At 44.4% G+C, this 1,153,433-nt stretch overlaps 1 protein-coding gene across 6 annotated transcripts; it reads right to left on the reverse strand.

The window, feature by feature from the left end:
- Positions 1 to 148,606: 148,606 nt before the first annotated feature.
- ELMO1 (engulfment and cell motility 1) lies at positions 148,607 to 673,821 on the reverse strand. 6 transcript variants are annotated; one of them, XM_073678245.1, is made up of 23 exons: positions 673,688 to 673,821; positions 601,726 to 601,863; positions 598,279 to 598,319; positions 589,415 to 589,490; positions 578,386 to 578,436; positions 571,509 to 571,678; positions 562,434 to 562,469; positions 545,224 to 545,323; positions 543,960 to 544,111; positions 543,254 to 543,332; positions 537,702 to 537,746; positions 531,572 to 531,622; positions 530,241 to 530,363; positions 522,000 to 522,131; positions 465,366 to 465,470; positions 458,551 to 458,659; positions 353,950 to 354,086; positions 225,696 to 225,859; positions 197,066 to 197,178; positions 173,445 to 173,552; positions 156,038 to 156,120; positions 152,018 to 152,095; positions 148,607 to 150,983 (listed from the first exon to the last, which is right to left on the reverse strand). In XM_073678245.1, exons 2-23 carry the CDS (start codon positions 601,801 to 601,803, stop codon positions 150,783 to 150,785), a joined length of 2,232 nt encoding a protein of 743 aa, XP_073534346.1. In that variant the 5' UTR covers positions 601,804 to 601,863; positions 673,688 to 673,821; the 3' UTR covers positions 148,607 to 150,782. The 6 variants fall into 6 exon arrangements, with proteins under 6 accessions (XP_073534346.1, XP_073534347.1, XP_073534348.1 ...); XM_073678246.1 differs by lacking the exon at positions 537,702 to 537,746; XM_073678247.1 differs by lacking the exons at positions 598,279 to 598,319; positions 673,688 to 673,821 and having other exon boundaries at positions 601,726 to 601,843.
- Positions 673,822 to 1,153,433: the final 479,612 nt, after the last annotated feature.

Raw genomic sequence — 1,153,433 nt, forward strand, 5'->3', positions numbered from 1 at the left:
AAAGTTGCATCATTTGATGTGAACTATTGATTTCTGAAATAAAATTTAATATGACGTTTACTCTTTAAAGGTATCGTTCTGCCTGCCCGCAGCTGCCACTAGAGGGAGCTAATTATAAGGGGATTGAAAAATCTAGAAGATTGGTGTTTGGAGAAGACCCCATGGTCCATCTATTCTGCCCTTATATTAATTTCTAGCTATTTTTGTCTTCTTTACATTCATTCACTTTTAATTTTTCAACCACATCTGCTGAAAGTTTGTTTCAAACATCTATTACCTTGAGTAGAATAATATTTTCTAACATTGCTTGTCATCTTCCCCCCAAATACTAAATATAAATGGGAGTTATAGAAGGTATAGAACGAAAACATGAAAACATAAAGGGTTAAAAGGTATTCCTATTTCTAGGATCTTCCATCACTTTATGATTGGTGGGGAGTGAACTCTGGGACCCTCGCCAATACTCAGAATGCAGAGTACAGACTGCAGATTGTGGGGTGCAGGTGAACAGCTCACAGCTCAATTCATCTCAATGGGATTTACCAGAAATAGCCAAGATGGGAAAACTGCTCCAAATGCCTTCACACAGAGTTATTCAGAAAAAAATGCCATTTTTGTAAATCAATAGTTTACATCAAAATAAGCAACTTTCTATAGTGTTCTATCAGAGAAATCTGCTTCTTTCTCCTCCTGGATGGATCTTTCTGTTCAGATTTCTCTGATAATAAATATTACAAAGTTTCTTGTTTTCATGTGCACTATTGATTCATGAGAAAAAAAAAACAAAACAACAGTTACTCCTTCCATTCTGTGATGTGTTACATGTTCTGTGATGTTGGCTTAGTATAAGATAGAAAGGAAGGCAGCAATGATCACCATAAAGCAGGTATGTCAACTCAAACGCACAGAGAGCCAAGATGAAAAACTTGGACAAAGTCGCGGGTCAACCAATATACAGGATAATGGGCCCCACAAAGTCCTCCATAAAGAAGAATGGGCACCACATAGTCCTCCATACAGAATAATGGGTCCCACATAGCCCTCCATACAGAATAATGGCCCCACATAGTGCTCTATACAGAATAATGGCCCCACATAGTGCTCCATACAGAATAATGGGCCCCACATAGTCCTCCATACAGAATAAGGGGCCCCGATAGTACTCCATACAGAATAATGGGCCCCACATAGTACTCCATACAAAATAATGACCCCAAATAGTGCTCCATACAGAATAATGGGTCCCACATAGTCCTCCATACATAATAATGGCCCCACATAGTCCTCTATACAGAATAATGGGCCCCACATAGTACTCCATACAGAATAATGACCCCACATAGTGCTCCATACAGAATAATGGCCCCACATAGTCCTCCATACAGAATAAGGGGCCCAACATAGTGCTCCATACAGAATAATGGCCCTGCATAGTCCTCCATACAGAATAATGGCCCCACATAGTCCTCCATACAGAATAATGGCCCCACATACTCCTCCATACAGAATAATGGCCCCACATAGTCCTCCATACCGACTAATGGCCCCACATAGTGCTCCATAAAGAATAATGGGCCCCACATAGTCCTCCATACAGAATAATGGCCCCACATAGTCCTCTATACAGAATAATGGGCCCCACATAGTGCTCCATACAGAATAATGGCCCCACATACTGCTCCATACAGAATAATGGCCCCACATAGTCCTCCATACAGAATAATGGCCCCACACAGTCCTCCATACAGAATAATGGGCCCCACATAGTCCTCCATATAGAATAATGGCCCCACATAGTGCTCCATAAAGAATAATTGGCCCCACATAGTCCTCCATACAAAATAATGGGCCCCACATAGTGCTCCATGCAGAATAATGGCTCCACATAGTGCTCCATACAGAATAATGGCCTCACATAGTCCTCCTTACAGAATAATGGCCCCACATAGTCCTCTATACTGAATAATGGCCCCACATAGTCCTCCACACAAAATAATGGGCCCCACATAGTCCTCCATATAGAATAATGGCCCCACATAGTGCTCCATACAGAATAATGGGCCCCACATAGTCATCCATACAGAATAATGGTCCCACATAGTCCTCGATACAGTATAATGGGGCCCCACATAGTACTCCATACAGAATTATGGGCCCCCATAGCACTCCATACAGAATAATGGGCCCAAATAGTGCTCCATACAGAATAATGGGTCCCACATAGTCCTCCATACAAAATAATGGTCCCACATAGTCCTCTATACAGAATAATGGGCCCCACATAGTGCTCCAAACAGAATAATGGCCCCACATAGTGCTCCATACAGAGTAATGGCACCACATAGTCCTCCATACAGAATAATGGCCCCACATAGTCCTTCATACAGTATAATGGCCCCACATGGTCCTCCATACAGAATAATGGCCCCACATAGTGCTGCATACAGAATAATGGCCCCACACAGTGCTCCATACAGAATAATGGCCCCACATAGTCCTCCATACAGTATAATGGGGCCCCACATAGTACTCCATACAGAATAATGGCCCCACATAGTCCTCCATACAGAAAAAGGGGCCCTACATAGTGCTCCATACAGAATAATGGCCCTGCATAGTCCTCCATACAGAATAATGGCCCCACATAGTCCTCCATACAGAATAATGGCCCCACACAGTCCTCCATACAGAATAATGGGCCCCACATAGTCCTCCATATAGAATAATGGCCCCACATAGTGCTCCATAAAGAATAATGGGCCCCACATAGTCCTCCATACAGACTAATGGCCCCACATAGTCCTCTATACAGAATAATGGGCCCCACATAGTGCTCCATACAGAATAATGGCCCCACATAGTCCTCCATATAGAATAATGGCCCCACATAATCCTCCATACAGAATAATGGCCCCACATAGTCCTCTATACAGAATAATGGGCCCCACATAGTCCTCCATACAGACTAATGGCCCCACATAGTCCTCTATACAGAATAATGGGCCCCACATAGTGCTCCATACAGAATAATGGCCCCACATAGTCCTCCATACAGAATAATGGGCCCCACATAGTCCTCCATACAGAATAATGGCCCCACATAGTGCTCCATACAGAATAAAGGGCCCCACATAGTCCTCCATACAGAATAATGGGCCCCACATAGTGCTCCATACAGAATAATGGGCCCCACATAGTGCTTCATACAGAATAATGGCCCCACATAGTGCTCCATACAGAATAATGGGCCCCACATAGTCCTTCATACAGAATAATGGGCCCCACATAGTGCTCCATACAGAATAATGGGCCCCACATAGTGCTCCATACAGAATAATGGCCCCACATAGTCCTCCATGCAGAATAATGGCCCCACATAGTCCTCCATACAGAATAATGACCCCACATAGTCCTCCACACAAAATAATGGGCCCCACATAGTCCTCCATGCAGAATAATAGCCCCACATAGTCCTCCATACAGAATAATGGCCCCACATAGTGCTCCATACAGAATAATGGGTCAGATTTGGCCCACGGGGCAGAGTTTGACATGTATGCCATAAATCCTACAACTACATTCACACATGTAGAATTCCTAGATTTTAGGCAAATAGGGAAATTAGTCGATATGTAAGTATTATTCTCCTTCAGACAATGCATCTTTTGCATGCATCTAGCGTAATAAATCTCAGCACTTACAATATCAGTTCTATTTTTTCAAGCACATTTTTCTTGTCTTGAATTTCTTCTTTCATGAAGTTCATGTACTTCTCCCTATGGTACATGGAAAATGTATCTCATATTAATATAACCAAATGCCAGTAATTATTAAGATGTTCAGCTGTATTAGTGACCATGACAAATTTGGCTAAATTCCCCCCTTCTCCCTCCATTCTAGGTACCTTCTTTGCCAACAGTTTTACATTTACTATAGTACACTGTTAAAGGGAATCTGTCAGCAGGTTGTTTGCTATTTAATATGGGAGCAGCATGATATAGGGTGAGAGACCATGATTCCAGCGATGCCACTTACTGGCTTGCTTACTGTAAACTCAATAAAATCAGTGTTTTATTAGCAAGAGATTATCATAAGAGGACTAGTAAATATGCTGCCATGTTGTCTGTGTAATTCTGCACCCACCCCTGTTTGCCAGTCCTTTACCTATGAACAGTGTGCACAGAAAGCTGTCAATCAGTGATGGGAGCGGGTAATACAGAGCTCAAAATTCTGAGAACTGCTAGATCTGCAGCAGAGAAAACAGGGATTTTATTAAAACTGCAGCAAGCAGCTGAGTAAGTGACACATTGCTGGAATCGTTGCTTTTAGATGGGGTAACAAAAACCTGGTGATAGATTCTCTGTAATGTCAGGGTCACACGACCGTAAATTCTCTCATCCTAGAGAATCAGGCTGATTATGCTAATGACACTCTGATTAAACTCTGATCTGAATGTCAGCATAGTGTGATCCTACGCTCTTGGATGAGAGAATAGGACCTCACTGAGAACAGAAGATGGAGAACAAAATTTCTCAATTTTTTCTATTGTGTGAGTCCACTGAAATTGGACTGCACTCAGCTGTCATTCGAGTGCAGACCGGTGTTTTCCACGCACACATAGACTTGAATGAGTGAGTGGTGTCTAATTTTACCGTGAAATGGCGGCATGCTGTGATTTTTATCGCTTACAGATTCTGCCAGTGAAAAAAAATCAGTCATCAGCACAGACCCTTTGAATAACATTGGTCCGAGTGCTATCCAATAAAAAATCATTTAGCTCTCATCCGATGTATACAGCGGTGCGAACAAGCTCCAAATGCTAAAGTTCTGTCTGTCAGCAGCTGCCAATAGAGGGCATTTCTGTATGGGGATATATAGAGATCTATAAGATTATTAACAGAAAAAGACCACGTGGTCCATCTTGTCTGCATTATTTCCCTTTTTTAAATTTACAACAGACACCATTCATTTAATTCAGTGGTGATTTTCTAACTATGTACCAGAAAGTGAATATTGTAAATATTGATAGCAAAAAACTAGCAATATTGCAGTTATTTGGGATTTTGTCTTCTGCAGCCTCCATACATTCTAATACACTGCAGGCTGCTCAGTCCTGTTCACTGGGAAAACTGTCAAATGAGCTCTGTATACAGATCCCTACAGAAAACATACTACAATAGTGGCTCATGTGTTTTCTCCTGGTAGCCATTTAGCAAGTAAAATGATAATTCCTGTACTGCTTAAATCCCATAAAATCTACTATGGCATCTTTGTACTGTAAAATAAGATACATAACTGGTACCCAATAAATGGCAGCTCACTCTGTAGACAGATACTGTATTTGTGTGCAGACAGGTTTACAGTGTATCATCTCTACCTGAATAAGATGAATCAGTTGTCAGAGATAAGGAAACGTCTATATCATTATGTAATCTGGAAGGTTTGCTTATATTAAATGATTACATTTTTTTCACTTACATAGTTGTGATTCTTCAATAGTTTTATACTTCTGAATTCAAAATCCAGTGTCTGTTCTATAGTACAAGGGAAACATCAAAGTGTATATTAGGTAAGGGTTAAACTAGGAATTTTGCTATCACCAATAATTGATTTGAACTATTAAAATAGATGTCCCAACTAAGTTCTCCCCTATCCACAGTACAGGGAATAAGCTGCTGATTGCTGGGGATCTGTCCGCCGGACCCTCCAGCTCTGAAATGCCCCTGTAGGATGGAGCCAAGGTGGCGCATGCGCACCACACCACTATACAATGAGAAGAAAGACTTTTACCTGTGATTTTTACACAAGCAGCTGAAAAACTAACAACAGTTTACAATTAGATTTACGGAAGTATTTAATAAAAGTCCCTCAGTGGCAGTGGACGACTTATTTTTAGGCCGTATTCACACGTCATTTTTTTTCTCATCTGCACAAAACCAAGCCAACTAATTTTCATTAGTGCGCTGCATCCGATTTTCATCTTTTTTTTTTTTTTTTTGGTCCGTGCTTCCATTTTTACGACCACTATGTCATCCATTTCACTTGTATGAAAAAAAAAAAAACAGCTGATGGAAATTAAGAGATCAGACAATCGCAGATTCAAGTCGAAGAAAAAGTGAAGAAAAAAGTTTTTAAATAAGTAAAAAAAAAATTCTAATCACGCCCCTCTTCTCCAGTTGACATTAAAAAAAAGAAAAAAATACACATATCTTGTATCAACGTGTTCTGAAAAGTCTGAGCTATGAAAATATAAAATTAATTGACCCAATCTGTAAAAACTGTAAAGCAAAGAAGAAATCAAAATGGCAAAATTGCAGGATTTTAATTGCTACAATTCTACAAAAAAAATGCATTAAGAAGCGATTGAAGCGTCTTAACTACCCCAAAATAATATCAATGAAAACATCAGGTCACCATGCAAAAAATAAAAATGTTAGAGGTATCCAGAAATGGCGACTCAAGCTACTTTTTTAATTTCTGCAAATTTTTTTTTTACCACATAGTTTAGTTTTCGCCACACGTGCATAAAGAACAGACAACAGAAATTCATTATTATATATGCATATAGAGGCAGCATTACAACCACTATTCTGAATTGCATGACTTTTCTTATTTCGGACATAAATTGTTCTTTGATTTTCGCTCGATATTTTTTAAATACAAATAACTGCCAAATCCTGAATTGGACAAATAAAGAGGTTTCCTTATAAATTGCCTGATCTTAAATACCAATTGTATCAATAGTAAATTTTGCCATAACGAGCTAATAAATAAATATAAAGTTTTCTCATTAAAAAATGTATGGGATACGTGAATTAGGAAGTAGAGAAAGCTTGTCATAAGAAATCAGAAAGTTATATAGATAGGAAATGGGAAATAATAAGGACAGACCAGGAGTACAAGACACGCATACTTACTCTGAACCTGCTACTATAACCCTCAAAGGAGTTCCGGGTGAGCTGTTGCTTATATATTCCCCATGATGTCATAATATCCAGGCAGAGGTCACCATGGTGCCGATCCTGTGATGTCAGAACATTCTAGAATGTGCTTAGCACAAGCCCTGCAGCCAATGATATCCAATATAATCATATATAATAAAGTCTATGGAGGGTTTATAATTGATTCTGCTAAATATTAACACATTAATTAAAATTAATATTAATATAAAATAATTAGAACACTTAATATTGAGCAGAATTAAGTATGCTTATATCCCCCATATACCATTTGAGCTCACACACAGCCCCTTCTATATTCCATATGAGCCCCCTATATACTGTAAGAGCTCACACACAGCCCCCTATATATTGTAAGAGCCCACACATAGCCTCTTATATATAAAATGAGCCCCACATAGCCTCCCTATATACAGAATGAGCCCCACATAGCCTTCCTATATACAGCAAGAGCCCAACATAGCCTCCCCATATACAGCATGAGCCCCAAATAGCCTCTCCATATACAGCATGAGCCCAACATAGCCTCCCCATATACAGCATGAGCCCTACATAGCCTCCCCATATACAGCATGAGCCCCACATAGCCTCTATATACAGCATGAGCCCTGCATAGCCTCCCCATATACAGCATGAGCCCCACATAGCCTCCTATTTACAGCATGATGGCCACATAGCCTCTCTATATACAGTATAAGCCCCCACATAGCCTCTCATATACAGCATGAGCCCCACATAGCCCCCCATGTCCAGCAAGAGACCCACATAGCCTCCCCATGTCCAGCATGAGACCCCCTTAGCCTCCCCATGTCTAGTATGAGACGCCCAAAGCCTCCCTATGTCTAGCATGAGACCCCCATATCCTCCCCATGTCCAGCATGGGACCACCATATCCTCCCCATGTTCAGCATGAGAGCCCCACAGCCTCTCCATGTCCAGCATGAGACCTACATAGTCTCCTCATGTCCAGCATGAGACCTCCATGTTCAGCATGAGACCCTCATAGCCTCCCCCAGTCCAGCATGAGGCCCCATAGCCTCCCCATGTCCAGCATGAGACCCCCATATCCTCCCCATGTCCAGCATGACACCCCCATTGCCTCACCATGTCCAGCATGAGACCTACATAGTCTCCTCATGTCCAGCATGAGACCTCCATGTTCAGCATGAGACCCTCATAGCCTCCCCCAGTCCAGCATGAGGCCCCATAGCCTCCCCATGTCCATCATGAGACCCCCATATCCTCCCCATGTCCAGCATGAGACCCCCAGAGCCTTACCCTGTCCAACATGAGAGCCCCATAGCCTCCCCATGTCCAGCATGAGAACCCTATAGCCTCCCCATGTCCAGCATGAGAGCCCCACAGCATCACCATGTCCAGCATGAGAGCCCCATTGCCTCCCCATGTCCAGCATGAGTACCCCATAGCCTCCCTATGTCCAGCCAAACATCCCATACACATGAGAAATAAAAGAACACCATATACTCACCTCGCTTCCGTTTTCCTGTCTTTCATGCACTGACTCTCCGCAGTGCACAGTTGATGCGATGAAATGATGTCATCGCGTTAGCTGTCTCACAAGCTGATTGGTGGAAGAAGGGGCTGGCGGCCCCTCCTTCACCAATATATATAGCACTGTCAGCATCACCTGTCCACTGTAAATCCATAATAAGGAGGATTTACGACGATCCCCAACTCTGCTACATCTGGATGCTGTGGTGAGCGGTGACATGAGTAATGCGACTGCTCACCATGCCAGCCGGAACACAATGAGAGTGCCGTAGAACCCAGCTGCAGTGACAAGCGGTGACGTCATCAAGGTTACCGCCGGTCACAGTCACCGGTTCCCACAGTAACCTCTGTGTGAGCCAGGCTATGAACTGCGGTAACCTTACTGACGTCACTGCTCGCAGTGAGACTGTTAGAACTCTCCTGTTAGGTTTTTTCTATTTTGCTGGTCACATGACCTTTTTGCCTATTTAATCCTGCTCCGCCCTTCTGGCCATGCTGGACTTCATTGTAATTTCTACTCTTAAGCTAGCCAGGTGCTTTGTAACCTTTCTCAGTCAGTTTAGCTAGGTCTTTTGACCTTTATGTTCTATGTTGTGTGTTTGTCTTTTCACTGCTACAATTTCTGCTAGGAGGTGACCATCTTTCTCCCAGTCCCTAGTTCTTGTAGGGATCCCTCCCTCACATCTATAGGTCTTCGTTCAGACTAGCTGAGGACTTTAGCGGGTCTGATCGCAGGATCAGGTTCCCCATTACATCGTAGGGATCTAGCTTAGTTCTATTGTAGGGACAGATCTCCTGTCTTTCCGTAGTGCTTGTAGCCTATCATAACAGTAAGTCCAGCCCAAAAATATCTCTAAGGAAAGACCTCCAGTTTCCATCATGGTGTCGGTTCAGGATTTGGCTCAACGCCTGCAGGGACTCTCTCTGGAGGTGGCCGAGCTCCAACAACACGTGAGTAGCTGTTCTGGAGCGCATTTTGTGGAGCCAAAGGTAAGATTGCCTGATTTATTTTTTGGTGAACAACAAGATTTTTTTTCCTTTAAAAATGCTTGTTTATTGTATTTTCGTTTGAGACCCAGATCCTCTGGTGATGAATCACAGCGCATAGGGTTCATAATGTCACTTCTGCGCAAAGAACCTCAGGGATGGGCCTTCCAACCTAGTGATCCGTGCTTTAGATGGATAGTTTTTTTTCTGCTTTGGGGTTGTTGTATGATGATCCTGATCGTGTCTCATCAGCTGAGACGGAATTGAGACTTTTGAGACAGGGATCAGGTAATGTGGAAAATTATTGTACTCACTTCTGTCGGTGGTCTGCTCAGGTGGGGTGGAACGATTCAGCTCTGAAAAGTTTGTTTCTTGCTGGGCTAGGTGAAAGGGTTAAGGATCTGCTTATTGCTTATCCTACACCTGGAAACTTGCAGGAGGCAATGCAATTAGCTATATGGGTGGACAGGAGACTGCGTGCAAGGGTTAATGAGAGTAAATCCTTTGCCATGTCAGCTCCTAGTCTTGAGAGGGTCTGTACTGACATTGGAAAGCCGATGGAGATTGGGGCGATGTCACCCCGCTCTCAGGAAAAAGACCGCAGGTTTTCTGAAGGTTTGTGCTTTTATTGCGGAAAATCTGACCATTTCATTAAGAACTGTGTGCTTCGTAAGAACAAAGAAAAAAAAAAGGTCAGTTACGCCCGTATAGCCTGTTTAAACACTAAGGGGGTATTTCTTTCTGCTACTACTGCAGCTCAGGAAGAATTAATTGAATTTCGGGTATTTGTGGATTGTGGTTCTACTCTGAATGTGATTGATGGGGGATTCTTGGAAAAAGTTAAATTAAAACCCAAACCTTTGTCATCCCCTATTGCCGTGGTTTCTGTCGATGGCTCTCCCTTGAAATGTGTTACTCACAACGTTTATGAATTTCCCCTCACTATTAATGGTATTCACCAAGAAAATTTGGATTTGGTAGTATTAAATAATTTGCCTTCTCCAGTAATTTTGCTGTTACCCTGGTTAAAATTGCACAATCCATGTCCTATGAGGAACGGTTGCAGGATTTGGGAATGTTTAGCTTGCAAAAAAGAAGACTGAGAGGAGACTTAATAGCTGTCTACAAATATGTCAAGGGCTGTCACATTGTAGAAGGATCATCTTTATTCTCATTTGCACAAGGAAAGACTAGAAGCAATGGGATGAAACTAAATGGGAGGAGACACAGATTAGATATTAGAAAAAACTTTTTGACAGTGAGGGTGATCAATGAGTGGAACAGGCTGCCACGAGAGGTGGTGAGTTCCCCTTCAATGGACGTCTTCAAACAGAGGCTGGACAGACATCTGTTTGAGATGATTTAGTGAATCCTGCTTTGAGCAGGGGGTTGGACCAGATGACCCAGGAGGTCCCTTCCAACTCTACATTCTATGATTCTATGATTCTATGAATCCTGTACTGGATTGGTCTACTAATGAAATTAAGTCCTGGAGCCCTAAGTGTTATGACAAGTGTTGTAACGGGCGCATTGCTGCTGTGGATAAAGGGGAATTACCTGTACCTATTCAGGATTTTTGGAAAGTTTTTTCTGAGGAGGAGTCGCAAATTTTGCCTCCCCATAGAGACTATGATTGTACCATTGAATTTGTCCCTGGAGCGACTCTTCCTAAAAGTCGTTTATTTAATCTTACTATTCCTGAGAGAAAGGCTTTGGAGGAATACATACAGACGAGCTTGGCTGCCGGTCATATCAGACCCTCTAAGTCACCTGTGGCTGTTGGAATTTTTTTTGTTAAAAAAAAAAACGGCGGTTTACGTCCTTGTCTGGACTTTTGCGAGATTAATAAAATGACTGTACGTAATCTCTACCCACTGCCATTGATTCCTGATTTGTTTAACCAGTTAGTGGGGGCCAAGTGGTTCTCTAAAATTGATCTCCGGGGGGCATACAATTTGTTGCGCATGAAGGAGGGTGATGAATGGAAGACTGCTTTTAACACTCCTGTGGGTCATTTTGAGAATCTGGTTATGCCTTTTGGTCTTACCAATGCACCAGTATTTTTTCAGAATCTTATTAATGACATCCTTAGACCTTTGATCGGCAAAAATGTGTATTTGGATGACATTTTGATTTATTCGCCTGATCTGGAGTCTCATTGGCGGAGCATACGTGAGGTATTACAGTTATTAATTGACAATTCGCTTTTTGCTAAGCTAGAGAAATGTGAGTTCGCTGTACAGAGAATTAGTTTTTTGGGCTACATTATCTCCAGCGAGGGCTTTGAGATGGACCCGGTGAAAGTTCAAGCTGTGCAGGAATGGCCTAGGCCTATTGGTTTGAAATTGATACAGAGGTTTTTGGGTTTCGCCAATTATTACAGAAAATTCATTAAAAAATTTTCTATTATTGTTAAACCACTGACCGATCTCACCAGGAAAGGTGCTAATACGGTTCAGTGGACTACTGAGGCCATTGAAGCGTTTGTGTTTCTAAAGGAGAGGTTCAGCTCTGCCCACATCCTTATGCAGCCTGATGTGACTAAGCTGTTTTTGGTTGAGGTTGATGCTTCTTCTGTGGGGGTCGGTGCGGTGTTGTCTCAGGAAAGCAAGGATGGAGTACATCCCTGTGCCTTTTTTTCAAAAAAATTTTCTGAGACTGAACTTAATTACGATATTGGTAATCGGGAATTGCTGGCTATTAAACTCGCATTTGAACACTGGCGTCATCTCTTGGAAGGTGCTGAATTTCCCATTCAGGTTTTCACTGATCATAAAAATCTGATCTATCTTGATGCTGCCAAGCGCTTGAATGTCCGTCAGGCTAGGTGGGCATTTTTTTTTTGCGGTTTAATTTTTCCGGTACTTACATCCCGGGTACCAAGAATGTTAAAGCTGATACGTTGTCTCGCAGCTTTTCTCCCATGGTCGGTGCTGAGGAGGAGGAGAGCATTTTACAAGAAGGTGTTGTGATTGCTGCATTGGACTCCGTTTTGGAAGATGAGATTCTTAAAGCACAGGAGAATGCCCCATCTAGCACTCTCCATGGGAGGTTGTTTGTGCCTAGAACCTTTAGGAGAGATTTGTTTGTTGAGTGTCATGAGTCTCGGTTGGCAGGTCATGCAGGAATTTCTGAGACCAAGAGACTTGTGGGTCGCAGTTTTTGGTGGCCTGGATGGCAGAAGGAAGTCATTAAGTGGGTGCGTCAATGTACTGTGTGTGCTAGATCTAAGTCTTCTCATACTCCTGCTGCGGGGTTGCTTTGCCCTCTGGAGGTTCCTTGTGCACCTTGGACACATCTGGCTATGGACTTTATTACTGACCTTCCCTCCTCCGAGGGTTTCACGGTCATCTGGGTGGTCGTGGACCGTTTTAGCAAGATGCGTCACTTGGTTCCCTTCATCAAACTGCCCTGCGCTAAGACACTCGCTAAGGCTTTGTCAAGGAAATTGTCAGACTCCATGGTGTTCCTACTGACATTGTTTCTGATAGGGGACCTCAGTTCGTGGCTCGTTTTTGGCGTGCCTTTTGTGACAGGTTGGGAGTTCATTTGTCGTTTTCATCTGGATATCATCCTGAGTCTAATGGCCAGACAGAAAGGAAGAATCAGGATGTTGAGCAGTTCTTGCGTTGTTTTGTGGCAGACAATCAAGAGGGGTGGTCTGAGTTTCTGCCGCTTGCTGAATTTGCTCTTAACAACCATACATCCTCTTCTGCTGGGTGTTCGCCTTTTTTTTGTTGTTCTGGGAGACATCCGTCTTTTGGGTCATTCTCCAAATTGGTATCGGCTGTGCCTGAGGAGGAGAGTTTTTACGGTGATTTGGATAGAGTTTGGACGGATGTGCGTGGTAATCTTCAGGAGGCTAATAAAAAATCTAAGAGGTACTTTGACAGGAAACGTCAAGAGGTTTTGATTACGGTTGGTGACATGGTTTGGTTGTCCTCTAAGAATCTGCGGTTGAGGATTCCTTCTAAAAAATTGGGTCCCAAGTTTGTAGGGCCCTTTAAGGTGTTTCAGGTAGTTAACCAATCTGCTGTTAGGTTGGAGGTTCCTACCTCCTGGAAGATTAATCCGGTGTTTCATGTTTCTCTATTGAAAAAAGCTGATGTATCTGATAGAGACGCCACTGCAACTGTTCCTCCGGTGGTGGAGGACGGGGAATATGAAATTTCCCGCATCCTTAATTCTAGACGGTATAGGGGGAGTTTGCAGTATCTCGTCGCTTGGAAGGGTTTCGGTCCCGAGGATAACTCATGGGTGAGGGCGGATGATGTTTCTGCTTCCAGACTTGTCAGAGCGTTTCACAAGAGGTTTCCTGATAAGCCTGGGCCTAGGGGATCCAGAGGATCCTCTTAGAAGAAGGGGTACTGTTAGAACTCTCCTATTAGGTTTTTTCTATTTTGCTGGTCACATGAGCTTTTTGCCTATTTAATCCTGCTCCGCCCTTCTGGCCATGCTGGACTTCATTGTAATTTCTACTCTTAAGCTAGCCAGGTGCTTTGTAACCTTTCTCAGTCAGTTTAGCTAGGTCTTTTGACCTTTATGTTCTATGTTGTGTGTTTGTCTTTTTACTGCTACAATTTCTGCTAGGAGGTGACCATCTTTCTCCCAGTCCCTAGTTCTTGTTGGGATCCCTCCCTCACATCTATAGGTCTTCGTTCAGACTAGCTGAGGACTTTAGCGGGTCTGATCGCAGGATCAGGTTCCCCGTTACATCGTAGGGATCTAGCTTAGTTCTATTGTAGGGACAGATCTCCTGTCTTTCCTTAGTGCTTGTAGCCTATCATAACAGAGACAGGTGAGTATAACTTTGGGACCTCTTTATTATGGAATTACAGTGGACTGGTGAGTATAACTTTCATTTCTATGGTAATAAATGGGAAAATGAGTGGTATTGCAGGGTATTGCAGGGGAGTTATTTTTTCAATTAAATACTTTCCTCTGTGTGTGTGTTTATTTATTTTGACTAAGGGTTTAGTAATGGGGATGTCTGATAGACTCCTCTCCTTGATGTCAGCAGACATTACACAGCTGACATCAACCCCAAAACTATTACCCCACTTGCCAACGCACCAGGTCAAGTGGGAAGAGCCGAGGCAAAGTGTCCGAATTGGCGCATCTAATGGATGTGCCATTTCTGGGGCGAATGAGGCTGATGTTATTAGTCTGGGAGGGAGCCAATATCTATGGCCACTTTCCAGCCTATTAATATCAGCCCACAGCTGTCTGTTGAGCCTTTGCAGGTTATTAAAATTAGGGGGACCCCCACATCATTTTTTTGGGGGGTACCCCCTTTTTAATAACCAGTAAAGGCTAAACAGACAGCTGTGAGCTGTTATTAATAGTCTGGGAACCTTTATTGCTATTGGCTCTTTCCCAGAATAATAACACCAGCCCCCATATGTCGGCTTTCCCTCAGCTAATTAGTAAAAATTAGGGAGATCCCACTCCATTTGTTTTTATTTATTTATTTAACACGTTGACTCCAACTCTCATCAGCGTCACCTGATGGCAGGGAGACCAGGCGAGGATGATGACAGTTGCAGTTAGTGCTGTTCCCAAGCGGCAGCCGCTGACAACAACTGTCATCAGCGTCGCCTGGTCTCACTGATTGCACGGAGACCAGGCGACAATGATAAGAGTAGGATTCATTCATGTGTTATCAGTGTGCAGGTGTGCGTACCGTGCTGCCGATAAAAAAAACAGACATGTCAACATGTTTTGCACACGGAAACATGGTTCGTGTGAACGCACTGACATGTGCACAGACGCATTGATTTGAATTGGTCTATTTGTGTAAATGAGTCCAGTATGTGTGAAAACTGTCACCACACGCAGTGGAGACACTGACTTGTGAAAGAGGCCTTACAAGCACAGGTAATATAATATACACCTGTTAATATGGGACATGTGTTCATTCCCATGTAATTTACATACTTTTCATGTTCATTCCCCATCTAACAAACACATGGAATATAATATACACCTGTTTATATGGAATTTGTGCTCATTCCCTTGTAATCTGTATATTCCATGTTCAATCCCCACCTAACAAGCTCATGGAATATAATATACAACTGTTTATATGGGATATGTGTTCATTCCCCTGTAATCTATATAGTCCAAGTTAATTACCCACCTAACAAGCACAGGGAATATAATATACACCTGTTTATATGAGATAAGTGTTCATTCCCCAGTAATCTACATATATTCCATATTCATTCCCCACCTAACAAGCACAGGGAATATAATATACACCTGTTTAGATGGGATTTGTGTTCATTCCCCTGTAATCTACATATATTTCATGTTCATTCCCCACTTAAGTAGCACAGGGAATATAATATGCACCTGTTTATATGGGATATGGTTTCATTCCCCTGTAATCTACATATATCTCATGTTCATTCCTCACCTAACAAGCACATGGAATATAATATACACCTATTTATATGGAATATGTGTTCATTCCTCTGTAATCTACATATATTTCATGTTCATTCCCTACCTAACAAGGACAGGGAATATAATATACAACTGTTTATATGGAAAATGTGTTCATTCCTCTGTAATCTACATATATTTCATGTTCATTCCCCACCTTACAAGGGCAGGGAATACAATATACAACTGTTTATATGGAATATGTGCTTATTCCCTTGTAATCTATATACTGTATTCCATGTTCATTCCCCATATAACAAGCACAGGAATATAATATGCACCTGTTTATATGGGAATGTGTTCATTCCCCTGTAATCTATATATATTTCATGTTCATTCCCTACCTAACAAGCACAGGGAATATAATATACGCTTGCTTAAATGGAATATTTGTATATTCCCCTGTAATCTACATATATTCCATATTCATTCCATATCTAAAATACTCAAGAAACCTATTATATCTCAGCATATTTTTGGACCAATAAGTTAATATGTTCATTCATTTTATTTTTTCCTTTTCTTCATTCTATTTAGTATGTCCCCTGAAGTTCAGCCCTGGCATTTGAAAACCCATAGGCCCATGCTGCTACTCCCCCTTCCTAGATGGGAGTCTTTATTACTAATAATACCCTGCCTGAAGGAAATCAAAATTAGCTACAAGTTCCACATTTCCAATAATACCATTATAGAAAATTAATAATAATGCAATAATAATATTGCAAAAAAAAGACAAATAACACCAGACCATAACTAAATCTTACCTGCATATACAGTGTTAGGGGGACGGTTGCAAACACTTTATTAAATCGGAACGCAACCGACCCCGGGGTCCGCGATGCAGCCTGGTGGACTGCTGCCGAACTCTTCCCGGGTGAGAAGGGAAGACAACCAACTAAAGATAACCCTTCCGTGTTAACTTCACACTGGACAGGGTATAGCGGTACGCTCTATCTCCATTGACTGCACGGAGGGAGAGCGACCGGCGACGCACCTAACAAAACCTTAGCCCTTCGTGTTAAAGCACACGGAAGGGTAAGACGGTTCGCACAATCTCCAAGAACCGCAGGGAGACGTGCGACCGTGGGAACAGCAGTAACCCTGTCTTTGATACAGGCGCTACGCTATGGGGATTGTCGCTAAAGCGGTTCACACTATTCTCCAAGAACCGCAAGGAGACGTGTGACCGGACTATGAGCAGTAGCCCTGTCTACGGTACAGGCGCTACGCTATAGGAGACGGCGCTAGTGACGCGCCCCCTGGGCCAGTGTTGTAAGGGGGATACCCGGAGCCGGATCAGATGGGGGGTGTAGTCTCCGAGTGGCTGTGACCCGGTCCGTGCCCAGGGTGTCAAGCTCAGTGTGTGGCAGTCCTACAGATGTTATTAGTTCTTAGTGTCGACTACGCCACCCGTTGATTTGCGGTCAATACGGCCGCCGCTGCAGCAGGGTCCGCTGAGGCTGGTGGTATGTGTGCAGCTTCGGGTAGTATAACCCCCAACGGGAGGGGTATAGCCTCAGGGGGTCAGGTGTAGAGGATGGTGGTAGTGGTGGTGCAGTGTGGATGGTAAGAAGACTCAGAGTCGGGCTGTGCAGTTCAGGGTTTTTACTTACTGCTGTTCTTGTGGTCACTCTGGCCTTAAGTGACCGCCCGAGCCGTGCTGCGTCCACCAGGTCTTGGACTCGGCCAACCCCCAGGTGATTCTGGAGCGTGGTCCTGAGCTCCCTTTCTGACTTGTCCTTCTCTCTGGCCTTCCCCACCAGGGATCCACCTAAGTCCGGCTCCCTCGGGCCTCTTGTTGGTAAACCCTTGTCTCTGGGTTCCCTGACCCTATTCTTGGTTTGCCTTCCGGGTGGATTTAGTGGGTGGTCGTGGCAGATCCTGCCCACGACCTCCGGTCTCTGGCTAAGGTGTGCTGTAGCCTCCACCAGCTTGGGATCCGGTACCCTGTTGCCAACTCTTCACCCTCTGATCTAATTTTGGGTTCTTGGAGTTCCCTCTTCTCCCCCTTCTGGGTCCTTCTTTCTCCTCTCTCTCTGCTTCTCAGGCTCTCTGAGACTGACCAAACCTCTACAAAAGACTGACGTCTCACAGACTGACCCTGATCTAAGATGGTTCCCACCTTATATACTCCCTCTATGTGTGAGCTCAGGTGACCAGCACCCAATGAGCTCCTAGCTTTACCCAGGCTGCTCCCCCTATCTGCCCCTACACTACTGGGATGTTCCACCCCCCTCCCACTCCAGCCAGGAACAGACACTGTCGTACCTGCACATTTCTCTAGTGGGAGTACCATCGGTCTGTCCCTCGGAAATGGGATGTGTGTAGTGCATGCAGCTAACTGAGCTCAGTTCCACACTCCATCCTTACCCGGGAGTGGAATATCACACCTCTGGCTTGAGGTGCAATACCCCTGTAGCAGCCGAATCCTCAGGGTGCTACACTAGCATGCGGGTGATTCCCGCCGGGTATCCGAGCACTCAGACGGCGTGCTACCGGACTGAGCAAACCCACTCTATTTAGCTCACAGGCGGCTTGGGGTGTAAGGCGAACCCCCTGGTTAGAGCCAGTCAGCGAGGCGAAGCTACCTGCCTAGCTAAAGCTATGGCTCTTTGAGCCCGGCCTCTACCTGCCTAGCTAAAGCTATGGCTCTTTGAGCCCGGAGTAAGCGTGCGCGCACCACAAACAGCTAGCTCAAATGATCTGAGCGCGCCGCCATGTTTGTGGGCGGGCCTTTTAAAGATTAAGCCCTGCCCCACTGTCACACCATTGGTGACGACACCCGTGACCAATCAGGCAGTGCTAGGTCACCGGGTCAGGTGGGTGCCAAACCACGAATCATGATCCGCCAGGTCACGGACATGCTCAGTGCGATGCATTTTAGACTTAGGCTGCAGTGGCCTAGTCTCTCTCCGCAACCTGTGCTTCATGTTGCTAGGCACAAATACACAAGATACCACTTGTACCTCTCGTGCATTGGCTAGGCGTTGGGACTGATGGTGATGCTGTGCAGCATGCTAGGCACAAATACACAAGATACCACTTGTACCTCTCGTGCATTGGCTAGGCGTTGGGACTGATGGTGATGCTGTGCAGCATCATCCCTGGCTGAACCAGAATGGGAGACCACAGAATCCACTGATGATTCAGAACCCATTTCTGATCCAGCAAGCGCCCAGCACCTAACATTATCCCCCTTTCTAACCTCCCCCTCCACTTGACGCTCATATTCCTCAATGAGCAGGGGGGCATGAATGTGGTCCATAGGCTCCCAGGAGCAATCCTCAGACCCATGACTTCTCCAGTGTACGAGGTAAATTTTTTTCCCCCGAACCATCTTAGACCCCACAATCGCCTGTACCTCAAAATCATCACCCCTGGTGTCTGGAGCAGATTGGGGTTCCAAAAATTTGGTCAGACGAACCAGCTTGAGAAGTGACACATGAAAGGTGTCGTGAATCCTCATGTGTCGAGGTAATTGTAACCGGTACACTACGGGGTTTATTTGGGCCAGGATTCTGAAAGGACCAATAAAACGGGGAGCAAACTTAGCGGATTCCCCGCGTACCCTGATGTTGCGAGCCTCGAGCCACACTCTGTCGCCCGGGGAGAATACGGGGGCTGGGCGACGATGAGCGTCAGCCGACTCTCTCATCCGATTCTTGGAAGCCAAAATAGCCTCCTGGGTATGATCCCAAACCTCCTGCGCCTCCTGAGCCCAATCTCTGACCCCAGGTTCCACAGAGGAAACCGGCATAGGAACCAGGACTCGCGGATGTTGGCCATTATTTAGGAGAAACGGAGTCTGACCCGTGGAATCCGCCACTGCGTTGTTTAAGGCAAACTCTGCCCAGGGAAGCAATATCGACCAGTCATTCTGGTTGGCAGAAACGAAATGGCGCAAGTATGTCACCAGCGTCTGGTTAGTGCGTTCCACCAGACCATTGGTCTCTGGGTGATAAGCAGTGGAAAGATTTAGTTCAATGTCAAGCAAATTACACAATTCTCTCCAAAACCGGGAGGAAAACTGTGGTCCCCGATCACAAACAATCCTATCAGGCATCCCGTGGAGACGGAAAACGTGACGAATGAACAACGATGCCAGAACCCGGGAGGAAGGAACCCTAGGCAGAGGGACCAGGTGAACCATCTAAGAGAAATGGTCAGACACCACCCATATAGTTGTGTTTCCCCGGGACTTAGGCAACTCCACAATAAAATCCATCCCAACCAGCTCCCAAGGTCTATCCGCCACGGGTAACGGATGAAGAAGACCAGCCGGCTTCTGACGGGATGGTTTATTTCTCGCACAGGAGACACATGCTTGGATATACTCCTTAACGTCCTGGGGTAACCGAGGCCACCAATATGAGCATTGGAGAAGCTCTGTTGTACGCTTGACCCCAAAATGACCTCCGATCTTAGAGGCATGTGCCCAGGACAGTACCTCATTCTGTAAATTTGGTGGAACAAACGTCCTCCCGGGAGGAACCTGATTTAGAGACACTGGAGCCAGTGTCTGCATACACTCAGGCGGAACAATGAGCCTTGGCTCGTCCTCCTCCTCAGCCATATCCATGGACCGGGACAAAGCGTCTGCCCGAGGGTTCTTCTCTCCTTTTAAGAAGTGAATGGAGAAATTGAACCGAGAAAAGAAAAGAGACCACCTGGCCTGCCTCGGGTTAAGACGCTGCGCCGTCTGTAGGTATAACAGATTTTTGTGATCGGAATATACCACGAATGGATGCTTAGCTCCCTCCAAGAGGTACCTCCATTCTGAAAAAGCCATTTTAATGGCCAGCAATTCTTTGTCACCAATAGTATAATTCCTCTCTGCTGGAGAGAAGGTCTTGGAGAAGAAAAAACATGGTCTTGTCCGACCCTGTTCATTCTTTTGGGAGAGAACCGCTCCTGCTCCGACAGAAGAGGCATCAACCTCCAGGAAGAACGCCTTGTCCACATCCGGGCGATGGAGAATGGGAGCTCTAGCAAAGTAGGATTTAATCTCCCGGAACGCCTCGGATGTCTCCTGAGACCAGTCCTTGGGATTGGCACCCTTTCGGGTTAAAGCGGCTAAGGGAGCCACCAGGGTGGAAAAATGTGGTATGAACTGCCGGTAGTAGTTAATAAAGCCCATGAAGCGTTGTACCGCTTTAAGAGAATGGGGCTCCTGCCAGTTCTGTACCGCCACCAACTTTTGTTGATCCATAGCCAATCCCTTACTGGAAATGATGTAGCCCAGGAACGGTAACGACTCTCGTTCAAATTGACACTTCTCCAGCTTACAGTACAAGGAATTTGCTCGCAATCGCTCGAAAACCCTGCGAACATCCTCTCGGTGTGTGGAGAGGTCCGGGGAAAAATGAGAATATCATCAAGATAGACTACCATGGAAGATAGCAGCAAATCCCGAAAGATATCGTTGACGAAATCTTGAAAAAATGCGGGGGCATTGCATAATCCGAAAGGCATGACGAGATACTCGTAATGGCCATCACGAGTGTTAAAGGCTGTTTTCCACTCGTCGCCCTCACGGATTCGCACCAGATTATATGCCCCTCGCAGGTCCAGTTTAGTGAAAATATGAGCCCCTCGCAGCCTGTCAAACAGCTCAGAAATATGGGGCAGAGGATATTTATTCTTGATGGTGATGGCATTTAATTCTCTGTAATCAATGCAGGGACGCAAATCACCCCCTTTTTTCTGAACGAAGAAAAACCCCGCTCCCGCAGGAGAGACCGATTTTCTGATAAACCCCCGAGCCAGATTCTCTTTGATATAGTCAGACATGGCCTGGGTCTCGGGTACAGACAGAGGGTAGACCCTACCGCGAGGAGGCTCAGTACTGGGGACCAGGTCAATAGGGCAGTCATACGGTCGGTGGGGAGGTAAAGTCTCAGCAGCCTTTTTAGAAAAGACATCCGCAAAGCTCCGGTATTGCACAGGCAGAGCGGACAAGTCAGAAGGAGGCTCAGAGACTGCTCCTCGGGCAGCTGTAACCATACACTGGAGCACACAGTCTTTACCCCAGGACGAAATTCTCCCTGTACACCAGTCAATGTGTGGAGAGTGATGGCGTAGCCAAGGAAGGCCCAATAACACCTCATCTAATCCCCCGGGGATAATAAGGAAGGAGATAACCTCCCGGTGACCCTGAGGAAACGACATGGTGAGAGGAACAGACTGGTGGGTAATTTGTGTATCCTGCAGGGACCCATTGACCACCCTGATGTTCATTGGCCTAGGCAGTAAGTCCATAGGAATGGCATGTCTCTGGGCAAATGCTGCAGACAAAAAGTTGCCATCAGCTCCAGAATCCACCCACGCCTTGGCTGTGACCACGGTTGTTCCGAAGGACAACGTCACCTCATAAAGTAATTTGGAGGACGAGACCCCTGAATCTAACACACCCCCTCCAACGGCGGTTAGACACTCTCGTTTCCCGACTGCTTAGAGACCTTATTAACGGGGTACTCCAGGGGACGTGTAAGTCGGGAATGAGGGGACTTAGACTTAGTCCGGGATATGTCCTTAACCTCAGGCTCCGGATTGGAAACCGCGGGTTTGGAGATAGGCCTAGAGAAAGAGGGTGCCAACCGAAACCGGGGTCTGGAAAGCTCCAGCTCTAACTTGCGTTCTGCATGACGCAGATCAATTCTGTTAGCAAGTGTAATTAACTCTTCCAGAGAGGTTGGAATCTCTCTGGTAGCTAGGGCATCTTTAACGTGCCCAGCCAGCCCCCTCCAAAACACCGGGATCAGCGACCGCTCCGGCCAATCCAGTTCAGCCACGAAGGTTCTGAACTGAATGGCATAATGGCTGGCGGTGACCGAACCCTGGGTCAATGCAAGCAGCTTAAGAGCCGTATCATGCGTGACCTGAGGCCCCAGAAAGACGCTTTTTAAGGTCCTAAGAAAAAGACCTGCATTAGCCACAACCGGGTCATTCCGCTCCCACAGTGGAGTAGCCCACTCCAGAGCCCTGTGGGAGAGCAACGAGATAACATAACCCACTTTGGCTCTCTCGGAAGGAAATCGTGCCTCCATCATCTCCAAATGAATGGAGCATAGATTTATAGAACCCCTGCAAAATTTACTGTCCCCAGAAAATTTCTCCGGGAGAGCAAAGCGGGGTAATGGAGCACTTGCAGCGGTGGCAGCCGAGTTTATCATGCTGGCTGCTAGAGAAGCCGCCTGGGTAGCTACTGCAGTGGTATCAGCAACCGGGACCGTTTGTTCCAGAGACCTGAGTCTGGTCTCCAGTTGCTGTATATGACGCTGCAGCAGCTAGTTGTCGGCCATGTTCGGCAAGACCCTGGCGCTCAGATACTGTTAGGGGGACTGTTGCAAACCCATTATTAAATAGGAACGCAACCGACCCCGGGGTCCGCGATGCAGCCTGGTGGACTGCTGCCGAACTCTTCCCGGGTGAGAAGGAAAGACAACCAACTAAAGATAACCCTTCCGTGTTAACTTCACACTGGACAGGGTATAGCGGTACGCTCTATCTCCGTTGACTGCACGGAGGGAGAGCGACCGGCGACGCACCTAACAAAACCTTAGCCCTTCGTGTTAAAGCACACGGAAGGGTAAGACGGTTCGCATAATCTCCAAGAACCGCAGGGAGACGTGCGACCGTGGGAACAGCAGAAGCCCTGTCTTTGATACAGGCGCTACGCTATGGGGATTGGCGCTAAAGCGGTTCACACTATTCTCCAAGAACCGCAAGGAGACGTGTGACCGGACTATGAGCAGTCTACGGTACAGGCGCTACGCTATAGGAGACAGCGCTAGCGTGCGGGTGATTCCCGCCGGGTATCCGAGCACTCAGCCGGCGTGCTACCGGACTGAGCAAACCCACTCTATTTAGCTCACAGGCGGCTCGGGGTGTAAGGCGAACCCCCTGGTTAGAGCCAGTCAGCGAGGCGAAGCTACCTGCCTAGCTAAAGCTATGGCTCTTTGAGCCCGGCCTCTACCTGCCTAGCTAAAGCTATGGCTCTTTGAGCCCGGAGTAAGTGTGCACACACCACAAACAGCTAGCTCAAATGATCTGAGCGCGCCGCCATGTTTGTGGGCGAGCCTTTTAAAGATTAACTGTCGCACCATTGGTGACGACACCCGTGACCAGTCAGGCGGTGCCAGGTCACCAGGTCAGGTGGGTGCCAAACCACGAATCATGATCCGCCAGGTCACGGACATGCTCAGTGCGATGCATTTTAGACTTAGGCTGCAGTGGCCTAGTCTCTCTCCGCAACCTGTGCTTCATGTTGCTAGGCACAAATACACAAGATACCACTTGTACCTCTCGTGCATTGGCTAGGCGTTGGGACTGATGGTGATGCTGTGCAGCATCAGCCCTGGCTGAACCAGAATGGGAGACCACAGAATCCACTGATGATTCAGAACCCATTTCTGATCCAGCAAGTGCCCAGTGCCTAACATACAGTAATGATAATGCTACCATACTGATCATTAGCCAAAACCACTATGCTGAGACTGATATTACCACCACAGTCAGTATATAATGGTGACATCAGTTCTACATTAGTGCTTTGTAGACCATACAGTGGGTATAAAAATATACACTCCTGTTAAAATGCCAAGTATTTGCGATGTGAAAAATCATACCTAGAAGAATAATTTCAGAACTTGTTCCACCTTTAATGTCACCCATAATCTGTACAAATCCTTTGAGAAACAAACTGCTATGAAAGGAGGAAAAAATTAAAATAACTTGATGAAATGGGGTCATTGTCCTGCTGGAAGACCCATGACCTAGGATGCAAATTCAGCTTTATGACACTGGGCACTACATTGTGACCCAAAATCCTTTGAGAATCTTCCAATTTCATGATGCCTTGCACACAGTTAAGACACCCAGTGCCAGAGGCAGCAAAACAACCCCTAAATATCTTTGAACCTCCACCTTATTTGACTGTAAGTACTGTGTTTTTTTATTTGTAGGTATCATTCCATTTACAGTAAACAGTTAAATTATGTGCTTTACCAAAAAGCTCTATCTTGGTCTCATCCTCCCCAAGACGTCTGCTGGTGCTCTGAAAATAGTAGAGGCCGCCTGCTGGCACTCTATAAATTGTGAGGGCCGCGTGCTGGACATCCATAAATTGTGAGGGCTGCCTGCTAGACATCCAAATTTCAAACTTTACAAAATATATACGAAAAAGAAAATTTGACCACCTCAGATGGATACGTTATATGGCAGTATCAGTATGCGGCTATGCAAAGCATAGCCGGCTGATGGCGCTCTAACAATAGTGAGGGTTGACTGCTGGCCCTTTAACAATAGTAAGGGCCGCCTCATGGCCCTGTAAAAATAGGCTTTGTGACTTTTAGAGTCCCTCCTTCAAAAATGAAACACTATTTGTCTGATCATGTCCAACACACCACATGGCAAGATAAGGTAGTAAAATGTTAAAATTACATTTACTGGTGAATGTATTTTTCACCGTTGAAAGCAATGAGAAAAAGTGGCATAATACTCTGACAACATTGTTCACAGCAGTGACCTGGGATTCAGATGTCTTCCTCATGCTGTTCCCATGTCATTTCAGCACTATTTCCATCGATTTGACCAATTTTTAGAGCCCCTCCAGACCTCCGGGGGAAAGGCGCCGGAAAAATGCTCGAGTTTCCCATTGACTTATATTGTACTCATTACTCGGATCGAGCACTCGAGCATAGTGTTGAGCCACCCCCGTAGTGTTCGAGTTCGGTTCGGTTCGTCGAACACCCGTGTGTTCGCCGAACTGTTCGTCGAACTGTTCGTCGAACACCTTCGAACACCGTTAAAACCAATGGCAGGCAAACAAAAACACATAGAAACACATAGAAAACACCTTCAAAGGTGTCCAAAAGCTGACAAACTGCTCAGAAGACATAACTAACACATGGAAAAGTGACAAGTACATATAGTCATGCGAAAATAAAAGAGGTGGAGGAGTAAAAGGAGGGGGAGACACAGATATAGGCATGTCATGCCCTTCTAAAATCCAAAAAGTGAGAAGCCGACACGGCCAGTCCGCTCCTGCCCGTGCCACCTCCGTGTCGCCGGGTTTGTGCCAGAGCCGTGGTGAACCCTGATGGCCAGCCCCCCTCTCCCAATACTGGTGCCTGTCCGCTGGTGGGTCGAGCGAGCCCCCCTGTGGTGGAGGCAGCTCTAAGCTTTTTAATTTAAATTGTCTCTCTAATTTGAATGAATACACTTTAAATCCATTTACAAGGATCTATTGGAGGGCAAGTCTCATGCCAGCAGCCGCGTAATTCCAGCTCCAGTAGCGTCCACTAAAGCTGCTGCAGTTAAAAAGCTTTTATAAGGATCGAGCTCGGCTGTCCACCGCAAGGCATCCTACTGCCAGTCCCAGCCCCTATGCCTTGGGGTGCCTCCTGATGCTCTTCACTGAGTATCCCATGGTCCCGAAGCATTTCCTTTGAAAAAATTAAGTGTCTAAACTACAGGTGGTGTAGCTTGCTTAACAGCGGGGATAATCCGCTGACTAGCAGACACTGCTACTAGGCACAAGGTATTTCCTGGGCTAGATGCAGTTAAAAATTTGTAATTAGATACTCTCGTTGGATGCTGAGAAAGCATTCCAAAGAGTCTCCTGGCACGCTATATATGATTCTCTTAAAAAGCTTGGGGTAGGGGTCTAGGGGACCCTTTTATAGCCAAAATCACGGCCCTGTATCACAATACGTCACCTAGGCTGAAGATAAATGGAACTGTAGCACCCTGAGGGCTCGGTTGCTACAGAGGTATTGCACCTCACCCAGAGGTGTGATATCTCACTCTCAGGTAAGGATGGAGTGTGGATCAGGACCCGACACCTGCATGCATTACACCACATTGCCGTGGGGCAGGGCGACCAATATGCCTCTGAGATGGGCACGACAGTCCCTGTCCCTGGCTGGAGTGGGGGGAGGGAACACTGAGGAAGGGGAACCCTGTAGTGCAGGAGCAGGGAGGAAGCAGTTCCTGAGTGCATTGAGAAGGGAGTATAAAAGGTGGGCACCATCTTAGTTCAGTGCAGAGAAGTCTGAGCAGAAGTGGCAGGGAGCAGGGGCTCTGCATGAGCTCTGCTCCGGAGGCGGGCTTAGTAACAGAGGCCCAGGCCTGGAAGAGGGAGAAGGAAGGAAGAGGAGCGGAGAAGGCTCCAGGAACGAGGAATGAAGGGATCCCAGGGGTGCGGACGGGCGAGTCGCCACCGCACGCCCGAATCCACCTGCGTGGAGGGGTCAGGCCAAAGGGGGAGACCGGTCCCCGAAACTAGTGGAGGCAGGAAACGACCCTCAGCTAGAAACCGGAGGCTGTGACATTTTATGTGGCGCAGCCCCTCGCTACACCCGCTAGGAAGGCACCACATAGGGTCAGGGAAACTGGCGCCAAGTTTACCAAGAGGAGGCCCGAGGCAGCCGGACAGAAGGGTTGGTAAGAAAGGCCAGACAAAGGACACACAAAGGGGGTCCTGTGAAGCGCTCCAAAGTTATCTGGGAGTTGTCTGAGCCCCTCACCTGGTGAGCACAGTACGACGTGGGCAGCCGTTACCTGCAGACGTGGTCTGGATAATAAGAACTGTGAGTAAAGGCCCTGGACTGCATCACTGACTCCGTGTCGTTACTGCTGCTGCCCTGCACCATCACCCCCATCCTCCGCATACACTGCCCTGAGGCTATACTCCTCCCGTGGGGAGTTATGCTACGCTCTGCTGCACCCACAACACCTGCCTCAGCGGTCTGCCCTGCAGCGGCGGTTCACTCTGACCGCAATCCACGGGTGGCGTAGTCGGACATTTAAACATCAAAACCACATAAATAGTTCCGCCACTGGTTTGACCACCCTGAGCCACGGAACCGGGTTGCCGCCACGAAGACTACAACCACCAGCATCCACCAAAAAGGGTCCGGCTCCGGGTGTCCCAAGGCCCAGGGGGTGCATCAGAACATTTTCATCACCTTTCACAATCACCAATGGGACAAGGCAGGGATGTCCTCTGTCCCCTCTCTTATACATCCTAGTGACGGAGCACCTGCTCTCATCAATTCGCCATAACCCCAATATTAGGTGGATTGAGGTGGGAGGCACCGAGTACAAGTGCTCTCTATTTGCTGATGATGTCCTAGTATATATCACTCAATCACATATATCCATCCATGCTGTTATGGCTGAAATAGATCACTTTGTTACATGGTCAAATTTTAAAATCAATGCAGCGAAGTCTGAGGCCCTCGATGTCTCCCTCCCCAAATCCATATAGGATTCCATCCAGTCCAACTTTCCCTTTGCCTGGCCCTCACAGGGTATCAAATACTTAGGAATTCCTATTCATAGAGACCTCTCCCATCTATGTTATCTTAATTTTGGGCCCTTTATTGAACAACTCCATACAGACCACGGTTGGCAAGTTAGAACTGTAAGATTCACTACGTGAACCACTGGTGTTTTGTGGAAAAGCACATGTACACTGCGTTCCAAATTATTATGCAAAAAGTGTTTAGGAGTGATAAGGGAAGAATTTGTTTGTTTGTCAGTTAAATTCATTGATGGTGATGTGTGTCAGGGCTCTTTATATCACTGTAAGCAATTGCAGACACCTGTGCTAATTAGTTTGGCAGGTGTGTCCAATGAAAGGCAAGACTACTTAAGAAGGCTGTCTCACATTATTAAGCAGCCTACATTTTCTGCCAAACTGGGAAAGAAAAAGGATGTGTCGGCTGCTGAGAAGCAACAAATTGTGGAGTGTTTAGGTCAAGGCATGACTACAATCAACATTGTGCGATGATCAGGATGAAGTGTCTTGGCAATCAAGAAGTATGTAGCTGATTCACAGTACACACGTGTGCGTGCTGATAAGGGCAAATTGAGGACTCTTTCCTACAGGCAATTACGTCAGGTTGAAAGAGCAGCGGCAAAAAAGCCTTGTCATAGCAGCAGACAAGTTTTTGAAGCTGCTTGTGCCTCCAACGTCCCCCGAACAACAAGATGCAGGGTCCTTCAGAGGTTTGCAGCTGTGCATACGCCATCCTGTCGACCTCCTCTATCCACTTCACACAAGCAGAAACGGCTCCAGTGGGCCAAACATTACATGAAGACTGATTTCAAAACTGTTTTGTTCACGGATGAGTGCCGTGCAGCGCTCGATGGTCCAGATGGATGGAGTGGAGGATGGCTGGTTGATGGACACCCCACGCAAACACGGCTACAGCACCAACAAGGAGGAGGTGGAGTAATGTTTTGGGCTGGAATCATGGGGAGAGAGATTGTCGGCCCCTTTAGGATCCCTGAAGGCGCTAAAGATGAACTCCATAATGTATGTGGATTTTCTCAAACAGCACTTCCTGCCATGGTTCAAGAAGAAGAACCGTGTATTTCACAGCAAGATCATTTTTCTGCATGATAATGCACCATCTCATGCTGCACATAAAACATCTGCATCTCTGGCTGATATGGGCATAAAAGGGGACAAACTTATGGTGTGACCCCCATGCTCCCCTGACCTCTACCCCATTCAGAACCTTTGGAGCATCATTAAAAGGAGTGTCTATGATGGCGGGAGGCAGTTCACATCTAAGCAACAGCTCTGGGAGGGTATTCTGTCCTCATGCAAAACAATTGAAGCAGAAACCATCCAAAACCTGACAAATTCAATGGACGAGAGAGTTCAGAAGCTCCTTTCGAACAAGGGGTCCTATGTGAAAATGTAACATCACCTAGAATAAAGTTTTGAGTTGAAAACTGTTTGATTTCAGTTTCTAACAACCTGCTAATGCTTATAATTTCAAAAATGACCATTTTTTTGGTCTTTATTAAAATGAAAAGGTTGATCGAAAAGTTTGGGGGATCTAAGAGTGTGGCAACCCAGTAGTCATGATTACTTCGAATTCTGACAATATGAGGGTCATGCTGCAGGTAGTGCAGCAAGAAGGCACTTATGTGTCCTGCGCATCTCGGAGCCCCAAAATTATTTTCCGGGCTAGATGCAGCTAAAAATTATTATTAATTTTAAATCTGGTGAAGCTTTAGTATAGATGGCCTAATAGGATCAGTGCTGCACACTGCTACAAAGCCCAAATTATTTTCCAGCCAAGATACAGATAAACATGATTAGTAATTTGAAAGCTTAAAACGGTTGGTAGGGTGATTTTAACCAATCATCAAGCTTTTACTCTCCCCAGGATGACACAGGGGTAGAAAAGTCGTTTCGGGTCCATGATTTGTTCATCTTTATGAACGTGAGTCTGTCTACATTATCAGTGGAGAGCCGCGTGCGCTTATCTGTCAGCACACCACCAGCAGCGCTGAACACACGTTCAGACAGAACGCTGGCTGCGGGGCATGACAAGATCTCCAAGGCGTAAGTGGCTAGCTCCGGCCATTTATCCAGATTGGAAGCCCAAAAAGAGCAAGGGTCCAGTGACACAGTCGTGGCTTCAATGTTTACTTGGAGATACTCCTGTACCATCGTCTCTAGGCGTTGACTATGTGTCAGACTTCTTGTCTCCTGTGGCCTTGCAAAGGATGGGCTAAAAAAGTGGTGAAATGATTCCGCAAAATTGATGTTACCAGCAGATACTGTGGTTCTGTTACGGTTTGAGTGCTGAACACTTGACGGTCCCACGGTTGGCAAGTTGGAACTGTGAGATTCACTACGTGCACCACTGGTATTTTGTGGAAAAGCACATGTAAGATTCTGCAACAGTCTCTGCTGATACTCCTGCATGCGTGCATCCCTTTCTATGGCAGGAATAATTTCTGCAAATTTACTTTTGTACCGGGGATCTAACAGTGTGGCAACCCAGTAGTCAGGATTATTTCTAATTCTCACAATTCGAGGGTCATGTTGCAGGTAGTGCAGCAAGAAGGCACTCATGTGTGTTGCGCATCCAGGAGCACCAAGTCCCTGTTGTGTTGGTGGCGAGGTAACAATCATGCTTCCTTCCTCTGTCCTCTCCCCCCAACCTCGCACAACAGAAATGTGATCAAGGTCTCCCTCATCTGATGAGTCTTCCATCAGTTCGTCCTCCACTTCTTCCTGGGCTCCTGCACCTTCCTCACTAGTTTGGCTGCTACCATGCGCCCTGGTAAAACCATCTCCCCCACCCTCACATGCCTGCCGCCTTGGTGCTGCCGACCGTCTGGACCTTGCAGATGTTAGCCCTTCCGCATACAACTCCTCCTCCTCTACTTCCTTCACCTCCCCTTGTGCCACACCTGACTCCGAATTCTGTTTAACATGTGCTCCAGCATGTAAATCACCGGAATAGTCATGCTGATAATGGCATCGTCAGCACTAAACATCTTCGTCGCCATTTCAAAACTGTGCAGAAGGGTGCATAGGTCCCTGATCTGAGACCACTCCTCCAGCGTGATTTGCCCCACCTCTGAATCTCGTTGGCCCAGGCTATACGTCAGAACGTATTGCACCAGGGCTTGTCGGTGCTGCCACAGTCGCTGCAACATGTGCAGAGTTGAATTCCACCGGGTAGGCACATCGCATTTTAGCCGGTGAAGTGGCAGGCCCAACGACTTCTGTAGAGATGTAAGTCGCTGAGCTGCGGGATGCGAACGGCGGAAGTGAGCACACAGCGACCGTGCCCTCTGCAGAAGGCCATCTAGTCTGGGATAGTGGGCTAAAAATTGCTGGACAACCAGGTTCAACACGTGAGCCATACAAGGCACGTGTGTGACATTGCCCCGGCGAAGGGCCGCACCCAGGTTTGCAGCATTGTCGCACACGGCCTTCCCTGGTTTCAGGTCCAGTGGAGACAACCATTCATGAAATTGGTTCTCCAGAGCTGACCACAACTCCTCAGCTGTGTGACTCACATTTCCCAGACATTTCAATGTAAAAACCGCCTGATGACGTTGAGCCCTACTGCCAGCATAGTAAGGAGGTGTGCAGGATCCCTTCTGCGCAGTTAGAAAGCTTGTGGCATGACCAGACAGGCTTTGGGTGCAGGTGGAAGACCGAGAAGAGGTTGAGGAAGCAGAAGCAGTGGAGGAACTTTGACATAAAGAGGATTGACGCACAACTCGTGGGGACGGCAAGACTTGGACAGCAGCCCCTTGTCCTGCTGTCACCATAGTTACCCAGTGCCCAGTCAGCGACATGTAATGCCCCTGTCCATGCCTACTCGTCCAAGTGTCTGTGGTGAAATGCACCCTGTCACACACAGAGTTTCTCAAAGAAGCGGTGATGTTGTGTGCGACATGCTGGTGGAGCGCAGGCACACCTTTCTTTGAGAAGTAGTGCCGACTGGGCATCTGGTACTGGGGCACTGCGACGGACATAAGGTCTCGAAAATCCTCTGTGTCCACCAGGCGGAAAGGCAGCATTTCTGTAGCCAAGAGCTTGCAGATGGTGAAATTCAACCTCTTAGCTTTCTCATGGCTAGGAGGAAATGGTCTTTTACTTGTCCACATCTGAGGGACCGAGGGCTGGCTATTGTGCTTAGACGGGGTTGATAAGGGTGTCCCCGGCAAACTGCCGGTCTGTGAGGAAGATGCAGGCGGACATGTTAGGTTGCCTTGATCCAAAGGTGGTGCTATCGATGTCGGACAGCGCTCAACACCAGCTGGTGTTACCACCTCCAAAGAAAATGATGACCTGCCAATCACGCTGGCTGTTGCGGGTAAAGAGGTGGCAGGTCTGCGCCCCAAAACAGGTGTGACTGCTGTCCCCCCAGTCACAGAGGATGAAGAGGCCGCGGATGCACAAGATATGGCAGACGGTGGTTGGCCCGGCCGGCTAGGCCGCATTGTAGCACACTGAGCTTCCCACTGCAACTTATGCTTCATGTCCATGTGCCGGTTCATGCATGAAGTACTCAAACTATGTATTTTTTGGCCTCTACTTAGCTTTTGCTGACAAATGTTACAGATAACACGAGTTGGGTCATCTTTATCGATCTGAAAAAATGCCCAGGCTATGCAAGGCTTAGCACCCATGCGACCTGAAGAGCCACCACGACTTGTGGTGAGAGGCAGAGTTGTGTTTGAGGATGCTGTTGTTGACGTGCTTCCAGTACTACGTCTCTGTCCAGGAAGGCGCAACCTGACCTCATCGTCACTAGCATCTTCCTCCACCTCCTCTGCTGACCTCATCTCTTGGCTGACTGTGGGTTGACAGTAAGTGGGATCTCCAACCTCATCATCATCACCCTGTGCGTTATCACACCCGTCGTCCTCAGAGCCAACCTGTTCCTGCCCTGACAAAAAACTAAAGTTGTCGCTCCAATCAGGTATTTGAGTCTTATCATCGTCTTCCTCATTGTCTCCACCAACAGGAGTTACAGTTTGGGAATGAGGGTCTACATTATGGTCAGAAGCTTCTGCGTCTGGTCCTGGATCCGACTCATAAAGATTCTGGGCATCAGTGCAGATCATTTCCTCGTCTGGATTCACAGAAGCGCTGGAGTCGACCTCTGATTCCCAGGCTATAGTATGAGTAAACAGCTCTGCAGACTCAACCATCTGTTCTACCTCATACTCAGACGGGCAGCTGGAGATTTGGGAGCTGTGAGGAAGCAAGTGCGATTGGGGTGACACCTTTGAGGACTGGAGTATTTGTGATGTTGAAGTTGATGTGGAGGAGAGCCCACTTAAAGGAGCACTTGATATCCGTTGAAGCACCTGCAGTTTTTGTGCCTCATCTGGAATTTGTAGCGATTGGCGTGGCCGTAAGAAAGGGATCTTATCACATTGTCCGCTAAAAGAAGTAGACATTTTAGTTTGGCTGGAAGATGGTCTTTCTTCTGCAGATGTTACTGTTGCTTTAACACCTACCCCACGGACACAACCTTTTTTCCCCTTCCCAACACGCCTATTCCCCTTTTCACCAGCAGCAGGCCTTTTTCCACTCATTTTGGTGGTTAACTAATTCACAACTCTGGAGTTGTTTGCACAAAAAAACAATGGATGGGAACCGAGCAGAGCTGAGTGGCCAAACTGTGGTATTAGGCCAAAACTATTGGCTGGGTTAGATGCAGAAAAAAATTATATTCAATTTGCAACCTGATGGAGGTCTGTATAGATGGATTAATAGAACAAGTCCCACACACAGCTAGAAGCCCAATATTTTTTCAGAGGTAGATGCAGAAAAAAATATATTCAGTTTGCAACCTGATGGAGGTCAGTATAGATGGACTAATACAACAAGTCCCACACACAGCTAGAAGCCCAATATTTTTTCAGAGGTAGATGCAGAAAAAAATATATTCAGTTTGCAACCTGATGGAGGTCTGTATAGATGGATTAATAGAACAAGTCCCACACACAGCTAGAAGCCCAATATTTTTTCAGAGCTAGATGCAGAAAAAAATATATTCAGTTTGCAACCTGATGGAGGTCTGTATAGATGGATTAATAGAACAAGTCCCACACACAGCTAGAAGCCCAATATTTTTTCAGAGGTAGATGCAGAAAAAAATATATTCAGTTTGCAACCTGATGGAGGTCAGTATAGATGGACTAATACAACAAGTCCCACACACAGCTAGAAGCCCAATATTTTTTCAGAGGTAGATGCAGAAAAAAATATATTCAGTTTGCAACCTGATGGAGGTCAGTATAGATGGACTAATACAACAAGTCCCACACACAGCTAGAAGCCCAATATTTTTTCAGAGGTAGATGCAGAAAAAAATATATTCAGTTTGCAACCTGATGGAGGTCTGTATAGATGGATTAATAGAACAAGTCCCACACACAGCTAGAAGCCCAATATTTTTTCAGAGGTAGATGCAGAAAAAAATATATTCAGTTTGCAACCTGATGGCGGTCTGTATAGATGGATTAATAGAACAAGTCCCACACACAGCTAGAAGCCCAATATTTTTTCAGAGGTAGATGCAGAAAAAAATATATTCAGTTTGCAACCTGATGGAGGTCAGTATAGATGGACTAATACAACAAGTCCCACACACAGCTAGAAGCCCAATATTTTTTCAGAGGTAGATGCAGAAAAAAATATATTCAGTTTGCAACCTGATGGAGGTCAGTATAGATGGACTAATACAACAAGTCCCACACACAGCTAGAAGCCCAATATTTTTTCAGAGGTAGATGCAGAAAAAAATATATTCAGTTTGCAACCTGATGGAGGTCTGTATAGATGGATTAATAGAACAAGTCCCACACACAGCTAGAAGCCCAATATTTTTTCAGAGGTAGATGCAGAAAAAAATATATTCAGTTTGCAACCTGATGGCGGTCTGTATAGATGGATTAATAGAACAAGTCCCACACACAGCTAGAAGCCCAATATTTTTTCAGAGGTAGATGCAGAAAAAAATATATTCAGTTTGCAACCTGATGGAGGTCAGTATAGATGGACTAATACAACAAGTCCCACACACAGCTAGAAGCCCAATATTTTTTCAGAGGTAGATGCAGAAAAAAATATATTCAGTTTGCAACCTGATGGAGGTCAGTATAGATGGACTAATACAACAAGTCCCACACACAGCTAGAAGCCAAATATTTTTTCAGAGGTAGATGCAGAAAAAAATATATTCAGTTTGCAACCTGATAGAGGTCTGTATAGATGGATTAATAGAACAAGTCCCACACACAGCTAGGAGCCCAATATTTTTTCAGAGGTAGATGCAGAAAAAAATATATTCAGTTTGCAACCTGATGGAGGTCTGTATAGATGTATTAATAGAACAAGTCCCACACACAGATAGAAGCCCAATATTTTTGTCAGAGGTAGATGCAGAAAAAAATATATTCAGTTTGCAACCTGATGGAGGTCTGTATAGATGGATTAATAGAACAAGTCCCACACACAGCTAGAAGCCCGATATTTTTTCAGAGCTAGATGCAGAAAAAAATTATATTCAATTTGCAACCTGATGGAGGTCAGTATAGATGGACTAATAGAATGATGCTATGCCCAAAAGATTTTACTTCACTAGGTGCAGTAAAAAAATTGGTATTCTATACACAGGTGGTATATCTTGCAACACAGATTGGCTACTCCACTGACTAACACACTCTGCAATAGGCCAAAAAGGATTAGCTTTGCTAGATTCAGCCAAATGCTGTGAAAAAAACTTGCACAGCACTGGCACAGACCTGCCTGGCAAAAACTGATAGGAACTGATGTAACCTAGTCCTGAAAAGGACTCCAATTACAATTAGTCTTTACTCCCACAATCTATCTATATAAGAGCACAGACCTGCCTGATAAAAGTCGTAGGAAATGCTGTAACCCAGTCCTTAAAAGGACTGCAATCACAACTATTCCCTACTCCCAAGCTATCTGTAGATTTGTGCGAAAATTGGCTTGAAATTAACAAGGTATAGCGCACACAGCAACAGCGGTGCCGTCTAACACGCAGCTGCAGCAGTGAGAAAAGGGTGGCGACGGGGAAAATGGCTTGGTCTTATAGGGCAAGAACATGTGACATACACTGCCAATGACACATGCCCTTGCTTGTGTGAAAAAAAGCACTTCGCTCCGTGTGTGCGCTGCTGATAGGGTGACAGATTGCACCTCCCCACTGCAAATGCGGGAAAGAGAAAAAAAAATGGAGATCTTCATTGTTCCTGCAGAGATCCATCCCCTGCCCCTCCCCCCACCCCGCTGTATACTCAAACTGCGTATTAACATTAATTTTCATCATTACTGAGAAAAAATCCAGTTATGATTTTGGTGCACGAACAGTTATCGAACATAACCTCGAACAGCCGAATTTTTCTCAAATTGTTCGTGTTCGCCGACCGGCTCGAACACCGCCCAAAACAGCTCGAATTTGAGATTGGCGAACAGTTCGAGTAGAACAATGCTCATCTCTACTCGAGCATTCCAATTTACCTGACCCGAGTAACGAGTACCCGAGCATTTTAATGCTCGCTCATCACTACTCAGAGGCATTATTAAAATAAAGAGGTACTAGGGTCATTATTATAAGCAAGCACAATGGGGGGGGGGGTTATTATAAAAAGGCACATGTTGAAATCATAATCATTTTGGTGGAAACACAGGAGGCAATATTAAACACAGGAGGCAATATTATAATAAAGTACAAGATTTTTATTGTAAAGAGATGTGGGGTCATTATTATTATAAGGGTTTGCAGGGGGATTGTACAGTGGGGAAAAAAAGTATTTAGTCAGCCACCAGTTGTGCAACTTCTCCCACTTAAAAAGATGAGAGAGGCCTGTAATTGACATCATAGGTAGACCTCAACTATGAAAGACAAAATGAGAAAATAAATCCTGAAAATCACATTGTCTGATTTGGAAAAAAAAAATGTCAAATTTTGGTAGAAAAAAATATTTGGTCAATTACAAACAAGCAAGATTTCTGGCTCTCACAGACCTGTAACTTCTTCTTTAAGAGGCTCCTCTGTCCTCCACTCAGTACCTGTAGTACTGGCACCTGTTTGAACTTGTTATCAGTATAAAAGACACCTGTCCGCAACCTCAAACAGTCACACTCCAAACTCCACTATGGTGAAGACCAGAGAGCTGTCGAAGGACACCAGAAACAAAATTGTAGCTCTGCACCAGGCTGGGAAGACTGAATCTGCAATAGGCAAGCAGCGTGGTGTGAAAAAATCAACTGTGGGAGCAATAATTAGAAAATGGAAGACATACAAGACCACTGATAATCTCCCTCAATCTGGGGCTCCACTCAAGATCTCACCCTGTGGGGTCAAAATGATCTCAAGAATGGTGAACAAATATCCCAGAACCACACAGGGGGACCTAGTGAATGACCTGCAGAGAGCTGGGACCAACGTTACACAGGCTACCATCAGTAACACACTACGCCGCCAGGGACTCAGATCCTGCAGTGCCAGACATGTCCCCCTGCTTAAGCCATTACATGTCTGGGCCCGTCTGAAGTTTGCTAGAGAGCATTTGGATGATCCAGAAGAGTATTGGGAGAATGTCATATGGTCAGATGAAACCAAAGTAGAACTGTTTGGTAGAAACACAACTTGTCGTGTTTGTAGGAGAAAGAATGCTGAGTTGCATCCAAAGAACACCATACCTACTGTGAAGCATGGGGGTGGCAACATCATGCTTTGGGGCTGTTTCTCTGCCAAGGGACCAGGACGACTGATCCGTGTACATGAAAGAATGAATGGGGCCATGTATCGTGAGATTTTGAGTGCAAACCTCCTTCAATCAGCAAGGGCATTGTAGATGAAACGGGCTGGGTCTTTCAGCATGACAATGATCCCAAGCTCACCACCAGGGCAACGAAGGAGTGGCTTCGTAAGAAGCATTTCAAGGTCATGGAGTGGCCTAACCAGTCTCCAGATCTAAACCCTACAGAAAACCTTTGTAGGGAGTTGAAAGTCCGTGTTGCCCAGCGACAGCCCCAAAACATCACTGCTCTACAGGAGATCTGCATCGAGGAATGGGCCAACATACCAGCAACAGTGTGTGCCAACCTTGTGAAGACTTACAGAAAACGTTTGACCTCTGTCATTGCCAACAAAGGATATATAATAAAGTATTAAGATGAACTTTTGTAATTGACCAAATACTTATTTTCCACCAAAATTTGAAAAAAAATTCTTTCCAAATCAGACAATGTGATTTTCAGGATTTGTTTTCTCATTTTGTCTCTCATAGTTGAGGTCTACCTATGATGTCAATTACAGGCCTCTCTCATCTTTTTAAGTGGAAGAACTTGCACAATTGGTGGCTGACTAAATACTTTTTTTCCCCACTGTAATTATAATGAGGTACGGGATACATTATTACTATATGGTGATGTATAATTGTAAAGAGGCACGGGAGCATTATTACTATGAGCAAGTACAGAGGGAACATTAGTACAGTGTAGGGTCACAGAGGGGCACTGTTATTGTGTGGGGGGATTAAAAGAGAATATTGTTACTGTATAAGGCACTGAGAGGGCATTATTTTCATCTAGGGCACTCATGGCACTTTTTGGTTTGTGTAGAGGTCGGGAATGTGAGGAAGGTGTGGGTAAAATCAGTAAGCCAAAGATGTCTCATAGTTACATTTTGCAGGGACGATTTATGGATGGAAGAAGTTGTCATGGTGGTCTAGCTAGATTGGAAAAGAAAAGGGAAAATGAATGACTATGATGAAAGAGAACATCGGAACACACACAGTCACATTGTGTGTGCTCACACTGACACTTGGAGCACACTTCTATGCTCCTCCAATGACTTTGTGCAAGTTCAGACTCACAAGCTTATTTTAATCAGCCACACTTCTGAGGGCATCGAGTAGCGGACGCAGACAGGCGGGAATCTGGTGCACTGACACTTGGAGTGTGCTGCTGTGCTCCTCCAGTGTCAATTCACATCAAAAGCGCAGAACGCTAACTGGTTTTAGACAAGGGACTAGCTTTAATATGCAAATAGGAAGGTGAAATAGTGCACAAAGACATAGTCCATGCCAAGGGTGCGCCTAAAAACCCTAATTTGCATATGTATTTATTTATTTATTTTACTCACTTATCTAGCACCATTAATTCCACAGCGCTTTACAGACATTATGGGTACTGTCCCCATTGGGGCTCACAATTTAAATTCCCTATCAGTATGTCTTTTGGAGTGTGGGAGGAAACCGGAGAACCCGGAGGAAACCTACGCAAACACGGGGAGAACATACAAACTCCTTGCAGATGTTGTCCTTGGTAGTGTTGAGCCACACCCGTAGTGTTCGAGTTCGGTTCGGTTCGTCGAACACCCTTGTGTTCGCCGAACTGTTCGTCGAACTGTTCGTCGAACACCTTCGAACACCGTTAAAACCAATGGCAGGCAAACAAAAACACATAGAAACACATAGAAAACACCTTCAAAGGTGTCCAAAAGCTGACAAACTGCTCAGAAGACATAACTAACACATGGAAAAGTGACAAGTACATATAGTCATGCGAAAAGAAAAGAGGTGGAGGAGTGAAAGGAGGGGGAGACACAGATATAGGCATGTCATGCCCTTCTAAAATCCAAAAAGTGAGAAGCCGACACGGCCAGTCCGCTCCTGCCCGTGCCACCTCCGTGTCGCCGGGTTTGTGCCAGAGCCGCGGTGGACCCTGACGGCCAGCCCCCCTCTCCCAATTCTGGTGCCTGTCCGCTGGTGGGTCGAGCCCCCCCACGGTGGGGGGGGGAGTAACATCTGCAGAAGAAAGACCATCTTCCAGCCAAACTAAAATGTCGACTTCTTTTCGTGGACAATGTGATACGATCCCTTTCTTACGGACACGCCCATCGCTACAAATTCCAGATGAGGCACAAAAACAGCAGGTGCTTCAACGGATATCAAGTGCTCCTTCAAGTGGGCTCTCCACCACCTCAATTTCAACATCACAAATACTCCAGTCCTCAGAGGTGTCACCCCAATCGCACTTGCTTCCTCACAGCTCCCAAGTCTCCAGCTGCCCGTCTGAGTATGGGGTAACACAGATGGTTGAGTCTGCACAGCTGTTTACTCATACTATAGCCTGGGAAACGGAGGTCTGCTCCAGAGCTTCTGTTAATCCAGATGAGGAAATGATCTGCACTGATGCCCAGAATCTTTATAAGTCGGATCCAGGACCAGATGAAGAAGGTTCTGAGCATAATGTAGACCCTCGTTCCCAAACTGTAACTCCTGTTGGTGGAGACAATGAGGAAAACGATGATGAAACTCAAATACCTGATTGGAGTGACAACTTGACTTTTCGGTCAGGGCAGGAAGAGGCTGGCTCTGAGGACGACGGGTGTGAGAACACACAGGGTGATGATGACGAGGTTGGAGATCCCACTTACTGTCAACCCACAGTCAGCCATTCGATGAGGTCAGCAGAGGAGGTGGAGGAGGATGTGACTAGCCCAGGGGATGGGGATGACTCGGTACCTGGGCCTTTGCCTGGCCTTGGGGATGTCGCGGTGGTCGACTCCCTGGCCCGTACCCTGGGGTCACTCTTTAAAAGGGTGGATAATTGTTAATTTTATAAGAGTTCGTGACGCCACCTGTGGCATCTGGTGAGAAGCAGTCCACTGAGGCCGGTGATAAGGCAGCTCGATTGTATAGCTCCCCACAGGTGGAGCTAGGTCTCAGGGCAGCGTATGCAGGGGGAATGCAGGACAGGCGAGACCCAGCTGGGTCAGAGCAAGAATGGGAACGGACACAGTAGTCACTTCAGTACCTTTCACTGGTGGAAATTCAGGCACATCCCGGAGCACTGTAGGGTGAAGGGTGCATATCAGGATCCTCCTCAATGAGCGGGTGTAGGGCCTCCTGTTTCTTGCCTCTGCGTAGTAAGTTTCTGACCTGCCTGGAGCTAGGCCTAACTTTGTCTCTGTCCTGCGCTGGCTGACCTTGTGGTAGGGCCTTCTCTTGGAATTCACGCTCCCAGTATGCGGGGCCTAAGCGTCTCCTGGCTCTGTTACGTATCAGCACCTTAGCGATCCTGGGACTTGTAGTTCTCCAGGGATTCCGGTTATGCCTTACAGGGTCATAGAGATCCCGGTAAGCTCGGATCCGGTGTCCGGTAAATGCTTCGGGGTGAGCTGGTTAAGTTCCTCTGCCCCTTATGTACTAACTCGCCACTCGCCTTCGGCCTACTCGGGCCCTCACTAGGCTATACACACTAACGGCAGCTTGCCGCGCTTCACCGATCTTATGGCGCCGGCACACCTTAAGCTCTATCTGGTCTCCCTGAATCTAGCTAGCAGGAGCCTCGTGCTCCACTGCTGAACTATTAACTGAGTTCTCTAGACTAGACTGAGCTCTACTGCAGACTGACCTCTCTTAGGCTTCTCTACTGCAGGAACTCTTCAGAGGAACTGAACTGCCTAGCTCCACCTTCCCTATTTATATCCCTAATGTGCTCCCTCTGCTGGTCTGAGGTGGAAGGTGGAGATGTGTGAATGTTTACGGGGGCCTCTTGTGGAGGATTCCATCAATGCACTCTTCTAGGATCTGTGATACCAAGCGCTGCGGGGCGTCACAGATGCTATTGACGACGAGGTTAGGTTGCGCCTTCCTGGACAGAGACGGAATACTGGAAGCGCATCAACAACTGCATCCTCAACCACAACTCTGCCTCTGACCACAAGTCGTAGTGGCTCTTCAGGTCGCATGGGCTCTAAGCCTTGCATAGCCTGGGCATTTATTCAGATCGATAAGGATGACCCAACTCGTGTTATCTGTAATATTTGTCACCAAAAGCTAAGTACAGGCCAAAAAATCCATAGTTTGAGTACTTCATGCATGTACCGTCACATGGATATGAAGCATAAGTTGCAGTGGGAAGCTCGCTGTGCTACAATGCGGCCTAGCGGGCTGGGCCAACCACTGTCTGCCCCATCTTGTGCATCCGCAGCCTCTTCATCCTCTGTGACTGGGGGTCAGCAGTCACACATGTTTTTGGACGCAGACCTGCCACCTCTTTACCCGCAACAGCCAGTGTGATTGGCAGGTCGTCAGTTCATTGGGAAGTGGAAACACCTGCTGGTGTTCAGCGCTCTCCGACATCGAGAGCACCACCTTTGGATCAAGGCAACCTAACAGGTCCGCCTGCATCTTCCTCACAGACCGGCAGTTTGCCGGGGACACCCTACTCAACCCCGTCTAAGCACAACAGCCAGCCCTCGGTCCCTCAGATGTGGAAAAGTAAAAGACCATTTCCTCCTAGCCATGAGAAAGCTAAGAGGTTGAATTTCACCATCTGCAAGCTGTTGGCTACAGAAATGCTGCCTTTCTGCCTGGAGGACACAGTGGATTTTCGAGACCTTATGTCCGTCGCAGTGCCCCAGTACCTGATGCCCAGTCAGCACTACTTCTCAAAGAAAGGTGTGCCTGCGCTCCACCAGCATGTCGCACACAACATCACCGCTTCTTTGAGAAACTCTGTGTGTGACAGGGTGCATTTCACCACAGACACTTGGACGAGTAGGCATGGACAGGGGCGTTACATGTCGCTGACTGGGCACTGGGTAACTATGGTGACAGCAGGACAAGGGGCTGCTGTCCAAGTCTTACCGTCCCCACGAGTTGTGCGTCAATCCTCTTTATCTCGAAGTTCCTCCACTGCTTCTGCCTCCTCAACCTCCTCTCGGTCCTCCACCTGCACCCAAAGCCTGTCTGGTAATGCACTTGCTTTCTAACTGCGCAGAAGGAATCCTGCACACCTCCTTACTATGCATTTGAAATGTCTGGGAAATGTGAGTCACACAGCTGAGGAGTTGTGGTCAGCTCTGGAGACCCAGTTTCATGAATGGTTGTCTCCACTGGACCTGCAACCAGGGAAGACCGTGTGTGACAATGCTGCAAACCTGGGTGCGGCCCTTCGCCGAGGCAATGTCACACACGTGCCTTGTATGGCTCACGTGTTGAACCTGGTTGTCCAGCAATTTTTAGCCCACTATCCCGAACTAGATGGCTTTCTGCAGAGGGCACGGTCGCTGTGTGCTCACTTCGCATCCTGCAGCTCAACGACTTACATCTCTACAGAAGTCGTTGGGCCTGCCAGTTTACCGGCTGAAATGCGATGAGCCGACACGGTGGAATTGAACTCTGCACATGTTGCAGCGACTGTGGCAGCACCGACAAGCCCTGGTGCAATACGTTCTGACGTATAGCCTGGGCCAACGAGATCCAGAGGTGGGGCAAATCACCCTGCAGGAGTGGTCTCAAATCAGGGACCTATGAAGTTGACGCGCCCCCTGGGCCGTGGGGTACCCTGAGCTGGGCCGGTAGACGCTGGGGGTTGTAGTCACTGTGGCGGTGACCCGGTCCGTGACTCAGGGCGGTCAATCCAAGGGTAATTTGTATATATGGATTTTATAATGTCCGACTACGCCACCTGTGGAGTGCGGCCAAAGGGGCCGCCGCTGCGGAACAGTCCTCTGAAGCTGGTGGTTTTGCAGCAATGGTATTATTACTCACCACAGGAAGAGTGTAGCTTCGGGGCAGTGTGGGTGGATGATGGTGGTTGTAGTGCAGGGAGTCAGTAATGAACACAGAGTCCGTGTGATGCAGTCCCAAGATCTTTACTCACAATTGTTGCAGTCCAGATTACAGGTACCAGAGCAATCTCCCCCATCGTGCTGTGCGTACTCAGTGAGGGGCTCAGTCCACCCCCAGATAGCTCCGGAGTACTTAGCAGGACCCCCTTCTGTGTGTCCTTTCTCTGGCCTTCTCCCTGCACCTCACACCCAGTGACACTTCTGTCCAGTATCCTCGGGCCTTGGGGGGCGACGTGTGTTCCGTCCCCTGGGTCCTATGTGGCTACCTTCTTAGTGAGACTGGTGTGGACTTTGGTCTGCAGTACATGAAATGCTGCAGCCTCGGTTTCTAGTTGAGCCTTGCTGTTTCGCCGCTAGTTGAGGGACCGGTTCCCCTGGCCTGACCCCTCTACCTCCTGGTAGCAGCGGGAGTACGGGTGGCCTTCTGCATGGCCCATAGCCCTAGGGTCCCTTCGGTTCCTGGAGCCTTCCTGCTCCACTCCTCTCTTCTCTCCTTCAGTCCTGGGCCTCCCAGGCTAGGCCCGCCTCATGAGCAGAGCTCATGCCGAGCCTCTGCTCCTGTCACTTTTCCTCCTCTGACTGGCTTGCTCTTTCTAAGATGGCTTCCTATTTATACTCTCCCTGTCATGTGCTCCAATAAGCTGCTCCCCTAAGCACCCACTACATAGGACCCTCCCACCAGCTAGGGACCTGGGACTGTGCTCTCCCTTAGGAGCAATCTCGCCCTAGCCCCACTGCGGGTATGTGTTGGATGCAGGTGTTAGGGTCCCGAGCCATACGCCTTCCTTACCTGAGGGTGAGATACCACACCTCTGGGTGAGATGCAGTAACTCTGTGGCGACTGAACCCTCAGGGGCGCCACACACCCTTCTGCACAGTTTTGAAATGGCGACGAAGATGTTTAGTGCTGACGACGATGCCATTATCAGCATGACTATTCTGGTGATTTACATGCTGGAGCACACATTAAACAGAATTCAGAGTCAGGTGGTGGGACAAGAGAAGGTGGAGGAAGTAGAGGAGGAGTCGTATGCGGAAGGGATAACATCTCCAAGGTCCAGACGGTTGGCAGCACCAAGGCGGCAGGCATGGGAGGGTGGGGGAGAGGGATTAACCAGGGCGCATGGTAGCAGCCAAACTGTTGAGGAAGGTGCAGGAGCCGAGGAAGAAGTGGAGGACAAACTGGCGATGGGCATGGAAGACTCATCAGATGAGGGAGACCTTGATCACATTTCTGTTGTGCGAGGTTGGGGGGAGAGGGCAGAGGAAGGAAGCATGATTCTTACCTCGCTACCAACACAACAAGGACTTGGTCCTCCTGGATGCGCAAGACACATGAGTGCCTTCTTGCTGCACTACCTGCAACATGACCCTCGGGTTGCCACACTCTTAGATCCCCGGTCCAAAAGTAAATTTGCCGAAATAATTCGTGCCATAAAAAGGGATTGACGCATGCAGGAGTATCTGCAGACGCTGTTGCAGAATCTTACATGTGCTTTTCCACAAAACACCAGTGGTGCACGTAGTGAATCTCACAGTTCTAACTTGCCAACCGTGGGACTGTCGAGTCTTCATCACTCAAACCGTAACAGTAACACAGTATCTGCTGGTAACAGCAATTTTGTGGAATCGTTTCACCACTTTTTTAGACCATCCTTTGCAAGGCCACAGGAGACAAGAAGTCTGACACATAGTCAATGCCTAGAGAGGATGGTACAGGAGTATCTCCAAGTGAACATCGAAGCCATGACTGTGTCACTGGACCCTTGCTCATTTTGGGATTCCAATCTGGAAAAATGGCCGGAGCTCGCCACTCACGCCTTGGAGATCTTGTCATGCCCTGCAGCCAGCGTTCTCTCTGAACGTGTGTTCAGCGCTGCTGGTGGTGTGCTGACAGATAAGCGCACGCGGCTGTCCACTGAGAATGTAGACAGACTCACATTCATAAAGATGAACAAATCATGGATTTGCAAGGACTTTTCTACCCCTGTGTCATCCTTGGATTTGGTAAAATCACCTCACCAACCGTTTTAAGCAACTGTGGGGCAATTGATGCCACTTAACCCTAGAACGCATGACCATAAAAATCTACACTTTCACATACCTGGGGCCTTTTAGGCCCGTGTGCAAATAACATGGAATAGCGCAAACTCAAATGACAAACAACTATATACATGAAGAATACCTAGAGTTTCAAAATTCTAACTAAAGTAATCTTGCAGAAAATAGAAAACAATTAACAGGGCGGGCCTGCGAGGCCCCAGGTATGCGTTCTAGAGTTAAGTGGTGTCTGTGCCACAATTTTGGGAAAAAATGGAGACTCTTTTTGGAGCCCCCTTGCTGTGTCTTATGTGACGTTGGCATCGTCAATTCCAGGTGGGTTGGGTCGCTCCCCCGCCCCCCTTTTAACTGTAAGAAATTACATACACTATGGCTTGGGGTAACACAGATGGTTGAGTCTGAAGAGCTGTTTACTCAGAGGTCTGCTCCAAATCTTCAGTGTCTCCTAGTCAACGTAGAATTTTTAACTGCATCTAGCCTAGGCAATACTTTGGGCATAGTAGCCCAGCTGCGAAGCAAGCTGCACCGCCTGTGTATCTAATAAGAATTTTAAATGCATCTAGCCTAGGCAGACTGTGGGGACCCCCAACCAAACCCAGACGCTCAGCCCCCCTACCGCCCCCCTTTCCTTGACAATACAATAATGTAACTCTTAGAACTGGATGGGTGAGGATCGGTCACAGTTTTATTAACTCTTTATACTCATTCCATTAGAAAGGCATTTTATTTCTAAAATAATTCAGCTTGTTGCAGCATGCCCTGGGTCTCCACTCCGGCAAGTTGGCCAACAAGTGTAACTCTCCAACATGTCCTTTCTATTTCCAGGCCACGGAGGATCCTGCGTACTCGTATGCAGGACTCTGACCCCCACCCATCACTCTTAACGCTTGTTCCACTCCGTCCTGGAGTCCTGACAGGAATATGTCCAGTCCAATATCCATTAAGTGAACACCGTCGGGCCGTATGAGGCCTGCTTTATCTCCTTCCAGTTGTCGGTGTCATATCACTACACCGCCTCTGTCTCTTCTAAATTTTGCCATCCGAATATTTATTACCCGCCTTGTCCGTTCGATGGCCGTGATGTCTCGCGCACCTTGCCATACAGCTATCGGCACAATCTCTGACCATACTATAGCTAGTTTTGTGAAAAATTCTCTGAAGCGCTCAGTGTCTAGTTTCATTATTGCCATTAGTTATGCACTCTTGTGATGACCTAGGTTGTTTCCCCTGGCCTGTATAACTAAGCTGACCGGACCTCTTGCCTCTCTCCCTACCTTGATTACCTCCATTAGTACCTGTGGCCATAGCAGGCCTCTAATACCTCTCCAGTTGAAATATGTGTTATGAAACTCTAATTTCCTCCCGCCTGGGCGGACTTTCGCCCTTTTTTCTTCCCAATATATATACGAGTGGCCTATCACCCACACTGTTGGCTTAGCGTCACCTGTAAAAGAAACAAACCACGTTAGGATAACAAGTCCGGTCTTATGTATCTCGCCAAACACGTGGATCGCCATCTCCCTATCCTCTGAACTTCCGTTTCTGACAGTCCTGCTCTTGCTGCTTCCGTGGCCGCGCCTATTCGGAATGAGTGTGTCCCGTAATCTTTGGGGTGGTTCCCTGCCGATGTTATGCATTTATTAAATATAGCTTGGAACTGGTATCTTGATAATGGCATTCCATCAATGTGTGATAGGAAGAAATTACTTTGTGATCTGATGGTTAGATATGTTTTTACTATTGTTACCCGACTCAGTGTACCGTTTGTGGGTTGTAGAAGTACCCAAGTGCCCCTGCCCGCTGGAACCGTTTTCGATTGGTGTATGCGTAGACGTATTGCATTATTGGCTATGACTACGTCCTGGTGTAATAAGCCTCCACTGGTGGTAATTTTGGATTGAGGGACTAATTCGCTTATGCATAGCGCCCCGAAGAAGGCGATCCAAATGCAGTATACAGTAGTGTTGCTTCAAATTGTGAGTGTCATGTTAATGGTGTTAGGGATATGATGTGAGAAATCAGTTTTAGTGACACGGGACGGGACGTCTACACTCCTGACTTGGCTGACCCCTTTTCCACCCTTTTATGGATTGTCTGATGATGAATCTTTGTCACATCTCCCCAATTCAGTAGTTGGAAGTGAAGTGCTACTCCGGTCAGACACCGGTGCGCTGACGCCCCTGATATGCCCCTCATCATTAGCTGGTGGAGAAATTCTATGGTGACTTGTGATCTAGCTTGTTCACATTGGTCAACCCGTCGGCCTGCTACTAGTCGTGTCCACTCTTCCCATGCCTTACCGTATGCTTGCCACGTCGACGGGGCAACTGATGCTCTGATTAATGGCATCAACTATTCGCCACTAGATCTCATAGGGAGGGTGGGCAACTGTTGCCCAATGGGTGGGCGTTGTGGAAGAGCTCTGTGAAAATCTGCCAATTGAATTGTTATAAAGCGTTAGCAGCAGCTTTAGACCCCTCAGCATAGTGGATAGCGCGGACCCATACATTGTGTTTTAGGCACAGAAATGCTAGCCTGCGTAGTAGGCCTAGCACTGGGAGAGACGATGATGCCATCTTATTAATGCAGTGCGCTAGGCTGGTGTTTTTTATTATGAAGCGTATATTTTTGTTAGCCAGGAGCACCCCATATTTCTATTGCTACCACTATTGGGAAGAAAAATTATTTTCAGGGCTAGATGCAGCTAAAAATTATTATTAATTTCAAAGCTGGAGGAGCTTGGTATAGATGGCCTAATACAATGAGTACCACACACTGCTAGAAGCCTAAATATTTTTTCAGACCTAGATGTAGAAAAATATTATATTGAATTTGCAACCTGGTGGAGGTTAGTACAGATGGACTAATAGAACAAGTCCCACACACTGCTAGAAGCCTAAATATTTTTTCAGAGCTAGATGCAGATAAAAATTATTTTTAATTTGCAACCAGGTGGAGGTTAGTATAGATGGACAAATAGACCAAGTCCCACACACTGCTAGAAGCCTAAATATTTTTTCAGAGCTATATGCAGATAAAAAATTAGATTGAATTTACAACCTGGTGGAGGTTAGTATAGATGGACTAATAGAACAAGTCCCACACACTGCTAGAAGCTGAAATATTTTTTCAGAGCTCGATGCAGAAAAATATTATATTGAATTTGCAACCTGGTGGAGGTTAGTATAGATGGACTAATAGAACAAGTCGCACACACTGCTAGAAGCCTAAATATTTTTTCAGAGCTAGATGCAGATAAAAATTATTTTTAATTTGCAACCTGGTGGAGGTTAGTATAGATGGACTAATAGAACAAGTCCCACACACTGCTAGAAGCCTAAATATTTTTTCAGAGCTAGATGCAGAAAAAAATTATATTCAATTTGCAACCTGATGGAGGTCAGTATAGATGGACTAATAGACCAAGTCCCACACATTGCTAGAAACCCAAATATTTTTTCAGAGCTAGATGCAGAAAAAAATTATTTTCAATTTTCAACCTGATGGAGGTCAGTATAGATGGACTAATAGACCAAGTCCCAAACACTGCTAGAAGCCCAAATATTTTTTCAGAGCTAGATGCAGAAAAAAATTATATTGAATTTGCAACCTGATGGAGGTCAGTATAGACGGACTAATAGAACAAGTCCCACACACTGCTAGAAGCCCAAATATTTTTTCAGAGCTAGATGCAGATAAAAATTATTTTTAATTTGCAACGTGATGGAGGTAAGTATAGATGGACTAATAGAACAAGTTCCACACACTGCTAGAAGACGAAATATTTTTTCAGAGCTAGATGCAGAAAAAAATTATATTCAATTTGCAACCTGGTGGAGGTTAGTATAGATGGACTAATAGAATGATGCTATGCCCAAAAGGTTTTACTTCACTAGGTGCAGAAAAAAATTGGTATTCTATACACAGGTGGTGTAGCTTGCAACACAGATAGGCTACTCCACTGACTAACACACTCTGCAATAGGCCAAAAAGGATTTGCTTTGCTAGATTTAGCCAAATGCTGTCAAAAAAACTTGCACAGCACTGGCACAGACCTGCCTGACAAAAACTGATAGGAACTGATGTAACTTAGTCCTGAAAAGGACTGCAATCACAACTCTTCCCTACTCCCAAGCTATCTGTAGATTTGTGCGAAAATTGGCTTGAAATTAACAAGGTATAGCGCACACAGCAACAGCGGTGCCGTCTAACACGCAGCTGCAGCAGTGAGAAAATGGTGGCTACAGGGAAAATGGCTGGGTCTTATAGGGCAAGGACATGTGACATACACTGCCAATGACACATGCCATGGCTTTTGTGAAAAAAAGCAGTTCGCTCCGTGTGTGCGCTGTTGATAGGCTGACAAATTGCACCTCCCCACTGTAAATGTGGGAAAGAGAAAAAAAAATGGAAATCTTCATAATTCCTGCAGAGATCCATCCCCTGCCCCTCCCCCCACCCCGCTGTACACTCAAACTGCGTATTAACATTAATTTTCAGCATTACTGAGAAAAAATCCAGTTATGATTTTGGTGCACGAACAGTTATCGAACATAACCTCAAACAGCCGAATTTTTTTCAAATCGTTCGTGTTCGCCGAACGCCTCGAACACCGCCCAAAACAGCTCGAATTTGAGATTGGCGAACAGTTCGAGTCGAACAACGCTCATCTCTAGTCCTTGGTGGGATTTTAAATAAAAGCAGATTTTTCTGCAAATATTAAATAACCATTCCAGATAACTTTTATTCACTAAATGTTAGTGTAGTGTCAGTGTGTTTATATACTCAATGATCGCCATCCTTTTCCTTATCCAGTGCCACTCTGGTCCTTTTATGAGTCACCTGATGGCTATTTAGACTATCTAGATCACACTGTATTCTATGTGTGACCCGGAATTAGCTTTTTTAATGTAAGTCTATGGAGCCTAGCACTGGGAGAGACGATGATGCCATCTTATTAATGCAGTGCGCTAGGCTGGTGTTTTTGTTATGAAGCATATATTTTTGTTAGCCAGGCGCGCGCCCCATATTTCTATTGCTACCACTATTGGGAAGAAAAATTATTTTCAGGGCTAGATGCAGCTAAAAATTATTATTAATTTCAAAGCTGGTGGAGCTTGGTATAGATGGCCTAATACAATGAGTACCACACACTGCTACAAGCCGAAATATTTTTTCAGAGCTAGATGCAGAAAAATATTATATTGAATTTGCAACCTGGTGGAGGTTAGTATAGATGGACTAATAGAACAAGTCCCACACACTGCTAGAAGCCTAAATATTTTTTCAGAGCTAGATGCAGATAAAAATTATTTTTAATTTGCAACCTGGTGGAGGTTAGTATAGATGGACTAATAGAACAAGTCCCACACAATGCTAGAAGCTGAAATATTTTTTCAGAGCTCGATGCAGAAAAATATTATTTTGAATTTGCAACCTGGTGGAGGTTAGTATAGATGGACTAATAGAACAAGTCCCACACACTGCTAGAAGCCTAAATATTTTTTCAGAGCTAGATGCAGATAAAAAATTAGATTGAATTTGCAAGCTGGTGGAGGTTAGTATAGATGGACTAATAGAACAAGTCCCACACACTGCTACAAGCTGAAATAATTTTTCAGAGCTAGATGTGTAGCACCCCGAGGGCTCGGCTGCTACAGGGGTATTGCACCTCAGACCAGAGGTGTGATATTCCACTCCCGGGTAAGGATGGAGTGTGGACCAGGGCTCGGTAGGCTGCATGCACCACACACACCCCATTTCCGAGGGACAGCTCAACGGTGCTCCCACTAGACAGAAGTGCAGGCACGACAGCATCTGTTCCTGGCTGGAGTGGGGAGGGGAAAGTACACCCATTGGTGTAGGAGCAGATAGGGGTGGGTTTCTGGGCATAGATAGGAGCCCATTGGTTGCTAGTCACCTGGGCTCACACATAGAGGGAGGTATATAAAGTGGGCACCATCTTAGATCAGTGTTCAGTTCAGAGAGGAGGAGAAGAAGAGAGAAGCTCAGCCAGAGAGGGCTGACAGGGAGCTGTGGCTCAGTCTGGGCCCAGCTCCAGAGGCAGGCCTGGAGTGGAGACCAGAAGCAGCAGAGAGAGAGAGGAGAAGGAACGGAAAGGAAAGTAAGAAAGGAACTGGAACAGAGGAGAAAGGAAGCAAGGAACACAGAGAAAGGCCCAGAGACACGAAGGCAGAAGGAACCCCATATGCCCAGAGGAGATACTGGGTGAAGGGTTGGCAGAGCAGGGTACCGGAACCCAAATTGGTGGAGGTGACTAATCCTCAGCCAAAACCGGAGGTTGTGACCACATCTTGGTGCGACCCCTCACTACATCCACCAGAAAGGCATACCGCATCGGGTCAGGGAAACCGGGAGAGGTTTCGCCAACAGAAGGCCCGAGGAAGCTGGACAAAGGTGGGTCACTGGTGCGGTCGGCCAGTAGAAAGGAAGAGAGGGGAGCTCTGAACCACATTCTGGCATTGCCTGGGAGTTGACCGAGTCCCTTGCCTGGTGAACGCAGCACGGCTCAGGCGGTCCCTCATGTGCACAAGTGACCAGAATAACAACCGTGAGTAAAGCTTTGAAAACTGCAACTGCACGTCTCTGTGATTCCTCGCCGCACCAGCACCATAAGTACTGGGACGCTCACACCATCACCACCATCATCCACACTAGCTGCCCTGAGGCAATACTTCTCCCGTGGGGAGTTATCCCATTCTTGGCTGCGCATACAACATCAGCCTCAGCGGTCTGCAGCGCAGCGGCGGTCCCCACTGACCGCAATCCACGGGTGGCGTAGTCGGACATTTGTTACAACATTAAGACTGCCACTGGTTTGACCACCCTGGGCACGGACCGGGTCACCGCCACGGAGAACTACAACCCCCAGCGATCCGGCTCCGGGTATTCCCCCTGCACAGTAGCTGCAGCACAGGCTCAGGGGGCGCGTCAACTTTGGCGTAGTCGGCAGGATCATTACCAACCCGCCACAAGCGGGTATTGCGTGCCTGAAGAAAACTGCACATGTACCTTAAAAAGAAGTTTTCCGCCGTCCGGAGTCGTTTTCCGCCATCCGGAGCCGATTCCCGCCATCAGACGCCATCTTGGACCGTTTCCCGCCATCTTCATCAGTTTTTCCCGCCCTGGCAGAGCGGACGCCATTATGTGCGCACCAAAGGACAGCAGGAAGCCACCTCCCATCGTGGGCCAGGTCCCAGAATGGCACTAAAGAAGGAGCCCGCCCCCACCAGCCATGAATGCAGCAGTGGAGATGTCCATCAACGTGGGGGGGCTGCCCCTGAAGGTGATTGTCAGCAGATGCCCCCAAGACCAACCCCCATGGGGGCGGATAGGAAAGAAAACTGAGGGGCTGGGTGCGGCCTGGATCAGTCTGGACAGACCGCACCCGGAAATGGAGGAAGCGCCCAGCAGTACCAACACCTTGGTCCGGAGCCTGCTGCAGGCTGCACCACCATACAGCCTGGTGGAGACCCTGACGCAGCTCCCCAGAGACCCGGAGCGTGCGCAGGCTGCGCTGGAGGACTTGGACCGGAGGATGGTCCGGGCGCAGCGAGATGTGTTTGCCAGGTGGAAGGAGGAGCTGGCCTGGCAGCACGTAACCGGCCAGCAGGAGACACCGCGAGGACCAAGCAGCGCGCCTGCCGCTGAGGGCAGAGAAGATGGACCGGCGGCTGCGGACGACGCCGCGGAGGAAGCCACGGAGGCCGAGGCAGGTAACGGGGACGTCATCACCCCAAGCCCTGAGATCACCAGCCTGCCCCCACCCTCCGTTGCAGGACCCGAAGCCCCGGGGACCGTACCTGACACCTCGCCTCCACCGCCGCCAGCTAGGCCTCAGGCTGCAAGCGTCGCTGACACGCCCCACCCAGCGCTGTGCCCTCTGAACCCGGGCGCCGTAAAGCAGGAGACGTCACAGGCCGGGATGCAAGGCCTAGTACACCCGGGCGCCGCTGCCTCACCAGCGCCCCCTGCCTTGGCGGTGCCACTCCAGGGCACGACCAGCAGACGACCACCGGCCTGGTCGCAAGGCCTGATCTCCCCAGGCGCCTCCCAACCGCGTGTGCCCCCGGTCTCGAAACCACCACCCCTGGGCACGGACCTGTATGCTCAACTGGCAGGTCCGGAGGAGGAGCAGGCACGGCGTCAGAAGAGGGAGCAGCTGCAGGCCCGAAGCGCGGAGGAGAAGACGCGCACCCGCCGGAACCCCCATGCAGCACGCGGTCCTAAAACACCTGGGACCATGGTGAAGTTCCACCTGAAGAAAGGGTGGGGGTTCATTTGGGACTCTGCCACCGCCACAGACATCCATGTTGACGGGAGGGATGTGGAGAGTCACCTGCCAGAGGGCCATCCGGAACGGGATCTGTTTCCAGGAGACTTGGTGTCCTACACCCGACACCGAGACCTAAAGGGATGGTATGCCCTTCATGTCCAGAGGATAAGAGGAGGAGCGGTACCACTCGGACCCCGAGTGCCAAGAAGGCCCGGACGGGTCTGAAGAGTACGAGGAAAGAGCATCAGGAGGACACCGTTACCAGTAAACGGTAAAATGGAACTGTTCCCGTTTGTGAAAGTGTGGTCCCCGTTGGGACAAATAGTGAACTGTTGACTGTTTAAAAATTGCCCCTAATCCCTAACCAGGCTGAGGACTGTGAGCAGCCGTTCCCCTATCCCCACTGGCCGAGGACTGAGAGCGGCCATCCCTTGTATATAGTTGCGCTTCTTAAAGCGCCCCCTACTGGTTTTATACAAACACTGCAATGCCTACCTCGGAATTAAATGGACTGTTGCACCTTTACCTGGTCGCAAGTTGCACAGTGGCCAGTGAAGAAGAGAATTTACTAAAATGTTTTACCAGAAAAAGTTTGATATGCTGAGTAGTTTTATATGCTGCTAGAAAATGTTATATGACAAAAGAGTTCCAGTAATATTAAAAGTGCAGTATAATGTTTAGTAAAGAGAAAGTGTTTCCCATAAAGGGAAGTTGAATAATGCCGGCCGGTTTCTAATGTGAAAAGTTTTGAAAAAGTATTGCATGTTTTTGAATTGTCTTTGCTCTTTTCCAGCCCGAGGACGTGCTGTGATTTACCAGGGGGGAATGTAGCACCCCGAGGGCTCGGCTGCTACAGGGGTATTGCACCTCAGACCAGAGGTGTGATATTCCACTCCCGGGTAAGGATGGAGTGTGGACCAGGGCTCGGTAGGCTGCATGCACCACACACACCCCATTTCCGAGGGACAGCTCAACGGTGCTCCCACTAGACAGAAGTGCAGGCACGACAGCATCTGTTCCTGGCTGGAGTGGGGAGGGGAAAGTACAACCAGTGGTGTAGGAGCAGATAGGGGTGGGTTTCTGGGCATAGATAGGAGCCCATTGGTTGCTAGTCACCTGGGCTCACACATAGAGGGAGGTATATAAAGTGGGCACCATCTTAGATCAGTGTTCAGTTCAGAGAGGAGGAGAAGAAGAGAGAAGCTCAGCCAGAGAGGGCTGACAGGGAGCTGTGGCTCAGTCTGGGCCCAGCTCCAGAGGCAGGCCTGGAGTGGAGGCCAGAAGCAGCAGAGAGAGAGAGGAGAAGGAACGGAAAGGAAAGTAAGAAAGGAACTGGAACAGAGGAGAAAGGAAGCAAGGAACACAGAGAAAGGCCCAGAGACACGAAGGCAGAAGGAACCCCATATGCCCAGAGGAGATACTGGGTGAAGGGTTGGCAGAGCAGGGTACCGGAACCCAAATTGGTGGAGGTGACTAATCCTCAGCCAAAACCGGAGGTTGTGACCACATCTTGGTGCGACCCCTCACTACATCCACCAGAAAGGCATACCGCATAGGGTCAGGGAAACCGGGAGAGGTTTCGCCAACAGAAGGCCCGAGGAAGCTGGACAAAGGTGGGTCACTGGTGGGGACGGCCAGTAGAAAGGAAGAGAGGGGAGCTCTGAACCACATTCTGGAATTGCCTGGGAGTTGACCGAGTCCCTTGCCTGGTGAACGCAGCACGGCTCAGGCGGTCCCTCATGTGCACAAGTGACCAGAATAACAACCGTGAGTAAAGCTTTGAAAACTGCAACTGCACGTCTCTGTGATTCCTCACCGCACCAGCACCATAAGTACTGGGACGCTCACACCATCACCACCATCATCCACACTAGCTGCCCTGAGGCAATACTTCTCCCGTGGGGAGTTATCCCATTCTTGGCTGCGCATACAACATTAGCCTCAGCGGTCTGCAGCGCAGCGGCGGTCCCCACTGACCGCAATCCACAGGTGGCGTAGTCGGACATTTGTTACAACATTAAGACTGCCACTGGTTTGACCACCCTGGGCACGGACCGGGTCACCGCCACGGAGAACTACAACCCCCAGCGATCCGGCTCCGGGTATTCCCCCTGCACAGTAGCTGCAGCACAGGCCCAGGGGGCGCGTCAGATGCAGTTAAAAATTATTTTTAATTTGCAACCTGGTGGAGGTTAGTATAGATGGACTAATAGACCAAGTCCCACACACTGCTAGAAGCCTAAATATTTGTTCAGAGCTAGATGCAGATAAAAAATTAGATTGAATTTGCAACCTGATGGAGGTCAGTATAGATGGACTAACAGAACAAGTCCCACACACTGCTAGAAGCCTAAATATTTTTTCAGAGCTAGATGCAGAAAAAAATTATTTTCAATTTGCAACCTGATGGAGGTCAGTATAGATGGACTAATAGACCAAGTCCCACACACTGCTAGAAGCCCAAATATTTTTTCAGAGATAGATGCAGAAAAAAATTATATTGAATTTGCAACCTGATGGAGGTCAGTATAGATGGACTAATAGAACAAGTCCCACACACTGCTACAAGCCAAAATATTTTTTCAGAGCTAGATGCAGATAAAAATTATTTTTAATTTGCAACCTGATGGAGGTCAGTATAGATGGACTAATAGACCAAGTCCCACAAACTGCTAGAAGCCCAAATACTTTTTCAGAGCTAGATGCAGAAAAAAATTATATTCAATTTGCAACCTGGTGGAGGTTAGTATAGATGGACTAATAGAACAAGTTCCACACACTGCTAGAAGCTGAAATATTTTTTCAGAGCTCGATGCAGAAAAATATTATATTGAATTTGCAGCCTGGTGGAGGTTAGTATAGATGGACTTATAGAACAAGTCCCACACACTGCTAGAAGCTGAAATATTTTTTCAGAGCTAGATGCAGAAAAAAATTATATTGAATTTGCAACCTGATGGAGGTGAGTATAGATGGACTAATAGAACAAGTCCCACACACTGCTAGAAGCCTAAATATTTTTTCAGAGCTAGATGCAGATAAAAATTCTTTTTAATTTGCAACCTGATGGAGGTCAGTATAGATGGACTAATAGACCAAGTCCCACACACTGCTAGAAGCCCAAATATTTTTTCAGAGCTAGATGCAGAAAAAAATTATATTGAATTTGCAACCTGATGGAGGTTAGTATAGATGGACTAATAGAACAAGTCCCACACACAGCTAGAAGCCCAAATATTTTTTCAGAGCTAGATGCAGAAAAAAATTATATTCAATTTGCAACCTGATGGAGGTCAGTATAGATGGACTAATAGACCAAGTCCCACACATTGTTAGAAGCCCAAATATTTTTTCAGAGCTAGATGCAGAAAAAAATTATATTCAATTTGCAACCTGATGGAGGTCAGTATAGATGGACTAATAGAACAAGTCCCACACACAGCTAGAAGCCCAAATATTTTTTCAGAGCTAGATGCAGAAAAAAATTATATTGAATTTGCAACCTGATGGAGGTCAGTATAGATGGACTAATAGAACAAGTCCCACACACAGCTAGAAGCCCAAATATTTTTTCAGAGCTAGATGCAGAAAAAAATTATATTCAATTTGCAACCTGATTGAGGTCAGTATAGATGGACTAATAGAACAAGTCCCACACACAGCTAGAAGCCCAAATATTTTTTCAGAGCTAGATGCAGAAAAAAATTATATTGAATTTGCAACCTGATGGAGGTCAGTATAGATGGACTAATAGAACAAGTCCCACACACTGCTACAAGCCGAAATATTTTTTCAGAGCTAGATGCAGATAAAAATTATTTTTAATTTGCAACCTGATGGAGGTCAGTATAGATGGACTAATAGACCAAGTCCCACACACTGCTAGAAGCCCAAATATTTTTTCAGAGCTAGATGCAGAAAAAAATTATATTCAATTTGCAACCTGGTGGAGGTTAGTATAGATGGACTAATAGAACAAGTTCCACACACTGCTAGAAGCTGAAATATTTTTTCAGAGCTCGATGCAGAAAAATATTATATTGAATTTGCAGCCGGGTGGAGGTTAGTATAGATGGACTTATAGAACAAGTCCCACACACTGCTAGAAGCTGAAATATTTTTTCAGAGCTAGATGCAGAAAAAAATTATATTGAATTTGCAACCTGATGGAGGTGAGTATAGATGGACTAATAGAACAAGTCCCACACACTGCTAGAAGCCTAAATATTTTTTCAGAGCTAGATGCAGATAAAAATTCTTTTTAATTTGCAACCTGATGGAGGTCAGTATAGATGGACTAATAGACCAAGTCCCACACACTGCTAGAAGCCCAAATATTTTTTCAGAGCTAGATGCAGAAAAAAATTATATTGAATTTGCAACCTGATGGAGGTCAGTATAGATGGACTAATAGAACAAGTCCCACACACAGCTAGAAGCCCAAATATTTTTTCAGACCTAGATGCAGAAAAAAATTATATTCAATTTGCAACCTGATGGAGGTCAGTATAGATGGACTAATAGACCAAGTCCCACACACTGCTAGAAGCCCAAATATTTTTTCAGAGCTAGATGCAGAAAAAAATTATATTCAATTTGCAACCTGATGGAGGTCAGTATAGATGGACTAATAGACCATGTCACACACACTGCTAGAAGCCCAAATATTTTTTCAGAGCTAGATGCAGAAAAAAATTATATTCAATTTGCAACTTGGTGGAGGTTAGTATAGATGGACTAATAGAATGATGCTATGCCCAAAAGGTTTTACTTCACTAGGTGCAGTGAAATAAATGGTATTCTATACACAGGTGGTGTAGCTTGCAACACAGATAGGCTACTCCACTGACTAACACACTCTGCAATAGGCCAAAAAGGATTTGCTTTGCTAGATTTAGCCAAATGCTGTGAAAAAAACTTGCACAGCACTGGCACAGACCTGCCTGGCAAAAACTGATAGGAACTGATGTAACTTAGTCCTGAAAAGGACTGCAATTACAATTAGTCTTTACTCCCAACCTATCTATTTAATAGCACAGACCTGCCTGATAAAAGTCGTAGGAAATGCTGTAACCTAGTCCTTAAAAGGACTGCAATCACAACTATTCCCTACTCCCAAGCTATCTGTAGATTTGTGCGAAAATTGGCTTGAAATTAACAAGGTATAGCGCACACAGCAACAGCGGTGCCGTCTAACACGCAGCTGCAGCAGTGAGAAAATGGTTGCTGCGGGGAAAATGGCTGGGTCTTATAGGGCAAGGACATGTGACATACACTGCCAATGACACATGCCATGGCTTGTGTGAAAAAAAGCAGTTCGCTCCGTGTGTGCGCTGCTGATAGGCTGACAGATTGCACCTCCCCACTGTAAATGCGGGAAAGAGAAAAAATGGAGATCTTCATTGTTCCTGCAGAGATCCATCCCCTGCCCCTCCCCCCGCCCCGCTGTACACTCAAACTGCGTATTAACATTAATTTTCAGCATTACTGAGAAAAAATCCAGTTATGATTTTGGTGCACGAACAGTTATCGAACATAACCTCGAACAGCCGAATTTTTTTCAAATCGTTCGTGTTCGCCGAACAGCTCGAACACCGCCCAAAACAGCTCGAATTTGAGATTGGCGAACAGTTCGAGTCGAACAACGCTCATCTCTAGTCCTTGGTGGGATTTTAAATAAAAGCAGATTTTTCTGCAAATATTAAATAACCACTCCCGATAACTTTTATTCACTAAATGTTAGTGTAGTGTCAGTGTGTTTATATACTCAATGATCGCCATTCTTTTCGTTATCCAGTGCCACTCTGGTCCTTTTATGAGTCACCTGATGGCTATTTAGACTATCTAGATCATACTGTGTTCTATGTGTGACCCGGAATTAGCTTTTTTAATGTAAGTCTATGGAGCGTGAGAACGTGACACCATAGGCTTACATTGTAAGAGAGATTTCTGGCTCAAACACAGAGTGTAGTATGATCTAGAGAGTCTGAATAGCCGTCATGTGACTCAGAAGAGTGGTGTAACAGCGATGGATACCATAGAAGACGGCGATCGGTGAGTACTGTGCATTAACACATTACACTAACATTTATACAGGTTTAAGGTTAAAAAATTAATGGAAGTGAGTTTTTAAGTTAAATTGTAAATGCCTGGTATGATTTTTATGGGGGCTGCGTCCCGTTATATAAATATGTATGCAGTTTAATTAACATTTTGGGAGTGAAAGACTCCCTTTAAATATTGTACTCAGCAGCACATTGTCCTGTGTACACATGTGCTGCTGAGAACAACACTATTCTATGTGCACAGGATAATCATGTTAACAATTATTCTGTGCACATGAAAGTGAGGTCACAGCCTGTCTAAACAGACATTAAAATGACTGCCAATCGGATTCGTATTGCAGCTCAGCGGTCACTTAAAGACTGCAACTGGCTAATGTAAATACACCCTTAGATCTATGTACCTTATAGGTACTGATTCCAAGATGACTTTTCACAGTGATATCTTGTATCGGCTGAGTTACATCTTCTCAGGTCTTCTGCAACTGACTCACCCCCTGGGCTGTGGGGTATTTGAAACCGGGTCTTCTGGTGTACGGTGCTGATGGGGGTAGTAGTGGCAACCCGGTCCGGTGGCTCAGGGTGGTTAGACCAATGTTGTGGCAGTCTATTTATAGATTTGTGAATGTCCGACTACGCCACCCGTGGATTGCGGTCAGGGATAACCGCCGCTGCTAGGCAGACCGCTGAGGCTGGTGTTGGTGTGCAGCTCAAGGGTAGGATAACTCCCCACGGGATGAGTGTGGCCTCAGAGCAGTGTAGGTGAATGCTGGGGGTGATAGTGCCGGCCGCAATAGTAAAAGTTCAGAGTCGATTTCAAAATATTTCTGGGTCTTTATTGTAGATGTTATTTATGACACAACAGTATTACCGGTTAGGAATTTGCCTGGGTGTCTGAGAGCATTCGGGGAAGCCCCACTGGTCAGGGTGAGTGTGTAGGCCTACCGTTCTCTCTATGCTCTTTCTGACTATCCCCCTCTTCATGGTGTAATAGCCCATGTCCCTGAGCTTGCCGTGTACTTCTCGCCTGTATGGCTTGCGACTCGGGCCTTGGGTACCTTTTGCTTTCTCCTCGCTGTACTGGTCCCTCTGTGTGGCGGAGCCTCCAGGCTTCTTAGGCCAAGGGACCTGAAATCCCTCGCGGGTTGGTTCTTTGCTGCTGGGAATGATAATCTGGACAGCCTCGGACCCCAATGTCTGGTTGGATTGATTCTCTGCCAGGACGGGCTCTCGTCGCCTCTGTCCCTGGCTTGCAGTCTCTCCTCTGCCTCACGGACTCCTCAGCTGCTGCTGACCTGTCCCTTCCTCTAAGAAACCCTTCTGGTCACTTCAGAAGTGGGTTCTGGTCTCTCTAACCCTGCCCCAGTTCCAGCTTTTATAGGGCAGCCAGCTCCCCCTACTGGCCTGGGACAGGAGGTGCTGCATGCTAATTGTCCCTAACCAGGGAACCTCCCTCCTGCTCTCAGACGCAGATTAATCACATTTGTGGCAACCAGGCCTTGGGTGCCACATTCCCCCCTAGTAAAAGTTAGTACTCTGGGACTAAGCCTTTTTGGCAAAAACAACCGGGTAACATATGCACAACCATAAACACAACATTAATAAATGGCAACAAACAAAACACAATTGAGTTCTTTAGGTCACAGTGTGGTCTGTGACCGGGTGTCCATGTCACTTAAACAGGTAAGGCTCAAACCGGGTGGGGATCTGTCCTAACCCCAAAGTCCTTGACAGTCTTTGCTTGGACAGTCTTTCTTCCGCGGTTGAGCTTCAAAAGGAGGCATCTTGTGCAATTATTTACAAGCAGTCCCGGTTACTCAAAGTTCATAACCTGTTAGTCCATTTGTCACTAGGAGAAACTAGAAAAACATAATTACTGGTCATGCAATTAACTTTTGTAAACTTTTTCAACATTAGGCATCATTTACAGGAAAATATATACAGGTCACACTATTAGCACATCCTATATTTTCCAGCGCAAATAGTGCTCTAGTGCTCCGGGTTGACCTACGTAACCCACTGTCTGGTGGTGGTCTAACCTGGCTCTCTTCACTCTTATTAGGGGTACAGATACTTGCAGGGCCTACAGGTAGGTTGGGCAGCCGTCTGCGCGTCCTTTGGCTTACCGCAGGCATGGCAGGCTCACTATCAGCAGAGGACTTACTCTCCTGGGCTGCTGGTATGGACTCTTCTGCCTCCGGGGCTGCTTGTTCTTCTGACTCTTCCTGCTCCCCTGTAGGTTCTTGCTGGTATGGTTGAAGGAAGCTAAGGACGGGTACCACTATGGCGTTGTTAATTTGACCGGGGGAACTCTCCGAGGACCGTGCTGACCATTTCTTCCTTGTCCACTGCGGGTTCAAGGCTATCTTGGTCTTCACCAGCACTCTGTAGCTGCTCGGGGCACCTTTTCAGGTGGTCTCTGGAAACAGTGGTGGTGGTTTCTCCTCCATCCTTGCTGATTACACACAACTTCGAATTGTCATGGTTGGAAGGCAGCACCGTGTACGGGTCCTTCTCCCACTGGTCGTCCAGCTTGTGGAGCGGCCTCTTCCTCTTTAGGACCTGTTCTCCAGGTGCCAGGGGACCAGCAGGTGCGTATTGGTTGAAGAGCCTTTCCTGCTTCTCTCTCGCCTGGGATAAGCTCCTCTCCACACTCTCCTGTATCTTCTTGTACTGCTGCCTCCTTTACGTGTCCCAGTCTGCTTCTGGGGAGGTGTCCTCGGGTGTCAGGACTCCCATCTCCAAGTCCATTGGCAGCTTACCAGGTCTTGCTCGCATTAGGTAAGCCGGGGTGCAGTTGGTAGATCCCACCGGGATATGATTATACAAGTCTATTAGATCTGGCAGCTTCTCAGGCCACAGGCAGCGTTCCTCCAGGGGCAACGTTTTGAGCAGGTCTATGACGACCTGGTTCATTTTCTCACACATCCCGTTGGTCTGGGGGTGGTAAGGCGTCGTCCGTATCTTCTTACAGCCGTAGAGGTTGCAGAACTCTTGGAAGACTTCAGCCTCGAACGCTGGACCTTGGTCTGTCAATACCTCCTCCGGGTACCCGTGTGGACGGCAGAAGTGTTGCTGGAAGGCGCGGGCTGCCGTTTGCGCTGTCAAGTCTTTAACAGGAACCACCACTAGGAACCGGGAGTAATGGTCCACAATCGTGAGGGCATAGATGTAGCCGGACCGGCTTGGAGCCAACTTCACGTGGTCTAGTGCTACCAGCTCGAGAGGCTGCCTGGTGATAATCGGCCTCAAAGGAGTCTTCTGGCTGGTACGATCCTTCCTTCTGAGGTTACAGGGGCCGCATTCTCTGCACCATCTCTCTATGGCCCCTCTCATACCTATCCAGAAGAACCGCTCACGTAACAGGAACTCCAGTTTCTTCCACCCGAAGTGTCCTGCTCTGTCGTGGTAGGCTTCCAGGACCATGGCCGCATCTCGCATTGGAACTACTACCTGCCAGGTTAACTCGTGTGTCCGGTGGTTGACAAGCCTTCTGCACAGCTTCCCCTCGTAGAGGAATAGCCTGCTCTTCTCCTTCCACAGCTGCTTAGCTTCCTCAGGGTCATCCGGATAGGGGTAGGCATCTGCCTGAGTCAGCATTTCCTTCAACAAGAGAACTGCAGGGTCACTATCCTGCGTTTCAGCCCAGCCGTGGTGAGGTAAGGGATTGAACATGACGGTGGTCGAGTCTTTGTCTCTTACATGGTGGGAGTACTGAGTATCCCCATACCGGTGGAATGCAGGGAGCTCTATTTCCTCCAGCTCTTCTGGATCTTCTCCCTCATCGGGTAAGTGGGGCATTCTCGATAGGGCATCTGCATTGGCATTGGCTCGGCCTGCCCAGTACTTGATTGTCAAGTCATAGTTTGATAGCCAGGCCATCCATCGCTGCTCTAAGGCACCAAGTCTTGCAGTGTCCAGGTGCGTCAATGGATTATTGTCCGTGTATACTGTGAACTTAGCAGAGGCCAGGTAATGTTTAAAACGTTCCGTTACTGCCCAAACCACGGCCAAGAACTCCAGTTTGAAGGAGCTGTAATTCTCCGGGTTTCTCTCGGTGGGCCTCAGTTTCCGGCTGGCGTACGCGATCACCCTTTCTCTGCCCTGTTGGTTCTGTGATAGTACGACTCCCAGCCCCACATTACTGGCGTCTGTGTGGAGGATAAAAGGCTGGCCATAATCGGGGTAGGCCAGGATTTCATCCCCCGTGAGGGCCATCTTCAGCTGGCGGAAGGACTCCTCTTCCAGCTTGTCCCACCTGAAGGGTGGCTTTTGGCTTCTGGTCTTAGATTGTCCTATCAGGAGGTCCTGCAAAGGGGCTGCCATCTTGGTGAACCCGGGGATGAACCTGCGGTAGTAGCCCACCAACCCGAGGAACTGCCTCACTTCTTTTATGTTAGAGGGGCTTGGCCAGTTCTTTATTGCTGTGATCTTGTCCGGGTCGGGGCTACTCCTTCTGCACTCACCACGTGTCCCAAGTACTGTACCTTCGGCTTTAACAGATGGCACTTGGATGGTTTCACTTTCATGCCAAAGCCTGCCAGGGCCTCGAACACCTCTGCCAGGTGTTTTAGATGGTCCTCGTAAGTCTTTGAATAGACAATAACATCGTCCAAGTAGAGTAGGACCGTTTCAAAATTTTTGTGTCCTAGGCAGCATTCCATCAACCTCTGGAAGGTCCTTGGTGCGTTGCAGAGCCCGAACGGCATACAGTTGAATTCACTGAGTCCCATCGGGGTGGTGAAAGCGGTCTTCTCCTTGTCAGCCTCTGCCACAGGAACCAGCCAGTACCCGCTAGTAAGATCCAAAGTAGAGAAGAAGTTAGCTGATTTTAGTGCGGCTAAAGACTCCTCTATCCTAGGCAACGGGTACGCGTCTTTATGGGTAATACGATTAACCTTTCTATAATCCACGCACATTCTCATGGTACCATCTTTCTTTTTTACCAGAACTAAGGGAGCTGCCCAGGGGCTACAACTGTCTCTAATGACCCCAGCTTCTTTCATTTCTCTCAGCATGCCCTTTGCATTCTGATAGTGTGCAGGGGGTACAGGTCTGTATCTCTCTTTTATTGGTGGGTGGCTCCCCGTGGGGATGTGGTGTTCTTCCCCTTTTACTCTGCCGAAGTCTAGCGGGTGCTTACTAAAGATTCTCTCGTACTCCTGAACCACCCGGTAGACTCCTTGTTTTTGGTGCAGGGGAGTGGAGTCAGCACCCACATGAAGTTTCTGGCACCAGTCCTCCTTGTGTTTCTGGGAGCCATTATCCTCCACCGGGGAAGATGGAGGCAAGAGTTCCACGACCCTGAGAGCATTGTGTTCGACAGCAAACAATTTGGCTAGTGTAGCGTACCGGGGCAAGTGTACTTCCCTTTCCCCATTGTTTAAGATGCGGACGGGCACCCTCCCATGGCGGACATCAACCACCCCCCGGGCTGTCAAAATGGTGGGCCTGCTGTCTGAGTACACGGGTTCTACCATGGCTTGGTAGTCTCTTCCTCTTAACCCGATTGCAGTCCGACACCAGATCATCATTTCACTTTTGGGAGGCATGGCAATGGGGAACGGGTCGCTCATCCTCACGCTACCGATCTCACCACCAGACAGTTCTACCTGTTGCCGTCTCATCAGGGCTCTTATCTCTTTCTGGAGGACCCTCTGTTGGCTGGAGCTAGCATTCATTACCACCTGCTGTAAAATTACAATTATCTCTGAAAGACAATTTTCAATCACGTTAGTACCCAAAGTTATTTTAGGGTGACTTTCACGACGGTCAATGTCCACAATAATCATCCCCTGTGTCGGCAGTTCAACTTTACCAATCTTGATGGTCACCTCTTTGAACCCCACCTGTGGCACGGGTTGGCCATTGCTGGCGATGATGCTCAAGTCATTGTCTGGATAACGGGTTATATCAGTGTCACTCCAATACTGCTTGAAAAGTACATAGGGGATGGTAGTCACTTGGGACCCGGTGTCCAGCAGTGCACTCATGGGGATACCGTCCAGCACTACGGATAAAACCGGGCATCCCTCCACGTACTTATCACGCCAATTAGGCGGGCCTGGTGACCTTATGCCTGGGGGTTGGACCTCTGCCCCAGGTCGGACCCATTTAAAGTACAGTACCTGGCTATGTGTCCTGGCTGGTTGCAACGGCGGCAAATCGGCTGTCCATCGTCAGCGTAGCGGTCTGTGGACCTCCCTCTGAACGACGGGATCCTCCTCTGTTGACGCCACGGGACATCCTCCGGACTGGACGCCAGCTCGATTGGTCCTGACGGGTCCATCTGTAACGACTGTACGGTCCTGGTCAATGCAGCAACACTCTTTGTTAGTTCTTGGACCTGATGGTGCAGGTTTGCAGGCGGGGATGGGTTTAGGGCCTGCGCATCAGCCCCCACAAGGTCTGCAGGGTAGGGCGCCGCCTCCTGGTGGTAAGTGATGGCAGGGCGCCGGGAAGCTACAGCGCCACCTGGTGCGGGTTCTCGGAGCACCCGGATGGCCCTATCTTTAAACTGTGCAAAAGTCAAATCGGGGTTCTGTAGGGCCATGAGGCGCAGCTGGGTTCTGTGGGCGCTGGACAGCAGACCTTCTATGAACTGTTCAGTCAATAGTTTATCTGTATCCTGCACGCTGCCAGGGTCAGCTTGTTTGATTGCTCTCAGGGTTTCTTGCAAGTTTAAGGCATAGTCTCTGATACTATCTTGGGCCCGCTGCTTACATCCATAGAACCGCATTTTGATTTCTGCTGAGGTACGGGTATCAAAGGTGTCCTGTAGACGGGTCAGAACCCCCTTTACAGTCCTTTTCTCCTCAGCTGTCCAAGACTTTACCTCCCGCTGGGCCGCACCAGTTAACTTCCCTATCAGTATGCTTACTTTCTGTTCTTCTGTCAGGGGATAAACTTTGAATAAGCTATACAGTCTTTCTTTAAAGTCGCTCAAGGTATGCGACTCGCCGGCATACTGTGGCAGCCAGGCCGCTTTGGGGATATAGGACATGGAAAACGGCATCACAGCTGCAGCAGCTACGCTGGTGGTAGAGGGTCCCTCCGCTTCCGACATCTTCCTCCCCCCTAGTTAACCGTGGCCTACCTTCCGACGATCCTCTTCTGTAGGCCGCGGCTCTGCTCGCGATGCTCTGGGTGAGGCCCTTGCGTCGCGGGGTGATGACGTCGGCGTCCGCTGGATCTCCTTCCAGGACCTTGCGCAGCGTCTGGACGTAGGGCGGGGCTTCCGGTCTCGTGCGGTTTTTGGTGTCCACGCCCCTCTTCTTCCCGCGTGGCATCCCGAAGATGGCGCCTTTTGGCGGGAAACGGCCCCGAATGGCGGGAAACTTCACTCAGGTAAATATAAAGTCTTTTCAGGCACGCAATACCCGTTTGTGGCGGGTTGGTCACAATCCTGCCGACTACGCCAAAGCTGACTCACCCCCTGGGCCGTGGGGTACTCGAAACCGGCTCTTCTGGTGTACGGTGCTGATGGGGGTAGTAGTGGCAACCCGGTCCCGTGGCTCAGGGTGGTCAGACCAATGTTGTGGCAGTCTATTTATAGATTTGTGAATGTCCGACTACGCCACCCGTGGATTGCGGTCAGGGATAACCGCCGCTGCTAGGCAGACCGCTGAGGCTGGTGTTGGTGTGCAGCTCAAGGGTAGGATAACTCCCCACGGGAGGAGTGTGGCCTCTGAGCAGTGTAGGTGGATGCTGGGGGTCATAGTGCCGGCCGCAATAGTAAAAGTTCAGAGTCCGTTTCAAAACATTTCTGGGTCTTTATTGTAGATGTTATTAATGACCCAACAGTAAAACCGGTTAGGAATGGGCCTGGGTGTCTGAGAGCATTCGAGGGAGCACCACTGGTCAGGGTGAGTGTGTAGGCCTACCGTTCTCTCTATGCTCTTTCTGACTATTCCCCTCTTCGTGGTGTAATAGCCCACGTCCCTGAGCTTGCCGTGTACTTCTCGCCTGTATGGCTTGCGACTCGGGCCTTGGGTACCTTTTGCTTTCTCCTCGCTGTACTGGTCCCTCTGTGTGGCGGAGCCTCCAGGATTCTTAGGCCAAGGGACCTGAAATCCCTCACAGGTTGGTTCTTTGCTGCTGGGAATGATAATCCGGACAGCCTCGGACCCCAATGTCCGGTTGGATTGATTCTCTGCCAGGACGGGCTCTCGTCTCCTCTGTCCCTGGCTTGCAGTCTCTCCTCTGCCTCACGGACTCCTCAGCTGCTGCTGACCTGTCCCTTCCTCTAAGAAACCCTTCTGGTCACTTCAGAAGTGGGTTCTGGTCTCTCTAACCCTGCCCCAGTTCCAGCTTTTATAGGGTAGCCAGCTCCCCCTACTGGCCTGGGACAGGAGGTGCTGCATGCTAATTGTCCCTAACCAGGGAACCTCCCTCCTGCTCTCAGACGCATATTAATCACATTTGTGGCAACCAGGCCTGGGGTGCCACACAACACATCCCGACGCCCTTAGAAATAACATAAGATGGATTGTGGTGAACATCATACTGTATGAGAGGTTGTTTTGAACATCATACTGTGTGGGGGGCTGTGAAAGCAGCCATACTGTTTTGGGCTGTGGTGAACATCATACTGCATGGGGGGTTCTATGGAAAACATACTGCTTCTCTTCATATTGAGCCTCCTATGCTACCCTCCATACAGAGCCCCCATGTAGCATCCTCTCCATACTGAGCTTCCAACGCTGCCCCTTCTCCATACTGGCTCCGCAACACTGTACCCTCTCAATACTGAGCCACTATGCTGCCCTTCTAAATACTGGTCCCCTTCATGCTGCCCTTTTCTCCATATTGAGCCCCCATGCTGCTCTTTTTTTAAACTCCGCCCCTCATGCTGACCCTCTTCATACTGAGCATCCCACGCTGTCCCTCTCCATACCATGCTGCCACACTCTCGATACTGAGCCCTCCACACTTCACCACTCTCCATATTGAGCCTCCAATGCTGTCCCACTCTCTATACTAACCATGCTTCCCCTTCTTCATACTGAGCCCTTCCATGCTGCCCATGCTAAGCCCTCCATGCTGCCTCACTCTCCATACTGAGACCCCCCCATGCTACTATGGCACCCCAGGGGTCTGGTTTCCACAGTAACAGCAATGTTATGTCTGAGAGCAGGTGGGAGGTCTCTTGGTCAGGGATCCTATGCATGCCACACCTCCTGCCCAGTCCTGGGAGGGGAAGAACTTCCCCTATATAAGCCTAGGGCTGAGGCAGGGTTAGTGAGTAGAGAAGAAGTAGAGACAGAGAAGAGAAGCAGATATAGGAAAAGAACATCAGGAGCTCTGTGGGAGCAGTGCTATAAAGAGTCAGGGGCTGGCAGCTGCAGAGCTCGCCCTGACTGAGAAGCTATCACCGGACCCGGAGTCCGAGGCTGTGGGGACTAATCTTTACCCAGCAGCAGACACCGCCCGGCAGGGGATTTCAGGTCCTCTGGCCAAGAAACCGAAGGCACGGTCACACGCGTGGGACCAGCACCACCGTCGTGGAGCGGACGCCACTAGAAGGCCCCGAGTCACCGGCCATACGGGTGAGCACCACACGGTACACTCAGGGACGTGGGCTACTTATACCCGCCTCTAGCAAGGTAGCCAGAAGAGTACAGTCAGTTTGGGAGGCCTACAACTCCGCCTGGCCAGGGGAGATCCCATCTGCTCAAGGACTGACCAGGCCCCGATCGCTAGCCAGTACTCCGGGAGGGTCTATCTTTATCACCAGTAAAGACCCTGAACTACACCGCATCGTCTCTGAGTGATTCCTGCTACCCCCATCATCCACGTCGGCTGCCCTGAGGCCATACCCCTCCCGTTGGGGGTGATACTACCACGCTGCACCATCCTACCACCGGCCTCAGCGGTCTGCCCTGCAGCGGCAGCTCCTTCGCTGCATTCAACGGGTGGCGTAGTCGTCCAACATCTACCGCTAATACAACGCCACTTAGTCTGACTCCCTGGGCACGGACCGGGTCACCGCCACGAGACTACAACCCTCAACAGATCCGGCTCCGGGTAAGCTCCTTCATGCGCAACGCTGTGCGACACAGGCCCAGGGGTGCGTCAACTTTTGGCGTAGTCGGCAGGATTTCGTGCCCGCAACCACCGGGTACTGCGTGCCTGAAAAAGACTGTTCAAACTTACCAGTGGTGAAGATTCCCGCCATCCGTGGAGGTTTCCCGCCATCCGGCGCCATCTTCTACCTTCTTCCCGCCATCCGCGAAGTTTTCCCGCCATCCGGCGCCATCTTCTGCCTTCTTCCCGCCATCCGTGGAGTTTTCCCGCCGTTGGACGCCATCTTGAAGACGCCGCGCGGGAAGAAGAGGGGCGTGGACTCCGAAAGCGCGCGAGAACTGAAGCCCCGCCTCATGTCTGGACGTTGCGTAAGGTCCTGGAAGGAGCCCAGCAGACGCCGACGTCACAGGAGCGCGACGGAAGGTCCTCAACCCTGACGATCCACTGCGGATCCGCGGCCTACGGAAGAGGATCATCGCAAGGTAGGCCACGGTCCACTAGGGGGGAGGAAGATGTCGGATACGGAGGAGAGCTTCACTGCCTCAACCCCCGCCAGCGCCACCGCTGCTGCAGTCATGCCTTTCACCATGCCCTATATCCCGGGAGCGGCCTGGCTACCCCAGTACTCAGGGGAGTCACATACCCTGCATGACTTTAGAGAAAAGCTGGATAGCCTCTTCCAGGTGTATCCCCTCACAGAAGAGCAAAAAGTGAGCATCCTGGTGGCCCAATTAACCGGGGCAGCCCAAAGGGAGGTAAAGTCCTGGCCACCTGGGGGGAGGACTGTTGCAGGGATACTAACCCGGCTGAGGGACACCTTTGATACCCGCACCTCAGCCGAGATCAAGCTTAGATTCTACGGGTGCAAGCAGCGAGCACACGAGAGTATAAGGGACTATGCTCTGAACCTACAAGAGGCCCTGAGAGCCATTAAGCAGACCGACCCTGATGGCATGGGAGACGAGGACAGGCTGTTGACTGAACAATTTATAGAGGGTTTATATTGCAATGCCCACCGAACCCAGTTGCGGGCAATGGCCTTACAGGACCCTCATCTGGGATTTGCACAGTTCAAGGACAGAGCCATCCGGGTGCTCCGAGAACCGGCACCAGGTGGCGTTGTGACCCACAGACGCCCCACTACCACTTACCACCAGGAGGCGGCGCCCTTGTCGGCAGGGCCTGTGGGAGCTGATGCGCAGGCTTTGAACAATGACCCGGCTCCAGACCTGCACCATCAGGTCCAAGAGCTAGCTAAAAGCGTTGCCGCGCTAACCCGAACTGTGCAGTCTTTACAGGTTTCCACTCCAGGGAAGATCCAGCTGGCATCCGGACCCGAGGACATCCCGTGGCGTCGACCAAGGAGGACCCCACCGGCCAGAGGAAGACTAAGTGACCGATACAACGAGGACGGACAACCCATCTGCCGCCGCTGCAATCAACCCGGACATATGGCAAGGTACTGTCCTTTAAACTGGCACAACCTGGGGTAGAGGGCCAAACCCCAGGAAAAAGATCATCAGGCCCATCGAACTGGCGCGACAAATATGTGGGAGGACGTCCAGTCTTGCCTGTGGTACTGGATGGCATCCCCATGAGTGCCCTACTGGACACCGGGTCACAGGTTACCACTATCCCGTACGTGCTCTTCAAGCAGTACTGGAATGACTCGGATATCACCCGCTACCCTGACGACGACTTGAGTATCATCGCCAGCAATGGTCAGCCCGTGCCACAGATTGGATTTAAAGAGGTGACCATTAAAATCGGTAGAGTCGAATTGGCGGCACAGGGACTGATCATTGTAGACATTGACAAGCACGAGAGTCACCCAAAGATAACTCTAGGAACTAATGTAATTGAAAATTGTCTTGCAGAAGTGATTTTCCTTTTACAGCAGGTTGCCAAAAATGCCAGTTCCGGCCAGCAGCGAGTGCTCCAGAAAGAGATCCGGGCACTGATGCGACGGCAACAGATAGAACTCTCCGGTGGTGAGATTGGTAGCGTAAGAATGTGTGACCCTTTCCCTATTGCCATGCCCCCAAAAAGTGAAATGATGATTTGGTGCCGGGCAGCTATTGGTCTGAGAGGTAGAGATTACCAGGCAATGGTAGAACCAGTTTACTCAGACAGTAGGCCCACCATTTTGACAGCACGGGGGGTGGTCAATGTACGCCATGGGAGGGTGCCCGTTCGCATAATAAATATCGGGAAGAGGGAAGTGTACCTGCCCCGGTATGCTACGCTAGCCAAATTGTATACCATCAATCAAAATTCCATACAGTCCGTAGAACCCTTGCCTCCATCTTCCCCGGAGGAAAGTAACGGCTCTAAGGAAACAATGGAGGACTGGTGTCAGCAACTACATTTGGGTACTGACTCCACTCCCTCACACCAGAGACAGGGAGTCTATCGGGTGGTTCGAGAGTACGAGAGAGTGTTTAGTAAACACCCGTTAGACTTCGGGCGAGTCAAGGGGGTAGAACACCACATCCCCACGGGAGACCATCTTCCCATAAAAGAGAGGTATCGACCCGTACCCCCTGCACACTACCAACACGCCAAGGGGATGCTTAGGGACATGAAGGAGGCTGGGGTGATCAGCGATAGCTGTAGCCCCTGGGCAGCTCCACTAGTCTTAGTCAAAAAGAAAGACAACACCATGAGGATGTGTGTAGATTACCGGAAAATCAACCGTATCACACACAAGGATGCGTACCCCTTACCAAGGATAGAGGAGTCTTTGGCTGCTTTAAGATCTGCTAACTTCTTCTCTACCTTGGATCTCACTAGCGGGTACTGGCAGGTTCCTGTAGCAGAGGCGGACCGGGAGAAGACCGCATTCACCACCCCGATGGGACTTAGCGAGTTTACCTGCATGCCGTTCGGACTCTGTAACGCACCAGGAACCTTTCAACGATTAATTGAGTGCTGTCTGGGCCACAGAAACTTCGAGACGGTCCTGTTGTACCTGGACGATGTCATCGTATATTCCAAGACTTATGAGGACCACCTGAAACACCTGGCGGAAGTGTTCGAAGCTCTGGCAAGCTACGGCCTAAAGGTGAAACCCTCCAAGTGTCACCTCCTAAAACCAAAGGTGCAGTACCTGGGACACGTGGTGAGCGCTGACGGAGTGGCTCCCGACCCTGATAAGATCACCGCAATTAAGGAATGGCCAAGTCCCTCCAGTGTAAAGGAAGTGCGGCAGTTCCTCGGGTTGGTAGGCTATTACCGCAGATTCATCCCCGGTTTCACCAAAAAGGCAGCTCCTATGCAGGACCTCCTGATAGGCCAGTCCCGGAAGGCCAAGAACCAGAAGCCGCCCTTCAAATGGGAGAAGTTAGAAGAAGAGTCCTTCCGCCAGCTGAAGATGGCCCTCACGGGGGATGAAATCCTGGCGTACCCTGATTACAGCCAGCCCTTTATCCTCTACACTGACGCAAGTAACATCGGGCTAGGAGCCGTATTGTCCCAGATCCAGCAGGGGAAAGAACGAGTAATCGCTTACGCTAGTCGGAAACTGCGACCCACCGAAAGAAACCCTGAGAATTACAGCTCATTTAAGCTAGAGTTCCTGGCAGTGGTGTGGGCAGTCACCGAACGCTTTAAGCACTACCTCGCTTCTTCCCGGTTCACCGTGTACACGGATAACAACCCGTTGACACACCTGGACACGGCAAGACTCGGTGCCCTAGAGCAGAGATGGATGGCCCGTCTGTCCAACTACGAGTTCACAATCAAATACCGGGCAGGACGCTCCAATACCAACGCGGACGCCCTGTCCAGGATGCCAAACCTACCGGACGTAGGAGAAGATCCAGAGGGACTGGAAGAAGTCGAACTCCCCGCGTTCCACCGTCATGGGACTATCCAGTATTCCCATCGGGTAAGGAGTAAGCAAGCCACTACGTTTAACCCCTTGCCTCACTACAACTGGGAGGAAACGCAAGACAGTGACCCTGCCGTCCGACTGGTGAAGGAGATGCTGACTCGGCCAGAGGCTCGCTTTGACCCAGACGCTCCGGAGGAAGCCAAACAACTGTGGGCTAAGAAGACTCGACTGTTCCTTTACAAGGGGAAGTTGTGCCGCAGAATGGTTAACTCCCGGACGCATGAACTAATCTGGCAAGTAGTGGTGCCATGAAGAGACGCAGCCATGGTGATGGAGGCATACCACGACGGGGCTGGACACTTCGGATGGAAGAAGCTGGAGTTCCTGCTGCGCGGGCGGTTCCACTGGGTAGGCATGAGGGGAACCATCGAGAGGTGGTGCAGAGACTGTGGCCCGTGCAACCTAAGAAGGAAGGACCGTGCCAGCCAGAAGACCCCCCTTCAGTCCATCGTCACCAAGCAGCCGTTGGAACTGGTAGCCTTGCATCATGTAAAACTGACCCCAAGCAGAAGTGGCTACGTCTACGCGTTAACCATTGTGGATCATTACTCCCGGTTCTTGGTTGTCGTCCCCGTTAAGGACTTAACAGCTCAAACAGCAGCTAGAGCCTTCCAGCAGCACTTCTGCTGTCCACACGGGTACCCGGACTAAGTGCTGACGGACCAGGGACCTGCCTTTGAAGCGGAGGTCTTCCAGGAATTCTGCAATCTGTATGGCTGCCAGAAGATAAGGACGACACCCTATCATCCGCAAACTAATGGACTTTGTGAGAAAATGAACCAGGTGGTAATGGATCTTCTGAAAACGTTGCCCCTGGAAGAACGCAGTCTGTGGCCTGAGAAGCTGCCCGACCTGGTGGACCTATACAACTACATCCCTGTAGGTTCCACCAACTGTACCCCGGCTTACCTAATGAGGGCAAGGCCTGGTAAGCTACCTGTTGACCTGGAGATGGGAGTCCTGACACCCGAGGACACTTCACCGGAAGCAGACTGGGACACAGAGAGGCAGCAGCAGTACCGGAAAGTACAGGAGAGCGTGGAGCGAAGTCTCTGTCTCGCTAGGGAAAGACAAGAGAAAACTTACAACCAGTATGCTCCCGCTGTTCCCCTGGTACCCGGAGAGCAGGTCTTGAAGAGGAAGAGACGGCTCCACAAGTTGGACGACCAGTGGGAGAAGGACCCGTACACCGTACTGCCCTCAAGCCACGACAACCCGAAGGTTTGTACCATCAGTAAAGACGGAGGGGAAACCACAGCCATTGTATCCCGGGATCACCTGAAGAAGTGTCCCGAACAGCTACGGAACCCAGAAGGAGAGCAAGAAGACCCTCGACCCGTAGAGGAAAGGGAAGATATGGTTAGTACTGTGCTCGGAGACTTCCCTCGGTCCTGGACTCAAGTCAATGGTGCAGTTGTGGTACCCGTCCTCACGTTCCTCCAACCAGCATCCCAAGTGCCTACGGAGCAACAGGTAGAGCTGGAAGAGCAGCCGGTCCAGGAGGCAGCAGACTCCACACAAGCAGAACAGGAGGATCAACCCTCTGCTCACAGTGAGCCTGCCGTACCCCTAGTGAGCCAAAGAGCCCGTAAACAGCTGCCCAGTTTACCCTTGACAGCTCCTACACCCTGTAGTTCAGGGCCAGACAGTCAGCTCCGTAGGTCCACTAGGGCCACTAGAGGCCAGTTACCCGCACGTTGGAGGATTTGAAGTGTTTAAATTGTTTTATTGTGGTCACCTGTCTGTTACTTGTAAATAATTATGTGTTTCTAGTTATTTTTAGGAGTCCTTGGTGGATTTACCGGGAATCCTTGTACAATTGGTTGGAGCGTAACCTAGGAATGGACTAAAGACTGTTAAGGACTCGGGGCAGGACAGACCCCTACCTGGTTACGTCTCCCTGTTTTGGTGAAATGGACACCTTGCTTTTCTTCAAAATTGCACCCGGTTGCGGACACGCCGTAACCATCTTTATGTGTTTTTCTTATTGTATTATAATTGGTTATATCTTGTTATGTTTTTCTAAAAAAAAAATATGTTTAGTCCCAGAGTACTAAATTTCACTAGGGGGGAATGTGGCACCCCAGGGGTCTGGTTTCCACAGTAACAGCAATGTTATGTCTGAGAGCAGGTGGGAGGTCTCTTGGTCAGGGATCCTATGCATGCCACACCTCCTGCCCAGTCCTGGGAGGGGAAGAACTTCCCCTATATAAACCTAGGGCTGAGGCAGGGTTAGTGAGTAGAGAAGAAGTAGAGACAGAGAAGAGAAGCAGATATAGGAAAAGAACATCAGGAGCTCTGTGGGAGCAGTGCTATAAAGAGTCAGGGGCTGGCAGCTGCAGAGCTCGCCCTGACTGAGAAGCTATCACCGGACCCGGAGTCCGAGGCTGTGGGGACTAATCTTTACCCAGCAGCAGACACCGCCCGGCAGGGGATTTCAGGTCCTCTGGCCAAGAAACCCGAAGGCACGGTCACACGCGTGGGACCAGCACCGCCGTCGTGGAGCGGACGCCACTAGAAGGCCCCGAGTCACCGGCCATACGGGTGAGCACCACACGGTACACTCAGGGACGTGGGCTACTTATACCCGCCTCTAGCAAGGTAGCCAGAAGAGTACAGTCAGTTTGGGAGGCCTGCAACTCCGCCTGGCCAGGGGAGATCCCATCTGCTCAAGGACTGACCAGGCCCCGATCGCTAGCCAGTACTCCGGGAGGGTCTATCTTTATCACCAGTAAAGACCCTGAACTACACCGCATCGTCTCTGAGTGATTCCTGCTACCCCCATCATCCACGTCGGCTGCCCTGAGGCCATACCCCTCCCGTTGGGGGTGATACTACCACGCTGCACCATCCTACCACCGGCCTCAGCGGTCTGCCCTGCAGCGGCAGCTCCTTCGCTGCATTCAACGGGTGGCGTAGTCGTCCAACATCTACCGCTAATACAATGCCACTTAGTCTGACTCCCTGGGCACGGACCGGGTCACCGCCACGAGACTACAACCCTCAACAGATCCGGCTCCGGGTAAGCTCCTGCATGCGCAACGCTGTGCGACACAGGCCCAGGGGTGCGTCACTACCCCTTCTCTGTACTGAGCCCCCCATGCTGCCCTCTATCCATATTGAGCCAACCATTCTTTCCCTCGCCATATTGAGCCCCCCATGTTGCTTTTTTTTAAAAAAAAAAAATCTTTGAAACAATATACACAGAGATGGAGTAGACATGCTATATGGGGAAAGTTCATTGCAACTTTGTTTCTGCAGCCAATCACTGCATTTGGAGGGTTGATAATGCACTATGAGACAGCCATACAGGGTTTGCCTGGCAAACTGAGGAGCAGGTGAAACATCCAGTGGTCCTCTGTGTAGGAGTGGATCACCACCCATATACGAGCAGTAGTTGGCACAATAGATTTGATTTAATATTTCCAGATAAAGACAGCATCTCATAATTAAATTAATAAACTAAACTATTATATAGAAGCAGAGGTAAATTTATGAATGAGTGTAATGTAATATTTGCATGTAGCTGAATAGTGGGCCCCCTGAGTCAATTTTACTGTTGGGCCCTTGGCAATTATACATAAAAAAGTTAAAGCACATGTGTCACTAGATTGCATAATACAAGCTGCATACATTATTAAACAGTTTTCTTAGACCTGTTGAGGCTGGTTTAATTACTGTGAAAATCCATGTCAGAATGGCTGTATAATCCTGATAGATATTAAATTTAACATTTTGAGTCCATCTGAAGAGTGCGAGAGCTCATGAATCCAAATGCATTCAGTCTACTCTCACCCGGCCTGACTGACAGCTGGAGCTTGTACTGAGCAGTGTGAGGTGTCTGGAGAAGCAAGAGAAAGGAGTAACATTGAGAAGCTTTTGATAAGACAAGATGGGCGAAGATTGAGTGCAATAGGATTACACAGCAATCCTATATTTTTAATAATTTATGTAGTTTGTACTGTGAAATCTGGTAGTAGATCCACTTTAAAATGTATGGAATATACTGTACAGTATTAAAAAGGATGCAGTACAAAGTTGAAATTAGCAAGGGAGAAAGTAGTCTCCTTTTCTATTTTTATTGGAAGGTATATAGCTATAATCCTGAAAGAGGAAAATAAACTAGCTGGCAAGTGACAGTGAGTAACGCATATGACTGGTCATGTGATGACTGCAAGGAGAGCGGAATCCTGACAGTGTGTATATTACAAACTGGTAAGACTACTAGTGTCTCAGTGCTGGAAAAAATTAATTCCGGCATTGAAAACCCCTTAAAAGGTATGCAACCTGCTGGAGGGGGTATCTTAGATCACTTAGCACTAGATACTTGAAACTACCTTATACATAGGAATAAAATGCAAGATAAGAGCAAGGAATCAAAATACCATCTGAAGGGAAGAAAACATTAGGCAGGACTGCATGAAAGTAAGTACACTACACACAAAATAAGTGCAGAATGTGATAGACAATCAGATGAGGGGTGCAGTTACAGAAAAAAATATAGTAGTGCTGTTTTACTGTTTAGCACTGTTTTTTACCTTGATGTTGTGGATCTGCTATGATGCTACAGATTTGACGGAAGGCTTAACCATGGGGAAAATCAAAGGAACTTCCAGATCTTTACTGTTATATCCCACATATAGTGTAAACTTTCCAATGTCAGAGTAATTTCATGACATGAGGATGTGCAGATGTCGCCACTGTAATTTGTCAAACAGGCAAAAGGTTCGAGCTGGCAGAGTGACAGTCAGAAGGTGAGGGCAAGCAGCAGACAGAAAAACATAATGAGATGAAGAAACTAACCAGGCTATGATTAAAGATAGCAAATCTAGAAAAACATGTTTGCATATCACAGGAATCTAAAAACCTTACTGCTCAGGCATAAAGAGTGAAGGGAGAAGGGTTCCCTAACAAAATCACTGCATGGCTGCAAATTGTGGATGGAGAAATTTGGTGAGCACTGGCACTTTAAAGCACCACTCCTGTCTTTTTTTTATTGTGCCGCTGTAGTGGTGCTTTAAATGTAATTTCTCTGCCCATACTCTCATACTCACCTGCTGCGCCTTCATCCTTTTCCAGCGTCCCTCACGTCGGTCTCTGGCAAAAAGTGTTACATCGAGCGTGCCGGAGGTCACTTTTCAATACATCTCTATGAGAGGCTCATTATGGCTTTCAAAGACTTGCATTCAGCTCTTGAGATGTAAATTCTGACTTCCAGTCAATTAGAAGTTACAGGCAATCCAAAAATTGAAAAAGTGGCTTATGTAATACTAAAGTCCCACACCTGTATTAGCTGCATAGCAGTTGCTTCCTCCAACTAGCTGTCATCCATACAAAACAGAAAATGGCACAACAGGTTGTTTTTTTTCATAATTTATCCAAAAATATTTCATCCAGTATATATATACAAATACTAGAAATAACTTTGCTGTATATTCACCACTGTGAACAAATTATTCAGACTGCAGTACGGGCTTGAGCAAGCTTGCTGACAGATTCTGGGTAATCTGGGGCCGTGGGGTACTCGGTAGCCGGGCCGGTCCTTTTCTGTGGTAGTCACGGTGGCAGTGACCCGATCCGTGGCCCTGGGCCGACAAATGAAGGAAAAGTGCAAAAGTCAATTTTGGGGAATGTATTCATGACGCCACCCGTGGTATGCGGCTATATGGGGCCGCCGCTGCGGTGCAGATCCACTGGAGATGATGGTGACGCAGCAGAGTTGGTTCACTCTTCACAGGCAGAGCTAAGCTCCAGGGCAGTATATGACGAATTGTGGAGGTAGATGTTGTTGGTGTGGCGTAATGCAGGGCTGAGGGTGCAGATAATGACCAGACAAGAAATTAATGGTGGTTTTCTCTATCTTTATTTGCGGTTTGTTAGAGCAGACCGGGGCACTGGTACTAGCTGGTGGTGGAGGTCCAGGCGGCCTAGAAGCAGTTTGGGAATCCACCTCGCCAGGTGGAGTTGTAGGCCTACCCTCTGCGCTATTCTCTTTGGCCCTGCTGCTTAAAGCTATGCTCTGGCCCTCGTTCCTGAGCAAAACGTCTATTCCTCACCCGTATAGCAGGCAGCTCGAGTCTTCTTCAAGTGTCGCTCCTTCGTGGCGGCGCTGGGCCCTAGAATGCTGCTGAGCCGCCGGGCGTCTGGTGGGGCCAGGAGACCTGCAGTCTCCTGCCCTTCGGATTTAGCTGCCAGGCCTTCAGTGCCCACACAACCACGGACTCCGGTGTCCGATTACCTTGCGCTTCTCTCTGGGGCGAGCTTGTTCACAGCTCCCTTCCTCGTTGCTCTCCTGTCTCCAACACTCCTTCAACTAACTCCTTCTAACCCCACCTCCAGATTCCAGTTTGAAGGGGAGGAGCTCCCCTTTCTGGTCTGGAGCCAGGAAAGTGTTGGATGCTGGTATACCTGATCAGGGGACCCCTCCTTGCTTCTAGGCATCGCATCAACCCCTGTGAGGGAGGCAATGCCACTGTGGCAACCGGACCCCTGGGGTGCCACATTCCCCCCCTACTTAAATTCAGTACTCCCGGACTGAGGACACTTTTAGAATTAAACAATTAACAACAATAGCGATTTATATTCTAAAAAATTTACAAAGTCTCAAAAAGGCAAAAACTGCAGAACAACAAAAACCAAACAAAAATTGGGAACAGTCATTGCGGCGCTTAGTCTTTACGCCACTACCCAGGAATTGTCTTTTTCCGGGTACTTGAAGGTTGGTTGCTGGGAACCGCCTCAACCCACTTCGTGTATCGTCCCTGGACATGGCTTCAGGGCACTCTGTCGGTAGGCCTGGTTTTCGGCCACGCCTGCAGTTTATTTTCAAGGTCAACAATTAACTTTATTCAACATTGTCCTGACCACACCTAGTCCTGTGGTCCATTTGTTCATAAATATAATAACTATATACACTCACAATTGCTTAAAAGTTCTTACAGGAAGTCTCTGTAGGCTCTCATACTTAACAGTTGCAACTATATACTATACACTATTATCTTATTACACTTTAGTCCCTATAACGGGCAGGAAGCTAACCTATGGTACTACGGGTTGATCTACGTACGCAGTACATTTATTGCCAATGACCTACTCGGGTCTGTAGTATCTACCGCTGGTGTGGTGGGCTCAGTGTGGACTACACTACGGCTAGTCTGAGGTAACACCGGTAGGCTTGGTAGTCTTCTACGACTTCTTTGACACCATGGGTACGACAGATTCACCGCTAGCAGGGGGTAGATTCTCCTGATCCGCTGCTGATGAAGCATCTGTTTCTGGGGCCGACTGGTCTCTCTGCTGTTCTAGAGTCTCTGCGGCTTCCGGTGAGGCTACTTGGAGAAAAGTCAGGACAGGTAGCACGATTGCTTTGTTCACCTGCATCCCAGACAGGGGAAATTCTCCAAGGATGATCTGAACCGTCTCTTCCACCTTTTCTGTGTGCTGGGGGCTGTTTTGGTTTTCCTCTTTGTGTCTCAATTGATCAGGGCATATCTTCAGGTGGTCTCTTGAGATTGCCGCTGAAGTCTCTCCTCCATCTTTACTGATGAGGCATACCTTGGTGTTGTCGAAATTTGAAAGTAAGACAGTGTATGGCTCAACCTCCCACTGATCATCTAATTTGTGAACTTGTCTCTTCCTTTTTAGTACCTATTCTCCAGGTGACAAGGGAACTGCAGGTGCGTGCTGATTATAAGTTCTCTCCTGCCTCTGTCTCGCCTGGGACAAACTTCTCTCTACACATTCTTGCACCTTGCGGTATTGTTGCTGTCGCTCCGTATCCCAATCTGCATCTGGTGATGTCATCTCAGGTGTTAAAACTCCCATGTCCAAGTCAATGAGTAACTTGCCAGGTCTTGCCCTCATCAGGTAGGCTTGTATACAGTTCGTGGAGTTCACCGGGATGTGGTTATATAGGTCCACCAAATCCGGTAACTTCTCTGGCCACAGGCTACGTTCTTCAAGGGGCAACATCTTCAACAGGTCTATTACCACCTGGTTCATTTTCTCGCACAACCCGTTGGTCTGGGGATGATACGGAGATGTCCTTATTTTCTTACAGCCGTACAAGTTACAGAATTCCTGAAACACTTCTGCTTCAAAGGCTGGGCCTTGGTCGGTAAGCACTCATTCAGGGTAACTGTGTGGGCGACAAAAGTGTTGTTGAAATGCTTTGGTTGCCGTCTTAGACGTCAGATCCTTCACTGGCACTACTACCGACAACCGGGAGTAGTGGTCTACTCTGGTGAGAGCGTAGACATAGCCTGACCGGCTTGGGGCTAGCTTCATGTGGTCCAAGGCTACCAATTCAAGCGGCTGTTTGGTGATTATGGGCTGCAGGGGAGCCCTCTGGCTATCATGGTCTTTCCGTCTCAGGTTGCATGGACCACATTCTCGACACCATCTCTCGATTGCTTTCCTCATGCCAACCCAGTAGAATCGCTCACGTAGCAGGACTTCCAACTTCTTCCACCCGAAGTGTCCTGCTCCATCATGGTACGCCTTTAGGACCATTGGCACATCCCGCTTTGGGACTACCACCTGCCAGACCAGTTTGTGTGTCCGGGAGTTGATGCTTCTCTGACATAGCTTTCCCTCATAGATGAACAGCTTGCCCTTCTCCTTCCACAACTGTTGGGTCTCCTGTGGAGCATCTGGACCAGGGTGCGAGTCAGCTTGTGTCAGCAACTCCTTAACTAGGCAGACAGCCGGGTCGCTATCCTGGGTCTCTGCCCACCCATGGTGGGGCAATGGGTTAAACATGGCCTCTCTGTTGGTGGAGCACTGGGTCACCGCGTGAAGATGGAAAGCCGGTACTCTCCCTCCTCCAGCTCTTCCGGGTCTTCTCCCCCATCTGGCAAGTTGGGCATCCTGGACAGCACATCAGCATTAGCGTTTTTATGCCCTCCCGATACTTGATGGTAAACTCGTAGTTGGACAGCCGGGCCATCCATCTCTGCTCCAGCGCACCTAGCTTCGCCGTTTCAAGGTGGGTCAGCGAATTATTGTGAAAATAGGTAGTGTTTGAAGCACTCTGTTACAGCCCAGATTATGGCTAAAAACTCCAACTAGAAGGAACTATAGTTGTCGGGGTTCCTTTCCGTGGGACGGAGCTTCCTGCTGGCGTAGGCAATCACTCTCTCTCTGCCCTGCTGTGCCTGAGACAGCACTGCTCCCAATCCCATGTTGCTGTCATCTGTATAGAGTATAATGGGTTGACCATAGTCGGGTAGGCCATGATTTCGTCTCCCGTAAGTGCCACTTTCAGTCGAGTGAAGCATTCATCTTCTTTTTTACCCCACTCAAACGGAGGATTCGGGTTCTTGGCCTTCTTGGACTGGCCCACTAAGAGGTCCTGCATCGGTGCCGCTATCTTGGTGAAACCCTTGATGAATCTCCTGTAGTAGCCTACCAGGCCGAGGAACTGCCGCACTTCTTTGATAGTGGAGGGTCTTGGCCAGTCCTTGATCACGGTGACTTTTTCAGGGTCGGGTGCCACACCTTCGGTGCTTACCACATGACCTAGGTACTGCACCTTGGGCTTCAACAGGTGGCACTTGGAAGGCTTTACTTTTAGTCCAAAACTAGATAGGACTTCAAACACCTCGGCCAGGTGCTCCAGGTGGTCTTCGTACGTCTTTGAGTAGACGATTACGTCGACCAGGTACAGCAGGACAGTTTCAAAGTTTTTGTGTCCTAGGCAACACTGCATTAACCGCTGGAATGTTGGCATGCGGTTGAACTCGCAGAGGCCCATTGGTGTCGTAAATGCAGTCTTCTCTCTGTCCGCCTCTGCCATGGGAACCTGCCAATACCCACTGGTGAGATCCAAAGTGGAGAAATAGTCAGCGGATCTTAGTGCAGCTAATAATTCCTCAATTCTGGGTAATGGGTAGGCGTCCTTATGTGTAATGCTGTCTCCAACTCTCCTTTAAATAACTCCTTCTAACCCCACCTCCAGATTCTAGTTTGAAGGGGAGGAGCTCCTGTGTCACCCTGGCCTGGATGCCACAAATGTATAATAAAGCTGTGTCTGAGAGCAAGGGGGAGGTTCTCTGGTCAGGGACCATTAGCATGCAGCACCTCCTGTCCCAGGCCAGTAGGGGGAGCAGGCTGCCCCTATAAAAGCTGGAACTGGGGGCAGGGTTAGAAAGTTCTGGACGACCTGTCTCTGGAGTGAGAGGTGTCCCAGAGAAGGGAGAGCCAGTTCAGCTGAGGCTGAGGAGGACGAGTGGCAGCAGAGGAGCCACGAGCCAGGGACGGAAGGCGAGGGAAGCCTGTCCTGGCTGAGAGAGAAACTGAACTACCGGACTTTGGTGTCCGAGGCTGTTAGGATTCCAAGTCCTACAGCAAATAACCAGTCCGCCAGGAGCGTCCGCCACAGCAGAAGGGACCAGCAGAGCTGCACCAAGCCAAGAGTAGAAAGGGACCCAAGTTGCAAGCCATACGGGCGAGAAGACACGGTGAGCTCAGGAACATGGGCTGTTACACCACAAGGAGGGAAATAGCCAGAAAGAGCACAGAGAGTACGGTAGGCCTTCACCCTCACCCTGACCAGGGCCAGCTTCCCACTTGTTCTCAGACATCCAGGCCCCCTCCTAGCCGGGGCTGTTTTTGGGTCGTCTCACCTGTTCTAATAAAGACCCTGAACTGTTTAAGAGGCCTCCGTTTCCAGGCTATTGCGGTCGGAATCATCCCCTCCATCATCCATCTATATACTGCCCTGGGGCCATACTCCTCCCGTGGGGAGTTGTACTATTCAGTGCTGCATATTTACATCTGCCCCAGCGGTCTGCACTGCAGCGGCGGTTAACCCTGACCGCAATCCACGGGTGGCGTAGTCGGACATTTAAAACCCTACAAATAGACTGCCACAACATTTGGTCTGACCACCACGGACCGGGTTGCCACTACTGAGCCACGGACCGGGTTGCCACTACTACCCCCATTATTGCCCTGTTGCCCGGCTCCGAGTGCCCCACTGCCCAGGGGGTGAGTCAGCTTTGACCTAGTCGGCAGGATTGTGACCAACCCGCCACAAACGGGTATTGCGTGCCTGAAAAAGACTGTACACTTACCTTAAAAAGAGGTTTCCCGCCATCCGGAGCCGTTTCCCGCCATTTTCAGCCATCTTCAGCAGTTTCCCGCCATCTTCAGCCGTTTTACCGCCATCGGACGCCATCTTCAGGACGCCGCACGGGAAGAAGAGGGGCATGGACATCCAAACCGCGTGAGACCTGAAGCTCCGCCCTACGCACCGACGCTGCGCAAGGTCCTGGAAGGGAGAGATAGCAACGCTGACGTCACCAGGACGCGACGCAAGGTCCGGAGCAGCACCAGCGGAGCCGCGGCCTACAGAAGAGAATCGTCGGAAGGTAGGCCACGCTTAACCAGGGGGGAGGAAGATGACGGACGCGGAGGGACTTTCTACCACCAGTGTGGCTGCAGCAGCAGTGATGCCCTTCTCCATGCCCTACATCCCCGGAGCAGCCTGGCTGCCCCAGTACTCGGGGGAATCCCATACATTAACTGACTTTAAAGAAAGACTGCACAGTTTATTTAAAGTTTATCCCCTGACAGAGGAACAGAAAGTGAGCATTCTGACGGGGCAGCTAACCGGTGCAGCCCAGCGGGAAGTGAAATCATGGTCAGATGAGGAGAAAAGGACTGTAAAGGACATTCTGACCCGGCTGCAGGGTAACTTTGATACCCGTACCTCAGCAGAAATTAAAATGCGGTTCTATGGCTGTAAGCAGCGATCCCAGGATAATATCAGAGACTATGCCTTGAACCTGCAAGAAGCCCTGAGAGCTATCAAACAAGTTGACCCAGGTGCGTGCAGGACACCGATAAGCTGTTAACTGACCAGTTCATAGAAGGTCTGCTGTCCTACAGAACCCCGATTTGACTTTTGTGCAGTTCAAGGATAGGGCCATCCGGGTGCTCCGAGAACCCCCACCAAGTGGCGCTGTAACTTCCCGGCGCCCTGCCATTACTTACCACCAAGGGGCGGCGCCCTACCCTGCAGACCTTGTGGGGGCTGATGCGCAGGTCTCAAGCCCATCCCCGCCTGCAGACCTGCACCATCAGGTCCAGGAACTAACCAGAAGTGTTTCTGCATTGACCAGGACCGTACAGTCGTTACAGGTGGACCCGTCAGGACCCATCAAGCTGGCTTACAGTCCGGAGGATGTCCCATGGCGTCGACAAAGGGTTTTCCGTTCAGAGGGAGGCCCGCCGACCGCTATACTGAGGATGGACAGCCGATTTGCCGCCGTTGCAGTCAGCCAGGACACATAGCAAGGTACTGTACTTTAAATGGGCCCGACCTGGGGCAGAGGGCCAACCCCCAGGCATAAGGTCACCAGGCCCGTCTAATTGGCGTGATAAGTACATGGGGGGACGCCCGGTCTTACCCATAGTGCTGGACGGTATCCCCATGAGTGCACTGCTGGACACCGGGTCTCAAGTGACTACCATCCCCTACGTACTTTTCAAGTGGTACTGGAATGACGCGGATATAACCCGTTATCCAGACGATAACTTAAGCATCATCGCCAGCAATGGCCAACCTGTGCCACAAGTGGGGTTCAGAGAGATGACCATCAAGATTGGTAAGGTCGAACTGCCGGCACAGGGAGTGATCATTGTGGACTTTGATCACCGTGAGAGTCACCCTAAAATAACTGTGGGTGCTAACGTGATTGAAAACTGTCTTTCAGAGGTAATTATGATTTTGCAGCAGGTGGCGATGAATGCTAGTTCCAGCCAACAGAGAGTCCTCAACAAAGAGATAAAGGCTCTGATGAGACGGCAGCAGGTAGAACTGTCTGGTGGTGAGATCGGTAGCGTAAGAATGAATGACCCATTCCCCATCTCCATGCCTCCCAAAAGTGAAATGATGATCTGGTGTCGGACTGCAATCGGGTTGAGAGGCAGAGACTACCAAGCCATGGTTGAACCCATGTACTCAGACAGCAGGCCCACCATTTTGACAACCTTTGCCTCCATCTCCACAGGCGGAGGGTAATGGCTCCAAGAAACAAAAGGAGGACTGGTGCCAGGAACTCCATGTGGGTGCTGACTCCAATCCCCTGCACCAAAAACAAGGAGTCTACCGGGTGGTACAGGAGTACGAGAGAATTAAGCACCCGCTAGACTTCGGCAGAGTAAGAGGGATAGAACACCACATCCCCACGGGGAGCCACCCACCAATAAAAGAGAGACACAGACCTGTACCCCCTGCACATTATCAGAATGCAAAGGGCATGCTGAGAGAAATGAAAGAAGCTGGGGTCATTAGATATAGCTGTAGCCCCTGGGCAGCTCCCTTAGTTTTGGTAAAAAAGAAAGACGGTACCATGAGAATGTGCGTGGACTATAGAAAGGTCAATCGTATCACCCATAAAGACGCGTATCCGCTACCTAGGATAGAGGAGTCTTAAGCAGCCCTAAAATCAGCTAACTTCTTCTCTACTTTGGATCTTACTAGCGGGTACTGGCAGGTTCCTGTGGCTGAGGCTGACAAGGAGAAGACCGCCTTCACCACCCCGATGGGACTGAGCGAGTTCAATTGTATGCCCTTCAGGCTCTGCAATGCACCAGGGACCTTCCAGAGGGTGATGGAATGCTGTCTAGGGCACCGAAACTTCGAGACGGTCCTCCTTTACCTGGATGACGTGATCGTTTATTCGAAGACTTACGAGGACCATCTAAAGCACCTGGCCGAGGTGTTCGAAGCCCTGGCAGGCTATGGCCTGAAGGTGAAACCCTCAAAGTGTCACCTGTTGAAACCGAAGGTCCAGTGCCTGGGACACGTGGTGAGTGCAGAGGGAGTAGCCCCTGACCCCGACAAAGTGACAGCCATCAAGAGCTGGCCAAGCCCCTCTAACATCAAAGAAGTGAGGCAATTCCTCGGGTTGGTAGGCTACTACCGACGGTTCTACCCCGGGTTCACTAAGATGGCAGCCCCTATGCAGGACCTCCTGATAGGACAGTCTAAGTCCAGAAGCCAAAAGCCACCCTTCAAGTGGGACAAGCCGGAAGAGGAGTCCTTCCGCCAGTTGAAGATGGCCCTCACAGGGGATGAGATCCTGGCCTACCCCGATTATAGCCAGCCTTTTATCCTCCACATGGACGCCAGTAATGTGGGGCTGGGAGCCGTACTATCACAAAACCAACAGGGCAGAGAAAGGGTGATCGCATACGCCAGCCGGAAGCTGAGACCCACCGAGAGAAACCAGGAGAATTACAGCTCTTTCAAGCTAGAATTCTTGGCAGTGGTGTGGGCCATAACAGAGCATTTCAAGCATTACCAGGCCTCTGCGAAGTTCTCTGTGTACACGGACAACGATCCGTTAACGCATCTGGACAATGCTAGACTTGGTGCCCTAGAGCAGCGGTGGATGGCCCGGCTAGCAAATTATGACTTCACCATCAAGTACCGGGCAGGCCGAGCCAATGCTAATGCAGATGCCCTATCGAGAATGCCCCACTTGCCCGATGAGGGAGAAGATCCGGACGAGCTGGAGGAAATGGAGCTCCTTGCATTCCACCGGTATGGGGCCACTCAATACTCCCACCGCGTGAAGGAGGAAGACTTAACAACCATCATGATCAATCCTCTACCTCACTACAGCTGGGCCGAGACCCAAGATAGTGACCCTGCAATCCGCATGGTGAAGGACCTGCTGACCCGAGAAGACACCCGTCTAGATCCGGATGCTCCAGAGGAAGCCAAGCAACTATGGAAAGAGAAGAGCAGGCTGTTCCTCTATGAAGGTAAGCTGTGTAGATGACTCGTCAACCACCGGACGCACGTGCTGACCTGGCAAGTCGTGGTCCCAAGGCGAGATGCAGCTATGGTCCTGGAGGCTTAACATGACAGAGCGGGGCACTTCGGCTGGAAGAAACTGGAGTTCCTGCTAAGAGGACGGTTCTTCTGGATCGGCATGAGAGGGGCTGTAGAGAAGTGGTGCTGAGACTGTGGCCCTTGTAATCTAAGGAGGAAGGACCGCACCAGCCAGAAGACACCCTTGAGGCCCATCGTCACCAAGCAGCCTCTTGAGCTGGTAGCTCTGGACCACGTCAAATTGGCTCCAAGCCGGTCAGGATACGTTTATGCCCTGACAATGGTGGACCACTATTCCCGATTTCTAATGGTGGTCCCTGTAAAAGACTTGACAGCTCAAACGGCGGCCAGAGCCTTCCAGCAACACTTCTGCCGCCCACACGGGTATCTGGAACAGGTCCTGACAGACCAGGGTCCAGCGTTAGAGGCTGAAATCTTCCAAGAGTTCTGCAACCTCTATGGCTGTAAGAAGATTCGGACAATGCCTTACCACCCACAAACCAACGGGATGTGTGAGAAAATGAACAATATAGTCATTGATCTCCTGAAGACGTTGCCCCTGGAGGAAAGCAGCCTGTGGCCAGAAAAACTGCCAGACCTGATAGACTTATACAACCATATCCCGGTGACTACTACAAACTGCACCCCGGCTTACCTGATGCGAGCCAGACCAGGTAAGCTGCCCATAGACCTGGAGATGGGAGTCCTAACACCCGAGGACACCTCCCCAGATGCGGACTGGGATACGGAAAGGCAACTGCAGTACAAGAAGGTACAGGAGAGTGTGGAGAAGAGCCTGGCCCAGGTGAGAGAAAGGCAAGAGAGACTCTTCAACCAACACGCCCCTGCTGGTCCCCTAGAACCTGGTGAGCAGGTCCTGAAGCGAAAGAGGAGGCTACAAAAGCTGGACGACCAGTGGAAAAGGGAACCCTACACCGTACTGCAGTCTGATCACGACAACCCGAAGGTGTGCGTGATCACCAAGGATGGAGGAGAAACCACTAGTACCATCTCCAGAGAGCACCTAAAAAGGTGCCCCGAGCAACTACAAGGTGCAGAAGAGGATCAAGGTGACCTTGAACCCGCAGAGGACAAGGAAGAGATGATCAGCACAGTTCTTGGGGAGTTCCCTCAGTCCTGGACTCGAATAAACGATGCCATAGTGGTATCCGTCCTGCATTTCCTGCAACCAACTCAGCAGCAACCTACACCAGAGCGGGAAAGTGAAGAAGAACAAGCAGCTCCAGAGGCAGAAGAGCCTGTACCAGCAGCCCAGGAGAATCAACCCTCTGCTGACAGTGAGCCTGCCATGCCTGCGTTAAGCCAGAGGACCCGCAGACAGCTGCCTGCTCTACCTGTGAACCCAGCTAGTAGCAGTACCCCGAGCGCTAGTGAGAAAAACCAGGTTAGACCACCACCAGACAGTGGGTTACGTAGGTCAACCCGGAGCACTAAGGGGCAAACACCAGCTCGCTGGAGAGTGTAGGGTGTGATAGCAAATGTCAATAGCCTGCAAAATGTTGAATTGTTTAAAATGTAATTGCATGACCAGTAACTACTCGTTTTCTCAGTTTCTTTCAGTTAATAACGGTTATGAACTGTGAGTAACCGAGACTTTCCTGTAAATATGTTTGGAGCTAACCAACGGAATGAACAAGGACTGTCAAGGACTTGGGGCTACGGCAGACCCCCACCTGGTTAAAGCTCCCCGTTGTTGTTGGTGAAATGGACACCTGGTCACAGACCACACTGTGACCTTAAGAACTCAACCTGTGCATCGTTTGCTTCTACCTGCCTTATAATGTTTTAATGGTCATGCATATTGCTCTTGTTTTAAGCTTAGTCCCGGAGTACTAAGTTTTACTAGGGGGGAATGTGTCACCCTGGCCTGGATGCCACAAATGTATAATAAAGCTGTGTCTGAGAGCAAGGAGGAGGTTCTCTGGTCAGGGACCATTAGCATGCAGCACCTCCTGTCCCAGGCCAGTAGGGGGAGCAGGCTGCCCCTATAAAAGCTGGAACTGGGGGCAGGGTTAGAAAGTTCTGGACGACCTGTCTCTGGAGTGAGAGGTGTCCCAGAGAAGGGAGAGCCAGTTCAGCTGAGGCTGAGGAGGACGAGTGGCAGCAGAGGAGCCACGAGCCAGGGACGGAAGGCGAGGGAAGCCTGTCCTGGCTGAGAGAGAAACTGAACTACCGGACTTTGGTGTCCGAGGCTGTTAGGATTCCAAGTCCTACAGCAAATAACCAGTCCGCAGGAGATTGTATGTTCCTTGGCCTAAAAAGCCCGGAGGTTCCGCCACAGCAGAAGGGACCAGCAGAGCTGCACCAAGCCAAGAGTAGAAAGGGACCCAAGTTGCAAGCCATACGGGCGAGAAGACACGGTGAGCTCAGGAACGTGGGCTGTTACACCACAAGGATGGAAATAGCCAGAAAGAGCGCAGAGAGTACGGTAGGCCTTCACCCTCACCCTGACCAGGGCCAGCTTCCCACTTGTTCTCAGACATCCAGGCCCCCTCCTAGCCGGGGCTGTTTTTGGGTCGTCTCACCTGTTCTAATAAAGACCCTGAACTGTTTAAGAGGCCTCCGTTTCCTGGCTATTGTGGTCGGAATCATCCCCTCCATCATCCATCTATATACTACCCTGGGGCCATACTCCTCCCGTGGGGAGTTGTACTATTCAGTGTTGCACATTTACATCTGCCCCAGCGGTCTGCACTGCAGCGGCGGTTAACCCTGACCGCAATCCACGGGTGGCGTAGTCGGACATTTAAAACCCTACAAATAGACTGCCACAACATTTGGTCTGACCACCCTGAGCCACGGACCGCGTTGCCACTACTACCCCCATTATTGCCCTGTTGCCCGGCTCCAAGTGCCCCACGGCCCAGGGGGCGAGTCACTCCCCTTTCTGGTCTGGAGCCAGGAAAGTGTTGCATGCTGGTATACCTGATCAGGGGACCCCTCCTTGCTTCTAGGCATGGCATCGCCCCCTGTGAGGGAGACAATGCCACTGTGGCAACCGGACCTCTGGGGTGCCACATAATCTCTGTACAAACTTGCACTTCCATTGATTGAGGGAAACACACCTGCAGCGACGTTTCAGGGGACCTCCCCTTGAAAAAGGGGAAGGTCCCCAGAAATATTGCCCCAGGTGTGTTTCCCTCATCGTCGGCCAGTGCCTCTGCTCTCCTGCTCAATCTATGCAAGTGCAAGTCTTCACAGGGATTAACCACACCCAGAATCTGTCTGCAAATCGGAAGCTTGCTCAAGCCCGTACCGATGATTTGTTCACAGTGGTGAATATATTGCAAAGTTATTTCTATTACTTGTATATATATACTGGATGAAATATTTTTGGATAAATTATGAAGAAAAATAATTTGTTGTGCTGTTTTCTGTTTCGTAAGAAGTTACAGGCACAAATGGCGCTGCGGGACGGGAGTGGCGTAGGTAAAAGGCGAAGCCGCTGAGAGGTGAGTATAAGAATGGGTGCACAGGGCTTACATTTAAAGCACCACTCCAGTGCTGAAAAAAACTAAAATGCTGGAGTGGTGCTTTAAATGACCAGGAGTCAGCAATACAGGGCCCAGGAAGAAGGCAGTGATGGCCGGCAGAAGAATAGCTGGAAGGGTGAGCATGTTGTTGGCCAGAAACGTACAAAGGCAGTATTTATGTTGATTTCTGTGACTATGGTTCTGCTACTTAGGCACTGTGCAGTGTATTATTTTTGCAGTGTATGGTGGTGGTAGCACTGTATATAATTGTTATAAAGGAACCGTAGTAGAAAGCACCGAGTATTAGACAGTGTTTGGTAGAGTTACTTGTACAGTGTATGACAGTACACCATATAGGGTGGACTAACTAAAAGTACTGCACAGAACACCATCCAATGTAAAGCAGCAATGTGCATGAGGGCTTTCTAGTCTTTAGGATATTTACATCTCAGAAAGTATTGTGTCCGCGTCTGCAGATGAGTCTCACACCGGTGTTTCTGCCTCAGTGTGATAAGATATGATTGCTGGGTAATACACTGGCTGTATTCTGCACCACTGTGATGAATGACAGATACAAAGACTATCATAGTTCTCTATGAAAAGAAAATGCGCACCTGTCCCACAGCAGCCACTCAGAGCCACAGTAGGGATTATGGTAGCAAGGCTCAATACATAAAGGACAGATATGAAGAGATAAATCGTTTATTGCAGCGTTACCAATATGCACATTTTTCCGCTGTCCATAAAAAAATTTATGTATCTTTGATTTTTTTAAGCTAGTGAATCTGGTACGGATTATTGATTGCAATTGGTATCATTTTACAGTGTCCAGTAGATGATGATAATGTGATCATATAGTATTATAGGCTGTTGTTGACGCGCCCCTGGGCCTGTGTCGCGCTGCGTTGCGCACGCGGGAGCTTACCCGGAGCCGGATCTGTTGAGGGTTGTAGTCTCGTGGCGGTGACCCGGTCCGTGCCCAGGGAGTCAAACTGAGCGGCGATGTATCAGCGGTAGATGTTGGACGACTACGCCACCCGTTGAGTACAGCTAAGGAGCTGCTGCTGCAGGGCAGACCGCTGAGGCCGGTGGTAGGATTGTGCAGCGTGATAGTATAACCCCCAACGGGAGGGGTATGGCCTCAGGGCAGCCGACGTGGATGATGGGGGTAGCAGGAACCACTCGGAGACGGTACGGTGTAGTTCAGGGTCTTTACTGGTGACAAAGATAGACCCTCCCGGAGTACTGGCTAGCGATTGGGGCCTGGTCAGTCCTTGAGCAGATGGGATCTCCCCTGGCCAGGCGGAGTTGTAGGCCTCCCAGACTAACTGTACTCTTCTGGCTACCTTGCTAGAGGCGGGTATAAGTAGCCCACGTCCCTGAGTGTACCGTGTGGTGCTCACCCGTATGGCCGGTGACTCGGGGCCTTCGGGTTTCTTGGCCAGAGGACCTGGAATCCCCTGCCTGACGGATTCTGCTGCTGGGTAGGAGTTAGTCCCCACAGCCTCGGACTCCGGGTCCGGTAAGAAATCTTCTCAGTCAGGGCGAGCTCTGCAGCTGCCAGCCCCTGACTCCTTGTAACACTGCTCCCACAGAGCTCCTGATGTTCTGTTCCTATATTTGCTTCTTTTCTCTGTCTCTACTTCTTCTCTACTCACTAACCCTGACTCAGCCCTAGGTTTTTATATAGGGGAAGTTCTTCCCCTCCCAGGACTGGGCAGGAGGTGTGGCATGCATAGGATTCCTGACCAAGAGACCTCCCACCTGCTCTCAGACATAACATTGCTGTTACTGTGGAAACCAGATCCCTGGGGTGCCACATTCCCCCCTAGTGAAATTTAGTACTCCGGGACTAAACATATTTTAGAAGAACATAACAAGATATAACAATAACAATACAATAAAGAAACACATAAAGGTGGTCACGGCATGTCCGTAACCGGGTGCAGTCTTTGAAGAAAGCAAGGTGTCCATTTCACCAAAACAGGGAGACGTAACCAGGTAGGGGTCTGTCCTGCCCCGAGTCCTTAACAGTCTTTAGTCCGTCCTGGGTTACGCTCCAACTATGTACACAGGATTCCCGGTAAATCCACCAAAGACTCCTATAAACAACTAGAAACACATAATTATACACAAGCAACAAGAAAAACAGGTAACCACAAATAAAACAATTTATACACTTCAAATCCTCCAACGTGCGGGTAACTGGCCTCTAGTGGCCCTAGTGGACCTACGGAGCTGACTGTCTGGCCCTGAACTACAGGGTGTAGGAGCTGTTAAGGGTAAACTGGGCAGCGGTCTACGGGCCCTTTGGCTCACTAGGGATATGGCAGGCTCACTGCAAGCAGAGGGTTGATCCTCCTGGTCTGCTGGTGTGGGGTCTTCTGCCTCCTGGACCGGCTGTTCTTCCAGCTCTACCTGTTGCTCCGTAGGTGCTTGGGATGCTGGTTGGAGGAAGGTGAGTACGGGTACCACAACTGCACCATTGACTTGAGTCCAAGACCGAGGGAAGTCTCCGAGCACAGTACTAACCATATCTTCCCTTTCCTCTACGGGTCGATGGTCTTCTTGTTCCTCTTCAGGGTTCCGTAGCTGTTCAGGACACTTCTTCAGGTGATCCCGGGATACAATGGCTGTGGTCTCCCCTCCGTCTTTACTGATGGTACAGACCTTCGGGTTCTCGTGGCTTGAGGGCAGTACGGTGTACGGGTCCTTCTCCCACTGGTCGTCCAACTTGTGGAGCCGTCTTTTCCTCTTCAAGACCTGCTCTCCGGGTACCAGGGGAACAGCGGGAGCATACTGGTTGTAAGTTTTCTCTTGTCTTTCCCTAGCCTGACAGAGACTTCGCTCCACGCTCTCCTGTACTTTCCGGTACTGCTGCTGCCTCTCTGTGTCCCAGTCTGCTTCTGGTGAGGTGTCCTCGGGTGTCAGGACTCCCATTTCCAGGTCAACAGGTAACTTACCAGGTCTCGCCCTCATTAGGTAAGCCGGGGTACAGTTGGTGGAACCTACCGGGATGTGGTTGTATAGGTCCACCAGATCGGGCAGCTTCTCAGGCCACAGACTGCGTTCTTCCAGGGGCAACGTTTTCAGAAGATCCATTACCACCTGGGTCATTTTCTCACAAAGTCCATTAGTTTGCGGATGATAGGGTGTCGTCCTTATCTTCCGGCAGCCATACAGATTGCAGAATTCCTGGAAGACCTCCGCTTCAAAGGCAGGTCCCTGGTCCGTCAGCACTTCGTCCGGGTACCCGTGTGGACGGCAGAAGTGCTGCTGGAAGGCTCTAGCTGCTGTTTGAGCCGTTAAGTCCTTGACGGGGACGACAACCAAGAACTGGGAGTAATGATCCACGATGGTTAACGCGTAGATGTAGCCACTTCTGCTTGGGGTCAGTTTTACATGATCCAAGGCTACCAGTTCCAACGGCTGCCGGGTGACGATGGACTGCAGGGGAGTCTTCTGGCTGGCACGGTCCTTCCTCCTCAGGTTGCACGGGCCACAGTCTCTGCACCACCTCTCGATGGTTCCCCTCATGCCTACCCAATGGAACCGCCCGCGCAGCAGGAACTCCAGCTTCTTCCATCAGAAAAGCCCAGCTCCATCGTGGTATGCCTCCATCACCATGGCTGCGTCTCGTCGTGGCACCACTACTTGCCAGATTAGTTCATGCGTCCGGGAGTTAACCATCCTGCGGCACAACTTCCCTTTGTAAAGGAACAGTCTACTCTTTTCTGCCCACAGTTGCTTGGCTTCCTCCGGAGCGTCTGGGTCAAGGCGAGCCTCTGGCTGAGTCAGCATCTCCTTCACCAGCCGGACAGCAGGGTCACTGTCTTGCGTTTCCGCCCAGTTGTAGTGAGGTAAGGGGTTAAGCGCAGCGCCTTGCTTACTCCTTACCCGATGGGAATACTGGATAGTCCCATGACGGTGAAACGCGGGGAGTTCGACTTCTTCCAGTCCCTCTGGATCTTCTCCTACGTCCGGTAGGTTTGGCATCCTGGACAGGGCGTCCGCGTTGGTATTGGAGCGTCCTGCCCGGTATTTGATGGTGAACTCGTAGTTGGACAGGCGGGCCATCCATCTCTGCTCTAGGGCACCGAGTCTTGCCGTGTCCAGGTGTGTCAACGGGTTGTTATCCGTGTACACGACGAACCGGGAAGAAGCGAGGTAGTGCTTAAAGCGTTCGGTGACTGCCCACACCACTGCCAGGAACTCTAGCTTAAATGAGCTGTAATTCTCAGGGTTTCTTTCGGTGGGTCGCAATTTTCGGCTGGCGTAAGCGATTACTCGCTCTTTCCCCTGCTGGATCTGGGACAGCACGGCTCCTAGCCCGATGTTACTTGCGTCGGTGTAGAGGATAAAGGGCTGGCTGTAATCCGGGTACGCCAGGATTTCATCCCCCGTGAGGGCCATCTTCAGCTGGCGGAAGGACTCTTCTTCCAACTTCTCCCATCTGAAGGGCGGCTTCTGGTTCTTGGCCTTCCGGGACTGGCCTATCAGGAGGTCCTGCATAGGAGCTGCCTTTTTGGTGAAACCGGGGATGAACCTGCGGTAGTAGCCTACCAACCCGAGGAACTGCCGCACTTCCTTTACACTGGAGGGACTTGGCCATTCCTTAATTGCGGTGATCTTATCAGGGTCGGGAGCCACTCCGTCAGCGCTCACCACGTGTCCCAGGTACTGCACCTTTGGTTTCAGGAGGTGACACTTGGAGGGTTTCACCTTTAGGCCGTAGCTTGCCAGAGCTTCGAACACTTCCGCCAGGTGTTTCAGGTGGTCCTCATAAGTCTTAGAATATACGATGACATCGTCCAGGTACAACAGGACCGTCTCGAAGTTTCTGTGGCCCAGACAGCACTCCATTAATCGTTGGAAGGTTCCTGGTGCGTTGCAGAGTCCGAACGGCATGCACGTAAACTCGCTAAGTCCCATCGGGGTGGTGAATGCGGTCTTCTCCCGGTCCGCCTCTGCTACAGGAACCTGCCAGTACCCACTAGTGAGATCCAAGGTAGAGAAGAAGTTAGCAGATCTTAAAGCAGCCAAAGACTCCTCTATCCTTGGTAAGGGGTACGCATCCTTGTGTGTGATACGGTTGATTTTCCGGTAATCTACACACATCCTCATGGTGTTGTCTTTCTTTATGACTAAGACTAGTGGAGCTGCCCAGGGGCTACAGCTATCCCTGATCACCCCAGCCTCCTTCATGTCTCTAAGCATCCCCTTGGCATGTTGGTAGTGTGCAGGGGGTACGGGTCGATACCTCTCTTTTATGGGAGGATGGTCTCCCGTGGGGATGTGGTGTTCTACCCCCTTGACTCGCCCGAAGTCTAACGGGTGTTTACTAAACACTCTCTCGTACTCTTGAACCACCCGATAGACTCCCTGTTTCTGGTGTGAGGGAGTGGAGTCAGTACCCAAATGTAGTTGCTGACACCAGTCCTCCATTGTTTTCTTAGAGCCGTTACCTTCCTCCGGGTGAGATGGAGGCAAGGGTTCCACAGATTGTATAGCATTTTGGTTAATGGTATATAATTTGGCTAGCGTGGCATACCGGGGCAGGTACACTTCCCTCTTCCCGATATTGATTATGCGAACGGGCACCCTCCCATGGCGTACATTAACCACCCCCCGTGCTGTCAAGATGGTGGGCCTACTGTCTGAGTAAACTGGTTCTACCATTGCCTGGTAATCTCTACCTCTCAGACCAATAGCTGCCCGGCACCAAATCATCATTTCACTTTTTGGGGGCATGGCAATAGGGAAAGGGTCACACATTCTCACGCTACCAATCTCACCGCCGGAGAGTTCCACCTGTTGCTGTCGCATCAGTGCCCGGATCTCTTTTTGGAGCACTCGCTGCTCGCCGGAGCTGGCGTTCTTGGCAACCTGCTGTAAAAGGAAAATCACCTCTGCAAGACAATTTTCAATTACATTAGTTCCTAGAGTTATCTTTGGGTGACTCTCGTGTTTGTCAATGTCTACAATGATCAGTCCCTGTGCTGCCAGTTCAACTCTACCAATTTTAATGGTCACCTCTTTAAATCCGATCTGTGGCACGGGCTGACCATTGCTGGCGATGATACTCAAGTCGTCGTCAGGGTAGCGGGTAATATCCGAGTCATTCCAGTACTGCTTGAAGAGCACGTACGGGATGGTGGTGACCTGTGACCCGGTGTCCAGTAGGGCACTCATAGGAATGACATCCAGTACCACAGGCAAGACTGGACGTCCTCCCACATATTTGTCGCGCCAGTTCGATGGGCCTGATGATCTTTTTCCTAGGGGTTGGCCCTCTACCCTAGGTTGTGCCAGTTTAAAGGACAGTACCTTGCCATATGTCCGGGTTGATTACAGCGGCGGCAGATGGGTCGTCCGTCCTCGTTGTATCGGTCGCTGGGTCTTCCTCTGGCCGGTGGGGTCCTCCTTGGTCGACGCCACGGGATGTCCTCCGGTCCGGATGCCAGCTGGATCTTCCCTGGAGTGGAAACCTGTAAAGACTGCACAGTTCGGGTTAGCGCAGCAACGCTTTTAGCTAGCTCTTGGACCTGATGGTGCAGGTCTGGAGCCGGGTCATTGTTCAAAGCCTGTGCATCAGCTCCCACAGGCCCTGCCGACAAGGGCGCCGCCTCCTGGTGGTAAGTGGTAGTGGGGCGTCTGGGGGTCACAACGCCACCTGGTGCCGGTTCTCGAAGCACCCGGATGGCTCTGTCCTTGAACTGTGCAAATCCCAAATGAGGGTCCTGTAAGGCCATTGCCCGCAACTGGGTTCGGTGGGCATTGCAATATAAACCCTCTATAAATTGTTCAGTCAACAGCCTGTCCTCGTCTCCCACGCCGTCAGGGTCGGTCTGCTTAATGGCTTTCAGGGCCTCTTGTAGGTTCAGGGCATAGTCCCTTATACTCTCATGTGCCCGTTGTTTGCACCCGTAGAATCTAAGCTTGATCTCGGCTGAGGTGCGGGTATCAAAGGTGTCCCTCAGCCGGGTTAGTATCCCTGCGACAGTCCTCCCCCCAGGTGGCCAGGACTTTACCTCCCTTTGGGCTGCCCCGGTTAATTGGGCCACCAGGATGCTCACTTTTTGCTCCTCTGTGAGGGGGTACACCTGGAAGAGGCTATCCAGCTTTTCTCTAAAGTCATGCAGGGTATGTGACTCCCCTGAGTACTGGGGTAGCCAGGCTGCCCCCGGGATATAGGGCATGGTGAAAGGCATGACCGCAACAGCGGTGGCGCTGGCGGGGGTTGAAGCGGTGAAGCTCTCCTCCGTATCCGGCATCCTGCTCCCCCCTAGTGGACCGTGGCCTACCTTGCGATGATCCTCTTCCGTAGGCCGCGGCTCCGCAGTAGATCGTCAGGGTTGAGGACCTTCCGTCGCGCTCCTGTGACGTCGGCGTCTGCTGGGCTCCTTCCAGGACCTTACGCGACATCCGGACGTGAGGCGGGGCTTCAGTTCTCGCGCGCTTTCGGAGTCCACGCCCCTCTTCTTCCCGCGCGACGTCTTCAAGATGGCGTCCAACGGCGGGAAAACTCCACGGAAGGCGGGAAGAAGGCTGAAAATGGCGCCGGATGGCGGGAATCTTCACCGATGGCGGGAAGAAGGCTGAAGATGGCGCCGGATGGCGGGAATCTTCACCACAGGTAAGTTTGAACAGTCCCTTTCAGGCACGCAGTACCCGGTGGTTGCGGGCACGAAATCCTGCCGACTACGCCAAAAGTTGACGCGCCCCTGGGCCTGTGTCGCGCTGCGTTGCGCACGCGGGAGCTTACCCGGAGCCGGATCTGTTGAGGGTTGTAGTCTCGTGGCGGTGACCCGGTCCGTGCCCAGGGAGTCAAACTGAGCGGCGATGTATCAGCGGTAGATGTTGGACGACTACGCCACCCGTTGAGTACAGCTAAGGAGCTGCTGCTGCAGGGCAGACCGCTGAGGTCAGTGGTAGGATTGTGCAGCGTGATAGTATAACCCCCAACGGGAGGGGTATAGCCTCAGGGCAGCCGACGTGGATGATGGGGGTAGCAGGAACCACTCGGAGACGGTACGGTGTAGTTCAGGGTCTTTACTGGTGACAAAGATAGACCCTCCCGGAGTACTGGCTAGCGATTGGGGCCTGGTCATTCCTTGAGCAGATGGGATCTCCCCTGGCCAGGCGGAGTTGTAGGCCTCCCAGACTAACTGTACTCTTCTGGCTACCTTGCTAGAGGCGGGTATAAGTAGCCCACGTCCCTGAGTGTACCGTGTGGTGCTCACCCGTATGGCCGGTGACTCGGGGCCTTCGGGTTTCTTGGCCAGAGGACCTGGAATCCCCTGCCTGACGGATTCTGCTGCTGGGTAGGAGTTAGTCCCCACAGCCTCGGACTCCGGGTCCGGTAAGAAATCTTCTCAGTCAGGACGAGCTCTGCAGCTGCCAGCCCCTGACTCCTTGTAACACTGCTCCCACAGAGCTCCTGATGTTCTGTTCCTATATTTGCTTCTTTTCTCTGTCTCTACTTCTTCTCTACTCACTAACCCTGACTCAGCCCTAGGTTTTTATATAGGGGAAGTTCTTCCCCTCCCAGGACTGGGCAGGAGGTGTGGCATGCATAGGATTCCTGACCAAGAGACCTCCCACCTGCTCTCAGACATAACATTGCTGTTACTGTGGAAACCAGATCCCTGGGGTGCCACATTGACATATATAAAATTAATGTAAAAATTAATGTCAATAAAATTTGAATTATTTATAATTAAACACATGTTATAATAAAAACATTAGCTGTCCATTATTTTTGGACAAGAAGTCAAGAAAAGATGAAAAATCAAGTTGGCAGCACTGTTTGTGAACATGAAAGATATAACTAAATGAAATAATTCCTTGTTAAAATACATAGGGCACAATAAAACATGCAAATGTGTTAAATAGCTACAAATATTGGAGTATCTTAGTGAATTTCACTACTAAATTCAGAGCAGAAAGAAGGAAGGAAATGCAGGTGTTCACCAATATAAATGACCGACATTAGAAGGTTATTGAGCCTCAGCTAGGAAAACGCTGCATTAGAATTCAGTTCATGCAGCGTCTTGAAAGAAAACCCCTGCGGTTAGTGTCAGATAAAGGTGCAGTCCTATAGAAAATAGAATCAAGTGAACAAAGATTAAATGTTTAATGGATCACATCTCACTGACAGGCACCTTTACAATGTAAGTATTTTCTAATTATATCTGAAATGCAACATGCTCATATCTAAATATACACAGAATATATTTAATATTCTTGTTTAAAACCTTAAACACTTTGCGAGATAATTTCTTTCATTTGTAATATAACCCCACCTACTTCAAAATATGTGACCACAATGAGATTGAATATGGCATATTCAGAGGATATATGCAGGTCCTCCTCTAGGATTTGCACAAATGTCAAGAAAAGGGGAAATCTTCAGGTGTAGCAGTGATCATGGAAACTCTATTTTGACTTAAATGTGGATCAAGACTGGAGTCTGATGAAGGTAAACTGGACCCTAGCCCAGGGCATCCATCCTCAAAGGGGACTCCTGCTTCTGGTACTCTTCCATGAAATGGAGAATGCACGGCATTACTTACTGACTGGTGCTGACATCAAAATACAAAGAGAAAAAAAAAGAATTCAGTACCCACCATAGAACAGTATGCATGTTCAGAACAATGATGTGGTTAACAACAGCAAGCAACAGCTATGGAACTTACCTGGTCATGGTCATAGTCTGGTCATGCAAAGGTTCAACTCTTGGAAACACTTTTGGTTTTAAATGGCTACATAGTTAGGTGATATAGTGCAAAAGTTGCTAGTTGCTACAATAACTTAAAATATTAAATTCTAAAGGTAAGGTCCCCACACATAAGATCATGTGAGAGGTATAGGTTAAATAATGGATTCATGGGTCTCGTTGAAACCAAAGGGAGTGATGGTGAAGAGATGATAAATCCAGAACATTCTCAATAACACAAATGGTTTAATCTTTTGTCAACCTGTGCAGAGATACACTTATAGGTATAATGGCAAACCTTCAAAGTTATGATTGTGTGATAAAGCAACATGACAAGCTCATTGTTACGCTCACGCCCGGACTGTTTGGCGTGAGCGTGGTTAGTGATCCCACTGGGCCACGAACCGAGGAGTGCCTGGAGGGGCGTGACTAGGGACCTCGCCAGATCCGATCACGGACGCACGGCGGCTTACTCGACTCCGTGGTCTGAGGAGGGACGTGGGAGGTGGCCCAGGTGCTATTCCAGGACAGACCCCGGTCACAGCTGTTGACCTACACCGGGAGATGCAGGAACGGGCAGGTTTGGCTGGTATGCAGACAGGCAGGTACTGGCAGGCATGGCTGGTATGCAGACAGGCGGGTACTGGCAGGCAGGTAAACAGGCTGGATAGGGACCAGTACAGACTGGGATACAGGGACAGAGCTGCAGGTGCGGAGGAGAAGCAGAGCAAGGCAGAGATGAGCAGAGCCACAGGTGCGGAGGGCAAACAGGAGCATGGCAGAGCAGAGCCACAGGTGCGGAGGGCAAGCGGAGAAGGGCAAAGCAGAGCCGCAGGTGCGGAGGGCAAGCGGAGCAGGGCAGATCAGAGCCACAGGTGCAGAGGGCAAGCGGAGCAGGGCAGAGCAGAACTGCAGGTGTGGAGGGCAAGCGGAGCAGGGCAGAGCAGAGCCGCAGGTGCGGAGGGCAAGCGGAGCAGAGCCGCAGGTGCAGACAGACAGGACAGGGCTCTGTTTACATGGAACAGACAGGGACAAGGAAACACAGGAAGATAGCTAGAACGCAGGAGGTAGATATGGAGGCAGGGAAACGGGACAAGCAGAACCAGATACACACAAGGTACTTGCTATGAAGTAGCGAGTGGACACAAAACTCACAAACAGAAGTACAGAGACAACGAGTAGGAGTTAGGTACTGGTTCAGACACTGCAGGAAAAGGGAAGGATTGGACATAGAGACAAACAGGTAACGGGCTAGGACACAGTTCAGACAGGAACTGACACAGGAACGAGATAAAGGAATGAGCCTGGGCATTCAGCCCCCAGGGTGGCTGAAATAGACTAGAAGTCACAGATACAGGTAATGGACCTGGGTACTCAGCCACCAGGGTGGCGAAAACAGACTAGAATCAGGACAGGACCTGGCAACTCACAGTTGCACAGAACACACTGTAAGAAAGTGTTGCTCAGCCACCTCCAACTGGGTGGAGGAGGTTTAAGTATCCAGTGACTCACAGCAATAGGCTTGGGATGCATTAGGACTGTGCACACTGTAACTTCAAGAATACTTTAAGAAGTACCAGTCCCGCCGCCCTAAGCCAGCAGACAAGAGACATGCACACAGCAAGTAGTGCACAGCCTGGACTAGAAGGTAAGTTGGCGGTCTTGCATGGTGGGAGATGGTAAGCCATGCCAGCACGCCGTCAGGGATGTTACAGTGCCCCCCCTTTAAGCCCCCTTTTCCTCAAGCCTGCAAGGATTTTCTGCAGAGAAGTTGGAGGCCGATCCTTTTCAATGGACTCCCAAGACTTCTCTTCAAGAAGACTACCTCTACTGTCCACTAGAGGGAACGAGACAGGTCTCACCATCTTGGTGACTAGGATGCTTCCTCCCCTCGAGCCATCCTCAGCATCAGACGAAGTGGACGAATTACCAGGAACAGGACATAGGAAAGTCTCTCTCCATTTTTTAACATCAGGTAGCACCCTGGAGGATTCAAGAGACAACTGGGGGGGGCCTCCGCCTGGTAGGAAGGGTGCAGAGACTTAGGGGTAGCCACCGCCTTGATGGACTTATTGCCAGGCTTATTAGAGATGGAAGATCCTTGCTTCGGGGCCATCTTCAGTCTGGTCTCTGAGATGACACGTCTACGAGACCTGAGCAGGCACTAGATCTCTCTGCTCTGGACGACCTGTGGGTAAACCAGACAGCACCTGGAATGTGATCTTCTTCATGTATAATGCTCCAATCTGAAGCTTAATTTGTACAGACATATTTTGACTGTTTCTGAGTAGGGTTCGTCCTACCCCTGACAATGCCCAAACCGGATTCTGGAGTTGTCGGACGGGGATCAGATATCGTCTCTTCATGGCTTTCAGCCCGATACTTCCAGTTAATCTGAGGCCTTCACTTGCCACAGAGACAGTCACAGTCATCTGTGGAGAGGAAACACTAATGCCAAGGGGAGCAGGGCAGAGCAGAGCCGCAGGTGAGGAGGGCAAGTGGAGCAGGGGAGAGCAGAGCAGAGCCGCAGGTGCAGAGAGCAAGCGGAGCAGGGCAGAGCAGAGCCACAGGTGTTAAGGGCAAGCGGAGCAGGGCAGAGCAGAGCCGCAGGTGTGGAGGGCAAGTGGAGCAGGGCAGAGCAGAGCCGCAGGTGGAAAGGGCAAGCGGAGTAGGGCAGAGCAGAGTCGCAGATGCGGAGGGCAAGCGAAGCAGGGCAGAGCAGAGCCACAAGTGTGGAGGGCAAGCAGAGCAGGGCAGAGCAGAGTCGCAGGTGCGGAGGTCAAGCGGATCAGGGCAGAGTAGAGCCACAGGTGCAGAGGGCAAGCGGAGCAGGGCAGAGCAGAGCAGCAGGTGCGGAAGGCAAGCAGGGCAGAGCAGAGCCACAGGTGCAGAGGGCAAGTGGAGCAGGGCAGAGCAGAGCCACAGGTGCGGAGGGCAAGCAGACAAGGGTAGAGCAGAGCCACAGGTGGGGAGAGCAAACAGAGCAGGGCAGAGCAGAGCAGAGCCGCAGGTGCAGACAGACAGGACAGGGCTCTGTTCACATGGAACAGACAGGGACAAGGAAACACAGGAAGATAGCTAGAACACAGGAGGTAGATACAGAGGCAGGGAAACGGGACAAGTAGCGAGTGGACACAAAACTCACAAACAGAAGTACAGAGACAACGAGTAGGAGTTAGGTACTGGTTCAGACACTGCAGGAAAAGGGAAGGATTGGACATAGAGACAAACAGGTAACGGGCTAGGACACAGTTCAGACAGGAACTGACACAGGAACGAGATAAAGGAGCGAGCTTGGGCATTCAGCCCCCAGGGTGGCGGAAATAGACTAGAAGTCACAGATACAGGTAACGGGCCTGGGTACTCAGCCCCCAGGGTGGCGGAAACAGACTAGAATCAGGACAGGACCTGGCAACTCACAGTTGCACAGAACACACTGTAAGAAAGTGTTGCTCAGCCACCACCCACTGGGTGGAGGAGATTTAAGTATCCAGTGACTCACAGCAATAGGCTGGGGATGCATTAGGACTGTGCACACTGTAACTTTAAGAATCAGGAAGTACCAGCGCCGCCACCCTAAGCCAGCAGACAAGAGACATGCACACAGCAAGTAGAGGAGTATAGTGCACAGCCTGAACTGGTAGGTAAGTTGGCGGTCTTGCATGGTGGAAGATGGTAAGCCATGCCAGCACGCCGCCAGGGATGTTACACTCATATGACCACTAGTGGATGTATCATACTGAATAAAAAAACACAACTCAATGTCAAAGAAGCTAGAGAGGCATCCTCTCTTTCTACGTCCCACCACTATTCCTATGATTAGCATTTGAGATCATAATCATACCTTGAAAACCATTAATTCTTGGAGACCCAAGCCTACCTCGGTCATGGATACCTATCCTCATGATTCAGATAAATCATTATCTACCATAAATGACTCATTGTATGTTGTTTGCAATACTCTTAGTGTAGTATTCCAATCCAAATGAAAACAATATACATTCTCATACACTTGACTTGTTCATGTCTGATTGATCCGATTCCCTGTGTCCTGGCCCATCTATATATAATAGGGAGGCAAAAAGTTGAGCACATGCAAGAGATATGCAAATTGCCAGTGGTGACAATGCTCCTGAAATGGGAGGATTATTCTTTGTACAGTGTCCATTTTAGGACATGATCAGATATCAAAATCAAACATCAGAATGATGTCAGTAAGAGGCTATATACCCTGTCTGACAAGTGATTCTGACAAGTGATCCTGCCAAGTGATTCTGACAAGTGATTCTGACAAGTGATTTTGATAAGTGATTCTGACAAGTGATCCTGAAAAGTGATTTTGACAAGTGATTTTGACAAGTGATTCTAACAAGTAACTTTGATAAGTGACTTTTACAACAGTACTAATAATTAAAAAAAAATCACTGTTTGCTGATGGGACTTGAACCCAAAATTCTGTGTCCAGAAAGCAGTGCACTAACCACTGAGCTATTAACTCAGTTAAAGAAACTTAGGAGTTCTATTTGGTTATATGATTTTCAGTGCAAACCTGATTGAAACTCATTGGGACTTATGCACAGACTGCAAGCAAGCCAAATTCAAATGATGTTTGATTTTGATGTGTGAGTCTGATGTGTGACTTTCTTCAAACATCAAAATCAGAATCACAATGACTTCTAGTCACCCTATTTTCATGGTTGATCTCATAAGACAAGAAAAGCTACCAGTTATTATCACTTGACTGGATAGCTTAATGGTAAGGCATCAGCCTCTGAAACTACAGTGTCACAGTTCATATCCCAATAGAAATATTCTTATTATTTGTTTATTTTTTTTAATTATGCCTGTTTAACAAACAAACTACAGGGGTGTTTTACTTTTAATATCTGACATTCTTATTGTCATCCTGATGTTATAAGAGTTTCAGACACGCTGTCTATTTGCATGGTAAATTACATAGCCAAAGTAAATTGGGAGGCACCAATTTACTACATATCTATTTCCAAGTGACTGTACATTTGCATAATTTCTTAGAGGGGTCTAATGATAAAATTTCTTTATTGTCAATTTTTCTTTTCATCCACCCAAGAACTGGCTGCAAACTCCCAATTTACTTTTGCTATGCAATTATTATTATATATCACTACCGAAATAATCAAATAATGAACCTATAGTTTAATGGTAAGGCATCTGTGTCACATTTCTAGATCTTTCTACCTTTCCTTTTATACTACCTGTCATGTGACCCACGTCACCAACTGTCACTCTACGTGGTCCCCTCTGCCTTCAGTGCTCCCCTAAACTACTTCCTCCACCCACGTCCTCTGCCTAGTTCCATCCTCCAGACAGGGACAGGGACTGTGCTCTCCCTCAGGAGAAATCTCACCCTTCCCTACTGGAGTGATGTGGTGTTGGATGTGGGTGTGTGGGTCCCGGGTAGTGCTCCCTCCTTACCCGAAAGTGGGGTACCACACCTATGGCTGAGATGCAGTACCTCTGTGGCGACTGGACCTGCAGGGGTGCCACATTAGTAACTGGCAGCTTTTCTTGTCTTATGATATCAACCATGAAAATACTCATGGTGACTAAAAGTCATTGTGATTCTGATTCTGATGTTTGAAGAAAGTCACACATCAGACTCACACATCAAAATCAAACATCATTTGAATTTGGCTTGCTTGCAGTCTATGCATAAGTCCCAATGAGTTTCAATCAGGTTTGCACTGAAAATCATATAACCAAATAGAACTCTAAGGTTTCATCAACTGAGTTAATAGGTCAGTGGTTAGTGCACTGGTATCTGGACACAGAATTTTGGGTTCAAGTCCCATCAGCGAACAGTGACGATTTTTTTTATTAGTATTATTACAGTTGTAAAAGTCACGTATTAAAGTCACTTATTAAAGTCACTTGTCAGGATCACTTGTCAGACAGGGTATTTAGCCTCAAACTGATGTATGACGCTCTCAAGCCCACCCTGAGCTGCGGGGGTTACTCGGAGCCGGCTCGGTGTAGGTGTTACGGGGGTTGCAGTCGTGGCCTGGACCCAGGGCCGTCACACACAAAAAATATATTGGGCTTTCCAGGAAGAGTGGTATTTTTGACTACGCCACCTGCAGTTTCCGGTGATGGACACCAGCGCTGCTACAGTCCACTGAGGCCGGTGTTACGGCAGTTAGGATGGGACGACTCCCCGCAGGCGGAGCAGGCCTCAGGGCAGCGTGAGAAGGGATGGTGGGTGCAGTGCCGCGCAGGAAATAATGAGCTGAGACGGTGTATGAAGTCATCCGGGGCTTTACTCACTTTCAGATGTACTTTCAGCCGCAAAGCTTCTCTCTGCTACACACGGCGTACTGCGGCCACCGGGAAGGGGGTTCAGCACTTTCCAGGTAGATCAAGAGCACCTGTCGAGACCCCGCTGGTGTGTGTTCCTCTCCTTTGTAAGATCTCCCTCTAAGTCTTCTCCTGACTGTGTGTGGTACGAACGTGTTGTAAGGCCGGGTCCCACTGGATAAACGCAGTGTAAGAGATACAGGTGGCGTAGGCCGCTCCGTCCGTATCCCTCTGGGATCCACTAAGCCTCCGGGCTTTTCTGACTGAGACGTGAAGTAACAAACTCAGATGTCGGGGGCCGGTCACCCCTTTAGCAGCAGGAATCCCTCTGACTAGGCCAGAGTAAAGAATACAGGTGGCGACTCCGCTCCATCCGTACCCCTGGGATCCTTTTGCCTGTGGAGCCTATCTCCTCCACTCCCCTCCAAGACCTTCTTAGGTCAGGACCTTGACCGGGTAGAGACAGTGGTTAACTCTGACCCGCTCCTTGTCTCAAGGCCAGAGTACGAGGACCGTGTATCTTCAGTCGGCTGCAGACTTCTGCTGGACTCTGGCAGTAGACCACAATCAAAGACGAAGACCACAATCAAAGACCTTGAACTTAAGATGGCCGTAGATTAAATATGAATCAATATGTGCTTCCTAAAAGTGTGTCCTCTACCCTCACCCACTACATGGTTCCCCCAATCTTTGGTTCCCCCCTGGTGCATTTTGGCCCCCTTCAGGACAGGAGTGGTGTAGTGTTAAATGGTGAAGTGGGGTCCTGAGAGATGCTCCATCCTTACCTGGAAGAGGAGATACCACACCTCGAACTGAGGTGCAGTACCCCTGTGGCGACTGAACCCTCAGGGGCGCCACACTGACATCATTCTGATGTTTGATTTTGATATCTGATCATGTCCTAAAATGGACTTTGGAAATGAACACGTCCATGACTAGACAACACCCACTAATTAGCATATCACAAGCACAAATTTAAAATTGGTAAAAAAAAGTAGATGTATGGTTCAATAAAGGTCAAATCACCCCTCCTGCCCCATTAAAAATAGAAAGTGACGAAAAAAATAATAAAAAAGTGTATATATTTGGTATTGCCGCATCCATAAAAGTCTGATCTATCAAAATATAAAATTAATCAACCAATTGGTAAATGATTTAACGAGAAATTATTGAAAAAACAAAAATGCAATAAGAAAAGATCAAAACTTTGTATTCTACCTCAAAATGGTATCAATACAAACATCAGCTCAGGACACCAAAATCAAGCTCCATCAGCCAAAAACGAAATGCTTCTGGTCTTAGAACATGATGACAGAAGCAAAATATTTTTTAAAAAATTTTTTGAAAAAATTCCAAATTGTTTTTTGCGATCTATAAATTAAAAAAATAAATAAATAAAAGCTTTGTATTACCGCAGTAGTACTGACCTGGAGAAACATACTGCCAAGTCATTTTTACCGTGCAATGAAAAAACAAACGCCTTAAAAAAACAATAGTGGAATTGTATGTTTTTCAGCAATTTCAATGCATCTGGAATTTTGTCCCGTTTTTCAGTATATTGAATAATAAAATGAATAGTGTTGTTTAAAACTACAACTTGTCCTGCAAAAAACAAAATCTCATATGAATTTGTGGACAGAAAACTAAAAAAGGTTGTGGCTCTTGGAAGAAGCAAAAATGGAAAATTGCTCAGTTGGAAAGGAGCTAATCAATAGTAAATTTATTAACAAAATTGTCACTAAAATCCATAAGGATCTTTGTAATCATCTTGGGAGGTGATCCCATTACAGCTGGGATCAACTCAATGACCAGCGCCTTATCCCATTATATTAATATTATGACTACATAACTACAAATGGGCAATGTTGGATTTAGCGTTATTATACTTGAACATATCCTACTATCTCTGCATTGAATCTATAAAAAAAATCTTGCTTGAAATTAAAATATGCAATAAAGCGTACCGCCAATGGGGGCAGACCACGCGACTGCTATGGGGCCCGTGAGCTGGGGGGGCCCATAGCAATCCAGGGGCGGACATACCGCTGCTGGTGCAGCTTCGCCGGAGGGCCAGCCGCTGCAGTGTCTCCCAGCTCCGCTGCAGACAGGACAGAATGGCAGCGGAGCTGCAGAGATCCGTCCTCTGCTTCCTGCCTGCCGCTTCCTCCCTCACACAGGCACACGCTGCTTGATGACGTCATCATGTACAGCGCCATGGAATCAATGGCGCTATATAAATTATTAATAATAATAATGCAGCGCGGACCTGTGTGAGGGAGGAAATTGCAGACAACAAGGATGCTGCGGCCTGCGGGGGAACGGACAGAGAGGTAAGTGTTTTTTATTTTTATTTTTACTGAAACGCTGGGGAAAGTAATAATGGGGCTGATGGGGCTGGAGAGAGCAATAATGGGGCTGATGAGGCTGGGGAGAGCAATGGTGGGGCTGGGAAGAGCAATCGTGGGGCTGATGGGGCTGGGGAGAGCAATGGTGGGGCTGATGGGGCTGGGGAGAGCGCTGATAGGTCTGGGGAGAGCAATGGTGGGGCTGGGAAGAGCAGTGATGCTGCAGCTTGCAGGGGAACGGGCAGAGAGGTAAGTGGCTTTTTTTTTATTTTTACTGAAACGCTGGGGAGAGTGATAATGGGGCTGATTGGGCTGGAGAGAGCAATAGTGGGGCTGATGGGGCTGGGGAGAGCAATGGTAGGGCTGATGGGGCTGGGGAGAGCAATGGTGGGGCTGATGGGGCTGGGGAGAGCGCTGATGGGTCTGGGGAGAGCAATGGTGGGACTGGGAGGAGCAGTGATGGGGTTGATGGGGCGGGGAGAGCAATGATGGGGATTAGCAGACCAATGACGGGGATGGGGAGAGCAATGACGGGTTGCTGGGTGAGAGAAATGATGGAGGTGCTGGGAGAGTAATGACGGGGGTTCCTGGGAGAGAACAATGATGGGGGTGCTCGGAGAGAGCAATGATGGGGGTGCAGGGAGAGAGCAATAATGAGGGTGCTGGGAGAGAGCAATGATGGGGGTGCTGGGAGAGAGCAACGATGGGGGTGCTGGGACAGAGCAATGATGGGGGTGCTCGGAGAGCGCAATGACGGGGGTGCTGGGAGACAACAATGACGGGGTGAAGGGAGAGAGCAATGACCGGGGTGCTGGGAGAGAGGAATGACAGGGGTGCTGGGAGAGAGCAATTACGAGGGTGCTGGGAGAGCAATGACAGGGGTGCTGGGACAGAGCAATGTTGGGGGTGCTGGTAGAGAGCAATGACGGGAGGTGCTGGGACATAGCAATGACGGGGGTGTTGGGAGAGAGCAATGATGGAGGTGCTGGGACAGAGCAATGATTATCTAGGTTGGAGATCATCATGACAAGATGAATCGTGACTGGGAGATGTCGACATGAAGGTCTGACCAGATGGAGAAGAAGCAGAAGAAACCTACTCTGATCAGACGAGCCGTCAGCGGTAAGTGCCTGGATGTAAATATTATTCTGTATCTGCGTTGTATGACTTGGAGTGATAATGTTACATTTAAAATCCCTTAGGCTGCATTCTCACATTTGTGTGAAATGTCAGATTTTTTATCGGATGGTCCACGGACTTGTAGAGTTTTATAGATCCATTCACACATCCATGAAAATCACGGATCTGAGAATGAGATCTGTGAGGGTCAGAGAATGTCCTATTCTGATCCGATTTTGAGGATTAGAATAGGACATGCTCAATGCGTCTGTAAAACAGGGCAGCACACTGACACTGCACATAGATGCAGGAATGTAGCCGTATTATGTATAGCACAGTCCCTTAGTACATAGTGTATTCACTTATTATGTATAGCATACGCCCTTAATATATAATGTACTCGCTTATTATGTATAGAGCCGTCCTTAGTTATATAGTTTCATCTTTTATTACGTATAACACCCTCCCTTATTACCTACCATCCTCTCTAGCTCTAGGGCTCACAATTGGGGGATCATACTGTGTTGGGGTCATCATACTTTGCCCTGGGAGTTGAGGTGGGGTACAGTAGGGTCATTATACTGCGCATGTGGAGGAATTCACCATGGGGTATCATACTGTGTTTGGGGGACACTTTTGTTGGTATCACACTTTATAAGACAATGAAAGAGGGGCCTAGGACATCAGCAGGAGGAAAATTACTATGTAAAGGCAGGAAGGTTGTGTGATCTGCTCTTCTGTGACCCTGACAATTATTTACATTTTTTTTTTTTGGGGGGGGGGGGGCAATTTGAACTTCTGTTATGGGGCCCCATGAATCCTATGTACGCCCCTGCAATAAAGCAAAAACAACTTGTCTTTTATGGGATTAGTTTCATAGAAAGCCATAATCTCTGAGAGTTCAAATTCTGACTGTATTTACAATAGGAGCAATATCACTGGGAGATATTCGAGGTCCAGCAATTTTTAAGCTGTGGGAGTGGTTTAATTATTTATTTGTTGGATTGTCAATGTGGACTCCAATATATAGGAAGGACTACATTAACTCAGAGGTAACCGTCAAAAAGGCATAGATATGATATTACACATAATATAAAAAAAATCATAGTGTCTTTAATCACTTCTTTTTGGTACATGAGAGTGATGCCAATAGCCTTAAAATAACCCCCCATAGAACAGGCCAATAATTCCTTTTCAAAATTCAGGGAACTATGTAGGATGTAAATAAATTGGATTTTTCGCTTACCCTGTTTAGCTCGAAAAGGGTTAAATGTATGAGTAGAGAAAATTTTTTAAATTTATCATTATTTATTTCCATTCCCCAAACCTCTTTCACTTATTAAAGATTTTGTATATCAGAAATCTTAATATAAAGGATTATAAAGGAGTATAATTTGGAGTGTATGGAGCATTTAATAAGAGTGATACCTCAGTTCCTATGAGTGATGTATCCAGGACAGGGGTGGATTAAGAGTAGCCAGGGCCCCGGGCAGTTTAGAAGGCGTGGGTCCCCCTACCCCCAGGTACCCAATGACATGTCACATGATCCCCTTGATACATCATGTGATAAGTCATAGAGTAATAATACACAGTTGCTCTGGTGCACATCTGTAGATGGAAATGGAAAAAGACAGAGATAGTGCGGCGCAAATGTTGCCCTTATGAACCGCACTATGCATAATATAGTGCTATATAAAATAGAGCAGGGTGGGAGATTAATTTTCCCAAAGGGCCACATGAGAGACTGTTACTGTTGTGGAGGCCGAACCAATAGGCTGAAATTAATTCTGCTCAATATTAATATTAGCATATTAATTATATATTTTTTTACATTAATTGTATGACTAAATATTGAGCACAATTAAGTATGCTGACATCCTCCTATATACAGTATGAGACCACGTAGCCCCCTACATACTGTATGAGCCCACACATAGACCCTACATACAGTATGAGCAACCACAGAGCCCCCTACATACAGTATGCGCCCCCACATAGCTCCCTATGTACAGTGTGAGCCCCCACATAGCTCCCTATATACAGTGTGAGCCCACACATACAGTATCTCCCTAGATACTGTATGAGCCCCCATATAGCCTTCTATATACAGTATAAGCCTGCATGTGGCTTCCTAGACACAGTATGGGGTCCCATATATCATCCTATATACAGTATGAGCCCGCACAAAGCGCCCTAGATAAAGTATGAACCCCCGCATAGCTCCCTAGATACAGTATGAGCCCCAACATAGCCTCCTATATACAGTATGAGCCCCCACATAGCTCCCTAGATACAGTATGAGTCCCTGCATAGCCTCCTAGATACTGTATGAGCCCGTGCATAGCCTCCTAGGTACAGTATGAGCCCCCGCATAGCTCTTTGGTTTTAATCTAAATTGAATACATTTTGAAATTTTAAGTGGATAAATTTGTTAGCTAGTTATTGATAATCCTCAGATATACATCTGTTTTATGTAAGTTGGTCCACACGCACACGTAGACACGCACTCATGCATGCAGTCATGCACACACACAGTCTTGTACACACACACACGCAGTCAGACACCAGCAAGCATGCACACACAGGGTCATACACACATGGTCATACACATGCAGTCACGTATACACATGCAGACTTGCACATATACGGGTCGCAGAAATCTGCACACATACATAAACACAATCATACACGCACACACGCACATGTCACTCACCTTCCCCCGGCTTGTCACCCATCCAGCTCCTCTCTGGTGGGAAGAAGCAGTGCAGGGCGCACTGCTTGACGTCACTTTAGCAGACACGGCCACGCACAGGACCGTGTATGCTAGCTTGTGACGCGACAGGGGCCAGCACAAGCAAGTTTAAAGGTTCAGCGCTGGCCTGGCCGAAGAAGAAGCAGGCGGCCTGCGGCCCCCCAGCTCAGCCTGCCCCTGCCTGCCGGGATATGTCCGCACAACACATTGTAATGAGGTCAATCTGGCTATGGGCCCCCCGGAGCCTCGAGCAGTAGCCCAGATTGCTCTCATTATAATCCAACTATGATCCAGGATGTTAATGGTGAGAGCATAAAAAGGGAATAATAAGATATGGATTCATCCTGCCGAAAGGGAAACCTGAAATGCGTAGATCTATCCACTTGTGTGTTTTTATCTGTGTGTTTTACTCAGTTTTATCTATCTGTGTCCATATGTATTCTTTTGAATAAATCCTGTTTCATATCATTGGACCGGCATAGCTTGCTTCACTCCTTTCCCCAGAAGTCCAATCCACTGTGGATGAAAGGTGAATTTGGAATAGGAAGAATAGAGGCACCGTTCCCACTACTAAGTGCTGCTGTTACCTTTTCACTGTGGTCCCCGGTCGGCTGGCGCTTTTGTTTTATTTTTTTATTTGGTCTACAGCAGAAATGGTACCCAACATTTTAGAATATCTGGCACTATAAGCAGCATGTGGATATGAGAGCATGAAGTGTTTGACAATTTGAAGGAGTGGTAGTATTTTCTCTCATAGAGTGTAAGCTTGCTCTTTTGCTACATTTAGTTATCTTTTTGCCATCTCACTTTGTAACAGAATCACTCCACTTCAGCCTCTTTTTGTTTTGTTTTTCATAACTACATTTACAGGAACACAGAACTGTGATGGGTACGAGATTTGTGTCCAGTTTCCCAAATCTATACGTTAATAGATTTTGAGAGCATTTTTATTCTATTACAGCATGCCTAGTCTGAGAAAATTATTATTATTATTTATTATTATTATAGCGCCATTAATTCCATGGGGCTTTACATGTGAAACGGGTATACAAAGCAAACAACAAGTACAATAATTTGAACAAAAACGAGTCACCGACTGGTACAGGAGGAGAGAGGACCCTGCCCGCGATGGCTCACAATCTACAAGGGATGGGTGAGGATACAGTAGAAGAGGGCAGAGCTGGTCATGCAGTGGTATGGTGGAACGAGGGTTACTGCAGGTTGTAGGCTTGTCGGAAGAGGTAGGTCTTCAGGTTCCTTTTAAAGGTTTCCACGGTAGGTGAGAGTCTAATATGTTGGGTTAGAGAGTTCCAGAGTAGGGGGGATGCACAGAAGAAATCTTGTATGCGATTGTGGGAAGAGGAGATAAGAGGGGAGTAGAGAAAGAGATCTTGTGAGGATCAGAGGTAAGTACTGGGAGACTAGGTCACAGATGTATGGAGGAGACAGGTTGTGGATGACTTTGTATGCCAAGGTTAAGGTTTTGAACTTGAGCCTCTGGGCAATGGGGAGCCAGTGCAGGGATTGACTGAGGGGAGAGGCCGGGGAATACCGGGGTGACAGGTGGATTAGTCAGGCAGCAGAGTTTAGGAAAGATTGGAGGGGTGCGAGAGTGTTGGAAGGGAGGCCACAGAGCAGGAGGTTGCAGTAGTCAAGGCGGGAGATGATGAGGGCATGCACTAGTGTTTTTGCAGATTCATGGTTAAGGAATGTGCGGATCCGGGAAATATTTTTGAGTTAGAGTCGGCAGGAAGTGGAAAGGGCATGGATATGAGGTTTGAAGGAGAGATCATAGTCAAGGGTTAGCCCGAGGCAGCGAGCTTGTGGGACTGGGGAGACTTTGATGGATAGGTCAGTTGGGGGGGTTGAGTGAGATGGCGAAAAGATGATAAATTCGGTTTTATCCATGTTAAGTTTTAGAAATCTAGCTGCTGGATGAAATAGTGGATAGACATTGTGGGATTCTGGTTAGTAAGGAGATGATATCAGGTCTAGATCTGTGTGTCATCAGCATAGAGGTGAAACTGAAAGCCATAAGACCCTATGAGCTGTCCGAAGCCGAAGGTGTAGATGGAGATGAGCAAGGGGCCTAAATCTGAGCCTTGGGGGACACCGACAGTTAGGGGGCGAAATGAGGAGGTGGTGTGTGAGTGGGAGACTCTGAATGTCCAGTCTGTTAGGTATGAGGAGATCCAAGATAGGGCCAAGTCTGTGATGCCAAGAGATGAGAGAGTCTGTAGTAAGAGGAAATGGTCCATTGTGCTGAAGGCAGATGACAGCTCCAGGAGAAGGAGGACAGAGTTGTGTTGCTTGGATTTGGCGGTTAGTAGGTCGGTGGTGACTTTAGCCAGGGCAGTTTCAGTGGAATGGTGGGGTCGGAAGCCATATTGTAAGCGGTCAAAGAGAGAGCAGGAGGAGACATGGAAGATCAGTTCAAGATGGACATGTTGTTCCAGTAGTTTTGAGGCATAGGGGAGACACCAGTTGTTAGTGACAGGTTGAAGAGGTGGGTTAGGGTTGGGATGAGGTGGGGCGAGATTGGGTCAAGTTCACAGGTGGTGAGATGTGACTTGGAGAGTAAAGAGGAAAGTTGATCTGTGATGGCGAAGAAGCTGGTTTTGGAGGAGGAGAGTTGAGTAGTTATGAGAAGGGGCTGTGGGAACTTAAGGCAAAAGCTTTGCCTTATGTGGTCAATTTTCTGCTTGAAGAATGAGGCAAAGTCTTCAGCTGAGATGAGAGGAGAGGGAGGGGGAGCTGGAGACGGAGGAGAGAATTGAAAATACTCAATAGCTGTTTAGGGTTGTGAGACAGGGATTATATAAGAAGTATGTCTGTTTTGCTGTAATGAGTATGGACTTGAAAGTAGTGAAGTAGTGAGGGACTGTTATTACATTTCAAAGATATACAACTTATTTTTTATATGGACAGGAATAGAAGATGAGTTCCAGGATTTTGATAACTATTTAAATCTCAATACATGGGAATTATCTTTTTCAGTGACCAATTAAAGCAATAAGATAGAGTATCTTGATTTATTAATAAGCGCCAGAAGCAATTATATCAATTATACACAGAACAATAAATTTTTTTGTCAGAAGATAGCAATAGTTTGATTTTATAAGAAATGGCTGACTAACATGCCATTTGGACACTTCAGAAGGTTGTGCAAAAACTGCACTACCAAGAAATACTTCTCATAACTATGAAACAAAGGTTCAAGAAAAGGAAGTAACATTTTGTTCCAAATAAAGCTGAAATTCAGAGTGAGAAAACTCTCCAAAACTGACTTGTTAAGCCAAGAGAATTGACTCAAAAGGAGTGACAAAACAGGTTAACCTAAAGCAAGGAACATGTTCACTTATAATCATTCTCATCAATTGATCAGCAATTATCCTGGTTAAACACTGGCACTTTTTAACTGGTGATCATCATCTTAAACATCACCTTCCGAAACATACAAATAATACTTACAGGAGAGTCAGCAATCTCAAAACTCTTTAGCTCTCAACAAACTGAGGGCTGCTAAATCATTTAACAAAAACAACCATCATACCAAGCTTACACAGGCTGATTAGAGTATGTCGTGGTCATACATCTCTGTGCAAATGTTGTTTTGAGCATTAAACACAAATGGATCTCCTTAATAAAGTAGGGTGAAACCTTATGTGTCTGACTTTGTTTCTTATTTATTGGAAGGCCCGTGTGGCTTACACTATGTAGTCAGGACCATACAACTCCTAAGTAGATAAACAATCTTGGCAGGCAGAGGCTCAGGAAGTGGACTGCCACGCCTAGAGCACGTAGTGTCTCATTTGCATGTGGTTCAAATACTGATTTCTTGAGAATGCAGCAACAGATAGAAGATATAAATGTGTCAATGTATTTAGCTGTCAAAGATCTACATGCCCATATATGCTTTTTTGAGGAGGAAGAGGGGCGATGGGGGAATTGATCTGACAGATTTAATTTAAACCAATCAAAAAAATGCAGAAGGTTTAAAAGTCTTAACCATTATATAGTCAGATGACCACCACATGGAAATCACATGCATAAAGCAAGCCCCTGTAACTGAGAGACCAGGTAACACCAAGAAATAAATATAAAAAAATACAAAACTCACAATGTAAAGTCATTAGTTAGGAAGGATGAGGCGAGAGTTATTGTCTATGGCCACCACCTGTAAAGCCAATCCCATTTTGGGGAAAGTATTGTTCTCAAATAAGTTGTCACTTACAGGTGCTTCTCACAAAATGATGAATATCATCAAAAAGTTGATTTATTTCAGTTCTTCAATACAAAAAGTGAAACTCATATATTATAGAGTCATTACAAACAGATTGATCTATTTCAAGTGTTTATTTCTGTTAATGTTGATGATTATGGCTTACAGCCAATGAAAACACAAGAGTCATTGTCTCAGTAAATTAGAATAATTAACAAAAAACATCTGTAAGGGCTTCCTACGCGTTTAAAAAGGTCCCCTAGTCTGTTTCAGTAGGCTCCACAATCACAGGGAAGACTGTTGACTTGACAGATGTCCAGAAGGCAGTCATTGATACACTCCACAAGGAGGGTAAGCCACAAAAGGTCATTGCTAAAGAAGCTGGCTGTTCACAGAGTGATGTATCCAAGCATATTAATGGAAAGTTGAGTGGAAGGAAAAAGTGTGGTAGAAAAAGGTGCACAAGCAACCGGGATAACCACAGCCTTGAAAGGATTGCTAAGAAAAGGCCATTCAAAAATTTGGGGGAGATTCACAAGGAGTGGACAGCTGCTGGAGTCATTGCTTCAAGAGCCACCACACACAGACGTATCCAGGACATGGGCTACAAGTGTGGCATTCCTTGTGTAAAGCCACTCATGACCAATAGACAATGCCAGAAGCGTCTTACCTGGGCCAAGGAGAAAAAGACCTGGACTGTTGCTCAGTGGTCCAAGGTGTTGTGAGATGAAAGTAAATTTTGCATTTCATTTGGAAATCAAGGTCCCAGAGTCTGGAGGAAGAGTGGAGAGGCCACAATCCAAGCTGCTTGAGGTCTAGCGTGAAGTTTCCACAATCAGTGATGGTTTGGGGAGCCATGTCATCTGCTGGTGTAGATCCACAGTGTTTTACCAAGACCAAAGTCAGCGCTGCCGTCTACCAGGAAATTTTAGAGCACTTCATGCTTCCCTCTGCTGACAAGCTTTTTGGAGATGGAAATGTCATTCTTCAGCAGGACTTGGCACCTGTCCACACTGCCAAAAGTACCAATACCTGGTTTACAAACAACAGTATCACTGTGCTTGATTGGCCAGCAAACTCGCCTGACCTTAACCCCATAGAGAATCTATGGTGTATTGTCAAGACAAAGATGAGAGACACCAGACCCAACAATGCAGACGAGCTGAAGGCTGCTATCAAAGCAACCTGGGCTTCCATAACACCTCAGCAGTGCCACAGGCTGATCGCCTCCATGCCACGCCGCATTGATGCAGTAATTGATGCAAAAGGAGCCCCGACCAAATATTGAGTGCATTTACTGAACATACATTTCAGTAGGCCAACATTTCGGATTTTAAAATCATTTTTCAGGCTGTTGTTATAAAGTATTCTAATTTACTGAGATATTGACTTTTGTGTTTTCATTGGCTGTAAGACATGATCATCAACATTAACAGAAATAAACACTTGAAATAGATCACTATGTTTGTAATGACTCTATATAATATATGAGTTTCACTTTTTGTATTGAAGAACTGAAATAAATTAACTTTTTGATGATATTCTAATTTTGTGAGAAGCACCTGTATGTTTGCAACAAAACAGGTGAAACTGATTCAAAATAGTTTGTGCTACCTAACTGGTCAGATTATTATTATCTCTGAATATTAACTGACTTGGAATTTTACGGTGATGCCTGTGTTCCCTTCATTTTTGTGAGTAGTGTATATTATTTGGCCAGTTGCTACATTTTAGCTTTCCTGCTCTTACCGTGCTCTACTATAGTACTCTTGACAAATTAGTGTAATTTAAACTGTACAGATTGTCCTACGCTTCTTGGCAGGTGAAATTATTGTGGATAATGGACTACTCACAAATACTATTTTGTGCGAGGACCTTATGTCAAAAAGCCCGAAAAATGAGCATTTAGGCTGTTTCTTTTCTACAGACTGAGAAAACAGGCAAATTTTCCTCTACTGTTGTATTTTTCTGTAACAAAGAATACAGGATGTTATTTTACCAGCACACAGCACAGTTTATCACAATGTCACAAATATGGAAGGCATCGCAATAGGCAGAAAAAATGGCATTTTCTATGTACTCGTGTATATCTGAGTAACTTAGCCTAGTTTCCATGTTATTATAAGTATGGATTTTTGATAGCAGTTCTTCCATATAAACTACTATTGGCCAGACTTCTATGAACGGTAGATGGGTGTTGTTGGGTCCCACTAGTTGCTGAGAGGTCTGAGCCGATGACACTGCTGGATATATTGAGATTTCAAAGGTAAGTAACCATGATGTGTCTTTCATCCGCTGCAATAAGTACCCTTGTCCGACCACTGCATCTGTGGTCCTCAATGTTGCACATTTCTTGGTGTCCTCAATGTTGAGAAATACAGGCAGATACTTAGTGTAACATCATCAGGGAACCTTCTTTTTGGCTCCAAATTTATTCTGCAGCAGGAAAATGACTCCAAACATGCAACTAATGTAATTAATGTTACTAAAAACTACCTTCAGAAGAAAGTACATGGAGTCCTGAAAGTGATGATATGGCACCAACAAAACCCTGATCTCAATAGCATCTAATCTCTCTGGAATTACATGAAAAGACAGGATTTGCACAGGCCTACATCCACAGAAAATATGTGGTTCTCAAAGATGTTTGGAACCAGAATTGGATACAGACTTTGCAGGAACAATATATGGACCCTTTAGCTCATCATAATGCACAATTGTACTTGCTTTGGAGCTGGAAGTGAGCCTCCTAGCCTCTTGGGCTGCTGTGTAGCTGCACAGGTTGCACCAATGGTATGTCAGCCCCTGCTTGGGACAACTTCCCAGCAGAGTTTCTTCAAAAACTGTGTAAAAGTGTACCTAGAAGAATTCATGCTGTTTTGACGGTAAAGGATACTCACACCAAATATTGATTTGATATTAATTTCTCTTTTGTTCATTCAGTTGGAATTTAGTTTATTGATAAAAAAAACTATTAACACTTCTATTTTTAAAGCATTCTTACTTTGTAGCACGCTTAAAACTTTTGTATTGTACTGTATATATACAGAACTGGTCAAATGTGTGGACACAACTATTCATGCAATTGTTTTCCTTGTTCTTATTGGAATGTGTAAATTTAAAATTCAGTTCGAAGGCAGCAAAGCCACAAAGGAACACATGTGAAAACAAGGAGTAAAGAAACATGTGAAACAAACCAAATTTATGTTAAAACTCATATACCTTTAAAGTACCATCCCTTTCACTCTGATGACAGCTTTACTCACCCTTAGCATTATACCTACCAGCTTTATCAGGTAGGCAACTTGTGAGGGGCACAGGCTGGTAGTAGTAGTGATGGGCTGATGTTCTCCCACACCCTGGCCTCTCACAAAGAGTAGATAATGTCCTGTCTGTCTTGTAGTTTGTGTGTACTGTATAACACTCACATTTGAGCTTTAAGATCCCTCTGGTTCCATGATCCCAAATCCTTCAGTTACCACACATTCATTGAGAGACTCTGTTTCCTTTTTAAACAGTTCAACTTTACTTATCTTTACATAATCATTAGCAGATACAGGACAGTACTGAACATGTTCATTTGTTCATCCTGAGCTCTCCCTTCACTTTCTGGCACCACTGGCCCCGGAGACACTCTTTCCACCCCTGCAGCTCCCATGCTCTCGGGCCCACTCTTCTGACCTGTTTCCCCATCCGGCTTTCCCCTATGGAAGGTGATTAAAGGGAACCTGTCACCCCTGACACTTATCTGACCTCTAATATTGGCATACAGGTGATAGAAATGTAAATCTATACTTACCTGTATGCCTCATATTAGAGGTCTAGTTGCTGTGAAATTTCTTTTTATTCAATCAATCTTCGATGCTTTGAGGGGAGTGTTGAGCATTCCGATACTGAAATATCGGGTATCGACCGATATTCGAGGTATCGGAGTTCCGATACTGAGCTCGGATACTTTTAGAATATCGAATACCGGTATCGGAAGTTCCCATAATGCCTGCGCTCTGCAGTGTCTCTGAAGGATGACAAGCTGGATGGCAGCGCTCAGCTTACTGCACTTGTCATTTAGTGTAAAGGATTTATTAAAAAAAATAATAGTGTTTTCATGCACCGTCTCTTTAAAAAAGCCGGCCGGCAATTCAGCAGCGGCATACACCGGTACCCGACAATTTACAACAGAAAGAATAGAGCTTCACACATAGATTAGATATATATGTGACTGACATGTTTCTATCTAAGAAGTACAGTGATAGTGTTGATTACTGTACTTGTCATTTAGTGTTAAAATAAAGGATTTATTAAAAAAAAAATAGGCGTGGAGTTTCCCGTAATTTTAGGCTCTAGCGGAGGTTAAGCAGACGGCTGGGGCAGATGTTTGAAGCCTGGGAAGGGGGTAATACCCACGGAGCTTCCCAGGCTACTAATATCAGCCCCCAGCTGAATACCTAGCCTTTACTAGCTATTAAAATGGGGGACCCCCCCAAAAAAAATGACGTGGGGTCCCCCCTATTTTAATAGCTAGCAAAGGCTAGGCAGACAGCTGGGGGCTGATATTAATAGCCCAGGAAGGGTGCCATGAATATTGGCCCCCTCCCAGGCTAGAAACACCAGCCGTCAGCCGCCCCAGAAATGGCGCATCCATAGGATGCGCCAATTCTGGCACTTAGCCTCGCTCTTCCCACTGCCCTGTAGCGGTGGCAGTGGGGTAATAGGGCTGGGGTTGATGTCAGCTTATAATGCCAGCTGACATCAATGAACTCAGCTCACCTCATGCACGTCACTGACAGCGTGGGAAAATTCTCCTGCGCTCAGCGCTTGAGCAGGAGAATTTTCCCACGCTGTCAGTGATGTGCATGAGGTGAGCTGAGTTGATTGGACATGAACTCGGCTCATCTGGATGCCGTCACAGCCAGACACTGAGGAGCGCAAGCATGCCTGTGCTTCTCAGTCTCTGCGGCATGGCAAGCTGGATGGCAGCTTTCGGCTGAGATCCAGCCTGTCATGTGAATATAGCAGAGCTGGAGCCGTCCTGGGAACCATGGAAAGGTAAGGATGAGGTTGCTTTATTATTTTACTTTTATTGCAGGAGATCGTTGGCTTCAGCTGGAATGGGCGTGATGGTAAGTATGGTTTAATTTAGAACAATAAAGAATTGTGTCTTTATTTCAATTAAAGGACTTTATTCTGGGTGTTTGTGTTTTTTTTTAACTTTGACTATGGGGTTAGTAATGGGGGTGTCTTATAGACGCCTCCCCATTACTAACCTGGGCTTGATGTCAGCTGGCATTATAAGTTGACATCAACCCCAGCCCTATTACCCCACTGCCACCACTACAGGGCAGTGGGAAGAGCGAGGCTAAGTGCCAGAATTGGCACATCCTATGGATGCGCCATTTCTGGGGCGGCTGACGGCTGGTGTTTCTAGCCTGGGAGGGGGCCAATATTCATGGGCTATTAATATCAGCCCCCAGTTGTCTGCCTAGCCTTTGCTAGCTATTAAAATAGCGGGGACCCCACATCATTTTTTTGGAGGTCCCCCATTTTAATAGCTAATAAAGGCTAGGTATTCAGCTGGGGGCTAATATCAGTAGCCTGGGAAGCTCCGTGGGTATTACCCCCTTCCCAGGCTTCAAACATCTGCCCCAGCTGTCTGCTTAACCTCCGCTAGAGCCTAAAATTAAGGGGAACCCCACGCCAATTTTTTTTTTTAATAAATCCTTTATTTTAATACTAAATGACAAGTACAGTAATCAACACGGTCACTGTACTTATTATATATGTGACTGACATGTTTCTATCTATCTAATCTATGTGTGATGCTCTATTCTTTCTGTTCTAAATTGTCGGGTACCGGTGTCTGCCGCTGCTGAATTGCCGGCTTTTCATGTCATTCTACATTATTCTTAGTTGTTTTCCTTCATGTAGAATTAACCTACAAGGAAAGAAAGGTTTTATTTTTATTCCGATATTTGAGTCCCATTGACTTGCATTGGTTTCCGGTATCGGAATCGGCGATATCAGATACTTTTTGGGTATAGGTCCGATCCAATCCGATCCAATATTTCCCGATATCGGAAGGTATCGCTCAACACTATTTGCGGGCCCTGGCCCCGCATGAAATCCTCGCCTACTGTGTTAATTACAATGTTTCCCCCCTCCCCTGCAAGTCAGAGTGCCCTGTGATGTGTAATTTCAGCAGCCAAATCCCACGCCTGTGCACTTCACCTTTTACGCAAGGCGCACTTTTTCCTCCCGTCCATGTTCATTCTACAGCAGGGATCTTATGCTTAGGCACCGACGAGTCACTGTGACTTCCACTTCAGTGACCTCCGGCGTGTGCAAGACTAAGGTGCTGTCCCCACTACCTTCCTGCATCGTCATCGCTAGGAACCATGTGTATATATATTCACACATACGTATATTGTAAGGTAGCTTATGGTCACATAGTCGATGGGAGGTATGTGTCACAGAGATGGCTGGTCTCTGTGATGAAACCCGGAGTGTTTCTCTAGTGCACGCATGCACTAAGAGGTTCATTTGGTGCACCTGCGAGCCAGGTTACGGGTAGTTTAGAGAGTTGCGTGGGTCTAGCTACCACATACCTCACCTCTGGGTGTGGTTAACAGCCTATATAATGGAGGCTGTTGTTTGGCACATGGTCTGTGTGCTTGGAGGGAGAACGCCTCCTGAGTATGTCTCCAGACCGAACCAGGATACTGGACGCTACCCCAGCCTGTGTGCCACACAGGCCTGGCTGAGCAGAGACCTGCTAAGGACATTTTACTTTGTTTGCCTGATCTAAAGGCTGTTTACTTTTCTGTTTGGCTTTTGGGTTTATGAAGCAATAAACGCACATGAACTTTTAAAGGAATAAGCCTCCTGTTTTCCTCCTGTCGCACCCAATTGAGTAAAACCCCTACAATTGGTGAAGAATGTGGGCAGAGGAACTGGCGCCATACTTGACGGGAGAGCCCCAGAAGGTGTACTATGATTTAGCTTTGCAGGACGCCAATATGGCAAGCTAAAACTGAGATTGTCGCGTGCTTGGGGGTGACAATGACTATCAGGGGGCAGCGGGTTCATCGCTGGGCGTATCACCGGGACAAACCATCTCACTCCCAAATGTTTTGCCTGTTGCACCTGGTCCAGAAGTGGCATTAGTTTTCATGTGGGGCACAGACCCGGGAAACTAGGTAGTAATGCAGATGCCCTGTCCAGACTTCCATTTAGTGAGTGAAGGTGCCAAAAACCCTGACTTTGTGCAGAGGGGGGCGGGGGATATGTGACAAAGTCACTGGCAAAGTGCTGGAAGGGAGGTATGTTTCACTGAGGCTATTAGCTTCAGTGATTTGAAACCCAGAAGTTTTGCTCCAGCACACCAAGTGTTAAGAGATGTTAATCAGCCATTTTAAAGGATGGGTTTTTGAGAAAAACAATAGAGCGGGTGGGAGGTTGTTCTTCATATCTCCATCCCAGGGTGTGGACTGGGGTTTAAATAGCCAGCCTGTTGAATCATGTCTTGTTCAATGTATCTGGAGAGGCTAACTCCAGAGAGAGGAGCTTGTGTTTTTGTACTAACCTGAACCGTGTGATTTGCTAACCCCGAGTGGCCGTATCCCGGCCAATGTAAGGACTGTGCTATACATTTTCTTTTGTTTTGCTGTTATACCAAAAGGGCAGTGTTTATTTCTATAAACTCTACATTGGTTTATTCACTTTTTGTAATAAACCAATAAGAAATTTAAAGAGACAGCGTTCTGTGTCTACCTCCATGTGCAGCTGAGTGAGCCGATCTACCACAATATACAGGCATATATACAGTACAGACCAAAAGTTTGGACACACCTTCTCATTTAAAGATTTTTCTGTATTTTCATGACTTTAAAAATTGTACATTCACACTGAAGGCATCAAAACTATGAATTAACACATGTGGAATTATATACTTAACAAAAAAGTGCGAAACAACTGAAAATATGTCTTATATTCTAGGTTCTTCAAAGTAGCCACCTTTTGCTTTGATGACTGCTTTGCACACTCTTGGCATTCTTTTGATGAACTTCAAGAGGTAGTCACCGGAAATGGTCTTCCAACAATCTTGAAGGAGTTCCCAGAGATGCTTAGCACTTGTTGGCCCTTTTGCCTTCACTCTGCGGTTCAGCTCACCCCAAACCATCTCGATTGGTTTCAGGTCTGGTGACTGTGGAGGCCAGGTCATCTGGCATAGCACCCCATCACTCTCCTTCTTGGTCAAATAGCCCTTATACAGCCTGGAGGTGTGTTTGGGGTCATTGTCCTGTGGAAAAATAAACGATGGTCCAACTAAACGCAAACCGGATGGAATAGCATGCCGCTGCAAGATGCTGTGGTAGCCATGCTGGTTCAGTATGCCTTCAATTTGGAATAAATCCCCAACAGTGTCACCAGCAAAGCACCCCCACACCATCACACCTCCTCCTCCATGCTTCACGGTGGGAACCAGGCATGTAGAGTCCATCCGTTCACCTTTTCTGCGTCGCACAAAGACACGGTGGTTGGAACCAAAGATCTCAAATTTGGACTCATCAGACCAAAGCACAGATTTCCACTGGTCTAATGTCCATTCCTTGTGTTCTTTAGCCAAAACAAGTCTCTTCTGCTTGTTGCCTGTCCTTAGCAGTGGTTCCCTAGCAGCTATTTTACCATGAAGGCCTGCTGCACAAAGTCTCTTCTTAACAGTTGTTGAAGAGATGTGTCTGCTGCTAGAACTCTGTGTGGCATTGACCTGGTCTCCAATCTGAGCTGCTGTTAACCTGCGATATCTGAGGCTGGTGACTCGGATAAACTTATCCTCAGAAGCAGAGGTGACTCTTGGTCTTCCTTTCCTGGGGCGGTCCTCATGTGAGCCAGTTTCTTTGTAGCGCTTGATGGTCTTTGCAACTGCACTTGGGGACACTTTCAAAGTTTTCCCAATTTTTCGCACTGACTGACGTTCATTTCTTAAAGTAATGATGGCCACTCGTTTTTCTTTACTTAGCTGCTTTTTTCTTGCCATAATACAAATTCTAACAGTCTATTCAGTAGGACTATCAGCTGTGCATCCACCAGACTTCTGCACAACACAACTGATGGTCCCAACCCCATTTATAAGGCAAGAAATCCCACTTGTTAAACCTGACAGGGCACACCTGTGAAGTGAAAACTATTTACGATGACTACCTCTTGAAGCCCATCATGAGAATGCCAAGAGTGTGCAAAGCAGTCATCAAAGCAAAAGGTGGCTACTTTGAAGAACCTAGAATATAAGACATATTTTCAGTTGTTTCACACTTTTTTGTTAAGTATATAATTCCACATGTGTTAATTCATAGTTTTGATGCCTTCAGTGTGAATGTTCAATTTTCATAGTAATGAAAATACAGAAAAATCTTTAAATGAGAAGGTGTGTCCAAACTTTTGGTCTGTACTGTATATATATATATATATGGGGCAGTGGAGCCATCATACTATATACAGTTATATGAAAAAGTTTGGGCACCCCTATTAATCTTAAGCTTAATGTTTTATAAAAATTGGTGTTTTTGCAACAGCTATTTCAGTTTGATATATGTAATAACTGTTGGACACAGTAATGTTTCTGCCTTGAAATTAGGTTTATTGTACTAACAGAAAATGTGCAATCTGCATTCAAACAAAATTTGACAGGTGCATAAGTATGGGCACCCTTATCATTTTCTTGTTTTAAATACTCCTACCTACTTTTTACTGACTTACTAAAGCACTTTTTTTGGTTTTGTAACCTCATTGAGCTTTGAACTTCATAGCCAGGTGTATGCAATCATGAGAAAAGCTACTTAAAGTGGCCACTTGCAAGTTGTTCTCCTGTTTGAATCTCCTCTGAAGAGTGGCATCATGGGCTCCTCAAAACAACTGTCAAATGATCTGAAAACAAAGATTATTCAACATAGTTGTTCAGGGGAAGGATACAAAAAGCTGTCTCAGAGATTTAACCTGTCAGTTTCCACTGTGAGGAACATAGTAAGGAAATGGAAGAACACAGGGACAGTTCTTGTTAAGGCCAGAAGTAGCAGGCCAAGAAAAACATCAGAAAGACAGAGAAGAAGAATGGTGAGATCAGTCAAGGACAATCCTCAGACCACCTCCAGAGAGCTGCAGCATCAACTTGCTGCAGATGGTGTCACTGTGCATCGGTCAACTATACAACGCACTTTGCACAAGGAGAAGCTGTATGGGAGAGTGATGCGAAAGAAGCCGTTTCTGCAAGCACGCTACAAACAGAGTTGGCTGAGGTATGCAAAAGCACATTTGGAGAAGCCAATTTCTTTTTGGAAGAAGGTCCTGTGGACTGATGAAACCAAGATTGAGTTGTTTGGTCATACAAAAAGGCGTTATGCATGGCGGCAAAAAAACACAGCATTCCAAGAAAAACACTTGCTACCCACAGTAAAATTTGGTGGAGGTTCCATCATGCTTTGGGGCTGTGTGGCCAATGCCGGCACCGGGAATCTTGTTAAAGTTGAGGGACGCATGGATTCCACTCAGTATCAGCAGATTCTTGACAATAATGTTCAAGAATCAGTGATAAAGATGAAGTTACGCAGGGGATGGATCTTTCAGCAAGACAATGATCCAAAACACCGCTCCAAATCTACTCAGGCATTCATGCAGAGGAACAATTACAATGTTCTGGAATGGCCATCCCAGTCCCCAGACTTGAATATCATTGAACATCTGTGGGATCATTTGAAGAGGGCTGTCCATGCTCGGCGACCATCAAACTTAACTGAACTGGAATTGTTTTGTAAAGAGGAATGGTCAAAAATACCTTCATCCAGGATCCAGGAACTCATTAAAAGCTACAGGAAGTGACTAGAGGCTGTTATTTTTGCAAAAGGAGGATCTACTAAATATTAATGTCACTATTCTGGTGAGGTGCCCATACTTATGCATCTGTCAAATTTTGTTTGAATGCAGATTGCACATTTTCTGTAAGTACAATAAACCTCATTTCAGGGCAGAAACATTACTGTGTCCAACAGTTATTACATATATCAAACTGAAATAGCTGTTGCAAAAACACCAATTTTTATAAAACATTAAGCTTAAGATTAATAGGGGTGCCCAAACTTTTTCATATAACTGTATATGGGGCCTCATACTATATAAGAACTGTGGGGACTATCATACTATTTATAAGGGGGCTGTGGGGCTATTATATTCCATATAGGGGGCTGTAGGGACATGATAATATATATATAGAGGGCCTGTGGAATCATCATACTATATATAGGGTGTGTGGAGACCATCATAGTATATATAGGGGGTTGTGAAAACATACTATATGTAGGGAGCTGTGGGCACCATCGTACAATATAGAGGAGGGGCTGGAGGGCCCACACCTGGAGGCATGGGTAATGCATCTATTGTTTAACATCAATGTTGCTGATAGAGCTATCTTTCTTGGATAGGTGATCTCTGACTAGTTTATTTGGACATGGCATGTGTATGACGTTTTGGTCAGGGATCACACTGTCACTGCGGAACACTGGTTAGGTTCTATGTACTGTATACTATTACTTTTTGACCTATATGAACTTATGAGTACCTATGGGGATGGCAGACTGCTGGCTGTTTCTCGTATATTATTTATGCACTTTATCCATTGTCTCTTTTATATGGTGATTTCTTCCCTTTTTTGAGCCTGTCACCTCATTGTATGCATATTTTTAATCTAATAAAGGATTGTTTTGTACATTCAAAGTCTCTGGTGACATTGACTCATACTATATATAGTCACTCAGAGGACATTATTTGTTGTAAATGGGGGCATTATTAGTTTCGATTGGGGCACTCAGGTGGCATTATTATTTTGTGGGGACATTGTTACTTTAAGGGGATACTCAAGGATATTTGCTGCTGTAAGGGAGCACTTGGGATATTATAACTTTCAAAGGAGTATATGGGGCCATTTTAACTTTCCAAGTAATACTTTCTAAGGGACACAATTAAATTTTTTGGAGGAGGGGGCAATCCTAGTAATGACAATTTTTTTTAAATATTGGGGCCACTGATCCATGCCACATGTGCACACAGATTAGGGTGTTTTTGTAGGTTGGGAATAGATGGGGACTATGCTGGAAATGTGAGAAGTCACATGTGTCTTTGTTGTAGACTCTGCAGATGAGTCCTGGATGGAAGAAGTTGTAATGGAGGTGTGGACCAGATGGAACAGACAGGAAAAGTGAATGATCCCAATCAGAAAGAATGTCAGCTGTAAGCCACTATCTACAACCGTACTGTAATCACCTGTATGTTCTGCAGGACTGGCATCTACCACTATATGGTCACTGTATGATGGTAATATTGTTCTTTTTAATATTGTTTTTCTTATTTTTTATTTAGTAGCATTAAAATATTTCAGTCATTACGTAGTAGAAGTGGTATGGTGGTGCCATTAGTCTTTGTACAGAGCGTTTTGTTATGCAGAGGTACTGGTCATATTATAATATGTACGCACAGTGTACTGGTAATGGTAGTGGACATTGTGTGGTGGTATTATAATTGCCTTTTATAGCAGTAATTTTGATATTATTGTTTGCATACTGTATTTTAGGTTAGCCACAGTGATATACTATTATTATATATGTATAGATCCTCTTTTAAATGGCGGGGGGGTCTGGATGGGGTCGTATGGGGAGATATGCACTTTAGGGCTTGAGCCTCTGTTAGTATCCTACCAACGCCCCCGCCTGGAGGTATGTTATTGGTCATTTTCCTGTTACGATACAAACACTGGTTCCATGTTTGGTAACTGTGCCTTGAATTTAGAATTAATCGCAAACAGTGTCACAGGCAAAGCATCCCCGCACCATCTCATCTCTCCATTCTCACAAAGAATTGGTGGTTGGTACCAAATATCTCAAATTTTGAATTATCAGACCACAGTAGATTTCCACTAATCTAATATCCAGCCCTTGTATTGCCTGGCCCAGACAATTTTTTCCAGTTTGAGGTCCTTAATAGTGGCTTATTTGCAGAAAATTGACCATGCAAGCCTGCTATTCACAGTCTACTCTAAGCAGTTTCTGTTGAGATGTGTGAGCTACTATACTTGTCTGTACATCATTTATGAGTGCTATTATCTTAGGTGCTATCAATTTGCAGTTTCTGAGGTTGGTAACTCTGATCAACTTATTCTTTGCAGAATAAGTTATTCTTGGTATTCCTTTCTTGGGGTGGTCCTCATGAGAGGCAGCTTCATCACAGGAATTGATGGTTTTCATGACTGCACTTGAAAATACCTTCAAGGTTCTATAATTTTTTGATTGACTGACCTTCATAACAAACTACTAATGGACTGTTGTTTCTCTTAGTTGATTGCTACTTGCCATATTCTGGACTAGAACAGTTGTGGAATAGGGCTCCACATCGTATGCAACCGTGCACCAATGCTGCTTCTGCAAAGCACACTTGAAAGTAACAAACACTTCCTGAAGCTGGTGACTCTACAAATGAACTTTGACAATTAATATGGTTTTGATAAAGAATATAAAGATTAGTGACTCGCCCCCTGGGCCGTGGGGCACTCGGATCCGGGAAATAGGGGAACGATGGGGGTAGTAGTGGCGACGCGGTCCATGGCTCAGGGTGGTCAGACCAGTGGTAGTCCCTTTATAAGTTTTAAGTGATGTCCGACTATGCCACCCGTGGATTGCGGTTATTAGGAACCGCCGCTGCAAGGCAGACTGCTGGGGCTGATGATGTATGCAGCTGGGATAGTGTGACTCCCCACGGGAAGAGTGCGGCCCAAGGGCAGTATAATGGAAGATGGGGGTGATGGTGTAGGGTGTCCCAGTACCGTTAGTGCTGGAGGAGCAAGGAGCACGCAGACAACAGGTTGCAGTCCAGGGTCTTTACTAGAACAGGTGAACTGACCCACAAACAGTCCCGGCTAGGAGGGGACCTGGATGTCTGAGAGCAATTGGGAAATTGGCCCTGGTCAGGGTGAAGGTGTAGGCCTACCGTGCTCTCTGCGCTCCTTCTGGCTATCTCCTCCTGATAGGGTAACAGCCCACGGTCCGGGCTCACCGTGTATTCTCGCCTGTATGGCCTGCAACGTGGGTCCCTTTCTACTCCCGGCCTGGTACGGCTTTGCTGGTCCCTTCTGTTGTGGCAGAGCCTCCGGGCTTCTCAGGCCAAGGAACATACAGTCCCCTGCGGACTGGTTATCTGCTGCAGGACGTGGAATCCTCACAGCCTCAGACACCAAAGTCTGGTAAAATGGAGTTCTTTGTCTGCCAAGACAGGCTCACTTCGCCTCTTGTCTCTGGCTTGTGGCTCTCCTACTGCCACACTTCCTCTTAGGGTGCAATACAACTGTCCCTCACTGCTCTGGGACAACTCTCAATCCTGAGACAGGTCGTCCAGTTCTCCCTCACCCTGCCCCCAGTTCCAGCTTTTATAGGGGCAGCCTGCTCCCCCTACTGGCCTGTGACAGGAGGTATTGCATGCTAATGTTCCCCTGACCAGAGAACCTCCCCCTTGCTCTCAGACACAGCTTTATTATATTTGTGGCATCCAGGCCAGGGTGACACATTCCCCCCTAGTAAAATGTAGTACTCCGGGACTAAACAGTAAACAAAGACAATATACATGACTATAAAACATTATCAGGAGAGTGACGCACAGATTGAGTTCTTAAGGTCACAGTGTGGTCTGTGACCGGGTGTCCATATCACCAATACAACGGGGAGCCTTAACCAGGTGGGGGTCTGTCCTACCCCAAGTCCTTCACAGTCTTAGTTCATTCCTTGGTTAAGCTCCGAACGCAGTCCATACAAAGTCCCGGTTATTAAAAGTCCATAACCTTTGAGTCCGTACGGTAACTGCAAGAAACTGAAACACAGAATTACCAATCATGCATGTAACTTTGCAAACATTTCAACACTTGGCAACAGGGTTATTTACAATTTTAGTGCACCCTATATTCTCCAGCGAGCGGGTATCTGCCCCTTTGTGCTCCTGGTTGACCTCCTTAACCCACTGCCTGGTGGTGGACCGACCTGGCTTTCCCCACTAGCATTAGGGGTACAGCTACCAGATGGGTGTACAGGTAGGGCAGGCAGCTGTCTGCGGGTCCTTTGGCTTACCGCAGGCATGGCAGGCTCACTGTCAGCAGAGGGTTGACTCTCCTTGGCTGCTGGTACAGGCTCTTCTGCCTCTGGAGCTGCTTGCTCCTCTTTGTCTTCCGGCTCCGGTGTAGGTTGTTGCGGAACCGGTTGCAGGAAATGCAGGTCGGGTACCACTATTGCATCGTTTATTCGAGTCCAGGACTGAGGGAACTCTCCGAGAACGGTGCTGATCATTTCTTCCTTGTCCTCTGCGGGTTCAAGGTCACTTTGATCCTCTTCTGCACTACGGAGTTGCTCGGGGCACCTTTTGAGGTGGTCTCTGGAGATGACACTAGTGGTTTCTCCTCCGTCCTTGGTGATCACGCACACCTTCGGGTTGTCGTGGTCAGACTGCAGTACGGTGTAGGGTTCCCTTTCCCACTGGTCGTCCAACTTATGTAGCCTTCTCTTGCGCTTCAGGACCTGCTCACCAGGTTCTAGGGGACCAGCAGGGGCGTGTTGGTTGAAGAGTCTTTCTTGCCTTTCTCTCACCTGGACCAGGCTCTTCTCCACACTCTCCTGTACCTTCTTGTACTGCAGTTGCCTTTCCGTATCCCAGTCCGCATCCGGGGAGGTGTCCTCAGGTGTTAGGACTCCCATCTCCAGGTCTACGGGCAGCTTACCTGGTCTAGCTCGCATCAGGTAAGCCGGGGTGCAGTTTGTAGCATTCACCGGGATATGGTTGTACAAGTCTATTAGGTCCGGCAGTTTTTTTGGCCACAGGTTGCGTTCCTCCAGGGGCAACGTCTTCAGGAGATCAATGACTATATTGTTCATTTTCTCACACATCCCGTTGGTTTGTGGGTGGTAAGGCGTTGTCCGAATTTTCTTACAGCCATAGAGGTTGCAGAACTCTTGGAAGACTTCAGCCTCGAACGCTGGACCCTGGTCTGTCAGGACCTGTTCCGGATACCCGTGTGGAGGCAGAAGTATTGCTGGAAGGCTCTGGCCGCCGTTTGGGCTGTCAAGTCTTTTACCGGGACCACCACTAGAAAACGGAAATAGTGGTCCACGATAGTCAGGGCATAGATGTATCCTGACCGGCTTAGAGACAATTTGACGTGGTCCAGAGCTACCAGCTCAAGAGGCTGCGTGGTGACTATGGGCCTCAAGGGTGTCTTCTGGCTGGTGCAGTCCTTCCTCCTTAGGTGACAAGGGCCACAGTCTCTGCACCACTTTTCTACAGCCCCTCTCATGCCGACCCAAAAGAACCGTCTTCTTAGCAGGAACTCCAGTTTCTTCCAACCGAAGTGCCCCGCTCTGTCATGGTAAGCCCTCAGGACCATAGCTGCTTCCCACCTTGGGACCACGACTTGCCAGGTCAGCTCATGTGTCCGGTGGTTGACAAGTCGTCTGCACAGCTTGCCTTCATAGAGGAACAGCTTGTTCTTCTCTTTCAATAGCTGCTTGGCTTCCTCTGGAGCATCCGGACCTAAGCGGGCGTCTTCCTGGGTCAGCAGATCTTTCACCAGGCAGACTGCAGGGTCTCGGCCCAGCTGTGGTGAGGTAGGGGATTGATCATAACGGTGGTTAAATCTTCCTCCTTCACACGGTGGGAGTATTGAGCGGCTCCGTACCGGTGAAACGCGGGGAGTTCTACCTCCTCCAGCTCTTCTGGGTCTTCGTCACCTTCAGGTAAGTGAGGCATTCTCAATAGGGCGTCAGCGTTGGCATTGGTTTTGCCTGCCCGGTACTTGATCACGAAGTCATAATTGGAGAGACGGGCCATCCACCGCTGTTCCAGGGCACCAAGTCTTGCACTATCTAGGTGTGTTAACGGGTTGTTGTCAGTGTACACAGTGAACTTTGCGGAGGTCAGGTAATGCTTGAAGCGTTCCGTTACGGCCCACACCACCGCCAAGAATTCTAGCTTGAAGGAGCTGTAATTCTCCGGGTTCCTCTCGGTGAGCCTCAGCTTCCGGCTGGCGTACGCGATCACCCTTTCTCTGCCCTGTTGGTTTTATGACAGTACGGCTCCCAGTCCCACATTACTGGCGTCTGTGTGGAGAATAAAAGGCTGGCCATAATCAGGGTAGGCCAGGATCTCATCCCCTGTGAGGGCCATCTTCAACTGGCGGAAGGACTCCTCTTCCGGTTTATCCCACTTGAAGGGTGGCTTTTGGCTTCTGGACTTAGACTGTCCTGTCAGGAGGTCCTGCATAGGAGCTGCCATCTTAGTGAACCCGGGGATGAACCTTCGGTAGTAGCCTACCAACCCGAGGAATTGCCTCACTTCCTTGATGTTTGAAGGGCTCGGCCAGCTCTTGATTGCCGTGACCTTGTCAGGGTCGGGGGCTACTCCTTCCGCACTTACCACGTGCCCTAGGTACTGGACCTTTGGTTTCAGCAGGTGACACTTCGATGGTTTCACCTTCAGGCCATAGCCTGCCAGGGCTTCGAACACCTCGGCCAGGTGCTTTAGATGATCCTCGTAAGTCTTTGAATAGACGATCACGTCGTCCAGGTAAAGGAGGACCGTCTCGAAGTTTCGGTGCCCTAGACAGCATTCCATCAGCCTCTGGAAGGTCCCTGGTGCGTTGCAGAGCCCGAAGGGCATACAGTTGAACTCGCTCAGTCCCATCGGGGTGGTGAAGGCGGTCTTCTCCTTGTCAGCCTCTGCCACAGGAACCTGCCAGTACCCGCTACTAAGGTCCAAAGTAGAAAATAAGTTAGCTGATTTTAGTGCGGCTAAAGACTCCTCTATTCTTGGCAGCGGATATGTGTCTTTGTGGGTGATACGGTTGATTTGTCAATAGTCCACGCACATTCTCATGGTGCCGTCTTTCTTTTTTACCAGAACCAAGGGGGCTGCAGCTATCTCTAATGACCCCAGCTTCTTTCATTTCCCTCAGCATACCTTTGGCGTTCTGATAATGTGCAGGGGGTACAGGTCTGTGTCTCTCTTTTATTGGTGGGTGGCTCCCTGTGGGGATGTGGTGTTCTATCCCTTTTACTCTGCCGAAGTCTAGCGGGTGCTTACTAAAGACTCTCTCGTACTCCTGTATCACCCGGTAGACTCCTTGTTTTTGGTGCAGGGGAGTGGAGTCAGCACCCACATGGAGTTTGTGGCACCAGTCCTCCTTTTGTTTCTAGGAGCCATTACCCTCCACCTGTGGAGATGGAGGCAAGGGTTCCACGGCCCTGATAGCTTTGTGCTCAACAACAAACAGTTCGGCAAGTGTAGCGTACCTGGGCAAATGTACCTCCCTCTCCCCAATGTTGAGGATGCGAACGGGCACCTTCCCATGACGGACATCAACCACCCCCCGAGCTGTCAAAATGGTGGGCCTGCTGTCCGAGTACACGGGTTCTACCATGGCTTGGTAGTCTCTACCTCTCAACCCGATTGCAGTCCGACACCAGATCATCATTTCACTTTTGGGAGGCATGGAAATGGGGAATGGGTCACTCAGTCTTACGCTACCGATCTCACCACCAGACAGTTTTACCTGCTGCCATCTCATCAGTGCTTTTATCTCCTTGTTGAGGACTCTCTGTTGGCTGGAACTAGCATTCACCGCCACCTGTTGTAGAATTACAATTACCTCTGAAAGACAATTTTCAATCACGTTAGTACCCACAGTTATTTTAGGGTGACTTTCACGACGGTCAATGTCCACAATAATCACTCCCTGTGCCGGTAGTTCAACTTTACCAATTTTAATGGTCATCTCCTTGAACCCCATCTGCGGCACAGGCAAGCCATTACTGGCGATGATGCTCAAGTTACTGTCTGGATACAGTTTGATATCAGCATCAGTCCAATACTGCTTAAAAAGTACATAAGGGATAGTGGTTACTTGCGACCCGGTATCCAGCAAGGCGCTCATGGGGATACCGTCCAGCACCACGGGTAAAACCGGGCACCCCCCAACGTACTTATCACGCCAATTATAAGGGCCTGGTGATCTTATGCCTGGGGGTCGGCCCTCTGCCCCAGGTTGGACCCGTTTAAATTACAGTACCTGGAAATGTGTCCGGGCTGGTTGCATCGACGGCAAATGGGCTGTCCATCCTCTGCGTAGTGGTCTGTGGGCCTCCCTCGGAACGACGGGATCCTCCTCTGTCGACGCCACGGGACATCCTCCGGATTTGAAGCCAGCTCGATGGGTCTTGACGGGTCCACTTGTAACGCCTGGACGGTCCTGGTCAACGCCGCGACGCTCCTGGTCAGCTCCTAGACTTGGTGATGCAGATCTTTCGACGGGGCTTGGTTCAGGGCCTGTGCATCGGCCCCCACAGAGTCCATAGAGGAGGGCGCCGCCTCCTGGTGGTAGGTGAGAGCAGGGCGCCGGGGGTTTATAGCGCCACTTGTTTCGGGTTCACAGAGCACCCTTATGGCCCTGTCCTTAAATTGGGTAAAGGTCAGATCAGGGTTCTGAAAGAACATGAGGGGCAGCTGGGTCCTGTGGGCGCTAGACAGCAGACCTTCTATAAACTGTTCTGTTAGTAGCTTATCCGTAGCCTGCACGCTGCCAGGGTCGGCTTGTTGGATGGCCCTCAAGGCTTCCTGCAAATTTAGGGCATAGTCTCTGATGCTGTCCTGTGCCCGCTGCTTACATCCAAAGAACCTCATTTTAATTTCAGCGGAGGTACGTGTGTCAAAGGTACCCCGCAGCCGGGCCAGAATACCCTTCACAGTTCTTTTCTCCTCAGCAGGCCATGACTTTACCTCCCTTTGGGCTGCGCCAGTTAACTGCCCTGTTAGTATGCTAACCTTCTGTTCCTCTGTCAGGGGGTAGACTTGGAACAAACTGTACAGCCTTTCCTTAAAGTCAGTTAGGGCATGGGGCTCCCCTGAATACTTAGGCAGCCAGGCCGCTCCAGGGATGTAGGGCAGGGAAAATGGCATCACCGCTGCTGCAGCTGCGCTGGTGGTAGTGGGCGCCTCCGTGTCCGACATCTTCCTCCCCCCTAGTTAAGCGTGGCCTACCTTCCGACGATCCTCTTCTGTAGGCCGCGGCTCCGCTGGTGCTGCTCCGGACGAGGACCTTGCGTCGCGTCCTGGTGACGTCAGCGTCGCTCTCTCTCCCTTCCAGGACCTTGCGCAGCATCGGTGAGTGGGGCGGAGCTTCGGGTCTCGCGCGGTTTGGACGTCCACGCCTCTCTTCTTCCCGCACGGCGTCCTGAAGATGGCGTCCGATGGCGGGAAAACGGCTGAAGATGGCGGGAACCGATGGAAGATGGCGGGAGGCGGCTGAAAATGGCGGGAAACGGCTCCGGATGGCGGGAAAACTCTTCTTCAGGTACGTGTACAGTCTTTTCAGGCACGCAATACCCGTTTGTGGCGGGTTGGTTACTATCCTGCTGACTACGCCAAAGCTGACTCGCCCCCTGGGCCGTGGGGCACTCGGATCCGGGCAATAGGGGAACGATGGGGGTAGTAGTAGCGACCCGGTCCGTGGCTCAGGGTGGTCAGACCAGTGGTAGTCCCTTTATAAGTTTTAAGTGATGTCCGGCTACGCCACCCGTGGATTGCGGTTATTAGGAACCGCCGCTGCAAGGCAGACTGCTGGGGCTGATGATGTATGCAGCTGGGATAGTGTGACTCCCCACGGGAAGAGTGCAGCCCCAAGGCAGTATAATGGAAGATGGGGGTGATGGTGTAGGGCATCCCAGTACCGTTAGTGCTGGAGGAGCAAAGAGCACGCAGACAACAGGTTGCAGTCCAGGGTCTTTACTAGAACAGGTGAACTGACCCACAAACAGTCCCGGCTAGGAGGGGACCTGGATGTCTGAGAGCAATTGGGAAATTGGCCCTGGTCAGGGTGAGGGTGTAGGCCTACCGTGCTCTCTGCGCTCCTTCTGGCTATCTCCTCCTGATAGGGTAACAGCCCACGGTCCGAGCTCACCATGTATTCTCGCCTGTATGGCCTGCAACGTGGGTCCCTTTCTACTCCCGGCCTAGTACGGCTTTGCTGGTCCCTTCTGTTGTGGCAGAGCCTCCGGGCTTCTAAGGCCAAGGAACATACAGTCCCCTGCGGACTGGTTATCTGCTGCAGGACGTGGAATCCTCACAGCCTCAGACACCAAAAGTCTGGTAAAATGGAGTTCTTTGTCTGCCAAGACAGGCTCACTTCGCCTCTTGTCTCTGGCTTGTGGCTCTCCTACTGCCACACTTCCTCTTAGGGTGCAATACAACTGTCCCTCACTGCTCTGGGACAACTCTCAATCCTGAGACAGGTCGTCCAGTTCTCCCTCACCCTGCCCCCAGTTAAAGCTTTTATAGGGGCAGCCTGCTCCCCCTACTGGCCTGTGACAGGAGGTATTGCATGCTAATGTTCCCCTGACCAGAGAACCTCCCCCTTGCTCTCAGACACAGCTTTATTATATTTGTGGCATCCAGGCCAGGGTGACACATTAGCACAGTCTGGTTTGTTTCACACCTGTTTCTTTATCCTTGTTTCTATGTGTTCCTTCATGGTTTTGTAGTCTTCAGTCTGAATCTACAATGCACACATTCCATACTTTCAAAAAGAAGAAATTGGAGTACAAATAGCTATATAAATAATAATTTTTATTTGAATGAAGTTAAAAAAATATATAAAAAGTAGTTTTCTAAGTTGATCACTGGTTTTATAGTGCCATCTAGTTTATTTTTTACAATAAGATGGCTACTACTATTGTGAGACAGTGAGGGGAATCTTATGTGAGGACCATTATGTATCCCCCAGAATGTGCTTAAAAGCATACTGAACCGCATTTTAATCACAGCCACGGCTGTAGTTATCATGCAAAATAAAAGTAAGTATGGACTGGGTCAAGTTGTTTGACCAGGCCACTTTAGGAAAACCTGTCTTGGGTTTTTATTTTTGGAGAGATCTGTAGGTTGGTAGTGGGATGGATCTTTCCCTCCAGTCTGGATCTTACGGTTTTCATTTAAACCTGCAGTTAAGGCTTGGGTGTGTCAGTCTGTGTTTGTAATTCACATGTAGCAGAGCTGAAAGTGTTATGGATGTGTGCCTGACTGTGTGAAGCTAACAGAGGTCAGAGCCAGCTAAGTGGGCAAACATGTTACCACCCGAGAACCTTACAGGGGTGCAAGTGTCAGCAGCACTGGACTTTATTTACTTGTTCCCGGCAGCGATCTGGAAATGAACAGTTTTCAGGTGCAGTATTTGGACAATAAAGAACGTTTGATTTCACTTGCCTGGATCACTGGCTCACTAAATTCACTGGCGGAAATGCCACTACCTTACACTATGTATCTGCAATGTAACTATAGTCTTTTCACTTAAAATGACTATAGTATATTCATGATTATTATTTGCATTGTATGCTATGTAGCCCAGACTTAGCTCAATTTCATTAATATCTATATACCGTTGTGTCAATTCTGGCTTTCTTTGAGCCTTTCCTGGACTTCTGATTGGATTTACTTGAGGAGCTGTCCTTAACCCCTTAAGCCCCCCGGGTGGTTTGCACGTTAATGACCGGGCCAATTTTTACAATTCTGACCACTGTCACTTTATGAGGTAATTACTCTGGAACGCTTCAACGGATCCCCCTGATTCTGAGATTGTTTTTTCGTGACATATTGTACTTCATGATTGTGGAAAAATTTCTTCGATATCACTTGCGTTTATTTGTGAAAAATACGGAAATTTGGCAAAAATTTTGAAAATTTTGCAATTTTCAAAATTTGAATTTTTAAGCCCTGAAATCAGAGCGATATGTCACACAAAAGAGTTAATAAATAACATTTCCCACATGTCTACTTTACATCAGAACAATTTTGGAACCAAATTTTTTTTTTGTTAGGAGCTATAAGGGTTAAAAGTTGACCAGCGATTTCTCATTTTTCCAACAAAATTTACAAAACCATTTTTTTAGGGACCACATCACATTTGAAGTCACTTTGAGAGGTCTTTATGACAGAAAATACCCAAAAGTGACACCATTCTAAAAACTGCACCCCTCAAGGTGCTCAAAACCACATTCAAGAACTTTATTAACCCTTCAGGTGCTTCATAGGAATTTTTTGAATGTGGAAGAAAAAAATGAACATTTAACTTTTTTCACAAAAATGTTACTTTAGACCCAATTTTTTTTATTTTCACAGGGGTAACAAGAAAAAATGGACCGCAAAATTTGTTGTGCAATTTCCCCTGGGCACGCAGATACCCAATATTTGGGGAAAAAACACTGTTTGGGCGCACTGTAGGGCTCGGAAGGGAAGGAGCGCCATTTGACTTTTTGATTGTAAAATTTGCTTGAATAATTAGCGGACACCATGTTGCGTTTAGAGAGCCCCTGTGTGCCCAAACATTGGAGCTCCCCCACAAGTGACCCCATTTTGGAAACTAGACCCCTCAAGGCACCTATCTAGATGCATAGTGAGCAGTTGCAACCCCCAGGTGCTTCACAAATTGATTCGTAAAAATGAAAAAGTGAAAAAAAAAACACTTTTTCATTGTTACGAATCAATTTGTGAAGCACCTGGGGGTTCCAACTGCTCACTATGCATCTAGATAGGTGCCTTGGGGGGTCTAGTTTCCAAAATGGGGTCACTTGTGGGGGAGCTCCACTGTTTGGGCACACAGGGACTCCCTAAATGCAACATGGTATCCGCTAACAAATTGAATGGAAAATCGGCTCAAATTGTTAGCGGACACCACATTGCGTTTGGAGAGCCCCTGTGTGCCCAAACTTTGGAGCTCCCCCACAAGTGACCCCATTTTGGAAACTAGACCCCCCAAGGCACCTTTCTAGATGCATAGTGAGCACTTGGAACCCCCAGGTGCTTCACAAATTGATTCGTAATAATGAAAAAGTGAAAAAAAAAACACTTTCATTTTTACGAATCAATTTGTGAAGCACCTAGGGGTTCCAAGTGCTCACTATGAATCTAGATAGGTGCCTTGGGGGGTCTAGTTTCCAAAATGGGGTCACTTGTGGGGGAGCTCCAATGTTTGGGCACACAGGGACTCTCTAAATGCAACATGGTATCCGCTAACAAATTGAATGGAAAATCGGCTCAAATTGTTAGCGGACACCACATTGCGTTTGGAGAGCCCCTCTGTGCCCAAACTTTGGAGCTCCCCCACAAGTGACCCCATTTGGGAAACTAGACCCCCCAAGGCACCTTTCTAGATGCATAGTGAGCACTTGGAATCCCCAGGTGCTTCACAAATTGATTCGTAATAATGAAAAAGTGAAAAAAAAAACACTTTCATTTTTATGAATCAATTTGTGAAGCACCTGGGGATTCCAAGTGCTCACTATGAATCTAGATAGGTGCCTTGGGGGGTCTAGTTTCCAAAATGGGGTCACTTGTGGGGGAGCTCCAATGTTTGGGCACACAGGGGCTCTCCAAACGCAACATGGCGTCCGCTAACAATTTGAGCCGATTTTCCATTCAATTTGTTAGCGGACACCATGTCGCGTTTGGAGAGCCCGTGATGTGCCTAAACAGTGGAGCTCCCCCACAAGTGTCCCCATTTTGGAAACAATACCCCTCAAGGATTTTATTAAGGTGTATAGTGAACATTTTGAACCCAGAGGTACGGCACAGAATTTGTTTACATTAGGTCATCATATTGAATAAGTTGTCATTATTCTTGAGCGCAAGTGCTCGCTACTTGAGTTTGCATCGGGTACTCAGGTATGCACCATGTACAGCGTGTGCTCGAGTGACATGCTCGAGTCCCTGCTCCGCATGTTTCACGGTTATTAGACACCCAAAAAAAAACATGCGGGGATCGCTCGTGCATGGCAGGCAATCCCCGTAAAGTTTTTTGGCCGCGAATCATATGGGGCAGAGACTCGAGCATGTCACTCAAATACCCACGATACTCAATGCATACCAGAGCACCCGATGCAAACTCAAGTAGCGAGCACTTGCTCTCAACACTAGTCGCCATATCGTCATCTTTTTTTCTTACTTTTGAAAAAAATCCCAACCCCAGCCCTAACCCTAGCACAACCCTAGCCCCAGCACAACCCTAGCCCCAAACCCAGCCCTAACCCTAGCCCAATCCTAACCCAAGAGTTTATTTTTGACGCCGTTCCTTGTGCGGTATAAGTGATTAGACGACTTTATTCTTCGGGTCGGTGTGATTACAGCAATGCCAGAATCATATGGGGTTTTTATGACTGACAGCTGTCACACACTAAAAGACGCATTTTTTGTAAAATCTAGTTTTTGCATCGCCATATTTTGAGAGCTATAATTTTTCCAGATTTTGGCAGACAGTCATGTGACGGCTCGTTTTTTGCGGGATGACTTGACGTTGTTATTGGTGCCATTTTCAGGCACGTGACATTTTTTGATCGCTTTCTATTCCGATTTTTGGGAGGCAGAATAAACAAAAACCAACAATTCAGGAATTGTTTTTTTTTTTTTTTTTATTCTGTTCCGTGTGTGGTAAAATTGATGAGGTAGCTTTATTCTTCGGGTCAGTACGTTTACAGCGGTACCACATTTGTATCATTTTTCTATGTTTTGGCGCTTATACACAATAAAAGCTATTTTATAGAAAAAAATATTTTTTAGTATCGCTTTATTCCGAGAGCTATAACTTTTTTATTTTTCAGCTGATGGAGCTGTATGGCAGCTTGTTTTTTGCGGGACGAGATGACGTTTTCAGCGGTATCATTTTTATTTATATGCGTCTTTTTGATCGCGTGTTATTCCACTTTTTGTTTGGCGGTATGGTGATAAAGCATTGTTTTTTGCTTTGTTTTTTTTTTTTTTTACCGTGTTCACTGAAGGGGTTAACTAGTGGGACAGTTTTATAGGTCAGGTTGTTCCGGACGCGGCGATACCAAATATGTGTACTTTTATTGTTTTTTTTTTATTTTTTTTATAATATTTATTGATGGGTACATTATATTTTTATTTTTGGTGTATTATTTATTTATTTTTTTTTATAATATTTTTGCACATTTTTTTTTTTTTTTTTTTTTTCCACTTTGACACAGTTTATACACTTTATTACTTTGTCCCACTCTGGGACTTTCACTTTTTTTTTTCTGATCGCATGCATGGCACAGGAATGGAGCACCATCCCTATGCCATGAAGGCTGTCAGAAGTGCACAGTGTGAAGATTGCTTGGAGATGCACTGCGCATGTCCAAGCAATCTTCCTGCTCTCTGGTGACCCGGATGTTGTCATGACGACATCGGGTCGTCATGGCAACACCCGGGAAGCCTTTGCAGACTGCGCTGGAAGCCGGAAGAGGAGGTGACTATCGCCGATCACCTCCCCTTGCCCCCGCAATGCCACGATCGACTTCGATCGCAGCATCGCGGGGGTTAATGTGCTGGGAGCGGTGCAGGACCGCTCCCTGCACATAGTACCGGGTGTCAGCTGTGACAATCAGCTGACACCCGGCGGCGATCGCGCCCGCACAGCCTGTGTGCGCGCGCGATCGCGATGACGTACTAATACGGGTCTGGCTCTTAAGTCCCAGGGCACAGACGCGTATTAGTACGTCAGATGTTATTAAGGGGTTAAAGGGAATCTGTCAGTTGGACCAACCCTCCTAAGCAGTCTATATGGCCATGCAGGTCATAGGAAGCTGAATAAAATGATACCTTGACATCTGCGATCTGATGTCTTATCCCAGAAATATCCATGTTAGCCTGGAACAGCTCATTTACATATAAGACAAACATGAATTTCTCTGGAATAAGACATCGGATCGCAGATATCAAGGTATCATTTTATTCAGCTTCCTATGGCCTGCATGCTCATATAAATAGAGTTGATCCAACTCACAGATTTCCTTTGAAAAGAATTGGTCAGCAAGATTTTGCTATATAATCTGAGAGTGGCATAACGAAGGGCACAAGACCCGATACTAGGTTATGTATCCCTTATTAGGCTTTGTGTTGTAGTTTCAATACAAACAGTGTTTGTGACTGCCAGAACTATAGCTCAAGCGACCAGCAGTAAGGATAACCTGGGTAACCTCACTTCCACCGATTAGCAGCTTGCTCACAATGCATAGTGTACACAGGGCGCTGCCAGTCACCGATGTGGTCAGGGTTAGACACAGAGCAAAAGACCGCTCTGCTACACCTACATCAGACAATACATGAATTCTATGAAAACTACAACAAGCAGTCCAGTAAATGACACATCCCTGGAATCAGGCTTTCTTGACCTACAGTATGTTATGCTACTCTGTTTATACAGCAAAAACCTGCTGACAGATTCCTTTTAATTATATCAAGTTTGACCACTTTGCAGTTTGTAAACTTCTTGGATTTATTTATGCAATTGCACTTTAGAGTGGTTTGTTTATAAACCAATTAGGTGAACAATAGTATCCTTCTTTCCCTTCCCTTTTTAATACTTTATCAATCATCCTTAATTAGGATACAATAAAGATTACAAAGCTTTATAATATCTTGGAATAGTCTCCCTTGAGGTTAGGTTTAGATTTGCTGTAGGAGTTACTACTCTTATGGAATTTGGCCTTTGTTTCTGTAAACTTATTCCATGGATAGGTAATAATTTGTCTATTTGTTGAGAATAACATTTTCAATTGGATACAGACAAAAGGCAAGTATTACATTTAAATTGTCCCTTATAATTGCTACTAGCAAGTGATGAATTAGAGGGACCAGGTAAGTGTGTCCTTAACACATTATATATGTCCATGGAGCCCTAGCTACTTTAATTGAATGGGATTGGTGTACTAAATGGACAGGTACAGTAGTAGTAATGCATACATATTTTTTATCCCCCCCCTAGTTTATACAGATTATGGTTCTCTTCACAAAACAGTATTTTGTAATCAGGAATTTTGTAAAATAAAACCAACTCATCGATGAAGTGAAAATATTTCCACTATAATCCCAGTTAATAAATACTGGTGCAAAATACAGACATGCAAAATTGGCCATTTCTCTGCCTTATTAAGGTTAGTGGTAAATCACAAAGCTTTAAATGATAAATTGTCCAATAACTTGGTTAAGCCCTTGAAGGTTTGTTTTTTCTTGCAAGTGGCTAACTTTGTCGTACTTAATAAATATAACAGTTCCCTAGCACTTAGCAACGCTGATTATACAGCTTTTTTTCTCTAAGCTCAGATCAGATTTATCTTCTTGGCAACAAAAAAAAAATGTCTTGGTTTGGCTGTTAAAATAAATCTCTTTCAAAAAATGTCCATTTTTTTAAATGACTGTTTGTGTCTTGATTCCTAGAAAATTATTATCGACCTTTCAAAAATGTCTAAAAAAAATCCTATTCACACCTTGCATTACAACACTGGTTGTTTTTTTAAAAGGATTCTATCAGCAGGTTTTTGCTATGTAATCTGTGGACAGCATGATGTAAAGGCTAAAACACAGATTTCAAGGATGTCTCACTTATTGGGCTGTGTGCTGTTGTTTCAATACAATTAATGTTTTATCACCAGGTTATCATCACTGCCTGGACTACAGCTCCCGTGAGCCCTGGTCTGTGTACTAGAATGTAGTTTGCTTTGATTTATCACTCTAGAAGCACTTTACATGGTGAAATGATCGACTGCTTTACATTTGTATACTGTATAATAGAAGAACTCACCAGACAAGAACAGAAACAGAGGAAAAGCCACATACAGTTTATTAAGAATTGAGATAAATATGTACATCCTTTCCATGTCACTGGCTGAAATTTCTTGTATATATTAAATAAATAAAAAAAATCAATGAAGATAGACATTGAAATGTATTCAACTTTGAACCTTGGTACTTTTCACACTAAACACAACTATTACATCTTCTGTGCATTATCCTGTCCTGCAGTGGAAAAATACATTAGTAAACTATTCCAAATTTCTCCTAACCCAATGACAATAAAAATGCATGGGATTTATATATGAAAAAGAGCTTGTTTGGATCAGGTGACCCTTGGAAACATAGGATAACATACATCCTGTGATATTTTCAAGCAACCAGTCATAACCTCTGCTGAATACTGAAGTGACTGTATAACGATCCGTCATAATGCTACGCTAAATGAGTTGTACGAGATAATAAAAAAAAGTCGGTCTATAAACAGCGCCACTTGCAAATGTAGTCTTTCTTAAAATTATAAAGATATCTATACAAACTATACTATATACCTAAATATACAAATTCAATGGCTTTTGTTGTGCATAGTGTTAAATGGAAGCTATCATCAGAAAATTACATTGTTTAAATCAGGTTTTTACTGTATGTGTATTTAAAAAGGCAATTGTTTTATTTTTCATATCATGATCTTTATAAAAAAAAATTAAAAATTGTGATTCTGCAGGATTACAATGACAGGTAACTACTAGTGTTGAGCGAGTATGTTCTGTCCGAGTACGCTCGGGCCGAGCTCCGAGTATTTACAGCTGCTCGGTATTATGGTTGAATCGCTCCCGTGTGCATGATTTGCGACTGTTTGACAGTTTTAATACATGTGAGGAATGTCTATTTCTTACACATTCCTCACATGTAATAAAGCTGTCAAACAGTTGCAAATCATGCACACGGGAGCGATTCAAGCATAACACCGAGCAGCTATAACTAGTCGGAGCTCGGCCCGAGCATACTCGGCGAAAGGGTTAATAGAACATACTCGCTCAACACTAGTAACTACTCTATACCCAACTGATAACACAAATTCCACCAATAACAATAGGTGATGTCACAGCTGACCCTGCTCCCCCTCCATTCACAATGACCTTTGTACAGGCTTATTAGACACTTCCATATAAAAGATGGGGGTGAGATCTGACCATTGTGGTTATGTACATGTGTTGTTTCCTGAAACAAAAGGAAGTAGAACTCTAAAAAAAAAAACAGTGGTCAGTGTGAAAAGTGCAAGATTTCAAATTTTTAAAAATTTTAATACAGATTTTGATATGTTAAAAAATGCCAAAAATGTTTAAAGTATACATTTAACACAAAAAACTGTATTAACCAAAAGGTCATTTTCTGTCTTCTGATAGCTTCCCACATTGTGATATTGTTCTTGTGTGTTAGTTTGAGAAAGGCTACATCTGTATATCCACACACTGTGCCTAGTATTGAATTGACTAGAATATCACATACAACACAAAAGTAGCGCTGTTTCTAGGGAAAACAAACCTTTTTTTTTTCTATTCGCACACAACCCCTTTAGGACTAAGTTTACACATGGCAGAACATTTTCTTTGCATATTTGTTGGCAAACACATGGCTCAATCTGCATTGTGAAATCTGCAGCACAAGAGTACCACCTAAAGAGCATGCTCTAGATTTAAAAATAGACAGCATGCCCTTAAAGGGGTTTTCAGGGTTTAGAATATTGATGGTTGATGGTTAGGATAAGCCATAGATATTAGATTTGTGGGAACTCCTGGAACTCTTACAAATACGGTGTTTGCAGCAGTCTCTCCACTGTCTACATCATGGCGTTTACCTACCTGCACACCGTCTAGGCAATAGCAGTGGTCCAGGGTATTGCAGCATTGTCTCATTGAAGTAAATGGAACAATGGTCCAATACCATGCATCATTATTACATTGTAGAGGATTTTCAATTCTGCACAGAAAACTAGCAATTCTTGTACTAAAATTGAAACTTAAATAATTTAAAGTTCGTGACTGACATGTGGTAAGTTTTAGAAAAAGTCACAGTGATCGTCAATATAATTTTTTACAGGTAGTTGATATTTGATCAAATTAGTATTTAAACAAATGACAAGATATGTTCCTGAAATGAAAACTAATTATATAACCCTACAAAAAGTTCAAATGCTGTGGATAACATATGCTGAACAGAATTCTTATTGATGGTAAGTGGTACTAGCTACTGTCAGAAAGTGGATATTGCCACCTGTGGACTACACAACTGTATTGACCTGTAGGTGACGTCTCCACTGCTGTATGTCTATTATCAGGATCTCTTACTAATTATGGCATGGTGTAAACATATAGGACCATTCAAGGGGGATTTGAAATTATAGTTTTCTTTTTTATACGTTGTGACAGTATGCTCTAAACACAAGGGCCCATTTCAGAGGACAAGCCTACAATTTATAATATACATACCAGACATCTTAGAATATTTTAGCCATCTATGACTTGAAGTCATAGCTTTCCAAAAGGAAGATAGGTTTTCTCTGTGACACAGTGACTGCACTCGTTAAGGTCAAGCTGGCCATTTGACTACTGCTAAAGTAATCCAACTAGATATCTACTTAACTAGCGAGAGAGTTAGCAAAGGAAAAAAACTGCAATGCTTCAAAGCGGTGTTCAGAACATCAGTAGCCTTCATTAGTGCCTCCAGAATGAGAAGCAGCATCAACAATAATGTCTGTTCATTCTAGAGCTCCAGAACATAAAGCTGAGGGCACCACACACTGGTGGTGGATTATAGTCCTTGTGTTATTTAAAGCATTAGAAATATGGACATGTGTCTCCAAGAGCTTTCATGACATGGCCTCTTATCATGTGAAAACTAAGTCAACTTGAATAATATGCCCAGTAGTAAAATGGCCTCATATTTTAGTGAAGATTGGGAATGTCTTAAGTGAAATTGGTAGACAAATAGTGAAATATATTGCATTTCAGTCCACATTTCCAGTAATTCCAGTTTCAATATGAGTTCCAGGCCAATATTCTCAGTTGCAGTCATAAACAAAATCATAGTTGCTAGGTTCCTTTGGAATAGGAGGTGGTACATCAGGAATCTGTATATTTTCCAGGTCTAGGAGGCGCAGCTTTATTTCCATGCTAAGCAATGTGTCCATATCGTTCCGTGTTTGGTCACTGATCATGTCTTTTCCAAGTAATGCATTAAGTCCATCTGTCCAAATACAATACTGTGAAGGAATGAAAGATTTCATGGATAAGTAATGGCAATAGGGAATGTTCAATTATCCATTCACCAATAGTTTCCAACCAGTGGCTCTGCAGCTGCCCTGACTGCCTATAGGAGGGAGTTGGGGCCACCACTGGAGGTCATTGCTCCAATGGATGTGATATTTTGTTTTTACCAGAACTATGGTCAGCTAAAGAGGTACACAGTACAACAAGTCTGTAAACTAAATTTATACTATATGAGAACATAACTCAAATTATGTAGAACAAAATTGCTGAACTCTATGTTGTCAATGTTTGCTAAAAAGAAAAATGTCAAAACTTATTTACTCTCATACGGATAATTTCATGTCTAGGTGGAAATTCTCTGACATTATCGCTACATGGCGTATTTCTCTACTTCAGAGCTCTAAGACAGGCATGTCACAGTATTCTGTTAGCACCATTAGGCCTCGGCTTTGACCTCTAGTAAATTGGGTTCTAATCTCTTGAGCTGGTGTAAATGTAATGTAGCATTTCACTCAATAATATGACAATCTCACTATTGCAAACGCAATATTTTAACCACTGAAATCAGCACTTTGTCTCACCTGCTCACATCAGCTCTAAGCTATGGCCTAAAATCTTAATATTGCATGATTTCCATTTGAAATCCTAACCATGGTACTGATGATCTTTGTACCACAGATAAGAAAGGCAGAATTTAAGAGCTGTATACCCCTGGGAGATGCATTATGGAAGAGCCATGAATGAGGGGTCATGCACTGAAGCAGTGTTGTCACAAGGGACTGTGATAAAACATTTTACTGACAGTGTAGTGAATAAATTATAGAACCTCCTGGCAGAGAAGCAGAAATAGAATTCTCTAATGTTGTAGCCAGAAATTTGAAACCTCCAAAATGAACAATATTTAATGTCTATTTATACAAAATCAATAAATGTTAAATGCACAGCCAATTCAGTGGCTGAAATGTTATTAAATAAATAGCATGTTTACTAGTTATTATGAGCTTATGCATTTTTGACATTCACTTACCTCATGTTTATCAGGGGCAATGAAATTTAATTGGCAGTTGGAATCATACATGATTGAAAAAGCCAACTCAAGCACCTCCTAAATGAAGAATAATGCAGAAATGAATGTGTGAGAAGAAACAAAAAAGCAGATACTTGAATCATAGCTGATGTTAGGATTCGTACAATATATCGCTTCCTAAAATTCCCATATCCTATTGTTCTATTTATCAGCAAAGCACCATTCTTTCCAGAGCTAATGTCACCCTTCAATCGTCCCATGTATCTTTTAAACCTTGTGAAGAGCTTTAACATGTAAGGCTGTGTGCCCACGATGCGTTTTTTAAGCGTTTCCACAGCGGCAAAAACGCTGCAGAAACGCTTAAAAAACGCATGGTAGAAGGCCTGCCATGTTCCCCAATGTGCTGCGCACATGCTGTGGAAATTTACGCTGCAGATTATCATTGCGGAAAAAAACGCAGCACTACCAATTATTTTGCGGAAGCGCTGCGTTTTCACCGCCATTGACTTGCATTGGAACGCATGGATTCCGCATCACTGTATCTGTAGATGCAGAATCCATGCATTTAAATGAGCTGATGGTACCCCGGTGTGGAGGACAGGAGACTCTCCTCCGGACCCGGGTACCATAAAACCTGTAAAAAAAAGAATAAAATACAAAAACGAATATTATATTTACCTTCTGATTGTCCGTGGTGCGCTCGTCTTCACTTGCAGGCAGATCGTGGTGGACTGAAGGACCTGCGCTGACATCATAATCATGTGATGGCAGGTCCTTCAGTGTTCCGCGAGCTGCCGGCAAGCCAGGACGGAGCGAAGCAAGACTCCGGGGGCCATCGGAAGGTGAGTATAGATTTATCTTTTTATTTTTTACCATTCTTTCGGTCACACTATATAAATCCATGCCTGTTGCATGGATTTATATAGTGTGACCAAGTTGTGAAGCACTTTCCAAGTGATGCTAAAATCGCTTGGAAAGCACTTGTCAACCCAAATGCGGAAATGCATGTGAAGAACGCTTCACATCTGCATGTCCCTGGCAGGAAAAACGCATGTACAATCCGCATGTGTTTTTTTCTGCCAGTGGAGATGCAGAAACACTCAGGAAAAATCCGGAGCATTTCTGCATCGTGGGCACATAGCCTAACTTTTATTTCAGATGAACTTGCAGCAGAAGTGTCTGCTTCTCGCTCCTGTCCATTGAATGTTACCTATCTTAGTAATGGAAAAATCTGTATTCACAGAAGACAGCTTTTACTCATGAATTTAGAATTTTGAGAACAAATGATCAGTCCAGGAGCAGAAAGAAGCGGATCTGTCTCATAAGATATATTACAAAGTCTCTTATTTTCACGTGCACTATTATTTATGAAGGACAATTAAAACGTAAAAACGCACATGCATTTCCCAAAAGAAGGATTTGCCGATCACATTTCTCAAACCGATCACAACGCTCTCCTCATGCCTGTGCCGTAGTTTTAGCAATGTTGGATCCGTTATCAAACAAACTGGAAAATCTTATGGGCTTCATTAAAGGGGTTGTCCAATGAACAAAAGTTCATTTTAATCAATAGATTTTGGAATGATAATAAGTTCCGCAATTGAATGTATTTAAAAAAAAGCTCCTGTGCTGAGATAATCTTATAAATGTGCCCCTGCTGTGTACTGTGTAAAGGCTGTGTCTGACTGTACAGGAACATGGTCTGATCATACCACAGCTCCTGGGGAGGGGAGGAAGCAAAAGAGTATACAGACATTACAGCAGGGGATCACAGCTGATTCTTTCTTTGAAGTCAAACATTGTTTAAAAACACAGTGAAATGTTTTACCTCACAAAAAGAATCAGCTGTGATCCCATACTGTAATGTCTATATACTCTCTTGCTTCCTCCCCTGGCCAGGAGCTGTGGTATGATCAGACCGTGTTCCTGTACGGTCAGACACATCCATTACACAGGGGAACATTTAGAAGATTATCTCAGCACAGGAACATTTTATTTAAACACATCCAATTGTGGAAGTTATTATTATTCCAAGATCTATTGATTACAATCAACTTTCGTTCATGGGAAAACCCCTTTAACTGAACCCTGATGCACAGTGGGAAAAAAAAGTATTTAGTCAACCACCAATTGTGCAAGTTGTCCCACTTAAAAAGATGAGAGAGACCTGTAATTGACATCATAGGTAGACCTCAACTATGAGAGACAAAATGAGAAAACAAATCCTGAAAATCACATTGTCTGATTTGGAAAGAAATTTTGTTCAAATTTTGGTAGAAAATAAGTATTTGGTCAATTACAAAAGTTTATCTCAATCTTTGTGGATCTGTAGACACGTGTTTGACTGAAGGTGACTCGATTTTAGATATCTATTGGCCAAACAGCTATTTCTCCCAATACACGCACACATAAGAATGCTTGGCCATAGTCTTTATGTGTTTTCAGACTCTATCAGGGAAGAAGTGGAGGCCCCCATATACAAGAGAAAGTAGGACAGTCCCACTGAAATCAGATTTGGCCAATCTTTCTCAAATGTGTATGGGGATCCTAAACTCCTAACTTTACACAGGCACACAGGCCTATTTAGTCTAGAAGTCCAAAATGGCGGGTCCTCTGTGTCTACAAGCACTCCAATAGAGATCCATTCTAACCAAAGCCAGGCAATCTACATCTACAGTGGTGGCCAAGTTCAAGCTGCCCTGCAGTCCGAGGGTACAACAGTGTCAACCCGTACTATCCATCGGCGTCTGAATGAAAAGGGACTGTATGGTAGGATACCCAGGAAGACCCCACTTCTTACCCCGAGACATAAAAAAGCCAGGCTGGAGTTTGCCAAAAATTACCTGAGAAAGCCTAAAACGTTTTGGAAGAATGTTCTCTGGTCAGATGAGACAAAAGTAGAGCTTTTTGGCAAAAAGCATCAACATAAGAGTGTACAGGAAAAAAAAGAGGCATTCAAAGAAAAGAACACGGTCTCTACAGTCAAACATGGCGGAGGTTCCCTGATGTTTTGGGGTTGTTTTGCTGCCTCTGGCACTGGACTGCTTGACCGTGTGCATGGCATTATGAAGTCTGAAGACTACCAACAAATTTTGCAGCATAATGTAGGGCCCAGTGTGAGAAAGCTGCGTCTCCCTCAGAGGTCATGGGTCTTCCAGCAGGACAATGACCCAAAACACACTTCCAAAAGCACTATAAAATGGTTTGAGAGAAAGCACTGGAGACTTCTAAGGTGGCCAGCAATGAGTCCAGACCTGAATCCCATAGAACACCTGTGGAGAGATCTCAAAATGGCAGTTTGGAGAAGGCACCCTTCAAATATCAGGGACCTGGAGCAGTTTGCCAAAGAAGAATGGTCTACAATTCCAGCAGAGCATTGTAAGAAACTCATTGATGGTTACCGGAAGCGGTTGTTCGCAGTTATTTTGGCTAAAGGTTGTGCAACCAAGTATTAGGCTGAGGGTGCCAATACTTTTGTCTGGCCCATTTTTGGAGCTTTGTGTGAAATGATCAATGATTTGATTTTTGCTTCATTCTCTTTTGTGTTTTTTCCTTGCAAGCAAATTAAATGAAGATAATAATACCAAAGAATTTGTGATTGCAATCATTTTCAGGAAGAAACTGAGTATTATCTGACAGAATTGCAGGAGTGCCAATACTTTTGGCCACCACTGTATAACTCATGCTAATAGAAATGATACTTGATTCTAAACAGAGTAAACCAATTTCATTCCTACCTAGATTTTTTAGTTTTGAAAACACATAGCAAGTGATTGGTTATACAAGAAAAGGCACTTTTTCCATTAGTAATATGGATCGTGACACTTCAAAGGCTCACTATATAATTATCTGACTATGAAGCTTCAAGGCAACTATACAGGTGATCTTTTAATTATAGACTTGCTTAACACAGAGACATAATTTATGCCACTGGAAAGACACAAGGAGCTATAATGAAAAACTATAGGAAGGCATGAGAATATTTGAATATAATATTGATATGCTTTTCAGATATCTCACCTTATTTTGCTTGAGGGCTCCTTTCTCCTTCATGTGAGGACAGTCCTTACCAGTCAATATTGCTTTAATGTCTGCTACAGGCACTGTAGGTAAAAAAACAGCATACCATTATCAAAAAAACCTATAAAGATTCAATCACGTGTAGTTTGGACACTGTCACTTATGGAATGATCACAAATATCAGTAGTGTCAGTTTATGCATGAGTTTGACACAACTGAAAGAAAGGTTGTCCACCAATCTGGAATCCACAACTGGCCAAAAAAACGATACACTCACTATTTTTAATACAGCTTCTGCTGGTCCTTTTTCTGTAACAAGCCAGAGGAAAGGTTGTATATATATGTAAAATTATATTTATTTGTGCATTTATAATTCAGTTGTGAAACTAATTTAATTCACCGACAGGAAATGGTTTGACATTTCAACTGCAGAATTGTGAATGCAACTATACATGCTGTAACTTATTAGTGCTAGCAAATAATATATTACAAAATGTTCATTATTATTATATGCCCATACTTTAGGCTGGACAGATGTTAGGAAGTTTGAATTTATCATAAATGTGCCGAGATTTAGTTTTAAAACTTCAGTCTAGTGTGGCCTACGGGATATGTTACTGTCGAAATACCATAGAGAACCATAGAGAATATTTTATGTTACCGTGGACCCACTGGTTAATGTAGTTAAAAATGAAACTCTGCCTCTCTGCATAATTACACAGTTTACATTAGCTTATACTGAGGTCGGGACTGATCTTAAAGAAGTTGTATTATATTTAAGACGATAAATGCTTGCAAAGTAGAATTCAGCTTAAAGGGATTGTCACTACTGGGATAACCCCTTCTCAATCCACATCTTTGACCCAAGTGCCTGCATTATTAGATATACACATGACATATCAGACAATATGCTGTTTTCTTAAAGGGAACCGGTCACATAATTTCAAGCATCTAAACTGTCCTCAGTGCGTTGTTAGTGATGCAGTATGCATCACTAACACGTTATTTTCAATAAAAACTGTGGCCTATTTATGTACAAAAAGCATTTTATATAATTATATTGTACCTGCTCCTTTAGTCATAGGGTTGTGCTTCATTTTATGTTCAGTCACGAGTGTCGCTGCCCACTCAATTTGATTGATTTCTCTGGTTGCGCCGACGGCACTAGAATCCCTCCCTTGTGCAGTGTGGCACTTGGAGCTAAGCTTGTGCAGTGTAGCCAGCCGCGCTTCGCATACGCAGTGTCGATTGGTGAGCCGCGCATGCGTCGTAACGCGCAACTCCCCACTACGCAAGTGCAGCCAGCCACACACTGCGCAACCGCGGCTCCAAGTGCCACACTGTGCAAGTAAGGGTGACTACATACTGCGCAAGTGCGGCTCCAAGCGCCACACTGCACAAGCGCGGCCGGCTACACTGCGCAAGCGCGGCTCCAATCGCCACAATGCGCAGGCACGCCCGTCTGCACACTGCGCATGCGCGGGATTCTAGTGACGTTGGCGCAACCAGAGAAATCAATCAAATTGAGTGGGTGGCGATGACCGTGATTAAACAAAAAATGAAGCACAGCCCTATGATTAAACGAGCAGGTACCATATAACTATATAAGGTGCTTTTTGCACATGATTAGGCTGCGTGTTAACGTGTTAAAATAACGTGTTAGTGATGCACATTGCATCACTAACAACGCACTGGGGACAGTTTAGACGCTCGAAATGAAGTGACAGGTTCCCTTTAGGTAGAAAAATATATCATTCTCAATGCATTGAAGCAGAAATGATTCTTGTTACTATTTTTTACCTGTGATTGTTATTGCTGGCAATGCTGTGTGACCTATACAGTTATGCTGGTGTAAGCAGGGGTCTGTTATGTGGTTCTGACACTTGAATAAATTCTCAAAAAGTTCTGAAAAAAGGAGCAACTAAGGAATTTGAGGGCGTAAAGACAGTCCCTGGGGACGTGTCCTGGCGGGCATGCAGTGAGGAGGTGACTCCAGAGAGCTCTATTTTTAGGCTGCAGTAGTGAAATGATGAGAAGCAGGAAAATCTGCAGAGAGGATGATGAGGCATCATAAGAAATCAAAAATGGCACCCGCGAGTCCTGTGGCCGGAGACAGCGTTATGGAAGAGTAGAAGCTGCTGCCAGACTGGAGCAATACACTCAAAGGCAACATTCCAGAGCCCACAGGTCCAGAGGTCACTGACAGACAAGCGGAGAAGCAGGGAGATGTCCCCAAAAGGGTACCAGTCTGCAGCAGTAGAACTGGAGGAGGAGGGAGGAGAGGACGTCTCTCAAGCCACAACATCAGCTGCTAAGGGGGCACAATCCTGCATCATTAACCCATAAGAACACAGTAAGTGTCCCTGGTAAAAATCCTCTGGGGGACTCCCCTTCTCTATTGGATGTTCTAAAAGCTTCTAATAAATGCAATACCACACTGGCTACACTAACAGGCCAGGTAGGCTACATCCAAGAGACTGTATCAATAGTCCGGCATGATGTACAAAAAGTGGCGGGATGTACAAAAAGTGGCGGAATGTACCACCGCAGCTGAGGGGGAAAGACAGTAAGTTGGAGGATGCCTTCCCTCCGGTCCACAGAGACATTCAGAGCCACAGTCAAGCAGTCGCCACCTTACTGGCCAAAGCTGATGATCTTGAAAATCGCCCAAGGTGTAATAATATCTGGGAGTGAGAGTCCCTGAGAAGGTGAAAGGGAGAGATCCAGATGATTTTCTTGAAAAATGGCTAGTTTTCTGTTGAAAGAGCCCACAGGGTCCCCACAAGACATGGCCCAGTGGGTAGACATCCTAGATCCATTTTGATAAAGATTTTACACTATGACGACTGGGACATCATCTTGAGGAAAGCCAGGGAAAAGCAGGACATTTCACTTGGAACACTGAAGATATCCTTTTTTATGGACTTTTCTGTGGAAGTTCAGTGCAAAAGATCCCTATTCTTGGACATAAAGAGAAGGTTGAGGGCACTTGGAGTGCATACTCTATGATCTACTCTTCAAAACTGAGAGTTATCACCCTCGTTCTACCTCTTTGTTTGAATCTCCAAAGAACGCTTTGAGATGGCTGGACACTCATAAATGCCAGATTCGACATGATGCCGTGTGAGCGAATAGACCTCAAGCCTCTGTGGGCAACACTAGATATGTAGTTCGAACATTGAGTGCTTTAAACATATATACAGTATGTCTATAACTTTTTCTCATGACAGGTTTAATGTGGAGTTTTTTGCTCAGTATGCTACTCAGTTTGTACGCAAGCTACAGTACAGACCAAAAGTTTGGACACACCTTCTCATTTAAAGGTTTTTCTGTATTTTCATGACTATGGAAATTGTACATTCACACTGAAGGCATCAAAACTATGAATTAACACATGTGGAATTATATACTTAACAAAAAAGTGTGAAACAACTGAAAATATGTCTTATATTCTAGTTTCTTCAAAGTAGCCACCTTTTGCTTTGATGACTGCTTTGCACACTCTTGGCATTCTCTTGATGAGCTTCAAGAGGTAGTCACCGGAAATGGTTTTCACTTCACAGGTGTGCCCTGTCAGGTTTAATAAGTGGGATTTCTTGCCTTATAAATGGGGTTGGGACCATCAGTTGTGTTGTGCAGAAGTCTGGTGCATACACAGCTGATAGTCCTACTGAATAGACTGTTAGAATTTGTATTATGGCAAGAAAAAAGCAGCTAAGTAAAGAAAAACGAGTGGCCATCATTACTTTAAGAAATGAAGGTCAGTCAGAGCGAAAAATTGGGAAAACTTTGAAAGTGTCCCCAAGTGCAGTTGCAAAAACCATCAAGCGCTACAAAGAAACTGGCTCACATGAGGACTGCCCCAGGAAAGGAAGACCAAGAGTCACCTCTGCTTCGAGGATAAGTTTATCCGAGTCACCAGCCTCAGAAATCGCAGGTTAACAGCAGCTCAGATTAGAGACCAGGTCAATTCCACACAGAGTTCTAGCAGCAGACATATCTCTACAACAACTGTTAAGAGGAGACTTTGTGCAGCAGGCTTCATGGTAAAATAGCTGCTAGGAAACCACTGCTAAGAACAGGCAACAAGCAGAAGAGACTCGTTTGGGCTAAAGAACACAAGGAATGGACATTAGACCAGTGGAAATCTGTGCTTTGGTCTGATGAGTCCAAATTTGAGATCTTCGGTTACAACCACCGTGTCTTTGAGTGACGCAGAAAAGGCGAACGGATGGACTCTACATGCTTGGTTCCCACCGTGAAGCATGGAGGAGGAGGTGTGATGGTGTGGGGGTGCTTTTCTGGTGACACTGTTGGGGATTTATTCAAAATTGAAGGCATACTGAACCAGCATGGCTACCACAGCATCTTGCAGCGGCATGCTATTCCATCCGGTTTGCGTTTAGTTGGACCATTATTTATTTTTCAACAGGACAATGACCCCAAACACACCTCCAGGCTGTGTAAGGGCTATCTGACCAAGAGAGAGAGAGATGGGGTGCTACACCAGATGACCTGGCCTCCACAGTCACCAGACCTGAACCCAATCGAGATGGTTTGGGGTGAGCTGGACCGCAGAGTGAAGGCAAAAGGGCCAACAAGTGCTAAGCATCTCTGGGAACTCCTTCAAGATTGTTGGAAGACCATTTCCGGTGACTACCTCTTGAAGCTCATCAAGAGAATGCCAAGAGTGTGCAAATCAGTCATCAAACAAAAGGTGGCTACTTTGAAGAACCTAGAATATAAGACATATTTTCAGTTGTTTCACACTTTTTTGTTAAGTATATAATTCCACATGTGTTAATTCATAGTTTTGAGGCCTTCAGTGTGAATGTACAATTTTCATAGTCATGAAAATACAGAAAAATCTTTAAATGAGAAGGTGTGTCCAAACTTTTGGTCTGTACTGTATGTGCACAGTTTGTGCGCATTATGGGGCTTTTAATGCAACAGGAGCTGGAATGGAGTCATCAAAATGTAGATATATGTTTATTTTGCTCATTGTTAGAATTATTCAAAACCATTCAGTGCATACTCTATGTCTCATCCCTTACTAGTAAGGGTAGGATTACACTGGTTGGGTGAAGGAAGGGAAGGGGGGTTTGGGTTGCTGGGGGGAATGGTCTATCTGACATGGATTTCTAATTATTTAAAAAATATTAATCTGAAAATTGCGACATGCATTTGTATTCGGCCCCCCTGAATCAATACTTTGTAGGACTACCTTTCGCTGCAATTACTGCTGAAAGTCTTTTGGGGTATGTCTCTACAAGCTTTTCACATCTGGAGGTGACATTTTTGCCCATTCTTTTTTGCAAACTAGCTCTAGCTCAGTGAGATTGGATGGAGTGGTTGTGAACAGCAATTTTCAAGCCTTGCCACAGATTCTCAATGGGATTTAGGTCTGGACTTTGACTGGACCATTCAACCACATGACTATGCTTTGATCTAAACCATTCCATTGTAGCTCTAGCAGTATGTTTATGCTTTCTTCTTGCCACTCCACTTTCATAAAAGCCAGATTTGTGGAGTTTATAACAAATAACTGTCCTGTGGACAGATTCTCCCACCTGAGCTGTGGATGTCTGCAACTCCTTCAGAGAGACCAAGGGCCTCTTGGCTGTTTTTCTAATTAGTGCTCTCCTTGCTTGGGATGTCAATTTAGGTGTAAGGCCATGTCTTGGTAAATTTGCAAATGTGCCATACTCCTTCCATTTTTGAAAGACTGATTGAACAGTGCACCCACCGTAAGATGTTCAAAGCTTGGGTTATTTTTTTATATATATAACCTAACCCTACTTTACGCTCTTCCACAACTTTATTCCTGACCTGCCTGGTGTTTTCCTTGGTTGTCATGATGTTGTTTGATCATTAATGTTCTCAAACAAACATCTGAAGCATTCACAGAGCAGCTGTAGTTATACTGAGAATAAATTACACACAGGTGGACTCAATTTACTAATTATGTGACTTCTGGAGGCAATTAATCACTCAGGATTTTATTTAGGGGTATGAGACTACAAGACTACAGGCGGCTGAATACAAATGCACGTCTCAATATTCAGATTTATATTTTTAAAATAATTAGAAAACCATGTAACATTTCATTTACACTTCACAAATACTTGCTACTTTATGTTGGTATATCACATAAAATCCAAATAAAATACATTTAAGCTTGTGGGTGTAATGTGAAAAAAATGTGGAAAAGTTCACGGGGTATGAATAGTTTTTCAAGGCACTGTAGATGTGGATTCCAGATATAGGACTTAAATCTTTTAAACATTTGTGGCAATTCCTTTAGATGCAGTGCTTACAAGTAGTATTCAACCCCCTGCAGATTTAGCTGGTTTGATAAGATGCAAATAAGTTAGAGCCTTCAAACTGCAAACGAGAGTAGGTTTTATGAACAGAAGCATAAATCTTACAAACCAAAAAGTTATGTTGCTCAGTTGAATTTTATTAAATTTTAAACATAAAAGTGTAGGTCAATTATTATACAACCCCTATGTTTAATATTTTGTGGAATAACCCTTGTTTGCAATTACAGCTAATAATCGTCTTTTATAAGACCTGATCAGGCCGGCACAGGTCTGTGGAGTTATCTTGGCCCACTCCTCCATGCAGATCTTCTCCAAGTTATCTAGGTTCTTTGGGTGTCTCATGTGGACTTTATTCTTGAGCTCCTTCCACAAGTTTTCAATTGGGTTAAGGTCAGGAGACTGACTAGGCCACTCCAACACCTTGACTTTTTCCCTCTTGAACCAGGCCTTGGTTTTCTTGGCTGTGTGCTTTGGGTCGTTGTCTTGTTGGAAGATGAAATTACGACCCATCTTAAGATCCTTGATGGAGGAGCGGAGGTTCTTGGCCAAAATCTCCAGGTAGGCCGTGCTATCCATCTTCCCATGGATGCGGATCAGATGGCCAGGCCCCTTGGCTGAGAAACAGCCCCACAGCATGATGCTGCCACCACCATGCTTGACTGTAGGGATGGTATTCTTGGGGTCGTATGCAGTGCCATCCAGTCTCCAAACGTCACGTGTGTGGTTGGCACCAAAGATCTCGATCTTGGTCTCATCAGACCATAGAACCTTGAACCAGTCTGTCTCAGAGTCCTCCAAGTGATCATGAGCAAACTGTAGACGAGCCTTGACATGACGCTTTGAAAGTAAAGGTACCATACAGGCTCGTCTGGAACGGAGACCATTGCGGTGGAGTACGTTACTTATGGTATTGACTGAAACCAATGTCCCCACTGCCATGAGATCTTCCCGGAGCTCCTTCCTTGTTGTCCTTGGGTTAGCCTTGACTCTTCGGACAAGCCTGGCCTCGGCACGGGAGGACACTTTCAAAGGCTGTCCAGGCCGTGGAAGGCTAACAGTAGTTCCATAAGCCTTCCACTTACGGATGATACTCCCAACAGTGGAGACAGGTAGGCCCAACTCCTTGGAAAGGGTTTTGTACCCCTTGCCAGCCTTGTGACCCTCCACGATCTTGTCTCTGATGGCCTTGGAATGCTCCTTTGTCTTTCCCATGTTGACCATGTCTGAGTGCTGTTCACAAGTTTGGGGAGGGTCTTAAATAGTCAGAAAAGGCTGGCAAAAGATATCTTTAATCCACACATGTGAAGCTCATTATTCTTGGTGCCTGAACTACTTCTTAATACTTTAGGGGGACCAAACAGAATTCTTGTGGTTTGAGGGGTTGAATAATAAATGACACTTTGAATTAACTTTTAACGTTTTAAAAACAAAAACCAAAAAAAAAAAAAAAATTTGCTGCAGTGCATTTCCCACTTCCAGGCTGATCTACAGTACAAATGTCACAATGCCAAGTTAATTCCGCATGTGTCAACCAGCTAAATCTGCAGGGGGTTGAATACTACTTGTAGGCACTGTATGTCAAATATGAAAGATGGAAATACCCCGTTAAAGATATTTTTATCACAACACTTTCAGATAAACTTCATAAACAAGGCAAATATTTAACAACGGACAGAAATTCATGACTTCCAGAGAGCACATCAACCAACTTTTACCATCTTATGACAATTGTCACCCCTGTGGCAGTGCTACTTCATACATTTTGTAGGAGTAAGACATAAATGAAGAATAACTTATGAAAGCATGTAGATGGCAGGAGATCTAGAAAGCCTTATATTATTTGTTATTGTGAACTAATTGCCGATAAGCCCCTTTCACAACCATTAATCCTAAAGAACAATGACACTGATTTGTATGGCCGTAGGGGGATATAATGTAATATTCTATATTCTTCCATTATTTATTTTAGAGATTTAAGATCCAATGCACTATAGTTTCAATCAGCAAAAGCAGTCAGATTAATTTTACATGCACAAGGACCTGCATTTATGTTTACAGCAGATGCCAAGTTCCCAGCAGTAATTACATTAGGCTGGAAATCCATTGAAAATCTTTTATTTTTATCCTCATAAGCCCTGACATGTTTTAACTGGAGAAAGATTACATGCCGATTAATAAAAATAGATTATACAGTACAGCAAGTATTTTACATGTTATTGTAACCCAAATGAATTATGCATCACGCATAAGACAAAGAACAGCTAAAACCAGCAACCTCTAGCTGCATCAACATTTTCATTTTATCAGGGTTTCTTAATACACTACAGAAGGTAATATTTGCTCACACGACTGAGTAAAATGAATTGTGAAAAAGAATATGTGCCAGTTACAAAGCTTAAAACTTGGGAGCTACAGAAAATATGACTTTTACTTCAGTTTAACTATTAAGGAGGATGGACCTATAATGAAACTAATGCTGCAACTATTGTATGTGACAAAACGTTAAAATGAGAGTTATAATATGACATTAAAATCTTCATGTATAGTATATCCCACCAACCAGGCTTAACATAATAAAGGGGTTATCTGGGACAAAAAAATTGATAACGCACCTTTGGGGTTGGCTATCTATATCCAACAAGCAGTGTCCCACCTCTCAGCACTCTCGGATCAACTGCAGTGTTCGGATGAGCATCACTTCGCCTACATCACTTACCAGGCATGGATCAGTACTTTTAGTAGAGGCTGCGCCTGGTAATGCAGCTTAGTCCCATCCACATGAATTAAATAAAGCTGTAGCTGTCACGGTTACACCCCTCAATGTGTCTGGGATGCAGTTACAGACAGCTCAGCCATCCAATCTGGTACAGGGGCGTGCTGAAGCCGTCAGTACTTTGGTTGACAGCTCGGCCATCCAATCTGGTACAGGGGCGTGCTGAAACTGTCAATGTATTGATTGACAGCTCGGCTGTCCAATCTGGGATTGGGAGGCACCGGCTATTTCCAGGTGTTCACTATTCCAGGTTACTACCAGGCTACTTAACTGGGCTGTTTCACCCAGACCTCTGCCCAACGTACATTCAGCTTGTGTGAGGTTTGTTTCTGTGTTCTGTGTATTGATCTTCTGTTGCCTGACCTTGGACCTTGTTCTGACCATCCGTCGGTTTAACCCCTTCTGCTCTGATCCACTGTCGTTCTGGTATTCTGACCTAAGGAACGTTATCTGACAAAGCCTTTGTCTCTTCCCTCTGTTTGTCGTACCCTCCTGGCTTTGACTTTGGACTCCTTGACTATCTCGTCTCACAGCTTGGCTGTGAAAAGTGACTCCGCGTCACATTAAGTCTGGCCCATATGTTTTTCTTTTTCGCCTGTATGGAAACTGTTCACACGCTCAGTGACCAGATGGCGAATCTGAAGCTGATGACTCAGGATCTGGCTAAGGAATGCCAGAGTCTGGAATCATCACAATGTCAGTTGCAGGGTCAGATAATTTATTGAAGACCTCCTACAGCCCTTCACTGCCAGCAGTGGCTGTGACGTCAGTACCCTCTGATGTACAGGTAGTCTCTCCCGAACATGTAATAGCCCTCCCTGATAAATTTTCTGGAAAGAAAGACCAGTTTAGGGTCTTCAGGGAGAGCTGTAGGTTATTTTTTACCCTGCGCCCCTGATCGTCAGGGGAGGAGTTCCAGTGGGTGGTAATAATCATGTCCCTACTGCGAGGGGGCCCTTGGACCTGGGCATTTTCCTTGTCCCCAGAACGGTATCTGTTGACGCCTTCTTTGACAGTTTAGGACTGATATATGACGAACCTGACAGGATCCAGGTCACTGAGGCTAAGATCATGAACCTGGCACAAGGGGGTCGAACAGCTCAGGACTACTGTACTGAGTTCCAGCAGTGGTCCACGGCAGTTCTGTGGAACAATGCAGCTCTCAGGTGCCAGTTCCACAAAGGCCTTTCCCAAACCCTTAATGACGCCCTGGTCTTTCAAAATGCTCCTTGTTCCCTGGTGGAGGCCATGACCCAGGCCATACAAATGGACCGTAGAATCCGTGAGAGAAGAGATGAACAGCAGGCTGCCCATCATATTTCCCCGGAGGAAGTCCATTTACCAGAGGTGGAGCCATTGGAGATTAGAGATGCCAGTCTTCTCGTCGTGGAGAAAAGATGTAGACAAGATCTCAGACTCGGTCTGTACTGTGGTCTCTCGTGACATTTTCTAAAGAATTGCCCAACTCGCCCTCAGGTCAGCAAACAGTCAGGAGAACGTCTGAGTCTGGGTGACGGCCAAGGAGGTCACCCAGACTCCCAGGTACCTTTTTCTTCCTCCATTAAAGTACTGATAAATACAGTGTTATCATTCGAGAACCAGGTGTTATCAACATTGGCATTCATTGACTGTGGGTCTGCTGCTAACTTTATTGATTTGGGACTGGTTCTGAAGTTAGGGTTAGGGACAGTTAGTTTAGAAAGACCCATTCACATCTTCGCCCTTGACAAGACACCATTATCCCGGAATTTGGTCAAGAAGGTAATGGTGGATTTCAAGCTCCAAGTAGGAGCTCTCCACTCTGAATCCATCTCATGTTTTGTGTTGAATAATTTACCTGCTGGGTTGGTACTGGGGTTTCCATGGTTGCAGATTCATAATCCTGCTATTGATTGGTGTCAGAGTGAGATTGTTAAATGGAGCTCCAATTGTGGTAACAAATGTCTTGAAGGGTTTGTCCACTACTATTAATAATTGGCCAATCTATTCTTATGTTAAAAAGAAGTGTCTTTGTAAATACCTTGCGTTGCTCTTAGCGCCGCTCACAGGCAGTATCGCTGGCCACTCACAGGCATCATGTGAATTGTCTCTAAATTCTGGAGAGCTTTTTGTAGTAAACTCGGGATTGACTTGTCATTTTCATCTGCTTACCACCCTTAGACAAACGGTCAGACTGAGAGGACAAATCAATCTTTGGAACAAATTTTAAGGTGCTTTGTGGCGGCTCAGCAGGAGGACTGGTCTTTGTTTTTACCTCTCGCTGAGTTTGCATTTAACAGTCGAGTGAATCAGTCTACTGGAACCTCACCGTTTCTGTAATTATGGTTTTCATCTCCATTTTGGTGAATTTTCTAGGATTAGTTCTGAATGTCCTGCGGTGGAAGTTTCCAGACAAAGACTTGGGGATGCCTGGAAGGAGGTTAAAAAGAATATTGGGACTGCTCAGATTCGCCAAAAACAGAAGGCCGATATAAGATGTGCAGTGGCTCCTGTTTTTAAGATCAGGGATAAGGTTTGGTTGTCGTCCAGGAACATTAAACTTAAGGTGCCATCGGCAAAGTTGGGTCCAAAGTTTATTGGTCCATACGAGATCTTAGAGGTGGTCAATCCTGTGGCATTCAGATTAAACCCAGTTCATAAGGACACAGGCACCCTTAAGGGACCTGGCAATACAGCCTTCCGCATCCTGATAATCGTGCGAGACCATTCTTTTTTCTATGATATGTGGCTGGAAAATCTTTGTGAATGAGCTTAATTACGCTCATACCGCCAGTCTATATATTAGTTGACTGATATTGATTAACAGCATTTGATGCCATGGACACAGGGTGACTGATATTTATTAACATCATCTGTTGCCATGGTCATAGGTTATACTTGAGCGATTTGCATATTGGATATCCATACGCTCCCTTTGTACTGATGAAGACAGTAGCCTCTGTTATAGCCATAATAAGCTAAACCATGATAGGGGCCTATTAGAGGGCATATGGCTTTTGGCTCTGTATCTGGTAGAGAGAGTGGTATCAAAATGACAAGTTCGATTTCTTTTTTAGTCAAATACATGATATGGTACAAACAGTGTTCATGTGGACATATTGAAATGTCCCCCTAGATGTCATTTGGCACTCTGTGATGCTCACAGTCTTTCTTGTTATATACATAGGGGCTACATTGCCCCATATGTGCTCATGTGGTGATTGATGCGTTTGTGTGTTTTTTTGTTGCACACGTTGTTTTGGCTACAGCACCATGTGTTAACAGTTCCACCTCGCCTGGAACCCAGTTCTTGTTTGTCTTGAGTGTTACAATAGTTTTAACTTCTTTTCTAATAAAGATATTAATAGTCCAATTTTTGCTTATTCACATTAGAGCTTCCCCCATCCCTTCGCATCTCTAAAATCTTCCATAAATCCCTATTAAAGGAGTTTGTCCCTTAGGTATTGTCTCCCTCATCCCCATCTCCTCCAGTTTCAGTCGACGCTGGCTTGGAGTATGCAGTTGAGGGTTGTGGATTCTCGTAGGGTTCGAAATTCCCTTTAATCCCTCATCCACTGGAGGGGATACGGACCGGAGGAGAGATCATGGGTCCCCGCTCGAGATGTGAAGGCTGATCGATTAGTTAGGGCCTTCCATCTAAAGTTTCCTGGCAAGCCTAGGGGTCCGGAGGCCCCCCCTTAGAAAAGGGGGTACTGTCACGGTTCCACCCCTCATTGTATATGGGGTCCAGTTACTGACCGCTCAGAAGTCCAATCTGGTACAGGGGCATGCTGAAGCTATTTCCGGGTGTTCATTATTCCAGGTTACTGCCAGGCTACTTAACTGGGCTGTTTCTCCCAGACCTCTACCAGACATACATTCAGCTTGTATGAGGTTTGTTTCTCTGTGCCTAGTGTTCTGTGTATTGATCTTCTGTTGCCTGACCTTGGACCTTGTTCTGACTATCTGTCTGTTTAACCCCTTTGGCTCTGATCCACTGTCCTCCTGGTATTCTGACCTACGGATAGTTATTTGACTACGCCTTTATCTCTTCCTTCTGTTTAAGTCATACCCTCCTGGCTTTGACTTTGGACTCCTTGATACCTGTGTCTGGTAAACAATGAAGAAGATTGAAGACAACATCTTCAGTAATAGCCATTTTTAAGTAATTTGGAAGGGCTCAATCTATGAAACGCTAAGAAACTATTTTGCATATAACATGCATTTAGTCTGACCAACCCGTTGTTGTTAAATGCATATAAGCCGATCAGTGGATGTTTAATAGCCGGTTTCAAAAGGATGACCGCATTTTCATGCGCACTGAACAATTATTAACACAATCGTTCTATGCATATAAAATGCCATTGTTCTCAACAGCACATTGTGCTGACGACAACAATGATTTTTAATCAAGTATAAAAATCACTTCACCCCATGGATGAGTGTCTTGCTTATTCGTCGGGTGATTGTTAGCCTGCTCATACAGGCTGCTTATTAGGAACAAGCATTCCTAGGAATGTTCTGTCCTGAAATCGGCCAGTATAAATGCAACCTAAGTCCTAATATACACAAACTTTCAATAAGAAAAGATTTGTCCTGCTTTTATTGGCCGCTGCTCCTTTATTGGACATTAGCGCAAAGAAAATGCTACAGTTACTGAATCTACTATTTAGTATGACTTTCTTAGCTTTATCTTAAGAGGTTGTCCTCTACTATTAACAATGTCCCCATTGATTTAAACTGTGGAAACAAGTGTTTTTGCAATTACCTTGAATTGTCATTCTTGCCTGTGAGCGGCGCTAATGCTGACCGCTCACTTGGTATCACATGAGATCCGCTAATGTCATGTCAAGTTCTGGCTGCAGCCGGGCATGACCCAGTGAAACGCACCCCCCCGATTGATGGGCTGTGGGCGGCGTTTCACCACACGTCACAGCCCAGCATCCACTGCGCGCTTTCCCTCTCCTCTGCTTTCGTTGGAAAAGGGCGCGCTGTATGCTGGGCTGTGATGTGTGGTGAAACGCCGCCCACAGCCCATCAATCGGGGGAGTGTGCGTCACTGGGCCACGCCCGGCTGCAGCTTGATGTGACATCCCGGATAGTGACTTCTGGTGCACATGTGCACTGGCTGGCCCCCCCCCGCAATATGGTTAATAGGATGTCATGACAGTACCGGTGCCTTATTTGTCCTCCTGTGAAGCTTAAAGGGTTAGTCTGATACCTAAAAATTTAACTTTACACCTTAACCACTTTTGTAATTACCTTTATTGTAAAATACCCTACACGTCTTCCTATCTAGTTAGCCCTTAAATGTGTTTTTTCTTTTACTTCACTTCATGTGTAGTTTCGTTTGAGAAGAGTCTCAAACAGAACACCACAGGAGGCTGGAGCGGCATCACTTCCCTGCAGCATCCATTGTCCCTCCTGGAAAAGGACATCATCAGGGGCGGCGCTGCAGTTGAATATTACAGTTTCTAGCATTGGCTCCCTCTGAAGATGTCCTAGATCTATGATCATGGTGATAGAGGCAGGGTGGCATCACTATGCTCACCTATCCCACAGATTCTATGTCCTACGCGGCTTCTAACTGTGAAAGAAAACATCATCAATGGCGGAGGTGGAGGCAGTGAGTGACACCAGTGTTGCCCAAAACTTCTATCACCGTCTTCAAATGAATCATCATCAGGAGCAGTGATAGAAGCAGTGAGTGACACCAGTGCTGTCCTTTGAGCTGATGATGATTCGTTTGTGGACGGTGCTAGAATCTGTGGGGTGGCACCCCCCTCTGATGCCCTGTTGCAAAAGGGACCATAGACACTGTAGAGAAGTGAGTGCAGCCCCAGCCTCCTGTGATGTCCTGCTTGAGACTCCTCTCAATTGAAACATAACAGGAAGTGAAGTAAAAAAAAACACATTAAGTGGTTAGCTAGGTAGGGAGAAATGCAGAGCATTTTATAATAAAGTTAATTACAAAAGTGGTAAGGGTGTAAATATAGATATTTAAAAAGTACATTTTAGGTACTGGACCAACCCTTTAAGGCAGGGCTTCATAGGAGAACGTCATTTTGTTTATATACCGCAATAATGTGGTATTTTAGTAAAAGTCCACTCTATCAAAATAGAAAATGAGCTAACCCGAATGGTAAATACCATGAGAAAAAAACTGAAAGAAAATTTCGTTTTTTGGTAGCCTACCCTAAAATGGTATCAATAAAAAAGTCAGCTTGCAATGTGAAAGACAATCTCTCACATCTCAGGAAAATGGTGACACGAACAATTTTTTATTTATTTTACATTTTTTGTCCACCTCTTAAATAGTAAAAGCCTATACATATTTGGCATCTCTGCAATTGTGCTGACCTAGAGAATGAACACCCTAAATCAAAACCCCCAAAACAATGGAAGAATCGATAAGCAGATTGTTGCGCCATTTCACATCACTTCAAATTTTTTACCTATTTTCCAGTACATTGTATGGAAAATAAATGGTGTCATTTAAAACTACAACTCATCCTGAAAAGAAACAAGTCCTCATATTTGGATTAAAAAATATAAAAGTTACGTCATTTGGAATTAAAGTGAGGAAAAACTTGAAGCAAAAAAAAAATTGCCCAGTCGGGACAGGGCTAATAAAGCCTACCTGCAACATCAGAAGAAAAGTAGAAAACGTTTTTATTGTCATGGATTACAGCTATGAGAATTTTGAGGTACACAGTGTGACTTTCTTTCAACTAAATCCAAACATACTGAAATTGTATTATACTGTCTGATGGTTAGAAAAAGTATACACAATACAAAAAAAAGTACATTTGTGCCTAATATTTGTGTGTAAAAAAAACAACAAACTTCTAACATATAAATTCATTTTTGTCCCACTAGAAGTACATTTTTTATCAATAGATCTTAGAATAATAATAATTTCAACAACTGCATGCATTAAAAAAAATGTTCCTCTGCAGAGATAATCTTCTAAATCTGGCCCAGCTATGTACTGTGTAATATCTGTCTTTTAACATGCAGAACTGCTCCAGTTCATGGTCAGAACATATCACAGCTCCTGGCAGGTGGGGAAGTATAAGTCACTTATGATGAGTGAGCATGCAGATGACACAGCAGCTGCTACTTTCTGACGCAATCCATTTCTCTTGCTGAGGTAACACAGGAGTGTTTCGGCTGCATCTTCAGCCCTCTGAGCTCATCATAAATCAAGTCAGTAACGTAGGAGCTCTAGCTGCCTCTGAGCGCATACATCTCTGACTTGATTTATGATGAGCTCCTGTGATAAAATAGATAAAAAAATGTGTTACCTCAGAAAGAAGCAGCTGTGAGCCCATGTTATGTTAAGCACCTGCTATTTTGTCTGTATGCTCACTTATCATAAGTGACTTATGCTTCCATCCTGGCCAAGAGCTGTGCTATGTGCCGGCCATGTACTGGAGCAGCTATTCACGGTGAGACACAGCCATTACATTGTACACAGCAGGGACACATTTATAAGATTACCTCAGCACAGGAACATTTTTTAACACATCCAATTGTGGAACTTACTATTATTCCAAGTTCTATTAATGAAAATGTACTTTGTTCAAGGAACAACCCCTTTAACATAAAGGAATTGCTCTGAAGCTCCAACCAGAAATAGCATAACATGAAAACTAAAGAAAAGGCAAAGCCTTTTGCTTTAAACTTAGCCACAGAAAATTGCAAATGCCACCTTTCATCAACATATTAAAGCTCTTTTCCTACATTTATTTATTTTGGTACGCACCAATGAGATTGCTCAGGAACAATTAAATGAAGGCACTGTTGCAGAAAATAGGAACAGCAATCCATTAAGTTAGGATATATTATGTCCACATTTATAGTCACTCCACTTCTTTCCCTTCTTTTTTCTAGAATGAACATAGTTGTGTTGGTTTAGTTAAAGTAACCCAATCTCCTGAGATTAAGCAGATTTACTGCTAGAACCCATGGGTCCTTCACAGCACATCTTCCAACATCTTGCTTTGTCTACTTCAACCACCAATTACCACTATTCCAGGTGGATTATTTCCTTCAGAAACAAGGCACCGCAGCTCATTAAGGCAACAAATGTAAACTAAATATTGACATTTAAAATACAGTCTGGTATATATTAAGTAGGGCTAAAAAAGAATTATCACTCATCAAGTTAAACCAAGAGGATTAGCACATCAGAGTAAAAAAAGAAAAAAATGATACTAATAACTACAATCCCGGCTCCGACATCTTAATCCAACATTAGGCAAAAACAAACAATTAGTCAATAACTCGTATGTATGATTTTGTAAGAATGAATATTAAGGTGACTTACATTTGTCCGGCAAATTGTCATGGGGGACCTCTCCTTGAGGACTTTCCTCTAAGTCTCCATAGTGTAATACTTTATGATTGGGTGACAGACGGCAATACCAAAACTTATCTGCAAAATGGACGATAATAGAATTCAATACACTAATCATATAATCATTGCATAACTAGAACATATTCTGAAAAACAAAAACAAATGCACAGTAAATATTATTTGCTACAAAGGTTAGCATTCATTTCCATTCAATGTAATGATCAATGTGGGTGGAAAGTAATGTGCACTCTTAATGCAAAATGCAATAGGTATGTTCTTCACACAATAAATTAGAACATAATCTACTGGTCATCTGTAGCTGATCAAATATCTGACTCATAGGTCTAATCACATTTCATGCAAGAAACAACCTCAACTCAGAGCTAAAATCTGGGGAAAATCATTCACATTGATTGATTAATTTAACAGTCACAAAAGCTTAAAAGCGCACCTGACAATCAACTCATGTTGCCCAAACCACTGCCCATGAATCGAAGCCTGGCTGCACAATTGCAGAGATTTGTTTTTAGAGAAAATATAGGGGCTGATACTTTAAAGAGTTTACACCAGATAACTTGTGTAAAATACTTTACATTTTTGCATAATGAGGAGTTGTGCAAACATTTTGTGACTTTTGACATTTTCACACCAAGTTTCAAACAACACTGTCAAAATAGGTGAAGATCATAGGATCATAAAATGTTAGAGTTGGAAGGGACCTCCAGGGTCATCGTGTCCAACGCCCTGCTTAAACGGCGCCCTACTCGTTTGCCATTAAGCAGTCACAAACTAATACCATGGATAAAAAACGTTTTGTTTTACCCACAACTGGTGAATATAAATATTTAACATGTTGCGTGAATCCAGAATATTGTGGAAATTGAATTCTTTCTAGCTATATAATATCCCCATGCTCTTCTGATTTTACATAGAGACACAAGAAGCTGCATCTCATGATGTATTATGGAGACTCTTCCGTAAAGCATGCTCACGCAGTTTTTTTATGTGGATTTTAAATTGGATGATATAGGTATATTGTAGAATTATTTTTGGCTATTTACCTTCACTGATCAGATATTTATAAATTCAGACTCCAATAATGAGCTTCCTATTAAATAGACTTGAAGTATCTATATGTCTGAGAAAGAACTTACAGTAGAAAAGAGGTGCTCAAACTTGGTCCTAAACACTCTCTAAGGACTATGCTTACATGCAGAGATTTCTCACACTTAGGGCTCATTCACACATCAGTTTTTTGCATAAAAGTGCTATCCGTGTTTTTCACGGAGAGCTCTTGAGCTGTAATAGTCTATAACGCTGTTCACACGTCTGTGATATTTTGTGGACTGAGCAGTCCAAGCAAAATTGTGGAGACATGTCAGATGTTGATATGGGCGTTAGATCAAACACTTGGCAATGAAAGTCTATGGGTCCCTTTTTCAAGTACTGATAGGAGAAGGCAGAGAAGCATTTTTTTCTGATCAGAGAAAAGGGATGAAACTGTCAGCCAAAACACTGATGAAACTCAGGCCGATTATCTCGTATGAGAAAATCACTAACGTGCATGAGCCGTAAGGGCGCACTCATTGGATGGTTTGGGTGTGGAGAATTTTGTTATGTGCCCTAGAAATAATCATACAAGTCAATTTTAACCTGGAAGCCAGTTCATATAAAAGCCTATTGATAAATCTATAGACTGTAAACCTGTGAGCAGGGCCCTCACTCCTCCTGTAACTGTTGAACTTTGTATTGCTTTTATTGACTATACATGTCCCTGCTCAATTGTAAAGTGCTGCAGAATATGTTGGCGCTATAGAAATAAATAAATTATTATTATTTATAATGAGCTGAATAAAAGTTGCAAATAGTCCCATGCATTTATAGTGCACTCTCTCCACATTAGAATAGGACAGAATAAATAGTCCCAACCAACATCGGCATTGTTAACGGTTTACCCAGCCTTTGACTATTGATGGCTTATATTAAAGACCCATTTACACTGCTGATCCCAGCAGTCACTTCCAGTTGGTTGATGATGTCATTTGTTCACACCATGTGTCATTGGAACGCACAGGCGCGTTTCTGGAACACAGACGTTACTTCTGGGGGGACGCTGAATTCATCTGTCAGCGTTCCATGTTTAATGGACCGCAAACAGGCGCTCCTGGAACATAAATATCATATAGATTGTGGTCAGAGCCAATATGGGGCATCTCATAACATGACATACGATGGCCTAAGCAGAGCAACAGAATTGGCGCTATTAAAGGGAAATAATGAATGAATAGCAAACTCATTTTTATGTGTAGGCATTATAGTCCCAATGCATACACACACAACAAATGAGAACATTTGTTCTCATGATTCTCAAATGAGTCGATTCATGCATCACGGTCTGTACTCGGACCATGACACATGGGTGTGTGAATGTAGCCTAAAGAATAAATGAACCCCTGCCCAATATGGTTAATATCCATATTTTTTTTTGATTATCAGCATTTTCTCAGATCTGCAATGTTTTCATTTTTCAGGTAATAGAGGTGTGTAAAAGCTTATTTTTTGGTGGGGCGAGAACTTTTTTTTTATCTATACCATTTTGAGACAGATATAACATTTCGATCGCTTATTACAGCATTTTTTCCTATATTACAAGGATCAAACGTACGCAATTTTGGCGCTCTGAATTTTTTTCTGTTTATGGTGTTCACCAATTGGGCTAATTATCTTATATTTTGATAGATCGGACTTTTCGGGACGCAGCGATATCACACGTGTATTTTTTTTATTAACTTTATTTTCAATTGAGGTGATGTGAACTTTTATGTTTTTTTTAAACTTTTTTTTTACTTTTTTCTGTACTTATTAGCCCCTTTAGGGGACTTGGGCCTGCAATCGTCTGATCGCTTGTACTATACACAGCAGTACCACAGTGCTGCTGCATATAGTGAACATTATGGTTTCCTTTGAAGCCTGGCCACAGACTTGGTTTCACAGGAGCTCCATGATGACAGGTACAGAGGTATTCAACAGACCCCTGGCTGTCATAGAAACCCATCGGCATCCCGGATTGCATCACGAGGGGCGCACAGAATGAGACGCTCCCATGCCGGCACGGCATGCTGTTAATGCCATGATCAGAGTTTGACAACAGCATTTAACAGTCACGGGCAGAGCTCTGCTCCACCAGCAACTGCTAGAAGCAGCTCCTGGCTTGGGTCACAGCCATTACCTGCCAGGTATGGGCCAGGCTTACCCAATGTGCCCACTCCATACACCTGCTACACACTTACGCAATACATGTAAACTGGATGTCGGTAAGGGGTTAAACCAAACACTGAAGAGGGTCAAGATTAGTGAAAAAGCACAAGGTTAACATCTGCTCAAGAAGACACCAAAATCTAGAGAACATTTGATGCCAATCTGAAGTGAAATAATGAGATCTAGACAGGAACACACCCAAGTCTATTCATCTGATTTATGGGAAGTGAATAAATGGATGCAGGCCAGATAGTGAGCAAGCCGGCACAGGATGATATAAGATAGGAATACAGCTCTTATCTCAAGACAACGTTGATTGTCCATTACATTTTCAATTATAGCTACAGGCACATTAAGGTAATAATTTCCATGAATGAATAATATTGATTAAATATGGAAATAAAAACAAATTGTCTGAAGGCTGAGGTGATATACAACAATACTCTGATCTCTTCTATCTGGATTACTCTGTTCCTGACAGCAAACATACTCCATTCACAGAATTAAGTGAATAAATTTGTGACAAGGGTAGAAATACATTATCATTTCCAATGCCAAACTCAAGATTTGTGGATGGTCAAACCTCTTGCTTATTCACTACTGCTGCGAGTGCCCTAGCATGGATTTAGGCCACCTCCCACGTATGACAGGAGAATGAGTGAGAATAAAGGATCTCCAGATTTATTACCGCCAATATCAAATGTTGATTACACTCTCTGAGGTATTTCTGACCACTTGGCGCTTGTAGTTAAGATTGCAATAAAACTACCAGAGGAACTTTCACATTTGTAATGGCCAGCCAGAAACGTAAACTCCGGGAAAGGGAAACATCCCTGAGGTTTGCGGTTCAAAAACCCGAGCAAACTTATAGAGCGGACCCCCCAACCTCCAATCAGCATCACTGAGCAGAGGCTTAGAGAGAATTGCTCCTTGTCAATGATCAACCTCATGCAAAGCTTCTTGCCAAAGAGGCAGCAATATTTGAAAAAGGGGATAAAACTGGGAAGCTATTAAAATATCAAGCTCAGGTTGAGAGAACTTTTACCTCCATTCCTTGTACAAAATACTTGTGTACTGATCCTCAAGTTATTAACTGCGTCTTTCAATATTTTTACAGGGATTTGAACAGCTCCCGATGCAATACTTGAGATCCCAGAGACTTCTATAAACTTCTTTCTATACAGACAGCGTCGATGGTGCTTATTGCACTACTAAGCGGGGGCACTGGGTGTCCCAATCACAGAGGACACTGAAAATGCAATTCAATCATTACCTTCATGGAAAACCCCTGGGATGGACGAACTAACAGGAGACTGGTAGAAAATTCAATTGTGACATGGTTAAACATCACTTGCTAGAACTCTATGAGGTGATATTTCAACAGGCTAAGTTATCTGATTCCATGGTGGTGTTGCTGATGCCTGGAAAGCAGGGCCGGCCCGAACGTATAGGCGAACTAGGCGGCTGCCTAGGGCGCCGACCCTAAGAGGGCGCCAGAGAAAAAATAGAAAAAATTATAAAAAATCTTTTCAAAAGGCAAAAAGTTTTAGGGATGGAAAGAAAAGTGTACATAAATTTTTTTTTACCATAAATTTAAAAGAAAAACCGTTGAACTTCAATTTACGCACGGAAAGGAGGCGCTAAACTACGGACGCGAGTCGTTTGCATCGTCTGCTGACAGGTGTTTGATCCCGCGCGTTTATTTTGCTCCTAAGTTTTCAAATGTTGGCAAAGCAAACAACCAAAAATGCACACACTACACTAAGGGGGCGCCCGAGAGAAAAAAATACGTATACTTTAAAGGTAGGTGTACCATATAGCCTATTTATACGTAGTTTGGACTTTAGGTACTAGGTACTAGTTGGCGATTATATTGATAGATGTCATCAGCAGTCGATGCGGCTAGTGGGAGGAGTCTGTTTTGACGCATTGGCGTAGACTGCCTGGACTGCCAGTCAGGCCAGCTAAGGCAAAGGAGATAGTATCTACGTTTTTTGCATATCGGCGCACGCGATTATAATATTTTCGAGGTATGTCTCTACTGTTTGCAAGCTTTATCATGTGAGCCATTGCTGTTATTTTGTATATTCATTAGATTCATTGTTTCATGAGGTTTCATGAATGCAAATAGAAAATAGGAGGTTTTTAGTAAATTTTTGGCCTAGGTTCTAAAGTGTTAGGCGCTGCGAGGTAGGTATATTGTTTTGATTTTCAAAAATATTGGAAACATTGGAAATTGTTAAAGAAATTTGTGGTTTTTGTCTTAAAAGTAAAATCGTATTATATAATGTTCAGATAACAATTTTAATCGGCGCGTTAACTTTTAAGTAAATGCTGTGTGTTGTAACGAGTCATGGCTGATAAGAAGAAAAAACTTTCGGGGCTTCAGAACCGTAAAAGAAAAGCTGAGGAGGAGAAATCACTTTCAAAAATCAAAGGGTCATTTTTAAAATATCTAAGCAATAGAAATGAAGACGCGGAATTCCAAACGTTGGAACAACAGGCTTCTGCTGCCTCGGAAATATCGAATGTGGAAATATAATTTGTTTCTCATGCTGAAAATAGTGAACTACAACCATCAATATCTGGTGGTAGATCTGATCAAAGTACCAGTACTGACATGGAGGCTGGTACATCTATAGAAATACTACGCAAAGACTATTCGGACGATCCCGCTACGTGGACCGTAATCAATGATGACTTACGCCTAGATGTAGTAAAACTCGGCCCCACACAAGTTAAAGATTTTGATTTTCCTTTGGACACTAATCGTAGAAAATTTTCTTGTGTTCACTATAAACGTCGTCTTGTCAATGGTGAAAGTCTTGAACGCAATTGGCTAACGTATTCTATTCAGAAAAATTCAGCTTTTTGTTTTTGCTGCACGTTGTTTCCAGACTCATCACTTCAACTAGGAATCATCAAACGCTCAGCCTTAGGTACTGATGGTGTAAATGACTGGAAAAACATATCTGCTATTTTAGCCAGCCACGAAAAAAGCAAAGATCACATGATTAGCTTTCAAAAATGGAAGGAACTCGAAAATAGACTTAAGATGAACAAGACCATTGACGAAGAACACTTACGCAAAATTGAAGAGCAAGAAAAACACTGGCATCAAATTTTAGAAAGGTTGATAGCTCTAGTGAGGGTACTAGGTACGCAAAACTTAGCGTTCCGTGGATCAAATGATGCATTGTTTGCATCTAATAATGGGAACTTTTTGAAATTTGTGGAGTATTTGGCTATGTTCGATCTCGTCATGTGTGAGCACATTCGGAAAATCCGGGACAAAGAGATTCATGCACATTATTTGGGAAAAACAATACAGAATGAGATGATTCAACTGCTAAGTAATGGTATTCAGGAAAAGATTCTTGACGATGTCAAAACTGCAAAATACTTTTCTGTAGTGCTGGATTGTACTTCTGACGTGTCCACATCAGAAGACAAAAAGTTTGAAATTAAAGAGCAGTTCTTGGGATTCATTCCTGTTTCTGATACAACTGGAGGTGGTTTGACAGCCGCTGTCTTGAACAAATTTGAAGAACTGTCGCTCTCTGTGGACAACTTACGAGGGCAAGGCTACGACAATGGGAGCAACATGAAGGGAAAAAACATTGGACTACACAGACGAATTTTGGACATAAACCCACGTGCATTCTTTGTGCCTTGCAGCTCCCATTCTCTAAACTTAGTCGTCAACGATGCCGCTAAACGCTGTTTTGGAGCGACAACTTTTTTCCTGTTAGTTCAAAATCTCTACGTATTTTTCTCTTCGTCAACTCAGCGTTGGGAAGTACTCGTGCGTCATTTGCCATCTCTGACCCTAAAACCTCTAAGCGAAACAAGGTGGGAAAGTAGAATTGATGCTCTGGCCCCCCTCCGTTACCAATTGAGCGAAGTCCATGATGCCCTAATGGACATAGCAGAAAATATTAGTCTCACAGGAAGCTCTGGAAATGTCTCCCGGCTAGAAGCTCAAGGTCTTGCTAAACAAGTTGGAACCTTTTCTTTTGTTACACCTGTTCTAGTATGGTTCAACATTTTGTACGAAATCAATTTGACAAGTAAGTTACTTCAGTCACAAGAATTCGATTTAGCTGCTGCTTCTCAACACCTTGACAAAACAAAGAAATATCTGCAATCATTAAGAAGCGATGAAGAGTTTGAGAAGTTGTTAGTTGATGCGAGGGAAATCGCAGAAGAGCTTGGCATACCAGCTAATTTTGAGTCAAGTTCTGCGCCAAAACGTTTAAAGAAAAAAACCAGACAGTTCTCTTATGAAGGGAAAGATGAGCCCATAAGAGATGAGAAACAGAGTTTCAAAATTAACTTTTACTTTGCGATCTTAGATACTGCTATAAATTCAGTTGATGAGCGGTTCACTCAGCTGAAAGAAATGGAATTGAAATTTGGATTTTTGTACCACATCCGTTCACTTGAGGGAAAACCAAGCAAATTTGTTCTGGATAAGTGTAAAGCTCTGGAAAAGTCTCTTACACACATCGAAGTAAAAGACATCGATGCCATAGAGCTATGTGGTGAACTGCAGGAAATGTCAAGACGTGTTCCAGAAGATTCATCACCAAAAGACGTTCTTGAACTTTTGCTTAAATCTGACTTGAAAGAAAGTGTCCCCAACCTGGTGGTGGCTCTAAGAATTCTTTTGACTCTGCCTGTGTCCGTGGCCTCAGGAGAGAGAAGCTTCTCAAAACTAAAGCTAATTAAACCATATTTAAGGGCAAATATGACGCAAGAGAGGTTGGTTGGGTTGGCAACAATTTCGATAGAATCTGAAGTTGCTAAACAAATTAATCTCGGTGACTTAGTGTCATCCTTTTAAAAAAAAAAGGCAAGGAAACAAAAATTTTAATTACCTATGGTCGTTTTTGTTTTGTGTTATTGATTACTTTGTATATATTTGTCCTACACAACTTCTCAGAGTTAGGAGAGAGTTAATTAATCATTGTTGTTGTGGTTTATTTTGCTCCTAAATTTATATCCCAAGTTTTCATCTACTGCCAAGAATAGTAGGGGTGCAACAAAATAGTTTCGCCTAGGGCGCCGTAATCTCTCGGGCCGGCCCTGCCGGAAAGAACTCTTTATCCCCAGACTCCTACTGTCCTATTTACCTACTCAATACAGAAAAGGTTTTAGTCAAGATCCAAGTTACTCGTTTAAAGCACCACTCCAGTGGTGGTGTTTTTTTATTTCAGTGCTGGAGTGGTGCCACTAATGTAAGTTCCCTGCTTCTAGTATTATACTTACTAGACGCTGTCTTCTGTTGTTCCCGATGCCGCCTGGTCTCGGTCAGTCATCTTGTGACCGCAACTTCTGACTGAAGTCAGAGGTAACAGTCACAAGCTCTCAATGCAAATCTATGAAAGCCTCGTTCTGGCTCTCATTGGCTAACATTGAGTAGTGACTTCAAGATCGCCCAGCAAATACCGGTCACAAACTGCAGAAGACCGACCAGAGCGGCACAGATAACCGATGAAGACGGCGAGTGCTAAGTATAATAATAAGGGCAGGGAACTTAGATTAGTGACACCACTCCAGGGGTAAAATAAACAAAAACGCTGGAGTGGTGTTTTAAACTGGGATATTCATCAATATTTCATCCGAATCAAATGCATTCATTCCGGGTAGGGCTAAAAACATAAATATCTAGAGCCTCCACTTAAATATAGATGTAGCCCTTGATGATCAGTGTTGGACACAGTATGTTAGATTTAAAAGTCTTAAAACTGAAAGGTCATTTTTGGAATGACAACAAAATATCAGGTAATTCAAGCTGATAAGCTTGTTCAAGTCTTTGACAAAGGGACTCAATCTAACGCCTGGATTTATGACTCACTACATGGACTCATATCACACCTCCACTAGACTGACTCCAAACCACTCCCACCACCTATCCATTTGTAACAAAAACCTTAAATTTTATAACCTTGACTTATCTTCAGGAGGCATCATCCCATCCACCGCAAAGCAAAAATGCATTGCTGTAACATCTTGTAAATGTTGTGCTCTCGTCCCAGTAATTCATTTGTAAACCAGCATTACTGTGCTCCATAAGCTTGAAAATATAATTTTTCTAGTTAATCAATAAAGGTATCTCTCTTAGAATACTTTTGTATTTTTTTGGGTATAAAAGAATTTACATATAAAGACTTATCAGAATGTTAGTGAAGAGAACCTCATGTTCAGCTTTGTAAATGTTTTAGATTTTTACTCTTTTGTGCCAGAAATGTAATTATTATGGCACAGAAAACTACAGATGTTCTGTCTCATTGAAAACAACTGGTGAATAAATATATTCCAATGTAAAAAATCATGTATATTATTAGGAGATATAACTATCAATCTGAAAATGTTCAGGCAGATGGTTGGAGTTGACAGACACGGTTAAATGTATTGGTAGGACATATTGCTACCAAGTCTGGTTATTTGGGTCACGGGTGGTTCTTTGATGCATAGTAAGATATGGCGGTTGTGAGGGATGGGGGTTGGTGTGTAGCTGTATGAGTGAGCGGTCGATAATACCAAACTTCTGTGCATACAAGCTTGTTGGCATCTATAGCTCAGCTCTAAAGCCCCCATACACATTAGATAGCTGTCGGCCTAATGGTGGTTCGGCTGATCATTTGGCCGGCAACTATGTCAACTGACTTTCCCGGGCACAGGAGCACTCACTCTGCAGTGGTCTCAATGAAAAAACTACTACCAGACATCACTGGGGGTGGTTTATTTCACTGACAACAAAAGGAACGGCAGTCTGAAATTGGACATGCCGGATCCTTATCTCCTCCGATAATCATCTGTCATCTGTGCATAAGACCCTTACAGCCTTGCTATTGCTCTTACCATTCACAGTTTAACAGTGGTTTACATAATAAGCTTGTGAATTAATCTCACAAATGTGAATAATTTAACAACGGTTGTTTCTATTGTTATGCATAAATTCCCAAAATAAAACCTTCTAAAAATAATATGGAGAAAATTCTTGGCATCTACTACGGAAATCAACACTATTAAAGGGCAAATCAATCTAACAATGATCTGCTGACATATCAGATACTTTAGGTGGATTCACTCTTTAATTGCTCGTTCACACGAGCGTATAACTCGGATGAGTGCAATCTGATATAAAAATATGGGATCAGACTTGGAGCAATGTTATTTAATGAGGCAGTGCAGATCTGTGTTTTTTTTTCTTAGATGTATTTGGCATGAGGAAAAAAGCATGCTGCGATTTGACGCCGAAATTAGATGGGTGCGAGAAAAAAAATTGGATACAATACGGACTATCCGTATGGTGTCCAATTTTTATGGATACATTACAATTCTGTAAGATCGGAAACTGTAAATGGTCCTGTAAAAGATTAATAGCTGAGTAAAAAAACTGATTGCACATGGATGACAAGTGAGAACATTTTCCCCACTTTTCTGATTAAAACATGAACGATTTTTTATACACTCAGGGTGTAAAAGGTTCAATATATGAATGTATTTAAATAATGTTTTGGTCTCTGAGAAACATTTAAATGATGTGACAAAGGTTGGACTACACCATATAAATTACAGGGGCCTAGTCAGGCTAGAGAGATTGACAATAAAATAATATTTTGCAATGTAAACCATAAATTAAGCTTTTTTAATTACAGAGCCCAAAACAAGCTGGTAAACACTGTGCTTACGATAATTGCACTTGATGCCAGCCTCTGGTAAGTATATGCAAAACTGAATTATTTACATAATGATTTGTTTGCGTTTGTTATATTTCTGATTCCTTGTGTGGAATAATATTTCAGAAATCAATGCTGACGAGAAAGTGAGAAGAGCCACAATAAACAAATATCTGAAATCAGATGTGTTATGTCTCAACAGACTGCCATTACCTTATCCTAGGTTAGCGTAAAACCACTAGATCTGTCCCTTTCCTTGCGCTTATGCCTATAAGCTCAATAATATTTCTTCAGAGGGTAACATTTACTGACACGAGCTGTCAAGGGAGAACTTCTGATTGACAAGTAAACAGTACTTCATATTCACAATGAGGTGTCACTATCAGGATATGGCAGCTCTGCATTTAGTTCTTGAATAGGAAATGTGGCATACATAAAATACATTCTCGAAGACTGGCAGACACTGACATTGGCAGATATGCATTGCTAAGTTACAACTATATCAAGCAATTTAAATGCCATCATTGTTCAGACCAATAAAAACAGTACTTTGCATGAAAATCAGATCGAATGTGTAGGCACTTCAATTATAATTAATGGCTTGGTGGGGCAGTTTAATAAATTTGTCAATGTGGTTACATCTCAGAGTCAGGTACGTAGAACGGATGTATGAATTATGTGCCATGAAGAACCACAGAAAAGAAGGAACTCAAAATATTAGCAGAAAATAATAATTGGACTATATTTATACACTTACAAGTCCAAGATTAATGAAAAAGGTCTCTAATATTTAAACTTTAGATTTCTTTTCCACTTATTTTGCCATTTTTGGCATAACACACATGCTGCAAAAAGTTATTGCCGTTTTTAAACATAATAGGTCAAGAAGCAGCTTATAGAGTACAGAACTAGATACACAGAACACAAATAATTTCAGCCTCAATTACCTTTTTGCAAAAGGTGGAACACGATGATGAATGATTGTGTAACAGATCATTGCCGATCATTAGCCCGACCCAGGGTTTCGTCTCAACCAATATGGCTTCTCCTGTTCATTAGTCCGACCCTGGGTCATGCTAATGATCGGCGTTTACCACAAGGTGGCTGATCATTTGGATTTTATCTATGAGCGTTTTTTTCAGCTTCTTTCTGAGTATAGCTAATAAACTATTTTCTTTATCCATCTGTTGGTTTTGCGCTGTCATCTTTTGATTGTTCAGATGTCCGTTGCCGTTCGATCGACCTGTGATCATTCTACGTTTTTCATCCATGCGAAAACCGACAGTCAATCATACAGACATTATACTGAACTGACAGGCATTTTGTGCTAAGGCTTTTTCATCCAATTCCCTCTTACAAACTGTCTGCGGTGGTCAGTTTATATCTCAAGCTTTGACGCACATTGTATTCTTTCTTTACAGGTTTGCTGTATCTTATGGGATTCTGGACTCGCCCTATTTACGCAAGCAGCTCCGTTTCGGTCTTTCCGCTTGACGTGGCTACACATACTAATTTCATTCCGACCAGCTAAACACAAATACGCACATACTGTCTATATGCTGGAAAGTACAGTTGAGCCCAAAGGTATTTGGACAGTGACAGAATCTTCATCCTGTTCGCCAAGACAATGGATTTAAGATAAAGCCGTCAAGATACGACTAAAGTGTAGACTTTTGGAAGTATCCAGCAAAGCCCTCACTGAGACTCCCAGGTATCAACACAGGCAATATCTGCTGCATCTCTTTTCAAAGATACTCTTAATACAGATATACCAAGAGTATTTGTGGTTATTCAGAAAAAAAGGAATTGAAAAAGAAACCTGAAAGCTATCTGCTGCAACCATGTCAAGGGTTGGTTAGAAAAATGGAATCTTACTACATATCAGAGAAAGTCAGCAAATACGTCTGATGAAAAACACTCGAGCATAGCAACTAGAAATCAGAAAAAATACATCTTGCAGTCTATATGACTAACTGAAAGTAATCACCTTGGGATACATTTCATGCTCCAGATAGCACCACACATGTATATTTAAGCAGAACTAAAAATATATTCATAAGCTCCTATTTTAAGTGAATATAAAATTATGTGTTTCAATCTAAACAGTGCTTTATGGATAAACTGAATAATGTTTCTGTTGGTCGAGAATGTTGTCAATGTTATATTGTGTCTTAAAGTCATAAAACACATGGAATTAATTAGGCAACATTAAACAGTTAAAGGGTTCTGCAATCATATGCTATTGATAGGATTGGTCATCAATATCAGATCAGTGGGGGACCACCATCTGGCACCCCCGCTGATCAGCTATTATCAGCTCCGGTGGTGGTCGGATGTAAGCAATAAATAGAGCTGCCTCTGCCCAGCACTGCATTACAACTACTATTTAGAGGTAATAATTGGTGATCAGTGTGGGTGTTGGGTGTCGGACAACCACCAAACCGATATTGATATTCTATCCCGAGATCATCAATATGCCCTTTAATAATTAATTAATTAGTGTTATTGATAGTTATCACCTAGCCATAGGAAAGGGCATAACTTCCTGATCACTAGTGGTCTGACCGCTGGAACCAACGATCCCAAGAACGAGGGACTCTAAATGGAGTGGGAGTTGATCATGCGCACCTCCAATCCATTTGCTCTTATTGGAACCGCCGAAGTATTCGGATGGTCTTTGGCACTCCCATTAAGAATGAATGGAGTGGAAGTGTGCATGATCGACCACCATTCCATTCACACAGGGCCTGGTTCTCGGGATCTATACGGATCCCTGTGGTCAGATCCCCGGTGATCACGAGGTTATTGCTCATTCCATGAATAGAAATAACTTCTAAACTTGGTAAACCCCTTTAATTAGTCAGAATTTATAAATAAAACAAAAACAAGACATCTCAGGGTTATTATAAAAAGCTTAAAATGCTTCTTATGCCATAGGTATACATTCAAGCCTCATGTCTACATCTGTTTATACAGAATAGAAGGGATTGCTTAAAAATAATATGAGGAACAAACGCCCTATTTTTTAAGTTGATTGTTCCGATTGCACTTTTGGATCAGACATGACGGTCTATGTTCTCATATATTTAATAAAATAAATATTATTCCAAATCATTCATAATTTGAAGGCTTTGTGGGACTCTAAATGTAAATGCACATGAATGACTTCATAATATATCCAATCAGTCCAGACATTGGAGTCTGTATCCTCTACTCTTCAACAATCTGCCGCACAAGGGAATACAAGCAGTTTACAAGAGTGACATATCAATTTAGAGCTACATAATGCCTCTTTTCAGGCGGATGCTAGCTTTATTATATGGAGTTTATCCGATATTCAGTTTTTTGGTCTTCTTTATCAGCTCACTGGCTGTATACCTGCCAGTCAGCCCCAGTGCCAGCAACCAATTTCTAATTAAAGAAAAACAGTGCTTGTTCTCGGGAGAAAGAGAAGACAAGAAAAAAGACATATGTCGCAGACTAAAACGTGTCTTTACTTTTATACAATTCTATTTTCTTTTTGTTCTGTGAATTCAATGAAAAGAAAAGAAGAGAAATTCTGATTCTGTGCCTCAGTCTTTGAAAACTGAAGTCTCCTATTCTCATCTAAAACACTTTCTGGGGATTATTTCAAGCACATTGTATTCATGAAAAAAAAGCTCTTATAAGCCTAATGTGAGCAGTAAAGAAAGGAAGCTGCATGACTGCTGCGGCTGTATAAGGGCATTTACTGTACCCTGCTGGCAAAAAAATAATAACACAACTGGGTTCATACACAAAAAAAATTACCTAAAAATGTATGGTCCTTCATTGTACCCGTTTATACTGTTGGAGCTGTGACAAAACCACTAACTCAATGTTTTCAGAATGTTTGTTACCACAATCAGGCCTACCCACAGGAATACTTGATTAAAACTACAATAACATTCAATTAATATTTAAAGCATTTTTTTTTGCACATATAGAGAGGAATTTTTTAAGTAAGTTTTGCTTGTGGCTGACTTACCTTTATTTGCACCAAACTGATGAAAGAGTTACATCTTTAGACATAAGTTTTTTGTCTAGAACTGATTTTTCACTTTTTATGCCACCTTTTTATAAAGTAGCAATTCATAACTCTGGCTTAAGCCTTATTTCATAACTACTGTATTTTTCGGACTATAAGATGCACCGGACCATAAGACGCACCCCAAATTTTGGGGTGGAAAATAGGAAAACATTTTTTTTGATAAGATGGGGGTCCGTCTTATAGTCTGAATAGGTATCTTACGTGGCTGGGCCGTGTGGTTGGGGCACAGGAGGCAAGGTCCTTCAGGAAGCTGGGTCTGGCGCTGGTGGCTTGCGCTGGGTGAGTGGTGGCTGGGGGCTTGGGGGGAGTAATGGCTGGCGCTGGGGTTTGGGGCCTGGGTGAGTGGTGGCTGGGGGCTGGGGGCTTGTGGCCTGGGTGAGAGGTGGCTGGGGTCCTGGGGCCTGTTACCGGGGTCGGTGTCTTGCTGTGAGTAGCGTGGCAGAGCGGTGTGAGCGGCTTCCATTGCTCGCGCCCATCTTTCTGGAGCTGAGATCTACAGGAAAATGGCCGCTGTCATAGCAGAGCGCATGCGCCAGGCTCCGGTGGCCATTTTCCTGAAGATCAGCTTCAGAAAGATGGCCACGCGCACCGGAAGCAGCTCACGAAGCTCACCGGAAGCAGCTCACGCAGCTCACATCAAGAAACCGGCCCCGGTACCGGGCAAGGCCCGGGTCCCAGGCAGATACCTCTTCTGCTGCCGCCGCCGCCATCTGCTGCCGCTGTCGCCGCTGCCGATCCCGCACCACCACTGGTAAGTTACTTTCAGACCATAAGAAGCACCCCCCATTTTCCTCCCAAATTTTGGGGAAAAAAAGTGCGTCTTATGGTCCGAAAAATACGGTAACCATGCCCAGATTACAGCCTCTTTTAGAAAGAGTAACGAGCACTGTACCAAGCAAAAATTTGCATGTTTTTGTACAGAAACAAATTGCAACAAAATCAGTAATTTAATTTTATGACAATGAAAAGTGACGTAAATGACTGGATAAATTCCTCCTGTACTGCTGACTTACCAGCAATTTGCTTCATCCCAGCTCAGTTGCATTCATACATTTTGTACCTTTTCTAGACTTCATGTGAACTACAGGATCACATCATCATCAGATTCTTCCCGGAAGCTCTCAGACATCCCCTCCTCATCAAGCTCCATTCTCAATATTCCTTTGTAAGTCCGCAATGCAGCTAAAGATATTATTTCTACTTTACATGCAAGAGTGCAGTGATATAGTAACTGACTCTAATTAGCTGCAATGTTATATAACTCTCCTGACTCAGATACTGTCCCTTCTACATCATGTGAATTGTTGTCTGCATTAACCCTGTCATGAGACTGCGATTTTCCATTTTTGCGCTTTGGCATTTTTTTCTCCTCTAATTCCAAGAGCCATAACTTTTTTACTTTTCTGTCCCCCTAGCCGTTAAGGGACAAGCTGTACTTTTGAATGACTCCATTCATTTTATCATGTGATGCACTGGAAAGCAGGGAAAAAAATCCAAGTGTGTTGAAATTGCCAAAGTGCAATTCCACAATTGTGATTCTCCAGGTCAGTACAAGTATGCAGATACGCAAACATGTGTGGGAAATTTGTAAGAAAAAATGTTGCCATTTTCCATGACCTGTAACGTTTTCATTTTTCGGTATATAGGGCTGTATGATTGTTTATTTATTTTTGAGCCTTGAGCTGATGTTTTTATTCATACCATTTTGGGGTAGATACAATGTTTTGATCGCCTCTTATTGCAATGCTTCAGAGGCCAAAAAAATTAATTCTGGAGTTTTGATCGTTACACTATTTACCGATCAGATTCATTTTACATTTTGATAGATCAGACTTTTACGAAAGCAGCGATACCAAATATATGTACTTCTTTTTTTAATTTTTTTTTTTTTAATGGGGCAAAAGGTGTGTGATTTGAACTTTTGCATTTTTTTGGAATTTTCAAAAACTTTTTTCTTACTCTTTACTGTAGTTAATTATCCTCTTAGGGGACTTCAAGCTGTGATAATCCGATCGCTTATATTATACATAGCAGAAATAACGATCTCCTATGAACGCCATCACGGGCTGGCATTCACAGAAGGATCGTAATGACAGGCACGGGGGTCATTAACAGACCCCTGGCTGTAATGACAACCGACTGGCGCCCCGTGATCACATGATGTGAGGGATGAATGACACGCTTCTGGCTGGCGAGTGTTAAATCCCGCTGTCAGTGACTTACAGCGTGGTTTAACTAGTAAACAGCCACAGCAGTGCACTGCTGCACCCGTGACTGTTAAAGGCACATGATGCCTGATTAAATCAGCCATCATGTGCGGGGAAAGATATGGGCTCAGTGTGTGAGCCTGCATCAGAGGCAGGAACACGACCTTTGACGTAAATGTAAGTCGAAGGTCGTGAAGGGGTTAAAAGGGTTTTCCCACAAACAAAGTTCACTTAAATCAATAGATCTTGGAATAATAACTTCCACAATCAGATGTGTTTAAAACAAATGTCCCGATGCTGAGATAATCTTATAAATGTGCCCCTGCTGTGTACTGTGTAATGGATGTGTCTGACAGTGCGGGAACATGGTCTGATCATACCACAGCTCCTGGGGAGGGGAGGAAACAAAACAGACTATACAAACATTACAGCAGGGGTATATTTTTTGTCGACCCTGGAAACTCTACGTTAAAGCGAGAATGATCTAGCAATGTAATATAAAGGAATGGCCATAATGACATTGTTGTACAGATGAAATCAATACCTTAAGTGAAAAAATCCACACGCTGATTGTTCTTTAATCTACATTTGAAGTTTTTAGGCAATTAATTTTAGGCGCATAGGGGTGGGACTGTGGGTAGGGTCTTTGGCTCCCGCCTTTCAAACACGAGACAACTGGAGCAGTTTGCTCATGAGGAGTCGGCCAAAATACCTGTTGAGAGGTGCAGAAGTCTCATTGACTGTTACAGGAATCGTTTGATTGCAGTGATTGCCTCAAAAGGTTGTTCAACAAAATATTAAGTTAAGAGTACCATCATTTCTGTCCAGGCCTATTTCATGAGTTTAATTTTTTTTCAAATTCTGTGGAAGCAGGGTTGAAAAGCAATGTCTGACTTTCATTTGTTCATTTTCATTGATTTTTAATTTATTATTACTTTTGTCAGATTCAAGTTATTTCTGTGACCATTGTGGGTTTTTCTGTCATTACATGAGGGGTACCAACAATTTTGACCACGTGTGTATGGGTCCCATTCTGTATGGAGTATTATGTGGGGTCCATTATTCTGTAAGCAGCATTATATGGGGTACATTATTCTCTATGGAGCATTATATGGGGTCCATTATTCTGTATGCAGCATTATATGAGGTCTATTATATTGAATGGAGCATTATATGTGTCACGCAAGGTGTGGGAAAGACTTAGTGCAACACAATGAGAAGAGGGAAAGGGAGCCCAGACTCTAGGGAAAGGGGAGAAGTGGAGACCTCCTAGATTGATCTAGCATCACCCTGTCTCGCCTAAAGTCCCTTTATTGGCTCTTCACCAATCGCGGCACGCGTGCCTCGCCCTGTCTTTCCCTGGTGTATGGCTAAGGCTAGGGAAGGGAGGAGATGAGCACTAGTTGATCTCCACTAAACACTATAGACAACAGGGGTGGACAAACAGGGGGAAATTACTTAGCTTTAGACAAATTCCAGACAAATGCGCACATGTCCTCAAGCTCCAGAGAGGACGAAGCACTGCTCTTGCTAAAGCTTTCACAGGTAGTAATTAATATCGCCAGCACCTCCCTCTGAAACACAGCAGGTAATTATACACCCAGGCAGGGTGTTAATTAGACACAGGGAGGTAGCCGTTGGGTCCTAGAGACAGCCTTTAAGAAGATGTCTGTAATGCCAAATGTAGAGATCTCCAGCAACCAACTGCAGAGCGACTGTCTGTCACCTCTGACACACCCGTGACAATATGGAGCCCATTATTCTGTATGCAGCATTATATGGGCCCATTATTCTGTATGGAGCATTATATGGGGCCAATTATTCTGTATGGAGCATTATATGGGGCCAATTATTCTGTATGGAGCATTATATGGGGCCCATTATTCTGTATGGAGCATTATATGGGGTCCATTATTCAATATTATTCAATATGGAGCATTATATGGGGTACATTATCCTGTATGCAGCATTATATGAGGTTCACTATATTGAATGGAGCATTATATGGGGTCCATTATTCTGTATGCAGCATTATATGTGGTCCATTATTCTGTATGGAGCATTATATGGGGCCCATTATTCTGTATGGAGCATTATATGGGGCCCATTATTCTGTATGGAGCATTATATGGGTCCATTATTCTATATGCATTATATTGTGCCCATTATTTTGTATGGAGCATTATGGGGTCCATTATTCTGTATGGTGCATTATATGGGACCCATTATTCTGTATGGAGCATTATGTCGGACCCATTATTCTGTATGGAGCATTATATGGGATCCATTATTCTGTATGAAGCAATATATGGGGTTCATTATTCTGTATGAAGCAATATATGGGGCCCATTATAGTGTATGGAGGACTATGCAGTGCCCATAAATACTATATGGAGGACTAGGAGGTGCCCATAATACTGTATGGAGGACTATACTGTTTGGTCTAAAATGAAAACGTTCGAATCCCTCCAGGACACGTATGGTGCGCTGCGAGGCTTCGCCGGTTTCTGAGCTATTGTAGAATTTACAATAGATATCACTCATGTAATGTAAGAAATAAGTGAAATCTTTGGCCTTGTACTATATATATATATATATTTCTTATCTGTGCATCATGCACCTAAAGTGAATTACCCAAAAACTTCAAATGCGGATTAAAGATCAACCACAATGAGGATTTATTCAATAATGGTATCAATTTAATCAGTATAACAGTGTCATTATGACCAGGTCTTTACATTTCTAAAAAATGCTGACAGGTTCTAGGATATGCTTTATAAACTTTTACATCTCCGAGATGATTTATATTTAGAATGTTTAAGTGTCCATAGCACTGACATCATGTCTAACATCTTCTCATAATCAGGTCACATAAACTGAAACATTTCAGGATGGCTTCTGATGTTTTTAATAAGTAAGCAAATGGCACAGAAAGCCTTAGAATTTTCAAGCTTATCATTGCATGAAAAAAAAAAGACCCTGGGGAAACAGTATGATACTTGCACAAGGAAACATCAAAACGTGCTGCCTGATTTGTATTTCATTTGAAAAGTGTACACTGCACCTTAGAAAGCCATCTAGACGGGGATAGGCGTACTGCGAGGAATTCATATCCAGTACTGTCTTCACATCACCCTTCTGCCATAGGAGACTCATTTCATGTCATTAAATATTAACTGTTACAGAGAGAAGTGCAACAAAGCTGTTCTATATCATTTAACAAACTTCAAATACATAAATGGAGATAAATGGCAAATGAACAGCAGTTCTATGTAATTAAAGTACAATCATTGTATAATGGAAAGTTGCACCCTTTTATAATATTTTTTGCTATGCATGATGGTAACATTCTTGTTTACATCCAAAGGCTAATTCTAATTTAGAACAATATGGGCACAACTATGTGCCTAAATAACAAATAAGAGTCCCAACCATGTGACCTATAAGGCTGTCAGTTCAAGTCATTAGACCATCGGTCGATTTAAGAATATATTACGGTCTGAAACTAGTGGAAATCTGATAACCTGTAGAGATAATATCAATTGGAAAGGTGGATTTTATACAAACTGGTCAATCAACCGTCTGACACATTACCTACACGGATATATTGCAGCAGTAGGTACAGCTGAGAGAATTTTGCGACTGGATATCTTGTACCAAGCTCTTAGCTATAGTAAAGTATTAGTAAGTACAGGCCACCTGCCTCTGGATGTAAATATTAATTCTAAGGCCTCGGCCCCACTATCAGTATTTGGTCAGTATTTGGTCAGTATTTTTTCTCAGAAGTGGGAGCCAAAACCAGGTGAGGAACAATCAGAGAAAAGGTATAATAGAAACAAGTCCCCAATTCTGCATTTATCACCCACTCCAGGTTATTGCTCCCACTCCTGAGAAAAAAATACTGACCAAATACTGATAGTGGGGCCGTGGCCTTACATTAACAAAACTCTCCATTATACATCTGCTATACTTACACATTGCTTCATATAACAGAGCCTTTAAGTAGATATTCACCTACTGGACGACTGGCAAATACATAGTACAATAACTAACAAATGAGTTTGGATGGCAACCTACCGGCAAGCCTGACTACCTATGGTTAGAACACATATCATCTGGCTGCTTAGCCATTAGCCAATTAGCACTAATTAAGCAACCTGGTGGGGATGGCCTCAGGTTTCATCCTTTTTCTTTTTTTTAAAAAAAAATTGAACACATGGTGGGCAGAGTTTAGACAAAAAAACTAGAGAGATTCAGTTTTCTAGAGGATTTCTTTAAAGGGAATCTGTTAGCAGGTTTTTGTTATGTAATCTGAGAGCAAAATGATGTAGGAGCAGAGATCCTGATTCCAGCGATGTATCATTTTCTGGATTGCTTGGTGCAATTTTGATAAAATCTCAGTTTTATAGAAGTGCTATGAATGCTGAGCTCTGTATAACCTCACCCACACTCATGATAGGCAGCTTCCCGTACTGTACTTCAACAGTAAGCTGCCAATTGGTGGGGGCGGGGTTACACAGATTAGCTTGACTCTCTGGCATGAGATACCTAGTCCGGCAGAGATAATCTCCGGTTGATAAAACAATGATTGTAATGAAACTACAGCAAGCTTTTGAGCAAGTGACACATCCATCGAATCAAGCTTTCTGCTTCTACATTACACTGCTTTCAGATTACATACAAAGACAAACCTGAGTGCCAGCTCAGTTCTAATAAGTGGAGTGAAACATTTCCAAATTAAAATACAATTATTATCAAATTATTAATACTTGAATCCATGTAAGACTTAATACAGAAAGGTACCCTCAACAACAATTAAACTGATGGGTATAAGGAAAATTGATACAAGAGCCAATACAAAAGTTACAAATGTCACTGGACAAAATCTCCCTACATACCATATATAATTAAACATTTCCAGGCTACATATCACAAGGAAATGGATATACCATGAAATACTAAAGACATTGGAGACATTCCACAAGAAAGGTGATAACAGGCTTCTAGTGCAAACTACTGGTACAGACTACCAGGCTCTACATATGGGGTATTCAGGAGTAACTGAACATACTTAGCTCTATGTAACCCATCAGAAAAAACGCCCCAAAGTAGAAAGTCTTCAGGAGACGATGTGAAGAAGAAGGCGAAAAGAACGTTGGGGCGTTTTTCTGATGGGTTACATAGTGCGAGGTATGTTATGTTACTTAGCCCCATTGCCAAGAGATCTGTGACATATTGATCAGCTTTTGTTGATGAAAAGAAAAGTGTAAAGATATTTTACAATTAACTGACTATGCATATTTTTGACTCATACATCCTATTTGATACAAATTTCAAAAGCCATCAGGAATTACCAAGACCCCTCTGTAGTTTACTATGTACAGTCATGGCCAAAAGTTTTGAAACTGACTCAAATTTTGGTTGTAGTTTGACGCTTCTAGATCTTATAGTCAGATGTTTCTATGGATACTGAAAAACAATTATCAGCATTTCATAAGTTTTTACACTTTTATTGACAAATACATCAAGTTTACACAAAGACTCAATAATTACAATGCGGACTCTTATTTTTCAACACTTCAGCAATGTATGTGTGAATGAAAGTTTAAAACTTATGAAATGCTTTTATAACTGTACTTCAGTAACCATAAAAACATCTGACTAAAGGTTCAAAAACCTCTTAAACAGCGAACTTTGTGTCAGTTTCACACCTTTTGACTGTTATTAAATTCCTATGCTCAGATCCATAAGGTTCTGGTTACTTTCTTTAAGCTTCTGCAAATTTTTTTTCAGTGTGAAGAAATGTTTCTATGGAATTCACAAAATCTAAAGATATCAGCCCAAGAGCACATTTATTGTGCATACATTTTACATCAAAAGTTTCATCTGACCTTTACACATGTACAATGTAATGAAGTACTAAAGTCACTTTTTAAAATTAATATAGTTTGAACAACAGTGCACAGCAGGGAAAAACAGATTATATTATTATTTTATTGAATGCATAGATCACTTTATTTAGGTACCCTTTAATATTTTAGGATTATGAGTATCAGGCTGGGGTTACTCTAACAAAGGTCAAATGTAGGCCATGCTCTTCAATACATTTTCTTACTATACAACCCCTGGCAAAAATTATGGATTCACCGGGCTCGGAGGATGTTCATTCAGTTGTTTAATGTTGTTGAAAAAAAGCAGATCACAGACAACTGAATGAACATCCTCCGAGCCCGGTGATTCCATAATTTTTGCCAGGGGTTGTACAAGGAAATGTGAAATATGTGCCCGAGTTCTTTTTCATACATTTTAACCATAGAAAGCTACAGGTACTGTAAAATATGGTGAGCTCTACACTTGACCAAAACGTACCTTGTCGTCTCCGACTGTTCAGTTTTCTGAAGCAGGTTCCTTCAACAAGCCGGTTAAGTCGCTGCTGTTTGATAAGTTCTAAGATTTCCGGCTGAATCTTCTCTTTCAGTTCCCTATGCAATGTAGAAAATGACAGACATGATGAGAACCATAATGGTTATTTGGGCAATGACTATTTGAATATTACACAAACTGATGGGCATTTCCGAATGGTCGGTCTGTATAAAATTTGTATCCCAGTGTCTTATATCAACATGACAATTACACAGAAATAATTTGCAATTAAATGTCCTGGCACAAAGAGCTGACAAAGTTCCATCTGTGTCAGCTATTCACTGAAATGTAGCGCACTATAGTCCTGTGTAAAGAAGAGAATGGTGGGTTTGGATTCTCTAAACACAGGCTGATAGTCAGTTGAAAGTTTCCAAAAGTTATGTAATTGAAAAATGCACCCTGTCCCCAAAATATAAATCCTCATACAACTTTCTCAGTAGGAAAATAAGATCAGTTCAATCTTTGGGAATCATGTGGCCCTTAGTGTCAAAATGTGCTATGTACTGTGTAATGGATGTGTCTGACTGTGCAGGAACATCATCTGATCATAGCACATCTCCTGGGCAGGGGAGGACGCAAAAGAGAAGACAGGACAGCAAGGGATCACAGAGGATTATATCTGTGAGGTAAAGCAGATAGTCTGGAGGCAGAGTTATCTTCCAGGCAGCGTCGTCCCCCCTATAGCCTGGAAGAGGTCATTTACATAAAGTGATAAAAGATAATTTATCAACAAAGCATCTGATATGAGACATACAGGGATCACTCTCCTCAGCAATCTATAACCTGAATGCCCATATTAATAGTGACAGATTCCCTTTAAGTTAATCATAGATACATAATAAAAAAACAAAATAAAAAAAAAAATTCTGTTATTTCAAATGTCTAAATCTATAGTGATCAGGAGAAAGAATTTCTCCATTTTCTCCTGCAGCCATTTATTTTCATTTCTAGCTACAGCAGATTTATACACGAGTTTAATATCAGTTCTACTTTCCACAGAGAAAAATAGATGAAATTTCAAATACGATTTTGAGATTATACAGATCTTTGTAAAGGTCACATCAGACAAAAAGACAGAATGTTCAGACCAAGAATATTTAATAAAGTAAATGTATTTTCAAAATCTAGACCGAATACAAATATTGATATAAGCCCTACAACTATTCATACATACATAATTCTACAAATCTAGTGCAGGTGTGCATGCTGTATGTGGCCCGGACATGGTTATAGGCATTCTATCAGGATAAATTACTGGAAGAATACTTTTCATTATAAGGCTATGTGCCCACGATGCAGAAATGAAGCAGAAAATTTCTGCAGCATTTCTGCATCTCCCTGGCAGAAAAAACGCATGCGGATTGTGCAAGCGGATTGTACATGCGTTTTTCCTGCAGAATACATGCGGGTCCACATGCGGATTCACATGCGTTTGCGCATGCAGATTGACAAGCGCTTTCCAGCCGATAGCATCACTTGGAAAGTGCTTGACAACTAGGTCACACTGTATAAATCCATGCAAACAGCATGGATTTATATAGTGTGACCGTAAAAATTAAAACAAATAAAGCTATACTCACCCCCGAGGCCCCGGTGTGTGCAGCAGCGCTGCTTCCTGGCTGGTTCCCGGCTGCCGGCATATCGCGAGACACAACGGTGAAGGGCCTGCGGTCACATGACTGTGACGTCACCGAAGGTCCTTCAGCGCTGCCGGCATTCAGAGAGAAGCCTTCGGAAATGGTGAATATAACTTTATTTGTTATTTTATTCTTTTTTTCACAGGTACAATGGTACCCAGGTCTGGATGAGAGTCTCCTCTCCTCCAGAACTGGGTACCATCCGCACATAGAGACGCATAGAAGCCGCTTGTACAAATGTACAGTCGCGGTTTCTATGCGTCTCAATGCAAGTCAATGGCGGCGCTTCCGCTGCGCTTCCGCAAAATTAATGAACATGCTGCGGATTTATGAGCGCTGCAGAAATGCTGCGGAAAAATCCGCAGCATGTGCATTGACATTGCGGAATGCCATTGGGGACCATCGTTATATATACAGCGCTCAGCGTAAGTAAGTACATGCTCCTGTATTCTCAATACGTTATACATACAGTACTCAGCGTAAGTGAGTACACCCCCTGTATTCGCAGTAAGTTACATCTACAGTGCTCAGCGTGAGTACACCCCCCTGTATTTTCAGTACGTTATATATACAGCGTTCAGTGTGAGTACACCCATCTGTATCCTCAGAACGTTATACACACAGTGCACCAGCGTGAGTACACTCCCCTGTATTCTCAGCACGTTATACAAACAGCACTCAGCGTAAGTGAGTAAACCCCCTGTATTCGCAGTACACTATACATACAGCACTCAGCGTAAGTGAGTACACCCCCTGTATTCTCAGCACGTTATACATACAGCACTCAGCGTAAGTGAGTACACCCCCTGTATTCTCAGTACACTATACATACAGCACTCAGCGTAAGTGAGTACACCCCCTGTATTCTCAGTACACTATACATACAGCACTCAGCGTAAGTGAGTACACCCCCTGTATTCGCAGTAAGTTACATCTACAGTGCTCAGCGTGAGTACACCCCCCTGTATTTTCAGTACGTTATATATACAGCGTTCAGTGAGAGTACACCCATCTGTATCCTCAGAACGTTATACACACAGTGCACCAGCGTGAGTACACTCCCCTGTATTCTCAGCACGTTATACATACAGCACTCAGCGTAAGTGAGTACACTCCCCTGTATTCTCAGTACACTATGCATACAGCATTCAGCGTAAGTGAGTACACCCCCTGTATTCTCAGTACACTATACATACAGCACTCAGCGTAAGTGAGTACACCCCCTGTATTCGCAGTAAGTTACATCTACAGTGCTCAGCGTGAGTACACCACCCTGTATTTTCAGTACGTTATATATACAGCGTTCAGCGTGAGTACACCCATCTGTATCCTCAGAACGTTATACATACAGCACTCAGCGTAAGTGAGTACACTCCCCTGTATTCTCAGCACGTTATACATACAGCACTCAGCGTAAGTGAGTACACTCCCCTGTATTCTCAGCACGTTATACATACAGCACTCAGCGTAAGCGAGTACACTCCCCTGTATTCTCAGCACGTTATACATACAGCACTCAGCGTAAGTGAGTACACTCCCCTGTATTCTCAGCACGTTATACATACAGCACTCAGCGTAAGTGAGTACACTCCCCTGTATTCTCAGTACACTACACATACAGCACTCAGCGTAAGTGAGTACACCCCCTGTATTCTCAGTACACTATACATACAGCACTCAGCGTGAGTACACCCCCTGTATTCTCAGTACATTATACAGTATATACAGTATTCAGCGTAAGTGAGTACACCCCGCTGTATTCTCAGTACATTATACAATGCTCAGAAGAATAAAGTGAACACTCAAATAACACATCCTAGATCTGAATGAATGAAATATTCTCATTAAATACTTTGTTCTGTACAAAGTTGAATGTGCTGACAACAAAATCACACAAAAATCATCAATGGAAATCAAATTTATTAACCAATGGAGGCCTGGATTTAGAGTCACCCCCAAAATTAAAGTGGAAAAACACACTACAGACTAATCTAACTTTGATGTAATGTCCTTAAAACAAGTCAAAATGAGGCTCAGTATTGTGTGTGGCCTCCACGTGCCTGTATGACCTCCCTACAACGCCTGGGCATGCTCCTGATGAGGTTGCGGATGGTCTCCTGTGGGATCTCCTCCCAGACCTGGACTAAAGCATCCGCCAACTCCTGGACAGTCTGTTGTGCAACGAGACGTTGGTGGATGGAGCGAGACATGATGTCCCTGATGTGCTCAATCGGATTCAGGTCTGGGGAACGGGCGGGCCAGTCCATAGCTTCAATGCCTTCATCTTGCAGGAACGACTGACACACTCCAGCCACATGAGGTCTGGCATTGTCCTGCATTAGGAGGAACCCAGGGCCAACCGAACCAGCATATGGTCTCACAAGGTGTCTGAGGATCTCATCTCGGTACCTAAAGGCAGTCAGGCTACCTCGGGCGAGCACATGGAGGGCTGTGCGGCCCTCCAAAGAAATGCCACCCCACACCATTACTGACCCACTGCCAAACCAGTCATGCTGAAGGATATTGCAGGCAGTAGATCGCTCTCTGTAACATACCTGGCGGCGTCCTTGCATAGTGGTCCATCTCCCACTGTGCAAGAGCGCGCACTTGATCTCCTGTCCAGAATGTCTCTCTGGCTTCCCTCCATGCTGTCTGTTTGTGTCTGTTTGTGTCTGTTTCTGCTGCTTAAGGGCGGAGCCCGATCACTTCCTGCTTTTTGTACCTGCTGTGGGTCACACCCCTTGTGCGTCCTCAGCCTATTGATGTCTGTCAACTGGTATATAACCCAGCTGCGGCAATCAACCCCTGCCTGAGCATAGTGTTTCATTCAGTGTGTGCTTGCACTCTGAAGGTGCCAGGTCCCGTTCTTTGTCTCCTGCCTTGCGGTATCAGTTCCCGTGTCTGAACTGAGTCCTGTCTATGTCTCCTGCCTTGCGGTATCAGTTCCCGTGTCTGAACTGAGTCCTGTCTTTGTCTCCTGCCTTGCGGTATCAGTTCCCGTGTCTGAACTGAGTCCTGTCTATGTCTCCTGCCTTGCGGTATCAGTTCCCGTGTCTGTACTGTGTCCTATCTGTGTACCTTAACCTGCAGTCTGTACTCGTTCCTTGCCTGTTCGTTCCGCCTTCCTGGAGGCTGTATTTCCAGGCCAGTCTGAACACGCTCCTTGCCTGTTCGTCCTGCCTCTCTGGGGGCCGTATTCCCAGACCCGCTCCTGTATCCCGCTGCAGTGTCGGTCTCCTCCGTACACTCAGTTCCAGTCTGAACTCTCTCCTATCTTTTACCTGTTTTTTCTCTATGTCCGTTCCATTCCTTTTTCTGCAGAGTCTGAACTCGTACCTAACTCCTGCTCGTTGTCACTGTACTTCCGTTTGTGAGTTTGTGGTCCACTCGCTACTTCTCTGCAAGTACCCTGTGGGTATCTGGTTCTGCCTTTCCCTTCTAGTCTGTTCCGTGTGAACAGAGCCCTGTTCCCACCGCGTCTGCGGTTTTCGCTTTGCTCAGCTCTGTCCGCCGCGTCTGCGGTTTTCGCTTTGCTTTGTCCGCCGCGTCTGCGGTTTTCGCTTTGCTTTGCTCTGTCCGCCGCGTCTGCGGTTTTCGCTTTGCTCAGCTCTGTCCGCCGCGTCTGCGGTTTTCGCTTTGCTCAGCTCTGTCTACCGCGTCTGCGGTTTCGAATTTGTCTCCCAGTCTGTACTGGACCCTACCCAGCCTGTGCTCTAGTCTGCCTGTTCCTGTATTCCCCGGTGTGGGTCAACAGCCGTGTCCGGAGTCTGACCTGGAGTAGACCCTGGTTCCTCTGCTCGGTTCCTCCCTGGTGCACTGGCGTCGTATGCCGTCGTGCGACCTTGGTCGGATCGGGCAGATACTTAGTTACGCCCCTCCAGGCACTCTCCGGTTCATGGCACAGTGGAATCACTACATAAACACGCACACGCCAGTCAGTCCGGCCGTGTGCATTACAGCATGCTCAGGCCATGGTTCCCGTTGAGCCCCACGGCCTTCGCTCTCTGAGAAGTTTTCCAGCGAATACATGCATTAAAATACATTTTTTTTTTTTTTTTTTTCCCCTTTAGCTGAGTTCCAGGCGAATTACGCACCCGTCCAGATGGATCTATCTGCTCTCGTTCCTGCGGATCCGCTACGTTATTATGGGGATCCAAGACAAAGTCGTGCATTTGTGGAGCAATGCATGCTACACTTCAAGTTCTACCCTCTATGTTTTCCCACCGATCGGGTTAAGGTGGCATTCATTATGTCTTACCTGGCGGGTGATGCCTTGGAATGGATCAACCCCCTATATGAAACACAGGATCCGATCCTCCTGGACCTAATGGCCTTCCTGGTGGCCTTTCTAATGGTCTTCGATGATCCTAACCCGGAGGCTCCTGCTGAAGCTTCACTTCCCAATATCCCGGAGCAGCCCCAATGGGTAATGTGTGTGGGTAGCGCAATAGTCCTCCAGCCCAATGAGACTACTGCCCACCCAGAATCCTCACAGGGTGACTACGCTTTCCGGAATACTTCTCCCAACCTCAAGAGGCAGTCCAGACGTGCTAGACGTAGAGGCAAGCAGTCACGCCAGGGTCTGTCCTCCCTGAGACCTCCTGACCCCAACCTTGAAGTCCCTACTGAAGCTTCATCTCCCTGTATCCCGGAGAAGCCCCAACGGGTAATGTGCGTGGGTAGTGCACCAGTTCTCCTGCCCGAAGAGACTTCTGCCCATCCAGACTCCACACAGGAGAACTTCCTGCACCCGGCATCAGATGCTTCACCCACTTTAACCGGTGTGCATGTCCAAGGATGCTCCAAAGCTGTGGTTACCTCAGAGTCTGTGCACCTCTACTACCTGGCGGAGGATCCCCTGTTGCCTCCTGAATCCTCCGGGATACCACTCAATGACAAATGGAGAGAGACTTCTCTACACCCGGTACTCGATACTTTGTCCGCTTCGTCCTGTGAGCCTGACAATGGGTACCCCAAAGTGGTAGTTACCTCCGAGTCTCTACACCCCTCTGACCAGGCGGAGGACCTCCAGTTGTCTCCAGGACCCTTCGGGGTGCTACCTGGTAGCGAAAGGACAGAGACTCTCCTATACTCTGTACCTGATACCTCGCTCTCTTCGTCCAGTGAGTCCAACCTAGTGTACTCCGAAGCAGAGGTTACTCCCGAGTCTCTACACCCCTCCGACCAGGCGGAGGACCTCCAGTTGTCTCCAGAACCCATCGGGGTGCCACCTGGTGGTGAATGGACAGAGATTTTCCTATATCCTGGATCTGATACCTCGCTTGCTTCATCCAGTGAGTCCGACCTAGTGTACTCCGAAGCAGAGGTTACCCATGAGTCTCTACACCCCTCTGATCAGGCGGAGGACCGCCAGTTGTCTCCAGAACCCTTCGGTGTGCCACCTGGTGGTAAACGGACAGAGACTTTCCTATACTCGGTACCAGATACCTCGCCTGCTTCGTCCAGCGAGTCCGACCTAGTGTACTCTGAAGCAGATGTTTTCTCTGAGCCTCTGCACTCTTCTGACCCGGCGGAGGACCTCCAGTTGTTTCCTGAATCCTCCGGGGTACCACCAGATAACAAAGAGACAGTGACTTTTCCTCATCCTGTACCTGATAACCCATCTATTTCTTCCTGTGAGCTTGACAAGATGTACCTCGAAGCAGAGATTACCCCCAAGTCTCTGTCCCCCTCCAACCCGGTGGAGGACTTCCAGTTGTCTCCTGTACCCTATGGGATGCCACCTGAAAGTATGTGGAGTGAGACTTCCTTGTGTGCTGTTCCTGGTACTCCACCCATTTCGTCTGTTGCTAAGGGTGGCTGGATGGGAGGTAGCATCCTAGCTACCCAGAGGAGACCAGTTTTTCCGGTGGACAGTGGAAGTGATCTCTTCGAAGTGAAGAATTGGCCCTCAAATTCCCTGCGGAAGATTCTGGCAGGCCTGAAGAAGAGGGGGCGTAAGGGGGGGGGGTACTGTAACATACCTGGCGGCGTCCTTGCATAGTGGTCCATCTCCCACTGTGCAAGAGCGCGCACTTGATCTCCTGTCCAGAATGTCTCTCTGGCTTCCCTCCATGCTGTCTGTTTGTGTCTGTTTCTGCTGCTTAAGGGCGGAGCCCGATCACTTCCTGCTTTTTGTACCTGCTGTGGGTCACACCCCTTGTGCGTCCTCAGCCTATTGATGTCTGTCAACTGGTATATAACCCAGCTGCGGCAATCAACCCCTGCCTGAGCATAGTGTTTCATTCAGTGTGTGCTTGCACTCTGAAGGTGCCAGGTCCCGTTCTTTGTCTCCTGCCTTGCGGTATCAGTTCCCGTGTCTGAACTGAGTCCTGTCTTTGTCTCCTGCCTTGCGGTATCAGTTCCCGTGTCTGAACTGAGTCCTGTCTATGTCTCCTGCCTTGCGGTATCAGTTCCCGTGTCTGTACTGTGTCCTATCTGTGTACCTTAACCTGCAGTCTGTACTCGTTCCTTGCCTGTTCGTTCCGCCTTCCTGGAGGCTGTATTTCCAGGCCAGTCTGAACACGCTCCTTGCCTGTTCATCCTGCCTCTCTGGGGGCCGTATTCCCAGACCCGCTCCTGTATCCCGCTGCAGTGTCGGTCTCCTCCGTACACTCAGTTCCAGTCTGAACTCTCTCCTATCTTTTACCTGTTTTTTCTCTATGTCCGTTCCATTCCTTTTTCTGCAGAGTCTGAACTCGTACCTAACTCCTGCTCGTTGTCACTGTACTTCCGTTTGTGAGTTTGTGGTCCACTCGCTACTTCTCTGCAAGTACCCTGTGGGTATCTGGTTCTGCCTTTCCCTTCTAGTCTGTTCCGTGTGAACAGAGCCCTGTTCTCACCGCGTCTGCGGTTTTCGCTTTGCTCAGCTCTGTCCGCCGCGTCTGCGGTTTTCGCTTTGCTTTGTCCGCCGCGTCTGCGGTTTTCGCTTTGCTTTGCTCTGTCCGCCGCGTCTGCGGTTTTCGCTTTGCTCAGCTCTGTCCGCCGCGTCTGCGGTTTTCGCTTTGCTCAGCTCTGTCCGCCGCGTCTGCGGTTTCGAATTTGTCTCCCAGTCTGTACTGGACCCTACCCAGCCTGTGCTCTAGTCTGCCTGTTCCTGTATTCCCCGGTGTGGGTCAACAGCCGTGTCCGGAGTCTGACCTGGAGTAGACCCTGGTTCCTCTGCTCGGTTCCTCCCTGGTGCACTGGCGTCGTATGCCGTCGTGCGACCTTGGTCGGATCGGGCAGATACTTAGTTACGCCCCTCCAGGCACTCTCCGGTTCATGGCACAGTGGAATCACTACATAAACACGCACACGCCAGTCAGTCCGGCCGTGTGCATTACAGCATGCTCAGGCCATGGTTCCCGTTGAGCCCCACGGCCTTCGCTCTCTGAGAAGTTTTCCAGCAAATACATGCATTAAAATACATTTTTTTTTTTTTTTTTTCCCCTTTAGCTGAGTTCCAGGCGAATTACGCACCCGTCCAGATGGATCTATCTGCTCTCGTTCCTGCGGATCCGCTACGTTATTATGGGGATCCAAGACAAAGTCGTGCATTTGTGGAGCAATGCATGCTACACTTCAAGTTCTACCCTCTATGTTTTCCCACCGATCGGGTTAAGGTGGCATTCATTATGTCTTACCTGGCGGGTGATGCCTTGGAATGGATCAACCCCCTATATGAAACACAGGATCCGATCCTCCTGGACCTAATGGCCTTCCTGGTGGCCTTTCTAATGGTCTTCGATGATCCTAACCCGGAGGCTCCTGCTGAAGCTTCACTTCCCAATATCCCGGAGCAGCCCCAATGGGTAATGTGTGTGGGTAGCGCAATAGTCCTCCAGCCCAATGAGACTACTGCCCACCCAGACTCCTCACAGGGTGACTACGCTTTCCGGAATACTTCTCCCAACCTCAAGAGGCAGTCCAGACGTGCTAGACGTAGAGGCAAGCAGTCACGCCAGGGTCTGTCCTCCCTGAGACCTCCTGACCCCAACCTTGAAGTCCCTACTGAAGCTTCATCTCCCTGTATCCCGGAGAAGCCCCAACGGGTAATGTGCGTGGGTAGTGCACCAGTTCTCCTGCCCGAAGAGACTTCTGCCCATCCAGACTCCACACAGGAGAACTTCCTGCACCCGGCATCAGATGCTTCACCCACTTTAACCGGTGTGCATGTCCAAGGATGCTCCAAAGCTGTGGTTACCTCAGAGTCTGTGCACCTCTACTACCTGGCGGAGGATCCCCTGTTGCCTCCTGAATCCTCCGGGATACCACTCAATGACAAATGGAGAGAGACTTCTCTACACCCGGTACTCGATACTTTGTCCGCTTCGTCCTGTGAGCCTGACAATGGGTACCCCAAAGTGGTAGTTACCTCCGAGTCTCTACACCCCTCTGACCAGGCGGAGGACCTCCAGTTGTCTCCAGGACCCTTCGGGGTGCTACCTGGTAGCGAAAGGACAGAGACTCTCCTATACTCTGTACCTGATACCTCGCTCTCTTCGTCCAGTGAGTCCAACCTAGTGTACTCCGAAGCAGAGGTTACTCCCGAGTCTCTACACCCCTCCGACCAGGCGGAGGACCTCCAGTTGTCTCCAGAACCCATCGGGGTGCCACCTGGTGGTGAATGGACAGAGATTTTCCTATATCCTGGATCTGATACCTCGCTTGCTTCATCCAGTGAGTCCGACCTAGTGTACTCCGAAGCAGAGGTTACCCATGAGTCTCTACACCCCTCTGATCAGGCGGAGGACCGCCAGTTGTCTCCAGAACCCTTCGGTGTGCCACCTGGTGGTAAACGGACAGAGACTTTCCTATACTCGGTACCAGATACCTCGCCTGCTTCGTCCAGCGAGTCCGACCTAGTGTACTCTGAAGCAGATGTTTTCTCTGAGCCTCTGCACTCTTCTGACCCGGCGGAGGACCTCCAGTTGTTTCCTGAATCCTCCGGGGTACCACCAGATAACAAAGAGACAGTGACTTTTCCTCATCCTGTACCTGATAACCCATCTATTTCTTCCTGTGAGCTTGACAAGATGTACCTCGAAGCAGAGATTACCCCCAAGTCTCTGTCCCCCTCCAACCCGGTGGAGGACTTCCAGTTGTCTCCTGTACCCTATGGGATGCCACCTGAAAGTATGTGGAGTGAGACTTCCTTGTGTGCTGTTCCTGGTACTCCACCCATTTCGTCTGTTGCTAAGGGTGGCTGGATGGGAGGTAGCATCCTAGCTACCCAGAGGAGACCAGTTTTTCCGGTGGACAGTGGAAGTGATCTCTTCGAAGTGAAGAATTGGCCCTCAAATTCCCTGCGGAAGATTCTGGCAGGCCTGAAGAAGAGGGGGCGTAAGGGGGGGGGTACTGTAACATACCTGGCGGCGTCCTTGCATAGTGGTCCATCTCCCACTGTGCAAGAGCGCGCACTTGATCTCCTGTCCAGAATGTCTCTCTGGCTTCCCTCCATGCTGTCTGTTTGTGTCTGTTTCTGCTGCTTAAGGGCGGAGCCCGATCACTTCCTGCTTTTTGTACCTGCTGTGGGTCACACCCCTTGTGCGTCCTCAGCCTATTGATGTCTGTCAACTGGTATATAACCCAGCTGCGGCAATCAACCCCTGCCTGAGCATAGTGTTTCATTCAGTGTGTGCTTGCACTCTGAAGGTGCCAGGTCCCGTTCTTTGTCTCCTGCCTTGCGGTATCAGTTCCCGTGTCTGAACTGAGTCCTGTCTTTGTCTCCTGCCTTGCGGTATCAGTTTCCGTGTCTGAACTGAGTCCTGTCTATGTCTCCTGCCTTGCGGTATCAGTTCCCGTGTCTGTACTGTGTCCTATCTGTGTACCTTAACCTGCAGTCTGTACTCGTTCCTTGCCTGTTCGTTCCGCCTTCCTGGAGGCTGTATTTCCAGGCCAGTCTGAACACGCTCCTTGCCTGTTCGTCCTGCCTCTCTGGGGGCCGTATTCCCAGACCCGCTCCTGTATCCCGCTGCAGTGTCGGTCTCCTCCGTACACTCAGTTCCAGTCTGAACTCTCTCCTATCTTTTACCTGTTTTTTCTCTATGTCCGTTCCATTCCTTTTTCTGCAGAGTCTGAACTCGTACCTAACTCCTGCTCGTTGTCACTGTACTTCCGTTTGTGAGTTTGTGGTCCACTCGCTACTTCTCTGCAAGTACCCTGTGGGTATCTGGTTCTGCCTTTCCCTTCTAGTCTGTTCCGTGTGAACAGAGCCCTGTTCCCACCGCGTCTGCGGTTTTCGCTTTGCTCAGCTCTGTCCGCCGCGTCTGCGGTTTTCGCTTTGCTTTGTCCGCCGCGTCTGCGGTTTTCGCTTTGCTTTGCTCTGTCCGCCGCGTCTGCGGTTTTCGCTTTGCTCAGCTCTGTCCGCCGCGTCTGCGGTTTTCGCTTTGCTCAGCTCTGTCTACCGCGTCTGCGGTTTCGAATTTGTCTCCCAGTCTGTACTGGACCCTACCCAGCCTGTGCTCTAGTCTGCCTGTTCCTGTATTCCCCGGTGTGGGTCAACAGCCGTGTCCGGAGTCTGACCTGGAGTAGACCCTGGTTCCTCTGCTCGGTTCCTCCCTGGTGCACTGGCGTCGTATGCCGTCGTGCGACCTTGGTCGGATCGGGCAGATACTTAGTTACGCCCCTCCAGGCACTCTCCGGTTCATGGCACAGTGGAATCACTACATAAACACGCACACGCCAGTCAGTCCGGCCGTGTGCATTACAGCATGCTCAGGCCATGGTTCCCGTTGAGCCCCACGGCCTTCGCTCTCTGAGAAGTTTTCCAGCGAATACATGCATTAAAATACATTTTTTTTTTTTTTTTTTCCCCTTTAGCTGAGTTCCAGGCGAATTACGCACCCGTCCAGATGGATCTATCTGCTCTCGTTCCTGCGGATCCGCTACGTTATTATGGGGATCCAAGACAAAGTCGTGCATTTGTGGAGCAATGCATGCTACACTTCAAGTTCTACCCTCTATGTTTTCCCACCGATCGGGTTAAGGTGGCATTCATTATGTCTTACCTGGCGGGTGATGCCTTGGAATGGATCAACCCCCTATATGAAACACAGGATCCGATCCTCCTGGACCTAATGGCCTTCCTGGTGGCCTTTCTAATGGTCTTCGATGATCCTAACCCGGAGGCTCCTGCTGAAGCTTCACTTCCCAATATCCCGGAGCAGCCCCAATGGGTAATGTGTGTGGGTAGCGCAATAGTCCTCCAGCCCAATGAGACTACTGCCCACCCAGAATCCTCACAGGGTGACTACGCTTTCCGGAATACTTCTCCCAACCTCAAGAGGCAGTCCAGACGTGCTAGACGTAGAGGCAAGCAGTCACGCCAGGGTCTGTCCTCCCTGAGACCTCCTGACCCCAACCTTGAAGTCCCTACTGAAGCTTCATCTCCCTGTATCCCGGAGAAGCCCCAACGGGTAATGTGCGTGGGTAGTGCACCAGTTCTCCTGCCCGAAGAGACTTCTGCCCATCCAGACTCCACACAGGAGAACTTCCTGCACCCGGCATCAGATGCTTCACCCACTTTAACCGGTGTGCATGTCCAAGGATGCTCCAAAGCTGTGGTTACCTCAGAGTCTGTGCACCTCTACTACCTGGCGGAGGATCCCCTGTTGCCTCCTGAATCCTCCGGGATACCACTCAATGACAAATGGAGAGAGACTTCTCTACACCCGGTACTCGATACTTTGTCCGCTTCGTCCTGTGAGCCTGACAATGGGTACCCCAAAGTGGTAGTTACCTCCGAGTCTCTACACCCCTCTGACCAGGCGGAGGACCTCCAGTTGTCTCCAGGACCCTTCGGGGTGCTACCTGGTAGCGAAAGGACAGAGACTCTCCTATACTCTGTACCTGATACCTCGCTCTCTTCGTCCAGTGAGTCCAACCTAGTGTACTCCGAAGCAGAGGTTACTCCCGAGTCTCTACACCCCTCCGACCAGGCGGAGGACCTCCAGTTGTCTCCAGAACCCATCGGGGTGCCACCTGGTGGTGAATGGACAGAGATTTTCCTATATCCTGGATCTGATACCTCGCTTGCTTCATCCAGTGAGTCCGACCTAGTGTACTCCGAAGCAGAGGTTACCCATGAGTCTCTACACCCCTCTGATCAGGCGGAGGACCGCCAGTTGTCTCCAGAACCCTTCGGTGTGCCACCTGGTGGTAAACGGACAGAGACTTTCCTATACTCGGTACCAGATACCTCGCCTGCTTCGTCCAGCGAGTCCGACCTAGTGTACTCTGAAGCAGATGTTTTCTCTGAGCCTCTGCACTCTTCTGACCCGGCGGAGGACCTCCAGTTGTTTCCTGAATCCTCCGGGGTACCACCAGATAACAAAGAGACAGTGACTTTTCCTCATCCTGTACCTGATAACCCATCTATTTCTTCCTGTGAGCTTGACAAGATGTACCTCGAAGCAGAGATTACCCCCAAGTCTCTGTCCCCCTCCAACCCGGTGGAGGACTTCCAGTTGTCTCCTGTACCCTATGGGATGCCACCTGAAAGTATGTGGAGTGAGACTTCCTTGTGTGCTGTTCCTGGTACTCCACCCATTTCGTCTGTTGCTAAGGGTGGCTGGATGGGAGGTAGCATCCTAGCTACCCAGAGGAGACCAGTTTTTCCGGTGGACAGTGGAAGTGATCTCTTCGAAGTGAAGAATTGGCCCTCAAATTCCCTGCGGAAGATTCTGGCAGGCCTGAAGAAGAGGGGGCGTAAGGGGGGGGGGTACTGTAACATACCTGGCGGCGTCCTTGCATAGTGGTCCATCTCCCACTGTGCAAGAGCGCGCACTTGATCTCCTGTCCAGAATGTCTCTCTGGCTTCCCTCCATGCTGTCTGTTTGTGTCTGTTTCTGCTGCTTAAGGGCGGAGCCCGATCACTTCCTGCTTTTTGTACCTGCTGTGGGTCACACCCCTTGTGCGTCCTCAGCCTATTGATGTCTGTCAACTGGTATATAACCCAGCTGCGGCAATCAACCCCTGCCTGAGCATAGTGTTTCATTCAGTGTGTGCTTGCACTCTGAAGGTGCCAGGTCCCGTTCTTTGTCTCCTGCCTTGCGGTATCAGTTCCCGTGTCTGAACTGAGTCCTGTCTTTGTCTCCTGCCTTGCGGTATCAGTTCCCGTGTCTGAACTGAGTCCTGTCTATGTCTCCTGCCTTGCGGTATCAGTTCCCGTGTCTGTACTGTGTCCTATCTGTGTACCTTAACCTGCAGTCTGTACTCGTTCCTTGCCTGTTCGTTCCGCCTTCCTGGAGGCTGTATTTCCAGGCCAGTCTGAACACGCTCCTTGCCTGTTCATCCTGCCTCTCTGGGGGCCGTATTCCCAGACCCGCTCCTGTATCCCGCTGCAGTGTCGGTCTCCTCCGTACACTCAGTTCCAGTCTGAACTCTCTCCTATCTTTTACCTGTTTTTTCTCTATGTCCGTTCCATTCCTTTTTCTGCAGAGTCTGAACTCGTACCTAACTCCTGCTCGTTGTCACTGTACTTCCGTTTGTGAGTTTGTGGTCCACTCGCTACTTCTCTGCAAGTACCCTGTGGGTATCTGGTTCTGCCTTTCCCTTCTAGTCTGTTCCGTGTGAACAGAGCCCTGTTCTCACCGCGTCTGCGGTTTTCGCTTTGCTCAGCTCTGTCCGCCGCGTCTGCGGTTTTCGCTTTGCTTTGTCCGCCGCGTCTGCGGTTTTCGCTTTGCTTTGCTCTGTCCGCCGCGTCTGCGGTTTTCGCTTTGCTCAGCTCTGTCCGCCGCGTCTGCGGTTTTCGCTTTGCTCAGCTCTGTCCGCCGCGTCTGCGGTTTCGAATTTGTCTCCCAGTCTGTACTGGACCCTACCCAGCCTGTGCTCTAGTCTGCCTGTTCCTGTATTCCCCGGTGTGGGTCAACAGCCGTGTCCGGAGTCTGACCTGGAGTAGACCCTGGTTCCTCTGCTCGGTTCCTCCCTGGTGCACTGGCGTCGTATGCCGTCGTGCGACCTTGGTCGGATCGGGCAGATACTTAGTTACGCCCCTCCAGGCACTCTCCGGTTCATGGCACAGTGGAATCACTACATAAACACGCACACGCCAGTCAGTCCGGCCGTGTGCATTACAGCATGCTCAGGCCATGGTTCCCGTTGAGCCCCACGGCCTTCGCTCTCTGAGAAGTTTTCCAGCAAATACATGCATTAAAATACATTTTTTTTTTTTTTTTTTCCCCTTTAGCTGAGTTCCAGGCGAATTACGCACCCGTCCAGATGGATCTATCTGCTCTCGTTCCTGCGGATCCGCTACGTTATTATGGGGATCCAAGACAAAGTCGTGCATTTGTGGAGCAATGCATGCTACACTTCAAGTTCTACCCTCTATGTTTTCCCACCGATCGGGTTAAGGTGGCATTCATTATGTCTTACCTGGCGGGTGATGCCTTGGAATGGATCAACCCCCTATATGAAACACAGGATCCGATCCTCCTGGACCTAATGGCCTTCCTGGTGGCCTTTCTAATGGTCTTCGATGATCCTAACCCGGAGGCTCCTGCTGAAGCTTCACTTCCCAATATCCCGGAGCAGCCCCAATGGGTAATGTGTGTGGGTAGCGCAATAGTCCTCCAGCCCAATGAGACTACTGCCCACCCAGACTCCTCACAGGGTGACTACGCTTTCCGGAATACTTCTCCCAACCTCAAGAGGCAGTCCAGACGTGCTAGACGTAGAGGCAAGCAGTCACGCCAGGGTCTGTCCTCCCTGAGACCTCCTGACCCCAACCTTGAAGTCCCTACTGAAGCTTCATCTCCCTGTATCCCGGAGAAGCCCCAACGGGTAATGTGCGTGGGTAGTGCACCAGTTCTCCTGCCCGAAGAGACTTCTGCCCATCCAGACTCCACACAGGAGAACTTCCTGCACCCGGCATCAGATGCTTCACCCACTTTAACCGGTGTGCATGTCCAAGGATGCTCCAAAGCTGTGGTTACCTCAGAGTCTGTGCACCTCTACTACCTGGCGGAGGATCCCCTGTTGCCTCCTGAATCCTCCGGGATACCACTCAATGACAAATGGAGAGAGACTTCTCTACACCCGGTACTCGATACTTTGTCCGCTTCGTCCTGTGAGCCTGACAATGGGTACCCCAAAGTGGTAGTTACCTCCGAGTCTCTACACCCCTCTGACCAGGCGGAGGACCTCCAGTTGTCTCCAGGACCCTTCGGGGTGCTACCTGGTAGCGAAAGGACAGAGACTCTCCTATACTCTGTACCTGATACCTCGCTCTCTTCGTCCAGTGAGTCCAACCTAGTGTACTCCGAAGCAGAGGTTACTCCCGAGTCTCTACACCCCTCCGACCAGGCGGAGGACCTCCAGTTGTCTCCAGAACCCATCGGGGTGCCACCTGGTGGTGAATGGACAGAGATTTTCCTATATCCTGGATCTGATACCTCGCTTGCTTCATCCAGTGAGTCCGACCTAGTGTACTCCGAAGCAGAGGTTACCCATGAGTCTCTACACCCCTCTGATCAGGCGGAGGACCGCCAGTTGTCTCCAGAACCCTTCGGTGTGCCACCTGGTGGTAAACGGACAGAGACTTTCCTATACTCGGTACCAGATACCTCGCCTGCTTCGTCCAGCGAGTCCGACCTAGTGTACTCTGAAGCAGATGTTTTCTCTGAGCCTCTGCACTCTTCTGACCCGGCGGAGGACCTCCAGTTGTTTCCTGAATCCTCCGGGGTACCACCAGATAACAAAGAGACAGTGACTTTTCCTCATCCTGTACCTGCTAACCCATCTATTTCTTCCTGTGAGCTTGACAAGATGTACCTCGAAGCAGAGATTACCCCCAAGTCTCTGTCCCCCTCCAACCCGGTGGAGGACTTCCAGTTGTCTCCTGTACCCTATGGGATGCCACCTGAAAGTATGTGGAGTGAGACTTCCTTGTGTGCTGTTCCTGGTACTCCACCCATTTCGTCTGTTGCTAAGGGTGGCTGGATGGGAGGTAGCATCCTAGCTACCCAGAGGAGACCAGTTTTTCCGGTGGACAGTGGAAGTGATCTCTTCGAAGTGAAGAATTGGCCCTCAAATTCCCTGCGGAAGATTCTGGCAGGCCTGAAGAAGAGGGGGCGTAAGGGGGGGGGTACTGTAACATACCTGGCGGCGTCCTTGCATAGTGGTCCATCTCCCACTGTGCAAGAGCGCGCACTTGATCTCCTGTCCAGAATGTCTCTCTGGCTTCCCTCCATGCTGTCTGTTTGTGTCTGTTTCTGCTGCTTAAGGGCGGAGCCCGATCACTTCCTGCTTTTTGTACCTGCTGTGGGTCACACCCCTTGTGCGTCCTCAGCCTATTGATGTCTGTCAACTGGTATATAACCCAGCTGCGGCAATCAACCCCTGCCTGAGCATAGTGTTTCATTCAGTGTGTGCTTGCACTCTGAAGGTGCCAGGTCCCGTTCTTTGTCTCCTGCCTTGCGGTATCAGTTCCCGTGTCTGAACTGAGTCCTGTCTTTGTCTCCTGCCTTGCGGTATCAGTTTCCGTGTCTGAACTGAGTCCTGTCTATGTCTCCTGCCTTGCGGTATCAGTTCCCGTGTCTGTACTGTGTCCTATCTGTGTACCTTAACCTGCAGTCTGTACTCGTTCCTTGCCTGTTCGTTCCGCCTTCCTGGAGGCTGTATTTCCAGGCCAGTCTGAACACGCTCCTTGCCTGTTCGTCCTGCCTCTCTGGGGGCCGTATTCCCAGACCCGCTCCTGTATCCCGCTGCAGTGTCGGTCTCCTCCGTACACTCAGTTCCAGTCTGAACTCTCTCCTATCTTTTACCTGTTTTTTCTCTATGTCCGTTCCATTCCTTTTTCTGCAGAGTCTGAACTCGTACCTAACTCCTGCTCGTTGTCACTGTACTTCCGTTTGTGAGTTTGTGGTCCACTCGCTACTTCTCTGCAAGTACCCTGTGGGTATCTGGTTCTGCCTTTCCCTTCTAGTCTGTTCCGTGTGAACAGAGCCCTGTTCCCACCGCGTCTGCGGTTTTCGCTTTGCTCAGCTCTGTCCGCCGCGTCTGCGGTTTTCGCTTTGCTTTGTCCGCCGCGTCTGCGGTTTTCGCTTTGCTTTGCTCTGTCCGCCGCGTCTGCGGTTTTCGCTTTGCTCAGCTCTGTCCGCCGCGTCTGCGGTTTTCGCTTTGCTCAGCTCTGTCTACCGCGTCTGCGGTTTCGAATTTGTCTCCCAGTCTGTACTGGACCCTACCCAGCCTGTGCTCTAGTCTGCCTGTTCCTGTATTCCCCGGTGTGGGTCAACAGCCGTGTCCGGAGTCTGACCTGGAGTAGACCCTGGTTCCTCTGCTCGGTTCCTCCCTGGTGCACTGGCGTCGTATGCCGTCGTGCGACCTTGGTCGGATCGGGCAGATACTTAGTTACGCCCCTCCAGGCACTCTCCGGTTCATGGCACAGTGGAATCACTACATAAACACGCACACGCCAGTCAGTCCGGCCGTGTGCATTACAGCATGCTCAGGCCATGGTTCCCGTTGAGCCCCACGGCCTTCGCTCTCTGAGAAGTTTTCCAGCGAATACATGCATTAAAATACATTTTTTTTTTTTTTTTTTTCCCCTTTAGCTGAGTTCCAGGCGAATTACGCACCCGTCCAGATGGATCTATCTGCTCTCGTTCCTGCGGATCCGCTACGTTATTATGGGGATCCAAGACAAAGTCGTGCATTTGTGGAGCAATGCATGCTACACTTCAAGTTCTACCCTCTATGTTTTCCCACCGATCGGGTTAAGGTGGCATTCATTATGTCTTACCTGGCGGGTGATGCCTTGGAATGGATCAACCCCCTATATGAAACACAGGATCCGATCCTCCTGGACCTAATGGCCTTCCTGGTGGCCTTTCTAATGGTCTTCGATGATCCTAACCCGGAGGCTCCTGCTGAAGCTTCACTTCCCAATATCCCGGAGCAGCCCCAATGGGTAATGTGTGTGGGTAGCGCAATAGTCCTCCAGCCCAATGAGACTACTGCCCACCCAGAATCCTCACAGGGTGACTACGCTTTCCGGAATACTTCTCCCAACCTCAAGAGGCAGTCCAGACGTGCTAGACGTAGAGGCAAGCAGTCACGCCAGGGTCTGTCCTCCCTGAGACCTCCTGACCCCAACCTTGAAGTCCCTACTGAAGCTTCATCTCCCTGTATCCCGGAGAAGCCCCAACGGGTAATGTGCGTGGGTAGTGCACCAGTTCTCCTGCCCGAAGAGACTTCTGCCCATCCAGACTCCACACAGGAGAACTTCCTGCACCCGGCATCAGATGCTTCACCCACTTTAACCGGTGTGCATGTCCAAGGATGCTCCAAAGCTGTGGTTACCTCAGAGTCTGTGCACCTCTACTACCTGGCGGAGGATCCCCTGTTGCCTCCTGAATCCTCCGGGATACCACTCAATGACAAATGGAGAGAGACTTCTCTACACCCGGTACTCGATACTTTGTCCGCTTCGTCCTGTGAGCCTGACAATGGGTACCCCAAAGTGGTAGTTACCTCCGAGTCTCTACACCCCTCTGACCAGGCGGAGGACCTCCAGTTGTCTCCAGGACCCTTCGGGGTGCTACCTGGTAGCGAAAGGACAGAGACTCTCCTATACTCTGTACCTGATACCTCGCTCTCTTCGTCCAGTGAGTCCAACCTAGTGTACTCCGAAGCAGAGGTTACTCCCGAGTCTCTACACCCCTCCGACCAGGCGGAGGACCTCCAGTTGTCTCCAGAACCCATCGGGGTGCCACCTGGTGGTGAATGGACAGAGATTTTCCTATATCCTGGATCTGATACCTCGCTTGCTTCATCCAGTGAGTCCGACCTAGTGTACTCCGAAGCAGAGGTTACCCATGAGTCTCTACACCCCTCTGATCAGGCGGAGGACCGCCAGTTGTCTCCAGAACCCTTCGGTGTGCCACCTGGTGGTAAACGGACAGAGACTTTCCTATACTCGGTACCAGATACCTCGCCTGCTTCGTCCAGCGAGTCCGACCTAGTGTACTCTGAAGCAGATGTTTTCTCTGAGCCTCTGCACTCTTCTGACCCGGCGGAGGACCTCCAGTTGTTTCCTGAATCCTCCGGGGTACCACCAGATAACAAAGAGACAGTGACTTTTCCTCATCCTGTACCTGATAACCCATCTATTTCTTCCTGTGAGCTTGACAAGATGTACCTCGAAGCAGAGATTACCCCCAAGTCTCTGTCCCCCTCCAACCCGGTGGAGGACTTCCAGTTGTCTCCTGTACCCTATGGGATGCCACCTGAAAGTATGTGGAGTGAGACTTCCTTGTGTGCTGTTCCTGGTACTCCACCCATTTCGTCTGTTGCTAAGGGTGGCTGGATGGGAGGTAGCATCCTAGCTACCCAGAGGAGACCAGTTTTTCCGGTGGACAGTGGAAGTGATCTCTTCGAAGTGAAGAATTGGCCCTCAAATTCCCTGCGGAAGATTCTGGCAGGCCTGAAGAAGAGGGGGCGTAAGGGGGGGGGTACTGTAACATACCTGGCGGCGTCCTTGCATAGTGGTCCATCTCCCACTGTGCAAGAGCGCGCACTTGATCTCCTGTCCAGAATGTCTCTCTGGCTTCCCTCCATGCTGTCTGTTTGTGTCTGTTTCTGCTGCTTAAGGGCGGAGCCCGATCACTTCCTGCTTTTTGTACCTGCTGTGGGTCACACCCCTTGTGCGTCCTCAGCCTATTGATGTCTGTCAACTGGTATATAACCCAGCTGCGGCAATCAACCCCTGCCTGAGCATAGTGTTTCATTCAGTGTGTGCTTGCACTCTGAAGGTGCCAGGTCCCGTTCTTTGTCTCCTGCCTTGCGGTATCAGTTCCCGTGTCTGAACTGAGTCCTGTCTTTGTCTCCTGCCTTGCGGTATCAGTTCCCGTGTCTGAACTGAGTCCTGTCTATGTCTCCTGCCTTGCGGTATCAGTTCCCGTGTCTGTACTGTGTCCTATCTGTGTACCTTAACCTGCAGTCTGTACTCGTTCCTTGCCTGTTCGTTCCGCCTTCCTGGAGGCTGTATTTCCAGGCCAGTCTGAACACGCTCCTTGCCTGTTCATCCTGCCTCTCTGGGGGCCGTATTCCCAGACCCGCTCCTGTATCCCGCTGCAGTGTCTGTCTCCTCCGTACACTCAGTTCCAGTCTGAACTCTCTCCTATCTTTTACCTGTTTTTTCTCTATGTCCGTTCCATTCCTTTTTCTGCAGAGTCTGAACTCGTACCTAACTCCTGCTCGTTGTCACTGTACTTCCGTTTGTGAGTTTGTGGTCCACTCGCTACTTCTCTGCAAGTACCCTGTGGGTATCTGGTTCTGCCTTTCCCTTCTAGTCTGTTCCGTGTGAACAGAGCCCTGTTCCCACCGCGTCTGCGGTTTTCGCTTTGCTCAGCTCTGTCCGCCGCGTCTGCGGTTTTCGCTTTGCTTTGTCCGCCGCGTCTGCGGTTTTCGCTTTGCTCAGCTCTGTCCGCCGCGTCTGCGGTTTTCGCTTTGCTCAGCTCTGTCCACCGCGTCTGCGGTTTTCGCTTTGCTCAGCTCTGTCAGCCGCGTCTGCGGTTTTCGCTTTGCTCTGCTCTGTCCGCCGCGTCTGCGGTTTTCGCTTTGCTCTGCTCTGTCCGCCCCGCGTCTGCGGTTTTCGCTTTGCTCAGCTCTGTCCGCCGCGTCTGCGGTTTTCGCTTTGCTCAGCTCTGTCCGCCGCGTCTGCGGTTTTCGCTTTGCTTTGCTCTGTCCGCCGCGTCTGCGGTTTTCGCTTTGCTCAGCTCTGTCTACCGCGTCTGCGGTTTCGAATTTGTCTCCCAGTCTGTACTGGACCCTACCCAGCCTGTGCTCTAGTCTGCCTGTTCCTGTATTCCCCGGTGTGGGTCAACAGCCGTGTCCGGAGTCTGACCTGGAGTAGACCCTGGTTCCTCTGCTCGGTTCCTCCCTGGTGCACTGGTGTCGTATGCCGTCGTGCGACCTTGGTCGGATCGGGCAGATACTTAGTTACGCCCCTCCAGGCACTCTCCGGTTCATGGCACAGTGGAATCACTACATAAACACGCACACGCCAGTCAGTCCGGGCGTGTGCATTACACTCTCCACGGCGTCTCCAGACTCTGTCATGTCTGTCACATGTGCTCAGTGTGCTTTCATCTGTGAAGAACACAGGGCCCCAGTGGCGACTTTGCCAATCCTGGTGTTCTGTGGCAAATGCCAAGCGTCCTGCACGGTGTTGGGCTATGAGCACAACCCCCATCTGTGGAAGTTTTGGCCCTCATACCACCCTCACGGAGTCGGTTTCTAACCGTTTGTGCAGATACATGCACATTTGTGGCCCGCTGGAGGTCATTTTACAGGGCTCTGGCAGTTCTTCTCCTGTTCCTCCTTGCACAAAGGCGGAGGTTGCGGTCCTGCTGCTGGGTTGTTGCCCTCCTACGTCCCCCTGCACGTCTCCTGGTGTACTGGCCTGTCTCCTGGTAGCGCCTCCAGCCTCTGGACACTACGCTGACAGACACAGCAAACCTTCTTGCCACAGCTCGCATTGATGTCCCATCCTGGATGAGCTGCACTACCTGAGCAACTGCCGTGGGTTGTAGTGTCCGTCTCATGCTACAACGAGTGTGAAAGCACAACCAACATTCAAAAGTGACCAAAACATCAGCCAGAAAGCATTGTTACTGAGATGTGGTCTCTGGTCCCCACCTGCAGAACCACTCCTTTATTGCCTTTATTGAGGGTGTCTTGATAATTGCCAATAATTTCCATCTATTGTTTATTCCATTTGCACAACAGCATGTGAAATTGATTGTCAATCAGTGTTGCTTCCTAAGTGGACAGTTTGATTTACTTGGAGTTATATTCTGTTGTTTAAGTGCCCCCTTTATTTTTTTGAGCAGTGCATATACAGCGCTCAGCATAAGTGAGTACACCCCCTGTATTCTCAGTACGTTACATCTACAGTGCTCAGCGTTAGTGAGTACACCCCCCTGTATTCTCAGTAAGTTATGCATACTGCACTCAGAGTGAGTACACCCTCCTGTATTCTCAGTACACTATACATACAGCGCTCAGCGTAAGTGAGTACACCCTCCTGTATTCTCAGTACGATATATATACAGCGTTCAGCATAAGTGAGTACACCCCTGTATTCTCAGTACATTATATATATACAGCGCTAAGAGTATGTGAGTACACCCACCTATATTCTCAGTACGTTATACGTACAGCATTCAGCGTAAGAAAGTACACCCCCCTGTATTCTCAGTACGTTATATATACAGCGCTCAGCGTAATTGAGTACACCCCCCTGTATGTTCATTTGGTTAAATCTACAGCTCTCAGCATAAGTGAGTACACCCCCTGTATTCTCAGTATGTTATACATACAGCGCTCAGCGTAAGTGAGTACACCCCTCTGTATTCTCAGTACGTTATATAAACACCGCTCAGTGTTAAGTAAGTACACCCCCCTGTATTCTCAGTACATTATATATACAGCACTCAGCATAAGTGAGTACATCCCCCTGTATTCTCAGTACGTTATACATACAGTGCTCAGCGTGAGTACACCCCCCTGTATTCTCGGTACGTTATATATGCAGCGCTCAGCATAAGTGGCTACACCCCCTGTATTCGCAGTCCATTACATCTACAGTGCTCAGCATAAGTGAGTACACCCCCTGTATTTTCAGTATGTTATACATTCAGCGCTCAGCGTGAGTACACCCCCTGCATTCTCAGTACGTTATACATACAGAATTCAGCGTAAGTGACTACACCCCCTGTATTCTCAGTACGTTATACATACAGCGCTCAGCGTGAGTACACCCCCTGTATTCTCAGTATGTTACATCTACAGCGATCAGCGTGAGTACACCCCCCTGTATTCTCAGTATGTTATACACACAGCGCTCAGCGTAATCGAGTACATCCCCTGTATTCTCAGTATATTATATATACAGCACTTAGCATAAGTGAGTACACCCCCCTGTATTCTCAGTACGTTATATATACAGCGCTCAGCGTAAGCGAGTACACCCCCTGTATTCTCAGTACATCTTATATATGCTGAACGCGTCCTTCTGTCCGAAGCCGGAATGGGTGGCGCTTGTGCAGTGAGGCGCCGGAGTCAGCACGTGTGCATACCACACTACGGCGCCATTTTATTGAAGACACTGTATATGCAAATTCGCAGAGAATGTCTTTAATGTCCTGGCGCAGGATAGCTCGGTATGCACATGTGCTGACTCCAGTGCCATTAATAAAATTAAAAAACGTACCAATAAAAATGCTCACAACCCGGGCGTAGAAAGGTTTCAATAGCTAGTGTATGTATGTATGTATGTACATATATATATATATATATATATATATATATATATATACATACATACATATATATATACACATACATATATATATATATACACATACATATATATATATACACATACATATATATATATATATATACTCCAGATTAACCTAAGAGCCATTTTTCAGCACGACAACAACAGGCCGTATGTTGTCTGAGCTACTATGAGCAGCTTGTGTGGCCTGAGACGTCAGTGGTCGGGAACTGCAAAGGAAGCTGCCAGCAGTGGATCCTGACGATTTGCGTGACAAAGGGCATTCAACATGATAGAACATTCCTCAGACAACCATTAGTGACCTCATTAATGGCAGCCAAGATGTGCAAGTATGTGAATTTCTGCATGTGGCACTCATATTCAATATGAAATTATCTGTATTTTTGAAAATGTTGTTTCCATTTTTTCATCATTTGCATATCATTAACATGTCTATTAATCCTTGGGGCTGCAAATTAAATTTTCAGGAGTGTATAGAATATATACATACTTTATATAAAATATATACACACACACACACACACACACACACACACACACACACATAGATAGATAGATACAGTTGAAACCAGAAGTTTCCATACACTATATAACAAGACACATATGCATGTTTTTCTCAATACCTGACATGAAATCAGAATAAACCTTTCCCGTTTTAGGTCAATTAGGATTACCATAATTTTTAACATTTTCCAAATGCCAGAATAATGAGAGAGAGAGAGAGAGAGAGAGAGAGAATATTTTAAGCCATTTTTATTACTTACTGCAAAGTCAAAAGTGTAGATACATTAAGATTACTATGCCTTTAAAGGGAACCTGTCATGTCCTGTCTACTATGTAAACTTCCCCCATTGCGTTGTTATTTGCATCACTAACACGCTTTTTTCATTAAAATTGGCACTAATATCATGAGTATATAGCACTTTATATAGTTATATCATACCTGCTCATTTAGTCATAGGGGTGTGATCCTCGCATTCAGTCAGGGCTGGCGCCGCCCACGCATTTGAATTCTGCTCCCTGCTTGGGCTGAAGTAAGTATGGGGTTCTTGCGCAGTATGACATGGCCAGCCAGCAAAGCTTTCAGCGCTGGGAGCCGCTCGTCATAGCGCATGCGCAATGAAGCTGTGTAGATCCCAGCTTCACTGTCTGCAGCCTGAGCCACTCATCATAGGGCAAGTGCATTGCATCACTAATAACGCAATGGGAGCAGTTTACATAGTAGACAGGACATGACAGGTTCCCTTTAAACAATTCTGGACTGCCCATATGATGATGTCATGTGTTTGGAAGGTTCTAATAGGTTTTTTGGCAACATCTGAGTTAATTAAAGACACATCTGTGGATGTATTTTAATGCACACCTGAAATACTGCTTCTTTGTGTAACATCATTGGAAAGTCTAAACAAATCAGCCAAGATATCAGGAAGAGAATTGTGGACTTGCAGAAATCTGGTTCATCCTTGGGTACAATTTCAAGTACCTGAAGGCGCCTCGTTCATCTGTAAAACAATTATACGCAAGTACAAACAAGATGTGAATGTCCAGCCATCATACCGCTCAGGAAGGTGACGGGTTCTGTGTCCCAGAGATGAACGTGGTCCGACATGTGCATATCAACCCAAGGACAAAAGCAAAAGACCTTGTGAAGATGATGGCGAAAGCTGGTGAGACTGTGTCAATATCCACAGTGAAACGAGTACTGTATCAACATGGGCTGAAAGGCTACTCTGCCAGGAAGAAGCCATTACTCCAAAAGAAACATAAAAAGCCAGATTAATGTTTGCAAATGCACACAGGAACAAAGACCTTAAATTTTGGAGAGATGTCCTGTGGTCTGATTAAACTGAAATTGAACTTTTTGGGCATAATGACCATCGTTACGTTTGAAGGAAAAAGGGAGAAGCTTGGAAGCCTAAGAACACCATCCCAACTTTGAAACACGGAGATGGCAGCATCATGCTGTGGGGTTATTTTGCTGCAGGAGGGACTGGTGCACTTCACAAAATAGATGGCATCATGAGAAAAGAAGATTATGTGGCAATAATGAAGCAACATCTCAAGACATCAGCCAGGAAATTAAAGCTTGGGCGGAAATTGGTCTTCCAAATGGACAATGACCAGAAGCATACTGCCAAAATCATAAAAAAGTGGCTTAAGAATAACAAAGTCCATGTTTTATAGTGGCCATCACAAAGCCCTGATCTCAAAATCCTATTGAAAATTTATGGGCAAAGCTGAAAAAGCAGGTGTGAGCAAGGCAATCTACAAACCTGGATCAGTTACACCAGTTTTGTCAGGAGAAATGGGCCCAAATTCCGACCAACTATTGTGAGAAGCTTGTGGAAGGATATCCCAAACTTTTGACCCAAGTCATTCAGTTTAAGGGCGATGGTACCAAATACTAATGAAATGTATGTAAACTTTTGACTTTGCAGTAAGTAATAAAAATGCCTTAAAACATTCTCTCTCTCTTATTATTCTGGCATTTAGCAAATATTAAACATTATGGTAATCCTAAGGCTGCGTGTCCACGATGCGTTTTTCATGCGTTTCCGCTGCGGAATTTCCGCAGCGTAAACGCATCAAAAATGCTTGGTAATCCGCACCCCATGGTCCCCAATGGCATTCCGCAATGTCAATGCACATGCTGCGGATTTTTCTGCAGCATTTCTGCAGCGCTCATAAATCCGCAGCATGTTATTATCCGCGTGTACAAATGTACAGACACGGATTCTATGCATCTCAATGCAAGTCAATGGCGGCGCTTCCACAAAATTAATGAACATGCTGCGGATTTTTCCGCAGCATTTCTGCAGCGCTCATAAATCCGCAGCATGTTCATTAATTTTACGGAAGCGCCGCCATTGACTTGCATTGAGATGCATAGAATCCGTGTCTGTACATTTGTACACGCGGATAATATGCGATTCAATGTGCGGATGGTACCCAGTTCTGGAGGAGAGAAGACTCTCATCCAGACCTGGGTACCATTGTACCTGTAAAAAAAAGAATAAAATAACAAATAAAGTTTATATTCACCTTTCCGACGGCTTCTCTCGGCATGGCGGCAGCGCTGAAGGACCTTCGGTGACGTCACAGTCATGTGACCGCAGGCCCTTCACCGCTGTGTCTCGCGATATGCCGGCAGCCGGGAACCAGCCAGGAACGAGCGCTGCAGTACACGCCGGGGCATCGGGGGTGAGTATAGATTTATTTTAAGCATTGTTTTACGGTCACACTATATAAATCCATGCTGTTTGCATGGATTTATATAGTGTGACCTAGTTGTCAAGCACTTTCCAAGTGATGCTAATCGCCTGGAAAGCGCTTGTCAATCTGCATGCGGAAACGCATGTGAATCCGCATGTATTCCGCAGGAAAAACGCATGCACAATCTGCATGCGTTTTTTCTGCCAGGGAGATGCAGAAATGCTGCAGAAATTTTCTGCTTCATTTCTGCATCGTGGGAACATAGCCTAATTGACCTAAAACGGGAAAGGTTTATTCTGATTTCATGTCAGATATTGAGAAAAACATGCATATGTGTCTTTTTTTGTATGTAAACTTCTGGTTTCAACTGTATACACATATAGTTACACTTTTCATGCTTTACAGATGATTAGCATTACAGAGATGGATTACTTACAGTATAGGACGGGACTGGAAATCTTCCTGGTTCATTCTTTCTGACTGACGTATTTTCAGGATTTCTGTGTAGCTGAGGTTCTGCAGTCTACTCTTGAATTGGTCCAGAGAACTCGGCTTGTTTGTGAGTGCTCTCATGATTTGTTCTTTTACAACTTGCATAACCTATTAGAGACAAATAATTGATATGTTATAGAAGTACTGTACTGGCTTCCCAGCATTGATATAAAAAACAATCTGAACCAGCAAAATACAATATGAAGAGGCAGTGGTTGTCCTCAGTCATAGATGTGTTATTTTACTGTATAAATTACTTTACATAGTACAAGTCAATCAAACTATTTTGTTTGCTAGTTTGTACATTTTAGTTTTGAAGACCAGGCACTTGCAGCTATTAAATGGTGGCTGTGCAGTAAGACTTCTGGAGAAAGTCTTTACATATGTCTCCAAAATTCTTATACCACAAGCTAGTTGGGAGATCTTTCCAATGACAAACCAAAAGTGCAATGCCGCCAAAAAATCTAAATCGTGCCTAGGTGCAGGGATTTTGTTAGAATAGCTCAGCACTTTCAAATAAGGAAAAAAAGAAAACCGATACCTGACAAGCCCAACACAAGTCAATTAAGAAAAATGGATCACAGCTACTGTCAAACAGATTACAAAAGATCATGAACCCCCTTAAAGAGAATCTAATGGCTGATACTTGCTGCCCACTCCATGTAAAGGGGAGGAGGGAAGAGAAGGGAAGAGATAAACAGAGATCCTCTCTCATCTACATGGAATCTTAACAGAAGAAACGGTCATCAGTAATGTAACACTGAATAATGAGTTTATCCATGAATTGAGAATTTTGAGAATGAATAATCAGTCCTGACTGAGAAAGAAGCAAATTTTTCTGATATGATATATCATAAAGTTTGTTATTTTCATGTGTACTATTGATTAATGAAATAAGAATTAAAACCACTGTTACTCTTCCATAAAAAAAATAGAAGCTTTTCTCAGTCGCTATGATTTTCGGCATATCCAGACACAGAAATCTTGTACAGACTCAACTTTAAACTTCCTTCTGCAGCCTTCCATTTTATCTGACCGACAGCTGAGAGAAGTGAATACCATTTATAGAGCAATGGGGAAAGGCTCCTGCTACATTCAGTTCCCTAACTGCTAGACTCGGATTGGAAGGAGGAGGAGGAGAGAAATGACGGATCTTCTGTGACATTTCTAAATTGCAACACAGGACAGAAACAAATAAACTGAAAGCAACATACTCCGTGACGAACTCTTGTCATTTGTTTGTGTATTTTCTTCATTTAATTTTTTTTTTTTTTAAAGAATACTGTATTATATCAAAAGATAGCATATTCTGTGCACATTATAGTGCATTTGACTTTAACAATCCAGGCTATCTGCAAATTGTATGAGTGCACTATTATAGTCACAAATTTGGAAATACTACGTGAAAAGTAAAACTATCAATAATTTTAGATGTACATTAAATATTTAAAATGTGATGGAATATCCTAATATTACATTTGTTACAGTTAGACATTTCACTGATGTCACTGATTCATGTTAGAACAAATAATGGATTCCTGGGGTATATTAGGTATAGCTGTAAATTTTAATAATGAAAACAAAATAAAAGATTGCCACTATGTCCAAAGAAACAAGCTGATCATTTTTTATCTTGCATAGTTTATTTTTTAGAATTCCTGAGAAATTCAGACAAAGAAACCTGTTTAGAATGTATTCTTCAGGTAGGCAACGATCAAATCTGAAAAATAATTTGATCATTTAAACCGAGTCGGAATAACGAGAGTCAAATGTATTCATATTTTTATTTAGTAGCACAGCATGCCCCTGGGGTAAGCTACGCCAGTATGACAGTGACCGTAGTAGACAAACCTCTCTCCCTGTACAGTGATTTTCTAGGACAACCTATATAAACTTGCTTATTAGTTGATTGAATCCATGGTCAGCTAGCATTAAATTATTTCTCCAATTTCTGACAAAGCCGTTGGCAAAATATAGCGTCCGCATAAATTCAATGGACTGTGTTAAGAAAAGCTAATTTACATTTGAGCTTGGGAATCTTGTTATTTGAGTCATCATAGGTATGTTGACAAAGAATAAGACTTGCATCAGATAATCTAAACCAATCAATTCTTTACCCAAGATACTAAAGATATTCCGCCAGTTTCCTCATGTCTTGGGACTATTATATGACATAGGTAGAATGACCCGGAGTCTAATGATACACGTTTGTTATGTCCTTCATACTACATATGACAGGGTTGAAGAAACGCCTGTGACCAAGTCAATTTTCTGAGAGTGCTGAATGCATCTACTCCGAAGACGGCTGTTGTCCAGTAGAACAGATACAGGGATATTAGCGCTCACGTACGCAGAGTCCCTACCTATCAGCATATTACACAGAAGTGTTATGTATGCTGTAGAAAGCACAACACTTATCTATACATGGATATTACACCCATTTTATGTTTATTTTGCTATATAAATTAGCATAAACAACGCTACGAAGTACCATGAGTTACACTCCTGTAGCCTGTTTTTAAGGATGCTAATTTGTCCATCTTGCTGCAGTAAGACTAAGCAATGAATACATTAAAAGATGACAATCTGTGCAATCTGTGACATAGAAACTCTCTTCTGCACAAACAGATGGTGTGAAACTCAATCTGATAATTAATAATGCATCTATGTTTCAATACCTACTTAAAATATATTCCCCAGATGTTCCTAGTTACATATTTTATGACATTTTTAGCATCTAGACTTTTTCTGGAAAGAGGATATTTATAGACCACTTATTAAAATAGTATAGGTAAAGATTGATGCATTGAGCGCTTTAACATGAATACAACAATATTAAACTATATGTGGCTCCAATCGATGCTTCCCGTATTTTATCAAGTTTGTGCTTAGGAAAAAGAAAGGTTTGCACATAGGGAAATCTGAGTAAATCTATCCCAAAGATTTGGTTTTTCATTTAAGATCGAGTAAAAAAAATAACCTCCTTATAAGCTGTAGATCATGAGTTCTGAGCAGTCAGTGATCCTCCTTTCTTTTGTAAGTTGAGATCCCCATACACATTAGATGACTCTCAGCTGAAGGAGCGAGCGTTTAACCAACATCTATCTTTCCCTACTTCCCTTTACAAGAGAACGCACAGCTGAGCCTCCTGTGTTTTGTATGAGAGAGTAGCTGGCAGACTCTTCTGGCAGCGACTTATCTCATCGCTGACCAAAAGTGACAAATTCCACGGCCCTTTACAGACATCACCACTGTCCCCATTGGGTCTCACAATCTAAATTTCCTACCAATATGTCTTTGTAGTGTGGAAAGAAATGAGCGGACCTGAAGGAAACCCATGCAAACACAGGGAGAACATACAAACTCTTTGCAGAAGATGTCCTTGGTGGGAGATCAACCCAGGACCCCAGCGCTGCAAGGTTGGAGTGCTAACCACTGAGCCACCAAGCTATCGAAATCTTTTGTATACCACCTGCCAACTGTTAGCATTGGGACTGAGGTGCTGTGATCCTATGATATTTTTAGAACTGCACACTATATAGAATGGGAATGTGTCAACATTAAATGACCTATTGTTTAATTAAAAAAATGTTGGCAGACATATTTTTTTAAGAATTTTTGATTACTCCTTTTTTTTCATATCACTATCTATATTAAAAAAAATGTAAATCTTGTAGATTTCTCTCTAGCCATATAAAAGGTTGACACCTCGTGTTCTACAGTAATCACTTTTCAGCAGTCATCTCGTTATAATCATAGGCAATAAAAGCTACCACCTCTTGATAGATCATGCAGGATCACATCATTATCAATGGCTTCCTCACACCTTTGCACAGAGAAGTCAATAAACATCCCTAGTAAATACTTTATTTTGATGGCTGATGTACCAGATTGACTGATGAGAAAAATGAAAAAAACTAAGTGTATACCAGTTTCAACATTTCCAAGAAGGATGCAGTGATATTATGAACAGATTTGTAGGAACCAGTAATTCTGGTGATAGAAATAATATAATTATGTAGAATATTAGAACAGGAAATGTATGAAACGCAGTGTAAAGTAAGAACTTTTTTTATTTGAGTCAGTGATTACACAAATAACCGATAATAATTCACATCCAAAGAAAATAGAGGGAGCAAGCCTTTACCAAGGAATAAGTAATTCTGCAGATAGTTGAGCACATCTCAGGTCAAGTAGACAGGATCTTTGAAATAATTGGACAGCTGATAGCGAATGCATAATATGGAATCTCATTTTTGTCAGTAATGTGAACACAAGGGAAGCTGAGGATATGCCTTGTAACAATGAGATAATGTCAGCATCAATTCTATACAAGACTGATTGAGCCTTCTTAATGGAAGCTCTGCCTACACAGGTTCCTACTGGGAAGGAGAAAAGATCTTTTTCCTTGCCTCCAAACCCTTCGAAGGACTACATTTTGCCTTGTCTAATATCTTGGAGAATTTACATTATACAGCATCCAGACAAACAAAGACTTATTTTAATCAGCTTTTTACGTGCTCTGGGCAATTACTTGCAGAAGTAATCGTTATACAGCTATGTTGGCAAACAGATTTTAACAATTGAGCAGTAACGGTTTGCAAACATTTTAAAGCAGAAGTTATTTGTAATCAACAAAATATGTTCATTCCTCTGAGTTCCTGCTTGTCACGTGTAAAACTATTGGAAATACAAAATGTTGTAAAGATTCATTATTTCTGTAAGTGCATGTCATAACAATGATAGTTTCAGTGCTTATAAACATACCTGTCAACATCACCAAACTATTCAGTATATTTCACTGTTCTTTCTATACTGCACTGTATGAAACCCCTGTGGCATCTCCACTAATTTATCAAACAGCTTCAAATAGATGTCACAACTACATCTCGACAGAATCTGCTGAAATTTCAGAGGAATACTTCTTTCACACGCAGTGGATAAAAATTTGCACTAAATAATGAAAAAGTTGCGATTTTTTTGCAATGTATGTCAAATGTTAAACTCACGGAATGGCCCCACTACGTTACAATTGGACATACATGCAAGCTTCAGGTGGATTGTGTAAAATAAAATAGAAAAGCTAATTCATAGGGGGCAAGAGTCTGAACAAATCTTCGATACTTATCATAGATATGGACTAGGTAGTAATCATTGTAAAAACTGGGCTATTTCAACTGAGGAGAGTGCAGTGAATCATCTACGCCAGTGGTCCCTAACGTTTCTTACCTCAAGAGAAAAATTCAGCTGAGAGAGGGTCAAGAACTATATCCAGAGTACCCCAGAATAAAAACATCCAACTCCTGCCTCCCCCACAGTAGTGACACTCAGATGCCCCCATTATCGAAATAAAGCTAAAGCTTCCCCACAAAAATCACACCAAGGCAGTATAGTTACATCTTTGAGTTCCCACAATACCCTCATATCGTATTCTTGCGTCAAGCCCTCTCACCACACTATCGCATCCAGCTTCAAACAACCCCTCTGTCCAGCATAGCACTTACTTAATTTATCTTCCCAACCCATAGACCAGTATATGCGCATCCAGATCTGCTCTTCTATGTGGAACTACTCACCAGGGCTGTGGAGTCGGAGTCGTGGTCGGTATAAAATGGACCGACTCCTAAAATATGTAATAAATTGGGTACAGTAGTTCAATGCAGGATGTGGGAATATTTTTTCATAAGAATTTTGGAAAGTTATGAAATGTCCTAAAAATGTCTGTCCTATTCCTGATCTAAGGGTCTAGACTTTTAGCTGAGATTAATCTGTGCTGCAGTAAATTTATCACTTAAACATGATCCATGTATGAGGGAGTCGTGGAGTTGGAGTCGGTGTCATGGAAATTGAGGAGTCGGAGGTTTGGCTTACTGACTCCACAGCCCTGCTACTCACAAAAGTCACCATCTGGAGACCAGCTCTTCATAGCAATTTGCTAGACCCGATGCTAATGCACAAAATTGGAAGGCAGCCATGAGCCACACATCATGGTCCTTCGAGCCACAAGTGGTTCCCAAGCCACAGGTTGGAGATCACTGATCTATGCAAAAGCCATTTAGTCACCTGATATGTAAAGAGAGGAGAGAACAAGGCGCAATGGGTGACTCAGTATTGCAATTGTTAGAGGGGTGTGGGAATGGCTACTAACCTTATGAAGTTGTGCACCTCTGCACAACCCCAGTGTAAAGCTCCACAAGCTCCGCTCTGTTGGTGGCTGTCATCTATTTCCAGCGGCGTTCACAGATCCTGATCTTTCGGTGGTGGATCACGTGGTCAGGTTAGTAGCATGTAACGCCGAGATAGACGCCCAGCTTCACCAACACCCCCGGCAGCGTTCCGGAGGGGTTAGGGCAGCGAAGCTTGGAAAACCAGGGTAGTAATTCTAATTAAATTGCTCCCACAGATGAAAGAACAATAGATTAAAGGCAGCTCTACCGCACCCCAACAGGGGGAAAAGGACAATCAGTAAATGTGAATAGCGGTACCAGAGCGCCAATAACAGGGCAAAAATATTAAAAGGACTGATTTATTAATACACACAACGCGTTTAGGTGGACACAGCCACCTTCATCAGGTGAAGGTGGCTGTGTCCACCGAAACGCGTTGTGTGTATTAATAAATCAGTCCTTTTAATATTTTTGCCCTGCTATTGGCGCTCTGGTACCGCTATTCACATTTACTGATTTAGTCACCTGATGGCTGTCTAGGTCAACACAACAAGATACAGTTTTAAATTCACACTATTTAATGTATGTGACATCCAGCTTCTTTGTATATATAATACATGTGGGATAGCCTGACTGATCTGGCAGAATATGAGGAACACTTCTGTGCCCCCAAGCACAAATTGTAAATCGATATGGAGCCAGTCCATCTGCCATCTAAGTGGCTTTGGGATCACGTAAACTTGTTTGTAATCTGTACTGCAGAAAAGCCACATGTATTGGAGTAAAACGATACCTAAAGTACCAAATAATTTCCCTACAGACGCGACTTGACCAGCCTGAAGACTGTCAACATTTTACTACATAGTCCTATTGAATTTGTCATAATAGCCTCGAAGAATGTGAAGATGCATAACATTAATGAGGAGAAAAATTTGAAACCCATTATCACCATATTCTTTGATGCGCTTGTACGGCATGTTCAGCTCGTATGCATAAATCCCCGGGACCCTATATCACCTTTTTGTCTTATCCTGTTAATTATGCTTTTTTTATATATAAATCCCATCACAACAAGAAAAATATTACATTCATAAAAGCCAACCTATTGATTTAGAAATGTATTTAACAGCACATAGTCAATGCTAGGGGCATGAGTAGACTGCAATCTGAAGTTTCTGTTCAGTTTGCCCATCAGTTGAGGGGAACACAAAGAACAATGATGTGCATATATGTTACATATTACTGTGACCACAGACTGCGGTGACTCTATGACGGACTTGTCCTTCCCTAGTCGCTTTGCTGTTATATAGAGAATAAGGTGCTTCATGAAGGAAAACTTGGAAAGCGACAAAGGGATACGTGCATGGACCCCTTAATAATTTAGATTATGAAACCATAATTTATACTGGCGCCAGGATCTATTTTGGAGCAACATCTATAAATTAGACCGATAAAAGCAAAACTAAAGCACACAAATTAGAAAAAAAATGCATTTACGGTTAAAAATTATAACCGAGAAAGAATCCACAAGTATATGATGCCAGTGAAAGAAAGGTCAGCTAGCATCTACTTTAAAAGTGCTTATAAGCATGGGACAGTTTGAGTGATGGACGCTCTTGCGAGGCAGATTAATGGCTACCATTTCGTTTAGCTGAAACTGCAGGTCAGCGTTTTAAGCTGTCGGCTTATTTCTTTGTGGGAAATAGATGTCTTCTAGTGGACTTTGTAGATCAGACTGCTCAGAAGAGTTTGGTAAGACTGTTGGAAAATGAATATGGGCAGTCTTTCATAACTGCAAATATATTCCTACCTAACCTGGGCTCATGTATTGAGTATTAGAGGCTTGTTTTGTGGCTTCAATTCTTTATAATAGTAGATGTTCGACTGAGGTTCCCGAACTAAGTGATCCTAGGAGACAGCGCATGGATTAGACTCTATGTTTTATGAACGGCATGTAGCACAGAAAACAGGAACCCAGCAAAGACTAAAAAAACTAACAGGGCAGATCTCACTGATCTTCAGTAGTGTTTTATATTGTATGTGGTACGTAGGACATGGTAAATAATAAAGGTCTAGTAAGGCACTGGATGTCCGTGATCTGGCCCACCTCTCTTGCTAGCAGCGCAGACAGGTGAACTTTGGTAAATGGTACTACCATCAACCTCTTTATGACTGCTCCATAGAGGAGAACATGGAAACATCTAATACTAGGTGACAAGCCAAAAACAATTATTTTGCAATTAGTAAAGTTACCCTATCACGCAACAATACAGAGTTCTAGAATAAGAGGTTTCAGAATTTGTATTCTATTGTGGATGCAAGTACCATATTTTACGAAATCGGACATGTCCGGGGAGTTTGCTCTATAGTGATAGGTGCATTTTACCAAAATAAGTTAGAGCTGATCAACCTGCTATGTGGCCCATGACTCCATCAAAATGCACATAACATTCTGCCAAGGCTGCCGTTAAAACTTGTGTAGTTTTTTTTTCTAAAATCAGATGTAAGCCAAGCAATTCCTTTCTAAAACATATGTTCTACATGTATACGGAAGGGAAACAGACCAGAAATGCAGAAGTACCGCCCACTGAGGCTGACCATGCAACTGCTACGGGGCAGTTTGGAGGCCTTAAAGGGAATCTGCCAACAGGTTTTTGCCACCAAATCTGAGCACAGCATATGGTAGAAACAGAGGCCCTGATTCCAGCAATGTATCATTTACTGGGCTGCTTGCTGTAGTTTTGATAAAATCACAGATTTATCAGCAGGAGATTAATATTACAGGACTAGTTAGTAAATCTGCTGCCAGGTAATCAAGCATATTCATGACCTCTGTATAACTCCGACCTCACCACTGATTGTCAGCTGTGTATACTGTACATGGGCAAAAAGCTGCCAATTAGTGGTGTGGGTGGAGATATACAGTGCTCAGCATTCAAATAACTGGTAGATCTACAGCAGATAAAACTGTGATTTTATCAAAATGAAATCAAGCAGTCCAGTAAGTGACATCACTGGAATCAGGGTCTCTGCCCCTATATTATGCTGCTCTCAGATTAGGTGAAAAAAATCCGGTGACAGATTCCCTTTAATGAAATTTCATTTTTGTATTTCGTATCATTAAGATATTTGATTTATTATTCTGTATGCAATGTAAAATTGTACAGCGCAGGGACCTTTGGTAAAGCAGAGTGGCAGTTGATCAATTCTGAAAAATTTAGCATGACAATAAGCACTAATCTAAAAATTCTTGCCTAAGCGGCTTTTCCAAACTGAACAAAAAAGAAAAACTTTTAAAGGACTTATCCACTTGGACAAACCCTCTTTAAATGCTTTAATTACCCATGTAAAATTAAAAAATTAATTATTCATCTCTCGTACCGTACCTGCTCTGTTCCAGAAATGTCGGTGTCGGGTCTCCCTGCACTTGTATGACACTGTTATGCCACGTGAGCACTGTAGCCCATCAGCGGCCTCTGATGGCCTGCAGTGCTCAAAACTTGGACATCTGAGGGATGTGTTAGCAAAGCAGGTTATCAGCAGCTGTTTATGTGGCATAACAGTGTCACATTAGCACATGGAGACCTGGGGCTGAAGTTGCAGGAATAGTGCCGATGTGGGAGGTGATCATACACATTTTTTTATTTTACTTGGGGGACAACAGCATTTAAGAAGGGGTTGTCCAAGTAGTGGACAACCTCTTTAATTGCGCTCAGTTGCAGTTTTCAATATCTCATTAATTTCACAGATACAGTGGTGTGAAAAAATGTTTGCCCCCTTCCTGATTTCTTATTCTTTTGCATGTTTGTCACACTTAAATGTTTCAGATCACAAAACAAATTTAAATATTAGACAAAGATAACACAAGTAAATACAAAATGCAGTTTTAAATGAAGTTGTTTATTATTAAAGGAAAAAGAAATCCAAACCTACAGGGCCCTGTGTGAAAAAGTCATTGCCACCACCCACCTCAAAACATTAATTTGTTCAATTTCCCTAGCCACACACAGGCCTGATTACTGCCACACATGTTTTCAATCAAGAAATCACTTAAATAGGATAAAACAATAGTTGGATGGGCCACCCTTAACAGCAACAACTGCAATCAATTGTTTGCGATAACTGGCAATGAGTCTTTTACAATGCTCTGGAGGAATTTTGGCCCACTTATCTTTGCAAAATTGTTGTAATTCAGCCACATTGGAGGGTTTCTGTGCATGAACTGCCTTTTTAAGGTCATTCCACAGCATCTCAATCAGATTAAGGTCAGGACTTTGACTAGGCCACTTCAAAGTCTTAATTTTGTTTTTCTTAAGTCATACAGAGGTGGATTTGCTGGTGTGTCTTGGATCATTGTCCTGCTGCATAACCCAAGTGTGCTTCAGCTTGAGGTCACGAACAGAGGATAGGACATTCTCCTTCAGGATTTTTTGGTAGACAGCAGAATGCCTGGTTCCATTTACCTCAGCAAGTCTTCCCGGTCCTGAAGCAGCAAAACAGCCCCAGAACATCACACTTTCACCACCATTTTTTACTGTTGATACGGTGTTCCTTTTCTGAAATGCTGTGTTACTTCTACGCCAGATGTAATAGGACATACTCCATCCAAAAAATTAAACTTTTGTCTCGTCAGTGTCTCGTCGATCAACAGAGTATTCTCCCAAAAGTCTTGGCAATAATCAAGATGTTTTCTGTCAAAACTAAGACAATCCTTTATGTTCTTTATGCTCAATAGTGGTTTTCATCATGGAACTCTGCCATGCATGCCATTTTTGCCCAGTCTCTTTTTTATGGTGGAGTCATGAACACTGACCTTAACTGAGGCAAGGGAGGCCTGCAGTTCTTTGGATGTTATTGTGGGGTCTTTTGTGACCTCTTGGATGAGTCGTTGCACTCTTGGGGTAATTTTGGTCGGCCGGACACTCCTGGGAAGGTTCAACACTGTTCAATGTTTTCGCCATTTGTGGATAATGGCACTCACTGTGGTTCGCTGGAGTCCCAAAGCTCTAGAAATTGCTTTATAACCTTTTCCAGACTGATAGATCTCAATTACTTTCTCATTTGTACCTGAATTTCTTTGGATAGCAGCATAATGTCTAGCTTGTGAGGATCTTTTGATCTACTTCACTTTGTCAGGCAGGTCCTATTTATGTGATATCTTGATTGAGAACAGGTGTGGCAGTAATCAGGCCCGTGTGTGGCTAGGGAAATTGAACTCCGCTTCCCAAAGATGTGATAAACCAAATTAATTTATGTTTTGAGGGGGGTGGCGGCAATCACTTTTTCACACATGGCCCTTTAGGTTTGGATTTCTTTTTCCCTTAATAATAAAGACCTTCATTTAAAAACTGCATTTTGTGTTTACTTGTGTTATCTTTGTCTAATATTTAAATTTGTTTTGTGATCTGAAACATTTAAGTGTGACAAACATGCAAAAGAATTAGAAATCAGGAAGGAGGTAAACACTTTTTGCACACCATTGTTCGTTAAGTGTGAACATTCACCTCTTTGGTGAAACTTGCTGAGGATTACCAGCTGCTGTATCCAATCTACTCTGACAGCTAATAGAAGTTGACCGTAAGAAAATATTTTCAAAATTATGCAATGCACACAATTTATTTCACATTAAATATGTAATTTCTATATAACCCTTAACATCTGGATTCCCAGAATCCCAGAGACTTATAATGAAAAAATGAAAAAAAATAGTAACACATTGAGTCAATTAACAGCGTAATCCCCTTTCACAGATAAAGTTTATGCCCATAGTTAACATGCAGGTAAATAGACTCATTTACTCTGTCTATCTTGATTTATTAACAGTTGTAAAATATATTCACTTCTGAACAGATCTACTGGGAAAACGTGCAATATGGGCCTGACCACAGCTAAACTCAAAGAAATTGCACATAAATATTCACTTTTTAAATATACATGGTGGCCTAATAAAATTAACAAAAATAGGTTTTCTAAGACAGACAAGCCCTTCCATAGGAATGTGCGATACGGCTGGATTTTCGCCATTTAAGGGCTGAGAACTGAAAAGTAAACATGATTTGCAGCCCTTGTGAAGTGCAAATCAATGATGGACACTGGTGGGAGGACCCGGGGATAGTGAGTAAACAATGGTCTGGTTTTCTATACTAAACTGTGTACGGAGAAAAAAGGTTGAGTAAAAAAACATTTTAATTTGTTTTCTTTTGCCATCTCTAACAACTATAAATACATCTATAGCATATTGCAAATATTCATGTCTGATAATATTACTTTATACAATTACGTAAGGAAATCTCTTAAAAAGTAATTTTTATTAAATATACAAAATATATACAGTGGGGAACATAAGTATTTGATACACTGCCTTTCAAGAACAACAGGAAACGTCTGACCTCTGTAATTGCAAACAAAGGTTTCTGTAAATATTAAGTTCCGTTTATCTGTTGTAACAAATACTTATTTCATGTAATAAAATGCAAATTAGTTATGTAAAAATCATACGATGTGATTTTCTGGATTTTTTTTTAAGATTCTGTCTCTCCGTTGAAGTGTACCTATGATAAAAATTACAGACCTCTCCATTCTCTGTAGGTGGGAAAACTTGCAAAATCTGCAGTGTACCAAATACTTATTTTTCCCACTGTATAATGCTGTGATATTTACTACACATGCTTTGATATATCACACATTTTGTACGTTTAAAACCCCTTTCCGACATGTGCCGTGCTACTACGACACGTCGGATCCCTCCCTTTGGTGCGGGTTCCGGCGCTGAGCCTGCACTATTCCGGGTACATGACAGCTGATCTGTACAGCTGGCATGTGACCCTAACAGCCGTGGGTGGAATCTGATTGACCCGCGGCTGGTAACGAGCTAAATGCCACTGTCAATTTCTGACCGCAGCATTTAACTCGCACTTACCGGAAACACGTCACTAACCCCGCCCATCAGCGACCACGTCTTATAATTGCGGGTCGCCGATGGGTTGGCATGACAACCCGGGGTCTGCATGAAACCCCTGCGGTTGTCACTGCCAGATTACTATGAGCGCCGCCCAGCGGTCAGCGCTCACAGCAAGTGAACAATTCTGCTACACACAGGCGATGTGATCATGTGTAAAGTAAAAAAAAATGTTTTTAAAAAGATTAAAAAAATAAAAAAGTTTAAATCACCCTCCTTTCGCCCCATACAAAATAAAACAATAAAAAAAACAAATATATACATATTTGGTATCGCCGCGTTCAGAATCGCCCGATCTATCAAGATATGAAAAGAATTAATCCGATCAGTAAACAGCGTAACGAGAAAGAAAATAAACTGCAGAATTAAGTATTTTTAGTTGCGGCTAAATTGCAATAAAATGCAATAATAGGCGATCAAAAGATCGTATGTACCCTAAATTGGTATCAATAAAAATGTCAGCTCGGTGAGTAAGAAATAGGCCCTCACCGGCCCCAGATCCCGAAAAATGGAGATGCTACGGGTATCGGAAAATGGCACCATTTTTTTTTTTTTTAACAAGCTTTGTATTTTCTTCCACCACTAAAATAAAAAAGAACCTATATATGTTTGGTATCTACGAACTCGTAATGACCTGAAAAAACATAATGGCAGGTCAGTTTAGCATTTAGTGAAACTTTAATTTTTTTTCCCGTTTTCCCGTACACGATATGGTAAAACCAATGGTGTCGTTCAAAAGAACAACTCGTCCAGCAAAAAGTAAGCCATATTGACCGAAAAATAAAAAATTTATGGCTTTGGGAAGACTGGGAGCAAAAAACGGAAAATGGCTTGGTCATGAAGAGGTTAATAAAAATTACTTTTTAAGGAACTCCTAATGCTCACTTCTTTCTGTTCTACAGTAGGTTATAGGTTTTTGACCTGGGCATTTGTTTTCAAGAGTATTGTTGAAGTGCAATTCAGTACAGGACACAGTATATTTATAAGGACATATTTTGTTGACTTAATACCTTTACGTAAGTTATGTAAATATGTAATATGGTGTTTCGTTAAAGTAGCAAGTGTAATTGGCAACTAAACTGAATTTCTATATTGAAAAGATGTATCACGCATTTGCCACTTCTCATGAATTCCTTAGTTCGGGGTGGATTTGCATATTCTTACTCATTTATATGCATAGCTTTTGTGTAAACCCCTCATTTTCCAAGCCCTATGTGAAATGGAAATGTATAAAGTATTTTAACAGTAAAAGAATAATTCCATTAATGTTTCTAAACCACTGAGTAATGGGATATCGATGTACCAAATTCAGTAAGGTTTGATGGCTAGTAATGAAAATATAGACAACATATATATATAGCTATATTTAATAATTCACACATGAGGAATATAGTACAGCGCCAAATCCTAAGCAGCCAGGGAGAGTGCTGTCACCCGTGGCAAGCACGGTCAGATTTTCAGCAACAAATTCTCCTTCGAGGGAAACATGTCATGAATTTTGAAACTACTTCTGTACTTCAAAACAAGGACTAGTATTCTGTGGCAGTACTGTGTCATGAATAATAAGTCTGAGACTGGGATATGTATCAAGTGTCAGAATTAGATTGCCAACGTAAGAGAGAAAAGGAAAATGTGGACCAAGTATAGAAGGCAATCTAAGAGCTAAATATGGAGCTTATGGTAGAGGTAAAGAAAAGACTGAGGGTGAAATGAGAGCAAAATAAAATAACTGACAAATTATGGAGGACAGTTAGGACAGGAAATATTGACATTTTTCTCCTGTCAAATATGCTCATGCTTTTCTCTTCTTAAGAAAAATTCTGATTTTCTTTCAGAACACACACTATCTTGAGAATTATTAGGAAATTGGCAATATTAAATCAGCTTCTGTAATGCAATGTGCTTACCACTCACTGCATAATAAATGCTAATAACTGGACAGTGGTTACTTTCCTGACAGGTGCTTGGAAAGTGACAGACAACCATTCATGTAATTAGAGAGTGGCAGACTACCATTCACGTAATTAGAGAGTGGCAGACTACCATTCACGTAATTAGAGAGTGGCAGACTACAATTCATGTAATTAGAGCGTGGCAGACTACCATTCATGTAATTGAAGAGTGGCAGACTACCATTCACGTAATTAGAGAGTGGCAGACTACCATTCACGTAATTAGAGAGTGGCAGACTACCATTCACGTAATTAGAGAGTGGCAGACTACAATTCATGTAATTAGAGCGTGGCAGACTACCATTCATGTAATTGAAGAGTGGCAGACTACCATTCATGTAATTAGAAGTGGCAGACTACCATTCATGTAATTGAAGAGTGGCAGACTACCATTCATGTGGTTAAAGACAGGGCTGTGGAGTCGGTAAGCCAAACCTCCGACTCCTCAATTTCCATGCCACCGACTCCCTCATACATGGCTCATGTTTAAGTGATGAATTTACCATAGCACAGATTCATCTCAGCTAAAAGTCTAGATCAGGAATAGGACAGACATTTATAGGACATTTCATAACTTTCCCAAATTCTTATGAAAAAATATTCCCCACAAACTGCATTGAACTACTGTACCCAATTTATTATATATTTTAGGAGTTGGAGTCGGTCCATTTTATATCAACTCCACCAAAATGGACCCAGACTCCACGACCTCGCAGCGCTGGTTAAAGAGTGGCAGACTACCATTCATGTAATTGGAGAGTGGCAGACTACCATTCAAGTAATTGGAGAGTGGCAGACTACCATTCATGCAATTAGAGAGTAGCAGGCTACCATTCATGTAATTAGAGAGTGGCAGACTACCATTCATGTAACTGAAAAGTGGCAGACTATCATTCATGTAATTGGAGAGTGTCAGACTATCCTTAATGTGGTTAAAAGTGGCAGACTACCATTCATGTGGTCAGAGAGTGTCAGACAACCATTCATGTAATTGAAGAGTGTCAGACTACCATTCATGTAATTAAAGAGTGGCAGACTACCATTTATGTAATTGGAGAGTGGCAGACTACCATTCATCTAATTAGAGAGTGGCAGAATACCATTCATGTGGTTAAAAAGTGGCAGACTACCATTCATGTGGTGGGAGAGTGGCAGACTACCATTCATGTGGTTGGAAAATGGCAGACTGCCAATCATGTGGTTAAATAGTGGCAGCCTACCCATCATGGTTGAACAGTGGTTACCTACCTGTTATATAGTTGAACAAAATGGCCTTCGAGGCATTAGCTTGAACTGTGGCTACCTACCAATCATTTGGTTGGGCTTTGCCTGCCTACTAGTCAGGTTGTTGAGCAGTGGCTTCCTAGCAGTTATGTCGTTGGGCAGTAGCTGTCCACCAGTCATGTCATTGGGCAGTGGGTGCCTATCATTTATGTCACTGGGCACGGACTCACCATCAGTCATGTTGTTGGGCACTGGCTGCCTATCGGTCATACTGAAGGGCAAAGTCAATTTACCAATCAAGTGGAAGGACAATATCTCTGCATAACAAGGAGGTGAATGACTTAAGAGGGACTGAAAACTCAAGAAATTTTTGTTTAGAAAGAATGTTACGTTACAGAGATGTTTTGAACCTACTGAATCTGGTGTAGGCAACATATGGCTGCTGCAGAATAATCAAACACCAGCAGTAAGCACCAGAGGTTGCAGAATATTTCACTGCCTAAGTTTGTTTTATTTTAAAGCATTTAATACCTGTGGACAAATCTTTTTTGGTACTGGAAAAGCCCTTTAACATAAAAACAGGTCTTCTTTAAATAACAACAGAATATACAGTACCATAAAAGTTTTCTGTTTCTGTCCAAGGTGCTGAAGTAATCAGTCTTGGCTTTGTTCAGACATCTATTACATCATTTCTGGCTCTCTCTGCCGGATCTAGTGCTGAGCTGGTTCCTTTTTAATATGTAATGTCAGCTTTTTTAAAATATACTTTGATAATTCTAACTGGGACAAATTGGGAAGAGAAGATGGAAACAGAGCAAGCAAATGCCTTGTATAAGTGAAGATCCATATAGTGTGGCCATACGCAAGGTAGAGTTTAAATATAATTCCTCAAATATTGTATGAATGGTTGCAACATTAGCTATTATTTTGCACCAAAAACTTGGATATTTACTCATTTTCAAGTAATTCATCATAATTTATGCCTCTGCTATGAATGTACAAGGTATTTAAAGAGGCAATCCGCTGTGTGCTGTGGCAATCATTAGCACACACTGTTAAATAGGTAAGCATATTGGTTTTTACTCATAGGCCCCAATTCACCATTTATGTTTTTTGGCACAAAGCTAAAAATGGTCTTTTTGCTGTCTTGAACGTTTTTTGTGGTTTTCTGGTGCCAAAAGTTGCACATTTTGCAAAATCGTGCAAAAATGTACTTAAAAAAGGGAAAAATAATAATGAACTGAGTCGAAACTAAAAAGTCACAAAACAAGACAAAAAAAGAGGCACAATGATGAATTGGGGCCATGGTTTCTAAAGGGTAAAATATTCACCAAGATTTTATACTTCATTATTAACTTAAAACTTACTTCCTTGTATAGTCGTTTATCGCAGTTTTTTTTATGTACCATTTTGTTTCCATATAAGGTTTCGCTATTTTGTTATATTAATTGCTACATATTTGTATTATATGATTTAAATGGTCTCTTGTATGAGCAAAGTCTATTGATTGGCTCAGGAGCGGACACAGACAGAACAGGGCTTTAACTGCAAGAACAGTATTTGGGCCTTTTGCAGTAGAATAGCTCATTGTAGTGCACAATTCTACCTGCTTTTTGAGGTATAAGTGACCCCTTACCTCTTGGGCTCTTGTGCGAATTAAAAACGAATTAACAATAAAGCTTGAAACTTTTATGGTACGTTAGATATGACGTCTTTTTTTTTTTAACAGCTACTTGTGCAGTATCTTTATTTTAAAGGTTGCTATGAAAATGGTGATACAATTTTTTTTTTTCATTTTAGTGCTTTTCCACTATAAAAGCCATCATTATATAAAATTTTGTATAACTTAAACAATACTATATATACATCTGGAAGGATGAGGGAAGGGGATAAAAAAGCAAACTACCATTGCTTTTTTTGGGCTGTTACAAATAAGTTGTTACAAATGAGTTGTTACAATATGAGATATGTGAGGACCTGGCCACTCACTAAATACTTTTCCAGCCCGCAACACCCATTTTCATTGATCTTATTTTTGTGTTTTGGCTTTGTGATGGCTTTGACCTGAGAAAATATCTCCACTAAGGCACAATTAGCTGTGGGGGGGGGGGTGTGGAGAGTGGTGGTGAGCTCTTCTGCCCATTCAGGGGGCTGATCCCAGTGCAGGATAAAGAGAAGACACATTTGTAGTCAGACAGAGAGCTGGGTGGTATCACGTGCAGCGGTCGTGATATCCATCATCCGGAGGAGCATATGCTGTGACTGCCAATACCAGCGGGAGATACCAAAGCTGTGGGCCAACCAAAAGTTGAGGGACAGTGGGTATCACCTGTTACGGGGCAATGGAACTACTGATCCCGAGTTGGAAACTTGAGGACTGAGAGAATTGAATGTTGGACATTTACCTGGATTTGCCTTTTTACCGTGGGTAGAAGGAATAAAACTAATTGCATTGTTAACCGGCCTAGGTGATTATTAAAATCCGCAACCGCACATCTTCACAAGCTATATCTTATGTACCATATTTTTCGAACTATAAGACACACCGGACCATAAGACACACCTAGGTTTTAGAGGAGGAAAATAGAAAAAAAAATTGTAAGCAAAAAAATGTGGTCATGATGCCCTGTTAAGAGGGAGGGGGTCTGCTGCTGACACTGTTAAAGAGGTAATATCCCTCAATTCTGTTAATATCCCCCATCCTGGTCTATATAGCCCCCATCCCCATCCTGATATGCATGGCACCCCAATCCACCATCCTGGTATGTATGGCCCCCTCATCCTTCAACCCTGTATGTATGGACCCCCTCATCCTGGTATGTATGGCCCCTTCATCCCTGTATGTATGGCCCCCTTCATCCCTCATCCCTGTATGTATGGCCCCCTTCATCCCTCATCCCTGTATGTATGGCCCCCCTCATGCCTCATCTCTGTATGTATGGCCCCCCTCATCCCAGTATGTATGGCCCCCTCATCCCGGTATGTATGGCCCCCCTCATCCCTGTATGTATGGCCCCCCTCATCCCTGTATGTATGGCCCCCTTCATCCCTGTATGTATGGTCCCCTCATGCCTCATCCCTGTATGTATGGCCCCCCTCATGCCTCATCTCTGTATGTATGGCCCCCCCTCATCCCGGTATGTATGGCCCCCTCATTCCGGTATGTATGGCCCCCCTCATCCCTGTATGTATGGCATCCCCTGATCCAAGTCACACTGCACAGAAAAATAAACTATCATACTCCCTTGGGTGTGGGGAGCAGTGATAATTCATTTTCTTTAGTAGCGGGCACAGTGTAGACTGCAGCAGGCGGCTGCTGCCTCCTGTGCACCGCTACTCCGCCACTGTTGCTTCCCCACATCCCCCACCGCCCACAGCATTTATGTATATCGGACGCAACCCCCCACTTTTCTCCAAAATTTTGGGAGGAAAAAAGTGAGTCTTATAGTCCGAGAAATAAGACATATATTTATTGTTTACTACAGTGTTGTCACAATTTTCTTTTATGAAAAAGAGGATTGATTTACACACACAAATATATATACACAGTATTTATATATTTAAGAGGCAGAGAGGGCTTTTCTCCATATTTAACTTTATTGAGCAGAATTTCATATTTCTTTTGTCCCACCAGGGGACTTGAGGCAGGAATCACTTTGCTTTCAAAGAACAAAAAAGGGGGCTTGTCGGCATCCATATAAGAAAATTGACCAAACCTTATTGTATACCCATCTTGGTGTCAAGTATCGGCCTACATAGATGCCTGTTTTTATTAGCACTCAAAAAAGGCATCTGAATAGGACGATGACTGGTGGCAAGATAGCAATCCAACAATGCTTGCTGCATTTTTCTACTTGATTATCAATTTTGTCTGGAAAGGGCCAATCATACCCACACTTCATTCTGTGCATTTTCTTCTTGGTGCTATCTAAAGAATGCTTTGTACTTCGACTTCATGATGCTTTGGAAAATTAAGTGTTAAACATCTTGCAAATGCAAGTGCCTATGGCAGAGTTAAGGATAGCACTGTTAGGCTCCTACCAGCCATGGTAAGTCACCATCTGATCACTTTGCAGTGTGCCATTGAACTGCCAGGGAGTTCTCTTCCCCTGTCAAATTCCTTGCAGTCAATAGGAGCTCTGGCATGCCAAGGTAAGGAGGCTTATTCGCCGTGCAATGCTCCTCTGGGAAATGTAATATGCAAATTGCCTCTTCAGAGTGGAAGAGGACTTGAACTATATAGTGCCACCTGTTGGAAGTAGCAATCCTACAAATCATTATCAACTCTTTTATGAGGCTTTCAACATGACTTGGGATAAAAGCCAAATCAGAATTTCAATTTGCAGGCACGGTGTTGCGGGGTATTACCCTTCGTCAGCGTAAAGTGTCAGAACTCCTTAGACCTCAGTCCAGAGTGTAACGGGTCTGGGAGGCGGAACCTCTGAGCAACTATACAAGGGGGCGGTCCTTGTAAGGAAGCGGGTGGCTCCCAGGGAAGACGGGCAGGTAGTCAAGGCAAGCGACAGGGACAGTCTCTGGGTAGAAGGGCAGGTAGTCACGGCAAGTGACAGGGACAGTCTCTGGGTAGAAGGGCAGGTAGTCACAGGGACAGTCTCTGGGTAGACTAGCAGGCAGGTAGCAGGTGAGCGCTCCCAGATGAGAGGGCAAGAGTTTCTGGACAGGCAGGTGATCACGGCAAGTGACGGCAGAGCCTCTAAGTAGGCTAGCAGGCAGGTAGCAGGTGAGCGCTCCCAGGTGAGCGGGCAAGAGTCTCTGGACTGGCAGGTGGTCACGGCAAGTGACGGCAGAGCCTCCAGGTAGGCTAGCAGGCAGGTAGCAGGTGAGCGCTCCCAGGTGAGCGGGCAAGAGTCTCTGGACTGGCAGGTGGTCACGGCAAGTGACGGCAGAGCCTCCAGGTAGACTAACCGGCAGGTAGCAGGTGAGCGCTCCCAGGTGAGCGGGCAGGCTGGTCCATAGACAGACTGACAGGTGTCGGAAGGCAGACCGTCGGACCGCAGGCTTGCAAGCAGGTAAGCGGATATCAGGCAGGTATCAAGCAGGAATCTGGCAGGTGACTGGCAGGTAACTGGTAACGGGACCTGAGGGCTGAAGCAGAGTGAAGGCTTTGCAACAACATTGCTCGGGCACCTCCATTTTGGAGGAGGTGCCTTATATATGGTGAGGTCCTCCGGCCATTGGCCGGGGACTCCTTAGGACTCCTTAGGACGGAGCGCGCGGCCCCTTTAAGAGAGGGGGAGCGCGCGCGCGCGCACCCTAAGCACAGTGGCCGGGAAGCAGCGCGCGCTGCCAGCAGAGCGGGAGGAGGACGCCGGGCACGGAGCGGAGAGGTGAGGGGAACAGCGTCCCTGCCTAGCAGGAGGCAGGGATGCTGACGCTACAGTACCCCCCCCCTTTAGGCCCCCCCTTTTTTAGGCCAGACAGAAATTTATCAAGGATGAGAGGGGCATGGATGTTCTCCAGGGGCTCCCACGTTCTCTCCTCAGGACCAAACCCCTTCCAATCTACCAGAAAAAAGTTTTTTCCTCTTACCCTTTTGCTGGCCAGAATGTTCTCTACCTCAAACTTGTTTTCAGCGGAAACCGGAGCAGGAGGCGTACCTGTAGACTTGGAAAAAGAGTTAAGTACCACGGGTTTGAGGAGAGATACACGGAAGAAGTTAGGGATCCGCAAGTTGGCCGGGAGTTTCAATTTATAGGCCACTGGGTTGATTTGTTTGATAACTTCTAGTGGGCCGATGAACCGAGGCCCTAACTTGTAGGAAGGAATCTTGAGCCGGACATACTTGGACGAGAGCCAGACTTTATCTCCAGGACGGAATTGTGGAGGATCCAGGCGTTTTTTGTCAGCGTGTTTTTTCATCCGCTCGGACGACTGAAGGAGTGCGGATCGGGTACTCTCCCAAATGGAGGAAAATTTCCTAACGAGAGAATCCGCAGCCGGATTGTCCACCGAGGTGGAGACGGGAAAAGGGATCCGAGGATGCTGACCGAAGACTACAAAAAACGGGGATTTGGAGGAAGATTCGCTCTCGTGATTATTGTAAGAGAATTCGGCAGGAGATCCACCCAATCTGAATGGTGGGCATTAACGAAGTGCTGGAGGTAACTGGTCATGATCTGAATGATCCGCTCCACTTGACCATTGGACTGTGGGTGGTATGCGGAGGAGAAGTCCAGGGTGACGTCTAGCAGCTTACATGTGGCTCTCCAGAAGCGTGAGGTGAACTGAACCCCACGATCCGACACGATGTGGAGGGGCAGGCCATGGAGATGGAAGATGTGGCGGATAAAGTCTTTAGCCAGTTCGGGTGCAGACGGGAGGCCTGGCAGGGGAATGAAATGAGCCATTTTGGAAAAGCGGTCAGCGACCACCCAAATGACCATACAACCGGCAGAGACAGGGAGATCTGTTATGAAGTCCATAGCTATATGCTGCCAGGGGGCAGCAGGTACTGGAAGAGGAAGGAGGCGACCGGCTGGCAGGTGTCTCGGAACCTTGTTGCGGGCGAAGGACACACAGGCAGAAACAAAGTCTATTACATCCTTGTGCAGGGTAGGCCACCAGTAGTGCCGGGTGATAAGCTGGAGGGTCTTTTTCTGACTGGCACGGTCAGCAAGCTTAGACGAGTGACCCCAGTGTAGGATCCTCTCCCGATCAGGTACCGTTACGAACGTCTTTCCGGGAGGGAGACGATTTAGACTCACGGGGGCCACCTGCATTACTCTGGCGGGATCGATGATGTGTTTAGGCTCCTCCTCTAGATCAGACACCAGGAAGGATCGGGACAAGGCGTCAGCTTTGATGTTTTTGTCAGCCGGGCGAAAATGAAGAACAAAATCAAAGCGAGCAAAAAACAAGGACCACCGGGCTTGGCGCGGGAAAAGTCTCTGGGCACTCTGGAGGTAAGCCAAGTTCTTGTGGTCCGTGAAAATTATTACCGGGTGAAGAGCCCCCTCGAGCTGGTAACGCCACTCCTCCAATGCCAGCTTGATGGCCAATAACTCTCGGTCTCCTATAGAATAGTTGCGCTCGGAAGAGGAGAAGAGTTTGGAGAAGAAGCCGCAAGTTACCATTCTCCCGGAAGACGATTTTTGGGTAAGTACCGCTCCAGCTCCAGAGGAGGACGCGTCAACTTCCAGGAAGAATTGTTTGTTGCCGTCCGGGCGATGCAGCACCGGGGCAGAAGAGAAAGCCTGTTTTAAGGAAAGAAAGGCTTCCTCAGCTTCGGGCGGCCATTCTCTGGGATTAGTGCCCTTACGGGTGAGCGCAGAGATTGGGGCAGTCCGGGAAGAGAAGTGCGGTATGAAGAGGCGGTAGTAGTTGGCGAAGCCCAGGAACCGCTGAATAGCCTTCAACCCCTCTGGTCGAGGCCACTTCTCGATGGCAGACAGTTTCTCAGGATCCATTCGTAGGCCGGTCTGAGAAATTATGTAGCCCAAAAACGGAAGCGAGGTCTGCTCAAAGAGGCACTTCTCATATTTAGCGTAGAGGTGGTTCTGCCAGAGCCTGAGCAGAACCTGACGAACATCCCTCCGGTGTGTGGGGAGATCCGGAGAGAAGACCAAGATGTCGTCCAGGTACACCACTACGCAGGAGTAGAGAAGGTCCCGGAAGATGTCATTGACCAACTCTTGAAAGACGGCGGGAGCGTTACAGAGACCGTAGGGCATTACCAGGTATTCATAGTGGCCATCCCGGGTGTTGAATGCCGTCTTCCATTCATCCCCCTGACGGATACGGACCAGGTTATACGCCCCACGGAGGTCCAGCTTGGTGAAGATTCTAGCCCCCCTCAGACGGTCAAATAATTCCAGAAAGAGCGGAAGGGGGTATTTATTCTTCACCGTGATCTGGTTAAGGCCTCTATAGTCTATACAGGGACGGAGTGAGCCGTCCTTCTTTTTGACGAAGAAGAAACCTGCTCCCGCCGGGGAAGTAGATTTCCGGATGAATCCCTGGGCCAGATTCTCCTCAATATATTCTGACATGGATCGGGTCTCAGCAGCGGACAAAGGGTAAATGCGCCCACGGGGAGGAGTAGCGCCGGGCATCAGGTCGATTGGGCAGTCGTATGGTCTATGAGGGGGTAATGTCTCTGCCTCCTTTTTATTAAAGACGTCCGCATACGACCAATAAGGAGCCGGAAGACCAGGTAGATTGGCTGGAGTAGGAGAAGGACGGACAGGATGGACGGGAACTAAACAAGTCTTATGGCAGTCCTGTCCCCAGGGAAGGACTTCTCCGGTCTGCCAATCAAGCACGGGTGCATGTCTCTGAAGCCAAGGTAGGCCTAGTAAGAGGGCGTGAGAGAGTCCAGGCAGAACATGAAAGAAGATGCTCTCAGAGTGCAGCATTCCCACCTGCAGGGTTATGGATTCGGTGATGAGTTGGATGGGATGTGGTAAGAGGCCCCCATCCACGGCAGCGACAGATAAGGGTACAGCTAGAGGTTTGGTGGGAATGCGGTATTTCTCTACCAGAGACTGAGAAATGAGATTTCCGGCAGCTCCAGAGTCAAGTTGGGCTAGTTCAAAATAACGGTTCTCCCTGCAGATGATAGAGACCGACAGCAACAGAGATGGAGAGGGTTTACTCTTGTCTAGGACGACCTCTCTGAGCGATCCTAGACACAGGCGTTTCCCGACCTCTCCGGGCAGGAACGGATCCGGTGCTCCTTACTGCCACAGTAGAAGCAGCTCCCCTCGGCACGGCGTAACTCTTGATGGGTTTTGACCATCTTGGTCTGGTCGACCTGCATAGGCTCGGGTGAGTGCGCCTGGGGAGTAGCGGGAGAAGTGACAGGTTTCTGAAAGGTAGAGGCTAGACGTGGAAACCTCCTCTCACGGGTGACCTCTTTGGCGCGTTCCTGGAACCGGATGTCAATCCGGGTGGCAAGAGTTATTAAGTCGTCGAGAGTGGTAGGTATGTCCCGACCGGCGAGTTCATCTTTAATACGGCCGGACAGACCCTCCCAAAAGACAGACACCAGGGCGTCGTTATCCCAGGCCAGCTCCGAAGCAAGGGTATGGAACCATATGGCATATTGGCCCACGGTGAGATTTCCTTGATGGAGGCGTAGCAGAGATGATGCGGATGAGGTCTTCCGTCCGGGTTCGTCGAAGACTTTCCGGAAAGCCGTGAGAAAGGCTGGCAGGTTGGACACCAGGGGGTCTCCTCTCTCCCATAGAGGATTTAGCCAAGCCAGTGCCTCCCCCGTGAGATGGGACATGATGAAGGCTACTTTGGCCCGGTCGGAGATAAACTGGTGGGACAGGAGTTCAAAGTGCAGGGTGCACTGGTTTATGAAGCCCCGAGCTTGAGCGGGGTCGCCTCCGAAGCGTGGAGGTGCAGAAAGCCGGGGTCCGGGGCAGGATGCCATGGTATTGGTGGACAGCGGCGCTGCCGGGCTGCGAGTCATGACACTAGCGGTGGTTGCTGATGGAGCAGTCAGAGTGTCCAGGCGAGAGTTGACATTCCGCAGATGACTCAGGATGGACTCCTGTTGGGACCTCTGACGGGACAGTTCATGACATAGGTCAGAGAGCGAGGGAGCTTGGGTGCCACCGGGTTCCATGGCCCGAGCAAACTGTAATGGGTCTGGGAGGCGGAGCCTCTGAGCAACTATACAAGGGGGCGGTCCTTGTAAGGAAGCGGGTGGCTCCCAGGGAAGACGGGCAGGTAGTCATGGCAAGCGACAGGGACAGTCTCTGGGTAGAAGGGCAGGTAGTCACGGCAAGTGACAGGGACAGTCTCTGGGTAGAAGGGCAGGTAGTCACAGGGACAGTCTCTGGGTAGACTAGCAGACAGGTAGCAGGTGGACGCTCCCAGGTGAGCGGGCAAGAGTCTGTGGACGAGAAGGTGGTCACAGCAAGTGACGGCAGAGCCTCCAGGTAGGCTAGCAGGCAGGTAGCAGGTGAGCGCTCCCAGGTGAGCGGGCAAGAGTCTCTGGACAGGCAGGTGGTCACGGCAAGTGACGGCAGAGCCTCCAGGTAGGATAGCAGGCAGGTAGCAGGTGAGCGGGCAAGAGTCTCTGGACTGGCAGGTGGTCACAGCAAGTGACGGCAGAGCCTCCAGGTAGGCTAGCAGGCAGGTAGCAGGTGAGCGCTCCCAGGTGAGCGGGCAAGAGTCTCTGGACTGGCAGGTGGTCACGGCAAGTGACGGCAGAGACTCCAGGTAGGCTAGCAGGCAGGTAGCAGGTGAGCGCTCCCAGGTGAGCGGACAAGAGTCTCTGGACTGGCAGGTGGTCACGTCAAGTGACGGCAGAGCCTCCAGGTAGACTAGCCGGCAGGTAGCAGGTGAGCGCTCCCAGGTGAGCGGGCAGGCTGGTCCATAGACAGACTGACAGGTGTCGGAAGGCAGACCGTCGGACCGCAGGCTTGCAAGCAGGTAAGCAGATATCAGGCAGGTATCAAGCAGGAATCTGGCAGGTGACTGGCAGGTAACTGGTAACGGGACCTGAGGGCTGAAGCAGAGTGAAGGCTTTGCAACAACATTGCTCGGGCACCTCCATTTTGGAGGAGGTGCCTTATATATGGTGAGGTCCTCCGGCCATTGGCCGGGGACTCCTTTGGACGGCGCGCGCGGCCCCTTTAAGAGAGGGGGAGCGCGCGCGCCCTAAGCACAGTGGCCGGGAAGCAGCGCGCGCTGCCAGCAGAGCGGGAGGAGGACGCCGGGCACGAAGCGGAGAGGTGAGGGGAACAGCGTCCCTGCCTAGCAGGAGGCAGGGACGCCGACGCTACACAGAGCCCCTCACCTAGTCAAATCAGTTCTTATACTTTGCAATGGTGAGGGATAATACCTCGAAACACCGTGTTTGCAAATTGAAATTCTGATTTGGCTTTTATCCTAAGTTATATTGCAAGACTCGTTAAAGGGTCAATTGTGATTTGTAGGATTGCTGCTTCCAACAGATGGCGCTATAGAGTTAAAGTCCTCTTACTCTCTGAAGAGGCAATTTGCATATTGCAGTCAATAGTGACTCTGATATCTAACATTTAAAACCTCTTGCCAGAATACACAGAAGTGCTTAGCAATTCCAAAACACAACAAAAACCTATGAAGTTTGAAGTTGACAATTTAAAAATTAATAATATGCACCAATGACACCAATGCACGGAAAATTACATCACATCATATGTCAATAAATCTCACATAAGAAGTAATAGTAGGGAATAAAAATTACAATAGTAATTAATACATCATAATAAGTCGCATGAACCAATAATATTGCATAACCTTTCCTGTCCTCCACTGACCATGTGAAATAACTGAATAATGCAGGCCCTTAAATAACAGATAAAAAATATAAAATCCAAGTGGATTATAAGTAAAACCAAAAGAATCACACAATACGAGATAATGTATAAAGAGCCTCATAATCCTCATTATAATCAACAGGTAATTCAATTACAGTAAAGACAACTCACATATTAGAGGAGCAGGACCATACCTGGATAGCTGACATACCTTGCAAGTTATATAAAAAGTACCCATTGTTTTCATTAACCTGCAGACATGAGGTTAATCTGCAGGTTAATAGTGTTACTAACCTGCCTGGCGCCTGTTCTTAGCCCCCGACCCTGACTGACACTGGCTCTGCGTTGGGGTCAGCTGTCAGTCAAGGCCAGGGGCGTGGGTGACTGAACCCCCGCAACGCTGCTGGGGAGAATAGTATTTTGGTAAGTGCGGGCGCCGGGCAGGCTAGTAGGGTTACTAACCTTCAGATCTGCAGGTTAATGGTGTTTTTTTCTGGTGGCCAGTTCCATTTAAATGTGCCTGCATTGTTCTCAAAATACCAGTAAAGCGTTTCTGTTCCATGGTAAAGTCATAAAACACAAGTGTAACCCTATCAAATATAAATACATGTTTTCAAGTGTAGCACAAAGAGCATAGTAAATGGACAGAGAATGTTGTTTTCACCATTTCTGCTGAACATTACTAGGGACTTGTACACTGGGTGGTAGTTCTCAGCATTTTAGGTTGACCACATCTTTCCATGTGACACAAGCTGCAATTATTGCTAGTCTATAGACCTTGCTGATTCCAGGAGGTTCCTTACTGTTTCATTTCCATTATGCTCAGGCTGTCTGCTGCTCCACCAGTAGAGATCATGTGTGACTGCATGAGCCCAGAGAATCATCTGGCTCTTTCCATTAACTACACAAATCAGCAAATTCATTGTCTCATAGTCATTTTTGATTCATTTGTTCTGCGAGAGCTGGCAATGGCACATTCCAATTTCTTTGTCAGCCTAGCTCACTGTCATAGATGTTACTTTATGGTGTATTCGTGTGAGTCACAGTAAAGGGTGACTTGCTCAATTTCACTTCTAGGATCATTTATGTCATCACTATTATCCAGATTTGCTGTATTCCTCTTATGGCTGCCCAGTATTCATTGACTGCAGGAGAAATTAAATGTTGCTATAGTCTATTCTTTGCAAACAAACCCCTTCCCCTAGGAATATATTCAGTATATTATACATATGCAAATCGCACCATATCTACGTTGACTGGAAGATACTTATATTATAATTTGTCAGTACAGAATACAAATATCTTTTTATAGAAAATACAATAAATCCACATTTATGATACTTGGATGATATGTAAGGAAAAAAACGGTCTAAAAATATCAGTAATTTATTCTGAGATCAGATAAACTATTCTAAAGTAAATGGTATTAATAAAAAGTTTTCCCAATAAGGACACTCCCTATTCATAGGAACGGTGATCATAAGAACAAGGGTTCCAAATCCTACAATCCTCCTCAATTCAGTCCTAATTAAATGGAGCACCATGGTAAAGGATGACCACTCGTGGTCCACGAGCTCCTACATACTTGGCTATTTCCTAGCACAGCGACTGGCTGCATATATCAGTCACATATACATTTACAGAATGACAGATGTCATGTGCAACCATGCTGCTTCATTCAATCCTGACCAAAGTGAAGAAGAACGGGTAACGGCTGTTCTCCTAATTGGTATGTGCCCTAGCTATCAGACATTTACTTTTTTATATACTGTGGACAGATAAATGTTTCTTGCAGGGATCCCCTAAAATCCCCACCAAATATTAGTACAAGGGTCACACATTCCTCCTTGCTAGCATAACTGTGATGGAGAAAAGCTTTTATGCAGTAACGGATTAGGAGTGAGAGCACTTTGGAGTTTCTGTAACGTGGAGTGGGGCGGTAGCCAATGGGTGAGACACTCGTCTTCCACGCCCCGTCACGTTACATGAAAGTGGGTGTCCTGGCTGGGCGTGAGCTGTGAGGTTGCTACGCCAGTGCTGGCCGCATGTAACCAATGTTGCTAGTTTGCCAGGACCAGATGTTTCAACGTTCAATGAGGAAGACCACCATTTTAAAATAAACTTTTTACTGAACGGGAACTTGATAGGGAATATATACAAGAGATAGCGGGTACACAGTCTTATGAACGTTTCCTTTACAACTCAAAGCTTTTTCCACACAGTTTCCGTCTTTCTTTTCTCTATAATTACCTTTCCTCTTTACTCTCACTGTTTGCCCTCAGTATCCACTGTTTTTCCCTACTTCACCACAGCCAAGATCAGTGCTACAGTCCTGTTTAGCAAGAGTCTTTCACTGGACCCACGGTTCGGCGTCTTCTCTCCCCTTAGAGAAGCTATGGTGCCATTATGGCCGGTATGTTTCTTCTCTAGTGCTGACGCCCTGGAGATCCCACCCAGGAGAATCTGGGTGGGATATCTCATGCACTACGTCCAGTACAGGCCCGCTACCTTTGAGAGCTGTAAGCTACTCAGGGCCTTTCTGCTAAGCATCCTCTCCCAAGGACCCTTCTCCAGTAATACACTCTGTCTCTTAGTTACTTCTGCTACAGATCACGCCGTTTCCTTCGGCCTCCTCTCACTTTAGCAATGCTCAGAATGTGGCATTGCTCACAATTGACCTTAGGTCTTTTTTCTATGCACTCCAGACCCTATCTCACTTCCTAACAGGAAATTGTCACTTTCCCTTCAACTTAGTACTTCCCACTCTGGGCTAGTCCAAAACATTAACTCTCATCTCTATCGTCAAACTACACACATTATCAATATTACGAAACACCTTTAATGCACATCATAATTTACATTATACATCACATTTCACATTACACCAAATAACATTAAACTTGTTTCTCCGAGAGGAAATGTGGGCAGTATGTCCATCTCCTTACATTTTTGTAACAGGGCATGGGTGTTTTGTGTTAGTAGGAACATGACATTTGGAACCCTTATACTGATGATCATTGAGATTATTTGCAATTTCACAGATATTATCTATCCAGTGCAAAAGTCATACATGTTTTTTGCGAGAAAAACCTGTTAGTTTCCATTTTCTTTTCATAATAGCCAAAAATAGAGATAGCAGTATATTATTAAAGCACAAATAAGATGGAATTGCGGTGTAAAATAATTCATACTACTACTACTATTAATAATAAAAAGCTGCATATAAAAACTGACTGATTTTTAATTGCTTTTCCGTCTTTGAGGCGAATCTGCAATTTGCATAGATTAAATAACAGTAAGTCCTTTCTTGTGGACAATTACTCTACTTCTAAAGCAGTGGACTGACAGAAGAAGAATGAACCAAACAAGAAAAAATAAATCCATCCAACTGCTTTAAGAGTACTCTGTCACCAACAGATGACCTATCAATATTAATATGGGCATACAGGTTATAGACTGCTGAGGAGAGTGATCCCTGTATGTCTCATATCAGATGTCTTGTTGTTGATAAATCCTCTTTTATCACTATGTAAATTACCTCTTCCAGGCTATGGGGCGTGCACTGCCTGGAAGATAACTCTGCCTCCAGAGATTATTTTACATGGAGGGGGAGTTACCAGTGTGAGACATGTAACTAACAGGAGAAATAAAATTTGTCTTCTTGCAAAAACATTTTTTGCAGATTTCTGAACTCTGTCTGTGAGATGAAGGTAAAGCTGAGAGGAACCTGCAGATGTGTCAGGTATAATCACACACAGCTCTGCAGTGAGATCAGGAGAGCAGAGAGCGGCCATCACACATCACACTGGTAACTCCCCGTTCATGTAAAATAATCTCTGGAGGCAGTCATCTTCCAGCCAGTGTACGCCCCATAGCGCGGAAGAGGTCATTTACATAGTGATAAAAGAGGATTTATCAACAACAAGACATCTGATATGAGACATACAGATAGGACTTTTTTCAGTAGTCTATAACCTCTATGCCCATATTAATTGACATGATAGGTCAAATGTGGTGACAGATTCCCTTTAAACTGTAATAACATAGATTACAGAATAAGTACTCAACCCAAGTGGATGCCTGGCAGTCCTATATGTCATGAATGCCACCTTTAAAAGGAATCGGTCATCTCCTGGGACATAACTAACTTATTTATATGGACATACAGGTGATAGAAATGTAAATCCATTCATACATGTATGACTCATTAATAATTTTGATATTTTCAAATGTTATATTATGTGTTTATGGTAATGATAGCTCCAGTTCCTAGGCCCGTAAGAAATCCCCACCTCCTCTCTTTATTACCATAGTACCCCCCCCCGACTGCATGTCACAGTGTCCTGTTGCAGCGCTGTATTCTTGCACCTGCGTGTTGAAATCCCTCCAAGATCCTCTACCTCCTATGAGTCTCCGTGACTCACTGGTACTTGCGCAGAAGATCACAGACTAGTGTATTCCGTGATCTTCTGTGCAGGTGCCGGCAGTGACGCGCCTGCGCAGAAGATCACGAAATACACTAGTCTGTGATCTTCTGCGCAGGTACCGGTGAGGCATGGAGACTTGTGGAAGAGAGAGTGGGAGGGAGGATCGTGGAGGGATTTCAACACGCAAGTGGGAAATTACAGCGCCATAATAGGACACTGTGATGTGCAGGGGATGGGGGTACTATGATAATAAGGATAGGAGGTGGGGATTCCTTAAGAGCCCGGGACCTGGAGCAATCATTACCATAAAGTCATAATATAAGATTTCAAAACTATTAATATGAGGCATACAGGTATGAATAGATTTACATTTCTATCACCTGTATGCCTATATTAATAGGTTAGTTACGTCCCAGGTGGTGACAGATTCCCTTTAAGAAAAGCACTCCCATTCTTATACAAAGAAGACCGAACTAGAGAGTAAAATTCCCCAACGCTCCTCCTTACTAGAAATAAAGCTCATGAAAGTGTTCCTCCATCCACGAATGGCTGTAATCAGATTACTTTTACAGCTCTACCAACGTTCTGAAAATAAGGATATTTCGGGATTTAAGGTGGAATTGATGACACGCAAACACCATCCATTATCAGGTAATCATTGCTATTTTTCATAGTATTTCAGTGGAGTTTTTTTGGTGCCTTTCATCCTGTACATTGTTCTTGTTGACTATACTGTCTCTTTGCCCCTTTCAATACAACTATGGCTTCCACAGCTTGCACTGATGAGGCTTACACAGGCTCAGAGTTGTATGCAATTAGGCTGCATCTCTGCTATCCACCAGCTGCTGTGGCTGAAAAGGTATTCACAGATTCAGAATGAAACGCTTTACATGCCTCTGTGCACCATCATATATTCATTTTGCATTTGTAATGTAAAAAAGCAAATATTGTGCTATACTGAATGCTGAAATCAGTTCTACAAAACAAGTTTTACACTCAGTCACTACTGCCATGCTTTAATATAAAAGACTATTGACACTACCTGCTTAAAGGGAATGTGTCATCAGAAAAGTATGGTTTTTATGTTCAATGTTTTTTTAAATGCTCGTTTTATTCAATTTTTAATTTCTATCCATATTGCAAATTTCAAACTGGGCACTAAGCCCAATACTCGATTGATATTTTCTTTTTTGTAAAGATGACTTTTCAGATTTATCTCATTATCACAAATAGGATTACAATGAAATGAAACAAATCTCTATACAGTAGATAACACAGCATCTGACGCGCCCCCAGGGCCGTGGGGTACTCGGCAGCCGGCCCCCTGTGTATGCCGGTAGGGGAGTATCACGGTGGCTGGCCCGGTCCGTGACCCAGGGTGGTCAGTGCAAAAGGGGGGTACTTTTATATGGGGTTTTTGGAATTGTTCGTGACGCCACCTGTGGATTGCGGCCAAGAGGAGCCGCCGCTGCGGAGCAGTCCTCTGGAGCTGGTGTTGCGGCAGCAGTGGTGGTGTGGCTCTCCACAGGTAGAGCAAGCTCCAGGGCAGTGTAGGTAAATGATGGTTGCGCTGGGAGTTGTGGTGCAGAGAGGGAACGATGGCGTAGATTAAAGAATGGACGGAGGCAGTGCGGTGCAGTAAACCGAGTTTTTACTCACAGTTCTTATGACAGTTCCACTGGTGCACTGTACAGGTGCTAGCCTCCCACATCGCGCTGAGTTCACCAGGCAGGGGTTCAGCACTTCCTCAGGCAGATCAGGAGTACCTGGCAGAACCCCACTTTCTTGTGTTCCTAGCTAGACCGTCTTCACGCTGGGTCTTTCTCCCTCCTGTCCTGCGCTTCCCACTCTCAATCCTGCTCGGGTGCTCTGAAGTCCCTCCTCTCCGTCGGAGTTCACAGACCTGCTTGACCCTCACGGGGATTAGAATGAGGCTTCGGCAACTGACTATATAAGCCAGGAGCCTCCGGTTTTTCCAGCTGGGACTTGAAGTACATGACTGGGCCAGGGGCCGGTCCCCTTCTTGCGGCCTACGGTCCCTCTGTCTTCTGACAGATGTGGGGCATACGGGTGCCTTCCTGCACTTGCCGTACCCCCTAGGATCCCTTCTTAGAACGGAGCCTACTCCCTGCCCCCCTCCTGGGCCTCTGACACTAGGCCCTAGTTGTGGAGCAGAGCTCCTACTGAGACTCTGCTCCCAGACTGCTCTTCTGAACTGTCCTGATCTGATCTAACTGCCACCCTAAGATGGCTTCCCTTTTTATACTCCTACCAAAGTGCTCCCCCTAACTACTTCCTCCACCAACACCCACTACTGGTTCCCCCACTCTTTGGTTCCCCCCACTCCAGCCAGGGACAGGGCTCAGCAGGGACATACATTGCGTCTTGCCCTTCCAGCTGACCTGGAGCAGTGTAGTGTTGAATGCAGGTGTTGGGGTTCCGGGCAGCACTCCCTCCTTACCTGAGAGAAGGAGACACCACACCTCTGGGTGAGGTGCAGTACCTCTGTGGCGACTGAACCCTCAGGGGCGCCACACATCCACCACTCACAATAGATGATGATTTCAGCTCAATTCTCCCCCTTCCATTCATAATGATCTTTGTTCAGATAAAAGCAGGCCCAGAAAATACATTTATACAAGTCAATGAGACGCAGTCAATTTATTGCTGCCTGTATCTATTTGTGTACTGAAATGAATAGGAAGTATCAGTCTAGTTTTAGGGTTTACTGGCCAGTGTGAAAACTGCAAGATTTCAGATTTCTTTTTTTATATAGTGTGAAAAAAAAAGTCCACAAATGTAAAAAAAAAAAATCCACTGCACATGAAAACCTAATATAGTCAATAAGTCATTTTCTGAGGACGACGTTTACATATTCAGTAATTTTACAGTATACAAGTTATTTTTGGTGAAGGACATGGTACAACAAATTGTGAATACATAGACGTGCAGATGAATTGGATTGATTTGCTGCATATGTATATTTGATAAACGTTCAAGACTTGTCTGTTAAAGCCATAAACAGGAACAAGCTGTTCCTTAATTTTGATGAATGTGGGTGGTTGTCACAACAGAACGGAATAATTTTTTTTTTTTTATTAAAGTTATAAGAAACTTATGACAAGGGTAAAAAGTTAATGTTTACGATCAATGAAATTAATGATCAAAATGAGTTGCCTGTTCTATGACATTACAAATCAGAACTATTGAAAGAAAGAAGAAAACAATAGCAGGAACAATCGAAATCTGCCAACTCTGACAGTTACGGTATGTACATGATTATGTCGTTTTAGACAGCTTACACTTACAATCGGAACATCTACTGAATTAAAGAATAAAATAACAATACATAAAATGAAATAAAATTGAGATGTCTGACAGCTACTCTTATTACATTAATTAGCCTTTATGAAAAGCCTGACAATAGAGCACGACAGTTGGATCAGTGAGAAGTTGTTGTAGGAATGAAAATGTGACTTGAGAATCTGTGGCCTGTATATGTAACTAATGTTGTGCTTAATTTCCAATATTTGACACAGCTAGCTAAAGTGAATTGTGATCTGTATGTATACAGATCCACACAAAACTTGGATCAATATTTGTGTGGATCTGTATAATGTCCTCCAGATAAAAAGAAGAGTAACCCAATGGAGGTCCACATAAGCAATGTATAGTAAAAGTTGTAAGTTAAATGGTATGCTTCCCAGTGCCTATAGTATATGTCCCTGTGAACAATACAAAATGAGATGCATTATTTACTATTAAAAAGCATTAAATCCTGTGATGAAGAGAAGAGCTAGTTGCTGTGTGGCCCAGGAGCCCCAAAGCTCATTTCACCGTAGCTTTTGCACAAAAGGAGAAAAGAGGTGAGTATACAGTATATAGGCAAGTATGGTAAATCAGTAGCCGATGGGTAACTAATAAAACCTCATGTCTACATTGGATTAGCCAATCATAGGTGCATATGTCATATTGGATTGAGGCAGCCTATCATATAATGCATATTATATGTATGTAGAAGAGAAACATATAAGAAAGCTTGTGCCAAATATAAGTGTCCGTCCTGGAAATCTAACCAGTGAGAGAGTCAGGCGTCCTAAGTGTGTTGCACACTCAAGGTGTTCTACAACCGGAGATCATGTTGGCTACGCATGCGCAGATGGAAACCTCACCCGTCAGGAACTTCCGCCCACCTGGGCTCTAGATCAGAGCATGCAGAGTCACCAAGAGAACCGTTTCCCTGGAGAAGCAAGAACTCACTGATCAGGACGCCTAGCTGGGGTAAAGATCCAAGGAGGCCAGACATGCGCTCATGGACTCGATGTGCTAATATGTCAATGAACACGGACTCCTAATAATGCACTATGAGATGTAATTATATAACTCAAGGACAAAGATACTTCTATCTTATAGCCGAGACCGAATTGTATGTGTATGAGTAAAGGAAATAAAGAGTGATATATATATGGAATAAAGTGTAAAATAAATAAAATACCAGTCAAAAAAAACTGAAAACTTATGTAATCATGTGCATGAAAAATTGCAAATATAGGAAAATTATAGTGCTAAAGTAAAAAAATTGTTTATTTTTTTCTGAAAGTACCATAAGTCCCAGTCTGACTGAAAATTATAAAGTATCATGTTAATTAATTCTTTCACTTCATTCTCTCTCATGTAAGTTGCTTGGTACACTTCAGGTCCTCAAAGGGGTGGGTCGAAGGTCAAAGAAATTTTAATCTAAATTAATATCCATTTAATGACCTGAGCTGGCAACACAGAGTGTGCATTGTCACTATGCACATTGCATAAGGACACGCAGGGACTCAGCAGGGACTAGCCCCTCAAATGAAGCATCATCACAAAGAAAGTAGAGGTAAAAATACAGTAACCTAGTGTAGTTAGGGAACAGTAGGACATTTTTAATGCAAGCATATTAGTTTAGATTATGGCATTAAACAGATAGGGATTTAGATAAAAATGTCTTTGACCTTCAGACCACCCCTTTAAAGTCACAGGCAATATCAAAACAGCTGCATGTTATTGGGGTGTAGAGAAGTCACTAAATGAATACCCCTCTCTATGACATCACTCAATCCGGTGCAGTTAATGGCTGAATCTGCACCACACAGTCTTCCTGCTCCTCCCGACCCTGAATGTAACTATGCATAAAACTGTATTAAATTGCCTGTTCTCGTTCATCTTCACATGATTTCATAAAATGTAACACTTATTTAGTGTTTCTTCTAGTGTTCTCATCTGTTAATCTACTGTAAATGTGAAACTGATAACATTTAAAATGTATATACATATACAGTATATATATATAAAATCCACTTCTTTATAACAGATCTAAATTGAAACCCGGGTGAAATTATCAATAATATTGAATAAGTACCGGGTTTCCATGTTAAAGTGTGCTTATCAGTTCAGGTAACTTTTCAGTATAAGCTGTCATTTGTATATACATGAGAAATATCAGAATTTCTGGCTGTTATATATCTTGTATAATGCATATTTCACCAGTTATCCTCTCAGCGGGTTTGCGCTCTAATTTTCAGGTGTCTCAGAACTAGTGGGTTGAGACAATCTGCTATGATGTCTCCTATTCAAACTACACAGAAACAGAGGGATTACTGCTACTTTCTCTGTTTAGCACATATTCAAAAATAGCAGCCGCAACATGTATGACATTATGCATCAATACTGAGCTGTATGTCTGTGAATCCAGTTATGGGATAGGCAAAAGAGAACCTATCAGCAAGATTTAGTCCTTTAAACTAAAGGCATGGCCATAATGGCGCTGAGATGCTGATTAACCCCTTCCAGACATGCGCCATATATACTGCTTTGCGGGAGCTGCGTTCCCGCAAAGAGCAGTATATAAACGAACCCAAGATCGCGCGGGCTCACACTGAGCGCCGCCGCGATCAAGTGCGGGTGTCAGCTCTATGCGAAAGCTGACACCCCGCAGCAATGCCCACGATCGGTCCTAGCACCGATCGCGGGCGTTTAACCCCTGTGATGCTGCTGTCAATAGTCAAAGCGACATCGTGGGGCATCACAGAGGGAGAGGGATCCCTCTATCAGCATAACACGAGTGATCGCATTTCGCTGATGGTCTCTGTGGTGATCCCCAAACCCAAGATGGCCGCAGGGTCCTTCAGGGAAGGTGGCCTCTCAGCACCTGCTCAGGGAATAGGATCTGAGATGCCTCCTCCGTGCCTGTCAGACGCTGCTCTGATGCTACGCAGTGCAGAAGTATTGCTGAGTATCAGATCAGCGACCAGGGCAGGTAAAGACAATGTAAAAAGGTTAAAAAAAAGTTAATTATAAAAGATTAAAAAAAAAAATCACAAAATAAAGAATAAACAAATACAGTGCTGGCCAAAAGTATTGGCACTCCTGCAATTCTGTCAGATAATACTCAGTTTCTTCCTGAAAATGATTGCAATCACAAATTCTTTGGTATTATTCTCTTCATTTGTCTTCAATGAAAAAAACACAAAAAGAATTGTCCTAAAGCCAAATTGGATATAATTCCACACCAAACCTAAAAAAGGGGGTGGACAAAAGTATTGGCACCCTTTGAAAAATCATGTGATGCTTCTCTAATTCGTGTAATTAACAGCACCTGTAACTTACCTGTGGCACCTCACAGGTGTTGGCAATAACTAAATCACACTTGCAGCCAGTTAACATGGATTAAAGTTGACTCAACCTCTGTCCTGTGTCCTTGTGTGTACCACATTGAGCATGGAGAAAAGAAAGAAGACCAAAGAACTGTCTGAGGACTTGAGAAACCAAATTGTGAGGAAGCATGAGCAATCTCAAGGCTACAAGTCCATCTCCAAAGACCTGAATGTTCCTGTGTCTTCCGTGCGCAGTGTCATCAAGAAGTTTAAAGCACATGGCACTGTGGCTAACCTCCCTAGATGTGGACGGAAAAGAAAAATTGACGAGAGATTTCAACGCAAGATTGTGCGGATGGTGGATAAAGAACCTCGACTAACATCCAAACAAATTCAAGCTGCCCTGCAGTCCGATCCGAGGGTACAACAGTGTCAACCCGTACTATCCGTCGACGTCTGAATGAAAAGGGACTGTATGGTAGGATACCCAGCAAGACCCCACTTCTTACCCCAAGACATAAAAAAGCCAGGCTGGAGTTTGCCAAAACTTACCTGAGAAAGCCTAAAACGTTTTGGAAGAATGTTCTCTGGTCAGATGAGACAAAAGTAGAGCTTTTTGGGAAAAAGCATCAACATAGAGTGTACAGGAAAAAAAAAAAGGCATTCAAAGAAAAGAACACGGTCCCTACAGTCAAACATGGCAGAGGTTCCCTGATGTTTTGGGGTTGCTTTGCTGCCTCTGGCACTGGACTGCTTGACCATGTGCATGGCATTATGAAGTCTGAAGACTACCAACAAATTTTGCAGCATAATGTAGGGCCCAGTGTGAGAAAGCTGGGTCTCCCTCAGAGGTCATGGGTCTTCCAGCAGGACAATGACCCAAAACACACTTCCAAAAGCACTATAAAATGGTTTTAGAGAAAGCACTGGAGACTTCTAAGGTGGCCAGCAATGAGTCCAGACCTGAATCCCATAGAACCCCTGTGGAGAGATCTCAAATATCAGGGACCTGGAGCAGTTTGCCAAAGAAGAATGGTCTACAATTCCAGCAGAGCATTGTAAGAATTCATTGATGGTTACCGGAAGCGGTTGTTCGCAGTTATTTTGGCTAAAGGTTGTGCAACCAAGTATTAGGCTGAGGGTGCCAATACTTTTGTCCGGCCCTTTTTTGGAGTTCTGTGTGAAATGATCAATGATTTGATTTTTGCTTCATTCTCTTTTGTGTTTTTTCCTTGCAAGCAAATCAAATGAAGAGAATAATACCAAAGAATTTGTGATTGCAATCATTTTCAGGAAGAAACGGAGTATTATCTGACAGAATTGCAGGCGTGCCAATACTTTTGGCCAGCACTGTATATATATTAATCCAATAAATACATTTACGTATGTAAAAAAATAAATAAACCAAAAAAGTACACATTTTTGGTATTGCCGCATCCGGAACGACCTGACCTATAAAACTGTCACACTAGTTAACCCCTTCAGTGAACACTGTAAAAAAATATAAATGAAAAACAAGGCAAAAAACGATGCTTTATCATGATACAAAAAGTGCAATAAAACGCGATCAAAAAGACGAATGTAAATAAAAAATGGTATTGCGGAAATATCAACTTGTCCCGCAAAAAAACAAGCCACCATACAGCTCCATCAGTGGAAAAATAAAAAACATACAGCTCTCAGAATAAAGCAATCCAAAAATTTGTTTTTTTCTATAAAATAGTTTTTATTGTGAAAAAGCACCAAAACATATTTTTATTTTTATTTTATCACATGTGGAATGGTATAAAAAAATCCCCAAAAAACAATTCCCGAATTGCTGGTTATTGTTCATTCTGCCTCACAAAAATCGGAATGGAAAGCGATCAAAAGATGTCATTTGCCCGAAAATAGCACAAATACAAATATCAACTCATCCCGTAAAAAAAAAAGTCATTATATGACTGTCAGCAGAAATATGGAAAAATTATTGCTATCAAAATATGACGATGCAAAATTTTTTTCACAATAAAAGCGTCTTTTAGTGTGTGATAGCAGCCAAACATAAAAGCCCAATGTAAATCTGGTATCGCTGTAATCGCACCGACCCGAATAATAAAGTCATCTAATCACTTATATCACATGAGGAACAGCGTAAAAAATAAATAAAACCAATTTTTCACCTGCTGTTGATTTGTTCATTCTGCTTCCCAAAGATCACAGTAAGGCTCGGCTCACATTTATCTTGCGTTCTGCTCTGGCTGAAAGCTTACACCGAGGTTTCCATGTAAATCTCTGAAATAAGTGATTCAGATGGAAGATTCCCTGCAATGAGGCAGATGGAGGCACTGTGAACGCTGTAGGACCTGTGCCGTGGGCCACAGTTTTGTGCACCTCTGCAAAAAGAACAGAGCCCAGACGGAGTCCAGAGCAACTCTGCTGCCTCATTATAGTGAATGGATTCCTCGGGGGTTTCATCTGAATCACGTCACTCAGAGATTTAGATGGAAATCCCGATGTAAGTGCTCAGAGTAGAATGCCGAATAAATGTGATCCAAAATGTTATGTGAAATGTTCCCAATAAAAGTCCAACTCCATTCACAAAAAAAGCAAGTCCTCACTCAGGTCCGTCATCTATTAATGGATATATAGGGGCTTCCACGTTACTGGTAGCACAAAGGCTCTGGAAAAGTGAAGTAGCTATTCGCCAGCGAACTCTGCGCTCCAAATCCAAATGCGCCCCTCACTTCTGAGCTCCACAGTGTGCCTAAACCACATTTAGCATCCACATGTTTGGCATTTCCGAAGTGATGAGAGTCCGCCTAATTTACAGTTGCATGTCTCCAGAAGCACAAGCTGGGTACAACGTACTGGTCACTACAGCAGCAGTTTGCAATTTTGACTCGGCAACATCCACTGCTGCTTGTTTCTGGAAAACACCTATGGCGTCAAAATCGTCACTACATCAGTAAATAAATTCACAAAGGAGTATCATTTACAAAATTGTATCACTTGAGGGGGATTCTGCTCTTCTGGCACTTAGGGGCTCTGTATATGGAGTCAGCAAACTATTCTAGGAAAATCTGCACTCCAGGAGGCAAAAAGCGCTTCGTCCCTCCCGAGTCTCGCTGCAAGGGTAAGCAGTACTGCACACCGATATATATGGGGTATTTCTACATTCAGTAAAATTTGTGGGACAAATTTTGGTGCCATTTTAACTCATTTCCCAGTGTGAAAATGTAAAATCTGGGTCTAAAACAAAATTTTGGTGGTAAAAATGTAATTATTTTTTCTTCACTGCCCAATGGTATAATATGCAGTGACTCACCTGTGGTGTCAATATGATTACTGCACCCCTAGATGAATTCATTGAGAGATGTAGTTTGTAAAATGGGGTCCTCAGGGACTCTACCAATGTGAAATGGCACCGTCAAACCAGTCCAGCAAAATCTGAACTCCAATATGCCACTTCTTCCCTTCTGAGCTTTGCACTATGCCTCAAAAGAATTTTTAATCTACATATGGGGTATCTGTGTAGGAAGAATTGCACAACACATTTTGGGGTCCATTTTCTCCTGTTACCCTTGTAAAAATGCAAAATTTGGGGCTAAAAAACATTTTTGTGGGAAAAATTTGTTTTTTTTTTTATTTTCACGGCTCAATGTTCTAAACGTCTTTAAAGCATTTAGGGGTTCAAGGTGCTTACCACACATCTAAATAAGTTCCCTGAGGGGTCTAGTTTCCAAAATGGGGTCACTTTTGGGAAGTTTTTACTGTTCAAGCACATCAGGGGCTCTCCAAACGCGACATGGTGTAAGCTAATTATTCCAGCAAATTTAACATTCAAAAAGTTAAATGGCGCTCCTTCCCTTCCAATCCCTGCCGTGCGCCCAAACAGTAGTTTCCTCCCACATATGGGGTGTCAGTATACTCAGGAGAACTTGAACAACGAATTGCATGGTGCAATTTCTCCTGTTACCCTTGTGAAAATGCAAAATTTGGGGCTAAAAAAAACATTTGTGTGGGAAAAATAAGATTTTTTTTATTTTCATGGCTCAACATTATAAACTTCTGTGAAGCAACTGGGGGTTCAAGGTGCTTACTACACATTTATACAAGTTCTCCAAGGGGTCTAGCTTCCATAAGGGTGTTACATGTGGGGGGTTTTGTGGGGGCTCTCCAAATGTGACATGGCATCCGCTAATTATGCCAGCAAATTTTACATTCAAAAAGTCAAATGGTGCTAGTTCCCTTCCGAGCCCTGAGTGCGCCCAAAGAGTGTTTTTTCCCACATATTGTTGTGCTCATGAGAATTTGCGCAACAAATTTTGGGGTCCATTTTCTCCTCTTACCCTTGTGAAAGTAAGAGAAAATTGGGTCTAAAGTAACATTTTTGTGAAAAAAATGTTCATTTTTTTCCTTACACATTACATTAATTCCTGTGAAGCACCTGAAGGGTTAATAAACTTCTTGAATGTCGTTTTCAGCTCCTTGAGGAGTGCAGTTTTTAGAAAGGTGTCACTTTTGGGTATTTTCTATCATACAGACCCCTCAAAGTCACTTCAAATGTGATGTGGTCCCTAAAAAAATGTTTTTTGTAAATTTTGTTGCAAACAATGAGAAATTACTGATCAACTTTTAACCCTTATAACTTCCTAACAAAAAAAAATTATGTTTCCAAAATTGTGTTGATGTAAAGTAGATATGTGGGAAATGTTATTAACTATTTTAGGTGACATAACTATCTAATTTAAGGGCATAAAAATTAAACGTTTGAAAATTGCAAAATTTTCACAATTTTTGCCAAATTTCCAATTTTTTCACAATTAAACGTTAGTCAGGCTTCAGAGTGAAAGGGCTAATCTGATACCTGGTGTGAAGGGATCCGATTAGTGGCTGGTTAATACTCCCCTTATGAAGTTTTCACAAAATGACATCTTCTGTGCTCCAGGGTCTGCCTCTGGTTCTCCGCCCTCCCACCAGCTTCTTCTGCTTCTTGTACAGGTCACTGATTATTGTCTCCTTTTCAAAATTCCGCACCACCGCCATCATTGTATGGATGGCACGTGGGCAGTGATAGAGTTTTTCACTTTCACTTTGAGTCTGCGTCCTGTGTGCAGGACTTCAATACAATGGCGCCGGATGCGGTGCATGCTCAGATCGAGGTTTAAGCTCAGTGAAAAATTCTCGCACTGCGCACAAGCCACCCACACAATGATGGTGGTGGTGCTGAATTTTAAAAAGGAGGCAGGTCACTGAATAATTAGTGACCTGTACCAGAAGCAGAGGAGGCTGGTGGGTGGGGGTGGAAAACTAGAAGACGACCCTGGCCCCATGTCACACCCCAAAGCACACAGGATGTCATTTTATGAAAACTTCATAAGGTGAGTATTCAACAACTAGTGATCAGATCTTTTCATATCAGGTATCATATTAATCAGCATCACAGCTCCATTATGGCCATGCCTTTAGTTTATAGGGCTAAATCCTGCTGCCAGGTTCACTTTAAATCACTCACTAACTTCAGCACAATCTGCTGTCTGATTTGCCTCCGCTTGTTTTCTCACTCCTCTTAACCTCAGCCCTCTCTGTAAGTGGTTCAGGAAGCAGAGGGGAAGAGAAGGAGTGGCTCATTAGTGGAAATAGAAGCAGATTTCTCAGATAAAAAATTACAAATGTTCTTATATTTGTTTATTAGGAGGAAGATGTTTGTGGAGTTTTATCGGCGCTGCTGAGAATTGAAGAGATCCAGTACCAGGAGATATTGACATTGCGGTTTTATTCGACAAGTTTCAAAGTATATCACACTTTGTCTTCAGGAATAACCACATACATACAACCACATAGAAGTGTGATATACTCTGAAACGAGTCAACTAAAACCACATTGTCAATATCGCCTGCAACTGGATCTCTTCAATTCTCAGCAGCGCGGATAAAACTCCACAAACATCATCCTCCTAATTTTGCAGTACGGTCTGGCGACCCTTGGATTTGCAGCAAGCTGATTAACCTTTCCATGCACAAACCTCAACTATGTCAGGTTAGCATATCCTGTTTCAATACCAAATAAGTACTTTGGATAAGACCCTATTTGCGCTTTCTACCTCTCCAGCTCCTTTATTATATATATTTGTTTATGACATTGATTTATCCAAAGTTTGTTGAAAAAAACGTTGACCATTTAAGAAACATAAAAGGTCATTTTGGATAGAAATATGTTCGAAAATTAAATTAACCAGCAGGTCAGGAGCTCAGGAAAGTTAGCACCGACAGTTGATGCTTAGCATTTTTTTTCCCTAGATCATGCTCCTTGGCTACTTTTAAGCTGATCTCCATTAGGACAGAGCTACGAGCCCAGACTATAGCTAAGCTACAGTGCATAAAGGAAGTCAGGTAGACAGACACACCCTCGATATCATTATTAGTTCAGGCTGCAGCACTTCTCCTCCTCTCTGCAGCACTGTCTTCTCAGTTTTACTGCTATGTATACCCAGCACAGTCTATCACAGGCTCACCAGAAAGTACGAGAATGCCTTTTTGCTGTGAAGCTCATAGAGTAAAAGCTATTAAACATTAGAAAATGGCTACAGGGCTACATTTGTCATGTAATGTGTATTTCCAGCAACTCCAATGTTAAAGGAAAGTTGCTAGCTTAATTGTAAAATAAGAGCTTTAATCTTGAGGCGCCATATATTCTAATTAGTATGACTAATCGGAAAGGTGAGCGCTAAGTACTTTAGATTACCCCCCCCAATGTATCCCTCCGGGGCACCTAAGGGTTTTTGTAATTAGCTTACGTTGCAGATACTGGCTGTGAGCGGCGCTATCACTGGCCGCTCACAGGCATCACGTGACCCCCGGCTGCAGCCGGCTCTGACATCTGCTGATGTCACGTCAAGTGCTGGCAGCAGCCAGGGTCTTCGTCTTCCACGTTCCACGGTGGATGCCAGGTTGTGGGACGGGGTTACCCCCCGCGTCACACCCGGCATCCACCGCGCGCTCTGCCTCTCTCCATTCATTGGGAAAGCGAGCGGTGGATGCTGGGTGTGACGCAGGGGGGTAACCCAGCCTACAACCCAGCAGCCACCGCGGGGACCCCAGCGCTGAGTCACGCCTCACTTGTCGTGACGTCAGCGCGGGGTCACGTGATGCCTGCGAGCGGCCAAGGATTGCGCCGATCACAGGCAATATCTGCAAAGTAATCTAATTACAAAAATCTTTAGGGGCCCCAGGGGGATAATATAAAGTACTGGACAACTTCTTTAATAGGTCGCTATGTCGGGGTAAAAGAGAATATATATATTTGTAACTTTTATATTTTTTGTAATTTTTATACGCTTTTTTGCTAATGTACTAACCACCATTTTGTGTCATATAACAATAAGCTTTCCTTGCTACGTAATACTCAAATCGAAACTTAAACTAAGACAGTTCCAGTGTTGCCAAGACTTATTTCAGAGAAACGAAACAAGATTATAAGCTGACGGCTGCAATATCTGCCCAGAGACTGAGATAAGGAGATGTGGACCAATCAGGAGTGGCCAGACATTGGACTTTCATGGCTTACCCCGCTCCGGACAACCTCTTTCCCCTCCCATTATGTAGTGTATTTAGATTTGTGCATGTAAAAAATAAATTCAGAACATTGCTGAGGACGTTGTCTGTAGTAGCCTTCTGAGCGTGCTCTGAGTTTGAACCAGCTTGTTGTCTGACTCATTCTTTGAATGGTTGACCCATGCTCATAGTTTGAATTTGGAGTGACTGGAGGACGAGTGGAATGTCATCACGACCCCCACAAATGGCGCTCAACGTGCGGCGTGGCTAGCGGTACGCCGCCCTCCCGGACCCATATTGCTGACTTCCCTGGTGGTGACCGCGGTGGCTGAATTTGAGGCCTGATCAACCTCCATCGAACACGGTAAGTTGAGATGTATTTTATATGTCTCACTTGCCTGTGTGTCAGCCGCAGCGGTTCCTGTGGGATTGTCAGGTTGGATCTGGGTGGGTGACCGGTCGAGTGGTGAGACCTTGGGCGTCCCGCACCACGTCCTGAACCAGCAAGTGTTAAAACGAGTGACGTCGCATGCCTGCGCGTGCTCGTGTGCACACCAGCTCCTCCTCCCCCGGTCACTGTACTTTTCTTAGATAGCTGCCTCCCGTAACTGATAGTCGAAGTTTCAAAGCATTTCTGAATTGTAGTGTAAAGGAGGTGTTGTGCTGTCAGAATCTGTGACGAATTGAGGAGTACTCTTCGTCTAACACAGAGACTGCTGTAAAGTCAAGGTTAGGAAACAGTGTATTGAGGAGTACTCTACACTGACGGGTGGTGCCGTAGTAGGAAGGAAGACGAATTGAGGTGTACTCTTCGTCTTATACAGAGAAACCTCATAAGGAGGGGTTCTGCTGTAAGGGTCTGTGACGAATTGAGGTGTACTCTTCGTCTTATACAGAGAAACCTCATAAGGAGGGGTTCTGCTGTCAGTCAGGGTGCCGTGGTGAGTCGTACTGTAAAGTCGCCATTCAAGGTTAGGGAAGGGACGGATCGAGGTGTACTCTCTGTCTTATCAGTGTATTGAGGAGTACTCTACGCTGAGGAGTGGCGACCTGTAGACTGCACCAGTGATCTGAGTCGCGACAGATCATTGCATTCTATAAGAAAATGTTGTGTATATTTAAATTTGAAAGATCTCGTAAGTTGTGGAATGCTGCTGTGGGAGTTAAGCCAATTAGTGGAGTTACGGGAAGGCAAGAAGGCAAGAAGAATGTTAGGAATTTGTATAACATGATAAGCTTATCCAGTACAGGCAGGCTTTAGTTTTCAGTGTAGAAAGAATGTGTGATACAGAAGTTGGGAAAGTTGGGTGAGGATTTTTGCACCAGACTCAAGCACATCTTAGAGTAGATGGTGCAGGGGGGAACAGAGAATGCCGAGCCTTTGTTCGGATACATGAAAGCTGCAGAATGTGATTTGTTATGTGCCCCCAAAATGGCCGTTGCACCTTTGATGCCTGTCACTACACTGAGCCCTCAGTCACCACCCTATAATGGCGCCGACGCCAAATTACCGGAGGGGTGGACGTGTCGGGTGTGTGGAGAGCAAAACCCACTCTGGGCGGGCCGCCCATGGCACGATGCCCAGCCTGCCCCCAAGAATAATCCCACCCCCACTCCCACCTCCTCCCTCCAACGGCCATCTTGCTACACCTCTTACTTGTTGTGGGAGGCCCGGAAAGCCCCAATCCGGCCTATATCCACTACTAGATCCGTCCGGTGCATATTACCAGCCACCAGCACAGGTGGAAAAGCCCGCAGTCCCAGAGCACCCATCTGAAACTAATGTGACACCCTCTGCTCCAGTCCACGATGCTGAGACGCTTCCCCTGTTTCCTATGGGAGTCACCCACAACCCTGGGGATATCCTCCTCAACTCCCCAGAATTTCAGGCCAGACTGCTCTCCCTCCGCCAACATACTGTTACTCAAGACGATACGGAGCCAGATGAGGGATGGGCTCAAGATACTCCAGCCCCCCCCCTCCTTTACCCCATACGTCTCCTATGGCATCCTCCACCCCATATCCATTACCCGTACTCCGGCCCTTGCTCCAAGCAACTGCTGAAAGAGCACCACCCCTCAGCCCCTCAGAAGTCTGGGACCCCTGCCGCTCCCGTAATCTAGTAGACCCATCAGGACGCCCTGTCACTCTGTCAATAGGCTATGGTGACATCCTTACACATCGGGTGGGGGCCATAGTCAACCCTGCAAACACCTGTATGAGCCATGTTGGAGGATTGGCTCGCAAAATTTCCCTTACTGTTGGTTCTACTCTGGCTGCAGAATGCCAGGCTCACTTAGCCGAAAACGGAGAGCTTTCAAAAGGCCATGGTTTCCACAAAAGCAGGACCCCTTAGTACGTATGAATCCGTCCTAGAATACATGAAACAGTTAAAAGCCTGGGCTCAGGATCGCTTGTCAGATCAAGCTGGGTCTGTACAAGATGTTCAACAAAACCCTGATGAATCTGTGGAAAAATATGCTGCAAGACTCAGCATGCATTTTGAGGATCTCGGATACAGTCTTCACGTCAGGACGCAGGCCGCCCTGTTGGTTCAGGCCCTAGTAGATGGCCTACAAGATGCTCTCAGAGATGAAGTCCTGAGAGTACGGCCCGAGATTCGTTCTTCTTCTTTCAACGACGCGGTGGACATCGTTAAAGCTTTCCAAAAATCAATGCTAAAAATGGAAAAAGATACTAAGCCAAAGAAGAAAGCCGCACCTGCCATGCTATATCAAGCTCAAGAAAGCTACCCACCCCCTGGCAACCAACATGGAATCAAGTGGGTAATGGTTAAAGGCACAGGTGATGATACTCCTCCCACATATAGAAAACAAGACAGAAGAGATGACAAGGGACCATCTAGAAACAGAAGACAATCTCGTGATTCTGAAGGACGAATGTTGTGTTGGGAGTGTGGTAGCCTTGACCACATCCTCAGAGACTGTCCAACCCGCAGACAGTACCATGACCGGTCGTTCCGTGACGGTCCACACAACCATGGACCTTCCCGTGAACCATCTCATCCACGCCAATGACGGCTCGGTCAACCAGTGTCCACTTTCCCGGCTACGCATCTCACGGCCGCCTGTGGGACTGTCACTTTACAGGTGGACCATCAACCACTGGAGTTACAGGTGGACACTGGGGCGGCCACATCTGTCATTTCCTCTGCACAGCTCCCTCCTTCTGTATCCCTATCACCGGATACCCTCACCTGTGTTGGGGTAGAAGGCCAACATATTTCTTCTCCACTCACAGTCCCTGTGTCTGCAGGACCGTTCACCGGAGTACTCACAAGATTCTTGGTCTCTGAAACTTGCCCTGTCAACCTGTTGGGAGCCGATCTCTTAGAGCGGATGAAGGCAACAATTACCTTCGGAAACCATGGTATGGAGCTTCTTTTGCGGGACCCTCATTCCAAACAAGGGACTGAAGACCGCGGTGTTCTTAAAGCCTTCCCTCTCATGAGGATGACCATACAACCTCACAGTTCCCTCACTCTCTGTGGTCCAGCGGGCCAGAGGACGTTGGCCTCCTGCAGGTTCCCCCGGTCCAGGTACACCTCAAGCCTGGACACAGGTAACCACGGTTGCCACAATACCCCCTCAAGGCTGCACAAGAACAAAGCTTGAGTACCCAAGTCGCTTCCCTCCTGGAATCAGGAGTCCTTGTCAGATGTGTATCTCCATGCAATACACCCCTCTTTCCTGTAAAAAGGAAAACCGCTCCGGGAGAGCCTCCAAGATACCGGTTGGTTCAGGATCTCAGAGCCGTCAATGCAGCTACCATTTTAGAAACTCCAGTGGTACCCAACCCAAACACCCTCTTGTCTCAGCTGCCTCCAACGGCCACTTTGTTTACGGTGTTAGATCTGGCCAACGCCTTTTTCAGTATACCCTTACATGAAGATTCGTGGTTTCTTTCTGCCTTCACCTTTCAAGGAGCACAGCTTACATGGACCAGGACTCCGCAAAGAGCCCAGAACTCTCCTAACCAATTCACTCATTCTATGAAGTCTATTCTGGAGCCATGGGTTCAAGAGAACCCTCAGGTCACCCTTCTACAGTATGTGGATGATCTTTTACTCTGTGGCACTGAAGAAAATTTGCCAGAGATGTCAGTATCCCTTCTCTGGTTTCTTCACTCACCTAACTGTAAAGTCTCGAAAGGCGAAGTCCAATGGTGTCTGCCCAAGGTCATTTTTCTCGGACATTGTATATCACAAGGTGCTAGACATCTGACTGAAGAAAGAAAACAAGCCATCATGGATATCACCTTCCCAACCACCTACTCCGCTATGCAGACTTTCCTTGGCCTCATCACTTACTGCAGGCAATGGATCCCTGATGCCTCAAAGCTCATGCAACCTCTGTACGACTGTCTCAAGAATGAAGGCTCAGTTTGGTTTCATGCTGAAGATCCACGTGTTTCTCATCAACACAGACTATGTTTTGACCGTCTTAAACAGGCTGTTGTCTCTGCCCCGGCCTTGGGCTTACCAGACTATACTCAGCCATTTCACTTTTTTGTCTCGAAATCGGAAGGTCATGCCTCTGGAGTTCTAGCACAACGCTATGATCATAAGTATCGGCCTTTGGGCTACTACTCAGCCCGCCTGGACCCTGTCGCCCGAACTGCCCCCATGTGCCTTAAGGCGGTCCACGCTGCTCACATTCTCCTTGACAAGTCAGCTGATATCGTCCTTGGCCATGATCTCTCAGCTGTTCTGCAACAAACATCTCACCAACCAAAGACACCTGCGGCTGCAGTGTTCCCTATTGTTGCCCTCCAATATAACATTTACCAGATGTCTGACTATCAATCCTGCCACTTTGCTTCCACCTTCTAGGGGGGAAGGTGAAGAGGGTGAAGATCCATTGGTGGAACCTCATGATTGTATAAAAATTTTGCAGGAAGAGACTTCTGCTCCAGAGAATATGGTGGCACATCCGCTCGCAGACCCTGCCTTGCACCTATGGACTGATGGATCCCGTTTCGCAGACCCTCAAGGGAAGTTCCACACGGGATATGCTGTCACAACGGACCTAACAGTCCTCAAGGCTGAAGCTCTACCACCATACATGTCTGCACAAGAAGCTGAACTTGTGGCTCTCACAGAGGCCTGCCACCTGGCAGCAGGAACAAAGGCGAATATGTATATACCGATTCCAGGTATGGACATGGAATTTGTAATGATTCTGGACTCTTGTGGAAGTCTAGAGGATTCATCACAGCTGCAGGTACACCAGTGAAACATGTCTCATGGATTAAGGCCCTAATGAAGGCCCTGGAACTACCCATTCAGGTTGCTGTTATCAAGGTCAAGGCTCATGGAAGACTAGAATCCAGAGAAGCCAGGGGCAACCACCTAGCTGACCAAGCAGCCAAGACTGCAGCAGTGGAGAATGTGTCATCAAAGTGGCAGGAAAAGGAAGAAGAGATGGGAGAGACTCTGCAAACCGTAGCTGTGGCGCTCACTAGAGCAAGAGCCAAGGAACAGCCGGCGGAAGACCATACAAGTCCAGCGGAGACACGAGTGGAATCCAGGGGGGTCAGGATGCCTAAAGAAAAATTGTGTGAGGAACAAAGTAAGACCCCCCACTGAAGAAGTCAAGCAATGGAAAGCGGCAGAAGCTGTGCTGGCAGGTTGCAAAGATTCAAAGGTCAACTCGATTTTTTACCAAGTGGATGGGAAGCCTTGCTTGCCTAGATGCATGTACTCAGCTGTGGCAGCATGGGCTCACGGGCCTACACACAGAGGAAAGAATCAAGCCTTGGCATGTATCAAGAAACTGTACTTTGCACCTGGAATCTCTTCCACTGTGACTGCGTACTCAAAATCCTGCTCTGTCTGCGCTACCTGCAACCCAACGTGTATGGCACGGGTCCCTCTTCAACATCTGGCTAAACCAGACTACCCTTGGCAGAGAATACAAGTCGACCATATCCAAATGCCTAAAGCAGGAAAATAGGAGTACGTTTTGGTAGCCGTGGATATGTTCTCAGCCTGGCCCGAGGCCTACCCGGTTGTCAACATGACTGCTAAAGTCACAGCCAAGAAACTGATCACCGAAATTGCCTGCAGATTTGGAGTTTCCCCAAGTCATAGAATCGGATCAAGGACCAGCTTTCACAGCAAATATCTACGAAGAACTCTGGAACATGTTGGGAACAGATTTGGGCCTCCACACTCCATACCATCCTGCCAGTTCAGGCAAAGTGGAGAGAATGAATTCCACACTCAAGACCCAGCTCTTGAAAATGACCTAAGATCATCCCCTCCCCTGGCCCGACCTACTCCCTATAGTATTGTATCATATCACACACACTCCTCAGGCCAAACATGGGCTGACTCCCTATAAAATTTTGTTTGGGACCCCACCCAAGATAGGAGAGATTAGGCCCCAAGAGTTGTCTGAAACACATGATAGAGTGGTAAAATTTGTGATTGCCTTGTTTAGAGAATTGACTAACACCCGCTTTCCAGTATCTGCTTCTCTCCCAGAATCTACAGGTGATGCAGTACATGATTTCATCCCAGGCGATCTAGTGTATGTGAAGAAGTTTGTCCGGAAAGACTGCCTCCAGCCGCGGTTCGAGGGACCGTACACTGTGCTTCTCACCACCCCGACGGCTCTGAAGCTTGAGGGCAAGAGCACCTGGATTCACGCCTCCCACTGCAAGAGAGACAGAACGAGTCTATAAAAGATGACTACCTTCTTCTATATCCTTTCCATATGCTTACTGTCTGTCCCAGGGTGGACAGCTACCACACAGGGGTAGATACCTCCTTTTTCTCAAGTTGGTTGGGAGGGCTCAAGGGATTCCTCCAACAAGTTTGTCTAGTAATGGGAGGCCTACTAGTATTGGGCCTGGTGGTCCTGTGCTGCATAGTCCCCTTATATAGAGAAATATACTCCTTTGAACAAGCCTGACCAGACCCCCCCCATGATAAAGTCCAATTGAAAGATTCAGTTTAGGATCAGTTGGGAGAACTCCATGTGTCATTCAGGATAGGGCTCGATTGTCTGGGGGCGTCCCATAAGGGGGCAGCTTCTAAGATGATTGGGTGAAGAAATCCACCTCCCCTCTCCCCACACATGGACAGTCTCAAAGGCCCCGAAGCAAAGGAAAGCTTAGTGTTTAGGGGGGAATGTCGGGGTAAAAGAGAATATATATATTTGTAACTTTTATATTTTTTGTAATTTTTATACGCTTTTTTGCTAATGTACTAACCACCATTTTGTGTCATATAACAATAAGCTTTCCTTGCTACGTAATACTCAAATCGAAACTTAAACTAAGACAGTTCCAGTGTTGCCAAGACTTATTTCAGAGAAACGAAACAAGATTATAAGCTGACGGCTGCAATATCTGCCCAGAGACTGAGATAAGGAGATGTGGACCAATCAGGAGTGGCCAGACATTGGACTTTCATGGCTTACCCCGCTCCGGACAACCTCTTTCCCCTCCCATTATGTAGTGTATTTAGATTTGTGCATGTAAAAAATAAATTCAGAACATTGCTGAGGACGTTGTCTGTAGTAGCCTTCTGAGCGTGCTCCGAGTTTGAACCAGCTTGTTGTCTGACTCATTCTTTGAATGGTTGACCCATGCTCATAGTTTGAATTTGGAGTGACTGGAGGACGAGTGGAATGTCATCACGACCCCCACAGCTATAAGCAAATCCAAATATACTGTTTGACACTGTATTAATATCCAATTGTGGCACATTTAGATATCGATCCATGTGCCCGATGATACTAAGGATTTTTACACCCACAATGTATACTCACAAGTTGATAATTTGATTATCCTCACAGTCTCACCATATATTTTTCCTTGTCTTTCTTGTCCCATTCTTCCGATATGGTTAGGTGGAATCAGATAGTTGGCAGATAGTATATTATACCCTATAATTGATAGGGCTTATGTATTTTTTATTACACTTGTTTCCCCATTATAATATACGATTACAGTGAAACACATTACCCAACATTTAAGGTGCTTATGAACAGCCTGGTCCAAAACTTTAGTATAACCTTTTTTAATTACCTTGAGAAGTAGTTTGTCTCAAAAGGTAAAACTGAAGTATGTCAGGATTAACGAATAGCAATAATCGACTCAATTATCTGCTTAGTAAGTTATTCTATCAAGAGCATCTGTACGCTGGTGCTCACTGTGGAACGCAATGCACTCCATTGTGAACAAAGTTAAAAGCTCACAAAGGTCAAAATTAGTGACCGATTCCCTTTAATACTTTCTAACGAATGTCAATAATATTGCAGAGATACATTTCACCAGAAATTATCAACTGAAACGGATAATTAGAAATGTCTGGATCCCCATGTCGCGTACTACAATTACTGAATGGAAATTACCACGTGACTTTATCACAAATTGCAATAGATTTACAATGCAATTTACCACCATACAGCAAAAACTAGTGAATCAGATTATTATTTATTTATATAGCATTTATTCCATGGTTCTGTACATAAAATAAACCATTTGCTTTACATGTATTTGACAAGTGGCCAAAATCTGCATAGCAAACTATTGCAATATATACTGAACTGCATGCTGTTTTAGCCTCATGGTTTATAGCTGTATCGCAAAAAACTTGTGTAACTCGTTACACATGTGCTGCAACAAAGATGTTTTTACAAGTTGTGGTCCAAGACAGAGAGCGAGGTGGAACAGGCAAGGGAAGTATGACACCTCTCAGTTCTGCCTTTGGTGTAACCCAGTATAATATACAGTTGCAGTGTCGGACTGGGGTGTCTGGGGCCCACAGGAGGAATTGATCCTCTGGGCCCACCCTACAGCTAGCTATATGCAAACACCTGTTAGCCATTATTCTTGTTATAGTGGAGCGTCGACTGTAAATCACAGGCGGCTCCTGCACATATACTGTGCGCCACCATAACTGGGATGTACAATTACGTTAGTTTGCATTAAAGGGGTTCTTTGGTTAAAACAAGTTATCACCGATCCATGGGCTTCACAAAATAGGTGATAACTTATTGATCGTTTGGGTTCGAACATTGGAAAACGCACTGATTGGAAGAATAGGGAAGTTTTATCCCTGTCAGGACACTTATCCCCATTTTAAAATGCAGCAGCAGGTGGGACAACTGACCGCAGCTCCATTCATTCTCTTTGTGGCTTCCAGAAAAAAACAAGAATAGCCACTGAGGGAATGAATGGATCAGTGGTCAAGTCGCACATGAGCTCCAGTCTAATGGGGATAAAAGCTACACATTCTACCAATCGGTGCAGGTCCCAGCATTCACACCCCCACTAATCAATAATTTATCACACCTGTGGAGAGGTGAATTCTTGTTTTCCCCAGAGAACCCCTGTAAGTGCATCTTATTCCAAGTACTTAATCACTAATGGAAATAAAGAATCTTCTAATTAATATCAGAGAGAACAAATGACCGCCATACACAACACAATCCACTATACCAACACCAATAGTACCACATACAAGGGAGAAATACTGCCACACCATGACCAGACCACATATTACCACCACATAGTGACCGAATAATACCACATACAAGGGAGAAATACCACCACACCGTGACCAGACCAGATATTAATAGCATATAGTGACCAAATAATTCCCCATCATTGCTCTCCCCAACTCCTCCATCATTGCTCTTTCCCACCTCCTCCATCATTGTTCTCCCCCACCTCCGCCATCATTTTCATATCTCCTTCACCTCCTCCATCATCATTGCCATATCTCCCCCATCATCGCCATATTTTCCCCACCTCCTCCATCATCATTGCCATATCTCCCCCACCTCCTCCATCATTGCCATATCTTCCCCACACCTCCTCCATCATTGCCATATCCCCCCACCTCCTCCATCATCATTGCCATATCTCTCCCACCTCCTCCATCATCATTGCCATATCTCTCCCACCTCCTCCATCACTGCCATATCCCCAACCTCCTCCATCATAATTGCCATATCTTCCTTCCACCTCCTTCATCATTGCCATATCCCCCCACCTCCTCCATAGTCATTGCCATATCTCCCCCCACCTCCTCCATCATCATTGCCATATCTTCCCCACCTCCTCCATCATTGCCATATCTCCCCCACCTCCTCCATCATTGCCATATCTCCCCCACCTCCTCCATCATTGCCATATCTCCCCCACACCTCCTCCATCAATGCCATATCTCCCCCACACCTCCTCCATCATTGCCATATCTCCCCCACACCTCCTTCATCATTGCCATATCTCCCCCCACCTCCTCCATCATTGCCATATCTCTCCCACCTCCTTCATCATCGCCATATCTCTCCCACCTCCTCCATAACTGCCATATCCCCTACCTCCTCCATAACTGCCATATCCCCTACCTCCTCCATCATTGCCATATCCCCCACCTCCTCCATCACTGCCATATCTCCCCCCACCTCCTCCATCACTGCCATATCTCCACCCACCTCCTCCATCATTGCCATATTTCCCCCCACCTCCTTCATCATCACTGCCATGCCATGTCTCCCCCACCTCCTCCATCATCATTGCCATGTCTCCCCACCTCCTCCATCATGATTGCTATATCTTCCCGCCACCTCCTCCATCATTGCCATATTCTCCCCCACCTCCTCCATCATTGCCATATCTCCCCCACCTCCTCCATCATCATTGCCATATCTCCCCCATACCTCCTCCATCATTGCCATATTCACCCCCACCTCCTCCATCATTGCCATATCCCCCCCACCTCTTCCATCATCATTGCCATATCTCTCCCACCTCCTCCATCATTACTATATCCCCCACCTCCTCCATCATTGCCATATTCTCCCCCACCTCCTCCATCATTGCCATATCTCCCCCACCTCCTCCATCATTGCCATATCTCCCCCATACCTCCTCCATCATTGCCATATTCACCCCCACCTCCTCCATCATTGCCATATCTCCCCCCACCTCCTCCATCATTGCCATATCTCTCCCACCTCCTCCATCATTGCCATATTCTCCCCCACCTCCTCCATCATTTCATTGCCATATCTCCCCCACCTCCTCCATCATCATTGCCATATCTCCCCCATACCTCCTCCATCATTGCCATATACACCCCCACCTCCTCCATCATTGCCATATCTCTCCCACCTCCTCCATCATTGCTATATCCCCTACCTCCTCCATCATTGCTATATCTCCCACACCTCCTCCATCATTGCCATATCTCCACCTACCTCCTCCATCATCATTGTCATATTTCCCTCTACCTCCTCCATCATTGCCATGCCATATCTCCCCCCACTTCCTCCATCACCATTGCCATGCCATATCTCCCCCCACTTCCTCCATCACCATTGCCATATCTCCCTCCCACCTTCTCCATCATTGCAATATCTCCCCCCACATCCTCCATCATTGCCATATCTCCCCCACCTCCTCCATCATCATTGCCATATCTTCCCCACCTCCTCCATCATCATTGCCATATTTCCCCCACCTCCTCCATCATTGCCATGCCATATCTCCCCCCACTTCCTCCATCCCATTGCCATATCTCCCCCCACCTCCTCCATCACCATTGCCATATCTCCCCCACCTCCTCCATCATTGTCATATTTCCCCCCACCTTCTCCATCATTGCCATATCTCCCCCACCTCCTCCATCATTGCCATATTCTCCCCCACCTCCTTCATCATTGCCATATTCTCCTCCACCTCCTCCATCATTGCCATATTCTCCCCCACCTCCTCCATCATTGCCATATTTCCCCCATCTCCTCCATCATCATTGCCATATTTCCCCCACCTCCTCCATCATCATTGCCATATTTCCCCCACCTCCTCCATCATTGCCATGCCATATCTCCCCCCACTTCCTCCATCCCATTGCCATATCTCCCCCCACCTCCTCCATCACCATTGCCATATCTCCCCCACCTCCTCCATCATAGCCATATTTCCCCCCCACCTTCTCCATCATTGCCATCTCACCCCCACCTCCTCCATCACCATGCCATGCATATCTCCCCCCACATCCTCCATCACCATTGCCATGCCATATGTCCCACCTCCTCCATCACCATTGCCATGCCATATCCCCCCACATCCTCCATCACCATGCCATACATATCTCCCCCCACCTCCTCCATCACCATTCCCATATCTCCCCCACCTCCTCCATCATTGCCATATTCTCCCCCACCTCCTTCATCATTGCCATATTCTCCTCCACCTCCTCCATCATTGCCATATTCTCCCCCACCTCCTCCATCATCATTGCCATATTTCCCCCACCTCCTCCATCATCATTGCCATATTTCCCCCACCTCCTCCATCATTGCCATGCCATATCTCCCCCCACTTCCTCCATCCCATTGCCATATCTCCCCCCACCTCCTCCATCACCATTCCCATATCTCCCCCACCTCCTCCATCATTGCCATATTCTCCCCCACCTCCTTCATCATTGCCATATTCTCCTCCATCATTGCCATATTCTCCCCCACCTCCTCCATCATCATTGCCATATTTCCCCCACCTCCTCCATCATCATTGCCATATTTCCCCCACCTCCTCCATCATTGCCATGCCATATCTCCCCCCACTTCCTCCATCCCATTGCCATATCTCCCCCCACCTCCTCCATCACCATTCCCATATCTCCCCCACCTCCTCCATCATTGCCATATTCTCCCCCACCTCCTTCATCATTGCCATATTCTCCTCCACCTCCTCCATCATTGCCATATTCTCCCCCACCTCCTCCATCATCATTGCCATATTTCCCCCACCTCCTCCATCATCATTGCCATATTTCCCCCACCTCCTCCATCATTGCCATGCCATATCTCCCCCCACTTCCTCCATCATAGCCATATTTCCCCCCCACCTTCTCCATCATTGCCATCTCACCCCCACCTCCTCCATCACCATGCCATGCATATCTCCCCCCACATCCTCCATCACCATTGCAATGCCATATGTCCCACCTCCTCCATCACCATTGCCATGCCATATCCCCCCACATCCTCCATCACCATGCCATACATATCTCCCCCCACCTCCTCCATCACCATTCCCATATCTCCCCCACCTCCTCCATCACCATTCCCATATCTCCCCCACCTCCTCCATCACCATTGCTCTACCTCATCTCCCTCCACCTGCTCCATCACTTCTGATCTCCCTCACCCCCCCACCTCCTTCATCACCACTGTATTAGTTAAAAAAAACACAAAAAAAAAAACAACACTTACCCTCCCTCTCTGCTCGTTCCCCCACAGCATCGTCCTCAGCTTCCTGCCCGGCATCTTTCTCCCTGACACAGGCCCGCGCTGCATGGTGACGTCATCAAGCAGCGCGAGCCTTTGTCAGGGAGAAAGCGGCGGGCATGAAGCACAGGACGGATCCCTCCGCTCCGCTGCCATTTTCCTCCCGTCAGCAGCGGAGCGGGAGGGATCGCATCACTCCCTGCCCGCCGCACACTATGAGGGCAATCTGGCCATGGGAGCGTGGGAGTCCACGAAGCAGGCCAGATTGCCCTCATCAGCCGCACTGCAAGGCCCCCCCCCCCCCCCTTCACCTTCAGGTCCCGGCGTCCATGTTAACCAGCAGGCTCCGTGAGTCCTGCTCAGGGGCCCGCCGAGGACCCGGGTCCACCGGAGAATTCTCCGGTGTTCCGGTGCCCCAGCCCGACCCTGTACAGTTGTCTATATGGGCATGGGCACAGGGATGCAAGGAAGCCTTAATATTGACCGGTATAATAGTTCAAAAGAGTCTTGTGCTGAAAAAGGATCTAGTGGAAGATAAAGGGGTCCTATCCGTAACATATCAGAATGGTACAGAATGGTTGAGGTCCAACGCCATTCAGTTGTTTTCAGCTCTGGTTGGCGGACAGTTGTAAACAGTGAATGGAGCAGAAAAGGCTCTGTTCACTGTGTAGTGCCTGTCGCTGAGAACTGCAGCTCTTCTACTGAACTGGTCATCAATATCATAAGTCTGGACAACCCCTTGAAGATGTGGGAAATTCAGACTGTGCCATGGTTCAACTATACCGCACCCTAAGAGAAGCGCTGGAGAAAGTACTGTAAAGATACAGTAGAGTCCGAAGAACGAATGGGTGCAAATAGACCAACGAGATAAGGTGTACACTATGTTACACATATACCAAGTGGAGCTGCTGTATACAGTTGTGCAAAACCAATATATTGCTTCTACCCAATCCCTGTGCATGAGCACTGTACAAACTACATCTATTAATAATAAGATGGGCCACCATAGTCATATCCCCCTTTACTACCACGATAAGATGATGCAATTTATGATTGCTATGGGGGACAAGGCCACATCAGACAGTTTGCTTAACATTGATGTAACAATGGAACATAACCACAGTTCAACAATCGTGTCAGGAATTGTGACATGATGTATAACATTCATTAAAATGTTAGTGCGATATAGGACCAAAAAGCTTTATTTTTGGCATACAATATATTTTGATGTATTACCCCTGCAAAAATAACAGGTCTGTTGAAGTCTGAAAGCAGTGCTAAAACTAAATAAAAAGGACAATGCAATGAGTCCTGTATGTTATTGGACACTACAGAGCTTTGCTATTGGCGAAAAAAGTATCTTGAACTTTTAGCAAAAAAAGAAGAGGAATAAGTAGAAGAAACATGCGCATAAGATCTACTTGCAGATTTACATATGGTGACTCACACTAAGGTAAGCTCATACATTGGACCTTTTTACATATTGTACACGTTACATTTCGTGATATCTCACAAATATACATGGTGTTCATGCAATACTTTCATCTATTAATGAAGAAACAAGAGAATACAGATGTAACCGTTGTTAAACCTGCGAGGTGCGCTACAGCGATATTGAACTGTGTTTTCACAGCATGGTCCCTTATTACTATGTACTGGGGAGGCATGCTCCGCAACAAGCACATGTTGGGCTATTTATATATCTGTATCATTGTATAGAAAAACAGGTATTTATTAGTCGACTTTAGGTAGGAAGAGTATGGGGCAGATTTATTAGCGTTTGATCATAACAATATATTTATACACATAGTGTTTAGGCTTGCACCATATTTATGAATTTATTCGGCCGCCTTTGACAACAGATGCGCTTTCTCAAGATATTCAGTTTAGAAATCATGCAATTTGTTAAATGATAAATTTACAACAGACTGCATTAGGGGAGAGACCACCACCCCATTTGAATGGCGTGCCAGTATTGAAAATTCTCCCTCAATAACTCTTACTCGCTCACCTCGTCATCTATCGAATGGTAGAGTTACTATAGGATATATATTTGTATTTCTACCTTTCTATGCCAGTGCTGAAGACAGGCACCAGCGTCCACTGCTAAATGTGTGTGGGAGCATGGAGAGTCAGCGTAGTGACCTCAGGGGCTAGACTTGGAAGCAGTACGTATGGAAAACTCCAAAAATAGCGGTAAAAGCTGGATATGCAAGAATTTGTTTTTACCTTTTTGTTCTATATTGACATGATGAACCATGTAAGAGAATTTTACATTGGAGGGCCATAAATAAATGTTTGCAAAGCAACGTCTAAAGATATATGCCATTACATAAGACAGTAGAGTATCCTACAACAAGAAAATGGACTAAAAGTGCTGCCATTATACATTATGTCTTACCACAGATGACTATATTCCTACAGGTAAAACCACCAGAGGACCTACTCAATAACAATTAAATTGATTTATTAATCACAAAGCTCTCCATGAAGATGTGAAACTTCAAAGCGTCTTAAGAAAATGTATCAAGAAGCTAGCAGAAACAACACACACATATACATGCGATTCCCTGAAGAAACGAAAGAGCTCTTGACACAAAGTGAAGGATACTTCAAAAGAAACACACAAAACCACAAGGTAATAATCTACTTACTCCACTGAACGAACTCCCGTCATGTAAATCTTTCCACCTGCTATGTTTGGATAACTATCATTATAGCCTCATTAGCCACTGTAAACCCACAGTAATATTCTCCTCCATTATTGTCCATTTCGGCTTCCTAGGAAATGTATTTGTAAGGATACATTGTGCGTATTCCGGAAACAAACACGATTCAAAGGAACTAAACGTAACAGAAAGACATTAAATGGGACTAGACATCTTGACGTACTGGCAAGGGTTAACAGAATGACAGAAGCAAGGAAGGGGGGCATAAGAGGAACATCAGCATTAGGTGATCTGGTAACAATGCCCTGCTTTACTGACAAGACAAAGAGCCTGCTCGGCATAGCTATTCACTCATCCTAGAGTATTACATTAGCGGTGGGATCAATTCAAAATACAGTTATTACAAGATATATATTACAACAATCAAAGTAATTGGATTTGATTACTCTCCACTTTATTTCTTACTTGTCTATGTCCTAATTTTCACTAGCGTGAAAAAACAAATTGAAGTCCTACAGGAGCTGCCACATGTTCTCCGCACTACAGACCCTGTTCTAGCTGCGATCGTGACTGACTGGCGTGGTATATCTATAATCAATCGTTTCTGACAAATCAGCACATTTAGGGTTACGTGTACAGTTTGTGCCCTGACATAGCACAATATACCGTATATAATAATAATAATATAGATACACAAATCACTTTATCATAACATTAATGTATATAAAATACTAGGGCACATGGAGCTTTAACTGTAGCATGAAATTTCTGCCTCCATCTCCATCAAATGATTTGCTGACATTCTGGCAGCTGAACTAGCAGACATGTGCTGTACTCACACATATCCCGCTGATCCATAGTGCAGGGAAAGGGTAATGGTCCTTCTAGCACTGCTGCACACACATCCGCTGTGTAATATCCTTGATGATGTCTGGCTCCAGTAAGTGCATGTGATGAGGAGTCCCCTGTATGTGCACCTACAACTGGCGCCCAGTGCTAGAAGAGCTGAGCGTGCAGCCCTGCTTATGTTTATGGTGCTGCTGGAGCAGCTGGGCTGTGATAGGCAGGGGCACGCTTACACCGCCCAATCACAGGCCATTTCCATTCCAGGGAAATTCCTGCCTATTTATTTAGGATCCTAAGAGACCTTTTCCTCTCCATAATATTAGAGAAAAAAAAAATGTTCTTTCCCCTGATCAGAGCACACTAAATTAAATCTGGCCCTTGCCATTCTGCACTTCCCCCTCACCGTGTGACATACAGCAGCTTACAGGGAGACAGTTCAAATTCATTTCCAGTTTTCACCTTGTTGGGGGAGAGGAGAAAAAGAGGGAGCGTCTGGGCTCAATAATTACTTATTCTGTCACCATGGAAACAGACGGGATGTAGGGAGCTAGATTTGTATAGAACATCTGCTGCCAGATTCATAATCAACTACAATCTCATCTTTCCCCTCCCCTCATTACTTGAATTTGACGTGGCAGCTCAGTTTTTCCTTTTACGTCCTGTAAACCCTGCATAGCACTTCCGATACAACCTGGGGGTCCTCACAGTGAAGCTGAAGACAGAAACATAGCAAATGCCACGCCATGTACCAATGTAGATACAGATGACTTTATGATATTATCTACTATCTTTAATGTATGCAAAGAAGATGAAGACATGACGGGAAATTCTTCTTCTTTATACCGTCTCCCCCATCACAGCACCATGATGGGGATTCTCCACCATTTCTGCTTCTCAAAGTTTGTGGGACCTCTGTCGCACTAGAGGTGAACACAATGGAGCAGGTTTACTATTGCCAGTGTGCTTCTAATTTGGTGGAAAAGTTGCCAAACTATGGTGCAAACTGGTGCATCTCATTTTAGATCTATTATAAGTGAAAAACAGTATTTAAAAATGGGCAGGATTTCACATTGAAGGGTGAGGCTTAGACACCAAAGAGGGTGGCTTAACTGCAGAAAAAGGGCACCAAAAAGTGACTACATTTATGCAAAAATAAGAGGGGGTGGAAAGTTAGACAAGTGTATCACAATAATGATCCAGTGTCAATTTTGGCACAAGACTGGTTAGTCTAAGTTTAGAATGTCCTTCACATGCACACCATGTCAACTACAGCCCAGAATCATGAAATACTCTATGCTTAGCTTGAAAATATGTCAGCATCGGAGGACTACAGCGTGAAATATGCACCCGAAGCGGATATCCAAAATGCGAGGGTGAATTACAGAAGTCTTGAAAAATAAGGGTCAACATTTCAGAGTCTTTGTATAAACTTGATGCATATGTCAATAAAAGTTTGAAACTTGTGAAATGCTTACAGTTGTACTTCAGTAACCATAGAAGTATCTGACTAGAAGATCTACACTGAAGCAGCAAGCTGTGAAAAACAAAATTTGTGTGTCTAAAACTTTTGGACATGACTGTATTATGCTTCAGTTTCATGAACATTCATACCTTAATTAGAAAAGCTACAGCTCCTTGTACTGATCTTCAATAGACCAGTAACAATGCAATGTTTCTATAAGTGCTTCTAGGACAGAGGTGCACATCTTACAGCCTAGAGCTATACACTGTGTGCAGAAGTAATGCGTGCAAGTAATATTTTAGAGGATTATTTTTATTATTGATCAACAACTATGTTCTCAATCAACCCAAAAGACTCATAAATATCCAAGCTTAATATTTTTGGAAGTTGGAGTGTTTTTTTTTTAGATTTGGCTATCTTAGGAGGATATCTGTTTGTGCAGGTAACAATTACTGTGCGGAATTATTAGGCAACTTAATAAAAACCAAATATAATCCCATCTCACTTGTTTATTTTCACCAGGTAAACCAATATCAGTGCGCAAAATTTAGAAACATTTCTGACATGCAAAAACAAAAACCTCAAAAAATAGTGATCAATATAGCCACCTTTCTTTATGATGACACTCAACAGCCTTCCATCCATAGATTCTGTCAGTTGCTTGATCTGTTTTCGATCAACATTGCGTGCAGCAGCCACCACAGCCTCCCAGACACTGTTCCGAGAGGTGTACTGTTTTCCCTCCCTGTAGATCTCACATTTTATGATGGACCACAGGTTCTCTACGGGATACAGATCAGGTGAACAAGGGGACCATGTCATTATTTTTTCTTCTTTTAGACCTTTACTGGCCAGCCACGCTGTGGAGTAGTTGGATGCATGTGATGGAGCATTGTCCTATATGAAAATCATGTTTTTCTTGAACGATACTGACTTCTTCCTGTACCACTGCTTGAAGAAGTTGTCTTCCAGAAACTGGCAGTAGGTCTGGGAGTTGAGCTTCACTCCATCCTCAACCCGAAAAGGTTCCACAAGTTCATCTTTGATGATACCAGCCCATACCAGTACCCCACCTCCACCTTGCTGGCCTCTGAGTCGGAGTGGAGCTCCCTGCCCTTTACTGATCCAGCCTCTGGCCCATCCATCTGGCCCATCCAGAGCCACTCTCATTTCATCAGTCCATAAAACCTTTGAAAAATCAGTCTAAAGATATTTCTTGGCCCATTCTTGATGTTTTATCTTATGTTTCTTGTTCAAAGGTGGTCGTTTTTCAGCCTTCCTTACCTTGACCATGTCCCCGAGTATCGCACACCTTGTGCTTTTTGATTCTCCAGTAACGTTGCAGCTCTGAAATATGGCAAAACTGGTGGCGAATGGCATCTTGGCAGTTTCACGCTTGATTTTCCTCAATTCATGGGCAGTTATTTTGCGCCTTTTTTGGCCAACACGTTCTTGCGACCCTGTTGGCTATTTGCCATGAAATGCTTGATTGTTCGGTGATCAAGCTTAAAAAGTTTGGAAATTTCAAGACTGCTGCATCCCTCTGCAAGACATCTCACGATTTTGGACTTTTCAGAGCCCGTCAAATCTCTCTTCTGACCCATTTTGCCATATGAAAGGAAGTTGCCTAATAATGAAGCACACTTTTATATAGGGTGTTGATGTCATTAGTCAACACCCCTCCTCATTACAGAGATGCACATCACCAGATTTACTTAATTGGTAGTTGTCTCTCAAGCCTATGCAGCTTGGAGTAGGACAACGTGTATAAAAAATATCATGTGATCAAAATACTCATTTGCCTAATAATTCTGAACACAGTGTAGAGCTAGGTGTAGCCCACATTGCCAATCTGTGCAGCTCCAGTCATCAGGACACAGACATGCTTAAACAAAGCTGTGGAACGAAAGCTGCATCTCTCAGATGTAGACAACATAGTGCCGTAATTAGATAGCAGCTCCATCCTCTCTTTCCTGAGCCAAACAGAGATCAGTTCAGAAATTGAAAGATACATGTGAGGCTCTTCTAGTGGCTGCTTAAATATATCTTTCCCTGTCAGAGGTAAGAAAAGCAGTGCTGGATCCTGGACAAGTAAGTATTATTGCAGTGGTGTAGGTGATATTATGTGCCTAGCACTGTTATGAGGGGAACTGTGTGGCTGGCACTGTTATACAATAAAAACATAATTGGGACTGTGAGGCTATGTGAGTTTTACTTTGAGGCTAGTATAAGGAGATAGACATGCAGCCCACGTTTCCCTCTTGAAGAAACAAATTTACTGTTTTTAAATGTTATGCAATGCAATGCGAACTGTAATGTGCGCTAAAGGTATTGGCAATATTGATAATGTGTGTAGTTTGACTGTAGGGACAGTCAGAATTAATGTTTGGGACTAACCCAGAGCAGGAGGGATGAGTTGCAGGGAAAGTGACAATTTCCTGTCAGAGAGTCACATAGGGCTTGGAGCGCATAGCAAGTGGACCTAAAGGTGCAAGATGAGCATTGCCACATTCCGGGGTGACTAAGTGAGAGGAGACCAAAGAAAATGAATAGCGAGATCCGGAGCAGCACTTCCTAAGAGACAGAGTGACTTTCTGCAGACAGGTCCTGGGAGAGGACCCCAAGCCACAAGACCCAGAGTTTAAAACGTTTGAAGGTAACGGGCCTAAACAGGACTGAGTATGTGAGACGATTAAAGTGTCCTAGGTAGGTGTTCCAGAGAGTCAGCATTACCAGTCATACTGGCACTCTAATGGGGAGAGAGGATGTGGAACTGCGGGACAGGTAAACTACTCTTGTTAAGCAAGACTGTAGTGTTAAAGCTGGAATGTGGTGAAGCAGTGAGAAAAAGTGTACATAGAGAACAATAGAGAAACGAAGGAAGGAAGCTGTGGGGAAAATACTTTGAATTCTAAAGGAAACGTTCGTAAGGCTGTGTGCCCACTATGCGTTTTCCAAGCGTTTATGCTGCGGAATTTCTGCAGCATAAACGCTTGGGAAGCGCTTGGTAATCCGTCCCCCATGGTCCCCAATGACAAGCCGCAATGTCAATGCCCATGCTGCGCTCAAAAATCCGCAGCATGTCCATTAATTTTGCAGACACGCAGCGTAATCGCCGCCATTGACTTGCATTGAAACGCATAATATCCGTGTCAGTACATTTGTACACATGGATATTATGCGTTTCTATGTGCGGATGGTACCCAAGTCTGGAGGAGAGGAGACTCTCATCAAGACCTGGGTACCACAGAAACTGTAAAAAAAAAGAATTTAAAATAAAAAATAAAGTTTATACTTACCTTCCGATGTCCTCCCGGCGTTTTGTCTGCTCCGTCCGGTCTCTTGCAATGCTCGCGCTGTTGTGAAGGACCTGCCATGACGTCACTGAGTCATGTGACCCATCACATGGCTCAATGACGTCACCACAGGTCCTTCACAACAGCGCGAGCCACCCAACACACCGGACGCAGAGGAGATAACACCGGGAGGACAACGGAAGGAGAGTATAAACTTTATTTTTTATTTTTTACCATTCTTATTCTTTTTTTTTTAACTAACTTGGTCACACTACTATAAATCCATGCCAGTTGCATGGATTTATATAGTGTGACCAAGTTGTCAAGCACTTTTTCAAGTTATGCTAAATCGCTTAGAAAAGGGCTTGATAACCCGCATGCAGAAATGCATGCAAAGACGCTTGACAAACGCTTCTACCTGGCGGGAAAAACGCATGTAAAAACCGAAGCGAAGCGGAAAAAATATGCAGCATTTCTGCATCGTGGGCACATAGCCTTAGACTGTGTACCCGCTATCTCTTGTATATATTCCCTACCAAGCTCCCAGTCAGTAAAAAGTTTATTTTTGAATGGTGGTCTCCCCCATTGAACTGTGAAACATCTGGTCCAGGTAAACCAGCAACATCGGTTGCATGCAGCCTGCATGGGCGTAATGCCCCCACAGCACAAATCCACACACCCAGCCAGGACCACCACTTTCATGTAACATGCCGGGGTGTAGGAGATGAGTACCTTGCGCACGGCTACACCCCATGCCACGTTACACTAGTGTAAGGAGAAATGGTAGCCAATATACCACAAAGGGCTTATGTTATATTGTAGCTGTTGGGAGTGGCATACTTTGATAAGCTGGTCATAAATGATAAAAACAAAACAGAGACGTCGTACTTTGCTCCAATCTGCGGACCAAACTCATCCATTTCAATGGATGGGTTCACAAAACAAACAGGCAGCATATAGATGGCATTCATGTACTGTCCATTTTTCACAGACAAATGGCTAAAAGACAATTCAGAAACATCCATCCGATTCTTTCTGCTATACCAGACATATGAATGGCATACAGATGGTAAAAACAGACAGAAAGCAAATGGATAAAAAAACAAACAAACACACAGATGAAAAAAATTTAAACTAGGTAAGGACTTGTGAATAAGATTTAATGTAAATATTATTTGCTTTTAGATGTTAAAATTTCCTAATAAATTGCACATTGGTACAAAACTTTTTGGACACTTCCAGGAACCTTTCAGGTGTTACTAAATTGAAAGTGAGCATCTCATCAATCATGGTTGTACCAGTAGGATCTGCATTATTCTTCCAATTTACACAGTGTCTGATTCACTAGAAGCAAAAACTATACCTGACAGTCTGTGATGGAAACTAAAAGAGGTCTGTAATTGAGAAAAAAATAGGACCCATACAGAAAACTACTTTGAATGACACATTCACTTTCCGTTTTTAAGCAACATAAGGCCCGATTTGCCTTGCATGTGTCTACTTCAACTAAAACGTGGACATGAAAACAAGGCATTTCTTTTCTGCAATCTCTTCATTTGGGATCTATTCATGGCTTAGGGTGACAAATAAAAAAAAACAAATATATAAGGCTGTGTGCCCACGTAGCGTTTTTCAAGCGTATATGCTGCGGAATTTCCGCAGCGTAAACGCTTGAAAAACGCATGTATATCCGCACCCCATGGTCCCCAATGGCATTCCGCAATGTCAATGCCCATGCTGCGGATTTTTCCGCAGCGTATATGCTGCGGTCAAAAATCCGCAGCATGTTCATTAATTTTGCGGAAAGCCGCGGAATCAATGTGCGGATGGTACCCAAGTCTGGATGAGAGGAGACTCTCATCCAGACCTGGGTACCAAAGAACCTGTAAAAAAAAGAATAAAATAAAGTTTATACTTATCTTCTGATGTTTTCCCTCCGTCGCGCTGTTGTCTGAAGGACCTGCCACGTCATTGAGTCATGTGACCCACCACATGACACAATGACGTCACCGCAGGTCCTGCACACTACAGCGTGAGCCGCTCAAGCCTCCGGACGGGGCAGAGAATGCATCAGAAGGTGAGTATAAAGTTTATTTTTTTATTTTTTACCATTCTGAACAAGTTGTCAAGCAATTTTCCAAGTGATGCTTGGAGAAGTGCTTGATAACCCGCATGCGGAAATGCATGCAAAGACGCCTCACAAACGCTTCTACCTGGCGGGAAAACCGCATGTAATATCCGCATGCGATTTTCCCGCCAGGGAGAAGCGTAAAAAATATGCTTCAGGTCCGCAACGTGGGCACATAGCCTAAAACAGTATATAAAATTACATGAATGTATACTTCCTCTCGGTAACCTAAAAGTAATGTAAGGAAAGAAAGTGAACAAATAGGCAAAATATGTAACATTCTCTATTGATTAAAAGGAATCTGTTACCAAGCAGTTGCTCTTTAAGCGGAGAACAGCATGATGTATGGGCTGAGACTCTGATTCTAGCGATGTGTCACTTACTTGGCTGCTTTGCTGTAGTTTTGATAAAATCACGGTTTTATCAGCTGCAGATCTATCAGTTCTCTGAATGCTGAGCACTGCATAACCACGCCCACACCACTGATTGGCAGCTGTGTACACTGTGCATAGGCAGCAAGCCGCCAATCACTGGAGGGGGTGGGTGGAGTTACACAGAGCTCATCAATATCGAGGGCTACATGGCAGAAAATGTATTAGTATTTTAGTGATAATCTCCAGCTGGTAAAACAGTGATTTTTTTTCAAACCTACACTAAGCAGCTCAGTAAGTGATACATCGCTGGAATCAGGGTCTCTGCCTCTACATTATGCTGCTCTCAATTTAGGTGCCCAAAACCTGGTGACAGATTTCCTTTACACACACTGCTGAGAAAAAAAATCAGTATTATAACCCTCTTACTGGAATGTATGGCGCTGCGGGTACAGTGCCATGCATTTCAGGATGGGGATGAGGGGTGCCATGCATACCAGGAAGGGGATGAGAGGTGCCATGCATATCAGGATGGGGATGAGGGGTGCCATGCATATCAGGATAGGGATGAGGCCCACGTATAACAGGAAGGAGGGGGCCATATATACAAGGATGGAGGATATTAACAGAATTGGGGGACATTATCCCTATAACAGTGTCAGCAGCAGACCCCCTCCCCCTTAACAGGGAATCATGACCACATTTTTTGCTTACATTTTTTTTCTATTTTCCTCCTCTAAAACCTAGGTGTGTCTTATGGTCCAGTGCGTCTTTTTAGTCTGAAAACACCAAGGTTACTTACTGGTAGCCGGTTCTTCCAGAACCCATGACAGCACACCTGAGAGAGGATCCGCCCTTCAAGGACAGGAAACCATCTGAAATAAAAGGGCGGCACCTCTCCCCGCTTCAGTTGGTTACAGAGCATTGAGAGGACCTTCATAAAAAAGAGTTAAACACAAATCCAACACCACATCAAATAGCACCCAACACACGTGCACACCCATATGGTGAGAAAGAAGGGGAGGAATATACGGGTGCTGTCATGGGTTCTGGAAAAACCTGCTACCAGTAAGTAACCTTGGTGTTTTCCCTTCACCCATGACAGCACACCTGAGAGAATTTTGGAGAAGAAATACCTTAGGGAGGGACCACCGCTTGTAGCACCCTTCTACCAAAAGGTTAAGTCAGATAGGCAGGATAGATCCAAATGGTAGTGTTTGAAAAAGGTAGATGGTGATGACCATGTAGCGGCCTTACAGATTTGATCTATCGATACCTCTGCCTTCTCAGCCCAGGAGGTAGCCACGGCCCTGGTGGAGTGAGCTTTGATGCCGTCCGGGATCGGGGTGTTACTTGTAGAGTAGACTAAGCAAATGGTCTCCCTAATCCATCTGGCTATAGTTGCTTTCGTCACCCCATACCCCTTCCTACTCCCCTGGAAGGCTACGAACAGGGATTGGCTATGCCTCCACTGGCTAGTTACCTTTAGGTATTGTAATAGAGCCCTTCTAACATCAAGGTTATGAAACTTTTGCTCCCCTGGGTTCTTTGGGCTGTTACAAAAGGAGGGCAGAACAATTTCCTGAGATCTATGAAACTTGAGCGCAACCTTAGAAAGGTAGGCTGGATCAGGCCTCAATACTATTCTATCCTCAAATACTTGCGTATATATGGAGGATTTATGGATAGGGCCTGTATATCACTTACTCTACGGGCCGATGTTAAGGCTACCAAAATAATTGTTTTGAGAGTTATGTATTTTGCGGACAACTCCTGAACTGGTTCAAAGGGTTCCATAGTTAGTGCGTCAAGTACTAAATTTAGGTTCCATGGAGGAACTTTGGGTATTGAGATTGGCCTAGATCTACCGCAGGATTTAATGAACCTTGTAATCCATTTATTGGCTGCAAGGTTATGGTTATATAGCGCACCCAAGGCAGAAACCTGGACCTTAAGTGTACTGGTAGCTAGACCTAACTCAAACCCCTTCTGTAAGAACTCCAGGATGGATTTAATTGGAGGTTTTTGGCTTAAAGGCTTTCCTAGAAAATGTAAAAATTTTCTCCATGTTCTACGATAGATTTTGGTGGTTATGGGCTTTCTACTTTTTAATAGAGTAGACACTAAACCTGATGAAAACCCTTTGCCCGTCAATATTGCCCTCTCAAATTCCATGCTGCTAGGTGGAAACCCTTCACTTGAGAATGGAATATTGGTTCCTGAGCTAGAAGGTCCGGGGTCTCTGGTAGGAGCCATGGGTCTGATTGTGACATCATCCTCAAAAGGGAGAACCATGGTCTCTTTGGCCAGAAGGGGGCTATGAGAATCACTCTCGCTTGATCCTTTCTGATCTTCCTCACCACCAGAGGTATCATAGCTATCGGCGGGAATGCATAGGCCAACTTGAAGCTCCAAGGAATCTGGAGAGCATCTATTGCCAAAGGGTTTCCCCTTGGGTCTAGTGAGCAGAATTTCTCCACTTTCCTTTTGTTTTTGTCGGCGAACAAATCTATCTCTGGTAGACCCCACAGCTGTACTATCTGATGGAATACTCTGGGATTCAGGGCCCATTCCCCTTGTCTCAACTTGTTACGGCTTAGGAAGTCTGCTTTCGCGTTGTCTATGCCTCGTATGTGTAGCGCTGTGAGAGGTAGAAGATTTTTCTCCGCTATTTGAAAAAGCCTGCCTACTGCTTCCATAAGAGAATAAGATCTAGTTCCCCCCTGGTGGTTTATGTAGGCCACAGTGGTTCTGTTGTCCGACATAACCCGAACATGGCGACCCTGGAGTAAAGGGAGGAAGCCTTCTAAAGCGTTTCTCACCGCCCATAGCTCTTTTAGATTTGATGACCCCTTTTTCTCTAGGAATGACCAAGGGCCTTGAATCATGTGATTTTCTAGGTGTGCGCCCCACCCTGAGTTTCTTGCATCGGTCGTGATGACGTCTTGTACTGGTGTGTCCCACTGGACCCCCCGAGATAAATTTGACCTGTCTGTCCACCACAAGAGGGCGTCCCTGGTTCGCAAGCAGAGATGTACCTTTCCTTCTAAATACCCTTTTAACAATCTTTGTGCTGACAAGATTTCACACTGAAGGCTTCTTGTGTGAAATTGTGCCCACTTGACCACCGGAATGCAAGATGTTAGAGTACCTAGCAGGGACATAGCCTTCCTTAAGGACATGTCTGGGGTGTGTATGGCTGCTGCACACCAAATTTGTGACTTTTTCTAATTTTGTTGTCTGGTAGAAGACAAGTCTGACTCTCTGAGTTTAGGGTAAACCCCAGAAAGGCCTGGATCCTTGCGGGCTGTAGCCTTGATTTTTTGGGCATTGATCATCCAGCCTAAGTTCTGCAAGACAGCCATGACTTGATTCAGTTGTGAAATACAGTGGCTTTCTGAATTCGCCACTATAAGGAAGTCATCCAGATATGGTATTATAACTGTATTCTGAACGCGGAGAAAGGCTGTTACCTCGGCTATCAGCTTGGTGAATACCCTTGGAGCAATAGACAACCTGAAGGGAAGAGCTTGGAACTGGAAGTGTCTGAGACTTCCTTGAATGTAAAGAGCAACCCTTAGATACTTTTGATGACCTGGGTGAATTGGGATGTGATAGTACGCGTCTTTGAGATCTATCACTGCCATAAAGCAATTGTGAAAAAGAAGCTTTATTGTTGAGTTTATTGACTCCATTTTGAACGTATCGTTGTTTACAAACCGGTTGAGGCCCTTTAGATTTATAATAATTCTGAATGAACCATCCGTTTTTTTTATTAAAAAGAGAGGGGAATAAAATCCCCTTCCTTTTTGACTGACTGGAACCTCGCATAGCACTTGCTTGTTCAACAGGTTCAAGATCTCTGATTCTAGGGCCAGTTGTTCGTCTGGGGATTTTCTTACCGGAGTTATCACAAACGAGCGGTATGGCTGCTAAGGTAATTTAATCCGTAGTCCATCTCTCACTATGTTGAGGACCCAGGGACTGGAGGAAATGCTTCCCCAGGCATGAAAAAAATTAGAAAGTCTCCCTCCAACTTGTGGCCTGGCGTCATTGTGGAGGCTTTTTGAAGGCAGCGGAGGGACCCCCGAACATATATCCGGACTCTTTTTTGTTCTTAAAATCCCACTTTCTTTTTTCTCCCGGGGGGCGACCTCTACTAAATTTCCCCCTCCGAAAATAGGTCTTTCTGGCATCCGCCAAAAACCCAGGGAACCTTCCTTTTCTGTCACTTGCTTTCTCAAGGACATCGTCCATTTTTTTGCCAAAGAGAAATTGGCCGTCACAGGGGATAGAACACAGTCTAGACTTTGATTGTAAGTCCCCAGGACATCCCTTGAGCCACAGAGCTCGTCTAGCCGCGTTTGATAACCCAGCCGACCTAGCTGCCAGTTTTACTGAGTCAGCAGAGGTATCTGCTAGGAAGGCAACTGCACCATGCAACATAGGGAGGCTGGCTAGAATTTTTTCCCTTGACGTCTTTTTATTTTTCAGCTGATCTTCTAACTGCTGTAACCATATCATAAGGGAACGAGCGGTACATGTTCCTGCAATGGCCGGCTTTCGACCTCCTGCTGCGGATTCCCAGGCATGTTTTAAAAAGGTATCCGCCTTCTTGTCTAAGGGGTCTCTAAGTACCCCTGAGTCTTCAAGAGGGAGTGCCGATCTTTTTGATGATCTAGACACTGCAGCGTCAATTTTTGGCACCTTGTCCCAGTTCTCAGAGTCCTTTAGGTCAAAGGGATACTTCCTCTTTGAGGATGAAGGCAAGGCTCCTACTTTCTCAGGTTTCCTCCATTCTCTATTGATAAGTGCCTGGACCTTAGCGTTCACCGGGAAGGTGCGTTTTTTCTTTTCTTCTAACTTTGCAAACATTATATCTTCTAGGGACTTAACGGAATTATCTTCCTTTAACCTCATAGTGGTTCTGACGCCCTTTACCAATTTGTCTGTGTCTTCTATAGGGAAGCATGGTGTCCTCCCTCTATTGCTGTCTGAAGAGGAAGATGATGTGGCCCCACTATGATACTGTCCATCCGATAATACAGAGGAGTCAGAGTCAGAAGAAGGATCAGATATGACTTTCCTTCTTTTTTTCAAAATAGTTTTAAGGGAGCCCTCTACCTCCGATCTGATAACCGATCTGAGGCTGGCTGAAAAATCCGGGGTACCCTCACAAATAGTTTTCTGAATGCAGCCGGAGCAGAGCTCCTTCTGCCAGTCTATTGCTAGCGGGCATTTGCATATGGCACAATCTCTGTTCCGCTTCTTGGCGGTTACTTTCCTGGGTTCTTCCTGGTGATTTAAACACACAGTAGGAGCCCATTAGCAAATATATCTAGTGACATTCACGAAGATCACTCACCCCGCCACTGCAGATACCGGAATTGAAGGCTTTTTCAGGATACGCACCGCATCCCTCCTGGAGACCGTGGAGTCCTGAGAAGCTTTACCCCTCTGACTCGGACGACCGCTGCTCCTTCCGCTGGACCCTCTAGACCGGCGAGCAGACAGAGGTGGCGATGAAGGTGGTAGCGACTGTGGCGACAGCTGCTGTTGCTCCATGTCAGACATTATGACGAGCAGCGTTCTGACCCCAGGTGCTCCTCTTTATAGGGAGACGGGTGAAATCAGCCACCTCCTGGTCCCTGTGGTCTCCTTCCGGTAATTAGGCCCCTCCCCCTGGCACCGTTCTCTTCTCGCAAACGCCGCCAGCGTTTTTGTTATGCTGGGCGCCGCATGTTTTCCTTCGGCGCCGCCGCCGACGTCATCGGGCACGCCCTACCCAGCGTGCCCCGCACCATGTCAGAGGCACATGACCGCGGTCACATGGACGGCCGGGGGAGGGCGGCGCGGCGGTGTACGGAAGCCCAGGACCTCTGCACCGCCTGCGCCAGCACGTGCGCCAGGTCCCCGGGGAACCTGCGGACGGCTCTACCAGCACCTGAAGGCCGGCACCACGGACAAAACAGCCGGCTCTTCCAGCGCCGGGACAGGCCTGGGTAAGTTTTCTTCAGCATAACAGCCGCCTGATTATTTCGTGAGGATTCTCATCAAGGACAGGAAACCAACTGAAGCGGGGGAGAGGTGCCGCCCTTTTATTTCAGATGGTTTCCTGTCCTTGAAGGGCGGATCCTCTCTCAGGTGTGCTGTCATGGGTGAAGGGAAAAATACGGTATGTTTAGCACTGTTATCATTTCCCTTCCTACACTGAGATCATAGAATGATTATTACATGGAATAAACACAATTTAAATCCATGTGTACCCTGTAGAACTTGGAAATAAATAAAAAAGAAAAGAATTTCCCATTTTAATCTAAGCCACATTTACAGCATTATTGATATAAATACCTATTGTGTATGAAATTGCTCCTGTTTCCAAGGAATCTGCAAGTCATTACAGTTGTATATGATTTCTCCAAGCCACAAAGCAATACCCAATATGCAAAAGTGCAAATCAATTTGCTTCTCCTGTGCTAACATTTCCAGCACTTAGCACAATTATCAATTACTATATTTCATTTACTAAAAGTACGAGATGCTAATAGAAGATAATGTATGAATCAGCACCTCTTGCAAGGATGAGTACAAAATTAAGATTTTGATTCATACATTATCTTCTTTTAGCGTTGGGTGGTAAATGGGTAGCAAGCACTTTTTGCTAGTAAGCTAGCAAGAAGCATATACCACCCATTTATCATTCAATCTAACAGCTCGTATCACAGACTCACAGTCACACTTAACGGAGAAACCATATTATTATAGATTGGTAACAATGAGAAAAGTTTACACAGGATTATATTTCTATTAAAATACTAGATAGTAAAAAAATGTAAAAGCACAGTTATATTCAGCTCATATCTATTTGTTTTACTTGCTTATATAGCGCCATTAATTTATACAGCACTTTACAGACACCATCATCACTGTACTGTCCCCATTGGGGCTCACAATCTAGATTCCCTATAAGTATGTCTTTGGACAGTGGGAAAAAAACAGAGAACCCGGCGGAAACCCATGCAAACCCGGGGAGAACATACAAACTGTAACGGGTCTGGGAGGCGGAACCTCTGAGCTACTATACAAGGGGGCGGCCCTTGTAAGGGAGCGGGTGGCAGTCTCTGGATGAACGGACAGGGAGATACGGCAAGTGATCAGGGCAGTCTCTGGGTAAAGGGTAGGTACGACCTGTGATGGCAGAGCCTCCGGGTAGGCTAGCAGGCAGATGGTAGATGTGTGCTCCCAGGTGAGCAAGCGAGAGTCTCTGGAATAGCAGGTGGTCACGGCATGTGACGGCGGAACCTCCGGGCTGGCAAGCAGGCAGGTAACGGAGAAGCGCTCCCAGGTGAGCGGACAAGAGTCTGAAGTAGCTGATGGTCACAGCACGTGACAACGGAGCCTCCGGGCTGGCAAGCAGGCAGGTAACAGAGAAGCGCTCCCAGGTGAGCGGGCAAGAGTCTGGAATAGCTGGTGGTCACAGCACGTGACGGCGGAGCCTCCAGGTAGGCAAGCAGGCAGGTAACGGAGAAGCGCTCCCAGGTGAGCGGGCAAGAGTCTGGAATAGCTGGTGGTCACAGCACGTGACAACGGAGCCTCCGGGCTGGCAAGCAGGCAGGTAACGGAGAAGCGCTCCCAGGTGAGCGGGCAAGCTGGTCCATAGACAGACTGACCGGAGTTGTAAGGCAGACCGTCGGACCTCAGGAAAGCAGGCAGGTAGCTGATGTGCGCTCCCAGGTGAGCGGGCAGGCTGGTCCTTTAGACAGACTGACAGGAGTAGTAAGGCAGACCGTCGGACCTCAGACTGGCAGACAGGTAACAAGTATTCAGGCAGGAATCAGGCAGGTAACTGGCAGGAAACTGGCAGGTAACTGGCAGCGGGACCTGAGGGCTGAAGCACAGGTGAGACACAGGTGCAAACAACATTGCTCGGGCACCTCCATTTTGGAGGAGGTGCCTTATATATGATGAAGTCCTCCGGCCATTGGCCGGGGACTCCTTAGGACGGCGCGCGCGGCCCCTTTAAGAGGAGGGGAGCGCGCGCGCGCGCGCGCGCCCTAAGCACAGGGGCCGGGAAGGAGCGCGCGCTGAGAGCAGAGCGGGAGGAGGACGCCGGGAAGGAGCGCGCGCTGACAGCAGAGCGGGGAGAGGACGCCGGGCACGGAGCAGAGCGGTGAGGGGAGCAGCGTCCCTGCCTAGCAGAGGGCAGGGACGCCAGCGCTACACAAACCTTGGTGGGATTTTCACCCAGGACCCCAGTACTGTAAAATAACAGTTCTAATCACTGAACTGCTCTATCTTCTCTCTCACATTTACATATCCATGCACATCTATCTCACATATCTGAATATTAGTAATTCTATCACATATCTATGCATCCATACATTTATCCATCTATCTAGAGTATTTGTCATATCTGAAGCAAAACCGTGATAACCTGTTCATCTGTCACTACAAATACCTCTAAATCTTATTAAAAAAAAAGACTAAATTATAGTTTAAAGGAGATCGGTCAGCCCTTCCAAAACCGCCAACATAACTTTATATAAGCCTATTCCTGGATTAGGAGACGGGCTTGTATGTGCCATTCAATTATTTCTGTTTGAAAAATCAAGTTATAAATCTGATTACGGCATGCAAATTAGACATGACTAGTCCTAGATCTTCTAATCACGTCCACTGGGCATGATTGACATTTATGACACAAACAACATCACCCTCAGGACTCTCCAACATGAATGTGATGATCAGCCTTCCTGGTCATATACAATGAAGTCGCGTGAATTACTGACACCAATCGCCCTTTTCAGACAGTTGATGAGAAGTTAGATCTGTGTTAATATCACCCGCTTGGACTTGTGCATACTCAAGGAAGCAGAAGGAATATTATAAGAGCAAAAACTGCCTACTATTGACCCCGTGACAGGTCCTCTCTCAACTGACAGGTGTCCACTACAGCCAATCACTGACTGCAGTGGAAATAATTGAGGTTGCCCTTGAAGCCAGTAATTCATCAAGTACTTAAAAGTAAAAACATTCATCAGCGCTGAATATTGCTTCTAAAACTAATAAACTTATAACCTGTAACATCCTTAGACTATAAGGCTCCCATAAAGTGCGGTCAATATTCTGCCTCATAAAGCAGCAATAAACTAGAAAGAAATGGGTTTTGTAAATTCTACTATAGTAAAAACCATTAGGAGCCATTTACTCAATATCCTGGCAGTTAAATATTTTATTATGATGTAACTTAACATCAAAGCAACATGTATTCACAACTACAATAGTATAGGTAGGATGTATTACATTGTTGTGAGACAGTGGCATACAGATATGGCAGCCACCAACCTGAAGATGGATTAATACAAAAGGGAATCTGTCAGTAAAATCAACCTCCCCAACCACTTACATGGCCATGCAGGTTTTTGAAATGTGAATCCATCAATACCTTTATATCGTTTATCTGTTGCTGCATTCCTGAGTAATTAGCATTTAATTCATAGGCAAATAATATATTAAGTGCCAGTCTCTTTAGATTGATTAACAGCTCACTCCTGTGCGATATCAGGTGCAGGCATTAAAAGAGAAGAAAATGACAGGATACTCCATATTGCAAAAATACTTGATCAAAAGGAATTGGTGAGGGCTGACAGAAAGGGCATATGGTAGTATACTCACCTTGAAGGGATGTGCAAATACCAGGCACAACTCTGTTTCAAAGCCAGAGAAGTAATGAATCAGCTGCAGCTTGCCCCAAGTGATGGTTCCTGCACCATACCACCATGTATCAGATGAATAATTTAACAATTAAAATAAAAAAAGCGGGATGAAATAAGCACTGCTGAGTATGACAGTCTGGCAAGTAATACTTCATAAGAATTTATTAAAAATACACAGCTACGCGTTTCATCATCAGACAGATGTTTTCCTCAGGCCAGAAATGTAACTTATATTACTCTATATTATATTTTAACTCTTAGGCAAAGAAATCTGAAAGTGAGCCGTCAATCAAGCTAAAAAGACTGGTGCTGGGCGGGAAAAGAACCAGTGGAGGAAATGTCTCATTTGATTATGAATTAAATACTAATTACTAGGGAATGCAGCAACAGATAAAATACATAAAGGTGTTGATGGATTTATGTTTTGAAGACCTGCATGCCCCAATACATATATTGAGGGGATTGATTTTAGTAACAGATTCCCTTAATAAAGCAGCGTGCCTTGGCGTTCTGATCTATTTGCATAGCACAGCTGGTCTCAGTTGCTGTAAATTACTGTAAAATGTGGCACTATGCAAATAATGTACGTGTGTCACACTGTCAGGGCAGCAAAATGCATGCAAGTTAGCAGCTACAGGTGCATCTCACTAAATTAGAATATCATCAAAAAGTTAATTTATTTCAGTTCTTCAATACAAAAAGTGAAACTCATATTATATAGAGTTATTACAAACAAAGTGATCTATTTCAAGTGTTTATTTCTGTTAATGTTGATGATTATGGCTTACAGCCAATGAAAACACAAAAGTCATTATCTCAGTAAATTAGAATACTTTATAACACCAGCTTGAAAAATGAATTTAAAATCCGAATATGTTGGCCTACTGAAATGTATGTTCAGTAAATGCACTCAATACTTGGTTGGGGCTCCTTTTGCATCAATTACTGCATCAATGCAGCGTGGCATGGAGGTGACCAGCCTGTGGCACTGCTGAGGTGTTATGGAAGCCCAGGTTACTTTGATAGCAGCCTTCAGCTCGTCTACATTGTTGGGTCTGGTGTTTCATCTTCCTCTTCACAATACACCATAGATTCTCTATGGGGTTAAGGTCAGGAGAGTTTGCTGGCCAATCAAGCACAGTGATACTGTTGTTTGTAAACCAGGTATTGGTACTTTTGGCAGTGTGGACTGGTGCCAAGTCCTGCAGGAGAATGAAATCTCCATCTCCAAAAAGCTGGTCGGCAGAGGGAAGCATGAAGTGCTTTAACATTTCCTGGTAGATGGCTGCGCTGACTTTGGTCTTGATAAAACACAGTGGACCTACACCAGCAGATGACATGGCTCCCCAAACCATCACTGATTGTGGAAACTTCACACTAGACCTCAACCAGCTTGGATTGTGGCCTCTCCACTCTTCCTCCAGACTCTGGGAGCTTGTGGAGTGTGTCAATGACTGCCTTCTGGACATCTGTCAAGTCAGCAGTCTTCCCCATGATTGTGGAGCCTACTGAAATAGACTAAGGGACCTTTTTAAATGCTTAGGAAGCCTTTGCATGTGTTTTTTGTTAATTATTGTAATATACTGAGATAATGACTTTTGTGTTTTCATTGGCTGTAACCCATAATCATCAACATTAAACAGAAATAAACACTTGAAATAGATCACTCTGTTTGTAATGACTCTATATAATATATGAGTTTCACTTTTTGTATTGAAGAACTGAAATAAATTAACTTTTTGATGATATTCTAATTTAGTGAGATGCACCTGTACTACTTCTATACCTTCCACAGAGATAGATCAGGTAACTGCTATGGGACTCGAAGTTAGAGCAGACCCTGCACTGAACTGTTTTTGGACACAGAATATATGAAACTTTTCACATGTTCTATAAAAAGGTCCATAGATTATATGGTTTTGTGATCTTCAAAACCTCCAAAAAAACACCAAGGATTAAAACATTATGACTCCGATTCTTGGAGACAAGCAATGTTCAGACCAGTCTTGATGGCGGTGTGATGAAGTCAGAAGCTGCTGAGTCACTAAAAGGGCCTCTTAATGAGGCAGATGAGGCAGGAGAAATTAAGACAGTGGTTCTCAACTCCAGTCCTCAAGATCCACCAACAGATCATGTTTTCAGCATTTCATTAGTATTACACAGGTAATAATTCCATCACCTGTGCAATACTAAAGAAATCCTGAAAACATGATCTGTTGGTGGGTCTTGAGGACTGGAGTTGAGAACCACTGGTCTAAGAAATGGTGTGCACCTCTTAATGAATCAAGGGTGTCTGAGAAGTGGCATGCACCTTTCTACAAATTTTACTCCAGCGATTGAGACTACACTATTTAAATTGAAACAATGTCCTGATGTTCAGAACCATAAACAGGTCTGTAATAAGGCGTGTCTGGCAAATCAGGACTGGAGTAAAGGTCATCACGGATGGTCATGAATTAGACGGGCTGGATATCATGCACTCATCCTGCTTTATCTCTGCCCACTTGGTGGAGCTGGGTGAAACTGGCATGAAAACAGAGGACAGTTGCAAAAATTTTTCGCAACTCCGAGTTGCACAAAAATGTTGCATCTTTTCAAAGCTTTTTACCCCGGTTTTCTGACATATAAGAATTGATGAATTGAGGCCTATAAGTCTAGACCACAGTAAGTATAATTTTAAAGTTTAATGGAAATAATGACAGGAAAATGTACAGACATCTAAAAATACTATGCCCCTTATTACACTAAAATGAAAACACCAATAAAGACAAAGACACAAGTGAATTTTACTTAAATAATTGCATTGCAAAGAGTCAAGAGCTTTATAATTGTTAAACTACATTGAAATGAGCTGTTTTACACCATTGTGGTCTGTAAATGCAAACAGACATCAGATTAACCCCTATAGTGCCACATGAGCCTTGACAGAGTTGGATGGAAATGAACGTTTGCAGGCTCATTTAGCTTTAGGAGGGTAACAGAAAAGTGATGCAGCTGCTGCTGGAGGAATCTGACTTTTTTAACATCTGATAAATACATAAGAATTGAAATGGGTTGCACATTATTAATTTTTGCAATTTTAACAGGCTATTTAGGACAGCTTCAAACAAAAAGGTAAATTGAGTTGAAAATATGCTTATTGTGGGTTGTGGTATTAACTGCTGAATTGACAGAACAATTCCCATGGAGGCTCTTTTAAAAAAGTCCCTAATCCAGCTGATTCGTTAACCCTACAGTTTCTCACCTACACCTTGATGTCATAAATAGGTCTGGGACACAATCAAGGGAAGCAGAACACTCATATTGGCATTAAAGTTTCAAGTGCAGCCTAGTCAGCGCTGTGAGGCTGCAGTACTAGACTTTTAGCCAGCACTCTGTTCTAGCAAAACACTCAGTTCCAGCTTGTAAATTTAGGTCAGGTGAGATTTGTAGTTGGTTGTTAAGGTCGGAACAAGGTGCTTTGTAAATGTGGTGCACTGTGCAAGGGGTCATCAAGGTTCTTCTCTGCTCCTCACACTAGATGTGTAAAAAGGCAATGGGGTCTACTGAGGATATCTGGGGAGGATCTTAACATTTGGCTTTAAAAACTGCATAAAATCAGATTTATTAACTCCTTACTTGAATTTTGTCTGCTAGAATCCTTTCATCAGGATTTCTTTCATATGCCATCCCTATCATCAATGGGATGCAAAATGTTTGACTACTTTTGAAAACTGTGCTGACCATGCCATCCTGAATAAATACACTAAAACAATGTTTTGGTGCATTCTGTATATACAAGTTGTTTTGGTTTCTTTAGGCGTATTATTTTCTTAGTTAATGCACATGCTAAACACGGATTAATGTGTGTATAATTTTTCCCTTCAGCAATAGAACCTCTCGTTCTCTCCTTGCATAGCCACTAAAGGCCAATTAACACTCCTCAATAATTGTTATGTGACAGATTTTGAGGAATCACAATGATTGCTGCCAAAGATTAAATTATATTATGTTAATAAAAGTTGTAAAGTAATATTTTGCTGTACAGGGAATGTAGGTGTCACAATATTTCCAATACAAATGTCAACAAGATTCACCTTGCTTTACAAAGTACAATCATTGCGGAGTGTGTCAATCAGATACTGGTTAGGATTTTCCCTGATCATTCGTCGATCAGTTAGCTCTGTGTACATTGAGCTTTATTGTTTGAACATGATCTGCTTTATCCTTGCTTTTTAATTGATGGATTCAATGTATTGATTGGGATATTTAATGACTTGTTACAGTTTACCCTATGAGACGCTCTCCAGAATCAACAGAATATGCAAAAGAAATCTTATTAATATGAACAGTGTGAAATGATGTTTTTTAACCCTTGTATTTCGTAATTTTGATGATTTATTATTCCGCAATATTTAGGTATTGTTGCTGTTTGGAAAGTCTAGCACTGAAGAAAGAAGTTCCTTCCATACATTTTACAACCTTACAGACAGTAAATTGATTTTTGCTTTCCTATTTCCACTTTACAGGGATGACATTACATGCAATAATCAAAAAAAAGAAAAGCTACAGCCCATTTCTAGAAGCGCACGCAATGAAATTAAAGCTGTATTATTTTACAAGAGATGACCAAAACATTTAAAAACAACAAGACAGCAATTGCTATAGAGTTCGGATAAAAAAAGTATTACGGTACTGCTTGAAAAACAATACTACTATAATTAGATGCAGGCTAAACATCCACCAAGCCAATGCTTGCATCAGGGAGAAGACATCTGGTCAATCATCAAAAAGCTGGATAAAAGCAAACAAAAATGTGTCATCGAATGATGCCCAGATGGTATATTGTCCCTGCAATACACAGAGATATTATGTGCTTTGCTACAGATGTGGAAAAGACATTAGGGGAAAAATCATACAAAACTGGTGATGTCATTGTGGGTTTAAGATGCAAACGCAGGAGAAAACATGATCAAATCTCATTATTGTTCCTTTCTTGCATTGTAAAACACAGCACTCAGATTTTTCTACATTGTCTTTAATTTTTCATGCTGTTATATTGCATTTTACAAAAAGCAAACATGAGTGCCGCCAGCCTTGATTACAACATTAATAAAATACCAAGAAATGAACAGTTTTCTTTAGTCATGAGATGTAATGACAATGATCCTCAGTAAGCTGGGCTAGAAGTGTCTGCTAGTACTTTCATCTCTCTCCTGGGCATAACTATAGTTCAGGGTCCATAGGTCAGGGAACCTAGGAGTCTTCTGCTACCTGCCATAACTAATTTATATGTCTAGCTATGTGTGCCTCGTCTAGAGGTCCGACAATGCATAATATTGCTTCTGGTCTGCCAACATTGCCCACACTTGATTATTTATTCCATACTTTGCATTCCCTTTTTTTGTTGTTCAGTGGCGGCACAGGAGAAATCCCAGTAATGTCAAAGGACAGCAAGAAGTCTATGGGGTGGAGACTGTGTGCGTATTCTGTGTGAGTCTTCTAGCAGCGCCATTGTAGGGGTCCTGGAGAGGGAGCAGAGCCCAAGCAGCCAGCACATCACTAAGGCTATGATGAGACTGTGCATCATGCTGGCAGTACACTGGAAAGTGATGGATGTGACAGAGGGCTGGAAGAACTGGTGAGAAAGGGGCACAGGGTGGGATATGAAGGCGAGTGAGGCTGACAACAAGGAAGCGTCTGAGGAGCATGATCTTAATTAGCAACACTCACATTTATATGACTAAATTAGCAGAGTTACCTCATCTTTGTCTGCACTGGTTTAGGTTTAGTACACGGAAGGGATAAGTGCTGTGAGGGAGGAAGTCAGGTTTGGGGCACAGCAGGTTCAAGTTGTGCCCCAGTCTCTCTGTAAAGCCAGTGCATTACATTCAAGGCAGAAAGTGTATCTTTAAAAGGGAAGGAGAAGTTAAATTCTACTATAGTCTTTTTTATATCAGAAATACACTTTATTCAGGACATCTTACAAAGTACAGTACATGTGAGAATAGCAGATATGTAGTAACTGATGCTCAAACCTTCTTTCAGCCACCAAGTCTTGGCAATGACTCTCTTATAAACATGCACTTTCTGGAAGCACTATCCTCACAGCACTGTAAGCAACAGTCCTTGATACCTGCAGTGTGGCAGTGAATAAGCAGTCCAGCCCCAGGGTCACTAATGCAAGGTGATGGCTAAAACCGAGGCAATAATTTCCCACAGAGTAAAGTTGCATTTACACTACACGATTATCATGAACGAGAGTTCCTAGGAACATTTGTTTCATGATAGTCGTGCAGTCTAGAAGAGGCTTCCCATTACCCAACAAATGAGCACAATGCTCGTTCGTCAGTTGATCTGATCTTTTGGTTTGCACAAAAGATCATCTCTCTCTGCAGCGCATCATCCTAGGTAAACAAGACTAACACTGACGAGAACAATGGCCGCCTATGTGCACTGAATGATCTATTACTGATGGTTCAGTGCTCATCTGAAGAGCAGTCAGACTATCTAAACAGACTACTAAACAACCACCAACCTATCTAATCCACTCCTAACATGCGCAGTAGATCAGTGGATGCCTGGGTCCAAACAACACCCCACTGATCGCTCAAAACAAACACTGCAGTGCGCTGCTCATCAGGCAAAATCACTGAACTCCTGCATGAGCACACACACAGCGCGGTGCAGGGGCTCAATAAAAAAATCTATGAGTATGTACACAGGTTGTTTTATATCAATGCAACAGTCTAAAGCAGAGCGCAAAACCCCATGGTTGCTGAAGCAGTAGCTACATTTTGCTGTCACAAAGCATCTTTCCCATGTATGGAAGACTAAACAAGGAAAGCATAAACACTATGGACCATATATTTGCATAATAAAAAAAATTATAATACCCATCATTAATGCTATAATACAACAAACAGTAAAACAATGATTAGCATAACATATAGGTCTACTTAGGTTAACATTGGAAAAGCCACTTCCGGCTCACACATAGACCTCAGTGTGAGCGGGCAAATTGGAAGAGCCGTGATATGACTCCGAAGAGGACAGGAACGGCATTGGACAATGGAGAAGACTGATAGGTGAGTATACTACCACACTGACACTACAGTAATATTTACACAGGCTTAGAACACTGCATGACGTCACGCTAGCAGACACTGCCGCGCACAGGGCCGTGTCTTCTAGCTGTGATGCGGCCGGACCAGCATACGTGCGCACGCACGATACGCAGATATGCGCACACATGCACACGGTACGCAGATATGCGCACAGACACATGCATACGTACATATCTTATAAACACATAAAACTGTCCTGTCCAGCAGCTCCTCAGGCATGTCTCAGTGCAGGGCCGCCTGCATGTCACAGACATGGCCCTGGACCATCAGAGGGGCCCACTCACCGTTGGGGCCTAGGCTGCTTCTACAGCATCTGTGTAGGACCTCTGGCGCTGCTTGATCACCGACACTTCACCTGACATGGCCGTGCGCTGTGCGGTTGTGTCTGGTAGTAATGGCGCGGCAGGGGCAATACACAAGCACAATTATAGGCGCAGTGTCGTCCCTGCCGTGTCATTAATACCAGACACAGCTGCACAGCTCACGGCCATGTCAGGTGAAGTGCCAGCGTTCCTGCACAGATGCCAGGGAAGCGGCCCGGGCCACGACAGCGAGTGAGCCACCCTGATGGTCCACAAATACACGGACATAGATACATACACACACACACACAATATATATATATATATATATATATATATATATATATATATATATACATACATACATACACACACACACACACTGCACATGGACTTACCCTTTCTGTACATGATGCAGGTTCTTCCATCTTCTTTGTGGGGCAGCCTCCCCTCCTCTTGAGGCCCGACTGCAGAGCTCTGGTGTAATTGAAGGGCAGGAGGGGGAGAGCGGAGAGGTAACATTCAGAGCAGGGGAGGGGGCAGGGAGAGCAGTGGCCATGCTGTAAGCTGGCTCTGTGCTCTGCTGGAGGCCGGAGCAGGTGGGCGGAGCCTCCTCTCCTGCACTTACAGTCAGCAGCTGGTGAGTCATCCTCGCAGCGCCGCCCCGGGACACAGCAGTTTTACAGTCAAGATTCCATCTTCCGACTCCCGGTAGCCCGGATTGACCTCATTATAATCCGCCTATGAGTAGAACCGCAAGAATATCTATTTCCAAATTCAGGAAAACTGAGACAGGTTGGAGGTCTGGTTCTACTGGATATTAAAAAACATAGTTTACCCTGCCTACCTTCGTATATTTAACACTGGTTGTGCGATAAGAATAATTTTGCGCTTGAGAAAAAAATGTTTATGCCTCACTCCTTGAAGGAGGTTTACATGCCTGGGGAAGTGAGATAACTGGGTTGAAGGGAATGATTTTTTTTAGGAGACCAGTTAAAGTTTATGGGATTATAGTACAGCACTATCAGTTATCACTGGTTTTCTTTATGCATGTATCTATTGATAAGCAGCCTAGCTTAAAATCTATTACTGACCATTGGGTTTTAAAAGTTTGGAAAGAACTACCGGTAGTCTATTGATTTGTTTTAAAGGGAACCTGTCACTAGTTTTATGCCTTATAAACCATGCCCATCACCTTTCAACCTCTTTATATCCTCATAGGTGCCCCTGTATACCTCTGAAAAAGTGTTTTATACATGTCCAAGGCTGTATACAAATTGTGTGGTGCGGTCCGATGGGCAAATCCAGATTGTGATCGGCATCGCCCCACTCCATTCAAACGCCACCTTTTCTACCTGGATGGTAGTGGTTGACGTCTCCTACATCATCCAGACAGTGCTCGAAGTCTCGCACCTGCTCAGTGGAACTAGAGATCCGCGCAGGTGCGCCTCACTCTGCTCTATTAAATAGCCAGGGAGCTAGTGATGCACAAGTAAAGCCGGCACATTACATGACTTTGCACGGCCGGTGTCTGATTCCACTGCACTGAGGTGTGAGATTCGAGCACTGTGTGAATGATGTTAAGACATCATCCGCTTCCGTCCAGATAGAAGAGGCGGCGTTTGAAGAACTAGAGTGATGCTGATCACAATCTGGATTCGCCCATTGGACCAGACCACACATTTTGTAGCTGCAGAGAAGCATGTCACTTAAAGGGGTTCTCCAAGAATAAGATAAAAGGGAGTCCCAGATAGAATATATAATTTAAACTGCAGCCCTTTCTAATCATGTGTCGGGACGGGCTGCAAACTGAACACACAGTTTACAAGACCCAACTGTCAACTGACAAAAGTTGTATCACCCATACCCCATTGGCGGCTGGGAGCATGGCTGCAGTATGTAAAGAAATAGGTTTCAACCCTTGTTGTGCTCAGTGAGGTGATCTCCAGCTTCACCCACCTCCTCCTCTGTCAGTCTGACAGCTTTACAGCAATGCAAGGACACAGACTACGCCCAACTGGAAAACAAATGAACATTGAGGAGGATGGTGCTGAAGATAACCCTTTTCGTGTTTAGCGAGAAATAGATGTATTTCTTCACATATAACAGCTTTGCTCCCATCTGACTGATATATGTGTGATACAGCTCATCAGCTGAGACCAGGACCTGCTAGCTGTCTGCCTTCAGTCTGCAGCCCGTCCGGATACGTGAATAGGATGGGCTGCAGTTTAAATTATATCAGGGACGCCATTTTACCTCTTTCTCTGAGAAGCCCTTTAGGCCTGCCATACAGGTTAGATGGCTGTCAGTGGAACGATGGTTTGGCCAATCGTTCGTCTGACTCTCCTATACAAAGGAATGCTCATACGGCCAAACATAACTGTGATATCTATGAGAGAGCCGGCGTCAGATGTGTCTTGCGACGGCTTATCTCCAGTAGCCAATATGATTGGCAGCCCAAAATTGGACATGCCAAATCAATATTACATGTTAAACTGAAGGCCGAACCTATTGGCGGGGCGTTACTGTACATATGAACACCTTTTTCCAATAAAAGTCAAACCCTTACTATAGTGACACCATGGAAAACAAAAATCTTAACTAAAATATTGTAAGTTTCATGCCAATACTATGTCTAACTAAACATATCATACCATAAAAGCTACACCACAGCATCCTTAAAGTACCATTCCAGTGTTTGTTTTTAATTTCAGCAATTGATAGCAATCAGTAAAATATGGTCATCATGTGCATTACTGTTTACCGTCTTTTACCCACTTCAGCCCTGCTCGGGTCCTCTCCTGGATCATTTGACTGCAGGTGTAACTAGCCAGGTCACTCCAGTGTTTCTGTGTGGACTGGAAGTCACTTTTTCTCCATGTAAGTCTATGAGACTCAGGACGAGGCTCTCAGAGCTAATGGCCTGCGGTGTGAGCCGGCCGATCAGAAAGGCGGACACATGATGCAGGAGAAGGCCGAAGCAACCCTGGAAATAGCAGAAGCCGGAAGTACCAGTATTTTAAATGCACACATTGAATATACTTTACTGATAGCTATCAAATGCTGAAATAGTAATAAAAAAAAACACGATGGAAGGGAATTTTAATTTTTCGGCCGAGGCCCTGTTGCTATTTGAATGTCAGAATAGCAAAATGTGGCACACAAAAAAAAATCAGAAGCTTGACAGATCTAATATAAAATGTGGAATAGAAAAACAAATCCATCAAATAAATCACAACAGTTTACGAGATGTTAGGTAAAAAAATCATTTTATATAGAAGGATCTTTATGGTTTATTTCTTAATAAAGATCTGTATATTTCACTTACGTGTGCGTTTAAGACATTTCTATAATTTTATTAACATTCTAAAATGAAATGACTTTATAATACGGTCCTGGCGTAGATCATTTACATTCTCATTGCCTGGATGCAGATTTTCTGCAGCTAGCGTTTAGGAGGCGTGCTCAGAATAACCACAGCAGTTATCACACAGCATTCTAACTTTCCAGCATGGAGCTTCTAATCTTGCCGGCTGCATACAAGAGATAATGCATTACATGATAATAAGGGCTGCCAGATCTGCGCTTCTTCTTTCGTCTTTTTTCGTAGCTCATCATATCTCAGCACGTCAAGAAAAAAGATGAAAGCTTTATTCTCTGCATGATTGGGGTTTGCTGTCGACACCCTTTAGATCACATATAAGTAATAAGAAGAAAACCTTTTTGACATTATTAGACTATTCAGGCACAATTATGTAGTTGTCAAGTAGCCAGAGGAAATCCTATTAGGTTTATAAACTGGGTGGTAGCATCTAACTAGCTAATTAGCTGAGTACCTGTAAGAGCAAGAAGACACCCAGTCTTAAAATCATTTATAAGGGGTTTCATCAAAATGACAGATAATATTTCAGATACCTCTGGCTTATCTCCAGTGGGAACAAAACTGGGCTTGTTGAAATAACCATATATACACAAACGACTGTCTGCCAATCATGCCAATATAGACGGGTTCATAACCTCTCATGGTCAGCTTCAAAACGGCAAAGTGGGTTCCTATCGCTGTTATCTAAAATACTTTAGAGAAGCCATGAGAATTTCTCATTACTTATATATTATCGCACAGCAGGTTGAAAAAATCTATAATTTGAATCCCATTTCATGTAATAGGCATCTGTAACCAGAAGGTTATACCTGCACATAATTTAAAGGGGATATCCAGTACTTTATGATAAACATAAAATGTAGCTAAGCACTAACAGGCGGCTACTTGCTACCTACCTGCCTGTTGTGCCCAGCACCGTTCTTCCCTGACACAGAGCGATCACAGACTGCCATTGCTGACGTCACGTCGACAGAGCAGCAGCTTCTTTTACACCCTTCTCGGTCGAGGAGGCGTGACTTCTGACGTCATTCTGAGTGATAGCTGGCTGTCCCTGTTAGGCAGGGGGAATCCAGCTGTCAATCAGAATGACATCAGAAGTCCCGCCCTGTTAATGGATGGGAGCAAAAAAGAATTTGCTGCTCTGTTGAGGCATCTGAATCGCCGGCAGGAGCGGTCTGTGACCGCTCTGTGCCGGCAATGAAAGGCACCGTGCACAACAGGCAGGTAGGTAGCAAATACCTGACTGTTAGTGCTTAGGCACATTTTTGCTTTTTATAAAGTCCTGGATATCCATTTTAACCATTTCGCATTTCTAGTAGCCACGAAAAAAATAAATGTAAAAATAAAATAAACATTAAATTGAAATTATCCCCTAATAGCGATATATTTTCTGAAAGTAGACATCTGGCACAATAAGAAATTGGAGAAAACATGGAATCCTAGCAGCTGATGAAATTTAGCAATCTTTATTTCATGTCTTTAAAAAGATGGATATCCATACAATAAAAAATAGTAACTGGCTTGCCGGCAGCTCGCGGTACACTACACTGAAGTCCACCGCGAGCTGCCGGCAAGCGAAGACAAGGAGACCGGGGGCCATCAGAAGGTAAATCTAATATTTATTTTTTTTACAGTTCTATAAGACCTGGGTCCGGAAGAGAGTCTCCTGTCCTCCAAACCCGGGTACCATCCGCACACTGAAATGCATGGATTCCGCATGTACAGATGCAGTGATGTGGAATCCATGCGATCTAATGCAAGTCAATGGCGGCGAAAACGCAGCGCTTATGCAAAATAATTGGTAGTGCTGCGTTTTTTTCCGCAATGATAACCCGTAGCGGAAATTTCCACAGCATGTGCACAGCACATGCGGATTATCATTGGGGAACATGGCAGGCCTTCTACCATGCGTTTTTTAAGCGTTTCTGCAGCGTTTTTGCCGCTGCGGAAAAGCTTAAAAAACGCATCGTGGGTACACAGCCTTAATGCGTCTGCCCTTAAAAGAGATAGCCATACCACACAAAATAGTTAATTGATATTTCCCAGATGTTACTTTACATTGGCATGATTTCTTATTTACCTTCAAAAGAAATTGTGTGACGGATGGCGGCAAAAAGTGAAAATTCGATTTTTTTCCCAATTAGGGTATATTTTATTATGCTGACTGTGTGCTTCAAGTGATGTAATAACTTTGATAATCTGTCAGTCAATATGATTAACGAGATACCAAATGTATAGGATTTTATGTTTTTCTATGCTTGCACATAAAAATACTTTGTACATAAAAATAATTTGTAAAAATATATATATGTATTTTTGTGTTGCCACATTGTGAGAGACATACCCTTATTATTTTTCTGTTGACAGAGCTGTATTACGGCTTATTTTTTGCAGGATTATTTAAGGTTTTTCCGGGTACCATTTTGAGGTATGTGTGACTTTTTATCCATCTTTTATGAGATAAAGGCCCGTCATCAAAGCTTTCACACCAGAATTCTAATAGGGTCTCTTATGTGCTTCTACTGTAAAGGCTACACCTTTGACATGTAAAACATGATATTTACATATATTAGTGGTTACCCATAGTTAATAAATTTGCACTAAGTTTAAATCTGCATTTCCGATCTTCATTCCTTCGTCCATTTTCATACCACATAATATGCAGTTTGAAACCTGATCTAAGTTTCAATTTCATTTTTGTGGGAAGGTCCAATCCAGTAATATAGACTGGATGTGAGCCGTGTGTATCCAGGGTGCTGCGGTCTTCACATGCTTTCATGTATTAATACACTGTCTATCATGCAATTATTTACTCTCCGCTCTTTCTATAGCCAGTTTTCTGTACCCTCCCAGAGTTACTTTCTCTCTCCTCCACTGCATATCTATGGACAACTGCTCTCCCTTCCCGTTACCTCTAAGGACTCGTGTAGATGACCGTAGTTTCAGCCCGAGTGCGACCCGTCAAAACATTGGATCGCACTCAGACCAATGTTATTCAATAAGGCAGTGCACATGTCCGATTTTTTCCTTGGCCTGAGGAGTGAGAGGAAAGAAATCGCATTGTGCACGAACTGCCCCAGATAATCGAATAACACTCGCCTATTCAAGAAGGGGGCTGGAAGCAAGTGTAACTAGAAGGAAGCCCCACATGACCGGGATGTGCCAGGAGGGTGTAATTTTAATCCCAATATCCGGATTGGTTATAAGCCTGGAGGGGCGGGCATTGGAAGGGGCTGGGGAGATATAATAAGGAAAAGTGCGGGAAAAAGGTCAGTCCAGGAAGGAAGTCAGCGGGGAAAGTTGCAGAACTCAAAAAAAAAAAAAAAAACTACAACTTTCCCATTGTTGGAATACACTTACCAATCTTATGAAAACCGTTGATTCCCTGATCGCCAGGCTGAGGGAGGCTCCCAGATCTAGGCGTGGAGGGTGGCTTGAGTCCCAGCTGTCTGGATTGCTGGGGAATCCCGGGGCAGAAGATTCTCCGTCGGGATCCGGAAGAAGCGGCAGGAGGACGCGGCCCCCGAGAGGCTTTCCCCGGATATGGCTAGTACGGGCAGCAGGCGCAGGCTGCGGAGCCCCTCAGGGGACCCTGCGTCCGGTGAGCATGCCGGCGGAACTCCCCGCCAGCGTGCCCGCCGCGGCAGGAATCTGCCCAGCCGGCATGCGGGCTCCTCCAGCATCGGGTCGCGGTCCGCGACTGAAGTGCCCCGCTCAGCTGTAGTGCGGCCTGCTCCAGCGGCGCGCCGCAATACCAGAGCCCGGGCCGCGCCGGAAGCAAGGCCCGCGCTGCAGCCGCGTCATCATCCGGGGGGCGCGGCTTCACCGGAAGTGCGGCCTACGTCACTTCCGGCCCCGGCATCATGTGACAGGGGCGTTCAGGAAGTGAGCGGTGGGTGCATGAACACACCCCCCGCAGCAGGAGTCGGCGATTCACGACGCCGCTTGCCCATAAGAAAACGGAGTGCCAGAGCGGATGAGGGGACCAGAGGGACCACCAGCACGGCAGGCGCACCTGGCGATGTACCAGTCGGGATGCCTGCCAAAAACATCAGCGAAGGGAAACAGCAGCGCAGGTGCACGGGCAGGCAGCAGTAATTCGAGGACCTGCTGCCAGGCTCGAGTCAGCACATCCAGGGCGGTGGAGCAGCGGGAAGCAGCATGGGGCTGCCTGGCAGTCACCCACGGACCACCATGGATCGGGCTAGGGAGTCCGGGTCTGGAAGTCGCGGAGTGCCACGGATGGCAGGGAGGACCGGAGCCGGGACTGACGGGGGACGATCGGCGGGGACATCGGCACGTGCTCAGGACCCCCTGGTGACGAGGAGGCCAGGGGCGCGGGCCTTGAGCAGCAGCAGGAGTCTGGCAAATCGGAGTGTGGCGAGGATCAAAGCAAATCCAGGATTCATCAGGACTCGGGAATTCGGCTGGCAGGGACACAGCACCTGCGCAGCTTGATGAGCATGCGTCCATGTATTGTTTGTCGCCCGCTGGGTCATTAGTGGATGGGGGAGGTGATAGGCAGTTGGCTGGGCCCAACGGGGAAAATACTAGGGGAGGTCGTGGGTCAGATGTAGTGGGTCTTAGGGACATTTTGTTTAGCATGTCGTAAATTTTGGCTAGAATAGACGGTGGTGGAGTTAATCAAGGAGGTTTGTTACCTGCGGCGGCGTGGGTACCTAGTCAACCGGTGTTGTCGCAGGTGGGGAGTGAGTCGGCCAGGTCGGCGGTGAATGCAGCCGGGACACCTTCTGGGGCATCGGTTTGCGTACAGAGAAGGACAAAGCGGATACTGTAAAGCTGGATGATAGGGCAAAAGGGGAGGTATATGTGTGCTTTGAGGGGCCGTTGGGGGCACACTTAAAAAAAAAAAAAAAAGAGGTAAAGGAAAAGTTTGGCGGGATAACTATGTTGAAATTTTTCCCTTCTTCCGCTGGAAAAGTTTAATCTGGATAAGGGTAAAAAGGACGATAGTAAAAAAGAGGAAGAAGAGAAACGTAGGTGGAGGTTGATTCCTCAGACGTTTGTTAATTGGTTACAGGCTTTTGCAATATTGGCTAGCGTTATTGGGGAAAATGCTCCGGATAATTGCTCAGGTTTATTTTGCTACCTTGATTCTATTGGGGAGGCTCATCGTACTTATGGGGGTCAGGCGTGGTTACCATATGACGAGCAATTTAGGCAGAGGAAAGCTGTCCGCCCGGAGATCAGATGGAATCAAAAGGACATTGGGTTGTGGTTGAAGGTTATGGCCCCACTGAGGTATGGGCAGTCCTTTCACGGGAGCAACAGTAGCGGGAATCAGTCAGCAGGACACGGGCGAAGTAGTCAAGGGGCACACAGCACAAAAAAGGAAGCGGGAACTTGCTGGCAATTTAATGACGGCCAATGCAAGTTCGGGACCTCCTGTAAATTTAAACATGTGTGCTCCCATTGTAACGGAAGTTCGCACGGAGCATCAAAATGCTTTAAGAAGGGTAAGGGAAAGCCGACAGTGGGTACAGGTCAAAGGGGTGACTCCGGTGAGGGTTCACGCGATGGCCCCCTTTCTAAGTAGGTATCCGGATCAGTTGAAGGCTAAGGTCATTGCGGATGTTTTTTTGGAAGGGTTTAGAATCCCTCCTCCTGATCATGAGGTCCCCTTTTTTTCAGTTAAAAATTTGAAGTCGGCTTCCCTTCATCCGGAAGTGGTTAGTGTGAAGTTGGCTAAGGAGGTGGAATTGGGCAGGATGGCTGGACCGTTTCAGGAATTGCCTATTAGCAAGGTGATTATCTTGCCGTTGGGGGTTGTGCCCAAGAAAGAGCTGAATAAGTCTAGTTTAATTCAGCATTTGTCGTACCCGAAGGGGCTTTCGGTTAATGATGGTATTGCGCAGGAGTTGTGTTCGGTTGAATATACATCATTCGACGCGGCGGTGCATTGGGTATGGAGATACGGGCCAGGCTCGTTGCTAGCTAAGACGGATATCGAGTCAGCCTTTAGGTTGTTGCCAGTTCACCCGGATAGCATCCCGTGGTTAGGTTCTTTTTGGGAAGGGGAGTACTATGTGGATAGGTGTTTGCCAATGGGTTGTGCGATTTCGTGTTCTTTGTTTGAAACGTTTAGCTCCTTTTTGGAATGGGTAGTGAAGGACCTGGCTTCTGTTAAGTCGGTCATTCATTATTTGGATGACTTCTTGTTTATAGGCCCCCAGCAATCGTTGTTGTGTAGGAATTTGTTAGGTACTATGGTGTGGGTAGCGGAGCATTTTGGCGTGCCGTTAGCAGAAGAAAAAACTGAAGGACCTGGCACCATTTTAAGTTTTTGGGGCATTGTAATTGATACCGAAAGAATGGAGTGTCGGTTACTGGATGATAAATTGAGTTTGCTTAAGCAGGAGGTCGATAGGATCAGGAAGTTGCGCAAGGTGACCCTGAGGGAGCTACAGTCGCTGTTAGGGCGTTTGAATTTTGCTTGCAGGATTATGCCAATGGGCAGAATATTTTGTCGCAGGTTGTCAGGAGCGACAGCAGGAGTGTGCGCGCCGCATCATTTCATTTGCCTTAATAAGGACCACAAGGAGGATCTAAAAGTTTGGAAATTGTTTTGGAAAGTTATAACGGCAGGTCAGTAATCCAGCAGGAGTTTTTGAACAGTTTTGATTGTGAGATATTTACGGATGCGGCAGGGGGTGCTGGTTACGGGGCCTACTGGAAAGGGCGGTGGAGCGTTGGCGAGTGGCCGAAGGTGTGGAAAGAGAGGGGTCTTACGAGGAACTTGGCATTTTTGGAATTGTTTCCCATTGTTGTTGCGGTTACTAATTGGGGAGAGTGTTTCGCCAACAGGAGAATTCGGTTTACTGCGATAACAAGGGAGTGGTGTCGGTCATCAACAGTTTGTCAGCCTCGTCTCCGCCTGTGATTAGGTTGCTGAGGGAACTAGTACATTGTTGTCTTAAGCTGAATGCTTGGATTACAGCGGTACATGTTCCAGGTGTACAAAATTCCATAGCAGATGCCTTGTCTCGTTTTCAGTGGGATCGTTTTCGGACGCTAGCTCCAGAGGCAGAGGACGTGGGACAGGAATGCCCTTCGCGTTTGTGGCAGCTGGTTATGGAAGAGCGGGACGGTTAATACGGGAGTCCATTACAAAGCAGACCTGGGCATCATACGAGGCATCGTGGCGAGTATGGCAAAGTTGGATTATGTAGTGGGGTGTGTTGGAGAGTGATAGAGATAGAGAGATGGCGGTGTTGTTTCTCGTGGGAAGAGCAGTGGAGAGCGGATGGTCGGTTTCAAAAGTTGGCAAGTTTGTTGCAGGTTTAGCGTTAGGTTTTAAATTGCAGGGGATAAAGGATGTTACGAAGTCCTTTTTTAGTGAAGCAAGCTCTCAATGGCTTTAGGACAAGAGGTAAAGAGTTGGATAAATGGAGGCCGGTAACCTTTAGTATTTTGGAACGTTTGGGTTTTGTATTGGATAAGATTTGTTGTTCAGTTTTTGAAGCCACACTATTTAGGTTGGCTTTTTCATTGCCGTTTTTTGGCGCGCTAAGAGTAGGTGAATTGGTGGCACCAAGCAGGAATAAGGTTGGGGGTTTGTTTGGATATGAGTGGTCGAGATGGGGGTATTGAATTTTGGATTAGGTGGGGAAAAGACGGATCAATTGGGCAAAGGTAAACGAGTAATATTGGGTGAGGTTATGGGATCTTTTCTTTGTCCTAGGAGATGTTTATTGGCAGGTTTGTTCAGGGCGGAAGGGCCCATTATTGTGTCATGAAAATGGAGACTTTTTCTCACGTTTTCAATTCATATCGGTGTTTAAAAAGGGGATTGCTGAGCTGGGCCTTAGCCCTGAGGTATACGGGTCACATTCATTCAGAATTGGTGCGGCATCAGAAGCGGATGGCTTGGGGTTAGGCAAGGATGTGATAAAACGTATTGGGAGGTGGAGTTCTGATCGTTACCTGTCTTATGTAAGGCATTAGGTATGCGGTCTTAGGTAATTTGCCTTTTGAGACCTTTTGGTTGTCTTGTTGCTGGTGGCGTCCCGTTGTTAGTTTGGATGCTAGGACACTCTTTCGTCCATTGGGAGCGGTGAGGGCGGACGTGAGGCCGGACGGTAGGCAATTGGGTTTTAGCAGGGAGCAAGCGGTGGTTCGGTGGTCGGGTTTTCGAGGGATGGTTTGGAGAAGGGTGCTACCAGAATTCCATAAAGCAGCTCGTTTGGATCGGGCGCCGGATATTTTGGTGGTGCATATGGGGGGAAATGATTTGGAGGGCTCGGCCGGTCAGGGAATTGATGAGGGACATTCGAATCGATCGGTTAAGGTTATGGACATCTTTTCCTGAGGTGTTGACAGTGTGGTCTGACATTGTGCCCAGAGAAAAATGGAGGGAGGCCAGATCATTGAAGGGAATTACTAGGGCACGTATAAAGTTGGACAGAGCTATATCAGCTTTTGTTACCAGGAACGGGGGAGTAAGCGTGCGGCATCTTGATCTGGAAGCGGGAGTTGAAAATTTTTGGGAAAAGGACGGCGTATATTTGAATGATATTGGCATTGATTTATGGGCATTGGCCATACAGGAGGGGATCGAAAGGGCTTTTGCGGTGTTGGGGCGCTCACGAGCCTGAGGTGGTCAGGGCTGTTCGTTGGTGGCGGGGGGTGGGGATCTTGGAGTTGGCACAGAAGTGTCGGTGGAAAGAATATTGGATAATCACAGGCAGTGCCTTGATTAACCGGGGTGATCTGGCATTTGGTTTTGGGCTCTGGACGGGGTTTTACCCTGGGAGCTTTTGGTGCCCTTGAGCTGGTGATGGACGGCTGAGGGTAATATGGTGGTTCGAGTTCGGTTTAATTTATGCCAGATCTAATTTTAACTCCAAGAACCCTCCCTTCTTATTTATTTTATAACACTATTAATACGTTAATGTTGTTTGTTAATAAAATGGCCGCTGTGGCCAAATTTATCCAAAGAAATACAGGTGCAGTGTTTTTATTTGGTGGGGGAAGGTGAGTGCTGGAAGGTGGGGGCATGTTGATCCATGGAACCCGTGTTGGCAGTACACGGTCATGTCTATGGGCCTGTGAAAGACATCTGACCGCACTCATGATCGAATGTTAGTGCGGTCCGATTTATACGAAGAGACTGAATGGAAAAGATAGAGAAACTTTTTTTTTTAAAATTTTTAATTCTCCACGTCCAAGAAAAACGTATCCTGCTCTGATCAAACTTCGATCAGAGTGTGATTAGATTAATTGGACAGTTTTTCTCAGATGGAGAACGTAAGGTTGTCCGCACCTGCCCTAACATTGAGAGATGAAAGATGGAGAGCAGTCAAAACAAAGATCAGAAACTCTGGCGAATTTGGAACATTTTTGCAGAGCACTTGGATATGATATGATAATGAAGATAATTTAGAATGTTGATTATCATTGCATTTAGGAAGAAAGTAATAAAAAAATTCCTTGCACAGGTATACATTTGTAAACAGACACATCAATACAAATCATATGCACACAGAAGCTTTTATATCAAAAGGCTTTATTCTGGAGAAAATGACTGTACATAAATACTTATCACAAATATTGATTTGCATCATCCCACGCTATCTTAATAAAACAAGCAGACTTATGTACTTAGAATATCTGTTAGGGCTCGTGCACACGACGGCAAAAATCAGATGAGTGCTATGGATAGCACTCGTCCCCATGTTATTCTACGGGGCTGTGCAAATGTCTGATTAAGTCAGAGGAAAAATAATAAAATAAATTGCAGCATGTACTATTTACCACCAAGAATCGGATGGCAGTTGCCAATTCAACTCTGTGTTCGTGGGGAAAAAGAAAAATCAGACCACACGCATGTTATCTGAGTGTGGTTCAATTTTCATGGTCTGACAATATGGAAAAGGTGGAGAAGTTTTATTTTTTTTTTGCAAGTGTGGCACCCATGAGGGTTCAACCGCCACAGGGATGCTGCACTTCTTTAATGGAGTGTAGTGTTCCTCCTCTGAGGTAAGAACAGTGTGATAGTCGTGACCCAACCATTGCATCCAACACCACATTTCTCCACCAGAGGGAGCTATTATGCACTAGGTGCTGCTCCCCTGGTTACAGGGAGACTGGGGAACCAAGAGTTAGGGGAACCAGTTAGTGGGTGAGGGTGGAGGACTTACAAGTTAGCTACACTTTAAATTTCATATTTAATAAAAAGCCATCTTTGGTCAAGGTCTTTTGTCTGTCAAGCTGTCTTTGACTGTTGTTAGGTCGTGATCTCTCACCCTGATAGTGGACCCTGTGTGGGCCTGCAGAGGTCGGAGACACAGCCCTCGTACCCCGGCCTTGGGACGAGGGGCAGGTTGTAGACAAGGAATGTCTCAACCCGGCCAAGGACCAGGACCAAGAAGGCCCGGAGCTTAAGAGTGTGGCTCCACAGCAAATGGATCCCAGGCAGGATGCAGACGGAGCGGTGTACGCCACCTGTCCTCGCCATGCTGATATATTCAGAGGGACTCCGGCTGCAAGAGGGGTACCGGCCCCCGACACCCGACCTTGCTACTCCATGTCCTGGTCGGGAAAGCCCGGTAGGCCCAGAGGATCCCACCGGGTATCGGACGGAGCGGAGCTGCCACCCGTGCCTTGTTCTGAGAGGAGCTCAGAGGGAGACCCGGCCTATTCGCACACACACGGACAGGAAAGGATTCGGTCTGTAGTTCAGGAACACTCTGGTGTAGGGTCCCGATTGAACGCTGGACTTACTCGGAGGTTGTCGGACCCCCATCCCTGGTGACCGCAGGACTCCGCGGGGAGCAGAGTCCTTCTGCCATCTCTAAAGTGAGTAAAGCCTTGGAAGTTCACCCCTACGGCCTCCGGACTGTTTATTCTGCGCCACACCGCACGACACGGAGCCCGTTCTCCTCTACTACTACTACCCCCCTCCATCCTGTCCCTCTGCCCTGAGGCTTTGCTCCGCCTATGGGGAGTAGTAATAACTATGGCCGCCATAACACCATGCCTCAGCGGACTACAGCGGCGCTGGTGGCCCTTCACCAGGCACCACAGGTGGCGTAGTCGTTAATCAGCCACTCAACCCGGATGAGCCCACACCATCTCTTTTTAATGTGACGGCCCTGAGCACGGGTCGGGTCCGGGCCACGGCTGCACCCCATCTCTCTATCACAGGACCCGATTTCGAGTCCCCCATCACCCAGGGTAAATTAAAGGGCTTTTTCGAGCATGAGGCGTCACACAAGTCCGAGAAAATCAGATCAACTCTGATTAAACTCTGATCAGAGTCTGATCAAAATGCGATTAGCATAATCGGACCGATTTTCTAGGATGAGAGAAAAACATGTGAGCCTAACCTTACAAGCAGCAGACGCTGAATTGTAAGTTATTAAAAAAGATTAAAATGTTTTGCTCTCCCCCACTATTTGTAATAAAGCAAAGGGCATTTTCCAACTTTCTAGAACAATTGCCTTTTGAAGAACTGGGCTTAAGATAAAAAACTTGCCTTATCCTGAAAATAAATGAGCTCTTAGAAGGTTTAATATATGAATTGTAAAAGTGGCACCTTTCATAGCAGACAGTAGGGAAATTAAATACTGGCACATATTTAAGGAGAGCAAAGTCAACTATTCATTTTTAATGAAACTAAAATCTAAAGTGAAGATTAGTCATGCTGGACTTAGTTTGCCCTTTGTAATTGCTATATAAGATCCATACTTTGCTCTATAGGTCTCAGACGATACATGGCTTACAATAAGGTAGGGGTGGGCAATTAATTTTCCCAAAGGGCCACATGAGAGACTGTGACGGTTGTGAAGAGCAGAGCCAATAGGCTGAAATTAATTCTCAATTAATTAATTCTGCTCAAAATGAATATTAACATACTAATTATATTTTATATTAATATTAATTGTATCACTTAATATTGAGCAGAATTAAGTATGCTGACAACCCCACTATATATCATATGAGCCCATATACAGCCCCCTATATAATGTATAAGCCTACACGCAGCCCCTAAATACTGCAAGAACCCTCTTATAGCCCCCTAGAGTATGAAACCCAACATAGCCTCCCATATACAACATGAGCCCCACATAGCCTTTCAAATACAATATGAGCCCCACATAGCTTTCCATATAGAGTATAAGCCCCACATAGCCTCCTATATACAGCATGAGTCCCACATAGCCTCCCATATACAACATAAGCCCCACATAGCTTCTCATATACCGTATGAGACCCACATAGCCTCCAATATACAGCATGAGCCCCACATAGCCTCCCATATACAGCCTGAGCCCCACATAGCCTCCCATACACAACATAAGCCCCATATAGCCTCTCATATACAGTATGAGCCCCACATAGCCTCAAATATAAAGCATGAGCACCACATAGCCTCCCATATACAGCATGAGCCCCACACAGCCTCCTATGTACATACAAACATCCAATACACATGAAAAAAAAACTAAACACCACATACTTACCTCGCTCCCTTTCCCCTGATGCTCTGCCTCTGCTCCTGTCTCCAATGCACTGACTCTCCACAGTGCATAGCTGATGCAATGAAATGACATCATCACGTCAGCTGTCTCATATGCTGATTGGTGTAAGAAGGGGCCGGGGGCCCCTCATCCACCAATGTATTCACCACTGTCTGTATTTCGAGGATGCGGATAGCGATGACACTAGTGGCATATGGATGGCCGGCGGGGGAGGGCATGATGTGACCCGTGGGCCACTGTTATAAACCTTCCACTGTCTCAGTCCGTGGGCAGGACTGGATCATTCAGAGGGCCGGATGTTGTCCATGAGCCGCACTATGCCCAGGTCTGCAATAAGGGACTCATAAGCATGGTAATCTTAGGTGTGGATTTTGTCCATATATTTGCAACACCAAAAAAACTTACCTCTTTCTATTCACAACAAAACCACTCTATTGGATCCATTATCAATTGTTGTTCAATATTTCATTCATTGTAGATTTTGTAAAATGCAAATCTGAGCCTGCACCACCTGGACTCTGTCAACAGCAACAGCGATACACATGGGGGACATTTTCTTCCCCTTCCCTCTGCCAACTTTCTCATTTATTGTATATATTGCTTAAAGGGAATCAGTTACCAGATTTTTACTGCCTCATCATACAGTAACAATGTAGGAAAAGAGACCCTTAAGCCAACGATGTGTCCCTTACTTTACTGGGTGCAGCAGTTGTGACATAATCAAAGTTCTTAGATGCAGCATGAAGCAAAGCTGAGAAAGCTATCCCCTCCCCCACCAGGCTCTGTATGTGCATTGTGTGTTGACAGTGAGCTGCTTAACACAGGAGGAGGCGTGGTCGGTTTGGACATGTAGGGGCAGTTCTAATCACCAGGTGATAAAACCTTCATTGTAAGTAAACAACAGCACACAGCCCAATAAGTGACACATCGCTGAAATAAGTGTCTGAGCCCCTACTTCATGCTGCTGCTAGAACATTCTTTGCACTTTGTAGGCACCTTGGTTTTTGCCTGCTTGGGTTTTCTGACACACTGATTGTTTGCTGCATTGTACTGCTATTATGGATGTCTGATGTTCTATACATTTGTTACATTTAGTCAACATATGGTCTGTGATTTACTGAATATGGGACAGGGGCCGTTGAGTCCGTTTTATAGAATTTTATAAATATGGTAGGGGATCACAGCTGATTCTTTCTGTGAGGTAAAACAATTCACTGCCTGTTATTAAGCAAAGAAAGAATAATTTGCGCTCCCCTGCTGTAATGTCTGTATACTCATTTGCGTCCTCCCCTGGCCAGGAGCTGTGGTATGATCAGACCATGTTCCTGTATGGTCAGACACAGCCATTACACAGTACACAGAAGGGGAACATTTATAAGATTATCTTAGCACAGCAACATTTTGTTTAACACATTCAATTGTGGAGCTTATTATTCCAAAGATTACTGTAGTTTATAAAACTCAGGATGTACAAAGTGCATAGACAGAACACAAAAATTCCACTGCTGAAAAATCTGCGATACAAGTTGTTAGTGCTAAATTGCATAAAAATCCACAGCAGACGATGCCTGTAATATCACATTCTAGAGTGCAGGGAGAGGACGGATATATAGCATATGATAATTAATTAAAGATTTTCCAAAAAAGCTGAAAATATGTATAGTTTATTCATACTTTATTTACTTTATTACGTTCTCACAATAAAATCTCACACTTTTTTTGGCGCTGCCATAGTCTAGGAGCCATACCCGATGGGGTTGTATGAAGTCCTGTTTTTTGCATGACAAACTGTTATTTCAGTCGGTATAATTTCTGGCCTTGTGACTTTTTATATACAGCGGATATAAAAAGTCTACACATCCCTGTTTAAATACCAGGTTTTAATCATGCAAAAAAAAACACATACTAGGAAGAATAATTTCAGAACCTTTTCCACCTGCCCAGAACGGAATCCAATTGAAAATCTGTGGGTTGACATAAAAACACATGAGATGCCCTCATGATCTGACAGATTTAGAGCACCACTGCAAGGGAGAGTGGGTAAAGATTGCCAATTTTACATGTGCCATGCTGATATAGTTCTACCCCAAAAGACTGAATGATGCCACAAATTCAAATGGTACTTCAACAAAGTACATTATTTTAGTTCTTTATTTTTCTTTTTCCAGGCGTGGTTGTGACGTGATTGTGGGTTGACGATCAGTTGCTATGACAACAGGGGGGTCTGTTGAAGACCTCCGTGGTTGTCATTAAGGAGCTCCCTTGAAACCAAGCCTGTGGCCGGGCTTCAAAGGAGACCGTGAATTTCACTATATGCAGCCATACTGTAGAAATGCTGTATATAGCACAATCATATTGACATATTTACTTTAATCTGCAGTTCATTCATAATACTGTGATACTAAACTTATATAGCTTTATTTATGCTACAGAAAGATAGTGCATGTCTTTTCAGAGTCATAGACATACTACATTAACAGTGTGAATAGGGTGTTACTGGAAAAAAAATGTTTGTATTGACTGATTCTTGGTACCATATTTTTTTTTCAATTTGTCTATTGATCGAACAGTATGGGGGCTTAATTTTGGGGGGATGAGTTATAGTTTTTATTGGTACCATTTTGGGGTACATACAGTATTTTAACCCCTTTACCCCCGAGGGTGGCTTGCACGTTAATGACCAGGCCAATTTTTACAATTCTGACCACTGTCACTTTATGAGGCAATTACTCTGGAACGCTTCAACAGATCCCACTGATTTTGAGACTGTTTTTTTGTGACACATTGTACTTCATGATAGTGGTAACACTTCTTCGATAAGACTTCAGTTTCTTTGTGAAAAAATTGGAAATTTGGTGAAAATTTTGCAATTTTCAAACTTTAAATTTTTATGCCCTTAAATCAGAGAGATAAGTCACATAAAATAGTTAATATATAACATTTCCCACATGTCTACTTTACATCAGCACAATTTTGGAACTAAAAAGTTATAAGGGTTAAAAGTTGTCCAGCGATTTCTAATTTTTCCAACAAAATTTACAAAACCATTTTTTTTAGGGACCACATCACATTTGAAGTGACTTTGAGGGGCCTTTAGGACGGAAAATACCCAAAAGTGACATCATTCTAAAAACTGCACCCCTCAAGGTGCTCAAAACCACATTCAAGAAGTTTAGTAACTCTACAGGTGCTTCACGGGAATTTTTGGAATAAGGAAGAAAAAAATTAACATTTGACTTTTTTCACAAAAATGTTACTTTAGATCCCAATATTTTTATTTTTGCAAGGATAACAGGAAAAAATGAACCACAAAATTTGTTGTGCAATTTCTCCTGAGCTTGCCGATACCCCATATGTGGGAGAAAACTACTGTTTGGGAGCTCAGCAGGGTACCGAAGGGAAGGAGCGCCATTTGACTTTTTGAATTTAAAATTTGCTTAAATAATTAGCGGACGCCATGTTGCGTTTGGGGAGCCCCTGATGTTCCTAAACAGTGGAAACCCCCCACAAGTGACACCATTTTGGAAACTAGACCCCTCAGGGAACTTATCTAGATATGTGGTGAGCACCTTGCACCCCCAGGTGCTTCACAGAAGTTTATAACATGGAGACATGAAAATAAAAAAATCTAACTTTTTCCACAAAAATGATATTTTAGCCCCAATGTTTTTTATTTTCACAACGGTAAGAGGAGAAAATAGACCCCAAAAACTTTTGTGCAATTTCTCCTGAGTATGCCGATACCCCATATGTGGGAAAAATACACTGTTTGGGCGCACGGCAGAGTTCAGAAGGGAAGGAGCACTGTGTGACTTTTGAATGCAAAATTGGCTGGAATTGGGAGCAGACGCCATGTCACGTTTGGAGAGCCCCTGATGTGCCTAAATAGTGGAAACCCCCCACAATTGACTCCATTTTGGAAACTGCACCCCTCAAGGGTTTTATCAAGGGGTATATTGAACATTTTGAACCTAGAGGTACGACACAGAAATTGATAACATTAGGTCATCATATTGAATAACTTGTCATTAGTATTGAGCGCAAGTGCTCGCTACTTGAGTTTGCATCGGGTGCTCCGGTATGCACCATGTATTGCGAGTGCAAGAGAGACATGCTCGAGTCCCCGCCCCGCATGTTTCACACCCAAAAAAAACATGCGGGGATCGCTGGTGCATGGCAGGCAATCCCCGCAAGTTTTTTTTGGCCGCGAAGCACATGGGGCAGAGATTTGAACATGTCACTCGGGCACCCGCAATACTTGGTGCATACCCGAGCACCTGATGCAAACTCAAGTAGCGAGCACTTGCGCTCAACACTAGTCGCCATATCGTCATCATTTTTTTTCTTTACTTTTGAAAAAATCCCAACCCCAACCCTAATACAACCCCAACCCTAGCACAACCCTAACCCTAGAACAACCCTAAGCCTAGAGTTTATTTTTTAAGCCTTTCCTCGTATGGTATAAGTGATAAGACAACTTTATTCTTCGGGTCGGTGCGATTACAGTAATGCCAGATCCATATTGGGTTTTTATGATTGACAGCTGTCACACACTAAAATACGCTTTTGTTTTGCAAAGACTAGTTTTTTCATCGCCATATTTTGAGAGCTATAATTTTTCCGTATTTCGTCCGACAGAGTCATGTGATGGCTATTTCTTTGCGGGACGAGTTGACGTTTTTATTGGTATTAGCACGTGACATTTTTTGATGGCTTTCTATTCTGATTTTTGGGAGGCCGAATAAACATAACCAACAATTCAGGAACTGTTTTTTTTTTTTTTAAGCCGTTTCGCGTGTGGTAAAATTGATAAGGTAGCTTTATTCTTCGGGTCAGTACATTTGCAGCGGTACCACATTTATATTTTTTTTATGTTTTGGCGCTTCTACAAAATAAAAACTATTTTATAGAAAAAATAATTTTTTTTTGCATCGCTTTATTCTGAGAGCTATAACTTTTTTTTTGGCTAATGGAGCTGTATGGCGGCTTGTTTTTTGCGGGACAAGAGGACGTTTTCAGCGGTACCATTTTTATTTACATTCGTCTTTTTGATCGCGTTTTTTTTCATTCTGTGTTTGGCGGTATGATGATAAAGCATCGTGTTTTGCTTCGTTTTTTATTTTTTTTACAGTGTTCACTAAAGGGGTTAACTAGTGGGACAGTTTTATAGGTCAGGTCGTTGAGGACGCGGTGATACCAAATATGTTTACTTTTATTGCTTTTTTTTCAGAATAATCTTTATTCATGGGTACAGTATATTTTTATTTTTTTTGATTATTTTTTTTAAATATTTTTACAATTTTTATTTTTTTTTTTCACTTTCTGACACTTTTACACTTTGTCCCACTATGGGACTTTCATTTTTTTGCAGTCTGATTGCCTGTATAGCACAGAGATGCAGCAGCATCTCTATGCTATACAGCCTGTCAGCGCTGCACAGGCACAAGTTACTTTGATTGTGCACTGAGCATGATCAAAATAACTTCCTGCTGTCTAGTGACCCGGATGTCGCTATAACAAAATCAGGTCACCATGACAACGACCGGGACCCGGCAGAGACAGTGCAGGATGCCGGAGAGGAGGTAAGTAACGGCGCTTACCTCCCCTTGCTCCCAACTTCAATCGCAGCATTTCGGGGGTTAATGTGCAGGGAGCGATGCAGGACTGCTCCCAGCACCAAGTGTCAGCTGTGACAATCAGCTGACACCAGGTGGCGATCGCGCCCACACAGCCTGTGTGCGGGCGCAATCGCCGATGTGTACTAATATGTATCTGGTCCAATAGGCCCAGGGTGCAGATACGTATTAGTACATAAGTCAGAAAGGGGTTAATCACGCTTTGTTATATTTTTGGGTGGCTAGCTTAACAAAATTCATCCACTTTATCATGTATATATATATATATATATAATATATCTATAATTCACTAGCATACCGATAACTAACAAAGTTATACTTTGGGTTGTTATGGAAGCAGTGATATCAATAAATTAATATCTTTTATTACTATTTATGCAATAAAATTCTTTAAAAAATTGTGTTGGTATATTGAGGTTCAACTTTTTTTTGTAATGCGGTTGTTTGAGAGCTTGCTTTTTGCAGGATAAGCTGTAGTTTTTATGGGTACCATTTTGGGGGGACATACGACTATCAGTTTTTATTCCATTGTTCATGAGGCAAGGTTACTAAAAAAAACACCTATCATATGGCTTCTTCCTTTTTTTCTATTTACCTGGCGGGATAAAAGGCATTCTAATTTTATACTTTCAGATGTTAAAGAAATAAAAGTTGGTGGATGTAGCTGCTGGACAGGAGCCATTAGAACAGCATCTTACGTTACAGCATCTGTGGCTTGTCTTTTGATTACCTGGCCTGGCAAGATGTCACATGAGCATCATGTCGCAACGATGACATCGCAGCAGGCCAGCTAACCAAAAGAAGAGCTGTGGATGCTGTCATGTATGAGGTGGTTCTCAGGGCTCCAGTCCAGCGGCCACACATCAATTACATGGCCAATGGCCCAGCCTTGCGAATCGATATGCACAAACTCTATTAAAGACATCAAACATGTAAAGTTTTTGTTATATTTTATTACCATTTTTCACAAGAAAGTCCTATTTATTTTTTTGAAATACATTTTTATTGTGTTCCATATTATAAGAACCATTAATGTTTTATTTTCACTTGATGGAGCTGTCAAAGGTTTGCATTTGTTTGTAGTTTTTTTTTGGCTTAACAAACTGTAGATTTTATTAGCATAATTATGAGATTTAATTTTTTTTTGCCAGCTTCTTCATACCCGACTTAAATGACAGATCTCTTTCTATTTGTGTATTGGAAGAGACCTGGCAATCAGTTCTGAAACTTTGTGACATTTAGAATTCACACACTCAATCTTTCAAGCCCTAGAAGAAGTCTAGATATAGATCTAATTTCAAAATACCGTACAATAAGACATACTTTATATAATAAGGTATTGTATTTGCACTAAGCATGTTGAGGCTACAAACTATTTATAAACTTTAATACATCCCAAAAGTATAGCAGTACAAAGTTGGGTGAGATAACACCTATTTACGGCTTTCTAGTTTTATATCCTTCGCTTATAAAGCCTTGTGCTGTCACTGTGGAAACATCAGAAACATGGCAAGACCATATTCTAGAATATTTGCATTTCTTTGTGTTAAGAATAGGCCAGTGTTGCGTTCATATAAAATGTAAGCTAAAGGATAGTGATAAAATATTTATTTTGCACCGCAATGTATTTTTTATAAGAATCTTTCAAAACAGGAATTTGTCAAGAATGGACATTGAAATACTGTAAGACTGGATTTGGTGGCTTAAAAAAGAATACTTGGGGTGAACTGGAATTCCCTTTAAAAACCTATATTATATACAGATGTTTTAAAAGTCATGTAGATAAAGATGATTTTGTCCAAAATAGTTTAAGCAGACTAAGTGGCAGGGCTGTGGAGTTGGTAAGCCAAACCTTCGACTCAGACTACTCAATTTCCATGACACTGACTCCAACTCAGACTCCCTCATACTTGACTCATGTTTAAGTGATAAATTTACGGTAGGACACATTTTTCTCAGCTAAAAGTCTAGATCCTTAGATCAGGACTATGACAGACCTTTATAGGACATTTCAAAACTTTCCCAAATTCTTATGAAAAAATATTCCTCACAAACCACATTGAACTACTGTACCCAATTTATTATATATTTTAGGAGTTCGAGTCGGTCCATTTTATACAGACTCCAACTCCGACTCGACGACTCCGACTCCACAGCCCTGCTAAGTGGCATTAAAAGGAAAACAAATGGTGTGCAATCTCCACTTTTGTGCTACATTGGCCGTGACTGAAGCCTCCATAGAGCTCTGCAAAGCTAACTGTGCTTTACAAAAATTTAAAGCACCCTAAATTTGGACTTCTGCTGGTCCCTTGACATACTGTTGTGCCCTTGATTTTTTACCCATTTTTTATATATCAATCTCCACCATAATATATTGCCTGCAGATCAAACAACACGAGTAACGTGGCTGGCTCCCTTTTCAGACGTTTTCCACTTTGGAAATACTTTTTTTTGTCTGATGGGTCTCTAGACATTGAGTTGGTGACAGGTTGTCATGCTGCTGCTGATCAGCTGTAATCTATATTGGAATCCGGCTGAAGTGTTTAAATTCCTTTTAAGTGGAATTTAAGGACTGGACTGTCTATTTAAAAATAATAAAATCAAACTTACTTCCTGCTTCTCCAACGTTGGTTCCGGTCTTTGATGACACAGCTGCAGTAGGGACGCCAAGACTACAGCAAATGATGGCGGCTGCAGACAATCACTGGGCTCAGCCTGGGAATGACCACTGAGCTCAGTGATTGCTTTAAGTGGTCATGTACTGTAGTCATGACTTTCTAGCTACAACCTTTAATGAAAAGAAAATGGAAATGAGCAATAGACATCAAAATTCTCAGAATTTAACTGTGTACATAAGAAAATCATTAAATTAGATATTGTAGAAATGGTTATCACTTCTCAGGCATGTTTTTTAAAAATTTGAAATCTGGGTGCACGTTCCTAGCTTCATTTCATGTGCACAGGCTCCCTGCGCACATATGAAATGAAGCAGGGAACGTTCACCCAGATTCAGTGCACATGCCTGGGGAGCTGATGGGCAGTGCGCAAGTGTGGGATTTGCTAGGTGGTTGTTGTGGCGTAGGTCAGTCATGGCAATCAGACTGCGATGGACGTGCATAATTTGAAGAGGACCCTGATTGACCGTGACAAACGCTACAAAGCGCCCCCCCCTTCCTGATGACTGAACCAGGTCTGTGACGCAATTTTCTAATTATAAAAAGTGTTTTTTTTTTTTTAAGATATATACTCTGATCTCTTCTTTGAGAAAACCATGTTAGTGATGCACATTGCTTGCATCACTAACAAGACATTGGGGGCAGTTTAATACACAAAAATTACATGACAGGTTCCCTTTAAAAAACCCTAGTCTCAATACCATCTAACAATTACCAACTATCAAAGCACAAAATACTCACTTTATGGCCACGGCCCCACTATCAATATTTGGTCAGTATTTTTTCTCAGGAGTGGGAGATAAAACCAGGAGTGGGTGATAAATGCAGAATTGGTGACTTGTTTCTATTATACCTTTTCCTGATTGTTTCTCACTTGGTTTTGGCTCCCACTCCTGAGAAATAATACTGACCGAATACTGACCAAAAATTGATAGTGGTGCCGTGGCCTATTACTAACTTCAGCTAATAATTCATCCTCTCACAATTGTTGCAATTTACTTCGACCAATCTCTCTGAATGGATAAATAAGATTCAGCAATTCTCCCGACTATAAGAAATTTCAAGCTGGGAAAACCATACAAACACTCTCCACCAGAAATGATCAATGGTCTGCAGTCCCCTGGCTGTATGCTAGCTCATCATCCCTCATCCATTTTCCTACAATTTTTGTAATGTTCTATCAAATATTTGGTCCTTTCAAGACAATCACATGCATAACAAAACTTCAGGATTAATTTTCTTCTTCTCGTAGTCAATTCCTTGTCTGCATATCTATATTACCATCGCTTTATTCTTTATTTTGTAGTTTACAGTTTATTTATTTTTTTTTTTTTTGTCAGTGCTGTATGTACCTCTTTCTGTGATGCTCACTAGTGTTGAGCGAGCACTAAAATGCTCGGGTGCTCGGGCCGAGCTCGCCGTGATACTCGGGTGCTCGATCCGAGCAACGAGCCCAATGTTAGTCTATGGGAGACTCGAGCATTTTTGCGGTGGCACCCCCGGCAGTCTTTTAAAAGCCTAACAAGTGCCCAAAACGATAGTGACAGTGCTCAAATGACATGGAGACAGCATGGGGATCGCCCCAGGAAGCATTTCTGACCCCCAGGTCACTGCTGTCAACAACATGGTCAGAGGTATTAAGCCACTTTTACGGGCTCACAATAAAACGTTCAAAAACGAAAGTGAAACTTTTTTCCTGTGAAATATGTTAAGGAACATCCTTTCCAGGGAAAAGACTTGTGTATAAGTTAAAATAAATGACCAAAAACAAAAATACTCCTCCACACCTTCGGCTATGTTCACAAGTAGCATTTTTTATGCGTTTTTGCACTTTTGTATTGCTTTCAACCGTGACAAATGCATTCACCGGGAAATGTCATTTTAACATTTTACAACCTTATCTGGCCATGTGCTGTGTGACACATGCATAAAGTGCTGAAAAGACATGGGAACAGCATGGGGAAGACCCCTGGAAGCATCTCTGACTCCCAGGTCACTGTCTAAAAGTGTGCCCATCATAAGTGATCCTTGCCGCATCAGAAGATGCAGACTTGCAACTATCCCCATGCAAGTTCTAGTCCCAGGGCAGTGTTCAATTGTACCTCCCCCATTCCTTGCAATTCAAGCGCAAGTATGCAGCCTGCCACCCACCCACCCCCAGGCTGCAATACCATACTGCTTGCTTGCTTGAACTTGAAATTGGGCCTTTTAGGCATGTGGAGGCGGAATCTGACCACCACGTCATGGCTGTGTTGGCGGCCTGAAATCCATACTCAGTCCCCAGCCGCCCGGCGGCCGGGTGTCCATACTCGGTCCCCAGCCGCCCCGCGGCCGGGTGTCCACACACAGTCCCCAGCCGCCTGGGGGCAGCCGGGTGTCCATAAACGGTCCCCAGCCGCCCCTATTTCTCCTTGGAACATCCCCCCACACACTTTTCTTAGCCCGGCATGCTTTAGGCGGCATTGGACGAGCCCACCAGAGAACCAGACTCCTCCGGTGGGCCCTGACTTCTCCATCGGTGGAGTTGAGAGTGCCAAGGTGAGGAGCATGATGATGATGACAGAAGTTAGCATCTGCTATGTTTTCTTTTAATGCAAGTGTAAGTGTGCAGCCTGCCACCCACCCACTCCCAGACTGCAATTCCATACTGCTAGCTTGCACTTGAAATGGGGCCTTTTAGTTTGGAGAAGGCCGAAGCTGGCCACTACCTCATGGCTGCCACGGCAGCGAGGTATCCATACTCAGTCCCCAGCCGCCCCTATTTGTCCTGGTGTGCCTTATACATAAGATTAAGCGCGTATACCAAAACATTACCTGTGCCCTCCCCAGTGCATTTAGAGGGAAGGAGAGCCTATTCCGCTGTAGTGTGTGCATGCCAAACCCCTGTTCATGGTACATGCGAAGATGCCTCCCACCTTGCACCTGTCGTTGCAGACTTGCAACTATCCCCATTCAAGTCCTTGTCCCAGGGCAGTGTTCAATTGTACCTCTCCCATTCCTTGCAATGCAAGCGCAAGTATGCAGCCTGCCACCCACCCACCCCCAGGCTGCAATACCATACTGCTTGCTTGCTTGCACTTTAAATTGGGCCTTTTAGGCATGTGGAGGCGGAATCTGGCCACCACGCCATGGCTGTGTCGGCGTCCTGGTATCCATACTCAGTCCCCAGCCGCCTGGTGGCCGGGTGTCCCCGCTTGCTCCCTTGCCTCCAGGGGGTGGCCGGGTGTCCATACTTGGTCCCCAGCCACCCCTAATTGTCCCGGTAACCTTTCCCACACTTTTCTTAGCCTGGCCTGCTTTAGGGCAGCATTGGCCGAGCCCACCGGACTATCAGACTCCTCCGGTGGGCCCTGGCTTCTCCACCAGGGGAGTTGAGAGTGCCAAGGTGAGGAGCATGATGAGGATGATAGAAGTTAGCATCTGCTTTGTTTTGTTGTAATGCAAGCGCATGTATGTAGTAGCGGCTAGGCCTGAGGTGGTCAGCGTTTTGGCGCATATCCTACCTCCTCCGAGGATTGCTGGATGTTTTCCTGCTACTATCCAAGTTCTATGACTCCCGTTAAAACAAAGCTTCAGGTGATAAATGATGGATGAGGTAGTGGCAAAGGAGAAAGAGCAGGAGGAACAGGGACCATTCACATCAATATCAGGCCAGTCAACCAGATATGTCTTGTAGGATATGTTTCTGTAACAAAAGGAGCGGTTCGGCTACACAGTTATAGGGCATACAGTAAGTGCAATGGCTACCAAAAATTTCGAGGCACTCCAATGCCCCTTGGAAATGACATGGAGGTCAGAGGGTGTTAATTAAACCTTTTTTTCCATTTATAGCAACTGGGTCTCCTGAGCACTGTTGGCCTAAGCAGTGAATGGAAGGCTTTCCAAAAATTATGAGGAACTGCAATGCCCCTTACAAGAGCCATGTATGGCACCCCAGGGGTCTGGTCACCACAGTAATAGAGATATTACGTCGGAGAGCAAGTGGGAAGTTTCCTGGTCAGGATCCCTTAAACATGCAACATCCTCCTGCCCCAGTCCTGGGAGGGGAGAATTCTGCCCTTATAAACTGGATCTGGGGCGGGGTTGAGCGAGTCAGACAACAGTCAGAGTCAGAGTGAGAGCAAGGGAAAGTAACAGCAAAGAGCTCTGTAGGAGCTAGGAGCTAAAGACCAGGGGCTGGAAGCTGAGCAGAGCTCGCCCTGGCAGAAGACAATAGGAACCGGACAAAGGAGTCCGAGGCTGTGAGGACTTATATATCCAGCAGCAGAAACCAGCCGGCAGGGGATTTCAGGCCCTCTGGCCATAGAAGCCCGGAGGCTCAGTCACAAGCAAGCGACCAGCACCGCCGTCGTGGAGCGAAGGCTAACAGAAGGCCCCAAGTCACCAGCCATACGGTGAGCACTACACGGTACACTCAGGGACGTGGGCTACTTCTACCCGCTTACAGCAAGGTAGCCAGGAAGAGTGCAGACAGACGGGGAGGCCTACAACTCCACCTGGCCAGGGGAACTCCTGCTTGCTCACAGACTGACCAGGCCTCTTATGCTAGCCAGTACTCCCGGGAGGGTCTACCTTATAATCATCAGTAAAGACCCTGAACTGCACTGCAAAGACTCTGAGTCGTTCCTGCTGGGCTCATGCACCATCACCTCCATCATCCACACTCAATGCCCTGAGGCTATACTCCTCCCGTGGGGAGTTATCCCATTCTCTGCTGCACACACAACACCAGTCTCAGCGGTCTGCCTTGCAGCGGTGGTACTCCCTGACCGCAATCCACGGGTGGCGCAGTCGGACAATTAACCTCAAAACCTAAGAAAGACTGCCACTGGTTTGACCAGCCTGAGCCACGGGACCGGGTCACCGCCACGGAAACTACAGACCCCAGAGACCCGGCACCGGGTATCCCACACACGTGTACACACGGCCCAGGGGGCGCGTCACATGCAGTACAGCATATTACAAACATAAGTCCCATTATTGGGGAGTGGGTGTCCCATAGTATTTGCTTATGCCTTGCAAGCAAAAGCTGCCAAAAATTAGGACGGAGCAACTTGCAATGCCCCTTACAAGAGCCATGCAGTACAGCATATCACAAACATAAGTCCCATTATTGGGGAGTGGGTCTCCCATAGTATTTGCTTATGCTTTCCAAGTAAAAGTTGCCAAAAATTAGGATGGAGCAACTTGCAATGCCCCTTACAAGAGCCATGAAGTACAGCATATTACAAACATAAGTCCCATTATTGGGGAGTGGGTGTCCCATAGTATTTGCTTATGCCTTGCAACCAAAAGCTGTCAAAAATTAGGACGGAGCAACTTGCAATGCCCCTTACAAGAGCCATGCAGTACAGCACCTTACAAACATAAGTCCCATTATTGGGGAGTGGGTGTCCCATAGTATTTGCTTATGCTTTGCAAGCAAAATCTGCCAAAAATAAGGACGGATGAAATTGCAATGCTGGCACCCTGGTGGTATAGTGGTGGTGGAGGCTGAGGATAAGGAGAAGAAGATAAAACAGCCGAAACGAGGAAGCGTATACCCATGTGTGGGTGTGAAGCGGTGCATGTGAATACACCTCCCGAAATAACACAGTGGATTTGACTTTATGTTACTCTGCTGTCATTTGGTGGTGATGAGAAGTCTGGCCCAATCCAGCCCTTGTTCATTTTGATAAGGGTCAGCTTGTCAGCATTGTCAGTTGACAGGTGAGTGCGCTTATCAGTTATAATTCCCCCAGCGGCACTAAAAACACGCTCCGATAACACGCTACCGGCAGGGCAGGCCAGGACCTCCAAGGCGTACAGAGCGAGTTCATTCCAAGTGTCCAGCATGGATACCCCATAATTAAAAGGCAAAGAGGAATCACGGAGGACGCTGGTACGGTCGGCAAGGTACTCCCCCTCACCATCTTTTGAAACTTTCCACTCCTTGTGAGAGTACCCAGCGCCTCAGGGCCTGTAAGCTGGGCGGGTGTCAGAAAACTGTCCCAGAACATTGACAGTTTTCCCCTGACTCTGCTGGATTGGAGTTGCATCCCTCTCGCCTGTACGCCTTGGTTGGGAAACGAACTGTGACCTCTGCCGCTAGCGTGTTCAGATGGGAATTTTTTTAAGAGTTCTGCAGCAAGGGCCTTCTGGTACTGCCCCATTTTTGTAGACCTCTCCACCTCAGGAATAAGAGAGTGAAAGTTCTCTTTGTAGCGGGGGTCTACAAGTGTCACCAACCAGTAATGACTGTCACCCAACATTTTGACAACGCGAGGGTCACGGTTAAGGCAGCGTAACATAAAGTCAGCCATGCGTGACAGACTGGTAACGGGCAAGATTTCCGTGTCCTCACCAAGATGACGACTGACCATGCTCTCCTCCTCCTCTTCCTCCTCCCCCCTGTCCTCAGGCCACCCACGCTGAGCCGACGGTATGACACTTGTACAGGTGCTACGGTCTACAACGCATGATAGCAGCTCCTGTTCTTCCTCCTCCTCCTCTCCCTCATTGTCCCCCAATGCACGTTGGGATGAGATGAGGCTGGGCTGTGTGTAATCGCCCGCTACGGCCTCTTGATCCATCTCACCATACTCTGGCTGCAATGCCTCCTCTTTAATTCTCTGCAGAGAGCGCTGCAAAAGACAGACAAGTGGGATGCTGACACTAATGATGGCGTCATCGCCACTCACCATCTTGGTGGCCTCCTCCAAGTTTGTCAGGATGGTACATATGTCAGACATCCAGGTCCACTCCTGAGGTCTTATGTGTGGAGTCTGACCTGAATATCGATGGCCTTGTTGCAGCTGGTACTCCACAACTGCTCTCTTTTGCTCACAAATCCTTTGCAACATGTGGAGGGTAGAGTTCCAACGTGTGGGGACATCACACACCAGTCGGTGTGCCGGAAGCTGCAAACACTGCTACAACACAGCAAGGGTGCGGGAGCTGTAGCCGACTTGAGAAAATGAGCTGACAGGCGGCGTACTTTCACGAGCAGATCTGGCAACTCGGGGTACGATTTAAGAAACCGCTGAACCACGAGGTTAAGCACATGAGCCAGGCATGGTACGTGTGTGATCTCACCTCGCCTCAGAGCTGCCATCAGGTTACGGCCATTGTCACACACGACCATGCTGGGATGTAGGTTCAGCGGTCTCAGCCACAGATCTGCCTGCTCTTTCACAGCTGTCCACAATTCACAAGCAGTGTGAGGTTTATCACCTAAGCTTATGAGTTTCAGCACAGCCTGTTGCCGCTTGGCAGAGGCAGTACTGCAATGCTTCCAGCTTGTAACTGATGTGGTGATATCTGAGATGGAGGCTGAACATGAGGAGGAGGAGGAGGATGCGCAGGAGCTGTACACTGTGGGGGCAACTCTGACTGACATAGGGCCCGCAATCCTCGGTGTGGGGAGGATGTGTTCCGTACCAAGATCCGACTGAGTCCTGGCTTCCACTATGTTTACCCAGTGTGCCGTCAGAGAGATGTACCGTCCCTGGCCACAAGCACTTGTCCACGTGTCAGTTGTCAGGTGGACTCTCCCAGTAACTGCGTTGTTGAGGGCACGGCAGATGCTTTGGGACACGTGCTTGTGTAGTGCGGGGATGGCACACCGGGCAAAATAGTGTCGGCTGGGGACCGAGTAGGGACAAAATATTGTCGGCTGGGGACCGAGTAGGGACGGCCACCGCCATAAGATTGCGGAAGGATTCCGTCTCCACCAGCCTAAAAGGCAGCATTTCCAACGCAAGCAGTCGTGAAATGTGCGAATTTAGGACTGTGGCCTGTGGGGCGTTAGCTGCGAATTTCCGCTTTCGTTCAAAGGTCTGGGATATGGACAATTGAACGCTGCGGTGGGACGTGGACGTTGATGCTGTTTCTTGAGAAACTGCCATAACAAGTGAAGACTGAGAGGAGGGGGCATCTTTCAATGCAGTATGGACAGGGGATTGCCTTGCACACACAACAGGGGGTTCTATTGCATGCACAACAGTGGAAGAAGCAGTGGTGACACCCGCTGACACTGGTCGTGGACCCAGGGTTTCACCCCACAAAGTCGGGTGCTTTGCTGCCATGTGCCTGATCATGCTGGTGGTGGACAGGCTGGTAGTTTTGTCACCCCTGCTGATGCTGGCATGGCAGGTGGAACATATGGCCTTTTTGGGGTTATCAGCAGAGTCTTTAAAAAAAATTCCAGACTCTGGAAGACCTACCGCTTGTACTGGCAACGTCCCTCGTGTTGGTGTTACGGGGAACGGTTGCCTGCCTTCTGTCAGCGGCCACCACACTGCTTCTTCCTGCCTGTTGGGGTACTCTGCCTCCCTCCCCCTGTGTGCTGCTGGCATCACTCTGCATGTCCTCCTTCCACGTTGGGTCAGTTACTAGATCATCCACCACCTCCTCCTCTTCCACTTGCGCACCACGATCCTCCTCCTCACTTCCTGGCAATTGTGTCTCGTCATCGTCCACCTCTTGTGACAGATTGCCAATGTCGACTTCCTGTGGCCGTGGCTGTTCAAATATTTGGGCATCGCAACATGGGATCTCCTCTTCCACCACTTCAAGCGTATCAGGCGAGGGGCCCAAATATGGAAATGGACCAGTGAACAGCTCTTCAGAGTGTCCAAGGGTGGGATCACTTGCTGTCTGACGACACTCGGCATGGTGGGAGGAAGGAGCATCAGGGTGAGGGGGAGTATGCGGTCGACACTCACGGCTACTAAGAGTTGACCGTGTGGAAGACACACCGGAGGTGGTGGTGCCCAGGTTACTGGAAGTATTATCTGCTATCCAATTAATAACCTGTTCACACTGATCAGTTCTCAATACTGGTGTTGTTCTGTGCTTCCCTAGTAATTCGGTCAAGAAGTGGGAGCGAGAAGATGTGGCTGTTGGTTGTGGCATATTTTCTCCTTGGCCACGGCCCCGTCCTCTGCACGAACCATCACCAGAACGTCCACTTCCACGTCCCTTGCCACGCGCCTTGCCCATTGTAAATGAAGTAAAATAGCTTACACTTGCACTATCAATGGAAAAAGGGTAATAAAGAGTAGATTAGAACCGTGGAAGAGGAAAACCACAGTTATTGTTTACTGGGGTATACCACACTTTTTTAAATAGAGATATTTGCGGCTGAACAGTGAGCGACACACTCAAACTGCTTTTTTTTATGATACCAAAGGCCCAAAACTGGATAGTACAGCGATTTGACCTGTGGAACTGCGAAACCACACTGGGATGTCGGGCCTACACAAGACTATTTTCAACAGATATATTTTTGTGTCACAACAGTCAGGAGACACTACTATTTTTCTTACAGAAAAAATTACCAAAAGCTGAATAATAGAGATTTTTTTACTGTGGGATGGCAAAACCACAGTTATTGTTTACTGGGGTATACCAGACTTTTTTAAATATATAGATTTGCGGCTGAACAGTGAGCGACACACTCAAACTGCTTTTTTTTTTAGATACAAATGGCCCAAAATGGATAATACAGAGGTTTGAACCGTGGAAGTGCAAAACAACACTTCTCTTTCTCTAGCCTACACCATACTATTTTCAACAGTTATATTTGTGTCTGAAAAATCAGAGACACGCTTTTTTTTTTTTGGGGGGGGGGGGACACACCAAAAGGTTAATAAGACGGGTATTTGTACAGTGTGAAGGAGGAAAAAAAAGGAGGATTTAGATGAAAAAAAGGATTTTTCCTGGCCCCCGACACCTGGTGCTAAGTCCAGCAATTTCAGCAACAGGAGCACACAGGACTGTAATGCAGCGTTTGCTGGTATAACCACTGTGTCTCCTATACAGCCTGCCTGCCTGGTATCTGGGATGGATATTAGTCCTGAAAAGGACTGTTTGTTTGTTCTGGCAACGTTTACAGACCCTACACTAACTATTTCGCAGTTTATATCTCTCCCTAAATCAGCAGCGCTGTCCCTACACTGTCTAATCCGGAGCGACTGTGTCCATGATGGCAGCGCCCGGTTTTAAATACTCGAGGTGACGCTGTGCGGCCAGCCAATCACTGTAATGCCCACAACCAACATGGCTGCAGCATTACAGTGACTGGCTGGCAATCCCTGCATGTTCATTGGCTCTGTAAAGAGCGCCAAACATGCAGGGTGGAGACCCGAGCTCCCGCCCGAGTAACCCGGAAATGCTCGGTGCTCGCCGAACATCCCGAGTAGCGTGATGCTCGGGCGAGTACCGAGCAGTGTCGAGCATGTTCGCTCAACACTAATGCTCACCCTATTAACATTCTATACTAACCTAAATGTGCATTCATTTGGGCCAATCTTGACCCATGAATCTGTAACCAGGTTTTTGCTACATCTAATAGCAGCATATTATAGGCAAAGAGACCCTGAATCCAATGATGTATCACTTAGTTTACTAGGTGCAGTATTTGTGACACAATTAGAGTTCTTAGCTTTAGCATGCAGCAGAGCTGAAAAGCTGCCCCTGCCCACATCACAGCTCTCTCTATATATAGTCGATTGACAGTGAGCTGCTTATCACAGGAGGGGGCGGAGCCGCACAAGTGCTCACATGCCCAGCTAGTCACTGCAATGATAATGTACTAGTGATAAAACCTTCACTGTAAGTAAACACACCCCTTGAGAAGTGACACATAGTTGAAATATATGTTTTAACCCCTACCTCATGCTGTCCTCACTTTGTATAGCAAAAACCTGCTAACAGATTCCCTTTAATCCCGAAGCCTGTTTTCACCTTCCTGACCCGGCCAATTTTTACAATTCTGACCAGTGTCGCTTTATGAGGTAATAACTCTGGAACGCTTCAACGAATCTCACTTATTCTGAGACTGTTTTTTTCGTGACATATTGTACTTCACGATAGTGGTAAAATTTGTTCGATAAGACTTGCGTTTATTTGCGAAAACAGCGGCAATTTGGAGAAAATTCTGTACTTTTCAAAAATTTTTTTTTTATGCCCTTAAACCAGAGTTATGACACACAGAATAGTTAATAAATAACATTTCCCACATGTCTACTTTATATCAACACAATTTTTGAAACTTAATTGTTTTTAGGAGGTTAGAGGGGTTAAAAATTGATCAGCAATTTCTCATTTTCCAATAAAAATTTACTAAACCATTTTTGTTTTTAGGGACAATATCACATTTGAAGGGATTTTGAGGGGTCTATATGACAGAAAATACCCAAAAGTGACACCATTCTAAAAACTCTACCCCTCAAAGTCCCCAAAACTATATTCAAGAAGTTTACAGGAACTAATGCAATGTGGAAGGAAAAAATGAACATTTTACTTTTTTGCACAAAAGTTTTACTTTAGTCCCAATTTTTTTATTTTCACAAGGGTAACAAGAGAAAAGGAGTTCTGGAGCACAATTTTGGCTGGAACAGATTGCGAGTGCCCCTGACATATCAAAACAGCAGAAACCCCCACAAGTGACCCCATTTTAGAAAATACACGTTTTGAGAAATTAATCTAGAGGTGTAGTGAGCATTTTTAACCCTCAAGCGATTCACAGACTTGTATAACATTGGGCCGAGTCAATGGAAAATTACCATTTTTTTCCACTAAAATGTTACTTTGGTCTCAAGTTTTAATTTTCAAAAAGAGGTAATAGCAGAAAATGGACCACAAAATATGTTACGCATTTTCTCCTGAGTGCGCCAATAGCTCATATATGGTTGAAAACTACTTTAGAGGCACATTGCAAAGCTCTGAAGGGAAGGAGCGCCATATTGTAGTGCACATTTTGCTTGAATGTTTTGAGGGTGCCATGTCACATTGGCAGAGACCATGAGGTGCCTGGACAGCAGAATCCCCCATAAGTGACCTCATCTAACAAACTACACCTCTCAATTAATTCATCTACATGTGCAGTGATCACATTGACACTAAGAGTGTGTCACAGAACCTTACACCATTGGGCGGTGAAGAAAAAATAATTACATTTTTACCACAAAAAAATTGTTACAGCCCCAGATTTTACATTGTCACACGGGGAAATGGATATAAATGGCACAAAAAATTGTCACACAATTTCTGCTGAACTTGGAAATACTCAATATGTGGCTGTACTGTACTGCTTAGCCACACGGCGAGGCTCGGGAGGGACGAACTGCTATTTGACTCTTGGAGAAGAAATTATCATACTAGTTTGCGAGCTCCATATACAGAGCCTCCAAGTGCTAGAAAAGCAGAATCCCCCCTCAAGTAACCCCATTTTGAAAATGACATCCCTCTGGGAATTTATCTACAGGTGTAGTGATGATTTTAACTCCATGGGTGTTTGCCAGAAACAATCAGCAGTGAATGTTGCTGAGTGAAAATTGCAAATCTGCCATTGTAGCGTCCAGTACCTTGTAGTGCCTAGTACATTGTAGTGTCCAGTACTTTGTAGTGTCCAGTACTTTGTAGTGTCCAGTACTTTGTAGTGTCCAGTACTTTGTAGTGTCCAGTACTTTGTAGTGTCCAGTACTTTGTAGTGTCCAGTACTTTGTAGTGTCCAGCTTCTGCTTCTGGAGACATTCACCCAAAAATTAGGTGGCTCTAATCACTACAGATATGCCAAACATGCGGACGTTAACTGCTGTTTAGGTACACTGTGGGACTCAGAAGAGATGGGGGGGCATTTGGATTTGGGAGTGCAGAATTTGCTGGAATTCTTTTGGGGGCGAGGAGCCATAGAGCTTTTCCAGAGCCTTTGTACTACCAGTAATGTGGAAACCCCCTATATTTCCATTGACAGGTGACAGACCTAAGTGGGGACTTGCTTTTTTGTGGATTGAGTTGACGCTTTTGTTGGGAACATTTTACATAACATTTTGGATCACATTTATTTAGCGCTCTACACTGAGCACTTTGGGGTTTCCATCTAAATCTCCGAGTGACATAATTCAGATGAAACCCCCAAGGAATCCATTCACTATCATGAGGCAGCAGAGCTACTTTGGACTCCGCCTGGCCTATGTTCAGTGGTGCCCTGCTTTTCAAAGGTGCACAAAACTGTGGCGGACAGTGCTTTTATGCCCGCCTAAAAAGAAGGACACTGCTGGATCATATGGATCATAGGCCAGATGACGTCCACAGTGTCTCCATCTGCCTCAATATAGGGGACATTCTGCAGCGGGTTCCATCTGAATCACATATTTCAGAGATTTAGACGGAAACCCGGTGTAAGCGGGTTTCCGCTTACACCGGGTGTGAGCTGAGCCTTACTGTGATCTTTGGGTGACAGTATGAACAAATCAACAGCAGGTGAAGATTTGGTTTTATTTATTTTTTACACCGTTTCTTGTGCGGCATATTTGATTCGATGACTTTATTCTTTGGGTCGGTGCGATTAAAGCGATACCAGATTTATATAGTTTTTTTCTGTTTGGCTGCTGTTTTTTTCAAAACAAAGTTTTTGCATCGCCATATTTTGAGAGGGCTTGTTTTTGACTTTCTTGGGCAGAATGAACAAAAACCAGCAATTCAGGATTTTTTTTTTTTTATCTGCTGTTCGCCATGTGGTAAAATTGATAAGGCAGCTTTATTCTTCGGGTCAGTACGATCACAGCAATACTACATTTATATCATTTTTTATGTTTTGGCGCTTTTACACAATAAAAACAATTTTTTAGAAAAAAATAATTATTTTTGCATCGCTTTATTGTGAGAGCTGTAACTTTTATTTTTCTGTTGATGGAGCTGTATGGTGGCTTATTTTTTGTGGGAAAAGATGACGTTTTCATCTATACTTTTTTTTATTTCCATTCGACTTTTTGACCACTTTTTGTTCAGCGGTATGATGAAAAAGAATGTTTTTTGCCACTTTTTTGTTATGGGTGTTCACTGCTGGGGTTAACTAGCGGGACAGTTTTATAGGTTGGGTCATTTCGGACGCAGCGGTACCAAACATGTGTACTTAATTTGTTTATTTTTCCTTTTACATAAATTAATGTATTTATTGGATTAATATTTTTTCATTTTTGCTTGTTCTTTATTTTGTATTTTTTTTTATTTTATTTTTACTTTTCCCAGGAAGGGAAATCAACTTTCCCTGCCCTGATCTATTACTTTGCAATGCAGGGCATCAGATCAGCATCTCGCAGGCAGGGAGGAGGCGTACCAGCTCCTCCTCTGAGCAGGAACTTACAGGCCACCGTTCCTGGGTGACCCTGCTGCCATCTTTCAGGCCAGGGTCACCATGGAGACAATCGGCACAATGCGATCGCAATCACGTTGTGCAGATCGGAGCAGAGAGGGAGCTTCCTCCCTCTGCGATGCCCATCGATGTTGCTGTCACTAATGACAACGGCATCAGAGGGGTTAAATGCCCGCTAGCACCGATTGTGGGCATTGCTGTAGGGTGTCAGCTCTCATATAGAGCAGACACCCGCATTTGATCGCGGCAGCGCTCAGCGTGAGCCCGCACGATCATCACGCAGTATCTGTACGGAGGTTTGCGGGAACGCAGTCAGGAAGGGGTTAAAGAGAGAACATTTTATTGCCATTATTAATTAAAATTCGTGTGTGACCTTGAAATACTATCCTATTTCAAGGTTACGGAGTTGACAATAAATGCAAGAAAATACTGATTATCCACAAATGATTTTATTAAAAAAAAAACAAAAAAAACTCCAAATTGTGAATGGACAGAGTCTATATAATTGGTTACCAGTTTAGCGCTCATTTATGTTGTAGGGGTACCTCCAGGGAAACGGGTGTGAAACAGGATGAAGCTGGCAATCATTTTGTAGTACCTTTCATCTCATATTAAGTGTATTTTACATTTCATTGCCATTTGAATGATTTACTGAGAGATGCAGATTCTCGCTACAAAGCACCTAGAGATTTATGAACGTGAATAGAAATTCAGCAGCACTGCTTTGTGCTCAATTTCCATCTGATCAAAAGAAATGAAAAGCTCCAGACCTAATGAATATTTTGGCTGTTAAAGCACCTCAGTGAAGCCAATAATATTTTACTACAGGCAGAAGACTTTTCAAGTATGAAAGTTACTGCACTTGAAACTCTTGTCAAGGTCTTAAAAAATGTGGACTAGTGTGTTTCAGGACACAGTTCCTCAATCTCTTTCTATTGGGGGCTTACCAGAACACAGTTATTCTTGTGCCCAATTATACCGGTATGAAAAATTTGGATTTATGACATTTTTTTCAAATCGAATGATTGATTCTTATGTTTTCTTATACCCTGATTTTAAATCACTACTATCTTAAACCATCACGTATGTATTTTGCACAAAACGCGCGTGAAATTACATACAAGCGAGATGAACAAGAAAAATCTTTATTGTAGCCAAAAATGTACACAATATTATATATTAAAATGTGTATATAAAAATATTATATATATAAATGTAAGTTCATTCTGCAACTTTATTGGTAATTAATTCTTGTGTCTTTTCCTTTTCTCTTCAAAGCTTCTCCTGACACCTTTTCTATGATAGAAGACCTGTGGATTTTCTCTGTGAAGCATCCAGCAGTAGTCCCCATCATGTTCACGTTCCATCTATCTTGGTATCATAAATCCATTCATCCTTGATATCCTGATGAAATCTTTCTCATTGCTCTTTGCTATCATGAAAGTAGTCCAAATGGGAATGTAGAAATGTAACTTCAAATTCATCAGACAACCCAAGGCTTTGAAACGTTTCAGCATGTTCTCCATGATGGACTTAAATTTTAGATTTTTATTGTTACCTAGAAAATTCTTCATAACTTCTTTAAAAGAATCCAGAACCCTTTTCTCAACAGCTTTCATTTTTGTTTCAAACATGTCGTCCTTCATGAGTTTCCAAATATCTGTACTCACAAAAATTACTTCCTTCAGTTTTGCTTTGGACAGTCCCTGAAACTTGGTACACAGGTACTTAAAAAGTCTCTCCTTCTTTCACTAGAGCTTTCATAAACTGCTTCATCAGTCCAAGCTTAATGTGGAGTAGTGGCACGAGAGCTTTAGTGGGATCAACAAAACTTTCTGCAACTATATTCTTGAGTCTAGGTTGTAAAGATGTTTTTGTTGGCCAACTTTTTAGTCTCCAATGATGAGTCATATCCCGGTTGTCCCATTCACACAAAAAGCATGGATACTTCATGCATCCTCCTTGGTGCCCAAGGAGGAAAGAGAGAACTTTCAGATCACCACATCCTTGATCCTCGAAATTATGTTTCTTGAGAATACAGTCTAAATTCTCATAGCTTTCCTTCAAGTACACAGAATTCCCTACAGGCATAATACACTTTTCTAACGAAGTTCGTAATGTTCACCTCATTGATGGAATTTTTTCGATATTTTTACAGAGTACAGCAATCGCTAAAAATCACCTCTTACTTTTCAAACAATTTTACCCTTGCAGAACTGTGTTTAGCAAAGTAGTACATTTAGCAGACGAGCCATAATAGCATGCTGAAGTTTTTAGTAGATGTTATACAAAATCTAAAATAAGAATGTAATACTAGCTACATTACCCTAATGTTGTTATCCATATAAATAAATATGTCCCTAAAACTGAATGTATACGCCAGGGTAGTTTATACATAAAAATAACAAAAAGAATCATACATACTACAAAGGCCAGATGATAATTCTTCTGCACACTTTTGGGATTTAGATGGAGTATAAAAGGTGCTTAGATCCTAATAGAAGTCTCTTTTTGTTCTTACCTTGTTGAAGTCTTCAAAAGTTGCCCTCATTTCCTTCCACGTCTTGTTCAACAGCTGGATGCAGATACAAAAGAATTCCTCAAAAGATCGATCATGTGTGAAGAACATAGGGTGAAAATCATTGCAGGTTTCACTGGCTGAAATACAGAACACAAAAGAATAAAATGATTTTCTTCCTTCCTTCTACATATCCTTAATTCTGAAATCTTAGCCACAATATATCAACTATATGATATTGATAAACTGCGCTTAGTGCTCATTGTTTTATGGTTCTGTCTCCCACAAAGAGACATTTATGGCATGTGTACAAACATGGCATAAGTTTTTGTGAGATGTGGTTCTCCCCTCTGGAGCCATACCTAGTTCCATAACAGGGGCACCTTCTCTCTTGTTCCGGCTGGCGTCTGGCAGAAAGTCTCTCGAGATAAAATCCTCTTAAATCCTTACACCCCATAACTATGTATACCATAAAAATCCATTCCAGTAATGAAACTAACATCGAAATATATACCGTACATAATATAGTTTTCTACCATTACCAGTTTGTAAGACATGCATGCAGAATATACGGTAGTATTGCCATTATTTCTACATATACCAAATGCTTTTTTTTAAATCAACTAAGACTATTTTTTTGGGTTTTAACAAAGATATATATTCTACTGGCCCTAACATCTAAATTGGAATATGGGGCTTAGTCGTGCATTACTGACACAGCATTTGGGATTTAAAGTCATCATTTTTCCCCATTTGAATACAGAAATGGTCTTCAGCTTTAAATAGTAATCTCTCCAAAACAGAAATCCAGCCCGCAACAGCATGTCAAAAGCGAATAAACACGAGGCAATGCAAAGGCCTGCAGGCAGTAAGGTGCAATCTGTTAGCCCTCCGTGTGACTCCAAAGCGATTTATTAGTGGAAACATTCTGTGCACGCATCAGTCACAAACCTGGGGCTTTCATATTCACGGCTATAAATAGAAGACCTCATACTACCTTCGGCCATCAGATTAGGAGCATGCATATTCTGCTTTCAAAACATCAGCACGTTAATCACCTGCTCTCCACTACACAGAACCATTGCCCACTGATAGCAACCAAACAGTTTGTCGCCCCTTTAAATATTTTATGTGCAGCATAGATTGACAGGCAGAAAAGTATATTGGTGTAAATCTGCATATTACTAAGCTTTAAACATTCAACCATAGGAAAATGCAAAACCTGAAATCTACTCTCCTGCTCGTGGACTTCAAATTTTTCAGCAGACAACAGAATAGCAAAAATGTACTAAACCAAGAGACAATGAGTACAATTCATCCATCTTTGAAACCAGGAAATGCACTATGTTTGACTAACTTGGATGAACTGCAAAGCGAAAATCTGCAGAATAAATTGACATGCAGCGGAATTGAAATCCTCACCGCATTCCAGTTTTACTGCAGTTTTTACACAGCCCGCTGATGAGATTAGGTACTTAACCCCTTCACGACATCCGCCGTACATGTACGGCGCTGCGAGAGAGGAGTTCTCACAAACAACCGCACATATACAGTGACACCATCGTGCAGGTTCACGCTAAGCGCCGGTACAATCAAAAGCGGGTGTCATTGCTATATGAGAGCTGATACCCTACAGCAAACGCCCACGATCGGTACTAGCGCCGATCACGGGTGTTTAACCCCTTTGATTCCACAGTCAATAGTGACAGAGACATTGATTGGCATAGCAGAGGGAGGGAGCTCCCTCTCTGCTCCGATCGGCATAACACGATTGCAATCGCGTTGGGCCAAAGGTCTCCATGGTGATCATGGGCCGAAAGATGGCATCGGGGTCACTCCGGTATGGTGGCCTGTAATCTCTTGCTCACAGCAAAAGCTGACATGCCTGCTCCCTGTGTGAGAGACACTGATTTATTAGATCAACGATTAGGGCAGGAAAAGTTGATGTCCCATTCTGGGACAAGGCAAAAAAGTAAAAATAAAAGGTTTTTAAAAATTGTAAAAATATAAAACAAAAAAATAAAAATCACAAAATAAAGAACAAAACAAAAAAAATGTATCTATTAAATACATATATTTATGTAAAGATAAACAAATCAAGTACACATATTTGGTATCGCCGCTTCTGGAACGACCTGACCTATAAAACTGTCCCACTAGTTAACTCAAGCAGGCAGTGAACACCGTAAGGGAAGTGGGAGGAGGCCTGACAGGAAGTGGTGGAGGCAGAGCCTGCCGTGTGCTGCAAGAGTTGTGCTGTGTGTGGAGAGAGCTCCTGGGAAGGGAGGAGAGCCAGGCGGAGGTGACCGAGCGGACCGGGAGGACCAGTAGGAGGCGACCGGAGGGACGAGCGCAAGAGAGCGCTGTGGCAGCGTGCAGTGCCGGCCAGCGGAGGGTGCCAGGTGGTGGTGACCAGGAGGTGATCAGGAGGACCGGTAAGAGGCGACCGGAGGGACAAGCGCGCTGTGATAGCGTGCAGCGTCCCTAGAGGAGGTGAGTGAGGGGCAGGAGGCCGCGATAAGCGGCCCTACTGAACCCAAGTGTGTACTGTACTGTATTGTATTTGTATCTGTATTGTAATTGTATTGTATTCCCTAGTCCATATTTAATTGATTACCCCCCCGTCCATATTTAATTGATCACCCCCGTCCATATTTAAATTGATTCCCCTGAACACCCCCGTCCATATTTAACTGATCCCTCTGACCACATTAAATTGACCCCCCCGTCCTCATTTAATTGATCCCCGACCACCCCCCGTCCATATTAAAGTGATCCCCCTGACCACATTTAAATGATTGACCCCCCAGCCCATAATTGATTGATCCCCCTTGTCCTATTTAATAGATTCCCCTTGTCCACTTTTACTCATCCCCAGTCCCTATCTATTTGCCTTATCCCCCACCATATTTAATTAACCCCTGTCCATAATTAATTGATTGATTCCCCAGACCACAATTTCCCCAGTCCATATTTATTGATATTATTGATACTTATTGATCCCCAGTCCTTAGTTAATTGACCCACCGTCCATACCTATTTATTTGCTTTACCCCCCATCCTATTTAATTAAACCCCCTGTCCATAATTAATTGATTGATTCCCTAGTCCACAATTAATTATTTCCCCAGTCCATACTTATTGATCCCAGTCCATAGTTAATTGACACACCGTCCATACTTAATTAATCCACCTGACCCACTCAGCTGATCCCCCGTCCATACTTAATTGATACTTAATAGATCCCCCGTCCATACTTAACTGATCCCGCGCCGATATCTAATCGATACACTTGCACATCCCTAATTGATCCCCGTCCATACACCTATATATAAATAATTGTGTTTTGTACTTGTACATATATACTGACTGTATCCCCATATTTAGAATGACGTCCATGTTGGCCGGAGCCGTGCAGTGTACATCTTGCGCAATGTATGCATTCCCTGAGCTACCGCTCAGGGATCCATACTGCTGCGAGAGATGTGAGCATATCGTGCACTTGGAAGCCCAAATCCTGGATCTAAGTGCTCAGATAGCGGTACTGAGGAGCATCGACAATATGGAACGGAGTTTGCTGCTCACCGAGCAGACACTCAATGGGTCAACACTGGGGGTGGAGCTTAGTGGGGAAGCGCAGGCTGAACAGGCAGGGAGCTGGGTAACAGTTAGAAGGGATAGAGGGAAGAAGTATAGGAAGTCTGGTTCAGAACCGGCATTATTGGAGCACGACAGATCCTCTGACCGCCGGGGGAGTGTATGCTCCAGTAATGAGGGGGAGGGGGGAAGTGTAGGGCAGGCTAGACAGGTCCTGGTAGTGGGTGACTCTATTATTAGGGGGACAGACAGGGCAATCTGTCACAAAGACCAGGATCGCCGAACGGTGTGCTGCCTCCCTGGCGCTCGAGTCCGGCACATCGCGGATCGGGTTGACAGGTTACTGGGTGGGGCTGGCGAGGACCAAGCGGTCATGGTCCACATTGGCACCAATGACAAAGTGAGTGGTAGATGGAGGGTCCTTAAAAATGATTTCAGGGATCTAGGTAGGAAGCTTAGGGCAAGGACCTCCAAGGTAGTTTTCTCAGAAATACTACCAATCCCGCGAGCCACACAGGAGCGCCAACGGGAGGTTAGGGAGGTGAATAAGTGGCTAAAGAGTTGGTGCAAGGCAGAAGGGTTTGGGTTCATGGAGAACTGGGTCGACTTCGCTGTCGGCTACAGGCTCTACCGTAGGGACGGGCTGCACCTCAATGGGGAGGGTGCAGCGGTGCTGGGGAAGAAGATGGCTAATAGGTTGGAGGAGTTTTTAAACTAGAGACGGGGGGGGAAACCAAGGAAATAGGTGGGATGTGAGGCAAGCAAGGGGAGAAGTGAATATAATGAGGGTGGAGAGGGGGGTGGGGATAGTACAGTTAGATCGTTAGAGAAGAATAGGATGCTAAATAACCCCAAAGTTTTATCTTGCATGCTGACCAACGCAAGAAGCCTGACCAATAAGGCGGATGAGCTGCGGGCGCTTATATCGGAGGAGAGGTATGACATCGTAGGTATAACAGAGACTTGGCTAGACGATAGCTACGACTGGGCGGTAAATTTAACAGATTATAGTTTATTTAGAAGGGACCGGAAACAGGGGAAGGGCGGAGGAGTCTGCTTATATGTAAGGTCACGTCTAAAGCCCAGACTAAGGGAAGATATAGGAGAGGGAGAAGAGGGGGTCGAGTCCATGTGGGTAGAGATAGAGGGGGCAAAAAATAATAATAAAATATTACTGGGGGTCTGCTATAAGCCACCTAATATAACAGAGGAGAATGAGAAACTGCTATTAGGACAAATAGACAAAGTAGCAAAACATAATGAGGTGATTGTAATGGGGGACTTCAACTACCCGGATATTGACTGGGAAACAGAAACCTGTAGATCGCAGAAAGGAAAAAGGTTCTTGACAAATATTAAGGATAATTATCTCTCCCAACTAGTGCAGGAACCAACGAGAGGGAAGGCAGTGTTGGACTTAATATTGACTAATAGGCCTGATAGAATAACTGAGGTACAGATAGGGGGGCACCTAGGTAATAGCGACCATAATATTATCGACTTCAAAATGCCCTTCAGTAGGGTTATCAATAAGGGAACAACAAAAACATTAAACTTTAGGAGGGCGAAGTTTGATCAGCTGAAAGAAAACCTTCAACTTATAGACTGGGACAAAGTTCTTAATCAAGGAAATACGAATAGTAAATGGGAAACCTTCAAAAGAATTCTGAATACTCAGTGCGAGAGGTATATACCGTATGGGAATAAAAGGGCCCGAAATAAGAGGAAACCAATATGGTTGAATAAGAACGTAAAAGGGGCGTTAAATAGCAAAAAAGAGGCATTCAAGAGATTAAAACAGGAAAACAGCAAGGAGGCACTAATGTGTTACAAGGAAAAAACGAGAACCTGCAAAAAACAAATAAAAATAGCAAAGGAGGAAAGAGAGAGACGTATTGCTAGGGAAAGTAGATCAAATCCCAAACTGTTCTTTACGTATATAAATAGTAAAAGGATTAAATCGAATAATATTGGACTGATAAAAAGTGATGAAGGCAAAATCATAGAGAAAGATGAGGATAAAGCTAATCTATTAAATAAATTTTTTTCGTCAACTTTCACAAAGGAAAAAGAACTAACAGGCGAAATGAGAAGTGACAAGCTTAATCCTCCACTAAGTATGACAAATCTAACCCAAGCTGGGGTACAGAAACGCCTCAGTAACATTAAAATAAACAAATCACCAGGACCTGATGGCATACACCCACGGGTACTAAGGGAACTAAGTAATGTGATAGACAGACCGTTATATCTTATATTTAAGGACTCTGTTGAGACTGGGTCTGTGCCACTTGATTGGCGACAGGCGAATGTAGTGCCAATATTCAAAAAGGGAGCAAAAAGTAACACCGGAAACTATCGGCCGGTGAGTCTGACGTCCGTTGTGGGCAAAATTTTTGAAGGCTTTATTAATGAGGCAATCATGGAGCATCTTGATGCTAATAATCTATTAACCCCGAACCAACATGGATTCATGAGGAATCGCTCCTGCCAAACAAACCTGATTGACTTCTACGAGGAGGTTAGCTCTCGAGTAGATCAGGGGGAACCAGTGGATGTCGTGTATCTCGACTTCTCAAAAGCGTTCGATAGCGTGCCACATAATAGGTTGGTATACAAAATGAGAATGATGGGGCTGGGGGAAAATGTCTGCAAGTGGGTAGCTAACTGGCTAAAGGATAGAAGGCAGAGGGTGGTTATAAATGGAATATACTCAGATTGGGTAAGCGTCACTAGTGGGGTACCACAGGGGTCTGTACTAGGCCCAATGTTATTTAATATCTTTATTAACGACATAGTCAACGGGATAAATAGTAAAATATCAATATTTGCATATGACACAAAGTTATGTAAAACAATTAATACAAAAGAGGATAGTGAAGACCTACAGAGGGATTTGGATAAGCTGGGTAGGTGGAGCATTAAATGGCAAATGAGGTTTAACGAGGAGAAATGTAAGGTCATACATATGGGAAGGAAAAATGGAAGTCACCAGTACTCACTGAATGGGAAACCATTGGGGAATTCAGAGATGGAGAAGGACTTGGGCATCTTGATTGATAGCAAACTAAATTGGAGTGCCCAAAGTCAGGCCGCTGCTGTAAGGGCAAACAGGGTAATGGGATGTATCAGAAGAGGTATAGCTGCAAAGGATGAGAACATTGTTCTTCCACTGTACAAAGCACTGGTCAGACCACACTTGGAATACTGTGCTCAGTTATGGGCCCCAATATATAGAAAGGATATAAATGAGCTTGAAAAGGTACAAAGGAGGGCAACAAAATTAATAAGGGGAATGGAGGGACTGCAATACCCAGAGAGGTTGGCAAAACTAGGACTATTCAGCCTGGAAAAGAGAAGGTTGAGGGGGGACATAATAAATGTGTACAAATATGTTAGGGGACAGTATAGAGACCTTGCCCGGGATTTGTTCAAAAGGAGGGATATTACGGTAACAAGAGGGCACTCACTAAGACTGGAAGAGAAAAGGTTTCAGCACCAGCATAGGAAGGGGTTCTTTACGGTAAGAGCAGTGAGAATATGGAATTCACTGAGTGAGGAGACGGTAATGTCGGATTCACTAAACCAGTTCAAGCGGGGACTGGATGCATTTCTAGATACCAGGCAGATTTCTGCATATACTTAAAAATAGAATAAAATAGTAGGTTGATACAGGGATTTATTCTGACTGCTGGTTTCAGAGTCGGGAGGGAATTTTTCCTCAGGTGAAGATTGGCCAAACCATTTGGGGTTTTTGCCCTCCTCTGGATCAACTTTAGAAATTACAGAACTAACAGGTCGAACTTGATGGACGCAAGTCTTTATTCGGCTTTACTAACTATGTAACTATGTAAAAAAAATGTGGCAAAAAACGATGCTTTTTCATCATACCGCTGAAAAAAAAGTGGAATAAAATGCGATAAAAAATCCTGTCCTGTAAAACCAAGCCGCTATACAGCAGAAAAATTCAAAAAAACTATAGCAATGCAAAAACAATTCTTTTTTCTCAAAAATAGTTTTAATTGTGCAAAAGTGCCAAAACATAAAAAAAATTATATAAATGTGTTATCGCTGTAATCGTACTGACCTGAAGAATAAAGTGGTCTTATTGCTTTTACCTCATGGTGAACATCATGAAAAAAAATACAATTCCTGAATTGCTGGTTTTTGTTCATTCTGCCTCCCAAAAATCAGAACAGAAAGCGATCAAAAACATTATGTGACTGAAAATGGTATCAATAAAAATGTCAAAAAACAAGCCCTCATATGACTCTGTTGGCAGAAATATAGAAAATTTATAGCTTTCAAAATATAGTGTTTGATAGCAGCCAAACATAAAAAAAAAACAATGCAACTCTGGCATCGCTGTAATCGCAACGACCCGGAGAATAAAGTTGTTTAATCACTTATGTAGCAAAATAAACAGCTTTAAAAAATAAATAAAACCAATTCTTGACCTGTATGTTCATTCAGTCTCCCAAAGATCACAGTAAGGCTCGGCTCTACGCTGAGCGCTTACCCTGGGTTTCTCTGAAATATGTGATTCAGATGGAACCCCCGATGGAAGATTCCCTATAAAGAGGTAGATGGAGAGACTGTGGTGTAGCCTATGATCTGACGGTGTCCATCTTTTTAAGCGTGCATAAAAAGCGTGGTCGACCACATTTTTGTGCACATCTGAAAAGAAGGACACCACTGAACATAGGCCAGACGAAGTACAAAGTAACGCTGCTGCGTCATTATAGTGAATGGATCCCTCAGGGCCTTCATCTGAATCACGTCATTCAGAGATTTACATTAAAACTTCGATGTCAGCTTAGCGTAGAGTGCAGGATAAATGTGATCCAAAATCTTATGTATAATGTTCACAAATAAAAGCTTCAACTCAATCCACAAAAAAAAGCAAGTCCCCATTCAGTTCCTACATCCATCAATGGAAATATAAGGAGCTTCCACATTACTAGTAGCACAAAGGCTTTGGCTCCTCGCCCCCAAAAGAAATCCCATTAATTATGTGCTCCCAAATCCAAATGGCCCCCTCCTTTCTGAGCCTCTTAGTGTGCCCAAACCACAGTTGGAATCCATGTTTGGCATTTCTGTAGCGATGAGAGCCCGCTTAATTTATGGGGTCCATGTCTACAGTAGCATGAGCTAGGCACAATATATGGGTACTTCAATGAATGGGCACTACAATGGCAGATTTGCAATTTTCACTAAGCAACATTTACTGCTGCTTCTTTCTGGCAAACAACCATGGAGTGAAAACCGTCACTGCACCTGTAGAAACATTTCCAGAGGGGTGTAATTTCAAAAATGTGGTCACTTGAGGGGAAATTCTGCTTTTCTGGCACTTAGGGGCTCTGTAAACAAAGTCCGTGAACTATTTTACAATAATTTGTTCTCCACCAGTCAAACAGTGCTCCTTCCATTACAAGTCACGCTGTATGGCTTAAGCAGTACTGTACAGCCATATATGACACGTTCAGCAGAGATTGTGAGACAAATTTTAGTGCCATTTTTACCCATTTCCTCATGTGACTATGTAAAATCTGAGGCTAAAAGAAAATTTTTGTGGTAAAAATGTAATTATTTTTTCATCACTGCCCAATGGTATAAAATTCTGTGAAACACATATGGTGTCAATATGATCACTGCACTCCTAGATGAATTCAGTGAAAGGTGTAGTTTGTGAAATGAGGTCAGTTATGGGGGGGGGTTTCTGCTGTTCTGGCACCTCGGGGGCTCTGCCAATGTGACATGTCACCCTCAAACCATTCCAGCAAAATCTGCACTACAATATGGCGCTCCTTCACTTCTGAGCTTTGCACTATGCCTCAACAGTAGTTTTCGACCCCATGAGCTATTGGCATGCTCCAGAAAAAATGCGTAACATTTTGTGGTCTATTTTCTCTTATTATCCCTTTTGAAAATGTAAAACTAGGTGTCAAAGTGGGAGTTTGTGCTGTTTTGGTATGTCAGGGACTTTTCAAATGTGACATGAAAACCACAATCTGTTCCAGCCAAAATTGGGCTCCAGAATTCAATTGGCGCTCCTTCCCTTCCAAGCTCTGCCATGTGCCCAAACAGTAGTTTTCTCCCATATATGGGATATCAGCAGGGGCGGAACTACCGCCCGTGCAGCCGGTTCATTGAACGGGGGCCCCGAGGGAGAGGGGGCCCCTCCAGCAGGGCCGCCATCAGGGCATGACTGTCCTGACTCCAGTATGGGGCCCGGCCGGTAGGGGCCCCCTCGGAGCCCCGTTGGGGCCCCCCCTCTTGTGCGTCTCTCTCCTCATGGGGCCCCCGGCCCCATGCTAAGCGCCGGGTCCGGGACGTCTCAGCGCTGCGCTGCGATGCTGCGGCAGCGCCTTCATGATTCCCCTGACTTCCGGTCATGTGACGGCGCCGTCACATGGCCGGAAGTCAGGAGAACCTGGTGTCAGCGATTTGGACGAGCGCCAGGATTCTGCAGGGATCGCATGGGGGTAAGTATAACAAGTTTTATTTTTTTTAAATACAATTAACTAGGAGTGGGGGGGATGAGAGATGCACTATGGGGGGGGGATGAGAGATGCACTATGGGGGGGGATGAGAGATGCACTATGGGGGGGGGGATGAGAGATGCACTATGGGGGGGGGATGAGAGATGCACTATGGGGGGGGGATGAGAGATGCACTATGGGGGGGGGATGAGAGATGCACTATGGGGGGGGGATGAGAGATGCACTATGGGGGGGGGATGAGAGATGCACTATGGGGGGGGGATGAGAGATGCACTATGGGGGGGGGGGTGAGAGATGCACTATGGGGGGGGGATGAGAGATGCACTATGGGGGGGGGATGAGAGATGCACTATGGGGGGGGATGAGAGATGCACTATGGGGGGAGATGAGAGATGCACTATGGGGGGAGATGAGAGATGCACTATGGGGGGAGATGAGAGATGCACTATGGGGGGAGATGAGAGATGCACTATGGGGGGAGATGAGAGATGCACTATGGGGGGGGATGAGAGATGCACTATGGTGGGGGGGGTGAGAGATGCACTATGGGGGGGGATGAGAGATGCACTATGGGGGGAGATGAGAGATGCACTATGGTGGGGGGGTGAGAGATGCACTATGGTGGGGGGGGTGAGAGATGCACTATGGGGGGGGGATGAGAGATGCACTATGGGGGGAGATGAGAGATGCACTATGGGGGGAGATGAGAGATGCACTATGGGGGGGGGATGAGAGATGCACTATGGTGGGGGGGATGAGAGATGCACTATGGTGGGGGGGATGAGAGATGCACTATGGTGGGAGGGGATGAGAGATGCACTATGGTGGGAGGGGATGAGAGATGCACTATGGTGGGGGGGGGGATGAGAGATGCACTATGGGGGGGGTGAGAGATGGACTACGGTGGGGGGATGAGAGATGCACTATGGTGGGGGGATGAGAGATGCACTATGGGGGGAGATGAGAGATGCACATGTGGGGGGGGAGATGAGGGATGCACTATGGTGGGGGGGTGAGAGATGCACTATGGTGGGGGGGATGAGAGATGCACTATGGTGGGGGGGGTGAGAGATGCACTATGGGGGGATGAGAGATGCACTATGGTGGGGGGGATGAGAGATGCACTATGGTGGGGGGGATGAGAGATGCACTATGGTGGGGGGGGATGAGAGATGCACTATGGGGGGGATGAGAGATGCACTATGGGGGGGGATGAGAGATGCACTATGGGGGGGGGTGAGAGATGCACATGGGGGGATGAGAGATGCACATGGGGGGGGTGAGAGATGCACATGGGGGGGATGAGAGATGCACATGGGGGGGATGAGAGATGCACATGGGGGGATGAGAGATGCACATGGGGGGATGAGAGATGCACATGGGGGGATGAAAGATGCACGGGGGGGTGAGAGATGCACGGGGGGGGTGAGAGATGCACGGTGGGGTGAGATGCACGGTGGGGTGAGCTGCACATGGGGGGGTTATGTTTACATAACTTTGTTGCCTTATGAAGAGCAGGGGGGGGCCCCCAAAAATTTCTTGCACAGGGGCCCACTACAGTCTGTGTCCGCCCCTGGATATCAGTGTAGTCAAGACAAATTGCACAACAAATTGTATAATCCAATTTCTCCTGTTACCCTTGTTAAAATGAAATATTTGGGGCTAAAGCCACAATTTTGTGGTAAATTTTTTTTTTTCATTTTCACAGCTCAATATTATAAAATTCTGTGAAGCACCTGTGGGTTCAAGGTGCTCACCACACACCTAGATAAATTCCTTGAGCGGTGTAGTTTCTAAAATGGGTCACTTGTGGAGGGTTTCCATTGTTTAGGAACATCAGGGGCTCTACAAACGCAACATGGCGTTCGCTATCTATTCCAGCCAAGTTCGTGCTCCAAAAGTCAAATGGTGCTCCTTCCTTTCAAAGCCCTGCCTAGCACCCAAACAGTAGTTTCCCACCACATATCAGTGTACTCAGGAGAAATTGCACAACAAACTGTAAGGTTCATTTTCTCCTGTTACCCTTGTAAAAATGCAAAATTTGGGGCAAAATTAACATTTTGTGGGAAAAATTAAAATTTTTTCTTTTCACATTGCTTTAATTCCTGTGAAGCGCCTAAAGAGTAAATGAACTTCTTGAATGTGTTTTTGAGCACTTTGAGGGGTGCAGTTTTTAAAATGTTGTCACTTCTGGGTATTTTCTATCATATAGGCCCCTCAAAAGTCACTTCAAATGTAATGTGGCCCCCCACAAAAAAAATGGTTTTGTAAATTTTGTTGGAAAAATGAGAAATTGCTGATAAACTTTTAACCCTTCTAACTTCCTAACAAAAAAAAAATATGTTTAAAAAATTATGCTGATCTAAAGTAGACATATGGGAAATGTTAAAAATTATTTTGTACAGCATGACTAACTGGTTTAAGAATTTAAAAATGCAAAAAATCTTAACTTAAATTTACCACTAACATTAAGTAAAATGTATCACGAAAAAAAAATCTCAAAATCACTGCCATTTGTTGACGCGTTGCAGAGTTATTACCACATAAAAAACACTTAGCAGAATTTTAAAATTTGGTCTGGTCAGGGAGGTAAAAACAGGCTTTGAAGGGGTTAACCCTTTAAGCATCGTGCAATTTTTTTTTCGCTTTTGAGCTTTCGTTTTTTCATGTGATATAACTTTTTAATTTTTCCATGCTACTATTCATGTTCCCACATAATGTACCGAAAAGTTAGAAAAAATTCCAAGTGGAGTGAAATGGTGACCAAAAATGCAATTCCCACATTTTTTTGCAGGTGGGTGGAAGGGAGATTTATCTTTAATGCCATTCATTACCCATATTTACGGTAAGTGGTTATAAAAAAAAAATCAGGACTTTATAACGAAATGGATAAGTAAAAATAATTTAAAAAAAATATTTGGTTTAAGCTACCTTTTTTGATTTTATCCTCCTTTATCCTATGATGGCTTGAATTTATATTCAAGCTGTAGCTTTTCATTTTAGGGTATGTTCACACTATGTTTTTTAAGCAGAAATTGAGCGTAGCTCAGTGCTGATAACCTTTTCTTTTTCACTGACAGAATCTGTGGAATAAAATCGCAGTATACTTTGATTTCACACTGAAATTGGAAGACACTCACCCATTCAAGTGTATGAGTGCATGGAAAACATCAGACTGCACTTGGATGCCATCGGACTGCAGACTGATTTCTGCAGACTCACACAATGGAGAAATTTTGTTCTCCATCTTCTCACAATGTGCTCCGATTCTCTCATGCAAGAGAATCGCATCACACTATACTGACACATAGATCAAACTCTGATCAGGGTATGATTGGAGTGTCCTTAGCATAATCAGCCCAAATCCGATGCATGAGAGAATCTTTGGTCGTGTGTAGTGTTGAGCGAATTTGTTCGGCATTTCAAATTCGGGTTCGTGTTCGGGGGTTCCGGCTTGTTCACATGACTGTCACATCTGCGTGACAGCATGGCAAATAAGGGATGTTCATGGGCGGAGACGATTTTTTGGCGCAAACAAGCCGGAACCCCAAACACGAACCCGAATTTGAAATGCCGAACAAATTCGCTCAACACTAGTCGTGTGACCCTGGCCACATAGCGATAGCGTACAGCGGCTGTTGCTAAGGGTTTAAATTTGCCAGGTGGAAAATCTGCTGCATATCCATCCATTGTGAACCTCCCCTAAGATGGCAGATGATGCATAGATATATAACATTAATGGAGCAATTGCACTGCATTTTTTGTCACAACGATTCTGTGATGATCCAGCTTTTAATCTTAATTAAGCAGAAGTCTAAATTCAGTAGCCCAGGAGAAATACACTATTATTTTTATGTTGACTTTTGAATTTATGTGTTTCTTTCTTCGGGTGGGACAAGAAACATGGACTTTTGTCATAAGTCTGAATGTTGACTTCTCTTGTAGGTTGAGTTGATATTTGTTAATTGATGAATAGCTGTTATTTACATCTTATATCAGCTCTTACAGTTTATTGTACTATTATCTCTGCACAGGGTCATTGAACAAAGCTGTTTGCTAATATGCTAATTACATATTGAAGCAGGCCAGCTAGGTTGTTGATCTGCAGAGTAATGGAAGCCAAACTATGCAAATTGATTAAATGATCAAACAATGAGACATGAGCCCCTGCCACCCACCACCACCCTGCCCTATGAATGATGAGAAACACCTTTACAAAATGACAGCCAAGAGAGACTCTTGAGAGGCATAGTAACTTTTCAGAAAAGCAGAATGGCTCCATCAGAGGGACACAGATTTGGATTCTACAGGATGCCAGCCTATAGGAAAATGGCCCTGGCTGGAAGGATACAGATCTGCTCCACTGACTATCACAGAATCCATGGATACATTTGGGAAAGCCAGGATTGTGACCCTCCGATTACCTGGTCCCAGAGATATGTTCGGAGAAGCCAGGTTGGGACCATCCGGTCACCTGGCCCCATGGAGATGTTTGGGGAAGCCAGGATTGTGACTTTACTGTCACCTGGCCCCATGGATATGTTTGGGGTAGGCAGGTTGGGACTATCTGGTCACCTGGTTCCATGGATATGTTCGGAGAAGCCAGGATGGGAAACTTGGGTCTCCTGGCCTTGTACCTCAATGGACTGTCCACTTCCTATGCTTGCTGCTACCTCCGCTCTGTGGGTGTCCACCCAGAGCAGGGTGCCACTGTTTAAGCTAGTTGGCCCTGGAAGTCCCAAAGTCGGAGCTGCTCTATTCCTGGCAGGCCAGCGGAAGGGTAAGACTGTGTAATTTTGAACCATCTTGGGTGTTTGCTGGGACTGTTTTATATGTTTATTGTCTGTTTGGTGGTTCAATAAAGTATTGCAACACTGTTTTACCCTCACCCTGTGTTATCTAAGTAGTATTATGCCCACGGAAGACCCCATACCTTCACAAATCATAAATCGCATTTTGACCTCAATGTTAATAAAATCAGAGCAAAAGAATGCAGCGCAATCACATCTTGTAAATATCAAGGAGGAAGCTACTTCAAGTAAAAAGCGAGGATACAGGGAGATAAAATTCAATACATGTGCAGGCGATGGTCGTTTTGTAATCATTAATTCCATGGGCCCTATATGAATGAATCACCCTCGATATGAATGTTTGGAATACTTTCTTAAAAGCTGAGCACGTCCATATGGAATAAGGTAGTGCAACCTGATCACACAGAACAAAATCTTCATTGGATAATAGAAGTCAAAGGGATCCAAATTAGTGTCAAGTCTTTTTCTTTTTCTTATTATTTTGTCACATGTTGTGAATATACCCAGGATGTTGGCGCTCAGCTGCTGAGTATCCGAAATGGTTTTTGTGCAGCTCAAAGAAATAAGAGAGGCAAACCACAAATGAGCTGGTCGAAACTAATGGTAAGCAATCCATTAATGTCCATTAAAAAGAGCAAGTCATCCATAATAATAATCGAAAAGGTTCATGCTTTTTATGCCGTAGTAATACCGTTTTATATTGCAGCAAAATCAAGCAATTACCAAAATCTTTGGCTCAATGATACTACTACTGACACTGTGCAATTGTACCTTAAATAATTGATGCTGTTTTGAAAGCAAAGGGTGGTCGCACCAAATATTGATTTGATTTAGATTTCTCTTTTCTTCATTTGCTTTCTATTTTGATGAAAACAAACTATTAACACTATAATTCTATCATAATATAAATATATCTACATATATATATATATATATATATATATATATATATATATATATATACAGTACAGACCAAAAGTTTGGACACACCTTCTCATTTAAAGATTTTTCTGTATTTTCATGACTATGAAAATTGTACATTCACACTGAAGGCATCAAAACTATGAATTAACACATGTGGAATTATATACTTAACAAAAAAGTGTGAAACAACTGAAAATATGTCTTATATTCTAGGTTCTTCAAAGTAGCCACCTTTTGCTTTGATGACTGCTTTGCACACTCTTGGCATTCTCTTGATGAGCTTAAAGAGGTAGTCACCGGAAATGGTTTTCACTTCACAGGTGTGCCCTGTCAGGTTTAATAAGTGGGATTTCTTGCCTTATAAATGGAGTTGGAACCATCAGTTGTGTTGTGCAGAAGTCTGGTGGATACACAGCTGATAGTCCTACTGAATAGACTGTTAGAATTTGTATTATGGCAAGAAAAAAGCAGCTAAGTAAAGAAAAACAAGTGACTATCATTACTTCAAGAAATGAAGGTCATTCAGTCCGAAAAATAGGGAAAACTTTGAAAGTGCCCCCAAGTGCAGTTGCAAAAACCATCAAGCGCTACAAAGAAACTGGCTCACATAAGGACCGCCCCAGGAAAGGAAGACCAAGAGTCACCTCTGCTTCTGAGGATAAGTTTATCTGAGTCACCAGCCTCAGAAATCGCAGGTTAACAGCAGCTCAGATTAGAGACCAGGTCAATGCCACACAGAGTTCTAGCAGCAGACACATCTCTACAACAACTGTTAAGAGGAGACTTTGTGCAGCAGGCCTTCATGGTAAAATAGCTGCTAGGAAACCACTGCTAGGGACAGGCAACAAGCAGAAGAGACTTGTTTGGGCTAAAGAACACAAGGAATGGACCAGTGGAAATCTGTGCTTTGGTCTGATGAGTCCAAATTTGAGATCTTTGGTTCCAACCATCGTGTCTTTGTGCGACGCAGAAAAGGTGAACGGATGGACTCCACATGCCTGGTTCCCACCGTGAAGCATGGAGGAGGAGGTGTGATGGTGTGGGGGTGCTTTGCTGGTGACACTGTTGGGGATTTATTAAAAATTGAAGGCATACTGAACCAGCATGGCTACCACAGCATCTTGCAGCGGCATGCTATTCCATCCGGTTTGCATTTAGTTGGACCATAATTTATTTTTCAACAGGACAATGACCCCAAACACACCTCCAGGCTGTGTAAGGGCTATTTGACCAAGAAAGAGAGTGATGGGGTGCTATGCCATATGACCTGGCCTCCACAGTCACCAGACCTGAACCTAATCGAGATGGTTTGGGGTGAGCTTGACCGCAGAGTGAAGCGAAAAGGGCCAATAAGTGCTAAGCATCTCTGGGAACTCCTTCAAGATTGTTGGAAGACCATTTCCGGTGACTACCTCTTGAAGCTCATCAAGAGAATGCCAAGAGTGTGCAAAGCAGTCATCAAAGCAAAAGGTGGCTACTTTGAAGAACCTTGAATATAAGACATATTTTCAGTTGTTTCACACTTTTTTGTTAAGTATATAATTCCACATGTGTTAATTCATAGCTTTTATGCCTTCAGTGTGAATGTACAATTTTCATAGTCAAGAAAATACAGAAAAATCTTTAAATGAGATGGTGTGTCCAAACTTTTGGTCTGTACTGTATATATATATATATATATATATATATATATATATGTATTATTCTTATAAGCATAGCCATGCCTACAACAAAAAAAAAAAAAACAACCTTGTAAGCACTCATATTCCCCTTGGATAGAGAAAGAAAAATGTTGTGAAGAAGAAACAGAGAGTGGTGGTCATGGGGGATTCCCTATTGAGAAGAATAGAGCCCGCTATCTACACTGCAGACCGGATATAACCTCAAGAGAAATGTGCTGTTTTCTAAGTGCAAAAATCAAAGATGTGTCTGACAGGATATAAGACTGTTCAGACCTACAGAGGAGTACCCATTCCTGCTAGAACATGTGGGGACAAATGACACCGCAAGAAAGGACCTGGAAACCATCTACAGTAACTTTGAAGACTTAGGCAAAAAAGTGAAAGAACTAGGAGCGCAGGTTGTCTTCTCATCCATCTTCCAGTGGATGGTCATGGAACAAGGAGGTGGAACAAGATTCTACAGGTAAACACCTGGCTACGTCGATTGTGCCGTCAGCAAAGATTTGGATTCCTGGATCACGGAGTGAATTACTTATACGATGGACTACTTGCTAGAGATGGGCTGCACCTTACCAAGACTGGAAAACACATATTTGGAAGTCGCCTTGCTTTACTCATCAGGAGAGCTTTAAATTAGAACATTGTGAGTAGGAAAGGCTAGGGAATGCCACATAGCGAACAAATACTATTGAGAGCTCTGCTATTAGGCCACGGCCCCACTATCAGTATTTGGCCAGTATTCGGTCAGTATTTTTTCTCAGGAGTGGGAGCCAAAACCAGGAGTGCGTTATAAAAGCAAAATTGGTGCACTTGTTTCTATTATACCTTTTCTTTGATTGTTCCTCATCTGGTTTTGGCTCCCACTCCTGAGAAAAAATACTGACCAAATACTGATAGTCGGGCCGTGGCCTTAGAAGTGGAAAGGAAGAACAAAGGCAAAAAAATCAGAATAAAAATATATGAGAAACCGATCACAAACTAAGATGTTTCTATAGAAATGCACAAATCAAGGGCAACAAACAAGCAGAATTGGAGCTACTAACGCAGGAAAAGAAATATCATTGGCATCACTGAAACTTGGTAGGACGATACACATGATTCGATACACATGATTCGATACACATGATTGGAATACAAGGCTAGAAGGATACAACTTATTTGTAAGAAACAGACTTAATAAATGGGGAGGAGGTGTCGCATTGTATGTTAGAAAAGCGTATATCTGCACAGAGATTGAAGTTTCAGAGACTGGGAGCTCTGTGGAAACTGTTTGGCTAAGAATACAAGGAGAGAACAACGGAAAGGACACCATTGTAGGTGTGTCCTATAGGCCACCTGGACAAGCTGAAGATATGGATGAACTCTTTATGCATCAGATGGCAAAATTATCAAAAAATATGACGTAGTGATCATGGGAGATTTCAACTATCCAGACATTTGTTGGGAATAACAGGTCCAGCAAATTCTTATCCTCTCTTGATAACAACTTTATCTTCCAAAAGGTAGAAAAGAGAACAAGGGGGATCTGCTACCTTGGATCTAATCCTCATAAACAGGGAGAAAATGGTTGCGGAAGTAAAGGTGGCTGGGAAATTAGGAGGTAGCGATCATGCTATCATGGAATTTGGGATGACTAGAGGAGAAAGACCTGTGAAGAGTCAAACTTCAAGGTTGGATTTCAGAAAGACATATTTTAAAGGGACTCAGAAAGAGGATAGGAGGGATCCAATGGCTGGATGTTCTTAAGGACAGAAATGTCCAGGAAGGATGGGAAATTTAGAAAAATGAGATTCTCAAAGCACAATCATTAACAATCACTAAAAGAGGGTAGGAATAGGAAGCATTTAAGGAAACCAGGATGGATGAACACATATCTAAAGAAGAATATAATGCTGTCTGCAGAACCTGCGAAGTTTGCATCAGATTAGCTAAAGCTGATAATGAATTAAGGCTCGCAAAAGATGTCAAAAGCAATAAGAAAGGATTTTGGGAGTATACCAAAAGCAAAAGAAAAGTAAAAAAAAAGCTATAGACTTTTTTTTACAGAACAAAAAGGGTAAAGTGGTAAAAAATGATCCTGAGAAGACCGAAGTTTTAAATTCCTATTTTGCGTCTGTTTTCTCTCAGAAAGTAAATGTAACATCAACTGATCTTCACTGTACTATCGAAGAAATAGAAGAATCCACACTATCTATAAACAGAGAGGTAGTGAGGGAATACTTAGTCAATATAAATAAATTCAAGTGTCCAGGTCCAGATGAATTACATCCTAGGGTACTGAAGACAATAGCAGAGGAAATTATTGAACCACTCTCCATAATCTTTGAAAATTCTTGAAGAACAGGAGAAGTCCCAAAAGACTGGAGAAGAGCTAATGTTGTCCCTTTCTTCAAAAAGGGGAAGAAGGTGGACCCAGGGAACTATAGGCCTGTGAGCCTTACTTCTATACTAGGAAAGATCTTTGAACAAATTATTAAACAACATGTATGCAAGTACCTATATGAGAATGAAGTGATTTACCAGAGCCAGCATGGGTTTGCAACTAATAAGTCATATCAGACTAACTTAATTTCCTTCTATGACAGAATCACTGACTGGATGGATCAGGGAAACGCGGTAGATATACACTTCAGCAAAGCATTTGACAAAGCATCACATACTATCCTTATTGAAAAAATTACCAACTATGTAATGGACAAGGCAACTGTTAGGTGGATTCATAACTGCCTTAGTGATTGGACCCAAAAGAGTGGTCATAAACGGTTGCACATCCAGTTGGAAAAAGGTCTCAAGTGGGGTACCATAAGGCTCTGTCCTGTGCCCTGTGTTGTTCAACATCTTTATCAATGATTTAGATGAAGGAATTTAGAGTAAACTGATTAAATTTGCTGATGACACAAAGCTAGGAGGGATAGCTAATACTAGAGAAGAAAGAGAGAGGATTCAAAAAAGTTCTAAACAAATTGGAACTGTGGGCTGCAATTAACAGAATGGTTTTTCACAGGGAGAAATGCAAAGTCCTACATGTGGGCAAGAAAAATGAAAATAGCATATACAGAATAGGAGGAATAGGGCTAAGCAACAGCACATGTGAAAAAGACCTAGGTATACTAATAGATCACAGACTGAACATGAGTCAACAGTGTAAAGCAGCAACATAAAAGGCAAACACAATTCTGGTTTCGCATTAACAGAAGCATACAGTCTAGATCACGTGAAGTAATTATTCCCCTCTACTCCTCTTTGGTCAGACCTCATCTGGAATACTGTGTCCAGTTCTGGGCGCCACATTTTAAAAAAGACATCGACAAACTAAAGCAAGTTCAGAGAAGCGCTACCAGGATGGTGACAGGTCTACAAACAATGTCCTATGAGGAACAGTTAGATGATTTGGGAATGTTCAGCTTGCAAAAGAGAAGACTGAGAGGAGACTTAATAGCTGTCTACAAATATCTGAACAGATGTCACACTGTAGAGGAATCAGCTTTATTCTCATTTTCACAAAGGAAGACTAAAAGCAATGGAATGAAACAAAGGGAGAAGATACAGATTAGATATTAGACAAAAAATTTTGACATTGAGGGTGATCAATGAGTAGAACAGGCTGCCACGAGAGGTGGTGAGTTCTCCTACAATGGAAGTCTTCAAACAGAGGCTGGACAGACCATCTGTCTGAGATGTTTTAGCCAATCTGGCATTGAGAAGGGGGTTGAACATGATGACCCTGGAGGTCCCTTCCAACTCTAACATTCTATCATCCGGACGAACACATTTAGAAATGTTAAAATGTATTGTTCTGCGTGGTAATATCACACAAGGGAGTGCTTAGGTTGTCCAGGCAATGTTTCAAAATGACCACTGCAGTGTGGTCACCAGTGATGGTGCTGACCCATCCTACACAAAAGGCAGGGTTCGGTTGGTTCTGCCAGTCCACCACGCTTTCCATGCCTCTGCAGTGACCACTTTAGACCCAAATCCCAGAGCGACAAGCTATAGCAAAGCAGATCATTAGGTAAAGAGAATACACTTTAGAAAAGTATAATCACATTTAATAAGAGATATTTATTTTTAATAAAGTAGAAAAAAGGAAGCGTAAACCTATAGTATAAAACTACAGAACTGAGGAATAAACTGTAGACATTAATATACACTGGACTGTATACGTTTAGGGTTGCACTCCTTGTAATTAAAGACATTGTTTCAACTTATAGCAATTAATGGATAAGCAATGTATGAAAAAGTTAAATGATTTGACAAAGCATAATATTTAAAGGCTTTTCTGAACCATGTAAAAAACAAGGGAGGAATTGTAACATATTGAATCCTAACATTCTGTAACATGCACACTGTTAGGATTCTGCTCTTTTTCACACTCGAAGCGGTCATCTGACTTCTCAGATGCGATTTGCATACATTCACTTCCATTTCTCTCAATGTTCTCAATTCAGATTGAAAATCCTTTCTATTGTTTTAATTGCCAACTTTCTTGTTGGGGGCCATTTTATTATTTTTAATTAGTTGGGTCTGGTAGCTCAGTAAGGTCGCTAAACACTCCCCTTTATTTACAGACCACTTTGGATTTTTAGCTTCGGACTGGTATTTGTTTAGAATTTCAAATTGCAAGGTGAATTCATAACTTTTTTCCTATTGGAATATTGGAGTAATATTTGGCACTAATGAAATCATTTAAATTTCATTTGTTTGAAGGATGTTTTAGAAAGTCATAAAGTTCATTTTCTAGACCAGCATTGCTGTGTGGGAGATTTGTATATTTCCTATGAATAAAAATGTTAGTAAAGATCATCTAAGTGTTGCGATCCCCTAATTTTTCAGAGGGGTAGATATACACTTCAGCAAAGCATTTGACAAAGCATCACATACCATCCTTATTGAAAAAATTACCAACTATGTAATGGACAAGGCAACTGTTAGGTGGATTCATAACTGCCTTAGTGATTGGACCCAAAAGAGTGGTCAAACGGTTGCACATCCAGTTGGAAAAAGGTCTCAAGTGGGGTATTTTTACATGTTGTATGCTGTTGTATTTCCAGTTGCAGATGCCCCAAGGTTGCCAGGTTTTGTCATTTGGAAAAGAATGTAGTTGATGTAGTTTTATTTCAGAAAGGCATCTGTAGGGACCGGAAATGTGTAATACAGACTAACCGAAGCACATCTATGCATGGAACCACTGTGTCTATTCACCAGCGAGGTCATTCAGAAGTCAACCCCTCTACTAGGCTTCAGGTTTAGCTTTTTGGCAAATAAGGCATCATTTGTATGGTAGCCAATCACTGGCTTCATCGATGATATTTGCATATAAGACATTTTTTTTTAACTTGAAAATCCTATAGATTTGGACAAAACTTACTGGATATTAAAATATATATATATAAATGAAATTACAACATTGGACACCAATATGAAATGGAAACCAAGGTGCCTGGAAAAAAAAAAAGTTGTTAAACTGGTTGGACTGAAAATTCATAACTCCAGATTGTAGCAGTGAAGTTTATCAATCACATAAGTCTCTGCCCCCGGTAGAACTTACATCCATTTATTACTACAGATGAATGGTAAACGCTTCGGCTACATTCACACATTTGCTGCACATGTCCGTGTGCTGTTCGTTTCTGAAATAAGAGTTTCCCTGATCTGTGGCACCCCAGGGGTCTGGTTTCCACAGTAACGGCAATGTTATGTCTGAGAGCAGGTGGGAGGTCTCTTGGTCAGGAATCCTATGCATGCCACACCTCCTGCCCAGTCCTGGGAGGGGAAGAACTTCCCCTGTATAAACCTGGGGCTGAGGCAGGGTTAGACAGTTCAGAGGGAGAGTTGAGCCAGGAGGGCTGACAGGGAGCTGTGGCTCCGGCTGGGCCCAGCTCCTGGGCCATGCCAGAAGTAGAGAAGAGAAGCAGCATAGGAAGAAACATCAGGAGCTCTGTGGGAGCAGTGTTACAAGGAGTCAGGGGCTGGCAGCTGCAGAGCTCGCCCTGACTGAGAAGATTTCTTACCGGACCCGGAGTCCGAGGCTGCGGGGACTAACTCCTACCCAGCAGCAGAATCCGTCAGGCAGGGGATTTCAGGTCCTCTGGCCAAGAAACCCGAAGGCACGGTCACACGCATGGGACCAGCACCGCCGTCGTGGAGCGGAAGCTACTAGAAGGCCCCGAGTCACCAGCCATACGGGTGAGCACCACACGGTACACTCAGGGACGTGGGCTACTTATACCCGCCTCTAGCAAGGTAGCCAGAAGAGTACAGTCAGTTTGGGAGGCCTACAACTCCGCCTGGCCAGGGGAGATCCCATCTGCTCAAGGACTGACCAGGCCCCGATCGCTAGCCAGTACTCCGGGAGGGTCTATCTTTATCACCAGTAAAGACCCTGAATCACACCGCATCGTCTCTGAGTGATTCCTGCTACCCCCATCATCCACGTCGGCTGCCCTGAGGCCATACCCCTCCCGTTGGGGGTTATACTATCACGCTGCACAATCCTACCACCGGCCTCAGCGGTCTGCCCTGCAGCAGCAGCTCCTTAGCTGTACTCAACGGGTGGCGTAGTAATCCAACATCTACCGCTGATACAGCGCCACTTAGTCTGACTCCCTGGGCACGGACCGGGTCACCACCACGAGACTACAACCCTCAACAGATCCGGCTCCGGGTAAGCTCCCGCGTGCGCAACGCTGCGCGACACAGGCCCAGGGGTGCGTCAGATCCATACACGCATCTTTAAAAATGGATCCCCATAATTAGTGACACTCAGAGCTTGTCCTGATCAGATTCTCCTTTGCAAATTAAATTAAAACCAGATGAAAAACAGAGGACATCATGTTCACTTCAGTTTTCCATCTTTCATCCGTTTTTAACTTTTCTATTGCTAAGCGAAAGGATAAAAAAGTTTAGACAGTCTACTGCCTCAATATTTTAAAAAAGGATAAGAAAGAAGGGGATGCAAGACAGATGTAAAACGGTTTTCAATGCGGAAGACCCATGAGCGGAAAAAGTAAATTTTTTTAATTTATAACCAGAAATGGATGTGTGAATATAGCCTTGTCAGACATCAGACTTATAGGCTGATCATGCACCCTTTGAGGCTACTTACAAAGGTCAATTATTATTTTTTGTGCTAACTGATGGAGCAGTGGAAGCAAAAAACAAAGATAAGAATAATGTAATGATACGAAAAGTAGTTATAACATACAGTAAGAGCACCTTTCATTAGCAATTTGTACAAATACAAGAGCTGGAAGTGGACAAAATGTTCTTATGTGAAATGAATATAATGACATTGTTGCAGGAGCTGTAATAAGGTCTATAATGAGATGGTAATGTAATCAAGGATTTTTTTTATAAACACACACTATAGAAAGAAAATTGTGCCAGTTAATGACATATCCCCTTCCTATACAAGGGCTGTTGAACGACTTGGATGACAAAAATACTGGAATTTTTGTCATTCAAATGAAAACTTGCCCCTGTATATTTCTTGATGTGGTAATTAGGATGTAAAGAAACAAAACAAATAAAGAATCAGAATGGTAAAAATGGCAGAAATGGAAAAAAATACGCTCCTTTCTAAACTTTGTTGTTTGCACTAGTAACTTCCTGTGTTGCTTATATTCTTATTAGCGGAGTTGTAGCAATTGTAAAAAAGCCATGAAGGCTCTTGTTTTGGAAAGTTAAATGGGTTATTCCCATCTTACCATATCCATAAGGCAGGGGTGGGAAACCTCAGGAGATGACCTTTTCTCCGGCCCCCAGGCAGATTCCCGGAGAACGGAGTAGTTGGGCCATTAGCTGTGTTTTGATGGCCGCCGGCCCTTTAATTTCTTCTTGTTCTGCGGTGCGTGCAATGAAAAAATAGGTCCTGACATTGGCCAGTGCCAGGACGTACTCTGTGGGTGGAGTCAGCACGAGATGCTCTCCTGTCCCACAGAAGTCCACTTGGCAGCCCCTGCGTCTTCTCCTGTGTTGTATATCCCAGTCTCATGTCTCCTCCTGTACTGTATATACCACAACCTCATGTCTTCTCTTATGATGTATATACCGCAGCCTCATGTCTACTCATGTGCTGTATATACTGCAGCCTCATGTCTCCTCCTGTGATGTATATGCTGCAGAACGCAGCCCCATGTCTAATGTGATGTATATACCGCAGTCCCATGTCTCCTGTGATGTATATACTGCAGCCCCATGTTACCTGTGATGTATATACCTCAGCCCCAAGTTTCCTGTGATGTATATGCCGGGCCCCATGTCTCCTTTCATGTATATACTTTAACCCAGTGTAAGTGATGTAATGTACAGTGGTGTGAAAAAGTGTGTGCCCTCTTCCTGATTTCTTATTCTTTTGCATGTTTGTCACACTTAAAGCGCACCTGTCAGCAGGATTGTGCTCAGTAAACCACATACACTGTCAGGTGGGCGACATTACACTGATTAATATGATATCTGTGTTAATTAAATCCGTCCTGTGGTTCTTCTGTAATCTTTACTTTCAGTTTGGAGATAATGATATGCTTGTGCTTCGGGGTGGCCTTTGGGGGGGCGCTCTATTTGGTGCTCTGCTTACATATTCATCTGTATGCTCTTATGACAGCTCAGTGTTCCTTCACTGACCTGCCTCCTATTTTACCTAGTCCCGCACTACTAGATGCATTATGTAAAATAGGAGGCTGGTCAGTGAACAATCAGTGATCTGTCATAAGAGCATACAGATGAATATGTAAGCAGAGCACCAGATAGAGAGCCCACCCCACAGTCCCGCCCCGAAGCACGAGCATATCATTATCTCCAAACTGAGGCTATGTGCCCACGATGTAGAATTGAAGCAGAAAATTTCCGCAGCATTTCTGCATGTTCTTGGCAGTAAAAATGCTTGCGGATTTTACATGCGTCTTCAAGCGTTTTTGCAGCGTTTTTACATGCGGATTTGACTTGCATTTTTCAAGTGCATTCAAGGGGTCTGACGAAGCCACCGTGCGTGGTGATACGCGTTGGGTAACCAGTACCCCTCTACACCTTTTGACAAAACAGGCTCTCTCTTATCTGGGATATACTTTTTGGACTTATTGCTGGCTGGGTTCATATTGTGTAGGTGCAGCACCTTCCACTCAAACAGCTTGTATTCAATAGAAGTATTTTTTCCTAGGCTGGGTTGATATACTCAGGTGGGGATTAGATTTAGCTCGAGCTGACCCACCATTTTGCATTTGGGTTACCAGTTTTAGTGGATTTGCTCAAATGTATGTTTTTTCATTAAGGACCATCGAAATGTACTAAGTTGTTATCTGCTGCACCTTATATGCATTAATAATAATAATAATCTTTATTTATATAGCGCCAACATATTCCGCAGCGCTTAACAATTCACAGGTTCATGTACAACAGTCATAAGTAACATAGCTAAAGATAATACAATAATTACAGCAAAAATAATGACGACCCTGCTCCTAAGAGCTTACAATCTACAATGAGGTGGGGGTGACACAAAGTACAATGGCTTATTTACAAGGATGGTCCAGCCATCTTGAGGGGATGAGGGATAGATAGAGGCTGCATGAGCTTGTCACCAGCCAGTATCTAGTGCTTTTTGGTTGGGTGGAGACTTATGTTTGGAGAAATAAGGAATGGGCTATGAGAATATAAAAGGACTTTGATTAGGGAACGTGATAGGCCACCCTAAACAGATGTGTTTTTAGGGAGCGCCTAAAACTGCATTGTTCTACCTCTACTTACACTCCGAGCCAGTGCAATATTGACCACCACAGAAGTTTTATATAGCCTGTATACATTTATTGACATGTACAATCATGCATCTATAATTAGGTTGAATCATGAAAGGACTCTGAAGTAGTGGGTTCTATAAGGAGTGGATGGTTCCACTTCCTTCTTTTTAATGGTGTTTTAATGATTTTTGTTGGTATGTCCATTGTGTATATGTGTCGAGTCTATTTGAAATAAAAATGTTCGTAATTTGCATTTAAACGTTGATTATTAGCGGTGATCACTGCTGAATTGCATGTCTTCTTTTCTCTCTTCATTGCATGGTTTTAACAGCAGCGACCAGAGTTAGCTCTGATCATAGCTGTTTAAAGCCACTGTCAGAGATTTACAGCAACATTTAAAAGATTAAATGTCCTGCTGGTTTGGGGGGGTGACCATAGGCCCCCCCCCCCCCCTGTAATGCAACTTTGGGGTATAGATGGGTTGCCATGGCAACCGGTCGCCTGCTCAAAGGCCTCATGGCTGCCATCTTGGTAATCTCTATGAAGTCTAGCCACATTTATTACAATATACATAAGTAGTGCTCAAGATGTCATTTTTTTCTTCCTCAAAATGATACCAATAAAAACATCAGTCCGCCCCTCATATAGCTTCACTGAATGAAAAATGAAAATATTATGGGTCTCAGGACAATTGCGATACAAATCATTTTTTTCTTAAATTTACAAAATTCTGAATTTTTTTTTTTTTAGTTATATTTAAAAAAAAAAAAAAAAAGAACTTATAGACTTTGCTATGCTTGTAATTGTATTGACCTGCAGAATCATGTCAGGAAATTTTCCCTAAACATCCAAAAAATTTTAACAATTCACTGCACTTGGAATTTTTTTTTTTCCAGTACATTGTATGCCAAGCTGAATAGTGTCAATCAAAACTACAACTTGTTCAGTAAAAAAGCATAATAGCAAACAGTAAAATATTGTCCTGCTAAAGGAAAAATAAAAAAGTTATGGCTCTTGGAAGAGAGGGTGGAAAAAACAAACTTGCAAAATTGTACCGGCGGTGATTAAATAAAAATTCAAGGTAAGACAACAAAATGTAACTGTGTTTTACTCCTTAAAAATCCTGTTTAAGAAATATACTAAAGGTACGCTCCCACGATCAGGACCCGCTGCGGCCCAGATGCTGCAGAACATCTGCACCACTTCCACCCTCATTATACAAATGCGCTGACCCGCTCTGAAAGACGCGCCGCATGTCAGTTCCCGCGGGTGATCCGCAGGTGAACAGAGACGCATAGTGGACATGGGATTTCTAGAAATCTATCCACTATGCTGTAACATCTGGCAGCTGCGGGTTTGATGCTGCATAAATATGCAGCATCAAAATCGCAGCAAATCCTGGGAACGCACCCTCAATGTACATAACATTATAAAATCAAGCAGTCTTGTGAATTTGCAGGTGAGTAATTACAGTTACAGTTAATTGAACTTTAATAAATATTTATGAAAGTTGTAATAAAAAAAACATGGAGATAAACATTGAAATTAATTGGAAGCTTATTGTCTGAGATTAGAAAAAAAAAATATCCAGTTTTCCCACAGCCTTCCTTTGTCTACAGTCTTTTGCATCTAATTGGATGGTTTGGAGCTGCATTGAGCTACAATGGCACAGACAAGTTTTTTTCTCATCTTAGTCTACAAATTTAGGAAGAGAATACACACTTACTTTAAAATAAAACAAAATGTGACAAGCGTCAAATACTTATAAAATTAGTGAGGTGTCCAATACTTATTTCACCTGCTGTATAAAGTTAAGTGTACAGAATTATATACCTGCTAAAACAAGGGCTGTGGAGTTGGTAAGCCAAACCTCCGACTCCGAATCCTCAATTTCCCTGACTCTGACTCCCCAGCGCTGCCTCACTACTCAGCATGTACATAAAGTGCAGCACAGATTCATCTCAACTAAAAGCTGAGATCCTTAGATCAGGAGCAGAACAGACATTTATAGGACATTTTATATTTTTCCCAAATTCTTATGAAAACTTTTTCAGCACATTCTGCATTGTACCCGATTTATTATATATTTTAGAAGTCGGAGTTGGTTTATTTTATACCAATTCCAAGACTCCAACTCTACAGCCCTGGTTAAAACAGTAAAATAAGCAAAGAAATAAGGTGGAAGGGCATTTGAAGGTATAGTACATAGATATCCAGAGAATAGGTGATAAATTGCTGCTTGTTGGGGGTGCCAACACAAGGCCTACCATAGTTGCGGAGAATGGGGCTCTGGAATACCCGCCTACATGGATTGGTGGTTGAGCATGCACACCACTACTCGAGTTATTGTCGTTGAGACGTGTTGTACTCATGAAGAGATGATAACTTTCTAATTTGGTATAAACTCTAAGTTTCACTTTGATTCATTCCATAATAGTGTCTTACCATTTAATTCTTACTTACAATTAGAAATAAAAGGTATGTAAAATCGCAAAGGCAAAAATAGCTCATGTAGAGCAAGGTAACTGGAAGACTGACATAGTTAACAACTTTTGTCATTTTTTCCAATTTTGACAAAGCATTTGGTAGGCGAGCATATGTAAATTACAATTCTAGTTAACATTTTTTTCTTTTAAATTACTGGCAGGTATAATATCAGTACTTATAGTGACAATCATACCATAGAGAAATGGAAATATTGAAAAGTAAAATGCATCGCATATACTCTATTGTTAAGGACCAAAATAGACTTGGCGTAACTTAATTGTCTCTTATACAAAATGGAAGCTGCATGAAATATTTTACAATATCAGCGATGGCGGCATATTCTTAACATAATAATTGAGGGCTATGGTTTAATAAATGCTGCTTGCAGCACTGAGGACTTTAGGATGGCATCAGGCTTCTAGAGAACATAAAACTGTTTTGAAAAGTGGAGTACAGGTATTATTATGCTTCTTTTACAGCTAATTATATAGTTTTAAATCTTTTAAGAAATTACACAGCATATGAAGAAATGAGGTTTTAGAAAGCCTTTTCTTTCTGTTTCTATGAATATAGCACAAAATATCATACATTAGTGCTAGTTTTTGTTGTTTTGAATGCTACACCAACTGAAGCTTCTTCCCTGTTGGATGGTTTTAGTGCTACCATAAGATATAATTCCTACATTGTAAGTGTGACGCCCTGTGGCTGCAGGCAGTCACAGAACTCCTGGGTGTTGCACAGATGGATTCTCCCCAGTGGCCTCAATACATGCAGACACCTCCACCCAAGTCCACTAGATGGAGCCCTGTCAGGTATATATATACTGGGGGGTGGAGTTCAGGAAGTCAGTCAGTGGGAAGCAGTGAGTGTGACACGATGCTGCAGCTCCAGACAAGCTGACGTCTGTGTGGCTGAAAGCCAGGCTAGGCCCAAGCTGCGGGCTAGTCTGGCCAGTGAGGGTCTAGAGTGGGCCAGAAGTCAAGGAGAATAGAAGAGCCATGAGGGACAGAGGAGCCACAGAGGGTTCGTCCCCTGATGCAAGCCGGGCACCGGGCCCGAGCCTATTGGGATCTCTATGCCCAGTAGGGAATCCGGCATACTGAGGAGGATTTCATATCCCTCAGTCCACCGGTGAATAGCGCACACTCAGAGGACTAGGTACCACGAAGGCCCCAGCGTCCAGGGATCGTGGTAACCAGTGGGAAAGCCCTCGCCGCCAAGCACACGGGTGAGAGAAACATCAAGGAAGCTAGACCCAGTTCCAGGCAGGTCAGAGGCTCCAGGGAGAGGGACAGGAGGATACAGAAAGGAGGCCTTGCACCCGCTCACTGGGGAGCAAGACCAGAAGTGCACACCACCTACAAGTACCCCGGACCGTTCCCGACTACCATCTGCAGTAAAGGTACTGAAACTAGCCCCGGTGTGTGTGTCTGTTCTTCCTCTGACCCGGCTGGGTCCCCTCTCTCCTGCATCTCTTCACACCATCCCTGCCCGGGGGCCTGCTCCACCTGTGGGGAGCAGAGACACCTCAGCTGCCATCCCAACACCCCCGGAGGTCTGAAGCAGCGCTGGTAATCCTTACTGGGTACCACAGGTGGCGTCACAAACTATTTACTTTATTTTTATTTCTATCCAAGTTCCAATCCCCTTTTTCAGGAGTGGCTCCAGGGTACGGGCCCGGGAGCCGACCACCGCGACATCCCTAAAACCAGGTGAAGGCCCAGGTACCGAGTCGTCCCCATCCCCTGGGCGCATCATAAGCACTACTGCTCCCAGTTTGTTCATTCTGAAAGAAATATATGGCTTAGAAAAAAGATGGCCTTTGGTCTAACTTGTTGTCTACTAAAGAAATGGAAAATGTCAACAAATACAGTGGGTACGGAAAGTATTCAGACCCCTTTAAATTTTTCACTCTTTGTTTCATTGCAGCCATTTGGTAAATTCTAAAAAGTTCATTTTTTTCTCATTAAAGTCCACTCTGCACCCCATCTTGACTGAAAAAAAAACAGAAATGTAGAAATTTTAGCAAATTTATTAAAAAAGAAAAACTGAAATATCACATGGTCATAAGTATTCAGACCCTTTGCTCAGTATTGAGTAGAAGCACCCTTTTGAGCTAGTAGAGCCATGAGTCAACAAGTTTTTCACACCTGGTTTTGGGGATCCTCTGCCATTCTTCCTTGCAGGTCCTCTCCAGTCCCGTCAGGTTGGATGGTGAACGTTGGTGGACAGCCATTTTCAAGTCTCTCCAGAGATGCTCAATTGGGTTTAGGTCAGGGCTCTGGCTGGGCCAGTCAAGCATGGTCACAGAATTGTTCTGAAGCCACTCCTTTGTTATTTCAGCTGTGTTCTTAGGGTCATTGTCTTGTTGGAAGGTGAACCTTCGGCCAAGTCTGAGGTCCAGCGCACTCTAGAAGAGGTTTTCAGCCAGGATATTCCTGTACTTGGCTGCATTCATGTTTCCTTAAATTGCAACCAGTCGTCCTGCCCTTGCAGCTGAAAAACACGCCCATAGCATGATGCTGCCACCACCATGTTTTACTGTTGGCATTGCATTGGGCAGGTGATGAGCAGTGTCTGGTTTTCGCCACACATAGCGCTTAGAATTATCATCAAAACTTCTATCTTCGTCTCATCAGACCAGAGAATCTTATTTCTCATAGTCTGGGAGTCCTGGGAGTGTGTTTTTTAGCAAACTCTATGCGGGCTTTCATATGTCTTGCACTGAGGAGAGGCTTCCGTCGGGCCACTCTGCCATAAAGACCTGACTTTTGGAGGGCTGCAGTTATAGTTGACTTTGTGGAACTTTCTCCCATCTCCCTACTGCATCTCTGGAGCTCAGCCACAGTGATCTTAGGGTTCTTCTTTACGTCTCTCACCAAGGCTCTTCTCCCACGATTGCTCAGTTTGGCTGGACGGCCAGGTCTAGGAAGACTTCTGGTGGTCCCAAACTTCTTCCATTTAAGGATTATGGAGGCCACTCTGCTCTAAGGAACCTTGAGTAATGCAGAAATTCTTTTGTAACCTTGGCCAGATCTGTGCCTTGCCACAATTCTGTCTCTGAGCTCTTTGGGCAGTTCCTTTGATCTCATGATTCTCATTTGGTCGGACATGCACTGTAAGCTGTGAGGTCTTATATAGACAGGTGTGTGCCTTTCCAAATCAAGTCCTATCAGTTTAAGCTGGACTCCAATGAAGGAGTAAAACTATCTCAAAGAGGATCACAAGGAAATGGGCAGCATGTGACTTAAATATGAGTGTCTGAGCAAAGGGTCTGAATACTGAGCAAAGGGTCTGAATACTTATGACCATGTGATATTTCAGTTTTTCTTATTTAATAAATTTGCAAAAATTTCTACATTTCTGTTTTTTTTCAGTCAAGATGGGGTGCAGAATGTACTTTAATGAGAAAAAAAATAACTTTTTAGAATTTACCAAATGGCTGCAATGAAACAAAGAGTGAAAAATTAAAAAGGGTCTGAATACTTTCCGTACCCACTGTAGATAAAACTAAAAGTATATGCAGGGGTGGACATATAGCCCTTGCAGCCTCTGAGAGAAGAGGGGCGCACTAGCTAGTACTACAGTTGGCAGATAAAAGTCAATTTTACACATCCGTGTCTCAAAATCCTGAAAATTCAGAGGAAAGCAATAGGTGAGGCACACACCACTGGCAATTTCAGTAAAATTCACTTCATTTCGGTTGCAATAAATGAGCAATAGCTGTTTCGCATTAGCATATGCTTCTTCTGGCTCATGTGATGTTTTAATGCCCCATCGTTAAATGGAAAATGTCAGCAGTTTTTTTTATATAATTTGAAATCAGCATAATGTAGGAGCAGAGACCCTGATTCCAGTGATGTGTCATTTACTAGTCTGTGTTTTGCTGTTTCAATACAGTGTTTTATCAGCAGGAGATTATCATGAGAGAACAACTAGTCCAACCACTCCCCCAGCACTGATTAGCAGCTCTCTGTCACTACACAATGTACACAGAGCTGTGGTGCGGGCGGGTTATACACAGCTCAACATCTCAGCTCTGCTAGATCTGCAGCAGAGAAAACTGTGACTATGATAACTTCTCCCAATAAACTAAGTGACACATCTCTGGAATCAGGTTCTCTGCCCCTACATCATGGTGCTGTCAGATTACATAGAAAACACCAGGTGACAGTTTCCCTTTAAGATCAGCTGCAAGAGGCCAGAAATACAGAAGTACAAAATTTATATATAGGCAGAAAACAACAGCTCTATGCGGTTTATTATTTTAATTTTCCATGTTCCTATCTATAGTTGTGCTTTTAAGTTTGAGAACCCATCAGAATTTTCTACATTTCTGCATAAAACTGACCTAAAACTATATCAGATTCAGTTCCAAAAGTAGATAAAGCAAACCAATCAAATTAATGAGTCAAAAATATTAGAATACCATTTTTTACATGAGGAAAATGATCCATCTGAGGGATAAAAGTATCTAAACCTAAAATCCAGAAATCTCCTTTGTTCATGTCAAGATACAATTCGACAAACATATTGTGAAGTTCAGACTTTGACAGATCCCTGTTCTTTAACCTTCGTCAGGCTGCATTATTTTACAACGTTAACAGGCTGCAGAGGTACAATTGTACCTTCATATATACTTCCACTGTGGGAAGACTTTCTCCTTTACTTGGTTTCAGAAACTAAAGTTCATTCAGCTACAAATGTTATGCTGATATCTATTGGCCAGTGTTGTTACTGCTCACTTATGTAGCTGTCAATTAAGTTGATTCAAACTGGGAGTGGCTTCTACTTCTCTTCCTGCCTCCCTCCTCTCAGTAGCCATTTTGCTGTTCATCTCATTGCTGTGAGCACACACATTTCTAGGCTTGTGAAGTCTTCAATTTCTTGGATACGAAGGTAGGAAAGTCTCACAGCATCTAACAGCCAGTAATACCTTCATTCGCCTTATGTGGGGACAGAACAGTCAGAAATTGTCTTTGAGCCTGGACTTGGCTTACATATATTTCGTATGAAACTTATCACTATAGGTATGATTTTTATACGAAAAATGGATAATAATTAGTATCTACATATTGTTTTACGATGTTTTACTTATATTCAGCACAAAATAAAGATGGTGGCTCTGTTACAATTTTCCTATTGGTCGAAAAAACAGTCGAAGATGGAATGAAAATTCTGAAACCGTATACGGTTTACATAATATATAAATGACATTTATAAATAATTATCACTAGAAATAATTTACTTTTTTATCTGCACTTTAGAATCGAGTTTCATTCTACTTGCCACATGTTACTGAACTAAATTCCGAAGCCAAAATTCATCTACCAAGTCATGAGTAATAGTGATGCTGGATCTAGTTTCCGCCATAATCCAAGAAAACGTGTTTGCAGGTTAGTATCATTTTGTGAAAAGCCAATAATGTAGTATTGTGTAGTATTTCGGAAAATTCTTTATTTTTCATTTTTTCATATTTACAGATTTACGTCTGACGAAATAATGCGAATGCTAGAAGAATCTGATTCTGAGCATGAGGAAGAACCATATGTTGCATCTGATGATGAAAACTATGTACCACAAGTGGATGTTACTTAAGAAGATTCAGACATTGAACAAGAAATGGTTATAGAGCAGGAAAAAGAATACGACTCAGACGAAAGTGTTGAGGATGAGTCGGTGCCTCAAAGTGCAGGCGACATTTGGACTGCTAAGGATAAAGCTCAATGGTGTAGTGATCCACTGCCAAATGCACAAACAAAATCTCGTTATGTCCTACGACAAAGAGGTGGCCCTGCAGCAATCAGCAACCTGTATACAGCAAAAGAGCTATTCAAGTCAATCATGACTCCCGAGATGTGTGACATCATATTACGAGAAATGAATCGAAAGGCCAAGAGAGTTTGTGATGCTTACAACAACGAACTGGTACAACGTTTTCCTGATTCTTCTGAACGGCCACCACAAAAAACATTCAAGCAATTTACTGAAACTGAACTCCATGCATTTTTGGGCATACTGATTGCTGCTGGTGTGCACAGAGACAACAAAGAGAATCTGGAGGAAATGTGGAATGTTGCTGCTCTGCCTCTTATACGTGCAGCCATGTCTCGTGACCGCTTCAAGATGATACTCAGATTTATCAGATTTGACAACGAAAATACACGTGCAGAACGTGTGCAAACAGATAAAGCTGCACCAATACGGGACATCTGGACAATGCTGAACAGAAATCTGGAGAGAGTCTACAAGCCATATAATTGTATCACCGTCGACGAGCAATTATTTCCATTTAGAGGCCATACTAAATTTACCCAGTATATACCTTCAAAACCAGCTAAATATGGCATAAAGATTTTCTGGGCTTGTGACTCGTCAAACGCCTACCCATTACAAGGTCAGCTCTACACTGGGAAACCAACTGATGGTCCTCGACAAGTAAACATTGGTGAACGAACAGTATTGGACCTAGTGAGCTCGTATAAAGGCTCTGGAAGAAATGTCATCACCGATAACTTCTTTACAACCATGGAACTAGCTAAGGTATTGAACTCCTGGAACATGACACTAGTTGGTACAGTGAGAAAAAAACAAAAGGTTCCTACCTAGCAACATGCAGCCTGCCAAAGAAAGGCCTGTAAACTCGACAAATTTTGCCTACAATCATGATGCAACAGTCTGTTCATATGTACCAAAGAAGAACAAATCAGTCGTGCTTCTATCATCTATGCACATGACGGGAGAAGTTGAAGAGATACTAGCAGCCAAGCCAGAGATAATAAAATACTACAACAAAACAAAAGGCGGAGTTGATGTTATGGATAAAATGTTGGGAGAGTACACTGTGAAACGACGAACATTACGTTGGCCTCTGGCATTTTTCTACAATATGATTGACGTCACTGGGTTAGCATCCTACATCATCTACAGAGAACACAATCCAAGCTTCAGGACAAAGGATCAACGAAGAAAGTTCCTGAAAGATCTCGCAAATCAGCTGTGTATGCCTGCAATTGAAGATCGTAGTACAAACCGAATGATGATGAGAAACCATTTTCTTCGAGGTGCAGTAGAAATGGTGCTTAGACGATGCATTCTGGTAGCATCGTAAGCAGCAGCTGGCCCTCAAATACCTCATGGTAGTCGTGGACCCTCCCCTGTTGTTGGTAGTTGCTATGTCTGCCGAGACCTGAGGCGAAAACAACGTAAGACTAGAAAGTCTTGTGTGGTTTGTGTGAAACCCATTTGCGATGAACACTCGGTAGCAAAGACAACATGCAATGCTTGCGAAGAAAATCAATAAAAAAAGTTTCTTACATTTTCTTTTATAATGTAAATGAACAGTTTTTTTACTTGTTTATAATAATAAAATAGCATTATCTTTAAAAAAAATATTATTTTTTCCTTGCATTATCTTCATTCAAAATATATGAGGGTACATTTGTACCTATGCAGCTTGTTATGGATGCAAAAATATCTCGACCCCTTATCTCAGAAGGGGGTGGAGATATTTTATTGAAATTTGGCCAATATATTCTGGACCAAAACTGCAGAGATGTCACGAAATTTCAGCCCTCTACGACTTTTCGAAAAAAAGTTATTGCAATTTTAAAACGGAATAGTTACAATTGTACCTACTCAGCCGGACGAAGGTTAAATAAAACAGGTCCCCCTCTCACCTGATTATCAGCCCATTGATTGAAAACACCCAATTTCACCTTCAATTGTCTGCTAATCTTAAACATATACAGTCATGGCCAAAAGTTTTGAGAATGACAGCAAAATTATATTTTCACATGATCTGTTGGCCTCTTGTTTTTATTAGTGTTTGTCTGATGTTTATATCACATACAGAAATATAATTGCAATCATATTATGAGTACCAATAGGTTATATTGACAGTTAGAATGAGTTAATGCAGCAAGTCAATATTTGCAGTGTTGCCCCTTCTTCTTCAAGACCTCTGTAATTCTCCCTGGCATGCTCTCAATCAACTTTTGGACCAAATCCTGACTGATAGCAGTCCATTCTTGCATAATCAATGCTTGCATTTTGCCAGAATTTGTTGGTTTTTGTTTGTCCACCCGTCTCTTGATGATTGACCACAAGTTCTCAATGGGATTAAGATCTGGGGAGTTTCCAGGCCATGGACCCAAAATCTCTATATTTTGTTCCATGAGCCATTTAGTTATCTTTGCTTTATGGCAAGGTGCTCCATCATGCTGGAAAAGGCATTGTTGGGAGCCAAACTGCTCTTGGACGGTTGGGAGAAGTTGCTCTTGGAGGACATTCTGGTACCATTCTTTATTCATAGCTGTGTTTTTAGGCAAGACTGTGAGTGAGCCGATTCCCTTGGCTGAGAAGCAACCCCACAAATGAATGGTTTCAGGATGCTTTACAGTTGGCATGAGACAAGACTGGTGGTAGCGCTCACCTCTTCTTCTCCGAATAAGCTGTTTTCCAGATGTCCCAAACAATCGAAAAGGGGATTCATCAGAGAAAATGACTTTGCCCCAGTCTTCAGCAGTCCACTCCCTGTACCTTTTGCAGAATATCAGTCGGTCCCTGATGTTTTTTCTGGAGAGAAGTGGCTTTTTTGCTGCCCTCTTTGAAACCAGCCCTTGCTCAAAGAGTCTCCGCCTCACAGTGCGTGCAGAAGCACTCACACCAGCCTGCTGCCATTCCTGAGCAAGCTCGGCACTGCTGGTAGTCCGATCCCGCAGCTGAAACAGTTTTAAGATACGGTCCTGGCACTTGCTGGTCTTTCTTGGGCGCCCTGGAGCCTTTTTGACAACAATGGAAGCTCTCTCCTTGAAGTTCTTGATGATGCGATAGATTGTTGACTGAGGTGCAATCTTTGTAGCTGCGATACTCTTCCTTGTTAGGCCATTTTTGTGCAGTGCAATGATGGCTGCACGTGTTTCTTTAGAGATAACCATGGTTAACTGAAGAGAAACAATGATACCAAGAACCAGCCTCCTTTTAAAGTGTCCAGTGATGTCATTCTTACTTAATCATGACTGATTGATCGCCAGCCCAGTCCTCATCAACATCCACACCTGTGTTAATGGATCAATCACTAAAACGATGTTAGCTGCTTCTTTTAAGGCAGGACTGCAATGATGTTGAAATGTGTTTTGGGGGTTAAAGTTCATTTTCTTGGCAAATATTGACTTTGCAAGTACAGTAATTGCTGTTAAGCTGATCACTCTTTGACATTCAGGAGTATATGCAAATTGCCATTACAAAAAATGAAGCAGTAAACTTTGGAAAAATTACTATTTGTCTCATTCTCAATACTTTTGGCCATGACTGTACTTTTGCTACTCAGAGAAATGCGAGATTGGATTATTTTCCTATTTGAGAAAATGGCAGCCTAACATTTTTCACTCATTTGTGTTATTTATTCTCTTTATCTACTTATAGAATTCTAAACTTAAGGGCAAAACACAGCCGAGTAATATATCTAGAGGCATATGTAACTACATAGAACAGAAGAGAGAATAGATACCAGACAAAAAATAAGAATTAAAACATACCCTTTATTAACGGTAACAATAAAACCCAGCACAATATTTAAATGCAAGGGAAATGTTAGCCAAAGCTGACAAGGAACAAATATACTTAAATAAGTACAGTAAACCTGGCTGTAAATTGGCTGTAACAATGTTCGTGCAAAATGTAATGTTTAAAGATACTGAGTTAGGCCGCCATCACATTTCCGCTTTGTATATTCATATGCGGTCCATTTTTTAAGGACGGCAAATATGGACATACGCACACCCATTGTATTCAATGGGTGTGCACACGTCAGGTTTTTAACACGGACCATGTGTCCCTGAGAAAAACCCACAGACATGTTTGCTTTGCGCAGCACAGACAAAATGTGTGCTGCACCCTGATGACACACGGATGACAACAGTGTATCATCAGCATGATGGGAAAAAACAATACAGTTCGCGTTGATCTCAGGCTGCTGAAGGCAACTCTCATCGTTGTCGAGATCAGCGCGAGCAGGAGCGTGATGGGAGATGTATTAAGTGTAAATGCTGTGTAAAATGAAGAATTAAATAAAATAAATGGTGTGTTTATTTCCAAACTTTTACTTTTGGGGTTAGTAATGGGGGCGGCTTTCCCTCTGTTGGTAATGAATAAATCGTCAGGAGCCCACACCATTTATTTTATTTAATTCTTCACTTTACACGGCATGTACACAGCCAGTGCTGACAACAACTCCCATCGTCTCCTGGTCAAGCTGATCTCAGCGCGAGCAGGGGACAATGATGACCGCTTCCTTCAGCAGCTGGCGCCTTGGATCAGCGCGAACTGTACTGCTTTCCCAGGCGCCAGCACATGTCACACGAACGGCACACGGATGTGTCACACGGATGTCACACGTATGTCACATAGGTACATACGGATGGCACACAGATACGGACCATGGATTTCACCAGTACTGGTTTTTCCTGTACAGGAATCAGCAAGGCATGTGAATGAAGCCTTAGGTAATATAGAGGAAAAAAAACATCACACTACATATCGTGCTGAAAAAGGATACAAAGTGGATGTAAGGCAGAAGTACAAGGGTGGCAGACAATATGCCAATCAATGTATAGGGCAAAAATAAAATAGTGAGCCACTTATGTGAGTGGAAGTAAAAATACTGGTGAAATGAACAAGAGTACAAAGCCCCAAAAAATAAAATATAGCTTGTGGAATAATAGGGGCCAAGGATGAAACCTCAGCGAAAAGCGCGTCGGGTGTGTTTCTCAAGGATGGGTATACAGTGGTGGCCAAAAGTATTGGCACCCCTGCAATTCTGTCAGATAAAACTCAGTTTCTTCCTGAAAATGATTGCAATCACAAATTCTTTGGTATTATTATCTTCATTTAATTTGTCTTCAATGAAAAAAACACAAAAAGAATTGTCCTAAAGCCAAATTGGATATAATTCCACAGCAAACCTAAAAAAGGGGGTAGACAAAAGTATTGGCACTGTTTGAAAAATCATGTGATGCTTCTCTAATTCGTGTAATTAACAGCACCTGTAACTTACCTGTGGCACCTAACAGGCGTTGGCAATAACTAAATCATACTTGCAGCCAGTTAACATGGATTAAAGTTGACTCAACCTCTGTCCTGTGTCCTTCTGTGTACCACATTGAGCATGGAGAAAAGAAAGAAGACCAAAGAACTGTCTGAGGACTTGAGAAACCAAATTGTGAGGAAGCATGAGCAATCTCAACTCTACAAGTCCATCTCCAAAGACCTGAATGTTCCTGTGTCTTCCGTGCGCAGTGTCATCAAGAAGTTTAAAGCCCATGGCACTGTGGCTAACCTCCCTAGATGTGGACGGAAAAGAAAAATTGACGAGAGATTTCAACCCAATATTGTGCGGATGGTGGTTAAAGAACCTCGACTAACATCCAAACAAGTTCAAGCTGCCCTGCAGTCCAAGGGTACAACAGTGTCAACCCGTACTATCCGTCGGCGTCTGAATGAAAAGGGACAGTATGGTAGACCCCACTTCTTACCCCGAGACATAAAAAAGCCAGGCTGGAGTTTGTCAAAACTTACCTGAGAAAGCCTAAAATGTTTTGGAAGAATGTTCTCTGGTCAGATGAGACAAAAGTAGAGCTTTTTGGGAAAAAGCATCAACATAGAGTGTATAGGAAAAAAAAGAGGCATTCAAAGAAAAGAACACGGTCCCTACTGTCAAACATGGCGGACTTTCCCGGATGTTTTGGGGTTGCTTTGCTGCCTCTGGCACTGGACTGCTTGACCGTGTGCATGGCATTATGAAGTCTGAAGACTACCAACAAATTTTGCAGCATAATGTAGGACCCAGTGTGAGAAAGCTGGGTCTCCCTCAGAGGTCATGGGTCTTCCAGCAGGACAATGACCCAAAACACACTTCCAAAAGCACTATAAAATGGTTTGAGAGAAAGCACTGGAGACTTCTAAGGTGGCCAGCAATGAGTCCAGACCTGAATCCCATAGAACACCTGTGGAGAGATCTCAAAATGGCAGTTTTGAGAAGGCACCCTTCAAATATCAGGGACCTGGAGCAGTTTGCCATAGAAGAATGGTCTACAATTCCAGCAGAGTATTGTAAGAAACTCACTGATGGTTACCGGAAGCAGTTGTTCGCAGTTATTTTGGCTAAAGGTTGTGCAACCAAGTATTAGGCTGAGGGTGCCAATACTTTTGTCGGGCCCATTTTTGGAGTTTTGTGTGAAATGATCAATGATTTGATTTTTGCTTCATTCTCTTTTATGTTTTTTCCTTGCAAGTAAATTAAATGAAGATAATAATACCAAAGAATTTGTGATTGCAATCATTTTCAGGAAGAAACTGAGTATTATCTGACAGAATTGAAGGGGTGCCAATACTTTTGGCCACCACTGTATGTATTACTTCTTGGATGGCTGTATTTCGGTGATATCGACTATGACTGTACTCTTACCCTTTAGCTACTGAGTTATTACTCCACAGGCTATATTTTAAGTTTTGGGGCTTTGTACTATTGTTCATTTCACCATTATTTTTACTTCCACTCACATAGGTGACTCACTATTGTATTTTTGCCCTATACATTGGCATATTGTCTGCCACCCTTGAAGTTATGCCTTACATACATTTTTTCCCTTTATAAAGGTATAATCTAATTCAGTGTCTTTACACTTTGCACTAACATGTTACACCCAGTGTTACTGTACTTAAGTACAAGTGCTTCTCACTAAATTAGAATATCATCAAAAAGTTAATTTATTTCAGTTCTTCAATACAAAAAGTGAAACTCGTAGATTATATAGTCATTACACACAGAGATATCTATTTCAAGTATTTATTTCTGTTAATGTTGTTTTCAGATGAAAGTAAATTTTGCATTTCATTTGGAAATCAAGGTCCCAGAGTCTGGAGGAAGAGTGGAGAGGCCACAATCCAAGCTGCTTGAGGTCTAGTGTGAAGTTCCCACAATCAGTGATGGTTTGGGGAGCCATGTCATCTGCTGGTGTAGGTCCACTGTGTTTTATCAAGACCAAAGTCAGCACAGCTGTCTACCAGGAAATTTTAGAGCACTTCATGCTTCCCTCTGCCGACAAGCTTTTTGGAGATGGAAATTTCATTCTCCAGCAGGACTTGGCACCTGTCCACACTGCCAAAAGTACCAATACCTGGTTTAAAAACAACAGTATCACTGTGCTTGATTGGCCAGCAAACTCGCCTGACCTTAACCCCATAGGGAATCTATGGGGTATTGTCAAGACGAAGATGAGAGACACCAGACCCAACAATGCAGACGAGCTGAAGGCTGCTATCAAAGTAACCTGGGCTACCATAACACCTCAGCAGTGCCACAGGCTGATCGCCTCCATGCCACGCTGCATTGATGCAGTAATTGATGCAAAAGGAGGCCCGAACAAGTACTGAGTGCATTTACTGAACATACATTTCAGTAGGCCAACATTTCAGATTTTAAAATCATTTTTCAAGCTGTTGTTATAAAGTATTCTAATTTACTGAGATAATGACTTTGTGTTTTCATTGGCTGTAAGCCATAATCATCAACATTAACAGAAATAAACACTTGAAATAGATCACTATGTTTGTAAGGACTTTATATAATTTTTGAGTTTCACTTTTTGCATTGAAGAACTGAAATAAATTAACTTTTTGATGATATTTTAATTTAGTGAGAAGCACTTGTAGCTTCCCATGAGCTGCTCTCGGAACACTCGAGTTCCCGTCCTTCCATGCCCTTATCTATATTGAGGTCGGCTGACACAAGGTAAAGTTTTAATACTGGAGATAGGACTGTCCTGATCGGGTACACCTTGTCGCGGTGGGATGGCTTTTACACTTTTTTCATCAAAATAGTGTTAACTAAATACCCTATGTTATTTACATGTTCTATTACTATTTACTTACAACAGGGTATATGCCCACACACACACTGCATACGCTGTACGCAACACACACACTGTATACGCCATACGCACCACACACACACACACTGTATACGCTGTACGCACCACACACACACACACTGTATACGCTGTACGCACCACATACACACACTGTATACGCCATGCGCACCACACACACACTGTATACGCCGTACGCACCACCACACATACTGTATACACCGTACGCACCACCACACACACACTCTGTATACCACACACACACTCTGTATACGCCTACGCACCACACACACACTGTATACGCCGTACACACCACATACAGACTGTATACACTGTACGCACCACACACACTGTATACGCCGTACGCACCACACACACACACACTGTATATGTAGCACCCCGAGGGCTCGGCTGCTACAGGGGTATTGCACCTCGAACCAGAGGTGTGGTATTCCACTTCCGGGTAAGGATGGAGTGTGGACTAGAACTCAGTTAGCTGCATGCACCACACACACCCCATTTCCGAGGAACAGACCGACGGTACTCCCACTAGAAAGATGTGCAGGTACGACAGCTTCTGTTCCTGGCTGGAGTGGGGAGGGGGAGGAAAACCCAGTGGTGTAGGAGCAGATAGGGGCGGGTTTCTGGGCATAGGAAGGAGCCCATAGGTTGCTAATCACCTGGGCTCGGGTGTCAGAGGGAGTATAAAAGGTGGGCACCATCTTAGGAGTTCAGTTCAGTCAGACAGAAGAAGAGTGAGAAGAGGAGTGACAGGGAGCAGCAGCCCTGTCTGGGTGCTGCCCCTGGAGGGAGCAAGAGTGAAGAAGAAAGGAACAAGAAGCAAGGAAAGAATGAAACATAAGAAAAGGCCCAGAGACATGAAGCAAGAAGGAACCCGAACACGCTAGGAGTCAGCGGGTGAAGGGTTGGCAGATCAGGGTACCGGATCCCAAACTGGTGGAGGCCACTTATCCTCAGCCAGGAACCGGAGGACGTGGCCACGTCTTGGCGCGACCACTCACTACACTCACCACGAAGGCATGCCACATAGGGTCAGGGAGACCGGAGAAAGGTTTCGCCACCAGAAGGCCCGAGGAAGCTGGACATGGGTGGGTCCCTAGTGGGGACGGCCAGAGAAAGGAACGGGGAAAGGAGTTCAAGGTCACACTCTGGAATTGCCTGGGGGTTGGTCGAGCCCCGTACCTGGTGGACGCAGCATGGCTCGGGTCGTCATCACCTGCAGGACTGACGTTAATAACAACTGTGAGTAAAGCATTGAAAACTGCAATCAGTCTCTGTGTTCCATCGCACCACCAGCACCATAGGTACCGGGACGCTCTTACTATCACTCCCTTCACCCGCACCAGCTGCCCTGAGGCTATACCTCTCCCGTTGGGGGTTATACCACCATAGCTGCACATATATACCATCGGCCTCAGCGGACTGTTTTGCAGTGGCGGCCTTGCGACCGCAAATCAACGGGTGGCGTAGTCGGACACTAATACCATCATACCAATAACTGCCACTTAGTTTGACCACCCTGGGCACGGACCGGGTCACCGCCACACGAAGACTACTACCCCCTTCGGATCCGGCTCCGGGTATCCCCCCCGCGCGCCGCACTACAGCACTGGCCCAGGGGGCGAGTCAACTTTGGCGTAGTCGGCAGGATTACGTGCCCGCAACCACCGGGTACTGCGTGCCTGAAAAAAGAGACTTTTATACTTACCTATGGTGAAGTTTTCCGCCGTCCGGAGTCGTTTCCCGCCATCTGGAGCCGATTCCCGCCATCCGACGCCATCTTCTGCCTTCTTCCCGCCATCCGTGGAGTTTTCCCGCCATTGGACGCCATCTTGAGGACGCCGCGCGGGAAGAAGAGGGGCGTGGACTCCGAAAGCCCGCGAGAATTGAAGCCCCGCCTCACGTCCGGACGTTGCGTCAGGTCCTGGAGGGAGCCCAGCGACGCCGACGTCACAGGAACGCGACGGAAGGTCCTCAACCCTGACGATCCACTGCGGAGCCGCGGCCTACGGAAGAGGATCATCGCAAGGTAGGCCGCGGTCCACTAGGGGGGAGGAGGATGTCGGATACGGAAGAGAGCTTCACTACCGCAGCCACCATCCAGCACCGCGTCCATCCCGAGAGGCAGCAGAAGCGGATCGGAGGCCGAGGACGACGCCGCGGGGGAGGCCGCAACGACAAGTAAGGGGAACGCCGTTACTCCGGGCCCTGAGGCCGCGGACCTGCCCCTACCTCCCGCCGCGGAACCCGAAGCTCTGGGTGCCGCACCGCCCGCCGTGCCTCCATCACCAGCAGTTAGCCCTCCAGCAGCAAGCTCTGCAGCGGAGCCTCGCCCAGGACCGTGCTGCCCAACATCGGGCACGATCAGAAAGTCACCGGCCTGGGTGAAAGGCCGAGTGCCCGCGGGCGCTGCACCCCAGCCGGGGCCCCCAGTTGTGCCACCATTGGGGAAAGACCTGTATGAGCAGCACACCTGCCCGGATGGGACACCATTCGTCTGGCCGCCTGAATACACAAACCCCCGCTCCAGGAAGAGTCACCCCGAGGGAGCAAGGGCCCCAGATGAACCGCTAATCCCAGCTCCGGAGCCCGTGGACCTCTCTTCACCCCCGCTGGAAGACGCTCAATTCGAGGGGGGACCCCACTGGAGAAGACCTGATGGGGTTCACTCAGGAGACCCGGGCGGGCGCCGCCCGGCGCTATGGGACCTGCCGCCAACAACGGGCAACGGTTGAGCGGGAGCGGAGAGAGAGGAAAGTGAAGGAGGAGTGGCTCCACATTAAAAACGTGGAGCAGAAGACAAGGGCCCGCCAGGACCCCCCGTACAGCTCACGGTCCCCGAGTCACCGGGACTGTTGTTAAGTTTCACATGGCATGTGGCTGGGGCATCATCTAAGACCCGAAGACCATGAGCCAGGTGTTTGTAAACAGGAGCGACGTAGAGTCCCACCTACCGGAGGGGCACAGTGGACGGGACCTGGTGCCTGGAGATACCGTCACCTATACCAGGCATAAGGGAGTGAAGGGGTGGTACGCCCTTCATGTCCACCGGGTCAAGGAGGAGGAGGAGTTATCGTACCAGGAGGAGAAGAAAGAGGGCCCGGACGGGTCTGAACCTGAGGAAGAGGAAGGAGTGTGTGGAGGACACCGTAAATCGTAAACGGTAAAAGAGGAGATGTAAATAGTTACCCGATCGGGTATACGGACTGTTGTGAGACTGTTTCCACAAAGAGTGTGGTCCCCGTTGGGACAGAAAGAGAACTGTTGCCTGCTTTGCCCTAATCCCTAACCTGACCGAGGACTGAGAGCGGCCGACCCTGTACTTAGTTGCGCTTCCTAAAGCGCCCCCTATTGGTTTTGTAAGAACCCTTCCCAACCTCAAGATACAGTGACTGTTGCACTTTATCAGGTCGTGAGTTGCACAGCGGCCAGATCCCAAGAAGTCAAGAATGTTGAAAATGTTTTATATGAAAAATGTCTAAATGTGAAAGTTTCATAATGCTGCTAAAAGTAACGATGCTGAAGTTTTATATATCGTGTTTTCTACAAAAGAGTTCCCGTGGCATTAGCAAAAGTGTTGATATCAGTAACGTTAAAGTGAAAAGAGTACCTCCCATAAAGGGATGATTTGAAAGTTAATGTCTTATTTATGAGTGTACACTTTAAAATTTTTGTAAGTTTGTAATTGTTTTGCTCTGTTTCAGCCAGAGGACGTGCTGTGATTTACCAGGGGGGGAATGTAGCACCCCGAGGGCTCGGCTGCTACAGGGGTATTGCACCTCGAACCAGAGGTATGGTATTCCACTTCCGGGTAAGGATGGAGTGTGGACTAGAACTCAGTTAGCTGCATGCACCACACACACCCCATTTCCGAGGAACAGACCGACGGTACTCCCACTAGAAAGATGTGCAGGTACGACAGCTTCTGTTCCTGGCTGGAGTGGGGAGGGGGAGGAAAACCCAGTGGTGTAGGAGCAGATAGGGGCGGGTTTCTGGGCATAGGAAGGAGCCCATAGGTTGCTAATCACCTGGGCTCGGGTGTCAGAGGGAGTATAAAAGGTGAGCACCATCTTAGGAGTTCAGTTCAGTCAGACAGAAGAAGAGTGAGAAGAGGAGTGACAGGGAGCAGCAGCCCTGTCTGGGTGCTGCCCCTGGAGGGAGCAAGAGTGAAGAAGAAAGGAACAAGAAGCAAGGAAAGAATGAAACATAAGAAAAGGCCCAGAGACATGAAGCAAGAAGGAACCCGAACACGCTAGGAGTCAGCGGGTGAAGGGTTGGCAGATCAGGGTACCGGATCCCAAACTGGTGGAGGCCACTTATCCTCAGCCAGGAACCGGAGGACGTGGCCACGTCTTGGCGCGACCACTCACTACACTCACCACGAAGGCATGCCACATAGGGTCAGGGAGACCGGAGAAAGGTTTCGCCACCAGAAAGCCCGAGGAAGCTGGACATGGGTGGGTCCCTAGTGGGGACGGCCAAAGAAAGGAACGGGGAAAGGAGTTCAAGGTCACACTCTGGAATTGCCTGGGGGTTGGTCGAGCCCCGTACCTGGTGGACGCAGCATGGCTCGGGTCGTCATCACCTGCAGGACTGACGTTAATAACAACTGTGAGTAAAGCATTGAAAACTGCAATCAGTCTCTGTGTTCCATCGCACCACCAGCACCATAGGTACCGGGACGCTCTTACTATCACTCCCTTCACCCGCACCAGCTGCCCTGAGGCTATACCTCTCCCGTTGGGGGTTATACCACCATAGCTGCACATATATACCATCGGCCTCAGCGGACTGTTTTGCAGTGGCGGCCTTGCGACCGCAAATCAACGGGTGGTGTAGTCGGACACTAATACCATCATACCAATAACTGCCACTTAGTTTGACCACCCTGGGCACGGACCGGGTCACCGCCACACGAAGACTACTACCCCCTTCGGATCCGGCTCTGGGTATCCCCCCCGCGCGCCGCACTACAGCACTGGCCCAGGGGGCGAGTCATATACACCGTATGCACCACACACACTCACTCTGTATACGCCGTACGCACCACACACACACGAAATTAAGTGGAACCAAGTTGTGCTAAAAGAGTTGAAGGGGGAGCAAATTCAGATGCCGGACCTGATCACGTGACCTCCAGGAAAGATTTTATAAAAGTCCAGCGCGCCAAGACAAAGGCAGATTTGGCGCCAGGCTGCAGAGTGGAGCAGACGTGCTCCAGAGGGACCGCAGAGCCCAGCCAAAGGCCTGTGCCGTACCAGAGCCAGACACCACATGATAAGCTCCGGACTCCTCACAGAAGAGCCCCGAGTCCTGCGCATGTTGGTCAGAGTCAGGACCTGCGCTCCACAGTTCCTGGAACCCGACACCACCTGCCAGAAGCCAAGGTCTGGACCTCCTTACCTCAAGCGTGAGAGACTACTGTCGATGGTCAAGCTGAGAAGAGCTGAGAGAGGACTGTGACAGGAGAGATGCGCCAACAACAGCGGAGGTATCGCGCACGTGAACAGGGTCATCACTCCCAACTTTCACCTACAGTACCGGGGACAGTTAGGATTGCCGGTTGGTGTGTGGGAGGCTAAACAAGATCTGATAGACTTTATCCGGAAGAGACTTGCGGCTTAGTGGGAAGAACAAGTGACCCCCCGCTAGGGCCATACAAAGAGAACTCACGTGGTGACTTCCACGACTGGGTGCATCACACTTCTGCAAACAACTTTACTGTTATTCACTGAAAATATTTCTTATTGTTATTCCAAGTTGCTGTTTATTACCCTTGTTACTAACCCCCTTGCAGAATAGTTGTTATACATATAAAGTGGTTTTATGAATCCCTGACTGTTCCCGCCTTGCGTCTCTGTGCGTTGCATTCCGGCACCTGTGTTTCACAAGTGTGGAAAGAATGCTGCAAAATAGAAATGCTTTAAAAAATAGAAAGTTTTATAGATTTTTATCAATTAACAAAATGCAAATGCAATGGATCTGTATCTGTCTGTATTTCTCAGCACTTAAGCCACCAAGAAATGGGCAATTTTGAGGACCAAAGACTCAATGGTCAGCCAAGGAAACTTAAAGTACTGTAGCAGATGAAAGACACACCATGCTTACTTCCCTTCGAACATGTCCAGCAATGCCATCATCTTAGAACTGCAAACAACCTGTGGGACTTCGCTACACTCACTACTGTTTGGAGGCTACTGTCCAGGAGTGGTCTTATAGAAATTGCAGCCAAAAAACATACCTTCAACATAGAAACAAGGCCAAGTGACTTATCTATGCTGGAAAAAAATAGAAACGGTGCAGAAAGATGCATGTGGTCTGGACTGTTGAGTCAAAAGTTGAAATATTGGTTGTAGCTGAAAGCAGTTTGTACCCTGAAGGGCTGGAGAGCGATACAATAATGAGTGTCTGCAGACAACAGTGAAGCATGATAGCGGTTCTATGCAAATGTGAAGTTGCATTTCAGCAAATGGTGTTGGTATTCTGGTCAATTTTGTTCTCAGAGAAATACAGGGAGATAATTATCCATCATGAAATACCATCAGGGACGCATCTGATTGTCTCCAAATTCTAAAGACAAAACCCAAGACAAAAAAAAAAAAATAAGCCTATACCCCAGAAAGTAAATAAGTAAATACTAATAGTACATGTAAATAAAATAGGGTACTTGGTTACCAGTATTTTGAGCAAAAAAGCGTAAAAACCATCCCACCGCGACAAGATGTACATTGCATGTATACCAGCTTATGGTCCGGCTAATTTCATTGGTTTTGCTGCAGTTTTTTGTACATTGTACAAACAGGGGTGCCTCTCCCCCTATTGAACTAGGCATTTCATCTATATAGCTTCCCAAGCTTACCATGGGCAAATGTCTGAACAGTCGGGCCCCTGTACTGATCTGCCCCTATTTATATTGAGGTCGGCTGACAGGTAGGGTTTCAATACTAGAGAGAGGATAAGACTGTCCTGATTGATTACATCTTGTCGTGGTAGAATGGTTTTTACGCTTTTTTGATCAAAATAGTGTTAAATATGTACTCTATGTTATTTACATGTACTATTACTGTTTACTAACTACAGGGTATATGCTCATTTTGTTTCTTTTCTTGGGTTTTGTCTATGAAATGGCCACAGTGTGAACATGTTCTTACACTTTACAAGTATATCAACTTATGCTCCAGCTCATTTGTTTGGTTTTCCAAATTTATTCTGTTGCCACAACACAACCCAAACATACAAAGTCATTAGGGACTATTTTCAGTGTAAAGAAGAACAAGGAATCTTGAAAGTGATTAAATGGCCCTTACTGAGCCCTTATCTCAACATATCTGACATTACATGAAGAGACAGAAGGATTTTTGCACTCCAGCATCCATAGATGATCCGTGGTTAGTTCTTCAAGATGTTTGGAACAACCTCCTTGCAGAGTTCCTCCAAAAACTGTGTGCACGTGTACCTAGAAGAATTGATTCTTTGATGCTCTTTGAAGAAAAAGCATGCTCACACCTAATATTGATTTGATTTAGATTTCTCCTTTGTTCATTCACTCTTGTTAATTGATGAAAAAATAAACAAATGAACACTTCTATTTTTGAAAACATTCTTACATTAACACATTTTTCCCCATGCCTGCCTAAAAGTTTTTAACAATGCTGGATATGTAACATGTGTATGGATCCTGTGATTTCCAGAACACCAAGACTTTTCCCTGTTGAGATATTTATGCGCTCAGACTAGAGGTTTTGAAAATTGTATTTAATTTTTCATTTTTGCATGTCATTTCATGCCTATTCTGCATGTCGATTCTGCACTTTCCTTCTTAATACACTACTTAACATTGAAATTGCAACACCAAGAACACAAAAAAGGAAATCACAGGATCGATAAACATGTTAATGATATGCAAATGCTGAAAAAAAATAAATAAACATTTTCAAAACATCTTGATTTATTCAATACCGAGTATGAGCACCGCATACAGAAATAAATATGATATTCCCTTGTGAAAGCCTCTTCGGGGAGTTGCCCACGTTGTCTCCAGACCAATCTCTGGCCATCATTGCATCCAAGACAAAAACAGGCCTCAACACATAAGAGGATATACCTTCATTGCAGCCTTCACTGCCAGCTTGCTCAGCACCATAACAGCCTTTTACGGAGATGGCATACGGTCAGTGGATCATTAGGAGTTGTAGGTCTTGTTTCTAGCCCAATGTTGTACAGATGTTCAATTTAACATACCGAACAAAATGGATCAATCATGGAAACAGGGGTACGGCCATTTCTCCAGAATGTCTTAGGAGCCATTTTTTTTATATAATGCCAGCCCATATGTTGCTCGTGCTACCAAGGCCTGCATCATCTCCAGATTTGTTTCCCATCGAGCACATCTGGTACGTAATTTCTTGGCAATTGCAAAGGGAGCTGCCAGGAGCATATTTGATGTTTTGTATGCACACAGAAAGCTGCCATTCAGTGTTGTTGGCAGAGTTACATGGGGCTCAATATTCCGAGCACTGCTAGATCTGCAGCAGAAAAAACTGTGATTCTATAACAACTGCGGCACAAAGTAAACTAAGTGATACATCACTGGAATCAGGGTCTCACTCCCTACATCATGCTGCTGTCAGATAACATAGCCAAAACCTGCTGACAGATTCCCTTTAAACTGCATGAAAATAAGGAAGCTTGCAATTATTGACTTGCCTTTTCTATCTTCTGTCATTCTCTTGGAATGAGAGCTTTTATCTTACTTAGTGTATTACTTGTTTCCAAGGAGATCAACAACTATAGCCTGGCATTGTATGTGCAGAAGTTACATTACAGGCTGAATTAACTTGTGAGATCCTAGCCACCTGTTTTCAGCCCACTGATTTCTATATAGCAGTTAGCTGCTTACCTTCCTCCCCCTCCCTCTCAGCTAAAGACTTGATATCACTTCTGCATAATTACCAGCCCCAGGCTCCCACCACAATATTCAGAGCAGTTTTCCTAATCACTGCTCTCACTTTACCTACACTTTCCCTAAATATGTGCTTGTTCAGAAGCCCTGTTATATCTATAGGCAAGTATAGTGACAACTGTGTACACTTCAGAACAAGCACCCACATTGTTAGAGTATCTCAAGGTAGCAGGAAAAGCTAAGCAGAAAGACGGAGAACGGTCACTCAAGAAGGAATGCCTGCCCCCTACTGACGAGGAGGTGAAAGGCTTTGTAGCAGTGTGCTGCTGAATACACAAGTTGAGAATAAAATATACCAATATTTTATCCAATGCTTCGAGAATAACAAAGAAACAACAACTTTGCAATCAGTTGCGGGTAAAATATATATTACTGTTTTGTGCCTATGAACTGTCAAGGTAACTAAAATTATAAAAACCTTCTTCAGTCTTAACTTGCATTTATGTATGTATTACTCCCATGTTCCGCTTCTACCATCTGTATGCCATAAAGAAGAGAGGCAGTGGGAGAGTGGTTTCTTAATTTACAGTAAAAAGAAGCTTATTCATTTAATTTGCAAGTACAGATACTGGAGCGATTCCAAAATGTATATATATCATTAATTGCAGTTTTTTAAAGATATTTATTTTTCCATTAAAACTAGAAAATAAAGATCATGCCACAGTTGCTCATGGTGCTGCACTCTATGGGAAAAAAAAAGTTGAAAGACATGCGAGAGCATTTTCTACATGACCTTGATCACGCCGTCTGGCAAGTGGAGTGTGTAAGGCAAATGGAGATATTAATGTTGGCAATTTGTCACAATACATTTATCAAGCCTTGGCATTCCAAGGAAGGACTGAAGATATTTCTTAGGGGCAGAAGTATAAGATGGCACTGCACCACACTATAAACATATATGTATTTACTATATTATACTGTACTATTTTGTTAATTTATCTAAACTACTACACAACACCGAAGAGTTATACACAAATGCTCAATTACTTTCTTTTCTGTGTATAATACTGCTAAACTATTTCCTAAAAGTAAAGATGCAATGCAACAGAACTGAATTTGTGCTGGATAATTCAGCAACTGACCATTTACCCTTCTAAAATGTTATTACAAGTAATTATGATAGACTGCTTTTATTTTGATAAAACTGGTTACAATGATTAAAATCAAAGGGTCACGATTTTAATAATTACAAGCCGCTAATATTACCTGTGCAGCTGATGCTTGGTCAAGCATTTTATAGAAATACTGTACTGGGGTGAGGCTAAAATCGTTTTAACTTAGAAGCAGCTATATACACCATAAGAAGTGGATTTATGATTGGTTATTGCTCTGTTTTATGGGCCATAATGACATTTTCTGCAAACTAGGTTTTACTTTCATTTTTTTTTATATACAACCTACCAACTAAGTGAATCAACCTCACAATGATGTTCCACATGCCTATTATATGGAACAAACCTTGAAGGTTCCATGGGTGACACCTGTGCAAAACTAATGAAAAACATTTTCACTAACTTAAAGGAGTGAAAAGATGAAAAATCTGACGAAAAACATATTTGCCCTTTTGATTCAGATTCAACAATGTTTTTTAAAAAATGGACATGACCAACCGCAACACAACTAATTTTCTACAATACTCGCCTGAAAACTGGTGCATGTTATGTCAGAAAGTCATATTGATTCAGAGCTGGCATAGATTACATTTCTGGAGCAACTCACGCCACTAACTTTTCAAGCGTAACTTTTCATGAATTTGAAGGGAGGGCGTAGCATAGCCCCATCTTATACATATGTAAACACCAAATGATGCAATATTTTCATGCAACTTTCGACTTGCACAAAATATTGCAACATATTATGGTGCTTTATGCCAAAATTCAACTGCAAACACCCTAATGAATTTGCCCCAAAGTGTTTATTTATTGAGAACTTCACACAGGCTACAATCAATGGTTCTATAATTTTGCAGTATGCCAAACTACCTAGCCTTAACTGGGGCTATAAAGGCCAATGAGTACTATACACAGCTTATGTTCATTTATGTAATGGATGGTGCACCTTTGTGCATTTATGTGTATATATTTTGTGTGCAGTGTACATGTCGGCAAGTGAGTCATCAGTTCTTGTAGTTGAGAATTCAGAAACAAGAAAAATTATTACGGGGAAGGATTTTCAGCAATATTGACAATGGCTATGATAGTGTCAGAGCATCTAAAAAATGTCAGCTCTTGTGTGTTGGAATGCAGTGGTTAGCACCTACTTGAATCAAAAGAAGGATAATCAATAAACCGGTGACCATGTCATGGGCAGTGATGGTTCATTGATGCATATGGAGGGGCAAAGGCTAGACTATAACATCCAGTTTTACAAAAGAGCTGAAAAAGTTACTACTGGCTATGTCAGAAAGGTGTCACAGCCGGCAGTAATACATAGCATTGCAGGCGGACACCAGTCCACCACTGAGAGTGTGCAATACAGTAGGTACAGTTGTGCTCAAAAGTTTACATACCCCGGCAGAATTTTTCCTTTCTTGGCCTTGTTTCAGAGAATATGAATGATAACAAAAAAACTTTTTCTCCACTCATGATTATTGGTTGGGTGAAGTCATTTATTGTCAAACTACTGTGTTTTCTCTTTTTAAATCTTAATGACAACCAAAAACATCCAAATGACCCTGATCAAAAGTTCACATACCCTGGTGATGTTGGCCTGATAACATGCACAGAATTTGACACAGATGGGTTTGAATGGCTACTAAAGGTAACATCCTCACCTGTGACCTGTTTACTTGTAATCCGTGTGTGTGCATAAAAGCTGAGTCAGTTTCTGGGATCCAGACAGACTCTTGCATCTTTCATCCAGCCACTGACCTTTTTGGATTGTGAGTCATGGGGAAAGCAAAAGAACTGTCATCGGATCTACGGGAAAAGGTAGTTGAACTGTATAACACAGGAAAGGGATACAAAAAAAATATCCAAGGAATTGATAATGCCAGTCAGCAGCAATCAAACTGTGATTAACAAATGGAAAATCAGGGGCTCTGTAAAAACCAAACAATGGTCAGGTAGACCAACAAAACTTTCGGCCACAACTGCCAGAAAAATTGTTCGAGATGCAAAGAAAAACGCACAAATAACATCAGCTGAAATTCAGGACTCTCTGAAAACTAGCAGTGTGGCTGTTTCAAGAAGCACAATAAGGAGGCACTTGAAGAAAAATGGGCTGCATGGTCGAGTCACCAGAAGAAAGACGTTACTGCGCAAATGCCACAAAGTATCTCGCCTACAATATGCCAAATAGCACAGAGACAAGCCTGAAAACTTCTGGAACAAGGTAATTTGGAGTGATGAGACAAAAATGTAACTTTTTAGCCACAACAATAAACGTTACATTTGGAGAGAGGTCAACAAGGTCTATGATGAAAGGAACACCATTCCTACAGTAAAGCACAGAGGTGGATCGCTGATGTTTTTGGGATGTGCGAGCTACAAAGGATCAGGAAACTTGGTAAAAGTTGAAGGAAAGATGAATGCAGCACGTTATCTGCAAATATTAGAGGCTAATTTTCACTCATCAGCCCGGAAGCTGTGCATGGGATATACTTGGACGTTCCAACATGACAACGATCCAAAACACAAGGCCAGGTCGACCTGTCATTGGCTACAGCAGAACAAAGTGAAGGTTCTGGAGTGACCATCTCAGTCTCCTGACCTCAATATCATTGAGCCACTCTGGGGAGATCTCAAGCGCACAGTTCATGCTAGACAGCCCAGGAATTTACAGGAACTGGAGGCTTTTTTCCAAGAAGAATGGGCAGCTTTACCATCTGAGAAACTAAAGAATCTCATCTACAACTACCACAAAAGACTTCAAGTTGTTATTGATGTTAGAGGGGGCAATACACGGTATTAAGAACTGGGGTATGTGAAGTTTTTATTAGGGTCATTTGGATGTTTTTGGTTGTCATTAAGATTTAAAAGGAGAAAACACAGTAGTTTGACAATAAATGCCTTCACCCAACCAATAACCATGAGTGGAGAAAATGTTTTTATGTTATCATTCATATTCTCTGAAACAAGGCCAAGAAAGGAAAAATTCTGCCGGGGTATGTAAACGTTTGAGCACAACTGAATTTACGCATCACAGCTGGACCATAGAGCATGAAGAGGTTGGCCTCATCTTATGATTTGCAGGGTTCTATCACAGCTGAACTTGACTCTGGGATGTAACAGTATATAAAGACATGGTTGATTTAGTCTTCACTGAGAATCAAGTTCACATCCTGTATGTAGTATCTACCGGTACATATAGACAATCTGCATCAAGAACATGGGATGTGCAGTATATTGGCTACGTTAGACATATTGACATAGAAAAAATAACATTAAGAAAAAGCACACATGCAATATTAAGAGTTCTATAATGAAACAGCATGCTTAGCTCAAAGAACTACAATATTTTCACCTCCATGACTAGTAACAAAATAATTTGACCATTCTGAACAAAATATTCCTTTTAGCAAATTTTAGTGGACTAAAAAAAACACTTGTTTGAAATGGTCATAAGAGAATGTAATTTCAAACTGCCAACTATATTTTTCTGCTCCTAACCCATATCATCTATTTCTTTGTTCCTATATTTGATCATTATCTCCGTTTCACACCAGATCTTGTTAGCCTTTATTCAATATATGTGCACACACTGAAGACAAATATGTACAAGTCTTTTTTGATCTTTGAAATCCGGTATAACTGACCCCTTTAGGCTTTTTCTAGACAGTTTTACAAGTCATAAGTATTTTGGTATTGGCAGCAAAGTCTGTTTTTATTAAAAAGCCTCCAGATAAAATAACGCCTACATGGTTATGAGTTCTTGAAGAATTACCAAGGTGACAGGCATAACCTTTGTTTTATTATTTTTTATTTAACTTTTCTCTGCATTTATCAAGTTATACTGGAAAATCTTTGTAACACAGATGTAACACCTACGGTTAGCAGCCTGAAAGCATTGTTATTGAACCCGCTGGGAAATATGGAATCAAAGCAATAGCCAAGCAAGACATACCGTAGATTAAATAAGGATGAGCGGAGATGTGGGGGGCTTAGGGAACTAATCAATATCATTAGAAATGGGGCCAATAAATTCATCCAAAATGTTATAAGCAACAGTTAATTATAGGACACATAAAAGTAAAGGTTCAAGAAACTTGTCCAGACATGACATTATACTGTATGTTTAAGCATTGGCACTTAGTCTAGTATAGTTTAGCACAAAGTGCATTTTCTTCCCCCATTTATAACAAAGTATTTTTTATGTACCGTATTTTTCGGACTATAAGACGCACTTTTTCCCTCCAAAATTTTGAGGAAAGTGGGGGTGCGTCTTATAGTCCGAACTGTGCCCCGTACTATATACCTATGGCTGTGGGTGGTGGGAGTGTGGGGGGAGCGGTGGCGGAGGAGCCGGGCACAGGAGGCAGCAGTCGCCTGCTGCAGCCTACACTGTGCCCGCTGCTAAAGAAAATGAATATTCACTGCTCCCCACGCCTATGGGCGTGGAGAGCAATGAATATTCATTTTCCTTACTAGCGCGCACACTGTACCCGCAGCGCCGCTCCTGCTGCCGCTCTGCGGTCTGTGTGCCCGCTATTGAAGACTATGAATATTCACTACGATTCACTCCCATGGTTTGTAGTGAATATTCATCGTCTTTAATAGCGGCACACAGACAGCCGGCTGCAGCAGGAGCCGCGCTGTACAGTATGCGCGCTATTAAGGTGAGTAAATGATCACTGCTCCCGACGCACACAGTTCTGGTGCAGGGAGCAGTGACTATTCCAGCATAGCATCTCACACTGTGTGAGGGCGCATGGCAGTAACGCCATGCTCAGCTCACACAGTGAGAGTGTCAGCAGCGCTGGAGGAGAGAGGAGGTGAGTATAATTGTTTATATTTGTGTGTGCAGCATGATGGGGATCAGGGGGTGCCAAGCATACCAGGATAGAGGGGTGCCAACCATACCAGGATGGGGATCAGGGGGTGCCTTGCATACCAGGATGGGGATCAGGGGATGCCAAGCATACCAGGATGGAAGGGTGCCATTCATACCAGGATGGGGATCAGGGGGAGCCAAGCATACCAGGATGGGGATCAGGGGTGCCATGCATACCAGGATGGGGATCAGGGGTGCCACGCATACCAGGATGGGGATCAGGGGTGCCACGCATATCAGGATCGGGATCAGGGGTGCCATGCATACCAGGATCGGGATCTGGGGTGCCATGCATACTAGGATTAAGGATCAGGGGTGCCATGCATACCAGGAAGAGGGATGAGGGGTGCCATGCATACCAGGAAGAGGGATGAGGGGTGCCATGCATACCAGGAACAGGGATGAGGGGTGCCATGCATACCAGGATGGGGGGTTGGGGTGCCATGCATCCCAGGATGAGGAGTGCCATGCTGCCATGCATACCAGGATGAGGAATGAGGGGTGCCATGCATACCAGGAAGAGGGATGAGGGGTGCCATGCATACCAGGAAAAGGGATGAGGGGTGCCATGCATACCAGGAAAAGGGATGAGGGGTGTCATGCATACCAGGAAAAGGGATGAGGGGTGCCATGCATGTCAAGATGAGGGGTGCCATGCATACCAGGATGAGGGGTGCCTAGCCTACCAGGATGGGGATCAAGGGGTGCCATGCATACCAGGATGAGGGGTGCCTAGCATACCAGGATGGGGATCAAGGGGTGCCATGCATACCAGGATGGGGGATTGGGGTGCCATGCATACCTAGATGGGAGATTGGGGTGCCATGCACACCAGGATGGGGATGAGGGGTGCCATGCATATAAGGATGGGGATGAAGGGTACCATGCATATCAGGATGGGGATGGGGGCCACATATAACCGGAAGGAGGGGGCCATATATACCAGGAGGGGGGATATTAACAGAATTGGGGGACATTACCCCTATAACAGTGTCAGCAGCAGACCCCCTCCCCCTTAACAGTGCGTCATGACCACATTTTTTGCTTAGATTTTTTTTTTCTATTTTCCTCCTCTAAAACCTAGGTGTGTCTTATGGTCCGAAAAATACGGAAATGAATTGGTAAAAATTACTGAACCTTATGTATAAACAAAAAGGTTATATTTCTATGTCTTTTTAATCCATATAAGCATCAGTTTGGTCACCCAGAAATCTATAACAAACCCAAGAAGCCAAAACATATCCACCATAACTTTGCAACCAAATAAACAGTGGCATGTTACGGTTTGGGCACCTCTGGCCAAAATTACTGTAATCATGAACAGTAAAGCAAGTTGAAGATGAAATGCTCTCTAAAAGACCTAAAGTTAAAGATAACACATTTCCTTAGTATTTTAGGCAAAAAAAAAAATATTTTCATCTTTTACAATTTAAAAATTACAAAAAGGAAAATGGTCCGATGCAAATGTTTTGGCACCCTGCATGGTTAGTGCCTAGTAGCACCCCCTTTTGGAAGTATAACAGCTTGAAAATGCTTTCTGTAGCCAGACAAGAGTCTTTCAACTCGTTTAAGGGATATTCATTCATTCTTCCTTGTAAAATTCAGTTCTGTGAGATTCCTGGTTCGTCTTGCATGCACTGCTAATTTGAGGTCTAGCCACAGATTTTCAATGATGTTCAGATCAGGGGACTGTGAAGGCCATTGTAAAACCTTCAGCTTGCGCATTTTGAGGTAGTTTATTGTGGATTTTCATGTGTGCTTAGGATTCATATCCATTTGTAGAAGCCATCCTCTTTTCAACTTAAGCTTTTTTAAGGATGGTGTTATGTTTGCATCAAGAATTTGTTGAAAATTCATTGAATCCATACTTTCCGGGAAATGTTCCCCGCGCCATTGGCTGTAACACAACCCAAATCATGATTGATCTACCCCCATGCTTAATGTTTGGTGGGATGTTCTTTTCCTGAAATTCCATGCCCTTTTTTCTCCACACATACCTTTGATCATTGTGTCCAGAGAGTTCTATTTAAACCTCATCGGTCCACAGGACTTGTTTCCAAAATGCATCAGGCTTGTTTAGATGATCTTTTGCATACTTCTGATGCTGAATTTTATGGTGAGGACGCAGGAGAGGTTTTCTCCTGATGACTCTTCCACGAAGGCCATATTTGTGAAGGTGTCTCTGAACAGTAGAACAATGTACCACAACTCCAGAGTCTGCTAAATCATTCTGAAGATGTTTCACAGTCAAGTGGGGGTTCTGATTTCACTCTCTAGCAATCCGAACAGCTCTCACTGATATTTTGGTTGGTCGTCCAGACCTTATCTTGACCTCCACTGTTCCTGTTAACTGCCATTTCTTAATTACATTTCAAACTGAGGAAAGGACAATTTGAAAACGCTTTTCTATCTTCTTATAGTCTTCTCCTGCTTCCTGGGCCTCTACCATTTTCAGAGTGTTAGACAGCTGCTTAGAAGAACCCATGGCTGCTTTTTTTTGGCACAAGGATAGAGAAAGCTGGGTTTTTATAAAGCTGGGAAATCTGTATCACCTGGCCTTTCCCAATAATGTTAGTGAACAAGCCATAATGCTAACAGGCTAATTAAATGGGTTTTCCCACAAACAAAAGTTAATTTTAATCAATAGATCTTGGAATAATAATAACTTCCAGGGCTGTGGAGTTGGGAGTAGTGGAGTCGGTGTCCATTTTGGTGGAGTCGGAATCGGTATAAAATGGACCGATTCCAACTCCTAGAATATATAAATTGGGTACAGTAGTTCAATGCAGTTTGTGGGGAATATTTTTTTCATAAGAATTTGGAAAATATATGAAATGTCCTATTCCTGATCTAAGGGTCTAGACTTTTAGCTGAGATGAATCTGAGCTACAGTAAATTTAGCACTTGAGCCATGTATGAGGGAGTCGGAGTTTGTGTCATGGAAATTGAGGAGTCGGAGTTGGAGGTTTGGCTTACCGACTCCACAGCCCTGATAACTTCCCCAATTGGATGTGTTTAAATAAAATGTTCCTGTGCTGAGATAATCTTATAAATGTTAACCTGTGTAATGGCTGTGTCTGACCATGTACGGAATATGGTCTGATCATACCACAGCTCCTGGGCAGGGGAAGAAGCAAAAGAGTATACAGACATTACATGCAGGGGGTCACAGCTGATTCTTTCTGAGAGGTAAAACATTTCCCTGCCTGTTTTTAAACAATGTTTTACTTCAAAGAAAGAATCTGATGCGATCCCCTGCTGAAATGTCTGTATACTCTTTTGCTTCTCCCCTTTGCCCAGGAGCTGTGTTATGATCAGACCGTGTTCCTGCACAATCAGAAAGAGCCATTACACAGTACATAGCAGGGGCACATTTATACGATTATCTCAGAACAGGAACTTATTATCATTCCAAGATCTATTGATTAAAATGTATTTTTGTTCGTGGGAAAATCCCTTTAATGTCTGAACCCTCAGTCAAAGTTATCGGAGCACACAAATGTCCAAGGGTGCCTAAACTTTTGCATTTGCCCATTTTCCTTTTTGTAATTTTTAAAATGTAAAAAATGAAAAAATATATTTTTTTGCTTAAAATACAAAAAGAAATGTGTCATTTTTAACTATAGGCCTTTTAGATATAATTTCATTTTCAACTTGCTTAACTGTTCACAATAACAGTAATTTTGACCAGGGGTACCCAAACATTTACATGCCACTGTATATCTATGGTACAATAATATAGTGTTTCTCTGCCTGAAGGAGTGTGATAAATTTTAAGAACTCCCTTGGTCAGTAATATTCCTCAGTATTTGTACGCCAAAAACAGGTGAGGAACAATCAGAGAAAAGGTATAATGGAAACAAGTTCACCAATTCAGCATTTTTGACCCACTCCTGGTTTTGGCTTACAAATACTGAGGAAAAATACTGAACAAATACTAATAGTGGGGCTGTAGCCTAATAGTAGGAAAAGGACGCCCCAGCTTGTGTTTTAGAGTAGAGTCACACAACTGCTTTCTCCACACCCGAGAAAACGGTTCGATTATTCTGATCAGGGTTTGATCAGAGAGGCATCACTTTTTCTGTGACCACTCCGTGCCGGGGAAGAACGGCGCCGTGCACAACAAGCAGGTAAGTTGCAATTACTGGCCTGTTACTGCTTAGGTACGTTTTTTGTGTTTTCATAAAGTCCTGGATATCCCCGTTAAACCGCTCTCCACTCATTTGGTTATAAGTGCCCAGCTCCTTCTCATATCTAAGAATATACCTTTTATAATCCTCCAAAACAGCATGCTAATCAGTGTGATCTGTTCCAAATTGCGTCTCTGGTATGTGCTTGGAGCCTCCTCTGTCCCTGCAATTGCAGTCCTACTGCCTTGATTAACGTAGCTGATGTCTCCTACATTATCCACATTCTGTTCAAATCTAGCACCTGTACGTCAGGAACGGCGCAGGAGCAACAGATTCTGTGTATGACGTAGGAGACATCAGCTACGTTAATCAAGGCAGGAGGGACAGTGACTGCAGGGACAGAGAAGACACCGAGTACAGACCAGCTGCACCCATCAGTCCACACTGCTCCAATTAGCATACGGCGAGGGATGTTCTTAAATATGCAAAAGGAGATGGGCTCTTGTAAAAAGGTTGGTGGAGTGCTGTTTAAGATGTCTTAAAGTTGGTGAATTTAGTTTATATATAGGGAAAACCTGGTGACTGCTTCCCTTTAAATCTACATTACCAGCAGAGAGATGGGAAAAGCAACAAGAAAAATAAAATGAAGGTCAGATACATTTACATGTGCACTACAACTACTTCACATCTCATGCTGTAATTGCCATGTTAAGATTGGCATTGAAAATTTTACATGCTTGACCAAAAAAATGTATGGTATATACTGTGGATATGTTATAAATGTATCAGAATCAAATATCCTGAAAAATAGAAAACTGTGACAACACAGCGTTTATTCTTAATTATGCCAGATGTATTGTTCAGTAATGGGACATGAGCCATTGTTCATATGAGCCAATAAGTTGACTCTTGCTAATTAGTGGAATGCCTGCTAAATATGTATTTTATCAGTCCCCTGTAGTTTACTAGAGAATGCGCAGGTTAATTGAACAATAGAACAATGAGGTATTACCTCCTCCCAATTATGTGGGAGAATGTCCTGAATGAGAGCTGTGGGTATAAAAGGGGCCTCTCTCCCTTCTCCAGAGAGACTCTACAGGAGATCAACCCAAGGTGGACGGCTCCACTGTCCATTACTGAACCCATGAAGACGTTGGGAGAACTCAGGTTGGGACTGTACAATATCCTGTTGCCGGCTGGAGCTGGATATACATGCTACGGTTGTGGTATCCATCGTCTGGAGGATCATGGGCTGTGACTGCAGATTATACTGGCGGGAGATAGAAAAGTTGTGGTCCAGCCAAAAGTTGGAAGACAGTGGGTATCTCCTGGTACGGGGGCAGTGGACCTACTGGCCACGGGTTAAGATCTTTTGGACTGGGAGCATTGCATTGTGGCCATCTACCTGGAGTTGCTGTAAGACTATGGACTTAAAGAATCAAAATGGTTACATTCTTAACCTAGCTAGGTGATTATTACAACCCACAATCTCAGATCCTCACAAAAACATACAACAAAACAAAGGAAAAACAAAAAGGGTCGAAACCTGGGTCAAAGTTTGTGACAGAACTATGAAACATTGGCTACATTAAATCTGATTTTGGTAACGAAAATACAAACAAAATCAGCACAGATGCCTAAACAGAAGAACAGAAGGTTACAGTGTACTAAAGAGAAGCAATCATGGAGTGAGTTGACCAGACAATAGTGATGTTCAATGATAGATCACAAGTCTGCATTAACAAAAGAGATGATGCTGGGACTGACACCACTTTAATAAAAAACAAAGATCAAGGTTTGAAAAAAGGTATAAAACTCCCTTACTCACTTGTGACATTGAGTTACAAAGTCAGGTAAAGGACCAGGTGGAGTGGAAACATTGGAAACAGCTTGATATCCTTCCTCTTGTGTTAGGGTCGTGACCGACCCGTTTTAGGTTTTAAATGCATACAAATTCTACATACATTTGTTTATTGCATCAAGACTTTTTGACTTTTTCAGGAATTTATTTTTAAACAAAATACAATAAATAAAACTATTTTACTAAATTGTAAAAATGCTCTTATTAAAATTATAACATTTGTGTTGTTGGGGTCAATTTCGACCCAGGTCTAATATAAGAGTAAAAAAACAATAGTAAGTCCCAAAACTGAACTCAAACACAATATAAACCAACAGCCCACAGCCAGCTCTACCTCCAACAACTTGAGTTAGGGACATGTCCAGGCATGTATGGCCAAATCAGCTTAGAGTTGGTACTTTGCAGAGTATACATCTCCAGTTTACACATGCAACAATGAGGAGAAGATTTGATGTAAGCCAAATTCTGGATTATATCTTAGATGATAATGAATCAGAGGACACACAGCAGCAAACTGATACAGATGAACAGGTTTCTGAGGAGGAAGATGATGTGGAGTATCAACCGGAAGACACAGACGGTTCTGATCAGTCTGATGAGGAGGTCACTGGTGCTGAAGCTGCTCCCGCTGAAAGATTCAAATCCAAAAGTGGCAAGATCAGTTGGAGCTCAGTACCTCCAGATGTACATGGCAGGGCAGATGCTGCAAATGTCATAAAAATGACCCCTGGGATCACAAGGTTTGCTGTGACAAGAGTAAGTGACATCAAGTAATGTTTTGATCTGTTTATGCCATTGTCAATAAAAAAAAGTCATTATTGCTATGACAAACCTTGAAGGAAAAAAAGTCCACGGCAACATGTGGAATGACCTTCATGATGATGTCCTGGATGTCTACATTGGTGTTCTTCTCCTTGCTGGAGTGTACAAATCCTGCAATGAGGCCACTGATAGTCTCTGGGACGCATCACAGGCAGGAATATTTTCCGGGCAACAATGTCACTTCAAAATTTTCAAATGATATCAAGAGTCCTCAGATTTGACAACAGAGACACAAGAACAAAATCTGACAAACTTGCTCCCATCAGGGATGTTTGGGAGAAATGGGTGCAGCTCCTTCCACTGATGTTCAACCCAGGGCCAGAGGTGACAGTAGACGAACGTTTTCTCCCTTTCCGCGGAAAATGCCCCTTCCGGCAATACATGCCAAGTAAGCCAGGCAAATACGGCATAAAAATTTGGGCAGCCTGTGATGCAAAAACTAGCTATGCATGGAATCTACAGATTTACACAGGCAAGTCTGCAAGCGGCATCCCTGAAAAAAAACAAGGAAAACGTGTAGTCCTCGATATGACTACTGGACTGCAGGGTCACAACATTACTTGTGCCAATTTTTTTTACCAGCTATGACCTTGGACAAGAACTTCTCAGGAGGAAAATCACCATGGTGGGCACAGTGAAAAAAAACAAACCTGAGCAGCTCGCTGAATTGTTGCAGATGAAGGACAGGGCTCCACTTTCCTCAAAGTTTGTTTTTACAGACACCATCACTACTGTTTCATACTGCCCCAAAAACGACGGAATGTGGTACTGATGTCCACACTTCACAAAGATGCAGCGGTGTCATCAGGAAGTGACAAAAAGCCCAGAATCATCCTGGACTATAACAAAAACAAAGGAGGAGTGGACAACCTGGACAAGCTGACTGCCACCTACACTTGCCAGCGAATGACTAGGAGATGGCCAATGGTTGTATTTTACAACATCTTTGATGTGTCAGCATGCAATTCATTTGTGTTGTGGACCCACATTCACCAAGGATGGAATTCAAAGAAAAAACACAAGCGGAGGATGTTTCTTGAGGAACTAGGAAGATCCCTTGTCAAGGCGCACATTGACCAAAGGGAACGAGTGCCCCGAGACCCAGCCGCTGCAGCCTTGGTCCGACAACTCCAGAACTCAACAAGTGCTTTGTCCACACCCACAGCAACACAAAGAGCATCATCACCAGCATCCTCCTCAACCAGGCCTGCCTCAACATCAACCACAACCCCAGTGAGACCACCTGATTCTAAAAGAAAGACGTGTCAGGTCTGCCCTAGCAATAAGGACAGAAAGACAAACACATTGTGCTTCGGCTGCAAAAAATACCTCTGCAAAGAACGCACAAAAAGTGTCACTTTTTGCCACACATGCATCTAAATACTAATGCATCTAAAAACTAGTACTTGATTTCTGTTGATTTGCTTGATTGATTGTTGTTTGTTTGTTTGACCTAGAAAAGCTACTTTTTATTATTATTGCTATTAATGTTAATATAATTTTCATCTTTTATTTGTATTAAAGTTCTATAAAAAAAAAAAATCTGTTTTTTTGCCTTTTTCATAAAGTAGTTAGATATGGGTCAAAATTGACTCATAACACCATAGATGTTACTAGAGTTAATAATATAAAATATATATGTATACTTTTTTTTTACATTTAAGAAATGTGTTCTAAAACCCTTCAGTAATAGTCAGGTAATATAACAAACTTTTTTAAGTTTATATTATTCTCTTGAGGTTCATTTGACAATATTTTTATACTGAAAATGAAGGGTATGCTCTCAAATGAAAGGCCCAGGGGGCCACAACAAAAATATTAAAATCAATCCTTCCATGGATGAGAAACCCTAACAAGGTAACTAAGAGGTAAGAAACAAATTGGATCATAAATAACTGTTTTTAGGGTATCCTAGGGGTGATTTAAGACACGGGTCAAAACCGATCCGTTAACATAAGAAAGAGTAACAGAAAGCTAACACAAGAGGAAGGATGTACAATGTGGTTTATTACTAGTGAACTCAATGACTTAAGGTAACATTAGAAATGAATGTTTAAATTAAAGGGAGCCTATCACGTCCAAAATGCATTTTAAACTAGCTGCACAGACAAATTGCGGACATAGCCCCTATAAAAATCACACGAGGTGGGCTTCTGTGCACCCTTGACTTGGAGCCAAGAGCTCAAGCACCATTATGCCCCATCAATTTGCGTTTGGGAGACTTTTTCTATTTTTGAATGAAAGCGCTTGTTTGCTGACCATAAGCCCCACCTGAACCCAGTCTGGCCAAGGCCAGGGTAAGTGTGGGCGCATTCTCCTCCGGGGCTCCTCTCTGAAGCTGCTCTCTTGCTACACTTTCAGGTGTATCAGTGTAGCAGGTGGCAGATGCAGAGTGGAAATAGATGCATGTATTGTCTACATATAAGCCAGAAAAGAAGCCAGAAAAGGAGTAACAAAGTACCAATTGAAACTGACATTAACTAAAATATATTTTTTTCATGTGTTAGAGATAAGCTTCACAGAAGGTTACTAAACAGACTATGTTTTCTGTCACCTCTGTAATTTGTGTATTCGCTGCTAAGGAAAATGCATGACTGCACTTCTGATGTGAGGGAGGTTGGGTTTCTTTTAGTGCTATGACATGCCAGCAGCTCACTATTCATTACACTGCAATCAGTATTTAAAAACATGTCACATAGTGTGGTTTGCCTTACAATAAAACTCCTGTTTACCACTTGCAACTTTGTATGTAGTGTTCCACTTAAGTATTTTGCATCTTGGGTTCCTACTCCAGGTACTCCCATTAAAAATCCCTGGTCTTATTTAAATTCAAGTTCACTCTGGGCTTAACACCCCAGCTGAATGCCCTGTTAGTGATTGATAGTCTTTTTTATGAGTGTATAAAGAGATAGTGGTCAATCAGTGAGAAGGACCACCCACTGGACTCTTAATCCTAGAATGAGCACAAATCAGAACTAAAAAATTCCAAGTTATACTGTCAAGCCGTAAACTACGAAACCGGGAAATGGCTGAGCATTGGGACCCGCACCTGTCCCTGGCACACTAGGGGAACCCTGACTTTCCCTCATCTCAGGGGTACCTCTGATGGTGAGGAGGCCTGAGCTGCCAGCATCTCCTTAAGTCCTCCGCAAGCCCTGACAGTGACTCCCTCTCCCCCCACGCAGGAAGACAGTACAAAATAATGATACTGTGACAAGACAGGGAAATACAGACAGGGTAAACAGAAATAGAAGTCACACTAAATGCTCACTCAGCCACGGAGGAAACACAAGGGAGTTAAGGAGGGGAAATCAAACAGGAGAGAAAGCAGGTAAACACGCAGCAAAACAGCAACCACGATAGCTAAGTAAACCTCCAAGCTCCTATACACAACGCTCCTCCTTCACTCTCCAAGTCAGGCAGAAGAACTGATCACTGACGCTCCAGGAAGTCATAGCTGAGTCTATATAGAAGGGAAGAGTAGTTAACACAAATCAGCTGAGAGACCAGAGTCTCAGGAAAACCCAGCAACCCAGATTAACTCCCGCACTGCTGGAAAAAAGCAGCTAAACTGGAGAGGAGCTTCGGCCCAGTGTGTCTGAACTATGCCCAGAACGCTGCAGTTCTCTGGAACCTCTCTGTCGAGGTAACCCCCGTTACATATACAGAGTCTTTCCCCAAAAAACTATATATGAATCTGCTCAGCTCCTCCCACTCTGACATACTGACTATTTATAGATAAGACTGCATATTCAATATAATAAGTATAACATTGCTGAGATGAGTCCTTGATTCATTGAAGTTATCAGGAGTTGGGATTATTGTCATTCTTTGGATCAGCGCTGTAAAAAAATAGGTTGGGTTGATGGACTTATGTTGTTTTTGAACTTATTTTATGATATTTTAATCAATATCTTTTTTATCTGCATTTCACACCAACAACTAAGGGTTGTAAATCTGATTAGCTTGAAAAAATGTATAAAGCAATATTGTTATTTAAAGAAAAGTTTATGTGCAGCTCCAAGGTAAAATCTATAAATATGGAAAATTTGCCTACTAAGAAATCATGACAAACAGTTATTGCAGAATGCAATGTTACTGTAGAGAACGATAAAATATTCCTTAGACAGGTTTTATGGAAGCCAACTGCATTATAATTAATAATGACAGGACAAGATATGAAAATCCCCCACAAAGTAATTCACCATGTTATTAGTAATGCCATTTACTTATGATACACAGAAATGATTTACTGCTTAGCTAGGAGGCAGCAAAAGGCAATATGAATATAAATGCAACAAACACATTATAAATATATTACCACTAATGTGAGAGTGGGAACGGGAAATATACGCTGCAAGGAGCATCCATTGTACAGCAACTTTATATAATGAGATAATATAATCTATAGGTCTGACCGATATCAATCGTCAAACGTGACACAGCGCACCAGGATTAAACTATGCATCTAAAATCTGGAAAATTATTACATTTTTGCAATGATATTGGCAATATTTAATAAAAATTAAGGCATTAGGATAACACTACAAATAATGTGAATGCCACTAACCGGCAGTATTATAAATACTCTGCTTTAGGGTCGTCTCCTAACAATATTTCCAGAAGATTAATTGGATGGTTTGTGTCTGATGTACCCAGTGCTTCAAAGAAAATAGGCATGCAATGCAATATAATGCTGTTTGCAGATAAGAGGCCAATAGTGCTTTGTGAAGCCGCACTGTAATTGTCTGCTATCTGCTACGCTATCAGCATGGGAATGGCATGACCTCCACAAGACTCCTTCAATTAGACCTTTTCTGGGCTTTAGGAAAATTCTGACTAAAGGGCTGAACATGCTTCAATTGAGAATAATCCGGCAGCCAGCTCCAAAGGCCATATATTAGAGTTACCACCCACATGTGGCAGCGCTTCAGATGAGAACAATTGATGGTGTTTGTTTGGATGGAGATAAGGTAATCATGAGTATATAACTTGTCACTTCTCTCTCATGGATATTTACTCTATCTATCCATCCATTGTCATTAAGAATGAGTAATACTAAATCTTTTATGTTTGGAAACAATATAGACAAAAATTCAGCAAAAATCTCTGCTTGTATGCGTCATAGCTACATCTAAGTAGATCTGGTTAGTGAAGTCAGAGACCTTGGACCACCATGATTTCCACAATGAAAGTCTCTATGGAAAATTCTTCTAGCACTTTAGGTTTCTGTTATTTGACATATGACACAATATACAAATCAATGCAGTTTACTTACATTTTCACTAAAAGAAATCTCTAAGAGCTCCCTGAAGGAATTCAAACTTTCTGCAAAGCTTAATATGGAAATCTAAAATGGATTTAAATAAGCAGTCCAATGATTAAATATTACATTTCTCTCTGTTAAATCACGCAAAAAAAACCACAACATTTTAAAATCAGAAATATTATTTAAAGTTCCTTAGTGCGTGATGACACATACTTGCTATGGTACCTCTTTCTGCTCCTTTATTATTTGCAGAAAGATCCCCTTAATTTGTTCTTGGCCAGTCAGACTACGTAGATCTTCTTGTGCATTTAGTAAAATAATTCTTGCTATTGTGCAGGCCAGCCAATAACAGAGTCTGGACATATTCGGTGAAGAATCTGAGAGGGATTAAAACAAATACTACAGGGCGGATTACTACAGTATGTATTGTAGGATCTACCTCTACTTATGCATGGCTTGGGAGAAGGTGCCGCCAAAACTTAGAACATTATTACAGCAAACATTCTATATGTAGATTATGCCTATTTGTGCATTAAAGGGAATCTATCACCCCCTGGAACTTATCTGACCTCTAATATGGGCATACAGGAGATAGAAATGTAAATCTATACCTACCTGCATGCCTCATATTAGAGGTCATGTTGCTGTAAAATGTCTTTTTATTCCTACAAGTTTCTGATGTGTTCCAGTCCTGGGGCCCTGAAGAAATTCCTGCCTCCTGTGGTAATTACAATGTTTCCCCCCCTCCCCTGCATGTCACAGTGCCTGGATTTGGCTGCTGCAACTGCACATCACAGGGAACTGTGCCATACAGGGGAGGGGAGAAACATTGTAATTACCACAGGAGGAGGGGATTTCTTCACATCAGAAACTTGTAGGAATAAAAAGACATTTTTCTACAACAAGACCTCTAATATGGGTGCATACACGTAAGTATAGATTTACATTTCTATCACCTGTATGCCCATATTAGAGGTCAGATAAGTGCCAGGGGGTGACAGATTCCCTTTAACTAAGCTCTTAATCAGCTGTCACCTGGCATGGTAAAAAGCAAACAAACAAACAAAAAACCCTTTACTTACAGGGCTTGTCCCATTTCTAAAAACAGAAAATTGAAAGCTTAAGATGTGATGAAAACACTACCCACCTCTTGATTCTGATGGCTATTCAGGGCTGGCGCTCTAGTGCTGCTCCCCTTTTAGAGCAATTGCATGATGTCAGTGGTGCAGAGTGTGACTCCAGCCACCAATTTGCTACAGGGGTCACATGTGGCTGCTGGTAAACTAAGACTATTAACAAATAACAGTCATTATATCAGTGGTCGTAACCATGGATATCTAATCTACAGCACTGCCATATACATGGGGTAAACGACATAGCCAATCAGAAGAACTATACTACATTTATAATTGGATGTATTTGCTGATATTATTATTACACCTAATACATATTGGGGTAGGATCCTGGAGATGGGAATACCCCTCTAAGGTTCAAAAAACTGACTTCATTCTTAGCTAGCATATATTTATTTGGTTGTTAAGAGATTTGTGTTTACAAAAGCAAAAGGAGGATCCAGACCGAGCGTTCAGATGACACACATATGACACATTTCACACTAAACAGGACTGGGGAGCCTGCAATATATAAGAATGCATAAAGGCTACTGTAGACAAAAAGGAAAACAAAATTGCAAAGTTGACATGCTAAAAATAGATGAATTTTAGTAAAAATAATGCCTACAACTACATCCACAGCCTTCAAGCAGTTGTGTACTTGCAAAATGTTATTTTAAGATGTGTTCTTATGGTTATATTGTATAGCTGATATATCTAGGTCATGCCATCAGTTAAGAGTTTATAGAGTTTAACCTTTGAGACCCTGTAAAATCCTCAGAATGAAGGGCTGCAGCGCTAATACACTGCTCAAAAAAATAAAGGGAGCACTCAAATAACACATCCTAGATCTGAATGAATGAAATATTCTCATTGAATACTTTGTTCTGTACGAAGTTGAATGTGCTGACAACAAAATCACACAAAAATCATCAATGGAAATCACATTGATTAACCAATGGAGGCCTGGATTTGGAGTCACCCCGAAAATTAAAGTGGAAAAACACACTACAGGCTGATCCAACTTTGCTGTAATGTCCTTAAAACAAGTCAAAATGAGGCTCAGTATTGTGTGTGGCCTCCACGTGCCTGTATGACCTCCCTACAACGCCTGGGCATGCTCCTGATGAGGTTGCGGATGGTCTCCTGTGGGATCTCCTCCCAGACCTGGACTAAAGCATCCGCCAACTCCTGGACAGTCTGTGGTGCAACGTGACGTTGGTGGATGGAGTGAAACACGATGTCCCAGATGTGCTCAATCTGATTCAGGTCTGGGGAACGGGCGGGCCAGTCCATAGCTTCAATGCCTTCATCTTGCAGGAACTGCTGACACACTCCAGCCACATGAGGTCTGGCATTGTCCTGCATTAGGAGGAGCCCAGGGCCAACCGCACCAGCATATGGTCTCACAAGGGGTCTGAGGATCTCATCTCGGTACCTAATGGCAGTCAGGCTACCTCTGGCAATCACATGGAGGGCAGTGCGGCGCTCCAAAGAAATGCCACCCCACACCATTACTGACCCACTGCCAAACCAGTCATGCTGAAGAATGTTGCAGGCAGCAGATCGCTCTCCACAGCTTCTCCAGACTCCGTCACGTTTGTCACATGTGCTCAGTGTGAACTTGCTTTCATCTGTTTAGAGCACAGGGCGCCAGTGGCGACTTTGCCAATCCTGGTGTTCTGTGGCAAATGCCAAGCGTCCTGCACGGTGTTGGGCTGTGAGCACAACCCCCATCTGTGGACGTCAAACCCTCATACCACCCTCATGGAGTCAGTTTCTAACAGTTTGTGCAGACACATGCACATTTGTGGCCTACTGGAGGTCATTTTGCAGGGCTCTGGCAGTGCTCCTCCTGTTCCTCCTTGCACAAAGGCGGAGGTAGCAGTTCTGCTGCTGGGTTGTTGCCCTCCTACGGCACCCTCCACGTCTCCTGGTGTACTGGCCTGTCTCCTGGTAGCGCCTCCAGCCTCTGGACACTACGCTGACAGACACAGCAAACCTTCTTGCCACAGCTCGCATTGATGTGCCATCCTGGATGAGCTGCACTACCTGAGCAACTTCTGTGGGTTGTAGAGTCCGTCTCATGCTACCATGAGTGTGAAAGCACAATCAACATTCAAAAGTGACCAAAACATCAGCCAGAAAGCATTGGTACTGAGATGTGGTCTGTTGTCCCCACCTGCAGAACCACTCCTTTATTGAGTTTTTAATTTCCGTCTATTGTCTATTCCATTTGCACAACAGCATGTGAAATTGATTGTCAATCAGTGTTGCTTCCTAAGTGGACAGTTTGATTTCACAGAAGTTTGATTTACTTGGAGTTATATTCTGTTGTTTAAGTGTTCCCTTTATTTTCTTGAGCAGTGTACATGTAGAAAAAAACTGTTGGCAGCTTCAACCTACATAATTATGGCATCAATATATGAGGTTGATTTAGGAGCTTAAAAGCAGTCTGACATTTTGTGAGATTCTACACGGCTAAGGACCCGGATAGCACCAGTACCATTGACTCCTGATCTGAAAATATAGCACAGAGACTGTATGATGACTCAGTGGTCAGAACCTTGCCGCACTGATGAAGGGGAAGTCATGTTTACATCTGACCAAGCACAATATTTGCAAGAATTTTTCATGTTTTTCCAGTGCTATAATGCGATACGCCTTACATCCGACAACATAATGATGGTGCTACACAAGACTGCATGTTGCCAATCTAAAAGTAAATAAATGAATGCACAGTTTTTAATTAGCCAAAAACTATACAGAAAAAATGCAACAAGTGTTTTTTACAGACATGTGACACTTTCATAGATGTGAGGGCAACAACAATAATGTATGATATACAAATAGTGTTCTGGCATTCGTTTTACAGAAAGGGAAATGAGACGTTTTGTTTGGAAGACAAAACTTTAGTCTTGTCTGTCATATAACTGCTCAAATCCAAAATACAAAAAATACTGCTGCTCATCAGAGTGAACACAATGTTCAATGAGTAGGCTTTTGTTATCATTAACTATTGCATTACAGAAACATGATACAAAGCCCTCATAATGAGACATAATGAAATACCATGAGAATAATGAAAACCATGAAATTAGACATTTTACAGAATTTCTAAATATAAATCTAACAATCTGCTTACATTTGATTAGAAGAACAAAGAAATACTGGAGGACTAATCATACTAAATACTTCTTATACTGATGGACTACTTTGGAAGAAAATATGATGAAAGATGCAATGACAACCTGTGATGCACATGTGAACATAGGCTAACCCAATGATCAGAACATATGCCGCTCATCATACAGCAGCGCAAACTGTCCATCAGCTAGTGGGGTGCTGCATTAGGTGGAGAATGGAGCTAGAGCTCCATATATATACAGGGTGGTCCAAAAGTAGGTGGACCGAAAGTGTAATAAGGTTACAAATATATATATATATATATATATATATATATATATATATATATATACACACACACACACACACACATACACATACAGTACAGACCAAAAGTTTGGACACACCTTCTCATTTAAAGATTTTTCTGTATTTTCATGACTATGAAAATTGTACATTCACACTGAAGGCATCAAAACTATGAATTAACACATGTGGAATTATATACTTAACAAAAAAGTGTGAAACAACTGAAAATATGTCTTATATTCTGTAACGGGTCTGGGAGGTGGAACCTGTGAGCAACTATGCAAGGGGGCAGTCCTTGTAAGGAAGCGGGTGGCTCCCAGGGAAGGTGGGAAGGTAGTCACGGCTAGTGACGGGGACAGTCTCTGGGTAGAAGGGCAGGAGGACACGGCAGGTGACGGGGACAGTCTCTGGGTAGAAGGGCAGGAGGTCACGGCAAGTGACGGGGACAGTCTCTTGACAGGTGGGTGGTCACGGCAAGTGACGGCAGAGCATCCAGGTAGGCTAGCAGGCAGGTAGCAGGTGGACGCTCCCAGGTGAGCGGGCAAGAGTCTCTGGACAGGCCGGTGGTCACAGCAAGTGACGGCTCCAGGTAGGCTAGCAGGCAGGTAGCAGAGGAGCGCTCCCAGGTGAGCGGGCAAGAGTCTCTGGACAGGCAGGTGGTCACGGCACGTGATGGCAGAGCCTCCAGGTAGGCTAACAGGCAGGTAGCAGGTGAGCGCTCCCAGGTGAGCGGGCAGACTGATCCATAGACAGACTGGCCGGGCTGGTAGGCAGACTGTCGGACCGCAGATAGATAAGTAACAGGCAGGAATCTGGCAGGTGACTGGCAGGTGACTGGCAGGTAACTGGTAACGGGACCTGAGGGCTGAAGCAGAGTTGAAAGGCTTTGCAACAACATTGCTCGGGCACCTCCATTTTGCAGGAGGTGCCTTATATATGGGGAGGTCATCCGGCCATTGGCCGGGGACTCCTTAGGACGGCGCGCGCGGCCCCTTTAAGAGAGGGGGAGCGCGCGTCCTAAGCACAGTGGCCGGGAAGCAGCGTGCGCTGCCAGCAGAGCGGGAGGAGGACGCCGGGCACGGAGCGGAGAGTTGAGGGGAACAGCGTCCCTGCCTAGCAGGAGGCAGGGATGCCGACGCTACAGTACCCCCCCCTTTAGGCCCCCCCTTTTTTAGGCCAGACAGAAATTTATCAAGGATGAGAGGGGCATGGATGTTCTCCTGGGGCTCCCAAGTTCTCTCCTCAGGACCAAACCCCTTCCAATCCACTAGAAAAAAGGTCTTTCCTCTTACCCTTTTGGTGGCCAGAATGTTCTCTACCTCAAACTCGTTTTCAGCGGAAACCGGAGCAGGAGGCGTACCTGTAGACTTGGAAAAAGAGTTAAGTACCACGGGTTTGAGGAGAGATACATGGAAGGAATTAGGGATCCGCAAGTTGGCCGGGAGTTTCAATTTATAGGCCACTGGGTTGATTTGTTTGATAACTTCCAGTGGGCCGATGAACCGAGGCCCTAACTTGTAGGAAGGAATCTTGAGCCGGACATACTTGGACGAGAGCCAGACTTTATCTCCAGGACGGAATTGTGGAGGATCCAGGCGGTTTTTGTCAGCGTGTTTTTTCATCCGCTCGGACGACTGAAGGAGTGCGGATCGGGTACTCTCCCAAATGGAGGAGAATTCGCTAACGAGAGATTCCGTAGCCAGATTGTCCACCGAGGTGGAGACGGGAAATGGGATCCGAGGATGCTGACCGAAGACTACAAAAAACAGGGATTTGGAGGAAGATTCGCTCTCGTGATTATTGTAAGAGAACTCGGCCCATGGTAGGAGATCCACCCAGTCCGAATGGTGGGCATTAACGAAGTGCCGGAGGTAACTGGTCAGGATCTGATTGATCCGCTCCACTTGACCATTGGACTGTGGGTGGTAAGCGGAGGAGAAGTCCAGGGTGACGTCCAGCAGCTTGCATGTGGCTCTCCAGAAGCGTGAGGTGAACTGAACCCCACGATCAGACACGATGTGGAGGGGCAGGCCATGGAGACGGAAGATGTGGCGGATAAAGTCTTTAGCCAGCTCGGTTGCAGACGGGAGGCCTGGCAGGGGAATGAAGTGAGCCATCTTGGAAAAGCGGTCAGCGACCATCCAAATGACCGTACAACCGGCAGAGACAGGGAGATCCGTTATAAAGTCCATAGCTATATGCTGCCACGGGGCAGCAGGTACTAGAAGAGGAAGGAGGCGACCGGCTGGCAGATGTCTCGGAACCTTGTTGCAGGCGCAGGACACACAGGCTGAAACAAAGTCTGTTACGTCCTTGTGCAGGGTAGGCCACCAGTAATGCCGGGTAATAAGCTGGAGGGTCTTTTTCTGACCGGCGTGGCCAGCTAGCTTAGACGAGTGACCCCAGTGTAGGATCTTCTTCCAATCAGGTACTGTTACGAACGTCTTACCGGGAGGGAGATTCACGGGGGCCACCTGCATTACTCTGGCGGGATCAATGATGTGCTTAGGCTCCTCCTCTAGATCAGACACCAGGAAGGATCGGGACAAGGCGTCAGCTTTGATGTTTTTGTCTGCCGGGCGAAAATGAAGAACGAAATCAAAGCGGGCAAAAAACAAGGACCACCGGGCTTGGCGCGGGTTAAGTCTCTGGGCGCTCTGGAGGTAAGCCAAGTTCTTGTGGTCCGTGTAAATAATTACCGGGTGAAGTGCCCCCTCGAGCAGGTAACGCCACTCCTCCAATGCCAGCTTAATGGCCAATAACTCTCGGTCTCTATAGAATAATTGCGCTCAGAAGGGGAGAAGAGTTTGGAGAAGAAGCCGCAAGTTACCATTCTTCCGGAAGACGACTTTTGGGTAAGTACCGCTCCGGCTCCAGAGGAGGAGGCGTCCACTTCCAGGAAAAATTGTTTGTTGCCGTCCGGACGATGCAGCACCGGGGTGGAAGAGAAAGCCTGCTTTAAGGAAAGAAAGGCTTCCTCGGCTTCGGGCGGCCATTCTCTGGGATTAGTGCCCTTACGGGTGAGCGCAGAGATTGGGGCAGTCCGGGAAGAAAAGTGTGGTATGAAGAGGCGGTAGTAGTTAGCGAAGCCCAGGAACCGCTGAATAGCCTTCAACCCCTCTGGTCGGGGCCACTTCTGGATGGCAGACAGTTTCTCAGGATCCATTCGTAGGCCGGACTGAGAGATTATGTAGCCCAAGAACGGAAGCGAGGTCTGCTCAAAGAGGCACTTCTCATATTTAGCGTAGAGGTGGTTCTGCCTGAGCCTGAGCAGGACCTGACGAACATCCTGTAGTGCCGGCGTCCCTGCCCTCTGCTAGGCAGGGACGCTGTTCCCCTCACCGCTCTGCTCCGTGCCCGGCGTCCCTCTCCCGCTCTGCTGGCAGCGCGCGCTCCTTCCCGGCCACTGTGCTTAGGGCGCGCGCGCCCTCCCTCCCTCTTAAAGGGGCCGCGCGCGCCATCCTAAGGAGTCCCCGGCCAATGGCCGGAGGACTTTACCATATATAAGGCACCTCTTCCTCTTCCAAAATGGAGGTGCCCGAGCAATGTTGTTGCACCGTTCTACTCTGCTTCAGCCCTCAGGTCCCGTTGCCAGTTACCTGCCAGTTACCTGCCAGATTCCTGCCAGCTTGCTGTCCTAATCCTGCCTGATTTCCTGTTACCTGCCTGCCTGCCTGAGGTCCGACGGTCTGCCTTACAACTCCGGTCAGTCTGTCTAAGGACCAACTTGCCCGCTCACCTGGGAGAGCACATCAGCTACCTGCCTGCTTGCCTGAGGTCCGACGGTCTGCCTTACAACTCCGGTCAGTCTGTCTATGGACCAGCTTGCCCGCTCACCTGGGAGCGCTTCTCCGCTACCTGCCTGCTTGCCTGCCCGGAGGCTCCGCTGTCACGTGCTGTGACCACCAGCTATTCCAGACTCTTGCCCGCTCACCTGGGAGCTCTTCTCCGCTACCTGCCTGCTTGCCTGCCCGGGGGTTCCGCTGTCACGTGCTGGGACCACCAGCTATTCCAGAGACTCTTGCCCGCTCACCTGGGAGCGCTTCTCCGCTACCTGCCTGCTTGCCTACCTGGAGGCTCCGCCGTCACGTGCTGTGACCACCTGCTATTCCAGAGACTCTCGCTTGCTCACCTGGGAGCACACATCCTCCATCTGCCTTGCTAGCCTACCTGGAGGTTCAGCCATCACAGGTCGTACCTACCCTTTACCTAGAGACTGCCCCGGTCACTTGCCGTGACCTCCAGCCCGTTCTTCCAGAGACTGCCCTGATCACTTGCCGTGACCTCCTGCCCGTACACCCAGAGACTGTCCCGGTCACCTGCTGTGACTGCCTGCCTGGTCGCCACCCGCTCCCTTAAAAGGACCGCTCCCTTGTATAGTAGCCCAGAGGTTCCGCCTCCCAGACCCGTTACAGTTTGCTCGGGCCATGGAACCCGGTGGCACCCAAGCTCTCTCGCTTTCGGACCTACGTCATGAACTGTCCCGTCAGAGGTCCCAACAGGAGTCCATCCTGAGTCATCTGCGGAATGTCAACTCTTTCCTGGACACTCTGACTGCTCCACCAGCAACCACCGCTAGTGTCATGACTCGCAGCCCGGCAGCGCCGCTGCCCACCAATACCATGGCATCCTGCCCCGGACCCCGGCTTTCTACACCTCCACGCTTCGGAGGCGACCCCGCTCAAGCTAGGGGCTTCATAAACCAGTGCACCCTGCACTTTGAACTATTGTCCCACCAGTTTAACTCCGACCGAGCCAAAATTGCATTCATCATGTCCCATCTCACCGGGGAGGCCCTGGCCTGGCTAAATCCTCTATGGGAGAGAGGAGACCCCCTGGTGTCCAACTTGCCTGCTTTTCTCACGGCTTTCCGGAAAGTCTTCGACGAACCCGGACGGAAGACCTCATCCGCATCATCGTTGCTACGCCTCCGTCAGGAAAGTCTCACCGTGGGCCAATATGCCATACGGTTCCGTACCCTTGCCTCGGAGCTGGCCTGGGATAACGACGCTCTGGTTTCCGTCTTCTGGGAGGGTCTGTCCGGCCGTATTAAAGATGAACTTGCCGGTCGGGACATTCCTACCACTCTCGATGACTTAATAACTCTTGCCACCCGGATTGACCTACGGTTCCAGGAGCGTGCCAGAGAGGTCACCCGTGAGAGGAGGTTACCACGTCTAGCTCCTACTTTTCAGAAACCCGTCACTCCTTCTGTCTCTAACCAGGTACACCCTCCTGAGCCTATGCAGGTCGACCAGACCAAGATGGTCAAGACCCGTCAGGACTTACGCCGTGCCGAGGGGACCTGCTTCTACTGTGGCAGTAAGGAGCACCGGATCCGTGCCTGCCCGGAGAGGTCGGGAAACGCCTGTGTCTAGGTTCGCTCAGAGAGGTCCACCTAGACAAGAATAAATCCTCTCCATCCCTGCTGTTGTCAGTTTCAATCGTCTACGGGGAGAACCGTTATTTCGAACTAGCCCAACTGGACTCTGGAGCAGCCGGGAATCTTATTTCACAGTCCCTGGTAGAGAAATACCGCATCCCCACCAAACCTCTGGCTGTACCCTTGTCTGTTGCTGCCGTGGATGGGGGGCTCTTACCACGCCCCATCCAACTCATCACCGAATCCATTACTCTGCAGGTGGGAATGCTGCATTCTGAAAGTATCTCCTTCCATGTTCTGCCTGGACTCTCTCACGCCCTCTTGCTAGGCCTACCTTGGCTCCAGAAACATGCACCCTTTCTTGACTGGCAGACCGGAGAAGTCCTTCGCTGGGGACAGGGCTGCCATAAGACCTGTCTGGTTCCCGTTCATCCCGTCCGTCCTTCTCCTACCCCAGCTAATCTACCTGGACTTCCGATTCCTTATTGGTCTTATGCTGATGTCTTTAATAAAAAGGAGGCAGAGACACTACCCCCTCATAGACCATACGACTGCCCTATCGACCTGTTACCTGGTACTTCTCCTCCCCGTGGGCGTATTTATCCATTATCCGCTGCTGAGACCCGGTCGATGTCCGAATATATTGAGGAGAATCTGGCCAGGGGATTCATCCGGAAATCTACCTCCCCGGCGGGAGCAGGCTTCTTTTTCGTCAAAAAGAAGGACGGCTCTCTCCGTCCCTGTATAGACTATAGAGGCCTTAACCAGATCACGGTGAAGAATAAGTACCCCCTTCCGCTCATTCCGGAGTTATTTGATCGTCTGAGGGGGGCTAGAATCAACCTGGTTCGTATCCGTCAGGGGGATGAATGGAAGACGGCATTCAACACCCGGGACGGCCACTATGAATATCTGGTAATGCCCTTTGGCCTCTGTAACGCTCCTGCCGTCTTTCAAGAGTTGGTCAATGACATCTTCCGGGACCTTCTCTACTCCTGCGTAGTGGTGTACCTGGACGACATCTTGGTCTTCTCTCCGGATCTCCAGACTCACCGGAGGGATGTTCGTCAGGTCCTGCTCAGGCTCAGGCAGAACCATCTCTACGCTAAATATGAAAAGTGCCTCTTTGAGCAGACCTCGCTTCCGTTTCTGGGCTACATTATCTCTCAGACCGGCCTACAAATGGATCCTGAGAAACTGTCTGCCATCGAGAAATGGCCCCGACCAGAGGGGTTGAAGGCTATTCAACGGTTCCTGGGCTTCGCCAACTATTACCGCCTCTTCATCCCGCACTTCTCTTCCCGGACTGCCCCAATTTCCGCGCTCACCCGTAAGGGTACTAATCCCAAAGAGTGGCCGCCCGAAGCAGAGGAGGCCTTTCTTTCCCTAAAACAGGCCTTCTCTTCCGCCCCGGTGCTGCATCGCCCGGACGGCAACAAGCAGTTCTTCCTGGAAGTTGACGCCTCCTCCTCTGGAGCCGGAGCGGTACTTACTCAAAAATCATCTTCCGGGAGAATGGTAACTTGTGGCTTCTTCTCCAAACTCTTCTCCTCTTCTGAGCGCAACTATTCCATAGGAGACCGAGAGTTATTGGCCATCAAGCTGGCGTTGGAGGAGTGGCGTTACCTACTCGAGGGGGCTCTTCATCCGGTAATAATTTACACTGACCACAAGAACTTGGCTTACCTCCAGCATGCCCAGAGACTTAACCCGCGCCAAGCCCGGTGGTCCTTGTTTTTTGCTCGCTTTGATTTTGTTCTTCATTTTCGCCCGGCTGACAAAAACGTCAAAGCAGACGTCTTGTCCCGATCCTTTCTGGTGTCCGATCTCGAGGAAGAACCTAAACATATCATCGATCCCGCCAGAGTAATGCAGGTGGCTCCCGTGAGTCTAAATCGTCTCCCTCCCGGTAAGACGTTTGTTTCAGTACCTGATCGGGAGAAGATCCTACACTGGGGCCATTCGTCTAAACTAGCTGGCCACGCCGGTCAGAAAAAGACCCTCCAGCTTATTGCCCGGCACTATTGGTGGCCTACCCTGCACAAGGACATAATAGACTTTGTTTCTGCCTGTGTGTCCTGCGCCCGCAACAAAGTCCCGAGACATCTGCCAGCCGGACGCCTCCTTCCGCTTCCTGTACCTGCTGCCCCCTGGCAGCATATAGCAATGGACTTTATAACTGATCTCCCCGTCTCTGCCGGTTGTACGGTCATTTGGGTGGTCGCTGACCACTTTTCCAAGATGGCTCACTTTATTCCCCTGCCAGGCCTTCCGTCTGCACCCAAGCTGGCTAAAGACTTTATCCGCCACATCTTCCGTCTTCATGGCCTGCCCCTCCACATCGTGTCGGATCGTGGGGTACAGTTCACCTCACGTTTCTGGAGAGCCACTTGTAAACTACTAGACGTCACCCTGGACTTCTCTTCCGCTTACCACCCACAGTCCAATGGTCAAGTGGAGCGGATCAATCAGAACCTGACCAGTTACCTCCGGCACTTCGTTAATGCCCACCATTCTGACTGGGTGGATCTCCTACCATGGGCCGAGTTCTCTTATAATAATCACGAGAGCGAATCCTCCTCCAAATCCCCGTTTTTTGTAGTCTTTGGTCAGCATCCTCGGATTCCTTTTCCTGTCTCCACCTCTGTGGACAACCCGGCTGCGGAATCTCTCGTTAGCAAATTTTCCTCCATATGGGAGAGTACCCGGTCCGCACTCCTTCTGTCATCCGAGCGTATGAAAAGACACGCTGACAAAAAACGCCTGGATCCTCCACAATTTCGTCCAGGAGATAAAGTCTGGCTCTCATCTAAATATGTTCGACTCAAGATACCTTCTTACAAGTTAGGGCCTCGGTTCATCGGTCCTCTGGAGGTCATCAGTCAGATCAACCCGGTGGTCTATAAATTGAAACTCCCGGCCAACTTACGGATCCCTAACTCCTTCCATGTATCTCTCCTCAAACCCGTGGTGCTTAACTCTTTTTCCAAGTCTACAGGTACGCCTCCTGCTCCGGTTTCTGCTGAGGACGAGTTTGAGGTAGAGAACATTCTTGCCACCAAAAGGGTAAGAGGAAAGACCTTTTTTCTGGTAGATTGGAAGGGGTTTGGTCCTGAGGAGAGAACGTGGGAGCCCCGGGAGAACATCCATGCCCCTCTCATCCTAGCTAAATTTCTATCTGGCCTAAAAAAGGGGGGGCCTAAAGGGGGGGGTACTGTAGTGCCGGCGTCCCTGCCCTCTGCTAGGCAGGGACGCTGTTCCCCTCACCGCTCTGCTCCGTGCCCGGCGTCCCTCTCCCGCTCTGCTGGCAGCGCGCGCTCCTTCCCGGCCACCGTGCTTAGGGCGCGCGCGCGCGCGCCCTCCCTCCCTCTTAAAGGGGCCGCGCGCGCCGTCCTAAGGAGTCCCCGGCCAATGGCCGGAGGACTTTACCATATATAAGGCACCTCCTCCAAAATGGAGGTGCCCGAGCAATGTTGTTGCACCGTTCTACTCTGCTTCAGCCCTCAGGTCCCGTTGCCAGTTACCTGCCAGTTACCTGCCAGATTCCTGCCAGCTTGCTGTCCTAATCCTGCCTGATTTCCTGTTACCTGCCTGCCTGCCTGAGGTCCGACGGTCTGCCTTACAACTCCGGTCAGTCTGTCTAAGGACCAACTTGCCCGCTCACCTGGGAGAGCACATCAGCTACCTGCCTGCTTGCCTGAGGTCCGACGGTCTGCCTTACAACTCCGGTCAGTCTGTCTATGGACCAGCTTGCCCGCTCACCTGGGAGCGCTTCTCCGCTACCTGCCTGCTTGCCTGCCCGGAGGCTCCGCTGTCACGTGCTGTGACCACCAGCTATTCCAGACTCTTGCCCGCTCACCTGGGAGCTCTTCTCCGCTACCTGCCTGCTTGCCTGCCCGGGGGTTCCGCTGTCACGTGCTGGGACCACCAGCTATTCCAGAGACTCTTGCCCGCTCACCTGGGAGCGCTTCTCCGCTACCTGCCTGCTTGCCTACCTGGAGGCTCCGCCGTCACGTGCTGTAACCACCTGCTATTCCAGAGACTCTCGCTTGCTCACCTGGGAGCACACATCCTCCATCTGCCTTGCTAGCCTACCTGGAGGTTCAGCCATCACAGGTCGTACCTACCCTTTACCTAGAGACTGCCCCGGTCACTTGCCGTGACCTCCAGCCCGTTCTTCCAGAGACTGCCCTGATCACTTGCCGTGACCTCCTGCCCGTACACCCAGAGACTGTCCCGGTCACCTGCTGTGACTGCCTGCCTGGTCGCCACCCGCTCCCTTAAAAGGACCGCTCCCTTGTATAGTAGCCCAGAGGTTCCGCCTCCCAGACCCGTTACAGTTTGCTCGGGCCATGGAACCCGGTGGCACCCAAGCTCTCTCGCTTTCGGACCTACGTCATGAACTGTCCCGTCAGAGGTCCCAACAGGAGTCCATCCTGAGTCATCTGCGGAATGTCAACTCTTTCCTGGACACTCTGACTGCTCCACCAGCAACCACCGCTAGTGTCATGACTCGCAGCCCGGCAGCGCCGCTGCCCACCAATACCATGGCATCCTGCCCCGGACCCCGGCTTTCTACACCTCCACGCTTCGGAGGCGACCCCGCTCAAGCTAGGGGCTTCATAAACCAGTGCACCCTGCACTTTGAACTATTGTCCCACCAGTTTAACTCCGACCGAGCCAAAATTGCATTCATCATGTCCCATCTCACCGGGGAGGCCCTGGCCTGGCTAAATCCTCTATGGGAGAGAGGAGACCCCCTGGTGTCCAACTTGCCTGCTTTTCTCACGGCTTTCCGGAAAGTCTTCGACGAACCCGGACGGAAGACCTCATCCGCATCATCGTTGCTACGCCTCCGTCAGGAAAGTCTCACCGTGGGCCAATATGCCATACGGTTCCGTACCCTTGCCTCGGAGCTGGCCTGGGATAACGACGCTCTGGTTTCCGTCTTCTGGGAGGGTCTGTCCGGCCGTATTAAAGATGAACTTGCCGGTCGGGACATTCCTACCACTCTCGATGACTTAATAACTCTTGCCACCCGGATTGACCTACGGTTCCAGGAGCGTGCCAGAGAGGTCACCCGTGAGAGGAGGTTACCACGTCTAGCTCCTACTTTTCAGAAACCCGTCACTCCTTCTGTCTCTAACCAGGTACACCCTCCTGAGCCTATGCAGGTCGACCAGACCAAGATGGTCAAGACCCGTCAGGACTTACGCCGTGCCGAGGGGACCTGCTTCTACTGTGGCAGTAAGGAGCACCGGATCCGTGCCTGCCCGGAGAGGTCGGGAAACGCCTGTGTCTAGGTTCGCTCAGAGAGGTCCACCTAGACAAGAATAAATCCTCTCCATCCCTGCTGTTGTCAGTTTCAATCGTCTACGGGGAGAACCGTTATTTCGAACTAGCCCAACTGGACTCTGGAGCAGCCGGGAATCTTATTTCACAGTCCCTGGTAGAGAAATACCGCATCCCCACCAAACCTCTGGCTGTACCCTTGTCTGTTGCTGCCGTGGATGGGGGGCTCTTACCACGCCCCATCCAACTCATCACCGAATCCATTACTCTGCAGGTGGGAATGCTGCATTCTGAAAGTATCTCCTTCCATGTTCTGCCTGGACTCTCTCACGCCCTCTTGCTAGGCTTACCTTGGCTCCAGAAACATGCACCCGTTCTTGACTGGCAGACCGGAGAAGTCCTTCGCTGGGGACAGGGCTGCCATAAGACCTGTCTGGTTCCCGTTCATCCCGTCCGTCCTTCTCCTACCCCAGCTAATCTACCTGGACTTCCGATTCCTTATTGGTCTTATGCTGATGTCTTTAATAAAAAGGAGGCAGAGACACTACCCCCTCATAGACCATACGACTGCCCTATCGACCTGTTACCTGGTACTTCTCCTCCCCGTGGGCGTATTTATCCATTATCCGCTGCTGAGACCCGGTCGATGTCCGAATATATTGAGGAGAATCTGGCCAGGGGATTCATCCGGAAATCTACCTCCCCGGCGGGAGCAGGCTTCTTTTTCGTCAAAAAGAAGGACGGCTCTCTCCGTCCCTGTATAGACTATAGAGGCCTTAACCAGATCACGGTGAAGAATAAGTACCCCCTTCCGCTCATTCCGGAGTTATTTGATCGTCTGAGGGGGGCTAGAATCAACCTGGTTCGTATCCGTCAGGGGGATGAATGGAAGACGGCATTCAACACCCGGGACGGCCACTATGAATATCTGGTAATGCCCTTTGGCCTCTGTAACGCTCCTGCCGTCTTTCAAGAGTTGGTCAATGACATCTTCCGGGACCTTCTCTACTCCTGCGTAGTGGTGTACCTGGACGACATCTTGGTCTTCTCTCCGGATCTCCAGACTCACCGGAGGGATGTTCGTCAGGTCCTGCTCAGGCTCAGGCAGAACCATCTCTACGCTAAATATGAGAAGTGCCTCTTTGAGCAGACCTCGCTTCCGTTTCTGGGCTACATTATCTCTCAGACCGGCCTACAAATGGATCCTGAGAAACTGTCTGCCATCGAGAAATGGCCCCGACCAGAGGGGTTGAAGGCTATTCAACGGTTCCTGGGCTTCGCCAACTATTACCGCCTCTTCATCCCGCACTTCTCTTCCCGGACTGCCCCAATTTCCGCGCTCACCCGTAAGGGTACTAATCCCAAAGAGTGGCCGCCCGAAGCAGAGGAGGCCTTTCTTTCCCTAAAACAGGCCTTCTCTTCCGCCCCGGTGCTGCATCGCCCGGACGGCAACAAGCAGTTCTTCCTGGAAGTTGACGCCTCCTCCTCTGGAGCCGGAGCGGTACTTACTCAAAAATCATCTTCCGGGAGAATGGTAACTTGTGGCTTCTTCTCCAAACTCTTCTCCTCTTCTGAGCGCAACTATTCCATAGGAGACCGAGAGTTATTGGCCATCAAGCTGGCGTTGGAGGAGTGGCGTTACCTACTCGAGGGGGCTCTTCATCCGGTAATAATTTACACTGACCACAAGAACTTGGCTTACCTCCAGCATGCCCAGAGACTTAACCCGCGCCAAGCCCGGTGGTCCTTGTTTTTTGCTCGCTTTGATTTTGTTCTTCATTTTCGCCCGGCTGACAAAAACGTCAAAGCAGACGCCTTGTCCCGATCCTTTCTGGTGTCCGATCTCGAGGAAGAACCTAAACATATCATCGATCCCGCCAGAGTAATGCAGGTGGCTCCCGTGAGTCTAAATCGTCTCCCTCCCGGTAAGACGTTTGTTTCAGTACCTGATCGGGAGAAGATCCTACACTGGGGCCATTCGTCTAAACTAGCTGGCCACGCCGGTCAGAAAAAGACCCTCCAGCTTATTGCCCGGCACTATTGGTGGCCTACCCTGCACAAGGACATAATAGACTTTGTTTCTGCCTGTGTGTCCTGCGCCCGCAACAAAGTCCCGAGACATCTGCCAGCCGGACGCCTCCTTCCGCTTCCTGTACCTGCTGCCCCCTGGCAGCATATAGCAATGGACTTTATAACTGATCTCCCCGTCTCTGCCGGTTGTACGGTCATTTGGGTGGTCGCTGACCACTTTTCCAAGATGGCTCACTTTATTCCCCTGCCAGGCCTTCCGTCTGCACCCAAGCTGGCTAAAGACTTTATCCGCCACATCTTCCGTCTTCATGGCCTGCCCCTCCACATCGTGTCGGATCGTGGGGTACAGTTCACCTCACGTTTCTGGAGAGCCACTTGTAAACTACTAGACGTCACCCTGGACTTCTCTTCCGCTTACCACCCACAGTCCAATGGTCAAGTGGAGCGGATCAATCAGAACCTGACCAGTTACCTCCGGCACTTCGTTAATGCCCACCATTCTGACTGGGTGGATCTCCTACCATGGGCCGAGTTCTCTTATAATAATCACGAGAGCGAATCCTCCTCCAAATCCCCGTTTTTTGTAGTCTTTGGTCAGCATCCTCGGATTCCTTTTCCTGTCTCCACCTCTGTGGACAACCCGGCTGCGGAATCTCTCGTTAGCAAATTTTCCTCCATATGGGAGAGTACCCGGTCCGCACTCCTTCTGTCATCCGAGCGTATGAAAAGACACGCTGACAAAAAACGCCTGGATCCTCCACAATTTCGTCCAGGAGATAAAGTCTGGCTCTCATCTAAATATGTTCGACTCAAGATACCTTCTTACAAGTTAGGGCCTCGGTTCATCGGTCCTCTGGAGGTCATCAGTCAGATCAACCCGGTGGTCTATAAATTGAAACTCCCGGCCAACTTACGGATCCCTAACTCCTTCCATGTATCTCTCCTCAAACCCGTGGTGCTTAACTCTTTTTCCAAGTCTACAGGTACGCCTCCTGCTCCGGTTTCTGCTGAGGACGAGTTTGAGGTAGAGAACATTCTTGCCACCAAAAGGGTAAGAGGAAAGACCTTTTTTCTGGTAGATTGGAAGGGGTTTGGTCCTGAGGAGAGAACGTGGGAGCCCCGGGAGAACATCCATGCCCCTCTCATCCTAGCTAAATTTCTATCTGGCCTAAAAAAGGGGGGGCCTAAAGGGGGGGGTACTGTAGTGCCGGCGTCCCTGCCCTCTGCTAGGCAGGGACGCTGTTCCCCTCACCGCTCTGCTCCGTGCCCGGCGTCCCTCTCCCGCTCTGCTGGCAGCGCGCGCTCCTTCCCGGCCACCGTGCTTAGGGCGCGCGCGCGCGCGCCCTCCCTCCCTCTTAAAGGGGCCGCGCGCGCCGTCCTAAGGAGTCCCCGGCCAATGGCCGGAGGACTTTACCATATATAAGGCACCTCCTCCAAAATGGAGGTGCCCGAGCAATGTTGTTGCACCGTTCTACTCTGCTTCAGCCCTCAGGTCCCGTTGCCAGTTACCTGCCAGTTACCTGCCAGATTCCTGCCAGCTTGCTGTCCTAATCCTGCCTGATTTCCTGTTACCTGCCTGCCTGCCTGAGGTCCGACGGTCTGCCTTACAACTCCGGTCAGTCTGTCTAAGGACCAACTTGCCCGCTCACCTGGGAGCGCACATCAGCTACCTGCCTGCTTGCCTGAGGTCCGACGGTCTGCCTTACAACTCCGGTCAGTCTGTCTATGGACCAGCTTGCCCGCTCACCTGGGAGCGCTTCTCCGCTACCTGCCTGCTTGCCTGCCCGGAGGCTCCGCTGTCACGTGCTGTGACCACCAGCTATTCCAGACTCTTGCCCGCTCACCTGGGAGCGCTTCTCCGCTACCTGCCTGCTTGCCTGCCCGGGGGTTCCGCTGTCACGTGCTGGGACCACCAGCTATTCCAGAGACTCTTGCCCGCTCACCTGGGAGCGCTTCTCCGCTACCTGCCTGCTTGCCTACCTGGAGGCTCCGCCGTCACGTGCTGTGACCACCTGCTATTCCAGAGACTCTCGCTTGCTCACCTGGGAGCACACATCCTCCATCTGCCTTGCTAGCCTACCTGGAGGTTCAGCCATCACAGGTCGTACCTACCCTTTACCTAGAGACTGCCCCGGTCACTTGCCGTGACCTCCAGCCCGTTCTTCCAGAGACTGCCCTGATCACTTGCCGTGACCTCCTGCCCGTACACCCAGAGACTGTCCCGGTCACCTGCTGTGACTGCCTGCCTGGTCGCCACCCGTTCCCTTACAAGGACCGCTCCCTTGTATAGTAGCCCAGAGGTTCCGCCTCCCAGACCCGTTACACATCCCTCCGGTGAGTGAGAAGATCCGGAGAGAAGACCAAGATGTCGTCCAGGTACACCACTACGCAGGAGTAGAGAAGGTCCCGGAAGATGTCATTGACCAACTCTTGAAAGACGGCAGGAGCGTTACAGAGACTGAAGGGCATTACCAGATATTCATAGTGGCCGTCCCGGGTGTTGAATACCGTCTTCCATTCATCCCCCTGACGGATACGGACCAGGTTATACGCCCCACGGAGGTCCAGCTTGGTGAAGATTCTAGCCCCCCTCAGACGGTCAAATAATTCCGGAATGAGCGGAAGGGGGTATTTATTCTTCACCGTGATCTGGTTAAGGCCTCTATAGTCTATACAGGGACGGAGTGAGCCGTCCTTCTTTTTGACGAAGAAGAAGCCTGCTCCCGCCGGGGAGGTCGATTTCCGGATAAATCCCCGGGCCAGATTCTCCTCAATATATTCAGACATGGACCGGGTCTCAGCAGCGGACAAAGGGTAAATACGCCCATGGGGAGGAGTAGCGCCGGGCATCAGGTCGATTGGGCAGTCGTATGGTCTATGAGGGGGTAATGTCTCGGCCTCCTTTTTATTAAAGACGTCCGCATAAGACCAATAGGGAACCGGAAGACCAGGTAGATTGGCTGGGGTAGGAGAAGGACAGACAGGGTGGACGGGAACTAATCAAGTCTTATGGCAGTCCTGTCCCCAGCGAAGGACTTCTCCGGTCTGCCAATCAAGCACGGGTGCATGTTTCTGAAGCCAAGGTAGGCCTAGCAAGAGGGCGTGAGAGAGTCCAGGCAGAACATGAAAGAAGATGCTCTCTGAGTGCAGCATTCCCACCTGCAGGGTTATGGATTAAGTGATGAGTTGGATGGGATGTGGTAAGAGGCCCCCATCCACGGCAGCGACAGATAAGGGTACAGCCAGAGGTTTGGTGGGAATGCGGTATTTCTCTACCAGGGACTGAGAAATGAGATTTCCGGCAGCTCCAGAGTCAAGTTGGGCTAGTTCAAAATAACGGTTCTCCCCGCAGATGATAGAGACCGACAGCAACAGAGATGGAGAGGGTTTACTCTTGTCTAGGACGACCTCTCTGAGCAATCCTAGACACAGGCGTTTCCCGACCTCTCCGGGCAGGAAGGGATCCGGTGCTCCTTACTGCCACAGTAGAAGCAGCTCCCCTCGACTCAGCGTAACTCTTGACGGGTCTGGTCGACCTGCATAGGCTCGAGTGAGTGCGCCTGGGGAGTAGCGGGAGAAGTGACAGGTTTCTGAAAGGTTGGGGCTAGACGTGGAAACCTCCTCTCACGGGTGACCTCTTTGGCGCGTTCCTGGAACCGGATGTCAATCCGGGTGGCAAGAGTTATTAAGTCGTCGAGAGTGGTAGGTATGCCCCGACCGGCGAGTTCATCTTTAATACGGCCGGACAGACCCTCCCAAATGACAGACACCAGGGCGTCGTCATCCCAGGCCAGCTCCGAAGCAAGGGTACGGAACCGTATGGCATATTGGCCCACGGTGAGATTTCCTTGATGGAGGCGTAGCAGAGATGATGCGGATGAGGTCTTCCGTCCGGGTTCGTCGAAGACTTTCCGGAAAGCCGTGAGAAAGGCTGGCAGGTTGGACACCAGGGGGTCTCCTCTCTCCCATAGAGGATTTAGCAAAGCCAGTGCCTCCCCCGTGAGATGGGACATGATGAAGGCTACTTTGGCCCGGTCGGAGATAAACTGGTGGGACAGGAGTTCAAAGTCCAGGGTGCACTGGTTTATGAAGCCCCGAGCTTGAGTGGGGTCGTCTCCGAAGCGAGGAGGTGCAGAAAGCCGGGGTCCGGGGCAGGATGCCATGGTATTGGTGGGCAGCGGCGCTGCCGGGCTGCGAGTCATGACACTAGCGGTGGTTGCTGGTGGAGCAGTCAGAGTGTCCAGGCGAGAGTTGACATTCCGCAGATGACTCAGGATGGACTCCTGTTGGGACCTTTGACGGGACAGTTCATGACATAGGTCCGAGAGCGAGGGAGCTTGGGTGCCACCGGGTTCCATGGCCCAAGCAAACTGTAACGGGTCTGGGAGATGGAACCTCTGAGCAACTATACAAGGGGGCAGTCCTTGTAAGGAAGCGGGTGGCTCCCAGGGAAGGCGGGCAGGTAGTCACGGCTAGTGACGGGGACAGTCTCTTTGTAGAAGGGCACGAGGACACGGCAGGTGACGGGGACAGTCTCTGGGTAGAAGGGCAGGAGGTCACGGCAAGTGACGGGGACAGTCTCTTGACAGGCGGGTGGTCACGGCAAGTGACGGCAGAGCCTCCAGGTAGGTTAGCAGGCAGGTAGCAGGTGGACGCTCCCAGGTGAGCGGGCAAGAGTCTCTGGACAGGCAGGTGGTCACGGCACGTGACGGCAGAGCCTCCAGGTAGGCTAACAGGCAGGTAGCAGGTGAGCGGGCAAGAGTCTCTGGATGGGCAAGTGACGGCAGAGCCTCCAGGTAGGCTAGCAGGCAGGTAGCAGGTGGACGCTCCCAGGTGAGCGGGCAAGAGTCTCTGGACAGGCCGGTGGTCACAGCAAGTGACGGCTCCAGGTAGGCTAGCAGGCAGGTAGCAGAGGAGCGCTCCCAGGTGAGCGGGCAAGAGTCTCTGGACAGGCAGGTGGTCACGGCACGTGACGGCAGAGCCTCCAGGTAGGCTAGCAGGCAGGTAGCAGGTGAGCGCTCCCAGGTGAGCGGGCAAGAGTCTCTGGACAGGCAGGTGGTCACGGCACGTGACGGCAGAGCCTCCAGGTAGGCTAACAGGCAGGTAGCAGGTGAGCGGGCAAGAGTCTCTGGATGGGCAGGTGGTCACGGCACGTGACGGCAGAGCCTCCAGGTAGGCTAACAGGCAGGTAGCAGGTGAGCGCTCACAGGTGAGCGGGCAAGAGTCTCTGGATGGGCAGGTGGTCACAGCACGTGACGGCGGAGCCTCCAGGTAGGCTAGCAGACAGGTAGTAGGTGAGCGCTCCCAGGTGAGTGGGCAGACTGATCCATAGACAGACTGGCCGGGCTGGTAGACAGACTGTCGGACCGCAGATAGATAAGTAACAGGCAGGAATCTGGCATGTGACTGGCAGGTAACTGGTAACGGGACCTGAGGGTTGAAGCAGAGTTGAAAGGCTTTGCAACAACATTGCTCGGGCACCTCCATTTTGGAGGAGGTGCCTTATATATGGTGAGGTCCTCCGGCCATTGGCCGGGGACTCCTTAGGACGGCGCGCGCGGCCCCTTTAAGAGAGGGGGAGCGCGCGCGCGCCCTAAGCACAGTGGCCGGGAAGCAGCGCGCGCTGCCAGCAGAGCGGGAGGAGGACGCCTGGCACGGAGCGGAGAGGTGAGGGGAACAGCGTCCCTGCCTAGCAAGAGGCAGGGACGCCGACGCTACATATTCTAGGTTCTTCAAAGTAGCCACCTTTTGCTTTGATGACTGCTTTGCCCACTCTTGGCATTCTCTTGATGAGCTTCAAGAGGTAGTCACCGGAAATGGTTTTCACTTCACAGGTGTGCCCTGTCAGGTTTAATAAGTGGGATTTCTTGCCTTATAAATGGGGTTTGGACCATCAGTTGTGTTGTGCAGAAGTCTGGTGGATACACAGCTGATAGTCCTACTGAATAGACTGTTAGAATTTGTATAATGGCAAGAAAAAAGCAGCTAAGTAAAGAAAAACGAGTGGCCATCATTACTTTAAGAAATGAAGGTCAGTCAGTCTGAAAAATTGGGCAAACTTTGAATGTGTCCCCAAGTGCAGTTGCAAAAACCATCAAGCGCTACAAAGAAACTGGCTCACATGAGGACCGCCCCAGGAAAGGAAGACCAAGAGTCACCTCTGCTTCTGAGGATAAGTTTATCCGAGTCACCAGCCTCAGAAATCGCAGGTTAACAGCAGCTCAGATTAGAGACCAGGTCAATGCCACACAGAGTTCTAGCAGCAGACACATCTCTACAACAACTGTTAAGAGGAGACTTTGTGCAGCAGGCCTTCATGGTAAAATAGCTGCTAGGAAACCACTGCCAAGGACAGGCAACAAGCAGAAGAGACTTGTTTGGGCTAAAGAACACAAGGAATGGACATTAGACCAGTGGAAATCTGTGCTTTGGTCTGATGAGTCCAAATTTGAGATCTTTGGTTCCAACCACCGTGTCTTTGTGCGACGCAGAAAAGGTGAACGGATGGTCTCTACATGCCTGGTTTCCACCATGAAGCATGGAGGAGGAGGTGTGGTGGTGCTTTGCTGGTGACACTGTTGGGGATTTATTCAAAATTGAAGGCATACTGAACCAGCATGGCTAGCACAGCATCTTGCAGCGGCATGCTATTCCATCCGGTTTGCGTTTAGTTGGACAATCATTTATTTTTCAACAGGACAATGACCCCAAACACACCTCCAGGCTGTGTAAGGGCTATTTGACCAAGAAGGAGAGTGATGGGGTGCTACGCCAGATGACCTGGCCTCCACAGTCACCAGACCTGAACCCAATCGAGATGGTTTGGGGTGAGCTGGACCGCAGAGTGAAGGCAAAAGGGCCAACAAGTGCTAAGCACCTCTGGAAACTCCTTCAAGATTGTTGGAAGACCATTTCCGGTGACTGCCTCTTGAAGCTCATCAAGAGAATGCCAAGAGTGTGCAAAGCAGTCATCAAAGCAAAAGGTGGCTACTTTGAAGAACCTAGAATATAAGACATATTTTCAGTTGTTTCACACTTTTTTGTTAAGTATATAATTCCACATGTGATTATTCATAGTTTTGATGCCTTCAGTGTGAATGTACAATTTTCATAGTCATGAAAATACAGAAAAATCTTTACATGAGAAGGTGTCCAAACTTTTGGTCTGTACTGTATATATTATATTTACGGGAAAAAAAAAAAGTTATGGCTCTTCAAAGAAAATGGAGGAAAGGGGAGGAAAAAACGAAAACGTAAAATGGCCATGTCATGAAGGGGTTAACAGAAAACTTCATATGTGATTAAAGAAGAACAAAGCGTATTTCTTCACCAAAGGTGTAATCAGTATTACAGCACCATTACACTAGTGTTTCACTTTACATTACAAAATTGTGCTCATAGGTTCTCTAAGTATTCAAAAATTTTATATTTACATACATCTTAGCATCCACAGAGCGCTGCCGTAATTTTCACTTGTTTGGGTTAACTCAAAAGTATGTTGAACTAGCTTATAACAAAGGCTGTCTTCATACCGTTTTTTTTTCAGATTCCATTTCTACAAGATCTATGATAGATATGTTACGATCCATAATTTATTATCTGTCATGATCCATTAGTATCAGGTAAATGAGCAAAGCTGGTTCACTGGTTTGATATACAGTATGACAGAAAAATTAACATAAGAGGGGATCCATGAACTGGGAATGCTATCTTATTACATGCTCAATTGCTGTTAGACATGGAGTTCCCCTTTAAAAGAGTTGCTGGGGACTTTAAGATTGATGGCCTAGACTTAGGATAGGTCATCAATGACTGATCAGTGGGGGTTCGACACCCAGCACTGTCCAAGGGATAGGTCATCAATATCTGATCGGTGAGGGTGCGACACCCAGCACCTCCACCGATCAGCTGTTCTCGGTGTTTGCTGCACAGCTCAGTCGACTATATAGTGACCATAGCCGGGTGCTGCACATCTGTCCTCTATTCATCAATAGGGGGCGGATGTGCATTACTCGGCCACGGAATCTATTCAGCCGATGGAGCTGTGCTGCTTCATAATTGGGCAGTTCCGGCCACCACAGACACCGGGAGCAGATGATAAGCGGGCGGTGCCGGGTGTCGTACCCTCACCAATCAGACATTGATGACCTATCTCAAAGACCGTGCAAACAACCGTATTTTCGGTCCGAGTACAATCCGACAAAACATCGGATCACACCCAGACCACTGTTATGCTATGAGGCCATGCACATGTTTGTTTTTTTATCCTTGGACAGTGTCTGTTGGAGGAAAAAAAAATTGCTGCATGCCCGAGTTTGACCCGATATTCGGATTGCACTCGGCCATGCCAGTCAATGAGTGCATGGGAAACATCAGACGGCACTCGGATGACATCTGAGTGCATTCCGATATCCGCAGCCTCACAGAATGAAGAATATGGAGAATTTTTTTTCTCCATCTCTTCCTCATCTGAGAGAATTGAAGCACACTTTGCTCACACTCTGTTTAGATTGATTTGCAGAATCAGCCCGATTCTCGCACATGAGAGAATCTATGGCCGTGTGCACCTGCCCTAAGGATAGGTCATCAATGTTAAAGTCACGGACAACCCCTGCTTCGTCATTTTATTTTTCCCCATAAAGAAAAGTTAAATATTGTTAGTGGTCTGACAGCTCGAAGCCCCATTCCTCTGAGTTTATAGAAAAGAAATGTTAACATTGTTTTGCATAGAAATATTTTCATATGCGATTATCTCTCCATGTAAATCAGTAACAGCATTTGCTCAGCAGAACGATTCTTGACAACAATCATAAAATGCTATCATAAAATCTCTCAGCACGGCAGGACATAAGATTGCGTATTAAACTCACATGCATGGGTTACAAGTAAATCAAGAATAATCGAAGATCAAAGAAAAGTTTTCCTGGGTTTCTTGAATGAATTCCGTTTTGTCTAAGCTATGGAGCTAAAAGGTACATTTCTCAAAAAAAGAGACTTCTCATGAATCATTTAAGAGCCAAATAGTTATTAAGGGGAGTATGGTTAGCCAGGACCATTGGGTGTATTTTCCAATGCCAGATATTATGTTATATTTAAAAATGGCATTGTATGGAGTCGGTGGATGGGAATAGGACTTGAGGCAGAAATGGCACACCTCTGTTGAAGAAGTTTACCTTTAAATATTATTTGAGAAATAGTAAACACTTTATTTAGTAAATTGTGCCACTTTCATCACATTGAAGTTTGAATGTAAAGAATCCGAGAGTGCTGGCGGCTAGCATCCAGAATCCTGCCGCTTCAGCATCTCTCTAGGCACACAATTAGAAGCACTTATACCGCCTGCTATTAATAGTGTATGGATAGGATGGGAGAACAATTGTTTACCACTTTCACTCTCAGCTACAACTTACTACAGGCTTATGCCATGACCCAAGAGACTTCATTATAAAATCCCCTACTTACTCAGCAACTGAGCGCAAACATGTCACGTAAGTGGAAATGATGATCCTTTAAATCATCAGCTGAAACTCACACCTTCCAAGTTTACATAGCAGCTTCCTGTAATTATGCTTGGAGGCTGTTTGCGTTAATACTGCATTCAGCAGTAGATGAAATTTGCATAATACTTTCTCAACTTTCTGATTAACATGCAAATTTTGGAGTAAGATGATTACAAGTGAAAGCTCGCTACGAGGCAACATTTTACTTGCATGCACATTTCCACTGCGATGTTGTATTCATATTTTGGCTAGTAATACATACAGTTACAGTCCATGTCAGAAATGATACTGCCTTTAACAACATGCCCAAAGTGCAGAATAAAAAAATGCCAAGTCGAACACTAGCTGAACTATAGAAATAAGCCAGTGCTTGAAAGAGAAAGGAGTATAAAGGCAGTGGTTATGCTATGGCCATCATTTATAGCTAATTTATCATGCCAAAAAACATATTTTACAAAAAAAATGCAACTTGAGATGATGTTCCAAATTGTCAGAGTGAAAAATGGCTGACATTTCTGTGGGTGACAATGCCAGATCTGTATAAGATATCCCTCAATGAAAGTGCAAAATGGCCAGTGAAGATATCAGAATCGAGTCTACATATTTCTGATTAGTCACTGGTCAGTGTTTCCTTCTCCGAATCAGGAGATACTCAGAAACACTGAGTGACGTTAACGGTCCTGAATTATCAGTCTGCAGATCCTGAGCAGCACCAGCTGGGAGGCACCGGGTCACCCACCCTAATGGTGCACTGTCCCTGTGGTGGTCTGCTTTTAGCCCATTACATCTTGGGCAGCTAGTCTACCTCTAGCAGTTTTTAAAAGATAAGAAAAGGAAGCCACAAGAGGCCAATGCGTGGTGCAACCACTTAGCACATCAAACTTTAATCTGTGGTACACTTTGTACACTGAAAGTTTTCCAAAGATTTTCAAAAGGTTTTCACATAAATAATTTTAATAATTAGGATCAGTGGGCCATCTACTATAGAGTGGTCAATTTAAAGTGGGTGACAGACTCACTATAAATGCATCATTTACTTCTGTGTCACATCCTGTAATAAGAAGTTCAGACACCGTGGGACCAATTCATCAAAGCTTTTAAGATACAAAAGTGGCATAAAAGCTTTGAAAAGTTATACATTTTTTGTGAAAAAAAATTGTGACTTTAGATCAGCTCTGCCGAAACGGGCGTGGGGACGTGGCTACTCCCTCCCATCTATTTAATAAAATCTGCCGGTGTTTTCTATGCCAGAAATGGCACTCCAGTCTCTCAGGCACACGCCACTTACTAGAGGCTCTCAATGAATTTGGCACCAGGTACACTTTCAAGACTGGCATAGCACGAGCTTGGGCTACACCAGTCTGGATGAATCAGCCACCTAGACCTCTCAAATGATACCAGCATAGAGTACACAATTTGATCCATCAAATGCACAGAGGATGGTACTTAGCCACTTTATGATTTTATTATATTATTACGTAGACAAAACTGTAGAAAATCAGTATGAATTAATAATATTAAACCACAATTATAGCAAACAAAAACCGCACAGCAAATGTTATTCCATAACATAACACTGAAGTCCCAGGCAGCTACCACTGAAAAGAGCATAAGAAAATACACAAAAGCAGCTGTTATTTTTCCAAGCATGTATGAATATTAATTATCTAATTATACAGGGATACGAATGGCACTGATGCCAAAGATGGAGACACTGAATATTTATTCAAATACACATTCAATAAAAACAAACAAGCACAGTGTTATTAACAATCGGTGCTACTATCAATCTAGTACATAAATTCACCATTTTCCTGGGGCAATAGCAACCTACACAAAAGGGATTTTGTAATCTATCCAGCAATAAAATGTTTTACTTAACCCATAGTATGAATCGCAACTAATCATATTATAAGGATTCTCAACACAACTTTTTCAAAGTCTTTTCATGTCTAAACCTTGTGAATGCTTTTGAGGATTGTTTCTAAGAATATGCACACAATGTCTTTTTCAGGTGGATTTTGCCTGGAACATGCCTGATAGAGTGCGAAAAAAATACCCCAAAAATGAACTTATGCACTTCAAGGTCAAAACGACATGCTATGCACATGTTCTCACTTTTAACCACTTCAGGTTTTGAAAGCCATTAAGCAGCTAAAAGAAGTGTTCTGACTATTCTTTAGGCCCTCTTCACAAGTCTGTATTTTATGTCCGTATGCGGTTCGTTTTTTAAGGACCGCGAATACGGACACACACACACACCCATTGTATACAATGGTGGGGCGCACATGTCAGGTTTTTCACATGGACCGTGTGTCCGTGTGAAAGGCCCACAGACATGTCTTTTTTTTCCGGCACCATGGAGGAAATGCATGACACACACGTGCATACTGATGTACCAGAGTGAAATTCTTCGGAGGCGGGGGAAAGCGGTACAGTTAGTGCTTTTCCCAGCCGCCAGTTGCTGACTACAACTATCATCATCCTCGCCTGGTCTCCCTGTGGATGACAGTTGTAGTCAGCACCGCCATCTGGAAATAGCAAGCATTAAATCAATCAATAAATAAAAAAATGGCGTTGGGAGTCCCCCTTATGTTTATTAACAAGCTGAAGGGTGTTGTTGATCTGGGAAGGGGACATTATTCATAAAGGTTCCCAGCCTATTAATATCAGCTCACAGCTGTCTGCGTAGCCTTTACTGGCTATTAAATGGGGGGACCCCAAAAACATGGTGCGTGGTACCCCCCATTTTTTAATAACCAGCAAAGGCTAAACAGACAGCTGCGGGCTGATCTTAATAGGTTGGAAAGGGGCCATGGATATGGGCCCCCTCCCGGGCTAACAACACCAGCCCTCAGCTGCCCCAGAAATGGAGCATCAATTAGATGTGCCAATTCGGGCGCTTATTCTCAGCTCTTCTGCTTACCCTTGTGTGTTGGAACGTGGGGTAATAGTTTTAGGTTTGATGTCGTGTAATGTCTGCTGACATCAAGCCCAGGGGTTAGTAATGGAGAGGCATCTGTCATACACCTCCATTACTAACCCATAGTCAAAAGTAATAAACACACACACAGAGAAAAGTCCATTAATAGTAAAAAGCACTCCTCGACCCTCTTTTACCCATTACCATAAAAAAAAATATATAATAATCCAAAGTGCTCAGCAGTAAATCCATCCCATGTCGATCCTCGACACTGCTACATCCGGAGGCTGTGCTGAGCGGTGACATCAGTAATGTGGCCGATCAGCACGGCCGCCGGAACACACTGACAGAAAGTTCTCACCCTAAAAGAGGGTCAGGGAGTGCTTTTTACACTTAAAGGACTTTTCTGTGTGTGTTTATTACTTCTGACAATGGGGTTAGTAATGTGGGTGTCTGACGGATGCTTCTCCATTACTAACCCCATGGCTTGATGTCAGCAAACATTACACAGCTGATATCAACTTCAAAACCATTACCCCGCTTGCCAACGCACCAGGGCAAGCGAGAAGAGCCTAGGCTAAGTGCCAGAATTGGCGCACATTTATGGGGTGTCTGAGGGCTGGTGTTATTAGACTGGGAGGGGGCCAATATACATGGCCCCTTCCCAGCCTATTCAGATCAGCCCTCAGCTGTCTGTTTAGCCTTTGCCGGTTATTAAAAATAGGGGTGACCCCACGTCATTTTTTTTTGGGTCCCCCCTTTTTAATAACCAGTAAAGGCTACTCAGAGAGCTGAGAGCTGTTATTAATAGGCTGGGAACCTTTATGGATATTGACCCTTTCCCAGAATAATAACACCAGCCCCCAGCAGTCTGCTTTCCCTCAGCTGGTTAATAAAAATAAGGGGGACAACATGCCATTTTTTTTATTTATGTATTTTTTTTTAGTCAATAAATACAATTACAGAAAACTACACACGCAAAGCACTCATTTTATATCACACTGACATATTTCTATCTATCCATGGCCCTCATCGCTATCTAACTTGGAACATCTTTAATACATAATATTCTAATTTCTATGCTGCATTTCATTCCATACATGTCACACTAACAGCACACGGACACACATATAAGGACAGCACACGGACACACTGATGTCCCACATGTACACACGGATGGCACACAGACACTGACCACGGTTCTCACCAGTAGCGGTGTTTACAGTACCAGAAACACCAGAATGTGTGAAGGGGGCCTTAGGCAGCTTCCAATTGAAAGCTGCCATTATTAGGGTATGCGCACACAATCAGTGTTTGTTCAGGCTTTGATACAGGTGAATTTCTGAATTAATTCTGCAACTGCTTTAAATTGTGACTTTAAAGCGTTTTTGTAAAGGATAGATAGATAAATAAGAGAAAGATAAATATGGGATAGATAGATATTATTACATAAAAGACCCTGCAGCGCTGATATAATCCATTGGGGTTCCCACGATGTTCAGCGATTCAGTACAGCAACCTATGGAGTGTCGTTCTGAGAACGACACTTCATAAGTTACTCCCGGTCATATCGCACGAATCAGTAACATCATCGCGCGTGAGACATGACCGCAAGTAACCTATGAAGCGCTGTTCGCAGAATGACGCTCCATAGGTTGCTGTACTGAATCTCTGGACATCGTGGGAACCCCAATGGATTACGTCGGAGCGGCGGGGATTTTTATTTAATAATAAATTGGTGAATGAGGGCGTGTCTCTTGTTTTTATTTATTTAACTTTCTTTTTATGTATTTTAGGTTCCCATTTTTGACTTCTTCTGATTCGCTGGATTACGTTACATCTTCATGTTTTTTTCTTTTGCTCTTTAATAAATTGGTCAACGAGGTGTGGGGGAGTGTATTTTAAAATAAACTATTTTTTCCAGTTGGTGTGGTTTTTTGTTTTCTTTTATCACTGGGTTAGTAATGGGGGTGTCTGATTACTGGGTTAGCAATCTGCAGCAGATTTTTCTGCAACAAACACCAGAGAGTAGGCAGGAAAAATGCAGCGTAAACTAAGAACAATTTTTTATACGTTTTTACTTACATTTCTTTTCCCCATTCATTTGAATGGTTGAAAAATGTAGCAAAACCCTGAAAGAAAAGACATACTGCAGATTTGGTAAACACTTTGATGGTCAAATCTGCAAGGACACGGCCATCAATCATTAAGTGTTGTAGAACCAGTTTGAGTATGTTCTCCTCTCTGCAGCAATGCCATACGTATTGACTTTAACTTTGGTTTGCTCATGCTGCAAGCCTCAAAAGGGAAGCCATTTGGCATTGGGAGCGTGGATTTTATTGGATTGGTGTTTAGGAGCCATGGGAGCCTTGGCTTTTTCCTAGCGCCTTTGAGCCACTAATAATGTGGAAAGCCTTTATTTTTCTGTTGAGAGAACAGATACGAGTAGGGAATTGTGTTTTTGCAGGATAAGGGTATGAGCACATACGTTGTGTTTTGCTGCGTATTTGCTGCAGATTTTTATGTAAATTTTCAGCTGCGTCTGGCAGTACCAGCAAAGTCTGGTAAAGTCTGGTAAAAGTTATTCCATTTTTTGTTTGGCGGTATGATGGTAAAGCATCGTTTTTTGCTTCATTTTTTTTTTTTTTTTTTACCGTGTTCACTAAAGGGGGACAGTTTTATAGGTCAGTTCATTCTGGACGCGGTGATACCAAATATGTGTACTTTTATTCTTTTTTTTCATAATAATATTTATTTATGGGTACGGCATATTTTTATGGATTATTTTTTCTTTTTTTTTTTCATATTTTTACAATTTTTTTTTTCACTTTCTGACACTGTTTTTCACTTTTACACTTTGTCCCACTATAGGACTTTCATTTTTTGCAGGCTAATCGCTTGCATAGCATAGGGATGGAGCAGAAGCATCCCTGTGCTATGCAGCCTGTCAGCCTTGTAGGCACTTACATGCCTTGGCTGTTATCAGTGAGGTTATTAATGGTTGTCTAAGGAATGCTAAATGTACTTCGACAACATTAGTTTCACAACCAAATCAATGTAGTGCCGAGCTGTTAGTGTACCTGGAATGAAGACTAGTGTGGTCCAGCTACCTTATATTATGCTACACAACTCCATAACCTCTGGCTATAATTGTGTCCAAGACAAAATCTGGACTCATTGCTGAAAAGAAAAGACCAATATTCGAGCCTCCATTACCGTCTTTCTCTGCACCACAATAGTCCCACTGTGGGACTTTAACTTTCACTCGTCTGATCATCTGGTCTTATAGCCTGCAATGTTTGTAGGGTATTAGACCAGTCAGTCTTACACTGACAGGAGGCCTGTTAGATCCTGCTTATTGCAGGGCCTAACAGGCCACCATAGCTGGCAGACAATAAGAAAATTAATTAGCCCCAAGTTGCCGTAGCAACCACTGGCACCCCGCAATAGCGAGGTTCTGATGCTGTCAAAGAAAGAAAAAGTCCCCTCCTTCAAAAAACCACCGAGATGATGCGATCGTTATAGACAATGACATCTAGTAGTAATCAGTGCTAGCACAAAAAGCAGCAATTGCAACAGAGTATCACTGATAGTATTTAGCTGACACCCGCTGCTGTTGGTGTGGGCTCTACTTGTGAGCCAGTCTATTACTGCGCCATATATGTGTGGTGGATGTCGGGAAGGGGTTAGACAGCATGCAAGTGAGAATTTTGCCATTTAAATCCATGGTTGAAGGAAGGGAAGAAGTCAGTTTGCAGCCAATAAACAAATGTTGCTCCATAAATAACATTTTGAACTTCACTGATGAGGTTCTGCTCAAACATTAACAACTAAATTTATGAAGAAATCAAGACATATTGTATATAGGCAGAGGCTTGGTCCGTAGAGTCCATTTTTTCTGGTGGGTCTAAGAAACCCCTGTCTGACACTGTCTTGTATATGTGAAACAGTAAACTCACTTAATTGAGAACGCACAAAACCCATGGAGATAATACCTTTGTTGGCCCCAATGATGGTCCCTAAATGAATGGCTCTATTCACACCGCCATCTTGGCTTCTATTGATAATGCTAGCCAAAATGCAGTGTCGGTGCCCAACAGACTACACTGGCTGATAAATGGAGTCTCAAATGCAATTTGAACATAGCCTTAAAGACTGAATGAAGAGATCAATGTCACTTATAACCAGGACAAAAGAAGGGGTACTCACGTAGCTCCCCGACTTTGAGGATTTCACAAAGCATCTTTGTAAGTTCAATGCTGCTACGACCAAAGGGACATTCATGCTTGTCTTCTCGACTGCTATTTTCCAAGACAATCTGTAATGAAAGCAACTATCATAAGGATCATAGTATTTGTGGAACTTCTAAAGTACTTTAATAATTCTCATGGCATTTATTCACAGCACTAAAGCTCACATCTAAAGCTCTGCAAATACCGGCTAGAGATGATCCCCACCAGAGAGCCTGCCACACTTCTGTGTAACGGAGAGCGTGTAGAACATCCAGTTTAAATTAACTGTAACTCCACTGTCAATCTTTGGCGGCTGAATGCTACTCAGCCCTTTTATTAAGCAGAGCCCTTTGATGCAATAACCTCACATATCAGATATGAAGTATAGGCCTGTGTGTGTAATTGGCAAAACACTTTCAGCTACATGACTTAAGCTCGTACAATTTTACATCGCTGATGCAATTCATTTTCAGCAATAACTGCAACAATATGGAAAGAGAGATTAGCGGAAAAACACAAAAGATAAATAAAATAAATGAAACACGTTGGGCTGGTGCACATGCGATTCTGGTAACGGTAAATGAACCAGACTAGAGCCTTATTACTTATGCAGAATACACCGCATACTCCCTACTTTAAATGAAAACGCACACGCTCTGATGCAGTTCATAGACTTGCTATTATTAGATTATAAAAAGACCTTTTGTATGTGACATTCTTCAGTCATCCTCAGAAAGCAGAACGGAGCCTATTTTTATTGATGCTATTCAGCTATAAATGCACCCTCTAGCTTTTCTGTAGCTCAAAAAGCTTCACTTAGATTGAAAGGTAACTGCGGGAGTTCAATGCTAGTTACAGAAGGAAGGAAATATTATAGCATATTGCCATTCCTATATCCTGCTCACACCAGGCATTTTAGGATCAATGCTGTGCATTTCAATCCCACTGATAAAATGCTTAACTGAGACCTCAGGGAAAAACTTCAATATGTTATGAGGATGACTTTCACACACCTACAAGTCAAGGTGGATTAGTCAAATTTACACTACACAGATGTTATGCAAACCAGATTAAACTGAAACCAGAGTGCTCCCTTGGATAGTACTTATACACTCAGAGGGTGCGCTCCGTAAGACCCCTAAATTAGGGAGCAGGGGACCTCAGGCTATTGTGTGAATACACAACAGCTTTTATAGCCAGAATAGCATCTAAGGTGTGTCGCAGTCATTGGAAAACTGCTTGTGGTTTCAACTAAATGCAATGGACAGATGGATGTCACCAGGAAAAGACCAGAACTGGGAAAACAATAGAGGCTGACGGCTGAGTACAGCACATGCGTCAGAGTGACGATAGCACTGTGCTGTGCTATACAACATGACAGCGCAACATAGCCACTGCAGCCTGGCTGGACCAGCATTCTCTGCAGGGTAGGAGACTCGTAGCTCCGTAAGGATTATCTGATAGATTTAGGCTAAAAGCTTCCGTATATTGGCATTAAAAGAATGTTTACAAATTGCAGTCACAATAACCATCCTTTTATTCACTACGATGTTGACCATTGCCTCCTTTTATCTTGCTGGAAGTGTGAAAAGATCAAGATGGGCTTGATGAAAACACATGATTTAGTACTTCGCAAATGACCAGTGATGTCACTTTTTAATTGGTCAATTTAAAGGGGTTGTTCAGCCTTTGGGAATCCTCACAAAATGCGCCTGCAAACTGTAAAAATTATCCGGTGCCAGCGGCGGGTGTGTGACCGCAAGTAAGTGATTTGAATACTTCTGGCCACATTCCAACTAGACTATGTCCGGCCACGCTCAATACACTTGCATCGAGCAAGGCTGCGCCTATATAGTAGACATGTGACTGTATATATGCAAATCACATACTTGCGGTCACGTGCCTGTCGCTCCCGGCACCGGAGAATACTCACAGCACGCGCAATGTGAGGCTTCACAAGCATGCAGTCACATAGAGGGACTGCGGACTTGTAGCCTAAGGCACTACCTGGACAATGCCATTCTTGAACTAAATAGTACATCCAAGAAAATTGAAGAAAAGCAGCACTCACCGGGTATGCGATTCAAACAGTCATTTATTTCCAATTCATTGGAGCAGGATATAACTGAGTGGAAGGCAGGGAGTGTGCAGAGGAAGGAAAATAAACAACGGCAGTTTTGCACAGCTGCACTTCAACAGGTGCAATTTTCTTGGATGCACTATTTGGAACTCTAATGTGAGCACCACCTTTATATGTGATATACAACATATTGCTCAGCAAGTGAGGGGTCTTAAAGTTAAACAAACCACTGAAAGTTGGGACTGGTGCCTGAATTAGCTTCCCTGGATGTTCTTCTTGAACTAAATGTATGGACCCGATAAAATAAAAAAGCTTATACTCCCCTCCCGTGCTAGTGCCGTACCATTGGTATCAGCACTCGTGGTCCCGGGGCTGCCGTGCGGTTGTTGTGACACGTGACCCCGATACCCAATCAGCGCTGGTGTCAGTGTCCCCGACTTTGAACAAATTGAACATGAAGCTGAAGTCCAGGCTGCAGCTAATCTCTGAATTCCTGTTCAATTCGACAGGAGGCAGGGACAGTGACTCTAGCGCTGATTGGGCGCCAGCATCACAACAACAGCACTGGAGCCAAGTGGAGAGCGAGCACCGACATCGCGCAAACCTGCCCGGCACGGGAGGAAAGTATAAGCTTTTTTATTTTCTTGGGGCCAAGCGTGGGAAATGACAAGGAGTTGTCCAAGTAGTGGACAACTTCTTTAAAGGGGTTTTCCCACGAATGAAAGTTCATTTTAAAAATTGTCTGTGTCTGACCGTGTACGGAACATACCACATCTCCTGGGCAGGGAGGAAGCAAAAGACACTACAGACATTACAGCAGGGGATCGCAGAGGATTCATTTTGTGAGGTAAAATATTGTTTATACACAGGCAGTGAAATATTCTACCTCACAAAATGAATCCTCTGCGATCCCCTGCTGTAATGTCTGCATTGTCTTTTGCTCCCCCCCCCCCCCTGCCCAGGAGATGTGGTATGTTCTGTACACGGTCAGACACAGACAATTATTAAAATGAACTTTCATTCGTGGGAAAACCCCTTTAAGTCATGTAACCTCACGAAGGTGGATGTAATAATACAACTGGGATTGGTTAGACAAATTTCTCATTAAAATGAGTTGAATAAGAAATAGATTATGAAATTATAGGAGGACTATTGGCATGAAGATTTACAATGAAAAAAATTTTAGGAATTACTGAGAAGGGTGAAATGAAAATACACTGCTTAACACTATACATTGATGTGTGGGTTGGAGGCGCTCTGTAAGCAGGATATTTGCAACAAAAGTTTATATATTTTCTTTTTTTTTTAATCGGTATAGAATAGCATGCTAATAACATGCTGGACATACAATATCCCAAGAAAAACAAGTGAGAGGCAAAATGCAGGGTTGGGTTGAGGTCCAGCATGACACTTTTTTTTTTAAATCAGATAATTTTTATTAAAAAAAAACATACTGGATTACATTTTCCATTTTCCAAAAGGTAACAAAATACAAAAACTAAAAAGAAATATAATAATACTTAAAGCACTATCCATGTAACATAATTTGAAAGTTTCATATTTCTTATGTGAACACTGTGAAGCCTACTGTCAAACTCGAAATACAGTGCTAAACAACAGTATTTTCTATTTTTAGGCAAAGTAAAATTGACACTTTCCTTCCCCTTCACCTCCCATTAGTATAGGTTTCTGTTCAAAAGCCAAATACAACCTCTCAGTTTTCATTTAGATACAGTGCTGGTCAAAAGTATTGGCACTCCTGCAATTCTGTCAGATAATACTCAGTTTCTTCCTGAAAATTCTTTGGTCTTATTATCTTCATTTAATTTGCTTGCAAGGAAAAAACACAAGAGAATGAAGCAAAAATCAAATCATTGATCATTTCACACAAAACTCCAAAGGAGGGCCGGACAAAAGTATTGGCACCCTCAGCCTAATACTTGGTTGCACAACCTTTAGCCAAAATAACTGCGAACAACCGCTTCCGGTAACCATCAATGAGTTTCTTACAATGCTCTGCTGGAATTGTAGACCATTCTTCTTTGGCAAACTGCTCCAGGTCCCTGATATTTGAGATCTCTCCACATGGGGTTCTATGGGATTCAGGTCTGGACTCATTGCTGGCCACCTTAGAAGTCTCCAGTGCTTTCTCTAAAACCATTTTATAGTGCTTTTGGAAGTGTGTTTTGGGTCATTGTCCTGCTGGAAGACCCATGACCTCTGAGGGAGACCCAGCTTTCTCACACTGGGCCCTACATTATGCTGCAAAATTTGTTGGTAGTCTTCAGACTTCATAATGCCATGCACATGGTCAAGCAGTCCAGTGCCAGAGGCAGCAAAGCAACCCCAAAACATCAGGGAACCTCCGCCATGTTTGACTGTAGGGACCGTGTTCTTTTCTTTGAATGCCTCTTTTTTTTTCCTGTACACTCTATGTTGATGCTTTTTCCCAAAAAGCTCTACTTTTGTCTCATCTGACCAGAGAACATTCTTCCAAAACGTTTTAGGCTTTCTCAGGTAAGTTTTGGCAAACTCCAGCCTGGCTTTTTTATGTCTTGGGGTAAGAAGTGGGGTCTTGCTGGGTATCCTACCATACAGTCCCTTTTCATTCAGACGTCGACGGATAGTACGGGTTGACACTGTTGTACCCTCGGATCGGACTGCAGGGCAGCTTGAATTTGTTTGGATGTTAGTCGAGGTTCTTTATCCACCATCCGCACAATCTTGCGTTGAAATCTCTCGTCAATTTTTCTTTTCCGTCCACATCTAGGGAGGTTAGCCACAGTGCCATGTGCTTTAAACTTCTTGATGACACTGCGCACGGAAGACACAGGAACATTCAGGTCTTTGGAGATGGACTTGTAGCCTTGAGATTGCTCATGCTTCCTCACAATTTGGTTTCTCAAGTCCTCAGACAGTTCTTTGGTCTTCTTTCTTTTCTCCATGCTCAATGTGGTACACACAAGGACACAGGACAGAGGTTGAGTCAACTTTAATCCATGTTAACTGGCTGCAAGTGTGATTTAGTTATTGCCAACACCTGTGAGGTGCCACAGGTAAGTTACAGGTGCTGTTAATTACACGAATTAGAGAAGCATCACATGATTTTTCAAACGGTGCCAATACTTTTGTCCACCCCCTTTTTTAGGTTTGGTGTGGAATTGTATCCAATTTGGCTTTCGGACAATTCTTTTTGTGTTTTTTTCATTGAAGACAAATTAAATGAAGATAATAATACCAAAGAATTTGTGATTGCAATCATTTTCAGGAAGAAACTGAGTATTATCTGACAGAATTGCAGGGGTGCCAATACTTTTGGCCAGCACTGTACATCATAAAAGTGCTGAAAACATTTGTATCATCCGTTGTCTTAGGCTGCGAGCCCACTATGCGTTTTTCAAACGTTTTTTGCCGCGGAATTTCCGCAGCGAAAACGCTTAAAAAACGCTTGGTAATACGTGCCCCATGGTCACCAATGATAATCCGCATGTGCTGTGCACATGCTGCAGAAATTTCCACTGCGGATTATCACTGAGGAAAAATACGCAGCATATCCATTAATTTTGCGGACACGTAGCATAATTGCCGCCATTGACACGCATAATATCCGTGTCAGTACATTTGCACACGTGGATATTATGCGATTCTATGTGCGGATGGTACCCGGGTCTGGAGAAGAGGAGACTCTCCTCCAGACCCAGGTACCATAGAACCTGTTAAAAAAAAGAACTTAAAATAAAAAATAAAGATTATACTTACCTTCCGATGTCCTCCCGGTATTTTCTCCGCTCCGTCCGGTCTGTTGTATGGGTAGCGGTGGTGTGAAAGGACCTGCGATGACGTCATTGAGTCATGTGACAGCTCACGCGACTGCTGACTTCGGCGGTCGCGTGACCTGTCACATGACTCAATGATGTCATCGCAGGTCCTTTCACACCACCGCGACCCATACAACAGACTGGACGGAGCAGAGAAAACACTGGGGGCCATAGGAAGGTAAGTATAATCTTTATTTTTCACCATTCTTATTCTTTTTTTTAACTATTACTTGGTCACACTATATAAATCTCTGCCGTTTGCATGGATTTATATAGTGTGACCAAGTTGTCAAGCACTTTCCAAGTGATGCTAAAATCGCTTGGAAAAGTGCTTGATAACCCGCATGCGGAAATGCATGCAAAAACGCTTGACAAACGCTTCTACCTGGCGGGAAAAAAGCATGTAAAATCTGCATGCGTTTTTCCTGCCAGGGAGATGCAGAAAAAATATGCAGCATTTCTGCATCGTGGGCACATAGTCTTACTAACATACTAGAAGGCAACCCTGCGGTAGACAAACATTTTTCTTACATTTTTTGCATGTCACATTTTAATACAAAAAAAAAAAATCTGATCAGAAAAAAACATTTGACTTGAAGGGGGAAAACTGTTATCACGACACAGTCCATAGACAATGGCAGTGGAAACAATTGAAAATGTCAAATCCCAATCTTTTAGTTTGGCTATGATGTAAGCAGCTGCCAAATGAGTCTAGCAGCAGCTCTCTCGTAGGAAACATGAGCGCTAGGCTGAGCGTACTTTGTACGGGGAAGTCTGGAAAGATCATTTAGCCGACAGCTATCAAACGTTTTGAGGGGCCTATAGACACAGTGAAAACTATGCGAACGTACAGGCATTCTGTATAATAAATAGAAAAGCTACTAAGACCCTTACCCGTATATAAGCGTCCTGATGATGCTTCGCAAAGTACAGCATGTTGTCAAGGGCCAGCATCCCCGGAGGAGTGTGGGTAAAATCCAGCGCAGGATTTACATTGTTCTGCAAAAGATATTACACGTGTTAAACATTGAGAGAAACATATTTAGGATCATATTTAGATATTGGTTTTTAAATCAGAATTTCTGCATATATTATTACACACATAATAAATGTTAGTTGACATCTTCAGTTCTTTCTGAATAAATATCATATTTATATGTTATTTAGCATTATCTTCCTTTGGCCTTTATGGCAAACCATTTTTTTTCACTTTTATAAAACTTTGCATTTTTAGGAGCCATAAACTTTTCATTTTTTTTTAATGAACTAGTTGTATAAAGGCCTTTTTTTTATTTCAGATGAGTTGTACTTGTCAATGGCATAATTTGGGGTACATATTTATTTACAAACTTTTATTAACTCTAATTACGAGTTTTCAGAGCTGTTTAAGGGCTTGTTTTTTTGCACAACAAGCTGCAGGTTTTTTTTAAAAACTATTTTAAGATGCATACAAATTTTTAATCTTTTTGAACATTTTTTTCCATTTTTATTTTAAGTGAGATTAGCAAAAACAGCAATTCAGGCATAGTTTTTCATATTTTTTTTTTAATGGCGCTCAACATGCGGAATAAATAATATACTTCATTAATATGGGTGGTTACAAATGTGGTAATACCAAATATGTGTGACGTGATTGCGGGGATTTTTTTCTCATAAATAAACCACTGTTTTATTACACTGTGTGCACAATTATTAGGCAAGTGAATATTTTGACCATATCATCATTTCTATGCATATTTTCCAACTCCAAGCTGTATGAACTTGAATGCTTAATGGATGAAGCAGATCAGATGTGAATTTGTGTAATAAGGAAAGATGTGGCCTAAGGATACAACATCCTTTATCAGGGTGTGCAGAATTATTAGGCAGCTTGTTCATCAGGCAAAATGGACCAAAAAAGAGATTTAACTGTCTCTGAAAAGTCAAAAATGGTTAAAAGTCTTACAGAGATGCAGCACTCATGAAATTGCTAAGATTTTGGGGTGCGATCGCAGAACCATCAAAAGTTTTGTTGCAAACAGATATCAGGGATGCAAAAAACGTGTTGAGAAAAACAGATTCACATTAACTGCCAACGATTTGAGAAGACTCAAATGTGAAGCAACCAGGACCCCATTATCCTCCAAATCTGTCATATTCAGATCAGTAATGGGTACAGGCCTCCACTTCAACTCAGATTCCAGCAAGGTGGAAGTGGGGTACTGCTATGGGATGGTGTTATTAAAGATGAGCTAGTAGGAACTTTTCAGGTTTAATATGTGCTCAAAATCAACTCCCAAATAGAGATGAGCGAACCCATGGAAGTTCGAGTGCTCTTACCTGATCCGAACTTTAGTCCAAAGTTCTGTTCAGGTACTAGAACTTGATCCAGAACCTGAACCCCATTGAAAACAATGACCCGAACTTTAGATCTGGAAAAATTCTCTCTCTCTCAACATTGCAACAAACTTGCCTGTTTGCATTTAGCACCAGACACTAACTGTCCAGTACAAACCCCTAATTTTTCACTTAGGGTTCGCTCATCTCTACTCCCAAAACTTCTATCAGTTTTTAGAAGGCACTTTCTTCAAACAGTAGTACAGGAAAAAGTGTGGATTTTTTTAAAAAAAAAAACATGATTTTTATGAAGTTTCCACTGCTTGGCTGCCAGTAAAGGCTTTAAAGATAAAATAATAATGACATGGCCCCATCCTCACCTAACCCTATCGAGAACTTGTGGGCCTATTTTAAACGAGGGATTTATAGTAAAGAAAAACCATATGCCTCCAGGAGGCTGTGGTTGTTTTTTTTCCCAAAAAGTGGATTCTCAACAGATTAAGAAACTGACAGACTACATGGATGGAAGACATATGACTGTTAAGAAAAAAAGGGTGGCTATATTGGTCACTGATCAGATATATATATTATATACTGTATATGCTGTGAAGGAAATAATTATTTGATCCCTTGCTGTTTTTGTAAGTTTGCCCACTGACAAAGACATGAACAGTCTATAATTTTAAGGGTAGGTTAATTTTAACATTGAGAGATAGAATATACAAAAAAAAATCAAGAAAATCACATTGTATAAATTAGATAATTTTTTTTTTGCATTTTGAAGTGAGAAATAAGTATTTGATCCCCTACAAACCATTATGAGTTCTGGCTCCTAACCACCGGTTAGACGCTCCTAATCAACTCGTTACCTGCATTAAAGACAGCTGTCTTACATAGTCACCTATATAAAAGACTCCTGTCCACAGACTCAATTAAACAGTCAGACTCTAACCTCTACAACATGGGCAAGACCAAAGAGCTTTCTAAGGATGTCAGGGACAAGATCATAGACCTGCACAAAGCTGGAATGGGCTAAAAAACCATAAGTAAGATGCTGGGTGAGAAGGAGACAGCTGTTGGTGCAATAGTAAGAAAATGGAAGAAATACAAAATGACTGTCATTCGACATCGATCTGGGACACCATGCAAAATCTCATCCTTAATCATGAGGAAGGTGAGAGGTCAGCCTAAAACTACATGGGGGGAACTTGTTAATGATCTCAGGGCAGCTGGGACCACAGTCACCAAGAAAACCATTGGTAACACATTACGCCTTAAATGTTTAAAATCCTGCAGTGCCTGCAAGGTTCCCCTGCTCAAGAAGGCACATGTGCAGGCCCATCTTAAGTTTGCCAATGAACACCTGGATGATTCTGTGAGTTATTGGGAGAAGGTGCTGTGGTCAGATGAGACAAAAATTGAGCTCTTTGGCATTAACTCAACTCGCCGTGTTTAGAGGAAGAATTAGTATGAGTACAACCCTAATGTAATGCACACGCCCGGACTGACTGGCGTGTGCGTGTATATGTAGTGATTCCACTGGACCGTACCGGAGAGTGAATGCCTGGAGGGGCGTAACTAAGTATCCACCTGATCCGACCAAGGTCGCACGACGGCATACGACGCCAGTGCACCAAGGAGGAACCGAGCAGAGGGACCAGGTGCTACTCCAGGTCAGACCCCGGACATGGCTGTTGACCCACACCGGGGAATACAGGAACAGGCAGGTTAGGCTGGCACACAGACTGGTGGGTACAGGCAGACACGGCTGGTATGCAGACAGGGAGGTACTGGCAGGTATGGCCGGTATGCAGGCAGGTGGATGTTGGTAAGCACGACTGGTATGCAGGCAGGGAGGTACTGGCAGGTACGACAGGTTGGAGCACAGAGTGGATAGGACCCAGTACAGACTGGGACTCAGGAACAGAACCACAGAAGCGGTGGACAAACACAGCAGAGTGAGGCCGCCCGGAGCGGCGAGCAAGAGTGGAGCAGGACAAGACTGCCGGAGCAGCGAGCAAAGTGTCAGAGCAGAGCGAGACTGCCGGAGCAGCGAGCAAAGGGTCAGAGCAGAGCGAGACTGCCGGAGCAGTGAGCAAAGGGTCAGAGCAGAGCGAGACTGCGGAAGCAGCGAGCAAAGGGTCAGAGCAGAGCGAGACTGCCGGAGCAGCGAGCAAAGGGTCAGAGCAGAGCGAGACTGCCGGAGCAGCGAGCAAAGGGTCAGAGCAGAGCGAGACTGCTGAAGCAGCGAGCAAAGGGCCAGAGCAGAGCGAGACCGCCTGGAGCAGTGAGCAAAGGCAGAGCAGGCAAGAACCGCCGGAGCGGTGAGCAAGGCAGAGCAGGCAAGAACCGCCGGAGCGGCGAGCAAGGCAGAGCAGGCAGAAACCGTCGGAGCGGCGAGCAAGGCAGGGCAGAGGGGACAGGGCTCTGTTCACACAGAACAGACAGGAAGGGAAAGACAGAACGAGATACCCACAGGGTACTTGCAGTGAAGTAGCGAGTGGACCACAAACTCACAAACGGAAGTACAGAGACAACGAGCAGGAGTAGGTATGAGTTCAGACTCTGCAGAAAAAGGGGAGATATGGGCGTAGAGAGAAACGGGAAACAGGCTGGAAGATAGTTAGGGCAGGAACAGACACTGGGAAAAGACACAGACAACAGATCTAGGTATGCGGCCCCTAGAGGGCAGAAGGAACAGGCTAAGAGCGTGTTCACACGGGCCTGGAATTACAGCCTCCAGGAAAGGCAGCTGGCTAGAGTACACAGACAGGACACAGTTCAGACAAGGCAGGAAACAGACAGGACCTGGCACATCAGTGACAAGAAGCCAACTGACAGAACAAGATGCTCAGGCAAGGATTCCAGGCAGGAGCTGGGTTAAATACCAGGTGACAGACAGCAATAGGCTGAGGAAGCATCAGGGGTGTGTCTGCAGCAGCTACAAGAAACAGGAAGTTCAGAGGGCGTCGCCCTAAGCAGACAGAGCAGAGCAAAGCAGACAATATGGAAAGAAGCCAAAGTGATAGTCTGGACTGGAAATCAAGTGCGCGCTCTTGCACAGTGGGAGATGGACCACTATGCAAGGACGCCGCCAGGTATGTTACACCTAAGAACATCGCCCCAACCGTGAAGCATGGTGGGGGAAAATTATACTTTGGGAGTGCTTTACTGCAAAGGGGACATGACGACTGCACCGTACTGAAGGGAAGATGGATGGGGTCATGTATCGCGAGATTTTGGCCAACAACCTCCTTCCCTCAGTAAAAGCATTGAAGATTGGTCGTGACTGGGTCTTCCAGCAAGACAATGACCCAAAACATACAGCCAAGGAAACAAAGGAGTGGCTTAAAAAGAAGCACAGTAAGGTTATGGAGTGGCCTAGCCAGTCTCGAGACCTTAATCCCATAGAAAACGTATGGAGGGAGTTGAAGCTCCGAGTTGCCAAACGACAGCCTCAAAATCTGAATGAATTAGAGATGATCTGCAAAGAGGAGTGGACCAAAATTCCTCCTGACATGTGCGCAAACCTCATTATCAACTACAAAAAACGTCTGACTGCTCTGCTTGACAACAAGGGTTTTGTCACCAAGTATTAAGTGTTGTTTGCCAGAGGGATCAAATACTTATTTCTCACTGCAAAATGCCAAAAAATGTATCTAATCTATACAATGTGATTTTCTTGATTTTTTTTGGATATTCTATCTCTCAATGTTAAAATTAACCTACCCTTAAATTATAGACTGTTCATGTCTTTGTCAGTGGGCAAACTTACAAAAACAGCAAGGGATCAAATACTTATTTCCCCCACTGTATATATTTTTTTATTAAAACTTTTGGATTGAATGACAGCACTGTAGTTGTTCAAAAATAAAAATAGCCAATAATATAAATTGCCTAATTGTGCACACTGTATTACAACTGGGATTTTTTAGTTCATATTTATTTTCACACTTAAAAATATTTGTATTTTTTCCCAATACTTTCTAGTATTAGAAGGAGACTTGAACATGCAATCTTTTGATCACATTGATAATACGCTGCACTACTACTCACATAGTGCAGTGCATTATCCAGCCTGTCAGTTTTTTATTGAGAGATAGGCTGCGTGCCCACTATGCATTTTTCAAGCGTTTTTGCTGCGGCAATTTCGCTGCAGAAACGCTTGGTAGAAGGTCTGCCATATTCCCCAATGATAATCCGCATATGCTGTGCACATGCTGTGGAAATTTCCGCTGAGGATTATCATTGCGTAAAAATCCGCATCAATACCAATTAATTGGCGGAAGCACGGCGTTTTCGCCGCCATTGACTTGCATTGGACCGCATGCAATCCGCATCACTGCATCTGAAGATACGGATTCCATGCGTTTCAATGTGCGGATGGTACCCGGGTTTGGAGAAGAGGAGACTCTCCTCCAGACCCGGGTACCATAGTACCTGTAAAAAAAAGAATAAAATAAAAAATATACATTATACTTACCTTCTGATGGCCCGCGGTGTCCTTAGCGATGCGTCTTGGCTAGCCGGCAGCTCGCGATGTTCTGAAAAGGATCTGCCATGACGTCATTTAGTCATGTGACGGGTCACGCGACCGCTGACGTCAGCAGGTGACATCGGCAGGTAAAAAATGTATATTTTTTATTTAATTCTTTTTTTTACAGGTACTATGGTACCCGGGTCAGGAGGAGAGTCTCCTCTTCTCCAAACCTGGGTACCATTCTTTTACGGTCACACTATATAAATCCATGCCGGTTGCATGGATTTATATAGTGTGACCAAGTTGTCAAGCACTTGGTCACTATATAAAATCGCTTGGAAAGAGCTTGACAACCCGCATGCAGAAATGCATGCAAAAACGCTTCACTTCCGCTTGTCCCTGGCAGGAAAAACGCATGTAAAATCCGCATGCATTTTTTCTGCCAGGGAGATGCAGAAACGCTCAGGAAAAATCCGGAGCATTTCGGCATCGAGGGCACATAGCCTAAAAAATGCTTGGTAATAAGTGCCCCATGGTCCCCAATGATAATCCGCATGAGCTGTGCACATGCTGTGTAAATTTCCGCTGTGGATTATCCGCATGACTATATGTGCACATGCGGATATTAAGCAATTCAATGTGCGGATGGTACCCGGGTCTGGAGAAGAGGAGACTCCCCTACAGACCCAGGTACCATAGTACCTGTTAAAAAAAGAATTTAAAATAAAAAATAAAGATTATACTTACCTTCCGATGGCCCCCGGTCTCCTCAGTGATGCGTCCAGTCTCTTGTACGGCTCGTGATGGTCTAAAAGGACCTGCGGTGACGTCATTTTCTTCATATGCTTCATTTTTCCATCTGTGAACATAGAGCTGAGGTGCCTTGCCAAAAACTTCCATTTTTGTCTCATCTGTCCATATGACATTCTCCCAGAAGCTTTGTGGCTTGTCAACATGTAGTTTGGCAAATTCCAGTCTGGGTTTTTTATGATTTTTTCTCAACAATGGTGTTCTCCTTGGTCGTCTCCCATGAAGTCCACTTTGGATCAAACAACGACGATCTGACACTGATGTTCCTTGAGCTTGAAGTTCACCTTTAATCTCTTTAGAATTTATCCTGGGCTCTTTTGTTACCATTCGTATTATCCGTCTCTTTGATTTGTCATAAATTTTCCTCCTGTGGCCACGTCCAGGGAGGTTGGCTACAGTCCAATGGATCTTAAATTTCTGAATAATATGTGCAACTGTAGTCACAGGAACATCAAGCTGCTTGGAGATGGTCTTATAACCTTTACCTTTAACATGCTTGTCTATAATTTTCCTTCTAATCTCCTGAGACAACTCTTTCCTTTGCTTCCTCTGGTCCATGTTGAGTGTGGTACACACCATGTCACCAAACAGCACAGTGAGTATCTGTAGCCCTATATACAGGCCCATTGATTGATTTCAAGATTGTAGATACCTGTGATGCTAATTAGTGGACCCAACTTGATTTAACATGTCCCTTTTGTCACATTATTTTCAGGGGTACCATCATTTTTGTCCAGGCCTATTTCATGAGTTTAATTTTTTCAAAAATTCTGAGGAAGCAGGGTTGAAAAGCAATGTCTGACTTTCATTTGTTCATTTTCATAGATTTTTAATTTATTATTACTTTTGTCAGATTCAAGTTATTTCTGTGACCATTGTGGGTTTTTCTTTCATTAAACGAGGGGTACCAACAATTTTGACCACGTGTGTATGTCTAAAATGAAGCACAATCTGGACGTACAGTTATGTCGTTTTGCTGGGAGAGGCAAGTTAGCTTCCTACAGATACGACAAATACACAGACAAGCAAAAATCCTTTAGAAATCTAAGTTTTCCATATCATTATGTAAAAGATTAACTAATCACAGGTACCCGGTCAGACAAAAAAATATATATATAATTAAGAAAAAAGTTCCCCTCCCCATCTCACCCCCCAAAAACACAAAAAGTTTGTTTTCATTAACAATAATAAATCTGTTTTGAATATAGACAGAACTATGCAAAGGTCAACATGTTAGACATTATCATTGTCACAGTTCCACCCCTCACTGTGTCTGAGATGCAGTTACTGACAGCTCAGGCGTCCAATCTTGTACAGGGGCGTGCTGGAGCTGTCAGTACTGTGATTGACAGTTCGACCATCCAATCTGGTACAGTGGCGTGCAATAGCTGTCAGTGTGGTGATTGACAGCTTGGCTGTCCAATCTGAGACTGGGAGGCACTGGCTACCTTCAGGTGTTCATTATCCCAGTTTAATGCCTGGCTACTTAACTGAGCTGTTTGTCCCAGATCTCTGCCAGAGGTACATTCAGCTCCTGTGTGGTTTGTTCTCTGTGCCTTGAGTTCTGTTTATTGATCTTCTGTTGCATGACCTTGGAACTTATACTGACCATCCATCTGTTTAACCTCTTCTGCTCTGATCTGCTGTCCTCCAGGAATTCTGACCAACGGTACATTACCTGACTACGCTTATGCCTCTTCCCTCTGTTTATGACGTTCCCTCCTGGCTTTGACTTCGGACTCCTTGATTATCCCGTCTCACGGCCCGGCCGTGAAAAGTTACTCAGCGTCACAATCATATACCATACTCTTTTTCAAACTTGATCAGTTTTATTTTCCATAGCCTTTAAAAGGTTTAACAGGCCTTAGGCTACAAGTCTGCTGACTTGTGAATCCAAACATCTCGCACACTGAGGATTCCCTGATCCCGGTCTGTCATGTGACTGCAAGTATGTGATTTGCATACATGCAGTCAAGTGCCGTCTAAATGGAAGGAGCCTCGCTCAATGCAAGTGTATTCTGCGAGACTGGACAGTCCAGTCGGAATGTGGCTGGAAGTATGCAGATAACATACTTGAGGTCACATGACTACCCGCTACCAGTGCTATCACCAGAGAATCCTTGTAGAGCGCAATCTGCGCGATGTGAGGATTCACAAGTCTGCAGTCACATAGAGTGACTGCAGACTTGTAGCCTAAAGCCAGACAACCCCCTTGAAGAAGGTCTATTACATCTTGGAAAATGTCATTAACCCCTTAAGCCCCGAGGTTGGTTTGCACATTAATGACCAGGCCAATTTTTACAATTCTGACCACTGTCACTTTATGAGGTAATTACTCTGGAACGCTTCAACGGATCCCCCTGATTCTGAGACTGTTTTTTCATGACATATTGTACTTCATGATTGTGGTAAAATTTATTCGATATCACTTGCGTTTATTTGTGAAAAAAACGGAAATTTGGCGAAAGTTTTGAAAATTTTGCAATTTTCAAAATTTGAATTTTTATGCCCTTAAATCAGAAAGATATATCACACAAATGAGTTAATAAGTAACATTTCCCACATGTCTACTTTACATCAGCACAATTTTGGAACCAAAATTTTTTTTTGTTAGGGAGCTATAAGGGTTAAAAGTTGACAAGCGATTTCTCATTTTTCCAACAAAATTTACAAAACCATTTTTTTAGGGACCACATCACATTTGAAGTCACTTGGAGAGGTCTTTTTGACAGAAAATACCCAAAAGTGACACCATTCTAAAAACTACACTCCTCAAGGTGCTCAAAACCACATTCAAGAACTTTATTAACCCTTCAGGTGCTTCACAGGAATTTTTTGAATGTGGAAGAAAAAAATGAACATTTAACTTTTTTCACAAAAATGTTACTTTAGACCCAATTTTTTTTATTTTCACAGGGGTAACAAGAAAAAATGGACCACAAAATTTGTTGTGCAATTTCCCCTGGGCACGCAGATACCCAATATTTGGGGAAAAAACACTGTTTGGGCGCACGGCAGGGCTCGGAAGGGAAGGAGCGCCATTTGACTTTTTGATTGTAAAATTTGCTTGAATAATTAGCGGACACCATGTTGTGTTTGGAGAGCCCCTGTGTGCCCAAACATTGGAGCTCCCCCACAAGTGACCCCATTTTGGAAACTAGACCCCCCAATGCACCTATCTAGGTGCATAGTGAGCACTTGGAACCCCCAGGTGCTTCACAAATTGATTCGTAAAAATGAAAAAGTTTTTTTTTTTCACTTTTTCATTTTTACGAATCAATTTGTGAAGCACCTAGGGGTTCCAAGTGCTCACTATGCATCTAGATAGGTGCCTTGGGGGGTCTAGTTTCCAAAATGGGGTCACTTGTGGGGGAGCTCCAATGTTTGGGCACACAGGGACTCTCCAAATGCAACACTGTATCCGCTAACAAATTGAATGGAAAATCGGCTCAAATTGTTAGCGGACACCATGTTGCGTTTGGAGAGCCCCTGTGTGCCCAAACATTGGAGCTCCCCCCACAAGTGACCCCATTTTGGAAACTAGACCCCCCAAGGCACCTATCTAGATGCATAGTGAGCACTTGGAACCCCCAGGTGCTTCACAAATTGATTCATAAAACTGAAAAAGTGAAAAAAAAACCACTTTGACGTGGTTATTGGTGGCATTTTCAGGCACGTGACATTTTTTGATCGCTTTCTATTCCGATGTTTGATAGGCAGAATAAACAAAAACCAACAATTCAGGAATTTTTTATTTTTTTTTTATTCTGTTCCGCGTGTGGTAAAATTGATAAGGTAGCTTTATCCTTTGGGTCAGTACGTTTACAGCGGTACCACATTTATATCGTTTTTCTAGGTTTTGCACTTTTACATAATAAAAGCAATTTGATAGAAAAAAATATTTTTTAGCATCGCTTTATTCTGAGAGCTATAACTTTTTTATTTTTCGGATGATGGAGCTGTATCGCGGCTTGTTTTTTGTGGTACGAGATGACGTTTTCAGCGGTACCATTTTTATTTATATTTGTCTTTTTGATCGCGCGTTATTCCATCTTTTGTTTGGCGGTATGGTGATAAAGCATTGTTTTTTGCTTCGTTTTTTTTTTTTTTTTTTTTTTTACCGTGTTCACTGAAGGGGTTAACTAGTGGGAAAGTTTTATAGGTCAGGTTGTTCCGGACGTGGCGATACCAAATATGTGTACTTTTATTTATTTATTTATTTTTTTATAATAATATTTATTGATGGGTACATTATATTTTTATTTTTGGTGGATTCTTTTTTTATTTTTTTTTAATATTTTTGCAATTTTTTTTTTTTTTTTTTTTCACTTTCTGACCGTTTATATACTTTATTACTTTGTCCCACTATGGGACTTTCACTTTTTTTTCTCTGATCGCCTGCATGGCACAGGAATGCAGCACCATCCCTGTATCATGCAGGCTGTCAGCGCTGGACTGGGAGAAGATTGTTTGGAGATGCACTGCGCATGTCCAAACAATCTTCCTGCTGTCTGGTGACCCGGATGTTGTCATGACGACATCGGGTCGTCATGGCAACACCCGGGAAGCCTTTGCAGACAGCGCTGGAAGCTGGAACAGGAGGTGAGTATCTGCGATCACCTCCCCTTGCCCCCGCAATGCTGCGATCGACTTCGATAGACTTCGATCGCAGCATCGCGGGGGTTAATGTGCTGGGAGCGGTGCAGGACCGCTCACTGCACATAGTATCGGGTGTCAGCTGTGACAATCAGCTGACACCCGGCGGCGATCGCGCCCGCACAGCCATGACGTACTAATACGGGTCTGGCTCTTAAGTCCCAGGGCACAGACGCATATTAGTACGTCAGATGTTGTTAAGGGGTTAAAGGGGTTTTCCCACAAACAAAACTTCATTTTAATCAATAGATCTTGGAATAATAATAATTTCCACAATTGGATGTGTTTAAATAAAATGTTCCTGTGCTGAGATAATCTTATAAATGTGCCCCTGCTGTGTACTGTGTAATGGCTGTGTTTGACAGTGCAGGAACATGGTCTGATCATACCACAGCTCCTGGGCAGGGAGAAATAATTTTTTTTTTTTTTTTTTATTTCTCCCTGCCCAGGAGCTGTGGTATGATCAGACCATGTTCCTGCACTGTCAAACACAGCCATTACACAGTACACAGCAGGGGCACATTTATAAGATTATCTCCGCACAGGAACATTTTATTTAAACACATCCAATTGTGGAAGTTATTATTATTCCAAGATCTATTAATTAAAGGGGTTTTCCCACAAACAAAAGTTCATTTTAAGTAAAAGGAGAGTAAAATATAAAACATTTATCAAATATAGGTATAATTAAGGAAAGTAAAACATTTACTAATATTATAATTTGTGCCCCATGAAACTGAAATAGTCTGAAGTCAGGACATCCACTGACGTCCTGTTTTAGTAGGGGGATGGGGGTGGAAAACTGCAGGAAAGTGACTGGAGTGCCATCCTCCAACTTTATGCTCATATAGAGGCACACAATTGTGGCTTACCAGACATCAGAGGTATTTGTCAGAGAATATTGCCTACATAGTCAATAAACTAGATGGGAACAGAGCCTCACTATAATTTGTGGTACAGCTGCATTTCATGCTTTTCATAGTTTTTTTTCCATAATTCATGACAATCTGATACTGATTTTATTGAAATCTGTAGAACTAATGGAGAAACACAAGGATGATCAAACACAACCTACAGTACTTTAATTAGATTGGACTGCAAATATATTCCATAGACACTTATCACTATGTTACACATCAAATTGGTTAATTTAATTTCAAAATTAATAAATACAATTGAAGATGAACGTCCATATATAAATCCATTTAATCAATTTGTATTTCATGCTTTTATGACACTGGAAATTAAAAACAAACTTGAAACATTTAATACAAACCTGTTTGAAATGGTTACTAAAAGCATACTTAAAGGGGTGGTCTGAAACGAAGATTTATTTTAATCCTAAATCTCTATTTAATGTAATAATCTAATCTCTTTTCTAATATGCTTTAATTAAAAAGTCCCCGCACGACACCAACGGCTTTATTTTCTTTACTACTACCTCCAGTGAGGTTTTGTTTGAGCGTTTGAGAATCCCAGTGCATGCTGGGATACTCAAACGAGTCGTCATCAGGGGACAGAGGCTGCGGTCATTGCCGTTGCCTGTGCCCCCACCCTGAAATGAAGCATCATCAGTGACATCCATTTCAGGGGTGGGGCTAGTCCCTGCTCAGCTGAGCATGTGTCGGTTGTCAATTCCAAGGTCTGCTCAGCAGGATCCTGTCACTGTGCACTGCTCTTCTCAGTGCACAGTGACAATGCGCACTGCTCTTCTCAGTGCACAGTGACAATGCGCTCCCTTGCTGAACATGAGGTGCTATTGGGTTGCTTTGGCAGCTGAAGCCCTAGCAATGGCCCCAGATCTGCCATGTATGGAAGCTTAATAGGCCCTACAGATGTCAGTGTCTGATAGGCTGTTTGTCAGTATTACACTGGCATGAAGACATAAGAAGTGCAATGTATTTTGTAAGAGATCAAAGGGCTGCATGCTAAAGTTTCCTTGTGGGGCTAAAATACTGTACAAAGATACCAAGATTACATAAATGGCATACATACAGTAAAATGATGGGGATATGGTATGGGTTGTTACAACTCATAATAGAAAAACAATCTATGTTTTTTTTTTTCCTTGGAGTTTTCTGACAAATCCTCATTCAGACGTCACTGATTTTTCTTGTGAGCAAGTAACGGATCAATTTTCTTCAGTGTTTTGATCTTATTTTCATTAGTGTTTGGTCAGTGTTTCAGTTTTGATTATCAAAGTTTCAAATTGCAAAGCTTCCTCCATCCACTACAATGACAATGGATAACGATATGTCAGGTCAGTGATTCTTCAAAAACCTATTGATTTGTATGGATATTTTTGGTTCGCAACTTTGACAGGTCTCAGTCTTTTTTTAAGCACTGCTTGGTCCGCAAAAAATGTAATGTGAACAGCCACATAGACATTGACGTATGTGATTCCAGGATGCCTGAATGAGACCTTAGTGTGAGAAAACTCAAAGGGAAAAAAAAAATAGTTTTCTTAACAATAAAACATGCGTTATTATGTGCTTGTAACAATCTGTACTATAACCCCATCATTTAACTGTATTTATACCATATGGTAAATGGGATTAACAAATGAAAATGTAATAAAAATGCAAGAATCAATATCTTTCTTATTGGTTGCAATAAAAAATACAACTTGTCATTCAAGAAAACCCTCACTGAGCTTCACTGATGAAAGACTGAAAAAATTAACGCTTTTAGAATACAGCAACATGAAAAAGATACCGTATTTTTCGGACTATAAGACGCACTTTTTTTCTCCAAAATTTTTGAGGAAAGTTGGGGGTGTGTCTTATAGTCTGATTATATATATATATATATATATATATATATATATATATATATATATATATATATATACATATATATACTGTGGCTGTTGGTGGTGAGGTGTGTGGGGGAGCTGCAGGGGCGGAGGAGCGGGGCACAGGAGGCAGAACCCCGCAATTTGTTAATGGCTTTCTCGTTAAGGCGGTGATAAACTGTATGTTGTCAGAAACTACTGCTTTGACTTTTGTAGAGCAAATTTAGCTGGAATAGATTGGTGCTTAACAAATGTTTATAACATTGCTATGTGAAAATTAAAAAAAAGATTTTTCAATAAAATATATATATTTTTTTAACCTTTACAAGAGGTAATAGGTCTAACAATTTGTTATGCAATTTTTCCTCAATGCGGTAATACTCCATGTGTGTTCAAAAGCTGCTGTTTGGGTAAATGGTAGAGCTTGGAAGTTAAAGAGTGCCATTTGATTTCTGGATGGAGTTGATTTTGGACGCTGCCATTTACTGAGCCCTTGAGGAGTTAAAACAGTAGAAAACCCACAAAAGTGAACCCATTTTGCAAACTTTGGTCTTTAACGGGGTTTTCCCCACGAACAAAAGTTCATTTTAAAAACTGTCTGTGTCTGACCGTGTACAGAACATACCACATCTCCTGGGCAGGGGAGGAAGAAAGACAATACAGACATTACAGCAGGGGATCACATGACCATGTGATTTGTATGGATGGGTTTTAGGCCAAATCTAAGATATTTCGTTAACTAGCATTAAATTGATTGGAGGCAGCGGTTTCCCTGATTTTCTTCTTTACCATAAAGCACCTATATGTAGTTGTGTTCAGGACCTACTTCTCCATCCTATGAGTGGCGATGGAGTGTGTAACAAATTTTAAACAAGCCCATTCTGGATATTTCCAGAGACAATTAAAAATTATCTAAATTTAACCTCATCTCTTCAGAACTTCTCTACAATTTGAAAGACAGGTTTACAATACACCTGGGTCTGGTTTACTCTCCTGGTCTGTCAACTCTATTCTAAAAATCCTAGGATAGGCACCACCAGGAACTCCACCTTATTATTATCGTTATCTCCTTTCACGATACCCAGGGATCGAGAAGTAATGCTGCCCTCTGGTATAGAAGCATTGGCGGATAGTAATAGGAGGTTAATGCCCTCCTGTGGTTGCTTAGCTGCAGTACTTTCAATTACACAGTTTTTGGAAGTTTTTCAATTCTCACAGTTTCACTGTATTCACTGAATTCAAAAAGACATGCATTGCCACTGAGCCACAAAAGCATACAGTATGTTTGGTGTGTGATATGCTGGTCTCTGTGGGTCCAGGGGACTCTAAACTCATCTATGTTCAGAAGTGGGAAAAAGAAATGGGTCAGGCGCTCCCCAAAGAAATGTAGAAAAAGTGCATAGTATTCGCACATACAGTACAGACCAAAAGTTTGGACACACCTTCTCATTTAAAGATTTTTCTGTATTTTCTTTACTATGAAAATTGAACATTCACACTGAAGGCATCAAAACTATGAGTTAACACATGTGGAATTCGATACTTAACAAAAAAGTGTGAAACAACTGAAAATATGTCTTATATTCCAAGTTCTTCAAAGTAGCCACCTTTTGCTTTGATGACTGCTTTGCACACTCTTGGCATTCTCTTGATGAGCTTCAAGAGGTAGTCACCAGAAATGGTCTTCCAACAATCTTGAAGGAGTTCGCAGAGATACTTAGCACTTGTTGGCCCTTTTGCCTTCACTCTGCGATCCAGCTCACCCCAAACCATCTTAATTGGGTTCAGGTCTGGTGACTGTGGAGGCCAGGTCATCTGGCATAGCACCCCATCACTCTCCTTCTTGGTCAAAAGCCCTTACACAGCCTGGAGGTGTGTTTGGGGTCATTGTCCTGTTGAAAAATAAATGATGGTCCAACTAAACGCAAACCGGATGGAATAGCATGCCGCTGCAAGATGCTGTGGTAGCCATGCTGGTTCAGTATGCCTTCAATTTTGAATAAATCCCAACAGTGTCACCAGCAAAGCACCCCCACACCATCACACCTCCTCCTCCATGCTTCATGGTGGGAACCAGGCATGTAGAGTCCATCCGTTCACCTTTTCTGCGTCGCACAAAGACACGGTGGTTGGAACCAAAGATCTCAAATTTGGACTCTCAGAACAAAGCACAGATTTCCACTGGTCTAATGTCCATTCCTTGTGTTCTTTAGCCCAAACAAGTCTCTTCTGCTTGTTGCCTGTCCCTAGCAGTGGTTCCCTAGCAGCTATTTTACCATGAAGGCCTGCTGCACAAAGTCTCCTCTTAACAGTTGTTGAAGAGATGTGTCTGCTGCTAGAACTCTGTGTGGCATTGACCTGGTCTCTAATCTGAGCTGCTGTTAACCTGAGATTTCTGAGGCTGGTGACTCGGATAAACTTATCCTCAGAAGCAGAGGTGACTCTTGGTCTTCCTTTCCTGGGGCGGTCCTCATGTGAGCCAGTTTCTTTGTAGTGCTTGATGGTTTTTGCAACTGCACTTGGGGACACTTTCAAAGTTTTCCTTTACTTAGCTGCTTTTTTCTTGCCATAATACAAATTCTAACAGTCTATTCAGTAGGACTATCAGCTGTGTATCCACCAGACTTCTGCACAACACAACTGATGGTCCCAACCCCATTTATAAGGCAAGAAATCCCACTTATTAAACCTGACAGGGCACACCTGTGAAGTGAAAACCATTTCCGGTGACTACCTCTTGAAGCTCATCAAGAGAATGCAATAGTGTGCAAAGCAGTCATCAAAGTAAAAGGTGGCTACTTTGAAGAACCCAGAATATAAGACATATTTTCAGTTGTTTCACACTTTTTTCCTAAGTATATAATTCCACATGTGTTAATTCATAGTTTTGATGCCTTCAGTGTGAATGTACAATTTTCAAAGTCATGAAAATACAGAAAAATCTTTAAATGAGAAGGTGTGTCCAAACTTTTGGTCTGTACTGTACATTATCAGTTTCCTTTAGGATACAGGGACTCAATGTAAGATCCTTTCAGAATTGTACACAACTCTTGTAAAATCACTTGTGAAAAAACAAGAAAAAGAGGGAGCGCTCCCTGTGTAATACCGAAGAGTGATCGACAGGAAGGCGGGATGTAGGTCGCTCACCTGGATGAGTTGTGTGCAGTACAACTCCAATGCAGCTGTAGAACCAAAGGCTGCTGCTCTGGCCGTTGTACTCACACCCAGCGGGTGAAGAGAATCAAGGTGTGGGAGAAAAATTGTGGCGGTGATGTCCAGGTGCTGCCAAGGAGGAAAGGTGGACCAGGTGTAGAGGATCGGATATATTTAAAAAAAAAACAATTACATATAAAAATGCGTTTTGGAACTGAATCCACTCCTTTTTCAGGTATAATACACAACGTGATCACCCATCCCTTATTTAGGGGTAGGGTGTGGCATTTGTAACCAATTAAAACACAACTTGATTTGTTTTTTTATATGCAAACACATAAACCAATAAAAATACATAAAATCACATGGAACTAATTGTATAAATTGGAATTAGTTATATAAAAAAACTAATTACTTGAATCTATATCTACATTGGAATATGATTTCATAGGGAAGTATTTTTATTCCTTTATTCCTTACATTTAACCCCTCACCGTGTGCTCTCAATAGTCCCATTTAACCCTTCGGGCACTAGGGTAGATGCTTTAAAACCCAATAGGATTCACGATTGATTAGTTTTTGAAATCTATTAGGGACGTGGTCAGGTATCTGCTCGAGTATAGTCAAACGTAAATTCATTGAAATATTTTTATTGTAATTGTTGTTTTGTTTGTTGATATGTTCTAATAAAAAATGGTTGGATAAACTGTGATTAAGAACACCATTATTATATTATATCTGTGCTTTTTAATTCGGCAATGGATGGGTTGTATTTTTCTCCCAACATATTGGAGATTGCAGTCACACTGAAGCAGGTAAATAACAAAAGAAATGTTGCTTTTAAAAAATTGTTGATATGAAACATTTCTTTGGTAAGTATTGACTGAAAGGTCGAAGAAAAGTGCTTAAAGATCAGACAGCATTTGCATTTTGGATTCCCAGGATAGCATCCCTAGAGATCTGGAAAAAAAGGATAATATACCAACCGTACTAATTTTGGCTTGTTTATAACACAACTGAATGCAGCTAGGAGCTACAAGGTTCTTCAGATTCATGTAGTGTCTGAATAAGATATTCGATACAGCAGGAAGATGACCCGATAGAATGGGGTCACTTTTTATGCTTGGCCAGTAATTAAATAAGATTCTCCTAATGATCTTATGGGATCTGTTGAAAGTTGTGACGAAGTCACATTTATATTTTATATCATCTTTATCAAGTTTTGGATTCACTTATGAAATCAGTATTTGTTGTGCAACTTTTCGAATCTGCCAATACTGCTATATGATATATTTTCAATCCATCTTGGATAGTGGCCGCTCTAAAAAATCAAGATAACTGTTGACATCAACATTCTTTAAATGGGTAGCTGTAATAAAGTAAGTAATATTTTTTGAAAGAACCAAATCCAGAAATTCGATTCTGTTTTAAAAATAGGAAAAACTAAGGCCCAATTGATTTTTCTTGAGATAATCTACAAATAATTGACCTTAAATTTCCATACCTGTCCAAATGAAGAAAAGGTAAGCTGTAAACCTCTTATAAAATAATATGAGGCCCATTGGTAGGAGGGACTCAAAATGTCTCATAAATAAATTAGCATAGCTTCGGGCAAAACACATCCTAATTACACAGCCCCTCAACTGCGGATAGGTCACACCCTTAAATGAAAAAATATTGTGTGTCAGTATAAAATTAATGCTTTGTAGCAAAAATGTTACCTGTTCGTTGGGAATTTTTTTTCCTTAGAAAGAAAAAAGTCAATGGCTTTCAGGCCCAAATCATGCTTAATATTGGAATATAATGAATTTACGTCTAATGTCAAAAATGATATATTTAAAGGGAGTGACATTTTTTGGATCTTGGTAATCAGATGAGATGAATCTCGAATATAGTAGGGTAATTGGCTTACAATCAGCTGAAGGAATAAATCAATATAATGAGATAAAAGTACTGTTATGAATTGAGTATCAGAAATAATAGGCTGACAAGGAGGGTTATTTAAACTTTTATGGATTTTAGGTAAAAAATAAAAATATGGTACCTCAATGTTTGATGCATAGAAAACCACTTTCTTAATTTAAAAATTGTGAGATATTGCAATCCTAATTAAAGCATTATATTCTGAAAAACATTGTAAAGAGGTATCAGGAGATAATTTCTCGTAATATTGTACATCTCTAAAAATGCATTTGGCTTCATGAGGATCACTGCATAATAACGATACTTCCACCTTTGTCTGCCGCCTGTATTACAATCTGACTGATATTTTTCAAAGATATACAGTACAGACCAAAAGTTTGGATACACATTCTCATTTAAAGATTTTTCTGTATTTTCTTGACTATGGAAATTGTACATTCACACTGAAGGCATCAAAACTATGAATTAACACATGTGGAATTATACACTTAACAAAAAAGTGTGAAACAACTGAAAATATGTCTTATATTCTAGGTTTTTTAAAGCAGCCACCTTTTGCTTTGATGACTGCTTTGCACACTCATGGCATTCTCTTGAGGAGCTTCAAGAGGTAGTCACCGGAAATCGTCTTCCAAGAATCTTGAAGGAGTTCCCAGAGATGCTTAGCACTTGTTGGTCCTTTTGCCTTCACTCTGTGGTCCAGCTCACCCTAAACCATCTCGATTGGGTTCAGGTCATCTGGCGTAGCACCCTATCACTCTCCTTGGTCAAATAGTCCTTACACAGCCTGGAGGTGTGTTTGGGGTCATTGTCCTGTTGAAAAATAAATGATGGTCCAACTAACGCAAACCGGATGGAATAGCATGCCGCTGCAAGATGCTGTGGTAGCCATGCTGGTTCAGTATGCCTTCAATTTTGAATAAATCCCCAACAGTGTCACCAGAAAAGCACCCCCACACAATCACACCTCCTCCAAGCTTCACAGTGGGAACCAGGCATGTAGAGTCCATCTGTTCACCTTTTCTGCGTCACACAAAGACACGGTGGTTGGAACCAAAGATCTCAAATTTGGACTCATCAGACCAAAACACAGATTTCCACTGGTCTAATGTCCATTCCTTGTGTTCTTTAGCCCAAACAAGTCTCTTCTGCTTGTTGCCGGTCCTTAGCAGTGGTTTCCTAGCAGCCATTTTACCATAAAGGCCTGCTGCACAAAGTCTCCTCTTAACAGTTGTTGTAGAGATGTGTCTGCTGCTAGAACTCTGTGTGGCATTGACCTGGTCTCTAATCTGAGCTGCTGTTAACCTGCGATTTCTGAGGCTGGTGACTCGGATAAACTTATCCTCAGAAGCAGAGGTGACTCTTGGTCTTCCTTTCCTGGGGCAGTCCCTATGTGAGCCAGTTTCTTTGTAGCGTTTGATGGTTTTTGCAACTGCACTTGGGGACACTTTCAAAGTTTTCCATATTTTTCAGACTGACTGACCATCATTTCTTAAAGTAATGATGGCCACTCGTTTTTCTTTACTTAGCTGCTTTTTTCTTGCTATAATACAAATTCTAACAGTCTATTCAGTAGGACTATCAGCTGTGTCTCCACCAGACTTCTGCACAACACAACTGATGGTCCCAACCCCATTTATAAGGCAAGAAATCCCACTTATTAAACCTGACAGGGCACACCTGTGAAGTGAAAACCATTTCCGGTGACTACCTCTTGAAGCTCATCAACAGAATGCCAAGAGTGTGCACAGCAGTCATCAAAGCAAAAGGTGGCTTCTTTGAAGAACCTAGAATATAAGACATATTTTCAGTTGTTTCACACTTTTTTGTTAGGTATATAATTCCACATGTGTTAATTCATAGTTTTGATGCCTTCAGTGTGAATGTACAATTTTCATAGTCATGAAAATACAGAAAAATCTTTAAATGAGAAGGTGTGTCCAAACTTTTGGTCTGTACTGTATTTTCATTTAATTCAGCATGAGTAAGATTGTCTCTAATAAGATCTTTCTCAAATGTATCAATCTTTCTGAATTCTTTGAGGATAAGATGATGAAATGTTTCTAAATGACTGCCCTGATGGTGAAGGGAGTAATTACATCTACATGATGAGGTATGAGATCTGATGCATTGTCAGATAAAACAGTCATAGGTTCAGTGGATTGATTGTTCTTCTTGTCAATAAATATAAAATGTCTATGAAGGGTTCATTTTCTTTTGAAATCATTGAGATCTAAAAAATAACCCAAAAGTATCTAATTTCGCCTGTGGGCAAAATGAGAAGACCTTACTAAGTAATTTATTTTCTTGCTCTGTGAGTGTGTATTTGTATAGGTTGAAAATCCTCAAAATCTGTTCTTTTTGGTGTGAGATCAATCTAGAATCTTGTCTCCCTCTTTTTCTGCCTCCCGTTTTCCCTGGGGCTTGCTTTTCTTTTTATATTCTTGTTCGTATTTGTCTTGCCATTTGATTGACATACTGGTGGAAAAAATGTTGTAATTTTCATGTTTCAATGGAGAAGTGATTTAGGAAGTCAATTGATTTGGTTTCTCGTTGCTGAAAACAATGTCTAAAAAGAAAGGGTGAGGTAGGTGTAATAAAATAATTTGGAGTTGTGGACTGTGAGTATTCACCCTCTAATGGTTGAGATTCAGAATCCCAGAATTCTTCAATCCTGGTGTTGTTCACACTAAGTCATCTACAGAATCAACTTGGTCTTGCTCTACTGATTTGGTTGCATCACATTGTTCGGGAGCTTTTTCTTGAACTGGCAGTTGGATTAAGTCAGTGGGTTCTGAGGTAGAAGGTGCGGCTGACATGAAATCTTCCCTAGTATCGTGTTTGAATGTAGTGGACAAACATTTGGCAACCAAATGGTTATACTTACTAAAGAAGATTGTACATTATTGAAATATTGGTGTTGTGGTAACAAATCCTTGATCTCATGTGAAATCCTTGTGATTAGAAAAGGATGCTCAATTCCTGTGTTTTGAGGTGTTTTGTAAATACGATTGTGATTCAATTGTTTTATTGATCCGTTTGGATTTATATTGCCAGTTGTGGAGTCAACAAATTTGAAAATTTTCATGGTCTTTGAATCACTTTTTTGATTTTTTTTTTATTATTTCTGATTCAACTTTAATGAACCTAGTGGTGATAAAGTTATCCAGACGGTTGTACTGTTGAAATTTATTAAATTCAGATAATTTATCCCTGACTTCAATTAAAGCACAAGTAGCGACATTTTCCCTTTTCTGAGTAAGTCTAATCATTCCCATTGAACAGGTATCATATACTGATTCCATTCCTTGGTGAAAGCAGGGTCATCTTTAAAGGTGGATGAGAATGGAATCCTCAACCCACTTGATAAAATGTTTTCATTCACATACGTTTTCAAAAATAAAACCTCAATATTGTTATGCGCTACGCAGAGAAACCCAGCAAGACTGGCACCAAACCAGCAAAGGCGCAGCCACAGACACACTTGGTGCAGGCTGCTCAGCTAGGCGAGCACTTGAGGGCCAGGAATACTCTTCACCCAGCTCCCAGTAAATAGAAGGAAACTTTGGCAAAGCCCTTCCCAGGCGCACTGTCGCCGGACAGCTGGCATCTGGTGACACGGTTGGTGCCTAGTCAAGGACCAGGTGAGTACCTCTGCAAGAACCCCAGAAAGTATAACCAGAAGAGAAAATGAGAAAACCCCTGAAAAGATAGTAACACACTGCTGGTACCACTCACCTCCAAAGCACATAGGACCTGCAATGAACAGCACATGACTGAGCAGGGAACAGGGTTAAATAGCCCATCTAAAGATCAGGTACTGAATACCTCCCAATCATCCCCAGACAGCCACTCCCTGCTAGCTAGCACAGCAGAAGGGACATAATCCCATTATCGCCTAGTTGCAAACACAGCAGCGTCCTGCGTTACCTGGTAACTGGGGAAATCAATGAGAGACACGGCGTCCCGCGTCCTCACACATCCTACAATACCAGAACACGATGCTCCATAAGATTGGGGCGGTTTCCCTGAACGCATAGTAGCTCCACCTCGGTGCAATGGCAGCACGTGTGGCCGTAATAGCGTAACACTGGACCGAATCCATTCCCAGGTGGGAGCACAGAACCACACTTCCTAACAGTATCCCCCTCACTAGGAGAGACCCCACCTTATCCAGAAACCTCTTATGGAACTCAGCGATGAGACAACTGGCATGTATATTACCTCTCGAAGACCCAGGACCGTACTCCTTTCAATGAATCAAATACTGAATGGAGTTCCGAACTCTACGAGAGTCCACAATACTTTCTATCTCATATTCTTCAGTATTATCAACCAGAATAGGATGAGGAGGATCCTGGGTCACAAGCAGAGTAACCACCTTCTTTTAATTGGGTTCTCCCTCAGCCTCAGGACCAGCGGAGGGTATGGATGACCTCCGCCCAAGGTACAATTTCTCCCGACATCTTTCCCGCCTTCTCTGATCCAGTAGCCCAGCTAATGTCATGGCAGCCTCCAACGACCAGGAAGGAGAGTGGTGCACTAGCATATCTTTTATATGGTAATTAAGCCCAGACAGGAAGGTAGGATGAAGAGCTGTATCGTTCCACTCAGTCTCTATGGCCCATCTACGAAACTGGGAGTAGTCCTCCGCAGTGAGGTCCCGCTGATGCAATGACTTAAGATTTGATTCAGCTAAGGTCACCCGATCTGGTTCGTCATAAATCTGCCCCATAGCCTTAAAAAAATCATCCACTGACGAGAGTATGGGTGAACCTGAGGATAATGAAAATGCCCAAGACCGAGGGTTCCCTCAAAGAAGGGAAATAACAAGACCCACCCGAGTACCTTCAGTCCCGGAGGAAACAGGGCAAAGATGGAAATAGAATGTGTACCCCTTGTAAGGCAGCACTAGTCATCATAATGGGGGATACTCGCTGCACAGGGTAAATTAGGCACACGTGCAATGTCCTTCCGGTATTTTCTCAATACAGCAGTTTATTATCTTATCTTATAAACCGCATATCACACAGTCCTTCTTAGTATATCACCGGCATGTTTACACACTTCACATCCGGGAGTCTCTCAAGTAGCAGATAGGCCCAATTGGCCCAAGTTACAGCCTTCAGCAAGGTAACACTATAGCAATGTCTATATAAGTGTCCATATAACAAAGTGTATTACCTTTGCCGGGCTTAGTTGCTGCAGTCCATTTAATCCGCCACCACTGTGGCTTTAAGGCTTTCCCAGGTGGGGGGTCTCTAGCCGTCGTCCCGTCTAAGGCTACTGGAATGTTTCACTCACACCCATCCAGTCTGCGCCTTTCCGGATTCTTCACCAAGCCGCTGCACCTCCAAGGCCACTGGCATCTACACAAGATCCAGGCTCGACCTTTCAGGCTGCCAGGCTTCACGGTATCACGGTGTCCCACACACACCGAACACACCTGTCTCCCATCAAGCAGGGTTTATATATGCATCCCGTGCACACACACACATACTGACAGGACCTTGCTGATGTCACAGTCATGTGATCAGACAGACATTCTGTGCGCGCAGGACCTGTGCTATGTCACAGTCATGTGACCAGTCATCTGAGGGGGAAGGTACATGGTCAGGTAAAACACATCCTGGACCATTACCGTAATGCCAGCAAGTCACTGCATTACACCCTCCTTAAAATTATTAAATTGTTTCCGATGTCCCCCCAAAAAATCAGGAAGGGGCACCTTAGGTTCTATGGGAATGACCCCCGCTGCAAAACTGGGGTTAGAACTTGCTTGTGTGGGGGGAAACTCCTGAGCCAAGGTCTGGCTGTATTGGTTCACGGTGAATGCCAAATCCTGGAACATTCCCAAAAGACTTTGCATCGGGTCAGTAAGCTGCTTCACCGATTCCATTTTTCTCTAATATATGGCTGTTTATTCTGTTATGCGCTATGCAGAGAGACCCAGGAATACTCTTCACCCAGCTCCCAGTAAATAGAAGGGAAACTTTGGCAAAGCCCATCCCAGGCACACTGCCGCCGGACAGCTGGCGTCTGGTGACGCAGTCGGTGCCTAATCAAGGACCAGGTGAGTACCTCTGCAAGAACCACAGGAAGTCTAACCAGAACAGAAAGTGAGAAAACCTCTGAAAAGATAGCAACACACTGCTGGCACAACTCGCCTTCACAGCATATAGGAACTACAATGAACAGCACATGACTGAGCAGTGAACAGGGTTAAATAACCCGCCTAAAGATCAGGTATTGAAAACCTCCCAATAATCCCCAGACAGCCACTCCTTGCTAGCTTGCACAGCAGAATGGACATAATTCCACCATTGCCTAGTGCCAGACACAGCAGCATCCTGCATTGCCTGGCAACAGGGGAAATTAGTGAGAGACATGGCATCCTCACACATCCTACAACACCAGAACACGATTCTCCATAAGATTTGGACGGTTTCCTTGCACAATTAGTAGATTCGCCTCCAGGTACAGGACAATGGTGACCGGAATAGCGTAACACAGGACCAGATCCATTCCCAGGTGGGAGAACAGAACCACTTCCTAAAAAATATTATGTTGGATCTCAATCTTATATAAATCCTCTAGTTTTAGAAAAAGATCAGTCATTACTTTCAGTTTATTAGATGGCATATGTAATGATGAAGATTGTCCCATAAGAGTGGGTGAAATTGCAGTTTTACCAACAGCTTGTTCTATGACCTTTCAGTCAATGGTTACCAAATAAATGTTTCATATCAACCATTTTTTTAATTGCAAAACTTGTTTTGTTATTTATCTGTCTGAGTGTGACTTCAATCTCCAATATGTCTGGAGAATGATACAACCCATCCATTGGCGAATTAATAAGCACAGATATAATATAAAAAATGGTGTTCTCAATCACAATTTATCCAAACATTTTTATTAGAACATACCAACAAACAAAACAATAATTACAATAAAAATATTTCAATGAATTTTCATTTGACTATACTCGAGCAGATACCCGACAACGTCCCTAATAGATTTCAAAAACTAATCAATCGTGAATTCTATTGGATTTTAAAGCATCTATCCTAGTGCCTGAAGGGTTAAACGAGGCTCTTGAGAACAAACGGTGAGAGGTTAATGTAAGGACTAAAAATACTTCCCTATGAAATCATAATTCAATGTAGATATAGATTCAAGTAATGAATGAAGTAATGATTCAAGTTTATTTTATAGAACTATTTCCAATTTATACATTAATTCCATGTGGTTTTATGTAGTTCTTATTGGTTTATATGCTTGTATATAAAAAAAAAAAAATCAAGTTGTGTTTTAATAGGTTACAAATGCCACACCCTACCCCTAATAAAAGGGATGGGTGATCACGTTGTGTAATATACCTAAAGGAGTTGATCCAACTCCGAAATGTGTTGCTTAGGGCGATGATCACGCATAGCATTTTTTCAGCGTTTTTTATGCCAATTTTCAGCTGCATTTTACAGTACCAGCAAAGTCTATGAGATTCCAGAAATCTCATGCACACAGCTTGGTTTTTATTTGATCAGCATTTTGTGTCGTGCATGTTTTTTTGAAAAATAGAGCATGTCACTTCTTTCAGCGTTTTTTCTGCGTTTTTTCACCCATTGGAAGTAATGGGTGGTGAAAAGAAAACACTAAAAAAATGCACCAAAAATGCAGGTGTCTGGTTTTTCAGTATTTTTTGTGCCAAAACCAGAATGAGATTTTTTTTCACTGAACTTTATGTACATGCATAAAGAGACAAAAAGGACAGTGAAAAAAATGCACAAAAAGGCACCAAAAAAAACAACAAAAAAGCAAGAAAACTCCTGAACAAACCTCCTACCAAGAGATCAGGTTTTGCTGCAGAAAAAATGCAACGTGTGAACATAGCCTTATACAGTTTGTTTTTTTGTTTAAAAAAATATAGGATCCTCTACACCTGATTAAGTATTCCTCCTTGGCAGCACCCGGACATCATCGCTGCAATTTTCCTCCCATACCTTGTAAAATTATATAGAATGTTCTTGAGCCTCACATGTATATTGCTGATGTGCCTCAGCCCCTAGCTCAATGCTACATGTTTGGTTTAGCTGTCCCCCTATATTTCTATTATGGAATGAGATCACTTCACTGTATAACACAATGTCACACAAATCTTCACATGACCCCTGAAGTTGGCCTGCTTTGCATGTTCCTCGGATCCTTTCATACGATTAAAAAGAGACTGCTGGGACACTTTGTATTTGAAATGTATCAACTTATTCCCAGACTATGGAAATCTTCATCACCCACCAGACTATTATGGGTTGAGGTGTTAATTGTAATAATGCGCATGGAGGAGATTAAAGTGGACAATGACAATACAGCAAAAAGTTTCTTTGAGACTTGAAATCTGTGGTCAGAGTTCAGGTCTTCTCCAGCCTTCGCTTCCTGGTTGACAATGAGAGTAGTTCTTTCATAAATCTCCACTATCATCAGTTTGATCACCTCACTTTCTTGTTCTATTTCTCACTTTCTTTTTTTGCTGTGTTTGTCTCTTTACTTCTCTGTTCAGTGTTGGACCGTGTCAGGGATTCCAACACACAATGACACCGGGGAGATCACGCGATATCTCACCGTGCCGTCACGCTGTCAGAATTTCGTCCAAAGTCGCGAGCACGCGATCCAGACTACTCGCTAAGTAGGTATTGGTAAACGACCAGTGAGCGTATGGCGTCACACCTCTGAGTCTCCAAAGCCTGGAATCCGTGTTTAACGCCCTCCGTACGGTCACTGTCAGCTTCATGATAGCCCAATTATTATTATTCTCTGCCACCACTGGCAGAATTTGAAATATAATACAGGCCTGGCCGGACGCCTGCATTTTGGTAGCATATATCGCTTCCGGAAAGAGAACGATTACAGAACAAAAGAAACAGAACTATTAAATTTTAAATTCAATCCAAAAGGGAGGCAGTGTTTAAGAAAAATATATACAAGGATGTTACAAAGGAGACATTAAAATTACATAAGCAGTTACATAAAATAAAAAGGATAAAAGAAGAATAACTTACACTATAAAAACCGCTGCGACGATTCAATATAGGTGGAGGGGAGACGCTCCATTTACTCTTATCAAACAGGGTCCTCCGCTATGATAGACATATACTCCCTGGCAAAGAACCCGGCTTCAGCCTCAACAAACTATTTTATGCTGAAGGGAGAGACCTTCCTGTGATGACATCACAGGGGCTGGGCTCCACCCTTTCGATTTGTATTAAAAACCTGTTTTTTGGGATAACTCATCGCGCTTTGATCCCAGAAGCCCAAAAGTGATATCATATTTTTCTATTATGATTTTATCTTCAATTAGAGCCATGCATCACATAGTTGCAGTCTGCTATTCTGGTGTTTTTGCGCTAAAGTTCTCTGATTTTGCTTACAGCCCCGGAAAACTACATATACATTCCTGGGCCGATTTGGTCACTAAAAATATGGGTCCCGTTACTGTCGGACTTATGGAACTCACAATATTTCATATTTCATTTTGGAAAATATTGGTGGCCGGGAATTGTTTGTGAGTGCCTTTGAACTTAACGAACCATTTCCTCTTTCCTCCAAACTCTGGCCTGGGAGAAGGTGTCAACCTATCTCAGGTCTGTGTTAAGAGGAGATACATTTGCATTTTAGTTAGTTTATATAGTTCTTGGCTGGCATTGTTTGTGTAAGGCCTCCCTCATGACTGTGCTAATTGAGGCTTTTGTGCTGAGCAGAAGGGGAATAAGGGAGGGAGGTGAAACATCTATGTCAGACAAATATGGATGAACATTTTCCTGACAATAATATTTCCCTGACAGACTGTTACGATACTGGTGTAGTACTTCTGGAAACCAGTTGCTGAAGGAGCACAAGCAGAAAAAGCAAGCAGTAGTAGAAGTTCTTGGCAGTAGCATGGAGTTGTAGGAAACAATCCATACATAAATAAGAACAGACTGGGTAAGAATGTTCAAGAGTTGGAGACTGAAGATAAGCTAACAGCTAGACACAATACTCAAGCAATGAGTGAGAGATCCAAGATCCAAGTAGGCCCAAACAGGAAACCAGATGGATTCCATAGATTCAGAATCCGCCATCTAGGAAAAGGGCAATTGTAGAACAACAGCAGCCTCCAGTGGTAAGGAGTGAAACTGAAGCACAATTATTAAAAGTGAACAATAGCGGCCACTAGTAGTCAAACTGTAGAAGGCAACAGAATTCCTGACATGGACTGGGATGTAGACAGCTCTCCAGTGACATTGATTCTGAGAGCCCACGGTTCAGCTACGTGCAATATTGCCTGACCCATATTCACAAATTTGCCTATGCTTCTTCATAATAGTAAACTAGGAAGTTTGTTAAATGAAGGATGAGGTTGCTTCCCATATCTGTATATATTGAATTAAGTGTACGATGCCAAACACAGCTTATGTAGGGTGGTGGTGGGCCCAACCAGGGGAATTCGCCTATTTCTCTGTAGGCCTTTGTACAATCTGGAGAGGCTCTCCATAAATTGAATTTAGTTCTTAAAATTGGATTATATAGGACAATTATTTGCAGGATGTAATTGTACATATGCACTTACAAACTTTCTGAATTCCTGATGTCTTGATGGACAACGGATCTTGTTATACATTAGTCTTTATTGGTGCAGATTTTTTTTAATTGATATCCACAATTTCAATATCATTTTTCAAATCATAACCCTAATATCAAATCAATCAAGATTGAGGGTAAGTGCACACGTTGAGTATTTTGTGTGCAGAAATTTCTGCACCTTTTCTGCATCTCTTGGCAGGAAAACGCAGCCTCAAAACGTTGCATTTTTGCCTGCGCTTTTTCAGTGCATTCAATGGGTGAAAAAAGCAGGCAAAAACGCACAGAGAATTGACATGCTGCAGATTATTTTCTGCACCAAATCTGCAAGTCAAAAATACTCAATGTGTGCATGACACTTCAGCTCGCTCATTCCCTTTTAGTACAAAAATTAGGATATACAGGCCCATTTTGATTCCAAACAATATTTATAAGTTATGGAGGTACCCAATAATGTATCATGTCCAGACTATTACCACCATTAAAGAAGTAAGGCAATTATATACAACATTTCAAAATATCTCAAAGTTTAATAACACTAAATTACAGCACACAAACAGAAAACACCCTATAAAAAGCCCCTAAAAAACAATTTAAAAATTAGATGGGCAGTGTGGTTTATATGATGAATATAATTGCATGACACCTATATGTTACAAAGTAGTACAAATGGCAAGTATACAGAGGCATATATAGCTTATTGATATAAAACATTAAGTATAGAGTTACATACAGATGAATATAAAATAAAAGTTGTCTCATACAGTAGAAATACTTCCATGCCACAGAAAAAGGTATATAAACTGTTACCAATGTAATCAGGCTTACGCTATACACAACAATACCCCTTAATCACAGTAGGTAGCCCATTATCGAGCAACACAAAAGTAGACCTTATTAGTCAATACAGACCATGTGCCATGATGTTTGTATTGAACCACACTGCCTTGTACCCCTAACTCATTCACTTTGCTGGCATTAGGTTTGGCTAACAATCTGCATGGCAAAAATGCACCAAATCTACGTGTGCACACAGCCTAATAGTAGTAGAATGCTTTGCTCATAAATACGACAGTAGATAATGGAAACTTTAAACATTTAGTAGAATAACACATTTTTAGACAGCATACACTACTTACCATTGAAATTGCAACATCAACAAGGAAAAGTTATAGAATTATTGATATCACTGGATCAATGGACATGTCAGTGATGTGCAATTAAGGTGCGCAGAAATGCACTCACGTACACACCTTGGCATGCTATCAATGAGGTTATTAATGGTTATCTGAAAAATGTTCTGCCATGCTGAAAGCACTTGGGTACGCAAATCATGAAGATCTGCTGCTGGCAGCTCCTTTTCCATTGCTGACCAATAACATCCCAGATGTGTTTGATGGGAGACAAGTCCATAGATATTGCCAGCCATGGTAGCATAATTAAGCCACACAGGCCTCTCATAGTGGCATGAACAACATGCAGCCTGGTACTGTAGTGTTGAAAAAAGGCTCAAAGAACACTTTGGAGAAATGGCCATACCACATGTTCCACATCCAACTGTTAGTGTATCTGAAATGAAGATTGAAGGGGTCAGGCTACTATACAATATGCCGACCAACACCATAAGAGAGTAGGACCAATGTAACGGTCCCTCATGAAGGGGTCTTCATGACATTGCCCACGTGATCTTCAGACCAATCTCCATCTATCATTGTGTCAAAAGCGGGACTCATCACTGAAGAGGATAGCGCTCCATTCCAGCCTCCATTGCTGTCTTGCTCTGCAATAGGATAGCCTATGAGAGTGGAGGCATGAGGTCAATGAAGAGAACTTCAAGCAGGACCATCACACCGGTCCTACTCCCAGGATTACAGTGTGGGAGGCATAAGTTACAGTAGTTGGACCCCTCTACTCTTCATACCAGGTACACCAACAGCTCGTTATTACATTGATTTGGTTTTGGAACCCAGTACGGCCAATTTTCCAAAGTGTCCTAGGAGTAGTTTTTCAACTCAATAACACCAGGCTGCATATTGAGCGAGCTTAATGTGCGCAGCCTGTGTGGCCTAAACAGGTTACCATTGCCTCATCAGCATCTCAGGACTTATCTCCCATCAAGCACATCTGAGAGGTCATTGGTTGGCAATACTGTTTTTTCATTAGTAAATGACTTGAGTGTGGAGTTGCATCGGGAGTGTGGCGTTGCATGTCACCAGGCTTTTGCTACCTCATAAGAGAGGAGCATAATGTAGGGGCAGATACCCTGATTCCAGCAATGTGTCATTTACTGGGCTGCATGATGTAGATTTGAAAATCACTGTTTTATCAGCCGATTATCACTGAGAAGACTGTCAAACCTGCAGCAATGTTGTGCTCGATATTCATAAGCTCTGTATAACCCATCATTAGCAGCTTTCTGCCAATGTACAGTGTACAAAGAAAGCTGTAAATAGTGTCTGCGGGGTATACCAAGCTCTGCATTGGGGGACTGGTAGAGATGCAGCAGATAAAACAGAACATTTATCAACACCATAGCAGGTATCATAGTAAGTGACACATTGCTGGAATCCGTGTCTCTGCCCCCTACATTATGCTGCTCTTAGATGGAACATCAAAAACGTAGTGACAGATTCCATTTAAAGAGTTTGACTTATTGGTAAAATTGCAAAGTAAGCAAGAAACTTTGCAATTTTTCTCTTAGTCAAAATCCTCTCCATTCTCAGGAACTGTGGGAATTTTAATTCTGTAGTATACCGCTTGTTGCAAAGGTTATAGTGTCCTAGGCCAGAAGCACATGCTGCTCTGAAGCTGGCCAGATCACTGGATCTAGTAAGATTGATTGTCCCTATGCTACTCCCATGATGCAGAGGCTAACCTGCCTTAGCTCGCAGTATGGGAGAGTGCATAGTTTAGGACAGCAACTCATCCATACTGCCAGCCAGAACTGTCAATCACCAAGAGCACACTGACTCCAGGCAAGCACGGTTTGGGTACAGTCAATGATGTATGCAAAATGACAGAAGAAAAGGACGCTAGATAAAATGCTCTTGATCCACCATTGTTTTCTTTCAGAAATTCCAATACATTCATAGTTCATAAAGAACTGCTTCTACATCCCATCTTAAAACTTGCTAAACTCACATCATTGGCAACAGCCTATGCAAAAAATGGAATTCAATACGGTTTGTAGAAGAGTCAACAGCAGTTCATACTCATAAGCGTGACAAATGATTATTTCCAGAATAGCGGACAAGTGCTAGGTAGAATACTTCAATTTATGGTCAAAGCACTTGCCCTCACGCCTGCCCACAGCCATGATTACTACGGGCCTTTACAAATGCCCTTGCATTTAATAAGGAAATGTTCTCTCTATAAAACAGCTGTTCATAACAGCAGAAAGAAATTACACTTCACAATAACAGAAATTCTTTAAATGAATTCACCGGCAGTCTAAAACAATAAAAAGAACTGCATAACCACAAGAAATAATAGAAGCTGCATTACAATAAACTTCGCTGAAAAATTACAGCACATTACTTTCTCCAGTAAAAAGGGAGGAACACAAGCTGCCTATACATTATTCACACCATTGAATATGCTTTCCTCTGGGTCAAAATATAAGGCGAGTATTTTGACTATATCATTAATCATCATTATCATCATATTTTCAACTCCAAGCTGTATAAACTTGAACACTTATTGAATGAAACATATCAGGTGACGTGAGTATAATAAAAATGTATTAAAAAAAGATAATATGATTTCATGAAAACTCATGCCCGCAGTGCGTTTGATAAATTTGACCTATGTCTTGGAAAACTGCATTCTAAAAAAATGCAGAGGGAAAAACACTGTATGGTTGATTCATCAAAGATTTTAGGCCAGAAAAGTGACATCAATCCTTTGAAAAATCTAACTTTTGTGACTTTTGGCGGTTTCACATTAGGTTGAACCATGTCACCTTGTACTTCAGCAAGACTCCTTCCCCCCCTTCCACCTACATAGAATCTTATCAGTAGTAACTCCTATCTCAGTAAGAGGTGTCCAAGGGGTAATGTTTCTTCTTGCGGAGAATGAAATGTTACCCTTTGGCCGCCTCTCACCCAGCCAAACCAGATCTCAAACTTTGCACTGATGAAGGACAGTACCCTGAATCACAGTGTCTGCAAACTGAGCATCTGGTTTGGCGTTTATCCCAAGGCTGTGTGCCCACTATGCGTTTTTGTGCATTTTTTGGTGCGTATTTTCAGCGCGTAAACGCTCCAGAAACACATTGCATACCTTATCCCATGACATCCTATGACTTTCTGCAAGTTCTGTGCACATGGTCAGGATTTTTTCTGCGCAGATTTTACTCGCAGAAAAAATACGGACATGACCAATTCTTGTACGTTTCTGCATGCATATTTGCCTATACAATGCACTGGAAAAGCTCATGGCAAATACGCAAGCAAAAATGCGTCAAATACGCATGGAAAAACCGCATGCGTTTTTCTGCCAAGGAGATGCAGAAATGCTCAGGAAAATTTCTGCTTCATTTCTGCATCGTGGGCACTAAGACTATGTGCCCACGTAGCAGATTTGATGCAGAGCGTTTTTGCCTCTCTCTGGCAGAAAAAAACGCATGCAGATTTACATGCGTTTTTTTCAGCCAGAGAGAAGCGTTTTTTCAGCGTTTTTACATGCGTGTAAGCATGCGTTTTTTCAAGCAGTTTTCCAAGCGATTTTGAGCATCACTTGGAAAAGTGCTTGACAAGTTGGTCACACAATATAAATCCATACAACCGGCATGGATTTATAATGTGTGACCAACTTAGATGCTTTAAATGCAGCATCTATAGTAAAAGAAAGAGAATTAAAACGTTAAAAAAACCTGTATACTCACCTCTCTGGTCTCCTCCAGTCTGCTCCCGGCCGCGTCCTCTCTCCTCGGCGTCCCACAGTGTACTGTCAGGACCTGCGGTGACGTAATTTAGTCAGCTGATGGTCACGCAACGCCAAAGAGAGAGGACGTGGCCGGGAGCAGACCGGAGGCCAACGGAGAGGTGAATATACAGGTTTTGTTTATTTTTAACTTTTTTATTTCTTTTTTTCACAGCGTGGTAGCTGGGATGAAGAGGAGTTGTAGTCTCCTCTTCATCCCGGGTACCACACGCACCGCGATTAAGCTGCAAATTCGCGGCCAGTGAATTTAATTGAAACGCAGCAAATCCACATATACCTGCGGGTTTGCTGCGTTTCAATGTTCCTCAATGGCCGCGAATCTGCAGCGTAGAAATGGTCATGCTGCGTTTTGCAACGCAATGTGAATTCGGCGCGCAAATTAGCGCATGATGTGCACAGCACATCCGAATTCACATTGCTTTGCATGGCAGACTGTTTTACAAGCGTTTTCGCAGCCGTAAAAATGCTGCAAAAACGCTACAAAAACACTACGTGGCCACTTAACCTAAGCCTCTATCTTGTGGCAAGGCTCGCTAAAATGTTGATATTGACTTTTAGGTTTGCTACTTCCAATATGTGGCACTAGAGTTCTAGTTCTGTTCCTCTCTGAATAGGCAATTTGCACACAGGAATTGAGAATTTTGAGAATGAATGATCAGTCCGGACAGAGAAAGAAGCAGATTTATCTGATAAGATATATTACAAAGTTTCTTATTTTCATGTGTACTATAGATTTATGAAATGAAAATGATGGTTACACTTTAACTTTCATAAATATGCACCAATATGTCAGTATACTATCCATTTAAAAAATGGATAGCACACAAACGATAGCGGATGTGTGAAAGACCCTTAAAGAATACAGTAATAGCAAGTGGCCTCATAAAGTGTAATGCACATTATTCTATGAAATTAAGAAATATGTTCTTGTTTCTGTAAGAACAGATTATTCTGTCCCTACATTATGTCATGCATGCATCTGATTACATCTGTCCTAAGAGCTCCTGGATGTATAATCAGCATGGATCTGTGACTGCTTCAAATGAGAATTTATCATCCGTCTGGATTAATCATCTGGTCTGAGCCACACAAGCCACAGCTGTCCATAGTCTGCACTAAAGAACAAATGAATGTCATCATTTATTTGACAAAACTAGAGCGAATGTCTCTAAGATCCAAACAATATATCGATGTTTCCACCACTAAAGGATAAATAATATCCATCTTTTCTGAAGGTGAATAGTTTAAAAAAATGTTTTAAACAAAATGATCCAAACAAATAGTCTTTTAAACTTCCCTTTTTTTACATACATTGGTGTAACAAAGCTTTATATAATACTACCAAAGCACCGACACTAGTAAGATTAAAGGGAACCTGTCATGTCCTCAAATGTTATAAACCTGCAGATATAGGGTTTAATCTGCAGGTAAATAGCGTTATAACGCTGTCCGGCCATCTTAATAAAAGCCCGGCTACTGGGAGAAAATGAACTTTATTCCTCCAGGAAGCTTCCGGATTTCAGTCATTAAGACGTGCATAGAGCGTCATCCATCACCGCTCACAGCGGCGGCTGTATACACGTCCCAACACTGATTGACTGCTCACTCTGCACAGATGCTCTGCAGAGACAGCTGTCAAAGTGCTGGGGCGTTCTTACTGTGTGCTGAGCGGTGAATGGAGCCGCCTTCGACATGCCTCTATGACTGAAAGCCGGCAGCTCCTGTGAGATATAAAGTTTATTTTCTTCTAGTAGCCGCACTTTCAGGAAAGTAGTTGGGCAGCATTGTAATGTTATTTACCTGCAGATTAACCCTGTATCTCCAGGTTAATAGAGTTTAGGGACATAACAGGCTCTCTTTAAACTTATTCAAATAACGTTTTACTATAATTGCGGTTATCTCAATGTCTATTCATATATTTTTTGGGAAGCATTCAATTAAATTATACTTTACTTCTAGTGTCTTGTTTTAGTTAAAAATACATCAAAGGGAATGTTTTGGTCTCTTAAGGAGATTGTAAATGTGTTTATTGAGGGCTTTGACCAATCATATTCACTAGTACTCCGAAAACTTGATTATATTTAGAGATGTGGTTTTGTTTTTAATTCATCAGCCAGTTTGACATTGTAACGCTATGTTCACACCTGCGTTGGTTTGTTGTTTTTTGTTTTCTTTTCTTTCTTTGTTTTGTTCCAGAACCCAAAGTACTGGCAAGGAACCCAGCTTTTGTCATGGTACCCTAATATTCACAGAAGATAATCTCTTACAAATTTTCAGCCAAAACAGGACTAGACAGGGTTAGCGGACACAGATATATCTCCTGTTAAATTCGTATTCCCAAAAACATTTTTAGCAAAGCACATTATCTGCATGACTATTATTAATATACATTACTAACCTAACAGAAAGTTTCATTCTTGTACCTTTGTGTCTTTTTTTTAAATCTTTTTTCTTTCAGCCCCTCTGTGCATCCAGCTTCACAGAGCTGAAGGCAAGCCTATTATTATTTGCCAAAACTAAAATTCCCAGCAGCACCCTGCTTCTTCACAGTGCTGCAGGCTTCTGTTAGGCCTTCTCAACATGGGAAATGCGAGGTGACCATTTATAGCTTTAAATGGATTGACTGTGACCCACTACTTGACCAATATTCATTCCTATTTACCAACTTTATGTTTACATAGTGAGAGAATTCCCAGTTATGGGTATTTGCGCAGGAGTATCCGGCCAAGGACTGGAGGGACTAGTCAGGTTTTTCCCTATAGTCCCTGGCTGACTTTTCAAAGTATGTTTACACTGAGACACAGTAGCGTTCAGAGTAAAACTTATCTGGCTGCAATTGCGTAGCAAGTTTCTGATTCATGCTTCAAATAGTTTGGACAGCATGAATCGAATGACAGGTTCCCTTTAAGACTGCCACTGCAATGAGAGCAGCACTCAGCTATTTGTGTCCACAACTTTGTTTTAGCCATTAGTAGGAATGTCAGCATCCAGACCCCATTAATCAAAATTTCTGGCATATTACAATTTTTGTGAAAGAACACTTACTCTTAACCCCTTCAAGACCTTGTACAGAAAACATCATCTATGAATGCAGGCCACGAGCCGTCATTCATTGGAGATCTGCAATGACAAGCTTGGGGGTCTTCTGCAGACCACCGGCTGTCATGACAGTCCATCGGTGCTCCGTGATTACGTGATAGAGGCGCCGATGGGCAAGTCTTATGACGTGTATCCGGTTTGCTAGAGTTCAATGCCTCTGTCACAGATTTTAAATTATTCAATTTCCACTAATATAAAAGGAAATCATGTTAGCATAATCCTATGATCTATTTGAAAATCTGAAGCTTCATAGGGTTCATAGGATTCTCCACAGGACATAATTCTTCTCTCTTAAATGATATGAATAATGCTTAAAGGGACTCTGTCAGCACAGAATGACTGTTCAAACCAAGTACAGGCGCTCGGTGCATCACAGCCAAACATTTAAGCGCACGTTCCCACCTACTTGGTTTCCATAGATCTCTGTCTCTATGAAACCCGAACTGTCAATCAAAGAAGGGGATGGTGGCGATAGAGGCAAAAGAAGAAGGTGTGAAGGTGCACTTAAATGTTTTGCCCCATCATGATGCACCAAGCGCCTGTACTTGGTTTGAACAGTTATTCTGTGCTGACAGTCCCTTTAAAAAAGGGGGACTGGTGCTTAAAATCATTGTCTTCTTCTCTCCCTTTAACATTACATCTTGTGTACAGTTAGGGGCTTTATGAATTCCAACTTTACACCGCCATTCAGCTAAATCTACAAACATGGAAAGATGCAAAAAGGTTTATGTAAGCCAAAATTACTTAAAAGTTTTTATCATACAAAGGCAGAGGCAGAAACTGCATATCCATAACCAAAAGGTACACTAAGCTACTCACGCACAACATGGTCTCTCCTAATGCTTTAGATCACATGATCGTGGCTATTAAAAGTTCGCCAACCGGTTGGCATATAGATATTTTAATGGTCTGTTTAGACAAGCCAACCACAATACCATGGACCCAGAACAATCAGCAATTTGATTATTCTATGCCCATAAAACATCATGCTCTCGGCAGCACATATTTTGTTTACACAATGTACTACAGATAATCATGACATTTAAATGATATTAAGAAGCATCGCACTTGAAGAACGAGTGTTTTGCTAATTTGTCCAGTGTTTGCAGCCTTTTCAGACAGGCTGCTCCCTTAAATTATGGGCCTATCTAAATAAGCCTCAACTTCACCTTCATCAAAAGGTTGAACCGAATGGGTTATCATATTTTTTGGACTATAAAATGCACTTTTTTTCCTCCAAAATTTTGGAGGAAAGTGGGGGTGGGGTTGCGCGTCTTATAGTCTGGATATACCTGCTGTGGCTGTGGCGCGGGGGAGCGGCAGCAGCGGTGGACCGGGTCACAGAGGCAGTAACCGGCTGCTGCGGCTAAAACTGTGCCCGTTGTTAAAGAAAATGAATATTCACTGCTCCCTATACCCATGGGAGTGGAGAGTAGTGAATATTCATTTTCCTTAATAGCGGACACATTGTTAGCTGCAGCTGCAGTGCGATCACGTGTGCTCGCTATTAAAGAGAACGAATATTCACTGCTCCCCACTCCCATGGGTGTGGGGAGCAGTGAATATTCATTTTCTTTAACAGCGGGCAAACGTGATCGCCCAGCCACTGCAGGAGCCGGTGGCTGCAGCTAACACTGTGCCCGCTATTAAAGGAAATGAATATTCACTGCTCTCCACGCCCATAGTCCCGGCATGGAGAACAGGTAATATTTCGGCAGCTGACCTCAACGTATTAGAGCGCATGGCAGTGACGTCATGTGCGGCTCACACGGTGAGATCAGCTGCTGGCAGCAGAATAGGACGCAGCGCTGGAGCAGAGGGAAGGAAGGTGAGCAGAATTGTTTATTCTTTGTGTGTGCAGTGTGTTGGGGGCCATGCATACCAGGATGGGGATGAGGGGGCCATGCATACCAGCATGGGGCTGAGAAGGCCATGTATACCAGGATGGGGATGGTGGCCATGTACATCAGGATGGGGATGGGGGCCATGTACATCAGGATAGGGATGAGGGGGCCATGCATACCAGGATGGGGATGAGGGGTCCATGTGTATCAGGATGGGGATGAGGTGGGCCATGCATACCAGGAAAGTGATGAAGGGGACATGCATACGAGGAAAGAGATGAGGGGGCCATGCATACCAGGATGGGGATGAGGGGGCCATGCATACCAGAATGGGGATGAGGGGGCCATGCATACCAGGATGGGGATGAGAAGGCCATGTAAACCAGGATGGGGGATAAGAGGGCCATGTATACCAGGGATGGGGATGAGGGGGCCATGCACACCAGGATTAAGATGGGGACCATGTATACCTGGATTGGGGGCCATATATAGCAGGATGGGGACATATACAGTACAGAACAAAAGTTTTGACACACCATCTCATTTAAAGATTTTTCTGTATTTTCATGACTTTGAAAATTGTACATTCACACTGAAGGCATCAAAACTATGAATTAACACGTGTGGAATTATATACTTAACAAAAAAGTGTGAAACAACTGAAAATATGTCTTATATTCTAGGTTCTTCAAAGTAGCCACCCTTTGCTTTGATGACTGCTTTGTACACTCTGGGCATTCTCTTGATGAGCTTCAAGAGGTAGTCAATGGAAATGGTCTTCCAACAATCTTGAAGGAGTTCCCAGAGATGCTTAGCACTTGTTGGCCCTTTTGCCTTCACTCTGTGGTCCAGCTCACCCCAAACTATCTCGATTGGGTTCAGGTCTGGTGACTGTGGAGGCCAGGTCATCTGGCTTAGCACCCCATCACTCTCATTCTTGGTCAAATAGCCCTTATACAGCCTGGAGGTGTGTTTGGGGTCATTGTCCTGTTGAAAAATAAATGATTGTCCACCTAAACCCAAACCGGATGGAATAGCATGCCGCTGCAAGATGCTGTGGTAGCCATGCTGGTTCAGTATGCCTTCAATTTTGAATAAATCCCCAACAGTGTCACCAGCAAAGCACCCCCAAACCATCACACGTCCTCCTCCATGCTTCACGATGGGAACCAGGCATGTAGAGTCCATCCATTCACCTTTTCTGCGTCACACAAAGGCATGGTGGTTGGAACCAAAGATCTCAAATTTGGACTCATCAGACCAAAGCACAGATTTCCACTGGTCTAATGTCCATTCCTTGTGTTCTTTAGCCCAAACAAGTCTCTTCTGCTTGTTGCCTGTCCTTAGTAGTGGTTTCCTAGCAGCTATTTTACCATGAAGGCCTGCTGCAAAGTCTCCTCTTAACAGTTGTTAAAGAGATGTGTCTGCTGCTAGAACTCTGTGTGGCATTGACCTGGTCTCTAATCTGAGCTGCTGTTAACCTGCGATTTCTGAGGCTGGTGACTCGGATAAACTTATCCTCAGAAGCAGAGGTGACTCTTGGTCTTCCTTTCCTGGGGCGGTCCTCATGTGAGCCAGTTTCTTTGTAGCGCTTGATTGTTTTTGCAACAGCACTTGGGGACACTTTCAAAGTTTCCCAATTTTTCAGACTGACTGACCTTCATTTCTTAAAGTAATGATGGACACTCGTTTTTCTTTACTTAGAATTTGTATTATGGCAAGAAAAAAGCAGCTAACAGTCTATTCAGTAGGACTATCAGCTTTGCATCCACCTGATTTCTGCACAACACAACTGATGGTCCCAACCCCATTTATAAGGCAAGAAATCCCACTTATTAAACCTGACAGGGCACACCTGTGAAGTGAAAACCATTTCCGGTGACTACCTCTTGAAGCTCATCAAGAGAATGCCAAGAGTGTGCAAAGCAGTCATCAAAGCAAAAGGTGGCTACTTTGAAGAACCTAGAATATAAGACATATTTTCAGTTGTTTCACACTTCTTTGTTAAGTATATAATTCCACATGTGTTAATTCATAGTTTTGATGCCTTCAGTGTGAATGTACAATTTTCAAAGTCATGAAAATACAGAAAAATCTTTAAATGAGAAGGTGTGTCCAAACTTTTGGTCTGCACTGTATACCAGGATGGGGGATATTACCCATATACAGTTATATGAAAAAGTTTGGGCACCCCTATTAATCTTAAGCTTAATGTTTAATAAAAATTGGTGTTTTTGCAACAGCTATTTCAGTTAGATATATGTAATAACTGTTGGACACAGTAATGTTTCTGCCTTGAAATGAGGTTTATTGTACTAACAGAAAATGTGCAATCTGCATTCAAACAAAATTTGACAGGTGCATAAGTATGGGCACCTCACCAGAAAAGTGACATTAATATTTAGTAGATCCTCCTTTTGCAAAAATAACAGCCTCTAGTCACTTCCTGTAGCTTTTAATGATTTCCTGGATCTTGGATGAAGGTATTTTTGACCATTCCTCTTTACAAAACAATTCCAGTTCAGTTAAGTTTGATGGTCGCCGAGAATGGACAGCCCTCTTCAAATGATCCCACAGATGTTCAATGATATTCAGGTCTGGGGACTGGGATGGCCATTCCAGAACATTGTAATTGTTCCTCTGCATGAATGCCTGAGTAGATTTGGAGCGGTGTTTTGGATCATTGTCTTGCTGAAAGATCCATCCCCTGCGTAACTTCAACTTTATCACTGATTCTTGAACATTATTGTCAAGAATCTGCTGATACTGAGTGGAATCCATGCGTCCCTCAACTCTAACAAGATTCCCGGTGCCGGCATTGGCCACACAGCCCCAAAGAATGATGTTACCTCCACCAAATTTTGCTGTGGGTAGCAAGTGTTTTTCTTGGAATGCTGTGTTTTTTTTCCGCCATGCATAACGCCTTTTTGTATGACCAAACAACTCAATCTTGGTTTCATCAGTCCACAGGACCTTCTTCCAAAAAGAAATTGGCTTCTCCAAATGTGCTTTTGCATACCTCAGCCGACTCTGTTTGTGGCGTGCTTGCAGAAACAGCTTCTTTCGCATCATTCTCCCATACAGCTTCTCCTTGTGCAATGTGCGTTGTATAGTTGACCGATGCACAGTGACACCATCTGCAGCAAGTTGATGCTGCAGCTCTCTGGAGGTGGTCTGAGGATTGTCCTTGACTGATCTCACCATTCTTTTTCTCTGCCTTTCTGATGTTTTTCTTGGCCTGCCACTTCTGGCCTTAACAAGAACTGTCCCTGTGTTCTTCCATTTCCTTACTATGTTCCTCACAGTGGAAACTGACATGTTAAATCTCTGAGACAGCTTTTTGTATCCTTCCCCTGAACAACTATGTTGAATAATCTTTGTTTTCTGATCATTTGATAGTTGTTTTGAGAATCCCATGATGCCACTCTTCAGAGGAGATTCAAACAGGAGAACAACTTGCAAGTGGCCACTTTAAGTAGCTTTTCTCATGATTGCATACACCTGGCTATGAAGTTCAAAGCTCAATGAGGTTACAAAACCAAAAAAAGTGCTTTAGTACGTCAGTAAAAAGTAGGTAGGAGTATTTAAAACAAGAAAATGATAAGGGTGCCCATACTTATGCACCTGTCAAATTTTGTTTGAATGCAGATTGCATATTTTCTGTTAGTACAATAAACCTCATTTCAAGGCAGAAATATTACTGTGTCCAACAGTTATTACATATATCAAACTGAAATAGCAGTTGCAAAAACACCAATTTTTATAAAACATTAAGCTTAAGATTAATAGGGGTGCCCAAACTTTTTCATATAACTGTAACAGTGTCAGCAGCAGACCCACCCCCATAACAGTGCATCATGACCACATTTTTTGCTTCAATTTTTTTTTCTATTTTCCTCCTCTAATATCTATGTGTGTCTTATGGTCCGGAGCGTCTTATAGTCCAAAAGATAAGGTAATTCCTGCGCCGACTCGACTGTTGACAGATGGAGTCAGATACCAGTGAAGATTAAATGCAGTTTTTGTGAATGCATTTCGAAGTAACAATTGTTTACTCGGATAAGACCCTATTGCGCTATTGTCTTTCCAGTTTACTCCTTTTCTACTCTTCAACACTAGCTTCCACAGGGGCTCCATCCTTACCTCTCAAAATGTGATTCATTATAGCAATACACCTTATTATTGTACAAGGAATTGAAGTGATCATAAAAGCATCCCCGATGAGCATGCCACTGGACCTGTCACCCATTAAACAACCAATACAAGTAGTAATAATGCAAGGGAAAATGTAGGATTACATGACAATGACATCCGTTGACAAATTCTCTTCTAACTGAAATGTAATTTTTTATCAAGTACTTGTCAGTGTCATATATTGATATGCAATATAAAATAATAATACCTGGAACTTGCAGGATGGGTGGGGGTTAAAGTCATACAACTAAAACTTACAGAAACATGAACGTCTAATGTGAAAGAGGAGTGATCAATAACTAACGCCCAATTTTAATAGTTAATGTGAGTAACCTAAAATTGCAACGTTCAAAATAGTGGTCCACTTCTGACATATGACAGATTCGCTTCATACAGGACATACATATTGTAGCCATTAATTGTTGGCTCTAACCTAGAAGCAGTGGGTCTATTTTATGCTGATCTTTTAGTTGGTATGAGTATTTTATTGGGGGCGGGGGAGAGGCTGACCAAGCAGGCCATTTCTGTTCTATTAAAGGAAATGTTTGACAGTAAAATAATTATTTTTAATCTATCCATACCTAAAAAAGTAACTGTGGCATGCTCACCTTCCATTGCTGCCGCAGATGCAGCGCACGCTGCTCCGGAGGTCACTGTCTGCAGCATTCGTTATTCCAAGCACCGCTGCAGACTGTATTTGGCATTATGTAATCTTTCTTCAACGCTAACTATTTTTTTTATTCTGGAAAGAGCACTTAGGCTTTTCCATCACATCTGTCCGTGGCCTGCTCCATTCCAGCCATAAGAATGACTTGTCTTGCAACTTTCTTACATATTATACTGTGTATTATTTTAAGAGCTGAATGTCTAATAAAAATATTTCAAGGCTGCGAGTACTAACTTTTTTTTTTATGTGTATAGCATGCAGTACAGATGTACATAACTAAAGTGGGAAGTTTACAACGATCACATGATATTGGTTTATGATAAAGCGGTTATTGTTTTGTCATCAATGAAATATGAAGGTCCTTAGTATTCATTAGGATGTCACCCAGAAATCAATATTTCTTGAACCAGCCCATGTTCTGCCAAGACTCACTAGAGCAGTTATAAGCTCATCTATACAGCTTGACATAACTACTTAAGTTACTGGCCTCTAAGACCACATGAAGAATGCTAAGCAGCTAGGCAGGACCCCAGAGACATACCGTACAGAGTCTGACCAGCGCAGGTTCCCAATGGCAAAATCAATAGCACAGTGAATAATTAAGGTGAGAAAGTGAAATTTGCGTTTAAGGTATTTCAGATTTTCAATTGATCATGATTAGAAAAACAGCCTTAAATCACACTAATTTTCTGAACGACGTGAAATCAAAGAGGAGAAAAACAAAGCCCGGACAAGGCGCACTAATTATGTTATAAGCCCAGAAGCAAATCATTCCTATACCATTATTTTGGCATGAACAGGTAACAGCCAGGATCAGAGGTAACTCATACCTTAGCCACAATGAAACCTAACAAACAGGATCACACAATCAGTGGCCCACCCACAGTCACAGTCACATGGTGTCAATGGTTTTCAATACCTATTATAGCAGATTTTACACTAACAGACTAGAAGACTTCTAAACTAAAAGGCATTTAACGGGACAAAAAAACATTAGGGAAAATAGTAACCCAAAAAATAAAATATACCCCCTTTCGTGCAAACTATTTTTTATTGAATAAAATAATTTACCAAAAGGTATAGCTACAGCACATACAATGATTCATGTTAGTGATTAAATTACAAGAAAATATAACTATGGGAAAGCAATCTACGTTTTAGGAGCATATAGAACGACAACCATCAAATACAACAGTGAAATCTTTATTAAACTGCATATGGTATAAAAACAAGTTATTAACTAAACATATATTTTTGCAAATGCAAATGTAAGTAAAAAGTGTGTGTTTGCTGCCCCCTGGTGTTCTACATTCCTAACTCCTTTTAAATCACTTTGTGAAGAGAAAACATTTCATTCCTTTTTCCCTGTATTTAATAACTTAGTTAAGGTTATATATGTTACACGGAAGCTACAGTCTAAAATCATTTTAATGTGGATGGCTCATTGTTATGAATGAATAAAATTGGAAGTGCTTGTAAAAGCAAGAAACTTTGCAACTTGCCTCCAAAAATCCTATTCGTTCTCAAGAATGGAGAGATTGTTAATTATATTGTTTACAGCTTGTTGCCTAGGTTACCAGCTACCTCAGCAGTGTTTCAGAGGTGGCTAGTTTTTTGGGCAAGGCACAGATAAGCTATTTGCTATATAACTTGCAAGCGCTGCTCCTAAGCTGGGTAGACATCTGGATCTGGCCATCTTCAGTGTCACTGGACTCTTCTAATGCTGCAGAAGAAAATCTACCTCTGTTAGCAGCATCGGAGAGCACACAGCCCAGACCAGTAGCATGACGCTAGTCTAAACAGTCAATCATGAGGACCGCCTTTCAACCCCTATTTTCACCTTGGAATAGGGGAGATAAGTGAAATGTTAGCACTAAGCAGCTACTTTCCTGCACTACGATTAGTATGGATTAAGTTAAAGGTATTCACCGTCAAGGGGGCGTGTCCTGACAGCCATGTAGAGCAGACGCATGGAGCTACTCCCCCGCTCAGTATCCTGGTATAGTACCTTCATCCGACCCATGTCTTACCCACTAAATCGGTTTCGGCTCTTTGGGAAGCGGCATGAAGCCGAGGGAGCAGTTGCCTATGAAATTTGGAACCAGAGATGACCCATAGCAAGACTCAGAAGGAGAGAGATCGCGACAGTGAGGCATCCAAAATGCTGCTTCCTCACAGCACGCTGGCCAGAGAACGGGTGACAGAGACAGATGCAGCTAAGCTGGAGCAATTTCCTAGGGTGATGGAGGATTCCTTCGCACCCTCAGAAGGACATTCACTCTACAAGGAACCAGAGTGAAGGGTGGCTGGGGAAAGTATTGAGTGGACCTCACACAGCTTAATGGTGTCCCTCCCCAAGTGGCAGTTGAGACAAGCCGTGACAGAGCCCCAGACAGGACAAACAACAATGGGCCCAAACAAAGTACTCATAGAGGAGAAAGGACCAACCCTTAGAGATGTACAGTATACTCAGCAAATCATGGCTGCAGCTCTGTTCTGGATATCCTTAGCATGCAAGTTGGAGGACTTAAGGAAGATATTAGCCGCATTAGGCATGATATGCAAAAATCTAATAAAGAATGAGGGAAGTGGAGAGGAAAGTGGGCGCTGTGGAGGACCAAGTACCATGCACGCAAAATGATCTTAAAATAAATAAGCAAAATATAAATATGCTTCCTAACAAAGCGGACGATCTGGAAAACAAGCTAAGATTAAATAACCTACGCATAGTAGGGGTACTGGAGAAGGTGGAAGATCAGGACCTGGGTGTATATATTGAAGCCTAGCTGCTGAAAAAATTGGGCAAAGACACTCTATCCCCCTTCTTTGCTATACAACATGCCCACTCGTCCAGGACCACTGGTTGCTCAGCCACATCCTATTATCATGAAGCTGCTACACTTAAGGGACAGGGACACGATTCTGTGAAAAAAGCAAGGGACCATCAAGCTTTGTCCATAAACAGTTCTAATGTATCCATATACCCAGATTTCTTAGCAGAACTACAAAGGAGGAGAGCTTAAAAAGGACACTGCGAACAAAACAAGTACCATACTCCATGATGTATCCGGCACGCCTCATGAGTGGCAGCACTGGGAAAAGTACAGATGTTTGATACTCCAAAAGGGAGGCCATGACCTGGCTGGACACGAAAGGTCTATATAACTCCTCAAACAGAGACGGAGAGCGTTCCTGAGCAAAAGGACACCGGTGACAATATTCCTTTCTCTTTTTGACAAGGGGCCTACACAACATGTGCGGGACTGATGATTACACTTCTCCTTTGAAGGAGGAGAAGGTTTATCGGTAAGACTTTTAATGTTTCATTTAGCATTATTTACTTTAAAATGGAAAAGGTACTGTAGTTTGTTCACTTGTCTATAACAGGCTAACAGCCCTACCCTTCACTGGTTGGGGGGGTTCCAGTTTAGCTAGTTGTTGCATCATGCTCGTTAGGTATTTGAAATTGGGGTCAATAACCGGAAAAACTGCATATCGTGAGGAAATTGCTGGGAGGGTTGGAGGAGAAAAAGGGCAAACTCGTTTAAATTATAAGATACATGTGCATCTCGCTAAATTAGAATAGCATCAAAAAGTTCATTTATTTCAGTTCTTCAATACAAAAAGTGAAACTCATATTATATAGAGTCACTACAAACAAAGTGATCTTTTTCAAGTGTTTATTTCTGTTCATGTTGATGATTATGGCTTACAGCTAATGAAAATACAAAACTCATTATCTCAGTAAATTAGAATACTTTATAACAACAGCTTGAAAAATGATTTTAAAATCCGAAATGTTGGCCTACTGAAATGTATGTTCAGTAAATGCACTCAATACTTGGTTGGGGCTCCTTCTGCATCAATTACTACATCAATATGGTGTGGCATGGAGGTGATCATCATACTCCCACGACTGCTCAGTTTGGCTGGACGGCCAGGTCTAGGAAGACTTCTGGTGGACCCAAACTTCTTCCATTTAAGGATTATGGAGGCCACTGTGCTCTTAGGAAACTTGAGTAATTCAGAAATTCTTTTGTAACCTTGGCCAGATCTGTGCCTTGCCACAATTCTGTCTCTGAGCTCCTTGGGCAGTTCCTTTGAGCTCATGATTCTCATTTGGTCTGACATGCACTGTGAGCTGTGAGGTCTTATATAGACAGGTGTGTGCCTTTCCATATCAAGTTCTATCAGTTTAATTAAACACAGCTGGACTCCAATGAAGGAGTAGAACCATCTCAAGAAAATGGACAGCATGTGACTTAAATGTGAGTGTCTGAGCAAAGGGTCTGAATACTTATGACCATGTGATATTTCAGTTTTTCTTTTTTAATAAATTTGCAAAAATTTCTACATTTCTGGGTTTTTTTCAGTCAAGATGGAGTGCAGAGTGTACATTAATGAGAAAAAAATGAACTTTTTAGAATTTACCCAATGGCTGCAATGAAACAAAGAGTGAAAAATTTAAAGGGGTCTGAATACTTTCCGTACTCACTGTATAGGAGCTTCACTTTTTGTATTAAAGAACTGAAATAAATTAACTTTTTGATGATATTATAATTTAGTGAGAAGCGCCTGAATATACTGTATTACATTCATATTTGCTTATGTATGGCATACATGATTCAATTCTAGCCTGGAATGTCAGAGGTCTGGGAGAGTCTGCAAAAAGGTGTGTGGTATTTCCTGTATATATCAAAATAAGCCTGGAATAGTATACCAATCAGAAACGCACATGACCAATAACAGGTTGCATTTGATGAATAGAGCATTGGTGGGCAAAGAATTTCACTCTGTATACTCCACTCATGCTAGAGGAGTTAGTGTATTAATAGATAAATGTACCCCTTTTATCAGCCAGGTGACCAAAATCGCTGCAGAAGGAAAATTTATTTGCATTCGCTGTAAAATATATAACACCAACATTATAATAGTCGCTATATATATATTCCCCCACATACTTCTTAAAAGTTTTAAAAATGGTACTTTCCTTTGTCACTGATTTCCCGGTAATCATGGTGGGAGACTTCAATGCCTATCCACACCCCCTACTGGGATGAATATAATCCAGGCTCTATTCTCCAGCATACTAGTCCAACATCTCTACATCACCTTTTGTCAGAGACTGGAATGCTTAACCCTTTTACCCCCCAAGGTGGTTTGCACGTTAATGACCATGCCAATTTTTACAATTCTGACCACTGTCACTTTATGAGGTAATTACTCTGGAACGCTTCAACGGATCTCCCTGATTCTGAGATTGTTTTTTCGTGACATATTGTACTTCATGATAGTGGTAACATTTCTTCGATATCACTTGCGTTTATTTGTGAAAAAAAAAGGAAATTTGCCCAAAATTTTGAAAATTTCGCAATTTTCAAACTTTAAATTTTCATGCCCTTAAATCAGAGCAGTGTGTCACACAAAATAGACTGCTCAAAAAATAAAGGGAACATTCAAATAACAAATCCTAGATCTGAATGAATGAAATATTCTCATTGAATACTTTGTTCTGTACAAAGTTGAATGTGCTGACAACAAAATCACACAAAAATCATCAATGGAAATCAAATTTATTAACCAATGGAGACCTGGATTTGGAGTCACCCCCAAAATTAAAGTGGAAAAACACACTACAGACTGATCCAACTTTGATGTAATGTCCTTAAGACAAGTCAAAATGAGGCTCAGTATTGTGTGGCCTCCACATGCCTGTATGACCTCCCTACAATGCCTGGGCATGCTCCTGATGAGGCTGCGGATGGTGTCCTGTGCGATCTCCTCCCAGACCTGGACTAAAGCATCCGCCAACTCCTGGACAGTCTGTGGTGCAACGTGATGTTGGTGGATGGAGCAAGACATGATTTCCCAGATGAGCTCAATCGGATTCAGGTCTGGGGAACAGGCGGGCCAGTCCATAGCTTCAATGCCTTCATCTTGCAGGAACTGCTGACACACTCCAGCCACATGAGGTCTGGCATTGTCCTGCATTAGGAGGAACCCAGGGCCAAAAGCACCAGCATATGGACTCACAAGGGGTCTGAGGATCTCATCTCGGTACCTAATGGCAGTCAGGCTACCTCTGACGAGCACATGGAGGGCTGTGTGGCCCTTCAAAGAAATGTCACCCCACACCACTACTGACCCACTGCCAAACCAGTCATGCTGAAGGATGTTGCAGGCAGCAGATCGCTCTCCACGGCGTCTCCAGACTCTGTCACGTCTGTCACGTGCTCAGTGTGAACATGCTTTCATCTGTGAAGAGCACAGGGCGCCAGTGGCGACTTAGCCAATCCTGGTGTTCTGTGGCAAATGCCAAGCGTCCTGCATGGTGTTGGGCTGTGAGCACAACCCCCATCTGTGAACATCCGGCCCGCATACCACCCTCATGGAGTCGGTTTCTAACCGTTTGTGCAGACACATGCACATTTGTGGCCTGCTGGAGGTCATTTTGCAGGGCTCTGGCAATGCTCCTCCTGTTCCTCCTTGCACAAAGGCGGAGGTAGCGGTCCTGCTGCTGGGTTTTTGCCCTCCTACATCCCCCTCCACGTCTCCTGTTGTACTGGCCTGTCTCCTGGTAGCGCCTCCAGCTTCTGGACACTACGCTGACAGACACAGCAAACCTTCTGGCCACAGCTCGCACTGATGTGCCATCCTGGATGATCTGCACTACTTGAGCAACTTCTGTGGGTTGTAGAGTCCGTCTCATGCTACCACGAGTGTGAAAGCACAACCAACATTCAAAAAGTGACCAAAACATCAGCCAGAAAGCATTGGTACTGAGATGTGGTCTGTGGTCCCCACCTGCAGAACCACTCCTTTATTGAGGGTGTCTTGATAATTGCCAATAAGTTCCATCTATTGTCTATTCCATTTGCACAACAGCATGTGAAATTGATTGTCAATCAGTGTTGCTTCCTAAGTGGACAGTTTGATTTCACAGAAGTTTGATTTACTTGGAGTTATATTCTGTTGTTTAAGTGTTCCCTTTATTTTTTTGAGCAGTGTATATAAACAGTATGCAGAAGACTTCTACGCATCTCTGGTTACTTTTAGCAAGTTTTATGTTTTCACAGAGCATCTGTGAAGTGGATTTGGCATTTTGTGTAACATAAATTAAAATAATGTTAACAAAGATATATCAACAAATTAACCAGCACAATATTCTCTATTAAGTTAAAAAAAAAATGGGGTTCAATTTTAAAGGAGTTTTCCCACGAACAAAAGTTATTTTTATTCCAAGATCTAGTGAATAAAATTAAGTTCCACAATTGGAGGTCATTAAAACAAATGTCCCTGTGCTGAGATAATCTTCTAAATGTGCCCCTGCTGTGTAATGGCAGTGTCTGACCGTACAGGAACATGGTCTGATCATACCACAGCTCCTGGCCAGGGGAAGAAGCAAAAGAGAAGACAGACAGGAGAGCACAGGATTCTGTGCTGATTCTTTCTTTGAAATAAAACATTGCTTAAACCTCCCAAAAAGAATCAGCTGTGATCCCGTGTTGTAATGTCTGTATACTCTCTTTCCCTTCCTCCCCTGCCCAGGAGATGTGGTATGATCAGACCATGTTCCTGAACGGTCAGACACAGCCATTACACAGTACACAGCATGGGAACATTTATAAGATTATCTCAGCACAGGAACATTTGTTTTAATGACATCCAATTGTGGAACTTCTTTTATTCTAGAATCTAGTGAATAAAATTAACTTTTGTTTGTGGGAAAACTCCTATAAGGGTAGGCATTCACTGCAATGATTGGTGTGAAAACCACTTTGTTCAGAAATGGGAGAAGAGTGAGACGGAAGAAAGGATACGCTGTGTCCATTTCTGATGTGTCATCTTTCATGACACAATGGAATGGTTCAAATATTCTGAAGATTTTGGAAAATGGTGATGATGTTGTGAACAAATTCTTTATCTGTTAAAACCAGACAAATAACAAATCACCTCGACTTCAGCCAAAATGACTGGTGCCACTTTCTACCAGTTGGCAGTTAATCGTTTCCTTGCTTTGATTTTCTTATAATGGCATTTTTCTGTGACAAGTCAAATGGAGTGGAGCCTGGAAGAATGCACAACTGGAATCTCAGGGACAAGTGAAAAGTCGAACAAAAGCACAAAAAAGCCTCTCAGTCCTATAAAACACGGCTAGTGCTGTTATTCCATGGACGTCTCACAGTGCTTCACATGAGGAGAGCCTTCCAGACTGTGACTGCATGTAGAAATTACTGGACTTACAGACCCTGGCAGCCACATAAATCACACTGCTTGTTACTGTTTTTCCTGTGACCGCAATACCCTACATTTCCATCCTTTTCTATTTCTATTTTTTACTTTTTTTAAATCTACACCTAAAAATATTTTTTTACAGCATTTAAAATATACTAAATTACAAAGTTCTACATAGAAACTATAGGCCGTAATGCAATTCTACACTCCTCAACATTGAAATTGCAAAATCAAGAAGGAAACTTTTTGAAATTCTGGAAATCACAGAATGGTTAGACACGTTAATGATATGCAAATAGTGAAAAAATGGAAATAATATTTTCAGCGTCAAGACTGAGTGCTATGTGCAGAAATACACACACTTGCAACCCTTGGCATGCTATCAATCAGTGTTGACTTTACTCTGTGGGTCAGCCCGATTATGGAGATACCAGATTTATATAGTTTTATTTCTTTTTTTACTATTTTTGTAAAATACCCTGAAAAAGAAAAAAAAAATGTTCTTTTGTTGCAATATTCTGAGAGCTATATGTGTTACAATTTTCTGTCAATAGAGCTATAAAATGGCTTATATTTTGCAGGACAAAATGTACCATATTTTTCGGACTAGAAGACGCACCTAGGTTTTAGAGGAGGAAAATAGAAAAAAAAAATGTAAGCAAAAAACGTGGTCATGATGCCCTGTTAAGGGGGCGGGGGTCTGCTGCTGACACTATTATACGAGTAATGCCCCCAATTCTGTTAATATCCCCCATCCTGGTATATATGGCCCCCAACTTCCTGTTATACGTGGCCCTCATCCCCATCCTGATATGCATGGCACCCCTCATCCCCATCCTGGTATGTATGGCCCCCCTCATCCCTTTTCCTGGTATGTATAGCACACCTCATACCTCTTCCTGGTATGTATGTCCCCCTTCATTTCTCATCCTGGTATGTATGGCACCCCTCATCCCTCTTCCTGGTATATATTGCACCCTTCATCCCTCTTCCTAGTATGCTTTGCACCCCTCGATCCTGGTATGCTTGGCCCCACTGATCCCCATCACGCTGCACAAAAAAAATAAAGAATTATACTCAACTCCTCTCTGCACCACCGCTGTGCCCTGCTCTGCTGCCAACAGGGATCTCACTGTGTGAGCCGCGCATGGCACTGTGAGATGCTGTGCCGGAATAGTCACTGCTCCCCACGTCGGGACTGTGGAGATGGGGAGCAGTGACCATTCACTCTCAACAGCGCGCACACTATACCCGCAGCGCGGCTCCTGCTGCAGTGGGCGGTCACGTGTGCCCGCTATTAAAGACCATGAATATTCACTACAATCCACTCCCATGGGAGTGGGTTGTAGCGAATATACCTGGTCTCTAATAGCGGGCACATAGACCGCAGAGCCACTGCAGGAGCCGTGCTGCGGGTACAGTGTGTGCATGGGGAGCAGTGACTATTCCGGCACAGCATCTCACAGTGTGAGGGCGCATGGCAGTTAAGCCATGCGCGGCTCACACAGTGAGATCCCTATCGGCAGCAGAGCAGGATGCAGCGGTGGTGCAGAGAGGAGGTGCGTATAATTGTTTATTTTTTTGTGTGCAGCGTGAACGGGATCAGGGGGTGCCAAGCATACCAGAAAGAGGGATGAGGGGGGGCCATACATACCAGGATGAGGGATGAAGGGTGGCATACATACCAGGATGAGGGATGTAGGGTGCCATACATACCAGAATGAGGGATGCAGGGTGCCATACATACCAGGAGCCGCGCTGCAAGTACAGTGTGCGTGGGGAGCAGTGAACATTCATTTTGTTTAGCAGCGGGCACAGTGTAGGATGCAGCAGCGGGCTACAGCCTCCTGTGCCCTGCTCTTCCGCCGCTACAGCTCCCCCCACAGCCACAGTGAGTATACAGTATAATATATATATATATATATATACACACACACACATATATATATATATATATATATATATATATATATATATATATATATATATATATATGTGTGTGTGTGTGTGTGTGTGTGTGTGTGTGTGTGTGTGTGTGTGTGTGTGTGTGTGTGTGTGTGTGTGTGTGTGTGTGTGTGTGTATGTGTATGTATATATATATATATATATATATATATATATATATACACATACATACATACATACATACACACACACACATACAGGTGCATCTCACTAAATTAGAATATCATCAAAAAGTTTATTTATTTCAGTTCTTCAATACAAAAAGTGAAACTCTTATATTATACAGAGTCATTACAAACAGAGTGATCTATTTCAAGTGTTTATTTCTGTTAATGTTGAGGATTATGGCTTACAGCCAATAAAAACACAGAAGTCATTATCTAAGTAAATTGGAATAATTAACAAAAAACACCTGCAAATGCTTTCTAAGCATTTAAAAAGGTCCCTTAGTCTGTTTCAGTAGGCTCCACAATCATGGAGAAAACTGCTGACTTGACAGATGTCCAGAAGGCAGTCATTGACGCTAAGTAAATGTAAAGTAAATTTTGCATTTCATTTGGAAATCAAGGTCCCAGAGTCTGGAGGAAGAGTGGAGGACACACAATCCAAGCTGCTTGAGGTCTAGTGTGAAGTTTCCACAATCAGTGATGGTTTGGGGAGCCATGTCATCTGCTGGTGTACATCCACTGTGTTTTATCAAGACCAAAGTCAGCGCAGCCGTCTACCAGGAAATTTTAGAGCACTTCATGCTTCCCTCTGCCGACAAGCTTTTTGGAGATGGAAATTTCATTCTCCAGCAGGACTTGGCACCTGTCCACACTGCCAAAAGTACCAATGCCTGGTTTAAAAACAACAGTATCACTGTGCTTGATTGGCCAGCAAATTCGCCTGACCTTAACCCCATAGAGAATCTATGGGGTATTGTCAAGAGGAAGATGGGAGACACCAGACACAACAATGTAGACGAGCTGAAGGCTGCTATCAAAGCAACCTGGGCTTCCATAACACCTCAGCAGTGCCACAGGCTGATCACCTCCATGCCACACTGCATTGATGCAAGAGGAGCCTCGACCAAGTATTGAGTGCATTAACAGAACATACATTTCAGTAGGCCAACATTTCGGATTTTAAAAACATTTTTCAAGCTGTTGTTATAAAGTATTCTAATTTACTGAGATAATGACTTTTGTGTTTTCATTGGCTGTAAGCCATAATCATCAACATTAACAGGAATAAACACTTGAAATAGATCACTCTGTTTGTAATGACTCTATATAATATACGAGCTTCACTTTTTGTATTGAAGAACTGAAATAAATTAACTTTTTGATGATATTCTAATGTAGTGAGAAGCACCTGTATATACATACACACACACACACACGCGCGTGCTATAAAGCTATGTGTGTATAATAAACATGCTACAGAGAAACAGTAACAATTGATTTATTTTCGCCCTAATCTACCCTACTGCATGAAAATTAGTGCTAATGACCCCTCACTTGTTTACACCGCCAATGAAGTTTTAATTACTATAAAATACGTTTTTCCTATTTTTGCTGTCTAAACCTTTGGTGCTTCTTTTAGAAATGTACGTTTTATAGTCTGAAAACTCAGCGAAATCCCACAGGCTTTATAATTTGGGCCATCATTTGCTTTTCAGGAAAAAATTATCCCCAAAAATGTAAAAATATACAACTAAACTATAATCCATACTCAATACTTCAGGAAATAATATCAATTGAATACATTTTCAATGTAAATTCTAAGACAAAGTTAAACGAAATGGAATAATAAAAATTATTGAAAAAGAAAATTGCTCGTTTGAAATACTCACTGTGAATCCAAGCTTTTTATAGTCCCTGGTGTACATAGATTTCCGTTTTTCAATACTGCCACCAAGAGTATTTTGATCTGGTTCTACGTCAAATGCAATCCTACGCAGCTCAAATATAATATCCCTCTGGGCCTGGATCATGAACACAGAAAATGACAGCAATGTCATAAAAGTACATTACACTACAGGCCATAAAATGTCAAAAAATATCTTTTGTAATCAATAGCATGTCTACCTAAAGCCATAACAGTGTCAATTCATACTGTAAAACTCAAAACACAGTTCAGCTGCCTCGGTGATGTCAATTGTAACATTTACTACACGATGAAAATAATCAAATTGTGTGAATGCATTCATCAAATCATAACAATTATGAAAGCTTAGAAACTAAGAGTATAAAAAATCCCACAGGAAATGGCACGTCATGCATGCCTTTTTAAGAATTCGACTTTACTCTCCAAAACTCACTAAATAGATATTTTAGACCAGATAATGATACTGTATTTACTTTAAAAATCAATGTCAAAATGGTTGTATAATCCTTTAGGAAAAATTAGTTCAATCTTTGCCCACTAATCTAGATTGATAGCTCCTCAAGTGTCCGTCCTCCCTTGCCGCCGCTGAGATCTCACATTGCTCAGTACAAGCTACAGCTGTCTGTTAGGTTGGGTGGGCAGAGACCGCATACATTTGGACTCATGAGCTTTCTTGCACTTTCATGTAAAATGCTCTTTGTATAGATATATTTCTATACTATCTTGATAACGGTTGCACAGTCATTGTGACATCTATTTTCAAAGTGTATGTACACCAGTCTCATCAGGTCTGAGTAATACAGTTATATGGAAAAGTTTGGGCACCCCTATTAATCTTAAGCTTAATGTTTTATAAAAATTGGTGTTTTTGCAACAGCTATTTCAGTTTGATATATGTAATAACTGTTGGACACAGTAATATTTCTGCCTCACCAGAAAAGTGACATTAATATTTAGTAGATCCTCCTTTTGCAAAAATAACAGCCTCTAGTCGCTTCTTGTAGCTTTTAATGATTTCTCCCATACAGCTTCTCCTTGTGCAAAGTGCGTTGTATATTTGACCGATGCACAGTGACACCATCTGCAGCAAGTTGATGCTGCAGCTCTCTGGAGGTGGTCTGAGGATTGTCCTTGACTGATCTCACCATTCTTCTTCTCTGCCTTTCTGATGTTTTTCTTGGCCTGCCACTTCTGGCCTTAACAAGAACTGTCCCTGTGTTCTTCCATTTCCTTACTATGTTCCTCACAGTGGAAACTGACAGGTTAAATTATGTTGAATAATCTTTGTTTTCAGATAATTTGACAGTTGTTTTGAGGAGCCCATGATGCCACTCTTCAGAGGAGATTCAAACAGGAGAACAACTTACAAGTGGCCACTTTAAGTAGCTTTTCTCAAGATTGCATACACCTGGCTATGAAATTCAAAGCTCAATGAGGTTACAAAACCAAAAAAAGTGGTTTAGTAAGTCAGTAAAAAGTAGGTAGGAGTATTTAAAACAAGAAAATGATAAGGGTGCCCATACTTATGCACCTGTCAAATTTTGTTAGAATGCAGATTGCATATTTTCTGTTAGTACAATAAACCTCATTTCAAGGCAGAAACATTACTGTGTCCAACAGTTATTACATATATCAAACTGAAATAGCTGTTGCAAAAACACCAATTTTTATAAAACATTAAGCTTAAGATTAATAGGAGTGCCCAAACTTTTTCATATAACTGTATATACAGTTTACATTGTGAAAGCAGGTGACAAATCCACTTTAAGCACTGAAAACTTCTGACATGTACATCCCTCACGTTGAAATCAATTGTTTGACACTACAAAAAAATAGGGGCAGAAATTTGTTGTGGCAGAAATTGCCAACTAATCTACCTCCAAATAATCAAGAAACATGCATGTGTTACATGTGCTAATCACTATTGACAGTTGTAAGAAGCATCAATTTAAGGCAAAAAATAGAGGAAATTAATGAAAGCAAGTCTTTTTGTTGCCCATTCTTTTGGTTGACGTACATTTGAACCATGTACAGTTACGATTAAAATTATTCAACAACCCATACTGCAAATTAGGTTTATTATGAAAATCTACAAACTTTCTGCTATAAACGCAACACAATTAATATACGAAGCGTTTACTCCAAATTAAACAAAAAATGTGACTTGAGCCGAGATCTCAATCTGCGCATGCACACCACTTTCCTGAGGACTGCCAGAAGATCAATCTGTGCATGTGCCATTACCGGCTCCATACATTTTATCGAAGCCCATCAAGAGATCAATCTGCACAAGCGCCGCCCACAGCTACGACGGAGCCGGCACGGAATTTATATAAGGAAGAAGATAGACATCAGAGGCAGCAGAGAGGGGCCATGGCAGAGACGAAGACCCTACCCACAGTCTCACCCCGATGCACGGACACGAAAACTTCTAACGATGGTTTTACAAAAATCAGGCTACAGATTTCTTCACTGAAAGTGAAATCAGTATACCAGCGCCATTATGGCAATCCCTTTAGTTTAATATCTATAATCCTGATGACAGGTTCTCTTTAAGGCCCTTCATTGTTATTGTGCAAGAATGCACTACACACTTTTTTAACAATTAACCCCTTCACGACATGCGCCGTACATGTACGTTTCATGTCGTATCTCTCCCTTTCATGCAGACTCCAGCACTGAGCCTGCATCTTTCCCGGCACATGACAGCTAAGCTGATCAGCTGTCGTGTGCCCCTAACAACCGCTGGTGGACGACGTCGTCGTCCATCTCTCTCCCGCACACCCACTGTACACCGCAAGGGTGTCCTGTTATTTTGGATTAAAGGACTTTTAAATTCCAGGATGTGGTGAGTGCAGCTTTTCTCTTTCTACACATTGCTACATTGACTCTCTCTAGAGGAGCACCACTGGAATTCCTATGCCACTGTTTAAGCTCCGAATAGAGGGAGGTTCATGAATCTTACAGGTGAGCTGGTGCCTGTTTAGCTTCATCTACAATTCTGTTGAGTCTCAAATAGCCCCAGTGGCAAAAGTAACAATTGCAAGAATTTGTATTTTTAAAATTGTGATATGGAAAAAACAATACAGTGGCATGCAAAAGTTTGGTCACCCCTGGTCAAAATTACTGTTATTGTGAACTGTTAAGCAAGTTGAAGATGAAATGATCTCTAAAAGGTCTAAAGTTAAAGATGACACATTTCCTTTGTATTTTTAGGGGAAAAAAAAAAATTGTTTATATGTATATGTATTGTGGCGACCAAAAGTTTTTGCACAAAATGAACGAAGAATATTGGCTCAAAGTGAGTCGCCAAACTGCGCTGCGACGGCTAAGAGCAGTAGGGTTGAATGCACGAGTTCCAGTCAAGAAGCATTTCATCTCTGCAAAGAACCAGAAGGTATGACCTGAGTTTGCTAAAGAACACAGCCAATGGAAAGAGACAGATTGGTCTAAGGTGTTGTGGTCAGATCAATTCAAGTTCAATCTGTTTGGTAGTGATGGCAAGCACTATATACATCGCTCAATTGGAAAACGTAATGATGTAAGGTACCAAACACCTACAGTGAAACATGGAGGCGGCAATGCCATGGTTTGGGGCTGCTTTTCTGCATCTGACATTGGCTCTCTGCCTAGAATTGATGGAAATATGAATGCTACCATGTACAAGGATATACTGGTGAATGTAATGCTGCCACATGGTAAAACCAAAGTAAGCAGGGGATGGAAATTCCAGCAAAACAATAATCCTAAGCACACATCCAATTTAGTCAAAAACTGGTGAGCAAAGAAAAATATTCGCCTGTTGCAATGGCTAAGTCAATCACCTAAACCCTATAAAGCACCTTTGGGATGAGTTAGGGCAACGACTTGGGGTCCGTACCCATAGCAATAAAGATGAATTGTTAGCAGTTTTGCAAATGGAATGGAGCAAGATTCCTTAGGATGTCTTGAATACTCAAGTGGCTTCAATACCCCGTCGGTGTGGTGCAGGAATTAAAGCAAGAGGTTACGCTACAAAATATTAAGTTATGGCATTGTAAACAATGAATTACTCTCTATGTTGTGATCAATAAATAGTCAATGCAAAACTTTTGACAGTCAGTTTTCTTTAATTAAATGACTGTACCTATATTCAAAAGCATTTTGGTTAAAATTAAGGTCTTACATGATGACAACTTCATGCACTTTTAATTCATCACCAGGGAAATAGCCACTGTATGTGTATTATACTGTATATATAATTATATTCATCATTTACATTTTAAAATTTCAAAAAGGAAAATAGGCTGATGCAAAAGTTTGGGCACCCTGTATATTTAGTACCTAGTAGCACACCCTTTTGAAAGTATCACAGCTTGTAAACGCTTTTTGTAGCCAGACAAGAGTCTTAATTTTTTTTTCGAGGGCTTTTCATCCTTCCTTGGAAAATTCTTCTAGTTCTGTGAGATTCATGAGTCGGCTTGCATGCTCTGCTCTTTTGAGGTCTAGACACAAATTTTCAATGATAATGAGATCAGGGGACTGTGAGGGCCATGGTAAAACCTTCAGCTTGCGCCTTTTGAGGTAGTATATTGTGGATTTTGACGTATGTTTAGGATCACTATCCATTTGTAGAAGCCATCCTCTTTTCAACTTCATATTTTTACAGATGGTGTTATGCTTGCATTAACAATTTGTTGAAATTTCATTGAATCCATTCTTCCTTCTACCCGTGAAATTTTCTTTGTGCCATTTTGCTGCAACATAACCGCAAAGCATGATTGATCCACCCCCATGCTTAATGGTTGGCGAGATTTTCTTTTCCTGAAATTGAGCCCTTTTTTTTGTCCACACAAACTTTGATCATTGTGGCCAAATAGTTCTATTTTAACCTCATCGGTCCACAGGACTTGTTTCTAAAATGCATCAGTCTTGTTTAGATGTTCTTTTGCATACTTCTGATGCTGAATTTTATGGTGAGGATGCAGGAGAGGTTTTCTTCTGATGACTCTTCCATTAAGGCCATATTTGTGCAGGTGTCTCTGAACAGTAGAACAATGTACCACAACTCCAGATTCTGATAAATTTTTCTGAAGGTCTTTAGAAGTCAAGCAGGGGCTCTGATTTGCCTCTCTAGCAATCATAGGAGCAGTTCTTACTGAAATTTTCCTTGGTCTTCCAAAGCTTATTTTGACCTCCACTGTTCCTGCTAACTGCCATTTCTTAATTACACTTCAAACTGAAGAAATGGCAACTTGAAAATGCTTTGCTATCTTTTTATAGCCTCTGCTGCTTTGTAGGCCTCAACCATTTTCATTTTCAGAGTGCTAGGCAGCTGCTTAGAAGAACCCCTGGCTGCTGTTTTTTTGGCACAAGGTTAGAGGAGGATGGGAAATTTGCATCACCTGCCATTTCCTAACGATGATAGTGAATAAGCCACAACCCCAACAGGTTAATTAAGGACTTAAACCTTGGTCAAAGTTATCTGAGCACACAAATCTCCAAGGGTGCCAAACTTTTGCATCGGCCCATTTTCCTTTTTGTAATTTTTAAAATGTAAAATATGACAATATGCATTTTTTTGCCTAAAATACAAAAGGAAATGTATTATCTTTAACTTTAGGCCTTTTAGTGATCATTTCATCTTCAACTTGCTTAACTTGATCACAATAACAGTAATTTTTACCAAGGATGTACAAACCTTTACATGTCACTGTACATGCCCAAAATGTTTAAAATAATACATTTATCATAAAACATGATAGTAGTTCGGTTTTTGACAACAATTCCCGTTAATGCCCTCTGCAGTATTTTTTCTTTCTAAATATAACAAGTTTAACACACGCTATGTGCTACACAATTTGTTCAAAACTCCACCCCCGATGTCCTAATAAAATGTGTTAGCCTCGATTCTTTAAGACTGCCATTTCGTACATCAGTCTTACTGATGAGTGTGCAGGAATAATATGTACCTAATTCATTAAGAGAGTAAGGTCTTTAATGAATTTGACAATGGAGCAGCGCAGAGGACTATGGCCATTTCGCACCTTCCTGTACTTCTACAGGTCCTTGAAGGTGCGAAATGGCCGTAGTCCTCTGCGCTGCTCCCTTGTCTGCTCCTCCCGATACCTGCCGCACGCTATGAAGTCCCTTGCACAGGAATAAAGGACTTTTTATTTATGATTCGGTGAGTGCTGCCTTTCATTTTTCTTATTGAGTGATTGCCTATAAGTACTTGGCTATATGCACCACCAAATGGATCAAGGAGCATACACACTGATATACTGACCTAATGACTGCAAATAGTGTTTGAAGGAGTGGTGTCTGGATATAACTCTGCTTGAGGAGAGAGACACTGCTATTAGAGACTAAAATTCTTCTGGCAGCTGTTTATGTGGACCCGAGTCATCGTATATTGCTGCATGATCAACCGCTTACTAAATGAAAAGAAGCTCTGATTGAGGTAGCAGTTGGAATGAGTGGGTTACAGGACGGCCAAGAGCAAGATGACTTGGGTCCTGCCAGTGCTGCTGCTGCCGTTAATTCAGCCTCATCAGATGAGGAGTTTAATTTTGAAAAGTATCTGGACGATATTGAGTATGCAAAGCGTTGCCGCAGGGAAAAAGATTCCACTCCCATAGAAAACAGATTGACCATATTTCAGCAAAATTTTTCACTTGCTCTCAAAGAAGTAGAAGAGTTCAATCGCTCATCAAAACTGACTGTGCACGAGGCAATTCCTTTATACCCTGAAATTGTTGGAGATGTTGCCCATGTGGTTACTGCTTTGCCACCAACCCAAGTTAGTGTAGAGAGGTTGTTCTCTAGCGTTAAAATAATTATGTCAGATTTGAGGTCATCTATGAAAGAGGATCTGATGGAGGCGATACTATTTCTCTGAACAAATTCATACACTGCACAAATGTTATTCAGTACGATTTGTTAAAAACTATTTTTTTTCACTTACTGCATAGTGTATAATAAATTGTAAATATGCAAAAGTTTTTGCGTTCTAAAGTTGCATTCCAATAAATATATTTTATGTTCTATCTAAATAGCTTGATTTTTGTATCATAATAATGATTAAAAGCCTTATGTTACCATTTTACTACAGTAAATTTATCACTTAAACATGAGCCATGTATGAGGGAGTCGGAGTCATGGAAATTGAGGAGTTGGAGTCGGAGGTTTGGCTTGCCGACTCCACAGCCCTGGTGAAAATGGCAAAAGTCGCTAAATTTTTGTGTAACTTCGTGTTGGGCAAAAATTTTTGCTAGTATTTGTGTAAACAACTTGATCAATCAGGGCCTTAGTGTTCAGATCACTACAGACACATTGCATGAATTCTTTGCTTAGCAATGAGCAGCAGACATCAAGTACTATAAAAACTAATTGAAAACAAACAAACAAATATTTAGTGTTAAAGTGGTTTCCCCAAGAACAAAGAACATTTTAATTAACCGATCTTGGAATAATAATAAGTTACACAACTGGATGTGTTAAAAAAACTGTTTGTTCTTTTTCTGCGATAATCTTAAAAAACGTGCCCCTGCTGTATACTGTGTAATGGCTGTGTCTCACCCTGCAGAACTGCTTCAGTTCATGGTCTGCACATATCACAACTCCTGGCCAGGGAAAGATGCAGAAGTCACCTATAGGGTAAGTGAGTATGCACAAGAAAAAGGACAGCTGCTACTTTCAGAGGTAACATTTTCCTGCCTGAGGTAACATTTCCTTGTTTCATGCCATGACTAACCACGTCACCAGCCCCCTGAGCATATCATGAATCAAGTCAGTAACATATAAGCTCAGAGGCCATAGCGCTCCTAAGTCACTGACTTGATTTATGATAAGTCCATGGAACTGGTGACAAGGCAGGAACTCACTCCTGTGTTGCATCAAGCAGGGAAATGTGTCATTACTGAAAGTAGCAGCTGTGAGCCCCTGCTATTCTGACCTATGTTCCCCGCCCCCTGCAAGGAGCTGTGGTAAGTGCTGACCATCGACCATGAACTGGAGCAGCTTTGCATGGTCGAACACAACCATTATACAGTACTTAGCAGGGGCACATATATATGATTGTCTCATCAAAGGAATATTTTTTAACACATTTAATTGTGAAACTTATTATTATTCCAAGATCACTTAAAAGGTACTTTGTTCATGGGACAGCCCCTTTAAGTATGGTGCTGTATACAACAATACAATTCAGCTCACAAACACTCACTTGGTCTTGAGGATCCATTTTTGTCATCATTCTATCTTCTAATAAATTGAAGGTCAACACTTGAAGTACATATAACTGGTGAGCCATCTCATTATTAATAGCACTCTGTGCTCTGATTACATGCTATAAAAAAGAAGAAAAACACAATAAAAGACACTGCAGAAATAATAAAAAAATAGCTATAAACTAATGCTTCAAAATATTCACTGCTCTCTCTCCCCTACATTTTGCTACTGTATAATAACCGGCAAGTAGAAAGCCACAGTTTTTTCAAACCATCTTACCTCGCTGGTCTATTCATTACAAAGATAAGAAAAAATACTCTATTAGACGTTATGACCATTGAATGGTGTTTTCTTATATTGCAACTTTGGGATTTTCATTTTGAATACATTCCCAGACAAGACAGATTGATTAAAATGTGTTGAAATTTAATTTTTAGGGAGGGTTTTCAGCAAGTCCATAATAGTCCAAAAGTCCACAATGTTGATGTTACTCTGTCTTCCTTCGGTAGACAACAATTGAACAGTTTGGACAATTATTATAAATGTCAAAAGTCCACTGCTAGTGGACAGATTGCAGGGAGTCCTGCTGCTAATATCCCTGTCATCATTAGCCAAGCATTAAAGGCCTTGTCCAGTCTTAAGCTACAAGTCTGAAGTCACTCTATGTGATTGCAGACTTGTGAATCCTCACATCGTGCGCACTGTGCGCTGTGAGGATTCTCTGATAACGCAGTCATGTGACTGCAAGTATGCGATTAGACTGTTTCCGACCTTGCTCAATATACATGATTTGAGCGAGACCGCGCCCATCTAGTCGGATTGTGACCAGGAGTATGGATGTCACATACTTGCGGTCACATGACCGCCCGATCCCGGCACTGGCAACGGGGGAACCAAAAGTCTGCAGTCACACAGAGTGACTTGTAGCTTCAGACTGGAAAACTCCTTTAAAGTGTTCACTCCCTGCAGGATGGACCTGTACGTCTAGAGAAAAAGTAACTCACAACAGGCCCTCACCAATCTGAGTAAAAGCTGGACCACAAACAAGGGACCTCCCTCTATCACATCCCTATGATATAATATGATATATAAAGGAGATGTCTAAGAGTACATTCACATTTAACAGATATTGTTATAGAAATTTTTGCAACTGTTCAATTCATCTAAATGGAACTTGCAGAAATCAATGTGCTCGTCATCAAAACAGCTGCATCCAGAAGGATGAAACCAACTTTCAATCATACAAATTTCTGCCACAAATTCAACCGCTTGTGAATCTGGTAGAGCAGATGACCACTTTAAAGTCTAATAAATGACAATACTTACTGTGAGAATTATAGAACGTAACTGCTTCTGTGTTAGTATGTTTGCCATCTCCTGTTTTGAAGAAAAAACATATACATTTTATATTAACTTTAGAAGGTCACCTTTAATATGGTTTCCATTAATGTGTGAATGGCAGAAACAATTTACCAACATGCAAAAAATGACAAATGTGAATCAGTTGTTCCCTTCCTTGAAACAACGCCCAGATAATCAGCCATCAATGACATTCAGCATAACATTGTGCCATGGAGAAACTTTATGCATAATATTATCCTTTTGAAACAAAACAGTTTTATGTGTATGTCTACATTAAGTGTTTTAGGTCTTGATTTTTGATGAATGGATTAGAGGGTTTTTTTCAGACATCATTCTTGTGTATTTAGAATAAAAGGGTTTGTCTGGTCGCATTCAAAATTAGGGACAACATTAGTTAGGTTTTAAAATACTAACATAAGCATTATTTACCATCTGAAACCCCTGTTGCTCCAGATCCACGGCTTTGCTGCTCCTCCTTTGCTGCTTGTTTATGGGGCTGCACCAGTGACGTTACTTCTACAACATATGACCTCTGCAACCAATCAATAGGCTCAAAGGTGTCACTGGTGAACGCACTGATTGGCTGCACCTGTCACGTGTTGAGGACATGACGCCACCACGGCAGCTTTGGAAACAAAGACTGACGGGGAGCAGCAGTAAGGTAGCGATGGAGAGGCGGGGACCTCAGTAGGTTAGAGCTGATTATTTTGCTAAGGCAGAGTTGTCAAAATTATTTAAACCAGACATCCCCTTTAATATTTAAATGATATGACACTTCTTAAATTTGCGAAATGCATGAAAAAAAAAGCAATTCTGTCATTGATTTTATGAATTCTACAATTCACTCAATTGACATAACTTTATTGGGTTTGGAGTCTGAGTATGTAAATAACAAATGTGAATATGTGATTTGTTTTTGGCTTAATTTTTTTCGCACTTTTCATTTTGCAGTATTACTTTTGTCTTCATTATACAATACACAGCTAGGTGGAGCTTACTGTTCTCTATATGACTTTACCATTAAAGAGTTTGTCTGGTATTTTGGCTTTACTGTTAAAAATGTGTTCAATTCCCCACTGTAGAAGAAAATAACACGGCACCTCTGGTAAACAAGTGGTGCACAAGTAGGATCCAGATAATCCACTGTTAAGTAGAAAACTACCGCACTTCCTGTTAGGGTGGTGCACAAGTAGCGTCCCAAGCCTTTATAATATGGAAAAGAAACTTGGCACTCATAGGTTTTTGAAAATCTTGAGTATTTTAATGATGATAGAAAGTACGTTCTATCATCGTTAAATTATTCAAGCCGGGGTGATTATTGAATGGGGTGATTACTGCCATGAGAACTGTTTAGATATTTCCCTTGCTACAGTCTCTACGGAAATATTACCTGCTTTTCTGTCTGGATATGAGGATGCTTTTTCTGAGAGGGGGTGTCAGGATTTACCTCCATATCGTGCATATGACTGCTCTATTAACCTGACCCCCGGAGCTAAACTACAGAAGTCCAGACTGTATAATCTTTCTAGTCCTGAGAGACAAGTTATGAAGGATTTCATTACGGAAAGTCTGGAGAACAGACACATTAGGCCTTCATCTTCACCTGTGGAGGCAGAGTTCTTCATTGTGAAGAAAAAATATGGCGGTCTATGTCCCTGTTGAAATTTTCGGGAATTAAATCAAATTACCATCTGAGATCCATACCCTCTTCCCCTGATTCCTGATTTGTTCAGCCAGGTTGTAGGAGCTAAGGTATTCTCCAAGTTGGATTTAAGGGGAGCCCACAATCTGGTTAGAATCAGAGAGGTGGCCGAATAGAAAACAGCGTTCAATACCCCTGAAGGGCATTTCAAGAGTCTGATTATGCCTTTCAGTTTCACCAATGCACCTGCGGTGTTCCAGCATTTCATAAATGATCATTTGGTGGGGAGGTTTGTGGTGGTCTATCTGAATGATATTTTGGTTTACTTACCTGATTTTGAGACACATCGGGGGCATGTTAAACAGGTGCTCCAGATATTAAGGGATTAGAAACTTTATGCCACACTGTGTCTTCGCCGTTCAGGAGGTGCAGTTTTTGGGGTACTTGTTGTCATCTTCGGGGTTTTTGGATGGATCCAGAGAAGATACGTGCAGTCCTTGATTGGGACTGTCCCGAGAACCTGAAGGCTCTACAACGTTTTCTGGGTTTTACTAATTTTTACTGGAAATTCATCCAAAATTACTCAGTAACTGTGAAATCCCTTACTGACATGACATGAATAAGAGGGGGTCTGATTTTTCCAAATGGTTGGATGCCTCCCTCCAGGCTCTTTCTTCCTTAAAGAATAATTTTGCACTGCACATATACTCAGTCACCCCGATGTTTCCCAACCCTTTGTTGTGGAAGTTGATGCGTCGGATGTGGGGTTGGGGCTGTGTTGTCTCAAGGACCGTCCCCTGGTAAATGGTGCCTATGCGCCTTTTTTTCTAAAAAATTGTCTTTGGCTGAGAGAAATTATGACGTGGGTAATAGGGAACTTATGGTGATCAAATTGGCATTCGAAGAATGGTGACATTGGTTGGAGGGGTCTGGCCATCCTATTACTGTTATTACTGACAAGAAGGACCTGTCATATCTCTCATATCTCCAGTCAGCTAAACGTCTCAACCCTAGGCAAGCCAGATGGTCCCTGTTTTAACTAGGTTCAATTTTGTTGTTACTTTTTGTCCAGGAGTCAAAAATGTCAAGGCTGATGCTTTGTCCCGGAGCTTCCCTGGTGACGGTGACGATGAGAACCCTGCCCCGATATTACAGAAGAGGGTAGTCATTTTGGCATTATATCCTGAACTGGAGGGTGAGGTGTTGGCGGCTCAGGGGGATGCCCCTGCCTCCTGCCCTTCAGGAAGGTTATTTGTACCATGTAATCTGCGCCACAAAGTAATTAAGGATCATAACTCTGTTCTTGCTGGTCATCCAGGTGGTAAGGCAACCGCGGACCTCCTCTCTCGTCGTTTTTGGTGGCTGGGGTTGCATCGGAATGTGATTGAACACGTATCTGCTTGTAGTATTTGCGTGTGTTCTAAGGTTTCGCATACCCGTCCGTCTGGTACTCTTCTTCCGCTACCTATCCCTAGTAGGCCATGGACACACTTGTCCATGGATTTTATTACTGAACTACCGGTTTCTGCAGGTAAAAAGGTGGTTTTGGTGGTTGTAGATAGGTTCAGTAAAATGGTTCACTTCGTCGAATTACTGGCACTTCCAAATGCCAAGACACTTACTCGGGTGTTCATAAATGAGATTGTCAAGCTTCACGGGGTTCCCTCCGATGTGGTGTCAGATCAGGGGATCCAGTTTGTTTCCAAGATCTGGAGGGCATTCTGTTCTCAACTGGGGGAGCTTTCCTTTTCCTCTGCCTTTCACCCTCAGTCGAATGGACAGACCAAATGAGTCAATCAGAATTTGGAGACCTACCTCAGGTGTTTCGTTTTCAAAAATCAGGAGGATTGGGCATCCTACTTACCGCGGGCAGAATTTGCCATTAATAATCATCAGGAGTCCACTGGTAGGTCATCGTTCTTTGGTGCATACGGTTACCATCCACAGTATGGTACCTTTAGTGGGGGAGGAGCTTCAGGAGTTCCCGAGGAGGAACGTTTTGCTTTGTCGTTCTCCTCGGTGTGGCGCGGGGTTCTGAGTAATGATCATAGAAGACAGGTATAAACGTATGGCTGACAGAAAACGCTTGCTAGGTCCGGACCTGGATATGAATGACTTTGTGTGGTTGTCTACCAGGAATATAACATTGAAAGTTCCTTCTTGGAAGCTGGGACCTAGGTTTATTGGTCCCTGTAAAATAACCGCCGTCATTAACCCAGCAGAGTTTCGTCTTGAGCTTCCTCACGCTCTTAAGGGCCACGATTTTTTCCACAGGTCCTTACTCAAGGAGTATGTGGAACATCTTGAGCCCTCACCTCTGCCGCCACCCCCAGTAATGGTTAATGGTAATCTGAAGTTCCAGATTTCGAGGATTCTCGTCTCAAACGCCATTCTCTACAATACTTGGTGCACTGGAAGGGTTATGGTCCAGAGGAGAGGATGTGGGTTTCAGCATCAGAGGTGAACGCTCCTAGGTTGGTTCGTTCATTCCACACCTCTTATCCTTAGAAACCTGGTCCTGAGTGTCAGGAGGCCACTCATAGAGAGGGGGGTACTGTCACGGGTGTGTCAGATATGACAGACAGTCGCCCTGCAGTTGGCTGAAGAAGATCTCTTCGTTTGGCATTACAGACACCTTCTTAGCTGTTTCACTCAAGGACCCAGTGGCTACCTCCTTCCTGCTCTAATGGACACCCTGGCCTGGGTGTTTAAATAGTTTCACTTTGCAGCAGGAAGATACCAGTGATACTCACATGTTTCCTTGTGTATGCTTGGAGCACTCAGACTGCTTACTTTCCCCCGTGTCTGTCTTCCTTGTTGTCTTTAGTTGTTAGTGGGCATCGACTAATGATCATCCCCCCTTCCCTATTCAGGGCAAAGCGGGAAATACAGGGTCTAGGTTATTGTGCGGCGATTGGTGAGGAAACAATATAGGGACTGTCAGGGGAGACAGGATGATATCAGATCAGCCTAGGAGGTCTCCACTCTTCCTTTTCTCTAGAGTCTGAGCTCCCTCCCCCCTTGTGTTTCACTTAGTCTTTCCTACACCTTGCGTGACAGTTATACAGCAGGAAACAAACAGAAGGCCAGACATTCTCCTTTAGGATTTTTTGGTAGACAGCAGAATTCCTGGTTCCATTTACCTCAGCAAGTCTTCCCGGTCCTGAAGCAGCAAAACAACCACAGATCATCACACTACTACCACCATATTTCACTGTTGGTATGATATTCCTTTTCTGAAATGCTGTGTTACTTCTACGCCAGTTGTAATGGGAGATACACCTTCCAAAAAGTTCAACTTTTTGTCTTGTCAGTCCACAAAGTATTTTCCCCAAAATCTTGGCGATCATCAAGATGTTTTCTAGCAAAACTGAGACGAGCCTTTATATTTTTTGCTCAGCAGTGGTTTTTGTCTTGGAACTCTGCCATGCATGTCATTTTTGCCCAGTCTCTTTCTTATGGTGGAGTCATGAACACTGACCTTAACTGAGGCAAGTGAGGCCTGCAGTTCTTTGGATGTTGTTGTGGAGTCTTTGTGACCTCTTGGATGAGTAGTCGCTGCGCTCTTGGGGTATTTGAGGTCTGCCGGCCACTCCTGGGAAGGTTCCCCACTGTTCCATGTTTTCGCCATTTGTGGATAATGGCTCTCATTGTGGTTCAATGGAGTCCCAAAGCTTTAGAAATGGCCTTTTACAGACTGATAGATCTCAAGTACTTTGTGTCTCATTTGTTCCTGATTTTTTTGGAATCACAGCATGATGTCTAGCTTTTGAGGATCTTTTGGTCTACTTCACTTTGTCAGGCAGGTCCTATGTAAGTGATTTATTGATTGGGAACAGGTGTGACAGTAATCAGGCCTGTGTGTGGCTAGAGAAATTGAACTGAGCTTCACAGAGATGTGATAAACAACAGTTAATTTATGTTTTAAGAGGGGGGGCACTCACTTTTTCACACAGGGCCCTGTAGGTTTGGATTTCTTTTTCCCTTAATAATAAAGACCTTTTTTTAAAAACTGCATTTTGTGTTCACTTGCGTTATCTTTGTATAATATTTAAATTTGTTTTGTGATCTGAAACATTTAAGTGTGGCAAACATGCAAAATAATAAGAAATCAGGAAGGGTGCAAACACTTTTTCACACCACTGTATATCAGGGGAACAGAGGATAGGTGATTATTATAAAAATAATAATAATAATAAAAATTATTATTATATTATTATATGTTGCCCCATATTTGGGGGCGTAATGGGAATAGAAAGCAGGGGATTTGGAGCGCTTTGTCAGAAAAAAAAAATGGCGCTCCAATCCCATAAGAATATAATTATCACAGATCTTGTCAAGCAAGAAAAGATAAAAAATTCTAAAATAAAATATTGTACAAACACAAAAACACACGTAGCAAGGACAAGCATGCATATAAAACATTCATTATTAAATGTTTAGGAAACTCACACTCAGAGGAAAATCAAGAATGTCAATGCTGTCTTCTATGTAATACTGAGAGGGTTACGGCCAAGTGCAGCAATAAGGGAAGACATGGCAGTATTTATCATTTCAAGCCTTATCCATGGAATGACACAAAAATAATCCATTTAAAGGTAATTTATCAGCAGGTTTATGCTACCTCATCTAAGTGCAGCCTGATATAGGCAAAGAGAAGCTGATTCCAATGATGTATCACTTAGATTGCTGGGTGCAGGGTTCTGACACAATTAGAGCTTTTAGATTCAGAATGAAGCAGAGCTGAGAAAGCTAACCCCGAACACACCAGGCTCTACATGTACAAAGTCCATAGACAGTGAGCTTCTTAATTGCTGGACTAGTCCAATGTTAATCTTTTAGTGATAAATCCTTCACAGTTAGTAAACTACAGCATGCACTTTGACAAGTGACACATCCCTGAATTCTGTGTCTCAGCCTCTATCTCCTGCTGTCTTCAAATTACATAGCAAAAGCCTGCTGACTTATTCCCTTTAAAGGGTTACTCACTAAAAAAATGTCTTTAGATGCATTTAAAATTTAAATATTTACAACTTACTGCTATACTTGTATTAAATGGGTTGTTCGGTTTAAAATGAATAGTATGCAGAAGCCATCTAGTGGCCTCGCTCTATACAAGTGTATAGAGCAAGGCCATACCCACTATACGACAGCAGCCTCGCTCCATACAGACTTATCAATTTAGATCGGACAACCAACCCCTTTAAGAAAGGTAACCCAATCTCAAGATATCAGCACCCTTAGGTTCTATATATTTATATTTCAACACATCTAAAGATAATTATTTTGCATACCAATCAAAGTCTTTAGTATTTTACAGTTACAATTTTCCCTTTAAATTATGTAAACCGTGTAAACTAGGAAATAAAGCTCTTATTTCTTTGTCCATTCAGCACTTAAAAGGAAGATATATTCAGAAAATGACCTATTCTTTAAATCAAGTTTTTGCATAATAAAAAATAAAAACTGGCAATGTTTTTTTCACATCACGATCGTTATCCAAAAACAAAATTAATAATCTTGCTATTTTCATTCTGGCCACTGGGGCTTTTTTAGACTCCTACGTCTATACACAGTTGATAACACAGGATCTACCAATCAGAATAGATGCTGTCACAGCTGACCCTGCTCCCCTCCCTTCACAATGACCTTAGATAAAAAAAAATATAGGTAATGCACATGTATTGTTTCCTGAAACAACAGGAAGTAAGGCCCAGATACATCAAAGCGATTATCCCAGAATTCTAGTGTAATGCTCTTTGAAAAGTCTCAATTTTTTTTTTGCAATCGAAGTTGGCATAAATGTTGTGACTTTTGACGTTTTCATGGCACTTTTGCCTATCTCTGCTAAAATGGGCGGAGCTGCGGTTTGATGCCACAGATTATCTAATTCATGAAGACCTATGTCGTGTCTTAAAGGGGTTTTCCCACAAACAAAAGTTCATTTTCATCAATGGTTGTGTCTGACCGTGTACGGAACATAGTCTGATCATACCACAGCTCCTGGGGAGGGGGGAAGCAAAAGACAATACAGACATTACAGCAGGGGATCGCGGCCGATTCCTTCTTTGAAGTAAAACATTGCTTAAAAACAGGCAGGGAAATGTTTTACCTCACAGATAGAATCAGCTGTGCTCCCATTCTGTAATGTCTGTATAGTCTCTTTTGCTTCTTCCCCTGCCCAGGAGCTGTGGTATGATCAGACCATGTTCCATACACAGACACAGACATTATACAGGTGAACATTTATAAGATTATCTCCGCACAGGAACATTTTATTTAAACACATCAAATTGTGGAACTTATTATTATTCCAAGATCTATTGATTAAAATCAACTGGGAAAACCCCTTCAAGCCAAAAATCTTACTCCAACGCTTGACTGGAGGAAACGCTGCACACCACTTTTCAAATGTTGCTGATTCATTAAGAGGTGCGCACCTTCAGCAAGCCCCATCATCAAGACAGACGTTAACATTGCCAGTTGTGATGAATCGCGGCCATAAAATTATATATACTGTAAATCGGTGCCATAGAAATTGGAGTATAAGGAAAAGAAAAACATTTAACATAAAAATCTGACTAAACTAAACAATTGGTAATTTTCTGATGATGGCTTCCTTATAAAATTCTCCATATCAAACCTTGTAGCCCCTAAAGCGAACTTGTCAGCAGGATTTTGCTAAGTAAACTACAGGCATTGTCATGTTGGGGCTGCTGCACTGATTAATATGATACCTGATGTCAAGAAATGCGTCTTGTGGTTCTCGTGTAGTCAGTGTTTGCAGTTTTGAATTAATGATATGCCCATGTTCCGGGGCGGTACTGTAGGCAGGGTCTTTCCATGGTGCTCTAGACCAGATCAGCAAGAAAAGACCTGCCCACAGGCCCGCCCCAAAGCACAAGTCTGTTCCTCATCATAGAGGCAGCCAGAGAAAGGGACAGATAGGGGCCGGCACATGTGATAAGAGATCTACCTATAGTCCATGTTATTTATTTTTTTGCACTTGGCACTTTAGAATATTTGTAACCAAGGTCTGTATAGCTCATTAATTGTGCTGTTACTTTGGGTCAAGTGGGTTTACATCTAATATTTTATTGCTTAAAGATCATTAATAGATGCATTTGCGCCATTAGAGAGGTCAATGGAATAAACTTATTTTAGAAGCATATCTACAGTGTGATTTATTTTTCACCACTAAGTGGCAATAGAGTGTTGGTATTGCTACATATATTGTGGCTAGAAATGCTTTACTGTATTCAGAAGATATTTGGGACCATTTTTTCTATCATCTAATGCTATCTCTATACTCTTGCTTTGCACTTGACAGTTTGTTTTGGCACTTTAATCAATTAGCTTGGCCACCTTTATATTTAAACTTCATCTTTCTATACCATTTGGCTGATATTTTCAGATCCAAATTTAGGATTGTATATAAGTAGATGGAAAAGTGGAGTAACTTTACCCAGAAAAATCATGTTGTACACCACGGTCATTTAGTACAAACCATGTATGGTTCAGCCATGGGATGTGTATCTCTGCACCACCTCACAAGCCTTTGATGTTTTTATAAAACAAAGTCTCCATTTTTAATAGGATATTGTTGGAAGTAAATGGACAGGTCTGGTGACATGTTCCTCCACCAGCAGCCATTGTATGGCCCGGAGAGCTGTGCAGTCTGGGAGGAAAGCTGCACTAATAAAGAGGAGGAGGAGAACCGGTCACACCTATATAATAGGAAGTGCCACAAAATCACCTCCCCAACACATCTGTTCAAATAAAGATAATGTGGCCGACCCCGGTAACTCATTCTGCAGGCGGCAATAGACCGTGTAATACAGCGGCTGTAGGAGGCAAATTGTGCTAAAATTTTAATGAAAGCCAATTGCTAAAATTATTTTTAGCCCCAGCGGTATCACGTAACAGCTGCAACCAATAAGCAGCCGCTGACTGGGTGCAGCCTTTACTATTTAATTTCTATTTCTATTAATTGGCTGTAGCAGTTTGCAGCCATACAACACAATGTTATATCACCTGCCAGAACAGCAGAGTCAACATTGCTGGAATGGTGTCCGCTGGGGAGGGGAGTAAACATTGATTTTATTTTATAAAGGGAACTGAAATGATTAAGCAGAGGATGACCAGTAGTAGATAACCCCTTTAGCCACTTAGTTAAAACAAAGTCAGCCATTGAAAGGGTATTCTGTTGCTCTATTCTTCTCATTTGTTGGATCAGTATTGGAACTATTAATCTTTTCTTTTTTTTCTATTATTTACCGTATTTTTCGGACTATAAGACACCCTTTTTTCCTCCAAAATTTTGGAGGAAAATGGGGGGTGCCTCTTATAGTCCGAATGTTGGGGGGGGTGTATATATATGTGGGGTGTGGGGGGAGAGGTAGCGGTGGAGGAGCGGGGCACAGGAGGCAGCAGCCGCCCGCTGCAGCCTACACTGTCCCCGTTGCTAAAGAAAATGAATATTCACTGCTCCCCACGTCCATGGGGCGTGGGGAGCACCGAATGTTCATGCTCCTTAATAGCGGCACACAGTGTAGCAGCGCTGCGGCTCCTGCTGCTGCCGGAATCGCCTGTGCCCGCTGTTAAAGGGCATGAATATTCATCCTCTCTCCACGCCCCTGGGCCGCGATAACCCAGCAGCAGCAGGAGCCGCAGCGCGGCTACACTGTGTGCCGGCTATGAAGGAGAGTGAAGTCACTGCTCCCCGCGCACACAGTCCCGGCGTGGGGAGCAGTGACTTCCGGCAGCTGATCTCTCCTTGTGAGCTGCGCATGATAGTGACGTCATGCGCGGCTCACATGGAAAGATAAGTGCGGGCGGACCGGACGCAGCGCTGGAGGAGAGAGAAGAAAGGTGAGTATGAGTGTTTATTTTTTTTTTATGTGCAGCCTGATGACCATGCATACTAGGATAAGGATGAGGGGACCATACATACCAGGGTAACGCTGAGGGGGCCATACATAACAGGATAAAGATGAGGGGTGCCATGCATACCAGGACAGGGATTAGGGGTGCCATGCATACCAGGATAGGGATTAGAGGTGCCATGCATACCAGGATAGGGATTAGGGGTGCCATGCATACCAGGATGGGGATTAGGGGTGCCATGCATACCAGGATGGGGATTAGGGGTGCCATGCATACCAGGATGGGGATTATGGGTGCCATGCATACAAGGACGGAGATGAGGGGTGCCATGCATACAAGGAAGGGGATGAGGGGTGCCATGCATACCAGGATGGAGGGGTGCCATGCATACCAGGATGGGGATTGCTGTGTCATGCATACCAGGATGGGGATTGCTGTGCCATGCATACCAGGATAGGGATTAGGGGTGCCATGCATACCAGGATAGGGATTAGGGGTGCCATGCATACCAGGATAGGGATTAGGGGTGCCATGCATACCAGGACAGGGATGAGGGGTGCCATGCATACCAGGATAGGGATGAGGGGTGCCATGCATACCAGGACAGGGATGAGGGGTGCCATGCATACCAGGACAGGGATAAGGGGTGCCATTTATACCAGGATAGGGATGAGGGGTGCCATGCATACCAGGATGGAGGGGTTCCATGCATACCAGGATGGAGGGATGCCAGGCATACCAGGATGGGGATGGAGACCACGTATAAAAGGAAGGGGGGGCACATATACCAGGATAGGGGACATTGTCAGAATTGGGGGATATTATCCCTATACCAGTGTCAGCAGAAGATCCCCTTCCCCTTAAAAGTGCATCATGAATACATTTTTTGCTTAAATTTATTTATTTTTTTTCCTCCTCTAAAACTTAGGTGCGTCTTATGGTCCGGTGCGTCTTATAGTCGGAAAAATACAGTAATCTGATCTTCTCAATAAACTGTGTTGCATCTAATTACCGTAAGTGCTGTGGTTGTTTAAGGACAAACAAAAATACGATTCATCTTCTTCACCCCCTGCCCCACTAAAATAGTCAATTCTCTGTGTGTCCCTGTAAATACATACCTGTCTTGTTGCATCTGGGGCTTTGAGAAACAGTGCATTGATCACTGCAATAGCGTATGTCTGAATCTCTTGATCTGTCCTTAAGGCAAAAGAAGTATAAAATGTAAAAATACAATAAGTGGTAGCTTACAATAGATGTGTTCACAGATGTAACAGAGACATATTTGTCTGCTTAAAACATACCTCAAGATAGAGAAAAGAGGGAAAAAAAGATTTTGGCTCAGGGGAAATTGAGGACAGCAATATGAGTAAAGGAGCTAGCTAGGGCTAGGGTCTACGGGGTCCTTCCAGCTAAAGTAAGTATATACTGTAGAAAAGTATTTTTTTTTAAATAACTCCTCTCTCCAGATCAATCCCAATGATTAGAACCCCACCAATTAAAATTTTAAGGCAAATCCAATGGAACTAATTGTTGAAAAACCCATTTAAAGGGAATCTGTCAGCAAGATTTCACATCCCAAACTATATATATGCACATGTAGCTCTTTCAAAGACAACTCATATCAATTTGAACGCTGATTTCTCAGTAATGCGAGAACAGACTGGCCATGTAAAGATATTGCTGCGCTTGTCTTTGAAAGAGCTATGTGCGCACATAGTTTTGGGTGTGAGACGCTCCTGACAAATTCCCTATAAAGATAGAAATAGATGGACTGGGTTGTGACATTTATGCCTTTAAAATGAGTATTTAATGTAGTTCGTTTACCCTTGAAGATGTGGAATTAACTGTCCAATGGAGATTTCCTGTGCCACTTTCTGATACAGATCATGACTGTTGAGGACCATGGATTCAAGAATCGCTAGAGATCGCTGTAAAATAGAGACATCCATGCCCGACTTGTTCACAAAGCTGGCAATCTGTGGACGAGAAAGATTTATTTAAAGATAGTTTCATAAGTATAGGTTTTGGATCAAGGTAAAAGGCAACTCCATCTTTGTATGCAAGACTGTTGTATATTAAAATTTAGTTCAAGAGGGACTACAGTGATTTGAACTGTATTAAAGGCATTATTAGTGTCACCAGGTTATTGCTACCCCATCTGAGAGCAGCATGATGTAGGGGCAGAGACCCTGATTCTAGTGTTATACCACTTACTGAGGTGCCTGTTGCAATTTTAATAAAATCTTTATTCTCTGAATGATGAGCTTGGCAAATCACCTCCCACACCACTGATTGGTAGCTTTCTGTGTGCACTGTGAATAGGCAGAAAGCTGGCAAACAGTGGTGGGGCGGGGTTATACAGATCTCATGAATATGGAGGACTACCTAGCAGCATATTTACTAGTCCCCTTGTGATAATCTCCTCCTGATAAAATGTGATTGTATCAAAATTACAGAAAGCAGCCCAGTAAGTGACACATCACTGAAATCAAGGTCCCCGTCTCTACATTATGGTACTCTCAGATTAGATGGAAAAAAACATGGTGACAGGTTCCCTTTATATTCCAATTTGTAAAAATCCATTTCAGCCAAGTTACACTGAGTGAGGGAGACTAGGGGAATTTCTTGGTACATTTTAATCTTCTCTTTATGATATACTTTATAATTGAGATTAATATCAAGAATAGAAACTTATTATCCAAACCTTACTGTAATTATAAGAAGAACAACACGCATTGTACATGACATGTGAGAAACAAAGATTTATATAGCATTGAGTTTCTGAGATTAATAGCGGCTGCAAACCACCCTACTGCTACATAGAGGTCTTCACGGCTCCAACATTACTCTCCCCTGGAGCTACAACTCTGAAAGCACCCCAGAATCTGGAAGGAACGACATGTGTGCTATATCTTCCTCATGTCCAAAGGAGGTAGCGGTGGTGGAGAAGCTCCTCTAGTATTACATTTCTACTATAATCCAAATAAATGCCCCAATATTACAGAAGCCACCCCAGAAATCTCTAATGGGCTCATGTACCAAGGACATAAATCAATGTGACTGTATCAAACTATAGATATATACTCACTTTTTTAATAAATGCCATGGAGAATGTATCCCAGGACACAATACCATGATCCATTAACTCAACGAATGCTGTTAATGTGTAGGAAAGCATTTCTCCAAAACTGCGAAAAAAATAAATAAAAAAGGAGCATTTTTCAAATCCCTGAGTTGGACTTGGTGGTGTCTGACATTATACTAGGAGTCGTATGGCTGGTAAGCTGTAGGTTTTTATAAGCTGCAGACATGAATAGTAACCATGAAGGGCCGGGAAATGTGCCACAGAGAAAGTATCAGAAGTCCTTGAAAGGAGTAAAGGCCACTAGGATGCTATTGTTCTCAGTGTCCATGGATCTGATGATACAATATTCAAGAAAATATAGCCTTTATTACAAAAAAATGTACTGTATCACCCTCCCCACAACAAAATAACAATGTATTAAACTGATTTATGACTGGAGCAGACTTGGGCAGCACTTGACATTTTTTTTAAATACATTATGACATCTGAATTATAAAGAAATGCAAAATCCACAATAAGATTAAATCAATTAAAATTGTATGTATTTAAATATATTCTACTTATTACTAGAAAACTAGATACTAAGATAGCTCAAAAAAATCTTTAATTGTAAATATGAAAAAAACACCTCACAGAGGAAGGGGTGGGAGCTATTTTAGCGAGAGAAAACTAAAATGAGTAAATGTCAGATTCCCATGCTACTGTACCTACTGACCGTACAGTGTCATCCACTACACACATTATATTGTTTGGCTATGACCAGTTATTTAAGCGTTAAGGGGCAATTACACTGCACGATTATTGGGAATAAGCATTCTTAGGAACACACGTTTCCAGATAATCAAGAACCAAGAACAAAGGCTGCCTATGTGCACAGAACCAACTTGAAATGTGGTGGGCCCCTCTAAAAAGGCTATTAAACCACAGCTCATCAGCAGTCCTTTAGGGCTGCTAGTCAAGAGGTTTAAACCCTCCTTGGTCACTGAAAAATACTCCTCGAGGAAGTGTTTGGAGCCTCAGTGGGTAGTTTCATTAAATTCAATGTTGGTGTAAAAGAAAATGCTTGAGAACCCAACAGATGCAAAGGTAGATATAGAAAGTTATTCAGATCAACTCTTTGTCCATAATGTCTTGGCACGTTACGTGCTTCAGGGATAAGTGACTTGGTATGAAGAATGGGAATCTATCTCTGAAACACGTAACCTTCCAAGACACCTTGTAAACTGCAAGTGAATAGTAGAAACGGCAGAACTCTGCACTAATCCATGTATGGGGCTGTGGCATTCTGCTTGGTACATGCCTTACATACCGCCTCTGCTGAAGCACATAATCAGCTGAGACTGGTGGGAGTGCTGAGTATCAGACGACCCCGATCCTGTGCTGAAGACCTACATAGGGATAGATCAATAATGTACGAGTACTAGACAACACCTTTAAAGGGCCTCTGTCAGCACAGGAAGACTGCTCAAACGAAGTCCCACTGGTCGGTGCTTCATGGTGGTCAATCATTTATATACACCTTCCCACCTGCTTGGTTTCCCTCAATCTACACCCCCCTCCTCTTCTTTGATTGACAGCTCTGACTTCATAGGGCCAGAGAAGGGTGGAGATTGATGGAAACCAAGCAGGGGGAAAGGGGTATATAAATGACTGGCCCCGCCATGGAGCACCAAGCGCCTCTGCTAGGTTTGAACAGTCTGCTGACAGAGGCCCTTTAAAGGAGATTAGACTCATTTTTGTTAAAAATAATCTGTCAGCAGGAAACAATTTACATGTGCATGTAGCCCTTTCAAGGGCAAGTTCAGTAATACCATGAGAAATGAGAGATTTAATTGCTATGCAAATGAGGCTAAATTGATATTTGTAGATCTGAAGCCTCTGTCACTCCAGCTCTGTTCTCAACCCAGCCCGCCTCCTCCTGCTTGACTGCCAGCCTGTATGCTGTGTGTATATTGTGTGACTTCATGCAAAGGAGTCATCAGTCAAGCAGGAGGAGGCGGCGCTGGGTGGGGAATAGAGCTGGAGTGTCAGAGGCTTCAGATCTACCATAGTCCTTCAGACTCATTAGCATATCAATTCAATCGCCAATTTCACAGGTATGGACACATCAACTGACACCCGAGTCAGCATGTCCCAAGAGGACGACACTTTCCTGTTGGTTCGCATTTTGAGCACCCTGGCAACTAGCAATGAAACATTGTCTGACACTAAAGAAAGCAGTGTTACAATTATTTTTCAGCTGCAGTGTGAACCCCCTCTCCCCACACTCCCGAGGCTGTAGGGTGTACCCAGAGATACCAGCAGGGCACATACAGAACCTCGGCCTTACTATACAACGTTACATTACATGTACATTATTAGTGTAACCTTCCCCACAGAAGAACACTCATTATGCCATTATCAGACACCACTGTGCAATACTATACAAGGTTACTGGATTGAGCTTATAGCTATAAATAAATATCCTATTGTGCATGTGATATTTTGCAGATTGCTTTTTGGGAGCTATTTATTGGTTTGATTGATTAATTCTGCAATTCTCACAATTATATCCTCTCCTGCTGTATATGTCACTTCCTCCATTGGGTGATGCATTTTGAAAGTTGTTTTTTTTTCTTTTTTAAGATTTACTAATTAAGATTAAGAAATTTTCTGGGACTTTCCACTTTTAGTGCACAGAATGAGTGTGTGGTGTGTGGGGCTATGTGAGTTACACTGTATTCAATGATGACTCAATATACTGTACACAGTGCAGTATAAAAGGATGGCTTCAGATTGTCAAGCTGTGAATAGTTATTATTGGGAACCTATAGGGCATGTTTTGAAAATTACATTTTCAATATGATGAGGTTCCTCCAGCCAAGAACGGCTTCTACTAGCACTCGCAGACAATGGCCACCAAAGCCCCTCTCACTCACTCTGGAGGATCTGTGTTTGTACCCTTAACCAACTCCCATTTATGCCAAATGGTGCCATAAAATGCTTCCCTTTTATAGTGCCATTATTGTGCCATACCTCACAAACCGCTAAATGCTCACTGAATAGATAACAGATAAGTAATATTTTTTTTCATTATTTAATGTAGCTTTAAACGAAAATATTTTAACAGTTCTTGCCCATTCACATGCAAAACTAAATGTTTGCTAAACTCAGTTTTTTTTATACTGTGAAATAATTTTTAAATTCTGACACTAGGTGTCGCTAGAAAGCCAAGAATAAGTCATTAAAGTAACTGGACTAGGACACAAACTACATAATAAGAAAATCTTAAAGGGGTTTTCCAGTTTGGTGGTGGTCTTGCTGCTATGACATATGCTAAACAATATCTTTAATCTACCATCATGCCTTGATGATTTCAATAGGATTAAACATGTTTGGATAAGGAAATTTAAAGGTTCAAGTACTGCCATAAAATCTGGACCAGGGCACAAGGCTTCAGGAGCTTGTATAAGGTGAGTTTAAAAAAACGTCCTATTTAGGTCTCTAATCCAAACGGCTCTTTTTGGGACGCCTCAGCTAATCGTCCTTTGTAGGATGTTCAACAAAGAGTGAACGTACTTCTGAAGGGGCCATCTCCAACCATCGTTTTTCGGACGACACTCAATATATCTGTGGTATAATTCAATCAATTTATGGTCCTAACCGGGACCATATTGTTGATATACTCGAACTGGGCAAGGTGACTGTACATCAATGGCACAATCCCCAACTGTCCCCCTAAGGACGCTAATCCATTTATCATGTCGATTGGGGTAAAATTCAATTGATCCATGGTCTTAATTACTATTAGTACATCAGGTTAACATCCTCAAATAGGGCACGGTTATCGTACATCCTTTTTAGGCACTTCTCCCAACAGCCCTTATAGTACGCATATTGGGTGTCACCAAATAGATCCATAGTCCCCATTCAGTCCAGACATGAGAATGTCCTCAAGGGGCAGGGTGTCCAAACATCCTTTTCAGGATATTAACCTAAACCATCCTCTTTATGATAATAACCCCCTTCCAGGGTTCCATATATCCCACCAATTTGGGGAGTGAATTGGATTAATCTAAGGTCCTTATTGGGACATAGGGTGCTGACTCCAAATGTCCTTAAAGGGACATTAACCACTTCGTTTAGTTCTGTGGTCGTTCCATGTGTTACACTGATTGGGGTAGAACTAAATGGTAATAATAGAGATATAGGATTGATAGTTCCCCTATAGGACACGGTAACTAAACGACCGCCACGGGCGCCTTACTCAACCATCCCCATCATCCTGTAGAATGTATACCAGTCTATCATTGTTAGTCATTTACGGTAAGTGATATCTGGATTTTGTATGTAACCCCTTCTTATGTACAGCACCATAGAATCAATGGCGCTATATAAATATATAATAATAATAATAATAATAATAATAATAATAATAATAAGTGTCAGGACATGCAATATTGAACACACTTTGTTCTATGTTTCTCGCAGATAGTGCTGGAACTAACAAAGGTCTATGATGGTAAATGGTGTAGACAGCACTTGCATAATAAGTTGTAACCAAGGCGCTAGCCTCAACTGTCCTCTTTAAGACAATAACCATTATCAATGCTCTATGTACTCCACCGAATGTGGTGCAATTGAATATATATATTTATTAGTGTTGAGCGAGCACTAAAATGCTCGGGTGCTCGAAGCTCGGGCCGAGCTCGCCGTGATACTCGGGTGCTCGACCGAAGCAACGAGCCCAATGTTAGTCTATGGGAGACTCGAGCATTTTTTGCGGTGGCACCCCCGGCAGTCTTTTAAAAGCCTAACAAGTGCCCAAAACGATAGTGACAGTGCTCAAATGACATGGGGACAGCATGGGGATCGCCCCAGGAAGCATTTCTGACCCCCAGGTCACTGCTGTCAACAACGTGGTCAGAGGTATTAAGCCACTTTTACAGGCTCATAATAAAACGTAAGTGAAACTTTTTTCCTGTGAAATATGTTAAGGAACATCCTTTCCAGGGAAAAGACTTGTGTATAAGTTAAAATAAATGACCAAAAACAAAAATACTCCTCCACACCTTCGGCTATGTTCACAAGTAGCATTTTTTATGCGTTTTTGCACTTTTGTATTGCTTTCAACTATGACAAATGCATTCACCGGGAAATGTCATTTTAACATTTTACAACCTTATCTGGCCATGTGCTGTGTGACACATGCATAAAGTGCTGAAAAGACATGGGAACAGCATGGGGAAGACCCCTGGAAGCATCTCTGACTCCCAGGTCACTGTCTAAAAGTGTGCCCATCATAAGTGATCCTTGCCGCATCAGAAGATGCAGACTTGCAACTATCCCCATGCAAGTTCTAGTCCCAGGGCAGTGTTCAATTGTACCTCCCCCATTCCTTGCAATACAAGCGCAAGTATGCAGCCTGCCACCCACCCACCCACCCCCAGGCTGCAATACCATACTGCTTGCTTGCTTGAACTTGAAATTGGGCCTTTTAGGCATGTGAAGGCGGAATCTGGCCACCACGTCATGGCTGTGTTGGCGGCCTGGAATTCATACTCAGTCCCCAGCCGCCCGGCGGCCGGGTGTCCATACTCAGTCCCCAGCCGCCCCGCGGCCGAATGTCCACACGGTCCCCAGCCGCCTGGGGGCAGTCGGGTGTCCATAAACGGTCCCCAGCCGCCCCCATTTCTCCTTGGAACATCCCCCCACACACTTTTCTTAGCCCGGCCTGCTTTAGGCAGCATTGGACGAGCCCACCAGAGAACCAGACTCCTCCGGTGGGCCCTGACTTCTCCATCGGTGGAGTTGAGAGTGCCAAGGTGAGGAGCATGATGATGATGACAGAAGTTAGCATCTGCTATGTTTTCTTTTAATGCAAGTGTAAGTGTGCAGCCTGCCACCCATCCACCCCCAGACTGCAATTCATACTGCTAGCTTGCACTTGAAATGGGGCCTTTTAGTTTAGAGGAGGCCGAAGCTGGCCACTACCTCATGGCTGCTTCGGCAGCGAGGCATCCATACTCAGTCCCCAGCCGCCCCTATTTGTCCTGGTGTGCCTTATACATAAGATTAAACGCGTATACCAAAACATTACCTGTGCCCTCCCCAGTGCATTTAGTGGGAAGGAGAGCCTATTCCGCTGTAGTGTGTGCATGGCAAATCCCTGTTCATGGTACATGCGAAGATGCCTCCCACCTTGCACCTGTCGTTGCAGACTTGCAACTATCCCCATTCAAGTCCTTGTCCCAGGGCAGTGTTCAATTGTACCTCTCCCATTCCTTGCAATGCAAGCGCAAGTATGCAGCCTGCCACCCACCCACCCCCAGGCTGCAATACCATACTGCTTGCTTGCTTGCACTTTAAATTGGGCCTTTTAGGCATGTGGAGGTGGAATCTGGCCACCACGCCATGGCTGTGTCGGCGGCCTGGTATCCATATTCAGTCCCCAGCCGCCTGGTGGCCGGGTGTCCCCGCTTGCTCCCCAGCCTCCAGGGGGTGGCCGGGTGGCCATACTCGGTCCCCAGCCACCCCTATTTGTACCGGTAACCTTTCCCACACTTTTCTTAGCCTGGCCTGCTTTAGGGCAGCATTGGCCGAGCCCACCGGACTATCAGACTCCTCCGGTGGGCCCTGGCTTCTCCATCAGGGGAGTTGAGAGTGCCAAGGTGAGGAGCATGATGAGGATGATAGAAGTTAGCATCTGCTTAGTTTTGTTGTAATGCAAGCGCATGTATGTAGTAGCGGCTAGGCCTGAGGAGGTCAGCGTTTTGGCGCATATCCTACCTCCTCCGAGGATTGCTGGATGTTTTCCTGCTACTATCCAAGTTCTATGACTCCCGTTAAAACAAAGCTTCAGGTGATAAATGATGGATGAGGTAGTGGCAAAGGAGAAAGAGCAGGAGGAACAGGGACCATTCACATCAATATCAGGCCAGTCAACCAGATATGTCTTGTAGGATATGTTTCTGTAACAAAAGGAGCGGTTCGGCTACACAGTTATAGGGCATACAGTGAGTGCAATGCCTACCAAAAATTTCGAGCCACTCCAATGCCCCTTGGAAATGACATGGAGGTCAGAGGGCGTTAACTAAACCTTTTTTTCCATTTATAGCAACTGGGTCTCCTGTGCACTGTTGGCCTAAGCAGTGAATGGAAGGCTTTCCAAAAATTATGAGGTACTGCAATGCCCCTTACAAGAGCCATGTGTGGCACCCCAGGGGTCTGGTCACCACAGTAATAGAGATTACGTCGGAGAGCAAGTGGGAGGTTTCCTGGTCAGGATCCCTTAAACATGCAACATCCTCCTGCCCCAGTCCTTGGAGGGGAGAATTCTGCCCTTATAAACTGGATCTGGGGTGGGGTTGAGTGAGTCAGAGAACAGTCAGAGTCAGAGTGAGAGCAAGGAAAAGTAACAGCAGGAGCGGGGAGCTAAAGACGAGGGGCTGGAAGCTGAGCAGAGCTCGCCCTGGCAGAAGACAATAGGAACCGGACACAGGAATCCGAAGCTGTGAGGACTTATATATCCAGCAGCAGAAACCAGCCGGCAGGGGATTTCAGGTCCTCTGGCCATAGAAGCCCGGAGGCTCAGTCACAAGCAAGGGACCAGCACCGCCGTCATGGAGCGGAGACTAACAGAAGGCCCCAAGTCACCAGCCATACGGGTGAGCACTACACGGTACACTCATGGACGTGGGCTACTTCTACCCGCTTACAGCAAGGTAGCCAGGAAGAGTGCAGACAGACGGGGAGGCCTACAACTCCACCTGGCCAGGGGAACTCCTGCTTGCTCACAGACTGACAAGGCCTCTTATGCTAGCCAGTACTCCCGGGAGGGTCTACCTTATAATCATCAGTAAAGACCCTGAACTGCACTGCAAAGACTCTGAGTCGTTCCTGCTGCGCTCGTGCACCATCACCCCCATCATCCACACTCACTGCCCTGAGGCTATACTCCTCCCGAGGGGAGTTATCCCATTTTATGCTGCGCACACAACACCAGCCTCAGCGGTCTGCCTCGCAGGGGTGGTACTCCCTGACCGCAATCCACGGGTGGCGCAGTCGGACATTTAACCTCAAAACCTAAGAAAGATTGCCACTGGTTTGACCAGCCTGAGCCACGGGATCGGGTCACCGCCACGGAGACTACAGACCCCAGAGACCCGGCACCGGGTATCCCACACACGTGTACACACGGCCCAGGGGGCGCGTCACATGCAGTACAGCATATTACAAACATAAGTCCCATTATTGGGGAGTGGGTCTCCCATAGTATTTGCTTATGCTTTCCCAGCAAAAGCTGCCAAAAATTAGGACGGAGCAACTTGCAATGCCCTTTACAAGAGCCATGCAGTACAGCATATTACAAACATAAGTCCCATTATTGGGGAGTGGGTCTCCCATTGTATTTGCTTATGCTTTCCCAGCAAAAGCTGCCAAAAATTAGGACGGAGCAACTTGCAATGCCCCTTACAAGAGCCATGCAGTACAGCATATTACAAACATAAGTCCCATTATTGGGGAGTGGGTCTCCCATAGTATTTGCTTATGCTTTCCCAGCAAAAGCTGCCAAAAATTAGGACGGAGCAACTTGCAATGCCCCTTACAAGAGCCATGCAGTACAGCATATTACAAACATAAGTCCCAATATTGGGGAGTGGGTGTCCCATGGTATTTGCTTATGCTTTCCCAGCAAAAGCTGCCAAAAATTAGGACGGAGGAACTTGCAATGCTGGCACCCTGGTGGTATAGTGGTGGTGGAGGCTGAGGATAAGGAGAAGTAGATAAAACAGCCGAAATGAGGAAGCGTATACCCATGTGTGGGTGTGAAGCGGTGCATGTGAATACACCTCCCGAAATAAGACAATGGATTTGACTTTATGTTACTCTGCTGTCATTTGGTGGTGATGAGAAGTCTGGCCCAATCCAGCCCTTGTTCATTTTGATAAGGGTCAGCTCGTCAGCATTGTCAGTTGACAGGCGAGTGCGCTTATCAGTTATAATTCCTCCAGCGGCACTAAAAACACGCTCCGATAACACGCTAGCGGCAGGGCAGGCCAGGACCTCCAAGGCGTACAGAGCAAGTTCATTCCAAGTGTCCAGCTTGGATACCCAATAATTAAAAGGCACAGAGGAATCACGGAGGACGCTGGTACGATCGGCAAGGTACTCCCTCACCATCTTTTGAAACTTTCCACTCCTTGTGAGAGTACCCCACGCCTCAGGGCCAGTAAGCTGGGCGGGTGTCAGAAAACTGTCCCAGGACGTTGACAGTGTTCCCCTGCCTCTGCTGGATTGGAGTTGCATCTCTCTCGCCTGTACGCCTTGGTTGGGCAACGAACTGTGACCTCTGCCGCTAGCGTGTTCAGATGGGAATTTTTTTAAGAGTTCTGCAGCAAGGGCCTTCTGGTACTGCCCCATTTTTGTAGACCTCTCCACCTCAGGAATAAGAGAGTGAAAGTTCTCCTTGTAGCGGGGGTCTACAAGTGTCACCAACCAGTAATGACTGTCACCCAACATTTTGACAATGCGAGGGTCACGGTTAAGGCAGCGTAACATAAAGTCAGCCATGCGTGCCAGACTGGTAACGGGCAAGATTTCCGTGTCCTCACCAAGATGACGACTGACCATGCTCTCCTCCTCCTCCTCTTCCTCCTCCCCCCTGTCCTCAGGCCACCCACGCTGAACCGACGGTATGACACTTGTACAGGTACTACCGTCTACAACGCATGATAGCAGCTCCTGTTCTTCCTCCTCCTCTCCCTCATTGTCCCCCAATGCACGTTGGGATGAGATGAGGCTGGGCTGTGTGTAATCGCCCGCTACGGCTTCTTGATCCATCTCATCATACTCTGGCTGCAATGCCTCCTCTTTAATTCTCTGCAGAGAGCGTTGCAAAAGACAGACAAGTGGGATGCTGACACTAATGATGGCGTCATCGCCACTCACCATCTTGGTGGCCTCCTCAAAGTTTGTCAGGATGGTACATATGTCAGACATCCAGGTCCACTCCTGAGGTCTTATGTGTGGAGTCTGACCTGAATATCGAAGGCCTTGTTGCAGCTGGTACTCCACAACTGCTCTCTTCTGCTCACAAATCCTTTGCAACATGTGGAGGGTAGAGTTCCAACATGTGGGGACATCACACACCAGTCGGTGTGCCGGAAGCTGCAAACGCTGCTGCAACACAGCAAGGGCGGCGGAAGCTGTAGCCGACTTGCGAAAATGAGCTGACAGGCGGCGTACTTTCACGAGCAGATCTGGTAACTCGGGGTACGATTTAAGAAACCGCTGAACCACGAGGTTAAGCACATGAGCCAGGCATGGTACGTGTGTGATCTCACCTCGCCTCAGAGCCGCCACCAGGTTACGGCCATTGTCACACACAACCATGCCGGGATGTAGGTTCAGTGGTCTCAGCCACAGATCTGCCTGCTCTTTCACAGCTGTCCACAACTCACAAACAGTGTGAGGTTTATCACCTAAGCTTATGAGTTTCAGCACAGCCTGGGAGGAGGAGGAGGAGGATGCGCAGAAGCTGTACACTGTGGGGGCAACTCTGACTGACATAGGGCCCGCAATCCTCGGTGTGGGGAGGATGTGTTCCGTCCCAAGGTCCGACTGGGTCCCGGCTTCCACTATGTTTACCCAGTGTGCTGTCAGAGAGATGTACCGTCCCTGGCCACAAGCACTTGTCCACGTGTCCGTTGTCAGGTGGACTCTCCCAGTAACTGCGTTGTTGAGGGCACGGCAGATGATTTGGGACACGTGCTTGTGTAGTGCGGGGATGGCACACCGGGCAAAATAGTGTCGGCTGGGGACAGAGTACCGAGGGACAGCCACCGCCATAAGATTGCGGAAGGATTCCGTCTCCACCAGCCTAAAAGGCAGCATTTCCAATGCAAGCAGTCGTGAAATGTGCGAATTTAGGACTGTGGCCTGTGGGGCGTTAGCTGCGAATTTCCGCTTTCGTTCAAAGGTCTGGGATATGGACAACTGAACGCTGCGGTGGGACGTGGACATGGACGTTGATGCTGTTTCTTGAGAAACTGCCATAACAAGTGAAGACTGAGAGGAGGGGGCATCTTTACATGCAGTATGGACAGGGGATTGCCTTGCACACACAACAGGGGGTTCTATTGCACGCACAACAGTGGAAGAAGCAGTGGTGACACCCGCTGACACTGGTCGTGGACCCAGGGTTTCGCCCCACAAAGTCGGGTGCTTTGCTGCCATGTGCCTGATCATGCTGGTGGTGGTCAGGCTGGTAGTTTTGTCACCCCTGCTGATGCTGGCATGGCAGGTGGAACATATGGCCTTTTTGGGGTTATCAGCAGAGTCTTTAAAAAAATTCCACTCTGGAAGACCTACCGCTTGTACTGGCAACGTCCCTCGTGTTGGTGTTACGGGGAACGGTTGCCTGCCTTCTGTCTGCGGCCACCACACTGCTTCTTCCTGCCTGTTGGGGTACTCTGCCTCCCTCCCCCTGTGTGCTGCTGGCCTCACTCTGCATGTCCTCCTTCCACGTTGGGTCAGTTACTAGATCATCCACCACCTCCTCCTCTTCCACTTGCGCACCACGATCCTCCTCCTCACTTCCTGGCAATTGTGTCTCGTCATCGTCCACCTCTTGTGACAGATTGCCAACGTCGACTTCCTGTGGCCGTGGCTGTTCAAATATTTGGGCATCGCAACATGGGATCTCCTCTTCCACCACTTCAAGCATATCAGGCGAGGGGCCCAAATGTGGAAATGGACCAGTGAACAGCTCTTCAGAGTGTCCAAGTGTGGGATCACTTGCTGTCTGACGACACTCGGCATGGTGGGAGGAAAGAGCATCAGGGTGAGGAGGAGTATGCGGTCGAGACTCACGGCTACTAAGAGTTGACCATGTGGAAGACAGACCGGAGGTGGTGGTGCCCAGGTAACTGAAAGTATTGTCTGCTATCCAATTAATAACCTGTTCACACTGATCAGTTCTCAATACTGGTGTTGTTCTGTGCTTCCCTAGTAATTCGGTCAAGAAGTGGGAGCGAGAAGATGTGGCTGTTGGTTGTGGCACATTTTCACCTTGACCACGGCCCCGTCCTCTGCATGAACTATCACCAGAACGTCCACTTCCACGTCCCTTGCCACGCGCCTTGCCCATTGTAAATGAAGTAAAATAGCTTACACTTGCACTATCAATGGAAAAAGGGTAATAAAGAGTAGATTAGAACCGTGGAAGAGGAAAACCACAGTTATTGTTTACTGGGGTATACCACACTTTTTTAAATAGAGATATTTGCGGCTGAACAGTGAGCGACACACTCAAACTGCTTTTTTTTAGATACCAAAGGCCCAAAACTGGATAGTACAGCGATTTGACCCGTGGAACTGCGAAACCACACTGGGATGTCGGGCCTACACAAGACTATTTTCAACAGATATATTTTTGTGTCACAACAGTCAGGAGACACTACTGTTTTTCTTTACGGAAAAAACTACCAAAACCTGAATAATAGAGATTTTTTACTGTGGAACAGCAAAACCACAGTTATAATTTACTGGTGTATACCAGGCTTTTTAAAATATATATATATTTGCGGCTGAACAGTGAGCGACACACTCAAACTGTTTTTTTAAGATACAAATGGCCCAAAAGTGGATAATACAGAGGTTTGTACTGTGGAACTGCAAAACCACACTTGTATTTCTCGGGCCTACACCAGACTATTTTCAACAGATATATTTGTGTCTGAAAAATCAGGGAGACACTTATTATTTTTATACAGCAAAAAATGCCAAAAACAGGATAATAGAGATGTTTTACCATGGAACATCAAAACCACAGTAATAATTTACTGGTGTATACCAGGCTTTTTAAAATATATATATATTTGCGGCTGAACAGTGAGCGACACACTCAAACTGTTTTTTTTAGATACAAATGGCCCATAGAACTGCAAAACCACACTTCTATTTCTCTGGCCTACACCAGACTATTTTCAACAGATATATTTGTGTCTGAAAAATCAGAGGCACACTTTTTTTTTGGGGGGGGGGGGGGCACCAAAAGGTTAATAAGATGGGTATTTGTACATTGTGAAGGAGGAAAAAAAAAAAGAGGATTTAGATAAAAAAAAAAAAAGGATTTTTCCTGGCCCCCGAGACCTGGAGCTAAGTCCAGCTATTTCAGTAACAGGAGCACACAGGACTGTAATGCAGCGTTTGCTGGTATAACCACTGCGTCTCCTATACAGCCTGCCTGCCTGATATACCTGGGATGGATATTAGTCCTGAGAAGGACTGTTTGTTTGATCTGGCAGCCTTTACAGACCCTACACTAACTATTTTGCAGGATATATCTCTCCCTAAATCAGCAGCGCTGTCCCTACACTGTCTGATCCGGAGCGACTGTGTCCAAGATGGCGGCGCCCGGTTTTAAATACTCGAGGTGACGCTGTGCGGCCAGCCAATCACTGTAATGCCCACAAACAACATGGCTGCGGCATTACAGTGACTGGCTGGCAATCCCTGCATGTTCATTGGCTCTGTAAAGAGCACCAAACATGCAGGGCGGAGACCCGAGCTCCCACCCGAGTAACCCGGAAATGCTCGGTGCTCGCCGAACATCCCGAGTAGCGTGATGCTCGGGCGAGTACCGAGCAGTGTCGAGCATGTTCGCTCAACACTAATATTTATCCATAACAATTCAAGTAGAATTTTATGCGTTATTGTGTCCTCGAACAGTAAGATTAGTATTCTAATAATTCTCCCAATATTTATTGCTCCTTGCTCTCAGCTGACATAACTAAAGATAGGTAAAATCTTACAGGGTAAGGTTTATGTATTGCATTGCTTGGCACACAAATTTACCAATGATTTTAATGGCTTAATAAATGTATGATGTACTCTACAATCTGTGATCTGTAGCCTAAAAGGTGGTGTGGGCTGTTTGGAGAACATCATTTTCTCCTGCCATTCCCCGTGCAGAATGTTCTGCACAAAACACTTCACATTATACAAGTGTTTGTCCTTTAAAAACTCACTAGAAGAGAAAACACTTAAGCTGTATTCTATTATGTCGGAGTATAATATTGCTGTAGATTCAATGAGCTCACACTGCAGATGTCATTTATTACTGAGTATTCAAGATTATTCAGCTCTCCCTCAGAGAATGAGATCAGCTATTCCAAGGTTACAGCTATAAGAGATAACGCACTAGTAAAGGCAGAACATCGTTATTATGGGTCAGAAAGATTCTCCTGCCAGTCTACAGGAATAGTGTAATTACTTTTATGTTTTTGGAAGCGCTGGGTTCTTAAGGACAACGAGACACTGGTGACATTGGTATACAATTTAAAGGGTTATTCCCATATTTATGGATGGGTAATGTCTCATAGTGCTTGTTAATACATGCACGTTTCTCAATTACTTTATGTTCAAATTTCCCTGCAATTCACTGATATTATCAGTTTTCTCCTGCAGTCTAGCAGCAGTGAAAGAACATGCTCAGTACTTACCAGCCCTTTTCTATTAAAAAGCACAGTGTTAGATCTGATCATGGCTAGCTTCAATGCTACTGTACTGCAGCAGCAAGGCTGACCCATATAGCAGCATCGCAGAGCACACTTCAGGTCAGTTATGCATTGAACTGTCAATCAAGCAGTTGCATCCCCCAGCAATCAGGAAGTCAGCTGGCTGAACTAACAAGATGAGACCCACACTTCCCCTTTTAGTTTTACTTCATCCCTGACCGCAGTTTTGTATATAAGAAAAAAACACACACGCTGCACTCACCTTCCCCAGGTCCACTGATGTGTGTGCTGTTCCTGGTGTCTGGCATTGTGATCTGACCTCACATTCGCAGTCAATGAATGAGCTCAGCGGCTCTGCAAGTGTAGATGGAACGCTCCACTCAGAGCCGCAGAGGTCGCAGATTGGCTGCAATGCTGTCGACATGACATCAACACTGAAGTCAATGCCAGACACCGGGAGCAATGGCAGAAACTAATCAGTGTACTCGGGAGTATAGAGCATTTTGGTTTTTTTTATGCCAAACTGCACTATGGGACGAAATGTCATTAAACGCGGACAACCCCTTTAAGGCAGCTGTAAGCAACGTTGTCTGGTCTAAGAAGCACAGACCATCAGACTCTTGTAATGCGCCCATACACCTTCAATAGCATTAAGCTAAACACCATTTGGGCCACACCTATTCTTTCTGACTTACCACATACACATGCACTGTGGGAAACCTGTGAAAGCAGCTCCACCATAAAGAAAATTATGTCCATTCAAATCAGTATAATGCAGAATATGAAGTGTCATCTAAAGCAGGCAAAGTTTGATTTTTGTTATGTTTTACTACTTTTGCACAATAAATACATGTGTTACCATTATCCAAGAGCCATAACTGTTCCTATTTTTCAGCGCCAAAACTATGGAAAGTCTTTCAATTGCTTTTTATTCAATTTTTTTTTTATTTATGGGAGTAGGTGGGTTGGGGACAAAGATTAACAAAATACAGTAAGTCTGGAATTTTTTAATAGCTTTTTCATTGCTTTCATTGCACAGTAATAATCGACATATTACCTGTATTCTGTGGGTCAACATTACATTAATACCGAATATGTCTTTCTCTTAAATTAAAGAGAACTTGACAGACGATTCCTGCTGCCCACACTGTTATTGCAGTCGTGTATAGCCTACTCTAAAATGCTGAATACTTTGAAAAGTCGGCTGGGAATTACGAGTCTTCCTGCAAGCCTTCCCTAGACTGACAGGTTTCTTTCTGTACAAACGCATAGGGAGAGACCTGTCAGTCAAGGGAAGCAGGGCGGGGAGAAGCCGCCAGGGTCCTGTCCCGGACTAGTCAGCCAAGCCGCATAGTCCTCAGACGACTTTTCAAAGTGTCTTCTTTGAAACATAGTAGTGTTTCTAAGTACAATGTAAAAGGTCTGCAACAATACAACCAGTGTTTGATTCATGCTGTAGTTTTATGGCCATACGATAGGCTATCAATATCAGAAAGGTTGGACATCTTCACCAATCAACTGACTGAAGAGGTTCTAATCATGGCTTTCAAGAAACCTTTTCACTTACCATTATAGGTATTTTTGTGGATATCTTAAGACTTTTATTTAAACCAAAAATTGTATTCCCTAATCCCTTATCGATATGTGTGTAGTGTAGGGTGAATATTTTTTAAATTTACCAATCGCCATCTTCTCTGGGTGGCAGTGACCTATCGATCGTTCTCTAACCCACTTGATGACTATTCATGCTAGCTGGCTCACACAGGCTTTTATCTGGAGCGGGAGTCGTTTTCTCATTGTAAGTGTATGAGAAGCCATGATGTGAGTCTTATATTGGGAAAGCAATTACCGGTCCACACAGAAGATGCCGTGAGAGCTGGCTATGATGAATAGTGATCACATGGTAGTCCAGGAGAGGATCGGAACGTCGCAGGGACCCAAAAAAGACGGCAATTGGCAAGTATTTAAAACACATTCACATTGAGAAGAGAATAACATTTTTGTAGGAGTGCTTCTTTAAAGCTCACCAGCATGTGAGGCGGTAGGAACGCCAAGATGTCACATCTGCCGACCAGCTGTAAGCAAGTGCTGTGTAGTTTGTTCTCTCCACACAAAAAATACTAAAAACAACTAAGCTCACATTCAATATCTATGATTAGGAGATAAAGTAAGTGATTAAAAGGGGTTAAAAATGGAAAAATAATGGGCTATGCTTAAGGTAAGCGATAAACATCTAATCAGCTGGTGGTCTGTGTAGAGAGACAGAGTGCCACTTCCCCTGTACAATTAACTAGTTACAGCACAGCACATGGTAGCGGCTGTGCCAGATATTGCACATCGGTATCAGGGATACCGTAAGACTATATTCAGACTGCAGTAGTCAAATCCTGAAAAACTCAGCAGGAAAACCTTATCCAAATGGTAAGTTTAGGAAACATTTCTTTCCTGATGACCCTATTTTTGAAAGAAAAGTTCATCTGATTGCTACTGGTTCAACTTCTCTTATCCTGAAATATCAAGGTATTAATGGGAAATAGGCATCTCATAAAACATACCCCTGCAGCGGACACCGCAGCGGGCTTTCTATTCTGGCACAAGGTGGGGTATATGGCATATAGTAAGAGGTTCATGTTTGGGAGGATGCAGCAATAGAGAGGGAGGGTAAATGGCATCTGGCAATGGAGTAAATGAAGATCCAGAAAAAACTCTTACCAGGGCTTCATAATCTTCTGCAATTTTTGATATTTCCTGCAAATACACAAATATAAAGAAATGTAAGTAAAAAAGAAACTCAAGTCAATTCACGGTAAAGATGTCCATATACAGTTTGCTCATCAGTCACATGAGATTTCCATCACACAAGCACAACGAGGCATTTACAGAAATGCAAACATGTGGATGAACTGTGACGATGTTAAAGGTGAATGTCCACCTCAATTAAAATGTACCAATGAATGCACAGTGCAAGGTTTAAAATATCTAGTCCTTCCTTTTATTCTTTCAGGTGTGGTTCCCCCGGCTCCCAGCCCTTTCTCCATCTACATAATAGCGACTCCCATCCTCCATAGAGAAGGAGCTTTGGAGGTCTGAGACACACCCTGCTCTGGGCTTATGCATCTTACAGGAGTGTCTCATAGGACTATTGCAATAGTTTAGAAGTCTAGGACACTCCTGTACTCCCAGAAGGAATGGCTGAGGGCAGCGAAAGTGTATCAGACGTCCAAGCACATGGTGCATAGAGAATGCTGGTAGCCATCAGAGGAATCAAAACAGAATAAGTAAAGGAAGACAATGGATATAGTAACTAAACGTCATGTGTTTATTGTGAAGTCTTTCTCGTGAGGTGGAGAGTCACTTTAGGCCTCATTCCGATGTCCAATTTTCTCACATACAAGAAAAACAGACCAATTATTTTAATCAGAGTATGGTCCGAGTGTGAGCAGTTTAGGTCGTAAGTGGAGAGAAAAAAAAGTTTCTCCACCTTTACCTTTCTGACAGTCCGTGAAAATCGGATCGCACTCAGTTGTCATCAGAGTGCAGTCCAAATTTTTCACAGATCTTAGACTTGCATTGTCGATTTTGATCCAACCCTAGGATCAAAATTGGACATGTCTCTGTTTTTTTTTTTTTTTTAAATGGACCACTAAGTCTGAGGAAAAATTGGACATGTAAACAAACCCATAGACTATCATTGGTACGAGTACTTATCCATGAAAAACATGGATAGCTCTCGTAGAAGAAAACTGATGAATGAAAGAGCCCTATGTCACATGAAAGTTTGTCCACATAGGTAGATGTTTCGTACAGATTATCCTACAATCCTAGCCAAAAACAGGTCTCCAAAGTCTGTTACAGAAGTTAAAAAAAATAAATATATAAAAATAACTCTAAACGAAGGGATCATTGGGGTTGTGGTAGAAATTCTAAAGAAAAAAGCGCAATGAAAAACAGCATTGTATGTGAAAAACAGCATTGTATGTCATCCACCAGTATTTGTTGCAAATGTGCCATGATCAATTGATGATTAACATAAATGAGATAACAACCAATTCCTTTCTAAATTGTTACAAAGCAGCCATAAGGGAAATTCTAAATACTAAACTTTATGAATCCAGATGTCAGATTCTGCCAAGGACATCAAGTGTGCTGGCCTAAGTAATGTACCAATGTAAGCTCTGGTTATTGGCGAGTATTGGTATTTATGCGGCTTCTTGGCAACCTGTGGATTCAGTACACTGGAATAGCTGCATATTTTCTACTTTCTTCCGATTGTGGGTTTTTTCAGTAGGCTACAGCAGAAATAAGCAGCCACTGCTGAGGTAAGCAAATATCCTAATATTTTACACTCTTCAGTCTCTGCATGGCATCAGGGCTCAAGATCAGATCTATTTCTAAAAAAGGAGTTCTCTTTCTTTATCACAAATGAAGTAGGAACAAGTTTCTGCAAGACATCAGATGTATCCTAGCAAAGCAACACCTAGACATCATGAAAAGGTATCAGTCAACCAGACAGATACTATACTTTTGGGGCCCAATTTATCAAACTGGCAAAAAACTGTTGAAAATGTTACTGAATTTTTGCGCAACACAAAGTTGGGCAAAAATGTTGCAACGTTTGGCATTTTTACTTCAGCTCCAACGTTTTGGAAAGTGGAACAAGTCAAGCGGAAGGAGGCATGGACTACTACTGCCAGGCAAATTCATCACAATTTATGCCATTAAGGCAGCAGAACTGTACTCCAATCCAGGGGGCTATTGCATCAAAAATGGCATTTTGGATGCCAGACTTGAAGCGTCAGCTAGAAAAAATTCAGCACCAAAATTCATTCAGATGCTTGCTCTTCATTACCAGTTTGGCTTCAGCTGTGCCAGGGGCAGAAATGTATTACAGTCACAGACTGGAGTCATGGACGAAGTACATTTCTGCTTCACTTTCTGCTGTTGTGGTGGCATATATTATGAATTTTCCATGTGGCACTATGTCACACCCCGTCCACTCAACAATTCTGAGATATTTTCAAGAGCTTTACACTAGTTTAATGAATCGGGGCCATTTCTGTCTCCAGTATATGGCAGCTGAAAGATGTGCACGCATTTAAATGAATTTGGAGCATCTTAATCCAGCACATTTTTCGCCAGACCGGGTGTACAAAATGCCAGTCTCCATGAATCGGTCTGTGTCATCTACTGTTTTTTTTGCATTTGAGAAAAAAACTGCAGTATCCAGATATTCCACAAATGTGAATCAAAAGATATTACTTTTGGAAAAAAAAAAAACACATTTGTAGGGATTGTTCAGATTCTTTTAAACATTTTTTCACAATTTCAAAATAATTATAACCTCTCCCAAAAAAACCTCACATTTTTAACAAAAAATGGTTTATGCTGGAAATAAAAAATAATATAGGGTAATTTTTCGGGTATGACCCATTCTATAAAACATTTTTCAATTTTCAACCAACACAATGAACGGTGCAACAAAATGTGAGCCATTATGAAAGTAATCTGAAAACAACTAGCTCCCCATCCTTAAAGGAGTGGTCTGATACCTAAAATGTATCTTCTAAATACCCATTTTTACACCCCAAGCAATTTTATAAATAGCTTCACTCTAAAATACCCTACACGACTCCTTATCTTGGTAATCTCTACACGTATATTTTTTTACTGGACTTCCTGTGAGGTTTCATTTGAAAGGAGTCTCAAAGGAAGGGTCATCAGGAGGCTGAGGTTACACTCACTTTCCAGCAGCATCTATCATCCCACCTGGAACAGCACGTCATCAGGAAGCAACACTGCAGCCACTTACTACAGTTTCTTTCATCACCGCCCTCTATTGATGTTCTGGATCCATGGTGCTGATAGAAGCTGTAGGAGAGGTGAGTGCAGCGCCGGCACTCTGCTTCTGTCCCTGCTACCACAGCTTTTTACTAAGAAAGGAAACATCAGTGGGTGTAGATAGAAGCCGCGCGAGTGACACCAGTGCCGCCCAACAGCTTCCATCACCGCCCTAAAATGAATAGTCATCAGGGGCGGTGATAGAAGAAGGGTGAGTGACACCAGTGCTGCCCTCTAAGCTGATGACGATTCGTTTGAAGGTGGTAATAGAAGCTGTGGGGCAGCGCTGGTGTCACTTGCCCTGCTTATATCACCGCCCCCTGATGACATCTTGTTTCACAGTAAGAAGCTTCTGCAGGAGGCAACAGAAGAAAAGTACCAAAACTTCATAGAAAAAAAAACACATTTACGGATTAGCTGTATAAAGAGAAGTGTAGGGTATTTTATAGTAAAGCCAATTACAAAAGTGCTTAGGGTGTAAAAATAGATATTTAGAAAGGACATCTTAAGTAACAGACTACCCCTTTAATACAGCACTAATCAGTTCTAATTTGTACAGTGTATCATGCTACAATTTTCACCTGCTTAAAACTTCTATGTATTCCCTGTTGAGAGTTAATAAACAAAAAAGAGATGACCTATTTTACAGCAAGCGGAGATTAAATTCAGTAATTATCACAAGAGTACATAACGAAATCTAGATTCAAAATGAAGGACAAGTTAAAAGAACATGTTTTAGCTGTAAACTCATACAGTCAAAAACTCCTTTGTAAAACCACTGTAATTAGCAGTAAAAATGCTTGCAGTTTTGCCACAAATACTCTTTGCATGTGAAGGTATCTTAAGGATATGTTCACAGGCAGCAGTCATGCTGGGGCTTTAAACCACGGAAGGCTTATTTAGCTGCTGTTTTTTGACCATTTCCCTGCACAATCTTTTAATCATGCAGAAAAAAAGCTGTTTCACCTGCAAAACTCTGAGACTATTACTAGTTCTCAGAATGCTGAGCTCCGTCGACACCACTGATTGGCAGCTTTTTGTGTATAGGCAGAAAGTTGCCAATCAGTGGTGGAGGGGGGGTTATGCAGAGCAGTATGATAACTATTCCTATAGTAATAATCTCCTGCTGATAAAACAGTGATTTTATTGAAACTTCAAAAAGCAGCACAGTAAGTGATACATTGCTGGAATCAGGGCCTCTGTCTCTACATTATGATTCTATCAAATTAAATAGCAAAAACCTGCTGACAGATTCCCTTTAAGTAACTGTTCAGGGAAACAATGGAAAGACTGCGACAGAACAGGTCTAAAAGGCGCATCATAACTGCTGCGCCTGAACATACCCTTAATATAAATCACCCTAGAAAATATTGGTATAGAATAACCATGAATTTTATTAAAGAATATGCGCAGTCACAAAGACACATAGCAATGTCAAATATTATAAAGCAGTGTACCGGAGAAGATGGCAAAGTGCTCCGGAAAGTACTGTATTCAGAGCCTGTAAGAATGGGATTAGGTTTGTAGGAAAATGATAGCCCTGAAATTAACATTTGCGGCACTTGCTAATTTAAAAGTAAAGCATGACAGGTTCTCCTCCTTTGTGAAGCACTGTGTACTTGTAAGTGCAGCCTTCTACAGACTGCACAGAGATCTTATTCTGAGAATGGCCTTTGATAGAGAAGCCTATGACTAGAGCTGCCATCAGCCTCCTCCAACAGCTTTCCCATGAGCAGTGTTTTTCAATTGCAGGAGGCTGATCGATAGATCTGGTCACCCGCTCCTCCACATCAGTCATTTTTTGAGAGAGTTGTCTGTTTGTGAAGAAGGCTTTATTAACAAGTATGGGGTTCTCGCTTCAAGTGACATGTCTGGCTTGATTTAGAACAAAATTCATTTGTTTGTTCTTCTGGTCATCCATGGTATTGATGACATCCTTCTCCAGCACAAATTTAAAGGCGTTGATTCTTCTTCTCGTCTTCGTCTTGTTTCTTTATCGTCCAGGTTTCACATCTGTAGGTTATTACAGAAAAGACCAAACTATGTAAGAGCCTCTGTCTTCATTACCAGTGAAATGTTTCTCAATTGGAAGACCTCAAATGACTTCATAGTTCATTCTCCTCTTGACTTCCGGTGTTGTCGTTGCATCTTGAGTGATCATTGATCCAAGTAGGTTAAAGAAAGGGTCACCAAGCTTCGACTTGCTGACTTTGGACACATCATACGATGAGAGAAGAGAGAAAGCACATGGTCGGAAAAATAGAAGGAACAAGGCAAAGAGGCAACACCAGCAACCCGATGGCTTGATACAATTAATATAACGGCGGAGAAGACCCTTGTAGACCTATCTAGGCTCGCACAAGATCGATCTTCCTACAGATCGTTCATACATCAAGCCGCCATGACTCGATATGTTTAAAAAAAATGGCGTGCTTCAGAAAAAAAGGAAGTGCCATAAAATTATATTCTATATTCTCGACAAATTTGTTAAAATTAGCAAAAAGTAGACAACTCCTTTAAAGAATTATCAGGCCTTTACTCTTGCGCTGTGCATAAGATTTTATTAATTTGAAATAAGATTCCCTTCTTCAAAGCATAAAATGTAATACTAGATCTAATGTTTTAATCTAAAATGAGAATAATGCAAATAAGTAAAGAATGAACCCAAAGCTTTCTTAAAAGTTTAGCAGGTTTGTTCTAGACAAGTAGTGTGTTTCTGTACTACAAATCATTTAATCTTAACTATACCCCACAGTCTCATAACTTACAGGGCAAAGGAGCAAGAAGTAATTGAAGGCACAGACTCCTGTGTATTCCCTTTATACTGTTGCTGTAAATGGGATTTGGCTGTGGTTCACATTTTCTTTTAATTACATTTTCTCAAAGGTATAATTTTGTAGAAGAGGAAAAGGGATAATGTCAGACACAACCCTCTTCTTGCTCCAGCACTAGAAAGCAATTTCTTTAATCTCTTTAATGCAGTATGGTACAACATACACACAGCAAACATTGTACTTGTCATTTTAGCAGGTAATCAGCTTTCTATCCTCCCGTGCTTCCTGATCTTTGCTGCCTATTACGACAAATCCTTGGTGCTCAGAGTGTATGGAAATGCTGGTTTGACATTAGCTAGGATCATGGAAATGATTAATTTGATTTGAAAGAAGCTTTAAACTATAAAAGGATTTAAGTCACATTTTATGTCAACACAAGAGCTGGCCGAAAGGGAATTTATTCTTCAAAGTAGCAGACAAATGAATAACGCGAAAACTGCCATGGAGAACTGGTCGCATCTGGAGAGGCGCAAACCTTAGATGAGTTGATAAAAGAATAGAAAATTTGCTAACTCTGCTATAAATACAGTTATGATGAACATTATTGACACCCTTTGTAGTTTATTCATAAAATACATTATCAGACATAAGTGGATATGTACTGTGTGTCATTAAAATCTTTTAATAGCATGGCCAAATACATTCAACAAAAAGGTGACCTATCAAGATACATTTAATCATTTGAAAAATGAAATAAAGAAGAAAAATATTATATAAAAAATGGACAGGATTTCCCTAATACTTGGATATACAACCTTTAGCAAATTTGACATCCCTCGCTAAATGTCTTTTTTTTGTGGTCATCTGTGGGTCTATCTGTTGGTTTATTCTTCCACGCTACCAGTGCTATTCTCTCAGACTCGTTAACATTTTCAAGGTTCCTTTTCCCAACAGCAGATTTTAGCCCTATCCAAAGATTTTGAGTTGGATTGAGATTAAGATTTATTGCTGACTAATTGAAAAGAGTTAATGTTTTATTCTTAACCAATCTTGTGTATTCCCTAGTAATGAGTTTTTAGATTTCGCTGTAAAATGCACTGATAATCCTCAGATCTCATTGCTCCTGTAACACGTTCAAGGCCTCCAATCACAGAGGCAGCAAAGCAGCTGCACAAACTTATGGATCCTCCTCTATGGCTCACTGTAGTTAGAGTTCACTTTCTTTAAAGGCTGTATTTAATTGTGTATATACATAACACTGGTATGTACCGTTACAAACAGGACTGTAGAGTCGGAGTCGTGGAGTCGGAGTCCATTTTAAAGGAGTCGGAGTCTGTATGAAATGGACCGACTCCTAAAGTATCTAATAAATTGGTACAGTAGTTCAATGCAGGATGTGCTGCAAGTGTTTTCAGAAGAATTTGGGAAAGTTATGAAATGTCCTATAAATGTCTGTTCTGTTCCTGATCTAAGGATCTTAGTTTTTGAGATAAATCTGTGCTGCACTTTATGTACATGCTCAGAAGTGAGACAGTGCTGTGGAGTCGGAGTCATGGAGTCAGAATCGAAGTTGGAGTCGGAATCGGAAGTCAAGGAAATTGAGAAGTCGGAGTTGGTGGTTTGGCTCATCGACTCAACAGCCCTGGTTAAAAGCTCTAGTGTGACAATATCCGCCCATAGAACATTTTCCCAGAAGGATTGTGATTTGTCTATATAACTTCTGACATGGTGCAGTTGTTCTTTTTCAAGCCTTTCTTTAATCAGTGGGGTCCTACTTCGTCTTTGTCCAAAGAGCCTTATTTTGTTCAGTATGCAGTTTAAGGTATGGCTTGCAGCATGAAGTTCTTTGAATGTTGTGCATTAAATTTGAAACCAACTGTTGTAGAATTCTCTTGTCAATTTGCACAGAATTTCAGGAAAATAATATCTTGCCAACCATTGAGCATGGGGTGAATCAATCATGCTTTGGGGTTGTGTTGCAGCCAATGGCACGGGGAACATTTCACGGGTAGAGCGAAGAATGGATTCAATGAAATTTTAACAAATTCTTGATGCAAGCGATAGATGCCACTGCATACAAGCGGGCGCCATTTTGCTGGAGGAAAAAGAAATTTGCCTACAGCAATATGGCTCCACCGGCCACGTTTACACCGTAGCATCTATCGGCAAAAGAGAGATGCTACTGCGCATGCGCAGGCAGCGGGGCCATCTTGCTGCATGTAAATTTCAGGATTTGTACCACAATTACACATGCAGTATTTAAAATAGTAGGAAAGTCACTAAAGGCACAGTGACCTGCCAGAAGCCATACAGTGGAATACAAAAGCAGAGCACCACATAAAGGTCCTCCCCAAAGGCCCGACCCGAAGCACGAGCAAATCATTATTATTATCTCAAAACTGAAAATAAAGATTATAAAAGAACCACAGGACAGATTTCATGAAGCAAGGTATCATTTTAATCAGTGTAACAGCGCCAACCTGATAGTGTATGTAGTTTACTGGGCACAATCCTGCTGACAGGTGTGCTTTAACTGTTCACAATAACAGTAATTTTGACCAGAGGTGCTCAAACTTTTACATGCCACTGTATAAATATATATGTGTATATAAGCCATTTCACTAAACACTTCAGCATTTCAGAAGATATTTAACATTGTTTGCTTAACATTTAGGAGTGTCAATTATTGCATAACTGCACGGTCCAAATGGACGAAGAGAACACGGGAAGATCATCTACTGGGCAACAGGCTCGAACTTGATGTTGCCTTATCAAATAGGGTCCTAAAGTTACAGGTTTCATGAGCTATGGACAACTTTATCTATGCCTGACAGGGGAGGGAATTACTTGTTTCTAGTGTTTATTTTGCATATATTATATATAATTGTTTCCCTATTTATGATATGGCCTGTGGGTGAAGTAAAGCAGTAGGACATTTAAAGAGAGGAGCGTATTTTCTAAAATAGAAAAAAAAAATGGGCCTCGCGAACATAAACAAAACAGGCTTCGAAATAAGGCTTTAATAACGCAATGTGTAATGTAGAATTTAAAACCATACTACAGAACAAACAAAAATCCCAAGAAGACCAGTGCATCACTTTGCTCTAGTTTTAATGCATTTAGCCTATAGGAACTACAGTAGAGATTTCATGTATGAAAAGCAGGAGAAACTTACTCGTTACCACTTTCCACCATTTGTGTGAGGAGGTAAATGCCATCCAGGTTTATGAACTCTTGAGCAAAAGTAATATCTCGTGAAAATCTGGCCAAATCCTTTAGTGCTTCTAGCTTGACGTCCATACTTGAAGACTGGACCCTCTCATGGAGCTGCTGAGCAGTGTGAGTCTAAGGATGGACACAAAGAACACAAATTACGTTAATTTAAATGTGCTAATATAAAAGCTTGCATATCAAAAAGTAAAGAACTCTTTTTATGTTTCACTTCATGTTTATTCAAACAAATGTATTTGCTGGAGACTGTAGTGAAGTGTGGGACAAATCACACGGCCAGGTTGCTAATTGCCTATATTTATTTTTCAGTAAATTTTGATGCAGAAGAGGTGAGCAGTGACGCTTTAAGCTCTGATCAAAACCAAAGAATTAAATTGGTCACACAAATGCAGGTGTAAACTAAAAAAATCCAGTCAGACACTTCCAAAAGTATTATTCACAAAATCAATTTATTCAGCTGTATGCAATTTTTAAATAAATTGGTGCAACTCTAATTCTTCTGTTCAACTGCATATACAGTACAGACCAAAAGTTTGGACACACCTTCTCATTTAAAGATTTTTCTGTATTTTCATGACTATGAAAATTGTACATTCACACTGAAGGCATCAAAACTATGAATTAACACATGTGGAATTATATACTTAACAAAAAAGTGTGAAACAACTGAAAATATGTCTTATATTCTAGGTTCTTCAAAGTAGCCACCTTTTGCTTTGATGACTGCTTTGCACACTCTTGGCATTACTCTATTCAATGTTTGCATACATCTTAGCGCTTACAGAGTGCTGCTGTATTGTCTTGCTTGTATTTGATGCAGTCAATTATACCTGTTCACACTTGGTTTATTCTGTTTGGAGGTGCTGGTCAGTTTTTTGGTTTTGATCTACAGTAGTGTAGCGCCGCCGTCTCTGCACTTCGCCTCTCTCCACCGGCAGAGACTCTGACTCACTCATCGCCGCGGTCCCGCAGTTCCTCCCTTCTCTCCTGCTGCCCAGGGTCTGCGCACGGCTTGCAGATCCCCGGACACTGTGCTTAGGGTGCACACGAGGTCCCGCCTTCTTAAAGGGACAGATCGCGCTGTCCTAAAGTGTCACCAGCCTTCATTATGTCCCATCTCAATGGCGAGGCTTTGGCATGGCTCAACCCTCTCATGGGAGAGAGGGGATCAGCTACTTTCTAACCTTCAGTCCTTTTTAGAGGCCTTCAATAATGTCTACAATAAGCCCGGCTGAGCTTCCTCAGCAGCATCTTCTCTCCTTAGTCTCCGCCAGGGAAACCTCACAGTGGGCCAGTACGCTGTACGTTTCCACACCCTGTTGACTGAACTCACCTGGAATAGTGATATACCCACCTCACTGGATGACCTGGTGTCTCTGGCAACACGGATAGACATCAGGTTTCAGGAGCGTTCCAAGGAGTTGAACCATGACAGAAGACCTGTATGCCTGTCTCTTACATTTCAGAAAACGGTCATGCAACAAGCCTCTCCCGAGTCCATGCAGGCAGACTAGTTGGGGATGACCAAGCATCGTCAGGAGGTCTGTCGGGCTGAGGGAAAGTGCTTCTATTGTGGCAGTCCTAAGCATGTAATCTGCTCCTGCCCATAGACCAACAAACTCTAGGCTCTAGCGTTTCCCGGAGAGGTCACCCTGGGGAAGAATCACTCCTCTCCATTGCTAACTCTGTCAGTGTTCGTGTCCTGTGGCAGAATCCGTTTTGTCAATCAGCCTACATGGACTCTGATTCAGCAGGTAATCTCATTCAACATGTCATTGTGGAATGGTATCAGATCCTGCTCCAATCTCTTCCGGATCCGTTGACGGTTTCTTCTGAGGATGGTAAGCCTCTTTCCGAGACCATCCTATTTGTTACCGAGCCTGTCGAACTTCGAGTAGGAATGCTATATTTGGAGAAGATCTCTCTCTATGTGCTGTTGGATTTGTTTCACTCTCTGCTTCTAGGTGTGCAATGACTGCAGAAACCTGAACCAGTCTTGTATGGGTAGTCCGGAGAAGTACTGCGTTGGGGTCAGGAGTGCCACAAGAGATGTTTAGTTCCATTTCATCCTGCTCGAACTCCGGCTTCTCCATCTAATATGCCTGGCTTGCATGCTGCAAATTGGACATACGCTAAGACTTTACCATCAAATAGGCCGTATGACTGTCCGATTGACCTTCTGCCAGGAGCATCCGCTCCATGAGGCCGAATCAATCCCTTGTCACAGGCTGAGACCCGTGCCATTTCTGAGTACATTGAAGAGAATCTTGCCAGGGGATTTATCCAGAAGTCCTCCTACCCAGCTGGAGCGGGCTTCTTCTTTGTAAAGAAAAAGGATGGCTCTCTGTGACCCTGCAATGATTATAGGAGTATGAGCCAAATTCCAATCAAGAATAAATATCCTCTGCTTCTTATTTCCGAGTTGTTTGATCATCTTAAGGGTTCCAGAGTTTTCACGAAGCTCGACCTTCAGGAGGCATACAACCTCATCCAAATACGCCAAGGAGATGAATGGAAGACGGCATTCAATACCAGAGATGGTCATTACGAGTATCGGGTAATGCCGTTTGGACTCTGCAATGCCCATGCAGTCTTTCAAGAACTGGTGAAAGACATCTTCCGGGATCTTCTCTACACATAGTAGAGAAGTAGTATACCTAGATAATATCTTGGTGTTCTCTTCCGATCTGCCTTCACACTGAAGGGATGTTCGCCAGGTCCTGCAGAGATTAGTGAAGAACCGTCTGTACACCAAATATTAAAAGTGCGTCTTTGAGAAGACCTCTCTTTCCTTCCTTAGGTACATCATCTCCGAGACTGGCCTGAAAATAGATTCAGAGAAGGTGTCCACCGTCTTGAAGTGGCCCCGTCCAGAAGGCCTGAAAGCTATCCAGCAGCTTCTCGAATTTGCAAACTATTACTGCCAGTTCATTCCACATTTCGGACTGCTCCTATTTCTGCCCAGCCCCGCAAGGGAGCCAATCCTAAGATTTGGACTCCAGAGGCTAAGAAAGCTTTTGTGTCTTTACAACTGGCCTTCTCCTCGGCTCCTGTGCTGCACCGTCCAGACAATAACAAGCAGTTCTTTGTGGAGGTGGATGCTTCTTCCTCAGGGGCCAGAGCCATTCTTACTCTGAAGTCTTCTTTCGGTCGTACTGTGACCTTTTTTTCCAATATCTTCTCTGCTCCAGAACGTAATTACTCTATAGGCGATCAAGAACTGTTAGCAATTAAACTGGCTCTGGAGGAGTGGAAGTTCTTGCTTGAAGGAATGATGCATCTGGTGGTTATCTACACTGACCACAAGAATCTATCCTATCTGCAATACACACACTGGCTTAACCCGCAATAATCCAGGTGGTCTCTGTTCTTCGCCCGCTTCAACTTCACTCTCCATTTTTGGTTGGTAGATAAGAACATCAAGGTGGACGCGCTCTCTAGATCCTTCCAGTCTTCCAACCAGGAGGAGGAGCCTCAACACATCAATGAGCCCTCCAAAATTCTTACGGTCGCTTCGTTGAATTTGTCTCGGCTCCCTTCCGGAAAGACTCACGCTACTGAACCAGATAGAAGACGGTTCTTCTGTGGGGTCATTAGTCTAAGTTGGCTGGCCATGCTGGACAGAAGAAAACGGCTCTCTTCATTTCCCGACATTATTGGTGGCCGACCATGCGCAAGGATATTGCGGATTTTATCTTGGTTTGTCCCTCTTGTGCCCAGAACAAAACCCCTTAACAGCTTCCGACCGATCGGGTACTTACTCTGCCCGTACCATCTGCTCCCTGGCAGCATAATGCAATGGACTTCATCACTGATCTTCCAGTATATGTCGTGTGTACCGTCATCTGTGTGGTGGTGGATCACTTCTCCAAGATGGCTCATTTCACTCCACTGTCCAGTCTCTCATCTGCTCCTGTGCTTGCAGAGAACTTCATTCTACATATTTTCCGCCTCCATGGTTTACCGCTCCATATTGTCTCGCTTCTGGAGGGCCACCTGCAAATTACTTAATGTCACTCTGGATTTCTCTTCAGCCTACCATCCTCAAGCCAATGGCTAGGAAGAGCGGCAGAATCAGATCCTGACTAACATCCTGTGGTACTTCATCAATGACAACCACAGTGACTGGTCCAAACCCCTGCCTTGGGCCGAATTCTCGTACAACAACCATGTGAGTGAATTCTCTGCCAAATCTCCATTTTTTGTTGTCTACGGTCAACATCCCAATATTTTGTTCCCTGTTTCTACTCTCTCCAAGTCTACCATTCCTGGCCGTTCCTACCTCCTGCCCCTTGGGCGTCAGCTGCCATCCACCCGATGTCAGTCCTGGAGTAGTACCTGGTTTTGCCCCCCTTGTCCCTTCTCAGATCGTGGTATTTTCAGACACCATGCATCAGAGGTTGGACTTGGTGACACCTAGTCACGCCCCTCCAGGCTCTCCTTGGATCACAGCACAGTGGTTCCACCATCCAGTCCGTTACAAGTAGCTTCACTTGTTACTTACATGTACTCACTGTAAATACTAGCTACATAACAAGTCATTTCAAATAACTCATCTGTTACCTTATGCCATATATGTTAAACTCCGGCCCATGGGTCAAATCTGGCCCACGACACCAGAACCACCATCCCTATGTGGGGCCATTATTCTGTATGGAGGACTATGTGAGACCCATTATACTGTATGGAGGACTATGTGAGGCCTATTATTCTGTATGGAGGACTATGTGAGGCCCATTATTCTGTATGGAGGAGTAAGTGGGGCTTATTATACTGTATACTGGTTAGCCGCAACTTTGTCCAAGTTTTTCATTTTGGCCATCTGTGTGTTTAAGTTTGACATCCCTGCCTAATGCACATAAAGACTAGTCTTTTAAATTACTAGTCTACTCTTTATATTGATCTATTTATTAATAGTTATCTATCTTGTCCGGGGTTAACTAAGAAGGTTAAAAAAAAAATCAATTAATGTAATCAAGCAAACTTAGGGTCCGTTTACACGGACTGACTGGCGGCATGCAGGTCATAGGAAGTTGAATAAAATGATGCCTTGATATCTGCTATACGAGGTCTTATTCCAGAGAAATCCACATTTTTGTTAATATGTAAATGAGCTGTTAAGATCTATGGGCCAGACACTGACCTCGTCAAGAATCTGCCTCCAGAGCTTATTTTAAATGAAAGGGGGCGTTACCAGAGTGAGGCATGTAATGACTGAAACTTTGCTCTCCATTACACAGCTCTTCAGTGAGATCAGAACTAATACAGAACAGCAGAAATGAACTTTAGCTCATTACAAACATTTGCCGCAGCAGTTGTCTTCTCATAGGGCTAGCAGCACTGCTGCAAAGCTGTGCCTGATTATAACTTGAACAGTACAGTAGAACTGAACTTTGTCTCATTACAAACATATTTGCATTTGTCCTCTCACAGTTTTGTCAGCTCTGCTGTACTGTCCCTCATTCCCCAATGGTTGCCTGTGAGATGGAAGCTGAACCACTATGAGAGGACAACTGCAGCTGCAAATCTGTTTTTAATTAGTCAAAGATCTGTTGTACTGTGTTAGTTCTCATCTCACTGCAGAGTTGTGTATGGCTATGAAAGCAAAGTGTCACTTATTACATGTCTCACATTGGTAATTCCTACTTTCACATAAAATAAATTCTCGAGATATAATCTCAGGGAGATCTGTGTCCGGCCCATAAATCTTAACAGCTCATTTACATATTAAAAAAGTGGATTTCTCTGAAATAACACATTGGATTGCAGATATCAAGTTATCAGTTTATTCAACTTTCTATGACCCACATGCCCAAATAGATGGAAGTCTGATCCTACTGACATATTACACTTAACACAGAGCAATGTAAAAATGACATTGCTGTGCACATATTCAGTCTTTCATTCCTTCCTAAAAGCCGCAGAGTTACTGTTCAGAGGTTAGAAGAAGTCGCATGTTCACTTATCATGTGACTTATGCCAGGAAATGGCTCACTAGCTATAGTTTAAATGACAGAAAAGAGCATCTGATAGTGAAAATGACGGCAAAACAGTCAGCGTATCTGCTTTAGAAAAAAAACACCCACTTTTTTGTGGAGCAGTGTCACCTAAGAACATTTTGGTGGTTCCGCCAGTGTCTTAAAGATGACATATGCACATACTTTTACATTTTTTAGAGAAAGCAGCCGAGTATCGCTGTTTATCTCTCATTCAGAAGATGAGTGAAAGCTGTTGTACATTATAACACAAGATTCAGGACCAATGGAAGGGACGAAAAGCACTGTGTTTATGAACATATTACAGGAACTCATATTTTGATAAAAATAGGTTCCACAGATATACCTTACAGCACAAAAAAAACAAATTCATTAAAAAAGCACTCCCATTAAGCTTTTTTCATTAATATACTCACCTAACCTCTCCTTCTCAGGGATTCAGTGCCTTTCTTCTCCTCTTTTCAGTGACGTCAACGTACTTCAGAATAGCCGGCTCACATCTATGTTCTAGAGTCGGAAGTCTCTTTTACAAAGTAAGCCTATAGAGCCTCGTTCCAAGCCTTGTTCTGATTCTACATAGACTTACATTGTAAAAGCCACTTCCGAGTCACACAGAGCAGCGTGACATGGACAGTCTGAATAGCGGTGACGTCACTGAGAAGAGAAGAACAGCGCTGGTCACTGGAGAGCGCAGTGGTAGGTGAGTATATTAATACACTCACACTACATTTCATGCACATGTACACACATTTAAACATAACTTAATGGGAGTGTTTCTTTAAATGACGACAGATGTTTGAGAACTTAGGGCAAATCAGTACTTACTGGTGATGTTGTCAACCGTAGAATGGCTCCATTTTTAATTTCATTGCGATTCTAAAACAAAAAAGTTATACTTATGTAATACTTCTATATATAGACAATCAGACCATCATACTAATTTATACATTGTTCATTTGTTTCCTAAAATCAACATAAAGGGTTATTCCGATCATGGCACGTTATCACTTACCCACAGAGGTTTCATACTGTTGAGGTAACAGTACCCCACAAGTCAATCAAATTCTTCTATCACAAACACAGTATTTATTTATTTTACTCACTTATATAGCACCATTAATTCCACAGCACTTTACAGACATTATCGGCACTGTCCCCATTGGGGCTCACAATTTAAATTCCTTATCAGTATGTCTTTGAAGCGTGGGAGTAAAATTGACCATATCCGACAGGAAATTTTCTCCCAATCCCCAAACGTTTCGCATGCTCTCCCCCGCCACATTGTATCTTGTTCACTTTCTGATATCGAACCAGTCACGGAAGATGAAGTGATCAGATTCCTTGCATCTTCTCGCCCTACCACCTGCACCAGTGACCCTATTCCCTCACATCTCCTTCAGTCCCTTGCTCCAGCTGTCACCACTCACCTAACTAAAATTCTCAACCTCTCCCTCTCATCTGGTATCTTTCCCTCTTCTTTTAAACACGCCAGCATACATCCATTACTTAAAAAAACATCCCTTGACCAGAACTGCACGGCCAACTACAGACCTGTTTCTAATCTTCCCTTTATCTCTAAACTCTTGGAACGCCTGGTCCATTCCCGTCTAATCCGCTATCTCTCAGACAACTCTCTTCTTGACCCTTTACAATCTGGTTTCCGCTCTTTACATTCTACTGAAACTGCCCTCACTAAAGTCTCTAGTGATCTACTAACAGCTAAATCTAATGGTTTCTACTCCCTGCTGATTCTCCTGGATCTCTCTGCAGCATTTGACACTGTGGATCACCAGCTCCTCCTCACTATGCTCCGCACTATTGGCCTCAAGGACACCGCTCTCTCCTGGTTCTCCTCCTACCTCTCTGACCGCTCCTTCTCTGTGTCTTTCACCGGCTCCTCCTCTCTCTTTCCCCTTACTGTAGGGGTTACTCAAGGATCAGTCCTAGGCCCCCTTCTTTTCTCCTTATACACCGCTCCCATTGGACAAACAATCAGCAGATTCGGTTTTCAGTACCATCTCTATGCTGATGACACCCAATTATACACCTCTGCTGCGGACATCACCCCTGCATTACTACAAAAGACCAGTGATTGTCTTTCTGCTGTGTCTAACATTATGTCCTCCCTCTATCTAAAACTGAATCTGTCAAAAACTGAACTACTCATATTTCCTCCCTCCACTAACCTACCTGTGCCCGATATTGCCATTTCCGTTTGTGGCTCAACCATTACTCCCCATGAACAAGCCCGCTGTCTTGGGGTAATTTTTGACTCAGATCTTTCCTTCACTCCTCACATCAAATCACTTGCTCGTTCATGTCATCTACACCTCAAAAACATCTCAAGAATCAGGACTTTTCTCACCTTTGACTCGGCAAAAACTCTTACAGTAGCTCTTATTCATTCTCGTCTCGACTACTGCAACTTTCTACTTATCGGGCTCCCTCTTACTAAACTCTCCCATCTCCAATCCGTTCTTAACGCAGCAGCCAGGATCATCAGGATCATATTCCTCACCAACCGCTACACTGATGCCTCTTCCCTGTGCCAGTCATTGCATTGGTTACCCATCCAATATAGAGTTCAATTTAAACTTATCACGCTTACCCACAAAGCGCTCCATGCTTCAGTATCCCCCTACATTTCCTCCCTTGTCTCAGTCTACCACCCTACACGTGCCCTCCGTTCTGCCAGTGACTTAAAACTAAAATACTCCATAATCCGAACTTCCCACTCCTGTCTCCAAGATTTCTTGCGTGCTGCGCCAATTCTTTGGAATGCATTACCCAGGACAGTTCGATTAATTCCCAATACCCACAGTTTCAAGCGGACCCTAAAAACCCATTTCTTTAGACTGGCGTATCGCCTCCACACACTATCTGTCCATCCCAATTTTCCCCCATATTAAAATCTTCTTCAATTTCAGGTTCATACCAACCATGCACATAATAGCCTCGGTCAGGACTGTACACATACTGGCAGGCGACCAGTCCATGTATTATTTATCCTATATAGCATATCAAGGCTGCATTATACAATATATGTACATTCTACCTTTTGGGTCTCCCCCATTTCCTCATAGACTGTAAGCTTGCGAGCAGGACCCTCACTCCTTTCGATATGAGATATGTTTATTCTGTATAGTTTGTATAAGTTCCCCCTAAAATTTGTAAAGTGCTGCGGAATATGTTGGTGCTATAAAAATAAAAATTATTATTATTATTAGAACCTGGAGGAAATCCACACAAAGACAGGGAGAACATACAAACTCCTTGCAGATGTTGTCCTTGGTGGGAAGTAGAACAATTTTATGCATTAAACCTTGAAGCAAATTGAGCTTACCGATTTACTACGTGTTTAAAACTATGTCTGTTCATAGGTCACTGAAACAGAGGTTTGGCTTCATGAGCAGGGAGATTGACTTGGCTAGAAATGGGGAATGACAGAAAATGCAACAGCATGTACCAATTTGCAACAAAATGTAGGCACAAAAAAGGTAAGCCAACTAAGAAGTGGTTTAAAGGCAGACAAAAGTGTCTAGGTCTATAAGGTCTATACATGCACCAAATTTATCATCCATCATGAGTCACTGTGATAAATTTGGCACATTTTCAGACTGTCTAGCAAAACGTTACACTGTCTAAGGATTGATGACTACCAACACAAGCAGCACAAATGATCTGAAACATTATCACTGTTGACAACACCCCAAAATATGAATACCACCAAGAATAAACAGTAGGTGCTTATTGCCTCTAAAATAAATCTTTATTAAGTAGAACAAAAAATGTAAAAAACAATGACTACAGAGTACATACAATGGAGGACCAACTATCCCCTGTGCATGAATATCACATTTGTAAAGACATAATAATCAATATATGTATACATGTACAAATTACAATGTAGTTGACACTAAACAAGAAGATTCTAACAATTCAACTCATATTGCATAAAGCAATATTAGAGGAAAATTTAACCTATGTGGTAAGTATTAATATAGGATTGTGGAAAATGTAAGTATCCGTGTAAGTTACACACAAAATAGCCCTATAAGATTAAAGCCCAACTGGGTACATACTGTATGTAGTATAATGTGTAATATTAGGCTCTACCAGGAATCACCTACAAAGTAATACATCTAGAAGAGAAGAAACTGTGGAGTAACTTACATGTCAGGATAGGTTGATAAGGGATGGGGTACTAAGTGACCCAGATTGTCTAGCAAAACTCTACACTGTCTAAGGATTGCACAGGATCTATAAATCTATATAATTGCTCCAAAATATTTTAAATTAAAAAAAAATGAAGAAAATTTAAAAAAATCGTGAAACATCTACGACTTTATTTCTATTGTTGTTATGCACACTTTTGTCTGATCTGTTACTTCATTTTCGCTCCTGCCTCTTGTTAACCCTACAGACAGCAAATAAAACTGGACACTAATATATAGTATATGCATTCAATGTATCATTTTTACTTCCTTAACACCTTCTTGACAAGTACATTGTTCTCACAACGTATTTGCCTATATTTTTAACTTGATTTTCTGAAATCACTGTAAAAGTGAATAGTTTCTGCTGTAATTTTTTCCCAGAGTATTCAATAGGATAAGTAATACAGTTTTGTAGTATGGGTCATTATAAAGGCAGTGATACCAAATAGTGTCGATTTCTTAGAAAGAAAGTTTAATAACACTGCAGCTTTGGTCCTATAGATAGGGCAGAAGTAATATGTTCAGCACTATTCTATGGAAGGGAGGTGTCTGAGAGCTGCCAGGATTTTTCCACCATCTTGTAGGTAATGATGCTGCAGATCAAATGTCAGCTACAAAGTGGAGTCTGACTTTCTGTCTACACAGGCTCAACCATACTTAAAAGGGGTATTCTCAAGTTGTCTCTTGAGCAGCTGAGATGAATGAATTCTCCTTACTTCTTGGTTTCTAGCATGGCGGCTCTCCTCCTTAAGTGACAGCTCTGGTGAATAGTAAAACTGTAGTATTAGTACAATTATAAAGCTCAGCACAAGTTCTGCTGTAACACATTCAGCTATCAGTGGTTTATTCTGGAGTCTACACTTATCACTATATTTATACATAGAGATAATAGGGACTTTGCTCTTACTGACTGGAGCTGTGTGCTTATTCAGAGAGCCAGCAGTAATTAGCAGCTGTGAAAGCTGCCAGGGCTGGTGATTGATAACTGAATCTCTTCTGAAGATGAGAGGGAAAGGAGGAAGGAGAAAGGAGATGAGCAGCTAACTGCTGTATGGAAATCAGTGGTCTGAAGAGAGCTGACTGGAATGTTAACGGTTAACCGCTTTCCTAGAATTTAACTACTGTGCACTCTTTGCCAGGGTTTGGAGGCCAAGCACCTTGGAAACCAGCTGTACACAATAAAAGATTAAAGCTGTTATTGCCGGACAATGACAGAAGATAGAAACAGCGAGTCAGTTACACACTTGCTTATTTTCATGCTGTCTAACTGATCTAAGCAATTTAAGAATACCCCTTTAAGATCACAGCGGCTAATGCTGTAATGAAGTAATAACACAGTTAGAATACTGCTGGTGACTTTGGATTACATGTCCCAAAAACTTAGTGAAGTGCAACTATAAAAATTTACATGGATTATACTGAATGTTTTTCCTGCATTACAAATCGTATATCTGATATCACACGTGAACCAACTGAGACATACAGTTATGACAATTGACTTACAGATATACAACAAATGCTTTCAAGATAACGCAACATAACTGCAATCACAAGTGTTGCTCGCATGTAATTTCTTGTACCATGCAGATAACTTGAGAGATAAAACACTACATTACTGCAGACTAGACCTTGAATAGGAATCTTGTAGCCAGTGAAAATAATATCTTGTATTTTCATTAATGGATCACTCTGGCGTTTTTTTTTTTAATTTTATTTAACCCCTGCAGTGGTACCACTAGTTCGTTCCCTGCACCTAGCATCACACCTACCAGCCACCGCCTTGATCTGTTTTCAACAGGTTGTGACCTGCCAGATCGCTCCAGAACGAGTCTCTCATAGACTTACAATGAGAGCTTGTGACCATTACCTCTACTTCTGGCCAGTCAAAAGTTGCAGTCACAAGATGGTAAATCGGGGCCGGAAAAGTGCTGGGAAGAGCTGAAGACAGCAACAGGTAAGTAAAATACTAAGGATTGAAAACTTACATTAGTAGCACCGCTCCAGCACTGAAATAAAAAAAAATGCTGGAGTGGTGCTTTAATATTAGACAAGTAGACATCAAAGCGCAAAGTTTGAGCTACTGCCATATACTATGGTGAAGAAGGGGAAAAATATCTTAAGAAAAACATAATTTCTACAACTTTTTAAATGTTGGAAATGCATCACTGAGCACAGGTACAGCATGTGTTGAATGGAATATTTACAGACACATAAGGAAGACAACCGATTACCAAATGTAAAGGGGTTTTTCCCTGTTTTAAAAGTTTTTCTGAATTCCTATGGTGGGACAATAAAAAAGGGCTATACTCACCTCTCGGACCAAACTCGGACCATACTCTTCTGCTATGTAACCCGCTGGTCTTCTGGCTGACACAGCAGTGAGTGTATAGGAGCAGCACTGGTCCAGGAGGCAAGTGTAGGACTTTTTTGTGCATTTATGGCCCGTACTTCACATAAATATTTAACATTTTTAAATTGCACTGCAGGAAATCTACAGTGATCACAATGACGAATTTAAAAAAAGGATCTATTCCATAATAAGAGGATAAAAAATTGGCAGCAGTAGCCAACACGTGACAAAACAAGTCACATCTCACTGTGGGAACTGCAGCATCAACATCGCTGGAACAGTGTGCTGCAGGAGGCAAGTATATTCCTGGGGGGGTCTTGAATTGATTAAGTAGAAGTAGTTCAGTAGTTGACAACTCCTTTAAGGCTCCTTTCACATTGCGTTCTTACCCACGTTCAGTGGTCCCATCAGGGCTTGTGTTCGAACCTCTCACAAAACAGGATTCAGGCGTATGCACCAATGGGGACCATTGACTATAATCGTGCTGACAGAATCCTTAAATCTAATCAATGGCTGTCAAAGTTGACATGCATTTATTTAAAAAAAAAACTGGAACAGCTGTTGGAAGATGTCCATTAAACCCTTTACAACGTACGATGTATAGGTACGTCAAAGGACGCCTCTCTCTCTTTGATACGGGCTCCAGCGAGGAGCCTGCATGTTTTCAGGCACATGACAGCCAATCTGATCAGCTGTCATGTGCCTCTAACAGCCAAGAGTGGAATCGCGATCTACCCACGGCTGTTAACATGTTAAATGCCGCTGTCAACTCTGACAGCGGCATTTAACATGCCCGCACTGGAAGTGTGTCACTAACTCCACCCATTAGCGCCCATTACATGATCTCGGGGCACCGGTGGGTTGACATGACAATTGGGGACCTACAGAAGACCCCGTGCTCGTCATTGCCGATCTGCTATGAGTGTCGCTCTGAAGCTCTGCTATGTGTAGTACAAGTAATCAAACGATCACAGCTTCAAGTCGCCTAAGGAGACTATTGAAGCAAGTGAAAAGTAAAAAAATATATATATGTTTTTAAAATCTAAAAAAAAATGTAAAATATAAAAGTTCAAATCACCCCACTTTTGCAACATTCAAAAGAAAATTAAAAATAAAATAAAAAATACACATACTTGGCATTGCCGCGTTCAGAAATGCCTGATCTATCAAAACATAAAAAGAATTAATCCGATCGGTTAACAACGTAACGAGGAAAAAAATCAAAAAGGGAGACTTACGTTTTTTTTGGTCACCACCACATTGCAAAAAAATGCAGTAACGGGAGAGCAAAACATCATATTTACCTCAAAATGGTATCAATAAAAATGTGCGCCTTCACCAGGCCCCAGATCCTGAAAAATGCAGACGCTACAGGTTTCGGAAAAAGACGCCATTTTTTTTTAATCATTCATTTTTTTTTTAATTACAAACTTTGGATTTCTTTTCATCTCTTAAATAAAAAAGAACCTATACATGTTTGGTATCTGCAAACTCATAATGACCTGGAGAATCATCATGGCAGGTCAGTTTTAGCATTTAGTGAACATAGCTAAAAAAAAAAAAGTTTTTTTGCAATTTCACTGCACTTGGATTTTTTTCCCCGCTTTCCAGAATACTATATGGTAAAATCAATGGTGTCGTTCAAAAGTACAACTCGTCCCGCAAAAAACAAGCCCTCACATGGCCATATTGATGGAAAAATAAAAATGTTATGGCTCTGGGAAGAAAGAGAGGAAAAAATGAAAACACAAAATTGGAAAAAGCCAAGGTGGTGAAGGGGTTAAAGATTCAGCTTTTTGCTGACAGGGTGCCTACCTCCAATAGGTAGCACTAGACAGGTAGTGCAGAAATACACATGGTCAGCTTTATTCCATTCTTTGTCTAAGGGACTGCTGGAGAACGCCAAGTACAGAGTTCGGCAATTTCCCACAGTCACATTGACAATGAATGTTTTTGTGCTTTCGCCATTTCCTTCCTTTGTTTCAACAGCCAAATCCTTATTTTTTCTGTCATCATAGCAGCATGTCGGCTTGTTTTCTGCTGGACGAGTTGTAGTTATGAATGTGCTGAAAAGTAGGAAACAAAATTCCAAATGGGGAAAATGATGAAAAAACAAACCAAAAAAAAAAGCAATGTCGTCATTGTTTTTTCGGGTCTTGTTTTTACCAAGTGGTAAAAATGACTTGGTAATATAAGGCTATGTTCACACACTGCATTTTTTCAGCATTTTTTTTCTGCAGCAAAACCTGATCTCTTGCCAAGAGGTTTGTTCAGGATTTTTCTTGCTATGTTTTTTTCACTGTCCTTTTGTCTCTTTATGCATGTACACAGAGTTCAGTGAACAAAAAAAATTTCATTCTGGTTTTGACACAAAAAAACGCTGAAAAACCTGACTGGTGCATTTTTTCAGCATTTTTTTCATCACTTATTACTTCCAATGAGTGAAAAACACAGAAAAAACGCTGAAAGAAGTGACATTCTCTATTCTGCAAAAAAACCACGTAGAGCACAAAATACTGATGAAACAAAAACCAAGCTGTGTGCATGAGATTTCTGGAATCTCATAGACTTTGCTGGTACTGTAAAATGCACAATGTGTAAACATAGCCTAATTCTCCAGGTTACTATAGTTCTGGAAATAAAAAACATATAGTACTTTTTATACACTAACAGTTAAAAAAAACAACTCAGATCCTTGTAAAGAAAAACAAAAAAAACTGTTTGTATTGCCATTTTCTAAGACCTTCCACTTTTTTATTTCTCCATTATAAGAGCTGTGCAAGGACTTATTATTTACATGCTGAACTGATGTATTTATTGATATTATTTTGAAGCATATATGAGGTTTTGATCACTTTTTATTGTATTTTTTAGGGAAGTGTGGCAACTAAAAATGGCAATTTTGTTTGAATTCTTTTTCTTTTTCAGAGTTTAATGTATTGTTAAAATATTTTTAGATTTTGCTAGATTGGTATAGCCATGTCTGAAACTGTCCAAACGTTTATTGTTATCATTTTTTGAAGAGGTAAAAAGGTGGAGAATTTAACTTTTCTATTTTTTACAAGTTTTTTTGTAATTATTTTTTATTTTTAGTGCCCTTAGTGGAAGTGAACCTGCTAATACTACATATTGTGGTTCTCCTCTGAGACCCAACCTGTGGCTTCATAGCTGTTATTTACCTAGTATGAAGCATGTTTCGCTCCTGAACCAGCTTCATACAGACTTTAGCAACCTATGACAAAAATGTATAGGTCGTAAAGGGGTTAAATAAACATGGTGTGAACTTGGATTGGAAGAAATTTTCTAAGGTACAATTATTTACCAAAGAGTTTTGTTTCACAAGCTGGAGAGATTTTGGTAATAACAGGAAAAGATTTTTGAACTCATGTTGCCATTTGCAGAATACAATATTATGTCAAAAATGAAAGTCAAGTAGTTCTCCCAATAGCCCTCGGCTCCTTGGAAGCAGCACCACTGACCCTTGAACTTGCCAGGAGATTGGATTTTGTCAACAGCTTTTTATAGGTGTCATCACAGTCATTCTAAAAACATTAGTAAGATAGATCTAAGCAAAAAAACAACAACAAAACCTGGAAAGAGCTGAAAAAGTAAAGAGCAGCGCAGGCCAAGGGAATTATAAATTCCAGAACATGATGACGTTACTACTGTCATTATCTGTGGAAAAACAGAATTTCCTAACCAGATCAGACCACAAATTCCTTTTTCCTATGTTTACCTTCAACACATTTATGAAGTTGGCTGGAAAAATGTATTTCACAGTTTAATCAGAGCAAACACTGCAGATAAAAACAGATAAAAAGTAAAACTAATTAAAGAAGGATTTGCTGCACCAATTACCCTTCTTACATTAACTAGTAATAGAATGGTTAGATATACTGTGTAAATGCCATCAGCAATGTATACTTAACCATGTACAGAGAATGTACGGACCTGATGAATATATTACACTTTGCTATTTAAAGGGAACTTGTTAGGCGTTTTAGTCACCAATCTAATTACCATACATTGCTGGGTAGGGTAGTAAGAGACACGCTCTAATATACCTCCATTCCTGAGAAAAACAAGCTTGAATTTTTATATAAATGAGGCTGCAAGTGTATCACGGGTGGGCCGATTTTCAGCTAGCTCATCAATCCTCCTAGCTATTCTCTGTGTACTGCCACCTCTATGGGTTTGACCGACGTCTGCTCAGCTGATTACAGTGCTGTAGCGCCAATGAACAAAGGTGAATCAAGTCCATGGGCTGGCCCTAAAAGGGCAATACTGCGAAGAGTCAATGTACTAACTGACATTCGGCCCAACCTTGCAGTTTCGGCGCTTGCAGCTTCATTTACATATAAATTCAAGGTTAAGACTCTGTTGCATTTTTGCTGAATTCTTTTTCAGTGCAGATTTGTCACAACACCTCAAGGGTTTCCTGATGCCAGCAAAGTGAATGAGAATGCTGAAGTCTCATGCACATGGTACTTATTTGTGACTTATAGATTTGGTGCAAATTTCACCTATACTAAGGAGTGGAGAAAATCTGCACCAAAAACGTCACTAAAAAAACGCAAGTTTTTGCTGCTGCGCTTTTCTTGCCAAGAGATGCAGAAATGGTGCAGAAATTTCAGCACCAAATACATAACGTGTGCACAGTCATATTTGCTCAACAAAGGAAAGTTCATTTTGGGTCAATGCACATCACAATTACACATATACAGCTCTACAATTTTCTATTGTATTGTGGGTTTAAATGCGATACCCAAAGGGATAAAGTGAATTATCTTATATTAATCTCCTGTACTTGTGTATTTACAGCTTGTTGTATGGATGAGGAACATCCACTCCTCTCTACACATTCCACCGAGCATAAAACCCCTTAAGAAGTTGCAATATTTTTGTACAACTCGGAAGTTGATCAAAAATATTGCGACATTTGGAACTTACACGCCAGTCTTGGCCAGCTACGCCAATATGGGCATAGCATGGTCTGGATGAATCGTGGCTACACCAGTCTTAATGAATCTGCCCCAATGTTTTGTTTGTTTGTTTTTTGTTTTTTTTCTTATTTAAAATTACCTTTTGAATTGGATAAAGTGGGTTAAGAAAAAAAGACAAAAATAAACAAATTTGGCATTGCAGCGTCCATAAAAGTATAAGGTCAAAAGCTAGTAAAAATAATTAAGGCACAATTAAGAAATCTTTTCTGAGCACAAAGCGGTTCTGAAATGATGACTTCAATTATTACACAAATCGCTTGTAAAAAGAGAAAAAGGTTACTTACTTTTTCTGTGATATAAAATCCAGAGCCTTCAGCATATTGCAGTGCCAAGTCTTCATGATTCTGAATAATTGACCATCTAAAATGTCAGATTGACATAATTTATTGTTAATGTTAAACGAACGATGAGCTTCAATAGTTTAAATAATGGTAGGTCCAAACCTTCAGCATCTATTTAATTTGGTAAAATCCATAATAGTAGAAACAGTTTTTCAATAAATCGGGCATTTACGAAAATCTATCAAAAGCTTATCACTAATTTTTACAAAATAATCCAATATACTGACATTCCTTTTTTTCTAATGTGTTTCAATTTTCCAACTGTAAAAACCTGAAATGAGGGATGAAAAGACCAGATCTGTTGAAGATGACAATCTATTGGATTTTTTTTTTTGTTTAAATTAATTACCTCCTCCAATTGGTGCTGGTCCACTTTTTCTTCTCTGCCCCTCTGTTCTAAAGTTAGCCCACCCTCTCCCCTCACCCATAAAGATGCAAATTTCCCTCTACCAAATTGGGCATATAGCACAGAACTTCTTTGTGGATTTTTGTCTCCTTTGACGCTGGCCAATTAAAACACGACTTTGCCAATAGTGAATAATAGCAGAAAAACTTGGCACTCAGATTTTGGTAAAGTGAAGATAGCGTGGCATGGCGCCATGCCACAGTGACAGTGATCGCGTTTCCACACAGCGCTGTCATTCAATCTTTCAAACTTTTTCCAGGCCGCAATCAGTTCTGATGAAGTTCAGAAAAGACCGAAACTTTTTACCATATAGATTGCCAATGAATCTGTTTTCACTTATACCAAAATCTCAGTGTCAAGTTTCTCTGCTATTATTGGATTAAGGGTTGGAAACCCAACTTGGGCACCAAATTCATTTGCCAGGAGGGCTGTATATTCCTTTTCAATATACTGCTTGCCAACGGTGAAGTTTCGTGGTGTATGCCCTGTTGGGTGAAGGGAGAATTTGCACCATTATTACAGGGGGTCATAACTTTAAAATGGAGAGACACAGAAGAAAAAGAAAACCTGTTCCATTATCAATGTACGGTAACGGTGTCAATTGTAGGACGTAGGCAATTTAAGGTAAAAAAAAAAAAAAATTCACTGAAAGGTCCACTTTAACTAATAGGTGGCAGATATGTCTGTACAGGGCAGTATATTCTATTCCTCATTAGCAACCTGAGCATTGCACTATTATGAAACAAATGTAACTTTTTCATCTGAACTTAGAAAATATTTGGGCCTCTGCTTTGCAACAGATGAACTGCTAGCCAAGGAGCAGTCAGTCCTGCAATGTGGATGTTTTATCTTCTTTTTATTAGGATTTGGAGACAGAATGGGGATACTTCATGATGTGACTGATGTTATGATCTTACACACCAATGTAGTACTCTGTACCAGTTTTTAAGTATCATCTTTTATCTCTTATGACAGTATTCTAGTGTACAAAATACAAGGGTGTAACATAAAAACACCCACATTGGCTTGACCTGAAGTGGAAGCATTGCCAAACAAGACCCTGCACTTTTACACTCTGACCGTACAAACAAATGTCATTTTCACAAATTAGAATATTAGGTTATAAACTACTGTTCCAAAAAATGAAATTTGGATTTGACATCATTAAAACAACAATTAATAAACAAACCCTCTTTGTGTGTATGAGGTCAGTGTATAAGACATGAATGTAGGAAATGTGCAGATGAAAGTTCTTTTTGGTGATGTGTCAAATTCTGAAAATAAAAATGTTGTTCAGCAAGGGAAATTCGGACAGCACATCTACACATGTATAGAAGCCTTGTGGCTTTTGTACAGCGTTCAGATTGTCACTTGAAACGATTAATTTGTTGGGTACAGGTACATATACTGTTGCAATCAAAATAATTCAACCCACATTGCAAATTAGGTTTATTAACAAAATTTATAAACTGCTGTTCGCAATAAACCAAACAAGAACAATTTAAAATACCTCAACAGAAATAATATAACAAGTGGTTCCTCAAAATTCGACACAAGAAACCATGTTTACCGACTACTGCAGTCTAAGAATTAGTCAACCTCTTCATGACAAGTGTCTAGAGCGCCATTGGCTTGGCTACAATGACCTGGTGCAAATGTGATGCATAGTCAGATACCAGCTTCTGGAAGCGTTCATGAGTAATCTTACACTATTCCGCATGGGCAATGACTCTAAGTCACTAATATTCTTGGTTTATAAATAGAGTGGTCCAAAAAGTTAAAGGGAACCTGACATTAAGGTTTTCCAATACAAGAGGTTATTAAGAGAGATTTATTAGCCTCGAAAGACCTATATTTATCATGCCTGTATTATCTCTAAATGCTAAATGTATGCATTGACAAATGTCTTGAACTAGTCTACTGACCGCAGGCAGGGAGAGTGGTGATGATTAAACATCATCTTTAAATGTTTACATTTAGCATGTATAGATAATATAGGCATAATAAACATAGGTCTTAGGAGGCTGATAAAAAGCTCCTAATTCTTCGGGAAAATCCTGATGCGGTTCCCTGTAAGTGCCCTGCCTTTCACAAAAAAAAGGAAAAAGGATACAAAAAGAAAACAAAAAGGCATTGAATGTTCCTAGAGATACAATAGAAAGCATAGATTGCACGTTCAAAGTCAAAGGAACACTGACTACCTGGATGTAGCAGAAAGAGAAAGCTACCATTGGCTGCCACCAGATTCCTGAGGAGGCTGATGGGCAAAAAGTCTCGAGTGGCTGCAAAAGATCTGTACTAAGATTTTGTGACAGCAGGTAATAATATTTCAGTTTGCACACAAAATCACAAACTAAACCCTGAAGTTTTTTGTGCCAGAACTCCAAAATGTACACCTCTACTGACCAAAAAAAAAAAAAAATCACAAGAAAAGTCAGCTTTAATACGCTTAAAATCAGATAAATAAGCCACAAAAGTTCTGCCATTCTGTTCTGTGGAGTAGTGAATCAAACTGGAACTTTTTGGTCCTATGTATCAGCAGTTTGTCTAGAGGAGGAAGAATGAAGGCTATTCTGAAAAGAACACCATGTCTACAGTGAAGCATGGCGGTGATTCGGTGATGCTCTGGGGCTGATTTGCATGTTCAACTAGAAACCTGCAGCATGTGAAGGGCAGGAAGGATTCAATCAAGAATCAGGAAATCCTATGAAAAATCATGCCTTCTGCAAGGAAGTTGAAGATTGGGCATCAAGGACCTTCAACAATACAAAGAGTTACGCATACCTTAAAGTCCACCAAGGCTTGTTTTTAGAAGTCCTGGAATATTCTGGAGTGCTAGTCGCTTGACTTGAACCACATAAAAATTTTAGGGTGAGATTTGAAGAAGGCGGTTGAAACACTAATTTTATAAGAATATTACTGAACTGGAGTCCATAGCCCATGAGCAGAAGGTCCTACTAAATACGCTAGCCATAAACAGAACAATTCTGAGACTGCAGCAGTCATTAGTGTTTTGTGTTCAAATTTGGATAAACCACTTGTTACATTAGTTAGGTTTATATTGTTCTTGTGAGATTAGGTAATTGCAAACAGCAGAAAGTTTGTAAACGTTGCTAATTATGGTAATTTGCAATTGAGATTGAATAATTCTGATTGCAACTATACTTGTTAAATATTTAATCAGAAGATCAATTTAATCCCTTAACGACATTTGACGTAAGCTATAGCCACGCTCTGGCTGTCACGGCCAGGAGTGGTGCACTGCCCAGGGCCATTTAGTGATCGCTACATTTAAAAGCCTAGGCGCGGGAGGGGCTCCCTCTCCCATGAAATCGGCACCGAGTGATGTCATCGCAAGGGTCCGGTAGGTCATCATGAAAAAATCTGGGTAAGCCAGCTACGTAGCATATTTAGACCATAACAACAGCATGGTCTAAGAGGCTTCTGTCAGTGCAGCACTGACAGGTATAATGCATTGAAGTTCTGGTGCATTGCAATGCATTATACCTGTAGCATCGGCGTCTCTGCCCCCTGCCAGGCAGAGACGCCGCCCCCCCCTACCACCGCGGTCCTGCTCCGGCGTCTTCCGGCCTCCCTGCTGCTTCTGCTGGTGCAAGCTGCTTCCCTGGCACTGTGCTTAGGGCGCGCGCTCCCTCCCTCTTAAAGGGGCCAGGCGTGCCGTCCTAAAAAATACTTTCTCTATAAAAGGCACCTCCTCCAATATGGAGGTGCTCGTGCAAGGTTGTTGCTCTGTTATACTTACTTTGCTTCAGCCCTCAGGTCCTCTGCAAGTCAGTCCTGTCCGCCAGTCTGTTCTTCAGTCCAGTCTGCCAGTCTGACTACTTTCCAGCCCGACAGTCTGCCTACAGTCCAGTCCGCCACTCTGTCTATGGGCTCTGCCCGCCTGCTTACCTGGAAGCACCTGCCTGTTACCTGCCGTGCCCGCCCGCCTGCTTACCTGGAAGTACCTGCTTGTTACCTGTTGTGCCTGCCAGCTTGCCTACCCGGATTACCTGTCTGGCTATCAGCCGAATCAGCCTGCTTGTCTACTCGGACCACCCGTCAGCCTGCCTGCCGTGCTCTTCCGCTGTACCGGTCAGTTCCTGCCTTCTGACCCGTGGGAGTCACCTGCTCTCATACAAGGTCGGTCCCAGAGTGGCACCTGGTCCCTCTGCTCGGTCCCTCCCTGGTTCACGGAGTCAACTGAGCCGCCGTGCGACCTTGGTCAGGCCGAGTACATACTTAGTCACGCCCCTCTGGTCCCTCCTTGCACCGCAGCACAGAGGTTCCACCACCCGGATCCGTAACAATACCAGTGATCAGAGTAATAAAAGTTAAAGTTCCATAGAGGGACCAAGTAAAAAATAAAAAGAATAGTTGCTAGAATATTTTTAAAAAAATCATAAACAAAATAAAATAAAAAAATATAAAACCAATAAAAAGCTATATTTATGTAAAAATAAAAAAACACAATAGGTATCGCCGCATTTGGAACAACCTGATTTATAAGACTGTCACATTATTTAACCCCTTCAGTGAACTCAGTAAAAAAAAAAAAAAAAAAGTGGCAAAAAAAACTATGCTTTTTTCATCATGCTGCCAAAAAAGTGGAATAAAATGCGATCAAAAAGTCGAATGTAAATAAAAAGGATATAGCTGGAAATTACATCTTGTCACACAAAACTATACTCCATACAGCTCAGTCAGGATTGAAATAAAAGTTATAGCTCTCAGAATATAGCGATGCAAAAACAATTGTGTAAAAGCCTCAAAACATAATTTTTTTTTAAAAAAATATAGAAATGTGTCATCGTTGTATATGTACTAACCCATAAAATAATGTTGCCTTATCAATTTTAACATAACATGAACGGCATTTAAAAAAGGAAAAACACAATTCCTGAATTGCTGGTTTTTGTTCATTCTGTCTCCCAAAAATCGAAATGGAAAGCGATCAAAAAGGTTATGTGCCCGATGTACCAATAAAAACGCCAACTCGGCCCACAAAAAACCCTTACATGACTCTGTTGGCAGAAATCTAGAAAAACTATAGCTCTCAAAATATGGTGATGCAAAAACTTTTCTTGCAAAAAAAAAAGTGTTTTTTAGTGCATGATAGCAGCCAAACATAAAAAATATAAATAAATCTGGTATCGCTGTAATCGCACCGACCCAAAGAATAAAGTCACCTAATCTCACTACATGGTGAACGCTGTAAAAAATAAATAAAACCAATAATACAACTGTTTAAAGGGTATAAAATATAAAAGTTTGAAAATTGTAAAAAAAAAAAAATTTGCTGAAATTCCGATATTTTCACAAATAAATGCAAAAAAACATCGGGCTAAATTTACCACTAACATGAAGTAAAATGTGTCACAAAACAACAAACTCAGAATCACTGGGATACATTGAAGTGTTCCAGAGTTGTTACCATATAAAGTGACAGTGGCAGTGACAGAATTGTAAAATTTGTACTTGTCAGGAAGGTGAAAACAAGGTTGGGGGTGAAGGGGTTAACGGTTCAATCATTTCTACAAGGAGCGTGTGACCATAATGCTTCACCTAACGCCATGGTTCCAAAAACAGAGTTCAAGGTCCTAATATTGAATAGCAAGTGTTCTCGACAATATACAGTTAGGTCCTGAAATATTTGGACAGTGACAGAACCTTCATGATTTGGGCTCTGCATGCCACTATTTTGGATTTAAAATGAAGCAGCTGAGATACAATTGCAGTGTAGACTTTCAGGTTTAATTAATGAGGTTCAATAAAAATATCCTGTGAAACGTTTAGGAATTGCAAGCATTTTTCTACAAAGCCTCCTCATTTCAGGGGCTCAAAAGTAATTGGACGAATTAAAGGGAACCTGTCAGCTGATACATGCGGCCCAAACCATGGTCAGCATGCATCAGCCACTGGCTGTGTGATCACAGCCATGTATGCTTTACTCTGAAACACTGCGGTGTTTCAGAGAAAAACATACTTTTAGTCACCGCCGGGGCCAAGCTGTGCTACTGACTAGTCGTACAGGCGGGTCCACGGTGGCTTCCCCCAGTCAGCTGACAGTGATTGACAAGCCTCAGCCTGCGTGCGCATAAAGGCAGAGGCTTGCCAGTCACAGTTAGCAGGTGGGGAGAAGCCACCAGGGACCCGCCTGTACGACTAGTCAATAGCACAGCTGGGTCCCTGGCGGTGATCAAAAGTATGTTTTTCTCTGAAACGCCGCAGCGTTTCAGAGTAAAACTTACATGGCTGTGACCACACATCCAATGGCTGATACATGCTTATCATGGTTTGGGCCGCATGTATCAGCTGCCAGGTTCCCTTTAACTTTATCATAAATAAAATGTTTTTTGTTTAATACTTTATAGCGAATTCTTTGCAGGCAATAAAGGCCTGAAGTCTGGAAGCCATGGACATGACAAAATACTGGGTTTCCTCTTTTGTGATGATTTGCTGGCCTTTATTGCAGATGACTTCAGTTGTTACTTGTTTGTGGGTCTTTCTGCGTTAAATTTTGTCTAAAGCATGTGAAATGCTGCCCGATTGGCTTGAGATCTGGAGATTGACTCGGCCATTGCAGAACATTCCACTTCTTTTGCCTTAAACTCCTGCGTTGCTTTCGCAGTATGATTTGGGTCATTGCCCATCTGGACAACGAAGAGCCATCCAATCAACCTTGCTGCATTTGATTAAATCTGGGCAGAAAATATCACCCTGTACACTTCAGAATTCATCCGGCAGCTTCTGACTTCAGTCACATCATCAATAAACACTAGTGATCCAGTGCCATTAGAAGCCATGCATGCCCATGCCATCACTCTGTATCCACAATGTTTTACATAGGATGTCGTGTGCTTTGGATCATGAGCTATTTAAAGCCTTCTTTATACTTCCTTCTTCCCATCATTCTGGTACAGATTGATTTTAGTTTCATCTGTCCACAGCATGCCCTTACAGAACTGGGCAGGTTTACTTAGATGTATTTTTTTGGCAAAGTCTAATCTGACCTTTCTAGTGCGCTTTTTTTTTTTTTTTTTTTTTTTTTTTTTTTTTTGCAGAATGTACCAAACTGTTGATTTGGCAACTCATAACATTTCTGCTCTTTCTGATGGATTTCTTCTTTTTATTCAGCCTAATGGTGGTTTCACGTCCACTGAGAGCTCCTTTGATCGCATGTTGTGGGGTCACAGCAACCGCTTCCAAATGCAAATGCCACACTTGGAATCAGCTCCAGACTTTTTACCTGCTTAATTGATGATGGATTAAAGAAGGAAAAGCCCATGCAGCCAATTAGAGAGCATTTGAAATAATTGTTCAATTACTGTTGTGGTTTTCCTTGAAAAAGAGGTAGTTACATATTAAAGAGCTGTAATTCCTAAACCTTTACTCCAATTAGGACATGAATTAAATTAAAGCTGAGAGTCTGCACTTTAAGCCCATGTTGATTATATATCGTATTTTTCGGACTAGAAGACGCACCGGACCATAAGACGCACGGCAAATTTTGGGATGGAAAATAGGAAAAAATATTATTTAGATTCTGAATCGGTATCTTACCTGGGGGGCGGTGGAGTGGGGGTCACAGGAGGCAGGGTCCCTCAGGTGTGAGAATGTGGTGCTCCATCAGCGGGGAGTTGCGGTGGTGGTGGAGGAGGATCGCAGGAAGCAGGGCCCTCCGTTCCCTCCCTCAGGAACCCGGCGGAGGAAGATGAGGTGAGAAGCAGTGGGGACGATGTCTGGCTGTCGACGGTGAGGCAGAGCGACGTGTGCTGCTTTTCCGGTGGCCGCAGCCATCTTCTGAAGCAGTGGGCCTCAGGGAAATGGCTGCCGATATCCCAGTTTGTGCATGCGCCGGCTTGGGTGGCCATTTTCCTGTAGCTCATGGCTTCAGGAAGATTGCCGCGGCCACCGAAAAAGTAGCGCACGCCGCTCTGCCTCACCGCCGACAGCCAGACACCATCCCCGCAGCATCTCACCTCTTCTGCTGCCACCGCCGGGTTCCTGATGGAGGGAACTGGGGGTTCTGCTTCCTGCGATCCCGCTGCACCACAATTGCAATTCCCTTGTAAGCTATGTTCGGACCAGAAGACGCACCCCTTATTTTCCTCTCAAATTTGGGGGGGGGGGGAGTGCATCTTATGGTCCGAAAAATACGGTAACTATCTTGAATACGTTTTGGTAAACAGCTAAAATGCCATAACTTGTGTAACTGTTCAAATATTTTTGGAGCTATCTGTGTCTAATACAGCCATTTCTAAAGTAAAATTAAAAACAGAATTATTAGTCAAAATTAAACTGAGGCAACAGATAGCTCAACAGAAGCATCTACCATACCAGGGAAGTCATTTTTTTTAGTGCAGTAAATAACCGGCATTTTGTAGCCGTTTACACTTACCCATCACTCACTTCCTTTATTATTGCAGATAAGGGCTTTTTCTAGAAGGAAAAAAATAAAGGCAATTGAAATGTTTTTTCATGGTTCAATACTTTATAGCATACTTTGTGCTATGAATGTTGGAATGCATCCATTATCGCCTGTCTCCAGCATCTCTGGAGCGTGACAGCTTGCTAGTGTCATGTGATGTAAAAAAAGAAAAAAAGAAATAATAGTAGAATTGTTTTTTATTTTCCGTTCAGCAATTGAAAATTTACAAGATGTCAAATAAATTATATCCTAAAATTAAACAAAAAAAAAAACTAAAAATAATCTAAATAAACCACTAAAAACTATACTTTTTTTTTCTCATAAAACTCAGCAAAAGTATTAAAACATTAAAAAAACATAAATAAATATATAAAAAATAAGTTTATTATCACTGCAATTGTGCTGACCCACAAGAACAAGTCATCATGCAACTTTGTCACAAGGAAGTAAAAAAAAAAAAAAAAAAAAAAGGCATGGCTCTTTGATGGGTTAAGTATTGACGCAGATAAACAAATGAGGAAAAGTTCTATGAGGAACATGGAAGGTTGATTTCAGGGTGGAGAAAACACAGGTGCAAGTGTATTGTATACGGGATCTCTTATTAAAGTGGAAAGGCATTTTTTTCCCAGTGTGTAAGTAAATTATATTACAAAAGAAAGAGCAGAAAGCAGAGAGGTAAATGGTTTAAGTCTACACACTTAGGTAGCAATTTTTTGCACAAAAGAAATATAAATGCGAGTACAGTTAGCCATCTGTTCTCTTTTGTGCTTGTCTCAAATTTGTAGTCATTTTGAAAGCAGCTCTGTAATAAGCAGTACTGAAAAACAAGGGGTCGTCTGCATTAGGCTTGATAGATCTACTACGGTGCCAGAGTAAAATATATATTTGCTTACACACAATGCCATAGAGTTTAAACCCTTATGTTGCCATAAAATGGCAGAGCATCAGAAGAAGCCATTAAGGGGTTATTCAACTTCCAGACATGCTTATGCTCTCCTATTGCATATAACAGTGGAAGTATAGCCTACGACTGTCAATAAGGGGACAGATTTTCCTTTTCTTAAAGGTCCACTGCGAAATGCCTTTAGATTTTGATTGGCTGGTACTCATGTGCTTCCTTAACTTTAGTAAAGGGTCATGAATGAAATAAGCTTATTCTTGGGATCATAAGCTCAACTTATTTGACGAATGTGATCCGCACAAACCTTCTCCCTAATTTAAACCAGACACTGATATCTTTTCAATTTCTTCTGTTTGTCTCTTTTTTATTATTAGATTTTTTTCATTCTATTTTCTGCACCACTATTGGGGACAGACATCTTGCCTGTAGTGTTGAACACAGGTGCTCGGATAACGGGGTATTTAAGCATGCTCGGTCTTATCAGAGTATCTTCGGTGTGCTCCTCTAATATGTTTGCCGACGCTAGACAGATGCAACACATGGGATTGCCTAACAAACGTGAAAGTGTCAGTGTAAAAACTGCAAGATTTCAGGATTTTATAATTTAGTGATATGAGGTACTAAAAAAAATGGCCAAAAATTATTTAAATGGAACCTGTCACTACATTTATGTAGCCCTATCTGAAGGCAGCATAAGGTAGTGACAGACTAATTCCAGGATGCCTGGTGCTGGAATATTCATATTTAGGGGTTCAATGCATTCTAAGTAATCCTTATCTTACAGGAATATTATTTCTACCCCAACCAAGGAGCACTTGGACATTATGCCATTTAATGTTTGAATGTTGTAGTATTTGTAAATTCAAGCAGCAGCTGCTGTGCCGTAGTGTTCAAAATAATAGCAGTGTTTTCAAAAACATGAGTTAAGCACAAAATCGTTATAAATAGTTTATATTTTCATGTATTGGGAACATTGCACACTGTTTTCTAATTCAAAACATGAAGAGAAATGTATATAATTTTAACTACTTTACAGAAAATAAAAAATGAACATTAGGCTGTTCTAAAAAATAGCAGTTTGTCTTTACAAACTCTTTTTTTGAGGATTTAGCATTCCTGTGAATGACTAACCTAATATTTAGTTGAATAACCACAGTGTTTAAGAACTGCTTCACATCTATGTTGCATAGAGTCAACCAACTTCTGGCACCTGTCAACTGTTATTCCAGCCCAGGATGCTTTGACTACATGCCACAATTGTTTGCCATTTGTTGGCTTTGCCTCAGAAACTGCATTTTTGAGGTCACCCCACAAGTGTTCCATCGGATTAAGGTCCGGGGATTGGGCTGGCCACTCCATAACCTCAATTTTGTTGAACTAGAACCAAGATTTTGCTCATTTACTGGTGTGTTTGGGGTTGTTGTTTTGTTGAAACACCCATTTCAAGGGCATATCCTCTTCACCGTAAGGCAATATGACCTCTTCAAGTATTTTAATATACGCAAACTGGTCCATAATCCCTGGTATGCGGTAAATAGGTCCGGCACCATAGTAAGAGAAACATGCCCAAATCATTATGCTTACACCGCCATGCTTCACTGTCCTCATAGTGTACTGTGGCTTGAATGCAGAGTTTGGGGGTCGTCTGATGAACTGTCTGCGGTCCTTGGACCGAAAAAGAACAATTTTACTTTCATCAGTCCACAAAATGTTTTTCCATTTCCTTTTAGGCCAGTTGATGTGTTCTTTTGCAAATTGTATCCACTCAGTACATGTTTTTTTTTTTTGTTTTGTTTTTTTAACAGTGAGACTTTGCGTGGACTTTTTGCTAAGAGATTAGCTTCACACAAGCATCTAACTGTCACAGTACTCACAGGTAACTTGAGACGGTCTTTGATCATCCTGGGGCTGATCATTGGCTGAGCCTTTGCCATTCTGGCTTTTCTCCGATCCAATCGAATGGTAGTCTTCCGTTTTCTTCCACGTCTCTCTGGTTTTGCTTTCCATTTTAATGCATTGGAGATCATGATAGCTGAACAGCCTATCATTGTGTGCACTTCTTTATAAGTTTTACCCTCTCCAATCAAATTTTTAATCAAAAGTACGCTGTTCTTCTGAAAAATGTCTCAAATGACCCATATTTCTCAGGCTTTCAAGGAGAAATGCATGTGCAACATGTGCTGGCTTCACGCTTAAATAAGGGCCACCTGATTCACACCTGTTTATTCACAGAATGATTGACCTCATTAATTGAACTCCACACTGCTATTTTGAACACACCCTCTTTCAATTAATTATTCAAATACACAGACTCAAAAACATGCAGACCATGAATGCGGAGTCTGTTGGTTTTCTTAGAATCTTAGAATCTACTGCACCAACTGGTAAATTGTTTGACATTTGGTAATATAATTTATACCAAAAACAGTGATTAATTTGGTTAGTCATATTGGACTGCTATTACTTTGAACACCACTGTACATCATAATTATCATATAAGGTAATTTAAGACCTACCTGGTCTATTTCCATTAACTTTGGGAATGCCCCAGGCCATTGAATGGCCACCTTCACTGTATCTGATGGAGGCGGCATCCTGAAGGAGTATGTAAGACTTGAACGCTACTCCGAAAACACACTGGGGATCATCCACACCTAGAAATAGAGACAACAGGAAGAATAAGTAAAAAAAAAGATGGAACATGGAAAATGATGCAAAAGATTAAATGTGCTTCTGTGTCACACTTATCATAAAACCTCTAGCATTAAATGTCCCAAAACAGGATAAGTATGATAAAATGATAAAGATTTGCTTTACAGCTCACTTATATAACCAGAACCAGATTCCCTCTTAAAATATGTCAGAAGAACAACACAAACTGCGATCCACCACAACATCCATAACAGTTCTAGAAGTCGAAAAGGGTTACTGCTGGGATTCAATAGCTTTAACCACAATATGGTACATATACACAGTACTCCCAACCCACCCCTGTACACCAGTAGCCTGGTTGGGTGTAAACAATATGTGCAGCCAGATTGAAAAGTAATTAATACTTCGTACAAAAGCCTTTCGGTGATGACGCCTTCAAAGGGCCTCCTGTATGGAGAAACTAGTCACATGCATTGCTCAGGAGTGATTTTGTCCCATTTTTCCACACAAACTCTCTTCAAATCATGAAGATCTGTGGGCTCCTTTTATGAACTCTGAGCTTGGTTCCGTTAATAATTTTTCTATTGGATTCAGGTCAGGTGATTGGCTGGGTTACAGCTCATATTTTGGCTGGTCACTCATCAGCAGCACACTCGACTATGCTCCATCCAGCAGAGACACACCTAGTGAACACGGGCCCTGGTTAGTGTAAAATGTTAGGTAGGTGCATCTAATAAAGATGTGAAATGCTAGGGCTTAAACTAGTACTACCTGGCTTACATATACATATACACACACACACACACACACACACACACACAAATAAATATATATACATACATACAGTACAGACCAAAAGTTTGGACACACCTTCTCATTTAAAGATTTTTCTGTATTTTCATGACTTTGAAAATTGTACATTCATACTGAAGGCATGAAAACTATGAATTAACACATGTGGAATTATATACTTAACAAAAAAGTGTGAAACAACTGAAAATATGTCTTATATTCTAGGTTCTTCAAAGCAGCCACCTTTTGCTTTGATGACTGTTTTGCACACTCTTGGCATTCTCTTGAAGAGCTTATAGAGGTAGTCACCGGAAATGGTTTTCACTTCACAGGTGTGCCCTGTCAGGTTTAATAAGTGGGATTTCTTGCCTTATAAATGGGGTTGGGACCATCAGTTGTGTTGTGCAGAAGTCAGGTGGATACACAGCTGATAGTCCTACTGAATAGACTGTTAGAATTTGTATTATGGCAAGAAAAAAGCAGCTAAGTAAAGAAAAACTAGTGGCCATCATTACTTTAAGAAATGAAGGTCAGTCAGTCCAAAAAATTGGGCAAACTTTGAAAGTGTCCTCAAGTGCAGTTGCAAAAAGCATCAAGCGCTACAAAGAAACTGGCTCACATGAGGACCGCCCCAAGAAAGGAAGACCAAGAGTCACCTCTACTTCTGAGGATAAGTTTATTCGAGTCACCAGCCTCAGAAATCGCAGGTTAACAGCAGCTCAGATAAGAGACCAGGTCAATGCCACACAGAGTTCTAGCAGCATACACATCACTACAACAACTGTTAAGAGGAGATTTTGTGCAGCAGGCCTTCATGGTAAAATAGCTGCTTGGAAACCACTGCTAAGGACAGGCAACAAGCAGAAGAGACTTGTTTGGGCTAAAGAACACAAGGAATGGACATTAGACCAGTGGAAATCTGTGCTTTGGTCTGATGAGTCCAAATTTGAGATCTTTGGTTCCAACCACCGTGTCTTTGTGCGACGCAGAAAAGGTGAACGGATGGACTCTACATGCCTGGTTCCCACCGTGAAGCATGGAGGAGGAGGTGTGATGGTGTGGGGGTGCTTTGCTGGTGACACTGATGGGGATTTATTCAAAATTGAAGGCATACTGAACCAGCATGGCTACCACAGCATCTTGCAGCAGCATGCTATTCCATCCGGTTTGCATTTAGTTGGACCATCATTTATTTTTCAACAGGACAATGACCCCAAACACACCTCCAGGCTGTGTAAGGGCTATTTGACCAAGACGGAGAGTGATGGGGTGCTACGCCAGATGACCTGGCCTCCGCAGTCACCAGACCTGAACCCAATCGAGATGGTTTTGGGTGAGCTGGACCGCAGAGTGAAGGCAAAAGGGCCAACAAGTGCTAAGCATCTCTGGGAACTCCTTCAAGATTGTTGGAAGACCATTTCCGGTGACTACCTCTTGAAGCTCATCAAGAGAATGCCAAGAGTGTGCAAAGCAGTCATTAAAGCAAAAGGTGGCTACTTTGAAGAACCTAGAATTTAAGACATATTTTCAGTTGTTTCACACTTTTTTGTTAAGTATATAATTCTACATGTGTTAATTCATAGTTCTGATGCCTGCAGTGTGAATGTACAATTTTTAAAGTCATGAAAATACAGAAAAATCTTTAAATGAGAAGGTGTGTCCAAACTTTTGGTCTGCACTGTATATATATATATATATATATATATATATATATACACACACACACACACACACACACACACATACATATACATATATACGCTGCTCAAAAAAATAAAGGGAACACTCAAATAACACATCCTAGATCTGCATGAAGGAAATATTCTCATTGAATACTTTGTTCTGTACAAAGTTGAATATGCTGACAACAAAATCACACAAAATCATCAATGGAAATCAAATTTATTAACCAATGGAGGCCTGGATTTGGAGTCACCCCCAAAATTAAAGTGGAAAAACACACTACAGGCTGATCCAACTTTGATGTAATGTCCTTAAAACAAGTCAAAATGAGGCTCAGTATTGTGTGTGGCCTCCACGTGCCTGTATGACCTCCCTACAACGCCTGGGCATGCTCCTGATGAGGTTGCGGATGGTCTCCTGTGGGATCTCCTCCCAGACCTGGACTAAAGCATCCGCCAACTCCTGGACAGTCTGTGGTGCAACGTGATGTTGGTGGATGGAGCGAGACATGATGTCCCAGATGAGCTCAATCGGATTCAGGTCTGGGGAACGGGCGGGCCAGTCCATAGCTTCAATGCCTTCATCTTGCAGGAACTGCTGACACACTCCAGCCACATGAGGTCTGGCTTGGTTCTGCATTAGGAGGAACCCAGGGCCAACCGCACCAGCATATGGTCTCACAAGGGGTCTGAGGATCTCATCTCGGTACCTAATGGCAGTCAGGCTACCTCTGGCGAGCACATGGAGGGCTGTGCGGCCCTCCAAAGAAATGCCACCCCACACCATAACTGACCCACTGCCAAACCGGTCATGGTGAAGGATGTTGCAGGCCGCAGATCGCTCTCCACAGCGTCTCCAGACTCTGTTGCGTCAGTCACATGGGCTCAGTGTGAACCTGCTTTCATCTGTGAAGAGCACAGGGCGCCAGTGGCGACTTTGCCAATTCTGGTGTTCTGTGGCAAATGCCAAGCGTCCTGCACGGTGTTGGGCTGTGAGCACAACCCCCATCTGTGGACGTCGGGTCCTCATACCACCCACATGGAGTCGGTTTCTAACCATTTGTGCAGACACATGCACATTTGTGGCCTGCTGAAAGTCATTTTGCAGGGCTCTGGCAGTGCTCTTCCTGTTCCTCCTTGCACAAAGGCGGAGGTAGCGGTCCTGCGGCTGGGTTGTTTCCCTCCTACGGCCCCCTCCACATCTCCTGGTGTACTGGCCTGTCTCCTGGTAGTGCCTCCAGCCTCTGGACACTACGCTGACAGACACAGCAAACCTTCTTGCCACAGCTCGCATTGATGTGCCATCCTGAATGAGCAGCACTACCTGAGCAACTTCTGTGAGTTGTAGAGTCCATCTCATGCTACCACGAGTGTGAAAGCACAACCAACATTCAAAAGTGACCAAAACATCAGCCAGAAAGTGTGGAACCCCTGAGGGTTCGGTCTCAACAGAGGTACTGCATCTCACTCAGAGGTGTGGTATCTCACTCTCAGTTAAGGAAGGAGTACAGCCCGGGACCCTAACACCTGCATCCAACACACTCCACTTCAGTGGGGGGGGGGCAGGGCAAGATTGCTCCTAAGGGAGAGCACAGTCCCTGGTCCCTAGCTGAAGGGTGGAACTATGTAGTAGGTGTGGGTGGAGGAAGTAGCTTAGCGGAGTACTTGTGAAGGAGAGATATAAAAAGAGGGTGGAGCATTCTAGTACAGGACAGTCTACAGTGAGAGGAGTTGGGAGCAGGGGCTCTGCAGGAGCTCTGCTCAGGAGGAGGGCCTGAGGAGAGGCCCAGGACTGAAGGAGAGGAGCAGGAGAAAGGCTCCAGGAGTGAAGGGACCCCAGGGGTACAGGCAGTGCTGGAGGCCACCCGTACGCCCGAATCTACCAGGAGGGGTCAGGCCACACAAAGGGGACCGGTCCCTCAACTAGCAGAGGCTGCAGTATTTTAAGTCCTGCAGCCAACAGTCCATATCAGTCTCACCAAGAAGGTAGCCATAGAGGACCCAGGGGACGGAACAGTCGTCGCCCGACAAGACCAGCGGGTACCGGATTGGGACACTAGGTATGAGGTGCAGGGAGACGGCCAGAGAGAGAGAACACACAGAAGGGGTCCCGCTAAGTACTCCGGAGATATCTTAGGGTTGACTGAACCCCTCCCTGAGTAAGCGCAGCACGACGAGGGAAGTTACACTGGTACCTGTAACTTGGACTGCAACAACCGTGAGTAAAGACCCTGGAGACTGCACCCCACTGCCTCTGTGATTATTATTTGCGCCATTACCCCTGCACTACAACGCCCAGCACCACCTATAACATTTACAACATCTATGCACTGCCCTGGAGCAGAGCTCTACCTGTCGAGAGCCGGACCAACTCTGCTGCATTAAACACCAGCTTCAGAGGACCTGCGCTGCAGCGGCGGCTACCTATAGCCGCATTAAACAGGTGGCGTCACGAACTTCATATAAAAAATATAAATCGCCTGTAAATATTCCCCTTTTGAGTGACCGCCCTGGGTCATGGTCCGGGTCACCGCCACTGTGACATCTCCCATAGCAACGACCGGCCCGGCACCGAGTACCCCACGACCCAGGGGGCGCGTCATCTTTGGCGTCACGAACAGGATTTGAACCCACCCGTTATCACGGGGTATTGTGCGCCTAGAGACTGTGTTATATACTAAATGTGGCGCCCGCCCCAGACCAACGGGTGACATTATGTGCGAGCCAAAAGACAACAAGAAACCGCCTCCCATCGTGGGCCGGGTTCCAGAATGGCGCCTAAAGCGAGACCCGCCCCGAGCAACAGTGACCATGTATGTGGATGTGTCCATCAAGCTGGGGGGGCCGCCCCAAGGTGTGGCTGACAGCAAGTTGCCATGGAACTGCCCCTGAAAGGGGAGAGGAGAGAAGAAACCTGGGAGACAGGGCGGAGTCTCCAGGAGTCTAGACGGACAGCACCCGGCAGGCAAGATGGAGAGTCAGGAGCCAGCTCCCGTCCAAGGCCTGCAGCAGTCAGCAACGCCTCACACCCTTGAGGAGGCAATGGCAGAGCTATCCCTGGAGGATACCGAATTCCTCCAGGCTGAAATCCAGGAGCTAGGCCGGAGAATGGAGAAGGCCCAGCAGGACGCCATTGCCGGCTGGAAAAAGGAGCTGCTGGAGAAGCTGATGAGTCGGCAGCAGCCAGCGCTGCACTCCACCTGCAGCGTCCCAGCCCCGGAGGAGCCTGAACGGAGCCAGGAGGCAGAGGACGGCACAAGCGCGGCCACGGGAGCAGGTAAGAAGAGACTCCCCTGTCCCAGGCGCTGACCTGCTCCAGGGCTCCCTGGCGGAACCTCCGATCCCGGGCGCCTGCTCCACCGACCTACTCCTGGGCCCCCTGGCGGAACCTCCAATCCCGGGCGCCTGCTCTGCTGATCTGCTCCCCGGTCTCCTGGCGGAATCTCCTGTCCCGGGCGCCTGCCACGCCGACCTGCTCATGGGCTCCCTACCGGAGCCACCCGTCCCCGCACCCGAGTGGGTGTACGGAGGCCCCACCTACGACAGGTCCGCCATATATGAAGACCAGCAAGGACCCCCCCTGACGCCCACACCTGCACCCCCGGTTACCTGCCAAGGAGGAGAGGAGTTCCGGTGGGACAACCGGGAGGGAGACCTCATGAGGTTACCGTGGGAGACCAAGGCCCAGGCCCACAGGAGGGAAGAGCACTGCAGGATGGAGCTCCTGCAGCTGGAGAAGGAGCGTCACGACCGGCAGGTGCGGTGGGAAAAATTGGAGGCCCGGAACATGGCGGCCAAAACCCGGGCCCGCAAGGCAAGAGCTGCCACCCCTATTCCCCGTTTGGAGGGGATAGTTATCAAATTTGATCTAGACGCCGGGTGGGGCTTAGTGAGAGAGCCGCACACCGATCGGGACGTTTTCGTCAACAGGCGGGATGTAGAACCCCACCTTCAACAGGGGCATCCTGGCCGAGACCTTTACCCCGGTGACCATGTCACCTTTACCCGCCACAAGGGCGAGCGCGGGTGGTATGCCCTCCAGGTATAAATAGTGGCTTAAAGGAGAGACATGCCCCTGCAGTACGAGGCTGAAGACCCGGCATGGTCAGACTGTAGAAACCAGGAGTTCCCCCGGAGGGAGCCCCGCTGTTAAACTGTCGGTTTTACAGAAACTCTCTATAGTTACCTGGAAGGGTACAACCCTGCCAGTTTAAAAAGTTAATTTGTGTGCCTTTAAAGTTTTATAGTTACCCGTTTAAAAAGACTGTAGGTTATGGACGGTGAATAGCCAAAGAGCTTTCATCTGTACATAGTTGCACTTATTAAAGTGCCCCTTATTGGTTTTATATTAAAAGACCACTGAACAAAAACCCGTTTGGCGTGGCCGAAGACATGGATCACCTATGCCCTGCAGCCACGCCCAGGGCCCATGTTGAGGGTTTTCGGACGGGTCCCTCATGTTACACTTTGCACCTTTGTCAGTGAGATGGACACCCGGTTACAGATCGTGGTGTAGCCTACTAAAAATGTTTTATGAGAAAAATGCTTTACATGTGTGAAGAAGAAAAATGTGTTCCCTAAAAAGTTTTATAATGTTTTAATAAAGTAAATGAAACGTATAAGGAAATGTGCCTCCCATAAAGGGAAGAAATGTTATGTTTATGATCTTATATGCGAATGCATTCTTAAAAATATATATATATATATATATATATGATCTCTAATTGTCCTATCTCAGAAAATTGATAACCTATTGTCCCTGATGAGAGATTTTACATGTGAATTGAGATTGAGTGATCAGTTCAGAAGGAGGAAAAAAAAAAAAGGAAATCTGATTCGAGTTTTACCTGTGCATTTACAAATTGCAAACAAAGCTTAGGCTGTGTGCCCACTATGCGTTTTTTAAGCAATTCCGCCGCAGAAACGCTTAAAAAACGCTTGTTAGTAGGTCTGCTATGTTCCCCAATGATAATCCGATGTGCTGTGCACATGCTGCGGAAACTTCCGCTGCGGATTGTCATTGCAGAAAAATCTGCAGCACTACCAATTATTTTGCGGACACGCAGCGTAATTGCTGCCATTGACTTGCATTGAATCGCTTAATATCCGCATGACTACATGTGCACATGCGGATATTAAGCGATTAATGTGCGGATGGTACCCGGGTCTGGAGAAGGGGAGACTCTCCTCCAGACCCGGGTACCATAGTACCTGTAAAAAAAAAAAGAATTTAAAATAAAAAAACACATTATACTCACCTTCTGATGGCCCGCGGTCTTCTATCCGGTGCGTCTTGGCTCCCCGGTGGCTTGCGATGGAGTAAAAGGACCTTCTATGACGTCATTCAGTCATGTGACAGGTCACGTGACCGCTGACGTCGGCGGTCGCGTGACCTGTCACATGACTAAATGACGTCATGGAAGGTCCTTTTACACCACTGCGAGACACCGGGGAGACCGGACGCATCGGAGGAGACCGGGGGCCATCGGAAGGTAAGTATATGTTTTTTGTTTTTACCATTTTTATTCTTTTTTTTTTAACTATTACTTCGTCATACTATATAAATCCATGCTGGTTGCATGGATTTATATAGTGTGACCAAGTTGTCAAGCACTTTTCCAAGTGATCCTAAAATCGCTTGGAAAGCGCTTGACAACCCGCATGCGAAATCGCATGTGCAAAACGCATGAAAGACGCTTGTCCCTGGCTGAAAAAAACGCATGTAAAATCCAAAAGCATTTTTTCTGCCAGGGAGATGCAGAAACGCTCAGGAAAAATCCGGAGTATTTCTGCATCGTGGGCACATAGCCTTACCCTAACTAATATACTTTAATTCTGATCATGGCAGCTCCCCATCTGCGCCTCTCCTGACACAGTTTAAGACAACTCCCTCTGTGTCAGCACTTGGCAAAGGGGGCTGGCTACCAGGTCCAGTTCATTAGTTAAGCCAGGCCCCTTCTTTATAACAGTTGAAGCGGAGACATGTCATTTCTTCACAGTGTATGATTTCATTTACTGGAATCCATTCAAGGGTGTTCTAAGTAGCACAAAATGTATCTTTTACCCATAGCTGTTCTACAGGAGAGACTTCCCACACCATCTCTACACCTCTTTTTCCAGTAAAGCTGTACTTTTAACATTATGAAATTGAAACTCTGAAGTAGTGAAATATATAAAACTACAATCACAGCAGTATCCAGGCTTATGTGCTTTTAACAGACACCTGTTATTTCCAAAGGGTACATTTTGTACAGAAATTTCCATGTAGTAACACACAAAGTTGTGAGATTTAACCGGCACATTACAATAGATGAATTTTGTGATTGTTATTATATTTTTGCTAGATGGGACCACAGAAAAATCAGTACCTAGACAGGGTTATTTATAATTCTGGTGGTATAAAAAACACACAGAAATAGAAGCCCTTTGCTCTGTGCCTTCTCACAGTCATGGCATGCTGGTAACAGAATCGAGCTTTATGTAAAGCTGAATAACAAATAACAATTCCATGTGATTCATTGTTTCACAATGCAGGACACTGCCTCCCCATACACAATGTGTATAATGGTCCGGCTGTATTCCGGGGCATAATGGTGCCGTGAGCACATCTCTGGGCAATCATGGAAACCAGTGAAAGGATTTATTACACAAGGAGTGGCAGTAATGCAATATACAGACTATTCAGAGGTTTCACTTCTAGCTTGAGTTGTACCAATTAATTCACCCCTAAAAAGGATGGAAGCTGATCATAGTAAGTAGTAGATTACAAAGATTCAGGGGCTACATCAAAAAGAGGGGATAAATAAAAATGTATTATTCCTGCTAAAAATAATAATGTGAATGGTGTGCCCCACAACACCCCAAATTAGTTTGATAAGTATCTATCACCAATCTGGGGCTAACATTTTTATTTAATAAAGAGTTTTCAGCCCCAAACTGGTAATTTTACCAATACAAGTTATTGTCAAAATTGCTAATAAGCGCTGCTAATGTCCCCCGAAAGGGCTCAAATTTCTAGCAGAAGTTGAGCCCGAACTTCTGTTTTGTGGGATGCTAGCAAGCAGATCGGGATACCCAAGTCTCCACGACTCCTCTCGCAGTGAAAGCGTGAGATCTTCCTCTTTAATCCAGCACTGCTGCATATCCGGGGATGACTTCTAAATTAGATTCCTTTAATATTAAATACAATAAATGAAGGTTAACAGATTTTGTGTCCATGGTGGGCTGTAATGCCAGACACAGCACATGGACAAGAGTCTCTTGGAGAATTGAAAAAAATAGTTTTGTGGATTATTAAAAACATTATCTGTTACTTTTTTGTATCAGGGCGGTGGTGTCAGTAAGCCAAACCTCGGACTCCGGCTCCTCAATTTCCCTGACTCTGACTCCCCAGCGCTGCCTCACTACTCAGCATGTACATAAAGTGCAGCACAGATTCATCTCAACTAAAAGCCGAGATCCTTAGATCAGGAATAGAACAGACATTTATAGGACATTTCATAACTTTCCAAAATTCTTAGGAAAAAATTTACAGCACATCCTGCATTGTACTACTGTACCCAATTTATTATATATTGTTAGAGTCGGTCCATTGTATACCGTCTCAGACTCCACAGCCCTGGTTTTTATACAATTAAATAAATGGAATTTGGTGTACACATACTTGCAGAAGCTACATACATATAGTGCAAAAGAGCCTGTTGCAGTTTTACACATTTGCTCCACCTCCCACATTAAAAGGGTTGTTCAGTGAAAATAATTTATCACCTATCTATAGGATAAATTGTGACTTGCTAATTAGTAGGTTTCCCAGCGCTGGGACGCGTACTGATAGGGGAATGTTAATCCACAAAAGAAAATGGTGCAGCAGGTCAGACGGCTAACTGCAGCTCCATTTATTCTTTATGGGGCTGCCGGAAAAAGGGAGTGAATGGAGGGCCGGATGCACTTGCGCACTGCCGCTCTAGTCTAATGGGGTATAAAGTACCACATTCTACTGATTGGTGAGGGTCCCAGCAGCCAAACCCCACCAACCAACAAGTTATCAACCATCATGTAGATAGGAGATAATGTTTTCAGTGCGCAACCTTTCACTTACCAAAACTCCTACCAAAACACTGGGACTGGGCCACCAGACTGCATGTGTGGCTCAATCACTCCTTACACGTCTGTATATAAATGTAACCATGTTTGCTTTACACTTGTTCATTCAGTTGGTTGCAGGTCACATTTATTGTGCACAAAGGTTTACCTAAACATTATTTAAAATTGGTTTCAGAAAGATTTCCCTTTAAAGTAATATATTGTTCTATAATGATATGGATTCTCCCAAAATACATTTGGTCCAAACAGGACAGAGCACCCTTTGTATGTCTGATGTTACTCAGCTACAGCTCTACTCACAAAGTGACTCATACTACAAAATGCTGAAATATCGTCTGTCCGGTGATGAAAATGGGAAAATATGCTGCTTTTTCCAGCAACATTAGCTGTGCGCATAAAACTATACTTGCACCCACTGCTCAAGAATAAAAGGGAACATGCACCTGCACAATGGAAGACTTCTTGGTTATAGCGACGTTCACCAAAGCAGCTACAGAACCGAACTACAACATCCCTATAATTACCATTATTAATTAAGTACAGTCATATGGTGCTGCCTCTATATAAGGTTTTAGCATGAATGATGGCGGCATAACGATGAAGAAGCGAATTGCAAATAACTTTGTGTAATGGTTGTTCTGGGTTTATGTTATATCTAAGCCTCACTGAGACTTCACTAAGCAGTGTGTTTACATCGGCAACCCAAAAAAAAATGAGGAGATAGCGGCTAAATATATTTTTTTCTCTCCAGACTGGACCCCACTGATTGTCAGAATTCTGTCCCGGCCACAAGACTATGACAGTAGGGGTTGTATGGTGGCAGGTGGTGCTTTATCCGCTGCACTTCCTTATCTTCGACAATGTCGTAAGACGTGAATGGAGCAGTCCATAGGAGAATATTATATATTCTCATCATAGAATGCATTTTGAGCTTGGAAGGTATTTTTTCACTACTCTGTTTTACTCTCAGGCTGTTTCAAACCCATTCACTTGAATTGTAACAAGAACTGCATCAGCGGCTACAGACGAGTAAAAATTATTGGATTGTGATGCAGGCATAGGGCTCTATTCACACGTGCAGTTTAAGCACTTTCTTTTTTAGTTAAACACAGGATTGGAAAGAAAAGAAAGGTGAAACAAATTCCATTTTACCTTTTTTTTATTTTTTTTTTAAAGTATGACTTAAAATATTCTATTGAAAACTGCACCAAAAACATAACCCAAAACTTCATGACGCAAGGCTTTCTGGTAGTTTACAAACTCTGGGAGCCAGCAAATGAACAGAAGAATGAAATATTACAAAACAAACTTTCCTAAATGATCGATGCTGGAATTGTATGTTAGCCCGCTGCTGATATCAATGCATGTGGTGTAATGACAAGACCAACCTGACATTTCACATGCAAGCTCATCTCCAATGCATGGCATAGGAGGTGATGAATGAACAGAACAGCACAGGGATTTATGGTACTTGTGGTCCACACGGTGGTCACGTTTGATTACTCCGCTGCTCCGTGCAGAATTTTTCTTTAGCAATTAACACCATAAATGCTGCAACACATTTCACTTGAAACATGTATTCACACAATGTAGGAACGAGCGGTTTGTAACAAAACTAAATGCCAAGGTTAAATACTCTGTACAGATGTGGACGTCGGGTCTATTCACCGGTGTTTCTTAGCAACGTTACCAGTTACAGATCTTTAAACACAAGGCTACAAATCTTCACATTTGTATTCTGCTTGTTGGTAGGAAGGGGAGATAAGCAAAGCGGTAATCACCGAGTGATGGCAGAGCGCACTGCAGCTCACACTAAATGTCACTCAGCGGTCAGAAAGGAAGTTGACATTTTTGCACTCTGCTTATTACAACCAGCTCACATATGGTATTCACTGACATTATAGAACTACAAGGGATTGTCCATTTTCAAGAAATACTTTTAGATGCGTTCATAATAGGTTTATGTAGAACCTAGTAATCTACTTTAAAGAAGCTCTCCCATGAACTTTGTTTTTTGCCTAAACATGTGTATATGTGTAAGTAGTGTAGTGTTTTAATATACTCACCTACCGCCACCTTCTCCAGTATCCAGCTTCGCTCTTCTCCTCTTCTCAGTGACGTCACCGTTCTACCGACTCTCCGGGTCATACAGCATGACCCAGAAGTGGCTTTTACAGTGTAAGCTCCTGGATGAGGCTTCATAGACCTACATTGTAAAAAGAGACTTCTAGCTCAAGCGTAACACATAGAATGAGCCCAATAGTCTGTGACGTCACTCAGAAGAGGAGCAGAACGCCACTGGATACCCTAGAGGACTGTGGTAGATGAGTATATTAACACACTGACACTACAGAATATACACACATACACATGTTTAGGCAAAGAAAACGTTAATGGGAGCACATCTTTAATGATCAAAGGTGCCCCAATCTTTCAGTCTTGATGCTAAAAGCAGCAGATCTACTCGTGACACAGATCTGGATAAAAGAAAGAATTTCCAGATTTGGCATGTCATTAGTCATCGGTGAAGGGGCTGGCTGATTGCTCATTTTAATAGTTAAGCCAATACCGCTTCTTGCCAATTCTTTCTAATTCTATTATGAACAAATCTAAGTAACTTTTTGCAAGTGGACAAATTATTTAAAAAGGGACCTTGTCAATGGATTCATGCTTCCCAAATTACGGACAGCTTGAATCAAAGTCTGGATGCACTACTGCAACCATGTCTGTTTTACTCTGAAATGCTCATCATAAAATGGTTAAAAAAATTATGAAATTTATTCACTTTTGGCATTTTTATGCTGGTTTGAAGGAGCTCTGCCAAAATGGGTTGGAGCTGGTGCGCGACTGGGTGTGACTACGCAAATCCGTTAAATTAAGCAAATGTGGTAGCATTTCTTGTGGAAGAAATACTACTCCAGTCTGACTGGAGTAGCATTTAAAGCAAGGTGCACAGAGGCACATGCCACTGAGAAGATGCACCAAATTCATTAGCTGGCATGCACTTCTGAAGACTGTATAAAACACCAGCCTTAATGATTCAGACCCATAGTCCCTTGTCGGTTTTCCAAAGTATTTTTTCTCTTAAATCACATCAGCACTTGAAAATAAAACATATCTGGCTGAAAAAGTGCAGCCAGGCTAAGATTCAGGCTGTCCGTAAATCAGGCAGCAAAAATCACATAACCCTTTAAGAGCAAGGAGCACTGACATCTTTTTATTATTCTTTATTCTAAAAAGTATTTCTCATATGTGGCCTGTACAGTTTCTACTCATGCAACATACCAGCACAAATTCTAGTAAAGATTCAGCAAAGCAAGGGCAAAGAAAAATTGGAGCATATCAAAAAAGGCTGCTCTACGAAGAGTATCAAACTAAGTATAACCTGCATGAAAAGGCACCATCAACACCTGCCTATCCCATACACTCACATCCTAAGATTGGGAAAGGGAAATAGTCACAATCCTTTGGGAACTGCTCTGAATCAATAAGCTGTGACGTGGCGTCCCCAGAAAGCACTAGAGGGTATAGAGAAGTGTGACTAGAGACTCTTTGTAGAGGTTTTAGTTCATGTTTCATCTCTCTTTAAACAGAAAATAAAACAGGAAACGTAATCGAGTCATTTTTCTCAGCTTTCAATTTCCAATATATAGTTATTTTGTGCAAAGATGCACATGGTGTGGCACAGGTTAAGATCTGGCCGTCTGGGCTGTAATTGCTGGTGAATATCTCTGGTTAGCCTTAGAGACCTGGTTACATAATCATGGAAATAAAAATTGTACATGTGTCTACTTTCACTTCCAGAAAATGCTGTCTATTCTTAGTACAGAACAAACATTGCTTTAATTCACTGTCAGGACTTTCCAAAAAGACATTTACCCATATTCTCTATAAATGATTTACTAAGGAGCAGGATTTTCCTTTGCACACAACACAAACTAATGGAACAAATAAATTCAATATTATGTACAGGATCATGATGAGACAATTCTTAACAATAATTGAAAAGTTTTCTGGGACTTTTAGTTTGATGACCTATCCTTCATATAGATCATCAATACCTGATCGATGGGGTAGCGACACTCAGCTCAGAGATGGCTGATGCTTCATCAACTGTGTACTGGCCACCTCTGGGTACTGCCCATGTGCCCCCTATTCAAATCAATAGGGGGCAGATGTGCAGTATCCGGCCATGGCCAATATACAGTTAACGGAGCGGTGCTCTGTATGTCCGCACCTGAGCACATCATGACTCCGCAGGCACTGGGCACAGTTGATTGTCAGGGGTGCTGGGTGTCGCCTCTCCACTGATCAGATATTGATGACCTAAGAATAAGCCATGAATATAAAAGTCCTGGATAACCCCTTCAAGTCTATAGTTGGCTATAAATTTGAGTCCAACGTTGGCTGTTTTCAAATAATGGCCTTCCACTGATGGTCTGCATGACAACTGATCGGGCACATTCCATTTTAAAACAGAGGTGTCCATCCTCCCCTTTCCTTGACTTTAGTTAGGGACCCCAAATTCTACACATAATACCAGAAGCTGGAGAGCAAAAAAATTGTTATGCTAACCTGATGAAGTTGTGTTAACAGAACAATAAAAAGGTATGAGATTAGGTGCACAGGTCATCCACGGGAATAATAAAAAAAGGAAAAAAATGGATGGTCGACGCTGTAGATGTTGAGACCCAGGATATACAGATATGTAATTGCGGTTTTATTTATTGATGCGTTTTGAAGCTTACTTCTTCCACAGGATATAACCACATAAAAAACCTTTGACGTGCAGCAATTCTCATCAGAACCACTTGGTGACCACACAAAATCTATATTAACCCTTCAAGAACGTAGTCAATTTTCGATTTGAGTTTTCTTTTTTCAAATAGCCGTAACTTTTTTTTTTTTCATTTTTGCACTGACAAACGTTTCAGGGCTCGTTTTTTTGCGAGACAGGTTGAAGTTTGGAATGACACCATTCATTTTACCATATAGAGTAAGTGAAAATGACAAAAAAATCTAAGTGAGGTGCAATGGTTAAAAAATACACAATTCTGCCATTGTTTTTTGCGCTTTATTTCTACCTAGAACCTGATTCTCTAAGTCAGTGTGATTGTGGAGGTACCAACCATATCTAGTTTTTTAATATTTTATTGGCTTAAAAACTATTTGATTTTTGGCAAAAAATAAATATACTGGTTTGTGTGTTCGTTTTCCGAGGCCTGTAACTTTTTCATGGATCTGTTTGCGGCTCGTTTTGTTTGCAAGGCAAGATGACATTTTTATTTATGTCATTTTGAGAAATATACAATGTTTTCATTGCTTTTTATGTGTTATTGCAACAACCCCCCAAAAAACTCCATTTCTGGTGTTTTGATTTTTCCCTTTTTACAGCAATAACCAATCAGCCTAATTATAATATATTTTGATAGATCAGACTTTTCTGGATGCAAGGATACCAAATATGCATATATTTTTTACATTTCTTTATTGTTAACTGGTGAAAAGGAGGAAAAGTTATGCATTTTTATTAAAGTTGTGATTACTTCTGTCTGGTTGATGTGATGCCATTTTCCTGGTAATGAATTGAAAGTGCATGAAGTTGTCATCAAGCAAGACCTTAAAGAAGTTGTTCACAACTTTTTATTACACCCCCCTCACCCCCAATTTATTCCCCCGGGGCCCCTGAGGGATTTTGTAATTACCTTGTGTTACAGATACTGCCTGTGAGCTGCGCTGCCGCGGGCCGCTCACATTCATCACGTGACCCGCCACTGATGTCACGTCAAGTGAGGTGTGATATCAGTGACGCGGTCCTCACGGTGGATGCTGGGTTGTGGGCGGGGTTACCCCGTGCGTCACACCCTGCATCCACCGCGCGATTTCCCAATGAATGGGGAGAGGGAGAGCGCGCAGTGGATGCCGGGTGTGATGTGCGGGGTAACCCCACCCACAACCCAGTATCCACCGGTGGAACGCAGAAGAGAGACTCCCGGCTGCATCCGGAATCATGATGTGACATCATCGGATGTCAGAGCCGGCTGCAGCCGGGGGTGTCGTGATGCCTGTGAGCGGCTAGCGACATCGCCGCTCACAGGCAGTAACTGCAACAGAAGGCAATTACAAAACTGCTTAGGGGACCCGGGGGAATACATTGGGGGAGTAATAAAATGTAGTGAACAACCCCTTTAATTTTAACCCAAATGCTTTTGAATATAGGTATGGTCATTTAATTAGAAGAAAACTGAGTGCCAAAAGTTTTGCATATACTATTTATTGATCACAACATAGAGAGTAATTCATTGTTTACAATGCCATAACTTAGCATTTTGAAGCAAAACCTCTTGCTTTAATTACTGCACCACACCGACGGGGCATTGAAGCCACTAGTTGAGGGATTTTGCTCCATTCCATTTGCAAATCTGCAAACAATTCATCTTTATTGCTATGGACACCAGCCCCAACTCGTCGCCCTAACTCATCGCAAACGTGCTCTATAGGGTGTAAATCAGGTGCTAGGCTTGGCCATTGCAACAGGTGAACATTTTTCTTTGCTAAACAATTTTTGTCTAAATTGCTTAGGATCATTGTCTTGCTGGAATTTCCTACTTTGGTTTTACGATGTGGCAGCATTACATTCTCCAGTATGTCCTTGTACATGGTAGCATTCATATTTCCATCAATTATATGCAGTGGGCCAATGGCAGATGCACAAAAGCAGCCCCAAACCATGACATTGCCCCCACCATGCTTTACTGTAGGTATTTGGTACCTTACATCATTAGGTTTTCCAATTGGGCAAGATATATATTGCTTGCCATCACTACCAAACAGATTGAACTTGGATTCATCCGACCACAACATCTTAGACCAGTGTTTCCCAAACCCCATCCTCACGGCCCCCCACAGGTCATGTTTTCAGGATCTCCTTAGTATTGCACAGGTGAGAGAATTCCTGATGCCTTGATGATACTTCAATCACCTGTGTAATACTAAGGAGATCCTGAAAACATGACCTGTGGGGGCCGTGAGGATGGGGCTTGGGAAGCACTGTCTTAGACCAATCTGTCTCTTTCCATTGGCTGTGTTCTTTGGCAAACTCAAGTCGGACCTTCCGGTTCTTTGCAGAGATGAAATGCTTCTTGACTGGAACTCGTGCATTCAATCCTACTGCTCTTAGCCGTCGCACCACAGTTTGGCGACTCACTTTGACCCCATATTCTTCATTCGTTTCGTGTGAAATCTGTACAGCAATTTTATGGGCATCAGACACTGACTTTTTCTTAATAATGTGATCAACTCTGTAGGAAGTTTTCCGTGGTTGTCCACTTCTAGGTTTGTCAGCTGTTCCATAACCTTCTTTTTTTTTCTTTAATATACGTGACACTTGACTCTGAGAACAGGTGATTTCCATAACTACCTCTTTTTGGCTTTTGCCTGACTTCACTCTCAGAATAATAAGCTTCCTGACATCTGGTGATAAAACATGGCGAAGACAAAGCCAAATTTATCCTAAAAACATACACACAAAAAAATTCAGGCAAAATTTGACTACCCATGCCAAAATATGCAAAACATTTGGCCCAGCAAATGTAGAAAACTAACACATAAAGGGATAAAACAATGTCAAACACAATTTTCGTCCTTATGAATGACAACCATTTGCTTCTGGTTTACTAAAATCACCACGAAAATGGCATCACTACAACTAGACAGAAGTAATCACACTTTTAAAAAAAAAAATGCAAAACTTTTGGTCGCCACTGTATATATTATTTCTACTTTTTACTTTATTTGTTACTCCCCTGCAAGGCCAAAAAAATAAATAAATCTAACAAAAAAAAAGTTATATCTAATGTGTGCCAGCTTAAGTTATCTTAAAAGGAATCTGTCAGTAGGATCAACCCTTCAAAGCTGTCTATATATCATAGGAAGCTCTAGAGTCAGGTTCTCATGCAGATCAGTGTCCGGCCCATAGTCCTGAAAAGCTCATTTACATACGAGAAAAACATGGATTTCCCTGGAATAAGACATTGGATTGCTGATTTCAAGGTATAATTTTATTCAGCTTCCTATGACCCACATGTGTATGTAGATGGCTTGGGAGGGTTGTTACTGCTGACAGATTTCCTTTAAGCCCATGTTTGGCTTAAAGGAAAACTGTCAGCAGGTTTTTGCTATTTAATCTGAGAGCAGCATAATATAGTGCGCAAGAGCCTCATTACAAGCAGAGTTTTATCAGCAGGAGATTATCATTGTCCGACTACATGTCCCCTGCAGGCAAATCAGGCAAACACGCAAAACGCGCGTAGGGGTGCTGGGCAGTGTGGGGCCACTACCATGGCTAATGGTTTGTACTTGGATGCTTAACTAAACACTATTTAAATGTAGACAGGCTTGGCCTGGGATACTTGATTATTGTATGCACTCATGAAATGTCTTATTGATACTGATTTATAGAGACCTGTATTTATTATATGTATCTTTGAAAAGGTATATGGTTATTTATTCTGCATACAATGATATGTATATATATATAATGGCATCTATAACTATCCATGTGTCATAAGGTTATATGTAAACCACACTGCCCAGAATTTTTTAATTGGTGTTTTTAGGGGCAGAATGATGAAATTTTAAAACAGCTTTTTGTTTGCTGTGTTGAATAAAGTATCTAATTAATTATTACATGACTACTTTATGTGATTTCTATAAATATAACGAAGGGAGGATTAGTAGATGTTTCTGACTTGATTGGGTAACTCCTTGTGTATAATTAATGGATCTATATATCCAATTTTTTCTAATTAATTGCAGGAGTCAGGCTGGAATGTACCATATGCGTATATATACCTATATAATATATTTAAAAAAATAACATGGGGTCCCCCTATTAACAGCTAGCAAAGGCTAGGCAGACAGCTGGTGACCCATATAGTGACAAAGTCACTGGCAAAGTACTAGAGGGGAGATATGTAGCACTGAGATTAATAGCTGCAGTAATTATACATAGGAAAAAAGGTTCCAGCACACGAGTGGGTTAAGCAGCCATCTTAGTGCTAGGGTGATTAAACACCTATAGAATGGGAGGAACTCAGAGAATAAAATCCCAGCCTTTCAGAGCATTTTGTGTGGGGAGGGCCTGGTGGAGAGAGCTCTGAGCTGTTTTGGTCATATAAAGGAAAGACAAACCTGGAATTGTTTGTTCCTGAAGCGGGCGGTTACCCGTAGCAACAAGGACTGTGCCATACGTTATGGTTATGTTTTTCCTGTTAGGCCAGGAAGGCCATGTTTGTTTTTGCTAACATTGCTGTAGTTTATGCAGTGCTCTAAATAAACTCAGCAGAAGATTTAAAGAGACAGTGTTCCTGTGTACCTCTATGTGTAACCAAGTGAGTCGATCTACCACACTATATACAGAGGTGGGATTTTCATTTTGCTTACACCCACAATTTTGGAAAGGTGTCAACAATTTTGTTCGCCTAATTTTGGGGTTTTGTGTGAAATTATGTCCAATTAGCCAACATGTGTATAACAAAACATACATACATACATATACACACATATATATATATATATATATATATATATATATATATATATATATATATATATATATATATATATATATATATATATATATATACACACACACACTCACAAACACACAAAAATGAGTAGAAATGCATACATACACACATGCAGTAAATGTTAGTACACTTGTAGAATAGCAAGTGTAAGCAGATTTATTAACATTTGTAATCCATTTTTGGAAAGCTATTTTGCTTTGCTGGTCCAAAGACATAGAATTCATTTCCCAAAGTTACTATTTATCATCCTCCACAATGCTATGGTTATTTACAACTTGAAAGGCTCTAAACAATAAAGCATTAACATTCCTTTGAAGCTGTGTTTGGGTAATGTTAATTTGCCTGGTTATTAATGAAGCCGTAACAGGCAAATTAAATGTATATCACTGGATATGGTTTTCTGCCAACAAAGCACAAAGTATTATTATATCCAAATGTGACATCATAAAACATACTGCTGACTGCTCAAACCCACAAGGCACATTTCTTTGACATGTTCCTGCTCTGTTAACCACTTAAAAAACCCACAGCTCTTGGCATAAAACTTCCAATCTTCTTACAGTATGTTCTTAACCCCTTCGCCCAGGAGCCTGTTTTCACCTTCCTAACCAGGCCAAATTTTACAATTCTGACCAGTGTCACTTTATGCGCTTCACAGTATCCCAATGGTTCTGAGATTAATCTTTCGTGCCACATTGTGGTCTATGCTCAAAGTACATTTAGTCCAATTTTTTTTTGTTTATTTCTGACAATATCAGCATTTTGGAAACAATTTCACAGTTTTCAAATGTTCAATATTTAGATCCTTAAACCAGTTAGTCATGTTGTACAAAATAATTTATAAATAACACTTTCCATATGGCTACTTTACATCTGCATCATTTTTCAAACATTGTTTTTGTCAGGAAGTCAGAAGGGTTAAAACTTTATCAGCAATTTCTAATTTTTCCAACAAAATTTACAGTTATAGATTTGGTTTTTTTTTGGGACCACATAACATTTGAAGTGACTTTGAGAGGCCTATATGACAGAAAATACCCAAGAGAGACACCATTATATAACTGCACCCCTCAAAACCACATTCAAGAAGTTTAATAACCCACCAAGTGTGTCAGAGGAATTAGAGCAACGTCGATGGAAAAAATGAACATTTTAATTTTTCCCACAAAAATGTTCATTTTGCAATTTTACAGCGTGGGGAAATGCTACTCACTCGGCTGCTCACAGAGGTAGACACAGGAATGTTTCTTCTGCTGGTTTGTTTAAAACACGGTATAAACCACTGCAGGTTCAACGAAATAAGCGTGACCCTTTCCGGCAGAAATGGGAAATCAAATGGTGTGTAGTCATCCTGCTCATCTTTTACAGATACTCACAAAAAAAAACAACCCTGTCATGGCATATTAATCCCTCAGTATATAACATGCTGGAGAGAAACTTCTGGGTTTCACATCACGGAAGATAGCAATCTTCGTGATACATATCTCCCCTCACATACATTGCCAGTGACTCTGTTACAATGAGTAACAGAGAAATTGAACCAAATAATTTGTTGTGCAATTTCTCCTGAGTATGCAGATACCCTATATGTGGTGGAAAACTACTGTTTGGGCGCATGGCAGAGCTAGGAAGGGAAATTGCGTCAATTGACTTTTGGAGCGCAAAATGGGCTGGAATAGATAGCGGACGCCATCTAGCGTTTGCAGAGCCCCTAATGTGCCTAAACAGTGGAAACCAGGGCTGTAGAGTCGGTAAGCCAAACCTCCGACTCAAACTCTGACTCCTCAATTTCCATGACACGGACTCCAACTCCGACTCCCTCATACATGGCTCATGTTTAAGTGATAAATTTACTGTAGCACAGATTCATCTCAGCTAAAAGTTTAGGCCTTTAGATCTGTAATAGTAACATAGTTTTTTAAGGTTGAAGAAAGACTAAGTCCATCTAGTTCAACCCGTAGCCTAACATGCTGATCCAGAGGAAGGCTAAAAAATAGGACAGACATTATAGGACATTTCATAACTTTCCCAAATTCTTATGAAAAAAATATTCCCCACAAACTGCATTGAACTACTGTACCCAATTTATTATATATTTTAGGAGTTGGAGTCGGTCCATTTTATACGGACTCAGACTCCACCAAAATGGACACTGACTCCACAGTCCTGGTGGAAACCCCCATAATTGACCCCATTTTGAAAATTATACCCCCAAAGGAATTTATCTAGAGGTGTGGTGAAGTGTGCACCTTGAACCCACAGGTACTTCACAGAATTTTATAACGTTGAGCCGTGAAAATGAAAAAATAAATTTTTTCCCAAAAAATGTTGCTTCGGCCACAAATTTTTTTATTTTCACAAGGGTAACAGGAGAAAATGGACCATACAATTTGTTGTGCAATTTGTCCTGAGTACACCAATACCCCCATATGTCGTGGAAAACTACAGTTTGGGCACACGGCAGGGCTCAGAATGGAAGCAGCGCCCACTGAATTCTGGAGCTCAATTTTGGCTGGAATACATTGCAGATGCCATGTCACATTTGAAGAGCTCCTGACATGCCAAAACAGCAGAAACCCCCACAAGTGACCCAATTTTGGAAAGTACATTTCTTGAGGAATTCAGCTAGCGGTGTAGGGACATTTTTAACCCTTAGGAGATTCAAAGAATTGTATAACATTGGGCTGAGTCAATGGAAACGTGCTATTTTTTTCCACTGAAATGTTACTGTGGTCAAAAGTTTTCAATTTTCAAAAGTGATAATACGAGAAAATGGACCATAAAATAAGTTACACAATTTCCCCTGAGTATGCCAATACCTCATATGTGGTAGAAAACTACTTTTGAAGTATAGTGCAAAGCTCAGAAGGGAAACAGTTATATTATAGCGCACATTTTGCCAGAATGATTTGAGGGTGCCATGTCTCATAACCCAGGTGCCAGAACAGCAGAACCCCCATAAGTGACCCCATTTTACAAACTACACCACTCAATGAATTCATCTAGGGGTGCCGTGATCATATTGACACATGTGTGTTACAGAATTTTATACCTTTAGGCAGTGAAGAAAAAATAATTACATTTTTACCACAAAATTTTGTTTTACTTTTACTTTTTATTGCTACTGAACGTGGCAATAGACCATATGAGGCTGTATAGTACTGCGAGACTCTGTAGGGAAGGAGTGCTATTTGACTCTTGGAGAACAAATTATAGGAAAATACTGTATTTTGCTGACTCCATGTAACGGGTCTGGGAGGCGGAACCTCTGGGCTACTATACAAGGGAGCGGTCCTTGTAAGGGAGCGGGTGGCGACCAGGCAGGCAGTCACAGCAGGTGACCGGGACAGTCTCTGGGTGTACGGGCAGGAGGTCACGGCAAGTGATCAGGGCAGTCTCTGGAAGAACGGGCTGGAGGTCACGGCAAGTGACCGGGGCAGTCTCTGGAAGAACGGGCTGGAGGTCACGGCAAGTGACCGGGGCAGTCTCTAGGTAAGGGGTAGGTACGACCTGTGATGGCTGAACCTCCAGGTAGGCTAGCAAGGCAGATGGAGGATGTGTGCTCCCAGGTGAGCAAGCGAGAGTCTCTGGAATAGCAGGTGGTCACAGCACGTGACGGCGGAGCCTCCAGGTAGGCAAGCAGGCAGGTAGCGGAGAAGCGCTCCCAGGTGAGCGGGCAAGAGTCTGGAATAGCTGGTGGTCACAGCACGTGACAGCGGAGCCTCCGGGCAGGCAAGCAGGCAGGTAGCGGAGAAGCGCTCCCAGGTGAGCGGGCAAGCTGGTCCATAGACGGACTGACCGGAGTTGTAAGGCAGACCGTCGGACCTCAGGCAAGCAGGCAGGTAGCTGATGTGCGCTCCCAGGTGAGCGAGCAAGTTGGTCCTTAGACAGACTGACCGGAGTTGTAAGGCAGACCGTCGGACCTCAGGCAGGCAGGCAGGTAACAGGAAATCAGGCAGGATTAGGACAGCAAGCTGGCAGGAATCTGGCAGGTAACTGGCAGGTAACTGGCAACGGGACCTGAGGGCTGAAGCAGAGTAGAACGGTGCAACAACATTGCTCGGGCACCTCCATTTTGGAGGAGGTGCCTTATATATGGTAAAGTCCTCCGGCCATTGGCCGGGGACTCCTTAGGACGGCGCGCGCGGCCCCTTTAAGAGGGAGGGAGGGCGCGCGCGCCCTAAGCACAGTGGCCGGGAAGGAGCGCGCGCTGCCAGCAGAGCGGGAGAGGGACGCCGGGCACGGAGCAGAGCGGTGAGGGGAACAGCGTCCCTGCCTAGCAGAGGGCAGGAACGCCGGCACTACACTCCATATACAGAGGCCTTAAATGCCAGATGAGCAGAATCCCCTTCAAGTGACCACACTTTGGAAATTACACCCCTTTGGGAATTTATCTACAGGGCTATTGACGATTTTGACTCCATGGGTGTTTGGTAATTTTCACTTCTTTCTGGCAATCTGCCAGTGTAGTGCCCAGTACATTATGTCCAGCTTGTGCTTCAGGAGACATGGACTCGTAAATTATGTGAGCTCTCATCAACAGAAATGACCAACATGGATGCTAACTGCAGTTTAGGCACACTGTGGGGCTCAGGAGAGAGAACGACATTTGGATTTGGGAGAGCAGAATTCGTTGGATTTGTTTTGGGGGTCAAGTAGCCATAGCGCTTTTTCAGAGCCTTTTCTAGTAACGTGGAAGCCCACTATATTTCCATTGATGGATGACGGACCTGAGTGGGGACTTGTTTTTTCGTGAATTGAGTTGAAGCTTTTTCGTGAATTGAGTTGAAGCTTTTATTGGGAACATTTTGGATCACAGTTATCCTGTGCTCTATGCTGTGCTCTAAATCTCTGAATGAAATGCTTCCGATGAATTCCCTGAGTGATCCGTTCCCTGTAATGAAGCAGAAGAGTTACTCTGGATGCCGTCTGGCCTCTTTTTAGCAGTGTCTTTCATTTCAGAGGTGCAGAAAAACTGTGGTCGACCACTCTTTTATGCACGCTTAAAAAGACAGACATAGCCAGATCATACACCAGAAGGCGTCCATAGTGCCTCCATCTGCCTCATTATAGGGAATCTTCCGACAGGGCTTCTGTCTGAAACACATATTTCAGAGATTTACACTGAAATACCGGTGCAAGTACTCAGCGTAGAGTGCAGGATAAACGTGAGCCGAGTCATACTGCGATCATAGGGAGGCAGAATTAACAAATGAACAGCAGGTGAAAAATTTGTTTTATTTATTTTTTTACACCGTTCCTCGTGCGGTTTAAGTGATTAGACAACCTTATTCTTCAGCAGTTATGAGAAGAAAAAACGGCGACCAAAAAGTCCTCATGAACATATATCATATGAAAATAGGATCTTTATTATGTAAAAAATATCACATAAAAAAATATAGGGAACTGGTGGCAACAAAGAATATGTACAAATGAAACCAGGACCTGCGGTCCACCCAGAGAGCACAAACAAATAATGTAGGTAGTTGAGATCAATTAATCAACTAACCTACAGTCTATATCCATGTATTACTATACAGACTCTAAATAACAATCTTATAAATACTACTGCCACAGTGTGCAATTAGTGTCTAGCGTCAATAGATACCTTAATAGGGAGACCGCGGAGTAACAGAGCTCACTGGGTGGGCGCACATATGCACGTATGTGATATTTTTAACATTATAATAGAGATCCTATTTTTATATGATATATGTTCATGAGGACTTTTTGATTGCCATTTTTTCTTCTCATAACGGTCATGATTGTTAGTAATTTGCTCCCTCTCCATATACAGTCCACATTGAATCCTATCAGGGAATTTCTATCTTTGTATAAACACTAGTATGCATGTGCACTGGTTGAATAGTTTACTGACCTTATTCTTCGGGTTGGTGCAATTACAGCGAAACCAGATTTATATAATTTTTTTTATGTTTTGGCGCTTACGCAATAAAAAACATTTTCTAGAAAATAAATTGCTTTTCATTGCTCTATTCTTAAAGCTATAGCTTTTTTATTTTTGCATTAATGGAGCTGTATTGCTTGTTTTTTTGTGGGACAAGATGATGTTTTCAACTATACCATTTTATTTACATTCGATTTTTTAATTGCATTTTATTCCACTTTTTGTTCAGTGGTACGATGAAAAATTGTTCACTGAAGGGATTAACCAGTGGGATAGTTTTATAGGTCTCCAGACGTGGCGATACCAAATATGTAAACTTCATTTGTTTATTTTTTTCTTTACATAAATATATGTATTTATTGGATTAATATTTTTACTTTTTTTGTGCTACAATTTGTTATTTTTTTTTTTATATACACTGCTCAAAAAAATAAAGGGAACACTTAAACAACAGAATATAACTCCAATTAAATCAAACTTCTGTGAAATCAAACTGTCCACTTAAGAAGCAACACTGATTGACAATCAATTTCACATGCTGTTGTGCAAATGGAATAGATACTAGATGGAAATTAATGCCAATTATCAAGACACACTCAATAAAAGGAGTGGTTCTGTAGGTGGGGACCACAGACCACATCTCAGTACCAATGCTTTCTGGCTGATGTTAAGGTCAATTTTGAATGTTGGCTGTGCTTTCACACTCGTGGGTCACTCTACAACCCACAGAAGTTGCTCAGGTAGTGCAGCTCATCCAGGATGGCACATCAATGCGAGCTGTGGCAAGAAGGTTTGCCGTGTCTGTCAGCGTTGTGTCCAGAGGCTGGAGGCGCTACAAGGAGACAGGCCAGTACACCAGGAAAAGTGGAGGGGGCCATAGGAGGGCAACAACCCAGCAGCAGGACCGCTACCTCCGCATTTGTGCAAGGAGGAACAGGAGGAGCACTGCCAGAGCCCTGCAAAATGACCTCCAGCAAGCCACAAATGTGCATGTGTCTGCACAAACGGTTAAAAATCGACTCCATGAGGGTGGTATGAGGGCCCGACGTCCACAGATGGGGGTTGTGCTCACAGCCCAACACCGTGCAGGACACTTGGCATTTGCCACAGAACACCAGGATTGGCAAAGTCGCCACTGGGGCCCTGTGCTCTTCACAGATGAAAGCAGGTTCACACTGAGCACATGTGACAGACGTGACGGAGTCTGGAGATGCCGTGGAGAGCGATCTGCTGCCTGCAACATCCTTCAGCATGACCGGTTTGGCAGTGGGTCAGTAATGGTGTGGGGTGGCATTTCTTTGGAGGGCCGCACAGCCCTCCATGTGCTCGCCAGAGGTAGCCTGACTGCAATTAGGTACCGAGAGGAGATCCTCAGACCCCTTGTGAGACCATATGCTGGTGCGGTTGGCCCTGGGTTCCTCCTAATGCAGGACAATGCCAGACCTCATGTGGCTGGAATGTGTCAGCAGTTCATGCAAGATGAAGGAATTGAAGCTATGGACTGGCCCGCCCGTTCCCCAGACTTGAATTCGATTGAGCACATCAAATTGAGAAATTTGATTTCTATTGATGATTTTTGTGTGATTTTGTTGTCAGCACATTCAACTTTGTACAGAACAAAGTATTCAATGAGAATATTTCATTCATTCAGATATAGGATGTGTTATTTGAGTGTTCCCTTTATTTTTTTGAGCAGTGTATATATTTTTACAATTAAATTTTTTTTTCCACTTTTTTTTTTTTTTAACTTTCCCTGCCCTGATCGCTGATCTAATACTCTGGAGTGCTTTTGCATTGCAGGCCATAGGCAATCGCACACAGGGAGGAGGCATGTTAGCTCCTGCTCTGAGCGGGAGCTTACAGGCCACCATACCAGGGTGACCTCGCGTCCATCTTTCAGCCTTGTGTCGCCCACGCTCGGCGCTAGCACTGATAGTGAGCGTTGCTGCAGGGTGTCAGCTCTCATATAGTGCAGACACCCACTTTTGATGGCGCCAGCGTGATTGTCACACTTGCGTGTATGGTGGTTTATGGGAACGCATCTCCCGCAGCGCTGTACATGTACGGCGGATGTCGTGAACGGGTTAAATATTATATACTACAGAAGGAATCCCTGAAAGTTTGCAAAAATTGCAACCTGATGTACTGATATTCACAATTATAATGCAGGCAAAATAGAACTGATAAATAAATCTGGATATCTGTTAAAGGAGTGTAGCCTGTTATTATGATGATGATTCATGAAGGTCAGCAAAACAATATAAGGTAGATCATTTATCTCTGATGAAATGGTAGCATTTACCATGCTTAGCAATATATTTCATAAATGCAACTCATTGTCGAGTAGTGTAGAGCATTCGCAGGAGCTGTCAATGGGTAACAATGACGTGCCTAGCTCGGTGGGGAATGTCCTTGTAGAAATGACCAACAAATCCTCATTCTACCACACAACTTTTTACAATGGATTGAAAATTGTAGCGGCATCTTGACAACTCTATCACCAAGTATCCTGCCCACAGCTTGTGCCTGCTCAGAGCAGCAAAACTATTAGTGCATTTCTAGCCACAGTTATTGCTGTTCTGCTTATGATAAAACATCCAAAATAATTAGTATGACTTTATGCTTATAATGTTTCAAATAAATCATCATATTGTTATCTAACCAAAGTATTGAAGAATAAAAAAAAAAACATATGCCATAAAATAGCAGGTTTATTTCCTCCACATAGTATTACTTTCATTGTCACCATTGCCAGTTACAACATAGAATAAATAAGTCTATTCTGGAAAACATTTCATATTTAATTCCTAGCAGCTCCTGTAGGGTCACAGCCACTTGGGATCAGGGAATATACTCATTAGATATGACCTCAATACATAAAATTCAAGCAACTTTGCAATTCACCTCTTTGATCTGGTTAACCTAGAGGATTTTAAGGAGTAAGGATAAGAGGGATTTTTAATTTTATTGTGCAGTGCTTGTTCCTCAAGTTACTGGTCATCTCTGCAGTCTATGATTGGTGGCTGGTTTCTTAGGCAAGGAGCACGTGCTTACAAGCTCATGTAATAGAGCATGTAGGTGCTGAGGTGCTGTTATGAAGCTGTCCGGAGCTCTGCATCCGGCCAGATTCAGCACCAATGGGCTCCTCCAAAATGACCTATTTTTCAGCATGGGACAGCGCACAGTTTGGGCCAGCGAGGCAACAATACCAACGCTCCCTACGGTCAGTGAGAAGCGAATCGCCCACCTGCAAGCAGGAAGCTGGGAAACAGGGGAGCTGTGCCCTGCTGAAGATCAATCATGAGACCAACACTTTAAAGAGCAACTAAACTTTCACAGCGGTTTTCATATTTGGCACGCACTTTAGTTGCCTGCTGATCGGTGGAGATCCTGCCAAATATGACAAATGCAGAAAAAGTTTAATCTTTAAGTAGCATCTAGTTACAAAGGAAACTGATAACACTCTGGGGTAAGGAACAAGAGAAGACCGACAGCTTAATGGTCCATTTAGATGTACCTATTTTAGTCAGTCAATGCACCTTAATGAGCACAATTAACTATGTAGCAATTTGTTCAGGGGATCAATTAGCAAACAATTAAGAGGACAGAACGATAGCTAATATGATTGTTCTGTTCCCATACAGTATCATGTTTTTGGCAGCATATCTCCTATTTACACGGGACGATGTGCTGGCAATCACAATGATTTTTTTTTGCTGGAGTAGACACAAACTAGTCACCCAGATGAATGAGCATTTTGCTCGCTCAGCGGGTGAGCGCTTGCATGTTTATGTAGCGCCCCGAGGGTTCGGTTGCTACAGGGATATTGCACCTCAACCAGAGGTGTGATATTCCACTCCCAGGTAAGGATGGAGTGTGGACCAGGGCTCAGTTAGCTGCATACAGCACACACACACCCCATTTCCGGGGGACAGCTCTACGGTGCTCCCATATTGCAGGCACAACTGACCATGTCCCTGGCTGGAGTGGGGAAGGGGGAGAGAACCCAGTGGTGTAGGAGCAGAAAGGTGACGGTTTCTGGAGCACAGGAAGGAGCTCATTGGGTGCAGGTCACCTGTGCTCAGACACAGAAAAGCAGATAAAAGGTGGGAGCCATCTTAAGTCAGGGGAGAAGCAGAGCAGAGTAAAGGAGTAGAGAGCTGACAGGGAGCCGAGGCTCAGCCTGAGCTCAGCTCCACGAGGCAGGCCTAGAGAAAAGGCAGGGGCCAGAGAGGAGAAGGAGAAGGAAGGAAGGAGAAGAGACAGAGGAGTGGAAGGGCTCCAGAAACAAGAAGGCAGAAGGGACCCTAAGAGAGCAGAACGGACAGCAACCGTTGCAAACCCCCATTATACCGGGTGGAAGGGTCAGGCTGTGGAAAGGTACCAGATCCCTAAATTGGTGAAGACGAATCTACCCTCAGCCAAGAACCGGAGGTCGTGATCATTTATTGGTGCGACCCCCCGCTAAACCTGCTAGGAAGGCGCCATATAGGATAGCGGGAAGCGGAGGCCAACGCTTACCCGACACGGTCCGCGGTAGCTGGACAGAAGTTTGGTCACTGGTGGGGCACGAGAGGCCAGAGAAAGGACAGAAGGGGGTCCTGTGCCATACTCCTGAATTGCCTGGGGGTTAACAGAGCCCCTCACCTGGTGGACGCAGCACGCCTTGGGCAGTCATTGCTGACAGAAGTGACTTGGATAACAACTGTGAGTAAAAGACCCTGGACTGCATCATTGGACTCTGTGTGATTTCTGCTGCGCTGGCACCATCACCCCCAGCATCCACCTACACTGCCCTGAGGCTACACTCTTCCCGTGGGGAGTTATCCTACCCCTGTGCTGCACACCAACACCAGCCTCAGCGGTCTGCCTCACAGCGGCGGTTATCTCTGACCGCAATCCACGGGTGGCGTAGTCGGACATTCAAAACACTGATAAATAGACTTCCACAATTTGGTCTGACCACCCTGAGCCACGGGATCGGGTTCCACTACTACCCCCATCAGCACCGTACACCAGAAGGCCCGGTTCCGGGTACCCCACGGGCCAGGGGGCGAGTCATTTACAAGGTGGGATAATTGCTACAATACACAATACTGTAGTTCTCCCTTTTCTGAGAAAAGGCTTTAGTGATAACCATTGAAATGAATGGGACTGAGCTGCAAAACCATGCACATCCAGTTCCTCACATACAGTGCTGCGCTTGGCTACAAAGCACTCAGGGAGGTGCCTATCCTTACCAAACATCCTTACAAATATATTCACTGTAGGAGTACAGATAGTGCTGAAAAAGTTTGTGACAACAGCTTACAATTTCTTGAAGTAAACTCCACTCCATTGTTGTGTACTATTTACATTTCCTATCTATCTCATTAATTGCATAATTACTGTCTCATGTAGCAATTTCTTTTCTTAGAACGTCTTGCAAAATGTAACCCTGCAACCAAGCATAATAGCTGAATTAATTGTGCTTTGCTTTCGTTATTTCTAAAATGTTGCTGTTTAGATAAGTAGACTGGAAACAATTACACCTAATAAATGAGGCACCATTCCTCAGTTTACATTGAAAAATCTACTATTAAGCCGGGAACTACATGAAATTTGTTTTGGTAGCTCTTTTGTAGCTTTTTTTTGCGCTCTACAATACTGTCATTGCAGGTAACACATGGTGCAATTTAAAGACACAACTCATGAAGTCAATGGGAGATATTTATTCTGACCTTCATTCCTAAGACCTGTCTTAACAGAAAGCATGCTGGAGTACGACAAACCTAATTTATTAAGAAAAGACAGATAATCATATGATTAAAGTCAGCTCACCCACTCCTGTGGGTCCGTTGCACGGAGAGAGCTGCAGCGCAGCAGAAGTATTCAGGACGGAAAAGAGCATCCAGCATACGGATAAAAATAATTTTATTTCAAAAATATTAAAATCTCGAGTAGTCCAAGTCACACAAGTACCAGTGGTATAATAACCGCAAACGCATTTCAGACAATATGTCTTTATTCATCCTTAAATTATTTTTATCTGGATGGTGGATGCGCTTTTCCGTCCTGAATAATTTATTAAGAGGAGCACGTCCATTAGTAAATTAAAATGATAGTGCAAATATGGAATTTTTGTGTAACCCAAGCCTAAATGCTAGACTAAAGATAGCTGTAAACAGATCACTAAAACGCTTAGACCCCACGAACTTGGGCATAAATCCATTAGAAATATGATGCTGAACAATTTAATGCATATGAAGGGCTGGTCAACTATTATAGACACTGTGGTCTATACTAACAAGGCACTTGCGTTAAACCATTATATTCTAAGTCCCAAACAACAAGCGTTAAAGCGCACCTGTCAGCAGGGTTGTGTTCAGTAAACTACATACACTGCCAGGTGGGCACCATGGGCACACTGATTAATATGATACCTTGGTTGATGAAATCCGTCCTGTGGTTCTTCTGTAATCTTTACTTTCAGTTTGGAGATAATGATATGCTCGTGCTCTGGGGCGGCCTGTGGGGGGGGGGCGCGCTATCTGGTGCTCTGCTTACATATTCATCTGTATGCTCTTATGACAGCTCACTGATCGTTCACTGCCCTGCCTCCTATCTTACATAATGCATCTAGTAGTGTGGGGCTAGGTAAAATAGGAGGCAGGTCAGTGAAGGCACAGTGAGCTGTCATAAGAGCATACAGATGAATATGTAAGCAGAGTACCAAATAGAGCGCCCCCCAAAGGCCACCCCGAAGCACAAGCATATCATTATCTCCAAACTGAAAGTAAAGATTACACAAGAACCACAGGACGGATTTCATCAACAAAGGTATCGTATTAATCAGTGTAATGTCGCCCACCTGACAGTGTATGTAGTTTACTGAGCCCAATCCTGCTGACAGGTGCGCTTTAAACTAGTGGTCCCAAGTGGTTCCAATATAACCCTGAGAATGGAGTTTGACAGCCAGTTTCAATACTTCTGTGTTTAATACCAAGTATAGGGGGACTAAACCATTAGCCAACAGGGATTGGAGGATTAAATTATTAGAGAGAAAAGGCATTAAACCATTAGACAGCCATGATCGAATAGCTAAGTCTGTGAACTTCATGGACTATTCAATAAACCAGTCAACATACACCAAGAACATCAGTATACAAGGAGGAGTGGGATGACACATTGCCAGTGGGCAGGAGCCACTAATGTTGATCTTTATGTTGGTCTCCATTCTTGTGATATTCAAGGTTTAGGTTTGTAGTTAGAGGGAGCCGGTAATGTAAAAAAATGCCATTAACCAGCAGATATGGGGTTAATCTGCAGGATAATAGCATTCTTGAGCCGTATTGGTGCCACACTGAAGGCCCAGCTACTGGGAGGATACCAACTTTATGACTTGTAAGGTGGGGGTGTTCACACCGTGCAGTAACTGAAGCAGTGACCCAAGCAAGTCCAACATAAACAGCTTTTATTTCAGCAACTCACGGGTTAACAGAAAGTCCTCCGGTTCGCAGCCGGGTTAACAGAAGTCCATACACAATGGTTGCCGAGGGCAACGGCCGCGCCCGGCCGCTCAGAGCCTTCCCAGGTGTGGGTTAAGCTATACACAGTCCTGCCGAGTTTTCCTGCTATCCTCTTAGCAGGTCCCAACACTTAACAACACTACTCCTTAATGCAGGGTTTTTAAAGGACCTGTGGCAAGAGCCACTGGAAAACCCGGGTTGGAGGGAGGAGGCAGCCCCATTGCCTTCCTGTAGCCTCCTCCAAGAAATGAAGGCCCTGCCGGGTTTTACTTAATCTGCCTTAGACAGTCTGACCAGGTCCATGCTCTCCAGCATTGCAGCCGCAGGTGAATTTGACTGCAATGCACTCCAATGGATTTAATAGGTCTCTGTACACATTCAGGGGATATATAACGTCCCTCGTATACGATCCCGGTCACTGCCTCACAGACTGAATGCCAGATTCTGTCAGAAGGGATTAAGTTCACTTCCTCCTGGTACAAGGGCTTGCAGTGCGGTTTCAGAAGCTATTAACCTGAAGATTAACCCCATGTCTGCAGCTTAATAACATTTTTTGACAGGACAAGTTTCCTTTAATATTTTATTGAAAGAAGCACAGGAGAATCTAACTGGCTTGTGATTGCAACTAAAAAAAAATCACAAACTTGTGGCCTCGTGGATGCCCACTAGTGCTCAGAAACTTGAAGGTGTGCGCAATGCGGTTCACAAAGTCAAGAAATTTTTCTAGAGCCCTGTAAAACACTATAGTTGTTAAGTCAGTAGAGTATGGATCACGTAATTATTAACTTAAAAGGGAACAGGTCATAAGATTCATGCTGCCCAACCCACATGCAGCATGATTCAGGGCCCGGCTGCACAATTACAACCAGGAATGTTTTAGAAAATACAGTTTGAAAAGACACTTGGAGACTACAGAGACCTTACTAGCTAAATGACATCCCCAGCTGGCTTCTCCCTGCCCCACTCGAGTTGATGGACAGATCTCTACCTGGGTACAAAATGGTCTCCGTAAAAACATTGGATCAGGATGAAAAAAAAAAACAAGCCTTCACTCAGCCTCATCAATCAAAAATTAAAAATGTTATGGATCTCAGAAAACGGTAAAAGAAACAAACATTTATTTTTTTACTATGACAAACATTTTTTCACCCCTTCAACACTTTCCCTCCAACTTGTTTTCACTTTCCTGACCAGGTCAATTTTTATAATTCTGAACAGTGTCATTTTATGAGGTAACAATTCTGGAACACTTCAACGGATCCCAGTGATTCTGAGCCTGTTTTTTTCGTAACGTGTTGTATTTCATGTTAGTGGTACATTTTGGTCAATATAATGTTTGCTTATGAAAATTTGACAAAAAAAGTGAAAACTTTGAAATTTTCAAACTATGAATTTTTATGCCCTTAAATAAGATATGAGGAAACTAATTTATATTTTACTTTTTCCCCACAAAAAAAATTGCTTTAGGCCAAAATTTTGCATTTTTAAAAGGGAAACAGGAGAAAATGGATCCTACAATTTGTTGTGCATTACACAGATATCCCATTTGTGGTGGAAAACTACTGTTTGGGCGCAGGGCAGAAGGGAAGGACCGTAAAATTGGGTGTAATAGATAGCGGAAGCCATGTTGTGTTTGCAGAGCCACTGATATGCCCCCACAAGTGATGCCATTTTGGAAACTACATCCCTCAAGGAATTTATCTAGAGGTGCAGCGAGCACATTTAATTTTAGAACGTTAAGCCATGGAAAAAACAAACAAAAAAAACACATTTTTCCCACTAAAACGTTGCTTTAGCCCCAATCTTTTCATTTTCATAAGGGTAACAGGAGAAGATGGACCATACAATTTCTACTGAATATGCAGATACCCAATGTGGGGGTGGAAAACTAATGTTTGAGCGCACAGCAGCGCTTGGAATGAATGCCAACTGAATTCTAGAGAGTATATGATTTTTTATAAATTAAAACTTGTAGTGTGCTGTGGGGGCAACATGAACAATGGGTGACCCCTATACATAGGGTGGAGGACTCTGAAAGAGTGTGGACTAATGCAGGGACCATTATACAGCTTCTAGACTAATGTAGGGGCCATTATCCAGCTTGGGGACTAATGCAGGGGCCATTATACAGTTTGGGAGCTAATGTAGGGGCCATTATACAGTTTGGGAGCTAATGTAGGGGCCATTATACAGTTTGGGAGCTAATGTGGGGGCCATTATACAGTCTGAGGGCTACTGTGGGATTCATTATACTGTATTTTGGGGGAGCAGTGGGTTCATCATGCTATGTGTAGGGAAGCTGTCATCACACTGTGTATAGCGGAGCTGTGGGTCCAATATATTGTGTATAGCGGAGATGCGAGCCCATCACACTGTGTATAGGGGAGCTGTTGGACCACCATACTGTGTATAGTGGCACTGTGGGACCACCATACTGTGTATAGCGGAGCTGTGGGACCACCATACTATGTATAGCAGAGCTGTGAGACCACCATACTGCGTATAGCGGAGCTGTGGGACAACCATACTGCGTATAGCGGAACTGTGGGACAAACATAATGTGTATAGCGGAGCTTTTGGACCACCATATTATGTATAGGGGAGCTGTTGGACCCACTTATTGTGTATAGCGGATCTGTGGGACCACCATACTGTGTATAGCTGTGCTGTGGGTGCATCATAATGTGTGTAGAGGAGCTGTGGGACCACCATACAGTGTATCGGGGAGCTGTGGGCCCACCATACAGTGTATAGGGGAGCTGTGGGCCCACCATACTGTGTATAGGGGAGCTGTGGGCCCACCATACTGTGTATAGGGGAGCTGTGGGACCATCATACTGTGTATGGAGGAGCGGCGGGTGCATTCAACTGTGTATAGGGTAACTGTGGGACCATCATACTGTGTATAGAGGAGCTGTACATTTGAGGACTCAAGGGACATTATTAGATGCTAAGTGGGCACTTCAGAAGCATAATTGTTATAGGGGCACTTAGTACTGTGGCAGTCACATGTGCACAGGTAGCATTATTATTTTATAGGGATAAAATGTGGACACCGTTTTCTAGGGCACTTGCACAGGCATTAATATTTTCTAGGGGGCAATTTTACCATCTAGAGAGCACAAAGGAGACATTATTACTATGTAAGTGGCACAGAGGTGGCGATACTATGAGGAGCAGTTAGAGCAAACATTAAAGCACACAGCAGGTGCAGTAATAGAGATCGGCCGCAGCGGCTCAACATTCGGGTATCATTAGGATAAGGAGTTTGTGCAGCTTGGGAATAGATGAGTACGGTGCTAGAAATGTGAGAAGTTGTGATGACCGAGGGTGTTCTATTATCCCATTCAGCGACATGATGTTATATCATGTCAATATTATTGGCCTTTGAATTGTTACCTCTGAGATATATTCAGTTCACATCCGTTCCCCTCCTCATTTTTATCTTTTCCCCCTTTTTTATCATTTATATTGTGTTCTATGTCTTTTATGTGATTCAATAAAGAATTAATAGTTTTACAATATCATATTTTGCCTAATTTTTGGATATAGTTTTTTAGGTTTATTACTCTGGACTCCGTCTGGCCTCTGGTCAGATGTGTCTTTTTCAGAGGTGCAGAAAATTGTGGTCAACCGCTCATTTATGCACACCTAAAAAGACGGACACCACAGGATCATAGGCCAGACGTCATGCAGAGTCTCCATCTGCCTCACTATAGGGAATCTTCCGCCGAGGGTTCTGTCTGCATCACGTATTTCAGATTTACATGGAAACCCCGGTGTAAGCACTCAGCGCAGAGCGGAGGATAGGTGTGAGCCGAGCCATACTGCGATCTTTGGGAGGCAGAATGAACAAATCATCAGCAGGTGAAGAATTGGTTTTATTTATTTTTTTACACTGTTCTTTGTGTGGTATAAGTGATTAGATGGCTTTATTCTGTGCAATTTACAGCGATCCCAGATTTATATCGTTTTTTTTTATGTTTGGCTGCTGTCACACACTAAGGCCGGTTTCACACTTCCATATATTTCCGGTACTTGGAAAAGCGGTACCAGAGATATCAGTGTCCCGTGTGTGTCACACGTGTGGCAACAGTGTGCCGCCCGTGTGCTGCATCAGGAGCACACGACAATGATTAGGGTAGTAGTGTCTGCTTCCGTAGTGTCCCTGTGTAAAATAAGAATAAAATAATAAAATCCATATACTCACCTGTCCTAAGTGTCCCCCGCTGTAATCCTATGACCGCTGATGCAGAGGAGCCAGGGAGAATGACTCCTGAAGCAAGCGGGCACCGGAGCTGTGCTCAGGTGCGGTATCCAATCACTCACTGAGCGCTGCTCCGGAGCCGCTCATTTTCCCCGGCGTCAGCGGTCAGAGGATTACAGCAGGGGACATCTCGGCAATTCAGGAATTTGTTTTTTTTTATGCCGTTCAATGTGTGATAAAAATGATAAGAAAACTTTATTCTTCGGGTCAGTATGTTTACAGCGATATTACATTTATATAATATTTTGTGTTCTGGCGCTTTTACAGAATAAAAACTTTTATAGAAAAAAAGAATTGTTTTTGCATCACTTTATTCGGAGAGCTATAACTTTTTTATTTCTCTGCTGATGGAGCTGTGTTGCGGCTTGTTTTTTGCGAGACAAGATGACGTTTCCACGGATAACATTTTTATGTCCATTCGACTTTTTGATCACGTTTTGTTCGGCAGCTTGATGACAAAGCATAGTTTTTTGCCACGTCTTATTTATTTATTTATTTTTTTTACAGTGTTCACTGACGGGGTTAACTAGTGTGACTTTTATAGGTTGGGTTGTTCCAGACATGACTATACCATATGTGCTTTTTTTTGGTTTTTTTTATAAATATACCTATTTATTGGTATAATATATTTTTTCATTTTTTTATTAAATATTAAAAAAAAAAAAAAATTAAGGTTTTTACTTAGTCCCCCTATGGGACTTTAACTTTCATTACTCAGATCCCTGCCACAATGCATTTCAATGCATCAGCACCGCAATGCATTACACCAGTCAGTGTTACACTGACAGATCGCCTTTTTGACCATGCTCCTGGCATGGTCTAAACAGGGTACTGTAACTGGCAGACCTGGAGGTAGTCATAACAAACTCAGGTTTCCATAGCAACGATCAGGCCCTCACAATTAGATCACTATTAATGATGATCGAGCATGCTCGTTGCTCGAGATTTACGAGCATGCTCGCGAGAGTACCTATTATCTTCAGTGTGCTCGGGGGTTACATTTTTGTCGCTCCCTGAACATGATTTGCGACTGTTTGACAGCTTTAATACATGTGAGGAATGCCTGTTTTTCCAGCATTCCTCATATGTATTAAAGCTGTCAAACAGTCGCAAATCATGTTCACGGAGCGATGAAAACTTAACCCCCGAGCACGCTGAAGATAATAGGTACTCGCCCGAGCATGCTCGTAAATCTCGAGCAACAAGCATGCTCGATCATCACTAGTCAATATCGATCTCATCATTTACGGGATTAAATGGCCTAGGGCGGTGCGGACACTGCTCCTGGCAGTGACAGCTGGAACTCTGCTATCACTTACGCCGAGCTCCTGGCGGCGATCATGCGGGTACAGCTCTTGTGCCTACATGATCGCCATGACGTACATGTGCATTGTGAAAGTATTTGACCCCCTTGAACTTTTCTACCTTTTGCCACATTTCTGACTTCAAACAAAGATATAAAATTCTAATTTTTTGGGAAAGAATCAACAAGTGGGACACAATCGTGAAGTGGAACGAAATTTATTGGATATTTTAAACTTTTTAACAAATTAAAAACTGAAAAGTGGGGCGTGCAATATTATTCGGCCCCCTTGAGTTAATACTTTGCAGCGCCACCTTTTGCTGCGATTACAGCTGCAAGTTGCTTGGGTTATGTCTCTATCAGTTTTGCACATCGAGAGGCGGAAATTCTTGCCCATTCTTCCTTGCAAAACAGATCGAGCTCATTGAGGTTGGATGGAGGGCATTTGTGAACAGCAGTTTTCAGCTCTTTCCACAGATTCTCGATTGGATTCACGTCTGGACTTTGACTTGGCCATTCTAACACTTGGATACGTTTATTTTTGAACCATTCCATTGTAGATTTTGCTTTATGTTTGGGATCATTGTGGTGGTGGAAGATAAATCTCCGTCCCAGTCTCAGGTCTTTTGCAGACTCCAACAGGTTTTCTTCCAGAATGGTCCTATATACAAGTGTCAATCACCAGAACAGGAGACCCCAGCCACCCATACTTGCACCATGGCTCAAAAGTCTGAATGGAGAAGCAGCCACACACATGGTCTCTGCTTCAATTGAAAGCTATGACAATAACAAGGAGTGGGGTTCCCATAAATTGGACCCCCTCTTATCTACAATATATATCCTTGCTAAGGGAAAGGTGAAAAATGCTTTAGGCTGGAATTAACTGTGGAGTTTCCCAGCCATGTAAGGTAAAGCTCTCCCGCAGCAGGTAGCTGCAGTTGCAAATTCCAGTCCCAACGCTCTTGATCCATAAGTTTGCAGTTTCCGAACCATCAAAAAAAAATTTTCATGTAGCATTTTATAAAATTGACTGCTGTTAGCTATAAGAATTTTTGTTTTTGTTTTAATATGCCTTTAGACACAGTGGAGGGAATGAATCAAGATTGGCATTTCATACACCAGTCTTGATCAGAAAGCCTGTTGGATTAAGCTGCACCAAATTTACTCACATGAAGCCAAACTTATTACCAGCACATAATGGTCAGCTATCTTGTGATACAATGTAAATACAATATACCTACCGGCAGTGCGAGCTCACTAAGGATTACATAAATGTCATAAGTATGAGGTATGTATGAAGCACGCCGCTCTAGTTATAGATGAGTATATCTACCAGTAGCAAGCAGGAGTCTTCTAGATAATGACGAAATTATAGTCCTTTCTGCACATAGTAAGAAATAATCAGTGGTGAGATCACGGCACGTTAATGCTTTTGCAGAAATCATAATTTCATTACAGATTTTACCCCTTGAAACCCATCCAGTGAAATTGCCAATGCAGAAAGATCTTGTGGATTTTATTGTAATTTTTTATCATTTTATTTATTATGGGGCATAAAGAAAAAAAGTAAATTTACCTAAAAGACAAAATCGAAAACATGGGCCAGCACAGCCGCCGGTACAAGTGCAATGGGCAACTGCTTGCTCACACTGTGGCCACCAACACACAAGCACAACCAATACAATGAATAGCGACCCTGCAGTAAGTCATTAATTAGTAGTAATACATGTAAAAAACATAGGGTACTTAAGTGACACTCAATCAAAAAAGCGTAAAGGCTATCCCAGTACCCTGTTTTTTTTTTTACATATTTTACTACTGATTATTCACTTACTGCAGGGTATCTATTCTAAGTTTTGTTACCCTAAAAGACCCATAAGAGAGGTGTAGGGTTCTTCATTGCATAATACTGTCTAAATATTACAACACACAGATACATTCCTATTTATAGTAGATTAGAGAAGACATAACATGCAGCTGTGCCCTGTTATCTGAAGTCTGCAGTCTTTCATCTATGCTTCGATATGTAACCCATAATTCTTTATATTTCACCAGTCTTTTGCTCACAGTAGCAATTATCCTCTGTCGCTTGGCGCACAATGTGACAATCTGATGTTAAAAATACAAGCCGCACCCTATATTTTCTATTTGAGCTAAGCCAAATGTGATTCCATTGTGCACATAACTTTAAAAATGAGCCGTAGAAAAAACAAGACGAGTAATGGTCAGGAAATCCTGCTGCATGTTGGGTAGAAGCTATGCTCTGCTAGTAGGTAGGAACTTGCAGAGCTACAACAATGTATAGGAAATGGTACAAAACCTCTTCAGGAAGCCTGATGTCTAAATTCTATTTCCTTTCTCCCTAGAATGGATTCAGTAGCCATTCTGGATGCAGAACATGGGCATGCGAGTTGCTTATAGGCCAGCTTCACACAGGATTTTTGTTCTGCATTTTAAAATACATAACAAACCCTAACAAACAAATAGTTTTATGCGTTTTTTTACATATCTATGAAGAAAAACACCAGAAAGATGCCCATATCAAAGCTATGCTGGATTTTGATAAATGCTACTATATACTATTATACAATGCACAAACCAAAACACGACGGCCCAAATGTATTAAGGTTGCTGGACCAGTTTTCTACAATATTGTCTGAAAAAATATGGCTGCTAAAAGAACCACAGAAAGAAATGTAAGGGATACTGATCAAGGACTATAACTATAGAAGTGAAAGGGCAAGTATCCAGGCTGTTCATTGCACCCTTGGCATGCCGAGAGGGTCAGTGCACCACTCTACCCACTGGCATGCACTCCCTTCCCTTACTCGTGACTTACAGTGCTGGCTTTCCTGAAGGAAGACCTGTTTGCAAAGAAAGCTCAGGCAAGCCACCACTGTCATTAGTGAGCAAGGTGGGGTAATGCAACACTAGTGGGTAGATCGCTGTACTGAGCCTGTTGGCCACATGGGAGGGTGCACCAAGCACCCTAATTAACATATTTAATTAAACTTCAGTCTGTGCAGAATAAAGACAGAGTTGTAACACTAAGCGGCCAATACATTAAAGTGTTCACACCAGTTGCGTAAAACACTGAATAGTCGCAAATTCTGGTGCAACGCATATCCAAAGCTTTAGCGACTTTTGGAGTTTTCATAAAAGTTTGAAGCAGCTCTGCCAAAACGTGTGGTGCTTAGGAGTCAGGGGATGGGGTATGGCTACACCAGCCTATCAAATTCAGCAAAAGTTCTGGTGTTTCTTACACCAGAAATGTTATGCCAGTAACTAAGTGGAGTAGCATTTCTGGCGACCTGCGCGCCACTGATCAGATGCGCCAAATTCAATAAGTTGTGCGCACCTCTTAGGGTGCTTTCACATTGCACTTTTCTGCATGTTCATGGTCCCATTGGAGCTTGCTTCTGAACCCCCCCCACTCACCCCTGCAAGGTGGAATTCGGACATATGCGCTGACGGGGCCATAGACTATAATGGTGCTGGCAGAGCGAACGTGCACTCTGATGTGCATCATTTTCGGCCGTATATGCCTACTTAAGGTGGACACCCAGACGCAGTCTACTACGTCACGCAGCCTGACGAAGCGAGGGTGAAACTCGCGTTGGGGAACCTACTAGGCTGCACAGTCATTACATTATGTACACTGACGAGCAAAAGGGCAACAATGTTTTGATCTTTTGACTTTCAGGCTCCATATCTCACCATCCACTACTGCTTCGAATGTGAGACTGCCATCATTTTATAGACAATCTATGCAACTATTTAATATATTAGTTATGCAGATTGTCATATCACTGCATTCTTACTGTTTTGCTCCTGGTGGTGGAAAAATCTCTTTCTTCTCGTATACTACAAATTACAACCTGTTCTCACATTCCCTAATAGCTCAGTGTGTTATTAGGTTGATTTCCAAGTGAAAGGTCACTGGTTCGAAAGAAGGAGCAGCCATGAAGATTTCCCAAGAAAAGAGAAACAGATCATCCAGCTCATCAATAGATGTCTCTCAGCCAAGAAAATTGCCAAACTGCATCATGTGAGTGCCATGACAGTTGGAAGAATACAAAATGAAGTCCATCCATCTGCTCAAAAGCCAAGAGGTGGACATCTAGGCAATATATTGGAGTTCAACAAGTCAACTCATCACAAGGTCTATCAGTTCTGGCGCGACACACACGACAGTGGAGGTGACTAATAGGCTTTGTAATAATGAGATAAGCACTCTGCAACGCGTGTTACACAAGTCTGGAATGGTGGCCCAAAAAAAGGTGAAGAAGCCTCGACTTCAAAATAGTCATAAGAAGCAAAGGTATGAGTTTGCAAATAAGTACCAAAAGTGCACAGTAGAAGATTGGTGAGCTATATGTGAGTATCCTAGAAGACGAGTTACTTCGTACACTCAAGTACTATGGGTATGAAAAGGACAACATAGTGTTCCAGCAAGACAACGACCCGAAGCACATGTTGAGATTGGCGAAATAAGGTTCAATGACAAAGTATTTGTGCTAGATTGGTCAACACAGTCCCCAGACCTCAACCCAATTGAACACTTATTGGTAGAGTTGAAGAAAAAGCTGTATACATACCCAAACGAAGCAACCAGTATGCACCAACTTTGGAAACGTGTAGAAGAGACCTGGGATCAGATTTTGGTCAAGACATGATTGAATCTGATCGAAAGCATGAGCAGAATGAGGATTCAGGCAGTCTTGAAAACCAAAAGGTGGATTTACAAAGTACTAACAAAATAATAAATTTAAATTTAGATTTTTAGGAGCAAAACAGTAACAATGCAGTTAAATTACAAGAATCTGTATAACTAATCATATGCTAAATAGTCACAAGTCAAATTTATGTATGAGATAGCCAAGATTATCTATAAAATGATGGTAATCTCGCATTCGAAGCAGTAGTGCAGGGGTCTCAATCACACGGCCCCTCCGGCTGCTTCTTGCGACCCGCAGGCACAGACCCCGTAACGATCATGGCTCTCTCCAGCAGCCGCCGACATCAGCGCTGTAGTGCAGTAAATTTCCGCGCAGAGACCGGCTCTCTGCACAGCAATACCAGTGTCAGCCGCCGGCCTATCAGAGGCCAGCAGCTGACATCTGCGTCCCAGCGCAGCGGCGTATGACGTCACTGCCATGCGCCGATGTCAGCTGCTGGCCTCTGATAGGCCGGCGGCTGACACTGGTATTGCTGTGCAGAGAGCCAGTCTCTGCGGGGCAATACACTGCACTACAGCGCTGATGTCGGCGGCTGCTGGAAAGAGCCGCGACCGTTACGGAGTCTGTGTCTGCGGTCCACAGGTGCATAAAGGACGCCGAGGGAACGGAGGACAGGTGAGAATCTTTTTTTTTTCTTTCTCTGTCATGTGAAATACAACACAGGGGGGCACTGTGCGCAATATGGGGCGAGGGGACCCTGACCGCAGTATGGGGCGATGGGGACCCTGACCGCAGTATGGGGTGACGGGGACCCTGACCGCAGTATGGGGGGAACATGTCTGCAAGATAAGGACCAGGATGGGGGACCATGTCTGTAATATGGGGGACCAGGATGGGGGACCTGGATGAGGGACCATGTCTCTAATACAGGGGACCTGGATGGGAGACCATGTCTGCAATATGAGGGACCATGTCTGCAATATGGGGCACCATGTCTGCAATATGGGGGACCTGGATGGGGGACCATGTCTGCAATATGGGGACCATGTCTGCAATATGGGGGACCTGGATGGGGGACCATGTCTGCAATATGGGGGACCTGGATGGGAGACCATGTCTGCAATATGAGGGACCATGTCTGCAATATTGGGATCATGTCTGCAATATAGGGGACCTGGATGGGGGACCATGTCTGCAATATGGGGGACCATGTCTGCAATATGGGGGATCATGTTTGTAATATGGGGGACCTGGATGGGGGACCATGTCTGCAATATGGGGGGACGTGGATGGGAGACCATGTCTGCATTATGGGGAACCTGGATGGGAGACCATGTCTGCATTATGGGGAACCTGGATGGGAGACCATGTCTGCATTATGGGGAACCTGGATGGGAGACCATGTCTGCATTATGGGGAACCTGGATGGGAGACCATGTCTACAGTATGGGGGACCTGGATGGGAGACCATGTCTACAGTATGGGGGACCTGGATGGGAGACCATGTCTGCAGTATGGGGGACCTGGATGGGAGACCATGTCTGCAGTATGGGGGACCTGGATGGGAGACCATGTCTGCAGGATGGGAGACCATGTCTGAAGTATGGGGGACCTGGAGGGGAGACCATGTCTGCAAGATGAGGACCAGTTCAAAAGGTGTATAGAAAATAAAATGGTATCACTAAAAATGTCACTTTGTCATGCAAATAATGCGACCTCCAAATTAAATGTTTTTCCGTGTGCGGCCCATATGCCCAGCTGAGTTTGAGACCCCTGCAGTAGTGGATGGTGAGATATGGAGCCTGAAAGTCAAAAGTTCAAAACATTGTTACTATTATGCTCGTCAGTGTAAGTTAACCTAGATATGCTGAGATACTTTATCTATTGTGATTAATTATATAAGCACATTTGAACTTTACAGCTATAGGATGCGATCTGCATATGCATTTGCTTTATTTACAAGGTTACTATGAATTCTGAGTTTTGGTCCTATAAGCTTTATCATCTATTGTCACTGGCCACTATACATATTAATAGAGTCCAGAGATATAGCAATTTACCTGGTTTTGTCTTTGCAAGTCCTCCATTGAGTCATTCTGCCTTTTTAAATTTTGTTTGTTATTTGGATATTTATACTAATAAAGTTATCTTTGATGTGAGATTTTCTATAGCACCAATTTCTTTGTTTGCATCATATCTTATGGTAGATGCGTCTCCAGCATTGTATTCATACTACTTGGCATAGGTCGGTCTAATGTCAGTTCAAGTTGACAGACTCCTTTTAAATGTATGTGTATACAAAAAATGTGGTGCTCTGGAACAGAAATACACCTGCAAATATTACTACAAAAAGTATTACGACTCCTAATGTTACACCTCTAACTTTCTTATGACATCCCATCCCAGGAGGAGTTAGTCCTCCTCTCTTCTGGGACAACCTCATGGCATTGTCCCTCTTTCACCATACTTTACAGCTGGCACAATCTAGTTAGTCAGGTAAAGTTCTCCTGGTGTTCACCAAGCTCAGAGGAGTCTATCCGACTGCTAGATAGTGACACGTGGCTCATCAATCCACAGAACACGTTTCCACTCCTCCAGAGTCCAGTGCAGCTTCACAACACTTCAAACAACGCTTGGCACCGTGCTTGGCAGCGTTTGGGCTGATGTTAATGCCAGGGGATGTTTGGAGTTCTGCAGTTATTGAGACGGCAGAGAATTGGTGAGTTCTATGTACTACTTGCCTCAACACCTGCTCTGTAGCTCTCCGTGGTCTGCCATTTCATGGATGAATTGCTGCTGTTCAAAAGAGCTTCTACTTTTCACTAATATCACTCACAGCTGATCACAGAATATTTAGGAGAGAATAAATTTCATGAATGGACTTGTTACACCACTGACATCCCATTATAGGACCACGCTCAAATTTAATGAGCTTAGAATGACCTATTCTTCCTCAAATGTCTAAAAGCAGACTGAATGGTGCGGGGTTACATACATGTGGTGTAATGGGACTTAATGACCTGAATTCAACGAGGAAGAAGTGTATACAATAATGTATATGAAGGTGGAGATTCACTTTGAACATTAATAAATATTTTCCATTTATTTTTATAGTTACAGAACTTTAGTCCTAGAAGACAGTAGTTCCAAAATAAAATGTAACCTAATTAAAACTTTGAGAGCGAGAACTTTTTAGTATATTGAAAAGGCCATATATAGTGAATACTGCAAGTCATTAAAGCCAGAGCACCAAATGGTGGTATGCTAAGTAAGCTTCGTTAGCACTTCCCTGTAAGAAGTCACATCCTGTTTCTTGTGTGGCAACACAGATTTTTCAGTGGGTCTACAAAAACAAGACTTCAAACAAAGCTTCCGCATTCATCCTGCTCTAGTAAGCTGGAAATGTGCAATATTTAACAGGTATACCGAAAGAATTTAGCCAACAAAACATAAAAGGTGCAGCTGCACTCTGCAAGCACTGAGCGATACCAATATAATGTATATACAGGTTATGTAAACTGCACTGTTGCTCAGTGTGCTATACTTATGAATGTGAGATTCTTACTGCACATTTTGATAAATTGGTGTAAGTGTTACAAAAGTCTTCGGGTAGGACCCTAATAATAAGCAAACTTGCCACTCCTGGCCTCTAGCATGAGCTCAGAAAGGGTAAAATCCAAAAATGTTCTGCCCAAAATAACAAAGTATTGGGAAGATTAGGAGGAGTAAACGTTACCCGAGGCAGCCTAAACTCTCAAATGTACAGTGCAGTGACACTAAATGTTGCATGGCATTACGGCTATATTTACTATATCTATATGCGGATTCATTTATTGGAGCCCATCTGCTAACAAAGATGATCTTTTTATTTAGGCAACACAAGCAAAGTGAAATAAAGGTGCAGGTGCTCGCTGCTGTGACTGTAATACACCAATCACAGAGGGTGCAGCAGCTCTCTGCAAGCATTAGGATGCATGGGAACATTGTATATACTGTTTCTTTTAAAATGCAATGTATTTGTTTTAATCTAATTGTGTAAGCCCTACCACCATCACGGCAATGCAACCCCATACACGTATGATCCTTCACTAAATAGACTTTCTTCTTTTCTGGACCTACAAAATGAACTATATGATATATAGAAACCTGCTATATATTGCTCTAATTATATGCAGCCTCTTGAACAAGCAAAATGGGAAAATAATGTAAAAGTAAGATTCAAGAAATATAAATTTCACAAAAAAAATTGGAACACAGCGGTTTTACTGTCAAGAGAGCAGATTTTGGCTCCTGAAAAAAAAAAAAAAAAAAAAAACAATGCTGCCAAGACATGTGTGAACATAGCCTAAGGCTGTGTGCTCACTATGCGTTTTTCAAGCGTTTTTGATGCAGAATTTCCGCAGCATGTCCATTAGTTGTGCGTTTCCGCATGCGGATTTGAGGTCCCAATGCACTTGAAAAACCCAAGTCAAATCCGCATGTAAAAACGCTGCAAAAACGCGTGTAAAATCCACAAGCGTTTTTGACTGCCAGGAACATGCAGAAACGCTGCAGAAATTTTCTGCATTGTGGGCACATACCCTAAGAAGTTGATGAGAGTGCACAAACAGTACATGAGGGCTTGTGCTACTTACAGCTATTTTTCATTAAACAGGCAATCAGTCAACAAACATGTTTCCAAAGGCAATGATTGGGGGCATGTGTTCTTATGAGCTTTCATTCTGTCAATTACAGTCACATGTAAAAGTTCTTAGACAGAAGTTAACTTACAATACAGAGAGAATACCATATGACTATGCCAAACTGCATTAACTTGCATGCTAAGGGCACTACAGCAAGGCTAAAACCTTTATAGCTCAAACGTAGACAATTATTTGTCAAAACTGCAACAATATACCTTTTTTTAAGTTACACAAACACAGTGGTCATAAAAATATATACACAAAAGATATATACAGACAATATCAGGTGCAAAACCCATCAAAATAGCAAAAGTATTAGTATATATCAAAACCAACTATTTCAAACAATGTAGGAGTGCATGCTGAAATCTACACCACTAGGACGTTCCATGCACAAAAGAGCCCCTGAGACACCGCAGAGATGCAAAACTACCTAACCCAGACAAGCATATAAACGCAAATAACGAAGAACGTCAGTGTCAGCCGAAAGAAACTAGCAAAGTATAGCAAATACAACACAAATTCACGTTTGGAAATACAATGCTGCATATATATTAGTGCTTGTATATTGATGTCTGGAGTATATTTTACCCTATAAAAACTGTTGCCAAAAATGCAAAGAAAAACCTAGAGATTCACGGTATAAAATCATGTGTATATATCAAGCCTCTAACGTATTAAACAGTACACAAAAACCCACCCTGAAGGTGGTCACACAAATTAGACTTATTTCAGCCAACCCCACCAATTTCGGTGGGACTAGTCGGGCATCTAATGTGTACAAACGTTCATCCGCTAAGTATTAGAGAAGCAAGCCCATAACTGTCTTAAGCTGGTGGCTGGCAAACGGTAGCCGGTGGTGTCCTTATTGTGAAACAGGATATTGGAAAACAGCCTACAAGGAAGCTGCGAAGGAACCAGACTTCCCTTTTCTATTACCAGATCACAGAAACTCATGAATATAGAGAACGTGAGAATAGAAATGCTTTGTACTATGCCTCATTCACACAACCGTGTTTAAACACGTACGCGAAAAAATGTTACCGGAGTCAGTGTTTTGGATCAGTGTTTCATCAGTGTTTGGTCCATGTGTCAGCTTTTACCATCAGTGTTTTTCACGAATGGATAAATTACAAAGCTTCCCCTATACCTTGCAATGTTAAATATGGACAGCACACGGATGTCATCCATGTGCTGTACGGCTTTTTAACAGACTCAGGCTTGTTTTGGCACTTTTCATCCATGATACCACCAGAGAAAAAGAACACGTCTCAGTGAGTTCTGCATGGAAACACAGACCTGCATACTCCTGGGCAGAAGCCGTCTAATGGGCGCAGCCTCGCTCAATACACTTGTTTCTGCGCCCACTAGACGGCTTCTGTCCAGGAGTATGTATATCGCATACATCACCGCCAGTCCCGGATCAGAAACCTGTGAATCCTCGCAGAGAATAGTGCTATGAGAATACATTTCCCTATCTCTAATGATTATGCACTAGTGTTGAGCGAGTGTGTTCTGTTAACCCTTTCACCGAGTATGCTCGGGCGAGCACCGAGTATTTACAGATGCTCAGTATTATGTTTAAATCACTCCCGTGTGCATGATTTGCAACTGTTTGACAGCTTTAATACATGTGAGGAATGCAAAAGAAACAATCATTCCTCACATGTAATAAAGCTGTCAAACAGTCGCAAATCATGCACACGTGAGTGATTCAAACAGATCACCGAGCAGCTGTAAATACTCGGAGCTCGGCCCGAGAATACTCGGCGAAAGGGTTAACAGAACACACTCGCTCAACACTATTATGCACCCTTCTTCAAATCAGACAAGACCACGTGGGCAATGCTAAAGACAGACTTAAATGGAATCTGTCACCCCCTGGGCGATATCAGATCTCTACTATGGGCATACAGGTTATAGAAAAATAAATCTATACTTACCTGTATGGCCCATAGTAGAGGTCTGAATGCAGAGAAAAGTGTTTTTATAAACTGTTTTCCACAGGCTTGGCATCCGGGGGAGCCAAAAACAGGAGTGGTTGATAAATGCAGAATTGGTGACTTGTTTCTATTATACCTTTTCTCTGATTGTTCCTCACCTGGTTTTGGCTCCCACTCCTGGGAAAAAATACTGACCGAATGCGGATAGTGGGGCCGTGGCCTTAAAGCGAGTCTATCAGCACAGAATAAATTGTGAAACCAAGTACAGGAGCTCGGTGCATCATGGTAGGGATAAACATTTAGGTGCACCTTCCCACCTGCTTGTTTTCCACCTGTTAATCAAAGAAGAGGGTGGTGGAATGGTGTACTTAATGTTTGGCAACACCAAGGGAGCACTGAGTGCTTGTAATTGGTTTGGACAGTCATTCTGTGCTGATAAGACTCTTAGGTCTCCTGGTCCTCCTCTATAAATGACTGTAATAAGGTAGAGTTTGAATAGAGCTGCAGTTAAGCATGTGCGGTGGTGCGCTGTTCAAAGTCTTTAGGATTAACAAAGACAGTCAAGTACAGTATCTGGCTGTGTCTGTCCGCCACATAGACATTAAATTGGGAGGCATGCATGCTTGCTCGATTGCGGCTCCATTCAAAACCCATCTCGTTGTGTTCATTGGTGGAGCACTCATTGATCAGGCATTTCTCACCTATTCTGTGGACAAGTGGCAGATGTCGATGCTGGGAAACCCCTCTAAGCATATGCTCACACGAGGTGTATTTGTGGTGGATGTGGCCGCAAATCTGCAGAATATGTGCACATTCTGTCTCCATTTTTGTAGCAGATTGCAGTGATTTCATAGAGTTGATTGTAAAGCATAAATTTCCACTAAAAAAATACACAATTCCACTAAAATTCATGCAATGAGTGAACTTGGAATATATGAGCCTCACGTATTTCAGCATTTCTGATCTTGGCTGCCCCCAGTACACATTATTACAGTAAAAATAAACTCTCTTCATCAAATAGCAAACAGGAGATTTTATTCTAAACAGAACAGAGTAAAAACAAACTGAACAACAGCAAAAAGTAATGAAGACAAATTACCATGATGTTAGATTGCGTCTGCACATGCAGAAAATGATTAGTGAAAGGTGATTCTCCACCAAACTCCGGTCACTTATTTCTTCTTTTGGACTTACTCAGTGATCCTCCTCAGGCACCCACACAGACGGACATACATTGGACCTTGTCTTCACCCATCTCTGCTCCCTAACTTCACAACCTCCCCGCTCTCCCTAACCCGACAATCATCTACTCACTTTCTCATCTCTGTCCTCCTCACCTGTCACCCATGTCAAGAAACTTGCACACCCAATCAGAAACCTTGCACATCTAGACAGTCACACACTCTCTGACTCTATTCTACCACTGACACCAATATCTTCACTCCACGACACAAACAGCACCACTGCTTCCTACAATGCCACTCTCACATCAGCTACTGATGTGGTCGCCCCTCTCGTGCATGGCAGTGTGACGAAGCAATAGACAACCCTGGCACAACCACCACACTAAAAAGCTTTGTCAAGTGTCCAGGGTCGCAGAGCAGCATTGGAAGAAAACACATTCGCAACATAACCTCACTGTATTCAAACAAGCAACACTCGCTTTCAAATCAGCCCTCACCTCTGCTAAACAGGCCTACTTCACAACCCTCGTATCTTCCTTATCCTACAACCCCAAACAGTTATTCAACATTTAACTCCCTCCTCCGCCCTCCCTTATCTCTGCTGAGGACTTCACTGCACACTTAAAAAATAAATCGACCAAACAAGGCAAGTCTATATTGTTCAACCACCACAACCCCTTTGTATATCAGACCAATGACCTTACCCCAAAACCGCCTTCTCCAACATCACTGAAGGAGGGTTTACTCGTCTCCTCTCCAAATCACACCTCACCACTTGTGTACTTGACCCCATCCTACCTCCTCCCCAACCTCACCCCCACACTCATCCCATCCCTAATACATCTCTTCAACCTATCACTAACTTCTGGTACCTTCCCTTCTGCTTTCAAAGATGCCACAATCACACCTATCTTCAAAAAGCCATCCCTTGAGACAACCGCTAAGTCAAGCCATCGCCCCATATCGCTGCTCCCGTTTGCTTCCAAACTCCTCGAGCAGCATGTTTACACTGATCTTTCCTCTCACCTCTCATCTAACTCACTCTTTGTCAACCTACAATCTTATTTCCGTCCCCATCATTCCACTGAAACTGCCCTGACCAAAATTAGCAACGACCTACTTACAGCCAAAGCTAACTGACAATTCTCTGTACTCCTTCTTGACCTCTCCTCTGCTTTCGACACAGTTGACCACTGCCTCCTACTACAGATCCTCTCTTCCTTTGGCGTCAAAGACCTTGCCCTATCCTGGATCTCCTCATACCTTTCCAACCGCACATTTAGCGTCTCCCACTCCCACACTACCTCCTCATCCCGCCCTCTCTCTGTTGGTGTCCCTCAAGGCTCTGTCCTAGGACCCCTACTCTTCTCCCTCTTCTCCATCCATACCCTTAGCCTGGGACAACTCATAAAGTCCCATGGTTTTACCTATACGCTGATGACACTCAAATCTACCTCTCTGCTGTCCAGAATCCCAGAGTGTCTATCAGCCATATCCTCTTTCTCCTCTCGCTTCCTCAAGCTCAATGTAGACAAATTTGAACTCATCATCTTTCCTCCATCTCATGTATCTTCCCTACCAGATCTATCTATTACAATAAATGGCAACATGCTTTTCCTGGTACCTGACGTCCGCTGCCTCGGAGTAACCCTCAACTCTGCCCTGTTCTTCAAACCGCACATCCAAACTCTTGCCACCTCCTGTCGCCTTTAACTCAAAAATATTTCCAAAATCGGTCCTTTCCTCAACCCTCAATCTACTAAAATGATTATGCATGCCCCCATCATCTCCCACCTCAACTACTGTAACATCCTCCTCTGTGGCCTCCCTGCAAACACTCTAGCACCTCTAGTCCGTTAACTCTGCTGCCTGACGAATTCATCTCTCTCTTCGCTACTCCTACGCTTCTCCCCTATGCAAATCTCTTCACTGGCTCCCAATTCCCCAGCGTATGCAGTTCAAGCTACTAATACTGACCTACAAAGCCATTCATAACCTGTCTCCTCTGCACATCTCTAAACTAATTTCACGATATTTTCCCTCACGTAATCTCCGGTCCTCCCAAGGCCTCCTTCTCTCCTCCACAATTATTTGTTCCTCACCCAATCAACTTCAAGACTTCTCCCAAATATCCCCTATCCTCTGGAATTCTGTGCCCCAACACATCCGATTATCTGCCACATTTGGATACTTCAGACGGAACTTGAAAACCCATCTCTTCAAGAAAGCTTACAGCCTGCCATGACCACGCTGCCTCACCACCACCGGATCTGCTACAACCCCCCAACCTTCTGTCTCCTTCCCCATCATCCTGTAGATTTAAGCCCGCAAGGGCAGGGTCCTCTTCCCTCTGTACCGGTCTATCATTGTTAGTTTGTTAGTTTGTTTACTGTAAGCGATATCTGTATTTTGTATGTAACCCCTTCTCATGTACAGCACAATGGAATCAATGGCGCTATATAAATAAATAATAATCTAAAGTAGAGTACAAGTATGAACAGATCAAGTCCTCGGAAGAGTCTCTACAAGGACTCGCTCACACCAGCGTACACATTGGATAAGTGCTATACAATTTGTTATCAGTTAGCACTCAGATCAATGTTATTCAATAGGGCAGTGCTGAGGGCAGATTTTTTTTTCACTTACAGAATCAGTCAGCGGGAAAAAATAAATAAATATCACAGCATACTGCAATTTCACTTTGAAATTGGAAGACACTCGCCCATTCAAGTCTATGGGTGCATGGAAAACATCCGAGTGCAGTCCGATTTCGGCAGACTCACGGAATGGAGAAATTTTATTGTCTACCTGCTCCGATTAGCTCATCAAAGTGAAATCGGATCACACTCTGATCAGAGTATCATTAGTATAATCAGCCCGATTCTCTCAGATGACCGTAGCCTAAAGGTTAAATACTGACAAGACATACACTTAATAAAATATCTTCAGATTTACACAGTCAGCCTCAGGAGCCTGAAGCATTAGTTCCCCTGTCACATACAAAATAGTCATCTTGATTTATGCAGGACACGCAGAGGATTTGTCCTTGGATCCTTTTTCCTTTGGACAGTAAAGCAACAATGCAATAATGAATACATATTCTTTGTTTAGGTAAAAAAAAAAAAAAAAAAAATCTTGGAAAATGGATTTAACCCTTTCTGACACGGCAATGTTCAGTTTTTACACTTTCGTTTTTCCTTCCCCTTCTGACAAATCCATAGCTTTTTTTTAACTTTTCAACCACAGCCGTATGACAGCTTGCTTTTTAGTGGGACCAGTTGCAGTTTTAAATGACACCATTCAGTTTACCATTTAATGAAGACGAAAACAAAACATTCATTTCCAAGTGCAGTGAAATGGTAAAAAAAATAAATACAATTTTAACCTTGTTTTTTGGGTTTCGTTTTTACAGTCTTCAGTGTACTGTAAAAGTTACCTGGCAACATGATTCTTCAGATCAATACAATTACAGCAATATGAAACATGTATAGTCTTTATTTAAGTTGCAGAAGAAAAAAAAAAAGAAAAAAAGAAAAAAAAAATCAGAAATTTACAAAATTCGCCATTTTCCGAGACCTGTTTTCACTTTTCCATCAGTGAAGCTGTGTCAGGGTTTGAGACTTGTGTGGTGAGTTGACATTTATTTATACTGTTTTAGGTTAGATACAAAGTTTTGATCTCATTTTTTTGGCTGTTTTGTAGCAACCAAAAAAAACAACATTTCTGGTGTTCCAATTTTTTTTTTCTCTATGTTGCTAAACGATCAGGTTAATTTATAGATTTTTTGTTTGTATCAAATTAGTGGGTTTTTGTTTTATTTTATTTGAGGAAAAGAGAAGAGAGAATTCAAATTTTTTTTTTTTTTTTTTTCAATATTTTTTTTTACTGACTTATTTTGCAGTCTCCATAGGGGACTCTAACTCACAATCGTCTGGTCGCTTATACTATATAGTGTACTGCAATACAACAGTACTAGTAAAAATCATGGGCCGATGAATGCCTGGAATGGCGAGCCCCTAGTTCACATGCGTTTAATGACATTGTCAGAGATTAACAGTGGCCTTTAAGGGGTTAACCGCAGCTCTACCCGCTGCTGTTAGAGGCAGATGATGGCTAAATAACAGTCACTATTGGCCTGCATTGATAGCATGCGCAGTTACTAGGCATGCAACAAAGTACGTCATGTCTGGAAGGGGTTAAAGTGTACCTCCACTAATAATCTTCAGTCAGATTTAAAACGAGTATCCCCATCTCCAAGCTCCCACCCCAATATGCAGTGGGTTCAGTAAGAAGATTAGCAATTACCTCCAATTAGAAATGTAGTATGGTTCTTCTGATTCGCTATGTTGCTCAACCCACTAACCACTGTCACTATATGAGATATACCTAAGCTACAGCAACGCCTGCACATGGGGTAAGCGACAGAAATGTAGTATAGTTTTTCAGATTCACTAATTGGAGGTAAATAATAATATTACATCTACTACATATTGGGATAGGAGCTTGGAGATTGGGATAGGAGCTTGGAATACCCCTTTTACATTAATTAGAACAGTACTTGTGCATGATACTCTATATTGAAGGCAAGATTTTAAGTCAGTTTTTTGTTACATGTGAAAACTGTTTTTTAGTGTACTGGACCCATTTTGGTCTGTGAATTAATATTTTTTCTTCGTGCAATAAGGATTGTAAAAACTTAGCTGCTTCTATCCATTAAACAGTAAAATACGAAGAGCACACGGACGACATCAGTTTTTTATTCATGGGCCAGTGACTTGCACTGGTGTGATCTGCAACAAAGTAAGGGTATGTGCCCACGATGCGTATTTCATGCGGAAATTTCTGCAGCGTAAACGCATGATATATGCATGTTAAGCCCTCTGCCATGGTCCCCTATGTAATTCCGCAACTGTAATGCCCATGCTGCGGAATTTTCCGCAGCGTTTTTGATGTGAGGAAAATTCCGCAGCATGTCAATTCTTTGTGCGTTTACGCACGCAGAATTGCCATCTACAATGCAGTAGAAAACGCAAGGCAATTCCACACGTGCAAAACGCGTGAATTACGCGCGAAAAACGCACATACCCTCAATTGTGTTTCCAGTTTAGGGCGTTTTTTTGCAGACAAGCCGTTGTGTAGAAAAAAAAAAAAAAAAAAGGACATGAAAGGTGGGTCTGTGATCTATCCGTAAAAAAAAAAAAAAAAAATGGTAGCACATGTACCAAAAATAATCTGACTTGTGAAAGAGCCCTAATGGGGGAAGGTGGAAAGTGGCTGTCTCCACTAGTGTTTCTACATGTTCAATGTCAGACCAGGAAGGAGCTTGATATTGAAAAGACCTCTTTAAAAATCGAAGAGCCATAATGTCACATGTTCTTTATGAAAATTTACAAGAATAAATATTATTGTACAAGAAGGATTTCGGCATCTCTTTCTTGAACAATATAATCAAATACTCTGTCGTAATATTAAACCACTGAGAATTGAAGGGAATAATGACATGTGTAAAGAGATAGGAGATATTAGTTAACAAGAGAACAGTCAAACGTTGAATTTGATGCGCTGGAAGCTAAAAAAAATGGACACGCGAATGGATGTGAGAAACTATGACACAGCCAAATTCAAATGGCTGGGTCAGATTAGATACATAACTGCAGGACTTGTGAGCCCACCAAAAATGATGCAAAGAAAGACTAGCGAATAACCAGCATGAGGGTCATGGACCAAAGGCTCATTGATGCATGTTAGATGCACAGCCTAGATTTGATGGTCCCATAAGTAGTTACTTTAGCACAAATTGCAAAAAGTTCATACTGGCTATGATAGAAAGGAGTTAAAACATACAGTGCAACACAGCTTGCCGGTTTTGCCTTTCTTTTACATCATGAGGATTCCTGGGCCTGTGTAAGTGGCTTACCTCTGGCTGAGATGGAAAGAAGGCAAGCCAGCGGAGGTGATATTCTAAGCAATGCTTTTCTGGGAAACTTTAGATCCTAGCACTCATATGGATCTTACTTTAACATGCACCACCAGCCTACCCATTGTGAGAGATCAAGTACACCCCTTCATGCAATAGAATTTCCTAATAGTAGTGGCCCATTACTGGACTCCAAATTCTTCACAACTCAGTCCGATCAAGTATCTGTGGGATGTACTAGGAAAACACTTTTGTGGAAGGGCTTTTAGGAATCAGACATGTTCAGAGGTCTTGTGAATGTATAAGCAATTCAAGTTTTTGTCTATTGTGGAAATTCACTATTCAATATTGTCGTCAATAAAGAGATGAGGAGGATGACAGATAATAAAATACCTAGTGTGATGTAGCGAAAAACTTTGTTTAGTAGTGTTATTCCGCTATAAATCACACAAAACAGTTTTCAGAAGAGTTTTGCTGTAAAGCTAAAAAGAAAAAAAAAAAAAAAATCACCCACTTTCTTCCAATTCTCCAGTAGGAAGCAGCCCAACTTCCCCTAGGTTCCAGCTTCTGGCATATGGGTGCTTCCTCAAACAGACTGACAGTCTATCTTATTGTTTCTTAACTGGCTTACTAGGTCAGCTTCCTGCAAACTGAGAAGGGCATCTGCACACATTTTCAACTTGTAAGTAAAGCTGGCTACAAATATGGGATTATTGTTCTAATTCTGAATGCAGTTTTTATTATTAATCCAGCATCTGATAATGTAGAAAGTGGGATATCTTGATATTTGTTTGTAACAAATTGTAATACAATGTGTAAAGTCACAAGACCAGAAGCAGAACAGTAAAAGAGGTAACCAGTTAAAATTAATATTTAAGAAAATAAAAGTAAGTCCTCGGGCATCATTTTTTCACTGGTGACTACCATCTGTGTTTTTCACAGATAGCACACATACCCATTATAATCTATGTACATGTCCATGTTTTTTTTCTCTGAACCGTGTGTTTGCATAAAAAATGTGGACATGTGAACAGTTCTATAAATTATATACTCTGGAGCTCCCCTTTAAAATTAAATAATGAAATATATAAAGCTCTACATTTTCAAACTAGGGTGTTTTTCTTCCTAGGTTTCGCAAATCAAACATTAAAGAGGACATATCAGTAGTTTGAGCATGTTAAAACTGCTGAAATGTCATGGAATAGAGGCTGCAGAGCTGAGTAAAATGTAGATTTTTTGTTTTACTTCTTTCTGTTGCAGAGATTTTAGCTTGTAAAGTTTAGGTTATAGTTCAAGCAGAAATTTGTCTTTGGGGGTGTGTACTCTTCTGATGTACCTAAATCCTATTAGTCCTTTCCTTTTTTCTGGAGATGATATTTTCTATGTCTTAGATGACAATACTACTGCTAGAGCAGCACCTGCACGACCTTCTGCATTTTTCATCAGGGACACTGTTTGCTCATCCCAACTTTATATAAATTGTTTAACACAGAGCTTGTCCTTTCAGAAATAAACACTCCGAGCATTTTCCTGTTTTCACTCAAAGCATCTTTTCTACTATATACGAAGGCACAATATTTTGCTCTGCATTACATAATCTGAAATATACTGTATACATATAGGCACACAATTTATGTTTTAAATGCAATGTTTATGTGTTTCATTTATGCATCACATATACAAGCACTAAAATTGTCTCCACCATCCCCAAACAGAGCGACAGTAAGGAACGTGGCAGCACCATTTTACAATAAATGAAATCCATGAAATTGCTGTTTGCAGATGTAGTACAGTTGTTTACTTCTAGGACTTTGAAGAAGCCCATGAGCTAAACATTTAATGACAAACATTCAGAGAAGCATTTATAAAAGATTGGGGCAGATGAGTCAGTCTGAAGTCCAGTGATGCAGGAAAGTGCAGCATGTTTACAGTGCGTCGCGACAGCAAGGTTTTTTTTATGGTCACTGACAGTTTACTTGCGCTGTGGGTTATATTATACGTAAGCCAGTTATAAAACACAGGCAACATTTTCTTCTCCAAAAAAGTATTAACCAGCCAATTGCAGATCTACCTCAGATACAACCATTGTTTTCTGCAATTTGTTTTTAGATACGTGTCATTTAAACCTTGATTCTTTGTTCTTGCAGTCATCAGTCCTAAAAGCTCAATAAATAGCTTTTGAAATTATTAAAGAGGTTGTCCACTACTGGGACAACCCCTTCTAACTCTGTTCACCCCTGTTAAAATAAAAACACTTATACTGACTGTGGAGACACAGGGGTCTCCCGTGGGCATAATACTACTACGACAACACAGGGTGAGGGTAAGCAATAATGTATTGAACCACCAAACAGAAAACAACATATAGAACAGTCCAAGCAAAATGCCCAAGATGGTGCAAAATTACAGAGTCTCACCCTTCCGCTGACTCACCGAGATTAAACCCGCTGCGACTTCGGGGCTTCCAGGGCTGACTACCCCCACCAGTGGCACCCCGCTTTTGGAGGGCACCCACAGAGAGGAAGTAACAACAAGTTTAGGAAGCTGACAGTCCATTGAGGTACATGACCAGGTGACTAGAGGGTCCCAACCTGGCTTCTCCAAACGTCGCCATGGGATCACTAATATTCAATGGAGCAGATCTGAGTTCTTCCAGCTGGGGTCATGTCCCCTAAGCTGACATCCTGTAGTCACATCTACATCCCTCTTGATGGAGCCATATTGCCCTAGCTGTTACAAGCAATTCACGCTGATTCTTCTTGCAGAAGGATAGAAATTCCTTTTTATATCCACATCTGTGGCTCAGGTCATCATCCACAGGTCAGAGGGGAGGTGGGATGAGTTTAACTCTCAACGTTTGAGCATTTAATCAAATGGCATAGTTCATCCTTCTCTGTTTTGCGGGTGAACAAGCCACAGGGCCCACACAATAGTCAATTAACATATTTAGCAAATATCCATTGTTCAATGATCCCGGAGTCCCTGTCTTACATAGTTAGCAGACAATAAGTTGCAGTCAATCAACTCAAGTGTCAACATTCAGGCTTACACAAGTAATAGTCTGTGTTTCTTGACCAAACAAAGAAAAACACAAATTCAAAATTCAGTATAAAGATAATAGCATATGTCTCCTGGCCTGCTGAATTTACATCTGTATAATTAAGATTAAATGCGGTGTCGTCACACTCACCTCCCACGCCTTTCCAGCGTTGTCGGCATTCTCGTTTTTGGCGCTCGTGTGAAGTTAGGGCAGGTGAGCCCTGGCACCAATCAGCGCTGGCATCACTGTCCCCATCTTCGGACGTATACATAATGAAAATGAAATGAGTTAACAGCCGCAGCCCTGACTTCCTCTTGATTACTCGTAGCGCTGATTGGTCCCAGGGCTCACGTGACGTTAAAGCCTCACGGGAGTCCCAACACTACTGGAACGGCGCAGGAGAAGAGTATAAGTGTTCTTTATTTTAACAGGGAAAAACATTCAGATTGAAGAGGGGTTTTCCTAATAGTGGACAACCAGTTTGATCACGTGTCAATATTCTGCATCAGTAATTGAAAGCCAGAATCAGGAGTGGAACCTACAGAGAGCAGAAGTCGCTCCTGCTTTTGATTTACAAATAGGAATCATACTTCAGAAACAAAAATTATGTAGCTAAAAAGAAGGAAGAAATCACATGGATACTTTAATGGTAAGAAAAATTTAAAATAGAGGAGTTAAGAAAAACCCATCTAAAATGTTATATTAGGACAATATGTGGTAATAATTAGGTTGGGGGTGTCATCTCACAATCGCAACAAAGGACACGTGTGGACTGAATTCATTGAACGCTGTCTATGAGATACTGTAATACTGTGCAGGTCACAGGCTAGTCCAAAGCATGGCACACACACAGTAAGGGCTCGTTCATGAGTGGTGTTTCTTGTATGCAAGACAACCTCTTCTGAATCTATACGTTTCCCACCAGTAAAATAACATCCATACTTACCTACGATGCCCTTCCAAGTGATGTCAGCACTGGCTCACCTGGGGTGCCACTTCGTTCTGTTAAGAGTTTAATCAGTTTGTCTTGTAGGCAAAAAAAAAAAAACACTGATGGAGGTCCTCTAGCTTCCCCTATCAGTCTGTGAAAAACTGACAGCACACAGATGGCATCCAAGTGCTACCTGCTTTTTTTTTTCCAAAGACTTGTATTGGCGAGTTGGATTCTTTGCTTGGATCAAAATTGGACATGTCAGCATGTTTCTGTATAGTCCACAAATATACTTGGGCATGTGAACAGCCCCATAGACTTTTATTAGTACAAGTTCTGTGAAAAACATGGATAGACTCTTACTTAAAAAACGGACATCTGAATGAGCCATAACGGACTACTTCTAAATACAGCCTCAGAGTGAAAAGATATCAATCAGTGCACAGTCTTAGGCCCCCTTCAAACATCCTGAATTTACAGATACTGGAAAAAGAATTACTGGTGTTATCCGTGTCTACGTCATTCTTGTGCCATCTGTGTGACACGTACCGGAACAGAAATGACACATGTTAAGGTGTTAAAGATGTGCAGAGAGATAGAAAAGTGACTTGCTTGTCTAGTTTTAGTCTAAATGTATTAACCTAATAAATCAAAAAAGTGACATAGGATCCCCCCTATTTTTGGTAACCAGCAAAGGTAAAGTAGACAGCCGAGAGCTGGTCATTGGACCTTCCTAGCCTAAAAATACCAGCCCACAGCTGCCCCAGAAGTGGAGCATTACATTAGGTGCTTGGCGCTTCACCTTCGCTCTTCCCGATTGCCCTGGTGTGTTAGCAAATGGGGTAAATGGGTTTTGGGGTTGAGGTTAGCTGTGAATTGTCAAAATACACAGCTGGCATCAAGCTCTGGTGTTAGTAATGGAAAGGTGTCTATCAGACACCCCCCATTGCTAACCCAGTAATCAATATTATTTCAAGAAACACTACCCCACACTTTTCCCGGTTCATCATTTATTACAAAAAAATAAAATAAAATCCCACGCAGGTCCAACATATCCCAGGGAATCCGACAGTCCACAAACGGAAACCTGAAAAACATAAAAAGAGAGAAATAAAAACAACACACTGTCCCTCGTTCACCAATCTATTATAAAAAAAAAATGTTCCCATGCAGGTCTGATGTAGTCCAGTGCTTCCCATGCAGTTACCCGAATGCAGCAACGGATTAGCAGTAACGTTACTGACGTCACCGCCCATCACAGTCGCCGGCTCACGCTGCGTTAAGCGAGTCTCGGCAACTGTAATGAGTGCTTGCTACTGCGCATCACAGTCGCCAGGTCTTGCTGAGTGTAACGTGACCTGGCCACTGATGAGCGGTGACGTCAGTACCGGGCGACTCTGAATAGTGGTGAAGTAAGTAACACAAACCGGATTTGAGGAACGTCGGGGGAAGCACTAGACTACGTCGAACCTGCATGGGAACTTTTTGTTCTAATTAATTGATGAACGAGGGAATATGTCTTGCTTTTCTTTCTTAGTTCATAAATGGAAACCTGAAAAACCTATGTCAGATTGCTTGAACAGCGTACAAGTTTTTCTAAATTTTTTTTGAGTGTTTAGTCAAAAAGTATTTTTTGGTGGTGTTTTTTTTTTTTTTTTTTTTTTTTATTACTGGGTTGGTAATGGAGGTGTCTGATAGATTTGCAGAAAAATAATGTCAGATTTATTAGCAAAGTAATCCAAAAATAGTGATATTTCAGTCGGGAGGACCTTTTTCAGACAGATTGCATATGATACACTGCACGTAACAGCGCTAGGGGAATAGGGATTCAATGCCCATAGGATATGAACATATCCTATTGGCATTGAATCCCTATTTCCCTAGCGCTGGGGACCGAAACGTCACTGTTTTTGGATTGCTTTGCTAATAAATCTTACACTACTTTTCTGCAACTCAATGAGTGACGGATTCTTTCTTCAAAACCAGGGCTTGATGCAAGCTGTGCTTTTCGACAATTCACAGCCAACATCAACCCCACGCCCCATTACCACAATTACCAATACACCAGGGCAATCGGGAAGAGGGAAGCACCAGAATTCGCTCATCTAATGTGATGCTCCACTTCTGTGGTGGCTGCAGTCTGGTAATTTTAGGCTGGGAATGCCCCAATAACCAGTAACCTTCCCAGCCTGATAATATCAGCTCACACCAGTCTGCTCTACCTTTGCTGGTTATCAAAAATGGAAGGGGGACCCCACATCATTTTTTCAATTATTTATTAGATTAATACATTTACAGTAATCTACACACGCAAGGCACTAATTATATATCTCGCGGATATCTATCATCTATTTAACCCATACCTATCTATAGCTTTGCACATCTTTAACATCTAAAATACCTGTAATTTCTATTCCTATATGTGGCACATGGACAGCACACATGTCATCCGTGTTTTCCGTGCGGCTGGAAAAAAAATCCAGACATTTCTACGTGTGGGTCACACAGTCTGTGTGAAAACAAGGACATGTGCGCAGTCTCAGATTATAATGGGTGTGTAAGTGTCTCCGATACGTGTGAAAAATGACACCACATGTACTGGAAACAGGACATGTTAAGGAGGCCTTATATGGAGAATACAGTGATAATACCTACGTATAGTATGGGCCTGACCCTACACTATATAGGGATGGTACAAAATCAGAAAGATCAAATCTTTTTACTAAAATTAGTAAACTATGATATTTACATCATGATTTCTTATACCACATTTCATATTCAATTAATGGCAAAAAAATACTATAAAAATTGATTTGTTAATTACCACATAATAAATCCTACAATTGACATCTACCATGGTTCCTATAACAACCAAATCGATAAAATAGCACTGGGTTGCATGACTTTCACATTACTACATTTAGACAGTATATGTGTAATACACAGAATATTTCTATTTTTTCCCCTACGTTTTAGCCTTGCTTATGTGTATTTGTACATTTACCCACCAGTAACAAATCTGCAATGATCATGGCCAGTTATGCAGTATCGCAGTTTGGCTCAATGCCACCAATAACCCATAGTTATATTACTGAGAGCATAACCTTACTTCTTCCCCATTACAATAGATACGGTACTTTCTGAATTCCAGAAACCTTATACATTATCTGTATAAATTTTACCAGCACAAATATCTGCTTCATTCTAATGAGCATTAATGATTTGTAGCTTTTTATTTCCAAAATGGAAATTATATCACTGATAATATCAAAAATCGTGGTCCACCAATGAAGCAGTATTGGTTTATATAGACATACAAGTGCATCTCACTAAATTAGAATATCATCAAAAAGTTAATTTCAGTTCAATACAAAAAGTGAAACTCATTATATAGAGTCATTACAAACAGAGTGATCTATTTCAAGTGTTTATTTCTGTTAATGTTGATGATTATGGCTTACAGCTAATGAAAACACAAAAGCCATTATCTCAGTAAATTAGAATATTTTTTTAAAAAAAAGGCTTCCAAAGCATTTAAAAAGGTCCCTTAGTCTGTTGCAGTAGGTTCCACAATCATAGGGAAGACTGTTGACTTGACAGATGTCCAGAAGGCAGTCATTAACACTAAGTAAATACAAAAGTCTACAGATGGGGGTTGTGCTCATAACCCAACACCGTGCAGGACACTTGGAATTTGCCACAGAACACTAGAACTGGCAAAGTCACCAATGGCGCCCTGTGCTCTTCACAGATGAAAGCAGGTTCACACTGAGCACATGTCACAGACGTGACAGAGTCTGGAGATGCCGTGGAGAGCAATCTGCGGCCTGCAACATCCTTTAGCATGACCGGTTTGGCAGTGGGTCAGTAATGGTGGGGGGTGGCATTTCTTTGGAGGGCTGCACAGCCCTCCATGTGCTCGCCAGAGGTAGCCTGACTGCCATTAGGTACCGAGATGAGATCCTCAAACCCCTTGTGATACCGGTTGGTGCGGTTGGCCCTAGGTTCCTCCTAATGCAGGACAATGCCAGTCCTCATGTGGCTGGAGTGTGTCAGCAGCTCCTGCAAGATGAAGGCATTGAAGCTATGGACTGGCCCGCCCGTTCCCCAGACCTGAATCCGATTGAGCACATCTGGGACATCATGTCTCGCTCCATCCACCAACGTCACCTTGCACCACAGACTGTCCAGGAGTTGGCGGATGCTTTAGTCCAGGTCTGGGAGGAGATCCCACAGGACACCATCTGCAACCTCATCATGAGCATGCCCAGGCGTTGTAGGGAGGTCAATCAGGCACGTGGAGGCCACACACAATACTGAGCCTCATTTTGACTTGTTTTAAGGACATTACATCAAAGTTGGATCAGCCTGTAGTGTATTTTTCCACTTTAATTTTGGGGGTTACTCCAAATCCAGACCTCCATTGGTTAATAAATTTGATTTCCATTGATGAATTTTGCGTGATTTTCTTGTCAGCACATTCAACTTTGTACAGAACAAAGTATTCAACGAGAGTATTTCATTTATTCAGATCTAGGATGTGTTATTTGAGTGTTCACTTTATTTTTTTGAGCAGTGTATGATTGGCCGGAAGTCCTTACCTGCAGAGCTTGGCTGTCTATCTGTAGTGGCCGCAGCGGGGTACTACACATCCGCCTCTCAATCAATTGAATAGGAGGCGGATGTGCGGTAACAAGCGCTGGCCACTACAATTTGACGGCCAAGCACCGCAGGTAAGGACTTCCGGCCAATCATACATTGATGCCCTATCCGTAGTAGCACTTCCAGCCGGCACAGATAACAGCTTATCGGCGGGGGTCCTATGGATAGGGCATCATTGTGAAAGTAGTGGACAACTCTTAACCCCATAGAGAATCTATGGGGTATTGTTGAGAGGAAGATGAGAGACACCAGACCCAACAATGCAGACGAGCTGAAGGCTGCTATCAAAGCAACCTGGGCTTCCATAACACCTCAGCAGTGCCACAGGCTGATCGCCTCCATGCCACGCCGCATTGATGCAGGAATTGATGCAAAAGGAGCCCCGACCAAGTATTGAGTGCATTTACTGAACATACATTTCAGTAGGCCAACATTTCAGATTTTAAAAACATTTTTCAAGCTGTTATAAAGTATTCTAATTTACAGAGAAAATGACTTGTTTTCATTAGCTGTAAGCCATAATCATCAACATTAACAGAAATAAAACACTTGAAATAGATCGCTTTGTTTGTAATGACTCTATATAATATAGGAGTTTCACTTTTTGTATTGAAGAACTGAAATAAATTAACTTTTTGATATTCCAATGATATTCTAATATTTGATGATATTCTAAGTTAGTGAGATGCACCTGTAAGTGGTGGCCAGATAAAGACAACTACTGTATTTGAGCTTCATCACTCTTGACAGTGAATAAGGCAAATAACCCAAATTTTGAAAAACGGCTACGTATCATTATTCCTCAAATACCAAAGGTTATACTAGGCACTATGCATTTCAGAAGTGTATCTGCCAAGCCCAAATTACTTCTTTGGACTGTCAGATAGTAAAAGTATCGATCCAAAGGTCATGATCCCATTGCTCCAGAACCCAGTAGAGTTGCGCCTTACAACAATCCAAGTGAGGCTTGCCTTTACCCATTCTGATCTTAGGATTGTGTGCAGTCGATCAGTAAAATAAATGAGCTTCCGTAATTGATGTCACTTACCAAAGCAGTTTGGGACTCTGGTGCGTGATTCAACAGACGAAAAACAATTTTTACAAGTCATGCATTTCAGTACTTGGTGGCCTGCTCAGCAAGTTTGTAGTCCACGCCTTCATGGCCGAGCTGTTGATAGATGCTCCTCCAATGAACAATAATATTAGAACTTAGTTGACCGGGACAAATCTAGGTCAGGAATTTGATAAACTGACATGAAGCAAGGTTGATATCCTTTGACACCATGTCACAAGTTGCTACCAGTATATGTTTATAGATATTTTATAGTTTAATGTGGAGCAGCTACAGAACCTCAATGAATAGAAGAGCTGTCTACGTACTTTGGCCATGGAGAGCATAAAGTGTATAAGGATTTACAAAGCATCAGGGCCCCGATTCATTAAGACTGCAGTGAAGAATGCCTGGAGTAAGATTTTCTGGCATAAGGTACCCCACAGCTAGTCACGAATTAGACGAGCTAAGGCATCATGCCCTTGTCCCACCCAATGCAGCAGAATTGGGCAAAACAGGTGTGAAAAAAAAACAAGTCGCAAACATCAAAATGCACCAAAATTTTGCAACTTACATCAGACTTCTGGTGTAATCACCTTGATAAGTCAGAGCCTAGGTGTCTACAGTACATATAAACCTGTGGCCAGACATATGCAACTGTACGCCTCCACTTTCTACTCAGCTGGTGCTCAGTTTTGAAGAGTGAAGGATGAAAGCACACCTTCCCGATTGTAATGGAGAGTGCCACATACAAGACGTGTCCATGTTAACAATGAGAAACCCTTGTTTCTCTGAGAGTTGATGACTCCAGGGGAGAGTAACTCATTAGGTAATCATAAGTGCTTTTGAGCAATTTGTTTTGTACACTACAAAAGTTCAACATTTATATCGGCTTTCAGGCTGGTTCCTATTTCTGATGGTCCATATTTCAATGCATGTCTATGGGTCAAAAAAAAAAAAACAGGCGGCACACAGATAACATCCATGTGATATTCACATACTGTTTGTGTATGATAAAAACTGTTCAACACTGATAGTATAAAACGACACTGACAAACCGCTGAAAAAAATCTGATCAGAAACACTGATTAAAATTGATCCTCTTTTTGCATAGGAGAATAATCAATGATGTCTGAATGAGCCCTAAGACTGATGGCGTTTTCCAAAGATAGACCACTAAAGCGCCAATCTTGCAGATTTTTTTGTATTTAACCCTCAGATTGGTATCACTAACCTAAGCCATGTATTTTACTCACCAGCCAGTCTTCTGTTCTCAGTGGCATATGGCTACTTCATGTCATTTATACAAGTCGTTTGTTCATGGCTTTGCTGTATAGATATGACAATAAGCTTGTGGGAACTACTGTACGTTTGAACCAACCATTTTATAGGCTTTCTAATGAGAAAACTGTTCAATAAGACCAACTACATGCCTAATAATACACCAAGCTTATCAGTTCATGTAATAAAAGTAAACGAAGTAGTAAAGCCTTGTTCACACACTTTTGATTATTTTCTCAGTTAAATCTGAACAAAGGACTTCTTTTTTATGCAAGGTATAAAGTGAAAGGTGAAGCCTCCTAATTGTTTAATTCATCCATCTTATAAAAGAAGAGTCTTGAATTACAACTCTTTGTCCTTACCGCAGCTCCACCCTACACAAGCACCTGTTCCTGGCCCTGACTAGTAAAGCCTGCACCATCACCATACATTCTCTTTATGAAAACTTGTCATCTATAGAGCGGATTTACATTTCTTGCAGCGTCTTATGTGGGATCACGAGAATGAACATCACTGACAACCTAAATACTGAAACCACATGTGTAGCTGGCTGCACATCCTGCTTATACAGCGCACAAGCGGAAATCTCTAATCGCAGCAGAAGGAAAGTCACTTGTGACAAAGTGCAATCATGGTAAAGTTTGTATGTCCAACTCCAGAGAGTTACTGATGTATGGCTAGTAGCACCAGTATAATGGGCACAGCTGCTGGAGTAGCTACATCTCCATAGTAGTCTAATACTGTTACGTAATGATAAACACACTGAAGAAAATATTGTCTGTTTTATTCTAACCTAAATCTAGTCAGAAATACTTAGCCTGGCACTATATCAACAGAATGGACACCATTCAGATTCACTGCTGGTGATTATTCATCTTCTGTAGTCTCCAGAACGAGTTACATCCCAGGTGTGTATCTAGCTTCAGTGACTTCTGACGATGCATCCGCTTACAGATTAACGAGCACTTTTCTGGTTGCTTACACCAAATAAAAAGGGCATTCTCAACTTACTAATTTATAGCATATGTATGGGATACATCTGAAATATATAGGTCCCTCTACTGTAGAGAACAGATGTCCCCCAGAGCCGCCACCTCACCAGCTAGCCACAGGCGTCCCCCAGAGCCGCCACCTCACCAGCTAGCCACAGGCGTCCCCCAGAGCCGCCACCTCACCAGCTAGCCACAGGCGTCCCCCAGAGCCGCCACCTCACCAGCTAGCCACAGGCGTCCCCCAGAGCCGCCACCTCACCAGCTAGCCACAGGCGTCCCCCAGAGCCGCCACCTCACCAGCTAGCCTCAGGCGTCCCCCAGAGCCGCCACCTCACCAGCTAGCCTCAGGCGTCCCCCAGAGCCGCCACCTCACCAGCTAGCCACAGGCATCCCCCAGAGCCGCCACCTCACCAGCTAGCCACAGGCGTCCCCCAGAGCCGCCACCTCACCAGCTACCCACAGGCGTCCCCCCAGAGCCGCCACCTTACCAGCTAGCCACTATCCATACTGGGAATTTAATGTGTTTATATACCATAATTGGACACCTATAGAGAAACATCAAGCATCAATGCTAAGAGCCGCACCACCAGGTTGCACCCACAGTCCCAGTAAAACAAGCTTTGATAACATTGGGGAGGAAGGGGGGGGGGGGGTTATCATGCAAGTTCAGTAAAGTCAGGGGGTCCTGCTGTACACCCTACAATGTGTGTGTCTCAGCTACGATGGAAGGCTGAATACAGCTGTGGCATCATTGACTATAGCTATATGTTATCACATGAGCCAGATCTTCTGGGATCAGTTATGAATTAGTTCCACACATGAAGTCCACATCCACAGGCTTAATCACCATGCTTTGGGTTTAAAAGCCTCATCACAGGTCAATTTACAGATTTTTTCCAAGGAGTGCTCAGTAGCTCTTCACCATCTTCTACACATTGCCAAAGTCAGCTCTCGCCTATGGTGATCCATCCTCTAACAGCAATATAGAAGGGTCTCACCTGCAGCCCTCGGCTATGCAGAATACAGGACGGCAATGTACCTACATCAGTGCAGGCAGGAGCAGCACCACAGACAATATAACGGATAAACCCTGTGGGAGGATTTCTAGAAGATCCTTTCTATGTATATGTATTCCACCCCATTAATAACAGACAGAGTGGTGATGGAAGGGAATGATTGACATACTTCAGCAGCTTTCTGACATCCCATTACCCCAAGAAACACACCTGGTTGTATAGGAACTGAAGTGCTGTACCACTGAGTGTCCAATGAGGACAGAAACTATAACCCCAAGCATGTACTGATGCCATGAAGATATATTCACACCTGCACCATCAAAAGACAGAAACTACAACTCCCAACACGCACTGACAGCATAAGACTAGGTTCACACCTGCACCATCATAAGCCATGCCAGCTCCCATCAGCGGGATGCAAAGCAATTCCTGCACCAAAGCAACAGAGACCCCAATATTGGTTATAATGCGGAAGTGACTACAACTCCCAGCATTACCAGGGTCTGCAACCAGCAGCTCTCCAGCTGTGCAGCACTTACTATAGCCAAACAAGAAGATAGTGACCTGCAATCTGTAGTTAAAGGAGAAAACGACCACCCCAGGGGGCTCAGCCAGCTCTGGTGTGGACAGGACCCGGCAGCCCTAGGCAACACTACAACTCCCAGGATGCCCGGACCACCTGACAGTGATCCGCAACCTGGAGATCTCCAAGTGCCCTATCAAGAGGACGGTCAACTATGGCAACGGAGACACTACAACTCCCAGCATGCCCTGACAACACAAGGATGAAGGAGCAATGACTATGGGGAAGCAGCCAGGCATCTCGGATGGACAGAGAGGATTAGTAGGAAAGTTGGATGGATCCTGAGGTCTGTGGGGAAATCGGAGAGCAGAGATGTGTATGGGGAGAGAACAGCCCACGGTATGCCAGCGGGGGAACTACACCTCCCAGCATGCCTTGTAACACGTGTGGTGCACTACAGCTCCCAGCATGTTCTCTGAGCGGAGGCACGGGCACAGGAGCGGGGGCAGAGCACAGCTGTGCGCAGGAACTTCTGCCTCCGCCGAGAGCCGCACACAGCAGGAAAGTTGCTTTTCGGTCAGTCTGCAGCTGCACCCGGTGTGTCCCCCAGTGTGCGCCCCCCGAGCGCCCGTGCCGCACATCACACTGCAGCGGAGCCGCATACACTCCGCACTCCCGGACACCGGCACACTGGGCTCCTTCCTCTCAGGCATTACTAACACGCCCGAGCTCTCTCCTCAGCACTACGGACACAGTAGCGGGTCAGTCCTACCTGAGCGCAGGGCAGGCTCCTTCCCGGGCAGTTATAGCCTCAGCCTCCTGCCTGGTTCAGCAGCTGCAGAGTCTTAATGGGGAGGGGGAGGAGCCAGAGCGGGGGTGGAGCCACCAGAGCGGGGGGCGGAGCCAGGCATTGCATCCTGCTTCTTGCCCGCCTAATGCTGAGGAGGTCGCTGAGCTGCTGCTGTCACATCGTGTGATGTCCTGTGCGACACCCGGCATGTCCGCCCTAGTCACCGAGTCTCATCCTGTGCTGCTGCCTCCTGCTACAGGCTGCACCTCTGCTCCTCAGTGCCCGGCTCCTCCATTGTGAAGTAGTCACTCACTCCAGGGCAAGTTGTATCTGTCCTGAGAAAGATGGGTGATGAGCAGCATGGCCGCCCAGCGCCCCTCTGTGCCCAGTCTCCAGTTACCGCAGCGTCTCTTCTGCCTCAGCTGGTCACAACCGATGACAGCGCTGATACAGACATGTCGTGCGGCTTTTCCTCTGGTTTCTACTGCAAACACGGAGCCGGAGCAGAAAACGCACCTGCAGCATGTCTCCGGCGCCTGAAAGGTGCAAGCAGTCACTGTAGTGATGTCCGGCCTCACTGCACAGGACATTGCTTTGGGGTGATCCCAGGACATTGCTTTGGGGTGATCCCAGGATATTGCTTTGGGGTGATCCCAGGACATTGCTTTGGGGTGATCCCAGGACATTGCTTTGGGGAGATCCCAGGACATTGCTTTGGGGAGATCCCAGGACATTGCTTTGGGTTGATCCCAGGACATTGCTTTGGGTTGATCCCAGGACATTGCTTTGGGGAGATCCCAGGACATTGCTTTGCGGTGATCCCAGGACATTGCTTTGGGGTGATCCCAGGACATTGCTTTGGGGAGATCCCAGGATATTGCTTTGGGGTGATCCCAGGACATTGCTTTGGGGTGATCCCAGGATATTGCTTTGGGGTGATCCCAGGACATTGCTTTGGGGTGATCCCAGGACATTGCTTTGGGGAGATCCCAGGACATTGCTTTGGGGTGATCCCAGGACATTGCTTTGGGGAGATCCCAGGATATTGCTTTGGGGTGATCCCAGGACATTGCTTTGGGGTGATCCCAGGATATTGCTTTGGGGTGATCCCAGGACATTGCTTTGGGGTGATCCCAGGATATTGCTTTGGGGTGATCCCAGGACATTGCTTTGGGGTGATCCCAGGACATTGCTTTGGGGTGATCCCAGGATATTGCTTTGGGGTGATCCCAGGACATTGCTTTGGGGTGATCCCAGGATATTGCTTTGGGGTGATCCCAGGATATTGCTTTGGGGAGATCCCAGGACATTGCTTTGGGGTGATCCCAGGATATTGCTTTGGGGTGATCCCAGGATATTGCTTTGGGGTGATCCCAGGATATTGCTTTGGGGTGATCTCAGGATATTGCTTTGGGGAGATCCCAGGACATTGCTTTGGGGAGATCCCAGGACATTGCTTTGGGGAGATCCCAGGATATTGCTTTGGGGTGATCCCAGGATATTGCTTTGGGGTGATCTCAGGATATTGCTTTGGGGTGATCTCAGGATATTGCTTTGGGGTGATCTCAGGATATTGCTTTGGGGAGATCCCAGGATATTGCTTTGGGGAGATCCCAGGACATTGCTTTGGGGTGATCCCAGGACATTGCTTTGGGGTGATCCCAGGACATTGCTTTGGGGTGATCCCAGGATATTGCTTTGGGGTGATCCCAGGATATTGCTTTGGGGAGATCCCAGGATATTGCTTTGGGGTGATCCCAGGATATTGCTTTGGGGAGATCCCAGGACATTGCTTTGGGGAGATCCCAGGACATTGCTTTGGGGTGATCCCAGGATATTGCTTTGGGGTGATCCCAGGATATTGCTTTGAGGAGATCCCAGGATATTGCTTTGGGGTGATCCCAGGATATTGCTTTGGGGTGATCCCAGGATATTGCTTTGGGGTGATCCCAGGATATTGCTTTGGGGTGATCCCACGATATTGCTTTGGGGTGATCCTTCATTCGCATTTGTTCACACCAAGTTTTTTTGTAGAGTTTTTTAAGCAGAAACTAATGGCGAATTCTCCAAATCCTCCTTAAAAATGCAAAACGCCTCAAAAACTCAAACGTGAGAAATTAAAAAAACAGCGTATTTGGTATCACCGTGTCCATAAAAATCCAACATCAGATTGTTCATCCAGTAAGAGAAATGTAAAGGAAAAATACCAGAATTGAGGTTTCCTTGCTCACTGCACCACCCAGAAAAAATGCAATCAAAATATAGTATATACTCAAAATGGTACCAACGATAGTACCGCTTGGTATAGCGCCATTGACTGAAAAAATAAAGTTATGTGTCTTGGAAAATGGCGACATAAACCAACTGTTTATTTTATTTTTTACAAATTTCTGACTTTTTAAGCCTCTGAAACTAAGCATGTTCGGCTTTGCTGTAATGGTGCTGACCAGAAGAATCATATTATTACCTGGTCATTTTTACTGCACAATTAAAACGAAACCTAAAAAACAATGACAGAATTGTGGGGGGTTTATAATTTGACCTCCCTTTGAACTTTTTTCCTGGTTTTCAATACATTTATATGTTAAAATGAATGGAGTTAATCAAAGCTACAACTCAACCAACAAAAAACAAGCCCCATACAGATCATTTATGTGTTCGAAAAATACGCAAATTGCTTCTTCAGAGAGAAGGGGGACTAGAACTCTAGCGCCACCTATAGGAAGTAGCAATCCTAAAAGTCAACAATCAACCCTTTAATATGTCATATGACTTAGGATAAAAGCCAAAACAAAATCTCAATTTGCAGACACGGTATTTCATGTTCCTGCACCTGATCAGTGCTGGGTGAGAAGCGTCTGACCGGGACCCAAGGGGTAACGTTTCTCGTGGAGAGAAACCATGCAATGCTCCTCTGGGAAATTAAATATGCAAATTGCCTAGAGTTCTAGTCTTCTTCTTCTCTTAAAAGGAAGTTTGCATATTTAATTTCCCAGAGGAGCATTGCAAGGCTTACTATTTTCTCCACATTGGCATGCCAGGCTTGGTATGTCACTTTTCACAAGGAGAAATGTTATCCATTGGATCCCGGCCAGATGCCTCTCACCTAGCCAAACCAGATCTCACACTTTGCACTGATGAGGGTCAGCTCCACCATGGCCAAGACCGAATAGCTGTCTAAGGACACCAGGGACAAAATTGTAGATCTGCACAAGGCTGGGATGGGCTATAGGACAATAGACAAGCAGCTTGGTGAGAAGGCAACAACTGTTGGAGCAATTATTAGAAAATGGAAGAAACACAAGATGACTGTCAATCTTCCTCGGTCTGTGGCTCCATGCAAAATCTTGCCTCGTGGGGTAAATATGATTCTGAGAAAGGTCAGGAACCAGCCCAGAACTATACAGGAGGACTTGGTCAATGACCCTAAGAGAGCTGGGACCACAATCTCAAACAATACGGTTAGTATCACACTACGCCGTCATGGATTAATAGGTCAACCTGCTCACGTCAGCACATGTTCAGGCATGTTTGAAGTTCACCAATGACCATCTGGATGATCCAGAGGAGGCATGGGAGGAGGTCATCTGGTCAAATGAGACCAAAATAGAACTTTTTGGTATCAAGTCCACTCGCCGTGTTTGGAGGAAGAAGGATGAGAACAACCCCAAGAACACTGTCTCAACCGTGAAGCATGGTGGGGGAAGCATCATACTTTGGGGGTGCTTTTCTGTAAAGGGGACAGGACAACTGCACCGTATTGAAGGGAGGATGGATGGGGTTATGTATTGTGAGATTTTGTCCAACAATCTCCTTCCCTCAGTAAGAGCATTGAAGATGGGTCGTGGCTGGGTCTTCCAGCATGACAATGACCTGAAACACACAGCCAGGGCAACTAAGGAGTGGCTCCGTAAGAAGCATTTCTAGATCCTGGAGTCTCCAAACCTGAACCCAATAGAAAATTTTTAGAGGGAGCTGAAACTCAATGTTGCCCATCCACAGCCCCTGCTGCACTGCAGCATATGTCTGACCTCTATAATTGCAAAGAAAGGTTTCTGTACCAAATATTAAGTTCCGTTTATCTGTTGTATTAAATACTTATTTCATGCAATAAAATGCAAATTAATTATGTAAAAATCATACAATGTGATTTTCTGGATTTTTTTTAAGATTCTGACTTTCAGTTGAATTGTACCAATGATAAAAATTACAGACTTCTCCATTCTTTGTAGGTGGGAATACTTGCAAAATCTGCAGTGTATCAAATAATAATTTTCCCTGCTGTATATACATGACAATAAAGCGCTCTATAAGAAATACCAGAAAGAACCTAATCAAAAATGTATCTTAGAATATCCATACAAGCCACCAATGTTGCAGCCCCCTATGAAGGGAGAGAGTGGAGGACCGCACGCGTTACTCCACTGCCATGTGGCTTCCTTAGGGGTAAAGTGCTAATGCATTATGCACAGTTGGTATATAAAAGGTAATAGCAGAGCTGTGTATAATCAAATCAAAAATTACCCATAGCAGCGTGACATGAGGCCAGGGTGAGAGAGTTCTCAAAATGCTGTAATATAACAGCGGTGTGTTTGTCACGATGGACCGCATAGCTGGAAGATGCCCGTGACATAGCTGTCCAGGGTGACAGGAACATCCAAGTGCCATAATAGAGAGCACAATATAGAAAACACACACAATCATGTCATACAGGAGTCAGATCAAAACATGGGGAAATTATTAGAAAGATATATATGCATACAACACTACACATTTGAAAGAATATACAACACAGTGTACAACTCAATTTGCATAGTATTTGGATAGAAATATAATGTAACCTTTACTTAATCCATTCTAATCCTCAAATAAGTAAAGGTTACATTATATTTCTATCCAAATCCTGGTTGTTTACATATTCTGCATTCCTTTTTATTATAGTGGATAATTGGTGCCCAATATACACCATATTTCTTTTTTGTCTCTATTGCATTTCTTTGGGTGTATGGCACACTATCCTAAATTATTATTGTTGTGGTGCCAGTTCATCTCCTCCATCCATATATTATTTGCTATAAGAAGACACTTCGGGAATATGCCAGCGGTGTTTTACCTGAAGTGTCTTTTCTGACATCTTCATGGACGTCTTTTGCGGTGGCTTTGCCTCCAGCATCTTTATTCAATATTGTATACAGTGGTGGCCAAAAGTATTGGCACCCCTGCAATTTTGTCAGATAATACTCAGTTTCTTCCTGAAAATGATTGCAATCACAAATTCTTTGGTATTATTATCTTCCTTTAATTTGTCTTCAATGAAAAAACACAAAAAGAATTGTCCTAAAGCCAAATTGGATATAATTCCACACCAAACCTAAAAAAAGGGGGTGGACAAAAGTATTGGCACTGTTTGAAAAATCATGTGATGCTTCTCTAATTCGTGTAATTAACAGCACCTGTAACTTACCTGTGGCACCTAACAGGTGTTGGCAATAACTAAATCACACTTGCAGCCACTTAACATGGATTAAAGTTGACTCAACCTCTGTCCTGTGTCCTTGTGTGTACCACATTGAGCATGGAGAAAAGTAAGAAGAGCAAAGAACTGTCTGAGGACTTGAGAAACCAAATTGTGAGGAAGCATGAGCAATCTTAAGGCTATAAGTCCATCTCCAAAGACCTGAATGTTCCTGTGTCTTCCGTGCACAGTGTCATCAAGAAGTTTAAAGCCCATGGCACTGTGGCTAACCTCCCTAGATGTGGATGGAAAAGAAAAATTGATGAGAGATTTCAATGCAAGATTGTGCGGATGGTGGATAAAGAACCTCGACTAACATCCAAACAAGTTCAAGCTGCCCTGCAGTCCGAGGGTACAACAGTGTCAACCTGTACTATCCGTTGGCGTCTAAATGAAAAGGGACTGTATGGTAGGATACCCAGGAAGACCCCACTTCTTACCCCGAGACATAAAAAAGCCAGGCTGGAGTTTGCCAAAACTTACCTGAGAAAGCCTAAAACGTTTTGGAAGAATGTTCTCTGGTCAGATGAGACTAAAGTAGAGCTTTTTGGGAAAAAGCATCAACATAGAGTGTACAGGAAAAAAAAGAGGCATTCAAAGAAAAGAACACGGTCCCTACAGTCAAACATGGCGGAGGTTCCCTGATGTTTTGGGGTTGCTTTGCTGCCTCTGGCACTGGACTGCTTGACCGTGTGCATGGCATTATGAAGTCTGAAGACTACCAACAAATTTTGCAGCATAATGTAGGGCCCAGTGTGAGAAAGCTGGGTCTACCTCAGAGGTCATGGGTCTTCCAGCAGGACAATGACCCAAAACACACTTCCAAAAGCACTATAAAATGGTTTGAGAGAAAGTACTGGAGACTTCTAAGGTGGCCAGCAATGAGTCCAGGCCTGAATCCCATAGAACACCTGTGGAGAGATCTCAAAATGGCAGTTTGGAGAAGGCACCCTTCAAATATCAGGGACCTGGAGCAGTTTGCCAAAGAAGAATGGTCTACAATTCCAGCAGAGCATTGTAAGAAACTCATTGATGGTTACCGGAAGCGGTTGTTCGCAGTTATTTTGGCTAAAGGTTGTGCAACCAAGTATTAGGCTGAGGGTGCCAATACTTTTGTCGGGCCCGTTTTTGGAGTTTTGTGTGAAATGATCAATGATTTGATTTTTGCTTCATTCTCTTTTGTGTTTTTTCCTTGCAAGCAAATTAAATGAAGATAATAATACCAAAGAATTTGTGATTGCAATCATTTTCAGGAAGAAACTGAGTATTATCTGACAGAATTGCAGGGGTGCCAATATTTTTGGCCACCACTGTATATATATAACAGTGTCGTCTTCCAAGCTACCAGAAGGTCAGGTCACTTTTTTCAAAGCATGAAGCAATTAAAAGAGGTGACAAACAACAGAATATATGCAATATTGTCTTTACTTTGCTGTGCATATGTTCATTTTTTTAACATCTGTTTAGTGCTTTTTCACGTGGAATCCGCCTGAAAAAGACATTGTGTGCACATACCCTCTTTAGGTTATATAGGGAAAGCTGAGTGCAAAGAGATGTATGTGGGGAAAGAGAACAGTTAGCTATATGGCCGTGGAGCAATTATACCTCCCAGAATGCCCTGAAACATGACTTCTCCGCATCCTTTATGGCAGGGGTGAGGAGTAGGGTTGAGCGAGTATGTTCTGTCCGAGTATGCTCAGGCCGAGCTCCGAGTATTTACAGCTGCTCGGTGATATGGTTTAATCGCTCCCGTGTGCATGATTTGCAACTGTTTGACAGCTTTATTACATGTGAGGAATGTGTAAGAAAAGACATTCCTCACATGTAATAAAGCTGTCAAACAGTCACAAATCATGCACATGGGAGTGATTCAAGCATATCACCGAGCAGCTATAAATACTCGGAGCTCGGCCCGAGCATACTCGGCGAAAGGGTTAATAGAACATACGCTCTCAACACTAGTGAGGAACCTTCTTTCTGCCAAGGGCCATTTGGATATTAAAGCCATCCTTCGGGGGCCGAACAAATTACACTTTATTTACGCCCACACAGTAAGTGTGGACGCTGGTGTCAGGACGTAATCTTTCATTGCACGCGCCTCAGGGTCCAGTAGTGAATGCTGCATGTGCGTGCTCACAGAGCAAGAAGAAATTAAAAGGCCAATGGCCATCAAAACACAGCTGCCAGCCCAAGCACTGTGGTCCCCAGGAATGTGCCCAGGTCATCGTGGGCCGCAAGTGGCCCTCAGGCCTGAGGTTCCCCACCATTGCTCTGTGGTGTAGCTACAACTTCCAGCACTTTGTCTGTGAGAAGAGATACATAGCCATGGCCACATGAGCGGTTGGCAGAGTGGCACTGGCACTGTGATGTGCTCAGGAACTTCTGCCTCCTGTATGAACTGTAACTTTGATTTTATGTCAGTCTGTGTTTGCAGACAGTGAGCTGCCAGTCATACCCTGTGTGCTCTCCATGCCTCCCCAGCATCTCAGTCCCTCTGAGCATTGTGCAGTAGCAAAGTGGTTAACAAAGTGTATGGAGATAAAGCGTAAAGTTGTAATATGAGGGAAGATATAGATATAAATGGTGTAAAATGGGAGACTGCGTGGACTTAAAGGGGTTGTCCCACGAATAAAGTAAATTTTAATTAATAGATTAATATTTTCAGTTGTTTCACACTTTTTTGTTAAGTATATAATTCCACATGTGTTAATTCATAGTTTTGATGCCTTCAGTGTGAATGTACAATTTTCATAGTCATGAAAATACAGAAAAATCTTTAAATGGGAAGGTGTGTCCAAACTTTTGGTCTGTACTGTACATACTTTGTACTTACAAATGATTTCCCTCCTTCTTTTTTGGGATTTGTATTTAGTCTATATATTATCCACTGGCAGGTACAATATGGTCAGGTCTAGGTCCTCCTCTGTCCCCATCTATATTAAGATCTGTTGACACCTAGCGAGGTGAACTAGAGTTAGGGACCTACTAAATGTGTGCACCCTGTCGCAGTGGGGTGGCTTTTACGATCTTTTGAACAAAATAATGTTAACTAAGTACCTTATGTGTTTTATATGTACTAATAGTATTTATTTATTTACTTACTACAGGTTATTTGCTCATTTTGTTTTTATCGTAGTTTTTTTTTTAAATAAGCAAATAGCCTGTAACAAAAATATTTAACTTTTTTTTATATGTATCACAACTGCAAAAACCTATAAGACTGCGTGCCCACGATGAGAAATAGTAACATTTTGGACGCAGTGTCTTTTCGCTGTGTCCAACACGCAGCGTTGTACGGTACAAGCACTGTGAATGGGATTAATAGAAATCCCATGCCCACTATGCTTTTTTACCTGCGGTGCGGGTTTCTGAGCCGCAGGTTGTAAATTTTCCTTGCGGGAACGCTCAGTCTTCTGTGCGCAGTCTCCCCATAGACTTGCATTAGATGCAGTAAATCCGCAGTTAAAAAAAGGACGTGTTGTAAAGTGCGTTTACGCAGTGCAAACGCACCCAAAAAATGCTTCTATATAAGAATAAATAATTTTAAAAAATGACATGGGGTCCCCCCTATTTTTGATAACCAGCCCAGGTAAAGCAGACTGCTGCGGGCTTATATTGTCAGGCTGGGAAGATCCAAGGTTATAAGGCCCTTCCCAGCCTAAAAATACAAGCCTGCTGACACCTACGAATTGGCACATCCATAATGATGCGCCAATTCGGGCACTTTGCCTGGCTCTTCCCAATTGCCCTGGTGCGGTGGCAATCGGGGTAATAGTTTATGGGGTTGATGTCAACTCTATAACGTCAGCTGGCATCAAGCCCAGGGGTTAGTAATGGAGAGGTGTCTATAAGACACCCCCATTAATAAACCTTTAATAAAAAAAATAAAAGCACACACAAGAAAAAATTGTTTCTTTTAAAAACACTCCCCCACACCTCGTTCACCAATTTATTAAAAAGAAAAAAAAAAAACATGAAGATCCAACTTAATCCAGCAAATCAGAAGTAGTCCAAAATAAATAAATAGTCCATTTAAATAAAAACAAGAAACACTCACTCGTTCACCAATTTATTAAAATCCCTGCTGCTCCAACGTAATACATCACGATCCCACGACTTCCAGCGATTCTGTACAGCAACCTATGGAGCGTCAACGCTTCATAGGTCACTCCCGGTCATGTCTCATGAGTAGTGTTGAGCGATACCTTCCGATATCAGGAAATATCGTATCGGATTGGATCGGGCCAATACCCAAAAAGTATCGGATATCGCCGATTCCGATACCGGAAACCAATGCAAGTCAATGGGACACAAATATCGGAATGAAAATAAACCCTTTCTTTCCTTGTAGGTTAATTCTACATGAAGTAAAACAACTAAGAATAATGTAGAATGACATGAAAAGCCGGCAATTCATCAGCGGCATTCACCGGTACCCGACAATTTACAACAGAAAGAATAGAGCGTCACACATAGATTAGATAGATAGAACCATGTCAGTCACATATATAAGAAGTACAGTGACAGTGTTGCTTACTGTACTTGTCATATAGTGTAAAGGATTTATTTAAAAAAATAATAGTGTTTTCATGCACCGTCTCTTTAAAAAAGCCGGCCGGCAATTCAGCATCTGTACCCGACAATTTATAACAGACAGAATAGAGCTTCACACATAGATTAGATAGATAGAAACATGTCAGTCACATATCTATGAAGTACAGTGACAGTGTTGCTTACTGTACTTGTCATTTAGTGTAAAGGATTTATTTAAAAAAATAATAGTGTTTCCATGCACCGTCTCTTTAAGAAAGCCGGCCGGCAATTCAGCATCTGTACCCGACAATTTAGAATAGAAAGAATAGAGAATCACACATAGATTAGATACATAGAAACATGTCAGTCACATATATATGAAGTACAGTGACAGTGTTGATTACTGTACTTGTCATTTAGTGTTAAAATAAAGGATTTATTTAAAAAAAAATTGGCGTGGGGTTCCCCTTAATTTTAGGCTCTAGCGGAGGTTAAGCAGACAGCTGGGGCAGATGTTTGAAGCCTGGGAAGGGGGTAATACCCACGGAGCTTCCTAGGCTACTAATATCAGCCCCCAGCTGAATACCTAGCCTTTACTAGCTATTAAAATGGGGGAACCCCCCCAAAAAAACAACGTGGGGTCCCCCCTAATTTAATAGCTAGCAAAGGCTAGGCAGACAGCTGGGGGCTGATTTTAATAGCCCAGGAAGGGTGCCATGAATATTGGCCCCCTCCCAGGCTAGAAACACCAGCCGTCAGCCGCCCCAGAAATGGCGCATCCATAGGATGCGCCAATTCTGGCACTTAGCCTCGCTCTTCCCACTGCCCTGTAGCGGGGGCAGTGGGGTAATAGGGCTGGGGTTCATGTCAGCTTATAATGCCAGCTGACATCAAGCTCAGGTTAGTAATGGAGAGGCGTCTATAAGACACCCCCATTACTAACCCCATAGTCAAAGTTAAAGAAAAACACAAACACCCAGAATAAAGTCCTTTAATTGAAATAAACACACAATTCTTTATTGTTCTAAATTAAACCATACTTACAGTCACGCCCATTCCAGCTGAAGCCAACGATCTCCTGCAATAAAAGAAAAATAATAAAGCAACCTCATCCTTACCTTTCCATGGTTCCCACGACAGCTTAAGCTCTGCTACATCGAGATGACAGGCTGGACCGCAGCAGAACGCTGCCATCCAGCCTGTCATCCCGCAGACACTGAGAAGCGCAGGCATGCTTGCGCTCCTCAGTGTCTGGCTGTGACGGCATAAAGATGAGACGAATTCATGTCCAATGAACTCAGCTCACCTCATGCACGTCACTGACAGCGTGGGAAAATTCTCCTGCACTCAGCGCTTCAGCGTGAGAATTTTCCCACGCTGTCAGTGACGTGCATGAGCTGAGCCGAGTTCATTGTCGTCTCATCTTTATGCCGTCACAGCCAGACACTGAGGAGCGCAAGCATGCCTGCGCTTCTCAGTGTCTGCGGGATGACAGGCTGGATGGCAGCGTTCTGCTGCAGTCCAGCCTGTCATCTCGATGTAGCAGAGCTGAAGCTGTCGTGGGAGCCATGGAAAGGTAAGGATGAGGTTGCTTTATTATTTTACTTTTATTGCAGGAGATCGTTGGCTTCAGCTGGAATGGGCGTGACGGTAAGTATGGTTTAATTTAGAACAATAAAGAATTGTGTGTTTATTTCAATTAAAGGACTTTATTCTGGGTGTTGTGTTTTTTTAAATACTTTACTAGAAATTCATGGTGGTCATGTCTAATATTGGCGTGACCCCATGAATTTCGGGCTTAGGGCCAGCTGATAATGCCAAGCTGGCCTTAACCCCTTTATTACCCAGTGAGCCACCGCACCAGGGCCCTGGATGAGTTGGGTACAGCGCCAGAAGATGGCGCTTCTATGAACGCGCCATTTTCTGGGGCGGCTGCGGACTGCAATTTGCAGCGGGGGTGGCCCAGAAAGCTTGGGTCTCCCTGCGCTGCGGATTCCATCCCCCAGCTGCCTAGTTGTACCTGGCTGGGCACAAAAATAGGGCGAAGCCCCACGCATTTTTTTTTTTTAATTATTTCATGAAATTCATGGAATAATTAAGAAAAAAAGGGCTTCCCTATATTGTTGTGTCCAACCAGGTACAAATAGGCAGCTGGTGGTTGTGGGCAGCCCGTTCCTGCCTGCTGTACCTGGCTGGACACAAATATAGTGCAAAGCCCCACGTCAATTTTTTTTTAATTATTTCATGAAATAATTTTTTTAAAAAAGGGCTTCCCTATATTGTTGTGCCCGGCCAGGTACAAATAGGCAGCTGGTGGTTGGGGGCAGCCTGTTCCTGCCTGCTGTACCTGGCTGGACACAAATATAGGGCGAAGCCCCACATCAATTTTTTTTAAAATAAATCCTTTATTTTAACACTAAATGACATTTGAGGAGTTAATAAAGATGCAGTCCCTAAATTATTATTTATTTTTTAATTAAATTTTTCCCAAAACTTTTGACGTGGGCTTCGCCATATTTTTGTATGCCAGCCAGGTACAGCATCCAGCTTCTATGAACGCGTCATTTTCCGGGGTGGCTGCGGACTGCAATTTTCAGCGGGGGGGGGCAGAAAGCTTGGGCCTCCCTGCGCTGCAGATTCCATCCTCCAGCTGCCTAATTGTACCTGGCTGGACACAAAAATAGGGAGAAGCTTCACGTATTTTTTTTTTTTAATTATTTCATGAAATTCATGAAATAATTAAGAAAAAAAGGGCTTCCCTATATTGTTGTGTCCAACCAGGTACAAATAGGCAGCTGGTGGTTGGGGGCAGCCCGTTCCTGCCTGCTGTACCTGGCTGGACACAAATATAGTGCGAAGCCCCACGTCAATTTTTTTTAAATTATTTCAGGAAATTCATGAAATAATTAAAAAAAATTGATGTGGGGCTTCGCCCTATATTTGTGTCCAGCCAGGTACAGCAGGCAGGAACGGGCTGCCCCCAACCACCAGCTGCCTATTTGTACCTAGCCGGACACAACAATATAGGGAAGCCCTTTTTTTCTTAATTATTCCATGAATTTCATGAATTTAAAAAAAAAATACGTGGAGCTTCGCCCTATTTTTGTGTCCAGCCAGGTACAACTAGGCAGCTGGGGGCTGGAATCTGCAGCGCAGGGAGACCCAAGCTTTCTGGGCCCCACCCGCTGCAAATTGCAGTCCGCAGCCGCCCCGGAAAATGGCGCGTTCATAGAAGCGCCATCTTCTGGCGCTGTACCCAACTCATCCAGGGCCCTGGTGCGGTGGCTCACTGGGTAATAAAGGGGTTAAGGCCAGCTTGGCATTATCAGCTGGCCCTAAGCCCGAAATTCATGAGGTCACGCCAATATTAGACATGACCACCATGAATTTCTAGTAAAGTATTTTAAAAAAACACAAACACCCAGAATAAAGTCCTTTAATTGAAATAAACACACAATTCTTTATTGTTCTAAATTAAACCATACTTACAGTCACGCCCATTCCAGCTGAAGCCAACGATCTCCTGCAATAAAAGTAAAATAATAAAGCAACATCATCCTTACCTTTCCATGGCTCCCACGACAGCTTCAGCTCTGCTACATCGAGATGACAGGCTGGACCGCAGCAGAACGCTGCCATCCAGCCTGTCATCCCGCAGACACTGAGAAGCGCAGGCTTGCTTGCGCTCCTCAGTGTCAGGCTGTGACGGCATCCAGATGAGCCGAGGTCATGTCCAATGAACTCGGCGCACCTCATGCACGTCACTGACAGCGTGGGAAAATTCTCACGCTGAAGCGCTGAGTGCAGGAGAATTTTCCCACGCTGTCAGTGACGTGCATGAGGTGAGCTGAGTTCATTGGACATGACCTCACCTCATGTATGTCACTGACAGCGTGGGAGAATTCTCACGCTGAAGCGCTGAGTGCAGGAGAATTTTCCCACGCTGTCAGTGACGTGCATGAGGTGAGCCGAGTTCATTGGACATGACCTCGGCTCATCTGGATGCCGTCACAGCCTGACACTGAGGAGCGCAAGCATGCCTGCGCTTCTCAGTGTCTGCGGGATGACAGGCTGGATGGCAGCTTTCTGCTGCGGTCCAGCCTGTCATCTCGATGTAGCAGAGCTGAAGCTGTCGTGGGATCCATGGGAAGGTAAGGATGAGGTTGCTTTATTATTTTTCTTTTATTGAAGGAGATCGTTGGCTTCAGCTGGAATGGGCGTGACTGTAAGTATGGTTTAATTTAGAACAATAAAGAATTGTGTCTTTATTTCAATTAAAGGACTTTTTTCTGGGTGTTGTGTTTTTTTTAAATACTTTACTAGAAATTCATGGCGGTCATGTCTAATATTGGCGTGACCCCATGAATTTCGGGCTTAGGGCCAGCTGATAATGCCAAGCTGGCCTTAACCCCTTTATTACCCAGTGAGCCACCGCACCAGGGCCCTGGATGAGTTGGGTACAGCGCCAGAAGATGGCGCTTCTATGAACGCGCCATTTTCCGGGGCGGCTGCGGACTGCAATTTGCAGCGGGTGGGGCCCAGAAAGCTTGGGCCTCCCTGCGCTGCGGATTCCAGCCCCCAGCTGCCTAGTTGTACCTGGCTGGACACAAAAATAGGGCGAAGCCCCACGTATTTTTTTTTTTAATTATTTCATGAAATTCATGGAATAATTAAGAAAAAAAGGGCTTCCCTATATTGTTGTGTCCGGCTAGGTACAAATAGGCAGCTGGTGGTTGGGGGCAGCCCGTTCCTGCCTGCTGTACCTGACTGGACACAAATATAGGGCGAAGCCCCACATAAATTTTTTTTAATTATTTCATGAATTTCCTGAAATAATTAAAAAAAAATTGCCGTGGGGCTTCGCACTATATTTGTGTCCAGCCAGGTACAGCAGGCAGGAACGGGCTGCCCCCAACCACCAGCTGCCTATTTGTACCTGGTTGGACACAACAATATAGGGAAGCCCTTTTTTTCTTAATTATTCCATGAATTTCATGAAATAATTAAAAAAAACAAAAACGTGGAGCTTCTCCCTATTTTTGTGTCCAGCCACGTAGAACTAGGCAGCTGGGGGATGGAATCTGCAGCGCAGGGAGGCCCAAGCTTTCTGCCCCCCCCCCCCGCTGAAAATTGCAGTCCGCAGCCGCCCCGGAAAATGGCGCGTTCATAGAAGCTGGATGCTGTACCTGGCTGGCATACAAAAATATGGCGAAGCCCACGTCAAAAGTTTTGGGAAAAATTAATTAAAAAATAAATAATAATTTAGGGACTGCATCTTTATTAACTCCTCAAATGTCATTTAGTGTTAAAATAAAGGATTTATTTAAAAAAAAAATGGCGTGGGATCCCCCATAATTTTAGTCTCTAGCGGAGGTTAAGCAGACGGCTGGGGCAGATGTTTGAAGCCTGGGAAGGGGGTAAAACCCACGGAGCTTCCCAGGCTACTAATATCAGCCCCCAGCTGAATACCTAGCCTTTACTAGCTATTAAAATGGGGGACCCCACCAAAAAAAATGATGTGGGGTCCCCCCTATTTTAATAGCTAGCAAAGGCTAGGCAGACAGCTGGGGGCTGATATTAATAGCCCAGGAAGGGTGCCATGAATATTGGCCCCCTCCCAGGCTAGAAACACCATCCATCAGCCGCCCCAGAAATGGCGCATCCATAGGATGCGCCAATTCTGGCACTTAGCCTCGCTCTTCCACGCTGCCCTGGTGCGGTGGCAGGGGGTAATAGTGGTGGGGTTCATGTCAGCGCCAGCTGCCATGAAGCCCAGGTTAGTAATGATGGGCGTCTATAAGACACCCCCATTACTAACCTACAAAGTGTTAAAAAGAAAAAACACACACTACACCCAGAAAAAAATAATTTATTTGAAATAAAACACACCATTTTATTTAATTCTTAGTTTACTAAAAATAATAGTTACCTGTCCACGTTCCTGCGCTGATCTCCCATGCACAGCTGTCACATCTGGAGATGGTGACAGCTGTGCATGGCTGCTGTAAGCTCACTCTGCCGGGAACACGTCCGCTCCCGGCAGTGGGAGCCCCTGACTGAGGTCACCGGAGTGCATTCAGGCAGCGCAGCTCCGGAGACCTCCTTTACGGCACTGCTGTACCGTGGGAATTTCTCACGATACAGCAGGGCCGTAAAGGAGCTAACCGGAGCAGCGCTGCCTTAACTCCGGCGAACCCGCTTATGCAATGACGGGGCTGCTTTACGGCCCCGTCATTCTAGCGGCGGCAGCGGTTCAGAGCGGTCACATTCTATGTGACTGCTCTGAACTGGAGATCTTCGTGGGACACTCGTGGACTACTACGGAGGGGTAAGGATAAGGTTGTGGTTTATTATTTTATATTTTATTACAGGAGATCGATGGCTTCGGGGAATTAGGTGTCTAGGTGAGTATAGGTGTAGTTTTTATTTTTTACTTTATTTTAGGTGGCGATCGGCGGGGACAGGTAATGTATGAACTAATTTATTGTAGGTAACCACTGGCCACCAATGACATGTATTTAAAATTTATTGGGGCACAGTAGGGCAATTTAAATAGCAGGATCAGGCTGATGGGATCTACTGCTCCCATCGAGCTGATCCTGCTGGCACGAGTGGGCGGGGGACAGACATAGGCCGATGGGAGTAGTAGTGTCACATCGGCCTATGTCTGCCTGCACGCACAGACACCGCGTACACCCGCACAAACATCGCACAGACACCGGCACACACACTAATCATGACCGGGCTGATGGTCTGGGAGGTGAGGCCGTGGGAAAGTTCATGTGAGTTCATGCAATGCAGTCAAGCATGAACTCACATGAACCCTCTGAGGGCACCGCGGCTACTTCAAATGAACAGCTGATCGGCATCAGCTGATACCTCAGCTGTTCATTTGAAATAACCGGCGGGAAAGCGCAGCACAGAACGGGAAAGCCGGCGGTGAAGTCTTTTCACTGCCGGCTTCCCCGCCCGGGTCCTTCGCTCCTTGGTGCTGCGCTCCCCGCCCGGTCCTAATTTACGATCGGGATGGGAGGTGGCGAGGGTAGTGGAGGATCGGGGTGGGAGGCTGCGGGGAAGCAGTATGGGGCTGTGTGATTGTTTAAAAGCCGGCGGCTTTTTATCGCGCGCCGGCTTTTAAACAATCAGGAGAATTCTCCCCCGCTGGGATGGCATTCTGATGACAGGCTGGATCGCGCTGCCATCCAACTTGTCATCCTTCACAGACACGGCAGAGCGCAGGCATTATGGGAACTTCCGATTCCGGTATTCGATATTGTAAAAGTATCGGAATTAAGTATCGGAATTCCAATACCGCGAATATCGGCCGATACCCGATATTTCAGTATCGGAATGCTCAACACTACTCATGAGCAATTAAGTCAGTAACTCAGTAACGCCATCACTCATGAGTAGTGTTGAGCATTCCGATACTGAAATATCGGGTATCGGCCGATATTCGCGGTATCGGAATTCCGATACTTAATTCCGATACTTTTACAATATCGAATACCGGAATCGGAAGTTCCCATAATGCCTGCGCTCTGCCGTGTCTGTGAAGGATGACAAGTTGGATGGCAGTGCGATCCAGCCTGTCATCAGAATGCCATCCCAGCGGGGGAGAATTCTCCTGATTGTTTAAAAGCCGGCGCGCGGTAAAAAGCCGCCGGCTTTTAAACAATCACACAGCCCCATACTGCTTCCCCGCAGCCTCCCACCCCGATCCTCCACTACCCTCGCCACCTCCCATCCCGATCGTAAATTAGGACCGGGCGGGGAGCGCAGCACCAAGGAGCGAAGGACCCGGGCGGGGAAGCCGGCAGTGAAAAGACTTCACCGCCGGCTTTCCCGTTCTGTGCTGCGCTTTCCCGCCGGTTATTTCAAATGAACAGCTGAGGTATCAGCTGATGCCGATCAGCTGTTCATTTGAAGTAGCCGCGGTGCCCTCAGAGGGTTCATGTGAGTTCATGCTTGACTGCATTGCATGAACTCACATGAACTTTCCCACGGCCTCACCTCCCAGACCATCAGCCCGGTCATGATTAGTGTGTGTGTGCGGGTGTCTGTGCGGGGTGTGTGTGCGATGTCTGCGTGTGTGTGCGGGGTGTCTGTGCGATGTTTGTGCGGGTGTGCGCGGTGTCTGTGCGTGCAGGCAGACATAGGCCGATGTGACACTACTACTCCCATCGGCCTATGTCTGTCCCCCGTCCACTCGTGCCAGCAGGATCAGCTCGATGGGAGCAGTAGATCCCATCAGCCTGATCCTGCTATTTAAATTGCCCTACTGTGCCCCAATAAATTTTAAATACATGTCATTGGTGGCCAGTGGTTACCTACAATAAATTAGTTCATACATTACCTGTCCCCGCCGATCGCCACCTAAAATAAAGTAAAAAATAAAAAACTACACCTATACTCACCTAGACACCTAATTCCCCGAAGCCATCGATCTCCTGTAATAAAATATAAAATAATAAACCACAACCTTATCCTTACCCCTCCGTAGTAGTCCACGAGTGTCCCACGAAGATCTCCAGTTCAGAGCAGCCACATAGAATGTGACCGCTCTGAACCGCTGCCGCCGCTAGAATGACGGGGCCGTAAAGCAGCCCCGTCATTGCATAAGCGGGTTCGCCGGAGTTAAGGCAGCGCTGCTCCGGTTAGCTCCTTTACGGCCCTGCTGTATCGTGAGAAATTCCCACGGTACAGCAGTGCCGTAAAGGAGGTCTCCGGAGCTGCGCTGCCTGAATGCACTCCGGTGACCTCAGTCAGGGGCTCCCGCTGCCGGGAGCGGACGTGTTCCCGGCAGTGTGAGCTTACAGCAGCCATGCACAGCTGTCACCATCTCCAGATGTGACAGCTGTGCATGGGAGATCAGCGCAGGAACGTGGACAGGTACTATTATTTTTAGTAAACTAAGAATTAAATAAAATGGTGTGTTTTATTTCAAATAAATTATTTTTTTCTGGGTGTAGTGTGTGTTTTTTCTTTTTAACACTTTGTAGGTTAGTAATGGGGGTGTCTTATAGACGCCCATCATTACTAACCTGGGCTTCATGGCAGCTGGCGCTGACATGAACCCCACCACTATTACCCCCTGCCACCGCACCAGGGCAGCGTGGAAGAGCGAGGCTAAGTGCCAGAATTGGCGCATCCTATTGATGCGCCATTTCTGGGGCGGCTGACGGCTGGTGTTTCTAGCCTGGGAGGGGGCCAATATTCATGGCACCCTTCCTGGGCTATTAATATCAGCCCCCAGCTGTCTGCCTAGCCTTTGCTAGCTATTAAAATAGGGGGGACCCCACATCATATTTTTGGGGGGGTTCCCCCATTTTAATAGCTAGTAAAGGCTAGGTATTCAGCTGGGGGCTGATATTAGTAGCCTAGGAAGCTCCGTGGGTATTACCCCCTTCCCAGGCTTCAAACATCTGCCCCAGCCGTCTGCTTAACCTCCGCTAGAGACTAAAATTATGGGGGATCCCACGCCATTTTTTTTTAAATAAATCCTTTATTTTAACACTAAATGACATTTGAGGAGTTAATAAAGATGCAGTCCCTAAATTATTATTTATTTTTTAATTAATTTTTCCCAAAACTTTTGACGTGGGCTTCGCCATATTTTTGTATGCCAGCCAGGTACAGCATCCAGCTTCTATGAACGCGCCATTTTCCGGGGCGGCTGCGGACTGCAATTTTCAGCGGGGGGGGGGCAGAAAGCTTGGGCCTCCCTGCGCTGCAGATTCCATCCCCCAGCTGCCTAGTTGTACCTGGCTGGACACAAAAATAGGGAGAAGCTCCACGTTTTTGTTTTTTTTAATTATTTCATGAAATTCATGGAATAATTAAGAAAAAAAGGGCTTCCCTATATTGTTGTGTCCAACCAGGTACAAATAGGCAGCTGGTGGTTGGGGGCAGCCCGTTCCTGCCTGCTGTACCTGGCTGGACACAAATATAGTGCGAAGCCCCACGGCAATTTTTTTTTAATTATTTCAGGAAATTCATGAAATAATTAAAAAAAATTTATGTGGGGCTTCGCCCTATATTTGTGTCCAGTCAGGTACAGCAGGCAGGAACGGGCTGCCCCCAACCACCAGCTGCCTATTTGTACCTAGCCGGACACAACAATATAGGGAAGCCCTTTTTTTCTTAATTATTCCATGAATTTCATGAAATAATTAAAAAAAAAAATACGTGGGGCTTCGCCCTATTTTTGTGTCCAGCCAGGTACAACTAGGCAGCTGGGGGCTGGAATCCGCAGCGCAGGGAGGCCCAAGCTTTCTGGGCCCCACCCGCTGCAAATTGCAGTCCGCAGCTGCCCCGGAAAATGGCACGTTCATAGAAGCGCCATCTTCTGGCGCTGTACCCAACTCATCCAGGGCCCTGGTGCGGTGGCTCACTGGGTAATAAAGGGGTTAAGGCCAGCTTGGCATTATCAGCTGGCCCTAAGCCCGAAATTCATGGGGTCACGCCAATATTAGACATGACCGCCATGAATTTCTAGTAAAGTATTTAAAAAAAACACAACACCCAGAAAAAAGTCCTTTAATTGAAATAAAGACACAATTCTTTATTGTTCTAAATTAAACCATACTTACAGTCACGCCCATTCCAGCTGAAGCCAACGATCTCCTGCAATAAAAGTAAAATAATAAACCAACCTCATCCTTACCTTCCCATGGATCCCACGACAGCTTCAGCTCTACTACATCGAGATGACAGGCTGGACCGCAGCAGAACGCTGCCATCCAGCCTGTCATCCCGCAGACACTGAGAAGCGCAGGCATGCTTGCGCTCCTCAGTGTCAGGCTGTGACGGCATCCAGATGAGCCGAGGTCATGTCCAATGAACTCGGCTCACCTCATGCACGTCACTGACAGCGTGGGAAAATTCTCCTGCACTCAGCGCTTCAGCGTGAGAATTCTCCCACGCTGTCAGTGACATACATGAGGTGAGGTCATGTCCAATGAACTCAGCTCACCTCATGCACGTCACTGACAGCGTGGGAAAATTCTCCTGCACTCAGCGCTTCAGCGTGAGAATTTTCCCACGCTGTCAGTGACGTGCATGAGGTGCGCCGAGTTCATTGGACATGACCTCGGCTCATCTGGATGTCGTCACAGCCTGACACTGAGGAGCGCAAGCATGCCTGCGCTTCTCAGTGTCTGCGGGATGACAGGCTGGATGGCAGCGTTCTGCTGCGGTCCAGCCTGTCATCTCGATGTAGCAGAGCTGAAGCTGTCGTGGGAGCCATGGAAAGGTAAGGATGATGTTGCTTTATTATTTTACTTTTATTGCAGGAGATCGTTGGCTTCAGCTGGAATGGGCGTGACTGTAAGTATGGTTTAATTTAGAACAATAAAGAATTGTGTGTTTATTTCAATTAAAGGACTTTATTCTGGGTGTTTGTGTTTTTTTAAAAATACTTTACTAGAAATTCATGGTGGTCATGTCTAATATTGGCGTGACCCCATGAATTTCGGGCTTAGGGCCAGCTGATAATGCCAAGCTGGCCTTAACCCCTTTATTACCCAGTGAGCCACCGCACCAGGGCCCTGGATGAGTTGGGTACAGCGCCAGAAGATGGCGCTTCTATGAACGTGCCATTTTCCGGGGCGGCTGCGGACTGCAATTTGCAGCGGGTGGGGCCCAGAAAGCTTGGGCCTTACCTGCGCTGCAGATTCCATCCCCCAGCTGCCTAGTTGTACCTGGCTGGACACAAAAATAGGGCGAAGCTCCACGTATTTTTTTTTAAAATTCATGAAATTCATGGAATAATTAAGAAAAAAAGGGCTTCCCTATATTGTTGTGTCCGGCTAGGTACAAATAGGCAGCTGGTGGTTGGGGGCAGCCCGTTCCTGCCTGCTGTACCTGACTGGACACAAATATAGGGCGAAGCCCCACATCAATTTTTTTTAATTATTTCATGAATTTCCTGAAATGATTTAAAAAAAATTGACGTGGGGCTTCGCACTATATTTGTGTCCAGCCAGGTACAGCAGGCAGGAACGGGCTGCCCCCAACCACCAGCTGCCTATTTGTACCTGGTTGGACACAACAATATAGGGAAGCCCTTTTTTTCTTAATTATTCCATGAATTTCATGAAATAATTAAAAAAAAAAAATGCGTGGGGCTTCGCCCTATTTTTGTGCCCAGCCAGGTACAACTAGGCAGCTGGGGGATGGAATCCGCAGCGCAGGGAGACCCAAGCTTTCTGGGCCACCCCCGCTGCAAATTACAGTCCGCAGCCGCCCCAGACAATGGCGCGCTCATAGAAGCGCCATCTTCTGGCGCTGTACCCAACTCATCCAGGGCCCTGGTGCGGTGGCTCACTGGGTAATAAAGGGGTTAAGGCCAGCTTGGCATTATCAACTGGCCCTAAGCCCGAAATTCATGGGGTCACGCCAATATTAGACATGACCACCATGAATTTCTAGTAAAGTATTTAAAAAAACACAACACCCAGAATAAAGTCCTTTAATTGAAATAAACACACAATTCTTTATTGTTCTAAATTAAACCATACTTACCGTCACGCCCATTCCAGCTGAAGCCAACGATCTCCTGCAATAAAAGTAAAATAATAAAGCAACCTCATCCTTACCTTTCCATGGCTCCCACGACAGCTTCAGCTCTGCTACATCGAGATGACAGGCTGGACCGCAGCAGAACGCTGCCATCCAGCCTGTCATCCCGCAGGCACTGAGAAGCGCAGGCATGCTTGCGCTCCTCAGTGTCTGGCTGTGACGGCATAAAGATGAGACGACAATGAACTTGGCTCACCTCATGCACGTCACTGACAGCGTGGGAAAATTCTCACGCTGAAGCGCTGAGTGCAGGAGAATTTTCCCACGCTGTCAGTGACGTGCATGAGGTGAGCTGAGTTCATTGGACATGAACTCGTCTCATCTTTATGCCGTCACAGCCAGACACTGAGGAGCGCAAGCATGCCTGCGCTTCTCAGTGTCTGCGGGATGACAGGCTGGATGGCAGCGTTCTGCTGCGGTCCAGCCTGTCATCTCGATGTAGCAGAGCTGAAGCTGTCGTGGGAACCATAGAAAGGTAAGGATGAGGTTGCTTTATTATTTTTCTTTTATTGCAGGAGATCGTTGGCTTCAGCTGGAATGGGCGTGACTGTAAGTATGGTTTAATTTAGAACAATAAAGAATTGTGTGTTTATTTCAATTAAAGGACTTTATTCTGGGTGTTTGTGTTTTCTTTAACTTTGACTATGGGGTTCGTAATGGGGGTGTCTTATAGACGCCTCTCCATTACTAACCTGGGCTTGATGTCAGCTGGCATTATAAGCTGACATGAACCCCAGCCCTATTACCCCACTGCCACCGCTACAGGGCAGTGGGAAGAGCGAGGCTAAGTGCCAGAATTGGCGCATCCTATGGATGCGCCATTTCTGGGGCGGCTGACAGCTGGTGTTTCTAGCCTGGGAGGGGGCCAATATTCATGGCACCCTTCCTGGGCTATTAATATCAGCCCCCAGCTGTCTGCCTAGCCTTTGCTAGCTATTAAAATAGGGGGGACCCCACATCATATTTTTGGGGGGGTTCCCCCATTTTAATAGCTAGTAAAGGCTAGGTATTCAGCTGGGGGCTGATATTAGTAGCCTAGGAAGCTCCGTGGGTATTACCCCCTTCCCAGGCTTCAAACATCTGCCCCAGCCGTCTGCTTAACCTCCGCTAGAGCCTAAAATTAAGGGGAACCCCACGCCAATTTTTTTTTAAATAAATCCTTTATTTTAACACTAAATGACAAGTACAGTAATCAACACTGTCACTGTACTTCATATATATGTGACTGACATGTTTCTATCTATCTAATCTATGTGTGATTCTCTATTCTTTCTATTCTAAATTGTCGGGTACAGATGCTGAATTGCCGGCCGGCTTTCTTAAAGAGACGGTGCATGGAAACACTATTATTTTTTTAAATAAATCCTTTACACTAAATGACAAGTACAGTAAGCAACACTGTCACTGTACTTCATAGATATGTGACTGACATGTTTCTATCTATCTAATCTATGTGTGAAGCTCTATTCTGTCTGTTATAAATTGTCGGGTACAGATGCTGAATTGCCGGCCGGCTTTTTTAAAGAGACTGTGCATGAAAACACTATTATTTTTTTAAATAAATCCTTTACACTAAATGACAAGTTCTGTAAGCAACACTGTCACTGTACTTCATATATATGTGACTGACATGGTTCTATCTATCTAATCTATGCGTGACGCTCTATTCTTTCTGTTGTAAATTGTCGGGTACCGGTGAATGCCGCTGATGAATTGCCGGCTTTTCATGTCATTCTACATTATTCTTAGTTGTTTTACTTCATGTAGAATTAACCTACAAGGAAAGAAAGGGTTTATTTTCATTCCGATATTTGTGTCCCATTGACTTGCATTGGTTTCCGGTATCGGAATCGGCGATATCCGATACTTTTTGGGTATCGGCCCGATCCAATCCGATACGATATTTCCTGATATCGGAAGGTATCGCTCAACACTACTCATGAGACATGACCTATGAAGAATCGTTCTCAGAACAGCGGTCCATAGATTGCTGAACAGAATCGCTGGACCTCGTGGGATCGCGATGGATTACATTGGAGCAGCGGGGATTTTAATAAATTGGTGAACGAGGGAGTGTCTCTTGTTTTTATTTATTTAACTCTCTTTTTATGTCTTTCAGGTTCAGGATTTTTGGACTACTTCGCTGGATTACGTTGGATCTTTATGGTATTTTTTTTTGCATTTTAATAAATTGGTAAACAAGGCATGGGGGAGTGTTTTTTAAAATTACAGTAACTATTTTTTTCTGTGTGTGTGTTTTTTTTGTTTGATCACTGGATTAGTAATGTGGTTGTCTGACAGACTCCTCTCCATTACTAACCCCTGGGCTTGATGCCAGTTGAAATTACAAAGCTGACATCAACCCCATAAACCATTACCTCAATTGCCACCACACCAGGGCAATTAGGAAGAGCTGGCAAAGTGCCACATACAAAAACGCATTAAAAGTGAGTGCAGGAGCGGAATTCATGCAGAAATTCACCTGCGTCAAAGCCTGAACAAACACTGATCGTGTGAACATACCTAAGTCTACGTGGTCACAGTTAGACTACAAGCAAAGTCCATGTAGTCTGATCTTGCAGTTTATCTGTCCCCTACTCCTAGAGAAGTTGTCCGGTCTAAGTGTATGGAGTGAGGCCGTGCCCACTGGACGGGCTGTGGCCGGGAGTATGTGTGACATGCAAAAGTAGTGCTGTTGCTTCAGAAACATCCAGCAACTAGAGGGGTTAACACAGTCACAGGAGGCAGGGAGTGTTTTAGCAGAGCCCCAGGGGGATTGTGGGGAACTTGTTATTGTAGTCTGGCTGAAGCCAAAGAGAAAGGTAGTGTGTTATCTGTATCTGACAGAAGGCAACTGAACTGGATTCAGATCAGGAGAGAAACTAAACACAGGTCAGATTAACTCCCTGAACAGTGCAGAGTATTATCGGGCAGGTAGATAAGGACTGGAAGGAATTGTGTCACAGGGATCATCTCCTTCATCAAACCCTCCCCCCCTCCATCCCCATGCAGGATAAAGAATGCTGTGTACTATTGTATCCTTGTGAAGGAAAAGCCTGCTGTTTATGCATAGAAGTGTGCTGCCAAGAGATCTAATCTGTGCTGAATTATGCTACTGAAGAGACTGATGTTACTGTGCCTGCTTTATGAGACTGTACTGTAATGAAGATTGTTGCTCTAATATCCCTGAATTGCACTGGCCGTGCTTCAGATTAAATTCCACTGTTAAACTGTTGAAAAAGACTCTTGTCAGATGTGTCTGGTCAGCAACTGAATCTATCGTGTGCCTGAGAGAAGCTGCAGCCTATGATCGCCCTGAGTAACGGTTCCCCCAGGATTCCAACGAGTTCATGAAACCTTTATCACCCTATCTGACCCCCTGACGAAGGCGCTTGCCGAAACGCGCGTCGGGGTGGACGCGGTCCGGTCTGTGGGAGCAATTTAGCATACTATTTGTAAGTAATTTTTACTTTTGATACATGCCAATTATGTCTATATACCTGTATATCTTATATGCACATTGACTTGCTTTGGCTCCAGTGCAGATGAATTTTTTGCAGTTATTGATTATTGCAGGTTTTTTCTCCCCCCCTCTTTAACATATTCATGTGCAGTACATATTGTGCCATCGCATATATGCGAAGATACTGACATTGATTTACTTTATATTATATATTTTACACATAATTTGGGGAACCTTTAAAGCACTAGCACTTACATGTACTATTTATTATATTTATATATACTGCAATACTGTGCACTTTATGTATATTAATATTTTCCCACATGAATTTTGCACACCATCCAGATACGCGCCCCTGTCTTTTAGATGTTTTTAATTATTGTATTTGATCTGCTATACATTATTGTCACCTGTTACCAATAAATATATTATTCACTACATCTGGTATTTTGGACTTTATGGTCGGTTCCTCTTTTTCCCCTTGTTTCTCGTTATGCCTTTCCTACTGTCCTTTTCGCTTATACTGGTCCTTTATTCTGGTTGGTACAATAATTTATATATATATATATATATATATATATATATATATATATATATATTTCTATCTAACACCTCCAGAAGCACATCTCTTTAGGCATCTTTGTATTGTGTTATTATCCTATCTGAACCTAGCGGCGTGCGTGTAACATATGTATAACTCATACATACTCTCCAGTCCTGGCTCAGAAACCGGTGAATCCCCGCAGCTCACAGTGCGAGCGCTGGGAGGAATCATAAGTCTGCAGTCACACAGAGTGGCTGCAGACTTACCGATTTGGACCGGACAACCCTTTTAAGCCAGACTAAATACCCCAGCTGAAGATACATCATACATACATGATAAAGCACAGCAAAGGGAATGTAGACTCCCTGGTCTTTCCTGAGAATCTGATAAAATACTACAATTTAGGGCTGTCTATATTTGTAAGAGGGATCCCTGCTCCAAGTAGTATTTCATCCACTGTAAAATGGCACAAGTCATAACTGTGGAGCTGGGGCTGCCTGAATCTTGATGTGACACTGGATAAAGCCATGTTTAGTCTCTCTCTACATTGCTCAGTTATGTTTTCAACACAACTAAAAATAGAATGAGGTGAAAAAAGGTAAATGTCATAAATGGACAGGGGTAATCGACTGTACTGATCTGTGCTTGAGACTGGTAGATCAGAAGAAAATGATGCATATTTTTGTTTGACAGGTAAATGTTTGGCATTGTACTTCTGTTTCTTGGGTTTGGCGTTTATTTTTTGCTTCTTAAAGGGAACATGAGAGCAGGGTATAGCCATATTAACTAATTACATGTTTTTTTTTCATTAAACACTGAATTCCAGTGTTTCCAGTATAATTGTAAAAAACAGCTTTTTAATATTGTGGCACCACATTTTATAATTCGTTAGTCTAGTCCAAAAGTTGTGTGCTTAATGCTGAGCAGTGCCGCTCCACAAGCCAATATCATGCCCACAAGGGTGTAATTAATGTCTCTGTAGTGCCCTTCCACCTCCTTCTGCTTCCTAAATCACACAATTGCGTAGTTACAGCCATGACTTAGGGAATGCACAATGACCTTCTGCCTATGTGCCAGTGTCTTGGCATCACACTGTGTATGCCCTGTGCTAGCTCACAGCAGATACACTGTGTTAGGCCACATTCACACATTCAGTATTTGGTCAGTATTTTACATCAGTATTTGTAAGCCAAAACCAGGAGTGGAACAATCAGAGGAAAAGTATAATAGAAACACGTCACCACTTCTGCATTTATCACCCACTCCTGGTTTTGGCTTACAAATACTGATGTAAAATACTGACCAAATACTGAACATGTGAACGTGGCCTTATAGCGCTGAGTCAGTAAGATAGCGGTACGTACTTCAGGCATGTACAGTGAACTTCTGCCTATGTGCCACTGCTTGCGTCTGCTGTGAGCTCACACACGGAAGCGATCGGTCTGTCAGATTTCACACTGTGACACCAATGCAGTGGCACATAGACAGAAGATCACTGTGTATGTCCGAAGTCATGGCTGCAATTGCTTACTTGTGTGATTTAGTAAGCAGGGAAGAGGCAGAGGACCACTACGGAGACATTAATCACACCTCTGTGAGCAAGATATTGGCTCATCGATCAGACTGGTCCGCACTAATCGCACACCTTTTGGACTAGACTAACTAATTACAATATGTGGCTTCACAATATTAAAATGCTGATTTTATGATTTAGCTTGGAACTTTTCCTAAACATTAGGTTTGGTAGAAATCAGTGTTAAATGACAAATGCAGTGCTTTAATTAGTTATTAGGGTTAACTCCTGCTGTCAGGTTCCTTTTAAGTGAGAATCTATTTCATAACAATGGATTGATCATTGTAAATGCAGTAATTAGAATCTTTATTGTCAAATTCCTAAACCTTTTCATAAAATAAAAACTACACATCACCTTATTTTAAAGGTTACCTAAACTCTTAGGGTACTTTACAGAATTAAAGGCTCAGATAATAAAAAAAAATGTTTAGATATGTAGATACTCCGATACATAGTTATGAGCTTCAATCCCACTTGCTTGGCCGGTTAGTGTTCGACATCCAAAAAAGCAATTGCTGTAACAAGAATTCCTGGATATAATACACTGCTCACAAAAATAAAGGGAACACTTAAACAACAGAATATAACTCCAAGTGAATCAAACTTCTGTGAAATCAAACTGTCCACTTACGAAGCAACACTGATTGACAATCAATTTCACATGCTGTTGTGCAAATGGAATAGACAATAGATGGAAATTATTGGCAATTATCAAGACACACTCAATAAAGGAGTGGTTCTGCAGGTGGGGACCACAGACCACATCTCAGTACCAATACTTTCTGGCTGATGTTTTGGTCACTTTTGAATGTCAGTTGTGCTTTCACACTCGTGGTAGCATGAGACGGACTCTACAACCCACAGAAGTTGCTCTGGTAGTGCAGCTCATCCAGGATGGCACATCAATGCGAGCTGTTGCAAGAAGGTTTGCTGTGTCTGTCAGTGTAGTGTCCAGAGGCTGCAGGTGCTACTAGGAGACAGGCCAGTACACCAGGAGAAGTGGAGGGGGCCATAGGAGGGCAACAACCCAGCAGAAGGACCGCTACCCCGCCTTTGTGCAAGGATGAAAAGGAGGTGCCCTGCAAAATGACCTCCAGCAGGCCACAAATGTGCATGTGCCTGCACAAACGGTTAGAAACCGACTCCATGAGGGTGGTATGAGGACTCGACGTCCACAGATAGATGTTGTGCTCACAGCCCAACACCGTGCAGGACGCTTGGCATTTGCCACAGAACACCAGGATTGGCAAAGTCGCCACTGGATCCCTGTGCTCTTCACAGATGAAAGCAGGTTCACACTAAGCACATGGGACAGACGTGACAGAGTCTGGAGACGCCATGGAGAGCAATCTGCTGCCTGCAACATCCTTCAGCATGACCAGTTTGGCAGTGGGTCAGTAATGGTGTGGGGTGGCATTTATTTGGAGGGCCGCACAGCCCTCCATGTGCTCGCCAGAGGTAGCCTTACTGCCATTAGGTACTAAGATGAGATCCTCAGACTCCTTGTGAGACCATATGCTGGTGCTGTTGGCCCTGGATTCCTCCTAATGCAGGACAATGCAAGACCTCATGTGGCTGAAGTGTGTCAGCAGTTCCTGCAAGATGAAGGCATTGAAGCTATAGACTGGCCCACCCGTTCCCCAGACCTGAATCCGATTGAGCACATCTGGGACATCATGTCTCGCTCCATCCACCAACGTCACATTGCACCACAGACTGTCCAGGAGTTGGTGGTTGCTTTAGTCCAGGTCTGGGAGGAGATCCCACAGGAGCATGCCCAGGCATTGTAGGGAGGTCATACAGGCACGTGGAGGCCACACACAATACTGAGCCTCATTTTGACTTGTTTTAAGGACATTACATCAAAGTTGGATAATCCTGTAGTGTGTTTTTTCACTTTAATTTTGGGGGTGACTCCAAATCCAGGCGTCCATTGGTTAATAAATGTGATTTCCATTGATGATTTTTGTGTGATTTTGTTGTCAGCACATTCAACTTTGTACAGAACAAAGTATTCAATGAGAATATTTCATTCATTTAGATCTAGGATGTGTTATCTGAGTGTTCCCTTTATTTTTTTGAGCAGTGTATTATTAAAAGAATTGCTCTCCATGTTTTTATAAAATCAGTTAGACTGTTTAACAGATCATTGATTATAAAATCAATTAGGGCAGTGTAAAGAATTACAATTGGTTCAAAAGGTCTATAATTTGTATCTAACAGTACAGAGGGATAACAAAAAACGGGGGAACAAATAACTGACACTTTAAGAAAAAAAAAATTTACACATACATACAGTACAGACCAAAAGTTTGGACACACCTTCTCGTTTAAAGATTTTTCTGTATTTTCTTGACTATGAAAATTGTACATTCACACTGAAGGCATCAAAACTATGAATTAACACATGTGGAATTATATACTTAACAAAAAAGTGTGAAACAACTGAAAATATGTCTTATATTCTAGGTTCTTCAAAGTAGCCACCTTTTGCTTTGATGACTGCTTTGCACACTCTTGGCATTCTCATGATGAGCTTCAAGAGGCAGTCACCGGAAATGGTTTTCACTTCACAGGTGTGCCCTGTCAGGTTTAATAAGTGGGATTTCTTGCCTTATAAATGGGGTTGGGACCATCTGTTGTGTTGTGCAGAAGTCTGGTGAATACACAACCGATAGTCCTACAGAATAGACTGTTAGCTGCTTTTTTCTTGACATAATACAAATTCTAAATAAAGAAAAACAAGTGGCCATCATTACTTTAAGAAATTAAGGTCAGTCAGTGCGAAAAATTGGAAGAACTTTGAAAGTGTCCCCAAGTGCAGTTGCAAAAACCATGAAGCGCTACAAAGAAACTGGCTCACATGAGGACCGCCCCAGGAAAGGAAGACCAAGAGTCACCTCTGCTTCTGAGGATAAGTTTATCCGAGTCAAAGCCTCAGAAATCGCAGGTTAACAGCAGCTCAGATTAGAGACCAGGTCAATGCCACACAGAGTTCTAGCAGCAGACACATCTCTACAACAACTGTTAAGAGGAGACTTTGTGCAGCAGGCCTTCATGGTAAAATAGCTGCTAGGAAACCACTGCTAAGGACAGGCAACAAGCAGAAGAGACTTGTTTGGTCTAAAGAACACAAGGAATGGACATTAGACCAGTGGAAATCTGTGCTTTGGTCTGATGAGTCCAAATTTGAGATCTTTGGTTCCAACCACCGTGTCTTTGTGTGACGGAGAAAAGGTGAACGGATGGACTCTACATGCCTGGTGCCCACCGTGAAGCATGGAGGAGGAGGTGTGATGGTGTGGGGGTGCTTTGCTGGTGACACTGTTGGGGATTTATTCAAAATTGAAGGCATACTGAACCAGCATGGCTACCACAGCATCTTGCAGCGGCATGCTATTCCATCCGGTTTGCGTTTAGTTGAACGATCATTTATTTTTCAACAGCACAATGACCCCAAACACACCTCCAGGCTATGTAAGGGCTATTTGACCAAGAAGGAGAGTGATGGGGTGCTAAGTCAGATGACCTGGCCTCCACAGTCTCCAGACCTGAACCCAATCGAGATGGTGTGGGGTGAGCTGGACCGCAGAGTGAAGGCAAAAGGGCCAACAAGTGCTAAGCATCTCTGGGAACTCCTTCAAGATTGTTGGAAGACCATTTCTGGTGATTACCTCTTGAAGCTCATCAAGAGAATGCCAAGAGTGTGCAAAGCAGTTGTAACATACCTGGCGGCGTCCTTGCATAGTGGTCCATCTCCCACTGTGCAAGAGCGCGCACTTGATCTCCAGTCCAGGGTGTCTCTCTGGCTTCCCTCCATGCTGTCTGTTTGCTTCTGTGTCTGCTGTTTATGGGCGGCGCCCGATCACTTCCTGCTTTTTGTACCTGCTGCAGGCACACCCTTTGTGCGTCCTCAGCCTATTGCTGTCTGTCACCTGGTATTTAAACCAGCTGCCCCATTAACCCATGCCTGAGCATCTTGCCCTGTCAGTTGGCTTTTGTCTCTGACATGCCAGGTCCTGTCTATGTTACCTGTCTTGCAGTATCTGTTCCCATGTCTGTACTGTGTCCTATCTGTGTACCTTAACCTGCAGTCTGTACTCGTTCCTTGCCTGTTCGTTCCGCCTTCCTGGAGGCTGTATTTCCAGGCCAGTCTGAACACGCTCCTTGCCTGTTCGTCCCGCCTCTCTGGGGGCCGTATTCCCAGACCCGCTCCTGTATCCCGCTGCAGTGTCTGTCTCCTCCGTACACTCAGTTCCAGTCTGAACTCTCTCCTATCTTTTACCTGTTTTTTCTCTATGTCCGTTCCTTTCCTTTTTCTGCAGAGTCTGAACTCGTACCTACTCCTGCTCGTTGTCACTGGACTTCCGTTTGTGAGTTTGTGGTCCACTCTCTACTTCTCTGCAAGTACCCTGTGGGTATCTGGTTCTGCCTTTCCCTTCTAGTCTGTTCCGTGTGAACAGAGCCCTGTTCCTTCCGCGTCTGCGGTTTTCGCTTTGCTCTGCTCTGTCCACCGCGTCTGCGGTTTTCGCTTTGCTCAGCTCTGTCCGCCGCGTCTGCGGTTTTCGCTTTGCTCAGCTCTGTCCGCCGCGTCTGCGGTTTTGGCCTTGCTCAGCTCTATCCGCCGCGTCTGCGGTTTTCGCTTTGCTCAGCTCTGTCCGCCGCGTCTGCGGTTTTCGCTTTGCTCAGCTCTGTCCACCGCGTCTGCGGTTTTCGCTTTGCTCAGCTCTGTCCGCCGCGTTTGCGGTTTTCGCTTTGCTCAGCTCTGTCCACCGCGTCTGCGGTTTTCGCTTTGCTCAGCTCTGTCCGCCGCGTCTGCGGTTTTCGCTTTGCTCAGCTCTGTCCACCGCGTCTGCGGTTTTCGCTTTGCTCAGCTCTGTCCGCCGCGTTTGCGGTTTTCGCTTTGCTCAGCTCTGTCCACCGCGTCTGCGGTTTTCGCTTTGCTCAGCTCTGTCCACCGCGTCTGCGGTTTTCGCTTTGCTCAGCTCTGTCCACCGCGTCTGCGGTTTTCGCTTTGCTCAGCTCTGTCCACCGCGTCTGCGGTTTTCGCTTTGCTCAGCTCTGTCCACCGCGTCTGCGGTTTTCGCTTTGCTCAGCTCTGTCCACCGCGTCTGCGGTTTTCGCTTTGCTCAGCTCTGTCCACCGCGTCTGCGGTTTTCGCTTTGCTCAGCTCTGTCCACCGCCTCTGCGGTTTTCGCTTTGCTCAGCTCTGTCCACCACCTCTGCGGTTTTCGCTTTGCTCAGCTCTGTCCACCGCGTCTGCGGTTTTCGCTTTGCTCAGCTCTGTCCACCGCGTCTGCGGTTTTCGCTTTGCTCAGCTCTGTCCACCGCGTCTGCGGTTTTCGCTTTGCTCAGCTCTGTCCACCACGTCTGCGGTTTTCGCTTTGCTCAGCTCTGTCCACCGTGTCTGCGGTTTTCGCTTTGCTCAGCTCTGTCCACCGCGTCTGCGGTTTTCGCTTTGCTCAGCTCTGTCTACCGCGTCTGCGGTTTCGAATTTGTCTCCCAGTCTGTACTGGACCCTACCCAGCTTGTGCTCTAGTCTGCCTGTTCCTGTATTCCCCGGTGTGGGTCAACAGCCGTGTCCGGAGTCTGACCTGGAGTAGACCCTGGTTCCTCTGCTCGGTTCCTCCCTGGTGCACTGGCGTCGTATGCCGTCGTGCGACCTTGGTCGGATCGGGCAGATACTTAGTTACGCCCCTCCAGGCACTCTCCGGTTCATGGCACAGTGGAATCACTACATAAACACGCACACGCCAGTCAGTCCGGGCGTGTGCATTACAGCATGCTCAGGCCATGGTTCCCGTTGAGCCCCACGGCCTTCGCTCTCTGAGAAGTTTTCCAGCGAATACATGCATTAAAATAAATAAATAAAAAATTTTTTTTCCCTTTAGCTGAGTTCCAGGCGAATTACGCACCCGTCCAGATGGATCTATCTGCTCTCGTTCCTGCGGATCCGCTACGTTATTATGGGGATCCAAGACAAAGTCGTGCATTTGTGGAGCAATGCATGCTACACTTCAAGTTCTACCCTCTATGTTTTCCCACCGATCGGGTTAAGGTGGCATTCATTATGTCTTACCTGGCGGGTGATGCCTTGGAATGTGTGTGGGTAGCGCAATAGTCCTCCAGCCCAATGAGACTACTGCCCACCCAGAATCCTCGCAGGGTGACTACGCTTTCCGGAATACTTCTCCCAACCTCAAGAGGCAGTCCAGACGCGCTAGGCGTAGAGGCAAGCCGTCACGCCAGGGTCTGTCCTCCCTGAGACCTCCTGACCCCAACCTTGAAGTCCCTACTGAAGCTTCATCTCCCTGTATCCCGGAGAAGCCCCAACGGGTAATGTGCGTGGGTAGTGCACCAGTTCTCCTGCCCGAAGAGACTTCTGCCCATCCAGACTCCACACAGGAGAACTTCCTGCACCCGGCATCAGATGCTTCACCCACTTTAACCGGTGTGCATGTCCAAGGATGCTCCAAAGCTGTGGTTACCTCAGAGTCTGTGCACCTCTACTACCTGGCGGAGGACCCCCTGTTGCCTCCTGAATCCTCCGGGATACCACTTGATGACAAATGGAGAGAGACTTCTCTACACCCAGTACTCGATACTTTGTCCGCTTCGTCCTGTGAGCCTGACAATGGGTACCCCAAAGTGGTAGTTACCTCCGAGTCTCTACACCCCTCCGACCAGGCAGAGGACCTCCAGTTGTCTCCAGAACCCTTCGGGGTGCTACCTGGTAGCGAAAGGACAGAGACTCTCCTATACTCTGTACCTGATACCTCGCTCGCTTCGTCCAGTGAGTCCAACCTAGTGTACTCCGAAGCAGAGGTTACTCCCGAGTCTCTACACCCCTCCGACCAGGCGGAGGACCTCCAGTTGTCTCCAGAACCCTTCGGGGTGCCACCTGGTGGTGAATGGGTAGAGACTCTCCTATATCCTGGATCTGATACATCGCTTGCTTCGTCCAGTGAGTCCGACCTAGTGTACTCTGAAGCAGAGGTTACCCATGAGTCTCTACACCCCTCTGACCAGGCGGAGGACCTCCAGTTGTCTGCGGTTTTCGCTTTGCTCAGCTCTGTCCACCGCCTCTGCGGTTTTCGCTTTGCTCAGCTCTGTCCACCGCCTCTGCGGTTTTCGCTTTGCTCAGCTCTGTCCACCGCGTCTGCGGTTTTCGCTTTGCTCAGCTCTGTCCACCGCGTCTGCGGTTTTCGCTTTGCTCAGCTCTGTCCACCGCGTCTGCGGTTTTCGCTTTGCTCAGCTCTGTCCACCGCGTCTGCGGTTTTCGCTTTGCTCAGCTCTGTCTACCGCGTCTGCGGTTTCGAATTTGTCTCCCAGTCTGTACTGGACCCTACCCAGCTTGTGCTCTAGTCTGCCTGTTCCTGTATTCCCCGGTGTGGGTCAACAGCCGTGTCCGGAGTCTGACCTGGAGTAGACCCTGGTTCCTCTGCTCGGTTCCTCCCTGGTGCACTGGTGTCGTATGCCGTCGTGCGACCTTGGTCGGATCGGGCAGATACTTAGTTACGCCCCTCCAGGCACTCTCCGGTTCATGGCACAGTGGAATCACTACATAAACACGCACACGCCAGTCAGTCCGGGCGTGTGCATTACAGCAGTCATCAAAGCAAAAGGTGGCTACTTTGAAGAACCTAGAATATAAGACATATTTTCAGTTGTTTCACACTTTTTTGTTAAGTATATAATTCCACATGTGTTAATTCATAGTTTTGATGCCTTCAGTGTGAATGTACAATTTTCATAGTCATGAAGATACATAAAAATCTTTAAATAAGAAGGTGTGTCCAAACTTTTGGTCTGTACTGTACATGAAAAAAAACCTGAGCTAGAGTAGGTGCTTTTACATTTTGTTTATCCATATGCTTCATGCCCAACAATGTGATAGTGACACCTTCTAGTGCCTTTCTGACTTGCGTGTTATGTAAAATTGACTTTTCATTATTCTGCCTTGGTTAAAATCCAGTAGTTAGGTGCAGGGCAGTGCAGGTTAGTTAGGGAAATTAATTGTCTCTGTTCTGACTGTAGAGTTGTAAGGGGGTCATAAAGACAGCTCCTGTGCATATTCACGATTACATCATATAAAATAGTGGCCTGACAGCATAGATGGTCATTCATCTGAGCTGAACACAATCCTGTAGTGGTTTCAGGCTGTAACTTCTTCTATCATAGTCAGCTGTTTGTCATGTGTGTCAAGATTTTCTTCATTGTATGTCCAATTTAACAGTAGTTGTATCTGATGGGACTTGAGCTAATTAGCGTGCTTAACAATCAACTTCTAAATCTAACACCATAGGTCTGAGAGCAGTAATTTCAGTGCAAAATCAGTACTTAACACTGTTGCTGTGTGGGACAGAGGGGAGCCATATGCAGAAACAATAGCAGCTGATCAAAGAGTTTACAATAGCAGTGAACATATCAGGGTCTTCCACCAGTTCATTGGATGCATTCTGGAGCTGAGCTCATGAAAAACGTACAATTAGATAAGAATCCTGCAGAGAGAGAAACTGTTAAAAACTTAAAAATACAAGTGAGTTTCGGTCAGAAATACTATTATTACTCGAGTGTTGCTTGTCCATATGCCCTGTGGGTCTTTGTCATTAGTCTGTAGTCACAGTTGGGACTTCCTTTCCACTGCATCAGATAATACAGTCAGGATTACCGCTTTCTGGGCAGCATGGAGTTTTGGATCCCTACCAATGCTAGCCTCACCTTCTAGAAGACAAAAAAGTTGACATGGCCCTTTGATTGTAATCTGTAGACTTTCTGGGAGGAACTTGGTCTGCCCTTCAACAGCTATTGACTATACTGAGAGTCCTCCTTGCTGTACAATCATTTTGTAACATCTGTTGCCGTGATAGAAGCTGCTACGACCTCCATAACTGCATCCACAGTTATTTGTAGCTGAAATCAATTGCTGGGTTGCCCATTACCAGGAAAGTCAAGTGAGACGCCTTCAATAATCCTCTTGGCCAACAGATAATTTCATTCAAGGAAGATGTCCATCCTAGTACTTGCATTGCCATTTATCAGATTATTCTGCACTTTCCAGTGGTCAACCATCAGCTTATAGTCATCTACATAATCTTCACTAATGCTACCTGGAAGCTCTAAGGTAATTATCTGCTTATACCCCCAACCCCATCATTATCATTCCTTCTCTGTTCCGTTACCTGACTTGACAGGCAACTCTGTACCGTTCCGCAAGACTTCCTGCCTCAACCGATATGTCTTCCTTTTCTCTCTGTCTCACTCTGGACCGACTCCGGACACTAACCACTTCCTTGTTGTTGCTTCCTTCGTAGAGCTTACTAACTACCCTGGTTACATCACTTTTGCCACAAAAGCACCCTCTACATTTGGTTTTCCTACTCAGCCAGACCGAAGGGCAGCTACTGCTGCAGACTTGTCTCTATCTGCTGTTCTGACAGGAAACTCTCTGCTGTCTCTTTACTTTAGCCCCTCCCACTCAGGGCTAGTCACAAGCATTAACTCTTAACTTCCCTGTCAACTACCTGTGCTTGGGCAAAACACAACTTTCTTATTAACCCTACAACGCATGACCATAAAAATCTACACTTTCACATACCTGGGGCCTTTTAGGCCCGTGTGCAAATAACATGGAATAACTCAAACTCAAATGACAAACAGCTATATACCTGAGGAATACCTAGAGTTTCAAAATTCTAGCTAAAGTAATCTTGCAGAAAATAGAAAACAATTAACAGGGCGGGCCTGCGAGGCCCCAGGTATGCGTTCTAGGGTTAACAATACAAGTTATTAGACATACAACACATCATAATGGTTTACATCACTTTACAGATCTTCAAGGGGGACTCTACTGCCTTACACGTAATCCCTGCAGAGCAACTCTAAGGTGGAGGGGTAAAATGTCATAGTATAAGTTACTGTATGTACAGTATGTGTACTTATTTTTATTAGACTGTATGTATGCTTTTGTATTCTGCCATATACTGCTATGTACCCTGAGATCTGTGAGCCAGTGGATTATCAGCCTGCTTTAAGTGAGGGGATTGTCAGCCGGCTTCAAGTGAGGGGATTGTCAGCCGGCTTTAAGTGGATTGTAAAATGCCTGAAGAAATCTCTTGGAGTTGTTGAGGAAACGAAGTAAAAAGAGCAATTCTTTGTGGCATGGCCAGAGTGTTGTAACTGGAGGACAAATGGTTAGTTTGTAAGAGTTTTGGTGGATGATGAATGTGTCACTGTAAATTGTATGGAAATACTTTCCCTCCTTGTACAAAGGTTTGCAAAAGTATTGCAAATGGATACCAGTAACAGTTCCAGTTTATTTTACTCAATGGAAGGCAAAGAACATGATGGTTCTAAATAGAGATGAGCATATCACTTATCATGATCCAAGGTCAATGTCAATAGTCTATGGTCATGGTCAATAGCTTGTCATATTTCCTTACCCTTTAGGATCCGAAACTTGGCTTATGATAATCCAGGCTGGCAAAAGCGAAGTAATCCACTCATCTCTAATTACAAAGATTTTGTTAATGGCAATCCTTGCCCTCTCTCTCTCTGTAATGGCAGGTCTTTCATCCAGGAAAACTAATCTCTTCCTCCCGGGAGCAGACTACAACAACTGCAGTGCAGAATGGAACCTTTTACATTCTCCTTTTTGGCCCTTACCAGCTCCCTGAGTCAACATACCAGTCAGCAAATATTATTCACCCCAACTTACTAGCTTTCTTTCTTTGCATTTTTCTTGGATCTGTCTGCATTGTCTGCAAATCCCTTCAAAGCTCATGCTACACAGTACACATCTCGATATGGAAACATTCTTGAAAGGTAACTGTATATATTTAAGATATCTGTATTTACTTCTTTATGAGTGTCAAAAATAGTTTTGCATTCTCCTGTGGAGATGGGAACACCTTGTTAATTGCTAACTAACAACATCATCCAAATGCAGTCCGACATCGGACTCATATAACAGAGAAGATGGAGAAATTAAGTTCTCTAACTTCTCACCTGTGCTGCTATTCTTTCATCTGTGAAAATCGAATCACAGTATAAGCAGACACTTGGATCAGTTTGATCGGAGTTTCATTAGCATAATCGAGCCAATTCTCTCGCATGAGAGGATCAATACTCGTGTGCCCCCGGCCTAAGGATGACGATTCTGCATGGTACAGCTATGGATTAGTTCTATTAACTTATAATGAGGCTAATTCATGTACAGATTTACTTGCTGATCTGCATCAGAAACCTGAGTTTCAGCACTTGATTTCTGCCAAGGATTTCCTTTCTATCATCTTCTTCCAAATAAAAAACTGCTTCCCCATTTGTAGCTTCCATCAATTAGAGGAGGCTGATGGACAGGACAGATCATATGCCCCACCATTAACTGCCAATTGCTGTTTTTAACTTTTGAAGAGATTTATCATCATTAGAAGATGCCTTATTGTTTATATACCGATTTTTATTTTGAATATATTTTTTCTAAGTAGATAGCTATTACAATATTCTAATACACCTGTCACTTTTCAGCTTATGCTGCAGTGTATACTCAGTGAGAAAACTAGACTATCTCAATCACCAGATATAAAATAACATTGAAAAACAACTCTTTTTTTACACATTAAATAATTGTTGGCCAAACATTAGGTTAGGTGGGGCAGAAAAAAGAGGGTTTGAGGACACAGTTTGCGGTGTGGGTGGAGAAGAAATAGGATTTGAGTACACAGTTAGGGGTGGGTGCAGATGAAATAGGATTTGAGGACACAGTTTGGGGGGAGAAGAAATAAGATTTGAGGACAGTTTGGGGAGCGAGGGTGATGGGATGGGTGCAGACACAGTATGGTGAGTCGATGTGATGTGAGAGGAGGCAGTATGGAGAGTGAGGGTGTAAATATTTGAGACAGTATGGTTAGCAGGGGGGATGTGAGAGGGTATGAGGATGGAGGGGGAAACGTGTGAGGAGACAAGGCCCGGTGCCAGCACCCAACACACCCGGGCAAGTGCCGGGGCCCTGAGCAGGCGGGGGGGCCCACTCGCCGTCAGCTATCCCTCTGGGCTATGGGACCCGTGAGCGGAGGAGAGCGGTGTCAGCGCCCGCTCCCCCCTCTTGCTCAGGGCCCCAAAAGCCGGCACAATACTTACCCCTCCCCGTGCCTCCGCAGCAGCTCCGGTCTCTTCCGCGTCCTCTGACTGTGACGTCTCAGGTTAGAGGGTGCGGTGACATCTTTCCACCGCGCCCTCTCCTGAGCCGTCACAGCGCAAAGCGGGAAGACGCTGGCGACGCTGGAGTCCGGAGCTGAGCAGCGGCACCTAGTGAGAAGTGAGGTGAGTATTTGATTTTTTATTAATGTATGGAGGCTTGGGGCATTATAAGGGGGGGGTGACATCCTGCATGGGGCATTAAAAGGGGGGGGGAGTGACATCCTGCATGGGGCATTAAAAGGCTGGGGGGAAGTGACATCCTGCATGGGGCATTAAAAGGGGGGAAGTGACATCCTGCATGGGGCATTATAAGGGGGGGGGGTGACATCCTGCATGGGGCATTATAAGGGGGGATTGCATCCTGCATGGGGCATTATAAGGGGGAAACAACCTGCGTGGGGCATTATGTGGGGGGAACAGCCTGTATGAGGCATTATGTGGGGGGAATGGCCTGCATGGAGCATTATGTGGAGGCACAACCTGCATGGAGTGTTATATGGCGTCAGTATTCTGTATACAGTGTTATATGGCGGCCAGTATCCTGTATGGAGCATTATAAGGGGGCCAGTATCCTGTATGGAGCGTTATATGGGGGGCAGTATCCTGTATGGAGCATTTTATGGGGGCCAGTATTCTGTATGGAGCGATTCGCCTATTTCTGAGCTATTGTGGAATTTACAATAGATATCAGTCATGTAATGTAAGAAGTGAAATCTCTGGCTTTGTACTATATATATATATATATATATATATATATATATATATATATATATATATTTCTCTGCCGCATCTGTGCATCATGAATCGTGGTATGTGTTAAAGGGGCACACTGAGACTCTTTCGCCCAGGGCCCACAAAAACCTGGAGCCGGCCCTGGAGGAGATAGTATGGAGGGGAGAAAAGTGTGAGTGCCACAGAATAGAGACTGAGTACTGTGGGGTGAGGCAACAGTGTAAGGACACAGCCAGGAGGAGACAGTATGCCAAGGAGGTGGAGTGTGATGAGTGGGCACGGTATAGACACTGGGGGGACACAGTGTAAGAGGACAATGTGAAGAGGGGGCCCAGTAAGGTAAGGAGAGGGCAGTATGGAGGGCATGTACCATAAGAGGGACAGTGTGTGGGTCATATTTTGTGCAGGAAATATAGTGAGGGGCAATTATTTATTCAGGGGCTCAGTGTAAGGCAGATATTTTTATTCAGGAGCATTATAATGACACTGCTATCTTTAAGGGCATCGTGTGGAGATGTGCTGCACAAAACCGGAGAAGATGTGGATGAGAAAAGTCATCATGGAGTCTGGACAAGATGAAGAAAATAAAGAGAACAACTTCAGAGACAACGTCATCTATCCGGTGCCTGGATGTAAATATTTTTTTGTGATACTAATTCTCATGTTTTTATTCATGTTAGGAGAATTAAAGGGGTTTTCCAAGTTTGTGATGAGTCTGCAGTCATTCTATGTGACTGCAGACTTCGGAATTCTCACAGTGTCTGCACGCTGTCAGGATTCTCTGGTGCCAGCAATATGCATACATGCAGTCACATGCTGACTAGACATACGTGGCCTCACTCAATGAAAATAAATTGAGCGATGCTGGACACATCTAGTCAGAAAGTGACCTAAAGTATACAAATCGCATACTTGTGCTCACATGATCGTCTACTCTTTCCACCGGCAAGGAAGAAACCTAAAAGTGTGCAGTGCATACACTGTGAAAATTCAGAAGCCTGCAGTTATCTAGAGTAACTGCAGACTTTCATCTCAAACTGGACAAGCCCCTTAATTATAAAATGAAGTCCTGTAGACCATCTTAATAGCGTGTAATATACTCACTGTCAGGATTCAGCTCTGATTGCTGTTTCCAGCAGTCATCACATGGCCAGTTCACTCATATGCGATTTTTATACTTATGGTCAACTAGCTGTACTCCTTGCTTCTCTAAGTTTTTCACTGAATATTGAGAGAAATAGGAAGAGCAGCTCATCGGCCTGTGACTAAGTGTGCAGATCACATATGTGCTTGGGATGGGGGAGGGGGGCGCCAAACGGAATTCTTGCCCCAGGTGCCGAAAAACCTAGATCCACCTCTAACCAAAAGGTATTGTGCAATGTTCAGGCACAAAATTGAGAATACACAACTCTGAGAGCAAAAAAATGGTGGCTTGGTCTCAGGGCTGCAGCTCCACCTGTAGACTCAAAAGAGTCTAATTTGTTAATATGGAAAAGACAGTGCAAATGGAATAGCAGGATAAAAGAAAGCACTGCACACACATTGGTGTGAGGGTAAAAACGGAGGGTGGATTTATTTAAAGAGCTGGATAAGCTCCTTCAGGCATAGAGCAATATAGAGTAATAAGCAATATAGACAAACTAATTACGTCACTAATTGGTTACATGAGTTGGAGTAACGTTGAATGATATAAAACAATTCATTAAAATATAACAAACTACATTCTGTTCTCAATAAGTACACTTCTCAAAAAAATAAAGGGTACACTCAAATAACACATCCTAGATCTCAATGAATGAAATATTCACATTGAATACTTTGTTCTGTACAAAGTTGAATGTGCTGACAGCAAAATCACACAAAAATCATCAATGGAAATCAAATTTATTAACCAATGGAGGCCTGGATTTGGAGTCACCCCCAAAATTAAAGTGGAAAAACACACTACAGGCTGATCCAACTTTGATGTAATGTCCTTAAAACAAGTCAAAATGAGGCTCAGTATTGTGTGTGGCCTCCACGTGCCTGTATGACCTCCCTACAACGCCTGGGCATGCTCCTGATGAGGTTGCGGATGGTCTCCTGTGGGATCTCCTCCCAGACCTGGACTAAAGCATCCACCAACTCCTGTACAGTTTGTGGTGCAACGTGACGTTGGTGGATGGAGCGAGACATGATGTCCCAGATGTGCTCAGTCGGATTCAGGTCTGGGGAACGGGCGGGCCAGTCCATAGCTTCAATGCTTTCATCTTGCAGGAGCTGCTGGCATACTCCAGCCACATGAGGTCTGGCATTGTCCTGCATTAGGAGGAACCCAGGGCCAACCGCACCAGCATATGGTAGTCAGGCTACCTCTGGTGAGCACATGGAGGGCTGTGCGGCCCTCCAAAGAAATGCCACCCCACACCATTACTGACCCACTGCCAAACCAGTCATACTGAAGGATGTTGCAGGCAGCAGATCCCTCTCCACGGCATCTCCAGACTCTGTCACGTCTGTCACATGTGCTTAGTGTGAATCTGCTTTCATCTGTGAAGAGCACAGGGCGCCAATGGCAACTTTGCCAATCCTGGTGTTCTGTGGCAAATGCCAAGCGTCCTGCACGGTGTTGGGCTGTGAGCACAACCCCCATCTGTGGACATCGGGCCCTCATACCACCCTCATGGAGTCGTTTTCTAATCGTTTGTGCAGACACATGCACATTTGTGGCCTGCTGGAGGTCATTTTGCAGGGCTCTGGCAGTGCTCCTCCTGTTCCTCCTTCCACAAAGGAGGAGGTAACGGTCCTGCTGCTGGGTTGTTGCCCTCCTATGGCTCCCCCACATCTCCTGGCATCTGCTCCATGCTCTGGACACTGTGCTGACAGACAAAGCTACCCTCCTTGTCACAGCTCGCACTGATGTGCCATCGTGGATGAGCTACACTACCTGAGCAACTTCTGTGGGTTGTACTGTAGACACCGCCTCATGCTACTGTACCTCTAGGGGTGGGAGCAATGGCAAAATGAAAAAGTGACCAAAACAACAGCCAAAAAGGATGAGAACAGAGAATGGTCTGTGGTCACCACCTGCAGAACCGCTCCTTTATAGGGGATATCTTGCTAATTGCCTATGATTTCTACCAGTTGTCTGTTCCATTTGCACAACAGCAGGAGAAATTGATTCACAATCAGTGTTGCTTCATAACTGGACAGGTAGATTTCACAGAAGTGTTATTGAGTTACATTGTGTTGTTTAAGTGTTCCCTTTATTTTTTTGAGCAGTGTATTTTCAATACATTCATTTAAACCCTGAGGTGTCAGGAAACATATTTTGCATACCAGAACGATTCACGATTTGGTGATATACTCCAAGATGGTTAAGTGCAATGGCTTATAATCCCTTTCTGTTCCAGTAAAATATGTTGAGAAACACAGTGATTTGCCACGCCGTGTCTGATATTGTATCTATGTTGTGATATACAATCATTCACCATTTGAGTTGTCATTCCTATGTACTCCAATAAATAAATCATGTAAAAGGTAGCATCATTTAGGAATTGTTTGATCTGAAAAGTCTCCAGTTTAAAGCTGGAGACATGTAACAAAGGATTAAAAAATAGGTAATGGGGACAGCTCACTTTGTTCCACACTTTGCACAGGTCACTAAAAAAATGTATTCCTTGTATACGTTTCTTTGCAGCGTCCCTCTATATAGGAAGGTCTAATCCGCTGCGTTTTTCTATACAGTAAGACCAGCGGTATGCAGATGCATACCTACCAGACAGAGGCCGAAAGAACACACTTTTGGCATCTGAATGATAAATGGAGGCCTTGAATGAAGATTATACTATATGTCTTGAAATTTCCCCCCACTTATTCTTTAGACTAAGTTCACAAATTCAGTTTTCCCCAAAAAGAGATTTACTTTGAAAATTAGGCAATAAATAGAAGTCCCTTCTATCACTGAGGGTTGCCCTCATCTAGTATACTCTACTAACATGGATTAAATTACTATTTGTAATATTGAAATAAAGGATCGCTCTGGTGATTTTTCATATTTCCCACTTTGCTAGCAACAGTATGTGATTGTAATGAGCACAATAACATACTCACTGGTCGCCATCCTCTGCCTTTGTCAGCGGCGCTCTGGTCCTCTCCAGCATCATGGGCTGCATGTGTGACCTGTCAAATCACATGTTGTGTGAAGCGGAGGTCTTTCAGTGTAAATTTAAAAACGCTTAAAATGTCAGAAGACAGTGGGGTGTATGTTACTGTGCTTATTGCAAATATACACATAATTACTCACAATGGGGGAAATAAAATCACTGGAGTGGTCCTTTAAATTCCGTTTGATAGTGTGGTTAAACAAAGCAGTATTAAAGAAGTTGTCCACTACTTTGACATTGATGCATCAATATATGATCGGCCGGGGTCCTGCACGCAGCACCCGCACCGATCAGCTGTTATCGGTCGGAGGTCCTTACCTTCGTGCTTGGCCGTCAAGTTGTAGTGGCTGCCGCTTGTAACTGCACATCCGCCTCCCATTCAGTTGAATCCTACGGATAGGGCATCAATGTCAAAGTAGTGGACAACCCCTTTAAAAAACGTTTTAAAGACTGGAACTACTACTCAAGTGATTGCTCACTCACCTTATTAGGATGAGCTTACATCAGGCACTAAAGAAAAACACAGTGGTGCTCTCCTGCTAAAAGTTGTAGATCAATTAAAGAAGCAAAAAAGTGGCAACACTCACCAATAGTCTTCTCTTCTCTTTATTTCAAAGAGTCCATATAAATGTATGTAATAGAAGCAGGGTGAAAAAACTTGTAGCGCTCCTGCCTGTGATATTCTACCCTTCTTCTGCTTTGCAAATTTGGATGGACACTTTGAAATATAGACAAAGTCACTATTGGTGAGCGTTACCAATATTTTGCATTCAAAACCCATTACGAATAAGGTTTAATAGCTACATTTACAAACTTTTAGCTGTTTGCAATAAACCAAATAAGATCAATTTATATACCTTATTACAACTAATATAACAAATGGCGGCTATGAATTCAACACAGCATACCACTGAGGCTATGTGCCCACGATGCAGAAATGCTGCATATTTTTTCCACTTCTCCCTGGCAGGAAAAATGCACGCAGATTTTACATACGTTTTTCCTGCCAGGTAGAAGCGTTTGTCAAGCGTTTTTGCATGCATTTCTGCATGTGGGTTATCAAGCGATTTTCCAAGCAATTTTAGCATCACTTGGTGATGACAACTTAGTCACACTATATAAATCCATGCAACCGGCATGGATTTATATAGTATGACGAAGTAATAGTTAAAAAAAAAGAATAAGAATGGTGAAAAATAAAAAGTAAAGATTATACTTACCTTCCGATGGCCCCTGGTATGACGTCATTGAGTCATGTGACAGGTCAGAGGACCGCCAACGTCAGTGGTCGCGTGACCTGTCACATGACTAAATGACGTCGTGGCAGGTCCTTTCACACCAACGCGACCCATACAACAGACCAGACGGAGGGGAGAAAATACCGGGGGACATCGGAAGGTAAGTATAATATTTATTTTTTATTTGAAATTCTTTTTTTTACAGGTTCTATGGTATCTGGGTCTGGAGGAGAGTCTGCTTTTCTCCAGACCTGGGTACCATCCGCACATTGAAACACATATCATCCGTGTGTGCAAATGTACTGACACAGATAATATGCGTTTCAATGCAAGTCAATGACGGCAATTACGCTGCGTGTCCACAAAATTAATGGAAATGCTGCATATTTTTCCGCAATGAAAATCCGCTGCGGAAAATTCCGCAGCATGTGCACAGAACATGTGGATTATCATTGGGGACCATGGGGCACGTATTACCAAGCATTTTTTAAGCGTTTTCGCTGCTGAAATTCCGTGGCAAAAACGCTTGTAAAACACATAGTGGGCACGCAGCCTTATACTGACTACTGCAGTCTCAGAATTATTCAACCGCTTCATGACAAGAGTCCATAGTACTCAGTAGAGAACCCCCTGGCTGTTTTGACCTGCTGCAAACATGATGCATAGCCAAGTACCAGCTTCTGGCAGCTTTCTTAGGGAATTTTAACCCTTTTTTATTAAAAAAAAGCTTTATTTTCCATTTTTTTAACACAATAAAAATATTAACAACAGCATCCATTACAATTATTACAATTACAGTAATACAAATAAAGAAGAGGCTGTACTGGGCCCCAGGCCTGAGGGCAGGCCGACATGACAGGGTTAGGGCGGGAAGTTAGGACGGGGTACGGTTATGGTTTATGAGGGGGTTAAGTGATGTGAGAGGTTGGCTGTAGGTCAAGCAGGGGGAGGAAGGAGCCATAGGGGGTGTCAACCTTTTAAATAGTGGGGTCATGTGATAGCTGACCACCATTAGAGAGGGCCACTGACCCAGAGCAAATCTCCCACCCAGCCCCTTTGTGTGTTTGCATTTGTCAGCTATAAAGATCATAATGTAAGGGATTTTTGGTTGGTTTCGTTAATACCGAGGATTACTGTGTTAAGTTTACTTGTCATAGCTGCGCGGCATGGGGGGAGGGGTCCTCGAAGTTGGTGTTCATGGATAATGGCAGTTCACTGGGGGGAGCGAATCTCACGAGGTTCTGGACTCCCCCTAATGCAGTTGAGTGGAAAGGGGCCTGAATATCCCAAGGGAGGGATTGCACAGGCCTGCGGCTTATGGTTGGACACAATGGACTGGTTATTCTATGTGCCTCTGAGCTGGTGCTTAGCGGGAGGTGACAAAAATTGGGAATATGTGGAATGGTTTTTGTTCATCAAGTTTTTTGGGGCTTCGAGGACCAACCCCCCTCTTTTGTTACTGTATTTGTTTACTGTTTGTTTAATTGTTAATAAACGGCTGCTGTGGCCATTTAAAATCCAAATGGTGTTTTGGATTTTGTTTTAGTTATCGGGATTCGGGGGTATGAGTAGGAATGGCCAAGGTTAATTTTGGGCAATCAAATGACTCGCAATTACTCTTGTCATGTAATCAGTATCAATGTCATTTCAGTAAGCAGTAACAAGATGAGAGATCATTTAAACCAGGGGTCTCAAACACGCGGCCCGCGGGCCGCATGCGGCCCCTGAGGCTGCTTTATGCGGCCCGCAGGCACAGACCCCTTGACGATCCCGACCTGGTCCAGGAGGAGCCGCCGACAGCAGCTCTGAATTGCCGCACAGAGACTGTTTCCCAGCACTGTATTTCCAATGCCAGCCGCTGACCAATCAGAGGCCAGCAGCTGATATCTGCGTGTCGGCGCAGCGAGTATGACGTCATTGCCATATGCAGATGTCAGCTGCTGGCCTCTGATTGGCCGGCGGCTGACATTGAAAATGCAGTGCTGGGAGACAGTCTCTGTGCGGCAATTCAGCGCTGCTGTCGGCGGTTCCTCCTGGACCAGGTCGGGATCGTCAAGGGGTCGGACTCTGTGGTGCCTGCGGGCCACATCTGCAGGAAGGCCGCCGAGGGAACGGAGGACAGGTGAGAATCATCTTTTTTTTTTTTTCTATTTTATGTGTGTGAAGAACAGCACAGGGGGCACAGAGCCACAACATGGGGACCAGGATGGGGCACATAGCCACAAGAGGGGACCTGGATGGGGCACATAGCCACAGGATGGGGACCTGGATGGGGCACATAGCCACAGGATGGGAACCTGGATGGGGCACATAGCCACAAGAGGGGACCTGGATGGGGCACATAGCCACAAGAGGGGACCTGGATGGGGCACATAGCCACAAGATGGGGACCTGGATGAGGCACATTAGTACAAGATGGGCGCCAGGATGGGGCACATAGCCACAAGAGGGGACCTGGATGGGGCACATAGCCACAAGAGGGGACCTGGATGGGGCACATAGCCACAAGAGGGGACCTGGATGGGGCACAAAGCCACAGGATGGGGACCTGGATGGGGCACAGAGCCTCAAGATGTGGACCTGGATGGGGCACATAGCCTCAAGATGTGGACCTGGATGGGGCACATAATGGGGACCTGGATGGGGCACAGAGCCACAAGATGGGGACCAGAGCCACAAGATGGGGACCAGAGCCACAAGATGGGGACCTGGATGGGGCACATAGCCACAGGATGTGGACCTGGATGGGGCACAGAGCCTCAAGATGTGGACCTGGATGGGGCACATAGCCTCAAGATGTGGACCTGGATGGGGCACATAATGGGGACCTGGATGGGGCACAGAGCCACAAGATGGGGACCAGAGCCACAAGATGGGGACCAGAGCCACAAGATGGGGACCTGGATGGGGAACATTGCCACAGGATGGGGACCTGGATGGGGCACATAGCCCCAAGATGGGGACCTGGATGAGGCACATTAGTACAAGATGGGCGCCAGGATGGGGAACGTTGCCACAGGATGGGGACCTGGATGGGGCACATAGCCACAGGATGGGGACCTGGATGGGGCACATTAGTACAAGATGGGGACTTGGATGGGGAACATTACTACAAGATGTTTTCCATTATTACTATATGATGCTAATTGTAAGACAATATTACTGTATGTGGCCAATTGGGGGCAATAAAATTGTAAAAAAAATAAAAAATAAAATAAAGCATGAAAAAATATTGGGCACTAAAAATGCTGTTTTATATGTAAACTAAAGTAAACACAAAAAAGTGCACGTTTATTATCGCCACATCCATAACGACCCAAGCCATAAAAAAATAAACACTGCAAAAATGTTCAAAAGGTGTACACAAAAAAAAATGGTATCACTAAAAATGTCACATTGAACAAAGAATGCGGCCCCCCAAATTAAAATTTTTTCCATGTGCGGCCCATATACCCAGCCGAGTTTGAGACCCCTGATTTAAACACTTCAAGACCTAAGTATAATAATAATGTCCATAACAGACTTCTGATTGTAGATCAATATTGTAAAGTAGCAAAGAAAAAGTTTAAGATCAACTAAAGAATCATATATCCATCAATACATACAGTGGGGGAATAAGTATTTGATCCCTTGCTTTTTTGTAAGTTTGCCCACTGACAAAGACCTGAACAGTCTATAATTTTAAGGGTAGGTTAATTTTAACATTGAGAGAATATCCCCCCCAAAAATCAAGAAAATCACATTGTATAAATTAGATAAATTTGTTTGCATTTTGCAGTGAGAAATAAGTATTTGATCCCTCTGGCAAACAACACTTAATACTTGGTGGCAAAACCCTTGTTGGCAAGCAGAGCAGTCAGACGTTTTTTGTAGTTGATGATGTGGGTTGGGCACATGTCGGGAGGAATTTTGGTCCGCTCCTTTTTGCAGATCATCTCTAAATCATTAAGATTTTGAGGCTGTCACTTGGCAACTCAGAGCCTCAACTCCCTCCATAAGTTTTCTATGGGATTAAGGTCTGGAGACTAGCTAGGCCACTCCATGACCTTACTGAGCTTCTTTTTGAGCCACTCCTTTGTTGCCTTGGCTGTATGTTTTGGGTCATTGTCTTGCTGGAAGACCCAGCCACGACCCATCTTCAATGCTTAGGGAATGAGGTTGTTGGCCAAAATTTCACGATACATGACCCCATCCATCTTCCATTCAGTACAGTGCAGTCATCATGTCCCCTTTACAGAAAAGCACCCCCAAACTATAATGTTTCCCCCACCATGCATCACGGTTGGGACGATGTTCTTAGGGTTGTACTCATCCTTCTACTTCCCCCAAACATGGCGAGTTGAGTTAATGCCAAAGAGCTCAATTTTTGTCTCATCTGACCACAGCACCTTCTCTCAATAACTCACAGAATCATCCAGGTGTTCATTGGCAAACTTCAGACAGGTCTGCACATGTGCCTTCTTGAGCAGGGGGACCTTGCGGGCACTGCAGGATTTTAAACCTTTAAGGCGTAATGTGTTGCCAATGGTTTTCTTGGTGACTGTGCTCCCAGCTGCCTGGAGATCATTAACAAGTTCCCCCCGTGTAGTTTTAGGCTGATCTCTCACCTTCCTCATGATCAAGGATACCCCACGAGGTGAGATTTTGCATGGTGCCCCAGATCGATGTCGATTGACAGTCATTTTGCATTTCTTCCATTTTCTTACTATTGCACCAACAGTTGTCTCCTTCTCACCCAGCATCTTACTTATGGTTTTATAGCCCATTCCAGCTTTGTGCACATCTATAATCTTGTCCCTGATATCCTTAGACAGCTCTTTGGTCTTGCCCATGTTGTAGAGGTTAGTCTGACTGATTAATTGAGTCTGTGGACAGGGGTCTTTTATACAGGTGACTATGTAAGACCGCTGTCTTTAATGCAGGTAACTATTTGATTAGGAGCATCTAACTGGTCTGTAGGAGCCAGAACTCATAATGGTTTGTAAGGGATCAAATACTTATTTCTCATTGCAAAATGCAAAAAATGTATCTAATTTATGCAATGTGATTTTCTTGATTTTTTGGGGGGATATTCTATCTTTCAATGTTAAAATTAACCTACCCTTCAAATTATAGACTGTTCATGTCTTTGTCAGTGGGCAAACTTACAAAAACAGCAAGGGATCAAATACTTATTTCCCCCTCTCTATAAGATCAATAGATATAGGTCCATACACAAAGTGCAGTGTCACAAGCTAAGTTCACAATCAACATTGATACCCTCTTGATATAGCTTTAAGACCACATAGCGAAACGTGCGTTGAGGCTATTTTTACCACCATCCTTTTCACCATTTCTATCTGCAGTGCTCCAGGACCCTCTCTTTCTTTGGCCTGACTTGGGTAAGATTTCAGGGGCATATGGTTTGACTTCCTATTCCACTTGGATGCATTCTTATTCTTTGTTGTCTAGCATGTGACTCCTGTGTTTATATTCCTTTTGCACTGATTGCCATCATGGCGTACAAAATTTCGGGCCCATGTGTCCTGTTGCCCTGCAGACCCTGGTCTTTTCACTTCCTTTGTCTGTATTTATGATGTGATTTAAAGATTTGTGAATGTTATTCCAATTATTAAAAAAATTGTTGTCATACGCCAGTTATACTCTTGTTCTCCCTTTTTCTCAAATAATGTAATCAGTATCAATGTCATTTCAGTAAGAAGATGGGAGATCATTTAAACACTTCAAGACCTAAGTATAATAATAATGTCCATAACAGACTTCTGATTGTAGATCAATATTGCCAAGTAGCATAGAAAAAGTTTAAGATCTACTATCATCAATAAATATAATATCAATAGATAGGTCCATACACAAAGTGTAGTGTCACAAGCTAAGTTCACAATCAACATTGATACCCATAGCAACCACAAGCAATAGTAAGGTAACCAATAATGAACACTTCAATAATTATGTAAAAGTAACAAATTTTATTTTAGCACACTAAAAAAACACAAAGTTGAAATCAGGGGCCTCTGGTGTGAGGGACTGGTTGAAAGAATGGCCTTACAAAAAGCCAGCCAATGCTTATACATTCAATATCAAGTCAGGATACTAGATATAATTTATAACTGTCAAAAACAGCGCACAGCAACACTATAAGGGATTTCTATATAGGTCTATTTCACAATGTCACATGAGACCTCAGTCTCCCTATCCAATAACTATATAGAAATTAATCCTAAAAGTAATGGTGCATGAGAAATTAGCTTATAACCAACCTAATTGCATGCCAGTGGCTGACTAAAGTGTCTGTGCTCAGAGAGGAAAAGCAAGGCTGATCAACCAGTAAAAGTATACCTACGACAAGGCTGGAATGTAGATGCTGGACCAGGCTATCAGGCGCCTCTCAAACCCAATCCCCATGCTTATCCTACTCTCTCCCAGTATGTTATTAAAGGGGTTTTCCCACTAACAAAATTTAATTTTAATCAATAGATCTTGGAAAATTAATAAGTTCCACAATTGGATGTGTTTAAATAAAATGTTCCTGTGCTGAGATAATCTTATAAATGTGCCCCTGCTGTGTACTGTGTAATGGATGTGTCTGACTGTGCAGGAACATGGTCTGATCATACTATCATCAAAAAGTTAATTTATTTCAGTTCTTCAATACAAAAAGTGAAACTCGTATATTATATAGAGTCATTACTTACAGCGTGATCTATTTCAAGTGTTTATTTCTGTTAATGTTGATGATTATGGCTTACAGCCAATGAAAACACAAATGTCATTATCTCAGTAAATTAGAATACTTTATAACAACAGCTTGAAAAATGTTTTTAAAATTCGAAATGTTGACCCACTGAAATGTATGTTCAGTAAATGCACTCAATACTTGGTCGGGGCTCCTTTTGCATCTATTACTGCATCAATGCGGCGTGGCATGGAGGCGATCAACCAGTGGCACTGCTGAGGTGTTATGGAAGCCCAGGTTGCTTTGATAGCAGCCTTCAACTCGTCTGCATTGTTGGGTCTGGTGTCTCTCATCTTCCTCTTGACAATTCCCCATAGATTCTCTATGGTGTTAAGGTCAGGCGAGTTTGCTGGCCAATCAAGCACAGTGATACTGTTGTTTTTAAACCAGGTATTGGTACTTTTGGCAGTGTGGACAGGTGCCAAGTCCTGCTGGACAATGAAATTTCCATCTCCAAAACACTTGTCTGCAGAGGGAAGCATGAAGTGCTCTAAAATTTCCTGGTAGACGGCTGCACTGACATTGGTCTTGATAAAACACAGTGGACCTACACCAGCAGATGACATGGCTCCCCAAACCATCACTGATGTGGAAACTTCACACTACACCTCAAGCAGCTTGGATTGTGGCCTCTCCACTCTTCCTCCAGACTCTGGGACCTTGATTTCCAAATGAAAATTGGAACTCTGGGACCTTGTGGAGTGTGTCAATGACTGCCTTCTGGACATCTGTCAAGTCAGCAGTCTTCCTCATGATTGTGGAGCCTACTGAAACAGACTAGGGGACCTTTTTAAATGCTTAGGAAGTCTTTGCAGGTGTTTTTTGTTAATTATTTTAATTTACTGAGATAATCACTTTTGTGTTTTCATTGGCTGTAGGCCATAATCATCAACATTAACAGAAATAAACACTTGAAATAGATCACTCTTTTTGTAATGACTCTATAGAATATATGAGTTTCACTTTTTGTATTGAAGAACTGAAATAAATTAACTTTTTATGATATTCTAATTTAGTGAGATGCACCTGTATGATAGAACTAAGTATGCAGAGAATTTTGCTGGTAGTCCTGTTGGACAGTGTCTGCTATTGCTAACCTCTTTTCCCTTACCTTATCATATTTGTAAACACATCTCCTATTCGTATAGAAGACTTTATATAGGAGAATATATTTATTGACTAAATGCAGCCAATGGAGCATACAGAGGACTTCCATGCATTTCTATACCATTATAAATAATTGCGGTGGCTCGGTGATGCTCTGGGGCTGCGTTTGTTTTTTATCACTGAAAACCTGCACGATGTGGAGGGCAAGATACGATTTCTTGATACTTGATTGAATTTAAGAGAAAACATCAAAAGCTGGTGTCTGGTTATGCTTCCCACTTGCAGCAGGTCATAGATGTCAAAGCATGGTCTACTGAGTATTAAAGACTATTTGTCATGAAGAGGTTGAAGACTTCTGAGACTACAGTAGTCAATAAAAGTGGCAATTTGTGTTGAATTTGAAGAAACCACTTGTTAAAATAGTTGTGTTGAGCAATTGAAATTATTCATGTTTGGTTTATTGCAAACAGCAGAACATTTGAAAATGTTTATAATAATTCTAATTTGCAATGGGAGTGGAATATTTTTTATTGAAACTGTATACTTGAAAAACAGACATTACTTGAGAATGTAGCAACCTTTGTTACTGTATGTTTCTTCCGAAAAATATGACTTCAGTTCCTCTTTCTGTTCTGATGTTGTTTGCTTGTTAAAACATTTAATTCATTTCATATATTATACAATGCTGCCCTCTTAACATGGTCCAAGTGATGTGATCCTTGCACTCCATGGAAAGGTGCTCCAGACAATGAAATTTATGCTTAATACTCAGACCAAGTACAAAAAAATTGTGATATTATACTCACCTTCAATGATTCCCTGCAAGTCCTGTTCCGATGCCTACCCACAGGGCTGCCACTAGGAATTTCAGGGCCCCATACTGTCAAAATTTCCAGGCCCCTTTGAGACTCCGGCCAGGCTCCACCCAGCTCCGCCTCTACCTCAGCTCCTCCTCCGCCCCTCGAACTTTCCACAGTCCCACCGCCCACTATTGGTAAAACTCCACTTCTGCACCACATCCTCACCAATCACACATTAACAGTTCCCATTGAACTCCAGATCACATACATAGCCAGCAGCTTTTATTTTGGCCAAAAGATTTTTTAAGCCGCCACCACGACAAGGAGACTCTTCTTGCCGGACCCTACTCTACTCTAACCTATTAAACATTTCTTAAAAATATCCAATACTCTTTTTTTACGTATATTTTATTTATTTTTCTTTAAGGGAATGTGTCACATACATTTTTTTTAAATAATTGTAACCAGATTGTGATAATTTTTTTTATAATCTGTATTTCTGATTGCAGATTCCATCAATCATTCCCTCCTCAACCAAAATATATTAGCTCTTGGAGAATCCTGAGCGCTGCCGCCTGATGTTGTAATCAATTCGGCATTTAGTTTTGCTGCATCGCTCAGGATCATCCAGTAGCTTATAAATTTTGGTTGGGGATTGGAAAGGGGGAGGGCAGGGAATGATTGCATCATACAATCACATACTGAAATGGTGGACAAATTAATACATGGACTTAAGTTAGCTACCCTCATAGCCAGTGGCACCGCCGTGCCCGCCGCCCAGTCAAGAAGAATCTAATGGTTGCCTCAGCTTGCCCACTGCTGACACCGGTGTGCGGTGCAGAAATAAAGAGACCGGAGGCCATAGGGGTAGACTTCCAGGGTTTTTACTCACGGTAGAGCATGCAGCTGCAAGGCTTCTCCCTGCTCCTCACGGGGCTCTGCGGCCACCAGGACCGGGGGTTCGACAACCTCCGAGTAATTCAGGTGCTTTAGTCAGGACCCCGCACCAGAGTGTTCCTAGACTTCAAACTAAGTCCTCTCCTATCCGTGTGTGTAGAAAGGCCGGGTCTCCCTCTGGACTATGCTCAGAACAAGGATACGGGTGGCGACTCCACTCCGTTACCTGGTGGGATCCACTGAGCCTCCGGGCTTCTCCGACTGAGACATAGAGTAACAAAGTCAGATATCGGGGGCCGGTACCCCTCTTGCAGCAGGAATCCCTCTGACTAGGCCAGAATAGCGAGGACAGGTGGCGTATACCGCTCTGTCTGCATCCCCCTGGGATCCTTTTGCGGTGGAGCTAGACTCCTCTGCTCCAGGCCTTCTTGGGTAGGGACCTTGACCGGGTAGAGACAACCGTTAACTTTTGCCCGCTCCTCGACTCAAGGCCAGAGTACGAGGACCGTGTCCCCATCAACTGCAGGTTCACACAGAAAGCCACATTCAGTGATGAAGGTCACAATCAAAAGACCATAAGCCCAAGATGGCTGTTTATTAAATATGAATTATTAAGTGTAACTTAAATGTGCGTCCTCCACCCTCACCCACTACTAGGTTCCCCCTTACTTTGGTTCCCCCATCTCCACTTATCCCGGCTGGGGCAGCACCCTGGTGCATATTAGCCCCCCTCAGGTGGGAGAGGTGTAGTGTTGGATGTAGAGGTGAGGTCCTGACAGCTGCATCATCCTTACCTCGAAGGAGAGATACCACACCTCATTAAAGAGATGCAGTACCCCTGTGGCGGTCGAACCCTCAGGGGCGACACATAAATGCAGCTCAAAACATGATAACAAAGTGATAATATAAAAAACGTATCAAGTAGTCAAGAGTAAAGGGGGAAGGGGGGCGCCCCATTTAGCACCTACTCGTCCCTATCTGTCTGCGGAGGTTGGCACCCCCTTGAAACAAAATTGGCACCCTCGCTCCACAACCACTCAACAGCCTCCACTCACCAGCCTCCCCTCCCTCACTAGCATCCCCTCCCTCACCAGCATCCCCTTTGCAGCCTCCCCTCCCTAAGCAGCCTCCCCTCCCTCAGCAGCGTCATCTCAGCAGCCTCCCCTCCCTCATCAGCATCCCCTTAGCAGCCACCCATCCCTCATCTGCGTCCCCTCCCTCATCAGCGTCCCCTCAGCAGCCTCTCCTCCCTCATCAGCGCCTGCTCAGCAGCCTCCCCTCCCTCATCAGCATCTCCTCCCTCAGCTGCCTCCCCTTCCTCATCAGCATCACTTCAGCAGCCTCCCCTCTCTCATCAGCATCCCCTCAGCTGCCTCCCCTCCCTCATCAGCATCCCCTCCCTCAGCAGCCTCCCCTCCCTCATTAGCGTCCCCTCCCTCAGCAGCCTCCCTTTCCTCACCAGCAACACCTCAGCAGCCTCCCCGCTCTCATCAGCATCCCCTCAACAGCATCCCCGCAGAAGCCTCCCCTCCCTCAGCAGCATTCCCTCAGCAGCCTCACCTCCCTCACCAGCATCCCCTCAGCAGCCTCCCCTCCCTCACCAGCATCCCCTCCCTCAGCAGCCTCCCCTCCCTCATCAGCGTCCCCTCCCTCAGCAGCCTCCCCTTCCTCATCAGCATCACCTCAGCAGCCTCCCCTCTCTCATCAGCATCCCCTCAGCAGCCTCCCCTCCCTCAGCAGCATCCCCGCAGAAGCCTCCCCTCCCTCAGCAGCATCCCCTCAGCTGCCTCCCCTCCCTCACCAGCATCCCCTCAGCAGCCTCCCCTCCCTCACCAGAATCCCCTCAGCAGCCTCCCCTCCCTCACCAGCATCCCCTCAGTAGCCTCCTCTCCCTCATCAGCATCCCCTCAGCAGCCTCCCCTCCCTCATCAGCTTGTCCCCTCATCAGCATCCCCTCAGCAGCCTCCACTCAGCAGCCTTTCCTCCCTCATCAGCATCCCCTCAGTAGCCTCCTCTCCCTCATCTGCATCCCCTCAGCAGCCTCCCCTCCCTCATCAGCTTGTCCCCTCATCAGCATCCCCTCAGCAGCCTCCACTTAGCAGCCTTTCCTCCCTCATCAGCGTCCCCTCAGCAGCCTCCCCTCCCTTATCAGCGTCCGCTCAGCATCCTCCCCTCCCTCATCAGCCTCCCCTCAGCATCTTCCCCTCCCTCATCAGCCTCCCCTCAGCAGCGCAACACACACACACACTTCCTTACCTGACCGCCTGCCGCCGACGTCCCCGCAACACATGTGGCATGCTGCTGCTCTGCTCCAGATTGAGGATGAGCGCCCAGCTTGTCAAATGACCGGCGCCAGGACCATGATGCACCCAGCCGCGGATTAAAGGTACAGCGCTCATTTCCTTCCGCCGGATGCATCATGCGCCGAACTGTTGTCCCTAAGAGGCCTGGTAAGCAGAAGCAAAGAGAGGGGGGGGCCCAGGCCGTGGGCTTTTTGCTTCTGGCCACCAGGCCCCATACAGTAATAAGGGCAGTAATGCCCTGATGGCGGCCCTGCCTGCCCAGTCCACACTGACCTTTTCCTTCTGATTGTCTTGACACAATTGAAATGACAGAACATTTTAAGTGTTTGGCTGAGTTAAGCAGGCACTACTAGTGTAAGTGTCATCAGTTGGAAGACCCTTTAACTGCTAATAAGTATAACTTTTTTTAAATTGTTAATTAGAATTCACAATATTCATCAAAATCATCTTTGGAAACGTTCTGGGTAGAAATCAATGCACTGTGTGCACAATTATTAGGCACGTGAGTATTTTGACCATATAATAATAATAATTTTTATTTATATAGCGCCAACATATTTTGCAGCGCTTTACAATTCAGAGGTTCATATACAACAGTCATAAGTAACATAGCTAAAGATAATACAATAATTAAAGCAAAAATAATGACGACCCTGCTGGTAAAAGCTTACAATCTACAATGAGATGGGGGTGACACGAAGCACAGGTGCTTATTTACATTGGTGGTCCAGTCATCTTAAGGTAATGAAGATAGATAAAGGCTGCATGAGAAGTCACCAGCCAATATTTGTAGTGTTTTTGGGTGCGGTGAAGTTTGATTGAGAATTGTGTTCAGAGAAATAGTGAATGAGGTATATATAAAAGGGACCTCGATTAGGGAAAGTGATAGGCCACCCTAAACAGATGTGTTTTTAGGGAGCATCTAAAACTGTGTAAGTTGTGGTTCGTCCTAATTTCTTGGGATAGAGCATTCCAAAGAATAGGTGCAACTTGGGAGAAGTCTTGGAGCCGAGAGTGGGAGGTACGGATTAGTGCGGACGTTAGTCGAAAGTAGCTTGCGGAGCGTAGAGAACGGGTATGCCGATAAAAATAAATGAGGCAGGAGATGTAGGGGGGTGCCGCACTATGGAGAGCTTTGTGGGTGAGAACAAGTAACTTAAATTGGATCCTATAATGTATGGGCAACCAGTGCAATGACTGGCACAGAGCGGAAGCGTCTGAGTAACGATTAGCCCGATAGACTGGAGAGGGGAAAGTCAAGTGAGTGGAAGGCCAATTAACAGAGAATTACAGTAGTCACTGCGGGAGTGGAGCAGGACAACAGTGAGGGTTTTTGTTGTTTCCATGGTGAGAAAGGAGAGGATTGTAGAGATGTTCTTCAGGTGAAATCAAAAAGAGCGGGCAAGAAATTGTATATTTGAGGTGAAGGAAAGATTGGTGTCAAACACAACACCCAGACAGCGTGCCTGCTATCTCAGCGTTATTGTGGTGCCACACACGGAAGGAGATGTCGGATTTAGGGAGGTAAGTAGAGGGTGGGAGCAGAAGTTCAGTTTTTGAAAGGCTGAGTTTCAGATAGAGAGCTGACATGATGTTGGAAACTGCGGACAGACAGTCACTGGTGTTCTGTAATACAGCTGGGGTAAGGTCAGGGGATGAAGTGTATAATTGTGTGTCAGCAGTATAAAGATGGTACTGAAAGCCAAATTTGCTGATGGTCTGTCCAATTAGGGCCTTGTGGAGAGAGAAGAGAAGAGGGCCAAGGACTGAAGGACTATCATTGTTTTTCTTCAGATTTTTCAACTTCAAGCTGTATAGACTTGAATGCTTATTGGATGAAGCAGATCAGGTGATGTGTATTTGTGTCATGAGGTAGGGTGAGGTCTAAAGATATCAATACTAGTGATCAGCGAGCATACTCGCAAGTACTCGGTACTCGCCCCAGCATCTCAGTACTCGAGATGCTCAGAGCTCGCAGAGTACTTGCGAGATGCTCGGGCGGATGTTCGGGTCCCCTCGCTGCATGTTTGGCGCTCTTTAGAGCGCCAATCAACATGCAGGGATTGCCTGCCACTCATTGTAATACCGCAGACATGGTGGTTGTGGCATTACAGTGATTGGCTGGCCGCACAGCGTCATCAGGTCTATATCGGACCTGGCGCCGCTGTGCTCGTCACAGTCACTCCAGAATCAGGCAGTGTAGGAAGAGGTGCAGCTGAGCTAGGGAGAGATTTGGTTGTGTATTAGGTAGTGTAGGGAGAAAACACTTTCATTACATATATACATCTCAACATACAGTCCTACTGAGGACTAATCCATCTGCAGAGATATCAGGCAGGCAGTGTATATAGGCAGGCAGGCAGTGTATATATTTAGCCGACTGCAGTGCACATAGGACAAGAGGCTCCATTCCAGTTCTGCCTTCTGCTGCTGTTAGATATTTCTAGACAAAGGCCCAGGTCTCAGGGGCCAGGAATAATTTTTTTTGGATCTTAATCCTCATTATTTGCTTAAAAAGCAATCCAGAGAACACCGTTTTTCTGCGCCATTTGCTTGTTGGCACTGCAGAATACAGCCAGGTCCTTTCCATATTACAGCGCTAAAAATCCAGCTATTTAAAACTGTGTTTTCTCCGTCACACGGATCAAGTATACGTTTTCAGAAAATACTGCCATTTTGGCCTCCATTCAAATTTTTTTTCACTGTGTCAGCAAAGTTTTTGACTCCGGTTTACTGTTCAAAATAGTTACTTACAGACCAGGTATTTAAAACTGTGTTTTCTCTGTCACACGGATCACATATACAGTACAGACCAAAAGTTTGGACACACCTTCTCATTTAAAGGTTTTTCTGTATTTTCATGACTTTGAAAATTGTACATTCACACTGAAGGCATCAAAACTATGAATTAACACATGTGGAATTATATACTTAACAAAAAAGTGTGAAACAACTGAAAATATGTCTTATATTCTAAGTTCTTCAAAGTAGCCACCTTTTGCTTTGATGACTGCCTTGCACACTCTTGGCATTCTCTTGATGAGCTTCAAGAGGTAGTCACCGGAAATGGTTTTCACTTCACAGGTGTGCCCTGTCAGGTTTAATAAGTGGGATTTCCTGCCTTATAAATGGGGTTGGGACCATCAGTTGTGTTGTGCAGAAGTCTGGTGGATACACAGCTGATAGTCCGAATGAATAGACTGTTAGAATTTGTATTATGGCAAGAAAAAAGCAGCTAAGTAAAGAAAAACGAGTGGCCATCATTACTTTAAGAAATGAAGGTCAGTCAGTCCGAAAAATTGGGCAAACTTTGAAAGTGTCCCCAAGTGCAGTTGCAAAAACCATCAAGCACTACAAAGAAACTGGCTCACATGAGGACCGCCCCAGGAAAGGAAGACCTAGAGTCACCTCTGCTTCTGAGGATAAGTTTATCTGAGTCACCAGTCTCAGAAATTGCAGGTTAACAGCAGCTCAGATTAGAGACCAGGTCAATGCCACACAGAGTTCTAGCAGCAGACACATCTCTACAACAACTGTTAAGAGGAGACTTTGTGCAGCAGGCCTTCATGGTAAAATAGCTGCTAGGAAACCACTACTAAGGACAGGCAACAAGCAGTAGAGACTTGTTGGGCTAAAGAACACAAGGAATGGACATTAGACCAGTGGAAATCTGTGCTTTGGTCTGATGAGTCCAAATTTGAGATCTTTGGTTCCAACCACCATGTGTTTGTGCGACGCAGAAAAGGTGAACGGATGGACTCTACATGCCTGGTTCCCGCCGTGAAGCATGGAGGAGGAGGTGTGATGGTGTGGGGGTGCTTTGCTGGTGACACTGTTGGGGATTTATTCTAAATTGAAGGCATACTGAACCAGCATGGCTACCACAGCATCTTGCAGCAGCATGCTATTCCATCCGGTTTGCGTTTAGTTGGACCATCATTTATTTTTCAACAGGACAATGACCCCAAATACACCTCCAGGCTGTGTAAGGGCTATTAGACCAAGAAGGAGAGTGATGGGGTGCTACGCCAGATGACCTGGCCTCCACAGTCACCAGACCTGAACCCAATCTAGATGGTTTGGGGTAAGCTGGACCGCAGATTGAAAGCAAAAGGGCCAACAAGTGCTAAGCATCTCTGGGAACTCCTTCAAGATTGTTGGAAGACCATTTCCGGTGACTACCTCTAGAAGCTCATCAAGAGAATGCCAAGAGTGTGCGAAGCAGTCATCAAAGCAAAAGGTGGATACTTTGAAGAATCTAGAATATATGACATATTTTCAGTAGTTTCACACTTTTTTGTTAAGTATATAATTCCACATGTGATAATTCATAGTTTTGATGCCTTCAGTGTGAGTGTACAATTTTCATAGTCATGAAAATACAGAAAAATCTTTAAATGAGAAGGTGTGTCTAAACTTTTGGTCTGTACTGTACGTTTTCAGAAAATACTGCCATTTCTGACCTCCATTAAAAATTTGTTGCAGTGTGTCAGTGAAGTAATTGACACCAGATTGCTGTTCAAAATAGTTACCTACAGGCCAGGTATTTAAACTGTGTTTTCTCCGTCACACAGATCACATATACGTTTTCAGAAAATACTGCCATTTCTGGCCTCCATTAAAAATTTGTTTCAGTGTGTCAGTGAAGTAATTGACACCAGTTTGCTGTTCAAAATAGTTACCTACAGGCCAAGTATTTAAAACTCTGTTTTCTCTATCACACGGATCACATATAAGTTCTCTCCAAATTCAGTCATGTGTAGTGAGCGTGGAAGAAATTGTCCTCCATTTAAAATGGGAAAGGCACGTGGCAAGAGACAGGGAACTGGACGTGATGGTGATGGTGCATGCAGAGGCTGAGGCCAAGGCCGTGGGCAAGCTGAAATTGTACCTCAACAAACACCCACATCTTCTCGCCCGACCTTCCTGTCCCAAGGTGGTGGATGATACAGTAACTGACCCAACCTGGCAGGAGAACATGCTGAGCGAGGACAGCAGAACACAGGGGGAGGGAGGCAGAGCACCCCAACAGGCAGCAAGAAGCAGTGTGGTGGCCTCAGACAAAAGGTAGGCAACCGTTCCCCGTAACACAAACATGAAGGAAGTTGCCAGTACAACTGTTAGGTCTTCCCGAGTCTGGTTGTTTTATAAAGACTCTGCCGATAACCCCAAAAAGGCCATTTGCACCACCTGCCGGGCCAGCATCAGCAAGGGTGGCAAAACTACCAGCCTGACCACCACCAGCATGATCAGGCACATGGCAGCAAAGCAGGAAAGTGTCTGCGGGTGGCACCATTGCTTCTTCCGCTGTTGTGCATGCAAGCCAATCCCTTGTCCATGGTGCATGCAAAGATGCCTCTTGCCCTGCACCTGTCGTTGCACACTCTCAAGTAGCAGCATCAGGAAGCACGTCCATGTCCTTGTCCCAGCGCAGCGTTCAGTTGTCCATACTTCAGTCCTTGGAACGCAAGTGCAAATACGCAGCCAACGCCCCACAGGCCACACTACTAAATTCTCACATTTCACAACTGCTTGTGCTCAAAATGTTGCCTTTTAGGCTCGTGGAGATGGAAGCATTCCGCAACCTGATGGCGGTGGCCGTCCATCTGTACTCGGTCCCCAGCTGCCACTATTTCTCCCGGTGTGCCGTCCCTGCATTACACAAGCATGTATCCCAAAACATTAGCCATGCCCTCAACAACGCAGTTACCGGGAAAGTCCACCTAACCACGGACACGTGGACAAGTGCTTGTGGGAAGGGACGGTACATCTCGCTAACGGCACACTGGGTTAACATAGTGGAAGCCGTCCTCCCGATGCCAAGGATTGCGGGCCCTAGGTCAATCAGGGTTGCCCCAACGGTCTACAGCTCCTGCACCTCATCCTCCTCCGCCTCTTCCTCCTCTTCAGCCTCCATCTCCGAAATGACCACATCAGTCACAAGCTGGAAGCACTGCAGCACTGCCTCGGCCAAGCGGCAACAGGCTGTGCTGAAGCTAATATGCTTAGGTGACAAACCACACAATGCTGAAGAGTTGTGGACAGCTCTGAAAGAGCAGGCAGATCTGTGGCTCACACCGCTGAACCTACAGCCAGGCATGGTCGTGTGTGACAATGGCCGGAACCTGGTGGCGGCTCTGAGGTGAGGCGAGCTCACACACGTACCATGCCTGGCCCATGTGCTTAACCTCGTGGTTCAGCGGTTTCTCAAATTCTACCCGGAGCTGCCGGATCTGCTTGTTAGAGTACGCCGCCTGTGTGCCCATTCTAGAAAGTCACCTACAGCTTCCGCCACCCTTGCCGTGTTTCAGCAGAGTTTGCAGTTTCCGGCTCACAGATTGTTGTGTGATGTCTCCACGCGTTGGAACTCTACACTGCAGATGTTGGGAAGGATTTGTGAGCAGAAGAGGGCAGTTGTTGAGTACCAGCATCAACAAGGCCGTCGGTATTCAGTTCAGACTCCACACATAAGACCTCAGGAGTGGACATGGATGTCAGACATATGTACCATCCTCCAAAACTTTGAGGACTCCACCAAGATGGTGAGCTTCGATGACGCCATAATTAGCGTCCCCATCCCGCTTCTCTATCTTCTGAAATGCTCTCTGCTCACAATCAAAGAGGATGTATTGCAGGCGGAGCACGATGAGATGGCGCAAGGAACCATACAGGGTGATTACACACAGCTCAGCATCATCTCATCCCAACGTGGATCGGGGGACAATGAGGAAGAGGAGGAGGGGGAAGAACAGGAGCTAGTTTCATGCGCTATAGACCGTACTACCTGCACAGCTGTCATACCGTCTGTTCAGCGTGGATGGCCAGAGGACAGAGAGGAGGAGGAGAGCATGGTCAGTCATCCTCTTGGTGAGGACATAGAAGTCTTGCCTGTTAGCAGTCTGGCACGCATGGCTGAGTTTATGTTATGCTGCCTTTCCCATGACCCTCGCGTTCTCAAAATTTTGGGTGACAGTCATTACTGGTTGGTGACACTTCTAGACCCACGCTACAAGGAGAATTTTATATCTCTTATTCCTGAGGCGGACAGGTCTTTAAAAATGGTTCTGTACCAGAAGGCCCTTGTTGCGGAACTGTTAGAAAAATTCCCATCGTTGGACAACCAAGGAGTACAGGCGAGAGAGACACAACTTCAATCCTGCAGAGACAGGGGAACACTGTCAAAGTTCTGGGAGAATTTCCTCAGCCCCTCCCATCGCACAAGCCCTGAAGTGCGGGGTACCCTCACAAGAAGTGCAAAGTTTGGGAAGATGCTGAGGGAGTACCTTGCCGACCATACCAACGTCCTCCGTGATTCCTCTGTGCCTTATAATTATTGGGTATCCAAGCTGAATACATGGAATGAACTGGCTCTCTATGCCTTGGAGGTCCTGGCCTGCCCTGCCCCCAGCGTTTTATCAGAGCGGGTTCTTAGTGCCGCTGGTGGAATTATAACTGATAAGCGCATCCGCCTGTCAACTGAAAATGCTGACAGGCTGACACTTATGAAAATGAACAAGGGCTGGATTGGGCCAGACTTCTCAACACCACCGAATGATAGCAGCGTAACATAAACTCAAATCCGGTGTGTTTTCTTTGGAGGTTTATTCCCATGCACCTTTTCACACCCACACATGGGTATACGCTTCCTGATTTTGGCTATTTGCTCTTGTCATCCTCCTTCTCCTCATCCTCCACCACCATATCACCAGGGTGACCATGGTCCGTGATGCAACACCCACATAATTTTTTTAAAGGGCTTTTATGATGCCCGTAAAAAAAAATTTATATAGTATGTTCATGTATACCCCCCAGGGGTAAATGTTTGTCAGCCCATACACTTAGTGCATGGGCATTACAAGTATAGGAGGCCCCTCCTTTCTAATGGGAACATTTTTTAATGAGGCCCTCCTCCACGTCCCTTCCAGGGGGCATTGGAGTCCCTCCCAATTTTTGGCAACCCTTGCATTCACTGCATAGGCAAACACAATGGGAGACCCACTTCCTAATAATGGGAACATTTTTTATGAGGCCCTCCTCCACTTCTCTTCCAAGGGGCATTGGAGTGTCTCCCAATTTTTGGCAGCCCTTGCATTCACTGCATAGGCAAACACAATGGGAGACCCACTTCCTAATAATGGGAACAATGTTTTCAGGAGGCCCTCTGACCTCCACGTCTCTTCCAAAAGGCATTGGAGTGCCTCCAAATTTTTTGCAACCCTTGCATTCACTACATAGGCCAGCACTATGGGAGACCCACTTCCTAATAATGGGAACATTGTTTTGAAGAGGCCTTCTGACCTCCATGTCTCTTCCAAGGGGCATTGGAGTGCCTCCAAATTTTTGGCAACCCTTGCATTCACTGCATAGGCAAACACAATGGGATACCTTGTTTGATCTGCAACATGTACTAAGGAAAGATAGGGGAAAGCTGTCCCTACAGTAAGACTAAGCTGAATCCCTACGATGTAGCGGGCTGCCTGTTCCTAGTGAACAGACCCGCCTTAGTCCTCGGCTAGTCTCAACGAAGACCTATAGATGTAAGGGAGGGATCCCTAAAAGAACTAAGGACTGGGACAAAAATGGGACACCTCCTAAACAGAAGTTGTTGCAGAACACAAAAAGACAAACGGACAAAAAGTACTAGAGGTCCCAGAGGACCAAGCGAACTAGACAGAGAAAGGCACAGAAGCACCAGGCTAGAGAAACAGTAAAACACTGAAGTCCGGATCCTCCAGGCCCAGGCCTATTAGGAAACCTCCTGTAGAAAGCTTTAACAAGCCTAGGAGCAGAGACATCATCCGTCCTTACCCAGGAGTTGTCTTCGGGACCGAAACCCTTCCAGGAGACAAGATACTGTAATTTCCCTCTATGCCATCTAGAATTCAAGATACGAGAAATTTCATATTCGCCGTCTTCCACCACAGGAGGAACTGTGACAGTGGCGTCCCTATCAGAAACGTCAGCCTTTTTCAACAAGGAAACTTGAAACACAGGATTAATCTTCCAGGAAGTAGGGACATCCAACCTAACAGCAGACGGGTTAACAACCTAAAGCACCTTAAATGGACCCACAAACTTAGGGTCCAGTTTTTTAGAGGGAATCCTCAACTGCAGGTTCTTCGAGGACAACCAAACCATGTCACCCACAGTAAAAAAAACTTCTTTACGTTTCCTGTCAAAATACTTCTTGGACTTCTTGTTAACCTCTTGAAGGTTACAACGTACATTAGTCCAAACTCTCTCCAAATCACTGGAAAAATTCTCCTCCTCCGGCATCGCCGACCCCAATTTGGAGAACGAACCAAAAGACGGATGTCTCCCAGTACAACAAAAAAAGGAAAACACCCATCAGAGGAGGATGTATGATTGTTTAGAGCAAATTCTGTGAGAGGCAGAAACTCAGACCACACCTCTTGATTGTCCGCCACAAAACAATGCTAAAACTGCTGTACATCCTGGTTCTTTCTTTCAGTCTGTCCATTAGACTCAGGATGATACCCAGACGAAAATGACAAATAGACTCCCAACCTGACACAAAAAGCACGCCAAAAGCGAGCCACAAACTGAGGTCCTCTATCAGAAACAATATCCGTGGGAACGCCATTGTATTGACAATCTCCTTAACAAACGCCTTAGCGAGTGTCTTGGCGCAGGGCAACTTAATGAATGGAACCAAATGACACATCTTACTAAAACGGTCCACGACCACCCAGATGACAGTAAAACCCTCAGACACAGGAAGATCAGTAATAAAATCCATAGTGAGATGCGTCCAAGGCGCACTAGGAACCTCCAGAGGACAAAGCAACCTCGCAGCAGGAGTATGTGAAGCCTTTGACCTAGCACACACAGTACACTGACGCACCCACTTGATGACTTCCTTCTGCCATCCAGGCCACCAAAAACTGCGACTGATAAGTCTCTTAGTCTCCGAAATTCCTGGATGACCTGCCAACTGAGACTCATGACACTCCACAAACAAATCTCTCCTAAAGGCTCTAGGCACGAACAACCTCCCATGGGGAGTGTTAGATGGAGCATAATCTTGAGCTTTCAGAATTCCATTCTCCAAAACGGAGTCCAAAGCCGCCACCACAACTCCTTTCTGTAAAATGGTCTCCTCCTCCTCGGCACCGACCGTAGGAGTGAAGCTGTGAGATAAAGCATCGGCTTTAACATTCTTAGTACAAGGGATATAGGTAACAGAAAAATGAAACCGAGAAAAAAAAAGTGCCCACCTAGCTTGACGTTCATTCAAGAGCTTGGCAGCATCCAGATAGATCAAATTCTTATGATCTGTGAAAACCTGAATAGGAAATATAGCACTTTCCAAAAAATGACGCCAATGTTCAAATGCAAGTTTAATAGCCAGCAACTCCCGATTTCCAACATCATAATTCAGTTCGGTTTCCGAAATTTATTTCGAAAAGAAGGCACAAGGATGTACGTCACCCTTGTTCTCCTGAGACAAAACTGCTCCGACCCGCACCGATGAAGCATCGACCTCGACCAAAAAAGGCTTGGTCTCATCAGGCTGCATAAGGATAGGGGCAGGACTGAACCTCTCTTTGAGATACTCACGCTTCAATGGCCTCAGTAGTCCACTGGGCCGTATTCGCACCTTTCCTGGTGAGATCGGTTAGAGGTTTAACAATTGCAGAAAAATTCTTAATGAATTTCCTGTAATAATTGGCAAAACCCAAAAACCTCTGTATAGATTTCAAACCAATAGGCCTAGGCCATTCCTGCACAGCCTGAACCTTCACAGGGTCCATCTCAAAGCCTTCGCTGGAGACAATGTAGCCCAAAAACCTAATTTTCTGCACAGCGAACTCACATTTCTCCAGCTTAGCATAGAGTGAATTATCAGTCAATAACTGCAAAACTTCACATACACTCTGCCAATGGGACTCTAGATCTGGTGAATAAATCAAAATGTCATCCAAATACACAACCACATTTTTACCAATCAAAGGTCTCAGGATGTCATTAATAAGGTTCTGAAAAAAAGCAGGTGCATTGGTAAGACCAAAAGGCATCACCAGATTCTCAAAATGACCTACCGGAGTGTTAAAAGCAGTTTTCCATTCATCACCCTCCTTCACACGTAACAAATTGTATGCCCCCCAGAGATCAATTTTGGAGAACCACTTGGCTCCCACTAACTGGTTAAACAAGTCAGGAATTAACGGCAATAGGTAGGAATTGCGTACGGTAATCTTATTAATTTCACGAAAATCCAGACATGGACGTAAACCGCCGTCCTTTTTTTTAACGAAGAAGTATCCAACTGCCACAGGCAACTTAGAAGGTCTAATGTGACCAGCAGCCAGGCTAGTCTCTATGTACTCCTCCAAGGCCTTTCTTTCAGGGATAGTCAGATTAAACAAGCGATTTTTGGAAAGAGTAGCACCCGGAACAAACTGAATGGCGCAATCATAATCCCTATGAGGAGGTAAAACTTGCGACTCCTCCTCCGAAAAAACCCTCCAAAAATCTTGATTCGGTACCGGTAATTCCCCTTTTTCCACAGCCGCAATGCGAGCATTACAACATTTATCATAGCACTTCGGACTCCAAGACTTAATCACATTAGTAGACCAGTCCAATAAAGGATTGTGCAATCTTAACCAAGGCAATCCTAGAACGACTGGAGAGGGCAAATTATCCAAACAACCAAGTCAAAAATTTCTTGGTGAACTCCATTGATAGTGAGGGGAAATGCAGCAGTCTTGTGAGTAATACATTTCAAAGGAGTGTTATTAATTGCAACCACAGAAATAGGTGATGACAAAGGTTTGGATTTAAATTTAAGGTTTTCCAAAAACCCTTTATCAATCACATTAAGTGTTGAACCACAATCCACAAATACCTGAAATTCAATCAAATCTCCCTGCAGAGTAGTACTCCCATAAAGAAACACTCCTGCAGAGCGTAAACAAGCTATACGGGCGTAACTGACCTTTTTTTTTTCTTTACTTAAACAACGTTCACAATACTTAATCAAATTGTCAGCTTTACCACAATAAAGACACAATCCCTCGGCGAATCTCCGGTCTCTTTCCTGAGAGCGGAGTGACATCGCCCCAACCTTCATCGGTTCTCCGCCGTCAGAGCAGATTTTCTGGGGACTAGGACCTGACATTACAGGAGTCTTTACCTCATTGAGCCTGCACCTCACTCTTCTGTCTATACGAACAGCTAACTGCATAGCTTCCTGCAGAGTCTCAGGTGCAGGGAATGCAATTAGCAAATCCTTAACCCTTTCACTCAGACCAGCAAGAAATAAACATCTCAGCGCCATATCATTCCATTTAACTTCTGAAGCCCATCTCCTGAAGTGTGTGCAATAATTTTCAACATCATCTGACCCCTGATTCAAACGTCTGAGTTCTGATTCAGCAGATGAGATTCGATCAGGATCGTCATATAATAGACCCATAGCAGAATAAAATTCTTCAACAGACCTTAAACACGGATCATTAGGCTGGAGAGAAAAGGCCCACCCCTGTGGTTCATTTCGCAAAGGTGACAAAATAAAACCAAAGCACTGTGATTCATTCCCAGAGGATCTTGGTCTCAAACGAAAATATAACAAACAAGTATTTTGAAAGGAAAAAAAATCTTGCTGTTTACCATAAAAAGCATCAGGCAGTCCTACCTTGGGTTCGACAAAATGCGCTCCAGAACAGCTACTCACGTGTTGCTGAAGCTCGGCCACCTCCAGAGACAATCCCTGCAGGTGTTGAGCCAAATCCTGGACGGAAACCATACTGATCCCCGAATTTCTTTCCTTTTAGTTTTTTGGGCTGGACTTACTGTTATGGTCTGCAGCATGTACTAAGGAAAGATAGGGGAAAGCTGTCCCTACAGTAGGACTAAGCTGAATCCCTACGATGTAGCGGGGTGCCTGTTCCTAGTGAACAGACCCGCCTTAGTCCTCGGCTAGTCTGAACGAAGACCCATAGATGTAAGGGAGGGATCCCTAAAAGAACTAAGGACTGGGACAAAAATTGGACACCTCCTAAACAGAAGTTGTTTCAGAACACAAAAAGACAAACTGACAAAAAATACTAGAGGTCCCAGAGGACCAAGCGAACTAGACAGAGAAAGGCACAGAAGCACCAGGCTAGAGAAACAGTAAAACACTGAAGTCCAGCACAGCCAGAAGGGCGGAGCTCTAATATAAAGGCAGATGGTCACGTGACCGCAAACCACAAGATAGAAAAAACAAACAGGAGGGTTCTAACAATACCCACTTCCTAATAATGGGAACATTTTTTTATGAGGCCCTCCTCCACATCTCTTCCAAGCGGCATTGGATTGCCTCCCAATTTTTGGCAGCCCTTTCATTCACTGCATAGGCAAACACAATGGGAGACCCACTTACTAATAATGGGAACATTGTTTTCAGGAGGCCCTCCTCTGAGTCTCTTCAAAGGGGTATTGGGGTGCGTCCAAATTTTGGGAAGCCCTGCCACTCACTGCATACGCAATAACAGTATAGGAGACCCACTTTTTAGTAATGGGAACAATAAAACATAGCCGGCTGATGGCTCTCTAAGAATAGTGAGGGCCGACTGCTGGCCCTTTAAGAATAGTAAAGGCCGCCTGATGGCCCTATAAAAATAGGCTTTTTGACTTTCAGAGTCCCTCCTTCATAAATGAAACACAATGTGTCTGATGATATCTCACACACCACTTGGCCAGATAAGGTTATAAAATGTTAAAATGACATTTCCTGGTGAATGCATTTGTCACGGTTGAAAGTAATGCAAAAGTGAAAAAACACATCAAAAACGCTACGTGTGAACATAGCCCAAGGTGTGGAGGAGCATTTTTGTTTTTGGTTATTTATTTTGCTTTATATGCAAGTCATTACACTGGAAAGGATGTTCCTTAACATATTTCCCAGGAAAATCCATTTTGGTTTAGTTTTTGTATGTTTTATTGTGAGTCCTTAAAAGTGGCGTAATACATCTGACAACGTTGTTGACAGAAGTGACCTGTGTGTCAGAAATGCTTCCAGGGGTCTTCCCCATGCTGTCCCTATGTCATTTGAGCATTGTTCCCATCGATTTGGGCAATTTTTAAGCCCTCTTCAGACCGCCGGGGGGAGCAGCCTGAAAAATGTTCGAGTTTCCCATAGACTTACATTGGGCTCGTTGCTCGGGTCGAGCACCCGAGTATTCCAATGTGCTCGACCCGAGCATCGAGCACCCGAGCATTTTAGTGCTCGCTCATCACTAATCAATACCCTTTATCAAGATGTGCAGAATTATTAGGCAGCTTGTTTTCCTCAGGCAAAAAGGGCCAAAAGAAAGATTTAACTGACTCTGAAAAATCAAATATTGTTAAAAGTCTGCAATTACGCCATTGTTTTTTTTTTTTTTTATCATGTTCAATAACTGCTAAAACTGACCTGCCATTACAGTTCTCCAGGTCATTACGAGTTCGGAGATACCAAACATGCATTGGTTCTTTTTTATTTAAGTAGTGAAAAAAAAATCCAAAGTTTGCAAAAAAAAAAAAAAAATGGCGCCATTTTCCGAGACCCGTAGCATCTCGATTTTTTTGGGATCTGGGGCTGGATGAGGGCTTATTTTTTGCATGCTTTTTTGCTGACATTTTTATTGATACCATTTTAGGATAGATATGATATTTTGATCGCCCGTTATTGCATTTTATTGCAATATTGCGGCGACCAAAAAAACTTAATTCTGGCGCTTTGATTTTTTTGTTGTTACGCAGTTTAACGATCAGATTAATTCTTTTTATATATTTATAGATCAGGCGATTTTGAATGTGCCAATACCAAATATGTATATTTTTGATTTATTTTTTTATTGTTTTATTTTGAATGGGGCGGAAGGCAGGTGATTTGAACTTTTATATTTCTTAAAATTTTTTTATATTTTTAAAAACTTTTTTTTTTTACTTTCCCTTTTTTTACCTTTTCATCTGATTGCCTGTGCTACTGACGCGCCCCCTGGGCCATATTCTTTAGGGGAATACCCGGAGCCGGATCAGATGGGGGTTGTAGTCTCCGAGTGGCTGTGACCCGGTCCATGCCCAGGGTGTCAAGCTCAGAGTATGTGGCAGTCCTACAGATGTTACAAAGTTCGTTATGTCGACTACGCCACCCGTTGGATTGCGGTCACTACGGCCGCCGTTGCAGCAGGGTCCGCTGAGGCTGATGGTGTTGGTGCAGCTTTAGATAGTATAACCCCCAACGGGAGGGGTATGGCCTCAGGGGGTCAGGTGCAGAGGATGGGGGTTGTGGTGGTGCAGCGTAGATGATAATTAAAGACAGAGTCGGGTTGTGCAGTTCAGGGTGTTTACTTACTGCAGATATTCCGGTCACTCCGGCCTTGAGTGACCACCCGAGCCGTGCTGCGTCCACCAGGTCCTGGATTCAGCCAACCCCCAAGCAAGTCCGGAGCGTGTCCCTGAGCCCTCCTTCTTGTCCTTTCTTCTGGCCGTCCCCACCAGGGATCCACCTAGGTCCAGCTCCCTCGGGCCTTCTGTTGGGAGACCCTTGGCCTTGGGTTCCCTGACCCTACACGTGGTTTGCCTTCAGGGTGGATGTGGTGGGTGGCCGTGGCAGATCCTGCCCACGGCCTCCGGTCTCTGGCTGAGGTATGCTTTAGCCCCCACCAGTTTGGGATCCGGTACCCTGTTGCCAACTCTTCACCCTAGGGTTGTACTTGGGTTCTCAGAGTTCCTTCTGTCTCCCCCTCTGGGTCTTTCTTGCTCTCCTCTCTCACTCTCTCTGGGCCTGGGGCTACTCTTCTCCTCTGCTCTGCTCTTCAGGTTATACTCTGACAGACTGACTGACCTCTCACAGACTGACCCTGATCTTAGATGGTGCCCACCTTAAATACTCCCTCTATGTGTGAGCTCAGGTGACCAGCACCCAATGAGCTCCTAACTTTACCCAGGCTGCTCCCCCTATCTGCCCCTACACTACTGGGATGTACCACCCCCCTCCCACTCCAGCCAGGAACAGACTCGGTCGTACCTGCACATTTCTAAGTGGGAGTACCGTTGGTCTGTTCCTCGGAAATGGGATGTGTGTAGTGCATGCAGCTTTCTGAGCTCAGTTCCACACTCCATCCTTACCCGGGAGTGGAATACCACACCTCTGGGTTGAGGTGCAATACCCCTGTAGCAGCCGAATCCTCAGGGTGCTACATTCCCCCCTGGTAAATCACAGCACGTCCTCGGGCTGTAAGATATAAAAACACCAAAACATACAATTTTTGCATAAACAACATAATAAAAACATATAAAACATATATATCAGCAATAAAACTTTTTTCATAAATAACATTCTCGTAGACTTCTCTTGCTTCTAGCTCCTCCTCCGGACACTGTGCAACGTGTGCTCGGGAAAAGTGCAACAGTTTCTCTAGAAAAATGGTTTTCCTATAAAACCGGTAGGGGGCGCTTTAGGAAGCGCAACTATATACAAGGGAATATGGCCGCTCTCAGTCCTCGGCCAGGTATTTAGGAAAGGGATGACCGCTCTCAGTCCTCGGTCAGAGGGATTAAGGGAAATACGGGTAACAGTTCATTTCTCTGGTCCCAACGGGGACTATAATAGCAGCAACGGTTCACTGTGCCCCGACGGGCAACTATATACAGCTTCTACTCCGCTGTACTCAACGACGACGTCCTCCTGCTCTTTCTTTGTGATTAACTTTAGCTTCAGACCCGTCCGGGTCCTCTTGCTCCTCCTCACACCGCAGCTCCTCCTCCGTCAGGCGATGCACATGGAGGGCGTAGGGTCCTTTGGCACACTTGTGCCGGGTGAAGGTGACCTCGTCCCCTATATAAAGGTCACGACCTCTGTGTCCCTCCGGTAGGTGGGACTCAACATCTCTTCTTGTCACGAAGACGTCGCCTGGGGTGCGGTGATCTCGGATGAAGCCCCACCCGTGCTGCATATTGAACTTGATCACAGTCCCGGTGGAAGGGGGACCATGAGCTGCACGGGGACTCCTCCTGGCCCGGCTCTTCTGCTCCGCGCTCTTTATTTGGGCTTGTTGTTCCCGGACCCGCCTCTCTCTCCGCTCCCTCTCAAAGACCTCGAGCTGCTGCCGGCAGCACTCTGCACGCTCCGCTGCAGCTGCCCGGGTCTCCTGAGTGAACCCCATGAGGTCTTCTCTGGTGGGGTCCCACTCAAACTGGGTCTCTTCTAGCGGGGGCGAGATCCTCTTTATGGGCTTTGGAGCCGGGATCAGGGGTTCGTCTAGGGGTCTCTCTTTCCGGAGTCGGGGATGGTGAAACTCCGGTGGCCATATAAAGGGCTGCCCATCCGGGCACGTATGTTGGGCGAACAGATCTTCTCCCAGATGCGGCACTCTTGGTTTTATGGGCGCGGTGGTGGTGGCGCCTGGGTCGCCCAGGCCTTGCGGCCAGGCCTGGGGCACCTGGAAAGTGAAGGGCACCATAAGGACGGCGGCGCCCTGGGCTACTTGGCCCTGCGACCAGGCCGGTGGCTCCGCGGAGGTAGGGGGCGCTGTTGGTATTGCGGCGCCCGGGGGTACTAGGCCTTGCGACCAGGCCGATGGTACTTCCTGCTTGGTCACGCTCGGGGTCGAGGCGTATGACGTCACAGGGGTCGCGGCTCCCGTTTGAGGCCTAGTCTGCGGCGGTGACGTTGCAGCGACGGGCACGGCAGGGGATACTTCGGGCTCTGCGACGTGGAGCTGGGGCAGGTACGCGGTTTCCCGGCTTGGGGTAGAGACGTCCCCTTTACCTGCCTCCTTTCGTTCGGCTCCCTTCTCGGCGCCGTCTCCGGCCTTCAGTCCTCCTGCGCCATCCTCAGAGGCGGTCTGTCTCCTCGTCTCGGGTGGCGTGCTCCGCTGACGAGTTCTTGTCTGCTGGACCATCTCACGGCTCCATTCTGCTAACGTCTCTCGCTGCACCCGGGCCATCCTCCGTGCGAGGCCCTCCAGCGCGGTCTGTGCACACTCCCGATCTCGGGGGAGCTGTGCCAGGACCTCCACTAAGCCTAGTGGGGTCGTTGCTTCTAGCAGGCTCCTGACCAATGGGTCGGTGCTGCTCTGCTCTCCTTCCGTTGTCTCCAGCAGGCTCCTGGCCAGCGGGCCGGTGCTGCTCTGCTCTTCTTCCATCTCCGGGTAAGCTTCTTCTGGACTCAGCTCTAGGCTTCTTGTCTCCGGGTGCGCTCTCTCCAGACTGCTCCAGGCGACACCCATCTTTGCTCTCTTCTTCTCAGTCCTCTCACTTCGAGGGCGGTCCCGGGGCCACTTGGGGATTGTCAGCTCCAGGGGCAGTTCTTTCACGCTGACAGACACCTCTAGCATCACAGTCTCTGTTGGTGGGGGCGGTTTCCACTTTTGGCGCCATTCTTCGACCTGGCCCACGATGGGAGGTGGCCTCTTGCCACCCTCTGGCACGCCCATAATGGCGTCCGCTCTTCCAAGGCGGGAAATCTTCGGAAATGGCGGGAATCGTCTCCCAGTGGCGGGAAACTCTGCAGATGGCGGGAAAAAGCTGTTAATGGCGGACAACCGGCGGGAAACGACCTGCGATGGAGTCCGATGGCGGGGACCCTCCGGAACCGGCGGGAGACTTCTTTTTGAGGTAAACTTGTTCTTTTCTTCAGGCACGCAGTACCCGGGTGTTGCGGGCACGTGATCCTGCCGACTACGCCAAAGTTGACGCGCCCCCTGGGCCATATTCTTTAGGGGAATACCCGGAGCCGGATCAGATGGGGGTTGTAGTCTCCGAGTGGCTGTGACCCGGTCCGTGCCCAGGGTGTCAAGCTCAGAGTATGTGGCAGTCCTACAGATGTTACAAAGTTCGTTATGTCGACTACGCCACCCGTTGGATTGCGGTCACTACGGCCGCCGCTGCAGCAGGGTCCGCTGAGGCTGATGGTGTTGGTGCAGCTTTAGATAGTATAACCCCCAACGGGAGGGGTATGGCCTCAGGGGGTCAGGTGCAGAGGATGGGGGTTGTGGTGGTGCAGCGTAGATGATAATTAAAGACAGAGTCGGGTTGTGCAGTTCAGGGTGTTTACTTACTGCAGATATTCCGGTCACTCCGGCCTTGAGTGACCACCCGAGCCGTGCTGCGTCCACCAGGTCCTGGATTCAGCCAACCCCCAAGCAAGTCCGGAGCGTGTCCCTGAGCCCTCCTTCTTGTCCTTTCTTCTGGCCGTCCCCACCAGGGATCCACCTAGGTCCAGCTCCCTCGGGCCTTCTGTTGGGAGACCCTTGGCCTTGGGTTCCCTGACCCTACACGTGGTTTGCCTTCAGGGTGGATGTGGTGGGTGGCCGTGGCAGATCCTGCCCACGGCCTCCGGTCTCTGGCTGAGGTATGCTTTAGCCCCCACCAGTTTGGGATCCGGTACCCTGTTGCCAACTCTTCACCCTAGGGTTGTACTTGGGTTCTCAGAGTTCCTTCTGTCTCCCCCTCTGGGTCTTTCTTGCTCTCCTCTCTCACTCTCTCTGGGCCTGGGGCTGCTCTTCTCCTCTGCTCTGCTCTTCAGGTTATACTCTGACAGACTGACTGACCTCTCACAGACTGACCCTGATCTTAGATGGTGCCCACCTTAAATACTCCCTCTATGTGTGAGCTCAGGTGACCAGCACCCAATGAGCTCCTAACTTTACCCAGGCTGCTCCCCCTATCTGCCCCTACACTACTGGGATGTACCACCCCCCTCCCACTCCAGCCAGGAACAGACTTGGTCGTACCTGCACATTTCTAAGTGGGAGTACCGTTGGTCTGTTCCTCGGAAATGGGATGTGTGTAGTGCATGCAGCTTTCTGAGCTCAGTTCCACACTCCATCCTTACCCGGGAGTGGAATACCACACCTCTGGGTTGAGGTGCAATACCCCTGTAGCAGCCGAATCCTCAGGGTGCTACACTACACCGCCCTGCTCTGCGTATCAAAAATGCTCATCTGCTATGAGCACTGACCATGGGGCGGCGCTCATAGCAGTTCTGCAATGACAGCCAGAGGGTTCTGCTGGAGAACCCAGGATGTCATGGTTGATCATGTGACAGGGGTGCCGATGGGCGTAGCTAGTGACTTGCTTCCGGCGCAGTGATTTAAATGCCGCTGTCAGAGATTGACAGCGGCATTTAACATGTTAACAGCCATGGGTGGATCGCGATTCCACCCACGGCTGTTAGGGGCACACGTCAGCTAATGAAATCAGAGCCTGCACCAAAAAGGTGGAGGCTACCTATGACATACAGTACCTATATGTCATAGGTCGTAAAGGGGTTAAAGATGAGCTAGTTGGACCTTTTCGATTGGAGATGGACTCAAAATCAACTCCCAAACTTCCTGGCAGTTTTCATAAGACACTTTCTTCAAACAGTCTCATCTGACCTACACTCTATTGAGAACTTGAGTGCCCTTTTAAATTGGAGATTTATGGTGAAGGAAAACAGTACATCTCTCTAAACAGTGTCTGGGATGCTGTGGTTGGTGCTGCACAAATAGTTGATCGTTAATACTGTACATTTTTGTACCCTTTGAGATGTTTGGTGATTACTCTCAATTTAACAAAGAAAAATAAGCAACAGAGGTGGAAAAATTTATGTTTTTCATTCAGTTGCATAATAATTCTGCACAAAATAGTTGCCCAATAATTATACGCATAGATATTCTACTAAGAAAGACAAAACCTCACTTTTACTTTCTTAAGTATTTAGGTTTGAGATTTATTAACCTTTTTCACTCACCAACTGCACTGTAGTTGTTCAATTATAAAATTAATCATCAGAAATACAAATTGCCTAATAATGTCTGACAACATTCATTTTGAAACTTTGCATGTTCATCCATTTATGTTGTACTTATGTAGTCGGGAATTCTGTCATAAACTCCAGTAAGTATCACAGATCTATCAATACAATACCCCTTTAGAATTATTTTTGTTTTTGTAGATATAACATACAGTACGTACAAATATAATTAAAAATAACCTGTCAATGCAGTGCAAACTATAGGTACTATGTACAATAGCACACATTCAATAGATTGATATCTACATTGATGGCCGAAAGTGTTGGCACCCTTGAAATTGTTCCAGAAAATGAAGTATTTCTCCCAGAAAATTATTGTAATTGCATATGTTTTGTTGTACACATGTTTATTTCCTTTGTGTGTATTGGAACAACACAAAGAAAAACTGAAAAAAAGGCAAATTGGACATAATTTCACACAAAACCCCAAAAATTGGCCCAGACACAATTGTTGTCACCCTTAACTTAATACTTGGTTGCACACCTTTTGGAATAAATAACTGCAATCAATCGCTTCCTATAACCATCACAAGCTTCTTACACCTCTCAGGTGGAATTTTGAACTCTTCTTCTGTAACTGCTCCAGGTCTCTCATATTTGAAGGCTGCCTTCTCCCAACAGAAATTTTAAGATCTCCACAGGTGTTCAATGGGATTTAGATACAGACTCACTGCTGGCCACTTCAGAACTCTCCAGGACTTTGTTTCCATCCATTTCTGGGTGCTTATTGAAGTATGTTTGGGGTCATTATCCTGCGGAAGACCCATTACCTCGGACGTAAACCCAGCTTTCTGACACTGGGCACTACATTGCGACCCAAAATCTGTTGGTAAACTTCACATTTCATGATGCTTTGCACACAGTCAAGGCACCCAGTGCCAGGGGCAGCAAAACAACCCCAAAACATCTTTGAACATCCACCATATTTGACTGTAGGTACTGTGGTCTTTTCTTTGTAGGTCTCATTCCATTTTTGGTAAACAGTAGAATGATGTGCTTTACCAAAAAGCTCTATATTGGTCTCATTTGTCCACAAGGCACGTTCCCGGAAAGATTTTGACTTGCTCAAGTACATTTTGTTAATGATTACAAGCTGCACTAACTTTCTCAGTATATATTCAGTGCAATGGTACTATATAGGTTTAAATTGTGCTGGTTCCATGATAAATTGTTATTTACATTTATAAATTGTACCCATTAGCACTTTTTTTTATTATGAACTACACTCAATTACCTTAATATATATTTTACAGCGCATTTGTGTTGTATAGACTAGTGATTGGTTCTTTTCACAATAATTATTACTTTCATATAGTCTATTAACTTCCGCATTAAATACTGTGAACTGCACTAAATCACTTTGAGATATACCTACACAAATATACTAGTACTATATAGTTCAACAATTGTGCTTGTCTGTATTAATTTTATTTATTATATTATTCTGTGTCCCTCTTTGGCATGAGGCACCTTATTGTTTTATATTTTCTCTGTTTTTAATATGAATTTTCAATAAAATAAATATTTTATCTTGTTTATTTTATACACTTCCTAACCTGAGATTTAATTATCAATGGTCTCTATGTACTCAGAAACATTTTTGCAAACTGAAGTCTAGCTTTTTTATGTCTCTGTGTCAGCAGTGGGGTCCTCCTGGCTCTCCTGCCATAGCGTTTCATTTCATTCAAATGTCAACAGAAAGTTCGCGCTGACACTGATGCACCCTGAGCCTGCAGGACAGCTTGAATATCTTTGGAACTTGATTGGGACTGCTTATCCACCATCCGGACTATCCTGCGTTACAGCCTTTCATTAATTTTTCTCTGCCGTCCACGTCCAAGGAGATTAGCTACAGTGCCATGGGTTGTAAACGTCTTGATTAAGTTGCGCACCGTGGACAAAGGAACATTAAGATCTCTGGAAATGGACTTGTAACCTTGAGATTGCTGATCTTGTTCAACCTCAACAATTTTAGTTCTCAAGTCCTCAGACAGATCTCTTCTCCTCTTTCTATTCTCCATGCAGAAACACAATACAAAGATTGAGTAAACTTCTTCCCTTTATATCAGGTTTCAGCTAAGATTTTCATATTGCCCACACTTGTTACTTGCCACAGGTAAGTTTGAACAAACATCACATGCTTGAAGCAAAATTATTTACCCACAATTTTGGAAAGGTGCCAACAATTTAGTCTGGTCCATTTTTGGAGTTTTTGCGTGCAATTTGCCTTTGTTTTCCCCTCCGTTTTTTTATGTTGTTCCAATACACACAAAGCAAATACACGTGTATAACAAAACATGTGTAATTGTAATCATTTTCTGGGAGAAATACTTCATTTTCTGGAACAATTTCAAGGGAACCAACACTTTTGGCCATGACTGTCTAATAGGTTTGTAGGAAAATATTCAGTATAATGTTTTTTAATAATGAAAATCCCATGATTAATTTGTCTTTAGGCATCAAAGAAATGGTAGTTGTCAGTCATTCTTTGGGACCGCCCTATTTATTTATAAACCCTAAATGAGTAAGTATTTCAGTTAATAAAATACAGGTTAGACTGCATCTTTTTCCACAACTCTTTAAATGAATTTGCTCATTTTCTACAGGTCTATAGCAAGTTGCACATAGATTGGACACCATTTTGAAAGACAGGTTTATCTTTTAGAGGATGTTCAAAGAAAATGAACAGTTTGCCGGTGGCTTGCAGCTATAAAAATTATCAAACTAAGTAATACCCACCAACAACCATCTGGATTCATCGCAGGCCACTTAGCTACACAGGTAATCACAGTTCCACCAGCTATTGGACTGCTGCTCATCAGATGTGAATATTTTAACATTTCTGGACTGTTTCTTAACATATCTCTGATAAAAAACACCATCAAATCTTATTGGTCATTTGGCATACTTAGGTAATAACACCCTTAGGTAATAACTCAGCAGGAATAAAAAAGTACTCTTTGCTTCCTGCACTTAGAGATAATTCAAATTGCATCCCTTTCAGTAACCCCACCAGTAACCAACTTTACAAAACCAGTAAGTTATTTAAGTGAAAACTTTTTCCACATATATACCGTATTTTACGAACTATAAGACACACCGGACCATAAGACGCGTCTCAAATTTGGGGGAAGATTGGAAAAAAAATGTTTTTAATAAAATGGTGGTGCGTCTTATCGTCTGATTATTCTGCAGCTTACCGGGGGTGGCGGCTGAGGTGGAGTGAGTTCTCAGGATGCGGGGTCACTGCTGCAGGAAGCTGGTGGCAGCGACAGGAGTGGGGCGATGCTGCGGACCCCGGGTGGGAGGAGAGGGTGGTTGGCGGTGCGAAGCTGCGGCGGGTCCCGGTCCACCAACATTTTCTTAAAGCCTAGGCCCCACAGAAACCTCACACCCCCTCCTTCCAGCCCAGGGTCCGTAGCATCGCCCCACTCCTGCCGCCAGCTTCCTGTAGCAGTCACCACCCCCGGTAAGCTACATTTGGATTATAAGATGCACCCCTATTTTCTCTCCAAGTTTGGGGAAAAAAAGTGTGTCATATTATCCGAAAAATACAGTACTTCTGAAAGGGGTGTTTGTGTGGATGAGACACTAATACTTACCCAGCTAAAAGGCACTAATTGGACTGTAAATCTAAATCTATAAGTTGTATGAAAGTGTCATGGGCTAAACCACACTTCAAACTCTGGCCCGTGGGCCAGATCTGGCCAGCAGGGTGATTATATTTGGCTCGCAACACCAGAACCACCACCCCTATATGGGGCCATTATTCTGTACAGAGGACTATGTGGGACCATTATTCTGTATGGAAGACTTTGTGGGGCCCATTATACTATATGGAAGACTATGTGGGGCACATTATACTATATGGAAGACTATGTGGGGCCCATTATACTGTATAGAAAGCTATGTGGTGCCCATTATTCTGTTTGGAGGACTATGTGGGGCCATTATTTTGATGGAGGACTGAGTGTGGCCCATTATCCTGTATACTGGTTGGCCCGCGACTTTGTCCAAGTTTTTCATTTTGGCCCTCTGTATGTTTGAGTTTGACATCCCTGGGCTAAACACACAAATTCAGTGAGCATAAGGGAAAAGATTCCTAAATTTTCCCTCTCAAATGATACTCCCTAGTAACAGGTAAAATTGTGTATGACTTGGTGGATCCTGTACATTGACAACTATTAGAATAGTGTATTCATCTTCAGGTGTCTTTCTGCAAAGAAGACAGTGGCCTGTGGCACTTTATCCCGGAATAAAAGAGCCTTGCCAAAGATGAGAAGCGCTTCATAGTGTAATACTGTTTGGGACAAATGTTAAAGAGAATAATGTGTATTGCACTCATCAAATGAAGTTGTGCAATATCAGGTACAATGCTCAAAAACGCATGCAGGACGAAACTCCAGACTGCACTCCAGTTCACTGTGTATGAAAATATGCAGGGGTTTGCTGCTAATAGGGGATACTGTTTTTTTAAAGAAAGTGCATTTATTCACTAAAAATGCAACACATTTGAAAACCGAGGATCCTTCCTCGCTCTGTAGAGAGTAATTTCAATTATGTCATCAGATAAGGAGTCATATGATTAAATAAAAAATTACATTTTTAAATAGAAAAATTGAAAAGCAATTACAACAATAATGTATACAAATAATAAAACAATCTATAAAAATCATATATTGTTCTATCGTTATATTTAAAGTAATATGATTAACTTTTAAGATCAACATTTACCAAACACCTTGTTAATAACCTGTACAAAGGCCCTGTAGAGTCAACATATAAAGAAAAATCCTTTTAAACCCTAGAGACATTGGACACCAAATAGTAACGGATATTATCAACACATTCGTTTAACCCTTCTGGTGTAAAATGCACACATTATAAAAATCCAAAAGGATTCCCTGTTTACCAATTTCCCAAAGCGATTTGGAACATCCTCCGGAATCTGTTCTAAAATAGTAAGCTTTAAACTTATAGGATCCTTATTATGTTATAAATCAAAGTGTCTGGATATACCATGAGTATGCACGTTCGATCTATGTTTGTTCACGCATTTTTTAATTGTCTGGGTTGTTGCATTCAATGCATTTGCTAACATTAGACATTTAGTGCAAACATTATCTGAATATAATTGCCATACTGAGTATGCTTGTGTGGACAGATTCATCGTCATTAGATGAAATAAATTGGAAAATGATAATATTAATACAAGAGTACTGAAGTTTCATCTATCTAAATACGAATTAAGTGAATATGAGTATACATTATTGAAAAAAGGCTAGATTCTTTTGAGTTGTTTCTGGATATTAATGATTTCATTAGAAAGCTAGCCTAAAAGCGTCACTTTGCCATAAATAAAAAAAAATAAGTTAATAAGTAATTTAAGTAAAGATAATTTTCTTGAGACTTTTCACCATTTTGTATAAAAAGATTAGTGTTGAGCCACCCCCGTAGTGTTCGAGTTCGGTTCGGTTCGTCGAACACCCGTGTGTTCGCCGAACTGTTCGTCGAACTGTTCGTCGAACACCTTCGAACACCGTTAAAACCAATGGCAGGCAAACAAAAACACATAGAAACACATAGAAAACACCTTCAAAGGTGTCCAAAAGCTGACAAACTGCTCAGAAGACACAACTAACACATGGAAAAGTGACAAGTACATATAATCATGCGAAAAGAAAAGAGGTGGAGGAGTAAAAGGAGGGGGAGACACAGATATAGGCATGTCATGCCCTTCTAAAATCCAAAAAGTAAGAAGCCGACACGGCCAGTCCGTTCCTGCCTGTGCCACCTCTGTGTCGCCGGGTTTGTGCCAGAGCCGCGGTGGACCCTGACGGCCAGCCCCCCTATCCCAATACTGGTGCCTGTCCGCCGGTGGGTCGAGGCCCCCCACGGTTGGGGGGGGAGTAACATCTGCAGAAGAAAGACCATCTTCCAGCCAAACTAAGATGTCGACTTCTTTTCGTGGACAATGTGATACGATCCCATTCTTACGGACACGCCCATCGCTACAAATTCTAGATGAGGCACAAAAACAGCAGGTGCTTCAATGGATATCAAGTGCTCCTTCAAGTGGGCTCTCCATCACCTCAATTTCAACATCACAAATACTCCAGTCCTCAGAGGTGTCACCCCAATCGCACTTGCTTCCTCACAGCTCCCAAGTCTCCAGCTGCCCGTCTGAGTATGGGGTAACACAGATGGCTGAGTCTGCCCAGCTGTTTACTCATACTATAGCCTGGGAAACGGAGGTCTGCTCCAGAGCTTCTGTTAATCCAGATGAGGAAATGATCTGATCCGATGCCCAGAATCTTTATAAGTTGGATCCAGGACCAGATGAAGAAGGTTCTGAGCATAATGTAGACCCTTGTTCCCAAACTGTAACTCCTGTTGGTGGAGACAATGATGAAGACGATGATGAGACTCAAATACCTGATTGGAGAGACAACTTGACTTTTCGGTCAGGGCAGGAAGAGGTTGGCTCTGAGGGCGACGGGTGTGATAACACACAGGGTGATGATGACGAGGTTGGAGATCCCACTTACTGTCAACCCACAGTCAGACAGTCGATGAGGTCAGCAGAGGAGGTGGAGGAGGATGTGACTAGCCCTGGGGATGGGGATGACTCAGTACCCGGGCATTTGCCTGGCCTTGGGGATGTCGCGGTGGTCGGCTCCCTGGCCCGTACCCTGGGGTCTCTCTTTAAAAGGGTGGATAATTGTTAATTTTATAAGAGTTCATGACGCCACCTGTGGTATCTGGTGACAAGCACCAGCGCTGCAGCAGTCCACTGAGGCCGGTGATAAGGCAGCTCGATGGTATAGCTCCCCACAGGTGGAGCTAGGTCTCAGGGCAGCGTATGCAGGGGGAATGCAGGACAGGCGAGACCCAGCTGGGTCAGAGCAAGAACGAGAACGGACACGGTAGTCACTTCAGTACCTTTTACTGGTGGAAATTCAGGCACATCCCGGAGCACTGTAGGGTGAAGGGTGCATATCAGGATCCTCCCCAATGAGCGGGTGTAGGGCCTCCTGTTTCTTGCCTCTGCGTAGTAAGTTTCTGACCTGCCTGGAGCTAGGCCTAACTTTGTCTCTGTCCTGCGCTGGCTGACCTTGTGGTAGGGCCTTCTCTTGGAGTTCACGCTCCCAGTATGCGGGGCCTAAGCGTCTCCTGGCTCTGTTACATATCAGCACCTTAGCGATCCTGGGACTTGTAGTTCTCCAGGGATTCCGGTTATGCCTTACTGGGTCATAGAGATACCGGTAAGCTCGGATCCTGTGTCCGGTAAATGCTTCGGGGTGAGCTGGTTAAGCTCCTCTGCCCCTTATGTACTAACTCGCCACTCGCCTTCGGCCTACTCGGGCCCTCACTAGGCTATGCACACTAACGGCAGCTTGCCGCGCTTCACTGATCTTACGGCACCGGCACACCTTAAGCTCTATCTGGGATCCCTAAATCTAGCAAGCAGGAACCTCGTGCTCCACTGCTGAACTATTAACTGTGTTCTCTAGACTAGACTGAGCTCCACTGCAGACTGACCTCTCTTAGGCTTCTCTACTGCAGGAACTCTTCAGAGGAACTGAACTGCCTAGCTCCACCTTCCCTATTTATATCCCTAACGGGCTCCCTCTGCTGGTCTGAGGTGGAAGGTGGAGATGTGTGAATGTTTATGGGGGCCTCTTGTGGAGGATTCCATCAATGCACTCTTGTAGGATCTGTGATACCAAGCGCAGCGGGGCATCACAGATGCTATTGACGACGAGGTTAGGTTGCGCCTTCCTGAACAGAGACGGAGTACTGGAAGCACGTCAACAACTGCATCCTCAACCACAACTCTGCCTCTGACCACAAGTCGTAGTGGCTCTTCAGGTCACATGGGCTCTAAGCCTTGCATAGCCTGGGCATTTATTCAGATCGATAAGGATGACCCAACTCGTGTTATCTGTAATATTTGTCAGCAAAAGCTAAGTAGAGGCCAAAAAATACATAGTTTGAGTACTTCATGCATGTACCGTCACATGGATATGAAGCATAAGTTGCAGTGGGAAGCTCACTGTGCTACAATGCGGCCTAGCCGGCTGGGCCAACCACCGTCTGCCCCATCTTGTGCATCCGAAGCCTCTTCATCCTCTGTGACTGGGGGGACAGCAGTCACACATGTTTTTGGACGCAGACCTGCCACCTCTTTACCCGCAACAGCCAGTGTGATTGGCAGGTCGTCAGTTCATTGGGAAGTGGAAACACCTGCTAGTGTTGAGCGCTCTCCGACATCGAGAGCACCACCTTTGGATCAAGGCAACCTAACATGTCCGCCTGCATCTTCCTCACAGACCGGCAGTTGCCGGGGACACCCTACTCAACACCGTCTAAGCACAACAGCCAGCCCTCGGTCCCTCAGATGTGGAAAAGTAAAAGACCATTTCCTCCTAGCCATGAGAAAGCTAAGAGGTTGAATTTCACCATCTGCAAGCTGTTGGCTACAGAAATGCTGCCTTTCCACCTGGAGGACACAGAGGATTTTCAAGACCTTATGTCCGTCACAGTGCCCCAGTACCAGATGCCCAGTCGGCACTACTTCTCAAAGAAAGGTGTGCCTGCGCTCCACTAGCATGTCGCACACAACATCACCGCTTCTTTGAGAAACTCTGTGTGTGACAGGGTGCACTTCACCACAGACACTTGGACGAGAAGGCATGGACAGGAGAGTTACATGTCGCTGACTGGGCACTGGGTAACTATGGTGACAGGAGGACAAGGGGCTGCTGTCCAAGTCTTACCGTCCCCACGAGTTGTGTGTTAATCCTCTTTATCTCGAACTTCCTCCACTGCTTCTGCCTCCTCAACCTCCTCTCGGTCCTCCACCTGCACCCAAAGCCTGTCTGGTAATGCCACCTGCTTTCTAACTGCGCAGAAGGAATCCTGCACACCTCCTTACTATGCTGGCAGCAGGGCTCAACGCATCAGTGTTTACTTTGAAATGTCTGGGAAATGTGAGTCACACAGCTGAGGAGTTTTGGTCAGCTCTGGAGACCCAGTTTCATGAAAGGTTGTCTCCACTGGACCTGCAACCAGGGAAGGCCATGTGCGACAATGCTGCAAACCTGGGTGCGGCACTTCGCCGGGGCAATGTCACACACGTGCCTTGTATGGCTCACGTGTTGAACCTAGTTGTCCAGCAATTTTTAGCCCACTATCCCGGACTAGATGGCCTTCTGCAGAGTGCACGGTCGCTGTGTGCTCACTTCCGCCGTTCGCATCCCGCAGTTCAACGACTTACATCTCTACAGAAGTCGTTGGGCCTGCCAGTTCACCGGCTGAAATGCGATGTGCCGACACGGTGGAATTCAACTCTGCACATGTTGCAGCGACTGTGGCAGCACCGACAAGCCCTGGTGCAATACGTTCTGACGTATAGCCTGGACCAACGAGATCCAGAGGTGGGGCAAATCACGCTGGAGGAGTGGTCTCAGATCAGGGACCTATGCACCCTTCTGCACAGTCTTGAAATGGCGACGAAGATGTTTAGTGCTGACGATGCCATTATCAGCATGACTATTACGGTGATTTACATGCTGGAGCACATGTTAAACAGAATTCGGAGTCAGGTGGTGGGACAAGAGGAGGTGGAGGAAGTAGAGGAGGAGTCGTATGCGGAAGGGATAACATCTCCAAGGTCCAGACGGTTGGCAGCACCAAGGCGGCAGGCATGAGAGGGTGGGGGAGAGGGATTAACCAGGGCGCATGGTAGCAGCCAAACTGTTGAGGAAGGTGCAGGAGCCGAGGAAGAAGTGGAGGACGAACTGGCAATGGGCATGGAAGACTCATCAGATGAGGGAGACATTGATCACATTTCTGTTGTGCGAGGTTGGAGTGAGAGGGCAGAGGAAGGAAGCATGATTCTTACCTCGCTACCAACACAACAAGGACTTGGTCCTTCTGGATGCGCAAGACACATGAGTGCCTTCTTGCTGCACTACCTGCAACATGACCCCCGGATTGTCAGAATTCGAAGTAATCCCGACTACTGGGTTGCCACACTCTTAGATCCCCGGTACAAAAGTATATTTGCCGAAATAATTCCTGCCATAAAAAGGTATTGACGAATGCAGGAGTATCTGTTGCAGAATCTTACATGTGCTTTTCCACAAAACACCAGTGGTGCACGTAGTGAATCTCACAGTTCTAACTTGCCAACGGTGGGACTGTCGAGTCTTCATCACTCAAACAGTAACACAGTATCTGCTGGTAACAGCAATTTTGTGGAATCGTTTCACCACTTTTTTAGACCATCCTTTGCAAGGCCACAGGAGACAAGAAGTCTGACACATAGTCAATGCCTAGAGAGGATGGTACAGGAGAATCTCCAAGTGAACATCGAAGCCATGACTGTGTCACTGGACCCTTGCTCATTTTGGTATTCCAATCTTGAAAAATCGCCGGAGCTCGCCACTCACGCCTTGGAGATCTTGTCATGCCATGCAGCCAGCGTTCTCTTTGAACGTGTGTTCAGCGCTGCTGGTGGTGTGCTGACAGATAAGCGCACGCGGCTGTCCACTGAGAATGTAGACAGACTCACGTTCATAAAGATGAACAAATCATGGACTCGCAAGGACATTTCTACCCCTGTGTCATCCTTGGGAGACTAAAAGCTTGGGGATTTGGTAAAATCACCTCACCAACCGTTTTAAGCAACAGTGGGGCAATTGATGCCACTTAACCCTAGAACGCATGACCATAAAAATCTACACTTTCACATACCTGGGGCCCTTTAGGCCCGTGGGCAAATAACATGGAATAACTCAAACTCAAATGACAAACAACTATATACATGAAGAATACCTAGAGTTTCAAAATTCTAAGTAAAGCAATCTTGCAGAAAATAGAAAACAATTAACTGGGCGGGCCTGCAAGGCCACAGGTATGCGTTCTAGGGTTAAGTGGTGTCTGTGCCACAATTTTGGGAGTCCTTTTGCTGTGTCTTACGTGACGTTGGCATCGTCAATTCCAGGTGGGTTGGGTCGCACCCCCCCCTTTTAACTGTAAGAAACTACATACACTATGGCTTGGGGTAACACAGATGGTTGAGTCTGAAGAGCTGTTTACTCAGAGGTCTGCTCCAAATCTTCAGTGTCTGCTAGTCAGCGTAGAATTTTTAACTGCATCTAGCCTAGGCAATACTTTGGGCGTAGTAGCCCAGCTGCGAAGCAAGCTGCACCGCCTGTGTATCTAATAAGAATTTTTAAATTAATCTAGCCTAGGCAGACTGTGGGGACCCCCAACCAAACCCAGATGCTCAGCCCCCATACCGCCCCCCTTTCATGGACAACCCAATAATGTAACTCTTACAACTGGATGGGTGAGGATCGGTCACAGCTTTATTAACTCTTTATACTCATTCCATTAGAAAGGCATTTTATTTCTAAAATAATTCAGCTTGTTGCAGCATGCCCTGGGTCCCCACTCCGGCAAGTTGGCCAACAAGTGTAACTCTCCAACATGTCCTTTCTATTTCCAGGCCACGGAGGATCCAGCGTACTCGTATGCAGGACTCTGACCACCACCCATCACTCTTAACGCTTGTTCCACTCCGTCCTGGAGTCCTGACAGGAATATGTCCAGTCCAATATCTATTAAGTGAACACCGTCGGGCCGTATGAGGCCTGCTTTATCTCGTTCCAGTTGTCGGTGTCGTATCACTACACCGCCTCTGTCTCTTCTAAATTTTGCCATCCGAATATTTATTACCCGCCTTGTCCATCCGATGGCCGTGATGTCTCGCGCACCTTGCCATACCGCTATCGGCACAATCTCTGACCATACTATAGCTAATTTTGTGAAAAATTCTCTGAAGCACTCAGTGTCTAGTTTCATTATTGCCATTAGTTATGCGCTCTTGTGATGACCTAGGTTGTTTCCCCCGGCCTGTATAACTAAGATGACCGGACCTCTTGCCTCTCTCCCTACCTTGATTACCTCCATTAGTACCTGTGGCCATAGCAGGCCTCTAATACCTCTCCAGTTGAAATATGTGTTATGAAACTCTAATTTCCTCCCGCCTGGGTGGACTTTCGCCCTTTTTTGTGCCCAATATATATACGAGTGGCCTATCACTCACACTGTTTGCTTAGCGTCACCTGTAAAAGAAACAAACCACGTTAGGATAACAAGTCCGGTCTTATGTATCTCGCCAAACACGTGGATCGCCATCTCCCTATCCTCTGAACTTCCGTTTCTGACAGTCCTGCTCTTGCTGCTTCCGTGGCCGCACCTATGCGGAATGAGTGTGTCCCGTAATCTTTGGGGTGGTTCCCTGCCGATGTTATGCATTTATTAAATATAGCTTGGAACAGGTATCTTGATAATGGCGTTCCATCAATGTGTGATACGAAGAAATTACTTTGTGATCTGATGGTTAGATATGTTTTTACTATTGTTACCCGACTCAGTGTACCGTTTGTGGGTTGTAGAAGTACCCAAGTACCCCTGCCCGCTGGAACCGTTTTCGATTGGTGTATGCGTACACGTATTGCATTATTGGCTATGACTACTTCCTGGTGTAATAAGCGTCCACTGGTGGTAATTTTGGATTGAGGGACTAATTCGCTTATGCATAGCGCCCCGAAGAAGGCGATCACAAATGCAGTAGACATTAGTGTTGCTTCAAATTGTGAGTGTCATGTTAATGGTGTTAGGGATAAGATGTGAGAAATCAGTTTTAGTGACACGGGACGGGACGTCTACATTCCTGACTTGGCTGACCCCTTTTCCACCCTTTTATGGATTGTCTGATGATGAATCTTTGTCACATCTCCCCAATTCAGTAGTTGGAAGTGAAATGCTACTCCGGTCAGACACCGCTGCGCTGACGCCCCTGATATGCCCCTCATCATTAGCTGGTGGAGAAATTCTATGGTGACTTGTGATCTGGCTTGTTCACATTGGTCAACCCGTCTGCCTGCTACTAGTCGTGTCCACTCTTCCCATGCCTTACCGTATGCTTGCCACGTTGACGGGGCAACTGACGCTCTGATTAATGGCATCAACTATTCGCCACTAGATCCCATAGGGAGGGTGGGCAACTGTTGCCCGATGGGTGGGCGTTGTGGAAGAGCTCTGTGAAAATCTGCCAATTGAATTGTTATAAAGCGTTAGCAGCAGCTTTATACCCCTCAGCATAGTGGCTAGCGCGGACCCATACATTGTGTTTTAGGCACAGGAATACTAGCCTGCGTAGCAGGCCTAGCACTGGGAGAGACGATGATGCCATCTTATTAATGCAGTGCGCCAGGCTGGTGTTTTGTGTTATGAAGCGTATATTTTTGTTAGTCAGGCGCGCGCCCCATATTTCTATTGCTACCACTATTGGGAAAAATTATTTTCAGGGCTAGATGCAGCTAAAAATTATTATTAATTTCAAAGCTGGTGGAGCTTGGTATAGATGGCCTAATACAATGAGTCCCACACACTGCTAGAAGCCCAAATATTTTTTCAGAGGTAGATGCAGATAAAAATTATTTTTAATTTGCAACCTGATGACGGTCAGTATAGATGGACTAATAGAGAAAGTCCCACACACTGCTAGAAGGCCAAATATTTTTTCAGAGCTAGATGCAGATAAAAATTATATTCAATTTGCAACCTGATGGAGGTCAATATAGATGGACTAATAGAGAAAGTCCCACACACTGCTAGAAGGCCAAATATTTTTTCAGAGCTAGATGCAGATAAAAATTATATTCAATTTGCAACCTGATGGAGGTCAGTATAGATGGACTAATACAACAAGTCCCACACACAGCTAGAAGCCCAATATTTTTTCAGAGCTAGATGCAGACAAAAAATTATTTTGAATTTGCAACCTGATGGAGGTCAGTATAGATGGACTAATAGAGAAAGTCCCACACACTGCTAGAAGGCCCAATATTTTTTCAGAGGTAGATGCAGAAAAAAATATATTCAGTTTGCAACCTGATGGAGGTCAGTATAGATGGACTAATACAACAAGTCCCACACACAGCTAGAAGCCCAATATTTTTTCAGAGGTAGATGCAGAAAAAAATATATTCAGTTTGCAACCTGATGGAGGTCTGTATAGATGGATTAATAGAACAAGTCCCACACACAGCTAGAAGCCCAATATTTTTTCAGAGGTAGATGCAGAAAAAAATATATTCAGTTTGCAACCTGATGGAGGTCTGTATAGATGGATTAATAGAACAAGTCCCACACACAGCTAGAAGCCCAATATTTTTTCAGAGGTAGATGCAGAAAAAAATATATTCAGTTTGCAACCTGATGGAGGTCTGTATAGATGGATTAATAGAACAAGTCCCACACACAGCTAGAAGCCCAATATTTTTTCAGAGGTAGATGCAGAAAAAAATATATTCAGTTTGCAACCTGATGGAGGTCTGTATAGATGGATTAATAGAACAAGTCCCACACACAGCTAGAAGCCCAATATTTTTTCAGAGGTAGATGCAGAAAAAAATATATTCAGTTTGCAACCTGATGGAGGTCAGTATAGATGGACTAATACAACAAGTCCCACACACAGCTAGAAGCCCAATATTTTTTCAGAGCTAGATGCAGACAAAAAATTATTTTGAATTTGCAACCTGATGGAGGTCAGTATAGATGGACTAATAGAGAAAGTCCCACACACTGCTAGAAGGCCACATATTTTTTCAGAGGTAGATGCAGAAAAAATATATTCAGTTTGCAACCTGATGGAGGTCTGTATAGATGGATTAATAGAACAAGTCCCACACACAGCTAGAAGCCCAATATTTTTTCAGAGGTAGATGCAGAAAAAAATATATTCAGTTTGCAACCTGATGGAGGTCAGTATAGATGGACTAATACAACAAGTCCCACACACAGCTAGAAGCCCAATATTTTTTCAGAGGTAGATGCAGAAAAAAATATATTCAGTTTGCAACCTGATGGAGGTCTGTATAGATGGATTAATAGAACAAGTCCCACACACAGCTAGAAGCCCAAATATTTTTTCAGAGGTAGATGCAGATAAAAATTATTTTTAATTTGCAACCTGATGGAGGTCAGTATAGATGGACTAATAGAGAAAGTCCCACACACTGCTAGAAGGCCAAATATTTTTCAGAGCTAGATGCAGATAAAAATTATATTCAATTTGCAACCTGATGGAGGTCAGTATAGATAGACTAATAGAACAAGTCCCACACACAGCTAGAAGCCCAAATATTTTTTCAGAGGTACTGTAGATGCAGATAAAAATTATTTTTAATTTGCAACCTGGTGGAGGTCAGTATAGATGGACTAATACAACAAGTCCCACACACAGCTAGAAGCCCAATATTTTTTCAGAGCTAGATGCAGAGAAAAAATTATTTTGAATTTGCAATCTGATGGAGGTCAGTATAGATGGACTAATGGAGAAAGTCCCACACACTGCTAGAAGGTCAAATATTTTTTCAGAGCTAGATGCAGAAAAAAATTATATTCAGTTTGCAACCTCATGGAGGTCAGTATAGATGGACTAATAGAGAAAGTCCCACACACTGCTAGAAGGCCACATATTTTTTCAGAGGTAGATGCAGAAAAAAATATATTCAGTTTGCAACCTGATGGAGGTCTGTATAGATGGATTAATAGAACAAGTCCCACACACAGCTAGAAGCCCAATATTTTTTCAGAGGTAGATGCAGAAAAAAATATATTCAGTTTGCAACCTGATGGAGGTCAGTATAGATGGACTAATACAACAAGTCCCACACACAGCTAGAAGCCCAATATTTTTTCAGAGGTAGATGCAGAAAAAAATATATTCAGTTTGCAACCTGATGGAGGTCTGTATAGATGGATTAATAGAACAAGTCCCACACACAGCTAGAAGCCCAAATATTTTTTCAGAGGTAGATGCAGATAAAAAATATTTTTAATTTGCAACCTGATGGAGGTCAGTATAGATGGACTAATAGAGAAAGTCCCACACACTGCTAGAAGGCCAAATATTTTTTCAGAGCTAGATGCAGATAAAAATTATATTCAATTTGCAACCTGATGGAGGTCAGTATAGATGGACTAATAGAACAAGTTCCACACACAGCTAGAAGCCCAAATATTTTTTCAGAGGTACTGTAGATGCAGATAAAAATTATTTTTAATTTGCAACCTGATGGAGGTCAGTATAGATGGACTAATACAACAAGTCCCACACACAGCTAGAGGCCCAATATTTTTTCAGAGGTAGATGCAGAAAAAAATATATTCAGTTTGCAACCTGATGGAGGTCTGTATAGATGGATTAATAGAACAAGTCCCACACACAGCTAGAAGCCCAATATTTTTTCAGAGGTAGATGCAGAAAAAAATATATTCAGTTTGCAACCTGATGGAGGTCAGTATAGATGGACTAATACAACAAGTCCCACACACAGCTAGAAGCCCAATATTTTTCAGAGCTAGATGCAGAAAAAAATTATATTCAATTTGCAACCTGATGGAGGTCAGTATAGATGGACTAATAGAATGATGCTATGCCCAAAAGATTTTACTTCACTAGGTGCAGTAAAAAAATTGGTATTCTATACACAGGTGGTATATCTTGCAACACAGATAGGCTACTCCACTGACTAACACACTCTGCAATAGGCCAAAAAGGATTAGCTTTGCTAGATTCAGCCAAATGCTGTGAAAAAAACTTGCACAGCACTGGCACAGACCTGCCTGGCAAAAACTGATAGGAACTGATGTAACCTGGTCCTGAAAAGGACTCCAATTACAATTAGTCTTTACTCCCACAACCTATCTATTTAAGAGCACAGACCTGCCTGATAAAAGTCATAGGAAATGCTGTAACCTAGTCCTTAAAAGGACTGCAATCACAACTATTCCCTACTCCCAAGCTATCTGTAGATTTGTGCGAAAATTGGCTTGAAATTAACAAGGTATAGCGCACACAGCAACAGCGGTGCCGTCTAACACGCAGCTGCAGCAGTGAGAAAATGGTGGCGACGGGGAAAATGGCTTGGTCTTATAGGGCAAGGACATGTGACATACACTGCCAATGACACATGCCCTTGCTTATGTGAAAAAAAGCACTTCGCTCCTTGTGTGCGCTGCTGATAGGCTGACAGATTGCACCTCCCCACTGTAAATGCGGGAAAGAGAAAAAAAAAATGGAGATCTTCATTGTTCCTGCAGAGATCCATCCCCTGCCCCTCCCCCACCCCGCTGTACACTCAAACTGCGTATTAACATTAATTTTCATCATTACTGAGAAAAAATCCAGTTATGATTTTGGTGCACGAACAGTTATCGAACATAACCTCGAACAGCCGAATTTTTCTCAAATTGTTCGTGTTCGCCGAACGGCTCGAACACCGCCCAAAACAGCTCGAATTTGAGATTGGCGAACAGTTCGAGTAGAACAACGCTCATCTCTAAAAAAGTTATGAGAACATTATCACCGGATAAAATGTCTAAGGCTGGAGTTACATTAGTGTATAAAAAATTGGTTCGATGTTGATCCAGAAAAGTAGGACGAGTGCCATGAGAGTACAATGCAATTTTTCTCACCTAGCATACGTATGACATCCATATGACATGCATATGCAGTCCGTATGCAATGCGTTTTTAACATCACCTTTTACATACTGTAGTTCTCTATATAATTTAAAGCTAGTTTTCAAACTAATAAGGCAATCTTATATACAGATATAGATAGAATAGAATAGACTAGATAAATACAATCAGTAGCATGCGAGATTTGGAACAGGCCCTCCCGATATACACTTCTCAAAAAAATAAAGGGAACACTTAAACAACAGAATATAACTCCAAGTAAATCAAACTTCTGTGAAATCAAACTGTCCACTTAGGAAACAACACTGATTGACAATCAATTTCACATGTTGTTGTACAAATGGAATAGACAATAGATGGAAATTATTGGCAATTATCAAGACACCCTCAATAAAGGAGTGGTTCTGCAGGTGGGGACCACAGACCACATCTCAGTACCAATACTTTCTGGCTGATGTTTTGGTCACTTTTGAATGTTGGTTGTGCTTTCACACTCGTGGTAGCATGAGACGGACTCTACAACCCACAGAAGTTGCTCAGGTAGTGCAGCTCATCCAGGATGACACATCAATGTGAGCTGTGGCAAGAAGGTTTGCTGTGTCTGTCAGCGTAATGTCCAGAGGCTGGAGGTGCTACCAGGAGACAGGCCAGTACAGCAGGAGACGTGGAGGGGTCCGTAGGAGGGCAACAACCCCGCAGCCGGAGCACTGCCAGATCCCTGCAAAATGACCTCCAGCAGGCCACAAATGTGCATGTGTCTGCACAAACGGTTAGAGACCAACGCCATGAGTGTGGTATGAGGGCCCGACGTCCACAGATGGGGGGGGTTGTGCTCACAGCCCAACACCGTGCAGGACGCTTGGCATTTGCCACAGAACACCAGGATTGGCAAAGTCTCCACTGGCGCCCTGTGCTCTTCACAGATGAAAGCAGGTTTACACTGAGCACATGTGACAGACGTGACAGAGTCTGGAGACGCCGTGGAGAGCGATCTGCTGCCTGCAACATCCTTCAGCATGACCGGTTTGGCAGTGGGTCAGTAATGGTGTGGGGTGGCATTTGTTAGAACCTTCCTGTTTGTTTTTTCCATCTTGTGTTTTGCGGTCACGTGACCATCTGCCTTTATATTCCATCTCCGCCCTTTTGGCTGTGCTGGACTTCAGTGTTTGACTGTTTATCTAGCCAGGTGCTTCTGTGCCTTTCTCTGTCAGTTCGCTTAGTCCTTCTGGGACCTCTAGTATCTTTTGTCAGTTTGTCTTTTTATGTTCTGCAACTACTTCTCTGTTTAGGAGGTGTCCCATTTTTTTGTCCCAGTCCTTAGTTCTTTTAGGGACCCCTCCCTTTATGCTATAGGTCTTCGTTCAGACTAGCCGAGGACTAAGGCGGGTCTGTTCGCTAGGAACAGGCAGCCCATTACATCGTAGGGATTCAGCTTAGTCTTACTCTAGGGACAGCCTTCCCCTATCTTTCCTTAGTTCATGTTGTAGATCATAACAGCATTTCTTTGGAGGACTGCACAGCCCTCCATGTGCACGCCAGCGGTAGCCTGACTGCCATTAGGTACTGAGATGAGATCCTCAGACCCCTGGTTAGACCATATGCTCGTGCGGTTGGCCCTGGGTTCCTCCTAATGCAGGACAATGCCAGACTTCATGTGGCTGGAGTGTGTCAGCAGTTCCTGCAAGATGAAGGCATTGAAGCTATGGACTGGCCTGCCTGTTCCCCAGACCTGAATCCGATTGAGTACATCTGGGACATAATGTCTCACTCCATCCACCAACGTCACCTTGCACCACTGACTGTCCAGGAGTTGGCAGATGCTTTATTCCAGGTCTGGGAGGAGATCCCACAGGAGACCATCCACAACCTCATCAGGAGCATGCCCATGCATTGTATGGAGGTCATACAGGCACGTTGAGGCCACACACAATACTGAGCCTCATTTTAACTTGTTTTAAGGACATTACATCAAAGCTGGATCAGTCTGTAGTGTGTTTTTCCACTTTAATTTTGGGGGTGACTCCAAATCTAGGCCTCCATTGGTTAATAAATTTGATTTCTATTGATGATTTTTGTGTGATTTTGTTGTCAGCACATTCAACTTTGTAGAGTACCAAGTATTCAATGAGAATGTTTCATTCATTCAGATCTAGGATGTGTTATTTGAGTGTTCCCTTTATTTTTTTGAGCAGTGTACTGTATATCCCCCATTCTGCCGCTGTTCTTTAATGTATAGAAAAAAAGTAAACCATTATGCTCACCAGGAGTGAAGATAGAAGTCATTACGCCCCATAGCAGAAGTATAATGCACTTCCCATAGTCCTCTTTATAGTATAATGCACAGCCCATAGTCCTCCCTATAGTATAAGGCACCCCCATAGTCCTACATATAGTATAATGCACACCCTGGTATATGGCCCCCATCATGGGCCTGATCCTGGCATATAGCCCCCATCCTGGTATATGTCCCCATCCTGGTATATGGCCCTCATCTTGGTATATGGCCCCCATCCTGGTATATGTTCTCATCCTGGTATATGGGCCTCATCCTGGTATATGGCCCCCATCCTGGTATATGTCCCCCATTCTGGTATATGGCCCTCATCCTGGGCCTCATCCTAGTATATGGCCCCCATCATGGGCCTGATCCTGGTATATGACCCCACATCCTGGTATATGCCCGCATCCTGGTATATGGGCCTCATCCTGGTATATGGACCACATCCTGGAATATGGCCCTCATCCTGTCCCTCATACTGGTATATGACTTCCATCCTGGTATATGGCCCTCATCCTGGTATATGGCCACCATCCTGGTATATAGCCTGGTATATAGCCCCACTGTTCTGAAGCCAGAAGCTGACTTTGGCGTGCGACGGGGGCACATTATGTCACTGCCATGCGCCCCCGATCACTTTCACGCTGACGTCAGCTGCTGGCCTCTGATTAGCCGGCAGCGTGTATTGCAGTGCATGGACCTAATGGGTCTGTACGCTGCAATACACTTCAGCTGAATGTCCGTCCAGGGACACACATCCAGCTGAAGTAGGGGTTGGCATCGGCAGGCCCCTCACCCACCGGGCTCAGTCGCAGCTGCGACCGCTCTCGTTACGCCCCTGAATCCAATAGATAGATAGATGACCGGGAGTGACCTATGGAGCATCGTTCTCAGAACGATGCTCCATAGGTTGCTGTAGAGAATCGATGGACATTGTGGGATCGTGATGGATTACGTCAGTTGCGGGGATTTTTTTAAAATAATAAATTGGTGACTGAGGGAGTGTTTCTTGTATTTATTTACTTAAATCTCTCTTTTTATGTTCCCATTTCTGGACTACTTTGGATTCCCAGGACTACTTCAGAGTGTTTTTTAAAATAAACTATTTTTTTCTGTGTGTGTGTTTTTATTTTAAATTACTGGGTCAGTAATGGGGGTGTCTGATAGACACTAATGGATGCACCAATTCTGGTGTAACTGCGGACTGGTATTTTTAGGCCGGGAAGGGCCAGATAACTATGGACCTTCCCAGCCTATTAATATCAACTCACAGCTGTCTGCTACGCCTTTTGCTGGTTATCAAAAATGGGGGGTAACCAATGTCATTTTTTTAGGGTCCCCCCATTTTTTATAACCAGTAAAGGCAAAGCAGACAGCTGTGAGCTGATAATAATAGGCTAGGAAGGTCCATGGTTATCCAGACCTACCCGACCTGACAATAGAAGCCCGCAGCTGTCTGCTTTCCCTTAGCTGGTTATTAAAATTAGGGGGAACCTGATGTCATTTTGTTTAAAATTATTTATTTAATAGGTTTAATAAAGCTAAACACCCTTTAGTGCCTAATGAAAGGCACTAAAGAATGTTAGTTTATTATTTGAGCTTGTGACATTAAATTTCTACATGACACCTAGCTATTCTATCTATCTATCTATTCTATATATCTGTTCTTTATCTATTCTATATATCCGTTCTATCTATCTATTCTATATTTCTATTCTATCTTTACTCTATCCTATATCTACTAAATAGTACTGCCAAATTCTTGAAAAAATTACCTAGGGGTTTTGTGAACATTTTTAATCTACAGGTATTATCCAACACCAAATACACAGCTGATGATGCTGAGTGAAAATTGATATTTTCCCACACACTTTATTTAGGGGTTTACTGAGAATTATTAGTGTGTGAAGGAACAACCTTCATGGTATTCATCTAAGGGTATAGTGAAAAATTTTGTGAAGCGACATCCTTCAAGGTATTTATCTAGGTGTATAGTGAGATTTTTTAGTATCTTGGGGGGGACATCACTAATATTACAATTTGTGACAGAGAAATCGGGCTGCCTAGTAACAATAAATTAATTTGTTATGTCCAATATGAGGTGGAAAAATTAATACAGTTAAAAATCTAAAGTGTGGTAATTTTTGTAACATTATCACATAAGTGGTAATGGTACAAGGGTCGCCGACAAAGTAAAACATATAATTACTCTTTTAAAAGTCAATTTATTAGGTACAGTTGTGCTCAAAAGTTTACATACCCCGGAAGAATTTTTCCTTTCCTGGTCTTGTTTCAGAGAATATGAATGATAACAAAAAAACTTTTTCTCCATTCATGGTTATTGGTTGGGTGAAGCCATTTATTGTCAAAATACTGTGTTTTCTCTTTTTAAATCTTAATGACAACCAAAGACAACCAAATAACTCTGATCAAAAGTTCACATACCCTGGTGATTTTGGCCTGATGACATTCACAATATTCCTCAGAGCAAATTAGTATGAATAAGGTTACTTATCGTTCGCCACTCATGCCTAACATAAACCTGGTTAGTGTGTGATGTGGTTTTTAATGACCACATCACATTTGAAGTGACTTTAAGGGGCCTGTATGACAGAAAATACTCAAGTGACACCATTTTAAAAACTTCACCACTCAAAGTGCTCAAAACCACATTCAATAAGTTTATTAACTCTTTAGGTACTTCACAGGAATTAAAGCAATGTGGAAGGAAAACATTTAAATTTAAATTTTTCCCATAAAAAATGAACCATACAATTTGTTATGCAATTTCTCCTGAGTACGCTGATATCCTATAAGTGGAGAAAAACTACTGTTTGGGTGCACGGCAGGGCTCGGAAGGGAAGGAGTGCCATTTGCCTTTTGGAACGTAAATTGGCTGGAATAGATAGCAGATGCCATGTCGTGTTTGCAGAGCCCCTGATATGCAGTGGAAACCACCCACAAGTGACACCATTTTGGAAGTGAGTACCTTGTAGTGAGCACTTTGAACCCACAAGTGCTTCACAGAAGCACACAAGAACGTTGAGCTGTGACAATGAAAAAAATATATTTTTGCGACAAGAATGTTGCTTCAGTCCCAAATTTTTATTGTTAATTTGACCCCAAATTTTGCATTTTAGAAAATGAACCATACAATTTGTTGTGCAATTTCTCCTGAGTACACTGATATCCCATATGTGGTGGGAAACTACTCTTTGGGCACACGGCAGGACTCGGAAGGAAAGGAGCGACAATTGAATTTTGGAGAGCAATTTTGTCTGGAATAGATTGCGGATGCCATGTCGCATTTGAAGAGCCCCTGACTTGCCAAAACAGCAGAACCGCCCCCAAGTGACCCCAAGTGACCCCATTTTGGAAACTGCACCTCTTGAGCAATCCATCTGTGGGTGTAGTGAGCATTTTTAACCCTCAGGCGATTCACAGAATTGTATAAGCTTGGGCTGAGTCAATGGAAAATTACCATTTTTTTCCACTAAAATGTTACTTTAAATTTTCAAAAGGGGTAATAGAACAGTACAAAATATAAAAAGAATAGTTCAGCACTAAACAACCATGTGTTATGCAGATCATGGCCTTCTGTGAGCATACTCGGTATGACATGGAATTTTTGTGATGCTCAGCTTTTATGGCAATTCATAATGAGTGCCAACTCACCGTTTCCTTAAAATAGTCTTTTATTCCAATATGCTTGACATAGACGCGGTATGCTGGTGGTGCAGGGAGAGTGAAAGATGACAGATGTTTCGCGTTAGAACAACACTTCTACGGGTCGAGGAGAAATTTTATACACGATTTCTTTTGAGTGTGCAAATACCCCATAAGTGCTTGAAAACTACTTTTGATTCACAGTGCAAACCTCAGAAGGGAAGGAGCACTATATTATAGTGTAGATCTTGCTGGAATGGTTTGAGGGTGCAATGTCATATTGGCAGAGCCCCTGAGGTCCCAGAACAGCAGAACCCCCCATAAGTGACCTCATTTTCCAAACGACACCTCTTAATGAATCCATGTAGGGATGCAGTGTCACAGGTGTGTCAGAAGTGGCAGACAGTCACCCTGCAGTTGGTTGCAGGAGATCTCTACGTTCGGCATTACAGACACCTTCTTAGAGGCTGTCTCTCTAATATCCAGCGGCTACCTTCCTCTGGCCAATTAAAACCCTGGCCTGGGTATATAAATACCTGCTGTGTGCTAGAGGGAGGTGCCGGCGATACTCACATTACCCTTTGTGAAGGCTCAGAGCAAATACATTACTTCATCCTCTCTGGAGCTATGAGGATGGGTGTTCATCTGTCTGAAGTCAACTGAAAGCTAAGCTATCTTCCCTTGTTTGTTCACCCTTGTTGTCTTTAGTGGTCAATGGGGATTGACTAGCACTCACCCCCACTCCTTTCCCTAGCCAGGGCCCAACGCCAGGGAAAGACAGGGCGGGGTTTGCATGCGGCGATTGGTGAAGAGCCAATACAGGAGCGTCAGTGGAGACAGGGTGATAGTAGATCAGCCTAACAGGTCACCACTTCCCCCTTTCCCTAGAGTCTGGGCTCCCTTTCCCTCTTCCCTTTGTGTTGCACTAAGTCATTCCCACACCTTGCTTGACATTATCGCCAGCCAAGCACATTTTGAAAAGGAAAAAAAAAACTGACACTTTGGTTTATTTTTTGTGTGTATGTGTTCTTTGGGCGTGATTTGTTTTTTTTCCTTTCTCCTTCGTATGGGTTCAATTGCACAGCTCGCAGAGCGGCTGTGCAGTCTGTCTCTGGAGGTGAATGACCTCCGCTGTGATATTCTGCAGCATCTGTGGCTACTGGTCGCCAATGTGGGGGTCTCTGCAGGTAGGCCTGTCCAGCCTGAACCCAAGGTTGCCCTTCCGGACAGGTTTTCAGGAGGTAGGGACAAGTTTTTTGTGTTCAAGGAGGCCTGCAAACTGTATTTAAAAACTCCGTCCTTACTCCTCCGAAAATGAGGAGCAAGGGGTTAGAATTGTTATCGCTCTACTGCAGGGAGATCCTCAGTCATAGGCGTTCTCTTTACCGCAGGACTCGATTTGTTTCCAGTCTGTGGAGGGGTTTTTAGGGGGCTCTGGCCCTCATCTATGATGACTCTGACTGAGTCGCCTTGGCTGAGTCTAGGCTACGTCGCCTTCAGCAGGGGAATTGGTCAGTGAAGATGTACAGTTCTGAATTCCGTAGATGGGCAATGGATTCTAAATGGAATGACTCAGCCCTTAGAAGCCAATTTTGTGAGGGTCTTTCTGAAAGGTTGAAAGATGCCTTGGCAGTATATGAAACCCCTCAGTCCTTGGAGGCTGCCATGTCATTGGACATATGTCTCGATAGACGCCTTCGGGCTAGACGGGTGAGACCACCTTCTCCGGGGCCTTCTTGTCGGGGTTATGTACCTCTGCCGGGGGAGTGGTCTGGGGGTGAACCACTACTGGGGGAGGTGGAGGAACCCATGCAGTTGGGGGGTGTCTCTGCATCATACATTTCCCCGGAGATTCGCAAGAAAAAAAGCGTATTTTTTTTGTGGGAAAAAGGGACATTTTGTTGGGACCTGTCCTTCAATTCCTAAAGAAAAGGAGAGTCAATTAACTTTTCGTAGTCTGGAGTTGTATAAACAAAGGGTGCATTTGTTGTCAACCTGCAGTTTCCGGTTTGCCTGAGTCAGCATGGTTGATGCTGAGTTTGTGAAAACTCATGGTGTTCCTTGCTGTACTTTAGCTAAACCTATTTCCATCTATGCCATAGACTTGGTGCCACTTGCACAGAAAGCATTTACTCAGATTGTACATAATGTAAAACTGAAGGTGGGGTCAGTTCATTGTGAAATAATCCCTTGCTATGTCCTTGACAATCTTCCCACACCTATTGTTTTGGGTATTCCTTGGCTTGTTAAATATAATCCGTTGGTGGATTGGCAAAATGGGGACATTATTGAATGGAGAGATAACTGCCATGAGAATTGTCTAGATATTTCCCTTGCTACTGTCTCTACGGAAATATTACCTGCTTTTCTGTCTGGTTTTGAGGACTTTTTTTTGAGAGGGGCTGTCAGGATTTGCCTCCTCATTGTGCATATGACGGTCCTATTAACCTGACCCCGGAGCTAAATTACCGAAGTCCAGACTGTATAATCTTTCTGGCCCTGAGAGACAAGCCATGAAGGATTTCATTGTGGAAAGTCTGGAGAAGGCACATATCATACCCTCATTTTCGCCCGTGACGGCAGGGTTCTTCTTTGTGAAGAAAAAAAGATGGCGGTCTACGTCCCTGTTTAGATTTCTGAGAATTAAATCAAATTACCATCCGTGATCCATACCCTCTTCCTCTGATTCCTGATTTGTTCAGCCAGGTTGTAGGAGCTAAGGTATTCTCCAAGTTGGATTTAAGGGGAGAATACAATCTGGTTAGAATCTGAGAAGGGGATGAATGGAACTCAGCATTCAATACCCCTGAAGGGCATTTCTAGAGTATGGTTATGCCGTTCGGTTTGACCAATGCATCTGCGATATTCCAGCATTTCATAAATTATATTTTCCAGCATTTGGTGGGGAGGTTTGTGGTGGTCTATCTGGAAGATATTTTGATTTACTCACCTGATTTGGAGACACATCGGGGGCATGTTAAGCAGGTGCTCCAGATATTAAGGGATAACAAACTTTATGCCAAATTGGAGGTGCGGTTTTTGGGGTACTTGTTGTCATCTTCGGGTTTTTGGATGGATCTGAAGAAGATCTGTGTAGTCCTTGATTGGGACCGTCCCGAGAACCTGAAGGTTCTACAACGTTTTCTGGGCTTTACTAATTTTTACCAGAAATTCATCCAAAATTACTCTGTAATTGTGAAACCCCTTACTGACATGACTAAGAAGGGGTCTGATTTTTCTAAATGGTCGGATGCCCCCCTTCAGGCTTTTTCTTCTTAAAGAATCTTTTTGCCACTGCACCTATACTCAGTCAACCCGATGTTTCCTAACCCTTTATTGTGGAGGTTGATGTGTCGGATGTCGGGGTTGGGACTGTGTTGTCTCAGGGTCCATCCCCTGGTAAATTGCATCCATGCCCCTTCTTTTCTAAAAAATTGTCTTCGGCTGAGAGAAATTATGACGTGGGTAACAGGGAACTTTTGGCGATCAAATTGGCGTTGGAGGGGGCTGTCCATCCTAATACTGTTATTACTGACCATAAGAACCTGTCATATCTCCAGTCAGCTAAACTTCTCAACCCTAGGCAAGCCAGATGGTCCCTGTTTTTTACTAGGTTCAATTTTGTTGTCACTTTTCGTCCAGGGGTCAAAAATGTCAAGGCTGATGCTTTGTCCCGGAGCTTCCCTGGTGGTGGTGACCATGAGAACCCTGCCCCAATATTACAGAAAGGGGTAGTCATTTCCGCACTGTATCCTGAACTGGAGGGTGAGGTATTGGAGGCTCAGGGGGACGCCCCTGCCTCCTGCCCTTCAGGAAGGTGATTTGTACCATCGAATCTGCACCGCAAAGTAATTAAGGAACATCACAACCCTGTGCTTGCTGGGCATCCAGGTGGTAAGGCAACCGCAGACCTCCTCTCTCTTGTCGTTTTTGGTGGCTGGGGTTGCATCGGGATGTGATTGAACACGTATTTGCTTGCAGTATTTGCGCGCATTCTAAGGTTTTGCATACCCGTCCGTCTGGTACTCTTCTTCCGCTACCTATCCCTAGTAGGCCATGGACACACTTGTGCATGGATTTTATTACTGACCTACCAGTTTCTACAGGTAAAACGGTGGTTTTGTTGGTTGTAGATAGGTTCAGTAAAATGGTTCACTTCGTCGCATTATCTGCACTTCCAAATGCCAAGACACTTGCTCAGGTGTTCATAAATGAGATTGTGAAGCTTCACGGGGATCCCTCCAATGTGGTGTCAGATCGGGGATCCCAGATTGTTTCCAATTTCTGGAAGGCATTCTGTTCTCGACTGGAGGTGCAGCTGTCCTTTTCCTTTTCCTTCCACCCTCAGCCGAATGGACAGACCGAGCGTGTCAGTCAGAATCTGGAGACCTACCTCAGGTGTTTTGTCTCTGAAAATCAGGAGGATTAGGCATCCTACTTACCGCTGGCAGAATTTGCCATTAATAATCATCGTCCAGAATCCACTAGCAGGTCACCGTTGTTCGGTGCATACGGTTATCGCCCACAGTTTGGTACCTTTATTGGGGGAGGAGCTTCGGTAGTTACTGAGGAGGAACGGTTTGCTTCGTCGCTCTCCTCGTTATGGCAAGGGGTTCTGAGTAATTTAAAGATCATGGGAGACAGGTATAAATGTATAGCTGACAGTAAATGCTTGCCAGGTCCGGACCTGAATTTGAATGACTATTAGAACCCTCCTGTTTGTTTTTTCCATCTTATGTTTGGCGGTCACGTGACCACCTGCCTTTATATTCTAGCTCTGCCCTCCTGGCTGTGCTGGACTTCAGTGTTGTTTGACTGTCTTTCTAGCCAGGTGCTTCGGTGCCTATCTCTGTCAGTTCGCTTGGTCCTTCAGGGAACTCTAGTACCTTTTCGTCTGTTTGTCTTTTTGTGTTCTGCAACAACTTTTCTGTTTAGGAGGTGTCCCATTTTTATTCCAGTCCTTAGTTCTTTTAGGGACCCCTCCCCTTATGCTATAGGTCTTCGTTCAGACTAGCTGGGGACTAAGGTGGGTCTGTTCGCTAGGAACAGGCAGCCCGCTACATCGTAGGGATTCAGCTTAGTCTTACTGTAGGGACAGCTTTCCCCTATCTTTCCTTAGTACTTGTTGCAGATCATAACAGTAAGTCCAGCCCAAAAAAAAAAATAAAGGAAGGAAATTCGGGGATCTGATGGCTTCCGTCCAAGTTTTGGCTCAACGCTTGCAGGGATTGTCTCTGGAGGTGGCCGAGCTCCAGCAACACGTGAGTAGCTGTTCTGGAGCGCATTTTATGGAACCCAAGGTAGGACTGCCTGATGTTTTTTATGGTAAACAGCAAGATTTTTGTTTCTTTTAAAAATGCTTGTTTGTTATATTTTCGTTTGAGACCAAGGTTCTCTGGGAATGAATCACAGCGCATTGGTTTTATTATGTCACTTTTGCGCAAAGAACCACAGGGGTGGGCCTTTTCTCTCCAACCTAATGATCCATGAAAATTATTGCACACACTTTAGAAGATGGGCTTCAGAAGTCAAATGGAATGATCCTGCTCTGAAATGTCTATTTCTTGCTGGTCTGAGTGAAAGGGTTAAGGATTTGCTGATTGCATTCCCCGTACCTGAGACTCTGCAGGATTCCATTTTATTTGCTGTTCGTGTGGAAAGGAGGCTGAGATTTAGGCAGAATGAGGTAAAGACTCCTTTAATGCCAGGTCCTAGTCCCCAGAAAATCTACTCTGACGGCGGAGAACCGATGGAGGCTGGGGCGAAGTCGCTCTCCTCTCAGGAAAGAGACCGGAGGTTTGCCGAGGGATTGTGTCTTTATTGTGGTAAAGCTGACCATTTGATTAAGAATTGTGATCTTCGTTTAAGTGAAGAAAAAAAAAAGGTCAGGTACGCCTGTATAGCCTGTTTACGCTCTGCAGGAGTATTTCTTTCAGGGAGTACTACTTTGCAGGAAAATTTGATTTGAATTTCAGGTATTTATGGATTGTGGTTCAACAATTAATGTGATTGATAAAGGGTTTTTGGAAAAACTTAAATTGAGATCCAAACCTTTGTCATCACCTATTTCTGTGATTGCAATTGATAACACTCCCTTGAAATGTATTACTCACAAGGTTGCTGCATTTCCCCTCATTATCAATGGAGTTCACCAAGAAATTTTGGACTTGGTTGTATTAGATAATTTACCCTCTCCGGTCGTTCTAGGTTTGCCTTCGTTAAAACTGCACAATCCTTTACTGGACCAGGTCTACTAATGTGATTAAGTCTTGGAGTCCGAAGTGCTATGATAAATGTTGTAATGCTCGCATTGCGGCTGTGGAAAAAGGGGAATTACCGGTACCTATTCAAGATTTTTGGAGGGTTTTTTCGGAGGAGGAGTCGCAAGTTTTACCTCCTCATAGGGATTATGATTGCGCCATTGAGTTTGTTCCGGGAGCTACTCTTCCCAAGAGTCGCTTGTTTAATCTGACTATCCCTGAAAGAAAGGCCTTGGAGGAGTACATACAGACTAGCCTGGCTGCTGGCCACATTAGACCTTTTAAGTCGCCTGTGGCAGTTGGATTTTTCTTTGTTAAAAAAAAGGACGGGGGTTTACGTCCATGTCTGGATTTTCGTGAAATTAATAAGATTACCATACGCAATTCCTACCCATTGCCGTTAATTCCTGACTTGTTTAACCAGTTGGTGGGAGCCAAGTGGTTCTCTAAAATTGATATCCGGGGGGCATACAATTTGTTACGAGTGAAGGAGGGTGATGAATGGAAAACTGCTTTTAACACTCCGGTAGGTCATTTTGAGAATCTGGTGATGCCTTTTGGTCTTACCAATGCACCTGCATTTTTCAGAACCTTATTAATGACATCCTGAGACCTTTGATTGGTAAGAATGTGGTTGTGTATTTGGATGACATTTTGATTTATTCACCAGATCTAGAGTCCCATTGGCAGAGTGTAAGTGAAGTTTTGCAGTTATTGAGTGATAATTCACTCTTTGCTAAGCTGGAGAAATGTGAGTTCGCTGTGCAGAAACTTAGTTTTTTGGGCTACATTGTCTCCAGCGAGGGCTTTGAGATGGACCCGGTGAAGGTTCAGGCTGTGCAGGAATGGCCTTGGCCTATTGGTTTGAAATCTATACAGAGATTTTTGGATTTTGCCAATTATTACAGAAAATTCATTAAGAATTTTTCTGTAATTGTTAAGCCTCTAACCGATCTCACCAGGAAAGGTGCGAATACGGTCCAGTGGACTACTGAGGCCATAGAAGAGTTTAAGTATCTCAAAGAGAGGTTCAGTTCTGTCCCTATCCTTATGCAGCCTGATGAGACCAAGCCTTTTTTGGTCGAGGTCGATGCTTCATCGGTGGGGGTCGGAGCAGTTTTGTCTCAGGAAAACAGGGATGGAGTACATTCTTGTGCCTTCTTTTCGAAAAAAATTTCGGAAACCGAACTGAATTACGATGTTGGAAATCAGGAGTTGCTGGCTTTTAAACTCGCGTTTGAACATTGGCGTCATTTTTTGGAAGGCGCTAGATTTCCTATTCAGGTGTTCACAGATAATAAGAATTTGATCTATCTGGATGCTGCCAAGTGCTTGAATGCTCGTCAAGCTAGGTGGGCACTTTTTTTTTCTCGGTTTCATTTTTCTGTTACCTATATCCCTGGTACTAATAAGAATGTTAAAGCCGATGCTTTATCTCGCCGCTTCTCTCCTACTGTCGGTGCCGAGGAGGAGGAGAGCAATTTACAGAAAGGAGTTGTGGTGGCGGTATTGGACTCCGTTTTGGAGAATGGGATTCTGAAAGCTCAAGATGATGCTCCATCTAACACTCCCCATGGGAGGTTGTTCGTGCCTAGAACCTTTTGGAGAGATTTGTTTGTGGAGTGTCATGAGTCTCGGTTGGCAGGTAATCCAGGAATTTCGAGGACTAAGAGACTTATTAGTCGCAGTTTTTGGTGGCCTGGATGGCAGAAGGAAGTCATCAAGTGGGTGCATCAATGTACGGTGTGTGCTAGGTCAAAGGCTTCACATACTCCTGCTGCGGGGTTGCTTTGTCCTCTGGAGGTTCCTAGTGCGCCTTGGACGCATCTCACAATGGATTTTATTACTGATCTTCCTGTGTCCGAGAGTTTTACTGTCATCTGGGTGGTTGTGGACCGTTTTAGTAAGATGTGTCATTTGGTTCAATTCATTAAGTAGCCCTGCGCCAAGACACTCGCTAAGGCGTTTGTTAAGGAGATTGTCACGGTTCATGGCGTTCCTACGGATATTGTTTCTGATAGAGTACCTCAGTTTGTGGCTCGCTTTTGGCGTGCTTTTTGTGACAGGTTGGGAGTCCATTTGTCATTTTCGTCTCGGTATCATCCTGAGTCTAATGGACAGACTGAAAGAAAGAACAAGGATGTTGAACAGTTTTTGCGTTGTTTTGTGGCGGACAATCAAGAGATGTGGTCTGAGTTTCTGCCTCTCGCAGAATTTGCTCTTAACAATCATACATCCTCCACTGCTGGGTGTTCTCCTTTTTTTTGTTGTACTGGGAGACATCCATCTTTTGGTTCGTTCTCCAAATTGGGGTCGGCTGTGCCGGAGGAGGAGAATTTTTCCAGTGATTTGGAGAGAGTTTGGACTAATGTACGTTGCAACCTTCAAGAGGCTAACAAGAAATCCAAGAAGTATTTTGACAGGAAACATAAGGAGTTTTTGTTTACTGTGGGTGACATGGTTTGGTTGTCCTCAAAGAACCTGCGGTTGAGGATTCCCTCTAAAAAACTGGGTCCTAAGTTTGTGGGTCCATTTAAAGTGCTTCAGGTTGTTAACCCGTCTGCGGTTAGGTTGGATGTCCCTACATCCTGAAAGATTAATCCTGTGTTTCATGTTTCCTTGTTGAAAAAGGCTGATGTATCAGATAGGGATTCCACTGTCACAGTTCCTCCTGTGGTGGAAGACGGCAAATATGAAATTTCTCGTATCTTGAATTCTAGATGGCATAGAGGGAAATTACAGTATCTTGTCTCCTGGAAGGGTTTCGGTCCCAAAGATAACTCCTGGGTAAGGACGGATGATGTCTCTGCTCCTAGGCTTGTTAGAACTTTCCACAGGAGGTTTCCAGATAGGCCTGGGCCTGGAGGATCCCGAGGATCCTCCTAAAAGAGCGAGTACTGTTAGAACCCTCCTGTTTGTTTTTTCCATCTTGTGTTTTGCAGTCACGTGACCACCTGCCTTTATATTCCAGCTCCGCCCTCCTGGCTGTGCTGGACTTCAGTGTTGTTTGACTGTCTTTGTCTTTCTACCCAGGAGCTTCGGTGCCTATCTCTGTCAGTTCGCTTGGTCCTTCTGGGACCTCTAGTACCTTTTTGTCTGTTTGTCTTTTTGTGTTCTGCAACAACTTCTCTGTTTAGGAGGTGTCCCATTTTTGTTCCAGTCCTTAGTTCTTTTAGGGACCCCTCCCCTTATGCTATTGGTCTTCGTTCAGACTAGCCGTGGACTAAGGCGGGTCTTTTCGCTAGGAACAGGCTGCCTGCTACATCGTAGGGATTCAGCTTAGTCTTACTGTAGGGACAGCTTTCCCCTATCATTCCTTAGTACTTGTTGCAGATCATAACAATGACTTTGTGTGGTTGTCGACCAGGAATATAGAATTGAAAATTCCTTCTTGGAAGCTGGGACCTAGGTTTATTGGTCCTTATAAAATAACCGCCTTCATTAACCCTGCAGCGTTTCATCTTGAACGTCCTCATGCCCTTAAGGTCCACAACGTGTTCACAGGTCCTTACTCAAGAAGTATGTGGAACCTCTTGAGCCCTCACCTCTACCACCGCCCCTAGTAATGATTGATGGTAATCTGGAGTTCCAGATTTCGAGGATTGTAGATTCTCGTCTCCAACGTCGTTCTCTACAATACTTGGTGCACTGGAAGGGTTATGGTCCAGAGGAGAGGATGCGAGTTTCAGCATCAGAGGTGAATGCTTCCAGGTTGGTTCGTTCACTCCACACCTCTTATCCTGAGAAACCCAGTCCTGAGTGTCCCTAAGCCACTCGTAGAGGAGGGCGTACTGTCATGGGTGTGTCAGAAGTGACAGACAGTCGCCCTGCAATTGGTTGCAGGCGATCTCTACATTTGGCATTACAGACACCTTCTTAGAGGCTGTCTCTCTAAGACCCAGCGGCTACCTTCCACTGGCTAATTAACACCCTGGCCTGTGTGTATAAATACCTGCTGTCTACTGGAGGAAGGTGCCCGCGATACTCACATTACCCTTTGTGAAGGCTCAGAGCAAGTGCATTACTTCATTCTCTCTGGAGCTATGAGGATGGGTGTTCATCTGTCTGAAGTCGACTGAAAGCTAAGCTATCCTCCCTTGTTTGCTCCTCCTAGTTGTCTTTAGTGGTCAGTGAGGATCGACTAGCGCGCATCCCCCTCCCTTCCGTAGCCAGGGCCCAACGCCAGGGAAGGTCAGGGCGAGGTTCGCATTCGGCGATTGGTGAAGAGCCAATACAGGGACGTTAGTGGAGACAGGGTGATAGTGGATCAGCCTAGGAGGTCTCCACTTCCCCCTTTCCCTAGAGTCTGGGTTCCCTTTCCCTCTTCCCTTTGTGTTGCACTAAGTCTTTACCACACCTTGCGTGACATGCAGTGATCATATTGACACCACAGGTGTGTCACAGAAATTTACACCATTGGGCAGTGAAGAAAAACTAATTACATTTTTGTCACAAAAATGTCATTTTAGCTCCAGATTTTTAATTTTCACACTGGGAAATGGGTAAAAATGGCACCAAAATTTGTCACATAATTTCTGCTGAACATGGAAACACCCCATATGTGGCTGTACATTACTGTACATTACTGCTTAACCACACAGAGAGACTTGGAACGGAAGGAGCGCTATTTGACTCTTGGAGAACAAATTATTAATTTTAAATTTATTATCGAAGAATAGTTTGCAGATTCCATATACAAAATGCCTAATTGGCAGAAGAGCAGGATCCCCACTCGAGAGGCCCCATTTTGGAAATTACACCCATCTGGGAATTTATCTACAGGTGTAGCAACAATTGACTCCATGGGTGTTTGCCAGAAACAAGCAACAATAAATGTTGTTGAGTGAAAATTGCAAATCTGCCATTGTAGTGCCCTGTACACTGTAGTGTCCGTACATTGCACACAGATTGTGCTTCTGTAGATATGGAGCCCGTATACTAAGCAGGCTCTAATCACTACAGAGATGCCAAACGTGGACTCTAAATGTCGTTTAGGCACACTGAGGCTCATAAGGGAGCGGGCATTTGGATTTGGGAGAGCAGAATTCGCTGGTTTTCTTTTTGGGGGGCGAGGAGCCATAGCGCTTTTATATAGCCTTTGCTCTACCAGTAATGTGCAAACCCCCTATATTTCCATTCACGGATGATGGACCTGTGTGAGGACTTTTTTGTGGATTCAGTTGAAGCTTTTATTGGAAACATTTTACATAAATTGGATCACATTTATCCTATGCTTTACACTGAGCACACTGAGGGGTTTACATCTAAAACTCCGAATTATGTAATTTTGATGAAACTCCTGAGGAATCCATTCACTATAATGAGGCAACAGAGTTACTCTGGACTTCATCTGGTCTCTGTACAGCGATATCCTTCTTTTCAGAAGTGCATAAAACTGTGGTGGACCGGGCTTTTATGCACGCTTAAAAAGACAGATATTGCAAGATCAAAGGCCAGACTGAGTCCACAGTGTCTCCATTTGCCTCATTATAAGAAATCTTCCACCGGGTGTTCTGCCTCAATCACTTTTTTCAGAGATTTACATGGAAACCCCGGAGTAAGCGCTCAGCGTACAGCGCAAGATAAATGTGAGTAGAGCCTTACTGCAATTTTTAGGAGGCAGAATAAACAATCAACAGCAGGTCAAGAATTGGTTTTATTTATTTTTTACACCGTTCCTCATGCGGCATAAGTGATTACAGCGATTACAGATTTATATAATTTTTTTATGTTTGGCTGCTGTCACACACTAAAAGACGCTTTTTTTTTTTCAAAACAAAGTTATTGCATCGCCATATTTTGAGAGCTATATTTTTTCCATACTGCTGACAGAGAACAAAAACTTGCAATTCAAGAATTGTTTTTTTTTTTTTTATGCCGTTTACCGTGTGGTAAAAGTGATAAGACAGCTTTATTCTTCGGGTCAGTACTATTACAGCAATACCACATTTACAGGTGCTTCTCACCGAATTAGTATATTATCAAAAAGTTAATTTATTTCAGTTCTTCAATACAAAAAGTAAAACTCATATTATATAGAGTCATTACAAACAGAGTGATCTTTTTCAAGTGTTTATTTCTATTAATGTTGATGATTATGGCTTAAAGCCAATGAAAACACAAAAGTCATTATCTCAGTAAATTAGAATAATTACCAAAAAACACCTGCAAAGGCTTCCAAAGGTCCTTTAGTCTGTTTCAGTAGGCTCCATAATCATTGAAGAACTGAAATAAATTAACTTTTTGATGATATTCTAATTTAGTGAGAAGCACCTGTAAATTTACATTTTTTACATAATAAAAATTATTTTATTAAAAAAATAATTGTTTTTGCATAGCTATATTCTAAGAGCTATGGCTTTTTTATTTTTCCGCTGATGAAGCTGATTGTCAGCTTGTCTTGTCTTTTTTTGTGGAACAAGATGACGTTTTCAGCAACACCATTTTTATCTACATTTGACTTTTTATCACGTTTTATTCCATTTTTTGTTCGGCGGTATGATGAAAAAGCAGTTTTTGCCACCCTTTTTTTTTTTTTACATTGTTCCCTGAAGGGGTTAACTAACGTGACAGTTTTATAGGTCAGGTCATTTCCGTCGCAGGAATACCAAATATGTCTACTTTATTTGTTTATTTCTGTTTTTACATTAATATATGTTTTTATTGGATTAATATTTTTACTTTTTTTTTGCTCTATATTATATGATTTTTATATATATATTTTTAAAAATGTAAACTTTTTTTTTAACTTTTTTACCTTGTCCCAGTATGAGTCATCAACTTTGGTTTTGCTTTGCAGAGTATTAGATCTGAGCATCACACACAGAGTGGAGGCATGCCAGCTCTTGCTCTGAGCAGGAACTTACAGGTCAACATACCTTGGTGACCCTTTGGCTATCTTTCAACCTGGGGTCATCATGGAGACTATCGGCACAATGTGTTCGCAATCACGTTGTGCCGATCGGAGCAGAGAGGGAGCTCCCTCCCTCTGCAAGCCGATTGATGTCTCTGTCGCTTTTGACAGCGGCATTAGAGGTGTAAAATGCCTGCGATCGGTGCTAGCACTGGTCACAGGCAATGCCACAGGGTGTCAGCTGTCATATAGAGCTGACACCCATTTTTGATCGCGCCTGCTCTAGGAGCGAGCCTGCATGATTGTCATACCGTACATGTACGGCAGTTTGCAGGATTGCACCTCCCGCAGCGTCATTCATGTATGATGGATATCGTGAAAGGGTTAACTTTGTGTGATCTGCAGAAAGGGTAGTTTGCTGCCCTGCTATTGCTTACACATTGTTGCTTTTTGTAACATACTGATCTGATTTTGCTCCATCATCATTTGCCTATTACAGGGATATCAAACTCAAAACACACAGAGGGCCAAAATTAAAAACTTGGACAAAGATACGGGCCCACCAGTATATAGTATAATGGGCCCCACATAGTCCTCTATACTGTATAATGGGCCCCACATAGTCCTCTATTCAGTATAATGGGCCCCACATAGTCCCCCATACAAAATAATTGTCCCCACAAAGTCTTCCGTACAGAATAATGGCCCCACATAGGTTCTGGTGTCGAGTTTGACTCTTGTGACCTATTAGGTTTAGCTGACTAGTCAGTGGTTGGGCTGGTCAACATAAAAATCAGTATGCACGGTGATAAATTTAATCTTCCTTTTGGCTGTGGAATAGTGTGAGTTACAAGTGTAATACCAATCATAGTTTTATTCTCCTGATACCCATTTTGGCTTATGTTATACCTGAACTTGACCTTGGCTTGAATTAATTAATCTATCTCTTGGCTCCTGACTTCTATTCTAATTCTACCCTACTGGTTTTGATTCTGACTCTTGTGGTATAGCAACAAGTTCGGCTATATGCGGAGCTAAAACACGGGATACTGTCTCTTTAAATTTTTGGGTTAGTATATTTAGCAGTCATAAACCACCCTGGAGTCCATAAAGAATACACAGCCCATTCGGCTAAAGACACAAAAGAAAATACAAAACTTGCAGCACAGTCCGTAACTCGGCCAAGGTCTGGCTGTCACGGGTGTGTCAGAGGTGACAGACAGTCGCCCTGCAGTGGGTTGCAGGAGATCTCTATGTTTAACATTGCAGACAGCTTCTTAGATAAGAAGCTGTCTTTAGGACCGAGCGGCTACCTCTCTCTTGCTAATTAGCTCTCTGACCTGGGTGTATATATACCTGGTGTGTCTGAGAGGAAGTCGCTGGCTATATTCATTTCTACTTGTGAAGCTTAGCAGGAGCAGTACTTCGTCCTCTCTGGAGCTTAAGGTCATGTGCTTATTTGGAGTTCATCTAAAGCTAAGCCATTTTCTCTTGTTTTGTTTACCCTTGTTGTCTATAGAGTTTAGTCGAGGTTGACTAGTGCTCATCTGCTCCCATCCCTAGCCGTAGCCATACGCCAGGGTGATTAGGGAGAGGCATGTGTGTGTCGATCTGAAGAGGCAATATAGGGATGGTAGTTGAGACTGGGTGATGCCAGATCAGACTAGGAGATCTCCACTTCCCCCTTTTCCTAGTGTTTGGGCTCCCTTTTCCCTCTGTGTTGCGCTGTCTTTCCCACACCTGGCGTGACATTGGCCACTCACAATTAGCCACACACAGGCTCAGCACAGCACGTGCTAGCTCCTTCCTGGAGCAAAATTTCCCCAGGTAGTGAACACCACCTGAGTGTCAGGGCTGACTATTTAAAGCCCCGACACTCACCTGATTGGAGGGATGGTGGATAACGTCCCTCCCGCACTTCGTTATCCACTGAAAATATTTCCTTGTAAATGTGGTTCTATTAACTCTTTCTGCACCTACTTGTGCAGGAGAACTTGCATGTTTTCACATCACTGGGGCTAAGAGTCTCAGCGACACATGCCTCCCTTCTGACACAATACCAGTGACTTTGTCACACTCTTTACCTGATTCATTACAGCTTTCTATCTTTGTTTACAATTTTGTCCAAGAATACTTTCAACCCTGCTATTAGACAATTCCACCCAACTGCCTTCACTGTCCTTCGCAGTGGAGGCCAGATCCTTTTGTACCAGTATAAGGGAGAAGAATAAGCGTTCCCTGAGAACTGCTAAGCACAGTGACTAATACTAAGACTATCTGTGTAACCATATTAAGAGTTGCCAGAACTGCATGAACATAACACTGTCAACATCAAATTTCATACTCATAATGTAAAGTCTACACACCCTTGTTAAAATACCAGGTTTTTGTCATGTAAAAAAATCATACCAAGAAGAATCAATTAAGAACTTTTTTCACCTTTAATGTCACTCTATCTGTGCAACTCAAATGAAAAATTAACTTAAATCTTTTCAGATGCAAAAAAGAAAAATAAAGAACTAAAATAATGTGGTTGCATAAATATGCACACCCTTAAACTAATACATTGTTCAAGTATCCTTTGAATTTATGACAACATTCAATCATTTTGGGTAGAACTAGCTATCTTTGATCATTCTTCCTTGCTGTAGCACTCTAAATCTGTCAGATTGCAAAGGCATCTCCTGTGTGCAGCCCTCTTCAGGTCAACCCACAGATTGGATTCAGGTCTGGGTTCTGGCTGGGCCACTTGAAAGCATTGCTTCTTCACTTTTTCTGTTGAAGCCATTCTTTTGTGGATTTTGAGGTATGGTTAGGGTCGTTGTCGTGCTGAAAGGTGAAATTCCTCTGCATCTTCATATTTTTAACAGATCCCTGAAAGTTTTGTTACAAAACTTACTGATATTTTGTCACGCAAGGTGTGTGAAAGACTAAGTGCAACACAAAGGGAAGGGGGAATGGAAGCCTAGACTCTAGGGAAAGGGGTGAGTGGAGACCTCCTAGGCTGATCTGATATCACCCTATCTCCACTAACGTCCCTATATTGGTTCCTCACAAATCGCTGCACGTGAACCTAAACCCTGTATTTTCCTAGCACTTGGCCCTAGATAGGGAAGGGGTGATGAGCAACAGTCGATCCCCACTAACGACTAAAGACAACATGGGAGACAAACACAGGGGAAAGTAGCTTAGCTTTAGCTGACTTCAGAGAGATAACTCCAAGCGTCTTCCTAGCACCACAGAGGAAGATAGCAGTCTGAGAGCTCCAAGCAGGAAACATGTGAGTATCACCGGCACCTTCCTGCTGCAAAGTGAAACTATTTAAACACCCAACCCAGGGTGTCAATTAGCAGGAAGGAGGTAGCCGCTGGGTCCTAGAGTGAAACAGCTAAGAAGGTGTCTGTAATGCCAAACGAAGAGATCTTCTGCAACCAACTGCAGGGCGACTGACTGTCACATCTGACACATCCGTGACAGTACCCCCATCCCTACGAGGGGCCTCTGGACACTCAGGACCAGGTTTCTCAGGATAAGAGGTGTAAAATGAATGCACCAACCTGGGCGCATTCACCTCTGATGCTGAAACCCACATCCTCTCCTCTGGACCATAACCCTTCCAGTGCACCAAGTATTGTAGAGAACAACGTTGGAGACGAGAATCTACAATCCTCAAAATCTGAAACTCCGGATAACCATCAACCATTACTGTGGGCGGCGGTAGATGTGAGGGCTCAAGAGGTTCCACATACTTCTTGAGTAAGGACCTGTGGAAAACATTGTAGACCTTAATGGCCTGAGGAAGCTCAAGACGAAACGCTGCTGGGTTAATGATGGCATTTATTTTATAGGGACCAACAAACCTAGGTCCCAACTTCTAAGAAGGAACTTTCAATCCTATATTCCTGGTAGACAACCACACAAAGTCATTCACATTCAGGTCCGGACCTGGCAAGCGTTTTCTGTCAGCCATACGTTTATACCTGTCTCCCATGATCTTTAAATTACTCAGAACCCCCTGCCACACCGAGGAGAGCGACGAAGCAAAACGTTCCTCCTCAGGAACTCCCGAAGATCCTCCCCCACTAAAGGTACCAAACTGTGGATGGTAACCATATGCACCAAAGAACGGTGACCTGCAGGTGGATTCATGGCGATGATTATTAATGGCAAATTCTGCCAGCGGTAAGTAGGATGCCCAATCCTCCTGATTTTTGGAGACGAAACACCTGAGGCAAGTCTCCAAATTCTGATTGACGCGCTCGGTGTGTCCATTCGACTGAGGGTGGAAAGCAGAAGAAAAGGACAGCTTCACCCCCAGTCGAGAACAGAATGCCTTCCAGAGCTTGGAAACAAACTGAGTCCCCCAATCTGACACCACATCGGACGGAACCCCCTAAAGCTTCACTATCTAATTTTTGAACACCTGAGCAAGTGTCTTGGCATTTGGAAGTGCAGGTATGCGATGAAGTGAACCATTTTACTGAACCTATCTACAACCACCAAAACTACTGTTTTGCCTGCAGCAACTGGTAGGTCAGTAATAAAATCCATGGACAAGTAGCGGAAGAAGAGTACCAGACGGACGGGTATGCGAAACCTTAGAACGCGCGCAAATACTACAATTACATACGTGTTCAATCACATCCCGATGCAACCCCGGCCACCAAAAACGACGAGAGAGGAGGTCCGCGATTGCCTTACCACCTGAATGACCAGCAAGCACAGAGTTATGATGTTCCTTAATTACTTTGTGGCGCAGATTAGATGGTACAAATCATCTTCCTGAAGGGCAGGAGGCAGGGAAGTCCCCCTGAGCCTCCAACACCTCACCCTCCAGTTCAGAATATAATGCCAAAATGACTACCCTCTTCTGTAATATCGGGGCAGGATTCTCATGGTCACCGCCACCAGGGACGCTTCGGGACAAAGCATCAGCCTTGACATTTTTGACCCCTGGACGAAAAGTGACGAAAAATTGAACCTAGTAAAAGCAGGGACCATCTGGCCTGCCTAGGGTTGAGACCTTTAGCTGACTGGAGATATGACAGGTTCTTATGGTCAGTAATAACAGTGATAGGATGGACAGCCCCCTCCAACCAATGTCGCCATTCCTCGAACGCCAATTTAATCACCAAAAGTTCCCTATTACCCACGTCATAATTTCTCTCAGCCGAAGACAATTTTTTAGAAAAGAAGGCGCATGGACGGACCCTGAGACAAAACAGCCCCAACCCCCACATCCGACGCATCAACTTCCACAATAAAGGGTTGGGAAACATCGGGTTGACTGAGTATAGGTGCAGTGGCAAAATAATTCTTTAAGGAAGAAAAAGCCTGGAGGGAGGCATTCGACCATTTGGAAAAATCAGACCCCTTCTTAGTCATGTCAGTAAGGGGTTTCACAATTACTGAGTAATTTTGGATGAATTTCTGGTAAAAATTAGTAAGCCCAGAAAACTTAGAGCCTTCAGGTTCTCAAGACGGTCCCAATCAAGGACTATACGGATCTTCGCCGGATCCATCCGAAAACCCGGAGATGACAACAAGTACCCCAAAAACTGCACCTCCTGAATGACAAAAACACATTTTTCAAGTTTGGCATAAAGTTTGTTATCCCTTAATATCTGGGGCACCTGTTTAACATGCCCCAGATGTGTCTCAAAATCAGTTGAGTAAATCAAAATATCGTCCCAATAGACCACCACAAACCTCCCCACCAAATGATGGAAAATATAATTTCTGAAATGCTGGAATACCGCAGGTGCATTGGTCAAACCGAAAGGCATAACCAGTCTCTCGAAATGCCATTCAGGGGTATTGAACACTTTTGTCCATTCGTTTCCTTCTCTGATTCTAGCCAGATTGTATTTTAACCTTAAATCCAACTTGGAGAATACCTTAGCTCCTACAACCTGGCTGAACAAATCAGGAATCAGAGGAAGAGGGTATGGCTCTCAGCTGGTAATTTGATTTAATTTCCGGAAATCTAAACAGGGACATAGACTGCCATCTTTTTTCTTCACAAAGAAGAACTCTGCCACCACAGGCGAAGATGAAGGCGTAATGTCCCTTCTCCAGACTTTCCGCAATTAAATCCTTCATGGCTTGTCTCTCAGGGCCAGAAAGATTATACAGTCTGGACTTCGGTAGTTTATCTCCGGTGGTAGAGAAAACGCCCAGGACTGAGGATCTCCCTGCAGTAGAGAGATCACAATTCCTACTCGTTGCTCCTCACTTCCGGAGGAGAAAGGACAAAGTTTAAAATACAGTTTGCAGGCCTCCTTGAATACAAAAAACTTGTCCCTACCTCCTGAAAACCTGTCCGGGAGGGCAACCTTGGGTTCAGGCTGGACAGGCCTACATGCAGAGACCCCCACATTAGCGACCTGTAGCCGCTGATGCTGTTGCTGAACCTCACAGCGGAGGTCATTCACCTCCAGAAACAGATTGCGCAGCCGCTCTGTGAGCACTGTAACTGAACTCATACCAAGGAGAAAGGAAAAAAAACACGCCCCCAAAAAACCCACACAATTAAACCGAAGTGTCAGGTTTTTTCTTTTCCCTAAATGTGCACGGCCGGTGATAATGTCACTATGTGAAAGACTAAGTGCAACACAAAGGGAAGGGGGAAAGGGAGCCCAGCCTATAGGGAAAGGAGGAAGTGGAGACCTCCTAGGCTGATCTGATATCACCCTGTCTCCACTAGCTTCCCTATATTGGTTCCTTACATTAACCTAATCCCTGTATTTCCCAAGCACTTGGCCCTGGATAGGGAAGTGGGGGATGAGCACTAGTCGATCCCCACTAACGACTAAAGACAACAAGGGAGACAAACACGGGGAAAGTAGCTTAGCTTTAGCCGACTTCAGAGAGATAACTGCAAGTGTCTTCCTAGCACCACGGAGGAAGATAGCAGTCTGAGAGCTCCAATTATTCACAGGGAAACATGTGAGTATCACCGGCAACTTCCTGCTGCAAAGTGAAACTATTTAAACACCCAGGCCAGGGTGTCAATTAGCAGGAAGGAGGTAGCCTCTGGGTCCTAGAGTGAAACAGTGAAGAAGGTGTCTGTAATGCCTAACAAAGAGATCTTCTGCAACCAACTGCAGGGCGACTGTCTGTCACATCTGAAACACCCATGGAATATTTGGAACTAATCATCATTCCCTCCACCTTGACTAAAGCCCCAGTTCTAGTTTTGAAAAAAAAGACAAAAATCATGATGTTGCCTCCACTATGCTTCATTGTGGGTATGGTGTTCTTTTGGTGATGTGCAGTGGGGCCAACAAGTTCCACCTTAGTCTCATCAAACCATAACACGTGTTCCCACATGCTTTTGGCCGACATGATATAGGTTTTGGCAAAACATAGCCAGGCTTGGATATTTTTTTTGTAAGAAAAGGATGCCGTTTTGCCACCCTATCCCACAAGATTATAATTTAATTGCATAATTAAAATAAAAAAAGCCTGTCCCTGTATCCTAATAGTTTTAATTTTTAACATCTAATTACTGTAGAATAGAGTTAGTTAATAAACACATTGTTTGTAGATTTGTCAGTGGTAAGAGGAAAATGCCAGTAATCCATTCTATCCTCTTGATCTTTCTCAGCTTGTAATATTTATTCTTACATAACATTATACCACCATCTGGATGCAAGATGCTTTTGTGTTTCTTTCATGTAGAAATGTTTCCTAGTTCTAATCGTTAGTTACAGTCTAGAATAAACCTAAAGTAAATGACTGTTAATGCCGGCATACACAGCAGTTATGTAAGGGAAACTGGTTCCACAGTCACAACACATCATTCTTCCCTGTCCATCATACATGCATAACTGGAAGCACTTGCCATTGTAACACACAATGGGTAGATGTAGGTCTGTCAAGTCACGCTTTTTTCCTAGGAATAACCCGGTTTTCACTATCCCTCACATAGTCACCACTACTGTTCTCCTGTTCTGCAAGGCTAAGTTCATGTGACTGTGTTTTCAGTCCTAGTGCTGTCTGTGAAAAAAATGACATCATTCGAACACTATTAGAACCAATATTGCTCAATTCAATTTTTCAACTGAGCATTTTTTGTTTCATGGACCAAATCTGCACATGAAAAAAATCACACCGTGCGCTAGTTTCTTCCATATGTTCGATGAGATTCGCCTATTCAGGTCAATGGGTGCACAAAAAATTGAATCCATATGGATCAACCATATAGCATCTGATTTTTGCAGATATATTGCAATTCAGCACAGAAAAGTTTATTTGTTCTTGTAAATTTTAATAACTGCTGATTTATTAAACAGATGCCATACAGTCTACATATGGTTGACAATTGAGATGAAAATCGCCTGTATATTCTGGATGAAACTAAGACAGTTTTTTATACGCTCATGTAAATTTAGCATTACTGAGATACGCAGATGGGAGACACAATTCTATAAAAAAATGTATTTTTAAATTCTTTTCCTCAAGTTACTACTTTGTTTACCCCTTAATTCCAGTACGGTCTTATCTTCAATACTAGAAACAGCAGGGAGAAAGAGAAGCATTGCGCACTGCGGGGATTCGCCATTTTCAGACCCCGGACCGGAGGGTATGTATAAGTTATACACACCTCCGGCCAGTGGGAACCGCCATGCTCCATACACTTGTATTAAGCGAGGCCACACCCTGCCTATTGACCCGGATGACCAGTGGGTGTGTCTGACTAGAAGGCACGGCCTTGCTTAATACAAGTGTATGGAGAGCGAGGCCGGGGGTATGTATAACTCATACATACCTTCCGTCCCCGGGTATGAAACCGGCGAATCCCCGCAGCGCACAATGCGTGTGCTGGGGGGTTTCATAAGTCTGCAGTCACATAGAGTGACTGCAGAATTATCATTTTTGATCGGACAACCCCTTTAAGCTCCTTCAACTTTCCGCTGTCTCTTTGCTTTTACACTAGCTCTTCCTCCTCCTGGGGCCAGAAGCTGACACATGATGGAGCACCACATGCAGCCATTCTTGTCACTTCAGTATCCAGTACTATATGTTACAATTCAGCCATGATCTTCTCACTGATGTTTGACAACATAGACTATGCCAACTAAGTGCAAGGCAGTAATGCGTATACTCCAAGCATCAGACTTCCTTCCATGTGAGACACAGATTTACTTCCATCTCCGCCACATGGTAACGTGTATCAGCTTCTAACAGGTCTCCTTAGCACTAGTGTTGAGCAAATTTGTTCGGCATTTCAAATTTGGGTTCTTGTTCGGGGTTCCGGCTTGTTCGCGCCAAAAAATCGGCTCCGCCCACGAACATCCCTGATTTGCCACACTGTCACACAGATAACATCTGCGTGACAGTGTGGCAAATCAGGGATGTTCATGGGTGTAGACGATTTTTTGGCGCGAACAAGCCGGAACCCCGAACAAGAACCCAAATTTGAAATGCCGAACAAATTTGCTCAACACTACTTAACACATAACAGTCTAAACTACATTGGCCCTTGCCACCCTCACTTTCCCATACTGACTGAGGGACAGGAATAAGCACCTCTCACCATGACTCTCTTTACTGTATTTTCCCCAGGGGAGTAATAGATGAGGCATCATAACTTAGTACAACAGTGAATCATACTGGTCTACAGTACAAACATGTTTTCACTGTAAATTTGTGATAAATTAGTAAATAACATTATCAATCAATAGACTATCGGTAACCTCCTCTTTATGGCAGCTGTCGGAAGTGGAGCCTGGCAACCCCTTACTTAGGCAGAGCAGGCATCTACGTGGAACACAATTGGGGGAGAGTGCAATTTGAGTATAAAATAAACAAAAAAAACACAGATACTCTGCCTTTCCATTTTTTTGTACAGCAAAGCACTTTTATTTAGTACATTGATGAGGCTACAGTCACATTGGAAAGGGTTCTCATTGTTTTATTAGACTTACAATATATTCAGAAAGGAACATCCTCCCCCTTTTACCAGTTACTAATGCTGTCAAATCCTCATGTTGATGTATCATAAACAGGAACCATGACACTTGTGTTCAAAATTAAGAAAAATTCTTCATTAGCTTAATGCAATTAGCTTAATAATGTATATGCAGATTTGGTCTTTTAGAAAACTTGATTTTAATAGCAAAAAAGTAACAAAGAGAGCTGAATACTTGAATCACCAACGTTTCGGTTTGTCAGAGAAGTTATTCACTTTGGTACTCTGAAAGGTAGCTGAAGAAATATGAGGAATGCTATGAGTATATACAATCCATATATGAAAAACACATGGGAAAATGCAGAATATATGGTTCAAACTGAAAAAATATGAAATGAATGGTCTCAGAAGAAAACAACAATTTTCAAATATCAAGCACGTAGCAACATCCGGTGAGTACAATACATCATATGCAGATGCATAAATATACAAGAATAGAGAATATGTATAATCATTTAGATCAAATAATAATATAGAGCTTCTGTCTCTGACTAGAGTACATTTCTTACATTAGACCACGGCAGCTGCAAGATGCACCAAATTCATCTTAATGAATTTGGTATATTTTACTCCAGGTAACTCTTGATCAAGATTGGCTTACAAAATGAATGAATAGGGGCAAAAGTGTTTTTTTTTCACCTTAAAAGGCACAATTTGCATAACCCTATAATGATCGGACCAATTTTTTCAAATCTGACCAGTGTCACTTTATGTAGTAATAACTCTGGAATGCTTCAACATATCCCATTGATTTTGAGACTGTTTTTTTGTAACACATGAAACTATAGTAATGGTAAATTTAGGTCGATATGTTTTGCGTTTATTTCTAAGAATATTAGAAATTTGACAAAAGTATTTTAAAAATTGCAATTTTCATATTTTGAATGACTATCTCTAAATCCCAATAGTCATACCTCACAAAAGCATTATTAAATAACATTTCCCTTATGTCTGGCTTACATCAGCACCATTTGTAAAGTGTTGTTTTATTTTGTTAGCATTTTAGAAGGTTTAAAAATGTAGCAGTAATTTTTCATTTTTCAAGGAAATTTACAAAAATTATTTTTATAGGGACCTGTTCAGTTTTGAAGTGACTTTGGGGGTCCAATATGTTAGAAACCATCCAAAAGTGATACCATTTTAAAAACTGCACCCCTCAATGTATTGAAAATTGCTTTCAGGTAGCTCGTTAACCCTTCTGGTTCTTTTCAGGAAGTAATGGAAAGTGACATGAAGAGAATGAAAAAGTTTATTTTTACCACATAAATTTTGATAACTTCTGAGCAGGTTGCTATAGCCAGCAGACTCTAAGGCTGTTATTTGGCCGTTACCTGCCATGGCAAACATCAGGACCACACAATCAAAATCTCAGGGTGCCTATGAGGTTAAAGAGGGAGCCCCCACACTCCATTAACTACTTAGATTCTGTAGTCACTATTGACAGTAGAATCTAAGGGGTTAAACATGCATGGTCGGTGCCAACACTGATTGTGGCTGATGCCACAAGTTGTCAGCTCCTCTGTGCCCACCTGACAGTGCCCTGATGGAGAGCATATCAGTATCATCTCACTTAGTCCCTGTCCAGCTTTAATGCATTGACAGTTCATAAGGTGCACATGGGAGGTGGGGTGACACAGTACACCCTTTTGCAGCAATGTCTTATCATAGTACTGTAAAAATCTGGTTTTCCTTCCAGCTCAACTAAAACAAAGTAAGTACATCACGAAGCTCAATGATGCTGCTCAAGAAAAGTACAAGATATCTACAAATAAGGTTGTCATTCAGGGGTGGAGACCATTGTTGACTTGCATAAGACGTGGAGTGGTAATTAGCCCTTCTAATAACATCCAGTTGCATAACAAGACTTTGCTGTACAGTATTTCCAAAAAGAAGAAAAAAACAGTCCAATTTGCAAACACATACAGTATGTGTTTCAAAATGTTCTTTTATGTGCTACATTTATATTCCAATGTTCATTTAAACCCAGTTTAATTCATGAAAATCTGTCTTATTACGACAATGTGTGATTCAAATGTGTAGGGTACTGACAATGAATGATCTTATTGTATAAAATGTTTAATTTCATGTTGTCGTCAGTTTGCCAGTGCATGAAAGAACACCCACCGCTCTTGTATGCTGTCAAATAATCTTTTTGTTTCTATATAATTAGGATTGAGTATGTATTTGTTCAGGATCATTTTGCCGGAGCAAGAGACCCACTTGACAAGTGTTTAATGTTCTCTTTTACAGTACAAATACTTGTTTTCAAACTGCTCTTGTGATGAGGGGGTGTTTCATAAAGTCACTACTGTACATTTTTATTGCTTTTTTGCATACATTATTTACTTATGCAGGATACACACTGTTCCTTCAGTAAATTAATGTTCAATATACCAAACAAAAACCTCAATTCCCAAATACCTGCATTCAATTGAAGGAGGCAAAGGAAATGTTGAATTAAAGTGGTTTTCTACACCTTTCTTGTATTTTACAAATAGCCCAAATGTTCTATACTTATAATAAGTATACTTATAATAAAAAGGACATACTCATCTATCAATCTCCCACCACTTTTCTGTGCCCGGGTCCCCTATGAGTTTCCTCTCCTTCTCTTTTGCTGTTTTTCACTCATGATTGTTGCAACCAATCTGATTTTTTTAGCACACGTGACCATTATGTAAAGTATATAAGAAGGCTAGGATCCACTTTAATGTTGTTAACATGGAAGATTCCCATAGCAATTATCAAAAGAGCCTTTGCCGGTTTGTGACACTACAGCCATCTATTTTGGTGTTTTAAAGGAGTATACTCATTATTAAAATTTATATATTTGAATATGTAATAACTTGAGCATTGGTGGAGTCCGACGCCCACCAATTCTTATAATGGGACTAGGCAATGCCTTGTTGGAACAAAGCAATGGTCATGAATGTCCATTCATTCGCTATGGGGCTGCCAGAGATAGATGAATATAGAGTTCAGATTTTTCTGGCATTTATTAGGGAGTGAATGGAGTGGTCACAAATGTGACATTAATGCCCCATCAGGGTGGTTCTAAGCCCCAACTTTTTCCTTTTCACTAGGGTTTCAGGGGAAAATAGACCTTAAAATGTGTGTGATTTCTCCTAACTATGCCGATACTACATATGTGATGGAAAACTACTGTTTTGTCACACGGCAGGACTCGGAAGGGAACGAGCGCCAATTGAATTCTGGAAAGCAATTTTGGCTCAAATAGATTGCAGATGCCATGTCAAATTTGAAGAGCCCCTGACATGCCAAAACAGCAGAAACTTTCACAAGTGACCCCATTTTGGAAGTTACACCTCTTGTGAAATTTGTCTGGAGGTATAATGAGCATTTTTAACCCACAGGTGATTCACAGAATTGTATAACATTGGGTTGAGTCAATGGAAAATTACCATTTTTACCACTAAAATGCTGCTTTGGCTCCAAGTTTTTAATTTTCAAAAGGGCTAATAGGAGAAAATGAATGGTACAATATGTTACGCAATTTCTACTGAGTACACCAATACCCCATAGGCACAGTGCAAAGCTCAGAAGGGAAGAAGCGCCACATTGGAGTTCAGATTTTGCTGGAATAGTTTGAGGGTGCCATGTCACATTGGCAGAGCCCCTGAGATGCCAGAACAGCAGAACCCCTCCATAAGTGACCCCATTTGACAAAGTATACCTCTCATTGCATTAATATAGGGGTGCAGTGAGCATGTTGACACCACATATGCCTCACGGAATTTTTTTCCATTGGGCGGTGAAGAAAGAATAATTACATTGTTGCTTTAGCCCCAAATTTTTTTAATCTTTATAAGGGCTAATAGGAAAAAATGGATCTCACAGTTTGTTGTGCAATTTCTCCTGAGTACGCCAATATGTAGGGACATGTAATCAGAAAACTAATTTGCAGGCACAGTGGAAAGCTCAGAAAGCTGAACACTTACATTAGGTTTTCCTTCTAAATCTTTGAATGACCTGATTCAGATGAAACCCATGAGGGATCCATTCACTATCATGAGACAAGCTCAGAGATGAACATTAACGATCAAAAGAACCCAAATATATATATCAAAAAATAGAATTTTTTACATCAATATAATACAGACAATTGACACAGATGGTGCAAAACACATACAGTATAAAAATTCATCATAGTACAGGACAGAGGAGGCCCATTCTGTGAAGAGCCACAGGTGGCTCAATAGCTCAATAGAGGGACCTTGCCCTGCCAGATCAGCGGGCGTTAATGGACTGTGTCCCCCTGTGGACGCGGTACATTGATGACATCCTGCTGATCTGGCAGGGTACAGTTGAAGCCTTGTTTGAGTTTATGGAGTCCTTGAATAGTAATGATATGAACATCCACATCACATATACGTGGGATAGAGATTCAATTAATTTCTTGGATGTGACTCTCAAGAGAGACTCTAATAACTTGATACAGACTAGTGTTTACAGAAAAGACACTTCCACTAACATGCTACTCCATGCGACATCCTCTCACCCCCCTCATATGATTCAATCTGTACCAACGGGTCAATTCCTACGCTTGCGAAGGATTTGCTCTGATGATAATGAATTTGCTAGACAGGCAGAAGACTTAAAAAATAGATTCTATGAGAGGGGTTATAGTAGACGCATGATTAAAAGAGCATATCATCGCGCTAAATATTCTATCCGACATGACTTATTGTATAAGAGTAAGAACCCCAAAATAGAGGATAAAGCGAGATTTATCACAAATTATCATGGACAGTTTGGACGCATGAGGCAGTGCTTGGTCAAGGCATGGACAATTTTGCTGACAGATCCTACGTTAGCAAACATCCTTCCGGACCGTCCTTCCATCACTATACGCCGTTCGAGAAACTTACGAGACCAACTTGTACATAGTCATTATCATGTTCAATCCAAGAATATGACTTTGAGTATGACAAGTCCGGTATGTGGAAGCTTTCCATGCGGTCGATGTGTTGCCTGCCCCAATATGGAAAGAGTGAATACATTTACTAATGCGTCTGGTACCAAGATATATGAAATTAGGAGTCGTATCACATGTACCTCACGCTATGTCATTTATTATGCCACATGCCCATGTGGGTTGATTTATGTTGGTTTAACCACACGTCAACTCAAAGTGAGAATAAGGGAACACGTGTTGTGCATCTTGGTGGCTGTCGACTGCATGGACGCTTCCACACTCAGGACAATACCACAACACTTTAAACTATGTCATGGATGTGATAGTTCATTGTTAAAAATTAGAGGGATTGATTTACTTAAACTTGGGATTCGTGGAGGAAGATTAAGTCAGCGCTTAGCTCAATTAGAGTCGCGATGGATCTGGAATTTTGATACGGTACATCCGAATGGATTGAACGAAAATTTAAGTTTCACTCCCTTCTTTTGATCTCTCTCTGCTTGCTACATACTACTATATTGTTTTTAATTTTATATTCATTTTGGTTTTATTTTTCACAGTGATCATCTATATGTACGCTTTGCTAAAATCGTCTTTGGATGGATATGGCCTTTCCATACGGGTTTTGAAGCCCTCATGTCACCAATCTTGGGAGGAGATGAAAATCTGTTTGGTCCTGAAAAATTACTGCTTGTCTAATCATTGATTGTTCATATGGGTCACTGATAGTCCAACATGTAGAGATTGTTGTCTTTATAATTACCTTGTGTCAGTCCAACATGTGTCCTAGATGATACTGGTGGGGTCCACTTCTGAGTATATACAGATTTTAGCCTAGATTATGTTGTATTCGGAGTGTACGCCACCTATCTATGGCACATGACACATATAGGTAGATGCACATATTTTCATTGTATGTACATTGGGTATTTTCTGCATATATGTATCTGGTGTATATTGAACTGACTATTGAGTCTCTGTCGTCTAAATAACTCAGTAATGATGGTCCTAATGATTTTTGATTACTTAAATATATACTATATATGAGACTTGTTTCTCCCGATATACCCACATGGGAGTTATATATGCCTATATTGGGGATGCCAGTATGAAATATAATTATGTGGATGTTAGACTTTCATATGTACACTGTGTTCCAAATTATTATGCAAATAATATTTTCTCAGATTTTCCCAAATTACCTATATGAATTGCAGTCATTGTAATTTTCCAGTCAAATAACTATTAGAGTACAATTGAAAGGTTTTTGTACAAACTGCCTATGATAACAGTATATTTTTAAAAAAATAAAAAACTCAAACTGCACTCAAAATGCATGTTCCAAATTATTATGCACAGCAGAGTTTTCAACCTTTTCATTTTAATAAAGAACAAAAAAATTGACATTTTTGAAATGATAAGCATTAGCAGGTTATTACACACTGAAATCAAACAGTTTTCAACTCAAAACTTTATTCTAGGTGATGTTACATTTGCACATAGGACCGCTTGTTCGAAAGGAGCTTCTGAACTCTCTCGTCCATTAAATTTGTCAGGTTTTGGATGGTTTCTACTTCAATTGTTTTGCATGAGGACAGAATACCCTCCCAGAGCTGTTGCTTAGATGTGAACCGCCTCCCGCCATCATAGACACTCCTTTTGTTGATGCTCCAGAGGTTCTCAATGGGGTTGAGGTCAGGGGAGCATGGGTGCCACACCATAAGTTTGTCCCCTTTCATGCCCATAGCAGCCAGAGATGCAGATGTGTTATGTGCAGCATGAGACGGGGCATTATCATGCATGAAAATGATCTTGCTACGGAATGCACGGTTCTTCTTCTTGAATCATGGAAGGAAGTGCTGTTTGAGAAACTCAACATACATTATGGAGTTCATCTTTACCCCTTCAGGGATCCTAAAAGGGCCGACAATCTCTCTCCCCATGATTCCAGCCCAAAACATTACTCCACCTCCTCCTTGTTAGCGCCGTAGCCGTGTTTGCATGGGGTGTCCATCAACCAGCCATCTTCCACTCCATCCATCTGGACCATCGAGATCATTTCATGCATGATAATGCCCCGTCACATGCTGCACATAACACATCTGCATCTCTGGCTGCTATGGGCATAAAAGGGGACAAACTTATGGTGTGGCACCCATTCTCCCCTGACCTCAACCCCATTGAGAACCTCTGGAGCATCATCAAAAGGAGTGTCTATGGGGGTGTGGCCAGGACCTCAATGTGAGAAGAAGTGTGTGTGAGGAGCTCCTGCTGAGCTGAACACAATAGAGGCATAGAAGAGGCAGAGTGTTGACATTTTCACCTCAATTACAGCACAGATTGGGCCACGACGTGCTAGGACACCGGCATCCACTCCAGGGCCAGTGATAGCGACCGCACTGGACACCTTTCTTCAGAAGGACTCAGCACCTCATGGTGTCCCGGAGCCATCTTGGCTGGAACAGACCGGGCTGCAGCTGCCTCAGACAGAGCACAGAGGTGAGGGGAGTGGGAACCAATCTCAGTTTACGGCCCCTGCTGATGTGGATTTGCAGGGGCACCTAACAGCAAAAAGTCAAGGCAGAGCTGTGAGAGTCGTCTCCTCTGCAAATAAGACTGTTACAGCTCACAGGTGCACATCAGAGCCCCCCTCCCCCTCCTCCCCACAGACAATTGCACAGATAACAGCATGTGCTGCTGATCATCCCCAGCCCCCATCAGAAGACAGAGAGGCAGCCGGGGAGACTGAGGGAGAGGGGAATATTTTCACTGTCCATGGTAAAGGGGGTGGAGACTTGTCCTCTTCCCCTGGCTGTACTGAGGATGAATGGGGGGTTGGGAGCCTGCAGCCCTGTGCCCCTGCATGGCACAGTTACCTAGAGCATTTACCCTCCAAGACAGACTTCAAAAACCTTATAAAGGAAGTCAAGGATACCTGCAGGTCAGAGATTGCTTGTGTGAGACAAGACCTGAGGCACTTTGCAAATCGTATAGAAATACTGGAGGATGATCATAATACTACTAGAGCTCATGTAACCAAACTACAACAAGTGACCACCCAGCAAAAATCAGTGATGCAGGATATGCATGCCCACATTGAAGATCTTGATAATAAGGGAAGAAGGAGCAATATATGGGTGAAGGGTCTCCCCGAGTCGGAGGGGGTGGAGGATCTCAGAGCTATTCTTCAGGAGATCTTTAACTCTATCCTGGGTGATAGTCAGCCTGCCTCGATCAAATTTGATAGAGCTCACAGAGCCTTGAAGCCAAAAGGTACTACAGCATTTCCGAGGGATGTAATATGCTGCTTGCATGACTTTGAGCTGAAAGAAAAGATAATGGCCAAGGCACGGGCCCAGAAAGCCATAAAGTATAGTGGGGCGGACATCCAGCTCTTCCCGGACCTGTCTAGAATTACCCTGCAGAAGAGAAAGCATCTTAAACCTCTGCTCAGCATGCTCCTGGATAAGAAGATTCCCTATAGGTGGGGCTTCCCCTTTGCTTTAATGGCTCGCATGGATGGGGTGTCGGCAGTGCTCCGCTCTATGGGGGATTTGGCCAAGTTTTGTGGGGACCTCCAACTAACAGCACCGAGCATTCCGGAATGGGACTATCTTCTCCCCTCGGAGGCTCCACCTCCCGTATGGCAAAAGGTGGGGAGGCGGGGCAAAGAGGGAACGACACTTCGCAGGGCTGGAGAGCAGGGCCCGCCATCTGGAGTGCATAAGAATAACTATGGTTGACTGTAAAACCCGGAGCATAAGCGGCTTCGCTTGAAGTTTTACTTTTTGTCTTTATCACTCTTTTTCACTTACAAGTCGGTACTCAATGTCAAGTTCTGAAATACTTATGTTTGATATTTTTCTATGCCTTAAATGAATGAATATTTTAAAGTGTCACTTTGACAACCTGTTTATAAATGCTCAGTGGGGTTCCTTGGGTTTTGGGACAAGGATTTTGGTTATTGTTTCTCTTCTCACAGGAAGGTTTTTTTTTCCCTTTTTCTGGACTCCCTCCAATATATTTTTCCAAAGGGTTGTTGGACAGCAAGGACATTTTGACTTCCCTTAACTGCATAGTACGTTTTTGAAACTTAGTGGGCTCACCTTGTGCCACGGTAACAACCCTTCTCCAAGAGTTACTCTTGGGAAAATTGTTCTGATCTGTTTGGATATTTGTACATGTTTTCTCTTAATGTTGGTTTGCTTCAGTCTGTGTCTCCCCTACATCCCACTGCCTTTCCCCTGCCTCCTTTTTACCTTTTCTTTTCCTTATCAAGAGAGCAGGGGTCATTCATGAAGCTCCATGGCAGGTCATTATGGGGCGGGAGGCTGCAACGATTGTCAGTGAGTATGATTATAAGCAGTAGTTCACCTTTTCTCACTAGCAATGGTTAAGTTGATCACTTTGAATGTAAAGGGGCTTAATTCCCCTAGAAAAAGAAGGCTCACACTGCAGGAGTTGAAGGCTCAGAGAGCGGACATTGCCTTTTTACCGGAGACCCATTATGACCGGAGTGGGACGTTTAGATTTGCAGCCCATCATTACCCTTCTGCCTACTCTGCCTATAATAATAATAAAAAGGGTGGAGTGGCCATACTTATATCATCTTTATGTCCAATTCAAATCTCTAAATCTCATGAGGACCCGGCAGGTAGATTCTTGATACTGGAGGGCTTTTTTCAGGGCAAAGCAATAATATTGTGCAACATTTACGCCCCAAATTCGGGCCAAATACCCTTTATTCGCAAGGTTCTAACTAGCCTTCGACGGCTGCAGCCTGGGGCATTGTTGGTGGGGGGGGACTTTAATATCCCGTTCTCAGAAATAAATGATAGGCATGCTTTGAGGGGGAACCCGCCATCTGCTGATTCGTCCCGATTATCATTGGAATTTAGAAAATTGATCCGGGCAAATTCCCTTTTTGATATGTGGAGAATAGATCATCCCAAAGGAAAAGCTTACACTTTTTATTCAAATCCACATCAGACTCATACCAGAATCGATTACTTTTTTGCTAATATTGTCACACTTAGAATGCTAGAGAATGTGGAGGTGGGGTCCATAACATGGTCGGATCATGCGCCGGTAATATTAAATTTAAAGTTGGGTCTCAGTTCCTCCAGAGCCTGTCACTGGCGACTGAATGAATTTCTACTAAAGGATCCCTGTATTCAAAAATCTTTTTCAAATCATTTAACCCAGTATTTTGAACTAAATTTGGGATCTGTGCCCTCCCTTCCTATTTTGTGGGAAGCGCATAAGGTGGTAATAAGAGGGTGTTGAATTGCAGAGGGAGCGAGGCTTAAAAAAAATTCAAGGCAACTTTTCTCGAATCTTAATTCTCAGATTCGCCTTCTGGAACGTAGATTTGCCTCTTCTCCGTCGACTGGGACTCTGAGGAAGCTGTTGGCCACTAGGGACAAATTGAAGGATCTCTCCATCCGTAAAGTGGAGAAGATGCTTGTATTTTCAAAACAGAGATATTATGAAAAAGGGAACAAGGCCCATACCCTGTTGGCTAGGCAATTGCAGGATCGCTCTGTGGCCGCGGCTCCTCAAGCTCTTAGAGACGATGAGGGAACTACCCACTATGACCCAGGGGAATTGTCAAATATCTTTTATAAATTTTATAAGAAATTATATAATCTTCAGGACCCACTGGCAGGCAATCCAGAATATAGGCGATCAGAGATAGACAGCTTTTTTCGGAGGAATAGTCTGCCAGTTCTTTCAACGGAGGCACAAGAGTCCCTTAACAAACAGATCACTCTTGAGGAATTAACTGACATTTTGAAAGATTTTCCCCCTGGGTAAATCACCAGGCCCGGTTGGTTTGACCTATCTATATTATAAAACTTTTGCGGATATACTACTCCCCTATATGGTTGACCTTTTTAACTCCTTCCTGACGGGAACCCCGACTCCTAGCTCGCTGTCTCATTCATATTTGGTGTTAATTCACAAAGCTGGTAGAGATCCCCTTGACTGTGCCAACTATAGGCCCATAGCCCTCTTGAACTCGGATTTAAAAATATTTACCCGTCTCCTTGCAAATAGACTGAATGTCTGGCTCCCGCACATGATTCATAAGGATCAGGTGGGGTTTGTGCCCTTCAGGCAGGGAGGAGACAACACAAGGAGGGCTGTGGACCTGGTGGATGTGGTCAATAGGAATAAGTCTCGGGCGCTTCTCCTCAGTCTTGATGCGGAAAAGGCTTTTGATCGCCTTAATTGGCCCTTTATGTTTGAGACAGTGAAGACTTTTGGGATATCAGGTGCTTTTCTAACAGCACTAAAGGCCCTTTATTCTTCTCCCACGGCGTCCATTAAACTTCCCCATTGTGTATCACCCAGTTTCTCTATAGCAAATGGAACAAGGCAAGGCTGTCCTTTATCCCCACTCTTGTTTGCCATGTGTATCGAGCCTCTAGCGGCAGCAATAAGAGTTAATCCTGACATATCGGGGGTGGAGGTAAGGGGTAAAGTATTTAAAATTTCCCTATTTGCAAACGATGTGCTACTGGCCCTCACAAATCTGCATTATCACCCTCCCTAATCTTAAAGTGACACTTCAGGAATATGGCATGATCTCAGGATATAAGATTAATTCTAAAAAAACAGAGGCACTTCCACTAAACCTTCCCCATGAAGAATTAGATCATCTTAAGTAGTGTTGAGCCACCCCCGTAGTGTTCGGGTTCGGTTCGGTTCGTCGAACACCGGGATGTTCGAGGAACTGTTCGTCGAACTGTTCGTCGAACACCTTAGAACACCGTCGAACACCGTTAAAACCAATGGCAGGCAAACAAAAACACATAGAAACACATAGAAAACACCTTCAAAGGTGTCCAAAAGCTGACAAACTGCTCAGAAGACGCTCTCTTTAAAAAAGCCGGCCGGCAATTCAGCAGCGGCATACACTGGTACCCGACAATTTAGACAAGAAGGAATAGCGCATCACACATAGATTAGATAGATAGAAACATGTCAGTCACACATATAAGAAGCACAGTGACAGTGTTGCTTACTGTACTTGTCATTTAATGTAAAGGATTTATTAAAAAAATATTAGTGTTTTCATGCACCGTCTCTTTAAAAAAGCCGGCCGGCAATTCAGCAGCGGTACCCGACAATTTATAACAGAAAGAATAGAGCATCACACATAGATAGATATAAACATGCCAATCACATATATAATAAGTACAGTGACAGTGTTGGTTACTGTACTTGTCATTTAGTGTAAAGGATTTAATTAAAAAAATAATAGTGTTTTCATGCACCGTCTCTTTAAAAAAGCCGGCCGGCAATTCAGCCTCGGTACCCGACAATTTAGAACAGAAAGATAGAGCATCACACATAGATTAGATAGATAGAAACATGTCAGTCACACATATAAGAAGCACAGTGACAGTGTTGCTTACTGTACTTGTCATTTAATGTAAAGGATTTATTAAAAAAAATATTAGTGTTTTCATGCACCGTCTCTTTAAAAAAGCCAGCCGGCAATTCAGCAGCGGTACCCGACAATTTATAACAGAAAGAATAGAGCATCACACATAGATAGATATAAACATGCCAATCACATATATAATAAGTACAGTGACAGTGTTGGTTACTGTACTTGTCATTTAGTGTAAAGGATTTATTTAAAAAAATAATAGTGTTTTCATGCACCGTCTCTTTAAAAAAGCCGGCCGGCAATTCAGCCTCGGTACCCGACAATTTAGAACAGAAAGATAGAGCATCACACATAGATTAGATAGATAGAAACATGTCAGTCACATATATAAGAAGTACAGTGATAGTGTTGATCACTGTACTTGTCATTTAGTGTTAAAATAAAGGATTCATTAAAAAAAAAATTGGCGTGGGGTTCCCCGTAATTTTAGTCTCTAGCGGAGGTTAAGCAGATGGCTGGGGCAGATGTTTGAAGCCTGGGAAGGGGGTAATACCCACGGAGCTTCCCAGGCTACTAATATCAGCCCCCAGCTGAATGCCTAGCCTTTACTAGCTATTAAAATGGGGGACCCCCCCAAAAAAATGACGTGGGGTCCCCCCTATTTAAATAGCTAGCAAAGGCTAAGCAGACAGCTGGGGGCTGATATTAATAGCCCAGGAAGGGTGCCATGAATATTGGCCCCCTCCCAGGCTAGAAACACCAGCCGTCAGCCGCCCCAGAAATGGCGCATCCATAGGATGCGCCAATTCTGACACTTAGCCTCGCTCTTCCCACTGCCCTGTAGCGGTGGCAGTGGGGTAATAGGGCTGGGGTTGATGTCAGCTTATAATGCCAGCTGACATCAAGCCCAGGTTAGTAATGGAGAGGCGTCTATAAGACACCCCCATTACTAACCCCATAGTCAAAGTTAAAAGAAAACACAAACACCCAGTATAAAGTCCTTTAATTGAAATAAACACACAATTCTTTATTGTTCTAAATTAAACCATACTTACCATCACGCCCATTCCAGCTGAAGCCAACGATCTCCTGCAATAAAAGAAAAATAATAAAGCAACCTCATCCTTACCTTTCCATGGTTCCCACGACAGCTTCAGCTCTGCTACATCGAGATGACAGGCTGGACCGCAGCAGAACGCTGCCATCCAGCCTGTCATCCCGCAGACACTGAGAAGCGCAGGCTTGCTTGCGCTCCTCAGTGTCTCGCTGTGACGGCATAAAGATGAGCCGAGGTCATGTCCAATGAGCTCGGCTCACCTCATGCACGTCACTGACAGCGTGGGAGAATTCTCACGCTGAAGCGCTGAGTGCAGGAGAATTTTCCCACGCTGTCAGTGACGTGCATGAGGCTGATATTTAAATTTGGCGCACAAATCGGTGATTGGTCGCGGGCAGCGTCCGCGACCAATCAGCACAGTAGTGTTTAACTTTGGCGGCAAGATCAGTGATTGGTCGCGGTCAAGACGGCGACCAATCACCGATTTGTGCGGCACATTTAAATAGCGGCCGCGACCAATTGGATGTCAGCGCCGCTCCCCGGTCCTCCCTTCACGCCCTAGCTGCATGGATGTCAGCGCCGCTGCCTGTGCGGATACTTCCGCTGCGAGAACCCGGGACATGAGCGGGCACTCGGAGCAGAAGTATCCCGACCCGCAGCGCCGCTCCCCGGTCCTCCCTTCACACCCTAGCCGCTGATGTCCCCACAGTATCCGCATGGTGTTACAAAGGTCCGGACATTTGTGTTAAAAATCGCTGATTGGTCGCTGGCGCTGCCCGCGACCAATCACCGATTTGGGCGCCAAATTTAAATATCGGCCGCGACCAATCACCCATCTTGGCTCCACATTTAAACACTGCTGTACTGATTGGTCGCGGACGCTATTTAAATGTGGCGCCAAAATCGGTGATTGGTCGCGCCCAGTGTCGGCGACCAATCAGCACAGCGGTGTTTAAATGTGGAGCCAAGATCGGTGATTGGTTGCGGCTGATATTTAAATTTGGCGCCCAAATCGGTGATTGGTCGCGGGCAGCGCCAGCTACCAATCAGCGATTTTTAACACAAATGTCCGGACCTTTGTAACACCATGCGGATACTGTGGGGAGATCAGCGGCTAGGGTGTCAAGGGAGGACCGGGGAGCGGAGCTGCGGGTCGGGATACATCTGCTGCGAGCAGTCGCTCATCTCCCGGCTTCTCGCAGCGGAAGTATCCGACCAGGCAGCGGCGCTCCCCGGTCCTCACCAATACGATTCGCTGATTGGTCGCGCTCTCCGCTCGCGACCAATCAGTGACCTTGGCGCTAAAGTTAAACACCGCTCTGCTGATTGGTCGCGGAAACTGCCCGCGACCAATCACCGATTTGGGCACCACATTTAAATAGCGGCCGCGACCAATCAGTGAGATTGGCGCCAAATTTAAACAACGCTCTGCTGATTGGTCGCGGACTCCAGCCGCGACCAATCAGCAAGATTGGCGCCAAATTTAAACCCCGCTCTGCTAATTGGTCGCGGATGCCGGCCGCGACTAATCAGCATTATTGGCGCCAAATTTAAACACGGCTCTGCTGATTGATCGCGGTCGCCGTCCGCAACCAATCAGCAGTATTGGCGCCAAATTTAAACCCTGCTCGACTGATTGGTCACGGTTGCCGGCCGCGACCAATCAGCAGTATTGGCGCCAAATTTAAACCCCGCTCTGCTGATGGGTCACGGTTGCCGGCCGCGACCAATCAGCGATTTTGGCGCCAAATTGAAACACCGCTCTGCTGATTGGTCGCGGCCGGCGATTGCGACCAATCAGCATTATTGGCGCCAAATTTAAACCCCGCTCTGCTGATTGGTCGCGACCGCCGGCCGCGACTAATCAACATTGTTGCCGCCAAATTTAAACACCGCCCTGCTGAATGGTCGCGGTCGTGACCAATCACCGTTATTGGCGCCAAATTTAAACACCGCTTTGCTGATTGGTCGCAACCGCAACCAATCAGCATTATTGGCGCAAAATTTAAACACCGCTTTGCTGATTGGTCGCGACCGCGACCAATCAGCATTATTAGCGCAAAATTTAAACCCCGCTCTGCTGATTAGTCGCAACCGCCAGCCGTGACCAATCAGCGATATAGTCGCCAAATTTCAACACCGCTTTGCTGATTGGTCGCGGTTGCTGGCCGCGACCAGTCAGCGATTTTGGCGCCAAATTTAAACACCGCTCTGCTGATTGCGCCGGGTCTGCCGCATACATATTCTAGAATACCCGATGCGTTAGAATCGGGCCACCATCTAGTTTCATGAAATAATTAAAAAAAAAATTGACGCGCGGCTTCGCACTATATTTGTGTCCAGCCAGGTACAGCAGGCAGGAACGGGCTGCCCCCAACCACCAGCTGCCTATTTGTACCTGGTTGGACACAACAATATAGGGAAGCCCGTTTTTTCTTAATTATTTCATGAATTTCATGAAATAATTTAAAAAAAAAAATACGTGGGGCTTCGCCCTATTTTTGTGTCCAGCCAGGTACAACTAGGCAGCTGGGGGCTGGAATCTGCAGCGCAGGGAGGCCCAAGCTTTCTGGGTCCCCCCCGCTGCAAATTGCAGTCCGCAGCCACCCCGGAAAATGGCGCATTCATAGAAGCGCCATCTTCTGGCGCTGTACCCAACTCATCCAGGGCCCTGGTGCGGTGGCTCACTGGGTAATAAAGGGGTTAGCGCCAGCTTGGCATTATCAGCTGGCCCTAAGCCCGAAATTCATGGGGTCACGCCAATATTAGACATGACCGCCATGAATTTCTAGTAAAGTATTTAAAAAAAACACAACACCCAGAATAAAGTCCTACTTACCGTCACGCCCATTCCAGCTGAAGCCAACGATCTCCTGCAATAAAAGTAAAATAATAAAGCAACATCATCCTTACCTTTTCATGGTTCCCACGACAGCTTCAGCTCTGCTACATCGAGATGACAGGCTGGACCGCAGCAGAACGCTGCCATCCAGCCTGTCATCCCGCAGACACTGAGAAGCGCAGGCATGCTTGCGCTCCTCAGTGTCTCGCTGTGACGGCATAAAGATGAGCCGAGGTCATGTCCAATGAACTCAGCTCACCTCATGCACGTCACTGACAGCGTGGGAAAATTCTCACGCTGTAGCGCTGAGTGCAGGAGAATTCTCCCACGCTGTCAGTGACGTGCATGAGGTGAGCTGAGTTCATTGGACATGAACTCGTCTCATCTTTATGCCGTCACAGCGAGACACTGAGGAGCGCAAGCATGCCTGCGCTTCTCAGTGTCTGCGGGATGACAGGCTGGATGGCAGCGTTCTGCTGCGGTCCAGCCTGTCATCTCGATGTAGCAGAGCTGAAGCTGTCGTGGGAACCATGGAAAGGTAAGGATGATGTTGCTTTATTATTTTACTTTTATTGCAGGAGATCTTGGCTTCAGCTGGAATGGGCGTGGTGGTAAGTATGGTTTAATTTAGAACAATAAAGGAATGTGTCTTTATTTCAATTAAAGGAGTTTATTCTGGGTGTTTGTGTTTTCTTTTAACTTTGACTATGGGGTTAGTAATGGGGGTGTCTTATAGACGCCTCTCCATTACTAACCTGGGCTTGATGTCAGCTGGCATTATAAGCTGACATCAACCCCAGCCCTATTACCCCACTGCCACCGCTACAGGGCAGTGGGAAGAGCGAGGCTAAGTGCCAGAATTAGCGCATCCTATGGATGCGCCAGTTCTGGGGCGGCTGACGGCTGGTGTTTCTAGCCTGGGAGGGGGCCAATATTCATGGCACCCTTCCTGGGCTATTAATATCAGCCCCCAGCTGTCTGCCTAGCCTTTGCTAGCTATTAAAATAGGGGGGACCCCACGTCATTTTTTTGGGGGGGTCCCCCATTTTAATAGCTAGTAAAGGCTAGGTATTCAGCTGGGGGCTGATATTAGTAGCCTGGGAAGCTCCATGGGTATTACCCCCCTCCCAGGCTTCAAACATCTGCCCCAGCCATCTGCTTAACCTCCGCTAGAGCCTAAAATTATGGGGACCCCCACGCCAATTTTTTTTTAAATAAATCCTTTATTTTAACACTAAATGACAAGTACAGTAAGCAACACTATCACTGTACTTCATATATATGTGACTGACATGTTTCTATCTATCTAATCTATGTGTGATTCTCTATTCCTTCTATTCTAAATTGTCGGGTACCGCTGCTGAATTGCCGGCCGGCTTTTTTAAAGAGACAGTGCATGAAAACACTATTATTTTTTTTAATAAATCCTTTACACTAAATGACAAGTACAGTAAGCAACACTGTCACTGTACTTCATATATGTGACTGACATGTTTCTATCTATCTAATCTATGTGTGATTCTCTATTCTTTCTATTCTAAATTGTCGCGTACCGCTGCTGAATTGCCGGCCGGCTTTTTTAAAGAGACGGTGCATGAAAACACCATTATTTTTTTTGATAAATCCTTTACACTAAATGACAAGTACAGTAAGCAACACTGTCACTGTACTTCGTATATATGTGGCTGACTTGTTTCTATCTATCTAATCTATGTGTGATGCTCTATTCTTTCTGTTCTAAATTGTCGGGTACCGGTCTATGCTGCTGCTGAATTGCCGCTTTTCATGTTTCACTATTGGCACTGTTCCCATCGATTTGGGCAATCACTGTAATGCCACAACCACCATGGCTGTGGCATTACAGTGAGAGGCAGGCAATCCCTGCATGATTGGTGCTCAAAATAGCGCCAGACATGCAGGACACGCTTTTGGTGCACGAACAGTTATCGAACATAACCTCGAACAGCCGAATTTTTTGCAAATCGTTCGGGTTCGTCGAACAACTCGAACACCGCCCAAAACAGCTCGAATTTGAGATTGGCGAACAGTTCTAGTCGAACACCGCTCATCTCTAATCTTAAGCTGAATTACAAATTCCGGTGGAAGTCAGAGAGTATCAAATATCTGGGGATTAGCATAACGTCAGACTATGGGACCCTGTTTGCTCATAATTTTCCGCTCCTTTTTAACCCCTTTAAAACCCATGACGTACTAATACGCGTCTGTGCCCTGGGCTTTAAGAGCCTGACCCGTATTAGTACGTCATGGCGATCACGCGCGCGCACAGGCTGTGCGGGCGCGATCGCCGCCGGGTGTCAGCTGCACCGCTCCCAGCACATTAACCCCCGCAATGCTGCGATCGAAGTCGATCGCAGCATTGCGGAGGCAAGGGGAGGTGATCGCCGATACTCACCTCCTCTTTCGGCCTCCATCGCTGTCTGCCGCGGCTTCCCGGGTGTTGCCATGACGACCCGATGTCGTCATGACAATATCCGGGTCACCAGACAGCAGGAAGATTGTTTGGACATGCGCAGTGCATCTCCAAACTATCTTCTCCCTGTCCAGCGCTGACAGCCTGCATGGCACAGGGATGGTGCTGCATTCCTGTGCCATGCAGGCGATCAGAATAAAAAAAGTGAAAGTCCCATAGTGGGACAAAGTAAAAAAGTAAAAAAACTGTCTGAAAGTGAAAAAAAAAATAAAAAAAAAATTGTAAAAATATAAAAAAAAATAAAAAAAATAATCCACTAAAAATAAAAATATAATGTACCCATCATTAAATATTATTATGAAAAAAAACCAAACAAACAATAAAAGTACACATATTTGGTATCGCCGCATCCGTAACGACCTGACCTAGAAAACTGTTCCACTAGTTAACCCCTTCAGTGAACACGGTAAAAAAAAAAAAAAGCAAAAAACAATGCTTTATCATCATACCGCCAAGCAAAAAATGGAATAACCGGCGATCAAAAAGACGAATATAAATAAAAATGGTACCGCTGAAAACGTCATCTCATCCCGCAAAAAACAAGCTGCCATACATCTCCATCATCTGAAAAATCAAAAAGTTAGAGCTCTCAGAATAAAGCGATGCAAAAAAATAATTTTTTCTATAAAATAGCTTTTACTGTGTAAAAGCGCCAAAACATAAAAAACGATATAAATGTGGTACCGCTGTAAACGTACTGACCCGAAGAATAAAGCTACCTTATCAATTTTACCACACCCGGAGCAGAATAAAAAAATGTAAAAAAACACAATTCCTGAATTGTTGGTTTTTGTTTATTCAGCCTCCCAAAAATAGGAATAGAAAGCGATCAAAAAATGTCACGTGCCTGAAAATGGCACCAATAAAAAGTCAACTCATCCCGCAAAAAACAAGCCGTCACATGACTGTCGGCCAAAATATGGCGACGCAAAAACTAGATTTTACAAAATATGTCTTTTAGTGTGTGACAGCTGTCAATCATAAAAACCCGATATGATTTTGGTATCGCTGTAATCGCACCGACCCGAAGAATAAAGTAATCTCATTACTTATACCGCATGAGGAACGGCGTAAAAAATAAACGCTAGGGCTGGAGTTGGGGTTGTGCTAATGTTAGGGTTGGGGTTGTTTTTTTTTTCCAGTGTAAAAAAAAAAAAGAAAAAAAAAGATGACGATATGGCGACTAGTGTTGAGCGCATGTGCTCGCTACTTGAGTTTGCATCGGGTGCTCGGGTATGCACTGAATATCGCGGGTGCTCGAGTCTCTGCCCCATATGTTTCGCGGAAAAAAAAAACTTGCGGGGATTGCCTGCCATGCACGAGCGATCCCCGCATGTTTTTTTGGGGGTGTCTAATAACCGTGAAACATGCGAGCGGGGACTCGAGCATTTCACTTGAGCACCCGTGATACATGGTGCATACCTGAGTACCCGATGCAAACTCAAGTAGCGAGCACTTGCGCTCAAGAGTAATGACAACTTATTCAATATGATGACCTAATGTTATCAAATTCTGTGTCGTACCTCTGGGTTCAAAATGTTCGCTATACCCCTTAATAAAATCCTTGAGGGGTATAGTTTCCAAAATGGGGTCACTTGTGGGGGAGCTCCACTGTTTAGGCACATCAGGGGCTCTCCAAACGCGACATGGTGTCCGCTAACAAATTGAATGGAAAATCGGCTCTAATTGTTAGCGGACACCATGTTGCGTTTGGAGAGCCCCTGATGTGCCTAAACAGTGGAGCTCCCCCACAAGTGACCACATTTTGGAAACTAGACCCCCCAAGGCACCTATCTAGATGCATAGTGAGAACTTGGAACCCCTAGGTGCTTCACAAATTGATTCGTAAAAATGAAAAAGTATTTTTTTTTCCACTTTTTCATTTTTACAAATCAATTTGTGAAGCACCTGAGGGTTCCAAGTGCTCACTATGCATCTAGATAGGTGCCTTCGTGGGTCTAGTTTCCAAGATGGGGTCACTGTACTGTAAGATACTGTAATTTCCCTCTATGCCATCTAGAATTCAAAATACGAGAAATTTCATATTCGCCGTCTTCCACCACAGGAGGAACTGTGACAGTGGCGTCCCTATTAGATACGTCAGCCTTTTTCAACAAGGAAACATGAAACACAGGATTAATCTTCCAGGAAGTAGGGACATCCAACCTAACAGCAGACGGGTTAACAACCTGAAGCACTTTAAATGGACCCACAAACTTAGAACACAGTTTTTTAGAGGGAATCCTCAACCGCAGGTTCTTCGAGGACAACCAAACCATGTCACCCACAGTAAACAAAACCTCTTTACGTTTCCTGTCAAAATACTTCTTGGACTTCTTGTTAGCCTCTTGCAGGTTACAACATACATTAGCCCAAACTCTCCAAATCACCGGAAAAATTCTCCTCCTCCGGCACCGCTGACCTCAATTTGGAGAACGAACCAAAAAACGGATGTCTCCCAGTACAACAAAAAAAAGGAGAACACCCAGCAGAGGAGGATGTATGATTGTTAAGAGCAAATTCTGCGAGAGGCAGAAACTCAGACAACACCTCTTGATTGTCTGCCACAAAACAACGCAAAAACTGTTCTACATAATGGTTCTTTCTTTCAGTCTGTCCATTCGACTCAGGATGATAACCAGACGAAAATGACAAATGAACTCCCAACCTGTCACAAAAAGCACGCCAAAAGCGAGCCACAAACTGAGGTCCTCTATCAGAAACAATATCCGTGGGAACGCCATGGAGCTTGACAATCCCCTTAACAAACGCCTTAGCGAGTGTCTTGGCACAGGGTAACTTAACGAATGGAACCAAATGACGCATCTTACTAAAACGGTCCATGACCACCCAGATGACAGTAAAACCCTCGGACACCGGAAGATCGGTAATAAAATCCATAGTGAGATGCGTCCAAGGCGCACTAGGAACCTCCAGGGGGCAAAGCAACCCCGCAGCAGGAGTATGTGAAGCCTTTGACCTAGCACACACAGTACACTGACGCACCCACTTGATGGCTTCCTTCTGCCATCCAGGCTACCAAAAACTGCGACTGATAAGTCTCTTAGTCTCCGAAACTCCTGGATGACCTGCCAACCGAGACTCATGACACTCCACAAACAAATCTCTCCTAAAGGCTCTAGGCACGAAGAACCTCCCATGGGGAGTGTTAGATGGAGCATCATCTTGAGCTTTCAGAATCCCATTCTCCAAAACAGAGTCCAAAGCCGCCACCACAACTCCTTTCTGCAAAATGCTCTCCTCCTCCTGGGCACCGACCGTAGGAGAGAAGCTGCGAGATAAAGCATCGGCTTTAACATTCTTAGTACCAGGGATATAGGTAACAGAAAAATGAAACCGAGAAAAAAAAGTGCCCACCTAGCTTGACGGGCATTCAAATGCTTGTCAGCATCCAGATAGATCAAATTCTTATGATCTGTGAAAACCTGAATAGGAAATCTAGCGCCTTCCAAAAAATGACGCCAGTGTTCAAACGCAAGTTTAAAAGCCAGCAACTCCTGATTTCCAACATCATAATTCAGTTCGGTTTCCAAAAATTTTTTCGAAAAAAAGGCACAAGGATGTACTCCACCCTTGTTCTCTTGAGACAAAACTGCTCCGACCCCCACTGATGAAGCATCGACCTCGACAAAAAAAGGCTTGGTCTCATCAGGCTACATAAGGATAGGGGCAGAACTGAACCTCTCTTTGAGATACTCAAATGCTTCAATAGCCTCAGTAGTCCACTGGGCCGTACTCACACCTTTCCTGGTGAGATCGGTTAGAGGTTTAACAATTACAGAAAAATTCTTAATGAATTTCCTGTAATAATTGGCAAAACCCAAAAATCTCTGTATAGATTTCAAACCTATAGGCCTAGGCCATTCCTGCCCAGCCTGAACCTTCACAGGGTCCATCTCAAAGCCCTCGCTGGAGACAATGTAGCCCAAAAAACTAAGTTTCTGCACAGCAAACTCACATTTCTCCAGCTTAGCAAAGAGTGAATTATCACTCAATAACTGCAAAACTTCACGTACACTCTGCCAATGGGACTCGAGATCTGGTGAATAAATCAAAATGTCATCCAAATACACAACCACATTCTTACCAATCAAAGGTCTTAGGATGTCATTAATAAGGTTCTGAAGAAATGCAGGTGCATTGGTAAGGCCAAAAGGCATCACCAGATTCTCAAAGTGACCTATCGGAGTGTTAAAAGCAGTTTTCCATTCATCACCCTCCATCACACGTAACAAATTGTATGCCCACCCGGAGATCAATTTTGGAGAACCACTTGGCCCCCACTAACTGGTTAAACAAGTCAGGAGTTAACGGCAATGGGTAGGAATTGAATACGGTAATCTTATTAATTTCACAAAAATCCAGACATGGATGTAACCCACCGTCTTTTTTTTAACAAAGAGGAATCCAACTGCCACAGGTGACTTATAAGGTCTAATGTGACCAGCAGCCAGGCTAGTCTGTATGTACTCCTCCAAGGCCTTTCTCTCAGGGATAGTCAGATTAAACAAGCGACTTTTGGGAAGAGTAGCTCCCGGAACAAACTCAATGGCGCAATCATAATCCCTATGAGGAGTTAAAACTTGTGACTCCTCCTCCGAAAAAACCCTCTAAAAATCTTGAATAGGTACAGGTAATTCTCCTTTTTCCACAGCCGCAATGCGACCATTACAACATTTATCATAGCTAGTGTTGAGCGAACATGCTCGACACTGCTCGGTACTCGCCCGAGCATCACGCTACTCGGGATGTTCGGCGAGCACCAAGCATTTCCGGGTTACTCGGGCGGGAGCTCGGGTCTCCGCCCTGCATGTTTGGTGCTCTTTACAGAGCCAATGAACATGCAGGGATTGCCAGCCAGTCACTGTAATGCTGCAGTCATGTTGGTTGTGGGCATTACAGTGATTGGCTGGCCGCACAGCGTCACCTTGAGTATTTAAAACCGGGCGCCGCCATCTTGGACACAGTCGCTCTGGATTAGACAGTGTAGGGACAGCGCTGCAGATTTAGGGAGAGATATAAACTACGAAATAGTTAGTGTAGGGTCTGTAAAGGCTGCCAGAAAAAACAAACAGTCGTTTTCAGGACTAATATCCATCCCAGATACCAGGCAGGCAGGCTGTATAGGAGACACAGTGGTTATACCAGCAAACGCTGCATTACAGTCTTGTGTGCTCCTATTGCTGAAATTGCTGGACTTAGCACCAGGTGTCGGGGGCCAGGAAAAATCCTTTTTTTCATCTAAATCCTCCTTTTTTTTCCTCCTTCACACTGTACAAATACCATCTTATTAACCTTTTGGTGTGACCCCCCCCCCCAATTTTTCAGACACAAATATAACTGTTGTAAATAGTCTGGTGTAGGCTAGAGAAACAGAAGTGTTGTTTTGCACTTCCACGGTTCAAACCTCTGTATTATCCATTTTGGGCCATTTGTATCTAAAAAAAAAAAACAGTTTGAGTGTGTCGCTCACTGTTCAGCCGCAAATCTATATATTTAAAAAAGTCTGGTATACCCCAGTAAACAATAACTGTGGTTTTGCCATCCCACGGTAAAAAATCTCTATTATTCAGGTTTTGGTATATTTTCCGTAAAGAAAAACAGTAGTGTCTCCTGATTGTTGTGACACAAAAATATATCTGTTGAAAATAGTCTTGTGTAGGCCCGACATCCCAGTGTGGTTTCGCAGTTCCACGGGTCAAATCACTGCACTATCCAGTTTTGGGCCTTTGGTATCTAAAAAAAAAGCAGTTTGGGTGTGTCGCTCACTGTTCAGCCGCAAATATCTCTATTTAAAAAAGTGTGGTATACCCCAGTAAACAATAACTGTGGTTTTGCCATCCCACGGTAAAAAATCTCTATTATTCAGGTTTTGGTAGTTTTTTCCGTAAAGAAAAACAGTAGTGTCTCCTGACTATTGTGACACAAAAATATATCTGTTGAAAATAGTCTTGTGTAGGCCCGACATCCCAGTGTGGTTTCGCAGTTCCATGGGTCAAATCGCTGTACTATCCAGTTTTGGGCCTTTGGTATCTAAAAAAAAAGCAGTTTGAGTGTGTCGCTCACTGTTTAGCCGCAAATATCTCTATTTAAAAAAGTGTGGTATACCCCAGTAAACAATAACTGTGGTTTTGCCATCCCACGGTAAAAAATCTCTATTATTCAGGTTTTGGTATATTTTCCGTAAAGAAAAACAGTAGTGTCTCCTGACTGTTGTGACACAAAAATATATCTGTTGAAAATGGTCTTGTGTAGGCCCGACATCCCAGTGTGGTTTCGCAGTTCTACGGGTCAAATCGCTGTACTATCCAGTTTTGGGCCTTTGTTATCTAAAAAAAAAGCAGTTTGAGTGTGTCTCTCATTGTTCAGCCGCAAATATCTCTATTTAAAAAAGTGTGGTATACCCCAGTAAACAATAACTGTGGTTTTGCCATCCCACGGTAAAAAATCTCTATTATTCAGCTTTTGGTATTTTTTTCCGTAAAGAAAAACAGTAGTGTCTCCTGACTGTTGTGACACAAAAATATGTCTGTTGAAAATAGTCTTGTGTAGGCCCGACATCCCAGTGTGGTTTCGCAGTTCCACGGGTCAAATCGCTGTACTATCCAGTTTTGGGCCTTTGGTATCTAAAAAAAAAGCAGTTTGAGTGTGTCGTTCACTGTTCAGCCGCAAATATCTCTATTTAAAAAAGTGTGGTATACCCCAGTAAACAATAACTGTGGTTTTCCTCTTCCGCGGTTCTAATCTACTCTTTATTACCCTTTTTCCATTGATAGTGCAAGTGTAAGCTATTTTACTTCATTTACAATGGGCAAGGCGCGTGACAAGGGACGTGGAAGTGGACGTTCTGGTGATGGTTCGTGCAGAGGACGGGGCCGTGGCCAAGGTGAAAATGTGCCACATCCAACAGCCACATCTTCTCGCTCCCACTTCTTGACCGAATTACTAGGGAAGCACAGAACAACACCAGTATTGAGAACTGATCAGTGTGAACAGGTTATTAATTGGATAGCAGATAATACTTCCAGTTACCTGGGCACCACCACCTCCGGTCTGTCTTCCACATGGTCAACTCTTAGTAGCCGTGAGTCTCGACCGTATACTCCTCCTCACCCTGATGCTCCTTCCTCCAAACAAGGCGAGTGTCGTCAGACAGCTAGTGATCCCACACTTGGACACTCTGAAGAGCTGTTCACTGGTCCATTTCCATATTTGGGCCCCTCGCCTGATACGCTTGAAGTGGTGGAAGAGGAGATCCCATGTTGCGAGGCCCAAATATTTGAACAGCCACGGCCACAGGAAGTCGACGTTGGCAATCTGTCACAAGAGGTGGACGATGACGAGACACAATTGCCAGGAAGTGAGGAGGAGGATCGTGGTGCGCAAGTGGAAGAGGAGGAGGTGGTGAATGATCTAGTAACTGACCCAACGTGGAAAGAGGACATGCAGAGTGAGGCCAGCAGCACACAGGGGGAGGGAGGCAGAGTACCCCAACAGGCAGGAAGAAGCAGTGTGGTGGCCGCAGACAGAAGGCAGGCAACCGTTCCCCGTAACACCAACACGAGGGACATTGCCAGTACAAGCGGTAGGTCTTCCAGAGTCTGGAATTTTTTTAAAGACTCTGCTGATAACCCCAAAAAGGCCATATGTTCCACCTGCCATGCCAGCATCAGCAGGGGTGACAAAACTACCAGCCTGACCACCACCAGCATGATCAGGCACATGGCAGCAAAGCACCCGACTTTGTGGGGCAAAACCCAGGGTCCACGACCAGTGTCAGCGGGTGTCACCACTGCTTCTTCTACTGTTGTGCGTGCAATAGAACCCCCTGTTGTGTGTACAAGGCAATCCCCTGTCCTTACTGCATGTAAAGATGCCCCCTCCTCTCAGTCTTCACTTGTTATGGCAGTTTCTCAAGAAACAGCATCAACTTCCACGTCCACGTCCCACCGCAGCGTTCAATTGTCCATATCCCAGACCTTTGAACGAAAGCGGAAATTCGCAGCTAACTCCCCACAGGCCACAGTCCTAAATTCGCACATTTCACGACTGCTTGCGTTGGAAATGCTGCCTTTTAGGCTGGTGGAGATGGAATCCTTCCGCAATCTTATGGCGGTGGCCGTCCCTCGGTACTCGGTCCCCAGCCGACACTATTTTGCCCGGTGTGCCATCCCCGCACTACACAAGCACGTGTCCCAAAGCATCTGCCGTGCCCTCAACAACGCAGTTACTGGGAGAGTCCACCTGACAACGGACACATGGACAAGTGCTTGTGGCCAGGGACGGTACATCTCTCTGACGGCACACTGGGTAAACATAGTGGAATCCGGGACCCAGTCGGACCTTGGGACGGAACACATCCTCCCCACACCGAGGATTGCGGGCCCTATGTCAGTCAGAGTTGCCCCCACAGTGTACAGCTCCTGCGCATCCTCCTCCTCCTCCTCATGTTCAGCCTCCATCTCAGATATCACCACATCAGTTACAAGCTGGAAGCATTGCAGTACTGCCTCCGCTAAGCAGCAACAGGCTGTGCTGAAACTCATAAGCTTAGGTGATAAACCTCACACTGCTTGTGAGTTGTGGTCAGCTGTGAAAGAGCAGGCAGATCTATGGCTGAGACCGCTGAACCTACATCCCGGCATGGTCGTGTGTGACAATGGCCGTAACCTGGTGGCGGCTCTGAGGCGAGGTGAGATCACACTCGTACCATGCCTGGCTCATGTGCTTAACCTCGTGGTTCAGCGGATTCTTGAATCGTACCCCGAGTTGCCAGATCTGCTCGTGAAAGTACGCCGCCTGTCAGCTCATTTTCGCAAGTCGGCTACAGCTTCCGCCACCCTTGCTGTGTTGCAGCAGCGTTTGCAGCTTCCAGCACACCGACTGGTGTGTGATGTCCCAACACGTTGGAACTCTACCCTCCACATGTTGCAAAGGATTTGTGAGCAGAAGAGAGCAGCTGTGGAGTACCGGCTGCAACAAAGCCGTCGATATTCAGGTCAGACTCCACACATAAGACCTCAGGAGTGGACCTGGATGTCTGACATATGTACCATCCTGACAAACTTTGAGGAGGCCACCAAGATGGTGAGTGGCGATGACGCCATCATTAGTGTCAGCATCCCACTTGTCTGTCTTTTGCAACGCTCTCTGCAGAGAATTAAAGAGGAGGCATTGCAGCCAGAGTATGATGAGATGGATCAAGAAGCCGTAGCGGGCGATTACACACCGCCCAGCCTCATGTCATCCCAACGTGCATTGGGGGACAATGAGGGAGAGGAGGAGGAGGAGGAGGAGGAGGAAGAACAGGAGCTGCTATCATGCGTTGTAGACGGTAGTACCTGTACAAGTGTCATACCGTCGGTTCAGCGTGGGTGGCCTGAGGACAGGGGGGAGGAGGAAGAGGAGGAGGAGGAGGAGAGCATGGTCAGTCGTCATCTTGGTGAGGACACGGAAATCTTGCCCGTTACCAGTCTGGCACGCATGGCTGACTTTATGTTACGCTGCCTTAACCGTGACCCTCGCGTTGTCAAAATGTCGGGTGACAGTCATTACTGGTTGGTGACACTTGTAGACCCCCGCTACAAGGACAACTTTCACTCTCTTATTCCTGAGGTGGAGAGGTCTACAAAAATGGGGCAGTACCAGAAGGCGCTTGCTGCAGAACTCTTAAAAAAATTCCCATCTGAATACGCTAGCGGCAGAGGTCACAGTTCGTTGCCCAACCAAGGCGTACAGGCGAGAGAGATGCAACTCCAATCCAGCAGAGGCAGGGGAACACTGTCAACGTTCTGGGACAGTTTTCGGACACCCACCTAGCTTACAGGCCCTGAGGCGCGGGGTACTCTCACAAGGAGTGGAAAGTTTCAAAAGATGGTGAGGGAGTACCTTGCCGACCGGACCAGCGTCCTCCGTGATTCCTCTGTGCCTTTTATTTATTGGGTATCCTAACTGGACACTTGGAATGAACTCGCTCTGTACGCCTTGGAGGTCCTGGCCTGCCCTGCCGCTAGCGTGTTATCGGAGCGTGTTTTTAGTGCCGCTGGGGGAATTATAACCGATAAGCGCACTCGCCTGTCAACTGACAATGCTGACAAGCTGACCCTTATCAAAATGAACAAGGGCTGGATTGGGCCAGACTTCTCATCACCACCAAATGACAGCAGAGTAACATAAAGTCAAATCCACTGTGTTATTTCGGGAGGTGTATTCACATGCACCGCTTCACACCCACACATGGGTATACGCTTCCTCGTTTCGGCCGTTTTATCTTCTTCTCCTTATCCTCAGCCTCCACCACCACTATACCACCAGGGTGCCAGCATTGCAAGTTCCTCCGTCCTTATTTTTGGCAGCTTTTGCTTGCAAGGCATAAGCAAATACTATGGGACACCCACTCCCCAATAATGGGACTTATGTTTGTAATATGATGTACTGCATGGCTCTTGTAAGGGGCATTGCAAGTTGCTCCGTCCTAATTTTTGCCAGCTTTTGCTTGGAAAGCATAAGCAAATACTATGGGAGACCCACTCCCCAATAATGGGACTTATGTTTGTAATATGCTGTACTGCATGGCTCTTGTAAGGGGCATTGCAAGTTGCTCCGTCCTAATTTTTGGCAGCTTTTGCTTGCAAGGCATAAGAAAATACTATGGGAGACCCACTCCCCAATAATGGGACTTATGTTTGTAATATGCTGTACTGCATGGCTCTTGTAAGGGGCATTGCAAGTTGCTCCGTCCTAATTTTTGGCAGCTTTTGCTTGGAAAGCATAAGCAAATACTATGGGAGACCCACTCCTCAATAATGGGACTTATGTTTGTAATATGCTGTACTGCATGGCTCTTGTAAGGGGCATTGCAAGTTGCTCCGTCCTAATTTTTGGCAGCTTTTGCTTGCAATGCATAAGCAAATACTATGGGAGACCCACTCCCCAATAATGGGACTTATGTTTGTAATATGCTGTACTGCATGGCTCTTGTAAGGGGCATTGCAAGTTGCTCCGTCCTAATTATTGGCAGCTTTTGCTTGCAAGGCATAAGCAAATACTATGGGACACCCACTCCCCAATAATGGGACTTATGTTTGTAATATGCTGTACTGCATGGCTCTTGTAAGGGGCATTGCAAGTTGCTCCGTCCTAATTTTTGGCAGCTTTTGCTTGCAAGGCATAAGCAAATACTATGGGACACCCACTCCCCAATATTGGGACTTATGTTTGTAATATGCTGTACTGCATGGCTCTTGTAAGGGGCATTGCAAGTTGCTCCGTCCTAATTTTTGGCAGCTTTTGCTTGCAAGGCATAAGCAAATACTATGGGAGACCCACTCCCCAATAATGGGACTTATGTTTGTAATATGCTGTACTGCATGTGACGCGCCCCCTGGTCCGTGTGTACACGTGTGTGGGATACCCGGTGCCGGGTCTCTGGGGTCTGTAGTCTCCGTGGCGGTGACCCGGTCCCGTGGCTCAGGCTGGTCAAACCAGTGGAAGTCTTTCTTAGGTTTTGAGGTTAATTGTCCGACTGCGCCACCCGTGGATTGCGGTCAGGGAGTACCACCGCTGCGAGGCAGACCGCTGAGGCTGGTGTTGTGTGCGCAGCAGAGAATGGGATAACTCCCCACGGGAGGAGTATAGCCTCATGGCAGTGAGTGTGGATGATGGGGGTGATGGTGCACGAGCGCAGCAGCAACGACTCAGAGTCTTTGCCGTGCAGTTCAGGGTCTTTACTGATGATTATAAGGTAGACCCTCCCGGGAGTACTGGCTAGCATAAGAGGCCTGGTCAGTCTGTGAGCAAGCAGGAGTTCCCCTGGCCAGGTGGAGTTGTAGGCCTCCCCGTCTGTCTGCACTCTTCCTGGCTACCTTGCTGTAAGCGGGTAGAAGTAGCCCACGTCCCTGAGTGTACCGTGTAGTGCTCACCCGTATGGCTGGTGACTTGGGGCCTTCTGTTAGCCTCCGTTCCACGACGGCGGTGCTGGTCCCTTGCTTGTAAACTGAGCCTCCGGGCTTCTATGGCCAGAGGACATGAAATCCCCTGCCGGCTGGTTTCTGCTGCTGGATATATAAGTCCTCACAGCCTCGGACTCCTGTGTCCGGTTCCTATTGTCTTCTGCCAGGGCGAGCTCTGCTCAGCTTCCAGCCCCTGGTCTTTAGCTCCTAGCTCCTACAGAGCTCCTTGCTGTTACTTTCCCTTGCTCTCACTCTGACTCTGACTGTTCTCTGTTCTCGGACTTACTCAACCCCGCCCCAGATCCAGTTTATAAGGGCAGAATTCTCCCCTCCCAGGACTGGGGCAGGAGGATGTTGCATGTTTAAGGGATCCTAACCAGGAAACCTCCCACTTGTTCTCCGACGTAATATCTCTATTACTGTGGTGACCAGACCCATGGAGTGCCACACATGGCTCTTGTAAGGGGCATTGCAGTTCCTCATAATTTTTGGAAAGCCTTCCATTCACTGCTTAGGCCAACAGTGCACAGGAGACCCAGTTGCTATAAATGGAAAAAAAGGTTTAGTTAACGCCCTCTGACCTCCATGTCATTTCCAAGGGGCATTGGAGTGCCTTGAAATTTTTGGTAGGCTTTGCACTCACTGTATGCCCTATAACTGTGTAGCCGAACCGCTCCTTTTGTTACAGAAACATATCCTACAAGACATATCTGGTTGACTGGCCTGATATTGATGTGAATGATCCCTGTTCCTCCTGCTCTTTCTCCTTTGCCAGTACCTCATCCATCATTTATCACCTGAAGCTTTGTTTTAACGGGAGTCATAGAACTTGGATAGTAGCTGGAAAACATCCAGCAATCCTCGGAGGAGGTAGGATATGCGCCAAAACGCTGACCACCTCAGGCCTAGCCGCTACTACATACATGCGCTTGCATTGCAACAAAACAAATCAGATGCTAACTTCTATCATCCTCATCATGCTCCTCACCTTGGCACTCTCAACTCCCCTGATGGAGAAGCCAGGGCCCACCGGAGGAGTCTGATAGTCCGGTGGGCTCGGCCAATGCTGCCCTAAAGCAGGCCAGGCTAAGAAAAGTGTGGGAAAGGTTACCGGGACAAATAGGGGTGGCTGGGGACCCAGTATGGACACCCGGCCACCCCCTGGAGGCTGGGGAGCAAGCGGGGACACCCAGCCACCAGGCAGCTGGGGACTGAGTATGGATACCAGGCCGCCGACACAGCCATGGCGTGGTGGCCAGATTCCGCCTCCACATGCCTAAAAGGCCCAATTTAAAGTGCAAGCAAGCAAGCAGTATGGTATTGCAGCCTGGGGGTGGGTGGGTGGCAGGCTGCATACTTGCGCTTGCATTGCAAGGAATGGGAGAGGTACAATTGAACACTGCCGTGGGACAAGGACTTGAATGGGGATAGTTACAAGTCTGCAACGACAGGTGCAAGGTGGGAGGCATCTTCGCATGTACCATGAACAGGGGTTTGGCATGCACACACTGCAGCAGAATAGGCTCTCCTTCCCACTAAATGCACTGGGGAGGGCACAGGTAATGTTTTGGTATACGCGCTTAATCTTATGTATAAGGCACACCAGGACAAATAGGGGCGGCTGGGGACTGAGTATGGATACCTCGCTGCCGAAGCAGCCATGAGGTAGTGGCCAGCTTCGGCCTCCTCCAAACTAAAAGGCCCCATTTCAAGTGCAAGCTAGCAGTATGGAATTGCAGCCTGGGGGTGTGTGGATGGGTGGGAGGCTGCACACTTACACTTGCATTAAAAGAAAACATAGCAGATGCTAACTTCTGTCATCATCATCATGCTCCTCACCTTGGCACTCTCAGCTCCACTGATGGAGAAGTCAGGGCCCACCGGAGGAGTCTGGTTCTCTGGTGGGCTCGTCCAATGCTGCCTAAAGCAGGCCTGGCTAAGAAAAGTGTGTGGGGGGATGTTCCAAGGAGAAATAGGGGCGGCTGGGGACCGTTTATGGACACCCGGCTGCCCCCAGGCGGCTGGGGACCATGTGTGGACACCCGGCCGCCGGGCGGCTGGGGACTGAGTATGGATTCCAGGCCGCCAACACAGCCATGACGTGGTGGCCAGATTCCGCCTCCACATGCCTAAAAGGCCCAATTTCAAGTTTAAGCAAGCAAGCAGTATGGTATTGCAGCCTGGGGGTGGGTGGGTGGCAGGCTGCATACTTGCGCTTGTATTGCAAGGAATGGGGGAGGTACAATTGAACACTGCCCTGGGACTAGAACTTGCATGGGGATAGTTGCAAGTCTGCATCTTCTGATGCGGCAAGGATCAATTATGATGGGCACACTTTTAGAAAGTGACCTGTGAGTCAGAGATGCTTCCAGGGGTCTTTCCCATGCTGTTCCCATGTCTTTTCAGCACTTTATGCATGTGTCACACAGCACATGGCCAGATAAGGTTGTAAAATGTTAAAATGACATTTCCCGGTGAATGCATTTGTCATAGTTGAAAGCAATACAAAAGTGCAAAAACGCATAAAAAATGCTACTTGTGAACATAGCTAAAGGTGAGGAGGAGTATTTTTGTTTTTGGTCATTTATTTTAACTTATACACAAGTCTTTTCCCTGGAAAGGATGTTCCTTAACATATTTCACAGGAAAAAAGTTTCACTTTCGTTTTTGAACATTTTATTGTGAGCCCGTAAAAGTGGCTTAATACCTCTGACCACGTTGTTGACAGCAGTGACCTGGGGGTCAGAAATGCTTCCTGGGGCGATCCCCATGCTGTCCCCATGTCATTTGAGCACTGTCACTATCGTTTTTGGCACTTGTTAGGCTTTTAAAAGACTGCCGGGGGTGCCACCGCAAAAATGCTCGAGTCTGCCATAGACTAACATTGGGCTCGTTACTCGGGTCGAGCACCCGAGTATCACGGCGAGCTCGGCCCGAGCTTCGAGCACCCGAGCATTTTAGTGCTCGCTCAACACTAATCATAGCACTTCGGACTCAAAGACTTAATCACATTAGTAGACCAGTCCAATAAAGGATTGTGCAGTCTTAACCAAGGCAGTCCTAGAACAACTGGAGAGGGCAAATTATCCAAAACAACCAAGTCCAAAATTTCTTGGTGATCTCCATTGATAGTGAGAGGAAATGCAGCAGTCTTGTGGGTAATACATTTCAAAGGAGTGTTATCAATTGCAACCACAGAAATAGGTGATGACAAAGGTTTGGATTTCAATTTAAGGTTTTCTAAAAACCCTTTATCATTCACATTAAGTGTTGAACCACAATCCACAAATACCTGAAATTCAATCAAATCTCCCTGCAGAGCAGTACTCCCAGAAAGGAACACTCCTGCAGAGCGTAAACAAGCTATACGGGCGTAACTGACCTTTTTTTTTTCTTTACTTAAACGACGCTCACAATACTTAATCAAATGATCTTCTTTACCACAATAAAGTCACAAACCCTCGGCGAATCTCCGATCTCTTTCCTGAGAGCGGAGTGACATTGCCCCAACTTCCATTGGTTCTCCGCTGTCAGAGCAGATTTTCTGGGAACTAGGACCTGAAGTCACAGGAGTCTTTACATCATTAACCCTGGACCTCAGTCTCCTGTCCACACGAACAGCTAACTGCATAGCTTCCTGCAGAGTCTCAGGTGCAGGGAATGCAATTAGCAAATCCTTAACCCTTTCACTCAGACCAGCAAGAAATAAACATTTTAGCGCAGAATCATTCCATTTAACTTCTGAAGCCCATCTCCTCAAGTGTGTGCAATAATTTTCAACATCATCTGACCATTGATTCAAATGTCTAAGTTCTGATTCAGCAGATGAGATTCGATCAGGATCGTCATATAATAGCCCCATAGCAGAAAAAAATTCATCAACAGAACTTAAACACGGATCATTAGGCTAGAGAGAAAAGTCTCGACCCTGTGGTTCTTTGCGCAAAAGTGACATGATAAACCCAATGCGCTGTGATTCATTCCCAGAGGATCTTGGCCTCAAATGAAAATATAACAAACAAGCATTTTTAAAGGAAAAAAAATCTTGCTGTTTACCATAAAAAAAATCAGGCAGTCCTACCTTGGGTTCAACAAAATGCGCTCCAGGACAGCTACTCACGTGTTGCCGAAGCTCGGCCACCTCCAGAGACAATCCCTGCAGGCGTTGAGCCAACTCCTGGACGGAAACCATACTGATCCCCGAATTTTCTTTCCTTTTAGTTTTTTTTTTTTGGGCTGGACTTACTGTTATGATCTGCAACAAAAACTAAGGAAAGATAAGGGAAAGCTGTCCCTACAGTAAGACTAAGCTGAATCCCTACGATGTAGCGGGCTGCCTATTCCTTGTGAACAGACCCGCCTTCATCCTCGGCTAGTCTGAATGAAGGCCTATAGAATTAAGGGAGGGGTCCCTAAAAGAACTAAGGACTGGGACAAAAAAGGGACACCTCCTAAACATAAGTTGTTGCAGAGCAAAAAGGACAAACTGACAAAAAGTACTAAAGGTTCCAGAGGACCAAGATCTGACAGAGATAGGCACCGAAGCACCTGGCTAGAGAGACAGTCAAAACAACACTCAAGTCCAGCAAGGCCAGAAGGGCGGAGCTGGAATATATAGGCAGCTGGTCATGTGACCTCAAAACACAAGATAGCAAAAACTAACAGGAGGGTTCTAACAGTAATTGTACGTTATGAGTCTGGAAACTTTCTCAACCATGACGTATAGGTATGTCAAAGGTTGTGAAGGGGTTTTAATATTGGTTCAATAAATGTTAATGGGGTTAATGTCCTACAAAAACATCATACATGTGGACTGAAATTAAATCACACTCGTGACATCTTTTGTCCTCAGCAGACCCAAATTATTTTGAAATATCGCTGTTATTCTCTTCTATTATAGAAAAAAATTACTTAAGAGGCCTATGTCATTATTATATGTAGTATCAAGAAAGAACATACACACTGGTTTCAGTATATGCTCCCAACAATGGTCAAGTAAATTTTTTCCACAACATCCTAAGAACATTTCCTAAATGTAAACACAGTTTAAACTCCTTCTTTGTGGTGATCTAAATGTACAACATAGTATCTGATATACCACTAGACACCATCTCTTTACAAAAGAGGATCTCTACAAAATTTTTGTGTAATACATTAGGGCAAGGAGAGTTATATGACATAAGGAGGGTATGACGCAGCTCAGAAAGAGATTACACTATTTATTTGTAAATACATAATAAATAATTACTCTAGAATTGACATATTTATAAATGGTAGGGTCGCCTGCTGTTATCTAAATAATGCACAATTAAGACTATTATGTGCTCAGATATTGCTGCAATAACCAGTAATATACATTAACATTACTAATACTATCCCATCCTTTATATAAACCACAGAAAAAGACTTATTTTACCTCCGTAAAGACCATCAATGTCCTGTGGAACATCTACAAAGCATTCATAAGAATCTTTTATTAAACTTTGCCATAGAGATAAAAGAAGTAAGAAATAACCTGATCAATGCTTTAGCAGATGATATCAAAATGCAGGAAACCTTGAATAAAACGAATCAATCCTCAGCTTTAGCAGGACAGCTCTTTGAGCTTGGCCTTAAACTGTGCAACTCCCTTCTATTTGCTTATCAAGAAAAATTTAAAGCAATATTCCGTTGACATTTCTGAAATATGTAAAATAATTGGATAGCCTTATGTCAACAACTGTGATGATTTGTTTTATGGTTCAAACCTACAAATTAGAAAACCAATACTTAACTTACTGCATGACTCATTACATGATTGTTAAACTTTCACAAAAATATTGAAAAAAAAAGGAAATATAATTGTCCATAAAATATGCTGCATTGATACTGATCAAGAGAATGAAATTGCAAGTTATTTATTTTAAGAGTGAATAAAAATGAAAATTACATTAGTGGAATTGCTATTTGTTTGTATTCCCTCCTTCCCCTAAAATAAATTATTTACATATTTACCATATGTATACTTTTTGTTGCCATCATTTTTGAAATGTCCGATTACTTTTTGAGGTCATAAGATGGGCTGTACATTTAGCAGCAATTATTCACATTTTCAAGAAAGGACTGATTCAACTCTCAAGTGCCCTTGAGAGTCCCATATAACAAAATCTCCTCGCTAATCACCCCATTTTAAAAGGTGTACCCTTTCAAATATTCAAAAAGTTACTTCTCATGAATGTGCGCAATGTGAAATGAAATAATGAAAAAATATTTTTCTTTCCACTAAAATGTTTTAACCCCCAATTTTCCACTTTTGCAAAGAGTAATTGCAGAAAAAGCACCACACAATTTATTATGCAACTCCTCCCAACTGCGGTAATTACTCTTACAGTGGCATGCAAAAGTTTGGGCACCCCTGGTAAAAATTACTGTTATTGTGCACAGTTAAGCAAGTTGAAGATTAAATAGTTTCTAAATGGCCTAAAGTTAAAGATGACACATTTCCTTTGTATTGTATGCAATATATATATATATATATATATATATATATATATATACATATATACAGTTATATGAAAAAGTTTGGGCACCCTTATCATTTTCTTGTTTTAAATACTCCTACCTACTTTTTACTGACTTACTAAACCACTTTTTTTGGTTTTGTAACCTCATTGAGCTTTGAACTTCATAGCCAGGTGTATGCAATCATGACAAAAGCTACTTAAAGTGGCCACTTGCAAGTTGTTCTCCTGTTTGAATCTCCTCTGAAGAGTGGCATCATGGGCTCCTCAAAACAACTGTCAAATGATCTGAAAGCAAAGATTATTCAACATAATTGTTCAGGGGAAGGATACAAAAAGCTGTCTCAGAGATTTAACCTGTCAGTTTCCACTGTGACGAACATAGGAAGGAAATGGAAGAACACAGGGACAGTTCTTGTTAAGGCCAGAAGTGGCAGGCCAAGAAAAACATCAGGAAGGCAGAGGAGAAGAATGGTGAGATCAGTCAAGGACAATCCTCAGACCACCTCCAGAGAGCTGCAGCATCAACTTGCTGCAGATGGTGTCACTGTGCATCGGTCAACTATACAACGCACATTGCACAAGGAGAAGCTGTATGGGAGAATGATGCGAAAGAAGCTGTTTCTGCAAGCACGCCACAAACAGAGTCGGCTGAGGTATGCAAAAGCACATTTGGAGAAGCCAATTTCTTTTTGGAAGAAGGTCCTGTGGACTGATGAAACCAAGATTGAGTTGTTTGGTCATACAAAAAGGCGTTATGCATGGCGGCAAAAAAACACAGCATTCCAAGAAAAACACTTGCTACCCACAGTAAAATTTGGTGGAGGTTCCATCATGCTTTGGGGCTGTGTGGCCAATGCTGGCACCGGGAATCTTGTTAAAGTTGAGGGACGCATGGATTCCACTCAGTATCAGCAGATTCTTGACAATAATGTTCAAGAATCAGTGATAAAGTTGAAGTTACGCAGGGGATGGATCTTTCAGCAAGACAATGATCCAAAACACCGCTCCAAATCTACTCAGGCATTCATGCAGAGGAACAATTACAATGTTCTGGAATGGCCATCCCAGTCCCCAGACCTGAATATGATTGAACATCTGTGGGATCATTTGAAGAGGGCTGTCCATGCTCGGCGACCATCAAACTTAACTGAACTGGAAATGTTTTGCAAAGAGGAATGGTCAAAAATACCTTCATCCAGGATCCAGGAAATCATTAAAAGCTACAGGAAGCAACTAGAGATTGTTATTTTTGCAAAAGGAGGATCTACTAAATATTAATGTCACTTTTCTGGTGAGGTGCCCATACTTATGCACCTGTCAAGTTTTGTTTGAATGCAGATTGCACATTTTCTGTTAGTACAATAAACCTCATTTCAAGGCAGAAACATTACTGTGTCCAACAGTTATTACATATATCAAACTGAAATAGCTGTTGCAAAAACACCAATTTTTATAAAACATTAAGCTTAAAATTAATAGGGGTGCCCAAACTTTTTCATATAACTGTATATATATATATATATATATATATATATATATATATATATAGTATTTTTCTCCATTTTAAAAATTAAAAAAAGGAAAATGATCCAGTGCAAAAGTTTTGACACCCTTCGAGATTTGTGTGCTCAGATAACTTTGACCAAGTTTTCAGACCTTAATTATCCTGTTAGTGTTATGGCTTGTTCACTATCATCGTTAGGAAAGGCCAGGAGATGCAAATTTCCCAGCTTTATAAAAACCCTGCCTCCTCTAACCTTGTGTCAAAAAACAGCAGCCATGGGGTCTTCTAAGCAGCTGCCTAGCACTCTGAAAAATGAAAATGGTGGAGGCAAACAAAGCAGGAGAAGGCTATAAGAAGATAGCAAAGTGTTTTCAAGTTGCCCTTTCCTCAGTTTGAAATGTAATTAAGAAATGACAGAATGAGATCTGCTCGTAGGATTGCTAGAGAGGCAAATCAGAACCCTCGCTTGACTGCAAAAGACATTCAGAAAGATTTAGAAGACTCTGGAATTTTGGTACATTGTTCTACTGTTCAGAGACACCTGCACAAATACGGCCTTCATGGAAGAGTCATCAGAAGAAAACCTCTTTTGCGTTTTCACCATAAAATTCAGCATCAGAAGTATGCAAAAGAACATCTAAACAAGCCTGATGCATTTTGGAAACAAGTCTTGTTGACCGATGAGGTTAAAATAGAACTCTTTGGACACAATGATTAAAGGTATGTGTGGAGAAAAAAGGGCCCTCACAGTTCCCTGATCTGAACATCATTGAAAATCTGTGGCAAGACCTCAAAATAGCAGCGCATGCAAGCCAACCCAGGAATCTCACAGAACTGGAAGAATTTTCCAAGGAAGAATCGATGAAAATCCCTCAAAAGCTCTTTGCAACCAGTTTCTAACATTTTTTTTGCAAGTAGCTTCTAGTAGTTATGTTTTATTCCCAAACCATGGAGCATCACATTAACATTACATGGGAGTTTTGTCAACACAAAACATACAGATGGTATGATTTCAGGATCTAGTACTAACTTGTTAACATTATAATTCAATGCAAATGCCTTGTGCCAGATGTACAGTAGAGATAGCATCCAAATTTACTGGGATGAGCAGAATAAAGCATGGAAATATCTGAAAGCTTTGCCTGTGATTGATGAACCTGTGACTGGGATTACAGCTACACATGTGGGACCCTCAATTTGGTTGTTGTGCAAATAAATTGTCATTTTACGGCACCAAGTAAAAGTGTGTGTCGTCCTCTAATTGATATATTGGAACAAGTAGCAATTCCAAGGAGATGACATATGACGTACGAATTCTAGTAAATTATTTCACTTGGTTATTGAGCCCAGACACTGCTCTACCAAGAACTATCTTGTATTGAAGACCTGATTCACATTGACAGATTGTTGCAATTGCCATTAAAAAGATTGTCTGTTCATCTGATTCTTGTAAAGTTATAATTCAATAAATCTTGGCCACAGTAAATGAGACTCTCTGTAACGCAACCTAGTGTGTACGTCTTTGTTTCCCGATCGGAGAACCGGATTTACCTTTTGCCAATTCACCTGATGGATTATAGTCTCCCACAGCTGCAGGCGAGTCGTGGTTAGGCCCGATAAAAAAAGTCAACAACTTGTCTCCTGAGGTACCCACTATAATTAGCGAGCACCTCTATAGTTGTAAATATGGTTACCTAGGTAAGGGGCCGATTCAGACCTGTTTTACGTACCACCCACCCCACTCCCGCCATCCCTTCCCGTTATGAACACATATCTACGCCTTTGCTTACACCCTAAAATGGGATTAAGAGGATTTTTTTTGTGATCATTAGCCCAATGTTCAGTGTGTATTGGTTTGTGTTTTGGACACACCAGGCAAGTTTGTTGTGGGAAGCCCATTTAATTCTGTGCAGTAGAGGATAAAAAGATGTAATGACTCAGTGAAGCAGCAGAGTACAAAGAATCAGATGTTCTAAATTCTTGCCACATTCCTTGCTTCCTTTGTAGTTTGTATAACTTCTAAAAACGGCCACAAAGATTGCTAAAAAAAAAATCCTTCAAGACATGAAGAAGCATCCCATGTACAGAATACTATTGAAATACTGTTGTTAATCATTATTGATGTATGATAAAATTAGGTTAAGGTAAGATGACCATAAGCAGAGTCTGTAGTATACGTACATTGTATATTTTTATCAAATACATTAGTACAACGCTGCCTGTATAATAACATTGACAGGAAGTGTTGTCACGGGGATACAGAAATAGAGAAGCTGTAGCCATCTGCCATTCAAATCCTTCTTTGTAATTTGGCAAAGGCCAAGCTTAGCCATAAAAGGCAAGCTCTGCAGTGCCGAATGGTAGCACAAGTAAGTATATTTATTCTTGAGGGGGTGCACTAATATATACAATGTGTATAGTGTATGGTGCTGTTATAATTAACGCATCATGTCAGCGCATGACACTGTATTTTAGGATATACAATATGTGGCATTGTTATTTAACGCGTGCCAGAGGGAGCACTCAAGCCATCTCTGTGGCCACACATGCCGTCACCCCAGCACTACGGAGCCCATGCACTCCAGCAGGTGGGTAACAATCACGGGTGCAGAGGGTGCACTGCGACCGGGCCTATGGGGAGCCTGCCGACGTCAGTGCCTGTTTCAGCTGGAAGTGCTTCAGGTCCCTGTACAATACATGCCTCCAGCCAATCAGAGGCTGGCAGCCGACGTTGGCAGGCGGCACATGGTAGTGACGTCATACGTTGCCCATAGCAGGCATGCCAATTTCAGCTGCCTGCCTCTGTGCCTGCTACAGACAGAGGACAGCGACAGAATGGGAACATATACAGTACTAGCTATTGAACCCGTTCTACGCCCGGGTAGCGAGCATTTTTATTGGTATATGGTCTCTGATGCTGGTATGTGCTGCCCCCATCCTGGTATTTGTGCTGCGCCCATCCTAGAATTTGTGCTGTCCCCATCCTGGTATTTGTGCTGCCCCCATCCTGTCCCCACCATCCTGTCCTGGTATGCATGGCACCCCTCATCCCTATCCTAGTATGCATGGCACCCCTCATCCCTATCCTGGTATGCATGGCACCCCTCATCCCTATCCTGGTATGCATGGGCCCCTCACCCCCATCCTGGTATGCATGGCACTCCTCATTCCTATCATTTTATGCATGGTACCCCATCCCTCATCCCTATCCTGGTATGTATGGTACCCCTCTTCCTGGTATGGATGGTACCCCTCATCCCTATCCTGGTATGCATGGCACCCCATCCCTCATCCTGCTATACATAGTACTCCTCATCACTATCCTGGTATGGATGGCCCCTCATCCGAATCCTGGTATGCATGGCCCCCCCACATCCCTATCCTGGTATGCATGGTACCCCTCATCCCTATCCTGGTATGCATGGCACCCCTCATCCCTATCCTGGTATGCATGGCCCCCTCATCCCCAATCCTGGTATGCATGACACCCCTCATCCCCAATCCTGGTATGCATGGCACCCCTCATCCCCAATCCTTGTATGCATGGCACCCCTCATCCCAAATCCTGGTATGCATGGTACCCCTTATCCCCAATCCTTGTATGCATGGCACCCCTCACCCCCAATCCTGGTATGCATGGCACCCCTCATCCCCAATCCTGGTATGCATGGCACCCCTCACCCCCAATCCTGGTATGCATGGCACTCCTAATCCCCAATCCTGGTATGCATGGCACCCCTCTTCCCCAATCCTGGTATGCATGGCACCCCTCATCCCCAATCCTGGTATGCATGACACCCTCATCCCCAATCCTGGTATGCATGGCACCCCTCATCCCCAATCCTTGTATGCATGGCACCCCTCATCCCCAATCCTGGTATGCATGGTACCCCTTATCCCCAATCCTTGTATGCATGGCACCCCTCACCCCCAATCCTGGTATGCATGGCACCCCTCATCCCCAATCCTGGTATGCATGGCACCCCTCACCCCCAATCCTGGTATGCATGGCACTCATAATCCCCAATCCTGGTATGCATGGCACCCCTCATCCCCAATCCTGGTATGCATGGCACCCCTCATCTCCAATCCTGGTATGCATGGCACCCCTCATCCCCAATCCTTGTATGCATAGTACCCCTCATCCCCAATCCTGGTATGCATGGCACACCTTATCCCCAATCCTGGTATGCATGGCACACCTTATCCCCAATCCTGGTATGCATGGCACTCCTCATCCCCAATCCTGGTATGCATGGCACCCCTCATCCCCTATCCTGGTATGCATGGCACCCCCCCTCATCCCCAATCCCGGTATGCATGGCACTCCTCTTCCCCAATCCTGGTATGCATGGCACCCCTCATTTCAAATCTGGTATACATTGCACCCCTCATCCCAATCCTGGTATGCATGGCACCCCATCTCTCATCCTGGTATGCATGGCACCCCTCATTCCAAATCTGGTATACATTGCACCCCTCATCCCAATCCTGGTATGTATGGCATCCCTCATCCCCCAATTCTGGTATGTATGGTACCCAATCCCTCATCCTAGTATGCCTGGCACCCCATCCCTCATCCTGGTATGCATGGTACCCCACATTCCTATCCTGGTATGCATGGTATCCCTCATGCCTATTCTGGTATGCATGGCACCCCTCATCCCCATTGCTGGTATGCATGGCACCCCTCACCCCACAATCCTGGTATGCATGGCCCCCTCATCCCCCAATCCTGGTATGCATGGTCACCTCACCCCCCAATCCTGGTATGCGTGGTCCCCTCACCCCCCAATACTTGTATGTGTGGTACCCCTCATCCTGGTATGCATGGCACCCCATTCCTCATCCTGGTATGCATGGTCCCCTCACCCCCCAATTCTGGTATGTATAGCACCCCTCATCCCTTTCACGCTACACACATACAAAAAAATAAACACTTATACTCACCTTTCTTCCCTGTGCTCCAGCACTGCCATGTCCTGTTCTGCCAGAGACTGGGGGAGGAATGCGGCACCAAAGTATGTGCGTGCCCATACCGCGCTGTCCAGAGCTATTTTGCTGAAGACACACTGCAATTGTGTCTTCAGTAAAATGGCGCCAATTAGCGCTATGTGCATGTGTCAATTCCGACGCCTCACTCCTGCCCCGGTCTCCAGCGAGAAGAGAGGCGCCACGGCAGCAGCTCCTCCTGGTCAGGTAAGTATGTACAGTGGGTATGAAAAGTATTCAGACCCTTTTAAATTTTTCACTCTTTGTTTCATTGCAGCCATTTGGTAAACTCTAAAAAGTTCATTTTTTTCTCATTAATGTACACTCTGCATCTCATCTTGACTGAAAAGAAACCAGACATGTAGAAATTTTTGCAAATTTATTAAAAAAGAAAAACTGAAATATCACATGGTCATAAGTATTCAGACCCTTTGCTCAGACTCTCATATTTAAGTCACATGCTGTCCATTTCCTTGTGATCCTCCTTGAGATGGTTCTACTCTTTCATTGGAGTCCAGCTGTGATTAATTAAACTGATAGGACTTGATTTGGAAAGCCGCACAACTGTCTATATAAGACCTCACAGCTCACAGTGCATGTCAGACCAAATGAGAAACATGAGCTCAAAGGAACTGACCGAGGAGCTCAGAGACAGAATTGTGGCAAGGCACAGATCTGGCCAAGGTTACAAAAGAATTTCTGCAGTACTCAAGGTTCCTAAAAGCACAGTGGCCTCCCTAATCCTTAAATGTAAGAAGTTTGGGACCACCAGAAGTCTTCCTAGACCTGGCCGTGCAGCCAAACTGAGCAATCGTGGGAGAAAAGCCTTGGTGAGAAAGGTAAAGAAGAACCCCAAGATCACTGTGGCTGAGCTCCAGAGATGCAGTAGGGAGATGGGAGAAAGTTCCACAAAGTCAACTATTACTGCAGCCCTCCATAAGTCGGGCCTTTATGGCAGAGTGGCCCGATGGAAGCCTCTCCTCAGTGCAAGACATATCAAAGTCCCCATAGAGTTTGCTCAAAAACACATGAAGGATTCCCAGACTATGAGAAATAATATTCTCTGGTCTGATGAGACAAAGATAGAACTTTTTGGTGATACTTCTAAGCTTTATGTGTGGAGAAAACCAGGCACTGCTCATCACCTGCCCAATACAATCCCAACAATGAAACATGGTGGTGGCAGCATCATGCTATGGTGGTGTTTTTCAGCTGCAGGGACAGGACGACTGGTTGCAATTGAAGGAAACATGAATGCGGCCAAGTACAGAGATATCCTGGATGAAAACCTCTTCCAGAGTGCTCTGGACCTCAGACTTGGCCGATGTTTGACCTTGACAATGACCCTAAGCACACAGCTAAAATAGCAAATGAGGGGCTTCAGAACAAATCTGTGACCATTCTTGACTGGCCCAGCCAGAGCCGTAACCTAAACCCAATTGAGCATCTCTGGAGAGACCTGAAAATGGCTGTCCACCAACGTTCACCATCCAACCTGATGGAACTGGAGAGGATCTGCAAGGAAGAATGGCAGAGGATCCCCAAATCCAGGTGTGAAAAACTTGTTTCATCATTCCCAAGAAGACTCATGGCTGTACTAGCTCAAAAGGGTGCTTCTACTCAATACTAAGCAAAGGGTCTGAATACTTATGACCATGTGATATTTCAGTTTTCTTTTTTAATAAATTTGCAAAAATTTCTACATTTCTGTTTTTTTTCAGCCAAGATGGGGTGCAGAGTGTACTTTAATGAAAAAAAAAATGAACTTTTTATAATTTACCAAATGGCTGCAATGAAACAAAGAGTGAAAATTTTAAAGGGGTCTGAATACTTTCCGTACCCACTGTAAGTATGGCGCCGGAGATCGCGGTATGCGAAAAGTAATAATAAATTAAAAATCTATGAAATTGAACAAATGAAAGTCAGTCATTGCTTTTCAACTCTGGCATGCATGGCACCCCTCATCCCCAATCCTGGTATGCATAGCACCCCTCATCCTAAATCCTGATATGCATGGCACCCCTCATCCCCAATCCTTGTATGCATAGTACCCCTCATCCCCAATCCTGGTATGCATGGCACCCCCCTCATCCCCAATCCAGGCATGCATTGCACCCTCTTCCCCAATCCTGGTATGCATGGCACCCCTCATTCCAAATCTGGTATACATTGCACCCCTCATCCCAATCCGGGTATGCATGGCACCCCATCTCTCATCCTGGTATGCATGGCACCCCTCATTCCAAATCTGGTATACATTGCACCCCTCATCGCAATCCTGGTATGTATGCACCCCTCATCCCCCAATTCTGGTATGTATTGTACCCTATCCCTCATCCTAGTATGCTTGGCTCCCCATCCCTCATCCTGGTATGCATGGTACCCCACATTCCTATCCTGGTATGCATGGTATCCCTAATGCCTATTCTGGTATGCATGGCACCTCTCATCTCTATTGCTGGTATGCATGGCACCTCTCACCCCACAATCCTGGTATGCATGGTCCCCTCATCCCCCAATCCTGGTATGCGTGGTCCCCTCACACCCCAATCCTGGTATGTGTGGTACCCCTCATCCTGGTATGCATGGCACCTCATTCCTCATCCTGGTATGCATGGTCCCCTCACCCCCCAATCTTGGTATGTATGGCACCCCTCATCCCTTTCATGCTGCACACATACAAAAAATAAACACTTATACTCACCTTTCTTCCCTGTGCTCCAGCACTGCCGTGTCCTGTTCTCCCGGAGACCGGAGGAGGAATGCGGCGCCAAAGTACGCGCGTGCCCATACCGCACTGTCCGGCGCTATTTTGCTGAAGACACACTGCAAATGTGTCTTCAGTAAAATGGCGCCAATTAGCGCTATGCGCATGTGTCAATTCCGACGCCTCACTCCTGCCCCGGTCTCCAGTGAGAAGAGAGGCACCGCGGCAACAGCTCCTCCTGGTCAGGTAAGTATGTAAGTATGGCGCCGGAGATCGCGGTATGCGAAAAAAAGTAATAATAAATTAAAAATCTATGAAATTGAACAAATGAAAGTCAGTCATTGCTTTTCAACCCTGCTTCCACAGAATTTAAAAAAAAAAACTCATGAAATAGGCCTGGGCAGAAATGATGGTACTGTTAACTTAATATATGGTTGAACAACCTTTTGAGGCAATCACTGCAATCAAACGATTCCTGTAACTGTCAATAAGACCTCTGCACCTCTCGACAGGTATTTTGGCCCACTCCTCATGAGCAAACTGCTCCAGTTGTCTCGTGTTTGAAGGTTGACTTTTCCAGACGGGATGTTTCACCTCTTTCCAAAGATGCTCAATAAGATTTAGGTAAGAGCTCATAGAAGGTCACTTCAGAATAGTCCAATGTTTTCCTCTTAGCCATTCTTGGGTGTTTTTGGCTGTGTGTTTTGGGTCATTATTAGAGATGAGCGGTGTTCGACTAGAACTGTTCGCCAATCTCAAATTCGAGCTGTTTTGGGCGGTGTTCGAGTTGTTCGACGAACCCGAACGATTTGCAAAAAATTCGGCTGTTCGAGGTTATGTTCGATAACTGTTCGTGCACCAAAAGCGTGTCCTGCATGTCTGGCGCTATTTAGAGCACCAATCATGCAGGGATTGTCTGCCACTCACTGTAATGCCACAGCCATGGTGGTTGTGGCATTACAGTGATTGCCCAAATCGATGGGAACAGTGCCAACAGTGAAACATGAAAAGCCGGCAATTCAGCAGCGGCATACACCGGTACCCGACAATTTAGAACCGAAAGAATAGAGCTTCACACATAGATTAGATAGATATAAACATGTCAGCCACATATATACGAAGTACAGTGAAAGTGCTGCTTACTGTACTTGTCATTTAGCGTACAGAATTTATCAAAAAAAATAATAGTGTTTTCATGCACCGTCTCTTTAAAAAAGCCGGCCGGCAATTCAGCAGCGGTACCCGACAATTTATAACAGACAGAATAGAGCTTCACACATAGATTAGATAGATAGAAACATGTCAGTCACATATATATGAAGTACAGTGATAGTGTTGGTTACTGTACTTGTCATTTAGTATTAAAATAAAGGATTTATTATTAAAAAAATTGGCGTGGGGTTCCCCTTAATTTTAGGCTCTAGCGGAGGTTAAGCAGACGGCTGGGGCAGATGTTTGAAGCCTGGGAAGGGGGTAATACCCACGGAGCTTCCCAGGCTACTAATATCAGCCCCCAGCTGAATACATAGCCTTTACTAGCTATTAAAATGGGGGACCCCCCCAAAAAAATGACGTGGGGTCCCCCCTAATTTAATAGCTAGCAAAGGCTAGGCAGACAGCTGGGGGCTGATATTAATAGCCCAGGAAGGGAGCCATGAATATTGGCCCCCTCCCAGGCTAGAAACACCAGCCGTCAGCCGCCCAGAAATGGCGCATTCATAGGATGCGCCAATTCTGGCACTTAGCCTCGCTCTTCCACGCTGCCCTGGTGCGGTGGCAGGGGGTAATAGGGTTGGGGTTGATGTCAGCTTATAATGCCAGCTGACATCAAGCCCAGGTTAGTAATGGAGAGGCGTCTATAAGACACCCCCATTACTAACCCCATAGTCAAAGTTAAAAAAAGCACAAACACCCAGAATAAAGTCCTTTAATTGAAATAAAGACACAATCCTTTATTGTTCTAAATTAAACCATACTTACCGTCACGCCCATTCCAGCTGAAGCCAACGATCTCCTGCAATAAAAGAAAAATAATAAAGCAACCTCATCCTTACCTTTCCATGGTTCCCACGACAGCTTCAGCTCTGCTACATCGAGATGACAGGTTGGACCGCAGCAGAACGCTGCCATCCAGCCTCTCATCCCGCAGACACTGAGAAGCGCAGGCTTGCTTGCGCTGCTCAGCGTCTCTCTGTGACGACATCCAGATGAGCCGAGTTCATGTCCAATGAACTCGGCTCACCTCATGCACGTCACTGACAGCGTGGGAAAATTCTCACGCTGAAGCGGTGAGTGCAGGAGAATTCTCCCACGCTGTCAGTGACGTGCATAAGGTGAGCTCATGTCCAATGAACTCAGCTCACCTCCTGCACGTCACTGACAGCGTGGGAGAATTCTCCTGCACTCAGCGCTTCAGTGTGAGAATTCTCCCACGCTGAAGCGCTGAGTGCAGGAGAATTTTCCCACGCTGTCAGTGACGTGCATGAGGTGAGCCGAGTTCATTGGACATTAACTCGGCTCATCTGGATGCCCTCACAGAGAGACACTGTGGAGCGCAAGCAAGCCTGCGCTTCTCAGTGTCTGCGGGATGACAGGCTGGATGGCAGCGTTCTGCAGCGGTCCAGCCTGTCATCTCGATGTAGCAGAGCTGAAGCTGTCATGGGAACCATGGAAAGGTAAGGATGATGTTGCTTTATTATTTTTCTTTTATTTCAGGAGATCGTTGGCTTCAGCTGGAATGGGCGTGATGGTAAGTATGGTTTAATTTAGAACAATAAAGAATTGTGTGTTTATTTCAATTAAAGGACTTTTTTCTGGGTGTTGTGTTTTTTTTAAATACTTTACTAGAAATTCATGGTGGTCATGTCTAATATTGGCGTGACCCCATGAATTTCGGGCTTAGGGCCAGCTGATAATGCCAAGCTGGCCCTAACCCCTTTATTACCCAGTGAGCCACCGCATCAGGGCCCTGGATGAGTTGGGTACAGCGCCAGAAGATGGCGCTTCTATGAACGCGCCATTTTCCGGGGTGGCTGCGGACTGCAGTTTGCAGCGGGGGTGGCCCAGAAAGCTTGGGCCTCCCTGCGCTGCGGATTCCAGCCCCCAGCTGCCTAGTTGTACCTGGCTGGACACAAAAACAGGGCGAAGCCCCACGTCAATTTTCTTTAAATTATTTCATGAAATAATTAAGAAAAAAAGGGCTTCCCTATATTGTTGTGTCCGGCCAGGTACAAATAGGCAGCTGGTGGTTGGGGGCAGCCCGTTCCTGCCTGCTGTACCTGGCTGGACACAAATATAGTGCGAAGCCCCACGTCAATTTTTTTTAAATTATTTCATGAATTTCCTGAAATAATTAAAAAAAATTGAAGTGGGGCTTCGCACTATATTTGTGTCCAGCCAGGTACAGCAGGCAGGAACGGGCTGCCCCCAACCACCAGCTGCCTATTTGTACCTGGCCGGACACAACAATATAGGGAAGCCCTTTTTTTCTTAATTATTTCATGAATTTCATGAAATAATTAAAAAAAAAGTACGTGGGGCTTCGCCCTATTTTTGTGTCCAGCCAGGTACAACTAGGCAGCTGGGGGCTGGAAACTGCAGCGCAGGGAGGCCCAAGCTTTCTGGGCCCCCCCCCGCTACAAATTGCAGTCCGCAGCCACCCCGGAAAATGGCGCATTCATAGAAGCGCCATCTTCTGGCGCTGTACCCAACTCATCCAGGGCCCTGGTGCGGTGGCTCACTGGGTAATAAAGGGGTTAGGGCCAGCTTGGTATTATCAGCTGGCCCCAAGCCCAAAATTCATGGGGTCACGCCAGTATTAGACATGACCGCCATGAATTTCTAGTAAAGTATTTAAAAAAAACACAACACCCAGAATAAAGTCCTTTAATTGAAATAAAGACACAATTCTTTATTGTTCTAAATTAAACCATACTTACCATCACACCCATTCCAGCTGAAGCCAACGATCTCCTGCAATAAAAGAAAAATAGTAAACCAACCTCATCCTTACCTTTCCATGGTTCCCACGACAGCTTCAGCTCTGCTACATCGAGATGACTGGCTGGACCGCAGCAGAACGCTGCCATCCAGTCTGTCATCCCGCAGACACTGAGAAGCGCAGGCATGCTTGCGCTCCTCACTGTCTCGCTGTGACGGCATCCAGATGAGCCGAGGTCATGTCCAATGAACTCGGCTCACCTCATGCACGTCACTGACAGCGTGGGAAAATTCTCACGCTGAAGTGCTGAGTGCAGGAGAATTCTCCCACGCTGTCAGTGATGTGCATGAGGTGAGCTCATGTCCAATGAACTCAGCTCACCTCCTGCACGTCACTGACAGCGTGGGAAAATTCTCCTGCAATCAGCGCTTCAGCGTGAGAATTTTCCCACGCTGTCAGTGACGTGCATGAGGTGAGCCGAGTTCATTGGACATGAACTCGGCTCATCTGGATGTCGTCACAGAGAGACGCTGAGCAGCGCAAGCAAGCCTGCGCTTCTCAGTGTCTGCGGGATGACAGGCTGGATGGCAGCGTTCTGCTGCGGTCCAGCCTGTCATCTCGATGTAGCAGAGCTGAAGCTGTCGTGGGAACCATGGAAAGGTAAGGATGAGGTTGCTTTATTATTTTTCTTTTATTGCAGGAGATCGTTGGCTTCAGCTGGAATGGGCGTGATGGTAAGTATGGTTTAATTTAGAACAATAAAGGATTGTGTCTTTATTTCAATTAAAGGACTTTATTCTGGGTGTTTGTGTTTTTTTTTAACTTTGACTATGGGGTTAGTAATGGGGGTGTCTTATAGACGCCTCTCCATTACTAACCTGGGCTTGATGTCAGCTGGCATTATAAGCTGACATCAACCCCAACCCTATTACCCCCTGCCACCGCACCAGGGCAGCGTGGAAGAGCGAGGCTAAGGGCCAGAATTGGCGCATCCTATGTATGCGCCATTTCTGGGGCGGCTGACGGCTGGTGTTTCTAGCCTGGGAGGGGGCCAATATTCATGGCTCCCTTCCTGGGCTATTAATATCAGCCCCCAGCTGTCTGCCTAGCCTTTGCTAGCTATTAAATTAGGGGGGACCCCACGTCATTTTTTTTGGGGGGTCCCCCATTTTAATAGCTAGTAAAGGCTATGTATTCAGCTGGGGGCTGATATTAGTAGCCTGGGAAGCTCCGTGGGTATTACCCCCTTCCCAGGCTTCAAACATCTGCCCCAGCCGTCTGCTTAACCTCCGCTAGAGCCTAAAATTAAGGGGAACCCCACGCCAATTTTTTTAATAATAAATCCTTTATTTTAATACTAAATGACAAGTACAGTAACCAACACTATCACTGTACTTCATATATATGTGACTGACATGTTTCTATCTATCTAATCTATGTGTGATGCTCTATCTTTCTGTTCTAAATTGTCGGGTACCGCTGCTGAATTGCCGGCCGGCTTTTTTAAAGAGACAGTGCATGAAAACACTATTATTTTTTTAAATAAATCCTTTACACTAAATGACAAGTACAGTAAGCAACACTATCACTGTACTTCATATATATGTGACTGACATGTTTCTATCTATCTAATCTATGTGTGAAGCTCTATTCTGTCTGTTATAAATTGTCGGGTACAGATGCTGAATTGCCGGCCGGCTTTTTTAAAGAGACGGTGCATGAAAACACTAATATTTTTTTTAATAAATCCTTTACACTAAATGACAAGTGCAGTAACCAACACTGTCACTGTGCTTCTTATATGTGTGACTGACATGTTTCTATCTATCTAATCTATGTGTGATGCTCTATTCCTTCTTGTCTAAATTGTCGGGTACCGGTGTATGCCGCTGCTGAATTTGCCGGCCGGCTTTTTTAAAGAGAGTGTCTTCTGAGCAGTTTGTCAGCTTTTGGACACCTTTGCAGGTGTTTTCTATGTGTTTCTATGTGTTTTTGTTTGCCTGCCATTGGTTTTAACAGTGTTCGACGGTGTTCTAAGGTGTTCGACGAACAGTTCGACGAACAGTTCCTCGATCATCCCGGTGTTCGACGAACCGAACCGTACCCGAACACTACGGGGGTGGCTCAACACTAGTCATTATCTTGTTGCAAGACCCATTACCTGCGACTGAGACCAAGCTTTCTGACACTGTGCAGCACATTTCTCTCTAGAATCCCTTGATAGTCTTGAGATTTCATTGTACCCTGCACAGATTCAAGACACCCTGTGCAAGATGCAGCAAAGCAGCCCCAGAACATAACAGAGCCTCCTTCATGTTTCACAGTAGGGACAGTGTTCTTTTCTTGATATGCTTCATTTTTCCATCTGTGAACATAGAGCTGGTGTGCCTTGCCAAAAACTTCCATTTTGTCTCATCTGTCCATAGGACTTTCTCTCAGAAGCTTTGTGGCTTGTCAACATGTAGTTTAGCAAATTCCAGTCTGGCTTTTTTATGATTTTCTTTTAGCAATGGTGTTCTCCTTAGTCATCTTCCATGAAGTCCACTTTGGATCAAACAATTACGGATGGTGCGATCTGACACTGATATTCCTTGAGCTTGAAGTTCACCTTTAATCTCTTTAGAAGTTATCCTGGGCTCTTTTGTTACCATTCGTATTATCCGTCTTTTTGATTTGTCATCAATTTTCCTCTTCCGTCCATGTCCAGGGACGTTGGCTTTAGTCCCATGGATCTTAAATTTCTGAATAATATGTGCAACTGTAGTCACAGGAACATCAAGCTGCTTGGAGATGGTCTTATAACCTTTACCTTTATCATGCTTATCTATAATTTTCCTTACTAATCTCCTGAGACAACTCTTTCCTTTGCTTCCTCTGGTCCATGTTGAGTGTGGTACACACCATGTCACCAAACAGCACAGTGAGTATCTGTAGCCCTATATACAGACCCACTGACTGATTACAAGATTGTAGACACCTGTGATGCTAATTAGTGGACACAACTTGATTTAACATGTCCCTTTTGTCACATTATTTTCAGGGGTACCATCATTTCTCTCCAGCCCTATTTCATGAGTTTAATTGTTTTAAAAATTCTGTGGAAGCAGGGTTGAAAAGCAATGACTGACTTTCATTTATTCATTTTCATAGATTTTTAATTTATTACTTTTGTCAGATTCAAGTTATTTCTGTGACCATTGTGGGTTTTCCTTTCATTAAATGAGGGGTACCAACAATTTTGACCACGTGTGTACCAGGATAGGGGGACATATGTACCAGGATGAGGGACATATATACCTGGAAGGAGCATAGGAAGGGGGATGTACATTCCACGAAGGGCCCCAGGATGGGGGACATATATACCAGGGTAGGGAACATATATACAGTACTTTGAAGGAAACCAGGATGGGGGACATATATACCAGGAAGGGGCCCAAGATGAGGGACATCACTGGAGAGGCAACATGCATGTCCTTATAGGATTTAGGCTCGTGGAGCGATTACACTCTGAGAGGACTGAGGTACTGCATAATGGAGCTATGTTCTATTTATAAATAGAAAAAAAGTTTGAGGGATCTTAGGCTGTGTTTTAGGGGCACAGATAAGTGAATGTTATTACATGGGGGCCGCATGTTGAAGGGTTACACAAGGAAGGTGCTGCTGCTACTTGTGTGGGGCTGCATATTGGTGGTCTGAACAAGGAAAGGGTAATGTTACTTGCATGGAGCTTCATGGGTAAAGGGGTTATTTTATGTCTGTGTTACACGCGTGGGGAAGGGGTGATATCATGCATGGGGGGTTGCCTGGAGAATGGTTAGTTACTTGCGTGGAGCTGCGTGCTGGGGCCGGGTTGCGTGGGGAAGAAGGTGATGTTACGTGCATAGAGCTGCATGCGAAGGGGGGTCTGCATCGGGAGGTGGTGATATCACAGGTGTGGGGAAGGGGGTGATGTTATGTGTATGGGGCTGTGTGGGAAAGGGGGTGATAATACTTATGTGGGTTTGCATGCTGGGAGGCTGAGTGGGGAATGGGGTGATGTTACTCCCGTGGGACTGCGTGCTGGGGGGCTGCGTGGTGAATGGTTAGAGTTACTTGCGTGGGGCTGCGTGCTGGGGGGAGGGCTGCATGAGGAAGAAGGTGCTGTTACGTGCATAGATCTGCATGCTGGGGGGCTTCATGGGGAGGGGGTAAAGTCACAGGTGTGGCGAAGGGGGTGATGTTATGTGTATGGGACTGTGTGGGAAAGGGGGTGATAATACTTATGTGGGTCTGCATGCTGGGAGTCTGTGTGGGGAATGAGGTGATGTTACTCCCATGGGACTGCATGTTTGGTGTAACATCCCTGGCGGCATGCTTGCATAGTGCACCACCTCCCACTTTGCAAGTGTTACAACTCTCCTGTTAGGTTTTTTTTAGTTTGCTGGTCACATGACCATTTTGCCTATTTAATCCGGCTCCGCCCTCCTGGCTTTGCTGGACTTCATTTGTATTTACTACTGTTGAGCTAGCTTGTTGCTCTATTGCCGTTCTCTGTTAGTTTTGCTAGGTCTTCGGACCTCTATGCTTTTTGTTGTGTGTTTGTCTTTGCTACTATTTCTGCTAGGAGGTGTCCAACTTGTCCCAGTCCCTAGATCTTGTAGGGATCCCTCCCCCACATCTATAGGTCTGCGTTCAGACTAGCCGAGGACTTTAGCGGGTCTGATCGCAGGATCAGGTTCCCCGTTACATCGTAGGGATCTAGTTTAGTTCTATTGTAGGGACAGATCTCCTGCCTTTCCTTAGTCTCTGTAGCAGATCTTAACAGTAAGTCCAGCCATAAAAAAATAAATAAAAAGGAAAGGATTTTCTCTGGGGAAAGACCTCCAGTTTTCCATCATGATCTCGGTGCAAGATTTGGCTCAATGCTTGCAGGGACTCTCTCTGGAGGTGACCAAGCTCCAACAACACGTGAGTAGCTGTTCTGGAGCGCATTTTGTGGAACCAAAGGTACGTCTGCCTGATCTATTTTTTGGCGAACAACAAGATTTTTTTTCTTTTAAAAATGCTTGTCTATTATATTTTCGTTTGAGACCCGGATCCTCTGGTGATGAATCACAGCGCATAGGGTTCATAATGTCACTTTTGCGCAAAGATCCTCAGGGATGGGCCTTCTCTCTCCAACCTAGTGATCCGTGCTTTAGATCAGTGGATAGTTTTTTTTCTGCTTTGGGTTTGTTGTATGATGATCCTGATCGCGTCTCATCTGCTGAGTCTGAATTAAGACGTTTGAGGCAGGGATCAGGTAATGTGGAAAAATATTGTTCTCACTCCCGTCGGTGGTCTGCCCAGGTAGGGTGGAACGATTCAGCTTTGAAAAGCTTGTTTCTGGCAGGGCTAGGTGAAAGGGTTAAGGATTTACTGATTGCTTATCCCACACCTGGAAACTTGCAGGAGGCAATGCAATTAGCTATACGGGTGGACAGGAGACTGCGTGCAAGGGTTAATGAGAGCAAATCCTCTGCTATGTCAGCTTCGAGTCCTGAGAGGTTCTGTGCTGACAATGGAGAGCCGATGGAAATTGGGGCGATGGCACCCCGCTCTCAGGAAAAAGACCGCTGACTTTCTGAAGGCTTGTGTTTCTATTGCGGAAGCTCTGGTCATTTTATTAAGAGCTGTATGCTTCGTAAGAAGAAAGATAAAAAAATGGTCAGTCATGCTCTTATTGCCTGTTTAAATTCTAAGGGGGTATTCCTATCTGCCACTACTGCTGCTCAGGATGAATTAATTGAATTTCGGGTATTTGTGGATTGTGGATCTACTCTGAATGTGATTGATGGGGGATTCTTGGAAAAACTTAGATTAGAACCTAAAACTTTGTCATCCCCTATTGCTGTGGTTTCTGTCGATGGCTCTCCCTTGAAGAGTGTTACTCACAAGGTCTGTGAATTTCCCCTCACTATTAATGGTATTCATCAAGAGAATTTGGATTTTGTGGTATTGGATAATTTGCCTTCTCCAGTAATATTGGGGTTACCCTGGTTAAAATTGCACAATCCTGTACTGGATTGGTCTACCAATGAAATTAAGTCCTGGAGCCCTAAGTGTTATGACAAGTGTTGTAACGGACGCATTGCTGCTGTGGATAGAGGGGAATTGCCTGTACCTATTCAGGATTTTTGGAGAGTTTTTTCTGAGGAGGAGTCGCAGGTTTTGCCTCCCCATAGAGACTATGATTGTACCATTGAATTTGTCCCTGGAGCGACTCTTCCTAAGAGTCGTTTATTTAATTTTACTATTCCTGAGAGAAAGGCTTTGGAGGAATACATACAGACAAGCTTGGCCGCTGGTCACATTAGGCCTTCCAAGTCTCCTGTGGCTGTTGGGTTTTTTTTTGTGAAAAAAAAAGATGGCGGTTTTCCGTCCTTGTCTGGACTTTCGTGAGATTAATAAAATTACTGTACGCAATCCTTACCCACTGCCATTGATTCCCGATTTATTTAACCAGTTAGTGGGGGCCAAGTGGTTCTCTAAAATTGATCTCCGGGGGGCATACAATTTGTTGCGCATGAAGGAGGGTGATGAATGGAAGACTGCTTTTAACACTCCTGTGGGTCATTTTGAGAATCTGGTTATGCCTTTTGGTCTCACCAATGCTCCAGCATTTTTTCAGAATCTTATTAATGATATCCTTAGACCTTTAATCGGCAAAGATGTGGTGGTGTATTTGGATGACATTTTGATTTATTCGCCGGATCTGGAGTCTCATTGGCGGAGCGTACGTGAGGTATTACAGTTATTAATGGACAATTCGCTTTTTGCTAAGCTGGAGAAATGTGAGTTCGCTGTACAGAGAATTAGTTTTTTGGGCTACATTATCTCCAGTGAAGGTTTTGAGATGGACCCGGTTAAAGTTCAAGCTGTGCAGGAATGGCCTAGGCCTATTGGTTTGAAATCGATACAGAGGTTTTTGGGTTTCGCCAATTATTACAGAAAATTCATAAAAAATTTTTCTATTATTGTCAAACCGCTGACCGATCTCACCAGGAAAGGTGCTAATGCGGTTCAGTGGACTTCTGAGGCTATTGAAGCTTTTGTGTTTTTAAAGGAGAGGTTCACCTCTGCTCCCATCCTTATGCAGCCTGATGTGACTAAGCCGTTTTTGGTTGAGGTTGATGCTTCTTCGGTGGGGGTTGGTGCGGTGTTGTCTCAGGAAAACAAGGATGGAGTACATCACTGTGCCTTTTTTTCAAAAAAATTTTCCGAGACTGAACTTAATTACGATATTGGTAATCGGAAATTGCTGGCGATTAAACTCGCATTTGAACACTGGCGTCATCTCTTGGAAGGTGCTGAATTTCCCGTTCAGGTTTTCACTGATCATAAAAATCTGATCTATCTTGATGCTGCCAAGCGCTTGAATGCCCGTCAGGCTAGGTGGGTACTTTTTTTCTCGCGGTTTAATTTTTCCGTTACTTACATCCCGGGTACCAAGAATGTTAAAGCGGATGCTTTGTCTCGCAGCTTTTCTCCCATGGTCGGTGTTGAGGAGGAAGAGGAGACCATTTTACAAGAAGGTGTTGTGATTGCTGCTTTGGACTCCGTTTTGGAGGATGAGATTCTTAAAGCACAGGAGAATGCCCCATCTAACACTCCCCATGGGAGGTTGTTTGTGCCTAGGACCTTTAGGAGAGATTTGTTTGTTGAGTGTCATGAGTCTCGGTTGGCAGGTCATCCAGGAATTTCTGAGACCAAGAGACTTGTGGGTCGCAGTTTTTGGTGGCCTGGATGGCAGAAGGAAGTCATTAAGTGGGTGCGCCAATGTACTGTGTGTGCTAGATCCAAGTCTTCGCATGCTCCTGCTGCGGGGTTGCTTTGCCCTCTGGAGGTTCCTAGTGCACCTTGGACACATCTGGCTATGGACTTTATTACTGACCTTCCTCCCTCTGAAGGTTTCACGGTCATCTGGGTGGTCGTGGACCGTTTTAGCAAGATGTGTCACTTGGTTCCCTTCATCAAACTACCTTGCGCTAAGACACTCGCCAAGGCCTTTGTCAAGGAAATTGTCAGACTACATGGTGTTCCTACTGACATTGTTTCTGATAGGGGACCTCAGTTCGTGGCTCGTTTTTGGCGTGCCTTTTGTGACAGGTTGGGAGTTCATTTGTTGTTTTCATCCGGATATCATCCTGAGTCTAATGGCCAGACAGAAAAGAAGAACCAGGATGTTGAGCAGTTCTTGCGTTGTTTTGTGGCAGACAATCAAGAGGGGTGGTCTGAGTTTCTGCCACTTGCTGAATTTGCTCTTAACAACCATACATCCTTTTCTGCTGGGTGTTCGCCTTTTTTTTGTTGTTCTGGGAGACATCCGTCTTTTGGGTCATTCTCCAAATTGGTTTCGGCTGTGCCTGAGGAGGAGAGTTTTTCCGGTGATTTGGAGAGAGTTTGGACGGATGTGCGTGGTAATCTTCAGGAGGCTAACAAAAAATCTAAGAGGTACTTTGATAGGAAACGGCAAGAGGTTTTGTTTGCTGTTGGTGACATGGTTTGGTTGTCCTCTAAGAATCTGCGATTGAGGATTCCTTCTAAAAAATTGGGTCCCAAGTTCGTAGGGCCCTTTAAGGTACTTCAGATAGTTAACCAATCTGCTGTTAGGCTGGAGGTTCCTACGTCCTGGAGGATTAATCCGGTGTTTCATGTTTCTCTGTTGAAAAAAGCTGATGTGTCGGATGGTGACGCCTCTGCCACTGTTCCTCCGGTGGTGGAGGACGGGGAATATGAAATTTCCCGCATCCTAAATCTAGACGGTATAGAGGGAGTTTGCAGTATCTCGTCGCTTGGAAGGGTTTCGGACCTGAGGATAACTCATGGGTGAGGGCGGATGATGTTTCTGCCCCCAGACTTGTCCGAGCGTTTCACAGGAGGTTTCCTGGTAAGCCTGGGCCTAGGGGATCCGGAGGATCCTCTTAGAAGAGGGGGTACTGTTACAACTCTCCTGTTAGGTTTTTTTTAGTTTGCTGGTCACATGACCATTTTGCCTATTTAATCCGGCTCCGCCCTCCTGGCTTTGATGGACTTCATTTGTATTTACTACTGTTGAGCTAGCTTGTTGCTCTATTGCCGTTCTCTGTTAGTTTTGCTAGGTCTTCGGACCTCTATGCTTTTTGTTGTGTGTTTGTCTTTGACTGCTACTATTTCTGCTAGGAGGTGTCCAACTTGTCCCAGTCCCTAGATCTTGTAGGGATCCCTCCCCCACATCTATAGGTCTGCGTTCAGACTAGCCGAGGACTTTAGCGGGTCTGATCGCAGGATCAGGTTCCCCGTTACATCGTAGGGATCTAGTTTAGTTCTATTGTAGGGACAGATCTCCTGCCTTTCCTTAGTCTCTGTAGCAGATCTTAACAGCAAGACCGCAATCTTACCTGACTGTCCAGCCTGCAAATCTTGCTCCAGTTCATGCTGTGTGCATATCTCTTGACTGACTGCTTAGGGCGGCGGCCCGGTTACTTCTTGATTCTTATAGCTGCTGTGGGCACACCCCTAATGCATCTCCAGCCTATTGCTGTGAGTCACTGGATATTTAAACCCCCTCCACCCAGTAGGAGGTGCCTGAGCAACACTAACATTCAGTGTACTCCTTGACTCTGAAGTTGCCAGGTCCAGCTCTGCTTCTTGTCTGTTTCCGCCATCTCTGGGGGCTGCATACCCAGACATGTTATCTGTGACTTCTTTTCTGTTGCGCCTCTCTGGGGGCTTTATACCCAGGCTCGTTCTTGTATCTCATTGCAGTAGCAGTTCCTGCCTGAACTGTATCCTAGCCTGTTACCTGTTTTTGTCTATGTCCGTACCTTCCCTTTTCCTGCAGTATCTTAACCTGCACCTAACTCCCACTCGTTGTCTCTGTACTTCTGTTTGTGAGTTTTGTGTCCACTCGCTACTTCATAGTAAGTACCTTGTGTGTATCTGGTTCTGCTTGTCCCTTTTCCCTTCCTCCGTATCCACCTCCTCTGTTCTAGCCATCTTCCTGCATTTTTCAGTCTGTTCCATGTGAACAGAGCCCTGTCCTCTCTGCCTGCACCTTCAGCCCTGTTCTGCTCTGCCTTATCCACCACACCTGTGGTTTCTCTCCGCTCTGTCTTGCCCACCGCTCCGGTGGTTTCTCTCTGCTCTGACTTACCCACTGTTCCGGCGGTCCCGCTCTGCTCTGCCTTGTCCACCGCACGTGTGGTTTCTCTCCGCTCTGTCTTGCCCACCGCTCCGGCGGTTTCTCTTTGCTCTGACTTACCCACCACTCCGGCGGTTACACTCTGCTCTGCCTTGTCCACCGCACCTGCGGTTTCGCTCTGCTCTGTCTTGCCCACCGCTCCGGCGGTTTCTCTCTGCTCTGACTTGCCCACCGCTCCAGCGGTTTCTCTCTGCTCTGCCTTACGCACCGCTCCGGCGGTTTCTCTCTGCTCTGACTTACCCACTGCTCCGACGGCCTCTTTCTGTGCTGACTTGCTCACCGTTCCGGCGGTTTCTCTCTGCTCTGACTTACCCACCGCTCCGGCGACCTCTCTCTGCTCTGACTTGCCCACCGCTCCGGCGGTTTCTGTCTGCTCTGCCTTGTACATCGCTCCAGCGGTTCCGCTCTGCTCTGCCTTGCCCACCGCACCTGCGGTTTTCGCTCCGCTCTGCTTGCTCACCGCACCAGCAGTTCCTCTCTGCTCTGCCTTGTCCTCCGCTCCGGCGGTTTCGCTTTACTCTGCTTGTCTACCGCATCTGCTGCTCTGTACCTGTCTCCCAGTCTGTACTGGACCCTATCCAGCCTACGCTCGAACCTGCTAGTACCTCCCTGTCTGCACTCCAGCCGTGCTTGTCAGTGCCCACCTGTCTGCATAACAGCTGTGCTTGCCAGTGCCCACCTGTTTGCATACCAGCCGTGCTTGCCAGTGCCCACCTGTCTGCATACCAGCCGTGCTTGCCAGTGCCCACCTGTCTGCATACCAGCCGTACTTGGCAATACCAACCTGCCTGTTCCTGCATTCCCCGGTGTGGGTCAACAACTGTGACCGGGGTCTGACCTGGAGTCGCACCTGGTCCCTCTGCTCGGTTACTCCTTGGTCCACGGAGTCGACTAGCCGCCGTGCGACCTTGGTCGGATCGGGTTGATACTTAGTTACGCCCCTCCAGGCTCTCCTTGGTTCATGGTACAGTGAGATCACTAATCACGCTCATGCCAGTCAGTCCGGACGCGAGCGTAACACTTGGGCCTGCGTGGAGAAGGGGTTGATGTTAGTGTGTGAGTTGTTTTTTCTAAACTAAAACCTCAATATTCAAGTTAAATTGCCGTGTTGGCACTTTGCGATAAATAAGTGGATTTTGTGTTGCAGTCTGGGCACTCGGTCTCTGAAAGGTTCACCATCACTGGTTTCAGTCTCTCCAATGGTCTAAACCTGTCATGCACAACCCGAGGGCCAAACAAGGGCCATGCTGCTGCTAGTTGCGGCCCCCTGGAGAGCGCTCATTTATTATTGCAGGCTTTAATCACACAGTGTCAGGCAGTGACTGCATGATGGGCAGTACACCAATGAGCCCACCAGTACTCCACTGAGGACAGGGCTCACTGGTTATCACAACGTTTACACCCATTATAATGAAGCAGCGAAGAGCCTGTTTGACCACAGCTCTAGTCAGTTCTTATAGGGCTGATAAGCGGTGCTCTCAGCTTTTTCTAGCAGCCCCATAGGAAATGAATGAATCGGTGGTTGGAGTTTGTACTGTTGTGCCATTTTGTAACTGGGATAAATGTTCACTGTCAGAGATTTAAATTTCTCGTTCTGCCGATTGTTGCGGGACTCAGCACTCAGATATCCTGCAAATAAGTGATCATTTGTTCTCACTGGACACCCCTTTTTTAGCTTGCATTCACACTTTTATTTTGCTGCAATTTTAAAATGCTGCAGTTCTACCACAATTACAGCAAATAAAAAATGCAGTGTGTGAACCCAGCATTAGACAGGACAGACATTGGTAACAAGCATTCGAAAGAATGCTTATTTCTTATGACTCGCCCCCTGGGCCGTGAGGCACTCGGATCCGGGCAATAGGGGAACGATGGGGGTAGTAGTGGCAACCCGGTTCCGTGGCTCAGGGTGGTCAGGCCAGTGGTAGTCCGTTATGTGCTGATGATTATGTCCGACTACGCCACCCGTGGATTATTAGGAACCGCCGCTGCATGCAGACCGCTGGGGCTGATGAGGTGCGCAGCTAGGGTAGTGTGACTCCCCACGGGAAGAGTGCGGCCCCAGGGCAGTATAATGGATGGTGGGAGTGATGGTGGTGAGAGTCCCAGTACCGGTAGTGCTGGAGGCGCGAAGGAGCACACAGACAACAGGTTGCAGTCTAGGGTCTTTACTTGAACAGGTAAACTGACCCACAAACCTGGATGTCTGAGAGCAATTGGGAGATTGGCCCTGGTCAGGGTGAGAGTGTAGGCCTACCGTGCTTTCTGCACTCCTTCTGGCTATCTCCTCCTTATAGGGTAACAGCCCACGTTTCCGAGCTCTCCGTGTACTCTCGCCTGTATGGCCTGCAACGTGGGTTCCTTTCTGCTCCCGGCCTGGTACGGCTTTCCTGGTCCCTTCTGTTGTGGCAGGGCCTTCAGGCTTCTTAGGCCAAGGAATATACAGTCCCCTGCGGACTGGTTATCTGCTGGAGAATGTGGAATCCTCCCAGCCTCAGACACCAAAGTCTTGTAAATTAAGTCCTTTATCTGCCAAGACAGGCTCACTTCGCCTCTTGTCTCTGGCTTGTGGCTCTCCTCCTGCCACACTTCCTCTTAGGTGCAATACAACTTTCTGTCCCTGCTCTGCTCCGGGACACGTCTCAGTACTGAGACAGGTCATCCAGTTCTCCCTAACCCTGCCCCCAGTACCAGCTTTTATAGGGGCAGCCTGCTCCCCCTACTGGCCTGAGACAGGAGGTACTGCATGCTAATGTTCCCCTGACTAGAGAACCTCCCCCTTGCTCTCAGACATAGCTTTATTACACTTGTGGCATCCAGGCCAGGGTGACACACTTACTATTGGCCTTTCTAAACAGCAATCACCCAACGAATGAGCAAAGCATTCGTTTGTCAAGTGCAATGATTTTAATTGCTTAAAACTTATTGTTCTCAGGAGCACATCTTCCAACCCTAGAACGCATACCTGGGGCCTCGCAGGCCAGCCCTGTTAATTGTTTTCTATTTTCTGCAAGATTACTTTAGTTAGAATTTTGAAACTCTAGGTATTCCTCAGGTATATAGCTGTTTGTCATTTTTGTTTGAGTTATTCCATGTTATTTGCACATGGGCCTAAAAGGCCCCAGGTATGTGAAAATGTAGATTTTTATGGTCATGCGTTCTAGGGTTAAGACTATGTGCCCACGATGCAGAATTGCTGCATATTTTTTCTGCTTCTCCGTGGCAGGAAAAACGCATGCGGTTTTTACATGCGTTTTTCCCGCCAGGTAGAAGCGTTTGTCAAGCGTTTTTGCATGCATTTCTGCATGCGGGTTATCAAGTGCTTTTCCAAGCGATTTTAGCATCACTTGGAAAAGTGCTTGACAACTTGTTCACACTATATAAATCCATGCATGGATTCATAGTAGTGTGACCAAGTTAGTTAAAAAAAAAAAGAATAAGAATGGTAAAAATAAAAAATAAAGATTATACTTACCTTCCGATGTCCTCCCGGTGTTTTCTCTGCTGCGTCCGGTGTCTTGGGTGGCTCGCGGTGGTGTGAAGGACCTGCGGTAACGTCACTGAGTCATGTGACAGGTCACATGACTCAATGGCGTCATGGCAGGTCCTTCACAACAATGCAACCCATACAGCAGACCAGACGGAGGGGAGAAAACACCGGGAGGACATCAGAAGGTAAGTATAATCTTTATATTTTATTTTAAATTCTTTTTTTTACAGTTTCTATGGTACCCAGATCTGGATGAGAGTCTCCTCTCCTCCATACCTGCGTACCATCCGCACATTTGAACCGTGTGATATCCGCTTGTGCAGATGCAGTGATGCGGATGTCACGCGGTCCAATGCAAGTCAATGGCGGTGATTAAATTAATGGACATGCTGTGTATTTTTCCACAATGATAATCCGCAGCGGAAATTTCCGCAGCATGTGCATAGCACATGCGGATTATTATTAGGGACCATGGGGCACGTATTACCAAGTGTTTTCTAAGCGTTTTTGCTGCGGAAATTCCGCTGCAAAAACGCTTGAAAAACGCATAGTGGGCACACAGCCTAATAAAAACAAGAGATTTGCTGTCGATAGCATGACATTCTATGAGTAAAGAAGGATTGCACTACAGAATTTGGTCGGCCTATGTAAACTGGCTATTAAACAGTAAATAAATCTTTAGAAGGTTCTTTCATATTTGATACAAACAAAAAAGACAAACCTTGTGGGCCACCTCTGGGATGAATTTAGGTTTTTATAGTATATAATATAATATAATGTATTAGTGTTTTTATGGTGTATGCAATGGTCATGAAAAAGAAGAAAAAACACCAGAACTAGATTAGCTCACCAATAAGAAGGAATTAGTTGTATACTGTATTAAAATAGGATACACTTATCAAGTATCCATCCAAAAAGTGCATTCTGAAGATTAAGTGCATATTTCATATTTGAGTACACTTATAATTTCAAGCAGAAACAGTGAAGGAAATAAGTATTTGATCCCTTGCTGTTTTTGTAAGTTTGCCCACTGACAAAGACATGAACAGTCTATAATTTTAAGGGTAGGTTAATTTTAACATTGAGAGATAGAATACCCCCCCAAAAATCAAGAAAATCACATTGTATAAATTAGATACATTTATTTGCATTTTGCAGTGAGAAATAAGTATTTGATCCCTCTGGCAAACAACACTTAATACTTGGTGGCAAAACCCTTGTTGGCAAGCACAGCAGTCAGGCGTTGTTTGTAGTTGATGATGAGGTTTGCGCACATGTCAGGAGGAATTTTGGTCCACTCCTCTTTGCAGATCATCTCTAAATCATTCAAATTTTGAGGCTGTTGCTTGGCAACTTGGAGCTTCAACTCCCTCCATAAGTTTTCTATGGGATTAAGGTCTGGAGACTAGCTAGGCCACTCCATGGCCTTACTGTGCGAATCCCCTGGTGGTAGTAGTGGGCCCCCATGCCCCAGCAGTGTTTTGCACAGTACATTTGGTTCAATATATACAGACAGAGGCAGTGTACAGTAACTTATCATTTATTTAACAAACTATCCAGTTTATTATTATATAGAAGCATAGGCTGAGATGACATACATGAGCAATAGCAGATTACAAAGTATCAACTATTCCCTGGCCTCACTTTCGCAACATTGCCACTGGACCACTTCTCTACCACTCACCTTTGCAGTTCCTGAAGTTTATTAAAGGGGCTCTCATGGAATAGAAATAAAAATTAACCAAAAGATCAGTAATTATAAGGAAATTCATAAATACAGGTTGTCCAGGTCCTCCAAACCACCACAATATATTTATTACTATGTTAATATTCTTCGAACAATCTAATTTATTGTCTAATTGATTTCTGATTGCAGAAAACAATTTTATAACTGTGCTGGTGATATGCTAATTAGTTGGTAACTAGTCATGGGGGCGTTTTCCTCAGATTAGTCACCGCACTAACAATATTATCACACCCCTATTTTTAATATTAGAGTTAGGACTGTCCCATAAGGGTTGCCGTGACATGGCGGGATGGCTTTTACATTATTTTGATCAAAATTATGTTAACTAAATACCCTTTATTATTTATTATTATTTTTGCACTGTGCGATCTATCCATTTACTTCCAGTTATTTGGGTATTTTTCTTGTTTTTGGTTTCTCCCTATTGGCGTGAGTAACATGATTTATTTCATTTGCACTTTTTAAATCTCTGCCTCTCTACAGTGTCATGTAAAAGTTTGGGCACCCCTGGTCAAAATTACTGTTATTGTCAACAGGTAAGAAAGTTGAAGATGAAATGATCTCTAAAAGGCCTAAAGTTAAAGATGGCACATTTGCTTTGTATTTAAGGCAAAAAAATATATATATCTTCTGATGACTCTTCCATGAAGGCCATATTTGTGCAGATGTCTCTGAACAGTAGAACAATGTACCACAACTCCAGTGTCTGCTAAATCTTTCTGAAGGTCTTTTGCAGTCAAGCGCCGGTTCTGATTTGCCTCTCTAGCAATCCTACGAGCAGCTCATACTGAAATTTTGCTTGGTCTTCCAGACCTTATCTTGACCTCCACTGTTCCTGTTAACTGCCATTTCTTAATTACATTTCAAACTGAGGAAAGGGCAACTTGAAAATGCTTTTCTATCTTCTTATAGTCTTCTCCTGCTTTGTGTGCCTCCACCATTTTCATTTTCAGAGTGCTAGGCAGCTGCTTAGAAGACCCCATGGCTGCTGTTTTTTGGCACAAGGTTAGAGGAGGCTGGGTTTTTATAAAGCTGGAAAATTTGCATCACCTGGCCTTTCCTTACGATGATAGTGAACAAGCCATAACCCTAACAGACTAATTAAGGTCTGAAACCTTGGTCAAAGTTATCTGAGCACACAACTGCCCAAACTTCTGCATCAGCCCATTTTCCTTTGTGTAATTTTTAAAATGTAAAAAATGATGTGAAGACCCGGGGTATTCCATGGGCGTAATACTACTCAGACAACACAGGGTGAGGGTAAAACAGCATGGCAATACTTTATTGAACCACAAAGCGGACAATAAACACACAGTCCCAGCAAATACCCAAGATGGTACAACATTACACAGTCTCACCCTTCCGCTCTGTCCATCTGGGATAGAACAGCTGTGACTTTGGGAATTCCAGGGCCAACTACCTCAACCAGTGGCCCACCGCTTCTTGTGAGCCCCCACAGAGAGAAGGTAGCGGCAAGCTTAGGAAGCTAACAGTCCATCCAGGTACAAGGCCAGGAGACCGGAGGGTCCCACCCTGGCCTCTCCAAGAGTTTCCATGAGGCCAGATGACCGGTGGGTCCCAATCTGGCTTCTCCGAATGTCTCTATGGGTTCCAGGTGACTGGACAGTCCCTCATGGCAACCCCAAACAACATGTCTATGGGGCCAGATGACTTCATCGTCCTAACCTGGTCTCCCCAAACGTGTCCATGGGCTGTCTGATGGTCAATGGAGCTTATCCGTATCTTTTCAGTCAGGGCTATATACCCTTAGACTAGAATCATGTAAAATCCAAATCTGTGTCTCTTTGGGTAAAGCCATCCTACCATGCTGATGGTGTGAAGAGAGTATGAACCTTGACTCTCCCTGTAAAGTCTCCTTCTAATTTCTGTTCCCAGTCTCTTTTCAGCAGGATAGATAAACCCTTTTTCTATTTACATATAAAGGTCATCAGTCACAGGTCGGGGTTAGAGGTAAAGGTGCAGGGCTAACTCAGGTCTCATTGTTTGAGCTAATCAATTTACATAGCTGGTATATCAGGAGCACTTTAAATCAACATTCAGCTGACTTAGTATAATATGCAATTAGCATAGTAGCAAACAACATTGTTTCACAGACCCAAGAGGAATGCCTAAGAAACAGGCATTCCTCACATGTATTAAAGCTGTCAAACAGTCACAAGTCATGCACACGGAGTGATTCAAACATAATATTCACGCACGCCGAAGATACTCGGAAACCACCCGAGCATGCTCGTAAATCTCGAGTAACGAGCATGCTCGCTCATCACTAATGACTATATTTTTTTGCCTAAAATACAAAGGAAATATGTCATCTTTAACTTTAGGCCTTTTAGAAATCATTTCATCTTCAACTTGCTTAACTGTTCACAATAACAGTAATTTTGACCAGGGGGTGGCCAAACTTTTACATGCCACTGTAATAATGCGCAGTGAGCCAGATGTTCTACATCACTCCTCTCTGAGCATACACAGTGTCAATGCGTCAGAATTGTCAAAGAGGAAGAGATTTGCAAAGAGGCAACGTTGGTGACCCCACTTGTGCAATTCATGTTACTTACGCCCACAGGAGCTGGATAACATGATTAGTGGGATGACTTGTCTGGAGAAAAACAACATCCCCATAACTAGTCACCCACTACTTAGCATATGCCTTTAAATAGCGAATATTAATTTTTTTCTAAGGAGGTAATTACTATAGAATTAAAATGACCACCGCCTTGTCAAACGACAGTCTTCTCTCCATCCGAGTAAAATGGTCATGGTCCGATTATGCTTATCAAACTCTGATTAGAGTTTGATCAGAGTGGAATCCATTTTCCTAGAGGTGGAGAGAAACAAAAAGTTTCTCCACCTTCTCTATTCAGTCAGCCCATGAAAATCGGATCATACTTGGATGTCATTTGAGTGCAGTCTTAATTTTTTTCATGGACCCATATATTTGAATTGGTGATTCCCATCCGATTCTCGGAGGCAAATTGTGCCTGCTGTGATTTTTTTTCCTCAGACCACTTGCTCCAAGGAAAAAATTGGACAAATACACAGCCCCATAGAATAACATGGGTATGAGTGATAACTGTTTAAACCAAGGATAGCACTCGTCCAATTTATACGGTCGTGTGCACAAGTCCTGATAGTAACCTGTCTTAAACTAGGAACCTCAGACTCCTTTTTGCGTGTAGGAAGATTGGCTCCCGATAGATATTCTGGTGTAACACGGAAAATACCAGGGGTGCTGAGATAAGAAGAGTGCACTTTACACTGCAGTTCACCCTGTCTTTCACATCTAATACTGGAGATATCAGGGCTGCTGAGGTAAGAAGAGGCTGCTCATACTGCTGTCCACCATGGAGATACCAGGTGTGCTGCGGTAAGAGAAGAGGCTTCTCACACTGCTGCCCACCCTATCTATCTGGTTTAATACTGGAGATACAAGGATGCTGAGGTAAGAAGAAGTAGAGGTTTCGTTCTTCAGCCACAGAAATTGTCTCTCCTTTTTGTCTTCTAAGGGCTCATGACTACAGATGGAATAATATATTCCTTCCCATACATGTTCATCGATAAAATGCTACATGACTTACAACCACTTTTCCCCTAGAAGACATAATTCATCTTCACAAATTTTTGTACACCACTATAAGCGAAGTGCATTTTTTTTATTCTATGGGATGATGGATTTGCAGAGAGGTAGATGACTTTCCTAAGCAATTTTTTTTTTTATTGGCTTTTCAAAATGCCAAATGTAGAATTGATATCCATTTTGGGAATAATGTTCTCTCATCTCCTTGCGTATTCCAGATTGTCTGTCTGAAGTGAACATTTTTTTTTAGACCGTCTTTGATTAGATGGGCCACGCAGATGATGGAGGCATTCTTTTCCATTGCCACTGAAGATGAGCACTTTGAAATCGATTATTTCTTTTGAAAGGCAGTCTATTACTGAGTATAGGCAATATTTAGCATTGTGACCTGGACTGTCACATTGGTTGTCACCAGTCAGGCACAATGATTTCATCTGTGTTTGCTAACAGGTGGATTCTTTCTCTTGCTTCCAGGACACACAAATGAAATGTATTTTCTGAAATACTTACCAAACCTAATATTTCAATCATTTAATCAACTTTATAAAAGTTCAAACCACTAAACAAAATTATTGCAACCCGGAAAATATCACCCAACTTTTGGATGGCTCTGCCAAATTTTCTTGAAGTGACCCTTTTAACTTCACAATAAAGGATGAACCATCAAATCTTTTGCAAATATTCTTAACTCTGTAATTACAACCATTTAGGTAACTGCAATTTGATTTTTAGATAAAACATCAAAGAAGGATTCAATGAGAATAATTTTTTAGTCTTGAATTTGTTTAATTTCTGTTAACTTCACTTCCATAGGTGGTGGTGGATCATTACCTTCTTATATGATATTAGTCAAGGCAACTTGAATTGTCAAAACTTTGGTTATACGGTCTGTAGCCAGAGTCTTTGCCTTCATCCTCTTCTTAATTTTCTTTGCTTCTGTCTTCCATTTGAGATTTGAAGTTTATGTTGTCTATGAATTTTCAATCAGATGGGCTTTTTCTTGATTTGATCTTGTCTTTAACATTATACTTTCCAAATGTGTTGGCTTTGGGGTTGACTGTAAGTCCAACATTTTCTTCAGTGGATTCTTTAGCTTTAGAAGTTCAATCTTCAGAGCATTGATTGAGAATCATACTTTCATCAGTGACATTATAAAATGTAGTAGAATTTTCAAGAGTAAAGTCTGTGGAGAGTTATATGAAAAGCATAACTTTGAATTAGGGTCATCAATGAATCCCATTGAACAAGCCTTTTCAAAAGCAACTCTCGCTATTGCTGTTTTGTGTAATTGACTGTATTTAATCAGATTTTTCTGAATGAGATCTTTGCCTTCTGGAAGTTAAGGAAATATGATAGGAAATTCCATTTTATGCAGCTTATTGTGTGAGCCCAAAGGTAACAAACATTTCAGAAAAGAAATGTTTAAAGTGTAAACTATATATACAGATTTTATTTCCATCCCAAATCTTCAGTGACAAACCATTAATAATTAGAAATATTGTGGCCAGTTTTCTCTAGCCATAATTTAAGATAAATAGTTGTCAAATGAAGGGGGAAAGATAAGAAGTGAGGGGAGTGTAATAAGTAGTGATGAGCGAGCACTAAAATGCTCGGGTGCTCGAAGCTTGGGTCGAGCACATTGGAATACTCGGGAGCTCGACCCGAGCAACGAGCCCAATGTAAGTCTATAGGAAACTCGAGCATTTTTCTGGTTGTCCCCCCCGGCGGTCTGCAGAAGGTCAAAAATTGCCCAAATCGATGGGAACAGTGCTCAATTAAATGTCAGGCAGGCAGAATATATAGGCAGACAGGCAGGCAGGGTATATAGGAGTGTGCATGAAAAACATAGCAGGGCACTCAGAACACACTAGTGCCCTCCGATTTTCGTGCACCCATCTCTTTAAAAAAGCCGGCCGGCAGTTCATCAGCGGCATACACCGGTATCCGACAATTTAGAACAGAAAGAATAGAGCATCAAACATAGATTTGATAGATAGAAACATGTCAGTCACATATATAATAAGTACAGTGACAGTGTTGGTTACTGTACTTGTCATTTAGTGTTAAAATAAAGGATTTAAATAAAAGACAAATTGGTGTGGGGTTACCTGTAATTTTAGTCTCTAGCGGAGGTTAAGCAGACAGCTGGGGCAGATGTTTGAAGCCTGGGAAGGGGGTAATACCCACGGAGCTTCCCAGGCTACTAATATCAGCCCCCAGCTAAATACCTAGCCTTTACTAGCTATTAAAATGGGGGACCCCCCCAAAAAAATGATGTGGGGTCCCCCCTATTTTAATGGCTAGCAAAGGCTAGGCAGACAGCTGGGGACTGATATTAATAGCCCAGGAAGGGTGCCAGGAATATTGGCCCCTTCCCAGGCTAGAAACACCAGCCGTCAGCCACCCTAGAAATGGCGCATCCATAGGATGTGCCAATTATGGCACTTAGCCTCGCTCTTCCCACTGCCCTGTAGCGGTGGCAGTGGGGTAATAGGGCTGGGGTTGATGTCAGCTTATAATGCCAGCTGACATCAAGCCCAGGTTAGTAATGGAGAGGCGTCTATAAGACGCCCCCATTACTAACCCCATAGTGAAAGTTAAAAAAAACACACACCCAGAATAAAGTCCTTTAATTGAAATAAAGACACAATACATTAATGTTCTAAATTAAACTCTACTTACCGTATCGCCCATTCCAGCTGAAGTCAACGATCTCCTGCAACAAAAGTAAAATAATAAACCAACCTCATCCTTACCTTTCCATGGTTCCCAGGATGGCTTCAGCTCTGCTACATTGACATGACAGACTGGATCACAGCAAAACGTTGCCATCCAGCTTGCCATGTCGCAGACACTGAGATGCTCCTCAGTGAAGCTCCTCAGTGTCTGGCTGTGACGGCATCCAGATGAGCCGAGTTCATGTCCAATGAACTCGGCTCACCTCATGCACGTCACTTACAGCGTGGGAGAATTCTCCTGCGCATGCCGTGCCGGCAAATGACGTCACCGCTTGAGCAGGAGAATTCTCCCACGCTGGGATGGGATTGAGATGGCAGGCTGGATGGTAGCAGAACGCTGCCATCCAGCTTATCATCCTTCAGAGACATTGCCTGCGCTCTGCATTTGCTAAAATTTGATTGCTACATGCATGAACCTTCACATGCACAATCAACATGTGTTGCTCTGGCAATCTCACTGCGATAAATTGCGGACCCGCGAACCTCAACAACCATCAGCTGCCCCATCAACCGCATATGATACTTCTTCCTCCTCCTCTGTTACCATGCTATTGGCATGCTGGTCTCCCACCGCAGAACCTCTGCTTCTCTACCCGCTCCAGTCAGTTTGAGTGAGAGCCCGTCAGGTGTAACAGAAGCAGACATGCATGCTGTGTTTGTTTCACTGAGCACACAACATCTTTCTCAATCCACCGTAACATGCCCCCCTGCACCTCACTCATGGTCCAGCAGTTTGTCCGTTTCACCGTACTCCGCCCTCTCTCAGCACTGCAGCCAGCTCTCGGTCCCACGTAAAAGATTGTCTCATCCTACACATGACAAAGCTAAGAGGTTGAACGCCACCATCTCCAATCTCTTGGCCACGAAAATGGTGGTGTTAGGCCCTAATTTTTTTACATGTGAACACTCCTGATTGTGTTTCCATCTGTTGGGTTGGCTGTAGTGGAAGAGGTGTCGGTCCATATTATGATACTTACAGTGGTGGCCAAAAGTATTGGCACCCCTGTAATTCTGTCAGATAATACTCAGTTTCTTCCTGAAAATGATTGCAATCACAAATTCTTTGGTATTATTATCTTCATTTAATTTGCTTGCAAGGAAAAAACACAAAAGAGAATGAAGCAAAAATCAAATCATTGATCATTTCACACAAAACTCCAAAAATGGGCCAGACAAAAGTATTGGCACCCTCAGCCTAATACTTGGTTGCACAACCTTTAGCCAAAATAACTGCGAACAACCACTTCCGGTAACCATCAATGAGTTTCTTACAATGCTCTGCTAGAATTGTAGACCATTCTTCTTTGGTAAACTGCTCCAGGTCTCTGATATTTGAAGGGTGCCTTCTCCAAACTGCCATTTTGAGATCTCTCCACAGGTGTTCTATGGGATTCAAGTCTGGACTCATTGCTGGCCACCTTAGAAGTCTCCAGTGCTTACTCTCAAACCATTTTATAGTGCTTTTGGAAGTGTGTTTTGGGTCATTGTCCTGCTGGAAGACCCATGACCTCTGAGGGAGACCCAGCTTTCTCACACTGGGCCCTACATTATGCTGCAAAATTTGTTGATAGTCTTCAGACTTCATAATGCCATACACACGGTCAAGCAGTCCAGTGCCAGAGGCAGCAAAGCAACCCCAAAACATCAGGGAACCTCCGCCATGTTTAACTGTAGGGACCGTGTTCTTTTCTTTGAATGCCTCTTTTTTCCTGTACACTCTATGTTGATGCTTTTTCCCAAAAAGCTCTACTTTTGTCTCATCTGACCAGAGAACATTCTGCCAAAACGTTTTAGGCTTTCTCAGGTAAGTTTTGGCAAACTCCAGCCTGGCTTTTTTATGTCTCGGGGTAAGAAGTGGGGTCTTCCTGGGTATCCTACCATACAGTCCCTTTTCATTCAGACGCCGACGGATAGTACGGGTTGACACTGTTGTACCCTCGGACTGCAGGGCTGCTTGAACTTGTTTGGATGTTAGTCGAGGTTCTTTATCCACTATCCGCACAATCTTGCATTGAAATCTCTCGTCAATTTTTCTTTTCCGTCCACATCTAGGGAGGTTAGCCACAGTGCCATGGGCTTTAAACTTCTTGATGACACTGCGCACGGAAGACGCAGGAACATTCAGGTCTTTGGAGATGGACTTGTAGCCTTGAGATTGCTCATGCTTCTTCACAATTTGGTTTCTCAAGTCCTCAGACAGTTCTTTCGTCTTCTTTCTTTTCTCCATGCTCAATGTGGTACACACAAGGACACAGGACAGAGGTTGAGTCAACTTTAATCCATGTTAACTGGCTGCAAGTGTGATTTAGTTATTGCCAACACCTGTTAGGTGCCACAGGTAAGTTACAGGTGTTGTTAATTACACGAATTAGAGAAGCATCACATGATTTTTCAAACAGTGCCAATGCTTTTGTCCACCCCCTTTTTTAGGTTTGGTGTGGAATTATATCCAATTTGGCTTTAGGACAATTCTTTTTGTGTTTTTTCATTGAAGACAAATTAAATGAAGATAATAATACCAAAGAATTTGTGATTGCAATCATTTTCAGGAAGAAACTGAGTATTATCTGACAGAATTGCAGGGGTGCCAATACTTTTGGCCACCACTGTATACTCAATTTAAATTAATTATTTGGTGTAGATATTGTTCTCACAGGAAAACACATGATAAAATAGAAATTGGTTTTCTTTCTACCGTGGTATGTAAAGCAGGCTACATCTCCGCTTAAAATTATTTGGGGCACATATTCTTCTTCACACAGGGGTACACAGACCTTAAAAACTCAAAATGGGTGTATAAAGCAGACTACATCTCAACTTAAACTTATTTTTTGGCAGATATTCTTCTCCACACAGGGGTACACACACATGATAAACTCAAAATGGGTATATAAAACAGACTACATCTCCTCTTAACCCCTTTCTGACCCAGGGCGTATTAGTACGTATGTGTGCCCTGGGCCTTATGGGCCTGATATGTATTAATATGCCCTGGCGATTTCGCCCGCACACAAGCGGTGCGGGCAAGATCACCACCGGGTGTCAGCTGACTGTCAGCTGACTGTGCTATGTGCAGGGACCGGTCCCACACCGCTCCCGGCACATTAACCCCAGAAATGCTGCGATCGCAATCGATCGCAGCATTCCGGTGGCAAGATGAGGTAAGCGCGATATTTACCTTCTCTGCCGGCGTCCAGCGGCGTCTGAATCCGGTCCCGGATGTTGCCATGGTGACCCGACGTCATCATGACAACATCCGGGTCACCAGGAGGCAGGAAGTTGCTTTGGTCATGCACAGTGCACGACCAAAGTAACTTCTCCTTGTGCAGCCCTGACAGGCTGCATGGCATAGGGAGCTGCTGCTCTCTATGCCATGCAGGCGATCAGGCTGCAAAAAGTGAAAGTCCCATAGTGGGACAATGTGAACAAGTAATAAAAATGTCAGAAAGTGAAAAAAAAAAAAAAAAATTGTAAAAATATTAAAAAAAAAAATGAAAATAATAATAATAAAAATATATATATATTGGGCCCATAAATAAATAATCTTATGAAAAAAAAAAATAAACCATTAAAAGTACACATATTTGGTATCACCACATCCAAAACGACCTGACCTATAAAACTGTCCCACTAGTTAACCCCTTTCATGAACACGGTAAAAAAAAACAAAAAACGAAACATTAAACAATATTTTATCATCATACCGCCAAACAAAAAATGGAATAAAACGCGATCAAAAAGACTAGTGTAAATAAAAATGGTACAGCTGAAAACGTCATCTTGTCCCGCAAAAAACAAGCTGCAATACAGCTCCAACAACAGAAAAATAAAAAAGTTATAGCTCTCAGAATAAAGTGATGCAAAAACAATTCTTTTTTCTATAAAATAGTTTTATTGTGTAAAAGCGCCAAAATATATAAAAAAAAAAATGCGGTACCGCTGTAAACGTACTGACCCAAAGAATAAAGCTTCATTATCAATTTTACCACACGCAGAACGGCATTAAAAAAAACAAAAAAAAAACAATTCCTGAATTGTTGGCTTTTGTTTATTCTGCCTCTCAAAAATCGGAATAGAAAGCGATAAAAAGTCATTTGCCCGAAAATGATACCGATAAAAACGTCAACTTGTCCCGCAAAAAACAAGCCATCACATGACTTTGTCAGCCAAAATATGGAAAAACTATAGCTCTCAAAATATGGCGATGCAAAAACTAGTCTTTGCAAAAAAATGCGTCTTTTAGTGTGTGACAGCTGTCAATCATAAAAACCCGATATGAATCTGGCATCGCTGTAATTGCACCGACCCGAAGAATAACATCGTCTAATCACTTATACCACACAAGGAACGGCGTAAAAAATAAACTTTAGGGTTAGCGTTGTGCTGGGGTTGTTCTAGGGTTTGGGTTAACGTTGGGCTAGGGTTAGGGTTGGGGTTAGGGCTGGGCTAGGGTTGGGTTAGGGTTAGGGTTGGGCTAGGGTTAGGGTTGGGCTAGGGTTAGGGTTAGACTAGGGTTAGGTTAAGGTTAGGGTTAGGCTAGGGTTAGGGTTGGGCTAAGGTTCGGGTTGGGGTTGGGATTTTTTCAGAAGTAAAGGAAAAAAAAATGACGATGATATGGTGACTAGTGAGCGCAAGTACTCGCTACTTGAGTTTGCATCGGGTGCTTGGGTATGCATCGAGTATGGCGGGTGCTCGAGTTACATGCTCGAGTCTCCTCCCCAAATGTTTTGCAGCTGTTATACAGCCAAAAAAACCTTGCGGGTTTTGCCTGCCATGCACGAGCGATCCCCGTCTGTTTTTTTTTGGGTGTCCAATAAAAAAAACATGCGGGGCAGGGACTCGAGCATGTCACTTGAGCACCCACGATACTTGATGCATACCCTAGTACCTGATGCAAACTCAAATAGCGAGCACTTGCACTCAAGACTAATAACAACTTATTCAATATGATGACCTAATGTTATCAAATTCTGTGTCGTACCTCTGGGTTCAGAATGTTCACTATACCCCTTGATAAAATCCTGGAAGGGTGTAGCTTCCAAAATGGAGTCACTGGGGGGAGGGTGGGGTGGTTTCCACTATTTAGGCACATCAGGGACTCCCCAAATGCAACCTGTTACCCTTGTGAAAATGCAAAATTGGGGGCTGAAAAACATTTTTGTTGAAAAAATGTGAAAATGTTATTTTTAAGGTTCAATGTTATAAACTTCTGTGAAGCACCTGGGGGCTCAGGGTGCTCACCACACATCTAGATAAGTTCCCTAAGGAGTCTCTGGTCAGCGAATTTTCGGCTAGTTGGGAAGACACTAGATTTGCACTTCTTCAGTCCTCCGAGCGGATGAAGAGACATGCTGATAAGAGACGTCTGGATCCGCCTCAATTCCGTCCGGGAGACAAGGTCTGGCTTTCCTCCAAATATGTTTGACTCAAGATACCTTCCTATAAGTTGTGTCCGCGGTTCATCGGTCCGTTCGAGGTTCTGAACCAAATCAATCCGGTGGCTTACAAGCTGAAACTCCCGGTCACCTTATGAATTCCCAACTCCTTTCATGTATCCTTCCTCAAACCTGTTGTCCTTAATTCTTTCTCTGACGATCCAGGTACCGCTCCAGCTCCAGTCTCCGCTGAGGACGTCTTTGAGGTAGAAAACATTTTGGCCACCGATAGGATAAGAGGAAAGACTTTCTTTATTGTGGATTGGAAGGGGTTTGGCCCTGAGGAGAGGTCTTGGGAACCCAGGGAGAACATTCATGCCCCTCATCTTCTTAAAAAATTTCTTGTGGTTCTAAAGAAGAGGGGGCGTAAAGGGGGGAGGGGGTACTGTAGCATCGGCGTCTCTGCCTCCTGCCGGGCAGAGACGCCGTTTCCCTTACCGCCGCGGTCTAGGTCCGGCGTCTTCCCGCTCCCCTACTGCTGTGGCGCGCACCGCGTGCAGCTTCCCGGGCACTGTGCTTAGGGCTCGAGCTCCCTCCCACTTATAGGGGCCGTGCGCCGTCCTATAAAGTCTCCTGCCAATGGCCGGAGGACTTCCCCTATATAAGGCACCACCTCCAAAATGGAGGTGCCTGTGCAAGGTTGTTGTTCCGTGTGCTAAACACTTGCTCCACCCCTCAGGTCCCGCTGCTTGTCAGTCCTGCCTGCCAGTCTGTCTGTCAGTCCAGCCCACCAGCCTGTCTAACAGTACTGTCCTCCAGGCTGTCTACAGTTGTGCCCGCCAGCCAACCTACCTGGAGCACTTGTCTGTTACCTTTTGTGCCCGCCAGCCAGCCTACCTGGAGCACCTGCCTGTAAGCTTCCGTGCCCACCAGTCTGCCTACCTGGAGCACCTGTAAATTAGAAGCTTGGGCTGATAAATGGCAAATGAGCTTTAATGGGGATAAATGTAAGGTAATGCACTTGGGCTGAGGAAATAAAATGTATAATTATATGCTTAATTGTAAATCACTGGGCAAAACTGTCACTGAAAAAGACCTGGGTGTATTGGTGGACGACAAGCTCACGTTTGGTGGCCAGTGTCTGGCAGCTGCTGCAAAGGCGAATAAAATAATGGGATGCATTAAAAGAGGCATAGATGCTCATGAGGAGAACATAATTTTACCTCTATACAAGTCACTAGTGCGACCACACTTAGAATACTGTGTTCAGTTCTGGTCTCCGGTGTATAAGAAAGACATAGCTGAACTAGAGCGGGTGCAGAGAAGAGCGACCAAGGTTATTAGAGGACTGGTGGATCTGCAATACCAAGACAGGTTATTACACTTGGGGTTATTTACTTTGGAAAAATGAAGGCTTAGGGGTGATCTTATTACTACACTGTGTGCAGAATTATTAGGCAAGTTGTATTTTAGAGGATTATTTTTATTATTGATCAACAACTATGTTCTCAATCAACCAAAAGACTCCTAAATATCCAAGCTTAATATTTTTGGAAGTTGGGGTGGGTTTTTTTTAGATTTGGCTATCTTAAGAGGATATCTGTTTGTGCAGGTAACTATTACTGTGCAGAATTATTAGGCAACTTAATAAAAACCAAATATAATCCCATCTCACTTGTTTATTTTCACCAGGTAAACCAATATTAGTGCACAAAATTTAGAAATAAACATTTTTGACATGCAAAAACAAAAACCAAAAGAATTAGTGATCAATAAAGCCACCTTTCTTTACGATGACACTCAACAGCCTTCCATCCATAGATTCTGTCAGTTGCTTGATCTGCTTTCGATCAACATTGCATGCAGCAGCCACCACAGCCTCCCAGACACTGTTCCGAGAGGTATACTGTTTTCCCTCCCTGTAGATCTCATATTTTATGATGGACCACAGGTTCTCTATGGGGTTCAGATCAGGTGAACAAGGGGGCCATGTCATTATTTTTTCTTCTTTTAGACCTTTACTGGCCAGCCACGCTGTGGAGTAGTTGGTTGCATGTGATGGAGCATTGTCCTGCATGAAAATCATGTTTTTCTTGAACGATACCGACTTCTTCCTGTACCACTGCTTGAAGAAGTTGTCTTCCAGAAACTGGCAGTAGGTCTGGGAGTTGAGCTTCACTCCGTCCACAACCCCCAAAAGTTCCCACAAGTTCATCTTTGATGATACCAGCCCATACCAGTACCCCACCTCCACCTTGCTGGCCTCTGAGTCAGAGAGGAGCTCTCTGCCCTTTATTGATCCAGCCTCTGGCCCATCCATCTGGCCCATCAAGAGTCACTCTCATTTCATCAGTCCATAAAACCTTTGAAAAATCAGTCTTAAGATACTTCTTGGCCCATTCTTGACATTTTATTTTATGTTTCTTGTTCAAAGGTGGTCGTTTTTCAGCCTTCCTTACCTTGGCCATGTCCCTGAGTATCGCACACCTTGTGCTTTTTGATACTCCAGTAATGCTGCAGCTCTGAAATACGGCAAAACTGGTGGCGAATGGCATCTTGGCAGCTTCACGCTTGATTTTCCTCAATTCATGGGCATTTTTTTGCGCCTTTTTTGGCCAACACGCTTCTTGCGACCCTGTTGGCTATTTGCCATGAAAGGCTTGATTATTCAGTGATCACGCTTCAAAAGTTTGTAAGTTTCAAGACTGCTGCATCCCTCTGCAAGACATCTCACAATTTTGGACTTTTCAAAGCCAGTCAAATCTCTCTTCTGACCCATTTTACCAATGGAAAGGAAGTTACTTAATAATTAAGCACTCCTTATATAGGGTGTTGATGTCATTAGACAACACCCCTCCTCATTACAAAGATGCACATCACCAGAATTACTTAATTGGTAGTTGGCTCTCAAGCCTATGCAGCTTGGAATAGGACAACATGTATAAAAAGTATCAAAGTGATCAAAATATGCATTTGCCTGATAATTCTGCATGCGGTGTATGTACAAGTATATGAGGGGACAGTACAAAGACCTTTCTACTGATCTTTTTACTCTGAAGCCTGAGACGGGGACAAGGGGGCATCTTCTACGTCTGGAGGAAAGAAGGTTTAATCATAATCACAGATGTGGATTCTTTACTGTAAGAGCAGTGAGACTATGGAACTCTCTGCCGCATGATGTTGTAATGAGTGATTCACTACTAAAATTTAAGAAGGGCATGGATGCCTTTCTTGAAAAGTATAATATTAAAGGTTATATATACTAGATTCCTTGATAGGGCGTTGATCCAGGGAACTACAACCCCTGGCAAAAATTATGGAATCACCTTATCGGAGGATGTTCATTCAGTTGTTTAATGTTGTTGAAAAAAAAGCAGATCATAGACATGGCAAAAAACTAAAGTCATTTCAAATGGCAACTTTATGGCTTTAAGAAACACTAAAAGAAATCAAGATAAAATATGTGGTACTCAGTAAGGGTAATTTTTTTCAGACCAAGCAGAGGGAAAAAATTATGGAATCACTCAATTCCTCCATCCTGCCCCCATTCTGTAATAATGTCCTCATCTAGTAATACTGCTCCCATCTTGTAATAATATCCCCCTTCCTGTAGTAATATCTCCCTTCCTGTTATAATGTCCCCTGTTCTTGTAATAATGTCCTCTATTTTGTAAAAATGACTTGCCCCCATCCTGTAATAATGTCCCCCATCCTAGCTCCCATACTGAATAGTGTCCCCTATTCTGTTATAATGTCCTCCATCCTGTAATAATTTCCCCCTTTCTAGCCCCCATCCTGTATTAATGTCCCCCTGTAATAATGTCCCCATCCTGGCCCCTATCTTCTCATAATGTCCTTCATCCTGGCCCCCATCTTGTAGTATTGTCCCATATTCTAGCCCCATCTTGTAGTAATGTCCCCCATCCTGGTCCCGGTCTTATAGTAATGTCCCATGTCCTGGTCCCCATTTTGTCATAATATACCCAATTCTGATCCCCATCTAGCAGTAATGTCCCCATCTTGTAGTAATGTACCCCATCCTGGTCCCCATCTTGTAGTTATGTCTCTAATCCTGATCCCTATCTGGTCCCCATCTTGTCTTAATGTCCCCCATCCTGTTCCCCATCTTGCAGTAATGTCCCTCACCCTGCCGTTCTTCACATATACATTAAAAAAAAAGATTATCACCTGTCCTTGCTCTCAAGTCCAAGAGTGTCCTCTTTCTCTTCCACAGGCAAGATAGCAGATAGCAGTGACGTCATGCGGGCCCACAACAATCAAGCTGATGTCAGATGCTGGCCTCTGATAGGCTGGTGGCTGGTATAGGTATTGCGGTGGAAGGAGCCTTTGGCACGCTTTGCCACAATACATTTCAATTGAATGTGCATGTATGTACATTATGCTGAAAAAAAGCACTGACATCGGTGAGCCACCTGACTCCCTGGACTGGGTCACGATCATCTTGGGAGCTCTGGTGCCTGCAGGTCACATGTTTGAGATTACTGATATAGCCTGTAGAAGTGATACTGAGCTGTGGAATATATAAATGATATATAAAGGGAGAAGTTGTGCATATTTTCAGACAAAGATTTATTTATTTACTATGCTTTGCCTATATAGCGCCATCATATTCCACAGCACTTTCCAGACATTAACATCACTGACCCCATTGGGGCTCATGATCTAAGTTCCCTACCAATATGTCTTTGGAGTGTGGGAAGAAAACGGAGTATCCAGAGGAAATAAGCACAAACACAGGGAGAAGATACCAACTCCTTGTAGATGTTGTTCTTGATGGGATTTGAACAAAGGACCCCAGCGCTGCAAAGCAAAAGTGCTAACCACTGAGCTACCATGCTGCCCAATTAGCTACCCACTGAGTTGGTTGTACTAAGGAGAGAATGATGATTGTAATGACTACTTGTAAATTGATCATTGTAGGCTGAAGAAAGTAACCACAGACCGATTTTGTTACGTGACATTATGTGACAGGGCAATGAAAATCAGAGATGCTGATTAGGATTCTGTTGGCAAATCTGCGTCAATTAGCATACTTCTTCCACTTTCACAAGGTGTCCAGTTCCTTCTTTCTGCTACATCATTTTGTTCAAGGTTGTATCGTACCATGGTCAGAAACACAATTCCATTTTTCCTTAAAACGCTTTGTGTCTCATTACTTGTATATTCAATTCCATTATCTGCACGCAGAATTTTTGGCATTCTCCTAATTGTGTCATATACTTCAGAGAGATATATTTCAAGTTTCTCTGGAACGTCATCTTTGCTGAGCATCAAATAGACAACGGTATATCTTGAATAATCATCGATAATTGTGAGAAAATATCTCTTCTTTCCAGGCATTTGAGTACTCATTGGACCACAAACATCTGTGTGTATTAAGTCCCGAAGCTGTTCTGATTTTGTACTACTATTTTTAGGAAAGGTTTTTTTTCTTGACATTTTCCCTTTAAGACAGCTAGTACATTTCATTGTCTGATTACACAGATTGACTGTAATACCATCAGCAAGTTGGTTTTGAACTAGCTTTCTTATTGCTTCTGGGTATCTACAGTGGTGGCCAAAAGTATTGGCACCCCTGCAATTCTGGCAGATAATACTCAGTTTCTTCCTGAAAATGATTGCAATCACAAATTCTTTGGTATTATTATTTTCATTTAATTTGTCTTCAATGAAAAAACACAAAAAGAATTGTCCTAAAGCCAAATTGAATACAATTCCACACCAAACCTAAAAAAAGGGGTGGACAAAAGTATTGGCACTGTTTGAAAAATCATGTGATGCTTCTCTAATTCGTGTAATTAACAGCACCTGTAACTTACCTGTGGCACCTAAAAGGTGTTGGCAATAACTAAATCACACTTGCCGCCAGTTAACATGGATTAAAGTTGACTCAACCTCTGTCCTGTGTCCTTGTGTGTACCACATTGAGCATGGAGAAAAGAAAGAAGACCAAAGAACTGTCTGAGGACTTGAGAAACCAAATTGTGAGGAAGCATGAGCAATCTCAAGGCTACAAGTCCATCTCCAAAGACCTGAATGTTCCTGTGTCTTCCGTGCACAGTGTCATCAAGAAGTTTAAAGCCCATGGCACTGTGGCTAACCTCCCTAGATGTGGACGGAAAAGAAAAATTGACGAGAGATTTCAACGCAAGATTGTGCGGATGGTGGATAAAGAACCTCGACTAACATCCAAACAAGTTCAAGCTGCCCTGCAGTCCGAGGGTACAACAGTGTCAACCCGTACTATCCGTCGGCGTCTGAATGAAAAGGGACTGTATGGTAGGATACCCAGGAAGACCCCACTTCTTACCCCGAGACATAAAAAAGCCAGGCTGGAGTTTGCCAAAACTTACCTGAGAAAGCCTAAAACATTTTGGAAGAATATTCTCTGGTCAGATGAGCCAAAAGTAGAGCTTTTTGGGAAAAAGCATCAACATAGAGTTTACAGGAAAAAAAAGAGGCATTCAAAGAAAAGAACACGGTACAGTCAAACATGGCGGAGGTTCCCTGATGTTTTGGGGTTGCTTTGCTGCCTCTGGCACTGGACTGCTTGACCGTGTGCATGGCATTATGAAGTCTGAAGACTACCAACTAATTTTGCAGCATAATGTAGGGCCGAGTGTGAGAAAGCTGGGTCTCCCTCAGAGGTCATGGGTCTTCCAGCAGGACAATGACCCAAAACACACTTCCAAATGCACTATAAAATGGTTTGAGAGTAAGCACTGGAGACTTCTAAGGTGGCCAGCAATGAGTCCAGACCTGAATCCCATAGAACACCTGTGGAGAGATCGCAAAATGGCAGTTTGGAGAAGGCACCCTTCAAATATCAGGGACCTGGAGCAGTTTGCGAAAGAAGAATGGTCTACAATTCTAGCAAAGCATTGTAAGAAACTCATTGATGGTTACCGGAAGCGGTTGTTCGCAGTTATTTTGGCTAAAGGTTGTGCAACCAAGTATTAGGCTGAGGGTGCCAATACTTTTGACTGGCCCATTTTTGGAGTTTTGTGTGAAATGATCAATGATTTGATTTTTGCTTCATTCTCTTTTGCGTTTTTTCCTTGCAAGCAATTTAAATGAGGATAATAATACCAAAGAATTTGTGATTGCAATCATTTTCAGGAAGAAACTGAGTATTATCTGACAGAATTGCGGGGGTGCCAATACTTTGTGCCACCACTGTATGTGCAAGACGCCTATGCCATACATGGATATCATTCTTGTGCTGTTCATTTTTAGCAGTGTATATACCATCCTTGCATTTTAGCTGGTAAAACTCTTCTTTGATTATTTTCTTCTGCTAGTATGTGACATTCTTTTGAGATGATACCACTGTCATCTTTAAATGTAACTTCATTTTCTTGTCTTGTGAGTTTAATCACAGATAACAAATTGCTTTCAAGACTAGGGACATAGAGCACATCCTTTGCTGGGATCTCTCTGCTTTGTGTTGGGGAGACTTGCCAATTAATGTAACCATCTCCTATTCCCTCTGATAATAGACACACAGATACCAAAGTGAAGTGGTATCACAATATGTGGGGATAAATAGTTTCATAGACTGTTAGGAGTACAATGTCATTATATGTAATATAGATATATTTTTAATTGTATATGAATCACTTATCCTCTGGTAACAATAAACTAGAACAATGTGGAAAGGGAAGCAAAAGGCCAGAGAAAGCCATACAGCTGACAAATACTATTGAGATCTCTGCTACTGGAAGTGGAAAGGAAGAACAAAGACAAAACAATTTAAATAATAAAAATATGGGAGGAAGACAAACCAATCACAAACTAAAATGTTTTTATACAAATGCACAAAGCATGGGCAACAAACAAGGAGAATTGGAACTATTAATGCAGGAAAAGGAATATGATGTCATTGGAATCACTGAAACTTGGTGGGACGATACACATGATTGGAATAAAAGGCTAAAAGGATACAACTTATTTGCAAGAAACAGACTTGATAAACGAGGAGGAGGTGTCGCATTGTATGTTAGAAAAGCGTATATCTGCACAGAGATTGAAGCTTCAGAGACTGGGAGTTCTGTGGAAACTGTTTGGGTAAGAATACAAGGAGAGAAAAACGGAAAGGACACCATTGTAGGCATTTACTACAGGCCACCTGGGCAAGCTGAAGATATGGATGAACTCTTTATGTATCAAATGACCAAGTTCTCCAAAAAATATGACGTAGTGGTCATGGGAGATTTCAACTATCCAGACATTTGTTGGGAATCTCTCTCAAGTAAAACTAACAGGTCAAGCAAATTCTTATCCTCTCTTGCTGACAACTTTATCTTCCAAAAGGTAGGGGAGAAAACAAGGGGATCTGCTACTTTGGATCTAATCCTTATAAACAGGGAGGAAATGGTTGAGGAGGTAAAGGTGGCTGGGACCCTAGGAGGCAGCGATCATGCTATTATAGAATTTTGGATAACTAGAGGAGGAAGACATGTGAAGACTCAAACTTCAAGGTTAGATTTTAGAAAGGCAGATTTTAAGAGACTCAGAAAGAGAATAGGAGGGATCCAATGGCTGGATGTCCTTAAGGACAAAAATGTCCAGGAAGGATGGGAAATTTTTAAAAATGAGATTCTCAAAGCACAATCGTTAACAATCCCGAAAAGTAGGAAGAATGGGAAGCATTTAAGGAAACCAGGATGGATGAACACAGAATTAAACACATGCTAAAAAGAAAGAAAGAAATGTTTATTAAATGGAAAGAGGGAGGCATATCTAAAGAAGATTATAATGCAGTCTGCAGATCCTGTAGGGCACATATCAGGTTAGCTAAAGCTGACAATGAATTAAGGCTTGCAAGAGATGTCAAAAGCAATAAAAAAGGATTTTGGGGGTATGTCAAAAGTAAAAGAAAAGTCAAAGATGCTATAGGATTTTTACAGGATGAAAATGGAGAAATGGTAAGAGAGGATGTTGAGAAGGCCGAACTTTTTAATTCCTATTTTGCATCTGTTTTCTCTCAGAAAGAAAATGTAACATCAACTGATCTTCACTGTCCTTTTAAAGGAATAGAGGAATCCAAGTTATCTGTAAACAGAAAGATTGTGAGGGAATATTTAGCTAACATAAATGAGTTCAAGTCTCCAGGTCCAGATGAATTACACCCCAGAGTACTGAAGGAGATCGTAGAAGAAATTTTAGAACCACTCTCCATAATCTTTGAAAATTCTTGGAGAACAGGAGAAGTCCCAGAAGACTGGAGAAGAGCAAATGTTGTTCCTATCTTCAAAAAGGGGAAGAAGGTGGACCCAGGGAACTATAGGCCGGTGAGTCTGACTTCTATACCAGGAAAGATCTTTGAACAAATTATTAAACAACATGTATGTAAGTACATGGATAAGAATGAAGTGATTAACCAGAGTCAGCATGGGTTTGTAACTAACAAGTCATGTCAGACTAACTTAATTTCCTTCTATGACAGAATCACTGACTGGGTGGATCAGGGAAATGCTGTAGATATAGTATATCTTGACTTCAGCAAAGCATTTGACAAAGTATCTCACACCATCCTTATTGAAAAAATGACCAAGTATGCAATGGACCAGGCAACTGTTAGGTGGATTCATAACTGGCTTAGTGATCGGACTCAAAGGGTGGTTGTAAATGGCTTCACATCCAGCTGGATGAATGTCTCAAGTGGGGTACCACAGGGCTCCGTCCTGGGACCTGTATTGTTCAACATCTTTATCAATGATTTAGATGAAGGAATTGAGGGTAAACTGATTAAATTTGCTGATGACACAAAGCTAGGAGGGATAGCTAATACTAGAGAAGAGAGAGAGAGGATTCAAAAAGACCTAAATAAACTGGAGCAGTGGGCAGCAACCAACAGAATGGTTTTTAACAGGGAAAAATGCAAAGTACTACATCTGGGCAATAAAAATGAAAAAAGCATATACAGAATGGGAGGAATAGAGCTAAGCAACAGTACATGTGAAAAAGACTTAGGTATACTAATAGATCATAGACTGAACATGAGTCAACAGTGTGATGCAGCAGCAAAAAAGGCAAATACAATTCTGGGATGTATTAACAGAAGCATACAGTCTAGATCACGTGAAGTCATTATCGGTCTTTACTCCTCTTTGGTCAGACCTCATCTGGAATACTGTGTACAGTTTTGGGCACCACATTTTAAAAAAGACATAGACAAACTGGAGCAAGTTCAGAGAAGAGCGACCAGAATGGTGACTGGTCTGCAAACCATGTCCTATGAGGAACGGTTGCAGGATTTGGGAATGTTTAGCTTGCAAAAAAGAAGACTGAGAGGAGACTTAATAGCTGTCTACAAATATGTCAAGGGCTGTCACATTGTAGAAGGATCATCTTTATTCTCATTTGCACAAGGAAAGACTAGAAGCAATGGGATGAAACTAAATGGGAGGAGACACAGATTAGATATTAGAAAAAACTTTTTGACAGTTAGGGTGATTAATGAGTGGAACAGGCTGCCACGAGAGGTGGTGAGTTCCCCTTCAATGGACGTTTTCAAACAGAGGCTGGACAGACATCTGTCTGAGATGATCTAGTGAATCCTGCTTTGAGCAAGGGGTTGGACCAGATGACCCAGGAGGTCCCTTCCAACTCTACCATTCTATGATTCTATGATTCTATGATTACCTGACTATGAAATGTGGGCATCCAGTGTGCTGTGTCCTCCGACATTTCTTAGAATGGGAGAGTGAAGTGTGCTGGTTCAATGGCAGTAGATAGTGTGGGCAGTCCGGTGGCAAAAACACACAGCATTTGCTCTGCACACTGTGTAACCAAGCATGGGTAGAATTTTGGAAAACTATACATAATGACGTAGCTGGCAGGGCGTGCTGGAAGCTATGATGATAAATGTGGATGGGTGTGTATCTTATTGATGTGCAACACTCTTGGTTTTGGCTTACAAACACTGAGGTAAAAAACTCACCAAATACTCAACATGTGCACGTGGCCTTACATATTTTGCTTCATTAATGCAATTAAATCTATATTCAGAGATTCCATCAACAGATCTGTAAGGAGGCTTTTTTTTGTATGAAATAATGTTTTTATTGTTACCATTTGGGGTAAATGTGATTTATTGATCACTTTTTTCATTTCATTGGACAAGTTAAATAGTGTGATTTTTATAGGTTGGGTTGTTATGGATGTAGCAATTTAAATTTTGTATTTTATTTGTATTTAATTGTTTATTTTTTTTTACATAATAAAGAATAAGTTAATGAAAAACATTTGTCTTTTTTTATTTTTTATATTTTTGAAAGTTTGAATCCCCAATGATTGGTGTAAAGCCAGTACAAATATTTGGTACTGTAAACCTTAGTTTAGGGCAGAATTAAGTAACAGTTCTATGCTGTTCGAGACTGGCATAATATAAACATGATAGTACTAATTATTTTTTATTATTATTTTCAGAAAGCCATAGTACAGCATTACAGATGACAAGACTGGGAAAGACGGGTGGCACAGGGAACCATGGGAGGACTCGTTCTTCAGGTCATTATGTAGTCATGTCCATTGCCAATATGATTCACCAACCAGGCTCCAATTCAATCAGAAGATGTGGCAGATGGTGACACAATAAAGGCACTAATTTCATTGAATAAATGTTATGCACATAATGGTACTCTGAGATTTATATTAAAGGCAAGTGTTAATTCTAACGTTTCTTAACGGCTCACTGCTTTTATCAACAGATCTTTCTGCCTAGCATTTCAGCATAATTTCTTTACATCTCTAAAGCGACACAATGTGAAGTATAGGATTTCTTTCCCATTAATCTTGTTATCATTGGGTGGCATGCATCCTAGATCAGAAATACAATGTAGGTGGCAGGGTTAGAAGAATACAAAGGTCAGTAAGGTTAAATGACACACATGCAATGAAAAGAAGATGTAATGCAGCGTGAAAGTTGTGTAAAGAAGCTTAACAGAGGGCAAAAAATAGATGGAAGAGGTCAATCAGGCCAGAGCTTAAGAATTCAATTTAGTATGTAAAATGCTCAAACATTCACAAATCCATACACTGCGATACCTATACGTACATAACTAACACAGGATTATTACAAGCCTTGGTTATGGAGGAGCTTCTAGTAATAACTAAAAATACTATCTGACCTTGTGACAAGTCATTTTATTGATGACAAAGGCCAAGGATCATCATAGACCTTATCAATCAAGAGGACAACCATTTATTTATTAAAGGACTACCAACCAGAATTTCTAATGCCATTACATAAAGACACCATTCACATTATTCACTGATATGAATGTCCACTTTTATCACGATATTACGCATCAGTAGCATTTATTGTGCAGATTAAATCAATATTTCACATAGTTTGAGAGTTGAGGTGGACGTTTGGCCCTGTCCATGAGGCTAAATCAGTATTGTTAGTAATATTACGCGGGCTTCAGCGGCTTTGTTTGGTATCCACTCCTCCAGGCATAATAAAGCCTATTTGGGTGAGTGAATACTTTATTATACTTAATACAAGGCAACAATGAGGCATGACTATAGCACATAGCAGCTGCAGTCCTGCTCAGCAACACTCACAGCCCGGGAATAGCAGCCAACAATGGACCAGCCACACAGCTCTGATCTGAGAGGCTGGGGACCCTGTTGGGAAGGTCTTAAATCAGAATTTAAGTATCAGCTTTTATTTTGCTGTAGATGTTTTAATGCTGTTTTAGTGCCTTTCACATTGATAAAATGTAAATACTTGACTTTAACATTAACTTTTCCGGCTTATTATTCTTACCTCTACATTATGGGAAATAAATGTTATTTAGTCTGGATCATAACATCATGTTCCCACTTGCAGAATTGTTTTTTTATTCCCTTCAAATTCTTCCCTCCATGTTTTCCAAAGGTATCCACACCATAGTATGCAACTGCCATCTGCTTTGTTTTAGGAATATTTCTTGACCTTTTTTAACATCTTAGTGATAGAGCCAATTTTAACCTTAATGACCAAGTCAAATTTTTAAAATCTGACCAGTGTAGTAATAACTCTGGAATGTTTGCACTTATCCCAGTGATTCTGAGACTGTTTTTCTGTGACACATTCCACTTTATTTTAGTCGTAAATTTAGGTTGATATGATTTACGTTTATTTGTGAAAATATTGGAATTTCGGCAGTTTTTTTTAAAAATTAGCAATTTTCAAACTTTTTACATTTTAAACCAGTTAGTCATGCTGTTCAAAATAATTAATAAATAAGATTTCCCATATGTCTACTTTACATCTGCATCATTTTTCAAACATCATTTTATTCTTTTACGATGTTAGAAGGGTTAAAAGTTTAGTAGCAATTTCTCATTTTTTTAAAGAATTTACAAAACCTATATCTTTAGGGACCTATTCAGATTTAAATGAACTTTGAGGGGCCTATGTATTGGAAAATTCCCAAAAGTGATAACATTTTAAAAACCACACCCCTCAAATTCTTCAAAATTGCTATCAGGAATTTTTTTTAACCCTTCAAGTGCTACACAGGAATTAATGCAATGTAGAATGAAAAAAAAAATGTAATTTTTCCTTTAAGATGTTGCTTTAGCCCCAATTTTTTCACTTTTACAAGGAATAGCACATGAAAATGGACCCCACAATTTGTTGCCCAGTATCTTCTGAGTGCGCATGTGGTCAGAAACCTCTGTTTGAACAAATGTCAGGGCACGGAAGGGAAGGAGCAACATTGGCTGAAATTGATTTCAGGCAACATGTCGCATTTTCACGGCCCCTAAGGTGCCTAAACAGCAGAAAACCCCCACAAGTGACCCCATTTTGGAAACTATACCCCTCAAGGATATTATCCAGGGTTATAGTGAACATTTGAACTCACAGGTACTACAAAGAATTTGATAACATTAGGTCATCATATTGAAAATCTTAGTTTTTCTTCACAAAAATGTTGCTTCAGCCCCAAATTTTTCACTTTTGCAAGAGGGAACATGAAAAAATGGACCCAACAGTTCGTTACCCACTTTCTTCTGAGTGCGACAATATCCCATATGGAGTCAAAATTATATATTTAGGCACACTGCAGAGCTTAGAATGGAAGAAGCGACATTTGGTATTTGGAATGTAAATTTGGCTGTATAAGATTGCAGACACCGTTTCTCATTTGCAGAGCCCCTGAGGTACCAAAACAGCAGAAACCCCCACAAGTGATTCCATTTTGGAAACTATACCCATCAAGGAATTCATCTAATGGTGTGTTGAGCTTGTTGAACCCAGAGGTGCTTCACACAACTTTTTAAAATGTGGATGGGAAAACGAAAAATAAATTTTTTCGCTAAAATGTTGTTTTAGCCTAAAATGTGTATGTTTCACATGGGATGATAGGAGAAAACAGACCTCATAATTTGCTATGCAATTTCTCCCGAAAACGATACAATCCCATATGTGGTCAAAAACTGCTGTTTTGACACATGGCAGGACTCAGAAACGAAATGGCGCTATATGATTTTGGAGCGTAAATTTTTCTGGAATAGATTGTGAATGCCATGTCGCATTTGCAGAGCCCCTGACATGCCAAAACAGCAGAAACTTAACAAAAGTGACTCAATTTTGGACACTAGACCCCTCAAGGAATCTATTGGTATACTGATCATTTCTAACCTACAGGAAATTTACAAAACTTTATAACATTTAGCTATGAAAAAATGTTTTTTTTTTCTAAAATACTGTTTTAGCACCAAATTTATAATTTACATGAAAGTTAGGAGAGAATGGGCCCCATAATTTGTTATACAATTTGTTAAAAAAAGTGTCAGTACCTCATATTTATACCAAAAAAGACTGATCACTCAAAGGCCCTCCTATATACCAGTCATAAATCCTACATCGAACAAAATAGGAGTACACAGCCAAATAAAGATAAAATAATAAAATTTTATTGAACAAAAATGCTAAAAATATAGTTAAAAACCAACAGAGAAGTAGCACCATGAATAGAGACCTAACCTGGGGAGCATGTTTGTTATATCACATATTTTACAGAAGGTAAGTATATATATATAGAAAATAGCATGCACTATATACTAGCTGCAACGGATAGGAATGGATGTATCCTAGAGACAGCGGATAGACACATCAGGGCATACAACAATTTTTTTTTTAAATAAAAATGTATCACATATAAATACTGGATAGTTCCACTATGTTATAGTGCCCAAATGTCACACCATCACCAATATTAACAGATGTTAGTCATCCTGTCATGAACCAGAAGAAACACTACCATACATATAAACGGGCAAGGCCTCACAGAATAGTATATGTGCCCGTTCAAGTATATAGATATACACTGTGTTCCAAATTATTATGCAAATAATATTTTCTCAGATTTTCCCAAATTACCTATATGAATTGCAGTCATTGTAATTTTCCAGTCAAATAATTATTAGAGTACAATTGAAAGGTTTTTGTACAAACTGCCTATGATAACAGTATATTTTTTAAAAAATAAAAAACTCAAACTGCACTCAAAATGCATGTTCCAAATTATTATGCACAGCAGAGTTTTCAACCTTTTCATTTTAATAAAGAACAAAAAAATGGTCGTTTTTGACATTATAAGCATTAGCAGGTTATTACAAACTGAAATCAAACAGTTTTCAACTCAAAACTTTATTCTAGGTGATGTTACATTTGCACATAGGACCCCTTGTTCGAAAGGAGCTTTGGAACTCTCTCGTCCATTGAATTTGTCAGGTTTTGGATGGTTTCTGCTTTAATTGTTTTGCATGAGGACAGAATACGCTCCCAGAGCTGTTGCTTAGATGTGAACTGCCTCCCGCCATCATAGACACTCCTTTTGATGATGCTCCAGAGGTTCTCAATGGGGTTGAGGTCAGGGGAGCATGGGTGCCACACCATAAGTTTGTCCCCTTTTATGCCCTTAGCAGCCAGAGATGCAGATGTGTTATGTGCAGCATGAGACGGGGCATTATCATGCATGAAATGATCTCGATGGTCCAGATGGATGGAGTGGAGGATGACTGGTTGATGGACACCCCATGCAAACACGGCTACGGCGCCAACAAGGAGGAGGTGGAGTAATATTTTGGGCTGGAATCATGGGGAGAGAGATTGTCGGCCCTTTTAGGATCCCTGAAGGGGTAAAGATGAACTCCATAATGTATGTTGAGTTTCTCAAACAGCACTTCCTTCCATGGTTCAAGAAGAAGAACCGTGCATTCCGCAGCAAGATCATTTTCATGCATGATAATGCCCCGTCTCATGCTGCACATAACACATCTGCATCTCTGGCTGCTATGGGCATAAAATGGGACAAACTTATGGTGTGGCACCCATGCTCCCCTGACCTCAACCCCATTGAGAACCTCTGGAGCATCATCAAAAGGAGTGTCTATGATGGCGGGAGGCAGTTCACATCTAAGCAACAGCTCTGGGAGGGTATTCTGTCCTCATGCAAAACAATTGAAGCAGAAACCATCCAAAACCTGACAAATTCAATGAATGAGAGAGTTCAGAAGCTCCTTTCGAACAAGCGGTCCTATGTGCAAATGTAACATCACCTAGAATAAAGTTTTGAGTTGAAAACTGTTTGATTTCAGTTTGTAATAACCTGCTTATGCTTATAATTTCAAAAATGACCATTTTTTTGTTCTTTATTAAAATGAAAAGGTTGAAAACTCTGCTGTGCATAATAATTTGGAACATGCATTTTGAGTGCAGTTTGAGTTTTTTATTTTTTTAAAAATATACTGTTATCATAGGCAATTTGTACAAAAACCTTTCAATTGTACTCTATTAGTTATTTGACTGGAAAATTACAATGACTGCAATTCATATAGGTAATTTGGGAAAATCTGAGAAAATATTATTTGCATAATAACTTGCCCCTTACGCGAGTTTCGCATTTGGAACTTCCTCAGAGGGGTAGCGTATGGGTTGTGGCTGTGGCTATTTATGCCCTGTAGATGGATTCAAGGCAATGCGATGCCCACATCACCGCACCCCCCCCCCCGCCAACCAGAAGTTCACCGCAAAGCAACCGGCGTGACTTCCGCCCGCCCACTACCACGAGACACATGGCGTGGGCGGGAGACAGCGAAGCCAGAGGATGCGTCACCATGGCGACCGGTGGCGGGACAGGTGAAAAGGAGCACACATCACCAGAATACATACCAGCAATATGCGGCGCTCGCATCACCCACACCCGCCAACAGGAAGTACGCGGCTCAGCGTCCAGCATCACTTCCGCCCGCCCGCCACCTCGTGACCATGGTGTGGGCGGACGGGAGCAAGACCTCTGGATGTGTTGCCGCGACAACCAGGAACGGGGCGGGAGAGGCGAGCGCACCTAGCTGGAGACAAGGAAGTAATGGCATCAATAACATCAGGCACAAGCAATACACCTGTCAATCCGTAATCATATCAAAGGGTTCAACAGATCATGGACAACAGCTCATATGTCCCACTATGTAAAAATAAAAAAAGAAAAAACCCAAGAGATGTGGGTAAAAGTTTCAAGAGGTAAGATGCACATAAAACAACTGAGAATAACGTGCACAGTACAAGAAAGTGACTAAACGAACATAAAAGTGTAATCAAGTGTATAACACATCTATAATAAAGATGTAAATAATAAAAAAAATGGTGAAGGCTAAAAAACAACGTATTCTAAAAAATAAAGTGCAAAAGTGCGAAGTGAGCAAAAACGTTATTACTATAAAGTAGTGAAAAAAATATTTTTAGGCACAAAAAAGTGCAATAATACAGAATGTTGATTATTATAAAGTGATAAGGTGCACACTAAAGTGCAGAAGCGCTAAGTACAAAGATAAAGTGCATAACCGTGATGTAGAGCAAATAAATACATTAGTATAATACCATTATATTGATTACAGTAAAACAATGTGAAAACTTGTAACTATGAAAAATAAATACCTCAAGATAAATAACATTCAAACGCATACTTAGATATGTACACACATTATGAATAAATTAATATACAGTACGTACATTTAAATATGTATGAAAAAGTGCATATGTACAAAAGGCATGTGTGAGAATAATAATCAATATACCTGTAGAAGCATATATAAAGAATGTAATTAATAGAAGACGAAATACACATAAAAAATGAAACATTTTTTTTAATTATTAGACACATATATAAAAAAAGCCAATCTGGCTAGGGAAGTATAAATAATGTAGTTCTTAGGGGGTTAGGAGCAGGTGTCACCCATATCTGCATGTTATCTTCTTCATAAAAAACTGAACCGAAATTTCCACCGCATCAGCCACATCAAGATTAGGGATATAAGGTCCCCTAAATAAGAAAGGTAGATAAGAAATAAAAAAGAGGTTAAAATCATGAATGTACAAATTACCATAAAACCCTAACGACATTAAAATCTTACAGGAAAGGGGCAAAATTAATTATTTAATTTAAACCTTTGGGGTGGACACTATCAACCTTCATTATCCATCTTGCTTCAAGTTGAGCTAAACTTTTTTTCAGATTTCCTCCGCGTTGATCAGTTCGCACCTTGTCAATACCAAACAATTTAAGGAGGGTCCCATCACAGTTGTGGTGAAATTTGAAGTGTTTCGTTATTGTTTTTAATTGCAACAGATCGTCAGTCAAAAGGGCATTATAGATGTCTCGTACATGCTCTCTAATGCGAACTTTCAATTGTCTTGAAGTTAGGCCAATTTATATCAGACCACAAGGGCATGCTGCATAATATACTATGCCTTCAGTTTTACATGTAATGTGCTCTGTAATGTGAAATTCTTGGGTCCCGCCACTGTCTTTGAAGGTGAGTGCCCGCAGCATGTTAGGGCATGTGATGCATTCTTTGCAGGGATAAAATCCCCATTTTGGTCCTTTTGTGCCACATATGTTGATCTTTTGGCCTTCATAACAACTGTGTACCAGTGCATCCTTCAGGTTGGGTGACCTCCTTTATGTCATAGATGGTTGTTCAGTAGTATATTTGGCTAGTACGGGGTCATTTCTAATTCTGGGCCAAAATTTCTTCAGCACCATTTTCATACCCAGCCATTCCTGACTGTACATGGAAATAAACCTCGCCTGATTGTTGTTGTTTTCCTTCTTTCTTGTACATAAGTCACTTCTATTTGCATGAAGTGCTCGTTGGTAGCCTTTCTTAATGCGTCTCTTTGAGTAGCCTCTTTCCTTTAATCTGTGTGTGGGTTCATGGGCCTGTTCAAAGAACGCAGTGTCAGATGAGCAAATTCTTCATGTTCTTAAAAATTGCCCTACAGGGATACCCCTAATGGAGTGTGTGGGGTGGGAAGATGATGCTCTTGGAGCAGAGATTTTGCTAGAATAGTTTGTGGGCAACATTTGCGAAGCCTCTAAGGTGACAGAACAGCAAAAAAAACTTACTTCAGAATTTCCGTGTAAATCCCACAAAAATGCGATTTAGATGGAAATAAAAACTCTGACAGAACTACTCAATATACTGAGACAGATGAAGACACTTTGGACTCCGTTTGACATCTGTTCCAGTGGTATCCATCTTTTAGGCATTCACAGAAGTGTGGTCGACCACACTTGTGAGCTAAAAAGACTTGTGGGACTCCACCAGAACAGAGACTAGACGGAATCAAAAGTGACTCCATCTGCCTCACAAGTGAGTGGTTCCGTCGGGGGTTTTGTCTGAACCGCGGTTTTGGGGATTTACGCAAAAACCCGGATGTAAGCGCTCAACGGAGAGCGCAGGATAAATGTGACCCGAGCCTTATTCCGATTTTTAGGAGGTAGAATGAACAAATAGCAGTACAAGAATAGTTCTTATTTTTATTTTTGAGCAGTCTACCATAAAACGGCCTCATTCTTTGGGTCAGTGTGATTACAGCGATAGTGTGATTACAGCGATACTAGATTTATTACAGTGGCTTGCTTTGGGTCATTATCTTGTTGGAAGGCGAACCTCCGTTGCCGTCTCAAATCACTGACAGACTGAAAAAGTTTTTGCTCAAGAATATCCCTGTATTTAGCACCATCCATCTTCCCCTCGACTCAGACCATTTTCCCTGTCCCCTCGACATCCCCACAGCATGATGCTGCCACCACCATGTTTCACTGTGGAGATGGTGTTCTTTTGGTGATGAGAGGTGTTGGTTTGGCACCAGACAGTGCGTTTACCTTGGTGGCCAAAATGTAAAATTTTGGTCTCATCTGACCACAGCACCTTCCTCCATACATTTGGGGAGTTTCTCACATGTCTTTTGGCAAGCTCAAAGCGAGCCTTACAATTTTTGTGTGTAAGTAAAGGCATTTTTCTGCCCACTCTTCCATAAAGGCCACATCTATGGAGTGTATGCTATTGTGGTTGTATGAACAGATACTCTAGTCTCTGCTTGGGAACTCTGCAGCTCCTTCAGGGTTACCTTTGGTCTCTGTGCTGCCTTTCTGATTAATGCTGTCATGCCAGGTGTGGAGAAGACTTAGTGCAACACAGAGGGAAAAGGGAAAGGGAGCCCAGACACTAGGGAAAGGGGGAAGTGGAGACCTCCTAGTCTGGTCTAGCTTCACCCTGTCTCCCCTAACGTTCCTATATTGCCTCCTCAGCAATCGCCACACGCGTGCCTCGCCCTACTCTCCCTGGCGTATGGCTACGGCTAGGAATGGAAGGAGATGAGCACTAGTCAACCTCTACTAAAACTCTATAGACAACAAGGATGGACAAACAGGGGAAATGGCTTAGCTTTAGATGAACTCCAAATAAGAACACGGCCTCAAGCTCCAGAGAGGACGAAGTACTGCTTCTGCTAAGCTTCACAAGTAGAAATGGATATAGCCGGAGACTCCCTCTCAGACACACCAGGTATATATACACTCAGACAGAGAGCTAATTAGCAAGAGAGAGGTAGCCAATCAGTCCTAAAAACAGACTCTTATGTAAGAGGCGGTCTGCAATGCTAAACGTAGAGATCTCCTGAAACCCACTGCAGGGCGACTGTCTGTCACCTCTGACACACCCGTGACAGTACCCTCCCTCTACGAGTGGCCTCCGGACACTCAGGACCGAGTTTCTCAGGAAAAGAGGTGTGGAATGAGCAAACCAATCTGAGAGCTGACGCTGAAACCCACATCCTCTCCTCTGGACCATAGCCTTTCCAGTGTACCAAGTATTGTAGAGAACGACGTTGGAGATGAGTATCTACAATCCTTGAAATCTGGAACTCCAGATTACCATCAACCATTACTGGGGGCAGTGGTAGAGGTGATGGCTCAAGAGGTTCCACATACCTGTTGAGTATGGACCTATGGAACACATTGTGAACCTTAAGGGCCCAATGCTGCTGTGTTAATGACAGCGGTAATTTTGTAGGGACCAATAAACCTAGGTCCCAGCTTCCAAGAAGGAACTTTCAATCTTATATTCCTGGTCGACAACCACACAAAGTCATTCACATTCAGGTCCGGACCTGGCAAGCGTTTTCTGTCAGCCATACGTTTATACCTGTCTCCCATGGTCTTTAAATTACACAGAACACCCTGCCATACTGAGGAGAGCGACAAAGCAAACCATTCCTCCTCAGGAACTCCTGAAGCTCCTCCCCCACTGAAGGTACCAAACTGTGGATGATAACCGTATGCACCGAAGAACGGTGACCTGCCAGTGGATTCTTGACGATGATTATTGATGACAAATTCTGCCAGCGGTAAGTAGGATGCACAATCCTCCTGATTTTCGGAGACAAAACACCTGAGGTATGTCTCCAAGTTCTGATTGACACGCTCGGTCTGACCATTCTACTGAGGGTGCAAGGTAGAGGAAAAGGACAGCTGCACCTCTAGTTGAGAACAGAATGCCTTCCAGAACTTGGAAACAAACTGGGTCCCCCCGATCAGACACCACATCGGAGGGGACCCTGTGAAGCTTCACAATCTCATTTATGAACACCTGAGCAAGTGTCTTGACATTGGGAAGTGGAGGTAATGTGACAAAGTGAACCATTTTACTGAACCTATCTACTACGACCAAAACCACTGTTTTTCCTGCAGAAACTGGTAGGTCAGTAAAATAATCCATGGACAATTGTGTCCATGGCCTACTAGGGATAGGTAGTGGAAGAAGAGTATCAGACGGACGGGTATGCGAAACCTTAGAACGCGCGCAAATACTACAAGCAGCTACATGTTCAATTACATCCCGATGCAACCCCGACCACCAAAAACGATGAGAGAGGAGGTCCGCGGTTGCCTTACCACCAGGATTCCCAGCAAGCACAGAGTTATGATGTTCCTTGATTATTATGCGGCGCAGATCAGGTGGTACAAATAACTTTCCTGAAGGGCAGGAGGCAGGGGCATCCCCCTGAGCCTCCAACACCTCACCCTCCAGTTCAGGATAAAGAGCCAAAATGACTACTCCTTTCTGTAATATTGTGGAAGGGTTCTCATGGTCACCACCTCCAGGGAAGCTCTGGGACAAAGCATCACCCTTGGCATTTTTGACCTCTGGATGAAAAGTGACAAAAAAATTGAACCTAGTAAAAAACAGGGACCACTTAGCTTGCCTAAGGTTGAGACGTTTACCTAACTGGAGATATGACAGGTTCTTATGGTCAGTAATAACAGTAATATGATGAACTGCCCCCTCCAACCAATGTAGCCATTCCTCGAACGCCAATTTGATTGCCAAAAGTTCCCTATTACCCACGTCATAATTTCTCTCAGCCGAAGACAATTTTTGAGAAAAGAAGGCGCATTGATGCCATTTACCAGGGGACGAACCCTGACACAACACAGCCCCAACCCCGACATCCGAAGCATTGACCTCCACAATAAAGGGTTGAGAAATATCGGGTTGACTGAGTATAGGTGCAGTGGTAAAATGATTCTTCAAGGAAGAAAAAGCCTGAAGAGAAGTATCCGACCAATTGGAAAAATCAGACCCCTTCTTAGTCATGTCAGTAAGGGGTTTCACTGTAACAGAGTAATTTTGGATGAATTTTGTGCAAAAATTAGTAAAGCCCAGAAAACGTTGTAGAGCCTTCAGGTTCTCGGGACGTTTCCAGTCAAGAACTGCACGGATCTTCTCCGGATTCATCCGAAAACCTGAAGATGACAACAAGTACCCCAAAAACTGCACATCCTGAACAGCGAAAACACATTTTTCTAGTTTGGCATAAAGTTTGTTATCTTTTAATATCTGCAGCACCGGCTTAACATGCCCCCGAAGAGTCTCAAAATCAGGTGAATAAACCAAAATATCGTCCAGATAGACCACCACAAACCTCCCCACCAAATGATGGAAAATATCATTTATGAAATGCTGGAATACTGCAGGTGCATTGGTCAAACCAAAAGGCATAACCATACTCTCGAAATGTCCTTTCGGGGTATTGAACGATGTCTTCCATTCGTCCCCTTCTCTGATTCTAACCAGATTGTAGGCTCCCTTTAAATCCAACTTGGAGAATACCTCAGCTCCCACAACCAGGCTGAAAAAAATCAGGAATCAGAGGAAGAGGGTATGGATCACGGATGGTAATTTGATTTAATTCCCGGAAATCTAAACAGGGACGTAGACCACCATCTTTTTTCTTCACAGTGAAGAACCCTGCCGCCACGGGCGAAGATGAGGGTCTGATATGTCCCTTCTCCAGACTTTCCACAATGAAATACTTCATGGCTTATCTCTCAGGGCCAGAAAGATTATACAATATGGACTTCGGTAGTTTAGCTCCGGGGGTCAGGTTAATAGGACAGTCATAAGCACGATGAGGAGGCAAATCCTGACACCCCTTTTCAGAAAAAACGTCCTCAAAATCAGACAGAAAAGCAGGTAATATTTCTGTAGAGACAGTAGCAATGGAAATATCTAGACAGTTCTCATGGCAGTAATCTCCCCATTCAATAATCTCCCCGGCTTGCCAATCTACCAACGAATTATGTTTAACAAGCCAAGGTATACCCAAGAAATCGGAGTATGAAGATTGTCCAGAACTTAGCAAGGGTTGATTTCACAATGAACTGACCCCCACCCTCAGTTTTACATTATGTACAATCTGAGTAAATGCTTTCTGTGCAAGTGGCACCAAGTCAATGGCAAAGATGAGAATAGGTTCAGCTAAAGCACAGCAAGAAAGACCATGAGTTTTCACAAACTCAGCATCAACCATGCTGACTCCGGCTCCACTGTCAACAAACACAGAATTTTTTTCGGTTTTGCTCTCTAGCACCACCTCTGCTGTCAGGACAAAGCAGGGACTGCAGTTTGGCCACAAATGCACCCCTTGTTTATCCAACTCCAGACTACCGAGAGTTAATTGAGTATCCTTTTGTTTAGGAATTGAAGGACAGGTCCCAACAGTGTCCCTTTTTCCCACAAAAAAAACAAACACCTTTTTTCTTGTGAATCTCCGGGGAGATGTATGTTGTAGAGACACCCCCTAACTGCATGGGTTCCTCCACCTCCCCCAGTACTGGTTCACCCCAAGACTGCTCCCCCGGCAGAGGTACACAACCCAGGCAAGAAGGCCCCGAAGAAGGTGGTCGCACCCGTCTATCCCGAAGGCGTCTATCAAGACATATGGCCAAAGACATGGCAGCCTCCAAGGATTGAGGAGTTTCATATACAGCCAAGGCATCTTTCAACCTTTCTGTAAGCCCCTCACAAAATTGACTTTTAAGGACTGAGTCATTCGTTGCCCATCTACGGAATTCCGAACTGTATGTTTCCACCGACTGGAATCCCCTGCTGAAGGTGACGTAGCCTAGACTCAGCCAAGATGACTCAGTCAGGGTCATCATAGATGAGGGCCAGAACTCTGAAAAACCCCTCCACAGATTGGAGACAAGCAGAGTCCCGCAGCAACGAAAACGCCCATGACTGAGGATCGCCCTGCAATAGAGAGATCACAATGCCAACCCGTTGCTCCTCATTACCGGAGGAGTAGGGACGAAGTTTAAAATACAATTTGCATGCCTCCTTAAAGACAAAAAAACTTGTCCCTACCTCCTGAAAACCGATCCAGAAGGACAACCTTGGGTTCAGGCTGGACAGGCCTACCTGCAGAGACCCCCATATTGGTGATCTGTAACCGCTGATGCTGCTGCTGAACCTCACAGCGGTGGTCAGTCACCTCCAGAGACAGACAGCGGAACTGCTCTGCGAGATCTGAAACTGAACCCATACCAAAGGGACAAAGGAAAAAAGGTGCACACCCAAAAACACACAAAGAGAAACAAAATGTCAGTTCCCTTCTTTTTTCCTTTTCAAAACGTGCTCAGCCAGCTATAATGTCACGCCAGGTGTGGGGAAGGCTTAGTGCCACACAGAGGGAAAAGGGAAGGGGAGCCCAGACACTAGGGAAAGGGGGAAGTGAAGGTCTCCTAGTCTGGTCTAGCGTCACCCTGTCTCCCCTAACATCCCTCCTCAGCAATTGCCGCACGCGTGCCTCGCCTTACTCTCCCTGGCGTATGGCTACGGCTAGGGATGGAAGGAGATGAGCACTAGTCAACCTCCACTAAAACTCTATAGACAACAAGGGTGGACAAAACAAGGGAAATGGCTTAGCTTTAGATGAACTCCAAATAAGCACACGGTCCCAAGCTCCAGAGAGGACGAAGTAAGCTTCACAAGTAGAAATGGATATAGTCGGTGACTCCCTCTCAGACGCACCAAGTATATATACACCCAGGCAGAGAGCTAATTAGCAAGAGAGAGGTAGCTGCTTGGTCCTAAAGACAGCCTCTTATGTAAGGCTGTCTGCAATGCTAAACGTAGAGATCTCCTGCAACCCACTGCAGTTTGACTGTCTGTCACCTCTGACACACTTGTGACAAATGCCCTCCTTGCTTGGGCTGAGGGTTTTGGTGGATGGCCCTCTCTTAGCTGGTTTGATGTGGTACTGTGTTATTTCCATTCAATGCTAATGGATTTGATGGTGCTTCGGGGGATAATGAGAGATTGGGATCTTTTTTTATAACCCAACCCTGACTTGTACTTCTCAACAATTTTGTCCCTGACTTGTTTAGAGATCTCCTTGGTCTTCATGGTGTTGTTTAGTTAATGGTGCCTCTTACTTAACCCTTTCACGACATGCGCCATACATGTATGGTGCATGCCGTGTCTTCCCCTTTGATGCAGGCTCCGCCGCTGATCCCGCATCTTTCTTGCACAATGCATCTGTAAATCTCCAACAGCGATATTTAACATGGCCCCGCCAGAAGCACGTCACTAATCCGGCCCATCGGTGCCCGTGTCACATGACTGCGGGTCACCGATGGGTTAGCATGACCACCCGGGGTCTGCAGGAGACTCTTGCGGTTGTCATTGCCGGGATGCTATGAGTGCCGCTCTGCTGTCTATAGCACAGGCGATCGGACGATCGCAGCTTCTAGTCTCCCATGGAGACTATGAGACTATTGAAGCATGCGAAAAGTAAAAAAGAAAAGTTTTTAAAAATATATAAAAAAAAAATAGGATCAAATCACCCCCCTTTCACTTCATTCAAAATAAAGCTATAAAAAAAATCAAATATACACATATTTGGTATCACCATGTTCAGAATCACTCGATCTATCAATATATAGAATGAATTAATCCGATTGTTAAACGTCGTAACGAGAAAAAAAATCGAAACCCCAGAATTACATTTCTTTAGCCGCTGCAATATTGCAATAAAACGTTGTATCTATCCCAAAATGGTATCAATAAAAACGTCAGCTCGGAGCACAAAAAATAAGTCACCCGGCCCAGATCCCGATAAAAGGAGACTCTATGGGTCTCGGAAAATGGTGATATATATATTTTTTAACAAATTTTTGATTTTTTTTTCACCTCTTAAATAAAAAAGAACCTATACATGTTTGGTATCTGCAAACTCGTAATGGCCTGGAGAAGAATAATGGCAGGTCAGCATTTAGTTAACATGGAAGTAAAAAACAACTGTGGAATTGCACTTTTTTTGCAATTTCACCGCACTTTGGAATTTTTTTCCCGTTTTCCAGTACACGATATGGTAAAACCAATGGTGTCGTTCAAAAGTACAATTCATCCCGCAAAAAAAGGCCCTTACGGGGCCATATTGATACAAAAGTTATGGCTCTGGGAAGGAGAGGAACAAAAAACGAAAGCGCTCAAATGGAAAAGGGCGCAGCATGAAGGGGTTAATGGTGTTACAGCCCGTGTGGCCTTTCATAATAGGTGTGTATAAACTGACAGACCATATGACACTTAGATTTCACACAGGTAGACTTCCTTTAACCAAGCATGTGACTTATGTCTTGTGGCGTAATGGCAAAAGTGGTGAATATGCACATGCCAATTTTTAGTTATTTGATCCCAGTAATGTAATTTATGCCTACATTTTTCTCATTTCACTAATTTAGACTATTTAGTGATGATGCATCACACACAAATTGGATTACAAAAATGTTTAATCATAGGTTGTAATGTAACAAAATAAGTAAAAAGCCAAGAGGGGTAAATACTTTCACAAGCCACTGTATATACACTGCTCAAAAAAATAAAGGGAACACTCAAATAACACTTCCTAGATCTGAATGAATGAAATATTCTCATTGAATACTTTGTTCCGTACAAAGTTGAATGTGCTGACAACAAAATCACACAAAAATCATCAATGAAAATCAAATTTATTAACCAATGGAGGCCTGGATTTGGAGTCACCCCCAAAATTAAAGTGGAAAAACACACTACAAGCTAATCCAACTTTGATATAATGTCCTTAAAACAAGTCAAAATGAGGCTCAGTATTGTGTGTGGCCTCCACGTGCCTGTATGATCTACCTACAATGCCTGGACATGCTCTTGATGAGGTTGCGGATGGTCTCCTATGGGATCTACCTCCAGACCTGGACTAAAGCATCCGCCAACTCCTGGACAGTCTGTGGTGCAACGTGATGTTGGTGGATGGAGCGAGACATTATGTCCCAGATGTGCTCAATCGGATTCAGGTCTGGGGAACAGGCGAGCCAGTCCATAGCTTCAATTGCTTCATCTTGCAGGAACTGCTGACACACTCCAGCCACATGAGGTCTGGCATTGTCCTGCATTACTGCATTAGGAGGAACCCAGGGCCAACTGCACCAGCATATGGTCTCACAAGGGGTCTGAGGATCTCATCTCGGTACCTAATGGGAGTCAGGCTACTTCTGGCGAACACATGGAGGGCTGTGTGGCCCTCCAAAGAAATGCCACCCCACACCATTACTGACCCACTGCCAAACCAGTCATGCTGAAGGAGGTTGCAGGCAGCAGATCACTCTCCACGGCGTCTCCAGACTCTGTCACATCAGTCACATGTGCTCAGTGTGAATTTGCTTTCGTCTGTGAAGAGCACAGGGCGCCAGTGGCGACTTTGCCAATCCTGGTGTTCTGTGGCAAATGCCAAGAGTCCTGCACGGTGTTGGGCTGTGAGCACAACCCCCATCTGTGGACATCGGGCCCTCATATCACCCTCATGAAGTCGGTTTCTAACCGTTTGTGCAGACACATGCACATTTGTGGCCTGCTGGAGGTCATTTTGCAGGGCTCTGGCAGTGCTCCTCCTGTTCCTCCTTGCACAAAAGCGGAGGTAGTGGTCCTGCTGCTGGGTTGTTTCCCTCCTATGGCCCCCTCCATGTCTCCTGGTGTACTGGCCTGTCTCCTGGGAGTGCCTCCAGCCTCTGGACACTACACAGCAAACCTTCTTGCCACAGCTCACATTGATGTGCCATCCTGGATGAGCTGCACTACCTGAGCAACTTCTGTGGGCTGTAGAGTCCGTCTCATGCTACCACGAGTGTGAAAGCACAACCGACATTCAAAAGTGACCAAAACATCAGCCAGAAAGCATTGGTACTGAGATGTGGTCTGTGGTCCCCACCTGCAGAACCACTCCTTTATTGAGTGTGTCTTGATAATTGCCAATAATTTCCATCTATTGTCTATTCCATTTGCACAACAGCATGTGAAATTGATTGTCAATCAGTGCTGCTTCCTAAGTGGACAGTTTGATTTCACAGATGTTTGATTTACTTGGAGTTATATTCTGATGTTTAAGTGTTCCCTTTATTTTTTTGAGCAGTGTATATTTATTTAATGTTTTGCTACTATCTCACAGTATCTCGACGACTTATTCTGTGAGCTGTAACTTTTTTTATTTTTTAGTGAGCAGAGCTGTATGAGGGCTTAATTTTTGTGCAACGAGTTGGAGATTTTTTTTGGTACCAATTTGGGGATACATATCGCTTTTGATATTTTTTTATTCAGATTTTTCAAACGCAGAATGAAGAAATCCCAACAATTCAGTTATTGTTTTTATATATATTTTTTGGGTGCGGTTCACCGCGCGGTAAAAGTGATAAGACCGATTTGTTCTTCAGGTCAGTATGATTATAGCGATACCAGATTTATATAGTTTTTTTATGCTTTGCTACTTTTACACACTAAAAAGATATTTTATAAAAATTGATTTGTTTTTGCATCCCCATGTTCTGAGAGCTGTAACTTTTTTTTTTTTCCCCGCTGAGTCATATTATGGCTTGCTTTTTGTGGGATTGTTTGTTTTGATTTCTAGCATTTTTTTACATATGACTTTTTGCCATTTTTTGGTTTTATTTTTTTACGGTGTTCACCATATGGAATAAATAACGTATCAGTTTTATATCTCGGGTATTTCCGAACACGGTGATACTGATTATGTGTACTTTTTTGTTCTAACACAAACTCTGAGTTTTAGTGGCGAAACGGGTTTTTCTGATTTGTATGTATTTTTTTTTACTTTTTTCCACTTTTTTTTACTTGTTCACTTAGTCCCACTGTGGAACATGAATATTTTTTACTTTGTTCTCTGGTCTCATGTACTGCAGTGTTGGAGATCTGTCAGTGTATCACTTACTTTGCCTGCTAGGCCACAGCCCCACTATCAGCATTTGGTCAGTATTCGGTCAGTATTTTTTCTCAGGAGTGGGAGCCAAAACCAAGTGAGGAACAATCAGAGAAAATGTATAATAGAAACAAGTCACCAATTCTGCATTTATCACCCACTCCTGAGAAAAAATACTGACCGAATACTGACCAAATACTGATAGTGGGGCCGTGGCCTTAGACTCTGCTTATAGCTTGGTCTAAAAGGTCAACATACCCTGGGGTCATCAGACGACATCGGGTTAACATGGTGACAATCGGCACCCACGATTACAATCGCTGTGGTTGATCCTGTCAAAGGGGGTCTTTTAACCCTCTTTCTTACAACTTAGATGCCGCTGTCTCGATTGACAGCGGTATTTAGAAGGTTAATCGGCTCCAATAGGTTCCAAAACCGGTGGGTACTGATGCCGCAGGGTGTCAGCTGTCAAATACAGCTATCATCCGCAGGATTTGCACCCACCAGATGGGCGCTATTCACTTATTCCAAAGCACCATGAAAAAGCTGCGCTGAGGAATAAAGCCTCTTAACAGCCGTCGCTAAAAGGCGTATCTGTGGTCGTTAAAGGGTTAAGTGTTTTTCCTTTTTTTATGCATTTGTATTTGATGCATTGTTTTTCATACTCACCATAGGAATCTATAGGGATAAAATGTCGTGTGTCTTTAACCCCTTTCTGACGTGTTACGTCCCTGTGCCCTGGTACTTATGGACCAGGTAGGTATTATTACGACACAATGATCGCGCTCGCACCCAGGCACCGCTCCTGTCACTTTAACCCCCTAAATGCTACGATCGCTGCAATCACAGCATTTAGCAAGTGAGCAGAGGGACAGAAGCCCCTATGCTCTTGGATCGGACACCCTGCGGCGTCCCGAATATTGCCATGGTGACCCGATGTGGTCATGATGATATCCCATTCATTTGAATTACGTAGGAGCTGGGTATATGGAATCTGAATATTATTCTAGGAAAATCTGCGCTCCAGGAGGCAGATAACGCTCCGTCCCTACCGTGTCTCACCGTGTGGCTAAGTAGTACTGTACAGCCGCATATGGGGTATTTCTACATTCAGCAAAAATTGTGTGACAAATTTTGGTGCTAGTTTTACCCATTTTCCAGTGTGAAAATGTAAAATCTGGGGCTAAAACAAAACTTTGGTAGTAAAAATATAATTATTCTTTCTTCACCGCCCAATGATGTAAAATTCTGTGGGACACATGTGGTGTCAACATGCTCACTGCACACCTAAATGAATTCATTGAGATGTGTAGTTTGTAAAATGGGGTCTCTTATTGGGGGTTCTGCTATTCTGCCACCTTAGGGGCTCTGCCAATGTGACATGGCACAGTCAAACCAGCCCAGCAAAATATGATCTCCAATATAGCGCTTCTTCCTTCTGAGCTTTGCACTGCGCCTCAAAAGTAGTTTTTGACCACATATGGGGTATCTGTGTACTCAGGAAAAATTGCACAACAAATTTTGGGGTCCACTTTCTCCTGTTACCCTTGTGAAAATATTTTTTTGGGCTAAAATAAAATTTTTGTGGGAAAAAATGTAATTTTTTTTTATTTTTACAAGTCAACGTTATAATTTTCTGTGAAGCACCTGGGGGTTCAAGGTGCTCACGACACATTTATATAAATTCATTGGGGGTCTAATTTCCAAAAAGGGGGCACTTGTTGGACATTTTCACTGTTTAGGCACATCAGGGACTCTGCAAATGTGACATGACGCCCGCAGACCATTCCATAAAAGTCTGCATTCCAAAACATCACTCCTTTCCTTCCGAGCCCTGACGTGTGCCCAAACAGTAGTTTTCTCTCACATATGGGGTATCAGCGTACTCACGAGAAATTACACAGCAACTTTTGTGGTCCAATTTCTCCTGTTACCCTTGTGAAAATAAAAAACATTGGGGTTAAAAGATAATTTTTATGGAAAAAAGTGATTTTTTTATTTTCACAGCTCTAAGTTATAAACTTTTGGAAACACTTGGGGGTTTAAAGTGCTCCCCACACATCTAGAAAAGTTCCTTAAGGGGTTTAGTTTCAATAATGGGGTCACTTGTGGGGTGTTTCCACTGATTAGGCACATCAGGGGCTCTCCAAACGTGACATGGCATCCGCTCTCAATTCCAGTGAGTTTTGCATTGAAAAAGTCAAACAGTGCTCCTCCCCTTCTGAGCCCTGCTGTGCGCCAAAAAAAATGGTTTTCCCCTACATATGGGGTATTATCATACTCAGGAGAAATTGCACAACAACTTTTTGGGTACAATTTCTCCTGCTACCCTTGTGAAAATAAAAAAGGGGCTAAAAGATCTTTTTTTGTGGAAAAAGTGATGTGTTTATTTTCATGGCTCTACGTTATAAACTTTTGCGAAACACTTGGGAATTCAAAGTGCTCACCACATATCTAGATAAGTTCCTTAAGGGGTCTAGTTTCCAAAATAGTGTCACTTGTGGGGGGTTTCCACTGTTTAGGCACATCAGGGGCTACCCAAACACGACATGGCGTCTGCTAATTATTCAAGCTAATTTTACATTCAAAAAGTCAAATGGCACTCCTTCCCTTCCGAGCCCTGCCGTGCACACAAACATTGGTTTTCCCCCATATTTTGGGTATCGGTGTGCTCAAGAAAACTTACACAACAAATTTTGGGGTCCATTTTTGCCTCTTACCCCTGCGAAAATACAAAAATGTAGGTCTAAAGTAACATTTTTGTGAAAAAAAGTTAAATGTTCATTGTTTTCTTCCACATTCCATTAATTCTTGTGAAGCACCTGAAGGGTTAATAAATTTCTTGAATGTGGTTTTGAGCACCTAGAAAATGGAAAATGTTATTTATTAATTATTTTGTGTGACATATCTCTCTGATTTAAGGGCATGAAAATTCTAAATATGAAAATTGCGAAATTTTCAACAAATTTCCGATTTTTTCACAAAAAAAGCCAGTCATATCAAATACATTTTACCACTATCATGAAGTACAATATGTCACGAAAAAACAATCTTAGAATCAGTGGGATCCATTGACGCGTTCCAGAATGATTACCTCATAAAGTAATACTGGTCAGAATTGTAAAAATTGGCCTTGTCATTAACGTGCAAACAACCTTCAGGGGTAAAGGGGTTAATCTCACAATGGGCATGAATTTTCATGGAATCGCATCCACTTTGCTTGAACTGTTAAATGCAGCAAATTTTTTAAACCAAAAAACGCAGCAGAAAAATTACAACATTTATGCTAAATGTTTATGTGTAGAGATCAACATCAATTAAGCAGGACAGCACATTTTGCCTTAAGGCTGCATTCACACATTGCCCACAACCCGTGAACAATGCCTGCTGGTAGCTTTTCTGACGCATTTTTTTTTCTACAGAAAAAATACAGTCTGTGGCTATAAAACGGCAGCAGAAATTATGTGTGTGTTTTAATACATTTTTTACTGCTTTTCAATGGTGGAAAATTGCATTTAAAATACTGAAAAAATGTACATGAATTTTTTTTTTAAAAATGCACCACAAGTCAAAAAAGCCAAGGGAAGAATATACACCATATGAATGAGATTTTAGAAATCTTATTCACTTGTGGTTGCTGTAAAGACCTGCAATTTTTATCTGCATGAAAAGTTGCACGTAAAACATCATAAAAACGTAACACGGGAAAAAAAAACACATTTTTCATGGTTTCTTTTCTGGTGTTTTTTAAGCAAATTTTAGTTGTTCAGCAAGGACAAGCCAGACACTGGGGCAAATTAGACAATGGTAAAACAGATGGCATGTGAGTTTTTTTCTTAACCATCTTTAAGCCTATATTTGTTGTTCACATGGGACATTGTATTATTTTCTGAATTTCTTCAATATTTTACATTTGGCCTTAATAATATGTGTGAAATTGCTATATGCCTCTTGTATTTAAAACATATGCGGTTTCATTCTGTTTTATTATTCCAAAAAGCTCTATAGAGGAAGAATTAGCATTCTAGACTTCTAAAGCATTTCTGCAAATTTTAGGTCATTTTATTTTTTCTCTTTAGAGTTCCTAACCTCATGTGGTTTTCCATGGATACATTTTTAAACATAATGCATTTTATTACATTCTCTATAAGTTTTTTTTACCACTTCTTTGAAGCTTTTCTATTAACTAGCTGGAGGTATTAATGGTCATTTGACTGCCCTTGTTAGTTTTCATCCTGTGGATTTACATTGAAGATATTTCACTGTAAAGATAAAAAGACTTTTTGTTCTAGCCCCTGACCCTGTCTTCTATGGAGTACACTAATCTAGCTGCCTTGTTTCATTTTATTATATAATGTTTAAATATGTTGCAGAGATCAAAGGACATGACGGCAGAAGAAAGGATCATATTCTAGGAGTAAATGCATTACTTCTGCTTTGCTGAGGGCTTGAGATCAAATATATCCCACATTAAAACGACATAATGTATTGATATTACAATTTGCATAAAAGTTCCATAATAGGAGTCACATTCGCAAACTGCTCTTTTTAACTAGAGTTAGTGGTTCTTTGGTCATTCAAGAGGATAAGGAGTAATCCAAGCTTAAAACTATTCCAACATAATTAGTTAAAAACCTTTCTCTTCCAGCTAAGCCGCCAATGTGTTTCCATATGTTTCATGGAGCTCATCAGTAATTCATTTACTGTGATCAAATTAATGTTATTTTTAGTTGGTTAAATAAGTGCAATTCCCTATTTTATCACAATGAATTATTTACTAATGTCTTAATATCACTAGTTACATTTATTCATGTTTACAGTTAGAAAATCTGATTAACAAGTACTTCTATGAATCATTCGATTGATGTTGATTGGAAGATTGTGTGGGATTACAAAGGCGCAAGGATCTTTGTCATGTTTTATGCAATACAAGCTGATTTTTACTTTGTGCATACTGAAAGGTTACTTTAATAACTTTTTAGAAAAGTGTTTTTGCCAACTAGTGGAACTAATGTTTATATACCATGTAATATAACACTATATGAAATGCTTGTTTCCAGGGCCGACTCCAGGTTCCCATGGGCCCCAGGCGAAAGAGTCTCAATGGCCCCTTTAACACATACCATGATTCATGATGCACAGATACGGCAGAGAAATATAGGTATACAACACAGGGCCCAACCTGTCCCCTCATCCTTCATATATGCAAACATGCACACATATACAGTACGCAGACATGCACATGCACACACACACACTACGCAGGCATGTGACGCGCCCCCTGGGACATATTCCTTTTTGAGGGGAATACCCGGCACCGGATCAGATGGGGGGTTGTAGTCTCCGAGCGGCTGTGACCCGGTCCCGTGCCCAGGGCGTCAAGCTAAGTGTTATGTGGCAGTCCTTACTGATGTTATAAGAGTTCTTTTGTGTCGACTACGCCACCCGTTGTAATGCGGTCACTGTGGCCGCCGCTGCAGCAGGGTCCGCTGAGGCTGATGGTGGATGTGCAGCTTGGTGGGATAACCCCCAACGGGAGGGGTATAGCCTCAGAGGGGACAGGCGCAGAGGATGGGGGTTGTGGTGGTGCGGTGCAGCCGGCAATGAAGACAGACTCGGGTTGTGCAGTTAAGGGAGTTTACTTACTGCGGATGTTTCGGTCACTCCAGCTGTTAGTGACCACCCGAGCCGTGCTGCGTCCACCAGGTCCTGGATCCGGCCAACCCCCAAACAAGTCCGGAGCGTGGCCCTGAGCTCTCCCTCTGTCCTTTCTTCAGCCGTCCCCACCAGTGATTCACCTAGGTCCAGCTCCCTCGGGCCTTCTTTTGGGACACCCTTGGCCCTGGGTTCCCTGACCCTTCATGTGGTGTGCCTTCGGGGTGAATATGGTGGGTGACCGTGGCAAACGCTGCCCACGATCTCCGGTCTCTGGCTGGGGATTGTTTTTGCCCCCACCAGCTTGGGTTCCGGTACCCTGATGCTGACTCCTCACCCGGTGCTCTAATTTGGGTTCTTGGGTCCCTTCAGTCTTCCCCCTCTGGGTCTTTCTCTTTCTTTCTCCTCTCTCTCTCTCCAGGGCTGCTGTTTCCTTCTCTCTCTCCAACTGACTTGTTCTCAGCGTCTGACCCTGATCTAAGTTGGTGCCCTCCTTATATATCCCTCTATGTGTGAGCTCAGGTGACCAGCACCCAATGAGCTCCTATCACTACCCAGACTGCTCCCCCTATCTGCCCCTACACTACATGGGATGTACCACCCCCCTCCCACTCCAGCCAGGAACAGGCTCGGTTGTACCTGCACATTTCTAAGTGGGAGTACCGTCGGCCTGCTCCTCTGGAATGGGATGTATGTAGTGCATGCAGTCTATCTGAGCTCAGTTCCACACTCCTTCCTTACCCGGGAGTGGAATATCACACCTCTGGGTTGAGGTGCAATACTCCTGTAGCAGCCGAATCCTCAGGGTGCTACATTCCCCCCTGGTAAATCACAGCACGTCCTCGGGCTGTAAGACATAAAACACCAAAACATACAAAATTTTTATATGAACATATAAAACATATAAAACATTATATATATATAAAACTTTTTCATATAAACATTCTCGTCGTCTCTGGTTTCAGGTTCCTCCTCCGGACACTGTGCAACGTGTGTCCGGGAAAAGTGCGACAGTCTTTCTAGAAAAATGGTTTCTCCTATAAAACCGGTAGGGGGCGCTTTAGAAAGCGCAACTATGTACAGGGAAATTTGGCCGTTCTCAGTCCCCGGCCAAGTAAAGGGAAAGGGATGGCTGCTCACAGTCCTCAGCCTGGTTTGGGTAGGGGACACACGGGTTAAACTGTTCACTGGTCCCAACGGGGACTAAACTTTAAAGCAGCCACGGTTACTTGGGTACCCCGACAGGTAACTATATACAGTCCTTTGTACTATCTCAGTCATAGTACCTTCTAGCCTTGAACCCGTTCGGGTCTTCTGGCTCCTCCTCCCTACACCGCAACTCCTCCTCTGTCAGGCGATGCACGTGGAGGGCGTAAGGTCCCTTGGCACACTTGTGCCGGGTGAACGTTACCTCGTCACCGACGTAGAGGTCACGGCCTTTGTGACCCTCTGGCAGGTGGGACTCGACGTCCCGTCGGGTAACGAAGACGTCACCCATGGTGTTCCGGTCCTTTATGAAGCCCCACCCATGCTGCGCATTAAACTTTATTACCGTCCCGATGGTACGGGGACGATTTGCTGCACAGGGGTCCCTTCTGATCCGACTCTTTTGCTCCGCGCTGCGGGTCTGGGCCCATTGCTCTCTGACCCGCCTCTCCTCCCGTTCTCTCTTAAACTCTGCCAGCTGTTGACGGCAACACTCTGTGCGTTCAGCTGCAGCTGCCCGAGTCTCTCCGGTGAACCCCATCAAATCTTCTCCCGTGGGGTCCCACACGAATTGGGCTTCTTCTAGTGGAGGCGAGACCCGAGTCACGGGCTTTGGAGCCGGAATCAGGGGCTCACACAGGGGACCTAACTTCTTTTGTCGCTCCAGTTCCAAGAATTCTTCGGGCCAGATGAAAGGCCGCCCGTCCGGCCACGCTAGCTGGCTGAAGGGGTCCTCTCCCAGATATGGCACCCTTGGTGTTTCGGGTGCGGGCGCGATGGTGGGGGCGCCCAGGTTACCCAGGCCTTGCGGCCAGGCCGGGGGCATCTGGAAGGTAAATGGAACTGTTAACACGGCGGCGCCCTGGGCTACCTGGCCTTGCGACCAGGCCGGAGGCTCCGCGGAGGTAGATGGCTCTGCTGGGGATGCGGCGCCCGGAAACGCTAGGCCCTGCGACCAGGCCGGAGGCTCCTCTTCCTTCGCCACGCTCCGGGTCACGACGCGTGACGTCACCGGGGTCGCGACGGCGGCTTCCGGTCGGGGCCTAGTCGGTGGCGGTGTCATGGCGGTCTCGGGTACGGCCGGGGGACCTTCGGGCTCTGCGACGGGGAGCTGGGGCAGATAAGCGGTCTTCCGGTATGGGGTATAGGCGTCCCCCTTACCTGCTGCCATGCGTCTCGCTCCCTCTTCTGCGCCGTCTCCGGCCTTGGGTCCTCCCGCGTCATCCGCAGAGGCAGTCGGTGTCTTCTTCCAAGGGAGCGGGTTCCGTGGACGGGTTCCAGCTTGCTGGGCCATCTCCCGGCCCCACTCCGCCAGGATCTCCCTCTGCACTCGGGCCATCCTTCCCGCGAGGCCCTCCAGGGCACTCCGCGCGCACTCCCGATCTCGGGGAAGCTGCGCCAGGATCTCCGCTAAGCCTAGCGGGGTTGTTGACTCCAGCAGGCTCCTGACCATCGGGTCGGTGCTGCTCTGCTCTCCTCTTTCTTCCTTTTGCAGGCTCCTGGCCAGCGGGCCGGTGCTGCGCTGCTGCCGCTCCATTCCCGGGTCTATTCTTCCTCTCCTCGACTCCGGGTGCTCTCGCTCTGGACACCTTGCCTCCGGGTGCGCTCGTTCTTGACTGCTCCAAGCGACACCCATCTTTTCTCTTCTCTTTCGTCTCCTCCCACTTAGAGGGCGGTCCCGGGGCAACTCGGTGACTGTCAGCTCCAGGGGAAGTTCTTTCACGCTGACAGACACCTCCAGCATCACAGTCTCTGTTGGTGGGGGCGGTTTCCACTTTTGGCGCCATTTTCTGTCCTGGCCCACGATGGGAGGTGGCCTCCTGCCCTCCTTTGGCACGCCCATAATGGCGTCCGCTGCTCTTCCAAGGCGGGAAATCTGCGGTTTTGGCGGGAAGCGTCGCCCAGTGGCGGGAAACTCTGCAGATGGCGGGAACAAGCTGGAAATGGCGGACAATCGGCAGGAAACGACTGGTGATGGAGTCCGATGGCGTGGACCCTCCGGAACCGGCAGGAGTCTTCTTTCTGAGGTAAACTTGCACTTTTCTTCAGGCACGCAGTACCCGGGTGTTGCGGGCACGTAATCCTGCCGACTACGCCAAAGTTGACGCGCCCCCTGGGACATATTCCTTTTTGAGGGGAATACCCGGCACCGGATCAGATGGGGGGTTGTAGTCTCCGAGCGGCTGTGACCCGGTCCCGTGCCCAGGGCGTCAAGCTAAGTGTTATGTGGCAGTCCTTACTGATGTTATAAGAGTTCTTTTGTGTCGACTACGCCACCCGTTGTAATGCGGTCACTGTGGCCGCCGCTGCAGCAGGGTCCGCTGAGGCTGATGGTGGATGTGCAGCTTGGTGGGATAACCCCCAACGGGAGGGGTATAGCCTCAGAGGGGACAGGCGCAGAGGATGGGGGTTGTGGTGGTGCGGTGCAGCCGGCAATGAAGACAGACTCGGGTTGTGCAGTTAAGGGAGTTTACTTACTGCGGATGTTTCGGTCACTCCAGCTGTTAGTGACCACCCGAGCCGTGCTGCGTCCACCAGGTCCTGGATCCGGCCAACCCCCAAACAAGTCCGGAGCGTGGCCCTGAGCTCTCCCTCTGTCCTTTCTTCAGCCGTCCCCACCAGTGATTCACCTAGGTCCAGCTCCCTCGGGCCTTCTTTTGGGACACCCTTGGCCCTGGGTTCCCTGACCCTTCATGTGGTGTGCCTTCGGGGTGAATATGGTGGGTGACCGTGGCAAACGCTGCCCACGATCTCCGGTCTCTGGCTGGGGATTGTTTTTGCCCCCACCAGCTTGGGTTCCGGTACCCTGATGCTGACTCCTCACCCGGTGCTCTAATTTGGGTTCTTGGGTCCCTTCAGTCTTCCCCCTCTGGGTCTTTCTCTTTCTTTCTCCTCTCTCTCTCTCCAGGGCTGCTGTTTCCTTCTCTCTCTCCAACTGACTTGTTCTCAGCGTCTGACCCTGATCTAAGTTGGTGCCCTCCTTATATATCCCTCTATGTGTGAGCTCAGGTGACCAGCACCCAATGAGCTCCTATCACTACCCAGACTGCTCCCCCTATCTGCCCCTACACTACATGGGATGTACCACCCCCCTCCCACTCCAGCCAGGAACAGGCTCGGTTGTACCTGCACATTTCTAAGTGGGAGTACCGTCGGCCTGCTCCTCTGGAATGGGATGTATGTAGTGCATGCAGTCTATCTGAGCTCAGTTCCACACTCCTTCCTTACCCGGGAGTGGAATATCACACCTCTGGGTTGAGGTGCAATACTCCTGTAGCAGCCGAATCCTCAGGGTGCTACACATGCACACACACGGTACACAGACATGCACACACACTCGGGATGCAGATATGCGCACACATACAGTACGCAGACATGCACACGCACAGTATGCAGACATGCACACACAGAGTACGCTATATGAGCACATACACACAGCATACGCAGACCTGCACACACACAGTACGCAGACATGCACATGCACACACACACACACTACGCAGGCATGCACACACACGGTACACAGACATGCACACAAACTCGGGATGCAGATATGCGCACACATACAGTACGCAGATATGCACACGCACAGTATGCAGACATGCACACACAGAGTACGCTATATGAGCACATACACACAGCATACGCAGACCTGCACACACACAGTACGCAGACATGCATACACAGTATGCAGACATGCACACACACACACACACACACATATTAGAAATATTTTTAATATGGGGACTGGAGAAGCTGGCAACAAGCCTTGCTCACCTGCCCCCAACCTGTCTCCCACACAACTCCTCTGGCATGTGGCTGTGCAGGGCCGCCGGTGTGTGTTTGATGACCGTCACTTTCACAGTCACAGACATGGCCCTGGACCATCAGGGGGGCCCACTTGCCATTAGGGCCCAGGCCGCTCCCACAGCATCTGTGCAGGGTCGCTGGCGCTGTTTGATTGCCGTCATTTTACTAGACATGGCCGCGAGCAGTGCGCTGTGTGGCTGTGTCTCGTAGTAATGACGCAGCAGGGGAGACACACAGGCAAAATTAAAGGCGCAGTGCTGACCCTGCCACCAGTGGCCCTGCACAGATGCTGGGGAAGCAGGCCCCGATGGCAAGTGGGCCCCCCTGATGGTCCAGGGCCCCGGAACTTGCCCAGGTGCTTGTTTCTATACTATGTAATAGCATACTCTATGAGAGAGGGGGCCAATAGGAAGTAACACATAAGGCTAACCCTGATGTAACACATTTGTGCAAAAAAATGCATTGATTTAGTAATGTCCAGGTTCATAAAGAATAGTTTCTGATCCTTTTTAAATCTAAAACCAGGCCAAAAATCCTTAACAATCTATTCTTTTTGGAAAACGTCCCTGCATTTGAATAAGGTCTTAAGGGGGTTCTCCATTGAAAACAAGTTATCCTCTATCTACAGATAGGCAATTACTTGGGAGATTGGTGGGTGTCTCACCACTAGGAGCCATACTGATCAGCAAATTTGGGAAATATTATTTCATTTTAAATTTTATTATTTATCAGAGCGCTCGGCAGCCCCATTGGAAATGAATTGGGTAGAGCTCAGATCACACATGCGCACTGCTGCTCCATTCTCATCGGGATAAAAATTCTCTGTTCTTCTGATCTATGCAGGTCCCAGCAACTGGACAACCACAGATCAATGTGGAAAGGAGATAAAGGGTTTGTTCAGTGAAAACAGGTTAACACCTTAAGGACTGAGCCACTTTGTAGGTTTGTAGGTTAATGACCAGGCCTCATTTTTTAAAATCTGACCAGTGTTACTTTATGAAGTAATAACTCTGGAATGCTTTAACATCTCCCAATGATTCTGAGATTGTTTTCTTTGTGAAATATTGTGGTACTTTACTTTGTGCAAATCCTATGGGCACTTAATCCCTATTCCCCACAGCGCTGTTACATACAATGTATCATATGAAATCTGTCTGAAGAAAGTCCTTTCGACCGAAACATCACTGTTTTTGGATTGCTTTGCTAATAAATCTGACATTATTTTTCTGCAACTCAATGAGTGCTGGATTCTTTTTTCACCGAGTATATGGAGTGGTATCCTATCCGGGCACCGTATTTTTATACAGAGTGACATACATCCTATTTATATATAACAAGCTTTCCTTCCTCGGCATCACAAAATCCTGGCTCATCCCTTCTGACACAGCCTCTCCAGCTTCACTTTCTTATGGTGGATTCCACCTTTCTCACACCCCTTGTCCCAGCAGAAAGCATGGTGGAGGAGTTGTTTTTTTTCCTGTCAGATAACTGGTCCTTCACCCAAATTCCACTTCCACCCTCCGTTACCCTCCGTTCTTTTGAGGTACACTTTGTGCGCAGCTACTCCCCCTCTAACCTCCAACTTGCTGTCATTTACAGCCACAACCTTTTTTGACCACTTCACCACCTGGCTACTTCATTTCATATCTTCTGACATCCCCACTATCATCATGGGTGACTTCAACATCCCCATTGACACTTCCCACTTAGCTGTCAATCACTTCCTCCTTCGGCCTCACTCAATGGTCTTCCGCAGCCACTCACAAAGAGGGCCACACACTGGACCTCATTTTCACCCACCTCTGTTCCCTATCTAACCTCTCTAACTCACCTCTCCCTCTTTCTGACCACAATCTACTTACATTATCTTCTCTCTCCTCTCCAGGTGCACAATCCCCACTCCAGAAACTCACACACCCTCGCAGAAATCTCAAAACACCTTGATCTACTCTCACTCTCTGAATCCCATCTCCCTCTTGCAAACATAAGTTCCTTACATAATGCAGATGCTGCTGCCGCTTTATATAACACAACAACAGCTGCAGCTCTCAAATCGGTCAACTCCCCCACACATATACCAAAGCTTGCACAATCAACAGACAACCTTGGCACACCAGTCTGACTAAAGAGCTGAGGCGGGCTTCTAGGGTTGCTGAGAAGAGATGGAAAAGATCCCATTCCAACAAACATTTCATCACATTTAAACAGTCCCTCACTACTTTCAAGTCCACACCCACTGTAGCAAAACAAACCTACTTCTCATCTCTTATATCCTCCCTCTCTCACAACCCTAAACAGCTATTCAACACTTTCAATTCTCTCCTCCGTACCCCAGCACCCCCTCCCTCTCCTCTCATCTCAGCTGAAGACTTTGCCTCATTCTTCAAGCAGAAGATTGATAACATCAGACAAAGCTTTTGCCTAAAGCCCCAACAGTCTCTGCTTATAATTACTCAGCCTTCCTCCTCCAAAAGCAGCTTCTCTGCCATTATGGAAGATTAACTTTCCTCTCTACTCTCCAGATCACATCTCACCACCTGTGCACTTGACCAGATACTGTTCCACCTCATGCCAAACCTCACCACAGTCTTCATCCCAACCCTAACCCATCTCTTCAACCTGTCACTAACAACTGGTGTCTTCCCCTCATGCTTCAAACATGCCTCAATCACACCAATCCTCAAAAAGCCCTCCCTTGATCCATCCCCTCTATCTAGCTATCGTCCCATAACACTTCTCCCCAATGCCTCAAAGCTACTGGAACAACATGCTCATTTTGAACTGTCCTCCCACCTCTCCTCCCACTCCCTCTTCGGCCGCTTGCAATATGGCTTTCGACCGCATCATTCCACTGAAACTGCCGTGACTAAAGTCACCGATGACCTTCTAGCTGCCATATCAAAGCGACACTACTCTGTCCTCCTCCTCCTGGACGTGTTCTCTGTCTTAGACACAGTGGACCATTCCCTCTTACTACAGATTCTCTCATCTCTTGGCATCATAGACTAGGCCCTATCTTGGATCTCTTCATACCTAACAGACCGGACATTCAGCGTTTCCCACTCACACACCACTTCCTCATCTAACCCCCTATCTGTCAATGTCCCCCAAGGTTCAGTTCTAGGGCCCTTACTCTTCTCCATTTATACCTTTGTCCTGGGACAGCTCATAGAGTCCCATGGCTTTCAGTACCACCTCTATGCTGATGACACACAGATCTACCTCTCTGGTCCTGATATCACCTCCTTACTAACAAGAATCCCACAATGTCTGTCAGCTATCTCATCCTTCTTCTCTGCTAGATTTCTAAAACTTAACATGGATAAAACAGAATTCATCATCTTTTCCCCATCTCACTTAACCCCCCCAACAGACCCATGCATCAAAGTCAATGGCTGCTCACTCTCCCCAGTCCTACAATCTCGCTGCCTCTGGGAAACCCTTGACTCTCATATCTCCTTAAAACCACATATCCAAGCTCTTTCCACTTCCTGCTGATTTCAACTCAAAAATATTTCCCACATCCATACATTCCTTAATCAAGAATATTCAAAACACTAGTGTATGTCCTCATCATCTCCCGCTTCTGCTACTGCAACCTCCTGCTTTGTGGCCTCCCCTCTAACACTCTTGCACCTCTCCAATCTACCCTGAACTCTGCAGCCAGCCAAATTCACCTGTCCCTCGGCTATTCCCCAGCCTCTTCGCTTTGTCAATCCCTTCACTGGCTCCCCATTGCCCAGAGACTCCAGTTCAAAATCCTAACCATGTCATACAAAGCCATCCAAAACCTGTTTCCTCCATACATCTGTGACCTAGTCTCCCGGTACCTACCTGCATGGCAACCGCTGATCCTCACAAAATCTCCTTCTCTACTCCCCTCTTATCTCCTCTTCCCACAATCGCATACAAGATTTCTCCCGTGCATCCCCCCAGCTTTGGAACTCTCTACCCCAACATATCAGAATCTCGTCTACCGTGGAAACCTTCAAAAGGAACCTGAAGACCTACCTCTTCCGACAAGCGTACAACCTGCAGTAACCATCGCTTCACTATACCACTGCACAAACAGCTCTACCCTCTCCTACTGTATCCTCACCCATGCCTTGCAGACTGTGAGCCCTCGTGGGCAGGGTCCACTCTACTCCTGAAGTAGTCTATGACTTGTATTGTTTAAGATTGTTGTACTTGTTTTTTATTATGTATAAGCCTTTTCACATGTAAAGCGCCATGGAATAAATGGCACTATAATAATAATAAAAAATAATAATAATAACCTTGTTTTCTGAGTGTGAGGATCCCCGCAGTTATACAGACTGTAAAGGGTGCTGTTTGTTTATGCCAACATGTCTGAATATGGCTATTTTTCTGTTGACCTGGTTTATGATGCTGAAGATTTAAATGAAATGATGCTGAAGATTTAAACGAAAACAGTCCTGTGACTACCTTATTAAGCAGCTGAGTGAGTCGATCTACCACAGGCGATATCCGGCTTTTAAGAGGTGCACAAAAGTGTGGCCGACCGCGCTTTTATGTTTGCCTAAAATGACGTGCACAGCCAAATCCTAGGCCAGACACAGTCCACAGTGTCTCCATCTGCCTCATTATAGGTACAGTGGGTATGGAAAGTATTCAGACCCCTTTAAATTTTTCACTCTTTGTTTCATTGCAGCCAGTTGGTAAATTCTATAAAGTTCATTTTTTTTTCTCATTAAAGTACACTCTGCACCCCATCTTGACTGAAAAAAAAAACAGAAATGTGGACATTTTTGCAAATTTATTAAAAAAGAAAAACTGAAATATCCCATGGTCATAAGTATTCAGACCCTTTGCTCAGTATTGAGTAGAAGCACCAGCCCCCTTTTGAGCTAGTACAGCCATGAGTGTTTTTGGGAATGATGCAACAAGTTTTTCACACTTGGAATTGGGGATCCTCTGCAATTCTTCCATGAAGATCCTCTCCAGTTCTGTCAGGTTGGATGGTGAACATTGGTGGACAGCCATTTTCAGGTCTCTCCAGAGATGCTCAATTGGGTTTAGGTCAGGGCTCTGGCTGGGCCAGTCAAGAATGGTCACAGAGTTGTTCTGAAGCCACTCCTTTGTTATTTTAGCTGTGTGCTTAGGGTCATTGTCTTGTTGGAAGGTGAACCTTCGGCCAAGTCTAAGGTCCAGAGCACTCTGGAAGAGGTTTTCATCCAGGATATCTCTGTACTTGGCCGCATTCATGTTTGCTTCAGTTGCAACCAGTCGTCCTGTCCCTGCAGCTGAAAAACACCCCCATAGCATAATGCTGCCACCACCATGTTTCACTGTTGGGATTGTACTGGGCAGGTGATGAGCAGTGTCTGGCTTTCTCCACACATACCGCTCGCTTAGAATTATCACGAAAAAGTTCTATCTTCGTCTCATGAGACCAGAGAATCTTATTTCTCATAGTCTGGGAGTCCTTCATGTGTTTTTGAGCAAACTCTATGTGGGCTTTCATATGTCTTGCACTGAGGAGAGGCTACCATTGGGCCACTCTGCCATAAAGGCCCGACTGGTAGAGGGCTGCAGTGATAGTTGACTTTGAGGAACTTTCTCCCATCTCCCTACTGCATCTCTGGAGCTCAGCCACAGTGATCTTGGGGTTCTTCTTTAGCTCTCTCACCAAGGCTCTTCTCCCACGATTGCTCTGTTTGGCTGGACGGCCTGGTCTAAGAAGACTTCTGGTAGTCCCAAACTTCTTCCATTTAAAGATTATGGAGGCCACTGTGCTCTTAGGAACCTTGAGTAATGCAGAAATTCTTTTGTAACCTTGGCCAGATCTGTGCCTTGCCACAATTCTGTCTCTGAGCTCCTTGGGCAGTTCCTTTGAGCTCATGATTCTCATTTGGTCTGACATGCACTGTGAGCTTTGAGGTCTTATATAGACAGGTGTGTGCCTTTCCAAATCAAGTCATATCAGTTTAATTAAACACAGCTGTACTCCAGTGAAGGAGTAGAACCATTTCAAGGAGGATCACAAGGAAATGGACAGCATGTGTCTGAGCAAAGGGTCTGAATACTTATGACCATGTGATATTTCGGTTTTTCTTTTTTAATAAATTTGCAAAAATTTCTACATTTCTGTTGGGGTGCAGAGTGTACTTTAATGAGAAAAAAAATGAACTTTTTAGAATTTACCAAATGGCTGCAATGAAACAAAGAGTGAAAAATTTAAAGGGGTCTGAATACTTTCCGTACCCACTGTGATCTTCTGCCTAGGGTTCTGTCTGAATCACGCATTTCAAAGATTTACACTGAAACCCCAATGTAAGAGCTCAATGTAGAGCGCAGGATAAATGTGAACCGGGCCTTCCTGCAATCTTTGGGAGGCAGAGTGAACAAATCAACAGCTGGTGAAGAATTGGTTTTACTTATTTTTTATGCTGTTCCTCGTGTGGTATAAATGATTGGACTACTTTATTTTTCAGGTTGGTGCGATTACAGCAATACAAGATTTATATTTTTTTTATGTTTGGCTGCTGTCACACACTATAACACTCTTTTGTTTTACAAAAGTTTTATCTTCGACATATTTGGAGAGCTATAATTTTTTTATATTTCTGCCAACAGAGTTATATTAGGGCTTGTTTTTTTGCGGGACAAGTCAACGTTTTTATTGGTACTATTTTTGGGCATATAACATGTTTTGATCGCTTTCTATACTGATTTTTGGGAGGCAGAAAGAACAAAAACCAACAACTCAGAGAATGTTTTTTTTTTATGCCGTTCACTGTTTGGTAAAAGTGATAAGGCAGCTTTATTCTTCGGGTCAGTACGGTTACAGCGATGCTGCATTTTTATAATTTTTTTTATGTTTTGGCACTTCTGCACAATAAAAACAATTTTTCTGAAAAAATATTGTTTTTGCTTTGCTATATTCTGAGAGCTGTAACTTTTTATTTTTTCACTGATGCAGCTGCATGGCAGCTTGTTTTTTTGTGTGACAAGGTGACATTTTCAGCAATACCATTTTTTTATATATTCGTCTTTTTGATCGTGATTTATTCCACTTTTCTTCCAGCGGTGTGATGAAAAATCATAGTTTGCCACGTTTTTATTTTTTACGGTGTTCACTTTAGAGGTTAGCAATTGTGACAGTTTTATAGATCGGGTCGTTATAGATGTGGCAATATCATATTTGTGTACTTTTTTTGTTTATTTTTTTTACATAAAGATACGTATTTATGGGTATAATATTCTTTTAATTTTTTTATTATTTTGTAATTTTTCTTTAAATATTTTTTACATTATTTTTTTTTTAAACTTTTTTAATTAGTCCCCGTTTGGGACTTTCATTTTGCAATGCTTTATACCTGTCAGTGCTGCACTGACAGAAGCTTCTTAGACCATACACTGAGCATGGTCTAAGAGGCTTTCCATAAGCTTGTTGACCTGCGGGTAGTCATGATGACCTTGGGTCACCATGGCAATGATCAGGCACCGATCTGAAGGGAGAGAAAGTCCCCTCCCTCTCCCAGCCTCCTAAATATTGCAATCACTCTCGATCGCAGCATTTATTAGGTTAAATAGTCAGGGGCGGTGCCGGCACCATCCCTGGCTGTTACTGCAGGAGCTTGGCTGTTAGCTGTGTAGAGCTCCTGCAGTGATCATGCGGGATGGGGGGATCATGCTGTGATCGTTCAGTCAGATTGCATCGGTCCCCACACATCTTCCCGTGCTGCTCATCTGTCCGCACGGATCTGTCACTGTGTATTTACACACAGTGACAATTTAAATCCATGAGGGTCATAGCATTCATGCGGGAACTGACACCCGCTCATGACTTGCTATGTTTGTCATGGGACGTAAAGGGGTTAATCCCTTCCTGACATGGCCAATTTCCATTTTAGCATTTTTGTTTTTTCCTACCCTTCTGCTAAGAGCCATAACTTTCTTATTTCTCTGTGCACATAAACATATGAGGGATTGTTTTTAGCAGGAAAATCTGTACTTTTGAATTACACCATTCAATTAACCACAGTGTAGTAGAAAACCGGAAAAACGACACCACACCAGGTGCGGTGAAATTGCGAAAAAAAAAACAGAATTGTTTTTTTGGAATTGATTTTACGGCATATATTATGTGGCTTCAGTATGATTACAATGATACCAAACTTGTCCAGTTTTTTTTATTATTTTAGTGTGAATAAAAATCTGAAATTTGTATAAAAATGTTTTTGAATACAGTACAGACCAAAAGTTTGGACACACCTTCTCATTTAAAGATTTTTCTATCTTTTCTTGACTATGAAAATTGTACATTCACACTGAAGGCATCAAAACTATGAATTAACACATGTGGAATTATATACTTAACAAAAAAGTGTGAAACAACTGAAAATATGTCTTATATTCTAGGTTCTTCAAAGTAGCCACCTTTTGCTTTGATGACTGCTTTGCACACTTTTGGCATTCTCTTGATGAGCTTCAAGAGGTAGTCACCGGAAATGGTCTTCCAACAATCTTGAAGGAGTTCCCTGAGATGCTTAGCACTTGTTGGCCCTTTTGCCTTCACTCTGCGGTCCAGCTCACCCCAAACCATCTCGATTGGGTTCAGGTCTGGTGACTGTGGAGGCCAGGTCATCTGGCGTAGCACCCCATCACTCTCCTTCTTGGTCAAATTGCCCTTACATAGCCTGGAGGTGTGTTTGGGGTCATTGTCCTGTTGAAAAATAAATGATGGTCCAACTAAACGCAAAGCGGATGGAATAGCATGCCGCTGCAAGATGCTGTGGTAGCCATGCTGGTTCAGTATGCCTTCAATTTTGAATAAATCCCCAACAGTGTCACCAGCAAAGCACCCCCACACCATCACACCTCCTCCTCCATGCTTCACGGTGGGAACTAGGCATGTAGAGTCCATCTGTTCACCTTTTCTGCATCGCACAAAGACGCGGTGATTGGAACCAAAGATCTCAAATTTGGACTCATCAGACCAAAGCACAGATTTCCACTGGTCTAATGTCCATTCCTTTTGTTCTTTAGCCCAAACAAGTCTCTTCTGCTTGTTGCCTGTCCTTAGCAGTGGTTTCCTAGCAGCTATTTTACCATGAAGGCCTGCTGCACAAAGTCTCCTCTTAACAGTTGTTGAAGAGATGTGTCTGCTGCTAGAACTCTGTGTGGCATTGACCTGGTCTCTAATCTGAGCTGCTGTTAACCTGCGATTTCTGAGGCTGGTGACTCGGATAAACTTATCCTCAGAAGCAGAAGTGACTCTTGGTCTTCCTTTCCTGGGGCGGTCCTCATGTGAGACAGTTTCTTTGTAGTGCTTGATGGTTTTTGCAACTGCACTTGGGGACACTTTCAAAGTTTTCCCAATTTTTCGCACTGACTGATCTTCATTTCTTAAAGTAATGATGGCCACTCGTTTTTCTTTACTTAGCTGCTTTTTTCTTGCCATAATACAAATTCTAACAGTCTATTCAGTAGGACTATCAGCTGTGTATCCACCAGACTTCTGCACAACACAACTGATGGTCCCAACCCCATTTATAAGGCAAGAAATCCCACTTATTAAACCTGACAGGGCACACCTGTGAAGTGAAAACCATTTCCGGTGACTACCTCTTGAAGCTCATCAAGAGAATGCCAAGAGTGTGCAAAGCAGTCATCAAAGCAAAAGGTGGCTACTTTGAAGAACCTAGAATATAAGACATATTTTCAGTTGTTTCACACTTTTTTGTTAAGTATATAATTCCACATGTGTTAATTCATAGTTTTGATGCCTTCAGTGTGAATGCACAATTTTCATAGTCATGAAAATACAGAAAAATCTTTAAATGAGAAGGTGTGTCCAAACTTTTGGTCTGTACTGTATGTCGCCAATTTTCAAGACCTGCAAAGTTTTTATTTTTTGATCGATAGAGCTGTGTGTTTATTTTTTGCCGGACAAGACAATATTTTTATTGCTACCATTTTGAGTTAGATATGAAACTTTGATTACTTCTGCTAGCATGTTTTGCTTCATTTTGAATTTTTTTTTCTGTTTACAGTGTTTACCAATCAAGTTAATTATTTTTATATTTTGATCGATTGGACTTTTTTGGACACATCAATGTCACATGTGTATTTTTTTTATTATATCTTTTTTTAATGGTGAAAAATGTAAAAAAAATTGTCATATTTTTAAAACTTTTTTTTTACTTTTTACTATATTTGTTAGTCCTTTTAGAGGACTTGAACCTGAGATCGTCTGACAGAAAACTCGTCTGAACTAAAGCGAAAAATACCACAGGTTGGGTTTTATCCTCTTTACGACATATGACAGGACATATGACATAAACTTACATGTCATATGTCATGTCCCTGCCTTTGATGCCAGCTCGCACGCTGAGCCTGCATTTTTCCCCGCACATGATGGCTGATTTGATCAGCCATCATGTGCATTTTTCAGCCACGGGTGGAGAGAAGCGAAAACCTATTAAAGCTGTAAGAGTTTTGTGTAGTATTGATCGAATTTGTTTGGCATTTCAAATTTGGGTTCATGTTCGGGGTTCTGGTTTGTTAGCACCAAAAAAATCGGCTTCGCCCATGAACATCTCTGATTTGCCACGCTGTCACGCAGATGTTATCTGCTGTCACATATAGTTATGTGAACACGAACCATACAGGCAGCGCTTTGAACGCAGCATACTTTATGCTGCGTCCAAAGTGGAGATCTGCCCTTCTCTGTTAAGGGCCCCAGAACAGCAACTCAGACAGTCCATTGTCATAACCTTCAACAGTCCTCAAAAGTACCGGTTCTTCTTGGTAAGGACCCCGGAAACACAGTGTCCATGTCCATTTTATCAAGACAGGTGAACACGCCACTAGCCCTTAATCTCTTTTTAAGGGCTGCATTCTGAGGCACACAGTCACAGGGGAACACCCCATGAGTTTCTTTCTTCCTGGCCCTAGCGGGGGTCACCAGTTCTTCCCGCTAGGCCGCAAGTCTTTTAGCATTAGAGGATATCCATCCTCCATATGTGCCTCAGCGTTGCAAATTCCAGCAGAAAAAGGCGCAACAGGCGCAACAAAAATAAACAATAAAAATAGAAATAAAGAGAGCAGCTCCTATCGGCACACAACTTAGTGCTTCTTATGGCCTCCTCGGCCTGGGAGGTAGGGAAACAGTCCTCCTATTTTTCTGGCCCTTAGCCTAACAAAGGGCGATCCGCCCTCATTGGGAAACAGTCCCTGGTAGGAACCACCACCAGTGGGTCCTATTTTTGAAGCAACAGGCAGGTGAACGGACCTTTTGGGTAGAAGTGCTCACTTATTCTGGGCCTCCTTCCGCTCCTTCATGAAGACAGCCCATGCTGAAGATGAAGGTGGCTTCTTCCACCTCCAAGGCTGGTCAGGGTACCTCATCCGAGGACTTAGCGCTAGCATAGTCAACTTGGGTAGGGCCATAGCTGGTGACTTTGAAACTATGAAACACATGACTGGTACCAGCTTGTGAGCTCCCAGTAGTCCCCTGACCAGATGCCTCAGCCCCCTCTGGGAACTTTGGCGAGAAGCTGGCAGTGTGCACCTCACTAGGAGAGTCAGTTGCCTCGCAGCTCGCGAAGTCTTCCTCTTCTTCTCTTTCAGACTCCTCCCATTGGCGCCTTCTCTGTTCCTCCTCTTAAGGACTATCAGCTTTAGGCGTGGGTAGGAATTCCTTTGGGGCTTCCCTAGCCCAACGCTGCAGAGCCTCTCTCTTGGCTCTTCGTCAGAAGACTTCCTCATCTCTCTCGAGGACATCTTCCCACTCGTAGTGGCGAGGAAGAGCCACCACGTACCACCCCCTGGTGCATTCACATTTCACAAAGTGAACTATATCCCCCACATGCAGATTATGGAGGAGGGGGGGCAGGTAGGTGCATTTAACAAATTCTCGAGAGAAGAATACCTCGTCCCTGGTCCACTCTTCTTCCAGGAACCCATAGCCTTTTACCAGGTTGGACTCCATCACCCGCCCCCGGGTCTGGGATGCTTCTTCTGACTCCCTCCGTGCCGCGTTGGACCCTTCCAGCCAGCCTTGCAAGAAAGTATCGGTCCGCTGCCGGTGCTCCCGTGGCGCCATTGGGGGATTGCGCGTTGTATGCGACTAGGCGTGGAGTGGCACTTTGCTGGAGGCGTATTTAGGGCCTCCATCGCCATCTGCCACCAGTTGATGCGTGCGACTTTTCTCTTTGGGGGCCTCGCCTCCGTCGCACCACCTGGGGGTTCCTGCCGCTACCCCGAGGGTTGTTGCCATGGGCGTCGTGAGCGGGGTTAGCTGCAGGGGTTCATGCTGCTCACCTTCCGCTGGCTGTGCTGTGGCTGCTGCTTCGGCCCCACCGGGATGTTCTTCACCCTCAGCCGAGGGGAAAACGTCTTCCGGCATCTGGCTCCAGCACCACAACCTGAACTCGTGGACGAACAGGCCTACCTCGGGCTGAGGCCTAGTGGACCACTGGATGGTCGTTGGTGGTAAGGGTGTCGGTTTACAGGCAGCGCCCACGGGTGGTTAGCCTGCAACTGCGGCCCCTGGGGTAATGATTTAGAGGATTTCCTCCTTGTCACTAACCTCCATGGTACTGTTTGATCCTCCGGTTGCCATCTTCCTGGAGCTCTGTTCTCTGTACCTCCTTCTCCTCATGCACTGAACAGCAAATGGCGCAGGTCTCTTGCTAATGATGCGCATCCTGCACTTCCGACTCCACCTTTTTCTAGACTGGGCTCCCAAAGAGACCGTTGCGTCACAAATCACTCCCGGTAGCTCCGCCTTCAGCCGCGCCCCTTCTCTTGACGCGCTGATACTCACTTGACTGGGCTTGGCTCTGTGCCGCACCCTCTTCTTTACTGGATGTCCCATCCTGGGACGCATCTTTACTGCTGGGCCCATTCTTCTCTGGGCTGGAACTCGCAGGGGCTGGACACCTTTTCGCGCTCTTCGACGCCGTCCACTCCCACGATAGGCGGTTCTTCTCCTATACTTTACCGCCATTGTCGCGATCTTAGAATCCATGCTTCTGGCCGCCATCTTGTGCCACATGTCTTCCAACACTTTCTCCTCAGTGTTCTGCGTCGGCTCTTCCCCGTCTTGTTCATGCGAGTAGCTTGCATCCTGCCGACTACGCCAAATGTAAGGTGCCCCAGCGAGGTAGTCGTGGGCGAGTTGTAGCCCCTGCTCACTTTGACACCCTACAGACAATTTGTGTCCTCCCTCTGATGTGTGGCTGGGTATGTGACATTCTTCACTTACTTCAAACCATCCGATCGCAGCTGTCTCCAGGCATTTCTCTTCTGGGACCAGGGCAGCAATAATTTCAGAGGACACGAAGTTCTTAGCCATAACTGGGTTTTACTTGTGTGAGAGGAGTATATACAGTATTTACAGTCAGGTACATTGGATAAGGCCCAACAGGTTTTCATCTCCCATACATGTGCTAGAAACACCTTCAGCCCTGGTGCCCTCTTTAGGTGAAGCATCTCTCTAACTCTATTCTCTAGTTGAAGAGAAGTTTCCTCACCAGTGACAGTGTGTCCAGATCCTATATCTCCCTCACGGCTTAACCTGAAGGCCTATCTTCCTCTGCTACCTGCAGACTAGAAGTGCCCCGGGGTCCTCAATACCTCTGTTGAGTTTCTCCAGCAAGCTAATGGGACTCCTGCGTGAGGAAATATTTACACTGCTTATCCACTATCTGAGGGTATGGAGCCCCCGTCTACCCTAGCAGCCAATTTCCCTGGCTGTCCGCCCGTAAGGCTTCCTGTGACAACTCTGACAGGACTCCAACTGACACTTTCTGGAAAATTCTCCAGATGTTACCTAGGATGCCCCGCCCCCTGCCTCCTCACTGTCATTCTGGTAGCAGGCTCTCACTAACAGCTGCACCCGACAGTGGCATCTTGTGGCCAATTAAAAATACTACAGCCAAGCAAAGAAATATGTCAAACTAAACCTCAGATATATTGGTAGAGTGTTACGGATCCGGGTGGTGGAACCTCTGTGCTGCGGTGCAAGGAGCGACCAGAGGGGCGTAACTAGGTATCAACTCGGACTGACCAAGGTCGTACGGCGGCTCAATCGACTCCGTGACCAGGGAAGGACCGAGCAGAGGGACCAGGTGCTACTCTGGGGACCGACCTTGTATGAGAGCAGGTGACTCCCACGGGTCAGAAGGCAGGGACTGACCGGTACAGCAGATGAGCACGGCAGGCAGGCTGATGGGTGATCCGGGCAGACGGACTGGCAGACATGGCAGGTAACAAGCAGGAGCCTCCAGGTAGCCTGGCTGGTAGGCACGGCAGGTAACAGGCAGGTGCTTCTAGGTAAGCGAGCTGGCAGGCACGGCCGGTAACGGGCAGGTGCTTCCAGGTAAGTGGGCTGGCAGGCACGGCAGGTAACGGGCAGGTGCTTCCAGGTAAGCAGGCGGACAGAGCCCATAGACAGACTGGCGGACTGGACTGTAGGCAGACTGTCGGGCTGGAGAGTAGACAAGCAGGCGGACTGGACTTGTAGTCAGGCTGGCGGACTGGACTTGTAGTCAGGCTGGCGGAATGGACTTGTAGTCTGGCTGGCGGAATGGACTTGTAGTCTGGCTGGCGGGCTGGACTGGTAGTCAGGCTAGCAGCGGGACCTGAGGGCTGAAGCAGAGTATAACACACAAAGCTAAAATCTTGCATGGGCACCTCCATATTGGAGGAGGTGCCTTTTATAGGGGAAGTCCTCCAGTCATTGGCCGGGGACTTTTTAGGACGGCGCGCGCGGCCCCTTTAAGAGGGAGTGAGCGCGCGTGTGCTCTAAGCACAGAGCAGAGGACGCTGCATGCTCCAGCAGCAGCTGCAGGGAGGCCAGAAGACGCCGGAGCAGGACCGCGGCGGTAAGAGGGACGGCGTCTCTGCCGGGCAGGAGGCAGAGACGCCGATGCTACATAGAGACTAAGGGCCTGAGGGCCAGAAACGCATAACCTGTGTTTCTTTCCTATGTAATTTTATGTGCACACTGCTTGGTGTTTTTTTACTCTTGTACAAAGAATTCAACAATAAATCTATGGATTTTATTGCAAGCCCTTCTGCTGGTCGATTTTTTTGGACTTACTTAAAACCCAGATATACTCCACACCTGACCGGGACACTGCGTTCCTCCCTCTACTCTACTGACTGTACCACTGAACCTAACCCCTTAACTTGATCTAACAGCAGTTCAGAGAGATCTAACAATGGGAACATGTTATTTTAACTACTTCAGTGCCAGAGGAAGGTTACACCCTTCCTCACTATTACAATTGAACCATGCGGATTCACCACATTCAATACATTGTAGTGATTTAATTTCTTTTGTGGAGACAAGCGACTCCGCAAGAGAAATTGAAATGCTGCGGTCTGGAAAGACGCGCCACATGTCCGTGTTCACAGGTGCACGGAGACGCATAGTGGACATGGGATTTCTACAAATCCCATCCACTATGCAGTAACATCTGGCCGCTGCGGGTTTGATAACTGACTCCCGACTGAGTGCACATACCCTTAACCTTTTAAATTACGCTGTCAATGTCTGACAGTTGCATTTAACAGATGCTGGATGGGTGAGGGGGGGGGGCACATATACCCATGCTCCCATCGGCGCACCAATAACTTGATCGAGGCATGCCAATAGGTTTTCATGACAGCTGGGGGTCTGCTGGAGTACCCTGTGCCTGTCATTATGATCCTCCTGTGAAAGCCAGCCAATTAGTGATGTTCTTAGGAGATCATGATTTTCTCTATACATAGCAGCACTGCTATGTATAGCACAAGAGGTAAGACGATCGCAACTTCAAGTGGGGACTATTAATTACAGTAAAAAGTGAAAAAAAATATTAATATGAAAAAAACAAAGAAAAAAAACACAAACGTTCAAATCACCCCCCTTTTGCCCCATTAATAAAACAAAAACAAAAAATGCACATATTTGGTATTGCTGCATTAGTAAAAGACTATCAAAATAGAAAATTAATCAATCAATCTGATCAGTAAAAGGTGATGTTGTGAACATGGTAAATAAAAAAAAGAAACAAAAACAATTGTGAAATTGCACTTCTTTGCAAATTCAAAGTACTTGGAATTTATTTCCTGTTTTCTAGTAAACTAGGTGGTATAATGACTGGTGTCATTCAAAAGTACAACTGATCCTGCAAAAAACAAGCCCTATATTGATGGAAATATTAAAAAGTTATGGCTCTTGGAAGTAGAGGAGGAAAAATTGGAAAATCACCATGTCATAAGGGGTTAATTGAGCTCCATGATGACAGGCACAACAGACCCCCAGCTGTCATAGCAACCCATCTTCCTCTAGCATTCGCATCATGGGACACCAATGGGTGCATAGAATTATGTGGCCTACTGCAGAGGCGCTGTTAATGCCGCTGTCAGAGATTGACCATGGCATTTAACAGGTTGACTGCTCTGCTCCACCTGCTGCTGTTAGAGGCTGGTTCTGGCTGTATGTCACTGCCATTATCTGCCGGTTATTGGGCAGGCTCACCCCATCAACTTGTTCCATACAACCGCTCCCGACATGTATGGCAGATGTCGCTAAGGAGTTAAGATGTCACTAAGTTTAGAAAACTGTTGGAGGGTATGGGAAACACTTTTTGAAGCTGCATTAAGGCAGTGAAGACACCGGTACATTTTGTGTCAGCTTGTTTTCTTCAGCTACGTACATGGGCATTAAAATTACACATAAACCCATAAAAGACTGAAAACGGAAAATTAGTATATGACTCTTGGAAAGCACCTGTCAGAATTCGCAGTAGGGATATAACATCCTTGGTTTTCAAATTGAATATCTAAGAAGATCATGTGTTCACATACATTTGCCAATATGGTGTACATGTTACAAGCAATAGCATTTAATATACTGTATATATATATTTACTGTATATATATATATATATATATATATAAAAGCATATTTACCCATATTCATATAATTACAGAGTACCTTTCCAATGCCATATTTCACAACTAACATACTGCATTGAGGATGGCATATTTAGGCATATGTAGATAAATCAAAGGACCCTCAGCCTAATTGATCCCCTTTCCAAGTAGTGCACCTCCAAATAGATTACTTCCACCATCCGGGAAAGGAAGTGGCATTTGAGTAACTGACTAAAAAACTTATTGAATTAGTGCATTGCAGATCATTTCACATGATGCAGATAATGCAGATGCCGTCTGAAGGCAGATAATTGCCGTAATGCCAAAGGTCAGTATTAGAATTTATGAAATAATCTTTCTAATCATACCCAGGTCTGTAACTATAACAAGAGCTTTCACTTATGACTACACGAGGAGCTTTTTTTTTACTGGTGCCCACTTGCTAGAATATGGTGATTCTCGAGTCCCACCAGTAGTTTTAGTCAATGTCAAAATTCAAATTACTACCAAAATTATCCTTTCCCAGTGTTCAGTACAATTTAGAATAAGCACAAAAAAATCAATTGTCGGATATTGCTTCAACTTCAAGGTTATAAAATGTTCTACCAGAAAAAGCATTGATGGTTAATATATTTAATAGTTGTAAATAAGATTTTTACAAGATTTTGGTGAAGGTTTTTTTTCTCTTTTATTTAATAAAAAAACAAAATCAGTAATCTTGCAATTTTCACAGTGGCCACTGGGGATTTTTCAGACTTAGGGTATATGCGCACGATGCGGATTTGAAAAAGAAATTTCCTGAGCGTTTTTGCCTCTCCCTGGCAGAAAAAACGCATGCAGATTTACATGCGTTTTTGACTCGTTTTTACATGCGTTTTTGAAGCGTTTTTGAACATCAATGAATGCTTTTTGGAGCTAAATAAAGTTATTTGGTGGGACATTGCTTAAGCCATTGGATCACCATAAGAACTGGGGTGAGTATATTGGTTCATTTAAATGATTAAAGAATGTATCTGTTGTATTTCAAATGAAGTGTTTACACTGTGTCTGTGTGTTTATTTAACTCTTTATTTACTTTAATTAAGTTTGGTCATGAAAAGGTCTGATTGACAGCTTGACATAACCAAACAAAAGAGCTAGGTGTCAGCTAGTCTAATTCAACCAATCTTCATTAGCATTTATATTCATGTAATTTATGCGACTGCTGTGAGTTGCTAATTTTAGGCAGGAAAGGTCCCATTAGGCAAACCTTTTCCCTGGCCATAATTAATATCTCACAGCTGGTTCGTTATCCACTGTGTCCCCACAAATAGCAACAAGCAGCGCTTTGGACACAACGTATTTATGTTGCGTTCAAAACGCGTTGTTCTAATGCCGCACTTTTGTTGTCGGTACATGTGAATCCACCGCATATAATGACACTTCAATCGGTCAAAATCTGCAGCAGAGACTAGCGTGTCTGCTACAGAAATTGACATGCTGCAGGTGAGTTTGGGTACGTGGCCACGGTCAGGAGCCGCTGCCGGTTTGACGCTGCGTGTTTATACAGCGTCAAACCCGCAGCGTCCAGATGTTACGGAATAGTGGATGGGATCTCTAGAAATCCCATGTCCACTATGCGTGCATCTGAGGCTGCGAATCACCAGTGGACACTGACATGCAGTGCGTTTTTCAGGACCGCAGCATGTCAAATTCTCTTGCGGAGTCGCTAGTCCGCGCACCAGAAACTTGACCACTAGAATGTATTGAATGCGGTAAATCTGCATGGTTCAGTGAACACATGGGGATTTACCTGCATTTCTATAGAATGCAACGTTTTGGACGCAGAAAAAATATGCGTCCAAAGCGCTGCTACATTCGGATTGTGGGCACAGAGCCGAAAATTTAAAAAAAAATGGTGTGGGCTCCCGCATCATTTTTATAACGAGCAGAGGGAAAGCCAACTGCTGAGGGCTGAAATTAGTAGCCGTGGAAGGGGCCTTTGGCCAAAAATGTTCCCTGGCTATTAATATCAACCCACAGCTGTTTGTTTAGCCTTTACTGGCTAGATTACAGGGGTACCCGAGAAAAACGTGACTTGGGGTCCCCCTATAAAATCTAACCAGCAAAGGCTAAACTAGACAGCTGCAGGCTGATATTAATAGCCAGGGAAGGGGTCATGAATACTGGTCCCCTCCGTGGCTATTAATATCACCCCTCAGCAGTCCCAGAAATGGCGCATCCATAAGATGCGCCAAATCTGGTGTTTGGCCTCACTCTTCTCACTGCCCTGTAGTGGTGGCGAGTGGGGTAACGGGATTGGGATTCACGTCAGCCTTGTATTGACGGCTGACGTGAAGCCCAGGTTAGTAATGGAGGGCGTCTATAAGACGCCCCCATTATTAACCGCATAGTAAAGTGGTCGGCGCTTTTTCAATAAAAGACACGGCCAGAATAAAGTATTTTAATGAAATAAAACACACACGGTTCTACAATTTTGTTTCATTACATGCCTCTGCAAAGCCATCAGTCTTCTGAAAAAAAAAAAATGTAAAAAAACAAACAAATATATCCTTCACCTGTCCGCCATCAACGACGCAGTCCATGTACCGCCGAGTGTCCCGCGGCGATCTGGGTTACTTCTACAGCAGTGACATCAGCCATCACTGATGTCACTGCTGTAGAAGACAGCAATGTACACTGACAGGGGTATAAAATCACCCCCTGTCAGTGTACATTGCTGCAGGAGGTCACTGGGTTTGGTAATCAGCTGATAGTCACGTGACTATCAGCTGATCAGTGGCGGCAGCGAGTTTTTTTTTCGCTGCTGGGAGCGAGTTTTTAAATGGTATTCTGATACTGCAAAGCCCCTTTAAGTCTGCTGCATATAGAAATGCTCCTATTTTATTCTATTTATTGTAAGAAAATGTGCATTGAACTGATTTAAAAACTGGCATTTTTAAACAGTCAGTTACCATCTATTATAACTTTTGCTGACATTGTTAATAACATTTGGAAAAATTCAGTGCTCATAACCAGAAATGATCCTTAATCTTACAAATATTACTTAAACTAAAGAAAGAAATCCCCATAGGAACTACACTTTTACATGATATATGAAGGAAGAGTACATAAATCATACAACAGCCACAATGAAGCACTTACACACATGTATTGTAATCTCAGATCTGTCATTTTCATGACCTCAGCAGGTCCTCCAGCCAGAAACAATTCTTCACTTTGGAGAGTTGAGTATGTTTCATAAGATCATGATGTGGGACATGTCTAAGTTCATTTAGGGTTAAAACTAAAAACCCAACATCTGTTTAATTCAACAATTGCATTATTATGTCTGTCCTTGGACACTTTTACCGATGATATACTGAGGAACCTTGGGCCCACTAGAAGAAAAATTCTAATAGTCTACTGTCAAGAAACGCATATACTCTTCTTAAATGCTTTTTTCAGGATTAAAATATAGATAGCTTATTCTAAGGATAACTCATATGAGTAAAATTTGGCAGTCAAAAGGATGCGTGGCAAAATGTGTGGTTTTATTGCAATTCAAATTAGTCCAAAGCACAGCTATGATGTTTTGGTCCAACATGAACCTTCATCAGATAAAGGCTGTAGTTTCATGGAGTGGCATAGCGGACAAGATGGTGTGAGAAGTGCAGGAATGTAAGTGCAGGTGGCTGTGTCTGCAGGAAGGAATGTGGATACCATGGTGTAGTGTGGTGTGGTGTAGTGTGGCAACTTCACTGTCTGGGTTGGCGCAGTGTGAGCTTTACCTTCTCACACCATTTTCTAAGGATAGACAATTAATATCGGATCTATGAGTGTCCAATCCCAACATCATAGAACATATAATTATTAAAGACTAAAAAGCATAAAAACTAAGATAAAAACTAAATCTGGGTTTTATAATCATTTCAAATTAGGAATAATTCATACATGTTGCATCAACAAAAATTAAAGACTTGATGCATGACATGATGCCTGACATGTGTAAGGTGGCAGTGTTCACACCGTGCAGTAACTGAGGCAGAGACCCAAGAAAGTCCAACATAAGCAGCTTTTATTCAGCACTCACGGGTAAAACAGAAAGTCCTCCAGTTCGCAGCCGGGTTAACAAAAGTCCATAACAACGGTTGCCGTAGGCAACGGCCGCGCCTGGCCGTTCAGAGCCTGACTGGTGGAGAGCCTTCCCAGGCATGGGTTCAGCTACTCACAGGTCCGCCAAGCTTTCCTGCTATGCTCCTAGCAGGTCCCAACACTGAACAACACTAATCCTTAATGCAGGGTTTTTAAATGACCTGTGGCAATAGCCACTGGAAAACTCGGGTTGGAGGGAGGAGGCCGCCTCATTGCCTTCCTGTAGCCTCCTCCAAGAAATGAAGGCCCTGCCGGGTTTTACTTAATCTGCCTTAGCCAGATAGCCTGACCAGGTCAATGCTCACCTTCATTCCTGCATTGCAGCCTCAACTGTGTCTGTGACTGCCATGCACTCCAACAGGTTTAATAGGTCTCTGTACTCATTCTGGGGGATATATAACGTCCCTCATATATGATCCCAGTCACTGCCTCACATATCCCCCCCCTCTGTTCAAACTTGTGTGGTTGAACATTTGTCACCATACAGGGTACCCAGGACAGGGCATCCACGTTTGCCTGCGACTTCTCAGGGCGATGTTCTACAGAGAAACTGAAATTTTTGCAGTGACAAAAACCACCTGGTGACTTGTGTATTCCTCTCCTTGGCGTTGGACAAAGGTCCAACTTCGACACTTCATTTAATTTGTGGAAATCGTTACAGAAGCGTAACGGTTCGTCTGGTTTCGGGATCAGCCCGGGGCTAGCCCATTCACTCCGTGATTCCTCGATGACTCCTAACTGGAGCATTTGCTTTACCTCAGCTGTGATGGCTTGCCTCCGGTCTTCAGGAACCCGGTACGGTCTCATTCATACCCTTACCCCAGGTTCGGTGACAATGTCATGTTAGAGAACCGCAGTCCTACCCGGTAGCTCTGAGAGCATATCGGTATTCTGCTGCGAGCGGGCCTCCCATCGCTTCTGTTTAGTGAGAGCATCACTTATCCTGACCTCTCCCCCGGACGCATCCCTGGCTGAGGGTACACGTACTACCGCGCAACCTGATTGTGGCTCTTTTATTATATGTGCACCTCCTTGCTGCCTGGGCATCTAACAGATGTTCTTTCACGATGGGCATGTCCGCTGCAATCTGGTCCTGCATACTAGCCACGTGTTCAATTATACTCCTATGTGGAGTCGGCTCTTGTTCCCACGTCTCTTTGGCTACGTCCAACAGACCCCTAGGGTGTCTGCCGTACAATAACTCAAAGGGAGAGAACCCTGTGGAAGCCTGGGGTGCCTCACAGACGGCGAACATCAAGTAGGGTAGTAACATGTCCCAATCCCTTCCGTCCTTAGAAACCACCCTTTTTAATATGGACTTGAGGGTTTTATTGAACCATTCTACTAGCCCGTCGGTTTGAGGGTGGTACGCCGAGGTGCACAATTGCTTTATTTTTTGTAGTTTGCACAGTTCCCTCGTCACCTTGGACATAAAAGGGGTCCCTTGATCCCGTCCAAACAGCTCCCGTGCAATTAGTTTTGCCGAGGTGTGGCGTAGCGGTATAGGCTTCGGGTACTGGGTGGCACAGTCGATGACCACAAGTATATGTTGGTGGCCACGAACGGATTTTACAATGGGCCGTACCAAGTCCATTGCAATCTGTTCAAAAGGTACCTCTATCACTGGCGGAAGTACCAAGGGGCTACGGAAGCTTGCGGTGGGTGTGGTCATCTGACACTCGCAGTACTTTTGGATCTCCGCGTAAATCCCCGGCCAAAAGAACCGCCGCAAGATACGCTCTTGCGTCTTGTTAACCCCTAAGTGTCCACCCAGCAGGTGAGTGTGTGCCATCTCCAGAACCGCCCGACGGTACGACTGAGGTACCACTAACTGTTCCACGATCTCGGCCCTGATTTTGTCTACCCTATAGAGCAACTCACCGTTGACCACCATGCGTGGAATCACAGTATCCGCACCAGGCTGTTGAGCTACACAATTTACCTCTAACACCCTTTTCCGCGCCCGAGTCAGGGTGGGATCCTGTAGCTGAGCTGTCCCAAACGTGCCCCGGGACACTTCCAGCTCGGGGATCAACAGGGTCTCCTCGACCTCTCCTGCCAGCACCTCTAGGGGAAACTTATTGGGGTTACACTCTGTCCCTAGGTTGGACACCCCTATGGCAGGTACCCCTGACTCGGGTTCTTCGGGTACAGCAACCGTAATAAATTTTTCTGGGGAAAAGTGTTTTTTGTTTTTACACTGGAGCCACTGGAAAACCCGGGTTGGAGGGAGGAGGCTCCCCCACTGCCTTCCTGTTGCCTCCTCCAAGAAATGAAGGCCCTGCCGGGTTTTATTAATCTGCCTTAGCCAGATAGCCTGACCAGGTCAATGTTCACCCTCATTCCTGCATTGCAGCCGCAGCTGTGTCTGTGACTGCCATGCACGCCAACAGGTTTAATAGGTCTCTGTACACATTCTGGGGAATATATATAACATCCCTCGTATACGATCCCGTCACTGCCTCACACATGTATAGACATTTGGTGTTGTAAATGTTACAAAAATAAGGATGTAAGCTAATGTAGCACCCTGAGGATTCGGCTGCTACAGGGGTATTGCACCTCAACCCAGAGGTGTGATATTCCACTCCCGGGTAAGGATGGAGTGTGGAACTGAGCTCGGTAGGCTGCATGCACTACACACATCCCATTTCCGAGGAGCAGACCGACGGTACTCCCACTTAGAAATGTGCAGGTACGACCGAGTCTGTTCCTGGCTGGAGTGGGAGGGGGGTGGTACATCCCAAGTAGTGTAGGGGCAGATAGGGGGAGCAGCCTGGGTAAAGATAGGAGCTCATTGGGTGCTGGTCACCTGAGCTCACACATAGAGGGTGTATATAAGGTGGGCACCAACTAAGAACAGGGTCAGTCAGTCAGTCTTTGCAGAGAAGTAAGAAGCAGAGGAGCAGAGCAGCCCCAGAGAGAGAGAGAGGAGAAAGCAAGAGAGACCCAGAGGGGGAAACAGAAGAGAGGACTCTGAGACCCCAAATCCAATCCACGGGTGAAGAGTCGGCATCAGGGTACCGGAACCCAAGCTGGTGGGGGCAAAAACACACCCCAGCCAGAGACCGGAGGCCGTGGGCAGCGTCTGCCACGGCCACCCACCACATCCACCCCGAAGGCATACCACGTGGAGGGTCAGGGAACCCAAGGCCAAGGGTCTCCCAACAGAAGGCCCGAGGGAGCTGGACCTGGGTGGATCACTAGTGGGGACGGCCAGAGAAAGGACAGAAGGAGAGCTCAGGGTCACGCTCCGGACTCGCTTGGGGGTTGGCTGGATCCAGGACCTGGTGGATGCAGCACGGCTCGGGAGGTCACTTGAAGCTGGAGTGACCGGAACATCAGCAGTGAGTAAATACCCTTAACTGCATAACCCGACTCTGTCTTCCTTTAACATCTATGCTGCACCACCACAACCCCCATCCTCTGCACCTGACCCCCTGAGGCTATACCCCACCCGTTGGGGGTTATACCATCAAAAGCTGCACCTACACCATCAGCCTCAGCGGACCCTGCTGCAGCGGCGGCCATAGTGACCGCAATACAACGGGTGGCGTAGTCGACATTAAGAACTTATTAACATCTGTAGGACTGCCACATACAACTGAGTTTGACACCCTGGGCACGGACCGGGTCACAGCCACTCGGAAGACTACAACTCCCATCTGATCCGGCTCCGGATATTCCCCCCCTAAAGAATATGGCCCAGGGGGCGCGTCAACTTTGACGTAGTCGGCAGGATTACGTGCCCACAACAACCGGGTACTGCGTGCCTGAAGAAAAGTGCAAGTTTACCTCAGAAAGAAGTCTCCTGCCGGTTCCGGAGGGTCCCCGCCATCGGACCCCATCACCAGTCGATTCCCGCCGGTTGTCCGCCATTAACAGCGTTTTCCCGCCATCTGCAGAGTTTCCCGCCACTGGGAGACGATTCCCGCCATTTCCAAGGATTTCCCGCCTTGCCAGAGCGGACGCCATTATGGGCGTGCCAGAGGATGGCGAGAGGCCACCTCCCATCGTGGGCCAGGACCGAAAATGGCGCCAAAAGTGGAAACCGCCCCCACCAACAGAGACTGTGATGCTAGAGGTGTCTGTCAGCGTGAAAGAACTGCCCCTGGAGCTGACAGTCACCAAGTGGCCCCGGGACCGCCCTCGAAGGGGGAGGAGACGAAAGGAGAGAGAAAAGATGGGTGCCGCCTGGAGCAGTCTAGAGCGAGCGCACCCGGAGGCAAGAAGCCTGGAGAAGAGTATCGGAGGTGCTTACCCGGAGATGGCGAGAAAGCAGAGCAGCACCGGCCCGCTGGCCAGGAGCCTGCTGGAGACGACTGTAGGAGAGCAGAGCAGCACCGACCCGTTGGTCAGGAGCCTGCTGGAAACAACGACTCCACTAGGCCTAGTGGAGGTCCTAGCACAGCTCCCCCGAGACCGGGAGTGTGCGCAGACCGCTCTGGAGGGCCTCGCAAGGAGGATGGCCCGGGTGCAACGAGAGACGTTGGCGGAGTGGAGCCGTGAGATGGCCCAGCAGACCGAGACCTGTGAGCGGAGCACGCCACCCGAGACGAGGAGACAGACCGCCTCTGAGGATGACGCGGGAGGACTGAAGGCCGGAGACGGCGCCGAGAAGGGAGCCGAACGAGTGGAGGCAGGTAAAGGGGACGTCTATACCCCAGACCGGGAAACCGCGTACCTGCCCCAGCTCCCCGTCGCAGAGCCCGAAGTCTATCCTGCCGTGCCCGTCGCTGCAACGTCACCGCCGCAGACTAGGCCTCAAACGGGAGCCGCGACCCCTGTGACGTCACACGCCTCGACCCCGAGCGTGACCAAGCAGGAAGTACCACCAGCCTGGTCGCAAGGCCTAGTACCCCCGGGCGCCGCAATACCAACAGCGCCCCCTACCTCCACGGAGCCCCCGGCCTGGTCGCAGGGCCAAGTAGCCCAGGGCGCCGCCGTCCTTACGGTGCCCTTTACCTTCCAGATACCCCAGGCCTGGCCGCAAGGCCCGGGCAACCCGGGCGCTAACACCACCGCGCCCATAAGACCAAGAGTGCCGCATCTGGGAGAGGACCTGTACGCCCAGCATACGTGCCCGGATGGGCAGCCATTTATATGGCCACCGGAGTTCCACCATCCCCGACTCCGGAAAGAGAGACCCCTGGATGAACCCCTGATCCCGGCTCCAAAGCCCGTAAAGAGGATCTCGCCCCCGCTAGCGGAAGCACAGTTTGAGTGGGACCCCACCGGAGAAGATCTTATGGGATTCACTCAAGAGACTCGGGCAGCTGCAGCGGAGCGTGCTGAGTGCTGCCGCCAACAGCTCGAGGACTTCGAGAGGGAGCGGAGAGAGAGGCGGGTCCGGGAACAGCAAGCTCAAGTAAAGAGCGCGGAGCAGAAGAGCCGGGCCAGGAGAGACCCCCGTGCAGCGCATAGTCCCCGCACCACCGGGACTGTGATAAAGTTTAACCTGCAGCATGGGTGGGGCTTCATCCGAGACCACCACACCCTAGGCGACGTCTTCGTAACCAGGAGAGACGTTGAGTCCCACCTACCGGAGGGACACAGAGGTCGTGACCTTTACATCGGGGACGAGGTCACCTTCACCCGGCACAAGTGTGCCAAAGGTCCCTACGCCCTCCATGTGCATCGCCTGACGGAGGAAGAGCTGCGGTGTGAGGAGGAAGAGCAAGAGGACCCGGACGGGTCTGAAGCCAAAGGTAACCATAAAGCAAGAGCAGGAGGACGCCGTCGCTAAGGACAGCGAAGCAGAAGCTGTATATAGTTGCCCGTCGGGGCACCGTGAAACTGAAACCGTGAACTGAAACTGAAACTGAAACTGAAACTGAAACTGTTGCTGTTGCTAATATAGTCCCCGTTGGGACCAGCATGTGTGAACTGTTGCCCGTATTTCCCTAAATCCCACTGGCCGAGGACTGAGAGCGGCCATATCCCTGTATATAGTTGCGCGTCCTAAAGCGCCCCCTACCGGTTTTATAGGAAAACCAGTTTTCCAGAGAGACTGTCGCACTTTACCCGGTCACACGTTGCACAGTGACCGGAGGAGGAGCCAGAGGCGACGAGAATGTTTTATATTGATATATATATATATAATGTTTTATATGTTTTATATGTTTATGCAAAAATTTGTATGTTTTGGTGTTATGTCTTACAGCCCGAGGGCGTGCTGTGATTTACCAGGGGGGAATGTAGCACCCTGAGGATTCGGCTGCTACAGGGGTATTGCACCTCAACCCAGAGGTGTGATATTCCACTCCCGGGTAAGGATGGAGTGTGGAACTGAGCTCGGTAGGCTGCATGCACTACACACATCCCATTTCCGAGGAGCAGACCGACGGTACTCCCACTTAGAAATGTGCAGGTACGACCGAGTCTGTTCCTGGCTGGAGTGGGAGGGGGGTGGTACATCCCAAGTAGTGTAGGGGCAGATAGGGGGAGCAGCCTGGGTAAAGATAGGAGCTCATTGGGTGCTGGTCACCTGAGCTCACACATAGAGGGTGTATATAAGGTGGGCACCAACTAAGAACAGGGTCAGTCAGTCAGTCTTTGCAGAGAAGTAAGAAGCAGAGGAGCAGAGCAGCCCCAGAGAGAGAGAGAGGAGAAAGCAAGAGAGACCCAGAGGGGGAAACAGAAGAGAGGACTCTGAGACCCCAAATCCAATCCACGGGTGAAGAGTCGGCATCAGGGTACCGGAACCCAAGCTGGTGGGGGCAAAAACACACCCCAGCCAGAGACCGGAGGCCGTGGGCAGCGTCTGCCACGGCCACCCACCACATCCACCCCGAAGGCATACCACGTGGAGGGTCAGGGAACCCAAGGCCAAGGGTCTCCCAACAGAAGGCCCGAGGGAGCTGGACCTGGGTGGATCACTAGTGGGGACGGCCAGAGAAAGGACAGAAGGAGAGCTCAGGGTCACGCTCCGGACTCGCTTGGGGGTTGGCTGGATCCAGGACCTGGTGGATGCAGCACGGCTCGGGAGGTCACTTGAAGCTGGAGTGACCGGAACATCAGCAGTGAGTAAATACCCTTAACTGCATAACCCGACTCTGTCTTCCTTTAACATCTATGCTGCACCACCACAACCCCCATCCTCTGCACCTGACCCCCTGAGGCTATACCCCACCCGTTGGGGGTTATACCATCAAAAGCTGCACCTACACCATCAGCCTCAGCGGACCCTGCTGCAGCGGCGGCCATAGTGACCGCAATACAACGGGTGGCGTAGTCGACATTAAGAACTTATTAACATCTGTAGGACTGCCACATACAACTGAGTTTGACACCCTGGGCACGGACCGGGTCACAGCCACTCGGAAGACTACAACTCCCATCTGATCCGGCTCCGGATATTCCCCCCCTAAAGAATATGGCCCAGGGGGCGCGTCACTAATACTTTCAGTGGCATGTAATAGTTTGAGCACCCCTGGTCAAAATTACTGTTATTGTAAACAGTTGAACAAGTTGAAGATGAAATTATCTCTAAAAGGCCTAAAGTTAAAGATGACACATTTCCTTTGTATTTTAGGCAAATAAATATTTATATTTTGCCTTTTTGTTTTCATTTTAAAAATTCCAAAAAGGGAAATGGGCGGATGCAAAAATTTAGGCACCCTTGGAGATTTGTGTGCTTAGATAACCTTGACCAAGGTTTCAGACCTTACTTAGCCTGTTAGGGTTAGGGCTTGTTTACAATCATCATTAGGAAAGGCCAGGTGATGCAAATTTCCCTGCTTTATAAAAACCCTGCCTCCTCTAACCTTGTGTCAAAAAACAGCAGCCATGGGTTCTTCTAAGCAGTTGCCTACCACTCTGTAACTTCAATTATGGACCAGTCGCAACAAAGTAAGTCCCTCTTACCTTACATTGTTGATGCATTTAAAATATCTTCTCTTCCCTGTATGCTGTGGACTTTGTTAACCTTGACACACAAAATTAAGACTTTAGGTCTCGCATTCAAATGTATATAAAAGACTCAGCTTTCCACCTTTATCTGAAGCAGGCAAAGATTCTCTTGAACTGCCCTTTACCGAAGGGAAATTAAGAGCAGCTATAAAAGAGTCAAAATCAGTGAAGGCCACTGGCCTTAATGGCTTCTCTTTACCTTATTGCAAACTGTTCTTGGAAGATCTTTCCCCACATCTTGCCCCTGAAAAAAGTCTTCAGTTTCAAATGGGCTAAGGCTATGTGCCCACGATGCAGAAATGCTCAGGATTTTTTCCTGAGCGTTTCTGCATCTCCCTGGCAAAAAAAAAGCATGCGGATTGTACATGCATTTTCCTGCCAGGGACATGCGGAAATGGAGCGGTTACCCACTGACATTTCCGCATGTGGATTGACAAGCGCTTTCCAAGCGATTAGCATCACTTGGAAAGTGCTTGTGACAACTAGGTCACACTATATAAATCCATGCAAACAGCATGAATTTATATAGTGCGACCCGAGAGAGTGGTAAAAATAAAAAAATAAATATATACTTACCCTCTGATGGCCCCCGGTGTCCCGCTCACTCCGTTCTCCCTTGCCGGCAACAGTGAATTGAAAGACCTGCCGACGTCAGCATCGCGTGACCCGTCACATGACTCTGACGTCAGCGCAGGTCCTTCAATTCACTGCAAAGTGCCGGGAAGCAAGTAGGAGCCGTACGCGGGCCAACAGAAGGTAAGTATACATTTATTTTTTATTTTATTCTTTTTTTACAGATTTTTTAATGGTACCTGGGTGTGGAGGAGACTCTCCTCTCATCTACACCCGGGTACCATCTGCACATTAGAACGCTTGAATTACGCATCTACATATACAGTGATGCGTAATCCATGCGGTCTAATGCAAGTCAATGGCGGCGAAGACGCAGCACTTCTGCAAAATAATTGGTATTGCTGCGTTTTTTTCTGCAATGATAATCCGCAGCGGAAATTTCTGCAGCATGTGCACAGCACATGCGGATTATCATTGGGGAACATTGCTGCCCTTCTACCATGCGTTTTTAATGCGTTTCCACAGCTGCAAAAACGCTGCGGAAATGCATTAAAAACCCATCGTGGGCACACAGCCTAATTTAGCTATAAAATACTTAGATATATTATTACCGAGGGACATAAGCTCGAAATACCCTCTTATTTTCCCTAAACTTCTCACATCGATACAGGAGGCTCAAGATGGTTGAGGAATGCCATATTTTGGTTTGGTAGAAGCACAATCTTTAAAATTAACACCCTCTCTGGATATTATATGTTATTCAAGCCCTTCCGATTGGGTTTCCCTCGTTCTTCTTGCTTTGGCCCAAAATCAAGTCTTGATTTGGATACTGGAATGGTGCAGGAATCGTGCTGAAAAATCAAGTCTTGATTTGGATACTGGAATGGTGCAGGAATCGTGCTGAAAAAGCTTGGGTCGAGATCGAGAAGGGCTTTATAAATATCCCTCTAATTGCTACCCCCTGGAGTGACCTGGCTTTGGGTAAGGAACTTAAAATGCATCCCACAATTGGGGCCACCCTTGCCTGCAGCATTCACCCCAAGGTCCACTCTGAAATCTTGCCTCAATCCTCCTTAACCCCTTAAGGACCGAGCCACTTTGTAAGTTAATGACTGGGCCTCATTTTTCAAATCTGACCAGTGTCACTTTGTGAGATAATAAATCTGGAATGCTTCAATGGATGCTGCTGATTCTGAAACTGTTTTTTCGAGACATATTGTAATTCATGGTAGTGGTAAAATTTCTTTGATATGACTTGCGTTTATTTGAGAAAAAATTGGAAAATTGGCAAAAAATGTAAAAATGTCACAATTTTCAAACTTTGAATTTTTATGCCCTTAAATAAGAAAGTTATGTCACACAAAATAGTTAATAAATAACTTTTCCCACATGTCTACTTTACATAAGCAAATATTTTTTTTTGTTATCAAGTTATAAGGGTTAAAAGCTGACCAGCGATTTCTCATTTTTCCAACAAAATTTACAAAACCTTTTTTTTAGAGACCACATCACATTTGAAGTGACTTTAAGGGGTCTATATGACAGAAAATACCCAAAAGTGACACCATTCTAAAAACTATACCACTCAAGGTGCTCAAAACCACATTCAATAAGTTTATTAACCCTTCAGGTGCTGCACAGGTACTGAATCTATGTGGAAGGAAAAAAATAACATTGTACTTTTTTCCCCTAAAATGTTACTTTAGGCCCCAATTTTTTATTTTCCCAAGGGTAACAGGAAAAAATGGACACAAAAAATGACTGTGCAATTTCTCCGATACCCCATGTGTGGAGGAAAAACACTTCCGGAATGGAAGGAGCATCATTTGACTTTTGGAACGCAAAATTGTCTGGAAGCAAGAGCGGATGCCATATCGTGTTTGGAGAGCTCTGATGTTCCTAAACAGTGGAAACCCCCCACAAGGAAACTAGGACCATCAAGGAGATGTTTGGTGAGCATCTTGAACCCCCAGATTCTTCACAGAAGTTTATAACGTAGAGCCGTGAAAATAAAAAAATCTAATTTTTTCCACAAAAATGATCTTTTAGCCCAAAATTGTTTATTTTCACAAGGGTAACAGGAGAGAATGGACCCCAAAAATTGTTGTGCATCGGTACCCCATGTGTGGAGGAAAACCACTCTTTGGGCTCACAGCAGGGTTCAGAAGGGAAGGAGCACCGTTTGACTTTTTGAACACAAAATTGCCTGGAATCGAGACGCCATTTTTCATTTGAAGGGCCCCTGATGTGTCTAAACAGTGGAAACCTCCGACAAGTGACATCATTTTGAAAATTAGACCCCTCAAGGAACTTATCTAGATGTGTGGTGAGCATCTTGAACCTCCAGATGCTTCACAGAAGTTTATAACATAGAGCCGTGAAAATAAAAAAAATCTAATTTTTTCCACAAAAATAATCTTTTAGCACCCATTTTTTTATTTTCACAAGAGAAACAGGAGAAAACAGACCACAAAAATTGTTGTGCAATTTCTCCTGAGTATGGCGATACCCCATATGTGGGGGAAAACCACTGTTTGGGTGCACAGCAGGGCTTGGAAGGGAAGGAGCACTGTTTGAATTTTTTAACGCAAAATTGGCTGAAATCAAGAGAGAACCCATGTAGCATTTGAAGAGCCCCTGATGTGCCTAAACAGTAGAAACCCCCCACAAATGACTCCATTTTGGAGACTAGACCCATCAACGAATCTATCTAGATGTGCGATGAGCACCTTGAACCCCATGGTGCTTCACAGAAGTTTATAAGGTAGAGCCAAGAAAATATAAAAAATAAAAAAATCACATTTTTCCCACAAAAAATTCTTTTAGCCTCAAATTTTTTATTTTCACAAGGACAACAGGAGAAAATGGACCCCAAAATCTGTTGGGCAATTTCTCCTGAGTGTGTCAATACCCCATGTGTGGGGGAAAACTACTTTTGATGCATAGTGTAAAGTTCAGAAGGGAAGAAGTGCCATATTGGAGTTCACATTTTGCTGGAATGATTTTAATTGTGTCATGTCACATTTGCAGAGCCCCTGAGGTGTCAGAACAGTAGAACCCCCCATATGTGACATTTTACAAACTGCACCTCTCATTGAATTCATCTAGTGGTGCAGTGATCATATTGACACCATATGTGCCTCACAAAAAAATTTATACCATTGGGTGATGAAGAAAGAATAATTCAATTTCTTCCACTAAGATATTGTTTTAGCCCCAAATTTTTAATTTTTATAAGAGTAAATAGGAAAAAATGGACCTCTTGGTATATTGTACAATTTTTCCTGAGTGCGCCAATTCCCTTACATGTAATTGGGAACTACTTTTGAGGCACAGTGAAAAGCTCAGAAGGGAAGGAGCATCATATTATACACTGTGTTCCAAATTATTATGCAAATAATATTTTCTCAGATTTTCCCAAATTACCCATATGAATTGCAGTCATTGTAATTTTCCAGTCAAATAACTATTAGAGTACAATTGAAAGGTTTTTGTACAAACTGCCTATGATAACAGTATATTTAAAAAAAAATAAAAAACTCAAACTGCACTCAAAATGCATGTTCCAAATTATTATGCACAGCAGAGTTTTCAACCTTTTCATTTTAATAAAGAACAAAAAAATGGTCATTTTTGAAATTATAAGCATTAGCAGGTTATTACAAACTGAAATCAAACAGTTTTCAACTCAAAACTTTATTCTAGGTGATGTTACATTTGCACATAGGACCCCTTGTTCGAAAGTAGCTTCTGAACTCTCTCGTCCATTGAATTTGTCAGGTTTTGGATGGTTTCTGCTTTAATTGTTTTGCATGAGGACAGAATACCCTCCCAGAGCTGTAGCTTAGATGTGAACTGCCTCCCGCCATCATAGACACTTCTTTTGATGATGCTCCAGAGGTTCTCAATGGAGTTGAGGTCAGGGGAGCATGGGTGCCACACCATAAGTTTGTCCCCTTTTATGCCCATAGCAGCCAGAGATGCAGATGTGTTATGTTCAGCATGAGACGGGACATTATCATGCATCAGTAGAAGAAAGAGTATGTGAACTAAGGTTAATTACCTTCATATCATAATGATTTCTTTCCATAGCGGAGTCATATTGTCTTTTATTAGAGGGTTGTCTAGATTCCATTGTTCGTTTTGGCCTTGCCGCAAATCTAGTGGCATAGGGGTTTGATGAGGTATCAGAAGTATCGCTTGTGGATGAAAAAGATGATATAGAAGGTTTACGGTTCACGTGATTGGTATGGGTCGAGATTTTTCTCCACCGATAGACCGATCCAGATTGAAAATCCTTTATGTCTCTATTGTATTTATTCAACTGGTTATCCTGTATATTTTTGGCCAAACTTTCAACATGCTTCTCCATTTGAGTATTCATATGTTGTAAAATATCAGCCAAAAGTTTAGTTTTAGCCTGAGTATACACACTTTCCAATTCCGTATCGATTTCAACAAGAGTCCTGTTGTTGAGACCTATAAGTAGCTCCATGAATTTAATAGAAGTATTGTTACTAGAGATGAGCGTTGTTCTACTCGAACTGTTCGCCAATCTCAAATTCGAGCTGTTTTGGGCGGTGTTCGAGCCGGTCGGCGAACACGAACAATTTGAGAAAAATTCGGCTGTTCGAGGTTATGTTCGATAACTGTTCGTGCACCAAAATCATAACTGGATTTTTTCTCAGTAATGATGAAAATTAATGTTAATACGCAGTTTGAGTGTACAGCGGGGCGGGGGGAGGGGCAGGGGATGGATCTCTGCAGGAACAATGAAGATCTCCATTTTTTTTTCTCTTTCCCGCATTTGCAGTGGGGAGGTGCAATCTGTCAGCCTATCAGCAGCGCACACACGGAGCGAAGTGCTTTTTTTCACACAAGCAAGGGCATGTGTGATTGGCAGTGTATGTCACATGTCCTTGCCCTATAAGACCAAGCCATTTTCCCCGTCGCCACCATTTTCTCACTGCTGCAGCTGCGTGTTAGACGGCACCGCTGTTGCTGTGTGCGCTATACCTTGTTAATTTCAAGCCAATTTTCGCACAAATATACAGATAGCTTGGGAGTAGGGAATAGTTGTGATTGCAGTCCTTTTAAGGACTAGGTTACAGCATTTCCTACGACTTTTATCAGGCAGGTCTGTGCTCTTAAATAGATAGATTGTGGGAGTAAAGACTAATTGTAATTGGAGTCCTTTTCAGGACTAGGTTACATCAGTTCCTATCAGTTTTTGCCAGGCAGGTCTGTGCCAGTGCTGTGCAAGTTTTTTTCACAGCATTTGGCTGAATCTAGCAAAGCTAATCCTTTTTGGCCTATTGCAGAGTGTGTTAGTCAGTGGAGTAGCCTATCTGTGTTGCAAGATATACCACCTGTGTATAGAATACCAATTTTTTTACTGCACCTAGTGAAGTAAAATCTTTTGGGCATAGCATCATTCTATTAGTCCATCTATACTGACCTCCATCAGGTTGCAAACTGAATATAATTTTTTTCTGCATCTAGCTCTGAAAAAATATTTGGGCTTCTAGCAGTGTGTGGGACTTGGTCTATTAGTCCATCTATACTGACCTCCATCAGGTTGCAAATTAAAAATAATTTTTTTCTTCATTTAGCTCTGAAAAAATATTTGGGCTTCTAGCAGTGTGTGGGACTTGTTCTATTAGTCCTTCTATACTGACCTCCAGCAGGTTGCAAATTGAATATAATTTTTTTCTGCATCTAGCTCTGAAAAAATATTTGGGCTTCTAGCGGTGTGTGGGACTTGGTCTATTAGTCCATCTATACTGACCTCCATCAGGTTGCAAATTAAAAATAATTTTTTTCTGCATCTAGCTCTGAAAAAATATTTGGGCTTCTAGCGGTGTGTGGGACTTGGTCTATTAGTCCATCTATACTGACCTCCATCAGGTTGCAAATTAAAAATAATTTTTTTCTGCATCTAGCTCTGAAAAAATATTTGGGCTTCTAGCAGTGTGTGGGACTTGGTCTATTAGTCCATCTATACTGACCTCCATCAGGTTGCAAATTGAATAAAAAAATTTTCTGCATCTAGCTCTGAAAAAATATTTGGGCTTCTAGCAGTGTGTGGGACTTGGTCTATTAGTCCATCTATACTGACCTCCATCAGGTTGCAAATTAAAAATAATTTTTTTCTGCATCTAACCCAGCCAATAGTTTTGGCCTAATACCACAGTTTGGCCACTCAGCTCTGCTCGGTTACCATCCATTGTTTTTTTGTGCAAACAACTCCAGAGTTGTGAATTAGTTAACCACCAAAATGAGTGGAAAAAGGCCTGCTGCTGGTGGAAAGGGGAATAGGCGTGTTGGGAAGGGGAAAAAAGGTTGAGTCCGTGGGGTAGGTGCAGAAGAAAGACCATCTTCCAGCCAAACTAAAATGTCTACTTCTTTTAGCGGACAATGTGATAAGATCCCTTTCTTACGGCCACACCAATCGCTACAAATTCCAGATGAGGCACAAAAACAGCAGGTGCTTCAACGGATATCAAGTGCTCCTTTAAGTGGGCTCTCCTCCACATCAACTTCAACATCACAAATACTCCAGTCCTCAAAGGTGTCACCCAAATCGCACTTGCTTCCTCACAGCTCCCAAATCTCCAGCTGCCCGTCTGAGTATGAGGTAGAACAGATGGTTGAGTCTGCAGAGCTGTTTACTCATACTATAGCCTGGGAATCAGAGGTCGACTCCAGCGCTTCTGTGAATCCAGACGAGGAAATGATCTGCACTGATGCCCAGAATCTTTATGAGTCGGATCCAGGACCAGACGCAGAAGGTTCTGACCATAATGTAGACCCTCATTCCCAAACTGTAACTCCTGTTGGTGGAGACAATGAGGAAGACGATGATAAGACTCAAATACCTGATTGGAGCGACAACTTTAGTTTTTTGTCAGGGCAGGAACAGGTTGGCTCTGAGGACGACGGGTGTGATAACGCACAGGGTGATGATGATGAGGTCGGAGATCCCACTTACTGTCAACCCACAGTCAGCCAAGAGATGAGGTCAGCAGAGGAGGTGGAGGAAGATGCTAGTGACGACGAGGTCAGGTTGCGCCTTCCTGGACAGAGACGTAGTACTGGAAGCACGTCAACAACTGCATCCTCAAACACAACTCTGCCTCTCACCACAAGTCGTGGTGGCTCTTCAGGTCGCATGGGTGCTAAGCCTTGCATAGCCTGGGCATTTTTTCAGATCGATAAAGATGACCCAACTCGTGTTATCTGTAACATTTGTCAGCAAAAGCTAAGTAGAGGCCAAAAAATACATAGTTTGAGTACTTCATGCATGAACCGGCAGATGGACATGAAGCATAAGTTGCAGTGGGAAGCTCAGTGTGCTACAATGCGGTCTAGCCGGCCGGGCCAACCACCATCTGCCATATCTTGTGCATCCGCGGCCTCTTCATCCTCTGTGACTGGGGGGACAGCAGTCACACCTGTTTTGGGGCGCAGACCTGCCACCTCTTTACCCGCAACAGCCAGCGTGATTGGCAGGTCATCATTTTCTTTGGAGGTGGTAACACCAGCTGGTCTTGAGCGCTGTCCGACATCGATAGCACCACCTTTGGATCAAGGCAACCTAACATGTCCGCCTGCATCTTCCTCACAGACCGGCAGTTTGCCGGGGACACCCTTATCAACCCCGTCTAAGCACAATAGCCAGCCCTCGGTCCCTCAGATGTGGACAAGTAAAAGACCATTTCCTCCTAGCCATGAGAAAGCTAAGAGGTTGAATTTCACCATCTGCAAGCTCTTGGCTACAGAAATGCTGCCTTTCCGCCTGGTAGACACAGAGGATTTTCGAGACCTTATGTCCGTCGCAGTGCCCCAGTACCAGATGCCCAGTCGGCACTACTTCTCAAAGAAAGGTGTGCCTGCGCTCCACCAGCATGTCGCACACAACATCACCGCTTCTTTGAGAAACTCTGTGTGTGACAGGGTGCATTTCACCACAGACACTTGGACGAGTAGGCATGGACAGGGGCGTTACATGTCGCTGACTGGGCACTGGGTAACTATGGTGACAGCAGGACAAGGGGCTGCTGTCCAAGTCTTGCCGTCCCCACGAGTTGTGCGTCAATCCTCTTTATGTCAAAGTTCCTCCACTGCTTCTGCCTCCTCAACCTCCTCTCGGTCTTCCACCTGCACCCAAAGCCTGTCTGGTCATGCCACAAGCTTTCTAACTGCGCAGAAGGGATCCTGCACACCTCCTTACTATGCTGGCAGTAGGGCTCAACGTCATCAGGCGGTTTTTACTTTGAAATGTCTGGGAAATGTGAGTCACACAGCTGAGGAGTTGTGGTCAGCTCTGGAGAACCAATTTCATGAATGGTTGTCTCCACTGGACCTGAAACCAGGGAAGGCCGTGTGCGACAATGCTGCAAACCTGGGTGCGGCCCTTCGCCGGGGCAATGTCACACACGTGCCTTGTATGGCTCACGTGTTGAACCTGGTTGTCCAGCAATTTTTAGCCCACTATCCCAGACTAGATGGCCTTCTGCAGAGGGCACGGTCGCTGTGTGCTCACTTCCGCCGTTCGCATCCCGCAGCTCAGCGACTTACATCTCTACAGAAGTCGTTGGGCCTGCCACTTCACCGGCTAAAATGCGATGTGCCTACCCGGTGGAATTCAACTCTGCACATGTTGCAGCGACTGTGGCAGCACCGACAAGCCCTGGTGCAATACGTTCTGACGTATAGCCTGGGCCAACGAGATTCAGAGGTGGGGCAAATCACGCTGGAGGAGTGGTCTCAGATCAGGGACCTATGCATCCTTCTGCACAGTTTTGAAATGGCGACGAAGATGTTTAGTGCTGACGATGCCATTATCAGCATGACTATTCCGGTGATTTACATGCTGGAGCACATGTTAAACAGAATTCGGAGTCAGGTGGTGGCACAAGAGGAGGTGGAGGAAGTAGAGGAGGAGGAGTTGTATGCGGAAGGGCTAACATCTGCAAGGTCCAGACGGTCGGCAGCACCAAGGCGGCAGGCATGTGAGGGTGGGGGAGATGATTTTACCAGGGCGCATGGTAGCAGCCAAACTAGTGAGGAAGGTGCAGGAGCCCAGGAAGAAGTGGAGGACGAACTGATGGAAGACTCATCAGATGAGGGAGACCTTGATCACATTTCTGTTGTGCGAGGTTGGGGGGAGAGGACAGAGGAAGGAAGCATGATTGTTACCTCGCCACCAACACAACAGGGACTTGGTGCTCCTGGATGCGCAACACACATGAGTGCCTTCTTGCTGCACTACCTGCAACATGACCCTCGAATTGTGAGAATTAGAAATAATCCTGACTACTGGGTTGCCACACTGTTAGATCCCCGGTACAAAAGTAAATTTGCAGAAATTATTCCTGCCATAGAAAGGGATGCACGCATGCAGGAGTATCAGCAGAGACTGTTGCAGAATCTTACATGTGCTTTTCCACAAAATACCAGTGGTGCACGTAGTGAATCTCACAGTTCCAACTTGCCAACCGTGGGACCGTCAAGTGTTCAGCACTCAAACCGTAACAGAACCACAGTATCTGCTGGTAACATCAATTTTGCGGAATCATTTCACCACTTTTTGAGCCCATCCTTTGCAAGGCCACAGGAGACAAGAAGTCTGACACATAGTCAACGCCTAGAGACGATGGTACAGGAGTATCTCCAAGTAAACATTGAAGCCACGACTGTGTCACTGGACCCTTGCTCTTTTTGGGCTTCCAATCTGGATAAATGGCCGGAGCTAGCCACTTACGCCTTGGAGATCTTGTCATGCCCCGCAGCCAGCGTTCTGTCTGAACGTGTGTTCAGCGCTGCTGGTGGTGTGCTGACAGATAAGCGCACGCGGCTCTCCACTGATAATGTAGACAGACTCACGTTCATAAAGATGAACAAATCATGGATCCGAAATGACTTTTCTACCCCTGTGTCATCCTGGGGAGAGTAAAAGCTTGATGATTGGTTAAAATCACCCTACCAACCGTTTTAAGCTTTCAAATTACTAATCATGTTTATCTGTATCTTGACTGGAAAATAATTTGGGCTTTGTAGCAGTGTGCAGCACTGATCCTATTAGGCCATCTATAATAAGCTTCACCAGATTTAAAATTAAAAATAATTTTTAGCTGCATCTAGCCCGGAAAATAATTTTGGGGCTCCGAGATGCGCAAGACACATAAGTGCCTTCTTGCTGCACTACCTGCAGCATGACCCTCATATTGTCAGAATTCGAAGTAATCATGACTACTGGGTTGCCACACTCTTAGATCCCCCAAACTTTTCGATCAACCTTTTCATTTTAATAAAGACCAAAAAAATGGTCATTTTTGAAATTATAAGCATTAGCAGGTTGTTAGAAACTGAAATCAAACAGTTTTCAACTCAAAACTTTATTCTAGGTGATGTTACATTTTCACATAGGACCCCTTGTTCGAAAGGAGCTTCTGAACTCTCTCGTCCATTGAATTTGTCAGGTTTTGGATGGTTTCTGCTTCAATTGTTTTGCATGAGGACAGAATACCCTCCCAGAGCTGTTGCTTAGATGTGAACTGCCTCCCGCCATCATAGACACTCCTTTTAATGATGCTCCAAAGGTTCTGAATGGGGTAGAGGTCAGGGGAGCATGGGGGTCACACCATAAGTTTGTCCCCTTTTATGCCCATATCAGCCAGAGATGCAGATGTTTTATGTGCAGCATGAGATGGTGCATTATCATGCAGAAAAATGATCTTGCTGTGAAATACACGGTTCTTCTTCTTGAACCATGGCAGGAAGTGCTGTTTGAGAAAATCCACATACATTATGGAGTTCATCTTTAGCGCCTTCAGGGATCCTAAAGGGGCCGACAATCTCTCTCCCCATGATTCCAGCCCAAAACATTACTCCACCTCCTCCTTGTTGGCGCTGTAGCCGTGTTTGCGTGGGGTGTCCATCAACCAGCCATCCTCCACTCCATTCATCTGGACCATCGAGCGCTGCACGGCACTCATCCGTGAACAAAACAGTTTTGAAATCAGTCTTCATGTAATGTTTGGCCCACTGGAGCCGTTTCTGCTTGTGTGAAGTGGATAGAGGAGGTCGACAGGATGGCGTATGCACAGCTGCAAACCTCTGAAGGACCCTGCATCTTGTTGTTCGGGGGACGTTGGAGGCACAAGCAGCTTCAAAAACTTGTCTGCTGCTATGACAAGGCTTTTTTGCCGCTGCTCTTTCAACCTGACGTAATTGCCTGTAGGAAAGAGTCCTCAATTTGCCCTTATCAGCACGCACACGTGTGTACTGTGAATCAGCTACATACTTCTTGATTGCCAAGACACTTCATCCTGATCATCGCACAATGTTGATTGTAGTCATGCCTTGACCTAAACACTCCACAATTTGTTGCTTCTCAGCAGCCGACACATCCTTTTTCTTTCCCATTTTGGCAGAAAATGTAGGCTGCTTAATAATGTGAGAGAGCCTTCTTAAGTAGTCTTGCCTTTCATTGGACACACCTGCCAAACTAATTAGCACAGGTGTCTGCAATTGCTTACAGTGATATAAAGAGCCCTGACACACATCACCATCAATGAGTTTAACTGACAAACAAACAAATTCTTCCCTTATCACTCCTAAACACTTTTTGCATAATAATTTGGAACGCGGTGTACATGTGCTTTTCCACAAAACACCAGTGGTTCACGTAGTGAATCTTACAGTTCTAACTTGCCAACCGTGGTCTGTATGGAATTGTTCAATAAAGGGCCCAAAATTAAGATAACATAGATGGGAGAGGTCTCTATGAATAGGAATTCCTAAGTATTTGATACCCTGTGAGGGCCAGGCAAAGGGAAAGTTGGACTGGATGGAATCCTATATGGATTTAGGGAGGGAGACATCGAGGGCCTCAGACTTCGCTGCATTGATTTTAAAATTTTACCATGTAACAAAGTGATCTATTTCAGCCATAACAGCAGGGATGGATATATGTGATTGAGTGATATATACTAGGACATCATCAGCAAATAGAGAGCACTTGTACTCGGTGCCTCCCACCTCAATCCACCTAATATTGGGGTTATGGCGAATTGATGAGAGCAGGTGCTCCGTCACTAGGATGTATAAGAGAGGGGACAGAGGACATCCCTGCCTTGTCCCATTGGTGATTGTGAAAGGTGATGAAAATGTTCTGATGCACCCCCTGGGCCTTGGGACACCCGGAGCCGGACCCTTTTTGGTGGATGCTGGTGGTTGTAGTCTTCGTGGCGGCGATCCGGTTCCGTGGCTCAGGGCGGTCAAACCAGTGGCGGAACTATTTATGTGGTTTTGATGTTTAAATGTCCGACTACGCCACCCGTGGATTGCGGTCAGAGTGAACCGCCGCTACAGGGCAGACCGCTAAGGCTGGTGTTGTGGGTGCAGCAGAGCGTAGCATAACTCCCCACGGGAGGAGTATAGCCTCAGGGCAGTGTATGCGGAGAGTGGGGGTGATGGTGCAGGGCAGCAGCAGTAACGACACGGAGTCAGTGATGCAGTTCAGGGCCTTTACTCACAGTTCTTATTATCCAGACCACGTCTGCAGGTAACGGCTGCCCACGTCGTACTGTGCTCACCAGGTGAGGGGCTCAGACAACTCCCAGATAACTTTGGAGCGCTTCACAGGACCCCCTTTGTGTGTCCTTTGTCTGGCCTTTCTTACCAACACTTCTGTCCGGCTGCCTCGGGCCTCCTCTTGGTAAACTTGGCGCCAGTTTCCCTGACCCTATGTGGTGCCTTCCTAGCGGGTGGAGCAAGGGGCTGCGCCACATAAAATGTCAGAGCCTCCGGTTTCTAGCTGAGGGTCGTTTCCTGCCTCCACTAGTTCGGGGACCGGTCTCCCCCTTTGGCCTGACCCCTCCACGCAGGTGGATTCGGGCGTGCGGTGGCGACTCGCCCGTCCGCACCCCTGGGATCCCTTCATTCCTCGTTCCTGGAGCCTTCTCCGCTCCTTTTCCTTCCTTCTCCCTCTTGCAGGCCTGGGCCTCTGTTACTAGGCCCGCCTCCGGAGCAGAGCTCATGCAGAGCCCCTGCTCCCTGCCACTTCTGCTCAGACTTCTCTGCACTGAACTAAGATGGTGCCCACCTTTTATACTCCCTTCTCAATGCACCCAGGAACTGCTTCCTCCCTGCTCCTGCACTGCAGGGTTCCCCTTCCTCAGTGTTCCCTCCCCCCACTCCAGCCAGGGACAGGGACTGTCGTGCCCATCTCAGGGGCATATTGGTCGCCCTGCCCAACGGCAATGTGGTGTAATGCATGCAGGTGTCGGGTCCTGATCCACACTCCATCCTTATCTGAGAGTGAGATATCACACCTCTGGGTGAGGTGCAATACGTCTGTAGCAACCGAGCCCTCGGTGCTACAGTTCCATTTATCTTCAGCCTAGGTGACGTATTGTGATACAGGGCCGTGATTTTGGCTATAAAAGGGTCCCCTAGACCCCTACCCCAAGCTTTTTAAGAGAATCATATATGGCGTGCCAGGAGACTCTATGGAATGCTTTCTCAGCATCCAACGAGAGTATCTACTTACAAATTTTTAACTGCATCTAGCCCAGGAAATACTTTGTGCCTAGTAGCAGTGTCTGCTAGTCAGCGGATTATCCCGGCTGTTAAGCAAGCTACACCACCTGTAGTTTGGACACTTAATTTTTTCAAAGGAAATGCTTCGGGACCACGGGATACTTAGTGAAGAGCATCAGGAGGCACCCCAAGGCATAGGGGCTGGGACTGGCACTAGGATGCCTTGCGGTGGACAGCCGAGCTCGATCCTTATAAAAGCTTTTTAACTGCAGCAGCTTTAGTGGACGCTACTGGAGCTGGAATTACGCGGCTGCTGGCATGAGACTTGCCCTCCAATAGATCCTTGTAAATGGATTTAAAGTGTATTCATTCAAATTAGAGGGACAATTTAAATTAAAAAGCTTAGAGCTGCCTCCACCACAGGGGGGCTCTCTCGACCCACCAACGGACAGGCACCAGTATTGGGAGAGGGGGGCTGGCCGTCAGGGTTCACCGCGGCTCTGGCAAAAACCCGGCGACACTTTTTGGATTTTAGAAGGGCATGACATGCCTATATCTGTGTCTCCCCCTCCTTTTACTCCTCCACCTCTTTTCTTTTCGCATGACTATATGTACTTGTCACTTTTCCATGTGTTAGTTGTGTCTTCTGAGCAGTTTGTCAGCTTTTGGACACCTTTGAAGGTGTTTTCTATGTGTTTCTATGTGTTTTTGTTTGCCTGCCATTGGTTTTAACGGTGTTCGAAGGTGTTCGACGAACAGTTCGACGAACAGTTCGGCGAACACACGGGTGTTCGACGAACCGAACCGAACTCGAACACTACGGGGGTGGCTCAACACTAATTGTTACACATTTCTTCCCAATCCTTTATGAATGTCTCATCATCAACGGGAAAAGATGGTATAACTTTAATTCTGAGGCCCCTAGGGATAAGTTGCTTCAATATATAATTTTCAAGAAACATTCTATTCCACCACAATCTAGTGCGTTTAGAAAGCATAGACTTGATAGAATTAGTAATTTCATCAATTCTCTGACCACCAACACAGTTTGGATCCACTGATCCACTATTGCCAAAAACCTGGTTAATTTTGCCCAGCCAGATCTGTTCGCTGGCCTTGAAGTCCATGACTCTTGTTGAAAAAACCTGTGCAAAACACAGCAATAATACAATAATAATATAATACAAGAAAGTCAGAGATATACCTCCAGTGGTGAATACTAAGAGTATATATATATATATGTAATTATTAAACCATCCGGAGTGAAGGACTAATATAAGCAGACGGGACAATCGGAAAAAACATGTAACAAAAAACAAAGAGAAAAGCCGATCATAAAGTCCCAAATATCAGAATAAGGTGAATAATCTCATTTTTATTAATGAACAGGTGAAGACAATAAGAAATGATTAAAATATTAATCACTCTACACCAACATTAGACACAAGGATGGATTGGAAGCCGTACAATTTTTTCTTCAAGCCTCCAATGTGTCTTCTGCTATGTCTTTATTCATTCTACACCTTTTGGATTTCGCTTTATCGCACAATTTTTTCATTTTCAAAGGGTCCTTCTACCTACAGCTCCAGGGAACAGCGATGGGTGCAGCATTTGCGCCCTCTTACGCCAATCTGTTCCTGGGGCTGTGGGAGAGGGACCTATTCCTGTTGGATCATTTTTCGTCAATGGACCGCGTCCTTTTTTGGACGCGGTACATTGACGATATTTTTATGATCTGGCAGGGGTCCAAAGATTCACTTGTTGATTTCATGTCCGAACTCAACAACAATGATTTTAACATCCACCTCACCTTTGAGGCGGATGCTTTTTCTATAAATTTTTTGGACATGAATATCAAACGTGACATAAATGGAGTACTACAAACTGATATGTATCGCAAACCTACGTCTGTCAATTCACTTCTACACGCCTCTTCAGCCCATCCTTCCTTTATAATCAATTCTATTCCGGTTGGCCAGTTTTTGAGATTACGCAGGATCTGTTCGTTAGATACAGATTTTGAACGACGAGCTGTTGAATTGAAGACACGCTTCTATGAACGTGGCTACAGCCATAGGATGGTTAAACGTGCCTATCATAGAGCTAAGCACACATCACGCCACCAACTTTTATATTCTTCCAGACAAAGAATTGATAAAAATTGTGTTCGTTTTATTACGACTCACCATGCCCATGCTGCTACCATGAGGCAATGTCTGGATAAATCGTGGCCAATCCTCCTAGCAGACCCAACCTTATCGCAATACCTTCCGGAGAAACCACAAATTACGTTCCGGAGGTCTAATAATTTATATGACCAACTTGTCTCCAGCCACTATCAACCTGCACCTGTGAAAACCTTTCTTGATAATTATCCTCTGATAGGAGGTGGCTCGCCATGTGGGCGTTGTGTGGCATGCCCCAATATTGAACGTTCAAATACTTTCTGTGATTCTACATGTATGAAATCCTATAAAATCAGTAAAAAAATTTCCTGCACTACTCGGGCTGTTATTTATTATGCCACTTGCCCGTGTTCAAAAATATATGTTGGGATGACATCCCGACAATTAAAGGTGCGAGTACGTGAACATATATTGGGCATTATTGCGGCTAGGGATGAACAAGATATTTCTACTTTGAAAACAATCCCAAAACATTTCAAAATTTATCATGATTGTAACAGTACCAAATTACTGGTTCGTGGCATTGATTCGTGGGGTAACACTAACCGCAATTTGGCCCAGCGAGAAACTAAATGGATTTGGACCCTAAATACAGTCCACCCACATGGCCTCAATGAATATAATACTTTCGTTTCATTTCTCTGACCACCTATTTTGATATCAGGTTGCTTTTAATAGTCTTGTTTTTTATGTGGCTATATAAATGCTCTCTTTAAAAAAAATTTTTTACTCTTTTACCTCTTTGGAGACTGTGTTATATGTGTATCTTGAAACGTTTTTTCCTTTTGATTGTAACTGTGATGTATATTTATACTAGTTTTTTTCTCTTCTGTAGTATTTATTTCTCATATTTCCATCGATGTGGTGCATATCGTGGTGTGGTGTGTTCTCCTTTCTTTCCATTGTTGGACCTGAGTGACCTATATAACATCTATGAACTCCATCTATCAATGTTGGCCATCCAGAATTTTTGACCGCAGTGGACATTATACTTTATTGTATTTTACACTTTTTTTACACATACGCACATGTATTTAATGTTTATCCACTTTTTATATGGTTATCGCATATAATTGATTATTTTTCGATATGTAAATAATTGACTTATATTCTATTTTAATTAATTTTACTATTAATCATCTATTCTTTCACCCTTTCACTATTTATATTTCACTGCTTCCCCCATTTCTTATTGATCTTTACTCTTTTTTCACTTTATTTTCACTTTTTTTCATAAAGCTCTCACTTTATTTACACGGTATATATTGGGGATATTACACATTGCTGCCGTGATGCCCTGGATGTCCGCGGCCCCCATGCCATTACGTGACCTTTTAGGTTGCATGATGCGGTGGTCCCGGCTGCCCTGGGCCGCCGGCGCTATATGCACTACTTCATGTCCCCTCCCATCATCCTGGAGTTGGCGGTACGCGGCTTTGCCCTGGCGTCCTATGTGATCTCTATGCCGGCCGCGTCTATTTTGTGTCCTTGAGTCTTTGGATTACGTGCCGGTGCGTGTCTCATGACTCTGGGTCATGTGACGCGGCTGCCATGGGGACGCAGGGACGCTCGAGTTTAGGTCGCGTTACACCACGCCCCCTCCATGCCGATTGGTCCATTTACACACACCCTCGATATCCTTTGATTTCATTGGCTTTGGTCTCCTTTTTAAACTTCCTGCTTCCTTGGTATCTCCACCCCCTGACGAAGGCGCTCTGCCGAAACGGTATCATTTTCGGGCACATGACATTTTTTGATCGCTTTCTTTTCCAATTTTTGGGGAGACAGAATGAACAAAAACCAACAATTCAGGTTTTGTTTTTCTATTTATGCCGTTCCGCGTGTGGTAAAATTGATAAGGCAGCTTTATTCTTCGGGTCAGTACGATTACAGCGATACCACATTTATATAGCTTTTTATGTTTTGGCGCTTTTACACAATAAACATTTTTAGAAAAAAAAAAAATTTTTGCATCTCTTTATTCTGAGAGCTATAACTTTTTTTTATTTTTTTTGCTGATGGAGCTGTATTGCAGATTGTTTTTTGCTGGACAAGATGACATTTTCAGCTATACCATTTTTATTTATATTCGTCATTTTTATCTCATTTTATTCCACATTTTTCCAGCAGTATGATAATAAAGCATAGTTGCTACATTTTTTTTACCACGTTCACTGAAAGGGTTAACTAGTGTGACATTTTTATAGATCGGGCTGTTATGGACTCGGAGATACCAAGTATGTGTACTCTTTTTGTTTATTTTTATTTTTTTACATAATTTGTATTTATTAGTGTAATATTTTAATTTTTTTAAAATATTTTAACAGTTTTTTTTTTTTACTTTTTTAAATAGTTCCTCTATGGGACTTTCACTTTTTACATGCAGTGACAGTTCATAGTCATGGGGGCATAGCTCGTCATGGTGCGAGAACTGACACCCGCTCATGACGAGCTATGTCCGTCATTGGATGTAAAGGGGTTAATGTATCCTATTTTGGGCAATCCGCTTTTACCAGGAGGACAAGGTTTTTCCGCTGCTGACTAAAGAGTGGTTGTTTTACAGTATACCTTTTTGGAGCCGAACATAATTGGCCCTTGAGAGAACACCTCCTTAGCCTCTCTGTTCCCTCCCAAATAGGAATCTGGAGAGTCCCATTTTCTACACTGTCTTCCTTTTAGGCAGTTTTACAGTAACAATAAGACAGCTTTCGAAGCAGCTTGCACGGTCACAGGGCCCTTGTGGCATATGTTGTCCTTTTGATCGAGCCCCCGGCCCAAACTAACATCTGTTTTCAGACCCATTTGGAGAATAATTTGAGTCTCGCTCTGTCAAACGACAAGTGGCAGCGTATTTTTACTCTAACGCACAAATACTCTATCTGCTCCCGCTTTCATGAAGTCAGATATAAATTACTATCTCGATGGTATAGGGTCCCTACTTGAATACATTCTATCTTTCTAGCTTCCCAGAAGCAAGCCCCATGTGTTGGAGATGTGGGGAGGAGAAGGTGACCTAATACACATTTTTTTGGTCATGTAGGTTACTCTCACCTTTTTGGGAAAAAGTACAAGTGATATGTAAAATTACAGACCTCATTTCTGACCTGGACCCGGGTCTCTTCCTTCACCATAATTGTGACATACCATTAAAAAAATATACAGATACAATCCTGAGACACTTAATTGGGACTGCCAGAGCATGTATTCTCCTACTATGGAAAAAAGATATCACCCCAACAATTTCACTCTGGATTGCCAAGATGAATGAAGTGATGCTTATGAAGGAACTCATCTCTATGATCAATAATTCGTTTGAACGGTTTTACAAAATGTGGTTTTACTGGTTGGAATTTAAATCCTCTTCTGATTATCTGGCTCTAATTGGAGATAACTTATCTGCACAAACATTCTCCCTTCCCCTCTCCTTCTGATGCACCCCCAGGGACGTGGGGTACTCGGCAGCCGGGCCTCTGGTTGCTTGGGGGATATCACGGTAGCTGGCCCGGTCCGTGACCCAGGGCGGTCAGTAAAAAGGGGGGTAGATTTATAGGGGATTGGGAAAGTTCGTGACGCCACCTGTGGTGCCTGGTGAGGATCACCAGCGCTGCAACAGTCCTCTGAGTCAGATGTTAGGGCAGCTTGTGATGGGACGGCTCCCCACAGGTGGAGCAGGCCTCAGGGCAGTAAAGTGAGAGAGCGTGGGTTGCGCTGGGCGTTGTAGTGCAGGGGGAACAATGGCGCTGATGAAAGAATGGACGGAGGCAGTACAGTGCAGTCATCCGAGGTTTCACTCACAATTCTTAAGACAGCCCACAGGTGTGCTGTACAGGTGAAGGCCTCCCGCGTCGCACTGCATTCACTGGGCAGGGGTTCAATCCTTCCTCAGGCAGCTAGAGAATACCTGGCAGAACCCCACTTTCTCATGTTCCTATTTTGACCGTCTTCACACTGGGTCTTTCTCCCTCCTGCCCTGCGCTGCCCACTCTGAATCCAAGCAATGTGAACTGAGGTCTAAGATGGTACACATGCAAGAAATAGGAGCATGTTTACACTAGCAAAAAGAAGTAAAACCTACAAAAGACAAAAATATATCTCATACCCTACCATCATTATATATAAATGTAAAGCAAAGTTGCATATGACATATAGGGTACTTAGTGAACTTTTTTTGATCAAAAAAAGTATACAAGCCGTCCCACCAGCGACAAGGTGACCCTAAATTGGGACGGTACCTACACTGTCTATATTAAAAACCTTACTGTATATCAAAGTTGAAGTAATGCATATAAAAGGGTAGACAAATAGAACCGGGTCCCAATATCAGACCACCTAGGCCCGTGGTAAGCTACATATATACTAACCAGCTCAACAAAGGGGATGCCACACCATTAATTTGCACAGAATGCAAACAAGACAAAAAACCAAGCAATGTGAACTGAGGTCTAAGATGGTACACATGCAAGAAATAGGAGCATGTTCACACTAGAAAAAAGAAGCAAAACCTACAAAAGACAAAAAATATATCTCATACCCTACCATCATTATATATAAATGTAAAGCAAAGTTGCATATGACATATAGGGTACTTAGTGAACTATTTTTGATCAAAAAAAGTATACAAGCCGTCCCACCAGCGACAAGGTGACCCTAAATTGGGACGGTACCTACACTGTCTATATTAAAAACCTTACTGTATATCAAAGTTGAAGTAATGCATATAAAAGAGTAGACAAATAGAACCGGGTCCCAATATCAGACCACCTAGGCCCGTGATAAGCTACTTCAACTTTGATATACAGTAAGGTTTTTAATATAGACAGTGTAGGTACCGTCCCAATTTAGGGTCACCTTGTCACTGGTGGGACGGCTTGTATACTTTTTTTGATCAAAAATAGTTCACTAAGTACCCTATATGTCATATGCAACTTTGCTTTACATTTATATATAATGATGGTAGGGTATGAGATATATTTTTTGTCTTTTGTAGGTTCCACTCTGAATCCTGTTCGGGTACTCTAAAGTCCCTCCTGTCCGTCAGAGTTACACAGACTTGCTTGACCCTCAGGGGACTAGAATGCGGCTACGATCCCTCTGTCTTCTGACAGATGCGGGGCGTACGGGTGCCGTCCTGCACGCGCCATACCCCCTAGGATCCTTTCGTAGAACGGAGCCTACTCCCTGCTCCCCTCCGAGGCCTCTAGACCAGGCCCTACTTGTGGAACAGAGCTCCTAATGAGGCTCTGCTCCCGGACTGTTCTTCTGAACTGTCCCGAGCTGTTCTTCTGAACTGCTCTCCAGAACTATCTAACCACCACCCTAAGATGGCTTCCCTATTTTATACTCCTACTAAAGTGCTCCCTCTAACTACTTCCTCCACCCACACCCACTACTTGTTCCCCCTACCTCTGGGTTCCCCCCGCTCCAGCCAGGGTCAGGGCTCAGCAGCGGCGCTCTGCATGTTGCCCCTCCAGCTGGCCTGGAGCAGTGTAGTGTTGGATGCAGGTGTTTGGGGTTCCGTGCAGCACTCCCTCCTTACCTGAGAGAAGGGAGACTCCACACCTCTGGGTGAGGGGCAGTACCTCTGTGGCGACTGAACCCTCAGGGGCGCCACATTCCCCCCCGGTAAAACACAGCACGTCCGCGGGCTGGAACAGAGTAAAACAGGGTATAAATGACATGCAAATTTTTAGATGCATCCGCATATAAGATTGTAAAACTCAACATTTCTTCCCGTTATGGGAGGCACATCTTCCTTAAACATTACAGGTTACTTTTTTCAGAGGCATTATAAAACTTTCTTAAATAACATTTTCGTTTTTCAATAAGTGCAACAAGTAGCAGCATGAGGGACCCGTCCGCAAACCCTCAACGTAGGCCCTGGGCGTGGCTGCAGGGCATAGGCGATCCTGGAGTAGGACCACGGCTTCTGCCACGCCAAACGGGTTTTTGTTCTGTGATCATGGTTATTACTATAAAACCAATAGGGTGCACTTTAAGAAGTGCTAAACTATTTTACAATGCAAGTTCTTGGCCGTTCACTGTCTCCAGCCTACAAGTCTATTTACCCTGGCGGATACTTAAGTAAACACACACTATAAGGCAAAATACTATTTTCAACTCTCAACACTGCACCCTTATGGGTGACTATATACAATTAGTGTTCAATCCCACCTGCTGGCTCAAAAGTGGGTACCCCGCCTGGGGTACTTTTCGTTCTTCCCTGACCCAGCCGGGTCATAAGGGGTTTCCTGCAGGGGTGTGTCCTCGCTGACACGATACACATGCAGGGCATACCAGCCACGTTCACCATGGTGCCAGATGTACGTGACGTGGTCCCCCGGATACAGGTTCTGGTCGGGATGGCCTTCCTCCAGCTCGGGCTCCACATCCCGCCGGTTTACAAATATGTCCCTCTCGAAATCGGGACTCCTGATAAAGCCCCACCCAGCCTTCAGGTTGAACTTCACCACGAGGCCTTCCTCGCGGGGGCTGGGGTGGGCTGACTCCGCCTTGGCAGCCTTGTCTCGGGCCTCCAGGTGCTCACAGCGCGCCTGCCGCGCACGTCGCTCCTTCTCCCCGCCTCCTCTCTTCTTTCGGGGGCGGCCCCATGGCGATCTGCTGTCGGTCACTCCCTGTGACGGCCTCCCTGCCTTGACGGACACATCTATGCGGACAGTCACTGTTGCAAGGGGCAGGGTTGGCTTTTGGAGCCATTCTGGGACCCGGCCCACGATGGGAGGTTCCATATTGTTGTCCTTTAACACGCACACAATGGCGCCCATTCTTCTGGGGCGGGCCCCATATTCAGTAATATAGCACAATTCTCCAGGCACACTTCACCCGCCGATACGGGCTGGTCACATATCCTGTTCGTGACACCAAAACATGACGCGCCCCCAGGGCCGTGGGATACTCGGCAGCCGGGCCTCTGGTTGCTTGGGGGATATCACGGTAGCTGGCCCGGTCCATGACCCAGGGCGGTCAGTAAAAAGGGGGGTAGATTTATAGGGGATTGGGAAAGTTCCTGACGCCACCTGTGGTGCCTGGTGAGGATCACCAGCACTGCAACAGTCCTCTGAGGCAGATGTTAAGGCAGCTTGTGATGGGATGGCTCCCCACAGGTGGAGCAGGCCTCAGGGCAGTAAAGTGAGAGAGCGTGGGTTGCTCTGGGCGTTGTAGTGCAGGGGGAACAATGGCGCTGATGAAAGAATGGACGGAGGCAGTACAGTGCAGTCATCCGAGGTTTACTCACAATTCTTAAGACAGTCCACTGGTGCGCTGTACAGGTGAAGGCCTCCCGCGTCGCACTGCATTCACCGGGCAGGGGTTCAATCCTTCCTCAGGCAGCTAGAGAATACCTGGCAGAACCCCACTTTCTCATGTTCCTATTTTGACCATCTTCACACTGGGTCTTTCTCCCTCCTGCCCTGCGCTGCCCACTCTGAATCCTGTTCGGGTACTCTGAAGTCCCTCCTGTCCGTCGGAGTTACACAGACTTGCTTGACCCTCAGGGGACTAGAATGCGGCTACGATCCCTCTGTCTTCTGACAGATGCGGGGCGTACGGGTGCCGTCCTGCACGCGCCGTACCCCCTAGGATCCTTTCGTAGAATGGAGCCTACTCCCTGCTCCCCTCCAGGGCCTCTAGACCAGGCCCTACTTGTGGAACAGAGCTCCTAATGAGGCTCTGCTCCCGGACTGTTCTTCTGAACTGTCCCGAGCTGTTCTTCTGACCTGCTCTCCAGAACAATCTAACCACCACCCTAAGATGGCTTCCCTATTTTATACTCCTACCAAAATGCTCCCTCTAACTACTTCCTCCACCCACACCCACTACTGGTTCCCCCTACCTCTGGGTTCCCCCCGCTCCAGCCAGGGTCAGGGCTCAGCAGCTGCGCTCTGCATGTTGCCCCTCCAGCTGGCATGGAGCAGTGTAGTGTTGGATGCAGGTGTTTGGGGTTCCATGCAGCACTCCCTCCTTACCTGAGAGAAGGGAGACACCACACCTCTGGGTGAGGTGCAGTACCTCTGTGGCGACTGAACCCTCAGGGGCGCCACACTTCCCTCCCTCCCACCTTCATTCTTTTTTTTCCCTTTGTAACTATTCTGCTTTTCCCTCTTTACTTCTCTCTTTCTTTCTTTTAGGGTATGTGCACACAGTCAGTGTTGGCATTACTTTGAACGCAGCATACTTTATGCTGCGTCCAAAGCGCTGCATGCAGGTGAATCCACATGTGTTCATTGAACCATGTGGATTCACCACATCCTATACATTACAGTGAGCTAATTTCTCTTGCGGAGACTAGTGTCTCCGCAAAAGAAATTGATTTGCTGCCGCCTGGAAAGATGCGCCACATGTCCGTGTCCGCTTGTGATCCGCAGGTGCATGGAGATGCTTAGTGGGCATGGGATTTCTTGAAATCCCATCCACTATGCTGTAACATCTGGCCGCTGCTTTTCGCACTCAGCGCAAGTGCGCTGCGTCCAATCCTCAGCGATTACTGATCGTGTGCACATACCCTTACTCCTGAACTTACTTATATGTTGTTGTTAGATCAATTTGACTATGAGAATATGTTTAGGGAATTAATATTCTGCCTTAAGTATACGTTATATGTTAAGGAAAAAAAAATATGGTTATATGTTAAGGGCCTAGACTGTGTGCAGGATCCTTGGAATCAATAACACTGTACTATGATTATTACTATCACATGGTGATTGTCTTTTATTTTAGCACGGTTAGTGCCTTGTGATTGTACCACTTGTTTCTTTTATAAATAAATAGATAAAGATAAATAAAAAAAATAAGGATTTACATGGTTCATAGAAAATCTTGAAAGTGTAATGTTATTTGGAAATACGGAGATTTGAAGCAAAGTATGAAACACACCAATAGACACATCTCTCCTTCCACATTTCCTTCCTTATCTCTACTCCTTGAGATATCACAAGAACGTTGGCACAACATGACCAGCTTTAAAAAATCTTTTTCACTTAACTTACAATGCACAACATAGCAAAAGGACCACATCATTAAGTTCTATACATTATATCTTAGGGCAAATGAATAGCATGCTTTGCTTTAAATGCCGAATATTCTATAATAACAGCATTAAGCCAATTGACTATTAGAATTTGTACTTTCCAGAATTTGCTGAAGCTTTACAAGCATGTAAAAACTGAAGACAGTCTTTTATGTCATTCAAATCAGTTATTTTTTCAATAAATAAATAATAGCTTACACAATATTAATATTTAGCACATCTTTATCTTCCCCCACCACTCTGGTCTTGAGCAAACAGAGAAGAAATGGCAAAAGAAAAAAATCATTCATAAATATAGTCATCTGCAAACTACTACTATTTCACAGAACTTGAGATATTTCACATCATAGTAACATTTACTTGCACAGTGTAGGGATTCACTCTCTATCCACATGCAGTTTTTATTACTTTCCAAAGGATACACAGATTCCGGGAGAACAGTCACTTGTGAGATAGGAATGTTTGGACATTGTTGCAGTATTGGCCTCTGGCCACAAGAGGTCTCTGTTGCCTCTGAAAGGGATTCTATGGTGGACTTGATGGTACAGTTATATGAAAAAGTTTGGGCACCCCTATTAATCTTAAGCTTAATGTTTTATAAAAATTGGTGTTTTTGCAACAGCTATTTCAGTTTGATATATGTAATAACTGTTGGACACAGTAATTTTTCTTCCTTGAAATGAGGTTTATTGTACTAACAGAAAATGTGCAATCTGCATTCAAACAAAATTTGACAGGTGCATAAGTATGGGCACCCTTATCATTTTCTTGTTTTAAATACTCCTACCTACTTTTTACTGACTTACTAAAGCACTTTTTTTGGTTTTGTAACCTCATTGAGCTTTGAACTTCATAGCCAGGTGTATGCAATCATGAGAAAAGCTACTTAAAGTGGCCACTTGCAAGTTGTTCTCCTGTTTGAATCTCCACTGAAGAGTGGCATCATGGGCTCCTCAAAACAACTGTCAAATGATCTGAAAACAAAGATTATTCAACATAGTTGTTCAGGGGAAGGATATAAAAAGCTGTCTCAGAGATTTAACCTGCCAGTTTCCACTGTGAGTAACATAGTAAGGAAATGGAAGAACACAGGGACAGTTCTTGTTAAGGCCAGAAGTGGCAGGCCAAGAAAAACATCAGAAAGGCAGAGAAGAAGAATGGTGAGATCAGTCAAGGACAATCCTCAGACCACCTCCAGAGAGCTGCAGCATCAACTTGCTGCAGATGGTGTCACTGTGCATCGGTCAACTATACAACGCACTTTGCACAAGGAGAAGCTGTATGGGAGAGTGATGCGAAAGAAGCCGTTTCTGCAAGCACGCCACAAACAGAGTTGGCTGAGGTATGCAAAAGCACATTTGGAGAAGCCAATTTCTTTTTGGAACAAGGTCCTGTGGACTGATGAAACCAAGATTGAGTTGTTTGGTCATACAAAAAGGCGTTATGCATGGCGGCAAAAAAACACAGCATTCCAAGAAAAACACTTGCTACCCACAGTAAAATTTGGTGGGGGTTCCATCATGCTTTGGGGCTGTGTGGCCAATGCCAGCAACGGGAATCTTGTTAAAGTTGAGGGATGCATGGATTCCACTCAGTATCAGCAGATTATTGACAATAATTTTCAAGAATCAGTGATAAAGTTGAAGTTACGCAGGGGATGGATCTTTCAGCAAGACAATGATCCAAAACAATGCTCCAAATCTACTCAGGCATTCATGCAGAGGAACAATTACAATGTTCTGGAATGGCCATCCCAGTCCCCAGACCTGAATATCATTGAACATCTGTGGGATCATTTGAAGAGGGCTATCCATGCTCGGCGACCATCAAACTTAACTGAACTGGAATTGTTTTGTAAAGAGGAATGGTCAAAAATACCTTCATCCAGGATCCAGGAACTCACTAAAAGCTACAGGAAGCGACTAGAGGCTGTTATTTTTGCAAAAGGAGGATCTACTAAATATTAATGTCACTTTTCTGGTGAGGTGCCCATACTTATGCACCTGTCAAATTTTGTTTGAATGCAGATTGCACATTTTCTGTTAGTACAATAAACCTCATTTCAAGGCAGAAACATTACTGTGTCCAACAGTTATTACATATATCAAACTGAAATAGCTGTTGCAAAAACACCAATTTTTATAAAACAATAAGCTTAAGATTAATAGGGGTGCCCAAACTTTTTCATATAACTGTATTTTAGTCAGTGGAAGCAGAAAGTAGACAGAGCAGGTGAATCGTGTGAGATCCTGAAGCTCTGTGTGTGCAGTGTGCTGGGAGCTGAGCAGAACTTTGAGGAAAGGTGTAACTTTGCCTGCCAGAGAGGAAGAATTACTTTGGGCGGATGACTACGGTTGGATGCAGAGTTGGATTCCCCCCAAGGCATCTGCCATGATGTGAATGGCCTTCTGCTAGCCTGTTCAGGCTAAAACTGCGCTCCTGTGACAAGCCCAGGATCCACTCCTCAGTCTCCCAGCTAAATGGCTGAGCAGACGATCAGGCAGCCTCTTCAGTGATCAGTTAATGGCCGGTAAGTCCTGAGCTCAGGCCCCACCAATGTGGGAGCGTGCATGCAGACTTCAGAGAGAGTTTGGCGCCAAACATAGATTCTCAGTTAGGCTATGTGCCCGCGATGCAGAAATGCTCTGGATTTTTTCCTCAGCATTTCTGCATCTCCCTGGCAGAAAAAACTCATGCGGATTGTACATGCGTTTTTCCTGCCAGGGACAAGCGGAAGTGAAGCGTTCTTCACATGCATTTCCGCATGCGGGTTGTCAAGCGCTTTCCGAGCAATTTTAGCATCACTTGGAAAGTGCTTGACAACTTGGTCACACTATATAAATCCATGCAACCGGCATGGATTTATATAGTGTGACCGAAAGAATGGTAAAAAATAAAAAATAAATATTATACTTACCTTCTGACCGCCCCCGGAGTCTTTATCCGATGCGTCCTGGTTTGCTGGCAGCTCGCGTTAGATTTAAGGACCTGCCGACGTCAGCGGTCGCGTGACCTGTCACATGACTAAATGACGTCAGCAGTCCTTTAGTCTACCGCGAGCTGCCGGCAAGCAGAGACAAGGACGCCGGGGGCCATCAGAAGGTAAGTATAATGTATATTTTTTATTTTATTCTTTTTGTTACAGGTTCTGTGGTACCCGGGTCCGGAGGAGAGTCTCCTCTTCTCCAAACCCGGGTACCATCCGCACATTGAAACGCATGGAATCTGCATGTACAGATTCAGTGATGCAGATTCCATGCGTTCCAATGCAAGTCAATGGCGGCAAAAACGCAGCGCTTCCGCAAAATAATTGGTAGTGCTGCGTATTTTTCCGCAATGATAATCCGCAGCGGAAATTTCCACAGAATGTGCACAGCACATGCGGATTATCATTGGGGAACATGGCAGACCTTCTACCAAGCATTTTTTAAGCATTCTGCAGCGGAATTGCCACTGCAGAAATGCTTAAAAAACACATAGTGGACACACAGCCTTAGAGACATTGTTTGCTAATAGGGCTGTGTGAACCTTAGCTAGATATTCCCCTCAGTGGGTGAGCTTGTGTATAGATAGCATAACAGAATTGTAATCTTAGAGAATTGTTAAGTTTGTGAATCTCTGCGCTGCACCACTGCAGGGTCCGTCTCTTGCATCCATCTGATTACATCTTTGCTCTGGGTAACACACGGTTCCCATATTAGTTGGAGCCACAGGTCAGGCAAATTATAGTTTATCTTATAGTACATCCTGGGTCTGTCGGTTGTGCAGCGTAGGGGTCCTAGCTGTCCTGAGCTAGGTGTGTATGAAATGTAGCTGTGTTTCTTTCTTGTGTTGCCCGGGTAACCCATTTTCCATTCCTAGTAAAAAGTAGTTGCCTAACAAATTGTCTGGTAGTATCCTTTGTCCTTGGCCCGCTGTATGCCAAGAGAGAGCTCCCCGGCACACGGTCTACAACTTGGTGGAGTCGACAGGATACAGCGATTGCCTTGGGCCGGGACATGGAGGGAAACAACCCCTTATCGGCAGTGCCCCAGGTCTAGTACTGAACCCGCCTGCCACTGCTTCAGTTTCGGCGGGATACCTTTCGGCTGGGGCGATATTGCACTAGAGGGTGACGCCAGATGGACAGTAATGGTACGGCCCGAGTCTAAACAAGACACCTTAGATAAAATACTTACACTGCTGGAAGGAACCCACAGGGGGGGGGTGTCAAAGTGACACAACTGCTAAGTTTCTTTGTTAATCAGCCGCAGCGAGAAGGCGAGACTCTAATGCAATACTCCAATGCCTTGCAAGAAACAATGAATGAAGTACAGCAGCAGGACCCTGAAGCCATGGGAGCTTTCCAGGAAGTGGATAGGCTGTTGCAGGACCAGTTCATTTCTGGATTAGTCAACAAATTCCTACGGGACAAGTTGCAGGAGATGACCCGGATGACGGTCGACATGACATTCTACCAGATCTACCTTGCCCCAATAGAAAGAGAGGAAGAGTCCACACTAGTGAACAAGAAAGTAATGAATAGCGCACAGGTGACGGGAAGCCGGACAGGACCCGAATACTTGGACACTTTGAAAGATATGGTGCAGGCTTTGCTCGCAGAACTGAAGGATCTTCGACTGGAAGTGTCCCAGATGCGAACAAGACCAGTCTGACCTCAGGAGATGACTCCACCCTCCCGAGCTCCTTTCTCGGTCCCGACTTGGCTGCGGAGGCGGAACCAAGGAAGCGTCCCTGGTGCTCGAAGACCCAGGGAGCCTCTCTGCTGGAATTTTCAACAATTAGGTCACCTTGCCAGGGACTGCTGTTAGAACCCTCCTGTTAGTTTTTGCTATCTTGTGTTTTGCGGTCACGTGACCTGCTGCCTCTGTGTTCCAGCTCCGCCCTTCTGGCTTTGCTGGACTTCAGTGTTGTTTTGACTGTCTCTTTAGCCTGGTGCTTTTGTGCCTATCTCTCTCTAGTTTGCTTGGTCGTCTGGGACCTCTAGTACTTTTGTCAGTTTATCTTTTGCTCTGCAACAACTTCTGTTAGGAGGTGTCCCATTTTTTGTCCCAGTCCTTAGTTCCTTTAGGGACCCATCACTTTCTCTATAGGTCTCCATTCAGACTAGCCGAGGACGAAGGCGGGTCTGTTCACAAGGAACAGGTAGCCCGCTACAACGTAGGGGCTCAGCTTAGTCTTACTGTAGGGACAGCTCTCCCCATCTTTCCTTAGCCTGTGTTGCAGATCATGACAACTGCTATGCCAGGACTGACTCTGAGGTGGTGGCACCAGCGTTAACCTACCAACCGCTGCAGTAGCTGGGCGTCCTGCAGCGGCCTCCAATCAGCAAAGCCATTCATGTGGAGAACACGATCTGTATCCCTGATGTCCAGTGTTAGAGACTGATTTTGAAGTACAGAAAGTTAGGTGTTTGGTGGACAACCGGTCCGAATGCACCATCATGCCCCTAGAGGTCTTCGAGGGTCATTTCGGCCATATGATGGAGCCTGAAAATAGGAGCGTTATTCATCTTACAGCAGCCAATAATGGACAGTTTCTCGTGAAGAGAATTGTGTGGATGAGAGTGACGTTATGCGGCCAAGACATCAGTACGAAAGGAGTGGTCCTGAAGGATCATCCCCCTCAGAGAGAGAGAACGTAACTCCGCAAATTATAGTTCTTTCAGGCTAGAGCTGCTGGCCTTGGTTTGAGCAATGACCGAACGATTTGTGGACTACTTAACAGGGGCTGAAGTGGATAATAATCCACTGGTCCACCTGGAAAACGCTAAACTGGGGGGCGCTGGAGCAGATGTGGATGGCACCGCAGACTAAGTTCAACTACCATATCAAGTTCCGTTGAGGAAGGGAGAATGGAAATGCAGACGCATTATCTCGGGTCCCGATGGGGCCACCGGCTGGGAGTATCGATGATGAACTTGAGGACACTGTGACGCCTGATCTGGGCCGACTGCCTGTCTTCCGGAGCATGGTGAATTCAAGTGGGGTGGCCACTGAAATGCCTACAGTTCTCGGGAAAACTACTGCCGATTGGGAGCGGGCCCAGGATAAGAACAGAGATGTAAGATATGTGAAACCCTGGGTCAAGGCAAATAGGCCTCGGCCAGAGGAGCGGGAGGGATTGTCCCTGGAGGGTAAAAATCTGCTGCGTCAATGGGATAAGCTGAATATGGTGCAAGGTCTCTTATGTCGTCAGATTTACCTACCCTCAAAGTTGCAGCACCGCCAACAGGTGGTGATTCCCATGACATTAGGTCCAATTGCCGCTCGAGAGGCCCACAAGAGAAGGGCTCATTTCGTGAGCGAGAAGACTTATAAGTGGCTACAGAGAATGGTATATTGCCCAGACCTAGAGAATATGATAATTGAAGCGTTTCAAAAATGTAGAGCGTTTGGGCTGAGCAAGAGTCTGGAAGAGCAAGCTCCCATTCAGATCATCTGTACGTCCGCTCCATTGGAGATACTCATGATAGACTATGTGCAAATAGGGTACTCCAGTTCGGGACACTCGTATTATTTGGTAATGACTGATCATTTCACTAAGTACACAGTGGCAGTATCTACCAGAGAGCAGACCACAGAATCAGCTGCTGAGGCAGTATGTCGTAACTTCATTCAAGTGTATGGGTGTCCACTGCGGATTCATTCTGATCAGGGAGCATGTTTCCAGGGTGCTTTAATGAAGGAACTTTATCACCTTTATGGTATCGAACAGTCTAGGTTGACGCCCTAACATCCGCAAGGCAATGGTGCATGTGAACGTTTCAACTGCACCCTCCTGCAAATGCTGCGGACCCTGGAGAATGATCAAAAAAGCGCTGGCCTGCGTACTTACCGGAACTGATGTGTGCCTATAACAATCGGGTCCACAGCACGACAGAGTACTCGCCCAACATGCTGATGTTCAGGAGGGCAGCCTGGGAGATTCATGATCTACACATGCCTGATAGTGTTGAGCCACCCCCGCAGTGTTCGAGTTCGGTTCGGTTCGTCGAACACCCGTGTGTTCGCCGAACTGTTCGTCGAACTGTTCGTCGAACACCTTCGAACACCGTTAAAACCAATGGCAGGCAAACAAAAACACATAGAAACACATAGAAAACACCTTCAAAGGTGTCCAAAAGCTGACAAACTGCTCAGAAGACACAACTAACACATGGAAAAGTGACAAGTACATATAGTCATGCGAAAAGAAAAGAGGTGGAGGAGTAAAAGGAGGGGGAGACACAGATATAGGCATGTCATGCCCTTCTAAAATCCAAAAAGTGAGAAGCCGAGACGGCCAGTCTGCTCCTGCCCATGCCACCTCCGTGTCGCCGGGTTTGTGCCAGAGCCACGGTGAACCCTGACGGCCAGCCCCCCTCTCCCAATACTGGTGCCTGTCCGCTGGTGGGTCGAGAGAGCCCCCCTGTGGTGGAGGCAGCTCTAAGCTTTTTAATTTAAATTGTCCCTCTAATTTGAATGAATACACTTTAAATCCATTTACAAGGATCTATTGGAGGGCAAGTCTCATGCCAGCAGCCGCGTAATTCCAGCTCCAGTAGCGTCCACTAAAGCTGCTGCAGTTAAAAAGCTTTTATAAGGATCGAGCTCGGCTGTCCACCGCAAGGCATCCTAGTGCCAGTCCCAGCCCCTATGCCTTGGGGTGCCTCCTGATGCTCTTCACTGAGTATCCCGTGGTCCCGAAGCATTTCCTTTGAAAAAATTAAGTGTCCAAACTACAGGTGGTGTAGCTTGCTTAACAGCCGGGATAATCCGCTGACTAGCAGACACTGCTACTAGGCACAAAGTATTTCCTGGGCTAGATGCAGTTAAAAATTTGTAAGTAGATACTCTCGTTGGATGCTGAGAAAGCATTCCATAGAGTCTCCTGGCACGCCATATATGATTCTCTTAAAAAGCTTGGGGTAGGGGTCTAGGGGACCCTTTTATAGCCAAAATCACGGCCCTGTATCACAATACGTCACCTAGGCTGAAGATAAATGGAACTGTAGCACTGAGGGCTCGGTTGCTACAGACGTATTGCACCTCACCCAGAGGTGTGATATCTCACTCTCAGATAAGGATGGAGTGTGGATCAGGACCCGACACCTGCATGCATTACACCACATTGCCGTGGGGCAGGGCGACCAATATGCCCCTGAGATGGGCACGACAGTCCCTGTCCCTGGCTGGAGTGGGGGGAGGGAACACTGAGGAAGGGGAACCCTGCAGTGCAGGAGCAGGGAGGAAGCAGTTCCTGGGTGCATTGAGAAGGGAGTATAAAAGGTGGGCACCATCTTAGTTCAGTGCAGAGAAGTCTGAGCAGAAGTGGCAGGGAGCAGGGGCTCTGCATGAGCTCTGCTCCGGAGGCGGGCCTAGTAACAGAGGCCCAGGCCTGCAAGAGGGAGAAGGAAGCAAGAGGAGCGGAGAAGGCTCCAGGAACGAGGAATGAAGGGATCCCAGGGGTGCGGACGGGCGAGTCGCCACCGCACGCCTGAATCCACCTGCGTGGAGGGGTCAGGCCAAAGGGGGAGACCGGTCCCCGAACTAGTGGAGGCAGGAAACGACCCTCAGCTAGAAACCGGAGGCTCTGACATTTTATGTGGCGCAGCCCCTTGCTCCACCCGCTAGGAAGGCACCACATAGGGTCAGGGAAACTGGCGCCAAGTTTACCAAGAGGAGGCCCGAGGCAGCCGGACAGAAGTGTTGGTAAGAAAGGCCAGACAAAGGACACACAAAGGGGGTCCTGTGAAGCGCTCCAAAGTTATCTGGGAGTTGTCTGAGCCCCTCACCTGGTGAGCACAGTACGACGTGGGCAGCCGTTACCTGCAGACGTGGTCTGGATAATAAGAACTGTGAGTAAAGGCCCTGAACTGCATCACTGACTCCGTGTCGTTACTGCTGCTGCCCTGCACCATCACCCCCATTCTCCGCATACACTGCCCTGAGGCTATACTCCTCCCGTGGGGAGTTATGCTACGCTCTGCTGCACCCACAACACCAGCCTTAGCGGTCTGCCCTGTAGCGGCGGTTCACTCTGACCGCAATCCACGGGTGGCGTAGTCGGACATTTAAACATCAAAACCACATAAATAGTTCCGCCACTGGTTTGACCGCCCTGAGCCACGGAACCGGATCGCCGCCACGAAGACTACAACCACCAGCATCCACCAAAAAGGGTCCGGCTCCGGGTGTCCCAAGGCCCAGGGGGTGCGTCAGAACATTTTCATCACCTTTCACAATCACCAATGGGACAAGGCAGGGATGTCCTCTGTCCCCTCTCTTATACATCCTAGTGACGGAGCACCTGCTCTCATCAATTCGCCATAACCCCAATATTAGGTGGATTGAGGTGGGAGGCACCGAGTACAAGTGCTCTCTATTTGCTGATGATGTCCTAGTATATATCACTCAATCACATATATCCATCCCTGCTGTTATGGCTGAAATAGATCACTTTGTTACATGGTAAAATTTTAAAATCAATGCAGCGAAGTCTGAGGCCCTCGATGTCTCCCTCCCTAAATCCATATAGGATTCCATCCAGTCCAACTTTCCCTTTGCCTGGCCCTCACAGGGTATCAAATACTTAGGAATTCCTATTCATAGAGACCTCTCCCATCTATGTTATCTTAATTTTGGGCCCTTTATTGAACAATTCCATACAGACCACGGTTGGCAAGTTAGAACTGTAAGATTCACTACGTGAACCACTGGTGTTTTGTGGAAAAGCACATGTACACCGCGTTCCAAATTATTATGCAAAAAGTGTTTAGGAGTGATAAGGGAAGAATTTGTTTGTTTGTCAGTTAAACTCATTGATGGTGATGTGTGTCAGGGCTCTTTATATCACTGTAAGCAATTGCAGACACCTGTGCTAATTAGTTTGGCAGGTGTGTCCAATGAAAGGCAAGACTACTTAAGAAGGCTCTCTCACATTATTAAGCAGCCTACATTTTCTGCCAAAATGGGAAAGAAAAAGGATGTGTCGGCTGCTGAGAAGCAACAAATTGTGGAGTGTTTAGGTCAAGGCATGACTACAATCAACATTGTGCGATGATCAGGATGAAGTGTCTTGGCAATCAAGAAGTATGTAGCTGATTCACAGTACACACGTGTGCGTGCTGATAAGGGCAAATTGAGGACTCTTTCCTACAGGCAATTACGTCAGGTTGAAAGAGCAGCGGCAAAAAAGCCTTGTCATAGCAGCAGACAAGTTTTTGAAGCTGCTTGTGCCTCCAACGTCCCCTGAACAACAAGATGCAGGGTCCTTCAGAGGTTTGCAGCTGTGCATACGCCATCCTGTCGACCTCCTCTATCCACTTCACACAAGCAGAAACGGCTCCAGTGGGCCAAACATTACATGAAGACTGATTTCAAAACTGTTTTGTTCACGGATGAGTGCCGTGCAGCGCTCGATGGTCCAGATGAATGGAGTGGAGGATGGCTGGTTGATGGACACCCCACGCAAACACGGCTACAGCGCCAACAAGGAGGAGGTGGAGTAATGTTTTGGGCTGGAATCATGGGGAGAGAGATTGTCGGCCCCTTTAGGATCCCTGAAGGCGCTAAAGATGAACTCCATAATGTATGTGGATTTTCTCAAACAGCACTTCCTGCCATGGTTCAAGAAGAAGAACCGTGTATTTCACAGCAAGATCATTTTTCTGCATGATAATGCACCATCTCATGCTGCACATAAAACATCTGCATCTCTGGCTGATATGGGCATAAAAGGGGACAAACTTATGGTGTGACCCCCATGCTCCCCTGACCTCTACCCCATTCAGAACCTTTGGAGCATCATTAAAAGGAGTGTCTATGATGGCGGGAGGCAGTTCACATCTAAGCAACAGCTCTGGGAGGGTATTCTGTCCTCATGCAAAACAATTGAAGCAGAAACCATCCAAAACCTGACAAATTCAATGGACGAGAGAGTTCAGAAGCTCCTTTCGAACAAGGGGTCCTATGTGAAAATGTAACATCACCTAGAATAAAGTTTTGAGTTGAAAACTGTTTGATTTCAGTTTCTAACAACCTGCTAATGCTTATAATTTCAAAAATGACCATTTTTTTGGTCTTTATTAAAATGAAAAGGTTGATCGAAAAGTTTGGGGGATCTAAGAGTGTGGCAACCCAGTAGTCATGATTACTTCGAATTCTGACAATATGAGGGTCATGCTGCAGGTAGTGCAGCAAGAAGGCACTTATGTGTCTTGCGCATCTCGGAGCCCCAAAATTATTTTCCGGGCTAGATGCAGCTAAAAATTATTTTTAATTTTAAATCAGGTGAAGCTTATCATAGATGGCCTAATAGGATCAGTGCTGCACACTGCTACAAAGCCCAAATTATTTTCCAGTCAAGATACAGATAAACATGATTAGTAATTTGAAAGCTTAAAACGGTTGGTAGGGTGATTTTAACCAATCATCAAGCTTTTACTCTCCCCAGGATGACACAGGGGTAGAAAAGTCGTTTCGGATCCATGATTTGTTCATCTTTATGAACGTGAGTCTGTCTACATTATCAGTGGAGAGCCGCGTGCGCTTATCTGTCAGCACACCACCAGCAGCGCTGAACACATGTTCAGACAGAACGCTGGCTGCGGGGCATGACAAGATCTCCAAGGCGTAAGTGGCTAGCTCCGGCCATTTATCCAGATTGGAAGCCCAAAAAGAGCAAGGGTCCAGTGACACAGTCGTGGCTTCAATGTTTACTTGGAGATACTCCTGTACCATCGTCTTTAGGCGTTGACTATGTGTCAGACTTCTTGTCTCCTGTGGCCTTGCAAAGGATGGGCTAAAAAAGTGGTGAAATGATTCCGCAAAATTGATGTTACCAGCAGATACTGTGGTTCTGTTACGGTTTGAGTGCTGAACACTTGACGGTCCCACGGTTGGCAAGTTGGAACTGTGAGATTCACTACGTGCACCACTGGTATTTTGTGGAAAAGCACATGTAAGATTCTGCAACAGTCTCTGCTGATACTCCTGCATGCGTGCATCCCTTTCTATGGCAGGAATAATTTCTGCAAATTTACTTTTGTACCGGGGATCTAACAGTGTGGCAACCCAGTAGTCAGGATTATTTCTAATTCTCACAATTCGAGGGTCATGTTGCAGGTAGTGCAGCAAGAAGGCACTCATGTGTGTTGCGCATCCAGGAGCACCAAGTCCCTGTTGTGTTGGTGGCGAGGTAACAATCATGCTTCCTTCCTCTGTCCTCTCCCCCCAACCTCGCACAACAGAAATGTGATCAAGGTCTCCCTCATCTGATGAGTCTTCCATCAGTTCGTCCTCCACTTCTTCCTGGGCTCCTGCACCTTCCTCACTAGTTTGGCTGCTACCATGCGCCCTGGTAAAATCATCTCCCCCACCCTCACATGCCTGCCGCCTTGGTGCTGCCGACCGTCTGGACCTTGCAGATGTTAGCCCTTCCGCATACAACTCCTCCTCCTCTACTTCCTCCACCTCCTCTTGTGCCACCACCTGACTCCGAATTCTGTTTAACATGTGCTCCAGCATGTAAATCACCGGAATAGTCATGCTGATAATGGCATCGTCAGCACTAAACATCTTCGTCGCCATTTCAAAACTGTGCAGAAGGGTGCATAGGTCCCTGATCTGAGACCACTCCTCCAGCGTGATTTGCCCCACCTCTGAATCTCGTTGGCCCAGGCTATACGTCAGAATGTATTGCACCAGGGCTTGTCGGTGCTGCCACAGTCGCTGCAACATGTGCAGAGTTGAATTCCACCGGGTAGGCACATCGCATTTTAGCCGGTGAAGTGGCAGGCCCAACGACTTCTGTAGAGATGTAAGTCGCTGAGCTGCGGGATGCGAACGGCGGAAGTGAGCACACAGCGACCGTGCCCTCTGCAGAAGGCCATCTAGTCTGGGATAGTGGGCTAAAAATTGCTGGACAACCAGGTTCAACACGTGAGCCATACAAGGCACGTGTGTGACATTGCCCCGGCGAAGGGCCGCACCCAGGTTTGCAGCATTGTCGCACACGGCCTTCCCTGGTTTCAGGTCCAGTGGAGACAACCATTCATGAAATTGGTTCTCCAGAGCTGACCACAACTCCTCAGCTGTGTGACTCACATTTCCCAGACATTTCAATGTAAAAACCGCCTGATGACGTTGAGCCCTACTGCCAGCATAGTAAGGAGGTGTGCAGGATCCCTTCTGCGCAGTTAGAAAGCTTGTGGCATGACCAGACAGGCTTTGGGTGCAGGTGGAAGACCGAGAGGAGGTTGAGGAGGCAGAAGCAGTGGAGGAACTTTGACATAAAGAGGATTGACGCACAACTCGTGGGGACGGCAAGACTTGGACAGCAGCCCCTTGTCCTGCTGTCACCATAGTTACCCAGTGCCCAGTCAGCGACATGTAACGCCCCTGTCCATGCCTACTCGTCCAAGTGTCTGTGGTGAAATGCACCCTGTCACACACAGAGTTTCTCAAAGAAGCGGTGATGTTGTGTGCGACATGCTGGTGGAGCGCAGGCACACCTTTCTTTGAGAAGTAGTGCCGACTGGGCATCTGGTACTGGGGCACTGCGACGGACATAAGGTCTCGAAAATCCTCTGTGTCCACCAGGCGGAAAGGCAGCATTTCTGTAGCCAAGAGCTTGCAGATGGTGAAATTCAACCTCTTAGCTTTCTCATGGCTAGGAGGAAATGGTCTTTTACTTGTCCACATCTGAGGGACCGAGGGCTGGCTATTGTGCTTAGACGGGGTTGATAAGGGTGTCCCCGGCAAACTGCCGGTCTGTGAGGAAGATGCAGGCGGACATGTTAGGTTGCCTTGATCCAAAGGTGGTGCTATCGATGTCGGACAGCGCTCAAGACCAGCTGGTGTTACCACCTCCAAAGAAAATGATGACCTGCCAATCACGCTGGCTGTTGCGGGTAAAGAGGTGGCAGGTCTGCGCCCCAAAACAGGTGTGACTGCTGTCCCCCCAGTCACAGAGGATGAAGAGGCCGCGGATGCACAAGATATGGCAGACGGTTGTTGGCCCGGCCGGCTAGGCCGCATTGTAGCACACTGAGCTTCCCACTGCAACTTATGCTTCATGTCCATGTGCCGGTTCATGCATGAAGTACTCAAACTATGTATTTTTTGGCCTCTACTTAGCTTTTGCTGACAAATGTTACAGATAACACGAGTTGGGTCATCTTTATCGATCTGAAAAAATGCCCAGGCTATGCAAGGCTTAGCACCCATGCGACCTGAAGAGCCACCACGACTTGTGGTGAGAGGCAGAGTTGTGTTTGAGGATGCAGTTGTTGACGTGCTTCCAGTACTACGTCTCTGTCCAGGAAGGCACAACCTGACCTCGTCGTCACTAGCATCTTCCTCCACCTCCTCTGCTGACCTCATCTCTTGGCTGACTGTGGGTTGACAGTAAGTGGGATCTCCGACCTCATCATCATCACCCTGTGCGTTATCACACCCGTCGTCCTCAGAGCCAACCTGTTCCTGCCCTGACAAAAAACTAAAGTTGTCGCTCTAATCAGGTATTTGAGTCTTATCATCGTCTTCCTCATTGTCTCCACCAACAGGAGTTACAGTTTGGGAATGAGGGTCTACATTATGGTCAGAACCTTCTGCGTCTGGTCCTGGATCCGACTCATAAAGATTCTGGGCATCAGTGCAGATCATTTCCTCGTCTGGATTCACAGAAGCGCTGGAGTCGACCTCTGATTCCCAGGCTATAGTATAAGTAAACAGCTCTGCAGACTCAACCATCTGTTCTACCTCATACTCAGACGGGCAGCTGGAGATTTGGGAGCTGTGAGGAAGCAAGTGCGATTTGGGTGACACCTTTGAGGACTGGAGTATTTGTGATGTTGAAGTTGATGTGGAGGAGAGCCCACTTAAAGGAGCACTTGATATCCGTTGAAGCACCTGCTGTTTTTGTGCCTCATCTGGAATTTGTAGTGATTGGCGTGGCCGTAAGAAAGGGATCTTATCACATTGTCCGCTAAAAGAAGTAGACATTTTAGTTTGGCTGGAAGATGGTCTTTCTTCTGCACCTACCCCACGGACACAACCTTTTTTCCCCTTCCCAACACGCCTATTCCCCTTTCCACCAGCAGCAGGCCTTTTTCCACTCATTTTGGTGGTTAACTAATTCACAACTCTGGAGTTGTTTGCACAAAAAAACAATGGATGGTAACCGAGCAGAGCTGAGTGGCCAAACTGTGGTATTAGGCCAAAACTATTGGCTGGGTTAGATGCAGAAAAAAAATATTTTTAATTTGCAACCTGATGGAGGTCAGTATAGATGGACTAATAGACCAAGTCCCACACACCGCTAGAAGCCCAAATATTTTTTCAGAGCTAGATGCAGAAAAAAATTATTTTTAATTTGCAACCTGATGGAGGTCAGTATAGATGGACTAATAGACCAAGTCCCACACACTGCTAGAAGCCCAAATATTTTTTCAGAGCTAGATGCAGAAAAAAATTATTTTTAATTTGCAACCTGATGGAGGTCAGTATAGATGGACTAATAGACCAAGTCCCACACACCGCTAGAAGCCCAAATATTTTTTCAGAGCTAGATGCAGAAAAAAATTATATTCAATTTGCAACCTGCTGGAGGTCAGTATAGAAGGACTAATAGAACAAGTCCCACACACTGCTAGAAGCCCAAATATTTTTTCAGAGCTAAATGAAGAAAAAAATTATTTTTAATTTGCAACCTGATGGAGGTCAGTATAGATGGACTAATAGACCAAGTCCCACACACTGCTAGAAGCCCAAATATTTTTTCAGAGCTAGATGCAGAAAAAAATTATTTTTAATTTGCAACCTGATGGAGGTCAGTATAGATGGACTAATAGATCAAGTCCCACACACCGCTAGAAGCCCAAATATTTTTTCAGAGCTAGATGCAGAAATTTTTTTTATTCAATTTGCAACCTGATGGAGGTCAGTATAGATGGACTAATAGACCAAGTCCCACACACTGCTAGAAGCCCAAATATTTTTTCAGAGCTAGATGCAGAAAAAAATTATTTTTAATTTGCAACCTGATGGAGGTCAGTATAGATGGACTAATAGACCAAGTCCCACACACTGCTAGAAGTCCAAATATTTTTTCAGAGCTAGATGCAGAAAAAAATTATTTTTAATTTGCAACCTGATGGAGGTCAGTATAGATGGACTAATAGAACAAGTCCCACACGCTGCTAGAAGCCCAAATATTTTTTCAGAGATAAATGAAGAAAAAAATTATTTTTAATTTGCAACCTGATGGAGGTCAGTATAGATGGACTAATAGACCAAGTCCCACACACTGCTAGAAGCCCAAATATTTTTTCAGAGCTAGATGCAGAAAAAAATTATTTTTAATTTGCAACCTGATGGAGGTCAGTATAGATGGACTAATAGACCAAGTCCCACACACCGCTAGAAGCCCAAATATTTTTTCAGAGCTAGATGCAGAAAAAAATTATATTCAATTTGCAACCTGCTGGAGGTCAGTATAGAAGGACTAATAGAACAAGTCCCACACACTGCTAGAAGCCCAAATATTTTTTCAGAGCTAAATGAAGAAAAAAATTATTTTTAATTTGCAACCTGATGGAGGTCAGTATAGATGGACTAATAGACCAAGTCCCACACACTGCTAGAAGCCCAAATATTTTTTCAGAGCTAGATGCAGAAAAAAATTATATTCAGTTTGCAACCCGATGGAGGTCAGTATAGATGGACTAACAGAATGATGCTATGCCCAAAAGATTTTACTTCACTAGGTGCAGTAAAAAAATTGGTATTCTATACACAGGTGGTATATCTTGCAACACAGATAGGCTACTCCACTGACTAACACACTCTGCAATAGGCCAAAAAGGATTAGCTTTGCTAGATTCAGCCAAATGCTGTGAAAAAAACTTGCACAGCACTGGCACAGACCTGCCTGGCAAAAACTGATAGGAACTGATGTAACCTAGTCCTGAAAAGGACTCCAATTACAATTAGTCTTTACTCCCACAATCTATCTATTTAAGAGCACAGACCTGCTTGATAAAAGTCGTAGGAAATGCTGTAACCTAGTCCTTAAAAGGACTGCAATCACAACTATTCCCTACTCCCAAGCTATCTGTATATTTGTGCGAAAATTGGCTTGAAATTAACAAGGTATAGCGCACACAGCAACAGCGGTGCCGTCTAACACGCAGCTGCAGCAGTGAGAAAATGGTGGCGACGGGGAAAATGGCTTGGTCTTATAGGGCAAGGACATGTGACATACACTGCCAATCACACATGCCCTTGCTTGTGTGAAAAAAAGCACTTCGCTCCGTGTGTGCGCTGCTGATAGGCTGACAGATTGCACCTCCCCACTGCAAATGCGGGAAAGAGAAAAAAAAATGGAGATCTTCATTGTTCCTGCAGAGATCCATCCCCTGCCCCTCCCCCCGCCCCGCTGTACACTCAAACTGCGTATTAACATTAATTTTCATCATTACTGAGAAAAAATCCAGTTATGATTTTGGTGCACGAACAGTTATCGAACATAACCTCGAACAGCCGAATTTTTCTCAAATTGTTCGTGTTCGCCGACCGGCTCGAACACCGCCCAAAACAGCTCGAATTTGAGATTGGCGAACAGTTCGAGTAGAACAACGCTCATCTCTAATGCCTGATCCCATGGCTGACCCTCCTCGGTCCACTACCGCCTGGACCCAGGAGCATTGGCAGCGCCTGAGAATGGTGCACAGGGTGGTGGGTGATCAGTTGAGACAGGTGACACATCATGATCAGAGACCAGTGCAGAAGGAAGTTTTTGCCCCAAGGGAAAGAGTGCTGGTCCGAGTAAAAAAACGGTCTGGAAAGTTAGATGATCGGTGGGAAGTGGTGCCGTATTATTATTATTATTTCTTATTATAGTGCCATTAATTCCATAGCGCTTTACCTGTGAGAAAGGGGTGTACATAGCAAACAACAAGTGCAATAGTTTGAACAAAAACAAGTCACCGACTGGTACAGGAGTAGAGAGGACCCTGCCCGTGAAAGCTCACAATCTACAAGAGATGGGTGATGATACAGTAGGTGAGGGAACAGCTGGTCGTGCAGCGGTATGGTGGAGCAAGGGTTAATGCAGGTTGCAGGCTTGTCGGAAGAGGTATGTCTTCAGGTTTCTCTTGAAGGTATGTGATAAAAAGGAGAGTAGGTGCCAAGATCCTTGTGTATGAGGTGGAACCAGTGGGAATTGGGGGGCCTACGAGAAATCTCCATCACAACATGTTGCAACGGTGCCAGTTTAGAGAACCGACTATCCCGAAGGCGACGCTCGAACCTGAGCCGAGGAAAGTGGACCCACCCATGGATGTTGATCGGTGGGCTGTGCCCACTCCCTTGCAAACGGGTACCCCTTTTGTTGTAATAATGCCCTCCAGAGAGACTGTTCCACAACCTGTGGTTTCCTCCAGAGAAAATATGCTGGAAGAAACGACTACCCCAGTACAACCTGTGGCTGTCCCCGGCATTAATGCACAAGCTGAGTCAATAGCTCCAGTCCTGTGAAGGACCACTCAGGCTACCACAGACATACCCACACAAAGCTATGCTCAGGACGATTTCATCTGGGAAGGTATGTCGAGGACGCCAACCTCTAGTGGGGTGGCATGTGAGATGGGAATGTTTGGACATTGTTGCAGTATTGAACTCCGGCCACAAGAGGTCTCTGTTGCCTCTGAAAGGGTCTCTATGGTGGACTTGATGGTGTTTTAGTCAGTGGAAGCAGGAAGTAGACAGAGGAGGTGAATCGTGTGGGATGCTGAAGATCTGTGTGTGCATTGTGCTGGAAGCTGAGCAGAACTTTGAGGAAAGGTGTAACTTTGCCTGAGACTCCTGTCAGAGAGGAAGAATTACTTTGAGGGGACGACTACGGTTGGATACAGAGTTGGATTTCCTCCAAAGCATCTGCTGTGACATGAATGGCCTTCTGCTAGCCTGTCAGGCTAAAACTGCACTCCTGTGACAAGCCCAGGATCTACTCCTTGGTCTCCCAGCTAAGCGGCCGATCGGATGATCAGGCAGCCTCTTCAGTGATCAGTTAATGGCCAGTAAGTCCTGAGCTCAGGCCCCACCACAGGTATCCCGGTGGGAGCGTGCACGCAGACTTCAAAGAGACTTTGGCGCCAAACATAGACTCTCAGTTAGAGACATTGTTTGCTAATAGGGCTGTGTGAACCTTAGCTAAATATTCCCCTCAGTGGATGAGCTTCTGTATAGGTAGCATAACAGAATTGTAATCTTAGAGAACTGTTAAGTTTGTGAATCTCTGCACTGCACTATTGCAGGGTCTGTCTCTTGCACCCATCTGATTACATCCTTGTTCTGGGTAGTACACGGTTACCACATTAGGCGGAGCCACAGGTCAGGCAAATTATAGTTTATCTTACAGTACATCCTGAGTCTGTCGGTTGTGTAGCACAGGGGTCCTAGCTGTCCTGGGCTAGGTGTCTGTGAAATTTATCTGTTTCTTTCTTGCGTTGCCAGGGTAACCCAGTTTCCGTTCTTAGTAAAAAGTGTTTCCCTTTCTCTTTCACCGTTACCTGGCACACTTGGAGCCCCTCGCCAGTATGAGGAATACCCCTATAGGCAGTGTAGGCGAAGAAGGAGCAGCGCCGGTTTACGCCACAGTCCATTGGCTCTGAGGTCAAGGGACAATTGGCTGATATATGGCCTGGACACGACACCTCCAACAGATAATCATATGCGATTTACCCCCTTGAACTTGCCTTTGACCCCTCCTGGGACATAGGGCACCCCTCATAGGTGATCTTGTGCCCCTTTGTCACTGGTGTGTTAGGTGTTACAGACAGACTGGATCTGGCTGTAGAAGGTCACTGCGTTTGGCATTGCAGATGCCTTCTTAATCCTTCTTACTTTTGGACCCAGCGGCAACCTCCCTCCTCCTCTGCTTGACACACCCTGGTCTGGGTGTTTATAAAGTCTCAGTCTGCTTCAGGGAGTCACTGCTGATATTTCTATGAACTTTGCTGCAGGCTTGGAACACTAGCAGGCGATTAGCTTCTTCTCTGGTGCTCTTAGAGGACTGTTGGCGTTACTCCTCTGGATTCTGCTCAAGTTAAATTTATCCACTTTGCTTATCTACCTTGTTGTCTTTAGTTTTTAGTGGGGCCTGACCAGTGCTCCCCCCTCCCCCTCCCTATTTAGGGCCTAGCTCTAGGGAAATACAAGGCTTATGTTTCTTGTTCGGCGATAGGTATGGAGCCTATATAGGAACGGTTGGAAAGGTAGGGTGATATTAGATCTGCCTAGGGGTCTCCACTTCCCTTTTCCCTAGTGTTTTGGCTACCTCCCCGTCTTCCCTTTGTGTTGCATTTAGTCTTTCCCACATCGTGAATGACACCCTTCTTCTGGGTATACCTGACAGCTGAACTGAGACTTCTTTGACAACTCAGGGAGTTCTCCACAGCCGAATATCTCTCTACCAGGCCCATCAGGTCATCTGCATTTTGGAGACCTCCCTGGGCATCCCAGCTTTGCACCGACTTTGGGAGTAAATGGATGAACCGGTCCATCACCACCCTCTCCACCATCTATGCTGGGGAACAGGTCTCAGGATGCAGCCATTTTTGCACAAGGTGTAACAGGTCGAACATCTGGAACTGGGGAGGCTTGTCCCTTTGGTTATGCAAAAGGTGCACCCATTGTGCTCAGACTGCTAGGGTGATGCCCAAATGTGCCACAAGCTATGCCTTTAGCTTGTCGTACTTCTTGGTATCCTGCAGGACAAGGTCATAGTATGCTTTCTGTGGTTCAACTGTAAGGTATGGTGCTAGGACCTCTGCCCATTGCTCTGGGGGCAGTTTTTCTCTGTATGCCACCCTCTCAAATACAGTCAGGAAAGCCTCAATTTCATCCTACAGAGTCATTTTCTGGAAGGCCTCCCGTACTGTTCGCCTCACCCGGCTACCTTGCTTTGGCTGATGGGTGATGCTATCTCCCTGGCCCAGAGAGTTTCTGCCAGGAGAGCCATCTGTTGCTGATGCTGCTGAACCTGCTGTAGCTGCTGGTGCTGAAACCACTGCTGCTGTAGAAGCTGCTGCTTTAACTCCTCCTGCTGCTGTTGATACTGCTGAATTAGGAAATTGTTGGTTTCCTGTTAGGTCTGCTGCTGCTGGTGCTGCTGTTTCTGCATCTGGACTAATTGCTTAACAAGCTCATCCATGCTTTCAGACTGTGTTTGCAATGCTGTAACTGACTTTACCCAGGACATTCAATCTTTACACTGCAATTGACTGTGCTGTCTGGGACTTTATATCCACATTCTTCACCAATTGTAGGGATTCACTCTCTCTGGTAGGCATTAGGCCTTAGGTAGTGTTCACACGGGCAATTCAGTTTTGGTCCAACCTCGTGCAGTTTTTATTACTTTCCAAATGTTGCACAGCACCAAAACAAAATCAAACATAAATCCCTAGCCCTGTCCAGGCGCTAACTAAACAGTGTAGACCCTGACTACTCCAGACACTGCTAACCTATTGTCCAATATGAGCTTAAGGAAATGAAGCAGGTCATGTCTGCAATTTGTGGATGTGACTTGCACGAGTTTTATTATGGCCATCTGAACCCGGCCTTAATATTAGGTACTATTTTTGTCCTAATCCTGCTTATCACCTTTAAACCTGCACTATTTAAACTCACTATTAACGTTTGTCTGGACTGAAGTGCTATCTAAATAAAGTTTATTATTATTATTATTATTATTATTATTAAGGTGTTATCCGAGCATGCTTGGGTGCTAACAGAGGATCTTCGACGTGCTCCAAAAATATGTTCGCGTCGATGGGGCTGCATGTCTTGTGGCTGTTAGACTGCCGCACCATGTGGTATACTTTGATGATATTCTAATTTTTTTCGCCCGATCTGGATTCTCACCATGAACATGTCCGTTTTGTTTTACAAAAGCTTAAAGAAAATTCTTTGTTTGCTAAATTGGAATTTTCTGTCCAAGAGATATTGTTCCTGGGGTTTATTGTTTCAGCTAAAGGTTTTAAGATGGATCCTGGAAAGTTGCAGGCCATAATTGATTGGGTTCAACCTCGTGACCTTAAAGCGTTACAACATTTTTTAGGGTTTGCCAGTTACTACAGAAAATTTATTAGGGGTTTTTCACAAATTGTTAAACTGATCTCTCACGCAAGGGGGCAGATCTTAAGTGTTGGTTGCCGGATGCTATTGGAGCATTTGATAAAGTGAAAGAGTGCTTCATGTCCACTCCAGTTTTAACTCCTTTATGTGTTGTAATAGTACGACACATGTTATATCCACCTGTTTGGTGCGGGCTCCGGCTCTGAGCCTGCACCTTTCCGGGCACATGTCAGCTGATCTATACGGCTGACATGTGCCCAGAACAGCCGAGGGTGGAATCGCAATCCACCCATGCCTGTTAACTAGTTAAATGTCTGAGAGTGGCATTTAACTTGCGCTTACCGGAAGCGTGTCGTTGGCTTCTCCCGTTGACAACCCCATCACATGATCGCTGTAACGGGTCTGGGAGGCGGAACCTCTGAGCTACTATACAAAGGGGCAGTCCTTGTAAGGGAGCGGGTGGCGACCAGGGAAGACGGGCAGGAGGTCACAGCAGGTGACCGGGACAGTCTCTGGATGAACGGGCAGATGGTCACGGCAAGTGACCGGGGCAGTCTCTGGATGAACGGGCAGATGGTCACGGCAAGTGACCGGGGCAGTCTCTAGGTAAAGGGTTGGTACGACCTGTGGCGGCTGATGATAGACGTGAGCTCCCAGGTGAGCAGGCGAGAGTCTCTGGATGAACGGGTGGTCACAGCATGTGACGGCGGAGCCTCCAGGAAGACCAACAGACAGGCGGCAGATGAGCGCTCCCAGGTGAGCGGGCAGAAGTCCCTGGACAGGCGGGTGGTCACAGCACGTGACGGCAGAGCCTCCAGGTAGGCTAGCAGACAGGTAGCAGATGAGCGCTCCCAGGTGAGCGAGCAGGAGTCACTGGACATGCAGGTGGTCACAGCACGTGACGGCGGAGCCTCCAGGTAGACTAGCAGGCAGGTAGCAGGTGTGTGCTCCCAGGTGAGCGGGCAAGCTGGTCCATAGACAGACTGACAGGAGTTGGAAGGCAGACCGTCGGACCTCAGGCAAGCAGGCAGGTGGCTGATGTGCGCTCCCAGGTGAGCGGGCAGGCTGGTCCTTAGACAGACTGACAGGAGTAGTAAGGCAGACCGTCGGACCTCAGACTAGCAGGCAGGTAGCAGATAATCAGGCAGGAATCTGGCAGGTAACTGGCAGGTAACTGGCAGGTAACTGGCAACGGGACCTGAGGGCTGAAGCAGAGTAGTGAACAGTGCAACAACATTGCTCGGGCACCTCCATTTTGGAGGAGGTGCCTTATATATGGTGAAGTCCTCCGGCCATTGGCCGGGGACTCCTTAGGACGGCGCGCGCGGCCCCTTTAAGAGGGAGGGAGAGCGCGCGCGCCCTAAGCACAGTGGACGGGAAGGAGCGCGCGCTGCCAGCAGAGCGGGAGGAGGACGCCGGGCACGGAGCAGGGAGGTGAGGGGAACAGCGTCCCTGCCTAGCAGAGGGCAGGGACGCCGGCGCTACAGTACCCCCCCCTTTAGGCCCCCCCTTTTTTAGGCCAGACAGAAATTTAGCTAGGATAAGAGGGGCATGGATGTTCTCCCGGGGCTCCCACGTTCTCTCCTCAGGACCAAACCCCCTCCAATCTACTAGAAAAAAGGTCTTTCCTCTTACCCTTTTGGTGGCAAGAATGTTCTCTACCTCAAACTCGTCCTCAGCAGAAACCGGAGCAGGAGGCGTACCTGTAGACTTGGAAAAAGAGTTAAGTACCACAGGTTTGAGGAGAGATACATGGAAGGAGTTAGGGATCCGTAAGTTGGCCGGGAGTTTTAATTTATAGGCCACCGGGTTGATCTGACTGATGACCTCCAGAGGACCGATGAACCGAGGCCCTAACTTGTAAGAAGGTATCTTGAGTCGGACATATTTAGACGAGAGCCAGACTTTATCTCCAGGACGAAATTGTGGAGGATCCAGGCGTTTTTTGTCAGCGTGTCTTTTCATCCGTTCGGACGACTGGAGGAGTGCGGATCGGGTACTCTCCCAAATGGAGGAAAATTTGCTAACGAGAGATTCCGCAGCCGGGTTGTCCACAGAGGTGGAGACAGGAAAAGGAATCCGAGGATGCTGACCGAAGACTACAAAAAACGGGGATTTGGAAGAGGATTCGCTCTCGTGATTGTTATAGGAGAACTCGGCCCATGGTAGGAGATCCACCCAGTCAGAATGATGGGCATTAACGAAATGCCGGAGGTAACTGGTCAGGTTCTGATTGATCCGCTCCACTTGACCATTAGACTGTGGGTGGTAAGCGGAAGAGAAGTCCAGGGTGACGTCTAGCAGTTTACAAGTGGCTCTCCAGAAACGTGAGGTGAACTGTACCCCACGATCCGACACGATGTGGAGGGGCAGGCCATGAATACGGAAGATGTGGCGGATAAAGTCTTTAGCCAGCTCGGGTGCAGACGGGAGACCAGGCAGGGGAATAAAGTGAGCCATCTTGTAAAAGCGGTCAGCGACCACCCAAATGACCGTACAACCGGCAGAGACGGGGAGATCAGTTATGAAGTCCATAGCAATATGCTGCCAGGGGGCAGCAGGCACAGGAAGCGGAAGAAGGCGACCGGCTGGCAGGTGTCTCGGGACTTTGTTGCGGGCGCAGGACACACAGGCAGAAACAAAGTCTATTACGTCCTTGTGCAGGGTAGGCCACCAGTAGTGCCGGGCAATAAGCTGGAGGGTCTTTTTCTGACCGGCGTGGCCAGCTAGTTTAGACGAGTGACCCCAGTGTAGGATCTTCTCCCGATCAGGTACTGATACGAACGTCTTACCGGGAGGGAGACGATTTAGGCTCACGGGAGCCACCTGCATTACTCTGGCGGGATCGATGATGTGTTTAGGTTCTTCCTCGAGATCGGACACCAGAAAGGATCGGGACAAGGCATCTGCTTTGACGTTTTTGTCAGGCGGGCGAAAATGAAGAACAAAATCAAAGCGAGCAAAAAACAAGGACCACCGGGCTTGGCGCGGGTTAAGTCTCTGGGCATGCTGGAGGTAAGCCAAGTTCTTGTGGTCAGTGTAAATTATTACCGGGTGAAGAGCCCCCTCGAGTAGGTAACGCCACTCCTCCAATGCCAGTTTGATGGCCAATAACTCTCGGTCTCCTATGGAATAGTTGCGCTCAGAAGAGGAGAAGAGTTTGGAGAAGAAGCCACAAGTTACCATTCTCCCGGAAGATGATTTTTGAGTAAGTACCGCTCCGGCTCCAGAGGAGGAGGCATCAACTTCCAGGAAGAACTGCTTGTTGCCGTCCGGGCGATGCAGCACCGGGGCGGAAGAGAAGGCCTGTTTTAGGGAAAGAAAGGCCTCCTCTGCTTCGGGCGGCCACTCTTTGGGATTAGTACCCTTACGGGTGAGCGCGGAAATTGGGGCAGTCCGGGAAGAGAAGTGTGGTATGAAGAGGCGGTAGTAGTTGGCGAAGCCCAGGAATCGCTGAATGGCCTTCAACCCCTCCGGTCGAGGCCATTTCTCGATGGCAGACAGTTTCTCTGGATCCATTCGTAGGCCGGTCTGAGAAATAATGTAGCCCAAAAATGGAAGCGAGGTCTGCTCAAAGAGGCATTTCTCGTATTTAGCGAAGAGGTGATTCTGCCTGAGCCTGAGCAGGACCTGACGAACGTCCCTCCGGTGAGTCTGGAGATCCGGAGAGAAGACCAAGATGTCGTCCAGGTACACCACTACGCAGGAGTAGAGAAGGTCCCGGAAGATGTCATTGACCAACTCTTGAAAGACGGCAGGAGCGTTACAGAGACCAAAGGGCATTACCAGATATTCATAGTGGCCGTCCCGGGTGTTGAATGCCGTCTTCCATTCATCCCCCTGACGGATACGAACCAGGTTGTACGCCCCACGGAGGTCCAGTTTGGTGAAGATTCTAGCCCCCCTCAGACGATCAAATAACTCCGGAATGAGCGGAAGGGGGTACTTATTCTTCACCGTGATCTGGTTAAGGCCTCTATAGTCTATACAGGGACGGAGAGAACCGTCCTTCTTTTTGACGAAAAAGAAGCCTGCTCCCGCCGGGGAGGTAGATTTCCGGATGAATCCCCTGGCCAGATTCTCCTCAATATATTCAGACATCGACCGGGTCTCAGCAGCGGATAAAGGATAAATACGCCCACGGGGAGGAGTAGTACCAGGTAACAGGTCGATAGGGCAGTCGTATGGTCTATGAGGAGGTAGTGTCTCTGCTTCCTTTTTATTAAAGACATCAGCATAAGACCAATAAGGAATCGGAAGTCCAGGTAGATTAGCTGGGGTAGGAGAAGGACGGACGGGATGGACGGGAACCAGACAGGTATTATGGCAGTCCTGTCCCCAGCGAAGGACTTCTCCGGTCTGCCAGTCAAGCACGGGTGCATGTCTCTGGAGCCAAGGTAGGCCTAGCAAGAGGGCGTGAGAGAGTCCAGGCAGAACATGAAAGGAGATACTCTCAGAATGCAGCATTCCCACCTGCAGAGTAATGGACTCGGTGATGAGTTGGATGGGGCGTGGTAAGAGGCCCCCATCCACGGCAGCAACAGACAAGGGTACAGCCAGAGGTTTGGTGAGGATGCGGTATTTCTCTACCAGGGACTGTGAAATAAGATTCCCGGCTGCTCCAGAGTCAAGTTGGGCTAGTTCGAAATAACGGTTCTCCCCGCAGACGATTGAGACTGACAGCAGCAGAGATGGAGAGGATTTATTCTTGTCTAGGTTGACCTCTCTGAGCGAACCTAGACACAGGCGTTTCCCGACCTCTCCGGGCAGGCACGGATCCGGTGCTCCTTACTGCCACAGTAGAAGCAGCTCCCTTCGGCACGGCGTAAGTCCTGACGGGTTTTGACCATCTTGGTCTGGTCAACCTGCATAGACTCAGGAGAGTGTACCTGGGTAGAGACGGAGGGAGTGACGGGTTTCTGAAAAGTAGGAGCTAGACATGGTAACCTCCTCTCACGGGTGACCTCTTTGGCACGCTCCTGGAACCGTAGGTCAATCCGGGTGGCAAGAGATATTAGGTCATCGAGAGTGGTAGGAATGTCCCGACCGGCAAGTTCATCTTTAATACGGCCGGACAGACCCTCCCAGAAGACGGATACCAGAGCGTCGTTATCCCAGGCCAGCTCCGAGGCAAGGGTACGGAACCGTATGGCATATTGGCCCACGGTGAGACTTCCCTGACGGAGGCGTAGCAGTGATGATGCGGATGAGGTCTTCCGTCCGGGTTCGTCGAAGACTTTCCGGAAAGCCGTGAGAAAAGCAGGCAAGTTGGACACCAGGGGGTCTCCTCTCTCCCATAGAGGATTTAGCCAGGCCAGGGCCTCCCCGGTGAGATGGGACATGATGAATGCAATTTTGGCCCGGTCGGAGTTAAACTGGTGGGACAATAGTTCAAAGTGCAGGGTGCACTGATTTATGAAGCCCCGAGCCTGGGCGGAGTCGCCTCCGAAGCGAGGAGGTGCAGAAAGCCGGGGTCCGGGGTAGGATACCATGGTATTAGTGGGCAGCGGAGCTGCCGGATTGCGAGACATGGCACTGGCGGAGGTTGCTGGTGGAGCAGTCAGAGTGTCCAGGCGAGTATTGACATTCCGCAGGTGACCCAGGATGGACTCCTGTTGGGACCTTTGACGGGACAGTTCATGACACAGGTCCAAGAGCGAGGGAGCTTGGGTGCCACCGGGTTCCATGGCCCGAGCAAACTGTAACGGGTCTGGGAGGCGGAACCTCTGAGCTACTATACAAAGGGGCAGTCCTTGTAAGGGAGCGGGTGGCGACCAGGGAAGACGGGCAGGAGGTCACAGCAGGTGACCGGGACAGTCTCTGAGTGAACGGGCTGGAGGTCACGGCAAGTGACCGGGGCAGTCTCTGGATGAACGGGCAGATGGTCACGGCAAGTGACCGGGGCAGTCTCTGGATGAACGGGCAGATGGTCACGGCAAGTGACCGGGGCAGTCTCTAGGTAAAGGGTTGGTACGACCTGTGGCGGCTGATGATAGACGTGAGCTCCCAGGTGAGCAGGCGAGAGTCTCTGGATGAACGGGTGGTCACAGCATGTGACGGCGGAGCCTCCAGGAAGACCAACAGACAGGCGGCAGATGAGCGCTCCCAGGTGAGCGGGCAGAAGTCCCTGGACAGGCGGGTGGTCACAGCACGTGACGGCAGAGCCTCCAGGTAGGCTAGCAGACAGGTAGCAGATGAGCGCTCCCAGGTGAGCGAGCAGGAGTCACTGGACATGCAGGTGGTCACAGCACGTGACGGCGGAGCCTCCAGGTAGACTAGCAGGCAGGTAGCAGGTGTGTGCTCCCAGGTGAGCGGGCAAGCTGGTCCATAGACAGACTGACAGGAGTTGGAAGGCAGACCGTCGGACCTCAGGCAAGCAGGCAGGTGGCTGATGTGCGCTCCCAGGTGAGCGGGCAGGCTGGTCCTTAGACAGACTGACAGGAGTAGTAAGGCAGACCGTCGGACCTCAGACTAGCAGGCAGGTAGCAGATAATCAGGCAGGAATCTGGCAGGTAACTGGCAGGTAACTGGCAGGTAACTGGCAACGGGACCTGAGGGCTGAAGCAGAGTAGTGAACAGTGCAACAACATTGCTCGGGCACCTCCATTTTGGAGGAGGTGCCTTATATATGGTGAAGTCCTCCGGCCATTGGCCGGGGACTCCTTAGGACGGCGCGCGCGGCCCCTTTAAGAGGGAGGGAGAGCGCGCGCGCCCTAAGCACAGTGGACGGGAAGGAGCGCGCGCTGCCAGCAGAGCGGGAGGAGGACGCCGGGCACGGAGCAGGGAGGTGAGGGGAACAGCGTTCCTGCCTAGCAGAGGGCAGGGACGCCGGCGCTACAATCGCGAGTCACCGATCTGTTGGCATGACAACCCGGGGTCTGTAGGGACCCCTGCTTTTGTCATTTCCAGATTGCTATGAGCGCCGCCCAGCGGTAGGTGCTCATAGCAAGTTAGCATTTCTGCTACACACAGGCGATCTTATCATGGCCTGTGTGTAGCAGAAGTGATCAGACAAGTGCAGCTTCTAGTCTCCCATGGAGACTATTGAAGCATGCAAAAAGTAAAAAAAAAAGTTTTTAAAAATATTAAAAAAATTGAAAAATATAAACGTTTAAATCACCCCCCCTTTCGCCCCATTCAAAATAAAACAACAAAAAAAATCAAATATGCACATATTTGGTATCGCCGCGTTCAGAATCGCCTGATCTATCAATATAAAAAATTAATTAATCCGATCAGTAAATGGCGTAATGAGGAAAAAATTCAAAACAATAAAATGCAATAACTGGCGATCAAAACATCGGATGTACCCTAAAATGGTATTACTAAAAACATCAACTTACTACAACTGGCACATTAGGAGGGCACCATCCAGTAAATGGGATCTACCTGCAGCATGTCCTAAACAAACTATGCAAATACAAAAAAGGGGAAGACATGCACCTGAGCAGTGATCACCTGAACAAATGATCAAAAACATGTAAGGAGATAAATACAAAATGCATCAATTTATTCCAATATCTCTAGAAACATAAAAAAATAGTAAGCATACCAAAAAGAGATTAAAACACAATTAAAAAAATCTAGTGGAAAATCCACTGATTGAGGAACCAGAACTTTAGAAACCTTTCAACATTGTCATGACAATAAATACATAAGAATCCAAATACATAAACCCACACAGGCTATATGGAATGTCTATGGTAGTCAATATTGTACAAGACCCAAAATGTTCTATAACAGCAGATATAATAGCACATATAATGCAATAGCATGTACCTATGGAAATCTGTGTACTGCAGAAAAAGTGTAGGGTGATAGGCAAATGGATCAATATGGTATCTCTAACCAATATAACATTACAGTTTAGAATAAACCCTTTCACCTCAAACAAGAAATGATAGCTACATTGTATTCATCCCATTTAGGCAACCAATGCCACCATAGCAAGGTAGAGACCAAACTTACAATAAGACCAACGGATCCTGAATTAGACAAGCCTGTTGACAGAAAGGTGTAGATGGGCCTTCAGTGCTCAACTTGTGTCGCCACACACTGTGGCTTCATCAGGGGCGTTTAAGGTACGTATCCCCGTGTCATTGTATATATAGCCCAAGGGCATAGGCCCGGGAAATTACACGGGAACGCAGATGACCTCTCTAGGATTCCCTGCCTGGTATCGGAAAGTGCCCAAAACCCCGGCTTTGGGCAGAGAGGGGGAATATGTGACAGAGTCACTGGTATGATATATGAGGGGAGGTATGTGTCACACAGGTTGCTAGCCTGTGTGAACTGAAACCAATAAACTTTCTGCCAGCATGTTATATGCTGGGGGTTAACTCACTTAAAGGGTGTGGTTTTATGGGAATGGCAGAGGGTGGGAGGCCATTCCCCTACCTCCCCTCAGGGTGTGGCTCAGCAGGGTTAAATACTCTGTCAGTAGTTTACTCTGTGTATTGTGTGGCTTGGAGAAGGAAGTCTCCAGGCTGTGTTGGGCTGAAACCAGAGAGCAACACCGGAGGACTGGTGTTGCTGAAGACTTCGCTGTGCTACCTGGAGCAGGCCGAGCCTTGCTTGCTAATAGACTCAGTTGTACTTTCTCTTTTATTTTCCTGTTAACCCCGAGAGGGCCTGTTTATTTTTATGGGACGCTGCTGGAGTTTATGCCACATAATAAACCCGCAGGAAGTTTTACCCGAACCGTGTGTCCTGTGTCTACCTTTGGAGGGCCGAGCAAGTTGCTTTACCACACTATGGTATCCTCAGAGTTGGATGCGGAGAACTGTAAAGCTCAGTCATTGGCCCCTTCTGCTACTCCAAGTTCCAAACTCTTTTGGTGTCTGTCCATGTACACTGCTCAAAAAAATAAAGGGAACACTTAAATACCACATTCTAAATATCACTGAATTAAATATTCCAGTTGCAAATCTTTATTCATTACATAGTGGAATGTTTTGAGAACAATAAAACATAAAAATGATCAATGTAAATCAAAATTAATATCCCTTGGAGGTCTGGATTTGGAATGATACTGAAAATCAATGTGGAAAATCAAATTACAGGCTGATCCAACGTCAGTGGAAATGCCTCAAGACAAGGAAATGATGCTCAGTAGTGTGTGGCCTCCATGTGCCTGTATGACCTCCTTACAACGCCTGGGCATGCTCCTGATGAGGCGGCGGATGTTCTCCTGAGGGATCTCCTCCTAGACCTGGATTACAGCATCTCTCAACTCCTGGAGAGTCTGTGGTGCAACGTGGCGTTGGTGGATACGATAAGATACACTTTATTGATCCTGAGGGAAATTACAGTATTACAGCAGCAGAACATAGACATGAATTACAACATAACAGTAGAATGTTGCATACATTCCTATTCATGACCGGTCAGTACAATATACCATTAGAAAGCCAATTATACACCAGTCACTTGGAGAATTTCACACTTAGGTAGTTCTTGTACATTCCCATAGCAGTTGGCATGAATGGTTTCCTGTATCTTTTCCTGTATTTTTTTTTACACCTTAGTAGGATTATGCGGTTATTGAATGTGTTCCCCTGCCTCATGAACAGCTCATACAATGGGTGTGCGTTATTGCTCATTATTACCAAACACTTTTTCTGAATTCTTTCCTCCACTACCTCCTCAAAAGTGTCAAGATGGCGGCCAACAGCGGAGCTTGCCTTCTTGATAAGCGTATTTAGCTTATTAGCATCAGACACCCCCACACTACTTCCCCAGCATATAACTGCAAAAAAGATGGCACTTGCCACTATGGACTGGTAGAACATTTCTAACATTTTGCTGCACACATTAAACAACCTTAGTTTCCATAGAAAGTACAGTCTGCTCATCCACTTCTTGTAAATCTTTTCCGTATGGCACCTCCAGTCCAGTTTTCTGTCCAAGTGAACCCCCCAAAATATTTATAACTCTCGACCTGCTCCACTTCCTGACCAGCAATAGTGACAGGTGAACAGTCCATCGTTCTCCTGCTATAGTTCACCACCAGATCATTAGTTTTCTTTATGTTTAGTTATAAATAGTTAGGCTGGCACCAATCCACAAATTCCGACACCACCCTCCTATATTCCTCCTCACTCCGGCCCTCACTAATGCATCCGACTACCACGGAGTCATCCGAGAATTTTTGGAGGTGGCAAAAATCTGATTTATACTGAAAATCTGCAGTATACAACGTTAAAAGAAGGGGCAACAGCACCGTTCCCTGAGGGGCACCTACACTGCTATATACTCTGCCAGACACAACCGCTCCCATCTGTACAAACTGTGGCCTGTCTGCCCGGTAGTCCGTTATCCAATTTCTGATCCCCTCCTCCACCTTCATATCAGCATTCTTTTTGCATAGTAAGAGTGGCTGTAAGGTATTGAATGCACAGGAGAAGTCAAAGAACATTGCACGTACAGTGATTCCATCATTGTTCAAAAAATGAATGTACTGTATGTAACAGAGACATAACAGCAACGTCCATCCCCAATCTATGCTGGTAAGCAAACTGTAGGGGGTCAACAAAAGCCCTCACCCTCTGACTCAAGTAAGCAAGCACTAATCTTTCTAAGGACTTCATAGCCTAGTCGTTTAGGGATGCTTGGAAAGTAGTCTTGGGAACCGGAACGAGGCAGGAAGTCTTCCATAACACCGGTACCCTCTGTGATTGTAGGCTCATGGTAAACAAGTACTGAAAAACAGTACACAGCTGGTTTGCACACCATAAGGACACGTGGTCTGAGACCGTCTGGCCCTGCTGCTTTGCTTATATTTAGTTTCCTAAACTGTCTCCTCACATCATTTTGTGAGACTCTGAAATCAGTCCGTTTGTCCCCTAATATTCATGTTGCTGCGCATGTATTTCTGAATTTGTTGAAAAACTCACTAATTTCGTTAGCCCTGTCAGTCCCCCATCTCCCTGATCTGGCTTCACCTTAAACCCAGTCATTAGTTTCATTCCCGACCACACTTCCCTGGGGTTATTATGTGACAGTTTATTTTCTATTTCTATTTCTTTCTATTTTCTAGTTTTATTCTGAAAGCCTCCCGGGCATCTTTTATTCTGTTCTTCAAGTCTCTTTGTATCATTTTAATTTTCTCTTTGTCCCTCATTTTAAATTCCATTTTTTTCTTGTTTAGTCAGTGTTTTAATTCATTTGTTATCCAGGGCTTGTTATTTGCAAAACACCTAATCCCCTTTACAGGCACCAGCATATCAGTACAAAAGTTAATGTAATCAGTAATTCTACCAACCACCTCATTAACATCAGCTTCATTAACATCCTCTCCCCCAGTTCCACACAACAAGTCCCAGTCTGTAAGATCAAAGCATTCTTGTAACGCTTCCTCTGCCTCCAGACTCCAAATTCAGATTTTTTAAATTGTAGCAGGTTGTCTATAACAGTTGAATGGAAGGAGACATGATGTCCCAGATGTTCTCAATTGGATTCAGGTCTAGGGAATGGGCAGGCCAGTCCAAAGCATCAATGCATTAATGCAGGAACTGCTGACACTCTTCAGCCACATGAGGCTTAGCATTGTCATGTCAGAAGGAACCCAGTGCCTAGGCATATGGTCTCACAATGGGTCTGAAGATCTCATCCCGGTACCTAAAGGCAGTCAGAGTACCTCTGGCGAGCACATGGAGGGTTGTGTGGCCCTCCAAAGAAATGCCTCCCCACACCATTACTGACCCACTGCCAAACCGGTCATGCTGGAGGATGTTGCAGGCAACAGAACATTCTCCACGGCGTCTCCAGACTCTGTCACGTCTGTCACATATGCTCAGTTTGAACCTGCTCTTATTTGTAAAGAGCATAGGGCGCCAATCTTGGTGTTCTCTGGCAAATTCCAATTGCCCTGCACGGTATTGGGCTGTAAGCACAACACCCACTAGTGGACATCGGGCCCTCATACAACCCTCATGGAGTCCGTTTCTGACAGTTTGAGCAGACACATGGATGTTAGTGGCTTGCTGGAGGTCATTTTGCAGGGCTCTGGCACTGCTCCTCCTGTTCCTCCTTGCACAAAGGAGGCGGTATCGGTCCTGCTGCTGGGCTGTTGCTCGCCTACGTCCCCCTCATCTCCTCGTGTACTGGCCTGTCTCCTGGTATCTGCTCCATGGTCTGGATACTGTGCTGACAGACACAGCTACCCTTCTTGCCACAGCTCGCATTGATGTGTCATCATGGATGAGCTGCACTACCTGAGCAACTTCTGTGGGTTGTACTGTAGACACCGCCTCATGCTACTGTACCTCTATGGGTGAGAGCAATGACAAAATGCAAAAGTGACCAAAACAACAGCCAAAATTGATGAGAACAGAAAAATGGTCTGTGGTCACCACCTGCAAAACCACTCCTTTATAGGGGTTGCCTTGCTAATTAATTGCTTATCATTTCTACCGGTTGTCTGTTCCATTTGCACAACAGCAGGAGAAATTGATTCACAATCAGTGTTGCTTCATAACTCGACAGGTTGATTTCACAGAAGTGTGATTAACTTGGAGTTACATTGTGTTGTTTAAATGTTCCCTTTAATTTTTTGAGCACTGTATAATTATATTAAGAATTTTGTATCTGCTTGTAAAACTTGCGCATGTGCTAAAGTCTGTCAAGTCCGGCCGGGGAATTGGTTCCGCTGCCATTCTAAAAAGACCGTGGACTCATTTGTCCATAGATTTCATTACTGATTTGCCTTTGTCTGGAGGGAACACTTTTATTTGGGTGGTAGTTGACCGATTCAGTAAACAAGCTCACTTTGTTCCATTATCGGGGTTACCTAATGCCGAAACACTTTCCAGGTTATTTATTAGTCATGTGGTGAGATTGCATGGTATACCTCTGAACATTGCATCTGATAGGGTGATACAGTTCATCTCCAGGTTCTGAAGAGTGTTTTGTAAGGAGTTGGGGATTGATTTGTCATTTTCTGCCTACCACCCTGAAACCAATGGTCAAACAGAGAGGACAAATCAATCGTTGGAATGGATTTTAAGATGTTTTGTTGCGTCTCAGCAGGAGGACTGGTCTTCATTTTTACCTCTTGCTGAGTTCGTATTTAAGTCGGGTCAATCAGTCCACTGAAACTGCGTGTTTTTTTGCAATTATGATTTTAGTCTGCCTTTTTTAGTGAATTCTCAAGGATAAGTCCTGTAGTAGAGGTGGCCATACAGAAACTTGGGGATGTCTGGAGGGAGGTTCAAAGGAATATTGGGTGGTCCAACTTCGTAAAAAACTAGAGGCCGATAAGAAACGTTCGGTGGGTCCCGTCTTCAAGGTAGGGGATAAGGTTTAAGTATCTTCCAAAAATTCTAAGTTGAAATATCCGTTGGCAAAGTCGGGTCCCAAATTTATTGGCCCCTACAAGACTCTGGAGGTAGCCAATCTGGTTGCCTTCAGACTAAAACTTCCCCAGTCTTTCCGTGTGCCAAATGTGTTTCACAGATCACTGTTAAAAAATGTTGTCCTTTCTGTGTTGCTGTCTCGCCCCCGCCTCCTCCAGTTCCTGTCAATTGAGATTTAGGCTGCGTGCCCAAGATGCGGATTTAATTTGTTTCCGCAGTGCCATTTCTGCCACAAAATTGCATTAAAAATGCTTGTTAAGTTGTCTGCCATGTTTCCCAATGATAATCCGCATGTGCTATGCACATGCTACGGAAATTTCCGCTGCAGATTATCATTGCAGAAAAATCCACAGCACAACCATTAATTTTGCGGAATCGCGGCGAAATCGCAGCCATTGACTTGCATTGGACCGCATAACATCCGCATGACTACACGTACACATGTGGATATTATGCGATTCAATGCACGGATGGTACCTGGGTCTGGAGAAGAGGAGACTCTCCTCCAGACCCGGGTACCATAGTACCTGTAGTTAAAAAATAATTAAAATTAAAAAAAACATATTCTTACCTTCTGATGGCCCCCTGTCTGCTCCCAGCGGCGCTGCTGGCTCTTTGGCTGTTCGCGGTGATGTAAAAGGACCATCCTTTAGTCATGTGACAGGTCACGCATCCGCTGACGTCGGTGGTCACGTGACCTGTTATATGACTAAATGACGACATGGAAGGTCCTTTTTAGAGCACCGCGAGCCGCCGAAGACAACGGACACACCGTAGTGGAGACCGAGGGCCATCAGAAGGTGAGTATAATGTTTTTTTTTATTTTTCAACCTTTTTTTTTACTATTGATGCTGCATTTGCAGCATCGTAACTTGGTCACACAACATAAATCCAGTTCCATGGATTTATATAGTGTGACCAAGTTGTCAAACATTTTTCCAAGTGATGCTAAAATTGCTTGGAAAAGCCGTTGACAACCCGCATGCGAAATCGCATGTTCAAAACGCTTCACAAACGCTTCTACCTGGCAGAAAAAACGCATGTAAAATCCGCATGCGTTTTTTCTGCCAGGCAGATGCAGAAACGCTCTGCAGCATTTCTGCATCGTGGGCACTTAGCCTTAGAATACGAGGTGCAGAGGATCGTGGATTATCGGAAGGTCCGGAATTCCCACCAGTACCTTGTTCATTGGAGGGAATACAGAGCCGAGGAGAGATTCTGAATTTCGGCTTGTTCTGTGAAAGCCTATTGCTTGGTCAGGGCCTTCCATATTAGCTTTCCTGGGAAGCATGGGGGTCAAGTGGCCTCCCCTTGAAGAGGGGGTACTGTCACGATTCCTCCCCTCAGTGTGTCATGGACTGAGTGAACGACAACTCAGTTATCCAATTGCGTGCAGGGGCGTGCTGAGCTGTCAGTGTGTTGATTGACAGCTCTGTCTTCCAATCAGAGACTGGGAGGTGATGGCTTCTTGCTGGTGTTCCCTGTTTCTAATTAATCCCTTGCTACTTAGCTGAACACTCAACCCAGATCTCTGCAAATTCTAGCATTTGATTTGTGGTGCTATTTGCCTGGCATTCTGTGCTCTGTTTGTTGAATTATTGCTGCCAGTGCCTGACTTTGGACCTAGTTCTGACTATCTGCTTGCTCAACCCGTCTGCTCTGATCCGCTTTTCTCCTGGTAATTTGACTTTGGACCGTGACCTGACTTTGCCTTTTCCCTTTTGCTTATGACGTGCTCTTTTGGTATCTGACCCCAGAACGTTTGACTATCCTGCCTCATGGCTTGTCTGTTAGAACCCTCCTGTTTGTTTTTGTTTCTATCTTGTGTTTTCCGGTGACGTGAACATCTTCCTATATATTCCAGCTCCGCGCTTCTGGCTTTGCTGGACTTCAGTGTTGTTTTGACTGTCTCTCTAGCCAGGTGCTTTTGTGCCTATCTATCTCTAGTTTGCTTGGTCTTCTGGAACCTCTAGTACTTTTGTCAGTTTATCTTTTGCTCTGCAACAACTTCTGCTAGGAGGTGTCCCATTTTTGTCCCAGTCCTTAGTTCTTTTAGGGACCCCTCCCTTTCTCTATAGGTCTCCGTTCAGACTAGCCGAGGACGAAGGCAGGTCTGTTCACAAGGAACAGGTTGCCCGCTACAACGTAGGGACTCAGCTTAGTCTTACTGTAGGGATAGCTCTCCCCTATCTTTCCCTAGTTTATGTTGCAGATCATGACAGTAAGTCCAGCCCAAACAAAAACCTTAAGGAAAGAAATCCGGGGATCAGTATGGTTTCGGTTCAAGAATTGGCTCAGCGCCTGCAGGGATTGTCTCTGGAGGTGTCCGAGCTCCGGCAACACGTGAGTAGCTGTCCTGGAGCGCATTTTGTCGAACCCAAGGTAGGACTCCCTGATATTTTTTATGGTAAACAACAAGAATTTTTTTCCTTTAAAAATGCTTGTTTATTATATTTTCGTTTGAAACCAAGGTCCTCTGGGAATGAATCACAGCACATTGGGTTTATCATGTCACTTTTGCGCAAGGAACCACAGGGGTGGGCCTTTTCTCTCCAACCTAATGATCCGTGTTTTAGGTCAGTGGAGGATTTTTTTTCTGCTATGGAGCTATTGTATGACGATCCTGATCGAGTCTCATCTGCTGAGACAGAACTGAGGCGTTTGAATCAGGGGTCAGATGATGTTGAAAATTATTGTACACACTTCAGAAGGTGGTCCTCAGAAGTGAAATGGAATGATTCGACGTTAAAATGTTTTTTTCTTGCTGGTCTAAGTGAAAGGGTTAAGGATCTGCTGATTGCATTTCCTGCACCTGAGACCTTGCAAGAAGCCATGCAATTAGCTATACGTGTGGACAGGAGACTGCGTGCCAGGGTTAATGATGAAAAAATTCCTGCAATGGCAGCTCCTAGTCCCCAGAGGGTCTGCTCAGATGGGGGAGAACCGATGGAGGTTGGGGCGATGTCACTCCGCTCTCAGGAAAGAGACCGCAGGTTTTCCAAGGGATTGTGTTTTTATTGTGGTAAAGCTGATTAAGAACTGTGAGCTTCGTTTAAGTAAAGAAAAAAAAAAGGTCAGTTACGCCCGTATTGCTTGTTTGAGCTCTAAGGGAGTATTTCTTTCAGGGAGTACCTCATTGCAGGAAGATTTGATTGAATTTCAGGTATTTGTGGATTGTGGTTCAACACTTAACCCTAGAACGCATGACCATAAAAAGCTACTTTTTCACATACCTGGGGCCTTTTAGGCCCGTGTGCAAATAACATGGAATAACTCAAACAAAAATGACAAACAACTATATACCTGAGGAATACCTAGAGTTTCAAAATTCTAACTAAAGTAATCTTGCAGAAAATAGAAAACAATTAACAGGGCGGGCCTGCGAGGCCCCAGGTATGCGTTCTAGGGTTAATGTGATTGATAAGGGGTTTTTGGAAAAACTTAAATTGGAATCCAAACCTTTGTCATCACCTATTTCTGTGATTGCAATTGATAACACTCCTTTGAAATGTATTACTCACAAGGTTGCTGCATTTCCCGTAACTATCAATGGCATTCACCAAGAAAATTTGGATTTGGTGGTATTAAATAATTTACCCTCTCCAGTCGTTTTAGGTTTGCCTTGGTTAAAACTGCACAATCCTTTACTGGACTGGTCTACTAATGAGATTAAGTCTTGGAGTCCTAAGTGCTATGATAAATGTTGCAATGGTCGCATTGCGGCTGTGGAAAAAGGGGAATTACCTGTACCAATTCAGGATTTTTGGAAGGTTTTTTCAGAGGAGGAGTCGCAAGTTTTACCTCCTCATAGGGACTATGATTGCACCATTGAGTTTGTTCCTGGAGCTACTCTTCCCAAGAGTTGCTTATTTAATCTGACTATCCCTGAAAGAAAGGCCTTGGAGGAATACATACAGACGAGCTTGGCTGCTGGTCACATTAGACCTTCTAAGTCGCCTGTGGCCGTTGGATTTTTCTTTGTTAAAAAAAAGGATGGCGGTTTACGTCCATGTCTGGACTTTCGTGAAATTAATAAGATTACCGTACGCAATTCCTACCCATTGCCGTTAATTCCTGACGTGTTTAACCAGTTAGTGGGGGCCAAGTGGTTCTCTAAAATTGATCTCTGGGGGGCATACAATTTGTTACGAATGAAGGAGGGTGATGAATGGAAAACTGCTTTTAACACTCCAGTAGGTCATTTTGAGAATCTGGTGATGCCTTTTGGTCTTACCAATGCACCCGCGTTTTTTCAGAACCTTATTAATGACATCCTGAGACCTTTGATTGGTAAGAATGTGGTTGTGTATTTGGATGACATTCTGATTTATTAACCAGATCTGGAGTCCCATTGGCAGAGCGTACGTGAGATGTTGCAGTTATTGAGTGATAATTCACTTTTTGCTAAGCTGGAAAATGTGAGTTCGCTGTGCAGAGAATTCATTTTTTGGGCTACATTATCTCCAGTGAGGGCTTTGAGATGGACTCGGTGAAGGTTCAGGCTGTGCAGGAATGGCCTAGGCCTATTGGTTTGAAATGGATAGAGATTTTTGGGGTTCGCCAATTATTACAGGAAATTCATTAAGAATTTTTCTATAATTGTTAAGCCGCTGACCGATCTCATCAGGAAAGTTGCGAATACGGCCCAGTGGACTGCTGAGGCCATTGAAGCTTTTGTGTATCTCAAGGAGAGGTTCAGTTCTGCCCCTATCCTTATGCAGCCTGATGAGACCAAGCCTTTTTTGGTCGAGGTGGATGCTTCTTCGGTGGGGGTCGGTGCAGTATTGTCTCAGGAGAACAAGGATGGAGTACATCCCTGTGCTTTTTTTTCGAAAAAATTTTCAGAAACCGAACTTAATTGCGATGTTGGTAATCGGGAATTGCTGGCTATTAAACTCGCGTTTGAACATTGGCGTCACTTCTTGGAAGGTGCTAAATTTCCTATTCAAGTTTTCACAGATCATAAGAATTTGATCTACCTGGATGCTGCCAAACGCTTGAATGCCCGTCAAGCTAGGTGGGCACTTTTTTTTTCTCGGTTTAATTTTTCTGTTACCTATATCCCTGGTACTAAGAATGTTATAGCTGATGCTTTATCTCGCAGCTTTTCTCCCATGGTTGGTACCGAGGAGGAGGAGAGCATTTTACAGGAAGGAGTTGTGGTAGCAGCATTGGACTCTGTTTTGGAAGATGGGATTCTGAAAGCCCAAGAGGATGCCCCATCTAACACTCCTCATGGGAGGTTGTTTGTGCCTAGAACCTTTAGGAGAGATTTGTTTGTGGAGTATCATGAGTCTCGGTTGGCAGGTCATCCAGGAATTTCTGAGACTAAGAAACTTATCAGTCGCAGTTTTTGGTGGCCTGGGTGGCCGAAGGAAGTCATCAAGTGGGTACGTCAATGTACGGTGTGTGCTAGGTCAAAGGCTTCACATACCCCTGCTGCGGGGTTGCTTTGCCCTCTGGAGGTTCCTAGTGCGCCTTGGACGCATCTGGCAATGGATTTTATTACTGACCTTCCTGTGTCCGAGGGTTTCACTGTCATCTGGGTGGTCGTGGACCGTTTTAGCAAGATGTGTCATTTGGTTCCATTCATTAAGCTACCCTGCGCTAAGACACTCGCTAAGGCATTTTCTAAGGAAATTGTCAGGCTCCATGGTGTTCCCACCGACATTGTTTCTGATAGAGGACCTCAGTTCGTGGCTCACTTTTGGCGTGCTTTTTGTGACAGGTTGGGAGTCCATTTGTCATTTTTGTCTGGTTATCATCCTGAGTCTAATGGACAGACTGAAAGAAATAACCAGGATGTTGAACAGCTTTTGCGTTGTTTTGTGGCGGACAATCAAGAGGGGTGGTCTGAGTTTCTGCCACTCGCAGAATTTGCTCTTAACAACCATACATCCTCCTCTGCTGGGTGTTCTCCTTTTTTTTGTTGTACTGGGAGACATCCGTCTTTTGGTTCGTTCTCCAAATTGGGGTCGGCGGTGCCGGAGGAGGAGAATTTTTCCGGTGATTTGGAGAGAGTTTGGACTAATGTACGTTGTAACCTTCAAGAGGCTAACAAAAAGTCCAAGAAGTATTTTAACAGGAAACGTAAAGAGGTTTTGTTTACTGTGGGTGACATGGTTTGGTTGTCCTCAAAGAATCTGCGCTTGAGGATTCCCTCTAAAAAATTGGGTCCGAAGTTTGTGGGGCCATTTAAGGTGCTTCAGGTGGTTAACCAGTCTGCTGTTAGGTTGGAGGTTCCTACCTCCTGGAGGATTAATCCTGTGTTTCATGTTGCCTTGTTGAAATTCCAGAGGGCATTGAGGGAGATTGCAGTATCTCGTTGCTTGGAAAGGTTTCGGTCCCGAGGATAACTCTTGGGTAAGGGCGGATGATATCTCTGCCCCTAGACTTGTCAGAGCTTTCCACAGGAGATTTCCGGATAGGCCTGGGCCTGGAGGATCCGGAGGATCCTCATAAAAGAGGGGGTACTGTTAGAACCCTCCTGTTTGTTTTTGTTTCTATCTTGTGTTTTCCGGTCACGTGACCATCTTCCTATATATTCCAGCTCCGCCCTTCTTGCTTTGCTGGACTTCAGTGTTGTTTTGACTGTCTCTCTAGCCAGGTGCTTTTGTGCCTATCTATCTCTAGTTTGCTTGGTCCTCTGGGACCTCTAGTACTTTTGTCAGTTTATCTTTTGCTCTGCAATAACTTCTGTTAGGAGGTGTCCCATTTTTGTCCCAGTCCTTAGTTCTTTTAGGGACCCCTCCCTTTCTCTATAGGTCTCCGTTCAGACTAACTGAGGACGAAGGCGGGTCTGTTCACAAGGAACAGGTTGCCCGCTACAACGTAGGGACTCAGCTTAGTCTTACTGTAGGGATAGCTCTCCCCTATCTTTCCCTAGTTTATGTTGCAGATTATAACATTGTCCGTGAATGGTACTAGCGTTACAGTAACTACCAGTCAACAGCAGTTTCTTGGCATTTTTTGCCATGGTCTATTAACCCCTTAATGTTCTATGACGTGCCATTATGGACTCTGTCAGCGATTTTGGAGCGGGTACCAGAAGCGGAACCTGCTCCACTCAGAGCAGATTTTTGCCATATTGTTTAGCTGACATCTGCCTCTAACAGCAACGATCCCCACGCCCAAGAACTGCTGTTAACCTCTTAAATAGCATTGCCAATCACTGACAGCGATATTTAAGCACCGCGATCCAGGCCGGACATGAGTTCGGGTGCAATCGGCCCCCTGCTCATGATTGCAGGGAGCCAATGTGTTGCTATGGCAACCTGCGGCCGGCTCAACACCCCATGCCTGACATGGGCATCATAGAAAACTATGATTTTCACAATATACTACATTACTATCGTATTGCTGTATCTAGTACATGCGATCAGACAATCACAAGTTCAAGTCCACTATGGAGAATTACAAATAGAAGAAAAAAAAATGATAAAAAAAAAATGTAAAAGTAATATAAAAATTCTTATCACCTCCTTTTGCCCTGTTAACAATGCAGAAATGTAAAAAATAAAACATACATATTTGGTATTGCTGAGTTCAGAAAAGTCTGATTTTTCTAAATATAAAATTAATTAAGTGATATAATGAGAAAAAAAATCAAACACCACAATTGTAGTTTTTCAGTCTGTGCAATCGTTTAAAAAAATGCAATAAAAAGCAATCAAAGCATAGTATGTACCTCAAAATTGTATTAATAGAAACATTAACTCGCCATGCAAAAAACAAGCCCCCTCCATTGATTGTAATATAAAAAGTTATGGGTCTCGGAAAATGGCAACACAAACCAATTTTGTTTTTAATAAATTTCGAATTTTTTAAGCCAATAAAATAGAACAAAACTGTAAAATGTAAAAAAAACTATACATGTTTGGTATCTCTGTAATCATACTGACTTCAAGAATCATGTTTTCAGGTCCAGGTAATTTTTACTGTACAATGAATAGCATAAAAATAAAACCCAAAAACCAAAGGTGTTTTTTCATCATTTTAAAACATTTGGATTTTTTTTCCATTTTCCCTTAGTCTATATAGTAATATGAATGGTGTCATTCTTAATCAATCAGGAGTGTCTGACAAGTGGCGTGCACCTTTGTTTGTGGCGTAAGACACTTCGGCGGTCATCATGAATTTGACAAGCAGGGGTTGCCATGCCCCATCCCACTCTAGCTCTGTCCACTTAGTCACAAAATTTTAGTGCAGCCTAGAGTTACGCCAAAATCTTGCGACTTTTCAAAGCTTTTTAGTCAGAATACTGGTATAAAAACATTGATGAGCTGGACCTGGGCCAGAGCTGGACCTGGGGAAGATGAGTTACTATTTTGCTTGCTATTTTAGGTATTTTAGATTGCTTGGGGTCCACTTTCCTGATAGCAGAAAATCCCTTTAACGCCTCATTTAGTCAACTGTAATGGAGTCCGCTGGTTTTATAACCCAAACTATCAGCATTGTAGGGATGTTGATGATGCTGTTAGTTCCAATCCGTAAATTCACAATTCGGTTGAAGTTTTCAGCCATAATACAGTTGCTAAAATGTACCCGCATTCCTATGATCTGAATGAGACCTACACCTATAATAAAATCAAGTCTTTAAAATCAGAGTGTTAAGTTATAGGATCAAGATACGAAGCATGAAAGAATGTTTAAACTGTATACTGTAAAATGTTTTTTACATGGGCATTGCTAATTGTACAATTTATGCTCAGATGTTCATGAAGGTAGGAAGAAAAATTACAAATATTATAGTGAGACAATCCTCCAATTAGCAAAGGAGTGTACATTAGTCAAAGGGAATCTGTCAGCAAGTTTTTACTATGTAATGCAAGAACATCATAACAAAGAGAAAGAAAGCCTGATTCCAGTGATGTGTCACTTTAAGCTTCTTGCTGTAGTTTCAATAAAACCAGTGTTGTATCAGCAGGAGATTATCACTGCAGGACTAGATGTCTCATGCCAGACAGTCCAGCTAATCTGTGGTACCCCGCCCTCACCAGTGATTGGCAGCCTGCTGACAATGTATAGTGTACTCAGGAAGCTGCCAGTCAGAGGAGTGGGTGGGATTACACACAGCTCAGCATTCTGACCACTGCTACATTTTGTGACCCTAGTCACTACTCATGGATAAGCTGTGAGGCTGGGTAGTCAAGAGGATCGAGGTGAAAAGCCATGAAAGTATGTCATAGACAGAGGGTTGAGACAAAGACATAGTCAGGAAACAGTCTGTGGTCAATATTCCAAGAAGATAGTGGATCACGACAAAAGGGTTAGGCAAACGGATGGTCAAGACAAATCTTAGGCCAAGCAGCAAAGATCAGAATACCAGACAAAGAGCACAAAGCAAGCACACACCTCATGAGCAAAGGTACAATTGGCAGCAATCAAAGGCAGAGAGCTGATTAAATAGCCGGGCAATTACTGTTGACAAGAGACACATGGATGAGGCCCCGGCACACCCTTGTCCTGATTGGTCGACTAAACTGCCACTCCAGACACTGACAGCTCAGCACCCCCCCATTCCTAGATTGGACAGCAGAACTGTCATTCACTGCATCCAGACACTTTGATATGAGGAATCATGAAACATTTACAGCAGAGGAAAGAGATATTCTATCAAAACTACAACAGTTTATTAAGTGATAAATCGCTGGAATCAAGGTCTCTGCCCCTGCATAATGCAACTCAGATTCCATAGCAAAAACCGGCTGACAGATATCTAAGAAGTGGCACTACTCTTCTAATTTCAATCCTTTCACAAGGATTGCCACTGAAAGAAATCTTTTAGTTAACTGGAATAAAATGTCATTTGTTGCATCTAAGCATATGAAGGAGAGAGATTTGCCTCTCAGTTGGCACAGTAAAACATATGTAGAGTGGGAGTTCTTGCTTTGCTTTGGAAGGAACATGTTGATTATGCTTTCAGGATTCCAATTAATCCACAATCCTAAATAATTCTAGGCAATGCTTGTAATGTAGCTCAGAAAATACCTTCCGTTATCTTTCATTACATTTTTCTGAATAAGTGTAGGCCGTTGGCAGTACATGCAATTATATAATTTCTAGCCTATTTCTGCTATAAAATTGATATTTAAATATTAACTCAGTCATCTCTAGGTTGCATACAATAGTAGTTAATGTTTACTATCGTGGACCTACATTACTATCTTGGTTCTGATAATTTTTAGCTAATATTCAGTATTTCTCCAGTCTTCTGTGTATGATGCACTGACTAGATGCCAGAGTGCTTGGACACTGACTGATAATTAGATTCTTTGTTTCCTGCTGATTTTTGACCCTCGAATTTTCTAATATTACTGACATGAATGGCTGGAAGTCACTTGAGATTTGTTATTATTGACTGTTAATTTTGTTTTCTGCTACTTACCACTGTCTCCTGAGCTCTATTACTTTGTGAGTTCATGCAAATGTTCTAAGGATATGTAGCGCCCCGAGGGTTCAGCCGCAACAGATGTATTGCATCTCAACCAGACATGCGATATCTCACTCTCAGGTAAGGATGGAGTGTGGATCAGGACCCCGACACCTGCATGCATTACGCCACATTTCCGAGGGGCAGGGCGACCGATATGCTCCAAGTAGAGCACGACAGTCCCTGTCCCTGGCTGGAGTGGGGGGAGGGAACACCGGGGAAGGGGGGACCCTGTAGTGCATAGGAGGGAGAGGACAGTTCCTGGGTGCACTTAGAGGTAGGTATAAAAGGTGGGCACCATCTTAGTTCTGAGAGAAGTCAGTCAGTTCAGTTCAGACAGAGAAGAAGAGGGAGCAGGGGGTGGGAGGAGAGGCTCTGCATGAGCTCTGCTCCGCAGGCAGGCCTGAGAGGGAGGCCGGGGCCTGGAGGAAGGAGAAGGAAGGAAGAGGAGCAGGGGAGGCTCCAGGAACAAGGAACGAAGGGACCCTAGGGGTGTGGACCCGTGAGTCACCACCGCACGCCCGAATCTACCTGCGTAGGGGGGTCAGGCCAAAGGGGGAGAGCGGTCCCCGAACTAATGGAGGCGGGGAACTACCCTCAGCTAGAAACCGGATGCTGTGACATTTTAAGTGGTGCAGCCCCTCGCTACACCCGCTAGGAAGGCACCACATAGGGTCAGGGAAACGGCGCCAAGGTTTACCAGAGAAGGCCCGAGGCAGCTGGACAGAAGCGAGGTCACTGGCGGGGTATGACAGGCCAGAGAAAGGACACACAAAGGGGGTCCTGTGAAGCGCTCCAAAGTAATCTGGGAGTAGGCCGAGCCCCTCACTTGGTGAACGCAGTGCGACGTGGGACGTTATGACCAGCTGTAGTAACGTGGATAAAGAACTGTGAGTAAATACCCTGGACTGCATTACAGGACTCTGTGTCGTTACTGCTGCTCCCGCGCACCATCACCCCCAACTTCCACACTTGCTGCCCTGAGGCTATACTCCTCCCATGGGGAGTTGTACTATCCTCTGCTGCACTCCCAACACCAGTCTCAGCGGTCAGCCCTGCAGCGGCGGTTCATTCTGACCGCAATCCATGGGTGGCGTAGTCAGACATTTAATCACAAAACCCTATAAATAGAACGCCATTTGGGTTGACCACCCTGAGCCACGGGACCGGGTACCCGCCACGCAAGGACTACAACCCCCAGCATCCACAACGGGTCCGGTTCTGGGTATCCCCACGCACATGCGGCCCAGGGGGCGCATCAGATATACTGTATTTCTCTTGGGATGTGGCCTACTTGATGGCCAAAATCTAAGGCAGTCTCTTGATACTGGCTATGTGAATGCCTGTGGCCATAATGCTGTGGAAATGCAATACATTATACAGTGGTGTAAAAAAATGTTTGCCCCCTTCCTGATTTCTTATTATTTTCCATGTTTGTCACACTTAAATGTTTCAGATAACAAAACAAATTTAAATATTAGAGAAAGATAAAGAAAGCAAGCACAAAATGCAGTTTTTAAATGAAAGTTATTAGGGGAAAAAGAAATCCAAACCAAAAGGGCTTTGTGTGAAAAAGTGATTTCCCTCTAAACTCAATAACTGGTTGGGCCACCCTTAGCAGCAACAACTGCAATCAAGCATTTGCGATAACTGGCAATGAGTCTTTTTCAATGCTCTGGAGGAATTTTGGCCCACTCATCGTTGCATAATTGTTGTAATTCAGCCGCATTGCGGGGTTTCCGAGCGTGAACCTTCTTTTTAAGGTCATGCCACACCAACTCAATTGGATTAAGGTCAGGACTTTGATTAGGCCACTCCAAGGTCTTAATTCTGTTTTCCTTAAGCCATTCAGAGGTACACTTGCCGGTGTATTTTGGATCATTGTTCTGCTGCATAACCCAAGTGCGATTCAGCTTGAGGTCATGAATAGATTGCTAGACATTCTTCTTCAGGAATTTTTGGTTGACAGCAGAATTTATATTTCCATTTACCACAGCGGGTATTCCAGGTCATGAAACAGCAAAACAGCCCTAGACCATCACACTATCACCACCACCATATTTTACTGTTGGTATGATGTTCCTTTTCTGAAATGCTGTATTTCTTCTACGCCAGATGTAATGAGACATACACCTTCCAAAAAGTTCAACTTTTGTCTCATCAATCCACAGAGTATTCTCCCAAAAGTCTTGGCGATCATCAAGATGTTTTCTGGCAAAACTGAGATGAGCCTTTATGTTCTTTTTGCTCAGCAGTGGTTTTCGTCTTTGAACTCTGCCATGCATGTCATTTTTGCCCAGTCTCTTTCTTATGGTGGAGTCATTAACACTGACCTTTAACTGAGGCAAGTGAGGCTTGAAGCTCAAAGGATGTTGTTGTGGAGTCTTTTGTGACCTCTTGGATGAGTCGTCGCTGTGCTCTTGGGTAATTTTAGTCAGCCGGCCACTCCTGGGAAGGTTCACCACTGTTCCTTGTTTTCGCCATTTATGGATAATGGCTTTCACTGTGGTTCACTGGAGTCCCAAAGCTTTAGAAATTGCTTTATTACCTTTTCCAGACTAATAGATCCCAATTATTTTGTTTCTCATATTTTTCTGAATTTCTTTGGATAGCAGCATGATGTCTAGCTTTTGAGGATCTTTTGGTCTATTTCATTTTGTCAGGCAGGTCCTATTTAAGTGATTTCTTGATTGAGAACAGGTGTGGCAGTAATCAGGGCTGTGTGGCTAGGTAAATTGAACTTAACTTCCCAAAGATGTGATAAACCACAGTTAATTTATGTTTTAAGGGATGGGGGCAATCACTTTTTCACACAGGGCCCTGTAGGTTTGGATTCCTTTTTCCCTCAATAATAAAGACCTTAATTTAAAAACTGCATTTTGTGTTTACTTATGTTATCTTTGTCTAATATTTAAATTTGTGTTGTGATCTGATACATTTAAGTTTGAAAAACATGCAAAAGAAAATCAGGAAGGGGGCAAACACTTTTTCACACCACTGTACCTTATCCATGAGCAACTGGACAATCAAGGAGGGTTTGTGTTACATTTATTATTAATTTCCTCTTCCCATAAAAGAATTTCAGCAACTTTGAATACAGTCTTGATTTACAAATTTCAGTCTTCCTTTTTCTGTATACAGTTCTTATGTACAGTTATGGATCTCCATGGTTAAGTCTGGGAGAACAATGTGATCAGCAGTCTGAAATTGACAGGCCCAATCAACATCACTCCCAATCGGTCAGCCAGTCGATATTAGTGGGTTCTGCCGACATTAGTCTAATGTGTATGGGGGCCTTAATTGTGCTTATTCAGCAACATGGTGGCTCAGTGGTTAGCACTGTAGCTTTGCAGCCCTGTGGTCCTGGGTTTAAATCCCACCACGGAAAACATCTGCAAGGAGTTTGTATGTTTTCTGTTTGTGTGGGTCTTCTCAGGTTTCCTCCGACATTCGAAAGACATACTGATAAGGAATGTAGATTGTGAGCCCCAATGTGGCCAATGATGATGATGTTTAAAAAGCACTGTAGAATCAATGACGCTATGTAAGCAAGCATAATAAATAAATAAATCACATATTTTATATTATAGAAGTATTACAGTCAATAACATTTAACACTTATCCACTTGATAGGATAAATGACAGACTGGTGTGGGTCTGACTGCTGGGACCCATGTCTTCTTTTAACAGCTTGAAACTGCTTTTTGAAGCATCATTGTCATGAGTATACTGCAACAGAGAGGGGCCAGAAGACTGCAGGGTCTGATTCCACATACTCATGCACTGATTAGCAGCACTTCACCATCATATTAAATGGTGCAGGTTTCTGCTAGCGGTGCAGGGGTGAAATCTGTTCAGTTGAGAGTTTTTGAAGCTTCCATGCTTGGATCATCTTAGCTGTTCAGTGTCGGCCACTGCCCTCTGCTATATACGCTCGCCTCTGGCAATCTGGTTTTATACTGCCTGGTGTGGAGTTGGAGGTGTTTGCTGAGGAGGCGTTTGGAGTATTGTTCTAAAGACTGTTGCTTGATGATTGGTCTGTGTGCATATCCTCATCTTCTCCTATTAGGTTTTCCTTTCTTTTACTTCCCGGTGTTCCACTCTGCTGTTTGTGAGTGCATATTTGTATGATTGGTATTTTCGTTTATCCGTGTACGTCTTCCCTTCTTAGTCTGGTTTGTGTATTCTTAAATACAACTACTTCCCTGGGTGGGGGAGGGGACAGATAAGGGCTGGTTCAGGAACTCAGCAAGGTACATGGCCCTGGCGTCTTCACCATTAGAAGTAATTTGGGTAGCAGGGATAGCTAGGGCGCCCCTAGCTTTAGGGATAGAGAAGGAGCCCCTAGCCTCAGGATATCAAACAACAGTCACACAGTCACGTGACAATCATCACTTCCTTCTGACTGGTCATATATTTGCAATGAAGAAATAACCATAGTAATAACTTATCTAATGATGCATGTATACCATAAGGGACAATGATCAGAGCAAGGGAAATGTATCTATAGTGGCCTATTATTGCCAAATATTATAACAAGCAGATATTAATATAGACATAACTGTAGAAAAAGACATGGGCTGCACATCTCAATATTCATACTTTGATCTAATGACGCCAGGCAAAAATTTACAAACTGAACATGACGTTTTTAGTTTAACATTCTGAACAAACTGTAGGAAGCCCACTACCACATCAAAGTGAACCTCTCAATGGGCCCCTTGCCTGAAAATTGTGGCGCTGTGTGCAGACCACCACCATAGCGTCAGTGCACCAGTGGGGCAGATTACCTGGTACTCCACAGTGCCCATACTGCGGGGCAGAGTCCCGATGACTCCAGGCCGTGCTGCCCCAAAGGCACAAAACCACAGCAACAATGGGCACCACACAGCACCAACACCAGGTGAATAGATGTAAAAAGCTCACCATCCACAAGCTCTCAGTATGTGAACTGAGAGCAAAACTAGGCGGAACCCCTCTTGCAGTCTTCTGCTAATTTAAAAACAACTGGGTCAAATGAGAGAAGTGCTGGTCCAAGTAAAACAAAAAAAAGAGAGGACAGTATGCTATAACTATAGAATAAAATATGGACTGCACATCCCAATATTCATACTTTTATCTAATTCCGCTAGGCAAAAATTTACAAACTGAACATGAGGTTCTTAGTTTAGCATTCTGATCAGACTGTATGAAGCCCACTACCATGTCACGGTGAACCTCTCAGTGGGTCCCTAACCTGAAAGGTGCGGCTCCGTGCATAGACCACCATCGCAGCGACAGTGATCCAGCAGGGCCGGATGACCTGGTATCCCACAGTGCCCATACTGTGGGGCAGGGGGCTTCATACAGTCTGATCAGAATGTTAAACTAAGAACCTCATGTTCAGTTATATATATTTTTGCTGAGAGGCATTAGATCAATGTATGATTTTTTGGAGGTGTAGTCCATGCTATTTTTTTACATTGCATTAACATAGACATGATGAATTATAGCAAATTATTCTAAATATATAATCTAGTTTGCTTATTTTATTTGTTAGATTGTTAAGAAATTGAAGTCTTAACGCAGAATCATGCATTCAAAGTGGGACAAAGGTTAAAGGTGTTGGACAGAACTTTGATACTGATGACCTAGTGGAAAAAACACAACTCTGTTTAGTGGCTGCAACCAAGAACAGTAGCTCTGCTCTTGTTGAAATGAACTAAATCAGGAGTTGGTGATTTTATTTTTAGTGATACTGTAGTATCGGCGTCTCTGCCCCCTGACAGGCAGAGACGCCGTCCCTCTTACCGCTGCACTCCCCGCTCGGCGTCCCCCGGCGCTCCTGCTGCTCCTGCTGCCGCCGCGTGCAGCTTCCCGGGCACTGTGCTTAGGGCGCGTGCGCTCCCTCCCTCTTATAGGGGCCGTGCGCGCCGTCCTAAGGGGTCCCTGGCCAATGGCCGGAGGACCTCTCATATAAAAGGCACTGCCTCCAAAATGGAGGTGCCCGTGCAAGGTTGTAGCTTTGTGTCCTAAACTCTGCTTCAGCCCTCAGGTCCTGCGGCTAGTCTGACTACCAGTCCAGTCCGCCAGCCTGACTACCAGTCCAGTCCGCCAGCCTACCAGTCCAGTCCGCCAGCCTGACTACCAGTCCAGTCCACCAGCCTGACTACCAGTCCTGTCCACCAGCTTGTCTACTCTCCAGCCCGACAGTCTGTCTACAGTCCAGTCCGCCAGTCTGTCTATGGGCTCTGCCCGCCTGCTTACCTGGAAGCACCTGCCTGTTACCTGCCGTGCCTACCAGCCAGCCTACCTGGAGGCTCCTGCTTGTTACCTGCCATGTCTGCCAGTCCGTCTACCCGGAGGCTCCTGCCAGTTACCCGTGGTGTCTGCCAGTCCGTCTACCCGGATCACCCGTCAGGCCGCCTGCCATGCTCATCTGCTATACCGCTCAGTCCCTGCCTTCTGACCCATGGGAGTCACCTGCTCTCATACAAGGTCTGGCCCAGAGTAGCACCTGGTCCCTCTGCTCGGTCCTTCCCTGGTCACGGAGTCGATTGAGCCGCCATACGACCTTGGTCAGTCCGAGTTGATACCTAGTTACACCCCTCTGGTCCCTCCTTTTACCACAGCACAGAGGTTCCACCACCCGGATCCGTAACAGATACCATTATAGCATTCTAGGAAAAATGAAAAGAAACTAATAACAAGAAAACATACAATAATAACATAATGCAATGCATAATGTAACATTCAGTGTTTAATGCTTGAACATTAGAGAAGAGAAGTGCAGTGGCCTTGGTCTAATATTCAACAACTGTCTCACATGTGGTTTCTCTAAGATTTAAGAATAGTCCTTTATCTTCTTCAAATTTCTAAGGTCACAATAAAAGGAGGAAGGAAGGAAGCGGTGATAAGCAAACTTGATAGTGCAGAAATGGTTTGTAATCGTTCTGTTCCCTTATGAGGGAAGTACAACAGTCCTTGAAAGAAAACTAAACCAAACATGAAAGTTTATTAAAAGAGTAAAACAATATGAATAATTAAAGATATACACATGAAACCTGTTTAAATGCTTTTCAGCAGTGAAGTGATTCTATAGTAAGGTTTAAAAAGTACAAAACCATGGAACATTCCCAAGATAAGCAGTGCATCTATGCTTGCTCTCCTACTGGCAGGCAGCAACCACTAGGGGGAACATTCCACAGGCAATAGAGTTATACAGTTCCCATTAAGATATGAAGGGAACTCAACTCCAACATTTTAACTAGGTCTTTTTACTTTCTGTTTATTTTTTGTAAACCTGCCTGAAGAAGGAGCCTCTGTGCTCTGAAGGCTTGCACATATAATTTTTCTGGTTAGCCAAAAAAGGTATCACTCTTAGAATACTTTTGTAATTTTTGGGTATAAAAGTATTTCCATCGATTTTTATGGCCAAAAATGGTACCACAATATAATTTTTTATTTTATTTATATTGTAATAAATAATATTTATTTTATTACATCTTAAGTATGGCTGTGTAAAAACAATGTGAGGCCCTGTATTAAAATAATGGAGCTTATGGTAAAGTCATGAACAGTGACCTTAACTGAGGCAATTAAGGCTTGCATTTATTTGGATGTTGAGGGGTCTTTTGTGACCTCTTGGATGAGTCGTCGCTGCGCTCTTGGAGTAATTTTGGTCAGCCGGCCACTCCTGGCAAGGTTCACCACTGTTTCATGTTTTCGCCATTTCTGAACAATGGCTCTCACTGTGGTTTGTTGAAGTCCCAAAGCTTTAGAAATAGCTTTATAACTTTTTCCAGACTGATACATCTCAATTACTTTGTTTCTCATTTGTTCATGAATTTCTTTGGATCACACCATGATGTCTAGCTTTTGAGGATTTTTTGGTCTCCTTCACTTTGTCAGGTAGGTCATATTCAAGTGACTTCTTGATTGAGAACAGGTGTGACAGTAATCAGTCCTGTGTGTGGCTAGGGAAATTGAACTCAGCTTCCCAAAGATGTAATAAACCAGAGTTAATTTATGTTTTAAGGGGGTGGAGGCAATCACTTTTTCGCACAAGGCCCTGTAAGTTTGGATTTCTTTTTCCCTTAATAATAATACAAAATTAAGTCCATGAAAGGCAATAAAGGGTGCAAGTTTATTATATGTATGGGGCTTCTGAAATTATATACCTACAGGATAGCTATCTATCTATTATCTATCTATTCTAAATATACTTATCTATCTATTCTATCTAGCTCTTTTATCTATCTAGCTATTATATCTATCTAGTGTATCTATTCTCATGGTTCTGACTGTGAATTTGCTGTACTTGGCTGATGAAATCTCATGGTTCCTTTGAGATGTGTGCGTAAATATTGGGCGGTGTATACATGATCAGTGTGCTGACCATTTTTTTTCTCACAATCATTAACTTGATTTGGCAAGTCTCATCTGATATAAGCGGCTGTGTAAAGGAAAGTGTCCCAGGTTGTACATGTACAGTATATATGTATCTGCATGCTAGCCATGCGTGCAGATACATATATGCATATATTGGCCCCACATCTTCCCATGTGTTTAGGCCCAATCCCCATCCCCACTGATAGAATTCAGAGTGTTTGCTGCTGTTGGGGGAGGATCAATAGAATGTCCAGCCATGTGCTAAAACAGGTTTTGCTAGTATGGTTGGACATGAACAAAGACCTTAGCCAGTGGGCGGGGAGTAATGCATAATTTCCAGTGACATGAAGCTGGACACTGGCTGGACTTAAAACCCCAGAGGGGTTTATACGGTAATGTGAGCAAACCCTAATAGTCATATGTGTATTTACGTAATTTTATAAATGTATTTATAAAGTGTTTCTTTATTTAAATAATATAGTTTTTTTGACTATCCTTTTTGGTGTGCCAGTATTAACCCCTTTACCCCCCAAGCCTGTTTGTACGTTAACGACCAGGCCAATTTTTATAATTCTGACCACTGTCACTTTATGAGGTAATTACTCTGGAACGCTTCAATGGATCCCACTGATTCTCAGATTGTATTTTCGTGACATATTGTACTTCATGATAGTGATAAAACTTCTTCGATATGACTTGCATCACATTTGAAGTGACTTTGAGGGGGTCTATATGACAGAAAATAGCCAAAAGTTACACCATTCTAAAAACTGCACCCCTCAAGGTACTCAAAATCACCTTCAAGAAGTTTATTAACCCTTCAGGTGCTTCACAGGAGTTTTTGGAATGTGGAAGAAAAAAATGAACATTTAACTTTTTTTCACAAAAATTTTACTTTAGACCAATTTTTTGTATTTTCGCAAGGGTAACAGGAAAAAATGGCCCAAAAATTTGTTGTGCAATTTCTCCTGAGTATGCCAATACCCCATACTTGAAGGGAAAGAGCACCATTTGACTTTTTGAATGTAACATTTTCTGGAATAATTAGCGGACACCATGTCGCATTTGGAGAGCCCCTGATGTGCCAAAACAGTGGAACAGTAACAGCTGACTTCAGCATTACCTTAATGACACATGACGTCATTGCCATGCTCCCCCAGTCACGGGCTGACGTCAGCTGCCGGACTCTGATTGGCCGGCGGCGTGTATTGCGCAAAAAACATTTCAGCAGAATGTGCATCCTGGGACAAACACCCAGCTGAAGTGGTCGCTGGTGGTGGTGGGCCCCCCTCCACCTCTGGGCCCCGGTGCATCTGCATCGGCTGCACCATCGATATGTCCGCCCCTGCTGTGGACCATTAATCAACTTGAGAATTGAGCTTAGTCTTGCTCCGTACCATGCATGAAAGGGTTCTTTTCTTCACAGGCGGAACCCATATCTATCAGCCATTTATGGCAGATTCTATCAATATGCCACAAATGTCCAAGACTGGAATACCCCTTTAAACTAGACTACCAGCCATGAAAACTATGTGTTATTTGACACAACGAATTCCTGAGGATTACAACGTGGAACTACTCAAAGGTATTTTGAGAGCTAAAAGAAAACACAAATGCATCCATGCTAATAAGTATATGAAGTTCAGATGCCTTCCGCGGCTCTCACAAGGCTTAAGATACTAGCTCCATGACATCTTTTAATACCTGAGAACTATTATAAACCACACGTTTAATTTATAACATGTACAATATACACTCAGTAGCAAAAGTGAAGTCTATACAAGCATAGTTTTTCTGGCTTCAATGAAGGAACTGGAGCAAGGAATACAGAAAGTTAATAAATCATGTTCTACAGCACTGTATAGGCCAGTTAAAAGTGGATGGCTGCATGAGAACATTTAATTAACCAAAAGAGCATTTAAACATCTGGGAAGGATAAAGAAACTGAATGTGACTCATTGTAGTTCTGTTACCTGGTAGCTATTTTGGGTCTTCATATCTTTAGAAGTTATTGTCATTTGAGTTGAAATTATTAATTTCCTTTAAGTTGATTGAAAAGGCATTTGTAAGATATTTGCAAGAAGTATTTATTATTGCAACTGTTTTTTCCCTTGATCTCCATGTTTACTGTGGAATGACAGAAAATAAATAGATTTGTGCCACTGCTTTCCCAAAGCTCAGTAATAGTATCCTCTTGTCATGAAAAAGTGCTCTACTTAAACTTACTGGAAGTCTATTAAGTCTATGCTAATCTCAATGACAAACAGATGACTTTCTCCTATATAATGTACATACATATATTAAATGCATCCGCACAGCTCAAAACCGACCAAAAGCACTTAATGTGTCTCGGTCACCAACATTCATTACTCAGAAAGGAAATCCACGATGAAGCCATTTGTTGTTGGAATGTAGTGAAATTCCAAAATAGTTTGAATTAGTAAAATTAGAAATGCTATAGAAAGAAGAGAGAAACTATTATAAAAACTGTTTAAGTACACTCAAGGGACTAGAACTGCAAAAAAAACACAAAGCACACCACAGAATGAGCAGAGCCTACAGTAGCACAAAAAGGGGAAAGCCAAATTCACATTTGGCAGACACAATAGGTTTATGTGTAATAGGAAATCTATAGTGTGTGCTGTGATTTTCTATAATAACATGACACATCATCACTAACTTAAAGGAGCTGCCCAACTTCATAAATAGAAGTGGCCCAGCAATCTGATTACTGCAGGCTGTCTGATAGAACTCCCAGGGATTATCTGATATTTCAGAGAGCCAGATATGTTTACTGAAGGGGAAATATGGTTTTACTCAATGGTTATTCAAATTCATAGCAGTAGAGGATTAGTGTGACATGCAGAAGTAGTGGTGTTGCAGAGTGTGACATGCAGAAGTAATGGTGTTGCAGAGTGTGACATGCAGAAGTAGTGCTGTTACTTTAAAAGCATTCAGTAACTATTAGAAGTAACACAAGCACATGAGACAGGAAGTGTTGTGCTCCAGAAGCATCAAGCAACTAGAGGGGTTAACACAGTCACAGGAGAAGGGGAGTGTTTTAGCAGAGCCTCAGGGGGATTGTGGGATGGTTGTTTACTGAATGGCTGGAGCCGAAGAGAAAGGTGGTGTGTGTGTTCTGCATCTGATAGCAGTGGCCCTGCAAGTGAAAAGGATTCAAGTCAGGATTGAAGCTAAGCACAGGTCAGATAGAGTTCCTGAACTAACAGTGCAGAGTATCCCATCGTTGCAGTTGGAAATCAATTTTAAAGACACGAACCCAGTAACCAGAAGTTATATGTCTGTGCCGAAACCATTACACCGTGAAGTGAAAGAGGATTTACAAGACCTAATCAACAGAGGTTGGGTCCAAAAGTCGAAGTTGTCTTATTCATCTCCTATTGTTTGTGTTAGGAAGAAGGACGGTACGTTGAAACTCTGCTGTGATTACCGGGAACTAAACCGAAAGTCAGTACCCGATTGGCACCCAATACCAAAGATCCAAGATATGCTGGATAGCCTATCAAGAAGTACCTGGTTCTCTGTCCTCGATCAGGGTAAGGCATACCACCCAAGGGTGTGTCGAAGAGTCCAGTAGACCCTAGACAGCATTCATCACACCGTGGGGATTATATGAGTGGATCCGCATTCCAGTTGGGCTCAGTTCAGCTCCAGCAGAATTCCAGAGGAGCACGGAGACATGTTTAGAAGGATCGAGGGACGATATCTGCCAGCCGTAGTTGGATGACAATGTGGTACACAGCCAAACCTTCCAGGAGCATGTTGAACACGTGAGGACCGTATTACAACGGTATCAACAACACAGAGTTAGGTTGACCCTAAAGAAGTGTGAACTGTTCAAAAGGCAAGTCCGATTTCTAGGGAAAATTGTGTCCGGAGAAGGATATACCATGGACCAAGCAGAAATCGCTCCAGTACTGGCCTTAAAAAGCAAGCGGCCCTCTACTGTCGGGGAGTTAAGGCAGATATTAGGATTCCTCTCCTACTATCATACTTATATTTGGAACTTCTGCAGGATTGCCGCCCCACTATATCTCTTCTTGGGGGGGATGACAGAGACGACAACACCCACGGAGAAAAAGAAGAACGCGGGTAGGGCCGGGCTTAAAAGAAACAACGCCGTTTCGTCCCTACAGCCCATTCTCTGGACAGCAGACCACCAGGAGGTATTGGAAGAACTAGTAGACTACCTGGTAAAAGCACCCATCTTGGGATATCCTGATTTCAATTTACCATTTGTTCTTCATTGTGACGCTTCTCAAGTTGGACTGGGAGCTGCCCTGTATCAGCATCAGGATGGAAAATTGAGAGTCATCAATTACGGTTCTAGAACATTGACAGATGCCGAGAAGAATTACCATCTACATTCCGGAAAATTGGAGTTCCTGACATTGAAATGGGCTATCTATGAACGATTTAGAGATTATCTCTACTACAGCAAAGAGTTTGAGGTATACTCTGATAACAACCCTTTGACCTATGTCCTTACTACAGCCAAACTGAATGCAAAGGGTCAGAGATGGGTCGCTGAACTAGCTGACTTCAATTTCAGCATCAAGTACAGGCCAGGAAAATGCAATGCGGATGCTGACGGATTGTCAAGAATGCCACTAAAGCTTGAGGAGTTTATGTAAAAATGCTCAGAGGAAGTCAGTCTGGAAGCAATTGAGAGCACTACCCAAGCAGTACAAGCTTATCAGGAGGAAGACACACCATTGTGGAGTCCGTTGACGGTGGAAACCACCATAAAAGCGAGAGAACAAGATCATCCCTGTCTATTCAACAACTACCAAAAGGGAAAATCTATAGAGCACAACGGGAAGATCAGATAATTGGTAGAATACTACTTTATGTGGACCAAAATCGGACAAAGCTCTACCTCAGTGAAGACGGTATCCTGTATCGTAAAGGAGGACAAAACCGGCAGTTGGTACTACCCAGAGTATTCCGTAGGTGGGTCTTCAAAGAACTCCATAAAAACATGGGACACCTGGGAGTGGAAAGGACAACCAACTTAATCTGTGAACGTTTCTTCTGGCCGTACATGCAGAGAGATAGTGAGAGGTACGTGACCAGGCAGTGTGGGTGTCTGAAAGATAAACGTCCCAACACATCAACCCGGGCACCTATGGGCAACATCCAAACTACGTATCTGTTTGAGATGGTCTCAATAGACTTTCTACATCTCGAGACGTGCAAGGGTGGTTACTAGTGATGAGCGAGCACTAAAATTCTCGGGTACTCATTGCTCGGGTTAAGCAAATTGGAATACTCGGGTGCTTGACCCGAGCAACGAGCCCAATGTAAATCTATGGGAAACTCGAGCATTTTACAGGCGGCTCCCCCCGGCGGTCTGCAGAGGGCCTAAAAATTGCTCAAATCGATGGGAACAGTGCTCATATGACATGGGAACAGCATGGGGAAGACCACTGGAAGCATCTCTGACTCCCAGATCACTGCTGTCAACAACGTTGTCAGAGTATTACGCCACTTTTACGGACTCACAATAAAACATACAAAAACGAAACCAAAATGGATTTTCCTGGGAAATATGTTAAGGAACATCCTTTACAGGGTAATGACTTGTATATAAGGCAAAATAAATAACCAAAAACAAAAATACTCCTCCACACCTTGGGCTATGTTTACACGTAGCATTTTTGATGCGTTTCTGCACTTTTGCATTGCTTTCAACCAAGACAAATGCATTCACCAGGAAATGTCATTTTAACAAGTTACAACCTTATCTGGCCATGTGGTGTGTGACACATCATCAGACACATGCACACAGTGCTGAAAAGACATGGGAACAGCATGGGGAAGACCTCTGGAAGCATCTCTGACTCCCAAGTCACTGCCTAAAAGTGTGCCCATCATAAGTGATCCTTGGCGCATGCGAAGATGCCTCCCGCCATGCACCTGTCGTTGCAGACTTGCAACAATCACCGTCCACGTCCTTGTCCCAGTGCAGCGTTCAGTTGTCCCTACCCCATTCCTTGGAATGCAAGCGCAAGTATGCAAGCAGCCACCCATCCATCCACAGGCTGCAATACTATACTGCCAAATTTTTGACAGCTGCTTGCACTTGAAATGTGGCCTTTTAGGCTTGTGGAGGCGGAAGCTTTTCATAACCTCATGCCGGCGGCGACCGGGTGTCCATACTCGGTCCCCAGCCGCCACTAAATTTCCCGGTATCGCCTCAGCCTTCCACAAGCACGGGTCCCACAACATTACCCGTGCCCTCCCCAGTGCACTTACTGGGAAGGACCACCTAACCACAAACACAAGGACAGGTGAATGTGGCCAGGGACGGTACGGAGCCAGTCCACAACTTTTTTTTGCTAAGAGTTGTATTTAGCTCGGTGAAAGGACTGGCATAGAGTGAAACCGTATCTACCCTGTGTGTCATTTCTCCCTGGAAGTCCTGTAATTGAGCTTGTTGCAGAAGCAATGGCAGCCCGTTCAACATCAACTCGCACTTTTCGGTGGTGCTTTGACACACACACATCTTTCTTTGTGTGGCGCCCTGCTGCGCATTGGTGCCACAGAACCCAGAAGGGTGCACGGATGGACTTCTCCACAAGAGGCCCTCGCACATTCACACATCTCCACCCTACCACCTCAGACCACCAGAGGGAGCCCGTTAGGGATATATATAGGGAGGGTGGAGCCAGGCAGCTCAGTCAAGTTTCAGTCAGAGCTTAGAGTCAGACTGAGAGAGTCTGAGAGCGTGCTGACGCTCAGAGAGCAGCAAAGAGGCAGCATGCTGGCTGCTGTGCTTAGGCAAGCCAAGGCCTACAGCACGTGTGAAGGCCTAGTGAGGGCCTTGAGTGGGCAGAAGGCGAGAGGAGAAGGAAGAAGTAGCGAGGGGGCCAGAGGAGCATACCAGACTCACCCCGAGATATATACCGGACACCGGGTCCGAGCCTACGGGGACCCTTTATACCCTGTAGGGACCACCGGAACCCCTGGAGGACTACGGGTCCCAGGTTTACCAAATGCTGACTACAGTACCAGGGCTAGGAGTCACGGAGGTCCCAGCGTCCAGGGAGAGTGATCTCCAAAAGAAGGCCCTACCACCAGGTCAGCAGGTGCAAGGGAGAGAGAGACAGTAACCAAGCTAGGCCTAGTTCCAGGCAGGCCAGAAGCTTAGCGAGTAAAGCCACGGATCAGGAGGCCCTATACCCGCTCACTGGGGAGAGTCCAAAAGTGCGCCCTTCGTCCAGAGTACACTGGACCGTGCCTGCATCATCACCAGTAAAGGTACTGAAGCTTAGCACCGTGTGAGTGTCCGTCTTTCCTCCGGGACCGTCCTGCCGTCTCTCCCCAGCATCCTCCATCTACCCCTATACTGCCCTGGAGCTAGCTCTACCTGTGGAGAGCCACACCATCCCTGCTGCCGTAACACCAGCTCCAGAGGACTGCTCCGCAGCGGCGGCTCCCTTTAGCCGCATTCCACAGGTGGCGTAACAAACTTTCCAAATCCCCTATAAATACACTGTGTTCCAAATTATTATGCAAATAATATTTTCTCAGATTTTCCCAAATTACCTATATTAATTGCAGTCATTGTAATTTTCCAGTCAAATAACTATTAGAGTACAAATGAAAGGTTTTTGTACAAACGGCCTATGATAACAGTATATTTTTAAAAAAATAAAAAACTCAAACTGCACTCAAAATGCATGTTCCAAATTATTATGCACAGCAGAGTTTTCAACCTTTTCATTTTAATAAAGAACAAAAAAATGGTCATTTTTGAAATTATAAGCATTAGCAGGTTATTACAAACTGAAATCAAACAGTTTTCAACTCAAAACTTTATTCTAGGTGATGTTACATTTGCACATAGGACCCCTTGTTCGAAAGGAGCTTCTGAACTCTCTTGTCCATTGAATTTGTCAGGTTTTGGATGGTTTCTGCTTCAATTGTTTTGCATGAGGACAGAATACCCTCCCAGAACTGTTGCTTAGATGTGAACTGCCTCCCGCCATCATAGACACTCCTTTTGATGATGCTCCAGAGGTTCTCATTGGGGTTGAGGTCAGGGGAGCATGGGTGCCACACCATAAGTTTGTCCCCTTTTATGCCCATAGCAGCCAGAGATGCAGATGTGTTATTTGCGGCATGAGACGGGGCATTTTAGTGGGCAAATCCCACTAAGAATTTAAAGACACATAGAGCAGGGCCATGTTCCCATTAGAAAGGAGAGGGTCTGCTATACAGTTATAGGGTATGCGGTGAGTCCAACGGCTGACAATTTTAGGAAAAACCCCACTAAGAATTTAAAGACACATGGAGCAGGGCCACAGTAACAAGGTACGACATGTTCCCATTAGAAAGGAGAGAGTCTGCTATACAGTTATAGGGTATGCCGTAAGTCCAACGGCTGACCAATTTTAGGAAAAACACCACTAAGAATTTAAAGACACATGGAGCAGGGCCACAGTAACAAGGTACGACATGTTCCCATTAGAAAGGAGAGAGTCTGCTATACAGTTATAGGGTATGCAGAGAGTCCAACGGCTGACAATTTTAGGAAAAACCCCACTAAGAATTTAAAGACACAGAGCAGGGCCACAGCAACGACAAATTCCCATTAGATAGGAGAGAGTCTCCCATAGTGTTGGCCTATGCAGTGAATGCAAGGGCTGCGAAAAATTTGGAGGCACTTCAATGCCCCTTGGAAGAGACGTGGAGGAGGGCCTCATAAAAAAATGTTCCCATTAGAAAGGAACGGGCCTCCTATACTTGTAATGCCCATGCACTAAGTGTATGGGCTGACAAACATTTACCCCTAGGGGGTATACATGAACATACTGTATAACATTTTTTTTTTACCGGAATCATAAACACCCTTTAAAAAAATTAGGTGGGTGTTGCATCACGGACCACGGTCACCCTGATGATATGGTGGTGGAGGATGAGGAGAAGGAGGAGATCAAGAGCAAATAGCCAAAATCAGGAAGCATATACCCATGTGTGGGTGTGAAAAGGTGCATGGGAATACACCTCCCAAGAAAAGACACTGGATTGGAGTTTATGTTACGCTGCTATCATTCGGTGGTGTTGAGAAGTCTTGCCCAATCTAGTCCTTGTTCATTTTTATAAGAGTCAGCCTGTCAGCATTTTCAGTTGACAGGCGGATGCGCTTATCAGTTATAATTCCACCAGCGGCACTAAAAACCCCCTCTGATGAAACACTGGTGGCAGGGCAGGCCAGGACCTTCAAGGCATAGAGAGCCAGTTCATTCCACGTATCCAGCATGGATACCCAATAATTATAAGGCACAGTGGAATCACGGAGGACGTTGGTACGGTCGGCAAGGTACTCCCTCAGCATCTTCCAAAACTTTGCACTCCTTGTGAGAGTACCCCGCGCCTCAGGGCCTGTGCGATGGGAGGGTCTGAGAAAACTCACCCAGATCTTTGACAGTGTTCCCCTGCCTCTGCTGGATTGAAGTTGTGTCTCTCTCGCCTGTACTCCTTGGTTGTCCAACGAAGTGTGCCCTCTGCCGCCAGCATTTTCAGATGGGAATTTTTTTATTAGTTCCGCAACGAGGACCTTCTGGTACAGCCCCATTTTTGTACACCTGTCCGCCTCAGGAATAAGAGATATAAAGTTCTCCTTGTAGCGTGGGTCTAGAAGTGTCACCAACCAGTAATGACTGTCACCCCAAATTTTGAGAATGCGAGGGTCATGGGAAAGGCAGCGTAACATAAACTCAGCCATGCGTGCCAGACTACTGACAGACAAGACTTCCGTGTCCTCATCAAGAGGATGACTGACCATGATCTCCTCCTCCTCTTCCTCCTCCTCCTCTCTGACCTCTGGCCATCCAAGCTGAACAGACGGTATGACAACTGTGCAGGTAGTACCGTCTATAGTGCATGAAACTAGCTCCTGTCCTTCCTCCTCCTCCTCCTCTTCCTCATTGTCACCAAATCCACGTTGGGATGAGATGAGGCTTGGCTGTGTGTAATCAACCTGTATGGTTCCTTGCTCCATCTCATCTTGCTCCGCCTGCAATGCATCCTCTTTGATTGTGAGCAGAGAGCATTTCAGAAGATAGAGAAGCAGAATGATGATGCTAATTATGGCGTCACCGCCGCTCACCATCTTGGTGGAGTCCTCAAAGTTTTGGAGGATGGTACATATGTCTGACATCCCTGTCCACTCCTGAGGTCTTATGTGTGGAGTCTGAACTGAATACCAACGACCTTGTTGATGCTGGTACTCAACAACTGCCCTCTTCTGCTCACAAATCCTTTCCAACATCTGCAGTGTAGAGTTCCAATGCATGGGGACATCACACACCAGTCTGTGAGCCGGAAGCTGCAAATGCTGCTGAAACACTGCAAGGGCGGCGGAAGCTGTAGCTGACTTTCTAAAATGGGCACACAGGCGGCGTACTTTAACAAGCAGATCCGGCAGCTCCTGGTAGGATTTGAGAAACCGCTGAACCACGATGTTAAGCACATGGGCCAGGCATGGTACATGTGTAAGCTCGCCTCGCCTCAGAGCCGCCACCAGGTTCCGGCCATTGTCACACACGACCATGCCTGGCTACAGGGTCAGCGGTGTGAGCCACAGATCTGCCTGCTCTTTCCTAGCTGTCCACAACTCTTCAGCATTGTGCGGTTTTTCACCTAAGCATATTAGCTTCAGCACAGCCTGTTGCCGCTTGGCCGAGGCAGTGCTGCAGTGCTTCCAGCTTGTGACTGATGTGGTCATTTCGGAGATGGAGCCTGAAGAGGAAGAGGAGGCTGAGGAGGATGAGGTGCAGGAGCTGTAGACCATGGGGGCAACCCTGATTGACCTAGGGCCCGCAATCCTTGGCGTCGGGAGGACGTGTTCCGTCCCAAGGTCCGACTGAGTCCCGGCTTCCACTATGTTAACCCAGTGTGCCATCAGCAAGATGTACCGTCCCTGCCCACAAGCACTTGTCCCCGTGTCCGTGGTATGCGGGGACGGCACACCGGGAGAAATAGTGGTGGCTGGGGACCGAGTACCGAGGGACGGCCGCTGCCATCAGGTTGCGGAATGCTTCCATCTCCACGAGCCTAAAAAGCAACATTTCAAGCGCAAGCAGTCATGCAATGTGAGAATTTAGTTGTGTGACCTGTGGGGCGTTGGCTGCATATTTGCGCTTGCGTTCCAAGGACTGTGGTATGGACAACTGAACGCTGCTCTGGGACAAGGACGTGGACGTGCTTCCTGATGCTGCTACTTGAGAGTATGCAACAATAGGTGCAGGGCAGGAGGCATTTTCGCATGCACCATGGACAGGGGATTGGCTTGCATGCACAACAGCGGAAGAAGCAATGGTGCCACCCGCAGACACTGTTTCTAGACCCTGGGGTTTGGCCCACAAAGTCGGGTGCTTTGCTGCCATGTGCCTGATCATGCTGGTGGTGGTCAGGCTGGTCGTTTTGCTACCCCTGCTGATGCTGGCCTGGCAGGTGGTGCAAATGACCTTTTTGGGGTTATCGGCAGAGTCTTTAAAAAACAACCAAACTCTGGAAGACCTAACAGTTGTACTGGCAACTTCCTTCGTGTTGGTGTTACGGGGAGTGGTTGCCTGCCTTCTGTCTGCGGCCACCACACTGCTTCTTCCTACCTGTTGGGGTGCTCTGCCTCCCTACCCCTGTGTGCTGCTGTCCTCGCTCTGCATGTCCTCCTGCCAGGTTGGGTCAGTTATTATATCATCCACCACCTCGTCTTCCACTTCCCCACCCTGGTCCTCCTCCTGACTTTCTGGCAATTGTGTCTCATCATCGTCCACCTCTTGTGACACTTTCCCACCGTCGCCTTCGTGTGACCGTGGCTGCTCAAATATTTGGGCATCGCTACACGCGATCTCCTCTTGCCCTGCTTCAAGTGGACCGGGCAGAGGCCCGAATCTATAAATGGAAAAGTGAACAGCTCTTCAGAGTGTCCAAGTGTGGGATCAGTTGTTTCTGGGTACTCGGCATGGTGGGAGGAAGGAGGATCAGGGTGAGGAATATGCGGTCCAGACTCACAGCTACTGAGATTTGACCGTGTGGAAGACAGGGTGGTGGTGGTGGTGGCTAAGTGACTGGAAGCATTATCCTCTATCCAACCAACAACCTTTTGACACTGCTCTGCGTTCAATAGTGGTGTGCTGCGGTCCCCTGGAAATTTGGACAGGAAGGTCAGGCAAGAAGATGTGGGTGTTTGTTGTGGCACAATTTCGGCTTGTCAACGTCATTGTCCTCCGCCTCAGCATGCACCATTAGCATCACGTCCAGTTCCCCATCCCTTGCCACGTGCCTTGCCCATTTTAAATGGAGGATAGTATCTTCCACGCTCACTACAAATGACTGAGTTTGGAGCGAACTTATATGTAATCCGTGTGATGGAGAAAACAGAGTTTTAAATACCTGGCCAGTAGGTAAGTAGTTTGAACAGCAAACTGCAGTGAATTGCTTCACTGACACACTAAAGGAAATTTTTAATAGAGGCCAGAAATGGCAGTATTTTCTGACAGCGTATATGTGATCCGTCTGATGGCGAAAACAGAGTTTTAAATACCTGGCCTGTAGGTAAGTAGTTTGTACAGCAAACTGCTGTGAATTGCTTCACTGACACACTAAAGGGAATTTTTAATGGAGGCCAGAACTGGCAGTATTTTCAGACAACATATATGTGATCTGTTTGACGGAGAAAACACAGTTTTAAATAGCTGGATTTCTAGCGCTGTAAAATGGAAAGGACCTGGCTGTATTCTGCAGTACCAACAAGCAAATGGCGCAGAAAAAACGGTGTTCTCTGGATTGCTTTTTAAGCAAATAATGAGGATTAAGATCCAAACAAAAGTATTCCTGGCCCCTGAGACCTGGGCTTTTGTATAGAAATATCTAACAGCAGCAGAAGGCAGAATTGGAATGGAGCCTTTTGTGCTATATGCACTGCAGTCTGCAATATACACTGCCTGCCTATACACCCTGCCTGCCTGATCTCTGCAGATGGATTAGTCCTCAGAAGGACTGTTTGTTAAGATGGATATGTGTAATGTATGGTTTTTCTCCCTACACTACCTAATACACGATCAAATCTCTCCCTGACACAGCAGCTGCTCTCCCTACACTGTCTGATCTAGAGTGTCTGTGATGAGCATGGCGGCGCCAGGTCTGATATAGACCTGATGACGCTGTGCGGCCAGCCAATCACTGTAATGCCCACAACCAACATGACTACAGCATTACAGTGCATGGCAGGCAATCCCTGCATGTTCATTGGCTCTCTAAAGAGCGCCAAACATGCAGGGAGGAGACCCGAGTTCCCGCCCGAGCAACCCGGAAATACTCGGCGAGCGCCGATCATCTCGAGCAGTGAGATGCTCGGGCGAGTACCGAGCAGCAGCAAGCATGCTCGCTCATCACTAGTTGGTACGAATACATCTTGGTGGTGATGGACCATTTCACTCGATTTGCTCAAGCATATTCAACCACCAATAAATTGGGTCGAACAGCAGCAGAGAAGATCTTCAATGATTTTGTTTTGAGATTTACGAGGTTACATCATGACTAAGGAAGAGAATTTGAGAACCAGCTCTTTGCCAAGCTAGGAAAATACTGTAGAATTCAGAGATCCCACACAACGCCCTATCACCCAGAGGATAATGGACAAGTGGAACGTTTTAACTGGACATTATTGTCGATGTTGCGCACTTTAACTGCTGATGAGAACAAAGACTGGAAGAGTTCTCTGTCAAAAGTGGTACATGCCTATAACTGTACAAAGAGCGATGCAACAGGTTACTCACCCTTTTTCCTATTGTATGGATGATCGCCAAGGCTGCCAATCGACATCATGTTCGATACTCTAGTGTCAGAGACTTAAGGAACGTATCCGGAGTACGTTCGGAAATGGAAGGAACTAATGGCAGAGGCAAACAACATAGTGTCCAAAGTGGTTACACAAGGACAGAGCAAGAGTAAGGAGTACTATGATCGAAAATGTTATGGAGCAGAATTGGCACCGGGAAGCCGGGTGCTAGTCTAGAACGTACGTGAGAAAGGTGGTCCAGGAAAACTTAGTTCGTATTGGGAAGACAAGGTATATGTGGTCGTAAGGAGGAAAGCTGATGACAGCCCAGTGTATGAAATCCGATTGGAAACGGAAGACAAGAAAACCAGAATAGTCTAACGGAATTTACTACTACCCTGTGATTATCTCCCACCACTACAATACTTCCTAGAAGTAGACCGACATCGTCCAAGATCGACTAACGGACCACCACAGACTGAAGCTCGAGAGGTGGATAGTGACCTTGAAAGTTCCGATGGAGAAGAACACACCGTTGTATTTCTTGGACCGGCAAGGAGAGGGAAGTACCATCCTCAGGAGAGTGAACTAAGTCCTGAGGCTCCTGAGCTCGTACCAAGGAGTACAGATGAAGTCCAATTCAGATCTGATGATTGAACACCGGTCCTTGAAGAGACCGATCGACACTCAGGAGGAGCGGAATTACCAGACCGTGTGGAAACAAGCGACTCAGGAGAAGTACATGAACTCACAGAGGCAGCTCCAAGAGCATCTGAGGAAGCACGGGAAATGAGTGCGGTGGAAAAAACTTCTGTGACCGAAGAACCCGTTGTCTCTGAGGAACGACCCACCAGGAGGATGTCGACTCGAGGAGTGAGGAAGCCCTTGATGCTGACGTTTGATACACTTGGTGAGCTGAGTCAAGTGCCAAGGATTGTCGACTGGAAACAGGTATCTCTGCCTGTGGACCAGGTAAGCCCACTTGAGTGGTATTCCCCACCGAGAGGCAGTATGGAAGATGTTTCCTGCTGGAAAGACTTGTTTTCATGCTTTGATTTTTCTTAAAAGACTTTGTAGAAACAAAGAACTGTTAATGCATAGATAGAGAGAGCTGGTTGAAGACGTACGAAAAGCTCCAGCTGAAGAGATGCTGATTGTTTTAATTGTGTTAAATGTTTATTTCTTACAGGCATCCTACAAGAAAAAGGTCGTAAGATTAGGTTGTAATCAATGTTTATTAATGTTATATCAATTTCACAATGCCAATGTGTATATAAAGCTATCCAACTTTCACCACTGTCTCAGAATTGGTCAGATTGACCAATTAAGACGAATGTCGAGGACAACATTCAAAAAGGAGGGAAGAGTGTGACATGCAGAAGTAGTGCTGTTGCTGAGTGTAACATGCAGAAGTAGTGCTGTTGCAGAGTGTGACATGCAGAAGTAGTGATGTTGCTTTAAAAGTATCCTGCAACTATTAGAAGTAACACAAGCACATGAGACAGGAAGTGTTGTGCTCCAGAAGCATCCAGCAACTAGAGGGGTTAACACAGTCACAGGAGAAGAGGAGTGTTTTAGCAGAGCCCCAGGGGGATTGTGGCGAAGTTGTTTACTGTCTGACTGAAGCCGAAGAGAAAGGTGGCGTGTGTGTTTTGCATCTGACAGAAGTGCCCCTGCGAGTGAAAAGGATTCAAGTCAGGAATGAAGCTAAGCACAGGTCAGGTAGAGTTCCTGAACTAGCAGTGCAGAGTATTGTCAAGCAGAAAGATAAGGACTGTAAGAAATGGTGTCACGGGGATCATCTCCCTCAGCAAACCCTCCTCCATCTCACTATGCTGTAAAGAATGCTGTGTTCATTAATGTGCCTTTGCATTAGAACTGTGCTGTCCTGTACTACTGGGAAAACTGTGAACTGTTTTGCTGCTAAGGAAACTGTACTGTTTGTCACTGGAGCCTGTTGCTCATAAGACTTAACTTGCACTAGCTGTGCAGTTTCTTATTAAATGCTACTGTTCTACCGTTTATGAGGACTCTTGTCAAGTGTGTCTGGTCAGCAAGTGAAACAATCTACGTGTCTGTGCCTGAGGGTCAATACCCCTGTGTGCCTGAGAGAAGCTGCAGCACATGGTCTATGGTCGCCCCGAGTAACGGTTCCCCCAGGATTCCAAAGAATTCATGTAACCTGTCTCGCCCCTATCTCAACCTAGCGGCATGCATGTAACATTAGCTAAAGAGATATTTGGATGGGGCTTGTCCAGATGGGGAAACTCCTATAGGATCATTCTCAAATCAAAGGTATGTGTCGGGTTTTGTTTGAGAAGATGAAATTTAGCACTACAATTATAGTGAGGCTCTAGTTTTGAACCATTTTACTAAAGTATATTAGTAAATAGCATTAAGAGCAATTCCTGAATAGAATGAAATAGCTTTCTTGACAAGGCTTACTGGACTGTGGAGGAAATACATTTTCCTACTGTAGCATCGGAGTCTCTGCCTCCTGCCGGGCAGAGACACCGTTCCCCTCACCGCCGCGGTCCCGGTCCGGCGTCTTCCTGCTCCCCTGCTGCTGCTGTGGCGCGCGCTGCGCACAGCTTCCCGGGCGCTGTGCTTAGGGCGCGCTCCCTCCCTCTTAAATGGGCCGCGCGCCGTCCTAAAGAGTTCCCGGCCAATGGCCGGAGGACTTCCCCTTTATAAGGCACCTTCTCCAAAATGGAGGTGCCTGTACAAGGTTGTTGTTTTGTGTGCTAACACTTTCCTCAGGTCCCGCTGCTTGTCAGTCCTGCCCGTCAGTCTGTCTAACAGTCCAGCCCATCAGTCTGTCTTACAGTCCAGCCCGCCAGTCTGTCTAATAGCGGTGCCCGCCAGCCTGCCTACCTGGAGCACCTGCCAGTTACCTGCCGTACCCGCCAGCCTGCCTACCCGGAGCACCTGTCTGGCTGTCCGCCTTACCCGCTGCTTGCCTACCCAGAGCACCTGTCTGGCTACCAGCCGTACCTGCCAGATTATCTACCCGGACCACCCGCCAGCCTTCCTGCCATGTTCATTTTGCTGTACCGGTCAGCTCCTGTCATCTGACCCGTGGGAGTCACCTGCTCTCAAACAAGGTCGGTCCCAGAGTGGCACCTGGTTCACCTGCCGGGTCCCTCCCTGGTTCACGGAGTCATCTAAGCCGCCGTGTGACCTGGGTCAGTCCGAGTAGGCACTTAGTCACGCACCTCTGGCCTCTCCTTGCACCGAAGGACAGAGGTTCCACCACCCGGACCAATAACATCTACTAATTTTATGCAAAGTTGTGACAGCAGCTATTGGGGCTTAATTTTTAGAATTCAGCATTTATTCGGTGTACTAAAGTAATTTAGATTTTTTACAGTATTGAATTAATATTTATAATACATAAGCCTTTTGTAAAGTCTTTATATCTCCCCCATCCCCTTTTCTTTTCATGGTGCCCTTAGATGCTGCAACTTTTACTGTACTTCCTTCTGGCCCTGTTTGCATATGTCCATTTGGTGATATAAATAAGTGATCATAGGGAATCTTGTTACAGATGACGTGCCCCCTGGGCCGTGGGGTACTCGGTAGCCGGGCCGGTCGGTTCTGGGGGATGTCACGGTGGCAGTAACCTGGTCTGTGACCCAGGGCGGTCAATTAAAGGGAAAGTAAAAAGGGAATAAAGTTTTTATAGAGATAATGTTCGTGACGCCACCTGTGGTATGTGGCTATATGGGGCCGCCGTTGCGGTGCAGATCCACTGGAGCTGATGGTGATGCAGCAGAGTTGGTTCAGCATAGCTTAGCTCCAGGGCAGGATATAGTGATGTTAAGAGGTAGATGTTGTTGGTGCTGTGTAATTCAGGGCTGGTGATGGCGCAGCAATAATTCTAGGACACAGTGGGGTGCAGTCTTCAGGTTTTACTCACAGTTGTTAAGTTCCTCAGGTTACACTTTCCAGATTATAACCGCCCACGTCGTCCTGTGTTGACAAAGGAAGGGGTTCAGCAGCTCTCAAGTATTTCAGGAGTACTTAAACGGGACCCCGTTCTATGTTCCTTTCTCGGTTGTCTTCCCTGCGCTGGCTCTCACCCTCCTGCCCTGCGCCTCACAATCAGTGTCCCAAGCCGGTAGCCTCGGATCTTGTCGGGCGACGTGCAGTCCCCTGGACCCTCTGTGGCCACCTTTTCGGTGATGTAATTGTTGTGGTTGGCAGCTGCACCTTGCAAGTACAGTAGCCTCCGGTTATCTAGCTGAGCCTGGTTGTTCTCCACTAGTTTAGTGGCCGGTCCCCTCTGCGGCCTGATCCCTCCACGTCCGTGTAGATTCGGGCGCATGGGTGGCTTCCTGCACTCCCCATGCCCTTGGGATCCCCTCTGTCTCTGGAGCCTTCCCTCTGCTCCCGTCCTCTCTGTCTCTTTCCTGGGCCTCTTAGACTAGGCCCGCTCTCCTCTCTCCTGAGCGGAGCTCCTTCAGAGCTCCCACTCCCACTGCTTCTCCTCTTTACTCACACGACTGAACTCCTTCTAGATGGTTCCCCTTCTTCTTATACTCCTACTGACGGTGCTACTCTGATTTACTTCCTCCACCCACACCAACGACATGGTTCCCCCTCTCTTGGTTCCCCCCCTTCCAACCAGGGACAGGGCTCAGCAGTGGATTCATGCATCTTGCCCCTCCTGCTGGTCTGGAGTGGTGTAGTGTTGGATGTAGGTAAGTGGGTCCCGGGTAGTACTCGCTCCTTACCTGAGAGTGGGGTACCACAGCTCTGGGTGAGATGCAGTACCTCTGTGGCGACTGAACCCTCAGGGGTGCCACACAGACATTACAGGAAAAATACAAAATTAAAAATGTAAGTATTTTTTTTTTATTTGGAGCAGGTTGTGGTTGGAAAATCCCTTTAAGTAGTCACTGAACCTTACAGCAGCCAAGTGTACAAAATACTTAAATATTTTTGTAACAATTAGAGATGAGAGAGCAGTAAAATGCTCAGATGCTCATTACTCGAATCGAGTAATTTCTAATGCTCAGATGTTCATTCCGAGTAACGAGTATAATGGGAGTCAATGGGAAATCCGAGCAGACCGGAACTGAAGGTCTGGGGGGGGGGCAGTGAAAATGTTGAAATGAATGAAAAAAGTGCTGAATGGAAGGGGAACAGCATGGGGAAAACCCACTGGAAGCATCTAGATTGCTGCTGAGAATATTGGTGTCACACTTTTACTCCACTTTAAGGACTGACAAAAAAAATTCAAAATTGAAGACAACTTGGAGTTTACAGGAAAAAAAATAATAAGAAACATTTTTTCCTGCATAATGACTTGTATGTAAGGCAAAATTTAAAAAGGATTTATAAAAAAATAATTAAAGTAAACCAAAATCTAATTTTTTACTACAAAATTGCAAATTTCAGTGTAATTTGTGAAGGAAGCAAGAAGTGCCAAAAATTAGGGACTCAGATACATCCTGTATTAGACATAAACGAGGGCCTCATACCCATTCTGTTCAAATTGTCATGTAGTGGTACTCCTAGACTCATAAAGGCTAGTGCAAAGCCTGCCAAAAATTACAAGCAGGGTGATCCATGTGTGGCACCCCAGGGGTCTGGTTACCACAGTAATAGAAATATTACGTCTGAGAGCAAGTGGGAGGTTTCCTGGTCAGGAGCCCTTAAGCATGCAACACCTCCTGCCCAGTCCTGGGAGGGGAGGAATCTGCCCTTATAAACTGGGTCTGGGGCGGGATTAGTCAGTCAGAGCCTGGAGTGAAGTTCCAGACACAGGGCGAGAAACAGCTAGGAGCTCTGTAGGAGCAGGAGCTGAGTGCCAGGGACTGGAAGCAGATATATTGCTCGTCCTGGCTGAAGAGACTACCACCGGACAACGGAGTCCGAGGCTGTGGGAACCTCTAAGTCCAACAGCAGAAACCAGCCGGCAGGGGATTCCAGGTCCTCTGGCCATAGAAGCCCGGAGGCTCAGTCACAAGGAAGGGACCAGCACCGCCATCGAGGAGCGGAGGCTATCAGAAGGCCCCAAGTCACCAGCCATACGGGTGAGCACCACACGGTATACACAGGGATGTGGGCTACTTCCACTTGCTTACAGCAAGGTAGCCAGGAAGAGTGCAGATAGACGGGGAGGCCTACAACTCCACCTGGCCAGGGGAACTCCTGCTTGCTCACAGACTGACCAGGCCCCTTATGCTAGCCAGTACTCCCGGGAGGGTCTGCCTTAATATCAGTAAAGACCCTGAACTGCACTGCAAAGACTCCGAATCGTTCCTGCTTTCTCACCGCATACAGCACTACTAGTACTGGGACGCCCGCGCAACATCACTCCCATCATCCACGTTCCCTGCCCTGAGGCTATACTCTTCCCGTGGGGAGTTATCCCATCCTTTGCTGCGCACACCACACCAGCCTCAGCGGTCTGCCTCGCAGCGGCGGTACACCCTGACCGCAATCCACGGGTGGCGTAGTCGGACATTAAACCACAAAAAACCCTATAACGACTGCCACTGGTTTGACCACCTTGAGCCACGGGACCGGGTCACCGCCACGGAGACTACAACCCCCAGAGACCCGGCTCCGGGTAACCCACACTCGTGCACACTCGGCCCAGGGGGCGCGTCACATGCACCCTTGAAGGCACCAATTGTAGTGCCTCATTCAAATATTGTGAACACAGTGAAGTTGTGGTACTCCTACACTCATAAAGGCTCTGAACACAGTGCAAAGCCTGACAATAATTACAAGCATGATCATCCATACATCCTTGAAGGCACCAACTGGAGTGCCTCATAAAAAAATTAGGAAAGTGTAGTTGTGGTACCTCAACACTCATAAGGCTTTGCACAAAATGCAAAGCCAGGAAAAGATTATAAGCAGGGTCATCCAATCAGCCATAGACTCTAGAAGGTAACAACTGGCGGACCTCATTCAAACATTGAACATTTAAAACACTTTATGTGCTGCTGTCAGCTGGTGGTGTGGAAAAGTTGGGTCTAATCCAGGCTCTGTTCATTTTTATTAGAATGAGCCTGTCAGCACTTTCTGTTGACAGGCAAAAGCGCCTGTCTATTATGACCCTCCTGGTGGCACTAAAAACCCGCTCAGACAAGACGCTAGCGGAAGGGCAGCACAACATTTCCAAGGCATAGAGGGACAGCTCATGCTGGTGTCCAGCTTTGAGACCCAATAGCTGAAGGTCGCAGAGGAATTAGGGAGTAAGCTGGTTTGTTCGGCCAGGTATTGCTTGACCATCTTTAAAAACGCTTCCATCCTTGTCAAAAATATCCGGTCATCAGAGCATGGACGCTGAGAGAGTGTAATTAAATTGGTCAATGCATTTGACAGTGTATCTCTGCCTCTGCTGTACCTGGTGTGCGTCTCCCTCGCCTCTCCTTCTTGGTAGGGCAAGGAAGCTTGCCCCCTGCTGATAACGTTGTCTGATGGGAATTTTTTCAACCAATTTTCCATAATGGCCTTCTGGTATAGTACCATTTTAGTAGACCTCTCCGCATGGGTCTAGCAGGGTGAACAACCAGTACTCTTTTTTGGCCAAGATGAATGTAACGAGAGGGTCACGGGAATGGCAGTAGAACATAAAGTCGGCCATATGTGCCAAGGAGCCTACAGCCAACACTTCCCTGTCTCCACAATGATCATGACTCTCCATCTCCTCCTCCTTCTTTTTCTCCTCATTCCCATCTTCAGCATATGCATATCATGTTTAATTGTCAGCAGCAACTGTTTAAGTAGGCACAGAAGCAGGATGGTTGCTCTGACTATGGCCATCCACCATCTTTGTGGAGTTCTCAAAGTCCCTCTCCTCAGTTGACTGACTATTACATCAATATATATATTTTGTTTTTACAACAAATATTTTGTCAGTTTTCATTTAGTTAATAATCTTTTCAGTAAAAGATGTTTCATCTCTTGCAAACTGTAGAGTTAAAAAAAATAAAATAATGGAGAAAGAAGAGGTTGGATAGTTGTCATACGGTATATACTGTAGAACTTGGTTTGTGTGAAATTTCATTGGTTTGAAATAAAAAATAATATTTTTTTCCTACAGGTGTAAAAATTTGGTCCCTCAGTCCCCAGCCACCACTATTTCTTCAGTTGTGGCATTCCAGCATTGTACCAGCACGTGTCCAAGAACATCACCAGTGCCCTTTCCAATGCGGTTCATGGGATTGTCCACTTAACGATTGACACGTGGACCAGCGCTTTTGGCCAGGGATGCCAAATTTCATATGTGCCAAGCTCCCTACAGCCAACATTTCCCTGTCTCCACCGTGATGATGACTCTCCATCTCCTCCTCCTCATTCCCATCCTCAGCCCATCCACGTAGGAGAGATGGGACGAAGGTTGAGTGGGTACTAGTTTCTGTTGGACTAACCATCAGCTCCTGTTCCTTCTCCTCCTCAGCCACCACCTCCTCATTGTTACCCAATCCGTGCTGAACAGATGAGATGAGGCTGGGATGGGTAGTATCTCCCTGTCTCATGTCTTCCTCCATCTCCACCTGGTCCGCATGCATAGCTTCATGTTTAATTGTGAGCAGCGACTGTTTAAGTAGACACAGAAACGAGATAAGTTGCGCTGATTATGGCGTCATCACTGCTCACTAGTGTTGAGCGAACATGCTCGACACTGCTCGGTACTTGCCCGAGCATCACGCTACTCGGGATGTTCGGCGAGCACCGAGCATTTCCGGGTTACTCGGGCGGGAGCTCGGGTCTCCGCCCTGCATGTTTGGCGCTCTTTACAGAGCCAATGAACATGCAGGGATTGCCAGCCAGTCACTGTAATGCTGCAGCCATGTTGGTTGTGGGCATTACAGTGATTGGCTGGCCGCACAGCGTCACCTCGAGTATTTAAAACGGGGCGCCGCCATCTTGGACACAGTCGCTCCGGATTAGACAGTGTAGGGACAGCGCTGCTGATTTAGGGAGAGATATAAACTGCAAAATAGTTAGTGTAGGGTCTGTAAATGCAGCCAGAACAAACAAACAGTCCTTTTCAGGACTAATATCCATCCCAGATACCAGGCAGGCAGGCTGTATAGGAGACACAGTGGTTATACCAGCAAACGCTGCATTACAGTCCTGTGTGCTCCTGTTGCTGAAATTGCTGGACTTAGCACCAGGTGTCGGGGGCCAGGAAAAATCCTTTTTTTTCATCTAAATCCTCCTTTTTTTTTCCTCCTTCACACTGTACAAATACCCGTCTAATTAACCTTCTGGTGTGTCCCCACCCCCCCACCAAAAAAAAGCGTGTCTCTGATTTTTCAGACACAAATATAACTGTTGAAAATAGTCTGGTGTAGGCTAGAGAAACAAAAGTGTTGTTTTGCACTTCCACGGTTCAAACCTCTGTATTATCCATTTTGGGCAATTTGTATCTAAAAAAAACAAACAGTTTGAGTGTGTCGCTCACTGTTCAGCCACAAATATCTCTATTTAAAAAAGTGTGGTATACCCCTGTAAACAATAATTGTGGTTTTGCCATCCCACGGTGAAAAATCTCTATTATTCATGTTTTGGTAGATTTTTCCGTAAAGAAAAACAGTAGTGTCTCCTGACTGTTGTGACACAAAAATATATCTGTTGAAAATAGTCTTGTGTAGGCCCGACATTCCAGTGTGGTTTCGCAGTTCCACGGGTCAAATCGCTGTACTATCCAGTTTTGGGCCTTTGGTATCTAAAAAAAAGCAGTTTGAGTGTGTCGCTCACTGTTCAGCCGCAAATATCTCTATTTAAAAAAGTGTGGTATACCCCAGTAAACAATAACTGTGGTTTTGCCATCCCACGGTAAAAAATCTCTATTATTCAGGTTTTGGTATTTTTTTCCGTAAAGAAAAACAGTAGTGTCTCCTGACTGTTGTGACACAAAAATATATCTGTTGAAAATAGTCTTGTGTAGGCCCGACATCCCAGTGTGGTTTCGCAGTTCCACGGGTCAAATCGCTGTACTATCCAGTTTTGGGCCATTGGTATCTAAAAAAAAAGCAGTTTGAGTGTGTTGCTCACTGTTCAGCCGCAAATATCTCTATTTAAAAAAGTGTGGTATACCCCAGTAAACAATAACTGTGGTTTTGCCATCCCACGGTAAAAAATCTCTATTATTCAGGTTTTGGTATTTTTTTCCGTAAAGAAAAACAGTAGTGTCTCCTGACTGTTGTGACACAAAAATATATCTGTTGAAAATAGTCTTGTGTAGGCCCGACATCCCAGTGTGGTTTCGCAGTTCCACGGGTCAAATCGCTGTACTATCCAGTTTTGGGCCATTGGTATCTAAAAAAAAAGCAGTTTGAGTGTGTTGCTCACTGTACAGCCGCAAATATCTCTATTTAAGAAAGTGTGGTATACCCCAATAAACAATAACTGTGGTTTTGCCATCCCACGGTAAAAAATCTCTATTATTCAGGTTTTGGCAGTTTTTTCCGTAAAGAAAAACAGTAGTGTCTCCTGACTGTTGTGACACAAAAATATATCTGTTCAAAATAGTCTTGTGTAGGCCCGACATCCCAGAGTGGTTTCGCAGTTCCACGGGTCAAATTGCTGTACTATCCAGTTTTGGGCCTTTGGTATCTAAAAAAAAAGCAGTTTGAGTGTGTCGCTCACTGTTCAGCCGCAAATATCTCTATTTAAAAAAGTGTGGTATACCCCAGTAAACAATAACTGTGGTTTTGCCATCCCACGGTAAAAAATCTCTATTATTCAGGTTTTGGTAGTTTTTTCCGTAAAGAAAAACAGTAGTGTCTCCTGACTGTTGTGACACAAAAATATATCTGTTGAAAATAGTCTTGTGTAGGCCCGACATCCCAGTGTGGTTTCGCAGTTCCACGGGTCAAATCGCTGTACTATCCTGTTTTGGGCCTTTGGTATCTAAAAAAAAAGCAGTTTGAGTGTGTCGCTCACTGTTCAGCCGCAAATATCTCTATTTAAAAAAGTGTGGTATACCCCAGTAAACAATAGCTGTGGTTTTGCCATCCCACGGTAAAAAATCTCTATTATTCAGGTTTTGGTAGTTTTTTCCGCAAAGAAAAACAGTAGTGTCTCCTGACTGTTGTGACACAAAAATATATCTGTTGAAAATAGTCTTGTGTAGGCCCGACATCCCAGTGTGGTTTCGCAGTTCCACGGGTCAAATCGCTGTACTATCCAGTTTTGGGCCTTTGGTATCTAAAAAAAAAGCAGTTTGAGTGTGTTGCTCACTGTTCAGCCGCAAATATCTCTATTTAAAAAAGTGTGGTATACCCCTGTAAACAATAACTGTGGTTTTGCCATATTACGGTAAAAAATCTCTATTATTCAGGTTTTGGTAGTTTTTTCCGTAAAGAAAACAGTAGTGTCTCCTGACTGTTGTGACACAAAAATATATCTGTTGAAAATAGTCTTGCGTAGGCCCGACATCCCAGAGTGGTTTCGCATTTCCACGGGTCAAATCGATGTACTATCCAGTTTTGGGCCTTTGGTATCTAAAAAAAAAGCAGTTTGAGTGTGTCGCTCACTGTTCAGCCGCAAATATCTCTATTTAAAAAAGTGTGGTATACCCCAGTAAACAATAACTGTGGTTTTGCCATCCCACGGTAAAAAATCTCTATTATTCAGGTTTTGGTAGTTTTTTCCGTAAAGAAAAACAGTAGTGTCTCCTGACTGTTGTGACACAAAAATATATCTGTTGAAAATAGTCTTGTGTAGGCCCGACATCCCAGTGTGGTTTCGCAGTTCCACGGGTCAAATCGCTGTACTATCCTGTTTTGGGCCTTTGGTATCTAAAAAAAAAGCAGTTTGAGTGTGTCGCTCACTGTTCAGCCGCAAATATCTCTATTTAAAAAAGTGTGGTATACCCCAGTAAACAATAGCTGTGGTTTTGCCATCCCACGGTAAAAAATCTCTATTATTCAGGTTTTGGTAGTTTTTTCCGTAAAGAAAAACAGTAGTGTCTCCTGACTGTTGTGACACAAAAATATATCTGTTGAAAATAGTCTTGTGTAGGCCCGACATCCCAGTGTGGTTTCGCAGTTCCACGGGTCAAATCGCTGTACTATCCAGTTTTGGGCCTTTGGTATCTCAAAAAAAAGCAGTTTGAGTGTGTTGCTCACTGTTCAGCCGCAAATATCTCTATTTAAAAAAGTGTGGTATACCCCAGTAAACAATAACTGTGGTTTTGCCATCCTACGGTAAAAAATCTCTATTATTCAGGTTTTGGTAGTTTTTTCCGAAAAGAAAAACAGTAGTGTCTCCTGACTGTTGTGACACAAAAATATATCTGTTGAAAATAGTCTTGTGTAGGCCCGACATCCCAGAGTGGTTTCGCAGTTCCACGGGTCAAATCGCTGTACTATCCAGTTTTGGGCCTTTGGTATCTAAAAAAAAAGCAGTTTGAGTGTGTCGCTCACTGTACAGCCGCAAATATCTCTATTTAAAAAAGTGTGGTATACCCCAGTAAACAATAACTGTGGTTTTGCCATCCCACGGTAAAAAATCTCTATTATTCAGGTTTTGGTAGTTTATTCCGTAAAGAAAAACAGTAGTGTCTCCTGACTGTTGTGACACAAAAATATATCTGTTGAAAATAGTCTTGTGTAGGCCCGACATCCCAGAGTGGTTTCGCAGTTCCACGGGTCAAATCGCTGTACTATCCAGTTTTGGGCCTTTGGTATCTAAAAAAAAAGCAGTTTGAGTGTGTCGCTCACTGTTCAGCCGCAAATATCTCTATTTAAAAAAGTGTGGTATACCCCAATAAACAATAACTGTGGTTTTGCCATCCCACGGTAAAAAATCTCTATTATTCAGGTTTTGGTAGTTTTTTCCGTAAAGAAAAACAGTAGTGTCTCCTGACTGTTGTAACACAAAAATATATCTGTTGAAAATAGTCTTGTGTAGGCCCGACATCCCAGTGTGGTTTCGCAGTTCCACGGGTCAAATCGCTGTACTCTCCAGTTTTGGGCCATTGGTATCTAAAAAAAAAGCAGTTTGAGTGTGTCGCTCACTGTTCAGCCGCAAATATCTCTATTTAAAAAAGTGTGGTATACCCCAATAAACAATAACTGTGGTTTTGCCATCCCACGGTAAAAAATCTCTATTATTCAGGTTTTTGCAGTTTTTTCCGTAAAGAAAAACAGTAGTGTCTCCTGACTGTTGTGACACAAAAATATATCTGTTTAAAATAGTCTTGTGTAGGCCCGACATCCCAGAGTGGTTTCGCAGTTCCACGGGTCAAATCGCTGTACTATCCAGTTTTGGGCCTTTGGTATCTAAAAAAAAAGCAGTTTGAGTGTGTCGCTCACTGTTCAGCCGCAAATATCTCTATTTAAAAAAGTGTGGTATACCCCAGTAAACAATAACTGTGGTTTTGCCATCCCACGGTAAAAAATCTCTATTATTCAGGTTTTGGTAGTTTTTTCCGTAAAGAAAAACAGTAGTGTCTCCTGACTGTTGTGACACAAAAATATATCTGTTGAAAATAGTCTTGTGTAGGCCCGACATCCCAGTGTGGTTTCGCAGTTCCACGGGTCAAATCGCTGTACTATCCAGTTTTGGGCCTTTGGTATCTAAAAAAAAAGCAGTTTGAGTGTGTTGCTCACTGTTCAGCCGCAAATATCTCTATTTAAAAAAGTGTGGTATACCCCTGTAAACAATAACTGTGGTTTTGCCATCCTACGGTAAAAAATCTCTATTATTCAGGTTTTGGTAGTTTTTTCCGTAAAGAAAACAGTAGTGTCTCCTGACTGTTGTGACACAAAAATATATCTGTTGAAAATAGTCTTGCGTAGGCCCGACATCCCAGAGTGGTTTCGCATTTCCACGGGTCAAATCGATGTACTATCCAGTTTTGGGCCTTTGGTATCTAAAAAAAAAGCAGTTTGAGTGTGTTGCTCACTGTTCAGCCGCAAATATCTCTATTTAAAAAAGTGTGGTATACCCCAGTAAACAATAACTGTGGTTTTGCCATCCCACGGTAAAAAATCTCTATTATTCAGGTTTTGGTAGTTTTTTCCGTAAAGAAAAACAGTAGTGTCTCCTGACTGTTGTGACACAAAAATATATCTGTTGAAAATAGTCTTGTGTAGGCCCGACATCCCAGTGTGGTTTCGCAGTTCCACGGGTCAAATCGCTGTACTATCCAGTTTTGGGCCTTTGGTATCTCAAAAAAAAGCAGTTTGAGTGTGTTGCTCACTGTTCAGCCGCAAATATCTCTATTTAAAAAAGTGTGGTATACCCCAGTAAACAATAACTGTGGTTTTGCCATCCTACGGTAAAAAATCTCTATTATTCAGGTTTTGGTAGTTTTTTCCGTAAAGAAAAACAGTAGTGTCTCCTGACTGTTGTGACGCAAAAATATATCTGTTGAAAATAGTCTTGTGTAGGCCCGACATCCCAGAGTGGTTTCGCAGTTCCACGGGTCAAATCGCTGTACTATCCAGTTTTGGGCCTTTGGTATCTAAAAAAAAAGCAGTTTGAGTGTGTCGCTCACTGTACAGCCGCAAATATCTCTATTTAAAAAAGTGTGGTATACCCCAGTAAACAATAACTGTGGTTTTGCCATCCCACGGTAAAAAATCTCTATTATTCAGGTTTTGGTAGTTTATTCCGTAAAGAAAAACAGTAGTGTCTCCTGACTGTTGTGACACAAAAATATATCTGTTGAAAATAGTCTTGTGTAGGCCCGACATCCCAGTGTGGTTTCGCAGTTCCACGGGTCAAATCGCTGTACTATCCAGTTTTGGGCCTTTGGTATCTAAAAAAAAAGCAGTTTGAGTGTGTCGCTCACTGTTCAGCCGAAAATATCTCTATTTAAAAAAGTGTGGTATACCCCAGTAAACAATAACTGTGGTTTTGACATCCCACGGTAAAAAATCTCTATTATTCAGGTTTTGGTAGTTTTTTCCGTAAAGAAAAACAGTAGTGTCTCCTGACTGTTGTGACACAAAAATATATCTGTTGAAAATAGTCTTGTGTAGGCCCGACATCCCAGAGTGGTTTCGCAGTTCCACGGGTCAAATCGCTGTACTATCCAGTTTTGGGCCTTTGGTATCTAAAAAAAAAGCAGTTTGAGTGTGTCACTCACTGTTCAGCCGCAAATATCTCTATTTAAAAAAGTGTGGTATACCCCAGTAAACAATAACTGTGGTTTTGCCATCCCACGGTAAAAAATCTCTATTATTCAGGTTTTGGTAGTTTATTCCGTAAAGAAAAACAGTAGTGTCTCCTGACTGTTGTGACACAAAAATATATCTGTTGAAAATAGTCTTGTGTAGGCCCGACATCCCAGTGTGGTTTCGCAGTTCCACGGGTCAAATCGCTGTACTATCCAGTTTTGGGCCTTTGGTATCTAAAAAAAAAGCAGTTTGAGTGTGTCGCTCACTGTTCAGCCGAAAATATCTCTATTTAAAAAAGTGTGGTATACCCCAGTAAACAATAACTGTGGTTTTGCCATTCCACGGTAAAAAATCTCTATTATTCAGGTTTTGGTAGTTTTTTCCATAAAGAAAAACAGTAGTGTCTCCTGACTGTTGTGACACAAAAATATATCTGTTGAAAATAGTCTTGCGTAGGCCCGACATCCCAGAGTGGTTTCGCATTTCCACGGGTCAAATCGATGTACTATCCAGTTTTGGGCCTTTGGTATCTAAAAAAAAAGCAGTTTGAGTGTGTCGCTCACTGTTCAGCCGCAAATATCTCTATTTAAAAAAGTGTAGTATACCCCAGTAAACAATAACTGTGGTTTTGCCATCCCACGGTAAAAAATCTCTATTATTCAGGTTTTGGTAGTTTTTTCCGTAAAGAAAAACAGTAGTGTCTCCTGACTGTTGTGACACAAAAATATATCTGTTGAAAATAGTCTTGTGTAGGCCCGACATCCCAGTGTGGTTTCGCAGTTCCACGGGTCAAATCGCTGTACTATCCTGTTTTGGGCCTTTGGTATCTAAAAAAAAAGCAGTTTGAGTGTGTCGCTCACTGTTCAGCCGCAAATATCTCTATTTAAAAAAGTGTGGTATACCCCAGTAAACAATAGCTGTGGTTTTGCCATCCCACGGTAAAAAATCTCTATTATTCAGGTTTTGGTAGTTTTTTCCGCAAAGAAAAACAGTAGTGTCTCCTGACTGTTGTGACACAAAAATATATCTGTTGAAAATAGTCTTGTGTAGGCCCGACATCCCAGTGTGGTTTCGCAGTTCCACGGGTCAAATCGCTGTACTATCCAGTTTTGGGCCTTTGGTATCTCAAAAAAAAGCAGTTTGAGTGTGTTGCTCACTGTTCAGCCGCAAATATCTCTATTTAAAAAAGTGTGGTATACCCCAGTAAACAATAACTGTGGTTTTGCCATCCTACGGTAAAAAATCTCTATTATTCAGGTTTTGGTAGTTTTTTCCGAAAAGAAAAACAGTAGTGTCTCCTGACTGTTGTGACACAAAAATATATCTGTTGAAAATAGTCTTGTGTAGGCCCGACATCCCAGAGTGGTTTCGCAGTTCCACGGGTCAAATCGCTGTACTATCCAGTTTTGGGCCTTTGGTATCTAAAAAAAAAGCAGTTTGAGTGTGTCGCTCACTGTACAGCCGCAAATATCTCTATTTAAAAAAGTGTGGTATACCCCAGTAAACAATAACTGTGGTTTTGCCATCCCACGGTAAAAAATCTCTATTATTCAGGTTTTGGTAGTTTATTCCGTAAAGAAAAACAGTAGTGTCTCCTGACTGTTGTGACACAAAAATATATCTGTTGAAAATAGTCTTGTGTAGGCCCGACATCCCAGAGTGGTTTCGCAGTTCCACGGGTCAAATCGCTGTACTATCCAGTTTTGGGCCTTTGGTATCTAAAAAAAAAGCAGTTTGAGTGTGTCGCTCACTGTTCAGCCGCAAATATCTCTATTTAAAAAAGTGTGGTATACCCCAATAAACAATAACTGTGGTTTTGCCATCCCACGGTAAAAAATCTCTATTATTCAGGTTTTGGTAGTTTTTTCCGTAAAGAAAAACAGTAGTGTCTCCTGACTGTTGTGACACAAAAATATATCTGTTGAAAATAGTCTTGTGTAGGCCCGACATCCCAGTGTGGTTTCGCAGTTCCACGGGTCAAATTGCTGTACTATCCAGTTTTGGGCCTTTGGTATCTAAAAAAAAAGCAGTTTGAGTGTGTCGCTCACTGTTCAGCCGAAAATATCTCTATTTAAAAAAGTGTGGTATACCCCAGTAAACAATAACTGTGGTTTTGCCATCCCACGGTAAAAAATCTCTATTATTCAGGTTTTGGTAGTTTTTTCCGTAAAGAAAAACAGTAGTGTCTCCTGACTGTTGTGAAACAAAAATATATCTGTTGAAAATAGTCTTGTGTAGGCCCGACATCCCAATGTGGTTTCGCAGTTCCACGGGTCAAATCGCTGTACTATCCAGTTTTGGGCCTTTGGTATCTAAAAAAAAAGCAGTTTGAGTGTGTCGCTCACTGTTCAGCCGCAAATATCTCTATTTTAAAAAGTGTGGTATACCCCAGTAAACAATAACTGTGGTTTTGCCATCCCACGGTAAAAAATCTCTATTATTCAGGTTTTGGTAGTTTTTTCCGTAAAGAAAAACAGTAGTGTCTCCTGACTGTTGTAACACAAAAATATATCTGTTGAAAATAGTCTTGTGTAGGCCCGACATCCCAGTGTGGTTTCGCAGTTCCACGGGGCAAATCGCTGTACTATCCAGTTTTGGGCCATTGGTATCTAAAAAAAAAGCAGTTTGAGTGTGTCGCTCACTGTTCAGCCGCAAATATCTCTATTTAAAAAAGTGTGGTATACCCCAATAAACAATAACTGTGGTTTTGCCATCCCACGGTAAAAAATCTCTATTATTCAGGTTTTGGCAGTTTTTTCCGTAAAGAAAAACAGTAGTGTCTCCTGACTGTTGTGACACAAAAATATATCTGTTTAAAATAGTCTTGTGTAGGCCCGACATCCCAGAGTGGTTTCGCAGTTCCACGGGTCAAATCGCTGTACTATCCAGTTTTGGGCCTTTGGTATCTAAAAAAAAAGCAGTTTGAGTGTGTCGCTCACTGTTCAGCCGCAAATATCTCTATTTAAAAAAGTGTGGTATACCCCAGTAAACAATAACTGTGGTTTTGCCATCCCACGGTAAAAAATCTCTATTATTCAGGTTTTGGTAGTTTTTTCCGTAAAGAAAAACAGTAGTGTCTCCTGACTGTTGTGACACAAAAATATATCTGTTGAAAATAGTCTTGTGTAGGCCCGACATCCCAGTGTGGTTTCGCAGTTCCACGGGTCAAATCGCTGTACTATCCAGTTTTGGGCCTTTGGTATCTAAAAAAATAAGCAGTTTGAGTGTGTTGCTCACTGTTCAGCCGCAAATATCTCTATTTAAAAAAGTGTGGTATACCCCTGTAAACAATAACTGTGGTTTTGCCATCCTACGGTAAAAAATCTCTATTATTCAGGTTTTGGTAGTTTTTTCCGTAAAGAAAACAGTAGTGCCTCCTGACTGTTGTGACACAAAAATATATCTGTTGAAAATAGTCTTGCGTAGGCCCGACATCCCAGAGTGGTTTCGCATTTCCACGGGTCAAATCGATGTACTATCCAGTTTTGGGCCTTTGGTATCTAAAAAAAAAGCAGTTTGAGTGTGTCGCTCACTGTTCAGCCGCAAATATCTCTATTTAAAAAAGTGTGGTATACCCCAGTAAACAATAACTGTGGTTTTGCCATCCCACGGTAAAAAATCTCTATTATTCAGGTTTTGGTAGTTTTTTCCGTAAAGAAAAACAGTAGTGTCTCCTGACTGTTGTGACACAAAAATATATCTGTTGAAAATAGTCTTGTGTAGGCCCGACATCCCAGTGTGGTTTCGCAGTTCCACGGGTCAAATCGCTGTACTATCCAGTTTTGGGCCTTTGGTATCTCAAAAAAAAGCAGTTTGAGTGTGTTGCTCACTGTTCAGCCGCAAATATCTCTATTTAAAAAAGTGTGGTATACCCCAGTAAACAATAACTGTGGTTTTGCCATCCTACGGTAAAAAATCTCTATTATTCAGGTTTTGGTAGTTTTTTCCGTAAAGAAAAACAGTAGTGTCTCCTGACTGTTGTGACACAAAAATATATCTGTTGAAAATAGTCTTGTGTAGGCCCGACATCCCAGAGTGGTTTCGCAGTTCCACGGGTCAAATCGCTGTACTATCCAGTTTTGGGCCTTTGGTATCTAAAAAAAAAGCAGTTTGAGTGTGTCGCTCACTGTACAGCCGCATATATCTCTATTTAAAAAAGTGTGGTATACCCCAGTAAACAATAACTGTGGTTTTGCCATCCCACGGTAAAAAATCTCTATTATTCAGGTTTTGGTAGTTTATTCCGTAAAGAAAAACAGTAGTGTCTCCTGACTGTTGTGACACAAAAATATATCTGTTGAAAATAGTCTTGTGTAGGCCCGACATCCCAGAGTGGTTTCGCAGTTCCACGGGTCAAATCGCTGTACTATCCAGTTTTGGGCCTTTGGTATCTAAAAAAAAAGCAGTTTGAGTGTGTCGCTCACTGTTCAGCCGCAAATATCTCTATTTAAAAAAGTGTGGTATACCCCAATAAACAATAACTGTGGTTTTGCCATCCCACGGTAAAAAATCTCTATTATTCAGGTTTTGGTAGTTTTTTCCGTAAAGAAAAACAGTAGTGTCTCCTGACTGTTGTGACACAAAAATATATCTGTTGAAAATAGTCTTGTGTAGGCCCGACATCCCAGTGTGGTTTCGCAGTTCCACGGGTCAAATCGCTGTACTATCCAGTTTTGGGCCTTTGGTATCTCAAAAAAAAGCAGTTTGAGTGTGTTGCTCACTGTTCAGCCGCAAATATCTCTATTTAAAAAAGTGTGGTATACCCCAGTAAACAATAACTGTGGTTTTGCCATCCTACGGTAAAAAATCTCTATTATTCAGGTTTTGGTAGTTTTTTCCGTAAAGAAAAACAGTAGTGTCTCCTGACTGTTGTGACACAAAAATATATCTGTTGAAAATAGTCTTGTGTAGGCCCGACATCCCAGAGTGGTTTCGCAGTTCCACGGGTCAAATCGCTGTACTATCCAGTTTTGGGCCTTTGGTATCTAAAAAAAAAGCAGTTTGAGTGTGTCGCTCACTGTACAGCCGCATATATCTCTATTTAAAAAAGTGTGGTATACCCCAGTAAACAATAACTGTGGTTTTGCCATCCCACGGTAAAAAATCTCTATTATTCAGGTTTTGGTAGTTTATTCCGTAAAGAAAAACAGTAGTGTCTCCTGACTGTTGTGACACAAAAATATATCTGTTGAAAATAGTCTTGTGTAGGCCCGACATCCCAGAGTGGTTTCGCAGTTCCACGGGTCAAATCGCTGTACTATCCAGTTTTGGGCCTTTGGTATCTAAAAAAAAAGCAGTTTGAGTGTGTCGCTCACTGTTCAGCCGCAAATATCTCTATTTAAAAAAGTGTGGTATACCCCAATAAACAATAACTGTGGTTTTGCCATCCCACGGTAAAAAATCTCTATTATTCAGGTTTTGGTAGTTTTTTCCGTAAAGAAAAACAGTAGTGTCTCCTGACTGTTGTGACACAAAAATATATCTGTTGAAAATAGTCTTGTGTAGGCCCGACATCCCAGTGTGGTTTCGCAGTTCCACGGGTCAAATTGCTGTACTATCCAGTTTTGGGCCTTTGGTATCTAAAAAAAAAGCAGTTTGAGTGTGTCGCTCACTGTTCAGCCGAAAATATCTCTATTTAAAAAAGTGTGGTATACCCCAGTAAACAATAACTGTGGTTTTGCCATCCCACGGTAAAAAATCTCTATTATTCAGGTTTTGGTAGTTTTTTCCGTAAAGAAAAACAGTAGTGTCTCCTGACTGTTGTGAAACAAAAATATATCTGTTGAAAATAGTCTTGTGTAGGCCCGACATCCCAATGTGGTTTCGCAGTTCCACGGGTCAAATCGCTGTACTATCCAGTTTTGGGCCTTTGGTATCTAAAAAAAAAGCAGTTTGAGTGTGTCGCTCACTGTTCAGCCGCAAATATCTCTATTTTAAAAAGTGTGGTATACCCCAGTAAACAATAACTGTGGTTTTGCCATCCCACGGTAAAAAATCTCTATTATTCAGGTTTTGGTAGTTTTTTCCGTAAAGAAAAACAGTAGTGTCTCCTGACTGTTGTAACACAAAAATATATCTGTTGAAAATAGTCTTGTGTAGGCCCGACATCCCAGTGTGGTTTCGCAGTTCCACGGGTCAAATCGCTGTACTATCCAGTTTTGGGCCTTTGGTATCTAAAAAAAAAGCAGTTTGAGTGTGTCGCTCACTGTACAGCCGCATATATCTCTATTTAAAAAAGTGTGGTATACCCCAGTAAACAATAACTGTGGTTTTGCCATCCCACGGTAAAAAATCTCTATTATTCAGGTTTTGGTAGTTTATTCCGTAAAGAAAAACAGTAGTGTCTCCTGACTGTTGTGACACAAAAATATATCTGTTGAAAATAGTCTTGTGTAGGCCCGACATCCCAGAGTGGTTTCGCAGTTCCACGGGTCAAATCGCTGTACTATCCAGTTTTGGGCCTTTGGTATCTAAAAAAAAAGCAGTTTGAGTGTGTCGCTCACTGTTCAGCCGCAAATATCTCTATTTAAAAAAGTGTGGTATACCCCAATAAACAATAACTGTGGTTTTGCCATCCCACGGTAAAAAATCTCTATTATTCAGGTTTTGGTAGTTTTTTCCGTAAAGAAAAACAGTAGTGTCTCCTGACTGTTGTGACACAAAAATATATCTGTTGAAAATAGTCTTGTGTAGGCCCGACATCCCAGTGTGGTTTCGCAGTTCCACGGGTCAAATCGCTGTACTATCCAGTTTTGGGCCTTTGGTATCTCAAAAAAAAGCAGTTTGAGTGTGTTGCTCACTGTTCAGCCGCAAATATCTCTATTTAAAAAAGTGTGGTATACCCCAGTAAACAATAACTGTGGTTTTGCCATCCTACGGTAAAAAATCTCTATTATTCAGGTTTTGGTAGTTTTTTCCGTAAAGAAAAACAGTAGTGTCTCCTGACTGTTGTGACACAAAAATATATCTGTTGAAAATAGTCTTGTGTAGGCCCGACATCCCAGAGTGGTTTCGCAGTTCCACGGGTCAAATCGCTGTACTATCCAGTTTTGGGCCTTTGGTATCTAAAAAAAAAGCAGTTTGAGTGTGTCGCTCACTGTACAGCCGCATATATCTCTATTTAAAAAAGTGTGGTATACCCCAGTAAACAATAACTGTGGTTTTGCCATCCCACGGTAAAAAATCTCTATTATTCAGGTTTTGGTAGTTTATTCCGTAAAGAAAAACAGTAGTGTCTCCTGACTGTTGTGACACAAAAATATATCTGTTGAAAATAGTCTTGTGTAGGCCCGACATCCCAGAGTGGTTTCGCAGTTCCACGGGTCAAATCGCTGTACTATCCAGTTTTGGGCCTTTGGTATCTAAAAAAAAAGCAGTTTGAGTGTGTCGCTCACTGTTCAGCCGCAAATATCTCTATTTAAAAAAGTGTGGTATACCCCAATAAACAATAACTGTGGTTTTGCCATCCCACGGTAAAAAATCTCTATTATTCAGGTTTTGGTAGTTTTTTCCGTAAAGAAAAACAGTAGTGTCTCCTGACTGTTGTGACACAAAAATATATCTGTTGAAAATAGTCTTGTGTAGGCCCGACATCCCAGTGTGGTTTCGCAGTTCCACGGGTCAAATTGCTGTACTATCCAGTTTTGGGCCTTTGGTATCTAAAAAAAAAGCAGTTTGAGTGTGTCGCTCACTATTCAGCCGAAAATATCTCTATTTAAAAAAGTGTGGTATACCCCAGTAAACAATAACTGTGGTTTTGCCATCCCACGGTAAAAAATCTCTATTATTCAGGTTTTGGTAGTTTTTTCCGTAAAGAAAAACAGTAGTGTCTCCTGACTGTTGTGAAACAAAAATATATCTGTTGAAAATAGTCTTGTGTAGGCCCGACATCCCAATGTGGTTTCGCAGTTCCACGGGTCAAATCGCTGTACTATCCAGTTTTGGGCCTTTGGTATCTAAAAAAAAAGCAGTTTGAGTGTGTCGCTCACTGTTCAGCCGCAAATATCTCTATTTTAAAAAGTGTGGTATACCCCAGTAAACAATAACGGTGGTTTTGCCATCCCACGGTAAAAAATCTCTATTATTCAGGTTTTGGTAGTTTTTTCCGTAAAGAAAAACAGTAGTGTCTCCTGACTGTTGTAACACAAAAATATATCTGTTGAAAATAGTCTTGTGTAGGCCCGACATCCCAGTGTGGTTTCGCAGTTCCACGGGTCAAATCGCTGTACTATCCAGTTTTGGGCCATTGGTATCTAAAAAAAAAGCAGTTTGAGTGTGTCGCTCACTGTTCAGCCGCAAATATCTCTATTTAAAAAAGTGTGGTATACCCCAATAAACAATAACTGTGGTTTTGCCATCCTACGGTAAAAAATCTCTATTATTCAGGTTTTGGTAGTTTTTTCCGTAAAGAAAACAGTAGTGCCTCCTGACTGTTGTGACACAAAAATATATCTGTTGAAAATAGTCTTGCGTAGGCCCGACATCCCAGAGTGGTTTCGCATTTCCACGGGTCAAATCGATGTACTATCCAGTTTTGGGCCTTTGGTATCTAAAAAAAAAGCAGTTTGAGTGTGTCGCTCACTGTTCAGCCGCAAATATCTCTATTTAAAAAAGTGTGGTATACCCCAGTAAACAATAACTGTGGTTTTGCCATCCCACGGTAAAAAATCTCTATTATTCAGGTTTTGGTAGTTTTTTCCGTAAAGAAAAACAGTAGTGTCTCCTGACTGTTGTGACACAAAAATATATCTGTTGAAAATAGTCTTGTGTAGGCCCGACATCCCAGTGTGGTTTCGCAGTTCCACGGGTCAAATCGCTGTACTATCCAGTTTTGGGCCTTTGGTATCTCAAAAAAAAGCAGTTTGAGTGTGTTGCTCACTGTTCAGCCGCAAATATCTCTATTTAAAAAAGTGTGGTATACCCCAGTAAACAATAACTGTGGTTTTGCCATCCTACGGTAAAAAATCTCTATTATTCAGGTTTTGGTAGTTTTTTCCGTAAAGAAAAACAGTAGTGTCTCCTGACTGTTGTGACACAAAAATATATCTGTTGAAAATAGTCTTGTGTAGGCCCGACATCCCAGAGTGGTTTCGCAGTTCCACGGGTCAAATCGCTGTACTATCCAGTTTTGGGCCTTTGGTATCTAAAAAAAAAGCAGTTTGAGTGTGTCGCTCACTGTACAGCCGCAAATATCTCTATTTAAAAAAGTGTGGTATACCCCAGTAAACAATAACTGTGGTTTTGCCATCCCACGGTAAAAAATCTCTATTATTCAGGTTTTGGTAGTTTATTCCGTAAAGAAAAACAGTAGTGTCTCCTGACTGTTGTGACACAAAAATATATCTGTTGAAAATAGTCTTGTGTAGGCCCGACATCCCAGTGTGGTTTCGCAGTTCCACGGGTCAAATCGCTGTACTATCCAGTTTTGGGCCTTTGGTATCTAAAAAAAAAGCAGTTTGAGTGTGTCGCTCACTGTTCAGCCGAAAATATCTCTATTTAAAAAAGTGTGGTATACCCCAGTAAACAATAACTGTGGTTTTGACATCCCACGGTAAAAAATCTCTATTATTCAGGTTTTGGTAGTTTTTTCCGTAAAGAAAAACACTAGTGTCTCCTGACTGTTGTGACACAAAAATATATCTGTTGAAAATAGTCTTGTGTAGGCCCGACATCCCAATGTGGTTTCGCAGTTCCACGGGTCAAATCGCTGTACTATCCAGTTTTGGGCCTTTGGTATCTAAAAAAAAAGCAGTTTGAGTGTGTCGCTCACTGTTCAGCCGCAAATATCTCTATTTTAAAAAGTGTGGTATACCCCAGTAAACAATAACTGTGGTTTTGCCATCCCACGGTAAAAAATCTCTATTATTCAGATTTTGGTAGTTTTTTCCGTAAAGAAAAACAGTAGTGTCTCCTGACTGTTGTGACACAGAAATATATCTGTTGAAAATAGTTTTGTGTAGGCCCGACATCCCAGTGTGGTTTCGCAGTTCCACGGGTCAAATCGCTGTACTATCCAGTTTTGGGCCTTTGGTATCTAAAAAAAAAGCAGTTTGAGTGTGTCGCTCACTGTTCAGCCGAAAATATCTCTATTTAAAAAAGTGTGGTATACCCCAGTAAACAATAACTGTGGTTTTGCCATTCCACGGTAAAAAATCTCTATTATTCAGGTTTTGGTAGTTTTTTCCGTAAAGAAAAACAGTAGTGTCTCCTGACTGTTGTGACACAAAAATATATCTGTTGAAAATAGTCTTGTGTAGGCCCGACATCCCAATGTGGTTTCGCAGTTCCACGGGTCAAATCGCTGTACTATCCAGTTTTGGGCCTTTGGTATCTAAAAAAAAAGCAGTTTGAGTGTGTCGCTCACTGTTCAGCCGCAAATATCTCTATTTTAAAAATTGTGGTATACCCCAGTAAACAATAACTGTGGTTTTGCCATCCCACGGTAAAAAAATCTCTATTATTCAGATTTTGGTAGTTTTTTCCGTAAAGAAAAACAGTAGTGTCTCCTGACTGTTGTGACACAAAAATATATCTGTTGAAAATAGTCTTGTGTAGGCCCGACATCCCAGTGTGGTTTCGCAGTTCCACGGGTCAAATCGCTGTACTATCCAGTTTTGGGCTTTTGGTATCTAAAAAAAAAGCAGTTTGAGTGTGTCACTCACTGTTCAGCCGCAAATATCTCTATTTAAAAAAGTGTGGTATACCCCAGTAAACAATAACTGTGTTTTTGCCATCCCACGGTAAAAAATCTCTATTATTCAGGTTTTGGTAGTTTTTTCCATAAAGAAAAACAGTAGTGTCTCCTGACTGTTGTGACACAAAAATATATCTGTTGAAAATAGTCTTGTGTAGGCCCGACATCCCAGTGTGGTTTCGCAGTTCCACGGGTCAAATCGCTGTACTATCCAGTTTTGGGCCTTTGGTATCTCAAAAAAAAGCAGTTTGAGTGTGTTGCTCACTGTACAGCCGCAAATATCTCTATTTAAAAAAGTGTGGTATACCCCAGTAAACAATAACTGTGGTTTTGCCATCCTACGGTAAAAAATCTCTATTATTCAGGTTTTGGTAGTTTTTTCCGTAAAGAAAAACAGTAGTGTGTCCTGACTGTTGTGACACAAAAATATATCTGTTGAAAATAGTCTTGTGTAGGCCCGACATCCCAGAGTGGTTTCGCAGTTCCACGGGTCAAATCGCTGTACTATCCAGTTTTGGGCCTTTGGTATCTAAAAAAAAAGCAGTTTGAGTGTGTCGCTCACTGTACAGCCGCAAATATCTCTATTTAAAAAAGTGTGGTATACCCCAGTAAACAATAACTGTGGTTTTGCCATCCCACGGTAAAAAATCTCTATTATTCAGGTTTTGGTAGTTTATTCCGTAAAGAAAAACAGTAGTGTCTCCTGACTGTTGTGACACAAAAATATATCTGTTGAAAATAGTCTTGTGTAGGCCTGACATCCCAGTGTGGTTTCACAGTTCCACGGGTCAAATCGCTGTACTATCCAGTTTTGGGCCTTTGGTATCTAAAAAAAAAGCACTTTGAGTGTGTCGCTCACTGTTGAGCCGCAAATATCTCTATTTAAAAAGTGTGGTATACCCCAGTAAACAATAACTGTGGTTTTGCCATCCCATGGTAAAAAATCTCTATTATTCAGATTTTGGTAGTTTTTTCCGTAAAGAAAAACAGTAGTGTCTCCTGACTGTTGTGACACAAAAATATATCTGTTGAAAATAGTCTTGTGTAGGCCCGACATCCCAGTGTGGTTTCGCAGTTCCACGGGTCAAATCGCTGTACTATCCAGTTTTGGGCCTTTGGTATCTAAAAAAAAAGCAGTTTGAGTGTGTTGCTCACTGTTCAGCAGCAAATATCTCTATTTAAAAAAGTGTGATATACCACAGTAAACAATAACTGTGGTTTTTCCATCCCACGGTAAAAAATCTCTATTATTCAGGTTTTGGTAGTTTTTTCCGTAAAGAAAAACAGTAGTGTCTCCTGACTGTTGTGACACAAAAATATATCTGTTGAAAATAGTCTTGTGTAGGCCCGACATCCCAGTGTGGTTTCGCAGTTCCACGGGTCAAATCGCTGTACTATCCAGTTTTGGGCCTTTGGTATCTAAAAAAAAGCAGTTTGAGTGTGTCGCTCACTGTTCAGCCGAAAATATCTCTATTTAAAAAAGTGTGGTATACCCCAGTAAACAATAACTGTGGTTTTGCCATCCCACGGTAAAAAATCTCTATTATTCAGGTTTTGGTAGTTTTTTCCGTAAAGAAAAACAGTAGTGTCTCCTGACTGTTGTGACACAAAAATATATCTGTTGAAAATAGTCTTGTGTAGGCCCAACATCCCAATGTAGTTTCGCAGTTCCACGGGTTAAATCGCTGTACTATCCAGTTTTGGGCCTTTGGTATCTAAAAAAAAAGCAGTTTGAGTGTGTCGCTCACTGTTCAGCCGCAAATATCTCTATTTTAAAAAGTGTGGTATACCCCAGTAAACAATTACTGTGGTTTTGCCATCCCACGGTAAAAAATCTCTATTATTCAGATTTTGATAGTTTTTTCCGTAAAGAAAAACAGTAGTGTCTCCTGACTGTTGTGACACAAAAATATATCTGTTGAAAATAGTCTTGTGTAGGCCCGACATCCCAGTGTGGTTTCGCAGTTCCACGGGTCAAATCGCTGTACTATCCAGTTTTGGGCCTTTGGTATCTAAAAAAAAAGCAGTTTGAGTGTGTCACTCACTGTTCAGCCGCAAATATCTCTATTTAAAAAAGTGTGGTATACCCCAGTAAACAATAACTGTGGTTTTGCCATCCCACGGTAAAAAATCTCTATTATTCAGGTTTTGGTAGTTTATTCCGTAAAGAAAAACAGTAGTGTCTCCTGACTGTTGTGACACAAAAATATATCTGTTGAAAATAGTCTTGTGTAGGCCCGACATCCCAGTGTGGTTTCGCAGTTCCACGGGTCAAATCGCTGTACTATCCAGTTTTGGGCCTTTGGTATCTGAAAAAAAAGCAGTTTGAGTGTGTCGCTCACTGTTCAGCCGCAAATATCTCTATTTTAAAAATTGTGGTATACCCCAGTAAACAATAACTGTGGTTTTGCCATCCCACGGTAAAAAATCTCTATTATTCAGATTTTGGTAGTTTTTTCCGTAAAGAAAAACAGTAGTGTCTCCTGACTGTTGTGACACAAAAATATATCTGTTGAAAATAGTCTTGTGTAGGCCCGACATCCCAGTGTGGTTTCGCAGTTCCACGGGTCAAATCGCTGTACTATCCAGTTTTGGGTTTTTGGTATCTAAAAAAAAAGCAGTTTGAGTGTGTCGCTCACTGTTCAGCCGAAAATATCTCTATTTAAAAAAGTGTGGTATACCCCAGTAAACAATAACTGTGGTTTTGCCATCCCACGGTAAAAAATCTCTATTATTCAGGTTTTGGTAGTTTTTCCGTAAAGAAAAACAGTAGTGTCTCCTGACTGTTGTGACACAAAAATATATCTGTTGAAAATAGTCTTGTGTAGGCCCGACATCCCAGAGTGGTTTCGCAGTTCCACGGGTCAAATCGCTGTACTATCCAGTTTTGGGCCTTTGGTATCTAAAAAAAAAGCAGTTTGAGTGTGTCGCTCACTGTACAGCCGCAAATATCTCTATTTAAAAAAGTGTGGTATACCCCAGTAAACAATAACTGTGGTTTTGCCATCCCACGGTAAAAAATCTCTATTATTCAGGTTTTGGTAGTTTATTCCGTAAAGAAAAACAGTAGTGTCTCCTGACTATTGTGACACAAAAATATATCTGTTGAAAATAGTCTTGTGTAGGCCTGACATCCCAGTGTGGTTTCACAGTTCCACGGGTCAAATCGCTGTACTATCCAGTTTTGGGCCTTTGGTATCTAAAAAAAAAGCAGTTTGAGTGTGTCGCTCACTGTTGAGCCGCAAATATCTCTATTTAAAAAAGTGTGGTATACCCCAGTAAACAATAACTGTGGTTTTGCCATCCCATGGTAAAAAATCTCTATTATTCACATTTTGGTAGTTTTTTCCGTAAAGAAAAACAGTAGTGTCTCCTGACTGTTGTGACACAAAAATATATCTGTTGAAAATAGTCTTGTGTAGGCCCGACATCCCAGTGTGGTTTCGCAGTTCCACGGGTCAAATCGCTGTACTATCCAGTTTTGGGCCTTTGGTATCTAAAAAAAAAGCAGTTTGAGTGTGTCGCTCACTGTTCAGCCGCAAATATCTCTATTTAAAAAAGTGTGATATACCACAGTAAACAATAACTGTGGTTTTTCCATCCCACGGTAAAAAATCTCTATTATTCAGGTTTTGGTAGTTTTTTCCATAAAGAAAAACAGTAGTGTCTCCTGACTGTTGTGACACAAAAATATATCTGTTGAAAATAGTCTTGTGTAGGCCCGACATCCCAGTGTGGTTTCGCAGTTCCACGGGTCAAATCGCTGTACTATCCAGTTTTGGGCCTTTGGTATCTAAAAAAAAGCAGTTTGCGTGTGTCGCTCACTGTTCAGCCGAAAATATCTCTATTTAAAAAATTGTGGTATACCCCAGTAAACAATAACTGTGGTTTTGCCATCCCACGGTAAAAAATCTCTATTATTCAGATTTTGGTAGTTTTTTCCGTAAAGAAAAACAGTAGTGTCTCCTGACTGTTGTGACACAAAAATATATCTGTTAAAAATAGTCTTGTGTAGGCCCGACATCCCAGTGTAGTTTCGCAGTTCCACAGGTCAAATCCCTGTAGTATCCAGTTTTGGGCCTTTGGTATCTAAAAAAAAAGCAGTTTGAGTGTGTCGCTCACTGTACAGCCGCAAATATCTCTATTTAAAAAAGTGTGGAATACCCCAGTAAACAATAACTGTGGTTTTGCCATCCCACGGTAAAAAATCTCTATTATTCAGGTTTTGGTAGTTTATTCCGTAAAGAAAAACAGTAGTGTCTCCTGACTGTTGTGACACAAAAATATATCTGTTGAAAATAGTCTTGTGTAGGCCCGACATCCCAGTGTGGTTTCGCAGTTCCACGGGTCAAATTGCTGTACTATCCAGTTTTGGGCCTTTGGTATCTATAAAAAAAGCAGTTTGAGTGTGTCGCTCACTGTTCAGCCGAAAATATCTCTATTTTAAAAAGTGTGGTATACCCCAGTAAACAATAACTGTGGTTTTGCCATCCCACGGTAAAAAATCTCTATTATTCAGGTTTTGGTAGTTTTTTCCGTAAAGAAAAACAGTAGTGTCTCCTGACTGTTGTAACACAAAAATATATCTGTTGAAAATAGTCTTGTGTAGGCACGACATCCCAGTGTAGTTTCGCAGTTCCACGGGTCAAATCGCTGTACTATCCAGTTTTGGGCCTTTGGTATCTAAAAAAAAAGCAGTTTGAGTGTGTCGCTCACTGTTCAGCCGCAAATATCTCTATTTAAAAAAGTGTGGTATACCCCAATAAACAATAACTGTGGTTTTGCCATCCCACGGTAAAAAATCTCTATTATTCAGGTTTTGGCAGTTTTTTCCGTAAAGAAAAACAGTAGTGTCTCCTGACTGTTGTGACACAAAAATATATCTGTTCAAAATAGTCTTGTGTAGGCCCGACATCCCAGAGTGGTTTCGCAGTTCCACGGGTCAAATCGCTGTACTATCCAGTTTTGGGCCTTTGGTATCTAAAAAAAAAGCAGTTTGAGTGTGTCGCTCACTGTTCAGCCGCAAGTATCTCTATTTAAAAAAGTGTGGTATACCCCAGTAAACAATAACTGTGGTTTTGCCATCCCACGGTAAAAAAACTCTATTATTCAGGTTTTGGTATTTTTTTCCGTAAAGAAAAACAGTAGTGTCTCCTGACTGTTGTGACACAAAAATATATCTGTTGAAAATAGTCTTGTGTAGGCCCGACATCCCAGTGTGGTTTCGCAGTTCCACGGGTCAAATCGCTGTACTATAAAGTTTTGGGCCTTTGGTATCTAAAAAAAAAGCAGTTTGAGTGTGTCGCTCACTGTTCAGCCGCAAATATCTCTATTTAAAAAGTGTGGTATACCCCAGTAAACAATAACTGTGGTTTTGCCATCCCACGGTAAAAAATCTCTATTATTCAGGTTTTGGTAGTTTTTTCCGTAAAGAAAAACAGTAGTGTCTCCTGACTGTTGTGACACAAAAATATATCTGTTGAAAATAGTCTTGTGTAGGCCCGACATCCCAGTGTGGTTTCGCAGTTCCACGGGTCAAATCGCTGTACTATCCTGTTTTGGGCCTTTGGTATCTAAAAAAAAAGCAGTTTGAGTGTGTCGCTCACTGTTCAGCCACAAATATCTCTATTTAAAAAAGTGTGGTATACCCCAGTAAACAATAACTGTGGTTTTGCCATCCTACGGTAAAAAATCTCTATTATTCAGGTTTTGGTAGTTTTTTCCGTAAAGAAAAACAGTAGTGTCTCCTGACTGTTGTGACACAAAAATATATCTGTTGAAAATAGTCTTGTGTAGGCCCGACATCCCAGAGTGGTTTCGCAGTTCCACGGGTCAAATCGCTGTACTATCCAGTTTTGGGCCTTTGGTATCTAAAAAAAAAGCAGTTTGAGTGTGTCGCTCACTGTACAGCCGCAAATATCTCTATTTAAAAAAGTGTGGTATAGCCCAGTAAACAATAACTGTGGTTTTGCCATCCCACGGTAAAAAATCTCTATTATTCAGGTTTTGGTAGTTTATTCCGTAAAGAAAAACAGTAGTGTCTCCTGACTGTTGTGACACAAAAATATATCTGTTGAAAATAGTCTTGTGTAGGCCCGACATCCCAGTGTGGTTTCGCAGTTCCACGGGTCAAATCGCTGTACTATCCAGTTTTGGGCCTTTGGTATCTAAAAAAAAAGCAGTTTGAGTGTGTCGCTCACTGTTCAGCCGAAAATATCTCTATTTAAAAAAGTGTGGTATACCCCAGTAAACAATAACTGTGGTTTTGCCATCCCACGGTAAAAAATCTCTATTATTCAGGTTTTGGTAGTTTTTTCCGTAAAGAAAAACAGTAGTGTCTCCTGACTGTTGTGACACAAAAATATATCTGTTGAAAATAGTCTTGTGTAGGCCCGACATCCCAATGTGGTTTCGCAGTTCCACGGGTCAAATCGCTGTACTATCCAGTTTTGGGCCTTTGGTATCTAAAAAAAAAGCAGTTTAAGTGTGTCGCTCACTGTTCAGCCGCAAATATCTCTATTTTAAAAAGTGTGGTATACCCCAGTAAACAATAACTGTGGTTTTGCCATCCCACGGTAAAAAATCTCTATTATTCAGATTTTGGTAGTTTTTTCCGTAAAGAAAAACAGTAGTGTCTCCTGACTGTTGTGACACAAAAATATATCTGTTGAAAATAGTCTTGTGTAGGCCCGACATCCCAGTGTGGTTTCGCAGTTCCACGGGTCAAATCGCTGTACTATCCAGTTTTGGGCCTTTGGTATCTAAAAAAAAAGCAGTTTGAGTGTGTCACTCACTGTTCAGCCGCAAATATCTCTATTTAAAAAAGTGTGGTATACCCCAGTAAACAATAACTGTGGTTTTGCCATCCCACGGTAAAAAATCTCTATTATTCAGGTTTTGGTAGTTTATTCCGTAAAGAAAAACAGTAGTGTCTCCTGACTGTTGTGACACAAAAATATATCTGTTGAAAATAGTCTTGTGTAGGCCCGACATCCCAGTGTGGTTTCGCAGTTCCACAGGTCAAATCGCTGTACTATCCAGTTTTGGGCCTTTGGTATCTAAATAAAAAGCAGTTTGAGTGTGTCGCTCACTGTTCAGCCGAAAATATCTCTATTTAAAAAAGTGTGGTATACCCCAGTAAACAATAACTGTGGTTTTGCCATCCCACGGTAAAAAATCTCTATTATTCAGGTTTTGGTAGTTTTTTCCGTAAAGAAAAACAGTAGTGTCTCCTGACTGTTGTGACACAAAAATATATCTGTTGAAAATAGTCTTGTGTAGGCCCGACATCCCAATGTGGTTTCGCAGTTCCACGGGTCAAATCGCTGTACTATCCAGTTTTGGGCCTTTGGTATCTAAAAAAAAAGCAGTTTGAGTGTGTCGCTCACTGTTCAGCCGCAAATATCTCTATTTTAAAAAGTGTGGTATACCCCAGTAAACAATAACTGTGGTTTTGCCATCCCACGGTAAAAAATCTCTATTATTCAGATTTTGGTAGTTTTTTCCGTAAAGAAAAACAGTAGTGTCTCCTGACTGTTGTGACACAAAAATATATCTGTTGAAAATAGTCTTGTGTAGGCCCGACATCCCAGTGTGGTTTCGCAGTTCCACGGGTCAAATCGCTGTACTATCCAGTTTTGGGCCTTTGGTATCTAAAAAAAAAGCAGTTTGAGTGTGTCGCTCACTGTTCAGCCGAAAATATCTCTATTTAAAAAAGTGTGGTATACCCCAGTAAACAATAACTGTGGTTTTGCCATCCCACGGTAAAAAATCTCTATTATTCAGGTTTTGGTAGTTTTTTCCGTAAAGAAAAACAGTAGTGTCTCCTGACTGTTGTGACACAAAAATATATCTGTTGAAAATAGTCTTGTGTAGGCCCGACATCCCAGAGTGGTTTCGCAGTTCCACGGGTCAAATCGCTGTACTATCCAGTTTTGGGCCTTTGGTATCTAAAAAAAAAGCAGTTTGAGTGTGTCGCTCACTGTACAGCCGCAAATATCTCTATTTAAATAAGTGTGGTATACCCCAGTAAACAATAACTGTGGTTTTGCCATCCCACGGTAAAAAATCTCTATTATTCAGATTTTGGTAGTTTTTTCCGTAAAGAAAAACAGTAGTGTCTCCTGACTGTTGTGACACAAAAATATATCTGTTGAAAATAGTCTTGTGTAGGCCCGACATCCCAGTGTGGTTTCGCAGTTCCACGGGTCAAATCGCTGTACTATCCAGTTTTGGGCCTTTGGTATCTAAAAAAAAAGCAGTTTGAGTGTGTCGCTCACTGTTCAGCCGAAAATATCTCTATTTAAAAAAGTGTGGTATACCCCAGTAAACAATAACTGTGGTTTTGCCATCCCACGGTAAAAAATCTCTATTATTCAGGTTTTGGTAGTTTTTTCCGTAAAGAAAAACAGTAGTGTCTCCTGACTGTTGTGACACAAAAATATATCTGTTGAAAATAGTCTTGTGTAGGCCCGACATCCCAGAGTGGTTTCGCAGTTCCACGGGTCAAATCGCTGTACTATCCAGTTTTGGGCCTTTGGTATCTAAAAAAAAAGCAGTTTGAGTGTGTCGCTCACTGTACAGCCGCAAATATCTCTATTTAAATAAGTGTGGTATACCCCAGTAAACAATAACTGTGGTTTTGCCATCCCACGGTAAAAAATCTCTATTATTCAGGTTTTGGTAGTTTATTCCGTAAAGAAAAACAGTAGTGTCTCCTGACTGTTGTGACACAAAAATATATCTGTTGAAAATAGTCTTGTGTAGGCCCGACATCCCAGTGTGGTTTCGCAGTTCCACGGGTCAAATCGCTGTACTATCCAGTTTTGGGCCTTTGGTATCTAAAAAAAAAGCAGTTTGAGTGTGTCGCTCACTGTTCAGCCGAAAATATCTCTATTTAAAAAAGTGTGGTATACCCCAGTAAACAATAACTGTGGTTTTGCCATCCCACGGTAAAAAATCTCTATTATTCAGGTTTTGGTAGTTTTTTCCGTAAAGAAAAACAGTAGTGTCTCCTGACTGTTGTGACACAAAAATATATCTGTTGAAAATAGTCTTGTGTAGGCCCGACATCCCAATGTGGTTTCGCAGTTCCACGGGTCAAATCGCTGTACTATCCAGTTTTGGGCCTTTGGTATCTAAAAAAAAAGCAGTTTGAGTGTGTCGCTCACTGTTCAGCCGCAAATATCTCTATTTTAAAAAGTGTGGTATACCCCAGTAAACAATAACTGTGGTTTTGCCATCCCACGGTAAAAAATCTCTATTATTCAGATTTTGGTAGTTTTTTCCGTAAAGAAAAACAGTAGTGTCTCCTGACTGTTGTGACACAAAAATATATCTGTTGAAAATAGTCTTGTGTAGGCCCGACATCCCAGTGTGGTTTCGCAGTTCCACGGGTCAAATCGCTGTACTATCCAGTTTTGGGCCTTTGGTATCTAAAAAAAAAGCAGTTTGAGTGTGTCACTCACTGTTCAGCCGCAAATATCTCTATTTAAAAAAGTGTGGTATACCCCAGTAAACAATAACTGTGGTTTTGCCATCCCACGGTAAAAAATCTCTATTATTCAGATTTTGGTAGTTTATTCCGTAAAGAAAAACAGTAGTGTCTCCTGACTGTTGTGACACAAAAATATATCTGTTGAAAATAGTCTTGTGTAGGCCCGACATCCCAGTGTGGTTTCGCAGTTCCACGGGTCAAATCGCTGTACTATCCAGTTTTGGGCCTTTGGTATCTAAAAAAAAAGCAGTTTGAGTGTGTCGCTCACTGTTCAGCCGAAAATATCTCTATTTAAAAAAGTGTGGTATACCCCAGTAAACAATAACTGTGGTTTTGCCATCCCACGGTAAAAAATCTCTATTATTCAGGTTTTGGTAGTTTTTTCCGTAAAGAAAAACAGTAGTGTCTCCTGACTGTTGTGACACAAAAATATATCTGTTGAAAATAGTCTTGTGTAGGCCCGACATCCCAGAGTGGTTTCGCAGTTCCACGGGTCAAATCGCTGTACTATCCAGTTTTGGGCCTTTGGTATCTAAAAAAAAAGCAGTTTGAGTGTGTCGCTCACTGTACAGCCGCAAATATCTCTATTTAAATAAGTGTGGTATACCCCAGTAAACAATAACTGTGGTTTTGCCATCCCACGGTAAAAAATCTCTATTATTCAGGTTTTGGTAGTTTATTCCGTAAAGAAAAACAGTAGTGTCTCCTGACTGTTGTGACACAAAAATATATCTGTTGAAAATAGTCTTGTGTAGGCCCGACATCCCAGTGTGGTTTCGCAGTTCCACGGGTCAAATCGCTGTACTATCCAGTTTTGGGCCTTTGGTATCTAAAAAAAAAGCAGTTTGAGTGTGTCGCTCACTGTTCAGCCGAAAATATCTCTATTTAAAAAAGTGTGGTATACCCCAGTAAACAATAACTGTGGTTTTGCCATCCCACGGTAAAAAATCTCTATTATTCAGGTTTTGGTAGTTTTTTCCGTAAAGAAAAACAGTAGTGTCTCCTGACTGTTGTGACACAAAAATATATCTGTTGAAAATAGTCTTGTGTAGGCCCGACATCCCAATGTGGTTTCGCAGTTCCACGGGTCAAATCGCTGTACTATCCAGTTTTGGGCCTTTGGTATCTAAAAAAAAAGCAGTTTGAGTGTGTCGCTCACTGTTCAGCCGCAAATATCTCTATTTTAAAAAGTGTGGTATACCCCAGTAAACAATAACTGTGGTTTTGCCATCCCACGGTAAAAAATCTCTATTATTCAGATTTTGGTAGTTTTTTCCGTAAAGAAAAACAGTAGTGTCTCCTGACTGTTGTGACACAAAAATATATCTGTTGAAAATAGTCTTGTGTAGGCCCGACATCCCAGTGTGGTTTCGCAGTTCCACGGGTCAAATCGCTGTACTATCCAGTTTTGGGCCTTTGGTATCTAAAAAAAAAGCAGTTTGAGTGTGTCACTCACTGTTCAGCCGCAAATATCTCTATTTAAAAAAGTGTGGTATACCCCAGTAAACAATAACTGTGGTTTTGCCATCCCACGGTAAAAAATCTCTATTATTCAGGTTTTGGTAGTTTATTCCGTAAAGAAAAACAGTAGTGTCTCCTGACTGTTGTGACACAAAAATATATCTGTTGAAAATAGTCTTGTGTAGGCCCGACATCCCAGTGTGGTTTCGCAGTTCCACAGGTCAAATCGCTGTACTATCCAGTTTTGGGCCTTTGGTATCTAAATAAAAAGCAGTTTGAGTGTGTCGCTCACTGTTCAGCCGAAAATATCTCTATTTAAAAAAGTGTGGTATACCCCAGTAAACAATAACTGTGGTTTTGCCATCCCACGGTAAAAAATCTCTATTATTCAGGTTTTGGTAGTTTTTTCCGTAAAGAAAAACAGTAGTGTCTCCTGACTGTTGTGACACAAAAATATATCTGTTGAAAATAGTCTTGTGTAGGCCCGACATCCCAATGTGGTTTCGCAGTTCCACGGGTCAAATCGCTGTACTATCCAGTTTTGGGCCTTTGGTATCTAAAAAAAAAGCAGTTTGAGTGTGTCGCTCACTGTTCAGCCGCAAATATCTCTATTTTAAAAAGTGTGGTATACCCCAGTAAACAATAACTGTGGTTTTGCCATCCCACGGTAAAAAATCTCTATTATTCAGATTTTGGTAGTTTTTTCCGTAAAGAAAAACAGTAGTGTCTCCTGACTGTTGTGACACAAAAATATATCTGTTGAAAATAGTCTTGTGTAGGCCCGACATCCCAGTGTGGTTTCGCAGTTCCACGGGTCAAATCGCTGTACTATCCAGTTTTGGGCCTTTGGTATCTAAAAAAAAAGCAGTTTGAGTGTGTCGCTCACTGTTCAGCCGAAAATATCTCTATTTAAAAAAGTGTGGTATATCCCAGTAAACAATAACTGTGGTTTTGCCATCCCACGGTAAAAAATCTCTATTATTCAGGTTTTGGTAGTTTTTCCGTAAAGAAAAACAGTAGTGTCTCCTGACTGTTGTGACACAAAAATATGTCTGTTGAAAATAGTCTTGTGTAGGCCCGACATCCCAGTGTGGTTTCGCAGTTCCACGGGTCAAATCGCTGTACTATCCAGTTTTGGGCCTTTGGTATCTAAAAAAAAAGCAGTTTGAGTGTGTCACTCACTGTTCAGCCGCAAATATCTCTATTTAAAAAAGTGTGGTATACCCCAGTAAACAATAACTGTGGTTTTGCCATCCCACGGTAAAAAATCTCTATTATTCAGGTTTTGGTAGTTTTTTCCGTAAAGAAAAACAGTAGTGTCTCCTGACTGTTGTGACACAAAAATATATCTGTTGAAAATAGTCTTGTGTAGGCCCGACATCCCAGTGTGGTTTCGCAGTTCCACGGGTCAAATCGCTGTACTATCCAGTTTTGGGCCTTTGGTATCTCAAAAAAAAGCAGTTTGAGTGTGTTGCTCACTGTTCAGCCACAAATATCTCTATTTAAAAAAGTGTGGTATACCCCAGTAAACAATAACTGTGGTTTTGCCATCCTACGGTAAAAAATCTCTATTATTCAGGTTTTGGTAGTTTTTTCCGTAAAGAAAAACAGTAGTGTCTCCTGACTGTTGTGACACAAAAATATATCTGTTGAAAATAGTCTTGTGTAGGCCCGACATCCCAGTGTGGTTTCGCAGTTCCACGGGTCAAATCGCTGTACTATCCAGTTTTGGGCCTTTGGTATCTAAAAAAAAAGCAGTTTGAGTGTGTCGCTCACTGTTCAGCCGAAAATATCTCTATTTAAAAAAGTGTGGTATACCCCAGTAAACAATAACTGTGGTTTTGCCATCCCACGGTAAAAAATCTCTATTATTCAGGTTTTGGTAGTTTTTCCGTAAAGAAAAACAGTAGTGTCTCCTGACTGTTGTGACACAAAAATATATCTGTTGAAAATAGTCTTGTGTAGGCCCGACATCCCAGTGTGGTTTCGCAGTTCCACGGGTCAAATCGCTGTACTATCCAGTTTTGGGACTTTGGTATCTAAAAAAAAAGCAGTTTGAGTGTGTCACTCACTGTTCAGCCGCAAATATCTCTATTTAAAAAAGTGTGGTATACCCCAGTAAACAATAACTGTGGTTTTGCCATCCCACGGTAAAAAATCTCTATTATTCAGGTTTTGGTAGTTTTTTCCGTAAAGAAAAACAGTAGTGTCTCCTGACTGTTGTTATACAAAAATATATCTGTTGAAAATAGTCTTGTGTAGGCGCGACATCCCAGTGTGGTTTCGCAGTTCCACGGGTCAAATCGCTGTACTATCCAGTTTTGGGCCTTTGGTATCTCAAAAAAAAGCAGTTTGAGTGTGTTGCTCACTGTTCAGCCGCAAATATCTGTATTTAAAAAAGTGTGGTATACCCCAGTAAACAATAACTGTGGTTTTGCCATCCTACGGTAAAAAATCTCTATTATTCAGGTTTTGGTAGTTTTTTCCGTAAAGAAAAACAGTAGTGTTTATTGACTGTTGTGACACAAAAATATATCTGTTGAAAATAGTCTTGTGTAGGCCCGACATCCCAGAGTGGTTTCGCAGTTCCACGGGTCAAATCGCTGTACTATCCAGTTTTGGGCCTTTGGTATCTAAAAAAAAAGCAGTTTGAGTGTGTCGCTCACTGTACAGCCGCAAATATCTCTATTTAAATAAGTGTGGTATACCCCAGTAAACAATAACTGTGGTTTTGCCATCCCACGGTAAAAAATCTCTATTATTCAGGTTTTGGTAGTTTATTCCGTAAAGAAAAACAGTAGTGTCTCCTGACTGTTGTGACACAAAAATATATCTGTTGAAAATAGTCTTGTGTAGGCGCGACATCCCAGTGTGGTTTCACAGTTCCACGGGTCAAATCGCTGTACTATCCAGTTTTGGGCCTTTGGTATCTAAAAAAAAAGCAGTTTGAGTGTGTCGCTCACTGTTGAGCCGCAAATATCTCTATTTAAAAAAGTGTGGTATACCCCAGTAAACAATAACTGTGGTTTTGCCATCCCATGGTAAAAAATCTCTATTATTCACATTTTGGTAGTTTTTTCCGTAAAGAAAAGCAGTAGTGTCTCCTGACTGTTGTGACACAAAAATATATCTGTTGAAAATAGTCTTGTGTAGGCCCGACATCCCAGTGTGGTTTCGCAGTTCCACGGGTCAAATCGCTGTACTATCCAGTTTTGGGCCTTTGGTATCTAAATAAAAAGCAGTTTGAGTGTGTCGCTCACTGTTCAGCCGAAAATATCTCTATTTAAAAAAGTGTGGTATACCCCAGTAAACAATAACTGTGGTTTTGCCATCCCACGGTAAAAAATCTCTATTATTCAGGTTTTGGTAGTTTTTTCCGTAAAGAAAAACAGTAGTGTCTCCTGACTGTTGTGACACAAAAATATATCTGTTGAAAATAGTCTTGTGTAGGCCCGACATCCCAATGTGGTTTCGCAGTTCCACGGGTCAAATCGCTGTACTATCCAGTTTTGGGCCTTTGGTATCTAAAAAAAAAGCAGTTTGAGTGTGTCGCTCACTGTTCAGCCGCAAATATCTCTATTTTAAAAAGTGTGGTATACCCCAGTAAACAATAACTGTGGTTTTGCCATCCCACGGTAAAAAATCTCTATTATTCAGATTTTGGTAGTTTTTTCCGTAAAGAAAAACAGTAGTGTCTCCTGACTGTTGTGACACAAAAATATATCTGTTGAAAATAGTCTTGTGTAGGCCCGACATCCCAGTGTGGTTTCGCAGTTCCACGGGTCAAATCGCTGTACTATCCAGTTTTGGGCCTTTGGTATCTAAAAAAAAAGCAGTTTGAGTGTGTCGCTCACTGTTCAGCCGAAAATATCTCTATTTAAAAAAGTGTGGTATACCCCAGTAAACAATAACTGTGGTTTTGCCATCCCACGGTAAAAAATCTCTATTATTCAGGTTTTGGTAGTTTTTTCCGTAAAGAAAAACAGTAGTGTCTCCTGACTGTTGTGACACAAAAATATATCTGTTGAAAATAGTCTTGTGTAGGCCCGACATCCCAGAGTGGTTTCGCAGTTCCACGGGTCAAATCGCTGTACTATCCAGTTTTGGGCCTTTGGTATCTAAAAAAAAAGCAGTTTGAGTGTGTCGCTCACTGTACAGCCGCAAATATCTCTATTTAAATAAGTGTGGTATACCCCAGTAAACAATAACTGTGGTTTTGCCATCCCACGGTAAAAAATCTCTATTATTCAGGTTTTGGTAGTTTATTCCGTAAAGAAAAACAGTAGTGTCTCCTGACTGTTGTGACACAAAAATATATCTGTTGAAAATAGTCTTGTGTAGGCCCGACATCCCAGTGTGGTTTCGCAGTTCCACGGGTCAAATCGCTGTACTATCCAGTTTTGGGCCTTTGGTATCTAAAAAAAAAGCAGTTTGAGTGTGTCGCTCACTGTTCAGCCGAAAATATCTCTATTTAAAAAAGTGTGGTATACCCCAGTAAACAATAACTGTGGTTTTGCCATCCCACGGTAAAAAATCTCTATTATTCAGGTTTTGGTAGTTTTTTCCGTAAAGAAAAACAGTAGTGTCTCCTGACTGTTGTGACACAAAAATATATCTGTTGAAAATAGTCTTGTGTAGGCCCGACATCCCAGTGTGGTTTCGCAGTTCCACAGGTCAAATCGCTGTACTATCCAGTTTTGGGCCTTTGGTATCTAAATAAAAAGCAGTTTGAGTGTGTCGCTCACTGTTCAGCCGAAAATATCTCTATTTAAAAAAGTGTGGTATACCCCAGTAAACAATAACTGTGGTTTTGCCATCCCACGGTAAAAAATCTCTATTATTCAGGTTTTGGTAGTTTTTTCCGTAAAGAAAAACAGTAGTGTCTCCTGACTGTTGTGACACAAAAATATATCTGTTGAAAATAGTCTTGTGTAGGCCCGACATCCCAATGTGGTTTCGCAGTTCCACGGGTCAAATCGCTGTACTATCCAGTTTTGGGCCTTTGGTATCTAAAAAAAAAGCAGTTTGAGTGTGTCGCTCACTGTTCAGCCGCAAATATCTCTATTTTAAAATGTGTGGTATACCCCAGTAAACAATAACTGTGGTTTTGCCATCCCACGGTAAAAAATCTCTATTATTCAGATTTTGGTAGTTTTTTCCGTAAAGAAAAACAGTAGTGTCTCCTGACTGTTGTGACACAAAAATATATCTGTTGAAAATAGTCTTGTGTAGGCCCGACATCCCAGTGTGGTTTCGCAGTTCCACGGGTCAAATCGCTGTACTATCCAGTTTTGGGCCTTTGGTATCTAAAAAAAAAGCAGTTTGAGTGTGTCGCTCACTGTTCAGCCGAAAATATCTCTATTTAAAAAAGTGTGGTATATCCCAGTAAACAATAACTGTGGTTTTGCCATCCCACGGTAAAAAATCTCTATTATTCAGGTTTTGGTAGTTTTTCCGTAAAGAAAATCAGTAGTGTCTCCTGACTGTTGTGACACAAAAATATGTCTGTTGAAAATAGTCTTGTGTAGGCCCGACATCCCAGTGTGGTTTCGCAGTTCCACGGGTCAAATCGCTGTACTATCCAGTTTTGGGCCTTTGGTATCTAAAAAAAAAGCAGTTTGAGTGTGTCACTCACTGTTCAGCCGCAAATATCTCTATTTAAAAAAGTGTGGTATACCCCAGTAAACAATAACTGTGGTTTTGCCATCCCACGGTAAAAAATCTCTATTATTCAGGTTTTGGTAGTTTTTTCCGTAAAGAAAAACAGTAGTGTCTCCTGACTGTTGTGACACAAAAATATATCTGTTGAAAATAGTCTTGTGTAGGCCCGACATCCCAGTGTGGTTTCGCAGTTCCACGGGTCAAATCGCTGTACTATCCAGTTTTGGGCCTTTGGTATCTCAAAAAAAAGCAGTTTGAGTGTGTTGCTCACTGTTCAGCCACAAATATCTCTATTTAAAAAAGTGTGGTATACCCCAGTAAACAATAACTGTGGTTTTGCCATCCTACGGTAAAAAATCTCTATTATTCAGGTTTTGGTAGTTTTTTCCGTAAAGAAAAACAGTAGTGTCTCCTGACTGTTGTGACACAAAAATATATCTGTTGAAAATAGTCTTGTGTAGGCCCGACATCCCAGTGTGGTTTCGCAGTTCCACGGGTCAAATCGCTGTACTATCCAGTTTTGGGCCTTTGGTATCTAAAAAAAAAGCAGTTTGAGTGTGTCGCTCACTGTTCAGCCGAAAATATCTCTATTTAAAAAAGTGTGGTATACCCCAGTAAACAATAACTGTGGTTTTGCCATCCCACGGTAAAAAATCTCTATTATTCAGGTTTTGGTAGTTTTTCCGTAAAGAAAAACAGTAGTGTCTCCTGACTGTTGTGACACAAAAATATATCTGTTGAAAATAGTCTTGTGTAGGCCCGACATCCCAGTGTGGTTTCGCAGTTCCACGGGTCAAATCGCTGTACTATCCAGTTTTGGGACTTTGGTATCTAAAAAAAAAGCAGTTTGAGTGTGTCACTCACTGTTCAGCCGCAAATATCTCTATTTAAAAAAGTGTGGTATACCCCAGTAAACAATAACTGTGGTTTTGCCATCCCACGGTAAAAAATCTCTATTATTCAGGTTTTGGTAGTTTTTTCCGTAAAGAAAAACAGTAGTGTCTCCTGACTGTTGTTATACAAAAATATATCTGTTGAAAATAGTCTTGTGTAGGCGCGACATCCCAGTGTGGTTTCGCAGTTCCACGGGTCAAATCGCTGTACTATCCAGTTTTGGGCCTTTGGTATCTCAAAAAAAAGCAGTTTGAGTGTGTTGCTCACTGTTCAGCCGCAAATATCTGTATTTAAAAAAGTGTGGTATACCCCAGTAAACAATAACTGTGGTTTTGCCATCCTACGGTAAAAAATCTCTATTATTCAGGTTTTGGTAGTTTTTTCCGTAAAGAAAAACAGTAGTGTTTATTGACTGTTGTGACACAAAAATATATCTGTTGAAAATAGTCTTGTGTAGGCCCGACATCCCAGAGTGGTTTCGCAGTTCCACGGGTCAAATCGCTGTACTATCCAGTTTTGGGCCTTTGGTATCTAAAAAAAAAGCAGTTTGAGTGTGTCGCTCACTGTACAGCCGCAAATATCTCTATTTAAATAAGTGTGGTATACCCCAGTAAACAATAACTGTGGTTTTGCCATCCCACGGTAAAAAATCTCTATTATTCAGGTTTTGGTAGTTTATTCCGTAAAGAAAAACAGTAGTGTCTCCTGACTGTTGTGACACAAAAATATATCTGTTGAAAATAGTCTTGTGTAGGCCTGACATCCCAGTGTGGTTTCACAGTTCCACGGGTCAAATCGCTGTACTATCCAGTTTTGGGCCTTTGGTATCTAAAAAAAAAGCAGTTTGAGTGTGTTGCTCACTGTTGAGCCGCAAATATCTCTATTTAAAAAAGTGTGGTATACCCCAGTAAACAATAACTGTGGTTTTGCCATCCCATGGTAAAAAATCTCTATTATTCACATTTTGGTAGTTTTTTCCGTAAAGAAAAGCAGTAGTGTCTCCTGACTGTTGTGACACAAAAATATATCTGTTGAAAATAGTCTTGTGTAGGCCCGACATCCCAGTGTGGTTTCGCAGTTCCACGGGTCAAATCGCTGTACTATCCAGTTTTGGGCCTTTGGTATCTAAATAAAAAGCAGTTTGAGTGTGTCGCTCACTGTTCAGCCGAAAATATCTCTATTTAAAAAAGTGTGGTATACCCCAGTAAACAATAACTGTGGTTTTGCCATCCCACGGTAAAAAATCTCTATTATTCAGGTTTTGGTAGTTTTTTCCGTAAAGAAAAACAGTAGTGTCTCCTGACTGTTGTGACACAAAAATATATCTGTTGAAAATAGTCTTGTGTAGGCCCGACATCCCAATGTGGTTTCGCAGTTCCACGGGTCAAATCGCTGTACTATCCAGTTTTGGGCCTTTGGTATCTAAAAAAAAAGCAGTTTGAGTGTGTCGCTCACTGTTCAGCCGCAAATATCTCTATTTTAAAAAGTGTGGTATACCCCAGTAAACAATAACTGTGGTTTTGCCATCCCACGGTAAAAAATCTCTATTATTCAGATTTTGGTAGTTTTTTCCGTAAAGAAAAACAGTAGTGTCTCCTGACTGTTGTGACACAAAAATATATCTGTTGAAAATAGTCTTGTGTAGGCCCGACATCCCAGTGTGGTTTCGCAGTTCCACGGGTCAAATCGCTGTACTATCCAGTTTTGGGCCTTTGGTATCTAAAAAAAAAGCAGTTTGAGTGTGTCGCTCACTGTTCAGCCGAAAATATCTCTATTTAAAAAAGTGTGGTATACCCCAGTAAACAATAACTGTGGTTTTGCCATCCCACGGTAAAAAATCTCTATTATTCAGGTTTTGGTAGTTTTTTCCGTAAAGAAAAACAGTAGTGTCTCCTGACTGTTGTGACACAAAAATATATCTGTTGAAAATAGTCTTGTGTAGGCCCGACATCCCAGAGTGGTTTCGCAGTTCCACGGGTCAAATCGCTGTACTATCCAGTTTTGGGCCTTTGGTATCTAAAAAAAAAGCAGTTTGAGTGTGTCGCTCACTGTACAGCCGCAAATATCTCTATTTAAATAAGTGTGGTATACCCCAGTAAACAATAACTGTGGTTTTGCCATCCCACGGTAAAAAATCTCTATTATTCAGGTTTTGGTAGTTTATTCCGTAAAGAAAAACAGTAGTGTCTCCTGACTGTTGTGACACAAAAATATATCTGTTGAAAATAGTCTTGTGTAGGCCCGACATCCCAGTGTGGTTTCGCAGTTCCACGGGTCAAATCGCTGTACTATCCAGTTTTGGGCCTTTGGTATCTAAAAAAAAAGCAGTTTGAGTGTGTCGCTCACTGTTCAGCCGAAAATATCTCTATTTAAAAAAGTGTGGTATACCCCAGTAAACAATAACTGTGGTTTTGCCATCCCACGGTAAAAAATCTCTATTATTCAGGTTTTGGTAGTTTTTTCCGTAAAGAAAAACAGTAGTGTCTCCTGACTGTTGTGACACAAAAATATATCTGTTGAAAATAGTCTTGTGTAGGCCCGACATCCCAATGTGGTTTCGCAGTTCCACGGGTCAAATCGCTGTACTATCCAGTTTTGGGCCTTTGGTATCTAAAAAAAAAGCAGTTTGAGTGTGTCGCTCACTGTTCAGCCGCAAATATCTCTATTTTAAAAAGTGTGGTATACCCCAGTAAACAATAACTGTGGTTTTGCCATCCCACGGTAAAAAATCTCTATTATTCAGATTTTGGTAGTTTTTTCCGTAAAGAAAAACAGTAGTGTCTCCTGACTGTTGTGACACAAAAATATATCTGTTGAAAATAGTCTTGTGTAGGCCCGACATCCCAGTGTGGTTTCGCAGTTCCACGGGTCAAATCGCTGTACTATCCAGTTTTGGGCCTTTGGTATCTAAAAAAAAAGCAGTTTGAGTGTGTCACTCACTGTTCAGCCGCAAATATCTCTATTTAAAAAAGTGTGGTATACCCCAGTAAACAATAACTGTGGTTTTGCCATCCCACGGTAAAAAATCTCTATTATTCAGGTTTTGGTAGTTTATTCCGTAAAGAAAAACAGTAGTGTCTCCTGACTGTTGTGACACAAAAATATATCTGTTGAAAATAGTCTTGTGTAGGCCCGACATCCCAGTGTGGTTTCGCAGTTCCACAGGTCAAATCGCTGTACTATCCAGTTTTGGGCCTTTGGTATCTAAATAAAAAGCAGTTTGAGTGTGTCGCTCACTGTTCAGCCGAAAATATCTCTATTTAAAAAAGTGTGGTATACCCCAGTAAACAATAACTGTGGTTTTGCCATCCCACGGTAAAAAATCTCTATTATTCAGGTTTTGGTAGTTTTTTCCGTAAAGAAAAACAGTAGTGTCTCCTGACTGTTGTGACACAAAAATATATCTGTTGAAAATAGTCTTGTGTAGGCCCGACATCCCAATGTGGTTTCGCAGTTCCACGGGTCAAATCGCTGTACTATCCAGTTTTGGGCCTTTGGTATCTAAAAAAAAAGCAGTTTGAGTGTGTCGCTCACTGTTCAGCCGCAAATATCTCTATTTTAAAAAGTGTGGTATACCCCAGTAAACAATAACTGTGGTTTTGCCATCCCACGGTAAAAAATCTCTATTATTCAGATTTTGGTAGTTTTTTCCGTAAAGAAAAACAGTAGTGTCTCCTGACTGTTGTGACACAAAAATATATCTGTTGAAAATAGTCTTGTGTAGGCCCGACATCCCAGTGTGGTTTCGCAGTTCCACGGGTCAAATCGCTGTACTATCCAGTTTTGGGCCTTTGGTATCTAAAAAAAAAGCAGTTTGAGTGTGTCGCTCACTGTTCAGCCGAAAATATCTCTATTTAAAAAAGTGTGGTATATCCCAGTAAACAATAACTGTGGTTTTGCCATCCCACGGTAAAAAATCTCTATTATTCAGGTTTTGGTAGTTTTTCCGTAAAGAAAAACAGTAGTGTCTCCTGACTGTTGTGACACAAAAATATGTCTGTTGAAAATAGTCTTGTGTAGGCCCGACATCCCAGTGTGGTTTCGCAGTTCCACGGGTCAAATCGCTGTACTATCCAGTTTTGGGCCTTTGGTATCTAAAAAAAAAGCAGTTTGAGTGTGTCACTCACTGTTCAGCCGCAAATATCTCTATTTAAAAAAGTGTGGTATACCCCAGTAAACAATAACTGTGGTTTTGCCATCCCACGGTAAAAAATCTCTATTATTCAGGTTTTGGTAGTTTTTTCCGTAAAGAAAAACAGTAGTGTCTCCTGACTGTTGTGACACAAAAATATATCTGTTGAAAATAGTCTTGTGTAGGCCCGACATCCCAGTGTGGTTTCGCAGTTCCACGGGTCAAATCGCTTTACTATCCAGTTTTGGGCCTTTGGTATCTCAAAAAAAAGCAGTTTGAGTGTGTTGCTCACTGTTCAGCCACAAATATCTCTATTTAAAAAAGTGTGGTATACCCCAGTAAACAATAACTGTGGTTTTGCCATCCTACGGTAAAAAATCTCTATTATTCAGGTTTTGGTAGTTTTTTCCGTAAAGAAAAACAGTAGTGTCTCCTGACTGTTGTGACACAAAAATATATCTGTTGAAAATAGTCTTGTGTAGGCCCGACATCCCAGTGTGGTTTCGCAGTTCCACGGGTCAAATCGCTGTACTATCCAGTTTTAGGCCTTTGGTATCTAAAAAAAAAGCAGTTTGAGTGTGTCGCTCACTGTTCAGCCGAAAATATCTCTATTTAAAAAAGTGTGGTATACCCCAGTAAACAATAACTGTGGTTTTGCCATCCCACGGTAAAAAATCTCTATTATTCAGGTTTTGGTAGTTTTTCCGTAAAGAAAAACAGTAGTGTCTCCTGACTGTTGTGACACAAAAATATATCTGTTGAAAATAGTCTTGTGTAGGCACGACATCCCAGTGTAGTTTCGCAGTTCCACGGGTCAAATCGCTGTACTATCCAGTTTTGGGCCATTGGTATCTAAAAAAAAAGCAGTTTGAGTGTGTCGCTCACTGTTCAGCCGCAAATATCTCTATTTAAAAAAGTGTGGTATACCCCAATAAACAATAACTGTGGTTTTGCCATCCCACGGTAAAAAATCTCTATTATTCAGGTTTTGGCAGTTTTTTCCGTAAAGAAAAACAGTAGTGTCTCCTGACTGTTGTGACACAAAAATATATCTGTTCAAAATAGTCTTGTGTAGGCCCGACATCCCAGAGTGGTTTCGCAGTTCCACGGGTCAAATCACGGTACTATCCAGTTTTGGGCCTTTGGTATCTAAAAAAAAAGCAGTTTGAGTGTGTCGCTCACTGTTCAGCCGCAAATATCTCTATTTAAAAAAGTGTGGTATACCCCAGTAAACAATAACTGTGGTTTTGCCATCCCACGGTAAAAAAACTCTATTATTCAGGTTTTGGTATTTTTTTCCGTAAAGAAAAACAGTAGTGTCTCCTGACTGTTGTGACACAAAAATATATCTGTTGAAAATAGTCTTGTGTAGGCCCGACATCCCAGTGTGGTTTCGCAGTTCCACGGGTCAAATCGCTGTACTATCCAGTTTTGGGCCTTTGGTATCTAAAAAAAAAGCAGTTTGAGTGTGTTGCTCACTGTTCAGCCGCAAATATCTCTATTTAAAAAAGTGTGGTATACCCCTGTAAACAATAACTGTGGTTTTGCCATCCTACGGTAAAAAATCTCTATTATTCAGGTTTTGGTAGTTTTTTCCGTAAAGAAAACAGAAGTGTCTCCTGACTGTTGTGACACAAAAATATATCTGTTGAAAATAGTCTTGCGTAGGCCCGACATCCCAGAGTGGTTTCGCATTTACACGGGTCAAATCGCTGTACTATCCAGTTTTGGGCCTTTGGTATCTAAAAAAAAAGCAGTTTGAGTGTGTCGCTCACTGTTCAGCCGCAAATATCTCTATTTAAAAAAGTGTGGTATACCCCAGTAAACAATAACTGTGGTTTTGCCATCCCACGGTAAAAAATCTCTATTATTCAGGTTTTGGTAGTTTTTTCCGTAAAGAAAAACAGTAGTGTCTCCTGACTGTTGTGACACAAAAATATATCTGTTGAAAATAGTCTTGTGTAGGCCCGACATCCCAGTGTGGTTTCGCAGTTCCACGGGTCAAATCGCTGTACTATCCTGTTTTGGGCCTTTGGTATCTAAAAAAAAAGCAGTTTGAGTGTGTCGCTCACTGTTCAGCCACAAATATCTCTATTTAAAAAAGTGTGGTATACCCCAGTAAACAATAACTGTGGTTTTGCCATCCCACGGTAAAAAATCTCTATTATTCAGGTTTTGGTAGTTTTTTCTGTAAAGAAAAACAGTAGTGTCTCCTGACTGTTGTGACACAAAAATATATCTGTTGAAAATAGTCTTGTGTAGGCCCGACATCCCAGTGTGGTTTCGCAGTTCCACGGGTCAAATCGCTGTACTATCCAGTTTTGGGCCTTTGGTATCTCAAAAAAAAGCAGTTTGAGTGTGTTGCTCACTGTTCAGCCGCAAATATCTCTATTTAAAAAAGTGTGGTATACCCCAGTAAACAATAACTGTGGTTTTGCCATCCTACGGTAAAAAATCTCTATTATTCAGGTTTTGGTAGTTTTTTCCGTAAAGAAAAACAGTAGTGTCTCCTGACTGTTGTGACACAAAAATATATCTGTTGAAAATAGTCTTGTGTAGGCCCGACATCTCAGTGTGGTTTCGCAGTTCCACGGGTCAAATCGCTGTACTATCCAGTTTTGGGCCTTTGGTATCTAAAAAAAAAGCAGTTTGAGTGTGTCGCTCACTGTACAGCCGCAAATATCTCTATTTAAAAAAGTGTGGTATACCCCAGTAAACAATACCTGTGGTTTTGCCATCCCACGGTAAAAAATCTCTATTATTCAGGTTTTGGTAGTTTATTCCGTAAAGAAAAACAGTAGTGTCTCCTGACTGTTGTGACACAAAAATATATCTGTTGAAAATAGTCTTGTGTAGGCCCGACATCCCAGTGTGGTTTCGCAGTTCCACGGGTCAAATCGCTGTACTATCCAGTTTTGGGCCTTTGGTATCTAAAAAAAAAGCAGTTTGAGTGTGTCGCTCACTGTTCAGCCGAAAATATCTCTATTTAAAAAAGTGTGGTATACCCCAGTAAACAATAACTGTGGTTTTGCCATCCCACGGTAAAAAATCTCTATTATTCAGGTTTTGGTAGTTTTTTCCGTAAAGAAAAACAGTAGTGTCTCCTGACTGTTGTGAGACAAAAATATATCTGTTGAAAATAGTCTTGTGTAGGCCCGACATCCCAATGTGGTTTCGCAGTTCCACGGGACAAATCGCTGTGCTATCCAGTTTTGGGCCTTTGGTATCTAAAAAAAAAGCAGTTTGAGTGTGTCGCTCACTGTTCAGCCGCAAATATCTCTATTTTAAAAAGTGTGGTATACCCCAGTAAACAATAACTGTGGTTTTGCCATCCCACGGTAAAAAATCTCTATTATTCAGATTTTGGTAGTTTTTTCCGTAAAGAAAAACAGTAGTGTCTCCTGACTGTTGTGACACAAAAATATATCTGTTGAAAATAGTCTTGTGTAGGCCCGACATCCCAGTGTGGTTTCGCAGTTCCACGGGTCAAATCGCTGTACTATCCAGTTTTGGGCCTTTGGTATCTAAAAAAAAAGCAGTTTGAGTGTGTCGCTCACTGTTCAGCCGAAAATATCTCTATTTAAAAAAGTGTGGTATACCCCAGTAAACAATAACTGTGGTTTTGCCATCCCACGGTAAAAAATCTCTATTATTCAGGTTTTGGTAGTTTTTCCGTAAAGAAAAACAGTAGTGTCTCCTGACTGTTGTGACACAAAAATATGTCTGTTGAAAATAGTCTTGTGTAGGCCCGACATCCCAGTGTGGTTTCGCAGTTCCACGGGTCAAATCGCTGTACTATCCAGTTTTGGGCCTTTGGTATCTAAAAAAAAAGCAGTTTGAGTGTGTCACTCACTGTTCAGCCGCAAATATCTCTATTTAAAAAAGTGTGGTATACCCCAGTAAACAATAACTGTGGTTTTGCCATCCCACGGTAAAAAATCTCTATTATTCAGGTTTTGGTAGTTTTTTCCGTAAAGAAAAACAGTAGTGTCTCCTGACTGTTGTGACACAAAAATATATCTGTTGAAAATAGTCTTGTGTAGGCCCGACATCCCAGTGTGGTTTCGCAGTTCCACGGGTCAAATCGCTGTACTATCCAGTTTTGGGCCTTTGGTATCTCAAAAAAAAGCAGTTTGAGTGTGTTGCTCACTGTTCAGCCACAAATATCTCTATTTAAAAAAGTGTGGTATACCCCAGTAAACAATAACTGTGGTTTTGCCATCCTACGGTAAAAAATCTCTATTATTCAGGTTTTGGTAGTTTTTTCCGTAAAGAAAAACAGTAGTGTTTCCTGACTGTTGTGACACAAAAATATATCTGTTGAAAATAGTCTTGTGTAGGCCCGACATCCCAGAGTGGTTTCGCAGTTCCACGGGTCAAATCGCTGTACTATCCAGTTTTGGGCCTTTGGTATCTAAAAAAAAAGCAGTTTGAGTGTGTCGCTCACTGTTGAGCCGCAAATATCTCTATTTAAAAAAGTGTGGTATACCCCAGTAAACAATAACTGTGGTTTTGCCATCCCACGGTAAAAAATCTCTATTATTCAGGTTTTGGTAGTTTATTCCGTAAAGAAAAACAGTAGTGTCTCCTGACTGTTGTGACACAAAAATATATCTGTTGAAAATAGTCTTGTGTAGGCCTGACATCCCAGTGTGGTTTCGCAGTTCCACGGGTCAAATCGCTGTACTATCCAGTTTTGGGCCTTTGGTATCTAAAAAAAAAGCAGTTTGAGTGTGTCGCTCACTGTTGAGCCGCAAATATCTCTATTTAAAAAAGTGTGGTATACCCCAGTAAACAATAACTGTGGTTTTGCCATCCCACGGTAAAAAATCTCTATTATTCAGATTTTGGTAGTTTTTTCCGTAAAGAAAAACAGTAGTGTCTCCTGACTGTTGTGACACAAACATATATCTGTTGAAAATAGTCTTGTGTAGGCCCGACATCCCAGTGTGGTTTCGCAGTTCCACGGGTCAAATCGCTGTACTATCCAGTTTTGGGCCTTTGGTATCTAAAAAAAAAGCAGTTTGAGTGTGTCGCTCACTGTTCAGCCGCAAATATCTCTATTTAAAAAAGTGTGATATACCACAGTAAACAATAACTGTGGTTTTTCCATCCCACGGTAAAAAATCTCTATTATTCAGGTTTTGGTAGTTTTTTCCGTAAAGAAAAACAGTAGTGTCTCCTGACTGTTGTGACACAAAAATATATCTGTTGAAAATAGTCTTGTGTAGGCCCGACATCCCAGTGTGGTTTCGCAGTTCCACGGGTCAAATCGCTGTACTATCCAGTTTTGGGCCTTTGGTATCTAAAAAAAAGCAGTTTGAGTGTGTCGCTCACTGTTCAGCCGAAAATATCTCTATTTAAAAAAGTGTGGTATAGCCCAGTAAACAATAACTGTGGTTTTGCCATCCCACGGTAAAAAATCTCTATTATTCAGATTTTGGTAGTTTTTTCCGTAAAGAAAAACAGTAGTGTCTCCTGACTGTTGTGACACAAAAATATATCTGTTGAAAATAGTCTTGTGTAGGCCCGACATCCCAGTGTAGTTTCGCAGTTCCACGGGTCAAATCGCTGTACTATCCAGTTTTGGGCCTTTGGTATCTAAAAAAAAAGCAGTTTGAGTGTGTCGCTCACTGTTCAGCCGCAAATATCTCTATTTAAAAAAGTGTGGTATACCCCAGTAAACAATAACTGTGGTTTTCCTCTTCCATGGTTCTAATCTACTCTTTATTACCCTTTTTCCATTGATAGTGCAAGTGTAAGCTATTTTACTTCATTTACAATGGGCAAGGCGCGTGGCAAGGGACGTGGAAGTGGACGTTCTGGTGATGGTTCATGCAGAGGACGGGGCCGTGGCCAAGGTGAAAATGTGCCGCAACCAACAGCCACATCTTCTCGCTCCCACTTCTTGACCGAATTACTAGGGAAGCACAGAACAACACCAGTATTGAGAACTGATCAGTGTGAACAGGTTATTAATTGGATAGCAGATAATACTTCCAGTTACCTGGGCACCACCACCTCCGGTCTGTCTTCCACACGGTCAACTCTTAGTAGCCGTGAGTCTCGACCGCATACTCCTCCTCACCCTGATGCTCCTTCCTCCCACCATGCCGAGTGTCGTCAGACAGCAAGTGATCCCACACTTGGACACTCTGAAGAGCTGTTCACTGGTCCATTTCCATATTTGGGCCCCTCGCCTGATACGCTTGAAGTGGTGGAAGTGGAGATCCCATGTTGCGATGCCCAAATATTTGAACAGCCACTGCCACAGGAAGTCGACTTTGGCAATCTGTCACAAGAGGTGGACGATGACGAGACACAATTGCCAGGAAGTGAGGAGGAGGATCGTGGTGCGCAAGTGGAAGAGGAGGAGGTGGTGGATGATCTAGTAACTGACCCAACGTGGAAGGAGGACATGCAGAGTGAGGCCAGCAGCACACAGGGGGAGGGAGGCAGAGTACCCCAACAGGCAGGAAGAAGCAGTGTGGTGGCCGCAGACAGAAGGCAGGCAACCGTTCCCCGTAACACCAACACGAGGGACGTTGCCAGTACAAGCGGTAGGTCTTCCAGAGTCTGGAATTTTTTTAAAGACTCTGCTGATAACCCCAAAAAGGCCATATGTTCCACCTGCCATGCCAGCATCAGCAGGGGTGACAAAACTACCAGCCTGACCACCACCAGCATGATCAGGCACATGGCAGCAAAGCACCCGACTTTGTGGGGCAAAACCCAGGGTCCACGACCAGTGTCAGCGGGTGTCACCACTGCTTCTTCCACTGTTGTGCATGTAATAGAACCCCCTGTTGTGTGTGCAAGGCAATCCCCTTTCCATACTGCATGCAAAGATGCCCCCTCCTCTCAGTCTTCACTTGTTATGGCAGTTTCTCAAGAAACAGCATCAACGTCCACGTCCACGTCCCACCGCAGCGTTCAATTGTCCATACCCCAGACCTTTGAACGAAAGCGGAAATTCGCAGCTAACGCCCCACAGGCCACAGTCCCAAATTCGCACATTTCATGACTGCTTGCATTGGAAATGCTGCCTTTTAGGCTGGTGGAGATGGAATCCTTCCGCAATCTTATGGCGGTGGCCGTCCCTCCTTACTCGGTCCCCAGCCGACACTATTTTGCCCGGTGTGCCATCCCCGCACTACACAAGCACGTGTCCCAAAGCATCTGCCGTGCCCTCAACAACGCAGTTACTGGGAGAGTCCACCTGACAACGGAGACGTGGACAAGTGCTTGTGGCCAGGGACGGTACATCTCTCTGACGGCACACTGGGTAAACATAGTGGAAGCCGTGACCCAGTCGGACCTTGGGACGGAACACATCCTCCCCACACCGAGGATTGTGGGCCCTATGTCAGTCAGAGTTGCCCCCACAGTGTACGACTCCTGCGCATCCTCCTCCTCCTCCTCCTCATGTTCAGCCTCCATCTCAGATATCACCACATCAGTTACAAGCTGGAATCATTGCAGTACTGCCTCCGCCAAGCGGCAACAGGCTGTGCTGAAACTCATAAGCTTAGGTGATAAACCTCACACTGCTTGTGAGTTGTGGACAGCTGTGAAAGAGCAGGCAGATCTGTGGTTGAGACCGCTGAACCTACATCCCGGCATGGTCGTGTGTGACCATCGCCGTAACCTGATGGCGGCTCTGAGGCGAGGTGAGATCACACACGTACCATGCCTGGCTCATGTGCTTAACCTCGTGGTTCAGCGGTTTCTTAAATCGTACCCTGAGTTGCCAGATCTGCTCGTGAAAGTACGCCGCCTGTCAGCTCATTTTCGCAAGTCGGCTACAGCTTCCGCCGCCCTTGCTGTGTTTCAGCAGCGTTTGCAGCTTCCGGCACACCGACTGGCGTGTGATGTCCCCACACGTTGGAACTCTACCCTCCGCATGTTGCAAAGGATTTATGAGCAGAAGAGAGCAGTTGTGGAGTACCAGCTGCAACAAGGCCGTCGATATTCAGGTCAGACTCCACACATAAGACCTCAGGAGTGGACCTGGATGTCTGATATATGTACCATCCTGACAAACTTTGAGGAGGCCACCAAGATGGTGAGTGGCGATGACGCCATAATTAGCAACACTCTCTGCAGAGAATTAAAGAGGAGGCATTGCAGCCAGAGTATGATGAGATGGATCAAGAAGCCGTAGCGGGCGATTACACACAGCCCAGCCTCATCTCATCCCAACGTGCATTGGGGGACAATGAGGGAGAGGAGGAGGAGGAGGAAGAAGAACAGGAGCTGCTATCATGCGTTGTAGACGGTAGTACCTGTACAAGTGTCATACCATCGGTTCAGCGTGGGTGGCCTGAGGACAGGGGGGAGGAGGAAGAGGAGGAGGAGGAGGAGAGCATGGTCAGTCGTCATCTTGGTGAGGACACGGAAATCTTGCCCGTTACCAGTCTGGCACGCATGGCTGACTTTATGTTACGCTGCCTTAACCGTGACCCTCGCGTTGTCAAAATGTTAGGTGACAGTCATTACTGGTTGGTGACACTTGTAGACCCCCGCTACAAGGAGAACTTTCACTCTCTTATTCCTGAGGTGGAGAGGTCTACAAAAATGGGGCAATACCAGAAGGCCCTTGCTGCAGAACTCTTAAAAAAAATTCCCATCTGAACACGCTAGCGGCAGAGGTCACAGTTCGTTGCCCAACCAAGGCGTACAGGCGAGAGAGATGCAACTCCAATCCAGCAGAGGCAGGGGAACACTGTCAACGTTCTGGGACAGTTTTCTGACACCCGCCCAGCTTACAGGCCCTGAGGCGCGGGGTACTCTCACAAGGAGTGGAAAGTTTCAAAAGATGGTGAGGGAGTACCTTGCCGATCGTACCAGCGTCCTCCGTGATTCCTCTGTGCCTTTTAATTATTGGGTATCCAAGCTGGACACTTGGAATGAACTCGCTCTGTATGCCTTGAAGGTCCTGGCCTGCCCTGCCGCTAGCGTGTTATCGGAGCGTGTTTTTAGTGCCGCTGGGGGAATTATAACTGATAAGCGCACTCGCCTGTCAACTGACAATGCTGAGAAGCTGACCCTTATCAAAATGAACAAGGGCTGGATTGGGCCAGACTTCTCATCACCACCAAATGACAGCAGAGTAACATAAAGTCAAATCCACTGTGTTATTTTGGGAGGTGTATTCACATGCACCGCTTCACACACACACATGGGCATACGCTTCCTCGTTTCGGCTGTTTAATCTTCTTCTCCTTATCCTCAGCCTCCACCACCACTATACCACCAGGGTGCCAGCATTGCAAGTTCCTCCGTCCTTATTTTTGGCAGCTTTTGCTTGCAAGGCATAAGCAAATACTATGGGACACCCACTCCCCAATAATGGGACTTATGTTTGTAATATGCTGTACTGCATGGCTCTTGTAAGGGGCATTGCAAGTTGCTCCGTCCTAATTTTTGGCAGCTTTTGCTGGGAAAGCATAAGCAAATACTATGGGACACCCACTCCCCAATAATGGGACTTATGTTTGTAATATGCTGTACTGCATGGCTCTTGTAAGGGGCATTGCAAGTTGCTCCGTCCTAATTTTTGGCAGCTTTTGCTTGGAAAGCATAAGCAAATACTATGGGACACCGACTCCCCAATAATGGGACTTATGTTTGTAATATGCTGTACTGCATGGCTCTTGTAAGGGGCATTGCAAGTTGCTCCGTCCTAATTTTTGGCAGCTTTTGCTGGGAAAGCATAAGCAAATACTATGGGACACCCACTCCCCAATAATGGGACTTATGTTTGTAATATGCTGTACTGCATGGCTCTTGTAAGGGGCATTGCAAGTTGCTCCGTCCTAATTTTTGGCAGCTTTTGCTGGGAAAGCATAAGCAAATACTATGGGACACCCACTCCCCAATAATGGGACTTATGTTTGTAATATGCTGTACTGCATGGCTCTTGTAAGGGGCATTGCAAGTTGCTCTGTCCTAATTTTTGGCAGCTTTTGCTTGGAAAGCATAAGCAAATACTATGGGACACCCACTCCCCAATAATGGGACTTATGTTTGTAATATGCTGTACTGCATGGCTCTTGTAAGGGGCATTGCAAGTTGCTCCGTCCTAATTTTTGGCAGCTTTTGCTTGGAAAGCATAAGCAAATACTATGGGACACCCACTCCCCAATAATGGGACTTATGTTTGTAATATGCTGTACTGCATGGCTCTTGTAAGGGGCATTGCAAGTTGCTCCGTCCTAATTTTTGGCAGCTTTTGCTTGGAAAGCATAAGCAAATACTATGGGACACCCACTCCCCAATAATGGGACTTATGTTTGTAATATGCTGTACTGCATGGCTCTTGTAAGGGGCATTGCAATTTTCTCCGTCCTAATTTTTGACAGCTTTTGCTGGGAAAGCATAAGCAAATACTATGGGACACCCACTCCCCAATAATGGGACTTATGTTTGTAATATGCTGTACTGCATGGCTCTTGTAAGGGGCATTGCAAGTTGCTCCTTCCTAATTTTTGGCAGCTTTTGCTTGGAAAGCATAAGCAAATATCATGGGACACCCACTCCCCAATAATGGGACTTATGTTTGTAATATGCTGTACTGCATGTGACGCGCCCCCTGGGCCGTGTGTACACGTGTGTGGGATACCTGGTGCCGGGTCTCTGGGGTCTGTAGTCTCCGTGGCGGTGACCCGGTCCCGTGGCTCAGGCTGGTCAAACCAGTGGCAGTCTTTGTTAGGTTTTGAGGTTAATTGTCCGACTGCGCCACCCGTGGATTGCGGTCAGGGTGTACCACCGCTGCGAGGCAGACCGCTGAGGCTGGTGTTGTGTGCGCAGCATAGAATGGGATAACTCCCCTCGGGAGGAGTATAGCCTCAGGGCAGTGAGTGTGGATGATGGGGGTGATGGTGCACGAGCGCAGCAGGAATGACTCAGAGTCTTTGCCGTGCAGTTCAGGGTCTTTACTGATGATTATAAGGTAGACCCTCCCGGGAGTACTGGCTAGCATAAGAGGCCTGGTCAGTCTGTGAGCAAGCAGGAGTTCCCCTGGCCAGGTGGAGTTGTAGGCCTCCCCGTCTGTCTGCACTCTTCCTGGCTACCTTGCTGGAAGCGGGTAGAAGTAGCCCACGTCCCTGAGTGTACCGTGTAGTGCTCACCCGTATGGCTGGTGACTTGGGGCCTTCTGTTAGCCTCCGCTCCACGACGGCGGTGCTGGTCCCTTGCTTGTGACTGAGCCTCCAGGCTTCTATGGCCAGAGGACCTGAAATCCCCTGCCGGCTGGTTTCTGCTGCTGGATATATAAGTCCTCACAGCTTCGGACTCCTGTGTCCGGTTCCTATTGTCTTCTGCCAGGGCGAGCTCTGCTCAGCTTCCAGCCCCTGGTCTTTAGCTCCTAGCTCCTACAGAGCTCCTTGCTGTTACTTTCCCTTGCTCTCACTCTGACTCTGACTGTTCTCTGACTCACTCAACCCCACCCCAGATCCAGTTTATAAGGGCAGAATTCTCCCCTCCCAGGATTGGGGCAGGAGGATGTTGCATGTTTAAGGGATCCTGACCCGGAAACCTCCCACTTGCTCTATGACGTAATATCTCTATTACTGTGGTGACCAGACCCCTGGGGTGCCACACATGGCTCTTGTAAGGGGCATTGCAGTTCCTCATAATTTTTGGAAAGCCTTCCATTCACTGCTTAGGCCAACAGTGCACGGGAGACCCAGTTGCTATAAATGGAAAAAAAGGTTTAGTTAACGCCCTCTGACCTCCATGTCATTTCCAAGGGGCATTGGAGTGGCTCGAAATTTTTGGTAGGCATTGCACTCACTGTATGCCCTATAACTGTGTAGCCGAACCGCTCCTTTTGTTACAGAAACATATCCTACAAGACATATCTGGTTGACTGGCCTGATATTGATGTGAATGGTCCCTGTTCCTCCTGCTCTTTCTCCTTTGCCACTACCTCATCCATCATTTATCACCTGAAGCTTTGTTTTAACGGGAGTCATAGAACTTGGATAGTAGCAGGAAAACATCCAGCAATCCTCGGAGGAGGTAGGATATGCGCCAAAACGCTGACCACCTCAGGCCTAGCCACTACTACATACATGCGCTTGCATTACAACAAAACAAAGCAGATGCTAACTTCTATCATCCTCATCATGCTCCTCACCTTGGCACTCTCAACTCCCCTGATGGAGAAGCCAGGGCCCACCGGAGGAGTCTGATAGTCCGGTGGGCTCGGCCAATGCTGCCCTAAAGCAGGCCAGGCTAAGAAAAGTGTGGGAACGGTTACTGGGACAAATAGGGGTGGCTGGGGACCGAGTATGGACACCCGGCCACCCCCTGGAGGCTGGGGAGAAACCGGGGACACCCGGCCACCAGGCGGCTGGGGACTGAGTATGGATACCAGGCCGCCAACACAGCCATGGCGTGGTGGCCAGATTCCGCCTCCACATGCCTAAAAGGCCCAATTTAAAGTGCAAGCAAGCAAGCAGTATGCTATTGCAGCCTGGGGGTGGGTGGGTGGCAGGCTGCATACTTGCGCTTGCATTGCAAGGAATGGGAGAGGTACAATTGAACACTGCCCTGGGACAACGACTTGAATGGGGATAGTTGCAAGTCTGCAACGACAGGTGCAAGGTGGGAGGCATCTTCGCATGTACCATGAACAGGGGTTTGGCATGCACACACTACAGTGGAATAGGCTCTCCTTCCCACTAAATGCACTGGGGAGGGCACAGGTAATGTTTTGGTATACGCGCTTAATCTTATGTATAAGGCACACCAGGACAAATATGGGCAGCTGGGGACTGAGTATGGATACCTCGCTGCCGAAGCAGCCATGAGGTAGTGGCCAGCTTCGGCCTCCTCCAAACTAAAAGGCCCCATTTCAAGTGCAAACTAACAGTATGGAATTGCAGTCTGGGGGTGGGTGGGTGGCAGGCTGCACACTTACACTTGCATTAAAAGAAAACATAGCAGATGCTAACTTCTGTCATCATCATCATGCTCCTCACCTTGGCACTCTCAACTCCACCGATGGAGAAGTCAGGGCCCACCGGAGGAGTCTGGTTCTCTGGTGGGCTCGTCCAATGCTGCCTAAAGCAGGCCGGGCTAAGAAAAGTGTGTGGGGGGATGTTCCAAGGAGAAATGGGGGTGGCTGGGGACCGTTTATGGACACCCGGCTGCACCCAGGCGGCTGGGGACCGTGTGTGGACTGAGTATGGATTCCAGGCCGCCAACACAGCCATGACGTGGTGGCCAGATTCCGCCTCCACATGCCTAAAAGGCCCAATTTCAAGTTCAAGCAAGCAAGCAAGCAGTATGGTATTGCAGCCTGGGGGTGGGTGGGTGGCAGGCTGCATACTTGCGCTTGTATTGCAAGGAATGGGGGAGGTACAATTGAACACTGCCCTGGGACTAGAACTTGCATGGGGATAGTTGCCTGTCTGCATCTTCTGATGCGGTAAGGATCACTTATGATGGGTACACTTTTAGACAGTGACCTGGGAGTCAGAGATGCTTCCAGCGGTCTTCCCCATGCTGTTCCCTTGTCTTTTCAGCACTTTATGCATGTGTCACACAGCACATGGCCAGATAAGGTTGTAAAATGTTAAAATGACATTTCACGGTGAATGCATTTGTCATAGTTGAAAGCAATACAAAAGTGCAAAAACGCATAAAAAATGCTACTTGTGAACATAGCCAAAGGTGTGGAGGAGTATTTTTGTTTTTGGTCATTTATTTTAACTTATACACAAGTCTTTACCCTGGAAAGGATGTTCCTTAACATATTTCATAGGAAAAAAGTTTCACTTTCGTTTTTGAACGTTTTATTGTGAGCCTGTAAAAGTGGCTTAATACCTCTGACCACGTTGTTGACAGCAGTGACCTGGGGGTCAGAAATGCTTCCTGGGGCGATCCCCATGCTGTCCCCATGTCATTTGAGCACTGTCACTATCGTTTTGGGCACTTGTTAGGCTTTTAAAAGACTGCCGGGGGTGCCACCGCAAAAATGCTCGAGTCTCCCATAGACTAACATTGGGCTCGTTGCTCGCGTCGAGCACCCAAGTATCACGGCGAGCTCGGCCCGAGCTTCGAGCACCCGAGCATTTTAGTGCTCGCTCAACACTACTAGAGATGAGCGTTGTTCTACTCGAACTGTTCGCCAATCTCAAATTCGAGCTGTTTTGGGCGGTGTTCGAGCCGTTCGGCGAACACGAACGATTTGAGAAAAATTCGGCTGTTCGAGGTTATGTTCGATAACTGTTCGTGCACCAAAATCATAACTGGATTTTTTCTCAGTAATGATGAAAATTAATATTAATACGCAGTTTGAGTGTACAGCGGGGTGGGGGGAGGGGCAGGGGATGGATCTCTGCAGGAATAATGAAGATCTCCATTTTTTTTTCTCTTTCCCGCATTTGCAGTGGGGAGGTGCAGTCTGTCAGCCTATCAGCAGCACACACACGGAGCGAACTGCTGTTTTTCACACAAGCAAGGGCATGTGTCATTGGCAGTGTATGTCACATGTCCTTGCCCTATAAGACCAAGCCATTTTCCCCGTCGCCACCATTTTCTCACTGCTGCAGCTGCGTGTTAGACGGCACCGCTGTTGCTGTGTGCACTATACCTTGTTAATTTCAAGCCAATTTTCGCACAAATCTACAGATAGCTTGGGAGTAGGGAATAGTTGTGATTGCAGTCCTTTTAAGGACTAGGTTACAGCATTTCCTACGACTTTTATCAGGCAGGTCTGTGCTCTTAAATAGATAGATTGTGGGAGTAAAGACTAATTGTAATTGCAGTCCTTTTCAGGACTAGGTTACATCAGTTCCTATCAGTTTTTGCCAGGCAGGTCTGTGCCAGTGCTGTGCAAGTTTTTTTCACAGCATTTGGCTGAATCTAGCAAAGCTAATCCTTTTTGGCCTATTGCAGAGTGTGTTAGTCAGTGGAGTAGCCTATCTGTGTTGCAAGATATACCACCTGTGTATAGAATACCAATTTTTTTACTGCACCTAGTGAAGTAAAATCTTTTGGGCATAGCATCATTCTATTAGTCCATCTATACTGACCTCCATCAGGTTGCAAATTGAATATAATTTTTTTCTGCATCTAGCTCTGAAAAAATATTTGGGCTTCTAGCAGTGTGTGTGACTTGTTCTATTAGTCCATCTATACTGACCTCCATCAGGTTGCAAACTGAATATAATTTTTTTCTGCATCTAGCTCTGAAAAAATATTTGGCCTTCTAGCAGTGTGTGGGACTTTCTCTATTAGTCCATCTATACTGACCTCCATCAGGTTGCAAATTAAAAATTATTTTTATCTGCATCTAGCTCTGAAAAAATATTTGGCCTTCTAGCAGTGTGTGGGACTTTCTCTATTAGTCCATCTATACTGACCTCCATCAGGTTGCAAATTGAAAATAATTTTTATCTGCATCTACCTCTGAAAAAATATTTGGGCTTCTAGCTGTGTGTGGGACTTGTTCTATTAGTCCATCTATACTGACCTCCATCAGGTTGCAAACTGAATATAATTTTTTTCTGCATCTAGCTATGAAAAAATATTTGGCCTTCTAGTAGTGTGTGGGACTTTCTCTATTAGTCCATCTATACTGACCTCCATCAGGTTGCAAATTAAAAATAATTTTTATCTGCATCTAGCTCTGAAAAAATATTTGGCCTTCTGGCAGTGTGTGGGACTTTCTCTATTAGTCCATCTATACTGACCTCCATCAGGTTGCAAATTAAAAATAATTTTTATCTGCATCTACCTCTGAAAAAATATTTGGGCTTCTAGCTGTGTGTGGGACTTGTTCTATTAGTCCATCTATACTGACCTCCATCAGGTTGCAAACTGAATATAATTTTTTTCTGCATCTAGCTCTGAAAAAATATTTGGCCTTCTAGCAGTGTGTGGGACTTGTTCTATTAGTCCATCTATACTGACCTCCATCAGGTTGCAAATCGAATATAATTTTTTTCTCCATCTAACCCAGCCAATAGTTTTGGCCTAATACCACAGTTTGGCCACTCAGCTCTGCTCGGTTCCCATCCATTGTTTTTTTGTGCAAACAACTCCAGAGTTGTGAATTAGTTAACCACCAAAATGAGTGGAAAAAGGCCTGCTGCTGGTGGAAAGGGGAATAGGCGTGTTGGGAAGGGGAAAAAAGGTTGTGTCCATGGGGTAGGTGTTAAAGCAACAGTAACATCTGCAGAAGAAAGACCATCTTCCTGCCAAACTAAAATGTCTACTTCTTTTAGCGGACAATGTGATAAGATCCCTTTCTTACGGCCACGCCAATCGCTACAAATTCCAGATGAGGCACAAAAACAGCAGGTGCTTCAACGGATATCAAGTGCTCCTTTAAGTGGGCTCTCCTCCACATCAACTTCAACATCACAAATACTCCAGTCCTCAAAGGTGTCACCCCAATCGCACTTGCTTCCTCACAGCTCCCAAATCTCCAGCTACCCGTCTGAGTATGAGGTAGAACAGATGGTTGAGTCTGCAGAGCTGTTTACTCATACTATAGCCTGGGAATCAGAGGTCGACTCCAGCGCTTCTGTGAATCCAGACGAGGAAATGATCTGCACTGATGCCCAGAATCTTTATGAGTCGGATCCAGGACCAGACGCAGAAGGTTCTGACCATAATGTAGACCCTCATTCCCAAACTGTAACTCCTGTTGGTGGAGACAATGAGGAAGACGATGATGAGACTCAAATACCTGATTGGAGCGACAACTTTAGTTTTTTGTCAGGGCAGGAACAGGTTGACTCTGAGGACGACGGGTGTGATAATGCACAGGGTGATGATGATGAGGTTGGAGATCCCACTTACTGTCAACCCACAGTCAGCCAAGAGATGAGGTCAGCAGAGGAGGTGGAGGAAGATGCTAGTGACGACGAGGTCAGGTTGCGCCTTCCTGGACAGAGACGTAGTACTGGAAGCACGTCAACAACTGCATCCTCAAACACAACTCTGCCTCTCACCACAAGTCGTGGTGGCTCTTCAGGTCGCATGGGTGCTAAGCCTTGCATAGCCTGGGCATTTTTTCAGATCGATAAAGATGACCCAACTCGTGTTATCTGTAACATTTGTCAGCAAAAGCTAAGTAGAGGCCAAAAAATACATAGTTTGAGTACTTCATGCATGAACCGGCACATGGACATGAAGCATAAGTTGCAGTGGGAAGCTCAGTGTGCTACAATGCGGCCTAGCCGGCCGGGCCAACCACCGTCTGCCATATCTTGTGCATCCGCGGCCTCTTCATCCTCTGTGACTGGGGGGACAGCAGTCACACCTGTTTTGGGGCGCAGACCTGCCACCTCTTTACCCGCAACAGCCAGCGTGATTGGCAGGTCATCATTTTCTTTGGAGGTGGTAACACCAGCTGGTGTTGAGCGCTGTCCGACATCGATAGCACCACCTTTGGATCAAGGCAACCTAACATGTCCGCCTGCATCTTCCTCACAGACCGGCAGTTTGCCGGGGACACCCTTATCAACCCCGTCTAAGCACAATAGCCAGCCCTCGGTCCCTCAGATGTGGACAAGTAAAAGACCATTTCCTCCTAGCCATGAGAAAGCTAAGAGGTTGAATTTCACCATCTGCAAGCTCTTGGCTACAGAAATGCTGCCTTTCTGCCTGGTGGACACAGAGGATTTTCGAGACCTTATGTCCGTCGCAGTGCCCCAGTACCAGATGCCCAGTCGGCACTACTTCTCAAAGAAAGGTGTGCCTGCGCTCCACCAGCATGTCGCACACAACATCACCGCTTCTTTGAGAAACTCTGTGTGTGACAGGGTGCATTTCACCACAGACACTTGGACGAGTAGGCATGGACAGGGGCGTTACATGTCGCTGACTGGGCACTGGGTAACTATGGTGACAGCAGGACAAGGGGCTGCTGTCCAAGTCTTGCCGTCCCCACGAGTTGTGCGTCAATCCTCTTTATGTCAAAGTTCCTCCACTGCTTCTGCCTCCTCAACCTCCTCTCGGTCTTCCACCTGCACCCAAAGCCTGTCTGGTCATGCCACAAGCTTTCTAACTGCGCAGAAGGGATCCTGCACACCTCCTTACTATGCTGGCAGTAGGGCTCAACGTCATCAGGCGGTTTTTACTTTGAAATGTCTGGGAAATGTGAGTCACACAGCTGAGGAGTTGTGGTCAGCTCTGGAGAACCAATTTCATGAATGGTTGTCTCCACTGGACCTGAAACCAGGGAAGGCCGTGTGCGACAATGCTGCAAACCTGGGTGCGGCCCTTCGCCGGGGCAATGTCACACACGTGCCTTGTATGGCTCACGTGTTGAACCTGGTTGTCCAGCAATTTTTAGCCCACTATCCCAGACTAGATGGCCTTCTGCAGAGGGCACGGTTGCTGTGTGCTCACTTCCGCCGTTCGCATCCCGCAGCTCAGCGACTTACATCTCTACAGAAGTCGTTGGGCCTGCCACTTCACCGGCTAAAATGCGATGTGCCTACCCGGTGGAATTCAACTCTGCACATGTTGCAGCGACTGTGGCAGCACCGACAAGCCCTGGTGCAATACGTTCTGACGTATAGCCTGGGCCAACGAGATCCAGAGGTGGGGCAAATCACGCTGGAGGAGTGGTCTCAGATCAGGGACCTATGCACCCTTCTGCACAGTTTTGAAATGGCGACGAAGATGTTTAGTGCTGACGATGCCATTATCAGCATGACTATTCCGGTGATTTACATGCTGGAGCACATGTTAAACAGAATTCGGAGTCAGGTGGTGGCACAAGAGGAGGTGGAGGAAGTAGAGGAGGAGGAGTTGTATGCGGAAGGGCTAACATCTGCAAGGTCCAGACGGTCGGCAGCACCAAGGCGGCAGGCATGTGAGGGTGGGGGAGATGGTTTTACCAGGGCGCATGGTAGCAGCCAAACTAGTGAGGAAGGTGCAGGAGCCCAGGAAGAAGTGGAGGACGAACTGATGGAAGACTCATCAGATGAGGGAGACCTTGATCACATTTCTGTTGTGCGAGGTTGGGGGGAGAGGACAGAGGAAGGAAGCATGATTGTTACCTCGCCACCAACACAACAGGGACTTGGTGCTCCTGGATGCGCAACACACATGAGTGCCTTCTTGCTGCACTACCTGCAACATGACCCTCGAATTGTGAGAATTAGAAATAATCCTGACTACTGGGTTGCCACACTGTTAGATCCCCGGTACAAAAGTAAATTTGCCGAAATTATTCCTGCCATAGAAAGGGATGCACGCATGCAGGAGTATCAGCAGAGACTGTTGCAGAATCTTACATGTGCTTTTCCACAAAACACCAGTGGTGCACGTAGTGAATCTCACAGTTCCAACTTGCCAACCGTGGGACCGTCAAGTGTTCAGCACTCAAACCGTAACAGAACCACAGTATCTGCTGGTAACATCAATTTTGCGGAATCATTTCACCACTTTTTTAGCCCATCCTTTGCAAGGCCACAGGAGACAAGAAGTCTGACACATAGTCAACGCCTAGAGACGATGGTACAGGAGTATCTCCAAGTAAACATTGAAGCCATGACTGTGTCACTGGACCCTTGCTCTTTTTGGGCTTCCAATCTGGATAAATGGCCGGAGCTAGCCACTTACGCCTTGGAGATCTTGTCATGCCCCGCAGCCAGCGTTCTGTCTGAACGTGTGTTCAGCGCTGCTGGTGGTGTGCTGACAGATAAGCGCACGCGGCTCTCCACTGATAATGTAGACAGACTCACGTTCATAAAGATGAACAAATCATGGATCCGAAACGACTTTTCTACCCCTGTGTCATCCTGGGGAGAGTAAAAGCTTGATGATTGGTTAAAATCACCCTACCAACCGTTTTAAGCTTTCAAATTACTAATCATGTTTATCTGTATCTTGGCTGGAAAATAATTTGGGCTTTGTAGCAGTGTGCAGCACTGATTCTATTAGGCCATCTATAATAAGCTCCACCAGATTTAAAATTACTAATCATGTTTATCTGTATCTTGGCTGGAAAATAAATTGGGCTTTGTAGCAGTGTGCAGCACTGATCCTATTAGGCCATCTATACTAAGCTCCACCAGATTTAAAATTAATAATAATTTTTAGCTGCATCTAGCCCGGAAAATAATTTTGGGGCTCCGAGATGCGCAAGACACATAAGTGCCTTCTTGCTGCACTACCTGCAACATGACCCTCATATTGTCAGAATTCGAAGTAATCATGACTACTGGGTTGCCACACTCTTAGATCCCCCAAACTTTTCGATCAACCTTTTCATTTTAATAAAGACCAAAAAAATGGTCATTTTTGAAATTATAAGCATTAGCAGGTTATTAGAAACTGAAATCAAACAGTTTTCAACTCAAAACTTTATTCTAGGTGATGTTACATTTTCACATAGGACCCCTTGTTCGAAAGGAGCTTCTGAACTCTCTCGTCCATTGAATTTGTCAGGTTTTGGATGGTTTCTGCTTCAATTGTTTTGCATGAGGACAGAATACCCTCCCAGAGGTGTTGCTTAGATGTGAACTGCCTCCCGCCATCATAGACACTCCTTTTGATGATGCTCCAGAGGTTCTGAATGGGGTAGAGGTCAGGGGAGCATGGGGGTCACACCATAAGTTTGTCCCCTTTTATGCCCATATCAGCCAGAGATGCAGATGTTTTATGTGCAGCATGAGATGGTGCATTATCATGCAAAAAAATGATCTTGCTGTGAAATACACGGTTCTTCTTCATGAACCATGGCAGGAAGTGCTGTTTGAGAAAATCCACATACATTATGGAGTTCATCTTTAGCGCCTTCAGGGATCCTAAAGGGGCCGACAATCTCTCTCCCCATGATTCCAGCCCAAAACATTACTCCACCTCCTCCTTGTTGGCGCTGTAGCCGTGTTTGCGTGGGGTGTCCATCAACCAGCCATCCTCCACTCCATCCATCTGGACCATCGAGCGCTGCACGGCACTCATCCGTGAACAAAACAGTTTTGAAATCAGTCTTCATGTAATGTTTAGCCCACTGGAGCCGTTTCTGCTTGTGTGAAGTGGATAGAGGAGGTCGACAGGATGGCGTATGCACAGCTGCAAACCTCTGAAGGACCCTGCATCTTGTTGTTCGGGGGACGTTGGAGGCACCAGCAGCTTCAAAAACTTGTCTGCTGCTATGACAAGGCTTTTTTGCCGCTGCTCTTTTAACCTGACGTAATTGCCTGTAGGAAAGAGTCCTCAATTTGCCCTTATCAGCACGCACACGTGTGTACTGTGAATCAGCTACATACTTCTTGATTGCCAAGACACTTCATCCTGATCATCGCACAATGTTGATTGTAGTCATGCCTTGACCTAAACACTCCACAATTTGTTGCTTCTCAGCAGCCGACACATCCTTTTTCTTTCCCATTTTGGCAGAAAATGTAGGCTGCTTAATAATGTGAGACAGCCTTCTTAAGTAGTCTTGCCTTTCATTGGACACACCTGCCAAACTAATTAGCACAGGTGTCTGCAATTGCTTACAGTGATATAAAGAGCCCTGACACACATCACCATCAATGAGTTTAACTGACAAACAAACAAATTCTTCCCTTATCACTCCTAAACACTTTTTGCATAATAATTTGGAACACAGTGTACATGTGCTTTTCCACAAAACACCAGTGGTTCACGTAGTGAATCTTACAGTTCTAACTTGCCAACCGTGGTCTGTATGGAGTTGTTCAATAAAGGGCCCAAAATTAAGATAACATAGATGGGAGAGGTCTCTATGAATAGGAATTCCTAAGTATTTGATACCCTGTGAGGGCCAGGCAAAGGGAAAGTTGGACTGGATGGAATCCTATATGGATTTGGGGAGGGAGACATCGAGGGCCTCAGACTTCGCTGCATTGATTTTAAAATTTGACCATGTAACAAAGTGATCTATTTCAGCCATAACAGCATGGATGGATATACGTGATTGAGTGATATATACTAGGACATCATCAGCAAATAGAGAGCACTTGTACTCGGTGCCTCCCACCTCAATCCACCTAATATTGGGGTTATGGCGAATTGATGAGAGCAGGTGCTCCGTCACTAGGATGTATAAGAGAGGGGACAGAGGACATCCCTGCCTTGTCCCATTGGTGATTGTGAAAGGTGATGAAAATGTTCTGATGCACCCCCTGGGCCTTGGGACACCCGGAGCCGGACCCTTTTTGGTGGATGCTGGTGGTTGTAGTCTTCGTGGCGGCGACCCTGTTCCGTGGCTCAGGGTGGTCAAACCAGTGGCGGAACTATTTATGTGGTTTTGATGTTTAAATGTCCGACTACGCCACCCGTGGATTGCGGTCAGAGTGAACCGCCGCTGCAGGGCAGACCGCTGAGGCTGGTGTTGTGGGTGCAGCAGAGCGTAGCATAACTTCCCACGGGAGGAGTATAGCCTCAGGGCAGTGTATGCGGAGGATGGGGGTGATGGTGCAGGGCAGCAGCAGTAACGACACGGAGTCAGTGATGCAGTCCAGGGCCTTTACTCACAGTTCTTATTATCCAGACCACGTCTGCAGGTAACAGCTGCCCACGTCGTACTGTGCTCACCAGGTGAGGGGCTCAGACAACTCCCAGATAACTTTGGAGCGCTTCACAGGACCCCCTTTGTGTGTCCTTTGTCTGGCCTTTCTTACCAACCCTTCTGTCCGGCTGCCTCGGGCCTCCTCTTGGTAAACTTGGCGCCAGTTTCCCTGACCCTATGTGGTGCCTTCCTAGCGGGTGTAGCGAGGGGCTGCGCCACATAAAATGTCAGAGCCTCCGGTTTCTAGCTGAGGGTCGTTTCCTGCCTCCACTAGTTTCGGGGACCGGTCTCCCCCTTTGGCCTGACCCCTCCACGCAGGTGGATTCGGGCGTGCGGTGGCGACTCGCCCGTCCGCACCCCTGGGATCCCTTCATTCCTCGTTCCTGGAGCCTTCTCCGCTCCTCTTCCTTCCTTCTCCCTCTTCCAGGCCTGGGCCTCTGTTACTAGGCCCGCCTCCGGAGCTCCCTGCCACTTCTGCTCAGACTTCTCTGCACTGAACTAAGATGGTGCCCACCTTTTATACTCCTTTCTCAATGCACCCAGGAACTGCTTCCTCCCTGCTCCTGCACTACAGGGTTCCCCTTACTCAGTGTTCCCTCCCCCCACTCCAGCCAGGGACAGGGACTGTCGTGCCCATCTCAGAGGCATATTGGTCGCCCTGCCCCACGGCAATGTGGTGTAATGCATGCAGGTGTCGGGTCGTGATCCACACTCCATCCTTACCTGAGAGTGAGATATCACACCTCTGGGTGAGGTGCAATACCTCTGTAGCAACCGAGCCCTCAGGGTGCTACAGTTCCATTTATCTTCAGCCTAGGTGACGTATTGTGATACAGGGCCGTGATTTTGGCTATAAAAGGGTCCCCTAGACCCCTACCCCAAGCTTTTTAAGAGAATCATATATGGCGTGATGGAGACTCTATGGAATGTTTTCTCAGCATCCAACGAGAGTATCTAATTACAAATTTTTAACTGCATCTAGCCCAGGAAATACCTTGTGCCTAGTAGCAGTGTCTGCTAGTCAGTGGATTATCCCGGCTGTTAAGCAAGCTACACCACCTGTAGTTTGAACACTTAATTTTTTCAAAGGAAATGCTTCGGGACCACGGGATACTCAGTGAAGAGCATCAGGAGGCACCCCAAGGCATAGGGGCTGGGACTGGCAGTAGGATGCCTTGCGGTGGACAGCCGAGCTCGATCCTTATAAAAGCTTTTTAACTGCAGCAGCTTTAGTGGACGCTACTGGAGCTGGAATTACGCGGCTGCTGGCATGAGACTTGCCCTCCAATAGATCCTTGTAAATGGATTTAAAGTGTATTCATTCAAATTAGAGAGACAATTTAAATTAAAAAGCTTAGAGCTGCCTCCACCACAGGGGGGCTCGCTCGACCCACCAGCGGACAGGCACCAGTATTGGGAGAGGGGGGCTGGCCGTCAGGGTTCACCGCGGCTCTGGCACAAACCCGGCGACACGGAGGTGGCACGGGCAGGAGCGGACTGAACGTGTCGGCTTCTCACTTTTTGGATTTTAGAAGGGCATAACATGCCTATATTTGTGTCTCCCCCTCCTTTTACTCCTCCACCTCTTTTCTTTTCGCATGACTATATGTACTTGTCACTTTTCCATGTGTTAGTTGTGTCTTCTGAGCAGTTTGTCAGCTTTTGGACACCTTTGAAGGTGTTTTCTATGTGTTTCTATGTGTTTTTGTTTGCCTGCCATTGGTTTTAACGGTGTTCGAAGGTGTTCGACTAACAGTTCGACGAACAGTTCGGCGAACACACGGGTGTTCGACGAAACGAACCGAACTCGAACACTACGGGGGTGGCTCAACACTAAACACTACTGCTCACCATCTTTGAGGAGTCCTCAAAGTCTTAGAGAACCGCAAAAATGTCAGATATCCATGCCCACTCTTCAGTTGTTATGTGCGGAGGCTGACCAGAATACCGACAGGCGTCTTGGAGCTGGTACTCAACAACTGGCCTCTGCTGCTCACAAAGCCTTGCCTGCATGTGTAGTGTGGTGTTCCAGCATGTGGGCACATCGCACACCAGTTGGTGAGTTGGCACTTGCATGCACTGCTGCAGCACTGTCAGAGCAGCGGCAGCTGTAGCTGACTCGTGGAAATGGGCACTGACGTGACGTACCTTGACCAGAAACTCTGGCAAATCTAGGTATGTTTTCAGAAATCACTGAACTACCAATTTGAGCACGTGTGTCAAGCATGGTACGTGTGTAAGCTTGCTAAGCTTCACTGCCGCCACCAGGTTACGCCCATTATCACACATGACCATGCCTGGTTGGAGGTTCAGCGGCAAAAGCCACAGATCTGTCTGGTCTGTTATTCCTTTAAGTAACTCTGTTGCAGTTTTGCGGTTTGTCTCCGAAACAAATTAGCTTCAGCAAGTGCTTGTCCACATGTCAGTCATTAAGTGGACAATCCCAGTAACCACATTGGTAAGGGCACGGGTAAAGTTCTTGGGCATGTGCTGCTACAAGGTGGGGACGCCACACCGGGAGAAAATGTGGCAGCTGGGGACCGAGTAACGAGGAACGGCTGCCGCCATGAATCGGTGGAAATCCTCCTTGTCAACAATCCTAAATGGCAACATCTCTGCGTCAAGCAGCCTGGAAATGTGCTGTTCAGCATTGGGGCGGTGGGTGGCTGGAAACGTTCTCTTTTGTTCCAAGGCCTGGGGTAAGGAAAGCTGAACAATGCGCTGGGACAAGGATTTGGAGGTTCCTGATGATGGTGCGTTAGAATGTGCAAGGACGGGTGCAGGGCTGGAAGCATCTGTGCCAGTGTCATGGACAGGGTATTGGGATCACCTAGCACAGGGGAAGAGGCAGTGGTGTCATCAGCTGGCACCAATCATGGACCCAGGCATTCGGCCCATCAAGTCAGATGCTTAGATGACATGTGCCTGATCATGCTAGTGGTTGTTAGGCTCTTGGTGGTCAGGCCTCTCATTATCTTGGCATGGCACAGGTACAAATAACCATTGTCACAGAACTCTCTTTAAAACAGTACAAGACTGGGGAACACTTAACTCTTTGACGGAGAAATTCACGAGTGTCAGTGCTCTGTGGAACAGTTTCACCCCTTCTCCCTCTGGTCACCCCACTGTCTCTTCCTGCCTATTTAGGTTCTGCCAATCTCCCTCCCCTCTCAGCACTGCTGGCCTCACTCTGCATGCCAGCTTCCAAGGTTGGGTTGGTGACTTCATCATCCACCACCTTGCCTTCCACCACCGCACTCTGTTCCTCCTGACTTGGTGACTTAACAACAATCTGATTTATCGGCAACTGTGTCTCATCATCATCTTCCTCCTTAGACAATATTTGGTGTTCCCCACCATCATCTTCTTGTGGCCGTGGCTGCATCATTAAACAGCATGTCCTCCTGTCTCTCTTGGAGCATGCAGGTTGAGAGGCCACAATCAAGAAATGATCTTGTAAAGAGCTCCTCTGAGTGTCCTACTGTGAGATCACTATCTCCTGGGACTCAACATGGTGGGAGGAAGGAGGATCAGGGCGAGGATCAGGGTGAAGATTAAGTGATCCAGACTGTAGGCTGGTGTGACTGGACCATGTGGAAGACTGGGTGGTGCTGCCAAGCATGCTGGAAGCATTATCTGCTATCCAACCGACCACATGTTTGCACTGCTCTGGCTTCAGAAGTGGTGTATCGTGCCTCCCTGCAAAGTGGGACAGGAACCTATGTGTCGTGGATGGGCGTGTTTCTTGTGCTCCAGCAACAGGCATAGTCGCACCTGCCCCATAACCTCGGTGTCTGCATGCAACATCATCAGCACTTCCACTTCCTCGTCCCTTATTGCACGCCTTACTCATATTCTAATTGCTAAGTCTCTTGAAACCAAGTTTATTTTTAATTAAAAAAAAGATTGGTCACCTGCAGCAATCACAGCGTTTTTTTAGTTTAATACCACCGTATTGTAAAACAAAGCACGTAAAAGTGTATGGATGACAAATTCAATCCAGAAAAAATTTTCAACGTTTTTTTGAAGTGTTATATAACATCGAAATGTACAACAAAGCACTCTATGAGTGAGTAATTGAATCCAGAAAAATGTTTCAACTCTTTTTTGGAGTGTTATATAACACTGAAATGTAACAGAAAGCATTTAATATTTTATGGATGACTAATTGAATCCAGAAATATTTTTCCACGCTTTTTTGGAGTGTTATATAACACCAAAATGTACCACAAAGCATGTAATACTCTATGAATGACTAGTTGTATCCAGAAATATTTTTCAATGCTTTTATGGAGTGTTATATAACACTGAAATTAACCACAAAGCGCTTAATATTCTATGGGCGAGTAATTGAATTCAGAAAAATGTTTCAATGCTTCTCTGGAGTGTTATGACTAGAGATGAGCGGTGTTCGACTTGAACTGTTCGCCAATCTCAAATTCGAGCTGTTTTGGGCGGTGTTCGAGTTGTTCGACGAACCCGAACGATTTGCAAAAAATTCGGCTGTTCGAGGTTATATTCGATAACTGTTCGTGCACCAAAAGCGTGTCCTGCATGTCTGGCGCTATTTAGAGCACCAATCATGCAGGGATTGTCTGCCACTCACTGTAATGCCACAGCCATGGTGGTTGTGGCATTACAGTGATTGCCCAAATCGATGGGAACAGTGCTCACAGTGAAACATGAAAAGCCGGCAATTCAGCAGCGGCATACACCTGTACCCGACAATTTAGAACCGAAAGAATAGAGCATCACACATAGATTAGATAGATATAAACATGTCAGCCACATATATACGAAGTACAGTGAAAGTGCTGCTTACTGTACTTGTCATTTAGCGTAAAGGATTTATCAAAAAAAATAATAGTGTTTTCATGCACCATCTCTTTAAAAAAGCCGGCCGGCAATTCAGCATCTGTACCCGACAATTTAGAATAGAAGGAATAGAGAATCACACATAGATTAGATAGATAGAAACATGTCAGTCACATATATAAGAAGTGCAGTGACAGTGTTGATTACTGTACTTGTCATTTAGTGTAAAGGATTTATTTAAAAAAATAATAGTGTTTTCATGCACTGTCTCTTTAAAAAAGCCGGCCGGCAATTCAGCAGCGGTACCCGACAATTTATAACAGACAGAATAGAGCATCATACATAGATTAGATAGATAGAAACATGTCAGCCACATATATACGAAGTACAGTGACAGTGTTGCTTACTGTACTTGTCATTTAGCGTAAAGGATTTATCAAAAAAAATAATAGTGTTTTCATGCACCGTCTCTTTAAAAAAGCCGGCCGGCAATTCAGCAGCGGTACCCGACAATTTATAACAGACAGAATAGAGCTTCACACATAGATTAGATAGATAGAAACATGTCAGTCACATATATATGAAGTACAGTGATAGTGTTGGTTACTGTACTTGTCATTTAGTATTAAAATAAAGGATTTATTATTAAAAAAATTGGCGTGGGGTTCCCCTTAATTTTAGGCTCTAGCGGAGGTTAAGCAGACGGCTGGGGCAGATGTTTGAAGCCTGGGAAGGGGGTAATACCCACGGAGCTTCCCAGGCTACTAATATCAGCCCCCAGCTGAATACATAGCCTTTACTAGCTATTAAAATGGGGGACCCCCCCAAAAAAATGACGTGGGGTCCCCCCTAATTTAATAGCTAGCAAAGGCTAGGCAGACAGCTGGGGGCTGATATTAATAGCCCAGGAAGGGAGCCATGAATATTGGCCCCCTCCCAGGCTAGAAACACCAGCCGTCAGCCGCCCCAGAAATGGCGCATTCATAGGATGCGCCAATTCTGGCACTTAGCCTCGCTCTTCCATGCTGCCCTGGTGCGGTGGCAGGGGGTAATAGGGTTGGGGTTGATGTCAGCTTATAATGCCAGCTGACATCAAGCCCAGGTTAGTAATGGAGAGGCGTCTATAAGACACCCCCATTACTAACCCCATAGTCAAAGTTAAAAAAAACACAAACACCCAGAATAAAGTCCTTTAATTGAAATAAAGACACAATCCTTTATTGTTCTAAATTAAACCATACTTACCGTCACGCCCATTCCAGCTGAAGCCAACGATCTCCTGCAATAAAAGAAAAATAATAAAGCAACCTCATCCTTACCTTTCCATGGTTCCCACGACAGCTTCAGCTCTGCTACATCGAGATGACAGGATGGACCGCAGCAGAACGCTGCCATCCAGCCTCTCATCCCGCAGACACTGAGAAGCGCAGGCTTGCTTGCGCTGCTCAGCGTCTCTCTGTGACGACATCCAGATGAGCCGAGTTCATGTCCAATGAACTCGGCTCACCTCATGCACGTCACTGACAGCGTGGGAAAATTCTCAAGCTGAAGCGGTGAGTGCAGGAGAATTCTCCCACGCTGTCAGTGACGTGCATAAGGTGAGCTCATGTCCAATGAACTCAGCTCACCTCCTGCACGTCACTGACAGCGTGGGAGAATTCTCCTGCACTCAGCGCTTCAGCGTGAGAATTCTCCCGCTGAAGCGCTGAGTGCAGGAGAATTTTCCCACGCTGTCAGTGACGTGCATAAGGTGAGCTCATGTCCAATGAACTCAGCTCACCTCCTGCACGTCACTGACAGCGTGGGAGAATTCTCCTGCACTCAGCGCTTCAGTGTGAGAATTCTCCCACGCTGAAGCGCTGAGTGCAGGAGAATTTTCCCACGCTGTCAGTGACGTGCATGAGGTGAGCCGAGTTCATTGGACATAAACTCGGCTCATCTGGATGCCCTCACAGAGAGACACTGTGGAGCGCAAGCAAGCCTGCGCTTCTCAGTGTCTGCGGGATGACAGGCTGGATGGCAGCGTTCTGCTGCGGTCCAGCCTGTCATCTCGATGTAGCAGAGCTGAAGCTGTCATGGGAACCATGGAAAGGTAAGGATGATGTTGCTTTATTATTTTTCTTTTATTTCAGGAGATCGTTGGCTTCAGCTGGAATGGGCGTGATGGTAAGTATGGTTTAATTTAGAACAATAAAGAATTGTGTGTTTATTTCAATTAAAGGACTTTTTTCTGGGTGTTGTGTTTTTTTTAAATACTTTACTAGAAATTCATGGTGGTCATGTCTAATATTGGCGTGACCCCATGAATTTCGGGCTTAGGGCCAGCTGATAATGCCAAGCTGGCCCTAACCCCTTTATTACCCAGTGAGCCACCGCATCAGGGCCCTGGATGAGTTGGGTACAGCGCCAGAAGATGGCGATTCTATGAACGCGCCATTTTCCGGGGTGGCTGCGGACTGCAATTTGCAGCGGGGGTGGCCCAGAAAGCTTGGGCCTCCCTGCGCTGCGGATTCCAGCCCCCAGCTGCCTAGTTGTACCTGGCTGGACACAAAAACAGGGCGAAGCCCCACGTCAATTTTCTTTAAATTATTTCATGAAATAATTAAGAAAAAAAGGGCTTCCCTATATTGTTGTGTCTGGCCAGGTACAAATAGGCAGCTGGTGGTTGGGGGCAGCCCGTTCCTGCCTGCTGTACCTGGCTGGACACAAATATAGTGCGAAGCCCCACGTCAATTTTTTTTAAATTATTTCATGAATTTCCTGAAATAATTTAAAAAAATTGAAGTGGGGCTTCGCATTATATTTGTGTCCAGCCAGGTACAGCAGGCAGGAACGGGCTGCCCCCATCCACCAGCTGCCTATTTGTACCTGGCCGGACACAACAATATAGGGAAGCCCTTTTTTTCTTAATTATTTCATGAATTTCATGAAATAATTAAAAAAAATTGAAGTGGGGCTTCGCACTATATTTGTGTCCAGCCAGGTACAGCAGGCAGGAACGGGCTGCCCCCATCCACCAGCTGCCTATTTGTACCTGGCCGGACACAACAATATAGGGAAGCCCTTTTTTTCTTAATTATTTCATGAATTTCATGAAATAATTAAAAAAAATTGAAGTGGGGCTTCGCACTATATTTGTGTCCAGCCAGGTACAGCAGGCAGGAACGGGCTGCCCCCAACCACCAGCTGCCTATTTGTACCTGGCCGGACACAACAATATAGGGAAGGGCTTTTTTTCTTAATTATTTCATGAATTTCATGAAATAATTAAAAAAAAAGTACGTGGGGCTTCGCCCTATTTTTGTGTCCAGCCAGGTACAACTAGGCAGCTGGGGGCTGGAATCTGCAGCGCAGGGAGACCCAAGCTTTCTGGGCCCCCCCCCGCTACAAATTGCAGTCCGCAGCCACCCCGGAAAATGGCGCGTTCATAGAAGCGCCATCTTCTGGCGCTGTACCCAACTCATCCAGGGCCCTGGTGCGGTGGCTCACTGGGTAATAAAGGGGTTAGGGCCAGCTTGGTATTATCAGCTGGCCCCAAGCCCAAAATTCATGGGGTCATGCCAGTATTAGACATGACCACCATGAATTTCTAGTAAAGTATTTAAAAAAAACACAACACCCAGAATAAAGTCCTTTAATTGAAATAAAGACACAATTCTTTATTGTTCTAAATTAAACCATACTTACCATCACACCCATTCCAGCTGAAGCCAACGATCTCCTGCAATAAAAGAAAAATAATAAACCAACCTCATCCTTACCTTTCCATGGTTCCCACGACAGCTTCAGCTCTGCTACATCGAGATGACTGGCTGGACCGCAGCAAAACGCTGCCATCCAGTCTGTCATCCCGCAGACACTGAGAAGCGCAGGCATGCTTGCGCTCCTCACTGTCTCGCTGTGACGGCATCCAGATGAGCCGAGGTCATGTCCAATGAACTCGGCTCACCTCATGCACGTCACTGACAGCGTGGGAAAATTCTCACGCTGAAGTGCTGAGTGCAGGAGAATTCTCCCACGCTGTCAGTGATGTGCATGAGGTGAGCTCATGTCCAATGAACTCAGCTCACCTCCTGCACGTCACTGACAGCGTGGGAAAATTCTCCTGCAATCAGCGCTTCAGCGTGAGAATTTTCCCACGCTGTCAGTGACGTGCATGAGGTGAGCCGAGTTCATTGGACATGAACTCGGCTCATCTGGATGTCGTCACAGAGAGACGCTGAGCAGCGCAAGCAAGCCTGCGCTTCTCAGTGTCTGCGGGATGACAGGCTGGATGGCAGCGTTCTGCTGCGGTCCAGCCTGTCATCTCGATGTAGCAGAGCTGAAGCTGTCGTGGGAACCATGGAAAGGTAAGGATGAGGTTGCTTTATTATTTTTCTTTTATTGCAGGAGATCGTTGGCTTCAGCTGGAATGGGCGTGATGGTAAGTATGGTTTAATTTAGAACAATAAAGGATTGTGTCTTTATTTCAATTAAAGGACTTTATTCTGGGTGTTTGTGTTTTTTTTAACTTTGACTATGGGGTTAGTAATGGGGGTGTCTTATAGACGCCTCTCCATTACTAACCTGGGCTTGATGTCAGCTGGCATTATAAGCTGACATCAACCCCAACCCTATTACCCCCTGCCACCGCACCAGGGCAGCGTGGAAGAGCGAGGCTAAGTGCCAGAATTGGCGCATCCTATGAATGCGCCATTTCTGGGGCGGCTGACGGCTGGTGTTTCTAGCCTGGGAGGGGGCCAATATTCATGGCTCCCTTCCTGGGCTATTAATATCAGCCCCCAGCTGTCTGCCTAGCATTTGCTAGCTATTAAATTAGGGGGGACCCCACGTCATTTTTTTTGGGGGGTCCCCCATTTTAATAGCTAGTAAAGGCTATGTATTCAGCTGGGGGCTGATATTAGTAGCCTGGGAAGCTCCGTGGGTATTACCCCCTTCCCAGGCTTCAAACATGTGCCCCAGCCGTCTGCTTAACCTCCGCTAGAGCCTAAAATTAAGGGGAACCCCACGCCAATTTTTTTAATAATAAATCCTTTATTTTAATACTAAATGACAAGTACAGTAACCAACACTATCACTGTACTTCATATATATGTGACTGACATGTTTCTATCTATCTAATCTATGTGTGATGCTCTATCTTTCTGTTCTAAATTGTCGGGTACAGATGCTGAATTGCCGGCCGGCTTTTTTAAAGAGACGGTGCATGAAAACACTAATATTTTTTTTAATAAATCCTTTACACTAAATGACAAGTGCAGTAACCAACACTGTCACTGTGCTTCTTATATGTGTGACTGACATGTTTCTATCTATCTAATCTATGTGTGATGCTCTATTCCTTCTTGTCTAAATTGTCGGGTACCGGTGTATGCTGCTGCTGAATTTGCCGGCCGGCTTTTTTAAAGAGAGTGTGTTCTGAGCAGTTTGTCAGCTTTTGGACACCTTTGCAGGTGTTTTCTATGTGTTTCTATGTGTTTTTGTTTGCCTGCCATTGGTTTTAACGGTGTTCGACGGTGTTCTAAGGTGTTCGACGAACAGTTCGACGAACAGTTCCTCGAACATCCCGGTGTTCGACGAACCGAACCCGAACACTACGGGGGTGGCTCAACACTAGTTATGACACCAAAATGTACCACAAAGCACTTAATATTATATGGGTGAGTAATTGAATCCATAAAAATGTTACAACGCTTCTTGGGTGTGTTATATAACACCGAAATGTACCATACAGCATGTAATACTCTATGGATGAGTAATTGAATCCATAAAAATGTTTCAATGCTTTTTGTCATTGTTATATGACACCAAAATGTACCACAAAGCACGTAACACTCTATGGAAGAGTAAGTGAATACAGAAACTTTTTTCAATGTTTCTTTGGAATATTATATGCCACAGAAATGTACCTAAGAGCATGTAATACTCTATGAATGAATAAGTGAATACAGAAAAAATTTTCAATGGTTTGTTTAGAGTGTTATATGCCACAGAAATGTACCCCAGACCACATAATACTCTATGGGTGACAAAGTGAATGCAGAATTTTTTTTTAATGCTTTTTTGGAGTGTTATATAACACTGAAATGTACCCCAGAACACGTAATACTCTATGGTTGAGTAAGTAAATACAGAAACATTTTTCAATGTTTTTTTGGAGTGTTATATGCCACAGAAATGTACCCCAGAGCACATAATACTCTATCAAAGAGTACATGAATACAGAAAAATTTTTCAATGGTTTGTTTGGAGTGTTATATGCCACAGAAATGTACCCCAGGCACTGTATGGATGTCAAGCAAGGTGTGAGAAAGACTAAAGTGCAACACAAAGGGAAGAGGGGAAGGGAGCTCAGACACTAGGGAGAGGGGGAGTGGAGACCTCCTAGGCTGATCTGATATCACCCTGTCTCCCCTATCGTCCCTATATTGGTTCCTCACCAATCGCCGGACAGGAACCTAAACCCTGTATTTCCCTAGAGCTTGGCCCTGGATAGGGAAGGGGGGTTGAGCACTAGTCAGTTCCCACTAACAACTAAAGACCACAAGGGAGACAAACATGGGGGAAAGTAACTTAGCTTGAGCCAACTTCAGAGAGTTTACACAACATGTCCTCCTAGCACCTGAGAGAAAGTAAGCAGACTGCAACCAGTTATCTGCGTGACAGCATGGCAAATCAGGGATGTTTGCGGGCGGAGCCGATTTTTTTGCGCGAACAAGCCGGAACCCCGAACACAAACACGAATTTGAAATGCCGAACAAATTCGCTCAACACTACTCAAGAGATTCCACATATTTCTTGAGGACCTGTGGAAAACGTGGTGGACCTTAAGGGCCTGAGGAAGCTCAAGATGAAAAGCTGCTGGGTTAATGACGGCGCTTAATTTATAGGGACCAATAAACCTAGGTCCCAGCTTCCAGGAAGGAACTTTCAACTCGATACTCCTGGTAGGCAATGACACAAAGTCATTCACATTCAGGTCCAGACCTGGAAAGCGTTTTCTGTCAGCCATACATTTATACCTGTCACCCATGATCTTTAAATTACTCAGAACCCCCCGCCACCCCGAGGAGAGCGACGAAGCAACACATTCCTCCTCAGGAACTCCCAAAGCTCCTCCCCCACTAAAGGTACCAAATTGTGGATGGTAACCATATGCACCAAAGAACGGTGACCTGCCAGTTGATTCTTGACGATGATTATCAATGGCAAATTCTGCCAGCGGTAAGTAGGATGCCTAATCCTCCTGATTTTCGGAGACGAAACACCTCAGGTAGGTCTCCAAATTCTGATTGACACGCTTGGTCTGTCCATTCGACTGAGGGTGGAAGGCAGAGGAAAAGGACAGCTGCACCCTCAGTCGAGAACAGAATGCTTTCCAGAACTTGGAAACAAACTGGGTCCCCCTATCTGACACCACGTTGGAGGGAACCCCGTGAAGCTTCACGATCTTATTTATAAACACCTAAGCAAGTGTCTTGGCATTTGGAAGTGCAGGTAATGTGATGAAGTGAACCATTTTACTGAACCTATCTACAATCACCAAAACCACCATTTTGCCTGCCGAAACCGGTAAGTCAGTAATAAAATCCATGGACAAGGGTGTCCATGGCCTGCTAGGGATAGGTAGCGGAAGAAGAGTACCTGACGGATGGGTAGAAGCCTCAGCCGGATGCGAAACAGCCGTCACCCTCTCTCCCTCCACTGCATCTACTCCCTGTTTTCCTGTTTTTACCTGCTTGCCGCCTGTTTTCCTGGATTGTCCATACATGATGGAATAAAGGACTTTTAAGCCAAGAAAGATCTGGTGAGTGCTTCTTTCCACATTTCTTCATATCGATGTCTGTTTTGAATTATAGCTTATGCACCACCGCAAAAGATCGTACGTAACTGCTGATATTGAGAATATCACTTGAGCTTGTGGGATTGGTGCCAGTATACTTCTAAAGTCTCCCATTTTGACAGTAATAGGATGGACATTCCCCTCCAACAAATGTCGCCATTCTTCGAGCGCCAATTTGATGGCCAAAAGCTTCCTATTACCCACGTCATAATTTCTCTCAGCTGAAGACAATTTTTTAGGAAAGAAAGCGCATGGACGCCATTTACCAGGGGACAGACCCTGAGACAACACAGCCCCAACCCCCACATCTGAAGCATCAACTTCCACAATAAAGGGTTGGGAAATATCAGGTTGACTGAGTGTAGGTGCCATGGCAAAACAATTCTTTAAGGAAGAAAAAGCCTGGAGGGAAGCATCCGACCATTTGGAAAAATCAGACCCCTTCCTAGTCATGTCAGTAAGGGGTTTCATGATTACTGAGTCATTTTGGATGAATTTTTGGTAAAAATTAGAAAAGCCCAGAAAACGTTGTAGATCCTTCAGGTTCCTGGGATGGTCCCAACCAAGGACTGCACGGATCTTCTCCGAATCCATCCAAAAACACAAAGATAACAGCAAGCACCCCAAAAACTGCACCTCCTGAACGGCGAAAACACATTTTTCTAGTTTGGCATACAGTTTGTTATACCTTAATATCTGGAGCACCTGTTCAACATACCCCCGATGTTTCTCCAAATCAGGTGAGTAAACCAAAATATCATCCAGATAGACCACCACAAACCTCCCCACCAAATGATGAAATATATAATTTATGATATGCCCTTCAGGGGTATTGAACGCTGTTTTCCATTCATCCCCTTCTCTGAGTCTAACCAGTTTGTAGGCTCCCCTTAAATCCAACTTGGAGAATACCTTAGCTAACACAACCTGGCTGAACAAATCTGGAATCAGAGGGAGAGCTTATGGATCTCGGATGGTAATTTGATTTAATTCCTGGAAATCTAAACAGGGACGTAGGCCGCCATCTTTTTTCTTCAGGAAGAAGAACCCTGCTGCCACGGGCGAAGATGAGGGCCTGATGTGTCCCTTCTCCAGACTTTCCACAATGAAATCCTTCATGGCTTGTCTCTCAGGACCAGAAAGATTATACAGTCTGGACTTCGGTAGTTTATCTCCAGGGGTCAGGACGGTCATATGCACGATGAGGAGGCAAGTCCTGATACCCCTTCTCAGAAAAAAAATGGCCTCAAAACCAGACAGAAAAGCAGGTAATATTTCTGTAGAGACAGTAGCAATGGAAATATCTAAACAGTTCTCATGGCAGTAATCTCCACATTCAATGATCTCCCTGGCTTGCCAATCCACCAACGGATTATGTTTCACCAACCAGGGAAGACCCAAAACTATTGGGGTGGGAAGACCGTCCAGGACATAGCAAGGGATTATTTCACAATGAACCGACCCCACCCTCAGTTTTACGTTATGTACAATCCGAGTTAATGCTTTCTTTGCAAGTGGCGCTGAGTCGATGGCAAAGTTGGGAATAGGCTTAGCTAAAGTGCAGCAAGCAAGACCATGAGTTTTCACAAACTCAGCATCAACCACTGACTCCAGCTCCACTGTCAACAAACACAGAAATTTTCTCTCTAGCACCATCTCTGTGAGGACACACCGGGAACTGCAGGTTGGCGATAAATGCACCCCTTGCTTGTCCAACTCCAGACTATCAAGGGTTGATCGAGTTTCCTTTTGCTTAGGAATCGAAGGACAGACCCCAATAAAATGTCACTTATTCCGACAAAAAAAAATATGCCTTTTTTTCTTGTGAATTTCTGGGGTAATGTATGATGCAGGGGGACGCCCTAACTGCATGGGTTCCTTCACCTACCCCAGTACTGGTTCACCGCCAGACTGCTCCCCTGGCAGAGGTACATAACCCTGACAAGAAGGCCCCGGAGAAGGTGGTCTCACCCGCCTATCCCGAAGTCGTCTATCAATATGTATAGCTAACGACATGGCAACCTCCAAGGACTCAGGGGTTTCATATACTGTTAAAGGATCTTTCAACCTTTCAGTAAGACCCTCACAAAATTGGCTTCTAAGGGCTGAGTCATTCCATTTAAATCCGTTGCCCATCTACGGAACTCAGAACTGTACGTCTCCACTGACCGATTCCCCTGCTGAAGGCGATGTAGCCTAGACTCAGCCAAGGCGACTTGGCCAGGGTTATCATAGATGAGGGCCAGGGCCCCAAAAAAACCCTCCACAGACTGGAGACAAACCGAATCCCGCGGTAAAGAAAACGCCAAGGATTGCGGATCTCCCTGCAGCAGTGAGATCACAATTCCCACTCATTGCTCCTCATTCCGGAAGAGTAAGGACGAAGTTTAAGGTACAGTTTGGAGGCCTCCTTGAACACAAAAAACTTGTCCCTACCTCCTGAAACCCTGTCTGGGAGGGCAACCTTGGGTTCAGGCAGGACAGGCCTAACTGCAGACACCCACATTAGCAACCAGTAGCTGCTGATGCTCTTGCTGAACCTCACAGCGAAGGTCATTTACCTCCAGAGACAGACCACGCAGCCGCTCTGTGAGCTTTGCAACTGAACCCATACCAAGGAGAAAAAAAAACATGCCTGAAAAAAAAAAACACACAAATAAAACCGTGTAAGTTTTTTTTTTTTTTTTTCAAAATGTGCACGGCCATTGATAATGTCACGTAAGGTGTGGGAAAGACTAAGTGCAACATGAAGGGAAGAGGGGAAGGAAGCCCAGACACTAGGGAAAGGGGGAGTGGAGACCTCCTAGGCTGATCTGTTATCACCCTGTCTCCCCTATCGCCGCTATATTGGTTCCTCACCAATTGCCGCACAGGAACCTAAACCCTGTTTTTCCCTTGACCTTGGCCATGGATAGGCAAAGGGGGGATGAGCAATAGTCAGTCGCCACTAACAACTAAAGACAACAAGGGAGACAAACACGGGGGAAAGTAACTTAGCTTGAGCCGACTTCAGAGAGACTACATAACATGTCCTCCTAGCACCAGAGAGAAAGTAAGCAGTAGCTCCAAGCCTTCACAAGGGAACGTGTGAATATCAACGGCACCTAGTCCCTATAGCAAACAAAAAGTATTTAAACACCTAGGCCTGGGTGTCAATTAGCAACAGGGAGGTAGACACTGGGTCCTAGAGTGAGACAGATCTAAAAAGGTGTCTGCAATGCCAAACAAAGAGATCTTCTGCAACCAACTGCAGGGCGACTGTGTCACATCTGACACACCCGTGACAAAGGATGAGTAAGTGAATACAGAGATTTTTTTTAAATGCTTTTTTGAAGTTATATATAACACAGAAATGTCCACCGGAGCACGTAATACTCTATGGATGAGTAAGTGAATACAGAAAAATGCTTCAAACTTTTTTATAGTGTTATATAACACCAAAATGTACCACAGAGAACGTAATACTTTATGGATGACAATATAGTAAATTTTTTCCCCAAAAAAAAGAATGTGGTCAACTGCCACTGCTATATATTTATCAACAGACTGCAAAGCCCTAATCCCTGCCTACAGACTGTATCAGCCACTCTCCCTGCTCCTGCAACTCTCCCTCCCTCCATAGGTTAAATGCAGAATGTATCTGATACATAGAGCAAAGTACAAAATTAGCTCTTGCAAGGACTGTTAGTATGATGGTTCAGCTTCAGCACCAGTATCAACACTACAGGACTCTGTTTCGTTAAACTGTGCACACACACGCCTGAACAAGCACTCTCTCCCTCCAATAACAACTGTCCCTGAGCTGTGTAATGGCATCAGTGTGCCGAGCATGGCTCCGCCTGTTCTTTTAAAGTTTAAAGCCTCTGAAGATGTCATACGGCCAGCCACAGTAATGCCACTTCCAAGATGGCTACGGCATTACAGTGATTCACACGCAATCCCCGCATGGTTATTGGCTGTGTAACAGTCGTCAAACATGCGGTCCAGGGATTTGAGTTTCAAATCGAGCACTGGCTAATGCTCTCCAAGTGCCGAGCACATCCAAACACCCAGATACTCGAGTGATAACCGAGTATCACAGAGCACGTTCGCTCATCCCTAATAACAATCACCCAGAAAAATATTTGAAACTTTTTGTACAACACATTAGACATTATTTTGAAATTATTAGTAAAATATTATACATTTCTTTTGATGTATTATAGTTCACCAGAAATTCTATATATTTTGTAATATGAATTGGGCTGACCTCTTTAAGTTAGATAGAAGCCTAATCAGCAAATATAAATCACATAGTCAGAGTTACTGTATATATAAGACTATACAAGATTTCACCTGGAACTGATTGTCATCAAGCCTTTCAACAAATCTTTCCTCCTCTCATCAAAGGGGACATCATATGGTTTTATTTACACATCTCACCAGTATGCCAAGGGTTAACAACACCGAGACCACACATCTGCTTGCCAGCTTTAAACAAGTAATTTGTAGTTTATTACTTTGAAAAAAAAAACAATAAACTTTTATATGTCATCCAACCAAATGTCCTACAACAAATATAATCAGGCATCTCTGGGAAGCAGTGCTTTCACTTGATTTTTTTACCCAGGCAATGTGCTATACACTAAGTAGTGGCTGTGCCTAGTGCTGCAGTTCACTGTTGTTAAATCCCATTCAAATGAATATGTGTATGATTTATTACAGAGTTATACACAGCTTCACTGTGGGAGCATATAGTTGCGCTTGGAATGCCTAGAGCTCCATAAAAATTGCTGTGTGCATGAATCCTAAGTCTATCAGAAATGTTTACATAAAGGGCTCTCTCAAACTAGCATATAACATGCCTAGTGCTATCCGATCTTTTAATGGATAGGCCACGGACCAATGTTATACTATGGGGCAGTGCAGATCTGAAATTTTTTTCTCATACCGATTCGGTATTGCATCTCATGCTTCCTCCCTCTACTAACCTACCTATACTCGATATTGCAATTACCTTGGGTTGTTCTACCATAACTCCCAAGCAGCATGATTGCTGTCTTGGGGTCATATTTGACACAGAACTTTCCCTATTCTCTATATCCAATCACTCGCTCACTCATGTTACCTGCATCTTAAAAACATCTCCAGAATCCAACCGTTTCTCACCTTTGAAACTGCAAAAACACTCATTCTCATCTGGACTACTGCAACTCTTTACTGATCAATCTCCCTCTAACCAAACTTTCTCCTCTACAATCTGTCCTAAATGCGGTACCAAGGGTTGTATATCTGTCCAGCAGCTTCACCAATACTTCCACCTTGTGCCAGTCATTACACTGGTTGCTGATCTGCTACAGAATACAATAGAAACTTATCTCTCTCACCCACAAAGCTCTTCGCAGTTCTGCACCATTCTATATCTCTTCCCTCATCTCTGTCTATCACCCTAACCATGCCCTCCATTCTGTAACTGATCTTCGACTAATAACCTCCATAATCCGAATCTTGCACCTCCGTCTCCAAGACTTCTCTTGTGCTGCGCCAGTGTTCTGGAATGCACTACCCCAAACTTTCCAACTAATATCTAACCCCATGTTTTTAAGTGTTTTTTAAAAACACATCTCTTTAGACAGGCCTATCACCTCAACTCACAAACCTAACTCTTTCCTGTTCCATATAAAAAGTCCAAGAATCCAGCACTTAGTCTGGTGCATATATTTACAATTTGTGACAAAGTGTATAGAAAGCGTTTCAGTTATTAGACCTTCATCAGTAATACACTAAATGGGTTCAAATAGATTCTGAAAGGTTAAAATACATAACATATGAGTATCCAGCTCTATTTGACTCAAGCATAAGCTTGTGTCTCAGGAAGAGGTTGAGCCTATTGCAGGATAGTGACTCCAGTCGCTGTGATGACCAGGAAGCGTGAGTTATTTTTCCCAGCCAGAAGGTTCCTGGCATTGTCACTCAAGACATTTCCCAGCTGAAGTTGATGAGGAGCCAGCCATGGTAAGATCTGCCACTTGATGTACAGCAGAAACTTATTCGCTGTATGGCTTTTGTCCCCCATGCTTTCAAGCTGTAGGCTTGACGGTGCTTTACCTTACATGAGCGAAAAGAATGAGGGCTGTGTGTGGAATCAACACTATGCTTTGTAGTTGTTGAATTTGGGGTCATGCCTGTTGAAGAAGTATAAGAGAACACAAGATCACTGCCGCCTGATGATGGAAAAAGATGTAGCTCCCTGTGTCAGATGCTTCACTGACTGTCGCAATTGCCTTGGTACATTGATGCCAAGCCAAACATTCACCCAACACATGTATTGTCTCTGATGATACTTGCGACTCTAGCTGATTACTGAGAACTGCACTTTGGAGCTCAAAGAAAAGTTTAGAGAGTGTCCTATGTTCTTCCCCACAATAAAGCACAGATTGGGTACCCCTTTAATATAATGAAGGCTGGATATCTTTCTGCAAAAATGAGCACATGCCATTATTTCTCAAAGGCAGCCGACTCCATAGAGTGGTATGGCGACGACTGCACCACCAGCAACTTGACCAGGGGAGAATTTATTTAGCACATCAGTGAATGACTGGGTGTGTCCAACAGTTTTCATGACACAATAAGGAATGGCTATCTGTAAGTGCAGCGGAGAGGGAGGAGGAGGCGTACTGAGAGTACAACAAAAAGTAGTGGTGTAAGACAATGACAGGGATGATGACACTGACCAAGTACTACTTGAGAGTGTGGCCTGGCTGACAGATACAGTGCCTACAAGTAGTATTCAACCCCCTGCAGATTTAGCTGGTTGACACATGCGGAATTAACTTGGCATTGTGACATTTGTACTGTAGATCAGCCTGGAAGTGGGAAATGCACTGCAGCAAATTTTTTTTTTTTTTTTTTTTTAAAAACGTTAAAAGTTAATTCAGAGTGTCATTTATTATTCAACCCCTCAAACCACAAGAATTCTGTTTGGTCCCCCAAAAGTATTAAGAAGTAGTTCAGGCACCAAGAATAATGAGCTTCACATGTGTGGATTAAAGACCTCTTTTGCCAGCCTTTTCTGACTATTTAAGACCCTCCCCAAACTTGTGAACAGCACTCAGAAATGGTCAACATGAGAAAGACAAAGGAGCATTCCAAGGCCATCAGAGACAAGATCGTGGAGGGTCACAAGGCTGGCAAGGGGTACAAAACCCTTTCCAAGGAGTTGGGCCTACCTGTCTCCACTGTTGGGAGCATCATCCGTAAGTGGAAGGCTTATGGAACTACTGTTAGCCTTCCACGGCCAGGACAGCCTTTGAAAGTGTCCTCCCGTGCCGAGGCCAGGCTTGTCCGAAGAGTCAAGGCTAACCCAAGGACAACAAGGAAGGAGCTCCGGGAAGATCTCATGGCAGTGGGGGCATTGGTTTCAGTTAATACCATAAGTAACGTACTCCACCGCAATGGTCTCCGTTCCAGACGAGCCCGTAAGGTACCTTTACTTTCAAAGCGTCATGTCAAGGCTCGTCTACAGTTTGCTCATGATCACTTGGAGGACTCTGAGAGAGACTGGTTCAAGGTTCTATGGTCTGATGAGACCAAGATCGAGATCTTTGGTGCCAACCACACACGTGACGTTTGGAGACTGGATGGCACTGCATACGACCCCAAGAATACCATCCTTACAGTCAAGCATGGTGGTGGCAGCATCATGCTGTGGGACTGTTTCTCAGCCAAGGGGCCTGGCCATCTGGTCCGCATCCATGGGAAGATGGATAGCACGGCCTACCTGGAGATTTTGGCCAAGAACCTCCGCTCCTCCATCAAGGATCTTAAGATGGGTCGTAATTTCATCTTCCAACAAGACAACGACCCAAAGCACACAGCCAAGAAAACCAAGGACTGGTTCAAGAGGGAAAATGTCAAGGTGTTGGAGTGGCCTAGTCAGTCTCCTGACCTTAACCCAATTGAAAACTTATGGAAGGAGCTCAAGAATAAAGTCCACATGAGACACCCAAAGAACCTAGATAACTTGGAGAAGATCTGCATGGAGGAGTGGGCCAAGATAACTCCACAGACCTGTGCCGGCCTGATCAGGTCTTATAAAAGACGATTATTAGCTGTAATTGCAAACAAGGGTTATTCCACAAAATATTAAACATAGTGGTTGTATAATAATTGACCCACACTTTTATGTTTAAAATTTAAGAAAATTCAACTGAGCAATAGTGTTGAGCCACCCCCGTAGTGTTCGAGTTCGGTTCGGTTCGTCGAACACCCGTGTGTTCGCCGAACTGTTCGTCGAACTGTTCGTCGAACACCTTCGAACACCGTTAAAACCAATGGCAGGCAAACAAATACACATAGAAACACATAGAAAACACCTTCAAAGGTGTCCAAAAGCTGACAAATTGCTCAGAAGACACAACTAACACATGGAAAAGTGACAAGTACATATAGTCATGCGAAAAGAAAAGAGGTGGAGGAGTAAAAGGAGGGGGAGACACAAATATAGGCATGTCATGCCCTTCTAAAATCCAAAAAGTGAGAAGCCGACACGTTCAGTCCGCTCCTGCCCGTGCCACCTCCGTGTCGCCGGGTTTATGCCAGAGCCGTGGTGAACCCTGACGGCCAGCCCCCCTCTCCCAATACTGGTGCCTGTCCGCTGGTGGGTCGAGCGAGCCCCCCTGTGGTGGAGGCAGCTCTAAGCTTTTTAATTTAAATTGTCTCTCTAATTTGAATGAATACACTTTAAATCCATTTACAAGGATCTATTGGAGGGCAAGTCTCATGCCAGCAGCCACGTAATTCCAGCTCCAGTAGCGTCCACTAAAGCTGCTGTAGTTAAAAAGCTTTTATAAGGATCGAGCTCGGCTGTCCACCGCAAGGCATCCTACTGCCAGTCCCAGCCCCTATGCCTTGGGGTGCCTCCTGATGCTCTTCACTGAGTATCCCGTGGTCCCGAAGCATTTCCTTTGAAAAAATTAAGTGTACAAACTACAGGTGGTGTAGCTTGCTTAACAGCCGGGATAATCCGCTGACTAGCAGACACTGCTACTAGGCACAAAGTATTTCCTGGGCTAGATGCAGTTAAAAATTTGTAATTAGATACTCTCGTTGGATGCTGAGAAAGCATTCCATAGAGTCTCCTGGCACGCCATATATGATTCTCTTAAAAAGCTTGGGGTAGGGGTCTAGGGGACCCTTTTATAGCCAAAATCACGGCCCTGTATCACAATACGTCACCTAGGCTGAAGATAAATGGAACTGTAGCACCCTGAGGGCTCGGTTGCTACAGAGGTATTGCACCTCACCCAGAGGTGTGATATCTTACTCTCAGGTAAGGATGGAGTGTGGATCAGGACCCGACACCTGCATGCATTACACCACATTGCCGTGGGGCAGGGCGACCAATATGCCTCTGAGATGGGCACGACAGTCCCTGTCCCTGGCTGGAGTGGGGGGAGGGAACACTGAGGAAGGGGAACCCTGTAGTGCAGGAGCAGGGAGGAAGCAGTTCCTGGGTGCATTGAGAAGGGAGTATAAAAGGTGGGCTCCATCTTAGTTCAGTGCAGAGAAGTCTGAGCAGAAGTGGCAGGGAGCAGGGGCTCTGAATGAGCTCTGCTCCAGAGGCGGGCCTAGTAACAGAGGCCCAGGCCTGGAAGAGGGAGAAGGAAGGAAGAGGAGCGGAGAAGGCTCCAGGAACGAGGAATGAAGGGATCCCAGGGGTGCGGACGGGCGAGTCACCACCGCACGCCCGAATCCACCTGCGTGGAGGGGTCAGGCCAAAGGGGGAGACCGGTCCCCGAAACTAGTGGAGGCAGGAAATGACCCTCAGCTAGAAACCGGAGGCTCTGACATTTTATGTGGCGCAGCCCCTCGCTACACCCGCTAGGAAGGCACCACATAGGGTCAGGGAAACTGGCGCCAAGTTTACCAAGAGGAGGCCCGAGGCAGCCGGACAGAAGGGTTGGTAAGAAAGGCCAGACAAAGGACACACAAAGGGGGTCCTGTGAAGCACTCCAAAGTTATCTGGGAGTTGTCTGAGCCCCTCACCTGGTGAGCACAGTATGACGTGGGCAGCCGTTACCTGCAGACGTGGTCTGGATAATAAGAACTGTGAGTAAAGGCCCTGGACTGCATCACTGACTCCGTGTCGTTACTGCTGCTGCCCTGCACCATCACCCCCATCCTCCGCATACACTGCCCTGAGGCTATACTCCTCCCGTGGGGAGTTATGCTACGCTCTGCTGCACCCACAACACCTGCCTCAGCGGTCTGCCCTGCAGCGGCGGTTCACTCTGACCGCAATCCACGGGTGGCGTAGTCGGACATTTAAACATCAAAACCACATAAATAGTTCCGCCACTGGTTTGACCACCCTGAGCCACGGAACCGGGTCGCCGCCACGAAGACTACAACCACCAGCATCCACCAAAAAGGGTCCGGCTCCGGGTGTCCCAAGGCCCAGGGGGTGCATCAGAACATTTTCATCACCTTTCACAATCACCAATGGGACAAGGCAGGGATGTCCTCTGTCCCCTCTCTTATACATCCTAGTGACGGAGCACCTGCTCTCATCAATTCGCCATAACCCCAATATTAGGTGGATTGAGGTGGGAGGCACTGAGTACAAGTGCTCTCTATTTGCTGATGATGTCCTAGTATATATCACTCAATCACATATATCCATCCATGCTGTTATGGCTGAAATAGATCACTTTGTTACATGGTCAAATTTTAAAATCAATGCAGCGAAGTCTGAGGCCCTCGATGTCTCCCTCCCCAAATCCATATAGGATTCCATCCAGTCCAACTTTCCCTTTGCCTGGCCCTCACAGGGTATCAAATACTTAGGAATTCCTATTCATAGAGACCTCTCCCATCTATGTTATCTTAATTTTGGGCCCTTTATTGAACAACTCCATACAGACCACTGTTGGCAAGTTAGAACTGTAAGATTCACTACGTGAACCACTGGTGTTTTGTGGAAAAGCACATGTACACTGTGTTCCAAATTATTATGCAAAAAGTGTTTAGGAGTGATAAGGGAAGAATTTGTTTGTTTGTCAGTTAAACTCATTGATGGTGATGTGTGTCAGGGCTCTTTATATCACTGTAAGCAATTGCAGACACCTGTGCTAATTAGTTTGGCAGGTGTGTCCAATGAAAGGCAAGACTACTTAAGAAGGCTGTCTCACATTATTAAGCAGCCTACATTTTCTGCCAAAATGGGAAAGAAAAAGGATGTGTCGGCTGCTGAGAAGCAACAAATTGTGGAGTGTTTAGGTCAAGGCATGACTACAATCAACATTGTGCGATGATCAGGATGAAGTGTCTTGGCAATCAAGAAGTATGTAGCTGATTCACAGTACACACGTGTGCGTGCTGATAAGGGCAAATTGAGGACTCTTTCCTACAGGCAATTACGTCAGGTTAAAAGAGCAGCGGCAAAAAAGCCTTGTCATAGCAGCAGACAAGTTTTTGAAGCTGCTGGTGCCTCCAACGTCCCCCGAACAACAAGATGCAGGGTCCTTCAGAGGTTTGCAGCTGTGCATACGCCATCCTGTCGACCTCCTCTATCCACTTCACACAAGCAGAAACGGCTCCAGTTTGCTAAACATTACATGAAGACTAATTTCAAAACTGTTTTCTTCACGGATGAGTGCCATGCAGCGCTCGATGGTCCAGATGGATGGAGTGGAGGATGGCTGGTTGATGGACACCCCACGCAAACACGGCTACAGCGCCAACAAGGAGGAGGTGGAGTAATGTTTTGGGCTGGAATCATGGGGAGAGAGATTGTCGGCCCCTTTAGGATCCCTGAAGGCGCTAAAGATGATCTCCATAATGTATGTGGATTTTCTCAAACAGCACTTCCTGCCATGGTTCAAGAAGAAGAACCGTGTATTTCACAGCAAGATCATTTTTTTGCATGATAATGCACCATCTCATGCTGCACATAAAACATCTGCATCTCTGGCTGATATGGGCATAAAAGGGGACAAACTTATGGTGTGACCCCCATGCTCCCCTGACCTCTACCCCATTCAGAACCTCTGGAGCATCATCAAAAGGAGTGTCTATGATGGTGGGAGGCAGTTCACATCTAAGCAACACCTCTGGGAGGGTATTCTGTCCTCATGCAAAACAATTGAAGCAGAAACCATCCAAAACCTGACAAATTCAATGGACGAGAGAGTTCAGAAGCTCCTTTCGAACAAGGGGTCCTATGTGAAAATGTAACATCACCTAGAATAAAGTTTTGAGTTGAAAACTGTTTGATTTCAGTTTCTAATAACCTGCTAATGCTTATAATTTCAAAAATGACCATTTTTTTGGTCTTTATTAAAATGAAAAGGTTGATCGAAAAGTTTGGGGGATCTAAGAGTGTGGCAACCCAGTAGTCATGATTACTTCGAATTCTGACAATATGAGGGTCATGTTGCAGGTAGTGCAGCAAGAAGGCACTTATGTGTCTTGCGCATCTCGGAGCCCCAAAATTATTTTCCGGGCTAGATGCAGCTAAAAATGATTATTAATTTTAAATCTGGTGGAGCTTAGTATAGATGGCCTAATAGGATCAGTGCTGCACACTGCTACAAAGCCCAAATTATTTTCCAGCCAAGATACAGATAAACATGATTAGTAATTTTAAATCTGGTGGAGCTTATTATAGATGGCCTAATAGAATCAGTGCTGCACACTGCTACAAAGCCCAAATTATTTTCCAGCCAAGATACAGATAAACATGATTAGTAATTTGAAAGCTTAAAACGGTTGGTAGGGTGATTTTAACCAATCATCAAGCTTTTACTCTCCCCAGGATGACACAGGGGTAGAAAAGTCGTTTCGGATCCATGATTTGTTCATCTTTATGAACGTGAGTCTGTCTACATTATCAGTGGAGAGCCGCGTGCGCTTATCTGTCAGCACACCACCAGCAGCGCTGAACACACGTTCAGACAGAACGCTGGCTGCGGGGCATGACAAGATCTCCAAGGCGTAAGTGGCTAGCTCCGGCCATTTATCCAGATTGGAAGCCCAAAAAGAGCAAGGGTCCAGTGACACAGTCATGGCTTCAATGTTTACTTGGAGATACTCCTGTACCATCGTCTCTAGGCATTGACTATGTGTCAGACTTCTTGTCTCCTGTGGCCTTGCAAAGGATGGGCTAAAAAAGTGGTGAAATGATTCCGCAAAAATGATGTTACCAGCAGATACTGTGGTTCTGTTACGGTTTGAGTGCTGAACACTTGACGGTCCCACGGTTGGCAAGTTGGAACTGTGAGATTCACTACGTGCACCACTGGTGTTTTGTGGAAAAGCACATGTAAGATTCTGCAACAGTCTCTGCTGATACTCCTGCATGCGTGCATCCCTTTCTATGGCAGGAATAATTTCGGCAAATTTACTTTTGTACCGGGGATCTAACAGTGTGGCAACCCAGTAGTCAGGATTATTTCTAATTCTCACAATTCGAGGGTCATGTTGCAGGTAGTGCAGCAAGAAGGCACTCATGTGTGTTGCGCATCCAGGAGCACCAAGTCCCTGTTGTGTTGGTGGCGAGGTAACAATCATGCTTCCTTCCTCTGTCCTCTTCCCCCAACCTCGCACAACAGAAATGTGATCAAGGTCTCCCTCATCTGATGAGTCTTCCATCAGTTCGTCCTCCACTTCTTCCTGGGCTCCTGCACCTTCCTCACTAGTTTGGCTGCTACCATGCGCCTTGGTAAAACCATCTCCCCCACCCTCACATGCCTGCCGCCTTGGTGCTGCCGACCGTCTGGACCTTGCAGATGTTAGCCCTTCCGCATACAACTCCTCCTCCTCTACTTCCTCCACCTCCTCTTGTGCCACCACCTGACTCCGAATTCTGTTTAACATGTGCTCCAGCATGTAAATCACCGGAATAGTCATGCTGATAATGGCATCGTCAGCACTAAACATCTTCGTCGCCATTTCAAAACTGTGCAGAAGGGTGCATAGGTCCCTGATCTGAGACCACTCCTCCAGCGTGATTTGCCCCACCTCTGGATCTCATTGGCCCAGGCTATACGTCAGAACGTATTGCACCAGGGCTTGTCGGTGCTGCCACAGTCGCTGCAACATGTGCAGAGTTGAATTCCACCGGGTAGGCACATCGCATTTTAGCCGGTGAAGTGGCAGGCCCAACGACTTCTGTAGAGATGTAAGTCGCTGAGCTGCGGGATGCGAACGGCGGAAGTGAGCACACAGCGACCGTGCCCTCTGCAGAAGGCCATCTAGTCTGGGATAGTGGGCTAAAAATTGCTGGACAACCAGGTTCAACACGTGAGCCATACAAGGCACGTGTGTGACATTGCCCCGGCGAAGGGCCACACCCAGGTTTGCAGCATTGTCGCACACGGCCTTCCCTGGTTTCAGGTCCAGTGGAGACAACCATTCATGAAATTGGTTCTCCAGAGCTGACCACAACTCCTCAGCTGTGTGACTCACATTTCCCAGACATTTCAAAGTAAAAACCGCCTGATGATGTTGAGCCCTACTGCCAGAATAGTAAGGAGGTGTGCAGGATCCCTTCTGCGCAGTTAGAAAGCTTGTGGCATGACCAGACAGGCTTTGGGTGCAGGTGGAAGACCGAGAGGAGGTTGAGGAGGCAGAAGCAGTGGAGGAACTTTGACATAAAGAGGATTGACGCACAACTCGTGGGGACGGCAAGACTTGGACAGCAGCCCCTTGTCCTGCTGTCACCATAGTTACCCAGTGCCCAGTCAGCGACATGTAACGCCCCTATCCATGCCTACTCGTCCAAGTGTCTGTGGTGAAATGCACCCTGTCACACACAGAGTTTCTCAAAGAAGCGGTGATGTTGTGTGCGACATGCTGGTGGAGCGCAGGCACACCTTTCTTTGAGAAGTAGTGCCGACTGGGCATCTGGTACTGGGGCACTGCGACGGACATAAGGTCTCGAAAATCCTCTGTGTCCACCAGGCGAAAAGGCAGCATTTCTGTAGCCAAGAGCTTGCAGATGGTGAAATTCAACCTCTTAGCTTTCTCATGGCTAGGAGGAAATGGTCTTTTACTTGTCCACATCTGAGGGACCGAGGGCTGGCTATTGTGCTTAGACGGGGTTTATAAGGGTGTCCCCGGCAAACTGCTGGTCTGTGAGTTAGATGCAGGTGGACATGTTAGGTTGCCTTGATCCAAAGGTGGTGCTATCGATGTCGGACAGCGCTCAACACCAGCTGGTGTTACCACCTCCAAAGAAAATGATGACCTGCCAATCACGCTGGCTGTTGCGGGTAAAGAGGTGGCAGGTCTGCGCCCCAAAACAGGTGTGACTGCTGTCCCCCCAGTTACAGAGGATGAAGAGGCCGCGGATGCACAAGATATGGCAGACGGTGGTTGGCCCGGCCGGCTAGGCCGCATTGTAGCACACTGAGCTTCCCACTGCAACTTATGCTTCATGTCCATGTGACGGTTCATGCATGAAGTACTCAAACTATGTATTTTTTGGCCTCTACTTAGCTTTTGCTGACAAATGTTACAGATAACACGAGTTGGGTCATCTTTATCGATCTGAAAAAATGCCCAGGCTATGCAAGGCTTAGCACCCATGCGACCTGAAGAGCCACCACGACTTGTGGTGAGAGGCAGAGTTGTGTTTGAGGATGCAGTTGTTGACGTGCTTCCAGTACTACGTCTCTGTCCAGGAAGGCGCAACCTGACCTCGTCGTCACTAGCATCTTCCTCCACCTCCTCTGCTGACCTCATCTCTTGGCTGACTGTGGGTTGACAGTAAGTGGGATCTCCAACCTCATCATCATCACCCTGTGCGTTATCACACCCGTCATCCTCAGAGCCAACCTGTTCCTGCCCTGACAAAAAACTAAAGTTGTCGCTCCAATCAGGTATTTGAGTCTCATCATCGCCTTCCTCATTGTCTCCACCAAGAGGAGTTACAGTTTGGGAATGAGGGTCTACATTATGGTCAGAACCTTCTGCGTCTGGTCCTGGATCCGACTCAAAAAGATTCTGGGCATCAGTGCAGATCATTTCCTCGTCTGGATTCACAGAAGCGCTGGAGTCAACCTCTGATTCCCAGGCTATAGTATGAGTAAACAGCTCTGCAGACTCAACCATCTGTTCTACCTCATACTCAGACGGGCAGCTGGAGATTTGGGAGCTGTGAGGAAGCAAGTGCGATTGGGGTGACACCTTTGAGGACTGGAGTATTTGTGATGTTGAAGTTGATGTGGAGGAGAGCCCACTTAAAGGAGCACTTGATATCCGTTGAAGCACCTGCTGTTTTTGTGCCTCATCTGGAATTTGTAGCGATTGGCGTGGCCGTAAGAAAGGGATCTTATCACATTGTCCGCTAAAAGAAGTAGACATTTTAGTTTGGCTGGAAGATGGTCTTTCTTCTGCAGATGTTACTGTTGCTTTAACACCTACCCCAGGGACACAACCTTTTTTCCCCTTCCCAACACGCCTATTCCCCTTTCCACCAGCAGCAGGCCTTTTTCCACTCATTTTGGTGGTTAACTAATTCACAACTCTGGAGTTGTTTGCACAAAAAAACAATGGATGGTAACCGAGCAGAGCTGAGTGGCCAAACTGTGGTATTAGGCCAAAACTATTGGCTGGGTTAGATGGAGAAAAAAATTATATTCGATTTGCAACCTGATGGAGGTCAGTATAGATGGACTAATAGAACAAGTCCCACACACAGCTAGAAGCCCAAATATTTTTTCAGAGGTAGATGCAGAAAAAAAATATATTCAGTTTGCAACCTGATGGAGGTCAGTATAGATGGACTAATAGAGAAAGTCCCACACACTGCTAGAAGGCCAAATATTTTTTCAGAGCTAGATGCAGACAAAAAATTATTTTGAATTTGCAACCTGATGGAGGTCAGTATAGGTGGACTAAAAGAACAAGTCCCGCACACTGCTAGAAGGCCAAATATTTTTTCAGAGCTAGATGCAGAAAAAAATTATATTCAGTTTGCAACCTGATGGAGGTCAGTATAGATGGACTAATAGAACAAGTCCCACACACAGCTAGAAGCCCAAATATTTTTTCAGAGGTAGATGCAGAAAAAAATTATATTCAGTTTGCAACCTGATGGAGGTCTGTATAGATGGATTAATAGAACAAGTCCCACACACAGCTAGAAGCCCAATATTTTTTCAGAGGTAGATGCAGAAAAAAAATTATTTTTAATTTGCAACCTGATGGAGGTCAGTATAGATGGACTAATAGAGAAAGTCCCACACACTGCTAGAAGGCCAAATATTTTTTCAGAGCTAGATGCAGAAAAAAATTATATTCAGTTTGCAACCTGATGGAGGTCAGTATAGATGGACTAATAGAGAAAGTCCCACACAGTGCTAGAAGGCCAAATATTTTTTCAGAGCTAGATGCAGATAAAAATTATTTTTAATTTGCAACCTGATGGAGGTCAGTATAGATGGACTAATAGAGAAAGTCCCACACAATGCTAGAAGGCCAAATATTTTTTCAGAGCTAGATGCAGATAAAAATTATTTTTAATTTGCAACCTGATGGAGGTCAGTATAGATGGACTAATAGAGAAAGTCCCACACACTGCTAGAAGGCCAAATATTTTTTCAGAGCTAGATGCAGAAAAAAATTATATTCAGTTTGCAACCTGATGGAGGTCAGTATAGATGGACTAATAGAGAAAGTCCCACACACTGCTAGAAGGCCAAATATTTTTTCAGAGCTAGATGCAGACAAAAAATTATTTTGAATTTGCAACCTGATGGAGGTCAGTATAGGTGGACTAATAGAACAAGTCCCGCACACTGCTAGAAGGCCAAATATTTTTTCAGAGCTAGATGCAGAAAAAAATTATATTCAGTTTGCAATCTGATGGAGGTCAGTATAGATGGACTAATAGAACAAGTCCCACACACAGCTAGAAGCCCAAATATTTTTTCAGAGGTAGATGCAGAAAAAAATTATATTCAGTTTGCAACCTGATGGAGGTCTGTATAGATGGATTAATAGAACAAGTCCCACACACAGCTAGAAGCCCAATATTTTTTCAGAGGTAGATGCAGAAAAAAAATTATTTTTAATTTGCAACCTGATGGAGGTCAGTATAGATGGACTAATAGAGAAAGTCCCACACACTGCTAGAAGGCCAAATATTTTTTCAGAGCTAGATGCAGAAAAAAATTATATTCAGTTTGCAACCTGATGGAGGTCAGTATAGATGGACTAATAGAACAAGTCCCACACACAGCTAGAAGCCCAAATATTTTTTCAGAGGTAGATGCAGATAAAAATTATTTTTAATTTGCAACCTGATGGAGGTCAGTATAGATGGACTAATAGAGAAAGTCCCACACACTGCTAGAAGGCCAAATATTTTTTCAGAGCTAGATGCAGATAAAAATTATTTTTAATTTGCAACCTGATGGAGGTCAGTATAGATGGACTAATAGAGAAAGTCCCACACACTGCTAGAAGGCCAAATATTTTTTCAGAGCTAGATGCAGATAAAAATTATTTTTAATTTGCAACCTGATGGAGGTCAGTATAGATGGACTAATAGAGAAAGTCCCACACACTACTAGAAGGCCAAATATTTTTTCAGAGCTAGATGCAGAAAAAAATTATATTCAGTTTGCAACCTGATGGAGGTCAGTATAGATGGACTAATAGAACAAGTCCCACACACAGCTAGAAGCCCAAATATTTTTTCAGAGGTAGATGCAGATAAAAATTATTTTTAATTTGCAACCTGATGGAGGTCAGTATAGATGGACTAATAGAGAAAGTCCCACACACTGCTAGAAGGCCAAATATTTTTTCAGAGCTAGATGTAGATAAAAATTATTTTTAATTTGCAACCTGATGGAGGTCAGTATAGATGGACTAATAGAGAAAGTCCCACACACTGCTAGAAGGCCAACTATTTTTTCAGAGCTAGATGCAGAAAAAAATTATATTCAGTTTGCAACCTGATGGAGGTCTGTATAGATGGATTAATGGAACAAGTCCCACACACAGCTAGAAGCCCAATATTTTTTCAGAGATAGATGCAGAAAAAAAATATATTCAGTTTGCAACCTGATGGAGGTCTGTATAGATGGATTAATAGAACAAGTTCCACACACAGCTAGAAGCCCAATATTTTTTCAGAGGTAGATGCAGAAAAAAAATATATTCAGTTTGCAACCTGATGGAGGTCAGTATAGATGGACTAATAGAGAAAGTCCCACACACTGCTAGAAGGCCAAATATTTTTTCAGAGCTAGATGCAGAAAAAAATTATATTCAGTTTGCAACCTGATGGAGGTCAGTATAGATGGACTAATAGAACAAGTCCCACACACAGCTAGAAGCCCAAATCTTTTTTCAGAGGTAGATGCAGATAAAAATTATTTTTAATTTGCAACCTGATGGAGGTCAGTATAGATGGACTAATGGAGAAAGTCCCACACACTGCTAGAAGGCCAAATATTTTTTTCAGATCTAGATGCAGATAAAAATAATTTTTAATTTGCAACCTGATGGAGCTCAGTATAGATGGACTAATAGAGAAAGTCCCACACACTGCTAGAAGGCCAAATATTTTTTCAGAGCTAGATGCAGAAAAAAATTATATTCAGTTTGCAACCTGATGGAGGTCAGTATAGATGGACTAATAGAACAAGTCCCACACACTGCTAGAAGCCCAAATATTTTTTCAGAGCTAGATGCAGAAAAAAATTATATTCAATTTGCAACCTGATGGAGGTCAGTATAGATGGACTAATAGAATGATGCTATGCCCAAAAGATTTTACTTCACTAGGTGCAGTAAAAAAATTGGTATTCTATACACAGGTGGTATATCTTGCAACACAGATAGGCTACTCCACTGACTAACACACTCTGCAATAGGCCAAAAAGGATTAGCTTTGCTAGATTCAGCCAAATGCTGTGAAAAAAACTTGCACAGCACTGGCACAGACCTGCCTGGCAAAAACTGATAGGAACTGATGTAACCTAGTCCTGAAAAGGACTGCAATTACAATTAGTCTTTACTCCCACAATCTATCTATTTAAGAGCACAGACCTGCCTGATAAAAGTCGTAGGAAATGCTGTAACCTAGTCCTTAAAAGGACTGCAATCACAACTATTCCCTACTCCCAAGCTATCTGTAGATTTGTGCGAAAATTGGCTTGAAATTAACAAGGTATAGCGCACACAGCAACAGCGGTGCCGTCTAAGACGCAGCTGCAGCAGTGAGAAAATGGTGGCGACGGGGAAAATGGCTTGGTCTTATAGGGCAAGGACATGTGACATACACTGCCAATGACACATGCCCTTGCTTGTGTGAAAAACAGCAGTTCGCTCCGTGTGTGCACTGCTGATAGGCTGACAGATTGCACCTCCCCACTGCAAATGCGGGAAAGAGAAAAAAAAATGGAGATCTTCATTATTCCTGCAGAGATCCATCCCCTGCCCCTCCCCCCACCCCGCTGTACACTCAAACTGCGTATTAACATTAATTTTCATCATTACTGAGAAAAAATCCAGTTATGATTTTGGTGCACGAACAGTTATCGAACATAACCTCGAACAGCCGAATTTTTCTCAAATCGTTCGTGTTCGTCGAACGGCTCGAACACCGCCCAAAACAGCTCGAATTTGAGATTGGCGAACAGTTCGAGTAGAACAACGCTCATCTCTACTGAGCAACATAACTTTTTGGTTTGTAAGATTTATGCTTCTGTTCATAAAACCTACTCTCGTTTGCAGTTTGAAGGCTCTAACTTATTTGCATCTTATCAAACCAGCTAAATCTGCAGGGGGTTGAATACTACTTGTAGGCACTCTGTCAGAACAAGATGGAAGAGGACAACTTGAAGCTTGCTGTGATTGAGGCTGCGTGCCCACGTTGCGTATTACAAGCGTATATGCTGCGGAATTTCCGCAGCATAAACACTTGTAAAACGCATGTATATCCGCACCACATGGTCCCCAATGGCATTCCGCAATGTCAATGCCCATGCTGCGGATTTTTCCGCAGCGTATATGCTGCGGTAAAAAATCCGCAGCATGTTCATTAATTTTGCGGAAGCGCCGCGGAATCAATGTGCGGATGGTACCCAAGTCTGGATGAGAGGAGACTCTCATCCAGACCTGGGTACCAAAGAACCTGTAAAAAAAAGAAAAAATAAAGTTTATACTTATCTTCTGATGTTTTCCCGGTGTTTTCCCGCCGTCGCGCTGTTGTGTGAAGGACCTGCCACGTCATTGAGTCATGTGACCCATCACATGACTCAATGACGTCACCGCAGGTCCTGCACACAACAGCGTGAGCCGCTCAAGACTCCGGACGGGGCAGAGAATGCATCGGAAAGTGAGTATAAACTTTATTTTTTTATTTTTTACCATTCTTTTACTATAACTTGGTCACACTATATAAATCCATGCCGGTTGCATGGATTTATATAGTGTGAACAAGTTGTCAAGCACTTTTCCAAGTGATGCTTAAATCACTTGGAGAAGTGCTTGATAACCCGCATGCGGAAATGCATACAAAGACGCTGCAAAGACGCCTCACAAACGCTTCTACCTGGCGGGAAAACCGCATGTAAAATCCGCATGCGATTTTCCCGCCAGGGAGAAGCGTAAAAAATATGCTTCAGTTCCGCAACGTGGGCACTTAGCCTGATGGCTTGCTTTTCCCAAATAAGCAGGTGATGTCACTTCATGTGCTGATGGAGAAAGGTAGTTTCTAGTCTATACAAGCTGGGCATCCAAGGCTTATTTTCCTCTTGCAAAGTCTGCAGACTGCAAAGGAATCATTTGAAAGCAACATGCAAAAGAAGTTACACACCGGCACATAAGATTCCCCACCACAGCAACCAGACCTCTCAGGCATTGAACTGAATTCAGAACAAGCAAATTTTGCCAAAGAGGTTACTTTAGCCACATATCACCTGTGCTATATATTGCCAAGGCGAACAACCTCCTCATTGGTGTGGGAAAAATGGCATTACTCTGACCTCAAGATTTGCCCAGGCTTAAAATGTTACTACCACTACCAGTATTCCTACCACCATGGCTCACTGAGCCAGCGTAGCTTAGCGTTTTCATTTGTCTCCTCCATCTCATCTCATGTCAACTTCTAATAAATCAAGTGGAAGAAGATGTTCTGGTTAAGTATCTTCCTTAGCTCCAGAGTGCTAATGTTGGGAGCCTAAGGCTCAGAAACAGGTGTAAAATGAGAGGAACCATGTTATTTTGTTTAAATGGAATCTGTAAGTAGGATAAACCCACCTAAGCCATCTATATGGACTTCTAGGTCATAGAAAGCTGAATAAAATTAATAAAATAAAATTTGCAATCCAATGTCTTATTCCAGAGAAATCCACATTTTTCTCATATGTACAATAAATGAGCTGTTAAGATCTATGGGCTGGACACTGATCTGCATGAGAATCTGCCTCAAGAGCTTATTATAAATGAAAGGAGAAATTACTAGTGTGATGTGTAATGGCTGATACTTTACTCTCATAATCACGCACAGCTCTGCAGTGAGATCAGAACTAACACATATTTCTTTAACTATTGATTTATACAAAGTCAAAAAGAATGTATTCCACTATACTGATGCCAATTATATCTATTTTTTTAATTTTTGACTTCTGGAGCTCCTAGTTACTTTTTTTTCCATTTTATAACCAGTCAATGTAAAACCAACTCCAGCAACTGATACTCTTGGGATGGGAAGGTCCTTAGATATTGGTTACCTCCTAATCTAAAAATAGTAGCTTGTGGCCAGTTACAAACTATCACATTGGGTGGTCTGTTTCAGGGGGTAACCAACTCCTTTCCAATACCTCTGGTGCATTAGGCTGTGAATTAATATTGAAGGGGATGTCAAACTTGAGGTGACAAAAACAATGCGGGCTGACATTAAGCCCCAGCGATAATAATTTAAAGATGTCTTTCATATAAATATACCTCCATTACCATTGCTATAACAAAGTGTTCAAAAAAATTTAAATACTTTATTTTGAAAAATAAAAACACTGCCTGACACCAACTCCCTTTGATCATTTTCAATAAAGAACTAGATCTGATACTGGTCAAATGTAGTCCAACAAATCCAATGTAGTTCAATAGAGAAGCCTGCAAAAAGCAGAAGCATTAAAAAAACATGAAAGAAATCTTTGATATTTAGTCTCACATGCTTTGTCTTAAAGAACTTAGCTGCTTTTTGTGGCAGACTTTGAACTGTCTTATTTTTAGATATCCGTACGGTGTGCTCCAAGAATGATATTCTCTGGTGGGCTCAGTGGTATCCAGTCCAACATTGCGTGTAATAATTTATTTTCAGATTAACCCCTTCACGATGCGGCCAATTTCTGTTTTTGCGTTTCCGTTCTTTCCTCCCCTTCTTCTCAGAGCCATAACTCTTTTATTTTTCTGTCCACATAGACATTTGATGGCTTGTACTTTGCGAGATGAGTTGTACTTTTGAATGACACCATTCATTTTACCACATAGTGTACTGGAAAATGGGAAAAAATTCCAAGTGCGCAATTCTGACATTATTTTTATGGGAATTATTTTTACGGTGTACATTTTGTGGCAAAAATGACCTTGCAACATGATTCTCCTCATCAGTACAATTGCGACGATATCCTACATGTCCAGTTCTTTTATTATCAGAAGTTTGCAAAAAACATTTTTTGTGGTTGTTTGTCGCCATATCCGAGACCCGTAACATTTTTATTTTTTGGCCAATGGAGCTATGTGATGGCTTATTTTTTTGCGGGATGTTTTTATTAATACCATTTTGGGATAGATGTGACTTTTTGATTGCTTGTTACAGCCTTTTTTGTGGAATTGCGGTGTTCTTGAATTTTTTTCGTTTATGGTGTTTACCGATCGGGTTAATTGTTTTTATATTTTGATAGATTGGACTTTTCTGAACGTGGCGATACCACATATGTGTATTTTTTTATTTTTTAATATCTTTATTTTCAGTGATGGAAAAAAAGGGGTGATTTGAACTTTCAGGTTTCTTTTATCGTTTTCATGTTTTTTAAAACATTTTTTTTTTACTTTTCACTGATATTTTTAACTCCATTAGAGGACTTGAAGATGCGATTGTCCGATCGCTTGTGCTATAAACAGGGATGCCACAGCATCGCTGCACATAGCAAAAATCACGGTCTCCTACGAAGCCTGGCCACAGGCAAGGTTTCAAAGGAGCTCCGTAATGGCTGGCACATGGGTCATCAGCTGACCCCTGGCTGTCATTACAACCCAATCAGCGGCTTGCGATCACATCATAGGCATGCTGATGGGCGGAGAGAATGATGTGCACGCATGCCAGTGCATGTTAAATCCAGCTGTCAGAGATTGACAGCGGCATTTAGCAGGTTAACAATCGCAGCCAGTCCTAGCTGTGATACACAGCGATCACCTCCTGACTATGGGGAGGGCTTGCTGCGTGAGCTTGCTCCATACTCTCACTTCCGACTTCTGCCGTACATGTACGTCTAATATCGTGAACGGGTTAAAGCAGATTAATTCCCCCTATTGAAAAAGGACAACATAACAACAAATGCCAGGAGGGAGGAACATGACATCAAAATGCAGCAAAATATCATGGTATAGTTTTTAGGTTGCATGGTTGCCAAATTTAAATATTAAAACAGGTATAAAAAAAAGTAAAACGTGTGCCTAATTTTTCAAATGAATCATTTGACAGACGCAAATACAATTGAGTGCAGGGAGGGAGTGACAGCTTGAGCTCAGGCAGAGAGAGCATAGTGAGCATTGACACTGCTCCCTGCCTACCCCTTCTCCTGGCCCTGAGTACAAGTCAGGGTTGGGTTATAAAAAAAATATCTCAATCTCTGATGATCCCCGCGAGCACCATCAAATCCATCATTATCATCAAATGGAAAGAACATGGTACTCCAACAAACCTGTCAAGAGAGGGCCGCCCACCAAAACTCTCAGCCCGTGCAAGAAGGGCATTAATCAGAGAGGCAGCACAGAGACCAAAATTGACCAAGCACACTGCTAAAGCACACTCGAGTGGTTTAAGGGGAGACGTTTTGGAGGGGCCTAATCAAAGCCCAGACATTAATCCAATTGAGAATCTGTGGTCAGATTTGAATATTGTTGTTCACCAGAGGAAACCATCTAACTTGAAGGAGCTGGAGCAGTTTTGCCTTGAAGAATGGGCAAAAATCCCAGTGGCAAGATGTGGAAAGCTCATAGAGACTTATCCAAAGCAACTTACAGTTGTAATTGCCGCAAAAGGAGGCTCTACAAAGTTTTGACTTGAGGGGGATGAATACACACTGCAGGTTTCAGTTATTTTGTCTTATTTGTTGTTTGCTTCACAATAAAATTGAAAACTAAATGTTCACAGTTGTAGGCATGTTCTTTACATGAACTGATGCAAACCCTCAAAAAAACCCAGTTAAATTCCAGGTTGTGAGGTAGCAAAACACGAAAAATGCCAAGAGGGTGAATACTTTCACAAGCCACTGTAACTACAATACTTAACAAGGGGACTTTAGCTATTGTCCCTTAGGCATTTTCATTATTGGATCAGCCTCGTCTGTCGGAACATAGGGCTTGATTTATCAAGAATTGTATTGTTCACGCCTGAATTGCCAACCGTCCAGAAATTCCAGGACGGTATGTAAAAATAGGGCACTTTTTTGCCTTGTCCGTAAAAAAAATTTAAGGCGTCCATGATTTTTTTTTAAGCTAAAGAAACTTATGCAGAATATTTTGACTGTAATTATCTATCATCATTTTACAGCTTACAGTGACTGCAGCTGATGTCTTCATATCAGAATTATGGGCTGTAGACATGGATCACTTATAATTCTAATGATTCCTTATGGTTTTCCAATGTGTCCATAAAAAGTTGTCCTTGATTTTTTCATAAGCTGTGGAGAAAAATTAAGAAGTCAAGTTGGCAACCCTGGTTCACCTTAGTTTTGATGAGTAGATGGACTGCAGTTAGACTCTCATAATTCATGAAGCCGCATACACCTCTTCATGAATTAGGAGCCTCGGATGAGTTTGTGCCTTGACACGAATCCTACTCCTGCTCTTGCTGGAGTAAGATTTGCTGCATAGCGAATGCTGCTGTTCATCATTAATTTAACTAGTGAAAGTTGCCAGGCCCCATCTGCCCCAGCTCCAACAAACTGGACGCAAGCTGGAATGAAAATGCCAAAAGCTGCTATATTTTGGCGCTAGTCTGGGTTGCGCCTAAATGTTGTGACTTTCAAGGCATGAAACCTTTGATGAATTGGGCCCATAGTGTTGAACTATACTAGTGTATGTGATAACATGCAGTACAGACCAAAGGTTTGGACACACCTTCTCATTTAAAGATTTTTCTGTATTTTCATTACTATGAAAATTGTACATTCACACTGAAGGCATCAAAACTATGAATTAACACATGTGGAATTATATACTTAACAAAAAAGTGTGAAACAACTGAAAATATGTCTTATATTCTACATTCTTCAAAGTAGCCACCTTTTGCTTTGATGACTGCTTTGCACACTCTTGGCATTTTCTTGATAAGCTTCAAGAGGTAGTCACCGGAAATGGTTTTCACTTCACAGGTGTGCCCTGTCAGGTTTAATAAGTGGGATTTCTTGCCTTATAAATGGGGTTGGGACCATCAGTTGTGTTGTGCAGAAGTCAGGTGGATACACAGCTGATAGTCCTACTGAATAGACTGTTAGAATTTGTATTATGGCAAGAAAAAAGCAGCTAAGTAAAGAAAAACGAGTGGCCATCATTACTTTAAGAAATGAAGGTCAGTCAGTCCGAAAAATTGGGCAAACTTTGAAAGTGTCCCCAAGTGCAGTTGCAAAAACCATCAAGCGCTACAAAGAAACTGGCTCACATGAGGACCGCCCCAGGAAAGGAAGACCAAGAGTCACCTCTGCTTCTGAGGATACGTTTACCTGAGTCACCAGCCTCAGAAATCGCAGGTTAACAGCAGCTCAGATTAGAGACCAGGTCAATGCCACATAGAGTTCTAGCAGCAGACACATCTCTTCAACAACTGTTAAGAGGAGACTTTGTGCATCAGGCCTTTATGGAAAATAGCTGCTAGGAAACCACAGCTAAGGACAGGCAACAAGCAGAAGAGACTTTTTTGGGCTAAAGAACACAAGGAATGGACATTAGACCAGTGGAAATCTGTGCTTTGGTCTGATGAGTCCAAATTTGAGATCTTTGGTTCCAACCACCGTGTCATTGTGCGACGCAGAAAAGGTGAACGGATGGACTCTACATGCCTGGTTCCCACCGTCATTATGTCATTAAGTGTCCATGTGGCCTGCTCTATGTAGGTGAAACAACGCAGCATATCAGGGACCGCATCGCCAGCCACAAATCCACAATCCGCTGTGGTAAGAACTGGCTCCCACTACCAGATCATTTTACTAAATACAAACATACCGTAGCACAATTATGATTCCAGGTCATAGAGCAGGACCCAAGACCTAGAAGGGGAGGAAATCATATCAGGTTGTTGAAGGACCGTGATGCTTATTGGATCTACACCTTACAGACACTTTCCCCAAAAGGTCTGAATAGGGAAATTAACTGGATCAACTAAAATATTAATTACCATATGCATTTCTCTCCTCTGTGGACACAATGATCCACTAAATGATCAATGAAATGTAAATAACCATATGCATTTCTCTCCCTTGCAGACACAATGATCCAACTCATCCCCGTCTCAAAATAATGCCAATTAGCATCTATCCACTACTAACAATAAGACAATAAGTAGATCGCTCTCCATCCCATTAGCCTGTACCTTTCCTTAAATCGCCCCTCCCATGTGTGTGTATATATATATATATATATATATATATATATATATACATATATATGTATGTATATTGTTTCTTGCCGCAAATCTAACAGTGAACCTATTCCCTGTGATATGATGCCCCCCTTTTTGTATTTTGTATAAGGTGCTCCTCCTACAGCCTTGCCTAATACCCTGCTATAGCATATCACTGAGCGCTACATACACTGCGCAAACACTGCAGAGCCCATTGTTTCTCTGGTCCCCATAGCAACAGCCGGACCCGGCGGCCCGCCCCTTCCGGTCCGGCTGTCGCGCGGACGTTACAGGGCACTGAGATCCCCATAGCAACACTCTGTGCACATTTACGTCATATCCGACGACCCGCCCCTTCCGGTCCGGCGATAACGCGGACTTTTTAAAAAGAGCTCCTCTCCACTGTGGGATCACGGCCTTTCCAAAAGCTAGGTGCTAGCAGCACCGCTACCCGCCATTGCCAGCCAGACACCGGAGATATACCGGCCTCTACTTGTAAGTATAGAATTCTCCTAACGACCACCTGCATTGTGTATTCACACTTGGCATTTCTATGTAACCAATACCTACTGTCCAATTCCCCTAGGCTTATCCAAGCCAGCACTATTTGGATTAAGAGGTACCTACTTTTTACCCTATGCATATCGTTATGACTAGACTGCACAATATCCTAATACCTCTGCTCCACAGTTTACCTTCAAAGGGGTCCTACCTGCTTGAATACACAGCCTAAATCCCACATATACATACCATCCAGTAGAAAGTAAGTTTTTCTGTCTTTTTGTGTTTTTGCAATTTGTGGGACTTGTATCATGGCTATACTATGAGTATGTGAAATATGTGCTAATATAAACTGATGTCTCTCACTCCCCTTGGTCTCTCCTCTTTCCATCCCGTCCCCTCTCCCTTATCCCCCTCCTTTGTTCCTGGTATTCATTGTATTCTCCTTACAACATGGAATTTTTTTATATGTATATTTTCTATGCACTGTGACACTGACACAGTTCCATATTAGTATACCTGTATATATCACCCTGTACTTATACACCTATTCTTGTTTTCCAGTAGCGACTGAATTGAATAAGGCCGGTTCGGGCTGAAACGTCTTCGCTATATTCGCTATATTGTCGCCACCCACCTCTGGTTTGGTTAAAGTATATTAATTTATGCTGTATAAATAAATTACACCTTTCAAAAATATAAGAGTGCGATGAAATAACTTTATTGTACTAGCTTGGTCTTACAAGCCCATTGCATCTTCACCTCGACTCGTGACAGAGTGCACGCCAACTTAACCCCCTATTGGTTCCCACCGTGAAACATGGAGGAGGTGTGATGGTGTGGGGGTGCTTTGCTGGTGACACTGTTGGGGATTTATTCAAAATTGAAGGCATACTGAACCAGCATGGCTACCACAGCATCTTGCAGCGGCATGCTATTCCATCCGGTTTGCGTTTAGTTGGACCATCATTTATTTTTCAACAGGACAATGACCCCAAACATACCTCTAGGCTGTGTAAGGGCTATTTGACCAAGAAGAAGAGGGATGGGGTGCTATGCCAGATGACCTGGCCTCCACAGTCACCAGACCTGAACCCAATCTAGATGGTTTGGGGTGAGCTGGACCGCAGAGTGAAGGCAAAAGGGCCAACAAGTGCTAAGTATCTCTGGGAACTCCTTCAAGATTGTTGGAAGACCATTTCCGGTGACTACCTCTTGAAGCTCATCAAGAGAATGCCAAGAGTGTGCAAAGCAGTCATCAAAGCAAAAGGTGGCTACTTTGAAGAACCTAGAATATTAGACATATTTTCAGTTGTTTCACACTTTTTTGTTAAGTATATAATTCCACGTGTTAATTCATAGTTTTGATGCCTTCAGTGTGAATGTACAATTTTCAAAGTCATGAAAATACAGAAAAATCTTTAAATGAGAAGGCGTGTCCAAACTTTTGGTCTGTACTGTATATGTTTGGGCACACCGCTGTGGTTCACTGTATTATATGACTTGGATTTAAAATGTCAAACTTTAAAACTTTACATCTTAGTCACTTTTGTGAATGTGGAGATTTTTCTCTTGCAAAAAAAATATGGCTTTTCCCGTCTCATTATGCAGAAAGCACACTTTCTTTGACTCAAAAGCCTTGGTTTCATGATTTCTTTTTAGTAGCAAAATTAGAACAAAGGGGTATTATACTGCCCTCCTTGTTTGTAATATGTTAATAATAATAAAAAAAAAGCTTTTATTAAGGTGCTGTTACCGCTGTATATCACAAATCAATAAACACACAGCTTTAACATTTGAATCTTTGTATTAGTCACAGACTACTTACTTCTATTTTCTATTTAATAATGTAATAATTCAAATATTAGATGTTGCAGATATCTGATCACCCACAAATAGCTGCTGCATCATTATTTTATGTGCAGTGACAGCAGCTTTATAATCATACAAATGCACATAGCTGCTGTTGTGAATTCAGCATAAATATATAGACTCAGCATAGACCACTGGAGCAGTGATCTAAGGCCACGGCCCCACTCTCAGTATTTGGTCAGTATTCGGTCAGTATTTTTTCTCAGGAGTGGGAGCCAAAACCAGGTGAGGAACAATCAGAGAAAAGGTATAATAGAAACAAGTCACTAATTCTGCATTTATCACCCACTCCTGGTTTTGGCTCCCACTACTGAGAAAAAATACTGACAGAATACTGATCAAATACTGATAGTAGGGCTGTGGCCTAACAGCTGTAAGGAGTTACCAATGGAGCCCTAATGCCATGCCAACTCCTTTTCTCAATTTACATAATTGATGCAAAGATTACAGAGCGGTGGGTAAAATTGGATCCATACAGTCAGAGATAGTGAAACAGAAGTTCGGTTTAAACAGGGCTTCTCATGTTCTGCAATGTGGATGTCCAAAATGATTTCAAAGTCTTTATATCCAGGCAAAAAACACAAATTAACACCTGTGCAGCTGAGAACTAACTAGACATCATCTTCCCTCACTATATAGGTAGCCCACTACCAACCACCAAAAGAGGAAACAAAAATGTCATGTG

This window comes from Phyllobates terribilis, unplaced genomic scaffold (assembly GCF_046119375.1).
Source record: "Phyllobates terribilis strain yellow unplaced genomic scaffold, ASM4611937v1 Scaffold_4__5_contigs__length_816908805, whole genome shotgun sequence".
NCBI classification, from domain to species: domain Eukaryota; kingdom Metazoa; phylum Chordata; class Amphibia; order Anura; family Dendrobatidae; genus Phyllobates; species Phyllobates terribilis.

What these genes read in the sequence shown, in the direction of transcription:
- ELMO1 (XM_073678245.1), bottom strand. Translation starts at nt 601,803, where the DNA reads ATGCCGCCTCCATCAGATACAGTGAAGGTGGCCATTCAATGGCCTGGG. An exon ending in AGTTAATGGAAATAGACCAG is followed by an intron (nt 598,320 to 601,725) that starts GTAGGTCTTAAA and finishes TTTTCCTTCTAG; the next exon opens with AAAAAGCCCTTATCTGCAAT. An exon ending in GAACAGTCGGAGACGACAAG is followed by an intron (nt 173,553 to 197,065) that starts GTACGTTTTGGT and finishes TCCATTTTGCAG; the next exon opens with ATAAGTTTTGGTATTGCCGT.